The sequence below is a fragment of the Diachasmimorpha longicaudata genome, chromosome 16 (assembly GCF_034640455.1).
Source record: "Diachasmimorpha longicaudata isolate KC_UGA_2023 chromosome 16, iyDiaLong2, whole genome shotgun sequence".
Lineage (NCBI taxonomy): Eukaryota > Metazoa > Arthropoda > Insecta > Hymenoptera > Braconidae > Diachasmimorpha > Diachasmimorpha longicaudata.
This window is the reverse complement of record NC_087240.1, coordinates 2,410,162-3,548,937: the sequence shown is the minus strand read 5'-3', so window position 1 is coordinate 3,548,937 and position 1,138,776 is coordinate 2,410,162. Positions and strand designations below refer to the sequence as shown.

Sequence of the window (1,138,776 nt, the reverse complement as noted above, 5' to 3'; positions counted from 1 at the left end):
TCTCAAATAAAAAAAAATCGTCGTTGTATGTTGTACGTTGATTTATTTTCTCGCAGCACTTCACCTCTCGATCAATAAATAAATAAATTAGTTGATTAGCCAATAAATTCCTAAAATACTGCGATTCTTCAGCTGATAATTGGACGAGGAATTATGCAATGCAAAAAATAGACTCAGACCTCCGATTCTTGACGAGTCATCGAGGCTAAAATAATTCCCCCGTTGATCCCTGCGTAGATGTACAGAATACATACTGATAGAATAGCTGAATAAATGATTGACAGGATGAAGACACCGACCTTCCGGTGTCATTCTCTACTGCGACGCTTACGACGTTGATATCTGCAAAGCGAGAGTGGAGTTTGATTTTTTACAAAAGTCACGGGTTAAACAAATTCTTGACATCTATTTAATTTATTTGATTCATAAAAAAATTTCTGAAATGTCGTATTCAGATAGAAAACGAGGAAATTAATAATTTTTCATAAAATCTGAGAGAAAAACTGATTTAAGTCGTTGAGTTTTGAATTGTTGCTTGAAATTCCTCGTTTTTTCCAAATTTTCACGCAATAATTCAGTTGGAAAATCAAAGATCTGTTTTTTACTGATCAATAAAGTATTTTATTTCTTAAGGACAAAATTCTCTGCAATTTATTATCAATCTTACACGTAATAAACATTTGTAATATTTAAGAAAAAAAAGTCAGAGGAAAATTTTCAAAAGTGAATTAAATTCTAGCCTGCAAGTGAATAATCCAGGCTCGTATCAGACCCCTATTTTTTTCATTAACGTCAGCAAGGGCCTCACCTTTGTTCAGACTCTGATTCCGTCCCAGTGCTGTCGCTCTCAGTCTCCCCTTCCTCCAAGGAATGATTGGAGCTGTGATCCTCCTCAATGGATTCCGATTTTTCTCTCTCCTTCCGTTTCTTCCTCTCCGTTTTTGACTTCAAGGCCGATTTACTGGGGTTAGAATTCTTGTGGGAGCCTCTCGATATGTGTTTATCCGCCCTCGACGGTCGTTTTTCGTCTTCATAAGTCACTTCATTCTTTCGAAATTCCTCTCTCCGAGTCGAGGAACTTCTTTTCATCTCCCTTTTGTGATATTTCTCGTGTTTGGAGGAGTTCCTGGAGCTGGAGGTGGAGTACCCGGTGTCATTCCTCGTCCGCCTATCGGATGAAACATAAAAAAACCCGCCCTAAGTCCCTTCCACGCAAATATATATATTTTTTTCATTTTTTCTGCGAAGTGGTAAAACGAAATAAATTACTTTTGACCATCGACCAGTTTTTAATGAATATCTCCGAATCTAAGAGAGATACGAAATTAACTATAATGACCTTTTTTATGGAGCAGTTCTAGATCTACAATAAATGTATCAGTAACAATTTCGCTATCTCCCTTGGATTTCGAGATATGGCAGAAAAACTGGACTGAAAGATGAGCCATATTCATCTCGATTCGACTCTCGATTTACCTTTTAGACTTTTCCAAGTTCCTCGGCGCCAGCTCATATCGATTTTCCTCTTCCGACGAGTAATCCGTCTCTGAAGGTACATCAACGTCCCTCCGACGTCGTCTTCCACTGCTGCACTTGTCGCATCCGTACATGTCCCCCCTGGACACGATGCTGATGCTCGGCAGCTGTTCCTTGTCGATTCTCCTCCTCCTTTTCCTGTTTCGAGTTTTCCTCTCCGTCTGCACCACGTAGAGACGATACAGTTGCAGAAGAATCACCAGGGTGTTCTTGCACGTGAAGAATATGTTCATGTAGCTGACGATCTTGAAGTGGATGATTATCAAGAGGCGAAATGCGAGGAACGGCGCATCCTGCAGGAGAAACAGTAGAAAAATTCTGTTTTCTAGGACTCAATTTGTTTTAAATTTATGTAAAACGTATGTAAAATCCATGCTATATATATTTTCAAACATTTTTTAAAATTAACAATCAATGGATATTTTGCTAGAAATATTTTTCAGTTTTGAAGAACCTGAAAAAAAAATTTACGTACCTGAAGAGAAAAAAAAAAATTTACGTACCTGAAGAATCATGTTGAGTGCGATGGCCCAGACATCAATGCTGCAGCAGCTCGTCTCTGCCTGCATCTTCATCTTGACAGAGCCCGTGGACAGTCTCGACTTTCTGGATTTTGTGGCTGTCAACACAACAGTGAACTGTATCAGTGACCAGGACCAGATGCCCAGGGTGAGGTACACCAGCATCATCTCTGAGGAGATACTGGGCTCCTTGAAGGAGTCGAAGAACTCGATGATGTCTGCAGCGGTGCCGATGTACACCAGGAGGAGCTGACTCAACTGGTCTCGAGTCAGATCGCCCTTGGGGAGCATCCACCGACCCACTATCAGCACCAGCATCAGAAACTGCTCAATCAGAGTCACCCACGTTTCCGTGGAGATCTGGATGTCAGGGAGTTGCATCTTCACCTGCAGGAGAGAACATTTGGTGAAAAGGGGTTCAATAATTACGGGTGGAAAAGTCATTTAGGAAGAATTTTTTAATTCATTAATTGATGGAGGTTGAGGGAAATTAGGGACAACAATTAGGGGTACCTTTTTTTCGGGGGGGTTGAGGATTTTATGGAAATAATGCAGAACTGACTAGGGAAGGGTGAGAAGGAGAAATAAAAAGGGAGAGCCAAGTCAACGGTTTGGAATTTTTTATAGGAAAATTATGATCGAGGGAAATTTTCACCCCAAACAGCTGCTCCAACTGCTCCAGATCCTTCGCTGCTAAGTGGGATAAGTCCAAAGTCTTGGAAATATTCATGTGCGCAGGTGAGGGCCTCATTATTCGGTCCAATTTGTCCAGCTCCAGGAGCCATATCGCGGGGACTACGCTTCCAAGGTAGAGGAATACCGAAGGGCAAAACCTGAAAAAATGATGAAAAAAATTCATTGAATCAAAAAAAAAATGCTATTAATCTTTAAAAAAAATCATTAACCAGACGATTAATGATCTTAATACTTTACTAATTACCAATGTTTGATAGTAACACATTCATCATTATTATGTAACATTTTATTCATTATTTATCTTGATGTAGAATAATTTTTTGCAGCCCATAAAACTCTCCGCAAAAAACATCTTTCGTCCAATTTTTTCTCATTCTAAACATTTAAAAAAGGACTTGAAAAAATTGAATAAAAAAAAAACAGTCAGTTTACTAGAAAATAAATAAATAAATCAATAGAAATCGATACAAAATAATCAAATAAATCGTAATAATCTAATATTTTCTAATAACTATAAAAAATACTAAAAACATTCAATAAATTATTCACAATTCTCCATCGAATTTGCAGTTTTTCTTTTAAAATTCTTTCACATGTAAACCCACATAAATTTTAATCCCCCTCCCTCTCCCCCCCCTATTGTATTATGTCCTCTTCCACAAAAATCCCCACAACGCCATCACCTAATGCATCGAAAGCGTTTCGATGAGTATCGAATTTCTCCGGACGTGAAATAGCCCGATACGTGTACAACCCGAACAACACAACCCGCCCTCATCAACCCCTAATGCACAATTTCCGTCTGTCCGTCAAATTCGGAAAAAAAACCCATCAGTTCACCACGTGTGCCAGAGGTCAAATGTGCGACCCAGAAAGTCGTCCAATTGGGAAAAATTATGTGAGGGAATTTCAGGGGTAAATTTTCCTCACCATTTCCACTCCTGATTTTCCTTTATGGTCAGGGTGAAGAGGCCCTCGAAGAAGAGGAGAAGAATTGGACAGCTGAGGTACCAGTAAAGAGGATTTTTCTTGAAGGTTGTCACTTGCCAAATTGCTATGAATCCGTGGGATGCAAATACAAGACGAGTTATTATTGCTTTTATTGTTGCAATAAATCTCGCCATTTTGGAGGGAGTGTCAATTGAGTATCATTTTAGAGTTTTCAAGGTCTTCGGTATTTTTGAGAGGAAATTTAGGTAATGGGTCACATTTTTTTATGGCGATTGCTGCCCTTTTGGGGGAAGTTGATTAATTAGAGGAGCTGTGGGGAATTAATTAATCAGGGGTTTAATTAATTGTTTAGGTGATGGTTTAATTAATTGGTTCACCACTAGTTTAACTGATAACTCAATTAACAGTTAAATTTCATTTTTATTACGATCATTTTCAGAGAATTTTATTCAAATTTTTATTTCTATTCGTTAACGGGTTATTATTGATATTTTTTAAAATTGTTGATGAGGCGGTTCGACAGATATTAATTGACTTTTTTATTTGATAATCGTTTGCGTCGTGATAACTGGGTCGAGGAGACACCGAGAATTTTTTTTAGAAAAATTGCACTAACACAATAAACAGAGAATAATTTGTTTAATTTAGTACTCAATTGAATTTTGGAATTTAGAACGTTGAAGGTACACGAGGCATCCGAAAGGGTGGACGTGCGGACAGACACTGGGGGTGTTTTTAAATGTAACCGCGCGCATGAGACGTAGGGGTTGAGGAAACCGGAAGTTATCGGCGAAACTGCGTAATCGACTGAGAAGAAAAAATTATATTAAATTGTAAAATTTTACCAAAATAATTCCTACGATATTGTGGGGCAAAATGGGATAGACAGGTGATAAACGACAGTGAATTATCGATCGATATGAAATTTTGCATTCCTGCAATAATTTGAAAAAAATAAATAAAAATTCATTTCTTTTGAGGTGATAAAAAAGATATATTTATTACAAAATGTATATATGTAGTAACATATATAGATGTATATACAATATAATATACGAATTATATACAAGATATACTAATGACTTTTATTAAAACTGGAGTTGGAGATTTATTCAAATTTTTCTAGTAAATTTCCACTCAATTTTTTCGTACGTAGAACTCAACAATTGAAGAGTAATTACTTGTTCCAGGTAATTATGTGGTAAACATGAATGATGAATTTTTTGCTCGACCTAACATTGTTACATTCAATGCATCGATTATCCACATCTCAATGCAAAGAAGCAAACTTCAGATTCAAATGGCATTCCAACAATTTTTTATTATTCTCTGTGAGAGGTCATGCGCATAAACCTCGTGATAATGATAGGAGATCGATTAAAACTGGTCTGCACTATGCAAGTTCGATAGTCGTCCGCAGTTCTCGGAATGAAGAGATAAGCTTTCATCATTACAGCAGCAAATTAAAGAAAAAAATCTTGATTAATTAATTAATTAAAATTCATGAATAATGACGTGGGTTAGCAGTTTCGAGGGCTCATCAATTTCTCCTGCCATCGGTGAGATGAGATCGATCATGAGCCTCTGATAATGCATTGCTCGATAGTTTTGATAAAGATGTATTGATTCAGGTGCTCTAATCGCAACTGTTGTGATTGTGGTGGGATTGCGATGGTGGAGTCGCGAATTTTGGAAAGAGAAGTCACGAATTTCGAAATTCGCTATGACGTTACCTGGACCGGCGCGATTACCGATTCTCGGAAATATTTTGGAGTTGTGGGAGACTGATAGTGAGTAAAAATTATATTTTATATTTTTTATAAATTGGAATAAAAATAATTCATAGAAAACTATCAAAAAAAATCTGTTTATTGTAATAAAAAATAAATATTTATTGCCCCTCGACCGATTTTTCCAATAAAAAATCTGTTCACTGTAATAAAAAATAAATATTTATTCCCCCTCGACCGATTTTTCCAATAAATTTTTTATTTAACAAACATTCCTCTCCAGAGACTGTGAATACTCTCACGAGAATCGGTCAGGAGATAAACTCTAGACTGTACCAATTTTGGTTGGGACCTACTGTCGTCAAGATCATCGTCACTGACCCCAAAGATCTTGAGGTAAGACCTTGATCTTCAGTGTTGTTAATAAAAAATTAATTACCATTGGATTTATCATCTGTTTTATTTGTCCTTCAGATTGCGTACATGTCCACAAAGGCTGCGGACAAGGATGATGTTTATAAATTTATGGAACCGGCTGTGATAAACGGTCTCATTAATGCACCAGGTACATTAACATTAATGGAAACAGAAACAGGGATAAAAAATTTTTTTAGGAAAGTGCCTCCATTGCTATCATAAAAATCATCAATCAATTGTTGACGTTAAAAAAATTACGCCGGACTCAGAGCGATAATTTTAAAAATATGTGATTGTTTGTAATGTGATACTAATGTATCTTGACAAAAAAAAATGTATTAAACTTTTCTCTTTGAGATAATTGTTGGAAAAATTTTGAATGACATTAAAAATTTCATTGGGGATATTTTCATTTGGCAACAAAAAATTTATATCCAGGTAGTTCAATTATTAAATAATCCAAGAGATTTACCAAACGATCAGGAAATTAATTTTCATTTTTTCTGTGCCATCAGTACATAAAAAACATAAATTTCCATCTACAGGTTCTTTACACTACCGAACCCACAAGAACTTAATGATGCCACAGATAAATGGTAATTCAGTAATGAGAAAACATGTCGAAGAGTTTAATAATCAGTCGCAAATACTTGTGCAACAACTGAAGAAGAAAGTAGACGCCCAACAGTTCGATATTCACGACTACATTAATTTTTGTTTGGGTGACGCCGTCTTTGGTAATTAATCAATTAATATCAATCAATCATTAAAAAACAACTACAACAGATATTGATTTTTCCACATTAATTATTTTCCTAATATTTTTTACAAAATTTTCTCAGCTTAAATTCGATCGTTTTTCAACTAATTTAAATTTTGTAATTCAATTGACTAATTGAAATTCCTAATTGATTGATTTTTTTTCAGTTACATTATTCGGAGTTCCAGGAACAGCTCAATTGGGAGAACCCAGTATATTCCTCTTGCTGACTCAAACGTAATAAAATTCAAAAACAAGAAAAAAATTCTAGATCCACTTTAGTCGGTGATTTTGTTTATTTATCCCATAAATAAATAAAAGAACACCATCAGCTTCTCCGAAACATTCCAACTGCCACCGATTCCGATTTGGTTTTCAGATGTTTGCATTCAGTATATTATAGAATGATGAGGCCCTGGCTGGCCCCGAATATATTGTTTCGTCTGACCCAACGGGGGAGAGACTACTTTAGAGTCGTAAAAGAGGGTCACCAGTATCTCGATGACGTACGTACAAAGAAGATATCGACCCGATCGATTTAAATAATTAATTATAAACATCGTGAATTTTGCAAAAAAGTATCAGTATTCATTTTTTTTTTTCGTCTTCATTGAGGCAATAATTTATTAATTAAAGACGGAAAATGATGAGACTGTGTTTTATGTGTATGTCAGTCTCATTATCCATCAGTTTCACCTACAGTTATTAAATATATTCAGATAATTGCTGATAAGAAACGGAATTACGAGAGACGAAGTCCAGAGGAAACAGCAGAACTTCCGCTCCTAGATTTTTTGATAGATCACGTGATGATTAATAATGATTGGACTGATGAAGAACTTCGCTATGAAATGGTCACTATCTTCGTCGCCGTACGTTATTTATTTATTTATTTATTCATTTATTTATTTTTTGATTTTTTGATTTATTTATTAATTTTTTAATATCATCACTTTACCCATCTTTTTAAATATTATTTCATTCCTCAATTACCACTCAATAATTAACTTAAACAACATTAATTGAACGTTGAGTTATTACTTAACAATTAAACTAAAGCTACTAATTAATTAAATAATCATTAATAAAGCAATTATTTCCCAGTCGTACGAGACGATGACAGGGGTTGCCTGCTTTGCCTTATTGATGATAGCGATGCACCCGGAGGTTCAAGTCAGTGTACAACTTCATTTTGCAACTTATTTTTAATTACCTGATTTTTATTTTTTCGTTATTTTAATCGCCTTTTTCTAGAGAAAAGCCAGAGAAGAGGTGGAGAATGTGATGAGGTGTGATAACATTAGCGAGTCCGAAATTGCAAATTTGAAGTACTTGGAGATGATCGTTAGAGAGACCGTTAGACTTTTTCCAGTCGCACCGCTGATGCCCCGGAAGGTCAACGCCGATTTGAAACTGAGTAATTAAGTTAAAATGAGTAAATAGCTGAGTAATTAAGAAAAATTGACGGAGCGCTCCAAAATAAGTTCTTAATTTGGCGTAAAAATGACGCAGCAAAATAAAAAAAAAATTCGTAAAATCCGTACAATTTCCTACAATTATATTCCTCCAATTTATTATTATTATTTCCACTATCTGAAAATATCGGATAATTAATATCGATTTATTTGATAGTACAATTGATTTATTTTATCGCAAAATCGATTTTTTTCGTAAAATAGAGATTTTTTCCTTAAAATGAATTTTTTTTCACAAAATCAACTTTTTTTTTTAGGTAAAATAAATTTTTTTAATTTTTAGGTACCTGCACGGTTCCGAAGGGCACATCCCTATTTCTCCTTCCATACGCAACCCACATGGATCCAGAACTCTGGGACGAACCGAAAAAATTCATCCCCGAGCGTTTCACCCCTGAAAATTCAAAGAACCGTCATCCCTTCGCGTACATCCCCTTCAGTGGAGGTATGCGAAGTTGCCCTGGCTCCAAGTACGGAGCAGTCGGCGTCAAGGTCCTCCTGGCGCATGTCCTGAGAAATTATCACTTGAGCACGACCATGAAACTCGAAACACTGCGGGTTCATAATCACATTTCCGCGAGGAGCGTCGACGGTTATCAAATTTCTCTGAAATCAGTAAATTAATTTTATATGAAGTTCATAAATAATTGAAATTATCAATCTCTGAAGTGACGAATTATTGATAATTATTATTGAGAATTTTTTCAATTTCATGTTGTACGTAAAAATGAGAAAATAAAAAAATATCAAGAAAATTTATTTATTTATTTATTTATTTCTTCAGTCCCCATGAAAATTGTTTACTTATGTTTTATCAAGTAGTTGTAGTGAAGAATAAATTCACAATGCAGATTTCAAACTGAAAAATTTAATAGAGAATAAAAATAAATGCAAATTAATGAATAAGAAAACAAAAAAAAATAAATTTAAATTTATTTTTCATTTTCTTCTCTTCAAATATTTTTTTTTTATTTTGATCGACTCAAGTTTTTCAATGTTTTATTTCACAGAAACTAGAATCTATCGAATGAATTGTTTAGAGAAAATATTCTTTCGGCATTTTCCTAAAATCAATCACGTCCTAATGCTCTTAATGCTAGTAATTAAAGAAAATATTGAGAATCATTTCGTATCGTAATTATTTCTATTTCTATCGCCACAGTTGCCAAAGGACTGTTCACGTTTTTATATTACACGAGGATTTGTTGAATAAAACTTTTTATTCAGCCAAGAATTCATGATTTTCTAAGAATAACGTGTTCGAGTTTTTTTCAATCAACGAGGGTAAACCAAGGGTAAACCAAGCAATGATCGGACACCAGGCGATCGAACAAACTTGTGTATTTATTGTGGAACACGTGCGGTGGAATGCAACTTGATTTTCATTCAAGTCATGGCAGATGAGTCTGTTCCCACGTGTCGTCCGACACGTGGAGATCCCTAGCCCCCACCAGAAATTCCCCCATAATATCCTATGTTCTGGCGCACAAAGAAAAATTATTTTTGAATTTTCAACGAAATTTACTCGTGAAATTTCAAGTAAAACAATTTGAAATTTGCAATAATCGCTCCTTTACAAGAAATAAATATGTATTTTGTAAATATGTATAAATATTTACTGACTAATGAGGTGGAATCTCAAGTATTCCATTGGATTACAAATTTTCAATCGATGCAATAATTAAAATAATTAATTAATTTTGAAAGGGAAATTACCTTTTTCCTGGGGTTTTAATGGACTGATAAAACAGTTGGTTGAGGTTTTCGAAACAATTTTATAAACATTTCTCCAGGGGATATGACATTTTCAAGGCTCAGGTGATTTTCGCAATTTTTAGAATTTCCAAATCGACAAAAAATCAATTTTTTTTTAATTAAATTTGGGTAATTAAAAATCTGTCAGTTTATGGAGACTTTTCGCATAAGAATTTCGTAAAAAGCAGTAAAAAATGAATGTACCACTGGTTGGCACAACTTACGCAAAATAAATTATTATGATTATCTAAAAAAAATACTCGCATTTGCTGCAAATAATCCTAATTTTGTTGAATCAGAAATTCTGTCATGTAATGATTCTAATGACTCTTCGAAAGAGAATATCTAGACATGCAGAACACGCCAGGTATTTATTTCCGCTCTCAAATCAACCAAAAAGAAATGTAACCAAAAAAATTTTTCCGCAAATCGTTAACCGCTTATCTAAATTATTAATGAATGAAACAATTCGGAATTTAAATTGTCCCATTGACCGACATTTCCACTCAAATTTACGATAAAAGTTTCGACAATTTATAACCAATTAACAAGAAATCCCCAACTGATTTCAGCACTTTAAATAAATAAAATAAAATACTGTACAACTTCGTATTATTTTATTTACCCCAAAAATGTTTAAATGCAAGTGTAAATAACCTACGTATGAGTTTCATCATAATAAATCAATTAAACAAATTAATAGATAAAAATCGGATTTGCGATGAAAAAGTTTCAATCCGAGGAAAATTACGATCAGACTTTCCTTCAAATTTTGGAAAATTTCGATTATTTAAAACCGATTATTAATATATTTTGATTGTTAATATCAGTTCCAAGCAGAATATATATTGCACATGCAGACTTTATCAATGAATAATTTATAAATTATTAAGGATGATTTACCGGATAAGATTACTTGTCTGCGATCAGTTTTTGCGGAATAAGAATAAATTCCTTCATGTGGAGCACTAGCTCTCCTCAGATTGCATGAGCCAGATGTTTTTGATCTATGAATGGAATGGTAATGAGTACCTCCACTTCCTGCGAATAATTTTACCGATGAAAATATAAATCCCTGGAAAACCTGCCATTAGTTCCTTCAGAAACGTCTCTGCTGTCATCAATAATATCAGCCACAAGGTGTCTTACTCATGCAATAATTATCGACAATGAATTTTACTCCAAAAGTATCCAATCTCTCCACCATTTCTCCAGCATTCGGTGAGTTGAACATATAGTTAATAAAGAAAACATCATGTGTTTACGATTTTTAAATATTTAATCGGGTTTTTTTGTTATTAATGAGGAGGAAAATTTTCGAAGTAAATATCATGAATAGGTCTTTCATCGTTACAGCATTTCTCATCGGAGTCTTGACGATTCTATTAAGTTTACGATGGTGGAACCCTGTGAGGAATTATCTGCGACAGAGATCAATCTTCATTGAATTTGCAAAAACACTTCCGGGTCCCCGGACACTACCATTTTTTGGAAATGCATTGACATTATGGGAAACTGATAGTAAATGAAAATATAATTTTGCGAAAACCAATGAAAAAATTTCAAAATTCTTCTAGTGCAGCAAAAACCCCTCCAAGATTACTTTCAATTAATTAATTTATGATTTTAATTGTTGGATAATTATTCCGGGAAATTTTAAAGTGAAAAACATTGAAAATTTTCAAGATATTCAGGCCCCATTTTCATTAATTCTCAAGCTGTCAAAAATAAATAAATAAATTGTAATTATATAATTTGAATAAAATTTTGCAAATGTCAATTTCAACAAAACATTTGCTATTGAAACACTCAACCTATTGTCGAAAGAATTTTTAATGAATCATTGGATATACGTAAAATCTAACGAGAAATGTTCGTTAAATATTTGATAAATAATTTCAGAAACTGTTTTAACTCTGACAAAAATCGGTCGTGAAATAAATGCAAGTACCTTCAAATTTTGGCTGGGGCCGGCTCTAAAAATTGTGGTGACAGATCCCCATGACCTTGAGGTTTGTTAATCTCCCATTTCCGGAAATTCTGGAAATAATATTATTTGGAAATTCACTGAGAACTTTCTGAATGGCAGATCATTATGATGTCTTCAAAGGCCACCAAGAAAGACGATGTCTACCAACTGATGCAGCCCGCTGTCGTCAATGGCCTCATTAATTCAGAAGGTAAAAATCACCATACAAAAATCTTGTTATGCAAATAATCACCCATGCATATCATCTTTTAATAATTACGTTTGCCATTAATTTCCCTGAAGAACAACTATTTTCCAGGTGCAATATACCGAGCCCATAAGAAACTATTGACACCCATAATAAACAGTAATACTGTTGTTAATCGATATGCAGAAATATTCAATTATCAGAGTTCTATAGCTGTCAAACGTCTGCAAGAAAAAGTTGGAAAAGGAGAATTTGATATGCACGAGGATATCGGATTTTGCGTTGGAGATGTTGCTTTTGGTGAGTGTTATTTACTTGACAAACAATTTTTCTATCGACACCACTTAAATATTTAAAAAATTGAAGTATTCATTTAACAAAAAAATGTTATAAAATTTCTTCAAAACAAGATTTATCTATTCATTAATGTTATATTTATTGCAGAGACACTGACAGGGATGCCAGGAACATGTCAAATGGGTCAACCTAGTCCATTTTTAAAACTAACCCAAGAGTAAAGCTATTAAATTATTTTTTAACATTTAATTATAATATTTCCATGAAAAAAATCGATAAAAAAAACCACCAAATTTTTTTGGAATTTTTTAATCGATTCAATTGGAATAAAAAATGAAAATATTTGTATTATCTGTCATATAAGTATGCATATAGAAATACGATATAACAATATTATTATATCGACATATAATCGTTTTTTATTCATATTTTTTCATTGAATATTTTTCATAAAATTTCGTTACTAAAATTTTCGACAAAAAATTCTGAAAAATTCTTCTAAATGAAAACAATTATTAATGAATTTAATTTATAATGATTAACTCATTATCATTCATTATTAATTAATAATTAGGTGATTTCTATCGACTAATTAATGTAATCGAGTTAAAATTAAATCATCAGACTCTCAATTATTTTCAGAGGTCTGCATATTGTCTGCTACCGAATGATGAGACCCTGGCTCTACCCGGACTTCATATTTTACCTCACCAACAGTGGCAGAAAGTTGGCAAAAATCGTGGATGACGCCCACGCATTCATTGACCACGTACGCTACCAATAATCATAAATATTCTCGTCTCCCCTCATCATCACCGTTACCAATTTTTTTTTCAGGAAATTCGAAAGAGGCAGAAGGAGTACAAACCCATTCATTCAGATGAACGCACTCACTTGGCTGTAGTTGATTACATGGTTGATCACATGATGAGAAATAATGACATAACAGTTGAGGAAATACGATACGAGATCGTGACACTTTTTGTCGGTGTAAGTTTGATTTTTTTCACCCAAAGACAACTCCAGTAATAAATTATTTTTATACTCAGTTATTCGAGACTGTGGAGGGCTTATGCTGCATGATTTTGTTGATGATTGCGATGCATCCGGAAGTTCAGGTGACATAACATTTTTTAATTTTAATTTTTGTTAATTTTATCATCAAATATCGGTCGTTATTTTCATACATTTTTACCGAAAAAAATTTCTATTTTCTTAAAATAATTACTAGTTCAAATAATATTATTAATAATTATTATTAATAACATTAGCATTATTCCACCGATCTGTACTATTCACTTAACAATTGTCTACAGGATAAAGTCAGAGCAGAGATAAATAACGCAATAAAAAACGATTACATAACCGACGATGAAACAACTAAATTGGAATATCTCGATATGGTCATTAAAGAGTCCATAAGATTATTCCCTGTGGGGCCCATTTTGCCCCGAAAAATTACGGAGGAGATGAAGCTTTGTGAGTTGTCTACAATGGTAAATTGAAAACAATCATCATCGACTGAAATATTTCTTTTAGCTACGTGCACAGTACCGAAGGGCAGTTCTCTATTTATGCTACCGTATGCGACACACCGAGACCCAAAATATTGGAAAAACCCTGAGGAATTCATCCCCGAGCGTTTCACCCCTGAAAATGCGAAGAATCGTCATCCCTTCGCCTACGTTCCCTACAGCGCTGGCCCCAGAATTTGTCCGGGTCCTAAATACGGGGTCGTCTGCGTCAAGATTGTCATAGCTCATATCGTCAGGAATTTTAGAATGTCAACGTCCATGAAGTTGAATACAATGCCGATACATACGCACATATCCACGAGGTCTGTGGATGGCTACCGTGTGACCCTTGACAAAATTGATGTATAACGATTCTACGCGGGGAGAAATTTCCACAGGAATTCTAATGCCGATGCGAAGAATTTTATTGAGGAATTTCATTGCGGAAAACGTGAATTTTTCTCGTACCTCAAAGAATGAAAAATAAAAATATAAAAAAAGGAGTAAAAATTTCTGGAAAAATTGAGAGAAATTTTACAGCACCAGAATTTAAGGGCTGGCGATTTGGTAGGTTGGAAGGTTGAAAGGTTCGTAGATGATTATCATATTACCCTTGACAAAAATTAGTTATGATTGTTCTTAAAAAATGGGGAAAAATGTGAAATTGGGGGGGAAAATTCCAAAAAATTTTATGTTAATGATCCGAAAATTTTCCGCAGTCGAAAATTTTTAATTACTCTTCAGTACTCAGTACTAGGATTTTTTTATAAAATTTCTCTCTACGTAGAAAAATAGTAGATCAATTGACACTAATTTAAGTTGACGATTTTTGTGTGTGTCGAAATATTCAGAAAATGACTGAACTTTCGGTGATCTCTAGACAATGAACATGAGTTAAATAAATAATGTGAACATTAGACTACGAGTTGTTGATTTATATGTTCCCCTCTGACCGAATGATGAAGGTGTCTGAAATTTTAAGAAGCGGAAAGGAAGACCTTCTGGTTGCGGATTTCCTCCCGTAGCTCTTCCTTATCAATTTACTATAAATTAGATATCCGATTTTCGGTCAATTTTGGATAAAAAATGTCTTTATCTCTGGGAATATGGAATGCAAATGGGTTGGATTATAGCGATAAATCAATTCCACAATTTCTGGATTACCTCATAAGGTGCTTAGGATTCCGTTCCTTTAAAAACCACCAAAAATCCTGTTTTGGGGCCTCGTCAAAAGATGCATTCCTCGTAAGAGAGGTATCAGTTCCGAATCAGTGGTGCTGCTGTTCATGTTATTGCGAAGAGCTATATTATTGTCTTTAAGAGCCATTTAAAAAAGGAAAATGGGTTTTGTCAATGAAACGTTCGGGACTGTGCCCCATTTCACAAATTTATTCGGTACGTTTTTTTCTGATATTATAAATAAATAAACTAATTGAACAATCCACCAGATTCGTGGATAATTCACTCGATTGTTATCGAATTCTTCAGACAATTCGCTTATTTCTAGCAAATTTGTTAGACAGTTTGTAAAATTTCTAGTGAATTTGTTAGCGCACTCGTTAGAAATTCTGTTCAAGTTTTATTAAATTTTATTTTATAAATATTCCATAGAATATATTAATAGAATTAGATATTTCAATTTGATGGAAAAATAAAATTTTCTATTTATTTTTGTGTCAATTTTTATCATAAAATAAAAAATCGATTTTTTTGATTTTTACGAATTATTGTTTTTGTTGAATCTAATCTAATTTTTCAATGTTTAATTCTAAAAAATAGTCAATAGAAATGTTTGACAAATTCCAGTGAAATAACCTGACTAAATCCTCGAGATTCCGAATTTTAAAGAGATGGAAAAAGTGGCTGATAGTTAAAATCAATCTGAGCCGGTTTGCATCAGCACTATTTAATTGATTTCTTCTGACGTTCATTTAACTTATTTCAGGATTTCTCGTAACAACTCTCCTCCTCCTGTGTGGACTGACGTGGTGGAATGATATTCGCAATTATCTACAGCGACGAAAAAAATTAATAGCATTTGCAAAAACACTACCCGGTCCACCTACACGACCTATTCTAGGAAACGCTTTGGAATTATGGGAGAGCGATAGTAATTATTCCAGAGGATCACTTTAGCCCACATGTGGAATGAATAAAATTTTTACCACTCGTTAATCACTACAATTTTTTTAACGAAACATTTTCTAGTTATTATCCAATTAAAAACGTTTACTTCTCTTTAAATTTCGTTAACTGTCAATTTTTCGTTTTTTTTTTTAATTTCAAGTCTTAGAATTACTTCAGAGTTATGAGACCGAAAATTATTTTCAAAAATATATTGACGTTTGATAGTTGATTTTTAATTTCCAAAAATTCTTTCAGAGGCTTCATTGATATTCGCGAAAATCAGCCGCGACCTGGACGCGCCCTTGTTCCGATTTTGGCTGGGTCCGGTCCTCAAAGTGATAGTGACAGACCCTCGAGACTTTGAGGTTTTAAATTTCCCTCGAGATAATAAATCACTCGAGGGATTCAAAGATTAATAAATATTTTTTACTTGCAGATAATACTTTCATCCATGAAGAGTACTCACAAGGACCCAGTTTATCAATTAATGAAGCCAATTGTAGAATACGGTCTCATTAACACAGAAGGTAATTAAATTAATCATGAAAGAAAAATCAGAAGTGTTCCCAATGCACCAAAAAATCACTATTTTTTTCCACCGAACGGAAAACTAATATTTTAATTTTTGAAAAATTTTTGAGCGACGCGGGCCCAAAATATCGATTTTCCGCACGACGTGAGGAAATAAAATATTCTATAACAAGTGTAAAAAAGCTATTTTGTCCACCACTATCGAACGATATTTCTTACCACAATAAATCGAACCTAAATTCGATTGCAAAATTACTTCTTCGTCCGGTGCGATAAAAATCACTTTTCCGCACTCGTAATAACGTAAACTATTTATTATTTTTATTCTATCCACAGGAGCTGTGTATCGGTCTCACAAAAAATTGTTGCTATCGATTTTAAATCATGGTTCAGTAATGAATAAGTACGTGGAGCTGTTCAATTATTACTCCAAAATGTTTGTGGCCAGTTTGGAAAGAAAAATTGGTGGTGGGGAGTTTGATGTTGAAGAGGATGTGAAACGTTGCATCGGTCATCTAGCTTTTGGTAAGTATCTAACCCTGAGGGGGCGAGAATTAACATTCTAGTCGGCGTATTCTTCCAGAGACATTAATGGGTGCAGTTGATAACAGTGAAATTAAAGAGCACAATCCTTTTGTGGAGAAAGCAGATCAGTGAGTTGATCTTTAATTATTTAATGATAAGCGAGACCTGGGGTAATATGCGAGTGCAAGAGAGTGCGTAAAGTGAATTATGTGCACTTGAAAATTTAACACATGTCGTGCGGAAAAAATTATTTTGCGCACGTCATGCGGAAAATATTATTTTGCGCACGTCGTGTGAAAAATGAATATTTTACATGCACTAAAGTGGTTCGAAATGCACACTCTTCACACAAGTCTCGCTGAATATAAATTCCGAAATAATTAGAAAATATTTACGAGTCTAAAAAAATTTTTTGTGGATTAATTTCGGAGCGCAACCGGTAAATTAATGAACAAATTTTCCGTAGTGCTCTTGGAATTTTTATAAACAGGATAGCGAGACCTTGGTTATTTCCAAACTTCATCTTCAAACTCACCCAGCAAGGAAGGAGTTTCTACCAAATAAGCGACCAGACACACGCTTTCGTCAACAATGTAAATAATATTTAAAAAAGAAAAAAAAAATCATGAAAAATATTTACACATATCCGTGCGTAATGTAAATTTTACGCACACTATATTGTCAAATTGTTGTACTTTTCTGAATTACCCTGATTTTCACGCATTTTATTTTTTTTCAGATGATTGAGACGAAAAAAAGTGAATACAAAACATCACACGAGAAAGTAATGAGTCCATTACTGGATTCTCTCATTGATCACGTGATAAAAACCGGAACGTGGTCTGAGCAAGAGCTTCGGGACGAAATTATCACAACTTTCGTTGGGGTATGTTTTTAATTAGTGAATTATAATAAATATTCAGAAATTTTTGTGATTAATAATTTTCTAATGTTTTTTCGAAAATATTTCTTATTTCTGTAGTTGAATGACACGATAGGAGGGCTTTTGTGCTTCGCAACTTTAATGCTAGCAATGCATCCACAGGTTCAAGTACGACAACTTCGATTAATTTAGTCTCCGAAATTATCAAATCAGTTAATTAATTAATGTAATGATATCTATGTTATTTTAGGAGAGAGCGAGAGCTGAGGTTAAAAAGGTGGTAGGAGATGATGATTTAACGATGGAGACAATTCCTGAATTAATTTATATTGACATGATAGTCCGAGAGACCATAAGATTGTTCCCAGTGGGCCCTTTACTTCCCCGAATATCCACGGAACCAATAGAACTCAGTAAGATTTTTTATTTATTTAATTTAATATTTAAAGAAGACAGAAAAGTTCCGCTTGCAAAATTCCTCCTAAAACCCGTAGTATTTCAGTTAAATTTAATTAAATCAAAAGTAATTCCATAAATTGAATCTACTCAAATTTAATTAAATTCTTAATTGAATAAAAAAGCAATTAAATGAAGGTGGACCATTTAAAATGTTGATAGAATTTTTTATTAAATTTTTCAATTAAAAAAAACGAAAGGAAAGGACGGGATCGATTTTTAAATAAAATTTTTTCGTCCCCTTAGTAACAAATAATATAATTTGATAATGACACCGACTCTTCCAGCGACCTGCACAGTTCCAGAGGGTTGTTCCCTGTACATGGTGCCCTTCGCCACGCACAGGGACCCCCGCTACTGGGAAAACCCCGAGGAGTTCATCCCCGAACGATTTACCCCCGAGAATTCGAGAAATCGTCACCCATTCGCCTTTCTGCCCTTCAGCAGCGGTTTCAGGAGCTGTCCAGGATCAAAATACGGCATGATGAGTCTCAAAGTACTGGTTGCATATATCGTACGATCATTTCATCTGGAATCAACCATGAAACTCAATAAAATTCAGCTACATACGCATATATCCACCAGGAGCTCCGATGGATATAAATTATCTGTCCAAAAAACTGTGAATTAATTCAGATGTTTATGTCAATGAAATAAAAATAGTTGTAATTAATGTTTTTATGAAAACTGTTGTAATAAAATTCATTACGAAAATACGGTTTTAGATCAATTAATTCCTTGATTCCATCAGCATTACTATTATTGTTTATTATTATTCCATTGAATACCGATTTAAAAAATTATTTTTATGTTTTTTTTTCTCTGGAAATCCCTGGAAATTTTACATCTCCAAAACAATTTTTTTTTCGTCATCCAGTTCATTATAATTCTTAATCAATTAAATTTTCTTTCCGTCCTCATCGCAAGCTCAGTAATTTTCCTTAATTTTTCTAGGAAATTTTTCTTTGCGTAGATATAAAAGTTTTCTGTTTGTTAATAATAAAAAAATCGTGATAACTGCGGTCTAAGTAATATTATTACATTTTTGGAAAAATATTTATTCACATGATTGCATTTCCCCAAGATTTAACTCGCTGAAGGTCATTGAAACTGGATCGCGAGGCTATAAATTTTTCGCAATTTATCAACGATTGATTCCTCTGATTACGATGACCTCCCTCAACCTGTCCGCTCACCTGGTCCTTGCAATGTCCTCTGCAGCCGCTCTATAAGGATAAATGACACACAGCCGCGGCATGTGTTTATTTCAAGTTTTACAAAAATATTTTATTATTTCGACTTTGACCGTCCGCTCCTTTCCTGATGCGTTTCGGCGGTTCATTCACCGTTGGGGTATCAGATGATGACATTAACCCTTTTCATGGTCAAAGTCAGATCACGTGGGAGGTTTATGACGGTTGAAAGGCACGACACTGACTCGAAGGAGTGGGAAACGAAAAACGCGAGTAAAAGGACCTGATTTTTATTTTCGACAGCGAAATATTTAGTAAAAATTACGGAAATGTCAACGTAAATCGCAAACAATTGTTGATTATTTTGAAGTTCTTGGACAATGATTAGACGAAGAGAAATAGACGGTAATAATTACCGAACTAGTCATGTAATCGAGAGTGAAAAATCATTTCCCCGGAATTTTCATACGAACGGAAGGGAAAAAATTGAAAAAATTAACGGAATTCTCCACTTCTTCACTAAATGGAGGACGAAATTGTCCGGTAAATATTTCCGAAGAAGTAAAATTTAAACGACAACTCCCGACTTTGGTTTATATTTATTTAAAATGAAACTCCCGATTTATTCTCCAATTTGGACAAAACCTGGGAGTTATTTAGTAATTATTTCATTAGTAATTATCCCAAAGAATTTGTCTTCTTCCCCGAAAAAGTGAGACGACACTTCTTAATAAATTCTTTAAGACCCAGAAATTTAAAACGTTTAGGACATGTCATAATTTAATTTTTTAATTCAACATTTTGTCGGTAAAGAGTCGAAAAAAAATTCCAGTTTCTTCCCTGAATTCCCCAATTACCCTTAATTGTTTTGGTTGTTAACATGAAATACCTTAATCTGGTCAAGGTCAAACAGGCGAATAACCTGTTTTTGGGGTAGGAAGCACTGGAAACAAAAAGAAATGGAGGTGGAGCATTCACGGTGAGCAAGTGCCGACTCATGAAGGATAGTCTCATTCGATTATCACCAGTCTTACAGTTCTCGTGAGGAAACCCCAGTCTTCCCTTCGTCGTCGCCACCATGACATTCATCAAAGGACCATTTGAATTTCTACCCCCCGTGTCGATGGTTTTCGGTGAGTTCCATTCCGCCATTTCTAATTTTCCCTCTTTTTATTTTGTAATTAATTAATGTCAATTAATTTTTTTATCCATTCAATCACCAAATCATTCCAGAAATTCTGTTGCCAACGCTCGTCTTCCTGAGTGGCTTGAAGTTGTGGCGGAATATTCGCGATTATTTTCACCGAAGATCTAAATTTATAGAATTTGCTAAGACATTACCAGGACCACCAACACTTCCTGTCCTGGGAAATGCTCTGGAATTGTGGGAGAGCGACAGTAATTATTCAAATAAAATTCATCTGTTGCATCACTGGAGGGTGACTGGGGGTGTTATGATATTTTCGATTAATTTCAGGGGCTTCCTTGGTTTTCGCAAAAATTAGCCGCGATTTGGATGCACCTTTATTCAGATTCTGGCTGGGACCGGTTCTCAAAGTTATCGTTACCGATCCCCGAGACTTTGAGGTTTTTAATTTCGTAATAGAAAATACCAGGACGAGTAGAAAAGTATTTATTTTTAGAAAATTATTCAGAAAGTCCTGGAAAGTATTTCGAAGAGAATAACCTCTGGAGAATTTTTCCAGCGATTTCTGAAGGAGGATCCAAAAATACGTATTTTCCTACGCGGTAAGAGACAACGATTTTCCAATAGAAAAATTTATTTACTTAATTCATTCAGATAATTCTTTCGTCGGGGAAGAGCACGCAAAAGGATCAAGTTTACCAACTGCTGAAGCCGATAGTTCAATACGGCCTCATTAACATAGAAGGTGATAATAACTTGATTGTTCCCAGAATTTTCAATAAATTTGACGATTTATTTCGGAGAGAAATCGATAAAAATTGAAAATCCATTGGAAAAATCGTTAATAGAGTTTTATTTTTATTGTACGCCCTTTTGGATCTGACAGGAGTCGTATATCGACATCACAAGAAGCTCCTGTTATCAATATTGAACCACAGTTCAGTGATGGATAAATACGTCGAGCTGTTCAATCGTTACTCCAAGATGTACATCGCGAGTTTGGAAAAGAGAGTTGACACTGGGGAGTTTGATGTTGAGGAGGACGTGAAGCATTGCGTCGGTCACTTAGCATTCGGTGAGTGATAAAATGATCTTGAAAACTGAGATCTTTCCGAAATCTTCGGCAAACAAAAATTGATAATTGGAGAAATATTGTTGGAAGACCATCTTTGGTGTGAAGATCTTGAAAAATAAATATTTTTCCAAAACAACTCGAAAATTAAATTGTCTCTGGACGAATTGATCTTCTGAAGATCTTTATGAATCGCCCAAAAGCTCTTCAGAAGATTCTGCTAAAAATGTTCGAAGGAAATTCCAAAGAATATTTTTATTCCCGGGCACCTGCGAGCTGACTTCCTCTCTGATTGTCCTCTTCTCTGATTGTCGTCCTCTCTGATTGTCTTACAGAAACGATCCTCGGAATGGCGGAGACAATTGCTCCAGAAGATCAGAAGCCGTTCGTGGAGAGGGGAGATAAGTACGTCGATATCCAAATCTGAAAGTCCATTAATTATTCCACAAAAAAAATTTTTAATCGATCGATTATTTCTCCAGAGCTCTCAACATCTTCACTCACAGAATGGCGAGGCCTTGGCTGTACCCCAACTTGATCTTCAGACTCACAAAACGGGGGAGGGACTTCTACTGGATAACTGACAAGACTCACGAGTTCATCAACAGTGTAAATGTCATCGGAATGATCGATCCCATTTCCAATTACATGACTTCCTCTGTTTCCAGGTAATTGTCCAGAAGACGAGGGAGTACACGACGTCACACGAGAAAGTCATGAGTCCACTGGTGGACTCCGTCATTGATCATGTGATGAAATCTGGTGGCTGGTCTCAACCGGAAATACGAGACGAACTCACCACGACTTTTGTGGGAGTATGACCTTCGCTATAATTAACTGGAATTTTGTGTAGAAAAATTTTTGTTTGTTAAAGATTTGTCAGAAATCTTTTAAAAAATTATCGAATTTTTTTTCAATTAATTGAATAATTAATTCTGGTAATTATATTCTGATAATATTATTTCTAGTTGAACGATACGATAGGGGGACTCCTGTGCTTTGTTACCTTGATGCTTGCGATTCATCCAGACGTTCAGGTATGGAATAGTTAATGAGTTTAATTAGCTCAAGGAGATCGTCAAAGGACGTTCAATGACCCCAAGTTATTTTTCAGGAAAAAGCGAGAGCTGAAGTTAAGGAGATCGTGGGTGAAGAGGAAGTCACCACGGAGGCAATTTCCAGATTAGATTACATAGACATGATAGTGCGAGAGACCATAAGATTGTTCCCCGTGGGGCCTCTGCTTCCTCGAATATCCACAGAACCAATAGAACTCAGTAATTAATTTCATTCACATAGAAACATGTTGTTTACCGAATTCGCAAAATTCCCCCTAAAACCCGTATTATTTCGGTTAAATTTAATTAAATCAAAAGTGATTCCATAAATTGAATCTACTCAAATTTAATTAAATTCTTAATTGAATGAAAAACCAATTAAATGAAGGTGGACCATTTAAAATGTTGATTGAATTTTTTATTAAATTTTTCAATTAAAAAAAACGAAAGGAAAGGACGGGATCGATTTTTAAATTAAATATTTTCGTCCCCTTCGTAACAAATAATATAATTTGATAATGACACCGACTCTTCCAGCGACCTGCACAGTTCCAGAGGGTTGTTCCCTGTACATGGTGCCCTTCGCCACGCACAGGGACCCCCGCTACTGGGAAAACCCCGAGGAGTTCATCCCCGAACGATTTACCCCCGAGAATTCGAGAAATCGTCACCCATTCGCCTTTCTGCCCTTCAGCAGCGGTTTCAGGAGCTGTCCAGGATCAAAGTACGGCATGATGAGTCTCAAAGTACTGGTTGCATATATCGTACGATCATTTCACCTGGAATCAACCATGAAACTTAATAAAATTCAGCTACACACGCACATATCCACCAGGAGTACCGATGGATACAAATTATCTCTCCGGAAAATTTAATCAACATTTATAATTAATTATATGCAATACTAATGAATAAATAAACCTTTCAAATTAAAATACCTACGATTTATTTAATTATTTCTAAACCCTCTGAATTCATGAAATCGTTTACCTACAAAAATAAATAAATAATAGTAAATTAAAAATAAAATTAACGGTTCAGTATTGATCAGCGAATTAACGAATTAATTCTAATAGTAAACGATATTGAAAATTTCTTCGCATTAACATTGCGATGAGCAATATCAGCGCGTAGTAACAGCCGTCAGGGTCAGACATCGCAATCCCCTACTTTCAGTCGAACGTGTCATGGATTAAACAGTGTTACATCGATTACAAATTGCGGGAGAAGAAAAAGTTGTTGCGATTGCATTGACCACTCGCACTCGCCCTCGAGTGCTTCAGTCTCACGTCAACTGGCCGTCGACGAACCTCGGGGCACCAGCTATCCTCCAGCTCCTGATTATGGACTGGCTAGTCTCGCTTTCTCTGGCGCGGGTCACCGCCACCTCGGCCGTGTTAGGTTCATATCTCCAACGAGTTAAGTTGACTTATTAATAAATAATATGGCAATCCCCAGGTGTTGTTATCGTCATCCTCACGATTTTGAAGGGACTGTTTCCGTATCGGGAGGAGATTTGGCAATTTTTGGAGGACAGAGGAACGTTTCTGAAGTTCGCCGAGACCCTTCCTGGCCCTAGGACACTACCGATCATCGGAAATGCCCTCGCGATCCGCGACGGAGACAGTAATTTTAATTTTATAATTGAGGATTTGTAAATTAATTAATTTATGAGCCTAAAAGCCTTATTTATGGATTTTTTTCATTTATTTCAGGGGCTATTTTTACTCTTTCGAAAATTAGTCGGGAAATGAATGGGGTGACATTCCGATTTTGGGTGGGACCGCTCCTGAAAGTCGTTGTTCCTGATCCTGAGGATATACAGGTCAGAGGGTGTCAATAAATCCGATTTTTAAAGTGGAAAAATTAATTTTTTAATTAATCTCTCGACAAAAGTGAATTTAAAATGCAAAAATTACAATAGAAATTATTTTGGAAAATTAGAATGTGTGATAACTCAATTATTATACCAAATAAATAAATAGATAAATTAATAACACGTAAAATGAATAAAAAGAGTGCAAATAATTAAATAAATAAATCAATAAATTTAAATAGTGCTCTGTTCTTGTGTTTAATAATCAAAGATAATTAAAAAACTGAAGTTTAAGGCAATGATCAGTGTTGTTGTCAATTAAAATTTAAAATTTATAGAAATTCAACGTTTTTTTCTATTTATAATTTAATTATCGATATAATCCACTAATGAATTATCCTCAGATTCTCATAACATCCTCGAAAGCTGCTAATAAGGATGACATCTACAAATTGATGGAACCTGGTATCGTCGGGGCTCTCATAAATGCTAATGGTAACCCCTGAAAAATAAATATTTAACGAACAGTAAATCGACGTAAGTCTGTCCATCTCCAATTTCCGTTCGTGATAAATATCTAGAAATCTAGAAGCGATGGAAAAATTTTTGTAGGAACTTTTTTATAGAACTTTTTATTCTCCACAAAAAAGGTTATTATGAAAATTGCGCCATTTCCCATAATTTTGGAGATATCCATAAAAAACAGGACTGAGATGAAATAAATTGACTCGTTCTGTTACTTCACCTCAGAAATTCTTCGCGAAAAATTAACAATCACCTCGACACGGTATTTTTCCCTTGGAATTAATGAATAATTGTTCACTCAGGTGCTGTTTATAAAGCTCATAAAAAATTGATACAGCCCATGCTCAATGGCAGCCTAGTAATAGACAGATTTGCAAAATTATTTAATCAGAAGTCTCAGGCACTAGTTAGAGAACTTGAAGGGAAAGTTGGAGCTGGTGAATTCGATGCTCTGGATTTTCTTCCCTTCTGCATCGGCGATATCACATTTGGTGAGTGATTCATCATCGATTTTAGTCATTTTTGTAATTATTTTGATTATTGATTTTATAGAAACATTACTGGGGCGCTCGGCACTTCTTGATAATGGAGAAGTAACGCCATTTCTCAGAGAAACCCAAACGTAAGTAACAATTTTTTTTCCAGTGGATAATTTGATATACAATAATTTACAGGATAAGGAATAATATCAAAACCATAAATTATCCAATTTAAAATAATAACAACTGGTGCATTAATTATAATTCATTTGAATTTTGCTTTTATTTTTCTATTTTTATTTTTAATTCGACCGCCACATTGCCCTCAAAAATAATCACCTCAGGATAGCGGGGCAAAATGAGTCATTCCACTATTATCACCAAATCAACGGACTCTGATAAAATAAATTTAAAAAATGAAATAATTCCCGAGAAAGAAAAAAATCTCATAAATGAGAAATATCATTTCTAATAAATTTATTTATTTTTTTAATTTAAAAAGACTTTTTGGTTAAATAAATATTTTATTATAGAGCTTTACATGCCACTACTCACCGAATGGCGAGGCCATGGCTCTACCCGTACTCCATTTTTCGCCTCACCAAATTAGGGCGGGAATACGAAGAAATTATAAAAAGAGCTCACGATTTCATGGACAGTGTGAGTGCCTCCGTAAAAATTATTAAATTGTATTAATTTTTTCATTTATGTCCTCACAATCCAGTCTCATTTATCAGTTGATATTCATTAATCTTTAAATGTTTTTTTTTTTAACTTTTTTTAAGGAATTTTTTGCGTCGAGTTTATTATTATTTAATCAAGGAAATTCATCTGTTTAATTTCTCTACTTAATTTTTCATTTGTTACAGTATATTTCTGATGCAGTAAAGGCCTACAAACCTGCAAAGCCGGAAGATCTAGCTAATCTACCTACATTACATTTTCTCGTTGATCACATGATGAAAACTAAAGAAATAACACCGGAGAACATTCGAGCCCAATTAATCAATCTTTTCCTTGGAGTTCGTACTATCCTTGCATTGCTACACTCATTTAAATAATCGATCATTAATCATTGGAAATAATACATATATTTTTTCAGATATTCGAGACTCTTGAAGGCGTTGCATGTCTCACACTGTTGATGATAGCTATGCATCCCGATGTTCAAGTACGAAATCATTAGATTTTTATTCTCAAAAAAAATTATGAACCAGAAATAAATTAATCGAGTGGCACTTTTACACAAATTTTTGATTCAAAATTTATGAGACAATTAAAATCCCTGAATTCTTCAAGAATTTTTTTTTAGTATTTTCACGAGATCGTTGTGTCTTCAGATAATTTTTTAATTTAAATCTAAACAGCTTTAACAATAAATTATCATTTTTGATAATTTATTGTCGCGTTCCCTTGAAACTTGCACTAGTAGTTTTCCCAAAAAAATATTCAACTGTAGAAAATAAATGAAAAATCGGTTTCAACTTGACCTCAAATCAATTTTTATTGTTTAACAATTTTATTTCCCAGTTTTTTAATATTTAAACTTAAAAATATGAAATTTTTTATTATCTTATTTATTTGTTTACTCTGTCAGACAAAAGCGAGACAAGAAGTGCTCACTGTGATGAAAAATGACTCCATGAACGAAGGGGAAACGAAACAATTACTTTACCTCGACATGGTAATCCGCGAGGCGATCAGGCTCTTCCCCGTGGGTCCCATTTTGCCCCGGAAAACTACCGCCGAGATAAAACTGAGTAAGTACCCCTATACAGAAAAATAAATAAATATTATAACAACAAAAAGCAGTCGCTTACGATCTGAGTTGTTATATAGTGACTTTAACTAAAATAATTACATTTTTTGATTTTCACATTATTTCCAAAATTCGTACCTCATTTAAAAATTCCTTGCAGGTACCTGCACGCTTCCAAAAAACTGCTCCATAATGATGCTCCCCTTCGCAGCCCATCGAGACCCAAAACACTGGGACAAACCCGATAAATTCATCCCCGAGCGTTTCACCCCGGAAAATTCGAAGGATCGTCATCCCTTCGCGTACGTTCCATTCAGCGGAGGTCCAAGGAGTTGTGTGGGTCCTCGATATGCCATGGTCCTGCTTAAAATCATGTTCTCACATCTCCTTCGATCTTACGAATTCACAACAAAAATGAAACTCGAGAATCTGCGGTTGTTCACACACGTGTCAACTCGCTGTCTCGATGGACATAAAATTTATATCGAAAAAATCAAGTCCTGAGATTATAAACAATTCTAATACTTTTTAGATGACGTATTTGAATAAAATTTGTTTGTTATTGAGAGATACTGATATAATTATTTACTATAAGATTTATTGTAATGAAATCGACGAATTTCCTGTGAAATTATTACTAATAATAATGATTAAATATAGGAATTAATTAATGACTTATTATTTAGTTTATATTATACTGTCTATTCATCTCTAGCATAGAGGGGTATTTTTTAGATTAATTCTTGTGTTGCATTATTAATTATAACTTTGATAATAGAAGTTTTGAAATCATAATTAATTCCAATAACTCACGAATTAAATATTCATCATTTTTATAAAATATTTCTCTCACTTCTTCTCAAACAAGTCTCGTCCCATTGTCAGTCCAACGGAAAACCGCGTTGTAATTCCTCGATGGCATAATTACCCCGATTATATCAGCACAATTATATTTCCATTTGCATTATGATAAGTAACATCTCTCGTCAGTCGAGGATAAGGTCGATCATTTCAAATCACTTTTTTCACGCGAGTTGAGTCTTCTGTTGATCACGAATTATAGAAAAAAGTCCCAACGACAAATGACACTGGTACCTTACAATCTCTATCGAGAAGTTTAGTCTCAAGTCGACAGTTGATTATCTCATTACGGAAAATAGCTCATCAGAAAATTTTTCAAAATGATCTCGTTCGAGTCATTTTCTCTCACAGGGCCCACTGGTACCTCCTTAAGTCTGGGTATCTATCAACAATTTATTGTCTTGATTTTGCAATAAATTCTAAAACTTCGTACTGTGATTATTATAATAATAATTCTACAGTAATTCGAAAAATTAAATCAACTAATGTGTATCTAAATAATTTTTTTAATTCTTCGTTCCTTTCGTATAATTAATTTTAAGTTTTTTTTTCCATTTTTTCAGGTTCAAAAATATATTTTTGAAGAAAAACGAAAATGGTTCAGGTCTTTTATTAACAAAAAATCCTTTTCTCTGTAGGATTTGTCCTCGTTATCCTCGCAATTGTAAGAGGATTATTCGAGTATCGAGGGTGTATTCAACAGCTCCTGGAAGACAGGAGGAAACTCATTAATCTGGCTGACACCCTGCCAGGACCTCCAATGCTACCACTCCTCGGAAATGCTTTAGCACTGAGAGACACCGAAAGTTACTCGAATTCAAAATTGAGATTTTTAGAATGAAATTTCTCGGAAAATCAATACTTATTCATTGATAATTTCAGAAGCCATTCTCACCCTGTGTCAAATGAGTCAGGAAATGAAGGGAGTGACATTTCGATTTTGGCTCGGGCCGATCCTGAAAGTGATAGTTCCTGATCCTCATGATATTCAGGTACGTGTTGTCTAAATAAAGGGAACCCCAACTGCGAAAAATTTTTTATTTTTTCAAGAATAATTTTTCAACTCAACTAAACTTCGTAACAATTTTTTTTTTAAATAACTTTTGCGAAGATCCGGCATTTTCCGATATTCTAATAATTTTCTTTATTTATTTCATGATTGTTTTTCTCAGGGACTGATTTTTCAAAGATTTCTGAAAAAATTCAGCAAAAAAGTGAATTAATTCGGTGGAAAAAATTATGTCGGCCCTTTTTAGCATTAAAAAAATTCAAATTATGTTCAATTACTATTATTATCATTCCCCAGATTGTTTTGTCGTCCTCGAAGGCGGCTCATAAGGATGACGTTTACAAATTAATGAAGCCCGGTGTAATCGACGGCCTCATTAACGCGAATGGTGAATATTCCATCACAGAAACTTTTAAAAAACAATTTAATGTTATGATCTCCCATAGAAAAGTATTAAATTAAATTAAATTACATTAAATTACTAAGTAAGTTTACATTTAATTACTGCAGTAATGATTTTCTGAAATTCTTAGAAAAATCTTCCAAAAATAATTGCAAAATTTTTTGCCACCGCAAAAATATGTTTATAAGATCAATTTTTGAACGTTCGTCCAAAGATTTCTGATATTTCAAGGACAAATAGTTTTTGACAGAGTTACGAATACCTCAACCCATATTTTTCCCCTCCACCTATTGATCAATTAATCGATAATCATTTCTTAAGGCCCAGTCTACAGAGCTCATAAAAAATTGATACAGCCCATGGTCAATGGCGGTCTAGTCATCGATAGATTTGCTAAATTGTTCAATTCTAAGTCTGCGGTACTCGTTAAAAGACTCGAGGGGAGAGTGGGGGCAGGTGAATTTGAAGTTATCGATTACATCACAGCTTCTATAGGCGATATCACTCTCGGTTTGTACTTTACCACGAGGGCACAATGCCCTTAATACATTAGAGCGATTTATTTAAATTAAAGGAAGATTATGAGAAAAATTTAATAAAAATTCCGGAACTAAATATCGATTACCTCAGGTGTAATTATTTTTCAGAAACATTGATTGGATGCCCGGCAATTTTGGAAAATGGGGAAGTGTTACCGTTCTTGACGGAGACTCAAACGTAAATTATAAATAAACATTCCATTAATACTCCTAAATAAAAAATTTATCTTTTCAAATTTATTTCAATATTTAATTTTTATATTTAATTTTAGTTGAATAATTATCAAAAGAAAAATTTTATTTCATTTTTATTTTAGTTTTTGTTTCTAATTGATTGTTTTCTTGAGCGATAGAAAAATAAGCGATTGTTATTAACATATTGCGTGGTATTTACCACATGCCCATAATTATTCAGTTCCATATTCAGTTGCATTTTGCCTGACTCCCAGAGAAGTAAATTATTTCACTTTCCTCATGGATATCTCGTTACAGAGCACTACATGCCACCATTTATCGTATGACAAGACCCTGGCTATATCCTTACTCCATATTCCGTCTGACAAAGAAAGGAAGAGAATTCGAGGAAATCATAAAGAGAGGACACGAATACATTGATAATGTAAACTGCTAAGTATTTTATTTACTGAACATTGGCGAATAAAAAATCACAGAGGCCTCATTTAGACCTAGGGACCCTAGGAGCCGAGAAGAAAAATGCAAAAATGTGGGCATTGACTTCTGATTATTTGCAAACCCTTAAGAAAATCAGTAATCGTTTAGAAATCACGATATAATTGGAATTAAAAGATTAGTTATATTTTTTTTTCGATATTCGCGAACAAAAAAATTGTTAGCTCAAAAAAAATGGAAAAAATAGGGGGGAAAAATAGAGGGTTGACTTCTGTTGTTCCCAAACCCTTAAAAAAATCCTAAACCCTCTAGGAATCTCTATATAATCAGAATTTAAAAATTAGATGTTTTTTTTACTTGAGATATCGACAAATAAAAATCATGAGCCCAGAAAAATTAAAAAATAAACTCTTCAAATTAAAATTACAGAAAAATTTTACATGTCAATTTCCCACCCTCACTTGTATTGTTTTACCAGTGCAGTTGATGTTTCTCTAATTTCAGAAGGTCGCCCAAGTAATGGACAATTACAAACCAGGATCCCCTGAAGATCTCACTAAAATTCCGATATTACATTTCCTCGTTGATCACATGATGAAAACCAAGGAGCTAACGCCAGTGGAGATACGATACGAATTACTAACACTTTTTATTGGAGTTGGTATTCTCTTTGATAAGCTATATACTCACTGATAACATCGCAATTCTGCCAAGAATTAATCATTTTTTTAAGAGTCTTCGAAAATTCGAGAGATTTAAATTTAAAAATTGTCTGAAGAGATCAATTAGCATTCAAAATTCAGTCTATCGATCATCTGGAGCAATCGATCCTTTCAACGAGACTTTATTCAACTTTTTGCAGATATTTGAGACCCTCGAGAGTGTAGCGTGTCTTCTCATACTGATGATAGCGATGTATCCCGAGGTTCAGGTAAAAAATCCTGATCTTTTTAAAGATTTACCAATATTTTGACCTTTTTTTTGATAAAATAAATTAACGAACATAATTGTTAAACAAGCACTGAAAAATAATTTTAACCTTAACAAATACATTTGACTATTTGAATTAATATACATTTTAGATTTTAGTTTATCATTTAGACGTTTTTTAAATTTTATTTTGTCGATGTTAATTATTACTCGACTAAATTCCAGAAAAAAATAAGAAAAGAAGTGATCGATGTGACGAAAAACGACTTCATCACCGAACCGGAAACTAAACAATTAAATTACCTCGATATGGTGATTCGAGAGACCCTTCGACTCTTCCCGGTGGGACCGGCCCTGCCCAGGAAAACGACAACAGAAATAAAACTCAGTAATTTTTATTTTTCATCGTAATGACGACATTTCAACGCAGAAATCAGGTCGGGAATTATTACCGTTTAATTTCTCCCTTTTGTTGTACATTTTAGGCACCTGCACACTTCCAAAGAATTGCTCGGTGATGGTGCTACCCTTCGCAGTGCACCGGGACCCAAAATACTGGACTGAACCCGATAAATTTATCCCCGAGCGCTTCACTCCGGAAAACTCCAGACACCGTCACCCTTACGCCTACGTTCCCTTCAGTGCAGGGCCCAGGAGTTGTGTGGGTCCCCGATATGCTATGGTGGCTCTGAAAGTCGTGGTTGCTCATCTCCTGCGCTCGTACGAATTAACAACGTCTATGAGCCTCGATAAATTGCAGTTGGTCACACACATATCGACGCGATCTACGAACGGGCACATTATTTCTATTAAAAAGATTGAAATGAGTGAAATAATTTGATGAAAACAACAATTTTTAATAAAAATTCCGATCTACAGGAATTTACGAAACACGAAAATAAAAATGTTATAAATTATCATCGAATAGACTCGAGGATTAACCGGAATTTCCGAAAATCCTGATTTATCGTCCCTCAAAAAATAAAAATATTCAAATATTCAACAATTCCAATTAAACTAATTATTTACTCCCACATTTCCTTCCGTAAAATTTCATAATTTTGATAAACAATAAAATGTCTCACAGTCTACAAAACCCATCCTCACAATCCAAAATAATTCCTAAACTTACAAATAAATTCCAAAAACCAAAAAATCCCCAAAATATTATCCAATTCAATTATTTAATAACCACAAATCTCAACACCTGTCACCCTAACAAAACCTCTTCCCAAAAAATCCCCGAGAACCCTCACAACCCTCCCCAACCCCAACCCACCCACCCTCCTCCCGACATTCAAACTTTCCCGCCCCCACACACCGCATCGATCCGCTCTCACGTGACCCCTAAAAAATAGCGGGAAACGATGTGCTCCTGCGCGCATTCCCACAACTCCCTTCCCTCATTCCATTGTCCCCAAATTCCCCTAGATGTCACCACCAATCTCCCCCCGGAGTAACGCCGTGTTCACGGGCCGCCTCTGTACGCATTGGCTGTCCGTCAGTAAACACCTCGTGTCGCCAACCCAAAATCCCCCTGAAACGCTGTGAATAAACCCCCGCAAACTCGTCACCAAGTGCTGTCAAACCGAAAATCGACGCGAGTACCCAAACGTTAAATTATCGCTACCCAAGTGACAAATCCCCACGTCCTTACCCCCCTCCCCTCTTCCCCCTCCCGTCCCCCCAGTGATCACCATTCGCAATAAAGGAGCGAAAACAAAAACAAGAGAGAAAAAAAAAAGTGAACTTCAGAGTGTTCTGTTCGGTTCTGTTCCGTTCCCATCGGCGTGGCAAAGTGGGTGGTTGGTGGCGATGTTAAAGGGGGGTGGGGGGCTGTGATGAGGCGACGGGGTGGTGAAGTGAGGGCCCTGACTTACCACTAGTGTCAACAGCAAGTCGACCCCCTAAAAAAATCGCCAAAATCAACCGCCAAAGCGCAAATTTCTCCCCCAAAAAAAAAATAAACAACAGATGAAGTCAACAATCGACTCAACGTACGTCACTGGAACGACAAATTGGCGATAAAAAATGAAAAATTTGTTAAAATACTGAAATAACCGGTAAAATGTCAACCACATCGCCATCACAACTCGTGAATGGCGATAACAATACTACGGAAATACTCGATTACATTGATTTTACAGACATTGATGATAATCCATCGCACAGTGGTACAACAGTGCAAATTGACGGTATTAATTGTGATTACACTGAATCATTGTCATCATTGTCATCGTCATCATCGTCAATAACCCATATTAATAACTGTAAATTAACAAATAAAGCGGCTACGGCTGCCTACAACATGGTGGCAGCGATGAACGAACATTTGTCGTCACCATCGACAACAAATAATGCCAGGAAAACTCTGCACACCAGTGATTTTACGAGTTGCCAGGTTATTGATAACGAAGACGTTAAACCACCACCAGTTGGTATACTAACATTTCCCTGTGATTTTGATCACATGTATGCAAGTATGACCGACAGTGGTACCAAGAACAATACACAGACTGTTGTTACGGGTAATACGATTGGTGTTAGTTCATTGAAGGGTAACGAGACGAGGAACAATGATCCTGGGGAGGTTAAGCATCTCAAGGAGCTGCTGTCACTTCATCTGGATCTTATTCAGCAACAATCGGAGCAGATTGTTGCCAAGGACAAGTTGCTCAGTGCTTTCCGACAAGAGAATGAGACGGTAGGTCGGACTTTTTGGTCCATTTTTTGGGATTTTGGTGTTGGTGGTAGGTTTACAATGGGCGACGGGGTTTTGAGGGTGGTTGGGCGGTTTTGGGGGGATGTTTGGGATCTGGAGAAGGGTTGGGAGGGTCGAGTGTCTATGACAATGTCACGGTCGCTGTACTTGGAACGCTCGGTGACGGATGGGACTCGGTCGGTATGAAAGGACAGAGATCGTTGGCGGGAGATTCAGTTGATGGGAAAAGAGTTTTTTTAATTTTTATTATTGAGATTGTTTAACATTTGTGGGATAGTGTGTGGGTGTGGAGGTGGTTTTTAGGTTTATAATGTGTAAATCAGTAATTTTTAGTGGAGTACGGGGAGGTTTCATGATTTATTTGTTTTTTATTTGCTGAAGACTCGAATTTCAATGATTAGGATTATCTATTTGTTAATAAAATGTTGTTCTTTAACTCAGACAATTTTTCCAATATCCCAATAACCAATAGAGTTTTTTTAATACATAAAAATTGAATAGTTCTCAAACCATTATTTAACAAATGAAATTTAAAGAAAAACATGTCGTAATTATTCGCAATTCACTTGGATCAATAAAAAAAGTGTCGAACTATAATTAAAAAACCTCGACTTCCCCTCAGTCGAACGCTATCAGTCGGTAACATCCATCTCCATCTTTATCCAAACACAAATGGCGGGATGTTTATCAATGGTTAACCTCATGGCGACATGTCAACGTTGTGTTTTGACCCATATAATTAAAAATGTGTGTTCTCATCGTCCCGATAAATTGGAAAAATCTCCAAAAATGGTGACAACGTACAAAGGAATAAAATTGTTGCAGCTCAAGCTACGATTGGAGCGTATGGACAGAAGAGTTAACCTCCAGAAGTTGAGGTCAGAGTCAACAGAAAATTCCGTAGCATCGGACAACACTGGCCCCTGTTCACCACCAAATCTTCACTCAGTGAGTCTCGTTCCCTCTGAAACCATCAGAAGCCAGTCCGAGGACAGTGGTCCACAGTTTAACGAGAGCTTCAAGATCAGGTTGAACACGAGTGGTGGAATAACTACTGTCAAGCAGGAGCCCATCGACAGGGAGCTGAAGGAGGACAAGGAGATTGGCAGTGAGATCAGACTGGACTGGGACAGCAAGAAGAAGAGAAGGTCAGATCCCTCGGGTTTGAACAGCTCCAGCAAGAGGAAGAGGGGACTGTCGTGCTCATCGACAATCAGCAACTCGTCGTCCAATCTTCAGGAGGGCAAGATCACCGAGGGGAGGAAGGGTGACAAGAAGGGAAAGTCCATTGTTAAGAAGGAGAGCTTTCTCACTACTGAGGAGCATTATTACACTGCTGTTGGTGATCCCAATTTTGGAATGTGTGTCAAACCTGCTAAGGGCGAGGAGGAGGAAGAGAGGGACAATCTTGAGGTACCTAACTGGAGGATCAAGGTCTACACCAGCTGCTACACTATGGAGGGGACTGAGAATTTGGATGATGAAATTTTTAATAAACGACATCATAAACTGGAGAATGACGAGAGAAGGAGAAAACGGTGGGATGTGCAGAGGATAAGGTAAATGGGGCGGAATTATAAAATTATGGATTACAAAATGATTAATCATTTTTTCCAACTTAAAAAAATTGTATATTTTGTCTTCCACAAATGCAATCCTCGATTCACATTTTTCTTCAGGGAACAGAGGCACATAGAGAAGCTGAAGCAAAGACAGGAGAGGCAGAACCATCAAGCCACATGTTACAATACAAATCACACTGGCCCCTGTCCCTCAACAGCTGAGGAGGAGACGATCACCTCCTTGTGGCCGGAAATCGATCAGATCCAGAGTCTCCAAGTGGATCCACAATTACCTGTCTCCGCGTTCGGAGCATCGATCCCTAGTTTCACCCCTTGGTAAGTAACATCCCACGTGAACAGTCAAATTGTCAGGAAAACAAATTTGTTTATTTCACTCAGGGAAATGCTAGAAGAAATTTTTTTAAGGCGAAATTTTCGTGTTTTTTCAGTGAATTCTCCTTACCTTGGTTACACACCGTTAGAATGAAGGGCAGAAGACAAAAACGATCGTCATCAGGAAGGAGAAAATCTAGGAGATAAGCACTGCAGTATAAAATAATTAATGTAGGGACACTGTCTTTTGAATTAAATCCTAAATTTCTTTTGTTTATCGGTAACGGAGATAATAACTGAAATCCGTTGATTCTATTTCCCTCCAGCTGTGCAAGAAGAGCACCAAAGATATTTTTTTACAATTCAATATAATTTCTCCAATTTTAGCGAGGAGGGGAGGAGAGAAATTGTGGGAAACAATTTTCATTCTTTTTACGCTTTTTTTCAATGGTCATAATCACAGGATATTAATGTTTTTTTTTTTTAATAAATATTCGATCGACCCAATTTTATATGATTTTCGTACGAATTGTTTAATACGTAGTTATATGGGTGAATGTGATGAAATTCTTCTTTGATTCAATTATCCATTTTTCATATCCATTTTTATTTAACAAAATTGTAAGGAAATAAATAGCGTTTTTTTCTACAATTGCAAAGAAATTTTGTAGATTGTTTAAGGGTATTATGTAAGGGTGAATAAGTATGATGTAAAAAATTATTGTCTAGTGGTAGAGTGTGCGAAAACCCTCGGAGTGAGTCTTGGTGTGAATTATTATTTCAATAGCTGTTGTCAGTCCTTTGATTGATCAATTTTCGAATAAATTTTTCATCGATTCACATCACTAATTTTTTCATGCGACATAATGAGGGATTTGAAGGATCAATGATTGGTGAGCTAATGAGAAAGAAAATGGTCGATGAATCACAGCAAAATTAACATTTTTTTTGAGAATGTCCTTGAGAAAAAGACGTTTCGAAGAAAAAAAAATGGTAAAATTAGTATTTTACACGATTTTGGTCAAAACACGAAGTTTTTCATTCCGAAAAATTTCGTATAAATTTTTCATATCTCCCTTACATTCCGAGATATTCATTGTAAACTTCAAAACGTTTCGTTATTTTTTCGATAAACTGCTTCTCATTCTCTTGCCAATCATTCGGAATGAACTTGAGCGATGAAAATCCATAAAATAATTAATTAAGAGTGAGCGGGGCTCTGGTAATAAACAACTGTAGATTGCTAAGGACTCTGTGATGTATTTTAAACAAAACTCACTTTTTCGAAGAAAGACGGAAAAAAGTACTAAACAGACCATTCGATTTGTCACTGTTTAACCCGCGTCAATCGCTAGTGATGCATTTGTTGGTAATGTTCATGCATCAATTAACCCACTAATCCGGAGTAATTGTATCAGATCATTGGAATTCTATTTCGACGTATATAAAGTGAAATTTTAAAATTATCGATTGACCGTCCAATTTTGTGAAAAAATTACATGGACTTGATGGATCGAGGTTTTATGAGCCTAAAGAGAGTACAATATGACGATTTGTAAATATGAGATTGAAGGAATATGTAAGAATAAAAAAAAAATGATCGAGTTGAATTTTTCGTTTTTATTTTACTCCAAGGAAAGCGTCGGAATTAATTTTTTTCAAGAATTTTTTCGCCGTGAAAATTGAAATAAATATTTCAACAAATGGATTTTTGAAAATGTTCGGAGATTTTTGGTAGAGTGCTCCTTCCACAAATTTCCCTGACATTCTTTTCAAAAGTATATACAAAGAAAAAAAAATTTAGAAAATATTTTTAGAGAAAATAGTCGAGAATAAATAAACAAACTCCCGCACATTATAAATAAACTGATGATAAATTATTGAAACAGTGCAAATTATATTTCAAACTGCGATACATTATCACTTAAACTTTCAGGCTCTTAAAAATTAATGGATTACCACTAGAAAACAGTAATAAAGCTCCGCTTATCGAAAGTTTTTGATAGATTCTATTAATAAATTTGTCTTAATCAACTGAACCATTCAATTAATCGACTGAATAGGACAAAAAAAATTAATTTGACGAATTAATCACCTCGATTAGTCAGTAATAAATAATATTTTAATAAAACGTTTCGTCCCAGGGACCAGGAATTAACTCGAGAGTCGATCGAGCTCAGAAGCATTTTCTATGGACAATTGATGGTCCGGACTCGTCATATTCCTGCTTTGATATCCACATCTGCTGGAATGTACTAAGACTCGCGAGAATCGACCCACCAATCCATACCGAGTACTTCCTCTCTGGTGGTGCAATTATCTTAATTTTCATGGTTGAAGGAGCAAGTGCAGTGATCTCCTTCTGCATTCTGTCGGCAATACCAGGATACATGGTGGTACCACCAGATAAAACTGAATTTGCGTAAAGATCTTTGCGAATATCGACGTCACACTTCATTATTGAGTTGTAAGTGGTCTCGTGAATGCCACAAGACTCCATTCCCAGGAAGCTTGGCTGGAACATTGCCTCAGGACAGCGGAAACGTTCGTTGCCGATCGTAATTACCTGGTGCGCGTAAATAATTAATTAGGCAAAATGTTCATTAACTCAATTTTTTAAAGGATTTTTCGGTGAAAATTCTGTGAAATTGTTTGGCTGCAGTTTTCGCTTTTAACTCATTGAAATTATTAATAAACGATGTTTATATTAATTTTATAAATTATTCAAAGACGTCATATCGTTTACAATCGACCTCCAGCAGAAGTTTTGCCAAAGTAAAACCAAAAAGGGACTTTTAAATAGAGAAAACAAATAAACAATTTCACTAGCTTTTTTTTCTTTCTAAGGAATTTCCTAGGGCTCGATATCAAACTATTCAGCCATAATATCCTAAAAAAAAATTACCTGTCCATCAGGAAGTTCGTAGCTCTTCTCGAGAGCGCTGGATTCCATGGCAGTTGCCATTTCCTGTTGAAAATCAAGGGCAACGTAGCACAATTTCTCCTTAATATCCCTAACGATCTCACGCTCGGCAGTTGTTGTGAATGAATATCCACGCTCGGTGAGTATTTTCATCAAATAATCCGTCAAATCCCTTCCAGCGAGATCCAACCGTAGAATAGCATGTGGCAGTGCATACCCTGGCGTCCAAAATAGGTCAATTAATTTCGGATGATGACATTCCCATGTCAACAAAGACAAATGAGAACGACAGACCATTTATGGGTGGAGAAAATGGGTGGATGATGTCTTTTAGGTCGGGGAGTGTACCCTAGTGAGGATTTACCTTCGTAGATGGGCACCGTGTGGGAAACACCATCACCACTGTCCAAGACAATGCCAGTTGTTCGTCCAGATGCGTAGAGAGACAGGACTGCCTGGATGGCAACGTACATTGCTGGAGAATTGAATGTCTCGAACATAATTTGGGTCATTTTTTCACGATTTGCTTTGGGATTGAGAGGGGCCTCGGTGAGGAGGACTGGATGCTCCTCGGGGGCAATACGAAGCTCGTTGTAAAATGTGTGATGCCATATTTTTTCCATGTCGTCCCAGTTTGTCACTATTCCATGCTCGATTGGGTATTTCACGGTGAGGACACCCCTCTTGCTCTGGGCCTCGTCACCTACGTAGGAGTCCTTCTGGCCCATGCCCACCATTATGCCCTTTGGAGAGATATTTTCTTAGATTTCTAGATGATTCAGGTAATTTAAATGCATAATTAAATGCGTAGTTGGAATGTTTGATTGATTTCGGTTGATACAGTTGATGGAAATTATTCTGCAGAAAGAGTTAGAGGAATTCGATTCTTTGTGGCACTTGCTCGATTGAAATATTTTATCGGAAATTTGTGGGAGATTCTGGGGGAACAATTAGAAAAAAGTTTAATACAATTTAATTTTTTTAAACTTCTTTTTTTCTTCAGAAGAAACCGATGGGAAGACAGTTTCGAAGAACAATCTGAGTAAAAATAGAAAAATAGAGCTGTAGACGTTCCTCTCAAATTTATTCGATTTTTCCAAATTTTTCAATCAACCTATTCAATTTTCCAAATTCACTTCTAAAACAAAAACTAAATCCTCAAAAAAATCCGACACATAAAACCCAAAAAGTGTAAATAGAAAATTAAATGCTAAACTTTTTGACATATTCTCATTACCACCTCTCAATTTTCATCTAAACTAAACCCAAAAATCCCCTTAATTAATTTACTTGGTATCTGGGACGGCCGACGATAGAGGGAAAGACCGCCCTGGGTGCATCATCCCCAGCGAATCCGGCTTTGCACATTCCGGATCCATTGTCCACCACCAGTGCAGCCACATCGTCGTCGCACATGTTGTATCTCACACGTAAAAAATTCTCACAAAAAATATTAAATCCTTAGATCCTGACCGATTGACTAGAGCACACAAGAATAATCTTTCGCAATTGTTCGATGTCTTCGCGAAGTGGCCAGTGAGACACCTCTTCCAGTCTTTATATCAACTCCCCTCTACGCCTTATCCGGTGATATCCTGAGCATATATGGTAAAACGTACGTACAAACACTCTTGCTCTAAATAATCTCACAGGCCTTTTACACGTCTCCACAATTTTTTTTTACTGTCTATAATTGTGTCTTCTGAATGTACTCAATTGTCTCACTGAAACAATTGAAATTTTTCATCTTCAATTATTTTTTTGTCGCTCTTTTTTTGCGCCATTTAGTTTCACTCCCCCAATATGCTAATGAAATTTTCCCGGTGGCTTTTATTCCCAGAAATTAAGACTCTCTCATTTCCGGGGAAATTTGTAGATAAAGTGAAGAGATGCAGTGCGATTAATTAATCCAAGGCCGATTAAATAGTCGATTAATGATTTTTTTTATGTTAATTGGGGATTTCAATGACCAATTAGTCGTCTTTCGTGATTTTTCAGGATCCGAGAATGAATGAAGCCGGCAAGGAGTAAACAGAGCATGCAAACGGCTGTAGTTCTACGTGAGAAAGAGGGAAAATTTAGTTTATTTAGTTCAAATGAAAATTTCCTGGGAGAAGGGAGAGCTGGAAAATTTTTGAGATTTTTTTGACTGATATTTTTGGGAAAAACTTGTTTTGGATTTCAACAGCGAAATTCCCCAAAATTTATACAAATTTGAATTCCCTTTCTAAATAAATAACAATTTTTTTCATTCATTTCCAACTTCTCAATTGTTCCATGAAATTTTGTCTTTTGAAAAATTTAATTCAATACAACAAACAGCCGAATGTTGAAAAAATAACTGTTTCACGGACTTATTCCCCTTTACCACTGAGTCTACACTGAATTAATCAACGAAACAAAATGAAGACAACAATAAGAGATGAAACTCGATAAAAAAACATTGAATCATTGAACAGAACTAATTGAGCGGCTGTATTTCATTCTGGAGATTAAAAAAATTACTGAATAATTCATTGACAAATTGCAACAAATATCTCGAGAAATTCCATCTGCTGGCGATATTCTTGGACCGGTAAAAAGCCAACAATTGATCACATCCTCAATAACATTTGGAAATTTAGATCAATACCTCATAAGTCTGTCCTTGACCTCGATTTGTCACAGTTCACGTTTTTATGCATCTATCGTAATGTTATGGCCTGATTAATGGACAAAACCAAATCGATACATTCGACGATTCCACCTTCGACCCTAAAAGGCGTCAAATCCCGAAGGTAAACCTCTCGAGTCGACCTTTCCTTCCACATCAATTTATTTATTTCTCATCCTCAGGAAATGGAACTGAATTCAGTCGTAATAAACCAAAAAAAAATTTGAAAAAAAAGACGTTCAATCATTTCTCGTTTATTCCATTCATTAGCCCCTTAATGACGCCAAATCGAGTCAATTGCATCGACAAAAACGATCGATTAATTAACAAAAGTGTTGAGAAGAACTTTAAATAACTTCGTCTTTTTTTCAAATCTTTTATTCTTTTTTTTTTTAATTTTGTTCAGAAACGTCGAAAGCTATTTTTCATTACACGTATGGAAAGTGAAATTTTACACACGAGTGTTGGAAAAATATATTATGGTACACGTAATGTGGAATTTGCGAGATGGCAGGCTGAAAATAAAAATTAATTCAGAAAAAAATTAGGGAACTTGGTTTAGGCATTATTTTACTCTCTGGTGATGCTACTGAATTCACCAGGTACTCTCACGGCAAATAATCGAATGGAATTCGTAATATTTCCAAAGCAATTCATCAAACTGGAACTCTACTCCCATTGAAGAATTTTCACGTCGGCAATAATCAACGAGACGAGTTTAGGTGGGCAAAAAACGTTGAGCTGTGATCGTCGTTCCATTAAGTGACTTCCAAGACGTGCGAACACCTCTGAATTCTCCCGGTGAGGGGGAAAAGTACTCGTTATGAACGCGGGATTACATCCTTTAATTAACGGTCAAGTTTAATAGCATTAATTGGGCTGTAAAATAGTGCTACTCCAGTTTTCCTGGGTATAAATATAGCATATTTCTTAATGACTTTTTTCTAATAATGGAGAGCGAGACTTGAGTGTGGAGTTACCCCCATCTGCTAGAATTTTTTTGGGGATTCGTGAAAATCGAAATTCCAAATTTTTTATAAAAAGTGGTTGAGAAAAAAAATTCTGGGAACCGTAAATCCTGGGATTGATCCAAATCGCTCATGAATTACATATTTTCAAATGTTAATGATAATGTGAGATACAAATAAATTTAAATAAATTTTCAATTTTTATTCTTTAACAATTTCCTGAAATTTCAGTCACAATTTCATCTGAATTTTCAACGTTGACTTTATTGAATTTTAATAGACACAGTTCACTGAATTACTGACTAATCATGACATTAAACGATAATTGGACTTCTCATCTAAAATGATCATTGATAGATTGATTGTTCAGTTAAAGATTGCATATTCAGAAGCACATTCAATTTTCAATACATTAAAAATTCAGAAAAGTTATTGCCTGAATTTTCAAAACTTAAATTACTCTATTAAAAAATTACGAAATTCAGAAATAATTGAGAAAATAATTTCTTAAACTAATTTACATTAAAGACTCAATTGAGAACTAAACTATCTCGTCAATGAAAAACACCCAGAAAAATAACAGGCATTTAACCGACTCATTACGTGCACATTATCCATTTTATTTTTAAATAATCAACTGGGTTGTAAAATTCAAATAGTTGTTAACACAGTGGAGACAGCTCTCTCCATCAGCTTTTAAAAAAATCGACGATATTTCAAGTGCTTGATGACAACAGCTCATTTGGAGACACGAAAATTCGAGGATAAAAATAAAATCAATCTAATATATATCGAATAGATTAAATATTCTTAGATACGTAAACAGCGAATATTGGAATCCTGATCACAAATATACTTGTTTAATCATTAAGGAAAACTAAAACTGGAATTCGGGTTATTTGTCCCATAGGCCGATCTCCTTCATTCGCGTTCGGAAGTATTTTTCGAGGGCATTGGCACATCTGTAGTACTCAGTGTCGGGGCTGTTGTAGACCCGACAGTTGGTGAATATTCTCGTCATATCGGCGATGAAGAGGCGACGGGCCACGTAGTACCTCGCCTTGAGTCGATCAGTCATTGTTTTGAGATCTTCAAAAACAAATCAAATTAACTGTTAACTTGATAACGAAAATTAATTATTCAACATTAAATTTAATGATCTCATCTATTGTTGATATTCTAGTTGATTCATTGCTTTTGGAAATAGCAAATAGACAAATTGCTTCATTTTTTAAATGGCCATAGCTTGAAGAAAATTGTCAAAATTCTCCCCCCCCCCCAAATCGATAAAAAATTTCACTCACCCATTGGATATTTAATATGATCATAATAATCCGGCACAACATTCTTGTCCACGGGCTTGAGGAAGGGCCAGGCAGTGCTGTGATTCTTGACACTGTTGAGTACATTCTTCAGAGCATTATACAACGAATCAGTGATATCAAGACATGCCTCCATGGGTTCAGGTCCCTGAGTCCCCTTAGCAACGCCCCTAGTCCTAGTCTGTGCGTAGCTCTTCCACCCAGTCTCCCTAATTCCAGGAATAGCCTCCACTGGAATTCCCCTGACTCCCTCCTTGAAGCACGTCAGCCCAGGATGAACCTTCTGTATCTCCTGCTGTCGCTGCTGAATCAGCTTCTTAACAATCTCCTTCTGCTTCCTGATAACAGCTGTAAATTCTGTATAGACAATTTTTGCATTGAGCTCGCAATGCATCAACGTAGCCCCCTCATAATCCTTGATGTAGCCCTGATACATCAACCGGGGAAGTTTGATGTCCTTGCTGAAGCCCTGTTTCTTGAAATAGCCAATTGCAAATTCATCAGCAAATGTCAGGAAGTGAAGAATGTTATTCTTTATATGATAATCCTTCAGCATGTTCATGAGATGGGTGCCATAGCCTTTGACTTGTTCCTGGCTTGTCACTGCGCAGAAAACAATTTCGGTGAAGCCCTGAGTTGCAAACATCCTGAAGCAAATGCCTCCGATTGGTCGGCCATCTTTTATCAGAGCGAGGGTTTTGTGCTTTGGATCAAAAACTAACTGTGAGATGTACTCCTTCGGCATTCGGGGTAACTGGTGACTAAAGACGTTGTGCAGGCCAATCAACCAGAGCATCGTTTGCTTGGAGACTGGTTGGGTCAGGCTGTTACCAATCACGTGAAACTCAATGATCTTCCGGCTCTCCTCCAGCTTCGCCGTCTCATCTCGTGGTACATTAGGAGGGAAGACTGCGTCTGGTCCACACATGTAGTTAGGATCATTAATTGTCGCGATTATTTCAGAGACTGTATCCTCAGGTAAATCCTCAAAGGGATCCTCCATTCGCCGACGTTTTGCCTCAGGACGACCCTCAGGATGTGGACGTTTCTCCGTCAGCTTCTTAATTCCTGGGGATATGTTGATTGTTGTATACGTAGATGAGTCATTCGGTGGGACTGTGACTTTCTCAAATTCTCCAGTACGACGTGTGAGAAGGGACTTGGAGTCCGTGGAGACGTGGAGATGGGGCGGTGGTATCTGTTTAAACTCCGGATCCCAGATTGGGGAGTCTGAGTAGATTTCGACTTCCAGCATCGAGAGAAATTTCGGAAAATGTGTGAGCACCAGCACCCTCTTATCCGGAGACATCCTGTCCCTCTCACTGTGACACTTATCCATCAGCTGTCTGCACACCGACTTGAAGACAGCCCTCAGCATGGTCCTCCCAAACACCAGAGTAGTATCATAATGTGGCAGAGAATCGCAAAAAGCAGGAACATGACAGAACACCAACCACCTGGTGTAGTTAATCTTGTACGCAGGTGCCTCCTCATCATTGCCAGTTGTCCTTCTGGCGCTGGGTGTCTCAAAGTTCCAGTGATTCAAGCAGTGGAGAAACATCTTCGCCAGATCGTACATTGCCTGCCACTCCCTCTGGGTTAAATGGCCAAATTTATACAGAACAAAATTGGTGATTGCTTTGGCAATGCTGGGCCTCTCGAATGGTGGCTGGCCCAGTGGGCCCTCAATAACAGGTTTCGTCATCGATAGAATGCACTTCCTCAACAGCTTGAATAAGTAGTAGTAAACTTTCTTCGTGTCTGGGTCCTCCTCCCTCTGCATTCCCATGAAGATATTATCCACATCCACGACCATCCCCAGGAGTTTGTTTATTTCATCGTCGTTCTGCTTCGGGAGATGACTTATGTGACTCTCCAGGGTGTGCGTGCAGCTTCTACAGGGATCAGAGAAATTGGCGACGGGTTGGAGATCACTCTTCGGGCTCTTAACCACTTGCTGACTATTTTTCCAGCCATTGCACTTGCAGTCCTCCACCTGACAGGCACTGTAATTCGCCAGTTTCAGGAGCTTCTTCACCTGGGGCCAGTTGAAGACATGTTGTTTGCGCTGTTGAATTCGTTGGAGATTGTTCTGGCGACTGGCCTGGTCTGGTGGTCTTGGAGATGTTACATCACCGTTGGACGGGGGCTGGGCAGAGGTCGAGGAGACTGACTGACCTGCCTCTTCTGTGGGAACTGCTGCTGTCCGGTTCATTTCGTCTGAGGACATCTTGGGGACCGAACACTTTGTTGTGACGTTTCTGGAGGAGCAGTTTTCTGATGATCTTGGATAAATGACAGCTAATCAGCTAAAAATGCAGTCGCATTTTATTTGAGAATTCCAGGTGTTTATTCCAGGTGCTTTGAAAATATTCGGAGCAGTTTCTTGATAATGAGGTGATGACGAAGACTTCAATGGTTAATTACATTGTTCTGTAATTCTTAGGGGCTGAGGGAGGTACTCCCGTGGGGGTGGAAGTGCTCAGGGGCACTTTTTCTTGAGAGGAGAGAAATTATTGAGAAATATTGATGTTCAGGACTCAGGTAAATGTCCAGACTGTCAATGATTATTTTCAGATTTTTGTGATGATACTGGTGATGATAGAAATAATCAATGGATTGTCCTTCGAGCCTTCTGTATCAGGTATTCGATCAGTTTCAATCCTCGTAATTTCTAGGTTTCATTTTCTGGAGAATGAAGGAGAGATGACTTTTTGCAAAAGACTCACATGAAGTAGTGACATCCAGGACGATTGACTTTTTGCAGAATATTCTGACAATCTTCGTGAATACACTGTTCGTCGAGGTTTAAATTCTGGTTTTAATCACATTTCAATTACGCTTTAACGTTGCTGGTGGTTTATGTCCAGAGACAAAGGATTTGGGGTTGTGGGTGGAGATCAGTGGGTGCCAGGTGAGGGGTGAGACAGAGATGAGGGGTTTATTCACTTCAGCAATGGCCCGGGACACTCACAAACACAGGGCGACACTTCTCTTCTGTTGTGAAAGCTTTGTTCGTTCGCTGACCGTAACCTTTTGGAGGTTAGGATCAGCTTCACCTGATTCGTACAGAGATGTACACGGTATTTATCGGTGGTGACCTCTGTGTGCCACAGGTGGAACACTTCAGTGCACAGCGTCGTGCACGGCGTCGCGAGGTACTTGTTCAGGGTTTTGGTAGAGCACATAGACTCAAGCAGAGACTGACGCCCAAGTTCGTACTGACCTGGGCGGTGAGAGACGCCACCGTCGATTTGTGGCGTCCTCTGTGTATTACAGGCGGAATCCTCATGTCTACAAGATATCTGTAAGTAGCGTCTTCTCTTTTGCGAATTGAATAAAAGTCGTTAATAGTTTTTCTTATTTAATTTATGATGTTCCAGAGGGAAAATTTTCGATGAATTTTGTCATGTTTATAATTAATTAATTAAAGAGTTCACTCGAGGCTATAACTGATATAATCGTCTTCTAGAATAGAATAATTAGCATAATTAAAAATTGTCTAGTAATGACTTGCATAAATGGATATTTGCAAATATATTTTTCGTTATTTTGTAATCGAATATCTGAACTTTCGATTGAAAGTTCGATTGTAATTTCCAGATCTTTCACTGTAATTTTCATTATTTAATTTGACATGATGGAATTCTTTATTGAATTATTTCAATATGTCCTAAAGGTGTTAACTATGAATTTGCAACATTCATAATTATTTATATAGATTTTAATTTTCCCAGTCAATATTCGGCTATTTTGACGACCCCCGTTTTTCCAGATATTTCATAATTGTTAATTCATCAGAAATAATTAAATCTCATTATATTTAGTGTTTCCATTCACTGAAACTGGTAAATAATGTTTGGTGAGACGTGACAGAAACAAAACTCGAGTTAATGTTTCATCAATTATTTATATACGAATCATTTTTACAAAGCATTCATTGTAAACATTAATAATACATATTGTTCTCTACTCCATCATTATACTCTAGTTGTTCAGTGTTTAAATTTTTTTAAATCGTCTGTTCGTCATTTCGTACGCAGTATTTATAATGGGTTAATTATCAATCGATCATCTCCAGTTACTCTTGGGTATCTAAAAAATAACTCTGTTTTACAACGTTATATGTATACATATATATATATCTAATATATATATATAGTGAAGATTTAAAGTAATATTTATTACTGTGTAATGCGATCGTTCGATGTATATGTACAATATTATGTACAAAAATGAATTCTTTTATTTAAAATAACATTCACAATGTTCCTTCTCCTTGTTGTTTTGTTACTAAAGTCAACATTTAATTTATGATATAAAAACCCAGTGCTTCTTCCTTATAATTATCCCCTTTCATTTGACTCGCCAACGACGCAAGACTTCTATTGAATTGCGGAAGCCCTAATTATCTGATTTTTTTTTTTCAATTTTCTATCGCGCTTTCCTTCTTGACGTTGATACCGGTTCGCCGATAATTCGTTCATTAGTGCCTTGCGTGTCTAGATCAACTAGTTTACAACATATTTGAACATGAGAAATGAAAAATGCGATGAATTCAATGTTCGTCAATTCTCTAATTTTTTTTTATTTTTCCATATTCCGTTCTGTTCAATAAAATTATCATTGGGCTCAACGAACAATTTTTTTTAGAGAATTTCATAGTCTACGTAAAAAACTATTTTTCAATGTTTCCAAAATAATCTGCCAATTAATCCTGATAAACAAATTAATCGCTGAAAGAAAAAATTGCAAAATTACAGTTTTAAACTTCCTAAATTTTTTTTACAAAAATATATTTTTTTTATTTGGGTTAAGAGAAAGCTCTGTCTCTTCTTTTAATTAGTATTTTTAACATCATTTTTCAGTTAAAGCAATTTCACAGGGGGTCTATCATTTGATACAATTTATGAAACAAAAATAATAAACAGCAGAGAATTATTTTCCCCCTCTGGGCATATTAAGACTACGCATTTACCGAGATTATAAACCCTCAATTATTCAAAAAGCCATTAATTCAACTCTGCAGTTAAACCAGAGACTGAAGTCATTAATTTACCAGAATGTCCAGTCTTGTGCAGACCTGATGTTCATAAACATTATGTCATTAATCACCATTTGTATTAGCAATTTTTTCTTCCTTCATCTTTCATTCGTTTAGAGATTTTTTTTTCATTTATTCTAAGGCACTTATTAAATTACACAGCGCAGGAAAATCACGTTCCTCAGAATGAACAGAATTGCAGGCACTCATTAAATCTTCTTAAGGATGTTTATTCATTTTTCCAAAATCAAATAATTTCTACAAAAAAAAAATCTAAAAAAATCATAAATTTTTTATCCACGTCAAATAACTCCGTCAATTTTTTTTCTATTGTCGAAGACATTGAGAAGTCTACGTGACCGAATCCTTCATATGAAATTAACATTTCAGTTAATGGGAGTAATTAATAAAATAAATAAAAATCAATTAAATAAAAAAATGGTTTTATCCACAGGGTTCATTTTTCAATCAATAATTGATCTATTGGGAGACTTCAAAAATAAAAAATAAAATAGACGAAAACATTAAATAATTGAATTGAAACGTAAAGTTGCTGAAGAGTTTAATCAGCATATGCAGCAGATAAAAAAACTACAAACTTTTCGAGTACGCACAGTTCCGAATAAACATCCTCAACAAAAAAGGATTCTTCCCTTACAAATTCACTCTAAAATTTGTTTTCCAATTTTTTAAATTTGTAAAAGGGGAATTGAATATCTTCGATATCTCAGGCACACGATTTCTACATTTTTATTCATTTTCTCAACTTTTCTCTCTGTTTTACGGCGCAGTCCAGCTGCTCGGTGGGTGACGTACCCCATTTACTCAATAAAAATCGTCGATGAAAAATAGGAAACAAATTGGAGTGAAGATTCGAATACATGAATTCATGAGTTAAATAGTTCTATCGCACATTCGTTTGGAATTAAATAATTTATGTATTTACAGCGATTTTTTTTCGTTTTTTTCCTCCTCTATTTTAAACTTCAACGCCGAGCACTCTGTCGACAACGTACTCGTACCTCTTCGGCTCACCATTTGTTTCCTCACTTTTATCGTCAGTTATATCCCGGATTGATTTATTCACGTCAGTACCATTTGTCGTAACTTGAACACTTGTACTGATTTTAGACGATTCTCTAGTGTCAATTCGCGCACTTATTATCGTTGAATTTATTGCTGATGTGTGGGTGATTGAACGTGAGATGTGACCAGTGCAGGGCTCTGATGAGTGACGTTTGTGCTGAATGTGAATGGACTCCTGATCGTCTGGAGGAAGAACTGGAACGTTGAGGTTCACTCGAGTGAAGAATGCCATTTTTTCTCTGAAAATAGATCAATGTTGAACGTTAATTTGCCAATTGGCAGATTAGAAATTCGCAGGTCTTTAGAAGAGATGACTAATGAAGATGGAAGTACTTTGGAAAAGCCCTAATCGCTTATCGAATTAAAGCAACAAAAAATATCTAAAGCTGAACTCACTTAAAAGATATAATATCGGGTTTTCCCTTTCCCGCCTTCGTTTTCCTCAATTTATAAATCTCCTTGGAAGTCTTCTTCAGCATTTTCTCCACCTTTTTGTCTTCCACACTCTTCCCATTCTTGCCACTCTCCGCCTGAGCCATGAGCCTCTGAAACTTATGATCCTCTAGCAGCCACCCAGCAAGATCAGCATCCCCCTTCTCCCTAGCACTCTCCAATCTCTGCTTGAGGTCCCTCAGCCTGTTCAGCTCATCATGAAGATTGTTGAGTCTGGCATGTTGTGCCTGAAGGTCCAGCTCAAGATCCAGAGAAGTCCTGGCAGTCTGGGGTAAATGAGTTGATTTCTTGGAAACTGTCTTGCAGCTGAGAGCTGACGATGGCCTTCGCCAGCGTAATGACCTCCTCTCCACGGAATTCCGTTGAAAGGGCCCACCACGACGATAAAGCGGCATCGAGCTGTCACTGTCACTTCTGTTCAATCGACAGATGTAATGATTTCTACTGACAGCAGCACTCGGTGAAAATGTCTGACTTCTTTTGATGAAAATCGAATTTTTATCGTCATGAACAGCCCCTGGGACAACACCAGCTGCTGACAATTTTCTTTGCTTGCCCTGCTCCGGTATGAAGATGCACTCAGTGTTGGTCTCCTTGTCCAGTGTCTTCGTGGACTCCTCAAGCTCCTCTTCCTCCTCCTCCTCCTCCTCTCCCTCCTCTTCGTGCTCTAGAACGTCTTCTAGGACATTTTCCTCAGTCATGAACTCCACGAGAATGCCCTCCTCGTCGCTGTCCTCGCTTCCCGTGTCGGTGTCTCGATCCTCGTCCTCCTCTTCTGGACTACCCAGACAATTCTCGAGCTCCTCCAGACGAAGGGAGACGGCCGTTTGAAGCTCCTCGCAGCCCTGGTTGCGCGTCAAAGTCGATGTCTGGGAACTGATGATTGTACTCTCGTCGCTGCTCTCCTCTTTGGTGTTTTGGGACTGGGCACTTCGGTACACCGAGATGTCGGACTCCTGTTTGTCGTGACGATGCTTTGAGGAGGAAGAAGTCTCTGGGGTTGATGGCTGCATGAAACGGAAGGAGAGGATGTTGTACCATTTTACGGACGGTGATTCAGGACTGAAATCTGCAAGTGAGACTTGGGCTGAACCCTAAAAATTGAGGAAAAAGAGAACATTACATTTTTTGAAATTTAAAGTCCATTGTGTATTAAAAAAGTATTTTTACAAATATAAATCCCAGAGATGTTATTTGATGTCAGAGATACCACTGAAAAAATCAACTCAGAGATGAGTCAACTTATCTCGTTCGAATTAAACAAATAAATGAGTTTAATGAACTTGTTATTACCAAGCACTCCTCAGATTCCCCACTCGTACACCAAACATTGACCTGTAGTGTTTTCGTGTACAATTTATTGAGTGGAACAGAAATTGGAAAGCTCTCGCCAAATGTTGGTTTCCGCAAATCCGTCACAGCTTTAGTACAGCACATGTGATTGATCGGCGGTTGCATGGGCAGTAGAGCGGCCTTGATATATCTGTAAAAGCAAAATACAAAGCATTAAATACAAGGCACCCTGACACGTCACAAGAGCTCTAGACTCCTCTGAATAATCATGAGCAGTGACAACTCGATAAAACACCTCCCATATCCCTTCAATTAACATCACTCCTCTGGATGATAAATATTCCCTCGGCCCGTTGATGATTCCACCCCCTTTCCACCCTCATCCCTACAAAGGGAAGGAAGGAGGTGCCCTACAATAACCGAGGCCACGAAAATTCCTCGGTGCCCACCAATCGACCAACGGACTTGGCCATAATCATTGCATAACGGCGTTTTAACGCAGCCACACGGTAGCCTGGTCATTGATCCAGAGGAGTTGCCTTGTGTGCCCTCACAGTTTTAATACCTCAAAATGCCTTACACTTGCTTTGGTATATCAACCAATATATCCATCTCTTCTTCTACTTCAAACCCCTCTACCGAGACCACGAGATTTTTCATGTGAAAAAAAAACATTATTCCTGCACGCTTGCCAGTCAAGAGGATTTCATAATTGCATTCCAATCTCTCGGGAGATCTCGTTAAAACGAGTGGCGGTGGGGGGTGGGTGGGGAAGAGAGGGAGGATGAGGATATTGAGTTACGCGTTTTGTGAAAGTGATCTTTTGGGAGATAATATTTTTGGAGTTTTGCAAATTTTTCATCGTCCGGCCAGGGGTGAGGGGGAGGGCTAGGTGTGGCAGCTGATGTCATTGACAGGATCAGGCACATGCGTGGGATTGAGAAATTTTGGTTTTTATGATGGGAAGGCAAAGAGGTTTTTTTTCGTGCAGGGATCTGTTCCAACGATGGGATTAACGATAAATCTGATTTATTGGTAAATTATTAGGTGAATTGTTGAAGATATTGGAGGCTCTTCTAGCCAAATTCATGTTTCTACATTTTTCTTTCAAATACTTCTCTCATATAAATAAAGATTTGATAAAAATAATTTTTTACACATTTTTCGTATGAAAAAAAAAAATAAAAACGCTCCCATCGTATCTAAGCCGGTTTTTATAGCCGAATATTTGAAGAACCCTTTCAACCCCTGAGATTCTCCACAAACCCGACTTCTTGGTATTTGTCTATTAAACATTTTCCCTAAAAAATTTATTTCTCATATTATTCGCACGTAACTTCTCTCCACAACATTCCTGTCAACACTTCAACGTAGAAATGATTGTAGGAAGTTTTACGCGAATCATTTCCTAGAAGCAATTATGCAATACGTCTGAATGTCGATAAATACCCGATCGAAAGTCACCGGAAAAGAAAACACAAAAAGTTAATATTTAAAAAAAAAATACACGGTCAACAGTGACCCTGATGCAAGGTTTCTTTCACTCGTTCCCTAGGCCAGATCGTGCTGGCTATTTTAGATCTGGCGCGCTTGACCGGTGCTGGGAATGCGATGAAGAAAGAAGTGCATTTTCAGCAAGACGAATAGGGACCTCATTCCCCTGTTTTTTCAACGTTTCTACTGCCCCTCCAGCCTCCCCTCACCCCCACCACCCCTTAAATATCCTGGCATGGGAACTTTCGAAATTGTTTAAGTAGAAAAATTTAACTCACACTCGAGTGTTGTCGGGTATGAATAGAGCAGCCAAATTTCTCGCTCTCTCTATGCCGATATGGAGAAGTCCATCACTCACTGAATACCTGAATAAAATAAATAAAAAAACGACTTAAAAAAAAATAAACAGTCCAGAACGATTGAATAACAATTAAGGAACGATTCGATTAAAGAAGATGAGTCAATCACAAAATATCTGGGGAATATCGAGTTGATAATCTTCTAAAATTGATGGAGAAAGTGATTTTCATGGAGATGACTTTCCTCTAAAATGAGTCTTAGAGAAGAAAATCGTAAAGTAAAAATATTCTCACCTCAATTTAATTTGCACTTGAGCAGTCTCCAGGTTCATCTCCCCAAATGAACTGGTGTCAACACTCTGCATTCCAGATAACCTCCGCCTATTGGAAGCCTCGAAAACTCCAGAATCTCCCGCAACACTCTCATCAGAAACAGCAGCAGAAACTGATCTGGTATTAGTCCCCGAGCTACTTGCCCTTGATCTACTTCCAATAGGTGGTGGTGTTTCACTAATAGGCGACAAAGGAGGTTCCTGAGATAACGACAAAGCCGGCCTTCCCAATCCACTCCCCTGCGACATATTTCCACTCTGCATTTCCAAGGGTGGTTGAGGGCTGAACTTTAATTTTTCACTGCTGGCAGTTATGTGTTCCTGAATGGCTTGCTGACTCAGTCTCAATTCAGCGAGTTTATCCTCAAGCTGACACCTGTCTAAATGTGAAGTGGCAGTTCCCAAGAGCCTCTGCTGTTGCCTCCTCTGTAATTCCACCTGCTCATAAGCAGGTGGAGGTCCCATCGGTGCATTTTCATAAAGTGGTGACACCGGAGGACTGACAGATGACAGACTGGACCTGGGTGAGAGACTTGGTTGTGATCTTCCAGGTGATGGTGTTCCCATGCTTCCTAAATTCTGCTCTGATCCTCGCAGGAGTCGATCGACTCTTCTGTGAAGATCCACCATATCCACAGGTCGTTCTTGCTGAACAGGTCCAAGACACTGGGGTCCTCCGTAGATATCAGTGAAGCTCAATCCTGAACTCAAACTTCCCTTACTACTCGTTGTACTCAGACTTCCAAGGCTCGAACTACTGCTCACTGACAGTGTGCTCGCACTCAGTGTCTTCAACTGTCCCTCCAACATCGCCATCGATCGCAGTGCATCACGCAATTGTTGGAGAAGCAGTTGTTTTTCCTCGTGTAATCTCACTCTGTCTGTTATCGTTTTGTTTGAAAGCTCTAGTGCATTGTTCAAGTCCTGCTCGAGTCGTCTTATCTCACACTGAATTTTCCTCATGTCCTGGTGCGTTCTGGTCCTTGGGGTGATGCTCCTCAACTCTCGGAGTAACTGCTCCTTCTCCTGGAAGAGCAAAAGCTTGTCCTTGTCACTTTCCGTCTGACCTGGTGTGACTTTCTCCTCGAGATCTGCTAATTGTTGTTGAATTGATTGAATTCGCTTTCGCGCCTCGTCGTATTGCAATCTCATTCTCGCCATTTCAGCGAGTCGTGTGCCTATTGGGACTAGCTCACCGGATAAATCAGTTTGTGATGCTGTACTGAGCTTCTCCTGGGGAAGGCTCAGGGTACTTGCGTCAGGACTTCCCTCGCAGAGTTGTAGCCTTGTGAGTTCGTCCTTTAGTTGGGCTAGGGATTGCATCAGTTCAGCTTTTTCCTTTTCACCGGAGGACAGGGATTTTTGGATGTTACGGAGCTCTGTCATTATTGCCTGGGCTTCCGTTATGTTGTAACAACCACCGTGATGGGCATTTAGTTTTTGTTCCACGCTGGAAGAGTCATTCAGGATAAAATTATTTATTGATTGATGGAATTTGGAGGAAATGTACAGAAGATTATTTTTGTTAGTGATGGAATTGTCCGTAGATCTACAACAGAGGCTCATCCATGGGTATATAAAAGGGCTAAAGTCATTTGTGGTAAATAATTTCCAATCCAATAAACGTCGAAAGACATCAACATTAACATATAACATATTTAAGTTTACCTATCAGTGAATCATAAAGGTTGGAGTTGCTACACTATCTAATTACCGATGATTTCTCCTCACACCTTTCGTTTCCGAGTTAAGTAAGCAGCAATCAAACGAGCGGTGAGATGACTCGGAAAATTCATTGCATCTCACAAATGATTTCATATTTCAGGGGAAGAGAGAGAGAGTGCAGGCAAAAATGGGAAAATACCTTCTTAGTAGTCCCTCAAATTTTCTACTAAAAAAGGCCTCCCAGATATGTTCGGGAAATACTGTGCAAATATCTCGGAATCTAGAGGAGATAGCAGAATTTTCATTGAAACCTTTTTCGTGGAGCTGATTGAGTCCTACAATAAATGTCATGACAAAAATTCCGCTATCTCCCGTAGATTCGGAGATATTTTACTCAGAAACTTCACTGCGAGATGAGTCAACTTATCTCCGTTTACTGATTTCGTAACAACTCCGGTGTTTTTGGATTTAGCGGATGAAAAGGAAAATGAAAAATGCATTTACCTCGCCAGGGTGTCGACTCCTCGTTGAGTGCAATTCATCTCGGCTCGTATTTGCTCCAGTTCCCTCTTGAGTCTCGATACTCGGTCCCTCGCCAATGCCACATCGGATTTGAGGAGATCCGGGTCGTACTTGGTACTGAGTGAGCTAGAGCTCGAGCACACTAAAATGTTAAAAAACAATTCATACATTAATTAATTATTTTTTCAACTCTTCTAACGTAAATTAATAATTAATTAACCCGAAAAACTAATTTATTATCGTGTGTTATTGAGAATTTGTCGATGACAATTCATTGTCAGTCTAGTCAAAGTCAAAAGGAATAAACTCCGCGAATAAAAAGTCTTCTGATGGATTATTGATGCATATTGAAAGGCCTGACGGGATTGATGGACAGCCATCGATTAAGACATCGATTCTCGATGGATTTGTACAATTGAGCCACTCTAATTTTGTCAGTGAATTGATCATCGAGATTATTAACATCGCAGTGAAATACCACTAATGTGAGGCCCAGTCAAATACACAATCTTTATTAATGAGGTGATTATTTGGGGGAATGAACCGTTCGATGAAGAAATGTGGTGATATCTTTGGTTTCTCTATGAAGAATTCTCATGGGGATGGAAAGGTCTTCGATTTTTAAAATCCAGTCAATTTATAGATAATTAATAGAGTTTTTCTCTCGTCCCCAATTTTATTTTTCTATTAATTCCTTGGAGGGAGATAAATATACTGAAAAATTTCGAAAGAAATATTTTCTGTGTTGTGGATTAACTCATTAATTAATGAGTTTCAACAGACGAAATTCGAGCAAAGGGCGAATAAATAATTATTTCATTTTGTCGGAGCATAAAAAAATCTCTCATAATTCAGCAACAAAATGATAGACCCAGATAATTCGACTCACCTCAGTTTTCGATCAATATCTCCGAATTCAAGAAAGATATCGAAATTTTTGTCATCACATTTATTGTAGACCTCAATTCTGTCTACAAAAAACGTTACAATAAAAATTTTCCTATCTCCCCTAGATTTCGAGATATCCATTAAAAACTAGTTAACAATCCAACGTGAATTATCTTGTTTCACCACTTCCCTACTGAATTGCCATACAATTATTCCAAAAAAAATAAAAATCATCCCAAGAAAAAATTTCCTCCAACATTTTTCATCCTCCCCTTCTCTGTTATCAACCAATCAATTAAAAAAAAATTACTTACAACTCGTGCGCGATGCTCCAAGGGTAGTAAGTGCATTATTGAGATGATCATACTCATCTTGAGCCAGACACAGCCTCTGCTGTTTCACGTCATAAATCTCCTTCTTCGCCTGTAACACATTAAAAAAACAATCCATCAGTCCATTGTCCACCCCTCCAATCTCATCATCTTAAATCAGTGACATAAAATCTAAAAAAAAAACAATTCTTTGACAATCTTTCAAATGGTATCGAGAGAAAAAAAAGTAAAGAAGGGAGGATGATCCGGTGGAAGTCGACGGTGCGAAAGTCAGCTTATTGAACCAGCGAATCATGCATGACATAAATAGCACGTTGAAATCTCTCCCCCCCCCCCCCTCCCTCCTGCCCCCTACCACTCGCCAAATTTATTTTCTTTTTGATACAACCTCAAGCTGTTCAGTGATGCATGCATTGCAGAGGCGTCGAATTCCTTGATAAAACGCCTTCGAATTCACGATGTCGCGTGTCCATCGTTCGGATTACTAGAGGGATTTATATTGAAATCAATGTCATATTTAGATTTAAATCGTCGAATTGAATTGAGTGCTATGGGCTCATTCCATACGATGAAATGAGAATAAAAACGAAAAAAATATTGTCTCGCTGTTGAAATTGATTAATTTTTTTATATTAAGGGAGAGAAAAAATTTTACTTAAAAAAAATTTATTAGGGTAAATTAGGGTAGGGTAGACTCTGAGGCAAATGGATAATTAAAAAAATAAATTTTTGCACTGATAACTCATTTTTAGATATTTAATAGATTCCTAATGTTTGAGCTTCGATTTTTTAATATTTTCCTGCCAGATTGGGGATTTAAATCGAGACATCTCGAAATCTAAGAGAGATAGCAAAATTCATGTCATGACGTTTATGGTAGTACTCAATTCGCTCTACAAAAAAGGTAATCATAAAAAATATTCTATCTCCCCTAGATTTCGAGAGATTTAAAAAAATATGATGACTAGTCAAAACTGATTTATCTCATCGCTCCTAATCACTTCACCCCTGAATTCTCCGCATGCAAATTAATTCACGAATATAAAAATATTTTTCATTCCAAACAATTGTCCACGAAAACGAGAAAACTATATTTCATACCATAAATTTTTCAAAATTTTAATTCTCCGATCAATTCAAATGTAAATTAAAATTTAGTCTCATCACACCAGAAAACTTATCACGAAAAATTCTTGTTCTGTTTATTTGTCTCATATTATTTAATTATTTCCCCCGAATAAATTTACCATAATTGAATATTCAACAAATACAAAGCAGATTGCTACACGTTGCTATTAATCTCGTTATAAATAATAGATTATACCGAGTTGATATGCAACACAGCGTGTGTTTTATAATGGGCCTTCTTGCATACCACGATGAAACGTTCATTAATGTATTCCGTTGTGATCTAGAAAGGAACGAGTTCGATATCAGCCCATGGGTGTCAGCAAAATAATATTGAATACTGTTTTACAGTGATTAAAAAAAAATCAAGTTGCGTGGGTTGGAAGGGGGAAGGGGGGTAGCGGTTCAGAAGGAGAGGGAGATTTTCACTGCCTCGTTTTATTGGCAAATCACACGCGCCAAGAATTATTCAAATAATTTGGATCCCTTTCAAAATATCCATCACTTCTGATTATTTAAATTCCGATTGAATTAGTTACCATTAAAAGAAAATAAATTGAAGAATGCAGTGACGGAAAGGTCAGCTCATTAACATTCTTTGGAAAAAAATGTTGGATACAAACGAGCGGATAGATAATTAAATATCAAAGAAAAATATTGAAACCACTTTATGATGACTGTTTTTAATTTTCAATGGAATTGTCGTCAAATGTATCAATTACGTCATGAGAATTACGATTTCTATTCCATTAAATGTCGATGATGAAAAAAAAATTATCGGATTCTTTCGTCAATTTATGAGTCAGCAGGGAGAGGAGATCATCGAGATAAGAATTTTATAGAAAATTATCTGGGACATAGGAACGATATTATCAGGATTCTTTTTTTAACCCACTAGTCACCACGATTTTTTCAAACTGATTTTCAGAGGTTTTTTTTCTATTCTGAGTTGCATATTCTAGTTTGTAGGGCAATTTGAGTTGATGTTGTTTAGGAAAAAATCAAAATTCTTGTGAATTTGTAATCCAGTCGTCGTAAATATTTTTATAATGTTGAAACTGTTCCGGAAATAATCTAACCAAATATTTAAATAACTTCGCATGTATCGTCTCTCTCAATTATTAATCAAAATAATTGAAATTAATTTTAAAAAATTAAATTGAGAGAATTATTCATTAAGAATTCCTGACGGAAAAATCATAAGATTCTTTCGTTAATTCCCGATTCAACAGCGAGTCCATAAAAACCCCTCACTATCACCGATTTTCCCAAAAACCATCTGCACACCACTTGCTATCACTCCTCATCAATTCCTCATCGATTTAAAATCCGAGAGAACCCCTAAAAGCCCTTTGGATCGCCTCCCTAAGGCCGCAATCGATTTTCATAATTAAAAAATTCTCCACTGGAAGCCCAATTCATCCATAAACATATTCCCAACTCCACAACGATTTCAACACCTCATCTACCACCACATTACTGTTTCCCAAATTCCAACCATTTCCCATCCCCTCTGCACCAGATTCTCCATCAATCTCCTGCAATCCACTCCCCAGCTAAAAGAAAATCCAAAAATTTTCTGGATTTACTCGAAAAAAACCCAAAAACCCATCAATCACATCTTTCAGCGCTCCATCAAGCCACGATCACCTTGAAAACCACAGACACAATCCGAGCCCACACATCCACGATTCCCCAATCCCATCTCCATCCTCAGCCCCCCATGACCACGATCCCCCAAAAACCCCACAAATCCACCACAACGCCCTCCATTCCCCTCCCAAATCACCACAAATAATCACATAATCTCCCCAAGCTCTCAACTACATTAACCCTTACATATTCACAATAGTAGTAAGCAGTAGCATCACTGTCATCCCTCCTGTAGCACTGCTCCCAGTAGAACCTCTGAATCTGCTCATCATTCTCATAATCATTATGATAGCACATTCTCATTCGATACTGTGACACTATATTCTCATAAATTTGCTCCTCCTGCTGCTGCATGTGTCCATTTCTCAGCTTATCCTGACCCTTCAACTCCCTCTGTCTCTGTCCATCATGATGATACTGTTGATACTGATGATACTGCTCCCTGTACTGATACAACTGATGATAATTTCTCAAATACTCCTGATTCTCCTGTATCTGCTGTATCTGTTGTCTCTGATACTGCGAATACTGAGGTGGCTGATGATGATGATGATATCTCAATTGTCTCTTACTCTCACGATACCCCTGATTATTATAATCATCAACGTAACTACGATACTGCTGGGCTGGTACAAGTACACATAGAGTGTACTGACGGTCCATAACTCTCCGTTAAATCGATATATAATGTATCACATCAAGTCAGGATAATATTAAACCACGGAATTTTAAAAAATATATATAACAGCTTGAGGCCGAAGCACAAAAGGCCCCGGAATCACCTCATCTTGACGAAGGCCTCCTCCAGACTGGCCGGTTACGGGCCCCGAAATTCCAATCCCCACCTCCAACTTGGGACTCAATTTTTAAGGGATCCCCCTTTTTTTTCCTCCGCGACTTTTTTTTCTTTTCTTCCTCTTATTATTATTATTATCTTTTTCTCGTCTTTCCTTGATTTTTTTTTTCACCTTCCTTTTCCCTTTTTTTTCCTTCAGTTTTTAATAAATATATATATATGTATATATATACTGGTGGCTTCAGGTTGCCACGGACTCTCCTACTCCCTGTTTGCTTCAACGGAGAAGGCTCCTTCTCCTTTTGCCTTCTCCACCTCCTGTGCGACTCACCTTCTTCCCTCGTCCTTACCATCGGCTCGTTCGCCTCGGCTCTCCTCTCCCCCTCTCCCAGTGAATTCTCTCCCGCTTGACCATGCAGCATCCTCCTCGGATGGTATGTTTCACGGAGTTTGTCCTTGTTGCGAGTTGGGATGATGCTGCCAGGGGCCAGCCGTGGGCCTGTATGGTATATGGTCGGGGGAGTGGGATGAAGAGGGGGAGGGGGGGGGCTTTGGGGCCCTTGTACCCCTCTCTCTTTTGCACTTGGGCCAGTGCTGCGGCGAGAGGGAGAGGGAGATCGGGACCAGGACCGTAACGACGCCAGTGTTGCTGCTCTGTCTTTATTCAGGTTGGACTGGGGGGGGGGGGGATTTTTTTTTTTCATTGGCAGATGAACGTTGATAATGCAAGGATAGGTTAGTGATTTGCAGGAATGATCCTTCGGGTCAGGTAAATTGGTGGGTAAAATATTTATATTTTTTGGTGGAGAGTTTTTGGAAAATTTTTGGGGACGAAGGGGAGGGGAACGATGTTTAAGGAGCAATTTGGGGGGGGGGGGGGGAGATAGCCCGGGTTGAAGGGGAGAGTGGAATTTTTTTAATTTGGCGAAGTGTTTGTGTATTAGAATTTTTTAGAAATCAATGGATTGATAGGGTTTTTAATAAATAATTGGTTGGGGTAGAAGGTGCATCGTTGACTCTAGGGGGGGTGGGGGAGGGGAGAGGAGATAGAGCGATTGACTGTTTTGATTTCCACCGATAATTACAGAAAGTTGATTAATTTAGATAATTGAGAGGAGTTACGATGGAATATATATAGTTCTTATGGGGCCCTTCCATTTTTTAAGGTGATGAGATTGCCGGAGGGGCGATGTGTGTGTGTGTGTGTGTGTGTGTGTGTGTGTGTGTGTGTGTGTGTGTGTGTGGTATTGAGCGAGGGTGGTAGAGGAGGGGGGAAAGAGGGAGGGAGGAGCTGTAGGGCCTGGCGAGGTCGTGGCTCGACCCTGCGACCACTGGCCCCGGCATTTGCTGCGAGTCGTTGTAGTAGAACCGACCTTGAAGTCGCATGAGGCCCTCGCTCACACATCGACGGATGGAATTTCTTCAACGCCCCTCCCCCCCTTCACCCCTCTTGTCGCCCGCCATCCCAAATGAGAGATTGTTTTTTTTTTTTTGAGAGGACGTGGAATTTCTAATTTATCTAATCCGAGGGGAGGGGGGTTCTATCGGCTGTTTCGAAACGGCAGATTGAGGGCAGAGAATTCCACGCTGGATGTTTAGTGGTGGGGATGAAGGGTGCAAGAGGAAGTTTAAATGAAGAAAACAATTATTTTTATTACGACGTCTTCCTCTTGAATCGCGTATTTTATTTAATATAATAATTTATAGTTGAATAAATTTTAGAATTAAAATTGAAGGATTTTAAATGTAAAGTTTTTTGAATTAGTGAAATAGCATTCGCCATTATTATCAAAATATTTTTGTTAAAGTATTTTTTATTGTTGTAGAATAGAAATGGCGATTCATGAACGTATTGATTTACAACAATAAGTTATTTATTCCACAGTTAAATAAAAAAATAATCACTATACGAGAGCCAAATATTTTATACCCTAGAATTCAAAAACACTGAAATGCTTTTAGCCATCAAAAAATTCAGCCAATGCCTTTGCATACACATCCCAATGATAAAACCATCGGTTTTATCATCAACAAGTGGGTGATGAAGGAGACAGTCAGTGAATGAGAATTAACAATTACCGAAAATAAACATTCCGATAAGGAGGAATTTTCGTTATCGTGTGTAATCGCTACTTGGTTTATTTTTCTCTTATCAAATATTTCATCGTGATTTTAACTGAGCACTACACCCTCCCTTCTCCCCCCCCCCCTCCTCCATCACCATCCCTTTCCTCTCACCTACATGAGGCCCCGAAACGACACGGAAGAGACGGAATCCCGGCACGATGCAACGGTGGACTCCCCGAGGCATCCCTGGAATGCCCATAGTTATTCCATCTCTCCCTCTCTCTTCCACCCCCCTTCCCACCCCACCTCCACCAAGCCAGTGAGATATACATGCGAGTGTATATAATGTACGTAAGACGCGACAAACACATTCCGATCTAGCCGGTGAGTCTACCTCAGTCGGAATAAAAGAATGAGGAAAATAACGAAAATAAAAAAGGGGGTGAGGTGGGGTGAAAACGGTTAAGATTGTTGTTGTGCGTAATATTTACTGAACAATTTTGTTAAAATTTTTATGGGGTGATACTAGACAGTAATAGGCATCGGAAAGTGTTGAAAAAAAATTTTTTTTTATGTAATTTGTTGGTTGGGGGGCGCCATGTTGGCCAGGGTTTGCCCCGAGGTCACAAAAATTTACAGAATTTTGAATTCAATTCAATTTAATTGTAAGAGGATCTGTGTGGGGGAGGGGGCAGCTTTTGGAGGGCAATGCGACGTTGTTGGAGGGGAAGTCAGGCCATGAAAAGGCGCGAAAATTTAAAAACCTGGTTAAGGGGTGTGTGGGAATAATAGGTTTATTTGAAGATATTTATTAATATCTTTGAGACAAAGGAGTGGAGGGTCGGGGTGTGAGGAAAGGGGAGATTAGCAGGAAGAAGTGGAATATCTGCATGATGTGGTGGTGCAGAAGGTGGAGGGGAGGTGGAAATGGGCGAGAGGAGCATCGGTTATAAACGCCAGCAATTTATGAATTCCGAGATATTTATGTATGTAGTGCTCGACTGGGTATTTCACTAGATGAAGAAGAGGAGAGAAGATATCCTGAATGCTAAAGCGATTGCGGAATTCCAGAGCAAGTTGTATTTTCCAATCGTTGAGTATCAACGGTGAATTAACTGAGGATCGTCTGATTGTGTTCGGTAAATTTTTCATGTGAAAATATATATTTTTTTCACATAAAAAATTAAAACCCCAGACTCCAACTGTGCCTTAAAAACATTTTTAAACTGTACTCGACGTCGCCTAAACTCTCTTTACCTCTAACCAACACTTTTAAAAAACAACCTCCCCCCTCCCACTTTGTTAATCACTTCCACTCCAATTCCCTCACTTTTTCCCCTAAAATTAATTAATTAATTTCCAGTTAATCTTCACTGAAAATCCCATTAAAAAAAAATTGAAAAAGTGAATAAACGACATTCCTCGTATGCATTCACCTTAAAATTCAAGTCTCGTAAAAATTCTCTTCCTGAATACTTAACATATCACATAATATCAATCCCCCCCCCCCGAAAGCCCTTCGAGAAATATTATTTTTCACTGGAGCTCAGATAACCACTGAAATTAATGAAAATCCCAGAATGTTGAGGGCATCCAAACGTTCTAACTAAAGTATCTCATGTTTAAAAAAAATGAGATAATAAAGATTGTGGAGGAAAGCCCCTCTTTTCTCGGGTGCATTGCCTTTCTTTTCTTATAAACATACATGTAACTGGGTATATATCTCAAGTGAATGTGGCAAGAAGATACAAAATCCAATGTGAAGTGAGACTGCAAAGATATGAATGCAGAGGGAGTGAAAGAGAGAGGTTAACATGTGTGTGTGTGCGTGTGTATGTGTGTGTGTGTGTTACATTTATCGGTATGTGATGTTGTATCGGAGGAGAGAGGTTTGTACACTCTCGGCAGTGCACTGGGGTTGCTTTGTGAGAGGGGTAGGGTGAGGGGGAGGGAGGGAGGGAGGGAGTGTGGAATGCAGCCGAGTGAGGAATTCCGGCCCCTCCCGCATATTTATCTGAGGCCCCGTGCGCTCGACTCCATCTCTCTCGCACTCCCGGGGCCCCTTGGACTTCCACAAGTGAAGCAGGACCCCCTTTTACAGTGGGATCCAAGGGTACGTCGGCCCAAGGGTGGGGCAAATACACTTCTCCGCTTCAACGATCTCGCGCATTAAACGACTGACCGTATGATTGAGTTTGCTATTAGAGGGAGGGGGAGGGAATTTATTTGTGGGGGGGGGGGGGAATAAATTTGCGTGATTTTGGGGGAAGAACATGCGATCGGGCTTGACGAAAGGAAATTTATGGGAAAACTATGGGATAATGAGTTTGATTGGAGATTGAGGAAATTGATTTGGAAATATTTGATTGCGTTGGATGCAATCGATTAAAAATTATTGGGGAAATTATAATTTCGGGAGATAAAATTCCGAAAAAATTTGATACGAATAAAGGGGTTGTCTTAAGTTCAGGTGATTCCTTTGAAGACGAAGAAAGTGAACAGGAAGAGAATCGGGGAATGGCCTTCCGGTTGAATTCACTTTGGTAACTCCGAGGGTAGAGCGGAGGGGGATGGGTTAAAGAAAAAGTGAGGATGGAATTCGGGGTGGACGATTCCACGTGTAAAATAATTGCAGGAGGAAAGGAGAATTGTTTTTTAAAAACTTTCTTCTTCTCCTCTCTTTTGCCTCAATTTTTTCTGTTCTTGGAAGAACGTATTTCGGTTGCAGGGCCAATCCATAATTTTTTTCTTTATTTCGATACTACAAAATTGAATGAAGTAATTGGTAATTGAATATCTAATCGACAGGTAAATCTCAAAATATTCAATACACCGTTCTAGAATACCTAAACTGACACTTCGAGATATATCGAGATATTTTATAAATTAAAAATGAATAAAAACGATATTTTTATATTTTTAATTTAGATAAATTTTCGTCAATCAAAAATTAATAAAAAAAATTGAAAAATTTTGAAAGTGGCGCTCTACCCCATCTCTTTATTACCAACACCTTGACTGACCGGTGCCGTTGCAACTGTCATTACTCAATAAATTTTAAATACCTCTACAATAATGAAAAAGTGTTTCAATAATTATTTCAATCCCAAATAATCTTCAGAAAATATTCCCAAGTATATAATAATATATAAAATAATATCCACATCCTAGGGGGCTCTGCCCCCTGCTCGCTTCGCTCGCCATCTCCAAAAAGGGGGGCTAGCCCCCCCGACCCATTGTACCGGTGTGCATGCCCCCCCCTCTAAATTTTATTGACTTCAAAATTTTTCTTCCTTATTTTTTTTTATTCTTGAAAAACAATATACGTATACACTACAATATAAACAACAGCCTCCACACAGCACTCGGTAAACCATAATATAATGAATTTAACTCCTATCGCATCTGTCCTTCCCGAGAATTTGGCCCCAGAGATTGGGTTCGCTGATGCCAAATGTTGACTGAGAAGTTATAACATTTGTTCTCGAAGGCATCTAGCGTGATTTCCTCGGGCCAAGACCTTTCGTGGAATTTAGTATTTGGCCCCCAGGAGTTGTGGTGAAGATGAGGAGTGTATCCAGGGACGAACGGGTGATGGAAGAATAAAGATAAATGCGAAAAGGGCAAAAGGAGAAAGGGAGAAAGCCAATGAAGGTCCTTTCTTCCTTCGTCTCTTCCCTTATCCACATTTTTTTCTTTTTTCTTCTCTTTCTTCCTTCAATCTCGTCGTTTTTTACTGCCCCCTCAATGCAGTCGATGGGCCCCATAAAAAGGGGAGAAAGGGAGTACGAGAGGGAATAAAAAAAAAAATATGAAATGAGACAGAACTCCTCACTCTCCTTCGAAGATTAAAATGATTAGGTTTTAGGGTTAGAGCGCTACCGGGGCCTCACGTGATAGCCCTGTGGCTACCGAATTCCGTATGAAATGGGCCTCTGATGGGACGGGGAGGGGGCCGGGGGGAACTGGTCCTGAATTTTATTCCTCTCTCGCTCCACCTCGTGTTGAATTTAATGCTGGAGATAAGGACCAACAGATGATGGAAAAAAAAATGAATAAGACAGCAACACCGAGTGGCAATGAAAACGGAACGAAGCGACGAGAGATGACAGAAGAGACCAGAAAGGAGATGAAAAATGAGAGAAAAAAATAAATAAAATTACTGGAAAAAGTGGGGAAGAGAGAGGGGGATATGCAGTCGATGGGACTGAGGCCCGGAAATATTTTTTTGCCGACGCATAATTTAATACTGGAAATATTCACGTGGTGACCACCAAGTGACCTTGATGATTTCTGTATGCTGGGTATTTTTTTTTTAAATTCCTCAGCCAAGTCTGACACGATGGATCACTGGGATGACATCAAACTGTCAATGGGGATCATATTGGGACTACTGTTGGGGTGTTTATGGACGAAGAGAGACGAGTGATGGTGAATTTTATTGGATGAAAAGATGCAAAAGTTTGTGTGGAGGGAGTGCCCTCGTTGGATGCTCTCAGGATGGAATTTCTGCGGGAGAACGGACAGCTGCTCCTTACGAGGAGAACAAAGACCCGAGGAGATGGTATAAAAGATGATGATTTTGGAGGAACACGTGACTCGACGATGTGATAACGTGAGTGACTCTGCATGGAATAAAAAAAAAACGTAAAACGAACGAATTATTTATCAGTTAAAAAAATGTTTTTCAATAGTGTCAACAGAATAACTCTTTGACGATACGAATTATCATTTAAAAAATGTTAATGTCCCCTAAAAAAAATCAAACAGTATTTTTAAACTAAAAATAATCCTCTGGGAATTTTGATCGCTTTTGATTGCTGATTTGTTTTAATGTTTCTAAACAATTTCTGAGTTTATCTGCTGTTCTCTACCGCTACAAAATTATAAAAATTCAACGAACGCCACGATCCATCCCGTGAGGAACTCACATTACACATACAAGTGGGAAGAGACGAGGTGGTGACGGGCGGGGGAGGGGGGGGGGTGAGATGGAAGAGGGGAGTGAGGCTTTAACACAGACCGAGGGGTCGTGAGTCCCCTCGGCGATAAAAATCAGCACTGGTTGCTTGGGAATGCTCGGGAATTCCGGTAGTGTCACACCGATAAACCGTCACTAGTAGTTAAACAGAAAACATAATTATACGCATGCAATTTCGTAGAAATCCCATCACCTCACAATTCCCCCTCAGTTTAATGACCATGTAATTAAGGTAAGTCAATCTACCCTAATCTTTCAGTCGAATCATGAGGCCCAGCCTCCATTTTATTCCAATCTTATCGAAATCAGCTTAATAAGAATCAGTCATTCATTAGAACAGGAGTAATTGCTAGACGAAGAGGAGTTACGAGTGAATGTGTAATGAGAGGTAATCTTTGTCGTGAGTATTGATGAACCGCGAGTCGATCTGGGGGTGTAGACCCAGAAATATCGTACGTTTATATTAAATAATAATTTTAGATTTTTTTTGTTGTTGGAGACTGCGACGGTTTGAAATGTAATTGTTCAGTTTCATCGAGGAAACGGATTAATTTAATTCGTATCGATAATTCATTCGATTTAGATCGAGAGTTTTTTCGATGCCATTTTCGGGTATTAACGAGGCGGGAAATTCAAATACCGCGCGCGGAGAGCGCAAACGGTCCCATATAAACCGAAAAAAAATTTTGTTTTTCCTTCAACTATTTTTTTCATTATGCAAAAATTTTTTTTGATGCTGTTTTTTTATTTCTACGAGACCGAATGCGTATTTCCCGCCAGGAACATATGCCGATTACATTACCCAATCAGGAAGAAGTCTGACCCACGAAGTTAGCAGATGTAGATAGCAAACGGTTTCAGGCCAAAGCACTAAAAAAGACTTTTTCCGAACGCACTTTTTACAAAAATGAATTTTTGTTTTTTTTTTTCTTCAGGATATGAACATACCCTGAAGAATAAGATTAGTTTTTGTAACCCTGGAATGCGAGCTCCACCAACATTGGTGTAATTTGGCTAAAAATATCGCGTTGTAAAAACAAAAAAATTCTCAACCGGAATGAGACAACAATATGATGCTGGAAATTTAATGATATTTCTTAGAATTTAAGTACCACACGCAATGGAATTCACCGAGTTGGAGAGACTCAATGGTATAACATGGCCTGTGGACATGGGCACAATAACATGAACGACCAGTGGCGCCGTACAAACGCTACAGTCAGCAATTATCATAAACGCCGGGGTATTCATTTCCAATGGGATGAAGGCGATGGAATGAGGCAACAGAGAAAAGACACAATATTTTTTTATTTATTTTGGAATGAAGCTAGGAATGCGAATTGATAAATAAAAGAACCGAATGTACACCAGCTCATACCTTCAGGACAGGATTGGAGTGAATGGCGAAGGGAGATATTTGAGGATAGAAAGGACCGATGTCCATGAGAAAATGAGAGAGCAAAATAGTTCAGCGGCTCCGTGAGAGGGCAACATTTGCTCATAGCGCCACATACGGTGCCTCTACTTATCTGTTAGTATATAAGTCGAATGCTTTCGTATGTATGCAATGTATTTCGTTGTACATATATATCGAGAAGACTGGAATTCAGGTCTCCCGCAAACTCGATACCGTGACGCCTTCGTAACGAGCTGATGTCTGCCCACTTCAGTCATCATATGGGAATTTTTAGTTATTTATTTTTCATTCGCCTTCATTCCGCGAGTTTAATTTTTTTTTAATCGTCATCGAGCCTTCTGAGGTGAACAATGTGAGTAAAAGTTCTTTTCCATTTTCAGGAGGGCAATTTACGAGGTATTGGAGGAAGGTTTCTAGTCGGTGTTTGGAGGGAATGATGATGAATGGAGAGACTCGAGGACAATTGTTATGGTGTCTTGGTGGAGATCATTTTTTTCAAATGTATCTGATAGAAGGAATTAGTTATTATAAATGAATGAAATTAATGGATTTTGGTTGGAGTTTAGGGTTCATTTGACTCCACCAAATGAACATTCGTTAATAATTAATGAACAGATATTTTATGAATCTTCTTTGACTTGAGTTTCGCCATTCAAATCAGTCGTTCGTTAATTGTTAACGAATATTCATTTGATTATATTCAATTTTAGCATTAATTAATGTTAATGAACATTTTACATGAAGGAAAGGATCGATTGATGAGGTCAAGCACATCTATGATCTTGATGTTAATAATTAGTGTACAGTGATCAAATGTTATTTCGATTTTTTGCATCTGATGGACCGAATTGATTATTATAAATAAATGGATTTTGTTTGCAGTTTAGGGTCTATTTGGCCCTCGTAAAATTTCAGGAATAATTTTCCAAGTTTGGTATGATGTCTTGATATATTTCTCAAGATATTTCCTCGCGATGGATTTCATGGTGAAGCTTAATCGAATTGATTTGGACCCGAGATGACGAAGAGCATGGAGAAGCTAACGGCACGAAGTTGTTTCCATTCTCATTAGAATTCTACACTTCGGTAGGCCCATTGCTCGTTGATGATCAAATAAATCGAAAAGTGGTTTTGAATATTCTCTCTATTGGAAAGGAACAATGATGAGCGAAGTATTTCGAGGCCATTGTTTTGTTCACGAGGTGGAGAACTATTTTCTAGATGTCAGATTATTGGATTCTGAATTAGAACTAACGGCACGAAGTAGTTTGTTACTGTTAGAAAAATACTTTTTAAATTTTTAGGAAGAAATCATTAAATTTTCAACAAATCCTCTCGAATTTTTCGATGCCATATTTTGAGGTACATTGAACCAGATCAAATGAGACATTTCAACAATCGTAATTAACTTTAGCCAATAAATTGCATTAATCGGTGAGTCTGAAGACAAACAACCACCGATTACATCAAAAATGGTAATTAGAGAGCGATTGATTGTCACAGTTTGCTATTTTCTATAAGAAAAATACAAAAATTAAAAAATTAAAGGTTTTCCCCTTTTTTTTTATTTAATCTCACTCTCGCTTTATGTAATGTCACATCAGTCAAGTTGTTTTCTATGTTGTTATGTATCGATTAATATGGACCACAGTTTTAATGCAGAGAAGTCGAGCATCGATCGTAACAGCCAATCGACTATTGGACTTAACTCCAGTGAAATGTGAGATAGGTGAGAAGGACGTTCCCCAGGTGTGCAAGTGAGGCATTCGACTTCTTGTATGAGATGGAACATCAGGAGAGAACCAGTGAGATATACATGGGCACCGTTACACCAGCCAACATTCAACGAGATTTTACGAATTCCATCTGGGGAAAGTTTCCCTCACCTCCTCCCCCTTCGACTTTTTGCGCGTCAGAGATATCGTTGGGAGTTCAAAACATTATATCCCACCGTAAATTGTTGTTGTGCATAATCAATGGACTTGACTGTATCATCACATATTGGTTCATGACTATAGATTAACATTTGGGAACAATTTGATAATTTATTGTGAACAATTAGCAGCAACATGACACAGTTTGTTGTCAACAATTTGATAGTGAGATGTTGGCTCGCTGATACGAATAAAATTCCTCTCAACGATTTTTTTTCGGTTCCAGAAATTTTGATCGTTGTTGTCTAGTGATAAATTTTTGGGGAGGAAGTAGTGATTTTTATCGAATCGAATCTGGGAATTTCCGGCGAAATATCTGCGATCAGAGTTTTTCAAGCATTCAATTTATTCAAGTTATATTTTGTTTGACTAATGTATTTACGCGCCGTCTATCCGGTCCAAGAGGGAATCATTCCCAGGACCTGCCGGGAATAATTAGACGGGCTTTGATTTTCATCACGCCGAGGAGGGCGATGATGAGGAGAATGAAGGGAGTCTTTATTGGCGACTTCCTCACGCCTCTGCACTCGGTTATTTGTCTATTTTTTTTTTCTGCAATTATGAAGTTTATTTTTCTTTATAGTTTTCACGGTGTTTGCATTAATTAATGGAAGACTTCTGTTCGACGTGAGATCAGTTGTTTATGATTTTCATACAACGTATTAATTTAATGAGAAAATTATTACGTGTTAAGGGTGAAACGCGAAGTCTTAATAGATTTTTTTTTGCTATAATATCGTGAAGTTGAAAGGGGATTGCATAATTTGGGGGGAGGGAGGGGGAGGGAGGGCAGGGATGCCCAAATCGATAAAAAGAAATTACTGTTAAATTATGATAATTTTTAAATTATTGTAATCCTCAATTTAACCGAATTTCAATTTTTTTTTCATTAAAAAATTCGGTAAAATTTTCTATTTTTATTTTCGTTTTATCTGGTGATAATTATCAATAGAATATAAAGAAATAATTAAAGATATCCTTCATAAACCTATCAAATGTCACATATTTTATCGGAAATGGTATTTATTGTCTAATTGATGCAATCGAAAAATAACTTCACACAATGTATAAATTCTTTCCCATTGACACACCACGTAACCCTCATTCTGAACTATTTTAAAAAATAAAAAAAAAATCCAAATATTCCGTTAATTGGTTCACCATAACAAAAATTCAACGGAATTATTCTCCAATTTAATTCAACAATTTTTCACATATAAATCAACGGAATACCTCGCATCGTTACAGCCAATTTATCCATGAATCAAATGTATTTATTACCCTTTATTACAATGTAGTCTGTACAAATTTTTTGTTTAATTGGCTTTGAAGTTGAAGAAATTCCCTTTCTTATTCACATCCAATGTAATTAGACTCGTTGGAAAAACCAGCGATAACGAGTCACGAATACGTTGACGGTTAAATAAAAATGGTAAAATGGAATTGTCGGGGGAAAAGGAAAAAAAAAAAAACAATATATTAACATTCAATTTGAAGAAAATTCTCGCGAGCCTGAGGTTCTATTTTTAACGAAACATCTACCGTTTCTTTTCTTTCGCATGCCTTCTCGTGTAAACAATTATTTATCGTCGAGGCAGGCCTCACCGTTTTCGCCCTCTCCTCAATAATTTTTTTTTCTCTTGTTTTACATCATTTTTCCATCCTCTTTCCACTCCATTCCCCACCAACTGCCCTCTCCCCCCCCATTCCCTCCCCCGGCAGGGGGCTCCTCTCACTCGCCTTGTCGCCACATTCGAGATTCTCGCGTACGGTAGTTACTTGCGAATTTCCAATTAACCCGACGCCGGCGCCAATTAAAAAGAAACGATGATATGTTGTGTTGTTGAATGTGCTGCACACACGAGAAACACCCGGGGGTTTGAGGGGAATATATATGCGTATACTGGGAAAATTACGGGGGATAACGGACACGGGGTAATGTCCGAGACATTTGAAATGTACAATTTGTCGAGAAAATATTTTTCCGTGAATTTTTATTGTCATTTTTATTGGGTAAATTGCGATAAGTGAAATATTTTGATTTATCGGAGTGAAATATTCGGTGAATTTTGAACTAAAAGATTAAAATTTTTACGCGAAAAGTCGTTCAATTTTTTATTTAACAATTGAATATTCACGGAATGGAGAAATAAAGTGGAGTAATCTGATAATTTTCATAAACATTATTATTTAACACCGGAATTACAAAAATAAAAATAATTAATTTCCTATCAAAATAGAAAACGAAGAAAAATTACATCAATTTTTAGCAGCTCTCGATTTTAAAAACAGATTAATTAATGAAAAGTCACGGAAAGCTTCAGCTTTATCATTATTGTTATCGATATAAATCATTATTACTCCCAAAAGAGTAATGAAACAATTCGATTGAATTGTTCACGACGATAAGGTCATGTATCACCTCAGCGTTGCAAAAGAATGCAGTTCCCATTATCTAGAAAGTGTTTGTTATCAAAAAGTGCCTTCGGTCGATACGCAGATACCGATAACCTCCTCCCCTCACCTCACCCACCCCAAATGGCAAAAATCATTCGTCCGGATTTGATTTGGATCTCGAAGCCCCCTAGTTTATACACCGCTGAATTTTCAAGGATATTATGCAAACTCTTATCACCTCGCGCTCAATTCAATGCGAATAAATTTGTTTTTTTTTTTCACCACATTCCATTGAGACTTGATATTTACAGTATCTAACCTACAGAGTATTTCGCCAATTAGCTCTCACGTGATTAATTGAACCGCGAAAACAACTGTTAGAAAATAACGCCGGAAATTGCAAATTGAAAAACAATAAAAGTAGGCGACCAACGCCATTAATTCGACAGAAGCGATGTGACCGTTTCTTTAATCGTTAATATGTTTTTGTCTTTATTTTTCACTCGAGAAAACTCGCTCACTGCGAAATGATTATTCCCTCGATCTTTAATAAACATTAGAGGATGTTTGATAACGACAGATATGCAATCTTGATTCATGCGTGGATTCGAGAGGATTACGTAGTGTTGTCCGATAAAAATCCAGTTACTCCATTATCTCATTAAGAATCATTGGATAACTGATAATAAAAAATTGGTAATTTATTTTATTAATTCATAGGGAATTTGCCATTGTTGCTAAAAATTCTGCATAATTACTTTTAAAAGACTGGGGCCCTCAGATGAAATTATTTCATTTTATCCTACCAAAATTGGCAAAAGTCTATCACACACATTCGTCAATAGTTCACGAATGTGTTAACAATTGCATCGCATTCTATTAATAATTAATACATTCGTTAACTATTACCTACTTAACGATTTACTGGTCCAAAATCTGCTCTAACCAACAACCAAAATCCATTCTTTTGTATTAAAAAAAAATTTTGCAGAAAACAATTTTTCAACAATAATATTTGAGTGTTAATTACTCCACAAAAGTTAATCTGCACTTTTTCAAAATTCTTTTTCCCTCCAGTGCAGAATAGGATGGAGATTGCGAGTGATTCGTGATTGGTCTCCACTTGTAGAGTTTATCCCCCCCCTCCCCGCCCCTCTCCCACCTAGATATAGTTATGAAGAGCGCCAGGGCAATGAGATATCCTTAGGTACAACGATAATAGCATTGCATTCCATTCATATCAGCGCTTGTTCAACAACCGCAGGCCCCATCCCCACTCGGGTCAACATATTTCTCGTTTAATTTTATTCATTTTCCTTTTTTTTTTTTTCAAGTGTTACCGCGCTTAGTATCTGCTGATAGTGAGTGAAAGGAAGTCGACAATTTAACGAGAATGATTATTACGACTTGTTGTTTTTATTTATCTGTCTTTCGTTGTTCGAGAAAACAGTTGTAATTGATCAGATTTGCTAATGATTTTTTTTTCAGTGGTTTCTTATTCCTATTGTTCGATATTTTTTTTTTAGTTTAATATGATCGATCAACATTGATTGTTCTATTGTCAGGGGATCGTTGGAAATGATTGTCAATGTAATGTGATTCTAGTATTGATTGATATGTTTGTCGAGTGGGGTTGACTGCGATAATTTGATTGAATTAGATGTGAATTGCTTCAATTAACTTGATAAGTAACGAGTTGAGCAATTATTCAATGTAATTATTTTTTAATGTCTTGTATATGCAGATAGTAAGACATGGGAGATAGCATATAGTGTGTATATAGTATATGATGTAGTATACAGTATATAATGGGTGATGCATGGAATGATGAATTTTTCTGGGTGAAAATTTGGAATTTTTTGAATTGGAAATATTTAGTTTTTCCAATTAAGAACATTGTCATTTTTGAACTGATGATTTGGCCGTTCTAAAAGTAATCTACATATTTGAATAAATACTTTGTTATTGAAAGTATATAATCTGCCATGACCGCTCAATTAATATTGAATTAATGATCGATTATTCGAGAATTCCATTCTTTTTAAACGTTCTGAGTTTAATGGCTATTGATTCAAGAATCCACCGGTTCTTTATTTAATAACACCAACTAAGCAACTTTTTACTACTGAATTTCCGGAATTTTATCAATTTACTCAACAAATTTTTCTTAGAAAATTTCTCGTGTTAACGTTGGACGTTTTATTGGAGAAAATGTGAATTTATTCCCGGAAATGTCGGAAAATTTGGCATTTAAAGAGCAGTAGAATTTTCCACAATCGAAGGATTGTGAATATTTAAATACTTGTATTGGATTTTTTATAAAAAATTATAAATACATAATTTTAATTTTAAAAAATTGCCCAGGTGCTTCCGAATTTTTCCAAAATATTTTATCGTTTTAAATAGTTCCCCTCATCAGGCAAAAAATTTGCTGATAAAATTCTGTTTCGGTCGCAGTTCACTGATGTCATATCTTCAGAATTGTCACGGGATAAAGCCTCGTTGAATTAATAGATTTTGATATTTACAGATAAAAATAATGAGAATTTTCCGGACATCGAACCCTCCTGCATCTGCTTACCCTGATCACTTTGGCATTCCCAAACGACTCGTATATACACCGGTAAAGCCTACGTCAGTTTCTTCCCGAGTTTGCAATTTCCCAGAATCCCAAGAGTCTTGCCAAACGAATTTTCGAGTTCCACAGCTGTTTCAACTTCATCTTTATTCGCGTAATCCCGAGTCTATTCATTTTCAGAATTTCAGGGATCAGAAATAAAATTGGTGAAATATTATCAAAACCAATCGGTCGACATTAAGAAATTTTCGCGAAAAAATCTCGTCCTAGTACGATAAAAGGGGGACAAAGTGATCATTAAAAAAAATTCCAAAAATTTTACTGGCTTAAATAGGATATTTCCCGCAAATTCCCACAACTTTCCCGAAATTTCACTGCGATGGAATTCATTTTTTCACAAGCAAAACATCTGGTAGTTTTTTGGTCCAGTACTCGCACTAAATTTTTTATAGAAAATTTATGTGACCACTGATCTCGATAATATTGAATTATAAAATATGATCCAAATACTTGAGTTAAACGTAGAAATCCAATTACCAATCATGCACAACAGAATAATGGGACGAAATTGTTCATTCTAATGGAGCATGATATTGATCTGATTTTCTCGGCATCAGAATGATCAAGAGGACATGCTCAGGGACTCAAAATAAATAGCCATTTATTTTCATAACAATAACTCCATCCATTCATTCATACAAAGAAAACAATTTTATTACGCAACTGCACAAGAGAAATCCAATCACAACCGAATCTCGTCGAACCCATAAACAAAATCTCTTCGAATACTTCAATAAATAATTAGAAAAACCCCGGGCATTTGCTCCCGTATTCGGGTGCGACCTACCCAACTTAATTCACAATCCGGGCGGTTTATTAATTATCAAAAGAGACCACAGCCCAACAATGATCCGTAAAATCTCTCATTACAAAGATGATTATCGTACCCAAGAGTTCCCCCGCACGTTCTCTCCCACCCCCATAACAGATAACAAGTGGCCGACAGTCGGCCGACGATGAGCCGACATTTGATCAACACTGGGCGAACCTCGGCGTAACGTCGGCCACTCGTTTATCTCCTCTACGGACATGTCCTATACCTAATTCACATGTCATACATTTTTTGCAGACACGCAAACATATAATCTTCGAATATATATACTGTTCCGTACTTTCTGTATAGCTGTACTTTCAACTAAAGTGCGCACACCGCGCCCCCGTACGAAAGTAAAAAAAAAACTTAAGAAACTCGAGAATAGTAGGGCTTCCGAGAACCATGAAAAGTGTCGTATCCCATTGAATTCACAGTGCAAATCCCTCCGGAGCACATACAGGCTTCAAAGAAGGTGAATAGCATTGCAGAAGAAAACTGGTGGAGTGGGAGAAGGTTTCTCAAAAAGAAAAAAAAAAATCCATAAAAATAAAATAAAGAAAGAACGAGTAGAACGCAGAATGTAGCAGAAACGTAGGACTGTAGCCGTAGGACCGAGAGTGACTCGGGACGTTTTACACTGAAGCCAGCCAATCCCGTACGTCGACCCTACGGCCGGCAAGGTCACGGTGCCATCGGACGAAAGAGCCCTCCGCGTTGCATTCTCCATTCCTTCTCCTCCCTTCTGCTGATGCCCCCTCCCCCCCCCCGCCGCCCAATCCTTGGCCGGTGAGCCATCAAAAACGAAAAAGCCAAAGGCGCGTCCTCCCCGTCATTCCTTCAACCACTTCATGTATAAATATTTCCATCTTTCTCTACGTCGTCGAAATTCCCATATAAATTTTCATAATACCCTGCCGTGGGGACTACACTCTCGACTGCCAACTTTACGACTCGATAATTATTAGTCATTTATCAACGCTGAGAGGGAGATAAGAATGTGTGTGTATGTGTCCGGATGTGAGGTGAAACGGATGCAGATGTACGATGGTTCATAGCTGAACCAGTTTGATAATAATTTCATGAAAATTAGAGGAAATTATTTTTACCATCAGATGGTAACAATTGAAATTATTACCTCCAAAATTAATGACTTGTGCGATTTACTTGATTGATTTTTTTTTCTGGTGGAGAAGGCTGACAAGGTTTACAAACTGTAATTACTATTATGTGATATTTTTCGGGGTGATGTTATTAGTGGACGAAGTTGAGAAGAGGCGACCCCATTAGATAATTAAAATTATTGCCATCGGGTTATTATTATTCACCAGAAAGATTGGAATGCACTTTGAATGGTCGTAATGCGAGTGGTTTTCAAGTGACTTCTCTGCGGTCGCTGGTACTCACTTCGACCTTTAAGGTCAAAGTCATTACGACGACGAGTGCATATACTCGTCATCAAGGTAACTCGGCAGTATTGATGGGGTAAAGTGTGTTGAAGTTTCAAGTTTAGAGTTAACTTCGTGATGGGGATGAATAATGGCTCGATAAATAGTTTGTGGTGGTACGATCAATGATCGATGACTAAAGTTCCAACCTAACAATAATTTTTCCCGACAATATCCAATATATCATACAACACATAATATACATAAACTACTAATGAATCTACTCTTAATCACGATAATTAATTTCAACAATTATTATTTTAAATAAAAATCCCCAACCGAAATATGTCAAACAATCTCCTCCCCTTCTCCCCCTCTGTCCTCCCAAACATCTTGTTCCCCAAATGATCAATGACAAATATTAAATCCCACATATATGACACCCGGGGGTTTTAAGTACCACTGGCCCACCCGAGGGGCCAAGTTATTTTCGTACCGAAAACCGATTTACGGTATATCCTTATCTCATTGGTAAGGTGGGGGGAATACCAGTCGAAAAACAACTGGTGCTGAGAGAAATTGCATGTCCTCTTCCCATCGGCTTCAACATTTTCAAGTACAACGGAGATAGAATGAGAGAGTGAGAACGAGCTCAATGTGGAGGAGATGTTTGTGATGGTGGATGCGGCGTCGGCCAGTCGGGCCCCTCGGGCAATCTCGGACGTCGTCGGCTAAACGCCCGAAGGGCCCTACGAGCGTAACACCGGGAGCCACTACGCCAAAAGTCTCAAGTGGGTGAGGAGGTGAAGTGGTGGCGGGCGGCGGGGAGGGGGGGGGAGGAGGAGAGGTAGTGGAGTGGGGCCCGCATCTTTGTGATGCATTTACGTTCAGAAAGACGACCGTCGAAGAGAGAGAGAGAGGGGGGAGAGTACGACCGGTGTGAGAATAGACAAAGAGGTCCCCGGAGTAGATGTTGGAGAGAGTGAGAAAGAATGAAGTGAGGCACGAAGGGAATGAAAAGAAAGAGGTGGACGGGAGACATTCCAATCTCTCGTGGCAGGCCTTCGCTCCGTCATGCCGAGTCATTGGGCCCTATATCCTCGGCGAAACGGCCCACACTCAATTGTGTATATGAAAAATATCAACGAAAGGGACTTACATTAGTAGGGAAATATTTGTTGATTAGGGCCCAGGGAATATGCAATTGCAATCAAGTGTAGATTATTATTATTATTATTATTATTATTTTTTTTTTTTTTTTAGAGGAATTTGGTATGGAATGCATACAAAATAGTTGATCTGATTTTTTGGAAATGATATCATGAGTAAAATTGATTAAAATGTGGTGAGGCCTCGAGCCAGGAAAATTAAGTTGACAAACTTCCAAATAAAATCGAGAAATGCTTTCAATCACCTCTCACCTTTCGAAAAAGCATCACAGAGGCTCGTTGATCTTCACGTAGGATTTATGCTGCCAAGATTCCACGAATCTTTGGCCGCTGTTTGACATTTTTGGGACAAACCAAGGTGGCTATTCAAACGATGAGAGTGAGGAAGAGGTCATTTGTGAAAAAAGAAAAAGAGTTATATGCAGACAGTGAGATATGACACTGAGTATAGTACGTATTCACGGTAGAGATACGGTAGGAATGTTGATTGCCAATTTATTTTTACCCTTGAGAGTGAATTCAAAGTGGTGGAGGATGTATTGAACGATTGGCTGAATTTAACGATAATGTCCAATTAAAGTGACTTGGAATTTTTAAAGATTTTTTTTGTTTGAAAAATTATCGAGAGCAATGATTTTAAAAGGTCTTGAATTATTGGTGAGTAGTGGAATGTGGGGTTTGGGGGGAGGGAAATATTCCATGAAAATTACGCAGCTCAAGTTTGTAGTGATAGTTTTTCCCAAAAATTCAGGTATAAATGGAGGAAAGCTCGAAAAAAATCTGCACTTCGGTTCAATTTTCCTCAACTTTCACTTAGAAATTGGGGAAACGAATTTTATAAAACAGAATCGCAATTATTCTCTGACGATTCAGAGGAAAATTACCGGAAAAATTCGGTGACAATTGCGGTAAAATTTCTGGTGTGACACTTCGCTCTCGAATTACGGATGAGATACGTAATTTTTATGGTGTATTTGTCTCTCCGGGTAGGACAATTCTATGGTAGAATTGAAGTAAGAAGGCAAGACCACCCCACGATGACTGACCAACCTCAATGAGATCGAGGACAGAGGCTAAACGGGAAACGAGAGACGACACTCTGCAAATAGGAAGAGCATATACCTGGGCATTCGCTCGTTCACATCCCACTCTTACCGGCCTCATGTTGAGCAACAGTTGAACAGATGTAATGTACTGATTGCTCCGTACACTTGTGTACAAGCCAATTGGAGCTGTTGAACTTGCTCAAATAGAGCGCTAAAAAGTCATTCTAAACAAAAATAATACAACTGACCAAACCCGAATGACAAATGGCTCCAGAATCGAGTGATTATTGATTTTCTGATACTAATTACTTATTCCAAAAATCATCAGAACCGACTTCCTCCCCCACATCACTCCCCATGCAAATTTCAATAAAAAAAATATATCAAAGAACGTTTTTTCCTTCAAAAAATATTCTACCTGACAATCCCCCTTCACTATAATAATTATATAATAATAATAATTGGGTGATCACCAAAAAATTGCTACGCAGAAGGTGCAGGATGAAGACACCCAGGGGATGGAAACAAAATGTAAAAATCCAAAACGATAAAAATGTGAAAATAAAAAAATTCAAAATCAATCAAACCATCCCGAATACTTTTTGGCTAAAATCATTTCTAACTTGACTCAGATCAATCCCACCAGAACGATATCGATACGAGACTGACATTTCAATTTTCCTTCGAGAAAATGACACTAGACCACGACCACCCCCCCGACCATTTTCATTAAAAAAAATTAAAAACCACAACTAGACTTCAGATAATATTGTCTTGTCTTCGATCGTCTGCAGCCCTACAAATGAATAATCGCGATTGATTTTTTTAGGAGAAATGTTGACCTCGTCTGGCATAGCTGCACGCAGCATGGGCTGGATTCCCCGCCAGCCATTTTGCGTTTTCCCGGCGTGCAAAACGATCGCGGAGTCGAGATATATACGAAGTAGATATCCCCCTTTTTCTCACAGCCGGTGCAACTACTCGGGTCAACGATTCCATATTGGAATGAAAACGAGTGCTAGGGTCTCCTCCTCCCCCCACCCATACCCCCTCTCCCCCTCCCTCAGTGCTGGTGTTTTTCTTTTTTTTTTTTTTTCATGAGGTGAAGTGGTTTTTACGCGTGGAAATGTGCGAAGGGAACATTAAACAAAAGCAATTGGAGGGGAGTGAGATCAAGTACTGGAAAAATTGTTGGGAATCTTAGGAAATTTTAAAATTCATGAGGATCAAATTGAGATAATTGAAACTTTACATTGTTGTACGCGCGTTATATAGAATTATATCAACATACAAAAGTTTAATTACCGATTGAGGAAATGAGTACAAAAATTAAATGTCCAATATCGTTATTTTTTCCAGAAAATTTCAATAAAAATAACAAAACACTCGAAAAAAATTCCTAACAATTTCGTCAAATTTTCGCTTCACATTTCGTCGATACATTCAAATAACCAATTAAATGTGATGAAACATATGATAGATTTACCCCCCCCCCATGTGATCGAATCATATTTCTGTCGTCTTTGAATCGATAAATCAATCTGTCATTATCGATCTCTCTTAAAATTTCAATCGCACTCAAAAATTGTTTTCCGAGTCTATCAGAATCATTATGTTCCCCAAAAAAAAAAATTCAATTCAATAGAATATGTATTTCTACAAGACTTTCAGAATGAAAAGGTTTATACTCTCGATACCGCTCATAAACTCCAAAAAAAAGTCATCATCATTTATAAATCGACTGTACCTCGCACTCCGTATACCGGATTTCGAGGCCTGTCGAGAGCGCTGGCCATCGGTCGTGGCACAAGAGAGAGAAACAGAGACAGATAGAAAGAAGGATGGGGGGGAAGGAGGGGATCGCCGAGCGAGAAACCCCCCCACCAGCTCCATCGAGCAGAGAAGAGTAGGGGGAGGGGGCTAACCCCCCTCGGATGCTACACGGAGGACGGGGCCAGTGTATGTGAATAGTGGGGAGGCCATTTGCATCGGAATGCAAGCCCCCGCGCCGTGCCACACGCCTTAGCCCCCCCCCTCCCCCCCCGCCCAACTGAACATACACACGTTACTCGGAATATATATATACCACTGCCTCGTATATAATATGTGTATTGAACTGCGTGAAAAGCACTCGCTGAATTCCGTTTTCCATTCCAATTAATAATTCTTGTCTCATCGAATTTATGAGAATTCTGTACTTTCTAAATTTATCATTGAAATATTTAATCGTTTCTTGTGGGATTTTGTTTTTATGGTATGAATAATTTGAATCAAAGGGGATCCTGGATCATTGAGTGAGGCAATTAAAAAAAATTGTCTATAAAAGTAAATTCTCCGAATTTTGAAGATATTCAAAATAGGCCAGACAAATTACATTTAGCGGGAATGATTATACTAATGTTTAGAATTTATGAAGTTTAATGAGATGAATATAGGAGATGATATTCATAGAATCAACGTTAACTGTTAATAAATTAGCATAAAAATCTGATGAAAGTGTGATTTGAAATTAAAATCGAAACGAAATTGTCTGTCAGTCGTACGAATTATTTAGTGTCATTACAAGTTGATTTTGATAAAATAAAATTCTTTTTTTTTTCAGAACAAGTATTGCATACCTGAGCAAGTATTGCATGAATCAATATCAAATAAACACAATCTTACGGTGAATACCAATTACTTCTTCCTGGGACTCGTTTAATTAAACTTAATAAAACAGTCCTATAATCTCCAGTCGATAAATTTTCAACTTTAATGAATTGATTGAAAAATCGTACCTAGTGCAGGCGAAATTATTACACTGAGGCATGAGCTGAATGTGGTCTTGAATGAAGTCGATGATTAAATTGACCTTTCCGGATATCGGATTGCATTTGACCCACCCCCTTTCCCCGGAGGTTACGGTGCCCCGTGACCCCATTATGCCCTTAATCCGAACCATTCTGACCCTTTACTCGATCGATACAGTCTCACCCGAGCCCCAGACCCTCTCTCTAGCCCTTAATCTGCACCCTGTGACCTTCAACTGACCCATGGAATTAAACTGGACCCTTCCAACCTTCATTTTGACCCTCACAAACTTTGATCTCATGTTGATAATATTGAAAAACAATTATCACTGGAATTTTCATTTCATAATATTGGCAACATTCAACGGACCCCAAAATAATCCAGAAATCAACCTGCTGACCTTACGCCGAAGTTCTTCCTTCCAAGGTCATGTGCAATCACGTGAATGTGGTCCATTAATCATAGTTACATAAAACCCCTCGCTGTCAACTCGAATAAAACTTCGATACCTATCACTAATATCGATCATTAATATCAATTAATTCAAGTCAAGCTGAGTACAACAATCATTGAATAAAAATACCTCAAAGATGTAATTTCTCACTGACAAATTTCATAACGGAAAATATTTAAACGTAGAAAAATGATGAGGAAATTGCGTGGGTGAGTTTTAAATTTTGATAAATGATAGGATGGAGATTGTGTGTGTTACCAAGGCGTGTTAATGCTGGCACAATAAAAGTACCATTAGACAAGTAGTTAAACGAATAGACACAAATTATTTACGATCAGGATAAATTATACGGCCTTTATGGTATTTGTAATTGAATTGGCTTTTTCAAAAATCATTAGAGGTAAATGAAAAATATTAAATTTCAAGGGAATGAAATTTTAGTGAAAAATTGTCTTTGATGTCTTCGAAAATTTGGCGTAAAAATTTATAATACCAGAGGATAGCATTTGCTGGGGCTGTAAATTAACTGCCAGTTGGGTTGATTGTGTATGTGTGTGTGTGTTTAGGAATTTGAAAAATTTCACGATACGTCAAAATGTAAAGGTTGTGCTGATGTAGGTATAGCACTGTTGGATTTAGTTTATTCCTTGGGTGGGTAAGACAAACTGGGGAATGAGTAGGAAATGGAAAAGAAAGAAATTATGTGCTGTTGGGCGCCTAATGCCACCGGAAATACAATCATTTCCCACGCCAGGGCCACTTCCTGTTTCTGTATGCTTTAAGGTTTTTAGTGCGGTTTTTTACGAGATATGGGGACTTTGGGAGAACTTAACAAAGGAATTTTCTCGGAGAATCTTTATGGAATTTTGCGATTATTATACGAGGGGAAAATAGAGCGGATGACATGAGTGTTGACTTTTTTTTTATCTGATTGGAGAAATCAATAGCGAAGTGGTAGAACGAGATAAATCACTTTTGACCAGTTTTTGATGAATATTTCGGAGTCTAGGGGAGGTAAAAAATTGGGAAAATGTAGGTTAAGAAAATTTTTATGAGGACCATTTTTGTAGAGTGAATTGAGTGCTACAAGAGATGTCCTGATGGAAATTGTCCTATCTCTCGTAGATTCAGAGTTATTGCTCATAAAAGACGATTCAGAGATAAGTCAAGTTATCTCGTTTTATCCTTTTGTTACTGCATTGAATGATTTACGCGAAGATTTGGTGGGGTTAGAATGAATATTAGGAGACTTAGTCTGGGAGTCCGTTATTGAAGAGATAATTAATTAATTGCCAAGTTGACTCATTACGCAACGTACGATACCCTAGAGACGGGCAGTAAATTTGGAGATGATTCATTCATGATTTTTAAATTGGTCATCAATTGGTCCGGAGGCAGTTCTGTTTGCATTTTTTTGTTAAACAGTAATACACTAAATTATCTAGAAACATCGGGACTAGACGATACCTCATTTTCACAATTATATTCGTTTTTCATTAAGAGGGAGGTGAAACGAGATAAGTTGACTTATCTCAGCGTCGACTATTTCATCAATATCTCCGAATCTAAGAGAGATAGCAAAATTTGTGTTACTACATTTATTGTAGTACTCATTTCACTCCATGAAAAAGGTCATAACAAAAATTTGTCTATTGTCAATAGATTTCGAGATATTCTTAAAAAATGATCAATAAACTGGCGAAATTCAATTTTAATTTTCACTTGTTCTTGGATGGGTAGTTGGGCCTTATTGGGAATGACTCATGGACTTTTCTAGTCTGCTGACATCTCAACTTCCAATTTCTGTTTATGAACAATGTTAAACGGCCCCTAGTTTAGAGTTAATGCTCACATGACTGAGACGGAATCACTGATTGACGCCCACAATTCGCGTTCATCTCTTTTCGGAATGCCCCCAACAGTTTTGATGCACAGACAGGAAGTCAAAAGTTAAATACAAATTCGTGAGTGGCCCCATCCAAGAGAGAAATAAACTGGAGGAAGGCCCCGTTAAACATGACCCGCATGGTAGGACCCACTGTAATATTTATGTCGCTGTTGGGATTATAGTATATGTCGCCCAAAAAAATTCCGAATTTTTTGGACAAACGCGATTATAAATTATTCCGCAATATTTTATCAAAACGTGCAACGCTCTTTTCAAAGTCCACTTTCATTTGATTTTCCCGACAAATTATTGATGTGATTGACCCGAAAAAATATAACGTCTTTGCATTTTTTAATTATTTAATGGCTCACGAACTTTGATGATCAATTATCGAACGTTTTTTCGAGTGTTGTGAATCGTTTTAAAATTTATAGAAACCGCAGGAGCCATTAAATAACGATAAAAAACTATATTTTCATTACGGATAATCTGACCCAATAATTGCTGACCTCATATGATCTCATAGGCTATCAGCTCCGATTGCATAATTCCGAATCATTTCAAATTTACTATAAATGATATAATATCCGTCCAATTGCATTTTAAACCGATGATATTTCGATTGATATTCAAATTATTGAATTTTATGGTGCGATGAAGTCGAAGGCGAGCAACCACTCGTTCCATTATAATTACATTTACGTTGTGGCTTGATAAACAATCACGTGATGAGTGATATTAAACGGTCAGAGAATTTTTTAGAAATTTTCAGGCCAAAAATGATGAAAATTTATTTAATTTCTGACTCACCTCGAGGACGTCCTGTGCGGTTTGCAGGTAATCCCTGAGCATGGCCTCTTGTATGGCCCTCCATTCTTGACGGGGATCCTCAAGCTGAGTAGTCTCTGTAGCACAAAATTAACAAAATATTAATGAACATCCGGAATCATCACATCACAGCTAATTCGATAAATTAATAATTCAGGATTATTTGAATATTCCTGATCTCCAAATCAATGGAATGGGAAACTATGAAAGAGTTTAATTTCCAAACACGTGTCAAACCTAATCAGACAAACAAAAAATGACTAGTGAATTTATCGACTGGATAATCACTCGTTAGGGTTCACGAGTACAGATACGAAATCATCATAAATACGAGGAATTTCTAGTCAGTAATTTAATGTTAAAGTTACGAAAACAGTATTGTGACATTAAACAGGAATCGATGTAAAAGTGACACAATTGGTCTTGATACGAAAATGTAGACTGTCTACTTACGGTTGACATGATTGATGTAGTAAGCGCCCACGTGTTTGTCGTATGCCTCCTCCCAGCCGAGGGGCAACTCATTTCCAATGCAGTCCGCGAACGTCTGTGGCTTCGTAAATCTGTAATAACAGCAAATTCAGAGGATTTTTGAGACTGAAATTATCTAATAAATGAATTGCAATGAGTTGCAAAATTACGGAAAATATTCAACAAGAAATTGGGGGCGAAGGGCCGCCAATTTCTTGGAGCCGATGGGCGCCCAATTTCTTGTTTGACCTTTTTTCCAATTTTTCTAAAAACAACAGATTTGAAATTTTCGACAAGTGATTTTTGAATGATCGAATTATTTTTTTATTGGTCAAATTTTTATAACAATGAAACATTTTCACTATGGGAAAACGTATAATTGTGTTCCTATTAAATATTCTTGTGAGGGATTTAAAGGGATTTTGGAAATTTGATTGACCGAAGCAAATGTGATCGAAAAAATTAGATTTTCTTTTTTCTAAAATCCACTTTTTAACCGTTACTCAATAAATTATCAGCATTATTAATCAAATTATGATTAGAATAATTTGTGCCTATTATATCTTAATCGAATTAAAAAGTGGTCGTAAAAAGTCAATTACTTATCGGCTTCTACTATAGTGTCATCACCTCTACGTGTCAGACCTGTACAGAACTCCCAGAGCAGTTTATTATATTGGAAAGAGTAATAACCGAAGATTTTTTTTAATTACCGTGAAACCTGATTATCAAAAAAGTTCAATAATTGTAAAAAATGTAAATACAGACTTTCTGCATCATAATAACTCAAAATATTTAAAAAAAATCAAAAACCTGAATTTGCACAATTACAACATTTTCATTCGATAGAAAAATAAATTATCGTATCAGCCAACTTCATTGCATCAAAAATCCAAATGTCCCTCTGAGGCTTCAAAACTTTCCAGTTTAAAAATTCAAAAAATCCGACTCAACTTCTTCTCCCAGTGTAACGAACCATAAAATTTTCCGCTTCAATCGAAAATTTTCAAAACCCCCCCAAACCCACCAATTATCACCTAAAAACTCAAATTTATATCTCAACCTCAATCTCTCCGCTTCCTTGCGTTAAACATCTTGAGTTTCGAAACAAAAATAAGTAAGAAAAACATGAGAAAAATATTCAAAGAATGCTCTTTAGCCTTTGGATGCACTCAACTACAATCGTCGATCTATTTATAATTCCAATCCTATCTGTCGAGCGTGAACGAAACGTTGTTTCTTTCACGCATATACACGTTATGTACAACTCGTTCATCCGTTTCTATCCCACCTACACACGCTCGAGTGCGCATACAAAAAATGTTCCTTAATAGAAAAAAATGACGGAAATTCTCCCAAAAAAAAAACCATTCAACGTTTTTCTGTCACCATTTCTGCGACAGACTTTATCACACGAATATTTACTATTATCCACCTCCATAAATCGATATTAATTATATATACATACAAAACAATCGATAAAAATTGCTAAGTGGCCAACTTCAAGTCAATGTTAAGTCAGACAAAAATTATTCAACAAATAAATTAAAAATTATGATGCAGTGATTCAAAATAAAATTCAAAAAAAAATTTTAACCCGCCATTTGACAAATACGAACTTCAATTCAATTTTCATCAGAAAGTGGCCGACATTGGGCCAGCGTTACCCAATGTCGGCTCATCCCCGGCCTACCGTTGGCAACCCATCATCTCCTACTAAATCTACGTCATATCCGTAACTTATAACATATAAATGTTCAACTAATCTACGAACGGATAATCCTCGAATGTATTCACGCGGTAGGGTATCGGCCAAGTTGACATTTCGAACCATTTTGGCGATCGTCTCTCTTCTCATCACAATCTTTCATTCGCTAGTCGGAAAAAAAATTGATTCCTTGGAATAGAAGAAGCGTGTAGTGTTTGCACGTTTTCACGATGAAGGGTAAAAGTGGTGGGGGGTTACTGGAGTGTGTTCCTCGGTCGTGATAAGCCATCGGCGCGCATCGGGCGTTATTATTTGCTGATGGCGGGAGAATGGAATGCGAGGTTGTCGGATGGGAAACCTTCGTTTCCGCAGTGGTTTAAGACGGGGGGGGGGAGGAGGAGGAGGAGCTAGGGGGAGGGTGAGGGGAAATATGTATACGTATGAATATAAGATTTTCTCCCCCTTCAGCACACATTTAACATGTATACATGAATTTAAGAGGCATTTACATTCTTCAATGTGTAACTGCGATTTACGCTCGGTAAATGATAACGTTCAATAAATTTGGAGAATATATTTCATTCGTGTGCGTGTGTATGTGTGTTGTGTGTGTGTGTGTACGAAAATTTGAATAGGAGAATCGTAAATTTTTGAGGAACAAAAAAAAATATTTGAGTTGTGAGTCAGGAAGAATGTAGGGAAGATGGTGAGAAGTTATGGGGGAGGAGATGAGGGGGTGGGAGGTTTATGGTATTTTCATACTGAAAAATGTTTTTTTTTTGTTGAGATGTGGATGAAAATATATCTTTTGGAATGTGTAGCTTGAAATGAGGAATTTCCAGGTGAACCGAAGGCTATTGTAGGGGTGGAAATTGTGGACGAAAGGGGATTTTAGATGGAAATTGGGGTGTGAGAGGGAAAAGTGGGATGAAGGGTAATTTTATGGGAAAAAATCGAACCCTAAGTCATCATCATCCCTATCATTACCATCAATTTATGAATTTTAATGTTGAACACGTGATCAGTTAATTAATTACGCGATTAAAGAATGTGTTTGTGATCTACAATGTTTCCCCGAAGAATCCCCGAGGGGTCTCCGATCTTCAGCTTCTGCTCTTAATTGATTGCTTAAAAAAATGTTGAAGGCGCCCGATGATTCGATGACAGCAGAACATCCTTCAATGCCTCGAATGAATAGAATCGAAAAAAAAAAGGTGGGAATTTCACAGGTGAATGAGCCACCTGAAGATGATAATCATTCATCCAAGTCGATGATTGATGTCACACTTGTGAATTTTTTTAATCTCATATTTTTTCTCAAGAAAAAGAAATGATTTCTAGAGATAAAAACGATGAAAAATATTTGACTGTTGGGCAGGCGAGAAAGAATAAAAAAAAAATGAAAATGCTGAATCTGCGTTATGTCGCGCGCAATGGTATGCCAAGGTTAAGCCGCTCCACGAACCACAACCACAAGAGTCGAGTTAACTCACGGCTAATTCACTGCATCGAAATTGCCCCAAACAAATCCCCGCAAATCTACAATCTCTTCATGTTGTGTCTTTGTATGTTATATTTATTTCTTTAACTCATGGGTGAGTTTTTAAGGCTTAAAAAAGCCGTCATATCGCTGTTGTATCAGAGGCTAAAGAATTCGGAGAATAACATCTTGGATCATCTCATTCTTCGTGGCTGAATTTCAGTCTGTAAAATACTCGTCCCCTGACATCATGGTCTCCTGGCCAAGACGAGGGTTAACAAAATTCCACGTAATCGCAGCGTGAGACAAAAAAGGGAAACAAAAGTTTTCCGAAAAAGGGGAAAAAGAGCTTCGGAGGGGAAGGCTGGTTTGTTTATCACTGGATATCGTGTTTTGTCAGATGGAAATTAATTGTTAAAAGTTGATTATTTCCCCCTCGATTTCCCCTGTCGAAATTTCGACGAATGGAAATGACACATTTGAGATAATTTGGGGGAAGTGGATGGATATTATTTCGGGTATTAGGTTGGCCTATTCGAATATTTACATGTTTGCCATGGGGGAACCATGGAAAACCTTGGACGACATGATGTTCATCAATCAAATTTCATAAGAGAATGATTTTTCTAACATTTTCTAATATTTAGTGTCTAGACTTTGGTTCAATGGCTTCCAAAAGATTAAAAATATCAATTAATTCTCCTGGTGACCAAGAAAAACCATGGAAAACCTTGGCCAACATGGCGTCTATCGAGAATGTTCCCCGAACGATAAAATCCCTTGATTTTCTACGTCTAATAATCAATCTCTAATATCTTCAACTTACACCTTCATTCAAGAATTCATACCCAACATTATTGAATAAAAAAAAAAATCAAAGCAGATAAAATTTAATGCCAAGAGTTACTTTCACACTGTGACCGCAGGGATTTGCAAAAACTGAGTAAAAAAATTGTTTAGAAAGCACGAGGAGATAACCCATGGTGATTTTACAACCTCATAAATTGAGCGATAAAAAAAAACTTGGAAATAGCCGAGAGTTCAACCAAACAAAAGCCTGGAAAATATCATTTCCCACGAGTTCATACTAATTCTCAAATTAATATGACATGTTATTCATAAATGCGAGAAGTGAAAACACAGCTCGAAGGGAGAATAATTGTGATAAAATGTTGGAAAGAAAAATGAAAAGAGAAACAAATTTGTTGAAAGAAAATAAAAAAAAAATCGCTGAGTGGTTGTGGAATGCGGGGATGCGCGCGCGCTCTTACGTAAAATCGGACGCGGGCCGTGCCCAATTACGCAAGAAGCGTGCCCGGGGCCCCTTACACCGTCTATCCGAGGTTAATACAAAATTATTCTAATGATTGAGATAAAATAAAACAAACTGATAATTATAATTATTCTCACACCTGTTACATTCAATTTTCCGTGATTTTTCTCCCGTAAAATTTAACGAAAAATTCCCATAAATTGATATAACAATGAATAATGAAGATAAGGAGAAATTAAAAGGAAATGTTGTTCACGAGTCAGAAGTCCTGAATGAAAAGTTCAATGACAAATCTATGCGACAGAATAAAATCTGCTAAATTATCTAGCGAAATTCACTAGCGAAGTGGTACAACGAGATAAGTCCGGACCGTTTTTGGTGAATATCTCGGAATCTAGGGACAATTGGAAAATTTTTGTTATTACCTTTTTTATGGAGAAAATGAAATCCCACAAAAAATGTTATGACAAAAATCTTCCTATCTCTCTTAGATTTGGAAATATTACTGAAAAACTTTATTGAGTGATGCGGTCACTGCTCTCGTTTTACCCCTTTGCTGGTAAATTGGTGATGAATTAAATTAATTTATAATTGACTATTTCCTGCCGCACGTTATCTGCGATAAAATCAAAAACTCAGTTCAATCGGAAAATAGTTCCAATGTTGGTAGAAACCTCCCCCCGACTAAAAAAAATCACCCAAAATGATTAATATTTACGTTTCATGTACCAACAAATCGATAATTTCGATGATATATTTCACAATTAGTAACCCCAATAACTTCAATATGAAATATTGCTCTAATGTATATTAAGGCGATTTTTCAGTGAACTCAATCTGTTGAAAATGAACAACAGCTCAAGTTACCCCCACCCACTCACTGTATAGTATAGTTGCAATCTCTCCTCTTGTCATCGCCCCCGAAGATATACGAGCCATTTATTTTTTTTCAATTACTTTTTCAAATTAAACGAGCCTACCCTCTCCTACATTTATCATCATAAATAATGATTAAAAAATGCGAGCAAAACAAAATAACAAGTGAAGAAATTACAAATGAAAAAAATATATATTGCGAGTCAAGCGAGGAATATTCATTCATTGAAAGTAAGCGAGAGATTGACCTTCGAGTTGAATTAGCCTTGCGATTTCAAGTGACTCATTATTCTCGGTTGAATTCTCAGAGAAATGAGCATTACAACGAATTATTCCGTCTTACACCCCCACCCCCTTGGCACCACTGAGCAATGCCTCTTACACAATAATCTGTGCGGTGTTTAGCCGAGAGTTTTGTAAATTAACCATTGTAAAAAAAAAAATTTCTAGGAAAATTAAACACCGGGAATTATTAGCGAATAACAATGGTGTATTAGTGCTGTATTAGTATTGGAATAAATCCTCCATTTTTTTTCTTGTGTGAATTAAGTCGCAATGTTACAATAAAAAAATTAACTCGACAAAAAAGTGAGGAAATATTCAGATTTTTGCTGTGTAAAACATTAACTCGCGATTTTTTTTTAATTTGTAGGATGAATAATTCGAAAATTTGGATACAAGATGATTAGTTTCTGTTTGAGATTGACAGTTGTAAAGTTAAGATAGAAATTTTGGTAATTTTTGACGTGTTTAAGGGAAAAGAATTGTCATGGAGGGTCATGAATTAGAATTTTTTAAAAATCAATATGAGAATAGTCTTTCAAATGAAAATTTACTGGATCAATCGTTAGAAATTTTCATATGATTTTTTTAGGGAGTTCTGGGAGGTAATGACCGAAGGGATAAGGTTTCTGACAATAATTTCGATTTTTTAAGGCATTTTAAAATGTACATTTCCTCGAAAAAAAATTTTTTTTCTGGGAAATCGCCATTTTGGCAAAAATCAAAATTTTGACTATTCCAGCAATCATTACCTGTATTAACCCATCAAATAATTTGAATTAGAAATATCTTCCCGTTCACGACACCTTGCGGAGGTCCTCACCTCCGCAAAAAAACCACTTCACAAAAAATAAAAAATAAAAGATTTTGTCTGACCTATGAACGGGCATAACCCCTTAAAAAACGTCATACGTCACGTGCACACAAAATTCATTTCTTCCACTCATTAAAAGTCTCCCGTAGTCATCATCTTAGTTTACAAACGGACAATCGTCACTCGTAATTTCCCCCTCTACCCAGATAAGCGTCACCTCGCGAGTAACGTACACACACATATTTTGAAACTTGTGAGTAGAGTCATTGGTGTTTACGTTTACTCGGCTCTCGTAATAACCAATACACTCGTGACCCCAACATTCCGAAAGCGTGACGCAAGCGCCATTGGCAATTTACTATTTTTAAAAGCACGACTTTGCGACAAATACTATCGACTATCAGTGATTAATCGATAAGAAGTCATAGAGACAAAGGGCAAACTGTTGAGGGACATTTTACTCAACTTAATGACGATAACAGAACTGGGAGACAATCGATACTGCCATTAATAAATTTCTCGTTATGTATTGTCTGAGGGAGATAGTGATCGATAGTTTCAGGGAGAAGTGGAATAAAAAAAGAGTTCAATTTTATTTCACACCTGCACGAAGAGAAATATTTAATAAATTAATGAAATACTGTAAAAAAAAATCCTAATAATTTCGTCAAATGTGTCTTAAGGTTATTGTCATGTAAAACATTTATACAACAGGTTTTGTTTAAATTTTTTGGGGGAATAGTTAAAAAAAACTGCAAAATCATCAATTTATCTTTAAGATCGACTGTTTTGAACTTGAGGTAGAATTTGGGAAATTTGGGGAGCTTTTCACGTATTTAAAATCAACGAGCCGATAATTTTTCAAATAAAAACCGTTCATAGTATAATCCGCATCATTGAATTCAGCAAATAAAATTAAATCGATTGACCTTTTTTTTGAAACAAAAAAACAGAAAATACAGAGAATAATTACACTGCAAAATATATAGTTATCTCTTCACTATACACGTCAATTATCAAGTGCCAGCCCCACTGACAGCCTCACACTAACTTAAAAAACATTTCCAAATGACCGAGTAACACCCCCACCCCCTCAAAAAAAAATTACTGACAGCATCTACCCCAGAAAGGCCAAAACCCACCTGTGAGAAAAAAATAAATAAATAAATAAATAAACAACTTATGTGTATATCCTGCCATATGGACAATTGCTCTCATGCCTTTTCCTTCGAATAATTCCAACGCTTCAAAAGGGGGGCAACCCCCCTCCCCCCCCACCACCTCTTTCCTCAATAACAAGCGTATATATGTGCAGTGAATTTAGTATACACTTCGCTGTGCACCTACTTTTACGTCGGTCTTTGTGCCCGTGGGAGAGAAACAGCAGTGGTGGTGATGGTGATGGTGGTGGTGGTGGTGGAGGCGCGAGCAGGCATCACAGGAATGCGAGTGAAACCCTTGCATACCAGCCCGGTGATACCAGCATCGCTTGGAACATTTCATACCGTTCCGTGTTTGTAATCCCCTCTTCCACCAGCACCTCCTCCTCCTCCCCCCCCCCCCGCCCCCTCCCCCCTCCCCAGGAGCCCCTGTAACTTTTGTAAAAGTACCTCTCTTCGGGGCCTTCATTCCTTTGCCGCTCTAAAACTGGAGGGAGCCAACTGCATTATTGTGGGTGAAAATCGGTCACAATGGAGGGACAATTGTCACATTGCATTTGTTAATGCTTCAATGAATTATTTTTACCACGAACGTATTTTGAAATTATGAGAATTGTTTTTTTTTTATTACTTATGTGTTTGTAATTGTTGATTGGAATTGATAGGTGGGTTGATGGGTGTCTTGAAGAGTTGGAGATTTGGAAAATAATGTCATGGGAATATGTTGAATGATGTGGATTATTGAGGTTAATTTTGGATGAATTAATTGAAAATTTAATGATAATGGTCCAGTGAATATTCAGTGGGAATTTAGTGGGATAATTTATAGTCACTTGTGTTGTAGAGATAGTTCCAAATTATTTAGGGGATTTATTGAATGATGGAGGGTTTGGTAGAGCAATGAATTTTTAGAGGGGAACAACAGATCTCTGGAGGTGAGTGATTCGTAAAGATCTAGTAGGAGATATTTTATTTTAAAAAATTGATAAACTATGAAAAATGGATTTGGCATTTTTAATGTTTGACCTACTAGATTCCAACATTTACCAATTGATCTAGATCCAACACATTGGCTAACATATTTCGAGGTCGATTCGTCTCGAAATATCAGAGATCTGTAGAACATTCACCTAAAAACTGAGGCTATAAAAATTGTTAATCAAAAAAATCTGAATATAATTAGCAGATAGATTTTAATTGATTCCTCCAATCCGATCCCCCCAAAAAGAAGTTCTCAAGTTATTTCCTGAATATTTACTAGAAAACACGATTTATCAATAAATGTCATCAGACCTTTTTTATAGATCATAAAATTTCCCGTGAAAAACATTCCGACACATTTTTCGATAAAACTCCCGATTATCGAGATATCTCGAAGATAATGTATCGAGAATACACGAAAAACCCTTTCACCATTTAATTTGTGGTTTTATTTATCCGAATTTCTTATGATTTTTTCAGGTGACAGTCATTGAACCAAATGTCCAATCTCATGTATCGATCAGCTAATCTGAAGTTTAATACATTCTGCAATATATGTTTTTTTTTCAACATCTGATAATGTACAAGTTTTCCTCTCCCTTCACATACTAAATGAATAGCATGAATTAACAAGTTGCTTTGACCATTATCTACTAGGAAACTAGTTTGCCTGCATTCATGCCCACGAAACGGTCACATTCACTCGACTACTACTGACCCAGTATTCTGATACTGACGTTTTTTTTCAGAATTAATGATTGAATAAGAGAACAATTGCAGTGAATCATGAAGGAAAAATGTACTGGAGTCGAACAAAAAAAATATGGAATGTAATTGACGTTTATTTTATATATCGACAGGATGATTCACTGCAGATATTCTCTTCCCAATTAAGGTAACCGATGATTCATAGTAATTTGAAGACAATCATGGGAGAATAATTTTTTGAGAACAAAAAAATCGATCAATCACTGAGACAATTGGAAAGTTCATAAAAAATCAGCGAAATTATTGGCTCAACCGGTTGAATGAATCACTTCTGATGTAATTATGATTTTGACAGTGAAAATCATTGATTTGAAGTCAACCAAAGTCAAAACAAAAATTATTATCGACTTCTTAAATGACCAGCAATTTTTTATTAATTTTTTTAATTGGTTTCAATGTAAAATTCCACATCACTGGAGTGATAACGATGTGATAATTCTCAACGATTTCAGTAAATCCCTTGCAATCGATGAAATCACATGATTTCATGTGATTTCATTCCACAGAGAGAGAAATATTTAATAAAAATTGTATTGTTGTAGGAAATTTAACGAAACTGTCTCGGAATTTTTATCTGAATCGTCTGGGAAAAATTGCGATATCGTGACGTAAAATTTTCCATTCGATTTCGTAATCGGTGATTTCGTAAACTGTGAGTTCGTAATTTTTACTGATTATTTTTCCCACCCAAATTTCAGCCAATAGAATTGCACCATTTGTTGATATTTTGTATAGCCTACCTCGAATATCAGCGATAATTTTTTGAATATTTTGGTAAACAAACGACACTTAACCAAATAAACCTCTTTTCATGTCATGGCACAATTCTCTTGGCCGAAATTTGGATAGGAAAAATAATCCCCTGAATACCACTCGAGCTTCAAAATTATAGAATATTTCCCTCTAGGTTCCCTGCATACAAATGAAGTCGTCAAGTTTTTCAGGAAAAATCACTCGTGCTTCGCACTCGTGATTTTTTAGCCTGAAAAACTTGACTCCTTCATTTGTTTGCAACGAATCTATCGGGAAATATTCGATAATTTTGAACCACTTGTGGTATTATATGTGAATATTGCTGTCCGTACATTGTGACACTGAAAATTCTAAAAATCGCTTCCCTCAGATTGACACCTCTCACTCACCCTGAAAGATTCCGCAAAGATACAACAATATTTGACATGAGTTATGAATTGACACCTCGCTATCATCGATATCCGCTCGAGCCAAATGACAAAGATAAAGATCGATACAGTTTTATGAATCACAGCGAGACAAAAAGTCATTCTTTTCAAGATCATTTTACAATTAATTTAAAAAATTACGGAATTCAAGTCAAAAATGAGAAAACGAAGTTTTTTGCCAAATATTCATTTACTTCCCAGAAGTAGTTATTCTTTCAATAATAATAATAATAATAATAAATTAAATCGTTAATAATTATGAGCATTAAAAAATTCCTCGAAATTTTTCTCCTCCAAAAATATACAAAAATGAAAAACTATCAAGAAATTTCATTTAAATTTCTATGGAATATGATCACAGTCAAGAGCAACAAGATCGTCATCATCAAAAACTAATTACCCTCTTCTGAAAACTCCCCATCCAAAGGAATACGTTTTTTAAACAATAAATACTTCTCTCAACAAAATAAATATTTGACCTAAATAATTTTCTCACTCCATATTATGAAGAGAAAATAATCGACTTAAATCGGTGGAAAATTCGTCGGGTCATTTTAAATTCATTCCGGTCTAATGTCGGGGGGTAAATTAACCTGCGTTTCAAGTGTGTCCCGTGGGCGTACTGTCGGCAGTGACTCGGCGCCTTGTCGTATATCACAGCCTCACGGTCTGCGCTTTGCAACAATCAAAATGAATAACTCAGATGGTGAATTTACACTGGCCTAGTCTCCTTACAAATAAAGTAGAAGAGAATGCAGTGGGGGGTGGGGTGGGGTGAGGTGGGGTGAAGTGGGGTGAGGTGGTGGTGGTAGTGGTGGTATTTTTTTTTTCTTTGGTAATAATGGTTTCAATTCCGGCCTTCCAACTGGTGAGTTTCACCGTCAGGTGAATTCTACGACTAATGCCACTGGCTAAACAAGTATTTTACCTGTATCGGGCCACTTACGTGGGCTAAATTCTACGTGTTTGAGTTATTACGCGCATTTGTGAGAAATTATCGGCTTGAAAAAGCGTGGGTGTCACCGACAACGGTGGCTACCTGAGGCTGGCTCTGTCCCAAGGGCACTCAACGCTATCTACTCGTCTCCCTCTAGAGACTTATTTATTTATTTATTTTTTTTATATCGTTTTATCGCTAGTCGCCGGCTCTTGACGCATGCGAAAAGGGTTACGTGCGAGGTGCAACGTAGACGCTTGGCTGTTCGCAGATAATTGACGTCACTGGGAATTTCGAAGATTCGAATCGATTGGACTGTGATGTTAGAAGAGAAATAGAACGGGAGCTGATAATCTTTTAAGTTGGGATTGGATGGGGTTCGTTCGTAGGGAGAGAAATGTTTTTTTGAAGCTAAGAAATTTATCGCAGATTAGCGATTATGCAATTGATTAGAGAAAAGTACAGAAAATTTTAATTAATTAATTTCCTGTACAAATTTCCTGCATTAATTAATTAATTAATTAATTTTAATTTTGGGGAAAATCTATGATATTATGAATGGGAATTTTTTTAGCGATTTCAATATCTTTGGTTTTTGGAATAAACATTGAAAATTTGGGAATTCATATGGTGTCTTATGGGAAAATCAGTATTTTCGTTTGAGTTGAGGGTTGAAAGCTGAATTTTGGAGGCGGGATGTAAAAATATCGAGGATTTTTTCGATCCTCGGTAAGAAATAACCCAACGTTTGGGAACAAACCGATGTTAGGGTTGAGCTACTTTAAGGGAAAATTCAAATAAAAATACAAAACCCTCAGAAAATATTCCGTTAGTTCCGTAAAATTTGCCTTAAAGGGATGTAAAAAGTTTCTACGCGGGAAAAAAATCTGTTCCAAAACATTTTTATTCCCAAAACTATCGATTCGTTGTTTTTTTAAATTCTAACCCTTCAGCTCCATTTAACCGCGTGATAAATTCCCCAAATTTGGAAAATTTCTATATTCAGTTCAAAACAGAGAATTGTCACACAAAAATGATGATTTTGCAGCTGCTTAATTGACCTATTTACCATAAAAATTTGACCAAAAACTGTCGAGTAAATATTCTACACTGCAACACCCTTAATCACATTTCCCCCCAAAATTACCAAAAAAATACCAAATTTTTATTGACTGTTTCTTCCCTCACAGAAGTTGGAGGTTCACAAATATTTCGAGACCATAGAAATTAATTTTTGCAGTTCCCAAAAATTTTTATCGGCTTTCATACGAATTAATGTGGCTAGTCATCACCGAAGGGGGAATGTCTCAGATATATCCAAGTTTGGGAAGATTCCTGAGGCCCCTCGGCGTATAATTCGTGTCATGGCCCCCGCATTGGAGACTATATCGCGTGCGGGTAAATACAAACTTGCGGAGAGGATGAGAATAACAAAAAGAAAATTTTCTTTTTAACCGCGAGAAAGAGAAGAATTTATCTTTTTCTCGCGCACGTGCGATTTAATGGAACGTTGAACGCACTCCTGTCGCAAATTCTCATGAAATTCATGGTAATGTGCATTGAGTATCGCTGAATATTCCACAAAGAGAATAAAAAAGAATCCCCCTCCAGTGAATTAATAAAAAATAAATTAAATGAGAAATATATTCAGGAATTTAATTCCATTCTCGTGATTCCGTTTTTGGAATATCTTGGAATGCGAATGCGTGCACTTTGCACTGAAAATAAATGGTGATAGTGGTATGTGTAAGTATTTCGTGAAGTTGGCAGAAAGGAGAATGTGACGGTGGGATGTGAAGACCAACTGGTTGCCATCTGCGTTTAGGAAAAATCCAGTGCATACCAAAGACAGTCTAAAAACGTCCGCGTGGATAAAAAAATTTTCTTATTTAAGGTTTTCGCGCGACAGTCACTGTAAAAAGTTTATACTCTATACAACGTCACGGATTAAATCACAATATTTTGACAGCAAATAGCGTCACTTGACTGATGGTATTGCATATGAACAGCTAAAATATAACCACATATTTACCACTTAATATTTTTCATTATTTAAATTTACGAATTTTCTGCGATTAGTCCTCGCTAACGAAACGGTCAATCGCATGAAGAGAATTTTTTTTTATTTAACGGAATCAGTTACGGACTTTTTCAGTTTACGCTGACGCTTACGCTGAACGTTTTGGCTGACAAATCACAGCATAAGAATTAAAGAATTTTTCTTTTCGTGCGATTTAGTTTTTTGGTGTTTTCGATGATGAGAATTTTATCGCGAACAATTTTTATTTGAAAAACTGGCGAATTGTTGACTTCTAAAAATTATAATCCATAACGTGACATGTAAAGACGTGAAAAACTATCCGAATTTCAAAAATTTCTATTTTAAGTTCAAAAGGACAGTCTGAATGAGATAGTGATCAGTTTGCCGCTCCTTTTTTTAACACTATTTACCGTAAAAATTAAAAAAAAATGTCGACTGAATATTTGATGCGACGTTTTTTTTAATTAAAGAAAAACCATTTTTTTAATTAAAGAAAAACCATTTTTTTTAATTAAAGAAAAACCATTTTTCTTAACCCCCGGGTTTATGGACAGCTATAGAGAGGCAGTCACTCGAGTGTTTATAGTGCGTACACATTCTTTTGGGCTGTATCGACGCCAAAACTCGGTGGGGTATTTGTGCGCTTTGAAATTAAAAATAGAGACGGAATTTTCGGAGAAACTCACGCGCGTAGTTGAGGGATTTGACAACTACGAATTATTTAATGGGAATTCGCCGAAGAGATTTCAGTTTGCGTATGCGAATTTCTCGCGATTCACGGAAATTGCGGGATTAGCGATTCGCGGAGTGAATGAAAGCTTCGGCAATTAATTCACCGAATTGAGTCTAGACTTTCATTCACTCCGATGGATTCAACTTGACTATACGGACACGGACGATTAAAAAAATTATTCCACAACTTTAAAATGTCAAATGTCAATAACAATTATGAAAATCAAGTTTGAAAAAAAAATACTCCGAGTTGCACTGGACCTCCAAAATTATTAAAAAATCAGGAAAGAATAAATTTTTGTTGGAAATATTTGATTATTTCTATCTGTCATTTTTCTCAAATTCTCAGTCTAGAAAAAAATTTTGTCAATAACAACAGCCGAACAAATTTCCCCTGCAATATTTAACGAAATATTAAATAAAAATTCGTAATTTCGGAGCGCATTCCATACTTTTTATATAAATTCTTCCAGAAAAATTTGAAATCGATCTCTCTATTTTTTCCTGAATATTTCCTCACTTTTTCTTTTCGTAATCACTTTCCCCGGAAAAATTATTTCCCCAAAATTTCCCCAGCAAAAAAAATGACGAGTCGATGATAAATCGTCGCCAATGAAATAGCGTCGACTATCAATGAACAAGAAGCGAAAGGGGGAAGGGGGGAGTGGGGGTACAAACGGAGTAAAAGGAAAAAATTAATAAGAGGAAACAACGAATTAAGTCAAGTACGAAAAATGTATGTGTCCCCGAGGGCAACCCTCGGCTCGCTCGGTTGCATCTCCTCTGCGGGGAATGCACTTAAAAGCCGGCAGGATCTATTTTTAGGCAGTTCAGAGTGGTCGGTTACATACATTATATACCGGTTGCAAGGAAGAGGCATTTGAAAATGAGTACAGGGAGATGGTACGATCGTTTGTGCGCATGTGCACGTGCGTAAGTCTCCAAAGAAATAAGAAATGGTAGACACCATTGCCATCTTTCCTTTTTCAACGAGAAAAAAAAAAAAAAACGAGATATCCGTCCACCTCTTACTGAAACGAGGTAGGTCCCCGACCATCAAACCCAAGAGAAGATCGAATCGTGCACCATCTGTCGGATGAATCTATTTAACCCGTCCGCATAAGGAAGTGAAATATTTTTCCCGGGTTTAATCATTTTTTTTTCTCGTTGGAGACATAAAGAAACTGAAATATTTCATTCGATTTGGAAGCGATGGAAATTATCCAGAAAATCTATTTGTCAAAATTATGGAAGAGTTGAGGATTTTTTTTACTGCACTTTCCATAATTTCTCCTGAACGTTCTGGACTTTTTCCTGAAAATTTACTGAAAAAGGACGTAATTGCTCGGTCATTTTTACTGAAAGTTGACGAGCAGATTACGGACCTGGTACATCATTTATCGAGAATTTTTCGCTACGATGGAATTATAAATGACCCGAAGGATAATCTCTAGTTTATTACCTCATCCTCTGGGGCTGCCCAAATTTTCAAATACAAAAAAACGAATTAAGGTGACCTTGGAGGTCTGCCTGACCTCCTCATACGACAAACACATTTGCAAATGAAAGAGATTATAAAAATATAGAAATTATAGAAATACATAAATAAAATTAAATTATTACGTGCGAATTCCTGAGCTCCAAAAAATATCTAACAATTTCCTGAATTCCCAAAAATTCTCACAATTAAAGTCGTCCTTCGTTTTCCCTTAATTTCGCACCGAAATCGATCTAGTCGCGGCCATTATGGTACCACCGCGACCAACAATTAGAAAATCCCTCCCCAAACTGTCGTAAATTCAGGGCAAATTTAACACCAATTTTTTTTCAGTAGAAATTCCCTTTGATAAAACGCCGACAGTTATTTAAGAAAAAATTCCAATGGTCAAAACTCGTGTGTTCAACTTTAATTCTTTTCGGATGCGTAACGCATTCCAAAACGCATACCAACGTACTTCACGGTGACCCAAATTAGAGAAAGGTCTCCAGCCTCCCCTAGCAATTATTTTTTTCCCCATCTTTCGTTTTTTTTTTCGAACGATCAAAGTAGACCGAAATTCCTGAAATTATTTTTAGGTAATGAAGAATGATTTTTCCTCCCCATTTGTTGGTTCTCGTTATGAGGAATGTCAATTGATTGAAATATGGACCGATATTACCACCCACAGATAGAGAAAATTAATTACAAATAAGTTTTTCATAAAAAAAATTAAAATTATTTAGGTATATTTGCCGATTCGATTGCAGCAAACTTTTTATAAACTAATTATTGTGCTCAACATTTTTCAACCTTCACTGTTAATTGATAAATAAATGATTGAAATAATTCCAACTCTTTGGAAACATTTTCTAGACAAGAAATCAATTTCTAATCAAAATCAGAACATAAATAAATTTACTGCGATTGAAAATAATGAATTTTGAAATGGCAAATTAATTAATCACCGTCGGTCACACGGAGGTCAAATTAAAATACAAACAAACCACCAAAGTCCCTGACTCCTCAAAACAAAATTTAATGCCGACAGTAAAAGAATAAGGAAATGAAAAATATTAGTGAGGATGGGAGAGGCTATGCCCTGGTAGAGATTCTACATAGTTTAGAATTAAAACGCATCCATGATTATCCTTAATTATTGCGAGCATATAACCTACTGGTGTACCCGTCTTACATAGTAATAACCGTATGTGTAATGGCTCATCAACTACGTGACCATCGTGCGTTAAACATCGGTACTTATGGCCCTCCGGGAGTTTCAGTATCGTCGTTTTATTTCATATTTCTCTACTGTAATTATTATTATCTTTGTAATAATATATCAAGGGTTGTTCACTACTCGCAGAGGCGTAGAGACATTGCAGGAATGAAATTCTTGGTGAATTACACTTTGCCATACGTCCCTTTGTTACTAAAAGGGCATCGAAAAGGATTAAAGCCTCAAAAAAAAATAAACTTGACTAAAAAAAAAATTATTGCAAAATTTTGTAATGAATATTGTTAAAAATATATTGATTGTTGGGGGCAAAGTGAACTTTACGATTCACTTTGAGGCACAGAGTGCGTAAAATGAGTACTTTACACACCCTAAACCCTTTTAAAACGTAAATTCTTGTATCATATGCTATATCCATCGAATTTCCTGTTCGAAATTCTGTGGTAGTGGGTTAAAGTGATTGGTTTTGTACATCGAGTGCGTAAAACCCTCACTTTACGCACCCTAAACCATTTCGAAGGAATATTCTGTTGGTTTCATGAATTATTTTGATCAAATTTTAGGAAAAAAAAAATCCTTCAATTCATTTAATGAGAAATGAGTGGATGTGAATAAAAATGAGGTCTTCGACAGGAAAAAATAAATTGCCATAAAACTCAAGTAATGATCGCGTCGCAGAGAATTAATTCTAGGTTGAGGTCAACGGATTTTTATCATTAAATTCTAACGCAACAAGTTTGAGAAGAGTGGGCCACCCACTCTCGGAGGACTCTAATCCTTTCGAACGGTAGCCGTTACGCTTCGAGTCGTAAATCATTTTTCCATCCTCTAAAAGATCGCCATCGCTTGACGGCTCACAAATTGGTCAACAAAAGGCGATTCGAGGCTTCTTGCCTTTAGCAAAGGTGTAGAGAAAAGGAAAAAAAAAGTTATAGTGGGGGGGGAAAAAAATATATTCAAGAGGAAAAAAAGGGAGAGAAATGTGAGGAGAGGGAGGATGGGAAAAACGAGTGAGAAAGGGAGAGAGAAATATTCGGGGACTTGCGTACCTTTCTTGTCCTTTTCAATAGTTTTTTTTTTCTTTTTCATTCTATTCGTTTATTTTTTAGTGGACCCCCTCTACCTCTCCTATGTAAGACCCCCTCGGACTATTTTTAAGGGGGAACTAACGGACATTTCTGAGAACTGAGGTCACGTTTCCACGAATGCAAATATCGGAGACTGGCATGGGGATTTACCTGTGTTTTGTGACGTAATGAGGGCATATGTGTGCAAATTGTGATGTGGGTGTAACGATGAGAATAGACAAATTTCTAAGGAAATAAAATCCTTAGAGAGAATTTTTTTAGGGAGAATTCAATGAAAATCACCGAAAAATTAGGGGATTATAGAGAATATGTCTCAGTTCAGTTTTTTAACAATATCTTCGAATTTAAGGGAGATAGCCAAATTGTTGTTATTACATTTATTGTAGAACTCGATTAGCCCCACAAAAAAGGTTCTAATGAAAATTTCTCTATCTCCGATAGATTCTGTGATATTCATAAAAAACTTGCCAATAGTCAAAGGTGATCTCGTGTTACTCCAAAATAGCATAAAATTTACATGATTTTCAATTCAAGTGCTATTCCTTGATTTTCGAAAAATTCAGGGCCGTGTTAGAATTTGGTTAAAGAATCGAATGAGATTCTTACCGATCCCCCAGGTCTGTTCCTTCAGAGAAAAAAAATTTATGATTCGATAAACTTGACAGATTTTGCTGAATCGTAAAGATTTTTTAATCCTTTTCAATTTTAATGCTAATTTTTCGGTGGGAGTTTCTCTTTTTTAGTAGAGGCAATATATCAAACGATAAGCGAAGACATTTCCAATGATTATAATTATCTTTCTAACGATGTGGTAATTGTTTTCATTCTTATTGATTATATTTGTCGGTTTCAAAGTGATAAAAATATTGGGATATTTTGGCGAAGTAATAAAGAACATACAGAAATTTCCTGTGCATTCGCACCTGGTCAGGAGAAAGTTTTTTCAAGATACCACAAGAACCCAGCCCCCACACTCATACACTCGGGGCCATCGAATGAGCAGGTTCATCTTTGAATTTCTCATTCGGAATTCCACTGCGACACGAAATACCATTCGACGAAAAAATAAAAAAAAAAAAAAAACGTTGGAATGATTATAATCAACCATCAGTCCTTCCCCTTCTACGTATTTAATCAGTGGGGTGAAACTCGGTGTGGAAAAACGAGAAACAAAAAAAGTTTGGAATAAAATGCCGAATTTAATTGTCCCCAATTTCGTGCAATTATTTTGTAAGTGACTGAATTAACGTACATTACGTTTTACGAAAATGATAAAATGGGAGTTGTCTGTATTCTCATGGACGGACAAATTTAATTAACTCCTTCCTCGTCATAATTAATGTTTACACGGTGAGAAATTTTTCCGGAAAATTTACGGTACCGATTGGTGTTAATTGGATTTTTCATCGTTTGGGAAAAATTACGTGAACGCTGGGAACAATAACGAAAATTTTTTCATAATTATACAGACGACTAGATCCCAGATGATAACAGACTGTTTATGAAACGCTTAGTGATCTCTTGTAATTTTTTTTTCGCGAATATTTTTAAACGAGAGCGAAAGGGTTTCGAGAAATCTGAAGAAAAATATTTGGAAAAGAATTCGAAAAAAATTCGTGACATTTCACCACTCTCCAGTCGATTTCATAATTACCGAGCTACTGATATTTCCCAATAAAATCCCGAGTTTCGCCAATATTTTGTACGCAAAGAATGAGAAGAACTACATTTTTTTATTGTTTTTTTTCGGTTAAGAGATGTTTGCAAACTAGTCGTTATTCATAATTCTCCTGTTTTCAAAATCTTCAGCACAGAATTATTTTAATAGGTAACAAAAGACTAATTTTTGTAAATTCAAACGCTTCAGACAATAATTCGCAAATTTGATGAACATTTACATGAAAACACATAAAAATATTTCAAAAAATTGAATCTTCTGCCGATCAATTCTAATAATAATGGAAATACTTTCAAGACTTCTCTGTTTACCTCAAACCCCTCCATAAAAATAATAATAATTGTGCAATCACTTGTTTCGTATGCGCATCACGAAGAAAAGTCAAATGTGTCCGACAGGCGAGAGAAAAAAAATCCAGAAATTAATGATTTTTCGGTTGTGTGGGATGCGGTGAGAGTCGAGTCAAACGCACCAGTGAGATGAGGAAGCCTCAAGATTTCTCCACCAAAGGCGATAAGAGAATGAAGAAATTAAGAAGAAAAAAAAAAAGAAATAAAAAATCTCGAAAGAATAAAACTGAAGCCACGTGGATTTCTCAAAAAATACAGAGTACCCTGTTCAACGTTTGTTGTCACTTCCTGTCGAGTTTTTCATGACTACAATAGGTACCAGCGAAATTCCAAATATTTCAAATATTCATAGCACGGCCAGAATCACCGGATTTCCGGTTATCCACAAATGCCTTTTTTATCGTATTCTTTTTTCGCTATTTCAGAGTACACACTGTGCAGCCTTGATCAAACGAGTTTTTTTGCGATAAAAAAAAAACGACATAAAAAATATGTCACGGACGTTTTAGTGGGCTTTGATAGTTCTTCTTAAATTTAAGGTCAAACGTTCGAACAAAAATTCTGGTTTGAAGGAGTAAAAGAAGGAATTATAGAAACTTGTTCGGTTAATGTGAAATTATCTCCTCCACTCATTACAGCTGGAATTGTGACGAGAAAATTAGTGTTTTAATAAATTTTTCAGCTGTGTGAAATAATTTTTGTCAGTCATTCTAAGATTTGTCTGTTGATTAGGTCATCAAGATTCTTGGGAATTTTCAGGAATGTTCTTTGTGACTAATTTTCTCAGTAGTCTTTTATCATCTGAAGGCAGTGGATTCCGGAGCAGGAAAATAATGTAGATTTTTAGAATAATTCCACTAAATCCAATTTTCGTTGATGATAAGATCGTGTAGATAATGAGTGAATTGAGGGGGAATTATTGGAGCGATTTTTGGTGGAGAATGTCCGCAACAATGAATGTTTTCTCGGAAACCACTACATTGAGAAAAAATTTTTTTTAAGAAAACTCGTGACTCAAAAGTGACAATAAAATTATGTCTCACTCGAAGAAAAGAACAATATCTGTTAAGAAATTGTGGACTTATTTCACAGATGATGATTCATTCATAATTAAAATATAATTCTCTAAAGCAAGACTAGATGAGTGAATTTATTCGGAAGTTTTATATTCTCAAATTAAAAATGTTTCAATGTAAAAACAAAAAAAAAAACAAAATATATTTTAATGTAAAAAATGTGATGGTAACTTTGTTCGATAAGTCGCTCTGTTGTTGTCAATAAATTGTTCATTATTCTTTGGTTATGTATAAAATCTCGTGACTCAAGTTCATTTACCGACTACGAAAGTGACCAGGAAAATAAAAGGGGCGGTAGCGTAAATTTCCCTTGAAAATTCCCCCAAAAATGACGAAACACAATAAAATAAATCATAACTTCCGGAAAATTATCCCTTCCCTTAATGGTTATATTTTATATTATAAATTCCCCTCCGCACCAGGAAGTTTCTCAGCTATAAAAGAAATCTTGACCTTTCTCTCGAAAATGATTGGCTCTTACGAGACTACTAATGACCGTAATTAACGTAAGTCTCGTTTCCCACTCCGCTAGACAATTCCAAATCAAATGATACAATAAAATATACTTTTAAATATCGCCGGAAATGTTTCAAAGGTCATTTACCAACGGCCACAGTCAGTAAACAATGACAATCTCCGGGTGAAAAATTATGTTAATGAACTGTCAAGTTATTCAAAATAACCAAATTTAAAGAATATCCTCACGATGTTTTTTTTTTCATTCAACATCACGTGACGACCGAAAAATGTCACGTTTATCCGTTTTATCAGATGTCTTAAACAATGAATTCCCCCCCATTTCTCCCGGAATTTCAAAAGAAGATGACAAACATTTTCGTGGAAAAGCTATTCCGCTTTTTTAAAAAAATTCTCAAAAAATGTTTCTGTTCTTTCTTGAACGCAGAGATATTTTCTCGAAAATTTCACTGGGAGATAAGTCGACTCTATCACTCCGCTACTGAATTCATAGCATTTTAGGTAACGTCTGAATTTAAAAAAAAAAAACGCCAGAGTGAAAGTAAACGCTCGGTTTCGTGACGTTCGCATTCTCAAGATACTTGAGGCTTGTTTTTCCTGCCATTTTTTTTTATTTCAAGGAGAATATGCAAAGAGATTATTTTATCATTAATGTCGCAACGATTTTTGAAGGTTTGAATGAATTGATCCCCTGAAAAAAGTGCGTCGTAATCATAATAAAATCATAAAGGTTCGGTAGCGATACGATAAAACGTCATGTCAATTTTTTTTCATCTTGCTAAGTGTGGAATTATCTCGGTAATGGTTTGGCCTGAGGTGAAAATATAAAGAATCATTTCCTGTTGGAAATTTCGGTAGCTAAAAAAATTATATTCTGATGTTTTGCCACTGCTATTACTCATTTCCGAGTTTGAAAAGAAATGAAATAAAATTTCATTGACAAAATAAAAGATCCGACAATTTTCCGATATTTTCTTAAGGTTTTGATATCGATAAACGATCGCTCCTGTCAGGATTCACGTTATCATTTCTAGCAAATTGAGAAACAGTAATTAATATTCCGAATTGGGCTCCAGTAGTTTCATGTCGATTTTTTTAATGATAAAATAAATTATTGTCACAAAAACGTTCATTCAATCGAAAATTTTGACAGCTAAACAAAATCTACTGAAATTTTCGTCTCGAAAGGATTTTATACTTTCAATTGGACAAACAAAAATCGTCGGGCCATCACTATTTTTGTAAATATACAAAAATCGTTCCAGATAGATATTAAATACAGAAAAAAAATCTCCGGCTTTTTTTCGCGTGTCTAAGTATTTAAAAAAACCATCGAAACCATTAAAACGAATGAAATTCGATAAAAGATTCTTCCTCCAAGGGCTTGCGGTACAATCGTGACCTAGACCTCCATAAAAACAGTAAAACATGATGTCTGACATATCAATCAATATTTCAATACCATTTGCATATTCTTCAGAATAAAATTACCCGAAAAAACACCTCAAATCCCAAATTATCCCTTGAAAACGTGAAAAAATCGGCCGAAAATGGGAAAAAATTGAGATACAAAAAAAACTATAAAATATCGTCAATTTATCACATTTTCTCGTGTCTATCCGCAATATAAACAACAAATCAAACGTCAGGGGCACGTGCAAAAGTGCACTCCGTCCCTGGTGACTGGAATGCGGGCGCGGCGAACGATTGGCCTGACTTTGTGTGCGTGCAGAAGTCCAGCAGCCAAGAGAGGCGAGAGGAGTGTGTAAAACGGACAACCAGAGACGAGTACTTGCATGTGCATTCGAGAGATGACTAACGTAATTGCAAGAAAAATGCAACAAACCAAAAAAGAGAGAAGGAAAAAAAAATAAAAAAAAGGGGGGAGAAAAAACGACAAGTAAAAAATAACTTGTCTTGGAGTACGTGATGTTAAAGCATTCTCACCTGTCTCTAGGATCGATCCAGGTGGTTTTCCGTGTGTTATGATCGATGAAGTACGTCTTTCCGTCAAAATCCTGGGCGACGTCCCACCCGTCCGGAAGTGGTATCTCCCCATTCCGTCTCCTTGGCATATTTCAGTGCGCTCTAGATTCAGTGCAAAAAAAAATGAGACATTGAGATACATTTTAATACGAAAATATCATCAATCAATCAGTTCTATTTGTGACCATGCTTTTTATCGATTAAAAAAAATTGTTTTTCAATTATTCTATTGTGAAGTGGGGGAGAACTCACGGAAAATATTTTTATTTTTTATTGTTGTTGAAATATTTTTGGCCAGAATTTCCTTAAGGGCATTCAAATATATTGTAAAGGTCAATTGTTTTCAAGTGTCAGATTTGTAAAGTCAATTGAGTGAGAGGAACTGGGGTAAAAGAAATTTTTTTAAGGAATGTATTAACTTCATGGCATCATCTAAACTATTTCTTGTCATCATAAGCGACAGTTTTGGACAGAGGGTAGACACGTGGAGAGATAAATAAATAAAGTTCTCAATGAAGTCCTGTCTGAAGTTTTGACAGAATAAATTATTAGATCCAAACAGTTGAATGCAGCTCAAACGTCTGATTTCTTAACGCCCCAGCAATATTTCAGTAACGACATGGTAAACCGAGATAAATTGACTTATCTCTCAGTCCACTTATTGAACAATATCGCCGAATCTAAGGGAGATAGCGAATTTTTTGTAACTACATTTTTTATAGAACTCATTTCGCTCCACGAAAAAGGTCATAATGAAAATTTCGGTCCCTCCCATAGATTCTGAAAAACTCATAAAAAACTGATTAATAGTCAAAGGTGACTTATCTCGTTTTATCACTCCGCTACTGATTTGTTTTATTTATTAAATATTGATGGAAAAAAAATGGTGATCACATGACTGTGCATGACAAATATTATTGAAAGATTAAGTAATCAGTATAAATTTAATTTTGATAATTGAGCAATATTTCATGACAATTTTCCAGACATTGCCCTGCTGACCCTATTCGAAACTATCTATTGACTCAGATTTCTGTCGTCAGAAATGTGGTTATAATTTTGCAAATAGATATATCTTCCAGTAGATAATTTCACTTGATCCAAAAAATTAAACTCAACACTTTCAGCCAAGTGGAATGAATGAAATCATCTAATTGGATTCATCAATTCATTTTCCCTGATAAGAAGACGCTATTTGATGGTTTCGAGGGAATCTAACGAACTATAATCGCAGCAGAAATATCAAAACCCTTTTTTTTATCAACAATTCCATAGCCCACGAATGATCTGAAATTTCTCTCCAACTTTCCTAATTCCAGAGACATTAACAATGAGCAGGAAATACTTTAACTTATTTTTCTCCCCAAACCAATGGTCTGATTATATCCAAAATATATCTGGATATACAAGAGAAAATCTCTGGTGAAATCTAGGGAATTTCAAGAGCCATAAAAAAATTTCTTGATATTTTTCCCTAAATTTCTTAGTCTCAAATATCGTCAATGAAACAATCGTATATTTTTGAAATCATCTTGTGTTCTCTCCACCTCACAACAGACTTCTGACTTTTATCTTTATTTCTCGACATGAGTAAATATTTAACTATCATCATCATTCCCGGAGTCTTTAACTTGTCAATTAATCCTATTGACTCTTTGAATTCCTGAGTTATTTGTCGTCCAAAATCCAATCCACTGAATCTGACATTCTAAAACTCCCAAGAAAACTTAGTCTCTCACACTGACAGAGTTCATTATTTCTATTAATGTATTTCTCTCGAAAAAATAATTGTACACGTTAATCAATTCCAAATAAATCAAATCTGACATTAAACACGAATTACTGATTCTATCAATTTTATTTATAACGAAATTTGTTGGACGTTCTCGCGAGAATTTTCAACTGCCCATTACCCCAAAGGCCTTCAACCAAATTATTAATTATTATTCCATTTTCGAACTATTCTGTGAAAAAAAATGGCAATTACTCGACTAATTGTCAAATTGGAAAATTAAATTTCTGTGTTATTAAACACTTAATTCATTATCAATCGGAAATTTGAATCGTAAGTTATTGTATTATTGTTAATATGTCAAACAGTAATTAATAACTTAATCATTTATTTATAGAGAAAAGGCTATTATTTAGGGAATTCATTATAATACTCTCATCCAAACCAACTAATTACTAAACAACCTCTGAACTCCTCATCTAAAAATATAAATAAATAGCAACCGAGATTGACTGTCGAAATACCTACAAAATCATTACTTGAGAATTAACAACAAATCGACTGTTGATTACCACTAAAATTCACCTCACTAAACAAATTGAATTCTGTCAGTGTACTTTGGAGTGAGAGAACCAACAATTCCCTCACATCATCAGACCAAAGCTAAAATATTTATCCGATAATGCAAACGAATAAAAACTGAAGTATCAAAATTAAATCAAAGTAAAATATTCTCAATGTCAAAAAATAAAATATCGAAATTCTCAAACTCCCAATCAAACGACAGTTCGATCAAAATTCCCTTCTCTTTGACAGATATCATTTTATCTGTCAATGTATTTTGTAATGAGACCACCGACAAACTCAGTCATATCATCAGATAAAAGCTGAACTATTAATTTAGAAATGTTAACTAATAAAAACCGAAGTAGCAAGAGTGGAAATTCTCAACTTCAAAAAATCAAAAAAATTCTCAAAAATCATCTTAATTCCACTCTTGCTACTCCGCCATCATGAATACCTACCTCATTATCATGAGCGGAGTGACGTCAGAGTCCCCGCCTTCAGATTCCTCTAGAGCGGAATTCCACCGTTAACATTGCCGGGAGAAGAAGTCAACAGGGGAAAGAGGTAGGGGGGGGGAGGGAGGTAATGGGAAGAGAGGGCGGCAGGAGGGGTGGGAGAGGGGAGCAGCAGAAGATGCGTGTCTGTTACCAGTTTTTTAAGATGTATATAAATATCACTGGACACGACCCAGGCACTGATCATAAAAAAAATATATATATAAATCTCCAGATCTCACAAACTTTCAATCGAACGTATCAATTAAAAATGCACCTTCCAATAATCCAACGAATTCCCGTAATGAACAGCAATCGATGTATTTCTTCACTGAAACCACTCGTCAGGATATATCCAGCAAATAAAAAAAAAAATAACAAAAATCACTCACTTCACCACAACCTGTTTATCCATTCCCCAGAACTGAATAAATTCTCAAGTTTTATCCTTTCATTTATCAACGAGTGAGTGATTAACTCTTCCCAAAACATCCAGCAATCGTCGTCGATTGTTTACAACACCGAGGTAACTAAAAGCAGTCGTATTCAATCGAAAGATGGCCAAACTACAGCGGCTAACCTCGTTGAAAAACTGATAAATCACTGTCACTCGATGAAATTTCCAAATTCCTGGTACCTGTTGTTGTCTTGTGAAGTGATCTCATAAACACTCACTCAGCTGAATCTCAAACCAAAAAAAAATCACTCATGTCCCACGGTATTCACCCCAATTAACGACGTCCTCCGTATTTTCACGAGCACAGAACAAATCACAAAACCGTTGAATCACAGAAAAAACAACAGAACCGAGTCCTCATCTCGTTTCCACATCTCCACCTGTTTAATTTTGTCGAAAAAAAAAAAAAAATTATTTATTAATCGCGGTGTGGCACAAGAACGAGGAAAAGTCCCGTGAAAATACAACGGACACAGACAAGTATTTTGTGTCTACTCACCAGCAACGAGCATGCCGGGAGTTCGAGACATGCCTGAACGTTTCATGCCGTTGCGAGTGAGGCTCTTTCTCAACTCTGCGCCTCCCCTCTCACTCACATCGGCTTTTCCCAACTTTGTTGGGGACTAACTCCCTCTCTTTTTCACCGACAAGTTGTTTATTAACTCTGTCTCTATTCCACTCGTATGAAATAAAATACACTGTTGCTGGTGCTCTTCAACTGTGTGGATAAAATACATCGTCGCCTCTTCGCTTCTCCTTCTTCTTCATCGTCGATCTCTCACTTGCGCGGCCATTTTCCCCACCCCCCCCCTCCCCTCGCCTGCCCCCCCAACCGCCCGCCACTGACGCCGTACACCAGCGACGTTTGGCGGTATTCCACTGTCACGTTTTCTCTCTCCCCCCTTCTCCTCCCCCATCCCCCCTCCCCCAGTGGCACCGGTGGGGACAGTATAAGACGGTTTCTCGTGTCTCTGACCGCTGTGCACGAATGACGACGATTCAGCGCGACGCGAACCGAAGGGGTGAGGGGAAGGGGGAGCCTTTGCCCTTTTACGAGTTTCGCGTGTTTTACGGGGGGTTCAAGGGGGCGCCACTCGACGGCGGGAGATTGAAATTCACTGGTGCTTTATTTTGATTTATAATGAGTCGGGAAGTAGATGGGATTCGATTTGGAATCGCTTCTGATAGTCGTGGGCTTCATTGGGTGGTATTTATGGGGTGTAATGTAAATATGGGGGGTGATTTAGAAATTGTTGGTGCTCCGGTCGTGGGGGTAGAGGAAAATTCGTGGATTGAAAGGTAGATATAGGTTGGGGGAGTCAACTGGAAAATTATGAAAATTTGGATGTGCGGGGTCGTTATTGGTTGACGTTTATAGAGTGGAATTGAAAAATATTTGAAATTAGAAGTTGTGCGTGTGGGAAAAATATGAAATTTCATGCAGTTTTTTTTATTCGTGGGGAACTGGTTAAAGGCACTGATTTTAAATAGTTTTGACAAATGATAATTAATTATACATTTTAATTATGTTTAATAATTTGGAGATGTTTTAGAAAACATTTTTACGATTTTACTTTACGAATTTATTAGGTAGAGTTGGCAAACAAATCATCAAAAATGTTTTTAAAATATTGAATAGTTCCCAAATAATTTGGGAAATTGATGGCTGAAGGTCAACTCATTTTGGGGGCGAATGAAACATCCGGAATGAATTAATTGCGATTGACAGGGTAGTAGGGGTGGGAGTGATAGATAGTTTGGAATTGTGGAGGTGGCTTCGAGCGCAGGTGGATCCACGCTGAAGGGACGGACGGGGGTGGACGATCTGACGACATCTGCCGAGGAAGAGCCGACGTTTGGGAGGAATGTGGCGCGTGGCGGGGATTTTTTTGGGATTTTTTCGGATCGGAACTTGCGATCCGGACGCACCATTTTCCCTTTCGGCCAGGTCAGACGTAAATGAACAGTTCCCGAACTTTTTCTGCACAGGGTGGCCATCAATCTTTCGATTCCTCAATAGTACATGAGAACGAAATTTCATCATTAAAAAAAAGGGGGTGGTAACGTTTTTTGTCACATCTATTTCTACTGCGAAAAAAATGACAACAAATTTATAAATGAAAATTCCTTGACGGATTCAACTTGAAGTTTTTGAATTGTTTTTGCTAAAAGTCGTTTGTTGATTATCCGAGAAGAATAGAAACTCGTGGAAATGAAGGGTAGATTAGATTACCGGAACTGTTCTCTTTATTTAAATGTCGCTGACTAAACAAAATTCTCGGCTTTAATCTGCTGAGCTTGAGCAAAAGTCTGTGGAATTAGCAATTCTTCATAAATTCATGACGAGATATTTTTGAAATTTGGAAAATTCGAATAAAAAAGTAATTTTTATTAAATACTTCTCCCCATTCTTAATAAAAATTATCTTCTCTTTCGCAAGAAGTCCGCCAAAGGTTTATTACTATTTATTTACTGCTTAATAAAAATTATTTCGTTACGTGAACAATTTTCCTTGAAAATTTTCAATTGAGCAGTACATTAATCTCTAAAGAAAATCTCTGAAATTATAATTATTGCGACGATTCTTTCCCTAAATTACCAAAAAAATCGCAATTAATAATATTAATTACTCCTTTAATTAAAGTTTCCTAAATGACAACATTTATTTCCATACAACCCATGAACATTCCCATTTCTTCATGTCTGTTTACGACTAAATGTGTCGAATGAGAAATTCAAGAATTTAATGAGTAGATCGAGTTGGCAGAACTGTCTTGATTATTCCAATTAATCTACCCCGATAAAATTCCAGATGGCCCATTCTTTCTATTCTGAAATACCTCGGGCTCATGTACCGATGAAAATTCGCAGAAGACTTAGACTCTGTTTTGACACTTTGAAATACGAGATGATCATTCGAATTTAATTTAATCATTTTTTTATCATGTATAGAACTATAGAATTAATACGATAATGATATACTAAACATTTTTATGTATGGATGGAGCACGTGGTAGAGCTAAAGTGTCGACAGGGATTGACGTAATTGTTATGGCTGATGCGTAACGCGCCAACGATAAAATTACGAGATGAGAGAGTATCATGTAATCGTTGTTTATTCACTGGCCTCGTGTCCGATGCCGATGACCTCTTCCACTAATTGTCAATTTCACTTGATTCTCATTGCTATTTATACTTTTTTGATGATGAGTTCAATTATCAGAAAGTACATTTCAAAAAATAAATTTTTTTCCCATAAAAATACAACAAAATCTTTTTGCAGAAACGAACTCAATAAAAAATTACTTTTCTCTATGTTATTTAATTAATTCTATATCTTAATTCTATATCATAATGAGGGAATACCTGTCCCTCATTATGTTTTCATTTTGGGCGTAACGTTTAATGACACCAGTGACCAGTGCAGATTGACAGAGGTCAAGGACAGGCCCACAAGGCCAGGTATCCCAGCCACCATCTGCAACTGGTGGCAAAGCCGATTATCCTCAAAGATTTCATTGGGGCTTTTGACGACTGGAATGCAATGGAAACTTCACAGTCGAACACCTGTCGTACCACCAGCTGTCTTATTTCGCTCCCTATCATCCGAATTCCCTCCATTACCTCCAAAACCTTTCAGACAAGGGCCCACTCAGCGCTGGAAGATTATATTCTTCCAGACAAAAATAATTCAGGGAGAAGTTCTTTATCGAAATAAATTTATCGAACGATTTTATTGATTGCAGAGGGAGATTCCTGGAATCCCTTCAACACACACAAACAAAATATAATTTTGCCACTACTATTTTTGTTTTTAATCACAAAATGTTCGACAATTCGATTTTCAAAAATCACTCTAAATTCTCATGAGAACAATATTTAATTTGGAAAATTACATGTTTTTTCTCAGTGTTTAGATTAATTCCCCACTCATTAGTGATTAAAATTGATCGAATATAATATCTGAACTGTTGATTGGATAATGATCGGTGTTTTATGCGAGCGAAAATCGTTCACGTGCATCTAACGACACTAAACAAAACTTTTCACAACTGAAACCTTGAAGAGTCATAAACCCTGAGGCTCTCTATGTTGAGATGAAATTTTAAAAGCCACAATATTCCTTTTCACAATTTTATGATCCTTAATGAATACCCACAGGATCATTGACGTCTCGAAATGTCGTTCGAATTTTGCATTGTCTATATTTTTTTCTATCTTTTTCAAAAGTTTCTCAAACTAATAGGACACAGCAAGGAGCGAAAATTAATTTGTTTTGAAATTTTGTTCCGTTGTTATTGCTCCAAATGAGAGGTATTTCACCATAGTCTTCTGATTGTTGAACTAAAATGTAATAGATATGGTGAAGAGAAATTGAATATAAATTATCTTTTAAATCGTGGCAGATCTTGCTGTGCAAGAGAAAAATAAAGTTTTCGTGAGACCTTTGTATTTATTTATTTAGAAATATTAAACAATTATATTACTAAAGAATTGGAGAATGATTATAGATGATAAATTATAACATATCAATTATAATATTATAATTCTCCTTTAGCACAAGAATTTCCTAATTATATAATTAATCCTACTAATTACGAACGAATTTCCAATTAAATTAATTTTACTGTTCATAAAGAAGTCGTAAGACGAGATAATTTTACTTATATCTCCGAATCTAAGCGAGATAGCAAATTTTTTATTATAACATTTATTGCAGCACTGAGTTCACTCTACAAAAAAGGTCCCAATCAAAATTGCCCTATCTCCCCTACATTTTGAGATATTCATCAAAAACTGTTCAATGGTCAAAAATTGGTCATCTCGGCTTACCACTTCAGTACTGAATCCCCTTCCGCACCTGGTGACTCCCAGCGCATGCGCAATGAGACCGAAACGCCACGACGACGACCTCCGGAGTCAACGAAGAATGTCTGCCCCACGTGATCCAAATGTTTGTCATAAGTACGTCATAACATAATGAAGATGTGACAAAGTGAAACAAAAAACAGTTGGAATTCATTAAAATCACCAAATTCACTTAAACTCCCCCCATTTGTGGACCAATTTCCCCAAAAATCTCACCCCACCGTTCCTGAACGAACGACCTAGTAATATCCGTGGGCTAACCCCCTCAAAAGTGTCGCCAAATCACCTGAAAGAACGATGGCAACGTCCGATAGCGACGACTTCGAGAGTGCCGACGAGGAGATAGAATTTCGGGAAAATTCGAGGTCATCGAGACCCCAGAGAAGCCCACAACGTTTCAACTCAGTGGTGGACTCTGACAGTGACGATGACCAGTGTGATTCAGGCTCCGAGAAGAAATCCTGGACGTCCAGCATCCCCACAGGCCAATACGAAGCAGAAACAGCTGTTAAAGTGGAGAAAAATTTGTCTGAAGAGCTGAGAGAGTCAGAGAGGTCCAACAGCACCAAAAAACCAGCAGAAAAAGGCCAGACTCCATCGCAGACCTCTACGACAAAGGAATCTACAACTTCCGTTAAAGGGAACAGCGTTTCTGCTTTTGATAGAAGTGATAAAGCCGATGAGACCAGCGACCAAAAGAGTGATTCAGCCCTGGATTCATCAGCTAAAGTGGAATTGTCTGAAGTTGGAGGTGTTCCCGAGGAGAAAGGGACTGACGATGTGATTCCATCGGGTAAAAGACAGCAAAGAGCTGAGAAACAACGAAAGGAGAAGCCGACGAAGCCGATGGGACTGGGGGCCAAGAAATTGGGGGCGAAAAAACTTGACGAAAGGCCTCGACCACCTCCTGAGGACATTTTTACTCCGGAGGACATACGAAGAAGAGCCATCGAGGCTGGTAAAGAGCCACCGATGATCCAGGAGTGTTGGGAGGTCGATGATGACGAAGCGACGAAGATACTTCAGAGCGAGAGCCAAGGAATGAACACCTGGGTGAAGAAGGGAAAGGATTCTCCTGACTTCCATGACGTACCTGAGGAGCTGAAGTCCAATAAGAGTTTTAAGGAGGTCTTTCAGGGTACTGTGGGGAGTGCGGGAGATGGATGGGAGAGCTTCGGGGATGAGGAAGTGAAGAGGGTGGAGGAGAAAACTGAGGCCAAGGTGGTTCTCGATAAATTGGTGGACAAAGAGGATGTTGGGGGATGGGGTGGCTGGGGCAGCTGGGGATCTTCCCTACTGAGCACCGCCAGTGCGGGGGTTTCCACGCTGACGAGCCATGTCTCCCAGGGGTTGTCCATGCTGGAGGAGAGCATGGGGGTGCCTGATCCGGAAGAACTTGTGGAGAGTACTCAGATAGCAGAGGCAAAAGAGGAGAATCCTTCAACGCCTGAAGAAAATCAACCTCAAACAGGATTCGGTCTGGGGAGTTGGATGTCTGGAGTGTCCTCAATGACGAAATTATTCGAGTCGACGGGAACAAAAGTAATTACAGGCGGTCTCGGTACTCTAGAAACAATCGGAAAAAAAACAATGGAAGTTCTTCAAGAGGGTGATCCGGGTCTAAAAAAGAAACGAGCCTTCTTCAAGAACGAAGTTGAGAAGCCAATTCTCTCGCAAATTCTTCGAGAAGCTAAAGAAAAGGCCGAATCTGCTGAGCATTCAGTTGAACACAGCCAAATGACGAAGACATTTGAAATTCTGTTCGACGATGCTCAGGGCCTCGTCCATCTGGAGGCACTTGAAATGCTGTCGAAGCAGATACGCATGAAGATAGAACACAAATTGGTTACTTTGGATGCCGATGAAATGATGTCTGTGCAGGAGACACTCGAGGAGGTGAAGGAACTCTGCGATCTCGGGGAGGAGGACGAAGATGATAAGGAAGGGGACTCGGAGAAGACGATCAAGTCGGCTTGCGCTGATCTGGGTGTTAGCATTCATTATGGAGAATTAAAAGAGGTCATTGACATTCGCAATTTAAAATCCGTAGATGGTAAATTGTCGTTAAATCTGGATGAGGTGTTCCATAGGAAATGAGTTAATGACTTATTTCACTAGATTAAAAAAAATTAAATGCCTCTTGGAAATTCAGATCAATTAATTTTTTGTTTTTCTCAGTAGTGGAATTAGAAGATACATTTATTTTCTGTTTTTATTTGAAACAAAAAATGAAGGACTCAGATATTTTTATAAATTATCAGGAACTTATACTAAAAAATATTTTGCATTAGGGGAAAAAAGAAAAAAAAATGGATCTTCTAATTATGTATGATTTTTTTTATGATGTGTATAAAATTTCTTTGTTTTTGCCTTTTTTCAGATTTGGGATGAAACTAAGAAATATTTAACTGAGGTATCGACCCCAGGATCAACCGTAACCGAAAAAGAAATTTTCCAAAATGCGATATCGACATTGGCGAGACTTACAGCTTATTCTGTCGAAAGGTTCCACAAAACGGCTGAACTTCTGTTGGTTAAAGATCGCCGTAGTACAGTTAATGAGGCAGATGCACTTGTGCAGTTGACAAAAATTTTATCCGCCCAGATCAGCACAGCAGCGAGTTTATTTTCAAAGTGCCTCAACGAGAGGAATAAAAATGGGGAGGACAAGCCCAAGGAGTCTCACGATATCACTACGATTTTCCTAGAGGTAATTACCCATCATTCCTTGAAATACTTATATTTTTTTACACCGAAGAGCGTTCAACTGAATCACATCTTCACGTGGTAATCATTTTGCTAACTAAACTTTTGTTAAAGTTTCAATTTTTGTCAATTCCAGGCGACCAATGCCAGTTCATACATCGAAGATGCATTCAGGCTATTGATTCCGATCCTCCAAGTGGGTGCCCTCTAACCACCTCTCCCCCTTACTCCCCTTTTTCTAACCGAATTTTCTACGAAAAGCTCCAAAAAATGGTGTTTAATAAACTTCAGTATTCTATCGACGAGAATAAACGTCTTTGTTACAAACCGCTGTCATTAATTAATTAAAAAATTACTTTATTACACAAAAAAATGTATGATATAACCACGATAGCGAGTCGCATAGTCTTAACGATGTCAATCAAACAACGGAATAATTCCACATCATCGTGACCTGCGCTCAATTCTCTCGTGGAGAACAACAATCCACTGTTCCATCCATCTTCCAGGAAATTGAATGAAATTCAATTTCCTCACAAGGCATCTGTTTCCTATTTGCGCATCAAATTAATTCCAATCCATCAATCAATGCATTGAATTCAGCGCCTTACACTTGTATCAGTGTTTGCCACGTTTAGTACCAACTGGTGGTTTTTGCAGCTGAAAATTTGAGCTCGTTTCGCTCGTCGACAATGGTGCGGTCAGATTTAACGGTGGATTGAAATTTAAACTCGCCGTTGGTGGTTTCATCGTAGCATTCATTGTAATATTTGTTGCCGATGGCACTGGCGTTGCATTACCCCAAGCTGGAATCCACACATCCACGAGAAAAAAGAAAATTTCTCATTACAGTGTTTTCACATTTTTTTTTCTTCATATTCTAATATTAAATTTATTGTGACAGAGAATACGAACCGGTAATGTTTCTTCGTATATGCTCTGCACATCGGTAATTATTATTAAATATGTGATTAATCTTAAAATGGTTATACAAGTGTTACTTTTATCAATTAGCAGTTAAATGGCGAAAAAGCGATTGAGTTGATAAATTAATTGTTGATTACTCTGGAAATGTTTTTGGACGAACGAGGTTTAGCGGATTTTTTAAAAGCAGAAGATGATATAAAGACAACGAATTTCATGCAGAAGAAAATAATTTTGTAGCTCATTTCACCCAATTGATAATTTTGGAATTTTTGATTGATCAATTGAAACGAGATAAGTAACTTTTGATCAGTTTTTGATGAACATCTCTGTATCTAGAGAAAATAGCGAAATTTTCATTAGATACTTTTTTGCGGAGCGAATCGAGTTCTACAAAAAATGTCATGACCAAAATTTCGTTATCTCTCTTCGATTTTCAGATATTGCTGAGAAATTCGGTTCAGATTTTTTTTTCCTGGAAATATTCTTCGACATTTATCACCAATTGTCTAGAATTACCAACACAATCTGCGGAAATTGTTGGAGTTCATTCTCACACCTCAATAGAATAATAATTAGTAGGAAGAACAAAGTTGATAATCCAGCCAACTAAGCAGCCGCAACCGTGTAAAGCACGAGAAACAAAAAACATCCAACCAATGAAAGAAGAAACGAAAGCCAAATATATATTTTTTCCCATTATCAATATATTTTTGCGTGAAAAATTGATGATTGATCGGTATTTTGTGGAATTACTATTAATGACGTCTCCGAATTGTCGACTGAGATGATATACAGCAAAAGTTAATAACAATGGGATGTTTGAATGACCGAAAGCCCTCGTAATGTTTTAAACAGCAGGGGGCAGACACAAAAATAAAAAAAAATTTCAAATACCTCAATAACTACAAAACAGCGATTACTTATCCCCTGGAAAGGCAAAATAATAATGAAATAACGATAAAGAAACTAGAGAAAAATCATTAACTACTGTAGAAACTTGACTGTGTGGAGACGATTGCAGCTAAATAATAATTCATTTATAATCTGCGTAATTGTTCGTCAATGAGTAGAAAATTTATGCAGTTTAATTATGTTAGTGTAATCTACCTCACGTTAGATCCACGCAAGACCTGAACGGAGGATACTTTTATGGAACAGGCGTATTGATAAATTCGATAGACGCACGTCAATAAAGTCATATAATTTGTTTTTTTATTTAACTATTTTGCTGATTTTACTCACCGAGAGGATTCGCTGATCCATAACTGGGCTGTCGACCTGGAGTTATTGTCGTTGATGAGAGGAAACTCTTAATTCCTGAAGAGAAATGGATGATTGATGGGTTGAAGGAGATGAAAATTTTTTCGCGAAAATTTGATAGTTTTCGATTTCATTTTTTTTTACTATATTCAATTATGTGGTTGCTACCCCAAACAATTTGTATTTACAAAACTATCGAGCCTATCGAAATTTTTTAAAAAAATTATCAAAAATATATTTACCGGGGCCAAATGGAGTGGGTCCACTGGTGACCCTTCCAATGCTATTTCTACTGGTTTTTCCATTTGGTTTCATCTCCTCGAAGACATTTGTACTATCCTTAAGTATATATTTTCTTAAATTGAGGTACTGCTCCTTCTGCTGTTGTACTTTGGCATGAACACCTTGCAATTTACCAGCTACAGCCACCAGAGACTCGTGAATTTTGTTCATTGCCATGGTTAACTCTGAATTAAAGCAAAGACCATTATATCAATGAAAAGAAATTTGTCCCTGATACTTATAAAACATCTCCCCAGGCATTTTAGGGTGACGTTGTTAGCCAGATCCCTTAAATCACCCATGAGACGTCCACTTTTCATTATTTTTCAGAAAAGAAAATACGAATTCAACATTTTCCATGCGATTGTCATATCCACTACAAAAAAATAATTTCGAGGTTCTCGGGGTATTTATTACTCCCAATAAAATAAAAAAAAATGAAACCTTGAGGTGTCAATGCCCTAGGAGTCAGCATAGTTTGTATGAGCTTCTCCGTGGTTTCGATCTGTGATCTGAAGAGCATCAAGTCCTGCTCGAAGGTCTCAGCGAGCTCCATGAAGAACTGAAGAGGTGCATTACTTTCATATTGCAACCCAGGGGGAGTGTCGTGAGTTCTCTGTGAAATTTCCGCATTCTGGAGAGCTTTTGCAGTGTCTAGTTTCAATTTATCAACTAATGATCGATCTCGTTGGACAGATCCCGCCAGAGTCGTCAACATCTTCATGAGGGAGGCTGTGTCCTCGGAGCAACGGGTCAACGGTCTTGCTGAACCTCTGGCTATGTCCGAGCTCAGAGTTTTTTGCGTTTTAACAAATTCTCTGGAAGAATAAAACAATCAAATTTTTGTTACTGATTAGCTGATATGGCTGATTTAATTAGAAATATTTTCGAAACGAAGGTTTAGAATCTGTGAAATGGTTTTTGGTGTCAGTTGTTACAGAAATCATTCATTGTTCGTCAGTTCCTGCAGAAGACCCCATTAATTTATTTTTAAACAATGAGGTCGTCATTTGAAGATGAAGATAATTATTATTTTGTAAATATTTACTTGAATGCATCTATGGTCTGAGTGATTTCATTGGGTATAAGATTTTCCTTGGCCGCTGTGAGATTACTACTCCCCTGAGAAAGTCCTTTGTTGCTAATAGAAACATCCAACCCCCCTAGACCCTTATTTACACTAGTCGTTGCTGTGACTGGGGCTAGTGTGGCTGCAGGCTTAGCCCCGAAAAGCCCTCCTGTAGATGCAGCGCCAAATAAAGCTGAAAATCATAAGGAATTAATTATCGATACCTCAATTATAATTAAAAGTGTATAACGTTCATATTGAATTTATTAAATAATCCGCTGGTTTTTATCAACTAAATTAACAGTCCAAGGCACCATATAACCATTTTTTAATGTCATTATTAATGACATTGGTTTTATAACCAAAAATTAATCAAAGAAACTCACGTGCTGAGGTCGTTGGAGCTCCGAATGTGAGTCCTCCAGTGGCAGTAGCACTGGGAGTTGTCCCAAATCCAGTAACAGTAGCACCAGGAGTCGCTCCAAATCCAGTAACTGTGGTACCAGGAGTCGTCCCAAATGCAGTAGCTGTTGAACTAGGAGTTGCCCCAAATCCAGTGAGAGTGGTACTCGAAGGGGTTCCAAAGCCAGTGCCGGCAGAGCTCGTGAGTGTTCCAAATCCTAGGCCAGTCAGAGGTGCAGCAGAAGTTGCTGCAGGGGTACCAAATAAACTGGGTGCTGGAGCTGTTGTGGCTGGATTAGACAGCAACCCTCCAGTTTGAGTCTGAGGGGTTGCAGTTGCTGAAGTACCAAAAATGAAATTGGGAGCTGGGGCACTTGTTGATGGGGTGGCTGTTGGAGTTTCAAATGTTAGAGTGCCAGTGGCAGCAGGGGTAGGTGTACCGAAGGTCGTTCCTGTCAGGCCGAAGCCAGTTGTAGCTCTGCAGGGGGTTAAACAATATTTTCAAGACAATTGTCGATGGATCAACAGATTTTTCACATTTCATAACCTTAAATACTGACTTTGGCGTTCCAAATCCACCGAAACTTGTGTTGGCTGTTGTTGTTGGTGTTCCAAAGCCAAAGTTCGCCATTTTTCAGCAATTGGACAGTTACACCTCTTGTTCTTAATTTTATTGCGGCACTTTTCTCAAGGATAAACGTGAATTTGTTCGGCAAAACTACGTAAAATGCTACAACGAGTTGCTCCGGAGATTATCGGGGAGATCACTGACGCTTATGAAGTGACTTCAACCGCAAAATTTCGTAGCGGTGGTGCATGAACTACGACGGTGAACGTACCTGTTGGTAAGGAATTACCACGAAGTACGTGGCAGCTCATTTTCGATTCTTCAAAGGCCCCAGGAATATTCTAAAATCGATTCTCTCCTTTTTCGTGGCTCCTAGACCTCCTAAAGCGAAAAGGGCCCATCCAAGAGGGTATGATACAGGAAGGTATTGTCAACCTTTGACATCGCCGACACCAAAACAGGGGACGAGTACCTCCGGAAGCCGTTCGTGGCGTTGTAGCATACCCTTACCCTCCGGTATTTCCATGTGGCGCCCTCCCTCCTCTAGGGTGAGGTACAACGACGCTGCCGGCGACCGTCAAACCTCCCAAACCGAGCCCTCTACCTTCCCATCCTCTTTGTTTGTTCCGCTACCACCGCCGAAAGCCCCGCATTACCAAAACAATGCAGTGTAAACCCCCGGATACCCCGATGCATTTCTCAACGGTCTCGCGTGCCGCACGTGCGGCTGTTGCATCGTCCTATTTATCCCCCAAATCACTGCACCCCAACACCAAATAAATCCTCAAAATGATAACAATTTATCACGAATTACCGGTGTGCGTGAGTTCAGTGTGATAACGATCTCGCGAAGAACAAAGAGCTACTCCAGAGGCGAGTTGAAATATGAGTGAAAAATAAATGGGACAGTCCAGAACATTGTCTTTTCAATCCGTCCAGTGACCATCGGAAAATGTTTGTCGATATCTCGATCATCTCCAACGCCAACAACATCCCCAGTTAGTGTCCTCCTGTGTTGAACCCACCCCGGAAGTCTTCTAAGTTGTGTTTGTGCGTTTATCCTCCCCAGAGGTGCAGAAAGTGAAGGAAAATATAAGAAAAGTGACCGGTCCACGACGAAGACGAACGTCCTCGATATTTCATCAACAACGTGGACATCAACACACTGAGATGCTAGCTCGCTGCCAACATGAACACCACCTTGAGGATCATGTAGCTGATGTTATCTCAAGACTGACTTACAGTAAGTCACTTGTACTTGGCTATTAGTGGATAATCTTTTCGAGGACTTAATCCCTAGGATTAATCCCTGGGATGCTGGGTCAAAGGGGGGACTGGGTTGAGGTTATGAGAGGCCTTGAGATCATAATCCGGAGAGTCAGATGAAATCTGAGATGCGGTAAAAATTCTGAAAGTGGAGGTACTCGTGCGGGGGTCAGGCTTTGGATGACAAAATGTTGTTGATTTTTTTTTTATTGTTTAGGTGATTTTAGGGGAGGAGAAAGGTTTGGGGATTTTGATGTTTAGCCGATAAACAGCTGACCATTCTCATGTTTACGGAAATGCAATCGTGCGAGCTTTGGTTTTCGTTTCAATAATAAATGAGAGGATTTGGAACGTGGGGGGAGCTTTTTCGATTTTGTGTAACATGATGATGAGGCAGTGGGTTATGAGAATGTCCACTAATTTAGTTTGAATAATTTTGAATGAAAACCAAGTGACTAATTGATATTTCAGTCCTGCAATTTTTGGGATAATTAATTAACAAAACCCTTTGAAATAAGTATTTCATCTACAACCTCCGCATATCACGTATAATTAATTGTTCGAGTTAATTAATTAATCGCACGAGTCTGTAAAAACGTCACGAGTCTCTGTATACGCATCTTAAAACGGCTCAGATTGAGTCCAATTTATTGGCAATATACAATCTCATTTGAATTATGAATGTCGTCGTATTAATAGAAATGTTAAAAATAATTTACGTTCGTGGAAATAGTCGTGGCCGTTATTTTTAGTCGTGGAAATCCTTCCATTGAAAAGAGGAAAAGCTTTTTCCAAAGGGTAGAGTGTCACGTTCTATTGTCAATGGTTTTTTCATAGCGTCAGTGGGTGCGTGGGGTCGAATGAAATGTTAATGCGACGCTTGTACTTGAAAAACTTTGGAGGGAAAGAGAGCTTTTCCATAATGGGGATGTGAGAGGAATTCCTTTCAATGGGCTGAAAGTCGTTCGAGTCTTTCAAGTCCACCTCGTTATGATTCTGCATCGATTGCCAGAGCTTTGATGCATATTTAGAGCTTTTCACAGGTTGAAATCTCATTTTTTAAATTTACAGCCCCTCTTCTCGTCACCCGAAAACCCCGAGTTCACTTCGTCTCCCCCCTTCCCCCCTCGTATAATCCGTCTTAATTTTTTTTTTGACACATAGTGTCAACAAAAACTACATAGGTAGTGTTACATTGTTTAATTACCATAAAGATATTGATTTTCAGTTGAGAAACCAGATCCCAACGATAGTTTAACGGACAAAAAATGAAAATTCTAATTATAATCGAATTTTCTGGATTTTCCAGTCGGTTTTCAAATATTGGAAAAATTGGAAATATTCCAACTTTGAGAGACTAGTGGGGAAATTTTGAAAACGACTACATAGACGACAACAAAGCGCGTGGTCTAGTGGAACTCACAAAGTAAAACTCGGTCGTAAAGTCTATTATTTATGCAATAAACCTATAACTTGATGTGCAGATAGAGTTGCGGCTAGTAAAACAAGTAGTCACGGCCTCACGATATTTCATTGAAAATAATACGTAGAAGTGGACACAGAGACACTCGGACGTCACGGACCTGGATATTTTTATGTATTTCGGGTTAAATATAGAACAATGCCTATTCTTTAATTTTTAAGGCTGGATTTTTAATGATAGATGAGAAATTAATTTCTTGAAGTGATTTACAATTTTTCTAATACCTCGGGAAAAGGCAGAAGTCAATCCCCACGTTCTCCGCATTTTTCCAACTGACTTTTCGTTTCTAAAACGAATTAACTCGTAAAAATATCTTTTCCATTAATTTTTTTTCATGTATCATTTAATTAATTTCTTTACAATAGACTATGTGGCATGTCACACGTTTATTTTTATGAGGGATTGAAATAATTATCACCTCTGTCACCGCCATACATTGAATTTTACGCAAAACGACGCAGTGGACTGAAAATCAGTGTTCGAATATTTAACGTTGTGTGAAATATGGAATTAATGACAGCGTAAACAATTAACTCCGAGTGCGTAGAGGGGGAAAAAATAAAAGTTGCAGCTGTCTGCAATTGCGCATTGTTAATCAACTCCAAAATCATTTAATTGTTCCGGGAAGTGTGACGTCATTGAAATTTACAGTAATTAATTATTGTTCAGTGAAGTGCAGTAGTGCGTGTATCTGTGAATTTTAAGAGTGAAAATTAATGAGTCCACTGAAACACGATACACCGTCCAGCAGTGAATTTCATATCTTCCACTCATGTGAGTTAATTCAAGATTTACCACATGCAACAATAAAAAATCTTAATAATTCAGCATTTTTGTTATAACTAATAAGAAAACGATCGATGATTAATTAAAGTGATGACTTCTTCACTTTAATTAAGGATTGAACACTAGGGCACGTACTGACATCCTCAGAGGAGAGGTAAAGGAGCCGGGGGACGACGGACCTTCCAGAGAAGTTGGCAGGAGACCCCATAACGGAATGTGCTTATACGTCAGGAAATTTGGGAACTGGAGACGGTTCCTGGCGAGGGAACTCCATCAACGCGAAGAGAAACTGCTTGGAAAGAGCAGTCAGGTTACACCCGCTCAGTCAGTTGAATAAATCAAGAGACAAAACCAAAATTAATGGACGTCCAACTCTAGTCGAAATCTCACGATTTTGCAGGGGACAGATGGAATATTAGTACTTATATATGATTATATAATGGCACCTTTGTCATAGAAATTATGTACATAAAAGATATTATTGTACTGAAGGAAGTAGAGTTGATTATTTATTTATTTGCGAATTATTGAAATTAAATTTAATACATTTAATTTAGAAAATATTTTCATATTTAAAATAATAGATCAAAATAATATATGTACCATATGTTTAGTTAATAAATAATCTGTTGGCTTTACAACATTTTTATCTCAGTTTATGACTTATTTGTTTAGTTGTGTTTTCTTTTTTCACGATCACTGTTTTTCATTTCCAATATTCCATATCAATCTGTCGACGTTATGTCAATTCTGTTTCCACATTCACTCGAATCACGAATAATAATTTACACGTATTGCTGTGGCTATGGTATTCTATAGGCAAATCGATTCCACTGACTGCACACACCCATTGAGTTGTACAATTGACGAGTGAATCTAGTTCAAACTTCCACATGAGCTCAATTGTGGCTTTTCAATTGTGAGCAACTGAGAACTGATATGGTCCTGGCATTTTTCATTTCTATCCGGTTACGAATGTTAAATATTGATAATCGTTTAACTGATGGCGATATCTCTCGATTGCGAGATATGGTGGACGATATGGATTTGGGTACAGCAATGAATATCCCTCGTGGAGAAGATATTCATCTGTGAAATCCCTTAAGCTTTCGACCACTGTTATCGCTTCAGCGAAGTCGGGGAAGAGCTTTGCGACTGTTGAATGAACGATTCTGCTGTTATTAATGGAAAGGGATGTTATATGTTCCGAAATTTGTCGGGTATTCGAGGGGAGTTTTTGGGGATTTTAAATTTGACGAAATCTGAAGAATTCCAACAATTTTAGAAATTTTTAGATTTGAAAAATTTAAATAAAAATGGGAGGGCTCCTTTCACCCCCATTCGGTTATTGTAGACTATTTCAAATGGAGTTGAACTTTAGGGTTCATAATTTTACTTTGGAAATTTTTTTTTAATGTTTTCTTCCCAACATATCATCAGAGGATTTTTTTTATCTTTTTTTATGTGGGAGATATCATTTCGTCTAGACTTATTATTTTTTTCCTCGTATTTACCAAAGGTTTCCCTCTCCCCCTCTAGTTATTTTAATCTCAAAAATCCATTCGAAGAACATTAAATTTTCACAATGTGTGTCATCCAGTCGGCGATCTTGGCTTGTTAAAATCAATAAAACCTTCGTCCACAATCCTCTTGGTCGAAAAATTCACAGACCAATAATCTTTTTATTAGTCTCCTTGAACTCTCAGGAAAACTCAGCAGTAATTTACTCATATCAACTCTAAATCTTGTTTATTACTCTCGATTTTTACTGGCTAATGGTCGTCTGCTTCGCGTGTCTTTACGTTTCAGCAAATTGGTTGCAAATTTTTGTTTTTCGGTGGAATGAATGACAGCTGTGGATTACGTAGTCACTAGACACATATTGTCAGACGAGGAGTCAGCCGAAAGTGGATACGGTGTGTGTTGGGTGTGGCAGATTCACTGGCGTTCTGTGCTGCACGAAAATGGAGTGGGTGTGTACGGTCTCTCGCCTTTGCCCTCAATTCCCCGGTGAAAATCTCATCCACAGGAAATTAACGTCTATCGATAATTGATCGTTTCATTTGTTAACAGGATAAGGTTGACATTTTGGTCGTTGATCAGTCGATTTTTTTTTCATTATCAGAAAGACCTTTTTTGTTTTTGAAAATCAATCGGAGAAGTTTACGCAATTATTAAATATTCAATATTCAATTTAATATAAATTATTACAAAATAATTTAAGTCCAAATTGAGTTTCTATTAATTTGCGTAAATGCTCCAATTTTTTAGACTGGAAAATCTGTCGGAAAAATGATGAAAAATTCATGATAATTATTGTATATGTATCGTGGATGTGTAGGTAGACTTTTATTTCACCAATTTACTAGATCGAAATGCAAATTACGGAGCGAGTCGTAGGTGTTTCTGCGTTCAATATTTCATAACATAAATTACTGTTTCCGCAATGGGAAATTTTTTTTATATTCTTTCCGTGTAGACAACAGTTTGTTGTCATTACAAGTAGAAAAATGGGTCAACAATATCGTGAAGTCTCATCAACATTATTTATTTTTGAGATGCATTTGCTTTTGCTTGAAAGAATCATAAACTATTTCACCGAATACAATCAGTTTGTCACTTTTTTCAATTATTTATATTTATTTGAATCAAACAAAATATGAAATCATTACATTTTCATCGTTTTAGTTAAATAGACCAGAACTATATGTCTGAACAAGTAAATGTAAATATCGAAAAAAATTTATCGGAATTTGCGACAATTTTGGCCACAATCCAATAGTAAATCAGTAAAACGATAAAATTCTCCGAATCTAAGAAAGATAGCGACATTTTTGTAATGACATTTATTGTAGCCCTCAATTCGCTCTACAAAAACGATAATAATCAAAATTTTTCGATCTCCCTTAGATTCCAAGATATTCAAACAAATCTAAATGAGTTCGAAGGCTTTGGTTTTGTTGCTATTTAATCGACAAAAAACCGTGTCTGCTCTGTTATTTTTTTATGGCTGTGTTTACTTAAAAAAAGATAGCACAGCCATCAACAAATAACAAACATTTAAAACAAACTTAACAGGAGCATAAAATCACTTCACACACCTCTGAGAATCTCTGGAAATCTACATTTTAATTGATTGGAATAGGAAAAAAATCGAGAATCAAGATGACATTCTCCTTTTCGGCCTCTTCCCTTCTTGAGCTTTTCATTTCCTTTGCTGTTAATAATAATAATAATAATAATTCCATTGGCAAAATATTCCTTCGTCTACAATTCAACTTAATCTTTCCGTTAATGTCATTCAGCGATAAGACTTCCTCTAGATAATGTCCAGAAGCTCATAAAATAAATTTTGTTCTGTTTGAATTGCATCAGACTATCGTTTTTGGATTATTTCGCTTTGTGCCTCTGTTATCGAGACAGAAATTGAAATAAACAGGCTGTTAGGATCCTAAACCCAGAAATAGGTTAACAATTCTCAAGTGTCCTTCCGCTCTTTACTACTTCTCCACAGCGACCAATTGGAACAGAAAACATGAAGAATGAAATAGAAGCGGTCACCGCGTCGTTCAGTGACCTTTCTATGATGGCACTTCCAAATGGCGCACTTACAAGAAAATAAAATTATGTTGAAATAACATTAAGTTGACTTTTCTGCTCGGAACTGAAAAATGATGTTGGAAAAGAAAAATAAAATTTTGTGGAGAGTTTTTAAACATTTTTATTACTTTAAAATGATGTAGTTCGTATAATGGGTTGTTTACACTGTCAATAATGTTACACTAATTATTTTACTTTTTTCGGTGTGGCCTAATGCGATTTAGATTTGTAAATTAGTCTTTGAAATATTTACAAGTAAATTTACTATATTTTTTAGCAATTGTATCAGTAAATTTTTTAGTTGTAAAAGGTCACGTACAGTTTGAGGTATTTAGATTGTCAACTCATTTCTTTGGTCTGCAAAAAGAAAAAAAATATATTTTTAGTCCCAAAGAAGACTCAAAATTAGTCACTTGGTAGCTAATTTGGGGACGAACTGACAGTTAAAAAATTAATCACTCATGAAAGTTAAAAAATTAGATTACAGAGGAAAAAATACCAAAAGTACTGTAAAAATTATCGTAAAATTACCACAAAAATTTCTGGTCGCATTTACAATCTCGTCAAAAGCAATCAGAGACACCCCCAAGGGAAACCCATCACAGATTTCAATCTTTCCGACCAGATATCAATGATAAATTGATTTTTGAACTCTTCAATTTCAATAAATTTTCGTGAAAAAAAAACTGACCTCGATTCGCAGCCCCTGGGCGTGTCCATTGTCTCATGTTTGCTATCGAGTATCGATCAGTAAATTCGACTCTGAGAATTGTAAAAAGGGTGCGTCTTGACCGTAGCACGATGTAATCGATCCAGATATATAAATTTGACCCTATTGATTTCACCAAGCCCTTTCCATTTCCTCTTCACTCATGTTTCCTATAATTTTTATCATTCTCCCTTACATTTAGATAATATCGCAAATAATTGGATTGCACCACTGAGTCCGATAATGACAGACTCCACCCCTGAATATTACGAAATGTACTGCATTTAGGGCTCTCTGGGGAGACGATATTCAGCGTTCATTAACCAGTGAATAGCCCGCCAGGAACATAGATCTGGACGTAACCCAGATACACAAACCATTACGTCGGTACAAAAGAAATATGTGAATCATTCCTATATTTCTCCGATATTTCTCTATTTAATGGTGCCATTATTGTCAAAATATTTTGGATTCATATTTGCGTCGATTTTTTTCGCGATTATTGACGTATATAATATATAATACAATAAACAATATCATATTCTATATATAATCTATAATGATATATGTATTATGATATGATATGACATGTGATCTGTAATATCTTTTTTTTTTAATTATTTTACATTTTAATCTTCAAAACTTCTGTAAACTCACAAAAACCGTAAATTAAATTAATTAAATTGTTCTAATTATTTGATCCATAAAATAGAAGAGAATTCAAGAGAATAAAGGTCTGATAATCATTACCCTATCACAAATATCGATAAACAAAATATGAGTTCGTTAATGCCAGTAACAGATGAATGAAAAATTATTTTTTAGTTAATAAATAAATTTAAGATATGAAATTAAGGGAAGTACAACAGCTTGTTATGCTTCCTTGTCACAGATATTCTAATTAATTCCATTTATATTTATAATTTTATTTCGGGATGTGAATAAAAGGGTTTGAGTCAATTCTGTAATTAAATCCTATTTAAGTACATTAATTACCCGTTGATATTCGACCTGCCTGAATATTGCATTATGATCATAATGGTAATTTTGATCGATCAACTGACAAGACATTATGGAATTATCAATTTAATAGCATGTCATGAGAATATGTTTTTTCGAATTAATAACTCTCAAATCTGATAAGCCCTTTCTTCAGAAAAAAAACTTCCAAATGGGGAGAAATATAGGGCGAGTTGTCTTCCCACGATGAAATAAAGGCCGAAATTCAGTTTAAAAATAATAACTTATTGCTGTGTAGATAATCAACTTCTTTGTTGTATTTTATTCCTGTGAAGATGTGATTGAGGATAAAATTGAAAAAAACCTCATTCCCTCAATTTTTCAACCGTAAAAAATACCTTTGAAACTGAAAAAATTATACCCCTTCTCGGGTTATTCACAAAAGTGATTCCATGAATAAAAGCGTGAACCCTATATTGTCAATCAACCACGTGCGTCTTTGCATCGAACCTTCAGGTATTGATTTCGTGGTGGTGAATTAGCTGAAGAAAATCGATCGACCATGAATATGGAAACAGTGAGGAAAGTTCTCCGCAATAAAAACGAATTAATTAACAAGAATAAATTTATTGTAAAATGTTGGGTCTTGACGTGACTGATAGAAAATAAAATTCATTTTCGGGGATATCATCAATCAATTGATCATCAATTTTTAAAATTGTGGGACGAAATGTGATTTAGGGGGAGAAATACATGTGGATAAATATTATAGGGAATTTTACGGAACAGTGACAGATATATTTATTAAATATTTCTCGTTCTTATCTGGAGTTATGGAAAATTTTACTGAATACTCCTCTGTCTGTTCGTAAATTCCAAGAAATATACGAAATTTTTACTGAATATTTTTCTCTACCGGAAAAATTGTTTATTATGTTACATGAAATATCGAGTGCGAGTTTTTACACTCCAATGCGGTCCTTCATTATCACGCGAACATTGAATTGTTCACCAGCACGAAAACAATTATCGTGTATTTTTTTTTTTTGTTATCTCCATTAGATACTTTGTCCGAGAACATGAAGGGTGTGGTGAGCATGCTGAAACCTTGACAGATATAAAAACCCTAGCACCCACACTTTTACTTTCTCGTGTTTACGAGTGAAAATTACTCACGAAGTTTTTAAAGCCATTTTCAGGTTTAATATGGAACGAAGCCTTTTTTCATTAGTGTCGGATGGATTGTGAGGAATCACGTGGAAGTTTAGAGTGAATTTTAATAGGAAAAAGTTGGGTAACTTTATAAATTGAAATTTACAACTTTGTGGAGAGGAAAAAATTTACATAATTGAATGAAAACCAAGCTGTTTTCTATAGCTTGTTACGAATATTTTACTGGCATTTTGTGACACCTTGCTCTTCAAAAAAAAACATTCCATAGATTTTTAATCTGAATAATTTGAAAATCAACATTTCCAACATTTTCCAAATTAATTACCATATATTACCTTAGAAATATAATATAAATCTTTAATTTCATAAATTGAGTTTCTCTTCTCTTTCCTCTTAGATTTTATCCCAGTATTTTTTATCTTATTCATATTCTACCCTAACGATCAAAGATTTTTCAAAACTTCAAAAAAGATAATCCACCATTTCGAACCGAATAATTTTTAATTAACATTTCCCTGTTCTCTCAATTATTTTCCACCTTCCACTCATACCAACGACCTTCACCAGATCAGAAACTGTCCCCTTTATTCCCATAATTTTTCTTGAATATATTTCTCCCTTAAACTACCCTCGCACCCTCTTCCTTCCAGAGGAACTAATCAAATTAACTTTGTTTCCACTCCCGAAATTTAATCAAATCAACTCATGACATACGTGTCGTCACCCAGTTTCATGATTATGTCACGAAAGGGTGCCACACGGAAGGAAATCAAGGTGTGTCCGTTCAAGCTGTGGAAGAACAAGGGGGGCGGGTGGGTGGGGGGGGGGAGGAGGAAATGGAGGAAGAACGGAGCAGGAAAATCGAGGAATACAGCTCAGCAGGTGAAAGGAGTATATATATTAACTTCATCGATATAGTAACTGCGTTGGCTCAAAGAGGAGGGAGAAGGTGAGAGAGCTGGTGGAGACCGTTGAATGCGCGTATGTCAGCAAATGGTTGCGGTGAGGGGGAGGGTGGAGGGGGTGGGAATGATAGGGCAGGAGATAGTGGAGTTTTTCGAGTTGTGTCAAAGAGTTCTGAGACAGTGGAGTAGCGTGCGTGCTCCCCGACGGTTCTATTTTCCCCGCTAATTTTCCACAGTCATTTTCATTAATTCGATATCACATGTAAACAACAAGTGCAACGAAATAAAATTAAGAATTATTTATTAATGAAAGTAATTACTTAATTCAACTGTTGTTGTCGCCAAAGTGTTCTGGATAATTTATTGAATCTTAGTCTGATTTTTTAATGGGGATTAATCAGTGATTGATTGTGTTGGGAGAGAAAATTATTTCTGTGGCGGGTATGAGGTCTGATGTGTTTGTATGGTATAGGTATGGGAATTATGTTGATGGAGAAGGTTAATTGTTTGGTGTAAATAATAATTCAATAGTAATTTTTTGCATTTTTCATTGTACGGAATTATTTGGGGTAGAAAGGATGAAAGAATGAGTTGATGGATTTCTTAGTCCAGTTTTTGGGCGATATCTCGGAAACTAAGGACGATACAGAAATTTTTGTCATGACATTTATTGTAGAACACAATTCGGTGCATAAAAAATGTCCTAATAATAATTTTGCTATCTTCCTTAGATTTCGAGATATTCGTTAAAAAGTGGTTGACAATGAAAAGTGACTTGAGTTACTCGTGTTACCGTGAATTTCTCCTAACAAAATTACACATTCGGAAAATTTGAAAATTAATTAGTTGGTCTGGTCAAGGACGTAGAGGGTAAAACGTTTATATAATTTAGGACTACGTAAGATACCCACATTCAATGGAATAACTTCCAGAAAAATGGTTTCTTTTAAAAAAAATATCAATTCTCTCTCGGCTGAAATAAATTTTCCTCTCAGTGAATTTATTATTCATGTGACAGTCGTGTTGGTTCATTAATGAACAATATCGTGGGTGGATTAGTTAGTGGAGGGATCTCAGAAGAAGGTCGATCTTATTCTACTGTGCAAACGCGTGAAGAGGAATAATAACGTTAAAAAACATCGTTACATGACCAGGATGCCAGTTACGTGCCAGCTCAAAGTGCCTGACAGTGCCTTCCAAAGTGTTTACATAATATACAAATTTCTGAAGCTATCCAGGTGCCTCCAGTGATAAGAGGAACAGTGATTATTTTCGAATGATTATGATCGACATTGAATTCATCGGCGAGTGTAAAAAGTCCTGGTTTATCAGAGCAAAACGGGAACTGGAAAGGGGCCTCGGACGATCCGTCTGACCGTTGTGAGTTATTTAGAATTTTCGAGGTTAATTAGGAGTGAAAAATTAAAATAATAATTAAAAGATCATCGGAAGATCCTCTGGTTGACCAAAAAAATTCTTCAAACAATATATTATCTTCTGAACATGTTCAGAAAAATGTTTTTGAATCATCACAATGATTTTCTGACCATCTTTCGATTATTTATTTATGATTTGTAAACAACTTTCAGCAGAAAAAAAATTTTTAAATCGCGCAAATTCACTTGGCGTGCAATTCTCGTTACATTTGTGATATTTCTCCGGGGAAATTCCACTGAGTGCTGAGGAATTCACGTGCGTGGGGCTATTGTTGGAGACATTACGTGGTTTTTTAAACAAGTTTCGAGTGATGGCGTGCAAACACGTGATCCATTTCCCGCGCAAAACCCTCAGATCAGTTTTATTATGGATGAAGTAAATTGAGGGTCATGCGAGGGGGGAAAATAGGCATTAATTTATACCTCGAGATAATTATTTATATTTGATTCATGTAGTATTTTTATGAAGTGCCCAGGTACATTCATCCTGCAGTGAAAACAAATTTTAAGACACGAAAAAAAATTTGAGTGAAATGGAATTTTTTTTTAATTTGGAAACCAACAGCTTGAGGATTTGATTTTTTATTTTTATCTAAAAACCTCTTTGGGAATGGCAGGGTAATATTTATTTCAATTTTTACTATTGAATCAAACTTAATTACTCGATTGAATTCAAATTTATTTCACAAATCAGTCTAATTACCTTTCAATGACTAGAAACCATCGAATTCTAGTTGACCTGACTCCACATGGTATTTAAAAACAAAAGGAACTTGTCGACGAGGGGTGGGGAACGTCCACTGCATCGATCGCGAATGGCCTTGGCCATCTGATTTTAATTAATTTGTGAGGCATTGCTTCCCTCCCCCTGGAACTACAGAACATGTCCAGAGTCCGTGATTGATGTCTCGAGTCTCAACTCTTCAGCTACATTCCTTGCGATCAACTATTCCTATTTGCTTTAGACCCTGAGAACTTGAGAGTAGCTAACACCGTGCGTTGCATCTGGTTTCACTTTATGAAGATTAAATGTAGATTAAATGTACTCACTTCATCCCAAAGTGGATTTCATTAACTCACCGGTAACTTTGTTTAAATTATTTCGAATGTTGACTTGAATTTAATATGTACTGTCCTTATTTCTCTGACGAAGTGGTAAACTGAGATAAATTTACTTATTTGTGTTTTTGCAAAATTTTGCCAGTCGACTTTTTGCAAAATATCTTCGAATCTAAGTGAGATAACAAAATTTTGCGAATTCAATTCGATTGTATGTGAAAATTGTCAGCTATTTTTTGTTATTCCTTCAGCAATCGATTGTTCCTGATATAAATGTCAAATCAATAACGAAATAATTTTATCATACTTCATCAAAAACAAGATAAATGACGTCTTTCATTGGAAAGACAATGTTCAGATAATCTTGAAGATAACGAAAAAGTATATTATTTACATTAAAAAAATTTCTCCCTCGACTCGAATTATATCTCCAACATTCGTCCAAAAGTACTTCGTCATCATGACGTGTTTGTGATGTCCTGTTTCATTAAACTTTGCGAAAATGGGTCGCAACTTGATGCTCAGGTGGATTTAATTATCTGCCGGTGACTTAACTCAAGTAATTTCAGTTGTTGACTTTGATTTACTGCATGTTACACTCATTTGATTTTGACGTATTCGTAGTTTATACCTTGAATTACAGACAATAGCGTACGTGGGCGGTAAATTGTTGGAGATTAAGGGGAATTAGAATTTATCGAGAGATAACTAGAATTCAGGCTATCGGGCTTGTTAACAATTCGAGTGGAAAATTGTGGGACGCACACCTGTGAAATTTATGGTGGGATACCATCACAAGTTTGGAATTCGTTGAACAAAAAATGGGAGATAAGTCAATGATTACTGAGGACAATCTGTCATTTTCTTCCACCGATCGAACGATTTATTTATTCCAAACGATATTCGTTGGCTATTGTCGCATTTGTTATTTTTTTATAATTAATGAATGAACGTTTGGTGGAACCAAAGGGATCATAATTTACAATTAAAGGAGGACGACTTAAAAATAACTATATATTTTCCATTGTAAATATTCTTAATTATGTAAATTCATGAACTTTCTGTAATTATTCCTTGATAACAAAACGACCAATTGATTTTTTTATTTTTACTCCATTCAATGATACGACTTCAACTCCAAATAATTTTTATTTGAAAAAAAATCGAGCCGGTCCATTTTACTGGTTGAAAAGTGCCTCAAATTTCAAAAATTTCTGTCTCAAATGCACATTTTTCCAACGAAAATTCCACCAGATTCGATTTTCGAGAAGGGATGAACTCGAGAACAGTCTCAATCTGTAATCCCAGCCAAAGAGATTCTTTGATCTCTCTCAAGGCCTAACAGCCCATCTGCCACATGCTCACGACTGGTTTGATGACGTGATGTAATCTACCCACACAGTGACGTCTCATTACTCAGTGATTATCTATTCACTGTGATACAATGGTTGTCACTTTGTGAGGTAAGCTTTCCAAGCAATTGTAATACAATACCCCGATAATTTTTTTATTGTTAATTCCGAGGTCACTTGATCCATTTTATTTGGTGGAGATGCTCTGATGAAAGTACAAATCCCTTCTCCAATTTCATCAGCACATCCACTCGTAGATATTCCAGGGTTGAAATGAGATATACGAAGGACATCGTTTGTGTCAGAGGATACGGAATACTTGATTACATAAAGCTCATTAATTAGGTATTGTCCACTGGCTCAACAGAGACTGGATATCCTCATCCTCTCGCAGTGGATTATTTAAATTATTGATGTACGTAACACGAGTCCACATGAGCGCAAATTGCACTTCGAATTACTCTATCGTATCCATTGTTATTCAAACTGAAATTGATTGATTGAATTATTTATTTATTCGATACCCGGAAAAGTCTCATCAACGATTTTATGAATAATATTTTGGTATCAGAAGATCTGATCATGACTTGATGACAAGATTGAATTGTTTATCAAAGGTGCACTCATTGATAAAAATTAACGATTTTCGGAAACGATTATTTATTTATCTATATCACAAGACACTTCAAGCAAACTTTTGGTGTTCCAGGTGCCGGCCCCATCGATGAAGCCGTCGACGCGTCGGGGGAATCCTCGGGCACCGAGTCCCGTATCACTCCGGCCATTCACACCCCCCGATTTATCATCTATACCGCATATGGATGGTACCCCAACACCAAATCGTTCCAACAATCATAACGCATCCTCGAACGGGTCTGCTGATACTCAGGACACCGGTCCCTACATAGTCGGCAGCCCGATCGACCTGAGTAATGTCGACAATGTTGATAATCTCATCGGCTCCATCGGCGGGGGGAGAAGAAGAACAAGAGAACATATTGAACTGCAGGAGTCGGAAACACCGGAATCTGAAGCACCAGGTTTGTTATATTTTTCAATCTTTTTTTTTTAATCCAGTGGAATTTTTTTATTTAATAATGTTAACGATTGGTGTTGGTGAATTTAATTTCAAAATATTTTAATATTAAAAGATGATGTGATATCTATATTATGTAGGGGCTAGAAGATATTTTTAAGGGAATGTAAATAGTATATATGATGTAATGTTTAGGTTTTAGTCGATGTAAACTTCCCAGGGGACTGAAATTGTAATGATTTTGTTGACGGTACTACATCTGTTTCTATAGATGACTTAACGAGGGGTTGCAATTGCAATTTTTTGCCAATTTATTCACGAAGTCCCTTAGATATTGATGAGGTATCACGGTATCATTAGCGGGGTAGACACAAGGGATCCGGGGTTTCCCGAGATCGATTGGATTATAACCGATTGGAAGGTCATAATAAACAATGAGAAATTACATAAAAATGTAGAAAGAGTGGGCTGGCAAATACGGTAACTTAATTATCGAAGTTTTCCAGACGTAAAGAGCTAAAACTGAGACAACTTTTTATTTTATCCCGACGTATTTTTTTGACTGAAAAATATTAACAGAAATTATAAACTTCAAATATTGGGTTTGAGTGTGTCAATGGTAACTCCACCTCAATTTACACAACACTTTTTCAAATTTACCACCGCTCTCGGTCTTGCTAGATAAATCATTTACGTAATCGCAATTTCCATTTGGCTCAGAACGGAACTATAAATAAACACATCAGTCATCAATCATGACCTCAATTGCGTAGGAAAAATTGCACTAGCATGAGCCACAACATCATAACATCATTAACCTCCACCGATTACCACCAATCGATAAACATAGAGTCTAGTATCTTTCATAAAAAATAAAAGTCAGCAGGATCAATCAAGATATCGTTCCTGCACAATTTTTCCCCCATAAAGAAGATCCCTTGAGATTTATATTGAGAGAATAATTTACCCAGTCAAAAATTGATTTTTTTTAAAGAAGTAGATAGACATTTTCAGGTAATCCAAATTCAGTTTCCAATATTACAGTTCTGCCAAATGTTAATAAACAATTTTTTCCAAACTTCAGGTCGGTACATTACCGAGTGGGTGCGCCCTTTTGAATATTTTCGATTATCAAATTTTTCGATGAACTACATAAGCAAAATTTGGAAAAAATTAATATAGAGTCAGGGTTATCTAAATTAAATTTTGGAATGCATTCACATTTTTTTAAACATTTCCTCTTTATAAACAAATGATTAATGTGTAGTTGTCCGTAATCTTCGAATTTACAAAAGGGTAAAATTAATTTAAACCCAATCAAATTTCCAGTTTCGGCACTGGAATTTTTTGCCCACTAATTAGCGCCTCTTTTGCTGGTCTACCACCAGGTTTTTTCCACATGATTAAAGCAATCGAATCTTTTATCATCAACCTAGTGAGCCAACAGTCGTGTTCAGAATTGTAATGAAACAAATTCACGAACACACGCCAACAACGCAATCCTCGACCTCCACCATTCACCGACATATCCACGAGCGCGTGTTTCAAATCCCTGAATATTAATCACCCAATTAGTCCTAGTGCCCTATTGAACGACCTCTCGCTCAAATTATCCGTAAATATACGCGTCAGCATATCAACCACCCGCGTCCAATAATCTATCGAGATAATAATTTTCAATTTTATGAAGATGATGCGAACATTTGATTTGAAGAAACTACGAATTAAATCGCATGTCGCCCTTCAGGCTCTTCAGGCTCTTCAGGCTCTTCAGGGATCCGCACATCCCATTTTTTTTTACAAGAATTTAAAGCGAATTTTCAACTGAAAATTTTGGGTATTTGATTGTCTCCACCAAATATTATATTTATCGCTCATAAAAAAATAAATATGTTTATATATTTATTTATCAATATATGTATATATCATAAATGTAGACATAAAAATATATTTATTATATACATATGTATACATGAATATATATAATTAATTTATTACATAATTAAATATAGTACAGCAACGAAGTACTAAAACGAGATCAATCACATTTTACGAATCACCAGTTTCATGATCACGAATCATTAGTTTTTCGGGAAATTGTGAAATCAAAACCCAGCAAATACGAATTTTTCAAAATTTGAGACTCCGACGAGCGGCAAACTGTCGGTAGAGCAGTCGCTTATGTCGGTATGGGTTTTTCCTGTGGTTTCCCATGCCCATTCCTGTTCTACCTGTTCAGGAGGGGAGAATCCACAGTCGCATGCATAGGGATTCGTAGGGCCAATCACCCAAAAAGGGAAGTACCGAGGGCCGTAAAAAAAAATAGTCATCGGGTTCGTCACTCCTGTGCATTCGTGCGGATCGAAATATAAAATCGCAAGGTATAGAATCGTCCAATCAACATCGTGACCTTGGACATCACCTGTCCTTGGCAATTGCCATTTAAACTGGACAGTTCGATACAGCATACGAGTGATTGCGTGCCGAGTAAAAATGATTATTTATCGACTCCTCCGTCCTCCTGGTGCTATCGCAAACCAACAGAGAACAGCAGTGTACGGTAGATTACAACTTGTTGCCACATGTCATGAGACTCCTGATCATTGATGAATCCGCTGCGCATGCGAACACCACTGGCCAACTCCCTAGGGCCAGACCAATTTTGTCGGTTGCCTTGTGCACGTGCGCCAACTGCCTCCAACGATCCTTCATCTCTCTCCAATTCATTCTGATGGTTCATCAGGTTGTCCTGCTTCACAGCTGCTCAACGCAGTTCAGTGTTACGTAGTAGTCAAGATGGCAGAACTAACGGTAGCGACTCGTCCAGTGGTGCTCGGCACGTGGTGGGTGAGGGGGTTGTTATCCGGTTAAAATAGAAGGTGACAATTGTTATTTTGAAAGTCCATTCGCGTGAGGTTTGATGGACATGATTTAGCGGAGTCAAACGGTGGTTGACCTCGTGGTTCATCATGTTGAGAGGTTTTGATCAATAATATGCCTTGACCAGGAACCAACGATGCAGGACTCGCCAACTTCCAAATTCCAGAGATCATCCTATTGGGTCTGAGACTCCATCATCGCTCCTGGTGATGACAGGAATCAATAGACAGCTCAACAGGTTGAGAACAACTTCATCTGTTCGTTCATGAAGAAGAATCGAACGACATCGCCATTGAAATGACACCAAAATCAACAACAAAGTGATATTTTAATGACGATAATCACTTCTGAATGTTAGGTGTCATCCAGTGATGATCTGGGAACCAGCTGAGGTCCACCGTCGATTGCTCCTCTGGTATTCGAGTGTTCTGGGGACTGATGAATCATTGAATAGCTCAACAGGTTGAGAACAACTTCCTCAGCGGCATCTGTGTGTCACGAATTCCAGTGAATTCCTGGCATTTGCAGCGATTGTAAAATCGGTAACGAGGTGGCGATTTCCTGATGATGATCGACCACTTCTGCTGCTCATCGGTGCTGAAGCTGCGACTGTTTGAGGTCATAGGGGATTCTGATGGTCATGCAACATCAGCTGATTTTAAAATTACGATTAATCTTTCTACGATTTTTGGAAAAATAGGACAGACTTTTCCTACGCACACGTGCGCAGGGGTGGCACGTACGACAGCTTAGGGACAACTGGGGTGTGGCGAACGCACCCTGGAGGGGATGTTCGAGCTGAGTGATGTGACGAGAGGCCTGAGGTGTGCAGTTGTGGATCGTTATCAACTGAAGTTTGTTCACGATAGCGAATTCACTGACGCAACAAGCGACAGCTGCTCAAAATCTTCAGTCGTAGTAGCGGAGTGACCCTTCCTCATTAGTTCTAATTATCCATTAATTAATTTGAAAATTGTTGTGCCATTGACAGTCTTCGGGGAATAGTTGAGTGGAATAATCTATTCGTTATTTTGTTCTGTGCTGTGATTTTGGGGAAAAACGTGGGGTTTGTTTATTTATCATTTGTCTAGTTATCAGAAGACACACCCATTGCACGTCGTCAAAGGAGTGAACAATTTTTTATTACGTCGACCTTGGACCTATCGAACGTTGTCCTGCTTTGGCTTTTAATGGGTTGAACGGTTCATAAAATTTAATTTGAAATCGTTTAATTTTTATGCGAATTGTTATCTGTGAGGCGAGGACACTATTAACTCTTTAACTGATAATTATGTCATCCTATTTGAATGAATTTGGATGATTAATTGGTGTCTGAAGATTTACTCAGAAAAATGGTTTATTTGAATCCCATAAACAACATATATTTTGCAATATTTGAATGAACTTGTTTATTTCATTTAAGTAAAGTATTTATTTGGTTCTTCGAAAAAGTGTATTAATCATTTTTAAATCGACATTTACACGTCATTCATTAAGAAATACCTGAATGATGTTTTTTCGTTTAATTGTGCGCAATTTAGAACTTCCGGGATGACCTTGATAGCCAGAAAAATGAAAAAACCAACAGTATTTTAATTTTGTCGTGAACTTCAGTGACACTGAAGCCTAGTGAATGCTCTCAAATCGATAATACCGAGAAGACTCTTGAAGAAATTTGTAAAATAATTCTTGAGGAAAAATAGACATTGGGGAGCGATTAAGCTGGTGGTGGAGAGGAAGAGCTGCTTTACCGGTGTTATCGCGGTTAATATAACACTCGTGATGAATTTTCGAAAATGTGCGGAGTGAGCCTTCCACGCTGGCAGACTAGAAACAGTCGAGATAATGCTGTTGCATGATTTAAAAATTTTTGGATAATAAGATATCGGAGAGATGGATTTAATCAGAAATCGAGCTGCGAGGAGATTCGATCAATTGCGATCACGATGCCGGATCTACTTCGATGGACAGAGCAGTAAGTTTTTTAAAAATGGGAATAAGGGTTGTTTTCTGAATCCTCGTTTTTCTAATTACGTTTATGTCCGTGATTTTTTAAAATTAATTCACTTTTTTTTTAATTGAGTATTTCGGAAAATATTTTCAGTGCAATTCTGGCATTTCATGTTTTCTGAATTTTTTATGCTATTGTCATTTGATTTTTTATTATGTCAAAGGTACGCGAGTAATTGTTATGAATAAAACCGACGTCCTTCAACAGTAATTTCCATCAACTTGACACTGGCGCATTTATTCTCGAGCTTCAATTTCATTATCACTCGGAGATAAACCCAGTGATTGGAAGTCCCTCTAGAGCTCTGATTGATGTTAATCCTGATTACCACTTCATAGATTTAAATGTGGGAGTTTACTTGACTCTTGTTTGCAAATATAATTGGCAGTGCCTCTCGTCATTTCATTGATCCACTTCGAATCGACTTTCTCCGTCGACTTGGACCAATTCCCATTTCCAAATTCCCAAAAATTCGGCGGAATCGTTTGACAACTCGACATTCTTTGTATTGATGCTGAATTAAGGAGATCATCATTAGTTATCAGATTATGTGCTTCTCTAACGTGAATTTAATGGAGTGTTATTGATTCACTTGGACTATAAAAAGCTCGAGCTTCCAGGTCATTGCCAATATTACATGGAAAGAATATAAAAGTATTATATAATACATAATATATATTTTTTTCAATATTATATTCTCATTCGTACATTTTTTATTTTTTTAAATCCAAGATTGCAAAAGAAATAGTTAGAACAGCTCAATTTTTAAATTTAAATATCGAAAATATTTTTTCGGAATCCTATGTTTACGTGACATTTTATATTTTTTCCAAGTGCTAATTTTCATGATTAAAATTCGTTATAATTTTGATGAACTAGTGCTAATGGTATTCATTGGTGCAGTCGAACGGATTGAATTATTCATCGTTTTCCGCCCACTATGAAATCATTTCCCGGAGTAAAATTACGGTCGATAAAATGGGATTAGTCATGTGATGAAAATTTACCTCTAAAACATGTGAAACCCTCGATTATCGAAAATTACAGAAAATTATTTAAAAAACTCCATCACATGTGGAATCATAACTTTTTCCTCAATTTTATTAAAAGTTAAAAAATCAGAGCGTAATCGTGTCTTGTGGGAACAATAACCCAACAAATATAAATCAATATAATTGGAACTTGTGAAAAAAGGAAATAAAATGTTTACTTGACGTGGTACCTCATGAAAAAATTATAATCACGCCAACTTCACATTAATTATAAACAACGCATCGTCACCATTGGACACTCCAATGACGAATCCATTCAATCACCTGGAACGACTATCCAATTACATTGACAAAAAACTAAACCCCCTGAGACTCGATAATGTTCTAGTCCCCCTGAGACGATTCACAAACGTAATTTTATCGATTGCAGTTGGAAGTAGAGCTGACAATGGGGGCTCGCAGGGTGATGACAGGCGTCCTCCTGATCAGGACAGCCAGGAGGAAAGAGTAGTATTCATAAATGCTCCACATCAGCCAGCCAAATACAAAAACAATCACATTACAACGGCTAAGTACTCATTACTCTCTTTCATCCCCTCATTTCTCTTCGAGCAATTTCGGAGGTACAGCAACTGTTTCTTCCTGTTCATCGCACTCATGCAGGTAACTGTCATTCATTTAACTGACCTTATCTTAATTTAATAATTTGACTTAACTAACTTGATTAAATTTTTTTAAGTAACTTCCGCAGTAAATTTGGAGGATAAAGAGTGGAGGACATATCAAAGGTTTCGATCCCCTTCACTGCATTGAAATTTTTTCGATTATAGTCGATTCTAGTTTATTCTCGCCTTAGCTGATTCTTTTCTATTCCTGTAAGATGCTGCGGAAGTTCCTTAATACAAATTTCTTTCTATCAGTGTGACGTGAATGCTCAACACAACAGTAATGGTAATAGTCATGATATTGCTTTAATCTGCCAACAGCAAATCCCCGATGTTTCACCCACTGGACGTTATACGACACTCGTTCCACTTATCTTCATCCTCAGTGTATCGGCCCTGAAGGAAATTGTTGAAGACATCGTAAGTTTTCTCCCTCTTTAATTGCCTAGATCTCCAAAAATAATTCAGTAGCGAAGTGGTAAAACGAGTCAACTTATTTCTGAGTTTTCGAGCGATAACTCTGAGACCGAGTGAGCTAGCACGTCTCTCACGAATTAAAGATTAATCAAGTACCTGAAATGAATGTTTCAATAACTAATCGCTAATACATCACATTCTAGAAAAGACACAGAGCAGATGACGAGATAAACATGCGAGAGGTAGAGGTTTTGCGTGACGGTAAATGGCAGTGGATTCAGTGGAGATCTGTCGCTGTAGGTGACGTCGTAAAAGTGCACAACAACAATTTCTTCCCAGCAGATTTGATTCTCCTGTCGTCCTCGGAGCCCCAGGGAATGTCCTTCATAGAAACCGCCAATCTCGATGGTGAAACAAACCTCAAGATTCGTCAGGCTCATCCTGAGACAGCAATGCTGCTGGATACAGTGGAGCTGATGAATTTCAAGGCGAACATTCAGTGTGAACCTCCAAATCGTCATCTCTACGAGTTCATGGGCGTTCTTCGTGAGACAAACAAACAGCATGTTGCACTCGGCCCAGATCAATTGCTCCTCCGTGGGGCTATTCTCAGGAACACCCGGTGGGCCTTTGGAGTTGTTGTCTATACAGGTCATGACACAAAACTCATGCAAAACAACACGACAACAGCTCCACTGAAACGATCTACTCTGGATCGTCTCACCAACACCCAAGTGCTGATGCTCTTTTTCATTCTTCTACTCCTGTGCCTTGTGTCCGCCATTTTTAATGTCCTGTGGACAAATGCCAATGAGGATGGCCTGTGGTACTTGGGCCTGGAAAACATGACAGGAATGACAAAGAACTTCGCCTTCAACCTTCTGACCTTCATAATCCTCTTCAACAACTTGATTCCAATTTCCCTCCAAGTGACTCTGGAAGTAGTTAGATTCATTCAGGCAACCTTCATCAACATGGACATCGAGATGTATCACGCTGAGACAGATACACCAGCAATGGCCAGAACGAGCAATCTCAACGAAGAATTGGGAATGGTAAATTACGTGTTCACAGATAAGACGGGAACATTGACAAAGAATGTGATGGAATTCAAGAGATGTTCAGTTGGAGGAAAAATTTATGATTTACCAAATCCATCAGCTCCTGGTGGCTCTGGTGAACACAACAGTGATCTCATACGAGACATTGTCGATGGTAGAGGTGATGCTAATAATCCAAGATCTAGTGATAAAAAAAAATCCAATCATGCTGATGTCATTCACGAATTTATGGTGATGTTGTCAGTGTGTCATACGGTGATTCCTGAACGTGTGAATGGACACATAATCTATCATGCAGCTTCACCTGATGAGAGAGCCCTTGTTGATGGGGCCAGAGCCTTTGGCTATATTTTCGATACGAGAACACCGAGTTATGTGGAGATCGAAGCACTGGGAGTGAGATATCGGTATGAGATTCTCAATGTCATTGAATTCACGTCAGCGAGAAAGAGGATGTCAGTGATAGTTAAAACACCGGAAGGAAAAATAAAAATATTTTGCAAAGGAGCGGATTCTGTTATCTATGAGAGATTAACATCGAGAGCTGGTGATCCTGGTGATTACGATGGTGATGATGATTTCAGGCAAGCGACTCTCGATCATCTTGAGGCATTTGCCTCCGAGGGATTGAGAACATTGTGCTTTGCTTCGGCGGATATTCCTGAGAACAGGTACAACTGGTGGAGGGAAATTTATCATAAAGCTGAAGTGACGATGACGGATAGAGAGGCTAAATTGGAGGATGCTGCGTCGTTGATTGAGTCCAAACTCAATTTACTGGGGGCCACAGCTATCGAGGATCATCTACAGGATCAGGTCCCGGAAACCCTTCAAGCCCTCATCGAAGCCGATATCAATGTCTGGGTTCTGACAGGTGACAAACAGGAGACCGCCATCAACATCGGTTACTCCTGTAAATTAATCACTCAGTCCATGCCATTGATTATAGTAAACGAGAGCTCCTTGGACAAAACAAGAGACGTAATTGTCCAACACTGTTCGGACTTTGGGCCAGATCTCAGGTGTCAGAATGACGTTGGCCTTGTGATCGATGGAAATAGCCTCAAGTACGCACTCTCCTGTGATTTACGGAGGGATTTTCTAGATCTTTGTACGTCCTGCAAGGTAGTGATATGCTGTCGAGTCTCTCCAATGCAAAAGGCTGAGGTTGTTGATCTCGTAACGACAAATACCAAAGCTGTCACGTTGGCTATTGGCGATGGTGCCAATGACGTTGCAATGATTCAGAAAGCTCATATTGGCGTTGGTATATCTGGGGTCGAGGGACTTCAGGCGGCTTGTGCCTCTGATTATTCGATAGCCCAGTTTAGATTTCTCAAGAGGCTTCTCTTCGTTCATGGCTCCTGGAATTACAGCAGAATGTGCAAACTTATTTTGTACTCATTCTACAAGAATATTTGTTTATATGTTATTGAATTGTGGTTTGCCATTTATTCCGGCTGGTCCGGTCAAATTCTCTTCGAGAGATGGAGCATTGGACTCTATAATGTTGTATTCACAGCTGCACCACCTCTCGCTATGGGATTATTTGATAAGGTGTGCTCGGCGGAAACGCATCTTGCACATCCGAGATTATATGCTGCCAAGAACACAAACGAATCTACATTTAATATTAAGGTATAATAATACGAATTATTTTTTACTTTTTTTTTTAATAATAATGAAAAATAATGAAATGACTTATCTCATTTTACCATTTTACATTTTTTTTTCAGGTATTTTGGGTTTGGATCATCAATGCATTAGTTCACTCGTCTCTACTGTACTGGTTATCATTATTGGCACTGAAACATGATGTGATTTGGTCGAATGGACGAGACGGAGGTTACATAGTACTAGGAAATTTTGTATATACTGTGAGTGCTTGGAATAATGTATGTGCAAACATTTCGATCGTTAACAATCGCTCTCTCATTTACACATTTGGTTTTCAGTATGTGGTAGTTACTGTTTGTGGAAAAGCTGGCCTCATAACAAATTCATGGACGTGGTTTACCCATTTAGCCACATGGGGATCGATAATACTTTGGTTCTTGTTTATATTGATATACAGGTAAACAAATGGCTAATTTAGTTTCTCAACAATTGACACATCGATTGATGTTAAAAAAGCAATTCTCTGCTTATTTTTTAGTAATTTTTGGCCAGCACTGAACGTTGGAGCTGTTATGCTTGGTAATGACAGAATGCTATTTTCATCTCCTGTTTTCTGGTTGGGATTGGTTCTCATTCCTTCAGCTGTTTTACTCGTCGACGTCACAGCAAAAGCGTAAGTTGATTAGTCATGGGTATTTTCAATTAGTAAATGGTGATAACTGAGTTTATCTTATCTCGATAATGAGTGATTTTATAAATGTCAAGGACTTGTTAAAGTTTTTACGTCAATATTATTACGTCTCCATTTCTTCCCACGCCTCTGATGAACTTGATTAATTTTTAATCATTTAGTTATTTGTTTTTATTTTCATTTTCAGTGTGAAGAATACTATGTTTAAGTCCCTAACGGAAGCAGCAAGGGAGCAAGAAATTCGTAAATCCGATCCTGGTCATTTATTCACTAATCAAGATTACCGAAGCTCGTAAGTCTACGCCCTTGTCATTTCATTCACCAAATAAAATCAGTCACTTCTGTCAACATTTTCTAGTCACGTTAAAATTATATGAAATATCGAATTAATAAGCAACGCTTGAGCATGATGAGGCAATTTTTTTACAAGGAATTGAGATGAAAGGCAGCACTGAAACTAATACCATAAAATAATTTGTTTATTGATATTTTTCTCTTGCATGAAATCGTGCTTTGATCATTCAGTGAAGTACGTAAATATTCGTCTGCATGGCTTGAGTCTGTTCAGTCAAATTCACCCTCTATCGTCGTTAAATTCATACTGCAGTCGTAGAATATAATTTGTAATTTGATAATTTATTATTATCATTTCAACTCTGATTCCTCTGACCAAATCACTTCTCATCACCTCCCAAGCATCACGTCTGTAAAATTCAATCAATATCAAGTGTTGCTGTTAATGAAATTCTTCGAGTCTTGATTTGAGTAAAATGAGAATATTCACGATTACACCCCAGAAATTTTTAAACATTAAATATTAAACCCAACAGCCAATCAAGATCACTGACAAGATGGTTGAATCGATGTTGTCCATTTCTAAGACCAAGTCGAAGGAGGAGTTTTAGGAGGTATCCATTTGCCTTTGTAACACGTCGTGGCTCGTGGTACCAATACACTATAAATCGTCCCCAGTCCCTGTGAATTTTTTATCATCCTCCCATAGATGCTTTTGTCATCCCAACAAGATTAATCGAATGAATGCGGAAAATATAGAACTGCATCACCTCCACTAACATTTATTACTGGACATTAAAAAAATCATCTGGTAATCGTATAAAATGTGTTAATCACATATCGACGATTTTCAAGTGAAAAAAGACATAGACAATGTTCTTTATATTTTTGCTGATGTATTTTTTCATAGAAATTAAGTGTTAATCATAGTGAGAGGATTAGAAATAATCTAAGAGTTTGCCTGATGCACGATTCAAGTATTATTTATTGATTGAGTATTATTAATTTTTAATATTCAAAAGTCAGAATTATAAACTCTGTATTGGTGTTTTTCATTAAACTTTTCTGTGATTGTTGGTTATTTTTTTTTCTTAATTTTTATTTTACTTCACATTATACATCAATCATTACGAACTCGCACTCTCATTCTTCCCACTTAATAATTATTGATTAATGGGTTTATTGATTAATTGTTTGCGTTGGTGGTTTATTAGACAGGCTTTCTATGATTCAATTTGTCTGATTTGGAATGAAATCTTCGCATGGGGAATATTTTCTATTGACTGAGGGAATTCAGATATAAATGTCGAGGGACACTGTTGCAGTTCTTCAAATGTCCCACAATTAATAATTGATCATAATGTTGTTAATTAATTGGAGTACAGTAACCAGCTCAATAGATAGGCAGTTAAGGATAATTTATTTTATTCGTTATATTAAATAGTTATGGAAATAAACGTATATTTCAGCTGCGAAGTAGTAAAACGAGTCAACTTGACTCATAAATATGACGAATTAACTCAGAATCATAGATTGTCCGTGAACAGCTGACCGTTCTTGGTTCATTCGTAATAAAAGTGTTAACATGATTTTTGTATTTTGGTTACTTTTAAAAGTCGTCGTACTTCGTACAGGCCTGTGCATGCGATCGCCGATCTCGCGAGGTGTAAGTACTCCCCCCCTATCCTAGTACATTCGATAATTCAGTAATTTTCTTGGTAATTAGTACCATCGATTAGCTAGCCTCTTTAGTGATATTATTGTATTTATCTTCACCTGTTGCTTCGCAAGCTTACACTGCCCACTTCACTCAAATGAATCGCTTAGCATAAACAATACAAACATTTATTGTTCTGTGTCACTGTACATTTATTTTTTATAGAACAACGGCGATGATACATTTTCCTCCTTATCTCATTTTTTGATAATTCTCCTGTATTTTTACTTCAATTATTTTTACGAACAAATTGTCACTCATTTTGAAATTGAAATTTTCTAATTTTATGTCACTTCATTTTTCGGTTGAATTGAAAAGAAGAATTTGGGAAACAAGATTGATAATTGGCGTTCCTCGACGGTTGTTTGGACAATAAATTACTTTTAGTCTAATTTGAAAATTCAATAGACAATAATTAAATATAATTGTAATCTAATGATGACTTGACTCGATGGCTGCGATATTGAAAAAGAAATTGTTCCTTTAATTAAATGGATACTTCGAAAGAAAAAATTGCATTTCTCGGTCCAACTGACTTCCACAATTGTTAAAGCAACTGGAATTCCGCCGTTTTACTCACTATTTCTTTCGCGTACGAATACATTGAATTATCAAAAACTGAAGATGAGGAATTGCGAAGCTGTCGATCAAAGTGACGCAGAATTACCGAAATTTTTTAACTCAATTCTGCACATTTTATTAAAGATATATGTCACCATGCACGGCTTACAGATTGACGGAGACTGCCAGGCTCCTGAGAAACGTTAAAAGTGTTTTCATGAGGAGATCTAATGCCACGACGAGAGTCAATGTCGAGGTCGAGCTGTCACGTAAGTTCAATTGTCCCCTGAAGATTGAGAGTAGAGTTTCTACTGATGTTACTGAGAGAAGACATCGAAGACAGTTGTTTAACCGACGGGATGATATTTTAATTCCTTGTACATACGTAATTTTTTACTTGTTGAAATATTTACAGTAATTATTACAGCGTTCTACACAATTTATACTTTAGTTTATTTTTCATGAATACTGTTTGTACACTGGCAGTTGCACACACAATGCTTAGTGTCGCTTCACGACATGCAAAAGTTGAAAAAAAAATTATATTGAAAGTTTGCTGATTAATTCTGCATGAGCCCTAAATTATTCATGAGTTTAGAAGAGTTGTTGATTGAATAGAATAAATATTTTCAAGATTTGAATTGCGATTGAAAGGGTCGGGAAGATTTATATTATTTGTTTTCCTTACTTTATTCATTATATTTGTTTTATTTATTTTATTTCATATTTTGGGAGACGTTATGTCGAAATATTCGAATGTTGACGAGCATTCGATGAGTAGTAGGGCCCTCGTCTCTGTAAAAATTTAAAAATTGTTGCTCCTCCAATTATTAATTGTTAATCGTGAAATTTTTGCACATTCTAAAAAAATTATGACAAATTTCGCTACCTCTACTCCTTTACGATTTATCGATCGGTAACTGGGGCTTCGCAGAACGGGTTTCTCTAGTTTTACTCCTTCCCAACTGATTTCATCAATAAATATTAACAATTGTAGGAGCAATGACCATTTGATAATTTCTATAGGCACAGGACCTTCAAGTAGTTTCTTGAGCGTTTCTCCCTACAAATATTCGGAGTATAATTTATTACTTAAATTATTTTATTCAACTCCATGAACTCCTTTATCCTATTTAAGTTTTTAAACCAATGAGGTTTCAGTTGTTTTATAATTATTGTATTGTTTAAAACAGATGGATTTGCATTCTCACAAGAGGAAGGAGGTTCGGTGACTCAGACCGATGTGATAAGGGCGTACGACACAAATCTTCCGAAACCGGGAGGCATGTGATTCTACAAAAAACTCGTGATATCACGGTGTATGTAACAACCCAAGACTTGTGTTTAATTTTCAATTCAGAGGAACTCGCCTTGTCTCAGGTCATTCTCATCATAAGCAATAACACCACGAAAAATTGATGGAAAAATTTACAAAAATTTAGAATTAGAAGAAAAGAGCGAAACAAAAATGACAGTAGCGACGTGGTAAAAAGAGATTAGTCACTTTTAACTAGTGATTAGTTTTTAACGAATATTTTGAAATCATATTCATAATCTGTTGACAATTAACAAGTGGTTTGTTTGCAAATAAATCGCAGAAAAACTTCGACTATCCGTCAGCAAATTTCATTGAATTTTCTCGGAAGTAGCGAAAGTGAATGAGCGCTTTTTGATAAAATTGTAAATTGCAACAAAAGTCGGATTTTCCCCCAATAATTATAAATTATTTTAGACCGCATTCATGCATTATTTTTTTTGTTTAACTATCTGTAAATTATGTAAAATGAGTGAATAGCAATATTGAGGAATTTTCATTTGTTGTTTATCGATTGTATTGAAGTGATTCCCCTGTTTTATTTATGATTTACCCCTATGCAGTCGACAGAACATGTTCATACCTGATACATAAAAATGTCCACTGAATATTATTTTATGAAAAACAATATTTTTATTTTTCAATAGAACTCCAATTGAATTTTCTGACGGATGCGCTATAAATTTCGTCAATATTTTCGATAATCTGACGCATTGCCGATGAATGAATTTTTGATCGGATGTACAAAAGCACAATAAACGCCGAAATACTCCCAACAATTTTCACTCACCTCAAGACAACACTATTCAATGGATGGCCTGTACCGAGTCCTTTAATTAATTAAAACCGGGCAAAACACTACCGAAAGTCGCCGAATCTCAGTTGCCGATGACAGTTAATGATGAATAAAAATAAATGATCAATTTTCAAACAATTACAGAAAGAAGACAATTAAACCACTGAAATTATTTTTGTAGACTGTTTGATAATTACGTAGGAAAAGTGGGGGTGATCTGGGTATTAATTTTATTACTCACGATGTATTGAATAAACATTAAAATCATCCGGACGTTGGACTTATTGACTTTACACGCATTAAAAAATTCTAAAACTCTTCTCTCTAATATTAAAACTGCTCTGTCATCGTGGCAAAGAAACGGCATAATAGCAAACAATAATCTAGTTGAATGTATCAAACAAAAAAAAAATAGTTATTGTCGAGAGATTTTTGGGAGATTCAATGTGAATAATGAGATGACAAGAATGAAATTTTAAAAAAATTAGAAGAAAAAATAGCGCAGCAAGTACCTTGGGCATTGGATGAGCCCTTAAAAACTCGTATTTTATATATTTTGAGACAAATGTGCGAGGAATTGCGCTACCAAAAAAAACTGCAACCTATCGTTACACAAAGAAAACTAAAAAAGTAACAATTATATAAGAAGAATAAGAGACTGTTTCATTACTACGTCTTAATCGTTCAACTTTCAATTGCTACATGTAAAGTGTATATAATTTTATTTATCTTCATCTAGTCGCATGCTGTTGATTATTTTATTCGCCCCAAGAATTATCTGTAAAAATTTTTTTTCTCCAGAAATCATTGTTCAATTATATTTTTATTAATGATATTTGTCATAGGAATTTATCGAGAGAATTGTCGGTGTATAAATCATGTTCTTAACAGGAGAAAGAGTATAAAAAGAGATAAATAAATGTGTACAAGATTTACCATGAATATTGCGATAGAGTATTTTTATTACATGTGAGACTTTTTTTATACATGAAAGGGAGGTTTATCATCATAATTGTTTAAATTCTTGAAATTTTCGATATGACTTTAATTTTTTCAGAAATCATACAGATTTTCCGGAATGTCATCTTCGCTGGTAAGTGACCCAATTACACTCTGTTATTCTGAAAATTGGAGGATCGATTAATGAAGATCTTTAAATAATTTTTATAAGCGAGAGAAAGAAAATACATACAAGCACAAATTTGACGACCGGGAATACATGACCAGTTACAACAATCATTATCGTGGCCGCACTGAAATGATGAAAATGGTGGAAAAATTACGATTCCAAATGTGATTCAGCTTTCTTAAAATTTTGGGTAATTTTTTAAATAATATTTCAAAGAGCAGAGCTGCTGTAAACAAAACCAAAAATCTTAATAAAATAATTCACTAACCCGTTGTCGTCTATCTCTGCAGCGTTGTCCATTAGCAGCCAACATCACCGTCGCGATTATCGTGAACAAATACAGGAACTTCATGATGGAAATAATTTTTTATTATTCAATTTGTCAGTCAGTAAATTGTCTCCGGTGTGAGTGCTGAGGAATGGAATAGAGGAGCTTTATATATTGAGAGAGCTTTCACAAACTTTGAGCAAAGTTTATTTTATTGAAATCATTTCCACCAGGTACCAATGTTTGCACATATTCTACTGAGTAAACAATAAAATCGGATATATCTGATTTATCAAAAGAAAAATAGTAATAATAATGATTGGTCCGAGGTATTGACGTCAATGCTGTTGCAATTTGGCCACTCGTGCAATTATATCGTTAGCCACGTGGTAAAACGAGATAAGTTCATTTATCTCTCTGTTAGTTTTTGAGTCATATCTCCGGACATAAGAGAGATAGGGAAATTTTTGTAATGACATTTGTTTTAGCACTTAATTTGCTGCACAAAAAAGGTCGTAATAAAAATAACGCTATCTCCTCGAGATTATGAGTTATTCATCAAAAACTGGACCATAATCCAAAGAAACTTATCTCGATAAACGATATTCAAGCAATAAAAGCCCTAGAGATTGTGCTCAGCTGAACCATCATTTTTCTATTTCTCGTTTCCTCTTCATATGTGAGCCCTTCGTAAGCGAATAGGAACTACATTCCAAGATGAAAATGAGCAAGGCTAGCAGAACGCCAGTAATTAAGATTATAACAATTGGAATGATTCTCTCGAAATTAACTGGTTCATAATCGGCTGCTTCTGGTTGAGTGTTTGGATAGCTTTTATCCATCCAATGTCGGACTATTCCCTTAGAAGTCAACTGCTCGATACTTAATTTTAAAAAATGATTGAATTTCATTAATTAGTCAACGGTTAATCCTTGCGTCAAAATTAAATTTCATCACTTGTTGTCTTACAAGAAATTAAAGGAATTCAGATATTCGCTGTTACGGGGTACGATCATTGTCAACGATTCCATTTTTCCAGCAGTAACCGAAGCTACTTCGCACTTGACAACTCCTGTTTTCCGGGCGAGTTCGTGTGTGTAAAAAGCTACTTTTTCATGGCATACCTGCAAATTTGTATGAAATTATTTTCAAAGAATCCGATACCTTGAAATATCATCAATGAGTTTACTCGGTATTTTCGCGGAATCCCTGAATGACTTGTTCATACAAATTGGATGGGAAAAAATCGATTCTTCATAAAGTCAAAAGTGGAATATCTGGAGAGAAATATTCTACGAAAATTGCATACCATTTTTGTAACTACGAAACAATAATCGTAATTTGTTTATTAATTATTGCTGACGAAATGCGGTACCGACACTTCTATAATCGGGAAATGAACTTGAATTTCATAATTTTTATTTAATAAACTTTTGTTTAACTCTTCTCTTTTTTTTGTACAAAAAATTGAAAAAACCAAACCTGTTGTCTAGTGTAATTTTGCAATCTTTTTTTTAATAAATAAAATGTATTACAGGTCACATATGATTAAAACAATTGCGTGATATTTCAATTGTTCTTAATACGTGCGTCATTATGTATAATTATTTATTTCGATAAAAATAACATATATTATATTATTATATTTTACCTGCCGAAATCCTTCTGTGTAAGTCAAAGGAAATACATCTTGCGGTTTCATGAGATTTATCATCTTTGTTATTAATGTTGTGTTAGTCCCCTGCGGAATGACACCAAATGAACTTCAACAATTAATTCAAGCATTCAAAAAATAAGATTGAAAATGATAGCTCCACATAAAATAATCATTTCCCGAACTCTTGCGATTGTAATGGAATTAATCAGACACGACCCTCACAGAATATATATTCCTTAATAAATAAACGTGCCATATCGTCTGCCATGCGACATTATTGTTAATTACCTTCAATGCATAATAATATAACGAATTTTTCTGAGCAATTATTTTGTAACTTCCATCCTCCACGAGCTCTTTCATCGAATGAAATGGTGACGTTGATAAAGACACTGCAATGGTGCTCATGAATGACGCGGAATACACCGCCGAGACGACTATCGCTGATATCATCACTGATACGTAAACAATTCTCAAAGTTATTTTACTGTAGGTACCTGTAATGTAACATGGATTTTCAGACATTTTTAATATGCAAAAGTCTATTTTTATTTTTTTTTCTCTGGAGAGAATAAATAATGTCTCATTTTTGGCAAATTTTACTGTTCCAGTAAGAAAAGAATGAAACTATAAAAACTCATGAATCGAATAATTAATAATATTTAATCGAATATATAATTTTATATATATTTGATATGTTATATACTATATAACACACGGAAGAGTAATTTCTATTAAAAATTCCTCCTCGTGTCATCACTTTAAATCGAAATATTTAATTTCCTGGACGACAGCTCTGGTATTTCTGTCATAGGGTGACCATCTAAGGGTAAAATGTTGATTACCTAGAAAGCCCTGTTGACAGTAAATGCCCCAAACATATGTATAATGTTTCAGAAGAAGCGAGAAAAAGTGAGACTTTCTTGCATTCCATTCGATAATAGTTGACAGAACTGTCGCTGTCAAAATTAAACCAGTGATGGACATCCAGACGTCGCGAGTAAATACCTATTAATAAATTGTTAATTATCCTCATTGAGAATTTGTCATTAATTACCATGGTATAATAATGATAATTATTGAATATATCTCTTCGTAAATTAACCAGTAATTTTCGGAACCTTAAAGTAAGCATCCTGGGGTAAATGGGCCACATCAAGCTTTCTGAAATGCAGTTGATAAACTCCGTGGAATATGGGAGTTGTAAAACGAACGAAATCGTATAGTTCACTGGTCATAATAACCGGAGCTACGCCCAGATCTGCTTCTTGTCGATGAACTGTCCCAATTACCCCGGTCCATTTTGATGTTTTTTCATCCCAAACTCCATATGCTTTCTCCCAACGAATTTTCGATATTGTAAAATTCATTGCTTTTGACAAAGCTAAGAGGATTTTTCCATGAACTCCAGCAACGTTAGAATTTCCTTTTTTTTTAGCAAAAGACTCCTAAAATTTGACACACAAATAAAGACAAATTATTTCATTATTATTATTCATTTGATGTGGAGAATAAAATCGAGAAAATGTTCAAAATTTTCTGCTTCTGAATTGAAATTGAGCAAGAAGATAATTTAAAAAATGTTATTAACAAAAATAACTACAAAACATACCAACTTAGATACCAATAATTCAAATCTGAGCCTGAATGGAAGGGTTAAAATATTTAATAGCCAAATGCCAATTAAATTCGAATTAATTATTTCCTTTCATGTTTAACGAAGTTTTTTTTGCAATCAATCGTGACAATTTGAAATTGGCAATCGCCTAAGGTCTTTGGGCAATCCAATTAACCATTCCCTGCGTTAAATAATTATTAACATTGACAGCAGATTCATTATTATTTACCGCAATAGCAGCGACGCGTAATACTTTTCCATCCAATGAACGTCTATTGTCTTGAAGTAATTTATCAGGAAACCAGATAATTCCAGAATTTCCATTCGTCAATCGAGCGACATCCTGCCTCTTCGTTTGATTATCCTGTATACACCACCACTCCTCGATCATTTCCGAATCGCAGCACGTAATAAATGCCTTCGATGCGAAATTCAGATTCAGGGGATTCCCATGTGGAGTGCGACAGAATTTACAGAGATCGTGATCGCCGTTTCTGCTGAAAAATATCAGCGAAACGGAGTTGCTCACGTCTAAGTACCTGATGATGGCCTTGAATTGGTGGAATGCTTCGATTGTATTGAGATCAATTGCAATGAGCGGGCTGATAGCCCTTTGATTGTGATACTCCAAGTGATTTTTTAAATGTTTAAAATCTGTTATAACTGTCGATATTCCTTCGTTAGATAATATCCGAGTGGTTTCGTGCCAGATCGTGACCTTTTCGAAAGCTAGAAGTCATGAGAGATGATTATTCGAGTTGAGATTGTTGAGTTAATAAGTTAATAATATTTTTTGACATATTTTTTGCGGTGCGAATGATTTATTGGAATTGGGAGCTACAGAATTTTTTAAATAAAAAATCGTGTGAAGGCAACAATATTTTTCTGATCGAAAGTAGATTGATTGACGTGCGGTAAAAGACGATTTATGCGGTGATCACGTGATTTATTGATCATTACGTGCGGTAAATGTCGATTTCCAAGGAGACAATACTCTGTCAAGTCTCGTCCCGATTTCGAAAAAATACAAATCGTCAGTATCGTCGTGATCTCGTCTCGATCTCGTCTTAAACGAACATTTGTTATTTATTATACGGGGCAGGATCGATCGGATCGCAGATCACGTGATAAAAATTATTCGATGGGTCCCAGACCCCACCTCCGGTCACTACTTCCAAAATTGAAAAATTAAATTCCTTCAGCTCGTCAAGACGAATAAATTATCGTTTCGATTCTAATAATTTTCGTCTAATTATGACTCACACAGATCACTTGCCGCTGATGCTATGATTATCCCACAACTTCCATACTTATCATGAATATTTTTCATTATAAATCCATAATAATTAGCGTCGTGAGAAGTAATTGCAGAGGCAGCACTGCAACTACCCAATAAAATCAATGAAATCAATGAAAATCTTCTCATTTTTCCGAATGAAATGGGAGAAAAGATTTTTTGAATATCTGACAGAAAAATATTTCACTGAACGTTGTCAATGTGAATATTCATGTCTGTTCGAACTTATCTGTTGTCCCAGTGACTATTGAATGGACAGGTCAAGAGGTGTATTTGTCACGAGTGGATTTAAGTTTACCCAGGTAATTGAAAATAAATTTGTGGCGTAAGTAAATTGAGTTTCACACTGACAATGTAATGAAGTTAATTCTTTGGACGTGCACTGTCATGCAAGCACATCCAACAAATTACCCGAGTATTTGTTATTTTCATTTTTTCAGGATGACACGACAAACAATGCAAGTGCACCCGATTGAGCTTCGACCCAATTTTTCAACTTGTAGGTTTTACATGAATAATTGTTAGCATAGGTCATCCCCCATTGGGAGTTATTAACGAAGTACACGTGTAGGATTAGGATATTATGTTATTTTTTCTACTGATTTACGATTAATGTTTTTACTTAATAATTATTTAACACTTTGAAACCAGAATCATTGAAGTTATAAATTCAATAAATTTGAAAGGTATTTTACTATTTAAAAAAATAAGTAATAGGATATATTGCTTTTTAAATATTAAATTGTTAGTATCTTACATAACAATATAATTACTATAATGATACATATATATTTATGAATTTTATATGTAATAATTTTAAGTGGTCAATATCCTCGATTTAGTCGTTTGCAATTAAAAAAAAAAAGGATTTTTATTTTTTACGACAGTTAAAATATTTTATAATTAATAATAATTCATTGTAGTAATAATGAATAAAGTTTCCATATTAATTTCATAGTTCATTAGTTTTCTTTTCGTACCGTAAATAATTGAAATCGCGGAGAGACTAATGAATGAGGAATATGGAAGTAAAATAATTAATTGTTTGAATGAAAAATTCGACGGAGAAATCATTGAATTTATCTCCAGTGGTCAGTTCACTGCAGCATCAGTATCTACGAATGTAAATAGGACGTGAAGGGCGCAGTGGACGGTGACGGTAATGAGTATGCAGACGGGGAAGCTGCGGTCGACGGTAACGAGGGATTGAATGGTGCGTATGATAGACGAATGGTCGATGAGTCCGAGGCCTCAGGTGATTCAGTCGTCTCCTGGGATTTGGCAGGTGCCTGTGGAAGGCCCTCTTGGTATTTAGCGTACGTCGAATTCGCCGATTCCTCGCGGATGGGTCCCCTCGATTTTCGGCGAAATTTGGCGGATATTTATATGCCATCGTAATGTCCTAAAATTAAAATTATAAATTCAAAGAGCGTAAAATTCAAACTGTGTTAAATGAATGGATTAAAAAATAAAATTAAATAAAAAGTGACAGCAGTTTTGCGGTTGTAGATGAGTTATTGAAATGTATAGGTATCTTTCCTTTGTCATTAATAAATTGGATCACATAGATTTTCAAAGAATTTTGTTTTTTTATATTTTAGACTATTTTATATATTTTCCGAGCAAAATTTGATTTTTTTAATATAAAAAAATGTGTTGAAATGTCGTTGGGAAGAATATTTATAAGAAATGTTACTCACACATACAAAAAAAAATTAAAGAAGTCGATTACCTTTGGCCATTGTAATTCCTTCGGACTCAAATGTGAGCAATCACCGCAGTTCTCGTTAAATTTATTAAAACTCGGAAGATTTTCGAAATGATGAAGAGCAGGCGAAATTTGTCGGTTTAAAATTATGTTATTCGTCTGCGCTAAAGTAGAAAAAATAATTGAAAAAGGTTCAGCGTTATTCTGATATTTTATAGACGGAGAGAAAAATTTAATAAAAATGGCAATTACTATTAACACCGTAGATACTAATTGTTAATAACACAGTGAGCCTGACTCGCACCATAGTTGCCATCGTCGAGGGTCTTAAACTCTACTTGTGACAGAAAATTATCCCGGAATATTTATATGATCGGTATTGAATAGTTTGTAAGTTTGGACGTGACTTTTAATGAAACTCGAAACTGCCCAGAATCATTTTATTATAAAAATATCAACACGTTTCGAGTGACGGAAACACTACATTCGATGGGGAACAATAGGACTTAGGTAAATAAATTTCATTGTCTGCATTATCTTCAAATGTTTAAATCGAATAAACCAATGAGTATATTTTTTCCAAACTGTAAATAATTAAATTAGTGGGCAGGATAATGAGGAAGGAACATAAGAGACAAAGAAATAATGAGAATGATATCAACGATTTTGCTTTAAAATTTAATTCATATCGAATTACAATTGGCAAATGCACAAAAATCACGTAGTTGATTGTCCTACCTCATCTGCTCACACAAACACAGTCGCCATTATCACATATCCCTCTCTTAAATTTACTATCCAATTCTTTGCAGTGCGCCAAGCAATCTTCATCATTGGGACAGGTATATTCGGCAACTACGGCAAAATTGAAAAATAATATATAATGTTTATATATATATATATATATATATAAACATATATATATATATATATATATATATATATATATATATATATATATATATATATATATATCAAATAAATGATAATTATTGTCTAGAGAATCCCTATAAAAAATCCAAACAAATATTTTTTACAATTTTTTAACAATTTTATCAAATAATAACTCACATGCTCCTGAGGCTCCTGAGGCTATTGCGATCATCGAAATGACCAACAGCAGTCCAATCACACTCTTCAGTAGCTTCATCCTTCCGTAATCCACGAAGTTTGACGAAAGGATGGTAAATTATTCCATTTTTCCGACTTTATATAGAATATGTACTGTCATATACTCATCGTGCATTAATTATCTCCCTTCATAATTGATGACTACGTTTCGCGCACATTAGTCACGCCAGGATAGAGTTCAATAAGTGTTGACGGGCCCCAAGAAGTTATTCCGGGGAACATAGACATTCAAGTAAATTCAGAATGGGAATTTTATCACCGAAGAACAGGAATGTCAAAGCCTTAGTATGAACGCGATTCTGGAGGGCTCAGAAAGAATGTCGATTTTTCGGTAGAGTTGAAGCTGCTGGATCTCCAGGAGTTCCCAGCAAGCGTTTAGACAGGAATAACGGATTAATTCCGAAGTGACCACGTTGTCGGGAATCACCTCAACCAGAAAACCACAACTTTTTCAATTACTGACTATCCATCGCAGTTTAACTTGCGTATTTACGAAGATAAATTTCTGGTTGATAAGAAAATTGTTTTGTTGTGGACAGTTACAGAACAATTACCACGGAAAACATTTAAAAAAATATATATATATATGTTTTAAATGTGACCTTAACACGAGAGAATGCGACGTTAAGTTTGCACCAATAGCACATGAAGAATACTCTACTTGAGGGCTAAAAATTTTTCAATGTGAATATCAAAAGTGCTGAGTTGAAAATGTCAATTGTATTCCCAGTTATTCATCTACTAATTAAACAAAAATAGTTGTTAATAGTCCTCCGTAGCACAGCATTAGTTTGTGCGAACGACATCATGATTGTGATAGCTAAGACAACTTGCTCTCTCGAATAGGATTTAGGTAAATAAATTTCATTATCTTCAAGCAGATTTAAGTGGATTTATTCGGATAATGTCGGTTTTGTTTGATTATCACTGATAACATTCAATACAAATTGCGATAGATCCAATTGTCAGGATCGTGACACTGAACGCGATTTAGGGGGAGAAAAATCATGGAGTTGTAGATTGCACTGGAATTTCTGTGAAATTACTCAATTTTAAATACTACGAAGACGAGAATTCCACAGTCCATTGGAATTCTCCAGAGAATTTAAATATTCAGTGTTGAATTACACTGAATTTCCAGTAATATCGCAAATTTTTTGTTTGGATGGAAATTTAATTAGGTAAAAAATTCCAATAACTGTAACATATTTTACTCTGAACTGTTTCCAGAAATAAATTGTTGAATTGATTAATTTGTATATTGTATATTTACATACTGTAAATAATTACACTAGTGGGCAGGATAATAAGGAAGGAATATAAGAGATAAAATAATGATATTGATCAAACGATTTCGGTTCAAAATTTAATTCGTCTCGGATTACAATTGGCAAATGATGCACAACGATCAAGTAGCGGGCTGTTCTACCTCATTCGACGTAACAGTTACACTCGCCATTATTACATACCCCTCTCTTAAATCCGAAGTAGAAAGTTTTGCAGTTTCTCAAGCAATCCGTATCGTCCGGACAGACATATTTGGAAGCTACAGAAAAATTAAAAATTCATTTATTCTAACGATGACCAAATATATAAACAACTTAGAGAAACTATTGTCGGTGTCAGTGGTATCAGAGCAGACCATCATCATCTAGGAGCGTCTCTACAGCGCGCTGACATCATAAATATCGACATAAATATAAATGAATATGCAAATTCTAAATAAATCTTGTATACAGATTTCACCACTTTATATAATAATTAATAATAAAATAATATATAATAATTCTATCAATCATTATGTAATTACATAGCGAATGAATGATAATTATTATTTGATAAATTATCATGAAAATTTCAGAGAAACATTTTTAACAAATGTTTGATTATTTTATCGAACGATTACTTACATTGTCCTGCGGCTATCGCAATCATCGAAATGATCAACAGCAGCCCAATCGCACTCTTCAGTAGTTTCATCCTTTTGTGGCCTATGAAGGTTAACAGACAGGTGACAAATTTATGAAATTTTACGACTTTATATACGACTTTATATACGACTTTATATCTACTGTCATATGCTCATCGTGCATGAATTATCTCTCTTCATAATTGATGACTGTAGGTTTCGCGTACCTTAGTCACGCTAGGATAGACTTCGACAAATGTTTACGAGCTCCATGAAGTCACTTTGGAGAAGATGGACACTGAAGTCAATTCAGAACGGGAATTTTATCATCGAGGAACAGGAAAGTCAAAGCCTCAGATTGAACGGGATCCTGGGGGGCTCAGAAGGAATATCGATTCCTCCCTAGAGTTGAAGCTGCTGGATCCCCAGGAGTTCACAGGAAGTGTCCAGGAGTAAATAACACGATAATTCCGAAGTCCCCATATTGCCAAGAACCACCTCGACCAGAGAACCATAACTTTTTCAGAAATTCACTATCAATTGCAATTTGACTTGTGTATTGTTCACAGAGGTAAGTTATGTTTGATAAGTAAATTTCTCTGGCGTGCACAGTGGCAGAGTAATTATCATGGAAGACAAATATCAAAAATTGTGAGTTGAAAATTTTAATTGTGTCATCAGTCCTTCATTTGTTAATTAAAAAAATTATTATGAAAGTTAGACATTTTAAATTACTTTAATGTCCTTATAATATATGTATATATATAATTTAATATATAATATATAATTTATTGTCCTTATAATCATCAGTCTTACTATTCACTTACCTTTGACATGTGGGAGACTAAGAAAAAATTTTGCAATATAAAAATATCTAATAAATACAAATATTAATACGATTGTTCTTGTGTCACCATTACTCAGTTGAAAATTCCCTTCCCCTACCAATTACAATATTAATTATTTTATTTTCCATCTATCATAGAATATTAAAATACTTTTATGACACATTTGGCTGTTAAAACATCGTTCTCACTCCAGAATAAATAATTGAGATGAAATTATTCATTAGCTTCCTATTGATGAGAAAAATTGTCTGTAAAATATTTGTCTACAGATAAACAGGTAATTGCTTTTCGCAAGATGATGAATCATGAGTTCACTGTTGATCATTTATTTAAAAAAAAATAAATTTTTAAACAACGGCCGCAAGACAACACTCAGCGCCATAAAAAATATATCTTCATTTAGAAATAAATGAGAAACTAACGACATATTTTAAGGTAACTGCAAACGAGTACAAACGTATTACAAACAATAGAATTAATTCTTTTTGCGAAAACCAATTACCTGTCGGTTATCTACATACGGAAGGAATCGAGCATATTCTCGAATCTCCTCGTCCATGAGAAGGTAACCGATTCATTGTATTCGTGCACTGTCACGCAATATTGTTCAACGCGAATTACATAGTTCATATAATCGTTACAAGTTGATACAAAATTTCATAATGGCGAGTACCGAGGGAGAAGTCAAATTGGAGAATAATCAGGTAACTAACTGCACGAAGATATTTACATATATCATCAAGATATTTGAAATACAAATCCTAACCTCTGAAATTATCGTCTCTCTCAACAGATTCGCTTTTATTTTCTAGATGCCCACCCCAAAGATCAAACATGACTGGTATCAGACAGAGTCATTCGTGGTTATTACAATTCTTGCTAAAAATTCAGAAAATATTAAGATAAATTACACCGAAACAATGGTAAGTATTGGCTTTTACAGTCTGTCATGCCCTGAGGGTAGATTACATTACGTAGCAACAAATGTTTAGTTCAGTCAATCGTATTATTGATTAAGAATTATTGAGTCTGACGAGGAACTCTCCACCTGCATTCCATAAACAATTTTTCAAGTTTTATTTCAACATTTAGTTTCTGGAGATGTTTTTCACGTTAAAGGAACTAAAACGGTTTTAGATTTTTGTCAAGAAGAATCTGAAATTCAATTCTAATCTCAATATTTCAAACTTCAAAATGAACGGTCTTTTGTGTCTCAATCCAATTAGTTGGTAATTAATTTTTTTTTACATAAAAATCAAGAAAGAGAAATTTACTTTCGATCTCTTTATTTATATCATCAGCTCAGTGTATCTGCCAAATTGCCTTCTGGTAGTGAATACAGCCTGGAGTTGGATTTAGCCCATCCCATCGTACCAGACCAGTGTTCGTACAAAGTGGTTCCATCAAAAATCGAAGTGAAGCTCAAGAAACGCGATGGACTGAGGTGGACTGCCCTGGAAGGGAGTTCGGTAGCTGGAGTAACTGCGAAGCCAATACCAGCTGCAATAATGAATGATGATCCAGTGAAGTATCCAACATCCAGCAAGACACCCAAAGACTGGAATCGAGTGGAAAACGAAATCAAAAAGGAAGAGGAGGAGGAAAAACCTGAGGGGGATGCTGCACTCAATGCACTTTTCCAAAAGATTTATAAAGGCGGCTCCGATGAAGTCAGACGTGCTATGAATAAATCATTTGTGAGTAGAAATGTCAATAAATCAAACACGCTTAAGAACCAATTATCATTCATCTATTAATTAAATTCAAATTAATTACAAAAATCATTCTTTCGTTATTGTAAGTCAAAGGATTTCTATTAAATCACTTTACTTCTGATTTCCTGTCTCCAACATTTTTGTTAATGAACTAATTAATGTGCAATTGGTAAAAGGGCAAATCAAACAGATTTTCTTTTGCAGAAAAAAAATTATTTACTAGAATGTAATCCAAAATTAATGATATTTCAATTTTTGAATTTCAGCTAGAGTCTGGTGGAACTGTTCTCAGCACGAACTGGAACGAAGTTGGCAATACAACAGTGGAGACAAAGCCCCCAGATGGCTTAGAATGGAAAAAATGGGATTCGTAGAGCCAAGACTGTACAGTTCATGTTCAACGTCTCAGAACTATCATCGACTCTACTCAAGTCAACATCGTAAACATTTTCATTTTCTTCTCGTTCATTATGTCATTGGTTATTTTTATTTTTGAAGTATTCAATAATGCCTTCCGTTCTTCAGTTGAGTCTGATGACTTCTTTGTAAATTACACATTTAATGTACTGCTGAATTCATTGTAAATAAAGAAGCGTTGGTGCTGGAGATTCTCCAACACAGCATGCGATCGTTCATTTTGCATTATTATTGCAAAACGTCTGAGTAATTCCGATGTCAAATCGCTCGCGTACGAACCATCCGGGGATGTGGGGAAATTATGGTACTTCCATACTCGACTTTGGAGATCATAAAACGTTTAGAAATATTCATAATTCAATTTATTTTACAATATACAAATGCGTTCATCACATCTATCTATATTACACCTCAAACCTCTGGCAGGTCTCCATAAATTCCAATAAAAATTCAACAATCACGAAGTGATTCTACCTAAAACATAACATACAAAAAGCAATGCTCCTACAATTATAACTTTATCGTCTACAATTTTAGACGTACGTTGAGGTGGTGAGCTTATCACCACAGGTGTAGGTTTAGACGCAGTCGTTTCATTTCTCCAGGAACTGAAAAATCCCTGCTGTTTGTTAACAGTTCTCTCGAAAGAATCAAAATACTCTCGAAACAATGTTTCATTTTTAATTTGCCCGGTGGCGATGACATTCCTGACATCAGCTATCCTTCGATTATTATAAATCATCGATCCTCCAAGAGACAGTACAGCTATCCCAGCTGATGCGAGAATCGATAAATATTTGTACTTTTGTGCATTTATAGATTGACTGTCCTGATATTCTTTTATAGCAGTTGCCAACTGAGTGAAATGATCCCTCTCCTCGTTCTCCAACAAACGTAACTGTCCCATGATCCTGTTCTGATCTTGCAGACCCTTGTTCTCCATTATCGTCAACTGAACGTACTTGGGATCCTCTCTCTTTGTCTGCACCAGCTCTCCATAAATGTCCTTCAACTTTTCAGCAATGGTTCGGGCTTGGTGCATGAGGTCCCTTCGTTGGTCCTGACAGTGAAACAGTTTATCCTGGACGGCTATAACCTGTCTCTTCGCGAGTTCGACGTCCTCGAGACCTGTTAATTGTTGGTACCATCTCCACCAGCTCACCAGTCTCACGGGGATAGGAGGAGAAGGCTGGAGGGCGGCCTTGTGGAAGTCCTGGATTATTGTTGTCGTATTTCCATGGACATGCTGACAATAATATTAATAGACATAGTGATAACAAATTGTAATTATGTTCAATTAACTAATCGACGTCCAAGTGAATTATTTTTGGGCAAAATATCCCCTTTTTTCCTGTCTTTAAATACCCAAAATTCAGAAAAAGTTGAAAATTCAGTTGAATGTAAACAATTTCCCAGGAGATCATGTACTTTGCATTCACGAAAATTCTCTTGATTTATTCAATAAATTATTAATGTTAATAAATCCAGTATCGAATTTAACTGGCTCTCCCCTAATGATTTCTAAACACTAAAAACTGCCAAATTACACGAACCCACATTCCTCCCAAATTTTCCGGGAAAAGTGCTTTATTTACCTTCACTAAGGTGTCATATTTTTCAGTCGCTTTATTCTGCAGATGGTGAGCTTTTTCAGCAGCACCCTCCACAACACTTGTCAACAGTGGTGAACGATTGATTCTCGACGTCAAAGCCTCGAATAGTTTTCTCGACTGCCCTGACATTTTCAGCAATCAATTCTCTCCGATGAATATCCGAATTTAATTTTAATTCACCTTCGAATATTTTCTGCGGCATTCGTAGGTTATAATTTAAATCATCACTGACCCCAGCCCCTCCATCGCAGTGCTTCGTAGCGTCGCCCGCGCAGGCGCGAATACACCATTGTAGATGGCGCAGTTAGTCGTCCCGCCGGCTCCCGGCGTCTTCTCAGTGTCGTCTCAGAAAAAAATGGAATTTGTTGAGATTAAACTGAAAAACTAATGTACAATTAACAATTGCACATGTAGTCGTAATTAGCTCAGCTTAATCTCACCTTTTATCCATTAAACGCGACTTATTTTCGGGTTTTTCTGTGAATCTGTGCGGAAAGTATCGGTTGTTGGGGGGAAGGGGGTCAGTCATGGCGTCGTTTTTGGACGCTAGGACAGTCTCGCTAGTGAAGAAAGTTATAATGGCGAAGCTAACTAATGTTGATGGCGTCATTTTATCCAATATGGCTGTCTGGAGGACAAAGGGGTGCACACAAGCTGATTCACTTGCTACAGCAGGTGTTCACCCGCTTTGCCGCCAATTACAGACGCCATCTTGGTATTTGGCGTCCCCCTTTGTTAGGGGCCGGAGTGTCCATCGGGTTCGGTACGTGCAGTGCATTCAGTGTCGTGGGGTGCAGGGGATTTTCACCCGGGTGGCTTAGCATCACCCAGGAGACGTGTCGTCACGATCGCGGCCATGAAAATGCGCCATTATTGTTTTGTGTTCAGCAAGTGGTCGAGGGTGGAGGGCAGAGAGTGGCGGATATCGCTTGTGGATCGTGTTGCAGAAGCAGAGAGATAAGGTACAATTACGTTCGTTGGTTTCATTAGTTTCATTCAGTCAAAGAGCTGGCAGTTTGCCTCATCAGCCTCATTCAGACCCAGATACCTTTATTATTTTTTCACGACCGCAGTGTGTGCTTTGTAATCACTATTTTCCTAGTATGACTATCTCCAATGTGTGCTCACCAGGTATTTTCATACCGAGTAATGCCCACTTGAATATTTAATTACGGTCTATTGTTTTATGATTCGAATTGTGGAAGCATAGCCACCATTTCATCGTCCTCTCCGTCTAAATCATTCGGGATTATTTAATTGTCCCTAACGACAATAACAGTTCCCTCATTTGAACTGAAGGCTCTAGCTACTGCCAGGACGATTACCAAATTTTATCGAACCTGACTTACGTTTTAGTCGTGAATTAAAGTTCCCAATAGTTTGAGTGAAGTGTTTTGTGAGATTTGGAATCCAAGATGTGTTGTCCCGATCCTGTGATCCCAGTCCTCAGTATGTATCAACCTCCATAACCTTACTTTATTGATTTCCTCTGTTAATATTCCCTTAAGAGGAGACTGTAAAATTTTCACAGAAAGTTGATGTTAAAAATAAATAACAGAACTTGTTCGTAAAATGGTCGATCAATGTCCTGAGCTTTCGAAAATGTTTTCAGTTCTTTCCGTCGAATGATCAAATCTGATTTGTTTGCAGTTTCCTTTTAATCAATTTGAACCAATTCATAAGCCAAAAATGATCAATTATTTGATGATTCAGTGATTAATTAATTGATTATTTAATCATTTATGACTTGCATAGTAGATTAACCCTTTTTTTCAAAATATTGACCAATTACAATGTGATTACTAAGGCAGGAGTGATGGCTCGTCGTCTTAAAGACGCCACCATCATAATATCAGATTCAGAAGATGAGCCACTTCCACCTCCAAAGTCAAGAGCAAAATCCAAGGCAAAGTCCTCAGTCCACGTGATCTCCGATTCAGACGAGGACCTGAAGCCCCTAAAAACCAGAATCAGAAAAAAAGTCGTCAAGAAATCGGTGTCTGAGGACATCGACCTTCCGCCCTCGGAAGTCACCAAAAGAACCAGAAAAAGGAAAAGTGTGGAATCAGCAGCGATGGGAGGTTTGCTCAGTAAAAAACGAAAAACGACGGGGACAATATCAACTGTAGCATCAGCCCCTCCAGCAAGAATTATCTCACCAACTCCCAGGGTGGCCAGCTATCCCCAGCATTCCACCATCGCCCCCCAAAAACAGGAATCCTACTGCGACTGGTCTGAAGTGGACTATATTCAGGAGCATCATGGAGTCGCCAGATCAGTTGCTCAAGTGATTACCCAACTCTTCACAGCCGACAACACTGTGCCCTTTATAGCGAGGTACAGAAGAGCAGCCACTGGTGGCCTAGACGCCGATGAGCTGAGACGGATAAAGGAGAGTTTTGATAGAGTCAAGCAGATCCAGCACAAGGCAAACACTGTGATAAAGGCCATTGAGAAGGCAAACAAGTGGACCCCAGAGATTCACAATATAGTGAAGTCGTTGAAGTCCCTGAATGCATTGGAGCAAATTCACAGTCTCTACAAGACCACGAAGAAGACGTTAGCCGATCGAGCGAGGGACCTGGGGCTCGCTCCCATTGCTGAATCCATTCTGCGAGGAGAACCCATTCCCCACCTGCAGACGCTCCGAAACTCTTCGACAGACGGACTTCAGAATGAAGAGCAGATAAAAGAGGGTATTGTCTCCATCATGGCTGATGTCATCAGCAAGGACAAGAGTGTTTTCGATAAGATCAATGATCTACGCGACAAAATTTCCGTTCAGATACAGACGAAGAAGACAAAGACAACGGAAGGAACTGACGCTAAAAATGATGATAAGGAGAATAAATATGATATGTATTATGACTGGAGTATTTCGGAGAAAAATATAAAACCCCATCACATCCTCGCGATCAACAGGGCAGAGGCACAGAAGATCATAACGGTTAAGCTGATTGTACCAGATTTCTTTGAGGTGTCCATCAAGAGGTTTGTGATGGAGTTGTATGGGGCTGCAGCTGGGACTTCGGCTTTTCACTGCCAGATGATTAATGAGGCATTCAGTCATGCCTACAAGAAGTCGATGAAGCCCTCCATGGTGAGGAGAGCCAGGACTGAGATGAATGAGAAGGCTGAGGAAGCTTCCATGGAGGTCTTCGCTACGAACGTCAAACAATTGCTGTTGGCGTCTCCAGTCAGGGGTATGTACTGATTTTTTAAATGTAAAATTAGATATGTTATTTAGTTTAAAAATATGATCAGAGAGTAAAATATAAAATATATTGTTTATTGTTTAACAAAGGAAGAAATGCTTAATAATAGTCAAACAAAGCAAAAATAATTGATAAAAAATCGAGACTTCCTCTAGAGTTATCGATAAATTAATCGCACCTCAGATGCTTTATTTCTTATTCTCCGTATCATTTTATCAATTTATTCGGAAAAATAAAACTAAGTGATTGGATCGTATTCATTGATAATGGTATGACGTAACAAAATTTCAGAGAAAATATGTGATGGTCTGAATTTGCTAATAAATTTTTAAAATTAATCTTACTAATTAGAAAAAAATCTCTGGTATTCACTCCCATGAAATTCAATTTCATTTGGAATTTCTCTAGGTAAAGTGGTTCTGGGTATCGATCCGGGCTTCGCTCACGGCTGTAAACTGGCTGTTGTCTCTCAGCAGGGAGATGTTTTAGCAACATCGACTATTTATCCACACATGAAAGATGGAAAAGGCCGTGAAGTTGCAGTGGATAAGCTCTGTACATTAGTACGTAAATATCAGTGTAATGTTGTTGCACTGGGTAATGCAACAGCTTGTCGTGAGACTGAGGTATTTCTCTCGGATATCATTCAGTCCGGGATATTTGCACCGCTTGATGTAACTTACACAATTGTGGATGAGGCTGGTGCCTCGGTGTACAGTTGTGGAACGGAGGCTAAAGCGGAATTTCCAAAATTGGATTACAATGTCATCTCGGCGATATCAATAGCGAGACGACTGCAGGATCCACTTGCTGAGCTTGTGAAAATTGAGCCGAAGCATCTTGGGGTGGGAATGTACCAGCATGATTTGCCGGAGAAACAGCTCATGAATAAATTGAATGAGGTATGCGAGATTGAAATTTTTCACTAGTATTTGTCATTTAGAACTTTAAAAATCAGAGGAAAATTATTTTCAGGCAGAAATACGATGTAATTAATATCTATTAATCGATTTTTACTGAAGGTCTATTAGTTTGTCGGAATTTCACACGCGTCGATTTTATTTTTCTTTAGAAATTTTTGGTGGACAATAGTTCGATAAAGTACCTTCCCCAGAAAAATTAATATATTCATCCCTGAAATAAATTAAAAATCATTTGAAATAACATCTTTATTCACCTGAAATACTTTTCAGCTGCTGTATCACTTCAGAAACAACTCTTTTATTCTTTTCCCCCTCCTCCTCTAGTACACTTAACGTCATTTTCATATTTGTTTGCCAGGTTGTAATGGAAGCTGCCAGTTTCGTCGGAGTAGATGTTAATACAGCTTCCCAGTGTTTACTGAGACGAGTGGCTGGCTTGTCAGAGACAAAAGCTGCGAATATAATTGAATGGCGTAGGGAGAATGGGCCCTTTGTCAATCGTAATCAGTTGATGAGTGTCAAAGGTATTGGTGCTAAAAGTTTTGAACAGTGCGCTGGATTCATCAGAATTCAGCCAGAAACGGCCCAGGCAAAATCACCAATTCGTTCAAAGAAAAATAGATTAAATTATCTGGATCAGACGTGGATTCATCCGGAGTCCTACGCTGTTGCACTTTCACTGATAAAGGATTGTGGACTCGATTGCAAAGACATTGGGACCAGATCGTTTATATCGTCCATCAAGGCTTATGCCACTCGAGGATATGGCACTCTGACGAAAGCACTGAAAACTGATGAGACGACGCTGGAGATTATTATCAAGGGGCTCACCATGGCCAGGGATGAGGATATCAGGAGTCAGAATAATGTTCCATTGTTCAGGAAGAGCTTGAGGAGCATGGATGATTTGGTTGTTGGGTCTGCACTGAGTGGGGAAGTCAGGAATGTCACGCATTTTGGGGCTTTCGTCGATATCGGGGTGGGTAAGGATGGACTCATCCATGTGAGCCAACTGAAGGGGGAGACATTGAAAATTGGCCAAAGAGTTGATGTTAAAGTGCAGAACATTGAGGCAAAGCGAGGACGCATTGGATTGATTTTAATCAGCAGTTGCTAGTGATTAAAAATCGTTTTACTTATTAAAATTAAGTGAACATTGATTCATTGTAAAATTGTCATCAATTATTGCGTAATGAGGATGTGAGTAATTATTTTAGTTATTTTTCTTGTGGGAAATTTTAAACTGTAATCGCACCGAAGAGAATAGATTTAATTAGTTAAATCGGGTAAGTTGATAGTAAGTTTTTTTTATTGGTTGTGGTCCAATGATATTTTAATATTCAATCTGAGTTTGAGGAGCTGCGAGGACCTGATTATTAGGTCATTACCTTCGTCGACATTTGAATACGTGAAGAGGTTTTACATGTGAGTCAATCAAAGGAAATTTTGGAAAGGGAGCGAAGAATTGGCGTTAAAATGAAGACTATTATGACGGAGTGAAGCCCCAGGGGATTAATGTCAATGAAGGGGTTTTAATGACTTGATTTTTTTTATTCTTTAAAGTACAATAAAGAGGTAATTGTAGCCTGTTTTTTTCTTATTATATTATTTCTGGATTTTTTCTTTGTTGTAAGGAACAAATGTTCAATAGGTTTCTATTGATCATGAAGTTGGAGATTAGTTGACGTTGATGACGTGGACCACCAGGTGCACGTGCATACACTAAGGGCTGTGAATTGTTATCAAGTGACCTCTCCATCCAACTTCACCCTGCTGTCAGCCAAAATTCATTCCATAAATTACTATTGTGAGAATATTTTGTAAGGTTCGAATATGGGATCAATGTGTGCATCCACATGCACTAAAAAATATTTTCAATTGCTGTTTTATTATTTTACATAATAACTTACTAAATAAAAACGATATTTTTCAACATCACTTGCCTGATAATTCACACGAACATTATGAATTCCCAATTTTATTCTTCCTGCAATAAATTTGATTGAAAAATTTTTTTTTCAGAACAATTTTGAGCTAAAATTTTTTGGCTACTTTCCCCACTCGAATTTTCCAATTCAAAATAAAATGAAATATGGAAAAATCCCCGACAATTCGTGCCGAATAATTTCAATGTACAAACTACACATAAAAATTCGTACGAAAAATGTATAATTGATAAATAACAACCGAATATTTTTCTCTCAACAGCTTTTATGATGATTCACAAATTTGATTAAAGAGCACTCACTCGACTTGAAACAAAAATATTGCGATAAATATTCAGAAAATTCTTGTCCAATAATTTTAGCATAAAAAATCTAAAGATAAAAATTCCCACAGAAAATGTAAAACCGAGAAATAACGATAGAATATCTTCTCCAATAGCTTTTCTGATAATTCACACGAAGGCTATGAATTCCCCAGACGCGGGTGGTAAAAGTCTCCGACAACGGTAAAATCAACGGGGTTGGCGTCGCGACGTCGCGACGCACCCATTTCCTTCATCGACGTAATCTGAACGTTGAAAAGTACCTCGTCTTTCGAACACTCCGGAAACAAACTCTAATACGATCTCCATCGAGGAAAAATAATGTTCAATCTTGTGGAATGGCATAGGTTGTAATATCCATTTCAATCGATCAATCATTTTTGAAATTGCCTCCGTAAATGGTATGACTCCCCGGCAATTTTGAGCCCCTATTATGCGGCTGTAAATAAAAACATTTTCTGCAAGAGACATAGGCGGTTTTGAAATTCAGAATAGCCGTTGAAGAGGATTTAGAAAGTCAAACTGCATCGGAGGGGGCGAATCGATAAATTTTATTGATCACTTTCGCGAAACACCGGCGCGAAGGACGGACACTTTCAAGTGAGCATTTTTGCATGGGGCCATTTAAGAGGATTACGGGAACGACTGAGAATTTCGCGGAAAGGCTACAAAACTGCCGCGATTTGTATGTCGGGTATTGACTGGCGGAAGATCGGGGGAAATTTTTGGCACGTGTTGAGTTGAAAAATATGTCAAAATTCTCGTTAAAAAATAAAATCCCCTTAATTTATTTATTGAATTAAGCTCTCATAACATTAACATCCAGTATTTTTAAATAACAATTTTTTAAAATCATAAATAAGTGATAAATCAATTTATCATTAACAAAAAATTAAAACTTCCCTTCAAAGACAAAAAAAAATAGGAAAAATTAAAAAAGAAAATTTATTCCAAATCAAATTGTTGATTTATTAGCAACAACTGCTGTCCTCATTCTCTAAAAAAAACCTCATTATTCACTTCTCTACGCGTAAACATCATGAAGTTCCATAAGTTCAGCTCCAATTGCTTCGAATTGGATTATTTCCGTGGAAAAAACCGATTGAATTCCCCTGAATAACCACTTCCGCAATAAAATAAATCAATCGATCTGTTCGCGGGACAGGTTCTCCTCGAGGAAAACATATATTACGCCGAGGCTTTCGTGAAATAAAAGCACCGAGGACTTTTCACTTTTCGAACCGAAACGAATTTCCATCCTCATCGCTCTCCCCCCCCAACTTAGGTGGATCGCTGAGGCCAGTATATGGGGTCGTTTACCTTAGTTGTGTACATGCTGGGGAGATATATAACGAGGGAGTAATTAAAACGGGTCAAGGGTCAGGGCTGATACATTACCGCGTCGTTGACTGCTGGGGCCAGAGCGGTGAAAAGATAGTACGTGTTGACCCAGGCTCAACATTATTTGTTAATTCATATGTACTCGTACATTATCCGGTTTAATTGTCACCATGTCACTTGGGGAAACTACGAACAATTGTTTCATTCATCTTTTCCATTGACCAGTCATTACCCATCCGAGGGGTTTAAATGTCCTCGGTATTCCCGGAATATCACTTGGTTCATACCCTGAGACGCTGGTAAATCGCACATTTTATCTCTGAACGAGATCATAACGCATCACATACCACAGACATATTCAATTTCCCGTTGCATATGATAAGGCACGGACTCTCTAGGTACAGTTAAACCATCGGAGTGCGCAGGGACTTTTATCAAAACTAAATGTAGGGGGAGGGAATTTTTTTTAACGAAAAGAAAAATATGTAAAAAAATAAAGCAAAAAAAATTCATTCAATCTAAATTATGTGTTTCTTGCGTGAAAGACTTTTCGGAGCGAAATGTGGTGAGGAAAATTTTATGAAATTGTGGGGGAATTGTTCCCTAACGTTGCACAGTTTTTTTTTTAATTTTTTGGTAGGAATTACGATAGACGTTTGATAATGTGTCTGAATCCCCCCGGGGGAGCCGGGAGGGGGGGGGATTTGTATTGTGTTGGTATTCTAATGGAGTTTTAGAATATCGTAACATTGAAAATTCAGAATTTCGAGGAAAACTCAAAGAGAACTGTAATTTTCATTCCATCGTTCCCTGAAAATGAATAGAACATCAGAAAATTCTGGTCACTGTATTTTTGAATTTTGAGGACAAAGAAAATCGTGGAATTTTCGATTCTATTGACAATTCAATGTAATAAGACACCGGATGTTCACAGAAGATGATAGATTTGAATAAATTAATAATGTATTATTTTATTGCGGATTAAAATTCTGAAATTGAGTGAATTTTCCGCGAAATGTGTCCTGTGGTCCAGGAAATTCAGAATCAATTCCATGAGTCCATGAAATTTCCACTTAAATTTGAGTTCCATAATTTTTAACAAATATTTCCTTTTACGTAACGGAATTCCCCGACTCACCATTTGGCGAGGCAGTTGCAATTGCAGGACAAGCTCGTGATTTACCTCGCATACAGACAGCCAGAACCAATCCTCTGCGTCGAGCGATCGATATTTAAATAGTCGGCATAGTTGTATATCCACCGTGTGGATTTGGAAAGCGTACAATGGAATAAAAGGAAACCATGGGTACAGATATACGGGCTCTTGCAAATTTCGACCCGCGCAATCTAGTGTAAATCTGGAGGGAAATAGATGGCTTGGAATCGAGGGGTTGATGTCGGCGATGGGAAATATTATTCAGAAGATTAATTGCATTTTTGAACAGTTTAACAACAATCATTATTTATTGCTCAATTACACAACTGGAGGCGCGTTCGGTGTTGTGGTTCCGTCAGTAAGTTCATTGCCTCAAACGAAATGAAAATTCCCGGAAAAATATGGAGTAAAAATGACCGAATTTGAGTTCATTTGACGATTACGAAAGTGACTAGAAAAATTCAAATGTCACTAACATTATTTTTTAAAGAAAATTCAGAATAAATTCAAAATGCTCCGGAAAAATCCCTAAAAATTTTCCTCAGCCATTAGTGATTACTTTAGATTGATTAAATAATTTTTGTTTGATCGGTTAATTATCAGTCGATACCACAATTTTTCCTGAATAATAGCTCTCCCTCAACCGAATTACGGGGAGAGAAAAATTCTTGAAAAATTACCTGTAATTAATCAGCCAAAAAAGTATTCAGTAAAAACTACGGAACAGGTATGTAATTTTCAAAGGATTTTTCTCTCTCCGTGCAACTCCGCTCGCTATATTTCCCCCATATCATAGGGTTCGAAAAAAATTACCGAAGTTCTCTAATAAATTAACTTATCCGTTCGATCGAGGCATAAATTAATCCACTGTCATAAACAAATTTCTCCCTCGATGCGGACCGACGTACGTAACACTCCGTGATGAATGCCCGGTGCAGCCGAATAATGCTAATTTCTCCGTAAAAGTGCAATGGAAGTTGCAGCAAAGTTCAGAAGTAATTTCACCTCACTGGAGAATCTGCGAAGGAAAACGTCACGTTATGTAACGGACGTGCAGAAGGCATCGAGATATTGGATGAGTACGGGAGGAAAGTTCTATAGACGTCAGCCCAGTTTTAGTCTCGTGAATAGATTGGCTTCCTGGTGGATCATTGACCCTTACACTGTGTGCAAGTGAGGAGGGAGAGAGAGAGAGAGAATTGCCATCAGATTGCCCGGATGAGAACTCGTCCGAAGGACGCCAGACTGTCCCGCGGAGACAAGAACGGAAAAATAATGTAATATGTCTTGGATGGTGCTAACCATGTAAAGTATGTGTGTTTCCGGTCCACATGAATCAGCATAACTTTCACAATTAATTAGGACAATTTTTTTTTTCTGGTCGACGGTCACGTTCCAGAACGGTCTTCACTCTGACCGAGAGCTTTTTTCTGGAATTGAGAGTGCTATCCCTGGGAAAGGCAGCACTGCCGGTACTTCGAGACTATTTTAACATTAATAATATTTTTTTTATAATTTTTTCGGTATTTTTTCATTTGTTTCAAACACTTATTGAAGCGAAAACTAATCCTGCGATATTTATCGCGACAAAAAAAAAATTGTATCTTTATTATTTTTATGAATTTTCCTTTGGATTTGTTGTTATAAAATTTGGGTCATCTTTTGACGATTTTTGAAAATTTTCGGCGATTTTTATTCCGCTCAGTGCGACGTATTTTGGTCTTGAAAATTTTCCAGCTGAAGCGCGGACGTAACTACTAATGACACGTTTTTGATGAATACCTCGGGATTGAGGGAGCTGGTAGAATTTTTGTAAGGACCTTTTTTGTAGGGCTGATTGAGTACTATAACAACGGTCATTACAGAAAATCCGCTATCTCCCTTAGATTTGGAGTTATTGGCTAAAAACTGAACTCAGAAATGAGCGAATTTTACTCGTCTTACCACTTCGCTACTGAAGAACCCCTCAATCATGATTAATGGGCGTTAATTATTAATGATTGTTGTCTTCTATTCCAAAAAATGGCCCTTAAGAATAGTCATAATGTGGCAGGTCACCGTCCATCGAAACAAGGACTAGAATAAATATCCAACGGCATTCAAAAATATACGAATTCCGGTCACGATTTTGACATCGAACTCACGGAAATTTAGTTTCGCTATTTTCCCTCCTGAAACGCGGGGGATTTTTCTCCTCACGAAGGGTATTTATCGCAGCCGTATATACACAAGCAACAACCCAGCCAACTGCCTTCTGTTGTCTTATAATTATTTAAATCAAGCATATAACTCGAGATTATCCGGATGATCGGATTTGCCGGATGACTTATGCACATTATTCATCGCCGGAGATATTGCAGTGATTTTCAGCGGTTTGTCATTTATAATGGTCATTATTACCGAAGATTACTAAATATTGTGATGCACATGTGCGATAATTACCGACTGACTCTCTAAAAAGTCACTCGCATCGATTTCCAAACATTTATTCTCTCACTTCATAAATTTATTCCCTTTTTCTCGCAGATCATAAATAATTATAGTCAAAGCTTTTAATAACATTTGCTCCAAAATTTTATTCACAAAAGTTTAAATATTCGACCGAATACAAGTAATTATTACAACGAAATTTATCTTACACAATAATTTATAAATCATAGCGACATAATTTATATCAAGAGTCAATAATTTTTCACTGAGCCATTTAATTATGACTTAATTAATTCAGGCATTAATTTCAGCCGTTGTTCAGGGTTCAATAAAATTTAATTTACAATAACAAACATCAGGAATATTTCACTTCGTTAGCCACTGCGTTGAATAAAACGATGCAGCGGAAATATAAAACCTAAAACGATATTCCTCCATTATTCAATGACAGATATCACTATAAGAAATATACTGCCGTACACGTCCTTATATTCCCATATGACACGTGCACGTTATACCTCAGGTGCAGTCACACTCGCGGCAATTGAAATGCCGGATATAGTGCCAGGATGGAGCTCAATATTCTTATGCTCCACTGGAATATAATTTACAACCAACATAACAGAACTACTACCGAGAAATACGCGTCTTCATGAAGACCTGGGACGTACTGAAGATCTGTTGGGACGACGATCTGGGGAGGTATTGGAGATCGATGAGGACGAGGGTTAGGTGGACTTAGTTACCAGGTAGGAGAGTTCCCCGATCCCTGTACATAGGTACGGACGATCCCTGTACATAGGTACAGACGATCCCTGTGCATACGATTGGGGAACTCTCGTCTGATGACTGGAGAGGATGACATTGACAGAGCAGTCTGGAGGTTCGGTGAACGCTCTTCAAGGGTATGAGCAGGCGATGGGATGGAATGGAGGACAGGATGGGCATTGGAAGGTCACCGGGACTTGGGATACAGGAACTTCAACACTAGGGAGAGGACCTGGGAAAGCTGGGGAACCTGGAAGAGGAGGGTTTTGAAGGACAACGAGGGGGTGGGGGTCTGCTGTGGACTGGGGATGGCCCCCTGGCCACCCCCAGGCCAGGGATTGAGGTGACAATTGTCTTGAACGAGTCTGAACGAGATATCGGCAATCAAAAAAATTTACAGAAATTAAATAGGCAATTAACTAGAATCTAATTGATTAATCTACTCTGATTGTACCTCAGTGATGTAATCGATTGATATTAGTCGAAGTGACAATTTAATTTATGTTTTTTTTTAATATTCTTTTATTTCATTTCTATTCAATTTTTATTCATTTCTGTTTATTCTTTTTGCAGAGGGATCACAATGTACGTCCGCCTGCGATTGTAAAATCTACTCCGATGAAAAAGGAGTTGAGGTGCGGCTGATGTACGACGTTTGATGCACATAAGCCATCCGCTGCCTACTCATCCGCTCGGTAAGAACCCATCCGGAAATTTTCGTACCTTTTATTACTTCTTCTCCTCCACTCCATCGTCATTACGAATTATTGAACCGTAGGTCCGATCGTTAGCCAATTGATGGAAGAGCTTGAGTTTAGCTGAAGGGTCATTCAATTCTGTCATTCAGAGGCACGACAGGGACCCTCACCGAGGACAATTCACCCTCGATTCTACAATGGTGAGAACGAGATTCTTTCTGTTCTGCACCGTAATGACTTCCTCCTCAAAATTTCGAGAGGACCTCGTCGAATGGTATTTTTAAAGTTTCATCGTTTTACGTCCACTAGGACATGGGCTTCAAGATCCAGTGGCAGAAGGTGAGAAAAAAAATATTAAAGTTAGGCATTCTGGGATTTATGGGAGTTGTCGATCGATTTGAATAATCGCGAAATAAAATGCGATTGTGAGACATAAATACCGATTTACTTTTTAACGAGCGATGCACTTTTTTAAAGGAAGGCAGTCCTACTAGCGTAATGAGGCAATTAGTTGCAACGAGGTCGCGAGAAATATCGCATTTCCGTGCTTAGACCCTGGATACACATCTTCACGTGTCCGCCAGGGTCTCGAGAATTTCTGATTTCGTACACCAGCTACATCGTCACACTTTTTATCGGAATGAATGGAGTACCTCGCGTCGTGTGAGCCAAGTTCTCCCTATTTTTATTTTATTTTTTCACTTTTATTTATTATTTTTCTCAGTTCAAATCTTCGAGTCTATGGAATTAAAAAACTTTCCGGGGCAGCCAATGAAAGGAATTTTTGAACGATATAAAAGCATGGGAACATGAAGCGTGAGTGGTTGTGAATGCGGGCTGGATTTATAAAGTCGTTGGGAATTTTTGATGACTTATAGGAAAGCAGTTACTTTGACGGACTTATCGTCTGAGTGTCTCGTTAGTGCACTCTGAAATTATTCGAAATTTTACGTCAGAAGAACAAATTATTTCATCGAAAAAAAAAAATTGTTTAAGGTGGTTTAGACGAAGAGAAAAATTCTTCAACAATTAGGTGCCTATTCCGTAATGTGACAGTCAGTATGTAGTAAAAATTACGGATAAGTTACGGATTTTTTCCTGAACGTTCACTGAAAAAGTGGGTAATTGTTTCGTAATTTTTAAAGAATTTTTCTCTCCGTGTGTCGTGTCGTGCAGTTTTTGCGAAAATTTTAATGGCGAATAGTTGAAAAAAAGTTTGAGACTGTGTATTTTGAACTAGGGGTTGAATAGAGAATAAGAGAGAAGAGGCACGGATTACATTAAAAAATAAACGCCTCGATATTTATGCAAATAAAAAATAGTTTGGGATATTAACCGCGTCATTGAACTAAAAAAATTGAATTAAAAAAATTAAATCAATCGATCGTGTTGTTTTCGGTGAATAATTACGGTTTAAATAATTTTTTAAAATGTTTCATTGGGTTTTAAATTGTAATGAGACTTGGGTATGACCCGAGTGAACTCCCTCCGTAATTATAAAAAATATAAAAACGAGGGGGTAATTTTTTACCGCACGGACAGAAATAGCGACGTTTTCGGAGTTTTTCTCTGGCGATTCAGGTAAAAATTGTTGATTAAACCCACAAAAAAGGAAACTCAATCCCTACCTACAAGGGTTTGCCTTATGTGGAGGCTGTCTCAGGCTTCTTCGCCTATGGGATAAAATATGAAGTAGAATGTGCGGCTGATTCACCTTCTGCGACGTGAATCACTCCTAAAAGGAGATGTGTTATCCTTATCTATCGGAAATCTATCCTTTTTCGATGTAAATCACCCCTTGGCAGGGGTTATTGTATCCCCAGGCAAAGGAGAATAAAATGCGGGAAAAAGGGGACGGATACGTTAAACAGGCACTCGTTTTTTTTGGGAGATGAAGGGCTCGACACATTTGTACCATAAAAATATTGCCTCTCGTGGGAGAAATATTTGGAGAAAAGTAACAAAAAAGGAGAACTATATCTATATACTAGAAAATAAACTCATTGCTGTGCCTTGAAATCGAAAATTGCTAGATTTTTTTTATTTAAAAAAAAATGCAAAAGTTGAGGAAAATTCTCAATAGCAAGAAAATTTTTTCCACAGAAAGAAATTTTGGATAAAAATTAGACCTTTAGAGGGCGAAATGTGAGACGAAATGATAATCAATTTTTTAGGCCAACTTTTGTGGAAAAAATGAGACTTGAGGGGGTAATTTTTATGATACAATTAATTTTCATCCCTTATTTCACTTTCTGAAGGTACAATTTTTACCTCAAATATCTTTCCACGTAATCGTAATTTCAACGATATTTTTCTTCAATTACAATAACTTTCAATAATTATTGTACGTGGAAAAATTATTTTTAAATCATCTCCGCTCGGATATGAATGATAAAATAATTAATCAACCCCTTCCCCGAAGCCCCGATTCCCGGGCTCCACAGCGACTGTTTGAGTATAACTAAAACCAGAAGTGGAAACAGACAAAGACAAAAAGCTTGCTTCCAACCCCTATCCGACATTCAACTTGGAACACCTCTTGTCGACACATCAGACATCGCCGGCTGATGTATATCCCCCACGTTAACGTTTTATAATGGAGACCCGGTGCGCTGGGACGCGTCATATACATGTGACGCAGTCTGTACGTAGACGCTTGAAAAGTAGTTTTGAAACGTCTAGGATGACAATGGTGTGCGCAAGAGTGAACAAAAAAATGGGAATAAAAATCTACGAGGAGGCAAAAATAAAGGGGCAGAAACTGCCGACGGTGGTTTGTGGAAAGGAAAAAGCGCATGAGCTCTCTCGTACGACTCAATGCCAAGTTCGACCGCGAAGAGCTTCCGCGGTGTTCTATTGTACAGTTTGTATGGCTCTCCCTTTGCCATGGAGTATTCCCAATGTCCCTGTGATAGAGGAGAACCTTGCCATTGAACCGCTAATGTTATTAAAAAAATTTCATTTTGCGATTTCATTTTTTTTCAATTCGCAGCCGCATTTTGCGATTTCATTTTTTTAAATTCGCAGATTCTGGAGATAAATGTGTGGGGGGAAATTGAAAATTTAAGGCGAGGAAATTGCAGACGGAGAAAAAAATATATTTTTTGTCAGATATCTATTTACTTCAGAGAAATATTTATTTTTTTACACCGAATTTGGTTTATATAATGATAATTATATTGTTCTAGAAGATGAGTAGTTTCTACGTGACCCTGAACGACCTCTATTAATAATTATTTAGTTTTTAGTTTATTTATTTGGAAGAATTTCGATTAATTGTTTAATACTCATAATTATTGCAGACTTCACCCAAAATTATAATTAACATAATCATTTTTTAGAATAATACGAGTGACGAAATTTAAATTTAATCGGAATTGTCAGGGAATTACTCGAGTGCAGGAATAAAGGATTGAAAAAATAAATATTTTTCTAAAGTAAATGGATATTTGGCAAAAATAATTTATTTCCCAGTGTAGATTATATTTCTACAAATTAAACAGCAATTTTAATCGAAATTCACAAATATTTTCTCGCGAATCCGTTACATTTATTAATCAATTTTTTTCTTGCGCGAAAACAAAGTAATTTCCATAAACACATCACTGTCATTTAGAAATCCATCCCCACCCCTCCCACATCAGAAATTCCCCATAAAACTCCCTCTTCGAGTACTAAAAATTCCAATTTCCAATTTTTCCAAAAATTTCTCCTCATTTTTCCCCATTAAAATTTCCTTACGAGCTCTAATTTTTTTCCTGCTAACGACTCTCCCCCTCCCCTTAACTTGCGAATTTTCCTTAAAAAATCTTCTCCACTTGAAATCCCCATTTAAATTCTCAAAAATTAAATTTCTCCGTCAAAGTTACCTCATCACCAGCAGAATTGCCCTCCGATGCCTAATAAACTAGGAAATGAGGTGCTCTATCCAGTCAGCGCAAAGTTTTCCCCAATTTGTCTGAACTCCTCCTCGCCCCCATTGTTTCAATCGAAGCCCAACCTCACCCCTCCCCCACCATTACCTCGCATCATCAAGGCCATTGATAAATTCCATGCAGATGCTGGCGATTGGTCAGGTGATCGCTCACTCAAAGGCGATAATGGTATAACGTCGGGTTATGTACAATCCAATCAGGAGTCGGTATCCGTCTACGAACTAGACTCACCTATATCCATCGAATTCCACACGTGAGCTGTAAATTGTGTACGTGAGTCTGGCGCACTCGACGGACGTTCTAATTAAAAAAATAGCGAAAGAGGAAAACAAGTCAATTTAATACTGCATTACTCCCAATTATTTTTTTCCCTCCTCGTACATCTTTTATTACTCCGTCCTTCACCTTTTTTTTATCCCGCGTGCATTCAATTCAACCGCAAAACCCGGAAGTTATTAACACAACAGTCAACAGCGTTCACGGATGTCAACGACCGATAAACCCAGTCTGACAGTTAATGAATTCGCGAATGGCCCTGTCAACCAGGTTCAAGCTCCCTCAACACCATGTACCAGTACGAAGACATTCATTATAAGTACTGGGGGTGTATTAATTACTCGGAGGGAAATATTAAATAAAAAGTACCAGAAAAGAAACATCAAAATTATGGTTCCACACAGCGAGATAAATTTCCCGATTTTTATGGTGTGATTACGATAAACATTACTGTGCTGTCTTACGATCTTGGAGGTACTACAGACCTGAGAAAAATTACTATGTCGGGTAGTAAAATTTCATTGTCGGTTTAGGACAATTACTATGTCGGCCTCGTAAACATTGACAGTCGGAAATTATAGAAATTTTTCGACGTGCCATTTTTTTTCGGTGCGTTCCGTAATTTTTATTTGAATTTTTGGTGAAAAATTACATTATCGTCTCGGACATTTTTTTCATTACTTTTGTCATCCGTAAACAAATTTATCCCGCGAAAAATTGATGAGAGATTTGGAATTAGTCTCGCTTATGCGTCAAGTGAATAATTACGCAATTTTTATTAATCATTTATCTCTCTCTCTCTCTCCCTCTCTCACACACATACACACACGGGCACGCTCTCTCTCGGATTTCTCACTCACACGAGTGCCAAATGCGAAGGGATTACAAGTCAGTTTGCAGCTGAACGTTCAATTTCACCAGCTCTTTGATCTTATCCGCTGTTGATTAGTGAATGCTCTCCAGAGGTATCAACCCGATGTATAACACTGAAAAAAAGACCACGAGGAGGTGAAAATAAAAGGGAATTATGAAAATCCGGTGCTAGCGAGACCCTTTGGACCTTCAAATCAATAGACCCGCTTTCCAATTATCCAGTACAGCGTTCGTTGGCTGTGCTCAGGCTGTCTGCTGGTGATATTCGGAGGTTCTTTGTGTTGTCCACGGGATTTTACCGGAAATTTCATCTGCCATTTACGCGTTTGCCAATTAGGGAAATCTTTGGAATTATTCGCGCACCAGTTGCCCGGAAAATTACACGCGACGAGAAATATTGAGGAAAAATTGCGGAAAGGATCAGGATATTTAAGTCGTCATTTCTCCGAGAATATTTAGAACATTAGGGAACGCTCGGAAAAATTACGGAACAATTCCGTGAAATTTTCCTCATCAGGTGAGAGGAAAATTCTTGAAAAATGACGGTATAGTTGCGCACTTTTTCAGTAATGTTTCAGGAAAAATGCAGAACGTCCAGGAAAAATTAGGGAACGTTCAGTAACAAATTTCCACGAAAATTTTCCAGAAATTAAAAATGTGAGGAGCTCACACGTAATTTTACCCTGAAATTTTCGCAAAAATTTTCCAGAAATTAAAAATGTGAGGAGCTCACACGTGATTTTACCCTGAAATTTTCGCAAAAATTTTCCAGAAATACATAATTTGATTCGTTTAAACGGGAATTTTCCTGGAGCATCTGTGAAAATTTTCCAAAAATCTGTCGCGTTAATTTGACCTCGTCATTACGATATTTTTTCCCAATCGAGGGATTACAAGGCATTACGATTCCAGTGTTCGTCCTATAATTTTAACGAAAAATTTCACTCCCAGTCCCTGCGTGGCCCTCATGAGGCTCAGATTCCACGGACGCGGAATTCCGGGTATGGCGCGCGGATATCGATCTGTTTCCGGCCGCAATGAAATCACAATGTCTCCTAAGTGGTCATATCCCGGCAATACCGGTCCTCTCGATACTACATACGCCACGTCGAGGCTCTTCTCCCGCATTGCCCTGGGATATATCAATAATGAGGGCTCTCGCGATATATGTATTCCTCGCTCCTCGTACATTAATATTCCTGCGCTGTCCCGGGGCCGTCTTACGCTGCGTTAAACAACAACTTTAATAAATTCATGAATTATCCGAGTTTTCCTCCTCGACTTCTCATTTTCTTTACCCAATAAACAGGGCTGGCGGGAAGTTTGTGTAGGTTTCTAGACCAGGAGACAAAGGGAATGTGTTGGAGCTTACCTAAGGGCTTGGGAGATACATAGACTGGCACCGTAAGGGCCTCCGCAACTCCTCGATCAATATCCCGTCCAGTGGCGTAGCACGAGAACTACTTTTTTTCGCGTCTTTTGAAAAAAAAAAAATCGAGTTTTGTCTTGACTGCAGACATTGACATTCGATCCGTTTCGTTTGAATCGAGATGCGACTGAATATATCAGTGTTCGATATAACAGCACGAGGAGAAATATTAGACGGAAGAGAAAATACGTACGAAAGGATTCAGTAAAAGTCAATTTTTCCGAGAATTTTTCAATTTTCGGTGACTTTTGTAATTTTTTTTTGAGACGTTGAAAAGCGTCTGACTAAAACAAAAAAAATTCCCTGGATTGTATTTGCGTGAGAACACAAAATACGAATTTTGGATATTTTTTCGTGGAATTTTTTAGAAATTAAAAAAATTTTTGATTCAAATGAAGAATTTAATTTTTTTTTTATTCGCGTTTGAAATTTATAAGAAAATTTTTTTTAGAAGAGAAGGTTTTGAGCGTTAAAAGGGTGGGATACTCGGGCTATTGCAGATGAATTGTAAATAATTATACACTAATTATAAGCACGAAGAAATTAATGGTTTATTAACAAAAAAATGTAAAATAAGTTCGAGCCTGCAATTATTGATCAACCAATTTTTTTCGGTTTGTTTTAATCCCGACGATAACAATAAACAGTAAATTTCCTTTTTAATTCGATTTCAACGCATCGAGATAACAAATCGATAGTCGTGATCGCATATCCCACGCCATCGAGGGTTGCAATTTAATCCGCTGAATTTTGGATGCAAAAATTCTCCGGAAGATTTTTCCCCGCGTTCATGGAAATATCGTGCCTTCATCGGCGCGACGCACTCAGCCATTTACATACTGTCTTCAATATCTGTTATGACACCGTCAGTGAGCCCTCGCGAGGTAGTGAGAGCGAGCCGTCATCGAGCAGGAGGTGATGCACTCTCGGATATTAAAAATTCAAGGTGTGAAGGGGCCGGTGGGAGTATTCCCCGCGTGTCACGTCATCGGAAGTTGGAGTTGTTGAGAATATATATCCACGCGATTGTTCGGATGTGAATAAATTGTCGGAAATGTATTGAGTGAAAGCGTCTTGTCTTGTGTAAACGCATCAATGGAGGGCTTCAGTTTCACTTGTTCATGAGTGAAAGGGAAAAATATTTTTTATTTAAAAATATATTACTTCGGAAATGAAAAAGTCCGGCATTTTCTGCAGCGAAATTTTATTAAATTGTTCAAACCAAAACACATCTGGTAAATAATTATTTTAACGGAACAAATAGAACTTTATTTTGATAACTAATAAATAACAAATCATCAGCATTTTAAATCTTAATTTTTCAATTGAATAAATTGAATTTTTCGAATAGTTCGTTGAGATTAAATTTAATTTTTATAGATTAATTGAGTTGTTCGGTGATTTTTATCGATTTGTTCCCGAATGGAAAATTTATTCCAAATATAACATTGAAAACTAAACGATTTGACGGACATTTCACATTTAACGACTCGAAAATTACCGATGATCATTAATATTTAAATCAGCAGTTCTAATATTATTGTGTTCAACGCGATTCAGGAACATTTCATTCCTCTGGGATTATCAGAAATGAACGACATTCGAATATTACTCTCTAATTGTCGATTTCATAATACAATTTACGGCATCAAGCGTGACGCCTCAAATTACCAGCACCTGATGACTAACAAACAGAACGCAAATCAATAGGTATTGCAGACACGTGGGCTCATCGATGCACCAGCAAATATTGTCTCGTAGTGTTAATTTTATACGTGTCGAGTCGTCTGCATTCCGTCAGTGGATTTCATTCGGAGAATATGTGAACGTGGAGGCCCTTTGAATCTCAAATATCAGATAACAAAATAATTTTAAAATTCGGTAGATTAAAAAAAATATTTGTTGAAGATGAATCAAAAACTCAAACACTTTTTAACGAAAAATTTCTATTCGATATTTATTTCCATATTTTTTCTTCGCGTGGGAACTTTGATTGTTCATGAGCTAATCGAACATTTAATTAATGACATGGAAATGTTGAATTTTTCAATAACAATATTTTTTTAATGAATTTTTAACGAATGTCCTCAAGTTTAAAGGGAATTCAGGGTTCAATATAAATTTTCAGTAAAAAAATTCAAGTAAATTCGAAAGTTTTATATTTTTAGTTATGGAAAATCTAATGGTCGATCTCTAGATCAATTTTCTTACCGAACAAATCGTGAGATGTCCTCCGTAAAAACTTTTTTATTTTATCGAACTACAATTTCGCTCCACAATTGGATTAAATAATTTTTATCCAACTTTTTCTCGCGCAGTTTTCCCACTTCACATCGAGTTTAGGTTTTATTTCTTTTTCTTCTGACATAGTCAGTTTACAACTTTCTCGACAAGGGGTTTGAATTTTTCAAAGGAATGATTGACCAACCGATTTCACATGTAATACCCAACTCCATTCAGACCGTGAATTTTTCTAAATTGGCAAATTAATTCTTTTCTCAGAGTTAGATTTTCTTCCCTGACTTACGGATATTTTTCTTGACCTTCGATACGTTCGCTTGGACCACAAAAGATCCGGTAAATATTTATCCAACACTCGAGCGGCCCAGACGACAGTTGTCTATAGTCAGTGACCAATGACGCGTTAGATTCAATCGTTCGACTGAAACCATAACATCAACACTTCGATTAAAGATTCCGACAATTTCCCATCTCATCGTCGTAATATTTGCAATAAAGAAAATATTAGTAATAATTACAATAAAAATATAATAAATATTGTTAAATTGTCCAGAAAATCTCCCCTAAATTACTAAATTTTCCCAACAAAAATGAGAATTTTCCAAGAAGTTCTACAGCTCGATAAAATGATTTTTGCAAAGTCAACAATTTTGAGACGTTTTCTATAACAAACACTATACTATTAAAACAGATAAGCGCCCCTGAGCCCTCCCAAATCCACAATTAACCCCTTCTACCCCCGGAAAATTGAAAATGCGACTCTACCTCCCGCCAATAAATCGATTACAACACCCCCCTCACCCCCTAAATTCACACGCGCCGAAGTTTCACTCCTAACACTCAATATCTGTAATTCAGGGGGTAGAATGAAGCCCCCGTGGGATTCCTAGGAGTTTGAATTACTCCAGCGGCGCGTGACTCACTGTCTCCACACATGAATAAATCCCCCAAGTCTTTTAGATTCACGTTTCAATTTTTTTTATCACCACCGGGTGCCGTAGAAAAAATTTGTCCGCCCGGAGTCGTCTCAAAAATCATCGATAGATCTTCAGAAGAAAATGTTTATTCACAAATATTTTTTGAGTGTAGTTTTTAAATAATATCGTGCAAGATCAAATTCAGAGCATTATTCATACGATGATACCGTAGATAACAAAATGTGGCGACATTTTAGATAAAAATTGGAGTTATAGAGCTCCAGGAGACGAAAAAAGGGAGGAAAATTAGTTTTATCGGAAAAATTACCCTCTCAGGTCTAATTTCCCAATAAAATTAGACTTAAAAAGTGTTTGATTGTCAATTTATCCCACATCTCACCCTCCAGAGGTCTAATTTTCATCCAAAATCACTCTTCGCGTAGAAACTTATAAATCTGGGGAGACGACGAGGTGAGGAAGAAATTTACTGTCACCCGACATTAAATTGCTCATAAAATTTTATGAAATTTAATCAGATAATTAGTCCGATCGTTAAAAAAAGTCGGATTAGAAGCGATAAAAACGATGGAGGAATTTTCTCCCACAGCTGCTTGGATAACGGATAATAATGGCCTTCTCAGGGTTGACCCTTGGCCGTGTACACGTGTTCCACCCTCTGACATTTTGCACCCTGCATCAGCCTCTCGTCGCACCACCCACGTCGCTTCTAATTCTCCCATTGGACAACTCAACTAGTTTCGCCAGGTGAACAAACAACTTTAATTGGTAATTGCCACGATCGTTATAATCAGCTCGTGATGGGAATTTTATTTCGTCAGGAATTTTATTCCAAACGCGCCCCGAACGCCGCAATTGGAATAAAATTCCTGAAAAATTGTGTAATTCAGAGATTTTAAAATATTCTGCAAACAATTTTAGAAGTAGAACATCTTGGACTGTACCAAAAACATACCGTATTATATATTAACAATATATAATATAATATATAAAAATATGAAACAACCACTTTGATAACGCAATTCATTAAAAATAACCAGATATTTCGGATCGTCAAGGACTTATTTAAAAAAAAAATAATTCATTTGTTTTCCTAAATTTTCCCCCAGTCTATTGTTTAGTAAATCGTACGAAGTCACATATAATTAATTACAAAATTTATAATTTTTATGCCGGGGTAAAACACTGCAGTATTCTAACATGTTCCACCTCAATTCCAGGCGCAGTAATTTTTCCGACTTTTCTTTCCGTTTAAAATTGCGGAAAAGTCGGTCCCATGATACCGCAGGGGACAAGGAACAAAATGTCAAAACCCGAGAGGCTAAACATCTAAATAAAAAAATAAATAGTTGTCCATTTAATTTAAACATTTCCATTCCTCATGCGAAAATCGGAAATCGGAAAATCTATAGACAAATTTGTTGGATCGTATATTATATATAATATATTATACATCGTATGGGCGAACTCGTCCATTTCCACTCTTGACTCGCGTGCGAAACAGCTATTCACTGGTATTTCATGGCGCCGCCTCCGCCGCAGATATTCCTGGGTGCAATTTTTCCAGGGCAATTTCATCAGATATGAGGAAAGGATTTTTATTTGGTACGAGGGCTCAGCTCCGACCACTGTTGGGGGTCCTTTGTACACTTTTCTTTTATGAGGCACTCAAGTAATTTCATACTTTTCTATTGGTTTTCTTCGGAAAATCGATTCCACCGACTTCCATTCGCTTCAAATGAATAAGGCAGTGGAAAATTTTTCTCGTATCCTGACGGTAAAATGAGGGCAAGAGGGCCAGTGAACAAATTCAACGGACACTCAGATAAAATATCCCGTGATAGGAGTTGACTGTAACGTGATAAGGGATGTTGCAGCAACATTCCGTTACTTTATGCTCTCCTCAGAATTGATTATCATTAATTTTCCATTTAATTTCATCCCTGTCATTCTGGTCTGATTTAATAAGTCAATAACCTATGAATCATTTACGGTGGGAGGGGCGAGGGGGGGATGGGGGGATGGGCTGAGGGATTGCATCTGTAGAACTTTGGGAGTGGAAGAATTATTGCCAACTGGTATCCTCCATCTTGCCAAAAGCCAAAACCACAGGTACCGAGAGAGACGTTTATTTAAGGGATGATAGTACACCCGAGAGATAGACGAAAATGTAAATTTGGGGTGAAGATGAGGTGAGGAAGAAATTCATTGTTATAAGAGACTTAATATTTCATTAAAAATTGAATTAAAAATGAATTAATCATTCAGTTCAATTTTTTTCTGATTTTTTTAAAGTAATTTTGGTCACTTGTGGAGGTAAATGTTTAATATATAATATAAAAATGTTATGTATCATTTTTAAAATTTTTTATTACAGTTTTGGCAGAAAAATCAGAATGAAAAATAATCGTGAGATTTTTTTTACTGTTGCGAATTAATTTTTACGATTGCATAAATTTAATTGACGGTTTCATACTCGTAAATCACGGAAATTATTACCGGATTTCACACTTAGTTATTCGTCATTAACGATAGAGGTAGACGGAGTTCTTTTAACCGTAAAATACGAGGTTTTTTTGTAAATTACGTATAAAGAAATTGGAAAATACGTTTCTATTAGGCTAATCACAATTTACGATTTCTTAAGTGTGAAATACGCTGATAATGAAACGTAGGAGACGCCTGGGTCGGGCGTAATTCACATTCAGGTTGTAAGAACATTTAAATTGGATTATCAATTAAAATATTACCATTAAAATGAGGTTAAAAACACAGGATGTACCAGCAAAAAAAATTATTATTAATATTAAAATTAATATCAACAATTAAAATTGATATTTTAACATTCAGGAAATTGAAAAAATCTTTCCATTCAAATTATAAAAAATTTTTCGGAATTTCCAGCAAAATTTCCGCGCATCGCGCACTACAATTTTTCTAACGAACTTCTCCTCATTAAATTCATCAAATTGTGATCTTTTTAATTACTAAAAAATTGTTCATGGTACATCCGAATTTGTCGCCGAAATTTTCGTCGGTAAAATAATTGGAACATTTAAAATTCATAACGATAAATCAAGGAGTCATTTGAAACACCTTTCTCTCTGCATACCATTTCATTAATAACCCCCTACCCCTCCCCCTCACTCCTCTCACAGCGAGTATTCACCATAAAACGATTCATCGGCGCTATAAATACTCAATTATCGTGTGATGGTCAGACCGGGAAAGAGCATTTCTCTTGAAAGATCGCAGTGATCTGGCCTCGAGACTCGTAAAATTTCTCCATTGTCACTGAAAAATGGAATGTTCACGGGGAGAATGTCATACAGATTAAGGCGAATAAAACTTTAGCAAGTGTCATAAACCCCCACAGACTCTCTGGGAGGAGAATTCACCCAGGACGTAACGACTACTATTTTTCCGCTTCTCTAGGATTGCGTCCTCTCAGTCGCGACATAATCCTGTGATTACTTTCTGCGAGGGATTGAGAGTTCATTCGTTAGAAGTCAATGTTGATGCAACTTTTTAAAAAAATGTGGCCCTTTTAATGGCCTTTTAAATAATATAATTAATAATGTTTGCGGTTCCTCGAACGAGAGTTTGATCAGATTAATGTTTACATTTTTTAGCAGTGGATATATTTTATGAATAATTAATAATTGATGAGGGGAAATATTGGAGGAACAAAATTTTTTTTTTGATTATTTAATTAGGGGCTTTTGGAAGAAAAGAAAAATGGGGAAATTTATGGGATAATTGTCTCTGTGTGGGGAATCATTCCCTCTACGAAGAGGAACTTTCCGGATGAATTTTCAATAAAAACGCTTCTAGTTAAATAAATAATTTTAATTTTCTATTAAAATTAAAAGAAAATCACTATTTCTGACTTGTGAGATGGGGTTTTTTGATTAGATTTCCGGGCATTTTCGGAAAATCCCCACTACACGAGAAGGAATTTTAGGTAAAAAGTTGACCTCTATCCCAAAAATTACTCTCCCAAATCTAATTTTTCCAACAAAAAATCACCTGCAAAGTCCTCGATCGCCATTTCCCCTTCTAATTCTCTTCCCTCTACTGCTCTAATTATTATCCAAAATGTCTTTCCGCACAATCCACAAACAATTCACATCCGAACGAAAGAAAAACATTTTCCTGACCTGGAATTTTTCCTGATAATTCTTCTCCGCATTTCCCGGCGCAGTTCATCACGAAAATTGATGGAAATGGAACAAAAAATGGGAACGGACGACATTCGCCGTCATTCCTGGATAATTGAGATTTCAGGAAGTGGGAGAAGGGTGTGAATAGGAGGAATCTCCCTCATCGTTACATTATATTCACCCGCGGGCCGACCTTATTTTTGCTGGTACACGCCCGCGCTGGAAAGGCAACGTATAATTCTCAATTACCCAAGGTTTATGACTTGCCGCGTGCCGGCCAAGAGTGCTCGTTTTGCTCTGCCCACAAAAAAAAAAAAAAAAAAAAATATGCCGGTGTACATTAAGACTACGTGTGAGCCCATCTCCGCCTGCTTTATCACCTTGTCGTACATCCAAATCGTGTCACGAGCAAAGTTCATACTTCCCGCGTTCGTGAATTTTGTACATGAAATACTTTAATTCCCAGGTAACGAGAATTTTTTCCTCCATTTTTTTTACCCCCATTCCCTTCCCCTGCTGCCCTTTACCCCATCCCCCCGCCACCCTCTTTCCGTTCCCCCCGCTGCCCCTTCCACCCAGGGGAAAAAAGGATTACGTACAGAAATGTAATTTGTCTCTGGGCGAGTGACTCAAAGTCATGCCCCTGCGAAGGGTTGGAAGGTTTTTTCACTTGGAGTTGTATCGTAATTTCTCCTCGAAAGAACCCTAACACGTACAAGGTGCTTCGGTCTACGATCGCAGGGTCGTAAAACATGCGCTAGCTTTTCTTAAACGACAATAAAGTTAAATCCAGACCATTTCACCTACAACCACGTATCCAGGAATACGTTTTATATGACTTCAATTGGATTCTGATGCTAAAGACTGTTGGGTTCGTTAGTTATTGTGGGTCATATTGAGTGGAAAATTACCGGAAAATTGGGTAAACTTTAACAGAGGGAGTGAAATATGACGTGAAAATGACAGAATTTTTATGGATTTTTTTTCTTTTTTTTTTTAATGAAAGGACATGATTTTATTTTGGGGCGAGGTTAATGGAAATTAATGTTTTGTAGTATTAAATTAATTTGTAGACAAATTGAGGAAAAATTGTTTTTACCAAATATCCATTTACTTGGGAGAAATATTTATTGTTTTACACCGAGTTTGGGTTAAATTACCATAATTATATTACTCTAGAAGATGAGTATTTTTTACGTGATCCTGAAGGAACTCTATTGATAATTATTTAGTTTTTAGTTTTGTTATTTAGAAGAATTTCGATGAATTATTTAATGCCCATAATTATTGCAGTTCTCGCAAAGTCTTAAATTACATGATCACAATCAAAAAAAATATAATTGACGCAATTGAAAATTAATCATAATTATCAAGGAGTTCCTCGAGTTCAGAAATAAACAATTGAACAAATAAATATTTACCTGAACTAAATTTTTGCCAAATGATATTTGGCAAAAGTAATTTTTTTTCTCAGTGAGGTATGTAAAACACCTGTTCTGACAAATGACAGAGTTGTTTAGATTAATTGCTGGATTTGTCCTTCAATAAAATAATCTACCCCGGGGAATATTTCAGAAAATAAATAAACTATTACTCATCACTCATAAAAAAATTTTCTTGCCTTAACCCATCAAATAGCATTCCATCAGAGCATCAAGCGATCCTTGAACAGTGAAATCGTTTTTCCCCACTCCACAAAGTCTATTTACATCCAGAATTCAAAATCCCATACCCGATAAAAATTCCTCAACTGCAAAACTTGTTTCCAGGTTCAATCTCTATAATATCATTCCCCTGCTCTGGGAAGAGTTCTGGATGGCCGGTTTTTCATGATGCAACGGACGAGTAAAGTTGAAAGTATAAAATGATGCGCGAGTTGAAGCCCTTGGGGGGGTTGAATGAGACGCGATGTGGTTCACGCTGAATATTTCTGGATAAATTCACCGGATGCGCGTTCCCACCGGTGACCTTAAAGCCACCCATTCTTCCGGACAATTTAAAAACAAGTGGACAATGGAATTTTTTAAATAATCAATGAATGCAGTAAACTGGGTTAAATCTCTTTCGACTTTTGACCTTTTTTTCCCAATATCTCGCAATCTAAGGGAGGCAGCCATTTTCTTCTCATAACCTTTTTTCTAGCCCTTGATTCGCTCCGCAAAAAACGTTCTGACAGGAATTCCTCTATCTCCTTTAGATTCCGAGATATTCCGCAAAAAGTGGTTGGGTTTCAGAGGAAATCCTTTAAAAAATACAAATTTGACAATATTTTCTTAATTTATTAGAAAAAAAATTATAAAAAATTTGTTTATTGTCAATTACTGTTAATTCATTATATGAATCATGTGAGTTAATATTTTCGCTGACGCTTTTTCGCTCGGCACATGACGAATTAATTTTTAATTCTCATGTTTCATGTAATCGTGGACAAGTGGATTCTTCAGAAAATACTTTCTATTATTTATTATTAAGTGAATGTTCTTTATGTCGTGGAAAACGGAAATCCATACTTTGATAACTGCTAAAGGCACTTTCCTCCAAAGTGCCTGACTTCAGGTTCGGAATATTGCTGTACACTAGGACTACGACTATCACGTGCAATCCCAACACGTCCCCAGCGAGTTGTCCAAGTGAGTCACGTACCTGTACACGAACTGGTGGATGCACCTTTTCATCTGCACACGTGCACCAGTGCAGTATTTACATTCTCAGGTTAGTTGGGTGCTTTGGAGTCGAATCCAGGCTTGCACTCTTCCGGTGGGTGCATTCAACTAGCCACTTTGCTCCCACATGAAATTTCCAACAAGTAACATGTGCACCAAAATCTCAGAGAATTTCGCTATAGAAAATTCATATTTTCGGGTGAAAAACCGAGAAAAACTGTAAATTTCACGTTTATTTTTGCGGAAAAATCGGCAAAAAATTTGGCAAAGTCAGAGAAACATTAAAAACTCATTTTCTCATGTTTGTCTGAAATTCATTTTGGAATAGAATTTTATTTTTTACTCGCAGTTCCATCGGAAATAAAAATTCCTGAGTTGTCAGACAATTTTTCTTGCAGTTTTTTCTCGCTCCAGCGATAGATGGAGGGAAATAGAAGAGATGAAAAAGCCTGGGAAATGCCCATCAGGGGTTCAAGGGGACCGGTAAATATCGATTGGTGTTAAAGGCATCATCATAAACGTCGGGGGTGCGTCAATAATTCAAGAAATGGAGATGTGTGAATGGATTTACACGATTTTGCGATTCGAAACGAATGACTCAGTCCCGGGAATTATGCGCCCCATAGCTAACTCTTTTTTTCCCGCAAAATCGAGGGAAGAGTTTCCTGGGGAGCGTCAGCAGCAGCCAGCGTGTCGATAAATTCAATTGAGGAGAGTTGAAGAAGGTGGAGAGAGTCTAATGCTGAGTAGTTCGGTCGAGAGGCCGTGCCAACACCTCAAGTCAGTGAAAAACTGTTTGCGTTGCCACGATTCACGCGCAAAATGCGCTCAGGCTTGACATAAATCGTTGGTTATCTATAAACACGTGAGAGGGGGGAAAGGGGTTGGTGTTCTTGATGGGCCTTGGAGACAGGAAAAAATGAGAGCGAAGGGAATGAAAAAAAAAATCGTTAATTCTGCGGTTTTCTGTTTCACTTTTGACTAGGGATTAGTTTTTTGCGAATATCTCGGAATCTAGGGGAAATAGGATCATTTTTGGTATAACCTTTTTTGTGGAGTAAATCGAGTACTATAACTAATGTTATTATAAAAAATCCGCTATCTCTCTTAGATTCGGAGATATTGCTCAGTAACGCGACTTAGAAGTGAGCCAACTTATCTCTATCATTTCGCTATTGATTTTATTTTCCATTTATTTAGTTGAAAACATTAAAAAAATGTTAATAGCGAATATTTTATTGGGCCTTTTCATATTTAAAAAAAGTCAATATAGTAAATATATGTGGCAATAATATATAGATAGAATATATAATATTACATAAATTTAATTTTTTTATTTCATATAAAAAGTGATAAAATGAAAATACATAAAAATTCTATGTGAAGCTATTTGCGTGTACTATTGAGCTTACAAGAGTGCAACATAATGTTCCAGTCTTCATTCAACTCTGATATTTCATTGTCAAGTGCAACAATAAAAAGCATTACCATGGTATCGATAACTCAAGCAGAATAGGTCGAGAGAAATCGTTGAATCGATTGAATCTCCGCTGGCATTAGGAGAGGATGATGTATCCTGCCCCTGAGGGGATGTTCCTCTTTCAGTGTTAAATCGTATGAGAGAGAATGACGTAGTGGTTGTTTACCACGTTTAGATAATATTATGGGTGACTTTCGGTGTATTTATTGTAAACTCCCAGGGCAAACTAACTTGATGTTTTATTTTCAGGGATGTGGCGCAGAATTTTCGGATATTATCGTCAATCAGTGGTGAGAGTGGACAGTAAATGGAGTTATCTGGTCCTTCGTCTGATCATTGGTGATTTTTCATCCCGGACACGTGGTGAGAGGGTCGAGAAAATCGAAGGTTAGTTTTTTTATAAGTGATATGGATGTGAAAATTATTTGTTTGCGGGGAGAGACTTTTTTATAAAAGTTCTGTTATGAATACTGATGAACATTACGGTTCCCTCGGGGTGGAAATTGTCACGGGGTTGAAATAAAATCCTTCGAGATTTCTGGAAAAATTATCAAACGTCAAAGTTCATTTTTTCCTGTGATTTTAAAATATTTTTATTCTTTTTAAAAATATTGCAAAACGTCTGAGTAAAATTCTCTTCCTCTCACACAAATTCTATTCACATAAATATAAAGTTAATTAATATTTATATAAAACAAAATTAAAAATACAAAATCTAAAATTACATAAATTAGTATAAAATATCAAATTTTAAGAAGAAATACCGAAGATTTCGGATAAATATTAATCCGTATTTTGCTCTGTCACCACCCGACACACCCCCAGCACAAATGCAACATTTTTAAACAATAAATATGTCCCCAGTTCATGATATATTTCGTTGCCAAGTGAACGTTATGAAAGAGAGGCCGATGCTTTCTGACTGTGGAAACCGCGCGGTTTTAAAAACCTCCCACCCCATCGCAAACTCTATTTCTAGTACTAGCTGGTATTGTTGGTAATTCCGGTGAAATATTGAGAAATTCCATGGATGCACCGGCGGTCGGACATCGCGCTAATTAACGTACAAAAGTGTTGAAACTATTTTCTCACTTTTTATATATTTTTTTCAATTTTTTTTCTGTCCTCAATTAACGTGAATTCTTCGGCGCTTTTTCTCTTTATTAAAAAAGTTATTTGGGACAATGGGGATCGTATAAATTATTGACGTTAAATGGAGAGGGTGCAATGGACTTTATACGAGTTGTACCGGTTACCCTGGGCGACGATGGGTCTCTCACTGCATTCGCTATTCTCCGGATTTTGAAGATATTGCAGTTGGCATCGGGATTCGAGTGGCCACGACATGAGCCAAGTCGCAAAGCCAGAGTGGCCTCTCCGTGGATCAATAATCTGGGCGAGACTTTTGAGAAAGTCCAAGTGAATTCCAGTAGTTTCGAGAAGCTATTTCGATAATTATGGCCTCCAGATAGAAGTTGTTGTTCGAGTTTGTCGTCAAATTGACGATTTGTTCCAAAATCCAAGTTCTAACTGCTGTTACTGCGTTTCTACTTTTCATTATTGTTATTCGGCATTTCAGACTCATTAAAACAGTCCGCTAATTAATCAATTCATTAATATATTTATTCATCTATCGTATCAGCTATTTTTCTCTATTTTTCGTCTCATTTTATTGGAACCAATTGCTTCGATTTAATTAACTTTCTTTTTATTAATGAAAAACTACACTTGACAAACAAAATATTTTCCACTTAATGAAGAGGAAAATTTAATTACAATTTTTTTATTATTTCTATTTTTTTGAGTTCCCCCGAGTGTTTAATTGTTTACGGAGTTTTTCTTACGACAAATTTAATTGATTTATCATATTAAAAACGAAATTAAATCGATGTAATTAGCGATAAATTGGAGGGTGATTTTTACTGAATATTTTTCTTTACCCGGTTGTCTTAATTTTTTTAACTCTTGTTTTCCTGAACAAGGAATTTAAAATTCACCCAGTTTAGTTGAATACTATATCAGCCGGAAGCATCCTTGCAAGGGCGTTAATAAGACCTTGTCCAGATTTTCTGAATTTCACGAATTGGCTCGGGCTCGCCCGATAATGAAGCTCTTTCCATTCAGTTCGCATCGTCTAGCTCCCAGACCCTTTACTGTTTTTCATTGTATAACATGGCCACCCCTCCCCCTCCTGCCCCACCCAGCTGAGTATTTTTCGTCAGTGCAATATCAGAAATGGTGTTTTTTCCACTGGATTTCCCAAGGAGCACTACAAAGTCCGTGTATATACCAGCTGGGTAATAAGGTCCTGCACTAGAGAACCGGCTTACGGTCCCACCACGATTACCCACGTGAAGGGAATAAAATAGTAAAATGGTAAATATTACCGGCGGGGGGAAGTACTGGACTGTGTCGTTAGAAGGATTTTTACCTGACTCCACAGACGCCTAGACGGAGAGAAATATTTAGTAAAAATTACCCCAGAGAATGACAAATTCTCCAAAAATTACGTATCTGTTCCGTAATTTTTATCGAATGTTTTGACTGGCAGATTACGAAACGGACACGTTATTTTTAAACAATTATTCTCCCCGTGCGGAAGTGCGCAATATAAATTTCTGTAACTGCGTAGGGAAATGTGGTTAAGGGAAATTTGACGGAATTTTTCCGGAATTTTGATCTGTTTCCGTTAAAAATGTCCAAAAATTCAAATTTACATTTTTTTCAGCTTAAAAATTCTCAAAAGTGAAAAGTAACGATAAATACCTAAATTTTGTATCAACATTTAATTGACGTTTGGATAAATTTTTATTCCATTCCGACGTCGACCGTTTTCGAAAAAAATTACCAAAGATTCCAGTCCCGAAATGGAGGACTTTTGATAGTCCACTTATTGACGAATATCTCCGAACCTAGAGGAGATAGCAAAATTGTTATCATAACCTTTTTTGTGGGGCGAACTACCTGCTACAAAAAATGTTCTGACAAAAATTGAGCTATCTCTCTTAGATTCGAAGATATTCCTCTAAAACTGGACCCCGAGGTAGCTCGACCCATCTCTCCCACAACTTCGCTTCTCAATTTTATTTTCTTCTCGTCAAAATAATATTAACATTAATAATAAATAAATAAATAATATTAATTCTATTTTCACCCCGAGATGAACACTCTGTTCATTTTCTCTGAAGCACATTAAAACAGGAGAAGAATGAAACCCAAACATGGTTGACGAGAACAGAAAGGTGTCTCGTTAGCCATTTGCAAGATTGAAAACAAATGTACGTCTGTTGACAATTAGTACCAGACAATGACCTGTACACTCGTATACAAAAGTCATATTCTACCAGTGGCAATTACCACCCACCTTGGTTTTCAAGTCCTATCGATCTCCACCTACTCGAACTCTTGTTACCTTCTGTCTAGCAACAGCATTGATGCAGCCAACACGTGTCAGACATAATTTGCAAATTTACCGTGTGCCTTTACTAGACTTGTTTAATAATGACATCATATTAATCCTGACTCACTTAACAATCTTGCGTCATCCATTCTTCTGATTGAGATGAGGAAGTTGACGATCTGTACGTGACCAACGCGGAAGTGCGATTGTTAGTGGAATAGAAAAATTAGAAGCCTTCACTAATGCCTGAATCATTACGTTAATTTGACAGCTGAGGAAAAATTGGTCATTAGGAGATAATGAATGAATGATCGACGAGAAATCCTCGAGGTGAGAATCGAGGAATTACTGAATAATAGCGCAGGTTTATTCAGGAAAATGTTTCCGGGAGAATCAGAGGGAAAAGACCATTTTCATTCTCAATTGATAACATTTTTTTATTTATTAGGATTAATTCCATAATTATTGAGTTCATGCGCCTCTTAAATTAATAATAACCATGAAATTGGAGAGTAATCATCAGAATTTTCCCGATTTTTATGAATTTTCCCGGAGCAATTCCCTGAGGAAATCATTTTCACTCGTTTTTTGTCGTAAAATTGTGATTTTCCACCGACAAAATTCCTGGAAGAGGGAAATTATTTTTTAAAAATGGCTCGCGTGCGTGCATACATTCTCAGGGGTGCGGGTGCGTGTCTGCACCCGGGTAAAAGTAAAAAACCTTCGCCATCCGCAACACCGGGTAGATATACATTAGTGTGTACAGATGTATACACGGATGCTGTACAATAGTGAGGGTGCAGACTGTCCGGGAACTTACCCTCCTTCCAACGACCTACCAACCCTTCACTTTAGACGTCCCGCACTCTCTATCGCGGTATAAAGGCTGGGGTAGCAACTGCGGGATGTATATAAATGCGAAAACCTCTCGGTATGAGGGTGAAAAGAGAAAAGGGACTGGAGCCAACGGGAGGGTGGGGGTGTACGGGGTTGCGTACATACCGCGTCTTGCGCCTCCGACATTTTCATCCCCGTGATTTTTATGGGTTTTGCGGAACGACTGTCCACCCCTGAGTCCTGGATCCTGTCTGTCCTGTCTGTCACAGGCGAGAAATATTAATTACGAAAATGAAAAATATAATTTAAAATTTAGTTCAATTAAATATTAATTGCTGAAGGCCTTCGGGCAATGGACAGTTACATTTTGCAACGAATAACGTTAAAAATATTTAAAACGTAATGATGAATCCTTAATTATTTAATAAGTCTGGAATTTTTAGTTCGATCCGATTATGGAAATAGTTATAATTGAAAAATTTAATGAACGATTTTTTCAAAATTAAAAATGTTTTTCTTTTCATTGAAAGAAATTGTTTCATTTGATTAATTCAATTATTGTTTGGTAACCAGAAACAAATGCAACTGGAAATTAAATTCTTCTGGAATTCCCAGCTCAACATCGGTGAAAATTCAATACGATATCCAATAATTCCATAAATTTGTTTCACCATTCAAATAATTAAATTATCCAATCCAACTGTCCAACAAAATGAAAGAAATCAATTCAATTCACTCGCCATCCGTCCACTCCATTCAAAATAACCCATTGATGCCGGGTAAATTCATAGGAATCGAATCCCTTTAATAAAACCCACTGCGGATGCCCTGAAAACAAATAGATTCATCAATTGCATCGAAATAATTAATTACCGCGGAACGAATGGAACGAGCGAATGCTCTTTCATAAATTAAGAACCGAACGATTCATCCAGATAAATTCACTTTAATAGAATCAGTCCCGACACGTATTCCCTAATTCACAATCAGATCGTACACCCCTAACGAATTTCCCCCGATAACACTCGCTAAAAAAAATCGAGAGGGTCACAATCGACGGAATTGGAGTTGTGGATGTGGACAGTTGGGATGCAAAGCCCATAAAAATCACGGGGATGAAAATGGCCGGGAAGGGGTGAGGGGGGAGGACGTGGTATGTACGTAAAATTCTCTCTCCGACTCTCGTTCTTCTAATCTGTCTTCTCTCTTCATCCCCCTACCAAGGGGTTCTCGCATTTATGTACACGAGAACGAACGCGTTCATCTTTCACTTTCTCTATTTGCACATTTTTTTTATTTGTGCGAATCATGGAAAATGAATAGTTCTTTCGTGAGGTGAGAGAATTATTTAGGAAATTGTAAAAAATAGTTGCGAAAATAATAGGGAATTTATTAAATTTTTGATAATTCTTTTAGCAATTGAATTCCCGAACTGATTAGAGAATTCGTTAAAATATTATTAAATTATATCTGATAATTCTGGATTAAATTTTTGATAATTCTCTTAGCAACTGAATTCACTAACTAATTAGCAATTAATGGTAAATACCTCATTAATCGATGAATCCATAACTTCTTTGGAACTTTGGAAATATTCCTATTTAATTATTCCAATTGAAATTATTGATTTTCTCTTTCATTAAGGATCTTTCTCTTTACTATTCTTAACAATTTCAGATAATGATAATAATTTATTCATTAATCTGAAGATTGACATTATCTCTGAAGCTCAGAAAATTTGTATTCAATTTTTGAATGGCTAAAAAAATATTATCACAAAGTAGCCAGCGACTCGAGGCCTCTTTTCATCAACAAAAAAGAGGAAAAAAATCACCGTAAAATGGAAAATACACTCTCGCGAATTATCTCAATGTCCGAAGCTGATAAAACATTTTCCTTCTCGTTATTCTAAAGCGATAACACGACTGGGTTCTCAGCGAATAACGAGCGAAACCGCTGGGCAAAATGAGAGAAGAGGAAAATAAAGAAAAGAACTGGGGAGAAAACAGGAGCATTGAGAAACGACTTTTACGGTAGTTGGCAGACGGCTTTTCGAGCGTAAAATTTTTTTCAACACCCCCCGCTTCAACCCCCCATCCCTACGGCAATAATCGCTGCAATAATTACTCACTCAATGCAACCAATGCGACGGTTTCAATTGAGGCATGAGAAAATACGTCGCTCAATGGTCTGTACGCTATTGAAATTATTTTTCATCGCGAGTGAAACAATGGTCCTGCCCTCGGTTTTTTATTCGCGATTTATTCGCGATATTCGTGAACGTGACATTCGGCTGATGTGTCAAGGTATAGGTAGACACTTAAATCTCTCGGTTGGTGAACCTGGGGCAGAGGTTGCTGGGTTCCTCGGCGAAGTGGTAAAACGATCGAGTTAGCGACTTGTGACTCTTGATTAGTTTTTGATGAATATCTCCGAATCTAGGGAAGATGGCGATATTTTTCATAGAACCTTTTTTGTGGGAGGGATCCAGCGCTACAATAAATGTTATTACAAAAATTCCGCTATCTCGCTTAGATTCGAAGTTATCGCTCCAAAACTAGACTCAGATTCAATTTATCTCGTTTTACCACTTCGCTACTGAATTATTTGCTTTCCGCCTCAAAATCGTTTGCGTGGGAAGAGAAATTTTCCCTAATTTTGGTACCAAAAAACTCGTTGAACTCCAAACTATTCAATAACACCGGTATTTTTAATTCTAATCAATTTTTCCTAATTATTACAGTCGACGAAATTTAAACCCCAATTTCCTCGAATTTTCGATTCATTCAATCCTAATCGAAGATTAAGATCCTCAAAAAAATCCAATGGTGATTTCAACTCGTGAAACGCACATTGAAGTTGAATTAATTAATGAAATAGCTCGACGGAATGGTACATTAAAAGTTTTCATTATTCGCGTGAAAATAAAGTACGAGAGAAGCGAAGAATTCGCATTGAAGTAAATGAGACAAAGAGCGTTGAATATATTTTTTCTGAAGTCGTCGGAGGGGATTTTAAGACGTCCGGAGTTCTGGTATTCCCCGGAGTAAAAGTAATCGTCGTTCCCGTCTCGCTCGACCCGGTAATTACAGCCGTGTAAACGCTAATATGGCCCACGATCAAGCCGAGTACACAAGACGTTGGAAAATCCTCCGGTATCTCCGTAACCGGCTCTTTCTCCCCCAGTTTCTCAGTACCTTTTGTGCATTTACCGTGCACCACTGTTTCCCCCAGTTACAGACAACGAGAGAGGATTGAATAATTCAGCCGAAAATAGCTTAACAACATTTGGAATTTAATAAGCCCAAGATAGGAAAATTTTCGGGTGAATTGAAGAAATGAAAAACATTTACCGACTGAATAATTATGTTCATTGTGTTCATTCGGTCTGAGCTGTGCCAAATTCCCCCGAATTTGGTGGGAGAATGTTTAACAATATACTGAATGAGTGTGGCTTGGGGGAAGGGGTGGGAGCTTTAATTGTTCTGTTCAAATAAACTCAAACTGCGCTTGTAGCGAAAATTTCCCTTCAGGGAGACGTAGACGACTCCCTCGGAGGATGTACACAGACGTCGTTGAGGGACAATTCTCGAGTTCGGGGATTTTCCCTGTGTTCCAGGGATCATTTTCAATATATACGGGCGTTAAGGGCGCTGTACACTCACTACTGGATGCCATGTAGACGGTACAGGGTGAGAAAAGGTCGATAAAGATTTCGCTTTTACAAATATGAGATGTTTCGGAAAAATTTTGCGATTTTTTTGGGAATCGCGGGGGTTTAAGGCGTGTTCAGCTCCATTCAATTTTCGAGTAAATTCGTGAGCATTAATTGTAAATATTAATTGTAAACGTGAAGGGTTAGTTGATAGGAAAATTGTTGTTGAAGTATTCAATTGAATGTAATGAATTAATTTAAGTGATTTTGTTTCCGTAGACTGGAACATTGGGAAATATTTGTCATTCCAGAATTTGAAATATTTTGGTAAATTTGGTCGCGATATCTCATATATTGTTATTATTGGAGTGATATTATATTAATTAATTTGAGGGAAGAATATGAATCGTTGGAAAATTGAATTCTCTGTTTTTGTTGCAGTTTTCCATGATTTTTTAGTCAAACGCAAGAGCAGAACTGCTGAGGAGCAGCAGTAGATTTCCCCGTAACTACTCAGACCGATAGCAACTGAGAACGTCAGGATGACCGAGCTTCAAACCCTGCGGCTCTCGTCGTTCGGTGAGTTTGAAGAATAATTTATAAATTAAATATTTACACAGGAGGCATTTGCACAAGTGACGAACAAATAACTGTATCATCATTATTGTTATTATTATTAATTATTTTGGCTCCTGGGAATCACGTCATTATTCCCGAAAAGTCATAATTAAACAAAAAAATGGCGCATTCTATTCTTCATAACCAAAAGTTAATATCTCCGTTTCTCGCGCTTTTCTCGGCTCCGGGGCTTCCCTGCGCAAAAAGGGCCGCTTTTGGGATCACTTCATTTATCGCGGATATATAAAAAAATAATTAAGATACCGTACACGAAGAAAAAAAATATTTTTGCGAATTATCCAGTTACTTCAGGAAAATATTTATTTTTTCAATCCTCTATTTTCGAAATCTAGTAATTCCCTGACAATTCTCATTAGATTTCAATTGCGTCAATTACATCATTCTACAACCTGATTATGTTAATTATAACCTTCAGTAAAATCCTGCGATAATCATCAGCATTAAATAATTTCTCGAAATATTTCTAAAAAACTAAATTAAAATCTAATTAATTATTAATAACCTTTATTCAGGGTCACCTAGAAAATACTCATCTTCTAGAGCAATATAATCATCATTATTAAATCCTAACTCAGTCTCCCTTGATAGAGATTAGACTGGGGAAATCCAATTTTGAAAAAATAAATACTTTTCTGCAGTAAATTAATATTTCGCAAAAATCATTTTTTTCTCAGATTTTCCTAAAGCTCCGGGAATATTCCCAGACCATTGGAACCCACCATGTACCATGTGCTTCCCCCCCTCCCCCCAGGAATAGAGCTCTTCGGATGGAGTTTAAATTTATCGTTGGACTAGACGTTAGAGGTCTCAGACATCGTGAATTTTGGTGAAACGAAATATATCGAGGGTTGAGAAAGCACACAAGGAAGGGTATAGTTTGATTGGCTGGGCTGGGTGTATCAAGACCCGTGGGTTACGATAACGGTTGCCGTTATTGCCCATTCGATAGTGAAGACTACCCACGAGGCGTTAGAAACGTCGGGGGCGTTAGTGTATTCGTCGGGTTCGTCTTGTTACATAACTATTGCACCTTCAGGAATTTTCCCTGTCAGCAAACTGCTTTGTAACACGTGTTACGATCTCCAATGTTATCAACATTGTGCGTTGTTGGTCGGGTTAATCGTGAGACGATTTTGGCTCCGGTATTATTGCATCCACTTGCTGAGTGGTCTTGCAGCTTTCTTCCGGACTTTTGCCGGTTTCCACGGTTTACTTGGTTCGTATTTACTCTTGGAGAGTAGTTTTTCGTAGAGAAAAGTTTTTTATTCGTTGTCACTCAGTGGAACATTATGAGAATTTTGTCTGAACTACTTTTCCATTTTATCTGAATGAAGTTTACGGGAATTATGCGAATGGAGTCGGGTGGAGAGCGCTTTTTTATTGGGGAATGCTTTCTTTGAGGAAAAATTTGTACCGTCGTAATTATCAAGTTTTACAGGGTTTTTTCATTGTTCGGTTTTACAGGTTTTCTAAATTATTTCCAAGTGCTCGAATTACGAAAGCACAGGAGAAAGATGGAAGAGCTTTTTATAATTGAGAAGCTTATGTTCTGATGGAGAATTTTTTTTTTTTTGTAGAGAGACAGAAATTTTTGGTGAAATTAGACTGAGGGGGAAGGAAAGAAGGGATGAGGGTTAGTTTTATCACGAAATTTAGGTTCTCAACTGAGGGAGGTACCGCAATTTTAGCTATTTCGTAATTCTGTAATTGTTGGAGATCTCAGATTTTTTCAATTTTTTAAAGATAATTTGATTGATTAATTTTTTACTTCAGAGGTGACAAATTTAATCATTGAAAGTGGGTGAATTGAGTGACCTGGCCTGACGTAATTAGGGGTGACCTGTAAAAAAATATTTAAGATAATTGGATATTTTTCACGTCAATGTGATGTTCGTCCACTTTCTTCTGTCATGAGTCTCGAAATTTCGGCTTTAACAAGACGTATTTTACGGTGAAAATAAAAACGTAAATTACGCCCAAACAATACGTCTTTTACGTCTCCCCAACCGTATTTCACGCTTAAGAAATCTTAAATTATGATCTTAATAAAAACGTATTTTACGATTTACTTATGAGTAATTTACGGAGAAAATCATATTTTACGTCTGAAAAATTTTTTCTCCTCCGTTAACTCCGGATAAATAACCGTAAAATAAGAAGAACACGTCATTGGCGACAAAATATTTTACCAAATTAATATTACACTCAAAATTAAATTATCATTCATCACTCAACTGATGTTTTGAACTGAAAACAAAATTTTCCGTTCAAATCAACAGCATATTATTCTACAAAAGATTTAAAACATTTCAAAAAAGTAAATAAAATAAAGTAAACGATTTTTTCTACCGAAGTTACTCTATTTCTGCTATCATGACTCAATAACTTCCGTCCATTAAAGTAAGTAAACGAATTTTATTTCCCAAAACGCAATTCACAACTTCGTTTGCGTTTCGCTGTAAAATGCTCCCCTCAATTTGTGAAATTCGTAGAACCGGGTGGAGGCAGCAAATGGGTAAAAATTTCCGTCAAACGCGCAGTGCAAATCTTATTTAGCGGTTGGTGATAAACAAGACGAGTGGTTACACTCGAAGGATCAAAGATCCTCATGAGTTTGACTCGCTGGGGTGAAAAAAGTCACCGGTTTTTCCCTCGAGGAGAGAAATTCTCCATAAAAATTACAGTCCTAATGCCATTTCCCTTTCAAAGAATTCGGTACAACGATTTTTGAGGTCTATCTTACGCTATTCTATTCCTTCATGATTTATTTGTTATGTAATAACAATTTAATAAATTTAAACGTAAAATTTAATTAATTTAATTGAAAAAAGTATTTTAATACTCGAAAAAATCGTTAAATTACGACATAAATCAATATATTTTATATATTACAGCACATATAATATATAATATATATATGTATGTGTATGTATGTATTCGTGTGTGGAATGACACTGCATCCCTCACAATATTTTATTTTTTATCCCGCGGTGCGTATCGGATTCTTAAGTTTAAAAAATCGCAAGATGAATTGCACTGGAATCGATTTGTCAAATTCATTGGAATAACACGAGTCACCTTCAGAAGGTATTTATGGCTGAATGGAATCCTTTCGAGGATAAAAGTTGAGAGCGTAAGTAAATGAAGAGGATAAAACGTCGAATGAATGGTCGGGCAAAGCCGAGGGGAGACGACTGAATCGTGTCTCCCCACACAGGGCTGCTTTCACTTCGTCCTCTTGAAAGCTGTACGGCTCGATTGGTTGGCTTCCTAAAGCCCTGGACGAGGGTACACTCCAAGGAGATGATACACCCTCAATTCTACCTTTTTTGTACTCTCCTGGCTCAATCTGAAAACACGAGTAAATCTTTTAAAATGTTTTCCGATCGTCTTGCTTTATCGATGAAAATTCTAGAAAATGCTGAGATATTTAAATTAACAGTTTCAGACCTTAAAATAAATTAAATAAATTTGGGAAAACTTCTATCGACCTCGTAAAATATCAGTCTGATGCAAGATGGCCCGTTAACACATCAAAATGACCTACCGAAAAATAGCTGTGGGGCGCAATAAAAAATCACAGAAGTCCCAGTAAAATAAACTGATTTAAACCGAAATTTTCCAAAAATTTCTATTTATTTTCCATTTAACCTCAAGTAAAAAATTATCGATCTTGAAATTTTGTAGTGCTGTTTTGTGATCTTTACGAAGTCACAGATAATTAATTACAAAATTTACGCTATTGACAGGATTTTTTATTTATGAAAAGCGTAAAACCGTAAAAATTCTTCTGCAAAAATATAAAATCATCGTACAATATAATTTTGCAATGCCCACGTATGGCTGACTAATTATCCAACTTTGTTGAAATTATTAAGCCGGTACAAAGGCCAGAGAATTTCCATCAACGGCTCTCAGTTTCCCCCTGGAAACTCGGCACAGTAGTATCTCTTGAAGAGGGGAAACTCCGGTGTTTCATACTCTTCTCGCCTCCAGCGTGTCTGCCATCCGGCTGTCGCCATTATCCTTGTCACCTTTATAATACACCCCCTGCGCGTACTTTAGCCAAAGTATCATCGAAGTCTGTTGATGTACCGTTGGGCACCGGTTTATTAACTATCGCCTGCCGCTCCTAACTCCCCAACAAAGTTAAGCTCGTTTGCTGGGCTGATTATTTTTGTAACTGAGACGAGAACAAATTGGAGGCACCTCAAACCTCAACTTCAATGCATAAGTTAGTCAATTTTCAGATTGATTGACACTGTCGATTGGTGGACTCATCAGTAGCTCTAGAGAAATTTCATTATTTATTGCTGAAGAGACATTCAAATTTTATGAGGTGTTTAGGACGTTAAAAAAATTATATTTTTGATAAATTGTCTTGTCAAAAGGTTCTGAAGTGAGTCAATTTATTTTTGTGATTAAAAAATAGGTAAAAAAAATATAAAAATGTAGGAAAAACATATTTTTCCTTAAAAAATTGCTAGAGACGTCGAGTATGAAAATATTGAAAATAAACTTCAAATCTTTGAGTTACAAAACAATAAAAATTACCTTAAATACTTGAATTTTAAATTGAAAGTCATTTTAAGGTACAATATTTTTATAATTAATAATAATTTAGAAGAACATAATTACGGATAATTAAGAAAATAATTTTATATCCAATTTGTCATCAAAATCAGTATTTCCTGACACTCCATATGACGTGTTGGTATTACCGTCTCGAATCTCCGAGGAATTTCCTTATCGATGTTCTGCAGCTCAATAGTTATCCCGGTAAATTCTCTCCATGACGATAATACCTTCCCCCGGGAATTATGAAATTGCCTGAAGTGAATGAGGATGAAATCAAGACATTCGCGGAATCCTCGGAAAGCATCGACGTTGACCTCAGATTGACTCTCTTTGTTCAAGATTTTCTTTGATTCCTCCACTCTCACCATTTCCCCATCTCACCGGCAATTTTCATTCTTCCCATCTCCGTGTCATTCCTCCCCCAGATCCTCGAGAGGTTCCATTCTGGTTGAGATGTCACGAGTCTGAGACCCCGGACTGAGAGCGTGACCCACCTATCAACTCCCCTGTATGTGACACTCTTCTTACCTCATCCCCATCGGTTGTAATACATCGCACACACCATATGTCGTATGTGTCCGTGAATATAGACCTTGGACACTGACTCTCAACAGCTTTGTACGAGGCAAAGTGGGAAGGACATTTCCTGTTGGCTGAGGTAGCCCAACTTCTTGTGGGATTATATCCTCACGAATTACTACGATGTTTCCCCGAGTTTCTTGTTACCGTGTTTACCGCGGCCTTGGAGACGAGCAGAATGAATGGCCTCGACGTTTTTGGGGAGTACGGGAGCTGGTTTAATGACTAATTCGGGAGCAATAATGATCTTTGTAATGTTGGAGAAAATTTCGAGTTAAAATTTTTTTTCCTGTTGAAGATGTTCCGGAAATTTTTGTCTGGCGATCCATAAATATTCTTTGGAGACTTTCAGAAGACTTTTTGAGCTCATGAGCTCATTGAAATTGAATTGAAAAATATTTAAAACATAAATTAATAGAAATATTCTTTCGAAGATATTTCAATGATTTCGATGATTTTTGGGGAATCGATTATTGTCGACTTTTAATTTTTACGAGGTCGATATAAAAGTTTTTTTAAATCAATAGTCGAAATTGTGTTTAGTAAAAATTAGGGAACAGTTCTGGACTTTTTCGGGAAAGATTCAGTGAAAAATTTCGTAATAATTCCGTAATTTTTACCGAATACTAATTTTTTATGATTTTTTTATCTCTGATAAGCAACCGACGTATATTTAAATCCTCACTGTCAATTTGATTAAATTTCGTCCAATTCGTAGCATCTCAAGTCACATAGTTTCCCCTGAGAGCGGTTGTCATGCCTCCGACAATTTTCCCTCCCATCGCGCAAATAAAATGGAGTCGTTCTCACAACGATATTCGCAGCACACGAATACCTCGTTGAAAAATGTACGTGTAATTTTGATACATCCAGTGAACTCAATGGAGGCACTTTTGAACACACCATTCGCATACGCACGAGTCTCCGGGGATTTTGGGATAAAAAAATTGAGCAACCCCGAGCATGGGTTATTCAACCACCAGCGGAAAAATACAAAACTGAATACTTCGCGAGATAAGACGAGACGAGGAATAGTCAGACAGTCTGGCATACACGGGATAGAAGTCATTTCATTTCAAAATACAATTCTCTCATTTCTTATTCGTCCAGAATTCCTCTTCACTCGATGTAATTAAAAGTTTCTGATTAAAAGTTGTCATTTGCCTTCAGAAGAATTCGATTTAATCGTCAACAGATCCCAGATCTCACGAAAAAAAAATCTCAAGCAGTTAACAATTTTTTTTTGTTTTGTGACGAAGTCGATTTGATTTGTAACAATCGATTTTGTTGCAAAAACAATATTTACTGCAAAAAAAAATATTTACCGAACGCTAGAAATTTTTTTTTCGCGGATTAAATTTTCACGACTGAACATGTGGAGATATTGTTTTTAAAAATATTTTACACTACCACTTGTTTATCTAGCGAATCGAAAAATTGATTGACTTATCAAATGTCACATGACTTGCTGATTCCACTTCAACGCGTAATTTTTATTTTTTTCCAATATTTATTATTGAATTTTACATTCTGTGCACTCGCGAATGCTCGCGGCAAGTGAATCGTGACGTGTGAGACTGTGAGTAACTTCACATAACTAGTCTTGAGCGGAGAAAGAGAGAGTATTTCCTATTGACAATCCAGTGAATTGGTAATCAGAGAAACTAGTTAATAAAAATTATACGCAAATCGGAGAAGGTGACCGCAAACTTCGCGGTGACAGCTGCGTTGAGAGCAGTCATTCAATCCGGAGTTTGCGAATCCTTGAGTGCTGGAAATTTTTTGCAGCTACGAGGCTTCAGATGTTGAAATACCGTAGCTGTGAGATTTTATTTGATTTAATTATTTAAACACGCGAGAAAGGATTTAAAAATATTTCAACGAATTAGACTTATTTTTTGATTATTCTATTTTTAATTGATTAATATTTCATTTATTCAGATAATTCTGTTAAACGTGTCGCAATGGAATTAATGAATAGATTAATAATACTTAAATTCTATAAATTTTCAAGTAAAAATTAGAGTAAAAATACCCAAAACGCGCGAAAGCGTCAGAGAAATTTCAAATTCACGACAAAAAAAGCTCATTAATCCGGATTATTAATTAAATAATTTTAATTCGACTAATTTTAAACAATTAGAAGACGAGAAAAACTCTGATAAAAATTTTAATCGAATCTGAAAGGGAATTTCGGGCATTTGATTCTCAGGAAAAAATCTGATCCGCAAAATATTATTTTTTAAATTATTGCACCATTAGACCTCTAAACAGAGACATTAAGGCCCATTATTCTCCCCTCCACGAGACAGAATTGGTCTTAAATATCTGCATATCTTCCATATGCGTCCCCAAGTACCATAAAATCAACATGACAACCAATGTCATGGGAGAAGGACTGCGCACATGTTAACGCCGTATGTTCTGCAGGTGTCTCATTCAGTGTCCCCTACACCATCACCAATTCATGCGAGAAAAAAAGGTCACGTGAATGTGAGTGAGGGCAGTATTTTACTCTTAAAAAAAACCACTCACACCTCGAAGATATGTCAGTCATCCCTCCGGCTGAAAAATCCCCATTTTTTTCCCCTTTGGCAACTCATGAGCGAGACGCCCCGGAAGCTCGTTCCATCGAATTTACAAGTTTCGCACGGTCAGTCCCCGGAATAGACACGTTCAGGTGAAAATATCGCTCCATCGGCAATCGAATATCGATTACTTCACAAGCACACGCAGTTGCAATTTTTTTTCGTCAGACGGTTTCTTTGGGCTTCGCCAAGTTTTCATCGCGAGGGTAAAATACTAACGTGTCGGTTATTTACAGCCGATGGTTTATTGTAAATGTACGGCGACTGGGTAACAAGCGAATGTTAACGAAAAATTGTTGGCGATCGACTGCATGAGTTTTTGCGTTTGCTTCCAGTGTTACTCATTTGTAATTTTACAATTACACTCGGCCGATCGTAAAACGACCGCTCCATCAACAATAGAATTGCAGACGTTATTGGAGGCTTTTGAGATAATTTCTCAGTCATAGTTAAACATTTGTTTATGTTATTTACAACAGTATTATTGTTACTTATATTTTTTTAAGGATTTTTAAAAATTCGCGATTTTTTCCGCGTTTCGGCCCCAATTTCGCAGAAAATTTACCCCACGATGACGAGTGCTTAGTAATAATTACGGAATGTTTTGCAAATATTATGTGAGGGTGGGTAAAAATTGTGTGACAGTTCCCTAAATTTTTTGCAATCATTTTTTGTTGCTATTTACCCCAAGAAATTTAAAAATAAAGTGTCCAGTTGATATTTTATGTGACGAGAAAAAGAAGAGCCCATTCATCTCTCGTTTTCATTTTCACTCACCTAATGTCATTCCCAATTTTTAATTCCATCAGACATATAATCGTGTGAGTAATTGTCACATGTATATCGTCGTAATGAGCCTCTAAATAAAATGGCGATTCCTCAAGTACAGCCGAGACGGGCCACAACCAAGATGCGATGGAGGGACAAGTTATTTGTAAAGATTCGCGGAGACGATTTGTCTTCTCGTCGCCTCATTTACCTGAGTGCTGGGTTACTCTGTGTTGAGAGACTGGAAAAAGAGATACTAGTTTGCATTGGAGGAGGTAAAGTGACGAGGAAGTCGGATGGATCTATTTTGGTATTAAAATGAAGAGCTATTTCTTAGTTCGTTGAGGTAAAATTTCATTACGATGAATTATTTTTGATGTCAGGATTAAAATGCACTGAGAAAAATGTTGGGTAAAAATTACGGATATCTTCCAGAGTGTTATCACACCGTCGGAAATTTTACGGAACTGACAGGCAATTTTTGCTTGAATTTTCCGAACAATTGATTCAATTTATCTGTTAAAAATTCGTTTTTTTAAATCGCTGGGAAACAGCGCACATTTATATAATAATAAACAGTAAACAATTATTTGATTTGATAAAACAATTGTTCAAAACATGTTTCTCCCTCCAAATATCGTCTGGAAGCGAAATTTAATTTTTTTTAAGCTCACAAAAGCTCAAAATATATAATAACAAAAAATATATATTTTACTTATTGTTATTTATTCAAATCAATCATAAAATAATATAAATAATATTTTTCCCAGGAGCATATTATATTACATTATTTATAAAATGATTTAAATAATCCTTTTTATTAATATATTTCACTTCAATTATTTTTACTTTATATTCCAATGAACGTCTTAGTCTATGCCAGGGAAAATAAACCGTCAATGCAAAATGTTATACTACTCTGTTAATAGAGGATCAACTCCTCAATATTAAATTGCCCCTCAATTCTCGAGAATCTTTAATATCAACTCGTGAGGAAATATCTCCCCGTGGAAGACATTATTAATGCTCTCTATCGGATTTTGAGAGCACCGGAATGAGTGAGAGAGTGCGAGCACTTTGAATACACAAATGGTGTACCGGGTAGCAATCTTCCCTGGAGTATGAACTGGTGCATGGCCTCTCTCCTCTTTCTGCATAAGGATACATACATAACCGAAAGGGTCGTCTAGTCACAGATACGCGACACCCGTGTGCGTACGGTATTATATGACCTGCTACCATAACACCTCTACTCCCTTTCAGCTGTAATAATGTAGCAACTATAAATTACACTGGACTTGCAAACACCTCCTCCAGCTTATTTCCCATGGTGAAATGTTCATTTATAACGCCATTTGACTTTTCTCAGTGTCATTTTTCCTAATTTCAAATCTCCATTCTCCATCAATTTTTTTTTCTATGATTTATCCTGTTGAGTTCTGACAGACGTCAAATGCAATTTTATTTTATTTTTTATTATATGTAAATTAAACAATTTAAAAGACCTTCCGCGGTAGATAAAATCATATTCAAGTTTCACTGACAAAACATTTGACTAAAACAATTTCAATAATTTTATATAATAATTTTCTGGAATATTAATTTTTTTAATGAAATTGGAAAGTGTAAATATTCATTTCTTTCTCTCGTTTTATTTATTTTTTCTTTGATTTATTCTCTTGAGTTCTGACAAACGTCAAATGCAATTTTATGTGATTTTTTATTCTACGTAAATTAAATGACTAAAACAATTTCAATAATTTTATAAAATATTTTTCTGGAACATCCACTTTTGGAATGAAATTTAAAATTCTAAATCTTCCCTCTCAGCTTTTCAATTATTCCACGAGTTCTGAATTTAAATATTCACGATCTCACTATTTTAAACTCCTCAATTAAAATATTAAAGTAACGAATTATTTTATGAAATAATTATTCACAGTCTTCAAAATTTTATTGATTTTTATGGTCTCCAGAGGCTTCAACAATCAACTTTTCTTTTTAAATCATAAAATCAATATTTAAGAATACAAAAATATTTACATTTTTTATCGACAAACATTTTTGACGGAAAACGGGATAAGTAATCTCGGAAATTTAAAATTTAATGATTTTTCTACGTAAATAGTGCATAACGCTTTCCTGAAACTACTAGTCTGTTCATGAAATTCCAATTTTTTACCAACAACGTTTAGAGTAAGAACACTTCGACCAGTATATCGTTTCAAGATTGCCCGAGTTTTTCAATAACTTTTTCCGGGCTTCTCCCCCCTCTCCTCGCCCCACCATACCCACGAGTTTCCGCAGAAGTACTTTATCAAAATTACAGTGAGTAAAACATAGTCAAGACCCATGTAAAATTCTTGTTTTCGTGTTGACTTGGCTCGATGTTTTGCTCCTGAAAATCACTTCCAGGTGCACCACCTCACAGCTATGTTACCACTTTCCCCGACTGCAAGGTAGTACCATGACGTATAACACTGTGTTTTGTTTCACCGGAGCTCCCCTCACCCCTCCTCATCCCTCCACACCCCATGGACTTCGGTCGACTGGTGCTTGAATAAATTACATCATAGCCCTGGAGGCTGGGCTGTAAAGGCCGACAACGCCAACGACTCTGATCCATTGCTGTTGTGCGACCGCTCTAGTTATTTCAAAAAAAAAATCCGCTACTTTTACCTTCAATTCAATTTATCATCGTTTCAAATTTACAGCACCGTAAAATAACCATTCATTGTTCATTCCAGGGATTTTATCAGGTATGAAAATCGATCGGAATAACTGACTTTTTTTTCTGCATATGCAGGCGAAAACAATTTTTTGGAGCAGATAAATCTGAAAATTTCAGGTTAAAATATAGAAATTTTCAACAATTACAGTTTCATCTCTTGATTTTTTATTTATTTAAAAATATAAAATCCTTGTAATTATATCAGTTATCAAATAATAATATTAAAATCATTTTCGCACCGAATTTGGAAATTCTAAGTATTTATTTACGACCCCATTTGGAATTATTTTAAATTATTCGAGAAATTGAGATTTTAATTGGCTGAAAATTTCTAGTTTTTTTACGTGAAATTTCAAAAGTAAATTTTCCAATACTGGATGTGACTAAGACTGCATTTACGTGGGTCCTCCCAGGATGATCACATCCTGCGGCTCACTGAAACCATTTCTCCCTATCGATCCACCCACCTCTGCAACCCCTTCAGAATATTCAAGGCCACTCGGGTGAAACCCCATTGCGCCTCTATAAACTATAAAAATACCTCCCCAATCACCATGGCGCGAATGAAAACCGAGAGGGGAATGATATTCTTTCATAATGGGGTTTTTACACCTCATTATAAAAATTCCATTAAAATTCAATTGAACATACAATCGACTGTCGCTCTATGATACCAATAATTACCTGATTTTCCCTAATCTTCCTAATTTTTCTTCCCCTGAGACTCAAAAAAATAGAACTTTATACGACACCCCATAAATCCCCCGATTTTTCCGCCTCAAAACACCGACTAATTAATTAATTTCCCCATAAATTAAAAACAAAATTTGAAACATAAATTAAACATAAACCAAAATCCAAACTTTTTTTGCATATAAATTCTAAAAAATTCAATTGTGCTATTCCCATCAATCGATCCACCGACCCTTCAAAAATTCAAGGCCACCCCTCCACCCCCTACCCTCACAACCCCCAAAAATACCCCTCACCCCATCCCCCAACTGAAACCCGCTCTCTCGTCCCAGTTCCCCAAGCAAAGATCACATCCATGAAAGATCCACAACGTGCCCCAAGGGCTGGGGGGAGGGAGGGAGGGAATCGAAGTGCGAGATGAGGTAGAAAAAAAATCCTCAGGATGAAAATAGTCGTCGAAGAGTTAAGCACCACTGGGCGACAGCTGAGCCCGGGGCGTAGGCGGCTGGCGGGAAGGAAACGATGTGGCCGCGAGAAAGGTTGAGTAAAAAAAGAAACCCAGCGCAACCGAGACCCCACTAGAACGAGAAGCCGATGCGCTATTGGTGGTGGGCCCCATAGTGGGGGGAAGCGATGAGCGAGAGGCGCTGGGAGGCACAGTGGGGGCTGTAAACACGCCGGCGCCTCAGTCTGGCCGCGTCCGTCGACGAGTTCACAACGTTTCTCACTTTTCAACACTTCTTTTCTCTTCTCAACTCAAATAACTCATTCCGCGAGTAACAAAAGTGTATACAGTCAACACTCGAGCTCCAGCCATTCAATTTATCATCCAGAATCAAGTGATAATGAATTATCCCGACGATACGGGCTAGAACGGGAGTTTACGACGCCGTCAACGTCGCACTCCCAACGCGGCTTTCAGTGAATTTATCGAGAACTCGGTGCACGTCTGTCTGGTCGCAAAAAAATTTTTTAAAACACGCGAAGGGACGAAGAAGTTTGCGAGTGTTGTGTGTGTGTGTGTACGTGTAGTGATCAATTCGTTTTGTTGAGTTGAAAAAAAAAAAATTTTTTTTTTTTCTGTTATTTTGTGCTGATACTTCGCTTTGGATACGAGTCGCGTTCGTTCACTTGCTGTACTTGTTTATCGTTTTTGTTTTATACGTGCTCCTTGCCAGCGAAGGGTCCCCTTCTCCCCCACCCCCCTTCCCTGTTATTCCGCGTCCTCTTCACCTCCCTTCTCGGTTATTTCTCCCCCCCCCCCCACGTCCTATCCCGGTGTACGCGGGTTCTCGTTCAGTGCTGCTGAGAGCTGGTGCGTCTCCTTTCGTCGGCCTTCGCACTACGTGAACAAAGGGAACGAGGCAGGAGCGTGGTATCGATCGATATACCCAACCACGAGTAAGTCGATTATGTTGTTATTTGTGCACGTTTTTCTTGTACTTTGGCGATGGGGAGGGATTTATCATCGGTTTTGAAGGAACATTCGAGTTAGGTCGGTACTATCGCGGTTGGGAGGGGGAAGGGGGGGCTAGTGCTTGGCCTTGAACATGCTGCAGGCAATTGCAGAGCGCATGACGGGTAATGGGAGTTTTAAATGTTTAAATTATTTATTTTATTATTTGAATTAATTGGTTAAGTATTTAAATGATGCGTTTGATTATTTTAATTATTTATTTAATTGGATAAATTATTTAAGTTGAACTTTTTGGGTGAACTTGAATGTTGACGGTTGGGGACAACCTCCGGTGGATATAAGCGATCGAGATTTTAATTTGCAAAAGGGTTTTCCGCTTTTTGCTTTAAAAAATTATCTAAAATTGCCAATAATTTCTGTAAAGATGTTCTATTTTTAAATATATATTTAATATATTTTTATTGACCTATGAGTCTTGATAAATTGTTCGGGTAGAACAGAAATCTAATGGTTGACCTTGAACATGCCCCAGGCGATGCCAGAACGCATGAGGAGAAATGGGAATTGTAACAATTTCGCGAGTAAAATTTTATCATTTCGGAGGCTGAGAAAAATATTTTAAAGAACCGATTTTCACATGTGAAATTCTGCGAAATTTGTGAGCTGGAGTTATTCAGTTAAAAAAATCAAATAATTGAAATATTTTGTCAGGAAAATTACTGATCATGAAGGGAGTATTAAAACCTTCAAGAGAATGGAATTTTCAATAGGTCAAAGACCGAGAGAATTTGTTGACTGAATATTCCCAATTTTAAATAATTTATTGCATATCAAGTGACGGTTGTGGCCAGGTAATTGGAGGATTAGACTGATATTACGCTAATTGGGGTACGATTTCCGGTAATAGCAATCAAAATTTATGATATTCTAGTTTCACATTTTCCCTGACGAGTCGAATTGTATTCAATGAAATGATTGTACCTGAGCAGGTTTTTCCCTGAAGATGGGGGGAGGGGGGGGGGGTGATTAGTCCTTCGGTGAATGAATTTAGGGGATGAGGTGAAAACAAATTGGAGAGACTCAAAAGAGTGTCTGGGGAGACAAAAATAAGAACTCAATCACTAACTAAATATTCAGAATATTGAGAAAGTCATCAATGAATAAGAAAAATTGAAATTTTCTGTAATTGACGGAGGCGAGAAATTCAATTCTTTTTATCGAAAATTTACCGAATAATGGTAAAAATGTTCTGTTGTTCGGGAGGCTATGCAAACAATTCGAGACCATATATCGATTGTGTATCTACTGTCCCCTTCGATATAGTATCTGTGTATCTTGGGAGACATACACACACCCTCTTCAAACAGAATTCTATTTAAATATTTTCACTATTCAAATGGCAGATGCGAGGGATTTCAGGGGTGAGATATCTAGAAGCGACCTTAATACCAATTGCACTGATAAAGCTGAATCTAGCTGAAGTTTCACCAGCAGAAGCTTCGATTCCGCCGGAACTAAGGGCGTTGAGAAATATTTTTTTACGATAAGAGAATCGCTTGTCTGAAAAAAAACAATTTTCAGATGATTGTAGAATCTCGAGCCCTAAAAAAAACCCTGAATTGAATTTTCGACTGGGGAATATTCCACTTGTCGTTCTCAATGTCAATGAACGTCCCAGGGGTTCATTGAACCTCGTGATATTAATTTTGATCACTAAAAAAACTTCGTGACTTCCCCTTTTAAAAGGGAAAGTTTGTATTACACTTTTTTTTATCAGAATTTCCGAAATATCATCGAGAGCAATTTGAACCCACAGTTTGGAAATAATCGAAATTTCATGGCCATTCGAGTAGGAACTTTCCAAAGAATGATGTTGAATTCCATTGTGAAGCAAAAAAAAACATGAAATTTCAGATTTCACAGATTATTTCCCTGGTTTTAATATCAACCAATAGGAATGCGGGATTAAATTTGATTCTTTATGGAATAGTGGGAGTAGAGTATTTCGATAATGTGCGGTTAGTTCCATTCAGCTGTGTGAGATGAAATTTATTTGGAAGGAATAATCCAATTGAGTGCCCTTTGCCCTCTAAAATTATTTTTAAAAAATCTAAACCAACACCTATCGATTTTTCCATTAGCAAAAGTTTATTTATCTTTACAATTTAAAACTGCTTCAAATAGATTATCTATATTTACACAATAATGATAACCATAATACATTATCTAATTATTTATTTATTTATTTTTTCATATTAAAATATTTTTGAAACTAAATCAATGAAATTTAATTAATTTCAACAGTTTCAAGTTCCAAAATCATTTAGTTATTATTGAATGAATAAATTATAAATCAATATATATATGTATAATATATAGTGTAACACTATATTCCACTAGATTTTTTTAATGGAATTTTTCATTAGCTCATTCCTAGCAATAAATTTTTTTGTCAAAAATGACAAATTGCGAGAGGTGTCTATCTTCTCCAGAGATACCCCCACCAACTCCACTCATCAATTTGTTGGAATAAACCTTATCTGTCTGATTACTTATCTAGAGTCTTATCATGTCGATTTATAAACGTCACAAATAAAATACCGAATTCTTTGTCTCTCGCGAATTATCAAAAAATAGAAATAAATAACATCAAAAATCACTCATCCAAATTAAAAAAAAAAAATCAATGATAGTTGATGCCAGTCTATTTCAATACCCCAGTGGGAATTGAACAAACGGAAATCAAGTGACTCGACATTGGATTCAATGAGCCGTCAATGTGCAATTTAATCGGAATTCATCGACTGAAACTACAATCCGTTGAGTCAGACTCAAAATGCTGATTTTATTGTACTATCGTACTTGCTGTATTCCATTTCAATATCTGTATTAGTAGTGTACGGTTGTGACAGTGTAGGTGAAGGTATGGCTCAACAGCTCAGCTTGACAATGAGTTAGAGCTATGCATTTATCATTATGCAAAGTCAAACATGACAGCGGTTTCACAGGTATATGCACTTGCTGGGTAAACGGGCTATTTCATTGCACTCATTTGAAATATTCATTCGTCTCGGGCCACGTCACTAAATAGGTATTAGGTATAGGGAGCATTCCATCGAGGAAAAAATATTATTTTAATTGGGTTAATCTAGGTTGAATGTTATTTTTAGAAAATTGCATCTAAACGTGCAATTTAAGAGCTTCTTAGATTTTTAACATTTTTTTTTACCCGAAATATTTACGTTTTTTTTTTCTTCTTTAAATCAGTGGAAGTCTAGGGAGTTACATAGAATTAGAATAATATTATTAAATAATTCTGGAGTAACCAAATAATATGAACAAATAATCATTCTTCTAATTCTTTATTTTTTATATTGATTTAGACACTAATGTATTCCAAATTAATAAAGTCCTATGTTTTGACACTTCGTGCACATAAAAAATTGGTCTTGAAATCCAAAGTAATAAATGGTATTGAACAATCACGCATTCGAGGTAATAATTAGAACGAGATTAATTGAAAGTTCTAGAGCTCATTGCCATATCCTTGATAATCTAGCCCCAAAATCTCATTTGCCCTGAATTTTCAACGTAAATGAGACGTTTCTTCAACGATTTAATCAAATTCAAATTTACAAAAAAGAAATGTCAGCCACAATTATTTATACAATTTTCATTCCTAATGGTTATCCCTAATCTTCAGATATTACTGGCTCTAACGATAATTACTATGAACCTTTGGGCTTCGATCACTGATTTTTTTAGACAAAAAACCGAATATTTCGACTTTTCTCATAAAAATCAAAACAATTACGTCACCTAATTTTTTTTCTATCTCTCTCTCTCATTAAATTATCCCCTACCACAAACCCCTTACCCCTCCACCCCCCTTATTTATCTCATTCAATATGGATTAATCATTCAATTTTAACACCTGAAATATTTACCAAAAATTACATCTTCCCAAAACAATCAAGAAATTCTCCTTAATATTCTAAAGTACTTCACCACCACTGCAATTTCACTAATTACCAATTACTTAACGATGTAAATGACACTCAACAGAATTCTGGAAATTGATTCACACTCAATTTGGAAGCTAATTCCCTCAACCCTCCATAAAATCAAATTGAACGTGAATGTTTGAATAAAATATCCAGAGCATGAATGCACAAACCCATGTAATCGACTTACCTGACCCATACCCCAGGGGTATTCAACCAGAGCAGTAAGACAGGTACAGGTGACGTCACGTTATCGCTCTCTCCTCCATCGAGCGAGGTGGTTTTCCTTTTGTACAGCTACTTCATACAAGAGACTCGAGATACTCACGTTTCCCTACCTCCAAATCCCCCTTCCCTCTTCGCTCTCTCCCCCCACCCCCCCCCCCCAAAGTATCAAATTTACGATGCCTCACAGCCGGAGATGGCTTTCCAAGGGAAGTAGATCCACACGTGGAGCATGACGTGGGGATAAAGAAAACCTGTTAAAGGCATTTGACGATTGAATATTCCCCCCCCCCCCTTCCAACCCCGCTACCACTACCACAATTGACTGACGTATCTTCTATTGAATCTGCGAACTGTGACGTCATCCCTGAAATATCTTGATGGTAGATGGATCTATGTGGTATGGGTATGGACAAAGTGAAATACCCTAGAAAGGTATGAAAATGAGGCACTGTCTGGGCTCAACACACATATGCTCATCCATATTTTCTCTAAACGCTTATTCAGCCTTTGATCAAAGTCGTTTGGGGATTGAAGAGAAGTTGTGACGTCATACAGACACATTTATGTACGTTTCTATGAATATTGGAGGCGATGGTTTATTTTTAGTGATTCCAGAAATTGTCAGAGCTGGTGGAGATGTTTCTCTCGATATTTCGATAGGAGTTGATTTTTTAATATTTTTTTTTATTATTTTATAAACAATAATGATAGACTGGAGAGGTAGTGAAACATTTCTAGAGGTTTGGGAAGATGTTTTTAGAAATATGATATTGTATGTGATGTTAGGGGGAATAGAAAATAGAAAAATTTGGAATTTTGCTGAGCGAAGTGAGCGAGGGGGCGGGGACCCTCTCCGGTATTGGCGAGCGAAGTGAGTGAGGGGCGGGAACCCTCACCGGTATTGGCGAGCGAAGCGAGCGAGGGGCGTAACTTGCACCGGAAAAAATCGTGTAATTTTATTTATTTTTTCAGTATCAAATTTATTCCACAATTTCACGATATATTTTATCGCAATGGTATAGCCTTCACCCCCCCGGCTAGCGTTTCGATCGCAACGGGTTCATTGACTTGACGTTGGAATAGTTCATTCCCTTCTAGTCCCCTCCCAAATGGTATATTGCTCGTCAAATTATCGAGAAGATTTCCTGTGACCTTCGCAAAACCGACGATCAAAGCAATGCCACCACGTGAACGACAGAAGCACAGATGGACAAATGAAGATGGTGTGCATGTGTATGTCTGTTGGGTTACGCCGGAAATTGCTTCACAAGGTACGGAAGGAGCCCCAGCTAACCAAATTTAATAACCGCACCGTCTCCCGAGAGTCCGTCCACAGACTCAATGGCCCTTTATATAACCTCAGTTTTCATTTCAAAGACTCTCTGAGGAAGCAAATGGACTCGAAAAAAATAATATTTCTGAATGATAACTTCTCGTTATACCGTACGAATATTCTTGTCCTTCTGGGGATCACAACGTCAATTATTACGATCGAATGGAAATCCTCAAATATTAGAATTTTTTACAAATTGACTGCGAAAAAATTATTTCTTTAAAATATCAATTTACTTTAGGGAACTATTTATTTTTTCATAATTATAATTATCAGGACTTGTGCAATTAAAATCTGATTAGGTTTCTCTGATGATGACTCAATCGAAGAAGTGCAATTATTAATTAACAAATATTTCTTGAAGGTAAATAAATTGTTGGAAAGAAAATATTTTTTCTGTTACAAAAGGGTGGAAGCATTGCTCGTTATCTGAATCTGAATCTGAAATTTATCTGAATCCATCAACTGAAATTCAGGGACTGTAACAACAGAAATATTTTTTTCATCCAATATTTTACCCTCGTAATCATGAAATTTCGCGTTCTCTGGTATCATAAATAAACCGTACCTTCAGCATTCACACGCTCTCCCGATGTTTTCACAGAAGGCGTCTGAGGGTATTCCCTCCCCTATTCACCATCTCCCTCTGTCATCCGTTAATATAAATATTTTCCTATCTGTGAATGCCCTATGGTGAACGAAAATACAAATACAGGTCGTGATACTGCGCCCTTTCTAACTGGTATCCTGTGTTGAGGGGGGGGGGCTCGGGTTCTGCTGTCCAGAGATAGCTGGCTTGATCGATTATGCCCTGTCTGCACAATAGTTGGGCTCAAATGCAAATCGAAGGCCATTCGTACTATTTAAACTGTTATCCGATGATCATAATGCCCTTACCAATATTTCCGGTTGTAATATATAACTATTATATTTATCTATTTTATGTATCAAATGTATAATATATAGTTATAAAAAATTGAAAAATTCAATTTTTTTCAAGTAAAAAATATTTTAACATTGAAGAAAAAATTAATAAAAATACATCAATATATTATATAGAATATATATAGAATATATAATATATAATATATTGATATATTTTCATTAATGTTTTTTGGTTATTAAACTTTTTTTTTAAAGGGAAATCCTTAAAAAATTTTATCTTAACAGTATTAGATAATTTTACAAGTGAGAAATTTTTATTAACAATTTTTCTCTACGTATTATACACAAACATAGAGATATCTTTGCTGATTGTTAGTCTACTATCCTTCGCGTTATTTTTTTATGTCTAGAATGCGTATTAAATCCCACTCCACCCACTATCGTGAATCTTCCCGTTATGATCGGCTTGAGTGGCACTCGTCTGCAGTATCCGTTAGATAGGGGGAAAAGTCTTTGGATTATTGGAGAATCGATAGCAAACTCGGAAGTCAAAAATGGAAAGAGAAAATACCGTTGATTAGACTGGCAAAATTTTCCTCGAAATAATGAAAAATAATCACAGATCACTTATCACCATTGAAATTAAAGGTTTAAACCCAGTTCAATCGATCTCTCATTAGAGATCATTCATTTTATCAAATCCTTTGTAACTACTTTAATGATAATGACAAAAAAAATTATTACTAACAATCATGACAACGATAAAATAATCAAAAATTAATCTACAGTCAACGGTATTCAACTAGACAGAAAATTTTTTCTCTCCATTTATTATTCAATGCGATTAATTTAATTTTTCTCATGCTGAGTTGCAAGGTTAAATGTCATAGAGTTGAAGGAAAGAATGAAAAATGTTGGCACTTGGCTGAGTCAGATAAGGACAGCTGTAATCCGAGAGGTTAAGAGCGTCACTGCGCATACAGCAAGTGTATGACGTCATGGCAAGATGTGAGGGGTGCCTTCTCTTCCTCTCTCTTTCCTCCTCCTCCCCTACCCTATCCACTCTTGAGTTTTTCCAGTCACTGCTGAGGAGAAGGTCTAAATTCGGAAGTACACCCGAGAGGCGGTGAACTGCATTTTGAGGGCCTAATAATTTCTGTAGTAGCTCACACTCATAGCCCTCTCACTCTAATTTATTCCTGACATTATATTTTTCACGTTTGTCAGCTAGATGGAATGAGAATTCTTGCGTAGTCGTTATCTTCCATCAGGTAAAATTTCCTGATGGTGTTTTGATGATTTGTCAGTGGGTTAGAGTAAAGGCATAATGATACTGAGGATTGTAATTATTTATGGGGTATTTAGAGCTGTTGATGGTTGTTATGATTTTTTTGATTTTTCTTTTTTGGAAATTAGACGATTGGGTTTGAATTATCAGGGCGAGGAATTTAGGTGCGATTTTTAGTGAGAAGAAATTTCGAGATTTGGATTTTTATGCGGTGGGTTGACCATTCGATATTTGGGGGGTGTAGAGGGGCTCTAAGGAGGTTATAGAAGGGGAGAATTGTTTTTATTATGAATTTTAAGGTGTAGACACAATTTTTCGATTGATAAATCATTAAATTTCGTTGATTATGTGAAAAATAAATTCAGGTGAGTGAATTATCGATTATTTCGGATTGTGGGTGAACCATTGGGCATTTACCAAGGCCAATGGACCCTCAGAAGGTGAAGGAATTTTTTTTATGAAACATTTTAAGATGGAGACGATTTTTCAAGCATTGAGTCATGAAATTTCGAAGAATTCCCCGAAAAAAAATTTTTACGCGTGAATCATCAACTGTTTCCTATTATGGACCAACAATTCCATATCCCCTAACCCCAATGGGTCTCCACCCACGGATTAGCCTCAGTTTTGTTCCTTAAAACCTCAACAAAAGACGGAAAATAAAATACGCATGAAAAACACAAGATTCACATAATAAAAAAAATCGTAAAATGTTTTTCACATTAAGTTTCCACCAATTCACTTTTATCAAGACTTTGACCATTTGAGACAATCGTCGGGGATCCAAACGATGAGATTGAAAATATCCGGAAATGGGGAAAAACAGGGAAGGCAATGGGACAAAGGAGCCGATGGTATGTGATTTTACGGTGGACAAAGCACCACGAAAAACCATCTGAGAACATTTCATTCTTTACATCTGATCCACCACTAGATTGGTCCCTATATCCCAGAGGCTGTCGTGATACTGATACAAAAGATTTTCAAACTGTCCATCGTTATTCTAGTTCCTTGAGCATCAGACAGTCAGGCGCCCTCCAGAAATTATCGATTTTTTTCCCTCCGTCCCATCTTTTAATACTCAATGTCAATAACCTGTGGTTATAGTCCCTTCTATAAAAGGGGGAGGGGGGAGGCAGAGGGGGAAATGCAACCTATCAGAGTGGATTGCGTGGTGGGTACATACTTAATTTTGCAAGAGACTATAGCCAACACGCGAACCACTCACTTTTTTTTTTTTTGCGAAGCTCTCGTTATTTCCACGATTTTTTTTTTTGGTGTTATTTCACCCGGGGGAAAAAGGATGCTGAGAGAAAAAAACACTTGGGAGGCTTTTCAAAAAGTCCACGCTAGGTGAACAGAGTCAATAACTCACTTGAGACTGTTTAAACGATGTTGGCCATTGTGTTTGGGCCAAAAGTTGGACTTTGTCGAGGTGCTCCACTTCTCGCGGTCAGACTATTCGGCGCCAGTCGAATATTGATCTAGCACATTCCCTGGGGACTCTCATCTGCGTCATGAATACATGTAACATAAAATATGGCGTAACTATGAAAATGAAGGAGTTTGAAATGTTTTTATGCTCGAACAAACAGATCGATATGGGGAGAGATAAATTTGGGAAAAATTTTGGTGCCGGGGAGTAGAATTGAGGTGGAATGGAATGTCTTTTATTTACATATTGAAATTATTATTAATATCGTTAATTTTGTAATTAATTATAGGTAGCTTTGTAAAATTTACTAAAGGATACTATGAAATTTGCAGCTATCATTTTTTATTTGAGATTAAATGAAAATTAATGACATTATTTACGAACAGATATTTCCACTGAGAAATCGGCATTAGAATATTTCATTTTTTGAAGCTCAAGATGACTCTGAACTCAAGAAGCCAAAATAATTTTTCTTCTTCGATCCTGATCCTTGATCGTTCCCATCTTGACCCTCTCCAGTCATCAGATGTATTTTAAAAAGAATTTTCAACCCCAACAGTAATCAAACAGTAAATATTTTCTAAATCCAGGTGAATAAAAACTTCGAAGTGAATTTCGTACCTGTAAACCTCCAAAATCTATCAATTTTTCATTCTCAGATCAATATCAACGCGTTACACAATATCTAATGCTACGTACAATCCGTGTGGAGTCATAAACCTCTCAAACTCCTTAATTTTTCATGAAAGTTAAAAATTCCTTCCGCCTGAGTTTCACCGGAGGAGAAAAATTTGCGAAAGGCATTCAATCGACTGAATGTGGAAATATTCTTTTTTTTGTTCCACTGACTGACGCAATACAACAACCCACTAACGAGCCCGCTATAACGTAGGCGTCCCTATTCAATAACTTTTCAAAATATGCTAATGCACATGTGATAACACGACCACTTGAATCCATGTTACAACACCTGGGATAAGTCCTTCCGGAAGATCTATATGACTGTGAGGGAAAGACGGGAGGGAATATCATTTGTTCGGCTCTAGTTATTGCACTCCAATTACTAGACTAGTAAACCATAGTTATGACGGTATTGGTAAGTCCTCCCCAGGGTATATCTAATTTTGAAATCCAGTCGAGGCTTCGGGGTGGCCCATTCAAAGTCTGTTAACCTACTTTTAACCGAGAAAACGAGACGACTTTCAATAAATATTATTTTTCTTGAAATTATGCAAAATTACTCAGAATTCCAAATCTGATTTTTCAATAAATCACTGGCAATCTGTCAAAATCACTGACACATAACTCACGGTATCTTAAAATTTATTTCAAATTAATTTAGCGAAAGTTCAACCTGAAGATTCACTGACAATTCAACTAAATTAACGAATTATCGTATCACAACTACTCGCGATTTTCTAATTACCAGAAATTTTTAATGAACTTTTATTATTTTCGCTCCCCAAGTGGAATTAACTATCGTTTTACTGAAAATTAATCCTGAATAAAACGAAATATTCTCCATTTTTATCTCCGCCATGTGGCGAGAATTCTGTCTCATATAAATAAAACGAGGAAATATATTTTTACCGAGTGAATCCGTGATATTACGCCACAGAACATGTGGTTTGGGAATTTACGAGTTACGAAGCATTCAAACATCTCTCATTGATAAAAAAATAATAATTAAGACCTCACATAGTTAAGCAAACTTCGTTCATCGATCTCTGAATTCTTAATGAATCAATCGCAATCAAGAATCCCAACGTATCAATGTACCATAGACTGCTCACCAGCTGTATCTCTAATTAAACTCTAATTGCATCGCACATGGTAAACCAAACTACAGTAGAAATGCAAAATCATAGGTGGGTGGCAGGGAGGAAGGGGGAAAGGAGGGGAGGGTGCGAGAGTTTGATTTCAAATCGATTCGATTCACCCTCGACAGTGTAAGTATCGACCAATTTGCTGTTCCTAATTAGACGGCTATGGGAATTGTGATTCACATATCAACATGCAGTTGCGGATAAACGACACTTGTGGATACATTTGGTACTGCTTGTTGGCTAATTAACCAGCTTGTAATATTAAATCTCCATTAGTACTGAAAATATAAAGCAATATTGACATTGATATTGGAGAAACGTACGTTTCTCTAATTATTGACATTGAAAAATAAAAACGATAGGGGGAGAAATTTGATGATGTTTGCAGTTCATCTATCAGAAGTCGTATCAATCAATTAGGGGAATATTCGAAGTTGGGTAAAAACACGAGGGGTAGAAAAAAAAAAAATATTACGTTTAATAAATCACAAATCCCTTTTGGCTGTGACGTTTCATATACCCCCTCTGTCATACCTGTCTCGAGATACCTTGTACACTCTCCATACTGTTTTCAACAATTCATAACTCGCTGAGATTTCATTCACTGGTACCTCGGAGGGAAGAAAATCTTGGATACTCTCGGGAGAATAGGACTCAGGGTAATGGTACTCTATCATCGTGCTTTCTAAATCAAAAATTTAATACTGGGGAGAATGGGGAGGGGGGAAAGACAAAGGAGGACAGCGATGGTTCTATTTGGAAGGAGGATATTGATAATTGGGGGCAGGTGTGGATCATTAATTTTTAGAGATCTGTAGGATTGGTGGGGGTAGTAGTGATGTTGGGTGAAGACATTCAGACATGTGATGGAGGTAGATTGGGTTCTAGTTCAGAGAATGATCATCATAAGTGGTCAGAGTATGTCTCCAGGTTGGATATTTGGTAGGACAATTTTAATGGCAAGATACCAATGTGATGATGTCCAGTCTGGATAGTCCAGGACTTGCTTTGGAGATATTTTTCGAATCATTTGAAGGAGAAGTGTCTGAAAGGTGTGGATAGGGTAGAGAACCAGATGGACAAACCACATGGAACCACATGGACAAAGAATTTCTAAAAAACATTTGGATTCTGGATCATTAGATGAAGTTGATGGACAGGAAGACTTGATCAATCCACTTTTTGAGAAGTCTAACAGAGGATAATCATCATAAGTGGCCAGAGTGTCTCTCCAAGCTGGACATATGGCAGAACATCACTGACAAGATACCAATGTGAGACAGATGGACATTCGTGCAATTGATGGACCAGAAATAAACTGAAGTATAGGAAATGTCATGGCTCTCAATCTACTCCTGCTGATAATCTTATCGATTGGAGAATGCTGGGGTGCCATTGCCCTGTCGCATGTAGGCCAATAATTACAGTCTGACTTATTAATACGTTGTTGGTCACATCGTAATGGTACCTCAGTGATCGCTTTTCCCTGTAATGCCGAGTGAAAGTTGTCAAAGAACCGGTTGTGACCCCGAAGTTGATATCGTAATATTGTTGAATGACAAATTAATTGATTCATTCTAGTCGATAGTGTTGAGATTACGGTGACCAGAAGCATGGTAGATTCTGAAAGATTGATGACTATGAGGAATGGGTCGATGTGTGATTGAGGGACACCATTAGATACAAATGAAGGCTATTATTTCAAATGATTTGGGACTTTCGAAATCAATGATTTCGGGGGGAATTGAGGACGATGAAATCGTGATAGATGGAGTTCATTAAATGGGAAACGTGGAGGAATTTATCGGGTTTTTCGAACTGTAAAAATTTGCTGTTTACGAAAGAACAGAGATTCTCATTTTTTAAAATAATTGGGAATAAATTCAAAATTTTATACTATAGTTATTGACGATTAAAATCATTCTACGATAGTTAACTCTTCAGTATTAATTGTTTTTATTAAAAAATTGCCATCGTCTTCGTTTGGAAATTTTAATTAAATTACTTGTAGCTCTTCTAATTAAAAAAAAAAGTATAATTAATATATAATTAAGGTTTAACGGTTTTCTTGATCACACGATCGAATAACATCTTGATAATTCATATTTGGGGCTGCGAAAAATATTAAAAATGAGGAATTACTGAGGTAAAGTTTCATTTTGTGAATAATGCAGAATCTTATCGATACCGATGTCGAATTCTTTATCATTTCTCTCACCCCCTCGACTCCTTGTCGAACTTTTTACTCCACAATCAAGCGGAAATGTAGCTGGAATAGTCACTAAATTGTGTGCAATGCCAGGTGAATCTGCTGTTTACAATTTCATTACCTCTCGCTATTGCTGGTATCTGGTGGATTCAGTTCTATTGTACCCTGTGAATGTACACGCCAGCCAAACTCGATCTCATTTTCATCTCTTCCGAATATTGAACAAGATATCGTTCTAGTCGAAAGTAGGTTAGGCGAATTGTGTAGTGCTGTGTTCTCATAGTTTGAACCCCAGTGAAGGCCCCCCCAACCCTCGAGTTTCACTGTTTAATGTATCGATCGACTGGTGAATAAAGGAACAGAAGGGAAGGACAGAGGGTTTTCCACCCTATCATAAGACTTATCGCCATATCGAATTGCTTCGTTCATTAATCCGGATCAATGGTCCCCCAAAATCTTCATCATTTTGGTGCGGACAGTTGTCAGAAATTTTTTTTAATGAAAATATTTTTTGAAGAAGACGAATATTTCAAGTTTTTTCAACTGAAGAAATTGAAATAAATTATTATATAGTTGCATAGTACATTTAATATACACTGTATACATATAGATGCTCGTATATATGTATATTTGTGTATGTACGTATAAATTATACAAAAATGAAGCAAAAAAATGTAAATCGACAATTCAGCAGCGAAGTGGTAAATCAATACAAGTTGACTCATCTCTGAACCGAGTTTTTGGGCCATATCTCCGAATCTAAGACAAATATCCAAATTTTTGTAATAACCTTTGTTTTAGTACTCACTTCCCTTAACAAAAAAGGTTATAATGAAAATTAGAGTATCTCCCATAGATTTCGAGTTATTCTTCAAAAACTGATCAACAGTCCAAAGTAATTAATCTCGTTTCACCATTTCATTCCTGACATCGTATTTAAATTACATTATTTATTAAATATTACACGCGTATTACATTACTTCGTCGGGTTGAAACTAAATATCAATAGTAAACCGTTGGAGAAAATTATTTAATAACAGCACAACTGTTAGAATTAAATTTTCCTCCCACTGAAATGTACTTGAAACATTATAAGGCAGTTGAACTCTGAGATTAAAAAAAAAATCAAAGCCTCTTATATCGTCAATGGGAGATGCACTTGAGTAATTTCTCAATCATTTACAGAAGTAGAGAGATTCAAGCATCTCGTGGAATATTTTATATCTCATCTGCACAGCAGAGAGAAGTGGTTTTATGGAAATTCTGTGGTATATCGAATTGACGATGAATTTATAATCTCTGTAAAAGTGGGTCATGGGGTGGATGAAACATGAATGCATGAGGTAGTAGTCCACTAGGTTCTATCATCTATTTAAGGTACTTGGAGCATGTCGAGAATCTGATGAAATGAAAATATAACACGGTAAAAGTCGGAGGGATGTGATTTTTATATTTTTTACTTCGATCCCATTTCTACTACAATATTTGTTGACGTATGCGTGGAATTTTCTAGGAGACGATCATCCACGAGAAGGGAATTTATTATCGGTAAATAGCAATTACATCGACTACTCCGGAATTTAATTAATTTTTTTAATCAAAAAATTATTTAAAGATTAGAGCTAGAGAGGGAAAACTGAAGAGTTGCAGTAAAAAATGTTTTATTTTATTTTACATAACAATGAATGATATTGTCAGTAGACAGGTCAATAGTTAGTAAAAATGTCCATTCGTTTCATCTAAAACTTCAGCAGTAATTTAAATAAATTATTTTAACATTTAATTTTTGTTCGAGTGGAAAAATCTTGTTGATTTCCGCAGAGAAAAAAACAATTTTTAAATACTTTTCCCGGGAATTTTCATAATATGTTCACAAATGTTTATGGAACAATTCACACTCGACTCAATAAAATTACCCTATAAAATTTTTCTTGAAATTTCTCTTAATCGATGGCCTCTATTTTCAAAAAAAATAATCTAAACAATATTTTCCACGTCTCCGCGAGAGTTCAATCGAAGAGACGCCCTGATTTTTTTTCATCCCTTCGACCCCATTCACAATAAACTTTGTTGACATAAGTAACGTGCAGAATGTAATATGACATGGTCATCCAGGCAAACACTGTTTATCCTCCCTTCATTCGTAAATTTTCCTGGATAAATAACGAAAGAATGTGTGTCAAAGATAAACAGAAAAAATAAAAACGAGATAGGACACTGAGTTTTTCCATTTGGTAATAAAAAAAAAAAATATCCCTCGACAAAACTATTTTTGCCCCTTTGTTCCGTCATACGCGGTGGATGACTGATATGGAAATTGAATGAATGAAAAAATAATCGTTCATCACGAGACAGTGGCAGTACAGACGAGGAGGAGAGCGCTTGTGATAATTGAGACCGAGGGAGATAGAGAGCTCTTGTTGCAGTGTTATTTAGATAATTACCATGGTTTGGCAATCCGGTGAGAATATAGCCCAGTCATTCAGCTCCCTCTGGATGAAACAACAGGGTATATCACTTCGCGTTGGGTCCACTGGGGCAAAGTACCAGTTTATAGCATTTCTCTGCTGGATATTGTGCCCTCAAATATCTTCGTGCCCTTTACGATTTAATAGCACGTTTCATTGAACCTCCCAGAACTAGAGTATACGGTGGGAAGGAGGTGGGAGCGGGGGGGGGGGGAGAAGATGTTGTGGAGAAATTGAGTTTGAAATATTTGAGTTTATTTACCAATATACGGAGATAAATATTCCGAGGAATATTCGGTAAAAATGTAATTAATAAAAATGTTTTGACATTTTTAATTTAACTTTTCATGAAAAATTACGATATGGCCAGTGAAATTTTCCTAATCACTTTGAAAATCGATAAATTAATATATTTTTTTTATCGTGAACGTAAAAAATTGTGAAATGATTGTAAAACATTTGAACTTTCGAATTTAATTTGTTTATCACCTGAAAAATGTCGGCAAAATATCCGTCAATGACATAAATATTTTTTTTTCATCGATAAAACTTTTATTCTTTATTTTTAAATTCAAAATTTTTTTTAAATGTGAAAGTAAATTCATTCGAAAATTCCTAGTGCCGGCAAAATATTGACAAAAGTTTTGTTAACGACCGGAGTATTTTTTATTCTACTACAAATGACAAAATTGAAATGATGTCCATGTCTCCTAGGTTTGCACCTGGCACCTCCGCCGTCGGGAAAATTCCCAAAGTTTCGGACTCAATTTCAGTTGAAGCCTACACCGTCGCTGGTGATGGCACTTCATTCAAAAACTCCCATGACAGAGATGTAATTTTTCCTAACTATTTTTCTCGCGTATTCGGGTTTCCTCGTAAACCCGTACATCCTCCAGGATTGGACGAGTCTAGACCTCGACGAGTAGTAAAAAGATTACGATAAAAAGAGTAAGAGGAGACGAAAAAATGTGATGTCAGTCTAGACCCACCATAAGACAAGTGTTTTGTGCTGCCAGTGTCGTATCACCATTCACGTACCATAAATTAGTTGCATTTGTTAAACAATCTTCTATGAACATTATTTAAATTATTTAATATTAAAAATAATATATATTATACGTATTATCTTCTATATTAAATTATCGAAATAATTGTTCTTGTGAATATTGCCGATAGCCTGGAATATTGAATAAAAAAAATTGTTTAAAAAATGTAAATGATTTATTTGCGAATGCGTAACACATACGGAAGCATTCCACCTACCATTATGCAGTCAAAAATATACCCCAGCATCCGATATATCGGTAAATGGCGTCTAAAGCTGATTATTCGGGTGAAAATAGACCATCGGCCTCGATTAAACATTGAAACAACTTCCTCATGGCGGTATGGATCGAAAGTTTTGTCAGTACAGATGCTGTTGAGCTTCGCGTTCTTAACGAAATTATATTTATATTTCGTGATTGTTTACTCTCACAACAAAGCGCTTCAGAGTTTCCAAATAGATCGAGAAGTTGAGGGATTACGATGGAGTTTACGGGAGAAGAAAAATTTTTTATAAATGTTATCTTAACGTTCTGTAAAAGTGTATCATATGCCAGCGGTTAACTCATTGTTGTTTCCGATACTTGGAAAAAATTAATTAGGATTATGGTGTTATTACTCGTTGCAGAAATTTTATTTTGACGATCAGTAAATTTAACTCTTTTATTCCAGAATTTTTTATTTTTATTGCATTTAAATCTCTAGTCTAGACTGAAATTTCATCAGATATTATTTTTTTATTATTTTGGGATATAAATGAGGTCACAATGACTCAGGATAACTCAAAAATTTTTATGAGTTTCTCCCCAAACTTTTTTTAATTCCAAAGATAAAATGGGAATTAAATTTTTCATTGAAAATTTCTTTGTAGAAATCGAATTAATTAAATTTTTACTCCATTTTTCATTTTTTATTCGATCGAAAAAATTGAAAATTCAACACGTAACTTGAATAATTAAACAATTAGAGTTAATAATTTATTAAAAAATTCATTCCATATTTTTAATTCGAAAAATTTCAATCAATTTCGTTATTTGAACAATTTTTTGATCCATGACATCGTTATTTCCCCATCAAAAACTAATATCACAACAATTTCACCCCGATATCCATTGATGAAATTTCAGGGACAGTAACTCTAATTGCAGACGACTGATTTAGCTTTCCAACCACGATCTCAATCGATGCAAGTCCCCCTCCTCGCATTATTGTCTACGTTTTCAAAATGACAGAAGCTGCGAAGCGCCAGTTGTGTATCAGCAATACGGACACAATAAGCGCAAGTAGTCGAGGCACGTTGTTCGTCCGACTAATCGATTGATTCCCCAATGGCTTGTGTGTGCGTGTCGATAGTAGAGACTTGCCAGTACTGGGTCTGATTGACCGCAGGCTCTCGAATTTGGGGTAATTTCGAATGATTAAACTCTGAATCGAGAGTTTACATCCCTCTGAGATTTATTTATTAACGGAGGGAATTATTCCGTATAAATTACCGGAAAAATTACAATTCAAGACACAACGGGAGGAATTTTTTTAATTATCAGATGATGAGTTGAAATTATAATAAAAAAAGTAAATAATTTTTCTTTAAAATCACTCAAAAATTCCCTCAGTTTTTTCCATTTTTTTTTGTTTATAACAAACGAGGATATTTATTGACAGTCACAAAATTTTCTTCTATTGGCATTCACTCATTCACTAAAATTAACATTAAAAAAAATAAATAAATGAAAATAATTTTTGCTTGTGAATTACTCAATTATTTTTGTAATTCTCAGTGAATATTTTTCCCAAATGTTTCAACTGAAACGCGATATTCTTCGCAAAATTTCCCCTCTGCATGACCAAACTATAGCGGACGAATGAATAATAGTTGGAATATGAATTAAACATACGAAATTGTGGTACAGTATAACTCACACGTCCACTCGGTTCCAGGGAATGCGTGTGGTATACATGAGCGTTAAAAACTTTATCAGTAACTCACTGCCTGCTTATTCCGTCGTGCATTGTGATGGCTCTATTTTTTTCATAAAATTGAAACACAGGGTGTGTGTCGGGGTGAAGGAAAAGGGGAAAAATTTCAGAACAATGGAAGTAACAAATCCCCGTCAGCCACAATGTTTGTTGACGGATGCCAAAGGAAAATTTAATTCAACGAACGCGGGGGATATTTCATACCCGGTGTAATTCAATCGTCAGATAATTGCACTGGCTAATTGACTGTTAACTTAATAATATGAGTTATGACAGTGTAATTTGAACTGATGAACATGAGATTATGAACATACGGTAGTTATTGTAGAGCCTCGCTCTTTTGTGGTTAATTTTTAAAAAATTTTTGTGACGAGCACTTGATGAAGAAAATAAATTAATTTTCAAGAATATTTCTATGATTTAAAAAAAAAAATTGATGAACAGATTTAAAGGAAAAAAATAATCGGGACAATTTTCACTTTCGAAACATTTATTATTTACATTAAAAAAAAATTTTTGAACAGATTTGAATGAAAAAAAAAAAATGTCATTATCATTTTTTTTTAATCTTCTGACATAACCGACGGAAATAAAAAATTTCCGCTATCATCCACATCGTTTGACATGCGTCAAAATAAAATTGAATTGAATGAACTCCGCGATCCTCTATCCCTCACGTAATTCAATCCTGGCATAATACTGGCTAATAGACTGTTAACGTAATAATATGAGTGATGACTGAATATAATTCGAGTTGCTGGGCAAAAGACGATGATCATGCACATGATAGTTCCCTAAACGCACGTAATGCGGTCCTTCTCTCTCTCGTCTTTCTCATTTTCCCTGACCCCACAGGGAGATGGGTTACGGTGAAGAAACGGCTCAGCGCATCGCGTGTGAATTAAGGGAATAACTCAGGAAAATAACTGTTATTCGAAATAGAAAAGCAGAGAAAATGAAAAAATAAATAAATAAAAAGAAAAATAAATAAAACTAGAAAATGAAATGAAATTTATTCGATATAAATTCAATCAAATATCTGAAAATTTATATTGACTTCGATAATTTAACGTTTTAATTTTTCTTCTCATATTTTTATTTTTTCGCACGTCCTACATCGCTGAGAAATATAAATTCTTATCTCATAAAAACATAAAAATTTGAATTACATTCACGTTTAACACGAGAAAGCGATGATAACCGTATATGCAAGTGAAATTTTCATGAGTATGAATGTTGAGACTTTTGATTATTTTTTATTAATGCATGAAAAAATATTAACTGCTCCCCCCCCTTTCCTCACTGCCGCACCTTAATGCTACAGGAGCGAGCGATAAGTCTGCCTTAAGAGCCCTCGTACCTCCTCACCGTTATATAGATAAACTTTTTGACTCTAACATGTTCTGCATATTTATTCTACATCTGATACTATTATATCATACGTAAGAGGCAGTGAAGCTCGGTGTATATATCATTTCTCTCGAAAATTTATCGTTTAAAAATATTTCCGGTTGTGTAATTGTTGGTGGTGAATATGAAGAACATTTGTCAATTATTGCGTATTAAAAAATTATTGACAGCTGACGGATAGTTGAGGGAAATTGTTTATAAATTTTTAATTTCATTGCACTTAAATTTCGATCATATATATATATATATTATATAGATTATATATTATATCTATAATAGATATATTAAATAACTTAAAATCAAAAGAGCCCTCAACCCTACGCCCTTCAGAATCTTCGAAAAAAATTAATCGCGATATTTTGGGACTTATACCGTAGGATCTACCATAGTTATCTTAATCATAGTAATTCCCCGACCGATTAGCCTCTATTGAAGGTAATTGCAATTAAACAATGTATATTAAAAGTGATTGAATTATAAAAATATAAAACGACTAGAATAATCTAAAAACGTGATGATAAATGTTGATGTTTATAAAAAAATTATTTCTCTGTGTATCATCAGTAGCAGTGACGTATCCTGTTCTGTACGCACTAGTGCATAACTCCCATCCACCAATATCCATCAACAGTGGCAATCCCACATGATTCTATATATCCCTATGTATTCCATTACGCGTGTCCTAAGTATCTGCTGCTGACGCACATAATGTAACCTTCGAACAATGCGAGGAAATAGCAACGGGCCCATTATAAACGTGAGGGGAGTATTGTACCGGATGTCTACGGGTCTCGAGTGTCGTCCAAGCTATAACATCGATGTATGCGTACGATTATTTGTATTTGTAATGGTAATTGTCACAACGTGCGTGCTCGCATTTACGTTATTAAGGCTCCCGATGTCACACACAAATGCAAAGACACATGTGCATACCGTGTACGTGTGTCATTCCTTCCCCTATTTACCCGATATATTCACCTCATCCCTCCAGTCATCCCCCACCTGGTTCTCCTCTCATTCTAGTCGTCAACCCCTCGAGCAATTGCCTCTCCCTCTTGTCTGTCTCATTACGATGCCTTTGGGTTTTGGCTAGAGGACAAGTCTAGATGAGGGTGATACACCCTCATCGTCGTCGCTCCTGGATTTTCATATCCTTGTGGTATATTATGACGTAATCCCTCATTCCGTGGTGGAATATCATAGCATGTGGAGGATTCGGGGTACCTGGTGGTGGTGCTAAGTACGTGGTGTACTGCTGAGTTTAGATGAACGATTGATAATTAAGTCTCGTGATTTTTCTGATGATTTTTCAATGATGAGGTCGGGGGGGGATGAAGGGAATTGAATGGGAAAATGGGGGTTGATGAATATTGAGGTGGTTGAGGGATTTATTTACCTGGAGATGAATTTTGGATTAAAATTGGGTCTCTGGAGGGGGAAATGGGGGATGAAATGACAGTCAACTAGTTTTTAGGTTAATTTTTGGGGGATGATTAAAGTTGGGGGGGAGTTTTGGGGGAAAACTTGGCTTCGTCCCTCGATTCACGTCCTGGAGGTCTAGTTTTTAGAGGATATTTAATTTTTTATTAGGGAAGTTTATTATTGTGTTTGGGGAGGACTGTTGCACATCACTTTAAGTTAACGAAGTTAATTATTATTCTTTTGTTATAAATTTTGGATAAAAATTGGAGAATGCTCGGATAAAATTCGGTTACAGATCCGTCGAATTTTCGTCATCCCCCGGAATTTTTATAAACAATATTTTATTGAGGGTGGGATTTATAAACAAATTTGTGTTTAAATCAATTAAATTTTCTACTCATCAGTATAATTTTGGGCCTCTTTTAGCCCCCGAATTGTATTTTTTGGGGAATGAACGTGACGATATCGTAATTTTTTACAGGACATTCAGATAAACATTACGCAAATAAAAATATGAAATTGTTATTGAATATTAGTCTCCGTGTGGAAATCGAGGTTACTCTAGTCATTTATGACCAACATTTCTCTCCGTTCGATCTCCGATTTTTTTTAGGTCAATGAAAAGTCGAAGGCTAATCGAACTAAATTGAGAATCATGAAAAGTCGGAAGCGATTTAATTGGATGATTATCGAAGATAGACGCCGATAAATGACTTGAGTGTGGCTTAATAGAGCAGTCGATAATAGACCGTCATCTAGATTTCCACTGACCTAGTCCTGCGAATTAGTGAAAAATACAACAACGTCGAGTGCTCCTCTTCTCGGTATCTCATTAGCATAATTTTCAATGATTTAAATTTTTGTTTAAAAAATATCGCGAGTAACTGCGTCTTATAAATCACTTCCTGTCTACATCACAGCATTAATGATCGATAATTAGTCGTTGTGAGTCTCCTGATTTCAGGAGAAATCCCTGTTTTCGCGGAAGAACTACGGCGCCAACACCTCATTATTTTGAATAATTAAGGCGCCAATTAATCTAGACCATTCGCATTATAAATCACTGCTAATTGCATTCAATTCTCACGCACTCGATTATTGAAGAGCGAATAAACATTCCAAATGTTAGATAGAGAACGAGTTCTCTCCTCATTTCTCTCATTTCTCTCATTTCATGGAATATTTTTTTTTCCCCCACTCCTGGTTCTTTTTTTGAACTCTCTTAACTCAAATATGTCGGCGATATATAGCACGCTGTGTGGTGTGAAGGGGAAAATGAAAAAAAAAATACGGGAATTGACGTCATTGCCCGGTAATTGGCAGTTTTTTTTCACTCCTCGTTTTCTCTCCTGTCGCGCTGCATACGCACAATAATTAATCCTTCGTGATATAAAATCGTGTGATAGGCTCGCTCTTATGTGCTGGGGGAATTGACAGGTCCTTCATATTCAGAAAGGGGAAAATATTTTAGTAACAATGATGAAGAGGCTCTCAATAATTTTCTGATGAAAATTTTTAACTGAAATTCGCGAAGAATTTCTTGGAAATATTTACTATATTTTCGAATAAAATACGTTTTATTTTCCTTTGGGACGAGAATATAAAAATCTTACAATTTTTCTTCTTCAATAATTTTTATACATATAATAATCACCTTTAAAAAATTATTTACTTTTTTTTTAATTTTAAACATTGAAAAATGTGTTAACAAACATTTTTACGCACTCATGCATTATTTGTATATATTATTTGTATATTATTTTATTTATTGGTTGACTATTTGCTTTTTTATTTGACGATTATGTCATAATATTTGGAATTAAAGTGATTAAAATTCAATTTAATCAATTTAATTTAAAAATAATTCAATATTTCATAAGATAACAATAATGTATTGTATGTGTTACATTATATACAATATATATTCTACCAAAATGTGTAAAATTTCCCGAGATTTCCAGTGAAATTTTCAGCTAAAATTTTGTCCTAGAAATTACTCTCCATAGTCTTCTCAATGGAGCTTCTCATGGGCTCTTTCAAGTTTATGGTTTGAAGTTTGAGTCCTACGATATTGTGTTGAAAGCTCTTGTTCTCGAGTCTCTCCTATGAAACTTGACTGTCACATAAAGCATATTTTGATGGTAAGGCTGACCTCTTTAGTTCTTCTGTCAATACTGTACACGTAAACTTTACCAACGTTGTCATTCATGGGGAGAATTTCCAAGTTGGACGTTAACCAAGTTGTTTCCCAGTGAAATTAGTGCACACGTGAATCTAATCAGAACTAATGAGATCAAGAACAATATGATTTTTTCTCTGCCAGACAGAACTCTGATTTCATCGTGAACTTTACGATGTGACATTTACATCATTTCGCCTTCAAATAAAGTTTTATAAATTTATTTACTTATAAAAAAAAAAAGAAAATTGTTTTTTGGGTCTATTGACGTTAGGGGGAAATAATTATGTTGTTTCCCTGGAAAAATTAATGGACCGTTTCATAATAATCTAGAGGGGTGAGTTGGATTGAAGAGGATGAGAATAATGATTTGTAAAATATGGAATGGAAGGGATGGAGTTGTTAACAAATATCGCTATTTTAGGCAGTAATTGTTCTGTTGAAAATAGTTCATTTATCTCTGTTGCTCAGGACCGATGAATGTCCGCCAACGATTCTCTTGGCCGAAATTCTGGGGCTAAAAATAATCCCCCAAATACAACCTGAGCTCGAAAAATTCATAAAATTTCCCTCAAGGTTTTACCGCGTACAAATGAACCTGTCAAGTTACCGGAAGAACAAGACACTTCCATTTGTTTATGATTTCATTGTAAAAAATATCCAATAAATATTAAATTTCATTATTAAACCCTTCGAAATTTTTTAACAACCAAAACTTCATATTTCCATAAAAACAGCAAAAAAATCTTGAAAATCAATTAATAAAAATCAATCAGTCATTTAATTTCACAAACTAATGTCTAAATTACCCGAAAAAAATGTTGAAATAATTTATAAATATTCAGCAACAATAATATAACATTTCTCATCAAATTATCATTTTTTCAAAATAAAAATGCAATCCATTTCTGTTAAAATTGTATTTCATACAAAATCAATTTTAAAAAATCAAATTATTAATTTTTCTTTTCCGTTAAACATTCCCTAAATAATTATCACCACGATAATGTCTTCCCGCAAGTTCATGAGTCAATCCAGTCAAGCTCCTTCACCACTTCCGTTGATAAATAATTTCTCAACTCAATCCCTTATCAGATTTTTTTTTCCCTCATCATCACTCCTCCTCTTCCCCCCCCCCCCTCCCCGCCCCCTTAGAAAATATTCCTGATGCTCAATGGAGCCACACATTCGCCCTAACGGGTATTGCACGACAGTCGATAAAACGTGACTATGATTTACGTGTTGAACGCCCAGGAGGAGGTAGGACTAGTACGTTATAGCCTTATCATCCACTCGGATATGATTATATACGTCACGCGCAGGGATAATATATATACCCATGCTTTCACGTTTATAGGATACTCTTTCATCCATTCAAGAATCTCCCTTTCACACTTCATCGTTTTATTTTCTTTGTCGTCAGTTTATTACGTTTAAGCATTTTGAATTTTTTATTAGCCACTGTGCGAGTATTACTTTGTCCCTTCGATAAAGGGCCGATGATATTTTTAATACTCGATTCGATGAATTAAATCAGCCGTTTAATTTTTCGTCTGCGAATATTGGGGTTTTGCATCGGGGAACAAACGCACTTATTGCTATGAAACGTAATTAATCAAGTTAATTAGACCAGTGAAGATTGTCGATGTGGAGACACTGATTATTAGGTGGAAAGACACGTCACGTGTTTTATAAAATTGTGATTCGGTTGATGGGTTCATGTGTTGATGTGAGAATTATTTAAATAATTGGATTAATTTTTTGATAAATTTTCTTGATTGTGGTGGACAATTTATGAAATTTTATTACTGAAAAGTTTGAATATTATGAATAAATTAATGTAATGAGTGAATTTCAGCGTAACTGCCTCATCAAAATTAATTAAAATCCCAGACTGTAAATAACTATTTCCCTGAATATTCACAAAATTCAAAACATTTTTTTTTACTTAAAAAAATTATAAAATCTCATCGAATTTCCTCTGAAATCTCCAATTTCCACTTTTCCCTCTTAAATTTGATTTCATGTCACTCTCTCAAAGCCACTTTATTGCCGTCAATTAAAATAATCAAATTAGCAACTACAATAACCCAATCACTGATCACTCACAAACAATGCAAACCTAATTATCAATAAATTAGTGAAATTTTTACTGAAAAATTCCCAGGGTTTCTCTCTAAAATAAATTACGCAACACGCGATGTTTTGAAAGTTTATCTAGACCGATGAATTTTCTCTGCGTGTTCCTACCTACTCGGTAATGTTCGCACGTTCCGTATAACATTACACATACTTGTACCAAAATTATTGTGCACTTGAAACCGTGGACTCAGGTGAAATGCTTGGGAACTCACTAACGGATAGTCTTTTCAATTTTATTTTTTATATTTTCAGATTATTCGCTGAGAAACGGAACCGGACGAACTGTCAGGACAATTTGTAAGTACAGCCATATAAATCTCTTTATTATCAAACGCATGCGCATGCGCTCAACAATCAAATGACCCTCGTTGCGTTACTACTAAATAATTAATTAATTATTCATTATTTCCCATCTTCCCTCATCAACTGTTAATTTCGGGGGATCAATCAACGGAAATTTTCTATTTATTCCGTTTCTGCGAATAATTTATTCGAGACAAATAAATATTTCACCAGAAATCGCTACAAATGTCATCACACGCGATGAGAATATTTTCTAAATTTACAATGAACATTTAAAAAATCTACGTAAAATATATATTTCATTTATTTTGAGAAACATGTTATATGTTTTCACGTGAAAACATATAATATAACTTGTTGTCATGTGAAAACATATGACATGTAAATTTTTCTTTTTTGTCCACAACTTAATTTATTCAAAACCGCGAAATATCTCTTGAGAAAAATATTTAATAATTCGGCAGAACTAATTTTTCCTCTCAGGTTTCTCTGCAGTATCATAAAAAAAAAATGTCATCTATTTGAAGTAATTTCATAGCTCTCTGGCGACAAAGTAGAAAAGGCCATGGAGTTTCCTAGTCTCGGTCGTTAATTAAAACATATTTCTTGTGCTTAAGTCATAAATGTCGTACGATATGTACGTAATTGTGCATTCTCTCGGTGAAGACCCATTGCTCTTTTGTTTTCTGGTGAGCATTCTACGACGTCACGTCCCCGGACAATTCTCCTAAAGCAACGATAACCATATTCCTCGGTTATATGTCCACAAACTCCTGGATTTACCTTATTCTTTGGTGAATTTTCGCGTTCAGGAAGAACCGCACATCAGACGAGTTTACACCTTACGTGACGCCAGTGACTTTATTCCCTGAATGTCGGAGTAGAAATGGCATTTTTTTTTTTATTTATGTCGATGTGAAACACACGGGGAGAAAAATGTCGAGGGATATTGCATATGTTGGTACAGAGAGAGGAATATTCAGGAAAAATTACAGAACTGAGAAATTATTTGGTTGAACTCTACTTTTCTGATTGAGCTATCGGGGATTTTCTTCATTTCTAACGAATTTAATATTATTTTTTACTCACACCACACCACCTACTCTTCATTACGCAACTTAATATACATTTTTTAATGACCTGTTGTTCCTTAACATTTATTGAAATTTTTTTTGCTAAAAGAAAATTCATTAATTCGGGTGCGACACGTCAGGAGATTTTCCTCGATTTTTTGATTTTCCAAAAGTAAAAAAAAATGATCAAATTATTTTTACATAATTAACGATAATATTTAATTAGCGTGATAGTTAGTACGAGCTTCAGCTCCCAAATTTCATTATTGAAAATTCATAATTCTATTAAATACTAAATGAAGGGGAAATTTTAATGAAATCGTTCTATAAAAATTGAAGTAAATTCGAGCTTGATGGGAAGGAAAAGAGAATTGTGATAAATGTGGCAACGTCGGGTGTTCGAATCAAATAATCTGCAATTCACTAACAAACGGAATTTCACACGCCCCGAGAATTCACTGTACTCCATCGAAAATTTTATACGCGAGATGACTAAAAAAAGGGAGAAATTTTTTTTTTCCTCCCTTGGCAAATTGAAATGAAAAATACATAGGGCGCCGGGCGTGTGGGTGTGGATGGGAGATTGTGGGAAAATTTAACCTCACAAGGGAATTACAACGTTGGCACTCACATCAGGTTGAAATTGTTATCGAAAATGCGAGTGTGGTAGTTTGAACTGAAATGTGTGAAGGACTAGCTGTATAAGGGGAAGGGTCAACCACCAATAGAGAGAGAAATTCTTTGGAATTCTTCGGATATTCGTAACTTAGACTGGAAATACGCTTCAATAACGTTTGTATATCTCTTTGAGTTTAATCTCGGTCTGGACGTATTCACAGAGATGCGGAAAATACTCAAACGTTTCACCATTTAATTGCTTCCGAATTCACTGGTCGTGTTAAATTCGAGGTACGATAAGACAGATGAGAAATTCAAACGAAAAAAAGATTATTGAACGCTCCGGGTGATTGAAGAAAGCTATTTTATCGAGGCTTTTCGCCTCCCGTGAGGTCGTGGGGGTTCAGTTTAATTTTTTTCATGCAAAAACTACCCCCAAGTTTTTTTTTACCCCTCCAGTCTATTGCTCTCGAACAAAATTCTGGAAACGCTCAGGAAAATTCATTTTCATCCCGAGAAAAAGCCCCAAAAATGACAACACGCGAGAAAAAAAAACCCGACATTTTTACAAAATTTTCCACAATCAAAGGGGAACAGGAAAATTCATATAAATTTTTTTCGAGGTCACGGGATTAATCGACATTAACATTTACCAAAAATTCTTCCATTTTTCACATTTTTTCCCGGTCATCTCGGGTATGAAATTGTTGTTGGAACACGGGAAGTTCTCCGGACACGTGAAATTCCATTCACTATTGAATTATAGATTATTTGATTCGAAAAACCGACGTTTCCCCAACATTCACATCCTCTCGCCTCCCGACCCACCCCTTTGCCTCATCCCTTCAATATATTTTCTCGGCGATGGCGTCCACCGGGAGATTCTACCGAGTCTCGTAATCCGCTTACTTTGAAAGCGTAAAATGTTAAACTTGTGTATCGCAAAATTCCTCTTATGGATTTTGCATCTCCAAAATCCATAAGAGGACTTTTATCATAGTTTGTTTTTCATTTCCGAGATTTTCGGAAAAATCTCTGAGGGATGTTTACTCTTGATAACGACAACTCTTGATGACAACATTGGGAGGGTACGACAATCAATATTTATCCAGATTTGCGATTCTCCTATCGTTTATTCGTTATCTGGAGAAATCGTTAGGACATAAATAACCCCAGAATGTTAATGAATTTGCAAATGCCAGTGGACAAATATTCGCAGGATTTTTGTGTGCCCTGACACACAAAAAAATTTGTTTAATAAATTTATAACCGAAAAATCAATAAGAAAATAATTTCTCCCATTGAGAGAAGCGAAATTACTAAAATTTTATGCTAAAGCGGAGGGGTTCCATCGATTATTGCAAATAGTACACTAATAATTGAATAACAGAATAGGATTTTTTTATTTAATTCACGTTGGACAGATTTATTCAAAATTGTTGTTATCTGAAGACCAAAAATTTGAAAAAAACTACTGCACGTAATTATTATTTCTTTCTAAATCATTTTCTTCAATTTATTAATCTATGATTTACCTTTTTATTCAATTATTGATGACTTTAAAAATTTTAATGACTAAAATTAACTTTAATAACTTTGATATTTAATATCGTCGACTTGGGCTTCAAATTATTATTTAAAATTTCCTTTTGTGCACTTCCATCGTCCCAATTTCCTTTGAAAAACCCCACAACCAACACAATATTCCTCTCACACCGAGGCATTAACCGATGCGGAAACAAAACCTGTTGTATTCCCGCGGTGTAATTCTATATACAAGATCTTTATGTGGAGACCTGAACGTATTAACGGACTCTTCCCATCGAGGTAAACCACAATAGGCTGTGTATGAGCTCCGTATCCTAAACAGTTGAAATAGGTTTACGAATGTTGAAACATAACTGGAGAAAATTGTGGTGCATATTCTTTGAATTACTGGGGCAGGTTCATAAACCCCGAGGAAAGTGCATATGGAATGAGAAAAGCCCTTGAACCGGTGCCATTCAGTCGAACACGTGATGTGAATTCGCATAAAATTATTTACCCGACATATACAGTATTTATTTATTTATTTTTTTTTTAATTCTGTAGTTATTCACACACCGGCTTTCAATCGTCAACGAATAGAGTCTTTTCTGTGTACTGCACTCGACGAGATCGTAAAAATTTAAACAAAACCTCCGGTAACTGTCAAATAATCACGCGAGACTGGTTTTCAGAGGAAATTTTTTTTTATTAAAAATATCACATATTCTCGTCAATGCAAAATGGATATTCAACGTGAACTCGTGATCTTCTTCGTGAAGTCTGTGATATGTAACTTTTGCACTCGTACATCGTGTTATCGTTTATGTGTGCAAGTTCAGTAGAAATAGTGCACACACTGGCCTGAGCTCTCAGTCAATTTTCCTCTGTCAATTTTCACGTTGGAAAAATGCACTACGTGACACGTTCAGTCAAAGGGAGATTTAGTGCTGGTGTGGCGGCATTGTGAGACTGACAGACATTTTTATCACTTGAAAAGTGCGTTTGCATTGGTAAGTCTGGGGAAAATTGTCAAAATCAAATGCACAAAGAGACAAAAATTGTATTTTCCCGATCATTTTTTTTACTGACATTCAAATGCCGGAAAATTTCAGTTGAAAAATCGCTTTGAACTCTTGTTAAAAGAATATTCCATTGACAGAATTATACTTTTTTCGGTACATTCTATAGTGAGGAGTGTTTGGGAATTTTTCCCATTTCTGCGAAATTTATTGATAATTTTTCCTCTGGAAAATTATGGCAAATTCGTGAAGATAAATAATTATTAAATTTTGGATACCAATCAAGTTATCTTGTGTTACCACTGCAATAGAGAAATAAACAAAATGTAGGAGTAAAGAAGTTGGAAATAATCACATGACAAATAATCACATGAGAAGGAAAATGAAATTTGAAACGACATCAAAGAAAAATAGGGAATTGAATCTCAGGTTATTATTTAAAAAAATAATATAGAAAAGATCGGAGGGTGAGGTAATTTCCGTCATCTTTTACCTCAGTAATAAAATAGCTTTCGTAAGCTCTGTATACAGTCCAGCTCACACCAGAAGCTTTTAAAGACAAAAATAATTCCCAAGTTTCCTTTTTGGAAAATTAAAAATCACTTCATGAGTGAACCACAGGTTTCAAAATTTTATAAATTTTGCATAAAGTTTATTTATTGCTTTACAGTTGTAAAACCCATACACATAATTATTTACACGTTCCCACATATAAATATTCGCATATCTTACTCCACATAACAAACAACTAAAAATAATTTTTTTGTGGAGTCTTTTTAGGCCCAAAAAGGTTCTAATTAGTCTACTCTGTTTAGGGCTACAGGACGTGATAAAATGTGGATTGAATTGATCAATTAAACCAATTAAATTAATCACTCATGTCTAGGGTTGATTAGCCCAAATGGACTCTCCAGTTCATGATGTGCTAAATTTTCTTTTTAAGTATTTGGGACTTATCTTTTATCTGGTTAAAGGACTACAGTATTTTTTGGTCAGACTTTTGTATGAAGACATTCCATTCTACCCCCTGTCCATTCACTTCCTCGATATTCAACCCGACGAGGGAACAGCTTGCATCGACAAAACCAAATACGGTTGAGGGTGTCTTCTCCATCCTATCACCGATACACCATTTTCCCCAGTGGAATCCTGTCTAGACGCACTTTTGTAATATCAAAAAGGGGTTCATCCTGTCAAATCGATACTCCACGGAATAGATTCCTTCGCCATTCTCAATGAGAAAAAGACCAAGAAAATCCAGCTTACTCCTCTTTACTCTATGATCCTGGAAATTGAAGCGTTTCGAAAAAAAAGGAGCCACACAATGAAAGACCGAAGTGAGTTTCATGTATCAAACTTTCAATGCAACAGACGGGAGGAATTCGAAATCGTAAAAATTCAATGGCGAGAGTGAAAAATGATTCGAGGAAAAAAATTGAGTTTAGGGACAAATGGGAAACATTGTACACGATATTGAATATCATATTTTCAAGTGTTAAGAGGTGAGACAACCTACGAGTTGTCAGGATAAATGGTGAATCAGAGAATGGGGATATCTACGAGATTGCGAAAATCGCTTTCCAAGATTGCCCGGTACAAGTCTGTCGTCTTCGCAGGATCGATAGTGTTGAAAATTGCAGGTGGCTGGTATCTTTGATACAAGTGATGGTGTATCTGGATACGTGAAGGATCTTTCCTTCCTCGAATTTCTTATAAATTCCGGGAATTTTTGCGCAAATATCTCAGGAACTGTCAAAATTTGTGAATTAAAATTCTCTGAATGTTTTTCTGGCTCTTCAAAAATTAGGATCGCATAAATTGTCAAAGTCGAATGAACAAAGAGCTAACAATTGTATCTTATCAATTATTTTTCTTATGGAGAATGAAATGTCGAAAAATTCCAGGTGAAAAATCACTTTGAATTCTGATCAGAAAATTATTTTATTGACAGAATTGTTGCTACAAAACTGCTAGTGTATCTGAATCTGTGGAAAATCTCTCCTTTCTCAAATTTCTTATAAATTTCATGAATTTTCGCGAGTCTCGAAGCTGTTTCGATCCTCAAATCCCTCAGGAACTGCCAAAATTTCTAAATTAAAATTCTCAGAATTTTTTTCTGGCTCTTAAAAAATTAGAAAAAAAAATATGAAAATTCTATCTATTTCGAATTTCCTATTCGATTTGTGATCCCGTGACCCTCTCCAACCCAACCCTAACAATTTATTACTACATCGTCGGTGTAAATAAATTTTATGTGCAAATTTCAACACTTTGACTAACAAAAAGACCAAAAAAAAAAATTCTGAATGACTTAAACAGTTCATTTCCCTGGAATCAATCTTCATCATCGTCTTCAGTCATCACGTCATAATGTAGATTGTCTCAATCCACCAACTCAACAATATCTCCAACGTTGCGTGAATATTCCTGAATGTTAACTACCCCCATGACAAAATTTGATGGATCATTACACGAAGTAATGCATCACCTAAACTACCGTATGACGACGGCTCGTGGTATGTTAATTCATTAGGCGTCTGGTTCATGATCAACCTCAAGTTTATATCCTCCACTTTCCGTTAATTAATTACAGTTAGAAGTTGCATGCGACTCAACTAAATGCTTTGCTTCTTGAAAATAGCATAATTCATTTCAATTAATTATGCACCAAATTCCCACCAAGATTTACCATTTCGTTGGAGATCTTTCGTGGAGTGACAAATCAGACCTGAGTTTTCTGGTTTGGTAGAGTCACTCGGGGGACTAGGAAGTGAATGGAGGAGTTGGGGAAGTGGCTGCTGATGGGTTTTATCACCTGGAAAGACATTTCGATGGAATACTTTGACCGCAGTTGTCAACTTCTGTGGCTTTTTCTTCTCGGATATTGGTCATTAAATGGGAGTCGAGACCTCTCGTTAAAACCAATCAATCTTTTGCTCACATTTTCTGAGATTCCCGGTGGAATTATCCAGCCAACGAAACCAAAATGTACGATAACACATGAAAACTCCATCTCACACCAGCCCAAGTTTTTTTTTTAGATACGTCTTGTTTTGCTGAATCAGAAACTCGATTGATCCCACGAAAATCTCAGGAAATTCCTCAGATAGTGATTGGTTGTAATTTTAGTCCAATTAACGAGACCCAAAGAAAATTTATTTTCCTTTTTTTTTTCTCTTGATTCTTCGTGTGGCCAAATAATCGATGAAGGCACCTCGAGGTTGATAATTAACTGGTGTCCAAACAACTACTCAGGAGAACCAATCGATCCTTCACTCGCCCAATGAAATTGCGAGACAGGTTAAAAAGAAACCGATGAAAATTGACAGGACGTGTACGTTAACTCATCGAAAGGCAAAAACTTGCAAGTTAGACGTTCAGGATTCGTGCTTTTCTCACAACAAACATGTTTGTCCACGGTTTATTCCCTCGTCTCCACATTCTCCTCCAGTAAACAGCAAGTCGATGCCTCGCGAGACCTTCACCTCACTCCCTCGTCTATATTCATGTGCATTCTCCACAGCATAAGCTGAAATTCTAAAGTCAATGTCATCCCTCCCGACCATCAGAATTATTTCCCTGGAGAAATAGATCAAGAAATAAGCACTTGCCAAGGGGCATATTGATGAGCATCACACAAACAGCGGTTTCATCACACGAAGAGAAAAGTCAATGAATTTTTTAAGTCCAGGAACAATTTTTATTTTGATCTACAATCGAGTTTCCTGACTACCGCGAAACCTTCTTTATCGGTAAACGATAGATTAGCCTCGAGAAAAAAAAAACTTCTCCAGATAAAATTACAAAATTTCTATTCAATAGAAATCTTTATTTCAATAAATATTTCTATCAATTTTTCATTTAATTTCAAATAAAAAACGATAGACCTCCAAATTTTTTTTTATTCCTCTTTACTCAATTTTATAAAATCACCTATCATTAATTACAAAATTTACAATATTAATTGGAATTTTCATGTGTCAGTAAAAACCATTTCATTGCACCTCAATTCTAGTCCCCGGTGCAGTAATTTTCCCGACTTTTCTCTCTCTGAAGACATTTTTTTTTTCTCTTATCACGTGGTACCTGGTCCCGAGCATCAGAATTTTCCTCCACCATATTTCTCCCCCTCCCCCCTCTCGTCTCATCGCCAATACAAGCTACATATGTATCTAATAATAAGCAGGTCGCATTCATTGTTGAAAATAGGTCGAGCAATTCTCTCACTCGTTCTCCACAAAACACACACCAGTGACTACCATAAATGGATATTCCAAACTGGTACCGTCAAGTTGACAACACCCGTTGCATAATTCTGATGCGATGAGAAAGCGCAACACCAGCAAAAATGAAAATCAGCAGAATTGCAAAAATTCCCAGAATTGTTGTAGACAATTCATACGACAACACGTGACATAACAACTCGGTTGAATAGTTTGTGAGGCCAGATAGTGAACAAGAGTTTCCTCTTTTACCCCTTTATATGGCCCTAAAATGGTGCTATTGTTGAATATAGGGTATGTGTGTCTTCGCTATAAAATCGATACGATAAAGTGATATGGGTTACGGGTTCGTTGCACTCGTGTTCCACAAAATTTTCACTCTAACAGCCACTTTGATCATTTTAATTTGTGACGAGATGCAAGCGACTACTCTATCACATCGTGGAGTTGGTAGGGGGGGGGGGTTATGGGAGGGGGTGCACTCATGGCCTGTGTCATTCATTTTATATGAAACGAGTGGTGTAGGCTGACTCACGCGGGGGTTGACGAGACCCTTGAAATTACCACTATTTCCCTGACGCTTGGGGTGACTAATGTGAACACCTCATTGTTACGTCATGTTCGTATGAGGGGGTGGGGGTGTCCTCGGTCAAAAATCAGATTAATTTTGGATATTTCAAGGGAATTGCGATTTTTAATATTCAATAGTACGCGGCATTGGAATAACATTTTGAAGATAATTAGTTTTTTGAATATTATATGTTTATTATTATAGATAATATTCAAATTGAATTAAAAAAAAATTCTGAATATCACCAAATTGACTACAATTCCTGAAGAATAATTTTCATATTCAAAAATGAATTGTTCACAAATAATTTAATTAGTTTTTCTCCAAAAACTGCTAAATAATTTGATTTTTTTTTTCGGATTAAAGACTTTTTTTATTGAAATTAAAATTTTAACTTGTAAAGTTTTAATGATAAAATTAAATGAAAGTTCTGATGTCGCACTACGGAATTAAAAAAAAATCTAGAGACAAAATAACTAGTTTTATAGCTAACGATTTCCCAAAGAAAACGATCAGTTGATTTATTAAAATATTTTTATTTTCCAATTCAAGTTTTTAAAAAAATGAAAAATTGCCAATTACGTTGGTCTCCTCTATCACAACATAAAATCAAAATCAGACCTGAATATTGTCTGCATATTAAGTGAAATATTATTTCAAATCCCGTTCGTAAGATTAAAAAAACAAAATCTCAAATGCACAAGGATGACGAGTAAATCATGAATAAGTGTCCAGTTAAATGATGAGCACGTGGGTTCCCCTGTACATGTGCAAATTGCGATAGCATCTATAAACGCCTACGATGCCCTGTCCAGTCATACCGAGGACATCCTCCAGCACTGGTGTGATTTCACGTTTTAATGTCACTGGCTCTCAGGTATTTCTGGTGTTTTATTTGCGATATGACGTTAACACATCCCACCAACAATCAATGATCATTTACCACAGGCTATTTAAAATTTATATACCATTTACCACATATGACAATCTCGTTGGTGATTTAATTTTCACCGAAAGGGAACGACTGGCCTGGGTAACTATCACATCCATTACTTGGCACTCAGTCGCTTCTCTTTGACACAACTGATTACCAACTGCACATGAGCGTTGATAACTGACTCACAGGGTGTGGGTGTCCCTGTGCATTTTGCTGGCATAATTAACATGTGACTGAGGTAAAAGGGTTAATCGAGTGCACCGGGAGAAGAAAAATTATAAATTAAAACTTAAGGAAAACTTAAGGGAAAAATTATGGTACCGTTGGAAGAAATTTATTGAGTTTTCTAACGACTGAAAAAATTCGGTTATCGCCAGTTAAAAATTTTTTTATTAAATTGCAAATAACTAGTGTTCATTCTAGCCCACACGTAGACCGGATGATATTGAAATTGACGGTACATTAATCATAATATTCATGGAGGCATTAAAGTGTCCATCTGAATAAATGATGATAGTGTGGCTTCGACGATATCCACTTTGGAAGAAAAGCAATATAGACTGAATCGCTTTGTAAGAAGTATATTTCTCGGCAGAAGGACCCTGGAGGACTGCCGCAAGGCGGAAATGAAAACCTGAGTACGTTGAAAAATTCACGATTTACCCTCATCCCCTTTCCCCGACCCTTGTGGATACTTACAAACGTGTAGGTTGGAAAACACGTGATATTCTCCATCTTCTACGCGACAGTATATACATATATATATATTTATATGTCCTGGTAACAGGTACACTAGCAGTTCAACTGCTATTACTTGTCTGTGCATCAAGTCGAAGAGTACAACATTAAAAAAAAGTAAATAAATAAATAAATAAGTCGAAGAGTAACAGTGAGAGAAATGAAAAATATTCTCCACTCGGCTCTGTCGAATGGGAATTTAATAGTTAATCAATTAATCTTTTTCTCGGGGTGTGTGGGGATGGGGGGAGGGGGTGAAGAAGAAAAGTGGAAATATTGAAACGTTTGCATAATGGGAAATACATTATTCAGAGAATGGCGTGCGCATAAAGGTATAATTCTCCCCCAACCTCTGGTTCTTCTGAATGTGGAGGGGTGGATTCGCTAATTTAAAAACCAAACGCACATCAAGTCGTGGGGACAGTTACTTATTTTAAGATACTCGGGATTATGGAAGTCATTAAAATAGAAATAATCATGGTATTAATGAATAAGTGATTTTTTTTACTTGCGATGTCATTAATTTATCAAATAATTCTACAGTCATTTCACTCTATAAAAAAATTTTTTTAAAATGATTTTCTTTTAAATATATATTTTTTAAATTTGTTATTACTTCATTTTTAACTGAATAATATCAATTAGTTGTTGAATTATTTTTATGATGACTAGGAAATAATTTTTAGGAGGGAAAATAAATGTTCTTCCTGGAATAGATAAGATTTTAAAATTTTGAAAAGAAGAGTCTGACTCGAAATGGAGATTCCAGTGTTCCTAGTTGATTCCGATAAGCTTCACGATAGTTTTAATGGACAACTCACCTCGCTGGAGGAGCCAGAAAGCCTCTGGGTTAGAAAGTTGCCACTGCTTTGCCAATTTTCTCAACTTTTTCATTTCATTTTTCCCTCTCTGCTGTTAGAAGTTTTTTTTTATAGACCAGACTGATGAAGAAGTTAATCTCTTCGAAATTGAGGTTCCGGGGGCTGTTATTGGTCTCATTCGACGTGGATTATGCCGGAATGGAGTTTTTTTTTTCATGGCTGGAGATAATGCAGAATTTCCTATTTTTTTCATTTTTTGTCAGCATTATTTTACTAATTGGAATGTCGCTGACTTCACGGTGGAGGGAGTTGGAAAAAAAAATCTCTTGGACCCGAAATAATTACGTTTAATTTTTTTCAGTTCAATTAGAGTCAATTAACATACCGTTATAACTATCATTTATAAAAATAATATTCATTTTATTATTTTTTCATGACTTTACAATTTTTTTCACACGAAAAAATTTGTATTTTTAAAAATATAAGAAAAAATTTTTAAATGATAAAACAAAAAAAATTATTATTGTAAAGCCTTGATGTAAGATCACGATGGATTACCTGAGAATAGTGAGATAAAGCTGGAGATAATGTAAATTCCCGTAGCCCGTAATCAGCCTCGTTTCCCTTGAACTCAGCGGTGAAGTTGGTGGGTCGCCGAATAATTATCCTCAACGTCGCGTAAATATTAATCACTAAAATTGTGGTGTCCTTGTATTCTCGGGGTGTCTCCATGTTTTACCCTTCATTCGTTGCGTCTCATAGCCCCTATCCCACCCCACTGATAATCTCGTACGGCCCCAACCGGAAGTCCATCCTAAGTTAATACTCCGTCTACCCCGAGGCCAAATTCACAAATTTCTATCCAACTTTCGAGTGGGATAGGAATGATTAAAGTCTGCCCGAGACACACTCCTTTCGCAGTTTGCTTCAGCGAGATAACGAGGGAGTAAAGGGGCGTAAAGATTAGCACCAGGGAAAATCAATTAGGCAGTTCAGCAAACCGTTTAATTGCCTCGTGTTCGTGGATTACAGTTCATTCTGTATTTTTCATTAAACATTTGATATTTTTCTATTATTTAGTTATAAATCTTCAATAGACTGTTGAAATTTTTTTTGAATTTTCGCGGGAAATATGGCAGGACTTTCCATAAAGGATAAAAAATTGATTTAATTAGCAATAAAAATTCACATTAATTTAAATATAAATCATATAAATTACAAAATCATCGAACAGAAAATTCCTGGGATTTTTTATTTTTAATGACAAAAAATCAATTTAAAAAATTAAAAAATAAATTACAGCCCAAGCTGTTCTCTATTAAACAATCTTAATGTATTTAAAAATTTAATATTTTCAAATTAACAATTCTCTCAGTATTTTTCCCATAATTATTTTTTTTAATAAAAAAAATGTTAGATTTTTTTTTCAAATAAAATTTCTATTTTAACGCACGCTATAAAACACCCACAACAAGGTTCTCACCTTTTTAATGAAGAAAGACGTCGTAAACTCCTCATTATCAAATAAAATTCACACATCATTCACAAAAAAAAATGAATTCTTGAAAAAATAAAATCCGATTTCGATTGATCTGTTCGATTGGATCCGCTGAATGTGTTCGAGTATCCGGTCGGTCACACGTCCATTTTATCCACCAGACATATCTCCCTTTATGTATAAACAGATTTATTCTACATATCCCATGTGGAATTTATATAATCCGAAGAGTGGAACCCAAGCGAGACATGTTTTTAATCTCCATGCAAAATCGCTGAGAGCCAGTTTGAAATATAATTGAAACATACATACACAGGAGTTATTACACAGGTGTTGTATCAGTTATACAAGGACTGGTTGTGCGGAGGTGGACAGATTGGTATCGCAGTCTAATAACCCGGTAATTTCAATATTTAAAGGGACGAGTGAGCGATCACATTTATGTGTCCCCGAGGCACTCCTCTGTCCCTATCAGCAGGAAGAGCCACCAGCCACCAGCTGGTGATCCATTCACGGGATAACGAGAGACTCGATGAAATTCACGCCGAGGATGATTATTGAATCACCGATGATGAGGTCTGAACAGTGCTGGGGGTATATTTTATGAAAATTCCGGGGGAATTGTATTTCAAACGGTCCGAGAATGGAGTTTCATTTGAAGTAATTGCACTGGAAAAAATGACATTTCAAAGCGTCAATTTGACGCTTCGAATGGCAGAAAATGTCAAAATGATTAAACATTTTCGGTATTTCAATAAGGCGTGAAAATTTATTTATTTTTTTTAACGTGAATATTGCAAGTGCTATTTGTCAGCAGAAAATAAGGGAAATTATTCATTAATTCAAGCAATTAATTTAATATTAAATAATATTAACCTAATATTATTTAATATTGTTTAATTATTGATGTTCACAGTATCAATTCAGTTCTGATTTTTTTTTCTTGCCTTTTAATTCAACTGGAATGTTAGTGAATGTCATGAGAAAATATTAAATATTAAATATTTATAAAGAAATTTTAATATTTGTTTGAAAAGCAATTTTTTTTTATTTCAACGTATTACTATTTACTTATTTAATGATTTCAAAATAACAATCACACATGTCTGTTCCAATTGATTATTAAAATTAAATTCCCTCTACCTCTGAGATTGAACGCAAACATAGAATTGCACGTGGCATCTCAGCCTTATGAAAATAAATGGGCGAGAGAAGTTTGATAGTCCTGAACATTCCCAGGCTTTCAGTGGATGCATCAACTCCATTATGTCTGTTTCATTGTCATCTTCATTGTGTTCAACCGAGCATTGTTATTACCTCAATTGTACCAGCTACCGTGACCCTCTTATTTGAGATGTTATGATAAGTCAAAGCCGAATTGAGTGAAAAAATCCATTGGTATAACAAACAAAACTGGAGCAGTTGTCAGATAGATTTTCAGGCTTCTTCGATGGTTTTCATCAGCTCTAAATTCCTTTTATGGAGTGGATAATTTAGAACTACTAGAGTCTCGTTGACTCTGTCAAGTGAATGACTCATACACTGGGTGTATCAAGTTATTAATTAGACCAGCTGTCCACTGAACCTTGGAGGTTTCTTTTTTATTCAATGGCTAGTCCCAATGCCAATTAGCATTTCCAATCGATTGGCTTATCGGAATAAATAATTACAAACATAATAATCAAGGAGGAAATAAAATAAAAACAAAAAATACCTCAATTTTATAATTATTTTCGTGCACAAAAATTCCACGAGAAGAATATTATTTATTGAAGGGAAAAATTCTAAATTAAATTTTACAAATTAGACGTTCAGTAATTTCTGTTTGTTAATTTACTGTATATAATAGTGATATCTTCTAATTATTTCAAATTATTTTTTATACCAAATTCGTCTGAAAAATTCTGACGAATTGAAATTTTTTTTCTCATTCAAATTAAAATTATTGCGGTATTTTTGTTATTAAAAATTCGCAACTAACTAATTAATTGTTGAAATGTATTAAATAACTGTCTCCACAGTCAAAGAATTCCTCAAAAAAATTTCCCCATCGAGCACATAGTTTTCTTTTGACTCTTATCTTCACTCGCTGAAAAAAAAATCCATTCAAATCCTAATTAACAAATTACCGTTCCCGGAATTCTCCCGTTGAATGGGATTACCCGCGCCAAAAGAATCATACGTAAATAAATCAACTATTCACCGAACATCTGTACACACCCCCCGAAAAATTGTATCAGTCAATCCAATTATCTTTTCCCATCACGTATTTCCCATTTCCTCCCGAAGCCCAATCGACCGCAGGCATTTTCTTTTTTATTTCTCATGCTGGCTTTTTCTGGTTGAACCATCGATTCTGAGATTGTTCCCACTGGCGGAGAGATAGGCCCAGGTCCCTCAGCACGAATTCGCCAATAATTATTTTTTTTTTTCTTTTTACCTTTGGACTGGCTTCAAGGGCCCATCGAAAGACGCGCAATGCGGTCGCACGTGCCGTTGTTGTAACGTCTGAGGGACTGAAAAATTACGGTAATTTTTCGCCCTAAATTTCTTTTTTTATAACAATTTCCCGACCTACGAGGCGATGCAAATTTACCGATCATTAATAAACAATTTTATTACATTTTTTTTTTTAGAAGAATCGACTAGGATTATTTACATAAAAAACCCTTATTAATAGAATATATAATACCCTATATAGATGCATATGTATTATATATTTTATTATAATACATTATTAGTATATTTCACTTTCTACATAAAAAAATCCATAGAATATTTATTATTATTAATTAAAAAAAAATTCTTTGTGACTAAAAATTATCAGTAGTCCAAAGACACATCATTCTATGTATTATATATTATAAAATATATACTATGTATATATTCCCTGTCATATACATATACGTTCTTTTTATTACTAAATAAATTGAATTTTCTCATAATAAATACTCAATAAATATAAAAATATCCTGAATAACACAGAGAATTGACCGATAATCTCAATCCTTCGAATTCTCTGTTACGTAAATTATTTAGAGTACATAATATAATTACATAGAGAACAAAAGGTCCATTGAAGCCCGCATATCTCTTCCACTCCCCTCCCAAAGCGAATGAGAAATTTGTATGGAGGCCATTTATCCAAGGAATTACACGAAAGAAGTGAGAATTTCCTCACCGAGAACCCCATTCTTCTTCCACTCTGATGTAAATCGTAAAACGAAGGACACGAAAACCTCGTTAAACCTCCCGCACCCAATGTACCTAGTCGCGAAAAAGAACGTGGAAAACCGCATGCATGTGACACAATGAAAAAGCATCTTAGTTGAAACTATGGGTAAATAGCATGGAGTCGTAAAACATAAGCGCAAAACTTTGTCGGCGATAGGTACCCGGTGAACGTCCGAGTTTCCATTGTTTGCTACTCGAGTTTCCTTGGAGATTATATACATGTCAACCGCAGACTCCAGAAGTTTTTTTTTTCCGGATGAGATCTTATCGAGTTAACCCATTGCTGAGACAGAATTCCATTTTGGGGAGTGATTACGTGTAATGAGTATTTTTTTTTTTAATAAGGAATGTCCCGATGGTGCGGACGAATCGTACATGAATGGAGCAATTTGATTTGTGTATGGGGGGGGGGAGGGTAGGAGAGTGGAATGAAAAATATTCGAGACGTATTTTTTAATTTATTTCAATTATGAAAATTGAACGAATTAGAGACGATAAGAAAATTAATGACTAGTGACATCATGGCGATCGGCTAGGAATTCGCGATTTTTTTTAATGGATTGAGAACTGCGTTATTAGTTGACTTATCTCATAAGATAATAATAACATAATAATATAATTATTGTACATTATTAATGTATAATTAAATGATGAAGTGGGAAATGATGATAAGTGACTTCTGAGGAGCGACAAGTTTTTGCTGAATATCTCAGAATCTAAGAAAGATATGAAAAAGTTTATCATAACCTTTTTTATGCAGGAAATTAAGTACTATAAAACATGTAATAACAAAAAAAACGCTGTCTCCCTTACATTCGGAGATATCGTCGAAAAATCCTCGTCAGAAATAAATCGACTTATCTCAGTTTCCTTTTTGGCTCCATAATTATGTGTAATAACATAAATTATTTTTTTACGACTGTTTTTTTTATGTAAAATAATATCCCATTATTTAACGAAGTAGTAAGCGTCCAGGAGGACTTTACAACTCTCAGGAGAAAATAAAAACCATTTTTTTGTACGAGCCAACTGAGTTCACTCGCGCTTTCTAAGCGTAACGAGTCGAGGTGTCGATTAATGCACGCAGTGACCGGAAGCTCTGCACGCGTACAATCCATACACCGGTGTAAGTGTATACCCTTCGCGTGAGTGAATTCACTGGACGTTGTACAGAGCCACAGGGAAACTCCACACTCTCATCCCATCCAAGACCGAGGGCATTTCAAATCACCGGGCATTATAATCATCATATCCCAGGGCGAGTTGTTCTGTAATGGACAGTCGGTAACACGGGGACAACTCCTGGAAACAAATGGGGTCGCACTCCTCCCTGTTTCAATTATTGTCCGCTCAATGGGGTGTGAATGCGATACAGTCGATAAAAATCGACGAAGAATTAATCCAAATAAATTTATCATTAGAAAATGACGTTTAGAAGAATTTTTTTTATTAAAATTGTCAAAGAGACATATTCAGTAAAAAAAAATTTGATTTTTAGTCGAAATCTTGGATTTATTGTTAAATATGGAATTAAAAACAATTTTTAATATTAAAATTGATAATTTAATTTTTTTTTAATTTTTAATTTTTTAGAATTTTTATTTGTTTAATGAAAAAAAATATGAAAAAATTAGGTAGTGTAATTTTGGGGGATGTAAGTGGGGTTGAAGACATTTTTACGGAAATGTGACGGATTTTTTTCAAGCTCTCCGTAATTTTTATAATTTTTTTGTGAGAAATGACATTTTTTAAATAATTTCTGTGAGGGGTAAGTGAATTTGAGAATTTTAGGGAATATTCCCCTTCGTGTTGTTGCGACGCTGGGGGGGGAAAAATGGTAGTTATCGTATTTTTCCGTCATTCGTATTTTTTATATGGGGAATACGTATCGAGGACCACTCAGGAGGCTTCGATCGACAACTGGGCTCCTCGTCCTTTAGGAGGTTCTTACTGTCACGAGTGGTATGTCAAACTCTCGGAAGACACTTTTATCGAGATTCAAATATTCCCCGGTGATGGGATAGACCGCGGGGGAAATAAAATGTTTACGATTTTATGAACATCGCATCCCTTCACAGAAGTGCATCAACAATTATTTTCATTTTATTAATTCCAACCGCAACAAATTAATCTCTCACTGTTATAAAAAATATACAGTGCAACTCTTGCTATTGTTAATATTGCTAGATAATTAAATTATATCAATTATCCAGCATCAATTAATAATAATTAATATTATTTAATTATCCAACAGAAACAAATCATGTGAAATCTTTTTTTTTATCAAACAAACTACATTTCTCCCCCTCAAAATAAATAAGTTTAGTGTGTTTTTATTATTTAAAAAACTACCCGACTAAATCCATTAATTATCCATCAACCTATCGACTAACTCAACAAACAACTGACCCCTCTGATTAAATTAATTCTCACCCAAGTGATATTGATTGACTCGACTCGACTCGACTTTTAATATCAAAAAATCGTATGAATTATGCACAACTCCCTGGAAGACACCGGATTGTCATCAGTTACCGACAAAAAAGGAAATACGTGTTTTGTATCGTCCCTGGTAAATATAACATCCTCTGTACTCTTGTAAAATCCTCCACGACATATTACACGGTCACGAGTGAATAAAGAGATTTTCATTCGCGAATGGTATTATATACCAATTTCATTTGGAGGGAATAGTGGATAACGAGGTACGTGCGAGTGAGTAGCTGTGCAAGGGGATCGGCAATGGTTGCTTGTATAATCCACCATTGGGTCATAAACCATCCGCTAGTAAATGCCGTATTTGGTGAATTGTGCAAGTTAAGCCAAGATTGAAACGAGCTCGTGTTATGTCGGAGGGTCAGGACCCGATTAGTTTGTGGAACGTGTTCAACTACGTCTATTCTGACTGTACTATTTTGTATCTGGCCTGAAACAGCCACGACTAATCGGAATTACATGCCTTCGTAAAATGTTTATCTTTGGATAGACTGTTAGCAATCATTTTTTTAGAAGTTCACGGGGCCAGAGGTGACTCAGTGGTGTCATTGAAGAGGTCCCAAAATTTTTAGGGTAAATTGAAAGTAAATAATTTAGTGAAAAAAATTACTTTACGATTTTTTTCCCCTCAACGGTGACATTAATTTTTTTAATTAACCAGAATTAACGATTTTTATTGAGAAATGTACTGATTGAATTTGATAATGGTAAATAATTGATATTTTGATAATTTTTTATTTATTTAAAATATTTGAATGTGAAAATTGAAAATTATTTCCCCACCTGCAACATTATAATTTGTTTAATTAACAAGGACTTACGACTTGAATTGAGTGATGTGCTCCCAAATTTAATAATTATAACATCATTAATATTTTGATAATTTTTTATCTATTCAAAGTCTCAATTCAGGACTTTGATATTTTTTAAAACAATTTCAAGTGTCTGAAGATTATTTTACAAAGACCTGAGAAATTTAATTTTTACGTCGTCTGTCTCGTTACGAAAAACCCCCTCCAATCAATACCACTCGCTCCTGAAAATTAATTAAATACAAGTAATTAATTAATCTCTGAATTCCTCGAGGCATTGAACTTTCGATGCATAATTAATCGAGTTCACTTGAAGCTCCGGCTACTCATCGACGTCGCGGCGCTTGTTGAAGGGAAAACCGTGAGACAGAACGGAATTATGCCTTAGCGAATAGTACCCCCTAACCCCCTCCTACCCCCAGGTACAGCCAACTTTATTAAGCACTTGGAACTGCTCAGATTCGAGGGGTTACCGTCATTATGTCTAGACTGAGGCAGAAACCAAGACACTCGAAGTCGTCGCATTATCATTTTTTTTATTGCAGCGCGTTATGATTTGAAATTGTAATTTTCAATCGTCCAATCAGAGACACTGTCACTATTATTTTGCTGACGTTTTAATATCCAATCGATTTTTTTTTTCATCCCTTTGCGCTTTCTTTTGTTACTCGAGGTCTGTCATTGTTCGAGAAATGGAAGAGCGATTTTCCCTTGAAGTTTTCGCGATCGGGAATATTTCAATTCTTTGTAACCTTGGAGGGGGTTTGGAAGAGTCAGTGGAGGGTAAACTCGAGATTCGGGGGTGCGAGGAGTCCCTAGGGGAGGGAGAGTGACGGATGACGAGGTTTTGGGCTGAGGAAGTCTCAAAGACCCTTCGGTTCTTATGATTTTCATTATTTGGAGAGCAAGTTGATCTATTCGTCTGCCTTAAATATCAAGGCTGGAGGCTCCAGGAATTTTGTGCTTAATGGAATTAGTAGGGGGGGTGTTTATAGGATGATATAAAAATTCATCCCCAATTTTTATCGGGGAATAAATCATTTGTGAATTAATCTAGCGGTTCGGAAATTAAAATAAATTTATTATTGAAAGGGATTGAATTTTTATGTCATGAGATAAATAGTCAATGAATATTCAAACGGCTATGAGTGATTGATTAATTAATTAATCGAGGATATCTAGCATTATTTCGAATTTTTATTAATTTTAACGAAACGTAAATTGAGTATTTTTTCGTCATTTTAAAATTGAGAAAAATAGTTTCATTGAAACATTAATAAATTCATTGATTAACTAGTTGAATAATTGATTAATTACATATTTAACAATATTTTATATTGGCTCCTCAGTCCTATTAATTTTTATAAAAATTAAATTCACAATTTTCATTGATTTTGTCCATAAAACTTTGCATTCAAACAATTCATCGTCTTTAAACATTATTTTTTCTCGAAATGTTTTATCCACAATATTTTTATCTGAAATTGAGTTAAACTGAAAAAAATAGTTGATGAAACATTGATATTTATATGAGGAATATTGAACCGTTCATCCAAACAGCCCCAAGACTCAGTGAAGCAAAAATACCGGTAATTCGTAACAGTGTAACTCCACGAGTCTCGTTATAGTCATTAGGGAAATCAAGGGAGTACTGGGGGGTATAGCGCATCAATTTGCCACACACCTTATTATGTACATCTCCAGTTGCACCAGTACATATTTACTCAAATACCCCGTACCCATTGTACCTGCCAATTCGTTCGGGTAAACAGTCAATGGAAGCTACCGTACCGCAACGAAAAGCCTTTTTGCGGACGTGATGTTCAAAATTTTGTAATTATCTTGATTATTGCAAGCGAACTCTTTCATGTCATCGGATATTTTTATAATCCCCTTCTCCATATCAAAATTTTTTAAAAATAAATTCCTACAATTTTTATCCTGACAATAACTATAAATATTTCAGTCACTGTATAAATAATTACAGGATCATTAATAATAATTACAACATAATTATTTTTCTGTGGCAATATTTATCGATAATTAATATAAAAAATTCTACAAAAAAAAAGTTTGAATGACATAAAAAAATAATTAATGCCCTGATTGTGTTCATTAATTATCGATAAATCATATGAAGATCGATTGCTTAAAAATATTTTATGGAATATTTATTTATAATTTTTTTATGCAAGTAATTGCATCGTATTACCAAAGTTCCAAGCACAATCGCCCAAAATTACCGCACAAGGTCGACCAAAAAATGAATAAAAATCGTAAAAAGTCGAGAATTGTGGGAGGACAGGAAACGCCAGGATTACCAAGTGGATGTAGGGTAGACTCGCTATCTACATCTCCGCTTCTCATTAGCGAAACTGGTTTATCATCCTTCCATACAACCCCTATCCAACGTCGTAATTTTGGATTCTCCCCCTCTTCTTGTGCCCCTCGGCGTACAGTTCCACGTGTGCCATCGTGACTGTGAAATTCACCGAGTCCCTACGATTATTACAGATTATTACAGATATTTATCCATCCAAAAGATCGATTATCTAAATTCTACCCAATAGTTGGGCCTATCGGCACTCTAATCTCCTAAGTTCCTCATCCCCTAAATGTGAATTTTATTTTTGTTAATATCACTTTGGAATCATAATTCATTCGCCCAAAAAAATCCTCTTAACAAACAAAAGTTTCACTAAATAAAAATTATGAAACAAATTTTCAATGTAAAAATGAATCTTCTGGAGAATAAAAAAAATTATTTTTCATTTCTCAAATTATTTATCAGTCATTTTTTAAATCAGAAAAAAATCCAAATGTTTATAACAAAAAATATGTGAGACTTGCGACAAAATCACTCCATTTTCCTGTCGCCTTTGGAACCAGAACGATGGTACGTGAAAGCCAAAAGCTCCGTCGCCCATCCCCAGAGTGAAATTTCCGTGTCTACCGTGAGAGCTCAACACCAAATATCTTTCCAATACACGTTGTACATGTACGATTTGATCCCCCACCATAACTCCGGATAAAAATACAAGTCGGAGTAAAATATTTCCCAGTGGTATTACGATCCATCCGGTAATACATTTTTATTTTCTCTGTTACAGGAGCTTTCGCCAGTGAGAATGCAGTGCCAAAAATCCAGCAGGATGTCAAGTACGAGGCGATGAGAGAACTGAATGGAGGCCGAGGAAACTGCCGAGCCCCCTGGGGCTGAGAGCGTTGTGCTCCGGACGACATCGAATATTTTTCTTAATTCAGAAGAATTTACCAGCGTCAAAATGTTCTCGTCTTGTCAGTAACTTCATCAAACTGTCAAGAAAATATTTAATCTGAAGTGCCAGAGGATCAAGAGTGAGATGAGCCACTCAAATTCAGCAACTCCATAAATTTTTACAAAATCCTAGACAATTTGTAGACCAATTATCGATCAATCAGACTCGACGAAAAAAATGGCGGCGCCGGTGATCGAGAAGAAACGATTTTTCTGCCGAGAATGGGCATTTATGAAATTGTCCCACTGTCTGGAGCAGCGTCCAGCCTCCAAAACATGTGGTGCACTGATTGTCGGTGGTCCAGGAAGTGGAAAAACTGCTCTCTGCGCCGAGCTCGCCTGGCCATCGACATCAGCGAGCTCCAGACACCAGAGATCATTGAATCGAAGACTGTTGGCAAGACATTTCTGTCAAGCAAGAAGCGAAGCATCTCTCTCACCAGCTCAATTTGTCAGATCCCTAGTTGCCCAAATTTTGCAAGCAAGCACCGATGGAATTCACATGTCATCCCCAACATCACCACCGACAAGTACAATATCAGCGTCATCGTCGAAGGAAGCAGTGGCAGAGGCTTACGCTGAAAAGCTCAGAACTGATCCTGACATTCATGCGGCTCTTCAACACGACGTATTGGACAGAGATCCAGACGATGCCCTGAAAAAAGCTCTCCTATTTCCCCTCTTAGAAGTTGAGCCACCAAAAAATTGTCTCTTTCTCCTCGTTGACTCCATCGACGAGGGACAAATTCTCAATCCACCACAGACTGGTACCAGAGATTCACGACGTGATAATGACAATGTCAGCCGAACAATAGCTGAATTACTTGCCAATCATCATCATCTCTTTCCCCAGTGGCTGTTACTCGTCTGTACAGCAAGAAGACAGAGCAAAACAATATCCAGAATGTTCACGGGATTTCGTAAAATATCACTGGATGATCTGAGAAAGAGCCAAGTTGTTCGTGATGTACAGCAATATATTCTTGCTCGACTCGATGAAGAAGTTGCACTGAGACAGCACATCTCCAGAGACACTGCGGAAATGCTGAATCAACTGCACATCAAGAGCAACGGTTGCTTTCTGTACCTGGAGAAAGTTCTCGATGGAGTAGCTGAAAATTTTATTGTCCTACGAGAGGTCAGGGAAATACCTGGTACATTGAATGGACTCTATCTGTGGCTGTGTCAGAGATTATTCAGCAGAAAACAATTTGCCAAAGTTCAGCCACTGCTCAATGTCATACTGGCTGCCAAATTGCCCATCACCCAAGACATACTCTACAAATCCGTCAAGACAGCTCACACTACCATCACCATTGAGGATTTCAATCGTCGACTTCATCTTCTGAGACGAGTTATCTCTGTGTCTCGAGCTGGTGCACTGATGTTATTCCATCACAGCTTTGCTGAATGGCTTCTGGATGTCAAGCACTGCACACAGAAGTACCTCTGTTCAGCGACTGAGGGACATGCTATGCTAGCTGGGCATTATACACTTCGTGGAGCCGAACTCACTGCCGATGAAATTTGTGTACTGGGGCAACATCTTCAGAGATGTCTTACCAATGTTGGGGGGAATTTGTGCAATTTGGATGCTCACACTCTTCAGACTTTGTGGATTATTGGGAGCAGGGTGCCCGTTGATGAGTGCTATTTGGATAGTCCGGAGTGCCTCATGTGGCCGAGACAGGACTCCAAGCTGTTGAGGCTACTCATTGATTCTGGGGCAAAACCGAGTGAAAAGGTCGTCGAGGACGAGCCATCGAAGGAGCCTGTTTCTTCTAGTCAGGTGAGAATTATTTGGAATTATTATCTGATTATTTGGATTTTTTGGAACTAGTTAATTAGGGACTGGGAATTTAGAAAGATGTGTCCTCATTTAATTGAGAAAAAAAAATTATTTTTGGAAAATATTCATTTGCAGGAGAGAAATATTAATTTTTGTTAAATTATAGAAAAACAATTTCAATATGAAATCCGCGAAGTAGGAAAACGACATAAGGGGAGGGGAATTACTTTCCATTGGGTTGTCATTGACAACTTATGTCTCCCCCAAAAAAATTGCGAATAATAAATTATCAATTACGGAAGGTTTAACCAATTTATTTGTTTCCCTTCTATTTGCAAAGGGAATTCAAGTAAAGGAAGTGAAGCAATTTCTCCCAGAACATTCACTTCAGCTGTGAAATTTTTTTCGTTGTATTTTTGGTGAATACAAATTTTTTCTACGAGGTAAATTCTCAGAAAAATTTCACTACGGATTCCCTCAAATTTCGAAACATTCTACAATACGTTCTGGGAACGAGAGAAACGGAAAAGAGCCTCGCAATCACGAGAACAATTTTTTGCGCTAGGAAAATCGCATGCGGGCGCGATACATTCTCGCGATAAAGACAATAAACGGAAAATTAATATTCCGAAGACTCTCGCAACGTCAGAGACTCTAGAATTAAGAGATTAAATTATTTCTTTCTTCTGAATTAATTGCTCGAGCGATTTTGATATTTTTAGGTATTTTCTCATCTTCTGACGCAGAAAAGTGACTTCATGAGTCACGTAATCCCCGCATCATCACAAAATATTCAATTTGTTGTGACTCATCCTCTAGAATTATTGTTGCAATTATTTCTCCGAACGAATTGTCCTCGAGTATCATTATCCATTACTTCAAAAAATAGTTTCGTTTTAAAGAATGATTTTTCTCTTCAATAATTAACCCCCGAAATAAATTCCCGATTAACAACCGTCTGGAACACAAGTCATTAGATTCGTTTTAAAAACATTTTATATCATTTTTTTATGAAACTCCCCGAAAAAAAAAATGAAACCACAAACTTTCTACTGAAATCTAAATAAATCATCGAACAGACTTATGACTCAGCTACCGTAATTTCCAGAAATGAATTGTTGCGGAATAGAAAGTAACGAATCGAAAGTATGCGAAAAATTACCGACAATTGCAATTGATTTTTCACCCCCTCTACTTCCCTCTCCCCCACAGTTTCCATAAATTCAATTCCCCAAGGAAAGTCTCGATAACAAGAAATATCTATTCACGAATATCTGTTGGCAGGTCTCGCAGGACGTGAGCCCCATAGATGAATCCCCTGGAGAACCTCTGACGGAATTACTCGGTGAAAGTGGAGACATAAACCAAGCGGACTCCTGTGGTCGTACAGTACTTCATACTCTGGCAGCCGACGGTAATGCATCGCTCCTGGAGCTTGCCCTGACCGCGTGTCCCCAGGTACCAAGTGACTTCCTTATTTATTTTTTTTTTCTATTCAATTAATTTAGTTTAATTATCGATGTCAAGGAACAAGTCAGTAATTTCCAGAAAAAAATTAATTTTTTTTCGACTCACTCCAGGCGAAGCTGGAGGCAACAGACCGTCACGGCCAGACACCTTTGAATCTAGCAGCGAGACACGGATACACAGACGTCGTCAGGGTATTACTGGCCGCAGGTGCCAGTGCAGACCATGCAGATTGCGACGGTTGGACTGCACTGAGAGCAGCAGCCTGGGGCGGACATACCCAGGTACATTCACAGCCAACCATTTCTTCAACAAAAACAGACTCCGATGTAGTTAGTGTTATTATTATTATTTTTCCTTTTATTTTCTGTCACTAACACTTTTTTATTTAACGTCTTAGTCACTAAACGGAGGGAAAAGTTCAGTGAAAATTGTCGATCGTTTGGTAATCGCATTGTATTCCAATCGTTGAGGGACAATTACCCTGGGGTCAGTCCCCGGGTAAGATATTCTGACTGTTTAGTCAAATGTCTCTGGTCATTCAAGAAAAATTATCTTCTCAATGTAAATTTTCGACTACTCAATTTGTCTTGAATTATCCAGGTGCAATAAGATGATGAATTAGTGTTGTAATTCTTACTGAAAAATTTCTCTCGCTGTAATTACCTGTTCTATCCTGTCTAGGTAGGTTGGTAGGAAGTCCTTTAAGTAGCTGAGGAGTACCCGGAAGTAATGAGAAATTGATGAGTGACAAATGAGTTGTGATATTTGTTTCAATTACTCATGTATTTGGAAAGTCGATGTAATTCTGGTTTAAAATTCATTTCGTTGAATATCGAATAGCCGAGCGGACGAATCGTTGAATCATTCATGCGAATTTGGCGGATCAAAAATGTAGGCATTTGATGCAAATGGCTATTGACTTTTTTTTACGAACAAATATTTTCAAGAGCTAAAATCGGTATTCGAGAGCTGGAAATGAGAGTTGGTGTTTGCACGAGGAATATTTAGTTATCATATAGTTCTAGGTACTCTCATGATTAAAATTTGTCCCGTGGGGAGTCCCTAATACAACTTCCTCGTGTTTCCAACCCCATTTTTCGTCGCAGTGTGTGGAAAAGGAAGTTTTTTGATGGAGCGTTTGAAAAAATTTACTTTTTCGTACAGTACGGGGAAATAGAATATTTTGTATCGACCGCAGGAATTGTTTTTGACTCCTGGGGGGCTTTATGGGACGAGCTTAAAGCCAGTATATAATTCCAGAATCAAAACAAAAATTTCTGACGAGTATCGAATGATTTTTTTCATAAAAATGTGCCTAACAAGTGAATTTTCTTCACGATGAGATAAAAATAGACTTTTTGACTCCTTAAAAATTGATAACATGAGCCAAAAGCCAACAATAAAAGCTCACGAGCAAAAAATATTGTTCCACTAAATATCAAAAAATTTATTTCCCCCACAACGTGTGGGAAAGTCCCATTTTAAGCGACGAATGTCCAAAAAGTCACTTTTTCCTAGTTTTTTCATACAACAAAATTTTCCACATTTTCTTACGAAGTCGCAATATCTTCCAAATTGACCTACAATGCCCCAATTCCCCCCAAACCCTCACAAAAGCTCACACTCAATTTTTCCCTTCCCCCCCAAGGTCGTCGAAATGCTACTCGAATACGGTGCAATGGTTGACTGCGCCGATTGGGATCAGCGTACGGCCCTTCGTGCTGCAGCCTGGGGTGGTCACGAGGACATTGTAAAGGCGTTACTTCAACACGGTGCCGATGTCAATAGAACTGACGACGAGGGTAGAACAGCACTGATAGCCGCAGCTTACATGGGACACAGTGAAATTGTTGAGCATCTGTTGGACTTTGGTGCAAAGATCGATCATGCCGACAGCGATGGTAGAACTGCGCTCAGCGTCGCCGCACTCTGTGTACCGTCGAACCACGGTTATGCAAAGGTCAGTGAAAATCAACGCACCGAGTGAAGGAAATGAGTACACCTTTAACTACACCTTTGGCATTAAGAGCTTGTGTTAACGCATAATGATGATGACTGGCTTGGTCAACAGTGTCGGACTGTGTGTAAATATCAAAGGATTTGTTTAGGCCAGAAATGTTTTTAAATCAAATGCAGAGTTTTTATGCTAATGCGAAAGAAAAAAAATTGTTTTTGAGAAAAAAAATTATTACAATGATTTGATTAAATTAGCATAATTATTAATGATAGCTTTTATTGATGGTTTTGATCTCGTCTGAGAAAAAGTCGAGGAAATCATGAAAAAACTGCCATTTGCATAACAAACGAGGTTTCGGTCAGCTAAAAACAATTAAATTATTTATATACACATCAACAATGATTTTAAAAAATAACAAATTTGTGCGGAATGTAATTCCAGTACTACTCAGCGTCCTATTTTTGTCTATTATATTTTCATCCACTCTGCTGCTTATTAAATAAACAAAACCACATGTACCTTCCAGGTGGTTACGATATTACTTGAACGAGGTGCAGCAGTTGATCATCAAGACAAGGACGGTATGACACCCCTGTTGGTGGCAGCATTCGAAGGTCACCGAGATGTTTGCGAATTACTTCTGGAATACGAAGCCGACGTTGATCACTGCGACGCGACAGGAAGAACACCGCTGTGGGCGGCAGCCAGTATGGGTCATGGCTCGGTTGTCGCATTACTATTGTTCTGGGGCTGTTATGTCGACAGTATAGATAATGAAGGAAGAACGGTGTTAAGCGTCGCTGCAGCTCAAGGGGGCACTGACGTTGTGAAACAGCTGCTTGATAGAGGCAAGAAATTTTTTTTCTTGTAATTCACCCATTAATTAAAATGACATCATTACGCTTTTTCTCTCTGGCAACAATGAAAAGTTTAGTAATGAGGAAGGAACAATGGATTTTTTCTTTTAATGATCATTTTTTTATCTGAAGAATAACAATGGTTTCGAGATATGATATTATTTATTTATACAAAAATTTATATATAAATTTTGCGATCTCCTTTGGGTTCCGAGCTATTTTAATTTGTCTATTTAGTTATTCTAACGACTGGAGTTTGTTAGTCATTCCAATAATTTATTTCTTTATAATTTGTGGACGAGAGACCCACAAACAGTATTCAAAGTCAATTAATTTCAATTTTGTTTTGACAAGTTATTATTCATTTTGAAAATAGGCCTCGATGAACAGCACAGAGATAATTCTGGCTGGACTCCCTTACATTACGCCGCATTTGAGGGACATTTGGACGTGTGCGAAGCGTTACTCGAGGCTGGTGCCAAAGTTGATGACGTTGATAATGATGGAAAGGGGGCATTAATGCTCGCCGCGCAAGAGGGACACACAACCCTTGTCGAGAGACTCTTGGTTCAGCACGGAGCACCCATCGATCAGCATGCACACGACGGCAAAACCGCTTTGAGGTAGGGAAAGAACCATCTCATCTATTCACAGGTCTTCCTTTACCTTCCAATATTTTCATTCACCCCGGAGTTATAATTCCAATAGGAATTTGCGAACGGGTATTCCATGAAAACTGGCTTTTTGTCAACTTCACAGGTAATTAGAGAACGAAAAAAAAATTATATTCTGAATAGAATCAAGTTTTCTTCATTTTTTCGTAGCTTCCAATGAAGCTCTAAACCTCTAAAAATAAAAGAAAATCCAGAAACCAATGATTAATTCCCTACAAACTCCCAAATCTTTCTAATCTCGATTATCTCATGCAGACTAGCAGCCCTCGAAGGCCACTTCGAGACAGTTGGTGTGCTGTTGTCTCACAATGCGGATATAAACGCAAAAGACGCAGACGGTCGAAGTACCCTCTACATTCTTGCCCTGGAGAATCGTCTCGCAATGGCGAAATTCCTCCTGGAGAATGCACGTGCTGATGTGGAGAGCCGTGACTCCGAGGGTAGAACACCCCTGCACGTATCATCATGGCAGGGTCACGACGAAATGGTGGATCTGTTGTTGAGCGCAGGAACAGCGAGTGTAAACGCCTGTGACAATGAAAATCGAACGCCCCTTCACTCAGCAGCGTGGCAGGGTCACGCAGGCATCGTGAGAATTCTCCTAGAGCACAGGGCGACACCTGATCACACCTGCAATCAGGGCGCCACAGCCCTGGGGATCGCTGCCCAGGAGGGTCACGAGCACTGTGTCCGAGCACTACTCAATCACGGTGCTGATCCCAGTCACTCTGATCACTGTGGAAGGAACGCAATTAAAGTGGCTGCAAAGAGTGGTCATGATACAGTGGTGAGACTCCTGGAGGAGCACTCGGCGAATCAGAGGAGCCTGAGACCAGCAGTCAATGGTGGAAGCAGTTCAGCAACATCAGTAACGTCTAATTCAACAGCTGAGACAAAGCCCTCCTCGGCGATTCTCAATCCCCTCTCGACCCAGTACAGCCCGGCCGAGTCTCCGGACTCCACGAAGAGACGGAGCTGTGTATCACTGGGGAATAACTCCAGCAATAGCAAGTCCAGCAGCAATTTAACGGGATCTACCAAGAGCGATCAGGGAAAATTCAGTCAAAATCCAATGGTCAATCAAGTGATCAAAGCACCTCTGTCCTTCACTCAACAGCTCCAACAGTGCTCCAGGGGTGTTAAGAGTCGGCCACTGAGTAAACTACTGTCACCGTTGAAGAGCGAGCCACAATCACCAATTTATGCATCACCACCGCACTCACCACTCAGTGATAGTCTCATTCCTTATTCACCAACGAATACGAGTCCACCCAGTGCTCAAACTGCTGCCAGTGTTATTCAGAGCCAGTTGGGGGTTTCATTGCTCACTGGCAATCAGAGTATTCAGTATAAGCCACAGAGTGGGGGATTTCATCACACGGGAGCTATTTATGAGCCCATTGATATCAAAACTGAATTCATTGATAGGAATGATGGTTCCAAGCCTTTTGAACTCACCAATGAAATGCTGGGACTTAAAATTAAGGATAAGAAGAATGGACATGATGATAAGAGAAATTCAGCGGATACACATTTTACCAGGGACACACATATGAGGATTATATTGGGAAATAGTGGAGCTGGGGTTGGAAGAAATGTTAAACATACGTCTGATCATGTTACATCGAGGTAAGTTGCATATTTTTTCAAGGAAACTCAGTTTCGAAGAGCATTTAATGCATTTATTAATAAATTAATAATTTTTTTCCAAGAGATTTGAAGAAAGATTTTTTTTAACTTCAAATTGCAAATTTTGAATCACCTGATAGATTTAATAATTAATACTCTGCTGGGGCATTTTGTTATTTATGAATTATTGAATTACGCAGTAAAAGTCTTGTTTAACTCCCGATAAAACTGAAAATAACGCTATTAAATTAATTTCCCTGTTCTTAATTTTGGATTCTCTGTTTTCAGTGCAAATTCAAAACCAAAACGAAATGGTTTGGTTACAAATCCGGCAATGCGACTGGTTGCAGGAGTACGCAATGGATTTGAAAATGCAACAAATCGAAATAAACCAATAACCACTCGAGTCAATGGATTCCAGTGGAAAGCTGAGACGCGCAAAGAGACACCTCTGTAAACTAACATTGTCAATAGAACGACGAAGAAAAAAATGTTACAATCATCTGAGACCCGAGTTAGTGAACGAAGAAGGTGAAAGTCAATAAATGATAAATTAATTCGTTTTAATTTGAGCTAAATCAAATTGCCTCGACAAACGTATGTACTTGACGAAGTCATACGGATTACGAAGAACAAAAAAATATAATAAACCCAATACCAAATATTAAACGGCATAGGAAGTGTATGTAGAGAAATAGTGGCGTTAAGTAATCGAAAAAAAAAATAACTTTGTATAAATGTAACGTTAATAACAAAATTCTTAATCGATCTCACTAATACCTATTATTATAAAAATAATAATGTTTGATGATAATTTTTTTAGCATCACGAATGACAAATACTGAGGAAAATAAATGATAATTGAGATTGAGCCCTGGAAGACTGGTTGAATTAACGAAGAGCGTATGGTGCTCAAACGATTTTAATTAAAAAAAATTTTGAGAACTGTAAAGATATGTAAAAAGTTTGGAAGAATAATGATAATGAGATGACTGATATATCGATTTCTAGGTGATGAGTAAATCGAACGAATGCTGATGAATACGTAAAATAATGGCCTCCAATTAATGAATGAGCCTGTGTAAATATATGATTTATGTACCGAACATGATCATATTTATTATTAGATTGTAGTAGGTGATATAGTAATAATAAATGATGAGAATGAAATAAATTAAACTATTGATTCTACATGTAATGAAATTGTTTTATGAAATTGTGTTTCAATAAACTGAGTTCCAATCGCAGATGAACATGGTATATTGAAAATAATTGTCTGGAGTGTGAAATTCCGGACGATTCAGTATCAATGGTATCAGTTACCATTAATTATTAACATAACGTCCCAGGTACTTATCGACTGTATTAACAAAAGCGGACAGACTATAGTAAAGTCTCACGCCAATGTTAATAATGACCCCGGTGGTAGGAAGTGCCACCGGCGATTCTGGCAGTTGACAGCAACAAAAACATTCGCATGTAGACAGCTCACAGGTGATTTCTTTCCATCAAATGAACCTATCCCCTTATTTGCCAATATTTTGTTTGGCGATAATTTTATAAAATTCTAAAGACGAGTAAAAAGTAAATAAAATTTCTTTCACTCTCTCCTCCTCTCGAAAAAATATATAAGTAAAATGATCTTCATCGAGATTCTTTTATTTCGGTTTCCAAGGAAAGACAATTCTTTAAGTTCTCTTGGGAAATGTGATGGTAACTCTTTCAACTTTATTATTATTAAGTCTGTAATTTTTGCTCTTCAAATACTGAAATAAAGAATGTCAATAGACAGCTCCTACCACTTGTAAAGAAGCCATCAAGAGATGGGAAGAGCAGACGGGCAAATCCTCTGGCGAAGCAAAAGAAGTCATTCTGTCATTTCAGTGGCCTCCAATGGAAAGGATGGATAATAATTTATCAATCTTAATTAATGTCGAGTTGGTTCACTTGCAGAGCCTCAAGTATTCTGTTTTAGTGTGTGATGTTATCTCTGATTATTGTTGCTCATAGGAAATTGTCCCTGTCAACTAATATGATTGAAAAAATAGCTGGTCTTGAGGCTCTCCGGAACTTGAAAATCCTGTCCTTGGGGAGAAACTATATAAAGACATTTGCCGGGCTGGAACCTGTTGGAGGGCATTTGGAACAATTATGGATTTCTTATAATCTCATTGAGAAAATCAAAGGTGTCAACGTATTTAAAGCTCTGAAAGTTCTCTACATGGGAAATAATCTCGTAAAGGACTGGTCGGAATTTAATCGACTGCAAGATATCCCAAAATTGGAAGAGCTCATTTTAATAAATAATCCTATTTGTGAGAATTTGGATGCCGAATCCTGGAGGACTCAAGTCACTAGACGTCTTCCAAAGTTAAAGAAATTAGATGGTGTTCCTATTGTGTAAGTAAAAATACAAATTTTCTTATTAATTTTCGATAGTTAATTATTTTCTTTTTCAGACGTCTCGAATAATTCAGATTTTCCGAAAAGATATAACAACATTTGGATTAATTATTATTGGATTAATTAATTAATTAATTAAAACAAATATAAAATGAGATGTTGAATTCATCTATCCACTTTATTATACAAAATTTTGGACAATAGTGACATAATGTCATTCAATCAGTTTCATAATTTTCAACTTTCATATCGTTGATCCCCAGCTCATCATTTTGTTGAAAACTCCTCTCGTATTTCGTGATTTCTAATCGATCATCACAGCCGATGTCTGCGAGACTCTGAATGTAACTATTACCAGCTGGATCATCAAGAACAATTGTCACTGGGTATGTGCCATCCAGGACTTGATCCAATTTTGAAAGGAACTTATCCATTTCTTTTGTAACATTTTTATCAGCACTATCTCCGAAAAACGAAGTATTAGATAATAATTGATCTTTCGTTGCTACGATAATCCCCTCGACAGTTGTGAAACGGCCCCCAAGAGCATCTGGTCCCACTTCCAATTCCAATTCTGGAATTTCCATTGAACATGTTTCAGATTTCAAGACATCTCTGCTGAAATCCTCTTTTCCATTGACTTTAACTTTCATTCTTACTCCTTGGGATTCTATCCCGCAGCCGCTCTTAACTTCATTCGTTTTGTGCCCACACTGATCACATGTCGTCGCCATTATCACCACTTCCTTGAAGTGTGGGATATCTGAATTATTGCGTTAATGAAAAATTAGGATTTTGACAAAAATGGTTGTTTTATCCGCTTAATCAACATGAAATCCAAATAAAAAAATCAAATTCAAATAATTTATCCAGCAGTTTAAAAGGATACTCGTCATTTTCATATTTGTGGAGCACGGAGTGTTGCACTTTGGACAATTGGTGGGGAATGTTAAGACTTCACCCTCCAATTCTTCCAGTGTAAAGCTTCCGGGGTCCATAGGCTTCAACAGTTCATCATTATTTTCTTCGAAAATTCCCAGTGTTTTGTTCTCTGCCTCCGATCTTACGAATTGAATCACCGAACACTGAGGATCCTTTCGTAGTCCATTGAGATTTTCCACGTGCGTTTCCCCGGTGATATCTTCAAAGACAATAGTAAATGGTTCGTCAATGGTTTTCAGAGACTGTAGTTTCGAAATAAATAACTCGATCTCCGCTGCAGTTTCAGGATTTTCTTCTCTTCTTCTCGGCTGATCTTGCTCCAATCCCGTTATGCTTCTGTCAATTATTCCTTCCAATGTCGTTATTTCTAAATAACAAGTCATTCGTGTCAATCCAGTGAACAGTGGAAAATCCAATTAAGAAAAACAAATAAAAGTCTTACCTCCTTTCTGCGATTGCGATGGAATTTCAAAGTTCAACTTCGGTATTGCTACGCTGGTATAATCAGATTTCACCACCTGTCTGTTTAGATCCTTCTTGTCAACGACTTCCAGTTTGATTCTAACTCCTTTCTCATTAATTTTTCCACCATTTTGAAGTTCATTATTTGTGAATCCACAATTTTCACATTCAAAAGACATTAAAATAATGTCTTTGTAATGTGGAATTTTAGTCAGGAGGAGTTTTGTCAAGCCCTTCAAAATTAATATTAAAGATTAGAATTGAGTTTGTTGCTTACGATTAGTTGTACAATACACTTACATTTTTCCCACATTGCATACATAAACTATCAATAATTGTAACTGGAGACTGATCCTCGTCCAGCTCCTTTAGATCTTGGAATATTGGCTCACCACGACCACTTTTATTTTCTGATTCCTGTGCTTGTGATATGGACATATTTCTAATGCCAGTTAATTGCACTGATTATCAAGCAACAAAGAAACTAAAATCCTATTTAATGCTAATTGTATAGTTACAAAGAATGTGTGAGCTTTTGGAGAATTCGACGTCGCGATTGCAGTAAAAAAATAGGTTAGGTGGAAGTTAGAGGTTATGGTTGAAAGGCACGATCATATGGGAATCGGTAAATATACCGCTGGACTCCTGTCGCCTATTATCACATAACAAGTTAGTGGTGAATGAAAAAGATAATATACAATGATGAATCCACTGACATATCGTTTATTAAATGTCTCCAAACTGGGCCACAAAAGCAACTGGAGACTCATCCAGACGTCAACGAAATTAAAGATCTTTTGGGAGCCGAACAGAAGGTCGGGCTTTCCAGAGATATCAGATTATAAAGAAGAAAAGTTGAATCCTTTCCAGAGAATTTATAAAGGTTATTTTCAATTACTTGAGGAATGTAAAAAGCTGAAGGCAGAAATAAAGAGTCACTTGCTCGTTGACCCAGAAATGATCATTTATCCTGGTGAAGTAGATGTTCAGTGGAAATTCAGAGGGGATCCAAAGATCCTTGACCAATGGGTAGTGACATGTGACAGTGACTTCAATCACGGATATTCAAAAGCAGCGTAAGTTTAATTTTAGATAAACGACGAAAGCACTAGTAGTCAACTTAAATTATGGTCACATATTTGCCAATGAAAAATGTAATTGTCACTAGGTTATCATTATCACCAACTGGGGCTGGTTTATTCTCTGGAATCGTCGACACACGAGTCCCACAAGATGGTAAACTACATCGAGCTGGGTATTGCAACGTCAAATCGGTTGTACGACGTGGTGCGTTCCTGATTCAACGACCGTATCAGTGGTTCAGCTACACTCATTGCATACTGCGAGTTCGTGGAGATGGACGAACATATATGGTTAATTTACATTTAGAAAATGAGTTCGATGTTACATGGTCAGATCTCCACAGTTTTCCACTGTACACCAGGGGAGGTCCATACTGGCAGTTCGTTAAAATACCATTTTCTAAATTTTTTTTGGGAAGCAGAGCGAGAATTCAAGACTCCCAGGCACCCCTACGACTTCACGAAGTTAGGGGGATAAGTTTTACAGCCGCCGGTATTGCCGGACCTTTTCACCTAGAATTTGATTACATTGGAGTTCAGCGGGACCCCAAACACACGGAAAAATTCGCCTACGAAATGTACAAACCACCGCATCCCTATTACGTTTAAACTTTCATTTTCTTATCGTCTTTGTTCAGTTGAACGAGCAAATGACTTGGAAAATCCTGAAATATTCAGCGGTTTAATTGTTAACATTGACGGGAAAATTTAAGCATCAACATCATTCAACAGATTTTCATTTCCCTCCATCCCGTACATAATTACACATTGTCCTTAATACTAACATCAAACGATGTAAATGTAAATAACTCGTCCTATTATTTAAGCTTTTATAATGTTTTAATCGCCATAAAAATAAACAACAATATAATATTTCAATGTGTACTGTCACGATGGTGGATTTTCCGAGTGTTTTTTTTTAGAAAGATATTTATAAGTATTTTTGGACATCAAATAACTGATACCACCGGCTACTGTAGTAAAAGCTGTTAGATAACAGAGGCCTTGGAGTAGTGGATGATCGACGAAGTGAAAAACTGGAGCTGCCAAAGTACTAGCGACTAATGACAATTGAACTGCTGTATTCAGTTTACTAGTCAATGTAGGAGCTAGCTGAACCGTTGCATGGGTTGGATCGAAATATCTCGTCAATGTTTTCTGTAGTGGAATTTAAATAGTATATTAATAACAATGATATTGTAAATATTGTGCACCAACGATGAGAATAAATTATTGAGTTTCAAGATGAAAGATAAAAGGTTTCCTACAAATTGTGCTATTCATTATCGGAATACTTACAGGGGCTGGTAAGGAACGATATCTAATGTATGACGCTGCAGCGATCAAACCCACGTCCCTAGCCACTACCAGGACAGTTAGAGGCATGGGAATAAGCTCCACCCATGCCAACGACAAAAATAAAGATCCAACGAGCAATTTGTCAGCCATTGGATCCAAAAAACTACCTAATTTGGACGCCTGGGAGGTCCATGTCCTGGCAATCCAGCCATCAATAAAGTCTGTTAGTCCAGCGAAACCCAGAAGCCACAGGGCCACCTATTTAATCGATCCATTCATTAATACCATTAAGTACTTAATCGTGGGGTAAGTAAATAATTACCTGATAATCGTGGGAAACTATCAAGTAGCTCAGACAAGGCGTTGATATTATCCTGCCAATGCAGAGTAAGTTAGGGATTGTCCAGATATTCTCCCTCTCAATAATTTCTTCTACTTTTTGCTTTGTCTCTTTGAATTCATGAATTATTTTGGCACGCAGAGCTTTTGCTTTGTCACCTCTCATCGACTTTCTCAAGGGCGAAGGGTTTTTATCGTCCACATTGCAGTAAAACCGACTACTCAAGTGCCTTAGGTACTTCTCCATGTGTATTTTGGTCGCCAATTTTGTTGTTCTCAAGTGAAACAACAGCATACACCTCGTGACGCCGAGATTCCTGCGGAATTAATGAAGTGTTATGAACAAAAACGTGTTATGAACAATTTGTGAACGAGCTATTTACATTGTTGCAGCTTCGAAGGAATTTTCCCTTTTTTTCTATCTTCCTACGAACATTGACTACCTCTCGTTGAGGTTAGGTTGGACCAGCGATATAAATCATCACTTAACACGTGTGATTTATAATGTTTTCACTCAAATTGTTGACGATTTGCGGAAACTCCCGAGTTATTTATTTTTCTCATTTCACACGAGCTAATTTCAACAGACGATTATCTTCCAAATCTGAAGGACTTCATTGATGGTCTTGATGGCAAAACAGGCGCGCAAATTACTGTATATTCGAATGTGCCTGTGTAACATTTGCACAATCAGTCCTGATCTATTTATTTATAAATAATGACATATTCCCTATTTCAATCAATTTTTAAAATTTTTTATGATGTTTTTCAATTTGTTTAACATATTCTAAATCAGTTGATCCTGCGAATATATCCGGAAATTGACCCTTTATTATTAAAATTCGCGAAATGTGGGAACTCTCTCCCCTTTGTTTAGTGACATTTTCAACATTTTTTTTTCTTTATTTTTTATTGAATTTTTCTTTCTCTGTGGATTATGATAAAAGTCATGTCAGATTGCGGTTGACTCTCCTGACCTGCGCGCAAACATTAGAGTGCATTTTCCCATATTAAACTACCCCCTGACTACGATAACATAAAGATGCGCAAGCGTTACTTCACCCTCCCCCTTTCTTCAACGTGAAATTTTCTCGGTGGCGCACGTATCCTGCAGAGCAACAGAGTGCTGTATTCCCCCGCCCACGTATTATTCGGCGTATAAGCACGTTTGTAATCAAACAAACGAGACCAGGAGATTCATAGCAAGGTGGTAACATCATCACCATCATCTTTACCGTAATCACCGTTGATAGAATGCGTGCGTTATACCAGGGCGGCTCTCCATCAGCCGTCGATTAACGAAGGGAAAGGCAACTGGAATTTTTATTTCACTGACAATCATGATACTGACTGGATCAGACCATTTTCTTGCGGGTAAGTCCACTACCCCTACTGCACGTCAATTACTTCGATAAAATCCACTTGCCCATTTATTCATGCGTGATTTTCCAAGGTTATCTCCCCGTGATGATGAGGGATATTGAACGTTATGGAGAATTTATAGGAGTTGATATTCGACCCTTGGTTTATTCCCTTTCCAGCCACGTACATGCGTGTACATATTTTTATTCTTCTCATTTGGCAGTTGAGCTTGAAAATAAGACACCAGTAGTCGGTCTTCCATGGTTGGGTAACAAAAATTTTGTCACTTTTAGGACCGGTGGGATTGACAGCCTTTCTTGGAACAGTCGCTGGATTCGTTACTCTACTTCTGGTTTTATTCCTCTACCTGTCGAAAAAATGGACATTAACACCTGTGCCACAGACAACCCTCTTCGGGGGTATATGTGTTCCATTGAATGAACCAGCTGAGTGTAATGGCACACCAGTTGCCAAGGGTCTGGGCAAAGTACTGGCGTATGCTGATCCGGAGACAAGTTCAGACTCGGAGGAGGATGCTCTCCGAAGGCTTCAATCTTCTCAGACTTCTCACATTCCACTACCAGACACGTTGACTATTCAGACGGGGGACTCTCCCATAGTCGTCGATACAGCCAATTCATGCAGCACTTGTCCTGATGAGCACACAGCTGATCAGCATGAGTGTGTCGTTGATGTTGGATCTCCAAGCATGATATTGGAGAGTCGAGGATGTGTGGAAGAGGAGGAAGAGGTGGGGATTATCGAGGAGGTGTGCACCCCATCATCGAATGAACCTCGACAAGCTCTTGTTGGATCAATGGACGAGTTTGGTTGTCTGGAAGTGGCTTTTCTGTACGATGCACCAATGCGCGAGATGACAGTACAAGTTCTTCAGGGAAAAAATTATCCAGCTGGCATTGGTGGCAGCCAAGTGAGACTTGTTCTGCTGCCATCGAAAAAACAAAGACGCAAGACTCGGGTACGTCAGGGCTGTTCACCGCAGTATATGGAGAGCTTTTTACTGCCTCGAGTCAATCCCGAAGATGTCAATGCAATGGGAGTGAGACTGAGGGTTTATCAGTGGAGTGGAAGAATGCGACGGGAGAGACTGCTGGGGGAAGCACGTGTTTGCTTCGATCAGATAAATCTCCAATTGGAGACAATACTCTGTCTACCATTACAACCACCACCGCGCTCATCTGTTCATGACTGGGGTACAACGACGAGTTTAACTCGAAGTGATTCAACAGGCTCTCAACAATCAGTACAATCGTATGCATCACCAACAACACCTCCATATGGGAGCAGTATGAAAGGGGGGAGTATTGCTGAGATACTCATTGGTCTTGCTTATAATGGTACTACTGGACGTTTGTCCGTGGAGATAATAAAGGGATCACATTTTCGAGGCGGTGGTGGCAGTGATACCAAACCACCTGACACCTATGTCAAGCTCACGCTCGTCGACAGTAATGGACATGAAATGGGGAGATCCAAGACAGGACTCAGACGTGCACAACCTAATCCACTCTACAAGGAAACATTCATCTTTCAGGTTGCTCTGTTTCAGCTGGGGGATGTTACACTGTTTATTTGTGTCTACAATCGACGACGCTCAGCGATGGGCAAAAAGGGACGTGAAATGATCGGCTGGTTGTGTCTAGGACTCAATAGCTCAGGACCAGAGGAACTTCAACACTGGAATGACATGCGTTCAGCACGTTCACCTACACAATTGCAGCGTTGGCACTCACTTCTACGACCGTAAGTTTTGAATTTTCTTTTGATCTTGCAAATTGTTTTTGGAAATCGTTGGTCTTCAGTGCTTGAAGAAAATTAATTGAGTGGAGAGCACAGTTGGGACGGTGCTCGGGGCTTCTCTCCCTTCTAATGAGGAGGGAGTATTGAGGTCAATCAATTTCTATCAATTGTTTAACTAAAAAACATTTTGATGGTAAGACACCATGTGTTTTTCATTTGCGATAAGTAAACAGGTGAGAAATAAAATATTGAAACACTTTAGGGCATAAAGTGTGCCAATTTTTTCCCGTCCTAAAGTTTAGGCGGTGGTGAGTTTCTCGTTTTTATCGATTTGTCGTCAAGTTGTAATTCTTGTCAATGGTGAAAATCGATTCACCGGTGACCTTAATTCGTCATTATTGTTACGGTGAAAAAAAAGCAACCTAAACATGTGTAAAGAATGCAAAAACATAAAATGTCGATAGTAAAGAAAATCCATGGCACGCCGATTTCTTATATCCCATTCGTGCCTGAAAAAAAATACAAAAGAGAACAAAAAGCGACATAAAAACGTCACCTTTGATCTTCATTTTTACGTTTTGTGCCTTTTCAACGCTCCTCAACGCTTGTCCGTTTGTTATTATATACTCGAATCAACGTCAAAGAGAAAAAAACCGAAATTGTATCCGGTATTAGTCCGGTATTTTGACATTGATTTCTTAGAATTTATCCAATGACATGTAGCAAAATGGATAGTTTTTCCTCTTGTCGTTAAAATTGCAAAATATTACGTCATTATTTATTGTTTTACCTCACACTTGTATTATTTTTCCTCGACTTATTACAGTATTAACAGCACAAAGAATGAAAATGACTAATACACTCGTGATTTTGCTTAACAATATATTAAGTTATTATTAACATCGATTTTTCGGTAAATAATTTTCTCTACTGCAAATGACTATCTGTTTTGGATAATATCATTACCTAAAAGAACTGCTTACATAGATTTTTTTCCTCATAACGCAACTTTTACGCCGATTGACGTAAAAAAAGAATTTTTATTCATATGAATCGTTTTACAACTACTTGAGAAGAAATAAAGAATCACGCACGTTACGCTTTGGTGTTTAATACGACGCAAAACTCATATAAAGTACATTATAATGGCAAATTGTGATTTTAATATTAATAATATTTGGCTGAAGGGATTACGTTGAACGATCACTTGATTTCAACTATGAATATCGATTATAGGAGCAGATTAATTACTCAAATTTAGTAAAAATGTACTTCATTGAAATTAAACTTAGTTTAATGCGACGAAAATAAGTGGATGATTTTGCTGGTCAAAATTTAACTTGTTTAATCCATGAGATTAAAAGCAAATTGTTGAATTTCTAATTTTTCCAGATGTAATATATACGTAACATGATTATTTAGGGGGAATCCCCTGAAACTTGAAAACCGCTGGCGAGAGCTATAGAGTGATATCATTTGATGCTCTAAAGAGCATTAAAAATAGAAATATAGTTTTACCGTGAAAGATGGGGTAAAACGAATTGAATCCTGCATGATTGCCATTTTTTAGATGTTCGATAGATCGATTGAGCCGCTGTAGAGGTTGACAAATTGCGAAGGATTCCCCCTTTAAAGACGATACTCTCTTTACTAAATATTAATTCTGTCATTCCCCGCGAAATGGCCATTAATAGACGAATAATAAAGTTACAAGGACTCAGAAACATATTAAAATCGTAATAAAAATTAATCGGGATGGGGGGAGAATTTAATGGATTGAATCACTTAGATTGAATAATTTTCCAATTCCTACATAATTGAAACCTACTATAATAACATTTTTATAATGACTCAATAATAAACAATGAATAATAAAGAGAGGAATGTTGTGACGATATGGACGCAATATATTAGTCATTTGATAATGGCCGAGCAATATCATAATCCATAAATGGGTCCTCGTAATCTCAAATTACATTTTATGATAATTGAGTGACTGATGCACGTGCAGCATTCATGAAAATGCAAGGAATAGAATGACATTAGATTCCTTTATTTCAATGAACGAGATGGGACGGAATTATCTTCAAAATATTAATGAATCGATAATTAAATAATAAAAGTATTGCAAGACCGAAGGCACTTGAATGTTGAAATAAAGACATTGAAATGTACAACAAACAATGAATTCACTATCTAAATTTATTCGGATCATGACATAAGTGGATTTTTTTTCATCGATCACGTGAAACAATTGAATCATACATTTAACAATCAATATTTTGAATCCATACAAAGTGTTTTTCATAAGAAAAAGAAGGGAAAAACAACTGCACTCTCTTTTGGTCAATGAAATATAGAGGATGAATCGACCAGTGTTTGAACCCTAGAATGGAACTTTTGTTCTTTTTCTAATCAATATCGTGTTTATAAACTCAATAAAACTTTCTTAAATTGATGTTTGACGACGTGTATTCGTTTCAACACTGGACTATTCACCCTAGTTCATTGAAATTTGTACGTCTACTGCACAAAAATTTAGAACAAAAAATCTTGACTAAATGTTACCACATTACAGTGTATCGATTAATATTTATGGCGTTTTGTAAAAAAAAGCAAAAAAAAATCAATTGCATACAGATCGTACTAATTAATAATCACTTATTATAGAAATATCCACCTAAGCTGATGATAAAGATGAAATATTTAGTAAATTCAATACAATGAATTTTTATTCCAAAACCTTCATGTACAATGAATTAATAAAAAGCTTTAGAGAACATATTTTTCCAATAATTCTTGTTTCTTTCTGGCTAATAATGCCTGACAAATGTCTTCTTGTGATGGCACGGTTTTTTGCCTAGTGTCAAATTCAGGATCTTCAGGCGTTATGTCTTTAGGTGGTACCCAGTCTCTTACAGCTTTTTCTCGCTCCTCTTGTTCCATTTTTTGTTCGAGAGGTAGTAAAATTCCATCGTCATCATCTCTGTATCCATAATAATCCGCGTCAATGTCTTTCATTAGTTCTGCTCGTGTTTTTCTGGGAGGTGGTGGTGGCTCCTGCTCGAATAATTCCCGGACTCCTGGCAATTCTTTGGCAGCTCCGAAGTATTTATATCCTCGATTTCCCGGTACCTAAATCACCCACAATTTGGTAATCGATTAAAAACGTGTTTTGGACGATCGAATAACCATTTAGTAAATAAATTACTAATTTTATTATTGCGACGATTGCTTGTATTACCTCGCGTCCTTCATGATCCAACATTTTTGGTCCAACGCGTGAGTAATCAGGACCTCCCAGTTCCTTAATTTGAGCCTCCCAGTGTCGTTTTTCCCTCAGTAACTTATTAATCTCGTCATTCAAATCACGTATTCTGAATTCACCCAATCCCGCATTTTGTATTTGCGCAACTTTTTTTGCAATTTCTCGAATAATTTGCATTCTCCATTTTTCGGCTTTTCTCAAGTCTCGACACTCCGAAGCAAGATATGGTCGTCTTTCCTGTTCTTTTTTTATACCTTCACCGCTCTGAGCCGCTCTCCATCGAGCTAATGTTGTCCTAAATAACAATTGGAAAATTTAAATAACATACTGAGATTCCATATCGAATGAAAATTACCAAAAAAAACTGCAAAAGCCGTTTCTATTTCAGTTTCAACTTACATAGCTTTCTCTGCATTACGAGCCTGGAAAAAAAATATGATTAAATAAAACCAGATAACTTTTGCAAACTCAGTTATTGGAATGAAATAAATAATTATACAACAGAAAAACAGAACATTTCAGTGAGACAATCCATTATTACTCACCATGATCTTCAATCTGAGTTGTCAAATTAATTTCAATATTCCTGGACCAGTGAACAATCCCAACACTACGTTATTTACCAATTATATTACTATCAGAATTATTTGTGAAACGAAAACCTTTTGAAAGTTCTACATCAAGTATGGAAATAACTTGATGTATTTGTTTATAATGTTTACGAATTGCTCATGAATACATAACCAACAAAAAAATGCTGAGTGACGCCATCATACGGCACCTCCTGAACTCGATCCTCCCCCCCACAGAGTGGTGATGCAGTGAACTAACATAACCATGTTCTCATCTACATAAAATCGTGCGTTCTCGGTTAAGTTATTATTTCTCCTTCTTTATTACGCTCTGTATTTAATGCAATGACAATCTATCAATCAACTCCAATCAGTTGTATTATTTTACTATTAACCACCATGAATTTACTGTTGAATATATTTTTTTCTACCACATGTGCAATGTATACAACGATTTGATGGAAAAGTGAATCATCTTTGTGTGTTGTGACGTAATTGTAAATTTCTTAAATCACAGTGGCTGCAAAATTAATGAGTGAAATGGAGGAAAAAAGTCTTGTTGAAAAATGACGTGGTAAGAAAAGATTCATCCGCAGATAAACCTGCAAAAACTACAGAATTGGAGAGCAAAGAATAAGTTAGAGAGCATCACTTCACAAAAAGGTATGAATATTTTTTTGCAGAACATTGAGACAGCATTTTCTTCATTTTTTTCGTTTTTTATTCAACGATTGTTGTCTACCAAACTCTGAAATCTCGTAGATTTCAAAACAATTCGACACACATGGACCAACCAGTGTTTAATTTCAATGATAACCTTGATAAAATATTCTAGTCTACAACGGCTCTATAATTTTTTACACACATATACGCACACACTATTGCACAGTAGTTTTTTAAAACCATTTTCCTGTCAATACCCAACCAGTACGATCACAGACATAATGAATGCAATCAGCAATAAATTAATATGGCATTAATAAAATTGTATTTTTCCGGAGCGAGCAAAATTCGCAATTGTTATCGTCTTATCTAAGTGATCGACTGAATTCCCATCTTTAATGCTCGTAGAAACATTGAAAATAAATTTCAAACGACTTCTGCATAAAACGAGAGAAGGAAAACCCAATCCCAGTTGCAATTCTGAAATATCTTATTCTCCACAATTAGACTAACTGGAAATGGAAGACAGTCAGAAGACGGAAGATGTGTGGCACAGAGGGAAAACAGATAATCGTAATGAAATATTCAATAACGACAGTGCAGCTGGTTCTGTTGATACAAATTCTACATCATTAGCTGACATTTTTGATACTGCATTCACGTCAACTGCAGATCCATCACCTCAGCGATGCCCAACAGGTAAAAAATATTCAAAGTGTTGAAGTATCTCGTTAAATCCCAACGAATAAATAATTAATATTTCCGGAGCAAATGAATATCCTCCAAAAAGCGTCGACATACACAACCGAACACAAAATTCCATTTTATATTTTTTATGATGTAAAAATTTATAGGTACTGAGATGGAATTCGATCATTTATTTGCCGAGTCCGATATCGAGGAGACAGACTCCCAAAATCGAATCGAGCAATTGACAAACCCAGCGAATCACTCAGAGAGCAGTGATCAGTTCGATTATCCATCATATGCGTCGCAAAATACAACTGTGGAGCGGTATCTGTATGAACGAAGACAAGCACGCGTAAATCATCAAACTATCCGCGACTCAGGATTGTGTACCAGATTGTACGAGAGTTTTCGAATAAGAAATATGACGCCTGAAATTGAGGAAACTGACTCGCGAAATCGAGTTGAGCAATTGACAAATCCAAGCAATCGTCCAGAAGCCGGTGATTGTTTTCCCTATCCATCCTATGCATCGCAAAATACAACTGTGGAGCGATATCTGTTTGAGCGAAGACAAGCCCGTATGAATCATCAAAATATGCGCCATTCGAGATTCTGCATTGAACCGTACGGGAGTTATCGAATAAGAAATATGATGCGAAATAGAGAATTATCGTTGTCAACACGATATAATAGAAATGAGCTGGACAAGCTACCGGTGAATAACCCTCAGAGGGATTTTGTGAGTACTGCAGGACCGTCGAGGATTATTGACGTACCAGTCGATTACAGGTAACACTATCCTATCCAGCGAGATAATTATAACCTGTTTTGATTTTAATTTAATCAACAATTTTTAGTATTACGGGAACTGCTAATAATTATCCGGGCAATACGATTGCTGAAATCAACAGTGGTGAGTCAGTCGTCAGTGATTCAGCGCCTTATCAGACTCATCCGCAGTCAGTTGCCATCTCCCAGAGTGTATCACACCCCAATCGCCGTAAATTTTGCATATTCATATCTGACTATTAAAAACCACTGGGTTATTTATTTCTTACTACATAACTATAGCAATAATAATAATGAACAATATTATCCCGTTTAGAATCTGACGATACGCCGTCGGCGCCTGATTTGCAACTAGATTGGTCCACTTCCAGTAGCGAGAGTGACGACGAAGATGATTCAGTCAAAGTATTGGGGACAATTAATGTATGATAATAGAGTTGTCCAAAATAGTTGATTATTTAATCGAAAATAATCAAATTCATGTATTTATTAATTTAGGCTAATCAGAATGGAGATCAAGAGCAGGAGCAACGGAAGCAGGCAGTGCCTGTTGTTGATTTAACTGCTGAATCTGATGAAGAACACGCTGATCAAGCGAGTTCCAGTCATACTTTGCAGCCACAAGTATCGGGGGTACAGAGACCAAGGTACATTCAATACGTTCATTAGCTTGATATTGAATATTTTTAGAATCATTTTGATAAATGATAAGACGCCTTTTATGTGATATTTACCAATAAAACTATCAGCTACAAACAAATATTAATTAAATCATTATTATGACATATTTCAGGAAACATATACATTGTGCACATGCAAGTCATAATTTCAATCGGATGCGGCGGATGATGCAATCACGCTATCATGTATACCAACGTCAAGACCATCGATCTCTGTATGACAGACCGCCAAATGCTGGTGGTAGCACAGGCTATCAAATACATCCAATTCATCAGCGCATCTGGCTGCGCCAGCAGAGAATGCAAGAAACTCAGCGGCGCACATTGTACTCGAGATTATCGGCTCTACGGTATTTCCAACAACAGCATCAGCAGCAGCGACAGCAGCGACAGCAGCAGCAGCAGCAGCAGCAATCACCATCAGACCAACAGCCACCACCAGCTGCTCATCCTGGGGCATACCAAGCTGATCGTTACATCGTTGATTCCAGTAATCCAGACGCACTTCCACCACCCAGAAATCCTTGCTTGATCAATAACAACTCAAGCCAACCGCATAATTACTCAAGACACCCTGAATTACCACTGCCACAGCAACCAACAGTCTACAGTCATCCAGAGGCCAGTGGCCCAACTGCACTAGTCAGCATTGGCAATCAACCACCTTATCCAGTCCCACTTGTGCTAAATGAAATGAGAAATGACGACATTGAGAACAGCCAGGCAAGTGATAATATACCAACAATACCAGTTCATCAACATGTTCATCATCACATGTATCACTGGTCACCTATAACACCCTATCCTTATCAAACAACGTCCATGGCCAGAATGCCACATTTACATATTAGTATTTCACCTCATATGCCGAACAATGTGTCGACTGAGATAGCACCGTATCCAGTACCACTGCCAGAATTTGTATTGCAGCAAGCTCGACATATAACGGCAGGCCTCGAAAATTATATGAGAATTGTTGATTTACGACGTATGTCGCATATTAATTGTGGAGCAACTCAAGAGTCTATTGAGAGTCACACATTCCCTCATAAATATAAACTGGTTAAGAAGTTGGAAAGTGGTGAGGATATGGAAAAATGTACAATATGTCTGTCGGAATTTGAGGACTGTGAGAGTGTTAGAAGACTGCCTTGTATGCATTTATTCCACAAAGATTGTGTTGACCAATGGCTATGTACCAACAAACGGTGTCCAATATGTCGTGTTGATATTGAAACTTTTCCACGCAAAGAGTTATCTGCAACTATTTAGCTTAAGATCAACTATGACCCGTTATATTATTATTATTATTATTATTATTATTATTATTATTATTATCCAATTAATTTTTTGGTGTATGGAAACACGAAGGACAATGAATAATTCAGCTCCAATAGACACTTGCTCACGAGTTGTCAAGAAAAAAAAAATTGATAGCAATTGCATTTTATCTTTCATCAAACAGATCTAGTACTGAACTTTAAGGAGCAAGAAAATATAATATTTTCGAAGTAAAATTAGGGTATATAGCAATTTTCAAATTGTACATGCTGAAGATAATTCATGGTTCTCTTTCCACTACCATATTACATAAGGGATTGGTCAGTTTAATAATTCAAAGACTGTTAAATTGAGTAATAGAAAATTGCAACTTCTCCGAAATTCAATCGAGTAGACACTTTTTTTTTCGCCTCTTGATAAACGGCAGAATAATTTTAAATATTCAATATTTTCTGCATGTGAATCGATTTTTTTAAATTAAAACATTTTAAAGTCTTTGGACAAATTGTCTGAACAAAAACTAGTCTTTATTTTTAATTTATAATCTCATCTGCTACCTTTACGGGTGATTTAATATGCTTCAATTCTCATTTGGCATGGATTGCCGAATTAAACACTTGCAAGGCTCCGGTGAAATCCATATCATTAAAATTTATTAACTTTTCATTCCCATATTCTTTATATAGCTACGTTATTTTTATGGAAATTTGTCAACAAATTGGAGGAAAGATATTATTAATAATGATAATGGAGTTTTCGGAAGTTGAAAGGAATTAAATTTTCCTTTCTCCGTTGAGAGAGAGGAGAGCAGTGACAAATTGACGTTTTCACCTGTAAATCACGTCTTATAAACAATTTTCCTAAGTGTGTAGACTTATCGTCCCCTAGATAGTTGATCTTGTTGAATAATATAAAAACTCAATCAATGGAATGAAACAATTCAAGTAGAATTAAATCAAATCAATCATGAGACAATTAGTATGATAAAGGTGCTGATTTTTTTTCTACATATATTATAAGCGTCATTATTACTAACATTGTTATCATTATTAATATTATTATTATTTTTATAGATCATTGTGTAATGCCAACATCTTTAGGAATGAAACTACCTATTGATTAAATAACATTGTCAGTTGATGACGATGACAATGATAATAATAATTTTCTATTCATCCTAAATTCCATATCTTTAATTGTAAATATCCTGCTAGCTAGTGTATTATTGATTGTACTGGTTTTATTGTTGAATTAGGATAATAGAATAAACGTTATACGGAATATTTTTGCATTTTTTTCTTTGAAACTTGGTAAACAATCTCCAAAAATATCCTGCACATGTCAACAAATTAATTCTGAAAATAATCAAATTATAATGCCCATTAGAAGTGATTTTATTTTTTCCATTGAATAAAATGAAAAATGTGTTTTCTTTTAATTTTCTATAGATGACTCGTTTCGAGTAATTATTTAAAAAATCAGCGGGGAATACTCGCGTTTCCTCTTTTAAAAATAGAAACCAAATACTGTGAAATTATATAAACATATATATAATTTGTTCCCTGAAATCAAGCACAATAGATCCATCCGGTTTATTATTTACAAATGACTGCATTTATCTGATTCTCTAATCATTATGATTTAATGGTGATGTATTGTTAATGACACTTTATACCTCATTGAATAATTTTCCGGAAAGCTACTGTTGGTGGAAAAGAGCTTTGGGGTGCCCTCAGTAGCAGAAGCTCTGGGATATAGAATGATTTGGTAAAAATGTTTATTTATTCATATTCTTTGTGTTTATGTTTAATGTTCCTGTTTTTTGTTACGTTCAGATAGGTATCTTGGAATATTTCGGGTGGAGTGAAGAAAAAAAAATATTGCAGTGATTAAACATCAAAGAATTATCCTTCTTCAGCACTACAATGAGTTACCTAGCTAATGACCGGTTCCATCACTCCATTGAACGCCTGCAGACTCTCATTCGCTGGATATAAAGAGAATGTAGCCGGCAGTTAAAAGCATCAGTCACCTTGTGATCGTGTGTCGCAGCAGTGATCTTCGGAGATAGATTTTACAGGTGTTACACGCGTTTTCAGATCTGTCGAAATCTATCACATAGTCGTCGATCAAGGTACGAGCGATAATTCAATGTTAATTTGTTGTTATTGTCAATTACTCCCACTCGACTGGAAATATGATAAATCTTTAGTATTTGCAATTGCTCTTTTTACATTTCGATAAACATATCATGATATTATTGCTACATAAGTAATAATGATAGAAGTTGCAAAGAATTCTTTGAAATGAGCAGATTATGTTTTAAAATTATGTGATAGATCAGATTGCAAATCGTCGAACAAATAAATATTGTTATAGATTTTATTGATTCGTGTTCAGAGGGAATCAATAAAGGGAGAATAATGAGAGACATAATTTGCAATAAATTATTGACAAAGTCAAAGGCCTGACATCTTTTTTACGCGTTTGTCTGTCAATCGTGACTTTTATTCCTGATTTAATTGAGAATTTTGGTTTCTGCCTGGAAATGAATCGGATGAGTGCGCCTCTTGTTACCGATTTTGTAATAAAGGGAAAAACCACGCGAAAATCATTACCGTAAATTTTGATGCGAACTGAGTGAGTAATTGAAATTATAACGCTGCGGTTGGATCGTCCTTGAATTTGAATTGCTCTTGACACGCATGAGAGGATGAAAATGATAAAAATTAACGTCTCCAGCAGGAATTTCGTGAAATTTTTTCAACGATGAGACACCAAACATAATTTTCTCATTAGTGAATTCAAGTATATGATTGTGATTCATGGAAAAATATTACCACATTTCTCTCATTTTTCCATTTTTTTTCCCGTTATCCATATTAAGGAGGTAGTACTTTATTATATATTTCCATTTTCTAGAAACGAAACATGTGGGATCATCATTTACAACTGGTGATCGTCAGTTTCGTGGGACTACTCTCAGTAACGTCGATACACTCGCAGGGTCAGTGAGTCAGAATTTTTAAATTTTTAGAAATTCAAAACAAGACATCACGTCTTGGGTCAAGGTATTGAGTTTCTCCATTCGATGGAGTGCGTGTTCGAATTCCATCATCATCAGCAAGGTCGTTGAACATTCAATTTCGAGATCTCTTAATCCTGTTTTCGCGGAGACGGAATTGATACTACTCTTGTCATTATTGATTTAATTATTCCAACGAAGATTTTTCTAATTTGGAATATTTTGAAAAATTGCACAGGACAAGATGAGAAAAAGAGTGAATTCACGTGATTTTAATGTTAAAGCGAAGCAGATCAAATAACAGGGGATTCCACTGGAAAATAAAAAATCTCGTTAATGTATATGGAAATTCTTCGTAAATTACGTCAGCAAAAATTTCAATCGTGTTACCCTACTCAATATTCAATGTGGTATCAGTAATTAGCGTTCAAGACGTCATATTTGGTGATCTGTGGAGGAAGCACAGATCAAGTTTTTTTTAATAGAAATAAAAATGTTATTTTCAGTGACGTTAAATTCATGAAATACCTTGACTACACTGGAATTATGAAACTTGTTTGCTATAGAAAGTTGCGTGAATCCACTGGGTAGAAGTGGCATATGCATCAATGTCAGAGAGTGCGAGCCGCTCCTTGAGCTTTTGAGGAGAGATGGTAATTCGGCAGGAAATTTTTTGAGGCGCTCGGTCTGCAGATTCGACGGTTCAAATCCCATCGTATGTTGTCCGGGTGGTAACAGGGCATTCGAGGATGATGACGACCCTATCCCTCCCAGTCGTCCACGTGATACATCTGTCACTCTACCGCAATCAAATCCTTACTGGCCGATTTATGCCCCAGTTTGTGGTGCTATTTCCAACAATCAGTGGACGCGGGTCGTTGGAGGTGCGCCAGCCAAATTGGGTAAGCAAATTATATTTTCTATCACAGAATAATTTTTAAAAACAAAATCAGTTTTTTTGGGTTCGGGTTGAGAATTAATGAGTGATTTGAATTTCAAATTGTGATCTATTGGATTCCTGAAAGTGAAAAATAGGAAGGATTTATACTGAACATGTTTTTTATCCATCGATAATTAGTACTGTCAATCATCGTCTGTCGCAGGTGCTTGGCCTTGGATCGTAGCATTGGGATACCGTTCAAAGACAGCGTCGAATAAACCGCGATGGCTTTGTGCTGGAAGTCTCGTGTCCTCCCGACACGTTGTAACCGCTGCCCACTGCGTTCACCGTCTCAACGATCTTTATTTAGTGCGTCTAGGTGATCTAGATCTCGATGATGATGTTCAGGATGGTGCGAGTCCCATAGATGTTCCTATTGAGCAAGTCCACGAACACCCGCAGTACAGCGAGACTCAATATACTAATGACATCGCGGTGCTGAGACTGGCGTATGATGTAGAATTTTCCGGTAATGATTAAAATAATATGCTTCATTAAGGACTGTAATTTTTCTCTCAGTCATGCATTACTCATTGGATTATTCCTATGGAATCACAGAGTTGATCCGGCCGATCTGTTTACCACTGCCTGATGAGCTTTACAACAAAAATTACGTTAATTCATTGCCGTTTATTGCTGGCTGGGGATCTATTTATTTCCGTGAGTATAAATTACACCAAATGAACTAGTTAAATGATAATTTTTTAAAAATACTTCTTTCTCTTTCAGGAGGACCCAGTTCCAGTCACCTCCAGCAGCTTCAAATTCCTGTTGTTCCGCCAGAAAATTGCAAAACCGCGTTCAACCGTTTCAAGACCACAGTAATTGATGAGCGAGTGATCTGCGCGGGTTTCGCAAAAGGTGGCAAGGACGCCTGCAAGGTAAACGATCTCATTCATCTGTTCGTTGATTGAAATACTCATTCTTCTGGGAATTCCCATTCTCATTGACACGAAAATCTACTAATTTTCAGGGTGACAGCGGGGGTCCACTGATGTATCCAAAGAACAAAACGTTTTATGCCATTGGTGTAGTTTCATTCGGTTATCGATGTGCTGAGCCGGGAATTCCTGGTGTATACACAAGGATTACTCACTTCCTTGATTTCATCAAGTCTCATTTAAATTAATTGCGAGAGCTTTTTGGTTGATATCTATCTCACAATTAATTCCCATTCATGTCTTAGTCACATTTTAATATACGCTGAATAGATCAAATAATAAAATGATGTGTAAATTAGATGAAATTTAATCTCTTCAATGATAACCTTAGGAAATGTTTCAAATATTTAATAATAATTAAATAATAATGATGGAGTGGCTCGTTAAATTTCATAGGATTTGACCGCCGTTCAACTGATAAGAGATTATCGTTCGATAAAAAAATCCGAATCAAGTTGTGATGGTCACCAACAGATGTCACGATGGCACTGGCCAAGTTGCATGCTTTTCGCTTGTGGCGTTTGAACAGAATCAGAATTCCGCTGAGTTCAGTGCTGACTGATCGTTTTATTAATTTCGTAAGTCCATTAAGCAGTGAACATTCGAGATTGAACATGTCTTATACTACCCTGGAGCGTGGTGCACCGAATACCACAGATTTCAGAATATACTTCAGTAAGTATGATAGTACAATTCACGGTCATAACCTTACAGATGATTCGACCAATCCCGGAACGCTCGGTAATCAGTCGTTATTTTTTAATTGCGGTGTGTTTGTCTATTTCTATTACCACGACTTCCTACGTGGATTTTAACGTGATTATTTAAAGGTCAAATGGGAATAGAATTACTCAAGCAGTTGCTTTCTAAAATGGCTGAACTAGAAAAATTGGATTCTTTGATTTGTCGGTTGAATAATCCATCTCCTTATTCTGATGACTGTACAGTGGATCCTTTTGAATGAAATGATCCTTTAAAATTAAAATCCAACAGAAAATATTGTTCATTAATTCTCCAATACCCCCCTCCCCCCCATTCCGAGGAAATATTTCTTCTCGAAAATCTGGGTATTCTCTCCCAGAGAACGTCACCTTCGAGTTCTTACTGTAAAGCTTTCGAAATTCGGAAAATTTCCTGCAGAAAAAGATGACACGTTCATTTCTCCGATGCACGACATTCCTCTCTACGCCGATGAGGCGAACAAGGTATTCCACATGGTTGTGGAGGTACCACGATGGACAAATGCAAAAATGGAAATTAATCTGAAAGAGACTCTCAATCCTATTAAACAAGATATGAAAAATGGAAAGCTACGTTTTGTTGCCAACTGTTTCCCTCACCACGGCTACATCTGGAATTATGGTGCTTTACCGCAGGTAAAAAAAATACAACTTGAAAAAAATTTATCTTTAAATTATTCTATCGTAATATTTTTTCTTGTACAGACGTGGGAAAACCCCGAAATTTTGGATGAAGCAACTGGTTTCAAAGGAGACAATGACCCCATTGATGTCCTTGAGATTGGCTACAGGATTGCAAAACGAGGGGAAGTTCTCAAGGTTAAAGTTTTGGGAACTGTGGCTCTGATCGATGAAGGTTAAATTTCTCTCAGTTTTGTCTGCGATTTAAATTAATTAATATTTATTAATTATTATAGTAATCATTGTGATGATTTAATGATCTTTTCTTAGGTGAAACCGACTGGAAGATCATTGTGATTGACGTCAACGATCCTCTTGCTGACCAGATGAACGGTGATGTCGATTTTCATTAAACAAATGCCTGTCACATGACACTTTATTCAATTGTCGTTAATTCCCAATCATTATTCGCACTCTAGATATTTCTGACATCGAGAAACACTACCCCGGCCTTCTGAAGGCGACAGTCGAGTGGTTCAAGATCTATAAAATTCCTGACGGAAAACCCGAGAATCAATTCGCGTTCAATGGTGACGCGAAGCCACGTGATTTTGCGCTGAATATCGTTGGCGAGGTACATGAGCACTGGAAGAATCTCATCAAGCGGGAAACCCCACCCACTGGAATTTCCTGGTACGTTATCGTTCTTCGAAAGTTGAAAAAAAATAACATCAATAATTTCTTCTAGTGCTAATGGTACGGTCCAGGACTGCAAGTTCAAAATCGATGCTGCTGCCGCTGAGGAAGTCTACAAGCAGTCACCAGAATGTGCTGAAGGCTCTCCCATCGATCCAATAGGTAAATTCATTAAAAAAATCCAAATAAGTCATCACTGAACAGAACGAAAAATCACTGAAGACTGAAGTGGAGGTGGGGAGTAACTGTATTTAATTGCTTTATGTCATTCAATTGCAGTCGATAAATGGCACTACGTGCACCTCAAATGAAGCCAAGGCCCACTCAAGGCTGTGAGAGATGGACAAATGGGTTCGAAGCTATGAATTTTCTTTTCATAATATTCCACAGTGGGTACAGCAACCAATATTCCTCCAATTGTTTCTACATTCTTTCTCCTCTTTCAAGGACTGCAGCTTTATCAATTTTTATTATCTCGCATTACATATCGATAGATAATTTCGAAAGATATCGAGGAAAACGGATCCAGTGAAATTGCACAATAGATCCTGATCCCATACAGGTTAAGAAGCATGATTGTCCATTACTCCTGAAGGTTGTATAGCAAATAAAAGGACTTTTATAGTTATCCGTAGAATATTCTTTGAAAACCCAAAATTACGTTGTTTTCTTCACAGTGAGAACGCTGTCAAGACGTAAATTGACAGTATAGTTGAAAAAAAAAACTTTACGATCACTGGAACATGCAGATAAATCGAGGAAAAAAAAAAAGTGTGGAAGAGCGAATGGAAAGTTGGAACCGGCGCAATTTACAGGTATCGACTGCATGTGTTCGTCAATGATGCGCTCGCGCGAACGATTTTGCAGTGGAAATGGACGTTACTACACAGCCAAAGTGCCATATACAGAGTGTACCCTTGTTCATATTACCACCCTCCATGAGAGAAGATCACAAAATTTCTCCCCATGTATCAGTGTATTGTGAAAATACAGCGAAGAAAGAGGCGCGCGCACGCCCTGAGCTTCTACCAATGGCGCCCACCGTGTGTCAGTGCGTCGGCGGGGAATTATCCTATGCCTTTTCCTCCGTTGGCAGTCACAATTCTTTCGATACTTAATATTGAGCAGCACTGAATTTAATTATCAATTATTTTTCCTGACTATTGCCATTTCGTCAGTGGTCTGCGTGGATTACCCCGTGTTTTTGGTAATCCGGCTTTGCCTCCTGGTGAATGAGCAATTGTGCGAGTTTGTTTTTCTGTAAATTTTACATAGTTTCGCGTTTCGATCCTCACGGTTTACGGCTTTACGGGTTTTTCCATCAAATTTCAGAGGATCAGAAAGAAGAGGATCCGGTGAGATTCGCAAAATTATTGTCATTTTAGTTGGTGTTAATGGTGAGGGGTTGAGGGCAGGAGAAGCGACGGAAAAATAGTGAATATTGAAAGGAGTGAATGATGGGGCGGCTTGTCTGCTGGGTGTTCCTGAGTGCTGTGTCATTCATCATGATCACTGGTGGTGACTGTAAACGAAAATTCGATGGGGATTTTGAATTTGCGGAAGAGGTGAGTATCGTAATTAATCGAATTTTAGAAGAATAATCGTTGATGAGGTCGGAGGACTGGGGAATATGCGAGAGAAATCCCCGTGACAAATAACAAAGACAATACATTTTTTTAATACAATAGAAATGTCATTGAGGACTTATTTTTTAAAAATATGTCTTAATCCTTCAAATCATTGATTTCACTATTTTACGGTTGGCTCTACCGTTGTCTTTTATCATTTTCTTCAAGTCTACGATCTGTGAGAGGTAAGGGATCAAATCTGCAACAAGAAAATTTTCGCAATTTTCTATTAGCAATTGTTCGATTGATTTTATTCTTCTCATCGTTTTGCGTTCTTTATGGGGTAGACAATTACAGAAAAAAGCGAAGACTTTGTTTGCTTCCTCACTTAATTTTTTAATTTTTCTTTTACTGCGATTGTTCAAGCCCTGAGCAGAACGTGGACAATTAGGTAATACGACGAAAATCGATCTACGTGACGCGAGGCACATGGGAATGATAATGAAAAGTTTGAACCTTGAACGACGCGATAAGCTTTTTTCTGCGGGTGGACGATAGGAAAAGTCGACATCAACGTGTGCTTTCGAGGGAATAAAATTGAAATTATCAAAATTATTTATCTAAACATCAAAAGCACTTCCAAAAATCAACCCCAGTTAATGATTTATCAATTTTAAAAATTAAATTCCATAAGGATTACAATAAAAAATTTAGTTTTGTTCTTTCACCAAATTTCGCCAGCTCTGTCGAGGAGCAGTAAAAATTGCCGAATTTTTAAAACCATAAAACCATTGATTTTCCAAAAAATGCATAAACTTTTTAAAGTAAACATAAAATTTTTTTCGTTCACATTGTTCAGTACTATCCCCTTGTGTCAGGGGAGCATAAAGTTTGTCGCTCCTCTGGCATACAAAGTGTGCTACCCTCACGGTGACAGAAGTAGAAGAAGCCTTCTTTCTATATTTAACTCCTCCTTCACTCTTGCTACTTGTTTTCTTTTTCTTTCAATTTTTAATCCCTCAATGTTTTATGTCGACTCCTCTGCTGCCGTGGTGTTTTGAAAGAGCGCAGGTGCATCGCAGAACTTTTTCGTCAGGGGAAAACTTTTTTGGTAACACTCGGCACTTCGAGTGTCTCACATTTTTTATTTTTACGAGTCTTCTTCTCCATTTTATCCCACAAATTCATAGCAAATACATTATTTATATTAATTTGTTCACAGGCGATCCTATCGTAGACAGTAGCTAGATTATTCCGGATGTTGAATTGGTAAAATTGATGTCGTTGGCTGGTTGGCAATGCCTCAACAAACCATTTTTTTTCGCCCTTCCTGGAGGGCAGAGAAATTATACCATTCGCCAGGACAACATAAATTCAAGTCCATGTAACATGTATTAGGGGATAAATTATCTCCATAGCCCTCTTATATTTTACTGGCGATCAATGCGTCCAAGCGCATTGCGTCAGGAATGAAATGTTGTCCTTGAATGCAACGAATGTTCAATATAAGAGGATTGGTTACGCAAATACCACCGGCATAATGGTGAACTTAACAGCAATGACTAAGGGATGAAGGGATACAGGATAGACCGAAATTCCCTCCGCTCTTTTAGGTACATGAAAGGATGAAATACCCGAAAGATCTTGTTACTATTCGGGGGTTGCGGTTTAGTTAATAAGCCATTAACGAAAATGCCCGGGTCACTTCCCAGATAACGTCTCCACCTGGATAAATATATCATGAGAATTGAGATTATTCGTGCAAAGCCTCCATTCAAACCAAAAAAAAAATTACTCAAAATTTCCAGAAAAAAAATCCAAATATAAAATTAGATAATTAATTAATCAGTGAAACAAAAGGTCATAATTGCGGGTCAAATCGTTCCATAATTCTTTCTCAAAAATCCCATTTTGAATATTGAATTGTAACAACGAGAAATATTGAACTGTAATAACATCCGGAGAATGTGGATTATTCGATAATTTATATAATATATTTACCTCCAGTATAAAAAATAAATTCACCTAATGTATTCACCCCTCGTTCGATTATAGGGACAGATTGATGAAATACATACCACAGAAAATTCCTGAAATGCTTGTGAGATCAGTAGAACAGCCGAATATTTGGTCAGACGTGCAACGACGACAAATATTTCCAAATTCATTTTGAGATTTCAGGGTTTTGGTGTGGGGTACTCCCACCCTTCATTAGGGTAATATCGGGTGGTACATTAGTGGTAACAACAAGGGTGTAAGCATATACATATATATACATATATATATTTATCCGATTGGGACAAATGAAGCAGTGAAGAAGAAAAAGGAAGCACAGCTTACGCAACTCTACGTCGTTCCCATCACAAGCGGCTGTAATCGTCGGGTAATCGCATTTATTTCGCACATGCGCACAGGCGCACAACTGTCATTATAATCATTGATAAATTAAATTATCGGGGATGGTTGTTGTGCGCGCAAACGGCGTGTGCCAATACTACTGGGTGAAATCTTATGAATATTTACTTCTGTCTCCTGGGTCGTATACACTATTCTATGCATAGGAGCCCAAAAGGGAGAATAATATGTAGAGGGTATTGATTTCAGAATAAATAGAATTAGAATCATTTTTTATTTATCTATCCCTTTATTTATTAAACATCGATGAGAATCATTTATCATATTTATTATTCGTCACGAAGTTTTCAACGACGTTTTGTCATTTTTACTGAACATTTCTCTCTCTGTGCGGTTCACAAATAGAATCGACCGCTAAGGGATGTAATTGGAGAGTTAAAATTGCCGTCATTAGTAGGGAGTATGATTAATAGTTGATGAATATTCATAGCTGCAGCGGTATTCGGTTCCTGGAAATTCAATACAAAATCATTCATTAGTATTTTTCTGTTTCAGGATGACACAAAAATTTTGAAAGTTGGGGACAAGAAATTGTGGATTAATGACCCAAATAGTAAGTAAAACTTGGAGGACAATTAGGAGAAATTAAATTGAATTGAGAGATTTTTTCAGTAAAAAATTGCTGCGGTAGAAATTAACAATAAAAAAATTAGTGCTCCATAATTACAGGCGGTTGCCTTCATTATTAATGGGAAAAAAATCATTGTACAGTTGTAACAAATTGCATTTCAAGGAGTTAAACTTCGTGATTATGTCTAATAATTGTCATTGTTATCATTGAAGTTGATGTTGAATCTTTAGGTGAGCTATGTCGCCCTTTGAACTGTAAGAAGAAAGAACTCTGTTTGCTGGAGGATACATTTACAGCGGTATGCGTATCGAAAAAGGAACTTCATAAATCTGGGTGAGCTAATAAATTATTTAAAGTTCAATTAAACCTTAATTTTCAACGAATGAAGAAATAACATTTGAAGTAAAAAATAACGAGCTCTTATTTGTTGTCATTGTTCCAGGGATATTATTATGCCGAAATCTCGAAATAATCAACAAAGGAGGATGCACAATGATAATTCGATTGAAAGCGAGAACGATGATGCATTTTTTGACTCTGAAGATGACGATGAGGATCAAGACGAGTCCAAGTGAGCATTGAAATAGAAAAATATATTCAACTAGCAATAGAAAAACGTGTTTTTTTAATCTCGAAACGGCATTTGGGTAATTTGAGTAGAATAATGTAGATTCATGAATTATTGCTCCAATAGCACAGCCAAACAGTCCTTGCAATCAGGTTTACTGGGCTTAATCCTGGATTAATACGTTTCAGGTGTCAGGAGTGTCCGGTTGTGAAGCCTAACTTCCTCTGTGGAATTGACAACCGTACCTACAGTTCACCCTGCCGTCTCGAGTACCACAACTGCATTCATCATACATCGATTCACATAGCATGCAAAGGCTTTTGTCCATGTAAAGGTGAGTAGGCAATAAATTATCGTTGGGTAATTTATGATTGTATTTATCTTCCATTACATCTCGAACTGATCAATAGATACGATCATCATTACTACTTTAGTGTTCGTACATTAAAAATCCAATTAAAAATTTAATGTATGGTGTACTATAATTTATTGATGTTCAATAGATGGATCGGATCCTCGTGTCCACACTAAGAAATTCCTTCAAATTAAACCCCAAAAATCATTATTGGGTAAACTTGGACGAAATAGGGATATTACGTTGATGCCTCGTGACTTTAACTTCGACAATCATCATTACCAGTATCTTAAATACGGTAAACGCACAAAGGTAAGGAAATTTCTTGTATTTAATATCGTATAACACATCTAGGTATGATTCGGTCTTTTAATCCACGATAAAATGTCAATGAGTAATTTTAAATATCAGTTGACAAAAGATAATCATTTCTGTGTAGAGCTTGGTCAATAAAAAGTATGAGGAAGATATAAAACATTCAATGGCCAATGACGTAAACAAAAATTCAGTGACAATGAAGTCGACTTTGGATACAACAGAATTAAAATCAAATGTACCCGGGACTAATGACTGTTCATCAGCATCCAAGTCAGAGATGGCAAATCGTTTGTTGGATTGGTTTTCAGTAGTTATGGCTGATGCTAAGTATCGTCGGCAACACACCAAGTCTAAAGGCAAGTGATTAAAATTTTTTAACGCTTCAGATGAATTATATTCGGAGGATTATAGAGGAAAATATGAATTATTATATGAATTATTATACGTCAAAGTATTATTTGTTATTTTTAATTTGACTGTTCCAATAGGGCACTTCCCTGCTGGCTGTCAAACCGAGGTGAGGTGGATGTTCGGGCATTTTGATACTAATGGAGATCGAAAAATCTCACTTTTTGAACTTTACGGGCTTGAGCATGATCAGAATGAGCCTTGTCTCAAGCCATTCATCGATGCTTGCGACACAAATGGGTCAGTGGCTAATAGATTTATAGATATTCAATAACTTTCTTATTTAAATTCTTGGAAACTCAGTTAGAGACCTCTCCTGTGTCTAATGAGCTGCTTAAAAATTCCAGAGATGCTTCTATGAGTGGCCAGGAATGGTGTGCATGTTTCGCAAAAGCTGAGAGGCCGTGTGCTGCAGTTCGTAGACGCACATCACCTGATGTGGCACCCATGTGTGATTCTCGAGGGTATTTCCGAAGTGTTCAGTGTCACAGTGGTCTCGGACTCTGCTGGTGTGTCGATCCTCATGGCGTCGAATTTGCGGGAACACGGACTCGTGGGTTTAAACCCAATTGTGGTAAATATTTTTTTATGTATAAATACGAGGTTTCTCATTGAGTGGAAACAATTTTTTTTTGCATCTGTTTTTATAACAAAAGAGATACCCCATATTGTTGATTCATTAGCAACATCAACAATAGAATTTAGGTCTGCAATGATTCATCCACTTGTTTCTGTCGCATTGCAGATGGAATTTTCAATAAAATTACTAGTGACAGCCTAAAAACAAACAGCGTGAACATAGAAAACGTTGAACCGGATAACGACGACGAGGATTCGGACATCGGTTCTGTTAATGACCTGGAGGGATCGGCCGACCAGCCCCTTGACTTTTAGATTAAAGGGAAGAAACTCATTTTCATTATCTCCTCTCGGTGAAGATACGAAGAGGCGATAACAATGTTCGCTTGGGGCGGAGGATTTTTTCCACATTTTTCTACGGTGCATTTGAAGAAAATCTCTTCCGTAGGGTTGCAGATGAACGTTAAGGGGAGACAACACTCCGGAATGGCCCTTAAAGCATTTGCAAATAGAATTGAAGAGAAAAAAAATTGCGAAGTTTATTGATTTCGATAAATTTTTGAATTAGAAAAGTTTGGTCAGTGAATTTCAAACCATTTCATCTCTACAACAGTTCCATTCAGCATGAATTTACGGCGTGTAGGGTGATAGTGTGCAGTTAATGAGATGGAGGGTAACAGAAGGTACGATTGAACAAACTGAACGCACGTCTGATGCACGTGAAACTCATACAAAATAATAGAGAAAACAATGCAATAGAGAAAATAGAGAAAAAATCGTACGTATTCTATGGAAATTTGTGCAATGATCATCAATCATTAGACTTTAATGGCATTGCTGATTCTGAGTATAGTTGAATTGAACAAAATTGAGAAGAATCAATGTGCATTGAAAAATTTTACGGCACTAATGATAGAATTTGATCTCTCTCTCTCTCAAAATGATAAAAGTAGAGGAAAATGCTTTGTCAGTGTTGCAAATGTGCTCACAAAAATGCTTCATTACTTTCTAATTGAAGTCAATTTCATATATAAATCCCAAGTCAAAGACTTACTAGTGTAAAATAAATAAATCGTAAGTAGACAAAGAGAACATATACATACTATTTTCCGTTCTAACTCTCATTCAACGACCGTATACGTTGCGATATTTCGTCCAGGTACACTTCGCCATTGAATATAAAAAAAACACGCAATTATAAAGTCTCATTTTTTTTTTCATGTGCCATGATTAGCTCTTGAAAGCAGATGAATTTTCATACGTTTAGACGAGCAGATGAAAATAAAGTGGATTAACTTCCGTTTGATCCTAATAATGGACAAGTATTTTTACTTGGTCACAATCAAAGTAGAGGAACTCATTGTGGTATAAATTTAGTGGAATAGAGATGGGAATATATGTATAACGCGTAGACAAAATTAATTGCAAGAACATTGGTGTAATATTGTGAATAGATAATTATTTGGACAGGCTGCAACGTTAAAAATTAACTGTCATCGCATACAGTTCTTCCGTCCCTACTGTGCATATTTTATTTGTCATGATCGTTTCAGATACTTCAACGACTCTATTATTTATTATTTATTTTGCTTTAATTTTTTTATTCACAAAACTCAGTGCTTGTGATGGTTTTAAATTTTCGAGTATCATTTGATTACTCGCTCCAGTCCCTCAATATGTGTGAAGATTTATCTAGAAAATCATTCCAGTACCATAAAGGTCAATAATCACCATTTATTACGTCTATATGATTATTAAAATTCATGATAATAATTATATTGTAAAATAGTAAGGTAATTTATTGTTGATTAAGTGATTACAATTGGTTCCCATCAACTTTTCAATTGACTGTAATACATTATTATGTGTAGAGCATGTCAAATACTTCGAGAATAATTGGAAGAGGTGGAATACTCCATAATTGAAGATATTGTCATCGCAGTCAGTTAAAATTGAGTTGTAATGAGGTCAGTGGGTCAACATGAATTTTTAGCTCTGTCGAAGTATGCATTTAATTATACCGATCAAAAAACGATCAAAATTTTCATTCTCGTCAACGGGTCAAAGGTTTTTCATATGTATATAACAATTCTGATACCGTAATGAACAAACAATTATATAGGAACAAACCTGGTACTGCGATGATTAATTCTTAGGTAAAGTATGAAAATATATTACATTACATAAAATAATAATCACAATGATGAACTGCATTGTGCCGTCAAAAATTTCTACTTGATTTCCAGGCTATCGTAGAATCTTCACATATTTATTAGATAATGTACAATGTGGATGTAAGATTTCTTTATGAATAAAGATTGTTGTAGAATTTCTGTTCAATTCGTTCGAAAATCGGAAATTTGCTCGGAACATCTGATGATTTTATTAAATAAATTATTATTGATGACGATACGTCAAAGTTCGGTTGATTGTATTTTATAATTTTCTTCAATTTGCAAAAGTAAGAACTAATTTTGAACGAGATTTTTGTGTTGAACGTGAACCCATTCCGACAAAATTATTTTTTCGAGTTAGAGCGCAGGCGCAGTCCTCACACACACACACACAATCAATGAGCTGATCTCTCGCGCAGCATCTCCGCGCGGATTGCAAATGGCGTCGTACCTGTGGCGTTAGTACAGCGCGTTCGTCTATTGTTCTGCTTATTTCGACGAAAATAATCTAAATTCGTTAGGAAAATTGATAAGACTATAATCATTCACTAATTACAAGCGGCAGGAACGATTTGATCATCAATTCGGTAAGAATTTTCCCAAGTTATAATCACTGGGCCGAAATAAAAATCGCCACAAGCTACGGCGCATCTCCCACCGCGCCGAGTTAAAATGGCGTCGCGTGTCCCGTAGAGAAGTCCCGTTTTATTGGTACTCTCCGGATTTTGGAGGAAAGTTAGACTCAAGTCAGTAAAATAATTATTAATATCACTCTAATTGATTGACGATCATCATCAGCAACGTTTTGAAGATGAATCTGAGGAGAAAATTCTTGAATTATATTAACCAGGAGAAAATAAACGGCACAAATGCATTTTGTCATTTGCGCAACATCCCTGCGCAAGCTGAATATGGTAGCAAGCCGTCGGAGAAGACGTATTTAGTTATTCTACAGTTTTCACAGAAAATAACGGTAAATTCATTAGAAAAATTATTGGTGATGCTATAATCCATAATAAATACGAGACAGCAATGAGCCCATGATAAATTCAACATTCATTGTGATGGCATTCGTCACAACAGAACAACTTTAAAAATCGAATCTCCGAAATTTTTAATTAGTACCTTTGTGAGGTCGTAAGATGCCGCCTGTTGTGTAATTCTGAACACTTGCGGGTATTTTAAATAATTATTCGACATAATTAATTCATTGCATAATTCTAAATTAATTTCAAAAGTGAAAAAAAACAACGAACAATGACTGAAAATTACTAAAAACTTTTTTGTAAATTGTTTTCGAGTAGTGGAGTGTAGTGATGTGTATCTGTGAGTTTCATTAGTACCGACTTATTAGTCAATACATTAGATGGCGGTATTCCTTTGATGTTTAACAAGTGCCTTCGATTTTTAAAAGTATAAGTGAACTGTGAAAAAGTGATTTAAAAAAAAAAAATTTTCCAATAATTATTTCTGCTTTTTTTCAATTTTTTTTGCATTTTTTTTTCAAGTTTTTTTGCATTTTTTTTTCAAGTTTTTTTGCATTTTTTCCTTTCCAAAGAATAAAGTAATTAAAACAGGAGTGAAATGTGCAATATGTGAAGTGAAAAATCCATTTTCCAGTGAAAAATAAAATTTTTCCCCCTAGTGTGTGTTCAAATGTGAGTGAAAAGTGCTACGACTTGTGAACGAGATGCAACTATTTCCTGAGACTACCTGCACATCATCTCCAGTTGTAGCTGTACGATTCATCACCGGTGAGTCCTCCAAATTCAATTTTGTAGTTTTTATTAGTTAATTTGCACGTTGCATGATTTGCGATCGATGAGACAGGATTTTAGGAAGTTAGGAAACGAATACAAATCATGCTCATCATCTTATAAATGCTTCGAACCAAGCTGAAATTTATTTCCATTATCTACATCTTTATTGTAAAATAAAATTCATCGTTATGAATTCAGTTCAAAAAACTCCGCGCATCAACAAAGTCTTCATTACGAAGGAATGAAGGGAGTAATTATATTCCTATTAATCTTTCATAAGATATGGATACTCTACTCAATGTCCATTGTTCATAATAATATGAGAATTACCGTTTTCTCATAATTAACTTCATTTCCTTTCAAGTTGTACAAAACGAGGGCAGTACGATGAATAGATAAATCGTCTATAGAACAAAAATAAAAATTCTCCACTTTGATAATTACCTCGTTCGCCTATAACTGCCTATATCATTACAATCCCATCAATAATGCAATTTGTTTTTTTTTTTTACAACTGATTAATTCACAAGAATATTTATCATAGAAATTAATTTATCAATTAATTTCATTCCTCGTGTATCATCTCAATTTAGCTAGTCTGACTATTCTCGGAATTTTGTTGTCTCCTGTACATGGCGACATTACTCTCCGTGTAATCCATAATCCGTCTCTGGCACTGTCTCACATACTGCTGTTGTTTATGATATATTTTAAACGCCCCCTTAATCGTGATGAATGCAATACCACCGAGTAAAGTACGTTGAAAATTAGAATTAATGCTTTCGAAGAATATTCTACCACAAATGCTGGCAATAGTGGGTAACAATAATGCACCACATACTATTCTGGTAGCCGAAACAGGATCTGACATTGGTGGTACATCGTGTGATTGGGTTCTATCGTCAATAGCGTAGGCACTGGGTAGAAAATGTCTGAGAATAGGTACCTTGCAGGCGTGCCTCCTGAGCAAACTCAGGGCCTGATCCTCCCACTTGAGCATTTTACCAAGGACTAGCATAATTGGAATAGTGGGTAAACCCACTAATAGTACTAGTGGATCAGCCTGTTCCATCATTGTGAGTCCATCCTTGTGTCCAACCACTTGCATCACTGTAACAGCACCATATGTCACAGCTGTCCAGTAAATAGATCCAACGACGATACTTGCAGCTATAAATGGACACACTCGAAATATAACTCCATCGATTGTGTCCAGAATAACTACTAAAGAGCCCATATTTGGATAAACAATTATGTACTCGGTGTTACATTGAGGGCATGCGACATACGCTCCAGCTCGGCCTTTTTGTTTCTCATCTACCCATCGTTGTATACATCCCTGATGTACCCATTTTGCTGTTCCACGACAGTGGCATGGTTTAACCCATGATGCTGTTGCATCGTCTTCGTCAGTGGCAAAACATACCCAACAATATCTTTTATCCTCATCAGAGCTCAATGACGTGTGATTTGGTGTTGATGCACCATCAGTAACGTCTATTGATAATTCCTGATCGATGTTGGAGGTGGAATTGCAGGTTAATTCCTCCTCGGAGGATATAGCCGCTGCTTGAGTGTCTGACACATCGAATGAATCACTGTTGCAGTCTCTTCGATATCCTTGATTCGATGAATACACGAGGATGCACTCCCTGTCGGACATATCGGCTTGATTCGATGGGTCTATTGGTGGATGGAATCTCACTGATCTACTCCCCAGTCTAGGGGCTCTTGAGGAAGATGATATTGAGTCATTTAATGAATCTAGGGTGGGGTAGGCTGGGATCTCAATTGCTGGAAGACGATAGTTAGTTAGGGTTGTTGATGGAGAATCTTGTCCTATTTCCTGGAGATTTTCCTGGTCGTCGAGGGGGCTGTCATTCGACATGTTGAGATTATCACTCTCTGAGGCTTGTTGTCACTCTTTCATCTGGAAATCATCATAAATTCAGTGAAATTTTGATGAGGGAGAGAGGTGCAGGTATTTTAAATCAAAAGATTGTTAATGAGGCTCTGGGGTATCAATCGACATAATGCTGGGATATAAATACTTGTGTGAGGTTAACTAAGGGTGAATCGAGACAGCTAATTGCATCACCCTATCCATATGCGATGAATCTTCCCCTTTTGCATCATCACAGACTGAATTTTAATCGTGTGCAGCGTATGTCCATGAAGTGTTCGAGTGGTAACAATGTAATAAAGATAAAAAAAAAAATAGAGGTAATGGTCAGTGGTACCTTTGACGGTAGCATCCGTGTGTTTTCATTGATTTCGAGGTTTTCCAACGAATAGTGCACAGCACAATGTCCTGAGAATGGGCTTATCACACAGTGAATGTCCTTTTAGTGGCTAGTCACAGTGAATCTCATTGATAGATTGTCATGACAATGATTTGAACGCACCAAGGTCCATCCTCTCACTTTGGAATGGTGTAATTTATTTTTGCATGATCATGTTGGTAATGGAATGATTCCACCGAATGGCGCCATAATCGACACGAGGCGCTAGTTGCAAATATTATTTTGATGGCTTGTCCAGCACATCAAGTATTATTTAAATCGGTTATGGATTAATAATGAAAAATACAAGTAAAATTATAAATATTTTTATTCAGAACAAATTCTAAAAAATCATAGAAATTAATTATTTCTTTTTTCTCTTGAATTCGTTTAACTCCGCTTGTTGTGACGCCCCTTCGTTCATAATCTCCCTGACCTTTCGTTTACGCTCAGTATCACTCTTAATTTGATTTTTAATCTGTACTTTAGCCAAAAATGCAGCGTCCCTTCGTACTTCTCTGATGGCTCCCTTCATCTCCTTCTTCAGTTTGTGCATTAATTTCTCCTTTTCCGCTTTCTCCTTGGACATTGGCCTGTGCTTTTTACCATCGTAAACTCTCTCTATTCTGGGTTCGTACAATCGCAATGCTTTCGGTTTCTTCTTCGCTTTCACCAGGTACTCCAACTGTTTATCCTCTAATGCTAGAAGATCCTGGGACACCTTCTCCACATGTTTTCGAATATTCTCCGGATATTTTTCATATGAGTTTATGTTCAGTAAATTAATTATTGGTTCGAATATGGAATGAACCGCCTCCAACTCTCCCAATTGTTTGGAAAAATCTTCAGTTAAATTAACAGCAGTTAGAAATGCCCGAATTCTAAAATCATCATCGATATCACCCTCCACTAGATCCGCAGCTTTCATGTGTGCACCAATATGGCTCATCTCTTGATTTGACTGATCGTTGTGAATAACAAGGAGATTACTTAGAGCTCCAGATTTTTTAAACGGTGGGACAATCTTCAACATCAACAGAGTAGGTTTTACCGTTCCCAAGAAAATAATTCCTCGAAGAAAATTTATGACAGCAGGGGAAAATCTCTTACTTAAGACAGTATACTCCAACATTAATGTGGAAATAAACAATCCCTTTGAAATATGTAATTTTGACTTGACTCGACATCTTAATAATATCTGGGACATGAACACTAGCGCTGGAGTGACAACCGGATGTCGAAAATCCGATGTTGGAAATAATAGTGAAATAATTTTAAAGAGAATTAATGTCTTCAAATCTGGAAACTCTTTCTGATTTTTCTCGAATGTTTCGTGCTGTTCTTTTAATAAATTCTGGACATAAGTCGCTGTGGTGAAGCAATTTGCCTGCGCCAGGTCGAATAAGTGAGGGGAAACTCTATCGAATATTTCGAAACATTTGATGATATCGTCGGAGGTGGGGTTGTCACTGGTGTGAGCACAATTCATTAAGTATTGAAGAAGAAAACCAAAGACTTTGCAGAGCTTTTCTCTATTGCCCTGGCCCAGGGTCCAGTGATTACATTTTACTATTCTCTCTAGTATGATGGATTGATAGTCGGGGTTTTGAGATTTTAGAAGATTGTTGAGGTCTTCGAAGCTTTCAGGTGCTTTGTAGGTGTAAGGGAGCTCCTGTCGAGCCTTCTCCATAATTTCTTTGCGCTTTTGAAGGTCTTCACGAATTATTCGCAGTCTTTCAGTGTCTTTAGCAGGTGATGGAGGCTTGTCATGATCATCGGTGGATTTTGGTGTACTACCGTTATTTTCGGGAATTTTTAAATCCTCTTCGTCTTCGCTGGAGGACTCCGAGTCCTTTAGATCAGATAAGTTATCGTTTTCGTCTTCCGAATCTTCTGATTCAACATCTTCTGTTTCTGATACTTGAGAGCTTTCATTCGTCTTTTCATTTTCATTCTCAAGTTTTTCCTCATCTTCTCCTTCTTCTTCCTCATCCTCTTGTGTACTCTCTTCTGAATTATCGTCGCTATTATCGTCCCCATCATCATTCGATTCATTCCCCTCAACTTTTTTGTTTTTCTTTCCATTTTTAACGACACCATCTACATCATAAGCCAACGTATTGTCCTCCTCGATACTCTCAACCCTGAATCCATCATCAAGATCATCAGCAGATTTGTGTTTATTCGTATTATCGTTATCCTCCACAAAACCCTTCATCCTCATTAACCTGTCCTGTTCAAGTGCCTCCAACTTTTCCTTCTCCTCTTTTACAATTTCCTCCTCAGATTTTAATCTGTCTGAGGGCATTCCCCTACTCTCAAACTTCAATTCTCTAACAGCAATATCATAATCATCAGCCTTTGGCTTCTCAATAATCTCCTCAGTGGATTTTTTCGATGCAGCCATCAGTGGCAATAAATCCTTCCACTCAGTATCAAGTTTTTCAGTTAAATTAATCGTTTGTTCTCTGATTTTTTGCTTTTCCGCCTTACGTTTTTTAGATTCAAAAATCAATTGCTCAATCAGGTCTTTTCTGGACATAGGGCCATCTGGCTTCGATAAAATTCCTCCACCAAAGTGAGCATCAGTCACGAAATTCTTGCCTAAATGTCCTTTATTATGTTCATCATCACTGAAATCATCGTCGCTCTTTGGGTCCTCAAATTTTTCAATTTCCTCCAGTGTTTGTCCCCTATGTGTCAACACCTCTTCATCATTTAAACTGTAGATATTCTTCTTTTTATGCGCCTTAATCTGCTCAGCTGCATATCTTGCCATGGCCTTATCTTCTTGCGACATTGAGGCATTTCTCTCCCCAATTCTTTTATCCATGAACACATTGTCCTTGTCGCGTTGAGTAAATTCTTGGAGCAACGTGTGCTTACGTTTACTAATTGCTTTTGTTCTGGCTACACCTGGTAATCCTCTATCAGCTTTACCCTTACGACCTAACACTTTTTGCTTGTCCTTATTTATATGTACTTCAAAAGGATTTATCGGCTTTTTACTCTCTTGTTTTTTTCTTTGTACTGCTGTCTCCGACAGATTTTTCTTTTTATTTTTCGTTTTCACCATTTTGACTCTGAAAATTAATAACAGAAAAAAAAATCAAGGGACCAAATTTTACTACTGACAGATTTTTTTTTTGATGAAAGTGAGGTTAGAAAATCGGTTCATTTGTAAATTAAGTAAAACTTATGGAATTTTAAGGTAACTTACTTTCAATGGGGATCAGTAGTTTTAATCATTAAAGTTTTCTACTCGAATTAATCACGGGATGTTGTTGTTATTTGAAAGGACAAAATTCCTAACGTGTACAAACACACGTGTGCACACACAATGAGGTTATGTTTGTTGTCCTGAATATTTTACTAGGGTATTTTTAGGGACAAAATGGTGGAAATTGAATGTGTGAGCGGGAAAAGGTAAAAAGAGAGGCATTAAAATTTGAACATAAAAGCACAAAAATTTTATTTTACTCTGACTTTGATAATTGAGTGCCAATGAATGAGTTTCATCAATAAAATAACAATTGTAGGGAATTTGCAAGTATACAAATCTTGTAGATACACAAAATATTACGTTTTATAAAAAATATATATAATTCTTCAACAATGCTGCAACTCATTGGATGATTCCAACTCATTAGTTTCCAAATTTGGTTCGATTATATTATGAATCCAATCAAGATAGCTATAAACTCTTGTGAGATAGTCCGGTGAACCTGTTGCACATCCTATGGAAGAGGAAATAACACCGACGATTTCATCGTCAATGATGAGAGGACCACCACTGTCTCCCTGAATCCAAAGAAAATATTAAAAATTATTCTAATAGTAGTAGAACAAATAACAATTGCTATTGAAAATTCTCACATCACAAAAACCAACTCCGCAACCATTGGCTACACACAATTGAGTCTTTCGCATTGGCTCGCATTTTAAAGTATCCTGGACAATCGTCTGGGTACCCTTTAATGTCGTTGAAAGTGATCCGTTCACAGAGGTATATCCCCAACCTAATATGGTACCTACTTCACCAGCATATGTATTTTTAGATGGTAAATTAATGGGTTTTAACTTTGAACTCACTGGGATCTCGCTTATGAGCTGAAAAATAGTAGATATTTTTGGTTTGTCCAATTTTCGCAATATCCCTGATGGATTCCATTGTTAACTCACCGTTAGGATAGTAATGTCATGCTCATAGTCGGAATCTGGATCACCAGTGTAGTCTTCGTGAACATTTATCGTCTCAACTTCCAGGCAATGTGAAAAATTCCCCGTATCAGAGCTTCCTCCGCACACAAGCAACTCCTCTGGATAATATTCTTCGGTGTATGTAGTACTGTTCTCAGGTTGGTATACCACACAATGTGCAGCTGTTACTACGTGTTTGTTTGTGATGAGAGTTCCACCACATAGATGATAGTCATCCATATATATCAAAATTACAGACGGAAATTCTTCGATTAGTACATCTTCACCGCCGATTATTTTCGATGGTGGCTTTGCTCCAATACCTGTAATTAATATTGTTTATCGATACACGAAGACAAATTGTCTGGCAAAAATAACTACATGAAGTATTGGAAGAAAATCACAATCCATTTTTTTCTAGATAATCCGTCAAATTTTAACATTAATACAAAGAACAATTGACATTTCTTCCATAAACTTTCTAATACCGATATTGAAATTTTTCTCTGATTGTTCATTTGCGTCTTTTCTTTCACGTTATCACTATAATTATTAATTACCATCAATTTTGGTGTAGAGTACTATCGAAATACAGAAAAAACTGAAAATGGGTAATTTGTTCTCCATAATGATGTAGAACTATTGAACTATAACGAATGAATAAGATGGATCTACGCTGCTCTATTTATTTACTCCGAGTTCGATGACGTTTTATTTTAATTTTTCTTACGTAGTGCGTAAATTCCCAAAGAAGTTCATGGTCAATTTATCAATCTTGTAGATACAAACATTGATAATCGATAAAATGTATCCGGGAAGAAAATTTGTGTATTTACGAGAGTTTCAAACATGGAAAATCGTCTCGTGATTTGATATTTTACTGTTGACTAGTTTCACAGTTGAACCAATACAGAAACACGTTAGTTTCTTAGATCGTACATTTGTTCAATCAGCAAACAATATTTCTGGCTAGCAAACAATATCATGATAAATTGCAATAGCGGGAATTGGAAATCCGGGAATTAATTTTTTTATTTCATAATAGAGACGCCACTCATAGAATGTAGCTAATTGATGAGTCATTTCATGATAAAACTATTATGAAAAGATAGAAATCTATTAACGTATTTATTTAGTTAACCAGAGAATTTTTAATTAGTTAAAGCTGTGCACCCTGGAACGGTCAATCAGCAAATCCTAGTCTTTTTTTAATAATAAGTTTTGTTATGACTGTCAAGTGTCTGATGATTTTCCTACAATTCGATTCATCTAACGATACGATCGTATGAATTTATTTAAAGATTACTAGTGAAAGATATACCAGCACGATTATTCCAGTCTAATAAAAAATGCATGATCCTGCAGGCCCAATGGGATCACCATTGTCATAGAACATGATGCACCATTAGCTAATTATACTGATAGAACTGTTAGATATACCATGAAAAAAAATATTCAATGTCATTTAAAACAACACTTCCAATGGTGTGTCATTTCCAGTAAAATGAAGTCCAAAGAGCTTCACTTTAAAATATACCTCATTGTATTTAAAATTAATTATATAATTTCGACTTTGCTGGGTTTAGCACCTTGTAGCATTAAAATAGTGAATCGATCGGCTCATAGAATAGGATTAACATTTGAATTTTCGTATTCACGTGTGGGATGTGCATACAATATTATTCTGATTGTGATGTGTATCATGATAATTAGCATTGGTGTACCATTTTTGAAAGATATGCCATATCCAAATGACTCAAAAATTTTAAAAACCATAACAATAACTCTTGCAGCAACGGGAAATATAGGAGCTATCGTAATAATCGCTATTCATGCAATAATGCAGAGACATATTATCAGAATTGGAGATCAACTGCGTGATTTTGATAGTAAACATGGTGATGAACTCATTGGGAGGAGTGATGATGCTCTCAGACATTTTCAACGAATGATACCAATTATTTTTTTATTTTTTATTTGGATTGGATTGGTGATAATGACTGGGCTGGTTGAAGAAGAATATTATTTTATCAATTCAATTGTATGGGCAGCATGTTTCAGCTGGTTATTAACTCAGTACAGTTTAGTTATTATTGTTCTTCGGGGGCGTTTTGAAGGGCTCAATAATGCTCTACTTGCTATAGGCAAATATCCTATTGGTTTTACTGAAAATTCGTTATTTCAAGGAAGTTTCACTAATGATCGGCTAATTATTAAAAATTTAACTGTGATGAAACAGGCGAGAAAAAAAATTTATAAAATAACACATGAAGTTGCCAAATTCTACTCTTTTCCAGTTTTACTTGTTATATCTTACTGCAGTTGTTGCTCTGTCAATAGCATGTATTATTGTATTCTGACATTGTTAACTCCTGAAGTGACTTCTTTCACCAATATTATCATGATTGACGCAATATTCTGGACACTTCTCACTCTATATCCCATCGTAGTGCTCAGTGCAAGTGTTAATGGCTTTCACGAGGAAGTATGTATATCGTGAAATTAATTATTTAATTGAATAATTAATGTTTAATTAAATTCAGTTATTCAGTGTTTTATTGAAAATTTAAATTCTCTTTTTTGGGATGTACATCATTTTAAAGTAACATTGATATTCTAGATTGAAAAAACGGCAGATATTGTTTACGATATCATGGAGACGTACACACCAAATAATGAGATCGAATCAGAATTGAATAATTTTGCTATTGAATTACTGCATAGAAGGGTTGGGTTCAACGCTTGTGGAATATTCTCGTTAGACTGCACATTATTGCATTCAGTAAGAAATTATTGTATGTTTAGTGATAATAATATATTGAATATTCCATTTGTCTTTGCAGATATTTGGTATGATTGTAACATATCTTCTTATTCTTCTGCAATTCAAACCAGCGGAAACTGATTCAAAAAATTGAATCATCAGTTCATCATTACGGAGTAATAAATTACATGAAGAGAAATATTCAGTAAATATTATGGACCGTTTAGAAATAATTATGTAATAATTCCGTAAAAATTCTGATAATTCGCAGTTCACTTCCGAATTAAGGAAAAAAAAAACAAAATTTTTATTTAATATTTCTATCTGTGTAGGAGCTTTAAATTGGGGGAATTGGGATTCGCTTTTTATTATTATGAAACTTGTAAATAATGGTTCAATTGTAGGGTTAATTAAATCAACTATTAAGTGTTAAAGTTCACGTGAAAATCTGCAATTCGTTTAATTGAAATGTTATCAGTACAAAAGTATTTGTAAATAATTACGCCAGTGGAATGTAAATCCATCAATAAATTGCAATTTTTTTCCATCTAATCGCAACAAAATCCTCTTTACTTAGGAGATGAATAAATAATGGCGTAGTACGTAGTTTTCAAAGGAATCCATTAACAAATTGAATTTCCTGGTACTACTTTTGTCGTAAAGAATGAGAAATTCAATCAGTCTCGACTGAAGTTTATATCCATCAATAGACAATATTGAAAAATGTATTCGAAAGTCCATCTTATTACGCTTCAAACTTTTTCGATAATTTCATTTCTCATGGGTCTAGCACCGTGTGATATCGATATTGACGTTAATTGTTTAAAATCCGTGACATTTATTGTTACATATTCATATTCATTATTTGCCTGTGCTTACAGTATTTCACTGGTCATATTTTTCGTTGGAGTAAATGTAGCTGTTGTTCCTGATCTATACGAAATATCTTATCCAAATAACTCGACAATATCTATGATGATAATTGTGGTGCTTTCAGTGCAGACGAACATAATCGTAGTAATAATAATAATATTTTATTTATTCTTTCAAAGACATATTATGGCATTCGGGAATCGGTTGAGTGAATTTGATCGAAAATTCGGGGACGCGTTGTGCGGAGTCTGTGATAATATATTAGGAAATTTTATTAAATTAATGACAATTACACTGATGGTGTTACTTTGGATTGGATTACTCGTTACGTCAATCATGGCTGGTGATATGTTATTCTTCATAACATCAGGTTTTGGAATTATTTTCTGCAGTTGGTTTTTGATACAGTTCAGTTTTGTTAATTTTATTCTGAGAGATAGATTGAAGGGACTTAATGATACTATCAGAAAGTGGTCATTATCTGAAGGGAATTTGTTTTATATTGGATGTTCTTTGGATAATCAGTTGAGTGTTGGCAGTTTCATTAGATTTACCAGAGCATGGGCTACAATTTACAATACATCTTGTCAAGTTTCGCAGTTTTATTCGTTTCCAGTGCTACTAGTTATTTTTCACTGCTGTTGTTGTACCGTATCCAGTTGTTATTACTTTCTCATGACACTTATGGAGTCTGAGGACAGCTCACCTCTGATTCTCTCAGTTAATTCTAGCTTTTGGACTCTCGTGCAACTATGTCCCATCGTAATATTGAGCACCAGTGTCAATATGTTGTGCACTGAAGTGGGTAAATTTATTTGTGTTAATTGATTTTTTTTTTAATTAAGTCAAACTTTTCGTCAAACATTTTTATTCAGGCGAAACGAACGACACATATTATTTATGATATCATCCTGATGTCCCCAACTGATGGAGAAGTCGTATATCAGCTGAATAGTTTTGTTATTGAATTGCTGCATAAAAAAATTGGATTTACGGCGTGTGGAATTTTTTCATTGGATTGTACTTTACTGAATTCAGTATGAAATCCTCAAGTTTCTTATGGCACTAATTACTAAGTATATTCTGACTGAAATTGGTATTTCAGATTTTTGGAATGCTTGTGACGTATCTTCTAATTCTTCTCCAGTTCAGACCAACAGAGGGATAATATCGTACAGCAGGAAATAAATAACTGTAAAATCTTGGAGTAATTTTTTAAATAATTTATTTAACTTTCACTTTCAATTTAATTAAAGGTGTGATTTCATTGTGATCTCAAATTTAACGCACTATTTTCACTGACCTGCGGTAAGATCGTCGGAAAATTTGACGAATATTTTTAGATCAATTAGATGAAATAAATAACTACAGGGAGATGAATAACGCGATAAATCAATCGAATACTAAGAATGATATTTTGAATTTTCTATGTTTGCTCTTACACATTTTTCGTAATCACTCTTGAGTTTATGATCATAGCTTCATTCACTCAGTAATCTCGTTGGTGTAATTGTGAAAATGAAAATTTATCTTTTACAATTTCGTCGAGTCACTCGTATGAACGATTAATTTCTCCCTTACATATTATATACAACAATCTGCGCTCTAATCGTCTGTACATCGCATTCATTTGAGCATCATCATCGGCGAACTTGACTAAAAAAAAAGGCCCTCCATTATTTCAAAATCATAAAATTCAATAAAACATTTAATGATTCAACGAATTACAACTGTTGATAAACTTAGTCGCTCACTGATTCAGTCACAAATTTTCTGTATTAAACGGTTTCTTTTTCACTCATCATAATATTAAATATAACGTGATACTGTACATTTATCCAGACTTGTGTGTGATTGATAGAGAATGGGGGGGTTTAGATGATTGCGATGTAAGTCGATTGGGAGAAAATGAACTTGCCAATGTCGGTGAACATATATGACTCATTAAGTCGATCTTAGAGACCAGCAAGGATGATTCTCGGATCTTCAACTGCGTCTTTAATTTTACGAAGGAACATAACGGCTTCACGACCATCGATCAATCGATGATCATAGGTCAGGGCGATGTACATCATTGGACGTATGACAACCTGTAAACAAATTAGATGATATATTCCCATAGTAAATTCCTAAAAGATAATTTTGGAGGTTTTTAGAGATGAAACAAATTACTAAAGCAGTCACCGAAGTCTTGCAATTATTTAGTAAATAATTGCTCCTCTCAAGGAGCTCGAGTAATTTTTTTCCACCAAAAAATGAAGATCAGATAAAATTAATCACCTGTCCCTTGACAGCAATCGGTCTATCAAAGACGCCATGCATTCCCAGAATAGCACTCTGCGGTGGATTAATGATAGGCGTTCCCATGAGTGATCCAAAGACTCCACCATTACTGATAGTGAAGGTACCCCCATCCATATCCTCAACCGATATTTTGCCCTTTCTAGCCTTATCTCCAATAGCAGCCAGAGCTATTTCAATCTCGGCAAAATTTTTATTCTCAATGCTTCTAAGTACAGGTACAACCAGTCCCTTTGGTGTGGCAACAGCAACACTTATATCAACGTAATCACGATAAACAATATCACCTCCATCGATAACAGCATTGACAACTGGTTGATCTTTCAATGCATATGCACTGGCTGCTAGGAAGGGGCTCATGAATCCAAGCTTGAGACCATATTTTTTGGTGAAATTCTCTTGATGCTCCTTTCGAAATTCCATGAGTTTACTCATATCAATTTCGTTGAATGTCGTTAACATGGCATTTGTATTCTGAGCATCCTTAAGGCGTTCTGCAATGCGCAGTCTCATACGATTCATTTTAACTCTTTGCTCGGTTCGAGTGCCCACTATTTCGCGAGTGTAGTCAGCTGGTGGTAGTTGAACTTTGGCACCTTCGAGGGATTGGGCATGTTTTATGGCAGCTACTGGCATTGAGGCTGTTGGACGTTGAGGAGGAGGTGGTGCTGATGCTGGTGGTGGTGGTGGTGGTGGTGGGGTGACAGATGCAGGAGCTTCTGGAGGTGGTGGAGGTGGTGGAGCAGCAGCTGGAGTTGGTGGTGGCGGAGGTGAGGCTTTGGGAGCTTCTGCTGCTGCTGCTGGGGCTGCTCCACCGGTTGCTCCTATATCGATACTACAGAGCTTTTGGCCTGCTTTCACGGTTGTTCCATCCTCCACGTACAGCTCTTTTATCACACCTGCGCCTGGTGAAGGCACGGGTACAGAGGTCTAAAATAGAATAAATAATTGGCTTGAGGGTTAAAATTAAATTCATTGAGAGGTTTACAGATTCTATGACTCACTTTATCGGTTTCTATCTCACAAAGTACATCATCCTCCTTCACCTGATCTCCAACTTTCTTCTCCCACCTGACATCTCCCTCACTGACACTCTCAGCAAAGGGAGGTACAACCACATCCTGGAGTGCCCCTAGATGAAAAAGTCTTATTATAAATCATTCGAAAATCATTTTAATTTCCAAAATTAATTTTAAAATATACATAATGCTTGGCTCGAGCGAATTTGTCTCAGCTGATTGTTCCAGCAATAGCTTCCATTGAATCCATTATGCCTGAAATAGCAAAATATTTTCTTAAATAAATTTCCAATCGGTTGGGAGAACTTCAAAATAATTGTATTGTCTTCAAACTGAATTTTCTTCTGTCTAATAATTTTTAACTAGAGAAATTCTTTATTTTAATTACAAACTTACAAATTTCCGAGTCGTGACCCAGAGCACCTGACCCTCCTGAGGACTCGGGCTAGAAACAATAACAATGTAAATTAATATAAAACCCCAAAAAAGCCAAAAGAATATCTGAATAAATAATTACCCTCGTGATGAATGGACCTTGCAACCTAGAATCAGAAGGAAATGAATGAATTAATCTGACAGATATTGTCTCAACAGCGTCATGACTAAAAATACTCAAGAGATTCCATAAAATCATTCACTCAAGAAAATTTTAACTGATGAATGACATTAGGTAATGCCGGTAAGAATGAGCGAATCGGTGACAGGGAGGAAAACTTCGAGGGAGGTACCAAGATTATGTAATGTTAAAAAAGTCATATTTTGGCCAATGGATATCCTACAACATAAGATATCGCTAGCAAACACTGAAAAATCATTGCGACACGAGCTATCGCGTGGCAGAATACACCAAGATGTGGAGAGAGAGAAAAAAAAATGAGTAATTATGACATAAAGGAGGGAAATGGGACGCGAAAAAAATCATTAAATCGTACACGAGACTCACCTTAACACGGGATGAAGATGTTAGACGTGTCAGAGCACGAGGAAACAGGCGGGTACAATTGGACAGCATTATTGCAGCCATCCTCAGACCAAAAACAAGAATCTGAGGACAATACTCGGGGTAGTTGAAGCCGTGGCTCGACCCTCGTGATGACAGAGATATACAGGGGACGATACGGAAGGTAGAGAGAGGAGGAAAAAGCGTCGTCTAGAGGATTACAAATGTATCACAGTGCAAAAGAGATCAGAGTGGGAAGTACTTGCTGTACTCGCTAGATGGAGAATTGCGATCACAAGGTGGCGGCATCTTCAACATTTTTTTATCTCATGCGAGTGTAATTTTGTTATTGAATATTTTGAAAATTGCGAAACTCCAATTGTTCAATTCAGGAAATTTTAGAGAGGGATTTCACAATTTTTAATGACGATGAAGTCATGGAGATGTGGATAACTACACAAGTCCAATTATCTTCTTGTAAAATCCTTTCATTGCGCAAAATGTGAATTATTTTCTTAGCTCATCAATAACTCGAGACCAAAGTCTCTAATTTCTGGATTTTTCCCAGAACTTTAATGCTTTTTAAAAATTATTATTCCAGGTAAAGTGGTGTTAACAATTGAACATCATCATCATCAATCATTTTCATGAATTTTTTATTTGGAAAACGATTTTTTTTCGAGCTCTCGTGAGATAATAAAAAAAAAACAATATGAGGATAAATTAAACATAAATATCTCTGGTCGTGTTGATAAACAATTTGGTATTTCCCAAACTTCGTAATTTTCAGTAACAAATCATCTGGTAATTTGTCTGAATTTTCAGACTCTTCAACCTTCTGTGGTTGGAATAATCTATCACAATTAAGATAATGCGAATTGCGAGGTAAATCGACACACGTCAGCGAAAAAAAACGCTGATCTGTGGGGGGTTTTGTATGATAAGTGATATTGCGAACACGTACTTCACACTCGTCAGTACCGCGTCTCGTCTCTGTGGCGCATTTGTGTTATTGCAACTAATGTTTGGTATCGAGTCATCGAAAGATGGCTGATACAATTCGACATTTACAAATGTCAAAACTCGTGGTATTGTTTACTATTGGATTACTGGGTTCAGTAATCGGTAGTCGTGATAAAATACCCCGTGAAAGTGTCTCAAATATATTAATTAAAAGTGCATTGGATTCATTGAATGAAGAATCACCAACGAAACATACTTATAAAGGTGGAAATCTACTAAGTGCGCAGAAACTGGTAATTATATTATTTACCAATACACTAACAATTTGGGGCTATTTATGGAGCTATTGGGGTCACAAACTATTAGTTCAGTGGGTGAAAAAGAAATAATAAAAATTTTATTTTGATAAGTTATCGAGGGTTAATAGTTCACTCACTAGAGAGATAACTGTACCCGAATGCCTTTCATTCTTCAAATGAAATTCTCATTATTTTTTTCACATTTGGGTGAATTTGTTGAAAAGAAATTCTGTGAATTTTTATTTAAAAATATAAACGCAAAACAAATCACTGTAAAACTACATAATTAGACAAATAATAGGATAGAACTCCAATGGCGTCTTCCATACATTTTAATGGGTTTTAATTTATTTCATAAATCAATTTTTTTCATAAAATTAATTAGATGTTCTTTAAATTTCTAGGAAAGTCCACCATATGTCATCTACCGTCTCACCTTAAACTTAGAAATAAATTGTGAGGAACCCCCGTGTCCTCGTGAAGCTTGTGCAATTGAAATAAAAGAGTACAAGACAAAAGTTATAGAAGTAGACAATTCATCGAAACAATGCATGTACCTGTATCCACAATCAATCCAGAACAGTTCCCAAGACATTCCTGATGATCAAATAATCGAGAGCCTGGATAGGCAAATCAACGACAGTGTGAAGCTTGATCACGAAGTCCAGGAGGTCTCCGATCACAACGATCGTCCCTTCATAGCAGTAAGAGCCTCTCACTACTGTCCAGGATGTCCCTACGAGCTTAATCCAACGCTTCCAGGTCTGGTGGCTTTTGGAGAGTTGGCAGCAACATCACTGGATGAATCTGGTAAAAGTGACTTTAAACACAGGATTGTCAGTATTGTGAGAGTAACCAGGGCAGTCCCTCCGGGTTCCAATGTCGTACGTTATGAATTTTTGATGGAAGTTGGTGAAACAAATTGTCTCAGAACTACCCAAATCGAGAGGACCGAGTGCTCACTTCAATCCAATATTCCAATTAAACTGTGTCTTATGAGAATTGATGAGAAACCATGGCAGCAGGATAGCAGACGTTTAATTTTCAATAACTGCACAGATTCTGATAAAATAAATGAAGTGAGGGGAAAGATCGAGACGCCGTTGACGAGTGAGTCCTTGATTAGAGAAGATATTTACAGGGAGGATGACTCACAGCAGGAGATTTATGATCAAGTGGCATTGGAAGGCCAAGTTAGCACATATCAAAGTCCCATTGATGAGTCACCAGTTTCAATTCCGACAGCTGGAACCTCGGATTGTTTGCATCAATCATTTGTAACAGAGATACCATTCACACAGATTGTTGTTGGTACGGAAAATGCACCAGAAGAAATTCCCAAGTTCACGGATAAAATCAGAGAGTTTGATGAATTTTTGAAAGACTTTGATATCGATATTAAACCTACGACGGAGAGAAATTATGGACCTGAGATTGTTGAAGAGACTATTCATCCGAAGAAGATTAAGGTGAAGGAACTTCATCGATCTTCAGAGGAGGAGTCGTCGACGGAGATCAAGAGGCAGAAGAGGGCAGTCGAGAAAGGGATTAATGAGAAGAATTTAATCTTCAAGCTTTCGCAGAAGGCGATGAAGATTTTGGATGAGATGGACAATGATGATAGCAAACGAGTGATTGCTGATATCGTGGACTACAAGAGAATCAATGACGAAGGATTTATCTATCACATTACGGTTCTTGTAGCTCCACAGAGCAACTGCGATGAAAAACACAGGAGAATCAAGGATTGCAAGCATCATCCTGAGTCACAATCTATGAACATGTGCACTTTGCAGATTGAGACGGATGATAAGAGTACGGTTGACACTGCTAAGGTAGTCCAGTCCCAGTGTTACGAGATTAAAAATCGGAGGAAGAGACAGATTGTTGGGGCACCTCAAACTATTTCTGTGGATTCTCCAGTGATAAATGAATACGTGCAGAAAGGATTGAACAAACATTTTCGAAGACTTGAAGGGTCGAATAAACCTTTGTCGTTCAAGGTGATTGAAGCAACGGAGCAAGTGGTGGCTGGATCTCTTTACAAGATCAAAGTGAGGGTAACACCGGAGGATTGTGTGCCTGGAAATGAAGGATATGGTCCATGTCGTTCCAACGGTAATAGTCATGTTCACTGCTTGATATCAGTGTGGTCTAAACCCTGGGAGAAGTTTGAAGAAATCACTGTCAAGTGTGATGAAGCACGCAGGAAAAGGTCCTTGGAACATCAGAAGGATAGATTGAGGGACAAGAGAGATGTTCAACTTGGAGGTCCAGCGAAAATCTCTGTAGATGACCCAGATGTACAGAAGTACGTGAAGAAGGGATTAACGAAATATTCTTCAGGGCTTCAAAGTACTAAAGAGCCAATTATCAATGAGGTGGTTGAAGCCACTCGTCAGACAGTCGCAGGATCTCTTTATAAAATCAAGGTGAGAGTTGCTGAGAGTGACTGCCCCAAAGGAACAACAACAATGGAGACCTGCCTTGTGCTGAAGGAAAGTCCTGTTCAGAATTGTCTCATCCAAGTCTTGTCGAAACCCTGGGAGAATTTTGAAGAAATCACTGTCAAGTGTGATGAAGCACGCAGGAAAAGGTCCTTGGAACAACAGAAGGATAGATTGAGAGACAAGAGAGATGCTATAGTTGGAGGTCCAGCGAAAATCTCTGTAGATGACCCAGATGTACAGAAGTACGTGAAGAAGGGATTAACGAAATATTCTTCAGGGCTTCAAAGTACTAAAGAGCCAATTATCACTGAGGTGGTGGAAGCCACTCGCCAGACAGTCGCAGGATCTCTTTATAAAATCAAGGTGAGAGTTGCTGAGAGCGACTGCCCCAAAGGAACAACAATAATGGAGAACTGCCTTGTACTGAAGGAAAGTCCTGTTCAGGAGTGTCTCATCGAAGTCTGGTCGAAACCGTGGGAGAATTTCGAAGACATAAAAATCAACTGCAACTCAAAACGCAGAAGACGAGCCCTAAAAGGTGCAAATTACCCTCAAAAAATGCTCGGTATTGCAAAGGAGATTGAAGCCGAAAGAAAATTTATGAAATTCCAAAAAACCTATGATAAAACCTATTCATCTGATGAAGAACGAGCCGTGAGATTCCGGATCTTCCAACAAAATATGGAAATTGTCAAAAATCTCCAAGACTACGAACAAGGAAGTGCCGTTTATGGGGCTTCAATGTTCGCAGATCTAACGCCCTATGAGTTCAAATCGAAGTACCTGGGGTACCGTTCAGACCTCAGAAGTAAAAATGAAATTCCCTTGGCTGAGGCCAAAATTCCGAACATCGAATTGCCAAAAGAATTCGATTGGCGTCACTACAATATCGTGACAGAGGTCAAGGATCAGGGATCGTGCGGTTCCTGTTGGGCTTTCTCAGTTACCGGTAATGTCGAAGGACAGTACGCCCTGAAACATAATAAATTGGTGTCCCTCTCCGAACAGGAGCTCGTAGATTGCGATACCCTAGATGATGGTTGCAATGGTGGACTCCAGGAGAATGCATATCGTGCTATTGAACAACTTGGAGGACTGGAACTGGAGAATGATTATCCTTATGATGGAGAGGACGAGAAGTGTCATTTCAAGAAGAACAAGGCAGTTGTACAGATTGTCTCTGCTGTGAATATCACGACCAATGAGACTCAGATGGCTCAGTGGCTGGTGAAGAATGGTCCAATGGCCATTGGCATTAATGCCAATGCCATGCAATTCTATATGGGAGGCGTTTCACATCCCTTCAAGTTCCTTTGCAATCCTGCTAGTCTTGATCATGGAGTTCTCATCGTTGGGTATGGCACACATACGTACCCATTGTTCAACAGGACCATGCCTTACTGGCTGGTGAAGAATAGCTGGGGTAAACGATGGGGTGAACAGGGTTATTATCGAGTCTACAGGGGTGATGGTACTTGTGGTGTCAATGCTGATGTTTCTAGTGCTATTGTTGCATAAGAGGTGCAATTTTTAAGATGGATATTGTCATTTTTTTATATTTTATTCTCTTTCAATTATACTGTATGAAAAATATGTTGAAAGTGTGAGATTTTAGTCCATGACGATTTTTTTTATCCAACCAGTTATTTGGAGCTTTTTAAATATTATTTTTATGATCAAAATGTAGTTGGAAATTTTGTTTTTTTTTGTGCCAAAGAATAATGCGGCTTTCTGATTTTTTAATGAATTTTCCGTTTTTTTATGATGAACAAATGAGATTTACTTCCTCATCGTGAATGAATTTATCATGGTTTCGGATTGAAATTTAATTATTCTAGATTATTTTAGTTGTTACTAACTGAAGTAGGATATATTTTTAAATATTATTATCAATAAATGAGACAACGATTATTAACATATCAATGTGTCTTGATGAAAATTATTTGAATTGGGGATTAAATAATATAAATGAATTGAATCACCAAAAACTTTATTAGCAGATTCGTGGTACATTGTAGAACTAGACAGAGACTATACCGTTTAAATCACTAATGTAAAATTAATGAATTGATATTTTCCAAGTAAAAAGATAATAGGATAGAGTAAATTATCCGTGATAATGCGCCAAATTGAAATCGTATAATTGTAATTAATCGATGAAAATTATTAACTAAGAAAAAATTTCTTTTTTTTTTATGTTTCTTGTTTTTCGTTCCGTTCTCATCATTCTACTAAACATTCAATGTAAAAGCACGAGTAACGGGCTTATGTCAATGAAACCTTCCATCTCAATTATCGTTAATATCACTGAACAGTGATTTTAAAATGTTCATAATTCATGTGCAACAGCTTTTGACACAAATTTATTAGTAATAGTTGTATGATCCCCATTGGTTGTACGATCCATATGCCTGCGGTCCACTCTGTCCATATTGCCAATTCTGATAATTAGCGTAGTTGGGATCTGATGGTGGTGGATACTGCTGATAGCTTTGTTGGTATCCACTTTGGCTTCCATACTGGCCACTTTGGAATTGTTGTTGTGACTGGTAGGGACCACTTGTTGAACTACTGTACTGATAGCTCGATTGAGAACTCGCGGTAGGTGGAGGAGGAACACTCGAGGTGTCTGATGTTTTTCCTTTCTTCGGTGGTGATAAATCTCTGGAGGGAAAAAAAAACGAATTATCAAGATTTAAATTCATGCCTTCGATGCAGAATTTTGCAGAATTAGATAAATCAATTTTGTCATGAATACTCACATTTTACTGTCCTCGCTCTTCGACTTCTTTCTTTCCTTTGCCTGCTTGATACACTTCTGGAAGTGTTCATGTGCCTTCAGCACCTGTTTGATGTCCGTACTGAAGTCTTCCAAGAACTCGACCTTCCTCTGAGCAAACAGTACCCTCTGTTCCAGATCTGCATGCTCTCTTTCAATGAACAAGTCCATGTAACCCACGACCTCCTGTGTGTCGACAGGATTTCGCTGAAGACCCAAGTCAATCAACTGCAGATACAGCCTGGGGTTATCCTTATCTTTGTCTGTCGCCTTCAAGAGCACCTTGACAGCTTTATCAATGTCATTTCTGAATTTACATAGGAACCTCGCGTACTTCACAGCAATATTGTTCGCAATTGTTCGATTCTTGCTGTTGGTAATGTAGCTCTCGTAAAGAGCACAGGATTTGTCAAGTTCTCCTCTTCGTCTCTCCAGATTAATTCTTCTGTAAGCGACCTGGAGCATATTGGGCATGACATTGTCAATGTTCTCGAGAATTTCAGCAGCTTTGTCAAAGTTTCCCTGTCCCTCTTCGAAGGTCGCCCACTGGAGATGGAGATTAGGTTTCTTCGGGTGATGGACTGTGCAGGCTCTAGAGTAGACATCTCGAATTTTATTGGCATTGTCACTAGTCAGTGATTCCAAATATCGTACGAATCTCAACCAAAATTCATCGTACAAAGCACATGCTATCAGGCAACGCTCAAACAAAATTATGATTCTCCCCTGGTCCTTTTGTTCGATTTCAAAGTCAAGGTACTCCTTCCAATTCTTCAATTGACATCTTTCAAGGGGTTTCACGTGGAAGTAGGGGCGTTTAATCCCCTCTTCGTAGCTCCATCTGGCAGAAACAGCGTTGACATTGGCCTTATGCATTTTGCGTCTGGTGCTGATAATTTTTTCACGTATGACACGGGTCTCTTCGTCTGTTGGTGGCACCTCATGGGCGGCTGGCTCCTCTCCTGGGGGTACATCATCAGCTGGAGTTGATCCTGGTGTCTCATCGGATTTTAACAGGACTTTTACTTCAGCACGAATCGCCAGGAAATCGTCGACGGTCAGGATGCGCTGGGGGGAATTGGCGGAAACGAACTCTTGGAACGTTTGAAAATGTGACATGTAGCCGAAGGTTGGGGTTGATAAGAGACGGTCGTAGAGGGCTGTGACTCGACTCAAACGTTTTCCATCCTGCTCCCATTTTATGTAGCTTTCCCAGAGGCGATCCGATCTGTAATTTGGCGACAAATATTTTGGATATCTCAATGTCGCTTTCATGATTGTTGGAGTTTTTTTGTGAAATATTTTTTTCTCATAATTAGAATGAACCGTTTGCTCATTAAAAAAATACAATACCTGAATTCCAAACCACAAGCCTGAATAGCCCTCTCGTATTGCTCCCTCATCTTGCCCTCGTCCTTCTCATGAACACTCTTACAATGAATGATGTAATGTAGCCACAAGTCGACACTGAGCGAAATAGCATTCAATCCTTCATCGAATACCTGTGATTTAATAATGATTAATAACTAATGCCCAACACACTTGAGCCTTAACACAGCCAATGAAAATTGGCCATTGGATTGTACCTAATTCTTATTAGCTCTCGTAAGCGTATAGTGTCTCATCTCTTAAATGTACTTTTTTTTAATTTTTATTTCATGTTGTTTCTTAGTCTTAATTCTTAATACTCACATTGACAAGGCACGCAACTGTAAATAAATTTATTGAGTAGTTAACACAGAGATTGCTGAGCAATTGTGCATTCACCTTTAGAGAGTCAGGGAGTGATTCCTTATTCGAGGGTGCCTCTGTCTCTTCACACAGCCCATTATTGCTCTTGGAGACCGGTTCAACGGCAACGTGTGCGTGTCCTAAGTACCTTGACTCAATATTTTTTTTTTCTGTTCGCTCTTTGTTTTTTTTTCTCTTTCTCTGGCTTTTATAATTTCATTTTTACAACGCCACGTGATAAACCGAATTATACAAGGATTTATAACGCAAGAAAATACTTAATGTGTTTCTTAATAAAAAACATTATATTACAATACTTTGCGCAGTTTTGCTACGTGTACAAAATGCTTACAGTAATTAACAAACACCACACACATATTAATTAAAATTGCCACGTAAAATCGTGTAATAATAATTATCATTGGAAACAAAACAAAGCTCTTAGGTATTTCAATTATAAAATATATACGATTATAACGATATGGTAATTTCATTAAATACTTTGATGGTAATTTTCTAGTACGAGAGAATTCATTAATCTCATCTAAGATGAGATTTCTCAATTATTTATCTAACTGATAAAACGAAGAGAGTTGTATGGGTGCCACAAGACGTGCTAGGCTGTTGGAAGGGAATACCATATTTACGTGCGTGCACACTGCCCACGCGTCTTCCTAACTCGAGCTATTGTTCATTAGATTTGCGTTAATTAATTTGATAATTATTTTTTAATTTGTTTTTTTTTTGGTTACCATATAATCATATATATAGATTTATTTTTAAGTAATATTTGTGAATAAAGGGGGATGTATTCACTCACCTTTTGTACATTGTCCGGATTTCCTTTCTTCTTCTCGTAATCGGCGTATTTCCGCCAGTAACCATAGCAATAGGGATAACGCACGAGAAATTTCTCGTATGCTTCGCGTGCTGCTTCAGCGTCATTCTGACAACATTTTAATTAAATGTGTGTTATTAAATGCAAAGAATTTTTTTTTCACACAAAATCATGGAGAATAACTTTATCCATGATGATGATTTAATGAAATGACTAAAATAATTGTTCCTCACCTCTTGATCAACATATTGCAAGAGATATGTCCATCCAGTAAAATCCGATGGATCCTCATTAACCGCCTTCCAGTATTTATCAAGTTCTGGTAATATTTTTTTCTTGGGTGATGCTGGTTTGACCTCTGCTTTTTCTCCAGCCTCAGTATCCACCGCAAGAGCAAGTTTTTTCGCTGGTGTCTCATCATTAGTCTCTGATGTTGGTGAACTGGGATCGTACTCTCCATCCGCATTCAATTTACGTTTGGCTCTAACATCAGCCTTTACTTTTCTCTCCGGTGTTTTGGCAGCTGTCTTGGCTGCTTTACGTTTTTTATCACTGTCTGGGGGTAGCTCGTCTTCAGATACTGATTCAGTTTCACCCAGGTCTGCTGGAGGTGCCACTGGCAATTCCTCGTCTGATACAGCCTCTGTCTCAGGCTCCTAATTGATAAAATTTGCAATTAGTGTTGTTTTGACTCCAATTGATGGTGGATTGGAATAAGGAAATGGGGAACTTGCGTCTAGGATACGCGATACCTCTAGGAGAAAATCACTGGGAATAAAATCGTCGTCAGACACATCTTCCATATCACAAATATACTGCATTCAATGGAAAGGAAAAGATTTGTTTTTAAGATTGTCAACAATTATTTAACCGGATATCGAAAAATATAAAAAATATTTCTTAAGAAACAACTAATAATTTTTATGGCATTGGAATGGTTTTCAAGACAAATGAATTTTTAATTATTTCGTGACGTACCTTAGCAGGTGCCTCAGAAGGGAATTCATCCTCAGAGACAGCCTCAGTATCAGGTTCAATTTTCTTCACCTCTCCTTCAACCACAGCAACACCCTCCCCCTTCTCAGATACAATATCAGGAATTTCTTTGTTAATCTCTGCCACCTCCATCTCATCGGCAACAATTTTTTCAAATGAATCATCAGCAGCATCAGAAATTTGTCGCACTGAATCCTCTACATCCATTGCCTCAGCGACGACCTTAACTTTGTTGTCCTCAGGTTTTTCATTTAACAATGGAATGTCAGCTGAGACTATCGTATTCATGACGTCTCCAAAGTCCATAATCTGATTAGACTCAATTTTTACACCGTTGATTGTCTCATCCACAGGATTATCATCCTCTGTCTGGAGAATCTGCTCTAAACTGTTGTCCTCTAGAGTTATCACTGTATCCTCAGTATCCTCCATAACCTGGACTGTCTCTTTGGTCTTCAGGGTGGATAGAATTGGGACTGTGGGAGTGTTTGTACTGACAACTGGTGGAGGTGGTGCTTCTAGTTCAGGTACCCCTTGTATATCCTGATCCCTCTGACCGCATTGAAGGTTATCTGTTGTCTGAGGCTCATCCAACTGGGATTGCAACACTGGCGTCTCTTCTTCAAACTGTTCAACCATTATTTCACCTATTTGTTGCATACCATTCTCACCTGTCTCACTGTTATCATCAGTCTCCTCTAATATTATTGTGTTAGTCTCCTGAAATTTAGTTGAAAAATCTCTAGTCGAATGTTTCATGTTTCAATGAATGAATCAAATTAAATCTGAATATTGTTTTTATAAATGAACAAATTCTAAAGCCCCGAAAAAAAAAAACTCACATCAACTGTGTCAATTTCCTGAGCCCCTCGTCTTGTGTTCCTACCCCTAACAGCTTTCTTGGAGGGTGTCTTTTTCGGTGTAGCAAGTGGTGCTTTAAGTGCTCGTCCCGATCTCGTTCTTCTCACTTGAATAATCAATAAAAAATAGTTAGACGTGAAAATTCAGTACAACTTAATTAAAACAGCTTTTTTAACATCAATAAATGACCTATAGCGACGATAATAATGGCGGTTATTTATCGTGACCTCGTGATAATGCCAGTTATACGCAATGCCGGGTTTGCTAAATTCCAAACAAGAAGTAAACTCATTCCCATGCTAAATAACTGTTGAATAATTAAATCCATATTTATTACGTTATTGATAATAAATAATAATATAAAATGTTGATTTTTTAATTGCTCAATATCCTTGGAAACGAGATAAATACCTGGCTCGTTCTCCTCAATTTGATTCTCATCGCCACTCAACGAAGACATACTCGAGTTTTACAATTATCCCCCACTATGTTGAATACGTAAAGCTAAAGCCACACTTTATACTCAATAATTTCAACAGAATCGTACGTATTCGTATGACTGGAAGTTAAACGATAGTATATCACTCGTGTATGATCTTAATGTACGTGCAAATAAATGTCTGGTGACGCGGTTATGATTGTCGTCTTTTTCGTTACGATTTTTAGATATCTGTAAGTTTACAAGATGGCGCTCTGCGTCGTTAAAAATGGCTGCGTGCTCTGACGATAAGATAGAAAACTCGCATGATAATATCGATGCCATTCGTCAAATGACAAAAACCTCACTTTATCAATTCGACCACTCGGCAAGTCGTGTCTATTGACATTAACACTTTGCAAAAGATTTTTTTATTGATCTATCAGAAACGTGTGATTTGATATTCAATAGATTTCAAGGGTTTTATGGAATTTTGTGGGATTTTTCTTGGGAATCCTTTTTTTCATGGACACCTAGTGGACCAAATAAATGGAGAATCAATGCAAGAAGTTTGTTCGAACTGCGTAAACCGTAGGAACTGACTCCAAAGAATCCCCGGAGGCTTAAAAAAATCGCTAATCACCTCATCAGGTGAAGCCACATCGTGATAATACCCTACCGACAATCATGTTCACCAATGTAGTTCATACGCCACCGCTACGAAATGATGCGGTTGAATCCTCTCCATAAGCATCAGCAATCAACCCTGTGATCTCTCCAATCGTTTCTGCCCCGTTCGTTACTTCACCACATTCTCATGAATCGACGTTCTACCTCTGCCATCAGTGAATATGAAAAATGTTATTATAAATATAACCTAACATCTCAGTTCAACAAATTCATCGTCACTCATCTCCAGCAAGCCTAAAAATCATTGGAAATCAGTTCTCCCCAACATCTCCGAAGCTTGATCCTTCCATCCAAGGTAAAAACACCTCAATCCCCCTTACCAGACAAAGCCGTCAACGTCAATAGAAAAAAACCTGAAAAAAAATGTGAATTCCTGGGTTTCGTGTTGCCTTTGATGTTTTTCCCAGACGTGCAAAACCTCGAAGATACTTATCCTCGACATTCACGCATCCCCAATTCGAAATGAGTGGGAGAATGGAGAGAAGGGTTGTGCGCAGAATTGTCAGAGTAATGGGACATGAGAGAATATCTCTTGAGTTTGTGCCATTGCGCACTGGTATTTTATTATCACAATTTCTGTGGTATTTCCATGGGGTTACAAACACAATCGATATTCCTGCGTGTTGGTATTTTTCAAGGGAAAAACACGGCAGTACGCGAGTGACATCCAAACAGTGAACACCTGTCGTGTTTTATTTCATTTATTTTCTCTAAATAGACTCGCCCTGGGGTGTTTGAACTGTTTAAGATGATCATTAATATTGTCCAGGGATAGCTTTTCATTTTTATAGAAAAATTTTTTGCGTCTAATGGTTTCAATTTCACGAAAATCGAGGGAAATAGATAGTTGGACTCGTCCAGATCATCTGATTGCTCTCCTACCAGTTCTCCAGGCAATGTGCAACGTTAAAAAAATAATTTCAGTCGTAAACATCATAACCGAAGGGTTTTTTTGTGTTAACGAAGAGTTTAGAAATGTCTTACAATGATGGCGGTCGTTCGGTACGTAAATCAAGCTCGAAAACGCCGAAAAATTTACGAGTGACTTCTAGTGATAACGGGAGTAGGGCCATCACCACGATAAACACGTACAATGGACAGAGAAATATTGTCGAGGGCCGTCATCCCTCTGTACACAAGAGAAATCTCTACGTCGTTTCGTTTCCACTTATTCTTCTGTTCAATGTTCTGAGGACACTTTTGTACCAGTTGTTCATTGTTTTCAAGTATATTTATGCCTCGACGAGTCATCTGATTCAGAGGAGGCACGCAGCTGCTGCTGCCAGGGGTCAGTGTCATCTAGAGATTGTTGTTGGAAGTGAGAGAGGACTTAAGGAGGAAATATTAGTTGTGGATAAAGAGGAGATGGCTAATTTACCAAGGAGATCAGGACCTGGACCTGCTGATCCTCTTCTTGCTAAACAGAAACATCATCACAGGCGGGCTTTTGAATTTATCAGCAAAGCATTGAAGATTGATGAGGAGAATGAAGGTGATTGAGGTGTTGGGGGTTTAAGAATGAAATGGTAAATTGTTGGGGGATGTCTGCAACTTAATATTTTTGGTAGAAAATTTACAAGAATTTGGCAAAAGTTGTATTCTCGGTTTTTGTAAACACATGTCCTTGGAGAGAAGAAATCACTTCTAAGGTTTCTCGAAGAGAATCAATTTATTGGAAAATCGACATCATCTGGCTTTATATCACTTCATTTATAAACAGTTCCAAAAATAATTGTCGTTCAATTATTAACCGTCAAATCGATTATCTCCTTTTTCACTTGAAATAGGGCACAAAGAGATGGCCATAGAACTGTACAAAAAAGGAATTGGTGAATTGGAGAAGGGAGTTGCAGTCGAGTGTTATGGAGGTCGTGGTGAAGTATACGAACGTGCTCAGAGGCTGAATGAAAAAATGAGAGCAAATCTAGTAATGGCCAAAGACAGACTCGACTTTTTGGGTACAATTTTCCACTCGTTAATCATGACTCAAATGAGACAAATCATTAGTCGTTTGTAAATGTGATTATTTATGCATCAGGTCATACTCATCGTATTTGTTTCACTTTTTTTTTTATTACGATCAGCATGGCAATTATTTATTATTATTCTTTTCTATTATTTTTCCCTTAGCAAGTGTTTGTGCACTGAAAAAACTGGATGTTAATGATGAGACACATGGAAGGGAAGATACTCCTCATGAAACGTCTAGTTATCATGGGATTAATAATTCAAGGCTGAGAAAAAATATTAAAAATCATTCACGTACTGTCAATCCATTGATTGACGCTAATAACAGTAGGGAAAGTAATAAAATACATACGACACACAGTACACAGACACATGTGAGACTGATGGAGAGGCCTGGAAAAATAATATCACGTCCCTCTGAAGGTATTTTTATAACAAGTTACTGTCGATATACATTCTAGGATGATAAAATTGCACAGAACCAATTGTATTTAGTCCAATAACACTCGAGAACAGTGGGGATACAGAGTAACACTTGCTATTTTTATTTTTATTTTGTTATTATGCATTTGATAAGTATTTTTATCATAGCACTTGACTTTTTGGTGTCTGTTTGTTTGGTCCACATAATTTGAGACAATTATCTGCATCATTAATCGACGATTATCATCAATAATTAGTGATAATTGTTGGAATCTTTATTGAGCCGATGACGCACCAAAGCTCGATTTGAAAAAAAAAAATTAACAGAAGTATGAAAGCATTCTTCATGTTCGTGTGGTCCATTCGCTCCTTGCAGGCGTCAAAAAAATCGGTCCTGCATTTTTCAACTCTAGTCTGAAAGGTAATTCCTGAAAAAAAAAATGAACCATCTAAATTTTCCCTCCAGCCTTAGGCCGAAAGCTAGTCCCAAGCAAGCGTCACGCAGGGTCAACAATAACCAAAAGCCAAACGCTACCCCGAAGTATGGGTAGATCCCCAACAGCCCTTCCATGCCATAGAACAGCGGCATTAAAACCCAGTTCAACCCCACCATCCATCCGTCGTCAGCTTTCAATTCCTGGATCTTCCTCACCAATTCGTCGTCCAGGCACACCAGGGAGTTCAAATACATCGGCCAGAGGGACTCCACGAAAGGTACCTCTCCTAAAAGGAGTGGATCCTAAATTGGCACAAGTGATTCTCGATGAAATTCTAGAGGGAAGTGCAGCTGTACAGTGGGAGGACATAGCAGGCCAAGAAGTTGCTAAGCAAGCACTTCAGGAAATGGTGATTCTACCGTCATTGAGACCAGAGCTGTTCACAGGCCTGCGAACTCCTGCCCGAGGATTGCTCCTGTTCGGTCCACCTGGAAATGGAAAGACCCTACTAGCTAGGGCTGTGGCAACGCAGTGCAACGCCACCTTCTTCAGCATATCAGCTGCAAGTTTAACTTCCAAATACGTCGGGGAGGGGGAGAAGCTTGTGCGGGCGCTCTTCGCCATCGCCAGGGAGCTCCAGCCCTCCGTCATCTTCATCGACGAAGTCGACTCGTTATTGAGTGAACGGAGAGACAACGAACATGAGGCCTCCAGGAGACTCAAGACCGAATTTCTGGTTGAATTTGATGGGCTTCCTTGCAGCCCAGATGAGAGGGTCCTAGTGATGGCTGCCACCAATCGACCGCAGGAGCTCGATGAAGCAGCTCTGAGGAGGTTCAGCAAGAGGGTTTACGTAACTCTGCCTGATTTAGACACCAGAGTGATCCTCATGAAACGTCTACTGGGGAAACACAACGATCCACTCAGTGAAGAAGAACTTCAGGAGGTGGCTGTGCTCACTGAAGGGTACTCGGGCAGTGATCTTACTGGTCTAGCCAAAGACGCTGCCCTTGGACCCATTCGAGAACTTAATCCTGAACAGGTTAAGGCTCTTGATCTCAATCTCGTGAGGAATATCACTATGAAGGACTTTTTGGACTCGTTGAAGAGAATCAGGAGGTCTGTTTCACCTGCGAGTCTCGCTGGGTATGAAAAGTGGAGTCTCGAATATGGAGACGTTAGTCTCTGATTTATGAAGGGCCCGTTCAAGGGCCGACGTAATTCTTGAGACAAGTGGGTGGTAAATTCAGTGAATCATTGGCATTTTTCCATGAGTAAATGGTCTTCTGTTATGACTCATTTTTAATGATTGGTTGCAGAATCGTCACAAATTCGTTTTTAATATTTATGTCGAGGGTATTGATGGATTTATGATTATTTGATGGGGCTATTAGTTGGGCGTCTTGAGATTAAGTTTGATTTGGCTCTTATGACAACGAACGAATGACTGACGTTTATGAAATTATTTATTAGGGTTCTTCTATTTATTTAGTCGTTAGTTTCGAGGATTTTCGTTCGCAAAGGATCGATTGGGGTGTATTAAATTGTCATTAGTTTCGTTAATTATCCGGTGAATTTGTTCAGTTGGAATTTTTTCTGCATGCAGGCATGTAGGGCGCCCTCCCCCTCCTCATTCGCACGATAGCGGAGGAAATTTATCATTTGTAATTGAGTGGAGTAAGGGGATGTCTCCTTAATCAACTTTGTTACAGACAATCTTTGAATATAAATAATGATACTGTAATTGTACGTCAGCATTCGAATTCAATTAGTCAAGTGATACTTGATAAATTGTGAATGTGATATTTTAAACGAATAATGTAACTCTATTATTCCAATTAGTAGTCGCTATTATTGCTATGCAACATAAAAATGAGTACAAAATGCAAGGCTGTAACATAAAAAATGTTGAAGTTTTGGTTTGGAAATTTTTGTTAATTCGATGCTTCGTGTTTTGATTGTTGATATAATGGAGTCAAGACTTCTTCGAATTATCCAAGATTATTATCATGTATATAAGGATATTTCCATTTTATTTTCGCCGAATATAAATCGCCTTGAGATAGAACAAAATGACACTATCCATTATAAAACGCTCAAATTTGTATTTTCGAGGGCTAATTGTCAGTTGACGAGTTCAATCCACGTCCATGAAATTGAAATAATGAAAATGATGGAAATGATCGGTGAAGAATAATCGCCTTTTACGATGGATTATCAATAAAAATTCAGCCTTGATCTTGTTATTTTGCTACTTTTATAACAGCAAATAAATAAGTACAATAAGGAACATTGATATGATGACGATTACTCGATGCTGTGGGCATCCATTTTAATTGTTCGACATTTGACCCAATTGCCGAATTAAACAGCTAATGAGATTCATTGAAATAGTTTGTTTAGTTGTCGATATCAGAGTCACTTCCACAAGGCATCAGTTAATCAGTAGAAATTGTAATAGTCTAGTCGCTGGTGCTCCACGAGAATACAGTTATAATGAATTAGCCATGTACATTGCCAGATATAGTAAATCATCGCATTTTCTTTAGTTGTGAACTGATGATTAATAAATAATTGTGTGATTGATAATTAATGTTTATGCTTTTTATGAAAAAAAAAAATGATGAGTGCACCTCTATAAGTAAAAAATGAAGAGAATTGAAAGAAAATGCCATGTGTACTTTTAACATTTATCCCTTTTCCAAGTTTCATGAATAAGTCCATTTTTATTTACCACTTTTTCGTTTTTTAATACATTTTCTTAAGCTCAGGAGTTGTAACTAATTAAGAATCGCGTGATTGATAATTAATCTATGAATTTTTGGGGAGAAATGTGCGTTTCACTGGGTGAAACATCAGGTGAATTGAATAAAAACGCCAGATGTATTTTAAATATTTATTCCTTTTTTCTCCTTCAATGGACAAGTTCATTTTTTCCATTTTTCATTGTTTTTTTTTATTATAAGATAACATTAACCTAAGCATTGTCGAGGGTCCACGCCCTACCGTACCTAAATTATCGTTTTCCTCTTCGCGTTTTTTTTATTTCGCTTTATATAACATCCCTCATGTCAATTACAAAACTGATTAGTTTTGTCAGATTTTACGCAATTATCTGTCTTTTTCACCTTTTTCCCCGTCTTATGCGTTCATTCGATTCACTCACCCTTGCATTCTTCACTCTTGTAAATTCATTTCTTGAATTTTTTTAAATTTTTCGTTGGGGAGTTCTTCTTTTTACCACATCGTCGATGGATTTTATCAATTAATTTCAGAAGTTTTGGAAATAATTTTATTTACAAACGTCTGATTATCAAATTACGAGCTATTGTGAATAGTGAGAAATTCATTCGAACCCTATAAATCGTACACTTATGTGGAAGACACTAATTAGAAACAGTAACAATGGTTTTTCATTCGTTCGAAAACTACTTGTGTATAAAATAGGATTAATCCAAGGAAATTTACAAATTTACGCATCAATCAAACGTGCGTTTACAGTAATGTTTAACAGGAAAGGAAAATCTATCCACCGACGATGAGACCTGAACCCGGCAATAATTATTGACGAAAAACGGAACAAAAAAGCGAAAAAGCATGAAAAATTGGTAAAATAGAGTTCAGGAATAGTCTTTGCTTGATGAACAAAAATTCAAATGTCTGTTCGTTTTCTCAGAAAAAAAAAATGACACTATCGATGATTACACGCTCTGAAGAAGTCCCCATGGTCGAAATAGTCTGTATTATTTTGTTTATTTTCATTCGTTTCAATCTTGTTTATTTTCGTATTATCTTTACTTTATTGAAATTGGTCTCACGTGTTTCATTGCGTGGGATATTGGGGCATGGCGTATGTTACCATTGTTGGTTGTTGGCCAGGTTGAATGGGAGCTGAACCAGCTTGTGGTGGTGCTGTTGCTTGACCTGGCTGCCAAGTACCACCAGCTGGTGCTTGCATTCTCATACCTGCATTCATGTACTGAGCTTGCTGGCCATAGTACTGGCCATAGTACTGAGCTGGCTGAAGGAATTGTCCCTGCATGTGGGGGTAACCCTGTTGAGGGTACCAATACATCTGCTGGCCGTAACCGTAGGAGTACTGTCCAGCACCGGATGTCACCTGTAGAATTGAATTATTCAACTTAAACTCCGATTTATCGATTATAACCGATAATATTGTGGATTGTTTATCTCCACCTTCACATTATCAATTATCAAATGCAATATGACCTCTAGAAACAATTGGAGTTTGGAGTTTAAATGAGCTTTTGGTGAAATTGATTCGGCCTCTAGTTTCAGGGATATATCGAGCAGCTTTCAAGGGTGGGGGTGAATAAAATGAGTTATTCGAAAGGGAGGGATGAGCACCACAAGCTAAACCACTTGGACTAATTGAATTTCCAGGCGAATCAATTCTAAATACATTTTTAATTATTCAAGGATTATACTCATACCTGCTGAGCTTGCTGATTTGCATTGGGTCCAACGCTGTTAGGATCACCATTCTCCTTACCCCAAAAACACTTGACAATACTACCATTTATTTCTGTGTTGTGGGTAACCTCGATGGCGTGTGTCGCTGCTTCTTTAGTCGTGAATTTAATAAAAGCATAACCTTTATCTTTGAATACTCTAACATCCTGAATTGTACCAAATTGTGAGAATGTTTTGTTTATCAATTCATCGGTTATGCCGTTTGTGAAGCCACCGCAGTAGACTGTGCAATTGGTTGGACTACTCTGGGCATATACCTGCAGACAACAATTAATAATACAATTGAAAAATTAGTCAAATTAAATTTTATTGGACGTTATTCCAGGGGAATGGGAAATTTATTGGACTCGAATATATTTACGAAAAAGTGCAAAGTGCATTTGGGAAAAATTACCTCCTCGTAGTTTTGCTTGCTGTTATTAGCATGCCTAGGTCTCTCACTCCTCGGTGGTGGTGGTTTTCTCGTCGACCAGTTTGTCCTGATGCTACGTGATCCCAACCACTGTCCATTCATAGCAGATATAGCGGCCTCAGCCTCGGATTTTTTAACAAATGACACAAACGCATATCCCTTACTCTTAAGTGTCTGTGGATCTCGTACAATACGACAATTACTTATCTCGCCAAAGGGTGCAAATGCCTCCTTGAGTGTTTGTGTCTCAATTTCAGGTGATAAATCACCGACGAATATGTGATGATGATTGCTTGTGTCAAGTTTTGGCTGATTACCGGGACTAGTTGCCCAGTTAACCTTCATCTCTTTATCGAGAAATAGTCTCTTATTCATGGCGGCAAGTGCCGTTGCTGCACACTGATGATTTGTAAATTCAACGAAGGCATATGGATCATTACCAGGCTCACGTATTATTTTACATCCCTTGATAGCACCTATTTGTGAAAATAGAGTGCACAATAACTCCTCGTGCACTGATATATCTAGATTACCCACGTAGAGGGTACGGGGATTACTCTCTTCGCTCATTTTTTTTTTTTCCACCTTTTTCTCACACGATTACTCAACGGCTTCAACTCAACAAAATAATACAACCCGTTTGACCCGTTGTTTTTTCACCTTCCGGTCACCTCTCCCACTTGGGTACAATCACTTACTATTCGTTACTTCCTATCACTGGTGCACAACACAAAATGGAGTTTTAGAATTTAGCCCAGGAACCTTTTTTTCGCGATTTCCAGCTCCCGTCGCGTGTCCCCTCGAACTCCTTTTTTCTTCACACGCACTGTCTCTTTCTCTCTCTCTCTCTTGCTCCCTCTTACTCTCTAGAGCTCACTCAGTCTCCCCCCACCCCGGTTAAACTCAACTCAGTGGGGTTATTTGATGATTCGAGGGAGAATTTTATGGGTTATATTCGAAAATTTTGCCAACGCCCGTCATTTAGAGATTATTTTTATGTTATTTTGAGGACATTTGGGGCTTATTTTCCAGCCAATCGTCACTGATTGTTACGGGGTAATGACGGTTGGTTTGAGGAACGAATAGAATTATTGTGGAATTGGGTACACACACCCAATGGGGGCTACGTCATTACTCAAGTTAAACGTAAAATGGCGGATTTTGTTGGGGGGGGCACAGGCGCTAATGCCGATCAAACAGCTACTTTCAGGCCTCTTGTCTTTCCAACGAGACGAATTTCCCGAAATTTTTCAATTTTCAGATCGAATTAATTCTGTGACGTAGGGAAAGGGAGGAATTGAGTTTTTTCGGGTTTTTGAAATGCAGACGACCGGCTTTTGCGACGATCCTTTCTTTTGAACACACGTGTCTTTCCGGAGTAAGCAGAGAAGCTTTCAGAACGTTGAGGGGATGAAATTCCCTAGAATTTTTCTTCTATGAATTTTCAGATTTTTATCGCTTTATCGAAAACATTCCCGCAACTGGAGATTATATTTGGGGAAATTTAGAGGTGTTTTTGCATGTCTGAAATTAATTTAACCAGTTTTTAAACATTTCGAAAATTGTTTTGAAAACATATCCTTTTAGCGGGACAACATGTCTTCCATTTTACAAAACTATGTGGGTAAGCTTGAGGGCCTTGTCCTGCGTGCTTGAGGGCCTTGTCGCCTTTGTGACTGCATCTTGATATGCAGTCGTCGGTAAAACAGATACTACGTGTCTCACCTGACGTTTATATCGAGTACTGGGAATCGATAGCCTTTAGTACGAAATTTTTAATTAATGTGATAGTGCCAACGAGAATTATGACATTACATTTCGTCAATGTCAAGGATAAAGTGTGAAAAAAGTGAGTGTTCGAACAAGTGTTGAGGTCAAGCCCTGTTTTACCTTCGGAGAGTGTTAGTTATTTGTCGTGACAACAGATGGATCACAAAGTTAAAATTAATCTTCCGAAAGTGCATAATTCCGTAAACATTGAGTGAGAAAAATATTATCGAAGCAGTGAGAATAATTAATTATCGACAAATACCGATATTTTGCTGGTTTTTTTGAGAATATGTAGCAAAGAGAACCTGCAGACATTTGTTGAGATTTTTTTAAAACTGGTGACTGCTGTTTTTTTATTTGTTTAATTCACCTATCGTTGATTTGACGTTTCTCGGAAGGAAACAAGATAATAAAGAAAATGCTCTCACGCAAGAATAAAGACTTGAGGACGATAAAAGAAGGTGTTGTTGGAAAGTACGTGAAGAAAGAAACACCACCGGAAATACCAAGTGAGTGATAAGCATCTCGTTAAGAAAATTTATCGAGGGTCTCATGGTTTATTCTCGGAAATGTCGCATATGTTTTTCAGTTATTAATGTCTGGACGACTGAACCCAATAGGCACAAGAGGAGGAGAAATAATCAGGCGACAATGCCACCACAAATGGTGAAAAAAAAAAATTTTCCAAAAAGTTGAACATCAAAATGCTGATTTTCTTCACTTAATTTTTTTTCCATACTCAGCCTTCACCACAGCAGCCAAGTATGGTACAAAAATTTGGCAATACCAAGACTACAATGAGTGCAGTTGGATTAGGAAGTCACGAAGGCAAATATACTCCAAATAGTTCAGTTCCTGATCTAGCTCAGAGGTGATAATTTCGGTTTTTCCAGTCCTTCGTCCACTGATTTTTTTGTCAATTGAAAAATCTCTAATCAATTTATTTATTAATTGATTCAAGAACCTTGATAACAATCGAGAGGTTGATATCCCCATTTCTTCTACAATTTCGAAGCTCTCTATTAATTTCTTCCTGAATGCCTCATAAAAAAATATTCTGAAGGAAAAATTGCTAACTCCTAGATTCGCAAGTTTATCAATGGCTCCAGGCGTATCGGAAGCCTTATCCTCCCGCACAGTGACCCCTCTGTACCACCCAGGGCTGTCCCCAGCGGTGTCCCACACCTATGTGAATCAATACGCCGGTTCCGAATACCATCTAGATCGTGTACAGACACCCCAGATGCCCTACGTGCCTTTCGAAACCGACAACGGCTACGAGGACTTCAATCAGGTATCCTTCAGGCACCCCCAGTACAGTAGATCGCAATCTGAGAGATCCAGCTCACGCAGTGAACAACCAACAGAGCTACCACTCCCTCCAGGATGGTCTGTGGATTTTACATTGAGAGGAAGGAAGTACTACATCGATCACAACACTAAGACGACTCATTGGTCACATCCTCTGGAGAAAGAGGGCCTTCCAACTGGGTGGGAGAGAATTGAATCCCCGGAATATGGAGTTTATTATGTGAAGTATGCGAAAAATTCATCAATTCAGTCAATTTTTCTGAGAAAATTTGATGTCCTCTTTTTTTTTTGAAAATTTAATTCCCATTAATTATTGGTAGTCTTTAGAAATCCAGATGAAAATTTAATTACCTACCAATCACGTTCAGTCTTTGAATTCTTGAGATTTTTACATGAGTTTTTAACTCTGTGGATCACAACAAAAATTTCATTTATGAAAATAATTTATCTCTGTTGCAACAAAATAAAATTCTGCACTGAATACTCATCTATATAACAATTAGCTGCACTCCAAATAGCAAATTATTTGACATCAACAATTACGTCGCCATCTTCCAGTCACATAACAAGACAAGCTCAGTACGAACATCCCTGCTACCCCCTGGAGATGCAGGCAGTTCGTGTGGTATCACCCCCTCGACACACTCACTTTCATTCGCACAGTGTCTTAGTCCCAGCGAATCCATACCTAAACGAGGAAATACCACACTGGCTCTACGTCTACAGTAGAGCATCTGTGGCCCTCGACCGAAAGCTCCGTTGGGAGCTATTTCGTCTGCCAGAGTTGGACTGCTTTAACGCAATGCTCACGAGGCTCTACAAACAGGAGCTCGAGGAAGTTGTCATGCGATACGAGGAGTACAGGTAATTCTCCCTCATCAATGGACCCATCAACGAGGACAATTGTTAATTATTATCGATGGTTTAGGTCTGCACTCCTTTGCGAAATGGAACAGAGACTGAAGGAATTGAACACGGAGAGTGGATCGTCAGCTGGTGCTGTTGCCCTTCGGCGATCTTTACCGTAAAAATTCATTTTGTCAGCAACGAAAATGATATATTTTTGTAAAGTGTGTTTACAACCGTTGAGACGCTCTAAAGTATTATAAATAAATAAATTTTATCAATTTGAGAGTAATTCTTCATTACTGGTTTCAGTAATAGTCTCGGCATCGTCGTCCAACATGTCGGTAGGACTAGGCTGTAATTTGGGGGTTCCTTTGATCTGGAGACAAAACCATTTGGTTAATTAATTATTGATCATTAATTTCCTATTATCTCAAGAACGATTAATGTATGAAAAAATAGCTAGATATATTTCTGTAGGAAATTCATTGCACTACGAAATAATTACTGGTGTATTTTCTCCCAAATTCCATCGTTATCCAGATAATCTCCAGGAAATAAAATCAAATAGAGCGTAACAATAAAAAAGGAATTACTTCATAACTGTTAACAATTTTGAATCCATCAACTTTGATAACGGAGACATCGTCTCCCTGCCAGATTCTCGCATAGTATCTCCCTGAAATCAAAAAATAGCAATGAATCAGGACCCTTATTTAATCTATCCATCACATTATTTAATCTATCCACCTGGTTGTCTTTTCTCCTTCGCAGTCATGGGGTAATACTCCGTCAGAAGTATTGCTAGGAACACCCCCACAGCATTAAACGCAGTAAAAATATACACCAGACTCAATTTATGCTTCATATCGGCGGCATATCCCCTGGGGATGGGGCCTGTCCTTCCCCTGATAAATTGTCTAAACCACCTTCTCATTTTTGAATTTTGTCCATCAATTACCTAACCAAACAAACCCATGTGTTCCTCAGGTTATTAAATACCATGTAAACCTTTCACGAATATCTGGACGGCATTTCAAGTGGAAAGTGGGGTTTCCAGTGTTTTTAAAACTAATATGTCGATAATTAATACGTTAATCAACACAAAAAAAAGAGGAGATAATTACGAAATCATCGGTGAAACTTGTTTAGTTCTACCACGACTCCTCACTGTTGCCAAGTCTCGTAAGAATCTCGTCTGTACCAGGAACATTCCCTGTAGCTCATGATCACCTGAGAGAAATTTGACCATTTTTTGTCATTCCAAAGATTTTTTTTTTCGTTTCAAAAGGAGCTCACGTTCATCAAATTCGTTTCATTGGGTCGGAAGATATCGATAATTAACTGAAAAATAATTTCTTCGCAGCCTCCCAGGGGAGAGCAAATCCGGGGGAACTGAACGGTCGATATCTCAACATCGGCTGAGTGAAATTTGCAGATTTTGATTCCATTTCAAAGATGGTTTTTCAGCATTGATAAAGAGCAGTAATTTGTCCAATTCGTACCGCTGTGACCGGAGATATTCGGAATTTAATGCAGCAGATAAAATAGACGAGGATTTTTGATTGAATTCTGATGCTCAGGAACGTAAAAATACTGGGCAAAAATCACTGTTTTTTTTTCATAATCCCTTGTGATTTTAATTCTCCGGTAATTTTTTATTAGTCGTATGAGTCCATTGCGAATTGATTCCCGAGGTCATGGAGGACATTCCAAAGCTAATTGATCGAATAGAAATTTTCTAAATCTCGTTCGTTCATTAATTGGGGGGTAATTATCAGGGGCCGATTGTTACGGCATTGAATACGCTGTAAGTAGTTGGGGATTGGCCGAAATGGTCCCAGCAACATAAAACCCGATTGGGGTGGGGGTAGGGGACGTCTGGGCAATCGAATAAAAGGTGGAAGGAGTGATTTCGCGCGTTGACCGGGTTCCAACAAAAAAAAAGTTGAAAAAATAAGACATTTACGGGATTTTTGTCAGTGAGAAATAGTGGGTTTTGTTGGTGTTCGAGTGGTTCTTCCGTCCAATATTTTAGGTTCACGGTGCGACATGTCCGTGATGGGCAAGGTGAGTTTTATTCGAGGGGTTGGATTCGAGTTTTTTCGGGGGTTGTATGGCCGCCTGCCCGGCTGCAATATTTTTCGCGAATTTTTTTTCTTCATCACTGGAAGGGGGGGAGCCATTTGTTTTGAATTTTTTACGTTTTTCTTTCTCATTTCTCGGACAGAAGAACTTGTTTTTGATTATTATTATCGAGACCTTGAGACTGGAATTTACAGTAAACAAAGATTAATTGAATGGGAACGGTTTGCTGAATCGAAGAGTGGAATTTTCCGATGATTTTATATTACAAGGGGAATTTATTTTTCATTTTTTCATGAGATTATGGAGTATATGTCTGGATAATTAAGGGATTTGTGGATTTTCAGCCGGTTTTGTACTCTTACTGGAGGAGTTCCTGTTCCTGGAGGGTGCGGATTGGTAAATAAATCATCCAGCTCATTGTCGTTGGGAATGTTGAGGGGTTGTCATTTTTGGAAGGGATTACTAGAAGGGAGGATTTGAAATTCATTCATTTGCCGAATTTCGAAGATCAGTAGCTCTCGCAAAATTCTCTCCAAAGACGAATTTTCCAACAATTGCTCTATTTTTCATTGACTTCTGGATATTTCCATTGTCAAATATTGTGAGAAAATTCTACTAAAAAATGAATTCATTGCAAAGAGCCAAATAAGGTCTCAAAATTCTCTCCGGAAATGAAAATTCCATTTCGAGTAAATCTCAGGACCTTCATAAAAGCCCGAAACCTTTTTTTCAGCTTTAAATCTGAAAGAAATACCATACGATATAAAGCCTGTGAGTCTAGTAAAATCAGGTGGTGAACAACACTGCAACGAATATCGCGAGGTAAATCCCATGGAGCAAGTACCAGCACTGCACATCGACAATCACACGTTGATCGAGTCCCTGAACATAATGCAGTACCTCGAGGAAACAAGACCCCATCGGCCACTCCTTCCAGCTGATCCTGTGAAACGTGCACGAGTGAGAGAGATTTGCGAAGTGATATCAAGTGGAATTCAACCTCTGCAGAACCTCGTAGTCCTCATCTACGTCGGTGAAGAGCGTAAGAAGGAATGGGCGCAGCACTGGATCACCAGAGGCTTCACAGCTGTGGAAAAGTTACTGTCATCTAGCGCTGGAAAGTACTGCGTTGGAGATGACATCACCATCGCAGACTGTTGCCTTGTCCCCCAGATATTCAATGCGCGGAGGTTTCACGTAGACTTACGACCCTTTCCCACAATTCTCAGGGTCGATCGTCATCTCGAGAATCATCCAGCTTTCACAGCTGCACACCCCAATAATCAGCCCGATTGTCCACCTGAGGCTACCAAGTAGCAAGCAAGGCAGACCACTCTCTTCCTGTTCTAAAGGTTTTTATAACTTTGGTGATTGGAGGAGAGTGGTCGGTAGTGATCGTGGGAGAGTGGAAGGTACCGAGGGAATATTTGGTTTTTGAGGGAAATTATTTTAAATCACTATTTCGGAAAAAATCGGCAATTGTGGAATTTATAAATTTTTAAAAAATATTTATTTTCCAATCAATATAAAAATTAATTATAGAGGAATATGAGCGTTTTCTCAACAATGGGTGTGGACAATTCACACAAATTTTTAGTTTTTCCAAAAATAAAAAATTACAACTTAATGGTAAGTTGAACGTACCTTTTGTATTATTAGGAAATTTTTCTCGATGTCAGTGTAAGGACAGTCAATAAAGAAGCAATTGCCAATATTTTTAAATAAAAAAAAATACAATTTCCACAAAATTAATAGTATCACAAATAAAATCAAATTGACCGAAAGAAATTGAATATTTCCTTCTAATTTTCACTCCAACCAGCGATCAAGCTTCAAGCAATTGAAGTAATGACCCAAGTTAAATCTCGAGTGATAATTTCAATTGTTCAAGCTGTCATTCAAGTGATAGAAATGTTGGCCTATTTTCTTATTTCTTCATTCACCAGTCTTACCTCCTTTATTTCACTCCAGCAGAGTAACTTTTTTGTAAACAAATGAACATATTTTTTTAATATTTACCGTGTGCTACCTATTTGACATAGGGTCTGTTGCCAGAAGTCTAAAGTTTAATTTTTTATGCAATATTATTTTTTAGATTATTTTATTTGTTTTTACTCAAATGACTTCATCATTATTCGATTAATTACCAAGAATAATTTGATGCAAGCTGCTCAAACCATGCCTCAGAGCTCTTGGAGTATGGGAAAGTACAAAGATCTTCCTTAATTTCCAGTCTTGAAGGCATCGAAACATTGGTTGAATTTTATATTCATTTCTTTTTTCATTTTTTTAATGAAATACCATAAATTTACAATCATCTTAGCGTAACTGCCAGTCGTCAGACAATTAAAATGTCAAATAAAAATCAATTGCGCCGATAAAATTATTTTCTGTCATTAAGTGAGGGAATTAGCACGATTAATTATGAATATCTAGCGATATCTCTGATGAATAATCGAAACGTACAAAGATACTTACGTTGATAACTGTAAATAACAAAGAGTAAAACAAAAATAACAGCAGAACTGATCAAATCTAAATGCACGAGAGGCATTCGGTGTCTAAAATGAACAGAAACAATAATTCATTATTCAATCCATGACTAGCATTCCCTTTCCAATGATTTACTATTAATTATCCTTTTGGTGGTATTGAATAGATTAACAATTAGATACCAAGGGATTCGTAAATGATGAACAGATGGATTATTTTCATTGTACGTGCTCGGGCTAGAGTATGTTAGGAGCATTAAATCCGTGAAACGTAGGAGTTAATTCCCAAGAGTGTGTATGACGATAAAGTTAATGATCTTGAGCCTGTAAAAATATATAAATAAGTGAGCAATAGGAATTCACGATATTGAATAAGGAAATGAATATTTTGTAAGTGAAAACAAAAAAAAAATGTGTAACTTGATGCTTATAGAGGAGGAAACAATAAATTCTGTGTCATAGAAGTTAAACATCTTTTATTCCTCTCAACAAATGAACTTACCTTAATTGCCTTGGTACTTATTCATTTCAGAGCTGAGTGGACATGATTTTATTCCAAATCTGTCAGCACAGACTCGATATATTTTTTAATCAATAATGTATTTTTATTTTTTCATCTTTCTTTTGTTTTCATAAAAAAATACATTCACTTAACTATTGACTAGTTCCGTTTTTGTCTCATAATTATCGTGTTTTTTTTTTCTTTTAAATACTCTAAACTCATGAATGGAATGTTCTAATTGTTCATTCTATCACTGGAAATTCGGGTGGGCGAAATGTTTGAACAATGCAGATTTGTATATTTACACTTTAAAGATATGTCGTTATAACTCTTCACAATTGTTTAGCCTACATTTACAGTGATAACTTCGGTTTTATCAATATTTCTTTGATTAATTGCCATTAAATTGGGAACTTACGCATTAATTCGTCAGTTACAATACATTTTGTACATTTCAATATTATTTTTGTACAATCAAATATCAGGAAGATGAACATAACAAACGAATCAGTGGAATGAAAAATAAATTACAAATGTCCCTGAAGTACTTCCTGACTTTGATTCGATAACAATCGATTTAAAAATTTTACAAGAGAATGAAACAAGAGGACGAACTTTACTCATCAAAATTACTACATCATATTAGATTGAAAGAACATCATCCTCTCGTTGCATTTCCCCAGACAATTACAAAAATCAATAGTCCTTAATACTTAAAACCCTACGAAATATTTAACAACATTATACCTAACACTTCATCAGTAGAAAAAAAATGTAAAAAAAATGTCTGAAACGTTGACAGAGAGTTGAAGTTGGTGAAGAAGACGATTGAATAAAAAAAAAATGAAAAAATACGATTGGTGATGTCGGTCGGACCTAAAACGTTGATAAATGGAATAAAAAACGTGGAGATAAAGATGGTGGCTGGGTAACTGGGTAATTGGTGAAATGAATAACAACAGAATGCATTTAATGAGCGATTGTTTATTATGCTCTTATGATCACTTGTCATACAGGTAACGATGCTTTTTGTTTTTCTTTAAATCTTTCTTTCTTTTTCATGAATGAAAATAGTTAATATATTATACTTTTTATTTTATAATTATTTAACATTGAATGAGAAAAAAAAGAAGACGAGAGAAAAGGAAAAAAAAGTAAATAAATGATGATACGTAATAACAATTCGTGTTGGATGCAAATAAATGTGTTAGAATGTAAGAATAATATTAGATTTCATTACTCGTTTTTTATAATTTTTTTTTTCAATAGTAACTAATTTTACAATCTAAACTCTTCTTTATAACAATTATCACCCCCAAGAGAAGATGTGGGCGCACGTAAGATGTTACAATGGTCTTGATAAAATAAATGGGGAAGTAATGGGAAATAAGCGAGTGCGTTTTGTTGGTTTTCTTTTTCAGAAATTATCAAATTGTGATCAGCAATTGAAATAAGGAGACAGTGAAATGATAAAAGTAATTAACATCAACCACACTCTCCTTATTTCAATTAGCCATCGAAAAAAAATATTCAGTCGTGAATAAATAAAAGATTGTGATGTCTTAAACCCTCAATGTATTTATTCAACTGATTTTTTAACTTTTATCTATGCACGACGTGACGATCTGACATGGATGATTGAAGAAAATAATAAAATAATTACAACGATGCACTTTTTGATAAAAATGCAATTCAATTTCTTTTTCGTATCTCTACAATGATGATTATATCGAACCACTTGATTTTAATTATCATTTTCACCTCTTGCGAAGCATTTGTCTGGGGTATTACAAGCGATAACATTTTTTTTGTCTTTTTAACACACGATTCAAGTTATTCGAATGCAGAGGGGAAAAAACATGTGGACATTTATCATAACGTTTTTCTTTTTCTTTATATCTATTGAAACCTTTCGACGGAATTTCATTTTGCTGATTAATCATTTCATGAGAGATTCTCGTAACACCGGCGTTTATTATTTGTGCTTAACACTTCTCTATTTAATGCTAGAAAAAATGAAGATCGATGAGGGGCACAAGAGCTATAGATTTCCTAAACTTCGGCCTAAGCCGAAAAAAAGACTGATGATTTTTCAAGGGATGAAAATTGTGGAATTTCATTGAACTAAAAAAAAATATGCACTAATATCGTTGAAATAACGTGATATTCTTTTCATAGTTTTGGTGATACCGGGTTGTGATGTGAGATGAACGATATCGATAGAATCGTGACACACATAAGCCAGTAGTGCATTATTAAAATTTTTTTCCTCACTCATTAAAATCGTTTTTTCATCCTGTTGCCTTAAATTACGGTTATAGCCAAAGGAATGTAAGGTACAATACTCGCATTCGTGACGAATGATTCCCTGGTTGGATGGCAGCCAGCTGCTCAATTTCGATATATCATATTATTTTCTCTATTTATAATTTTAAAAACCCTCGGGAGTATTCTGAAGATCAAAAAAACGAAATTGGATAAGGAAAAAAAAAATATGAAAAGCACAGGGTCTTCATTATTCTCTCATCAAATCTTTTCTGTATCGTTCCTTATTTAATGAACATTTTAATATATGTATTATCTCTGCGCGAGGTTCAACGTGCTCACACGTTACGTTTTCAACTCAATAATTCATCTTGTGTTTAGCCATTGATCTGTTTTTCCACTAAAACGCTATTTATGCATATACTTATACTCAACAAGGTACTTTTAATATTCCTTCATTTTTTTTTTTTAAATATTTAATATCTGTTTTATCCCCGAGCTGCTACTGCTACTTGTCTACCTCAACAACAACGATTTCATCCGGATTTATATATTGTGTTATTTTTTAAAATCATTATTCTTAAAATTCCCCGTCACATATCCATCCCAAAGCCCTCGATAAATCCTTATCCCCAAAATAACAACCTAAATACTCTATCTAAATTGAATTTCCAAAAGGATTTAACATTCGTACAATTTCTGTACAACCTTTCTCGCCATACTTTTACACTTTGCATTCTTGATTTTATGAGGTCCTGACTACACTTCCCTTTGGACGTTATTAATTTATAATTGTTAATTAACGCGAGTGATGTTGAATCCTATCAATTAGAGTGATGTCAATTTTAGGCATAATCAATGCAATTTATGTAGAAATGAAAATCTATTTTCCCCCGAATCAATTGAATGACTTTTTTCTAAATGATAAATAATTGTTGCTATTGTCAATTCGTGCAAGTAAGTTCATACATTTTGTGACACTTGTGATTCATATGACAATGATGTCATTAATTTAGTCGTGATTGTGGGGTAGTTAATGATGTAATGGAGGTTCAATTTATCATTTTTAAAATATAGTGGACTTTGTTTATTCGATTGTGATGAATTTAGCACCATTATTTAATCAAAATCAGGTGAACGTAATTTATCTATTTTTTTCGAAATAAATAACTCATGATTTGAACAATGCTGTCGAATAAACTTTAACAATAACGTCACGTACATCAGCGATAATGGGAAGGGGAGAGGAAATGGTGTTTGAGTGCACAATTTTTATGGCACAGTAATTTTAAATGGAGCATGAAATGTTATTATTAATTATAAGCTATTATTTCTCTGTTTTTTTTTTCTTCATCAATAATTCCTTTTCAACGTCAATTAAATAAGCATTTCGGCCACAATCGTTCGACAATTGTGGAATATATACTTCTCATGATCTGTTATATGCATGTATATATATATATATACATATATATCTATATATCTTTCTCTTTTCTATTGCAATCTATTATCATATTTCCCCTCAAATTCAATCGGCAACACTAGATTGAAAATGATTCAATGAATTCATGATGTAGCCTAGCAACACACAGCCAAGTTACGTGACCAAGTCACACGTAATGGTAATTGCAATGAGGAAAAAAAAAAAGGCCCATTAAAAAACCCCCCAATGACAACGAATAGCCGATGATATCAAAGAAACAAGGTGAATTCCAATGAAATGTCAATTAACAAGTTTTTGGCCCCTTTTTTTTCCCCCTCACTGCAGATGTTGAAAATTGATCGTTCCTTATCACGACATTTTTTATACATAAACTAGTACATTTTCCATGAGAACTCGAGGCAAATGACCAATTCCTACACACCTGTCCCTATCTAATCACTCCCGAACGTGTCTCTGGTGATTTAATTATCAATTACGTCATCTAAAATTATGAATTTAACAATTAATGTTCCCTAAATTGTCACCTCTAATCCACATTCATCATGATGAGTTAATGAACGAATCGAGAGGAAAATTTATGCCACTACGTGTTCAATAATGACGAATGAACAGAGAAGAAAAGAAAATTATGTTTTATAGAGTAAACAAAAAAAAAATGAATGAAAATTTTTGAAAAAGACAAATCGATGTGAATTACTCGTGTGTAATCGATAAACTATCTCATGCCACTTTTTATGTATACATATATACATACACAAACAGTGTATGAATCTTTATATATTATAGATGAACATACATATCTTCTCTCTATAATTTATATTAATGAATATGAATATATTAATAAACCTTCGACACTTGAACGAATAGTCATTGAACGCGAATTTTCCTAATATAATTTGTATACGTTTAATATTTAATATATTTTGGCTAGTTTACATGTATTAACATAATCATTATATGCTCTTTATTTTCCATATATATTCTCTGGAAATAGTCGCGTTCAATCGATCAATTAATGGCGTCTCTACAACTGTCGTTATGTTAATATTTTAATCTTTTAAACATTCAACAACTCGTAAGTAGCATTATCCACCAATAATGCTACATCATTCAAGTGTTTTAATCTATACGTATTATCTACCGTTCTCTCACGTTTGTAACGAGGTTAGTCATTGAAAAAGGCTCATTTTGATTACAATTGGTAGAAATGTTCAGGGCTTTGTCGCTTTTTTTTTTATCCAAAGGAGAATCACCAAAGAGACATGCACAGACAAGTAAATGAATTTTAAAGATTTTTTTTTACTCCTCATTTAAAGCCATCGTATAGTCTCGGGGGTTTTTCCCTTCGGCACTCTTGTGCACGACATTTAGGACGTTTATTGGTGTCAATGAAGCTACTTCACGTTCGCCATTTTGTTATTCATCACTCTCTTCGATTTTAAACTCCAATGGTTGAATATATTTCTCACACGATATTTTTTTTTCGGATTTTTTCTCTCTTTGTTGCGGTATTTTGTGGGAATTTATGTCTGTAAACACATCTCTTTGACGCTTACCTATTGAATTATGTTCAAGGAGACTCTGTTTAAAGAAGGAAAACCAGCTTCTCGGCATTCTCGGTTGGCGAACTCACGAGCCACGATTAAACGTGTTCAGTGTGTGTGTGTAATTATTCAACCATTATTGTTCAAACTGTGAATACTGTCAGGTACGCAGTAGAAAGCTCCATTTCCGAATCGTCCTTGCTCGTCGTACATTGCCTTGCCGTGAAGCTATTTTTCCTGCGCAAAACAAATTTGTCTACATTTTTCACACGACTATAAACAAATATTCTTTCAATGAATCCAAGACAAACTTTTTTTTTTCCCTCTTAAAAAAGTTCTATTCCCTTGATCAAACTACATTCCGCACTTGACTGAAAAATTTTAATCAATTCAAAATATTAAATAAAAAAAAAACGTCATATTTAATCAACAAATATCTTCAAAACATTAAAACCAAAGGCTACCTACGAGTTGTTAAATTTCATTTTTTAGTAAAATAAAAAAAAAAATCAAGACTGCAAACGATTAAAGTATCACTCCTAGTTCTCCACGAGTCAATGCATTCCCTTGATCAAATTTCACGCAAAAAAAAAATAATAATGAAAAACAGGATGATTCTTCATGGTAATCGCTAATTCATTTAAGACTCAGCAGTTGGTAAGTGGATGATGCCAATATCTGTCTAGTGATTGATGAACCTCAGGTAGCCCAAGTGTATTTTTTTTTATTCAAATTCATACCCTAAATCTACTGTGATGATGCCCTTCGTACTTAGTAATCAGATAAAAATGACTCGATTCTCGATCTCGAGGTGAATGTTTCATAAAAAAATTATGATTATCTACAATTCGAATAATTACATCCATAAAATTGATTTTTAACAAAAATCTAACAACGGAGGGGGAAATAACAATTTCCCCACTTGGCTGGAAAAAAATCTAAAAAAATCTCTCAATGATGATTGACAATAGAAAAAACGAAAGTGGTAACGATACAATTAAAACATGAGTCATACTCTAAATCCGGGACGCAAGTATCAATAATGTCACTAATCTTACCCTCGTGTCAACAATAATCTAATGAAACCTCATAACTCATTCTAATATAATTCTTTCTCCATTCCCTCCATATATCGTTTAATATTTCATATTTATAAATATACAAGTTCATTTGTTATTCATATTCGTTTTAAATTCATAATAATTTTTCATCTTTTTTTTTCCGATGGAAATACGGTGAGCCAGCGCCTTTAGAACTTTTCGATAAATTGTACAGTATATCTGTATCTATTTTTCATTAAATTCTCATTGCCCTTCAGCATTGGAAAAATTTTTTTTTCTGTTATTGAGTGATTAAAAATGATTTATAATCAACAAATAGGACATCCCTCAATTACAGAAACACTTTGAATATCGGAATATTCTCGTAAAACCCATGAACATCCACTCGATCCACAAGTGAATCTCAGGACTCCGGGCTCCACATCACATATCCCCTAGAGAATAATTCTAATTCTTCGCACATCGTTTTCCCCTCCCTTTTCCCTAAGCTTGTTATTTCTTTTAAATTTTTTTTCTTTTCTGAATAAAAAAATATTTCATCCGCCTGAAAATCTGGGCAACTCTCACTCGCCTAAATGACTTAAATCTGACGATTACTCTTCCTCCCAACGATTCAATAATTTTAATCTAGTGTGCCTGTATCAACTGGAATTGAAACACAAGAATCTGAAGAGTGAAAATATTTCTCTCAAATTTGTGCTTCGAGCGAAGAAGTGACTGGACAGCATGAGTGATTGAACCCGAAGAATAAAGGGGGGAAAAATATGTATGAGGCATGAGAATCATGAATGGGGCAGGGCCAGCCAGCCTCTCGATAATAATCTTAAAAAAAAAAAACCATACGAAAGGAATAATCTGGTCAAAGTATCTTTGGTATTGAAAACCTCTGGCAGAAGAATATAAATCTCTTAACAATTATAAATAAAATTTGTCCAACAATTCTCCGTCTCCGCAAGCACAAAATTCATCATCGACATAGACTCTTGTGTTATTTTGTCTGTTAAACATGTGATAAAGCCCCGCAATGTGATGTATCACAGAACAATCGTATAGTAATCCTCGTCAACGTATATATGCATGTTTAATATAATATATTAAGAATCTTAAGGATTATATTAAAGTGGCGATTCAATGGGTGATGTGGGCAATGCAACAAGCGCCTAGATGTGACTCAATTGATGAAAAAAAGAAATTCTCTGAGAGTATGTGAAGGAAAACGAGAAACTAAACATTCACGTATCAAGTTATTGAATAGGAAACCCTAAAAAATCTATTGTAAATAATTTTTGGATCAATTTTTTCTATATTTTCTCTTCGATTTTTGACTTATCTTTACATGAGAGATAATACAAAAAAAATTTGTCAAATTAATCCTCTGTGGATTTGCAATGTAAAATATCAAGTTTAGGATTTTTTCATTCAATATATCAATACGTCAAATACGTCATTAATCCAGTGGAATATGTGGATAAAATCCTTCGGTTAATATCTCAAATAAACTCACGATATATTTACGATAAATATTGGAATCAATGTATCATGCCAGCAATGGCATTGTGACGCGCACGCTTGTTCTCCTCCTCGCTGATTCGCTGTTCAATGAGATATTGGGCTGTACCAATGGCATTTGGAAATCCAGTAATAGTGACAATACGATTTCTCGTGCCAGGTGCAAACATTCCCTTTTTAGATATTTGTATATTAGCACCACTTAAGTGCTGAATCTCAATGAGTGAACGACCACCAGGTCCAAGTATAGCACCAACAATAACCTCAGCAATTTCTATATCTACTTTCTTTGTTTCCTTGTTGTTGATCTCGATTGTATTAGGGCTCTTACTTACGAGTGACAATTGATTTGTTCCAAGTCCAAATGAATTATTGTTGAGATGAATAGCTGATACAGCTGTTGAATTTTGCCTGAATGCATCGAAGGGCTCGTATCTGTCGAGTGTATTGCGAGGTGTTGGTGATGATGATCCCATTGTCGGTACTGTACCAATTGGACCGAAAACACCTCCATTGTTGTTGGAACCATTTGCTGATGTTGTACTGTCGATGGGATTGCCGAGGTATGACACACTCGAGGGCACACCTATTCCCATTCCCAGGATGTTGTACTTGGCGAGGGTAGCAGCTGCTGTTAATATTTCGGTGGCTGCTGCCTCCGAGAAACCAGTGGTGCGTAGGTGGAGTTTAAGATGTTCTAACAGTTGGGTTGTCACTGGTGCTGTGCCCGTCGTTATTGCTGCACCCAGGTTCAGGTTTAGACTGAGGCCGGCACCGTTCAGGAGAGACACTAAAAAATAATGATTTTTTCAAATTAATTCACAGCGAATTCATCAGAATGAACGTGAAAGTCAAAAAAAAAAAATGGCACGTCTTCAGTCGTCTGTGTCTCGATTAACTTAATTATTCGATTTCTCTCGGTGATTATTTGGTCAATTAAAATAATAATTACCGGTATTGAGACCAGCTGGTGACGTATACGTTGGTGTTGTAGCTGGTGCTTGTGCATAGGGGCTTCCCGTTGGATTGTAATTGGCTACTGGACCACTGACATCAGCATAACTGACATTGAGACATGTACCACTCTGTGGATCGTCGGCAATCTTGGCCAGTATCATGAGAAGTGCATTACGATTGTTCTCTTTTTCTCCAATGACAGTGATACAACGCTCCTGGAGTGACAGATCCTTTGCCTTTTGGCTTATTTGTACATACGAACCGGACTCCTCTTTAATCTGCTTTATATAATTACCAGCTTTGCCTATTATCATGCCAGCAGTGCTGTTGGGCACCAGAATCTTGACCTAAATAACAAAATTTTGATTGTCAATTATAATCGATCATTTGAGACTAAAGATTTAATTTATTAATGTTCGTGTGATTTTTTTTCATCACCTGCTTGTCTCTCTCGGCTGTTGCCTTGCCCGAGTCAAAGTCCACTGTTGTTTTCACTGTTAAATCTGGCTTCTCACGGATTTTCTCCATTATGAAGTCCATAACCTGCATTATGGCTTCGACACTTCCGGTTATTAAACAGACTCGTTCGGAAGTGCCTGCAAAATCCATGGTAATCGTTGATTCAATGATTAACGAAGGGCATTTGAGATTTCCTAGGATTGTCTCCGGTAATTCCAATCGACATTTTTTTTATTAAAATGACGTACATTTTTTTCAATATTTTCTGTTGACGAATAAACAATGAAATTTTTTCAACTATTTAAGAATTTTAAATAGGACAAAACGTCGTTTCGCGTCATAAAAAATTGATAAATAATCAATTTTATGCAATAGCTGCAGTCACATTATCAATAAAATTTGATAATGACAGGTGGGAGACAATTAGCCCGATGGAATTTATGATAACAAAATCTGACATTACCTGGATAAAAATCACGAGCCTTTGACATTTTGACCCTGGCCTCAGTGTCTTTTTGCAGTTGTGCAATGGTCTCTCCCCCCTTCCCAATGATGGCACCAGCAGCCACCCCTGGGACAAGCACTTTGAGGTGAAACATTCCATCTCCTCCTGTGGACAATTTCAAATCAACAATTAATTTAATTGGGTAAGTGAATTATCAAAAATCTTTTTTCATGTCGAAGGAGTTTTTTCAAACTTGAACATAACAGGTTTATTTTAATTTTGCTGTTGCTTAACCGATTCTCACATGAATAACCATTATAAAATGTCATTATCTCCGTCCCATCTTCAATACCACATTATTCCTGAAAAAAAAAACCCCTCGCAAAAACCCCCCAGTCGCACGTGGAACTTGGAACCTGTCGCATTGCGCAATCCAGAAACAAAAAAAAGAAAAAAAAAATCCAGTTGCACCTTCTGCAGAAGAGGATCCACGGCAACTGTGTTTTTTTTCACTCGTAAGTGTACCCCACCCCTCATAAAGCCCCCAGACCCTCTGGAATCCTCGGGGAACCCCCTCGGAACCCCAAAAAATCGAATATCCGGGGCTAAAGATCGTTCTCCCTGCAAACAGCTGTTTGACAGACGTCGTTCGAGCCCGTACCTCCCTCCCGACCTTGACCTGCGACCTAGCACTCCCCCCAAAACCCGAAAAATTCACTCACCACTGTTCCACATCCCCCCGAGCACCAGAAAAGTCCTCAAAAGTACTTGAAGGATCCCTTGAAATCCCCCCCTTCAAACACTGATCGAAAATCCTAATTACGTCTTCCCAGAAGACAAATCACCCAGTGACACAGAATTGCGAAGTCACACAGCTGCCATTACCCCCGCCCACACAAATCCCTAACGTCAAAGTCAAATTCGCCCATTGATGCTCCAAAATACTGTTCCAATAACTCTCTCCACCCTCGGGTTGGCATCAGGGGAGAAAAAAAATCGTTGAAAATTTTGGAGACGTGGCAGTGACCGAGATAAGATAATTCCCCTAACCAAAAATAAAAGAAAAAAAAAATTCGAATAAAAAAAAAAGGAATGACGATAAGAAATAAAATTTCCGTCGAAGGATTACGACTTTTTAATTCACAATTTACTGCGAACGATCGACACAAAAACCGAGCGGATATATATGTATCCATTCATCCATAAATATATATATATATACCTATATATATCCATTAATGTGACCAAGGAAAATTCACTCCACAGGGTAAAAAATCACCGAAAAATAAATAATTACTCGTTAATCAACTGAATTACCTGAACCGTAATGAGACCTTTTCGTCGCCCCGTTCTCCACGTCACAATCCAAGGGCCGTTTCCTCGAGTCCGCAATTTCTGGTGACGGACACGTCTCCATTCCCGAGTCAGCGGCCATCTTGAGATTCGTATTCCACACCACCACCAACTAATCCCCAAAGTACGTTCAGTAATCAACTGAGATGTGTTTTTCTTTCCTCTTTTATGTCCTCAGTAATTCACGATGATAAATGATATAATGAAATGTGGTAACTCAACACTAGTGACTTTTTAAAATTAATCCTTCCTATTGAATCTCACTTTGTTACTTTTCCCAATTGTTAACGTTAATGATTATTATCGTCGATTTTAACGGGGATATTGACGGAAAAACGTAACAAAAAAAACGAACGAGGAGAACACGGTGACACCAACTGGGGCCGGGGGCAAACTGCTGGGGCAATCTGGGTCTGGGCCTCGACACGGGTGTCCCAGAGACCAAGTCCGGGTTATCAAACACTCCCGAGGGTGCGTTACGGTCTCTGGCGCGCGCGGGAACAAGATGACAACAATGCCAATGGAGTGGGGTGGTGGGGCGGGGGCGAAGGGGGGGGGGAGTGAGCTTTTGAGGGGGTGGGGGTGGTGACTTTTAGGAAGTGGAAGTGTGAAAGATTTTTTTAGAATTTTCTTTTTGCCACTCGTTGTTCTTCTTTCGGAGGAATTTTTTTTTTTCCCCAGATATCAGAGCAACGATTTTTTTTTTTTCCCTCCTCCGTTGCTCAATTCCTTTTGGGGTCAAAGGGGAAAGGAGAATTTTCCTTTGGAGAGGGGAGAACACTAGAGACGACTAGTGACTAGCCTGGTCTTGGTGTACAACTAGTGTCAGTGGTTTTTGATATGAAAACGATGAAAATTCTCGGAGGGTTTTGGTGAGGGGGATTTATGGGTTGATGGTGTGTCCAATCGTATTGCTTTGATCATCTCCCCTTCTACTCTGTGGTCCCTCCGCCCTCGCCCCTTCGCCGATGACACTTCGGGGGAGAGGGAGTGATTACGGAGTACGTGGGAGCAGGGACGTAACTAGGTAGTGCAGATGGGGCTCGGTGCATCGGGGAATGATTTTTTGTTTTTGGGGGTTCTAGAGGAGATGGGGTTCGTTGGCGTTATGGGGGGAGGACGAGGGGATTTTTGGAGTGAATATAATTTTTTTTTGGGGGGTAAATATGTTTTTTTGGTGGTGAAATTTTTTTTTTTTTTGAGTAAAGCTGAAGGTGGGGATGTGCAATTCGTTGCCAGGCGATTTTTCCACAACGACGAATTGTCTATCCACTGTAGCAATCGATTTTTGACGTTTTTTATTCTCTATTTTACCAGGAAACCGTATCTTATTTTGCGATTTTTCTTTCATTTCAAAGCATTCCTTGAATTTGTTTAAAATTTTTTGCTGTCGTATTTTCATGTTTATCGATGGAATTCTATTTTTTCTATTTTATTTCACGTTTTTATTGCCTTTTTGGAGACGATGGAGGTGCGTTTCCTCGTGAAGATATTAAATTCCGTTGCTACCGGATTTTTCCGCAACACTGGATTCTGCAAATACGTTTTTCAGTAACAGATTTTGATTGTTCGGTTGCATAAACTATTCAACATTCACTAGAGAATAATTTTAAAAAATATAATGACACAATAACATATTCCCATTGGAGAATTCTCATCTGCTCAATTTAGAAATCGATATGAAAGTTCTTTGGCTCTGAATTAACAATTCTCCCAAGACGTCCTCATTCTTTTTTAGTTCCTCATCTCTAATAATTGTTTAATCGAATAGTATAATTGGATTTTGTTAATTAATCTCCATAATTTTCATCAGTTCAGCTATTTTAACAAAAATCAGCGCCAGTTACCCCAAAAAACCACCAAAATGACCTCAAATTTATTTTAATCCCCAACTTTTCCTTATCGACTCGTCATCCATGTCTTTTATTGTTCCTCAAGCTCACAGTCCCTCAGCTGAACTATCTTTGGGTCTGTCTACAACACCCAGGAAGCATTTAATATGATAGATAAATGCACGAGGGTTTTTATAGGTGTTGGGTATGACTTGATATTCAGTCGTAGCATTCGATGTTACAGTGTGCAATGCCACGTTGACATCATTCCATCTAATAAAAAAATATTGTACAGTGGAAAATATCGATGTCGTATTATCATACCATCACTCTCTCATTACTTCTCTCCTATTCTATTTTTAATTCCTGAGTCAATAAATGAATATTCACCACAGAATGTGAGATTCTCTCAAATTCCGTCGCTGAAATATTCACGTCGATTTACCCTCGTCAGAATATCCGTCGAATATCTGACCATTGAAGGGACATGACGACACAATTGTTAATACTTTTTCAGTAGCTCTTGCCTCATTACCTCATTAAACAGTTAAACACTCATTAAGTAAATTACAATAACATCATTTGACAGCATAACTGCACTCCAAATCGGAAAAACTTCCAAAATCAACAGACCCACCGTATTTTCTCCCAAAATAATTTCCAAAATTCCCTTATCTCTCCCTTAATAGTCAAAAGGGCATTAACAACAAATAAAAATAATCCGGATGTCGTTCCCCATTCATTAATGCACCTCAAGTTGTTTATATAAATTGTCGTAATCATGACAAACCGATTGTCTCAAAAATATGCACATCCACTTCATTAAAAATTGATTAGTTGTAAAAATCAAATAGCCGACCGTGACACAAATTAATTGTATTTTTATATAATGAAATTGTGACGGTATGGACAAGCTGGGAGTGTACACGTGTATTTATACATTCAACTTGTGTGATGCTTGTGTATCGTTGTTTTTGATCTATCGATCTGTATTGCACATTTTACTCGTTGTATCTGCGATTACGTTCAATTACCAATGCCACACGATTACATAACAACTCGGATAGCTGGTCTAGATTGGAGATACGAGAGGCTCAAAATGGTTCTACGATGTTTCGTGATTTTATACATTTTGCAAAATTCAACGATTTCGTTTATCATTTTCATTGAGACTTAACGAACTTATTTTATTTCTCATTCCTATTTTTTTTTTGTCTAAGGTGCTCTGCATTGACCTCTCGATTTCCGATAGATATCATTGAAATAATTGTAATTTCAATCCCTCAAAATGTCTCATTCCACCCGATAATTAGTAAATTAATTATCGAACTGGAGTTTCCAATGGAAAAGATGATTTTAACTCTCAAGTAATTGACTATTGACCGGTTGATACTTCAGCAAATGACAATAATTGCCATGAAAAGGTGGCAATCGCCTAGAGCTCAAGGTCACAAAACAAACGTACATTAATTATTCGTTGTAATGAGGCCCGGAGGACGCGAGAGGGATAAAAAAATGGATAAAAACGGGTGAGCGAGAGTGAACGAATGTCAGATGCATTTGCAACGTTGAATTGTCCTTGATGAGAGCTACAACTGCGTCTGTATGCGTTCCTAGACTTGTTTAGAGCTGTCGCAGTGGCGAGAAATAACATTCGAGTGAGAAAATCCAGGCGTCATGCCTGTAGGACAAGGACAATGCACTCTAGAAGGCTTTTTTACCTCTATTTTTCCGTTTTCCCTGTGACTTTTTTTTTATTTCCACTCGACAATTTCTTTCAGCTTTGAAAGTACAACTTGCAGTATTTATGAGCATCGATTCCAGACGAACGTGAAACTATTGCTGAATTATTTTCAAAGGCAGGGACTGGTGCCAGGGAATAGACAAATCGGTTGAATAGTTCAAAAGTTACATTTTGGGGGAGGAAATATTCTGTTTTCCTGTGCGAATGTGTCAGTGGACCGTTAAATTCCTGGGGATTACTGTTTTTTGAAACCTGGAGCCATTTACCATTTTTTAATTAAAAAAATCGATTTTTTTTTTGTTAAAATATTCAAAAATAATCTTTTAAATACAATTCTCAATATTTATCAAGTGACGTGTTTAGTCAATCAACGAAGGAATTCCGGGGAAGTCTTAGCGATTCTTCTAATTTTATTATTTATTTAATGTGATGGAGGTGGATGACAGAGTATATGGAACAAGGAGATGACTGTTCTCCTTTAAGTCCTGAGGGACTGATAATTTAACTATTGAACTCTTAATTCCTCGACTGCTGTCGAGGAGACGAGACCTAAATTGATTCCTCTGAAACTAATTTCACTTATCGCTTCCCATATCCCATATTCCAACGTTTTAAAAATTAATTTAAAACCTAAAATGCATCAGGGATCAATTCAATTGGGATTATGGGGGTTCAGAGCCTGTGGACGAAATTTCCCCCCTGGTAATTTACATAACAACGATTGGGGATTGACAAAAGCTCGTTGAATCACTCATTCCTGAGCAATTTCACATAGACAATATTGTCGAGGGAAAATTTAATACAAAGGAATCTTTCTAGTCAGCCCTCCCCCTTCGATGACTGGTCGATGGTTATCGAACATGTGACGTGGCCCCCACTCCTGAAATCATTACACAAACAGCAGCTCAGATAAAACAGGGTGAGACAGTTTTCAATGAAACTCTAACGGATTTCAGATTGTGGGTGTTACATACCGAAGAGAATAATAAATATCTTATTCACATTGGTGATAATTTTTATGCGTAAAAGTCTGCGATGTAAATTCATTACAAACCACTAATTTACGCTGATCACATTTTGCTTTTCCTAGAATTAATATATTTTTTTTTTGCAAGAAAAAAAAATCTAAGGAAAACGAGAAGTATTGCTCAATCGAAAGCTGTACCAGCATATCCCGTTTTTATTTACGACACTGGTGTTATTAATTTGCATAATCGATGTTGCATTTGTTAACCATTGTTGAGCAATAATGAATTTAGAGAGGATTATGTAGAAATCGTAGAAATAAATTTTCCTCAATTTTTTTCAATGTTTTCGCTGCCGGTCTTTAAATTAAATTTGTTGAATTCTCCCGCCATTCGAGTCAAATCAGGGACTAAAGTCCCAAAATTAGTCCCTAAAAATCATGATAACAGTCTAAAACAAGCAAAGAGTTGTCCAATTATCCTTTTCTATTTATTAAGCCATGTTTTTGCGTTTTTAAATCTTAATTTTCGCCCCCCTTCCTCTCCTCTGACGTAACCTAACCTACAGTACCAGGTGACACGTGACACAGTCGGCTCTTTGACAACAAAACTCCAAAACGTATCAGTGATAAAACCTGTTACATAACTCCAGTGCGAAGTGTCCACAGTTTATGATATTGATAGCCCCAGAAATGCGAGTAATAGCCCAGGGGCTCTGAGATGTCTGAGTAATCAGTGATGGAGGACATTAACTTGATTACGGTCAGAGTTTTATTGTTTGCCAAAGCGCGTGAACTGTCGGCTACCTCGGAGGGTAGCATTGTAACACCGAGGAAAGTATCTCAGGTACAATTGGCCGAGATAATCGTCAAACAGTTTAATTTGGAAGCTATCAAGAATCATTTTATACTGACAGTCAACTCAGAGTTCGTTTTGGACTCAGCGATTTTGGAACTCTCTGAGGGCGACGAAATTGCAGTGATTCCACCATTGAGTGGAGGTAATTATCCGACAGACAGTAGACATTATTTTTAGGACTAAAATGACAAAGGATGTGATAAGATAAAATTGATTTGATTGATTATTCAATTTCTCTTTGATAATTCAGACGAATAAACTGATTTGTTTGTCAATTTATAGGTTAGAAAAATATGATAACAAAAAACGACATTTTTATGTAGAAATTTATTTTATAAATAACTAATGGATAATCCAAAGGAATATTTTTCATCCTTCGGTGTCTGTTAAACAAATTGTTGAAAGGGAATAAGTTTTTTAAGCTCGAAAGCTTAAAAAATGTCTTGACAGGTGAAGAGGAAATTGGATTTCGACTCAGGACGAAATGACATAAAATTACAGGTTAAAATGGAACAGGAGCAATCAATAGTTCGTCTCCAGAAGGAGAAGTTAAACATAAATGACATCGTTCAGGCTGTCACCTCCTCCTCATGTGGAGCGATATCGACGTTCATTGGGACAACTCGAGATAATTTTGACTCCAAAAAAGTAAGGAAAATTTATTTATCAAATTCTCCACGTCCCAGAGAGAACTTTTTCTTAATCATTGGATTGTGAACCATTTTTAGGTATTGAAATTGGAGTACGAGGCCTACGAGCCCATGGCCTTGAAGGAGATGTCCAGTATTTGCAAAAAAATTCGGGAGCAGTGGAATGTCCAGCACATTGCGATAATCCATCGACTGGGAGAAGTGCCTGTTTCAGAATCGAGTATTGTAATTGCAATTTCGTCACCTCACAGGCAGGACTCCCTTCAGGCTGTTCAGTTTGCGATTGATACAGTTAAATCGAGTGTGCCTATCTGGAAGAAAGAAGTTTACGATGATCAAGGAGCGGTGTGGAAGGAAAATAAGGAATGTGCGTGGTCACATAAATAATTAATACTTTATTTTTAATTTCTGAAGAATTATAATTTTTGGTTTCGGCGCAGTGGGGTAATTATTAACACGTAAATTATTAATGCACAATGCATTTATAGTTGTATACCTATTATTATGATTGTTACAAAATTATATGTTTTATAATGTTGACAATAAACAAAAATTACTGACTGGAAATAATTTTTTGCGTTGCTTTTAGGTGATAAGAACGTAATTATCAAGTCTGAGCCCTTGGACGTTGATGATCCTCCCAGAGAGGAGCCCGATCACTCTGACAAAGTGAAGATCGAATGCGATCCTAGACAAATTCAAGTGAGAGCCACTGCTGAGGAGTTGAGCCGAAGGATCGGGGCTTTTATTTCAAGAAAAAGAGAACAGAATAATATGTTAAACATTCAAGAGTTCTGCAGTCACAGGTATTCATTTAGAAAATTAATTAAATTCCCATCTCAACAGATGATTAATTTCCATATTTTTAATTTAGAAATCTGAAAGATGAAAGTGAGAGCTCCTGTGCTCGGGTGGATGCCATCCTAATTCCCCGAAAGGATTCAAAAAGTCACGTAAAAGGTACCACTTTGAAGATACTTTCAAGTATTTGTTTTTTCTTTGAATACATATTTTTTTATTCAGTTCACAGAGTCTTTAACGCCCACGGTCCTCAAACAATGAAGCCCTCAGCTCTTCAAACATCACCAAAATTATCTAATACCCCGGAAACTGTTAACCCAGCCCTCGACGAACGTCTGTCGAGTTCAGAAAAATTTCTTGGGATTGAAAAACCTGTTCCTAGGGATATTTACCGACGAATTAAAAATATTGAGGATAGAATTCGATATTTGGAGAGCTTGTCACCAGAATATAAAGACTTCTTCGTGAGTCAAGACTCTATTAATTAATAATTTTTGTTTTTTCAACTCTCACATTTTGTACTATTCTTTAATAATCGATATCATTTTGTTTTAGTCTTCGGGAGCTGTGGGAGATCAGGACAAACCCCAGAAACCCATCAGAAAAAGGGTAAGCGCTCCCTAATAATAATAATAATAATAATAATAATAATAATAATAATAATAGAAATAATAAAAACAACCAAAACAGAAGGTCTTACGAATCTGCAATATTCCAGTCACTTTGCAATTCCGTCGAATGAATTTATGTTTTAGAAACATGCAAACCCTTCCATTACGTATCCCAAATACAGTAGACGCAATACCATTTTACCATCTGCGTACATTTGATCATAATCCTCTATAACTATAATTTTAAAATATTCATGTAGAAGATGGAATATTGTTGGTTCCATGTTGTACCTCTCTAACAATATAATTTCATTTGCTTTTTTTTTCCAATATTTTTACAGACATTTTCGAGCGCTGAATTGGATAATAAACTTGCGGAGTTAGAGGAGAAATACGCAAAGAGAGTGAGCTGATCGTAATTACTTTGATTTTTTATTTATAAAATGCAGATTACTGCGGTTTTAATGAGTAGATGATGATCTCAGTAGATATTCTGAGTTGAAATTATTTTTTATTTTACAACTATAAGTTTCCCCTCCATTTTGACCCTCCCAACTCCAAATATATTAAAATTAGGGTTCAAAGGACTTTAAAGTCCGAAATAATTGCAGTTTTCTCGCACGTAAAATGCAAAATTTTCCTCAATTTATTTAAGCAAAAAAAGAACTTTAAAAATCCACCGCAGTTGAAAATAAATTGATGGAAATTTTCTGTTCCAAAACTCTTTCAAATGTGTTTTACTTCAGATGAAAAACAGAATTATTTCACAGAAACGAAGCTAATTCGTCTTAAAACAAATATTCCCTCCCTCTCGGTCCTCGTGAGTCCAAATAAACCAAAAATAGAGTATAAACGACTTGACCCAATTTTCCCGCCCTAAAAAATATCCAAAAAACGTTTTCCTGTATAAATGAAGTCAAATTTCTAAAAAAATATTTTCCTCCCCAATGGCCTCCCTTACCACAACTAAACCTCCGCGAAAAAATTCCCTCCTGACCTTTATTTTAATAATTACCCAGAAATTAAAGTAAAATCGATGAGCAAATGTATCCACCAATCCCTGCGTATTAGCGCTTTTATCCCCGACTGTACTCAAGCGTAGTTTGATATTCGACTGGTAGAGGCAGTCGCCGTCGCGCAACCAGACGGTATGGCCGTAATCGGTTGGATTTGTACCGCCGTAATTCACTAGGTAGAAATATCAAAACCTATATATTTATTTATTCCCCTTCCCTGAGGATGTCAGGAGGACAGTGCAACTAGAGTTCTATTACTAGGCCCTGAGGATAATCCTGGGGTGAGTGATTTGTCAATGTTTTTTTTTTCAATTTATTCTGAAATATTTACCTGGGTGAAACATGCTCTCGCTCGGCGATTTTCTGACACTTGGCTATTTTTCGGGGGGGATGCATGGTCAAGGTCAATAATGTTTTTGGGGTTTAAAAGGACCTCAGGTGGTATTTAACAGAATTACCAAACGTTTCTGCGATTATTTAATGATAAATTTAATGACAAGATGCGAATAGAATTTTTTCGGCGAAAAAGGGGAAGTGTTTTGCAGAGTGAATTAACTTCCGGGTGACGGGGAGGGGGAGGGGGGTGAACAGGTGGACAGGGGGCTGATGTTGAAATGATTACGGAAGGTGTCTGTTGTTGTTGAAAACAAAAACAGTTGATTTATCATTATTTTTCAGTTATGAAGAATGAAAGACGATTTATAGCGGATTGGAACAGTTTTCGCTGGAGATTATTTCGAGGGGTTTGAAACTCTTGGTTTATCGCTCGGATATTTTGGGACCTCTTGAGAGTAACTGTTCAGTCTCATCGGGGATAATATCACCCTCTTCTGGGACTGCAGCATCTGCAATCGATCTGTATTGCATTCCAGTTCCTCGGATGTGTCAAAATATTTACTCGAATGGGATTGAATTTTTCATTTCTGAGTCATTTTTCACATCGATATCATCAGCGGTAATTCTCAACTCGATTTCTATTTCTAACGGTGAATTAGGTCGAGTGAAAACTCGTAAAAATCCACGGTGTGAAACGAGGCGAGAACCGACGAAATAAAAGAGCAAATCATTGGTACGTGGAGAGTTAATTCATGTGCACAACAAGTCGATTCTTCAAAGTTGTGAAAATTGTATTTTTAAACTTTAGGTGTGAGGTAATGACCGGGGAAGATAAACAATTGTGTTGGGAATCGCAAACACAAGACGATAAATATCGGGTGGAAAGGAAGAGGAAATTTTGTTCTGCGATTTGGTCGCGATTTTTTTAACTAAATGTGTCTTGTAGGCTTATAAATTATCTGCAGAAATAATATTCTCACAAATATCAGTCAAGTTCATCAGTCAGATTTAATTATTTCTAGACGTCTAGACTTGTTGGTATGTTTTAAAATTCTCTAGACAAAAAAGATTCCCATAAATATTTTGGTACGTCTCACGATAACAGGGAACATCCAATTTGCAGAGAGGAAGAGAAAGAAATACACATTATTTCTTTCTCTTCCTCTTCAAAAATAGGGAGACTAAATGTTTTTGATTTTTTTTTTTCGAAGCTGAATGGCCCTAGAGCCTCCAAGTTATTAATAGAAAAAAAAATTATCTCTCAAGATATTTTGCGATCGCATGAAAATCTGTTATCCCTCATAATTCTAATGCCAGTTTCGTGAATCTCAATTCTCTGATTATTCCATTCCACGGTCAATAAATAATCCAGCAGCATTAATTAATTCTTCAAGTTGACACGGAAACATTGGAATATCATGATTAATAGAGTGATCGGTTAAATGCCAGACAGTTAATCCAAAATGTCGAGTAATATCGTAACACTCGGGCCCTCGACCTTTCCTTCTCATATATAAATCTAACGTCAATACACCGAGGATAAAGCCACCCGTCACCAGTCGTCCCCTGACCTCTCAAATGTACTTCCATATGTTTTATCCAAAATGTTGTATATACATATAGTTATACATAACGGGTTTGCGTGTCGTTTTATAAAGTCTCGGATTCCCCAGGCCACAGTCACAAACTGGGTGGTAACTTGCAACGCCCAATTTTCTTTCCTCGTTGGTATTATTTATCGTGAAACGATAATAATTTGAAGATTCAGAATTAAATTGCCCTGTCGATATTTCAAAATTTCGATTAAATTTTCGTTCACGATGAATTATCGAGGTCTTTCCATCACGTGATTTTATATTTATTTTATCTGAAATGTTAATATCTATTTGAAATAATCTTAGGAGGATATTGTCACGAAGATGAGTTTAATTTCATCGATTGGGCATTCGATATTGGTAACTGGTTAGTCGAAACAGTAAGGGACGACTGATTGTTATCGATGGGGAACATTTGTGGCGAATAATAGGGGAGAAAGATAAACAACTCTTCTATTTAGACATTAGGTTTCATGAGTCGAAAAATTCACAACTCATTTTGTTTATTTTTAATGCAGAATTATCTTTGGAATTAATTCGGTGGAAAAATATTACTTCCCAGTGTTTTATCGGACATTTTCTTCTCTACAAAAATAGTCTTGTAACATCCCCCCCCCCCCCGTGAAATAACTCGTGCTCGAGATATCCATCGAGGACTGATCTGAGGGAGGGAAAAATTAATTGAAAAAACGAATAAAAATACTTCTCCATTAATTCACCTCTAATAGAGCAATTTGATTCAATTGATGCGTTACAGAGGATGGGCGTGCAGTGTTGTGCATCGATGACGGTTAGAAAAATGATCGACGATGGGAAGAAACTGTTTAGAGGCACGTACTAATGGATAAAGAATGGCTATCGTGCTTTATCTATGCAAATTCACCCAACTTTGAAGGGATATCGCTTGACTGGTGGTTTTTAGGGAACACGAATGTGCCTGAAGCACTTTGTCTTCGTTCATGAGTGAGGTCACTTACAACAGGTACTTCAATGCCTTTTTCACTCATTTTATTCAATAAAGTTTAACGACAGGAAGTTTTTAAATTCAGTAACTTTTTTATTTAGCTATTTGTCAGATTTATTCGTCATCTTGTGGCTCACTTTAAGAATCACGTTTTTCGCTAAAAAAAAATACGTCTGACGTTTTTAAAATTATTTCCTGTCTTTGGAAAAGAAAAAATGTTTTTTTTAAATTCCCCTGAATATGCTTTTTGTTCCATGACCTTTCAAATAAATCGTCCCAGTGTAATTCAAAGAATTACCAGTAACACCCCTCGAGTGCGCACAATTCACGAATGGCGTGTCAGCATTTTGGAATTCACTCGAAATTCCCCTAATTTTCAACTGGCACTCAAGACACCGACGAGGGTAGATCGATGAAAACCCGGTGAATTGTTAGGTGAACATTTACCTCTCCTCTCTTCAATTGCATGTAGACAATGCAGCTACAGTTGTCGAATAGTCATGATACAAATGCCGGTGAAACTATTGACTCGATAAATTCCCTCCCAGATTTTTTTTCAGCCCCAGGGCTTTAGTCAGTCACTTTAAAAATTCTTTAACACCCCCCTGGCACACGAACATGGGGCAATAATTTTTTAATGCCCTTTAAAACTCCAATTATAACCGTTAAAAAAATTGATAAATTAGTTTTTGAGTGTTTGGGATATGCCATGCATGTTAATGACGGGATAACACTGGCGGAATTGAAGGAGTTTGCGGGCAGGTGGAAAGGGGTAAGGGCGGATGTTAATTTGCCAAACGCCTCAGCTGTTTCCTAGAGTACCCAGGTAACTTCTCTTTGCGTGACATTAGACTGAATGTATTATAACGTCTTTAACCAGGGCAGCGTGTTGCTTTACGAGAATTTGCTGGGTGTGTTGCGTGATGCACGAATTAATTCATCCTCAGGGTGAGGAAGGGGTGGGAGTATTTTGCGAGATATGCACTGGCCATGGGGCACTAGGTACCGGGTGACCTAATTTTTTTTATTCGACTCGAGATTTAATAATAAAAGAAATGAAAGTTCAGACATGAAAGGAGATCAATCAATTTCACTTGAGACTGAATTTCAAAGAAATTTTTTTTTTTGTTCTCTTCTTTGGGAATTGAATTTTGGTGAATCTAGAGTGATTTAGAACCTTCAAAAATGCTCTTGAATTTCTCACATGAATAATTTCCAGGTACATTCTGCAAATAACCACCAACGAAGGTCTTCCCAGTCACGGTCAATACCTCTAGGCCTCTAATTCCCATTTTTATTAACATTAATCGGCAAAAATTCAGTGGCACAGAGATAAGTAACGAGTGCTGTGTATCGTCGCTTGACAACAGCCCCGCAATCCCCGTGGACGGCGACGAAGTAGCGCAAGGGTGACCAGGTTCTACAGCCCACACACATATTATCCATAGCAAGCCGGTCATTTACTTCCAGGTGGTGAGCGTGTTTAGAAAATAAACGAAATTGTGATGGAGTTGCTGGTGAATAGAATGACCTGAGTTTCAATCCCATATTTCCAAGTAGTTGGTAAAATTTTCTACCCCTGTGTCGACTACCCTCGATGCTTATCGTGTGTAAACGTCGACAACGTTCTAAAATCCGGGTCAAATGGCAGGAGCTAAGGTACAATTGGCCAGTGGTGCCGGTGCAATTTTTTATCAATAATTTTTCAAGTTTTTTGTTCGTCAGGGCCAATTGACGGAGTATATCGTCGCAGTCTGATCGGCACTCGATTGTTATCTTTATGAGGAGAGGCATTCTCTTGAGCTGGTGAATCACCTCGGAGGTCGTTGGACCGTGCTCCATCACCTGCGGTTGGTCGATTTGGTCATTCGAGGTATTGCAATGGGTTGAGATTGGTTTTATACAGAAGTCGTGATAAATCATGGGATAAATTTGTTTAGTCTGATGTCCGGGGGAGTTCAAGGGGATTCGCGGATTTTTTTGGACAGATTATTATGAAAGAGATGTCTGTTACAGAACCAGTTGAAGTTCATTAACAAGTTTAATTCGAGGTGGGGATCTCTACGATCTTTGGGGAACAATAATTTTAACATAAATATTTTTGTCAGAATGTTTAAGACCTTCAAAAAACGTCTGAATGAAAATTCGTCTCTATTAAATTCTGAGATATTCATTTTTTAATTTTATCACGATTGGGCAACTGCGGTCATTTACATTGATCAAGTTTCGGTGATTAGAGGTATTACGGGTTGAGATTAGTTCCATACACAAGTTATGATAAATGATAAGATAAATTAGTTCAGTCCGACATCCGGGGGAGTTCAAGGGGATTCGTGGAATTTTCGGCTGGATTATTGCGAAAGAGATGTCTATCACAGAACCAGTTGAAGTTCATTAACAAGTTTAATTCGAGGTGGGGATCTCTACGATCTTTGGGGAACAATAATTTTAACATAAATATTTTTGTCAGAATGTTTAAGACCTTCAAAAAACGTCTGAATGGAAATTCGTCTCTATTAAATTCTGAGACATTCATTTTTTAATTTTATCACCAGTGGGCTCCACTAATTATCTCTCTTCATTATGTAATTAAATCCGAACCTCGTAGACTCTCCATACTGCAGGCTCAAGCGTGTGAAACCTCTCCGAGACACTCCGAAGGCTGTAAAAATCTCTGCAGTCGAGGTATGACAGGATTTCTATCAAGACTTCAGTGGGAAGGGACAGGAGGTTCGGTTTACCCGAGTCCTCGTCCTGGGAATTCATTTCCTCCGATGTTTGCCATTTTTTTTGGTCGCATCGAAAACGTTTGGCGGGCACCAACGAGTCCATCTGCGTTTTTTCACTCGCATTCTACATTACTCATAAATTTACAGACATTAGACCGAAGATTGTGAGGGTTAATTGACGTTATTGATAAAGGATCTTCATTTGTTAATGTTATCACCGTAAATCAGTTTCGAACATCGGTTAAATGTCTCTACTCCCTTTCTTCTGTTGGGTTTTCTGCTTCGCTATTAACGAAGAAAATTAGTAATTTTTCAATGACATTAAACAACTGGGAACATGCGTGACGGCATTCGAGTGTCCGGATGGGCTGTTGTCAGTGAAAACGTTGGTCAGAGTTACGTCCGATTGGCAATTAGTAATCACGGAGGGGTGTGCACAGTTGCCTGTGCGAGTTACGTACCGGGAAATCGATGGCCGATTCACGCTAGGAATGTCAAGTAAGAGTTCTATCCGGTATCGATTTACTGCATCGAAGTTTAAAAATTTATTTCCAAGGTACTCAGCACGTTCAACGTTATCGACGATAGTTGACACAATTATCGAGGATTTTAGTTTGACAAGTGTCATGGCATAGCCCAAGTCCCCTACATATTTTAATATTTTATTCAACGAGGTTGTTATCAAACAACGGACAACACCTGCGAGTCCACCTATTACTGACATTAACAATTACCAAATAAAAAGTAAAAAGTAATCCTGTTAATGAAACAGGAAAAATTAGTAAGCCCCTGGGTAATGATAAATAATTTTAAACTAATGTTTTGAAAATTTTTTTCAGGTGTTAAAATGCTCTCGCAAATGACGACTGAAAGCCGGCGATTGGATGGCAAACGCCCGAAGGAGTTGATGTCCTCATCGAGCCTATCCGGCATGTCCCAACTATCGAACAGCAGTGAGGAGGCCCTGGAGCCCTTCGTCACCCACAAGCCTGAGAATTCCGAGAGGTAGGATTTTTTTTTCACTGCACTCCATCTCCCTCGCACATCATGAATAAAATATTTCACGTTATGGTAATGAGAATGAAAAGGGGCATGCCGCGGTGATTAGAAGGCCTTCGCTAACGCATTTCGGTATTTAGTAGAGTCGTAACATCACGATTTGCGTTTTTGAAAGGGAAAACTCTAGTGAAGATGAGGGGTAACACGATACACCAAGTGCTACATTTTTATTAAATTTATTTTCCCTCGTTTATTCATGACTTGAAGATGTACTTCCGTAATTATATGAAATCATCTCTCATTAATTCCAGACATTCAAATGTCTGTGGTATTCGATGGCAGTGGAAGTGAGTAGTTTGTAAATTAAACCCACGAGTTTGAATCGCGTGATTTATAAGGATTTCATGGCCTGGGATTATTGAACTCCGAAGCACGTGGGTGAACACGATGAATCGTCTCTACATATAGATAACTATTTTTTTATTTGTTTGAATGAGAAAACCGGCAGTGCACTCTGGGGATTTTTTTTAGATCAATTGTAGTACAGGTCTCGTTCTTATCTGCCTTCGATATTATTGTCATTTTTAAATCAATTTAGATCAATCAAACCGTCATTCATCTACTTCGAGTCCAAAAAATTTTTTTTCCTCATATTACGATGCAGTAATTCTCAGACGATGTTAATTACGTTGTACGTGATTTGGAATGAACTTCATTAACGTTTGATCATTTCTAAATATTTAATTAACACTGCATATCTAAAAAGTTAGATCTTATCAGACAACAGCCTGATAAAAAATAAACACAGCCTTAAAGTAAACAAAAATTTCATAACAATTACAATTTCTCTCAGTGCACCAACAATTTCAGTTGATGAATAAAAAATTTTATTTGTTCCAGTGCTCCGAAAGAAAACAGTGCAAAAGGAAACGAGTGGTTGGTGAACGGCCCCAGTGGCAGTAAAGCCCCTGTTCTGAGGTTCAAGTGAGTCTCCTCAAGTTTCCTCGAAATATAAACCGACGTAACGAGACTTTTAACAATCATTAAAAATTCTTTTTGTTATTTTTTTTTTGCAGGTGTTCAGCCCTAGCGACGCCCCCGGAAGATCCACCAGCTAAGCAACTTCACATGACCTATAAAATCATCCAGGCTGACACCAAGCTGATGACACTGCTCCTCCAGTGCCATGGGCTCACTGAGGTGAGTCACATCAATTTACTAATCATACCTCTATTATGAATCATACTAATAATACAAATTATAATATCGATTGTTGCGAGGGGATAATTATGAGAAGTTCTCCCATCAATCGGTCGTACAAAGCGATTGAAAATTCGAATTCATGGTATTGGGTTGGGCTTAAATATTAAGTCGTGTGTTTAGGAAGAAAATAATCACATCGTTATATATATTTATTATGATCCATCGTAATAATACAAAATTTTTAATGTGGATTATTGCGAGATGATGATTATACGAAGCCCGTTAGTCATAAACCGCCAGAAATATCGAGTTAATCGTCATAAAAACACGGGATTAATAACAACAAAAAAAAAAAAACAACATCGCCGATGACTCGAAGCCGCTCATTAATACTGATACACCAGACAGTCCGAGGTCAAGTCAGTGGATGCAATTGCTCCAGAACCAGTGCGACCCGGGACACAGTTCAACGTCCAAATTGGCCTTGGCCAGGGTTTCTCTGAGTACTTTGACCCCTTCACAATCAAGACCCCAATTAGCAAGATTACCAATTTTCCTCAATCTCCTGCAGCTCTTCAACATCTTCAGAATAACTCCTGCCGATATTTTACTCGCTTCGTAGATGTAGAAACACGTGAGGCAGTTCAGTAAACAATTATCGCCCATTAGAATCATTTCTAGATGTTCATTAGTAAGATCCAAGCAACTGTGGACGTGCAGAGAGGATAGAACTGGTGAAAGTTTTATGATCATCGTGACACTGTGAGCAGTGACAGTTCTACCAAGTTGTATTCGCCTGAGTTTTCTCAAGGGCGGTGGATCGGATCCATCCAACCATACCACTGCTGCCCCTGTCTTGGAGAGACTCACGAGATTAGGACAGTACTGGAAGACTTCCCTCAGGTCTAACTGCACTGGAGTATCGCTCTCAGTAATTCTCACACTGAGATCTCTCAGTCTGTGTCCATTTGTTCTCAAGTAATCGTAGAAACCCGAGAGCCACTCCTTCCTCGCTGGAACACTCTGAATACTCAAGGAGGTGACGTGTGGGAAGAGTCTGAGTGCTTCGGGTGGATGGAGGGGCTCGGAAATGAAGATTTTCTCGAGTCTTGGACAAGTCTGAGAGAGTAATTCAAGTCTAGCAGCTGTTGTTCGACTGCTTCTCGCTTGTGTCAGACTGAAAGGTGTTTTCAGTTGAATTACACCCCTGTTCATGATCTCCACGACTCGACCCATGTGATTGTAATCAGCCAACGATTCCAGATGTGGCACGTGAGCCAGGGCCAGCAATACACCGGCACTGGTGACAGCGGTGTTGGCTACGTTGAGGATCTTGAGAGAATTGCAGAGGGCATTCTTCCTCTCGCAGTACTCCAACAAGATACCCTGTCTCTCCTGCTTGTCGATCTTCTTCCTGGATTTGAGCTTCGAGATAATGGCCTTCAGCTTTGACCAGCTCGTCTCCGAGGGTGATGGGTGTGTTGGCAGTTTATCACGGAGTTCAATTTGAAGTAGAAGATTGTTAAGCCCCATGTCCGTCACTTGCATTGAACAGGCGACGTCTAGGACAACGAGCTTTGGACAAGCTTTACCAATCACCTGAAGTACGGAGTCATTAGCGATATTCCTTAGAGTGAGACTTCGCAAATTTGTCATACTCTGGAGGGCGGATTTCAGGAGTTTGCAGTCGAGACGCAGAAGGGCAGATCTGGCTAATTCCAGGGACTCCAGACCAATTCCCTCGGACGCAAGGAGCTTCAGGAGTGACGTCTGATGGCTGCAGCCGTAATAACAGCACAGATTGACCTTCAACTGCTTGATGTCCGGCCCTAGAAGGAGGGCCAGTAGATAAAGGGGTGCAGGGCCTGATATCAATGTCGATCCATCCGGCGCTGGGCCGTAAAGCATTCTCGATGTCTCCTCTATGACACGCGATCGTAGTACAGCTGGCAGTGAATTAACGTAGTAAGGACGAATAGTCTGTTTAGCGTATGTTAATACTTGATTAGCGGACGTCTCCTGCGAGAGCAGCTGCAATCGCCGGCACGTACCGTCCAACTGCTGGCACACACGTCCCATACTTAGTCCCTCCAGGGACAGAGGCTGACGATGGCCAGGCATTGCGAAGGCATTCACTGGGGGAAAAAAAAATTATTCTTTTTTTAATGTGTCGATCTGTCTTGGTGCAGTATGGGAGGTATTTTCGACAAATTGAGCCATGCGCCTTCTTTGTTTCATTTCAAGGCCCTGACAACAGGTTATTCCCGTCGCGCGTCAATTCGTTTTATTTTATTCCGTGGGCACCTGGTACACGCCATAGAATCCTTAACGAGCCAACGATAATTTAACGCTCTTCCTCAAACATATCTTGTGAACAATGACAAAAGAATAATTTTTGGCTCTTTATTCGTGAAAACAAGAAGCACGAGCTCAGGCATAACTTCATGAACATAAATAATCAGTAAAAATATTCAACTCATTTAAGAATTATTCAGTAAAAATAACATTGAAATTTTTCAAATCCATTTGTGTATTTGTCTTGATGATTAGAACGTGCACATTGAATTCTGAATGCATCGTGCCAATCAAAAATTCTACTTTGCTCTCGTAATTTATTCTCGCGATGTTGCTTTAATGGATGAGAATCAATATGGAACTTGGTGACTGTGTAGCATCTCGCTAATCGAGTTATAACACTGATATTCACATCCTACTTGTCACCGTCACGCCTGACGATCCTGTTTCCGTCCTCCGTGCGCTCCACATGCTGGAGGATTCAGTGTAATATCATTTTTACTCACATCTGCAATTTTTATATTTCCAATCTTATCAGATAATCGCATCGATCGCGCTTTGGTGAACAAAAAAAAAATGAGGAAAATATTGTTCGTATTTATTGGATGAGATTCAAGGAGATCTTGATCACCACAATAATTATGCATCACGTGGGTCAATCTAATAATTTTTTGTTTATTTATATTATTGAGTGTATGGGTAGGTGGGTATTTAAGAGTATTAATAGATCGACCGATAATCGACGCGAATTTTCAACGATTTATGGCCTTTATCGAGCGGTTTTTAAACTTTAGGAACAATTTTTTAGTTTTAGGGAGTCATTCAGGCAAAATTTAAAATTTTTCTTTCTTTAGAAAACCGAATATCCGATGCAATCGCTAGTACCTTGACATTTAAGAGGCTTCTGTATTCAAACGTGCCTCATAAGTCACTCTTCTCATCGTGAATAGTACGTTGTGAGGGACTTTTAGCTTTAAAAAAATTCTAGTCAGTGAAATTTCAATATTCCCATAAATTCAGTGGAGTCGAATAGGAAGTGATTAAATTACTCGGGCCGACAAAACATTGACTAAAGTTGACATATCGAGTTTCCGGAATACCGTACATTATCGTCATCCTGCTGTCATGTCTCGAGATGTGACAAATAAAGTAAAATGACCATAAAATCAGCCTTGTCCTTCGTCCACAAACAATACGTAATATTTCTATCTCTGTTGCACTATCGTCGCATCTCTTGCTCCCATGGGAAATAACAAAGTCGCATATTTTATACAAATCGATTATTCTAATTTTTTTCAACTCGTGGACTATCGCGAGTATTATTCCCCAATGGCTATTACGACCAACTCGTGACGATGGAGTTTATGCATGTTGAACTAGTAGTCATCACCTAGTTTGTTATTATAGTCTTATCTGTACTGGTTGTTTGAACTTTTGAACATTCAAACGATGGCATGTGGTGAGATTTTTTAGTGCCAAATTTAACCAAATATTTGGATTATTTTATTACTGAGTCATTGCAGTATTTACTGATCGTACTAATTGCGTTGTCATTAATTGCGCATCGAGTTTTTCGTTGTGGATTAGTAGATTATATCGAACTAGTCATTTCGAGTGTAGGAAGATAAGACATTAATAAGAATTATCATATGGAAATTAATTTTAGGTAAAAATTGGACCTTCAGGGTGCGGAATAAGCGACAAATTTTAGTTTTATCAGAAAAATTAGTTTCTCAAGTCTAATTTATCCAACAAAATTTGATGTAAAAAATCGTTGATTGTCATTTCGTCCCACGTATCGTCCTCTAGAGGTCTAATTGTTATCAAAAATTTTTTTTTCGTGCAGAAAAAATCAAACTTTATTTTTGAATATCTATTCTCCTTTGAAAAATCAGTAAAAATGTAAAAATTCCTTTTACCTGTTCTACTGGACATTCATGAATTCCCTTGAATTCTGCCTCATTCTCGAATTTTTATAGCTACTCTCCTAAATCTGAGTTTAATATCCCTCTCATGAGAATTATCGTCAGATTTTCTAGGCAATTTCAAAAAGATTCTAGCGATATAAATCGGGAAATGAAAAATTATGCGACAATTTCGTACTTTGTTCGGTGATGAACCGCTAAGTTCATGGAACGTTTTGAATTTCTTTGTCTTCCGGTCATTAAAAAAACAACTAAAAACAAACCTCCGATACACCCGAATGATTTCTATATTGTTTCTTCATAAATTAATAAAAAACATTGAATCTTGGATTTGAATCCTCGACTTTAGGGCCTCATTCCACTCACAACTTGTCCTTGAATCCACGAAATTAAAATTTTCCGCTGACAAAAATTCATTACGGAGATTGTAACACTCGTCATCTTTGACAATGTCATTATTATTCTCGATGGAAACCTGCCAATGACGAAAAATAGTGCAAATATGATGACTTTTCCTCCCGAAGCTCATCAATTTTACAACGTCAAGTCTCGTCTGTTGTTATCTCAACGTTTAATATTAGAATTTCAAATGGCACTCGAATGACTTTTTAATCTCATCGTTGTCACACTAATTATCTTCCATAAATACCCCTAAAACACCGCTCCCTTAACCGCTCAATTTTCTCCCCCACCCGCAATAAATCCAAATCACCATAAAATTTCCAAGGGTTGAAATTCATTAATCAAAACTCATTAAACAACAATTAAATCGTCATTTAAGTCTGAATAACACTTGTTATTGCCGGTCACGCGATCACAGCACATCATTGGGGGTATTATTTCACCCCTAAATTAATCAAACCAGATGATATCGATCACGAGGGGGTACCAGAGCACTTTTGCACGCAGGTCATTTGCCACTGGGTGTTAAGGAACCAAAAAAAATCAGTCAAGATCGTCGATATAAAGTTTCAATGAATGTTTAATTCGTTTTCTCGATATTCTATCAACCCTCCCCCAATTCATTGAAACAATTTTGATTTTTATCACACCTTGTCACTGATCTATCACACGATATTTTGGGGAACCATAACGATATTTTAATGTGTTAGATCCGCTGTGAATGAACACATGCCTACCTTGATTAAACAAATTCCCCTGACGGGCTGTCTCCTGAGCGGTGGCTCGTGCTAGACTGAGGGGACGGTGTTTCTCTCAGTTGGAATATCGTAAAACCGTCTCGCTCTTACGACCTCGCGCCTCCCAATCATGGCGTCCGAGAGTTACAACTTGACGTTTTTCTTAAAATACTAGATTATTTATCGAGAGATGAGTGGGAATTTTTATTCTTCTTTCTTCTCTCAGATTTTTCTCCTTTCTATTTCATTATATTAATTTACCTTTTCCCAGCTGAGATTTTGAAATTCCATGTGATAATGTCCATCAAAGGCCTCATTTGATTTTTTTGTTTTAAGTGAAGTGAGGGTTTCCGAAATTATTTATTTGACTTCATCGATGTTGACAGCATTGGACGAAGCTCGAAGATTTAGACGAAATTTATTGTCTATTTTTCTTCAATTTCTTCATGAAGACGTGTTATGATCGTGGTCTTTACCCTCGAAGTCGATGGACTTTTATATTTTCTGATAAGTCAATGGAAGTTAGGGTTGAAGGGCTGATTTGGATGACTTTTCAGTCATTTTAGGGAATTAATTGAATTGGATAAATGAGATTTCTTGATGAATTTTCAGGCTCAGCTCTATTAGCAACTTCGGCAGTTAATTAATGAAGACAACTGATGCAGATGTGATCGCGTCTAGTGCGGGAGATGAAACTGGAGATCAACTCAATAAAATTATTTTAATTGGATTAATTTAGTGAAGGATGCGAGGGGCTCGTTTGCCAGTAGAATTAATCTGCTGATTCGTCCTATTTTGATGAGGTACTCTTATTGCAGCTTGTCTCATAGAAAATGTCTAGCTTTCCAATGACGACTTCATGTCATCAATTTTTCCTTCGACTTTCTTCGACAGTTCGAGGCTATTCTGTGAAAATGTGAATTTTAACAAAATTATCGTGTGATTATTACCCAAAATTACCGGATTTTTCCAGTAATTTTTTTGGTAATTATTCACGGAAATTCCTTCGGGTAATTAATTTCTCTGAATTTTCATGAACAACGGATTTACATGACCCTGAATAATGCCAATGATCTTTCCGCTGATCGAGCAATGATTTACGATTGTATGTGGGTCAATGGTATCAATGCAAGAAATACTTTAAAAAAATTACTTCGTACATAACGAGATGTATTGTAGGAGCAATTTTCATTTTCCTCTATCATTTTTTATCATTCGTGCGAATTTCTTCGAGGAATTCACCATTGAGTCTTGTCACCACGTACGTGATCGACAATTGGAATGCGTTATTATAAGACCAGAGTCTTTGTCATTTATCCTCATTTTAGAAAATTCTAAATTTTTCGTAGAAAACAAGGAACAAAATTTTTAAAATCAACGATACGAAAAATAATATCATTTAACTTGCCTATTTGTTATTTAACAGAACACAGTCAAGTAAATTCAATTAATATTAAATAGTATAATCCCCTGGACTCGCAGGTCAATGAAAACAATACAAATGATATTTTGTTTGTCTGGAATGTCATCGTAAGACAAAAAATCTCAGCAAGAGGAACTCTAGAAGTTTCTCGCTGACGAGTCAGTGACTACTGATGTCCCATCATCATCAATATTAATCCCTCAATCATCTCCAAGTCACGAGAATGTCTCGTTTCACGTGAATGGCGAAGACCGTGCGACATAATTGTGGAATTTGGTATAAATAATTCATTGGCAGTGAATTGAATCCAGGATCCTGGGATGTGTGGATCATCTGACTGGTGACACTTCATCAATATTGGATGATGGAAAAATATTCTTGGATAATGAGAATAATGTTGGTGCCAGGGTCGAGCGATATTTCCGGGTTGAGTGGTGAACTCCTTCCTGAATCCACTGGACCTTCGGCCTAGTACCTTTTCGTCCTTCCTCGTGCGTTTCCTTGAGGGTTATCGATTTTTCCGGATTAATAAAACTCAATGGTGCATTAAATTATGGTGTACATTATTCAAGGATCGGTGGTGGCTTATTGTTGAGGCAGTTTCACTTGTTTATCACTGGTAAAAGTGAGGAGATGTCATTTTTTACATTGGTCACGTAATCATCGTTTGACCGAGTCATTTCATACGTACTGATGTACTTTCCCTTTCCCTTTCCACAGCCAGGCACCGATAGGGGGGTATTATTAGGTATTGGCAAGCGAAATCGATGCCTGAAGTGGTTCAGGGACAAACGGGTTATCTGAATGGTATTTAATTATCTGTAAAAATTTTGTTTATCGGGTTATCGTTGAGTGCAGGTGGTGCTAGGAGACACGTTCTCCAGGTGCTATGTTTAGGAATTCAATTAGATATATTTAAACTCGACATTTGTGGGATCACAATAATAAGTTTTAGACTTATGAAATTTTTTAAAAAAAGCTCCATATTTTTTTAGGTGATTAATACATTATTATCTGTCATTACTGATGATTTTCTAATGTGAAATCGATGAAGCAATCTATTTCACAATTAAATCTATTTTTACGAAATTTATATGTCTTCATACACCTCGAAAGATCGTTAATTGTCCCTCCATTCGTTCCATCATACTCCACTTGTCCCAATTTTCCTTTCAATAAAGACAATCAGAAAAGCATCATTCGGTGGATTGATGTCAATTGTCGGATGTCATATCAATAAGTCCCATTGTCATCAGATAAAATCAATTTGTCGGCGAGGAGGAACGTATCGTACGACAGAGTGATATACGCTGAGTCCAGGAAGTTATGATAAACATTGAAAAATATAAAAAGATACATTGTTAGGCGCGACGCGTAAAAAATACTCGATCGCAAGGTCATAAGACTGTACGTGGCCCGGACATTTTTTTTTCTCTCTGTCTTTTGTATTCGTCAATGGGAGACAAATGTTTGAACACAGAAATTCTCACAAAAACCCTTTGCACACGGTTTTTTTTAACAATGCATTTGTTCATTGTTACTAAGATAGAGTTATCACGGGCGTCTCCTTCGCATCTCCAATCTCAATGATGTCTCTATTCTCATGACACAATAAAAAGTAGAAAAATGATCTTTTCGGTTTCACGAAGTCAATTCGAATACGAATGTGAGGGATTATTTTGGGAATTAGTTTAACTTTGACAGAGGGGAGACGGTTTACGTGATGACAATACTAGGAGCAAATTAATGTTGGACTAGTCTGCGGAACAGGTTTGAAAAAAGGTTTTTTTTTCTTATTTTTTTTCAGGTTTCGGTCAATGATGCCGACTTCAACCTTCTGTGGATGGGAAGCCACCCGAAACCGGATGTTCTGAGGAGCCTAGCGCCGTTCCAAAAAATTAATCACTTCCCGAGGTAAGCAAAGATGTTGTTGGCGAGGGATTGAGGAACAGGATGAGTTTATCTAGAGTGAAAATTATGGTTTTTACAAAATATCCCGGAAGTCACTGGAGATAATGAATTTTTTTTCACGATTTTTTTGTTGAAAATTGGAAAAGCAAAAAAATATCTAAAAATGAATCTAAAATCCACGTTGAAGGTCGTTTTTAAGATAAATTTTTTACTTTTAGGAAATATCTCTGGCTTCACGAACGATTAAAATATCCACTTCATTTTATTTCTCTGATGTTATCAATGTTCTCTTCACTTTTCATCGACTCCTCCCCATCCCTCGGTTTCTCCTCTTCACGATTACCACATTTTTCTTGATATTAATCCAACAAAAGGTTGAAAAAATGATTTGAAAGATCGACGAATGTTAGAATTTATGAATAACTCCTCATAATCCTCAATTGTATGCTCCAGGTCATACGAGATAACCCGAAAAGATCGTCTCTACAAGAATATCGAGGCGATGCAGAGAAGCAAAGGTCTTCGCAATCTGGACTTCATCCCCCAGACCTTCTTACTCCCCAGTGAATCACGTGAATTACTGACCGCCCACTTCAGGTACCGGGGTCCCTGGATTGTAAAGCCAAAGGCTAGCTCACGAGGTCGTGGCATCTACATCGTCAACAGTGTAAGTACTCATTCTGAAAAGCCACAGGAAAGAGCCCAATGACTCATGCATGAGGAGGAAAAGACATTAACTTGTGGTTTTCTCGTAGCCAGAGAAAATATTCACTGAGGAATCAGTTATTGTGGCGCAGTACATCAACAATCCCCTCTTGGTTGACGGACACAAGTGTGACTTACGTCTCTACGTTGCTGTCACAAACTACGATCCACTTCTTATTTATTTGTATGAGGAGGGATTGGTCAGATTTGCAACTGTCAAGTATGAGGGTGGCAATCAGTATGTCTGGAATCCCTGCATGCACCTGTGTAATTACAGCATCAACAAATTTCACGTTGATTATGTCAAGTACGTCATCAGCCCGGCTGTTGCTATTATTTATTATTCGCGAGGGGAATTCCGAGTGTTTTGTAGTTTTCCATAATTTATCTTAAGTGAGATTGAGAGGGCTTAGAGACATCAAAACCTGGGATTTTTCGGTGCGATTGTTGAGTCATTAGAAAATTGTTGGATTTTTATAGCGCAGGGTAGATCTTCACTGCACAATATTCAATGTCTTGACTTTCCATTACACACGTACAGATCGTATCTTCAATTACGGGGATCGTTTTTATCGAGGCCTTCAATTGATAATAGATATCCCTGACTTGGTTGACCCTTAATCTATAGCTTGCAAGATTTTAAATTATTCAATCAAATCCATGTCCTTTCAATGAACATCAGTTCGATATTTTATTTCTCATATCTCACTCCGTTTTTTAGATACATAGTTATTCTATATATATTTTTATTTACTCATTTTGAACGTTTATTAAATTATAATTCCCCTGCGATCTCATTTTTCTCTTGAACTACTTAAATTCAATTTAATTATTAAACTTAAACTCCATTCCACCTTCAACGTTCCCCCAATTTTCTGTCAGGAGTGAAGATCCAGACGCTGAAGACGTGGGTCACAAGTGGACCCTCTCAGCCCTCCTCCGTCATCTCCGTTCAATGGGCCAGGATACAGAGCTCCTCATGCAGAGAATCGAGGACATAATAATAAAGTCAATCCTGGCAACAGCCTCTGGAATTGTCAGTGGTGTAAAGCAGTTCGTAAAACACCCCGAGACCTGTTTCGAGCTTTATGGCTTCGATATTCTTATAGACGACACCCTAAAGCCCTGGTTATTGGAAGTTAACCTGACGCCGTCCCTGGGTTGTGACTCTCCCCTCGATGTTCGACTGAAATCAGCTCTTATGGCGGATCTCCTCACACTGGTGGGTCTCCAAGCAGTAGATCCAATACTCAGACCCCAGAATCCCCAGAGCAGAGCCCTGGGGAATCCCTCCAAGAGACTGGCTAGCCATAGAAGGGTCAATTCAGCTGAAGGACTTAATACTAAGAAGAGGAACCCTGTCAAAGCCTCCAACAGGTTTGGACTGAATTATTAATTAGTTTGAAACAATGAACTTTTCAATATCTCAGGTGCGTTAAAGATGAGGATAAAAATTGGAGATAAAAAAACTCATCTCATTGATATAATGCAATAATGATGGAAATGCAAGGATTCATTGTTTTCCTTTCAAAAATCTTTTTTTTCTTTCAAGAACTGAAGAAACAAAAGATCTATAAGTATTTTTATAGGACCATTAAAGTCACCCAAGTACAATGTCTAAGACTCGAGATATGAATAGTAAATACGCATTCTTAATTTTTATGTCCTTGTTTTTTTTATCGTTTAAATAACTTCAGACAAGTATTTATACTCGTATCGTGGAATAAAAACATTGAAAAAAAAACAGGTCTGGCCTGAGTTCGGAGCAATTGAGAATTGTGGCGTCAGCAAAGGCCCAGTTCGAGAGGCGTGGAGGTTTCGTCAGGATTTTCCCGAGTCCAAAGTCGTGGGAAATGTACTCACAGTACCTTGATCCAGTCACTGGAATTCCAGTAGTGACGGATCCCCTGGGACCTGGCAGAGTCCCACAGGGTGTCAATACTAATTACAATCTGATGCTACACGAACAGCTGTTTCCCGCTGCCAGCAGAACCACTGGTTTCTCAGTGCCTGAGGTGACCTTGGACAGACTGTCGAGGTGATTTGAATAGGATTATGAGAGCATCTGGAGCTTGTGACGTTTTTTATTAATAGCTTTGTTATTTATGACGATTTGATTTTTTTTTTAGTTTATGGCGTTTTTATTTTTTTTTATTTTAGGTATGAGAGGTACGAGAGGGCACTGGTTAAGGGACACAAGCAGAGTCTGGATCGAGGAGATAGCAAGGAGAATATTGATGTGGATACGCACAAGTATAAGGACCAAGTCACGCAGATGATGCAAGAGGGAAACAAGCTCAGGTAATTATCCAGCAGTAATTATGAAAATGAGGTGAATAAATTTTTCTTTATTTCTGTTTTCCCTTTAATGTATTGATTTATTAAGTTTATTCATTCATTAATATATTTTTTCACCTATTTATTTGTTTGTACATCCGATCTTAGTGAACATTCTATACTCTGAAGTAGGTGGAAAAACTTCTATTTAGACGATTCAGCAGAATTTCCATAGCTACAAAGAAAAAGCTAAACAAAAATTTTGGCATCTCCGATGAATGTAGAGATAACTCACTCACTAATTGATAATATCAATGTTATTCATCTCATGAATTGCAAATTAAACGCATCCTTGATTCATTTTCAGTCCAGGAGAGGCGAGAAAAGCCTTCGGTTTGTACTTGGGATGTATTCTACGTAAAATATCTCAACCAAGTGCTGATTCTGTTTGCTGTGATCTTGTCATGAAGTTTCTACAGCAGTCCTCCAGCAATTTACGAACGCCATTCCTCTTTACTGTACGTGATTTGCATTTTTAAGACTTAATTATATGGAGAAGTTTGTTATGTAACTATTCAGGGGCTCTTGGGACTTCTGTTTTGATTGAGAAATTAACGGTCATGAGTTTTTTCATCAATTTTTTTTTTGTTAACAGATACCAAGTAACAAATTGAGCGACAAGGATCGTGCAGCCATCACTGCCAAGCAATTGTCTGATTTTTTGCATCTCTATAATCGTGAAACTGATTTGTATGCTGATACCGTTGACAGGCCTAGAACTGTACCTAATAGATTATTTCAAAAATTCCTGACCTGCGCGAGGTGAGCCTAATAATTTTTTGAATTTACGTCCATTCGTGGTAATTTTATAATTCAAAATTCATTTTGAACTGTTGGAGATTTATTTTTTGTTGAAATCCAGAGTCGATGAAAAAATATCAGTTATTTTATCCTTTTAATTTAATCAGCATAAACAGAGACAAAAAATTATTAAAAAACAAAATCATTAATCTCTCGTAATGATCACAGTGAAGAGGACCTCGACGACGTCCTAATCCTCCAAACAAAGCTCTATAACTGCGCCCACAGTTTCCTGGGAAGAAGTGGCTTCGCCGGTAACCTCCGAGGTAGCAATCTCCTGGGTTCTCTTCCCCAGATAACGTCCCGAGTCCACTCAAATGCAGCCACTTCAGAACAGTGCAAGTGCACCCAACCGAACAGTCGACCAAGTAAAGCGCCTCGCACGTAAAATATAATTCTAGAGCCCTCAACTTCATCCCCTCGAAAATTAGCTGATAATTAGGAGTAAGTTTATCGATCGGAGGATACGGTTGAACCGTCCACACTCGATTACCTCGCCAATCAGGGCTAATTAAGAGTTGAAGCAAACATCGACAGTAAGGCCTAGATGTCAAGCACTTTTTAACATCGACAATCTTTGAAAATATTTAAAGCTGAATTATTCATTTACATTATCACAGTTTGTTTTTGTGTGATGCTAGTCTAGAATCGGTGTTTTTTCAGAATCGTAGAGACTAATTGCTAATGAAATTTCATAATTATTGGATTGTTAATAAGGTAGTGAAGTGGTAGGACAGTCCTAGGGTTGAATTACACATTTTCATCCAAAAAAAAAGGAGATGAATAGTTGTGCTCCACCACTTCACCACTGAATTGTTAATGAAGCAAAGGAAATTTTGAAAAATTAACAAATTGCACAAAGTAGCTGTCGGCCTAATTGTTTATGTTTTGTAAAGGCTATGAATTTATTGCGGCCTAGTTTCGGTGGTGCTTAAGCTCTGGCTATCTATTAGTCATATTTATAATCAATCAATATCATTTCCATTTTAATCTATTTTTTTTTTATTTATTTTTTATTCGGTTGTTCTGTGGATAATCAACTCCTAGTCATGACCAGAAGTGATCAATGTGATTGAGATACGGTAGATAATTTATTATACTGATTAACTATCGCTTGATTATATTTTTGTGAAAACACAGGAGCTGTTGATATAGTATTTTTGTGCTGTGATACGAGAGATTTTCATGGACAACTTATGCTGACAATTAGATAATTGTAGGGGTAACTGCATGTTTGTTTTATTTCGACAGCACGTTTTTGATATTATTTATTTACGAAAAACATCTGGGATTTTTTAGTTCAATTGTTTTAGAATCATTTTATACTTTTGTTAATTTTTATTTATTTAATCGGAGATTTTACGTGCACGTTATCATGAATTTAATAGTCGAATGCTTTTTGTATTCAGTGTTGTCGCACGATATCTATTAATTTTGCTAATTATTAAGAAGATAGGAGCGAATATTTAGAGAGTGAGGATTAATCAATTTTTTAAAAAGTTAGTTACTCAAAGGGAAAATTCTGAAGGTGATAGTTAAAGCAGCTCAGCATTTTTATAATTCAACTATCAACAACCCTCTCCTATACTGCCTATTTAAGAAAATTTAATGATTGATAATTCAACCAAATGTGGCAAATCAATCGGTTTCTGTGCAGTCAGAGTTGTTCATTTTCCGATGAATCAATGAAAAACTAGAAAATATTGGATTTAATTTTTAAAAATATGTAAAAATGATCATTGAAATGGTTTTGTTAATAAAATAATGCAGCTGAATTTCGCATCAATCAGCCCACTCACCAATAATCCCATTTTTTATACGTTTCATTGATTTATTTATTGAAATATTCAACGTCCATAAGGATACAAGACACTCCTACTATCCACCATTAGAAAATTTTTTTCATTGCAAAAGGAATGGAAAAAGAGGATCAGCATTTTTCAACAGTATTTACAGTTGGAAAATCCCTTAATAATAATTCATTAACATCACAGTGTTCAACAAATTTTTTTTTTACGATAAATTTCAATAGTTCAAAGTGCCTATCAACATTACTGGAAGTCACGTTCCATGAAATTACATGTGGAATGTACATTAATTCTAGAACACCTAGACAAAGCTGATTTACTTGAAGAGAAAAAATAGGGAGAGACTACGACTTGGTAATTCTACAGTAATTGATGAATTATATTCTTAAAATTATGTCTTCAAAGTAATAACTCTGTAATGTTATCTCTCATTGCTTCGTCAGCGTCTTTGATCATAGAAAATCTTGAGCTCTTGGAGCTAGCGTTCAACGACTCATTAAATTACGAAGTAAACATGGAGAAGCATTTCCGCAGGAAATTAAATTCTCTGTCTACGTCCTCTTATTTCACGAGATAAACAAATAATTCCTCAAGAATTCGTCTCAACTTTTTACCGTTCACCACGCATTCTTGGATTGGATCATCAGTGAGTAATAAAACAAAAATAGAAAAGGGTTTACATTTCATCTTTCAATTTCTCATTTTTCCTCTGATTTTTCTTTTCCTGTTCCTTCAGTTTAGCTTCTGACTGGACTTTCTTCGGCTGAGCAGGTTTCTCCTGAGTCGGTTTTGGAGTAGTTGTGGCTGGCTTTTGAGTCGAAGTTGTCGTGGGTCTAGTCGTCGTCGCGTCAGGTACCTTTTTCCTCTCCTCGGTTTTCACGAGTTCAGGAAGAACCTTCTCAAGAGGAATTCTAGCTAGATAATTATTCTTGAAGGATCCCAGCCACAGGTAGCCATTCCAGGGGAAAGCAGATGTTATTGTGCTGATCTTTCCGTCGCCCACCTCCAGAGAATCCAGAATACGACCATTGGGATCGATCCTCAAGACAGTGGTAGTATCCTGGAAGAGAACACTGCCAGAGTGGAAGTGTCCGATGAAGTGAACGATTTTCTTCGTGTACGTATTGGGGTACAACTGCTCTAGGAACTTGAAGGGCATTTCCAGAATGCCCATCAGTCTCAGGAGCATCTTTCGGAGATGTGGATGTGGCGCCAGTGACTGCATCAACTGGGGGTGCTCCTCGTCGGCTATCAGGGGCAGAGATACCAGAAAATTGCCCTGACCATCACTGTGAATGTTGTCTGGGAGGCCTGGCAAGGATTCCACGAAGATCTCACTCTTTCCGGCTTTTGGACCCTTCAGATTGTACTTGTGGACTCGAGATTTACCCAGATCGGCTACTATGAGGAAGGATTCATCATCGGAGAGTTTTAAACCGTTAGCGAAATTCAGTTTGTCCATCAGGACTTCGTTCCTCTTCGATGCTGCATTGTAGCGGATTAATCTGAGAGCGGTAATTGAGGTGAGTGGGGTAACGTATTATTCCCGCAAGAGGAGTTACCAATAGAGTAAAAAAAAATCCATCTCATTTTTTTCGAAGATGAGCAGATCATTTTTTTTAAAGAAAATTTTCACGAGCCCCATAACTTGTTATGTGGTATTTTGAGATGGATTTTTTTAGTATCATTTTATTCTGAAAAATTACCTTCCGGTTGGATCAGCCAGCATGCAGAACAATCCATCTAGTAATTTGAAGTCACTGCTGGAGTCTGTCCAGTACAGATCACCATTAGATGCTACGTCAATGCTGTTCGGGATCATTGGTCTCCTCCCACTGATTGGTTGGGTTGGATCCACAATTCTCTCGTAGTTCCCTGTCTTTACGTCAACTTTAAAAATTCCATAGTATGTGTCGACCACGAAGAGGTTTCCCTTCTTGTCGAATTTGAGCCCTAGGGGCCGTCCACATTTCTCCTCCTCGTAGAACCCGGCTAGAAAAGGAAATGATATCTCACATTTCAACGAAAGTCTTTGATTAAATGCTTTTTAATTAGATGATTATATTCAAATTATTATGAGAAACTAAAGTTGCAAATTCTTGCCATAACAAATAGAAATTCTTCGGAAAAATATTTTCTGGGAATTGAATGTGAATTAAAATTAGACCTTTAGAATTGAAAGAACAATATTGGGGTGAAATATCTGTCGGCCAAGGGTCAAGAGAGGTTTAAATGGATGATTGGATGGTGTTGCTTGTTAGTCCACAAATATTGAGAGTATTTAAATAACAAGATAAAATGTCCAGAGTGCTTACCACATTTTTTTCCGAATTTAACAACCTCGACGAATTTATTATCCACGAGTTTACTGACACTGCCCCCATTCATAGTCGTGTACAGGACTCCATCATAAGCGTCAAAGCACTCAGGTCCACTGATTTCACCTACGAACAGCTTCTCCGCTCCATTCAACCGGCCATTTGGCTCTTTGTTCAGCCCTACAGGCAGCTTGAACCTGTGTTGGTGAATATGCGTCACGTTTTTCAATTGCAAATACGACGAATAATTAGTTGGTGATACATGGTTAATGCCAATAAAGAAAAAGCAAGTTCATTATTTATTTTCAACGTCCAAGCCCATATCGTGGAAACACTTTAGGATTTTTTGTTTTTCGAGACTTCATTTTACTACGAAAAAATACAGTTTAATAGTTTTTTTAATCCATTATCTCTCGAGTTATCTACCCTTCCATGTCGAAGGAAAATGAAACATAATTTTTTAACACGGCCTTCTATCACAAGTAACCCAGAAGCCATTGGTTTTTGCAGGGTTGATACGATAAGAAAATTTTGAAGACAATTTCATGTTCTTGGAAAAATGTCTTATCTCATTTTATGCTAAACGCAGTAATTACCGAGATAATGACAAAACAAAGAGAACAAAAAGCAGTGAACTCTCTTCTCCCATAAATGTCTCAAGGCTTGTTGAATTTATTGAGAAAAGAAGATAAGACATTTTTTTAGTGAAAGAAATTTTTTTAATAAGAACCATTTTATCAATTTTTTCGTCAATCGACTCCCTCCAAGATTGTCAATCAAAAAGCTCTAAATGAAATGCCCCTCCCAAAGAATGGTGATAACTCACTCGTAAGAGCTCGTCTCTACATTGGGTGGCAGTCCAGGAATATAAGTTATCGCCGCCAGGAATGTCGCGATGTAGATGAACGAAGTACCAACTGATTTGAGAAAGCCCATGTTGGCCTCGAGACACGAATGCACGATCAAAGTTCAATCTCCTTGAACTTGGGAGACCCTGAAAGGAGAAAGAGTCCATTGATCAAACAATGTATCAAAAACTGACAGACTCGCGAACCCTAAATGTCACTTTTGGCCCGGGAAAGCCTCCAGAATAATTTCGCTGATAAAAAAAACACTCCAGAATTATTACCAACATCATGTCTATATCAAAACAATTGACAAGACTCACGATAACTGCCAAACTCAGATCCCCAAATATGTTGAATCAGCTACTTCCCTTTCTGCACTAGTATTTCCCCCTTAACCTAGAAACAAAATTTGTTTTTCACGACCCGGACAACTTTAATCACCTCCTCCCCTCGGCAAATTTTGATAAGAGTAGAAGCCGGTGGAGACAGAGAATGTCCTTTAATCTTCATTATGTCCTACCCCAACGATGTAATTTCGAAAAATGAAGTTTCATTTTGAAGCTATATTTTCAATCTTCAAAATGAGACAACAAAAAAGTAATTTCACTCAGCAGTTCCCAAGCTATCGTTGATGAAAGAAAGCTCATCCCGCTCTTCCCTGACTCACCTGAACGCAACGACGTTCGCCTGGCGACTGCTCTCGCCGTGAAATTACAACGCAAAACTGAGTACGTGTAACTGATCCGAGAATAACTACATATAAAACCGTCCGAGGAAATGATCGATCCTGATAGCCGAGGGGAGAGGGGGCTAAAAAGCTCAACGAAATAACGATAAAGGAAATTCCGTAGTGTTCCAAAAATTCAAGGGATTAAATACAAGAAAACACCACAACATGTGATAATTTATCGTTGATCAGTAATCCCTCTCCATATTCCACGATCCCCAGAGACCGGTCTAACCGATGCAAAAGGAAATAAACACCAGGTGAGTTGATATCACCTAGAGATGTGGAGAGGACGTTGCATGGGGATTGTGGTAACGGTTGTTTGTCTAACGACCGATGACCTCAGAAATCAAGAAGAGTCTAGGATTACTCCGGACGTTATTCTGGTCAACAAAATCAGGAAGAAATTAATGTCGCAATGTTCTGAGTAAATATTTGATTTTTAACAATTGCACAGAGTAAACAAAAAACTTGCCAATGCTGTAATACCGAATACTCAGGACTATGATTTTTATTGAGAAAATTCCTGTCATCATCGTCCATTGCAACATCAACGTCGAGGCAACAGGCCTCGATGTTGATGCCTGTCAAGTATCCTACACTGTCAATTTTGTGCTTGTGTTAATATTGTTACATAATACAATGCTAAAACCCCGAGAGTTGTGAAAGTTGGGCAGCAGAGTGCGCCTATTAAACATGTGCTATTGGGTAAATCTAATTATACGTGTGGTACTTCCTTGACGTATTGGGCCACGATTTTTGGTGAATTGGACTTGAGCTTATTCTAGATTGACTTTATAATTCTAATTGGATGCAGCAGGACGTCCTCAATCCATTAAATTTCCAATTCATTCATGTATGGAAATGAATCGCCATTTTTTTAGGCCGAGGTGAATAAACTTAAGTATTTTTTTAATCCTCAATGGCGCTGGCCAATTAGTTTTTTGTTCATAATAGTTTTGCTCAATTACAGATGTGTACCACTTATCATCGGCGAATGTACTCTGCTTTACGACGTCTTTGACAGGGAAAATAGTCATGTGGTTTCACGAATTAAGATATTACGATCATCAGATAAGACTGATAATTACCGACATTTCCATTAAAAAAATGTGGTAATGAATCAAATTGAATTTATCCTTGTAAATCTCGGCAATAATTTTTTTTTATCTCTAAAAACGATAGCTACGGTGTTTATTGATGTTGGAAAATTCGATGACGCGCAGTCGCGAGAGAAAAATTCAATGAATTATTCAGGTAATTGCGTTAAAACATTGAGAAGAGCCTGTGGGCATTTGACACTCGTTAGTCATTATTTCATGTCTCATAATGATAGTCTAATAATGCTATTACGCTGAAATATGTTAATGCCCCACTGATAATTCTGGAGTCTAAGATATTTATCAATTATCTATTCGGTTACTGTATTTATTTTTACGTGGCATCAATTATTTATTTATCAGAGTTCATTTATTCCTCTAGGTCTCTATCAGTATTTCTCATTAAATGAAAGTTCAATCTATTAAGATATTTTATGAAATGTGAGGAAGTTATGAAGGCTATAAAAAAATCATAAACTTGCAAGTAAATAAATTCATAAATAAATCAGTTAATTAATCTGTCAGGAATGTGACGTACTCAATGAAAAATGGAGTCACTTCACTTTTTTTTTTTTCATTCAACCATTGAAATTCGCTGACTCGTTTTTTTTAATTAGGTGAAGTGCAGGGTAATTAGCGGACTCTGTTATTAATGGTTTACATGCACTTTTTCAGTAATCGAAAGTAATGGCATGTCATGTAATGAATTGCATGTAGAATAGGACTGAGATGAAAATTCAATTTTCTTCGTTAAATTTTTATTTTTATTTTCTTGCAGGTCACTGCTTCCAGGAACTATCAGTCCGATGATTCCAGTGATGACCACTGGAATAAACTGTCGCTGATGTCAGTCCACGGGATCATGGAGGATTTTGAATGAGAGAGAAGTTGTTTTGATTTTTCCAACGGTTTTCTGAGATCTTTTGCAGTTTTGGGTTACGTTGCAGGGTTTTTATGTCTCGTTAGGATCACGGGTTCGTTAGAAGATCGGAAGAATCCTCCGGGTGATAAGATGGAGGTGGATGCAGCGCCTGGTGAGTACACACTCGTCGATTTCACTCCTTTGCATTAAAACAACAGTGAAAAGTTTTTGGCGATGATCTCACTTAATCATAAATATTTTCTAAACAAACGATTCGATTTCGATAAATCAAATTTCCTTTTCAAGCTGCAAATAATGCCTTCAAGATGAGAAAAAAATCGCGAATTTTCACTCTGCCAATCTCGAGATATCGACAAATAATAACGATTAATTTTGCCTACATCTTTGGAGCTCTTAAAATTGCATAAAAACATTTAGTTGCAAAAATTGCTGTATTCTTCCAACATTCAACAATATTCATTAAAGATTTGTTTCATGCAAAAATTGAGCTACACTTTTCCACTCAATGACTTGCTGAATCGCCTCAATGAATTGATAATTTAATTTATTCTCATCTGGTAGACCTTGAACAGCAATGTGAAGACGTAGTATTCGAGCTGTGCGACATCAGAGAGAGATATCCTCAAAAATGTGCCGAGGAGCTCTCTAAAGCTTTACGACTGACAACGCAAATCAACGTAAGAAAATGACAAAACTTGAATTTTATTTTTTATAGGCAAATGAATAGTTTAAATGTGATGACAATCGAGAAAAAAATGATTAAAACCAGCTGTTGAAATAAAAAGATGAAGCTCCGGAAAGAAATTAAAATAGGCAAATAACGACCAAACTTCAGTTTATTTTTTTCATAAAGTGGCAGATGAGTCTCTTGCACCAAAAAAACATTACAATTAATAAATTGCTTTGTGTACATGAGTTGAAGATAAAAGCTTCTGACATTAGCATTTATAACAGAAGAGAAAAAAAATAGAAAACTCATTAAACCAGAAATAAAACGCCAATGACTGTTCTCAGAAAGCTCCAGTGATAATAAAGCCCTCAGCTCCCCTCCTGCCCCTAGTAATATTGGATGAGCAACGAGAGCTTTTCCAGACCATTGTACCTGTCACCAAAGGCACAATAGACAGCCAAAAAGCCCTGAAAACTAATTTAGAAGCAATGTTGAGGACTGTCAAGGACTTGAAGACAGTGGTGGAGCAAGTGAGGAGAACTGAAGACTGTACTATCGACAATATCCTCAAAAAAACAGATAAGGATCAACATTGATAATACTCGATAATAACTGATAACTAAACTTAATTAATCAATATCAATATGATGAACAATAAACTTATTATGGTTGAATATGTGATGGACAGTTGGTCCATGTATTTGTGTGCCAATTTAATGTAGTGCTCGACGATTTTTAACAAATATTGCCCTCCACTAACTTTTTCAATTGATTTATCACATTTATTCAATTAGAAAGTGAAATTGGGGAGGACAGGACAGCATTAATTCATTCATAATTTGATTCATTGAATTTTTGTTATCAGATTGTGGCAGTCATGCTTCTATTGCATTCACTAATGTGAATTATTATGAACATTCTGAAAATGAAAGGAAACATCCAAAAATATTTGAGACATAAATGCCACTCTAATTAAATAAAAAGATATACAATTTATCCCTTTGAAAATCTCGCCAATAAAAAGGGACAGAATAATCGAGTAAACCTTAAATAGACAATTAAACTAAAAAAATATATATTTTTCAACATTTTCGTCTCCAATTGAATGAATTCGAACTTTTATAAATTAGAGAAAATGTCAAAGAATATTTTTTCATCTATTCTCGAATATTTCGAAAGCGAAGAGGAGCATAAAAACACAAGTAATACTTTCGAGTAGAGAATTAATTCTCTAAAAGAAAATCTCAGTACATTCACCTCAAATTAAAATAATAATTAATCCCTCAAAATGAACTAGAATGGGGTGCGATCCTCCCCGATCTCCTCCAACAAATCCACAGCTATCATACACACTCTCGTGAATAGGCCCTTTTCCCCCCAAACCTAGACAAACTACCAATATCTAACCGCTGAACAACGACCCTGACACCCATAGTCATATCGTCAACTAGCTTCAATAGATTAACCCTCTCCTCCTCCTGATTCTCCTCTGGAAGAATTCGTCTCTTAGCAGCAAGTGTCCTCCTCCCCTCAGTTCCCTCCGAGGTGCCCTCCAGACTCCGACCAGCGTCCTTGCTGTCCTCATCATTGTAGCTGGGATTCCTCCCAGACCTGGCGGACTTCCAGAGCGAAAGATCGATCTTCACACTCTCATTGGAGATGATCTTGGGCGTAACCCTGGAGCTGTTCTCAGAACTCTCATGAAAATGCTCGTCATCCATGAGCGGGCTCTTGGGCTTGTCCCTCGAAAATCCAGTGACCCCCAGACAAGGGCCACCATCATCCTGGAGAACCTCAGGAATGATGTCCTCCTCCTCAATCCCCTCTCGGTCATTTTCAACGTCATCACGACGTTCAGACCTGGAGGAACATCTGGAGGACGTGGTTCTCGAGCTTCTGACGCCCTTCTCACCCTCCCCAGTCCTCACCCCCTCTGTTCGAACATCCAAATGAGGGAAAACGACCTCCTGGACGCATGTGGACGTCACAGGTCCAGTATCATCACTGGGAATGTCTCCCTCGGGTCCGAAAAAAAGTGAAACCCTCTCCTTCTCTCTTCCGCCTGCGATCTCAATCTTCCCCACCAAGTTCTCGAGCTTCAGAAGACTCGAGTTCACTAGGCACTCGCCAGTCCTCCCCTCGACCTTCTCAGAGTTCTCGAGGACCTCGTCGGGCTCTAGCTTCGTCTTCTGCTCGACAACAGTCACCGAGTCTTTGTCCTGTCTGATGGTAAACATCAGGCCCTCCATCACCAGGTCGGTGATATCAGCTGATTTAGATGTACTGTCAATTGCAGATGATCCTGGTGTTGATCTGCCCCTGGGAGATGTCGTGATCTCGTGATTCTGGGCTTGAGGATCACATTTCATCGTATTTTGACTTATTTTTGCGACTTTTGCATTAGTCTTTTCGATCTCTCGCTCGATCAGGTACTGGTAAGGCATGTCCGCTGTCTCCTGGACGTCGTTGAGAAGCTCCCGGGGCTTTTCGCAGGGAGGTGGTGGGTCCTTCTGTTCGTGGAGGTATTTTTCAACAAGGGGAAGTGCCAAATTCCCGAAGAACGACGCTGATTTTATTTTTTTTTGCGACGCGGGCAATGGAGTTAGTCCCGTGGAAGAGTCCGTGGAGGAATCGTCCCCAGGAGAGGGTTTAACTGCGAGGGCCGACGACCTTGATGGGACGGTGTTGGGAGAGGTCATTTTAATTGTAAGGATGAAGGCGTGGGGGTAGGCTACTGCCTCTGGATGATCGCGAAATTTTAACATTGCGAACATCTTGTCCTGACGCGTCCAGGAGGAGTGATTGTATGTCACCAGGAGGTGGCGGGTGCAAAACTGTTGGCCCTGACGCGGCTGAAGTTTTATTATTTTACGGACAACTTTCATCAGCTCACGCGCGTGGGCGAAGTCCCGGAGAGGCCTGCAAAAGGTAAATAAAATTGGTGAAATTCAGTTATCGTTTTAACTATTTATTTGAGGAATAGTTGAATGACATTATGAACTAGAAGGAAAATTATTAGATCATCTCCGAGAAACGGGCTAAGTATCCAAATAAATTCGTTTCAGTGGATTGTCAGGAATATCAAAATCAATTGATCAATTGATCAATTGATTTTGCAGTTGAACAATTTAATGTCCGAGCAGACGAAAATCTACCTCATTGATTTATGATGTTTGAACGTAAATTTATATATGTTCTGTTTGCAGCAGAGCCAGTAGGACCCTGGGACCGTCAGGAGAGGTTCTTTCTCCCCGTTATCCCAACCACAGTTGCTAAATGTTCGTACATGTATTCCAGGCATTGTCTCTCTGGCTTCAACTCGCGGAATAAAGGAACCAATTTCTCAGCGTCTTTACCTCCGGATGAGTCTTTGACGATAAACGTCAAGTAGTATAAAACTCGATGCTGTAACATATGAAAGTGGAGTAAATAATATTATAAACGTTCGGTCACAACAATTGATATAGAACCGTCTAAGACATAAATCAAAATTGCAATGTATTTTTGGGAATTACTCACTCCAGTTATGACTTCATTGATGAACACATCCTTTACAGTATTCCAGGGTAAGAACGTGCTTGATTCGCAACAGGATAACAGTCGTTTACAAATTATTTGAACACCAACAGACTCAACAACCAACAAAGTATCTGCAGGAAATAAACAATTTGGTTAAAAGTTCAACTGTGTATCAATTAATTCTCCATTCCATCCACTTAAAAATCATGACTCTCACCAGTGTCAACAGTGGTGAGAACAGCCCAGACCCTTAGCACCGAATAACCCCCAAAAAGACCCCCACAAAGCACCCCTTTATCCCAAAATCCCCAAAGCACCAGAAGCACTAGCACCACAAGTACATCAACCCTAAAGCTCGTGGCTCTCTCCCCGTTCCTGATTGCAAACTGCACTACTCTGTGGTCCCTCCTCACACCAGCGAACTCTTCCCCAAGGATTATTTTGTTACCGTCGACACCACGAAATACCTTCAGAGGTAGTGACGAGTTTTCGTCGGCGACAGTGCGCCTCGGCGACATGAATAAGGACACAGTCCTGAGGAGGCTTTCCCCAGGTATTTTCTAACCAACAATGACCTGTCCAACTTTGGGCGCCAAAGTCATTGTTGAGGGAGATCAGTACCAATGGACACTTTCAGGCTTCTAGACACCATCGAAAGACATGATGACTTTCCTGGGCAGTTTGAGGTGTTTTTTTGCAGGTTTGGTAGAGTCCAGGAGTTGAAAAAAACACTTGTAACCTTGTCTTACTCTCTCCAGTGGCTCCAGGAGTTAAGTGTGCTGATTGGACATGGATTCTCTTCCTTCTTCCACTTTTAGTCGTGACAAATCTACCAGATATCTGGGCCACTTTATTTGTTCAATTAATTGCTGGTGATATCATCATCTCCATGGGCATAATTTAATAGACAAAATCCTCCCATGGAATGCCACACGGTTCACTAATTAAACATGGTGGTTCCAAGGGGACAATCGACTATTTCCCATTCGATTTCGATAGATCGAATAGTGCTACGCATCATATTGGTCAATTAGCCATAGCACAGGGTTACCAAGAGTGCTGCAAGATGGCGCCGTACAGAATTACACTGCATTTCTCAGATAAAAATAATTTTTTTTTAACATTCAATACGACAATTGCGTACTAGCATAAGTAACATTGCTCATTGCAGTAGAGTAATCACGATAAATAAATGAAAAGAAAGAAAAAAAACCACTTGGTTCAGGCTAGGAGGACAACTTGTCACTGGGCTTGAGATTACGGCTAGAACGCTTCAGAAAGTTTCGGATTGTATCAGGAGAACAGGAGGTTAAAGGAGTCAGGCGATCGTGAAGGAATACCTACTCGTACATTCTATGTTCCTGATACACCGTACGATATTCCGCTTCAAATATTGTGGATGGATCACTTGATAGGGGGCTTGAATTCGAGTTTGAAATGTTGAGAAAGTATCAGGAGAGCAGGAGGTTCTAAGAGCTTACCGCGTATCGACGAATACCTACTCTTACTTTCTGTGTTCCTAATACACTTGAAAATGTTCTGGTAGAAAATTGTCGCTGGATGTGTCGATTGGGGCTTGAATTCGGGCATGAAACATCCAAAATGTATCAGGACAACAGAATACGGGAAGAGCTAGCAGCTCCTGTCGAGAATGCCTCCTGTCGGGTTATATTCTCCGGATATCTCAGACGATATTCCGGACCGCGAAGCGCGTTCGTTAGGGTCCGGATTCGGCGTTAAGCGTCCGGAGTGTATCAGGAATGTAGAATCTCCGAAGAGGCGGCACTACCAGGCTCTGGAATACCTACTATCACTTTATGTTCTCCCCATCCTTCTGCGTGAAAATCGTCGCTAAAATCATTCATTGGGGCTCGGGGTTGTTCAGGATGTATCAGGGGAGTAGAATGTATGAAGAAGGTAACTGTGCATGTCTGCAACACCTGCTCTATCATCATGTTCTCTTGATACTTCTAGTCGAAAATTGTCACTAAAATCATTCATTGGGCTTGATTTCGGCTCCGGAACGTTCAAAATGTATCAGGAGAGTAGAATATCGAAAGAGGTATCTCCTCTGGTTGCCGATGCCGCCTGTCACTTCATGTTCTCCTGATACTTCATGCGATATTCTGGTTGAAATATTGTCGGTGGATTCATTTATTAGCGCTTGAATTTGATTCTGAAATGTTCGATATGTATCAGGAAAGCAGAAACTCCGAAGAGGTTTCCTAACGAAAAATAATTTCCTCAAAAAGAGCGGGAAATTCGAAACCTGCAAAATTTTTTTTTCTTCAAAAAATGGAGTATTTTAAATTTTTATGGAGGGGTTGTCAAGGGAGAAATGTAAAACACAGTTTTAATAGACAAATAGGTTTATTACACGTGGCGATAACCAACACTATGAATTTTTACACACGTATGGCATATCCCCACCAGTCTAACCCCATTATTCCATTCAAACGTCACAAAACAATGTCTCAACATCACCTGAGAATTCTATACACATTTCATTTAAATTCATCTGTCATTATTCATCAGTATTGATTAACAACAATTGAGTGCACGCAGTAAAATACAATAAAATTGTACTACTCGATGACGAGTTTAAAGCACTCTCTCGATATATTTATTTTATCATTTTTAAATTGATAATTTGAAGAGAATAGCAAAATATGAATGGAAGATGAGGAGAATTACCTGTTTAGTACCTCAAAAATTCAAATTATGTACACACGAATAAACAAATAATAATTATAATAACAGAAATGAAAATGAGTTGGATTCAGTGGTTGAGTGAAATTTCGATTTATGACCACAAATGTTAATTTATCTCGATAACGATTGGATCTATGAAAAAATGTCATAAGAGAGTTTTCATAGGGAATGAAATTCTACTCAAAAAGTGTCGTATGACATTTTACCCAGAATTCCTTATTCTTGAAGATATTTTCATTTTTCCATTTTTTTAATTAAGATTTTTTTTCGATAGATTGCGAATTTCGAAAATACCTTCAAAACTATTAAATTTAGAAAAAAATGTCAATAGCATTTTTTACAGATCATAAAATTCTGTACAAAAAATGTTTATGGTTTTTTTCAGTGGGATGGCCCGTTAATCAACGAGGCTCCTAATTAATGAGTTCTCAGGCTTAATTATCCCTCCACTCGACCACTGAATCAATTATCAGCTAATTATTTCCCTAGATTTTCACACTCGCAACATTATGTCCTCATTCCTTAGTATTTCGATGACTGAACGCCTGCCAGGAGCGATCAGGATCAACAAAATCTCCAATTTTCCAAGACAAGTGCTTTTCCTTTTTTTTTTCACTCCATTATTTTACTGCTCCGTCGACGGTACTGTGAATTTCTGGAGTCGTCTCTGTCTGAGGACCGTTGCTTCATCGTCTTGTTCCTGCAGAGTTGAAGATGTTGATGGAGTTGGCTCGCTGCCACCGCTGCTCGTGCTCGAGGCGTTGGCAGTCGACGACGTGGAATTGGGGTCAACCGTCGGCGACGTGAAGACGAATCCTGGGGGTTTCGGGGGATCCGGGGGGGCTGCTGCTGTGGCTGGTTGTGGCTGAGGGTGTGGGGGACTCGGCGTTGGTGGCATTGGGATGCTGGAATCAAAAGAAATAATTAGTCATTCATTTAAAAGGAAATTGCTAATTTTTCTTTAAGATAATGAATAAATGATCATAATATGAATAAATCAAATGAGTTTTTAAAATTTTTTTTTCATATTCACAAAATTGAATAATGGATCGATAAGTAATACATTAAATTGATGACAATGCTTACTTGGCAGTAGCTGCCGCAGTGTGATACTGATTCATCATGGCATTGGCAGCATCTAAGAGTAGTTGAACTCTCTGGAGAGTTTCTATCCTTGTTTCAACAGCCTGTCTCAAGTTCCCCTCCATCGCCCTGAGTTCGTCTTCACTCAGAGCAGTTAGATTGGGTGGTGGAGTTGGCACTGGTGGAAATGGGACGACATTTGGAAATGGTGGAGCGAAGAATGGCATTCCTTCGGGCGGAAATGGAGTTGTCTGACCCATAGCAGCTCGGAGGTTGGCCAGAGTTATTGGCTCTGCTCGTGGACCTGCAATTAATTCATTATATCAGTAAATTACGAGGATAAAATTATTGTAAAAAGGAACTTAGTGCAAGAAAAACGAGCCATTTCCCTCAAGTTTCATAATTACGATAATTTAGTTTTAAAAATTTATTAATCAATTTTTTTCAATTACCCTCTTGATTACTAATTGGAGTCTGTCCTTGCTGAGGTGTTGGATTCGTCCCCTGTCCTTGATTCTGCGGTCTGTTATCAGTGGTGGGTGTAGCAGGTCTGAGGATGTTCAACCGACACGTGGGACACGTCTGTTGACGCTGGAACCACGATCTCAAGCATGCAGTATGGAAAATATGATTGCAGGGGAGTTTTTTACTGGCTGAGACCATCTCCTCCCGACAAATAATGCAGACATTATCAGCAGCCGCGAGCTCCTCCGCTGTTGCATCTGGATAAAACGTATTCATGTTTCTGATTGCCCTTCGAGACATGACAATGTCCTGGAACGCTTTCTTGAATGTTCTCATGGTGTAGTACATCGGTCGAACCGCAAATAAGGGCAGGGTGTACAGTTTCACCATTACTGTGACGAAGGCGACGTAGAGAATGACCTGATAATTAAATTTTTTATTACAATTTACTGAGAGAATTAATTAAATTATATACAGAAAATATTTTCTAAAATATTTTTAAAGGACCCGAAGTTCCCGATATGTCAATAAAATAATCTTCGGAGTATCAGGCACGTGATTAACACTCACCTTAATTAATCCAATCACCAATTCAGTGTATAATAACAAAACAGGCTTATTCTCCCACGGGCTATCATTCTGAAGATCAATCGTATGCAGAATGTACTTGACACTAATATTCAGTACAACAGTCAGTAGAATGGCGTATTCAAATCCAAATACCAACTGCACAGATGCACCTTTTGCTAGTGTAGAGTCGTAAGCATACTCAATCATAGTTAAATTTATGGACGATAGAAGAATGAGTAGTGTAGCTACACGTAGGTGAAATAGCCACGTGATCACTGGACTCCTTTCCATCTGAAAATAGGAAAAGTAGCAAGGAAAAATTTATTGAAACTTCAATTTACTGGTACGTTCATTTTTAATTCAACAGTGGACTTACGTAGTCGACTCTATCCTCGGCAAGCCAGTGGAACGATTTGAGAAACAGTAATAACGTGAATAATGCAATGAACTTGGGACTGAAGTCATCCCTGAAGACTGTGAATGCAAGGCAGGTCTCGGTTACGGCGTACCAGGCTTTTTCCACGAGGTGCTGCAAACAGTATTTTTAGATAACGACAAATGGTTTTTTTATTATTTCAGATTGTGATTAAGTACCACAAATGTATTGAGGAAAAGACAACTGATATTTTTTTTCTCATAATTTTTGTCAATCGCTCCAAAGATAGAAACACAATTGTGCTGATAACAATGACCCCTGGAATCACTCTGAACTCATAAACAAATTGTCATTAACAATCTTCAAAACTACTAGAGACGAATGTGCTAATTTTCTTATAAAATCCCTCGATCCCACTGAATTTATTTGTTAAAAATCGAAAAACCTGTCCAAAAATATCGTTCAAACCTTTTTGCAACCCTTAATGATAGTCTGCCAAACGTTATGCCCTTCCAAACAAAAATAATAACCCCCTGGGCACCCCTAACCATCGCCAGCTAAAAAGAACTTTGAGAAACCCATTCCTCCACATTCTGGAATGCTCACCTCGAGTTCAGCGGCCCTCAGATTGCCAAAGAAGATCTTCCTCAAGAAGGTGTTGGTCATGAAGACAATGATGAGACCTTGAACGTAGATGACCTGAAAGAACAACAAACGTGTCACAAAATTAACAAACCCCAGTCCCAGGGGACGTTTCTTCTATGTCTAGTCTCCAAAACATAACCCCTAATCTTAATAAGTACACAACAGTACCAATAAACAAAATAAACTCACAGCCATACTGGGATTCGACTTGGTTATGTAGACGACAGAAGGATAGAACTGTTTCTTCTGGTAATAAGCATTCCCAATAACCAAACACGTGAGTGCAACACTCACAAGCATTACCACAACCGCCCGCATCTTGATGACCCTCAGCTCACCATATAAACTCAATAATTTTGGAGTTTTTCAATGACAATGGACTTGAGATTTAACATACGCAAGCCAACTGGCTGCTGATATCACACAACATTGACTGATTGATAATACTTATGGCTTGTGTTACTGTAGTTTTTTTTTTTTTTTTGACAACCGAAGTATTTGGCGCTAGGGAGTTGCGGAGGTTCTGGGAAACAGGAGGACACTTACGTGTCGTTTGGTGAACAGCCAGTTACGCCCCCCGCCGGTCACTCGGCCAGCTCAGGCGAAAGCCAAGTGGTCGAAACAGCCATTTTTCGAAGATGTTTATGGGGCTGGGGGTACCATCGGAGGGGATGTTCGGGGGAAAAATGGTAAAGAAATTTGCGAAGAACTTTATATACTAGAAAAATTCATTTGTCGAGTTCTGCCGGAATGGCGCAGGGTAATGGTGGGGCGATTTAGATATTGAAAGCTAAGTAACGATAAGTGTGGTCACTAGAAGGATGGGTGGCCGTGCGGGAACACCTCTGGAAGATTTTTTTTTTTTTTTTTTTTACTTTTAACTTATTTCTTCAGTCGTCGGTTATGGAAGGGTGAAATGGAAGGGTTGGTGGTGATGGAAATAGGGAAGGAAAGGCGCAGGGTCAAGATGGAATGGGGACCCGAGGGAACTAGAAAAGCAAAAAAAAAAAAATTTGTCGAATTTTTTGATGAATGCAGGGGCGTTTAGGATATTTATAAATTTTTGAGAGACAAAAAATTGTGGTCAGATTTTGAATTTCAATTTTTTTCTAAGGGAAGGGTAGGGAAGTGCTCTAGGGGAAAATAGTCAAGAGGTTTTCGGTGGGGAAGTTTGTGGGCGACAAAATAATTTTGAGTTTTTTTAATCCGGTGGTTTTGGAGCTTTTGACGGAAATTTAGAGCAGCGACTTTTTTTTGTCTCGAAAATAAAATCATTTCGAGAGGGAAGAAAATTGTTAATTAATCTTTTGAGAAATCTAAGATAAAAATGATGGAGCTGCTCTTCGCGAAGTATTTTCAGAACTGCGTGAAGCAATAAAGTCGATATTTTTCAAGTGGTAAAACTACAATTTTCCTTGAACTCTGGAATGCAAAATTATCTTAAAATGTGCGATTATCCGGAAAAATGGACAAATCTGGTGGATTTCATTAGCAACAAAATATGTTACTGCATTCTTCTGAATAAAATAATACCAAAACTACCAAAAAAACTCACAAAAATTCACGAGAATTGATTTTAAAAAATTTTCATGTTCTGGACTTTTTTTTTATCGGTCTAGTGGACGAAAAATCCCTGAAAAAATGATCGCCCAGTTTTCTTAAGGATTTCCCCACTCTCGTGATAAAAATCACCGACAGAAGTTCAATTATAGATTACTCAACGAGCATTTAAATGTGTCATGAATATATGCATCCCACATTTTCCCGGTTTCCCAATATCCTGAAACTTAATTTGGCCTCTCTGTCACGTTCAAATATATATATCTTTCTCCTTCCTGTATTTCGCAGAGTCATCGGAGTTTCGTTTCCTTTGAAAAGATCGCAACATCGCAAAATATTTTCTCTTTCAACACGAAAAAAAAAAATGTGCTTGTGTATTAAAAAGAAAGAAAAAAATATGGGAATAATGAAGCATGCGGATGACTGCATAAATCATTCTCCAATCGTCAGATGTTTCTCAGTCGTAACCGATAATAATCAGAAGCCAAACATTTCCACGAGTTGTTCCATTGTACTCTCTCGTTACAATGCGGGTATTAGCAATTAAAAATCATTGGCTTTTGTGACGTACATTGCAATAATATGCTGGTGTTCAGCAATTCTTGGGAATATTTATTTAAACATTCGGGGAATTCATAATTCAAGTTTTGGGAATTTCAGTTTTTTCCTCGTCAATCGGATATTTTATTTGCCCCGAGATATTTTATTTTCATTACGTGCCCGTTCCGTAAATTCTCGCGCAAAATAACGATCGGTAAAAATTACGGAAAAATTACGCATTTTTTCACTGAACGTTTCATACTTTTTGGTGCGTTCTGAACGTTTTCTATTCCGCAATTTTGACCGAAAATTGTTGAACAGATGTAGAGAAAAATTCTTGAAAAATGACGCGCATGTACCGTAATCTGCCGGTCAAAAAACAACATCCGGTAAAAATTGCGGTAAAAATTACGCATTTTTTCGCTTAACATTCCATATTTTTTCTAGAAGATTTCGAACTTTCCCTAAAGGTTCACTAAAAAAATCCATAATTGTTCCGTAATTTTTACCGATCATTATTTTAACTGACAATTTACAGAACAGATGCGTCATTTTTACACAATTTTTCTCTCCCCGCTGACACGTAATTTTTACGGAATTTTTTTTTTATTATTTTCCTGTTACTTTAGATTTTTTTTAAACCTCCCCCCCACCCAGCCACCCACCCGCCCAATCCACCCGTAACGCATGATCGTCACCTAAACAGTTTAGAAACCTATTAAACCTATTAGTCCCTGGCCTCGTCGAGAAAATCCCCCGGTTCCGCTTATCGGCGCTCTCGATATGCCCCGAAGACTTTTACCTGGCGCGTGAATCACGTATTTTTCCTTGACCATCGACATCCCACGTCACCTCGGCGCTGAAAACCGTCAGATGTGGGAGGGCCAAGGGGGGGGGGGGCTCAGGACAAGTACAAGAGTACAAGAGCTCCGAGTAAAAAAAAAAAAAAAACAGGGAGAAATAAATAAAGAAGGGGACGCAAGGCACGTTGAGCAAACAGTCTCAACTCGAGGAATTGACCGAGACGGCATGGGCATGACTCTCCCCGGGCTGTCATGTCTAGTGCTCACGAAAAAGAGAAATGAACAGTAAATTTGAAAAAAAAAGGGGATAACAATAATATGGCGAAATGGGTTATTATCTTTGGGGTCTTGAGGAGGACCTTTTGGCTGGTGTTTGAACGCAGGTAGAATCGTTGTGGGGTTTTTTCGTCTGGGTTACGGTTCATTAGGACGTGCTCTTTGGAATCGAATTTAATTGGAGTTGAGCGACTATTGTTGGAGTTGGAATGGGATATCGTGGTTTAGAAATAAATGGAATACGCTGTACTATTAGAATTAATGGAATATACTATTAGAATAAATGGAATGAACGAATTGGAAAAAATTTACTGATTTTTCAAATCAATATTTAATTGTAGATCCAAAAAGGCGAATGTGAGATTTAAGTAAAATTTTGTCCAACTTTCCAAAAATTTAATTAAAAAAACTCGCAAAAATTTGCTGAATTTTGAAATCAATATTTAATTGTCAATGTCAAAAGGCGGACTGAATACTCACGATATTCGCGGATCGGAAAATCCTCTCGGAAAACTGAATTTCATCCGGATTTATTCCTCATCCATTGAATAACTCACTATAAAAGTAGGTTTTTTACTCGGAAAGAAATTTAGCATAAAAATTAAGGCTCCAGAGGCCACAAAGTGGGACAAAATGACAATCAGCGAGTTTTTAAGTCAACTTTAGTTGGAAAAATTAGAACCAAAAATTCTTCCCGTGTAATTATTCTTCTTTTAAAGTAATCGTTGACAGCACTATCTTTTCTTCAATCAACAACCAACTAAAATGATGGAAAATCCATTTTCCCAAAGCAAAAATATCGCTTTGAAAAAGTTTGTAAACACACCAACAGCTGAATAAATAACAAGAGTAAATTTCCCAATCAGCAGCAAAAAATAAATCCCACAACTTTTTTTTTCCCAAATTTCAACAAGAATTTCTACGAAAAAAAATTATTAGAAAATATTTTCATTTCTCCTCTAAAAATTTCCCACAAAAAACACCTCCCACCCCGTTCCCAACGTCCCCCAGCTAATTAAATTACACCTTCGCCTCGAAAAAGCCCCCTCTCTCACTCGGAAAAGCCCTCCAATAGAAGCCATTTGGCCTCCCTTCTTCCCATCCACCTCCAAGAACAAACGGAACATGTTTATTCGTGCCACTTGTCGTATGTTACGTGTTACCTACCTGAATCCACAGGCCTATAGTTGTCTCCAAAGCCCCTGAGTTTGCGTCTGACGAGGACAACCCACTGTTAATACCAACGTGGAACTTAGCGACGTGACGCAAAGTGGTTCAGAAAACGTGAGAAAGAAAAGCAAAAATGTTTCAACGAAAAACCACCAAAAAAAAAACCTAAGAACAACCCCCCAACCCTGAAGAAGTCCCATCGATCAATCAAAACAATTAAAAATAATGAACTACTCGAGTGCAAATGGCATCAGAGACAACACCATCATCTCCAATCAATAGATTCCATCATTTATTTTCTCAATAAAAATTCATATTCATCGAATAAATCTGAAAACTCGTCCAATAAATCACCAAAATTTACCGTCAAAATGACGAAAATAAACAAATAAACCCAAACGAAAAATCATTTAACATGAAATATAAATATATTTCGATGGCATTTTACAGTCAGTGGAGTGTTTATATGTATACAATATGTATATCTATGCGTTTATGTATACAACTATGTACAAAGCGGAAACTCCCACGTTTCCCCAAACCATCTATCGAATCATTTTCACATTATTAATTGAATATTTCACAATGAATCATCTCTCACTTATTTTTTTTTTCTCATTCTCCAGTCATTGACTGGCCACCAAGACAGACGGTGCCGTCTCAGATCGAGAAATAAGGAAGAACAGAACGGAATAAAACAGAACCGAACGAATTAATCGCTCCAATTCTACAATTTTTCCCTCCTCACACAAACCGACACGCACGCACATACAAATTCTCACGCATCACGCACACTAAAGAGAAAGAAAAACAAAATATTCAATGAGTTTGATAAACCCAGCAGTCATCACCGTTAATACACTCCCTCGATTATTAATTCTCATTAGGAATCGACTGATTAATAATCTATAAGATCTAGCTGTTAAACTCTAGCGAGGAAAATGTTTTTCATACTCAAACATTATTATTCCCTTTCATTATTCTTATTGTTCCTCAGCTCATCCTAATACGGGTACGTACCGCTGTAAATACCCAGTCTTTAAGTTTCTTGGAAATAAAAGGAAATATGTTGTGGAACGAGGTACAATGGTGGGGAGGGAATTGAGGGACAGGTGGGGATGCTTATGATGAGGCTGAAACTAGAGAATAATTTTGTTCAGGGTCGGGAGACAATAAATTAGAGTTTTATTTTCGGGGATTTACCGTGACATTGTCAGGTATTTTCGGAAAATTCTCGGTCATAGGAATACGTTAATCCCCTGAAAATTAATTTTTTTTTTCCTCCCCGAGGCCCATTCGGTGATTTTAAATACTCCCGAGGTATGGGAAGACTCATGTGCAGGAGAAAAAAAATTTTTTTACACAATTCTTGGAATCAAACCCTGAAAAATTTCCTGAACTCAATTTACCCACTGGATTCAGCCTCTTGTTATGGTATTCAATATAGTACTTAATTCCTTAAAATACTAGTCGGAGAATAAGCGTAGAAATTGTATCACACTATTAAGACTTGTACATGATCTCAAATGTAAATGCAGGCTCTTACATAGGCTTTTTATATTTGTTTTTAAACCTCATTTAACTTATGCTCATCGGTATCATCGTGTTGGCATTGGGACATTGACAATTTTTGCGGCTCTTTCTCATTTTTTTTTTTCTCTTTTAACTCATTTCAAACGGCTTTCGTAATTATTCGGATGAGGCATTTCATGCCGGCATCGCATGTCGACTTGGCAATTTTGTGCCGTAATTTTTTATAGACAATTTTATTATCAACTTTTTTTTTTTTTTTTCGTGGAAGCTGACATGAAATGCCCCATATGACGGCTCTTCTCTTCATTATCTCCTCGACGACTTTTTAATGTTATCTTTCCATGCCGACTATTCATTTAGGATGAGGCTGAAACTAGCGGAATATTTCGGCTCATACAGAATTTTTTTACAATATTTTTTTTGGTTCGTACACTTGTTTGAGTAAATAATTAATATCTCACTGGTTTCAGCTTCATTTACTCCCAAGAACCATTTTTTTTTTATGCACGTTAATTATATTTTCAACATTATGAACTTAAAACTAGCGGCGGATTTCAAGTCCGATGAATCTGCGAGAGAAAAATATTTTCAAGTTCCGAACATTTTTTTTTGGCTCATACAATTGTTTGAGTAGATATTAATAAATATTCCGCTAGTTTCACTTTCATTTGCAAATAATGATTCTTTTATGAACGTTAATTTTAGGTTGAAGGCCATACGCTGCTGATGATTCTCTAATTTTCTTAAATATCATGATGCCAACACCAGCGAAATATTGATTTCCGATTAATTCTCAGAATCAAAATATTTATCAGTGACGATTGAATTTGTTTTGCTCACACAACTGTTACACTAAATACCAATGAATATTCCGCTGTGTTGAGCTTCATTCGTTTCAAAGAACTATTTTTTCTTATGAATGTTAATTTGATGTGAAGGCCAGACGCTGTTGACAATTCTCAATAGACAATTTTGATTTATAACGGGGAGTATCGATAAGAATTCTTATCACAATGTTTTTGTGAAGGTCAGCACAGGGAACATGTCCATGTTCCCAGTCCCCTCAATATTTTTGTCTCATATTTTCAACTTTTCATTTCCGCTAATCACTATAATTTTCGTAATACCATGTACGGCACAGTCCGCCCTCCCCCCCTCCAGTGTCATTGATTATCCGAATATTGATTAGAAAAATTATTGTTATCGAGAGTTATCATCGGTTCTTTTTGTCGGCACGAAAATACCCCATACACACCAGTGCTCACGTCTCCCATTGTTCTCCCTGAACTTTCATCTCTCTCAGTCTCACGCAGGAGACACCACGACGGGAATGAAAGAGAAGTGCTCCCCAAGTGATTCTCAAGATCCAAACGAAGACTCCAACATTACAAAGAGAACAGATGAAACTTGGATGCCTTGGAGAACAGAGGATGCCAGTCGTCGAAAGACGATCGATACCGATAGGGGGGGGGGGGGGGTCTGAGAGACATTTTCGACGAGAAACTTCTCCTCAAGGTATCGATCCTCCTCGGGAATGTTCGGGTTACATCCACGTACCCCAGGATCAGGTCGTAAGGGCTTCCCAGAACCCTAGGGTGCGGTCAACTAAACTTCCTCAAAGGAATCCACCAATTTTTCACCAGGACCAGCTGTCCAAGTGAATCTCATCGAATTTCGTTCTCATTTTTTTTTTACATTGATGGAAATAACTCGAAATCAAAGCGAGATATCGAAATACTCACCCAGACATTTTTTGTTACTCGTTTTACGCTCTACAAAAAATGTTTCAATGAATATTTCAGTATCTCCCTTGGATACGGTGATATACCCACAAAAACACATTTCGAAATTGCGTTAAATTGATTTTTCCACTTGATTAATCAACTAGTCAACGATTACCGATCCCGTGAAGCACTTTTCCTCCATTACCCCGTCGTAATAACTATTTCAGACTTGAAATGCACGTACAATCGATCGGCTAATCCAATACCCCCTCCTCCTCCACCCCCTCTCACCCACCCCTATGAAACCCAAACCACCCAGCGTCACGATGTTTTCTCAGTAAAAAAAAAATCTAGATGGGACACACTCACACACACGTGAATGGAAAAATAAGCCCTAAAAAAAACCGAAGCACGAGGACAACTCACGGCCCAACAACGGCCAACAGTCCAGCCCATCTTCCATCATCAACTCAACAATACAAAAATTCCCAAAAACTAAATTCATAATCAACTTAACGTACAGCTCGAACAATTCTCTATTCCATCATATCTCATATCTTTGGCTCAACGCGAACTATCTCAAACATAAATAATATATACACAAACTCAGTTACTTGCTCTGTATACATAATTCTCCAACTGAATCCATAGAAACGACAGAGATAGAGAAGAAAAAAAAGAAAAAAAAAAAATCACCAAGTGATGAGGAGAGTTAGTCACGGGAGTACGACGCGAGGGGATGCGAGTAGCACAAGGGGGGGGTAAAGGGAGAGGGGATGATGAAAAAAAAAGAAAAAGGAAACCGAATGAATGATGAATGGGAATGCTTTAAAAAGAGAAGGGAATGTAGCACATTATACGCGTAATATCGAATGGAAAAATTGGCCCTGCAGGACTGGGCGCATGTCTAAAGGGAACATGAAACTGAAAGAGGTATAAGAGGGGAATGTAAAAGAAGCCCCCAATATTCGTGGAGAATGCCCCCCCCTCCCCTCCCCATCCCCCCTACTGGATCAGTGTGTGCACAAACGTGACTGTGTTAGAATGCCTCGTGGACTGTAACATACGTTCGTAGCAGCGGTTTTCGCCTGAAAGAGAGAAGTTGTACGTCTGTCTCTGTTAGTGGCCCCTTATGTACCCTAGCAACCATGTGAATGAGTGAGATAGATATTGTGATATAGAGTGAGAAGATAAGCCCCCCCTGATGCCCACCAACCGCGAGATATATACACAAACAAGTAAATGTACGTATGTGTATGTACAGTATACGGTAATGGCACCGTTGGATATGCAATGTATACCATGTACAACGGGGGATTTGATATACGTACACATGGAGAGCTATGGTTACATACGGTACGAATATATCCAGGGTTGTGGGAGGTAAGGGGGAGAGGGGGAGGAGGGGGGGATGAGGAAGGGTCACGAAAATATATCGTATATGGGTAGAGACAAGCGTAGTTCGTTAGGCAATTGCTCGTTAGCCGGTGATTTTAAAACGCGAGGGGGCCTCCCTCGAGAGGAAAATACCGGAGTGAAATATATTTCGGGGAGATGAGGATCGAAGGATGTGATGATGGTGGGGAAAGGGGGATTGATGATTTTAAGAAAGGGGGGTAGGGTTGGGGGGGAGAGATAAATAAATGTGGATGTTATTCGGAAATTTTGAGGTGATATTAATGAATTTGGTTGGAGGAGAGGAGAGGAGTAATGAGAGATTATGTTGAAGGGGATGATTATGGATGGGGTTAAAGGAAGCATTGATATCATCGGTATTTTTGCTACATTATGGATGGGTTGGAAAGGGGGAGAATAGTGAAATTATGAGTGACCTATTTTATGTACATGTGAGCTGGGAAATGTGAAAATAATTTTTGATGATTCCTGGGTTAAATTTTTCCCGTCTGTCCATGTAGGGATTTTCTACTGAAAAACCTCGTCGAGTTGGAGAAATATGCGAAGAAAAATTTGAAAAATGTATTTTTAGGTGGAAGGAAATTTTGGATAAAAAATGGACCAGTAGAGGACAAAACGTGGAACACAATGACAATCAGTGATTTTTTGGGTGAAATTTTGTTGCATAAATTAGACTTGGGAGGTTAATTTCTGTGTCAAAAGTAACCTTCATCCCGTCTGTCACCTCCTGAAGGTCCAATTTATACGTTAAATTCCTGATCCCTAAACTTTTCGCAAATTTTCCTCTCCTGGTCTTTCTCAACTTGAAAAACGTGTGAAAAAAAATAAATAAAAATCATCATAAAATTGTCTGCATTCTCTGAATATCCTCCTGCTCGTTCGATTATCCCGAGCACCGGTGAAATTTCACGGGATGAGAGGAAAGGAAGAAGAGAAAAAATGATGGTGAAGCTGGTTGATGAATTAGGAAGACGTGGGTTGCACTATGTATTTACGGATGGGGAAATAGGGAACAGGGAGGGTTTGTTCGAGTAGAATAGATGGAAGTTGATGGTTAGTGTGGGTTAGGTAGACGAGCAGGTATATGGAGGCGGAAAGGAGCCCCAGTGGCGGCAGTCTGGCAGGCGGATAACAACGCGGGGGCCTTGGACAAGGGAGGGTTGGCACGATTCTATCGTGTACTGTTCTCTTCTCTCCACGTGCGTTCACATTTTTGACGGTGATGGGGTGGGGGGGTGGGCTTGAGTGCCAGTGGAATGGATGTAGTGAAGGGAGGAGGGGATAAAAAGGTACCGACGATAATACGAACGATGGGTGGAAGTGGGTGGGGGAGACAAGCTGGAGCGAAAATCGTTCGTGCTGTACGATATTATCTTACTGGTTGTTTTATTGTTCGTAACTTCAGTGGAATTGGACTGCGATGCGTCTGATGATACTGATGATGATAATAGAGAAGGCAACAGCGAGGCCAAAATGTATAATATTAATGTCTGTTGTAAAACTAAAGAGACTAGGCTTATCGCAAATATAATGAAAAATATGATAATTGAATTTTGGTGTGAGCGATTTGATGATGATGATGATGATACCATTGACATTATGATATCATGATATTTATACAATTTTACCGGGTCCTAGCTTCTTGGTAGTAATGCTCTGTATGCTGGTGCTTCGTAGAAACTACCGGTTGTACCATTGTTACTACTACCACCAGTAGCAGCAGCAGCAGCAGCAGCAACAGCAGCAGCAGCCATTCTCAATGCCTGAAGTGATGCCTCTCTATGCCTATTCATAGCTGTTGCATATACACTTGAACTCGATGATGATGATGATGGTATCGTGGGAATTGACGTTGGTGGACGTGATATTGAACACTGTCGTCTATACGGATGATGTTGATTATTTGTTCGTCTTCGTGATGATGAAGTTGACACTGGTTCAGTGGGTATTTGAAAATTTTGAATAAATGAACCAGTTGCTGGACTGGCTGATGTAAGTGATGTTGAATTAACATGTAGATGAGCGTCTTCATAAATATGATGATGCTGTTGTGGCACTTGTGTATGACCCTGATCAACATCCTGATGTAGATGATGATGATGATGGGGCTGATGATGCGAGCGCATTGCCCGAAAATAGTGCTGATAAATCCCTGATATAACTGCTTTTTCATCAGCAGTTGTGAGATTACCAGCATTCGGCACTGTTGTAAAGGCTGCAGCACGATGCTGCTGGCTCAGTCGTTTCTTATCAATTTCATTATCCTGATTATTGCAATCCTCATCCCGTCTAGTTTGTTTTCTATGCATCAGTGTATTGATTGCAATGGTGGAGGGTGATGAGGCTGTTAATGCATCACCAAGTAAAATTGTTGAATTGGCATTAGTATGGGGTGTTGATGTGACAGCTGCTGTTGCTGTTGCAACAACAGCCATTGCTACTGATGCAGCATCACCCCCAGTCATTACCTTGGACGAGTGATTTTGATTGACTGTTGTATCACGTCTACTATTTTTACGTCCTGATGATGTCACCATTGGTGGTAAATTATTAACAAATGGACTACGTCTCTCACGTTCAGCACGTCTGTAGTAACACGGATGAATCATGAGAAGTGGCTCACCACCTCCTGGTGGTGGTTTAGCTTGACTTGGTAATTCATATTCAACACTGCAATCAACGTGCAACGGTTGGGCGTAGTCCTTGAAATTACCAGCGGGCGTTGGCTCAGCTTTGTAACTACCACCATTGGATACGACAATATCATTGGTAACCGTCGGCGATACTATTCCCTGTCCTATTACCGTAACACCAGACACGGATGAACGATTTGCTGATGACAATGGTGTTGAAGATGATGGTGTACTGTTATTATTAGCCGTCGATATATTTCCACTTCTGTGATGATGATGATGATGATGATGTGAATGATGGTGAAAGTGATGATGTGCATTTTGGCCCAAACTGTGGCTATTAATACTCTCTATCGACACTTCCTTCTCGTAACATGCAGCCGCCATATTTGCTGATAGTCGTTGATGATTCAGGGAACGTTTGGCAATGGCTTTAACACATTGATATTCCAAATGTTGGAAGTAATGACAGGGACCGACGGTGGATGTTAATGTAAGATTGGACGACGCCCTTTCTCACTGTTGGCCAGTGGCTTCTGACTTGCGTCACGTTCTCATCGTGTTTCGGGGGATTTAGTTTCTATTTTTCTTATTTTTTTTTTCGTCTCTCTCTTTCTCTTCCCCGAACCGAGACAACGGACAATAGATGCAAAACAATGATGCACAGCAAGGGTATCCACCCTTTATAGCTTCACCATAACCCACCCAGGATGTGGCTTCATTCGATTCACCCCCCCCTTCCCCCTACAGTGGGGTTCTTAAGGGGGTTAAGGAGCTACAGCACACAGACCGACCAGACGTTGTCTGCGTATCGATTTCACCTCAGCAATTTTCGTCTTGCCGGGTACGAGTGAGCGCTCCGAGGTGTTTCGCCGGGATGACGGTGTGGTGAGAATTTACCCCTCCACACACCCCTCCCTCGGCCGCCCCTTTTTTTTTTATGATAAAAGAAGAGAAATAAAAATGGTATAAAAGTGGCCGAAGGAGATTGGAAATGTATCGCAGTGTAGATATCAACGTACAAAGATCGATTTTCAGCGTTCGACGAGGCGCGGCCACAACTACCAGCAGGTCCTGTTACCCTCTCTCTCTGTCATTTCTCTCTCCTTCCTCCAGCTGCGCCCCCAGGTTTTTGCTTCGGTCCTCGCCCTTATCGTTTCCTTTCGGCTGGCTTTCTTCTTCTCGAGGGCTCTCTTTTTTTTTTTTCACTTTATTTCACTCCCCCTACCCCTCGACGTACCCGCAGAACTTCGGGAAACTTCACACGCCTCAATCTCGCATTTTCCAAATGATTTTCCTGTTTTATAACACTCGCTGGTGATGTCTGGTGTTGAATTGTGGGAGAATAGGCAGTGGGGGATGATTTAACTGATGATTAGTTTTGTCAAAAATAAATTTTTGAATATGTTAATTGTTGACTAGAGGTGTTAGCCAGTGGTTGGACTAATGTATGGTATATCCAACAGACTGGTGGCAAACCTCTCAATTTTCCTTTTCTCTTAGTCTCTACACGTGGGGGGGCGAGTCCTCACGTACAAGGCATGTGAGTACTAAGCAATGAGGCCTCCTCTGATTATCCGAATAATATTTTATCGTGACAAATTCTTTTAATTTTTCGAAAAAAAAAAAATATTTATTCCTCTTGTCTTCAACTTCGTCCTTTTCCAATGTCAGTTGTCAATGCCTCATATTTTCGATTATGCACAAATGAAGTGGACACCCTTGTGCATGAGGAACTGATGGTCGATTAATATCTCAGTGTCACCGCTGGTCGATTCACTCACGGCTCTCAATTTTCGATTGTATGAAATAAAAAAAAAAAGAGCTAGAGAATCTCAGGGCTACCTTTGTCCCTCCACCGACGGCCACAACACTATTATTATTTTTTTCTTTCTTCACGGATAACACTGGTATGTTATTTTACTTTGTTCACCGGCAAATGACGTCCTCCGGAAGATTAACCGCACAAACACCAGCCTCAATCCCCGTTTTTTTTTTTTCTTTTTCTTATATCACCCAGTACACAAAAAGGCACGTTGTTTCTTCACGCTGGTGGGTAATCTTAACTTTTATGTACGTTTCTTTTATTACTCTTCCCCCGGACGCTTTCAATCCCTCAGGAAAAATAAAAACCACAAGAACTTTTCAAAAAACTCCAAAAAAAAAAAAAAAAAGAAAAACCACCGAAATTGTCCGTCCAACGCTCGATAAATCAAGATTCCACACAAAATGAAAATTTAAAAAAACGAAAAAAAAAAAAGGAAAAATTAACACAAAAACAAAAATTAAATCAACTGTCTTGCAACGTGCTCCCACAAACCAAACGTTTTATTTTATTTAAATTTTAAAAACCACTAACACCAGCTCTTCCTTTTCCTTTTTTTTTTTTATTATTATTAACAACACACGCCCGACGATCTCACGACGTCGAGTGTCGAGCTCCGACTGAGTACCGTGTCCCCTCTCTTCAGTCGTGGCTTCACCGTAGGCACTTTAATATCTCCATCCTTTACCCTGTCTCATCCCCTCTCTCTCTCTCTCTCTCTCTCTCATCCCCTCTCATTCCCTCAACTACATTAGCATCGATCGCTCTCTCACTTCCACCCATTCGTTTGGACACTCCATTCCCTCTCCCCCCCCCCGCCCCACCACTCACCCGACGTTCCCTTGTCGGCCCTTCCTTCCGGAACCCCCGGGCCGTAGTCTATGTTCGTTCGTCTGTTTTGTCCCACCCCTTGGACTCTCTCTCATCATCTCTCTCCAACCTCACCACCCCCCCGCCCCCCACCACCCCGCCCTTCCTCATCGCCTCGTCGCCCATTTCGCTTCAAACTCCAACCCGCTATAACCCCCCTCCCCCTTCCACCCCCCCCTGCTTCACCGCCGTTATGCCACTGACGTACTCATATCCTCTCTCTCGCACCAACTGTTTCCCACCATTAGCCTCTCCCCCCCCCACCACCCTAACAATCTATCTCACTCATGCACACATGGGCCATGGTACTTGTCGTCGACGCCGGCACCGTCGGGCCGTCGCTATAGGTCGTGCCACGGCCATCCGGCCCCAGTGAATCCCCACGTTATAACCCCCGGGTTCTCGTATTCCCTAATGCTCTTTATTCTTTCATCTCTGTCTAGTCGCAGGATGGTTGTAGAGGAGGAGAGGAGGAGGGGGAATAGAGGGATGATTTTGTCTCTGTTAACGGGGAGAAATGGAAGGTTTTTCGACCCTTTCTGTCTTTCCCTAATTACAAATCATTATGGACCTGGGGCAATGTGATGTACATGAAAAATGTTTGGAGTTTGGGTCACGTTAAGAAAAAAAAAATTTTAAAGTTTCTGTTGAAGGTTAATTGAATTGATAATTAGGCTGGGGGGGATTGTTCGAGTGATGATTATCTTTCAGCATTCGACATTTGGTTGTGCCATCAGTGCTAATGACGTCAGGTTTCAATGTATAGGTGAGGTATTTTAGATAGGGTTTTTAATTTGTGTACGAGGTTTAGTTAATGATGTCTGCCAGTAGGACTCGGTGACGTTATGGGGAGAATTATTTATGCAGAGGGGGGAGGGGGGGGGATTAATATGGTTTAAAAAATTTGTTCATGGGGAGTAAGAGGAGGGGGATGAGCTGGGGAGGATAGAGGACGATATTGTTTTTTAATAAATATTTATAATTGCGAGGTGGAGTCGTTGACGTTGATGGCGCCGTGGAGGAGTACATCCGCAAGATGGCAGGACTCAAACTCGTATTTTTAAACATTTTTCAAAATTATTTATCATGTACGAGTGATCTGCAATTCATTGCATTTCCTCTCCGCAAGTGAATAAAAATTGTTAAACTGCTCATTCGGTTTTTCTCATAATTATTTAACTGAAAAATTTTCTTTGAAATTTTTTTCCCCCCATTTAAAAGGGTTTTCAACTCTCAAGACCCTCCCTAATTCCCCCAAAATGTTCCCTAATTATCATTACGTATTTAATTGCCAAAATTCTCCCGGCAAAAGCGTCTTAATGGAAGGAAAAAAAAAAAAATTAAATTTTCCCATTCACTCAGTCGCCACCTCTCGTTTCAAGAATTTCAGGAATAAACTCTATCTCGAACGATAAAACAGACTAATTGCCGAAGCACTCGTTACCGTGGGCCTAACCCTCACCGTCAACAATTTAAACTCTCTGCATGTGCCTGAGGGAGTCAAAGCATCATCCGTCCGTTTCTCTCCTCATTTTTCATAATTTTTTTTATTTTTCATTTCTGTAGCCAAAAAATTTTTTTTTGTACCACTCTTTCCCATGGCCCTGATAGAGATCTCTGTATAATACGCCCCTCCCCTTCTACCAGCCGACAAAACACGTCCACATGTATGGAAAACTCCACATAGACAATTTCTATGTGCCACGCAAAGCCGTACATATTCCTGTGCACAACGACGTTAGGTACTAAATCACTCGGGTATTATACTATCAATGCGACGAACACACCGGGTGAGTTAGATGGAGGGGATTTCGAGGCTGTGGGTTTTCTAAGCAAATTAAAAGCAGAAGAAGGTAACGGAGAGTGAGAATATTTTCAATAATTTTTTTTTTATTAAAAAAATTATTCAGACGAGATTTTAACGCTCCAACAAACGAGGAATTCAAGAATTTTATGATGTCATTCCCTTCGCTGGGTTCAATTCATTCATTAGTGGGCTGAGTATAGGGGGAAGGGGGGTAGGAGGAGGAGGAGACTCTTCTCATATGGTTTTTAAGAAAAAAATATAATTTACCGAAAAAAAAATCGAATTCATTGACAATTAATGAAGCTCTGAATCTATGGGGAGAGAAAAATTGTTTATAAATAACTTGACTGTTCTGTAATCTAGTAGTCAAAATAGTATTCAATGAAAGTTGTGGAACAATTACGTATTTTTTAAATTGAACATTTCATAGTTTTTCCTGAACGTTCACTAAAATAGTGCACAACTGTTCCCTAATTTTTCAAGAATTTTCCTCTCCGCGTAAATTCTGAATTATGAAAAATCCAGACCATTAAAAATTTTGAATAATTAACATTTCAAATTTCATCTCAAGTGTTCATTCACTTACACATCCCTGTATACTCCCCACGAATAGAAATCCACGTAAAAATCCACTATCACAAAAACAAACCCCTCAAATCTCATTTTCCCAAGAAAACTTGACCCAAAGTCATTCATTATCATTTCACCTCTACAACTCTAATTTCTCCCAAAATTTCTCTCCCCATAATTAAAAAAAAAAAATTTCCCTCCCCCTACATCTCTCCACCTATCAAAAAACTGGAGGCACTGAAAGCTGCGCAAAATACACTCCAAAAGAAACAAAAAAAAAAAAATAAAAAACAATAATGACAACCGAGTGCGCTCGATCGGTCTCACAAAGGCCTCGATCGACGCAGACGATTCGTACATGCCTAATGCACATGCATGCGTCTGTACATAGGTGAAAAAAAAAAAAAAAAAAAAAAAAAGAATGAAGAAAGGCGAGTGAGGCCACCGGTGTATCAAGTGTGCTCCGGTTTGCATTCGCATGTGCATTCATACATTGTGGAATAATCCCCGGGTGCCTTCGGTACTCACGGCTTTGCGTTTCATTACGACCGAGGTGAGCAAAAGAAGTTGAAAAATAGTTGAAAATTAGGGGGGGGGGAACGGGGGGAAGAGGGTGAGGATAAGGTAGAGGGGTTGGGGAAGGGGGAGGGAGGGAGGGGCATCACAAGGGGGGTAGAGAATGCCCCATTCCCTTTTGTACATTTATCCCGTCTCTCGCATGTATTTGGCACTGAAGGCAGAGAAAATCCTTAACGACCTTTCTTACGAAGCGCCAATAACGCAGCGGGGTTGGGATGCCGTCATCAATCCTCCTACGTCTCGGGTACTAACATTTCATGCCGAGACTATTATATATCCTTCGGGTCTCCACATGTATGTTGTGAGGGAGTAGAATGGAATTGACGGAGCGAAGGGACTGAGGATTTTTGGCGAATTGTTAAAGCTCTTTTTCTACGTATTTTTTTTTAAGTGAATTTCCTGGTAAGGGATGAGGAATTACGCAGATGGATAGATTGAGACATCGGTTGTTTAAATAATTATGGTAATTAACGGAAGGAATAAAGTGGTTACTGATATACTGAATTGGAAGTTTGGAAAATCGGGATTTTTTAAATTAAATCGAAAGGCCTTTGAATTTGTTATCAGAAATAGATTAATTATGCAATAGATTAATTAATTAATTTTGGAGAGTTCGGATTTATGGAGCGAGGGGGGAGGGAGATGATGGAGTGAAGGGACAGGATTTTTGGTAAATTATTCGAGCTCTTTTTCTATATTTTTTGATCAATTTCCTGGAAGGGATGAGGGATTATGCAGATCAATGAATTGAGCCTCTGGTTGTTTAAATAATTATCGTTTTCAAGGAATAAAACGGTTAGTGATGTTGAAGAGTTTTGAAAAGTCATAATTTTTTTATTAAATCCAAAAGCTTTTCAATTTATTATCACAAATTGATTAATTACACAATTAATTTCGAATGAATTCTCCATTAAAGTTGGGTAAACGACTCATTTAACGTTAATGAACTCATTAAACAATTTGATTTTTAAGTACTAGCTTCTCATGTTGATTAAGGAAATATAAATATAATATTAAATGTAATTTTGCGATGTATTTATTTAATGCAAATAGATACGAGAAACCGTAAAGTTTAAATTATTTCTGTTGTTATTCAATAGTTAATTTGCAAGCTAATTGCTATTTTTTGTCTATGTTATGTATTCTGTATGATAATGTTCCACTACATTTTTTTGCATTTTCCTCTTCCCCTTCCCATTTATTATCGTGCCGTTAAAAATTCATCTACGAGATGTAATTTGAGTCGAAAAAAAAATTAACGTAATTGTTAAAACGTGTTTTAAAGGCCAAAAATGTCGTTTTGACCCAACGAACGTTAAAAACCTTACGCAATCAATAACAATAAATTCCCTAAAAACCAATAAATACCGGTCCCCATAAAACAGTTAAATTTTTCAACTTTTTTCACCATTTTTGCTCAGTGAATTCTACTGTTATTGTTCTATTTTTTATTGATACGTTGGAATCCTTCTCCGATTATTTTAAACAATATTGCCTCAAATTTCAACTTTACAACTACGAAAGAATTGATATATTATAGGGGTTTTAAATTTTCGGATGAATTTATGATCTTCAGTCCGAGGCTATTCTACTGTCATTAACTAGCAAATTTCTAAACTGCCATTTGTTAACGTTCGTTATGACTTTTCCACAATTATTTCCCCCTTAAAATTTTTTTCATTCCTCTCTTCACTTCGCATTTATTATTACGACCTCAGCAATCCATACAAAACAGTAATGAGTCCCAATGACCAACCAAAATTGTTAAAAAATATTTCAAACACCCAAAAGTCGCAATCAAAAACCGTAAATTCTCCTAAAACCCACTAAATACCGGTCCCCATAAAACAGTTAAATTCGTTAAAATTTTTTAAACATTATCACTCCATGACACGTCCCACTGCCGTTCATGTCCCTGACATACAGCAGACCAGAAGTTTCAGCTCGTCTTTTTTAAGTGTTTTTAAAAGCATAAAAATCCAAACTGTGTGAGTAACTCAACACAAACGCATGAAGAATCGGTCCCAAGTACCCAGCGGGAGTATAATGCACTAGGCAATATTTTCAAGATGACCGGACTAACGTCCATGTGCACCACTACATCCTCCACACCCAACCACTCACAACAACTCCCATTGAATGGATTCACGTGTTAGTGTAGAATGTGTTCACGTAGTGGGGATTATATTCCGCATTGCTGAGACCCCGAAAGAGACCCCGGGTACGGGTATTTGAGCCCAGTGCCAGGCCTTGGGGTTTCTCCGGGTCTTTTTGTACCCCCCCCCCTGGCCCCCCCACCACATCACCAGCCGCTCAACCCCCCGGCCATTTGGACCCTCTTCTGATCCCCCGAGAATAATATACCCACGTTTTATTTTTTATTATATATATATTTTTTTTTTCAAGTGTTCACTGTGAACAACTACACAGAAGAACACTCCTCCCCCCCTCCTCCATGGCCCATTGCCACACCCCTTATCATCGTGTGTACACATTCGTATGCGACATTCACTCACACGTATTCATAAAAAAGGGAGAAATACTGAAAATATAAACGAAGACGAATTTTTACCCCACGTGTTACTCGTCGTCTTCTGGGTGTTGTATCCTCATCTCCTCTTTCTTTCTTGAGTTCTATACCTAGGGGGCTTTTCGAAACCATGTCGGTCAGAGAATAAAAAAAAAAAAAAACCTCGGGTGTAGGGTGAAACGATTGAGGGGAAAAGGGGACAGTGAGGTGGAGAGGGAGAGAAGCAGAGACCTGATTCTCTTTTCAGTATTATCATTCCGGGATGTCTCTCTTGCTTCCTTTCATTTTTAGCATTTGGCAGGTGGGGCTCACCGGATGGATAATATTGAATGTTGTAAATATCGGGGATGCATTCGGTGAATTTACTTTTTTTTTTGGGGGGAGAGTGCGTTTATTCGATGGGTAGGATATACGTTGAATCGATTTCATATTTATTTTGTGAATTTTTATGGAATTTATATTTTTTTATTAGTCTCGTAATTTTTCATTCCTTCAAAGTTGATTAATAAATATTTTTATCACTCGATTTTCACGACTTCATTGGGTAAATATTTATGTAACAATTTTAGTAATTAGTGAACGATATTTGAAAAATCACTTGACGATCACGGGCCAAAAATAATTATTCCACGAGCGTCAAATAATTTTTCATTTATTGAAAATGTGGAAAAAAAAATTACAATCACATGACTCAGAAAATTCCTCTACAATCCTGTCATATCCGACATTTTAACCCCCACACCCTGAAGACTGCGATTCTAACTCCACTCCACTCCCATAAATCACACTTTTCCGTCCCAGAAACATAAACTAAATTTTTTCATCCAGCAGAATGAAAAAATATCTTTCCCACTAATACAAAAAAATTTTCATGAACGACAAATAAATTAAGCTAGACTCCAGGGTCCACTCAGTCCCTCCAGGGACATTATAACAATTCAAAAAAAATTTTTAACTATTAAATCACATTGAACTCCATCAGGTACTTGACCAATCACATCTAGAATAATGGAAGTCCTCTATAAGTGCTCTAGGTATTCTTCCAACCACGTTTTCACGCCTATTGTTCACTTTTTCTTTCACCGAAGCCGAAAAATCCCCTCGAAGAAGTAATATAAACCGAAAAAGGACCTGCACTGTGTACTATTTCGCAGGTATACATGAAGGGGGGCTGAGGGAGGGGTGCTATGCGATGAGGACGACGGCTGCTGAGAGTTAATTGGGTATCCTGCGGAAGTCGACTCTTGGGACCATCCGATCTCCCTTCCCCCCTCCTCCTCCACCTCCTCCTCCTCCCCCCCATCACATACAGGGGGAGAGAAGCTTGGAAACATACGGGTACCTGCCTTTCATTTCATTCCTGGACTATTCTCAACAGAGCACAATTCTACATGTGCAATATGGACGCACATGTATGTGTTATTATGTACATAATATAATGTATATGGTAGAGAGACTGTATGTAGCCAAGGGGCTCAGTGGCCCTATCGGTTTATTGTACATAGACTGGACCAAAGGGCGGATGAGTGGGTGGTGAGGTGAAAGGGTCGTTAAAGAAAATCCGTCCTAACGTTTCAGGTATGAGCAAGGTGCAATATCGGGAATTTTAAATGGCCTCGATAGTTGGTTATGGAGGTGACCCGAGTCGATTGTCTATTTGTTGGTCTGCTGAAGATTTAAAACCCAGTGTACATGGGAGGATATAAGCACGATTGGGGGTAGAGGTCCCATGAAAAACCCCCGACAAATTTACGGTGATCCGGAGGATTTTTAATTTTTCTGGTAATTTAGGGAATTCTTGTTGAAAGAGGGTGATGTCTGAAGGGATGGAGGGACTAGAGTTGGAGGTATGGGCTGTTGAGGCTTTAACGCTGCTATTAAAATTAATAATGACCCGGGATATTCAGTTTGAGGGTTTAGTTGGTATCTTTTGGATAAATTTGTGAGAAAGAAAATTCATATTCCAGGAATGTTGTAAAGGTAAAACATCTTGGAGCAACAAGAGTCGATACTTGTTAGCCGGGATTAATTGAATTGAAACGCTTTTATGGTAAATTTTGGGGATTAATAAAATTGTTGTGAGATATTTCGATTAATGAAGTAGCTCTCGAGATATTTGACAAATAATTAGGATGAATTTTCCCCTTTATTTTTGCCTCCCAGAAGACGTAGATGTCTTGATAATTGTCGCGAAGGGACAGAGTTTCGCTAAAATATCTGAGGGACATTTTTACAGGAAATTTCCTGATGTCCAAACAGTATTTCTCACGTTTTCCTCAACATGCAGTCACTATCACTTGTCAACAAATAACAGAAAAAATCTGGTACTCACCAAACTGCCATTTCTCTCCGCAACATCATAACCTTCAAAATGTGGAGAAACCAGTGTCTGAAAATGATAAAAAATAAAAAAATTAATTAACAACAAAATAATAATCAATAAACAAGGCTGGCTGTCTGGGGATTCTACTGTTGGATCAGAGGAAACTCCTCGTATCAATCGAGTAGAACTCACCGAAAGACTTGTCGAATACCCTGAAGATGGCGAGGAAACAGCTTTCAGATGGCGGTATCTACCAGTGACACACGCTGTCCAAAACCAAGAGGTTCTACAGACTCAGAGGCATATTCCATCGGTAATTTTTTATCGCCAATAACATCAGTGATTTCACCTGACACACGTGCCCCCACATCCCCCAGCCTCCATATTCCCCAGTACACACATTAAACACATTCTTTTGTCCCTCACATTTTGTTGTTCTTCACCTTGGAAGACTTCCAGAAAGTGCTTTGCTGGGTTACTTTCATTGTGATAGTCGTGACCCGGCAGTGACAAAAAGTGAAACAAGTCTCGACGAATGGAGTAATATGCGATACTTAGACGTATCTCTGTTAGTATTAATCACATTTAACACGTTAAACGTCTCTCAAACCTCTTCACTGTGAACAATCCAACGTACCATCGACTCTAACCTAACTCGCGGCCAAACTTCACGTGCAATAGACACCCCTCCCCCTTCCCCTGTTTCGTCATCCATTGATGATCAATCAAAAGGTCATCCGGGACCATAAAGAGGGGATTATATCCCCCCAGGGGGTTCTCTAATTCCCGAGAATTGTGAATATACTTGTCAAAACCGGCTTTTAGTTTTACTTTCGCTCTAAGTACAATGAACACACGTTCGTTGCGGTGTCATGGCGGCGATGTCATGGCGCCTGCTGTGCTGTGATTGGTCGAGAGGGATAGTCCTCAATATGGCCGATTGAAAAGTTTTAGACGGAGAGTTGTAATTGTTTGTTATTAGGAAAAACGCGTAAGAATTTGTAGATTAACAATACTGAAGGATTATTGCTATTTTTTTATTGTCTATTTCAAATCAAATTTAAATATTTTTTTTCTGCAAAATAAAATTCTATTTGTAAGAGAAAATGAAGGGAAGATGCCGGAAAAATAGTCTTTTGAAACCTGCATTTGTTTAAGTCAAAAAACAACACATTTTTTAACGCCATTTTTCATTTTTTAACATTCTGGATCATTTTGAAGGTCAAATAAAATTAAATTTTTACACTACACTCTTTTTTAATCCATAGAAAATTAACTTATTGTTTTCAAAAAATTTATTAACTATTTTTCGTTCCATTCCACACAATTAAAATACGTTAAAAAAATTCTAGTTCATTTTTCAACTAAACTCTAGCTCCAGCAATGGGCTCTGAGTTGAAAAAAATTCTAGATCCCTACGAATTAATCCTGAACGATCTATTTTCCTCCCCAGACATTTACCATCGAACCCATCACGTGTAATAAGTCCAATCTTTCTGAAGAGCCATGTTACGCAATCACTGAAGCAGCTATTTGGCGAGAAAGGAGCAAACTGTTGCATCGACATCATACGCTACAACCCCTCAACCGGTCATTTCATCCTGCGTTGTTCTTCCCAGGATTACGTAAGACTGCGTGCCTCCCTGACACTGGCAAGTACTTACGAGGAAGACAATTGTATTTACACGGTGAACAGGACATCATCAAGTCCTTTCGGTTTGTTACCGAACGGTCGAGGATTCAATCACTGATATAATTGCGTAAACAAACCGTCAATCAGCTGTACCAAGATGCCAACAGTGATTAAAGAGGGCAAAGATACTGTAATATTTGTGTCGAAGGAGGATCACGCAAGCCCCAGCAAGATAACCCTTCCAGAGCCAGAGCCAAGTCCAGGTTTGTTGCTACCCAATGGCGACATCAACTGGAATTGTCCCTGTCTTGGGGGAATGGCGACAGGCCCTTGTGGTGTGGAGTTTCGTGATGCCTTCTCCTGCTTCCATTACTCGACAGCTGAGCCCAAGGGCTCCGACTGCTACGACGCCTTCAAAACAATGCAGACCTGCATGTCCGAGTACCCAGCCCTCTATGGCAACAAGGAGGCTGACTTGGAGGACCTCGAGCAGCAGGAGATGAATTCAATCAGCGAGCATGAGAAGCAGGAGGAGAGCGGAGAGAAGATCGAGGAGGGAAAGGACCAGGGGCAGATAGAACGAGTTGGAAGTAGTAAATGAATTGATGGGTAGATTAGCGTAGATAAATGATTCACAAAATTCCTTCGATACGACAACGTCTGATTGACACCCTCTCCACCTATACCAACTAAATTCAGATGTTTCTTCGAGGAATCAACGTACTTTATTTAAGCACGAGGCATTGTGTTGGGTAATAGTTGTTAATGTCGTCCATAAAATTGTGTAAAATAAAAGACAAATTTTGGAGAGCTTCTGATATTTTTACTTGTTTTTTTTTCTCTCGATCCAATAATACCAGAAAAAATTGATTATTCTAACTAATCTTACTTTCAAGTTTCAAAGGTAGAAATATTCTCAGCGAAGTAACGCAATCAGGTAGATTATAAATAATGAGTGAACATCAGTCAGTCTTTACCAATCAAAAATTGAAAAAAAAAAAATGGAACCTTATCCTAGAAATAATACCGCCTGGCTAACGAGATGATCGACAATGCGGAAATTCCAAGTACAGTGGACGAGAAACCAGTGGAGCCAGCTGATGAAACTGACGAAAAAAATTTCAATTTTTACGACATGCACAAGAAAAAATTCTTAATTAAAAAAAATATTAAACGGTTATGCGTTGGTTTATTTACCTGAATCGAGATATTTCGTTGTGTATCGGCACTCTCTATTCTGACAGAAGAGAGCATCAGGGATTTTCGGGTCGTGGCACTCGTAATGAAACGTGCATGGCTGATAGATTCCTGGAAGAAAAAAAAACTTTTAACACGCGAAAAAAATTTAGAAGAATTTAAAAATTAAAAAAATAAACACCTCTAATTTGAACACAAGTGTTTGTTTCATTAGTGAATCGATAGTCCCCCATGCACCTGCACCTTTCGTTCTCGCAGACTCCCTTGAGCATCTTCTCCTCGCAGTCGTCACGACGTTGGCAGAAGTCTCCAGGCTTCGATGGTTCTGATAGGAGTAAAGATATTAAATAAAGTTGGAAAAAGGTAGGAAGGTTCAAGTAGCTTAAATACTTACTGATGAAGCAGTTGGAGGCGTTCTTCACGTCCGAAAGATAGTTTTGTTTACACTGGCAGGTGCCCTGAACGCATTCAGCGTTCGACATCGTCATGCAATCTCTGTTGCTTTTGCAGTAGGCGCCAGGATCTGAATTATTTAAGAATTTGTTTATCAATGTGAATCCCTAAATGACAACCTCGAAGGGACAAATATGATAAATTAATTTGGAAAAGCCAACAGAAACACGTCAAGAATTCAAAATGTTCGAGACTTATCACGAAAAACAAATTAACTGATATAGCTATCGTAATTAGTTTTTTATTTCTAATGAGTGACACTGATCGAATCATTCCAAACCGTCGTTTAATACTTTAAAAATTGTTAAACCCCTGCGAAAAGTCGTTCACCAATGTCGTAATTTTTTGAACATTTGGAAGAAGAAATAAGGACAATTGTGTTTAAAAAAAACCTGTTCTCTAAATCGACAAACGGGAATTTTCGAAACTGATAGCGATCTTCAACGATAGATTAATACCTGACTCATTCAGTGAATCATCGTGTCGCATCCCGACGCGAGGAGAAATAGTTGATAAAAATAACGTATATTGTCCTGGTCTGTCACATAATTTTTCCAGAGTAATTAATAATTTTTACGCAACATTCCATTCCTCCTTAAACTCTCTGCCTTTTTAGATAAAAAAATGTAGTAACATTCTATCAATTTTGAGAACAATAATTACAGAACTAGAATTAATAATGAAGAAGAAATTATTGAAATGATGATAATCATTTTCTCTACGAGATAATCGTTTAGAAATATTCAATAATTGAATTGAAATAATTTAATGGATAACTTACTTGCATGACACGTTGCCCGATCCACCGAGGGAGAGTAGTTGGGCTCACACCAGCAGCTCTGCTGAACCCGGCAAAAAGCATTGGGTATGCATTGCCAATCTCTTCCACAAGCATCCCCAACTCTAACAATTCCTTTCGGGGCGAAATCTGTCGAAAAAAACCATTTGTAATACAACTTGTTATCAAGTTAAACCAAGAGGATATCTTTGAAATTTTTAATTAATAAATGGTCAACCATAATCGCTAGTGTATTGGTAACCCATGGAGCACCCGCCCTGAAGTATCAACACAATCGTTACGAAAAGGAACATCATCGTGCGAGGGTGGACTCTGCAGCTTTGGCAGTTCATCCGTGAACTCCCCGGGGAAGACTAATAATTCTTATCTAGGACCTCTCGGAGCATCTGATAAGTCATCGGTTATCACTCGGGAAACGCGATGTATAGTAGGGAATTTGTAGGTGAGATTCGGTGACAACGACTCCGTAATGACATTTTCCGTCATTCCTTTCATGATTACTAGTAAATACTTCGGAATGACGGATGATTCCATTGAGTTTCTAATGCTGATAGGGATTATCGGACGCAGGAGTGATAGAAAGTAATTAACGCTGAGGGAATTCCATTGATTTAATTTTATAAATTGAGAGACGGCTCAATAAAATTTCTTATTCTATTAATTTGAAATTAGTGGCTCCAGTTTGAGTGGCTGGAACTCATGGAGAAGGGCATAAGTTCCTGCGAAATCGAACTGCAAAAATAGTTATAAAATATAATAAGATGAAATCGTCCGGAAATAGGGTCAACTGTTTAAAAAATGAATCCAGCGTTATCAACAAAACACTTAATCACCGTTTCCTCAAAATCCCCAATAATTGAATTATCCCCACCTCATTCAGTGCCATGTAATCAACCACCTACCGCATCTCGCAATTCAAAATCACGGAATGCAATGCAAGAGCCACGACGTCCGGCTTCTCCTGCAAAAGGGGAGGTACCAAAACAGTGGCCACTTCTCCCGCTCGTAACCAGTTAAACCGTTGACTTCCGTGTGTTATCAATTGCAATTCCAGTTGGTGTGCGACCGTGACTCCGTAATCCGCGAGTCTCGGGACGATCTAACGAGGTTCAGGCGCCTCCAGAAGGTCCCCCAGCTGTCGAAGCCGATTATTGTGGTCCCCTCGGGTTTGATTGAATTTTTCCAAAGGCGTTGCCTTCTAAAAAATTAATTACCATCGAAAAACTGGGCCAGCCACCTTCACTCCAACACTGGACAGCTCGTTGTCATCCAGTTTCGTCACGAAAGTACATTAGACATTCGATTAAACACGGAAAAGTGTTCTATATGTCAATGTCGAGTCCTGGGCTGAAGTGAAAGTTTCCCCGTTCCTAGTCGATCTCTTCGGCATTGGGCAACCGAAGGCTTGTGAATGTTTTAGACGTTTTCGTGCATATTGCCGCAGGAGTCGGATAATGTCAGAGCAAATATGTAGAGTCGAGGTACCTGATAACGCGTGTGATTAAGAGTTTAATGGGATTTGCAGTCGAATCGCTGATTTTTTTAGAAGAATTCTGATAGCGAAAGAGATTTCGAGATTTCGTTTGAGAGTCAAATATGGACGGAAAGGAGATGAATCTCGAGGTGAAGAAGGAGCCATCCTATGGCAGGTAATAAATCCATTTTCATTATTTAAATAAAATGTGACTTACGTCTCTGGAAGGGGTTTTGTTATCGTGGAATTCGCGGACAGTTATTGCAAACATTCTCATTGTGCAATGTGTTAAAGAGGTTTTCAGAGCATTAATGTACAGTACATTGTTGCACCTTCACATTGCTGAAGTGTTTTTCAGGACATTGTTGTTCCAAATTGAGTGCAAGTATTGAAACTTTCGGATTTCATCTCTTCGAGTCCTAGAAAATTGTTAATGAGTCTTGAAAGAAATGGTTCTTATTGACAAACTCGTTGTACTCCAATAATTCATTAATTATTACTGAATAGCAGAGTTAAATATATTTAAATAAATTGTTGCTAGTGATTGAGGAATGATCCGTAATTTATCCGAAATATGTGCAGTGTAAGAAAAGAAGATCCGATGGAAGACGCGACGGATGAAGACGTTGGCTGGAGATTCTGGCAAAAACGCCGTTACGTCGTCGGTTTCCTGGCCTTCTTAGGATTTTTCGTATCCTACATCCTTCGCGTGAACCTGAGTGTTGCGATTGTCGCAATGACATCGAAATCCGACAAGGTCAGTGTGCAATACCGTGATATTGATAAAAAAAAATTGCAAAAATTACCTTTGCAATTTTTTTTTATTTATCTATTCTTTATCGTTTCGAGGTGAAATGTTCAATTTTTTAAGCCACTTTTTGAGGGATTGTCTGCGCTCGTGTTGCGCATGAAGAATATTTTTGACAGATTAATCTCAGGATTAATATTTAAAGAAACTATTTTTAATTATCTAGCACGCACCAGAGTTCGACTGGGATTCGAAGCTCCAGGGACTTGTCCTGAGTTCGTTCTTCTACGGTTACATAAGCACGCAATTTCTGGGAGGATGGCTCAGTGCAAAGATGGGAGGTAAAAAAATTTTTGGCCTTGGAATAGCGTCCACAGCCCTTCTGACCCTCATCACCCCACCGTTGACAAGAACCAGCGTTTATGTCTTAGTCGCACTGAGGGTCGTCGAGGGAGTCTTCGAGGTGATTTAAAAAATTATCGCGAGGAATTTGGTATTTTCCTCAAGACTTAAAATTTTTTTTTTGGGTCATGGTAATAATTAATTATGTCACTAATTCAATAATTCATTTCCATGTCTTCAAAGTTAAGTCCTCAATTAACGAGACATGAATCAATATGATAAAATGATTTCAGGGTGTGACATACCCGTGCATCCATGCCATATGGGCGAACTGGGCCCCTCCACTGGAAAGGTCAAAGCTGGCGACCCTCGCCTTTTCAGGTAGCTTCGTGGGAACGGTGTTTGCGATGCCGGCATCCGGGGTGATGGCCGAGTACTGGGGCTGGCCCTCGGTCTTCTACGTTTTCGGAGTAATGGGACTCGTCTGGTTCGTCTTCTGGTGGGCCCTCGTCACCGACAAGCCCGAGGATGATCCCAGGATTACCAGGGGGGAACTGGAATACATCAAGAGGTCACTGGGGCACACCGACAGGGGGGTTTGTAATCATTCATATTTAAATGTGCCATTGGAAATTTTTTTCACGATCCCAAAAGTGTTGTAACCCTTAAACATGACTTTAAATCATTGTTTTTATGTAGCAAGTGAAGCACCCATGGGGAGAAATCCTAAAATCACCACCAGTTTGGGCCATAGTATCGGCGCATTTCAGTGAAAATTGGGGATTCTACACGATGTTGACGCAATTACCCACCTTCATGAGTGGTAAAAAAATCTTCTGCCTTTATTATTATTTAATCAATTCAATTCAGATAAAATTGCATAATTTTTTAATCGACGTTTAGATGTTCTGAATTTCAAGTTGGAGAAGACGGGTTTCCTGTCGGCAGTTCCGTATCTCGTCATGGCAATTGTCTTACAGTTCTCGGGGCAATTGGCTGATTACCTGAGGTCTAGTAAAGTCTTATCAACGACACAGGTAATTCAATGAGCACGAACGTAATGGGGAGATTAAATAAAAAAGTAATTTGTGGTGCTCTCACAAGACCGAAACGTCGGAACAATCAATTGATTAATTAATTCAGCAAATTTTCACCAGAAATGCGATTAATTTCTTGACTAATTACAATTCACTCGTTCTTTAATTTTCGAAGGTACGGAAAATTTTCAACTGCGGTGCCTTCCTCTCCCAAACAATCTTCATGATCACTTCAGCCTTCGTATCATCAGCAACAGCTGCAGTAGTATGCATAACGATTGCTGTGGGTCTCGGTGGTTTCGCTTGGTCCGGATTCAGCGTTAATCACCTGGACATCGCCCCTCAACACGCCAGTGTTCTCATGGGAATCGGTAACACCATTGCAACGCTTCCTGGAATCGTTAGCCCTATAATTACGGGGTACATTGTTAAAGATAAGGTCTGCATTACTGCAATAATGTTAATGGAATTGGGACGAGTACGATGGCTGATAATCCCTGTTTACCATTGTAGACTCCTGAGGAATGGAGAATGGTCTTCATCATCGCTGGGAGTGTTTACCTGATAGGCGCCGTGATCTATGGGCTGTTCGCTTCGGGAGAGAGACAGAAGTGGGCTGAGGAGCCGAAGAAAAAGGATTTACCATTGTATATTAATGAGGGATTGGAAGTGGACGATATTGCGAAATAAATGTTATAATTAGCTGGATTTAATGTTATATCACTTGTATGAATGACCTGAATTTGATGAGTTATGTCTTCTTTTGAAAGCATTGACATTTTCTTCAAAACGAATCGAAGTTCTCAACTATTAAAATTATGTTTTGGCGAATTTGCTTTTTATTGCTAAAACGTGTCACAATGTTTTGATACCATAAAACACTTTTTTGTGGAAAAATTCATTCTCGATGCAGAAATTTTTATCACATTTTCTGCTTCACCTGGGGAATTCCCAGATATTTACAAAATACTGTGTGAGAAATATTTTTGGGTTAGAAAAATGTGAATAAAAATGTGACCACAGCAAACAATGTAAATTGCTGAAGTTATCTCTCGTTTTTGAGGTTAGGAAATCACCTTTGACAACACACCTGATTTTCGAAAATCCTTTTACTGAATCCCGAGATATTTCTGATGATGGGTCCATTTTCGTTGCTGTCAAACGTCCTCAATCAAATCAGACTCATCAGCTGTTTTTAAACCGCCAACAGGTCGAGTGATGCGTGCGCACAATTAAAAAAATCCAAGGCCTTCTATCAGTCACCCTCCCGACAGCTAATTCTGTGCAAACTGTCCAACATTCCTTTGTTATTTCATCAAGTTACCCCATCCTCAGAGGTCCACCCTCGTAATCTCGGCCTGGACAGTCCACATGAGATGTACCAAGCTATTAACATAACAAGTTTGGACGCAATTAAATCCCCGGAGGTGACACGAGCACCTGCCTTTGTTCCAATATAAAATATACAATTCATCAAGTATGGCGGACACCAATGGGACATGACTCGATGAAAAATGAAGGAATAAGCAAGTCGTCGTTGACTGAATCACCAGATTATTTTCATCGGTCTTCAGTGGTTGACACGACTCAGTAGTTGGACTAGTAGTAAAATTAAAAAGTTAATCTCACTTTTCAAGAGGTTACACGATGGACTTGATCATTGAGAGGAAGTGCGTGAGTGATGAACCACTACTGGACGATATTTACGATCGAGATGAGGAGGATGATGTTACGATGGAATCCTCCACCGAGAGCTTGGGCCTGGAGTTTCAACTGACAAATAAGTACAATAAACTGCTTCCTTATGCTGACGAACTCAACAAAGAGGCCATGGCCCTCCTGGCTGTCATCAAGGGACAGCTGGGGAGGGCTGTGGCCCTGAGGAAGCTCCAGCCAGACTGTGCTTATGCTACCTTGAAGCTTCAATGGTGAGGATGTACTACTGACAACATTATAAGATTTTCGTTCTGAATGTCATTATCCACAGAAAACGCTTTGTCATATTTTTTAATAAACTTAGTAATTGGAACCTCGAAAAAAGCTAAGAACCGTTTTGTAATTTTTTTTTGGTGAGTCCTACTGACATGAAGACAGTAAAAAAAATGTCACAAATTTTTCTCCAAAGTCATCATTTTCAAAATATTCGTTTCCAATTTTTCAGGTACATGAAACTCTACAGTCTAAGATTCACAAAGGAAGACCACATAATCTTCATAAAATTGATGTACGAATTGACAACAATACCAGACTTGGAGTCCCGTCTTCTGAATTTATTCGGATCTACGTTGATCGTGCTCCTTCGAAAGACGAAGCTGCTGACCCCGAGTGACTTGGAGCTCCCCTGGAGGCCTCTGTACGACCTGAAGAAGAGGCTCATCGATGTCAGCATATCGTCATCAGATATGAACCGTCTTCTCCCGAGGCTCCCCAAAGTCATCCACAGTCTCATACACGTTGCCAAAGTTTACTTCCCGGTCTCAGCAACTCAAGAGATCCTCGACGAGATCCGCCCCCACATATGCCCCCTGGACCCCTGCGGCATGACAAAAGCGATAGATAACTTGGACAGTTTTCTGCCTCTCCAACTGCCCCCAGATTTGCACTCATCAGGTTTTCGCCTCTGGTTCGACGAGCTGATGGCCCTCTGGGAGACAACCCACAATGCAGCTGCATGGCAGACCTTGATGATGTGCCTGATGGCGAAGCTGGCGTGCAGGAACATCGGCTACATTGACTGGACTCCCCAAATTCCCCTGATGTTCACTAGGTTCATTCGTTGCCTGAATCTCCCAGTCCACTACAAGCAGACTCAAGGAGGGAAACTCCACCAAATAGACACCCAGTCAATGGCCCTGTGGATTGTCTCGATCCTAGGTCCCGACTCCCTGGGCCAGTTTCACCTCGAGAAATTCCTCAAGACAGTGGAGACGTACTTCTACCAGGCGAACGTCGGCCCCTGGGTTGATAAACTGAAAGACCTCCTGAGCAAATTAGCAACGCAGTTCGTGTATCGGCTGAACACCGAGAGGTATCCAAGGGCTTCCTGGGAGACGCCAATCCCAGAGTCCCACAAGCTCACTGATGCCGATGTCGATGCCTTCGTGACCAGTATGATGCCAGTGGCGATGACAGCAATGTTTGGACAGTCCAGCAATAATGCAACGTCCACAGTCTTCCGTCTGCTCTCCACCATTCGTCCCAACTTGGTGATTCCCAACGTCATCGAGAGGATGTTTTCAACTCTGGATTCCCTGACAGAACCCCACAAGCTCACCGCCTCGATGGCTGCTGTCACTGCAGTTGCTCGAGCCTTGATACAGGGGAGAAGGAATGTCAACACTGGGTACACGTACGACGAGGGGCCCTCGAGGGTCATTCCTTTGCTGATGTCGTCCCTTCCTGGGATCGACGGGAATGATCTAGTCAAGTCATTTGCAACCTTCAGGTTGATCTCAGTCTACGCAACGATGGTCCCCATCACTGACTCGTCCCGCTGCTCGGGAGACCTCGAGGATGATGATAGACTGGTCTGCGAGGAGACAGCCCAGTTCGAGGACTTTATTCTCCAGTTTTTCGAGCGAATATTCTCCCTGATTGAATCGAGCACTCTCGAGTACGTGTCCCACGAGAACCAGGAAAACAATGGGAAGAGCAAGGTCGAGTCGATGGTGGAGATGGCCCTGGGATCAGTCTGCATGCGTCTGCTTCTGAGGACGAGCAATGACATCTACCAATCAGCCCTCCACAAACTCAGGATATTCGTGACTGAGAGAGTCTTCGAGACGAGGATCTCGGGACCCCTGGCAGCCTCCCTGTGCAGGAGTTTCTCGAGGGTGAACGGTCGGGAGACCCTGAAAGCTCTCCTGCCAGGGCTGGCGAAGACAATTCTCGAATTCATGGAGGAGGGAGATGTTGCCAAGGAGGAGAACCTGGACGACAGGCTTCTCTATGCTCTCCTACTCGTCGCGAATATCGTCGACACGAAGGGCACCGATCTCCTCCCCCACATGGATACCCTTATGGAGATCCTGGACAGCACACTGCACCTGAAGTCCCGGGAAGGATCGAAATTGGCCAGCAGGATCCTGAAGACGATACTGAGCTCCCTGTCAAACATGGCTGTTTGCTCCAATTACACGTACAACTCTAGGGATTATAATGATCCCAATTACCCCTATGTCCTGGACTGGGGGCAGGGAACGGACATCGACGAGATGGAGCTGCAGTGGTATGTCCCTGGGGAAGAGGAGATAGCGATGATTCAGAAGATCTTCGATAGGTACATGCTTGTGGAGATTGCCAATATCAAGGAGTACGTGTCCACCGGAAACTCCATCAGCAGGCAGGAGCTTCTCACCAGTCTCACTATCATTTATCGAATTATTGAGGGATGCATTTCATTCCTGCCTGTTCCCCAGGATGATTCCACATCCATCGACGCACTCGAGATAATCCCCCTCGTGGGGATTAAAGGAGAAATCAAAATGCCAGACGGTGGTAACGTGCGTCAGGAGATGGTAAAAGTGTTGTCACAGTTCCAGGAGATGATGTTGAAATCCTCTGCCGACGACACTAAAAGCTTGAAAGTGCTTCCACTGATATGGAGTGTCTTGTTGCTGGGAAAATACCGTCACGTGGACAGCCACAAGAGGCATTCAGCAGCGATGAGGCTGTTCAAAATGGAACTCCGAGACGATCTAATAAAGAAGAGAAAGCATCTTGCTGAATACATAATCGAGAGAACTGAGTTGCAGCACGAGATGAGGATTTACTTGACCTTCTATAGTCTCAGGCCCTTCCACAAGGACATAATGCTCCAGTTATTTAACCTGGCAACAAGTACATACGCAGACGTGAGGACAAGCTCCCAAGATGTGTTGTTCGTGGCTTTTGTGTACTTTCCTTATTCCTACAAGTTCATGATGCCCCATCTGGTGGAGATGCTGAGCAGAGATCCCGAGGAGCACCACGAGGCGCACAAGGGGCTTCTGTATCTCCTGCTGGGTCCTAGGAACAATTCCCTGGTGGCCACCAGGGATTGGAATTTTCTGCGCAACCTCTGGCCAGCACTGCTGATGTCAAAGCCCTCGGAAAAGATGTCCGTGATAAAACTGAAGAATTGTCTCGCAGACACTATTTTCAGGGGCTTCCACAATGTCGCCATCAAGCTGGATGTCCCTGACAGGTGTGTAGAGATTGCTGGAGAGTTGTGGGAGAGTTCTCCAAGGCCATCACTCCTTCAGCCTACGGATGGCGAGATCCAAGTGGGGTTGAAGGAGATGAAGCAGTGCGAGGGTGAGAACATTGAGAATTACGAGGCTCTGGTGGAGGCTATCGTCAGTGCGATTGAGAATAATTGTCACTGGAGGCAAAGGGCCATGGGGATGAAGCTACTGAGGGATCTGGCACACTCACAGAGGAATTATCCTATCAGGGTAATGAATTACTTCCTCAACGCTCTTTTACATGATTCCCTGGAAGAGAGGAAGATCGCCATTGCCGTGGTGGTGACAATTCTGAGGCAGTTAAAGAGAGAGCACAAGAAGATCTTCATAGAGAGCCCAACAGTTCCCCCTAATGCACCCTTGGGAATAAGATCGGACAATCTGTTCCTCCAGTACAACTACTCGACTCGTCCTCTGTCGAAGAAGCAGTGGAACGAGAACAGATACGTTCATGAGCCGTACGTAGGTTTCTACACGTGGCCAAAACAGCTGACAGTCTACGCCCCATCTGACCAACAGCCCCCACTGGGTCCGGACCGTGAACTGAATTCCTCGGAGCGCCTGGTGGAGACGTTCATCACCGATCCCAGTCACATCGCCAAGCTGATAAAATTCAATAGCCTGGAGGAGCGAAAGGGAAAGGACAGATATAATGAATTAAGATTTCAACTTTATAAGGGCCTGTTCAGGAATCATGGGGTCCAGCTCGTGGACCTCTTCCTTCCTCATTTGTCGAGCCTTGTTACCCAGAAGCAGGAGAGCAGTCAGCTGTGTGCATCAGAGATAATAGCCGGGATGATCCGGGGTTCGAAGCACTGGGACTTCGACATGGTTGTTGAAATGTGGGAGAAAATCCTTCCAATAATCAGAATTGCTCTGGAGAACATCACGATGGAGACGGCTAGGGGCTGGGGTATCTGCTTTGGTCAGTCGTTCAGGCGGAGGGATCCCAACAGACATCACTGGCTGCTGGAGTGTCTGATGGAGGAGCCAGCCCTGGCAAATGCCACAGCTTCGTTCCTCGAGTGCCAGAGGCTTTTCATCATTCACTCAACCCTCATAAACCAATCCTGGAGGGTCTCCGAGCTCTGTGTGAGGCTCCTGGACAGAGTAGAGAAGCGACTGCTTGCAGATCCCTTCCAGAACGTCAGAGACAGCCTCGGTGGTCTTCTGACACTGATTTTTTCAGCTGATTACAACGTGGGGAGCCCAGAGGCCGAGAGAATGAGACCCAGGGCGAAGGACCTCATGGGCAGGGTCCTCCCACAGCTGGTAAAACTCTCGGATGTTGACTCCAGTGATCTTGAGGCGAGGAAGACCGAGGTCAGTCTGTTGAAGACAGTCTGCAAGTGGATTTGCAGTCATGCTTTCACCAGTGATCGAGGTATACTTCCTGATTCGACAAAACTCCTGACGATTCTGTGCCAGCTTGAGAATTGCGATGGAGATGATGAGTTGAGAATCGCTTGCAGAAGAGCATTGGCAGCGCTTGCACAGACACAAACACTTCCTAGGGTCATGGAAGAGGTCCTTGGAGACATTGAGAAGGTCTTTGGGGAGAGCTCATGGTCTGCCAGGAGTTCCTGCTTGAGCTTTTTGGAGGTGTTCGTCTTCTATAACATGGGAGTGATCCTCAGTTGTACAGACTGGGTAGCCAGGGTTCAGGGGCTCGTCCTGAGGATGTTGGAGGATGAGAGAGTTGAGGTGAGGGAGAAGGCTGGGCAAGTCCTCTGTGGATTACTCCACTGTACTTTTGTCCCTGAGCCTCAGGCACTGCTGGTGAGTGTTGAATTTTTAAATGAATTTCATTTATTCTTTTCATTTGTCTCGTTATCCTCCTGAGGTATTAATGCGGTTTCCTCGGATTTCAGGAAGAATTTAAATTAAAGTCGAAGATCGAGATTAAGAAGCCTGATGATTTGAGATTGAGGCATGCTGGGGTTCTTGGATTGTGTGCATTCGTACGAGCACATCCTTATCAAATACCAAAATATGTACCCTCTATCTTTGAGTACCTTAATCTACGTCTTAACGATCCACAGCCCATTCCGGTGAGTCTTCTCCACATACAAATGGAATAATTAACGTATGAAATAATTAACAATTCGTGGAGAATTGTTCATGCACCTGACCAATCGTTAATGAACATTGGTTCTGATTGATTGTGTCTTTTCAGACGACAATACGAAAGACTTTGGGTGACTTCAAGAGGACTCACTACGACGGATGGGCATCACATGCTCAATCATTCACGGAAGCGCAGTTGGGTTTACTTCAAGATCTGACTGTTCCTCCTTCTTACTATGCATAATGGTGATTCATTTTGTACATTCATTTTAATTGTACAATTTTATTAATAATAAACACTTAAGTTGGTTTAGTCGAAATTCTGTAACTAATATTTATGATGTCTTGTAAAAAATATGATTTCATCGTCGGAAAATGTAATTGACGCGGTTTTTTTGGCTCTCGTCCGCTAATTTTAATTTGCATTCGATTAATAATGGATTAGCTATTCGCCAATTAATTCAGCGGAAAATGTAATAAAATCATTGTGAGAAAATCATTTTTCCACAAAAAAAAAAATCTAAATTCTCTCATTATCAAGATAATTAAAAATAAATAAACCCAAAATTCTGACGTCTTCAGAAATGTTCTTGAATATTGTGAAGGTCAAGGACCTTGACTCACCTGCCATTGGCTCCGTCCAGAGCTCGAGGGGGTGGGGTGACGGTGACAAGTGCGATTGTTGACGTCCCTTAACCTAAAAAAAAACCAAACATGTTAAGAAGTCGTAGAAATCGCAAATAAACTCGTTCAATAATGAAACAATTGTAGAAAATATGAAATTGAGGTGACAGGGAACTAGAGCATCACCTGTGCCTTCAAAAATGGGCTGGAGAGGCTCTCCAAGACTTCCTGGTGAGTGGATTAGTGTCAAACTTTCAGAGACCCTGGAATTACTCAGATTTTTGTGCTTTTGGAAGAGAATTTATGGTGAACCTGTTTCCAGCTATTCCATGTACTTATGAAGTTTTAATAGTTTCCCTGGCATCTCTCTGCTTCATAAATTCATACGATGGGGAATTCGTCTTCGACGATTCACCTGCCATCATCAATAATCCTGATGTCTCCACTACTTCGTTATCAGCAATATTTACCAATGATTTTTGGGGGAACAAACTGACACACAAACAGAGCCATCGGTCTTACAGACCATTGACAATCTTGACATTCAGGTTCAGACGATAGAAAATTTAATAAGCGAATTTTTAAAGCTCTTAATTTTTTTTCAATGCCATTTTCATTTCAGGTTTCACCATTGGTTAAGGGGACAGCTCATTCCCATAGATTTCCACGTAATCAATTTAATCCTTCACACAATTGTTTCATTGTTAACTCTCGTTGTTTTCAAAAAATTATTTAAACGGGAATCGAAGTACCTGGCTTTTTATGGTGCTGTGCTTTTTGCTGTTCATCCAGTTCATTGTGAAGCTGTAAGTCAGAATATTCAATGCAATATGATGAATTAAATACTTCAAGAATTTCTTGGAGATGATATAATTCGATTATTAATTCAGTTGTCGAATGGTTTTGTCTAATTGTTAAATTAAAAATAATACTCTCTCAGGTTTCAGGAATTGTTGGTAGAGCAGATATTCTCAGTGCAATGTTGGTTTGGCTATCAATTTTATCTTACGACAAAAGTATCTATTGCAGACGTTTAAGTAAAATGTTCTTATATTTGTTGATTTGTGTGATGTTTATAACTGCTGGAATGCTGTGTAAAGAAACTGGAATCACAGCCATTGTAAGTACCCCTTATTTTTCATAGAAATATTTTTTTCTAATGCATTATCAATATTTATAATTTTAGGGTCTGTGCATTGTCTACGATTTATCAAAACTCCACGAGAAAAATCCCCACATGCTGCGTATCCCCGCGGAGGTGAAATCGACGATTGTTGAAAATTACAGATTTATTATTCGTTTGTCTACTTTAGTCTTTACTGGAATGCTCCTTATGGGGATCAGGTTCAGTCTAATGGGGTTTTCACCACCGATTTTCCAAGCTGTTGATAACCCCTCGTCATTTCTAAACAGCTCATCACTTCGTTACCTCAATTATCAGTATATTTATTCACTGAATCTTTGGTTACTCGTCTGCCCTCACTGGCTGTCCTTCGACTGGTCCATGGGCAGTGTTCCTCTGATTGTTGGATGGGACTGGAGACTGTGTGCAATTGCCTTGTTATGGAGTTTTTTATTGTTATTTTGTGGAGTAGCTGTGAGGGCACCACATCGAGACTTTTCGAGGTTAGAAAATTTTTGCGAAAAGTTCCCCCTTGTCCTCACCTCAAGGAGAGAATTTTCCAAAGTCCTCATTCAGTGAAAGCTTGTGTTACTGAGGGTAATTCCAAGGAAAGTCCATCCTCGTAGTTCCCTCATGGCAAAATCCCCCCAAAAAAAATGATGAATTAAAAAATTCGTTGGGAAAAGCCCAAATAATAATTTCCATCCCCTAAATTCTATTTTCCCTTTCAGGTACATCCTGACAGGTTTATCCTTCCTGATAATCCCCTTTCTCCCCGCAAGCAATGTCTTCTTCAACGTTGGCTTCGTCCTGGCAGAGAGAACCCTCTACCTCCCATCAGCTGGCTATTGTCTTCTCCTGACCATCAGTCTCCAGAAGCTCTGCAAACTCCTCACCAGCCCCAAGATCCCCCTCTTTCTCTACACAATCCTCATCACCATCTGGTTCGCAAGGTCATGGGATAGAAGTGCGGAATGGAAGACTGAGTTTTCCCTCTTTCGTTCTGCATTGAATGTCTGTCCACTCAATGCCAAAGCTCACTACAATGTTGCCAAGAGTGCTGCGGACCTGGGGAATATCAGTCTGGCGGAGGTGGAGTACAGAGAGGCTTTGAGACTGCATCCTAACTACTCCCAGGCGATGAATAACCTGGGGAATCTGATGAAGGACCAGGGAAGGTACCAGGATGCTGAGATGTTTCTGAGACGATCTATTGAGCTTCAGTGAGATTCTTTCCAGTCGTTAATTTAATTATTACATTTAATAATAATTACTTTCGTGAATTATTTCAAGTTATCAATTAAATTGAAGCATTTAATTTAATTTGATCGATTGATTAAAACAATAGAGAGGATTTCGCAGCAGCTTGGATGAACCTAGGAATCGTCCTGTCGGCGTTAAAAAAATTCGAAGAGTCCGAGAACTGCTATAAGACCTCGTTGATGCATAGACCTAATTGCCCAGATTGTTATTACAATTTAGGAATTTTGGTGAGTTACTGAAGCATATGTGCAATCCCCTCATTAATTCATTAAAAAATTAATTTCATTGGAATAAAACAGTACATGGAACAGCAAGAGTACTCGAAGGCTCTCGTCGCCTGGGCTGAGGCAATCTCCAGGAAACTCAAACACCGAAGAGCATGGACCAATACTATAAGACTTCTGGATGACATGGGTAACTACAGAATTATTGAACCTGAAGCAACTCACGATTAATCTAATTAAAAATTCCAGATTTGTCTGACGAGGCGTTGGAGAAGGGCAAACAGGCGGTGGAACTATTCCCTGAGGACGCGGTAATTCGCTTGAACATTGCGAACATCTGGGGGAAACTTGGGAAATTTCCAGAGGCTGAGGAGGAGTTCAAAAATGCTATGAGACTGGACCCGAGAAATCCGACGATATTAACAAATTTGGGTACAATTTTTTAAATCTTATTTATAAGAATATCTCCGAAACGAGTGAATTTAGGAAAAAATGTCAGAGGAACTTATTTGTAGGAAATTTGATTCTCTACGAAAATGTTTTATGACACTTTTCGATAACGCTAATAGTTTTCGAGATATTTACCGAGAACTCCCACCTGTCATTTGCAGGGGTCCTTTATCATCGGTGGGATAAGTACGACACAGCTAAGGACATGTACACGAAAGCCTTGGAGATAAATCCTCGGGCCCGAAGTGCCCGAGACAACATGAGAAAACTCCAGAATTTATTGAAAAAACAAAAATTGAAAAAATCTTAATAGAAAATCCTTTTTCACATTTTTAAACAGATGTTCATATTAATTAGTTCACTCCATCATCATCAATAAGCCCCCTAGTGTTTGCATGAAGCGACCAAATTCCCCTCCCTCTCTGCCGCGCGAATTACAAAATAATCTATTCCCCACCCCTTCTCGCACAACCCCTGCCAGCCCTCGACAAACTCAAAATCCTGATAAAAAATCCAGCTTTTCAGAAAAAATCCTAAAACTCTGAGAACGCCTACTCATTCTATCACCGTTCTTCGAAAACAATTAATCATCCCCCCCCACTCAGTCCATCCTATGGCATCATTGGTGGAAATAAGAGTCAAGGTTCCTCCCATCCCCATCATCAACCGTGCGATCCCTCCGAATACGTCAAAAAAAAAAATGAAAATAACCTACGAAACGTGGAAATAGTTCAGCAAAATTCCCAAGTGAGTGAGTGTTTTCGTGCCCAATTAATTAAGATCAATTAATACCTCACAATTTCCACCCATCACAGGGAGTTCATGATCGAGACAGCAGGTGCCAGCTGCTCCGAATTCCTGGACTAGTCCCCGATCATTCATAATTTTTTTTTTATCCCCAGAGGAGCCTAGAACAGAAAGACAAGAAATTTTTTAACAAACGCTCCTCGACAAATGCGACATTGACATCGACGTAAAGACATCAGTCATCACAACAGGTCATCGGAGGTAGTTGAAAAGCAAATAATAACCGACACGTTGCATCCGGGACAATCCCCCTCCCTCCACGTTGAGTGTCAAAGTGCGATTGAAAGTGCAGTGGCGATATTGAGGTTACCAATTGGATTCGTTTCTTTTTATAGGTTTTTAACAATACGATTTCGGTGGTGATATTTACCCAGGAAGAGAGAAACATTTTTTGGGAAGATTTTTGGGGAGGTATTTGAGGATAATGGCAAAGACCTATGACTACTTGTTTAAGTTGTTGCTGATTGGCGACTCTGGAGTTGGAAAAACTTGTGTTTTGTTCAGGTTCTCGGAGGATGCTTTCAATACCACGTTTATATCGACTATTGGTGAGTTTGGGGATTTGGTGATTGGAAGAGGGGAGGGGAATTGTTGTTTTGGGGGGTTGAGGATGATGATGGGGTTGGAGAGGACATTTGAGGGGACTTCAGGCTTTTTGGATGAGATCTCTGGGGATTTTCTGTCATTTTATTGTAATTTTAAAAGGCATTTTGTATTTTACGTCGACTTGATGAGTTCTATTTGGGGGTTGAGGATAGGAAAGGAGAGAGGCATTGTTGTCTTGGGGGGTTGGAGGGGCTGATGGTGTTGGAGAGGACATCTGAGGAAAGTGAATGGGTTTTTGCAATTTCTTTTCATTTTAGGGAGATATGAATTTTATAAAAAATATCGTAGGAGGGTTATTATTGTTGGAGGCTTTGTCTTCTGCTTTTTTATGTCAAGAGACAATTTAGGCTTATGACAACAAATTTAAAACCCTCTAGGGTAAATTGAAATAATATAAATGCACATTTCAAATGTCATTAAATTACGTGTGATATTTAAGGATCAGAAACACAGGCCTGAGATAATTTTTTCAATCATCTGCAGCAATTTTAGAGCAATTCATAGTGTTAAACTGATCATTTTAACAATTTCAAGGAATGTTCTGCTTTCGTAGAGATTCTTGGGATTTTCAGAGGGGTTCTCAGGCGATAATTGTCGGTGACTGTCATTAGTCATCCTCTTTATCTCCGGGAGACTAGAATGGGGGGATAGGATGATGAGAGACTGGGCGCGCCGTGAAGGAGATTCTTCGAGTTTTTTTCGTTCATGAGGAAATGAGGGAATCGCCGGAGGACAAAGACGACTTTGTAGGATTTTTTTTTTGGTTCTCGAGGCTCAATGAACACAGTGTCATGGGAGACCTAACCTATGATGGGAGAATTAATTATTGAAAAAGGTTCTCGGTATCTAAATGATTTTTTTTCTTCCTCATGTTCCAACTCTCTTTTCATCTTGATGAAGCTGGAGTTATCTCGATAATGACCAGTTTTAGTGGAAAAACTGCCAGAACCTTTTTTATGGAAAATTAGATTATCTCGAAAAAACATTTATTGACAATTTTCGTAAAAACCACGTGTTACCCAGTTAATCTCTCGTTAAATTTATCCATCGATATTCATTAAAATTATTTGCACATCGGATATCGAGGGTTTGATGACTCCGTACCGTGACAGTTGTCTCATGATTTGAGTTGTTTCGAAAGACTCTAAATTTAGACACTGAATTGCAGTTGTTGTCAACTCGAAATTGCGATTCAAGATGACTTAAAATCATTCCGTTGGATGACGTGATTTTTCCTGCCTCGAGGATATCATTCAGAGGGAGGCGATTAGGGTGCACGTTTATCTAATTATTCCTTGAGAATTAAGTTCACTTGGAAAAATAATTTTCTATTTTCACGTGAGCTCATTAATTCCTGAGATATTCCCATAATTAGCAGCTCCATCAATCAATTCAATTCCTGGGAATTTTTTTCTTTGCGTCGTAAGAATATTGTGGGGTTTGAGAGGCCTATGGGGCAGAATCGGTGGCAAAATGGGTGTTTTAGGGGGCAGAATACGATGAAAAGTAATCCGAGTTTTCATAAAATTATTCTTGGGAAATTAGTCATCTCTCTAATTTCATTATCCAACGATAATTGATCCTAAATAAATTTAATTTTTAGGTATTGACTTTAAGATACGCACAATCGAGCTAGATGGAAAGAAAATAAAGCTACAAATATGGTAATTACTCCACTTATCGTTCGCTAATTAGAGAAATTCCTCGATGAATCGAGGGATTAAGAAATAAGTTATCGCTTTTTGGGAAATAAAATATTTTTGCGAGACTCGCTGACTATTTTTGACAAATTCTAGGGACACTGCCGGTCAGGAGAGGTTTAGGACAATCACAACAGCCTACTATCGTGGAGCAATGGGTATAATGCTCGTGTACGATGTAACAAACGAGAAAAGTTTTGAGAATATTAAAAATTGGATTCGTAACATCGAAGAGAATGCATCGGCAGACGTTGAGAAGATGTTGCTAGGTAATAAATGTGAACTGACGGACAGGAGACAAGTGTCCAAGGAGAGGGGTGAGCAATTAGCTGTTGAATATGGTATTAAATTCATGGAGACATCGGCAAAGTCCAGTATCAATGTTGAGGAGGCCTTTTACACTCTGGCCAGAGACATCAAGACCAAAATGGAAAAAAAATTGGTGAGATTACGAAATCATCGTGAATTATTCAACGGAAGTACTTGGCTTATCACGATGCTTTAGATTAGGTCACAGGAAATGTCAGGAGTGAAAGGAGAAGAGGTCGAGATTTTTTCTTTCACGATTATCTCGAGAACGACTGAATTTATAATAAAATGTGATAAACCCTTTTTTCTCGGAAATTTAATTGTCTTGAAAAAATGATTCGTGTGTTTTTTTCGTAAAACGGATCGTTTTTGAGATAATTGTGAAAATAGTGTCACTCAATTGGGAAAAATCTCGATAGTTTAATGAATGCTTTTAGATAATTAATTATTGTGGGGAAATATCATCTCTGGAGGTTTTTTTCGTTTAATGAGCCGTTTACATTCTTCTCCTCCCACTCAGTCCTACTATTCTCGTTAATTGTAATTACTAATGTAATCTTATTTGTTTCTTTGTCCCTCATGTCTTTATCTCTTTGTGGTGCTGGTTCTATATCGGAAGAAGGTAAAATCGTACTCGCTAATTAGTTTTGTTGATTCGCATGACGAATTTCCGGTGTGATTAATTAATTAACATAATTGAGAATGAAAATTCTCTTTTATAGAATTTACTTCGCTTTGCGTTGATATGTTTTCGTGAATAAAGTGTTCTGCTATCACTCATTGATTAATTAATGACATTGACGTGATTATTTCTCTTTCATACCGATTTTATTTCAATTTATTTCAATCTCTCGCCTTTAAAACCCATTAATCCAATAATTTATTATGAATTGATTTATGGCTTAATTAATCAATGGGTTAGTGACACCCTGGGGTCTTTGCTTCCTGCAAAAACTCATTAACAATATTTTATAATGAGATTTTTGCTTGTTATCTCGCTCTTTTGTCACTTTTAATTTTGTTTTCACTCGAAAATAATTGGAAAATGTTAGGAATTAATTAGTCAAATTTTTATTGTCCTCCAGGAGGCATCGAATCCACCAAAAACTGGTGGCAATCAACTTAAAGCATCTGAACCAGCGAGAAAGCCACCAAATTGGTTAGCAAGATGTACTATACTCTGACCCATCATCATTAAGTCAACCCTTTACAATGGTAAAAAAATTTTTTACACATCACCATCGACAATCGACGATACAAAAATTGCACCACAACCGAAGGTGCATCGATGTATACCTAGTAATCAACGACTCAAGTGAAAAATAAGAAACAACTCGACGAGATTTGATTTTACTTTGAAAAAAATTATTTTAAAAATAACAAAATGAGGAACACAAAAATCAACTTCAATTCGTTCAGTTATTTTCTCAGAAAATTTATCATGAAGGCAATTAACGAGAACATGGGAATTATGGTTGCCGTTGACCAAATCCACCCTTGCACAGTACTCTTTTTATTAATCTAGCTGTTAATTATGTATTTGCATTATGGTGATAAGGAAAATAATTAATGACGGTGGAATGAATTTGTTCGCTCATTCGATAGTACAATCACGACTGCGGCAATTAAAATCGATTAAATGATTCCATTTTTTCGTGATAGAAGGGGGGGGGAGTGAATGAGTTTTGCGCAATTAATTCTTCCTTTGTGATTTTACCGACATCACTCTATTGTAGGAGATTCCTTGAGTGAGGGAGTGGTGAAGTGTTAATTGTCTCATAAATATTAGGCCTGAGGAAAAATGCTTGACGACATTTTTAAGTGGAGGTGATAATTAATGAGATAGTGATGAAAGTAAAATTATTGAAATTTAGATTTTGCAAATTGAAGCGATTTGATTCATTGATAGACACGGAAAAAAATATGGAAAATTGACTGCATTACAACGAATATGTTGTTTCATATTTTTACCTGCGTCTAATTATACTGGGGTAGTTGGCAAATTAATTTATGAATACTAAACGATCCAGTGTTCAACTCAAATTTATTACTTTGGTAATTATCTCATTAACTAGTCATTTTCTGGGAAGATGTCATAAAACACTTTTTTTAGAGAAAGAAATTTTCCCCAAAAAATTGCTAGGGGCTTTTCGGTCTACATTCAAGGATTTCCGAGATAATCGCAGAGCAATATAATAATTTTGCGTATTTTTCCACTCCCTCGCTTAATTCTAATATTCCCTTCATTTAATAGCACGTGTACCGAGAGTTATAGGTGAATAATATTACTTGGCGTGTAGAGAATAATTTAAGGCCGGGATTTCTCTCCTTATGTTCATAATAAAATCGAAACTAGCTTTTTCACTGCGAAAATCAGCCGAAAATAATAATTGTGATGCTCGAAAAATTCCATGAGATCCGAAAATAACTGTTTTTTCATGTTTCATAACGTTTGATAAGGGTTTATTTTGTAACCACGTCGCACTTTGCAAGGGAGTGATATATTCGCTCGATTTTGCTCATTGTTCATTGGTTCATTCGACGATACCAGGGGTTGTTTGGTAACCTCAATATTGGCATTTGTTTCATCAACTCAAACATGCAAGACAACAACTATTATAATACATTTTATATTAATCCTATTAACGTTTGTGTTGATCATTACCTTATTTATCCGCCATTTTGTGTTTCTGTGGGCTTTCGGTGGCTTCAGCCAGACTGGTGGAGGACATTTTCGTGCAGTCCTTTGAGCTTTTCGTCGATCTCCGTCTTTACACAAAATTTGTCGGAGATTTCAGTCAATTCCGCTTTTAACTACAAACATGAACAGAAAAAATTAAGAAATTCCCTCACCACTTTTAATTGTGTCTTATCTTTCTTATTAATGAGGTTGCAAAAAAATGTTAGGAAACATATTTTCTGGAGAATGTCAGGCTCAACAAGAAAATTCTCTGTTTTTTTGATAGATCGAATAATTTTAACGATATTCACGGAATTAACTTACGGCGGGCATATCTGGAGTCTCCAGAGCTTGCAACATATCCATCACCTCCAGCCTCTCCTTGAGCTCCTGAATGAATTTTGCTTCACCTCTTTAAGCTCGCCAGGATCACGGTGACTTGTTGCTTCAGGCCCATGACCTTCTCGATATTCATCTCCCTCAGCGTCCCCTCCTGTGCCCTCCCTCCAGGATTTTATTCCTCCTCTTCAGCTCCATATTCTCCATCTTCAATTCCTTCGCCTGATCAATCAGGAAGACCCTTTCAGCCTGCACCGTGTTCCAGTCGATCTCGAGGCGAGCCTTCTCCGTCTAGCCCCTGATTTTCTCGTCCTCCAGACGTCCCATCACCTCCACCGCAGACTGGACCTGCTGCAGCATCTGCTTGGAGCTTCGCTTCTCGTTGTCGAGGAGAATCTGCAACTGAACGTTTAGCAGATTATTAATGGCGTCGTTCTCGATGATTTTTAGCGTCTTGAGTTGAAGTTCAGTCAATATTTCTCTCAACTTCTTCTCTTACTCAGTGATTTCTTCAAAATTATCGCTGCAGATGCTCGCCATCTTGGAGATTGAGCAGTGAAGGGGTAAATCGAGATACATAAATCGACTGATCATTAAATCGAGCTTTGGAACAATGAAAAATGACTCGAAATCTAACACACATAAACTAATTAAGAATTACATTTATTATGGCAATCACTTGGTTCCAAAGAAATGTTATAATCAAAATTTGATATTTTCCTTTCATTTCGAGATATTTATTATGAACTCGTCAACAATCAAAGTAGACTTATGTCGATTGTCTCCCCATTAGAAGACACAACTTACACCACTTAATCGGGAGAAGAACAAAAAATGGCGGATGATTTTCCCTCTTGAAAAACATGGCGACTTTGAGATAAATAATTTTCGTATTCATTGTGTTGATATTGCTTGACAAAAAAAATAAATACACTCGAAAAATCCAGATGGGCCAATTTTTTTTACCATAAAGACTGGGTCATAAACAGGGCACTGAGTCATTAGAAATTGCTTCCAACTACCTACCTTGTACCAGTCCCCAGACAATCCTCCGGAAACGAGGGATTAATGGGAAGAAATGGACCCCTGAGCCGGTTGCATTGTCAACATGAATTAGATTGTATCAGCAAATAGGTACCTTACTTCAATGCTCGGACAGACGGGTTGTCTCCAAGTACACACCAGTGCTAATCCATTAAAACCATTTAGGAAGGGTCTGAAGCTGTGGGATCTCTGTAATTAGGACCCGGTACAATCACAGCAGGTGGCAGGGGTACGAAAAGAGGGCAGTCGCCATCTGTGTTTTTTCAATGAGCAATGAATTTTGAAGTTTAAAGTCTTCAGTGTTTCCAGTCGACCTAGACTTCTTCAAGAAGTTCAGAGTCATTAGATTTATGATTTTTATTCTCAGTAATATAATGATATTAATGTTATTCTACTGTTGATAATAACATTATTATCTCCCAACTCTCATCATTAAATACATCTTGTATAACCCCAGTCGTTAGACATAATAAATAAATAATATCTTGATTGTAAATACCTTTTTTACAGTTTTATTGTTACACCTTTGCAGTTGCGACCTTTGTGCTTAAAAAAATACAAAATCACAACTCAATCAATTCTCACTACATTCAATAATTACATTTATTAATAATGCATTAATCTGGTACGAAAATTCATGATTTCATCGTTCATACAATTCGTTCATATACAATCTGTCATTAATTAATTCATATGTACAATTAACTCCCTCAATGACTATCCATAAATTGAATATCCGACAGCAGAAGGACTGTATTTGGTAGGGGTCGGGGCTGCGGGCTGAGGACTGTGATTGTTTGTCTGTCGACATCGACATTTGTCCTAGAAAAAAAAATTTCGATCAATCAAACATTAAAAATGAATTATTAATATATTTCTACGATAAAAAGGAAGAAACATAATGTCGCACGTTTTGAAAGCTTTTTCTATGCATACAAATAACGTCTGGCTAGTGCATATTCTTCTGTAAATACTTGCAGCACATTTTTACCTAATAAAACCAGATGAATATTCTTTAGACATTTTCTGTGATGTTTCCTCAAGAAATACCCAAGTGTACTTACACACAAACAAATCCAGCGATGTTAGTCTGGACAACATCGTCCTCAGGGGAATCAGCGAAAGAAACCGACAGCAGGTGATGCAGCAAACTGGGTCCAGGGGTAACAGCGACGAGTTTGGTGAGATTATCCTCAGCCTTCATGCCCAGGGGCATGCAGGATGCAGGCAGAACAGGTGCTCCAATCTTGTAAATCCTAGCTTCACTCCATTTAACTTCAAAACTGTGTGGGTACAAGGGTGTCTTGGATCCATAGAAGTACTCTCTAACTCTCTGATCCCTCGACTCACTCCTCATTGTCTGCGTTCTCTCCACAACTCCTCCACTCTTCGGTAGAAATACAACTTTAACGAACTCAGGCATTCCCCTGACGAGTTCATTGTAGAGTCTCTCCTGATCAAGAACCAGGATGGCATCGACTTCGAAAGCCTGGGCAGCATGTGTCAATAGTTTGTAGCCTCCCCCCTTGACCCAGCCACATGTGTTGATGACGATTCCAGAGACTTTGGCCTTTTTATTGGCTTGAAGTCTATCGGAGCAGACCTCAGCTAGCCTCGACACCAGGAGATTGTAAAGGGTGATATTGGTACTTGGGGATTTGTGACCAAAATGAAAAACCAGCGGCGCCTGCTGGGAGAATCCCTCGACGACATTCGACGGTCTCTCAACTAGAAGAGCCCCCAGGGTACCAGGGACAGCTATGTGACCTTGGCCAACGTCTAGGTCCACGAAGATCGGTCGTCTTCCCATTCTTACTGCGTAGTTTAGTAAAATTCTGGAGAGGGTGGACTTACCCACGTCTGAGGGCCCAACGATCATTGTGATGGGGCCTCTGGAGTCTTTCTTCTCGGCGATATCTCGCATCCGTTCCATGGCTGCGTGACAATTCAGGTAGATACCCATGGGGGTCTCCTTCGCGATGTAACTCACGTCGGTTTTACCTGTTATCTCCAGGGTACAGCCCTGCCAGGTGAATACTGCTACTTTTGCACCGAAACCGAATTCATATTTCTTATTTTTTACCAGCTCCGTGCCGAACACCTCAGCCAATCCCAGTTTCAGCTGAATTCAGGGGAAAGAATAGGAGTTTTAGAAAATTATTCAATTACATTATTTATGGGGGACATCTTCCCCGTAGGATCAAGGGGTGTGGAGTATGAATAATTATAGGGATTTTTAATGAAAAACATGAATTGTTCTTAAGAATATCTCAGGAACTAGTGGGTTCAGGGGGAATGTCACCAAATATTTTTTGTGGCGAAAGAAATTCTCTACAAAAAATTTAATTCGAATTTTTCCTACGAACTTTTACTATTTCAATCGACATTGATGATGAGGAAATTAAATTTGAAAGATTGTCAGCTAGGAAATAATGAAAGTTTTTAATGTTTACCTCGAGTGTCACTTTGTCATTTTTGTTCTCCACCTCGAACCGGAGTTCGCAGTCAGAATCGAGCTTGAATTCTTGAACAGCAGGTGCCTCGTTCGTCATTATTTTGTTAATTAACCTTCGAATTATTTACCGATTCCTCGGACACGTCAAGTAATAAGAAAATAAATAAAAAATTCACATGCACTTTGTAACCTCAAAGAGTGTATCGGACTCGAAGCATCTGAAGTCAACTGTCAATGTTGAAATCTATAGACGCACTGACCGACAGACCTGCGTCTCTCCAATGGCGTAGCATCAGTCATCCCCACTACCTCTGCTCCGAAGTTTTGTAGATGGCTCCACTTGGTGTTTTTGTGACAGTTTGAAAGTTCTAACGTACCTGAAAAATCATCCAGCTCTTCTCCTCTAAATCCTCCCCTGGAATCGATGAGGAAATACCCGAAGATGACCTGGAATTATGAATAATTAGTGAAATAATCCCAAGTATTAAATAATCGGTGGAATAATCAAAATGGTGCACTGGACGAAGGTGATCTCAGGGTTTGATGCTGAGGACGAAACCGTGAATTTCGGTGCTCGGGCTGTTGCAGAGCACGATGGAGCAATCTACGAGACTTGGACGAGGGCGACAATCCAATGTGATGACCCGGAGGAACGTCAACGCAACCTTCAGAATGATAAAAATCCCCAGGTAAAACATTTTCGTAAGAAGCTAACGGGGAAATATCTTCTGATTCATTGACACGATTTAGATAAATCATTTCCCATTTTGAAGACCGAAAAAAATTTTTGAAATAGAGAAAAGTCGTGTAGATTCAGTCTCTGAATGTTCGGTAATAAATTATTAAAATTCTAGGTTCTCTCCCCGAAAGTTCACGCCTCTTTCCACCACGCATTCCTCTGCATTTCCGTCGACAACTCCCTCACAATTTTCGAAGACGAATCCTGCCAGGAGATCCTCACCAGCATCGGTTTTGATTCCCCAGTGACCTCCTACTGCCTCTCCTCCACGGATCTCCTTCTTGCAGCCATCGACACAGGTCTCGTCCACTGCTTCAACCTCGCTCGGGGTTCCCAGCAGCTTTTCTGCATCGACCTTGAGACCTATAACTGTGGCAACGTGATTCACCTGTCCCTGGAAGAATCCGAGGACTTCTTATCTCTCACGATGGTCACTACGACAGGGAAAATCTTGAAACTGCCATCGATAAATCCTTCGGACGAATCCTCCATCGACTCGCAGATCTCCAAGATCTCTATTGTGACTACAATTTCGGCCATTTTATCGGCATCAGACATTCCCACGTCTGGCCCTTCTAAATCCATCATCACTCTAGGGGAGGAGGTCTTCATACATCCCAGGAACATCTCCTGTAGCCTGACGTCGACTCCCTACCGATACAAAAAGTGCCAGCACTTCGAGAAGTACTCCGGGATCATCTGCCTCACAACGGAAGGATCTCTCTCCCTCATCTGCAGACAGACTTTTCTCTCCATAAAAATTCACCCCGGACCTATCGAAGATTTTATCACAATCCCTGAGGGGTCTGATGACTATCACATTCTAATCCTGATGAAGGCAGAGCCCTCAGAGGACACCACGTCCCTTCACTTGATGAGCTTTCCTGATTTTCAGGTAAAATTCTCGATGCTCGTCCCCAAAGACAGTTACCTGGTAAATCTAAACCACACAGTGGACCACCTGATCTTCCTGGAGGCTGCGAGAAACCCCCAGGGAATAATCGACACCATCAGGATCAAAGCCATCGAGGAAAGTTCTCCAGACTTTCGCCTCCAGAGGCTCCTGCGCCGGCAAAAATTCACAGAAGCCAGGGACTTTGCGAAGAAGTTTGGATTGAACGAGGAGACGGTCTACCACGCAGAAGCCAAACTTCTGATGGAGAGACTGCAGCCTTCCGTCCACGCCGAGGAGTTTGTCAATGTCGAAGTCTTCCTGGAGACTCTGGACAAGATCAAAGACGTAGAGTTTGTCTACGAGTGCTGCAAGAATGCCCTCACGAGGGATTACAAGGAGACCAGGAGATTGGTGGTTTACGCTAGGAGAAGAATCGTGGAGTTCATGGGCTCCTTCGAGGGCAAGAGCCACCACGGCCACGATAGGCTCTCCAAGCTCCTGAGTCACGTGAGCAACACGTTGAAAAAGCTGGAGACTTTCGAGATAATCCACGCGGTCGAGTCTCTAAAGGGCGAACCTGAGGAGAGCATTGAGGAGTGGAACCGATTCTCCAAGTCAAATCTCCTGGACGAATGCATGAGGCACCTTTCCCTGGGGGAGTTGGATGCAGCAGCCCTCATCTGGATCAGACATACCTCAGAAATCTCACCTCAGATGACCACCAGCAGCATTAATGAACTCCTACAGTCGATCCCCGAACCCCTGGGTCCCTCCAGTCTGTGGCCCTGGCTTCGCCACTTCGTTCCCTCAGCCACAGCTCTGATTCCTTCAAGTCTCCCAGCTATTCTCCAGTGGTCCCTCAAGAAAACGAGATCCCTGGAGATTTATCACCGAGACTCCTGGCCCAGCATCGGCCTGGACTTCGCCAACGGCCTCCTCTCAATCCTCCAGTTCGAGGAGTACAATATTTGCTTCCAGTTCCACCAACAATACGCCAGTAAAAACTCTCATCTCCAGAAGCTGCAGCTCCTCATTCAGGCGATGTCTGATCTATTGGATCTCAAGACGAAGTACAAGATCGTCGTCCCTTTAGGGGTGTACCTGGGGGATTCAACGGAGGTTATTCACCTTCTTCTGAATAAAATTCACATCGAAGAGATCCCCTCTCTGATGAGCACCTTCCTCCAGCAGTATATGCTGAATCACTCATTGAAGAACGATCAGGTGCTGTCGTCGTATATCGCCAAGACCCTGAAGATGTCCAAGGGCTGGTGGATGTTGGAGAAGGCCCCCTGGGACAGGCGACTCTCAGTGATCATTGGGCACATTCACAATATTCAGAACCGACTTCAGCAGACTCTGGAGGTCCTGAAAAAAGCGCCTGTCCCGTGGTCCCCAGCTATTTCTTCCCTTGCTGAGGACAGCTGCAGGTACGATCATCCTCTGGTGGGAAAAATTCGGATAGAGTCCAGCTCTATTGCTGTTAAATTAATCATGAAAAAGTATGGCTTTGCCCATGTGGGCCTCTCTCCAAATCTCTATCAGAGGATCATCAAAGAGGCTCGGGCGAGCATGGTCCAGGATCTTCTGGAGCTGACGAAGAACGAGCAGAAGATGAAGCAAAAGAGAGTGCTAGGGGCGTGTGTGAGCTATCACCTAAGGACTGGAGACCTCGACAAGGTCATGGCGATCTTGGATGTGCTAGAGGAAGATGTCGTTGACTTCTGCTGTAAGCAGATTATCAACGATTTTCAGGGGAGACTTAACAATTTTCGAGACTACAAGGACGACTCCCTAGGGTACTACGTCGAGATCCTGGAGTCTGTTGCCCGTAAATTATCGAGGAAGAATCACGACATCTTGGAGATGATCCCTCACCTCAGGTCTATTTATTTCTTGAAGACAGAATTCAACATCTCCATCAACATTCGCGATTACTTCGAGAACAAAAAGCAGATTTTACTGGAGTTTATATCGAATCTGATCGAGACTGAGGACCTGGGGAGCGGCAAATTTCCGGCAGATCTGGAGCGAGTGTCACGTCTGCTGAATCTTCCGTCATTATCGGGCATCTACGAGTACTTCGAGGCAACGAAAGATGCGAAGGTCCTCCAGGAGTACGTCGTGAATGGTTTGAGCACCTGGGAGATCTTCACCTCCGAGGAATGTCTTTTCTCTCTAAAGATGATCTCCCAGCTGCTCCTGGAGGGAAAAGACGATGCCATCGTGGCAAAATCCTTGAAGGATCTGATATCTAGGATCATCATGTACTCTCCAATAGAGACACTTCCTCAAGTCCTCGAGTCTTTGATTAAAATTGACACCTACACCGAGGCAGTGAGCGACACCCTGGAGCTGCAAGAATCCCCGCTGTACCCGATCTACAAAGACGCCTCGATATCCTGCGGGGAGGTTCTCGTTCCCTATCTTATGGACCTCTTTGCCCTGTCCTATTACCTAGAGAACGATCGAAGTGACAGTCACTCAGACGAGGACATAGTCCTCCTCAGGAAAGCTCTCCCCCTGAGGACTCGAGGGCTGATGAATGAGCACCACGATCTGGCAGTGCTAAAGATCCTGATGTCGACATGTGTGAAAATGGTTTCGCTGTTACCGAAGCACGAGGAGATATCCTCCGAGATGAGAACCATCCAGAACGCTTGTCTCTCCGTGATGCTGAAGAAGGTCATAGATTCGATGGTCTTCGACCTTCACCTAGGGCTTGCCTGCCTGTTCGCCCTGCCCCAGGGAGACTCTCTGAAACTCCTCAATCACTGTGGACAGCTGTACGAGTCCGACCAGCGAAGAGACCGAGTGATAAAAGAACTGAGTTGCGAGTACTTTAGACTAACGAAGAACTACCCCCAGATGGAAGCCCTCAAATCCTCCAGACTCCTTCACCACTGGGCTAAGAGGCTCGTCCATTGTGGGGTGTCGTACCGAGAGGTCCTCACGAGTAACAACGAAGACAAGAGGAATATTCTGAAGAGGATCATGACGTCGAAGAGGCCTGAGACCTTGAATCTTCTCAGGGACTTCTGTTCCAACTTCGGTTTCATCTTCACCGACTGTTGTCTCAGTTATCTGGAGATTCTCCTCACCACATGGGAGCCGGATTTCAAGGTGGACACCCAGGATGGCTCCAGACACGTCAAGATCGATGAAAATCAGGTGAAAGAGCTGTTTGTCGAGTGCAAAAAGGTTTCAGCTGAAATCACAGATAAGAACGCCATGAAGAGGTTTCTGGTGGACGCCTTGACAGCTTCATCCTTCAATATTTATCATTACGAGGTGTTCCTGCTGGCACTAGAGATTGCTGAGATAAATGACAAGATTGACTGGATCAGCCATCTGTGCTTTCTCCAGAATTACACGAGAATAGGAAAACCAACTGAGGTAGAGACAGATGCCTGGCTCAACTGGTGTCAGGAACCACAGCTGCCGCCCATCGCCAAATGGAGGCTGCCCTTCTTCCCCAGGGTTGATTTCAAGGTCATCATTCCTGAGCTCAGCCTCAAGACGTACGAGAAGTGGTTGAGCATCGCCCCAATCCTCAGCATTTCCATTTCCAATATTTGTACTCTAGCGGTCAGGAACTCCACTAATGACGCTTGGGAGGCCTCCAAGGGGCTCTGCAACACGTGGTCCATTAACAGCAGAAACTCAAGCCTCTTGAAGGACATCAAGAAGTGCCTGGATTACATGCAGGGCGTCGACAGGCTGACCTATGGCACTGCATCATTGTATTACGTTGTCAATCATACCCCTCCTGGGGCTGATCTCGTGGCAGCTGCCAAGGAGTGCTTTTTGTACATGGAACAGTGGAAGGAGATGTGCGGGGATAAGGCCGATCCTGCCAACAAATTCCCCAGGATCAAGGAGAAGTATGTGATCAACACCGCAAAGCACATTCTTCATTCTCATGGATTGGGAATGGCGAAGTACCTGACTCTCGTGGATCGTCCGGAAGATCTGATAACCTCCCTCTACAAAGACGACTCCATCCCCCAGCGCTACAGGACAGCCACCAGACACCGGCCAGACATAAACTCGGCGGTTGACGCTCTTGGGGGTGTTCTCCCAGTGGAGCTCCATAAGATTCGAGGAGAATTGCTGAAGGAGTGGCTACAACCAGAGGCCTCAGACTCCAAGAACGACAGCATCACCGCTGTCTTCAGAGAGCAGGCAGACCACAACGATCTTGACACTTTCATCACTGATGACAATCTCCTCCGGGCGTGTTACATCGTGTCCGGCAAGTCGGATCTCATCCACTACCTCGTGCACGTCTCCTTCGACGAGAAAGAGAACTACAACGCTGGAGTGAAGTTCAGGGCTCTGCGGATAATTCAATCGTTGACAGACGATGCCACACTTCAGAGTTATACGAAAATTAGTCCTGAGCAGTTCCACCGGCACATGAAGAGTCTCCAGTACGTGACGGAGCTGCAGAGACTGGGAATTGGGTACAGCGTTAATGGATTCGAGAGCTGCTCCAAGCAGAAGCTCCTGCAAGTGCTGGCCAACAGTCAGTTTGAAGTGGCTAGGGCACTGGGACTGATCCCCCAGATCTTTCTAGATTTTGAACTTGAGGAGTTTGACGTGCTGGATGTGGCGCTGGAGAGAATGGTCAGGATGGGACTCGTCAAGGAGCTCAAAAGGAGCCTCATGATGCTGGCGGGGATCGATCGTCTAGTGAACTGCTCTGGATACATCTCCGCCTGGCAATTGGTCATCTCTGATGGATTTGGGAGATTAGGGACTGACAAGGGCTTGGAAGAGTCCATAGAGGCCCTCAGGATGCTTCACGCCTGTCCAGTGGTGGATAAATTACACTTTGAAGAGATTGTTGAGGGGTGTCTCAGACCTGGACAAATGCACTTTGCTGCAGCCCTTTTGCAGTTCCTCGGGGAGAGGGAAAGGACAGGAGTGGTGGAGAGGATATTGAAGGAGGGGGATGTCCAGGGGGTCGTGGATGGGCTCAGGGAACTCCGGGGCAAGGGCGTTCTTGGGGTTGAACAGTCTGTGATGGTGATTCAGAGAGCAGCTGGAATGGTTAATGGAAGTTGAAGTAAAAAATTGTGAGGGTGGCTGTAATTAATTTTTAATTTCTCGGAGAGGGTTTTTAGTCTGCCCTTCTTTCAGGTTACAAAATTCTCTTCAGCTCTCCAAAGTTACGTTCAGTAAATTCCGTAATTGAATATATTTCTTTGCCAACATGTTTTGCAATTAAAATTGTATCTAGTTTTTAATAATGTAAAGTAATTGGTTGAATCTTCGAGGAGTGGAGATTGATACATTTTGTACAGATATTTACACAGAAATACAAACTTTTTTACTTTTTATCACTAGTTCGATTCGAGTTTGTAAGAATCTACGTAGTCGTCGATTACCAGATTCTTCTCCCTCAGGACCTTCAGCTTTATCGTGTCTACGTTGGGCTTTGCGTCCAGAACTGTCATTCTGTTCACTATCGTGAACTTCGGGTTTTTGGGGCTGGGGCCCACAATGAAGTCTATTACATCGTTAATACCCACCTGAGAAGTAGAACAATTATCCTCAAAGCATCCTAAGGTTTTTAAACAATAAAGCTAAAGGAAAATATCGATTGTTTAAAGCGATCCAACTTCTAAAAGATTCATCACTGGAAAAAATGATTTTCATTGAAAACAAAGGTCCCAAAAATTAGGAACTGCAGTTTCATACCCTTTTATTATTCTATTTTATAATTTAAATAATGGACAATGATTATGGGAAGGGTTTAATTAAAATTCTTTACTTACTTGATAACCTTTTTTCAAGACCTTTTCACTATTAATACGAATTCTACTCTCGTAAAGAGCTACATCTGCTCGACTGAAAGAACAATCACCAGTCAAATAAAATAATTAAAATTCAATGACCTCGTGAAATCACTTGGTAATGAGATAATAATAAAATGGCGTACCTTCTGGCTATTCCAAGACCAGCTTTAACGACAGCATCAATCCTCATTGACTGAGTACTAGGGGTGATTATCTTATTATGTTTACCCTGAGCCAACAATTCGATTTCCGGATCCCCCTGCTCGTCAACATCCTCCTCGTCCTCTTCCTCCTGACCTCGTCCCTATTTTTTCGTTGACAATTCAATAAAAATTATGAAGCAAGAAAGAATATTCTCTTAATTATTTAAAAACTGGAATGTCTTTTATTCAATCAATTGGACAATTTGTTAATTATATAATACCTTTCTGCCACTTCTGCTGTGTTTACATCTTATTGAGACACCGTCTAGGTTATAATTGACCTCAAAAAGACTCCTCGATGTATCAAATATGTTATTATCTGCACTTTGGATATTTTTCTTGTTACGATCAAGGAAAGTTCCATGAATTGCTCTGACATTTATTATTGCTGTCCGATGCTGCAAATGGACGAAATAACGTGACAACACGCGAACTGCCATTCTCATTTTTGTTTATCGTCGCCGAGGATTGCGCTTTGTGCGCATGTCAAGGGTGACATGTGCAGTTCAAATCAACACTTTTGAATATTTTCGAATGTTCATAACTAAAGAATAAATTCAATAATTGAAAAAAAAAAATAAATAAATAAAAAAACGTGAAAAACCCTTTGTTTTGTCTTCCTGCAAGAATGCCTCTTCTAAACTTATTAATTTGCCAATGTAAATTTTTATTTAAACATATAAATGTTTTATAAAAAATAGAATTGTATTTACAATCAGATTAATGATCAGTTATCAAGTTTTCCATCTCCTAATTAAATTTACGTCGATGTAACGCAGGGACTTTGGCGGATGTACATGAATAATTTCTCTTCTAATTTGTCTCCTCAAGCGAAGCCCTTCTCCTTCAATTTACCGACGAGGGCGTCGACGTCTGGGAGGATGGACCCAGCTTCTCTCACTGGAGGATCCTCCACAGACAGAATTTCCACTCTCGGAGAAACGTCGATTCCCAGATCCTTTGGAGTTATTTTCTTGATCGGTTTCTTCTTCGCTTTCATTATATTCGGTAATGTGGCGTAACGAGGCTCGTTCAGGCGTAAATCAGCACTCAGGACAACTGGAGTTTTAATCTTGATGGTCTCCAAACCTCCGTCGACCTCCCTGGTGACGGTGAGCTCACCAGATCCATGTTCAATCTGATAGAAAAAAGGTTTTAGTCGCAGGTGGAGTCTTTGAGGGTAAAATTGACGTGTTAATCAGTAAAATTGAGTTACTTTGCTGCAAAATGTCCCAGAGGGCCAATCAAGCACTCCAGCAGTCATCTGGGCAGTCTGATTACAGTCATCGTCGATGGCTTGCTTTCCCACGAGAACAATATTGGCCTTCTCTTCCTCGGCTAATTTAGCCAGGATTTTGGAGACATGAATGGGCTGAAGGGTCTCATACTCAGGCCCAGAGACCTCCACGTGAATCGCTTTATCCGCCCCCATGGCCAGGGCGGTCCTGAGGGTTTCCTGGGCCTGGGCAGGACCACACGAGACTGCGATGACCTCTTCAGCTATTTTTTTTTCCTTCATTCTCACTGCTTCTTCAATCGCAATTTCATCAAATGGATTCATTGAGTGCTTGACCCCTTCGGTTAGAACACCAGTATGATCTGGTTTTACGCGAATCTGATGCATCAATTTCAGTGAATTAATTGCGGATTAATTGCTTAATGTGTTGCAGAGTGGGAGGGCGGTTAAAATTAATTTACATCGATTATTTCAAGTTGTCGTATTTGTTTTATTGGCTCCATGAACCTGAAGACTTGTTTTTCAGGGGAATTTCGTGGCATAAAAATTATTTGCTCAGTTCGCCTGAACATTCATTAACGTTAAGGACAATGGTATTGGTAATTAACTCGGTAATGAGTGAGCCTAGGAATTTTTTGAAGAATTAACTTGCCTAAGAAAATGTCTCGATATTTCCTTGAAAAATCACTCATTAAATAGCTAATCATTTCTAATTCATCAATCCACTTTGTTTGTCAACAAAACGGATAAATTCAATGTTCAACATGTAAACATCAGATTGGGTTGTCAATCCAACGATTGATCAATGATTTATAATTCCTTAAAGCCCCTTAAGTGAAAACACTCAAGCAATAAAAAATAATTTGAATAAAATCGCGATAACTGGGGCAGAATCAATTCCTAAACCAGAGCAACAATATGATGAACCGTCTTGTTTCAACGATCCTCTGAAGAAGACTTACCTTAACGGCATAATCGATGACTCGTTTAACTCCAACAAGCACCCTCGCCATTGTTACAAAGTATTTTAATTAATTAAACAATTTATGACCTCAATGCAACCAATTTTGATGGCAGTTTTTAGATCTGCTCTTCCACGGGTTCAAGAGTCCAACAATGATTGGGGAGTGAAGTGGGAAGGAGGTAATTACGTCACAAAAATGAATAACCTGTTGATAATACCAAGCACTAATTTATCGACAAGAAAAATCCAGAGAACTAAAATTTACGTGACAAAACAGATGTTGTAAAACCTGCAATATTTCCTGAGAAAAATGATCCGATTTTAATGAATTCACCCTCATCTTCAGGATAATTAAAACATCTTGGAAATGACTACTTGTTTGTTGAAATTCACTCTGTCAGTTCTGAGAAATATCCATTTTCTCCCACACGAATAAAAAAATGATAAATTTGTGACTCGGCCCATCACTAAATTTATTTAAAAAATAAATTAATTGTCTTGAGGGAAATGTAGATCTTGGTCATAACATCATCCTCAAGAGGGAAACATTAAAAGAATTCACACCAATCTGCGTATTGTTTATTTTACGGTATATTTCATATTATTTATCATCTCTCATTTATTTTCGCACAATAATTGGTTTTTGCGTTTTACCAATAAAACAAACACGCCCGTGTGTTCATTATTTATTTTAAATGATTTTTATGATCATGGAGCAACACATTCCAAGGCTTCAATAAGTCGTAAAGCCTCCAATCGCCACAATATCCAACTCCTCATTATTATAATCATTTAATATATTTTTACCATTTTTTATTTTGTTCCAATTTATTTATTGGTATCGAATAAGTATATTAGAAGATAATAATAGCAATAAATTGTAGTAAGGATTTGTTTTACCATCTCTTATCACCTATCATGACAAGTAATATTGGATTTTTTTTTTGTTGTCTGGGTGTCAATGAATATAGTAATGTAATTAATGTGGTGTCTAGAACCAACGCATTCTTGCTTTATGCCAGTTTCATCAACTACAACTACTAGTTTTTTTTTTTCCTTTTTTTAAATCATTTTCTTTCCGAGTCTCTTGCTGTCTTCCGTTATATCAAGGGTAAGATCGTCTTCATCTCCCAGTTGTTGGTAATTATTTTTCTGTCTTAATTTGTATTAATTATTTTTCGCATCAAGTTCTAACATTTAATGGGTCCATTTGTTGTTCCATCCCTACAGAAAAATTACATGAGTAAAGCTTTTTGTCTTACAATTTTTTGAAACTTGTGTATTTTTGTTTTTTGAAATCGGGTTTTTTTTTTGCGGTTTTGGACAAAGAAAAAGGGGTGGGCAATTTTAATAAATGTATTTTACCGGATGCGGCTTATCTTGATTGTTGGGATCCATTCCCCAACCGGGTGCATCCATTTTCGTTGGCTCTGCTGGTGGTGGTAGCTCCTGGAGGGTTGGGGGATTGGAGAACTGGCCTGGCATTAAAGTGAGACCTGGCATCAAGGATAACCCAGCTGCTGTACCGTTTGGGAATGCTTGAGGGTTCTCCATGTGACCCTGAATTTTAACAATCATTAATAAATTATTAATTAATTATTTTGAATACATTCATTCAATTGTCCATCATTCGCCGTAGGTTCACAAATCAGTTGAAATTTTTCGAAAAACCTGATGACTCACCTGAAAAGTTGATTCAATCATCTGATGCAAGTCAGCATCGATATTCCCAACGCGTCCATACCCAGCCCCCCTGAATATCTGTCTCTCCATAGTTCCCCCAACATTGGGCCAGTTTCCTACGCCCTTATCACTATTGAGCATCCAGTTCATTCCTTCAGCATCGCCCCCAGGTCCCATGCCAGCATTATAATTCTTCCATGCTCTCTCAGTTCCAATGGGCCTGGGCACCTTCCTGTCCTCGATCTTCATCTGGCTCATTTCCTGGGTGACCTGGGCCGACGAAGATGGCGACATGGCAGGTGATCCCCCATTCTCAAGTCCTTGAATCAGCTCCATATTCTGTCCAATATTACCAAGATGGAAATTCACCTGTGGCATCATGGGCTCCTGATGTGGATAATTTCCATGTGGTCCAAACCACCTGTGCCCATTGGTACTACCACCAATGTTACCAGCAGGTCCTCCCCTTGCTGGATACTTTCCAATGGGGAAATTCGCCAGCATTGCGTGATTATTTGGCATGCCTGAAGGTGGTGGAGGTACAGCAAACATATTGGGATGAATTCCACTGGGAGCATTGAACATAACCTGGTGTTTATTATTAACATGAAGTGAACTTGAAAAATCAGGAGCTCTTGGATTGAGCCTTGACATGCTGACAGTGGTGTTGACACTGCCGGATTGGCTGGATGGTGAAAAATTCTGCATATGAGGATGGAAAGGCAGGAGATGCTGTTGTCCTTCATTGGGCACCATCTTCAGCAAACTCGAGTTGACGTTATTGATTGAGGGATCAAACCCACCATTATTACTCTTAAACATCTCCATATTAGCTTGTGAACTCGATGGCATTATGTGCTGTTGTCCTTGATTCTCCTGCTGTCTTTCCTGAACAGGAGGAGCACTCTGGGATTGGGGTGGCATATCCCTCTGCTGATGTCCCCCCTGAACATTTCTGGAGGCTATGTCGGGATATCTGTTGAACTGTCCCATGGAGACTGGCAGCTCAATGTTCTGCTGATTCATAACAGGTCTAGTGACAGCAAGCCCAGTGGATTTATTTCCCTCGATATAATTAATGTTTGATTGAAACTGGGGCTGAATGCTGGGATTATGAATTCCTGGTGAGACACCTTGATTGATCGCACTGGCTCCAGGATTTGATGTCTGTTTATTGGAGACTGGTGAACACATGGCAGTACCACGATAGCCAGGAGCTTTTGATGCATCAGCCTGAGGTGGTGCACTGTCTATGAATTTATTTGGAGGTGCTGTTGACGTTGCTGATGATCCTCCTCCAGCTACTGTTGCAAAATTCATTCCCTTCTGGTGTGACTCATTCTCACGACCCCACATCGATTGCTGGGTGACCTTGGAGAATGTATCATTGAAGAGAGAATACTCGAGAGGTGTATTTGGCTGGATTGTCCCCTGTTGTGTTGGTTGAGGCTGGTCGTGGCTTTGTGCCACTGGTGTTGTCGATCTCATCTGCTGATGACACTGACCCTGGGGCTGAGACTGTGCCTGAATCTGCGATTGATTCTGATTCGGCTGATTGTGAATCTGAGAATTTCCAGATTGTTGGGCCTGAGGTGCTGGTGGAGAAGGTGTTACACGTATTGAATTCACTGATAATTCTGGACCATTTGATACACTTGATAATGTAACAACAGTTGGATTTGTTGTGTAAGAATTTTTAGGTATATTAGTCGGATAATGCTGCATAGTTGGAGCTGATAAATTCGGCAGTGTACGGCAGTGCTTTGGCGATGTCATCATTTGTTGTGGCGATGTCATTGGTGTTGTTGATGAGGATGACATCACAGTTACTGTATTAATAACCTTCTGTTTCGTGCCCGTTGAGTAGCTCGATGACAATACTGTTGTCATTGGTGAGGCAGTGATGTCTGATAATTTAGCAGCGAATGTCTGACCAGTGCTCGTTGTTACTACTTTAGTTGCACGTCCTGATGTCATTATTGCTGATGTATAGGACATTGTTGTACGGGTATTTGTTGATGTTGCTATCTGGGACTGACGTTTTTCAGCTGCAGCAATTAATCGTGGTGCTGTGGCGCGTGATAGGGGGGTGGAAAAGGCACCTGCTAATTTTATTGAAGAAGTGGAACGAAGAGGTACCAGTTGAGGCACTGATATACCTGGCGCTGTGTATGATTTACTTGGGTGGATACCTAAAAAAGATTAATTTACTCATATGATAATCCAAACGTAAAAATATAATTAATGCAAATATAATTAACCAAGTAGTGGAAAAACAAATCTAATAAATATTTTCCCAATTCCTTCATATAATTGTAATATAATGAAGAATATCTAACCTGTTGTACCTGGCAAAGGTGTAGGAGGTTTAGTAACCAGTCCCATTTTCGGTTTCATAGCAGTAGCAGCGGGTACCATAGACTTATCCCAAGTAGACGAAGTAATGACCGTTAACTTGCTCTTGGGTAGCATCTGCAGTATATCGACATCGGGATCTTTAATAAGAGCAGCAATGAGTGTATGAGCCTGCTTAGTGGCATCAGTGGAGCCTTTGATAGTGATGATTCTCTCTCCCTGGCACTTGCTCTGCTTCTCTACTTCAATATGAGCACCAGTGGCACCACGAATAGCATTGATATTACTGCCACCCCTACCAATAACCCTGCTAATGGCATTCGGTGGAACAGATACCTTTTTCGATCTGAATGGTGAATTCATGAACCTACTGGAGTCATCGGACTGGCCTTTTCTGACCACCTCCTTCCATCCTTCCTCCCTCTTGGTGCCCTTTGGACTGGTTGAGTTATTGCTCTTAATTGATGCATTGAACACCTCCTCATACTGGCCATTGCTCTTTTTCCCCTTTCCAGGAATATAATTTTCATTTCCAGTGGCTTCAAAATCCTCTCTCTCAGCTGGATGTCTAGAAGATTCGAACACCTGTCCCTTGATCTTCCTCTCGCTGACATTAACCCCAGATGTAGAACTTGAACTAGCTGATGAGCGGGTATTTAATCCAGATGAAGATGCTATTCCACTACTGCTGGCAGTAATTCTCTTTTCCTGACTCTTCACCAAGGGATTCTGATTCAAACTCGAGGAGAAAACATTAGACGCACCCCGGATGGGTGATGTATCCTTCTCGTTGCTGCTCGGACTGCAATTCTTTTTCTTCTTTTTCTCTTTCTTCCTCTCCCTAGCTTTGACATCATTGCTGCTGCAGCTCCCCTGGCTATTAGCATCAATACCGCTATCTCCCTCCTCCTTATCAGGATCGTCGGGGCTTCTGTTGACAGGTGATGGTGAGGGCACGTTGTCCATTCGTTCACAACTATCAGCACCCCCTTCATTATCACTCTCGTCCCCTCTCTCCTCTTCGTCCTCAGACTTTTTCACATCCTCCTTGTCCTCGTAGATTGTTTCGTTCTTCTTGTTCTCCTCGTGCAGCTTTCTCTTCTCCTCCTTCTTCTCAAGTTTCTTCTTCTTTTTTCGTTCACGTCTCCTGGCAGCTGCAGCCTTCTTGGACTCCTCCCTCGTCTTCTCCATGTCAAGTTCCTCAAGTAAACTCGATGCATTCTTATTGGCTTTAGCTGCTTGAGTTTCCTTAGCAGCTCTGATAACTTTCACACACTCCTGACACTTGACCAACAGCTCTTTATCATTAACTGTTGCAATATACCTCGTCATCTCCTGATCACTGGGGAATTGTGTCACGTGGTTAACCATCCACTTGACGACCTTGATGTGTCCCTTTCTGAAAGCAGCCATGAGGCACGAGACTTTACGATTGTCCTGGGAGTCAATATCCGCTCCCGCGTGATAAAGCAAATCAACGACATTCAGATGTCCACCATTGGCAGCTAACCACAGTGGGCTATTTCCCTTTTTATTTTTAACTTCTACTTGAGTTCCACGAGACAGCAGTAGCTCGACAAATCTGCAGTGTCCCTTATCAGCAGCAATAGTGAGTGCAGTGTCTCGTGATGAGGGCACAGGTGTTGCATTGACATCGGCCCCTTTGGTGAGCAAAACTCTTCCAACTTCGACGTATCCACCACTAGCAGCTTCCATCAGAGGTGTCAATCCAGTCTTCGCACGATGCTCCACGTTAGCTTTTCTGTCCAGAAGAAGACTGACAACTTCGTGTCTACCCTGGAAGCAAGCCAGGGTCAGCGCTGTATTTCTATTAGTCTCAATCTGAGCGTTTATGTCACTCCCCATGTCCAGAAGTAACTTGACAGCTGCAGTATGTCCATTCATAGCAGCCAGCATCAACGGTGAGATTCCAAGTTTAGATCCGGTTCTTGAATTAATCTCAGCTCCATGGGAGAGAAGTAATTTTATTATATTAACGTATCCCCCAGAAGCTGCCAGTGACAATGGCGTGTAATCAGAAACATTTCTGTGCTCCTTATTGGCTCCTCTTGTCAGCAATAATTCCACTACCTCAAACCTTCCTCCACTGCAAGCCAGAGAGAGTGGTGTATCCTTGGTACGTTCTGATTGTGCTTCAATATCAGCTCCATGATTGAGTAGTATCTCAACGACTTTTTGATGTCCTGCTGTTGCTGCCAGGATCAGTGGTGTGAAGCCTTTCTTGTCTCGATGTTCAATGTCAGCGCCTCGTGACAGTAAAAATTCAACTAGCTCCTCGTGACCTCCAGCGCAGGCCAGAGTCAGAGCTGTGTCGTGATTGCTGTCGGTTTCGGAATCAACGTCCATCACTGAAAATTGAGTCATTGGAGCTGGGGTGGTTGGTATTGATGGTGTGTACGTTGGACTTGTTGAAGCTGAACCACTCGGGTATTGGACAACAGCGTTGACAGTATTGGGATCCAATTGGTAATTCTGAACTGCTGCTGGTGGTGTTGAGGGGGCAGTGGTCTGTTGGGGACAGGTTTGGGGAGATGTCACTGGATATCTCGCCTTCTTTCCCTTACTACCAACACTGGGTGTGTAGACCTGCTTCTTATCAAGATTCGTCGCCACTGGTGTCGCCAATCCCTGTGTCTGAGTGGCAACTTGTACCTGGGTAGTAGGGGTATTGGTGCCTGCGTTCACGTTGGTAGTTGTTGTGGCATTGGATGTAGAACTGGAGGGTTGGGCAAAACCGTTGGACTGTTGAGCTAAACGATCGAGACTTGGAGCTTGGACGTGACGCGTTGGGGGCTGGGGCTCGTACAATTCACTGTCCAATTTTCGTTGACGACGAGCAAAGGAGTAACCCCGCTGAAATGCCTCCATTGTTATTGGATCTAGGCGCTCGGCCGCGCGTTTGGCTTTCTCACTTGCCTCCTGGTGGAGAGGTAAAGGGAGTAGTGAGATTTTTGGAAATGAGTGAAGATTTTTTGGGGGGCAAAATAGACGGGGAAAATGAGCTGTTGTCGAGTTAAAGAACTGATGGAGAATTAATCATTAAATTAGCTCTAAATCTTCTAATTTGTTTAATGTACTCCAGGAAAAAATAGAAAGTAGAAAAATCAACATTGGAAAGAAAAAAAAATAGTCAATTACTATCACATTTTTCTTATCAGTCCTAAAAATCACAGGAAAAAATATAAAAAGGTGGTTAAGAACTCTGAAAAATTTTGAGACCTAACGCCTGTAGTTTACCTGTTCAAACATTTTTCGAATGATTTTCTGATCAGCGGAGAAAATTTCCTCAGCGAGTTCTTCCCTCCTCTGATCCCTATCCAACGCTCTCACCTCCATTTTCTTCAATTCCGCCTTCTCCTGCTCCTCATTTCCAGCTGAAAACATAAATTCCCCCACATCAAGTAACCACCAAAACAACCCCTAAACCATTAAAAAATAATCACCAGACAGTAGCAAAATCTCTCAACATAATTCGCCTGTAATAATTACCGTTAGGCACATCGACGAAGGCAATGGAGTCGATAAATTCGGCAACCTCCTCGATAGGTATCTGCATTTCATCATCTAATTTGAGTACTTTGTCATCGGCAGCAAGTGCCTTAGCTTTCTGTGCAGCAGCAAAGAATGGACAAGCACTGTCTCTGTGTAATCTCGTTAAATCACTCTCCATATCCGGTATATTAAGCTGGCTGGTTTGCTACATTGAAAATTCAACAACATCAGTTGACAAATTTCTCCTCAAGCATCCAAATTCGTTCACTCATATTAATTAAATTCAACAGAAAAGCTTTCTCTCCCACACATGGTTATAAATAAATATAACAAATGTATTCTACAGGCGGAGGAATTAACAAAAATAGAGCCTCGTCAGCCACTGACTCGTCTAGGATTTTTCACATTAATACAAAAATCTTCTCTCAGTATTTTTGAATCTTGTTTGTTTGTTTGTTTATTTTTTTTTTCGATTAATACCTGATCTTGCTGATTATCTTGGTGGGTCTGTGCAACAAGTTGGCTTGGCATCATAACATCTCCAGTGCCCACCATTCCACCCTGCTGTTGGGGTTGCTGTTGTTCTTGCTGTTGTACCTGGATTCAGAGATTAGGGGCATGTGGTTTATCATTCCCTTTTTTTTTTTTAATTTGAATTCTGTCTAGTCTTCAGGCTTTTCTAGGTTGAATCAGTTTTCCTCGATTATCGCATCGATAAGTTAATTGGATTATTAATTTTGAGAGAAGAAAACAGGCGATTATGGGGCGAAATCCGAAGATTAATTAATTCAGATTGAATTTTCTTGTTTAGCATTCCATCAGGCATTTTCTCATGGAACTAGTATTTATGGGATTTGCTAACTCTAGGGTTTAGCTAAAATTTTAATTTTTTGTTGGAAATTATCTCGGTAAGGAGTCATCTTCGAGTGATATGTTGGTGGAAATTCAAGTCTCCACAAATGATTTCTGAGTTATGATGAAAATAAATACTCATTGCCGAGATTGTCAATCCAATGAGTTAGTTTTTTAACAAATTAATTATTATAATCACCCCTCCCAACAAACTTGTTTCTCAATTAAAACAATCGACGAACCTGCAACTGATCGCGTTGAAGTTGTAACTGTTGATTCAACTGCTGTAACTGATAGACTTGTCTGACTTGAAAGGTATGCTGTCGTTGTTTGTCCTCATACTGCTGTTGCAATCCAAACATAGTTGCTGTTTGCTGTTTCTCCTGCTGTGCAGCTTCCTGGGTAGCAGCGCGTTGGAGAAATCTTCCATAAGCAATTGCTGCTTTACGCGTCATCTTGCCGTCCTTTTTGGACACTGGTTTTGCCTTTGGACGATCGCTGATTGCTGTATTCTGACTGACATCGCTGATTGTTGTTATTGTTTGATGTGGCTGGTTAACAGGTAGCTGTGGTACAGTTGTCGCTGGAAAATCAAATGTTGGCGCTGGTGTTGATGATGTTAAAGCTGTTGGTGTCGTCAAGGCTGATGTTGATGGAACATTTGACAGCTGTGGATCGGTGAGAGTCAGTGGCAGAGATCTCACAGCTGATCTTAGCTGTTCCTTCAGCATGAGACTCTTGCCAATACTGATACCTCGGTCAATGGCTTGACACAAAGACAGTGCCTCTGGATCTTGATGATCACCTGATAATTCTGCAGCACCACAGAGTAGCCCTACCGAAACACCATAACCATTCGAACGATTGTGCCTTTGGGTCTTTATACATTTCTTAATGAACTCGACGTTTTTTTTTTGAGTGATGTTGAGGGTCAATTATTATATTACTAATTAAGCGAAGGTAAATGGTTAGGGATTGAAGTGAAGTGATTTCTAGCGCGTTATTTATAATTATTTGAGAGAATTAAATTGTGTAATATATATTTTTTCGATTCATCTACTTGTTATAGAACTTTCTAGAACTTCTTGCATTTAAAGTTTTTTCAACCCAACGAAAATGAATTCAACGTAAAATACGAGTTACGAATACATTTATCAACTCGCCAATTAATCAATTAATTGGTAATTAAATTTTATACGAATCATTTACAAAATTCCAAAAATAACAATTTAATTTGATCACTTCACCACTTAAATATGGGCTCATTGCATACAATTATCGACAATAAGTTGTGATGATTTTTGTTGTACGTACCAGCAGTGGTTGGTTGAGTTGGTAAGTCGATACCCATAATTCCTGGCAGTATTGCATCGGTTGGATCAGTCCCATCACCAGCTGATTGTTGGCGTTGCTGTTCCTCGGCTTCTAGGAACATTTGTCCAGCTGCCTTGTGTTGAAGCTGGCGCTCTACCCTCTGAAATGCCATGTTTTTGAAGTTCTTCTCCATTAAATTAGTATCCAAGCTCAAAAATCCGTAAAATTAATTTTACATTTTTTGCATTCCTCATGTTTACACAAAGAAAAGACTATTTTCATTGAAATTTCACCGTAAAATTCATAATTTTAGAGACGTTTTTGAAAATGAATATTTGAAATAAAAAAAAAAATCTTTTGATTTGATAATAATAATAATGATAATAGTGGCGTCCTTAAGCCTTGAAAAACCAACCTGGAGTTCTTCGAGGATCTGCTGCTTGTGAATAATCTGTTCATGCCTAGCACTCTTCCCACCATCCCCAGAGGTTGACGCTCCCGCAGCCTGTCCAGGACTCAAAGTGATATTTGGCTCGGTGAGTCCCCGAAATCCTCCACTACCTTTATCCAGAATATTGGTATCATCGACAGTAGCAGGACCAATGCCAGTTTCCCCTGCAGGTTGTGTCCTGACTTGCTGTGCTTCAGCAGAAGTCAATCCCACATCAGGCATATTAGCGGCGCGATAATTTTTCCTCAAAAGGCTCTTGCCATTCCCTTTAGCTTGATTATTATCGGCACTGGATTGTTGTCCCTGGACAGGATTGCTATTCTGGCCGCTAGTCTGTGGTTGTCCCTGTCCCTGTGTCACACCCTGTCCCATACCAGCGGCAACACCAGGTGCATTCATCATGATAGAATGAGGATAATCCAGCAACAGCTGAACAACATTGGTATGTCCACCCTTAGCAGCCTCAATCAGCATTGTAGAATTATCCTTGAGCTTGTGGAATGGATCAGCAGACTGCGCCAACAACAATTCAACAACAGCCACGTGACCCCCAGCGCAAGCCAGTGAAAGTGGTGTATGATCATTGTTCGTTGTATTACGATTTAAACTCGCTAATTTAGATATTAAAAATTGAACCGTGCAAAGATGCCCAGCTCTACATGCTTTCATCAATGGTGTTCTACCTCCCTCAGACTCGTGCTCCAGATCAGCTCCAAATTGTAACAGCAAATCAGCGACATCAGTGTGTCCATTTTCACATGCATAAGTGAGTGCTGTATCACCAGTCTGTGTCTGAGCATGAACATCAGCACCAGATTCAAGTAGATATCTGACAAGATCAAGATGTCCCTCCTGTGCAGCCTCCATAAGTGGTGTTGATGCACCAAGTTCAATGTCAGCGCCAGCCTTGATGAGAAAATCAGCAACCTCGAGGAAGCCTCCACAGCAAGCTAGAGTGAGTGCTGTTTCCTGGGTTTCCTCGGTTTGAGCATTGATATTAGCACCCTGGCTCAACAGTAGAGCGACCATTTCCTCGTGACCCTCACGTGCTGCTTCCATTAGGGGTGTATAGCCCTCGTCATTGACTTCCTCGATGTTTGCCCCTCGTTCAATCAGGAGCATTGCAAGATCTACATGCCCACCGCATGCTGCCAGAGTCAGTGGTGACTCGAAGCTGTCGGTGGGCATATTAACCTGGGCACCAGAATCCAGAAGTAGTCTGGCAACTTCAACGTGACCATCCATTGATGCTTCCATCAGGGCTGTGTGCATCTCGTCAGTTTTGTGCTCCTGATCAGCACCAGCTTCCAGCAAAAATCTTACCATGTCCAAGTGTCCTTTATAGCAAGCAAGAGTCAGGGCAGACTCTTTGAATTCGTTCGAGTGGGTGTTTATACCTGCTCCGTTCTCTAGAAGAATTTTAGCCACTGGTACATGGCCTGCACTGGCTGCCTCCATGAGGGGTGTGTGACCATTCTCATTGTGGTCCTCCACGTTGGCGCCTGCTTCCAGGAGGACCTTAACAACGTCCTCATGACCACCAGCACAACCGTACATCAGGGGAGTGTTGCCTGAGGTCGATTGAGCATTAACGTCTGCTCCGTGGGCTATTAACAGTGAAACTATGTCGACATGACCTGCACTCGCTGCTTCCATCAGGGGGGTGCAGTCACCCTTTATTCCACGATCTTCCACGTTGGCATTCATCGCGAGGAGGACCTGGAAACAGACAGGTTTGGGTTAAGGGATGATGTAAAACTATCAGGACATAATTATTGAAGCAAAAAAACTCTCTGTCTCATAATAATAATACAAGAGGTTTTTTAAGCAATAAAAGTCCTAATTTATTCAACTGTACACCGAAATTCATCTTTATAAATATCCCCACTGCCACAACACAGGGAAAAAATTTATAGGACTTTTTTTTGAGAATTTTACCGCCTACAAAAAGTGTCTTCTGACATTTTCTCCAAAACTGACGCCGTGCCAAGATATTCACAAAGAACTATAAAGCATAAAATGTTGTCGTTGTTTATTTTACGTCCAAGCATTGGTCTTTGAATATCTAAAAGATCACTGGGTTTATCAAAAACCACCACAGAACCTTTTTTGTCCAGAGTTGTCTCCTCTAAAAAAAGTTTCTCATGACATGTTCCCTAAAATTCATTGCTTGCCAACATATTTCCAAAAAAATCAATCAAGCCCTCACCTGTGCAAGTTCGTAGTAGCCAGCAGAGCAAGCCAATGACAGCAAGCTCTCTCCCTCCTCAGTGGTCTCGTGAACACTCCTCCCTTCGGTAAGCAACTTCCTGACAGTACCAACGTCCCCGTCAGTGCAGGCCTCAACAAGCGACCTCTTTTCGTTCTGACTCCTCGGATTATCACTGCGCATACGTGTCAATGCAGCAGCAGCCTCATCAAGTGCACAAGAAACACTGGACGTTAAACGTCTGAGTACCTCGTGATCAGCGAGATGTTTTCCATCTCCAGACGACAATTTTCCAATGCCAGCGGCTTCAAGAAGTGCCTCAAGCCTCGCCTGTGTCTCCGGATCGACAGATCTCTCCGGATCTTCAGGGGCCAGCAAGAATTTTGACGACTCAAGATGATGATCCTCTTCGAGTGCAGCTTGTTCAATGGCAGCACGAAAAAACTCCGGCTGTAATGGAAAAAAAAAAATGGAGGGGAAAAGTGTGAAAAATTGTCCAACAAGCATCATTCATTAAATTGATAAATTAAATCACACGAGACCATTTGAATTGTTTATAACAACCACAACACAGGAACTGTTCAATCCATCAGAATCTCCGCTCCCCGAGATATGTAACAATTGAGGTTATGAGCGTTGGAACGCAAGAGTGAGAGCGAGAGAGGCCATTCATCACGAAAAAATGCGGGGCGACTCGATCAAGTTCTAGGTGAGTTTACATGAGCCACCGAAAATAATGCACTTTGATACGGACAATAGAGGTGAACATCATGGAACAATGACACTCACGATGCACCAGAACGTTCCCTCTACCATCGAGAAGCCCTCCCTAAATCGTAATTTTTATCAAGAGGGGGTTTTTAACATTCTGGAACAAGGACACTGCGAAGGGGGCATCGAACGACTCCGTGGCACTCAGTCCCAACCTCTCCCCGATTGAAAATTCCAAAATTCACCGACTATTTCATCATCTCGAGCTCTTCACACCATTTTTTATCGACAATCAGTGGATTGCGGAAATTACTGGGGCCTTTCGACAATTGTCACGGATTTTTTAGCGACTGGAGATGAGGAAGACACGAGTGAAAGTACAAGTTGTGAGTTCAATACGTCATTGTTGTACGGAATGGGTTTGAGAGCCTCGGTTGACTCGGGTTCGTGTCGGTTGGGTTGGCTTTACCATCGCGCACAAAACGCTCTAATGTATTATAAAAATGAGAGGATTGAACAATGTGCAGCCATTCCACGGTGGATCATACTGACACTTTATGGGGAGAGGGTTGTGGGGGCTTTGGAGGGGCGGAGGGGGGGTCGGCCCTTGAGGTGGCTACGTCCCTGGGGATGAGAGGCTCGAGGGGTTTTGGTTTGTAACAAAGGATTAATGAGGGATCACGGGGGAACGGGGGCGTCAGGGTTAAGGAGGGCTTCCTCAGGTTTTTTGGGGAAATTTGGGGTTCATTTTTTCCGAGATTTGGGGGAAAACTGGGGCACTACTGAGGAGACCCCTGTTCTAGGGGCTTTTAAGGAGCTGTTTCCAACAACATCTTTTTTGAATTTCCAAAATTTTCTGTGAATGTATTTTTTTTTGTTTATAAAAATATTTTACGGTCTGGGGCGATCATAAATTCGTGTTTATCCAACTAGGGAAGAGTTATGTCATTCAGGAAAAAAGGGGTGAGGAATAAATAGTTGAAAATTATAGAAAATTTGATGGATTGATTATTTAGTTGAACTACTGAATAGATAGTTCATCAAAAGATGAAGAAAATGAAAGCTCCAGTCAGTTCTATCATTTCTGGAGCTACGAAAGCTCCAGAAATTCTAGAACTGACGAGAAATTTCAAATTTTCATCAACAGCTCCTCGACAGGGAATAACCTACAAATTAGTGAAAGGACTTCGATATTCTCCAATTAATAAGTTAATCCGTCTGCATTGCCAATCATTTATGCTACTGAATCAAATCAACAGATGATTAATTACCTGATATTACAAATGCTAAAAATTATGGAGATGCAGAACGAGATTGGAAAAGTTTCAGTGTTGATTCACGTGACACCGGTGGCCTTTAACAAATACCAGCAGATGATTTTCGTCGTGAATTTCCTGATCTACAAGACTGGTCCCTGCTCTGCCCTCGAGGCTGTTGTTTTCGAGAGCATTGAGCAATCGAGGAGAATGTGAACAGCAAATTTTTCAACATTCACCGACGAGGGAATCATCGAAATGTTGCCACCTAGAGCATAACATGGCTATTTTCGGGATCCAAATGAGCTGATTGTTGGTACAGTTGAAGGGAATTGATGAATCCAGGGAAAATTAACGTTCGCAGGCGTCATGCAGGTGTCGACAATTTCGAAATGATAGTTTTTTATTGAGACGGGTCGAATTGTCTCGGTGAATAGGGGATGTGGGTACTGGTAATAGTCTAGTAGTGACTATTGTGTGGGTGCATGCAGGAAACACCAGAGAGTCGCATTTATCCATAAATTCATTGTACTTTTACGATTTTTCACAAAAAATCCAAATTTCCTCGGAAGCCTGGATTTTTTGCTGCCCATTCTATGGATAATCGAACCCCTGGGTCTAGCGAAAAATTTCACAAGATCTTCTCCGAAGAGAATGAAATTCTTTGCGACATTTCCTCCTTTGTTACCAAGATAATTAATCAATTAACAAGGAATAAAGGGAAAAGGCGAGCTAAACGAGTGGATATTTTTGTAATGTCAATGTTTTGTTTGTACAGAATTAAATTTGCAACGGAATAACTTCTGACATTTTTGATAATGTCCAGAGTGAGAAATTTTCTGGTAAAAAATCAGTGATTTCCCTGGAAATTTGACATCTTCCACCTCACTCACTCCTGACAATCTCTCTTCAGTTTCCTGTTATGTTATGTAATCAAACACAAATACACATTGGCACGAGATAGTGAAAAAAAATTCATTCGATTCAATCTCTCATACTAATCACACAGAAGATAAAAATAACAATAATTCCCTCTTTCCCTCATTATTTTGATAATGAAAGTGGAGAGATTGACGTTGGGATTGCACGAAACACCACTCAACTCATGATGTTGAGGTTTTTATTTACAAGCTGAGTTGAGTCAGTTGTACCCCGGATTGTTGAGAGTAAAAGAGTTGGTGTTTCTCCCTCCCCCCCTCGTGTAATAGTGGGAGAAGAGGCTAGGTCGTAGGCCTCTCGGATCAAAGGCACTGAAAACAGGCACGAGAGAACATAACTCAGGGCAACCTGACGCGACGTTGCGGATACTGCTGGGAGGATTGGAATTCAGGAGCTATCGAGTGAAAAAAGAAATTTGATTTTATAATCGAGTGAAAAATCCATCTGAATGGTCCTGCCATCAATGTGGTGCAGGAGAATGAAGGATTTTTTGCAAAAATATGGTTCGAAAATTTTTCAGCAACTGGTGAAATGTATTGAAAACATTTTTGCAGATAATCAGAATTATCTAGCTCCCCAGATTTTCTAACCTCTTTTGTCAAGTCCATAACTTTCGAGGATGATTAGGCAATCAAAACGTCAAAAGGTCAGAAAGGTGAGGAAACTAATAAAATATCTAGTCACCGAATAATTGGAAATTAATTTGGTTGGAAGAAATTAAATTAAAAACCATTAATATCAGTCATTAACGGCTGAAACTATGAAAGTCTAGCCCTCTAGATAAGCCGAGAAAATTCCATTTGTCTTTTTGCACAAGTGTTAACAAACAATTTTTTGAACACAAAATTTTCCCTAAAAATGTTACAATTTTTCCCCTAGATCCAGTGGTTCCCAAAACAACTAGACGTTTCCAAACTGGTCTAATGGAATCCCTCATTATCTGAGAATCCATTACCTCATTAAGTCGCACACTACAAACTTTTATTAGCTAAAACTAATTGAATTTTCCGTCAAAAGCGTGTGCTGTCACCTCCTAAAAAATGCAGTAAAAAAGGAGAAACTTCGGATGATTTTCACAAAAACGTGTCGCACACCGTTCACCAGGAGACAAACTTGGAAGTCTCAAAGAATCTTCTTGACAATCCTCTGCCAAAAATTGCAAAGCCAACGAAACACGTGCAAAAATGCGAAAATACCTCCCGAAAAATGTGAAGCCAGCCACCTCAGACTTATGAAAATTTTCCAACCTGCCTCATCACTACCCAAACTCCTCTCAAAACTTTAATTACTCATTAATTATTCTCAACGTGACGAATAAATTGTTGACGCACGACGTGATCGGTCTCGATTGGCCAAACCTCTGATTATCCGATCATGTCATCGTGCAGCGATCAACCAAAACATAGGCACCGAAAAAAAAAAAAAAGTCCCCCGAAGCTCGGCAAAAGCTTCCCCCAGAGTCGGTGGCTACAGTAAAAAATTAAAATGAAAAAGAAAAAAAAGTAGTTAATTGCATTCGAGTGCATGAGGCCCCGAGAATACTGCGATGCGGACGAAAGGCCGCCCCTCGTGCGCAATGGAAATGGACGTAAAAAAGTGTTGAATAGACCAAGAAGACCCCCCCCTCCCCCTCGCCCCTCTTTTACCGACGAAATGAACAATTACCGCATTCCACTCGGGCAAAAATCGACACAACGGGGATGATAACCGAAAAAAAAAAATGATGAAAAAAATGGTGGAGACCCCATTACCTCGGAAATACTGTCCTCCTCACTTTCCGATGAGTCTGTCATAAATCGTGGCTGTAGTTCGGAGAAGGTCTCGGTCTCTGACTTTGTTGGGCTAGAGTTCGAGGACTGTGGTGTAGATGTTACTTCTTGAGCACAATTTTTATCGTGCTTCTGGCTATCCGAGGTTGTTCCTTGTGCTACATTCTGCATTTTTACCTACCGGATTAATCATATGACACAATTTTTTTTTTTTATCGTTCTCTACCCCGTGGCCACCAACACACACTTCAAATCACTGGGGTATTTATCCCCCTTGTCTGATTATTTCACGGTATTTATTACCACGTAAACTCGAGGAACGTATCGATGCCTCTGGATTAATCGGTTGTGCAGAGACGTAACGATAATTCGGTGAGTTCTTTAGGTTTTTTTAACAATTTTTTTTCTTCAACACCACGATTCTTCGTCCGTCATTCACGTAAGCTAACATCCGCCATGTCTACTATGGCCGACTGTGGCCGAACCATGAGCAAACGACTACGTTTCCTAGTACACGAACGATGGTAACTCCTTGGTCGGAGGGGGTGAGGGGGCCCCCGGGGGTTGGACGGCGAGAATTTTCGCGGAGATTGAGGATAGGTACGAAAGCCTGTCGAGGGGAGGGGGTACAGCCAGGCTACAAGAGTCGGTGTGTGTGTTCGGCGTTGGGGGAGCGACGGATGAGTTTTTTCTGGCGGTTTTCTGGTGCGGATTTGAAATTTTTAGGGATTTCAGAGATTCATTTGGATGAGGCTGATGAAGGCCTCAGCATCATTTAGAACGAAGTAATGGAGCGACTTTGAATAGTCGGAATCTTTGATGTAAAGGGGGAGCCATTTTCCAGGTGATTGGGATCTCAATGCACAGACGAACCTGCGGAAGCTGCTACTGGAGAAGGGGGTTTGGGGCTAAACTCCAAGAGAATGAAGTTCTAGAAAATTTCAACACTCTCTGGAGGTTTCTAGAGTTCCCCAGAATATTGGGGGATATTTTTCAAGGACTGAAAATGTCGGTTTGCAAGTTCTCACATTTTCTAGAATATTCTCGAGACTGATGGTAATTAACCTGATAATTAATTTGAAGTCTAGAAGTGACTGTCTCTCATCAAAATAAAGCCTGTGAGGTACGGGAGGAAATACAAATTGAAAAAACAAAATTTAAGAGGATCCAACAACATGAAATAAAATAATCTTGGAATCCACTTTAAAAAATTGTGTCCGGGTGCCGCGCAATGGTGTGTTGTGGTATTTTCGAATGTCCAGGGTGGCTACTTGCGGGAATGCCCTAGTCAAACGAGAGTCTGTTTAAAAAAACAATCTGCAAGACACATTAAATAAATCAATTGCTTATTTTCAGTTTTTTTCATTTTTCAGTTTCTGAAGAGTTGAAGTCTGACGGGACCTTCTTTGTAGGCAATTAAATTTGATGTTAAACATAATTTTAAGACATTTTCATCACTTAATTTTTCATAACCATCGTTTATTTCTAAAGATGAAATAGTACCACCATTTACCCAATTCCATAAAATACAATAAATAATTATTTTTCCTGTGAATCAGAAAAATAAACTACAAAAATGGTTCAATATTGATTTCAACAGATGAGCAGGGCAGGTGAAGTTCGAATTTCTGAAGAACCTCCGGGTGTAAAACTCCCATTTTCCCGATGACTTTTCCATGGACGATAATTTTCGCACATCTCTGAGGGAAATACGTGGGATCTGCTCAAAATAATGAAAGTAAATTAATGGAAAACCCCTTGAGTTTTGACAATTCAATTAATAAAAAATAATTTACCTTCTGCTGCCTCGAGGTAGTACCCATTTTGGCTCTTATCGACGCTCCAGGGGACCTCCAAGAGCTGCATCGTCCTGTCCAGAAGTCCATGAATGATCTCGAAACCAGCGGACTTGTTACAGTATACTGCGCACAATCTTCTCTCGTTTCTCGCTCCACACTCACTTTTTTGGTCCTTCAGAACAACGTCGGAGACTTCAAAGAGCTTCAGGGGCAATGGCATCTTCTTATTAGCGGAAATTGTCTTGAGAAGTCCTGGAAGAAGGCACGTTCTGGCCACTTGAAACTCCAGAGTCTTGGGGTTTGCTATCGTGACAGCGGGTATTTTTTCGAAGCTCCATCCCAACTTCTCCGAGACGTCCTCCCTCGAGCACAACGAGAAAGTAAGGGCCTCAGTGAAGCCGGCCTGAGCCATCTCCTGCCTCAAATGATCAGACAATTTATTCAGAAGAAATTCCTTTCCAATCGTCGGTGTGTGGGGGATAGTTCTCTTGATGTTGTTGTACCCCCAGGCGATGGCAATGTCCTCGTAAATGTCACAGGCATGCATGACATCGTGTCTTGTTGGCGGAATTTCCACAATCAGTTGCTCATCCTTTTCAACAGTGGTCTGGAGTCCCATTTTCGAGAGCAATCGTGCCACCTTTTCTGGAGGACACTCTACCCCGATGTAGTTGACAGCCTCCTTGCTGTTGATCTTGACTGTTCTATATGTCAATTTTGGATAGGGCAGGAAAGCTGCAGGAGATTCCCCAGGATTTGCACGAACTCCCACTCTTTCAACTGTGAATTTGGACTTGCAGTACTGGCTGAAGGCACAGACTAGTGTGTCGAGGACAATTTCTGCCTTTGTTTGATCAGTTGCAGTGACCTCGATAAAAATGTTCTTCGTATTCAAAGTAATCTTCGAGTGATTAGAATTAATTATCGGTGGCAATGACAAAATAGTCCCCTCGCTGTCATAAACAACTGGATACACTGGGCTGTCTCTGATTATCGGCAGATACTGTTTCAGTTGCGCATGATGAGCATAGAGTTCCATAATTTCAAGGCCATTGTATTCCTTGTCCTGATTCAAGGGTTTGAAGCGAATTTCTTCTGGAGGTTTTGCGTTGTAGATGAAGGGCCCCTTTACAGTGTCTAAATCATGAGTTCCAATGGACACGAGAGATCGTTTTCTGCAGATGTTGTGGTGCAACTTGTCCTGCAAGTCGATGAAACTGTCGTACGATTCCTTTGTCAGTGTCACACCTCTGAGGACCGCTGCTACGACGTACGGGCGGATTTGTCTGCATCTTTCAGTGATATCGATCGACTGTTGTTGATGGATATCGATCGTTTTGTATCGAGGAGCTGGAATTTTCTCTAGGAATATCAACAATCCAGTGACTAGACCCTCTATACACAGGAGATCGTATCTATTCGCGGGAATGTCAATCCTGTAGATGATCTCCTCGGAGGCGCCAGTGCTTTGCTCCACTCCCTGTTCCTTGGAAATCATCTGCTTCTCGGTGGTCTGAAATTTTTTGATACTTATTTTGTGAATATCTCTGGGTGTCTATTGGGTAGGCAAAAAAATGTGACAAGTTTTTTGTTGTGGAGAATTTTACGGGCCCATAAAACGTCTCTCATCCCTTTCTACTCAATCCTCGTAATAAATAAAAATAATAACACTAATGAAAGTATTGTCATCAATCATTACCACTTCGTCCACCTCCAGCCCGAAGGCAAAGCACAACGTCTGAAATTCTTCATCGGCTGAAAAAAAAAAAAACAAACATCACAAAAGTGATGAAATCTCGCAATAAATTATGGCAAAATGAATAAAGCCATCTTCAATCCTCAATTCCAAAGAAACTGCTGAGTTAAATCAGCAGGAAATTTCCTCATTCTGAAAGGAATCTTCCTGACTTCAAAATAAGGCCTGAATTATCCACATCCTTTCATTAATTAATTTAGAAAATATTTACGATTGAATAAATACTTTTTCATCTTGCTTTGTACGAAAATTCAAAAACTCACAATATGTTTTTCCCAGAGCTTTGAACAGGGAATCACGTTTTACGCCGATAGTAGGCATGATGTCAACCACTAATTACCCTGGAATGATGCAAGAACGATTAATTACCCACAAGACTTATCAGTACCCGGATCTCATCTCAACTCGGAATATAGTGCACTGGTGTATTGATAAAAGTGTAATCATCGGTATAATTACCAAGAGGTCCGGCAAAATAATCCAATGACAAATATCCGGGGGGCACTATCAAAACGTGTTGAATCTCCGGGCGGATCTCCATGAGCATCAGAGAAGGCTTTTCTGTTCGGCTGTTAGAGGCGTCTGTGAAAGAAAGCCCCCCTAATACAGAGATTATAGGGGACATTCCTATCGCTTAGAGAGTGGCTTCAACCGCAAAATTTCGTAGTGGTGGCGCCTGAACTACAATGAGGGAACTACCTGTCGGTAAAGCATTGCGAACTACGTGGGGCTCAGTTCGTGAGTCGATTGGTAATTTTTCTAAGCCTCCGGGAATATTCTAACCCTCATTTTTACGATTTTCGGGGTTTTCTCGATTTCGGGGCCTCCTAAAACAAAAGGCCCACAGCCCAGTTAGCCATTCCTGTACCTGACGGTAAGGACTTGCTGACAGGCACAGTCACCAGCGTAGTTCATGCGCCACCGCTACGAAATTAGGCAGTTGAAGGTGTCCCATAAGTGTCGACAATCTGCTGTCGAATTCTCTCCTGTATGAGCTCACTAGCTCGAAAGCTTCAGCACTTCATTTCCGTGGATTCGTTGAACTGGTTGGACACTTCCAAACCTCCTTTGATCATTGTTGATGATAAAATATGGTGAAGTGGTGATTTATTAGTACCAGTGAACAGTGAAAATGCCAGGACAAGATTCTGTTGTTGTTCCACCGCCTCCCATCGAAGGGGAAGACGTTGCACCGTCTTCACAGCCCATTGTCGGCATTATCTACCCTCCTCCGGAGGTTAGAAGTATCCTTTATCAACAAACAAATACTGAATTGATGAGTGAATAAACAACTCGTATTGATTTACCAAAACTAAGCTGTTAAACAAAATGTTATCAATGCCACTCCACCGTTGATATATTTTCCTATAATTAGCGTTACAGATATTGTCGACAAAACCGCGAGCTTTGTCGCCAGAAATGGTCCTGAGTTCGAGTCCAGGATTCGTCAGAACGAAACAGGAAACGCCAAGTTTAATTTCTTGAATTTCGGCGATCCATATCATGCCTATTATCAACACAAAGTCAAGGAGTTCAAGGAAGGAAGGGGACAGGAGCCATCGGTGGGCACAGTGGGTACAGTTAGGGGAGTCACTCTGAGTGCTCACCAGAAGCAACAGGAGATCCTCAAGCAAGTGGAACAGCCTTTTATACCGAAGGATCCACCAGCTGAGTTCGAGTTTATCGCAGACCCACCTTCAATATCTGCCTTAGATCTGTGAGTTGTTTTTATAAATTATTGAACATAACCTCACTTTGTCATTAATCAGAATTGAATCACATGTTTTTGAAAGTTCATTATTATCAGAGAAATTCTTTTTACGAAAAAAATATAACCTCTTGTCCCCAGAGACATCGTAAAGCTGACGGCGCAGTTTGTAGCTCGAAACGGTCGTCAGTTTCTCACGAATCTGATGAACCGTGAGCAGAGAAACTTTCAATTCGACTTTCTGCGCCCCCAACATTCCCTCTTCCAGTACTTTACGAAGCTCCTGGAGCAGTACACAAAGGTCTTGATTCCCCCGAAGGACCTCCTCCCTCGTCTCCGGGAGGAGTCCACCTGGATGGACAGTATCTTGGAGCAGGTGAAGTACCGATCAGAGTGGCTGAAGTACCAGGAGGCCCAGCGCCGCAAAGAGGAGGAAGAACTTGAACGCGAGCGCGTAGCTTACGCCCAGATTGACTGGCATGATTTTGTTGTCGTGGAGACTGTGGACTACCAGCAATTCGAGGTCGGCAATTTTCCAGCTCCAACGACCCCAGACGAAGTGGGAGCCCGAGTACTGATGCAGGAGAGAATCGAGGATGGGGACGATGTGGAGATGCAGATCGAGTCTGATGGGGATGACGAAATGCCTCAGAGAACAGAAACTGATAGAGATCGATCGGCGAAGGATAATAATCAGGTGAGATTGTTTGTCTGTTACAACATCGATAATTTATCAATTGACGAAAGAGAACGAAAGAAAAAAAACTGCTGCAATCCGACTATTCTATTACGAATAAAATTTATTCCTTAATCTCTGAATCAGGTCCAGGACATGGAGGAGGATTCCAGTGACGAAGACACACCGAACGAGCCTCCAAATGCCCCTGGCAGCCGAGGAACCATGCAGCCTCCACCACTGCCCCCAGCCCCAGGGAACGTGATCATCCGCAAGGGTTACGATCCCAAGCAGCACAGCCAGAAGGCGAGACCAGTGCCCTCAGACGTCATTCTGGTGTCCCCCCTAACGGGAGAAATTCTGGGAAAGAAGGTGGAGGAGCACATGCATATTGGACTGTTGGACTCTCGCTGGGTGGAGCAGAGGGACAAGCACCAGGAGAAGGTGGACCAGGAGTCGGTTTACGCCTCTGGAGCTGCTGTCAACGCCTCCTTGAAGCACTTGGCTGAGAGACGTACTGATATTTTCGGTATTGGAGACGAGGAGACGGCGATCGGTAAGAAAATTGGTGAGGAGGACACAAGGAAGGACGATAAAGTCACTTGGGATGGACATACATCGAGTGTTGAAGCTGCTACTAGGGCTGCAAGGGCTAACATCACGTTGGAGGAGCAAATTCATCAGATTCATAAGGTATTTATAATGTTTTGTTCATATTTTATTTCTTTATTTTCATTTTTCTATCAATTTTTTAAGAGAACATTTTGCCATTTTTATGCATAATTTCAACTTTTATGACTTCCAGCATGCAAACTAAGTTTAATTGTCATAATTGAATTATTTTGGATTTTTAAATACTCTGTTTCAATGCAATGTGATCTCCCTCAGGTAAAGGGTCTCCTCCCCGACGAGGAGAAGGAGAAAATCGGTCCTAAACCGGTGACAAGTCGAGCAGCAGAGTTGAATCACATGGCAGCAGTTGCCTCCAAGCCCCAGGCTACCCTGAAGGCCCCGCCCAAGCCCCCAGTGCCAAAGCCCATTCAAGTCCCCCAACAACCGCCACCTCCGACCATGACAATGCACATGGGAATGCCCCAGGCGCCAATGATGCCTCCTCAGCCCCCCATGATGATGATGGCACCAATGCCACCCATCAGGCCTCCACCCCTTATGACACCGTCAATGTCTCCCTTCATGCCCGCCCCACCGGTCATGCAGCCACCGATTCCCCAGCAAATGGGTATGAAGCATCCGATGGAGAATGCTCCGGAGGAGGAATCCCCCGCGAAAAAAGCCAAGACAGAGGACTCCCTCATCCCTGAGGCGCAGTTCCTCGCTAGGCATAAGGGACCTGTCCAGCTCAGCGTTGTCGTACCACTCATGACTGATAAACCTGATTGGAAGCTCAATGGACAAACTCTCAGCATCACTCTCCAGCCGAATGATACTGTGGCTACGCTCAAGGCTAGTATCTGCGAGATGATTGGAATGCCTCCTGGGAAACAGAAGATCCAGACCGAGGGGATATTTTGTAAGGATCTTAATTCCCTTGGGTACTACAATCTCAGTAGTGGGAGTGTCGTCAACCTACTGCCTAAGGAGAGAGGCGGTAGGAAGAAGTAAAATTGAAGATTTATTGTTAATAATCGATGGATTTTAATCGACTGTGGAAGGTAAAGCTTTTGAGTATTAAATCGTCTGAATTAAATGAATTTCTAATCAGATTTGATAAGTTTTACTTCATCACAGTTACGAAATTGATAAGAGATTCAATAAAAAAAAATTCAGTGAAAGATGAATTAATAGAAGTGGAACTGAAGAGGTGGAAGTAATTGGGGAAAATGAGGGGAAACGAAAGGGATTTCTTGGCTCATAAAAAAGTTTATGACTTGATAATTTTGCTTAATCATCGATCAAGAAATTTTTGGGAAAAAAAATTTAATAGTTTTGTGTGGATGTACGGTATGAGCTGATTCAGAGGAATAAATTTCGATTTTTCGGAATAAAGTCAATTGACTGACTACTTACTTAATCTCTTAGTTAATCAATGGGTGATGTTAATTGAATTATTTATAAATCAATCCTTTGCCACACCATTTATTATACAATTAATGACATTTTTAATTAACTTCTCATTGTAAAAATATTGAAAGATTCGTTGATTTTTTAACGGACGTGAGAAAATTCTGCAAATTCCCCGGGTGGTTCTCGATTAGCATTAAAATTAATTAACCTATTAGTTTATTAATTGATTGTCTGATTGATTAACGGACGGAGTTATATCTCAGCTAAGTTTATTCACATTTAACAGTTGGGCTACGATTTTCCGATAGCGTTCGAGCATTGGTTTGTATATCTGTAACAAAAAATATCCAGAATTAAAGGATTAATCGAGAACTCAGGCCTAACGATTTCTCACCGATTCAGCGTCGCTGTAGGGCCGACACAACAATGTTGGCTCTGGAATGCTACTTGTTATTTGTTGGAAGGATGATTCATGACGCTGGAGGGCGTACTTCGCTTGGTATGCACCTCCCAGGACAGCTGAATTTTTCATTTCCTGGGGGTAAAGTTCATGAAATAATACGGGAATGCGAAAATTACGTTATTTGTCCACTTACTGACGCGTAAACTGGGGAATTGAAGACGTCGGAGAGCACTTGGAGAACAGCTTTGTTCGCTGAAGCCCCTCCTGTTGCTATGATTCGACTATTGGGTCCTGGGGAATGAAAATAATTTAATTGTAAAAATACTCAACTTAAATTTAATTTCTTCAATTGTTCTTCAGTGTAAAAAAAAATTTGTTGATTGTTTTATGAACAAAATCTTTATGTGATACCTATAGAAAATCCAAAATCCTCGGCCGACGCCCTCCTAGCGATAAATTGTCCTTCAATAAGTGCCCTGACCTCAACTTCTTTAGAACTGTATCTCGATATTTTTTCATCAGCTTTATTGAACCTGTAGTCGCCGATTAATGGTGGAAAAATTTCTCTGGCGTCCAAGTAGATAGCCATGTTACCAAAGTTACCCCTCGGTGTACTGTCCAATAATTCATTGAACAGTTGCCATGAACCACCCGCCGCGCTGTCGCGAATTCTTTCCCGAGTCAGAGAACCATTTTTAAAACTGGAAATCAATGGTTCCAATTATTTACCTGGAGGGATCATTCATCAGTCACGGTGGACTATTCAGAGGGTGAGTGATTCCCGAATTTTCAGGATTTTATTTTATTAACAAATTTTTTTGGATCATTTTTTACCAGAGCAACGCCATGTAGGCATCGCTGTCAATCGGATTGCAGAATATGTGACCCTCGGTGACTGTTTTCGGTGAATCTAGCCACAGGAAGAGAGTGTCACTCGTTCCTAGACTGCACGCAAGGTCCCCCTTTTGTAATCTCATTCCTGGAGAAAATTAGTTTCAATTTGGTACAATTTATTGGCTCATTTTTTCATTAACTTGGATTTGGTTTTCCAATTTTGAAGTATTTTATTTTGTTTCAGTCTGTTATTCCTGATTTTTATCGATAAGAAAAATTCTTCCCCCTCCCGTAAAGTCTCTCATCGCCGATATAAACAATCCGAATTTATTACCCATTAAAGAGGCTGGATTATCCCCAGTGAAGGCTAAGACTCTGCACTTGTCGTTGAACCCAAACCTCTCCACGAAATAATTGGAAATGGGACCGAGGTCTGCGTAAGAAGGTACTGTGTCCCCTAGTTTTTCTCGTAAATCTGGTGCACAGATCTATTTCAGAAAAAAAAAATTGGAACAAAATGGACAAACAAAACGACAAAACTCTCAAATCCGGGAAAAATCACTAAATTTTACATTTTGTTAACCATTAAAATTGAATTAAAATTCAAATCATTAAGATTAAAATTCAAATTGTTTAAGATCTTAATGATTCAAGGCGTTGTGCCTCATTAATTGTCCATTATTTATCGATCGAAAATCTCAATTTTATGTGAAGCAATAAGAAGTTTAAATTGTTGAAAAACAAAATGAAAAAAAAAATCAATTCAATACGAAATTTCTTAAAGGAAAGTTATTGAAAATAAAAAAATACTTGGAGTAGATCATCGTTCCAGTCTTTGGTTCGAATGTCCAGGAGATTCATGCCGGATCCATCTGCATGATCGATTGGTGCGTAATTTCCGACGAGAAGACTGGCGACGAAACTACTTATGAGCGAAATCCTCTGGAATTCATTATTGCGGAATTATTATGTCTGACGAAATGTCGATAAGGCGACTGTTTACCTCTGTCGCGTTATAAACATCCGGTCTAGTCCGATGAATTTTCGTTATTTGAGCAGCGGAAAATCTCTCGTAAGCACGTGAACCCGTTATTTCAGCTAATTTCTAAACAATGATAAATAATATTCTGTTATTGATAAATTAGTTTTCTTTTCAATACAAAAATATATTCTGTTTCCTCTTTTTTTCTGCGCAATTAATTAGCGATTATCGAATCAACAGAAATGAAATCAGAATTGATTTTTATTTTATTTCTTCGTGAAGAGACAAAATAAAAATAAATTCCAGGAAACCAGAACCAGCAATAATTTTTAAAACTGATAAAATTATTTTTTATTATTTTTTGAGTCTCACTAGAGCTCCACCAATTCCCTCCTCAATAATATCGCACTCCTTTCGCGTGCTGGAGTCCATCCACACGGGTGCCATGGACGTAGCAAAGGCATTCGCCAATTGTTCATGAAGAAATTTTTCAGGTCTGAGATTCCGGAGGATCTCCCGACTCCCCCTGCTCCAATAGACAGTCCCATGTTGCTGAAACCCATTTGGAATTCAATCAAAATAAATGTGAAATGATGCAATCGGTGCCATCAAAAAGACAATGAGAATCCTACCTGGCCGCCACCGGAAATACCTCGGACTCGGGCGAAATCCACTCCGCATACCCTCAGCTTGTCCAGGAGCATATCCAGGGCCTTGACCCACATCAGACATGGGGCCTGAACGACACTTGGGGTCTGCTTTCTATGAATTACTCCTCCGTATGTGCTGATGGAATTTTAATTGTTCTTTTTTCAAAAACCTTTTGAAATAATTTACCCCAGAAATTCAATTAACTGAGGTGTTTAAAGCGGATAATGGCATCCTTTAATGGTTCATTTGGCCAAATTAGTTGGTTAGACAAATTAATATGTCTTTTGTTGTTGCAATTGACAATTATGACAACTGAAAACTCCCCGTGAACTCATAAGTTGAGTTCTCTCGATAAAAAAATAGTTTTTCAATTTATTTTGAAGAAACTAATTTTAAAAAATTGATATTGCATTTGGCTAGACGAATTATAGCTTTAATTTTTGATTTTTAAATTTTTACCGAAATTCTGGAAGATCATTGTCGAACTGGACATACGCCTCGTCCAGGACGTTCAATCGTTCATCTACAACAACAGCTTTGAGCTAAAACAATAAAAACAACGGAAACTTCATTATCAAAAAATATCAAAATCGATTTTCACATATCATTAAACCACAATTCTGAATCCATTAACAGATAAATAGAAACGATTCTTGAATTGTCAGATTAGCCTTGAACATGAAGACACTCCTTCGACCATCCACACCCCTAAAAATCGCAAGTTCATCATGAATCCCACCGACAAATCATAATATGTTGTTAATTACCAATTTTTAAAGATCTCAAACACCACAAAAAAGACAATTTTCATTCCTCAATATTTCAGCACTCGCTGAGTGAAAATCGTCGATTTTTCGTAATTTTGAAATTACTTTTTCAATTTTCAAAATAATCCCAGATTCGTCCTAATTCCATCGCTCCTTCCTGCGATATCACCCCATAATCACGAAAACTCATTTTCGCATAAATAAAACCGTTTAAAACCGAACGCCCTACCCCTCCCTCATTCAAAAATTCCCGCCACTCCAACTGTCAGGTGTACAGGCGTGAGCAGGTGCGTCCCTCCGAGCACCTGTTCCACGCATCCCTCAGAAGTTATCCACCACTCACCTCGACATCGTCCTCATAAAGTGAGTAAACAAAAACTCCAAATATCATTTTCCATCCGTCCCCCATGTCCGTCTCAACCCCCTAAAAACCTCAAATTCCTCCACATGCCCCTACCCCCCTCAAGCGGTACCCGGGCCCCAAAAAACATTCCGTAAAGTCACCGTAAAAAATGATACAACAAATAAATAATATTTAATTGTGCAGTTTACATGTTATGACAAATAGGGGTACGATTATCGTGATAGTAGTAAAAAAAATAATTGAACCTGCTGTGTGCTGAGGTCCAGGCCCACATAAGTTGGGCCCGTGTCGCTCATGTTCACCCGGACAAACTGGAACGCCTGGAAACGGTCTAAAAACAACAACTTGGAATTTAACTGTGGGAGTATGCGCAAGGCGGGACGTATCCAAACTGTTCCCACAATTGATGGAAACTAAATTGTATCACCCATCCTTCCCCCTTTTTCCCCGGGCCCTCCGCCCCCCCCCTCCCCCTGGGAGGGGGGCATTATTTATCCGCGTGGGTCGTGTTGAACAGCCGCAGCATTGCGTACATGCCCATTAATCTTTTAAAATTTTGAAAAAAAAAAAAATACGAGTTTAATTTTGCAGCATAACATCCGTCGCACCATTCGTTATCTTATCAGGATTGTGCAATTGTCTGGGATATTGTTGGTGGGAGTGAGGGGATTAGAGGCTCGTCTTGGTAATGATGGGAGTGATGAACGGGAGGTGGAGTAGTCGGGGAGAGAAGATAAAGAGAGAGATCGGTTTGCATTGAGGTCCTAGGAAATGTTAATAAATTTTGGAGATTTGAAATCCCTGGAGGTGGGGAGTTATTATTTATTTAGTGTACGTTCCAATTTTTTAAATTATTTATTTAATTTATTTGTTCGAGTTTGTTTAAAAATTCGTAGAATAATTTTCTCGGGGAATTTAATGATTCAAAGATTTATCTTTTATTTTTTTTTACTATCACCATTTTTTGAAAGCCAAGTCTTTCAGACATTCACAAAATAATGCAAACATTCTGCCTCCGGAACCCATAAAACTCTGTCAGCATTTATCGAAAGATAAGATATTGTTAAACTTATTTACAAAACCGTCAAATGCATCCAAAAATTGAGGTTTTTGTGATTATCTCGAGACCTAAAAAGTAAAAAAATTCATTCGTTCCGGGAAAAATTTATTTCTTCGCAACAAAATCCACATTTATTATTATTATTTAACAAATTCACCCCCAGATCTTTGAAAAATCATTTGACATTTCTGTTTCAGAATTTGTTATCATAAAAAACGTGCGTCGCCTCCAACTGCATTCAAAATTCCTGGATCAATCCTAGAAAAAGTCCTCAGCCCATCCCGTTAAAATCCCCCAAAATTCCCCCAAAAAATTCACCCACGATGTTCCCCCCCCCTGATTTTTATCGTTCAACCACTTCCCCTCGGCATTCAATTTCCAATAGAATTGATTCTCCCATCGAGTTTCTGGTGCCAACCGGTCTTGATATCCCTCGTATACCAATTTCTGTACTTTGGTTTATCATATCGTTCCGTTCCCAATGTGTGTGAATGCAGAGATAGAAAGAGGGGGAGAAAGAGAGCGCAGGAGCCATCGGGTGAGCGCCAAAGAGTGTCAGATGAGTGGAGTATTGCCGAGGAAGAGTCTAGCCCGATGGCGCGGACTAGCGTCGCGCCGACGACGGTTTAACTGGCGTCAAAGCACAGTCGAAACCGGCGCCAGCCAGTCAGCGTTAGGGACAGTGTAGCCTGGCCAGTGTTGGGGTACCCCTGGGTGAAGCCCCCGGAGGAGACGAGTCCCAACGTCCCGACGACGCCGAAGAGAGACGCCAAACCTTGGGATTGACGCCAACGGGATATCCCCCTATTCTTCTATCATTTTTTTCCTCTTTATCAGTGTCGTCTTGGTTACTTTAGGTTTACTCATGTTGTTTTTTCATATCTCGATGTCTCGTCTTTCAATTCGTCGATTTGAGGGGGTGTTTCTAATCGCTGGGGGGAAAATGTGAAGGGGATGGGGCTGAGAGCGTGAGAGAATTGCAGAATGGAGGGATGTTCCTTGCAGATTTTCGACCTTTCGGAGAATTTTGGAAATATCTCGAGAACGAGTGAGTTGAGGGGAAAATGTGTGGGAACATTTTTTGTGGGGGAGGAAATTATCTATAAAAAGTGTTCTATCACATTTCCCTCTAAACCTCATAGTTTTCCAGATAATCGCCGAGTAAATGAAGTAATGGGTTCACGTCTCGTCCTTTGTCGCACTTTTTCTCTTATCAGTGCGCAGTATCGGAGGACAATGAATATCATCCCACGAGAAGAGTGATTGACTCCCCCGAAATAATATTATCAGACACGCACAGTGACAGGATCGACTGTCAGGCGCCGTCACCCCTAATTTTTCGTTTCCCCATTGTTTTTTCCCCCCCTGAAAATCCATTGGCAGGGGGTGAGGGGGGCGCCAAGTGTTTTGACGCTTGTTATACGGTAGCATAAAGGGAATGGTACTCAGTGGGTATGAGAAGAGGAAGAGGATGATAAACAAGGAGATCCAAGTCGCCAGTCGGGCCAGCCGTCGGTGGCCCGTTGGAGCCTCTACCCTCATACCCATCGCGACTTTTCCACGTTTTCTCCCCCTTTTACCCGAATCGTTCAACCGACTCTATTGGCTCCGATATGTGTGTGTCGTTTGCCCCGGGAAGGGGGAGGATTCTGTCGTTACGAGTTGCCAGTTTACTCACCAAAAACATCGGGGGCATAAACCCCCTCCGTCCGGAGCAACAAAAACATTTGCGAATTCATTGAATCATTCATTTCCTTTTAATTTGTCTTTCGAATTTTTTTTTTCTTCATTCCAAAGTCTTTACATTTGTTAAAATGTCAATTGATGATCTTTTGTGGGACATTGGGTCCTAATTAAGTTAGCAGTGAGGTCTGGGGCCCTGTGTACGTCTTGAATGAAGAGGGGGAGACGCTCGACTTGAACGAAGAGTTGAATTAACCAGAGAATGGAAAAAATTCCTCAGGGGAAGGGAAATAATAACCGCAGAGAGACGATTTTTTCTCTCCAGTTTCATGTTAAATTTACCAATCTGTTTATGTGTTCAGTGACTGGATGGATTCAGCAAGCGGAGGTGGAGTTTTGTAAAATTGATGGGGGACGAACGAGACAGATAAAAAGGGGGATGGAAATTTCGTCGCGAGGAGCATTCAGAGAGGGGTAAAAAGGCGCCTTCTCTTTGCACCACCCACGAGTTATCCAGCGAAGAATGGTGAACCGGCGCCAACTGGCCAACAACGTCGCGCCTACATCACCCTTACAAATAGGGGTTGCGGAGGGAATTCTGAATCAGTTTAGTGGCTACTGAGTTGTACGACTGTTCGGGTCCTGAGAGTGATCGTAAGTGAAGGATATTTGTGGGTTCGATTGATATTGAAGATGAATGCAAGTGAGTTTTCATGAATTAGTGAAGTGTCATGAGGAGACATTTTTTTATTTGCAATTCTCTGCTGGAATGAATGCTTTATCGAAAAAATGTCATGAGACATTTCTTTATGGAAATTTTATCAGCTACAAAAAAGTCCTCTGACCTTTTTTGCTAAATCCCATGGCTTTCCAGATATTTTCAAAAATGTGGAACGTGGGGAAATGTGGAAAAGCACTCACTGATTGCAGGTTTTGTTTACTACTTTAAGAAACCTATTATCTAGGCCATTTCAAATTCTAGAGGAAAAAATCTAAGGACTTTTCTGTTGACAATTTTCCCCTCTACAAAAAAGATTATGTCACATTTTCTTGTAAACCCACTCGTTCCCAAGTTATTTACAAAAAAGATGAAGGTGCTCGGTCTCAAGCTTCAAATGACGATTGCGTAATTAGTTCGCTAATTATGGGGTTTAGAAGGAAATGTCTCCAGACGTTTTTATCAGTAATTTCACAAACCCGAGACATACTTCATAACATTCTAGTCTGAAAGTCCTCGTTACCAAAATAATTACTTAATTATGAAAAATTTTGTGTTGAAACCGTAGCATTTCGTTGATTCCTCGAATTAATTGCTAATAATTCGTTAATTTTTGCTTGCTATTCACTTAGAGTAGCTGAATTTGAATCCATAGTATTACAAAATCCATCGTTTTCACGGGTATTCTACCATCAAAACCCGTTTTCTAAAATTAGCCAATTTATGAGCGACGACCTACGAATGCCTTTCTTTTGCCTTCCCCTCTCCCACTTTATCATTGGGATTCCTTTCGTCTTGAGCGTTCAAAACCTTCTTTCTCATTCCTCGTATCACGTTAAACACGCACATTAACCATACTATTTTACCCTCCCCTATCCTCACCCCTCCGCTTCACGGACGGTACTACGTGTTTCCGCACGTCCAACACGTTGTTAAACACAACATAAACGAAGGGAAATTATTCCCATTTTTATCCCCGAGGGACGACTATTTATTTGGAGAGGGAACCACTGTTGATATTGGATTCCAAACGAACCGACGAGGGATAAAATGTTTAAAATTCTCAAGATATTTAAATTATGTTCTTAAACACTCGTAAATAATCCTCACAGTTTGAAACTGAATCAACAATTTTTTTTGTAGACCCGGAGTGGTTGTGATTGCGCTGTACAGGTAATATATGGGACTAGGAAAATATTCTGAAACATTTCTTCGGACGATTTAATCCTGTCCTAATGATATAATCACATAATCAAGAAGTGCATTAGAGGAAATTCCTAAAATTACTTTTGGGCATGTCTTTTTCGAAGCATATAACATCATAGTAAAATAAATAATGAATAAAACGAGTTTAATTAGACAAAAAATTCCGAATAATAAATTAAAACATTAGAGAAATTTGCAATGTCTCCCTCGACGATCCCCATTCGTCATGTTCCTTCCCTCAACCCCACCACGTGCAAAATCTCCTTTAACAATGTAGATAATTGAAATATTGTAAAATGCCACATTTGAAAAATTTTAAAATTCGCGGCGCCCCCCCTGTCCTCCTGCAATCCGCCATCTTCCGTTCTCCACCTCCATGCGAAATAAAATCTCGATCTACAGCATTAAATCGACAGTCCCCCCCCCCACTTTGAGGAGTGGTGCGCGCGCAGCATTGGCGTGAACGGTACGGCGCCAAGCCGGGGGCGTTGGAGGGAGAGACGTAGACTCGTGACGGCCCTGGACCTCGTGTGTGCCTCTAGTACGTCCGAGTGCCTGGTGTACGACTGATGTTCGTTCACCACTTGTTAAAAAAAAACCGTTAAATCGTCACCTCCGGGTGCTTTCTAGTATTTTTATCCGTCTCCCCCAGTTCCCAAGTGTCTTCACCCCCTAAAAATACCCCCAAAGAGCCCCCGAATCGGTATAAAAATCACTGGTGACATAGAAAATTAAGGCTCGAGTGAAAAAGGAAGAAATAACTGAAAGTTTGTACGTTTTCTTCTCTCGATCAAAGTCAATTAAAATTCTTTTTGTCTCTCCCTCGCCGACTCTCGTCACTACTTTTATCTCGAATCCCCTCGATTAATCGCAAACAACCGATCCCCCAATCGTATTGTATTTAAAACAATTCCCCTGTGCGTGTATACGTTTGTTAGTGCATGTGTGTAATGTAAGTTGAACTATTATTCACTCGGCGTTGATACTGATACAGATATAGAATTATTTTTTTTTTGCTGTTTCAATGCAGATATAGATATTTATTTTATCGTCAAATCGTACGAAAACGGCGTCGCGACGTCGGGTGCACTCGACCCCTCGATCTTTTCTCTTTCTTCAACGTCGTAAATACGGAATTTTACTTGTTGGTTTTTTGAAATCGCGTGCGCGGAATTCATTTTTAGGGTGTCGCATCGTCGAGGGTGACTCCGGATTTCCCGGGAGGAGGGGTTTTTAAGGGGTTTTCATCGAGACCGTCGTTATGAAAATTCACCGGAGGTTCATTTGGTTTTGGGAATGGAATTCAGAAATAAAAATTGAGAAAAACTCCCTCCCCAAGAGGATATTTTTGGTCAGACATCCCGACATTTTCTTGTAATCTAGACTCAACAATAATTTATTGGTGAATTTCTTTCATATTTAATTTTGCAATAATTTTGAGTTAAGTTGCATTACTTCGGTGACATGTTATGTTTCGGAAAAATCCAATCAATCGCTTCTTTCTCATTTCTTTTGTAAAAGTAATATCATGATAATCATAATTCTTGGTGAAAAATATTCTCTGATACTTCCTTGTCGAGGTGGTTCCTATCGAGATGAATCTGCGATTATTTATTGATAAAAATGATTCGAAGTGGTTGGAGTAAAAAAAATGGAATGAATTTTGTTCGTTCAACAATATCTTAATACTTTTCTCATATTATTTTCTCCATATTGCAATCTAGCAATAAAATATAATATAATTTTTTATTTGGGCTGAGACAAATGAGACATAAATATAAAGAAATAAAAGAATAAAAATTAGTCGAACTAATCCCCGAATTTTCTCTTTCCCCCAGTGAATGGCAGTCGACGACCATCGGGCGTCTACCTCGTCTAGCGGTTCCCCACTCTAACCCGAGGGTCCCCTCGCCCCACCCACTGAAAACTATGCCCCCCAAAAAATTATGTCAATCGCTAGTCGAAAACTAATGAGTGATAGTTGGAAATCAGTGTTATGCGGTGCCAAAGCGCCGACGGCGGATGCGGTGGCGATAAAGACGAGGGCGAAGAAGACGAAGAGGATCATTACCAGAAGAAGGCCAAGACCGAGAAGAAGACCAAGAGCAAGTACAGAGTAAAGTCAGGAGTTGGAGTCCAGCACTGAGCGTGTTGTTTGCTTTTCAAAAGAAAATTTAATCATCAAACAAAATAGCTGAAAAATCAACGCCAACCCCCACGAGATCACAATTTCCCCTCCGTAAAAAAGCTAAAGTACTGGCACCCAAATGCACCTGTGGCATATCCTGTTTCATGTTCATGTTCTGGAGCAAACGCACGATATTAACTAGACGTCTGCTAAAGGCCAAGATCCACCGGGAGTATGAAACCGAGTGTGAGACTCAAGGGACTACATCAGGGCAAATTAAATTACCAACAGATACCTCAGGTCAATTAAATGACACATCGAGCAATAGAGTAGTTGTTGAACCAGCGGGAAGTGATTGTGGGGGTAGGAGAGAGCTGACAAGAGACATTGCTGACAGGAGTGTTGTCAACAGGCTTCATCAGGCCTGCTGTGGTGGAGTTGAAGAGGATAACGAGGATTTGGTGGATGGACGTTTGTCAAGGTGCAAGGAGTTACTCAAAGGTCTCAAGGAGAATCAGCTTGAGATGCTGGTGATGTCGGTGGAGAGTTGTGGGGCTGATCTTGCTGGCTGTGTTCTCGTGAGGAGAATCAACAGCTGTAGAGATGAACAGCTTGATCACTACAGGAGGCACAGACATGTTAGCAGAAGTGCTAGACATCATCATCCTTTGAGGCACAGACACTCGGACACTAGACAGAGGTCTAAGTGTAGGCATTGTGAGATGAAACATGTGAATAGTGGGGTCGGTGAGGATGATGATGAGGGGGATGATGTGGCGGTTGTTAATGTGGTTAATGTTGTGAATGAACCGGCGAATTTACTCGCTTGTCAGATGTGGAGGTGGCCTGATCTAGCCCAGTCAAAGGATCTTAAGAAATTACCAGTGTGTCATTCCGCAATGGATTCATCGTATGTCTGCTGCAATCCGTATCACTGGAGTCGACTTTGTAAACCTGGTAAGAGACATTTTATATTGTTTATAATTTTGAGGAAGTAATCGGGGGTCAAATAAATTATTCATTGATCATTATTATTTTTATATGACAACTTTGAAAGGCCTGGTGGAGTTAAAAATGATTAGTTGCTTCCTTGACTCAGCAAAAATGATTTATCATTAAAATTAGATGCTGACTAGGCATAATATTTTTATGTACATTCTATTTCGATGCTTTTTCATTCTGCACATTTTATCGTGCATGTAATATCAAATATTAATGATTCGATGATCGTTTCAATTAGCATTGGGATTAAGAAGTGGTGGCTGTGGTCATCCAGACAGAGTTAAACAGAAGGGATAAAACGTGTAGTGGACTGACGACACTAGGCGCCATACTTTACGTAACAACGTGTTTTGAAATCATTGTGATTCTTTTCCTCGGTATAATGATAATCGGTGACAGTCTGCATACGATAAAAACAGAATTTCAAATTGAATTATCCGCTTATCGTAATGAAAATAGGAAGTACTTAGATTCTCGAGATTTACCGTAGTTTGAACTAGTTTCAGTTATGGGAATTTATCTCGGAAACGAGTGCTCCCAGGGCAAAATGTCACATGTCATTTTTTTATGGAAATTCACTGTTCTACAAAAAGTTCGGGAGATGTTTTGGGCTGAGTTTATTCATACGATAGTTTCTGTGGCAAATTAAATTCTCTTCGTTAACTTTCTCGCGTAGTATTTGCCGTTCAACCCTCTCAGATAAATTAAAAAAAAAAACGAAAAGTTGCTCAAGGCTTATCACTCATCATCGGTGAAGAAAAGGGAAAGGCGGCGGTGGGGGGTGGGGTGCGTCAGGGGGAATATCGTTCAGGCTTGCACCCAGTGAACCCGCCGTGTTCAGGAGTAGAAAGAAAATCCAAAACCCACCGAAAAAAGAACAACGGGGGGAAACGAAATGAGGAGTAGAAGCCGGTTGTTTAGCAGTTGTACGATGTAGAGGGGAACAGGAAAGGGGTGGGGATGCCGCCACCGCGTGTCATTGCTGGCGCCAGCTAATTGTCGAGGCCAGCCAGCCGGCGCTAGTGAGGAGGATACCACTTTGCGATCAGACTGAAACATCATACTAAAAACACACACACTATTACGTCGCGAGATGATACACATGTAGTTTTTTATATTCTTCAATTTCGCATTATATTTTGGGGATGATGTGTAAATGGTGTATGAGATATGAGAGATGATGATGACTTTAGCTACGGATATTTGTTTTTACAGAGTCGCCACCGCCCCCGTACTGTCTGATACCGGCTGAGAGAGTTGCTAAGCAAGAAGGTAAGGATTTATTTATTTTATCTGAGGGGGGATATGATTTTTAGAGGAAACACGGCGCCTAAATGTCCGACCTGCGATTCCTTATAGCGAGCGGCTATTATTACACGTACCGGTAGCTGGTGCATTGACCATTGGCCTCCTGGGGTAGGCTTAGAAATTTTGGGAGATGATTTTTCGGAGGATTTCAGTTTTTTGACAAATCATTAAATTTTCATTAGTTTTTCTGAATAAAAATTGGAAGAAACATTGTACGGACAAGTGGGCACTTTAATTTCTGATCATTGGCCCTCGAATTGTCTTAATTTACATCGATAACTAATGAGTTTATGGGAAAATGTCAAGAGACAATTTTTGTGGAAAATTTAACGAGTTAAATTTGTCCTTCAGACACTTTTCCAGTAAAACCAGCCGTTACCGAGCTATTTCGGAGAATGGACAAGTGTTTCTGGAAACATTCTCAATTATCGATCTACCTGAATTTTCCAAAAAACCCTCTAGAGACTGTAAGCCCCTGAGAAAAAAAAAACTCGACCTGTTACCCTTCACTCCTCAATTACCATTGCCCCGACTAATCTCCATTATTTTCCTTCAGGTGCCGTGCAATCCAGCCAAATGGAGGCGCGTGGAAATGCCGCCGAGCCCTCGCGACTTCCGGACTCGTTAACCACCGACGGTGAAGGTAATTTGATTCTTTTTACAATAAATCCTCGATAAAAGTAAACATCTCAGCGGGACAACGAATTCCCATGAAAAATTCAAAACAACATATTTTCACTGGGTCGGATATCCCAACTTCTCTCTCTCTCTCTCTCTCTCTCTCTCTCTCTCTCTCTCTCTCTCTCTCTCTCTCTCTCTCTCTCTCTCACCGACCATTTCACTACACATCGTACCCCCGTTCTATTTTTGTCCCTGAATATGCCGTCCGATAGTCGATACTACCGTGGCAGAGTCACAGTCAAACGCGCGAGAGTCGAGGCTTCTATTCACATTTTGCTGAAGAAACAGGGAAAATAATTGTGAAAACCAATGAGGAGATGAAAAAGAGACCGAGAAAAACGAAAAATCATGTTCTTTTATCTCATCTCGGTTGAGAGAATGGACAAGATGAATGGAATTTTTTCGTGGAAAATGTTGAGTTTGAGTTGACCAGTTCCCCCTCGAAAATTTTCGTCGAGCCGACGATGAGTTTTGAACGTACGACCAGGGGAAACAGGGACCGGGGGAGAAGGAAATATGGAGGGCAGCATACAAGAGAGGCCTGGCGCCAGACAGCTGCCGCGTGTGTGTCTCGTCGGCGGGTACGAGCCGACCTCCGTCCGCTTTTCCCTCCTTGAACATTTTACGGCTGATGGAGAGGTTGCCATTCATTTTTCCATTCAATTGGGGTCTTCAGGCGAGACATTGAGACAACGGAGATTCGAAAAATGTACTGTTTCTTGCTTTCACGGTGATGCGAAGGGGTTTATTCATTTTATTTTCCGAATATCTCGAGAAGATGTGGATTTTGAGAGAAATTTGTGGAGACGTTTTCTGCGGGAAATTTCATTCCTCGGGGAAAATGTCTCTTGATATTTTAGCGTAGACCCAATGGCCCAGGAGATATTTGAAGAGTAATGATGGAGGACAACAAAAGATTTTACAAGAATGTTGTCCTGGGAATCAGCAAATACTCCAATAATCGTTGGCTTTGAAAAAAAAATGTCTTAATACGGAATTGAGCTCTCGAAATTCCCGACAAAAAGCTTCTTATCACTTTTCATCTTAATCCCCCTAATTACCAAGATTATCCACGATTACTCGAAGAGTAAATCCATTCCTGATAGGAGTCTAACGATCCTAAAACGAATTCCCCTATAATATTGAAAATATCTCCGGAGCCGTTACTCCCATGGGAAAATCGTGTCTAGACAAAATTTAGATCTTGAAATTCCCCACAAAAAGTTCTCTACTAAATTTTCCCTTAAACCCAATACTTCCCAAGATATGTCCTACCAAAACGTCTCGCCTCTACCAGCACCCCACACCTCCCAAATTTCATGAATCAACCAAAAGTTTCGTCGCCCCCTTGGTTTACGCTCGGTTATCCATCAAAACTCTCTCGTGAATGGTCGGGAATTGCCCAGCAACAGGTCGCCGTCAGTTGCGCAAGCGCCAGTCCCTCAACTTCCCAAAAAAAAAAATCCCTCGAAAATTGAATAAAAAAAGAAGAAAAAATGGCAACAAAAATCATTCCCACATCCGCAAATCTGCCCACAAAATCGTGATTCCCTGGCGTTTCGTATCTTTTCTCCTGGTATTTATGGTCCTGTATTATTTCGGTACGAATCAGAGTCCCTCTCTATCTCCTGAAGAATCTCACCGTTTTATCCCTCTCTGGTTACTATTCTCTCTCACTCACTCGCACTTGCCGTTAATCCAACGCCAAAGAGGAATGTGTCCTGGCGCCATCGTTGTGTCGTCGACTCTAACCCGAACCGTATATAACGAGTATTTTAGAATGAGTGTGTGCGTTATCCCCCTCGTCTCACCCCCCCCCCCCCGCCCCCCTCTTCGCCCCCCTTCTGTCCAGACACACACTCGAGTTATGATAGTTTCCTTTCAGTTTAAAATCCTAAAAATAATCCTCATGGACTTTAATCGGTAACCGAATGGCTTAACCAATGGGCACGTTGGAGCTATCGAAAATATTAGAGAGAGATGCTGGATACTTGGGGTACATTGACGTTTGATTAATGGAGAGTTTGTAATTACCGAGGCTTAATTAATTCATGAGGTTTACAGTGCATAAATGGACAGGGGAATTTTCGAGCAATGCAGGGGAGGTTTTTTCGGGATATCTTGGGAGGGAGGGGGTTTGGGGGAAAAAGTGATAAGAGATTTTTTCAGGGAAATTTTCAGAGCTAAAAATTATATTTGAACATTTTTTTTGTCATCTTAATTGGTCCTGAGATATTTGGAAAATTGTGGGATATTGTTTTGGAGCAATTTTGTGAGCACATGGGATTCGATTTTGAATTACCGGAAAATTTGTGAATTTAGGGGAAAAAGTGAAGAGACGTTTTTTATGGGAAATTTCAAGATCTAAAAATTATTCCTGAAGAGTTTTTCCCAAAAACTAACAGGTGCCGAGATATGCCTAGGAATTCCAATAATGCTCTATAATGATTCTTTTGGAAAATGAGAAAAGCATTAGAATCAATCTCTTTTAAGACTCAGCAATATATATTTGCATTATAAAAATTCATTGTAATTTTCGAAAGAATCTGAAAATAATGCCCAATGGAGCCACAAGACCCCAGCATTTAGAGCCGGGTAAAATAAACGTAGGCCGTTCTGCCTGTCGAGCGTTGGCCGATCGGCCTGGCAGCCGTTTCACAAACTGGGTGGTAAAACAAGAGGAATGAGCGACGAGTGGTGGACCCGGGGGGGAGCTGCGGTGAAGAGGGTAGATACGTCCGAAGGAGGAGGTTAGCCGGCGCCTGGTATGTGGCGCCTCCACTGGCGTAGGACCCACTCAATTCGCCTTTTCTCCGTACCACATTACCTACCATTTTCATCGTCAAAATCAACCAGCCGGCTTCTACACCTATGCGAATTGTATCAGAACCAATAAATGTATGATACTTATGTATTTATTCTTGATCGTACGACGACTGGTCTTTTCCCGTCAATGACACTCCTCGAGTTCCCTCTCCATCACTCGCGTTTAACGGAATTCCATTGGCAAGTGTGATAAACAATTTAATGAGAATAGAATCGAATGCACGTTCGCCTTTTTTGATGATCAATTTTTTTTTTTTTTCGCACGGGGACTTAAAGGGGAGGGTAAGGCCGTAGGAAGGACATAGGTCACCTGCGTTGAAGCTGCATAACGGGCACATTCACCAATGCCTGGACTGGGGGATTGTTTTGTGGCCTCCTTGTTCATTGTTTCATTACCCGTTTTCAGTTTACCAAGGGGGGGGGGATTTTTTGAAGATGGAGGAGATAAAAATATCAATTTTTAGGGAATACAACTTTTAATCTCATTATTCCTTGAATATCTTTGTAATTATTAGGTTTGAGTGAAAATGTCATAAGAAGACAATTTTTGAGTGTTAAATTCTCTACAAAAATGATCTTATGAGATTTTCCGAAAAATCTAAAAGTACTCGAAGTATTTGAGAAAGTTTCAGTTTTAACAGACAAGCAATTTCGATATTCTCATTGTTATTATTTCGTGATTATCTCGGGAACTATTGCATTGGGGAAAAAATGTGATAAATCATTTTTTCTAGGCCGAGAAATTATCGACTGAAAGTTCCTCTGTCATTTTTCTCTAACCCCGTAATTTCCGGAGATTTTTCCAATTTATACCGTGACCAAAAAGAAGTACAAAATTATCTTCTCAGAATTTTGGGAATATCCCAGGAGGTCGTTGAAAGAAATGCCGGAAAATTTTCCAGTGAATTTCTCCGAAGATACATCTTTCCACCCCTTAGACAGTCCTCTAGACCCGCACCCCTCAAGCCTGACCGACGATTTTCCCCAAAAATCCATCAACTCCAAAAACTTGGTCAACATGAGCCTCAACATCACGTCGCCAACGGACGTCCTTGCGCCTGTTGGTAACACACACACACATACCACAAAACACTCATTCCCAAGAGGGTGGGGGGAAGGGGGTAACCCTCATCGTCTCCATCCGTACACCGATGACGTAATCGTCACGATAGCCCGCAATCTTGGCGCCGTGTTAAACTCGTAATATCTATTTTTATCACATGGAAGGCACCGTGCAGGTAAAATGCCTTTTTTTTTTTCATTTTTCCCCACAAATTTGTCATTAACATGTGTACGCATTGGCCCGGCCCTCCATGCCTCCCCCACGCCCATCCCTTCAACAAGTTGAAGAATTCGCATGCATCAACTGCAATATCTGACCCCAGCGGCGGAGTTTATCTCTGGGAAATTATACTTCTGAGGTTTTTTCGGTGATTGCGCAGCTGTTGATGGAGAACGGGTTTGACTCGGTCGATTGAATCATCATTGATTGACAATTATTAATAATTTTGGTATTTATGGTTGGGAAATCGGTTTGACCTGATACTTCTATTAGACATGAACGAGTTTAAGCTCGCGAATATCCCGAGAAATACGATGTTTAGCAAAAAAATGGACAGGACTTATTTTGTGAGAAATTTCAAGAACTAGATTTGGTCTTATATGATTTTTTTCTGTAATGTCAGTGGTTTCGGAGATATTCGCGATATTTAGCAGTCTGTTCCGGCATTTTCGAATATTAGAAGGGATTATGCTCCGCTTAATCCTTGAATATCTCAAAAAATATTGGGTGATGGGAAAAAAGTGATAAGAGACGTGGAATAGATAGAGAGAATTTGAAGAGCTAAACTGAACTGGTTTGGAGATATTTGCAAACTAGAATGGAAGTTCGTTTTAACGTTTTCGCAGATTAGGAATTGAGTTCTGTTTAATCCTCAGATATCTCCGAAATAAAGCCCTGCATTTGAGAAATGGACTCCCCATTTTTTGTCCAGAATTTCCAGAGCTACATTTTGTGTTTCGCCACTTTTCTCCTAAAACTAATTTCTCCCGGGATATTTGCGAAATACCTTTCACTTAAGTGTTTTCGACTGGTTTTTCATCATTGGAAGCCAATTACTCCGTAAAAACCTCGAAGACTACTGGCTCCAGATGAAAAAAAAAAAAATCACCGTATACACCACCACCGACAATTTCAAAACCTCAAATAAACCCCCCCAAACTCCATAAAAATTCCCCCAAACGATAATTTTCCCAGCGAAAAAATGTTTTTACTAAAGTCCAGTTCTTCCGTTAAAATTCTCGTCGCATGATCGATTTTGTCGATTCTCTCTCCCGATGTGTATAATGATGATGATAATAATCATAAGTAAGGCATGTGGTTCTTAAAAAATATATGTGTATGTGTGTTATACATATGTGTGAACTGATGCCCCAGCCGTATGCAATTTGCGTGATCCGACGTAGGTTGTTAGGGCCGCCGCCACTCTCGGTCGAGCATTATAATTTTCGCGGCGAGACGAGCAGTTTTTCTACGCAAACTGAACGACGAATATGATGGTGGTGGAGGACAAAGGGGGTGAAGGGGAATAGGGGAGGTGGTTTTGGTTGGGTTTTATAAGGGGAATGGGGCATGGGAGGGCAAAACGAAAAATATTTCTGTGGCAGGCGCACACGCTGCGGCAAGGATGAAAACGATGAGATGATTGCTGGAGTCTTGATGACGGTGGTAGAACGGGTCTCGGGGAACTTGTAATGTCGGCACTGTGGGCTGCCAGTGGGTACTGGCTGCCTCGTTTATTTACATGGATACTGCCCTTTTTATTTTTCTTCTTTTGGGATTTATTTGTTGATTTTGGGCCCAGTGCGGTGAGGGAAAATGTCAATGGTTCCTGATTTTTCAGCACCGGGGAGAGTTTGTCATGTGATTATCTCCGGAGGAGTGGAATTTAGGGAAAAATGTTGTTGAAACTTTTTCAAGCCCCTGAAATCCTCTAAAAGAAATGTCTCTTGACATTTTTCGATACACCCCCTCATTATCTAAATAAATCGACTCGTTATGAGTACATGATGTTGAGCACTGGAGAAATATAAAAATTGACCCGTTAAATAATTCAAATTCCAGAGCACAACGAGGACAAGAAGGAATGGTGTACGTTAGCCTATTGGGAGCTCGGTGGTAGAGTGGGAAGGCTCTATCCAGTTGAAGCATCAACGATAAGTGTCTTCGACTCACTCCACGATGGTGATGGCCTCTGTCTTGCAAGCCTCGCCCAGAATCACGGATCCTCAGCAGCAGTTCGAAGGACACGACAGAAAATTGGCCTAGGTAAACCGAATATTGCGTGCCACAAATCCCTCATTCATCCTCGAGCAAAATATGCAAATGATACCCCTGTCTTCTCCACTGTGTCCCCCCACCCCTCCTCTCACTCCCTCGACATCTCCAGGCATCTTATCTTCTTATTTATCTCTCATTTTTATCTCTCGTTACATTTTGCTTGTGATTTTTCAATGATAAACTTTCCTGATTTTATTTGAAAATATTTTTAGTGCTCATTGTTTCGAAAATACCACGCGATCAATTCGTTAACATTAACATTTTGAGCAATTGCAATTCACAGAGGAAAGTTCTTTGCTTTCTGTAGACTCTCTTTGTGATTCTCGTTGCGCTATCGTATTTTCATACGAGTTTTACTCGTCTGTAGTTACAATTTTTTATTTATTCAATCATTTTTTGTTAATAATGAAAACGTTTCTCCAGATGAGAGACTTCAAAAGCCACCGATTTTTTTTTCTCATAATTTTCTCTATAAGTTCTTGTTCAACACCTATTGCAATTAATGATTGCAATAATTAATCATAAAATTGTTAAACATCTGCCTCTTGATATCAACCTCTTTCCCCCATCATCATAATTCGTGGATTGATGATTTAAAAAATTGATTGGATTTTGACAAATTAAAAAAACATTTTTAAACCGAAATATTTATTCCAGGTCTGATGTTAAGTCAAGAATCAGACGGCGTATGGGCGTACAACAGGTCTGACACTCCGATATTCGTAAATTCACCGACTCTTGATGATCCGGAGTCCCGCACACTGCTGGTGTACCGCGTTCCCCCTGGTTTCTGTCTCAACATTTTCGACAGATCAAAGAGGCCGAATGTACGGCTGTCTTACGGTGATTCATTGAATTCCACTGGTCCTGTTGATGCCAATTCCGTACGAATAAGTTTTGCCAAGGGTTGGGGCCCCAAGTACTCGAGACAAGAGGTCACATCGTGCCCCTGCTGGCTAGAAGTACTGTTAGCTCCCTGCAGGTGATCAACGAATTGTTTATTGTTATGTCTATTGTCTGGTAATGATTATTGACAAATACCAACGCCATATGTGCCTTCCCTACCCCCTGGACTCCATGAAGAACATTCAAGTGAATTATCGATTGAAAATTCGGGGGAATTTGATGGAGGCTGCGAATTATTCTGTAAATATCTTCTGAATCAAGAGGTTCAGAGGAAAATGTCACAGGAACTTTTTGTACAGAATCAAATTCTCTGTGATTAACTTCTTGTGACATTTTTTCCTAAACCTCGTCATTAATGAGGGATTTCTCTCCTCCATCGATTCACCAAAAAAAAATGTTTTTCAAATTGAAGCTATGCTACGTCACAACTGCAGACGTCGTCAGTCAGCCTCATGCCTTTTCGCATTTCAATGACGAAATGATTGTTTTTTTATTGTTATGTAAAAGAATAAAACACAATAATGTCGAATCCACAAATAATACCACTATTGGATGGAGAATTGACTGCTCGAATAAGCTTGGTACCTCATTGTTCTAGCTTGTTCTTATTTTTATTTCAATTGAATTATTGTGTTGCAGTCTATATTTTCAATGACTTAACGCAATTCATTTATTTGTTCGTTTAAGGATAGAATTTTCAATTAATTCTAACACAAAAAATGAAGTTAAGACGTCTTTTTTTTCTTTTTGTTATTTTATAAAATACAAATGATAAAATGCACGATTTATTGATGATTCAATTTGTAAAAAAAAACATGAGGATTCGTGCGATTATTTTAATTTATTAAGAATTTTATAGAACACGAAATTAATATTCGTTTGTAAATAAATTTTATTTATACGTAGATCAATAAAACGCGACGAATAAAATGATTGTGGAGTTTGTGAATTGTATCATTTGATAATTGAGAGGGTGAATGAGGTGTGGATGCTTCGATTATCCTGTGGAGTATGTCAGAGTGAGTTTTTATCGTTTATTATTGACTGTATTTTTGGAAAGGAGGGAAGAATGGACCATTGTAAAATGTTAATATCTCGAGAACGAGTGGATTTACAGACCGAAGGCACAAGATATTTTTTCGGGAGAATTTAATTTCCTTAAAAAAATTGCGGTGACTCTTTTCTCCCGATCTAACTGTTTTCGAGATATTCACAGAGTATTCAATACAAATTCGGATTCATCTCACGTTTTCACTAGTGATTTCTCTCTTTCGTTACATGTTATTGTATAACATACATGAGATGTATGTTTTCACGCTTCCGATACGAGAATTGATGAAATACGTCGGGCCGAAGAATTACGTCACCGTGTCATTGCTATGATAATTAATTGCGATAATTGATAAAGTAGAGTTTCTAGGGAAAATTACGAGAAATAAATTTTCCAATGCCTTTCGAGTCACTCCCCGGAGTGAAAATTTAGGCTCAGGATCACTCGCTTGCTCGGGTGTCAATAAATTTGTATAGAAATATATGGAGAAATAATTCTGCTGGAAAGTGATGGAGCAGAGGAATTGTTATTCACTCCAGAGAATTTAATTCCCTGATAATAATATCTTCAGACCCATTTCCGAATTTCAATTGTTCCATCACTTTTCCACAGAATGAAAAAATAATTGAATAAATGAAAGACTGTAAATGCAGACGCGTTAATGCTCGTGTAAAAATAGGATCGCGAATTGAAAACCACAAAGAGAGTCTATAGAAAGCATAGAAGTTGCCTCTGTGAAACATTGTGCCTTTTATATTAAACGAAAAATCGGCAAAAAAAAACTCGAAACAATTTTTAAAACTAAAAGCATCGAATTAACGACGCAAGGATTAATTCGATAGCGTTAGATTTTTCAAACGACCGCCATTTCGAAGAGATACTTGTTGTCCTCGTCTCAAAATTTGCCTCCGTCCTGTTGTCAATGGCCATTGAATGGTCTTGACGAGTGAATCAACAAATTATTGAAATTCAACGAATTTATTATTGCGATAATAATTCGGGAGAATTTCAAATTCAACGAATGCCTTGATTTTTTATACCTGCCAAATATGTCTCACAAGTCGTAAGAATAAATCGCAATTTCGTCGACACGCGATTTAATTAACTAATTCGATTGTAGTTGAAGAAATGGGAAGTTGAGCAATTAATGGATTTTAATCCTATTAACAGCACAATCATCTTCGTAATGAGTCATTTTCTCTCATCACTGAGAACAACCAACGATTGAAAAACAATATGTTTACCCCACTTCACTGCGAGAAATAAATTTAACTTGTTGAATACAATTTGATAAACAAAACTACACCAACTTCATACATTGTACGTGTACATAAAACGGGACTATACTGTAATGTAAATCAAACATTTTATTAACATTAATGCTAGCAACTAAACCATTATAACGAATGATTACTCTCATCTGATATACAATAAAGTGTTTTTAGAATAAAAAAAATCGGTGAAATTTATTTGTCCACGGAATGATCTGATTATTTTATTGTCTATTGCGACAGTATCAAGCGAATCTCCCGCGCAAACAACCCCACTGGGCATGCGCGACCCCCACCCGTAACCGTTTAAGATGGCGGTCGACCTGTAGCGGTGAAACAGCGGCTTTGGCGTCCTTTGACTTTTGAGGAGAAAAAAATAGGTAAAATGATCGATATATTGACTAAATCTGCATTAATCGACCTCTAGTAATGGTTAGTATTGATTTTGTAATGGTGTTAGCGGGTTTTCCGAAGAATTGAAGTCGCCAGATCGATATTAAAATTGCACTCGCCGAAAATTTCATCTACACTGCCGGCGTCTCTGTGACGTCACACGATGCCTCTGCTTCTGCCTTCAAAGGAGTGTTTCAAAAGTCTTTGTAAGTGAATTAACATCTAATTAATTTGATAATTGGGAGAATCGACAAGTACAGAGCTAGAAAGAAACGGAAATTATAATCATGGAAAAGCTCTCACCGATGTGGCCACCATCTTTATGATTTCATAAAGTGGACGTCTTTGTGATGTCATAAGACGTCCTCTGTTTTTTTTCTAAACAAAAGAAAGTACTTCGAACATTTCAGTGAGGTGATTAGGGTCTAGTTAATTAATTCACTAACTAATTGTGAGGAAAAGGATGGATATTGTACATTTGTGTGAGCTTCGTCAGTGTTGTTGGGACGATTAATTCCCAGAATCGTGGAATAACAAACCGGATTTGGCCTTCGCCTGATGTTTAGAAAGAGAAATGGATGAAAACCATTGACATATTCATGAAAGCTGCCTTAATCAGACTGTCACAATCACCAAAGACAATTCTAAAATGAAAATAGTTTTTTTTGTTTGTCGAGTTCATTAAGAACGATGTGAGCATTGCATTCGTCAAAATCATCTCTACATGACCAACATTTTTGTCACGTCACAAGATGGCGTCTATGGGTCATTTGGCCAAAGAAAAGTACTTCGTACGTCCTAGTGTTGTGAATTAACCTCTAAGTAACTGATCAATTGATGAATTAACCTGGACAAAGTGGACAGTGAGATTTCATTCGGAGATTGTTGTTGTGAAAAGTGATACAAGTATATCCGTGTGTTTCGTTGTTGTCAATGTGGTGTTTAATCCGCAAGATGGCGGTCAGTGTGTGCCAAGGGAGTTGTGGTCTTCCTCGGCGGAGGGTTCAAACGCCGACAGATTGAAAGTAATTGTTTTTTGTGGGTGTAAGTGCCCTTCGAGAGGAGAGAGCTGCTGGCAGAGGTGAGTTACTTCAATGATTATTTGTTTGTTATTTGTTATTCGCATGATTCGGAAAAAAAATCAACAATATGTCAGTAATGAATTAGTGTTTTACACAATTGGTGTGTGATCGCTGAAAAATTTACAATGTTCCCATACGCTGAGGATTTTTGAAGCTTTTTAGATTTTCCAAAGTCATTCGTTCTTCTAAGCTCAAAAAAATCGAGTGATGCAAAAATAATGAGTTAAAAATGACGAGGAGTCGATTTTTTTTTTATTAAATGTGAGAGGATCTCGTACGTCTAATGACGAATTTCATTAGTCAATACAAATTTTATAAAAAAAATATCTTTTATATATCATCGAATGTTATTACGTGCGTTGAGTTAATTAGTTTCACGTCATAAATACGAATTAACACTGAAATTCGAAGTAATGAGAATGACGAATGTTAACAATTTAAGTGGTGAACCTCGATGATGGACGATAATTTACCCATAAGTACTCAGATGATTCTAAATAATGAAATGATATTATTCTCGTGTGTCCACTGAACATTATTGTTCTCGAAGATGAATGATAGGGTGAACATGTGTCTGATTTGATTTTCTTCTCGTAGTTTTGGAGAGATCCCACTGGTACAGTTGATAAATTTTCTTAGGGAATAAGTAGAACGTCTTCGTGAATTTCTCAGCACGTTGAATCACTGGTGTTCTAGAGGATGTTGACCTAGTCAATCCCCTTTTGTTGAGCTATTCCACTGGGCAATCAGGTTTTTGTAGCTGGGGGTAGCATCAGAGTGAGTGCAGCTCCAGACAGGACAATTCCAGCGACTAGAATTATTGGCACTTCACAACTGATGTCAAGAAGCATTCCAAATGCTAAATTACTGGCGATAGCACCAACTCTTCCGAAGCATGTCATCATGCATATTGCAATTGCTCCAACGTAGGTTGGAAAAATGTCCACAGTGACACTGCTGATAACGAAATTGGCTGCTGATACTGTTAGGGAGTAGATGCAGGAGACTAGGAGAATTTGGGTGGAGGTCTTTGTGAAATATATAGCTAGTCCTGATATTCCAGCACATACCGTCAGGGTAACTGGGAGAGTTCGTCGTCCCACACGATCAGCGAGGAATCCAGACATTATATTTCCCAGAAGACAGACTGCGTTGACGATGAGTGTATTGATGAAGACATTTTCATCGATTATTATCTCATCGCAATTTCTCACTTCTGTGTTCACTGTTTCGTTGAGTGAGACCAATTGGCAGACCCTCACCGATGATATGTTCGGATGGACTCGATAGAAATTCTCAAATCGGTTAAATAGCTCAGGAAGCCATAGACCCAATCCATAAAATCCACACATGTTTGTAAAGTAAATTGTCCAGCAGAGAATTGCATACGTAGACAGAGGAGGTGAAGAAAGTGCTTTTATTTGCATCCATGCGTTCTTCAATAGCCTCATGATTACTAATAGAGTTGAGGAGGAGTCCGGGCTCAATTCATCGTCGTAACAGATGGCTTTGGCTTCGGCTTCCTCGGGCGATGCCCATAGTTCTATCACAGGGTAGTCAGATTTATTTTTTCCGGTGTTAATAGCGTAGATGTTTTTCACGATCTCCAGGGCCTCTCGATTTTGTCCCCTTGCGAGAAGAAATTTTGGGCTCTCGGGATATCCGATGAGGATCAGACCCATCATCAGGGTTGGGAGGGCCATCAGGGCGAGAAAGAGCTGCCAGGAGTTGTAGGTGAGACCGTAGAATTGGAGGTTTATCTTCAGTGGAATCACGATCCATGCTAGACCTGTTTTCCCGACATATTGATTTTATCTAAACTTAATTGGTTCATTAGGTTGAGAATTAGGGGGAGGGGGAGCTGATGCAAAATGTGATAGGATATTTTTTGTCAGATGTTGAAATATTAATATTTAATGGTAAAAATAATATTAATGTTAATATTTCGCTTCAAAGTTAATTGGTAAAGGGATAATTAGGGCAAATTGAAAGAAAATTAAAAAAGACCGTGAAATAAAATTCTACAATGAATTTACCTGGAAGTATCAACCAGGCTAGTGTCCAGAAGAATCCAACGTAGCAAATACTCTTGACCCGATGTTTGGATGAGTGAAATTCCCCCAGATACGTGTAAATTAAAGAACCCGGTGCGCCGATTCTTCGCATGAAAAAAGCCTTGCAATCAAGCAATTGTCTTAATCGACGGATACGATAAAAACCGTTACTCACGTAAAACCGTTGATGGCTCTGAAGGTAACGAGTACGTGAAACGTTTGGGAAAAACTTGATATCAATGTCACGATGCTGTCGATTAACAGTGTCCACACGAGAATTTTCTTGCGTCCGTATGCGTCAGCCGAGACTCCCCAGAAAACCGAGCTCAGAACTCCACCTTGAGAGGCAATTTACTCAAATTTAATTCCCTAATTTCTTTTTCCTAATTAGGGAAGATGGAAAATTATGTGATGTTGATTTTTTCGATAGTGACTCTAGTAGTTTATCGGTTATTGTCGAATTTAGCCGGATGATGGGAAATGTCTTAGGGTGAGATTTTGTAAATTTTAATCCATTTTGCAAAACGACGGATTGCAATTGACGGAAATTCTCTGATTTATTTTTTCGTATTAGAAAAAAAAAATATGAGATTCTTGGAGTGATTGTCATTGTTTCTATGGACAGAAATATTCAGGAAAATTGAGGAATTATTCGTATAAATAATGTTATAAAACTGGAACTCAATTTTTATAGAAATTATGATTTTTTGCGCTATTTGGGGGCTTTTTAAGTTTTTCTGTGCAGTGATTAACATAAACTTAAAGACATTTTTATCTATCAAATCTTATCACGATTATTTATCCAATGCAGCAAAGGTATTTTCCAAACAATCAGAAATTGGAGTAGAAAAAATACGGAAAATAATGTTCCGTATTCAGTTCTTCCCCATTCAAATATTGACATTTTAAAATGTTCCTTTAGTTATTTAATCGAGAAAAAATAGAGGCGATAAAACGGTAAATAAATTATTGTGAAAGAATCTAATGAAAGATTCTAGTGCTTTCTAGTTGTGTAAGAATTCCAGAATTCCAAAGAATTTTTCCATAGAAATTCTTCGGTGTACATATTTTTTCATTTAATTTAATTAATTAATTTATTTAATTTTACCGATTAAGAAGGCGACGTTGAGAAATCCCTTCTGCTCGGAAGATAAATTCAAATCGCATTCTGCCGAGGGGAGTATGTATGCGTTGACTCCATTCTGGAGTGCAACACTCAGGAACATCATACCACAGAGTAGAATAAAACCATAATGAAATTTTCCATATCCACAGAGTCTTATCGCTGTCTCGTAATCGGTCTTCTGGTCCTTTGATTTTGATTTCTCCTCTGCTGATGAATTCATATATTTTTAACGAATAATGAGATTTAATGGATCGAATGAGGAAGTCATCCGAAGTTGACTCTTCTTCTTCCTCTTTTTTTTTTTTCATCTTTTACATAATTTTGGAGTTATTGTTCTGAAAATTGCGGAGACCGGACTCTAATTGAATAACAATTGCTCCGATTGTTCCCGCAAATTCACTGTGATCTTTATCAAGGTCACGGTAGGACTAGATCTCTTTCATTTCTTATTCTATTACGGTGAGAAATTATCAGCTCGTGGACATGAAAAATTTACGTTGAAACACGTGGTGGACAATCGGTCACTGCGAGAAATATTTCGATTGATGTCATTGAGCTTTTGCGGAATTGACAATATTATAATTCATGAATTGTCAAAATATTAATCTACAATTATTTTTTATTGCAATTTTTTTTATTGAAAATGAAACTTTTTAGCGCACACGTTCGTTACAATTATTTTCCCTATAATTGTTTATTTTATATATTTGTAAAATTTTATCCAATACCGGACATTCCCTTCTGTCAGTTTAAAATAATTCTTGGCAAAATAAAAATAAAAAATAAAAAATGTAAGAAATAGAATACAAATAGAAAATTGGAAAACAAATAAAATCAAAAATTTTGAAGTTAAATAAAATAAAAAATTTGATCATCAACTCACCGATTGTAAAGATTGAAATATCTCTCGAGCAATCACTGACCATTTTGGCCCTCAATGTGTCTCGACCGCTAGTGCGAACAAAAGTGAGTCTAATGAAGAAGGTGAACCCACCTGCGACACATTCAACTCAATTTTGTAAATGTGGAACATGCGCAGGGTCTTATTAGTCCGCACGCAATCCTCTGATTGTCCTGCGATTCCCCCAGTTACTTCTCGATTCGAGTATCACCTAGATTTCCATCGGATGATTCTTAACGGGGAAGGGATCCTCCACGAGATCGACTTCAGAAGTTGTTACAATTTATGTGCTAGCGCTGTTGTTGTCCATTTACATTTTTTATTTGAATAATCGCTAGACTAACGCCACAGGATGTGGAAAATTCCATGAAAATTGTCAGAAAAAAATTCAAATTTCATTTGGAAAACTTAATACGTGAAGGAAGTCAAATTAAGGGTGGGGTGCAGTCTTGAAAAATTGTTCCTAAAAATTACTGAATGGATGTCGGATAACATCAGTCTCATGCCCAGGAATTGAATCGCACCTGAATTTTCCGAATGAAAGAAAAAACGTTGAGGAATTTTTCCATTTACGATATCCTCTGATTCCCTGACGTCTTTGCATGTATTCGGTATCGTTATAAATCATTGTTAAGTGACATAACGCAGGGGCATTCGTCGTTAAACATTGAGACAGATAAAACTGAAATGATAAAAAAATTGGGAAAATTATAAAATCTTAATTCCAATTTCATTTCATGTTCTCCTCTCACGTGTGACAATTGATGAAAATAAGCTAAAAATAATACAGAAAGTTCGTGTCCTCTGTTTAATTAACAAAGGTGGGACGATCGATCGATTTTCCAGGCTTTGACCTACGAATTGCTGATCAAATTTATGCAACAATCAGCATGGAGCGATTCAGACATTTCAATTGGCATTGACATTTTTGAATTCAGTATTTACCTTTTCCTCCCCTGTAATTTTGTTTCATCAACGTTTATTAAAGTTGGAAATCTATCACCAGGGAATATTTAAGCTATTAAGGTTCTTGTTTTAGTGGAAAATAATAAATTTCAAACGTTCAATTTCATAGATTCCCACAAAATCACTTTAATAATTTATTTACGATCTCGTTGAACGAGAATATGATATTGTGATCAGGTACAAGACATCATACAATTGTTTCATAGATTCTGAGATTATTATTCACGTACGATGCTCATTCACTTGACAATTCAGTAACAAAGTGACAAATATTTTTTCATCAATTTCTTTCTAATTTCAGAATGGTCTCGGTAACGAGTGGTCTTAGAGGATTTTTAGAGTGAATTAAATTTCCGATAAAAAATGTTTATTGACATTTTAATCTGAGCCAACTCCTTCCAAAGATAATTCTACAATTAGACTGAAAGATTTTTTTTTGTCACTTCTACAACGAAATTCTTTATTTATTTACAGTCTACAGTGGCAGAATGACAAGCAATCGATTGAACAATCATTATCACTAACTCCTCGTTCGTAATTAATCTAGTTGGAATTGTCAGCGAGATATCCCGATCTTGCAATTGAACAATTCTTGCAATTACCTCGTGCACCGATAATCATCAATAATTTAATGATTAAATTGTGTCGTTCGTTCTCGATTCTTTTCAAAACATTGGTCTTGTTTGTTTTTATCAAAAGAAATTAACTAACTTTGTTACTTCATTTTTTTACGATGCGTTCACTGCTGGTCCCAGTCGGCTGTGCTTGAGGGACTCAAATGGCGTTACGTTGCGAATTTCTGGCTCGAGACAATTCACGTAGATGTCGGTTGTCAGCTCGTGGTTGCCAATTTCTTTGTCAGCCTTTGCGTACTTCACTCCTTCGTCGATTTCTTTCCTTATTTCTGCTTCCATCGTCTGAAGATTAACAAATAATGAGATTTAGGATCAATTTAATTGAACAGAATTTTTAATTTCAAGATTTTTTCCACTAAAAAGATCGAAAGGTCTGTACAAATATTTTGTTGTCCCCCACGGATTCCGATTTATTCTTAAATCTATTGACTGCAAAATTTACCGATTTTTTTTTCTTCAATTAACGGGATTAATTACCTTTAATTCATCAGCGGTGACGAGGTTAGCATTTAGAATTTTCTCCTTGAAACTAGTGAGGGGATCACGTGTCTGTCGTACTTCCTGAATTTCCTCCCTAGTTCTATAACTAGTACCAGGATCGGACATACTGTGACCACTGTACCTGTAGGTGACAGTCTCCATAACAAGGGGACCCTTGCCAGCTCTACAATAAGCTAGAGCAAATCTAGTGGCTTCCCTAACAGCCAGAACATCCATACCATCGACCCAAATTCCAGGAACATAATCACCACGAGTGTAATACTCTGTACTTGCTGCTGCTCTATCAGCACTGGTACCCATTCCATATCCGTTATTTTCACAGACAAATATGATTGGAACGTCCCATAATTTACTCATGTTGTAGACCTCAAAAATTTGTCCCTGATTAGCTGCTCCATCACCATAAAGGGCTAGACAAACTCCACCATCTTTTTTGTATTTATGGGCAAAGCCTATGCCCGCACCCAGGGGCGCCTGGGCACCAACAATTCCATTTCCTCCGTAGAAATTCTTGGCGTACATGTGCATGGAGCCACCTTTTCCTCTGGCATTTCCACTCTGTCGTCCAGTCAATTCAGCTAAAACACCAACAGGAGGAATTCCCATGAGATATGTCCAACCGTGGGCTCTGTACGCAGTAATTACAGAGTCCTGGGGCTTCAGGGCTGCTGACATTCCTACTGCACAAGCTTCTTGGCCAGAATAAAGATGGCAGAATCCTCGAATGATCTTCTCCTTGTAAAGATTGCCAGCAGCAGTCTCCATTCGTCTAATGGTGTGTAGCTTTTTGTAGAGCTCGAGTGCATCTTCCCTAGTGCAAGAGACTTGGGTTGATGGGCCAGAGTCTAATTTATGGAGTCTGTAGGGCTTTGTCTCGAAGGAGGCTTCTGTCGCGTATCCATTTTTGCCACTTGAGAAGGCCGAGAATACCTTAATGATAATTAGAAGAAGATCATTAATTATTTGGAATTATTCTACATCTCGATGGGTGCCAACGGTACAATGCATTGTTGTTTAAGCAACGTGATTTGTTTTGCACTAAAAAATAATTAAAATTCCTCATTCTGGAGTGGAAAAAGCAGTAATTATGGATGAATTTCCGATGAATGACGTTTTCGTGGTTTGAGGTTAATTTACTGAAACCTCAAACCTATTTCAATATTTATTAATAATAATGTGATTTATTAATTGGTGAGTTGATTGAATTAATGGTATTTGATTTTCATTAATAAGAAGATTGACAACTTTGCGTTTTCCACTCAAATAAAAAGATCACAGACGAGGAAATAGTTATGAAAAATCGTAAAGTAAATGTTTCACTACATCGAGGCAAATATTTACCTCTTTCCATGTAGCGTACTAGTCGTAGCCAAGTACAAGGAACAAATGCATTCGACAGTAACCATGAAAAAAAAACATGAAGAGAAACAATTGTTGAGTTTTCCAATGTCAGAAATATTATTAGAAAATAGTTCCTTGTCGAAGGTCACCCATAGAGATATAATGACGATCGAACCATTGTCAGTTAATCAGAGTGATTGTTATCGTGATTAATTAAGGGTTTTTAATACTCACATTACGTCTTGAGGCCTCTTGGCCAATTTTTCTCATGCAATTTGCCATCATTTTGATTAGAGGTCAGATGAACAATTGAATAATCTCGTCAGATGGTGAGATTCTCGGCTGACCAATGGCACGAGTAAATGTAGGTTACGAAAATTCTGGGATTTGAGGTTCTCGGTGGTGACGTGGGGTCAGCCACTGGCGCTGTCACGAGGCAGAGATGATAAGGGAGATTGTTGATGGTTATGGAGGGGCTTCAACCGTTAAGTTGGGGGGGCTCCGTTCGTACTTGCACAACTCTAAAAATGAACAACTGAACAGAAAATTTTCAAACTGTGAGAGCACCACTGTGCAGGGATTCAACTGTTGAGACAAAAATGTGGTTGTACATGTGGACCCAGCGCCACATGTACAGCTTAGCTTTTTGTCTCGACAGTTGAATCCCTGCACAGTGGTGCTCTCACAGTTTGAAAATTTTCTGTTCAGTTGTTCATTTTTAGAGTTGTGCAAGTACGAACGGAGCCCCCCCGTTAAGTTTCGCAGCGGTGGTGCATCAACTTAAATCGTGAACGTTCCTGTCGGTAAGGCATTACCATGGAGTACGTGGCATTCGATTTCCGATTTTTCTAGGGCTCCGGGAATTTTCTAAAGTCGATTTTTTCGTTTTTCTCGGCTCCTGGGCCTCCTAGAGCAAAATGGGATCACAAAAGGGATTTGGGATCACTCCGTTTTTCGTCCATATCTTTGGAACTATCATAGTTAGGACAATTTGGCTGGCGCCATTGGATTCGTGAGACAATTTCCGATTTTTCTAGGGGTCCAGGAAAATTCCCGTTTCATTATTTCATTACTGTATTTTTTATTTACTCTCGTTTATTTGTCGAGGTAAATTCATCGGCTTAAATCTGTCGATTGAGGTTTTTCAAATATCCAGAGACAGCGAATTCCTCTTCATAGTTATCAAGAGAAAATTAATAAATCGCGGAAATTGGTTTTAAAATGTTATGGAATAAATCAAAGAAAAACGCAATGAGTTTCATTTCAACAAATTGTTTATTTTTTCATTCGTGTATCAAAAATGCAGTCCGCCAAATGAATTATACAAGTACAATGACAATTGTACGTATACAATAACTTCAACTATAATACGCTTATAAAAATGAAATGCCTTCGTATAACAAAGAATTTTCAAAATGCCGTATAGACAGTAACTATTCCTTATAAAAATTACTTCGTCAGTTTTTATTTTCGTTCATTTTGTTGAGCGATTGTTAATCACTCCACAGACACACTCACACAGCTGTTGATAACATTGTTGCAAATTAATGTTGATCACGCTGATCGAATTCAGGAGACGCGAGAGAGGGGTAGAGTCGTGGTAGCAAAGAAAAAAAAAATACTGAGAGATTATAATTAATTGTTATTTTATCAGGGATTACGGTGAGAGGTGGGTTATCCATTTTGCTTTGAATCGTGGACACCGTTCTCCAGAGCTTTAAGTGGCTTTATCGATTCAACTTCGGTTAATTGTTGGGCGTCTAGCTGTTGAAGTTGTTGGCGCTGCTTCTCTTTTTTCGATTTCCAATTTTCTTTCCTGTTGATTAATTTAAATAATTATAAAAATTATTCCTTAATATTCCTGTTACCATGCGAAGCCCTGAAGAGATAGAGTGAGTCCGAGGAAAGTATTTTAGACGATAAATAAACTCACTTTCCGAATAATTCACCGTCGCGAATTGTCTCGGGTAATTTTTTGTTGTGAGTCTCAGGAAGTAACAACGATGCTACACCCCCCAAAAGGGCACTGGTACCAAAGATAACCAGGGGGAAGGGTGTCCAGATGAGAGACTGTAACCAATAATTAATCAAATAAGTTATTGCGAGTTAATACGTAATTCGTCCAATTGATAAAAACGTCAAATTCCATCTTCAATTAAAATTCATCAGATCTTTTATGAAATATTTTTCATCAAGTATTCAACTCACCAAATAATTGATATAAGGAGCAATGACCCCACCAATTCTGGCGAACGTGGAGCACGCGCCAAGGCCAACATTGCGAACGACAGTTGGAAATTGCTCAGCAGTAAATATATAAATTGCTCCATACGACGAAGTTATTGCTAATTTTCCAACCATCGCTAATGTAACAATAGCCGTTGTATTATCTGAAATTGAAATTCATTAATATGAATGATTGAGGCAACTTTAATTCCTGATTGGAAATCAATTTTAATTATTGGAAAATTCCTATTAAATGAAAATGCTGAGGATGTGATTTAAGTGATTAGACTTAGCATATTACCTTCAGGAACAGCCATTGTCAGGAGAAGTGCAACACCAGACACAATCATACAACCGCAAAGAATACTTTTTCTCCCCCAACGGTCTAGTGTAAAGATGAGAAATGTGTATGCCGGTACCTCAACAACTCCCGACACCAGAAAATTAACGTAATCATTGCCACCGAGATTTGAGGCACTCCAGGAGAGACCGTAGTATGTACCACTGTTCACCAGCCTTCATGATAAAATATTCAAGAATTAAAAATAGTTTTTTTGGTCGACATTATCCTCAGGTCAATCTCATTTTTTTTTTAAATCATGCGAACCTGTTCTGTAATTTTTACTGAATACTGTTCTAACCGAACAGATTATAGAACAGGTACGTTATTTTTAAACAATTTTTCTCTTCGTGTATATTTGAATGAATTAAATTAACGAGAGGATGGCATTCTGGTAATTATATTTGTTTTGGAACTCCCTCGGCTACTTAATGGTTCTGTTTAAAAATTTTTGAAATCGTCGACAAGATAATTAAATGAAGAGGATATCAATGAAATGAATAGCTTGGATTTACCAGTTGAAGAACAGAAGGACACTTTTCCGCCTGAGATTCGGATAACGAAAGAGATCGAACAAAGAAGCTTGTTCACATGTTGACTTGGACTCAGTGGAGTCATTGAGTAGGCAGTCTATGGTGTCACGTGGTATTTCAATTCCATTTTCTTTGGACGCATTCTGGAGAAGATCCTTTGCCTCCTCAATTTTACCCTTGGTCAGCAACCAACGTGCTGACTCTGGGATGAACCTGGTATCATCATAATCATCATTATTTTCCATATAATCCATTAATCTTCAAGAGGGACAAACAATTGCTGGGAAAAAAAATATGACTTACCACCAGTAAACGAGGAACGCAAAGCTGGGTATTGTGATCGCAATTTGCAGTATCCTCCAATCAGTTATGTAGTAAGCAAATCCAGCAGTCATGAGGTATCCAGCTGTAAAGAACAATTGACACCCAACACCAGCAACAAGTCGTTTCTTCGGTCCAACCATCTCAAGTGCTAAAACAACAAAATTATAAATATTTTCAATGTTATGAACAATTGGGCTCGTATTACGTGTTGTTGAGAGGTGTATTGGAGTGGACAATTGATTGAATGAAGGAGGAATACTCACCGATGACATAGGCCACCAGGAACACTCCGCTGGTTGTCGAGCCGACTATCATCCTGAAGGTGAGGTAGGTTATGTACTCTGGTGCAATAGCAACGAGAATACCACCTACCAGTTGAATGACTAAAGACAGGAAGAAAATTGGTCTACGTCCATATTTATCGGACAAACCACCAAATATCATTGAGCCAATCATGACTCCTACCATGAACACAGAATCACCCGTTGCTCGCAGCCAAGCTCTATCACATACCAAGTTCCACTGGAAAAAAAAAAAATTATTTTAGAAAAATTATATTCTCTCATCTTTTTTGAGGATAAACATTCTATCATTCAATCGAATCAAATCAATGGTGGCTTAAATCATCGTGAATAATTCTAGTTCTACTAATAAAATCTCGTTAATTGGATCTTACCAACTTCGAAAATAAAAATCAATTGGAGCAAATTAGAGGGAAATTGAAAAATGCAGGATTTTTTTTTTCTGGAAAATTGAATAGCTCGTCAGTCACAATAACTACTCGTGGATGTAACTAATTTTTGATTGCATTACAAATGAGGATTTAATTTTTTTTTAAGTACTAAATTAGTCAATTATCATTGGCCACTTTTTTCCAGGCATTTCAACATGTCTTGTTGGTATCTCATACCCCATCATTTTACCGGTTTATCCTCAATCCATCCATTCATTATTCATTTCATAGTTAACGCGTAACTGGACATAATTATGACTGTGTTAATGGCATACCTCGGTAGTAGTTGTACTTTTGTAGATGCTGGTATCGTAGACAAATTCCCGACAACTCTTATGTACCGTTGTTCTCGTTATGTCATTTGTATCATTCACATTATTTTCATATATTTCGTGCAGTCTTGTCACGTTATCACGTATAATACATGTTAAACTTTTTTGAGTCTTTGGATCCCACGCGTAACTAGCGTTTAATGCCGCAGGACTCATGTAGAATGTTGCATTTTCTGAAAATTCATGTGGCAGTAAACATCTAAAATCAAATAAAATTACCATTGAGTTAATTCAGAAAATAACTGCAGTAATAAACTGCAGTGAAATTAATCATTAAAAAAATTAATCAATAACTTATGGCGAATGTCGGTGTCACTGAAATTTTAATTAATGTAATTTCTATGATTGTGATTTATTATGATTTTTTATAATTTTTTATGGTTAAAAATTTATGGTACTGACCTGTGAGGGTTGTAAGCTCCCAGGAAGACACCTGCAAGTTTGTGTAAAGCGCATACTATCGCTGGTAGGCACAGAAGAAGATAAATTTTTCGCTGATATCTCCCAAACTCTCCCATTCGTAATATTACATCGTCGTACGCCATTGTCACTTAATCCTACTTCCTTTTTCTATTGTTATCTGACAAATAACTGTCAATTTGCTGATTCACTTTTTCCGAGTTCACTCCTCTCTCCTGAAATGAGTAATTTTGTTAAATATCTCCATTATCGATGAAAATTAATATTCTAATCGTGAAGATCTCTGACAAAAAATATCTAAAAATTTTTCTAGGCTTTTGATAATTACTGGAGCGTTAATAAATTCCCTGATTTTCGCCATCAATCAATTCCAAAATATCCGAATACATTTTTAAACTATTAAACAAGGATATATAATCCAGTTCCTGAATCAAAAGTTCAAGGAAAAAACTTTCGAAACTCATAAATACAAGAAATAAAACTTCAATGAATTAACTACTCAATAATCGTTGCGAAAATGGAATCCTCGAATTTTATCGTAACAATTTTGAAAGAGATTAATTTATAGGTAATTTAATTAAAAATTGAAGATTTTGGAAAATGGAATATACAAACAAAAAACAAAAGTATCGAAAAATAAGTAAAATGCGTACGGTACGTTGTTACTCTCCCGAGGTTTTCGAGCGAACTGACACTGGGGTAGAAACACACGGTATTAGTCGGCGTCGGACCGGCTTTTCTTGGCGGTGCGCATTTACGGGTCGAAGAGGGGGGGGGGGGGGGACAAAGCAGGGTCTCCCGGGGTGTGTGTGGCAACACAAAATGCACAAGGGATCCTCTCCTCCTATTCACTGTTCTGTCCTGTCCAATGCCCTCTCTCTCCCACCTCACAATTTCACTCGTTTCAACTGATCTACAAGATACCGAATGGCCGATTATCCAGTGAATTGTCGTCTGTGGAGAGGTTTAGTCTGGAAATCTGAGGGTCATGGGTTCGATCCCGAGGTTCAGTGATTATTTCGCACTTTCATAAATTCATATTTCATCTCCTCATAATAAATTTGGAATAAAAAAATTTTTTAGACCATCCAGATGGTATCTGCGAGTAGTTTACTGGCAAAAAAAAATTATTTACTAGTAACTAAAGTACTGTGCGTTACTGATTCGTTGAGGGAATGTTAGTAGATGTGTATCGATGTGCAATGTCCGACTCCACGAGGTGAACTACGTAGCCAACCACCATTGATGACTCCAGCGATTCAACACTAGTCTCATTAATTCCTTTTTTGTCACGACTTTTTTTTATTCCCCGGGTATTTGTCATTAATACTCATTTGTATCAGAACCAAATGATGTTAAGGGAGGCATCTAGGCTTGGGAATATTAATTTCGAGCCCTAATCGTTTTATAGGGGCTCGTTGGGATATAAAAATTCCAGCACACCAGGAGTTCAGTTTAAAGAAATTTTTTTTTTATTGCTGTTAAGCCGACGAAGGATTGCGGGGGAAGAATATGTAAAGACGAAACTTTGAAACTCGTACTGAAGAAATGGTCAATGGTGGGGGAGGGGGGAGGGGTTAAGCCCAGAACGAATTTGAGGATTAGTTTTCGGTTGAGGATAAATGAGAGGTAGAAGGGCTTAGGTCATTTATTTGGGTGAGGCTTTCACTTGGCAATTTAAGGTGTCGTACGAAAATTCTCTTGTCTGAACAAATCTGTTTGTAAAATTATTAAAAATTAATATTTTCTCGAATGTTGTTGGAATATATAAGAGATGAAGAGTATGAAAATTAGTCACTTTTGTCAATCGAATATATTCTCAAAATAATCTCAAAATTTTTCCACCAATTTTCATTTACCCTTTTTACAATTTCCCTACAGAATTGCAACTCACTGCACAAAGTCTATTTGTAGAATTGTCCCGGGGTATAACACAGACCCAAGATAAATTTCTACCGTAGTTCTGAGCTATATAAGTTACGAGTCCTCATCCAACTCAGGATAGAAAAATCCCTGGTGACTGGTTTCTCAGACTCATCCAAAGACTTTTTACGAGAAAATAAAAAGGGTTAAATTGAGTGAAAAGAAAAAAAGAAGATGCACTAACATTGTGTGTGCCTCTCTCGTTGGACTTTTAAACGACTGATGGTGAAAAAAAAAAAAAAAAGTGCGCCAGGGAGGGAGGGCGGGGAGGAGTGAGTGAGAGCACGGAGTTGACTCGCTTTGGCGCGACGACGGCCTCAGACAGAATGAGCGAAAACCCGTCCTTGCCTTATTGCCATGCTAAGGGCGCTTGCTTCATTACTATCTTTACAAAACATTCTAGAAGGATAAAAACTAAATTCTTTCGGGGAGGGGGGAAAAAAGTACAAAAAATAAATAATGATTTTTATTTATTTTGTTTGTTTTTTTTTTTTTTTTTCCTCGGTGATGGTAGTGTATTTACCCCCTTGTCCGGGTACTCGCACGCAGACGCAGTAGCGACAGTTAACCCCGCCTTTACCTATACACACTATTTTCCCTTCTTTCATTCTCAACCTTGATGGAAATCCAGTAGCAAATTACAAATTATTATCGAAGGGGTTTGCTGCCATGGAAATATCCACGACGAGTTTTTGTGTAACTTCAGTAACCACTTATTATGATTATTATAGTGAGGGATACGGGTATGAGAATAATCAGGAGGAAAGAGACGGTTGAATTGTCTATGTGGCGCCGTTGGTTCATGGTATTTACCACTGGTAATTTTTAGGGATTGTTGCGTGAGATGAGACGTTATTGATCGACAATTGAGAACTCCAGTGACGTTGATTCATGGAATATCAGCGGAATCATCGAAATTTTTAGGAGATTTATTTTTTCGAAAATACTCTTGGTAGTTGTGACAGTGGTAAAGTAATTAAACACTCAAGCAGAAGAAGATTATGAATTTTTTCGTACCAATTGTTGGATTCCAATGAATGCAGAAGTCTTGTTGGACGGAATGTTTAGTCTGGACTAAAATACAAGTCCTGGATGGAAATCTTCCTGACAGATTGTTACTCAACGTAATGTTGAGTCGATACTGGAGAAAAATGGGGAGGTCCTCGATTTAAGTGTTTGTCGGGGGAGCGTTGGAGGGGGATGGTTTCTACTGAAGAATAGAAATTCAGGGATGAGGGTATCTGATTAATTGGAGATGAGCCTGGTGTCACCTTGGGAATGTCTAGCGTTTTTATCGGGGTACGATCCAGATGATTTATCGGAATTAAGTTCAGATGTTTTGGGGAAGGTCCTGGAGGATTCCAGGTGTTTACTTGACCTCATCTCCCGGTAATTAACATTTAACTGTCTTTATATGCAACAAAATTCGTGAAATTTAGGTTGTGATTTTGGAAAATTCACAATTTCGAGTGCCACTTGTTCCCTCTTTTTTGCCAAATTTTATTTAAATCTCGCTGTACACTCGATATTATGGACAACACCCAAAGGGATGGTGTCGAACGTTGGCACACCGGCAATGCCGGCCGGTTGAACATTCATACATTCTCACACAAATGTCCAAGCCCGTTTATACTGAACAACCATTGGCCACACAATCATCGTACGATATCCAATGCTTAGAACCAGTACGAATGCGTGAGAAATTTCCCTCCCTCCCTCCCCCCTTACCCCTCTTTGCCCATCACACTCTCACACACTCCCCTGTTCATCACCACCACCATCACCTGTACACGCGTTCACTTGGTCAAATACCCCGGCTTTTATCATTCTCAACGACATTCCACGACATTTTTAATTCATCCCCATGAATAATTCACACAACCACGTGCTACCATCCTCCACAACAGCATTGGCTTAACATTAAATTATATTTATTTATAGAACAAACTCACCCACATTGAAAATCATGGAGTTGGTGCGGTCATGTGTCGATGTGATAATTAATGATATTAAATATTGAAATCGTTGGGTAATGATTGCGCGCCAAATCTTTGGTGGGGTAAATCGGACAAGTGTGCAAACACTTACTAAATTTTACGTTCACTCGATCGTGGAGAAATTACTCATGAACTGGGTAAAGCTCAGTGCTTACGGTTTATGACGACATGCGCAGAATCAGCCGTTTGTGAAGTCAGTGGGGTTTTTTATGGGAGAAAAAATAATGGAATGGAATTTTTTATTTTTTTTTTTTTGGAAGGGATTTTTTCAACAGGGGCGCAGACTCGTGGTGTGTCCTTCAGGAGGGGGCAGGAGCACGTGATGTGCGCAGTGGAGGATCATCAGATATTTTGGGGAATTTAATTCGTCCACGTGGTCGTTTAGTTCGGGGAAATGGTCGGCTGTTTGAATCAATTGCGATGATTGGATGATTTTTTTTGTGAGTCAGAGCGTGAGGTTAACTCGATTGGCTCCGATTTTATTGTCTATTGGGGTTTTTGGGGAATTTATGGTGTCATTAGTGAGAAGAATGTGACATTATGTGGTGAGAGAATGATGAAAAAATGTGTGATATTGTTTTTATGGCCTCAGGGCTTTAAAGATGTTGGACATGTAGATGGAACAAACAATTCCGTTGATAGTAGTTTTCCATTGGAAAATCTGAGAATATCTTGTAGATAAATAATTGAAAAACATTATTTTTTAAAACTATTTTTCTTGAAAAATATTTGAGTTGAAAAAATATTTTTTTGGCAGAATTTAATTCAACGAAAAAATATATTGAGACATTTTTTTGTGTACTTCACATTGTTACAAAAATTCAATAAATTCAAAATAAATTCAATAAATAAATGAATTCAATTTTATCGTGTGGAATTTCACTTATTTTATCTTTCTATCAATATCGTCTAGACACATTAATAATAGTATTCGGTAGATTAATACACATACTCGGGCATTGGAGTGTGACCCTAGAGATGTATGCGAACCCTGAGCTACATAAACTATTCATTAGTTAGCGAGTTTATGTGCCAGTCCCACTGGCTATTTTTTAAGTATCAAAAGTTGAAAAAGAAAAATTTGTTGGCGCAATTCCTTCAATGAAGCGTGATAACACTCACTCATTATCGCAAATATAATTCCCTCGACGATTGTATTATTATTTAATTTTCTGGACGGTAAAAGATGGAGAAAAATTACATGACTCGTTACATTATTGATTCATCTGAAGTCTGAAAATAATTAATGGCTTTTCATAACAGGATAAGGAACAAAACGCGAGAACACGCGACACCGCGATATTTTCACCGCATTACGACCGATAAAAAAATTGGTGTAAAACAGTAACACGAGATAAGTGAATCTATATTTACAACCGGTTTTTTGTGGATGTCTTCCGCACCAATGGAGATAGAAAAAAAAATTATGCCGACTTTTTTTGTTAATTTTAACCTATCTCGCAAAAACTTAATCATAAAAAAATTCGTTATCTCCAATAGATTCCGAGATGTGAACGAAAAATTTGTGTAAAACGCGGCTGAAAAATACCACAGAAGCCTAATTTACAATCAGGTTTTTTTAATTATCTCCAAATGCCTTGGAGATAGCGAAAGCTTTCATAAGTAATTTTTTAAGCTCAGAAATCTAAGTACAAAAAAATATTGTTATCAAAATTTCACTGTCGGCACTCGTTTCAGAGATACAACTGATAAACTGATTAGAAAATCGGTCAATTATCGTTAATTTCATATTTTTTCTAAGGGAATCGAACAAATTATGAACTTGCCTCAATGTTTTGAAAAACGATCCTCTACGGTGAGATATTATTATTCGTATGTTATCGATGTAGTTCAACCGCTCGTACACATGTTCATGATAACAGTTATTTTAATGAATGAGATCTCCGTAATAAATTAATTTCACATCTTGTGTTTAAATGAAAATTAAATAATTATCGATAATTTATATTGATGATATATTTGATACACGAGTGCTTTTTTTTTTACACTTTACTCGGTGGTGTTTTGACAGTGACCTTTTGCGTCACAGGAAGCCGATCATTTATACTACAGTTTTCATTGGGCCCTGACAACGTGGTCACCGGCAGTCTATCGTATGTTACAACAATTTTCATACTAAAAGTTATCCCCGCAAAAGGACAATGAGCGATACGAGTGCGCGCACGCGCGTCTCTATTTACTCGCCGGGTTATACGATTCACTGTGCAGAGAGTTCATACCACGAGAGAGTCCGTGTAACCAAGGACGTGTGAGTGGCATTTACCCATTTGCTAAGAGGAATAAAAAAAGAAAATCATTCGAGTTTATTTATGGATTTTTCTCATCGTCAATGGGACGTTAATGATGGGATATAAATAGGGTTTCAGAGTGGTGCAAAAATTTTAACGCAAAGAGAAGTTTATTTTCATGATTAACATTATTATTTTTTTAAATTTGTTTTTGTATTTTGAGAGAAAAAAAAATTTTTTAGATAGATTTTTAGGAAGATACAGACGATTACAGACTTTTGAGCAATTAATTATGATAATTGTGATATGAACTTTGATTTTTTTTTAGGATTGAACAATTGAAAAAATAATTTTTTTTTCGGTTTCTGGAAGAGTATTGACATCTTCTGGAGATAAAAAAAAAATAGAAGAGCTTTCATTCTACCAAAAATGAAAAAACCTTTATATTTTTAATTTATTTGTGAAAAAAAATTGATATCTCAGTGTGAAAGAAATTATTCTCACAAAAAATCCTCATAAATCTTTTTCTGATCCCCCATGGATCTCGAATCATCCCCTGAAAACCGGTGACAACCCTCTAAAATCCACCAATACCCGTGCACCCTGTATTACCCACCGTTCGTGACGCCTATCGATTCTCCCCGGAGTTTCCCGAAAATGATCGACTCCCTCCTTCTCCACCCATGTGTGAGCCCCCACGGTATCGGTCAAGTGTTCGTGAATACGTAAAAAAAAATAATTTAATTGAATTCCGCCAGCGGCCAGTCAATCGGGGGTGTTGATGACTGTTCTAAGCAGACACTGTCTGTCAGTCTAGCAATTGACGAATAATTAAAGGGGAATAAATATTAAAGAACCGGTGGGGAGGGGACAATCTCTAACGTCAAATTACCAAAGTCGATTTTACACGTCTTTTCATCAGATTATTCCGGTCTTCCCTATTGTTACCTCGGGTAGGTGAAAGAAAAGGGGTTAACAGGCACTCGAGGTACCGAGAGGACAGTGCAAGGACCGAGGAAGTCAGTGATGATGTCAGAGTCCATAGATTCTTGTTGAATTAACCTAAGCCCAAGGATTAATATCGAGGTGAGAAAAATTTTTATTCGCAGAACACGTCTTAAAAAATCTGTAAGTCATTAAAAATCATCTCGAGTGTCTTCTGATGACGTTGATAATGCATTTGTAGTCGTCCAGAAGAATTCATTGACCTGAGAATGTCCGGAATAGATGAAGTAGGCCCTCAGGACAAGACCATTTAAACTTTCAGACCATTTTATTTGATGTTTTGTTCATAAAATTTGGGTAATCAAAGGTTTCTAGGGTTTGGCGGACACATCTAATCGACTTTTAGAAGTTGCACGCCCCCTTCTGTCCACCTCTACCTCCCACAAATTCATTATCAAAGTCTGTTTGATTCCTTGACACATATTTCATCGATCCAGACAGAATTCGAGGTTAGGAATGACAGTTTGACATTTATCTGTGTTCTGAGGCCATTGGGGGTGTTGGGGAGGTTTCTGATCATTTTATTGGGATTTTTGTTTGCAGAAAGTGAAGGTGAAGGGAAGAATTTGCTTGAGCGATGGCGATGCCCCAGGCAGGAGGTAATTCATTGATTTTTTCTTTCACTTTCGGTGAATTATTCTCGGGTCATGGACTGCTGCAAGAGAATAATTGTTTCCCAATCCGATTCATTAACAAAAAAAGAGTAATTCTGAACTTATTGATCAACACAATGTTTTTTTATTTAATAAATATTTTCTTCAATGAGGAGATAGTAAAAATTGCCAGAGAATTGTTTTGATTTTCTCCTGAAAATGTAAAAGCCAGTTCGTCAAATACTTCTATCGTGTAGGTATGGATCCCTGGGTAATCAACCCCAGGGAGAAGATCCACTACAAAGAGCAGTTCGATGCACTGAAGCCAGTCAATGGGGTTGTAACTGGTGAACAGGCTAAGGGATTTTTATTGCGATCCCAACTTGCACCAGCTATTCTCGGTGAGATCTGGGCCCTGTCAGACACCGATGCCGATGGAAAAATGGATGTCAACGAGTTCAGCATCGCCTGCAAGTTGATTCACCTCAAGTTGAGGGGTCATGAGGTCCCAAAGACACTGCCTCCCTCACTTATCCAGAGTTTACCATCACCAATTGCAGGTAAATTATTTTTCAAGGACTCATCATCGACTGGAACTATGCCCTGAATTAATATTATTATCTAATTTACATTTGCCAAGTCAATAAATTCATTAATTGATATGTTGTCAGCGCCTGTAGCAGTTTCAAATGGATTTCCAATTCAGCAGCAAAGTGTGAACTCTCTAGTTAATCTCGGTGGCGTAGTGCCAGCCCAGCCAGTGATGACAGCCCCAGGGCGGCCTGTAGTTCCCCCAATGCAGATGCCCCTTGGTAAGTTTCCCCAAAAAATTCGCATTTTAGAATAACAATCATCTAGATGAACCTGCACTGAGAAACTAACAAATCACGACTTTTATAAACTGATATTAAAACTCGCATGACACGTACACAGGGACGCGACAATTTAGTGGTGCTAGTGGTACACTTCCAACAAATATTCCAGCTAAACCACCCGCTAGGCCTGCACCACCCTTCATGGGTATGTTTATCATTAAAATTAGTATATATTCATGTCATTTGGATGTTTGAACCTACCTGCTTATTGAAAAAAAGTCAAATTACATGAGATTAATCGTTTACTGGATTAAACAAATTATTGATGAAACTAATCAACAATAAGTTCAGGACCAATTCATGTAAAATGTGAAATTGTCCATTGGGTATTTCACAATTAAATCTAATTAACTTAAATTAATTTATTTCTCTTCAATACAAGAGAAAATCATATCAACATTATCTTGAAAAAAAATCTCATGTAATTTTTTAACTTTTACCCCATAAAAAAAACTAACAACCTTCTGTCCCTCTAAAAAAGCAAACGTAAGTACTGGAGTAACACCAGTTGCTGGACCACCCCAAAGACCCGCCCCACCAGGTAACATCGGTACGTCCACCCGCCATCCCTCACCCTCACAACTCCACTATTAACCCCCAATAATTCCCATAAACCCCTCAGGTGCAGGTTTCAATGCAACCACCGGGATTCAGCCTCCACCAAAGCCAGCGCCTCCATCATTTCCAAACAGTCCAGTGGCATCAGCGCAGTCCCAGATTCCCCCACTATCGCAGCCCCAGATTCTCCCTAGTGTTGGTCAAATGCCGCAAACACAGATTCTCCCTGGAATACAGCAGATGCAGATGGTACCAATGCCTGGAGGAGCACCAATAGCTCCACTTAACACAACACCAGCGCCAATTCAGGCTTTTGGAATGGGCCCCCAGATGATGCCAACAATTCCCAGTGTTCCTGTGGTGCCTCTAGTCCCTGGAATAATGCCAACAGTTCCTTCCAATGGCGTAGCCCTTCATCAGCCACCAGTGACACCAGCACCTATTGCAGCTGTTATGGGGACACCAGTTTCCACAAATACTCCAGTCAGTACCACAGCAAGACCCCCTAGCATCGACAGAGTTGGATCCATTGATTCCCAGCACAGTCAGCACAGCCAACACAGCCAGCATAGCCAGCATAGCCAGCCACCCCTATCATCACCACCAACAGTTGAGTGGGCTGTCCCTCATCAGACAAAGCTGAGGTATACGCAGACCTTCAACACCTGCGACAGAACGAGAACGGGATTTTTATCTGGACCTCAGGCTAGGAATATAATGGTCCAGACGCAGCTGCCACAGGCAACTCTCGCAAAAATCTGGCGGCTCGCTGATATGGACGCTGATGGTAGACTGGGGTGCGAAGAGTTTGTCCTGGCAATGCATCTCTGCGATCTTGCCAAGGCTGGAGAAAATATTCCCGACGCTTTGACAGCGGACCTAATTCCCCCGACATTCCGCCGCCAACGTCAGAGCAGCGTCTCATCGGGAGGTCTTCCCGAGACAATTGATCCCTCGGCAGGTATGCCACAGTCCTCCTTCGAGGACAAGCGTAAAGAGAATTACGAGAAGGGTCAAGCGGAACTAGATCGTCGGCGTAAGTCCCTCCAGGAGCAGCAGCGCAAAGAGCAAGAAGAGCGCGAGCGCAAGGAGCGTGAGGAAGCTGAGAAACAGGAGAAAATTCGTCTGGAGCAGGAGCGTCGTCGTCAGGCTGAGATTGAGAAGCAAATGCTTCGACAGCGTGAAATTGAGCAGGAGAAGGAGGAGCAGAGGCGACGCGCTCAGGACCAGAAAGAGGCAGCTAAAAAGGAGATGGAGAGACAACGTCTCCTAGAGTGGGAGACCCAGAAGTCTCAGGAGCTTCAGGCACAGCGTCAGAAGGAGCAGGACATTCTACTCAAGCTAAAAGCGAAGAACCAAACGTTGACCATTGAACTGGGATCCTTGAACGATAAAGTTAAGGAGCTCTCTCAGAAAATCTGCGACACAAGAGTTGGTGTATCAGGTGTTAAAACAACGATTGATGGGATGAGAGCCACCAGGGACTGTCAACAGGCGGAGATGACAGCATTGAAGAATAAACTCAGAGAGCAGAATCAGAGATTACTGGCACTGAGCCAGGAAAAAGCCAGAATTGAGGCGAAAAATAAGATGAATGCAGCACAGGATTCAGCTGGACAGGAAGCAATGAGAATGGCATTTGCCAATAAGCAGATAACCCTCAAGCAGATGAAGGATAAGATCGAGGATCTTGAAAAGCAAATAGCAGAGAAGAGCATGGATATTGAAAATAATAACAGCCAGCTGGAGGAGATGAAGGACAAGATGAAGACACTTGCTGGCGATTGCAAAGGCCTCTACAAGAATTTTGATCTAAAAAGATCACAAATTCTGGAGCTCAGGGGGGCAGTGACATCTGGTGGAGTTGATTATGCCAGTGCTGCTTGGGGGGAGAGCGCTTGGGCAAGTGATCCTGTCACTACTGCTAATGAATCCTGGCCTGTTGATACCAATGAAGCTGACGTCGTTGAAACTGGAATTGTCAAGTATCGAGCACTCTACGAATTCGTTGCTCGAAATGATGAGGAGATATCCTTCCAACCTGGAGATATAATTCTGGTGCCTCCTGTTCAGAATAAAGAGCCTGGTTGGATGGCTGGTGAGATCAGGGGACACACTGGATGGTTCCCTGAGTCGTATGTGGAGCCGGTTGATGGGGTTGATGAGGGGGGTAAATTTGTCCAACAGGACTCAGTGGAGAGGAAACCCCTCGAGGAGATTGCTGAGGTACCGGAGAATGTCTCCGAGGCTGGATCACTGGGGGACACCCAGGTACAGCCAGAGGTTACTACTGCCAGGGAGGGGAATTATTATGTTGCCCTGTATCAGTATTCGTCCACTGAACCTGATGATTTGAGCTTTAACGAGGGAGAGATCATTGAGGTGACTAAGAGCGAGGGCGAGTGGTGGTCTGGCATCATTGGAAATAGAAGTGGATATTTTCCGTCTAATTATGTGGAGAAGTGCGAGCCTAATATTAATCAGGTGAGAAATTTACTTTGGATTTTTATACTCGTGATTTTTAATTAATTAATGAATTAACTTCTCTTTCGTCAGATCGCACCAGTTACCACAGCACCTGCCCAGGAATCCATCACCCCGGTACCAGTACAAGCGTCTCCAGTGAGTAAATAAATTCTCTTTCCAGTAAAATTCACTTCATAAAATAAATAACCCCCTAATTTTGTTCTGAGTGATGCTAAATTAAATGTTATTAAATTCCTAACGAGCTAACGCAATTGCTCCAGTGTAACACAGTAATTGAGCTAGAGTTTTTTTTCTTCTTTCCAACAATTTCTGACTTTAGACGACAGAAAAAACAGCTGAGCAACTCGAGGATGAGAGACAAGCTGCCGAGGACAGGGCTGAATTGCCTGATTTCACAGCAATGGCTTCGCAACAGGTAATTAATACTCTCTTGATGAATTATTGACGTGTATTAATGGTAAGATTCTCCTGGAATATTTCATTACCGTCATCCGTGGATGCTGCTCGGTGGATCTCCATTCCAGTATTATAAGGTATTATTGCTCGAGGGAATACATTCAGGCTTTCAGCAGAGTGAGACTTCATGTAGATTTTAGCCACTAGTTTTTTTAATTGTCATCGTTTGGGCACGAGAACTCGATAAGACTCGCCGTAGGGAGCTAATTGTAATGGGGAATTATTTTATTCAGGGGCGAGGGAGGAAACCAGAGATTGTGCAGGTCCTGGCACCCTATCAGGCCACAAGTGCTGAACAGCTGAATCTTCAGAGGGGTCAGCTCATCATGATCAGGAAGAAGACAGACTCTGGATGGTGGGAAGGGGAGTTGCAGGTAAAATTCAATTATCAATTTCATATTTCAAAATTGTTTTAATATTCCAATCAATTTTTTTCCGTCTAGTTAAATTAGTATTTGTTTAATTGAGAGATGAATGAAGTGATTTATTTGATTTACAAATAGACTGATAAAATACCGGCATAATTTAATGATTTTTCTTGGATTTGTCTACAGGCAAGAGGTAAAAAAAGGCAAATTGGCTGGTTCCCAGCGTCCTATGTTAAACCTTTAACGAGTAGCAGTAACCGGTCGACCCCAGTCTCTCATGGGTATCAGGATTCTCCAACAGATCCCAATGTTGGTGAGTGAAAATTTCAAAAATCCAATGGGGACAAATTAAATGACTGAAAGGTTCAAAATATCTACAATAAATTCTCTTTTAATTTAAATCTTCGTCGGACATTCATTTTTTATTCACTCATCCCCCAAAATTATTTTCATTGATAATTTATTTCATTAGAAATAATAAATTCCGATTAATGAAAAATCTAGAGCGAGTGATGGCTCTCTACCCCCACCAAGCCCAAAATGACGACGAATTGACTTTCGAGAAGGGGGAGGTGATAACAGTCCTGGCGAAGCAGGAGGAGGCCTGGTGGAAGGGTGAACTCAACGGAATTATTGGCATATTCCCCAGCAACTACGTGACACCCATGTGTGAGTAGAAAAAAAAAACAAATCGAATGAAAAAAAAATGAGTAGTAATTATGTGATCTGTCGTGATGGGTGGACGGACGAGCGTCGTCGTGATACGCGAAGCGTAGATAATTTGATAAATTACCTTAAGAGAAAAAAATTTACTGAAATGACGACGAAACCGAGGAAGAGTTGTTGCATTTTAAATTTTGAAAATATTTAAGTATCGTTTCACTGTGCGCTTGTGTGCATCCTTCTGCCTGCTTGTCCGTCCATTCTTCCGGGGTAGATAACACGTATTTTGGTTCTTATCAAGTTATGAATGCAATCAGCAGTGAAGTGGTTTAATTTTCAATAAGTGACTGAAAATATTGATTTTGTTGAGGATTTATTTATCCCGGTAATGCGTGGATTTATGAAAAAATTAGATCACTGATTTTATTATAGAGAATTCAATTTCCTTGAAAGAACTCAGGGAATTTCGCTCTAAGCCCCTTTATTACCGATTATTCCCAATTAAATAATGTTAATTTACCAGATCAATCATTTCACTGCAAAAGTTTTACCTCAAGAACAAAAATACTCATTATGCCACTCAAATTGGTCATTAATCTGTGTTCATTTATTACTATTCGGTTATGTTGATTGAATTGTCGATTAATTACCGTTTCCCTGAATTATTTTCTTAATTTATCCGAGTAATTTATTTCCACTAATTAATGTTCTTTCGCATCTTGCTTGACATGCAGCCTAAGGATACGCAGTGGAGGCGCCATAAACGCGAGGTTTACCCTTTAATTGTGAAAAAAAAAGCTAATAAGTCAACAATTATTTATTATTATCCTTCGTTTTGTCGAGGGGAAGAACAAAAAAGCGACAACGACAAAGAAAAATTTAAAGAAATTAATATAAAATAAATTATATTCAATTATAAAATGTCCAATGTCCAATCTCACCTGTGTGAGAGGAGTTCAGGGCATTGGGGGAGGAGGGTACATGCCATAAATTAATTGAAGAATTCTCATTAGTTCGTCATTAGCATTAATTCCTCAGGGAAGTGGTGGATCGTCATCCACGCCCTCCCACTCCCCTAATGAATTATTATTAATTAAGTAATAATTATTTACTTTCACATGTGTATCTTGTTGTCATTGTCATGAGTTCTATGATTTTGAATCTCTCACGAATCTCAGATGAAATATTTGAGTCTGTCAAACGAATCTTGTCTCTAATTTATCATTTACCAATGAATAATCGTATGAAATTTTTATTTCCTTTATCGGCCCTTCAAGTACTATTAATCAGTTGTCTCAGGGCTTCCCAATTATTTCGGTTAACTGGGCCTAAGTAATTAATTACCCAATGGGCCCATATATTGTTGACTCACTGTTACTTACATTATATAATTAAACAGAATTTATTTGTTATTATTAATATGGTGGTAAATAGATGACAGGTTGGGTGTATGAGAGCACTTTGAGTTTCCCCTCGTGTGCGCATTTATCAATCAATCATGATTTAATTAAGTGTTTCGTTTCCATCATTGTAGCGCACAATTATTATTTTAAAAACATAATTTTTACTTTATTTTCGGGTCTTTTAGTTATTTTTTTTTTTGGTCGGTGTGATGCTGAGTCACTGATTTTTGACGATTTTTGGGGTGATTTTTTCGTTTAATTATTGAGTGATTAATCGCGATTAATGGGTGAGAATTTTTATTTTAGATAGAAAAACTCGATTGAAGGGGTGAAACGCAATTATTTCCGTAGGAAGGTCTATTGTTGATGGCATTATCTCGGTGAGCAGTGAGTTTAGGTAAAAATAAAGTCACTTTTTACCTGATAAATACAAAACAGCAGAACGTTTCGCACTTTCAATTCAGAAATCAATTGCGTCAAGTGCGTTTTTGTCTCAATAATTTGATAAAAAAAAATATAATTATTAATTTCTAATAAGATATATCAGTATATCCGGACATTGTGTCGTACAACAATAATATAAGCGCGTTAGTTGAATATGTAGAGAAATAATAATAAAAAACAGCCGTATCGGGAGATGGTTTTTCCAAACCTTACGTGGTACGTGCTGCACGCCTATTTATTATTGAAAAGCCCTTAGTAGAGAGAGTGCGGATGAAATATCAATAAAACAAAGAGACAATTACCCTCGCGTGTCCCTAAATTGGAGGAACGGCGACGAAAAAAAAAATACATATTGTTCGTTTTGTCTTGTAAGAGAAATAATTATTGTTCGTTTTGACTCCGAGTAATTAATGAGATTATAAAAACCCATTGGGCACTTATTAATTGCGTCACATGTATTTAAAAAAAATATGAATATGTAAACAAATCATTGGAAGAATCATGGAGAGAATTGTTAAAGTGTGAACAAACTAATGAAATTTATTATTGATGATAGTTTTATCATTGGTGAAAACTTTTCGCTTGAGTTCAATTGAATTTTAATGTCACACCGCTTTGTTCACATTTACCTCCCTCCGGTGTGTATCCTTACACATTATATGAACATTGTACACGCGGAGATGGAACGCTATTATCTAATCACAAATATCATTTTCAAAGTATCGGAAAACATGATACACGTTACCTTCGCACACATGACCAAAAAAATCGAAATAAAGTGTCTGTCTGTTGGAAAATATATGTCTATCCATTTTTTGGTTCTGTCTTTTATGGTATGAGCTGTGGGGTTTGTCGTTATTTTTTTTCATGAATTGCCTATTATTAATACATATATATAAATAAATGTGCGTGAGAAATTATTGAGAAAAAATCACCTGTATCGTGTTTTTAAAGCTGGAGAGTTGGTTCTTTTTTATTTTTTACCAAAGCTCTATTTATTTGTAATTAAAAGTAAAAGAGAAACCCAAGTTATGCCACAGGGAATGAAATTTTGGATAAAAATTAAACCTTTAAAGGGCGAAACGTGTGACGAAATAACAATCAACGACTTTTAGGTCAATTTTTGGTGGAAAAATTAGACTTGGGAGGGTAATTTTTGTGATAAGACTAACCTTCGTCCCTCGTTTCACCCCCTGGGGCTCTAATTTTTACCTAAAATTCCTTCTCGTGCACCGTCGACAAATGAAAAAAAAAATCCTATTAAAAGCAATAACAAAATACTCTTCCTCGGTGTTCATCCCCTCAGTAGCACTAGATCTCAAAAACAGGAGATCACATAAAAATCGAAAAACCATATCAAACAATAGGTCTCAAATTGGTAAACCCCCCGCCAATGAACGCGATCGTCAAATTATCTTCGGTAAGTGACGGATGGATCCCTAGGCCTCAGAGAATCGATAAAAGATGTTAATTTTTCTGTGCAGCTGATGATCCGAGCGATTTCGTTATCTCCTCGGTGGATCCCCTCGAGTTAAAACGTCAGGATTACATACGAGAATTAATAGCAACCGAGGAGGCGTACATTAACGACATGAGGCTTGTCCACGAGGTCTTTGAAAAGCCCTTGATTCAGAGTATGGTCCTGACAGTGGACGAAGTCGAAAGGATATTCGTCAACTGGAGGGACATAATTGCGTGTAACGACAATTTTCTGAGAACATTGAGAATAAGACGAGACAACAGCGAGGACGGAACTGTCCGGATGATTGGAGATATTTTATGCGAGAACATTCCCAGAATGTCAGCGTACGTTCGTTTCTGCAGCTGTCAGATATCAGCTGCTGTTTATCTCCAGAGGCTGACCGAAACGTCACCGGAATTTGTGGCCATTGCTCAGGCATGCCAGAAGGACCCCAAGACTAAGGGCATGCCCTTGAGTTCTTTTCTCATAAAACCGATGCAGAGGATCACCAAGTATCCCCTCATCATCAGCAAGATCCTGGAGTACACGCCACTCGAACATCCGGACAGGCAGTACCTCACGGAGGCACTAGCCAAGGCAGAGGAATTTTGCACACAGGTGAACGAGGGGGTGCGCGAGAAGGAGAACAGCGATCGTCTCGAATGGCTGCAGACACATGTCGCCTGCGGTGAGAGTGTTCTTGAGGAGAAACTCGTATTCAATTCGCTGACTAATTCTGCAGGCCCTAGGAAACTTCTGCATTACGGCATTCTTCATAAGGTATTAAAAAGAATTTGGAATATTTTTGGTGAATTACGTTTTGGAGAACTAGAAAATATAATTTTTTAAGACTCCACTTATTTTGGAAAATATATTCTAGAATATTTTTTGTTGTACAGGCAAAAAGTGGCAAGGAGCTTGTCGCATTTCTCACCAATGATTTTCTTCTATTTGCTCAACCGTTGAAGGCACTACCGGCTGGGCAACAATTTTCATTCGAACGAAATGAGAACAATAAGTTTAAACTCTATAGAAAGGTGAATTATGCAGCCCTTTTACTCTTGAATTTAAAAATAATGAACAATAATTAACTCTTGCAGACAATATTTCTGAATGAATTGACGATGATTGGAGAGACTGAAACGAATGGGAATTCAACGATAATCCACACAGATGCCAATGACAACACATCGAGAATCCTCGGCCTACGAGACTCCACGAAGAAGCCTATCCTCCTGTTGGCCCCATCTACCAACGAGTGTCATTTATGGGTGAAGAAGATCAACGAGGCTCGTAAGCAATTCGCTAGGAACGAGAAAAATCTTCTGCAACGTCAGCGCTCAAGTAAGGCCCTCGTATTGTCTCTCTATATTTTTTTTTGTCTCACAAGGAAAATATATTATCCTATGATCAGTCAATTGGTGCATCCCTGAAGAGATGTCACGTCGTGGAGAATGTCTCGAAAATTGAATTGAAAATCATTTTTGTTCCGTTAGAAAAAATCTTGACGTTCAATTGCTACATAATTAATTAATTGTCAATTAATTATTTAACAATTACTGTAGATTTTTTTTATTATCCTTATCGTTTGTCGACTTCATTATCATCCCCATGAATAAAATTTATTCGTTGCAATGTGCGGTACAGGACAAGCGCAATTTGGAGCTTGTGGGAGGATCTTGGCGACAGTGTTGCAGGGGAGCAGCATTAAAACCCTAGCCGGTAAGCTCCCCATCCCCCAGAAAAGGTCTTGCTGCTTCTGCTTATGCTTCAACTCATTTCTTTTTAATTTCACCCAGGAAAAAAGCACTAATGAGTCCCCGAATTTGCACGTAGTAATTTGCAGCACTAACACTCCCGCATGATTTAGTTCGCAGAACACCCAAAGGACGATTGCACGTTTTTATTGTTGAGGGGGAGGATTTAGTTATGACAAAAGGTAAACCGACCTCGATATAATTATTGCATCCTTAATCACTTTCTCAATATCTAACTCTGCTGTGAAGTGATGAAACTGGGAGGGTTCTACTCTCTTTTCTCATTTCACTGAAGAATTCTTATGATTTATCTCACATATGACTTCTTCCTTAATTTGTTTAATTTTTTTTGCCAGTGCTTGCACGTAACAACTCTGCAATAATTACGCAAACAATTTTATTGTTTATTGATATTAAATGGTCTCTTGAATTAGGCAAGTGTAACGCGTTTTGCAAAGTCTCCATGGGATCTCAAGAGGAGAGAACTCCAGTGGTCTCTGGAACAGACTGTCCCATGTGGGATACGTCAATGCAATTCCAAGTGAAAGACCTTAACGAGGACACACTTTGCATAACAGTCTTTGATAAGAGCTATTACACTCCAGACGGTAATGCCATCAGATTAATAATTTAATTAATAATTTCTATTGATTTTAAATTTCCCAGCAGAATGAAAGTATTTAAAATGTCTTGACAACTTGTTTTCTCTCATCAGATTTTCTTGGACGAGCGGAAGTGCGAATTGTCGACATAATGCGGGATTGTAAGGACTCATGTGGTCCCATCCAGAAGCGAATAAAATTACGGGAAGTTGATAATGGGGAGGTGATTCTAAAACTCGACCTCCAGTTGTTCAAAAGTTGACAGGATTCACCGAAGAAGGGAATCCTAGAGGTTCTTTTGCAGGGCAGTGCATTTATTTCAAAGAAATAATTGAAATTCTCAGCAATCAGTGCATGAATTAATTTATTTATTCCTAAGGTAAAGTGACAAAACGAAAAAAAATTGAAGCTCGATATAAAAAGCGTCAATTAAATTTTTTTTATATTTTTTTTTCTTGTCTCGCAATTTATACTGAAATCACCGATTAATTACAACGCAATTCACCTATAAGACTTGATACAACGAACAAAGATAAGATTACATTTAATTAATATATCTAGTCGTGATACGCACATGCATTACTGGCATATGGGTACCAAGACGATGTTAAGTATGATATTCATTTGAGTTATGCATGAAAATTCGTACATATGCGAACAGTACCAGAAATACTTTTCGTTGAGAACAAATATATGTCCTGAGGAAATTAATTATTCAATTGATTGAATACATGGTACTATCGCATACGTACAAAGTTGAACATTCCATTGAGTTGAATAAATATACAATTTATTATTTATAATAACTGTTGAGTGATGAATGAGACATGAGACAGTGGAGATCGTTGAGTTCTAGAAGTAATGACGATGAATTAATTATTAAGACATGGTTACTCTTGCTGTTCTATAGGTAATGAGTAGATAAAGAGGAGTTGAAAAATTTTACAGTCTCTCAAAATGTCAGTGCTGAAATTGATAGATCGAAATGATCTTAAAATTCCGAAGATGATCGGTTCGCAGAGAAATACGACTGCCAGGGGAGTTTACTTTCACGAAATCATGGGTAGGATTTTTTAAAAAATTTCCCAACTCATCTTTCGCAGGAGAAACGAGTGTATAAATTTTCCACATGAATTCTAATGCTAGTGAATCTCATTTTCTATTGAAAATAAAGTTTTTCCTAAGTATATTCATATATTTATTACAAGAAAATTTACTGGATGCAAATATTTATGTACATCTTCTTGTGGTAAATGAATAGACCCAGCAAAAGCAATTTTTCTCGCGAAAAAAATTTTTCACTCGTTCCCTCCACATACCCGATTACTCCCCATAGGAAGTCCTCGGTGCGGACTCCTTGACTCCACGTGGCTTCTCGACGACCCCCACGATCTCCTTATTCCTCAAATCGCTGGGCACCTCCGCGGAGTCCATCGGGAACTCTAGAATCGGTTGAAATCCCCCGAACAACTGAGGCTTAAAATTTTCAGGGTCGAATTCACTGGCTTCAGTTTGAAGACCGGCCTCCACCTCCCCATCATCTCCAGGAGGATCACTCCCCGAAGACGTGAAGTTTCCACCCCTCTCTTCAGTATCCCCCTTTCCCTCCATGCCTACCCTGTTCTCAGCCTCTGCGGTGTTGGTCTCCACGTTCTCCGGTCTCACTGTCACTACACTCCAGCCGTCCCTGGAGGGCACCTCAGCGCTGACACTAGCCACAAACGGAGCCATAAAATTCTGAGGAGATGGCGCCGAGCTGGCGGAGCTGGACGGCTGCTGGGACGGTAGTAAGACAGGATTACGTTCGTAAACCTCACTGGACTCTGGGGCCTGATGGGGCCTCATGGTCGGAGTGTAGACGAAGGCAATTGGTGTGGATCCACCCGGAGAACCTGGAGAACCCCCTGAAGAGCCTGCCAATGGACTCGCTCCAATGTGCAACGTAGTGGAGATGGCGTTGGGTTTGATGGCGAAGGGCACATGATCCTGGAGATACGGAATGACATTGATGCTTGTGTCCTTGATGCCCTCCTCATCGTCGTCCTGCATCTGCTCGTTAGGCACTAGCAAAGGCCTCTCCTTCACGGGGCTGATGAACATCCCAGGGTCAGGTCGCTCGAGGGGGTATGGAAAGTCCGAGACGACGACCTTGCCAGGCATCTTGATCTCCTCATCGTCTCCCGGGGATATGGCGAGAGTATCAGGGGGTAGGGGTCTCTCCCCACCGTGTGTTCCCACTACCACGCTTTCATCGAGATGTTTGTCATCATCTTCGTCGCCGTGAATTCCCAGGGCTCCTTTTACGGGGTAGACCACGAAGACAGGGGCGACTTCCTCAACACCTGGCTTAACTCTCCTGTCATCCTCATCCTCCTGGGGCTCGTCTCCCTGCATTCCCTCTTCTTCCACTTCTCCAACGTCCCCGTGATGCTGGATCATCTGGAGGGTCGTCACTCTCGTGTCATTTCCACTTTTACGTTCGAAAAATTTTGGCGGACGCGGGGGGAGGGGACCCTCCAACTTGTCGGAGTTCTCGTCATTAAGTCGTGATTTGAGAACTTGATTGCCGCGATTTCGCTCGTCGATGAGACCCTCCCCGACGTTCCTACGGATGGGAATGTCCTTTTGATGGTCCTCTGGACCTCGGAGGTCGACCAGGGCCTCTGGGGAGGGCAGTCTCAGGGCGTAGATTGGCGGTGGTAGTGGTGGAGGTGGGGGTTTTAATCTCTGAAGAGGGGAGACGGGTTGGGAGGGAAGCCTAGGAGGGGGTCTGTGGGAGGATGGTGGGTGCAACGAGGGCCTCACTGACACTCGAGTCGGGTATTTTGGAGGACTGGAGATGATCATGGTACCAATGGCCTCACTCCCTCGTCTCTGAGAGGTTTTCACGTTCGGCCGGAATTGTGGGAGAATATTGGGAAGATTAATGTCGATTGGCGGACGGATTTTATACGCATTCGGTGGCCTTGGGATCCGGTTGGGGAGGTCCAGTGGACGCGAGTGGTAGTGGTAATGCGGTCGGCCATTTGGAGGGTGCCCTGGTGGGTGTGGATGATGCGGCTGACCGGAGGGGTGCGGATGTACTGGACGAACAGGTCTGTCCACAGCCGGTGGCATCAGCACATCAGATAATTCCGAAAATCCCAGTGCTCCCAACACTCCTGATGATCCCACTGTCGTTGTCATGGCTTCAGTACTGGAGACCACTGGAGCCGGTGAAGTCGAGGGCTCAGAGGTTGGAAAGACAACCCTGTAGCCGGCGCCCACATTAACTCGATTATCTTTATCGTTATCGTCGACACTCTGTGGGTTCTCGGACTGATCCTTATTGAACCACCACTTGTGCCCACTGCTTATCACATCCCTCTGGGGGAATTGAAACCCGGATGGGACCTTGGGAGCGTCCTGAGGGGCCTGGACCTCTGAGGAAGGCACTCCGATCTTCAAATCGTGATCGTAATTCGTGTCCATTCGATTTGGTGACACCACAGCATCTCCATAAGGGGACTCTGCAACAGCGCTTCCGTGTCCGTAGTACGTCCCCTGGACATTCTGTCTGTTCCCCAGGACGAAGGAGATGGTGTCCTGGTCGGGAGGGACTATAACATTGCTGGAGGACTCGACGGCGAGAGGATTAAATCCCGGATAGCCCTGAGGGCCGTCGGGACTGAAGCTAGGGTAGTTCTGGTGACCATTGACTACTGTAGTCACCGGTGGTGGCCTCTGATTGTTGACGAGGGGGCTCTGAGAGGCTCTTGGAGGGTCCGTAGTTGAAGCTTCAGTGGTTCTCATTGTCGTCGTTGTCATCGTTGTTGTGGGAGTCGTAGTAGTACTCGGTCTTGTCGTTGTTGATGGTCTACTCGTAGTCGTTGAGGACGGTGATGACGGTGCTGATGGCTCCTGATGCAGATAATCGTACCCATCGTCATAATCAAACTTTGGGAATGAGACGAAGTGATCTCCTCCATTTCCTGAAGTCTGCATCTTCTCAATGGGCAGCATAATCTCCTCGTCGTAATTCATGCTGTAACGATCCGCTGGCTGGGGCTTCCACGTGGTGACGGGTTCCACTGTCGTCGCTTTCTTGGTAGTGGTGGTAGCTCTCGTTGTCGTTGTTGGTTTAGCTGTAGTGGTCGTTGTTGTCGTCGTTGTGGTAGTTCTGGTCGTTCTGATTGTCGTTGTCGGGCGCTTGGTTGTTCTGGGAACGTAGGGAGTTCGTGTGTTGGAATATGACTGCGATGTTGATGCTTTTCCTGGGTGACTTATGCTGTTGTAGTTCTTGTGATTCAAGGAATTGTAGATCTTGTAACCCGATGAACCTCCCTGGACCTTAGTATTTGCATAGGAATTCGAGATGAGGGGGTACTTGTCACTCGTGTACTTCTCGTGATCGTTGTAACGCACCGGAAGGTTGAGATAATCGTGAAAGCTCGGTGTGTATGGGTTTATCTCGTTGGGCATCTGCTGATCGTCTTCATTCTTGTTGCTGATTATGGCGTCATTCTCGGTTTCTTCATTCCCGGTCTCGCTTTCCTCTTTATGTACATCATCGCTGGCGTAAGAACCGGTGTAATTGAGGGCTTTAAATGGCGGTGCCTTGCCAAAGTCGATTTGTCCGGTAACGGGATCCTTCTCCAGGGAGAATGGCTGACCACCGTTGAAAGCTAATGGCGGTATACTTGGACGATGATGATGATCTTCTGAGGACGGTGATGTTGGCTCGTTGTCCAAGTGACCACCCATCAGGGAATCACCGGTAACTGGTGACCAGGCTGCTAGAGATGCCAGGACCGTGACGATAATTATTCGTTGCCATTGTAAATTGTCCATTTCTGGAAGAGTAAATGAGAAAATTACGCGGAAGTCGAGGATTTTGCTATTATCCAGAAATGTAGCGGAAGACAAAAGTGATTGGTAGATTAGATGGAGATCTCTTGAAAGTTCTCTCTAAATTTCTCAAGCAGTTTTTATTAAATTATTTCATTAGTGTTAATTGGCGAATTCGTTGAGTCACAAAATGCGAAACAACTTTTTATCGTCATCTCCATTTCAAGTGAATTTCCCCCTCGATCATCACTTTCCTCCTTTGTGTTACTTTCTGGGGTCAGCACAACTGCTGGTACCATACCGTCAACCCAAAATACCTTAAGGAGTCATAGATTCCGATAAATCTGGGTCAACGACCACCAACGAGCATTGACATACCTGATACAAACAGTCCCACTACATCTATCATTTATCTGCTGACGTCTTCCTTTCTCCTCTTCTCGAATATTTCCACAACGATAGAAACCGATTTTATGAGGACATCCTCAGCATTCTGAGGTCTCTCTTTCGACAAACACAATTTAGAAAAAAAATTGTCTTCTCAAAATATCACTCGTCTCGCGAATACCAGTGCTCTTACTGCTGGATGATACCAGACTGAAGTATCTTCCTCACACCACTTCTGAGGACGTCCCCGTGGTACTTCCACCTGGGGCTATCTCACAACTGCCGGAATGTACCTGCGATACCTTTCCTCGAGCTCCCGCACGAGAGGGAACGCAATAGAAAAAGAAAAGAAATTGAAAAAAAAAAAGGAAATATAAATCGTAATGATGGAATGAAGAGGTTGATGGTAGGTGGGGAACAAGTGGCAGAGTCAGACGGTGGGGGAGGGGATCGCAGTGAGTTTGAAGCGGGACCGAGGTGGTCGGGTATTGAAACGGTACGGTGAACAGTTAGACGACGACCCACATACATACAGACCTGCCCATCTGCCCCGGACATCGTGCCAGTTTTCTCGACCTTACCCTCTATGTGTATTAATATTTAAATATTCATTTGGATGGACTGATGATAACCGTGATGATGAGCACCTCCACAGGAATTTAGTTTCTTCATTCGGAGGGAGAGAATTTCCGGGGCTTTATCGAGGCCTTTTCGGTGAATAGCTGACGATAAATACTGACACTAATTTCAAACTCAATCCCTAAACCTTAGCGGGTTGGGAAAGGCTCCAGTGTAGGAAGAACGTGGGTTATCTCGACCAAGGTCATCAGATCTTTCATCCGGAACAGAATGATTCCTCAAGATTAATTAAGGACTGTTGAAACACCTCAATGAGGGATGGGTTGAATGTGAGAGTAATTAGGTTCGAGATTAGAATTGATGAGGAGTAATTGAGGGGCTTTCATCATGTGGATGATTATTAATGTAACCCCGTGACTAGAAGGGTAAGGGCACTTTGGAAAAATTAGAAATTTAAATTAATGAAAATTAGTTAATTAGATTTCGTCATGGAGGCGACGAGGATTGGGACTGGGAATTTTTCGCCTGATCGATATTCGAAGTTCGACGTCAGTTTCCAAAAATTAAAATTTGAATCAATCAAGACTAACTTATTAGATTTTATCAATGTTCATTCGCATGAAACACCAATGATTCACAACATCTAAGGTACACGTAACGGTTCATCGACCTAGATTATAATGAGAGAGGCTTCATGGTGATGTTTATTCATGAGCATCCCTGAGTCGATTGTAGGGGTTCAATAGTTGCGATTAGACCTGCAATAATCATTGATGTTAATTAGACACCGAGGAAAAAGGTTCTGGAGGTATTGAAATTGTGAAAGTCTCGGGGGAAAATATTTTTCGATGAAAGTGAGAGATTATTCTCAGTTGACTCTTCGTTCTACCACGAGGTACGAAAAAATATTCAATATTTTCCTCGAGACATCGCAGTTTTGAAAAAAATCACAGGATAATTCATTAGTTAGTTATACAATCATTATCTTCAAAACTATTCATGTAATTTATTGTATATAGAGTAGAAAAAAATCCATATCAATCATTGAACTGTAGATTATTGAGATTAAACAGTTAATCACGTTCATCAGTCATTATTATCCTCATTTCTCTTTAAAAAAATTATTTTCCAGGATTACGAAGTTTTAATTAATGGTGAAAACCAGTGATTTCAGGTAAGAAACTCCTCTAGTTTAAAATTAAAATCTCTAGACGAAAATCTTGACATTGCTCCCACTTATCGCATGCATCGTGAAGTTAATATAACTCATGTACATGTACAGGTCATTGATGACTTGCTCGAATTATTTAGTCGCACTTTGTTGCTCTCGAACGATGGCGCGCCTCTGGCTCTTTCTCTCCATAATTTCAATTTTTTTAACGGCGGTGAATCCTGCCATCGGGGATAACCCATCCTCCGGACGCCACTCGAAGGTCGAGGAGAATAAGTGGAGGGAATTTGAAAAATTCAAAGAGTGGAATAAATTGAAGAACTGGGAGTGGAAAAATCGTGATGATAGAGCTCTCGTGGACGAGAGGGAGGAAAGGGTTTCCATGCCATGGGCTCCTCCCAGGAGTGAGCGTCCTGCCGTGATGGCCAGGTTCATCGTCAATCAAGCGAGTAATTATATTTTCTCATTTTATTTGGGAAGACTTGTTCTATCTCCGAAGAACAAATAAAGTTGAATTAAAGTACATTTATCTTACAGCTGATTTACCAATTAATCACCGATTTTTAATAATTTTTTTTACTACGAACAATTGTTTCCTTTGTGTTGGATGATTTATGGATAGATTGGAGCTCTGTAGCTACTATCAGCACTCGAAAGGATATCCCGTCATTTCCATTCGCTGGTGTAATTTCCGTGAGTGATGGACCTGTTGGAAATGGATCGGGAATTCCTTACATGTATCTCACGCCTCTGGATTTCACGACAAAGGACCTCGAGGTGAGATATTTCCATGATAATTATCCCGAGAGAAAATGTGAAACTATTTATGACTCGGCATTTCGCGGCCATATTTTTTCTCCGGGTGTCAAAATCGTAAAAACCGCTGCTATTTCTCACTTTCATTTTTTTAATGTCAACAATGATGTAAAAAAAATGAGAACGGGTTAAACAGAGTTTTAACTATTTTTTGATCAATTACTTAATTTGTTTAAAAAATAGATAATCAGTTCAGTTTATTTGAATTCGATGTATTCCTTTGGGAGTACTAATTAGGGATGAAGTACGTGCTAATTTAATTTATTGTAATACTCTGCAGGAAGATTCCAGAGCGACATTGATGATGACACTGGCCCAGGGCACCTGGTGCAAGCAGAAGCTCATGGATCCGATGGACCCGCGTTGTGCCAGGGTGGGATTGTCCGGGACAATTACGAAAGTAAATCAAGAATTGAAGTTTTACGGGGCTGACTACACGCAATTGATTTTTTTTCATTTTTGTAATTGAATTCTAGGTGTCGTCTGGGGATTATGACTACGATATCGCGAAAAATGCGGTTTTTGGGAGACATCCTTGGTTCTCCAGCCTTCCAAAAAGTGATAATTATTGATTTCAATAAAAACTCATGAATTATCAGAATTAAAATCAGAAAAATAATCATCAAAATTAAAATTATTCTTTCAGATCATCATTTCTTCTTCGCTAAATTAAATATATTGTCCATCGCAATGTTAGATGCCTTCGGCGGGCCAAAGTACATCCCTGTGGACGAGTATTTGAACGCAACATCTTTTCAAGACAATCGACAAATTAAAACGAAGTTAGTGCCTCGCCCATTTGTATCCCTAGTCTAAGTGATCAATCATTAAAATAATCTTTGTCGACAGCACATGTATATATGCGCAACAATTGTTATTCATTAATGAAAATGACTGGATTTTTCAATTGATAAAAAACACATCGTATAATTTTAATCTCCAATGTTCATTAGCAAGAGAATTGCTGTGAAATTATTGAAATTCCTCACCCAACATGATAAATGATGTTCTGAGGCATGAAAATGAATGCAAAGGAATTTTTTTTTTAACAGAATTGTTGTGTATTAAATATATATTATTATATCTAATACAATTATGTGATGTAAAATTTTTATGAACAAAAACATATGTGTAGGACTGTGAATTCAAAGGGTTCTTTCCACACCATGTAAACGAGCCTTCATATTTACAAAATGTCAGTGTCGACATAACCTAAAAAACTAATATATTTCAATTACGATATTTCGTGTGAAAATTAGTGGGATTTTACCTCAACAGCTGCAAAATGAGTTCTCAAACTCTACCTGAATTATAATTATCAATTATTTTTCGTAATAATTCTTGAAATGAACTCTTCATTCTTCGATTCTAATAACTCAAGAGGACATTTGTGCCCCACGTACATGATAACGGTAAATATAAATATATAAGCGGAAGGATAAAAGGAGAAAATCGTCAGAGCAAATATGTTTTCACTTGTGACCCAAAAACACGAGTCAAGTCCCAAAGTAGTACACTAACCAGAGCTGCAAAGTATTATTAATTTTTCCAATTGTTCTCGATAATTAGAATGGGAACTCTGGATGAGTGTTGGCTCCTTTCATAAAGGAAAAATCGCAGACTCTTCCATTGGGGCTCTGGTCCAGGGCTGTCAATGCCTCCATATCACATTCATCGAGTTCAAAATCAAAGATATCAATGTTCTTTCTTATTCTGTCGCCATTCGTGCTCTTGGGAATGGCAGCGATTCCCCTCTGAATTGTGAACCTCAGGGCCACCTGCGCAGGAGTTTTCTTATGCTTCTTTGATATGTTTAGGATCGTGCTGTTGTCCATGATAGCAGGAATGACCTCGGTCTTTCCCATGAGCTCCACGAAACCCCTTGACCCTAGGGGAGAGTATGCAGTCACTGCTATTCCCTTGGACTTGCAGAAATTCACCTTAAATTTTTTTTTTCATCAATTAAAAAAATGAACATCAATTTTATTATTAAAAAATTGGTTTTTCAATTCTTTCCAACTCTGAGTAAAGATAAATACTTCCAAAAATGACAAAAAACTTGAAGTTTGAGCAGAAAAAATTTTGTCAAAGTTGGAATTGAATTTTTAATTAAAAAAAATATCCCACCAATTCGTTCTGTTGGAAATATGCATGCAGTTCAATCTGCAGATTAGCCACTGGAATTTTCGTGTTATCCAGAATTCTCTTTATCTGCTTAATATTGAAATTAGAGAGGCCGATAGCTTTAGCCCGACCGGCGGCCACTTGTGCCTCCATATTCGCCCACACTTTGAGGTGATCGCTGCCTTTGTCCATACGGAAATTTCCCTCCTCGTCCATCGGGTGCAAGTCATCGCCGGCTTCCTCGAACGCAAACGGTGTGTGAACCAGGTAAATGTCAACGTAATCCAGCTGAAGGTCCTTCAACGATTTCTTCAAGTACTTTTCGGCGCCCCCGGAGCGATGGCCTGTTGGTGGCAGCTTTAAAATCCCGAAGAAAAGTCCTCAATTAAATCAGGTGATTTAATTTTTGTAATGTACGAGATTGAAGACTCATTTTTTCATCACAACGTGTGGAAAAATACAATTTTAGGAACAAGCAACAATTTTTTAAACAGCTAAAATAGTACTTTTCCACACAGTCTGATGACAAATTTATTGTTGTGCTCTTGTTGAGGCCCTCAAAATCCCAAATTTTTAAATTTTTACTTTTGTGACGATGAATAATTCCTCTCGTGTGACTTTCCCCGCGTCCATCCACTTCTTCAGGACCTTTCCAATAGCTGCCTCGTTCAAGTAGACCGGGGCACAATCGATGTGCCGATATCCGGCCTCCAAGGCCTCCTCCATCGCCTTCGTAATCTCCTCCTCCGAAGCCTTCGATAATTTTTTATATTGAAAAATGCAAATCTAAGCTTCCGCCCATGAATAGAAACGACTGGGGTAAAATGAACATTATTACTATATATTATCAATAATTATCATCATCACAATAATGTTCCTCTCAATCCTATCATCAGGCAATTTATCTTATTGATTGTGCGATTTTAACCACTCAATATATTTTAAATATATTAGATATATACTATTATCTATGGATGTATCATTGCACAAATGAGAACGCGAATTTTCAAGTCCCCATTTTGCCCCAGTCCTCTCTCCTGCTGGCTGACGCGACTTACTTGCCAAGTGCCGAAGCCCAGAGCCGGCATTTTCTGTCCGGTTGTCAACTCAATATCAATTTTTGATGCCATAGTCACTTCTCACTGTTAGCGATCTCACTGATTACCAAGTCCAAAGGAAACTGAATAAATTCCACTGTTGAACGCAATATAACACTGCTAATGCTTTCACCGATAACTCCCGAGGTGGCCTCAGAGAGGGGGAGTATTCTGGGCCCTCAATAAGGATTCAGCATGATTGTTACTTTGTAAATTGTTTTTCCTTGAAGCAATCACTTAACTGTGAAGGACACTTGGGTCACCGTTACTTATCTAATTCTATTTTCAGGACTTAATTCGTGAGGATGTATACTTGTATTAATTGCGGTGTGGAGGTCGAGGAGTTGTATCGGCGATACAGTCCTAGTGTCCTGAAAGTACTGAAATGTGTAAGTTGCAAAATTATTGTTTATACCGTGCGAAAAGTAGGTTTTGGACGTACGTAAAAAAGTGAATTAGTAATTTTTGTCAGTAGAGCAAAAATGAAGTTTTCAAACGGCATAAAAATAAACACGAAGTACAAACTTCAGTGGAAAAATTTCAAAATTCATTAGATAGGAATGTATTTCATCACACCTATCACTTTAGATAATTTAAATGCCGTTTGATTAAACGAAAACAAATACCAAAGATAATTGGATTCCCCTGGTGCTCATTAGAGTCATTATCGAACCTCCCGGACCCTCATGAACCCAAATTCCAGACTAATTGCGGAAGCCTAGCGGACAAATACATCGAGTACGATCCAGCAATAGTCCTGGTGGACCTGGTCCTTCTGGAGAAACCAGCATACAGACACCTCCTCTACAACAGTAAATTTGAATCTTACTGGAAGCTCATGGTAGTTCTTCTTCTGAGTGAAACCTACCGGGTCTGGGCGACCCTCGATAACTCCACCGAACCCCTGAAGAGCGAAAGGTTCGAGGGAGAGAGGGGTTTCTCCATTGTCCTTGCCCACACTGGCCTATCCCTTGGGTCATTCGTGACAGCTGTCATCCTTGGGACTGAGCTGCGGTGGCTCGTTTCCCAGAGAAGACCCAGGAAGTACAAAGCCACTGATCTAGTTCGTGCATTAATTGTCGGTGGCTGCGCTAAGCTCCTGGGACTCCTCGGGCTCGTCTGGCAATATGTCTCTCACGAGTTGCATTACGCCCTCATTCATGGCTACACCATGCTCTGTCTCCTGACAGCATACTCAGGTAAACATATCCACAAAGAGATTTTGAATAATTCATCTGGGGTAATGAGACCGCCGGTAATCATGAACACGAGGAGCTTATCAATTTTCTTTGAAAGCTCTGCCCATAGTAATTATAAAAAAAAGACAAATTTTCAATACTTCAAATAAAAAAAACTTAGAATATGGTATTTAATATCCACTTCAATATTTATTATTTTTTTATGTAGATTTTTTTAATTAAAAAATCAGTAGGAAAATCATAATTGATTGTGAGAGTTGGTAGGGAATACTCATGAAGACAATTAATTATTTAGTTTTTCAAAAAATCATTGATTCTTTATTTCAGTGCAAAAGTTTCTACAAACGCGACTAGACGAATTTTCACTTAATAATATTATTTGTCCCTCGATAGTTCTCTGGTATTTTTTGATCATTCGTTTCAACGCACAATCAAAATTAGCAACGAAGAAAATCAACATTTCTATTCGATCATATGTATTTTTTGATTCTCACTTTATCATTAGTAATTTCATAAATTGAATTTAGAATTTTTATTTTTTTTTTCATTATTCTAGTTGTCTGCGAGAGCGGAAGAGGTGGATCACTGATAGGTCTAGCTGCTGGCTTACTGGCACACAATTACGTATCAACATGGGTGTGGCTGCCCTCGTCTAGCCAAAATATTACGATAGTACAGAGTGATATTCGAGGCTAATTCAACGTAGTGTGATATGAATTGATGGGGTGGGGGAAGAGGACGGGGGCAGGGGGGGAGGGTAGTGGATTTATTAAGCATCTTTGACGGGAAGAACACTCCAGCCCAGAACGAGTCTGTCGAATCCACAGGAGAATAAGTTACAGGTTGCATTTGAGTCTTCTGCCCAGGCCACTGAGCACACCATTCGGCGATGGCCCTAACGATCAATTCCAAATTGTTAATTGCGTAATACGTGAGATTTTTTTAGCATCAGTTTTGAAAATCGAATGATAAATATTAAATAGAATTTTTTTTATGCTTGAAAATAAGTAAAAATGAATAAAGGGGCTTGAGGGAAGGGAAACAACATGTAAAACCCCGAGAGGGTAGACATATAGGCAATAAAATAAAAATAATTAAAAATTAATAAATTGAATAAATTATATATGAAGTTCTGTTGGACACATTGTAAATTGTAAATTGAACTAGGGAAATAGAAAATATTTGTTATATAGAAAGCAATGGTGTTGAAAATTAGGAATTTTCCTGTTAAGTTCGTTAACAGATTTTATGGAGAATAATTAAAATTCAATGGACTTCGAAAGCTCTAGAGAGCTTTTTACTGGGTATTTTAAATAAAATAAAATCCTCGACGAGTAAACAGAAATAATAATGGTACGGATTTTAAGAACAATCGTTGAAAAATTTTTACTTGTCTACTAGTCCTTGGAAGCCGGGCCTGTCTCTGTCCACTCAGATCGAACAGTCGTATTTGTCTATTGTCATGCGGAATCGCAACGATTCCAGCGCTGGAAACAGCAAGTCTATTAGCCGCACTGTCACCCCGGATAGTAGCCAACGGGCTGCGTATGTTACGCAACTCCCAGACCTTGACGCTCCGATCGTCCGACCCAGAGACTATTTTGTCCTCCCTCGTAAAAACAGCGGAAGTGACGGCTCTTCAAGTATGGAATTAGAAAAAATATCCTTCATTTGGAAAAAAAATTAGCTATCCTTAACTTCAAAGCAAGGAAGGAATGCAAAAGATTTCGTAACAGCGAACAAGTAAAATCTATCTAGGAATTTTCATTTGTCCAATTCAGCTGCGAATTCATTCCAAAGTCTTTTCGACTCAATTTTAGTACTTTTGGATTTTTTCTGATTCAGTCAGGTAGACGACACCTTAATTCAAGGACATCGCAAGATGATTTAAGTATTTTTTTCTTGACGAAAGTATTTGTACAAAATAAATTTGTTTTTCGAGTCAAATAAAAATTAGAAGACCATGAGACTCACTCGGTATGTCCCTGGAAAACCGACACCGAGTGTATGGGTTCCCTGAAGTCCCAAAGTCTGAAAGTACTATCCCGACTCGACGTAACGCAAAGTCTCTGCACATGATGAGTGGACACATGAGTCAGTTCCTGATCATGTCCACAGAGTGTATGAATAACATCCCCAGTTTCAGCATCATAAAGATTAGCAGTTCTATCCCAGGAAGCGGTGACGAGTTGATCGGCCCCAGGCAGCCAGTCAGCAGCCATCACCACACCAGTATGGCCCAGAAGCTCCCTCAAGGGTGTTCTCAGTGTAGGTGTCTCGTCCTGATCATCATTAAGCCCAGACGCATTGGTGGGCGTTCTGTCCAGGGTGGAGAGATCCTCGGAAGACGATTGACGCATTGGTGCGTCCCAGTTGACGGCTGCCTGCCAGATGTGGGCCGAGCAGTCGCCAGAGGAGGTCAGGGCAAGGTCAATGGTGGGATGAAATCTCACGGAGTTGACGGAACCAGTGTGGCCTATGTACTGGAGGAGACACTTGCCAGTCTCCATGGCCATAACCCGAGCCGTGTGATCAGCAGAGGCGGTCGCTATTATTGGCTGTCCTGAACGGCCCACAGTCACTTCCCAGATGCCGTCCTTGTGGCCCGCGTACTGGCGCTGCATCGTGCAGGACATAGTCGGGTTCTTGAATGACGAGACTATCTTACTCGTTTGGGCTTTCAGCTTGTGGGCTGTCTTGATCTTCTGCGCTGATGAGACTATTGAGGCTGGAGGATTTCAGGTGATTACTGGGAGAGGGACAGATGGCAATGCATCTGGATTTTTTGAGGAACTGTTGAGCTGAGTTGAGCTTAATATTAATTGTCTGCTCTTCTCTATTTTGTGATGGATTTCTGATTACAATTATTTTTTTACAAGAATTTAATCATCAAGTAATTTAAATTCTGGTTCAACATTTTTTCTGAACTGAGTCACGACTCTCATTTAAATACTGACAGCTGTACCAATAATTAAATAAAAAATAACATGATAACTCTCACCCTTCTGTTTAATCGAGCTTTTGGTATCCACGTAATCAGCTAAATCACCAGGTGGCAAACTACGTTCACCCGATCCGTAGCACTCTCTCTCCAATCTCTCGTTGAGAGTGTCAATCTTCTCCTGTACTGCAATCAGAGTCTTTAAATGGCGAAGACAAGGTGTTCAAAACTCTGAACAAATTGATTGGTCATTAGATTATGTTAAAAATAAATGAAAATCTTTCAAACTGAAAAATCGCTAAGCCTTACAGCCGATGTTCTCCAGACACACCATCTCGAATTCCTTCTGAATCTGTTGAAAGAGGTCTAGCAGTCGTGATTGGAGTACTGGTGGTATCGGTGTCTCTTCATTGTCATTTTTGAAGTTAATGTAGTGAAGGGATATTGGCTGAAGAGGTGTTGATCCACTCTGGCTCATTTGCGACTGTAATTCGGTGTCTGTGCTGCTCTGGACACGGGGTATTGATATGCGTTTAACTTTGCCACTGGATTTTCCAGCAGCCGATGCTGATGGCTCACCAGGCATGATTACCTGACTCACTGGAGACGATCTATTGCCACTTATGTCACACGATTATTCACGTTTGGTTGAGAAAATTTTCTCGATCACTTGCATTTCCCGACATTTTCATTCACCCGGGAATAAGTCTTCGCACTGTGCTGTGACAAATGTCAATGATTTTCCGGGGTTTATCACCTTCGCACACCACCCCAATGCACTTAGCCGAGGGGGGGTTGCAAAAGGGCAAACTAATTAATGTACGTGATTGTACATTGTTAGTACATCATTGTACATGCATTAATTTTGTTTGTAGTCCCATGGATCATTAATAATCATAATTTTCATTTTGTCCTTGATGTTGGCCAAAAAAAATAAAAAATCGACTTTTTTTGATTGAACTGTAGCTAGTTTTGTAGAAAATCGTTTGTAGATCGCGAATATGAAGGCTCGCTCGTTTCTGCATATCCCAATCATCGAATGCAATCGAACAAAAATGTTTATTGCTCCCCACTCCAATTTATTATCGACCCTGACGCCTCTCACCAAAGGGTGGTAAGAACCGTCATCATTGGCAAAATAAAAATGTTCATTATTAATAGTCCACGGGGCTGAGAACACAATAAATAAATGTATAATGATGTATTAATTACATATAATTATGTAAACTAGTTAGCTACTGTTTCCATTTGCAATATCCCGCCGACGTTAGGCTTCCCCACCTCTGCCCACCGATGAATCAGCTGATGGTGGCTATTGTTGGTTCTCTCGTGACGTCAATAACCCGCCTGGGGAATTTTCTAGGGAAATTTTCAGGGATTTTTGACGAATACGGATTGAAAATATGAGAACCACTGGGCATCACAGAGTTACTAAGTTGAAATACTGGTACACGGCCTGTTAATTAGTAATAAAACTAAAATTAATGGCCAAATGAATAAGAAAGATGATCAGCACAACTCCACCCATGAGATAATTATTCAGAATTTCTCTTAATAAATGCTATAAGACCATTCTCGTCACAGATCTGCCCTCTACCTCATCGAATCCGTCAGCCACGGTGCACGAAATCCTAAAGATAACCCCTGGGCTTCTCAAACATAAACTCAAAACTTGTAAAAAAATTCCCGAAAAAGATAAATAGCTATCAACGCAGATAAAAAAAAATGTAAAATCATGAAGAAAAGCGTCGATCAGTTTGAGTCAGCAGACACGTACTTCCGTTTAAATGATCGGGTGTTTGTCGTCGTAGCACTTAACGGTGCTGTAAACTGACGGCTGCATAACAATAATCAAAAATCATAATTAACAACTGTATCGTGACTGCTAAACATAATGCGAACCCAAATGACGTTTCGCTACTTTAAACTGTTTGCTGTGCTTGGAGCAGGTGGAATCCTCGCCTGTTGTCTGATGATGTACCTATTGCTCGACCTGACGTTCTCCCCCCGAGGAAAGGCACAGAAACTGGCCATTGAGGATGTAAGCATCAGCCTTTAAACAAAGATAACGATTGTATCATATTGACGATAGATAATCCCTATTGATAAGCCACTATCGTATTTTTATTTATGGGGACAGTGAGATAGGGAAACTATTTAAAAAATTATATTAACAATATCTCAGTGTTTTGTAGCGAAAACGAAAGCTGGAGAGAAATCCTGACGTTTATACTCGAGTCTAGATATTGGAAACAAATCAATAAATGAAAAATCATTCTTAATTAAAGAGCTAGTTAACAATGATTTTGCGTCCATTTCCCTTCACTTTCTTTTCGCATAACAAACTCCTTGGAGATGAAAAAAAAATCTACTAATTAAATGAAAATTCGTTCAGAATCAATGGGTGCACATAGAGAGCAGACTAGCGAAGCTAGAGGAGGATCTATCTCGCCACCACAAGGCAATAAACGCAATAAAAGAAGCCTCGGATGTTCAAGAGCCTCCAGAGGAAGTCCAGAACCACCACGTCCACCATTTAGAGCCCCTGAACCCAGTGAAAGCCCCTGAGAAGCCCCTGCAATGCAGCTTCGATCCCCAGAAGATTCCAGAAGTCGACATCCAGATGCTCGAGCTCTACAAACAGCTAGAATTTGACAATCCTGACGGTGGGGTCTGGAAGCAGGGCTGGGCTCTCAAGTACGACGAGAAGCAGTGGCACAAGACCCGCAAGCTCAACGTCTTTGTTGTCCCCCACTCCCACAACGATCCCGGGTGGCTGGAGACATTTGAAAAATACTACTCTCAGAAAACCAACAGAATCCTCAACAACATGGTGACCAAACTCTCCGAGGACAAGCGGAGAAAGTTCATCTGGGCGGAGATGTCCTTCTTCAAACTCTGGTGGGACGAGCAACCCAAGGTGACGCAAGAGCAAGTCAAGCGTCTGATTGTCGATGGACAGCTGGAGATTGTGGCTGGAGGTTGGGTGATGCCAGACGAGGCTGTCTCTCACTGGATGGCACAGCTGACCCAGCTCACCCAGGGACACCAGTGGCTCAAGGCCAATCTCGATTATATCCCTACAACTGGATGGGCCATCGATCCCTTCGGCCTTTCACCAACTATGCCCTATCTCCTGAAGAATGCCGGCCTCGAGAATCTCATCATTCAACGGGTTCACTACTCCGTTAAGAAGAGACTTGCCAAGGACAAGAGTCTCGAGTTCAAGTGGCGACAGCTCTGGGATAACGACGGCTCCAGTGAAATCTTAACCCACATGATGCCATTTTACAGCTACGACGTACCTCACACCTGTGGACCAGATCCCAAGGTCTGCTGTCAGTTTGATTTTTTCAGACTTCCAAATTTCGGACTCAGCTGCCCCTGGAGGGTACCACCCAAGGTGGTTACTAAGAAAAATGTCGCTGAACGAGCTGCTCTCCTGCTTGACCAGTACAGAAAGAAGTCGCAATTATTCAGGTCTAACGTCGTTATTGCACCGCTTGGAGATGACTTCCGGTACTCCCAGACTTCCGAATGGGATGCACAGTTCGGCAACTACCAGAAAATCTTCGACTACCTCAACTCCAACGAGCAATTGAACGTGAAGATTCAATTCGGCACTCTAACCGACTACTTCACGGCCCTAAGAGAGGAGCAGAATGTCGACACCTTTCCCCGACTATCCGGGGACTTTTTCACATACGCCGACAGAGACGACCACTACTGGAGTGGCTACTACACCTCCCGGCCGTTCCATAAACGCCTGGATCGAGTCCTCCTGGGCTCCCTGAGGGCCGCAGAAGTCCTGTCCTCAATCGGATGGGCGAGAGGTCACGAGCACCTGTCTGAATCCGGTCTGGAGAGGCGACTGTCTGAAGCCAGGCAGTGGCACTCGCTCTTCCAGCATCACGACGGTGTCACGGGAACAGCCCGGGACGATGTCGTCGTGGATTACGCCCAGAAGATGATCTCAGCCCTCAATAATTCAGCCCACGTTCTCCAACAGGCAGCTGCTCACCTCTTGAGAAGCCCCCAGGGACCAGCGCTGGATCCAGAATTTCAATACTTCACCCTTGACGAGATGAGGACCTACCACACAAGCGTTGGGGACAGAATAACCGTGTCCCTAGGTGACGATGGTATCTCGAGAAGAGTTGTTATATTCAATCCTCTCCCGAGGCAGAGGACGAGGGTCCAGACAGTGATTATTTCTAATCCCTACGTGAGGGTGACAGACAGAATGGGACAGGCTGTCGAGTGCCAGCTGTCACCGGTGTGGGTTGCCCCAGGAGCCATCTCGGGGGCCAGGTACGAGCTGTCGTTCCTCGTAACTGTCGCTGGATTGGGCATCAATACTTATCTCATCCACCCGTTGAAGGACACGTCTCTGCCCCCTGGAGTACACCTGGCCAACGTCACCCTCTACAACAACGCAGTGCCTCCCACGCCTGTCCGTGGATTTGAGCACCTTCAGGTGCACCCGTCAACGCAGGAATTCTCGATAGGGGTGCGACCAGGTCTTTCGGCAGCATTCGCACAGACCGGATTGCTGAAGGCCCTGAAAATCGGTGAGACAACGTTCCCAGTGCATCTGGAGTTTGTGAAATACGGTACAGCTTCCCCGGGGAGGCCCCGAAGCGGTGCCTACCTCTTCCTCCCTGATAAACCCGAGCCTGACCCTGTCTACATGACGATGGACAGGACAATTCACCTGGTTACAGGTCCCATATTATCCAGAGTCTTCGTGGATCTTCCTCACCTGCGGCACACCTGTACTTTATTCAACTCCCCTGGGAGTGATGGACTGGGACTCCACGTTCTTAACGAAGTTGACATTTCAGAGACCCAGAACTTCGAGTTGGCGATGAGACTGGACACTGACATATCATCAGGAGATGAATTCTTCACAGATCTCAATGGTCTCAACATGATTAGGCGGCAGAGGTTCCCCAAATTACCGACTCAAGCAAATTACTATCCACTTCCTGCTGCTGGGTACATCGAGGACAGGAGAGTGAGGCTGAGTGTGTTGACGGGACAGCCCCTGGGGGCTGCCTCCATGGCGTCAGGACAGTTTGAGATTATGCAGGACAGGCGACTCATGCAGGACGACCAGAGGGGCCTTGAACAGGGGGTAACGGACAATCTCCTGACACATCATGTCTTCATGATACTCATGGAGAAGAGGGCAGAGTGTCTGAAACCACCGGTGGCTGGACATCCAGCAGGGACTCTATCTCTCGGAGCTCATCTTGTCGCGGAGGAACTTCTTCATCCCATGATCACTATTCATCCAAATCCTGTGTTCAATATGGACTTTAATGGATACTTCTCACCGCTAAGGTTTGATCTCCCCGTGGACGTTAACATCATCAGCATGAGGACCATCTCGGTGCCTGATGGCGCTGGGAAAGGAGTGGGAATGGTTATTCACAGACAGGCGGTTGATCTCTGCTGGGGGGACAAGGACTTCCATCAACGATTTGGAGTCCAAGGGGACGGGACCATCGACATTGGCAGACTGTTGAGCTTTGTCGAGGATTGGACGATCAGTGAAATACCTCTGACCTTTCACAGTGTTGGACCAACACTCAAAACGACACGCATTAGTCTCTGCTCGCATCAAATATCGTCTTTATTATTTCATAAAACACAGTCTTAGGTGTAGTTCGGGGTTTAGGGCTTCCGGTGGTTAATTAGGGACTTGGAGGATTCGGAGGGGAGGATCTGTTGGAAATTTGGGGGGAGCGGAACACCAGGGCCCGATGATCTAATGCTTTTCACGATTTGTAGACATTGAAAAGAGTCGGATTAAAATAAAAATTTTTCCGAACTCCAAACGAAGTGTTTGACATCTAGACAATTTTTAAGTTAATTATCATTATCCGACTAATAGAGCAATCGTCGACAGTTTGAGTGAATAATAATTTTCTCTGAATGATTGACTGTAGATCGTAGTGGGTAAAAGAATTATATTTTAATTACTGAGATGATAATGTAGACAATGAGTCTAGTTAAGGATCTCCCATTCCCTCAAAGCTGTTTGTATGCGGTTTAAATGTAACTCATGGCAGTATTAATTTATTTTTTCGCGTAATTGTAAGAGAATTGAAGTGTATTTTATAGCTTGAGTGCTGACGTCAAATGATTATCAGATTATCAGAGTGACAAGTGATTCTGTGGAGCAATGCTGCCCCAGGATGGCTCAATTAATTTCTCATTTGTGTGTAATGTTATCGATACATTCAGAAGGGATTGAGGAATTTCTCAAGCCCTCCACTGGCAGAGGAGTTTAACTGCTTGTAATGTTTCTAAGGAATGTTCAATTGACATGAATCATGTATAATGAAAACTTGATAATTGACTTTCGTAATAAATCAAAAGAACAAAAATAATGTACAACTAAATGATGAAATGATTTTCCACTCATTTAATTACAAAAATCAGTCCTTAATTCATTCGCTCTCTTTTTTTGTTGAGAAAAAATTAAAAATGGAATGTAGCAAATATTTATTTACTGATTATGATGTAGTCAAGACTCTCCCAGTCTCCAGGGCTTGTCCTATCCAATTTGTAACTGAAAACACAATAAACCCTTCAATTCCCCATTCGATCCCACTTTCCACCACTAAAAATACGTGCGAATTTACCCTAGAGCTTCGTAAAACGATCTGGCCTCAGGATTATGTTTGAAAACAGTCAAAACGACCTTCTTCATGCAACTATCAGCAGCTAGATCCTCTAGACACTTCATCATGAACCTTCCCAGTCCTTTTCTCCTCACCTTCTCTTCCAGCTGAAGTTCATAACTGAAAAAACGATAGAGTCCGTCAAAAAATTAAGGAAAAATCCAGAAATATTTATTCTCCACTGGAGAAACGTGAAATTACCAGTAGAGAACCTCCACTTTGTCATCCAGGTCATAACGGAAGTGTGAGAAAGCCACGAGCTCGTCCCCTGCTCTAGCAGTGAGGTACCAAGCCAAGGGATCAGTCAACTCATTCCTCTTGGAGCTCGTGTTCCATCCCCACTTGGACTTCTCGTACATTGACTTCATATTCCTCTCCATGATGCCAAAGACCCAGGAGAGAGTCTCCCCAGGAAGATCTCCGACTTTGGAACACTGAAGATCAAACATCGTTCCATCTGGTGCTGAGTAGCTGTGGAATTTTTCCAAGGTTTCCAGAGGATTTTTCTGGGCATTTGCATTGTCCACCAGGCGTTTCGACGCCGCTTCCTTCTCACCGAGCAATTGTTTCCTGGTTTTGTGTCCCTTTTTGTTCTTATGGAACAAAGAAATTCATTTGTTTGTGGGCACAAGACGCTTGAGAGAACCAAATTAACCATTTTATTCAGTTAATTACCTTCATGATGGTTATGGAATTGATAACAGCCTGGGGCAGGATAAATCCTTCGAAAGCAACTCTTGTTTATGGACTATTCAAGGAGAAAACCCGATCTCAACCGGCTGAACTCTCTCTAGAGGTTATGCAATGTCAAAAATATGACTCACACACCCGGGCACCTTTATTTGGGAGGTTAAGTCATCGTGGAAAAGCTCAACGGTTTCATACATCCACGAATTACCCTCCAACTCAGACTTTGGAGAGACTCGCCCGGTCTTCGATTCTTCAAATGTCAAGTAAGTGAATTTTAGAAGGTAGTTATTATTGAAAATTCATTGGATCGAGATTATTCCAGGGTAATTCAGCCCTTTGGAGGTACCCTGATAGGTTAACCCTCCAGAATTTTCATGATTAAAACTTTCAAATCAACAACTAATCGTCACAGATTAAATGGAGTTATTTTTAATTGATGATGAGTCGGTTTTGTGAAGCTCCCATTGATTTTTATTATTCCTCGTGGCAGAAAAAATATTTGGTAATTGGTAATTAATCTTTCAGTGGTTTTCCATTGAATTTTTTCAACAGATACCTCAATTTTTAGCTAAACAATTCATTTGGTGCCAGAAAGTATAGTAAGTAATTCAATGTTCATTGAAAATTACCAAATTATTTCAAGGGCACATCCCTTGAAATTAATTATTGACCACAGCTGATGAATGGTTGCTCCATAAAATCATTATTTCTCCCAGCAACTCGTCAAAATGATAAACCCTGCAATGATTTTTTTCTCGTCTTCAGGGACCAGTAACTGAACAAATCTCTCCAAAATGTCTGAAAATGCGGGTAGTTCCACCACGACAACGTCCGAGGTGTGTCCAATGAGTCAGTGCTACGAGAACTACATTCTGATAGACGTGGGAGCCAACCTAACAAACAAGAAATACAGCCGCGACCTGGACTCTGTGATCCAGCGAGCAAAGGACTCTGGAGTACAGAAGATAATGGTGACAGGAGCGAGCATAAGATCGAGCAAAGAAGCCCTTCGTCTCACCAGGATCTACCCAGGGACCCTGTACTCAACCGCTGGAGTGCATCCCCACGACGCTAAATCCTGGGACAACGACGAGACCATGGAGGAACTGGAGAGCATAGCGAACAATCCCGAGTGTGTGGCGATAGGTGAATGCGGTCTAGATTACAACCGAGATTTTTCAGATCCCGAGACCCAGAGATCAGTCTTTCATAAGCAGATTGAGCTGGCCTGCAGGCTCAACAAACCCCTGGTGATTCACGAGAGAGGAGCTCAAAAGGACGTTCTCGAGGTCCTCTCCAATTACAAGAATCGCCTGCCACCAGTGATGATTCACTCATTCATCGGAAGTGCTGATGAGGCGCGTCTGTACCTGGACGAGGGCTTCTACCTGGGTATCACGGGGTATCTCTGCAAGGACAAGTCCGACAGTGGGGTCAGGCAGATTCTCGAGGGTGGCAACATATCACTGGACAAAATTCTGGTCGAGACAGACGCTCCATTCATGTATCCCAACACCAGGGCCAGCAAACTTCCGATTCACGTCAAGGACGGATTGACCGAACGATCGATGACATTTTTGCACAGATACTGCACCTTCCAGAGGAATGAGCCATGTGCACTGCCTGCTGTGGTGGAGATGGTGGCTGCTTTCATGCGAAAATCACCGGAGGAAGTGGCACTTGCTACCGCTTTCAATGCGCTCAAGGTCTTTGGTTTGAGCCAGTGATTTTATCAAGAGCTTTTCAAACGAAATAACTATTTGGTGAGAATTGGAGTCGCCAGAGGCAGTGGTTTTTACTGAGTGTGGTGCTGATATTCAGATGGTGCTCCTACCAGGCAGCTGCGAGGCTTCGAACGCCGAACGATTTTTACGATTATTTTAATCATAATTTTTATGTGACAAAGTCTGGAGATTTTATTGACGTTAGACCCTAGCTTAGACTGGAGGAGAGGCGGCCTCCTCGTGCTTGAGAATACTCATTCAATATTTTTTTTTAATCTCCAAATTACTATATTGTCTGGAGGTAATGATAACGTAAGTTTATTGTTGAGAATAACTATTTTCATATAATAAAAATGTTAAGAAATAAAACCTTCATTTATTCCTTCAAAGATGTTGGAATAAACAGCTGTTTATTCTCGCGTAATGTACATTCAGTTCTAAATCCACTCGTCTTTTCAGTTAACAACTGCTGAGAGTTCGTCACACTTGAGTCTAATTGCTTGTGAGATGTAGCGAATTCTTTCGGGCTCGGAAAGCTTTTGCCATGTTCTCGAGTGAATGGGAATGACTGTGTGCTTTCCTACTGCCTCGAGTTGTTTTATTAACAATGACCAGTGGCCAGTCAGACGATCTGTGTTACGGGTGTGTCCATAGGTAGGGACGTTGAGGAATATCAGGCTGAAAATAATCGAAGAGAAATTTTTTTCTTTCGTGATCACGAGAGGAAAACTAAAGGTAAATCCTGATTTACAACATTTTGTTGTTTTGATAAATAGATTATAGAAATATTTTTCAAAAATAATTCGGTATGAAAAATGGACGAGAAGATGTAGAAGTGGAAGCGGTCACTCAAATAAAATTAATCGCTTTCCCATGAATTATTATTCAATAATAACTGGAACTAAATACTCACACTTGACCGTCTTGTACAGAACTCAAGTCTTCCAGCTTGTCAATGGCAGTGTCACCAGCATTGTTAATAGCAATTGGAAACCACCCTTTCCTCATAATCACCACGTGATCTGAAATAAATTACGAATAAAATCTATCCCGAATTTTCAACCCTTCCCTAGTGCAATCCCTCTCTTACCAACATAGTACCCAAACCTCGTCCTGAGCTTGGTCAGGACATACTGGGGTCCTCCAAGAGAACACTCGATCGCCTCCTTCAATGGATAATCTGTCCTGTCCAGACAAGGAACCTCCTTGCAGTACTTCATCACATGATCAGCCATCCATGGCCCTTTGTACTCAGGGCATTCACTCTTCACCGCGTAGTACAGCAGGAGAAGTCTCTTCCTCGCGGAAGTGCTTTTCTCACCTCTGATTTCAAAGCCAGTAAATGTCCGGGCGATTAACTTTGGCCAGTACAAGTCGAGTGACGCCATCCACATAGCGACTTTGGACAATTTTCCTACGTTGATCTCCAGTAGTTTTTCACTCATGAGGGACTCCTTAATGGAGTCCCAGAAAACTGGTTTGTATTCAGCTTCGGACAGAGACAACAAAAACGACGATATTTGGTGTTTGTCAGCATTCTTGAGAATCGACTTATCCTGGAAGCACTTGGCAGCCATGTAGTCCAGTAGAGCGATATTCACATGATCCACAAGGTGATAGAAATTGGTCACCTCAAAAGCCATTTCAAAGCCGAGATTCCTGGATATAACTGTCGCACCACAAGCGTCAGCAAAGCCCTCGTGATAGAAAATATCTGAATTTGTTTTCACATCAGAGACATGGTTAGACAGCCGTCGCAACACCGCTGCCAATTCCGCTGGGTTTAGCTCCTCAATCTTCTCCCCGAGGTTCTGCAACATCCTGGGAATCAGTTTTTGGGCTACTTCGGTTTTGGTGTCCCAATCCAGGAGACAAAAGAGTGTCTGTTTTGCTTGAGCTGGTGTAATATTTTCAGAGGGTGTTTTTTCGATGATATTTAAAAGTCGGGGGATCACATCGCTGGACATTCCTGACTGTCTCAGATACTGGAATACCCTGACGAGGGAATCCAGATTGTCAGGATTCAACTGAGTCGACACCTGGGTCTCGAAGACAATCGGCAGAGCGATGGTCAGTGCCTCCACCAACGGTGTCTTCTGGCATTTACGCAGGAGGAAACTCAGGAAAGTAATCTCATCGAGGGTGAGCTGATTGATGGACGTTCTCACCATCTGCAGGAGCATCTGGATGATTACGGTGGTAGACGAGACGTTGAAGTAAATGAGGCATTTCAGGGCCTCTATTGCTTGCTTTGCGCTCAGTTGACGAATGTGTTTCTTCAAGACATCGCAGAGTGTGACGAATTCCTCATTTTGGGTCATACCAGTGGTGAAATTTTTGTCTGTGCTCGCTTTGCCCATTTCAAAGAGGCTGTCCAGACATTTCAGGGCCTGGAAACCGCTCATTTGAGAGGATTGGGTCTTTATTAGTTGGAAGATCTCCTCGGGGAGCTGAGAGTCACGTAATTTTTGGGCGAATGTTTTTGGCTTTTGCGGCTGATCGAAATCATCTAGAGCTCTTTGGGAACTTCTGGGTTCACTGACGAGGACAGCTTTGAGAAATAAAAGTTGTATCGTTGATTGATAATATCATTCCGATTGTGGTGCTTAGGCAAAACAAAAAAAAAGTAGCAAAAGGCCACCCCGACAATTAATGGAAATGAGCAGTTTTTACTGAGTAATTGATATTTAATTTTTACTGTTTTATGTTTAAATCATCATTATTACGGTTTTATGAATATAAATACTCACGCCGATTGAACCTGGCATCCAAACCGGAGGACGAGTGTAATAATCTCAGTGACAGGGTTCGATTAGATGCTGAACATAAATTTCTGAGGGCTATCGACAATTTCAAAACACTTCTCACGTTTGTCGACATTTTATTAATGAATATTGCTGAATTATTCTTTGATAATAACGAGATAACCTCAACAACAATAAGACTTAACCTCAAACAACGCTATGGACGTACTGCACACCAAATTATTCCCTTCAATAAACTCAGTCTTTTTATGCAAAACTTCTGATGCTGATAATTCACAGCCTACTGGATTTAATCATTTTAATTATTTATTCATTTAGTGAACTCAGCGGTGCAGTAAACGTTCAAAGACGACCGCGTGACCTCAAGCATGGCCGGAGGATAAAAGATGGAGTATATATGCAATAAAAATTGCAATAACATTTAAGAGTCATAAATAATCAAATGAGAAAGTAGAGTAAGCATTTTTCAAGTGATATGACACACTCTAAAAGTCATCCATACACATTTATGTGCTTTTTCCAGTTTAAACAAGTATTTTCATTTATCGTTTATTGTTATGGATGTAATTAACATCAGCTAGAGACCCTAGACGAGTAGCCATCTTTACTAGACTATACGGGGAAAATTAATTTTAGGATAAATTAATTTATTTCATCGAAAGGTTCGAGTACTGGAGGTTGTCATCATATGGGGGTAGTTTTCCCCTAATTTATTTTTTCTCAAATATTTTCCGAAGTTTTTCTCCTCACAGGGTTCGTGAAGTGATCTCTAGGGGTTCCAGGGGGGGGGCTGCCCACTCGATCGGTAAGTGGGAAATTCGTCGATAACATGTTCTAAAAATATTTTTTTTACATCTCTATAACACATAGTTTGTGGTTAAATTAATTGTGCGAATCTGCCACCTGCAATAAACACAAGATTTGTGACAGAAGAGCAAACTTGGTAAATAAAACTAGAAAAATTCCGAACTCCAAGAAAAAAGGTCCGTTCAACAATCGCCAACGAACCAAAAATCGTGTAAACTCAATATCATTGAAAATTATCTATAAAAATTCTGTGAAAATACCATGCTGTCAAATCAGCAGTGACTCGACGACAGTAACTGGGCCAGGGTGGAGGAACAAAGCTAGAGGAACAAATTCCTGGATACATTGTTTCAATTAAAAAGCAATCGTGAATACGAGAGGCACATGTGTGTGTTGCTTGGAGAAGAATTTTGCACGAAAGATGTCGGTGACAGAGGAGAGGATCCAGGAGCTTGATAGGAGCTTCCTAGAGTTCATGAGAACATCGGATAATGTTGACATAGCATCTCAAGAGATTTATGATGATCTCTTGGACGAGGTGCTCATGGGTTTTGTTTTTGATGTCCATAGAACTATCAAGACGGGAAGCTCCGATGTGGAGGAAGGAATCCCTGATGATGAGTCTTATGCTATTGTTGGTAAGTCCAATCACTAATTGAATTTATTCTATTAAAGCCGTGAAGTTGAATTTTTTCGGTCATTTCAGTTGATGATAATTAGAGTTCGCCTAAGAGAAATTGAAAATGTTTTTTAATCTGACCCAAATTCATTAAAATCGCTTCATGGAACCTGGAGACATCAGTAATTGAACAAATAACAATTAATACGTCACTGAAAAAACATTCTATTTTAGATTCTCCAGGTCTGGACGTTTTTGGTCAGCACCCAATAAAAAAATCCCAGGAATGCAACTGTCCAAACTGTGATCGAGGTGTAGCAGCCTGCCGTTTCGCCACCCACCTTGAGAAATGCATGGGGATGGGAAGAAACAGCTCTAGAATAGCCTCACGAAGAATAGCAAACAGTTCAAAAGACCTGAGCAATTTCAGTGGTGTCATAAGTGACGACGAGGATGATGCAGACTGGAGTGTCACCAACGACAAGAGAAAGAGGAGAAAAGACAGAAATGGAATAAAGAGAAGCAAGACTCAGAAGACCCAGAGGAATGGTGATACTCCCGAGATGCAGACGAGCAATGAGAATTCACCATCGAACTACGAGAACATGTCGATCGAGGACAAGAGGGCACTGTTGACCCAGATATGTGGAGTCATTTCTGAGCATACGAAGAAATTGTGCACAAGGTCCATGAGGTGTCCTCAACACACTGATGACCAGAGAAAGGAGATGAGAGCCAATTTGGAGATGAATGAGGGAGGACTCCAGGTAGATGTCGATGCTTATGACGAGACTGATGGACAACACTTGAGGGACGCCCTCTCCAGGTGGGACAGGGATGGATCTAATCAGTCTAGTCCTGCTGACTCTGCCTCGACAACGTCCAATTCGTCCTTGACAAGGAAGAGGGAGAGCAAGTCCAAGGGGAAAGGAAAGGGGAGCAAGCGAGATCGAGGCTCACCAATTTCACAGAATGAATGAAGAGATTATCGGGATTGAACGAGCCAGCATGTATTGGTTTTTAAAAGAATTAAATTATTGGGTGTTTTGTTAAATTTAATTACTTAAATTGCTTGGATAATTTGAGTTCTAGTATTAGTAATTAACAATTTCAGGAATTTTTCAGTTGATTTCTTATAAGTTATAGAAGGAATGTCTTAAACTCGAGATTTAATGTACAAAATGATATTAAATTAATAAAATACCATGAACAATTGAAATTCTCACTATACATTCTTTATTTCGGATTGAAACTACCCCAGACATTCAGACGACTGATTAGAATTTAATTAATTTAATGTGTTGGTAATATCGTGATTTTTAAATAATTGCGCCAATAATAGTGAGTTTTCAATCGGCGACAATTCGGTCGCTTGGCCACAAGCTTCTGTTTGCGCCGTTTAGCGCTGTGAGGATGAAGAATGAAGTTGGGGACGCCACAGGCCGCCATATTCGTTTATTATCAGTACTCGAAAACCTCGCAGTTGTCAAGATAATTGTCTAAAGTTAATTAAAAATACAGTAATAATGTTGGAAATTAAATTAGAATGTGGTCGTGGTTGTAAAACTGTGCTCACTCTCGAGAAAAGCGATTCAGTGGATGAATTGTGGAAACATTTGGAACTTAAGGTAAACATTCTCTAGGATTCATGATATAACCTCTAAATTATTTCCCAATAAATCTTCGAGTTGGTAAGAAACACTTAATAATTAATTTTAGACAGAGAACATATTATTTTTAATTAACTATTTATTCTAGGGATTTTCAAAGGCCAATTTTTATCTTCTCCAAAATGGAAGACCATTGAACACCTTTGAGACCTTCCTGTCAACTCAAGCAACACTAATTCCAAGATGTCTGGGGGGCAAAGGAGGATTTGGCTCGATGTTACGAGCCATTGGTGCCCAAATAGAGAAGACAACGAACCGGGAGGCGTGCAGGGACCTGAGTGGTAGAAGACTACGGGACATAAACGAGGAGAAACGCCTGAAAACTTGGATTGAGAATCAGGCGAATAGGAAGGAGGAGCAGGCCGAGAGAAAAAAGAAGAAACTGGAGAGACTCTGTGCTGAGCCCAAGCACGAGTTCAAGGACAAGAATTACGAGCACGAGAGGTCTATCCTGACTGAGAGGGTCGACGACGCAGTTGAGCAGGGTTTCAAGACAGCAGCTGCTGCCTCGACATCAGTTGTGGAGGGTAAAAAGAATGACAGAGATAAGGGTGTGAAGAGAAAAACTCTGCTGGATGAATTCGACGAGATTGATTCGGACGAACTGAGCAGTTCTGAGGACGACGAAAGCTCTGAGCCCTCCAAAAAAATTATCAAGACAACGGTGAAGACATCTGAGGACAGTGGATGCTCCTCCAGTGTCGAAGACCATTCTGAGTCTTCATGTGATAAGAATCTAGCGGAGGAGGAGAAGGGAACAAAAGTTTCGAAGAATGATAATGTGAGGGAGAGCGAATAGACAGTATGTGTTGTTTAGTTGTAAGTTTTAAGATAAAAATAAATGGATTATAGTTTGAATAAGCGAAAGTAGTTATTTCTTTCTTCCTTATCAATTCCTTCGCCATCAAATAATTTACTAATTTTAATTGTGATTGAAAAGTCGATAAACTAATTCTTTCTCAAGTTTATAGAAAGCGATAAGTAAAAAAAATTAATGAAGAGATGTATTAAAAAATGGAACAAACAAATAAATAAATAAATGTTTCTCTCAAGTAATGAATATTTGACGAAAATAATTTTTATCCCCTGTAATACACGATCGTAGCACAGATGGTAATACCCACACACTGAAAAACGCATAGTGAATTTTTAATGCGTCTCTCGTTATCTCAAAACACCCAAGAGAATTATTACTGAGATGCATTACACGCGTTCACCATCGCCACGGTGAGTTTACTACCGATAAGATTGAAATTAACCAGCTCCTGGAGTTTATCCGAAATGCAACACCTCAGTTCTCAGACTTAATCGCAATCTAAAAGCATTCTACAATTTTTTCGTAGTAAAAAAATTAATTCATCCACATCGAAGGATGATTTTTGCTAATTACTTTGGGATCATCAGTGCCTTGTGCGTCGCCCTAGGCTTCGGAAAACGTAGGAGCATCGAAAAATCGAGAAGATAAATATAAATAAAAATTTTTTATTTCAGTTGATGACGTAAAGAGTCACAAGCACTGGAATCTCTTGGAACACGTGAGATGTGGAATTTCTAATACTGATAGAATCATCGGTGGCAAGAATGCATCCCTCGGGATGTATCCGTGGCTCGTGAGGATAGGATATACGACGGGTGCCTCCAGTGAAATTACTTATCGATGTGGTGGAAGTTTAGTCAGCAAAATATACGTCGTCACGGCAGCTCATTGTGCAGCTCTTTTACCCCCTGGGTAATTGATCTTCATTTTTTTAATATCATAAAATACTAGATGGATTTGTTTCACTGCGAAAGTGAGACTCGAAGTGATGATAAGGGTCGCAATATTTTTTTAAGGGTTAAAAATATTGTCTGAAGATTTTATCTCTTCGAAATTTTACCCCCAAGTAATCGTCATATCGGAAATAATTATTATATCGGAGTAAAAAAATTAAAAATCACTTAATTTTAATTTAAAGAGTTAAGGTCGCTGCGGTGAGAGTCGGAGAACATAATGCCGACACGAATCCCGATTGCGAGCTTAATTACTGCGCGGATCCTGTCCAAGATTTGAACATCGAAAAAATTGTTGTCAATGAGAATTACAATAATCCTCATTTTAAAAACGATATCGCCATCATCAGACTGAACAAGCCGGTGATTTACAACGGTAAAAATACTCATTATCTTCTAAAATAAAATTAAATAATTAGTTACTGCCTCAATTAATTCCTTAATTGATGTAATTATTTTTTTTATCCACTAAGAGAATGTCATGCCTATCTGCATGCCATATGGGGAACTTCTGAGGGAAAAATTCATCGGTGAGAAGGCTGAGGTCGCTGGTTGGGGAATTTACGACATAGGTAATGACATAATTAATATTTTGACTTGGGCATGACTTGAAGATGGACTGTTTCAATCATCCCAAGGTCCTCCCTTTTTCCACCCACCCTGTTCCACGATTTTCCTAAGTGAATCATCATGCAAAATGTTTTATTGGAGTAGATCATCCCCAGGCGAGTACAATCCTTCAGACAGTTCAATTGCCAATCGTTCCTCTGAGTGACTGTGCCCGAGCATTTCGAAGGAGTGCATCAGTGGGTGAAGGACAACTGTGCGTCGGTGGAGTTGTTGGTGAGGACTCCTGCGGGGGTGACAGTGGCGGACCTCTCATGAAAGTTGAGTCACTCGATGGGCCACCAAAATACTATTTCATCGGTTTAGTATCATTTGGAGCTAAAGCTTGTGGACGCACATCAACCCCAGCAGTTTACACGAGAATTTCGGATTATATTACATGGATTTTGGATAATATTTCGCCCTGATTTTTAGTTTCATATTGTAACGGTGGACTGAAGTCGAGTGGAATGGAGATTCAAGTGTAAAATTAAATTTAATAAATCATGTAACGTTTTTTTTTTTCGGAACTATCGTATGTAATATGCGAAGACGATGAGGTAATACAATTGGTGATAATGGTACATGATACATGGGGCTATGTGTTTATTGGTGCTGATCGAGGGGCTTGCGATACGTTATTATTTTATCATTCACACGTTTGGGTGCTCGTTACATCAGTGTGAGTGGGTGGAGTTCATTGGGAATTGGGTAAAACGTATTATTATGACGCCTCGACTGATTATTTGGGGGTTTTAGGTTTAAATGGCCGCCAAATGCAGGTGAATTCCACTATATTTTCGTAATAATATTCCTTAAAATAGTTTTTTTACGAATCTCTCGATATTTTCACCCAAATGTGCCCCTCAATTGTCTCCCCATTGAGAAATACTTGTAACTAAAATTTTAAAAAATGTCTTAAAAATAAAAAAATAGACGTATGTTCCTGTGTGGGGGTGCCTAAATGTTTTGTTGGCTCTAAACCCTGAATGGTAAGTAATCGAATTGCGGAAGCCCCAGCAGTAGTGTACACGGATCAATACGTCAATTAATTTTAGGAAACGACTAGGCACCTGGTGAAGTCGATCCCCTCCAGTCAATTTACCACCGTAACTTTTAATCATCAAACTCACAAGTCTAGCGAAAAAAAATTTAATCACTTTTGCGTAGTAACTTTTAACGAGAAAATTATTTTCCGGACAACAACAAATTATTTATTTATTTAATATTCTACATATGGCCAATTAGACCGTTGACAATTTGTCTTTTTTGAAGACTTATCACAACTGTATTGAAAAACTCGAACCAGGTCGATTATATATTTAGTTTATAAATTCTGGAGGTCGATCCCCTCTCCACCTTCCAGCTGATTACCAACTGAACAATGAATAATTAAATAAATCCCCCATTTCCTTAAACAACAAATTATTTTTTTCCGAATTATTCTCAACGTAATACAAAAAAAAATAACCATAATTGAATGTAAAAAATCGATTTAAAAACGGATTGAGTGGCGAATGAACGATACAAGATGGCAAAAAGGTCGTTAAACGCTGCCAAATGGTTGTGTGCCATGTTGTTGGTATGGGTTATTGAGCGTCGAGGGATTGGCCCCTTGAGGGCCGCCATAAACAATAGGAACCACACGTAATTGATTCTCTAATAACTTAACGCGACCTAACGGGCCCTCACCGACCATTGGCATAATGTATTGGCTTCTTTCGAGCTATTCCACTTCGGGACATACGGGCATAAGGATTTAAGAGGCCATACACAAGTCATAAACAATTCATTCGGCCATTCTAACTTGCAAATTGCTATTACAATTTTCTGATAGGGGAGAGCTGAGAAAATACAGTTTAATCGGTCGTAATTTTAATTAATCGGTGGTAATTTTAATCTGCAAAGCAAAAATGACGTCGATCTTCACATTTTTGTTGGAGACATTTATCAAGTGATAATATCTGTCTGGGTACCATAAAAATTCGATGGATTTTTACATAAAATCGTCTGGAGGATTAGCATCAAGAATAAAAGTTGAATAAAAAAAATATTGAAAAATTGGGGAAAGCAAATGCTTTCTTCTTCGCAAAAGCACGTGCCTGGATAACCCAGGGGGATCGGAGACGTGACTAAAGAGGCCCCTCGTTACCGATAATCGATCCCATCGGTAATACACTGCTTCAAACATGCTCTTAAATCCAACCAACACCTAAACATGGTCATCGTGGACCAGCAGTTATAATAAAAACGCTTCGGGAGTACCTTGTGACCCCAGTTTCTCGGATCGTTCATCACACGTATACGAAACACAACAGGAAGTGAGAACTCGTGGAACCATCGATGATCCACCGTTATAACCGTCCAATTTACCATTAACGATATATATTCCATAAATTATCTTAAAAAATTCATGAATTTACGAAAATCCTTCTGGAAAAATCGGTAAACAATAGTCAACGAATAATGTTAGGCTATTTTTATTTTAATAATTAATTATGAATATTAATTATGATTTAAAAAAATGTAAATGGCAGAATTTTTGAATTTACATTTTTTTTTTCGTCAGAAAAATTGAATTAAGATGGAAACAGACTCCAAGTAATTAATGTAAAGATAATATTAATTAATATTTGCAAAAACTGTTTATATTATCGAGGGATAATTATAGATTTATTGAAGTAAATTGTTAATGACTTTCTGGGAAATTAACATTATATTCAATGTTTTCACCTGGGGAATTGTTTCGAGGAATGAATGAGGAAATTACTTATAATAAAACATAAACGAATTCCTCCTGATTTTTAATTTTGGGAGACATTACATTTAATTAATTCCTATGATTTGTCGCAAGTTCTTTCTCACTAACAATTTTTTTATTGTTATCATCTATTAAATGGAATCATATACACAATTTAATTTTGAGGATCGAGAGACATTTTCATCTGCAACTCATCTTCATCATTTCATCTGCACCTCATCTCATACTTCAGGTCCTTTTTTTTATGTAATTTTTTTTTTTATGTGAATTAAAAAATTTTATCGTATGGATTTTTCGTTTTGCTTTCCTCCTCTCCCCCCCAAACTATTTAAAAAAAAAATGATCAACGATCGTTTGGCAAATCTCGTCTAAACCACGCGTGTTTCCCCAGCCCAACACGTTATCCAGTCTCTCCTTCTCTCTCACTCCCTCGTATCCATGTATTTTCAAGTTAGTGCGAGAGAACGTAGTTCATAAATACGCCTCGTTTCGGTTGTAAATCTTTCTTGCCACCATGGAAGGTGGTCTACCTCGTTCCCAACCGTCTTCCCCCGTTGTTAATTGCCGTGTTTTAACACCTATCCCTACGATCGATCCTAAACCCCCGAGCCCCGGGTGCGTCTAACTCCTTCTCTTATTTCTCTCATTGGTTTTATTATTTTTTTTATATATAATTTTTTTTCATTATTTTTGCAGTGCTTCTTTTCCCTCTGTCTCTGGTATCTCTTTCTATCGGATGGTGCACTCGGCATTTCCCTCCTGTGTTGGCGAAAACACGTGGACATAAAGAAGACAACGTGTTTGAGATAAGAACACGTATTTTCTTTTTGTTTTACCGAAGTTCTGAGATTATTCGAGATTATTCTAATTTCGTGGTTAAGGATATCGAAGGGCTGTGGATTTTTTTTTAATGGTGGAAATTTTGGATGTTTATGGGGAACCTCGGGGCTCCCCTTAGTTTGTGTAATTTATTGTTTTTAATAATTTTATTGTTGAAGATAAAATATCTAATGGCTGTCGTTGCTCGTAAATGGAGAGAAGAATTATTTAAAAATTATGTCCAACGTCGGCAATAATCGGCTACGTTTGGCACTCATCATTGACCAATCACAATGGGTGAGCCTCAAATTGCTGAGTTGTACTGTAAAAAATGAAGGAAGGCCCAATAAAATAAACTGACGCAAATAGGAATTTTTTAAAAATTTCCCTCAATTTTTCATTTTTCCTCAAATAAAAAATTACAGACCTTGAAATTTTATATTTTGCTGTTTAGTCAATTTTACGAAGTTATATATCATTAATTACAAAAATTACGGTATGGTAATTTTTCTGTGTGAGTAAAAGACATCGCGATTCTAGTAACCGGCACAGAAATTTTTCACAGAATTTTCTCTCCTTGTGACAAATTACAGAACAGGCGCGTAATTTTTCAAGATTTTTTTTTCCTATATTCAGCTCAGTCAGATTACGAAACAGGCGCCTAATTAATAATTATAAAATAATTAAATAAAATAATTAAATAAAATAATTAAATAAAATAATTAGATAAAACAATTTTTCAAGAACATTTCTCTCCCTATATTCCGTAATTTTTACTGACTATTGTTTTAACTCGCACACAACGAAACAATCGCGTTAATTTTCAATAATTTTTCTCTCCACATATTTGCCGAAATAAAGATAATCCAGGTGATTTAAATACCCAAAGAATATGACTTACGTTTTATCAAAAATGGCGTGACGTACAAGCGTTATCCCCGGAGGTTCTCTCTCTTACCTCCCCTAACAGCCTACCCATTTCACTTATATTATTACCGACATACATATTTATGCCATGAACTCGAAACGAGTCTCATATATACAGTCTCTCTCGCACGAGAGAGACTGGTGGTAAAAGGAACGAGAGGAAGAAACGAAGAGGGGCTTTGAGTTAGTTATTACCGAATCAATTACCAGTCCGGTATTTATAGGGTGGGTAGTAGCGTGTGTTTCGTTTTACTGTTGGTAAGAGTCCATGCCGGGGCAAGATGGCGTACGACGATACCAGTACATATGCCTTTTTATAATCCAACTAAAACGCAAATGCGTGGTTTGCGCTTTAAATATATAATTTGGTGGGGTGGGGTGGAGGATGGGGGGAGGGGTAGGAGGGAGAGAAGGAAAGCAGATTTAGATAGTTCATCTCTACATGAACATTTGTTGTAGATATAAACTTTCATATAATTATTTAATAATAATTTTCACTAGACATGTCAATAATTTCCTCCCCCCATCACCTCATTTCCCAAGAAATTCATTAAATTATTTTACTTGAATCAATCAGATAATTATTTAATGATAATTCTCACAAGACATGTCAATAATTTCCTCCCCCCAACACCTCATTTCCCAAGAAGTTAATTAAATTATTTAACTTGAATCAATTTAATTATTTTTTATTCCTTCACCCATCTAATTATATTCTCCGAAGACCCTCAATATTACTTGAATTATCGGCGAGAGGGGTCTGGACCCCTCCCGAGTTTACAATTACGAAGGAAGACTCAACCCCTATCCCCAGGATGCACCCTTCCACAAAAATCAGCAACAAAAAAAAAAAACACGAAAATAGTGTTTGGAGAGTGTGTATAATCGATACGTCATTGAGAGGGGTCTCGATGGCAGGAAGCATCGGCCATTAAATAACCAAACTGACAAGTCAAAACAACCGCGAACCTACAAAAAAAAAACTCAATCTAATCAGTCATAATCAGCTGATATTTATGTTGATAATTTTTTTTTTTCAACAAATTTTTGCTAACCACAGGGCGAATTTTCCAATTACGTGGCAGGTGATTGGAGAGGGGGAGGGTGGGATAATTTCAATGATGGCCACACGCGCTCACGTGCTCATCCCAATAATGTAACACGTGTTGACGTAATTGTGTAATGTGTTACTGTAAAAGAAAATTACGAAGTTCTTCGGCCCTCGTAATCGATAAATTTATAAATCGCGCCTCAAACATTTTCATTCCAAATATTATTTAGTTCCAAATTTTGGGCGCATTTTCAGGATCAAAAAATTGCCTCACACACTTTAATCTGGAATTTATCCAACTGTTAATAACGTTTTTTGGCAATTTAATTAGCGATAAACACTCGAAACTAAAATTTCAATCACAAAAAATTGAGCAAAAGAGAAATAAAATAATAATAATAGGAAATAAATATTATTTGTTTATTTATTATTATTTATTTCTATTTTCGATGTTACAAATGTCTTTCTTCGTTTTATATCCTCCCCAGCCTCTCTGGAAGTAAATAAATAATTGAATAATTGAATTTTATCATTGAAAATGGTTCAGGGACATTCTAAGGACCGTTGATTATCCCCCAAAATTATTCAGAGCCACTGAATTCCGTGAATAAGACGAACACGAGTAAATACAAATGTTAATGCGTCCCGACAAGATAACGAGGTGGTCATTAAAGTTGGGTAGGACGCGTGACGTGAAAAAACAAGATATCAAAACGCCTAATTCAAAAAGCCGGCCACGTGCCTGTCTCACGTTTCAATGCAGTTGTGTCACGGTAACTGACACAAAATAAGTCCCATTCAAGGGTTCACAATCCCTCTCCCCCCACCGCCCCCTCCCTCACTCATCACCGTAGTTGTTTCCCACTCACTTATTTACCTTATTTTTATTTTTTTTTATAGTGTTTTTCTTCAGGGTACAGTGCAACTGCACGTTGCCCGAGTTTTCCTTCACTCGTAATCGATAGCCCTCACTCGATTCTCCAATTACGAGGTGGGAAAGGTAGAGACAAGTGATGCGTTGGCTGTATTAGCTACCACATCAACAAATTTATTAAAAAAAAAATTGTAATCGATTGCATTTTTGAATTTTTCCAGATCTCAAATTAAATAATTAGTAAAATATTTTTTATTCCGGTGCACCCTTTAAATCATTCCATATGTACTCTAGTACTCTAGTGTACTCTAGTACTCGACAATTTTTTCATATTATTAATATTTTAATATTTAAGAAAATAAATAAAAATGGAGAATAACTTTTTCCATCGGGTTAATTGATACTCTCCCTAAAAATTCTCTTCTGGTTATTCTGGGCGGTCCATGGTGGGGGGGATGAGATGGGGTGGGTTGATGTTGTACTCCGTATGGTGGCAAAACTCGACGGAAGGCAACCAGTGAGGAAGATGCGGCTGGAGAAGGGTAATCGGACACTCGGGGTACCACTAGGTAACGTGAGATCACAGCCACCACACCGTCACCACCTCCTTTCGTACTCCCTTTTACCACCCATTCCCACCCCACCCGCCGCCCTTTCTGCTTCTTGCGTTGATCCCTAGGGGGAGGGGTAGGTGGAATAGCTGGAGATAAAAAAGTGGGAGGAAGTGGATTTTTTTGTTGGTGAAAATGTCCTCGAGTTTGTTGGAAATTGACGTTGAGAGGAGCTGTGGGATCTCCAGGAGTTTTTAAAATATTGTCATAATTAATTAATTAAATAAATAATTAATAATAATGTGATCTCACCCCAAAATAGCCCAACAATGATTTTTTGTCAATCGACATCGTCGACGCGCCCTTACACCGGGGGATCCCCTGATTTAAAAAAATGCGAATTAAAATCTCGTGGATTTAGCAAAAACTTGTTTTCATTTTTTTTTTCTCTAGGACAAAGAGGTGGACATGGACTCGCATGACGGACTCTGGCTCCATTATTACCTCACACTGGCCTGCATATCCCTCCAACTTCAGGGTGGCGTCACGCTCGAGACGCTTCCGGTGTTGGATTACCCTACGACGTCTTCTCGAAGGTGAACGCAAGAGAAATAAAAAATAATGCGAGTTGAGTTTTAAAAAAGAATAAATAATCCTTCGACTCATTGGCCCGTGGAATATGTCTCAGTGATTCGTTTCATTGTTGACGAATGACTCTTTGGATTTTTTATTTCTCGTTATTCATTAGGAGAATTAATTTTTTTTATGAGGAGATGGACAACGGGGTTCACTAATTATTTATTAGGAATTAAAATTACCCTCAGGGTCGTGCTCGACTACTGGGAGTTGGGGGAAATGGATAAATAGAATATAAGTCAATGGAAAAGGGATGAGATTTTTTTTTTGCAAAAGAGCTTTCAAATATTTCCAAAATAAAAAAAATTAATGTTACTAGAATTCCACGTTAGTGAGTGTAGGGATGTGTGGACAATGATTAATCATCTGTCCATAACTGTTTAATCCATGTCAGTAATTTATAATTTTTCTCAAAACAGTACCAAAATATTTAGAATAATTTTAATAAATAGAATCAGAGAAGAAACAGAAGGGAATTAATGAACAAGAGCCTTTTGTCACTTGATCTGGAGACATCAACCCAGAAAGACATACCTTCTGCGTGCGATAATAACTAATTAAAGTCAATAGTTAAATCGTTTTTACCCTATTGATTCAATCCCAATCCATAATCCAATAAAAACCGAGAAGAAAAACGAAAAAATAAGTGACCAACGGCCTTTCATTGGCTCCAGAGTCTCAAAACTTTGGTCACCAAGGGCCAGTTCCTCTGGAGACATCACACTACAAAGATACCCCTTCTCCACCCCATAATAAAAAATTAAAGTTTCCACCCAAATCGTTTCACATTATTTATCAAATCCCTCTTCACAATCCAACACACATTAAAAAATGAAGATAATTATCCTCATCTTTTTTTAACCTCATGTAAAAATGCGGCACGTGGCTCCATATCATCTCCAGTTACCCTCATCCTCACAATCTTAAAATTACGTCACGATTTGTGGTGTTAAACCATACTATTCCCTCTATCACCAACTGGCATCGGATTTTATCCTTACCTCATCAAAACAATTCTCCACATTCTCTCGAGTACTTATTTATTTATATATTTTTTTTCTTAAATTCTCATCCTCAACGATTCACGGCCGAACAAATTAGTGACTCGGGAACCAGTGTCAGCGTGTACCTTCGTGTGTGGGTGTATCGGGTACATTCAATAACTAACTCGATTCATCGTGCGTGGGCCAATGGTGATCGCGTGATCCTTTTCCTCTCTTTCATTCTCTCCAGTTTTTTTTTCTGCACGTGTATTTCACTTGATTTTTCCTCTTTTTTCTTATCAATTGGATGCACCATCCCCCCCCCCCTCCTCCTCACCCTCTCCAGTACCCTCTTCTCAACCACTTCCCGCGACGATTTGTTTTTCACTGGAGAATTTTCGAGGACCCGGGGACACAGGAGTGTGGGAGTCACGGGGTGGGCCACCTGTCCAAGCTTGGTATGCACCGATAGCATCAAAGAAGAGGAACCAAACGGGTAACGAACGCTCAACCGCTGAGCAAAGACAAGGGCGGTAACTCACACCAGACAAATTATAGACCGGTCCCCCCAGCACCTCACACATTTAAATATCTCTTGTGCGTGTTCAGGGATATTTTTTTATCATTTTTGTTTTTTTTTTTTTTTTTTTATTTCAGGTGAATCTTGGGTGGACTTGAGGGAAAAAATTTTCAAGCCTGGGAACATGCAATGGATGGGACTGGATGTATTTTTGGAAATGGTTCGGGTGCGTAAATTGTCGGAATTTGATGAGGGAAGGGAGTAAAAGTTCATTGAAGAGATGGGGAATATGGGTGGGGGGAGGGAGGGAGAGAAAAATATGAGAATTTTTATGGTGTGATTTAGGGAAAAATTACTGCGCTCGGTGATAATCTGGGGGGAAAGTTTTGATTAGAAAAATTATTATGACGTATGGTAAAGTGGTTATCGGCTTAGGAAAACTTTTGTATCGACCGCGTAAAAATTCAGTCTCATGCAATATTTACTGGGACGATCTGTCAGTCGTAACAATATTTGGTAAAAATTACGGAACAGTTACGCAGTTTGTCAGTAAACTTTTAGGAAAAGTCCAGAACGTTCAGTAAAAAATGCGTAATTTTAATGTAAACGTAACCGTTTCCGTAAAAAATTTCCCTCAATTTTTCATTTACCCTCAAATAAAAAATTATAAACCTTCAAATTTTATAGTGCCCTTTAGTAAATTTTACGAAGCCACATATAATTAATTACTAAATTTATTAGTAATTATTACATGTGAGTAAAATACATTTCATTCCACCTCGATTTTCATCCCCGGCGCAGTAATTTTCCCCGACTTTTCTCTCCCTGTAAAATTAAAAAATTATTAAAAATAATATTCCGCTCTTGTCTCCTCCCTCTCCCTTCCCCAATATTAATTCAAGCTATTGATAAATCAATTGTTCCTTCATATCAATGATAGTTATTTTCTGAGAATAAAAATTAATGACGTTTGTTGATGCCCGGGACTGAGGAGTTAGATTAGATATCGCGGTAGGTAGAAATGTAGGAAACCCAGTCGCTCTACCACTGGCCACCATTCGCGGAACTCTAGCCGAGTTCTCGGTAAGAGAGACCAGAAGTTATATACATATGATTATCCTCAGGGAAGAGAGTAGAGACAAATGAGCCTCGGATCCCCCGCGCACGACTGCGTTTAATCAAACTTTTTGTTGGATATGCGTGATGGGGGGTTTTTCCCACCCCTCATACCTCACCAGTCAAACTACATTCGATCATGCTACCTCGACGGTCGATAACTCGTTTTTTTTTTTTTTCAAGAAATCTCTGGCATTTTTGGGAGCCAGTAAGTCCCATTTTTTTTTCATCCCAATTTCAATGAAATGATAGCATTTCCCGTCACGTGGTACAAGTAAAAGGGTTTTACTTCGGATATTTTTCGGGTATTTCCCTGTTTGTTGCTAAGCAATGAAAACAACCGATAAACAATTTGTACGCGTTTCAAACCCCGAAACTGTCATTAGAAAAAATCAAGTTCAAAGACTTTACCTCGACATGAGGAGATTTGGAGGAGAATCCTCGGACATTATTGATCGAAAAATTAAAAAAAATGTTCCTAATAATACGGTGAAGACAAAAGCCAGAATTTTTAAACAATTATCTGCATTTTGTGGAGACAGAAAATATACGCTGGAAGCCACAACCACCAGTGAAAAATCATACCATATGACGTGCAATGCCAGATATTTTATTGCTTAAAATTGGAATGAAAAAATAATCCAGCCAACTACCCCCTCTGGCAGGAGATGAGGAATGGCCGACAGTGGGCCGACATTTGACCAATGCTGGCCGACAGTCGGCCGACTGTCGGCCATACTTATAAAGATTTATTAGGATTTATATATTTATTATTTATGAAATACCTTATTTTTTTAAATGGCCGACAGTCGGCCGACTGTCGGCCATTCCTCATCTCCTGCCAGGGGGCCTCGACCATCAAAATTAATCGGACATTTCCCTCCAGTTTCCCTGCGTACCACCGATAGGGATAAGTTTCGCAGAAAAATTGGATTTTTAATCTGCAAAACTTATCCCTCTCGTTGCTACGCAACGAAACTCTCCGGAAATATCCGATAATTTTTAGTGTCTTAGGGTGTTACTACGGAAAATTGTTCTTTCTCGGTCTAGTGTCATAATGTGGTATTTTATCCAGCGAATTTTTTCCGCAATTTTTCTCTCGGCTCATTAAATCCTGATGTACGTTTTCTCCTCTTGCTTGATTGACTGCTTTCCCTCTACCTCACGGTAAATTTTTTTTTTTTTTCATTATTCCGAGGGCAAAGGGATGTCGGAGGGCCGGTGGTTGCAGACTGTGGCTTTTTGGGTGCTTCCCCAATGGCGCAGACAGGCAGACTTCTCTCGTGTGTTAGTTTGTACGCCGGAACCGATGACGTTAGTAACCCGATATCGGCGCGGCGTTAGCATCCATGTCCCGCAGACGGCTTCCATATAGACGTTCCACCAGGGGAATAACAGAGTTGCGGGTGAAAAAGAGGTGGTGGGGGGGGGTGGGAGAAAGAGCCCTCAGTCGTGGGTTTGCTTGTAGGTGTTTCCATTATCCAGTTTTGCGGATATACATTGGAGTTTGTAATGCTGGCGTGGAATTCAATAATTTCGAATTCAATTGGTGGTCGGAGAGCGTTCACGGCGACGGGCTAATGAGACGAAATCGACACTGTTGCGGGGAAAGAATAATTATTTAAAAATTATGTACCTGTGTAATCTGCCGGTGACAACAGTATTCAGTCAAAATTAGGGAACAGTTAGGGATTTTTTTACTGAACGTTTCATAGTTTTTTTTGGAATATTTTGGAATTTTTTCGGAAAATTCAGTGAAAAAGGGCGTAAATGTTCTGTAATTTTTACTGAATGTTGTTTTGATTGGCAGATTATGGAATTGACAGGTCATTTTTCAGTAATTTTTCCTCTCCATTCAATTAAAACAGTTGTCAGTCAAAATTAGGGAACAGTAACGAATTTTTTTACTGAACGTTTCACAGTTTTTCTGAAATATTTTGGAATTTTTCCAGAAAATTCACTGAAAAAGGGCGTAAATGTTCTGTAATTTTTACCGAATGTTGTTTTGACTGACAGATTATAGAATTGACACGTCTTTTTAAATAATTTTTCTCTGCATTTAATTAAAACAATTGTCAGTCAAAATTAGGGAACAGTAACAAATTTTTTTACTGAACGTTTCACAGTTTTTCTGAAATATTTTGGACTTTTTCCTGAAAATTCATTGAAAAAGTGCGTAACTGTTCCCTAACTTACCGAATGCTCTTTTCACCAACAGATTACAAAACTGCCACATAATTTCAAAACAATTTTTCGCTCCACGTGACTTTTTCAACATGTCGCGACCTAAATTAAAATATCCACCCCAAAAGATTTTAATTAATAATATTGTCAGTAGGTTTAACTTTAAAGTAAGGCAGAATCTAACGACTTCACTGGCCGATAACTCCAAAATCCCCTCCTGAAACCGCCTGATTTTTCGATCGATCTGATACTCTAAAACGACTAAGATTAAATTCCCTCCCGATAAAAACAATTAACCTCAGTTAATCGGATATTTACAATCATCGAGGTCCCCAGGTCAACGATTTATTAAACAGGTGGTAAAATTCTACCCGATGTATCTAGAAATGCTGTACGAGGAGCTGATGTCGATGGAATTCTTCGATAAGTGAAATTCCACCTCAAACGACAGAATTCCAAGATCGGAGTGGTAAGATATGACGTCGAAACCCAACGCGGAAGGGATTTGGAATTATTAGTGGGATTCTAGACAGCCTGACGCCATATTTTTTTTTCCACCCCACCTCCTCCCCCCCTCTATCCACCCCTCCCCACCCCATTCTTGTCACCCATTATGTGAGGTGACAACAATATGCCGTTTGGATTAATTCCAGTGTATATTGAATGATACGTTATTATTCCCTGGTGATGGGTAACAAGGGTAGATTCATATCCCCCGATACAAAAATCGAGAAATGCCCCCTCGAGGGGATGAATTTGTGGTGAAGAAAACTCGGAAGTCACTTACCACTCTTCTCAATTTTCAGCTTGGCTCTTTGTTGTGTGGGAATTGTGAGGGGAACACGGAGATGATCTCATTACCAGTCGTGATGCCATACCGTATCCTGGGGATAAAAAATTTATGGAAATTTTGTTTTTTTTTTTTTATTACTGTACGTCAATGAAATATTTATCCGAGATATTTCATCAATCGGGTGAAATGTGAGCAATTGAAATTTTATAAATATTAAATTGTTTGTAAGTTCTGACAAAGTTGAAATTAATGATTTTCATTTCAAATTGTTCATCAAAAATTAATTAGCAGTTGATTGAATAGGTCTTTGTATAAAACAAAATAAAATAACGTTCACACGTTTGAATTATTATAATTATTTCGTTTGTAATGTTAATTAATAATCGAAGCGAATCGTTTTGTGTTAGATAAATATCGTTGTGCGTAGAAAATATCGTCTGAATTTTCATTTTAAATAAATAAAATATCGATTTCCCTCACGCCCGCAACCCCACATTTTTTATTCATCCCCCGAACCGCGATATGAAATTCATTGAAATTGATGGATGGTTACACAAATGGCAGACGCAGAAAGGACAAGAGAAAATGAATAAAAAAAAAAATGGCTCGAGTACATTCGCATTGGTCCGTGGTTTCCATGGATGCCTGACGAGCCGAGGTAGAGGGATCGATCTCATCGCCTGGCTTCCGAGCATGCTCCAACACCCATCACAATTCCCATGCTTTTGTTCACCACATTATTTTGTTTTTTTTACCCCCCCATTTCGTTACCGTTAAATTAACCTGAATGTCACATTGACTTTTCTAGTTCGACCCGAAATTATTCGCAAATTATTTCTCCAAATGTTTGGCTGCATCTGACACCGAAAAATGAAGAGTTTCAAAATGTTCCGAGGCCTGAGAAAATTTTGCAGACTTCAGGTATGAAAGAAGAGTAAAAATCGAAAAACAACTAAATAAATTAACACTAAAAATTACGCCAAAGGTTCTCTAAAAATTGAGGGGTAAATTTTTTTGATAAAATTACGATAATGAGATTTCAATTTGTTTTTGAGGGTCAGCCGGTAATTAATGATTATTAATTAATTATTATGTTTCGTCTCAGAATTTCCGATGTCTGCAACTCCACACATCTCCGTTGCACCCCCAGACCTGGAGTCACTACCAGTTCCTGAAGGCCACGAGAAATTCGTCCCTGAAGGCGCCTGAAAATGTCCAGAAGTCCCCAGACCCCTGGAAGATCTCCGGAGCATCACCCGGCAATTTTCCCTCCCTCGGGCCCTCCCTTCCCACATCCCTGACCCCTCTGCAGTCATCAGGAAGTCCCAGAAGTCGTGTATTCTACTCCACGTGCTCGGACAAGCCCCCGAAGAAGCCAGATTGTCCTCCAAAACCGAAGAAATGTCCGGAGGACTCATCATGCAGTGAAAAATCCTACGAAAAATTCTGTCCAAATTACAAGGATCAATCCTCCTGCAGTACCAACAAGCCCCAGTGCCCGGACAAGTGTCCAGAACCACCAAAGCCTAAAACCAAGGCGTGTCCACCTCCAGATGACAGATCTGTCTGTGTGAAACCAAAACCGAAGCCAAAGTCTTGTGCACAATCAGAAGACAGATCTGTGTGTTCAAAACCACCAACAAAACCATCAGGATGTGGTGGTGGTAAAAAACCACCCCCCTGCTCGAGATCCTACTCTTCCTGTGCTGCTGAAGCTACTGATAAGACACCTGATATCACCTTTGGCGAGCGACAGCGTCGAAAAATCGCCGAATTTTGCTCAGCGAGAAAGTTAAACAGCAAAAAGGACAATAAAACCGTCGGGAAAAATACTGATGACTGTGAAAAGGACGAGAGCACTGGGGACAGGGTGAAGAGAGAGAGAAAGGAGATGACAGAGTGTCTGAATGATAAAATTAAATTTTCCGAGTTGGGGTACACCAGGGTCCACTGCAAGGACTCCGTCAGGGACATCATGTCGACTGATCCCAAGAGATTTCTCAGGGAATTGGATCCTTACGGTGGAGTTCTCCACCAGAAAGGAACAAAGGTGTCTTTCAATCCTGAGGAAATGGCCCGGAAGAGGAAGAACAACTGGATTGACTCATTAGTGACTCCGTTAAATAATTAAATTGAAGTTATCCCGAAAATATCGTGTGAGATATTGTCATTAATTTCGTGAAACGGAGATATTAAAATTATGTAAATAATTATTTGGTGATTGGAAATAAATATTGAGTAGTTCTAACCATTTAAAATTCATTGTAACGTCCAATAAATTTTCTGTAATTAATATCTTTCAATTAATACCTCAAAAACAATTTTTTTGTGATTAATATCTTTCAATTAATACTCCATAAAAAAAAATTCTGTAATTAATATCTTTCAATTAACACCCCATAAAAAAATTGGTTGCAATTAATATCATTCAATTAACACCCCATAAACACTTGTGTTCATTCCCCTACTTCAAAAAATTCAGAATCAATCACTCAATAAATCACGAAATATCCCGGAATAGAGACGTATCACTCCAATAATATCCCCCTCCCCTCCCCCTTCAACCCCTCACCCCTCGCATTTACCAGTCATCAACATTTCAGTTAAGTTTCACGTCAGAGATCTCCCATTGAACCTTTCCATCCTCAGTCCATTTTTTTTTTCTTTTTTTCTTCACATCCACTACTCATGACAATGATGAGGGGGCATTGGGCGCTTCCAACGTACACTAGTTCCACCCTGGATAAGGTATTGAATAGAGTGAAAAACTTGTGGGGTCAGGGCGCAATTACGCGGCCATTCAGGCACACCATGAGGTCCTTTACGGGTACATAACCAAGGGGGCCCTCCTGATGTACCTGGCGCCTATGTTACGTTTGAGGTGGCCCTCCATAGACTAGATGACAAGCATCCACTCACTGCATGCCGCCACTTATGGGAACGTGATACGTACTGCTTTTGCGACCGATGTTCTTTTATGGGTTTTTCGGTATATTCCCCACTCCAGTATTCCTCTCACCCATTCTCTCCATTGTTGCGCAATGCCACTGACACGCATCATCCCCCATTCCTCCCCCACTCCAAATTCCGTTTCGTTCTTATTTATTTTTTTTATTATTCAGAACAATGGAGATTGGGGTATGTTCGGGATGTTCAGCGTCTTCTGGTGTGTTGTTTTTTTTTTTTGGGGGGTTGGAAGATGTCCTGAGGGCCCCCGGGGAGGCGAGTGACGCGGAGATGACTTGTTGCAACGGCGGTTCGGGTGGAGGGAGACATTTTTTGGAGATGATGGGGATGGAATCGGATGTGTGGAGGACATCGTGATGAGGGAAGTCAATGGTTTTGGGGGTTTGGGAGCGTTGACAAATTTTATTTTTATGGAATTTCAGGATGAGAGGATATTTTTGTTGCGCGTGGAGAGAAAAATTGTTGATAAATTATGGAACAGTTATGTATTTTTTTAGTGAATTTTTGGGAAAACATTTAAAATGTTCCAGGTAAAGTATGGAATGTTCAATAAAAAATCTGGAACTGTTCCGTAATTTTTAGTGAACGAAAAAAAAAAATTTTTTTTGTCAAATATTCATTTAGTTTAGAAGAGTATTTTTTTTTTAATTGTAATTCTCCGGTCTAATTATTCTAGATGGGGATCGACTTGGGTTTAAATTACGATAATCATAGTACTTTAGAAGCTGAATATTTTCTACGTGACCCCGAACCAACTCTATTAATAATTATTAATTTTTTTTAATTTCCCATTTTCTTGAGGGAACACTTTCGATGAATTATTTAACGCTCATAATTATTTCAGGATTTCACTCAAAGTTATAATTAACCCACCTCTCAGGGAATGACTCAATTTCACAAATAAAGGAATAAAAAAAAAAATATTTCCTTAAAATAAATGAATATTTGGAAAAAATAATTTTTTTCCCAGTGAAAATACTCTTTTGTCCCGTAATTACGAACCGTAATTTTTCAAGATTTTTTTTCTCCCCGCGTCGAAAGAAAAATCGAAACAAGGAGTCGCCAATCCGAGGATAACGAATGATCTTCATCCTCGTATCACTTCCATTTCCCGATCTCCTAATTCCGATGATAAATGTCTCTCCAAACCAGTCGACACTGTTCCCTATTTTCCGGATGATATTTTCCAGTTCTCTCCCCTTCCCAAATCATCCATTGAATAACCAATATATCTGTGGGGACGTCATGCCGAGTGCTAACTAGTATGTTTTTGTCTATCAGTTACGACTACTTTTCGGAAGCCGTCTGAGGTTTTTTCTGTTGAAAGACAACTCAGCAGGAGTTCCCCCGTACCCCCCAAGGTTGCCCCACCTCATCGTCCCATAAAATAAATCAATTATCGATTATCCTGACATTTTCAATAATTTTAATTTCCCCAATTCACGAGCAACACGTAATCTAGTCCAGAGAGATTTCACGGTCATTAAAATTTCATTAGTTTCAGAGAAATTTGTCGCTTTTTAAGGTCATCAGCGGCAGGAACTGAAGGGACTAACCGACGCCTATTCGGACACATTGAAATAAAGTGACACCAGGCCGACCCTCTCCCTTTCCCTCCCCCTCTCCCTCATGCGGTTAGTCCCATGTCAATCAAAAAAATGGTAAAACAAACGAGTGGTCTGTTCCAGCAAAAGGAGAGATCGGTATTTTAAAATCTGGACGTCAGGCATTTCAGGAATAACACGACCGACGGGTATTTTCCTAATGCCGCTGACTTCTTCTAACGTCTGTAAAAACAATTCAAGTGCCTTCTTCCGAATTTTTCACCCCCTCTAACCCACCCCGAAGAGGGCTTTCGGCTTTTTTATTTTTTCTTTCGTCGATGCACCTCAAATATTTGTCTTTTCGATAAAGCACCGGGCAATTTGATTCTGTTACTTCGAGATTAACCTGCCCAATAGACACAGTTCAGGATAATCAGGTTGAAATAGTGAGGGAAAAATAGTTTCTAACAGGAAAATGAAGACCAAGAAGAAAATATTCGATATCGTCAGCAGAATTAGTAGAAAAAAAATGAGAACCACAATTTTTAATATTTCGGTTAAAAAAATAAAATAAATACGCGAAATTAAGGGTAAGGGTGAGATTAGACCGCAAGAGGGCCGAATGAAATGATGAAGGGATGAAAGTTAATTGTATCACAACAATTACCCTCCCAAGTCTAATTTTTCCACCAAAAATTGCCCTAAAAAGTGATTAATTCTCATTTCCTCTCACATTTCACCCCCTAAAGGGCTGATTTTTATCCAAATTTTATTTTCACGTACAATCGGATCACCCCAACGAAACCCTTCATCAGAAAATTCTGAAATGCTCTCCTAACAACGAGAAGAAAATCCAGCAAATAATAACGATCTCATAAAATCAATATTTCCCCGCAAAATAAAAAAATAAAAAAATCACAAGCCTCTCAAAACCCCGACCTAATTCACGCTAATCACCCCTAAATCATGATCGCTGCTCTCTCCCCGTTCCCCAATCAACTTCCGTTTAATCACAATTATTCATTCTATCGATAGCCAGCATCGCTCCCGATAAAAATGATAGTCCCGAGGAGTGCTGGAGGGCGGGTATCACCAGTCCTTTCCGAAGGGATGAAAAAAAAATATTCTCATTTATCGTAACAATCCCCATCCACCAATGAACAATCACCAGTATCACGATAAATCCCGCCCATCAACCAATCAGCCCCAACATTAATCCCTCACGAATAAGTGGTTACGCCCCGACCAATAGCTGCGCACAGACACAAATTGAGAAAGCCCTGGATTCTGTAGACCTGAAGAGAGACCAGTCGTCTCGGATGCGTGTGCTGAGTAACATCGTGAGCGTGTGATAAACGGATTACCATAGATTATATCCTGATAATAAGACACCCCATTCGCAAATCGAATGATTACAGTGATCAGTGAAATTAAAAAAATACTGGAAATAATCAGTGAATTCTGAATGTGAAGAGATCTCATGTATCGATGAAGCAAAACTAATAATATCCAAGTGTGTATGTGTGTGTGAGAGGGAGAAGGAAGAGGAATTGATATAAATACCGAATTCCACTCGAGAAAATTCTTCAAGAAAAAATATATTAATCCCTGGTGACTCAGGGAAGGAAACTAGTGGGGATTTTAAGTCTTTTATAATCGGATGAGACGACGGGTAATGGAAGACAATTAAGAAGTGAAAGATAACTTGAGTCTGGTGTATTAGCCAAGAGGGCTTAGTGAATAATTGGAGAAGTGAGGATAAAGTAATTCGATATATATCCGTGATTAGTGTTTCCAGAGTAAAAAAAAAGAAAAATAGTTTGCAAAAATCCAGAGTGAAGTAAAAGTCTAAAAATAATAATCAGCAAACGAGACTGTGCCACTGACCACCAGGATCCACCAATAATTCAACAGTTGATGATTTTTATCACCACTTTGATGTAGTTCATCCTCCCAATGATGCTGACTACTATTACGTGACAACTACTGACTCGTGAAGGCTCATCCAAGTGACAGTGAATGTGACGATTTAATTTTTTTGTGATAGATCGTCTGGTGATAACGATGATCTGCTGACTATCAAGTTGTCTGACAGTTGTTGAACCCTCACTACTTGTCAAACTGAAGGTACCACTGGACCTACCCTGAAGTGTCTAAAATACGTGATAACAAAGGGGTGTAAGTGATAATCGTGTTGTTAACAGTGGAGGGTGGTGGTAACGGTGTACCAGGGGTCGTAGTAGGCCCCGATGAGGTGATGATGGGCTATAGTGCCACAGGAGCCAGTGGCGCTATGGGTCCATCAGCGGGTGCTGATGTACTTGGCTCAACTGGTGATTACAGTCCACAAGGTACACCAAATTCATTAGGTGGTCATAATACTGGTCCTGTTGATGCTTCAGCATATACAGCAAGTGCTACTGGACCAACAACATACAGCCCACAAGACAGTCCAGCAAGTTCAGCTGGTGGTGGTAATAGTAATGGACAATTACCAAGTTTTGGATTCACTCAGGAGCAAGTTGCATGTGTCTGTGAGGTGAGTAATATCTGTTATCATTCCCATTTGCTTCATTCGATGGTCAGTGTGTGATAGATGTGATGTCATTGTCTTTCCCTAGAATGATGTTGAAGGGCAGGTTGAAACGCTGATGATTAATCAGTTGTCTAAGATCCAGGGAACTACCCATAAAGTCTAAATAATGACACGTCTGATTGTACCAAATTGGGGAGCAGACGTTGTCACCTCCTTGCTTGCATCACATAGGACTTGTCCAAATTTCAATCACCAGCTTCACCAACTTATTGACTGAATTAGAAAATCGAAATTCTCGATTATTTTTATGCAGATGTTTGGGAAAATGCTACGACATTTATTGGTCAGTTGAAGATATTGATGAGTTGGAAAATATTGCTGATGGACTTATAGTTCTTCACTTTCCACTTATTATTTATTCTTGAGTCCCAAATTATAACTATAACTGACTAAAAAATGACGTAAATCATCAACAATCATCTAAGTAGATGTAGATCCATGTGATGTGAGCGCTAGTTGTCTTGTATGACACATGTACTCAGAGATCTTGTTAATCTGTTATACAGTCGTTAAAATATGATCTAGAACTCTTTAAAGACCCTCGACAATTATTTAATGACAGTTATAAACGAATAATCCTTCAAGTAACGTCTACATAATCATCTTAACAATGAAAACAAAATTATTGTAAAATTGTGTGAAGTACGAAGGACAAAGGAATTTCTTCACAACTTGAAATTTATTTCTATCTCATTCTGAACTTGATATCTTAACACCACGATGATGATACCTGGAGTGTCTTCTAAGAGCTCAAGATGATAGATACAAGATAAACTAGATTAATAAGGAGAACCCGGGATGAGTTCTGCCGACTAACAGTGTGCCCCCCCTGTCTATCGTCTTCAAGGCGATGGTGTCGTCTGTCCAGGTACTCCAGCAGGCTGGTTCTGTTGAGCGTCTTGGACGATTTCTCTGGTCACTACCACAATGCGCTCGACTCCAACGTCACGAGAGTGTTCTAAAAGCTAAAGCAATTGTTGCATTTCATCGTTGCAACTTTAAACAACTGTACCAGATATTGGAGAGCAATACATTCAGCCCCCACAATCATCCAAAACTCCAGGCATTATGGTTGAAGGCACATTACATCGAGGCAGAGAGATTGCGTGGTAGAGCACTTGGTGCCGTCGGTCAGTAATCCCATTACTTAACGATTTCATCTGATTGAGGCTCGATAATGATGAATTGTCGGTGAATTTTCAGGTAAATATCGAGTAAGACGTAAATTTCCTCTACCTCGAACCATCTGGGATGGTGAGGAAACCTCTTACTGCTTCAAGGAGAAATCTCGCAGTGTTTTGAGAGAATGGTACACGTCAAATCCATATCCGTCGCCCCGGGAGAAGCGAGAGCTTGCTGAGAGCACAGGCCTGACAACAACCCAAGTCAGCAATTGGTTCAAGAACAGAAGACAACGGGACAGAGCTGCTGAGCAGAGGTAAGTTGTCATATTAATTTATTTAATACTTCATCAATGTTCATGATGGACTTGGACATCATGTCAACTAGTTGATACCAGGTACGATGAACCGGATGATTGGAACCGAGAGCATCACTAGAGTTTATTCGTATGTTATCCCGAAGGTCGTTGCCCCACATCCGAATTTAGAATATCTTCGAAAGCATGCGCACCATCGTACCATCAGACTTCAACAACGTAACGTCTCCCACGAAGCGCATCGTGCTCATGTTGAATAGTATACGATATTTGAGAGATTAAAAAAAAAATGTGTAATGAGATGATAATGTTGTTGGAAGTGTAGGGTTGATTCAAGAATGCTTGACATATGTGTGAACTTGTTGTCATTGATACTAGTCGCGTGAAGTTGCATTTCCGGGATGATCATTCATAGTTGGTGAACACTAACAACTGAGTGATGATTAATATACCCTGGACGTTGGGCGAGTTTTTGAAAAAAAATATATATATATTGTCAGGTATGGAGATAGGAAGTGGGAAGCACCACTGGTCCCTGAAACGCCACAGGGAATCATATCGAATTTCTCAAACCCATGGCTTCTGTGTATTCCCATGAATAAGTTGAATCTGTATGGCTTTTCCTTTAACCGAATATATTAATGCTCGATGATGGTGGGGGTTAGACGATACGGGTTAGTTAATCAGTTGTATGTTTATCAGGAGATAGCTTGTTGAAATCAAGTGAACAGATGAATTTAGAATTATTAGATTGGATTAGAATAATTCGAGATGTGATAATCAGGTGAGAAAAGTCTGGAATTTTAGTAGAATCGAAGGGCAATGAAATGTCTTTCATTCACACACTAAAATTACTATCAATATCGTAATTTTGTCATTAATGATTAGTGTCTATCATTAATTATCTATCTATCTCTATAATTTTTTATTTGGGGGAAAATGAAAAATTGAGGGAAATTTTTTTTTAATTTCTCTCTGGGTCAGTTTATTTTACTGGGCCTTCCTTCATTTTTTACTGTGACCCACAGTAATTTTTCAGTAAATCATTGTGATTGGTTAACGATGAGCGCCGAACGTAGCCGATTATCGCCGACGTTGGAGTTCGTCATGGGAATTGTTGCATAAGACTTTGAATTTTTACGAGATCGATATAGAATTTTTTGTGATAAGGAATTTTTACTATTCGGTAATTTTTCTCAGGTCAGCATTTTTTTTACCGAAATCACATTAAAAAAAAATTCTCATATTTTTCTCGTCGTGCAGATGTGGATGATTTTGTTGTTTGATAAGTGGAAGGTTTGAAAATCACATTGACAGACGAATTTTCCGTTAATTTTGGCTTAACAAAAAGTCATTAGCTGGCGCATCGTGTAATATCCGAGATAAAAGATCGTCGTATGCCACCAGGGGGGCGGCTGTTCTCAACTCCCATGGGGAGAATCCCGGGGGCGTATGTTACAATCGTAGGCGTTTTGTCGTGCAATATAAAACACATCGTTCCAACACCTCTTTCATATAGACAAAACAATGTAAAAAAAACACTGGTGCCATGAAAAAGGAACTAGTGAGAATAAATTCTAGTCAGCAGTTTCTGACTGATGTCATGTGGTCAGGATATCAAACTTCTCAGAATGAGATGCAGCTCCAAAGATCTTTTGTTTTGGTTTCAATTCGCTTATCGATGACTACAAACTTTGTTGATAGGTGAATATTCAGGGGAGGGGGTTATCAGTGATTATGTGATGGTGAGTCATACCATGAAATTGAGATTGAAGGGGTGAAGGAGTTTGTTCTTGGTATGAGGACATGGAGACTGAACGAGTAGAGATATTCGATTCGATTATCTTCGATTGGATCTCGAGTAGTGTGAGATCTGGGCGTTGAAGAAATTTATTAGTTTTTGACCTTTAAAAGATCTGAAAATTGTGGTCATTTTGCTTTTATCAGTCAAGAGGTCCAAGGGAGGGAGCCCTCGGAGGTCTCAAACTTCATTATCCGGATAGTCCTCAATTTATTTATTAAAATATTATAAATACAAATTAGCCTCAGCGATCGCGACTAGTGCAGGAGCGAGTGAGCTAAAATGGATCGAGGGGGCAAGATGAAACGATGGAATGGGACTAGTTGACATTGTTCAAGCGAAATAAAAACATTTTATTCACATTTTGTTCAGATGTAAATGAACTTCTGTTCATTTATTCGGTTTTGTCATTTGCAAAACGATTTCATTATAAAAGACGTTTGTTGGAGGGAAAAGTCGGTGAAAAATTATGTGAAAAATGATGTGCAATGGAATCTCTTTTATTCACATGTAAAAATTACTAATAAATTTAGTAATTAATCTGAATGATTTGTGCACAGCACTAGAAAATTTAAAGGTCTATCATTTTTTATTTGAGGGTAAATCCAAAATTGAAAGAAATTTTTAAAAAATTCCTATTTGGATCAGTCTATTTTATTGGGACTTCCTTCATTTTTTACTGTACCACACAACAATTTTTCGGTACTTCATTCTAATTGGCGATGAGCGCCGAATGTGGCAGATTATCACCGACGTTGGACTCAGTCATAAGAAATGTTGCAACACATTATTTCAATTTTTACAAGGCCAATAAAGAAAAGTTACTAGCCGATCTAGTAATTTTTCTCACATCAGCAGTTTCCGCCGAGATTGTACGGCACCCCAGTAATTTTTACCGAAATCTCACTATAAAAATTCTCATATATTTCTCTTCACACGTAGATACCACTCCCATACCACTATCCAAAACCTTGAACACCAAAATGTCCAGGAGACACTGAAGACCCCAAACTTTTTTCAAGACTACCCAGAGGCTAAAATCGAGGTTCTGACCGATTACGAAACCTTCGAAATCGACTCTCAGTCCTTAACAAACACCAAACGAGAGTATTGAGGTCAATCGAGGGGTGGAAATGTCAACCCGAGTGGATTATTCTACCCCGAAGAATCATTACCTTGTAAAATTTTTAAAAATCGTATTATTCTGTCTAAATTCTCCAAATTCCAAAAAAATTATTTTCACGTACTCAACAGAGTCATTACCCAGTGCTCGGGTTATTGGAGATAACCTCAAGTACATCCCCCTCCTCCCCCTCATTCTCCTCCGATGACACGAGTCATCAGGAGCACTTCATCGTTAGTACCGAGAACCAAAGGGGAAAAAAAAAATGTTGAGAGGGAGAGAATGGCGAGGGTGAATTGTGGCAGTAATGGCTCCACTCTTCGTGTGTCAACAAAACATTTACTTGGATATGGCGAGCCACCCCTCAAAAAAAAAAAAAAAAATTGTACCACCATATTGCCAGTGTGGGCGTGCACAAACATTGAATGCGTGAGGGATCCCCTTTGTTTTCCCTTTGTTCATTCCCTTTGTACGAGTAGGGACATCAGGAGCATTTTGATGCCCTCTTTATTTCCCAGATGGAATTCAAAATGGCGTGTGTCCTATCATCTTTGTCATTCGCCATTGAATGATGAGAAGCGTTGGAATTAAAATTGTTGGTCTGTGTGTAGGTTTTTTTTTTTTTAAACCTTCGGTGGATGAAAGGGCGAGGAATGTTTTTGGGGGGAAAGAATCAGGGGGGAGGGATGGGGGAAGAAAGAGCACTTACGCACTCCCACGAATTTCTACAGAGTGTCAATATTGGCGCAGCCATACCCCTCGAACCATCAGCTTTTCGTCTCACCCTTGTGCAACCCCCTCAATGCCCAGTAGTCGCCATTTTATTTTCTCAGTTTGACGGTTATTTTTTTGATGTTTATATTTTTTTTTTCTTTTTTTTTTATGGTAAAGTTTGGGGTAATCTCTTGGCAATCCGAGACGGCTGCCATTTTTGGTACAAGAAACGGTGAATTTCTAGGAATATGTCAGGATTATCTCGGATATATGTGACTTTCTGCTAACAGATCCAGTTTGATTGTCCTCGTACTGTTTTATTTCACTGTCTTTAGGTTTTATTTTCAATTCCGGAGACGATGAAAAATTTTGAAATAGAATTTCGGGGAAATTAAAATTGTGTGGTCTCTTTCTTGACAGACATGTTAAAATATCAATCAGAAATTTGACACTTAGGTTAATGAAACGGAGGATTTTTTTTATTTGTTAGTTGATTAATTTTTTAACGAGTGAAATAACTTGTTCAGGTTTTTTTGGATTTTTGGGGAATTCAGTCATTTTGTGACGAGAAATATTTCGAAGAAATTACGGAACTCGCTGTTCGATCAGCGAACGGAATTGACTGGGAAATTTTACGCGTTAGTATCGTCATTTTTGACAGTCGATTGTCAAAAATTGCGCAAATTTCAGGAAAAATTTTGTGGCATTTTTGAGGCGTCAGTATCGTCACTATTGACAGTCGATTCAGTCAAAAATTGCGGAAAATTTCAGGAAAAATTGTGTGGCAGTTTCGTGGCGTCAGTATCGTCATTATTGACAGTCAATTCAGCTAAAAATTGCGAAAATAACAGCAAAAATTTCGTGACAGTTCCGTAAAATTTCCGACAATCGTATTTCGCTTCAGAATTACGTCATTTTTCTTGAATATTTCTCTCCGCGTACGGTATCATCTTCAACGTCTGACAGACATCGCTCTACACTCGTTTCAAATTGACTGACGTGAGGGCACAATTCTCGGCTTGAAAAAGCCCAGTGCACTTGATTTTTTTTTTTTTTTAAATTCAACTTTGAATACGGTTTTTCGTTCAGTTGATCGTTGCACATGGGTACAGTGGGCATTCATTCAAGGAACTCCGGGCTTAATTGAATTAAACCAGATATCTCAACCATTCAATCTCTAAATTTCGGAAGAACGATGTTTACTAATTGAAATGAATTTCGAGATTGGCGAAAGAGATAATAATTTCAATGATAATTTGTAAATTAAAAGCATCAACTGAAATATTGAATTTTCTATTAAAAAATATATTTAAACACCGGAGGATTAATTGGACGAGACAATTTAAGCAGAATTGATGAAGGGTATTAATTGAACAGAACAAAAATTTCGAATGCAGATGCTGTTGATGGAGAGAAAAACCTAAAATAATTGGATAAATTAATTTCTACTGGGACTATTGTGCAATGAACAAGCGTCAGGGGCTATGCAACGTAATGTCTCATAGACAACGATTAAGACTCCTTTACGTCGAGGCTGTCTGGCACGTTTCTAAACAGTCTGGCGCGTCATACCGAGTTGAGGTCACGAGGAAATGGGGGGAAAAATGATGATTATTAACTCAGAAAAGTGAGGTCTCGGGTAAAATTGGCACGCGTCCACAAAAAAAAAAACCCCCCTTCATTCCCCCCTGTTTACGCTTATCTTGATCCCTTAATTAAGCAAGATGATACGTCGACCTCGGGGAAGGGGAGAGGGAGCGGTGATAAACATTTTTGGATATAATTTACGGTACAGTTTTGGAGAATGTTCATTAGATTTTAGTTTCGCTGTAATTTTTAGTGTTTTTTTTAGTGATAACTTCATTTGGATTTCAATACGGAAGAGTGGAGTAAACAATAGGGAATTGTAGAAACGAAATTATTATTATTGTTTTCGAGTGTCTCATAATTTTTACTGAAAAAATTTTATTGCGGGAAATTTCAGAATTTTTTTTTAATGGATATCAATCCAAATTTTTTCAAAATTATTTGCCGACTGTATGTGAAGTTTCAATTTTTTTTTCAACATTTTGGTGAAAGGGAAGGAGATTTTTGGCTACAGGAAAAAAATTTTAGGTGACTATTAGACCTCCAGGGGGTGAAATGAGGGAGGAAGGTTAGGTTTATCACAATAATTACGCTCTCAAGTCTAATTTTTCCAAGAAAATTTGATCTAAAAGTAATTGATTGTCATTTCCCCCACATTTCGCTCTCTAAAAATTTAATTTTTATCCAAAATTTCATTCCGTGTATCAACATTCACGACATTATTTATATTGAAATCCTGATGCTGCGTTATAAAAAAATTTGGATAAAATTTATGGTACAGTTTTGGGAAATGTTCACTATATTTTATTTTCACTGTAAATTTAGTATTTCTTTTCCCGATCACTTCATTAAAATTTCAATACATAATAGTAAATAAAAAAATAGGGAATTATGGAGAGCAAATTATTGTTATTTTCCGAGTGTCTCATAATTTTTACTAAAAAATTTTCCAGGAAAAATTTCATAATTAAAATTTTTCTTTAATGTTTCGTTATCAATCCAACTTTCCTCAAAATTATTTGCCGACTGTCTATGAAATTTTAATTTTTATCTCAACTGTCTGGTGAAAGTGAGTGAAATGTTTTTTTTTTTTATCAACATTCGCGAGGTTATTTTTATTGAAATCCTGATGCTGCCGTTGGTTCCTCAACGAGTGGCAGATCGTTGATGTATGCTTGCTCACGGGGTGTCGAGTTACAAACGTGCACGGTTGGGCTATATGCCTCGCGCTTCCACCCTGGGCTATACCACTGGATTTTATGGACATAAATATACGGAGGAATAAGACGAGACGCGTGCGCAAACGATACATGTGTGTAGTAAGCAAGTGTAAGAGCTTCTCGTTAATGTAATTTTAAAAACAAAAAAATTTTTTTTTTTTTCGTCGAATATTTCAATTTTTTAGGGCCAACTGACAGAGAAAAATTTTCTGAATGTTGGAAGACAAGTGGATGAGGTCCCCCATCTTCTTGACATCTATCATTCGTTCAATGATAAAAATAGTGATATTTGTTTATTTTTATCAAATTTTTTTCTCGCGATTCAATCAACAGATTAATTTTTTTTATTTCCGAATTGAAAGATTTTCTTGTGAAGGCTGAATCAAATGTTAGGATGGTACCTTGTGACCCTTAAGGGAACCTAAAATTCCGAATCAATTAAAATTAAGACTAAATTAAGACTCTGTGAAGTTTTGAATAATTCTTTGGAAAAAAGAATTTTTTAAATTGACAACAAGTCAAGAAAAAAAATTTTTATTCCCCAAAATGGAATGATAATTAACTCATTGAAGTGGCCAATTGCCTAAAAAATTTCATCGACCACCATGGAAAGACCTATTACAACTAGAAGAAGCCAGTGGACCCCACAGCGCCACAGGTTTGCAACTAATCCGGATTAAATGGAATTTCGAAACACCGAAAGCGTTTTAACACGATCGCCTTTAGCATTGCCCTTACGTACCATTTTATTTTTAAAGCGGTAAAAAATATGAGGGCCAGGGAAAATACTGGGGGTGGGGGGGACCAGTCGGGGAGAGTAGGCGATGGTCCGGTGGAAAAACTCGGTAAAAAAAAAAAAAGAGCGGCTGAGGGAGAAAAAAAAAATTTCAAGTTTGCAAACATCGAGAGAGTTTTCGAATGTGTACACGGTAGAATGACTCTTGGAGCATTATTTTAGGCCCGAGGAAAGATGTTGCATACCTACCTATCTACTTATAGAATCAGCTGCCACCCAGCAGCCCTCACCTGCCACCCGAACACACGATGATTTTTCTTTTGTCTGATATTGTCTGACATTATTCAGAAATTAATTATCGAAACGAATATTTTTCTCCTAATTTTTCCAATTAATTAAAATCCTTAATGGATAATTTTGTTATAAACTGTGGGATAATCTCGGATCACTAGACGGAGTGAAATTTTTTTTTTAAATTACGCGCCTGTTCCGTAAAAATTACAGAAATTTTTTTGGAAAATTGCGCGTCTGTTACAGGCGCCTAAAAATTACAGAATTTTTCAGGAAAAAATGTGTAACTGTTCCGTAATTTTTAATGAATACTGTTTTGACTGAGACATAACTGCTCGTCACAAACTGCTGACCTGAGAAAAATTACTATGTCGAATAGTAAAAATTCGTTATCGGCTTCATAAAAATTCAAAGTCTGATAGAACATTTCCCATGACGAAGTCCAACGCCCAGGTAGGAAAAAACGAATGGGCCAACCTTGGTACAAGCACGGCCGCCGAGCTGCCGTAGCTCGGCACCCGGGCTCCAGCCAAACTCGCGCCGAACTTGGCTAGACCCTGGGATGATAACACGGGGCCAGGCCTGGGACCGAACTTTGGCCAGACTTCGGTCGCCGTACTTTGGCCGCACTCTGGGCTTACCATTCGGCCCGAAATTGGCCCAGGCCTGTTGCCGAACTTTGGCCGCACTCTGGGCTTACCATTCGGCCCGAAATTGGCCCAGACCTATTGCCGAACTTTGGCCGCATTCTGGGCTGACCATTCGGCCCGAAATTGGCCCAGATTTACGACCAGAGCTGTGGCCAGGCTCCAACCGTTGCCTGTATTGGGTTCAGAATCACCAATAAATATATGAACGGTATATCTGATAAGCAGACATGTATTTATTACCTTCAACATTATACAGAAAACAGTTTTATTATGTGACAAAACTTATATTTAAATTTATTAAATCTATTGACAAAAAAACTCAGCCAATCAAAAACTTTTTTCCTCCTATCGACATAGTACATAGTAGTGGTTGATGTGTAACCTTCACTTCTTAAAATGGCTAACAATTCATCGATTGCTTCTGCTGTTGTAGCTCTTCTGAATTTCACTGCTCATTGATTAATTTTTTGCTCCATTCCCCGCGGTTCCAATTTGTCCAGAGTTTGTGTATTCTTGTCTCCAATGCTGTCAGTGAATACTTTGTTGAAATCATTGTCAATGTCATCTGAATCACCATCACAACCTGAGCCCCCAAGAATTGGTTCATCCCTGTCTCCAACGCTGCTATTGGATTCACTGATGCAATCATTAAGATGCTTATACGAGCCACAATCACCATCACCACCCGACCAACTATCACCACAAGCACTAGCATTATCATCGAGATGTCGAACATCGACATCTCCACTAATTTGATCCACAATAGATCCACTACGGATAGTTATTTCATTGGCTGTTGGCAAACTAACCTCTTCCTCATCGGCATTATTGCGTTCACTGTAATCCGGAGTTTTTTCTTTAGCGCCTTCTACGTTTACAGATTCTTTTTTCTTCAGTTGATGAAAATGTCTGTATTTTTTAACCCGTGAATATGAACTCTGAGACATATTACAATAGTAAAAGAGTAATATTAAAATAATAAATTGCCGCACACGACACTCATGTCTACTGCCACAATCAGACTACTCAACACGCCATCTTACGGGCTGTTGTCATAGAATGTGTGGTATACGGTGATATCCACGCATATTTTCCCCTGAAATAGTATGTTCAGAAGAAATAATGGTACCTTCGGAAGAAGGAGAATCAAAGGACGAAAAATTTAGTGAAGGAACATTCCCCATGAGAATTCAATTTTTGGAATGCTGTTCCATATGGGACCCAAGCCTGGCAAACCATGCCCCTTGTCTGCCTGGCCATGTCTCGGGGCAAGCTTGGTGACCCAAGCCTGGCAAGCCATGCTCTTTACCAGTCTGGCCATACCTCGGGTCAAGCGTGGTTGCCCAAGCCCGGCAAACCGTGCTCTTTGCCAGTCTGGCCATACCACGGGCCAAGCTTAGTGACCCAAGCCTGGCAAGCCATGCTCTTTGCCGGTCTGGCCATGCCTCGGGCCAAGCTTGGTGGCCCAGATCTGGCAAGCCAGTCTCGTGCCAGACCTGGCCCGTTTCGTGGACATTGGCATTTCCTACCTGGGGTCGGCAATAATCGGCTACGTTCGGCGCTCATCATTAACCAATCACAATGAGTTACCAAATAATTGACGTGTGGCCCACTAAAAAAATGCAGGCAATAAAATAAACTGACCCAGATATAAATTTTTAAAAAATTTCCCTCAATTTTTCATTTTCCCTCAAATAAAAAATTATAGACCTTGAAATTTTATATTGCTGTTTAGTAAATTTTACAAAGCTACAAATCATTAATTACAAAAATTCCGGTATTGATAGTCATTTTAGTGTGTGAATGAAAGACATTCCATCGCACTTCGATTCTAATAATAATTAATTACCGAATTTATCAGTAATTTTTACTTGTAAGTAAAGGACATTTCATTGCACCTCGATTCTAGTTGCCGGCAAATTTTTCAAAATTAATTTCGCAATTCACCACCTCATCCGTTAGAACTCCCCTAGATTCACCGATCGAGGGGATAATTTATACTGAAAATGATCACGGTCAAGTGTGAGATGACAAATTACTGTATATTAGGGAATAGATTTTAAAGTGGGAGGGTAGAGTGGTAACTAGAGACGCCCTTTAACGACGATCTAATAATACTGGGTCTCGCGTTTCTAACGTTCTCAACACGCGTGCCGTCGGCAATCGGATCTCTCTCCTCTCTCTCTCTCTCTCTCTCTCTCTCTCACCGTGTTACCCATAATACATTTAAACGTGGCCCATGTATACGTGGTAGACCCAAAAATAGATGCGAAATCCCAGTGTATGTTTTACGCCGAAGCGTTCGGGGTTATAACATAGCAATCACTATTTCTACATTTCTTTCATTTCTCGTTAAATTCCTGGCATTCCCATATAAAATTATCTACTACATGTACCGTAATTATTTACTTGAGTGGAATGAAGTTATTTTGTTTCACACTTGAACGAGATGTAAACCATCAATTAAAATTTCAAACACTTTTCCTAAAATTTTTTTTTAACGCTAGAAAATATTTATTTCCTCAAAAATCAAAATTTTCTAATTTTGCAGACTCACATGTATTTTTAATAAGCCATTAATAATTAATAATTTATAATTATGAGCCACCCGTTGCAGCCCCTATCTTCACAAACGTCAAATATCCTCGAAATTTTTTTTATAATTTTATTTATTATTTTAATCATGTACCCAAATACTTTGACCCCTAAAAATTATCTCTCAAAATAATTAATTAGCTCCATTAAAACACACCGTTGAGCATCCATCGATAAATTAAATCTCAACAACTTGATGATTATCACCGTGTGATTCCGCCGATCTCCTCCCCCCCCCTCCCTACCTCCCCCTTCCCATCATGTTTATCGTCATTCCGTTCAGTCATTCAAACTCACCGATAGCATCATCTACCCACCCACATAAAAAAGTCACGATTCACTCATAAAAATTCAATCACCACAAATTTGAAAATTTTCGTAACTCAAATAATAACCTGACTCCATCCACTCATAATCATTGAATAAATTCACCCCAAGAATGTAAAATAATATATCCACAATTTCCATTCCCTAAAAAAAATTCACATCTCGATCGTTAATTAATTAATTAACGAGATTGAGGAATATTTAAAATGACCGATTAAAATAATCGTAAAACCACCTTCAATTTTAATTTACGAAAAATGTCCTATACACAATTACAAATTTGGCATTCCTGGTGTATGTGGGTGACACCTGTGGGGGTATTTTAGCCCCGGGGGGTCACTTCATCGGGTGCGGACGAGGGAGGGATAAAAAAAAAAATTTTTTTTCAGCGGAAAAATTCTGAAGTGAAGGCGTCTCGTAAACTCAATTTAGCTGTATAGACCCTCCACGGTGCATGGAACACACGTTGAATATGTGAATGTTGCCTTCAGCCTCACCTAGTATCTTTTTTGCCAGCAGGGTTATCGTTAACCGCTTGTTTTACAAGTCGTTTCCAACTCAAGTCGTAGCCCGACACCTTCTGTATTATTTATCATTTTATTTAACCAGTTTTCTTTTGTTTTTGTTTCATATATAATGAAAATTTTTATTCAAAATCATTCTCTAGGGTGCGTAATTATTCCGTAATATTTACATGAAGAAAAAAGTCTGGGAAAAATTACTGCGGAGGGGGACTAGAATCGAGGTGCAATGGAATGTCTTTTATTCACGTGTAAAAATTACTAATAAATTTGGTAATTAATTATGTGTGGGTTCGTAAAATTTACTGAACAGTAATATAAAATTTCAAGGTCTGTAATTTTTTATTTGAGGGAAAATGAAAAATTGAGGGAAATTTGTTAAAAATTTCTGTTTGAGTCAGTTTATTTTATTGGGTCCACTAATTACTCGGTAACTCATTGTGATTGGTTAACGATGAGCTACGAATGTAGCCGATTATTGTCGACATTGGACTACGTCATTGGAAATTTTCCATGAGACTCTGAATTTTTATTATGGGACATAGTAATTTTTCTCATGTCAGCAGAGCACAGTAATTTTTACCGGAATCACACTTTAAAAATTCACATCAATTTCTCTAGGTTCACCTCTAGGTTCACATTAAGAGTAATTTTGGATATTTAAAAAAATTCGGTTCAAAAAAATCAAAAATAACTGATGATCAATCACTTAAACCTCCTCTCATTTCGTTTAGAATCGTCTTCAGCATAATGAAACGGTAAAATATCGGCTCTGCAGTAATTATCACCGAAAAAAATGCTTTTAACTGCCTCTCCAGAATACACTTTCAAAAAATCCTATTCCCTTCGTCGCATGGGACTTAAAAATAATAAAAAGTACATGGGAAAAGCCGCAGATAAAACAGTCAAGTGAAAAAGAAAAAAAAACGATTAAAGCCGTTTTGATTCTCTTTTTTTTCCCAATTTTTTGGTGCCACCCGTTGCATCCGGGGGGGCCCATATAATCCGAACGAGGTGTCCACCAGGTATGCCTTATCCCGAGTCAAGATCTACGTAGTAAATTTGTCGTGTAGCCTCTTGGGGCCACACTCAGCATCTTTTATTTTTCCCTTATTTTTCATTCATTTTAATTTTTTCGTCGTCAAGACGTCTTTTATTTCTTTGGCGTTTTTTTGATTAGAATTCTTGACGCATCTCGCGAGACATGTTTATCGCCCCCTCGTGATTATCCGATTTTGCCACCTTTTTCTCTCTCTCTCTTGCTAATAATTTTTTTTTTTATTTCAACTGAGGGAGAGTTTTTATCGACGAAATAACAAGTGGAGGCAATTTTTCGGGAGGGGTTTATTCTTTATTTCTACGACCCGGGTTTTATTAATCGTCCCCTGTATAAATTAAATTCCGTACATGGAATTCCTTGCGTGACGTTGGATTCACGCGTGTGATAAGAGAATAAGAGAATCTGTCGTGTTTTTAATTTACCAGATAGAAAACAACGCCCGCATTTTTTAAAATATTTTTTTTACATTAAATAATAATTATTTTTTTATTATATTCCAATGAAACGAAAAAAAAAAAAAAATGAGCCGTCATGGGACGCCTGGCAGATGTGAAACATCGTGTGTGTACAAGTAATATGCATAAAAGATAATATTATTACAGGAATTAAATATAGCCTAATGAAAAAATGAAGTATTACGAGATTCTTACAGTAAATGGTAACTTTATTTAATAAACATTTATTTACATGATATAAAAATTCGATATTAGTATCAAGTTGCCACAATTTAAATATTTTCATCTGTGGCTTCAATAATAGTTATATTCGATTTTTCCTCTGCCGGTATTACTGTGACGATTGGTCGATGATAACTAAAGTACGTTACAAAAGTATTGGATGAAACACCATCAAGATATCTCACAAATACAGCATCTATTGTTGTTCCATATTTGGTAGTAGATTCTTTTGGATCGTTATTGATTTGCCATTGAAATTCCTTTTGAAGAAATGTCATTAATGGCATTGATTCAGCTCTTGCAAAATTTACACTGAAATATGCAGCTAAAAATAATGGTAGTTTATGTTTATTCGCTTTAAGAATTATTGAACCTGTTTGACTATAAGGAAATAACCTTTCATGTAAAAATGAAATGAGATGATCCATTTTGTTATTAGGTGAAATGTATATTACAATCATAATTAATTCACTTCCGTCTTGTAGTTTAACATGTGAAGAACACACATTTCCAATAGATGCAATAGTTTAAAATAGTCTGGTACTATTCGATTAATAAAGTCTGACACAACATTGATAGTATGCCTTGTGTTTAACTGATCAGGGTGACGTCCAGTTTCAATAATAATATTTTGTGATCCTTGTGATGATTGTTGGGAACTGAAATATTTAAAACAATATGATATTGAAATACACAAAAAAAAAAAATTTAAGTGTGGCTTCAATATACTCATGAACTCAAATCTTAGTTAATTATTGCAATATATGACTAAAGATTTGCAAGTATAAATTTTATTAATAAATTTTTCTATATTAATTCCTTCATGAATAATAAAAGAATCCTTAATTGAAGATAATATTAATATAATTTATATAAATTATTAATATGATTAATATGAATATAATTAATTAAATATAAAAATATAATAATTACATTTATGGAGACTTGAAAAATACGATCTACTTACTGATGACTTGGTAGTATACCATAGTGTAGTTTCACTTTCTTTGCACAAGGTTGATCACTTTGATCTTCTGAGTTATCACTGTCACACATATTTTATTGTCAAAAATTAAAATGAAAAATTAAATAAAACGCAGGTTATGTGTACCGTAGTAAACAACAACGTCGAACTGAGTGAGAAGCCACGCCGTACACTCTACTACACAGAATATAGATAGGCATACCTTAGTATAGCCTGGCGAATGCTCGCCACGGCAAGTATCGCCAGGCCAACGATTCAGTTTAGGGGTGCGCCTATAGATGTTTCACATCAAAAAAATCATAATTTCAGTGGCCAACGGGAGGGAAAAGAACAGGGATCCAATCTCTGTGACTCTAGTAGCGAAAGTGGTGATGACACAAAACGACAATCTGTCACCCAACAGCCACCACCCCAGCCCTCATCATGTGCTGTACAACAACAACAAACCCAATCCCAACAAGGACGAATGGTTGATCATCAACAATCCCCGAGTATGTATCAGCTACCAGCACCAGTAACAGTGTCATCGCCCCACTCATATCATCAGAGTCATGGTCATACTCCAACACATCATATGCATCATGATACGAGTAGTGAGAGTGGTGATGACAAGAGAAATCTTCATCATCAGTTGCAGCATCATCTTCAAACTACTGGACACAGTGGTCACAGTTTGATACATCCAACTGCTACATTACCACCACCACCACCAAGTTGTGCACAACAGAAGAGTCAGCTGGATTACATGCAGTACTATACCCCACAGGTGAGTTAAAATTTTTGAGAGTAAAGGGGTGAGAAAATTTAATTTTCATGGGCTGGAATTTTGGGAGGAAAATGTGGTATTAAACCGCAGGATAATCGTGAGAATATCCTGGGATTGAGGCTGGGTTCGACGTCAACTAGAGGGTTGAAACTGGATCTCGAAGGAAATTTAAGTCGCGAGATGAAATTAATTTATCGATTGGAAAAAAACAATTATTTTTGCCGAATTCATTAACTTCAGAGAATTTATTTATATAAAATTGGTTTTCATCGGTCTGATTACTCCCGATGGGGATTGACTTAGGTTTATATTATGATAATCATATTACTCTAGGGGATGAGTATTTTGTACGTGACCTTGGATGATCTCCATTGATAATTATTTCATTTTTTCTAAAATTTTGATTTTCTTGAGGAAAAAATTTCGGTGAATTATTTAATGCTCATGATTATTGCAGGAGTTCATTCAACATTATAATTACCATAATTATGTTCTAGAAAAATATAGGTGAGAATTGACAGGGAATTACTCTATTTCAGAAATGAAGAATTGAAAAAATAAATATTTTCCTGAAGTTAATGGATATTTGTCGCAAAAGTATATGCGAATTTATCAAAAAATACCCAAAGATCCTCTGATTGTCCAGTAAACTTCAAACTAAAAAATTAATTCGTTAAAAAAATAAATAAATACAATTTATCCTACAGGATTACCTGATTGGCACCCCAACATCAGCCGACATTCAAAAATCCCTCCCCCACACAGCAACATCAATGCAAATGGGTGCAATAGCACCAACAATGGGCGGTCTCAGCCCAATGGGACCATCAACAATGCTACCAAATACAATGCAGAGTGTCAACAGTATGAATACAATGTCAATGAACGTTGGTATGGGTATGGGGCCATATCAAAGTATGGGCTCAATGGGAATGACAACACCACACGCTGGTTATCACAGTGGTTTAGTACTCGGTGATTATCACTCGTTGTGACCCTGGGTTCCAAGTACACCAGGTAAACGTAATCAGGAAAAGACTTAGTTGGCTTTGCGGTTAATTTTCAATACCAAAAAAAAAAAGAAATTTTAAATCAGATAAAAATTTAAAAATGACAATTACGTGATTAACATTTGATAGGGATATTCAGTATTTTTCATTCAATAAAATTATTCTAGACAACACAGCTTCCCAGGAATTTTCATGGGCTTCAACAAATGTAAATGTCAAAGGCCACTATTTTTAATGACTCATTCATCTTCATTTCTCCCACTGCTTGTCTTTTATTTACTGTAAATATGTAGATACTAGGAGTAAATCATCATTTTGTTGTTTAGATCGGAAGTGAAAAATGAAAAGACACGTTCCCATCCCCCCCATCCACCCCCCCAACCCCCTCTAGCTCAGCACAAGCGCCCGTGCATAGTGAAAAATGCATATATAAAGATTAATAATCGTAGTAATTATCAATTTAATCTGTAAATAGTTGAGTATACTCGTAAATCCGTTTAATTGTGATTATTACGGACGATGAGATTAAATCAGAAGATAAGGGGTCCGAGGGACGAAACAGGGTAGACCATATTACGATTGGCCAATCCATTTCATTGATGAAAAGTATTCAATAAAAAAAAAAAAAATACGCTAGAATTACAATTACTGCCTTTTTGTTTCGATTCACGCACAAAACACTTATTTCCTAACGTTAAAATTACACACAACATTCCGATGGGATATCCGATATATCGAGAGTCGAAACAAAGAGTTTTTATCTCCTTCAATGAAAAATATATAACAATAAATTGGAGTGTATTTTTTTTTTTCTCGACAATTTTTATTTTCATTTGTCGCACAAAAATCATTGACGAGCCAAATTTAACTGGTCTTTTAGATAAACTATTCTGTCTTTGCATAAACAATTGAGATGAATTATTTAATTGTAACGAAGGAGAGTGTTTTCACAATTTAAAAAACAACTAGCGGACAAAAAAAAAATAAAAACAGTTTAAGCACAAGTTTTAACAAACATTATTGCTGAATGATGATGTAATGATTGAGCTATATCGAATAAAGTTGATGTTATTACAAATAACTGGATTATTCAATGATCCTTCCCCCCCCCCCCTACCTCCCCCCATCCACCGAAAATATCAAATCATCTGAGTTAAATGGGATTTTTCAGTTGCTGAAGGCCAGAAAGACAGGTAATTATTTCAAGACTATCGCTCGAGACTCTTCAATCTGATAATGAGAAAAAAAAAAAAAAGACGAGCAAAAAGTGAGGATAACGATCTCCGAGGTTGTAAAGGATCCAGGATGAATAGGTAGGTATATGGGCTAGCCCTTAATGATACCAAAATTCGAAACGGTGCCCTCGGTACCTCATAAAAGTAGCTCCTTGCAGTGTCTGTCAGACAATTCAGTTCGATCGAACGGGCAGGGAGAGCAGGATAATAATAATAATGAAAAAAAAAAAAAAAGACGCATCTGGACACACGCTGCAGACACGGGTCCCCCCCTTTTGTGTCTACACCAATGCCGTGTGTCTTATCCATACGATCATTTTGAGGAATTCAACGAGGAGAAAATGTCTCTATGAGGATGAAAATATTGATGGGAAATTGTATCGAACGGAAGGTGGAGTTGACAATGGGTCTGCCCGGAACTGATGTTTTTCACTTTTCAGTGGAAAAATCTGTGAGAGGGTAAATAATCTTTTTTTCTCCGAAAACAGGAAATAATCCTGGAGACGATGAACTCAACATCAGGTTTCAATCTTTAGGGGGTCATGGATTTATTTCGGTAGTTTAAATAAATTGAAATTTGAGTATAAATTTATGCTACACGAGGGAAAAATTGTTGAAAAATGAGGAAATCGTTACGAATTTTTTAAATGGATTTTCCAAAATTTTTATGGAATATTTTGGATTTTTTCCTGAGAGGGTATTGAATAAGTTCGTAATTGTTCCGTAATTTTTACTAAATATTGTTTTGATTGGCAGATTACAGAGCAGCTACTAATTTTTAATTTTTTTTTGTCACATAACTCATGTTTAAACAAAAATCACTGTACAGGTATCAATTAAAATTGTGGATAGAAAATTAAGTCGACACTTAATTGTTACACTTAATTGTTTGTTAAGATAAAAAATTAATCTCCGGTAAAATGAGTATATTATGATAAAAATATAAATTAAATCTGTTATCTTTCTGTTTAATAAAATTGATATTTTCATTCAATCCGAATGAAAACATGTTCTCCTCCATGTAATCCACATTTAATCGTATTTTCCAGTACTCGACTACATAATCCCCTAGGAATTCATTCCGGTCTTTCGCTTTCACTGTAAAGAGTTGCATCTCCTCACGCATGATCCTTCTCCAAAGATCCTTTTTTTATTATTCCTCAGTACTTCTTTCTCATTCACTGAATTTCCTCTACCTTTTTTTTTTTTTCGCCGCACTGCGCTAAACAAGTAGTCTTTGTGTGCCCCGTGTCAAGATGCTACTTGACAGCAAACGTCTATGCCCCATTCCGTAAAAAAGTAGTGGAGAGAGAGAGAGAAAAAAAAATACATACAAGAGCCCTCTCGTTGAAAAATCGAGGATGAGGAATAAAAGGGGCTTAACTTTACGATCTTTCGAAATCCCGCCCGAGGGCGAGGACTCCCCAAATGGAAACGAAATTATAACACGCCGATGAGCATGCGTCGACTGCTCTTATTCCGCCTCGTTGACGGTTGAATAAGTGAGATGAATTATTATTCTAAGAACCTGTCGATATATTTTCTATTTATCATTTTACGGAAATTTTATCAGAATAATTCACCGAACACGTGACATTATGTCTAATCATTTTTAATTATTTCCATTCTCATTTACATTTTTTTAATTTTCCAAATAGAAACTCTCGGGATTTCTCAATATTATTTTTCTGAATAACTTATGAAAAATTACAAGACCCATTGAATACGCTGTAATACTTTAAACAAATGCAATTAAATTAAATGCAATTGCGATTTAAAATATTTCTGTCATCGAAAAAAAATTATTTTAAAAATGAAATTTAGAGAGAAAAATTCTTGAAAAATTATGAAACAGTTGAATCTTTTTTCACTGAACGTTCCACATTTTATCGTGAACGTTTTGTAATTTTTCCGGAAAATTTATTAAACAACTGCGGAACTGTTTCGTAATTTTTACCGAATTTTGATTTAACTGGCACATTACAGAGTAGTCACGTAATTAAAAAAAAATATCCCTCCGTAAAATTGTAATAACATTACCAGCAAGGCATATTTCCCACTTGTTCCAAAGACTCATCAAATTAATAATTATCACATTAAAAAATAAAATAATTACAGTGACGATCTCCGAAAAATCCAAAATAATAATTCCTTGATAAAACGTCTAATAACCAGAAATGAGCCGCGTGCCACCCCACATCTGTCCACAACCCCGTACGACTATTTAATTCAACAATGGCCACCCCGGGTGCACATACAACAACCCTGTCTCTAATAATTACGGTATCCATAAAGCCCCTGAAAGCCCACATTAACAATCTCAAGTTTATCGAATTGGACGTGACCCCATAAGTGATTACACCGCTGCAAAAAAAAAAAATTAATAAAAAATAATAACCTCCTCTCATCCTCCCTCCACCCTTTCCCCATGAATTTCACAGGATTCGTTCATCAGTCAGTTGAAACAAGCCCTAGAATTTTCACAATACAATGGCTACGATAACCAAAGTGACTGATAGTCGACAAACTGAATAAATAACGTACACTCAACCAATGTGGCGGAATAAATTAATTTCCGTCAGGGCCTGGTTCATAAATAATCCAACCAACGAAAATCACTCGTGGATATAAAGAGGATGGCATGGAGATTGGTCCCACCCCCTTTCCCTTCCACCCACCCTTTCCCTCTTCACCACCACCCTGAACATCCAGTCGTAGTCTCTTGAACCCTCGTAACTTACGTCGATAGCCCTGTAAACAATGAACCCAAGACACCCAGGGGGATTCAACGCGTGCGCACGTCTCATCGGTCCAAGATCCCAAGGTGTGATATATCGATAAAGTGGTGGATGATGAGGGGGAGAAGGGGGATGGTGGTAAAGGGGCAGTATATGCCCAACTCTCATACATGATATCACTGATTTTAATCGAACCTGCGGAGCACCTTGCAATTCTCGAATTTGTTTAACTTGAATTTTTTACAATAAATCATATTTATTTGTCACAATAATTATTATAATTATTGAGAATGCTTGATAGGTGTGGACGAAAATGTGTGGACAAAAACCATCTCAGTATGTTATTGTTTTTATAATTTTTCTCCGAACGGTAGCGAAATGTTTATAATTGTTTTAATAAATAGAATCAGAGGAGAAATTGAAAGGAGTTAATGAACAAGGGCCTTATGTCAAATGGGTCTAGTGTCAAATCTTTGGTCTAAGAGTCAGTTGATGTAGAGACATCATACGAGCGTGCGATAATAAATAATTAAAATCAATAGTTAAATCGTTTTAATATTATTGAGACAATTCCTATCCATAACCCAATAATAATAATCTTTCATTAAAAAATTCTATTTTATTTAAAAAATTATTTAACAATGAAACTGGCAAAAGCCAAATCCTGATAATTTAACATGTTAAAGAAAAATAAAAATTCAAAATATCCTGTGTCCCTCAAAATCATTTATCCCAGATGATTTGGCCCTTAAAATTCACTCCAAAAATCTAAAGAAAAAATGTCCTTTGCTACTTTAAGGTATGAAATAAAGACACGTATTTCCACGTAGGACCCACGCGAACACAATAAAGGAGTTCCATGATTTTGATCTCCAGTTGTCTCATACATGTGGTGGTTATTTTCGCAAGGAGTAGCGAAAGCCCTTGCAAAAACGAGCGTTATGATTTGTGAAGGTAGAGATTGGGTGGGGGGGGGGGGAGAACAGAGGTAACAGAGGGGTATAAAAAGGGGGGGTAGGTAGGGAGGCGCCCACGCCTTTCCAGGAAATCCTCTCACGTGGATGTTCCGCTTACTCCGTTGCTTCCTCTTCAGTCCTGTGTGTGAGGATCTTTTAACTAACATGATAAAAATTTTTTTCGAAAGAACCCGAGAAAAAAGGAAAAAAAAAAAAATAACAGGGAGGGAATATTAAAGAGAAATGCATGGTAGAGGGGGGGGGGGGTATGAGGGGGAGGAAGAGGAGGAGAAGGAGCGCCTGGTGGCGGCCGTCGGTCAGATCACAAAATCCGATTGCAACGGGGGTGTAATGGACAGACTAATTTGTGAAATTTAAATTCCTACCTCTGAAATGCATTTTTTTTTTTTTGTTTTCACTTTACTTTTTCATTTTCGGGACTTTTTTGAGAAGTTCCTGGAAAGCCGTGTGGTCTAGATATATCTCCAGATTTTCACGAATAAAAAATACTTTTATTTTGTAATTTAATGTTGTTTAATATAGAAGAGAAACGAAAAAGGGAAAAACACGTGAAATTCAGATTATGAAACGACCTTGAACATCATCAAACTCCGACAAACCTTCAAATATTTGTAAATAAAATTTATTAAAATTATTTATAAGACGTGACACGCAATTGTTAATTTCCATGAAATCATCATCATCGGACGAGTAATTTTTTGACATAAATCCAAAGTGATTTTGTCCGCGTGGTACCTATAGAAATGTGAACGGCAAGCAAGAGAGAGACTACAACTTTTATCCAGAAAAAAATAAAAAGGAGAAATAAAAAAAAAAAAATGAGAATTGCAGGGAGGAAAGAAGTAAAGAATGAACGAGGAGTGTGTATGCGCGGAGGACGTGTGGATGGAGGCTCGATGGGGCCCTAACCCATGTAACTCGACACCAGAGTCCCCATCGAGCAGTCCCTACCCCACACGTCAGCTAGATTCCCCCCTCCCCTCTCCCCCTCCCCCTCTGTCTCTCTTCCTCACTCCTCACTCGTCCATCCTTACAACGTCGTATTCGCATCCTCGCGTTCACTAAACTAAATCATAACCGTATTATGCTGGCAACAATGGGCCTGCCAGTGAAAAGCCGCCTCTAATCCACTCAGTCTATAGACATCTTGCTTTACTCCACTTCACTTGGTCATTTCCTACCTTCAGATAATTTTTAAAATCAATTTTCTATTGATTAATTGCAAATTGATTAAGAAAATGAATGAAATTTATTTCAATTCCGTTGTTTTGTTAAATATAGGGAAATTAATCGTGACCTTGTGATTAAAAAATTTAATTAGTAAATTAGTAGATGATTAGTGAATAGTTAAATGAATAAATAGGTGAATGAGTCAATTTTCAATTGTTGGGAAATGAATTAGTGGAAAATTTTTGAAAAAATAATTTACTGAGCTCCCACCTAATTCAATTTTCAGAAACATTAACGTCCAGGATGCAATCAATAAGCAAATTGAATGTTTAAATTTACGATGTAACGAGACGGTGGGGTTTATGACTGGGAGTTATAAAATTAAAAAAAAAAAAAAAAAAAAAAAAATGAGCAAATGCCCGATGTAAAGAGGTGGAAGAGAGTCGCTTCACCGGCAATACAGGAGATAGTGATCGAACTGGCACGGTGGAGGCGCTAAGTAACTACCGATCGTATCGAAGATATCGAACAGGGTGAATACTCATTCTTTAACCCCTTCAATTCTTTCATTTCTCCTCCTCAGCTTTGAACTTGGTGGATAACTGAACTGAACAGCCGGCTACCCCGGATGTACAAAATTCCAGGGATACTAGACTTTTGTGCATACATACAACGTGAAAATAAGGGGGAGGTACATTCACACCATAGAATTAAAAGAAAAAAAAAATTCAGAAATTAAATTAAAATGAATTTTCATGAAATTGTTTATTTTCCAAACGGAAAGAAAAGTCGGGGAAAAAAATATCGGTTTGAAGGGAATGAGGCGAAAAATGATCGTCATCAGGAAATAATTTCTGTAATAATTCCTCTAATGCACGAAGAGAAAATTTTTGGAAATATTACGTACCCGTTCCGTAATTTGTCAGTCAAAATTACGGAATAGTTATGCATTTTTTCAGGGAACTTTCCGGAAAAAATGCGTAACTATTCCGTAATTTTTACTGAATACTATTTTGATTAGATTACGGAATTGACACGTAATTTTTCAAGAATTTATCCCTCCATGTAGCACCGAAAATTTCATTCCACAGAAACAAATTTCGAATAAAAATTAGTCCTCTAAAGAGCGAGACCTGAAACGAAATAACAATCAACTAATTGGGAATCTAATTTCTGTCATAAAACTCCCCTTGTCCCCCATGTCCCCCCTACATTACTAATTTTACCTAAAATTTCTTTTCCTCTGATTTAAACCCCAATTTTCCCCAGATCTTCTATAAAAATTATTCGACAATTCTCAAAAATTTTACCACAAATCCACACATTTTACCGTAACAACTTCAATTATTTTTCCAATCGAGAAATATTACCCTAACAACTTTAATTTATTTCCCACCTGAGCAATTGAAATTGTTTTTAAAACTCGCGTTAAAAATATCATAAAAAATTTTTTCTCCGTAAATTCTTCATGAGGTTTTGTACGATAGAGACATGAACAAAATACGATGAAAAAAAGGGGCAAAGAAGTGATGGAGGGAGGGAAGACAGAAGGGGAGAGATACGGCATGAACAAGAGAGACAAATCCACCTCCTTAAACCCACCTGGCCTCACCTTCAACCACAGTCTCGTTGGAGATAGAACGTGAGCCACCATTGGTCGAGTTTCCTCCAATCACCGTCACTGGGTACCTCCTTGTTACAACTCCGGACCAGATAATTCAATTATTTTTATTCATAAACCCCTACCCACCCCTCCCCCTGTCCCACTCTACTGAATCCCTTTTCATCCTCAAATGATAATAATTATTCACTCAATATTTCAATTTAACCCGATGAAAATTATTCATCAACGAAATTGCCAGGAGCTTTGGCACTCAAAATTTTCACCAAAAAGTCGATTCGTTGTGATAGAAAAAAAAAAATTTTGTATATAAAACACGATGCCATGTACCCGACCTATCCTACAGTCAAGAATCGTGTTTCAACGTTGGAAACCGAAAACCATATCATTACGAAGCTCCGTTTTGTCGGGCCCTCTTTCTCTCTCTTTTCACTGTTTCCCATTTCAATTTCTCTATGATTACACTTACAAATTGAATATAAAAAAATATGTGAAGTAAAAATAATGTCGGGTAAATAAAAGAAGAGTAACATAAAATGTGAGAAACAGAAAAATGAAAATTTCATGTCCAGAGTTGTAACGAATTTAATTAATAAATTTGATGATTAAAGGTAAATTAAAAAATTCATTAATATATCAAATTCTGATGATGTTAATTTTCAAATCGAATTTTGTTGATAAACGGGCCCTCGAAAACCCCCGAAAAATTTATTTAACGAATATTTCCTCATCGGGTGGCTCATTAATACATTTAATCACTCTACGAAATTCTCACGGCACCCAGCGGTAATTGGAGTCAACTAATCTAAATACTCGAAGTGATGATGCGTCGGTTGGCTGTCGCCATTTACTATTATACAACACCATGAAATTGTTTAAATAATTGTCGCCCGGGTGCTCTACTTTCGCCGAAAAAAATCAGTGAGATGCAACGGAGAAATGAACATTTGTGAAACAAATGTGAAAGAAATCGAATTGTTCATGTGTGCACCAACAAGGACGTGTTCGTACCACTAGTTTTGCATGTGTACCAGAATAAGTGACTGCGTGAAGCTTCACGCGGACGTCAATTATAATTAATTAGAGCGTAGACTGACAGCGGACGGAACGGCTACTTAATACACTAAACTTGTCCTCAACTATTGCACTTCCTCCACAACCATGCGCCATGAATTTGTCAATAAAGTCCATTGAGTTTGAATAATATATGTTAATAATTGTTTATTATCATTTCCATCATTCAGACGATTATTCTATTTCCCATAGAAACAATAAATTCTATTAAATTAAAATTTATGAATTTACTGATTTCAGAATAAATATTATCAAATCCGACAAGAAAGTTAAACAAAAAAAATTGTGTTATAAATCTTCGGTTGAAAAATAGCAACAAAAACTATGTAAATGACTAAAAATCCGAGAAAATGTATTAAAAATGATGTTAAAATTATAAATAATTTTTTTTTTGTGTTTGAAAATGCAAAATGGATGAACGAAGAAACAAATTATTAAAAAATAACGTTCCTGTTCCGTAATCTAATAGTAAAAATAATATTCGATAAAAATTAGGGAACGATTTCGCGCTTTTTGAGTGAACTTTCCTCAAAAAGTCCAGAACGTTTCCGAAAAATTATAGAACATTCAATGAAAAAATTGCCTATCTGTTCTGTAATTTTTCAATAAAAAATTTCTCTCCGCAATGAAACTGAATTCATTCACTGAATCCCCTAATCATATCACCACAGTCATGAAGATAAAAACTGTAGCCATATCCCGCGTAAAATCGATAACTGGAGTATTTTTATTCGCTTCCGGTGTGTGTGTAGACAAAACAAAAAAAAAATATAGCAATAAAAAATCTCTCACACGGGCTAAACACACCACCGATGACGTAACCGATTCCCAGGAGGCTGGATACCGGTGTTTTGTGTGCCTCACAATCTCACAACATTTTAGGTCAATTTTTTTTATCCCTCACCCCCCCCACCCCCTCACCGCCGAATAAACCCAATAAAAATACAATTAAGATTAAAAAAATGGTATCACGCAGTTAAAAAATTTCTTCCTCCTCCAAATGGGAAATTTATGGAACGATATGATATCATGTAAATTAAAATTAAGTAAATTACAAGGTTTGTAGGTGGGGGAGGGGCCCAATGGACGGCACTTGGTAAACGATTTCTCGGTACTACGGAGTAAGATGCGTATGCTGATGTTGATGGGGGTAGAGAATTCGATCGATTCGATCGGTTACGATCCAACGATCAAGATGAACGATGGAAGATGGTGCCAGATGGTCTACGGCTCTGAGAAATAAGGTGGACCCACGTATATATTGGGGGCAAGGCGAAGAACCCGAGAACCCGTAATGAAATTATAAAGTCGCTAGACCGTTTAGAAACAAATGTGTCTTCTTGGAAATGAGGATGTCGGGAATTATTTTTTTTTTTCATCTTCATATTTCTAATCAAAAATCATTATCAATATTTGATGATGAGTTAGAAAGGAACTATTTATCCCCATATTTGAATTTGATAATGATATCAGTGATTTGTTAGTATCATTTGAATTATGGGATTGATAATCGGTGAAAAGTGTATTCGGTCAAAATTACGGAAAAGTTACGCAATTTTTTAGGGAATTTTTCGGAAAAAGTTTAAAACGGTGGAAAAAAATTCTTTAACAATTAATTGCCTGTTCCGTAATCTGTCAGTGAAAACAGTATTTAGTAAAAATTGTGGAATAGTTATGAATTTTTTAACTGAATGTTTCAGTTTTTCTGAAACGTTCTGGACTTTGTCTTGAAAGTTCACTCAAAAAGTCGTAATTATTCCGTCATATTTACACGAAGAGAAAAGTCTGTGAAAAATTACGGTGCGGGGGACTAGAATCGAGGTGCAATGGAATATCTTTTACTCACAAGTAAAAATTAAAATAATTTTTTTGTAATTAATAATATGTGGCTTCGTAAAATTTACTAAACAGCACAATAAAATTTGAAGGTCTATAATTTTTTATTTGAGGATAAAATAAAAAATTGATAGCAATTCTTATCCCTTATTATCAGTTTATTTTATTGGGCCTTCCTTCATTTTTTACTGTGTCACCCAGAAATTCTTCTCCAACTCATTGCGATTGGTTAACGATGAGCGCCGAATATAACCGATTATTGCCGACGTTGGACTTCGTCATGGGAAATGTATCAATTTTTATGAGGCCGATATAGAACTTTTCCTGATCCAATAAACAAAATTTACTACGCGGCACAGTAATTTTTTTTTACAACAAAGTAATTTTTCTCGTAATCACACCATAAAAATTATCACATTTTCCTCTCCATGTACACAAAATACTATTTTCACTGACGAATCCACCAGCGAAAATAGTATTTTTAAATAGTAAGAAACACTTATACTCTCACTGTCTTCAAAATCAAATAAATAAAAAAAAAAACATCCAAATTCACGATTATTTCCTCTCAAAAAAATTTCAAACATCTCATCAAATGCATTAATAAAGTTGTTAAACTCAAAATCATCATTTCAATTATAAAATAAAATGAATTCCCCCGTGATATTTTCCTCACCGAGGCCATTCCATTAGCCGGAAATTTCCATTAATCAAAATTCAAATGTAAATTGGCCAAACGGAAGCGTAAAGCGCAATGCGAGTTAAACGTCTTACACGTATTGAATCGAAAACACGCGATTCCACGTCCCTCTAAACGCAACGTATAACCAGTTGGCCAGGTAATTTTACGGGGCGAGTATAATACGACGTTAATAGAATGGAACATCGGGTCTTCTCGGGTGTGGTCATAAATCTTTGTTAATTTGGCAGCGCTCCCGAACATCCACTATCATATTTTTTTCCATTTTAATTTAATCCCCGAGATTATTTAAAATTAAACAATTTCATTAATCACAAAAAAAATCTCCAAATTTTGAAAATCCATTACATTATTGTAGATCCAAAAACCAGCCTCGGAGCCTCAACTAAAAAATTTATTTAACTTTCCGAAGATCCAACTGAACGAACTAGAACAAAATTACTGAATTTTCCTAATTACTAATGTGTTTTTTTTTTATTTTTCAACAAATAAAAAAAATTAAACGAATTATTGAACGCTCCATAATCTAATGATCGGGGAAATTATTTCCTCCGGGTAATTGTTACTGAGATAAATAATTCCCTGTGAATTTTTCTATGTAAGGATACGGTACCCAGTCGCCGATTGACGAAGATCCTATTGAAAATCGAAACTTGTAAAAAACAATGATCAGGAACAAGTAACCTGACGTAAATTCGACGAAGCAACGACGGCTTAATCGGCGTTGGCCCGCATCAGGTTGATCGAAGACCCCCCAGTCTCAATATCTACCTCTCACTTTAAAGGACACCCCGGTAACAGCAACCACTGTTTTGTATTTTTATCAGAAGGAGCAGGACGAACAATAGGGTGGTGGGATGCTCATTTGTCTGCGGGTATTGTTGGCAAAGCCCCGGAAACACGAGATGCCATGAGTTCATAATAAATTTTCATGAAGTATTAAAATATTTACACAATTTTCAATAATTTTGGAGGCAATAAAAAAAACAACCCCCAAAACCCCGATATTAATTACTGATTTAAACAAAAGCGGATGAAAAAGCTGAATTATTCAATATTATTTAAATATTTAAATTGAAAACGTGAAAAAAAAAATTGTCAAAAAAAGAAAAAAAAAATAAAAAACAGAAAAAAAAATGAAGAAATGAATTCTAGTGGTAATTAATGAATGAAAAAATTAGAGTTTAAGTATTGAAGTATTTTATATTTATAAAATAAAGTCTAGGGCCCTAAAAAAATTCTCCTTCACGAGGGGACGAAGGTAAAAAGAAATAAGTTGTGGGGGTACAGTTTCTGGCTCATTGGTCAGGGAAACAAATTCGTTACGACGTATTCACGACGTCGTCCCCTCAACTTTTTCGGTATACACCGTATTTAAAATGTTCGAGTTCTTTTTTGTCCCTGAGGGAACGACCATACCTGATGGATATATATAGCAACAGTGGAACAACGTCGATTCTGTTATCTTCAGGATCAATCGAGCTTCCTTATTAACGGGTGATCGGACACCGTTGCTGTAGGTAATCATAAGGTTGATTTTTTTTTTTTCATTTTGATATCAAGACTAAACCATAATTAATTCCCTAATTATTATTGCAGCTGATGGTTAAAAAAACCTTCGTCTACTGGCACATGGTCAATGAAATATACCTGAAGCTGGTGACACCCGAAAAATAATAACAAACTTCATTAAAAAAAATAAACAAAATTAATTACTAAATAATATTCAATAATTTTCGAGTGACAGCTTCAGGTACTCGTCAACGCACGCGTTTTTAATGAACAATGACTCCGTTTAAAACTGTATATTTATCAATAAAGATAAATAAATAATTGTCTATGAAATGCAGAAATTCCGTTCCCCTTAAATAAATAAAAAATTATGTCTCAAATTTTTATTTTATCTTCTGACAGGAATATCCGGATTAATGAGAATCGCTTCGACATCGACACGAATTTATAATTAATTCCCTCTTCATTATCGTCAAATGAAAAATACAACAGGTTTACCTCGTTATAAAATGCACCTTGCTACCATGCACTAGTTAGTGAATTTTCCCCTCAACCTCCCCCCCCCCCCCCCCGCCGCCCTATCATCACCACCCACTCTCCCACTAAATATTACTTGATATTCGATATCCAATCCCTCTGGCGTTGAGCCTGCATCGGGCTAGATAACCCTAACCTCGTTATAGATGATAAACCACGATCTCGATTTACCTTTTACCGCGTTAAGGTACACCCCGAAACGAATATGCAACAGAGTCAGATGACTAGCGCCTTAACCACCAACGCCAACTGGCATTAATTGCGTAATCAGTGGTTTACGCGAGGCCACTTGTCTATTTTTCCTCCTATTTTGTTTAATCCTTTTATTATTAATTCCATCATGAGGTAAAAAAAATTAAATAGAATACTAGTGTAATTAGCAATGGGATGGAAAATCATGGGATCTCGAATCTAGGGCCATATATTCCCATGAGTCTTCGTCTATCGATTCAACTTGTCGGGATTCTTCGGTTTGTTTTCGCTTTTCGAATGCTAGAAGTTCATTGTTCAGGTCTTGATAGGTCTCTTCTATCTCCGATGCTAGGGTCAGGGACTTTGTGCTTAAAATTAAGCGAGAAATTTGTCAATTTTTTTCTATTGGGTGAGGTGAATGATTAGGGGCCTCTCAAGTTCTTCTTAAAGACAAATGGAATATTATTTGAATATTAATTTTGTTTTTTTTTGCGAATATGGTAGTTTTTTTCGAAGTTATTTGCGATTTCAATTTTTCTAATTTACTTGGCCGTTAGATAATTAAATAAAAGGGCCCGGGAACGCGAAGGGGGGGGGGGTGAATATAGCTCAAATGAATTTCTCGTATCAGGTCTAGAAGTAAATGAAAAAAAAAAAAAAAAAAAAAGAAATATTTGACTACAAAAAATGGAAAATGTACTTGACATCGTTAACGATGGAATTTAATACTTCAGAACGTCTAATGATTGAGACAATTTAATTGCCAAAAAAATTCAAAATCCAAAAATCCATATTCTGACATCTACTCATCACAAATAGGGGCAGGGGAGAAGAGTTTGATAGGAAAAAATAATTAAAATCCTTGAATGACCCCTTAAACTCTGGGACTTGAATTATTACCCAAATATGCGACTCTTGGGGCATTTCGAGGGCTCAGGACGCGAAGTTTTATGGGGACTTGAGACCTCAGGGAGGGTTCCAACCTCACATTGGTGAGTCTGAGTGAATTTCCTCGTTTCTTCGCATTCTTTCCGCTTCATTTCTAATCACCGCAATAACCAATGAATATCTAATTAATTAAATTCTGGGGACTCACCGATCGGCGGGACATACGGTTGCAGCTCTGGATGGTGTCCGATGAACTCCCAGAATTTCCTGATTTTTTCTCGTTCAAACGGCTTTTCACTTTTCACAAACACCAATTTTATCGCTAAATCATTTCTTTCTTGCATCATCACTTTTCACTTTTCATACTTCACTAGCGATTTTTTAAAAAATTAAATGACTGATAAAAAAAATTAAATTAAGACACTTGCAGGATTGAGCACAAACTTCGCCATCTTGAGACTTGCACTACACGTCGGTAAGAACGAAACTTCCAATGCACTTCACCACTCACAGCACTAAAATAAAAAAAAATTATTGATGTTTTATTAATTATTCATGTCCTTCTCAATTTAAAAACTTAATTTTCCTCAATTTTGCATTGACTTTCGATTCATTAAAAAATCAATTATTATCACAAAACGGTCGAAACACTCATTAGTCTCCCCAGAATTGTACAGCAGGCGCCATCTTGTAATGTGGCAGAAAAGCTGACACGTAAAAAGACGAGGAAACACATTTGAACTTGTGAATACCTCGAACTAAGCGATAAATTCATTGTAAAATTGTTGCAGTTCATAGTTATTAATTATTGATGACATCATGTTCGTGATGTTCTTCTCCATTCGTATGAAAATATCTAGAAGTCATCAAACCCATTGTTTCCCACCAGACTAGTTGTCATGGTGAATTTACGGAGGCATGTTGCTCATGAGATTGTTTTGCCAAATTTTTATTTTGCTCTAGCGCTGGCAGTTTACGAAAATTGTCGTCAAATGCAATTTTAAATCGTTGCTCGCCATGATGACTAGTAATTTAGAATAATATTTGTAATTATTTTATTGATTTTACCCTTATTTTCCGCGAAAAACCGAAGAGCATCACCAAAACCCTTCTGGAAGGGTAACTCTGTTTGTTAATACCGTTCTGGTCTACGTAATTGACGAAAATTGTCCTTCGATTCATCGTCAAACACTTCCTCTCCACGATAATTACTCAATTCGGGTAGTCTTCATAATTAATTAGATGACTTTATCCCATCTTTCCTCAGAAAATCCAAGAGTATTCGCCAAACTCGTTGGTCAGTGCCAGCGACTCACCGCCATTACGTAATTGCGCGGAGTCGTTGCGCACTCGGTTTGTGTGTCTGGACTTTCATTTTTCGTTCTAGCGGATATAATTTATGAATATTCACCTCAAATTCGCGATCAGATCGTTCCTCTCCATGATAGTTAGCCAATCTGCGTAGTTTTAATAACTAATTAGGTGATTTTATCCTGACTTTCCGCAAAAACCCACGAGTATTCACCAAACTCGTCGTTCAGTGCCAATGACCCACCGCCATCTTGCCCATGCGCAGTTCCACTTTTCCAAGCGACTAGGGCCACCGTGATCGCCGCGTTGCATGCCGGGTTTTGCTCTAATCGATTATCGATTGGCAAATGATCGATTATGACTATGACATAATCGATTATCTCCAGGGAATCCGCCATGTTCGATTAGTGATATCGTTGGATATATTTTTCCCAGGCTTTGTATAACCATAAAATAAATTTGTTTCCATCGTTATTACGATTGTTATTGACTAGTTATTTTTTACTTTTTTAATGGTTTTTACTAATTATTGATAATGTTCACAACTCGGCAAAATATGTCGATAAAGTAAAGAACCTCCCCCTTCTTTGTCCTTTCCCTGTTTCGTGCTTCATTATAAAATGTTGTTTTGACACTTCTCCATGTGTATCCAACATTTTCAACATATTATCGACTTAAATAACAATTATTTTGTGCAAAAAACAGTTCAACAATTTTGTGGAGTCTTTGGGTAGTGAATTATCGCCCTAAAAAGTAAAATAATTGAGTGACAAAAAAATTCCAAAGTGTTAACAACATCCTGCACCTGAAATAGGTTATATTGTCATCAACAAACCATCGAATATTCATTAAGTCGTTGAGAAATTAATTAATAAACAATGGCCCACTACAAAGGAGCAGCCAGTGAGGCTGGCAGAGCAATGCAGTTGATGAAAAAACGAGAGATAGCCCAACAAGAAATAGAACTTCGTAAAAAGAAAATCGAAGACGACCTGAAGATCCACAACATCGAGAATAAATTCGCCACTCACTACAATGCTGTTGAACAACAGCTGAAGACCTCGACGATAGGCCTGGTAACCTTGAACGAGATGAAAGCTAAGCAGGAGAACATTGTCAAGGAACGAGAAAGAAAATTAGCACAGAAGGAGAAAGAGAAGGAGCAGGAGAAAGAGAGGGCACTTGCAGCAAAACAGGCAGAGAAGAATAAACAGAAGAAGCAGATTCAGGCATTGTCATTTAATCTTGACGAGGATGAGGAGGATTCGGAGGAGAATTCTGAAGACGATGATGCAACACCAGCTGTCAAGAAAATTAAGAAAAATCCACACGTGGACACGAGTTTCCTGAGGGACAGGGAGAGAGAGGAAGAGGAGAACAGGTTGCGAGAGGAACTCAGGCAGGAGTGGGCTATGAAGCAGAATGCCCTCAAGGAGGAAGAGATCGAGATCACCTTCAGCTACTGGGATGGTTCTGGACACAGGAGGAGTGTCATGATGAAGAAAGGTAAGGGTTTACCTATTGTTTCACTCGTCATTCGTGTGGGAGAAATGAATAAAAAATTATTGACAATAAATTTGGAGAGTTATGGTCGTTGAGCTCATCACTAATGGGGAATAGTTCGCACTGTTGGCAGGTAACTCTATCTATCAGCTACTCCAACGGTGCCTGGAGGTCCTGCGACGAGAGTTCAGTGAACTCAAGACTGTCATGGCTGATCAACTGATGTATGTGAAGGAGGATTTAATTCTCCCTCATCATTACACATTTTATGACTTCATTGTCACCAAAGCTAGAGGCAAAAGTGGTCCTCTATTCACTTTCGATGTTCATGACGACATCAGGATGGTGCACGATGCCTCGGTGGAGACTGAAGAGTCACATGCTGGTAAAGTCTTACTGAGGCAAGTGAAAAATTCATTTCTTCTCTATTTAATGAATAAAATCTTAATCAGATCCTCATTCTTTCTCATTTTATTTTTTCAGGTCTTGGTACGAGAGGAATAAACACATCTTTCCAGCGAGCAGATGGGAGCCCTTCGATCCAACAAAAAGCTACGACAAATACACGATCTCCGATAAAAAGAAAAAAGATAAAAATTAGTAATCGTTATGTTCGTCGTCTTACATTAATTAGACTCATCTTTGTAATCAGTGGTCAATATATTTTGCATCTCATCGTTAATGAAGTAAGGATTCAACCCTTTATCGTCTGAAAAATCCTCGAGTAAATCATTGATTCGTTTTTTCTCTTCGTCAGTCATGTTGATGATTTCCTCATGATCAACTTCGGAATCTTCAGTTTTATGTAAATTCAAAAAATTAATTGTATTCTTAGAGAGAATGGCACACTCTGGTGGACTTGACAACATCATGTCCTTTAGTCTTTCACGATTTTTAAATTGTTCCTTCGAGAGGTCCTCGTTACCCTTCTGGAATTACGGTAAATCTCGTACAGAATATTTTTAACATAAAAATTCGTTTGCGAAATACCTTTATTTGTAGCTCCAGATCGTGAATAGAAGCATCTAGCTCCTCAATTTTTTTCATTTCTTCAAGAATAGTCTTCTCATCCTCCTCGATTTCCGAAGGAAGTTCGTTATCACTCATCGTTTAACTGATTCAATTTCTATTAAAAATCTAAGGATTTTCTGTCTTATGGGGGAATTTCATTGACTTCGACCAATCAATTCGTTGCCATGACGAAAATAATGAAAGGAAAAAACCTGTGAAGTGCTGTGCAAATGTTTCCTTGAAAGTAAGAAAATATCCGCAACTGTCTCTTCAATTAGCACACGAATTTGTTAATTAAATTCAACAAACGTTCAATGAACCCTACAAGTTATAGAACATTCCAATAAAAGAAAACCAGAGTACAAAAACATTGTAAATTTATGTATAAATCTTTTGGTTAAAAAACATCACAACCTGACAAATGTATCATTCTCACATTTCCACTAAATTAGTAAACTAAAATATTAAGATTCCTCTTCCGTATCCAATTGATAATTATCTAGCTCGATCAGGGGATTCATGTAGGTGATGTCCTCTGGAAAGCGGTCCAGAATAATAAATTTGTCCTCAATGGACTCTATTAGCTCCTCCACAAAGCCAAACCAGTAGATAACAAGCCCAGGGCCGAACCTATTCCAGTAGCTGAAGTACTGCTTGTTCAGATGTGACCTGTGGATCGAGGGTGTGCCGAATCTTGCCTTGGACTCGATCCAATTGATTACGAAGCCATTAACAGCAATGGGAACCTCCAGTTTGATATCAGGTGTTTTGTCGTAGCCCTGAACCTTTAGGTTCTCCTCAGTGAGGTACGGAATATTCCTCTCCTGGAGATAATTCTCCAATTTCACCTCGTACTCAAAGCCAACGGCACTGCAAAACGAGTCTGATATCATTCCATTTCTGTCGTCGTACAGAATACACAGATAAATTTCGTGGGCCAGTCTAGGATTATCGATATGCGTGGTGTCCTTCATGTATTTGGAGATGTCTGCCCTTGTATATGGGGGACCGGCAGTCTCGACGTATTCCTCGAGTATCATACGGGCGAGGAAGGACGGGCATACGTTCAGGGCTGCGGACATCCTCACGATTATTCCTGTGGGTACGCCTGGTCGATTTGTCTCTGTCATGTATTTGTCAAGGTAGCTGACGTTCCGTGAGGACAGTCGTCCCCTGGCGCTCATCATCTTCAGCCTTATTTCCGAGGAAATTATTCCGTGGATGGCGGTTGCAGGAACACTGGGGGAATTAAATTAAGACTGAGTAATGAAGGGTGAGTAGACGGTCCAGAAGAAATGGGGAAGTCTTGAGAGGTGATGACAGTAAACATATTGTTTTTCTTACTCTGGGTATTTATGTATCAGCATGTAAGCGCAGTCCCTCGATAATCCCTTGAATTTCTTGAACTCACTTACGATTTCTTCATACAACTGGACCTTCATCTCGATTACTTACGCTGCCCAGTCACTGAAAATATTTACAACAATGGGCCCTGTCTTGTTGCTATTGTCGTTGTTATCTTTTAGGTTAGGTTTGCCTGGGGGCACTGGCGCCACTGGAGGTGCCCCAAGGAATCTCCAGTGGTCTCCCTCGGTAAGGCAGTGACGACAGGCCGTAGACAACCTCTAACTGCGTCACCGACAGTCTTAAATTGTTGATATCCACTATTCATCCCAGATAAATAAACGGAAAAGTGTCTTGTTTAGCCAGTGACTAACAAGTTATATTCTCGGGAGAAGGTCTCGTAAACCCACTGGTCCATTGTGAAACAAAGATGAGAGAAGAGATTCAACATCTGATAGAATACCGTTATAACTAACCTGTTTGAAAGCTCTTCGAGTCTTCACGAATAACATGAATGTGAATATTAAAAATCCAATGATGCTGGACAGGAGGATGCACATCGAAGGTGAATAAGGTCAAACTTGAGTAATCGTACATGATAATGAGTATCAACGGAATTTTATTATTACCGGAATCACAGTGGAATTAAATGTTTCAATGCCCACTGACAACAGTTTACTAGTTCATTTTTATGCGCAGAGAGAAATTCTCAAATTTTTATTTCACCCCCACCATATTTTTCAAGGCTTCAAAATAAGCCCAGACCCTTCAAAATTGTCCGATTAGTCTGCGAACCCTTAACCATCTGAAAACAAAAAAAAAACCGTAACAAAAATTGTCATTTCCACAGAGAATGGATTATTGGAGGACAAGAGACCCGATCGTCATCCGTCAGAACAGAACACGCCAAATCGTTCAAAGATCCAATCCCAAGAGCCTCTGACCCAAGAGTACCGTACCTCCCCCCTCCTTCTAACCCAGGACACAAACAATGAAGTAGCCTGGGACTGGCAATCCCCGCAGGCAAAAACAAATTCAAAAAGTAAACCGGATGCCTCCAGCACCCCAAAGCGCCCCCGTCTGGTCCAGAAGAAGCGAAACGCTCATTCCCCAGTGATCTACAAGCCCTTTAAAAAGCGAATAATAAACCGACAGGACAGCGCAAGCCTCGACAAATTAAAGAGTGAATTTTTAGCCTTGAATGCGCAAATTGAGATAGTGGCATCACATGAGGAGGAAACATCAGCAGAGAATATCGAGCAGAACGAAATCTCCGGTGAAATCGTATTCGACGATGATTTCGACGATCAAAACGATGTGATTTTGATTTCGGACTCCCCAGAAGTTCCCGAAGCCCCAAAAATTACAAGAGTCGATAGCACGGAGAAGGAGAGTCTCGACGATTTGTTCAACGACTCATTCAACGACGAATCGATGCTGAGGTGTTCCCAGGAGATCGAGGAAAAGTTGAAGATTGGTCCATTGCAGCAGCCGGAGAAGACCCCAACCCCTAAGATCGTCGAGAAGCCCCAGGTGTCCGTTCCCTCGCCATCGCCCTCACGATTCAAGAAGCACAAGTCAGAACCAATCAACAAGAACTCGTCGAGGGACCTGGGAACTTCTTCGAAGGTGCACAAGGTGTCGGATTTCATTGATCTTGACGACCTGGACTTCCCCGACGATTCGTTCGATGACCTGATGAAGGCAGCATGTGCAACAGCAGCTAAATACGAGGACACGACGACTGGAAATCAAAAGGAGAAGAGATTTGCGACGTCAAGTGCTGGAAGTTCTGGCTCCAGTGCAGGAGGCAGCTACCAGAGGAAGGATCAGGACAAAATTCCGACGAAGGGATCGTCACTGATGCCGCAGAGGTCGAGTGCTGTGCAGAGAGGGGGGTTTAATGGGAATAGGGGGGCACCCGGGACTCAGACGATTTCTGGAAACGATAGGAGATTCTTTAAATCTAGGAATCGCTCGGACTCGAGTTTTGATAGTTCAAATGGATTAAGTTCAATGAATAGTTGTTCTGGGGTTAATGTTGGGGCTAGAGGGGGTAAGACAAGCTCCACCTCCGTAAGTACACAGATGGCTTTGAAAAGGACTCAATCCGCTATTGATCGAATGAATGTTTTTGTGACGAAAGACAACAGTAACTGTGGAATTAACAATTTTGACAGATTAAGGGTAAGAGACGATGGTAATACCGTCGCGTCGAGTGGATCGTCTAGGAGTCAGACCCTTTGCACGCCTGAGGAGATCGAGAAGAAGAGAATTGAGGCGATGATGAAGCTCGAGGCCAAGAGAAAAACGCAGAATACACAGAATTCGGGTAAAAGGTGAGGAAGACAAATTCCTATGGGTTTTTCTAATGAATCGTTGGAACTCGTTGCGTTTGGGACAGAACGTGAGAGGATTTGTGGGAGGATCAGTGCCTTGAAGTGCCAGTGAAATTAACAAGTGTGATCAGAGTGCAGGGAGTCCTTTGTATTCAAATGTCAATTTGTATTATATTGTTTTATATTGGAGAAAAATATATTAATTTTTTGATACTTTTGTAATTTATCCTTCAGAACAGAAAATTATATATTATTTGGTAATTACCTGGAGAACGATTATTCTTTGTACGTATGCTTCATTTTTTCAATTACTTTTCATATTTTTTCGTCTCCTGAAAGTATTAATTCCACTCGTAAAAATTGCACGCTGTAAAGCAGTCGTTTACAAAATGTCGGTGATGAAGAGAATAAAAAAAAATTCCAACCACCTACATCTCTCAATTATTTTTCACTCCACTGCATAATTCACTATTCCTTTATGACCGTTCGTGCATTCGAATGCAAAGAAGCATTCGCAAAAAATGAAAAAAAAAAAATCAACGAACGAGTGTTTCTACTCCGTAAGTAAAAATACCCACGTCTCGTCAGACGTGATGAGATCGCCAATATTTTCCGTTAAAACGAGAAGAGAAAAATATACAATTTCCACCCGTGATCGTGATACCAATGTCCAGGTGAGTTTTAAAATGATGGAAAGACTGGCTGATGAAATACGAGCGAGTGCACAGTGGTAAGTCCGCAATATTCTTCCCTCTAGTCTTTCAATCATTGTCCCTCAAGTCCGAAATTCACATTTTTCATATAGAATATGAATTCCATTGATTTTTTACCGTAGCCCAGATATGAGTTTATGTCCAGGTATAAATTACCGTCAACATACAATTTTTTATCCCGGGGTAAATGAATTCCCAGACTGAATTCATGATCAGACATAAATTCCTGTCTGAACGTAAATTAATTTCCCATGGAACTTTGCGTTAAAATCTAATTATGTTCAGAGCATGACAGACCGTAACCCTGCGCAGATTATAAATCCCTGCTGGGCCTGATTTCCAGACCTGAGTTCCTGTCCTCACCTGACTTAATGTCCTCACATAAAATAATATTCAAAACTACGTAACGATTCAGACAGACATTCACGAAATTAATTATAAATCATGACCGTTAACCAAATGCCATGATTGACTGACATCGTCTCTTCAGGGCTCCTTGATCGTCTTCATCAATCAACCCCTTACGGGCATAAACCCGCTATTACCCTCTCCTCAAAAAGATTAATTAATTCCAGGAAATGTCCCACCAATTAACATTTCCTTCCAATTTCCCCAAGACCCATTGTACCCATAAAAACCCCAGATCGACACAACGAGCTGGGGATGAAAAAAAAAAGCCCTGAAGTATCTGACCCAGAAAATAGTGGTCGTTGTCCCATTCGAAATTCCATTCTCGCACTGGGTAGCATCTGTCGTGTATCATTGAAGGTACCGTGTACCAACATTTGCACGTGGTAGACGTAAGGGGAGAGTACATCCCGCGTCAATCCACTGCGCATGCGCCTAAAAATAATAGGGGTTCCTGCAGGTGCTCTGGTGGGAGAAACAAATGTTGGAATCAATATGGCGTATGACGTCACGGGGGCGAACGAGTGAAAAGAGCCGAGTCTGGTCGGACCATTCGGCTCATAGTCGGATACAACAGTGTTATTCCTCGGTTGGAATAAAAAAGGAAAAAATATAGTCGTGAAATATAAGGGGAACGGGGGGTGGGGGTTGAGAAGTTGTCAGTGTGGTTTGGTATTTTAACAGTCAGTCGGTAGTCGGTCTCGGTCGAGCATGGAGTCTACACGTGCATCAAACATTAATGTCGACCTTGCACTGTGTCATTCGCGTACACAAGAGATTAACAATGACGATGATGACGACGAGACTCGTAATAAATTGTGGGGCTATTGTTCAGGGATGGGACGAGTCAAAATGATTGATATATCATTTAGCAAAGTTATATTTTTAATTTTATGTATTACTTTGATTAATGGAGATATGAGGGTGGAGGGAAAAGCCGAAATATTTACTAATGCTTTTCTCGTTAAAATGAAAAAACCCGCGGAGAGAAGTATTGCTGATGGTGTTGCTGTGAGAAATGGATTTGTTAATCTTGGACCGGTGAGTTAATTAATTATCTACTTGTGATCCAACCCCGGAGCATTGAGAGCCTCATTAACTTTCCAACCCTCGTTAGATTTTTTAATTGCCATTCAACGAATGACAGCTGAGGGAGAATTTCATGTTTTGATTGTTTTATTGTTTTTCGTGGACTGGCCAGCTGTTTCAGCCTCTCACCACTGGACAACGCATGACCCTTGACTGTAGAAACGATTAGTCATTTATTACGCAATTGTTGAGTGGATCGGAGGCCGGAGGTGTCACGAGCCATCCAATGGAATCCCTCGGTCACAGACCCTTATATTAGAATATCTTGTTGCTCGGGGGGGTTGTTATGCAATCTCAGTGTTCACGGAACTAGAAATCTCACAATAGATTCAAGCAACGGATTGTATTATCCCTCGGGTCTTAGAAATGGTTATTCAATGTCTGGGGGTGGGATTTGTGAGGGAGAATATGGGAATCTGGAGTTGATAGCACCGGTATTGAGATTTTTTTTTTTATATGTTTCGAGGAAATATCAGTGTGGGAGGGCTATCGATAAGGGTGGGTTTTTTATTATTTACGGATTTATATGAATTTCAGGTCACGGTGGGAATTTATGTGTGAATATAAATCTATGATTAAATGTAAATTCGAATCTAAATAAACAGGAAAAATTTTGGTTGAGCCAGAAATCCACGTCTCCCCATAAGCGAATTGAACAACAATTTCTGGACAACAAATAAACCCAGGATGATAATTTATGTTTGGACATGATGTCAGGGCTGATAAAAAATTGTGCCTCAATGTAAATTAGTTATGGGGTCGGTCTTTAATTGAATAAAAATTAAATAAAATGAGATGTCAATGTTATTGCAAAATTAGGGAGCTATTTTTTCACTAACGATATTTATACATCTACTTAAATGCAGATCATTATTTACCTGACCCCGCACAACTGGTACCGTAAATACTTGTGAAATGGTACATTTTATGATACAGAATCGTTGGTATTTTCCTGTTGTAAAACGACAGAACTAATTTTCATACCAATGAGAAAAGTACTGGGGGAGAAAATTGCTGGATGATGAGGCTGCGGGCCAGAGCCAGCCAACTTGTTCCTCACTTATTTCCTTTCCTCAGCTCATGGATAAACGAAATTACTCTATTACCATATACATCAATTTTCATCATCAGTTTTATTCACATAAATCTTGAGTCGTGTGAAGTGCATTGTTCCGAGTAAATGCGAATGTTTTATCAATTTATATTTTTCATATTATTCAGTACTGAATTAATTTTTTATTTTGTGCTGCACTCGATTATTTTAATGAGCTCGCGTTATTAAAATGTTTATCAATTGCTGCAGCATCTGGTGATTTATGTTCTGCTTCGGTGGAGGTCTTGGGGAGAATATGAAAGACATTTTCACCGCAAATACTGGCGTTGCTCAGTGAAAACGGAACGCATAAATGGGTTTACCGTTTGATAGAGAATTTCCTCAGCTGGAAGGTTTAATTAATTGATCGTTTAAAGCGCGGAAACGCAATTATCAGTCCAATCGTAGAAGTTGTCGATTTACTGATGAATCAGTGATTTTTGATTCACAATTTTCATTCAAATTTGAAGGGAAATCGATTGCGGTGATTTTGCAAAAAATTAATTACTCAATATCGGGTCGAAGAGTTGTTATCGAGGCTAATGACCTCGTGACTTCGGTTAGCAACTGCCGAGCCCCTATTTATGTCGCACCGCAGCACATGTTCAACGAGCATTTACTGCTATCGTCACATATTCCCAGAGTTTATGGATGAAATGTATCGATTGTACGCAAGTTTATTTCTTATCACTTAAATTGAAGTAAAATTCACAAACTCACCCTTCAACTCTCGTTGTGCCATCATTGATCGAGACAGGGGGCTCCATGCAGCAGCACCTGGCACCATATCCTTTAATGAATGAACTGAAAATAAAAATATTTATCTTCGATTTAATGTCTTCGTAGGCGGGGAAGTTCCCCAGTCAATTCCAGTAAATTGCCAATTCCAGGGAAATTACTTTCCTCACAGAGAATGAAAAAATATGTCTCTTTTGTTTATTTATTTTTGTCAGTTGGATGAGATATATTTTTTTTTAATTTTCCCAGCTTCATTGTGAGCAAATTTTATTTTGTTAATAGCGACATTTTCAGTAACATTTCCAACCGTCGAGCTGATTTAATATGTCCTAGAGAGATGTAAATAGCTATTGAATGGTGAATTAAAGGGCATTGAATCGTGAAAATGTCCCTTTCCATTCTCACCGCAGTTACTTTTTCTTATCTTTTTTCCGTTTCGTTTTATTTTTTTTTCAACCTCTTGTAGGCTATTCCGTTTACAACAGCATTGTCATCGATTCTGTCGGTGTAGTCTCGCTCATGGTGTGGGTATAGAAGAAAGAAATTCAGGAGGGTGGGCAGAGGTATATAACCCACGTATTGATGGGCTATGTCGGCCGCTGAGTTTTCATGTCGATCGTTACGGGGTCGTGAGAAGATACAGCGGAGAGAACGTGCAGGGGATATTCTGAATTTTTTAATTATCAAATTATTGATTAAGAGTCCCAAGTGGACCTTAGATAAAAATAAAAACTCAAAAAAACATATTTTACAAGCGATTTTCATTAAAAAAAAAATATTTCCTTGTTCATTACGATTTTTATTCACGAAATTATCGATAATTTTACGAGTTCTGGTGATTGTTGTTATTGATGTGGTTAGTAAATATCATTTTGGGTTAATATTTTGTAAAAATTAGGGAACTCGCTGATTGCTCAGTCCATTACGGAATCGATTAGGGAATTTTCCGCGACGGTATCGTCATTTTTCAGGATCGATTCAGCAAAAAATTAGAGAACTTTCAGAAAAAATTACGCAATTTTTTTTTTGAATATTTATTTCAATGCACCGGGAAATTAATGCAGCCGTAAATTGGAGGAATCGCGCCCCAGATGTCCCCACCAAGTGAAACTTTCTGATTCTAATATATTGTAGCAGTTAGGACGACTCGAAGTTACCACCGAATCAGCCAATTGTTACAAAAACTCTCTCCTAATAGTTGATCCCCCCCTGGTACGGATTCTGTATTACGTATATCCCTTGAAACCCCCTGGAGATACGAACTTTTGGGAGGACCACTAACTGAGCGAGAACTTTGCCTTGTTCCAGGCGAAGCCCCGATAATTTTATCCGGGGATGGTTTATCCTCAATCCAATGGGAATTCTCCTGATCATCATTAAGCCGTCGGTTATTTATTACAGGTACTTGGCAGCGAGACGGAGTATCACTTTATTCACAGGGCATTGCCACACGCGAGAAGTAAGAGATCAGTACCACACACAAGGAAATTGAAGATCGATCCTTTGGTAAGAAAATTTTACTGTTTGGAAAATCGTCAGAATTTCAGTATAAATTCTTGTTTAAAAATAAGTGCCTGACCGAGAGTGAATTCCTGTTTGAAAAATACCTGACGATACATTTATGACATACGTCAAATAAATAAATAAATGCATTCCAATAAATTAATAAAATTTTCCTAGGCCGATACCACTTTGATTTATCAAATTTCCGTCATTTCTCCCTTTTCGCGTTTTTTTTTTTCATGAATAATTCGACTCCACAATAAGAATAACTCCCCCCCAATGTACCAGAAATTCCTATTCGAAATATTCCCACCACTTCCCTTATCCTCTCCAAATATGGTGAATGCAAACATTGTTACCCATTCCTGTCCGTCGAGTTATTTTCGGTATTTACCCTCCTCCCATCGAAATATCCGGCTGAAGTTTCATTACAAGGGATTCCATCCCATCGGAAACTTCATCCATTCAAGATAGCGAGTTGCATTGTACCCGAAGAACTGAAGTTCCTTTAATACTTTTATCGAGAGTTCAGTAATAGGCTTTGGATGGGCTGTATAGACTACTTTCTTCGAGTATAGACCACACAAATCCGGCAACAACAATTTGCCAGTTGAATATAAAATTTTTTCATGCCCACCAGATACACACAGCAGTACAGCAAACTGGATTCAAGCGGGTGAAGAGGGGCTACCAACCCCTATCAGTGGATAATTTAGTCCCTCATTACACCCAAAAACTAATGAAGGAGCAGGCGAGTCAAGACCCGTCAGATCCCTACTTTCAGTATCAATGGTACTTGAAGAATACGGGGCAAAACGGTGGAAAACCAAAGTTGGATTTAAATGTTGAGGCTGCGTGGGCCCAGGGGGTGACAGGAAAAAATGTCACCACTGCTATCATGGACGACGGTGAGTCCACAAAATAATTATTCAACAATAACAATTAATGGCTCCACACAACTGACGATCTCTCACAATTTCCACTGCTCGCACCCCCTGAATGTCCCACCATATTGCGGTAACATACGCCCCAATAGCACTAATAAAGGTGTTGGTAACCCGATCGTTGGTTTAATGAATTCATATAATTCATTATCAGCAAAAACATCCCCTATCGAACGAATTTACACCGCTCGTTGCGTAACATTCATCTCCGGTTTAACGTCATTGGTGTAGAATTCCATCCCACCCTCCAATCGTTACAATGATAACGACACGAGTAAACACGTGATAACGAGCATAACGAGGATTATCCACGAACGATAAAGCCCGATCGGCTTCGTTTTGTATCATTCACTTTTCAATTTAATCGGATACCCGGGATCAGCTGGTTTATTTCATTCGAGTAATGAAGGGATTTGACTAAACGTATGGGCAGACGGATTGCCTTTTCATGTTAGTGATAAGTTAAATACGATTTTTCAAAGAATTCCTTCATTTTGAATTCTCTGTTGATAATTTTAACTACAAAAACCAGGAAAAAAAAATTACGTCATTTGTTTAAATAAAAATGATTTTTATACTCAAGAAATTACTATTAAAATTATTCTGTGGGTAAAATAATATAAATAATATTATAATATATATGGATTATGTATAATACAATATAATATTGTTTAAATATGTTATTTTATATTTTATTTAAACGATTTTTGTCTTTTCAGGTGTCGATTACATGCACCCGGACCTTAAATACAACTACGTGAGTCTAATAATTTATCAAATGATAATTATTCATATAAAATCCAGGGCTTTTGTTGTCCAAAGGCCATTATCATAATCACAGTCTTTGGTATTCAAATGGCAGATAATCGTGACCCTTTATCACCATAAAACACAGACCCGAGGTGAAAATACATTCGCGGGAGAAATGTCAGACCCAGTTGTTCACTGGAATGTTAAAAAATTCCAATTTCAATCTACATTTTTCATTCGTCGTTTGAGTTATAGTTGATACCGTATATCATCGGGTTTCGGGGGAGTGCTTATTTCTCGGATTTATTTTTCCACTCGGGCGAAGATGAAGAGTGGGAAATCGACGCCGTGAGAATAAATATGTTGATGAAGAAATATCAGAGGTATATTTAATAGATATTGCGGGTGCGAGTGATATAGGGGTGACAGCCTCATGTCTTTACGGGATAATATATACTATACCATAGTATATATATATGTATATATATACTATATTATATATACGATACAATATAAATAAAACATAAATGATATGAAAAAATACGAAAATGCGCATAAAAAAATGTTTCTCTCGTAATATTTGAATAAAAAATAGATTTTTAATTAAATTGGCGGGAAAATTCAAATGGCAATTCGACGAATGGTATTAAAATTCCGTACGATGTGAATTGGCAACTGGAGAAGTCAGGAGATAGCAATTTGACCGGAATTCACCGAAGTTTGTCTCTTCAGGGAGTGACGAAAGACCGAAAAAGGGACGGAAAGACTAACGAGCGACAGTATAACACCCTAGAGGCACCCCTGATGTTCCAGCAACGGGTCCACTCCAGTATCTTCAAATATAACCGTCTTTTTCCCCCTTATTGCCTTTCCAATCTCCAACCCCTGGATTTTCGCGAGCAAATTCCAGAGAAATTATTGTCCCCATTTTTACTCTTTGTTGACAGAATGCCCAGGCGTCGTACGACTTCAGTTCCAACGATCCCTACCCCTACCCCAGGTACACGGACGACTGGTTCAATAGGTGAGTGAGATAAATTTTTATAGGGAGAGAAAAATATGAGAATTTTATAGTGCGATTCCGGTAAAAATTACTGTGGGGCCTTGCAATTGCGGGGTAAACTGGAGACCTGGAGAAAGTTACTATGTTGCATAGTAAAATATATTTATCGGCTTGGGAAAACTTCTATATCGACCTCGTAAAAATTTAAAGTCTGATGATCGAAAAATATTTTCTATCCCAGAAAAATTGAAAGAAAAATTCTATTCAGAGCGAGAAAAATTCTTTAAAAATTACGTTTCGTAATCAGCCAGTCAAATCAGTATTCACTAAAAATTACGGAACAGTTACGATTTTTTTGAGTGAACGTTCCATAAATTTTCTTTAACGTTCTGGACTTTTTCTTGAAAATTCACGAAAAAAGTGCGTAATTTTTCCGTAATTTTTACTGAATTTTCTTTTGACTGACAGATTACGGAACAATCACGTAATCTTATATAATAATCCACGAGTATAATCCGTGAAAAATGCTGTTCACGTGTGGAAAAATCAAACAGTCCTCTCCAGACAAAGTCAGCGAGACCTGAAGGTGTGAAAAATCTTCCATAACTCAGAGGTGAATTGTCGGATGAAAATAAAATTGAATCACGTGTACCCAGAGCGATCACTGCTTCAAATTTATTTTCACGACATGTACACCGTGAAGAGTAGAATTATTACCGTGTCACATATTCAACTTGTCCTCTATCCCCATCAAGAAAAAAATGACATAAATAAATTAAATTCCAGAGGGAATTAACTGTCCTATTCAATCATAAAATTAGTACAAATCAATTAACGAAACAAGTCGACACTGAATTCCACAAAGTTTATAATATTTCATAATTAAATTCAAACTTTCGTGATAACGTCAAGAATTCCCCGGGTTCTATCGGAAATTCGTTCGATCAATATAGAGTGAGAACGTTATATTGAAAGCTGCCATAAAATGGAGAATATTTAAAATACGATATTCAACTTGGACATCAAACGCTCCTTAACTGGAGCGTGAAGCCCGCTGGCAAGTGCTCGAATAACCTTTTTATTCAATGAAATCGTGACTGTGATGAACATTAAGATACCATTAAATTTCTATCCCACCATCGTGAGGTGGTTATCGTTTATTTTTTATCACTGGGTAGAAAACCTACGTTCCAGGACTCTATATCGCACCATAAAAGATAACTATCGTTGACTAACACTTTCATAACGTTGGAGTACACCGCAACAAGATTGTTTACACCAGGACTTTTTTCATTATCATTCTATTCCCCGAGAGGTCAACATTCCGATGAAATCGGAGAATCCCCTGTTAATTATCTAACGAATTTACTAAAAAAAATTATCGACTGATCGAATGAAAAATTAGGATTAATAATTCGACTCACGTTGACCCACAATTTCGACCCAAAATCAATCATTAATTTTTAAATTAAATTCTATGAGTGAATTCCCGATTGAGGATGGGGTAGACCTACCGGTCAATAGACCCTCTCTACCAAGAATTACCCTCCAGCCCTTGAAGTGGGGTAATCTAAGGGATTTACGTGTCATCCACGAGAAAAATTCTCGTGACTCTTCATAAAGTACTTATTCCTCTCGACTCCACATCCCATCACCTCATCACACCTGTCAACCGAGCAAATGTCTGCATGTGACATGTCATACGCATTACCGATGTCTCATCGACCCTCAAGAAAATGAATAAAAAAATAATACAATGCAATAACGTGGGTGTGCATTGATGTCAAGTTTGCCATCAGAAAACCTACGCGATTACATCGCAACCACACATTGATACCCCCACCCCTCGAGGGATGATGGATGGCAGTTACTGACGTCATAATTACCCGTCTCGAAAAAAAAATCAATTGAAAATCTGCCGGCGGCGCGTGTTTGTGAATTTAAATTCAATCACCGAGTGACTAACTTCGTCTCAATGCTCCCCTCTCCATCACCCTCTGATTAGTGATATTGATTATCTACGAAATGAATCAAAGCACTTATGACGCTCCTCGAATTGTTTGTAATTCCGACTAAAGCAGTCGTCATTAGTTCAAGATTGCTTGTGGAGTTTCTCGTGGTTAGACACTGATTATATCCAACAAACTCGTGATCTATACGACGGAGTAATTTTCCACGTCAGGATGAAAGCCAGGGTATTGAATGAATTTTCCATGAGGCCGACATGAATAAGACAACACTCATCGGTTCTACCCTAACAGGAGATGAGGAAAGCTGGCCGACAGTCGGCCGACGGTCGGCCAGCATTGGTCAAATGTCGGCCCACTGTCGGTCATTCCTCATCTCCTGTTAGGGTATAAAGTTGAGATAAAGAAAAAAAAATCGTGTGCGGAGATGATGAAATTAAAATTTCATTACCCAGTATTTTATTATGGGCTAAATTACTCCCCTCAAATATTTTTCCATTTCTCATAACTCTAATTGAATTTTCCCATCGATATCCCGATGAGGTCTGACACGTGAAAATCAAGGGGGTTTTAACCCCCGCTGAAATACGCAGGTCCACATGACCCTCATTCTGACCCCTACCATATGCTCACCATGACCTTTCCCCACGCTTCGATCAGCTAAAAATTAAACCACCCCCATTCGGGGTGCTCTCATCCCCTCGGTTGGGGTATTGAAGTCTCAGCAACTCTATTCCCAAACTAAAAAAAAATTCCTCCCCTCCCTGGTACGATTCCCCCGGGAAATACACGATCTCGTGTCGCCCGACGAACGAGGGAACAGAGGGAGAGGTGAATACTTTCCAGAGGGTCTGAGCTGGTCTCCAACGCTTGTCTTACACTCGACGAAGACCACTGACGTCAGAGCACGAGCCATTCTATCCTTCAGCAGATGGTATACATATAGCCTAATACAAACACTCTCACTGGGTAGAACGAGGGGTGGTCACTACTTCCATCTCGTTTTCCCTGAATGCCTTCTTGAGCACGCTGATCACTTCGTTTCCAATGGATTAAACTTAATTGCTCACTGGATCCACTAGTCCTCTATCAGATCTTGTCATAATGAATTTCACGGCTGGCTATCAGTTCCGTTCTTCACGATATTTTATTTGAAATCGATGGAGGAGTTAATCGCAAATGTACATTTATATCGAGAATTTACTGATTGGAAATGAATTATTGGAAATAATAATTCTGTAAATAATTCAAACTATTTCTCTACTTTATTAATTAACTCAAATAATTGTGCTCGAAAGACACATTTGCTCTGTACCGATTCCTTAGAGGAATTAACTAGATTTAAAAAGGGAGACAACACCCTGGACCTTTTGGTCACATGCTCTCAAAGAGTCCTATTCATTCCACTTTGTCTACATATTTAAAATTAAACCTAAACATCATACCTCATACTTCTCAGAATTCCAACCCATAAAAATGTTTGTTGGAGTTTATATTTCGAATGTTTAACAAAAATTAATTTTCAAATGGAATGAATGGATCTTTGTATGATTGGTATTTCCTTTATTCTAGTGTTTTCACTTGAGAGTGGAAATAATTTTTATGAGAAATAATTCTAGGAAGTTTTGGAGGTGATGTATGTGCTCTGTTTTCTGAATGAATACAGAGGTGCATGAGTGGGACCATTGTTGATGAGACAGTCATCAGGTCCAGGGTGTTGTATCCCTTTATTCTATTAGTTAGTTCGTTGATGGAAACGAAGCAGAACGGTCGTCCCTTTACAGCTCATAAAATAAAAGATATAAAATAGAATTCACACTTTTCATTATTGAACCTTTATCCCATTTCCAATAATGTTTGTTGGAATATTTGAGTACAGTACTTTCATTGTCCTACAAAAATCCCTCGACACCTCTTTTATTTCTCTGGGAAACAGCTCTACTAAGGGACTAATTTACGATCCGTTGTACTCCGCTTTCGAGACGGTTTAATCCTAAACATATGCTGAATGTTTCTTCGAGTCATAAAACTGTTTTTCTTTTCCCTGAGAGCGTTTTCCTTTTGATATAGTTTTTAGTCTCTGGACAACGGTCCTCTAGTCAAGACGTGCCTTCCTCGTGCTAATAAAGAATATTCTAAAAAGTATTTTCACTGTGTCTCAAATAATTTGATCATTTACACCCATATTCCAATAATATTTTTCAATTTAAAGTATAAACACTCAGAAGAGAATGAGAATAGATTGATTTTTATTTCCTACATATTTATTTCATGAAAAATCCAACACCGACGTTTTAATGAAGATAAAAATATCGCATCTGTTCTTCGCATTAATTACCAGACAGTCAATTATTAATTTGCTAATGGAATATCCCTGTTTTTAATTTTTTTTTTTTCAGTCATGGAACACGGTGCGCCGGGGAGGTCGCTGCTGCTCGTGATAATGAGGTTTGCGGTGTGGGTGTTGCATATGACTCGAAAATAGCTGGCATACGAATGCTGGATCAGCCCTATATGACGGATTTAATCGAGGCGAATAGCATGGGCCATGAGCCTGATCTCATAGACATCTACAGCGCCTCGTGGGGACCTACTGATGACGGCAAGACCGTTGATGGGCCGAGAAATGCTACCATGAGGGCCATTGTTCGTGGGGTCAATGAAGTATGAGACTATTTATCACGTTAAGCATGAGGTTGAAGGGTCATAATATAGAATTCCATAGATGGTATATATATATACTTCTATATACAATGAAACAATAATTTATTCACTGGATAAAATAGTTTTATCAACACAAATAATTTTTTTTATCGAAATTAGACCTCCAGGGGGTGAACCCTCGGGTCAAATGACAATCAACCCCTTTTTGTGTCAAGTTTTGTTGGAAAAATTAACTTAAGACCCGAATTTTTATGGTAAAACTAACCCTCATCTCTTCTTTCATCCCCTGGAGGTCTAATTTTACCCAAAAATTTATTTTCGTGTAATTATTTATTCATTATTTTACGTTAAATCATACTCATCATTCATTTTTACCCTAATTAACCCAGAGGGTCAATTTGACCTTCTTGACCCATCCAATTTATTCTTGCGCAATAGCACGAGTCACATTAAGGATCATATTTCATCAATAAAATCGCATTTGATCGGTAATTCTATCCAAACAATTTTCTTTCTGATGCACTCCCTCATGTGACCTTTCTATAATCTCCGTAAACAACCCTCAACCCTCCCTCAAACTAAACACCACTACTTGTTGTGCATTATCTGGAATTACCTGAGAAAGTGTGACCAGTGCTGATGCACGAAGGTCGAGAGAGTAAATTTTCCCTTGCCTAGTTTAATGTGGAGGGGGGGGGAGGGGGTTGGTGGTGGTGAGGGGGTGAGGTTTGTTGCCAAGCAACACCTCCACCGATAATATACGTCAGAGACACTACCGGGCCTGTGATTATACCAAAATCACATGTTTATTCATGAGGATAGTCTTCGATTCAGGGTCAAGGCCCCCTCCCCCCATGATGTAAATTAAATATAGCATCAGTTCGTAGTCTAAAAATAGATTAACGATAAAATTTGAAATGTTGTTTTCCTTCAGCTCAATCAAAGTTCAAGGTTTGATTTTGCTATGGGGTGATGGGCCTAAATATTTATGTAATGTATGATGTTTTCAAAGAGAAAACTACGTGTCATATTTGGCGCCAGTTGGGGCTTCGGAAGCAGTGGCGCGACACCCCATCGGCATAGCCAATGTCTTGATACATGGAAATGTAAAACCACCCACGTACCGACGGCATGGGAAAGTCAGGTTTCGTATCGTGACTCGTGCGTCAGTGAATGTCCACATGTAATGTTAAGTTAATGAAAAATTGAGGATTCGTTCTACTGGATTTCCCCTTTATTTGGGTTTCGTTGGTCTTGAACGGGTGACAATGAGGTAATGGATTGATAGGAAATTTCTGGGGGTGTTGGGTCAAGTTTAGAGAGTAAAGAATTATTATATGGGACTTGTGTTATTAGTTAAAATTACTCTGAAACATGTGTCAGGAATAAACTCCACGAGTTTATCGCATCTTGTTTTTTTGGCTTCACAGAAGGAGAGAAAAATCTGAGAATTTTTATAGTGTGATTACGATAAAAATTATTGTTGATAAAAATTACTGCAGGCTTGAGAAAAATTACTGCAGGTCTGAGAAAAATTACTACAGGCCTGAGAAAAATTACGGTGCTGCATAGTAAATTTTCTTCACCGATTTAGGAAAATTTCTATATCGACTTTGTAAAAATTCAAAGTCTGATGCAACATTTTCCATGACGAAGTTCAATGTCGGCAATGATCGGCTACATTCGGCGCTCATCGCTAACCAATCATAATGAGTTACGGAAAAATTGCTGTTTGGCACAGTAAAAAATGAAGGAAGGCCCAATAAAATAAACTGAAATGCGACGGTCGAAAATTTTACGGAACCGCCACGGAATTTTTCCTCAAAATTCCGCAATTTTTGGTGGAATCGACTATCATAAATTACGGTACTATCGCGAAAAAATTCCCCGTCGATGCCGTAATCGCTGAGCGAACAGCGAGTTCCGTAATTTTTACGGAATATTTCTCCCCCTCCAGATAGGAATTTTTCAAAAATTTCTATCAATTTTTCAATTATCCTCAAATAAAAAAACATAAACCTTCAAATTTTATAATACTGGGATAACAGGAATGTTTACGTGTCCGTAAAAGACATCCCCCTGCACTTCGACTGTTCTCCCCGTCCCTAAGACCTGTTTCGCTCATCCCTCGCAAAAGCTCGAGAGTTCATCATTCCAGACTTTCCAAACTGCCCACATTTCATTCGGAAAACCGCCTGCTGTGTAAATCTCCCTGCGACTGTTCCCCATTCATCCAATTTTTCCATTACCCCCAGGGTCGCCGGGGTCTCGGTAACATTTACGTCTGGGCATCTGGAGACGGTGGTGAAGAGGACGATTGCAATTGCGATGGTTACGCTGCCAGCATGTGGACCATTAGCATAAACAGTGCTATAAACGACGGCCAAAATGCTCACTACGATGAAAGCTGTTCGAGCACACTTGCCTCCACCTTCAGTAACGGAGCTAAGGACCCAAATACTGGCGTGGTAATTACCTATTCTTAATATTATTATATTAATTAATAAAAAAAAAATGTAAAATAATATTTTAGTCCAATATTTGAACCGATCAAAGGACTAATATTTTATCCAAATCATTAAATAATTTTTAGAAGTATATATACATATATATATATCCACCTGCTAGCTGCCTAGATAAAAAAAAATTATAAATATATTTTACATTATAAAATATATTTATAAATATTACAATAGATTTTATAATTTATAAATAAATCATAAAATAATTGAAAAAAAATATATATATATTTTAAATTATAAAATATATTCATAAATATGACAACAGATTTTCTAATTTATAAATAAATTATAAAATAACTTAAATAATTAAATATATCTATATTTAATTATTTTTTATGAGAAATATTAGGCTCGGAATTAATGAAGACATAAGCCACTCAGTATTTTCTTCTCCCCTCGATGTCTCATTCCTTTTTCTACTGTTGGATTGAGAAATGGGTCTAGAGACAAGTGACACAGGTCACAGTACGTACGGAGGATAATAAGATCAAGGGTCGTGGAATACTCCCCTCTGGGTAACCAGCAGTACAACGTTCCTCAGGAGAAAAAGCCTTTTCCATACTCTTGCGTCAATGTTTCACTACAAGGTAGATCCGGAGGTCGTTAGGAAAATTCCTGTGATTTTAGGTGAACCAGGGGTGACCGGGGTAAAGTCGGGTTAACGTGATTTCGTGGGGGTGGATGAAAAAGGTGAAGCATTCCGGGAGAATGTTCAGTGAATGAAGAAGAGACTGCGGCGTTAATTCCCTCTTTACGAGGGTGTTTCCCTCGGATTCCGTCTGACAATCGCAGGGCGTTCCGGAGCACAGTCTGGGGGGTTGTTAAAATTTCTGTAGATCAAACAAAATAAATATTCGAAAAATAATCAAGACGTCAATTTCCACTTTACGATGCCATTGCCCTAGGACTCCGTCTGGCATTTTACCCCACCACTTAAATCACGTCGTAAAATTCCGCAATTTCCCGGGAAGAATCGATCCCGCTATTCATTTAATTTCCTCAATTGCATTGGAAATTACCGCTGGGATTTAATTTAAAATTCACGGAATTTCAATGGTTAATTTAGCGAGGGTTTTCCCGGGTTAACCGCAAATGTCAGATATATCATGTGGATTCCAGGGTACCGTATAGTAGATTCTCCTTTAAAGTGAATGTGTACACTTGGGAGAGGAAGCCTCGTCTCACGGGGGATTTTACCCGTTGAATCTAGTCCTGAGTCAACCCTGTAATTCCACTCAGTAGGGATTTGCATTACCGATTGCCTTCTGTGATGTACAGGGCTGACTGGCCCTTCCCCGAATGTCATTTTTCCTCCCCCGGGCCCTTATCAGTTGAGGGAATATAATTTTTTTTAATGTGTAGAGGGCAAAATGGGAGGGAAAATAAAAAATCTCCCTTCAACTTTCCCTAAATCTGTTATTATTTCCAGGCCACCACCGATTTATATGGAAAGTGTACCACAACTCACAGTGGAACGTCGGCAGCAGCCCCCGAAGCCGCTGGTGTATTTGCATTGGCCCTCGAGGCGAAGTAAGTTCTGTTTATCAATAAATTTATCATACTGTGTACATTTTTATTTTTAGTAAATATTCTCCCACACCTACGGGGTAAACTATTCATATCAGTTGGCTATTTATGATTCTGCCACCCACTCCATTGTTTGCAGGGAGATTTTCCAATAGCCGAACGATATTCAATGGATATTCTGGGTTTATATTTATCGTTGGACTAAAATCTCGTGTTTTTAGAGATCAATTGTAAGGGAATTATTTTAGGCGGATTATTTTTGTATTTTATTGTATTTTTTTTTGTATTTTTGTGCTGTAGTTTTATTTTATGGTGACATTTGTTCGGACGGCACCGGAATGATATCCACATTTTTTACTTCCGGGCATTTCACGGTGGCCCATTTACAGGTTTCAACAGTCGGGTGTGAAATTTTTTGTTGCTTTTTTTTTATTTATTAGTTTATAGTGATGAACCAGGTTTTTTGGTGCTTTTATCTGCTTTTTTGTACGTCCCTTGAAACTGTTGTCGGAGGGGGATGAATAATGACCTTTTGGGGTGTCCAAGTGCATTCTACGTGTTATAGGATTTGCTTGAGAATTTTTTCCAAATTTTTACCAATTTTTTTATCCGAATTTTCTGGGAAAAATTTCCGGTTAAATTGTGGGAGTCACTTTCTCCGCGCGCGGTGTTAATATTAACATCCAGGGGAGTGTTAATTACTGAGTATGTTTGGAGATATTTGTCGGGATTCGAAGGAAAATAGCACTTGATTTACTTTCACTCACGTAATTTTGTTATCATGTTGTTTGTGGTCGTGATTAGAAAATAACGAAAATCCTAGATGAAACGCCCGCGGCAATGGAACCATAATCATGCTCATTTTCATTTTGAAAATGCAGGTAACGAGATACCTCCATCACCATAAGCATATTCCCATTCACGACGCCCCCATTCGCCGGTTTTAATTACCGGAGATTAGAATTTATGGTGTGTCTATTCTCTGTGTATATAGATTTCTGTGTAGTTAGAACAAAATTATTCGATTGTGAAAAGCAGTTTGACCTTTCGCGACACCAAAGTGAATAAAATATTTTCAAAAAATACTATTAAATGTCGAGTGGTGAATTTAACAAAATTGAATTGTGGCGGACAAATTATTCCGAAATCAAAATATTCGACGAATAAATTTCGTACATGGGGAGAAATACTTTGTAAAAATTACGGAACTTGCAAGTCGCTCATCGATTACGGAATCAGTATCGTAATTTATCAGTCGGTTCAGTCGTAATTGATCAGTCGATTCAGCCAAAAATTATGGAAATTTCAGGCAAAATTGCGAATTTTTTCTGTCAATTCAGCCAAAAATTGTGGAAATTTGAGGAAAAATTGGCAATTTTTTCTGAAATTGTCCGAAATTTTACGTGGCAGTTCTGGAAAATTTCCGACAATCGCATTTCGCTCCAGAATTACAGAAAAATTACGTTCCTGTTCCATAATCTGTCGATCGAAACAATATTCGGCAGAAATTACGGCACGTTTTGGACTTTTTCCTGAAAGTTCACTAAAAAAATTCGTAACTGTTCCGTAATTTTTACCGAATATTCTTTTGACTGGTAGATTACTGTACAATCACGTAATTTTTCAATAATTTTTCTCTCCGTGTAACGACCTTTGCCGGAAATCGCACTGGAAAATCTGTGTCCGCTATTTTCCTCAACTCCCCCAGTGATCCTGATAAAAAAAATATTCAAAAGCCCTACGTCAGCCCGTGATATCAAGGGAGTAAAAATTATGCCCATTGACACAATCGAATTGCGTGTGTCGAGATATCCCACCCCACACAACCCATTCAAAAATCCATTTTCTATTTATATTTCAGCCCCCAGTTGACGTGGCGTGATATCCAGCACCTTACAGTCCTGACGTCCAAGCGAAATTCATTGTTCGATGCTAAAGGTCGATTTCACTGGACAATGAATGGAGTTGGCCTTGAATTCAATCATCTGTTCGGCTACGGCGTGCTTGATGCTGGCGCCATGGTGGCACTGGCTAAAAAATGGAAGACAGTCCCACCCAGATACCACTGCGAGGCAGGATCGGTGTTAAATAACATGTAATTATTCCTACAATTTCACCCCCTATTTCCACCATTCCACCCCATGAAGAACATATGAACTTACAAATAAGGAAAGAACATTCAGTAGAAATTAGCGTACCACAGTGAAATTTATTGACCGTTTGCTAAAATTTCCTCGACTTTTTGAGGAAAAATAACCCAACATGGGGTTAATTTCGGGTTAAAAAATTGGTAAATAACCGAATGTCTGAGATATTCTATCCCACTAACAGTACATTTTCCTACAACGAAAAACTTCCTCGACCCTTCGGTAAAATTTCCTTGATTTTTTCAAAAACAAATAATCCAAAATCTGGTTAATTTTTCTCAAAATGATAAATAACCAAATGTCTAACAAATTTTATCTCACTAACGTTACATTTTCCTACAACGAAAAACTTCGTCGACCATTTGGTAAAATTTCCTCGATTTTTCAAAAAAAAAAAAATCCAAAATCTGGTTAATTTTACTCAAAATGATAAATAACCGAATGTCTAACAAATTTTATCTCACTAACGTTACATTTTCCCCCAACGAAAAACCTAATGATCATTATTTTCGGTCTAGGAAAATTCCCAGCGAAGGATCAATTTACCTCAGCATAAAAACAGACGCGTGCGCGGGCACTGACTACGCTGTCAATTACCTGGAGCATGTACAAGCTGTTATTTCGGTAAATGCAACCCGACGCGGTGACTTGGAGCTTTTCCTTACATCACCGATGGCCACGAGGTAATTAATCCCCCCGAAACTACCCCCGAAACTACCCCCGAAACACCCAGCATTCGACGTCTCCCGAAGAAGTCGACTAAATAATTTATTTTCCCAGATCAATGATTCTAAGCCGAAGGGTTAACGACGACGACCACCGGGATGGCTTCACAAAATGGCCGTTCATGACTACTCACACGTGGGGAGAGTACCCCCAGGGGACCTGGTTACTCGAGGTAAGCGAGATTTCTCCTCCTCGAGGCATTGATAAAGAAAATTACTGCGATAACTATTCTGCCAAGGGCCTAATACCTGATAATGTCCTGGAAAAAATTAGGGCGACAAAATGGCGTCGCAAAGGTCTCGGAATTTCCGTGGGATCGAGCTGACGTAAAAAATTATGCAATTGCCGTCAGCAAAATAATTGTTCGATTTGAGAGGAATAAAAATTAATTTTTTAATTTCATTGTTCAGGTTCGCTTCAACTCGCAAGTACCTCAGAAGGGTTGGATAAAGGAGTGGACCCTAATGCTTCACGGTACGAGGGAGCCACCGTACACTGGATTATCCGCAGCTGATCCCCATTCAAAGCTCGCTATTGTGAAAAAAGCCCACGAGGAGCGTTCGAGTGCAATGTAACGATCAGCAAAATCATGATAAAAACAATTATATGACAGATAATATAAATAAAAGGAGAAACAATGGACCGAAAGTCATTTCCGCGCCAAAGTAAAGCAGATATATCATGACGGAGATACAAAATTACCCCAGCGGATGTAAAATATTTATTTATTTTTAGACTGTCCCAATTTTCTGTTGAATTCGTTGATCAATACTTTGTGTCGTGTCTTCCTCGGTGATATTAAATTTACGAGACACAATAATTCAAGCCTCTTGTGTTTCGTGAACGAATATAACTCTCTCTCAGTTTCAACATTTTTCTACTGCTTTGTAATTTTTTATTTGAGACACACGACATTATTTAATTATTCATCAATTTTTTTATTAATCCTGACGCAAAAATCTACTCTTTCGATGTCTATGTAATCACACGCGTTAGTATCTGTCTTTAAAAAATTAGAAAAACGCTAAAAAAATGAGAAAAAATATATAAAGATAAAGATGGATCTGCAATTTTCCTCCTCCGTCGCACGACTTCCGTGTGACGTTTTTTTTTAATTACCATTAATTACCAATAATTACCAATAATTTGTGTCAACGAATCGCACAAAACTGTCGTATATTTGGTTACATGACTAATCGACGTGCGTTCATTCAGAGGGAGAAAATATTTTGAGGGTGGGCCCTCAGGGCGTCTCCCACCCTGAACAATATCATTAGATGGTTCTGGTGCCATTGTTATTATATAGACTAACAATGGGGAGACCCTCGTGATCCTTCTCCTGCACCCCCTTTCCAGCGAAAGCCAAATTAATGAATTAAAACCCACGAACCGTTTTGTTTGATTTGTTAATTAATTATTTTTAATGAAGTCATTTTTATTGCACCTCTACTCTTGGGAGAGAACAAATTCAATATTTTAGTGAGCAAAGTTACGGTGATAGGGAGTGTCCAAGGGATGCCACAGAACCCTCAGACTTCGAATTCGTATAAATTTATCAATTTGTTCAGATACATATCTCGTACGAAAATGCGAAGATTGGTGAGAGGAGCCGTCGACCATCCAAAATAAACTATGTTATTTATTGTATAAATTAATACTTATTCATGTGTTGACTTGTGTTGATTAATCATGGAACCAAACATTAACATTTCGATCTCTCTTTTAACCTGATCCCAATAAATTAGACTTATAGACCATTCATATCGAGCATTAAAATATTTTCTCCCTTGTTTGGGTTTCCTACATTGTGATCAAGCAGAAAGAAATGAATAAAAAAAATTTGGGAGCAAATTTCAAGAATTTAAAAGAAAGTTTTTTTATCAAATCACATTGAGGAGGAAAAAAAATTGGTAATTTTTCCAAATTTCCCCCGCATTTATTTGACTTTACCAGCCACATGGCAAATATCAGTATTAAGTGTTAATTAAAAAAATTGTGAGCTGTAAAACTATGTACTTGTGACCTCAGAAATTATCACCACTAAATATAAATTAATAAAAGGCAATTGAACATGGGGCAGAATAGTAAGGAAAATGATCCCCATTTGAGTGACTACTTTGTCTCATGCTCTGACTGATCTGCAATGAATATAATAATTTCCCAAATTTGTTAAGAAATAATTTACGTTTGTTTATCGTCGTCGGTGCTAATTGAATATAACTTTGATGAATTAAAAAATTATCTACTCGATTGAAAAATTAACGTGAATGTTCCTTCATTTAAATAAATTAATTTCACGAAGAGAAATAATATCGAATTAGTGAACAAACAAGTTCATAAATACAAAAAACAATATCGTGAATAAAAGATGAAGAGATTAAAGTTCTAATGTAGATATTATAGAGGAGTAGGGATCGAGAGTTTGAGATCACGTATTTAAATATTAAATATATATGAATTATTATAGTAAAAAGTGATGAGATGGATTTAATCGACCTTATTAAATTTAATTCAATGAGTTGACGATATTTTCCACAAGATTTTTCATATTATTGTGATTAAATTAATTCAACATTTGATATTTTTCGTCGAAAGTATTAAATTTACACAATTAATCCTGTGTTTCAGGTTGTGGTAATCGTAATAAGGTTGATTAAGTCGAAACTATAAGACCAAAAAGAGTACTACATGATCTAGATCATAATTAATCCCCCAATAATCACCATTTCGCGAAAAAAAAAAACTGAGTGAAATGGGGAGTTGAAAAAATACAACTGATAAAAGATAAAAAATTGCATGTACCTGGCGCGGTTGTTCTTCACCCCCTCCCTGTGTTTTTCTGTAATAAATTATATTCCCTCCTGGATCCATTTACCCCAAAAAAGAAAGAGTAAAATATATATTATAAAGTAATGAGAGAATTTAATTACAGAAGTGCGTTAGATTTAACAAAATACGTCGGCTCTGTCGCGGCTATGAGAAATAATATTTATAACAGAATGGAATATAATATGATATTAAACAATAAGAAAAAATCTATAATGAAAGAGTGAAATATAAACAAAATCCTTATTTGGAATATTGACTACTTGAATCACCTTCTTCTGAATGTTCGAAAAATTTATCAGATTCATTTGGCTTTTGACAGCCAACGAATTGCGATATCGATCTAGGGGAAGAGGTGCCCAGTGGCACTGAGACCCCTTTTCCCCTACCTCCAATTTACATAATTGCATCGACGTTACAGCAACCACTATCCAACGAAAATTTTACCTCATTTCGGCTCCTCCTGTACCAGGTTACCCACACATTGAGGAAAATGTGAGCAAGGAAGTTGCCACCAAAGTTCACCTCAACTACCATCGACCAAGACTCCATAATCGAATGTTCAATGTGATAGCTACTAACTTCACCGATTTCCTAACGATTTTCGGGAGCACAATTCGCCCGTTCCCTTTCACCAGTGAAATAGTGGAGTTTACGGACTGATAAAAAAGGACCCCAATACACCAAGAGAAATTCCATAAAAATCCTGATCCCTGATCTCTGTTCAGAAAAAGTTCACCAGGATTTCTGGTAAAATTTCGATTAAAAATTATTAGATGATTTTAGTTTGAAAATAAATTTGAGTGGTTTTTTTCAGCTGTGGGGAGGGGTTTCCAATATGCAATATTAAATTATGATAATTTGCATGCACTCATTGGGAGCCCTTGGAGTTTTGTCATTGGTCCTCTTGTCCTCATGAATATTCATAGGTCGAGGAAGCAAAATGTCGGGAAAAATTTTACGATCTTAGTGGCCCGTGCCAGAAGACATATTCAGAGTGGAATCACGTAACCAGCATAAACTGATGGATATACCTTCACCGGGGATGAAGTGCCAGACGTATAAAAATTCCTATTTCGTTTTTGGTGCTCAGTAGATGGTCGTGTGCGCCGATTTTTCCCATATTCCCAAAGACAATAAAACATTTTTTAAACGAAGAAAAAAATTTTTAAAAATTACGTTTCCATTCCGTAATCGATCATTCAAAATTACAGAACAGTAACGCATTTTTCCAGTGAACGTTCTGGACATTTTCCGAAAATTTCCCAAAAAAACCCCAATTTCCAGGATTTCCCCAGAAAAAAAAACTTACGTCAACTGAATTCCGATAATTTCTGCACTAGAAAAGTCATAAATTCACTTCGACTTCACTTCTCCCCAAAAATCGACCCGGAAAAAATCTTATCCCCCAGTAAAATCACTGCTATCACCCCCGAAGGAGTCAACACCCCCAGCAACCAAAGCAATTCACCAAAGTAATATTCGACCTACATTCCGCCGAAATAAAACATTTTCATAGATGGGGCATATCGTATGACCGAAATCGATATAATTGCCTCCACTGTATTAACCCCTCCCCCCTTTCTCACCCCATTTCGCTGTTTTCGTTGAAAATGCTGAGGCTATTGCCAATTGATTAATGCGATCTGGCTCGCAAAGTCCCTTCCATGGCATTTAAAATTTTAACCCCTTTCTCGTTGAATGCAACTGGCCCCTTTCCCTCACGACATTTTGGCAGGGAAACGAGACATTTAGTCGCGCCGACGGGGTTTCATCATCCCCCAATCTATATATATTTTTTTTTTTTATGCAGTGCCAATTAATCCGGCGATTTCAATCAGCCCAATTCACCGTTTCGTGCTCGATTTTTTTAACGACCGTCAGCTAAAAAAAAGCAATTGGTAATTAAATGAAATTCCAATACCATCTCCATTATCGGAATTTCATTCACGGTGACGTATACCAACTGCAGATGTTTCGGAATAAAATTGAATGAATTCGTATTATTTTGTACTTTATTGCTTTAATACCCATTCAGATGCTAATATTTTCTACTGTTCCAGGGTAATACGAGAATTTCCGTGAAAACAGTGAATGAACGAATTGGAAATATTGGAACACCATTGGAATATTTACATTCAGGAAATTCCTCTCTCATTTCATCGGAAAATATAACAATAGAGGGATTCGCTATGCGCCCCTATTCTCTTAAATTCAATCGTCTCATTGTTTTTATTCTATTTTGATACACCAGCGATGCCGTATATGTCCGCCATATTTTTCGTAGTCGTGCATGTACTAGTATGGGTGACTGCGCCTTATGACAATAAAAAGTATAAAAAAATAAATGCGGAAGATTTTTTTTAACGAACGCCGGAATTTAAGGATCAGCGACGCGATAGGGGTGAACTGGCTCATATGAACGGAACGGAAGGTTATAGACGCATTCACCGAGCTGTAAGGGATGGAATATCATGCGAAGGGGTATATAAACGTTGTGGAGGGTCGTAAGGGCCCTGTGAATATCGCGAAGGGGTCGTTAAGGTCGTAAGAGTCATGGAAATACCATATGAACATCGCATAAATTTTCTGTCGTCACCAGAAGAATCAGATGAGGCCATCAAGTGCCGTAAGGGTCGTGTAAACCTCACGTCAGTATAATAAGGGCGGTGTAAAGTCCTGGAACGTGTCTACAGGGATAATAACAAATTAATAGGAGAAATATCCTTTGGATCATTCTGATAAATCCTGTGATTCGTCGACAGGGGAGAAATGGATTTCACACCCCTTTACCTTTTTTTATTCTCCAATGTCTGTTTGGGAGTGGTGAGCACCCTTTTATCAATGAGGAGAGAAGGATTGGGGGGTGGAAAAAGGGAAAGGGCTGGTACCGAAAGAAATTTACACTCGTCATAAACAAAAAGATGTATCGCAGCTTTTCAAGCTCTTGTGCCAGTGGATGCGTTTTGAAATGTCGAGGACTTGCGCGCACGACGTGCACAGGGGGATGATGGGGAGGGGGTGAGTTATCGCGGGGCAGAGGGTGGGAGACTAAAAAGGCGCCACGGTGGTTGAGTCCACAACGGCTATCAGTCCGCGTGTTACCCTTCTGGTAGACGTTGAGAGAGAGAGGTCCTTTTGACTTTTCGAACCGGTAGTTTTTTGGGGTTTTATTTTAGTTCATTTACTTTATGTTTTTTTTACAGTCTCATTTCACCTATGTTCAAGGGTCAGTGATACTTCACTAGGAGTGAATTCTTTGTGGAGATTTTTTTTTTTTCATTTTCTTTTCAGTGGAATTTTTTTTTTTAGAGGAAGGTACACTTTAATATCCCACTTTCGGGGGTTGAAATTTCCCTCATTTGATATTCTCTCTGGTAAAAGTTTCGCAGCGAATTTTTCGTACCGAGATATGAGTTGTTTACATTCACGGTGGCATCAACTGACTGCGAGTCATAAATTTAATATCTCGAGGAGACAATTTTTTTCGGTTAATTTTGGTTCTCAGGGTGTCAATGTGCGAAGGGATGAATCGGGATGATTTTAATGAATTGCTGGAGTGTCAGAGGGCACTCATAAATATCAAATTCGGTGTGAGAGTATGTTGGAGACCTCGGGCTGTCGAATTTCAAAACTGTAAACTCTTCGGGTATTTACAATATTCATTATTACCCGGAAAATATCGGGAGGTTATTAACTGAAATTGACTGACGTCAGGGGGTGGAATTTGCACTAATGAACAAATGTCGAGTCAATAGCTTATTTGTGACAGGGAGCAATTTCCGTAGTACTTCCAATATTCCAATATTGTATTAAACATTAATCGAGCGAATGTGACCATCAAAAATTGACACACGTTCAATTAATCGCGAATGATGAATCAATATTAGTCCTTTAAATTAATAAACCGGATGAATAAATATTTGCAGATTGACGGGCGTTGAGATGTGAGAGTCAAGGGGCCCCGAGGGGTTTCTCAAGCAATAAACAATAAAAATAAAATAAGAACTGGCGACGAACGGTGGTAAAAAACCGCTGGTGGCCGTAGTGCAACGGCAAATGTGGCTCTGTGCACGGTGAGCCAGGGTAACAGGGGCCGCGGGGCCCGTGGTGGGCCTAGTCTGGGCCGCACACGGGGCCAGGCGAGTGTGCGGCTACCCCTGAGTCCGCGCACCCTGTGCGCACCAGGCCAAGTGGCGGGGCCTCAGGCACCTGCTGGTGGGCCTGGTACTGGTGGAACGGGTGGAGGCCATGGGCATCAAGGGACACCGGTTCACTCCCAAAATCTCGATGATGCCGCTGACGAGCCAATGGTGCACGTCGAGAGGCCACAGCAGGATGGCACGTGGATATGCTGTGTACCTTGTTACTGGCTCAGACGGAGCAAAGCTGTTCACAAAGCACTTCTCACGTTTGCTATGCTCCTTGTCACGAGCTTACTCGTAACAAGTCCCGTCCTGTTTCTTATCACAACTCTGCCGGATGGAGATCAGCCGAGGGACTGCGCAGTCCTTGTGAGTAGAAAAATATTACAATTGCGATGAACAGAGAAAAAATAATGAGAATTTTTGTGGTTTAATTCCGGTAAAAATTACTGTGCTGGATTACGATTATGGGGTAAACTGCGGGTGTGAGGAAAATTACTATGTTCTGGTGGAAAATTTTTTTATGGGCCTAGGAACACTTCTGGGAGTTGTAAAAATTCAAAGTCTGATGGAACATTTCTTGTGATGAAGTCCAACGTTGGGATCGACTACGTTCGGGGCTCGTCGTTAATTAATGAGAATGAGTTAACGAAAAATTGGTGTGGGACAGTAAAGAATGAAGGAAGGCCCAATAGAATAAAACGGACCCAGATAGGAATTTTTCAAAAATTTGTATCAATTTTTTAATTATTCTCGGATAAAAAATGATAGACCTTTAAATTTTATGGTGCTGTTTAGTCAATCTAACGAAGCTACAATCATAATTAATTACATAATTAACGGTGAATAACATTCCATTGCACTTCGATTCTAGTCCGGACACAGTAATTTTTCCCAGACTTTTCTCTCCCTGTGAAATGAATGAAATTGAACTCAAGTCATTTAACGCAATTCTCCGTCGATGGATTGTTCTTCAGGTGCTCCAAAATTTGAACATTAATTAACCACTTGTGATTACCCCTCCGCATTGAGTATAATTTGTAGGTTAAATGTCAAAGGGGAGGAGGCCCGCTTCGTAATGATACCTAATGGAATTTATGCTTTGATGTGACGGAGGGTTGATTAAAAAAGACATCTCCAAGCTTTATAATTTCCACCAGTCGTGTTTGTCCAGGTCCTCAGATTCATCCAGTTGGTATTCCCCGGGACTGTCATTTCCCATTCAAAAGTTGTAGCTTTAAATTATCTCTCGGGTTCTGCTCTTATTCCGCTGATTTCACTGGGAAATCAATTCGGTATGTTGAGCGTATACTGTCGCTATGATTTAGACTCATCAAATTTAGCACATCCACACTAGTTCAGGAGATCAAACGATGATCCTTGAGTCAAGAAAAAAATTGGTAATTTCTATTGAATATTTCTCTTTAGACTTTAGTAGACTGTACTGGGAGTCGAAAAAACGATAGCAAAAATATTCTAAAAATACTGAATATTTAATAATAAAATAAAAACAGTAACATAGCATTCTCTTTCAGTTAAAGGTCGTGGGATGTTAACTGGGTTAACACCGCGTGTATGAACCACTCACGGAATTCAAGCGAGTTGAAAGGATCTGAAAATAGTTTCTTTTTTTCCAGAAAGAAGCGTTTCAACCGGATATTTTAAACCCTCACAAACGAAAAATTGTCGATATTTTCCCTTTTTTCATACTCAAAAATTCCAGTTAAATCAAAATTTACCGAGTGCCTTTTACTTCCCTCTCTGCAACAAAATACTTTTTATGAAAAAAAAAAAATGTCGAAAAATACGAGAGCGTGTGTGAGAGGGAAAATAATTCATCGTATATAAATTTTTCGCCTGTGGAATTGAGTTTCGACAGGTGAAAAATTTATTTCCCTCTTGGTCCTTCGGTATTGAGTGCATGTGAATGTCTGGAGCGAGCGAGTGGACAAAAAAGTCCTCCCCCCGTTCAAAAAATGAGGGGAAATAAAAATCATAAAGGAAGGAAAGGAGAAAGAGGACATTTCTGGCATTGGTGGATGACAATTGATTTCTCGTTTGCTGTCGTTTCGTTTTGCTTGTCAATTTTGGGATGCACACGCCAATCGTACAACCCCTGGTGCCATTCCTTCTCTTAAATATTTTCAATTCCGTTTGGAGAGAGAGAGACAGATATTTTTTTTTTAAATTCATTGTAACATTTTTTGAAATATTAGTTTAGTTATTCCAACGAAGAATATGTTACATATTCCACTAATTCCCAAAAATTGTACCTCGACAGGACTAAATGTTTTTTACAGCCGAGAGATTTTGATTTTTATCAAAAAAACTTCTCTTTGTCCCACGAAAAATTTCTGAACGGAGAGAAAAATTCTTGGAACATGACACGGAGAGAAAAATTGTGTAAAAATTACGTGTCACGTATGTAATCTGCCAGTTAATAAAATATTCGGTAAAAATTACGAAACAATCACGCACTTTTTCGGTGAAGTCCCAGGAAAAGTCCAAAATTTACCAGGAAAATTATGGAACGTTCAGTGAAAAAATAAGTTACTGTTCCGTAATTTTTACCGAATATTCTTTTGACTGGCAGATTACAGAACGGGCACGTAATTTATCAAGAATTTTTCCCTTCCCTGATGGCGATTACTTTCCGCTCTTCCCTTTCAGATCGATATTTTCTCCCCAAATTTTCTTTCCATTGGAAAAATCAATCATTTGATGAACATTCATTCTAAATTAATTCCTGAAATTTCTTCTTTTTCCTTTTGATACTACGGTGGGAATGCACCCCCCTCCCCCTTATCCATCACCCATTGTTTTCCCTAAATGATCAATGATTCAGAATCATTCGTTATATTTATTCGAAGTGTCCGGTAATTTCGCAACGCTGAAATAGGAACAGGAAAAACTCGCAACAGTGCGATAAAACATGATAATACATGACACAACATCATTTGCACTTGTTGCACGAGTGTGTGGTTTGCGGGAAAGCGTTTAGACGAAAATATAAAGCGTGTACCACCGGCTGTGGACAACGGTCAACTCACGTGTATGGGTACTATTGAAGCCATAGAGAGGAAGCAAGGTTTCCAGGCGAATGTCAAGCCATTGGCAGTGATCATGTTCCAGGGACATATTCCACATTGTGTGGGATGAAAAATTCCATTTCTAGAACAAAGAAAAATCGTTTCGTTAAAAGCTATTTCTCAAAACATAATTCATAAATAGTTTTTGAAATAATTATGAATAAAAAAAAAATTCTGACAAAATAAAAATAGACATTAATTAGCTGGATAAACAATTAGGAAATTAATTATTTACACGTCGAAAAATTATGGATAAAAATTAGAACTCTAAAGAACAAAACGTGGGACAATGAATTAATTTTTAAATCAACTTTTGTTGGAAAAATTAGACTTGAGAAAGTAATTTTTGCAATAAAAATTATCTTCATCCCTCGTTTCACCCCTTGACGGTCTAATTTTTATTTAAAATTTGTTTCTGTGGACAGTTCTACGGAACAGAAAACTATATTATGAACCCAGTCGAAAATAAAAACTTTCAAGATTCCAAATGCTCTACATTAATTTTTGACTTAGTCTCTTAAATTCAGATGAACGTCAACCCTTAGTTTCCCAAGTGCATCACCATTTTACACCACCATATGCGTCACAATGTCATTTTCCGGTGCCACGATACACAACGATACCAAAATTTCATTACGAAGATGACTCAAGTATGTTGTTATCTCATGCCTCGTCGTCTTACAAACTCGCAAAACTTCAGCCCCTCGAATTGTCATTAACAGTTTCAAGGACATGAATTTATTCCGGCCCTTTATCCAGGGCTGGGCGAGTGGATATTACAACTCCCGTGTCACCGTAAAATTCCCTTCAACCCACAAATTTATGGAGTTTTTCCTCGAGCAAGGGGAGGAATTAGTTTCTACAAGACGAAAGATAAATATTAATATTCGGTGATGTGTAATGTTACCAGGACGAGGCTTGCATAAGGGAACGAGATGGGCTCGAGGGCACATGCGAGACAAAGGCATGTTACGAGGCATCAAAGCGTATGTTGTCATCGATGAATCGGAATGTGGATCCCTGCACTGATTTTTATCAATTTTCCTGCGGCAGTTTTCGTGATAGGGAGCCTCATCAGCCGAGCTCCAGTTTTGGAATGCTTCAGCGTCAAGTCGATCGTCAGATTCGAAGTGAGTATATTAACAAAATATACCAAAATATCTTAGATTTAATCTAGGTCATGACAACGTTATAGGCGGAGAGAAAAATCTGTCAATTTTTATGGTGTCATTTCAATAATAATTACTGTGGTGCCTTAAAATCCCGGCGAAAATTGCAGAATGCTTCTATATCGACTTCGTCAAAATCCCCATAACCCCCATGACCAAGTCCCACGTCGGGAATAATCGGCTACACTCGGCGCTCATCGTTAACCAATCAAAAAGAGTTAACGAATCAATAAAATAAACTGACCTAGACAGGAATTTTTAAAAAATTTCTATCATTTTTTTATTTAACTTCAAATGAAAAATGATAGACCTTTAAATTTTATGGTGCTCATTAGTCAATTTTACGAAGCCCCATATAATTAATTAGAAAATTCCCATTCCATTGCGCCTCGATTTCACCGCCCGCCCCATTAATTTTTCCCAGACTCTTCTCTCCGTGTACCGCATCCAAAAGGTCCACCAAACATCATCAAAATCACATCCAGGCCATAACAAGATCATACAAAGGTCGAAAAAGGGTTGAAGAAGTTTAGGGCGCCAGAAGAAGGTCATCGCCGAGCGCTAGCGAAGTCCTACGAAGCCTGACAAAGGGTCAAGATCACATTACGCCGATAAAACTATCCTAATGCCATACAAAGCCCACATGAAGTACGAAAATTCACCCCTAAAAACTACCCCATAACCCCCCAGAAGAATACATTTCCCTCCTTGACTCATAATATACATCAAACATTTCCCCGGCGAATATTCCCGTGAACGTGATCCCCTCGAACACGAGTTGGAAAATGTGATTGGGATTCAGACACGTTTCAACAATTCGACCAATAGGTAATCGAAATTTCATTGAATTTCTCTGGCTCCGGTGTCATCCAACAACTCGCTTAAGTGCACCAATGTAACAGCAATCATCTCCACCTTCCTGGTGTGCTACCTCATGGGTAACAATGACAACGACTATTTTTGTTAGTACGACAGTTTGTCAAGCCTTCCTGTTCGCCATTCGGGTCCGTTCGTCGGTGATGAGAATGAGGTATTGAAGTTGTTGAGTGAGTGGTGGAGTGAGGGAGGGGGGGAGGGAGGGAGAGAGGCTATACAACAGTATCTGGGCGATAATTTCCAGGCGAGTAAAGCGACACCGGGGGGCTAATCAATTCGCGTTGACGAGGCATTTGGAACGTTATAGCACGGCCACCGCGTGCATCCAAAGACTGGTATGGCATTCTGAGTACGTGGGTAGAGTGGTTTGGTTTAGGTACCGACAAATGGGAGCTCGCCGGGAGGGATGGAGGTAGGGGGGTGGAGGAAGGGAGTGAGAGTGCATCGACTAACCTACTCCCACGCCCACCAGGAAGTGGTGAGGGTATCTTTCAAGGACAAGAGATAGGATTACAGAAGCGGATGGTATTAGTTTTTCCGTGCTGGGGGATGATCGATAGACCCCCATGGGAAATAATATGTTTGCGAGGGGGGTGAACATGTGTTGCATATTCTCTTATCGTGAAAATTCATTTTATAATGTGGGGGAAAGTCGGAGATTTTTTGGTACCATTTTAATGAATGGGAGATACTAATTTTTATGGTGCGAGTGGGTTATTCCATGGGGGATGAAAAATATTGAAACTGGATGAAGAGAGTTATTTAATAACAATTGCGTATTTTTTGGATAAGAGCAAAGGGACACCTGGAGTTTCGTCATTTTTAGGTAAATTTTTGGTGAAAAATTGAGTTATCGACATGAAAATGGTATCAATCACTTTTGTAATTCGTAAACGAAGTCTGGAAGTTCCATCAATTTTACTGAATATTTATGTAGTTCAGAGGGGTTGTATAGGGTCGAGGAAGGTCTTCGTGACTTCTATGGGATCCTCACAAGGATCTGTTGGGCCCATTGGGCCTGCAGGAAGGTCAGCGAGGACTTTATGCCAGAGTTTATTTTGTTGAAGAACAGAAAATGATGAAAAAAAGATTTACAAAATGTAATGAGTGAATTTTTGCAAACGTCAATAACGAAGAGGGATAAAACTATATTGGATTATGAATAGGGATTGCCTCAATAATATTAAAACGATTTAACTATTAACTTTAATTATTTATTATCGCACGCACCAAAGATTTGACACTCTAGACCCATTTGACAAAAAGCCCTTGTTCATTAATTTCTTTCTATTTCTTCTCTGGTTCTATTCATTAAAATTATTCTAAACATTTCGGTACTATTTGGAGAAAAACTATAAAAATTATAACATACTGAGATTGACTGAAAAACAACTATAGACTGATGATTCAATTTTGTCCACAAATATCAATTATTCGTACTAAACAATAATTAAATAAATAATAATGGAGACTAATTAAGAACTCGGTGATAATAACTAACAATTGAATTCTTTTTTTTTTGGTTTTATGGCCTCCATGACCTCCAGGAAAGCTCCCTATGGGTTTCATAAAAAAATCAACATAATCACGAAAATATTACCAATTTTTAAAATATGTTTTGCACGTCGTAAAAAATTGCGAAAAATCCTATTTTTCCATTATTCATGCCCCACATGTTGTGGAGTACCTCGTTGTGAGGCGGGTTCGACAGACGGATTTTCAAACAAAATTTGAAGACTCAAATCGTCTTAAACTCCAGTTTTCCGCAATCCAGAAGATGAAAATAACCTCCAGAAAAATGAAACCATCACTCCATTATTCATGCGACTCCCCCTCCCCCTCTTTTTTAATGTCAGAAAAAACTAAGACAGATTTGCATGTTGAACATGATAATGCATCAGGCTGATGCCTTCATGGAAGACAGTACCAACGGCAAAAAAATTCCCAGAAAGTACGTAGCAAACAAAAATTGCTGGAAATGTGAAATTCAAGCTGTACAGTGGGTCAGAACTGGGGGAATGGTATTACATGTATATGTATAACGAAAGTCGAAAGAGAAGTTACGAGAAATAACGGAAGACATAAGATGCAACTTGGCGCCAGTGTAACGTCTACATTTTTTTTACAATTTTTCTTTCGATTTTTCTTGCTGATACGATAAGGTCTAGCCCCGAGGTTCTAATACCGATGAAATTCAATCTGCGTCACGATCCTTATTCGCGATGGAAAGTGATAAGAAATACATCCGGTGGTGAGTGGCTCACGATTTTTACGGTGCGATTCGGGTAAAAATTACTGCGCCGCCTACAGCGTACGGTAAAATTTGTTTATCGGTTTAGAAAAATTTCTATATCGACTTCGGGAAAATTCAAAGCTTGATGGAACATCTCCCGTCGGGAATAATCGGCTACCTTCGGTGATCATCGTTAACGAATGACAATGAGTTGAAAATTACCGTGTGGTGCAGTAAAAAATGAAGAAAGGCCCAATAAAATAAACTGACCTCGATAGAAATTTCTATAAATTTTTCATTTAACATCAAATAAAAAATGATAAACCTTCAAATGTTATACCACTGTTCAGTAAATTTTACGAAACCACAAATCATTAATTAACAAAATTAACGGTATTAACACGAATTTTTACGGTTCTAGTACCCGTCACATTAATTTTTCAAACTTTTTACTGCATCACATATCAAATTGAGTGGACGCGATTTAAAAAAAATTCTAAATCGATAAATAAAATATTTATCTCCTCATCGAAATGAAAATTATTAAAATTAGTATAATATGGGAATAATGGTAATCCTCAAAGGTCTGCAGAGCCTTGTTCGAAACCCCACATTACGGAAGTCAGCTATGATCCCGGAATATCGAGCAAGAGCGTCAGCGAAGCCCCGCAAAAGTCAACTCTTTTTATTTACGTAAGAAAATGTATTGCATTTTAACGTAAAACTTGATTAATCATCTGAAAACAATGGTTTCGTCCTTGAAGAAGGTCGCATTCACCCATCAGACGTTTGAAATAAAGCGTCGACGTTTTTGTGAGTCTTTGCAATTTTTTTCGGTCATAAATGTTGAGTACTCAGCTGCGAAATGCATGAAATTTGTTGCCACAGAGATCGTTAATGTTAGTTGCCATGCACTAAAACCGAGATTTCGCGAGGGTGTATACGGCCCAAGTGCTCCAAAAACCTGGAGGGGTGCTATATTCCGGTGAATACATCGCCTCTTGAGGTTCACGGGGGGGGGGGAGAGTTAAGAGTCTTTTACGACAGAGTGAGATAACATAATTGTGAAAATTGTTCAAAGCTGGTAAATCCTCTTTCGTTCATTTTAAAAAGAAAACCTTCCACCTCTTGCCTAAATATAATGTGAAAGCTCGACAGACATTCATGAGGGTGAAAATGGGATGGTGAGAGGTAGCGTAAGGGTCAGAGACTCGTAAATTTCGTATTTCCAGGGTCGAAAGGGTCAGAATTTCCGAAATTACGTAAAAAACCAGAGAAATCCCCTGGGACATTATTTCTACGACAAAAGTTCAAGAGACTTTCTCGTCAGACGGAGATAACATAATCCTGAAGATCGTCTCGAGCTGGAAAATCCTGTTTTATCACTCCAAACGGAAAATCTGTCTCCTACGAACATTGAAATTCAATCCACCTTTTGCAGATATTTTAAAAAAACCAAAAACGTCTGAATAAAATTCAAATTCTTCGGAATTTCAGGCTCATTTTTTTTCCAACTTTGTATGTGTGTTATTTATTCAAATGAACAACCGGTTGATCAGATAAATAATTTTTAAAGTAGTTAGAGATTTTTGGGAACTAAAAATCATCGATAGATATTTAAAAAAATCAAAAACGTCTGAATAAAATTGAAATTCTGCGAAATTTCAGGCTCATTTTTTTTCCAACTTTGTATGTGTGTTATTTAATCAAATGAACAATTATATATAAGTAAGGCCATTTGTTTTTATATAGAGCAATATATGTTAATATTAAAGTTAAAATAGAAGAGATTTTAAGAGAGGCTGGGGAGGATGTAAAGCAAAGAAAGACGTTTGTAACATCAATAAAATAAATAATAATAATAATAATAATAATACTCAAATGAACAACCGGTTGATCAGACAAATAATTTTTTAAATAATTAGAGATTTTTAGGAACTAAAAATCATCGACGTAAGAACTCAAATTTATCAAACCCATAAAAACCGCAAAGGAATGTGATCCCCCATAAAATATCTCCCACCCAACTTCAAGAGTCTTTCACCTCAGACTCAGATAATTCCGAAAATTGTCCAGCGCCGGAAAATCCTCGTCCATCATTCCAAAAATAGACCTGACATGCCACCTCTCCCCAAAATGGAAGATTATTATGCGGATACGTCTGACCCCGTTCCTCCAGCGAATGCGCCACTAGATGATGATAGGGTTGAAAAAACTGTGTCTGATATAAATTGAATTGACCCATTGTCCCATGATTCCGCGAATCGCAGCTGATGCCAGACGAATGGGCCCATTGTTGAATGGGACTCAAGGCCCAAGTGGTGATCAAAAAAAAAAAATTTCCTGGTAATTCCGTTAAATTTCCCTAAATCACATTTATTTTATGAAATATTCTACAAAAAAGTTCTCCAATAATTCTCACCCTCTCTCAAGAGCACGTGCCCCTAATTATTTTCCCACGATTGTCCCCATTGTCCCCCAAATTCTCACCTTCTTCCCCCCAATTTTATCACCTCACGTAGTCAACGTAATTGAGTACTTGTTGCTGTGTTGTTGCACATGACAATTGCACAACTTGATGTCTAGGGCCACCGATGTTGTATTCAAATTAAGCAAGTTAGCATAGGCCCCTGGGGAAGGGATGAATAAGAGGGGGTAGGTAGGGTGAAGAGGGAAGGGGGAGGACAGACTGTTGAATTTGTCCATCAATTAACTCCATAAATTCATGAACAGGTAACTTCAGGGCCCATTAACGGCCAATAAATACGTCATAAAATTCACCAGACCCGAGACACTTGATTAATATTCAACTATTCATTGACATTTGACATGTGACAATATTTCAAGACATCCGCTAATGGGAGGAGAGAAGTTATTAAAGTTTGTACTCTCTCTAGGTAAACGTTAACTTCTCGCCCACTCGATTCTGAACTCCTTGGCAACGGTGAACCGTACGCTTGTCATATGTCTTTCAAATTTCAACTGTACGAGTTAAAGCTGGATTTAGTACTCCCCAGACTGCACTTCTCCCTCAAATCCTCAATATCAATGTACACGCTTGGGCTCTGGGTATCGATCATGGAATATGTCAACGGAGTAGACCACCAATTTGTAGTTAAGCCTGCTCACTCATGGCCATTTGACGTTTCCAGGGATTGGGTGAGACTCGGGTGAAATTGATCAACAGTAATGATCAATTATTCGTTTTGATTGAGGTTGTTTGTGAGTAAATATGGAAGAGTTCATGTAACACATTAAAAAACGTTGTCAATTGTAATCGGTCAGGGGATCAACGAGGAAAACAATTTTTTGCGAATTTTTTTTTTACTGAAAAAAAGAATTTTTGAGAAATATTTATTGGGAAAAATATTGAGAATGCTTGATGGGTCGTGAACAAAAATGAATCGTCTGTCTGTAGCTGTTTTTCAGTCCATCTCAGTGTGTTATAGTTTTTATAGTTTTTGTTCAAACAGTACCGAAATGTTTAGAATGGTTTTAATAAATAAAATCAGAGGAGAAATAGAAAGGAATTAATGAACAAGGGATTTTTGTCAAATGGGTCTAGAGTGTGAAATCTTTGGTGCGTGCGATATTACATAATTAAAGTTAATAGTTAAATCGTTTTTCTATTATTGAGACAATCCCTATCTATAATACAATACAAAATAAATAAATAGAGAATAAAAATCAATCTTATTCGCTTCTGAGTGTTTATATTTAAATTGAAAAATATTTTTATGGGTTGGGATTCTGAGGTATGATATTTAGGCTTAATTTTAAGTATGTAGACAAAGTGGAATGAAAAGGACTCTTTGTGACTAAAAGGTCCAGGGTGTTGTTTCCCTTTTTAAATCTAGTTAAATCCTCTAAGGAATCGGTACAGACCGAATGTGTCTTTCGAGCACAATTATTTTAGTTAAATAATAAAGAAAGAAAATAGTTTAAATTACTTACAGAATTATTATCTCTAATAACCCATTTCCAATACGCGATTTTGATGGTATATAAAATATCTAATAAATGGAAAATGGCGAAAAATGGAATGAAATGGTGCGATCTAAACATTAAAAAACAGGTGAAAGAACAAGAAATAAAAGGGAAAATAGCAAAAAAATAGTGTTTTGTAAAAATAGTTAAATATTAAACAGAATGAAATTATCCAATCGACAGTTGGCATTCGCAAAAATAGAGTGAAGCGATTGTTAGAGTAATCGAAAATGAAGGAAAAAAATTATTCCTTCGCCGGGGACTGGTAAATAAGAGAAAAAATTATAAACTAGGCCCCAGAGGCATTTACTTTATTCCCTCCCATAAAAATAAAACAGATAATAGCACCACCAACACTGAACTACTTCATCGATTTATAATTTGCCGTTGGCTTTCCACATTACCCTCGTTCGTTTTTTACTCCAGTTTTTATTCAATTTTCCCCACGCGCGTTTTATGCCTGAGTCAATATCTTTTCAGGGTTTAATTCGGAGGTGATCGATGGCACGAGTGCTTCTCAATCGATCCCAAATTGGGTTTTTGTGGGGCTTAAAGTCAATACGCGATGGAATTCCAAATGACTTTCTCCAGAAACCAATTTTTTTATTTGATTTTTTTTTTCATTCTTAATTACTCGTAAATTTTGGTCTTTAGAGTTTTCATTTTATCATTTGCTCCAGTGGAAATCCCCTGAGGAATATTTATAACTCACTCAGAGATAATGTACGATGACTCAACCACTACGAAATGTCTTAGAGATGTAATAAAATTCTCAATAACTTGCGCACGCGATTTAATGCCAGAGTCGAACCGCGAGTTGTCGGGATTTTCTGAAAATACGAGCTACGGCTATTCGCGAAGTCGGTTATGCTATAAATATGACCCTTTAATCGATAAGATGAATGAAGAGTTGGACTGATTACGGTGATATAAATATGTCAAATCTGTGCACTCGTTTATTCGGAAAATCAATTGACTTTTTGTTTCGTGACTAGTCGCCAGATCGTGATTCTTCATTTCTGGGGTATGAAAATTGTTGGGGGTTAACTCCCTTGTGTATAACCCTGGCCATACTCCGTCCAGATTGTACGTGTGTGTGTGTGTGTGTTGAAGTATCGACTATGGAATTAACTTGGGAATATACATTCACGAGGGGTTCCTCGCAGACTTAAATATTTACTTTTAAAATCATGTCCATTTTGTCCGGGAAAATTAATCAAGAACTGAATAACGAGCTAATCTATTAGCTTAATTAGTTTTTCCTGTGATATCTGGGCAATAAAAACAGATTAATAAACTTATCACCGAGAGATCGCTAATTATTTTGTTATCGGCCCAGAGTCACGAAAAAAAATCTGATTACTTTGAAAAATTGTTTTCCAAATCAATAATTAATTTTTCATTCAACGATTAAATTTACTACACAATGTACCGACTAAAAAAATTTCTCGTGAGTTAATGACTCGACCCTTACGGTCTCCCAGACCCTTAAAAATGTCCGAAGACATTTGGTCCCCGGGGACACCTCAAACTTCAAAATTCTCTTTGATAAATCTGCACTTTTCATTTGCAAAATAAATAATTAATTTTTGATTTGACATAGTTCATTTACCCGGCACCATCCCAACCCCCAAAATAATTCTAATGAATTTCTCACCGACGTGTAACCGAGTTTGTCCATAATTTAGAATTCAAAGCTCCTCGAGTTTTCCCCCCGAAGTGTTGCTGTTCCTGGAGTTGCGAGCAAGTACGAGATATATTCCGATGAGATAGCTTAGTGACGTGTCAAAGAACTTCGACTCGGTTGAAATTGAATTGGGGATGTGGATAGTGGTGAGGTGAGCTCACAAAGTGAACGATAAGAGGGAAAATAACGATGAAAGCTCCTTCGAGAACTTGGGAAAAAACTTTCCCCCAAAAAAAAAAACGTCTCACCCCAGAATTAATCTGCATCACGAATTAAATGAGAGACGGTTAACTGGATCTACCGTCACCGATGGCACCTTAAAATAGCCCCTCCGCCCCCGACGATCCTCACAATTAATTATCTATCCCCGAATTTTCATTGAAATGTCACAACCCCTGAAATTATGAAATAAAATTAAAATAAATGTTTCAGAACTACTGACAAATGTCACTGGCAAGATGACCGGTCCATTCGAAAAACTGGGGCTATTTTACACGACATGTCAGCAGCACGGTGATCTCGGAGTCGATTTTTCACCAGGTAAGCCTGTCACAATCGATAAATCAATGGTACCTTTGTCCACTTGTCTCGAAACATTAAACAGAAGAGGAAAAAAATAAAATAAAAACTACCCACATCCCACAGACACGTCGACAACTGCTCCGAGTGACGTGGTAAAGGGGTGGAAAAAAAAAAAAGTCTAGTGGCATGTTAGTGGAAATAAAAAATAGAAAAAAAGTATATCCACATAGGCGCAAATAAACTACGAGTCAACGGTATTTTCAGCGGTAACCTCGACATTATTCCATTCGCCGTGGACTAACAAGGGCTGTTTTTAGCCAGTTCCAGGCATGCGGCCTGCAGATCCATCCGTACAACCCCTCATCCTCCTCCCCCCCCCCTGCCCCCACCGCTCATCGCCCATTTCATCCCATGACCATTGAGAAAAATGGCAACAATGTTGATTCGTTTACACGGACATCACTCATATCTGATAAAAGCGGAAGCAAAAAAAAATTCGTCAATGTCCTTTTTTTCGGCTCACGTACTCAGAGCTTTACACTTGCCAGGTCGTATCAATTATTCATACAATATGTGGGCACACCTGGCCGGCAAAACCTCTGAAAATTTGATGCCGCATCACGCGTCTGATTGATGCAATTTTCGATATTTTTTTTTGAATTATTTTTTCTGCCCAGAAATTTTTCGAATGCGACTGACAAGTGGGAGATTTTTTTTTTTCGTGACATTTGATGTGTTCGATATAGTATGTTATCTAGTCCTAAACCATTGCATATACCCTTATCTTGAGATGAGATAATCTAAGATAATTATGGCATCTCATTTTGATGTAAGAAGATAATTTTTTTCACTTGTTTTTTTTTTTTTAATTTATCGACGTAGAAGGCACCTCCCCCGACGTTATCATTTGACTAATCTCCCCTCATTTAAATTGTACCTGTTGTAATGCACTTGATCGATGCAATTGACTTCCGCCATTTTTTCATATTCACTTGCCGTGAAAAGTTTTCGAGGAATAACAAATAGAAAAAGAAAAGTGAAATATTTTTAAAGTGAAAAAGAAGTTGAGGGAGGCGTTGACGGGAAAATCCTGAGGGAATAACCGGTGGAAGTTTTCGAGAGCCCTCGTGCAATAAGTAAAAAAAAAATGAAACTGTTGTTCATTCTTTTCGCGCAAATTACTTGCTCTTTTTTTTATCATCAGATGGAAAAAACGAAAATTAAAATTCCGCGGGGATCGCCGGGGTAAGTTTAATTCCATTTGCCAAAGAAATTCGCAGTTAGGAGGACAGTATTAAGATAAGAAGTTGTTCAGACTCGGTAAAACATTTGCTAAATTCAAACAACTTAATGGGCTCGGGTTTTTTTAATCAATAGTTCCAGGATATGAATGAGATATTATCTAGCACCGAGAGAATTTTAACGACGGTGTCTTTAAATCAAGATGATTATCTCTTGATGGAAGGACTTTTATCCTCGCCTCTGGCGCCGTAAAAATGCTCTAAAATAATATGATTAATTCAGTGGGTAATTCCGCAGATCAGGATTTCATCTAAATAGATTTTCATCCGGATCAGACTAATAACCGGAGAGGAAAAAGCTCTCTCAGTTAAAATCCCTCAATTTTAATATAAATAAAAAAAGTAATTTTGAGAACGAAATATATTTTTTTGGCTCCATCTAACCGCACGCAGAAAAAAATTATTGAAAAATTACGTGCGTGTTGGGTAATGTGTCAGTCAAAACAGTATTCGGTAAAAATTACGCAAGTTATTACGCACTTTTCCAGTAAACTTTCAGGAAAAAGTCGAAAATTCTCCAGAACAAGTCTGGATCGTTCACTGAAAAAGTGCGTGACTGTTTCTGCACCGGGTAATTAATGCGATAATCTTTTAAAAATAGTTGGTGACCCTTCTCGGGGGTTGTAAGGCCCAGGTATACATCGCTGGTACGTCAATTCGCACTCCGGTAACCGTTGCCAACGACAACTGATCCAAAGGCAACTTTATTCTATATTTAAGACATGGGATTAAATTAATTAACCGCAATCCTCTCAAACCTGAGACTATATTCCAACAAAAAGATTATGGAATAGACAGATAATTTATCAATAATTTATCTCTCCATAGGAGCAGTTTATTTGAATTTGAATTCTTGTCATCACACGTCACAGGAGAATTTTCTAAATTTTATGCCACTGAACGACGTCAGAGAAAGTCATTCTTTCTTTGTACGCGTTTTATGTTAAATTGCAGCGTCACTCTTTACAATGCGTCGTTAAAAAGCCTGGTGTATATCCTCCATAAAAAATCCACTATAGTGGAGCCATTTTCCAGTGGGATGCTGATGAAGCCGGAAGTACATGAGCATTTTCCACGTATATGCCAGGGTTCATTCCAACTGGTTATCATCCCCAGAACCTGACCTATCAGTCGTTTTGAGGGTATGAGTGGCTACGACGTCAACGCTTGTATTCAGATTCACATTTGCATCTCATCTTGTTCCACTCTCTACCTCCAAATCTTATTATCCAATTCTTTCTCTCCGGAATAACTTTTTCAATCCCATTATCGCAATCAATTTCTCGTTCATATTTGTGGGAGACAAATGGAGGAGAGACAGATAAATGAGAGTATTCCAAATTCAAACGAGATTATTTTACTCTCCGGAGAAAAATGGTAATCGTGAATTGTTATGAGTTTTCCGAATGGGGAGGGCTGTAAATTAAGATTATCTCATTAGCGAGAAAACGTAATAATCCGAACTTGGCCTATAACTGTATAAGGTTGTAAAGTGCACTAGACTCGTACCCGAATGCTCTTTCGCGGAGCGAAAAATTTTCCAGACCCTGTGCAACCGCCAAATGGTGGTCCAGGAGCAGAACGTAATACCACTACAAACTTATTTCCCGAGTGAAGAAGGAACAGAATTTAATGTGGAAAAGAAACAAGCGGCTCGGATTTCGGAACGTGGTTAACATGTAGTGGAGAAGGCTGGGGTGGGGTAGAATTAGACCCCATAAAATGTGAGATTTAATTTAATTTACGTTATTATTGTAAAATAATAGAAAAGAAAACATGGAATGGTCTGAGCTCAATTTTCTACTAATTAAATGACTATTTTTCTGATTATGTGGCACTAGAGTCATTTGTTTCATTAATAAATAAATAAAGAACAACATGGCGAGAAAAATTCTTGAAAAATTACGTGTTTATTCCATAATTTTCCAGTCAAAATAATATTCGGTAAAAATTACGGAACAGTTACGCACTTTTTCAGTGAATTTTCAGGAAAAATGTCCAGAACGTTCGGAAAAATGTCCAAAATGTTCGAAAAAATGTCCAAAACGTTCGGGAAAATGTCTAAAACGTTCGGGAAAATGTCCAAAACATTCGGAAAAATGTCCAAAACATTCGGGAAAAATATGGAACGTTCAATGAATAAATATGTCACTGTTCCGTAATTTTTACTGAACATTATTTTCACTGGAAAATTATGGAATGAACACGTAATTTTTCAAGAATTTTTCTCTCCGTGCAAAGGTCTCATTTAACCCCCGATCTCCTCCACTTCATTACTCAGAAAAAATTGCAAAATCCATTGATAAAGCAACCCGAAGATTCCCCATTTCGATAATGTTTGAAACGATTCTAACCTTGTGCACGCAATAAAAACTTGGCACATTAAAATTGACCGATGTAAAGCTCTCGAGGGTTAAAAATCTCAAGAAGAAGCTTCGCGTGATTCTGAGGCTTTAGCCATCGAAGGCGCCGACCCACTTGTACATTACCTCCTTCCCGGAGCTTTTGTTCAAGGAACCGCAGAACATCGAAGGTCAACCCCTACTTAACCTCCCCCTTTACCCTCCCCATCGCCCATTTTACCCAACGATAATGCTCGACAGAGCGAAATAAAATGGCGTGAATGCTCTTCGAGGGGACCCTAAATCCTTAAACGTCGGTGTCAATTAACTCCACCAAAACGATTAACGTGTGAGATACCATTCCCTTCGACTGATTTGCAAACCTTGAATCGTACGTCATAACCACGGACATTCCAATTTATGGAGAACACATGTACTTCGATTATTTATCGGTTTTTGAAATTTTTTCGATTTACGAGGGATTTCATGCACCGAAAAATGTTCCATAAAAACTGAGCATTTGCTCCGCTATTTTCCAACAAAATGTGAATGCGGTAATTTATTTATTAATAAATTTTCAACTTTAATGAATTAAAACCTTCTTTAAGGCACTATAAAAATTTATATATCTTACGTTTGTATTTATTTATTTATTTACGTTCAAATTTATATATTTTCATATATATTATAATTTATTTATATTAATTTATATATATTTATATTTATTACGATCATTCTACAATAGACCATAGTCATCTGCAACATCATAACCGTAAAAATGCAAACGTAAAAAAAAAAACTATCTGTTATGCACCACAGTTTCGTAGAATTGAATTTGCGGTGAAAAAAAAAAATACTCACAACTGTTTCATTTCGGGCTTGCAAATACACAGCGAGTGGGTATTAGTCTCTGTGGTCAGGAAATACCGGTATTTCCGTTTGTGTTCATCGACAGAAGTATTCGCATGCTGTCGTCACTTTTAGCCTGATTTTTCCAGCTCCAAAAAAAAAATAAAAAAAATTCAAAAAGCTCTTGAAAACTTCTCTGGTCACAGTGGTGCATTCATTCCAAGTTTTCGAGGCGCGCTGAATAAAATTTCACTCTATTTGTTATGGTATCATCTAGTCCGGCTATCTCCAATATCAATCCCACGAAACCCCGATGAATAAAAAATTATATAACCGTGTAATAAAATTTCATTGCAGTTTATAAGTTGCTGCAGGAATTGGGCGGATACTTATCACCCAGGGTATCAGGGCCATCGGACATAACTCCACTCGTCTCAACATTATTGCAGGCCAACGGTGCGCCATTATTCGATCTTTATCTGGATGTTGATCTTTACGATCACTCGAGAACATCTGTATTTCTGGATCTACCCTCCAACAATCATCCGGAGGGATTTTTCACAGCAAAACAAGTAAGTACACTGTCGGTAGACAATGAAAATAATCTTCATTGGTGGTTTTCAAGTCATTGAATCCATTCGAAAACTCCTCTGAACCAGGTTTTTACCCCAAAATATCTGCCGAGGATTGTGAAACTACCACTATTGAAATACCAAAGTGGAGTCTCGATCTCAAATGATACAAAACCTCGTTCCGCCCCAGTGCTCCTCAAGGTGGAGGAGGAAATCCTGTCCTTCCTCACGTCACGAGCTCCTGATTCTAAATACCTCGAGCAGTGGCGGAGCTTTTTTCTTTTATGAGACGTTTTTGAAGTTCAGAGTTGCTCTTTCATTAATTTCTTACTGTAGATTAAAGTATGACACAATTTTTTTAATCATCAGTTCGTGATCTGGAGGAACTGCGCAAGTCTGAGTTCAAGAAATTTCTGAAATTACAACTTTGATTGTACCCTAAAATATAATTTTAATTGTACGTCTAGGGAATCGATAAAAATCCTCGTTTTTCGGGGAGAGAAAAGTCTGTGGAAAATTACTAGTCTTTGAATTACATAAAAATTCCTGACAATATCGTAAATTTTGTAATTAATTATATGGCTTCGTAAAATTGACTAAGCGTTTCTATAAAATTTGAAGGTCTATCATTTTTAATTTGAGAATAAATGAAAAATTGAGGGAAATTTTTTTTTAATTTCTCTCTGGATCAGTTTATTTTATTGGGCCTTCCTCCATTTTTTATTAATTACTGTGCCCCACAGTAATTTTTCCGTAACTCATTGTGATCGGTTACCGGTGAGCACCGAACATAGCCGATTATTACCGACGTCGCACTTCATCACGAAAACCGCTCCATCAGACTTTGAATTTTCCCGAGGCCGATATCCAAGTTTTCCAAAGCCGACAACCAAATTTTACCCCACCCCACAGTAATTTGTCTCACATCTGGACATTCCCCCCAGATTTTAACGCACCGCCGTAATTTTTACCGGAATCACACCATAAAAATTCTCCCATTCTCCTCTCCGTCTAATCTACCCTCCCCTCACCACATAAAACCCCATTCAACGATCCACCTACCTCCAATTTCTCCCTCAATATACCCCCACAATTGATCGCGATCCCCTGGTACCTCAACCCCATTAAACGCCCCCCACTTCCACGAATTAAAATTCAATGTTCACACTGACTTTGGTGAACTACCCGAGCATTGGACGGCATCGACCACTGACTTTAATTACCCACAGCCAAATTCTCAAAGTGTAATTACTCGGCATTAGTATGAGTGAAAATCCCCTCGTTTTCGTGTGTACGTGAGGTGCGGTGGAATGCCGAGATTTCCAAAGCGCCAAGAAATTAATTGGAGTGGAAGAAAAACGATTCTGTATCCATCGACGTGTGTGCGACCGGAAACGGATGGAGAGAGATTTAACGGAATTGAGTAATATCTTTGAAAACCCCCGCGTCGATCTCCAATCCCTCTCCTCCCCCACCTCTAACTCTCACTCCCTAACGCTTGCACACCACCTCCACCTCCCCCCAACCCCACCCCACCCCACCCCACCCCCTCCCACATTCCCTGGTACACACATATAACTCTTTCAACATTTTTCCAATCTCTGTATTTTCTCAGCTTCCGGAGCAAATGCTAAAAATACACTCGTCTAATGCGCACACTCTTTTATGTCTATTTTACTGTGGCATAAAATATCTTTTGAGTTTTGGTGATTTTTTTTTTCTCTCTCCCCACCTCCTCTCGCAAAACCCCGGAGTTTACATTTTATTTAATTGACATTCAGTACACTCGCATTTCTAGTTATATATATGGGATTGAATTTCCTGACAGGAGAGGAAATGAGATTTTCCGCTTCTGTCATATTGAATGTATCCCATGCACATTAATTTACAATTTTATTTGAAAAATGAAATGATGGGATGGACACAAATATCACAAATCTATTTCCTCGATTCGGTAAATTCAAAGCGGTTAATGAGGTGGAAAAATTATTCCGTGTGAATGGGTTTACTGGGTGTTGACTAAAACCCATGGACTTATAATAATAGTAATGAAATAGTGGTGTTGGTAATTGAAAGGATTTAATGGGAATTATATTCAGAAATATTTCGACAAAAGTGGACTCTGAGATAAGTGAACTTATCTCATTTACCCACTTCGCGGCTGAATTCCTCCCTGAAATATTTTTTTTTCTCACTTCGTAGAACTTTCCATTGAAATTACTCCATCACGAATCCTCCCAGACACCGAGAATGTTGATGAACATCGAAAGAAATTCAGTTGAAACTCCTGATGAGCGAATACCACAAAAGGTTCGCCGTAATCGATTGAATGTGAAACTTGGAAACTAGTTTCGACGTCGAGATACCAGAGACGTGAATACCACGAAAAAGTGTTTTGAAAAAAAAAATAAAAATCGAAATTCGTTTGACTCCAGTCTAAAAACTTTTGGAAAAAAACAAAAAATCGAAATTCGTTTGACTCCAGTCTCAAAATTTTTGGATTATTCTTCACTTGTCGTCAACGATAAGTTGTCTGAAATAGTTATAAAATACATTATAACACTAGTAGTACAAGTAAACAATAGGGAGACTTGCTCCGGGTGTGTGCACAGGTCTGTCCACTTGACATTCTGAGACCTTTGTCCTATCCTACTTTACGTGCACCGAGAGCACGTGAGGAAGAACAAGGGACGATTCTTAAATAGTTGAAGATGGTTATCTCTCTAGGGGGTGGGGGTGAAGGTGGTGGATGGGCCAGGGGGAGAGGGATAAAATGTTTAACGGTGGAACTTTCGTCGGATAATATTCGACAGTCGCATGCGCACTCTGGTCAATACATATTCGTTTCAAAGTGGGAGGGGGGTGGGGGTGGGTGGGAGGGTGGAAGGGAGGTTCTCGCGTAAACAAAGCTGGTCTATCGAGAATCGATATTGCAATATAAGTGTGTTAGCATTATAAAAGGCCAACAACTGTCCTCTCGACGGCAGGTTGATGTACAACTGTTAGCGAGAGGGGGAAAAATTCTTTGACGAGTGGATCACAGTCGAGGGGTTTTCAAAAATGATCGTTGGGAGGACTGTTTATGCTGGGTTTAATATTTTTTTTTTATTGAGACCCCCATGACCCTTATCAGTCTGCTGACCTGGATGGGAGATATGTGAAAATGTGATCCTTTGGATGGTTTTTATCGCTGGGTGATATGAAGACTTTTGTCGTCGTAAATTTTACGGGGAGACATGAACGCTTTGCTCAAAATTTTTGGATTAATTTTTAGGAGAGATAAGGAAAGTTTTTATTTTTTGAATTGAGGAAATGGTGACGGGGAAAATTATGGAATGAGGGAAATTGTAGATATGTGTGGTCCATTTGTGGGGAAATATTTTGAAGGGATATGTACTCGATATATTTTTTTAGGGTTATTTTTGCTTTATGGGAAGTGCAGGGAATAATTACGAAACTCGCAGTTCGCTTAGTGATTAGGGAAATTGCGGTGGGGATTAGAATCGGGGGGTGATGGAATGTGTTTTACTGACACATAAAAATTTTGATCAATATCATAAATTTTGTGATAAATTTTGTAATTATTGATATGTGGCTTCATAAAATTGACTAAACCGCACCATAAAATTTGAAGTTCTATCATTTTTTATTTGAAGTTGAATGAAAAATTGATAGAAATTTTTTTTAATTCATATCTAGGTCAATTTATTTTATTCGCCCTTCCGTCATTTATTTTTCTGTCCCACGCAGTGATATTTCGGTAACTCATTGTGATTGGTTGACAAATGAGCACCGAATACAGCCGATTATTGCCGACGTTGGACTCCCTCATTACAAATATTCCATCAGACTTTTAATTTGTACGACTAATTTTTCTCAGTCCTGCAATTTTCGCCAAAATTCACACAAACACACCATAAAAATTCTCAAATCTTTGACAGACAATTTCGCGAAAAATTCCTTAACATTCCCAAAAGAATTCCGTGAGAGTTCCTCAAAATTTCTTATATCCACCCTTTACCCTTTCCCTCCCGATTACCGGAAAATCAACGTAATTTTTTCTGAGCATTATTTCTCCCTCTGCATATAATACAAACTAATTTTTCCGTGAGAAATCCCTATCCGCCAAAAATTTCCCCCTCCCCTCACGACAATCGGCATTAAATTTCACGTACGGAATTCGACAAAGGAAGAATGATTCGAGGGCGTCCGGAAGGAAGCTGTCTGGTGGAAGAATCGGTCGTTTCGGCGGTTAACGGAGATATCTACCAGCGGGACACGACATTCTGGAGCCAAGAAGTCGATCCCCAGCGCTACGTACATTTTCGGTGGATGTGTTACAAAAGAGGGGGCGGTGCCGCGTGAGGGATGAGGGGTAAGAGTGAAGGGGCCATCTAGGGGGATGAGTTAGTTGGCCAGTAGCCAAAATTCACCGAGACCCGTGAGAATCCTTCTAATTTTCCACTACGGCCCTATAACTCATCGCCGACCTTGTCTTCTGTCATTCCCTTTCGCCTCCGCCCCCATTCGCGAATCATCAGATTTCAGATTTCAGTTTTCATCGTGGGGCAGTCGGGTAAATCAGGTGTCCTTGGACCTGGTGAAAATAATTTTTCAAAATTTTTAAATGACCTGATGTGTGCGGAGAACCCGTTAACTGTGGGGTACATACATTTTACGTAACACGACTCGATAGTTGGCACGCTTCCGGCTTGTTTGCCCATGACCACGCAAACTTTTGCCCACTCACCCTCAAACAACTACCCCGTAGTCACCAACACGTGCGCATTTGGCATGCACAACAGTTTATTTCATTCGTAACACGCAATAGAGTCATACATCTGGAGAGGAAGGAAATATTCAGGAACATTAATGATTCAGGAGTTTGCGAAAAGAAAATTTCTTGCTGTTGGTCACGACTAAAACGATAAATTGATTAATCTAAAAAAAGGGGTTCAGAAAACACGGAATTAGAGGGGTTGATCCCTAACAGAAGATGAGGAATGGCCGACAGTGGGCCGACATTCGGCCAACGCTGGCCGACAGTCGGCCGACTGTCGGCGATTCCTCATCGCCTGTTAGGGTTTTGCAAAGAAACTCGTCAGCATGACGAGAAGAGAAATATTCTTCATAAATTGATGAACTGAATATGTGGTATGATGTGGTACGCTAGTTGATCACAGAATGATTATTTATTTATTTAATTTCAGGAGGACGGGCCCCGATGGCGCGAAGGCCTCAGCGGCTCACAAATTAAACGGAAGAAACGCTCCAGTCCGGCCGAGAGTCGGGCATACACACTGATCAAGGTATGAATTAAATGGTGAATTATAACTCGGTGATTTACGGAGTTCATTTTTCGGGTATTTTCGGTTCACTGGGTTAAAGAAAAATATTGCTAACGGAAGAGGGGTGGAGACGCATCATTTTTCTCGTCGTTTTCCGTCTTTATGTGTCTCGTGACCTCCAAATATCCCGCCATTACTCATTCAACGAGAGGGAGATAAAAAATTTAGGGTACAAGAGTCGCTCCGGGGCTCAGTGCGGTAACTACTGCAGGCAAAAGTCTAAGTCAGGTTCACCAAATGGTAATAAATCTGTACTTTTCTGCGACGATTAATAAACAAAATAAATCGTGAGTCATCGGATTTTTTCGCTGGCCTTCGGAGGCAGTTTCCATGGCGTCTCTCCAGACGGCGCTGGTGATGGAATGAAGAATTTATCCCGGTCTCTGGAATTTTTAAAACCCGAGGGAAAACCTTTCACCGATTTCCTCCAATTTCCTTCCTCCTCATTCCCACCCACAAACTCACTGAATCTCTATATACTATTTACTGAATTAGGGGAATGAAACGAGAGATATGTGGTCCACCGACCCACTGGCCCATAAATCCCACCGACACACTGGCCCATAAATTCCCTCCCATTCTCAACTGGCAATTTGTATCGACTCCTGTGACACCTCTCCCCCTCCCTATTATCCAATCTGTCCTCTTTCTGCATTCGGTATTCTTTAAGAGCTCGTTCTGCTATTCCTATTTATTAAAGGAGAAGCACATAAATTAAGTTAGCTACGTAAGACATTGGTTAACTTCATGCGTAAGACTTTTTCCTTATTGGTCGTTCGGGTTCATAGTGGACGAGATCGCCAGCGCGCTGAATTTGAATTTATTCCGAAGTAGAACATGTAATATTTTCGATGGTGACTTAAACAATCAATTAGTAGAATTTATGGAATTGTTCATGTTGCCCGAAAATGAGGTAGTTTCGTTTCATCGTTATGATAAGTCACCATCGAAAATATTACATGTTCTACTTCGGAATCAATCCAAATTCGGTGCGCGAAGCGCGCATTCGGTCTCGTCCTATTTATAAAAGCAGAAGCACATAAATGAAGTACGTCCAAGTCGAAATCACGTAAGGTCTTTCCCATTGGCCGATTAAATGAATGAAGTTTCGCGTTAGTCGAAAATGCGAAAACGTTCGTGTTCCTAAGAGCATCCATTATGAATCAAGTTACCTCTCTCATCATATTTATACCAACGACTTTCACATTCGTTCTTTTACGGTGTGATCGCCCTTCATCAGTCTATGAAAGCACAAGCGCATAAATTAAATTAAATTAACCCCAGAAGTCATCGACTAACTTCATATGTAAGACTTTCTCCTAATTGGTCAATATGTCTGAGGCGGGAAATCAAAATAGGGCGCGCGAAGTGCGCATTCGGTCTCCTTTATTCAAAAACCGAATAATAAAAAGTGCAGTAAATAACCCCAGATTTAGTACACGGTCATAAATCCGCGGCTCACTGGGACGACTAATAAAGTCTAGGATTTAGGGAATGCAGAGTATTATAAACAGTGCAGCAACGGGGGGCAATAAAGGGTTGTTTTCATGGCGTCTCTCCAGGCGGCGCTGCGGGTGGGACAAAGAATTCATCGGAATCTCCGGAATTTTTAAAACACCAGAGAAAACCTTTCACCGATTTCCTCCAATTTCCTTGCACCCTCATCCCCAACGGTGAACTAACTAAATCTGTATATTGTATTCAGTGAGTTAGGGGATGAAACGAGAGAGATGTGGTCCACCAACACACTGGCCCATAAATCCACTCCCATTTTCGAATGGGAATTTGCATCGGCTTCTGCGGTGTCACCCCCTACTCCGATTTTCAAATCTATATGCCGACGATACAACCCCCCGTTCTTGACCCACTTTTCATGGCGACAAACCTACCTACCTACCCCCTCCGCCCCCCCCTCTATCCCCTTCCACGCCCCTTTACAGCCTAACGATCGAAATTGGAATCGCTACCTACGATCACTGACCATAACCTCCTTTCTGAACTAAATTTTTCTAACGATCGATGGAGAACTGGGTATAGACAGGGCGCGTTATCTCTCGAGTGGAGGCACAAAGTTTTAATGAAACATCACCGGTCCGGTCCAATTAATCATGAAAAATTCGTCATCAATTTTTTTTTTGTAGACAGTGATTCTGTTGGAAATAAATTTAAGTCGGTCTGGAGTGAATAAAATTCGTGGTATTAATTGATGAGTTTAGTTTAGAAAAAAAAAAGAAATTTTAAAAAATTCTTAGGTCGGTCAGTTTAGTTTATTGGGCCTTCCTTCATTTTTTAAGTCATTGTGATTAATGAGGACCGAATATACTCGATTATTAACTTCGTTGGATTTTGTCATGAGGATTTTGCATCAGACTTTTAATTTCTATGAAAATTCTAAGATTTTTTTTTCGTGTATCGTGATTTTGAACAAAAAATTCCGCGAAAAATTCATTAACGTTCCAAAAAAATTCTGTGATAGTTCAGTAAAATGTCCTATATCCCACTCTAGATTGAATAAAATTGCTGTTATTAATTGATGAGTTAATTTTCCAAAAAAGAATAGCTCATCTTGTGTGAAGTTGAGTAACAAAAAAATCCTTTTTTCATCGATGATATTGATTTATTTTTCAAAATAATGCAAAATTTAATTTATCAAGTATTTTATGAAGTCTGAAAAAATGAATTATTTATGTTATTTATCTTATTTGACCATTTTATTAATTTTCGTGCGTGTAAATTTGTTCACTTATCGAGGTAAATTTATACAGTTAAAAATCACCAACTTTTTCCCTCCCTATCTTTGTAGTTTTTAGTTAGAGTTCATTTTCGCAATTCCGCAGGCTGTACCACACATGCGGTGGGAACCACGGAAACCGGGGTTTGCGTGTTGCTGCACAAACCCCGGGATTTTCCACTAAATCATGCAACTAACCACTCTGCTTTACTCTCAAGTTTCAAAAAAAAATTATATTAAAGTGAGAATAAACGAGGCATACGTGGATTTAGCACTTTCCAAAAAATGTAATTACGTTCACAATTTTTACACTATCTGAGAAACTAAATTGCAACGTGTATTGCTCACATTTTATCTCGTCCCACAGACCGATATTTCACTGTTTATTCTCGAGGTACATGAGCCATTAAATCTGAAATGATTAAATCTGTCCCATTTGGGTTTTAACGACCGCGGCAATTTTTCTTCCAGGTAATAGCTGAAAAGCCCATGTTGATTGCCTCAATAACACCGAAGATATTGATAAAATTATGGATAAATATCTGGGCCTACCTCCACAAGGCCCAGAACTCACTTTATTGAGATGTAAAATTTTTCTATTTTTTAAATTATCGATCCAGATTATTTTCGCTGTCGAAACTATTTTATTTATCATTATTACTATTATTATTTATTTCCTTGATGTTACAAAAGTCTTTCTTTGCATCACATCCTCCCTAGCCGCTCTTAAAATCTCTTCTGTCGAAACTATAAATTTAATAAAATCGACACTCCCCTTTAGCCCTCCAGACCCATTTAATTTTGCAAACCAAAGTTTGGCGGAATTTCCGTGAAATTATAATGCAATAAAAATTTCAACGGCAATAGAAACAATAGTGAATGTTCCTCGATTCGAGAAGTAACAGATATTTGAACGATTTCCGATTCATATTGAGCGTCCAAAGACCCAGTGTCACAGAAATCCCATTCACCGTTTCACGGAGGAGTCGTAGATATTCCCAATAAATAGATTCAACATCTTTTTTCGGTCCTCGGAGTCACCATTGGGAACGAAAAAGCGGAAGAATTTCGATGAAATCTAAGGGTTGACGTGGAGCACTCCGGAGTGAAACTCGAGGGTCTCAGCCGTAAAACAAGCAGTATCCGACGGAGATATTGCTTTAGTTATCATAGTGTTGACCTTGAAGTGAAATTTCGACTGAAATGTGCTGGGAAAGGAATCGGTTTATATTGTTTCGTTTCGCAATAAAAGAAATCGATTCCCTGTCTTCGAAAATTGCACTGAGAGAAAGAGAGTTCCATGAAAATTGGTTTGCAAAAAATTTTTGTTTCTCGACTGAAAAAAAAAGAAAAAAAAATTAATAAATCGTTACATACAATTTTCAGGCTATTTTATGATTACAAAATTAGTTTTCTCTGATAAAATCCAAAAAATTCTGTTCCCATTGTTCCCGTCCACCCCCCGAACCACATGAAACCCCTATTTTCCCCATTCGACTTCGATTTCTCCCATTGAAAAATTATTATTCCCGACAGCGTCGTGACCTAATGAATAGCCAAGCACCTTCTCACTCAAAACTTCCCTTGAAATATATTTCCCCCAGAATTCCAAAGTTTCCGTAACATCGAAAATTTATATCCCTGCATTGCCATAAATCCACCGAAAATTCAATCCAAACAACACACGAAAAATCCCCACCCCCATGAGCCCCTGCACATTTCGATTAGCGAATAATTAATAACCGCGATAACATATTCCGCTCCGAAAACTATTAATATTCATATATCAATGTATCTGCGCTTAATTTGCAATTTATATGCGTAACCATGCGAAATTCGTCTGACCGCAGGCATCAGCGGTAATATCCAACTTTTATTCACCCCCATGAAAAGACAATTTCAATAGTCATTCACACCGCAATTGTCCTTCAAGATCCATAAATTTTTTTCTCAAGCAACTGAATGTAAAAGTGCAAAGCACTTTGATCCGAACAGCACTCTTACAATATCCTCCCACCCTCCCTCTACCCCCTCCCCTCTTCACCCTATCCACCCGAGAAAATATGAAATTTCATCTCATTTGTTCTCACGTGTGTACAATTTTTTTTTTTACTTTTTTGTTACAGAATGCACGGGAGGAGGAGCGTTGCCGTAGAATTGAGAGAATAATCCAGAGTTTTTTGCCCAAGGACATGGAAAACAGGGAACGATCATATGAAACGTATCTGCTGATGCAGTTCTGCCTGGCACTCAGCAAGGTACATTTTTTTTCCGGGCATTTTACCCTCCTCTCGTTGTGAAAAATCATTGCTCGTTGGCATGAAGTGGCAGATAAAAAACTATTCAACTGGAGAAAAATGATATATAAAATTATAAATTTTTTAAACACATTGGGGTCGGTATAACAGTGAGAGAGTAGTGGAGTAAAATGAATAATTCCAATTTTTCCTGACTGAGCGATGAGATTTACAAGAGTTAGAGTTTATTTTAAATTTTGAAAAAATGATTTGATAAGAAAAATTCAATTTTTCTCTCAACGACACATCATGACTCCAGAATTACCTAATGTTTTGGGTATTTTATAAATAATTTTTTCCCTCGTCTACCGTAATTTTTAATGAGTATTTAGTTCCTCTGCATGAGCTCGAGGATCAGAGGCGACGAAATAAGAAGAGATTGAAGATATTTTCCTCACATCTCAAATAAAATTCCCCTATTGAATTGCATTCCAGATATACCCGAGACAAAAAGATCTCTACAACTGGGTGGACGTGGACCAGCGTGTCTACGTGCCTTACAATCTCACGTATCTCCAGGATAGTTTCGGTTATGTAAGTTTATACGACATTAACAAACATCGTGACAGTGCATCATCGTGAATAGCTCGTATTATTCAAATGGTTGATCCTCGGTTAGATAAGGTGGGGGACGCTGCTCAATTCAACACTGAGTAACAACCCAAATATGATGAATTTGTACCATCGTGGATACAGCAATGATGAACGTCTGGTTTATGTGTACGTAACGGCACCGAGGTACTTCAGGAGTCTTGGTAAATTGCTCAATCAATTCTCGAAACGGTGAGTTAATTTCCTGGATTCTTAAACGTCAATTTTCTTATACAAAATACAATCTGAAAAGATGACATAAGAATTTAATGATTAACAGAATAAAATTGAAAAAAAATTCCCCAATTTTATTGCACGAGACGACGAATGTATCAAAAATTTTATCAACAAAGAGAAAAAAAAAATCTTGGAATTAATTAACCGCGTGGAATTCCCAGAATTGATTCACCATAATGGGAAGTAATTTATTCCAAAACATTGAATAAACCCAAAGTTTACTTCATCCACTGGTCCACGAACGGTGGAATCATCTCCAGTGGCACAACTTAATGGAGTGCATGCGCATTCAGAGCCAAAAAGCTCATCTCAACGGGTTTCGCGTTATAAATTATGCAAACATGTACATGCGAATTCCTACTTGGCAAACCGCAGACATTAATTTCAGCTGATTTCATCTCGGTTGGAATTCAAATCGTTTGGGCTCAACAAAAAATGGTTGAATATATTCGAATAATGGACAAAAAAAAGAGTTGAATACATTCGAATAATGTAAATCACAGGGGTTGAACTGTACGAGAATAAAAAAATCATAAATTTTAACTTGCAAATGAGAAATGATTTGCTCAGAGTTCAGTTGAATGAGGGGAAACCCGGTAGTTGCAATCGACCAGAGTCATTATTATCCTATGGATCAATTAGCCTTATCAAAACACCAACTGCTATTAATAATTCTGAACATGAACCTTCCATCATGGAGCTAGGGGTATCAGTGAACGTGGGCTCTATGTACAATTGTACATACCTCCTGCCCAGAGGTGAACCCAATACATTGGATCCCTTCGCTCCGAAACTACAAAAACTTTACTACTACATTATCCACACACCCCACTCCCATTAGCAGTAATTTTGCAGTAAAAAAACAAAGAGAGACGAATTCTCGAGAAAAAAAATTAATAAAAATTTTGGAATTCCTGGAGAATTGGCGAACGCGTCCAACCGACGAATTCAAGAAGATTTCCTGGAGAATCCGAACAAAGTCTCAGCTTGTCAATGCTCTCTGCAGTCCCCTTTGACTATCAACTGCAAAATAATTTTTTTATAGTCGAATTGAACAAGATAGACCCCGGTAGTAACCCCCACCAGACTAATCAACGAACGTAGCAATTACCCCAGTAAAAACACCAACAGCTATCAATAATTCTTCCCATAAACCTTCGGTTACGAAGCTGATGGTACCAGCGAGCACGACCCCTATGTACATTCTCCCCTGCCCGCAGGTAATCCAAATAAATCATCCCAATCAACTCAACAACTAAACAAAAATCATCCCCCCATACTCCAGATATTGTACCTCCATTATCAGCGATTCTACCCAGAGAAAAGGGGTGGATTCCACGGAGGCTAGTTTCGCATGCCAAAATTCGTAAGGGGGTTTCCTGGCTCAGATGCTGTAAATTCCACGCAGCCGTGGGATTTCACCCAGATTCTAGTCCTAAGTGATGATGATATGCGTGACACGCCTGAGGGACAAACGGAATAAGCGTTTTCGATCGGTTATAATACATTGTTCCCCTTGTATCTACCCTTGTATCCAGGATGAAATAGGACTCTTGTATAAACCACAAGCTTCTCATTGCCATCCCAATGTCACTCCGAGGCCATTATCGTCGAGGCAGACAGCCACTGCCAGATGCTACACCTTGGGCTAATTACTCCACCTCCATAACGATTCAACATAAATAGGCCGAAGTAAAATTCGACTAATGAAGGCGGCATTAATAAAAATAAAATCCTCGTGATTGTTAAAAAATTATTATTAAATCGTAAATCAGCAGGCAACTACCCCTCAGTGTTTTTAATCCCTTGAAAATTCCCTGATCATTGAACTAAATTGAACTAAATTAAACTTCTACGATAAGTCAAAAATTCAAAGCGCCTGTTACCTAAATTTCAAAATATTTCCAACAGTCCAGTTCATTTCAGCTGCACCGATGCAGTCGGAAAAATCCCTCGTTATTTCTTCAATTAAAACTATCCTATTGATCACTAGCATTACTGCAGTTGATTAAACATAAACGAGCAATTAGTCGGGTCAATAATCAATTCACTTATGGAATGAACTCGCCATCAGCGCCGTGAATTCGAATTTAAATTATTCATTGCATCAACAACACCCTCGTTTTTACGACTACACAGCAAAAACGTGTGTCTAAATTTCGCAAAAGCTCTGTAATCACTAAAAGAGAATTGCAAAAGTTTCGTGAAATCCAGAGACGCGTTTTTATAATTTAATGAGATATTTTTATATCTCGAATAAAAACAAATATCAAATTTTGCTTTAGAATAATTAATTTCAGCTCGCGAACTCCCACTGCGCTTCGCCCACGATTTCCCGAATTATATACCTCCAGTTTAAACTAATTAATTATAATTAATGCGACCCCCTCCCCGGTGTCACAGGATCGTTCATAATGGCCTGCTGCTGCTGTATACTGTGGATACACTCCACGACATTGTCAACGTTACAGCTAGCGATAATTGGAATGTCTCCTGCAGCAAGTTGACGAGCAATCTTTTTGCTGAGGCTGTTGGTGCCGTATATGTCCAGCAATATAAGCCCCACCACCTGGAGACACTCGCAAACAGGGTGAATTATAAATCATATTAATGATACATCAATTCAGTGGAGAAGTGACTTATTTATGACTGGAGTTTTTGGGCCATATCTTCAAATCTAAGAGAGATAGCAAAATTTTTGTTCTATCATGTTTTTCTGTACTCAAATCCCTCTTCAAAAAATGTTATTACAACAATTTTAATATTCTCCTTAGATTCCGAGATATTCATCAAAAACTTATCAATAGTCTAAAGTGAATTATCTCGCTTTACCACTTCGCCACTGAATTCTAATGACGCTAATTAGAGTAGAATTAATTTACGATGTGCATTATCTGTGGTTCAACAAGGTCGAGAAATTGTTTGAGAGAATAAAAGAGACACTTGCTGAAAGGATACTGGTTATGTCATGGCTGGACGATGAGACCCGTGCACAGGCTCTACTAAAGCTCACCGAGTTACGGGGAAAGTTTCACGTTTGGCCTGGTTTTCATAACGATACACTTCTTGCCAGGGAAATGGCCGGGGTAAGAATAGACTTGTCCTTTGTCATTCGGTTAAATATTAATTTTCATAATTGTTCTACAGGTTGTCATCGAGCCCGATAATTTTTTTAAAAGTGTCATTGGACGATTTCGACAAATACGAAGACTCCAGGGGCTGATTTTACGGACTAGTATTAATGACAGATGGCGGCATCCTTATGCGGTTAACGCGTATTATGAATCATCTACTAACTCAATAGGTGAGGATTTTGGTCAGAATTTTATTTGCGGAGAATAATTGTTGAGAAAAATTCCAAGTCGAGTGGTGGAAAAAATTATAATCCCTTAGTGGAGGAAAATCTAATGCTGGGGATGGAAAATATCTGGGAATTTCTGGTAAAATTTCTGGGGAAAGAGAAAAATTCACCCGAAATTACCTAACAACTGTTCTTGTTGCCGCTGGATTTATTCCTGGACACCTTCTTGCCTCAGAATTTCTCGTAGAATTTTTCCTTTTTCCTCATGTTGAGGGAATCGAGAGTGACGTACAACGAACATCGATCAATCAGAGATCGGGAAATGGATAAGATCCATTACTAATTTTTTTTGCTGTCCGATGTATCTATTTATTAATGATAGTTTTGACAGTTGAATTTATGTATCACCCACCCGGTAAGTGATGATCATCGAAAATGATGAAAAAGGAAATATCAATGGACTATTCAATTAAAAATGAAAAATGTGATTACTCGTTATTAAATTATTATCTACAATAAAAAGATTATGATTTAACGAAGAAATGGCCACTGCACCTGGACTAGAATCAGGGACCAGCCGCACGTCTTTCGAAAGTCAAGTGATTTACCAAATGCGTCAGGGGATAATGGCACAGAATTAATTTCCCGTTGTCACTTTAATGGTTAATAAAATGTAAAATTACGAGTCTCTCCATTATCCCACTAATGCAAAATTTTCTCGTCTCATGAACAATGAAAAATCCGTGCTTTTCATCATTTAAAAAATCGAAAAAGGGAATATTTATAAATAAATTTATAAATAAAAAATTCAGAATTTGTCCCGATGAAAAATTGATAAATATTGTGTCAGGTGGTGGTCATTAGCCAACGCGGAGATTCATTCAAAATTAAATAAATAATAATATTATTCCCGATGTCTCCTATCAAAACTCGAAGACTCATAATCGATAAAATACAATATAAAAAAACATGCGACGAACCGAATGATGTCTGAACGCTGAATTTTCCTCAAGTAATACCTCTCGCAATGATGACTGCCTGGTCGTGGTCCTGGGAAGGTGGTCCAGCCTACGCTGCCCATGCAACCCTCGGCTCAGTGATCGCTCACGAGATACTTCATGCCTTTGATCTGCATCATCGAAGATTACCACTCGATCCCGATATCGGTGTTGAGAATTTTCTTTGGATAACACCGGAATCGTGGAATCGTCTGGAAACGAAAATACAGTGTGTTGGTAGACTCTACGCCAAAAGATTTTGGAAGAAAGTACAATTTTACGGTGACCCTGTGGATGTTCAGGTGAGGAGACTATAATTTTTGGATTTTTTCATAGCTCGTGACCATTTTTATTAAAATGTATAACTTTCAACATTCTTCACAGTTTGATTGGAATGTCACGAGGAATGAGAATGTCGCTGACATTGGTGCTCTACAAATATCTCATCAGACGTGGTATACGCTAACCAACGGTAGAGACAGAACATTGCCGAGTCTGGAGGGACTGCGTCCGAGCCAGCTATTTTTCATAAGCGCCGCCCAGACTTATTGTTCTAACATGACTGCCGAGGCCTACATCCTCTCCGTCGAGCTCGACTATCACACCCCTTATCCAGAGAGGTATAAATATCTGTCGTCATTCCATACAGAATGCAAGTTGCATTGTCCAGAGGTGCCTTAAGGATCCTTGAGGGTGTGATCGTGTAAATTAACTTTTAACAATTTTTTTTTCCTTGTCAACAGGGTTAACGTCGTTATGATGAATTCACCGGCCTTCGCCGAGGCCTTTCGTTGTCCCACTGGTGCACGAATGAATCCACCGAACAAGTGCAGCACGTGGTGATTTGAAATTTCACTTGTACCCAACACGGGACCACTATTATTATTGATGAAAAAGAATGGCTTATCTCAAACGGTGGTTTGATGGATTGACCATTTCCTGGAGTGTTGGCTCAAATTTGCGACGCCTTTTTATTAGATGATTCACGTCGCGTCCACCGAGAACATTGATTTAACTTCCATTGGTGATTCCAGGGGGAGGGCGATCTGACGTTGATCTGAGCCAGGTACATCCTCGATATGCAAGTAGATCAATCGAACTTCGATGACAATAATTTACGCTTTGCTTTCAGGGAGGAGAGGATCGTCGACGAATGGACGTGACGATGGGTCGTTAGGACGATAAGCTTGTTATAGAATTTTCAAAGTCTAAAGAAAATGGTTGAGAATATCTCACGATGGTCGAGCTCACTGTTAAAAATATAATTAAATTTAATGAATTATTGTAACACACAGACATGTATACATACACACTAACATGACACGCCATTAACCCTTAAACTCCCTGATAAGGCTTTAGAAATTGAAGGTGAAAAGTTATTGATCTTTCATTAATTGAATTTAGAAACGCCAGATTACATGCCCAGTTGATGATAATTTTTTTTGAAACTTTCAGTCGTATTTCAGGACCTGAAGTTTCAAATTGAGTTTATTTGTATGGGTGCAGCTTTGGTTCAGTCATGGGCCAGAAAAATCTAGCCCTTTATCTATGATTCGATACTCAAGGAGAGGTTCACCCCGAGAAAAAAATCATTTTTCAAAAAAAAAACAATTCATAATATTTACTGCAGAAATTTGAGTTGAATGAAATAAAAATAATAATTTTCTTAAATCAAAACAGAAAAAAAACACAAGTCTTCAGTTGTTTTATTTGTAGTTTATTTTAGAGATTTTATTTATTTATCAAAAAAAGTTATGAAGGAAAAATCTTGTAATAAAAGAGATAAATTTGGAAATTGTGAATGTTAATTCTTTTTCTCAAAAATAAAAATGGTTTTTCCCCGAGGAGAAGCTTCCCAAATTTGCAATGATAGTAGCCAACGATGTGAGAGTATAAAATTGAACTAAAAATCCGTACGAGCAATTTAAAATAAAATCGAATCAAACTAGACTTAAGAACATTGAGTTATTATCCTTATTAAAATGTCTTAAGGAGTCCCTGTCCCTCCGAAGGAACGGCCGATAATGTTGTTTGTAGGATTAATCAACGGAGATGGGTTTTAAAATATGTTGAAAAAAAAATGATGAAAATATATATAAAATGCAAGAATCGCAAACTGTGATAGTCTTCGGCGTTGCGCTATTCAATGAAAATTATGTTCATCAGAGAGCAAGAGAATTTTATCTGCATCATTTACCAAATTCGAAATATCTGAAATAAATAATTAATTAGTCACGATTATTTTGGAACATGAAATTGTGAAGATATGGGTGTAATTGCTGATGACTCGTGTGGCTAAATAAATATGGTTTATATAAAAACAATTGTCGTCAAATTTTCTTCATTTTCAGGTGCACAAAGTCAGGTCCCAATGGCTTTTCTCCAAAACCTTTTTGGAGAGCCCATCGTAGGGCACAGAAAAGTTGACAAGAAAGATTTTGGTGGATCTCTTGGATCTCGAGATATTCATAACAAGTAACAAACAAACAAAAATCGATTGAACCGGCTTGCCGGCTTGATTGAAGAGTAGGACGTACCTGATGTACAGTCATCAAGGTCGTGATCAGTCATCTCATGGCCATTCACTACACTACATCACGACACACCTCAATTATTCGTCGAATCGATCAATAAACATTCGAGTGCACATATTTTTATGCCCACAAAGACAAACAACGTCTGCTCATCCCTTGTTTACTCGGGAATCGCGAGCCTCGGCGATATTTCCCGCCACTTTGGCGTCGATCTTCCCTCCTCCCAATACAGGGTTGAAATACCCCTCAATTCCTCCTAATTTCACTAATCACACACTCCTCATCACTCACGAACCGTTAAACCGCGTAAATTATCGGGAAATATTGAGATAGCCACCGATAATTAACCGAAAATCATTCGCTTTCGAGACGAATCTATCGTAGACGAGACGCTATGCGGGGGGGACGCCATAGTGAGACTGATCCGCTCTCTGATTGGTGCAGCAGTTGAACGCTGCGTGGTGGCGCTTTTGATTTCAAACCATTTGAAATCTCCCCCGTTACACAATTAATTCTTAATTAATGATTACTATTTCGAGTTCGCGTGAATGAAAAAATGAAAATAAAAGTTTACATTCTAAATTTAATATTAAAAAATTGAATAAAAATTATGCAAATTCTCTAGTTTTTTCATATTCATTCCTCTTTTCAGTTTTTTTTGTTAACGTGTTTTTATAATAATTGCTGGATATTTTGAGAATATTTTCAAAATTATATTATTACTATTATTTTTATAAAATTGTTTGTGGCGTTTTTAAACCTCTGAATTTTTTGTTTTTTTTTGTCGCTGTGAGGGCGCCTGTCGTGGTTCATAAATGGATTAATAATAATAACAATAATAATAATAATATTGTTATATTGCTATTAAAGTTCAATGGCTCTATATGGTGGACTATATATTTGGAGAAAGACTGAAAAGGATTTCCAAGAGAATGTGAACAAAACCTATTTCTATATTTTTCAATTCACATTATAAAAACAATTAATAAAACGTTCTCATTATAACTTAGCATCATTGTAAAACCATTAATTTATTCGTACTGTATCTTACAAAAAAAGAAATGAAACTTACAAGAGATAAAATTAATTCTGGTTAAATAAATCAATAACGTCCAGCTCGATCACACGGAATGAATTAATGATAAATGCCTCAAGTCCCCTGCATTTACTATTTGTCTTTTCGCTGACTCGTAAGACTGTCGTGAAGATTGGAAACAGCACCCTCTACTAGCTCTGGAACGACAACCCCATTAACATCGATGAAATTTGCGACTGATTTTGTGACCTGGGCCTCGTTGATAGCCCCTGTCTGCTCGTTCTTCACTGACAGCACGAGATTGTACTGATCATCGTACTTCTTGAGATAGGAGGATGCCTCCCAGGTGCAGTCTGGGTCGTAACCAGCTGGATCCCTTCAACAACGTCAAGAGAAATTCGTATCAGCATTCGAATAAAATGATTAACGGGGTAAATTGAATTATTTAATTGGGGTGGTGGAATAATTTGATGGGACCAGAGGGGAATTCATCCTCTCGAGGGGTTAAAAATGAACATCTACCTTTGGACAGCGACCACGAAGATTCCCTTCTCCTTGTACGTTGTGTACAGATTCAGGATTGCCATGAGGATAAAGTAAATGGAGACACAGGTCACGAGGACATGCCTGGATGCTGGAAATGGGTACAAGTGATCCCACAGTAGTGCGATACTCGAGACACCGACAGCTACTCCACAGAGTCCCAGACGCATGTCTAGGAGGGCGAAATTCTCGGTGTAGTTGTACTTTCTGGTGAGCACGTCCTTAACAGCATCATCCAGGGCGTTTTTAACAGCTGCACCGTCCCATTTGTTTATTTTTGCAGGCTGTAAGGGTTAAGAGATTCTCAGGAATATTATTGTTGTCAAGGATTACTCCCAGTTTAATAATAATTTGACATCAACAGAATTGTCTCTGAGGTTTGACGCTCCTGGTGGACTCGATGGGATTCAATGACTCGAATATTCTTCGTTGGAGGATGTAAAACTGTTGAAGAATCATTAAATAATATTTTATAAGTACTTACCAGGTTCCCATTGTCCTTAGAATCCTTCTTCGATGCCATATCTGCCAGAACACTTTGAAACAGATTTTAGTGAACAGCAGGTTAAGTAACACGTCAACGATCGGCACGTATTGTCCTCAGGACGCGACCTAGTGGACAAGTTGGGAGGTAACATGTGCAGCTGCACACATGTAAACATTTTGCTGCGGTAATTGAAAAAAATATATTGGTTTTTGGAAATTGAAGGGATTTGATAAATTTTTTATCAAATCGTCTCTATCATTGGGAGAACTTCAAGGACAAAGGGGAGTCATCCCTCCTGGTGGTGTCAGTTCTGTCAGAAAAATCATTTGGAGTAACCTCTGACGAGGTTCGAACCCCCAGCATCACGTGAAAATTCGATTCATGAAATATAAAAAATAAATTGTTGATTCCTGGATTTTTTTATTGAGGAGTGATGGGGAACGTTGGGGCACAGCTGATGAGGCCGGCGAAGTCTTATAATATTGTTAATAGAGCGCAGAAGGTTATCAATAAAGAGAAACCCGTACCCGCGCCGACTTATCCATCCACTGCCAAGCAGATAGAAATAGCTGATGAAGGTAAAAAATAAAATAAATAAAATGATTGTTAACACCCAATGATTGTCTTCCACTGGGAGAATTAATTAAAATCAATTTTTAATCACCGTTTTAATAAAATAATGACAAAATATTTTTTTCTTGAGTTAAATGTGGACCTTAACGTCTGGGGTTTCTTAAATACATTGTTTTTCTTTTTTTTAACTCTAGTGGATCCAAACTTCATGGAGAGTCATAACAAGCAGGACCCAGCCCTTCATGATCGATTGAAGCAGGTGTTCGTTTCATCAAATGTTCAATTTGTGAGTTCCATAATGTTTTACGTTCTTGACAACGATTTGGAAATTTAATTTGGCAAATTGTTAATTCAGGCAGGCACGACACAAAGATCAGAGAAACTTCCACAGAATACGAAAGGGTCTGAAGAGTGGGATTATGGATTTTGGCAGCCAGATAAAGCACCAAAGGGAAAAGTACTCCTGAGGGATGCATTGAAGTTCATGTCTGATCATATGACTGATCCCAAGAACAACGACGCGAAAACGATAGCAACACAGTACAAATTGGATCAAAAGGACGTTGGTAAGTCATTAGATTTCTCTCCAATGGTTTGTCTCATGTCATGGGAAAAATTAGTTAAATGAACTAGTTTCAATCGTCAATATCTCGGAATGGTCAGAGTGAAATTGAAATAAATAACTATAATTTTAAAGATATTGTTTTAGTATTTAACATGAGCTCCAACGTATCCAGATCGTTCCGTTGGAACAGGCAAAATTCCCAAATTTCGAAAGTTCATTTGAACTCAGGATTTATTCTACCGTAAAATAATTTCAAAATTATTTGAATGAATCGCAAATCGTTTTGTTTTACTTTCAGATAATATTTTAGAATATTACCGAGTCTTCCAGATACTAGTCCCACCTAAGGAGACTCATCCAGGGAATATACAACTTCCAACTTTTAGAAATCTAATGGGAGAATCTTCAAAAAAGATATGGAAAGGAAAATGAGTAGCTACGTAATTAATACGAGTAAAAGTGGATCATAGTAATCAATGAAGGATATTTAATAGTTGTATCAAATATTCTTATAAAGAACACTGTAAATAAGGACTAAGAACTGTTAATTAAATAAATCATGAATTCAAAAAATGATACTTTCCCAAAAATTATTGATTCCCTTCTTCCAATTCATTCAATTAACCAAAAATTCAATGAATAAGACCACAAATGAATTCGTTAATCTTCAGTAACATTCGAATATGACCATATTTGGTCCGAAAATTGGATCTCCAACTGTGTCTAACCACTCACCAGCCTATACCTCCAACCATCCTATAAATATTTCATGTCCTCAAAGAAAAATACAGCGACCTGTATTCTCCCATCACTGTTAATGGTTTCGAGGCAATAAATTGTTTATAAAATCATTAAACAATGCCGGTATCCAACATACAACGATCGTCATCGAATGCTCCGCGACGCCCTCCAATCCGCCCTAACCTTTACCAATGGTTGCCCAACGTCAGCCAATAGGAATCCCCCTGACAAAAGACGAAGAACTGCTAGCGCAGGGACCCTCACACCCGCTCTCGATCCTCGCGTGTTGCTTCGAGTGTATCCAGAAGACAATTGTCTACTTGATTTTCCTGATAATTAATCATTTCAATTGAATTTTAGTTTAAAAATGTCGACTGTTGCTAGTGCACTGGCAGTTGCTGGCTCCCGGCAATCGGGAGCACCCGTGAGAACACAAAATGGTAAGTTCTGAAGAACACTAACCTCTCTGGAGACCGCCCAACACATGATTTTGATAATTAATTGAATTGCTGGGAGTTTTACGTATTTTATGTCTGTCTTTTCCAGTCATGGCGGCTTGTTCAATCGCGAACATTGTGAAGAGTTCCCTGGGACCTGTAGGACTGGACAAAATGCTCGTGGATGACATTGGTGTGAGTACAGATGATTCATGAATTTATTAAATTTCAAAGAGGCCAACTGATGGTGGACCTGTATGATCAGCAATTTTCGAGATTTTGAGACTGACCATGAAAGTAAAAATTCAATAAAAAATTTACTCATTATGAAAGACCATTAAACCTGGCATATCCCTCAGGACGTCACTGTCACCAACGATGGAGCAACAATTCTTCGCCTTCTGGAAGTCGAGCATCCAGCTGCACGAGTTCTGGTAGAACTAGCTCAACTCCAAGACGAAGAGGTGGGTGATGGCACCACCTCTGTTGTCATAATCGCAGCTGAGCTCCTGAAGAACGGTGACGAGCTTGTAAATCAGAAGATCCACCCTACCACGGTCATATCGGGGTACAGGCTAGCCTGCAAAGAGGCCTGCAAGTACATCCAGGAGCGCCTGACAATCCCAGTCGAAGAACTTGACAGGAATTGTCTCGTCAACATCGCCAAGACCTCGATGTCCTCCAAAATCATCGGGGCAGATGCTGATTTCTTCGGAAATATGGTCGTCGATGCTGCTAATGCTGTGAAGATCACCGATGGAAAGGGGACAAATTTGTATCCTATCAAGGCTGTTAATCTTCTCAAGGTAAATTATGAAAAGGATTGTAATTATTATTAATTTTTTTATGCCTCAAAATGTTTAAAAAAATCATTCATCGTTACAAATGAGTGATTCAAATTCAATAAATATTATTATTGATTTTTAAAAACTCTCCAGGCACATGGAAAAAGCGTCCGAGAGTCGGTTCTCGTCCAGGGTTACGCCCTCAACTGCACAGTGGCCTCCCAAGCGATGCCAAAGAAAATCACCCATGCCAAGATTGCGTGTCTGGACTTCTCCCTGCAGAAAACCAAGATGAAACTCGGGGTTGAGGTGTTGATCACTGACCCTGAGAAGCTGGAAGCAGTGCGCCAGAGAGAGATCGATATCACCAAGGAGAGGATCCAGAAGATTATCTCGGCTGGTGCCAACGTTATCCTGCTCACCGGGGGTATCGACGACTTGTGCCTAAAGTACTTTATCGAAGCTGGAGCCATGGCTGCCAGGAGGTGCAAGAAGGCAGACCTCAAGAGAATTGCCAAGGCCACTGGAGCCCAGTTCTTAACTTCCTTGACGAATATGGAGGGTGAGGAGAGCTTCGAGGCCAGCTTCCTGGGGGAGGCTGCTGAGGTCGTTCAAGAGGTCGTCTGCGATGACGAGCTGATACTCATTAAAAAGTAATTATGATATCTTAGTTAATTTTCTTATCCAGCGAATATTGTCGTTTTTTTCATGACTTCAATTTATTTTTCATATTTAAAACTATTCTTGAAGCATCGAAGGATTTTTTTCGTGTCAGAATTGCGAAGAAATTCACAACTTCAAGTAATTCATTCCAAAATCATGAAAAACCCATTAAATTCAAATTTTTATATTCTCCAGCCCAAAAGCAAGGACAGCAGCATCCATAATCCTTCGTGGCCCCAACGACTACTACTGCGACGAGATGGAGCGCTCAGTACACGATGCCCTTTGTGTCGTAAAACGCGTCCTCGAGAGTAAGAACGTGGTTCCTGGTGGTGGTTGCGTGGAGGCTGCCCTGTCAATTTACCTCGAAAATTTCGCGATGTCTCTGAGCTCCCGGGAACAGTTGGCAATCGCCGAATTTGCACGTTCTCTTCTCGTCATCCCGAAGACACTGGCTGTGAACGCAGCTCAGGATGCGATACATCTAGTTGCTAAACTTCGGGCTTATCACAACTTCAGTCAGACATCTAGTGACACAGGGGACTTCAAGTGGATGGGATTAGACCTCATCGAGGGTACCATAAAGAATAACTTCAATGCCGGAATCCTCGAGCCAACTATTTCTAAAACAAAATCATTAAAATTCGCAACTGAAGCCGCCATCACGATCCTCCGAATCGATGACATGATCAAACTGGACCCTGAACAGCGCGGAACAAAATCCTACGGTGATGCTTATGCTGCTGGGGAGCTTGAGGGATAATTCAGAGGAGGAAATCGATTGATCAGAATTTTTTTACGAGGAAAAATTTCAGTTTCCGGGGCAGACCTGGAGAAATTTAAGAGTGAAGTGGAGATATTCACGAAATTGTCTGGACGTTTTTTTAGATTATTTCATGAATTCGATTTTGTACGTCACTTCACTGCTGAATACTGTATTACTTTTGCCTATTAATTAACATTTATTATTAGATTGATCGAACTTGCATTTTTTTCATTGATGAGAATATTAATTTATCACGATTTATCGTGGTGGTATTAATCATTAATGCTTATTTATGTAAGAACTTCTCAGATTACAAATAAAAACTTTTTTTCACCAGAAAATAAAAATGGCCTTTTAATTAATTGAACACCAACTACATCTAATTGATGATTGCTTGGGAGAATTTGAGATTGAGGCAAAGATCTAGCATCATAATTTTATTTTACATACATTCATATAAATCAATTCAAATGTAACGATATTCTCATTATCTTTTTAGTCAAAAAATCATGGAGAAAGGAGTTTAACACTGATTGACGGACTTGATCATCACTGAGATGATCATACAAAGTTTGGAGATCATTCCCCATTTAACACCGGACTATCGTTTGATTTTTATTAGTGGATGATTGTAGCCTGCATCTCCTCATCATTTCCAGATCAATCGCTATTTCTTCATTAAAAGATTAATTTGTTCCTGAAGATTCATCAATTATCCTTTTATTCTTGATGACGAAATGCAGGGAGTGGGAAGGGACAAACAAAAGTGACATCAGGTCAATTATCCGCTAAAAATCCTCTTGAAGGCATCTTTGATTAAAGTGTCTAATTGATTTAGTACTTGATTCATTCAAGAAAATGAGCCGAAATCACATCAAATTTTGATTCACAAATATTTTCACAGGTAATGGAATTAACGAAAAATGATAGAAACATTGTTTTTTGAAATTCTTTCCCCCTCAACAAATGTTTTATTATATTTTCGTTTGAAGCCAATATTTACAGGAATATTCATGAATTAAACACGGTGAGAATTTCAACTCATCTCCTTCTATCATCTCTCTACAGAGTTCTCTTTCTCTTTGCCAAAAATATCCCAAAAACCATTGTTAACGATAATAGAAGATTGATGCTGTCCTTCTGGTACTTGCAATTCGCCTTGCCGAATAATCAAAAGAATAAAAAAATAAAATTACCGATACTTTCAGCAAAGAGAAAATTCCATCCAATTATTATCACTCTCGCTTTTTTTCATAAAAGGTCAAACATTTCCCTTGATTAGTTTCTTTTTTTTTCATAGAAAAAGTGACAGAGAGTCTCTCATTCACTCACTCACTCGATTCATTTACTCACTAATGTCTCAAGATAACGCAAAAAATTTCGCACCTATGTTTTTCGAAAAAAAAAATGTCACTTAAACCTAGTTGCTCTTCTCATAGAAATATACTCTTTCTTAATACCTATTCAATCATTAAGATATGAAAAGAAAAATACAATGAAATAAATATTTACTTCTCAAGGTCTTGTCTTTCTCACCTGAGGATGTAGATAATTGGGCTTTTAATGTAATTGTTTTCTGGTGTTGTGATATCTCCTAATTTCACTGATGAACAATGTCATAAACGCAAATTATACAGTTTTGAAATTTTTTTTACAACGATGGATTATCCCACTTGGGTCCTTTGGTCACCACGATATCTGCATACGAATAGTCCTGGGTGAGCTCCAACACTTGGAATTTTTTCAACACTAGAAGAGTATAAAACTTTTGGGCCGCCTGAAATTAAAATTAGTATATTAATAAATTAACTAATTAATTAATTCGTTCATTCCTTCACTATTTATGAACTCTTCGATATGAAAATATTTTTTCTCGTGCCCTTCACAAATAAAGGAAAACCAAAAAGTTTACCTGTTTCCTCGAATTTTTATACGCCATGTCGGCCAGTGTCAGTCTGTCCTTGGTATCCAATTTGTTCTTAATAACCTGATACATATGAGCAGCCCTCTTATTGAGAACCCTCTCTTCGAACTGCTCATAAGTCTCATCGACCTGTTGTTCCTCCTGAGGACCAACTGATGGTGGGAACTCGTAATCCTCCGCCCAGGGAGTGGTAGGTCCTCTTTCAGAGACCGCTCCAGGACTCTGTGTTACAGGCGGCTGATCCTCATAACCAACGAAGCCATGTTCCCTGTCGTAGCCCATATTCTCCATCTGAGGCATTCCAGTATCCGCGAAGTCGTTCTCCATAGGCTCATGCACTTCCTCAGGCACCTCCTGAGTTCCTAGAAGTGAGCTCACCTGAGCTGGAGGTATTTGTGGCATCTCAGGTTCTCCAAGTGGCTCAACAGGTTGTTCCACTGAAGGTAGTAATGCTGGAGTCATGGGTTCAGGTGTTTCAAGACTCGTTGACTGCATTAAACTAGCAGTAACATCTGGAACACTGGGCTCCGCCGGCATGCTCATCTCATGATGCACCTGTGGCTCCTCAGGTGCTGGAGTTGGTATTGGAAGTGCTTCAGGCTCCTGTTCGACAGGATGGTCCTCCATCGTGGGCATCCCTGAGACATCCTCATCAGCAGGTGCTTTCCTCTTCCTACTGAGCCTCTTCGTCATGGAGGACTGGTCCAGGGCTGGTTGTTCCTCAGGTGCTTCCCTCATCTGTTCCAAGGGCAGGCCCTCGTCCTCCTGAATCCTTCCGAAATCCTCGTGATCGTACGATTTACTCGTCAAGTGCTTCTGGTAGTTCTTGAAGAGAACTCGCGCGGGAATCGATCTTCCAGGTAGGGCGAAGAGCTTCTCAACACCTCCTGTCTCCTTCCAGTGCATCAGTCGTTTGGTTGGAGGTGCTAGGTCTAACGTCGTCACAATGTCAGATGTATCTGACAACTGGGCTTTCATCTCCTCTCCGGAAATATTTTTCACCTCGTCAACAATCAATTTACGCTTGCGTTTTGCTTTTGTGAAACCTTTTAGAGCTGAAGCGTCCACTGGGGCCAGGGCAAAACTCTCTTCCTCGTCATGTAGGAGTGTCGTTTGATCCTGCAGAGGCGCTGCCTCTTCTATGTGATTCATTGCGTGTTCTTCTGGAATTATTGGTGGGGCTGGAGTGTACCTGTGACTGGCGACACTCGCCCTCTCCTCGATCTCCTCTCCAGCGGCGACCGGAGAAGTTGGTCTGGACCCATCGCTGCTCATACCCCCCATCGGCGATGGAGGGCCCCCAAAGTGATCGCCCATGTCATCATCAGACTCGTCAGCAGATGCAACAGCTGGAGTTGGTAGAGAAGTCCCAGGAGCCTCAGATATTCCTGATGATTCTGGCACTGGCACCTCTCCCATGGGAGTTTCATCGAACAATCCACCCTCGAAGAGTCCCCCTGATATGATATCCTGTCCCAGGTGTCCCCCAAAGCCGTCATCCCTGATAGGTGTGTCGATGTCCATAGGTTGCGTTGCAGAAGTCCCTGGTACTGGCTCCTTTTCCTTTGGCTCCAAGGTCGAGTCAATACCGGGTCCATCGCTGAACAGCATATGTCCATGGTCCATCGGCGGCTCCATGGCTGTCCCATGGCGCATTAGTTCAGGAGGTTCCCCATCGAAGCTCATGTCCCCAAAGCCCTGATCATGCGACACTAGGGAGATATTTCCGTAATCCTCTCTCATCGTTATTTCCTCAGCTCGGGATTGGTTTAGACTGAACTGAGCTTCGATGTCAACGTCCTTCAGCTCTGGCATTGGCGTGTCGAAGTCATGGAAGACCTTGAAGGAAAAGACCTTATATTGTCAGTGAAATTTGATGGAATTCCTCTGCTTTGAGCCGTCAAAGGATGAGGATTCCGGAAGTGCTTTGGCGCTTGACGAATAGAAATGATTGCGTTTGAATGTGTCCTTACGATTTGGCGAATTCAACCCACGTAAAAAGAGTTCCTTAACATTTTTGGGAACGTACAAAGCAATACAATTAAATACGAAACAAACCTCTGGCAAGGTAATGGCGTTGACGGCGGCCTCCCTGTGCTCCTCAGGGAGATCCACCATCCCCGGCCTGAAAGCCATTTTTATCTTGACGAAAGCCTCGTTGCAATCGGCTAGGAGGTACTTGGCTTTCCTGGAATAGATGCGAACCACTCCCAGGAGTAAGTGGCCCGAGGTTCGCAGGGCCATCTTGACTTTTGGCTGGAGAATTCCGTCTACCGAGGACTCGATATTCGTCTCGAAAACGTGGGCTTTCGTCAGCTTCTTGTCCCAGTGAGCGGCCAGCCAAATCCGGGCCAGAGGGCCCTTCTTGGCGAGTACGAAGTGGGCGTAAAACATTTTGGGTCAGTCCGAGGTCCTAGAGATGATAAAAAGTGTCAGAAAATTGTCATTTAATTTTTCGAAGAGATCCTCTTCGAAGATTCGTCAGAGGTCGATGAGGAGAGCTAGAGAATCCCCATGTCTGTCCATATTCATCATCCACAGGGAACTCTGGCATTTTGTTGGTAAACGCTGATTATTTAGATAATTACATAACCTCTCGAGCAATTACATAAAGTCTCAATCAATTCCGTAGTATGCAGGTTCCCTGACATGATGAATCCTCTTCACAACTGATTTTTACAACAAAAAAGTCTTTTGACAAATCATTCCAATCCCCTCACTCCCCAGACATCGTCAAAACGTCGATCAGAATCACATGAAAGACATCACCAATGGCTGTTCAAAAAATCCGGACGACCTGAACCAATTGAAAATTGTCGTTGGCAAGAAAAATAATACATGTTGATTATCAATGCAACTCGCCCCTCGCCCTTGTGTCAAAACCCAGTTCAGTGACAAAGATCTTAATCTTCATACTGAGTATTGAGTGATAAGGGCAGACCCCCGGGGACGACCTCCAGGAAGGAGTGAATGTTTTGAACAGCAATATGGTGTTGCTTGATTCCCAGAATTGTCAACAAATATGTTTAAGATGGCGTCTTTGATTGCAGTTTTGGCGGTTACATACAGAATCACAGATTTTTCCCCAAATTCAGACAGTTATCGATCATTACCTTTTATTATTATGATGTACTGTGTCAAGGCAGCCTCCACGATATCATTTTATCACAAACAATTGAATATTTCGGTTAATTTTTTATAACCAAACGGTTTAACACACGACGTACACAACGAGCGCGTCTTCTCGACCATCCGGGTGAACGCAGTACTGCCAACTTACCAAAAATTAATGATGAAATAATTTTTTCAATATTTATAATTATCTATTCATAAATAAATAATTAAGCAATTTTAATGGTGAACATATCGAAGTGGACATGAAGCAATTATTTTCTGATAATTATTTAATTTTTTTTTGTTGAGACTTTTTTGCAGGGCAGCCAAATTAATCAAAATGGCGGGGAAATTCCAAAACTAAAGTGAGTTCGACATAATCGATCTTTTCTACAAATTTAAGCAAAAAAAAAAAATTAATATCGATTGTTTTAATGATTCAACAATTCACAAAAAACTACCCAACCCTCATCATCATCATTATGCTCCTGACGATAATAAATAATCAGTTGCTCGTGCCATTGTGAAGGTATGACTTCACCTCAGGCCGTTCGTGTCTAACTCCCAAAGCCCCGAAAACCCAGTGAAAAAAATGTTAACCCGGAGTGTAGTCCTGCGATCTCATCTCCCGCAGTTGTCCCGTGTCCTGATCCCCAGTCGACTGCACTCAACCGAGCTGAACCCAAAGGTATCACCAATCAACCAAGAAGTGAGGTTATCCCCACACAGACCAAAACAGCCAACTCGTCTCCCCTTCGCCAAGAACTTCTTCGTTGGTCAGTTTGACAATGAATTCGCTGCATTTCCAGTGCCACAGACGACACTTCGTCACGGGGAATTCTTCGAATGGCTGAAGCCAATCGAGAACTACATCAACACCCTGGACATTGGGCAAATAGACAGGGCCAATGAAATCCCGGAGGAGGTGTTGGATAACCTCAGGGAGCTCGGGGTATTCCGAGGGGCAATTCCTGAGGAGTACCGGGGATTGGGCCTCAACATCTCGGAGATGGCGAAGCTCGTGGAGACGGTATCAGCGGTGCCTGTCCTGGGAACGTACCTCCTGAAGAAGCAGACAGCAGTTGCTCATATTGTGGAGTTTGCCTCCGATGCTCAGAAAGCCCAATACCTCCCGAGGATAGCTAATGGGGAGCTCTCACCCACCATTTGCATTAGCGAGAACGAAGATGGCTCCTCTGACATCGCCATCTCCACCTACGCCAAATTGTCAGATTGCGAGCAGTACTTCATTCTGAATGGGACGAAGACGTACGTCTTCGATGGGAAACGATCGAATCTCTTCGTCGTTGTCTGCGAGTGCCGTGAAACAAGTGAGTTTCTCATCTCAACATTATTAAAAAATTACTTAATTGATCAATTAAAGAAATATTATTATTATTTTACAAACACCCCATCTCCATGAACGATTTAGAATCAAAATTTGCCTCGATTTCCCCTTCGTCAACAATCCTCACAATCCTCAGAATTTTATTTTTTATTGTACCCCACAAAAATAATAAAACCGTTAACATAAACGTCTCTTCCACTCCCGCAGGCAGTTCTTGCCGACCGGAGGCGGTGACTTCCACCTTCCTCGTGGAAAAATCTGCGAAAGGCATAACGATATCCCCTCCAGTAGCCACCCTAGGGCTCCGCGGTCTAGACCTCTGTGACGTATCCTTCAACAATACAACGATTCCCCGGGAGAACCTGATCGGCGCGATTGGCGACGCTGGTAAATCATTCGCGAAGATCTACGGCGAGGGTAAGCAGTACCTCGGTAGTCAGGCCATCGGTATCACCCGAAAATTCCTCCAGCTCCTAATCCAACACTTCAAAGCCAACAAAGACTTCAACGCTCTCAAGTTTAAGAACCAAGTGCTCCAGGATGTCATCGGAAGAACCTGTGGTGCGATCTACGGAATGGAAAGCATTGTCTACCTGACCTGCGGCATGATGGACATGTTTGAGAATCAGGATTGCGACATGGAGAAGTCCATGGTGGAGACATTCTGCGTCGAGGAGTGCCTCCAGAGTATAATCTCCGGTGTTCAGCTGATTGGTCTCACCTCCCTACTGACGGATCAGCTGTACCAGCAATTTTTCCGGGATGCTGTTGCCCTGTCATCGGTGGAGGGAACTATTCTCAACACCAAGGCTTTCGTGGCGCTGCTGGGGCTCCAGCATACGGGTGATATCGCCCACGGAAAGGTCAAGATCCACAGGACACCCTGGAATCATCCCACGTACGTCCTAAAGAAGGTCTTTGGTTACGAGCGCACGGCCAAGCTCTACATAGCCGATAATCTTCATCCATCGCTGCAGCCGACTGCTGAGATCCTCGAGTACGCCATCGCCCGACTCAAGGAGTGCATCGAAAAACTCTCGATTCAGTATGGCAGGGAGGTCTTCGAGAAATCAGCGACGCATAAACGAATCGCCGAGTATGCATCTTGTCTCTACGTCATCTCCGCGACACTCGCCAGGACCAACAGGTCCTACTGCCTCGGCATGAGAGACGCTGAGAAGGAGGTCTACCTCACCCAGGTGTATGGGTACATACTTTATGAGAGGATCAAGAAACTCGCTGGTCAATTAGAGGATTCCGAGTGGCTCAATGGAGATTCCATTATTCAGGATATATCGGATGTTGCATTTGAGAAGAATGGGTACTTTATGGAACATCCCTTAGCGAGGAACTTCTCGTAGATGGGAAGATGTCGAGCTGTCGAGATGATGATTACGAGTTGTATAGAATAGATAAGCCTGTACAAAATTAAGTTTTTAAGGATTAAATGTCGATAAAATATTTATGGGTTTATTCGTAATTGTATTCGTAATTTCGTGGATGTTTTGGTTTGATTTGCTCTTCTTGACCTCGATGATGGCGTCGATGGAATGTTTGGGTGCTTCTTGATGATGAACTGTTGACGTTTCCAATTTTTAATTAAAGATCGACAAACTGCTCTCATCATTTTTTTTCTTTTCCATCAAATTTGTATAAGATTTGAAATTACGACGTTAACAAAATCCTGCCAATAATTTCGATAAATCGCTGATTATTTATTCAATAGATGAGTAAATAACGATACTGGACTCTCATCACCCCATTTATTTCTATTTACATCTAAAAAGTATACTTAGACGAGTTACACTGAGTTATGGAATCAGCAATGAAGTGGTGGAAACTGATAAATGACGATTTGCCCAGAGTGCATTCCCTGATTGAAATAATGAAATCCTCAGCTCCACCACTGCAACACTGGAATGAACGTTCGATGAAACAAAACGTTTATTGACTAGTAAAATTTGATTTCTCAGGCCTCGTATAATCCCAGGTCTCACAACCCATCCAGACAATTAAATTCAATCCCATCAGATAATTGATCTCCGTCTCTGTTAATTGAATTAAGGACATAGTTCAACTGTTGTACTTCAAGTCGTAGTGAAGTGGCGAAACGTGTAACAATAATTGTTTAATTATCGTGATGATGAGTCGATTGAGCACAAAATGGCAAAAGATTTTTTTTTTTAGAGAATTCAATTCTCTTGAACGTGATGGAATTCACTGAATCTGGTCATTACTGGAGTAATTAAATAATTGTATTTCACTGGGAGCAAGAAAATTAATGAGAAAGAAGACTAATTATTGATTAAGAATCAGATGACTACGAAAAAATGAAAATAATTCACAAGTTGGCTATCACATTGTCATCATTTCTTTATCTCATCTTTTAGTCAATAAAAAATATGCTTTCGAATAGTTAATTAACCTTCTAGAATAAAAGTTTTTATGCTAGAGGGCTTGGTAATGACCAACACTTTGCAAAAATGTTTTTTCAATCAAACAGTGATTCTCCAGAAGCTGCTTTTTCCCACCTCCCAGTGCATGTTCCACGTATTCGCCAGTTTCAAAAGCAAATGCATCTAGCGGACGGACTCCTAATGCAAATCAAAAGAATTCATGGAAGTTCTACATCTTGGAATACTGAATTCTTTATCCCCTGTGTAGCAATTAAACTAGAGTCTTTCAGCCTGGACGACGACGTGCTCCTCCTTGAAGGCATCACTGGGTGACCAGCAGCTCCTGGAGCACGTGAAGACTAGGACTGTCCCAAACTCCAGCTGGAAATTGCGGTCGATGCTGGGAGAGAGTTTCAGCTTTGGAATTATCGTTGGAAGAACTTGGACCTCGAAGATTCTTTCGCCACCGCAATGTCTACAGAAACCTGATGAGCTCAGAGGAGTGAGGAGGAGGGCTGATGAGTTATCTCTGCAGTACCTGAGAAACGAGTGGACAAGTCAGTTATTATCTATTTCGTATACTCTTTCAAATGATTTTTTTATAAAAAAAAAAGATTTGTTTAATAGTTATTTTTTCTTCCTTTTTAGCAGTTTTCCTCCTTGATAAAATATCCCAATTATTGGAAAAACAAAATTACAAATTCATTAATGAACTTTTGATTTATTTGATAAAGCCCTCACCTAATTAACTGCCCAGGATTCTTCTGTATTCTGCACTTGAAATGATGGAACATCTCATCCCCATGTTTAGGAATACTTTTTTCGTACGCTTCTGGATTAGTATCCATTCCCCTCACCTCCTCCGCCCCCGCAGACTCCGGGAGGTGCATCTGGTATTCCCTGGCGAGATCCCTCTCATGTTGAGAGACCTCCACTGAGAGATCCTCCTCCTCCACCCACATAAATACTTCAGTGAAAGTGAGGTTGACAGGGGCGTTTGGGTCGTGATGCTGGAAGGGGTTGTGCGTGACTTCCTGGAGGAGGTCCACGAGGTTGCACTGGGGCTGGGTGGGAGTATCGATACAAACCACCTCTGATTCCTCACCCTCAATCTCCGCTGATGCCTGAGAAAAGGGAAATAGCGATTTTTCATCGATTATTTATTGAACAAAAAATGTTTGTTGCTATTATCCTACCTGAGGTGAATCCAGTCTCCCCACGGCTCCACCTCCCACTGGACTCTCCACACTAGCTGGACTGTTGGCATTGGGATCATCAACCCTCATGTTGGACAGGTCCTCGGTCAATTCCTCATCAGTGTCCCCAGTATTCATGAGGAGACTCAACTTGGTGGAGTCATTCATGTTGTTGCCATTTTGCTCTGAACTGTTGTCATTCCCCTCGTCGCCCCAGTCGTCAGCGCCTGACAGCCAGCTCGTGGTGGGTGGTGTGGACACTGGGGCTGTCTCAGTCGTCATGATGCTCTTCTCCTCGAGGAATTGCACACGCAGGCAGGTCCAACTGTCGTGTTGATTCCAGCAGTTGGGATTTATGCAGGTGAAGATGTACAGTGTTCGGTGGTAACGAGAACTCTCCAGGGGTGCGTACAGCTGGAGGGCCAGAAGCTGATTCAAACCACAGAGACGACATGCCGGGGATGAAAGAGAATTCTCGTTTATGGGGAAGTCCTAGAGATGAAGAAATAGAAATAGTTTTTTAGTCAATTCCAAGTCATGAACTCAGAGAAAAATTCTCCATAAGTTCCTCCAAAAAAATTAATATTCCTAAAAAAATATTAATAATGAATTAAATGACAGACTTCCAAAATCGCATAGACCAGCATCTGAACTTCCAAATGTGCACTAAAGATAATTAACCATGAATCCACTTCTCTTCATAAATTAATTAATTCTCTGGCTATTTTATGAACTCACCGGTTTCCCTCCGATCTTATTCGTCGCAAAATTCACCAGAGACCGATGTTTCTCGGTGACAAACTCGTCCTCATACCCCAGATACACTCTAGCTCGATTTTTGCAAGCCATTGATGATGTTTGACCCCCAATAATTCTCCAGTCTCGCCAGATGCCTCGAATCCTCGCCAGTCAGTCCCTCCAGCAATTTCACTGCCCTTTCCTTCCCTCCAGGATCACCTGAACAATGGAGCACTCGTGCAATTATCCAACCATGCGAATTGATGTGCGTCAGAACCAGGTGTTCCCCAACGCGTGCGCCTCTTAACTTAATCTCCACTGGCTATCGATTTTAAGTCTTTCAATGGAGTTTAACTTGAAATTTATTGACATACGACGAGAGTCTCTCGTGATTTAACAATTTTCCCGATGATTTTGCGACTATATATTGGAGGTTTTGAGGGGGGACGGGATTAGGATGAGATCCAGGCGCCTTGGAGACCTTGGAGATCAGCTCAATCATGTGGGAGACCATCTCCAGACGTCTGGTCATTGACAAAGGCCCTGGGTGTGCATATTGGCCCCTCATGGAGGTTACACCATCGACATAATTATCATAAATAACGAAATGATGGTAATAACAATTTTTTACGACAATTAACCATAATTTTTACCAGAAATTGTTGATTATCTTAGTGCAGACGTGTTTGAACCAGTTGTAGTCTGAAATTCCTCGTGCGCATGCGCTGGCACCCAGCCAAAATGGCCGCTGAACTCTCGGGCGAACAGGAAGCCACAATGTTCCTGGCCGGTGGGGATTAGTAAATGGAAAAACGAACTATTGTACATAATTGTATATCGTTAGTAGATAATTGTACGAGTAATTATTTTGTTTGTAGTCCCGTGAATAATTAATTTCTCTCCATTTTAATTTCACCTATGATGGCGAACTAAAGTAAAAAATCAACTTTTTTGATTGAAGTTTAGCTAGTTTTGTAGGGAATCGTTTGTAGACCACGAATATGATGATTTGCTTGTTTGTTCATAGCCCAATCATCGAATAAAATCGAATAAGGATTGTGGGGGGGCCCAGAGGTCACCACGTTCATGATTCATTCAACAATAAATGAGAAACTATCGAAACATTGTAAGCTCAGTACAAACAGCTACTAATTTAGTACAAACAACCGAATTAGTTTATTTCTCGAAAGAAAATCACCTGTTGGCTATTTATATAACGAATAGAAAAAAAAATTGAACTGAAGTGCTGTCGCAGGATTGAAAACTCGGCCTGAGGGTAGCCACGTGAGGAATCAATGAACTCAGAATTTCACGTCGGTTTTTAAACAATATTTACTTGAATCGCCGAAGCAGTGATACCCCTGATTACCCTACACCTATTAATTAATTAACTATAACGTGTTTTGGACGATAAACGTTTTGTGACATTAGTTAAGATTTATTGAAGTGACTTCAAGACCTCGAGGGGAATGTTTATTTGTTTTCCATAGGTTAACTCAAGCCACGAGGTACGCAGTTTCATATTGTTACAATTTTCTATTAAAAAAACCCAAAACTCCTAAAAGCTTTTGCGATTAAATTTGTAGTTTTTCCAAAGACGAGGATATTTTCTCATACCACAGCATTGTTTATGTGTTCATTCAAGACATTTTAAATCAGTTGTAAATATTTTAATATTACAACCACTTGAACTGGTTTGAGAAAACACTTTATTCGTCTCTTGACAATAAATAAAAATTTTGTTTATGCAATGGTTTGCTTGTAATAACATTTTCACCCTTTGATACATCAAATGATTCTTGATGCAAGTGAATTTGATAATTTTTTTATATGCAATAACAATTATTTCACTATTTTATATTTTATAATCTCCAACTGAACCAAAATTCTCCTTTTTTTCTCTTCATTTATTTCGTCAATCATTAACAAAACTCATCATTGATCTCCAGATGAACAGTCGATCAAAGGACATCATCTCATTCTCGTCTAAGAAATGGTACGACGAGTACCCGAAGACCCCAGGTCCCCAGGATCCAAACAAAACCGAAGTAGAGATCCTCGACCTGAAAACCGAGGCTAAAAGGCACTTGGAAGCGGAAACAGCAGCTTATCAGCTAAAAAAATCCAAAATCAAAGACTCGGAGTATGACTGGTTGAAGACTGCCTCCCAACGGGGAACCCTGAAGGACAAAGTAGCCGCCTCAATCCTCCTCATCCAGGAGAACCCAAAGTACAATCTTGCCCGTCTGGTGGCTCTCGTGGCCCAGGTGAAGAGCCTCTTCAAGGTCTTCAAGCAAGGGGAGCAGGAAAGAGCCTCCAAGAAGCAATCCTTAATCAACGATGTCAGGGATCTGTTCCTGGAAGACCTTCTCCACCCCGAGTTCAAGCTCCTCAAGTTCGAGGAGCAGAAGCTCTCGGAATTGCCATCAGTCAACGACTTCGAGGCACCAAAAAACCAGAAGTTCATTCCCAGGAGTCGACTGATGGCTCACTGGTACTTCGAGGATCAGCTGAAGGATCAGTACGAAAAATTGTTGACTTCCCTGTCATCAGTGGCTGCTGATAACGTCGAAACTAATCGTGAAAAAGCCGTTGGAGTGATGACTGATCTTCTCATATCGAATCCTGAGCAGGAGCAGATGATTCTTGACTTTCTGGTGAATAAAATTGGTGATCCCAAGTCCAAGGTCGCTGCGAAGTCTGTTTTCTGTCTGAATAAATTACTTCTAGAGCATCCCAACATGAAGCTGGTGGTATTGAAGCGAATTGAAAAGCTCCTGTTCAGGTCCAATGTCGCCCAGAGGGCTCAATACTACGCAATTTGCTTATTGAGCCAGTTCGTCCTGGAGAAGGGGGACACAGAGGTTGCGACAACACTCATTGACGTTTACTTCGCTTTCTTCAAAGCTTGTTTGAAGAAGGGCGAACCCGACAGCAGAATGATGGCCGCCATTCTGGCAGGGGTCAACAGAGCCTATCGGTTTGCCGATCTGGAGACCATCAAGATTCATGAACATATTGATTCAGTTTACAGGGTCGTTCATGTGGGGTCTTTCAATGTCGCGTTGAATGCACTAGGACTGTTGCATCAGGTAAAACTATTAGTTTTGCGGAACAAAAACATTTTTGTTCGTTCAAATAATCCAATCCTTAAAGGATTCAGTAACGAAGGGATAAAACGAGATAACTCACTTCTGACTATTGACCAGTTTTTGATGAATATCTCGAAATCTAAGGGAGAGGGAATAATTTTTGTTATAACCTTTATTATGGAGTGAATTGAGTTCTACAACAAATGTCATTATGAAAATTCCGCTATCTCTCGTAGATTCGGAGATATCCTTCAAAAACTCGGGTCAGAAACAAGTCAACTTATCCAGTTTTACTACTTCGCCATTGAGTCATTATTTATTTCCACCAATAATTGAAGATAATTATGTTCATAATAAATAATTATTATAGGTAACTAGCAATAACCCAAGCCAAGAGAACCGTTTCTACACAGCTTTCTACAAGAAGCTCCTGGATCCCCAGATAGGAACAGTCTCCAAACGTGCAATTTTCCTGAACCTCCTCTACAGAGTAATGAAATCCGACAAAAACACGTCTCGTGTCTACGCATTTGTAAAACGAATTCTGCAGGCCTCGATGTATTTCCCCGCCTGCATGGCCTGCGCGACACTCTACTCAGTCTCCCAGCTGTTCAAAACGCGAAAGGACCTCAGGCAGATGATCCTGAAGCGTCCAGTGGTCATAAAAATCGAGAAGGAGGAGTGCGAGACCTCCTCAACCCAAGAAGAATCTCCCACGACCTCTGAAAACTCTGGAAGCAAAAGCAAGAAGCCAGAGGACGAGGGGAAGAACCAGGAAGATGATGAGTCAGACGATGATGACGAGGTTCAGCATGTGACGGACAGCATTGTCCTCTCGAACGTTGTATCAGCACCACCAGAGCCTTCGGACCCCGAGGAAGGCGACAAAAAGGACATTGTTAAGATCGAAGAGGACACAAATCCCTTCTATGATCCCTTCGCAATGAACCCCTTGAGGTCTGGAGCAGTGAAGTCATCTCCAGCTGAACTCATCGCCCTCTACTCCCACTTTCATCCGAGTGTCTCCCTCTTTTCGCAGAAAATGATCGAGGGAAAGGCCGTAGACTACTCCGGGGATCCTCTGGAGGATCTCACGTTGATCAGATTTCTGGACAGGTATGTGTTCAAGAATCCGAAGAAGCTGGAGGCGAAGAAAGTGTCCAAGGCGAATGATCCTCTGGCTGTTCGAGGACAGTACACACCCAAGGGCCTCAGGACTCTGTCTGTCGACAGCGCAGCGTATCTCAATGAGAGGGAGGAACGCATTCCTGTGGATGAGCTGTTTCTTTATAAGTTTCTGAAGAGGAGAAATGAGGCCAGGGGGGTCAAGGAGGAGGAGGACGATGTCAGTGACAATGACAGTGTTAATAGTGAGGAGTTCAATGCCATTATGGATAATTTGAAGGGAAAGGATTTCGAGGAATTGGATATTGCTGGAGATATTGGAGCTCAAATTAAGAGAGGTAGGAGTTACGGTGATTTTTCCTGTCTTTTCTAATTTTCATTATGGGAGATTTACGAAGGTTTTATACAGTTTGATACGGATTTTTTAGGAAATTCAAATATTTTCTATTATCAAATTTGTCAATTGAAGCACAAAAGAACGATTGAAACTTGATTTGAATTTATTTTTATTATTAAGAACGTCCAAGCATTTTTTACAAATTGGAAAAGTTCAAGTTTCATGAATTAGAAAATTTATTGCAAATCATTTCGAAAATTTAATAAATTAAATACACGATTGACTATCATTATGAAAGAAAATTGAATGCAAAATAACTATTTGGAAGTCTATTGTTATTTTTTAATAAACATAACTATATAATATGCAATATTAGAAGCATTTCTCAGGTGCAAAAAATTCAACTTTGTTTTTTGAGTCATGAAAATTGTTTCTAAAGATTTATTTTCCGTTTATTAATTATTATTTTAATATTATTCATTATTTAAACAAATTTCTCATTTGCTAAACCATTCATCGTTGTGTATATTGTTTCGTCCTCCAGGTGGTCTCAAGAACATTGAAAACGACGAGGATCAAGACGATGACGACGACGGATCTGAAGCTGTAGAAGGTAGTGACGAAGACACGGAATTCTACAACGATGATGGCGAATCCTTGGATGAAGCTGACCTTGGTGACGACAGCGACTTGGATCTCGACGAACTCGACGATGACGCCAGTGATATGGAGTTCAATGACTCAGACGACGAAGGCCCACCCTTGAATACCAAGGGGTCCAAGAAGTCCAAGGATAACAATCCTTTCCAGAAGTCGATGAAGAACAAAGGAATGGATAACGTCTTCATGTCTGCGGAGGAATTCGCGGAGATGCTGGAGGAACAGGGGAAATCGAAACACAAGTCTGGAGGATCCAATACACTCAGAGATGCTGATGGAGCCAGTGCTAAGCAAATTGATTGGGAGATTAATCGACATCAGAAATTATCTGGGAAATTTGGGGGAAACAAACGGAAATTCAGTCATAAAAATGGATTTCAAGGTCAGAAACACGGTAAAAAGTTCAAAAGGAAGAACTAATGTAATCGAGTAATGAATTGGAAAGAATTCAATTGTTGAGTGTTTTTTTATTTTTTAAAAACAATGAACTAGTTTTTGGAGTTCGAAAATTCTCTGCGGATTATTTCAAAAACGGAAAGTCCAGATAAAATTGTTAAAAGGATAATCTTTTTGTGATTTGCAATTTGTATTGAGAATTTTTATTGCGGTTTAACAAATAAATATCTCGTGAAAAAAAACTCCAAGAAATCTTTTTTGTAAAAATTTTAATGGTAATTCAAAAAAGTCAACTACAGCAGGAAAAATCTGACGTTTGCAAAAAATTTGTTGGCCTGCGATTTTCTTTCGCGTCTTTCAAATTAAATAAAGTAAAAATTAAAAAATTGAAATTTATGTCTACTTACCTTCATTAAATCCTCAGTCCTCATTAAGTCTCGCCAATAATTAACAGATCAATGACTTCACAAGACAATGTTTTGCCTTTTTACATGTCAATGGTATTTATTTTACAGTAGAAGTTTTGGAAATGTATTTATAATAAATCGAAAGAAAAAAAATTTCCGCACCTTCCACAACTTAAAAAAAATAAAGTAAACAAATCCAGAGCTCTCGTTTGTACTAAACATTAATGAAATAATTTTTAATGATAAAATTTATAAACGTTGAAAAATGTTGAGATATCTCACGTCATCCTGCGGAGATAATCCTCATTCTACTGCATCAATGATACTCAATTTTTTGGAAAAAAATGTCTTACCTATTCAACTCTAAATTAATGTACTAATGAATAATTAACCTAGGATGAAACGACCTTTGTTAATCAATGAACATATCTCTAGTCCGTTGAATTTCAAATTACCAATTTCAAAATAAAAAAAATAATGAATATTTCAGTGAACGATTAACAATTGGTACTTTTTTTTGAGAATCAAATTGTAAAAGTCGGACTGGGTTTTGTCCCATGCATCGAATCCCATTGATGATAACCACTAATCTACGAGTCAAATTCCTAGAAATGTAAAACAATTCAAGTCGATTTGACATCGAACTTCTCGACTATTCTATTAGTTCACATATTTTTCAAAATTTTCCTTCATGATTTAACGGATTGAATGTATTTTGAGAAATATAAATACTTTTTGGTGATTCATTAATGATCTAATTACGTTTGTAAAGAGTTATTTCAATTCATGAACGAGACAAATCGACTTAATTCGTTAACAATTTCCCAATAAACCGATGCTTTTGAAATATATCGAAATATCATTTAGAAATGATTTCTTAAATCTACGTTCATATTTTTTTTGTTTTATTATTAACTGGTAAAAAAAATATCGATATACCGTTTGCCATCCCTTCATTTTAAACTCGTAAAAATTGCAATCAGTTGATTTGTTTGGAGCTCAAAACCGTTTCAAAGATAATTCAACATTTATTTTTATTTTCTGATTTTAATAATTAATTGTTTAGTTTGAATGTTTTACTTTAACTGCTAATAGTTAGATGTCGTTTATTATGAGTCTGTTTTTCTGCGGAATCCCTAGATATGACAAATCTTAAAACGAGCTGTATAGGTGTATGGAAAGGCTGGGGGCTACTCTGGGTCGGCTTTATTGGAGCCTTCCTCGTCGTGCGTGGGGCTGTGCCACGTGAGTCTCTCCTCGTAGAATTTGATAACGATTTGGGGACACTTTTCATTGGCAACGCGCGCCGCTACGAGGTCTGCATCGTCAGTGCCTTTCCATTTCATCAGGAACATGAGCTCGCCACTTGAATCAGTTGCGCCAATGATTCGTTCTGGTTCCAGACCTCTGTCAAAGCCTGAAATGAGGACATTTATGCAACTTAATTTATTAGTTCTTTAATAGAATTTTTTTGTGAGATTCACATTCATAGCCAGACATATTTGTAAAATAGCTAACGAATCACAAATATTTTAGCTGCAAAATCATTTAGGAAAAAAAATTGGAGACATTTTATTTCTTCTTTCAAATTATTATGAATTTCGCGAAGAAAATATTGTAAATATTCTTTCAAAGGGAAATGGTAATTAAACGGGATTATCCATTGAATAAAATAACGATAAAAAATGTTTATCGCTTCGAGTTTTGAAGATAAGAAAATTCCGAGTTTTTAGGAATCCAACATATGAATGGAAAAATCATGAATAGACATATCTCCTGTAGCTCCAAAAATCATTTAACAATCAACAACTATCTCGACTCTTACCTTCTAATTTCTTATCATCAACGCTCTTTTTCTTTGGCTGTGTTGGAGTGGGTGTACTGGAGCTCTTCCTCTTCTTGGACTCCTTCTCCTCACGGTGTTTTCCACTAGCCGCCTCCTTCTTCTTTCGCTGCTCCTCAAACTGAGCAATCAGATCTGGACAATCGAGATTCTCCTCGGGTTCCCACGTGTTCTCGTCATTTGAGTATCCTTTCCACTTCAGGAAGTACTCAACCTGGAGATAGAGCCAACAAGTTAGACCATCAATCACAATAAACATTAAATAAATAAGTAATGAAGTGAAATATACTTTTCCATTCCTCATTCGCCTGTCCAAAACCTTCTCAACACTGAACTCCTCCTCAGTCTCGGTCTCATTGACTGGTGAATCCTTGGATTTACTCATTTTTGGCCTTGTCACTGTGAAAAAAAAAATAAACAAGTAGGGAATAGCTCTTGCCTTGAACACAGTATAGGTATTTTTATCACATATGATTTATTATCTCAGTTTAATAAATTAAAGCCGGGGGATTATCTTTTTAACGTTATCTCCGTTATTCCGTAATTTCCATAATCTAATATGTATACTATTTACTACTGTGTTACATCATGCCCGAGTTCCTGGAATTTATGATTCTACAATCGATAAAAAGTAGAAAAAGGAAATGACAAGTGAATGAGTATAATTTTGCAACAACAAATTCTACCGTCAAATGAACCTTTAGCAAAAATATTGTTTTTCGCGTAAAAACTTTCCAGTCTTTTTTCCATTTTTTATTATTCTATACTCATCATTTTTGGAATCTTTAGAGTTACGTGAAGTGGAATACCAGTTGGAGATCATTTTAAATTATAAAAAATAAATAATTATTCAGCATGGACTTAATTACTCTTCCCTTGTTACTTTGATTTCCTTCTCACATTTTTCACATTTTTTTTTTCTTTGTTCAGTGCTCTCTCTCTCTCTCTCTCTCTCTCTCTCTCTCTCTCTCTCTCTCTCTCTCTCTCTCTCTCTCTCTCTCTAAGGATTAAAATAAACCTTAATCACTTCCCTAATGTCGATTAGACTCATTAGGATTTATCACTTCACATCCAGCAGGAAATAAAACTCAGATAACATCCAGAAAAATCTACAGATGCATAAAAACTGCATCTGGTACCAGGAAACCACTCGAGCCACATTCACCCACCGTAATAAAGACCCTAAAAATCAATTGGGTTAGAAAAATAATGAATTGCGTCGCAAAATGCCAGAAAAATAACTGAATTTCGTTCTCATCCGGTTTCCCTTCGACACTCAAAGCAAAAGTTATAAAACGTTTGTATCGTCTAACGTAATAACAATTCGTCGAGGAGGTGAAACAGAACACCAGAGATGATAAGTGATTCTACGTGTGCTTGACTTTCTGGTTAGTCATCACAATAAAAAAATTCCAATCGCCGAATGATGGTTTCCAACCCCCAACAGTTTGAGGAATAAACAAACGAAGGGAGCTGGTCTAATTAGAGCCTTATTATCATGTAATAAGGGTTGAAACTAGCATACCACTGATATTATGATGAAATGTTTAATTTATGATGTGCACAACACGCTCGGTGGGATTAAATTACCGGTTATAATGCACCCACTGCAGTCGGGGTTGTCCACAGGTGCTGATGACTCCTGGGGAATATGTTGAATATTGTGAACAAAGGGAGCAAAACCCTCGAAACAGTTAACCACCGATTGTCGGAGGCGATTTAGGGGACTGACCAGGAAATAAAGGGCTCACCAACGAGATGTAATGATCAACATGGTGGGCAAAATGGCGGTAAAACCACCGGGGACATATGCGTTTCAGCTATCAACTGATTACTAACTCATTTCCTCCTGGGAAAATTGGAAAATTCAGTACTCACGATTGTTTGAATGACGATTGAAGTCCAGAAATATGTCCGGGTGATTATTTAATGTATTTTATTCACGTAATTCAGCGGATTATAATACACCAACTACAGACGCTGTCTTGTGTCCTCGCTACTCTAGCACTTCGGCGTCGTCTGGGGCGTCTGTTCCTTGCCGCGAAAATGTTTGGGGGAGTGCCAACATGGCGGCAGGGAATAATGGCCGACCGGATGCCGATATGAAATTTGAAATTTATGTGACACGATTTTTACTCGCATCCTCAGCGATTTTTAGTTTCAATTAATTATTTGTAATAATTTTCATTAGATTTTTTGTAGATTTTGTCATTTTTCTATTATCATTTTTTTAATGAGCAAAATTAGGTGAATAAATGTTGATTGAAAGATTTTTTAAAAATGTTATTTGTCTTGAACAATTGGTTTTTATGGGTTTTAAGATCCGAAATACTTTCGTTCGCTCGTAGAACCTTTTCAGTGGTTTTTCCAAACGCCCATATAACGACCGAATGTTAAAAAAACCGGAAGTGCTCCAAAAAATTTGACAGCAAAACACAGTTTACCCCCTCCACTCGTAAAACAAAACCTCAAAAAACGCAAAATATCTTTACACAATGAAACCACATTTTTTTGGATTAAATAATTATTTCAATCACATCAGGCGATTTTGAGATCTCATTTACCGATAAAACAGTTTCCTTCCAGTTACCGACTTCAAAGCAGACGTACCAACGTATCATTAGCACATCAATAATTAATTCCCTGATGAAATCACATTAGAACGTTTGTAAATCATTTGGGATGATTGAGAATTCAATTTCACAATTTGGGAGTTAATAGTTTTTTCGTAATTAGAATTTTTGTTAATAGGGTATAGTTAGCAAGCGATATAATCGAATATTAATCAAATTAAGATAAATCAATAGGAAATCGTTTGGGAAGATCAGCAAAATAAATATCCAAGTTCAGGAATGAACCGTTATTTTTTAAATAAATTTTTTTCGATTTCCGGAAAAGGGTGGGGGTACACTTTCGCACGATAGGTCGCCCTCGTTGACGGAAAAATTGGCGGGAAATGTTTAAACATGAGCTCGAAGTCAAAAATATAATACTCTCAAAAATTCAGGTAATTACAGTAAATAAAATTATATAAAATGTAAAACTGTGATTTTCCTTCATCAAAGTAAACAATTGGCGAAATAATTTCAATTGTAAAAATATTTTTCTGTCCTTTCCCTTCTCACTCCCTCCGCCGATAACCCAAATCCCTGCTAATTCTTAACCCCCGAAAATTGTTATCCAATTGCACATCTCCTCGTACATCATCGTCATTTTCATTTGTGGATTACCCAAGAAGTGCGAATACTCTCTTCACTTCCCCGAAGGTCCTTGGGTTATTGGTTAAAATAGACACACTGCATAAGAAGCAGTGGGTCAAGTGTCTCGATCCCTCTGAAACCCCCAAGTTTTCTACCAAAAAAATCCTCCCTTGAATTAAAAAATCAAGTTGTTGCATTAAAATTTAACAATAATGGCTGCACGTTCGTTGGCGAGATACGTCCAATCAAGGGCTATTACACCACAAATTCACCGGTGTGCAACATCAATGTCTGCCTTTGAAATTCAACACAGAACACCGACAATCAAGAAGATCATGCCAATACCGAAGGCCCACTACGGTGGTCGTCATGCTGTGACACTTTTACCTGGAGCTGGAATCGGTCCCGAGCTCATGGGATATGTTAAAGAGGTAAATTATCGTCACACCATCAATGTTTTTAAAGAGTTAATTGCATTAATGGGTATTTACAGGCTCCAAAAACAGGATGAGAAAAAAAAGGTGAAATACCACCTCCGAAATGTTTTTATTGAATCGACAGGTTTTTACTTTTTGATTTTTCTTTTATTGGATAGAGGGGAAAAGGTAATCGAAATCGAAGACTACGTTTCGATTAATATTTTTTTGTTATTCTGAGGAGCTGCTGACACTTTTAAAAAATATTTTTCTTACAGCGATTCGATTGGAGATTTTTGGAGATATATTTGGGGCCTTTTTTTATTGAATAGTCGTAAAAAATGAGATAATCGAAGGGAATCGAGAAGAATCGAATATTGAAAATTAATGTACAATTAATAATATTACATTTAAATCTGAAGTCTTATCGTTAAGATTATCAAGTACTAAAGGGAACTCAATCCGTTTGACTATTGACCCATTTTGTATGAATATCTCTGAATCTATCGAAGATAGCAAAATTGTTATTCCGACCTTTTTTATGCACCTCACTGAACACTACAACAATTGTCATAACAAACAATCCGCTATCTCCCTCCCATTCGAAGATATTCCTCAAAAACTCACTTCAACTCATTTAATGTTACCCCTGCCCCACTGAAATAATCTCCAGTTCTCCAAGGTCCCCAGTCTATTGTCATCCCCCCAGAACTCACCATCACCCCCATTCCAGGTATTCAGCTACGCCGGAGTCCCCGTAGACTTCGAGGACGTCGACATCGATCCAAACGCAGACGACAACGAGGACCTGGACTACGCAATCACGTCAATCCGTCGCAACGGTGTCGCCCTAAAAGGAAACATCGAGACTCGTTCCCGCGAGGCTGGCGTTCTCTCTCGCAACGTGGCCCTCCGCAACGAGCTCGACCTCTACGTCAACGTCCTCCACTACGTCTCCTACCCAGGTGTCAACTCACGCCAAAAGAACATCGACATCGTCATGGTGCGCCAGAATACCGAGGGTGAATACGCAATGCTGGAGCACGAGTCTGTCGATGGAGTTGTCGAGAGTATGAAAATCATCACCAGATCCAACTCCGAGAGAGTCGCTCGTTACGCATTTGAGTATGCCAAGCGCAATGGAAGAAAAAAAATCACAACTGTTCACAAAGCGAATATCATGAAACTGTCGGACGGTCTTTTCCTGGAGACTGCAAGACAAATAGGCAAGGAATACCCGGACATTCAGCTCAACGACATGATCATTGACAATACCTGCATGCAACTCGTCTCCAATCCTCACCAGTTTGACGTCATTCTTACAACAAATTTGTACGGCGCTATTGTCTCAAACGTTGTTTGTGGACTTCTGGGAGGTGCTGGCCTCCTCGCTGGTAAAAATTATGGGGATCACTACACCATCTTCGAGCCAGCGACACGCAACACTGGTGCTGCCATCGCTGGTAAAAATATTGCTAATCCCATTGCCATGCTGAATGCAGCATGCGATATGTTACGTCATCTGGGTCACAAGACACACGCCACTGTCATCCAGACTGCCATCAACAAGACCATTAATGCCGGAGTTCACACTGCTGACCTGGGGGGCACTGCCACTAGTCGGGATGTCGTTGACAATGTTCTCAAGCACATCAAAATTGCCACGAGTGAATTTTAAATGGAATGGGAGACATTGAGGAGGGTGTAGGATGGTTGGAGATATTAGAAATCAATTGACATTTTTTAATATCTCATTATTGAGGTTCACGACATATTTTTAATGTCGATGAACTAATTTAGAGCTGATTTTTGACCTTTTCGACACTTCAGAATTTAGAACTGCACAATTGTTGAGGAGAGGGGGACCCGGGGAGCCCCGTTGTACAGTTTAGAACGCTGATTCGGAGCTTTTTCAGAGGGGAGGCTGTTTTTGATTCAGGGAGGCTTTGTAATATATGCATTGTGATCGATTAGTTGAACTAAGTCATTTTTTCCCAGTCATTGTAATTTCCCGGACTAATTAAACCAATTGTAATGTTAGTTTTGTGGTTTTTATTTATTTGGGTGGCATATCCGGGGGAAACGAGGATTTTTAATGATCAGATTTAATTAATTATGGATTTTCTTCGGTAATTATAGCGGAAATTAATTAGTCACTGAAGCTAGTGATATTATGGCAAAGTATGGAAAATTTTTTTGGGAGGAAACGGGTTTTGTATGTGAAAGCCAAATGAAAAAAATTCGGTACATTTTTTTTTATTGAAAAAAAAAATCAAAATTTTGATAACTGAATTAACAATTCAAAATTCAATTTTTTTAGTAAAATCATTGGTAAAGGAATAATTCACCATCAATTTCATGTCATAAAAATTTATTCTAGATTTTTCAACAATAAATCTCATCTCTGAAGTAGCTGAAGAGCTAATTCCTCAGTAGCTAAAAGGTCACTCTTCTCGGTCACTTTGATTTTCCGTTTTTTATTGTTCTTCTTGTCATGCTCCTCTTGAGTCACTAATTTTCGTTTCGAGGGTCTGTGGATCTGTTCGATTTCGTCTTCAGAATCTTCCTCATCGGACGAAGCCTTGGGGCCGTAAATTTTGTCTGGATCTGGTAGCCAAGACAAATCAGGGCCATCAGAGTCACTTTCTTCAGACCCTTGAGGTTCATCTCCAGACTCCATAGGCTCTTCCTCATCCTCGTCCTCATCTTCATCCTCTTCCTTCTTCTTCTGGGCTTTCAATTTTCTTTTTTCATCTCTGTGCTTCTCCCTAATTCTTTCTCTGAATCGCTCCCGATCGAATTTATCCTCTTCCTGGAGGACTTTCTTCGCTAGTTCAATGTCTATGCCTGACGATTCTTGATTTTCGTACTCACGCGCTAATTCGGAGACTTTGGATCTTGATGAATCGATTTTTTCCTGCAAAGATAATCAATTAATTAGTTAGTTATCAATTACGAAAATGTGGGAGGAGACACTTCCATACATTGTTTCACACATTTATTCGTGTGAATGTGGTTTTATTAATGAATCCTCGATGAATAACAATAATGAAATCCCATATCGTCCTTCAAAAGAAAAAAAAAATCTCACCTGTCCCTCATCATCAAAGGTTTTCTTAGTGTTGGCGACAATCTTCTTCTTCATCAGTTTCTTGGCAACAGCAGCTTTAGTCAGTGCCTTCTTCTTGGTCTTCCCCTCCACCTCCACCTTGTCCTCCTCTTCCTCCACCTCAAGATCGCCCTCGATCTCCACATTTTTCCTCTTAATCGTCAGAATATCCTCATCATCACTGTCATCCCCTCCAAACATTCCAGCTCCACTCCCCTTGCTAACCATCCCCTCCTCCTCCTCATCATCACTATCTCCAGTAGCTTCCCTCCCTTCCTCCTCAGAATCGTTCCCAGAGTCTTCGTCACTGTCCCTTCGACTTCTCTCAAGCTTCTTCCCTACATCCTCATCCTCATCATCCACTGTTGCTTCATTCATCGACTTCTTCTCCATTTTTTCTTTATTCTGCTCAATATTCTTCTGCAGTCGTTGAAGAAATCTTATTCTCGGGGGAATAGCGAGGCCCAGAGACTTGGCATACGCGTCTGTATCCAACGCATGAACATTAAAAATCTTCTTGTCCTTCATGAGATACACAGACTTGACGTAAGCCACGAAAGCTCTCTGAGCAGTCTCCTTCAAAGCTACATCACGAACCAGAAGTGCTCCCAGTTTAACATGAGGTGAATGTAGTTTATTAGGATTAATTTTGATCTCGTTGATGGGAATTTTTCGGTCCTGAAGTCTCTGCACCATCTCCAGCTCACTGGGAAGAAGAACGAGGAGTGATTCCCCTCCAGTCTGGAACCTGGCTGTTCGGCCTGCTCGGTGAATATAGGCATTTACATCCTCTGGACAATCCATCTGCACCACCCAATTCACACCTGGAAAGTCCAAACCTCGGGCTGCTATGTCTGTTGCGAAAAGAACTGCATTTTGTTTCTTGCAGAAGGCCTCGTAGATTCCAGTTCTCTTCAGCTGATGGAGACCCCCGTACAGGGCCATCAGACTTATTCCTGGACGCATTCTGCAGAGGACTTCGTATGTGTATTTTACCTGGTGGAAGCGAGAACATTCTAATGAATTTGATAAGAACTAAGGGCAAAGTTAATAAAAAAAATGAATGAATAAATCAATAACTGAGTAAATAAGAATAAAATGGAGAAAGTTGAATTGATTAATTAAGGTAATTAAGTTACATTAATTATCAGAATCATCGAACGTGTAATGACTCTCCGAATAGACTTTGATTGGCCAATTATTAAGTGGTATTTAATAAAAAAATTCTTGAATTGTTTAATTACAATTAAAAAGGATTCCTTCAGAGGAAATGAAATGTCACTTTACCTGTTTACAACTCGAGAGAAATATAATAGACTTCTGTTTCAAATGATGTTTGATAAATGACCACAACATAGCCATCTTCTCATCAAGCTTAACCACCACATAACTCTGCTGAAGACCATCAGGGGTTGAGTGTTCAGCATGTTCATGAACCGAAACATACATGGGATTTGTGAGGCTCAACCTGGCGAGATCCTTCACCGACTTAGTCTGAGTGGCCGAGAAGAGGAGTGTCTGCCTCTCCGGGGGTAAATTTTCGATGATTGCGTTCATTGTTTGTTCGAAGCCCATGTCAAGGCACCTGTCAGCTTCATCGAGTACAACCAGCTGGAGATTATGCGTGTGAAATAATTTATTTCCATCCATGTGTTGGAGGATTCGTCCTGGAGTGCAGATTATAATGTTGTACTGATCCATGAGGTTTTTCTCATGATTCAGGTCTTTTCCTCCTATTACGAGGCCAGCGGTGATCCTGTGGTACTTGGCGATCTTCTTCAGGGTTTCGAAGATCTGGTAGGCGAGCTCTCGAGTGGGGGTGATTATCAGAGCGCCCAGGCCCAGCTCGCGACTCCATTGTTGACAGTATAATAATTCTAGGACCTTTTTATGAAAAAAAGAAAAATTTTCTGGGTGTCATTGACTTTTTCTTTTGGAATAATTAAAAATGCTATTGACAATGTGATGGAGTGAATCAAGAGTTAATAAATAAAGTCAATAATTAATTAATTCGGTACGATTTTGTTAATTTGAAAAACGATGAAGGAGTCGTTGTTGATTTGTTTATCTGTTTCATCAGTTATGATTTGTGGCTTTTGGGGGATTCATACAAACGTCCCAAATTAATTGATACGACTCAGCAATTTTTTATTTATTAAATTAATTATTCAATCTATCTTTAAAAAAGGAAATTGAAGGGAGAGTTCAAGAAATCCGTTACCATTACCCAACGATTCCTAAAAAAAATTGATTCTGTTGTAAATAAATAATTGAGTGTGAGAGTTTGATGATGATTGGCTTAATCAAAAATTCTTCTTTACACCTCAGAATTATTTACTCCATTATTTACTTAATCTTCTTTACTAATTAGCTAAAAAAAAATATTCCAGGTCGAAGAACTAATTGTTTCACATCAGTGTTCACCTATTAAATAGAAATCATCACGTTGGAAATTTTTTTAATGTATTTGTGGTAAGGATATCTAAGGAAAAGACAGTTATACAAGAAAATATTATTGTTAAACATATTGTCGTGCCATCATTATCTTTAAATGTTTATACTCACTGGTATAAGGAATGCCAGGGTCTTTCCACTTCCCGTTTTCGCAGCACCCAGGATATCATTCCCCCGGAGAGCAAGGCCAATACTCTGCTTCTGGATGTCTGTCGGTTCGATAAAATTGTGCTCCTTCAGGGCTTTGAGGAGTTGTGAAGACAAAGGAAGATCCTCAAAAGTTTTGATACTCGGTTCATCGATCTGAATGTCATTTCAGGTAGCAATAAATAACCCATTATCAATCAATTTTCCAATGAAAGTAATTATTTTTATTTCGTGGATAAATTGACTCACCGTCTCGTAACGAGCCTGGAGCTCCTCGATTATTTTACTCTCCGGTGTTCTTTGTTTCTTTTTAAACAATTTAACTTTTGCTTGTGCTCCCTTGTTCTTGTTTTTGAACTTATTGTAACCCATTTTTAATTCCTGAACATTAATGTTTTGAATATGGACACATTGAGGTTAGGATACCATGCGCTTTTGACGTTCACCTGCGCATGCGGTGGCACTGGGACCTCCTGGGTGAGTCAACACACCGTCTAATTAAACTCTAGTCAGATTAGCTCCTAATTAATTTTCTCAGGATTAGGAATTTCATTTTTCTCAGTATTACGGTGGTAATTATAATAACTATAATATTATGTATGAACTTGTCTGCTATTTTGGTACAGAAGAACAGACCAAGGTAAATGCTCAGGCAAAAGTCAATAATGACCCCGGCCGTAGGGGGCGCCACGATCGACTTTGGCCGATGGCGACCTCAAAAAATATCGTATGTAGATAACCAACAGATAATTTCTCTTCGTAAAATGAACTAATTCTATCGTTTGTACTAGATTTTTACTCATTTGTACTGCCTTCAAAATGTTTTGTTAATTCCTCATTTATTTTTAAATAAACAATCAAAATTTCAACATAAATAGTGACCTCTGTCTGTCACAGGCGGAACCCCCATCACTACCAGGTGTCTGAAAAAAAAATCATTAAATCTCGCTCTGCGGTTTCTGAATTATCGACCATTGAAAAAATCCCATTTTGCCCCTGTTCTTTCCACACATGAATTTTGAAAAATCTCTCATTTGACTCTCACTTCCGTTACGGATGTGCAATGGCATTACGCGGGAAAACCTCCATGACTTCCCCAAATTCTAAGAACCGCCATCGACCCCTCCCCCCCCCCCAACAATCTCTTCTTCAAGCGACTGTTGGAAGTGGTGCAAAGACTCCTAATTCGTGCGAGCCCTCCGTCATCAAGGAAACCCCCCAGTAACTCCTTGTGATCCCCCAGAAACTCCCAGTTGTCATTCAGATCCCTTCAGTACTCCCTGACCTTCAAGTTCACACGCTAAATCCTCTCTCGGTCCTACCTGACCCTGATACGATGTCGGCTTTCATAAAATGTGAGGATTTGCTGAGCCTCATGAAATCCCGAACCAGCTACTTCGCCCATCTGGAGTCAGGAGACCTGAAGCCAGGAATGAGATTCCCCAGAGAGCCCCCGAGATACTCCATCTTCGACGTGAGGCCCTCGAAGGATTTCCGGATATCAAGGATTGTCCACAGCAAGACCAACGTCCTCGAGATGTCTCTCAACATCGTCCCAGACGCTATCACTCCTCAGACGACTGGAGACAGTCTCGAGAGCTTCATCGTTCGTAGCACCAGGGACAGGAGACAACGGACGTTGATTCGTCACAGAGATACTCATCACGTCGACTTGATTGTTCTGGTGGACTGGGGGTCCAGAGAGGACACCGTCACTGCAAGAAGTCTTTTGGTGAGTCTGAAGACGATTCTGAGTCGGAGGGACCAGGGACGATGCCCTCCTAGACACGTGATCCTCGAGGGTGGCTTCAGGGAGTGGATCCTGCGGTATCCTGACTTCACCACGAACTCGAAGGTGAGTCACTGGACGAATCATCACGTAATTTGTTGAAGATCTGACACGTTGGCTTTACACCTGCAGGCGACAATCCCTGAGGACTGTACCCCGGACGAGCTTTCTCAGCTCGTGGAGGTGTCCAAGCACTCCAAGACGATTTCCCTGACCCTCCCAGTGTACCCAATCTACGATACCTCTTCTCCCGTCGATGAGACCGTCAGCAGACGCACGATTGTCACGAATTTCCTCGAGTCGCTGGGTGAACTCGAGCAGCTTCTCAAGGAGCAAAAATACCTGGAACAGGTGTCTGTAACGAAGACTAGGGAGATCTTGAAGATGGTGGAGAAAGGTATTGACTGCCCGCAGTCTTACGGAGATGAAGCTCACAAGCTCAACGATCACCTGAAGAATTTGGTCGAGAGAATTGGGGAGAAGGAGGAGGAGATTAAGACTATGGAGAAGAAGGGAAGGGAGAAGATGCATTGGATGATCGATGATAGGGTGAAGAAGGAGAAGATGGAGAGTGATATTAGAAATCTGAAGAAGCAGATTGCTAGACTCGGGAAGATGAAGACCAACTTGACAATGTTAGTGATAATTTATTTTTGTTTTCTGAATTTATTGAGATGAAATTTATTTCAGAAGGAATGCAGGACATTTTTGATTTTCTGGGAAATTGAAGATATGCGAAATATTTGTTTATAAAAAGATGAAATATTATTCAAATAACGCTAACTATTCAGAATTTCCTTATAATTTAAGGAAGCCCCTTACAATTTAATTTGATCGGGAAATTTAATAATGGGAAACGTTTAAATCAATTAATTAATAATTTTTTAATAGATTAAAAGATGGTTGAATACTTTTAGAACAATCATAAACGATAGTGACCATCATTTATTTATAAAACTACGAAATATTGTTCAAATAACGTTAAATACCCATAATTTTCCTGCAACTTCTCCTCAGCGATTTAATTAACAGATGTGATACTTGAAAACGTTTGAATTAATTAATAGCCTGATATCAGCCTAAAATCTTCGAGACTCAACAAATAAACATCCGACCCAATGAAAATCCCTCTGTCCTCAGGGAAATAATAAATCGTCCATGGCCGGAATCGTTCGACACAACTGAAATTGATTCAGCTCCTGAAGACCCACGTCTAGTTCCAGAATCAGCCCCTTCAACCTCCCTATCTCTGACTCGTCCTGCACCCGATCGCGTTCAGGTTCAGGAGTCCCCCAAGGTATCTTTCGAGGAGACTCCTATGGAGGTGGACATCGAGTCCCCTTCTGATTCCCCTCCACGACGTCCCCTGTCTAGTACAGATGACCTGAAATCAGCTGACCAGAGAATCCCAGGCACCACTGGCCTGGAGAACCCAAATTCCTACATCTGCTACGCCAACAGCGTCATCCAGTGCCTGAGCCACATCTCTCAAATAAAAAACTTCTTCGTCGACAATTTCACCAACGTTGAAGGACATGTCACCCAGGTGTTTCATCGTGTGATGAAAACGCTGTGGAGTGGACAGCACAAGTCATTTTCCATTGAAGTCCTGAGGGAAAAGGTGGGAGAGCGGAAGCCCACCTTCAACAACAAAAACTACCAGGACGCCCAGGAGTTCCTGACGGAGCTTCTGCAGATTCTACATGAGGAACTGCAGGAGGAACAGTCTCCAGATGATGACGGAGAGGGCCAGAGCCCCCAGGAGGCCATGAACAGAGTCCTCGAGGGCAAATACTCCATCATCTCCAGGACCTTTTATGGACAGACTCGTTCCTTCGCGACTTGTGATACCTGTGGATCCACATCATCCAGGAAGGAGACTGCTTTCGACGCTTTTACGACTCTTATTGTGTCTCTGCCAGAGGTGAACGACTTGACCAACAGTCACGACTTGAAAACGTGCATTGACGAGTCCCTGAAGGGGATGGAAATGAGGACGTGCACGAGGTGTGGTGGGGTACAGCCTGCAAGGGTTGTCCAGGAGTTCACGCAACTGCCGCCTGTCTTAATCGTCGCTCTCAATCGTTTTATGAAGACACAGGGAAAGAACGAAATTCGAAAGAACGAGACTTCCGTGAGTTACCCTCTGAGGATGGAACTGGAGGTGAGTGAGGCTGAGGTCAAGACGAAGGTGAGGTATCAGCTGCAGGGAGTTTGTCGGCATTCAGGGTCACTTGCACGAGGACATTACTACAGCTATTGCAGGCATTTGATGAGTCAGAGGTATGCAATAATTATTGGAATTGTTTCTTGTTTAAATGTTTTATTTTCCGTTAATAACAGACACTTTTTATAAATTTTTTTAGGTGGTACAGGTTCAACGATTCAGATGTTAACTATGTCAGGACGACGGAGGTGGTTGCTGAGAAGGAGACGGCCTACGTTTTCTTCTACTTAAAATCTGAGACTGTGTGAGGGGGAACCTCATAGATGAGCTTACAATGGAAAAAAAATAATTCTTAAATTTTTTCTATTTTTAATTTTCTTTCGAGACTTCAGTGCTGATTTTTCATATTCTTGACACAAAAAAGGCGATTTTCTTCCAAAAATTTATCGCCCGAAGGCTGATATTATTTATATATTGTTTATATATTATTTATATATTATTTATATATTATTTACATATTATTTAAGCCAGTGAAGATATTGTCTATTTTAAAATTTGATGAGGAAAATCTCTCTTAGATATTCATTAGACGTGAGAGATCCTCATTAAATATTCAATAGTGAAAATTATTGTTACTTCATCGATTTTATCAGTTCGATATTGAACTCATTGCGTTTCACTTCCCATTTTATTATGGAGTTATAACTCATGTTGAATTGTCGCAGACTGTAGTGCTTAATTATTAATACTAATCAGTGAGATTTAATGTAATCTCACTGAAATTACTCGCAAAAATGAAAATGATAGACAAAAATGTGATGAAAAAAAATAGGAAAGGGTTAGTCTTGTATTAAACAAAATTAATAATATTTTGTATTAACAAACTTATAATATTATTTATTTAGATGTCGTCTGTCCTTCGTCATTGGACTTCCCATTTTCAATGTGATTTTTCTTCAATTAATAATTGGAAGTTGTTACGGGAAAAAATAATACGAGGAATCCACTTAGAGAAATTAAATTCTTTATTCCCCACCGCAATTAATATCATAATTAATGCATCCCATAATAATCCCATTAATAATAATATAATTCTTCGGTCAGATCTGATAAGCTCATAAGTTTGTGTTCACCAAAGTCTATTATTTAAATAAATAATTAATCGACTCACCATGGATCGTTTATAATAAGAACATTCAGTGATTGATTTGATCTAAATAAATTATCATTACATGTTGGTAAATTCTTTTTTTCAACAATCTAAATAATTACTTAATTTCCGACTCTTAAAGTCTTCATTTCGATCAAAAAATTATTATAAATGAGTAAATAAATAGTCATCTAGTTGGTGAAAATTCTAGATCCGTTCGATAAATTATTACAAACAATCATTTTTTACGTGAAAGCTGGGAGATCTCAAAGCAAAGCTTCAGTTAAATAAAAAAATAACACATTTTGTAGCTATTCACTTAGTGAAGGGGAATATCCTCTCGCCAGTCAAGTGGGTTCCGTGGTGTAGCGGTTATCACGTCTGCTTTACACGCAGAAGGTCGCCAGTTCGATCCCGGCCGGAACCACATTTTTTTTTTTGACAATTTTGATTATTTATGCATTAGGTATTGATTGACATCAATCGAGGCAAATTTAACCGGTGGACAAATGGACTTCTGCGATGATTAAGGTCAATTCAAATTTTTCCACGAAAACATTTCTGAATTCTCACAAAATGTTGCTAATCTTTTTTTTTTTTAGATATTTCGTTATTTGGAGAGTTGAATTCACTTTTAACCGAATGGTGAGTGCAAATCCTTCATTAAGATAAAAATTATCCACCAGTAGAAAATTATTTACGTCATGTTACATAAAAATAAATTAATATTAATTGCTAATCTTTTTCAGATTAAATATTTTTTTGGAAAAAAATCTGTGGAGTGTTTTTCTCGCAGAAATTATCCTGGAATTTTCCAAAGGCCGAAAAAATCGTGTGAAGACATCTGACGATATCTTGTCAGTCGTGAGTGCAGAAGAATCTAGTGGCGTCAAATTTTGTGTGTGTGAACCGTGGGAATTGACAGTTGGCCTCTTGTCGCCGTGGTCGACGGCTCATACGACTCCACCCGCCCTCCCCACTGACAAGAAAACTTGAGTGATAGCAGGGCCGTCCTCACAGGGCCCTTTCCTTCTCCTTAATCGAGGAGATCATTGATTCGTCCTTTTGCGACGCAAAATATCTCGAAACTTTCGCAAATTAAAACTCGAAAACTCTAGAATTTTTCCTTCTCTGCTGGGAAAATTATTGGCAATGGGTGGAGGGGGTGGGAACGTAACTGCATTTCATTTCAGGAGGAAAAACTCGAGGCCGTCCCTGTACTCAAGTGTCTGACGCGATTGCACCCGGTGTGGGTGTGGGATAAAAGGTTTTCCTGTTTAACAAAATAGCGTTTCTGAGCCATTAGCCCGACCGCTGTCACTTCACCTCTGCTCGATTTTTTTCACCAGGAGAGGAGCAAATGCTTATAAAGTTGAAGGATATTATGGACTTTGAATTTTGTAAATGTCTTATTTAAAATTAATAATTAACGTTCCGGGAGAATAATTAGTGAATTATGAATTAGTGAACGAATAATGTAATAATTAATTAGATAGAGAGAAAATTCGATACGAGACCGAGACAAAAGTGTACAATTAATTTTAGTTTACATTTTTCGTTTATCAGTAATTTATGGTACTTTTGATTTAGTTTAAAAAACCAAAAATAATTCAATTTATCAATGTTGTTGCTCCAATCATTAGCAGTTAGAAATTAAAAAATTTCGTAGGACATTCGAAATTCATTACTTTAGCTTTATTTTTTTACTATTATAATAACAGTATTATATTATCCAATTAAATAATTAATTTAATTATAATTCTACAATTGACGTACCAGTTCTAGAGTTCAATTAAAAAATTTTAAAGGTTTCAACACTTGGAAAAGTTATAAAAAAATAATTTCCCGATTCAGTTGATAACAAATCGTTAGAGGAAAAAAAAATTTAATTAAAATTACGTTTCGAAAAAAATTCCTAACAATTTTGTAAAATTTTCCCTCAATTTCACTGACAGAATAATTCAACTGATATTAATATGTATTCAGGGACTAATTCTGGGCCAGTGGGAGTCATCAACTCGTTCAATGGAATGAGCCAATGTCAACAGGGGAAGACTGAAAGGAGCGATAAAATCGGAAGGAGAAAGTTAAATGTACAGAGTATTTCGTAAACTCCGTCGAGTTGACTTTGGCGAGTGTATCTGGCTGCTCACTCCGGTGACCGAGGCTCACTTATACAATTTTCAAGCCCTATCCCGTATCCGAGGGCCTTCCAACACACACACACTCTTAGCCTTCCGATCGCCAATTGCAAGCTCGTCCAAGGGGTTGCCAGGAGGCTCCGCCCAACGACCAATGGAGCTGATGCGCCATCACCGCGAGTCGATAAGGGGGTAAAAGCTCTCCTTGGACTCCTTTGTCGGGAGTAGGCGGGACCTGGATGGGAAATCCCCCAGTGGCACTGTCCCTGATCTGGATCAGGACTACCCCGAGGCCGTAGACGGAAACCAGAAAATTATGAAACCATAGATCACAGCACAACCGAACCAACGACGTCGGATGATCAATTTTATTTTATCAAGAGTTAATCCTTTCAGTCGGTTCCTTCGATTGATGTTTGTGGGGGTGGTTTGGGAGACGGGAGAGTGAGGGATTTATTTAACAGGTAGGAGAGTGCATTTATTTATTTGAATAATTTGATTTTTTTGTGTAATTTTTTTTTTAGAATTTTCTTTCGTTTTGTTTTTGTGGAATGGTGATATTTTTTTTGTGAGTTTATGGGGATTTTTCAGGTGAATTCACAGTCTGCTCGCTGATTACGGAAATCAGTTGGAAATTTTGACGATTTTTAATTTTCAAAAATTTTGAAATTTGAATTAGGGAAAGTTTGGGAAAAATCCTGGGAGAGGTGGGGGGTGCGACCGCGGGGAGAAACATGAGGTAGAAATTACGGGGATTAAGGTTAATTACTGATTATAAAAGTGACTGGGAACGTTGGGTTCGTGACGGTATCGTAATTTTTCATAGAAATTTTAGAGAATAATTACCGAACGTTTAAACATAATTTTATGACAGGTCTGGATAATTTTTCGTGGTATTTTACTTTGCAATTATGGGAAAAATACGTCATTTTTACCGAATATTTCTGCCTGTGGACGAACACTACAAAAAATCCGAAATAAAAACAAAAAAAATTACCATAAAAAAATTACTGACAAATAAAAACTAAAAATTTCCTCTAAATTTTAATTAAAAATAAATACTCCCATAAAAATTACCTAAAAATTTAACTAATAAAAAATCTGTAAATTCCATCAGGACCCTAATATCAAATAAAAACAACAATTTCAAATGAAAATCATATTTTTAAAATTAAATATTCCAAAAAATAAATTCCTTACACGTAATTACTGTCACAAATTCGATTAAAAAAATCGTTATAATTTAATTTCAATCCAAACCGTTCAATTTCCTGAATGTTTTAATGATCTTTTTCCATGGACTCTCCAACAAATGAACAAATACTAATTAATTAAGTCGTAAGGCTCAATGCCCTTATTCCTCCTGTCCGACGATCCTCATTATTTATCTTCTGAATTTAGATTTTACTTTTTGATAATCGTAAACGCTGGCATCGTTGAACCTTGTGAAAAGTCACATGTGACACGCGTACGTGATTAGTGACCCCCCGGTCGTGTGTAACACACCTGTAAAACCACTTTTCCGGTCTATCCAGTGCTCCGGTAATTGTTGTAGAGTGCACAACCCTGTTATTAGCGTATCACAGCGTGGTTTGCGCATATGCTGTCGGCATATGCTGCCTATTTAACTTTTACCGACTAATAACAATTTTTTGTTTCTCCATTGAATTTTAGAATTTAAAAAATTACTAACATTCAGGCAGAGGCTGGGGAGGATGTGAAACAAAGAAAAACATTTGTATCAACGGAATAAATAATAATAATAAATTAAATAAATAAATACTAACATTCAGAGAGTCGATTGACAATGAAAAAAATAACGAGTGCAAATTAAATAAATATTTCTTCCAATTCTAGGACAATCGTATGTTTTAAATCAAAAGGAATTCATTAACTTCAATTTATTGTTATTCTTTTGGAGAAATTTATTGTATTAACATACCACAATTAGTTTCAAAATGAAAAATAATTTTATTTCATAAAAATTATTATTTTAAAAATTATTTCTTTGGTGCTATTCAAATAAATATTTTTATTGTTGTCACTAGTTCTTTTGCTTATTGTTAGATAAGATAATTATTTTCTTCTTTCACAAAATGTTTAATAAAATCTGAACGTCCAACAGCAATATTTAAATTTTAACTAAAAGAAATGAGGAGATATCGACAATAATTCTTTGACAGTTCGTCGAAAAATTTATTAAAAATATGGGACGTTAATTAAAACACTCGACAGTGAGTGTTACTAATGCTACTAATGATAATATTATTAAGCATAATGATGATAAATAATTGGAGCAGTGTTGTGAGTTTGCGAAATATTTTATTGTTCCATGAATTTCTCTAGGATACCACCGGCCATCGGCGACGAATCGAACGGGTTCTTTCAGACAATTGCGAAGTTATGACTAGTGGAAGGCCTCAACAAAAGTAAAATCATAAGGTTTACGGAGTTGTACAAGTCCTCCTGCCTACGGTCACGCAATCACTGCTATATAGGCGTGTGAAGTGAGCACGTGCTTGCGGGTAGCGGAACACAACACTAGTGAATAATGTACAAAGCCTGCGGGAGTCAAATTAAAAAGCGTGTTGGGTATCAGGACCAGCGGTTGAAATTATTGTCATTTGTCGCAAGTAAAATTGACATTGACAATCAGTTCGATCGAACAGAAATTAATTTAATATTCCAACTGATGGAATAAACATAATCATTTTTACAGGAAATTTTTATTTTATTAAATTTTATTTAATTTTTATTCTTATTTTATTTTTATTTTAAGGTCGTGATTTCCTGGCCGATAACAAATCAATTAATTTTTATTTATTCACCGGATGTTATGGGATTTATGTTGAAATTTACAATTTATTAATTTTTGTAATTATTTATTAATTATCGTGATAAACGTTAAAGTGATTTAGAATTTTTTTGAGTGGAATTTTAGATTTTTAGATGACAAGACAACAATTTCCAGACTTCATAGAATTTTTAGTAAATATAAAAAAATTAATTGTTAAATTACGCAAGATTCCTAACCAATTAAATTAAATAACAATTATAATAGTTGAAATGAGAGCTTTTGTTGCTGACGTTTATCAATTTCAGTTAAATTTTCTCGAAATCATTTCATTGCAATTCACAGAATTAATTTACTTGTTCAATTTTAAAAATTTAAAATCGAAAAAACTTATGGTTCGATCCAAAAATTGTTTGCATCCCTTACTCCGGGGGTTGAAATACTAAAAAAATTCAATATTCCAGGAAAAGTTTCGAGTTCAATTTGAATCGTTGTCTTGCCATTATTGAACTGTTTTCGATAGCGAAATAAAGGGATTGGACATACCAAAGCTTAAATAATGTAAAGCCATCGATCACCGTTCGCTTCAATAACGACTCGAGTCACTAAAAGTCCTTGCACCACTTTGAAACCACCGCGATGTCACCAAAAACCTTGGGGCTAATGTCAATCGAATGACTCTTCTCAGCGACGAGCCCGGGGGGTGTTAAAAAGTCTAGCGCATAAAAAATGAGGGTATCACGCCCCCTTTGTCGTATTTTTTATGGTAATTCTCACTCTATTTTTTTCGACGTCACGTCACCTGCGAATTTTCGCATAAAAAACTGCTGATCGCCTCCGCCAAAAGAAAGGGCCCATAAAAAATCGATGGAAAACGTGAAAAAACGAAGAATTAATCTCCTTTGTGATCTTCCCCAGAAAAAAAAATTTATTAAATAAAAAAAAAATGTAAAAAATGGATCGATGAGGTTCGTCCTCATTGACTTTTCGAACAGCATCGAAAATCACTTAGAATTTGTCACGGAAGAATTCCCATTGATATTTTTTTTTTCTTTATCATGACACGATGACTCGGCGATTTGTTATTGATCAATTCATTGAGAAAAAAAACACATGCCCTTTGGGTTGTGGAGAATCCTCTACGCGAACAACCGTGTCAAATACAGTGCTGAGTAATTATCACCTGGATATGAACGTTTATTTATTTTTACACGACGTCAAAAGTTACGGAATTGTTGAATTGTTTTATTTCCACTACATGATTTTACAGCTTTTACAGACAAAAAAAATTTTCTTAAATAATATACGTTCCTTAAATAATATACGAACACAAGTTATAGATAATAAAGGAGAAATGAATAATATATTGTAAATTAAAAAATTTTATTTCTATGGTTTTTCATTTAAAGTGGGTTCGGTTGTGGTGGTATTTTAATAAATCAATAATTGATAATTTCATGGTCGTTAATAAGTTCTAAAACTTGTGGTTAATAATGTTTATGAAAAATATTGAAAAAGTATGTTTTTTAAATGTTCATTAAGAAACATCTTAATCAAGAAAATTTTACTGTCCCTTATTATTTATGATTTATTTATGAAAAAGTAAATTAATTGAATTTTTAAAAAATCCTCAACGAGATAAGTCGATTTATCTCCGCGTCCAGTTTTTGAGAAATATCTGCAAATCTAAGAGAGATAACGAAATTTTTGTAGAGACATTTCTTGTAGTGCTCAGTTCGCTCTACAAAAAAGGTTCTGATGAATAATTTGCCATTTTCCATAGATTCTGAGTTATCGATAAAAAGCGGGTCGTACATCGAAAAGGTTTCTAAAAATCTAGAAAGAAATAATCTAAAACAATCTAAAACAATCAAAAATAATCTAAAAATCAATCAGATGAATCATGACAAAGGTGAACAGTCAAATGCCACGTTAGGTAAAAAAAAACATTAATTATAATTCAATCAAAAGTCAATGAACGTCGGAAGTTTGATTTAACGACATGAAAATAGTTTTGACTGTCGATAATTTGTTTTGTCATGCCGTCACGGTGTTCCACCCTCGATTTCTCAGCTCCCCTCAACCCTCTGGGTCTCGATTTCTTCGGCATATGGTTGTCAGTCAGCCGTGTCATGTACGTATGTGAGTCCAATGGGGTTAAATAATTCGACCCCCATTTTTTCTTGATACAATGTATAATTCCAATCGCAGTTTCAACGCGATCCACCCCCTGAGGTGCACATGCACTTGCCCGCTCACCTGGGGGGAGTCAAGCCGTTGACCACATGTCAATCTGTGCTTACACAATTTTTTATATTATTTTTTCTCATTTAGATTGTGACATCTACGCGTCTTAACAATTTGAAGAAAAATTACCAAACGGGACAAGTACATCGGGGGTGGATTTAATCCGACTTGATGTAAATAAACCGCAGGGTTTGAATAATTGTCATTGTGATGTAAAACGGGGAAATTTTACAATAATTTTTATAAGAAAGAAAATTACTGAACAGAGAGAAATATTCGAGAAATATTCTCGAAAGATTTTATTGGGTTAAAACGAAATTTTTCTCTGAATTGTGAAAATTATTGAGAAAACTCTGAATTTGGAATTTCAGAATTTGACTAGAAATTTTACATTATCTGCATTAAATTTTTTTATTAAAACAATTTCACCAGGAAATTGTCATTTTTTTCAAGTAATTGGACTAGAGTTTTTATAGAAAATGTCTCTTTATGAACAAAGTTATGATATTACTGGAAAAATGATCCGAACCTGAAGTAAATTATCCCAGAAAACTTACGAAATTAATCATTGAATTTGTCTGTTAATTATATCGTAAATTCAAAACACAGAAGAATATCTAGTAGTAATACCTCAAGACCTTAAAAATTATCAAATATTTTCTGAGAGTTTCGTTGCGTAGCAACGAGACGGATAAATTTTGCTGATTAAAAATCAAATTTTTCTGCTAAACTCCTCCCGATCGGTGCTACGCAGGGAAACTGGAGGGAAATATCCGATTAATTTTGAAGGTCGAGGCCCCCTGGCAGGAGATGAGGAATGGCCGACAATCGGCCGACTGTCGGCCAGCATTGGTCAAATGTCGGCCCACTGTCGGCCATTCCTCATCTCCTGCCAGGGGGGGTAGTTGGCTGGATTATTTTTTCATTCCAATTTTGAGCAATAAAATGTCTGGCATTTCACGTCATATGGTACGGTTTTTCACTAGTAGTTGTGGCTTCCAGCGTATATTTTCTGTCTCCACAAAACGCAGATAATTGTTTCCAAATTCTGGCTTTTGTCTTCACCGTATTATCAGGAACATTTTTAAAAAATTTTCGATCAATAATCTCCAAGGATTCTCCTCCAAATCTCCTCATGTCGAGGTAAAGTCTTTGAACTTGATTTTTTCTAATGACAGTTTAGGGTTTTGAACCGCGTACAAATTGTTTATCGGTTATTTTCATTGCTTAGCAACAAACAGGGAAATACCCGAAAAATATCCGAAGTAAAACCCTTTTACTTGTACCACGTGACGTGAAATGCCACCATTTAATTAGTTGAAATTGAGATGAAAAAAAAATCAGTAAAAATTACGAAGCGTTCAGGAAAAATTCTGTGGCAGGAAATTTTCCCCTGAAAGAGAAAGAGTCTAAAAATCTTGAAAGGGTGTCAACCACCCCGGATACCGCCCATAATAATATTATGACGTCGCCGCTATCATTAAGTAAAAGTCACCCGCAATAAAAGCGGAAAACACCCCCCGGGGTGAAGGGACCGTTGATATCCTTCCAGGACGGAGGCGCGTGGTCTACGGGTCTGGCGGCTCCGGGTCGGGGTTGTTGTATTATTGAGCCTGAGAAATGCGCAGGTGGAAAAAGCCTCCCGGGCCACCTATTAGCGATAGGGTTAGAGAGGGAGAGCAATTTCAGGAACGCCCTGAGGGCTAACGCGCGTGCCAGGGCGGTACTCTTTTCTTCTCAATGAAACAAAAAACGTTGGAAAAGTCACTGGAAGGGTGGTTATGGCGAGAAGGGTTAACAACTGTTCTTTCGTTCGTTGGGAGAGGGAAACAAATTTTTCATGATTCCTCAGGTTTGGATAATGATTTTCCATCGCAAAAAAAATTATTTAAAATCAAAAGAACTTGAATTTATTTCTAATTAAAAAGAAAAAATTTCCACCTGAGGGAAATTTTCTCTGAAAATTCCAGTGAGGGAAGAATTCTAGGTCAGTTAAGGTGAATTTTCTGGAAATTTCTCTGAAATTTGTTTCAGATACGAGTGAAAGGGGTTGGAATTTTTTTTCTGTTACTTATGACTTCATTAAGGGACTGGCATTAGAATTTTTCTAAACAATTTCCCTCCTGAAGAATTTAGAGTTCGGAACTTCTAAAATTCTTCGAAATATTGAATATTTTCAACCCTCGTTCAATTTTTTAAATAAAACCGTTTGAATTCCCTCAAAAATTTCTATAAATTCCCGAAATTCTCTCACAATTTCCAGACATTCCCTAGAAATTCCTAGCAACCCCCTCATTTTTAAATTCACGTTCATTCTAATTCCAAAAATACTATCAAAACGAAAAATAATTGATTTCATCTTAAAAAATATTTCTCTGGCACTATCGAATATTTTTATTGGATTATAAATAGGGATTGTCTCAATAATATAAAAACTATTTAACTATTAACTTTAATTATTTATTATCGCACACAGAAGGTATATCTTTCTCTTATGATGTCTCCAGATCAACTGACTTTTAGTGACTAAAAAGATTTGACACTCTAGACCCAATTGACAAAAGGCCCTTGTTCATTAATTAATTCTTGTTTCTTCTCTGGTTTTATTTAGTAAAAACATTCTAAACATTTCGGTACTGTTCGAAGAAAAACTATAAAAAATATAACATACTTAGATGGTTTTTGTCCACACATTTGTGTTCACACATACCAAGCACTCTCAATAATTTTAAACTAAAACACGTACATAAAACATAAATAACGATAGGGTAAATCATCCAACTCTCGTGTAAATCAACTTAAAAATTTTAATTGGACCTCATGAATAGAGCCCTAGAGTACAGACACTATGGAATAGAGTTATGGATCGAACTTACGTAACATCTGGGCAATCGTGTAGCTAAGCTCGACATAAAGCTCACGATTATCTTCATACAAAATGCAGAATGAGTAGAACCAACTGATGGTGATGGTGGTAAAGCCAAATGGCCACTTTCCATCGTCTTATAGCCACCCGCACTAAATTGTCATACGCTATTCACTAAATTACGTGTTCGAAGTACTGAAAAATTATTATTAAAAATTAAAAACGAATTTATCATGTCCCAATACGAATTACTTTCACTTTGTATGAAACGTGTAATTTTTTCATCTTTAAACTTTTCTTTTATTTTTGTTTTCAGGGGGTGTTTTTTTTCGGGGGAGGTTTCCACCGATCGCTGGGTGAGGAGAATTATTGACGAGTGGATTGCGATCGATAGTTTCGGGTTTCGGGGTTTTTGGTGAATCAAAATGGAGGAGCAGGGGAGGGATGCTACTTTGTGCAAAGTGTGTGGAGATAAAGCGTCGGGGAAACATTATGGAGTGCCGAGCTGCGATGGCTGCAGGGGTTTCTTCAAGAGATCAATTCGGAGACATGCGAGGTAATGTTATGCCTGGATTATTGGTTGAATTAATAGTGTGAGACATTAATTAATTAATTTGAGGGCATAATCGAGGATTTTTTGGTCGAAAGGAAAATGTTAAGGAAAATTTCAATCGTGAGACAACAAATTTTATCGTACCTTAAAAAATCCAGTGCAAAGGTTTTTTATTGTATAATATTATGTATAATATTATGTATAATATTATGTACCAGTACTATTTATCTGTTATAAATTTCCCATTTTTCCAAATGACAAATGAGTCATATTTTTTAAAATAAAATTCCCTGTGTTGAATGTAACATACAATAAACTTTTCATTTTTTTCGAGATTCCTAAAAGATTTTCTGATAATTCTATTGTTTAAAAAAATGTTTAATAACTAATCAACACATTCACATCAGTTTGATGTGAATTCACCAAACAATTACCATTTTTTAAAGCAGAATTAATCGCCAGATTTAAATGCGCAATTAAGAAAAAGTAATTCAACGTAAAAATTCAAATTTCGCCTTTTCCATTTGAGTATTTTCCAATTGTTTATAATTTCAGAAATTTGGATTACGTCTGCAAAGAGAATGGCCAGTGCATAGTAGACGTCTCCCGTCGTAATCAGTGCCAGGCCTGTCGGTTCGCAAAATGTCTAGAAGTGAACATGAAGCGAGATGGTAAGAGACATTCCACATTAACATTCAGTCTGGCTCCCCTTCAACAACAAGAGATGAATATCAACCGCTTTATCTAGTCACCCGATACATTTTTGGCAATAAAAAAAATAATTGGGGTTGAATCACTCCCGATTTGTCTGTCATCTCGTGTAAATACATTACAATGCATTACTTTTCGCTGGGGTAATGCATGATGAGGGGCAGTAGAGAAAACAGGAAAAAAAAAATTTCCACCCACATGAAACTCGATTCGGTGGCTCTCCTGTGTGTCATGAACAGGCTTGAGTTCACAGCTTTTGTAAACACCGGCGGTCTCTCGATTCACTGGAGAGGGGGCACTCCACAACTCGGGTGATAATCCAAACACTTGATTGAGACGCGATATCAATTAGTTGGGATGATATTGGAGATATAATTTCTCTCGATAAAAGTGGAGATAAGAAATTGCCACCAATTGTTGTAAATTTTATCACGATTTATTCTGGCTTTAGTTGTAAATAATCTCTTCCCACTGAATAAATAAATAATAAACCGTTAGAACATTATACTTGAAATTTAAAGTAAAAAACCTTCAAATTTTTAATAACAATTGATATAACTTCTCGAAAATCTGAACCATTTAAAATTAAAGTGAATGTGCTGTTCAATTTTATCAAATGATTTTGAAAATTTCAACTTTTATTTTAAAATTTCGCTAAAAGTCTTTGTTTTTCCAAATTATTCCACGAGTTTTAAACAAAAAAAAAATATTTAATGACATTAAAAATACAGTTTTTCCCTTTAACAATTAAAAAAAAATATAAATAATATTCCAAAACCGTCGACGTCTGGTTTTTGTGTCGTCGTAAATTTTAGATTTTTAAAATCCAAGTGGATATGTCAAAAAATATTTCCAAAAAAAAATTTTACAAAGAAATGGGGACAGGGTTTGATATAAATAATATTCCAAAACCTTCGACGTCTGGTTTTGTGTCGTCGTAAATGTTAGATTTTTAAAATCGAAGGGGAAATGTCAAAAAATATTTCCAAGAAAAATTTTTACAAAGAAATGGGGGACAGGGTTTGGGTGGTAAATGGATGCTCCAAGGGATTTCGAAGGAAGTGTCATTTTCAGCGGTACAACACGAGAGAGCACCGAGAAGTACATCGTCGTTGGTTAGTGCAGTGAGAAGAGCACCCTCGGCGATATATCCGGGTATATCACACGTCTACCACACCACTGGCAGTCCTTACCATCCCCTACTGTACTCAGGGCTCTTTCCATTCAAGCCGGCGGTGACGACTTTTAGTCCCGGAGTTCGTAAGTCCTTTTCACTATTTATTTCCCCCCTCGTTCCCACCCCTGATACATTTTGTCGACGATATTTTGCGGTGAACAGGATTTTTTTTAACTTCAGCTCACTTTTTGCACCGACCAACGCCGGAACCACTGGCCAGCACTGCTGCCAAGGAGGATGAGGTGACGAGCTCCGAGGAAGCTGGAAGTGTTCGTGGAAGTGAACAGAAAGGTTCGGAGAGAAACTCAAATTTGAATTTATTTTTTATCGACCAAAGGGTTGAAAAATGGACTTGAGATTTATTTACAGTCGATGAAGTGCGAAATTTTTATCTTATGGTTTTTTTAATATTTATTTTTGATTATTTCTGGATGTTTATTGTTTATGAGAATTGGTACTTCGTTTAGTTTGAGAGGAGGAGGAACATGTACTCAGTTGAAGTAATAATTTATTTTCTGAGGGATGTAAATTTGTTAGACTGAAAGGGAAATGATTTTTATTGAGATGTTTTTTTGGTACAAGTGTTAATTATCAGAATTAATTTGAAATACATGAGATTTTATGGGGATTGTCAATCAATTTTTTGAAATTTATATTTAGTCGAATGGGGTAAAATAGCTGTTGAAGTCAGAAAAAATTTTGCGCTGGTAAAACCAACCCTTTGATGAATTAATTAATTTTTCACCTGTGGAAAAATTATATGTTAATAAATTTATTAATAAATTTGCAGATTCCATCGGATTCAGGAGTTCCCTCCGGCTGGCCCCACCCCCAGGGATGACCCCGAGTTTACCCGAGTACAGTAGCCCCAATCAACCCCTTCTCCCCACAGAAAACGTTTACGAATCAGCAGCCAAACTCCTGTTCCTCGCTGTCAAATGGGCCCGGAGTATTCCATCATTTCTAGAGGTAAAATTAACGTCTCATTATACATAAACAATTTATAAATAAAAATACTAATACGAGCATTAGAAAAAATCGCAATTCCTCGTCTGCCAAAACATCTAATGTTGTTAACGTAAAATTTATTGAGATTTCTGGTGAAATTATCTCCTTCTATTTATTTTTTTTCCATTTTATTTCCATTTTTCCAACAAATTAATTTTTTCTTTTCCTCAGTTGTCATTCAGAGACCAGGCTATTTTGCTTGAAGAGTCCTGGAGTGAACTGTTCGTACTGACCGCAGCTCAATGGAACTTCACCATCGATGAATCACTCTCAGTGCCTCTCATGCTCCTTCCAACCGAGAGACAACAGATTATTGCTGACGAATTCAGGAGACTACGAGAGTTACTCACGAGGTTCGCGATTATGCGGGTTGATCACTCTGAATATGCTTGTCTGAAGGCCATTGCACTATTCAAAGGAGGTACTTAAAATTTAAATAAATAATTACAATCCAATGCCTCCCCGGATATTAAACAATTTTTAATGTAATTTTTAAATGAAAGTTTTGACGCTATTGAAACGAAAAATTATTTTTCTGTTACTCAATGATATTTAATATTTTTTTTATCATTAACTTTTTATGGTTATCATCAACTTAAGATGTTTCATCATTAAAAAAAATGATTTAGCATATAAAATATGGATTTTTTAAACTTAATGTGAATATATTAAATTTTTGTAAATCATGAGTTTTTTTAATTTTGAAAAATTGTGCGAAATCAATTGTTATCGCATTTTTAGAGTCTAGAGGTCTGTGCGATTCAGCAAGGGTTTCCGCCCTTCAAGAGCAAACAGTGACTGTCCTGGGGGAGCGAGGGGCTGGTAGGGTGGGTCGCCTCCTTCTGCTGTTACCCCCGGCGCGTGCTCTCTGTCGTGGAACCCTTCAGGAACTGTTGTTCAAACCGACAGTCGGTGATGTCAGTGTTGAGAGACTCCTGGGAGACATGGTGCGAGCCACAAGGCCGACATAACTGAAATGGAGATGGATCGTCGGGTCCTGTTGGCAAGGAAGGGAATTCTCAATTTTCAAAGCTGAAAAATTAAGTCTGAAGGAAATTTCAAAGGAATAATAACAAAATTATAATGATAATTTAATTGATTTGTAGTAATAATTTTGTTATTATTTCATAAGCGCAAAAGCATTAATTTAAATCTTTTTTCAGTTCTTTCAATATTTTTGGAATCTTTCAATATAGAAATTTATTTTGACATCTGGAATGTGTTAATAATAAAATCATTATAAATGTTAATTACACATTTATAATGACAGATATAAATCTCAGGGGCATGTGAGGCCCAAATGAAAGCGTCGACTTTCGATGAAGAAAAAAATAAGAAATTGAATTTTTGAAAAAATGGGAAAAATATGAGTCTCTAGACATGACGTAAGCACATTAATTGATAATTATTTAATGTTGATATTGATTGTCAACTAAGTAGTACTGGAGAGAGCAAAACAGCTGATGATTTTACAATTTGAAAAAATAACGAAAGGATGTTCATTCCCTTGCCACAGAACTGAAGCGATAAAAAGTGTTGAAATAATTTATATAATAATTACTAAAGAATTAAATGAATTTTCTCTAGTCTATAATCTAAATAAAAGAGTAAATATCCTCGTGGGCTCGTGCATTACTTAAAAAATTTAACTGTAAATAATTAGAATAGTGATCTACGAGTCAATTTGTTGTAAAAAAAAGAGAACCATATAAATTAATTTATTGTACGATAATTGCGAATTACAACCGTGAGATAAGGGAATTGTTAATTAAACACCTGAGACATTTTTTAATCAATTAGAATAATTTATTTATTTATTCTTCGGCGGTGAAAACTGAATATTTTTAGTCATCGACTGCATTGTACATAACTACATGCAATCAATCAAATGTTATGTATGAAAAGTATAAATTGATTTTTCTTATTTCATTAATCTTTCTCTTGTACACTATTTGGCATTGTTTATGAATTCCTACATTTATTATTGAGGCTTATTTATTGATAAACTATTCGATATTTTCATGATCCATTTTTAGTTTCAGTCCAGGAAAATCGTGTAAAATCTGATGAATTTTCAATAAAGATAAGAGAAAGGAAAAGTCAAAGTTTTCACTCGTCTTTTATCTCTTTCTTGTCTTCACCTGGGACGATTCCTTTTTGATAAAAATATCGATGCAACAACTCATTACAAAGTCATCGTTGTGGTGATAATGTCATTCCTGCCTGGTTCTGAATGATGAAAGAACAAATTACTGAAAAAACCCAGAGGTGATCAGACATCGGAACAATCATCAATTTTAAATTGCATTAAATTTGTTATTATCCAACAAACTTCGATTATTAAATTGAATAGATGAAATGGATCTTTAAATTCAGAAATAATTTCTGTATCGTTAATTACCTAGAAAAGTCACGTAATTGTTAATGTGTTTTTACGTTCCTTTATTTCAGGAATAATTACGTAATTTTTTCAATCAGATCAATTTCAAATTCCGTTAAATTTCGCTATTTTCTTCATAATATTATGCCACAAAGCCCAATTATTAAATTGATTAATTAAATTTTTAAATTCTGAAATAGCTTATATATCAACAGCTGTTCAGAAGACTCATATAAATGCAAATATTTATCTTTTTCTAGTTTAGAAATATTTATTTTTTCTTCAATCCTCGATTTTAAATTGCAGTTAACTTTGCTGTTTCTATTGTCAATATTACCCAACAAATTTTAATAATTAAATTAATCAATTAAACCCTCCAATTCCATTAATTGATCTTACGTGACTGTTCCGTACCCCTAACGACACAAAATTCTATCACCGAATTTAGAATGATCCTCTCAACAGTTATCAGAAAATGAAAATAAATGATTTTACAATTTTCCAATTTTAGTCAAGACCAGAAAAACTTTGCAAACTCGAAAACATAAAAATATTACAAACGTAATGATCGTCCATCGATACCTGGGGGATGACATCGGGTTCGATTGATTGATTACATAGGTATGATAGCATGCTATGGATAAATGAATGAAAAGAGTAAAAATTGTAAAACACGAATATATTTCTTCTTCTTCTTCATGTACATATGGGGTGTAATGCGTGTGTTATAATGAGGTATGATTAATTCGGCAGCTATGAGAAAAAAAAATATGCGAGGTAGTTCAAGCTGTGAACGCGTTTCATCATTTTTCATTAATAAATGTTAAAACGCCGTTATTTTCCCGTTTACTATTGAGACTATTGCACTTGTGTGTATTTCCATGGTTTCACATTGTCGCGGCACATATTGTTATTTCAATGGTTCTTTCAGTTTATTCGTTACAATTATCAATTAAATTTGCGCTGAGAAGAAAGACTGTAGGCTGTATTATTTATGTTTACATACATATAAGTAAATGTAGTTTTTTTTTAAATGTTAGACGCGTTTTATTTTTCTGTTTTTGCAATTTTTTTTTTCAAAGATTTTTCCAACACTTTTTTTTCTTGCCCGCTCGCACAGACGAGACGAGAGATCGACAAAATATATTTTTTACTTTGCGGGATTAATTTTAATTGAGGAAAAAAAAATCGAAAGGTCAAAAACGAATTTTTTTTTGATTTTTTTTTTGTTTTTTTTTTTGCTTTCGTTTTTGGAATTTCTTTGCGCGCACACCGAATTTTTTATAGCTAAAGATACAGGGCAATTCCTCACGTTCACGTATTCATTATTAAAACCAATTTTTTTTTTATTAATTTTGGCTGTAGCAGCAGCTGTTCCTCCAGATGAAGTTTTCGAAAGTGAAATTATTTCGTTTTTTATTCTCGAAATTTGGAAAAATATTTACTCAGCAATTTTGTTTATTCTTTTTTCATCGAAATTTTTGTTTCCGTCGAAAATGAGAAAAAAGATTATTTTTTCTAGAATTTTTTTTGGCACCTGGAGGAAAGCCCCTGCTACCGAATTTATCCAGCCTTAATGACTATTTCTTGCCTTTAAATTTCTATCTGTTTTCCATGTGTAATTCTTAATGGTTATATTTATGATTTAAACATTATTCACTAAAAAACGCCGTTAATTTTTCATGTATTCATTCATCATTTCCATGTATTTCGAAATATTCATTCGGATTGTTTCCTCGAATTTTGGATAATCTAATTAATTCGAAACAAAAAAAATTTTACACGTTAATACACATAATCAAAAGAACGAATGCGATGCACAACTGTAAATTTTACCAGAACACATTATCAATTTTTAATGATTTTTTTTTTGTTATTTCTAAATAATTTTTTACACGTGTTGGTTTGCAGTACCACGCGATGTATTTGCCGCCCCTCCCGGTTTAAATTTCATCATATTCCGCCAATTCAAGGAATTTCATCCGGATTATTACATTTATTATCCTCCAATTATCAATCACCCCATCACAAATCAATCACTCACATCAATTTATCGAGACAATCGTGAAGATAATAAATGCTCTGCAAAAAGGCTTTTTTTAAGTTATAGAAATAGTAATTAAACTTAAAAAAAAGACAAGAAAAAAACGTTGAATTAATAATGGAGCAACAAAAGTAATCGAATTAATTATGATTGAAAACAAAATTATTTAATGAAACTGGGACATTGACTCCGGTTTTGTCTCTTCCTCTTGAACATTCAATTCTTCACTGTTTAAGAAATTTCCTCTCGTCATCGATTTATCGATTCACTCATCAGTTTTGTTTCAAGTGACTTTGTTCCGAAGTCGGTTAATCCCGAAGCGAAAGAAATACTAGAGAAAAGAAAAAAAAAACCATAGCAATTGCGAAGCAAAATGCAAGCGCGGAGGTGTGTCTCCGTCGGCAATGCGCAACTTCTCTAATTAAAAACAAAAAAAAAGAAAAATTATATAAACAAAAAAAATTGATTAAGCATTGTTATTTTTATGAATAAATGATTAATTTTTTTTTGTCGGGTCCCGCGGCGTTGGGCCGGGTGATCCCTTCATTATTTTTTAAATTATCTTGTATTCCGTGTGCATGCAACCATCGTTATACAGTTTTGTATTCAATGAAATCTGTTATTCAGCGGTGAATTCAGTAAATTTTCAATTGCCCATGCAACTGCGCAATTATTTCCATAATGACATAATTGCGCAATTAGCGAGAATGCGAATGGCTTATTACGTTTCACCACTTTATTACAGAATTGTCCAGACTCTGGGCTGGAGTAATTTATCAAAAAAAAAAAATTTTTTTTGATGATTAATTTAATGTACAAATCGATTGGACATTGTTATCGTGTTTGTGACGGTCTCCAGTGGATAATGAATTGTTTTTGGAGATGGCTTCTTCTCGATCACCAAAAAATTACCAATTTATGTTATTTTAATGATTATTTGGTTGGAGGGCCCGTACATTGTGCGATAACAAATGAATATAATTCTGTGATCTCGTCTCGTTCTCCGATTCAATCACAATATACAATTAATTGGTTAATTCATTAAATATATAAAATTTTAGGAAAGTATATTGTTCATTAAAAAAAAGAAACTAGTGAAATATTTTCAATTCAATTTTCCCTAAACGCGTGTTTAAAAATTATTTATTATTCACGGTAATACCTGTAATGCCTCGTTTATGGGGGATATACTACTGATTGTTTTTGGATATTATTACTATTATTCAATTATTAAACAACTGTGTAACGTTGGGAGAAAAATAAGAACTGAGAACACGACTGCTAAGGGAATTAATAATTAATGAATAAACCATTAGCGCCTGTATAAAAACTGTGGGTCAATTCAACAAAGAACAACTCAGGTTAAATCGTATTACATGCAAAATTGAAAAAATTCTATTCCAGAATTATTTCTCTATGTCTATTTTTTTTTTACTATTTTTTTTTAATTTAAAAAATGAAACTTAAACCAACGATCGGAGGTTTATCCTCCAAATGAAATGTCGTCACTGCACCGACTGACAAAATTCATTCGTTAATTTAGGAGTGAAGTTCTGAATTCAATAAGACGAGATTTGGGGGAGAGAATGTAAAAAGCACCTTTCTTTAATTACCGATAACTCGAGATTGGCTGAGTAAAATTTAACGATTTTTCATCAGTTTAAAGGGGCCTTTTCAGACTTTGAAATGAGCTCTGATTCGCTCGAATCGCATCATTTGAACCGAAGATATTAATGATTGAATGTAGGCATTCGATGTGACGTTCTCGAAGGAAATTCGAATTTTCCTCGTTAACGTGCGGTCCTACCAAAAATGACTCGAAACCGTTTTTTCAAGTCGCAAAATTCCCCACAAAAAATGTAGAGCATAATTTTCCCGTAGGATCGATAGTTCTCGAAATAATATCGACCTGATAAAAATATCATCCCTCCACTCCTGAAAAACGACTTATGTTAACGTTTTCGTCAATGACTTTGAATAAAAAAAAGAAGAAAAAATTGTAACTCCTGAGGTAGTGGACGCGTTTGGGTAAACATTCATAATGACTTTATCTCAAGGCCCGACTTCACAAGACCAATAATCGAAAAATTCGAATTTTCACTTCACGAAATTTTTTGGGTTTTAGTATTTTCTACGATTCCTCATATGAACCATTAAAACTTCGAAATAACATCGAGATAAAAATGATAATGGTGTGCCCACACGTGCATCTGATGCATCTGAAGTGTAATTATCATGATTATGATTCATCATAAATCTATTCAACTAATTAGCAATAAGTAAAAATATATTTACACTGTTGGAGGGGTTATTTTTTTTTTCATTATCTTGTGTTACTTTTCATCAATCAGATTGACGATAAATCCCAATGATTTATCCCCAGTTAATGCCCATCGTTGGCAACAATTAGGATAATAATAGATAATATCATACGACTCAAATGTTCCTATTTATCCTACCTATTATTATTCTCATTACACACACCATTATATTCGCAAATATCTCACTCATTTCAATGTTTTCATTCATCTGTTAATTTTCATCATTAACACGTCACTTACGAATTATGTTTCTCTCAAATTTATTAAAACGTATTAGACGTAAAAAAAAACATCTCTCACTCACGCGCGACACCGCACTTGCGCACTACTCGTTATTTTCTATTATTTTTTTTTATCTTTCATTAATTGTTAATTGATAATTATTTTGTATATAATGTGTTATCACTTGAAAAAATTACATTCTTCCAATAATAACAATGCCCAAGTGGTTACGATAAGGCCCATTTGTTTTATTTAAACTATTTATCTTCTTGTTTTATGTTCAGTATTTATTTTTGTTCAGATCTTATCATTGTTCAATCAATCCTGGAATTAATTAGTAATACTAAAGCCCAAAATATCTCGTCAAGATGCCTCTTGTATTTGCTCTTCTCGATTGAATCCTTGGATTTTTGTTCCTCTCACATTCATTTTTGTTCATTAACATTGACGTTTCAATCATCAACATTTCCTCCATTCTGTGATTTTCTTTTATCTATTTATAATACTATTCACTATTTATTATTTAATATTACGTGAAGCCGGCAGGTTTTTTTTTTATTATTACATTTTACTTATTGATTGTGTGCGTGTGTCGATTTTAATCAGTTTAGATATTTTAATGGTGAGAGCCTGTGGATAAGTGACAAAACGATTGGTCAATTCTCCAGATTCTGATGATCGAGAATTTGTCTCTGTAAATTCTCCTCGTGCAGATGAAATTCTCATCAAAATCTATTAAATTTTTTTTTATTCTCGTTTTTGTTTTCGTCACTCGTTTCAGTTATTGGTCTTCATGATTTAACGATTTGTTTATCATTGTTTGATATTTTTCGATGGCATTCAGGACGAATCGTGTAGTTGTTACACGTTAGACGCACCAGATCTGCTCTGTCCATTTATTCTCATACTCATTAGCATTGTCAAGCAGATGATTAATGTTTATGATTTATTTCTCATCATCAGCCCCTTTTTTTTGGAATTCTCCTCACATCGGATTAACTGGGATTCTCATCTCCTTGAGTAACACACAATTACAATGTCTGCGCGATTAAATACTTTGTTTCTTTAGATATTTAGATACTAACATTTAAGATTTAGTGATTAATCGATTTTGTACATTTGTCGTGGTTAAATTCCTTATTCGTTTTTTAAAAAGAAAACCCTTTTTTCCCTTCACTCTAATTTCTCCACCACGTTTTTTTCGTTTTTTTTTTATCGTTTTATTTTTTTAATAATTTATAACTTTAAAAATTCATTATTCTTTTTAAGTTATCATTATTATATTAATAATTTCTCTGCACTTTTTTTTAAATTTTTTTTTTGTTTTTTCATCTCTTACTTTGTGTTTGATTTGTACATTTCATCGTCCCCGAGTGTGCGAGCGGGCCTCACATGGCAGAAAACATTATACAATAATGTTTATTTTAACTGCAAAATTTTTTTCTCTTTTCTTCTTTTATTTATTAAATTTTCATATTCAATTTTTCTTTATCCCTGTCTCTCACCACTCCTGGCATCATCTTAATCGTTAAATGAGCCCTTACTCGAGTGATTTTTCTACCTGTGGACTGTGAAAAAACGGCCGAAACTTAGGCAAGATCCAATCGAAATTAATTATCCTCCACATTTTCGCCTTTTTTTAAGTATCCGATGTTTTCAATATCAGAGAATCAATAATTCTCCGTATTTATCTCTCGTTTGTGTGTGACGATGACTGCTATTTGGTCCATCTCGTGATTTATTTATTTTTCCTCCATTTTGCTTTTTTTTAAATTAGTTTAGAGCTTCAGAACTGTGAGAATTGCGAGCAACGAAGTCGAAGAGTTTAGCTTTAATCGTGACATTCAATCCCTTATTTCCTTACTGATTTTTTTTGTTATTTAATTCGTTGAAAGTAAAAAAAACGATAATTGGTGGTTTTTTCTAAATTAAACACTGGGGCTCGGTTGGGTCGTGAGTGAATATTCATTGTTTATCACTTTCTCGTGGGATAACAAATGTAAAAGAGTGATTTTAATGTTCAAATGCCGAAAGAATTGTTCGTTAAAAATTTTTTGAGCTTTACAATTAATTAGTTAAGCCGGAGAAAGGAGTGTTTTATTTATCGAGTCGTAAATGTTACTTTTTGATTATTAAAAATGCAATTTAAATGTTTTCACTGTTGATTTTACAGTTTATAAATAATCCAGAAGTGGCTGAAGCGGGAGGCCGCATGCGCGATATAATCGTCCAGAAAATCTCGGGTCACATAAAACTGCGAGCCCGAGAATTCCTCGTTAATTATCATCCCCAAATTTTTTAAATCTCTTTCATTTAAAAATTTATCCCACTTTATTTTTGTTCATTGATAAAATGGTGTGACAGTCTCCCAGCGACCTGACCACCGCCGTTTTATATTTAAAAAATTTCATTCCCTCGAAATATATTAAATATATTATACAATTTATACCGACATAAAAAAAAGAAAATGAAAAATCTCCTTTTTTTCCACTGACAGTCCAGTGCAAAAAACTGGACAAGTCTCAAAAATTTACTCTCTTTTACCATTAATTATCTCATCAAATTTTGTTTACTTTATCACTCACGATAATTTATTCCCCTTCGTTTTTTAATTTACTTTTTGTACCTTCATCACCATTTTCCCACCCCTTTCCCCTTTCCCCATTTTTTTACTTTATATTAATTAATTAAAAATTTCTCTTCCTCATTCACCAAAAAAAAAATCTCTTACTCTTCCCTAAATACCGTTAAAATTCATTAAGTTATTAAAAACATCTAACAAAAAAAAATTGAAAAAGAAAGAATAAAGAAAATAAATGCAAACGAAAGGAAAAAAAACTAATCGAAAGAATTACTTATCCCTCCCAACAATGTATCAAAAATAAACTTATACTCTTTATTACTCTTTTTTTTCTCTCTCTCTTCATTGATTCCTTTACTTTCTCTCTCAATCCACCCCCATACTCCCCCCTCCCCACCAACCCCTCACTAAACTCTAATTTCTCCTCTTCCTTCGAAAAAAAAATAATAATAAACAAAAAGAAATTCGCTTCGTGCTCATCATCCGCTCGTATACACAATGTTATTTTCGTCTCTTCGAAAAATTACGTACACACATATTCCCGAAAGAAAAATCGATTCGCAAACGTTCATTCCCTAAAAACGACTTTTTTTTGTACTAAACGCTTTGTTATACCGAATGTCGAGAAATTGTTCATGTTACAGCAACAAATGTTGATTGATTTTTTTTTTAATTCAGTATGATGACACTCTGCCCTGTCCAATGTAATGAGAGATTACTGGAATAAATTGGGGCTCGCAGAGTGAATAATTGTCAGTCCGATAATCGATCTTTCAAAATAAGAAAATTATATTCTGAAAAATCTCAGCAATTTACCGGAGAATCAAGTGATGGATTAATTCTCGGTTTTGTCTGTCATTGTTACAACAAGTATTTCGATTATTCATCATTTTTCTTATCCCCCCCCACCCCCCAAAACACAATTCCCCCCGTTTCGCCTTACGCCCAAAAAAAAATATTTCGACTACTCGAAAAAAGAAACTTAATAATATTTTTATCAGTCAACACACGCACACTCACACTTTACATCCTTGGTAAAAGTAAAAATCCCTGAAGATGTGATTTTTTTTTTTTTAGAAAAAGTTTTTATATTCCTCGTATCAAGATTTTTTTTTGCTGAAGTAATTGGATCGGTGGAGTGAGAAATTCCATTTCAAACTGACATTTTTGTCATTTATCTCGGGAACCGTTGGTTCTAGAAAAAAAAAACATACGACGTTTTTTGTAGGCCATAAAGTTGCCTACAAAAAATGTCATATGACATTTATCCCTAAACCTGCTCGTTTTCGAGATAAATTCGACAAATCAAACTCTTCAATTCGAAATTTTGATTTCTACCAAATAGTTTATTCGATAAACAAACGAATTTTCAAAAAATCGTGGCTCATCACCATCTCTCCAAATTCAGCACAAATCGACAATTACCAGTTCGATAAATCTCATCAAAGAGAATCCACCTGAAGTACCATAATAATAAATCTGTTTCACGAAAAATGTCATTCGGACAATCCTCAATCCGAGTTATAAGTCGAATCCCCTTGACACATGACTCATCGAGTCAACCAATTTTTCTTGTATCTAATTGAATACAAAAAAAATAATCGTATCTTTGGTAATTGTGGTACCAAGGGTTTCAACAAATTATCCTCACAATTCAAGATAAATCCTCACCTGCTGTTACGTTCTATCTGTTTAAGTCTCCATAATCGGTTAAAATGCAGTGCATCAATAATCCAGCAATAGTTATTCTCTCACCATCAGTAATGAGAAAACAATTAAACGAATGAAAACAAATTGTAAATAAATGCAACGAGGGGCCTGTCATTTTTCACCAAAAAAAAACTGTATTGTCAAAATGACAGACATCCCCCCTCATCTATTAATCAGTGGGGAGAAAAAAAAATATTGTAATAATAATATTGTAATAATAATCATATCGGTAGCATGAATAGCAATTTAACAGGATTATAACGTAATTGTGTTAAATGTTTTTTTTACGTAACGTCAATTCTCTGTATATTATCAATAACTTTAATATTAGGTAGACTTCTAGATTACTTGGTTTTTCATCATTATCAATCATTAATTCTTTCTTTAATTCAATTCATCATTTTCACTCTGCCTTTTTTCTTCTACTCATATTTTAATCTTTAATCGTAATGAATGAGGTAATAAGGTTGTGTGTGTCTTCCGTAGTTTCTTCATTATCATTTTTTTTTTCATTTTCTTTTAAATACTTTTTTTTTCTCATTATTCATCAACGCATTTAACGTGATGGAATTCGCGTTTGTATCAATTCGCATGCACCTGCGAGTTTTTAATTATTAAACTACAAACTCACAATTCATTGATTAATTAAAAAAAAATTGAAGAGGTGATGAAAAAAAATGGAACGAGTCTGTGGAAATTCCCGGCAATAAATTCCCCTCTGGGTGATGAATTTTCCAAAATTATAGCGATGTTTATCAAATTTTAAACTTCCAGACTCAAAACTCGGATAAAAAATCAATCGTTGATCAATCAATCAATCGTTGATCCAGGACTTGAGACGAAAAATCCATTTTTCCTCAAGTAATTACACCAAAAGTAATGAGATCTCAAACCTGAGGGTTAAATCAATCACAAAGCAATCCAACTAAAGAAAATTCCTCCCCCGAAGAAAATAAAATCGCCGATTTCCATCAGAACGAAATTCCCATTTTTAATCAGTTCCTCATCCAAGGAACTACCACGAGCGATCGAAAACGAAAGAAAAAGCTGCTGTTGAGGCGTTGATTGGCATCAGGTGTTGTTCTCTATCATTAGTAAGTTGAGTTTGTTTTTTTTTTAAATTTGTTGTTGTTTTTTTCTTGCATTTTTATCGACAACGTTACTGCTGCTGGGGCTGGGGTTGACTCTGCGGCGATGAGCTCTGTTGAGTCTGTGGCGGGGAGTTCTGCTGCTGCTGCTGCTGCTGTTGGGGTGGATGAGACTGGGGGGGCACTGAGCCACCCTGTTGGGATGCTGTGCTGCCGTCTCTTCGTGTGCGTGGACCACCCTCTTGGCTTGCACCGCGTCCAGCGCGTGAGCCAGGAATACCGGTGGTACTTCCAGGGGCACCAGATTGAAGGACCATCGCACGAATTCTTCGCTGTGCGGACTGAAATATCAAGTAGATAATTATATAACTTGAGAAATTAGCAATTTAATTGATTCATCAATTCGAGAGAATAAATAAGATAAATAAAAAATCTAGAGGAGAAAATCTTGATTCATGTAGATAATTCATGTTTCAATGAACTTTGAAAATAATTAGAGAGTAATAAATAATTGATAAAGAAAGGTAAATGTTCCAGATTTTTTAAAAGAGAAATTGCAAATAATTTGAAATTTAATTTCACCTGAACAGAGAAGAAAGGTCCTATGATATGGACGGTAGTTTCCTCATCAGCTTGTGGGGGTGTAGACTGCTGCTCAGAGAGCTTGATAACGCTCCCAGTGACACGCTGGAGTTCCCTCACATTCTGACCCCCTTTACCAATAATACGACCAACCTGAGCACTCGGTACGAGTATCTCAACCGTCAGTCTCACGTCTTCGGTGCCTGCCACGAAGCCCTCTTCTCTCATCTTCTCGAAAATCAGGTACTGAGCCTAAATAATAATTAAAAATTAAAATTAAACTTTATTCTCTTCATCTGAGCACTAGAAATATTGACCCCCAGGTCAGTAAAATAACAGATTATTCCGATAGCAGGGAATTTGGAGGGAAACGAGTATTCTGCAGGAAAATCTTATCTCGTCACAGAATGTTTTTTGAGATTAATTTTCTATAACTAATGAAATGAATCTTTAAATGACTTTTACCAGAAGACAGATCATTAATTAACAAATGAATTTCAATTTTCCTCGCGTCCTTTAATCGACAAAATTCAATGCCAGAAAATTAGTCAATTGATTCACCAATTACTTAAAAATACTTAATCCATGTTAAATCAACTAATTAATCGGCAATTCATCTTTTTAAAAAATTGTCGAAGAGTAACGGGGGTGAAGTTCAATGGAACTGGTGAATCCACCACGGAAATCTCTCTCAATTAATTTTCCTGCACTTATCAAGGTGATGCCTACATACCGCCATCACCCCAAATGGGCAGGAATTTCCTGATATAAATTTTAAAATTTTCCCCCATCCAAGAATCGAACCGACAACCACGAGATCACGAGTTCAATCGTTTTCTACCTAGCCACGGTCACCTACACCTCCAACTCCCGGAGAAATCCCCCCACTATATCGACGAGAAGCCCCCCCTGACGAGAACTTGGGGCATTACCTTCCACTGAGATTCTGGTGATCCGATGATTGTGACTTTTCTCTCAGTCTGCTGATCGGCAGGTTTCTCCTGCTCGAGTGGGGCAATTTTAACACTAGCACCAGAGAATCTTATGATATTCCTGATGTGTGAACCCTTGGTACCGATTATTGCCCCTACACTGTTGTTGGGAATGTACAGGAAGGTTGTTTCTTGGGTGTCTGCTGCTGGTACACCACCTTGCTGAGTTGGTAGACTGCCTTGATAGGGATAGGGAGCTGGTCCTGAACCGTAGAGGCCAGGTCCACGTGAACTGTAGCCCATACCTGCTGTTGACATCATTGCCATTGGGTGAAGACCAGGGAACATCATACTTTGTGGCTAAAATCATTAATTTATTAACTGATTAATTTGTCACTCTGAATTTCTCCGATTGTGCAATTTTTCGAGCCAGTAAATTATAAAATCAATGAAACTATTCATCAAAATTATCCAGCAACATAAAAATTAATTTTGAGAAGAAATAACTAGAGATCCCTTTTCAGAGTTGAACTTCTCCGGTAAAACAATCTCCTGACATACTCCTCCTCAGAAAGTTTCCACTCAACAAGCCCTCAAACATCAAACTCATTGTTCAAACTGGAAAAACTTTCGCAAACTTACCGCCATCGCCTGAAGATCATTCTCGTAACTCTGACGAAGTTTGCTGGAGATCATGGACTCTGCTTTGCTCATGTTATCGATTGTTCCCTTGACAGTGATAATACGCTCGAGATTGAAGCTGTTGATATCATTTATACTGCTGACAGTGATCTTCGAGTCGGTGTCCATCATTATTCTTTTGATCGTGTTACCACCCTTGCCAATTATACGACCGATGAGATTGTTGTGTGCGAGAATTTTCAATGTGATCTCCCTGTTAAAAAAATAATAAATTCATCGTTAAAATTTTTATACATCTCCCAAATCATCAACTACCAGACGAATTAATCAATTAGATTAATTAGCTTCATTACTGACCCCTTATTCGTGTTATTGGCCTCCTGCTGCATGACCTCAAGTATTTTTTTACAGGCATTAGTGCAATTCTCTGGATTGCCGTAGATCGTAATGGCCTTCTCCAGGGAGCCAACGTTATCCTTACGGTGTACATCGACTCGGGCACGTGTCATTTGGGTTATCTGACGTATGGTTGATCCCTGACGGCCAATAATAGCGCCAACCATGTCTGATTGTACGAGAATACGCAGTGGAAAATCTGTCTGGCGTCCAGAGCCAGGTATACCCGAAAATGCACCAACACCAGCACGCTGACTGCGTGCCCTACGTCGACTCTCAGCACTCGACATTTCCACTTTTATCGAATTACCGTCGTATTCGTAGCCATTCAACTGATTCGCAGCTCTGTAACGACAATTTAATGATTTAAAATCGATAAATTGATAGCAATTAATTTTTTATTTCCACTTATTCGGTTGATTTATTATTTAATAAGCTGGGAGTTGTCATTATTCATTGGTAAACTAATAGCTATTAATAAATTGGATTACTTTGATTGATGATAAGAGATAATGACAGTAAAGAATATTGTTAATTAGAGTTCAGTAACGAACTATTGAGTAACGAATTGAGAATAGTCACTTTCGACTATTGACCAGTTTTTGGGGAATATCTCGGAATCTAAGGGAGATAATTTTTTTTTCATTACTATCTTTTTTGTAGAGTCAATTGGGTACTACAACAAATGTCATAACAAAAATTTCGCCATCTCGCTTTATTTCCGAGATATTGACCAAAAACTGGACGCAAATGTCAACTCATTTATCTTTATCGTTTTGCCAATTAACAGAAGATTTTTATTGAAAATTGACTCACTGCTGTGCTAGCTCTTGCGTTTCATAGCTGACAAGTACTGCCTGGCTGTTTGGATCTCTTGATGCTACCTTCTCGACGTTTAGCACCTGTCCGTACGTCGAGAACAGGAGCTCCACGTCCTCGAATTTTGCGTGAACCGGCAGGTTGCTGACGAGTACCTTTCCACCGGAGCCGCTGCTGGAAAAAAACAACAGGAACATTTTTAGAAACATATATAGACTGTTATATTGATCGACAATCGATCGCTCGAGCTGTCAAATCAAAAATCGTTTCAATGAGAAAAGTCTCTAAAAATTGAGTTTTTTCTCTGAGTTTTTTTTTATTTATTTAAAGTGATAAAGTTCACTTTTCTCCAGAGCAAAATTGATAAAACTATTGAAAGACTATAATTATATAGTAATATAATTCCGATGAATCAAGAGCATTTCTTATAAATAATGTACAAACAACGAAAGTTTCTCAACAAAAATTATTTATCGGAGTCAAGAAAATAAAAAAAATCATTTAAAATCCCTCATCACATAATTTTTAAGTCACTTCTCCCACTTCAAAAATTTCCAAAAAATGGAAAATAATCTACGTGTGAATTTTAAATTAATATCTCACCACTCAGAGACTTATCCCCTAATTAATCAATTAACTTATGCATAAAATGGTGAGTCAAGAGTGATCTGTCTTTCTCATTCCGTAAAATCAAATTGAAGAGCCTTTAATGAGGGTGAGGGCCCACGCACGACCCGAAGTGTGCAAAGTCCGGTGAGACAAAAAAAAATATAATGCCACGTATAAATAGATGCTGTCTCTCCGGTCAGTAATGAAGGAGAATGCAGAGAAGAAAATTGACTCGTTAGTGCCCTCCCATAGAAAACAACGAATACAAAGAGCATTAAGTTACTTATGTCTTTCACACATCTTCCAACGGCCTCAAGAGTTCCTTCAATATGCATCGCAAATAGTCGGGCCTTCAGTGAGACTCAGACAATAATTCAGAGGGAAAAAAATTCAACGAGAGAAAATTATTTTGAGGAGTAATTAACCGAAGAATCAACGGATTCAATTTTTTTCAGCGATCAATCTCGTGTGGGTTAGACTTGCAATTAGACTATAAAAAATAGGTTTAATTGAAGTTTCATTGATTGATATATTTAATGGATATTTATATTATTTATATATCTATACACATAAATTTATGGTATATTATATACATAATATATGATATAGAAAAATGAATTGGTGATAAAAAATGTTATCCGTTTTTTTTTTGATGAAGGAATTCTCCTTTTAATAATTAAAAAACTATTCTAAATTAGTTAAATGACTTCAAAAAATATTTATTAAAAATTTTGGATGTTTCCCTAATTAAGTTAAAAAAATTGAAGCAGAGGTCATCACTTTCCACTCAAAAATTGATTTTTTAAATAAAAAAAATAGAAAATAAATTCTTGAAAATGTCTCATGTGAGTGACACTACCACTGTAATAAAAATATGGGACTTATTTTCTGAGTTATCCCCTGAGCTACCAGAAACCTCCATTTTCCTGAAAAGAAATCTATCCGATGACCCCCCCGAGAGTCACAACACCAGTGAATTTCCCTCCCCCCCTCCGCCATTTATTTTTCATATCTATTTTATTTTTCTCCTTAAGGGTTATTTTGTCCCCGTGTGTGTGGCACCTAAGAGGCCTCTTCACCCCTTCCTGAAGGGATGTGAATGGAATGCAAGGGCAGAGGGAGAAGGGGGAGAGCAAAAATGAGAGCGGGAAGAATAAGAAGGGCAGGAGGAGCTTTGGTTGCGTCACAAAACTGAAAGGGAGGGGGATGATATGAGAGGGATAGAAACAACTTTCACTCTCGGTGGTATCGATTTTTTTACAAGCTAACGGGCTTTAAATAAAAGCCGGAATTGACGACACATTTTTTGGAGCTTTAAGGGTAGAGAATGTCGAGAATTTTATCAATGAATTTTTTATTTATCGTTTCATTGGTTTTTGGAATTTTAATTTGCATTTGAAATTGATAAATTTACTTCTGGAATAAACCTGTGGGTTTACTTGGAATATTTCTGAGGGAGTTCTTGTAAATAATGAGTTTAGAAATAAATAATTAAAGATTTTTTTAATGTTAAAAGTCTTTCGAAAAATTACTTTTTCTATTTTTCGACGTAAAATTATTTATTCTCTACTGAGATCATTTTATTTCATTTAATTAACAATAAAAATTCTAAATTCTCATTATTAATTAAATGAAATGAAATTATTTCGGTAGAAAATAATTATTGTTCCACTAATTATTCAAATATATAAATAAATAAAAATAGGAAATGAATGTAAATATGAATAAAGATATAAATATTTAAATGTTTCATTACCTCTAGAAATTCGTTTGGAAATAATTTTTAATATAAAATAAATTTTTAGTTTAACGTAATCGTAACAAAAAAATTTTTTTTTTAATTTACGTTTCATACTCTCGTATCGAATTCACTGAACATTTAACGTTTATTTTTTCATTATTTTGTTATCGAATATTTTTTGTGCCTAAAATTTCGGGTGTGGGGGGGCGCACGAAGCGGGCGGAAGGCGTCGAGAGGGGGCCATAGCAGGGATATGTGGAGATACAGAGGCCTTTGTTTCCCTCCCTCGTAGCTTTTGGGGATTTTCGGTGGTGAGAGGTGCACACGGCTGCTCGGTCATTCATATTACCACCTCGTTATATTCGTGCTCTTGGTTGCATCCGAGTCAATGTCTCATTCCCAAATCTCCATCTTCTCCGAGGCTGTTAATTACGATTCAGATATCGCGAGGTCTTCTTTAAAAAAATTAGATGAGCAGTTGCGTTTGGTGAAAGTCCGAAGATCGCATCACATTAATCGCCATTTATTTGCATTAATTAACATCCCTAACGTTATTTAATAATCAAAAAACCGAATTAAAAAAAGAGAGTACCATCATCATGCGATAAAATCAACTCTAATATTTCAAAATCCGATAATTTATTTTTAAAAATTGCAACACAAAAAAAATATCTGAATTTCCATGAAAATTTTTCTCGCATTTTAATTTGTATAAAAAATTCAAAATTAAAAACTTCCTTTTTTCCATTTGTTCCCAGTTGTCTATCAAAAACATATATAATAACAATTATTATGTAACAAATAAATACAGGTAACGTATAAATCAGACGAATTTTAATTTTTAAAAATAAATTTTTTTCAAGACCTAAAATTTTCAAAAAAAATTCTAATTTGTTTTTCTCAATTTTTCTTGGACCCACCCGATAATTTGAAAATAGGGGAAAGTGCATTTGCCGTTAATGCTTAGATATGTATGCGAAGAGGAAGTTGGTTGGCCGCGCGTCGTCGACTTTCTGGCCCTACCACCCCCCCCCCCCCCCCCTCCGAACCGACGTCTAAAATCGATTTTGAAAAGGGAAAGTGGTTGGGTGAATTGTGTGGGCAAGAGTAACCCAGCCGTGCATTTACTGAAGAGAGAAAATCCACTCGCGTTGGAGCGCGCGAATAAAGGTGCCTACACCCGACGTTTATGCACACTCAACCCCAAAAGCGCTCTGGCGTCTGGCCGATATGCTCTTTCACGGGTTTATAAACGTGTCTGTGCACATTGAGGTAGACGTCTCGTATGCACATTTTTTTTCGATTTTTTTTTTAGTTTTTCATGTAGGAGGGGAGGATAATTAAAACCTGAAGTTTCTTTGATAATTAACAGGTATTGTTGTGCGAATGAAAATGGAGTAATTGACGGTTCAATTGCATTTTTTAAAAAATGATGGAATGATGGAAAAAAATTGTGTTTTTTTTTTTTTGGAGAAACTGTACTGGTGGATTAATTTGTAATTAATGATGTCTTGAAGGTCTTCGAGGGTCGTTAGTGATGTCATTAATTAGTAATCAATAGTAATAATTATTAATGGATTGGGTGAATCCAATTTCAATTAAAATTTTACAAAAATTGGATTTTAAATAATAATGAGGCAAGTGGGAGAATAAAATGTTTTTTTGATTAGAAAAATAGGTTTAAGTTCCTTTAGTGATTAACTTAATTATCTTGATATGATAATTAAAATGGAGTAATTAACGATTCACATGCATTAAAAAAGAAACATGATGGAATCACTGCAAAATAAATATAGATTTTTTTAATAAAAAATGTCACTACATAAATTTATAATAATTAATATTAATTATTACTATTAATAGAGGAGTCGAATTCGTTTTGGAACTGTAAAAAAATTGAGATCTCAAAAAAATGGGACAATGAAAAGTCGATAATTTTTTGCAATAAAACAACAAAATTATTCAATTGAAAAATAAGAGTAAATGATTACTTGTAATGCATTGCATGCACTCAGTTGCAATTGAGAAAGTGAAAAAAATAAAAGAAAGAAAAATACAGTGTGTCAAAACCGGTAATTATTAAGCATCGTGATTAGCGTTTACAGGTGTGTGAGCAGAATGTCGTGAACGTTGTACTTTTCCTTACGCAGAGTCTCTTATCACAATTCCCGCGGGTGATACGACAGCGCCAACGGTTTCCCATCATTACTCTTAGCATTTTTTTTTCTCGTTTACATTTTTTTAATTTTCCAATGCGATATGAAAGCCCCGGGACTGCTATCGGTCACAAATGAGTTTCTGCCTCATTAATTATGGGGAATGGGGGGAGTAAGTTCGTTGGAGAGTGGCGATGGATAAGGGAGAAATGTAAACAAATAGAAGATGTGGTTTGAAACATTTTTTGGGGGAATTGATCGGGGTTGAAACAACATGTTTGGTCGATGAAGAAAATTGATTGGGAAATCATTTGAGTTCGGGGGGAATTTAAATATTAAATTGAGAGGACAATTAAAAAATTATAGTAGAAATCGGGCTTTCGATTATAGTTGGAAGGATTTTTCATTTAATTTCATAGAAAATATAATAATAATTTTTTTTTTTTGTAATGATTTTAGGAAAAATGTGATGACTTTTTTTTCTGAGAGTTTTGATCTATCGAATTCAAGATAAAAATGGTCATAAAATGTCAACGAACATTCTGAGGTTTCAGCGGAAAATTTAAAAACAAAATCACATAAATATCCATTTTCCCCCGATTTTTTAAAATTTTTATGGAATTATTAAACTCGATAAAATATTCCATTTTTAAATGACAATTTTTTTCGTATTTCAAAATTCAATTTAATTTTTTAAAGTTTTGTATAAACTGCGGACATTAAATCCAATCAAATTATTTCGCACAATCGAATCCATAAACACCTGCAAAACCGATTGAGACTGGCAATCGATAAATTACCGATAAATTTTTTTTTTTTAAATAATCTTTCCAGTCGTTTCCTCATTCCCCGTCACATTGTCACCCCCTATCACTGACTTAATTTGTTAACGTTTCGAGGTCGGCAACTCGGTTGTCTCGGTTCGTAGACCCATTCGTTTTATCATCGACTTATCGACTACATTGCGATGCGGGTTCTCCCTCCGCAACGCGTGACAATTTTTTCAGTTTTCCCTTCCGCTGCAATAAATATTTCCCCCTAAAAAGAAAATGTCCGACAATTTTTATCGCATCTTTCTCCCAATTAACCTCAACATTCCGTGGAATTCCGCCGATTAAAATAGTCACCGGTGGGCGGTATTGGCTGTGACTCAGTTGCTGTCGCAGTTTGCAACTGCAATGGAGATGACGCACACGTGCGATCCCGTCACGTTCATTCACACCGAGGCAAATACGTCGGTGTTGTATCGTCTAACGCAACTCGAACTCAGATGCGTCGTTCACTGATGTTTTGAGTCAGTCCGGTGATTAAGTAAATCCCTGGAACCGCTGGGGATTTTTTTTTTCATTATTAATTGATGTGCTGGCATTGCCGTGAGAAGCGGTTTTCTGGTATTTCTGAGAGAGTGCGACCTGCCCCGTTGACCCGCGAGACCGATTGACGTGATTGAGAGAGACGAGTGAATGCTCGTGCTGACAAGAAGTCTCGGATTTTTAGTTTTTCTTCGGAAATTCGTGGTTTTTTTAAAATTTTGTGGAGATATTAAGGAATTTTTCTGGAGGATTCCGGATTTTCTGGAGAATTTTCTTTGACTGGAGACTCGTAGTGAGACTCGAAGTCTCGGATTTTTAGTTTTTCTTCGGAAATTTGTGGGTTTTATTTTTAATTTTGTGGAAATGTTGGAGAACTTTTCTGGACGATTCCGGATTTTTTGGATAATTTTCATTGATGGGAGCCTCGTGGTGACATTCAAAGTCTCGAATTTTTCGTTTTTCTTTGGAAATTTGCGGATTTTTTAAAATTTTGGGGAAATGTTAGGGAATTTTTCTAGAGGATTCCGAATTTTCTGGAGAATTTTCATTGATTGGAGACTCGCGGTGACACAAAGTCTCGAATTTTTAGTTTTTCTTTGGAAATTTGCGGATTTTTTAAAATTTGGGGAAATGTTAGGGAATTTTTCTGGAGGATTCCGGATTTTTTGGAGAATTTTCATTGATGGGAGGCTCGTGGTGACACTCAAAGTCTCGGATTTTTAGTTTTTCTTTGGGAATTTGCGGATGTTCTTTGGGAAATGTTATACAAATATTAGGAAACTTTTCCGGAGCATTTCGGATTTTTTGGGGAATTTTTATCAAGAACGTTGAAGATTTCTGAAACGAGAGAAATTTTTCATAAATTCCGGAGTCAAATGTGATTGAGAAAAACTTTCTAAAAAAATATTACGAAAAACCGGAACTTAAACTTCGGAGAAAATCACGGAACTTAACTTCGCTCACCGATTCTAAAAGTACCCAAGAAAATTAAATTAAAAACTACAACAAGTTCCAAAAAAACACTCCACCGGTTTCGTAAAATTTTCCTAACATAAAAAAATGAAAAAACAAAAAAATCCGTAATTTTCCTGGACCATTTCTTTCCCTGTAAAAAAAGCCGTAGAAATATCCCTAAAATTCCTGAGAGAAGATAATGAACCTCAATTAATAATCCCATCCCTTTTTAATCACATCCCCCCGCCCCCCTCCTCCCCACGCATTATTACACTAAGAAAACCACAAAGAACTCGCGTGCTTGAGTATTTAGTTGGCATGGCCCCGGCACGAGTGACGGACGTGAATAAAAATCATAATGGAAGGAAAAAGAAGCGGATAACATTGCCCGCCGTACTTCGGGGAAGTCCCCGATGGACGAGGTCACTCTTTTACGAGTCTACCACGCAAATTACTACGACAAACATCGGCAAACACCGAGAAAAGACGATGAGAACCAACTGATCATCACTCTAACTTTCTCTTTACGATTGTTTCCATTAAAAATAATAAAAAACCGTTACATCTGTTATTATTTCACCTGTTTTCAATTCTTCCCTATTCCATTTTTTTTATCGACAAATGGACTCACTCGACCACTTGAGTCATTCACCTCGAGGGTTAATTTGATATTTTTTTTTTTGGCTGTGGTGATTCGTATCGGCTGCTCATGTGAGATCAAAAATTTCAGATAAGTGACACGGAAATTTCTCGAGCGTAATAAACGACTTTTGTTAATGAAGAGATTTGGTGATGCGTTGGTAGAAATTTTGGGAGTAGTTTCCGGTAAATTTGCGGAAATTTTGAAGCGTCGAATGTGTCAGGGAAATTTACAGAATTTTTTTCATTGGAAATTTAGAATTTTCAAGGGACATTGCAGTTTTGGTTATTTTTGAAAAATTGATGGCTGTTCTAATTAATTATTAGTAATGACATTCATTTGTTTGTATTGATAATTCACAGCAATGATGGGCCGACTCAGAAAAAATAAAAAAAGATTTTTTTATTATTATTGATTATTAAATTATTAACTTTTTTCGCAATAAATTTTAAATTTGAATTCAGAACTCATTTAATGGAGAAATTTTCAATCGTAATTTTGATAACTACAGCGCACGTTCAGTCTCGTTTCTCGAAATAATCGATAATTACCCCAGCGTGATATTTATTATCGAATTGATGTGGTTTTCTCCATTAATCATTAATTTTATTCCTCCGTTTGTTTACGATTTCTCTTCAACGATGAAGAGAAAAACAAGGGGCTCACACTCGTGCGACAGTTTGCGATGACGCAGAGGGAGAGGATAATTTTCCTCGTCACGGTCTTTACCTCCCGTGTGGCACATAAAAAAGTATTATATCGCCGTTGCGCTAGACGTACAGTGCAAATACGGCGCCGGGAAAGTATCGAGAATAAAACCAGTTATTTCATTAAAAAAAACTGTCACCCGGTGAATCACAAGATAAAAAACATTTCACTTGAATTTTAACAAAAAATTGCTGTTGACTAACAGCTACGAGAGGTAGAACATTACACACTATTTGTCATCGGTTAATGTTCTATTTTATGACAACAAACACGATATTTTGTTCGATAAAAATTTATATCACGAGCGGACAATTTCTGGAAAATCAATTTTCGGATATGTTCGAGAGCTTGAGCTCGAGTCGGTTCGATTGTTCATTTTGGGGTCAATTCTGAATTGAAGAATCATAGGTAAAAATGGATGTTATGTATTATATGTATGTATATATGTACAAGTTGTCATATATAAATTTTATAGAAATTTCTGTCGGTTGTTAAATTATTTCGATGACAATTACATAATTTACCAGGAAAAATTTTCAATTTCTAGAGGTGTCTGATTGTTTTTATTTCGTGACTCGATTTCAGTCGGCTAGATAAATAATTAATTATGCAGAAGTGTGGCATGAACTATTGTTACCTCATTTCTATCCCAAAACATAAAAAAAATTTATAAATAATCAAATTTTATTCTGAATTTTTGAAATTTCATCCTATCTAAAAGTATTAAACTGAAAGAGTAAACTTCATTATCTGTCACAATAAAGATTATCAATTAATTTCATTAATAATCATTAATAATCAATAGTCTCATTAATTTTTTTGTAAATTTTGCGATAAAAATACGAAAACGACGACTGAAGCTGCAGTTTTCGATGAATATCTTCAAATCCAGTGAAAATAGCGAAATTCTCATCATAACCTTTTTTATAGAGTAATTCCAGTACTACAACAAACGTCATAACAAAAAATCGTCTATCTCTCTCGGATTCCGAGATATACCCCAAAAACTCACCTCGCCTCACCTCGTTCTACCACTTCACCCCAAAATTATTAATAAATTATTATAAAAAAATTCCCGTACGCTATAAAAATCCCGCGTTCCCACAATTAACCGAATCCCTCAATCAACAAATCAATGACCCATCGCATCACCCCCCCCCCCCCCATTAAAAATAAACCTCGAAAGTCTCTAGAGTCGATCTTCACTGATAAATATCAACGTCGATTTTGCAAACCGCAGCCGCTCCTTATCGTATATATATATATTTTTTGAATCGTGCCGAGAGCTCCTGCTGTTCCGATAACTCTCGAGATGATAAATATCGTGAAAAATAAGGTAAACGCCTGCGAGAATATCCCTCACAATCGAACGACTGACAATTTATTCTGCGAAGAATGAATCGAGTCAGACGTCACCGGTGTTATGTACCTTTGAAATGTACAATTGAGCAAGACCGGGATACATTCACAATCCAGTATATAGTTCTTATCACAGTGGATTACATATTCCCGTTACAAAATTTATCAAACGAGTGTATGAGGCGAAATACTGATAGAAAATCCAAAAGAAAAGAATAGAAACTTCATTTTTGTTCAATTCGAAATTCTAATCAAACATATAATAAATAATATATAATATATAATATAAAATATATTATATATTATATGAAATATATTATATATTAAATATAATATATTATGTACAATAAAATATTCTCAGTGGAATTTATTATTTATTATATATAAATATATAATATATAATATGTATAATATATAAGATATATAATATATAATATATGGGAAATGCTAGTCAATGTCAATCAAAATAAAAAAAATTAAATTCCGTTTCCCCCTGAGGAATTAAATTCTTACCAGCTCCAGTGTCGTCTGTTCCTAACAATACCGTATCTCCTATCGCGTCTGACCACTTAATCACTGTACTCACTATCACAAAGGGAAACAAAATAATCCACCAGTTACTTTTAAACTTCAAAGAAATCACCCAGAAAGTACCAAAACTATTCTCAAAATATTGTTCATCAACGACAATGACAACTGATAAAATAATTCAGACGGTGATAACCCGAACACGTGTCGTCGATTGGTTCTTCATGCATCGATTCATCGACAGTTGTCCCAGTCCCTCGATCGCACCTTTCAACTCACTATTTATTTAGTACTAAAAAAAAATTGTCCCATTCAGTTGCACTGGAGTAAAGATACCGCGTAATTGCTCATTGCTGGGGTAATTAATGGGGATTATTAATCTAGTAATGCTCATCGATTGGGGAATAAATTTTAAGTAGAAGTGGACGCGAGTGCAGACACGCGCGGTTAAGGTGCCGCGGAGTACTGCCAATGTAAAAAAGACAACCCGGCAACGGTACCACACACTCACCCGGTGTTTCTCGTGACGCCGGCCGCCGACACTGGTGCGCCATCGCGGCCAATGTACGTAAGTGAATTCACGGGTATTTGTTAGTTATGTTTACGAGTGATAATTCTCAAGGAGGTGATTTTACTGTGTAAGTAGTGATGTAGAGACGATTATTTTTTTTATTGGTTTTGTTTGACGGCCAAACGAAGTGATAGACGATTGGTAGTGATGTCGGCGGATGGCGGGGGGAGGGGGGGTTGGCGGCGAGAGAAGTTGGCTTTTTTTTGCGTGCGGTAAAGTCGACTTTTCGTGAGGTTGTGCGTAAAGTGACATTTTACGCACGATCAATATGCTGAATGGAAGGTTATTTAAAGGGGGGGGGGGGATTGATTTAATTGAGTGAGATAATGATTAAAGGTTAATGATTGATAATAATTAATGATTGGCGGGGAAGGATTTTTTAGTGGGGAGAGATATTTTGAGATAATAATTTGATTGAATAGAATTCTAATTTGGGAAATCGATTTTACGAATTATGAATTACGGTTTTTGAAAATTATAATCAGGGAATTTGTAGGGATTTTCTATATTTTGTTGGGTATAAACTGAATTTTGTGTCGTACGAAATGTTTTATAATAATTTAATTCATTGTTGATTGTCTATTAACAGTCATTTGAATGTATTTTTAAAAATCTAAAAAAGGGAATAATGTGATAATTATTAATTCTTTTTAATTAACCAATCCAATGTTTCATAAAAATTAATTTCATAATTGATCCGCAATTAACTGTCATTTAAACCCATCCAAAAAAAAAACTAAAAAAGGGAATATTTGGACAATTATTAATTCTCCTTAATTAACCAATCGATTGTTTCATAAACGTCAATTTCATAATTGACCCTCAATTAAGGGTCGTTTAAACCCATCCAATAAAAATCGAAAAAAAATGGGAATAATCTGACAATTATTAATTCTCTTTAATTAAGCAATCGAATGTTTCATAAAAATTAATTTCATAATTGACTCTCAATTAAAGGTCATTTAAACCCACCAAAAAAATCTAAAAAAAATGGGAATAATCTGACAATTATTAATTCTCTTTAATTAACCAATCCAATATTTCATAAAAGTCAATTTCATAATTGACCCTCAATTGACTGTCATTTAAACCCATCCAAAAAAAAATTTTTTTAAATGAGAATAATCTGACAGTTATTAATTCTCTTTTATTAACCAATTTTCCTTTTTCCCTCAGCGTCATGAATTTTTTACCGTCCAAAAATACCCGGGCTCGGAGTTACCCATGAATTATAGACCGGGGATGCGCAAGTGCATCATAATACCATGAAACATTCCCTCGGTACGTACGATAGAGGAAGTCTCGTCTCGCTTGCAGCATTTCTGCCCTCGGATTTTTTTTTTTTTTTAGTGCAGAGAGGGAGGCATACACACACGCGGAGGGAACGCGGGTCGTGGAAGGGGCGAGGGGGGAGGGGGTGGGCTCCGAAAAATATCGAGTGTGTTAAGGGGAATGAAGAGACTGAGGTGGAAGATAGAAAGCCGGCGCCATTCGAGGCAGGAAGTGCTATCATTGTGCCCTCACTGCTTCTCTCCTCCTCCCCCTCTACGCCCCTGCCCCCTTCCATTTGCGAATGCAAACCCCATAGAATTTTTCACGACCAAACTGACTATATTTTTATCTTTTTTTTTTCGTACTTGCTGATGAGCCAGATGTCCAGACAATTTCTAGTGCAAAAATAATTGAAAAATTATGACTATAGTAATAATTATTTGAATTATAACTAGAAAAGTTTTTGTTGTAGTGGGTTTTGGATGAAAATAATCAGTAAAAATCTTAGAATTATTTAATTAATTTGAAGGATTGATCAATTTAAATTTAGATGTTTTTTTAGGTGATGCGATTTGATTAGATTTTTTCAGATTTGTTAGATCTTTGGGTAAATATGTGAAATTTTGTATCAATTTTGTTAATTAAATGGTGGGAGAAATTTGTTAAAAAATCAGGAGTTTCGAGGGTCATTTGACACACGACAAATTAAATTTGCCACAGAATTATTGGTTTTTCAATACTTTTTGTCTATGAATAATTACAATTTCCTTACAACAATTGAAATTGTCGTAATCGTTGAAATTCGTAGGAACCTCATTCTCTCAAAAAAAAAAATTGAATATACATAAATCTACGACGATCATTTTTATCAATTATTTCACAATTTTCCAAACATTTAAAATATTTTCCATCGTTTCAACATCAAAACCCCACAGAATTTAATCCACATTAAAAAAATGCAAAATCCGTCTACTTCAAATTTAAAAAAACATTTCTTTCTAAAAACCACTCTAAAAATTCCAAAACCCCCAACAAAATAAAAGAACCACCATCCCAATTGCCTCCTGCACCCTCCCTCTTCCAAAAAAACTTCTCTCCACCCAAAAAAAATCTCCCTCCCCCAACACCTCAACAAAAAATTCCGAACAAAGAATTTTCCTGTTTCCTAGAAATCCCCCTATCAGTGTATCGACAGCTGTGCAAGCACACCATTCACGCGCAGCTAATTCCGTCCCAAGTGGCGTCACCCCCTCCCTCCCCCTCCCCCAAAATTGCCGAAAAAAAAAAAATCCAAGATTGCGGAAGTCCGCGTCCCCTTACGCAAAAACAATGAGAATGCATTTGTCCTTGAAGCCTCCTTCCCCTCCTTCATCTCCATCCCTCATCCCTTTCTGTTTATTCTCAACCCTCGCATGCACTCACTGTTTGTATCCTTGAATCCCTCTCCCCCCCCCCCCATCCCTCAACCCCCGAGCAATGAATAAATCCAAAGAGTGAGTGAAGGAGAGGATAGAGAATAGGAGACTGTGGCTGTATACGAAGGCCAATTAGCAATTTAAGGCAATAATCGGGGGTAGGGGGAGGACTGGAAAGGGATGCAGAGGACTAACCCACCCCCAAGGACTATCTTCGCTTCATGCACTTCTCTACGACATAAAAATTATTACCCATCCTCGTGTACCACCAGTAACTTCCCCGCAAATTCAACCCACCCCCTTTCCATCAACCCCCTCCCGCGATCCACCAGGCACCCCCATAAACATCAGAGCATATAAACAAACGTTACCAAAGAGACAAGAGAGACAGCCAAAATACATCTCATACATCTAACGCTGAAAATGTGAAAGGGAAACGAGAAAAAAGGCACAAGTGCATCCCCCGAACCCCTTTCTCATTTCTTACCCCACTCGAAAATTTACGAATTATGCATGTGCATGCAAATTCGTAAGTCTGCATCTATGTACCTCGAGACCCTGCCATACCCCTTTTACCCCTCTGAGTATACCACCCACCCTATGTGACATTGGGATGGAGGACAGTGGAAATAAGGGATGGAATATTAATTTGTGTCTGAATGTGTTTTATGGAGGATGCGGAGGGAAGGGTAGTTATGAAGACGGATTTTTATTTTATAGGTGGGAGAGGGGGAGGGTGGGGGGAGTAGAATGATTTGTTGGGGGGTGGGTGGGTGATGAGTGTTTGAAAAATTATAGAAATTGATGATTGATGAATTTTGATTCTTTAAAAAATAGTAATAGTAGTTAATCAATAAAATATTCTGTTATTATTATTAATTTTTTTAAAGGCCATTTTACAGTTTTTTTTTTGAGTATTTTATGTTGGAAAAAAATTTATTGAATTTATTGAATTTATTGATTTATTTTATATTTATTGAGTTTTTTGGTGCATTATTAATGCAAAAGTGCATTATTAATTAGTTTAAATTTCTAATGCGATAAACTTTACGGATTTTATCTACTAAATTCGATGGGGTGAATATTGATATAATCCCTTATTATTTGTATTCTGGAAATTCGCTGTTAATTTGATTTGAAAAGAAATTTTAAGTGGAATTCAGCAAACGGTTATCAACTAGAAATGAAAAATTATCGGCAAAGATGAAAGACTTCAAAATCCGACCCTCAGCGATACAGACGGGCCCTTATCACCCGTTTCGTCACTCGATCAGCCCACCCACGTCGTCCACTTCCATCTCAGAGTTAAAGATATCGTAACAAAATAAACAAACTCGTATTTTTCAGCAGATAAATTTATATCGCGGAATTTTCGCATCTTCTGCAAGATAAGCATTCAAGTGTCAGGTCTCTTAATTTATTGTAAAAATTAACTTATTCCTCATTAACTGTTTTCCTCATTCACTAATGAAGTAAAATTCTTTTTTTCTTTTGTTCTTCTATTTTTTATTTTTAATGCGAATTAAATTCAAGACCTGCACCAACGAAAAAAAAAAATCATAATGATTCGGAATTCTGCGGTTCAACACTAGAATTATTGTCAAAAAAAAATTTAATTTAAATTAAAAATTGGAATTAATTTTAATTTTAAAAAATTTAATTTAATTTTTTTTGTCTTGAAAAAAATATTTAATTTCTATTTTGACGTCTTTATCTTTATCCTCCATTTTCCTTACACCCTCAGGTCCAAGAAATTGAGGAATTCAAAATCTCTGTCCAGTCTAGTAGGATTTAAAAGCAGAGGCGAAAGATTTTACAATCTCCTGATGTCAGGAAAATAAGTGGGAGAGATTTCAGGGCGGTCTTGGGATTTTTCTCTTTCATGCCGGCTGGGACAAGACCCAGAAATTTTCCTGGAATGAGGGAAGTGGCCCAAGTGCTTCTCTTCAGAAAATAAATGGACGAGAGGAAACGGCCCGAGGGTACGTTGAGAAAAATGTAAATTAGACCCGGGATAACGTGATTGCTTGGAAAATATATTTTACAGTTCATTGAAAGAATTTGGTTTTAAAACGTTATTTTGTAATGAACTTTCCGCTGAAATTTATGATAAGTATTTTTGACATTTCTGGAGAGTAACATAAGAATTACAACGGATTTTTTCAATGAAAAAATCTGAAATTTTATGGAAAAAATCGTGAAGAAGAGAAATTTTCGTTGAATTCCCACTGGAAAAATTAATTTAAAATTATTCGCATGTTTCTATTATTTTTATTAAAAATTGTGTTTTAAAAATTATGTTTCGTTTAGTTAAAATTACAATTCAGAGAAATTTCGGTCTATTTTCTTTTAATTTTCAGGAAATTTCCAGTTGTTAGTTCAAATACTAGGGAAATCTGAAGGAATTCCATGAAAATTCCATGAAATCCGGTGGAAAAATTTATTCTCACATGAAAATTTGTCTAAATTTTCAAAATTCCGCTTATTCCACTCCAATGTCAGCTCTATTGGTAGAATTTATTTATTTATTTATTTATTTATTCAAACTATTCTGACACATTAGAAAAAAAGAATTACATTATTTTACGTATGTCCATATTAAAAAAATATTTGTAATCATTTTTCCGTTAATGTCCGGTAAATTTCATCGACAAAATTAATGTCGGAACGAAGGGGGAGTGCACTCCTTCTCCCGAAATAGAAAAAAACCCATTTTTATGTGAAAAACAATTTTCCTCATATCTCTGCGACTGATCGTCCTAAAGGGGTGGTCAAACACAGAACTGAGGGACAAATTTTCCTGGCTATCCACCAGTGACAACCCCCAACCCCTGAAGAATATCGATCGCGAGTCGTTAAAAAATATCACATTTCTGGAATATTCTGGTGACTTCAAACTATTTCTATCCTCAATATCGATTATCTCCTGACAACTTTGACTTCCGGGTTTCTCTCTCTTCATTACAAACTCTGGTGGATCGATTCAAAGTAATACGAGGAAAACAGAACTGAATTTTCGTATCATTTTCAGTTGGCAAATTGATGGGAAAAAAAATTGAGTAATGGAGACATAATTTTTTTGGAGAGATGACACTCGATGAAAAATTAATGCGACAGCTTGGGAGGGAGATAATCAGGTTTAAAAGACATCTCGAGTCTCAGTTAATCGGGTTTGCAACAATTTTCTGGGGTGACAGAGGTGTCGCGGTGTCTGGATTGACATCAAAGAAATTTTAGTGAACATCTTTATTTTTTTTTTCTTTTATACGAGAGTATGAAAAAAAAAATTGATAGATAATTTAAGAGAAAAGAGAATTCAATTTTTAATAATATATAATATACAATATATATTATATGTAATATGTAATGCGTAATATGTAATATATAATATAATTTTGTCTCAAATTGAGAAAGGAAAACAGTTTTCAAAGAAATTTGTATAATAGATATGAAAAAAACCTCATAAATGAAAATTTTCAAAAAAAAAATATGAGAAAAAAAGACATCGCCTTTTCATGTAGAAAACTGTTAGAAAATTGATATAAAAAATAGTCGAATGGTGGAATGTTATTGGCGAAAATTTAAATAGAAAAAATAGCTAACAGAAAATTCTAATTTTTTTAACCTCAAAAGGATTTTTCAAATGTTTTAAAACGTGTGTGATAACGATACTGTCAACAGGTATTTGACTGCCCTATACGCGTGACATTATTTACAATTTAGTCGATATGGATCATATTATCGCACGTTGGGTGTTCCGATAGCAATGATTTTAGTCATAACAATAATCTTCATTGGAGTGAACTGCAGATCAATTTTTAGTGATGGGAATGACAGTTTCGAGTTCAGGTCAATGACTGCGGAAATTTTTGCGAACTGTCACCACAATGTGGAGAATTATAATATTCTGATGAGGTAAATACGATGATAAATATAATATCATTGAAATGAGGGTTGACCTGAGAAGAAAATAGAAAATTAGAAAATTGAAGTCATGTGTATTGGACTCATACATATACGTGACTATGTACTATTTTGTCACAAAAAATGTCCTCTCCTTTTTTTATATACTAGGGAGAGAATGTCTGCGGGTGTCTGTTCCTTTTTATTTATAAATAATTTGTTTAAAATTGAAATCATTGAAGTCTTCAGCCAAACTATCAATTTTAGATATTTATTTACATTATATATGATATATATTTATGTGGGTTCGATACTCTCTGGATGTAGTATATATTATGTACTATATATTACATATTAAAGACTTTATATAATATATTATATATTATATAATCGATTTAATTAGTTTTACTTTTACAATTATATTTTTTTCAACTCTCGCAGTCGAATTTCTCTGAAAAATTCGAATTTCTCTGAAAAATTCGACTGCGCATATTGGCGGTCTTCATTGTCATTGTTTATAATATTATATAATATCCCATTTGTTATGTACGTATTTAACGAGTTATGCCCACGTGAAGACTAATAGAAACTGAATCAATACTCGAGTGAAAGAGTTATTAACAGAACATTGAAGGCACGTAATGGTTTCCGAAATTGCACGCTTCTTGAACGCATAATATCCCACCCCCTCAGGAGGAGGAGGGTAAATAAGACGGCACGTGAATGTGTATTATTGATTGAATCAGTACACAGAGACCCGAATCATAGGGTGAAACTGTAATATCGTCATTCCCGGAAGTGAATATTACCGGTGAATCGATAGGTGGGAACTCCGATGATAAAAATATGGGAGCGAGGGTTGATGCACTTGTCTAGTTCAAATTCCAAAATAACCCCTAGAAATTTCTGTGGTCATTTATGCCAAGAACTAACAAAACTCAGAAAAAACGCGGTAATTTTACGGAAAATTACAAATTTGATTTTTTAACGCACCGAAATTTTCGTAAAAAAAAAATATTAAATAATTAAATTTTAAATTTTAAAATTATCGAACTAATTAAAAAATTGGCTTTACACCTCCCTACATAAATTTGTGAACTAATTACTCTAATGAATTATTTGAATGAATTCATTCAAATAATTGTGTCAAGAAGAATAAATCGAAATTTTGACAAAAATCGTCCAAATTCGTATTTTTTTTTTCAAATATTTTTTAGGATTTTTTTTTACCGCGTAGTAACTCGGTGTTTCCGCAGTTGTACAAAGAAGCTAACCTTGACCCGGGGATGAACGACCCTCTGAAGCGCCCGTGGCGCCTCCCACCCCTTTCGTTTTACCCACGAGACTGCCACCCCGATCTCACAGCGTCGGCGCTTATTCGTCGCTCCACCACTCTCGCTCTCTGTTCATCCCCCCGCTTCACTTTTCACCCCCTTCACCCCTACTCCCTTGGCCTCCACGGCCGCTTTTCACCAACCAATTCACCCCCGTGGAGAAAGTGAAGAGGCGTGTGCATGTGTATGCAGCAGTGCAAGTGAAAGACCCCAAAGAACTTTTTATTTTTTTTCCAATTTTTCATTTTTCCCCCCTTTTTCTCTTATCTGTTTTGTTTGCTTTCACGTGTAGCGAAACTTTTGAAGTTTCAATGTTATATTTACATTGATAAGGGTGGAGGTGGGGGGAGGCGCTTGTGGTTCGAGTGCTCGATTATATTATATTTGTTAATTGAAATAAATTGGGAGAAGAATATTAATTATTTTTTTTGTCGGCGTGGTTACGGTTGAAGAGGTGATTGTCGACTAATTATGGAATTATCTGGATGATAAGAAAGGGCAGAGGGAGGTGAGGGAATTTTTAAAGAATAAAAAAAGGGACTGGACTTCAATTTTAATTTAGAATTTTTGAAAAACATTTGAAAAATCAGGAAAATATGAGGAAATTTGGTTTGGGAGGTAGATGACATAAATCTAATGATTATTAGCATTTTCGTAAATAATTTATAAACAATCAATTTTTTATGGTACCACAGCATTCGTTCGGATTTGGAAATTAATTATTTATATTCAGAATTTGATTAAAAAATTATTTCACGCTCCAAAAACGAGGGGAACAATTGTTTTATTGTTTAATATTGATAAATTGATTGATTGATTGATTTGTGCTTTTTAATAAACAATGAACGTTAAAAAATTAATAAATCGGTGATAAAAGTAATTTGAACGTTGAAAACTGATGAATATTTTAATTTTTTTTCACACAATTGGGATTAGAAAAATATATAATTAAGAGAAAAATTTGATAATTGAAAATTGTTTATTGTAACCTGTGACCGTTGGATAGTCTTAAGAAATGGTGAGATCTGTTGATTTAGTGGACCTCGAATGACGAGGGATGAGGGGAGATCGAGAGGAAGACGAGTCAGCGCATTTTTATCCATCTGCGACGAAGTTGGGAATTTAATATAGAGAACATGGGGAAGGTCCCCGGAGGAGGGAACTTTCACTCGGGGAAATACTTTGATGATGAGCCCTTTCACTTTCACTTTCTGAGGGTGTGGGGTTGCACGATACCCCGTCGGTAGGGTGAGTCCCTAGTTTGACAGCGAAAATTATTGAATGAAAACGTTTTTTAATTTTAGAAAAAATCCGGTATCGAAGGAATTTTAATGGAAAAATCGTTGGATTTCGACAGTCATTTGACTCATTCCTTTGACATTATCTCGTGAACGAACATTTCTGGAGATTGTCGAAATTCCATTATCAATTATTCCAACCTACCTTCGAAAATACATTTACAAGTTTTTTTTTCATATTTCAAAAATGATTTCTAATGTAATTTGTAGAATTTCTGGGAATTTAGGGTCAAAAGGGAGTCGTGTATTCGAGTACTGAAGTCAAAAGTAATTTCATCAATTTGTTTACAAATAATTTCATTAAACATGATGATGCGAGTAAATTTATTTTAACTCACTAAATATTTTTATCAAAATAATTTATTTTGAATTTAAAAAATCCCTTAAGAGTAAAAAATTCTGAACTTGGTTACTTTTCTCACCAAATAATCTTTAAACAATTGTATAAAAAATGGATGAAACATCTGAAATACTGAGAATTTTCTAAAAAAAAAAATCTGGTGATAAAATCGAAAATTTTATTGGTTTAAAAATGAATTTCCCCTGAACTTCAGTGAATTTTTCCATAAATTCCCAGAAATCTTAAAACTTCCGATAAATTTGATCTTAACCGCACGATATTTTTAAACAATCCAGTAACTGCAATTTTTGTTTATACCTCCCACCACAATTTTTTCAGACAATTTCTCACCGTGAAAAAATCATTTGTCCAATAATTTAAAAAAATGAAAAATTTGACTTCTCCGAATATATTCAACGAACACCAGCAGGTGGGAAGCGAGTGACCTTGACTGGCATCAAACTTTATTTTTCTATTTTATAATTCCCCTTCTGTTTAGTTAACCATTCACGGTCGATTTAATTGTCTGACTGGCCGTCAAATTTCAAAGCCCACGATACGCACAATTTTTATTTAATTCTCATCCACTCTAGACTCACCGCTGGATAATTCAATCAAATCACCTCAGGCTTCACCACCCCCTCACCCCCCCCCTCCCCCTGGCCACTCGTCAAATGAGTTTCTGCAATCATTGCTTACCTGCAACAGAGAAAAAAAAAGGGATTAAATTTTTTTTGGAAATACGAAACCTCGTGAGTGATTTGAGTGATGGATAAAAATTGGTGGATTAATGTTTTCGTTATTTCGACGTTTTTACTGGTGCGTTAGTCGACTCTCGGTCTCTCGCGTTTTATATGGGCCCACCCTCTTCGGACGATCGATCCGGCGAGACTGCGAAAGTTTCAAGTAAAGTGATTACAGTCTCGTGGTTTCACGGACAAACGAACAGGCTTTAGCTGATTTTTAAAACGAATTAGTTTATCATTTCAATGAATTCGTTTTTGTGAAGAAATTCAGAGAGAGGAAGAGGGAGAGGTGGAAGATGGTGGGAATATAGCGGGAAAATGTTGGGAAATTTGTCGTCTGGGATCTTTGACGAATGGTAAAGTGGGTGCACTTGAATTGGGGCAGAAAAATTAAGGGGTGTGGACCAGAATTTTTTTTGGAGCTGTAGATATTTTTTGTAGATTAGTGAAAAAAAATCCTGTAGTGCACAGGTTAATTTTCGGTGCCTGAATTTTTTATGCACATTAAAAATTCTGGTGCTAGTGTATGACCAGTATTTGTCTGATCTCAAGTTTCAGGTTCAGGTTTGGAGCCCACTTCTGGTGCCAGCACCCGAATTTTTATTGGAACTGGATGAATTTTGTTAGAATTAACGCGAAAAATTTTTGGAAATGCTCATTGAAAATTTTGGTGCCAGTGTATGGCCAGTATTTGTCTGATCTCAAGTTCGAGGTTCAGGTTTAGAGCTCACTTCTGGTGCCAGCACCAGAATTTTCATTGGCACTGGATGATTTTTGTTAGAATTAACGCGACAAAATTTTGAAATGCTCATTAAAAATTCTTGTGCTGGTATTCATCATATATTATATAATATACAATTAACAAGTTTATAACAACCAGTCATTCACATGTAACTCTCAATTATTTTGTAATTAAAAAATTTCTCAACTTCTGATGAAATGAAATTTCCTCTAATGGATTTAAAATTTCAAGATCCGCGTGATACTGAAAATTCTTAAATTATCAAAAAATTTCGCATCTTATGGAACAATTATCAGTAATGATAATAAAAAATCAAAACCCCATTCACCATCAATCACTAATCTGAAAACTCAGATCCAAACAATTTAGTCCTCACGTTCACTCAACCACCACTAAATTATCCCTTTTATTCCATATCAATAATCAACGACTAACCTTGAATAAACCTAAACCTAAAATAAATACCAAATAATCTCAAATAAACCATAAATATATCTAAAAAATAATCAATCAAATGAATCATCACCAAATCGATCATTATCCCCTCTAATAAATCACCCAGCTATTAATTAGTCCAAAATTCCCTGTAAATAAAAAAAAACCACTGCTCAAGTATAATAGCAACAAAAATATACGACTCTTTCGGCATTTCTTTATACCCCAAATGGTCCCCGAAACCACTGGCCGTTTCCCATAGAATTCTTTTTGGCTTGAGGGACTACCGTCCTCCCGTAAACACCCCAAGGACTCAAAATCATTGGGTCGCGAGTTTGCGGGGCCTGATCGTGGCCCTACTCAAACGAAAACGAGACTCTTAATTTCGCATCGCCATAAATAATTTGACCGTTTCACTCCTTCCTCCTCTTCCTTCTCCTTCACCCCCCTCCTAAGCCCCACCCCCCTCCCTCCAACCCTCTCTATGCCCTTGTTCGCGGTGTCTGTTCACCATCCTTCGAATACTTTTCCTGGAACTCGGGTCCACATTTTCAGTCTCACTCTCTCTCTTGTTTTCTCTAGTATTGCTCTCCTTCTGGGAGACATGAGTGCGTCATAAAGTCGAGGCCACACCCGGATTATTATTATTTTTTTTTTCCGGCTCTTTCATTCGATGTCGGTATTATTATTGAGTTCAAACTAATTATAAACGCGTGGGAAGATTTATTTGGAGTACAGGAGTTTCCGGCGGGGGTGGATAGGGGTATTTTGGGGAAAAATTGGGGTTTAGGGATTTTTTGAAATTTTTAGGGTGAGGGAGAGAGTTGAATTTGGAAATTGCGAGTGCGGGAGATTTTAGAGAGATTTTGGAGGTCTTTTGGAAAATTGGGGAAGTGATTTGATAGATTGATAAATTGATTGATTAATTGGTTGGACGGGGGGAAGTTTAAGAGAAATTTTGGAAATGTAAATTTTGAAATGGGTTTTGGTGGTACATGTGTGGAGATAATTTTAAATTTTTGGTTCTTCAACGCGTTTCAGCGAGTGTTTAATTATAAATTTGAAATCTGTTGAAAATATTTTTTTTGATTTTACTATTTTTCTTGTTGATGTCAAAGTTTTTATTTTTCAACAGTTCGGGTCCACTTAAATTATTAATTTTCGAGTTTCTCTAGGAGAATTTCTCTATGATTATTTGGATTGTCCAAATAAAAATAATATCTATTTCAAAACAAATTAAATCCATTTTTGAACATTAAAAAAATTAAATTTTTAGGGGACGATTTCCTCTGCAGTTCTCCACCCCCTTAACATTTTATTCTTCCTGTTAATTTTTTTTTGTTTCGTGACATTCGATGACACTTATGAATCAGTAATAATTTCATAAATAAAACTAAAAATAATATATTTTTCAAAATAAATTAAATGAATTTTTAAATAATAAAAAAAAATCAATTTTTAGGATACGATTCCCCCTACATTTCTCCATCCCCTTAACATTTTATTCTTCCTGTTAATTTTTTTTGTTCCGTGACATTTGATGACACTTATGGGTCAGTAATTGGTGGTTAAGTGAGGGTACAGAAGGGATAGGCAAGATGAGAATAGAGTGCAGCACTTTGAGACCTCTCTTGGTTACTCAGCTCCTCGTGCCACCTTCCTTTCTGTACATGTTCTCCTCCTCAAAAGCTCATTCCCCACGGTCTCCACCTCTACCCTTCCGTCGCCCTCACACAGCTAGAAAGTAATCAATACTCGGAGGAAAGGTGTGCGTGAGTGGAGGAGTGCAGAGTCATTGCGTCTTCAGGGGTGAGACATTTGGAATAATTCGGATTATTTCAAATAATTTATTGATGTAATCACTTTATTGATTGGTTCGAGTTTTCTCGATAAAGAATGCATTATTGCTTCAATTTTTTCATAAAAATAATAAATGTAAATAAAGTTAAATGACACATGACAATTTTACAAATTTAGTTGAAACAAAAATGAAAAATAGAAAAGAAAAGAATTAAAAAAATTATCTGCCATTGTATTTTATTTTGGGAGGTTCAGGTTATTATGATGATATTTATATTTATTATTATTTATGATCCTTCATTGTTCTTTAATTGAAAAAAAATTGAGATAAGAATTTTGCGGAATTAATTACATTGTTCATTTAATAAAATTTTTTTAATTTACGAAGATTTATTTTACTGTTTTATTGTTGGGGATTAAAAATTATATTTAATTATGTTTAATAAATGTTTAAAATCCTCGTGACAGTTCAATTTCCCACTGTAACTTAATAATACTCTAGAGATAATTATTTCATTCTCCTTTTTCATTTCAAAAATATTTTTAAAATGAGACCAGATTTAAAACGATATCATTCGAGCTGAAGATAAAAAAAAATTAATCTATTTATTTTATTATGCTCTTCTTCACCTAAAAAATAATGTTTATCAAATCCTAGAATTTTATAATTCACCACAACTTAAGGATAACTTTGTTCAAAAATGGATAACAATTAATAAAAACTTCTTCGCTATAATTTCGTTCATTATCGATTCTAATTCATTTAACTAAAAAGACTGCAATCAATTCGCCACATTTTTATCTTTCTAAAATTTAAATAATTCAAAAACAAATCCTTAAGGACATCTCTTCAATTTCCGGTCCATTTTACCTCATTTTTAAATAAAATTTCAACGGAAAAATAACATTAGAAGGACGACAACTGGCAACAAATTTCGTTTCAAATAAAATAATAACAAATAATACTCAAGAAAAATGAAAAAATCTCTCATGACAGTTCAATTTTTGATAGAAAGTTGAGATAATTAAACAGAAGTTAATTTTATTCCTATTAAAATCTCAGTGCTCGACGAACAGGGGAGTCTAATTGCCCTGCAAGAAGTACGAGTGTTTACGAAAAAAAGGAAAAAAGCTAAATAGTACAGAAGTCATAAAAAAAAAGAAATGAGGAGTAAAGAAATGAAAGAAAGAACGACTCCTACATACTTGAGCAATCGAGGGGCGCGTAATTGGCCCAGAGTCACCTTGAATGTGTGCATCGGGGGGTAAAAATTCCCGAAAAAAAGATGATGAAGGGGTGGAGTATCTCCGGCTCTTCAGAGATTCTCAAAATTAATGTGAGGGGCTGCAGTGTTTTTTGTCCCATTGAGCGACTTATTTCACTTGCCTCTTAATTTTATGATTAAAAAAATGTCAAAAGTCATTAAACAATAACAATACCGACTCCGAGGACTTTCGAAAAGTTCAATTGCATCACAGGAATGACACGAGTGGGAGAGGTAAAGAGTTATTATGATTTTTTTTAATGGAAGTGTGTTTATCATGTTATAAGAGCTTTTTAAAATCAATTATTACATTTCCAATAATAATGTAAGATAATAATATTAGATTGTTGATAAATAAAGAAGTTAAATGAGGTAAATATGTGAAAAAAGATTTATCTGGAGGTTAAAAGTAACAGAAGTGGAACTTAAAAAGAAGAAAAAGTTTGTTTCGTGATTTTTTTGTGTTCGTTTGTTGGAGAAAATTAATGTTTTCATTTATTTATTGTTTATAAATTTTTTGAGAACGAATGGACTTTAAATTATTGACATAGAACAGTCCCTTAATGATTGACAATTGATTTCATTGGATTATATAATAAAATAGAGGTTCCAATAGATGACAAAATTCAAATATTGAAAGATCCAAATTTGTCAAAATAAATAATTTTAGACAGTTGAATACATCAAAAATTTTTTATCCAATTTGAGATCAATTGAACAGTATTTTTGATAATTATAGCCCGATAAATGTTAAGTTATTTTGTTGGACTACCCCCTTCCGCGAGAAATAAATATTGTGAACTTCACGAAGAAAAATTTTATTTAAAAAAAAAACGGAAAAATTGCAAAAAAAATCACAAAAAAACTGTCAAAATTCTCTGGATTTTCATCAAAATTAGTTCCCTCCCCCATCTGTCCGATTCCCCTCCCCCTCGACTAGATGGAAAAATAAAGAAATAAGGGGGATGTGTCGGGAATAAGAGGGGTGAAAAGGTATAAAAAATTTCATTAAAAAAACGGAAAAATTGCAAAAAAATCCGTCAAAATTCTCCGAATTTTTCTCAAAATTATTTTCGTCCCCCATCGGACGTCTTTATGCATAAGAACATATGAAGCTGTAAGGAAACCCCGTCGACTGTACCGTCTCCCGTGAAAACTGCCACGCGCAGCTGAAATTCTCCTCATGAACCTTTGACAAGAGTTTTTCCAGGAATGTCTCCAATGTCGCAGAGACACATCCAAGAAGACCAACGACTGAACAGTACGTGGATTATTCATATGGCTCACTCTCAATTCTCACAAACGCACTGAGTTATGACGAACGCCGAGAAACCAAAGTGAGACGAGGAAGAAAAAAAAATTTGCTTCTTGTAAATTTACCGGTCAGAAAGGGGGCGCAGGGGGGTAGGACGGGGTATGCAGGGGAGATCAGCCATTTTGGCGATTCATGATGCCCTAATTCTTTCTTTTCGACTCATTTTTTCATTCTGAAGGGGCTGAAATGATCCGCAAAATGATAAAAAAGGAGCTTTCAATCAATACAGAGGATCGAATGGATTGATCGTACAATCTGGGGCATAATGGGCCACTAGAAAAAATGAGAAAGTATTTTTTCTTGTTTCCTGATGTATGTTTATATACGTAGAATGTTTTTTAATGTATAAACTATTTTTAAACATTCACGAGATTTAACCGCAGAATTTATTTTAATAGCAAAGTACTGAACTATAATAAATTAAAACCGAAATTTTTGATAATCTTGCGTTTATCTCATAAACGCGTGATTTTAGGAGAAAATCTCAAGAACACTTTTTTGTAGCTGATGAAATTTCCCACAAAAAAGTCCTTCACCATTTTCTCACAAAATCTCTAGTTTCGGAGATAAATGCTCAATTATGGAAAAATTTTCTTTAAATTTACTACAGTTTATAACTTCAGTGCTGACGTCATTACTTTCTGTTTTTTTAATTTCATTTTTAATAATTTCCATGTTTTCCATTTTTGGAACTATATTATTTTATTCAATTTTTTCATTTTTTAGTTTCTTATTTTCGAGCCCTTCAACAAGTGCGGAGCGACTTATTTTACGTAAAACAGTTTTTCAAAATTTTGAATGTACCTTTGGCCTGATCCATTGTGCCCCGGGTACCCATATCAGTGGAAAGAGAACTTTGGAGTGCAAATGTTTGAACAAAATGTGAAGGATTACGTGAGAAGAAGGGCGCACGTGTTGATTGTGGAAGGGGAGAATGAAGAGAACTGAAAAGTGAGTAAAAGCTGAGACATGAAAATTCCTTTTGTATGTGCGTCAATCTTTTTAATCTTGACATAGCACTGACGGATGTCCAACAAATGTGAAGTTCGATAAACTCTTGTAACGCAGGAAATTATTTCACAACACGTGGGAAAATATTCAGTAAAAATGACGGAAATTACTTCAATTTTAATTTATAATTTGTCCATGGAAAATTATAGATTAATTATAATATTAATTAATTATAGGTAGGAATTATGCACCAAACAATTTGTTGTAAAAACTCCCGCGCTTTCCATTTTCAAATTTTTTCGGTTTAAACGCGATTTTTTTCCGGAATTTTATGAACGTTTTTAAAAAATTTCCGTAAAATCTTCTAGAAATTTTACTTTAAAAAAAAAGTATTAAATTTTTTCGCAAAAAGGGTTGCGGATTGTTTCAAGGACTTGGGCGATAATTTTTATAAACAATTAATCTTTATTTACCGAACGTTAAAAATAATTTCCATAAAAATTCCGTAAAATTTTCCCTGAAAACTTTTCGTTCCGGAAAAAGGAAAAGAATTCGTTTTTTTATTGGATATTCGTCTCCGTATAGTTATTATAAATAATCGATGATCAAATAAATTGATGACTAGATGGGGGTGTTCGGAAACGGTGGGGTTGGGGGATGCGTTTGAGGAATAACAAAATGGGGGAATTGGGGATTTGACTAGGGGTGATGGGGAGGGTTGTGTATGCAAATCAAATCCGGTGTGGTTTTGAAAAATGGCGGTTGGATTGGAGGACGCCATTTTTACGCCCGTAATCGATCCGGTAAAGCTCTGAGATATTGCGAAAGAATTTCTTGTCGGCTGTGGGAGATTTGGGAGATCAATGGGGAGGGGGTGGAATATTTCTTCCGAGAATTTGTGCAGAAGTGGAGAGATGGGGATGAACACCCGGAGAGTTTACTGAGGAGCTCCCGTTCTCTTGACTATTACGTAAGGGACTAACGTACTAAGACCCGAAAAATGTCGATTTTCGGTGGTGAAAAATCAATAAAATATTGAGACCCTTGAGGTCCTCGAAAGGCGGGGAAAAACCCTATCCAAAAACAATAAGACGATCTCGTCTCGTCAAATAGTTCTCGAGATATCGCAAAAAATAATTCTAATATCGAAATCGATTTTGACGAATCTGTTGAAGAGTATCTCGATGGGAAGAATCGTCAGAATCGTTTTGAGACGGAAATATCCGACTTTTCCTCAAATACTGTCCGCAAAAAACCTCCCCAGGAGTCCAACGAAATCTTCCCCAACTCACTCCCACTTCACTCGCAGTAATTCCCGCACTCGTGCGCGAAATAAAAGAGATGAGACTGAGATATCGAATTACTTAAAACTTGCAATAACTCACGGTTGAACGATCCGACAGTTCTATCAAAATTTTAGTCCCATAAAAAAAGTTTCTAAAGTTTTTATCGTAAAAGTTTTATAAAAACTTAAGAAATCTTCGAGTGGGTATTAAATCCACGTCAAATTATTTTTGAAAAGTTCTAGAACTGAAGAAATTTTACGAGCGGATTGGAATTTTTGATCCTGTGAGTGTGAAATCCACATGGAAAGGAATTCCCTGTAAAAATTCTAGTACTTTAGAAATCTTAGTTGGAGTGAATATTAAATCTCCATAAAAAAAATTATTTTTGAAAAGTTTTAGAACTTGAGAAATTTTAGAAAAATTGTAGTCATGAGGGCATCGAAATTTTTGACCCTGTGAGTGTGAAATCCACATGGAAAGGAATTCCCTATAGAAATTCTAGTACTTTGGAAGTCCTAGTTAGAGTGAATATTAAATTCCCATCAAAAAAAATTATTTTTAAAAAGTTCTAAAACGTAAAAATTTTTAGAAAATTCCAGGCACGAGGGCATCAGAATTTTTTACTCTATCGATTTGAATTCCACACAAAGAGAAATTGTGCAAAAAAAAATCACAACTGACAAGAATTCCCCTCCAACTCATTAGTTTTATTCCCTCAAATGAAATAAAATAAATAATCAACAAATAATCGACTGAAAAAGAGGGAAAGCACCGACGTCTCGCCATTCTTGACCCGAAATTTCGTTAATGAACCGCAAAGACTCGCAGTAATTTCCGCACTCGTGCGTGAAACAAAGAAGAGACCGATATCGACTACTCAAAAATGGCAACAACTCTCGGTTGAACTTCCCGACAGTCGGCCGATTTCCGGGATTATACCTGACTGCGAACCGTTAGGTCCACTATCCCTTTTTCCAGAAAGGCCATCTCGACAGTTCGATCGTTGATTATCGAAGGATGATACTGCCCCGCGTATTAGTTATCCCTGGGTTTCACCAGCGCGCAGTCAACAGGTATAGAATAAGAAGGTAGAAGGAATCCATCGCCTTCCGGGGACGAAACAAACAAGATGAGGAATATATAACCTCAGGTAGTCAATTCTCATGGCCATTTTTAGCCACATAAAGACAGACTGTTTTTGTGTGTCGGGTACAGGGCCATGTGGGTGAGGTTTTGTCGGGCTGATAGATGCTAAAGCCGATGGAGGTGGAGGAACCCAAGAGGGCACTTCTTGGAAATCGCTCAACAAAACTCTATGCCTGTTCATAACAGAGAGAGAGAGAGAGAAAAAAGGAGAATGAGGACTGAAGAGATTGGGATGGGTTTTACTGGGCTCCCAGGGTTTCTACATCTCCAGAGAGACAATCAGTCGTGTTTGCATGTTACCTGGGTACATTTTTCCTCGGAAAGTACGGATTCATCTCCGCAGGGATCGGAGTTTAAGTCCCAGGTGAACAGAGAAACTTGAAAATTTTTTGTTAATTTTTGGTAGTTTCTCTGGCGTCTTTAGAAAATTTTCGAATTTTTTTGTTGGATATTGAAAAGAGGCTGACGATCCTTCTGATCGAGATATTCAACCGAAACGATTTCGATATTGAATTTTATTTTATCGATATCTCCAGAATTATTTGAGTTCATGAGGTCGTCGTATTGTTTTTGGATACGATTTTTCCCTGAGATTTTTAATATTTTGTGGACTTTTTGGTCCGGAAAATTGACATTTTTGGGATTTTACTGGGCCCTTAGGGCTACTACAACTCCCGAGAGACAATCAGTCCTGTTTGCATGTTACCTGGGTACCACATTGTTCCTCAGAAAATACAGATTCATCTTCGCAGGGATTAGAGAGTTTAAGGCCCAAATGAACCGAGAGACTTAACAATTTTCCCTCCCATTTCATTGTTTCCTTACGTCTTAACGTCTTAGCGAAGATGTCGGATATTTCGTATCCAAAAAGAGGCTGACAATCCTTCCTCTCGAGATAGTCCTCGAGATATTCACCAAAAACGATTTCGATACGAAAATTCCTTTTTGCGATATCTCGAGAACTATTCGAGTGGATGAGGTCATCGTATTGTTTTCGGGTGGAATTTCTCCCCTTCTTTCGCCCTTTCAATAGAAAAAATTGTTCTGTTGACGTCTCGGGCCGAAAATAATCATTTTTCGAGACGATAAATTAGGTTTTCCCCTGCAATCACTTGCCGAGGTGATTTATTCCCCCGAAAAAAAAATGAAGAACTCCGTTTTACCGGCCCTGCGGGGGCGGAACGCACGATTCATCCAAAAGATAGAGCCACACACAACTCTACGCACCGTAAAACCAAATCACGCACGATCCCGCGTTTCGTAACCGCGTGCTCGATACCACGTTACATGATTTTCATCCTCAAATTAATTCGTTCTGCATTTATAAATAAACGGAATATTCCCTTCAGTAATTTAATCCCCTCAAATGGCCCCATCTGGACTAAATCGTCACTCGACGACGAGAAAATCCCGAATAATCATCCGAAGATAATTATTTTTCTCGACTTATTATTTTTCCTCGCCTTTTCCACTAGAAAAAAACATAATTGGGCTAATTACAGTTATTTAAGACAATCAAATGCGTGATGTTATCAATTAAAAAAGGGTTTGAAGTTGATTGCTCTACATTTTTAATAAATTCAAAGATTATTTAAAAGTAGATAAAATTTTTTAAAAACGAAATCGCCTTTTGCTTCGTAATTTTTTCGTTAGTTTAATTATCGGTTGTTTTTTGGAAAAAATTGAGAAACCAGGACTTAGCACAATGTCTTATGGGAAAATCCACATTTCCGGTGTCGTCAGAGATTGAAATCTGATAATTAGGTGACGAAAAATTGAGGAATTTTTTTGAAACTTTGTAGAAAATAATTCAGCGTTTGAGAAATAAGTTTGATTTGTTTGTAAGAAGGAAATGTTTTAGAAAATATCAATACTGCTTTGAATTTTTAGCAAGAGAATATTTGATTGCAGAATTATATTTTTATCTCGATGTTAATTATCCCTAATTATTTCTTAATCTTCACGTGAATAAAAATATTCAGTAAAAATGACAGAATTCGGAGTTTCATCGATTATGGAATCGGCTAAATTTTATATGATAGTATCGTGATTATTCTAAACAGTTCAGATAAACATTATGGAACTTTCAGAAAAATTCGGTGACAATTTTGTAAAATTTCCGGATGGAGAACATAAATTGACGTAATTTTTATTGAATAATTATTTCCTTTTTTTAGAATTCAAATAATATAAATAATTATACAAATTTTAACGGTAAATTTTACCCTACAATATCACAATTGTTCTAAACAATTCAGATAAAAATTACGGAACATTCAGATAAAATTCTCTACACGTAATTTTTATTGAATAATTATCTCCTTTTTTTAGAATTCAAATAATATGAACAATTATACTAATTTTAACGGTAAATTTTATCCTACAGTATCAGAATTATTCTAAACAATTCAGATAAAAATTACGAAACGTTTAGATAAAATTCTCTAGACGTAATTTTTATTAAATATTTATCTCCTTTTTTTAGAATCCAAATAATATGAACAATTCTACAAATTTTAACGGTAAATTTTACCCTACAGTAATTTCACAATTGTTCTAAACAATTCAGATAAAAATTACGGAACGTTCAGATAAAATTCTCCAGACGTAATTTTTATTGAATATTCATTTTCCTTTTTAACTTTATCAATTTAGAAAAAAATCTGGAAACACCTCCGGGTGAAATGAAAAACTTCTAATTTTTAAACAAAGTCAAGATGATACGCGAAGTGACCTCGAATGTTGGGGTCCACAGGCGGCGAAACACCATTAATGCCAGTGAAGCCGATGGTCTGAAGGCGCTTCTGAGAATTTCATCCACATTCGAAATTCGTAACGTGCGTTCCACGGGCTCTAGCCACATACCACCGCACTTTGCAAACACACAGATACAGTCAAACAAAAAAAAGTGTTCATTATATATGAGAAGACTTAACTGGCCGATGAATAAAAAAAATAAGAGCGAGCGAGACGGAGGCTGTTCATTCTATTGGAATCACCGCTAATTTCCAGAGATAACGTCATTGCGTCATCGGCCAAAGATATTTCGAATTTTGCAGATGAAATTGGCGGGGGAAAGTCGAAGATCGGGAAGGAATTGTTAATTATTTATTAATTATTTTCGGGAGAAATATCTTGGCGGTTTTAGCAGTAATTTTTACGCCGGGAGAATCGATTTCTCGAGGTTTGATCGCTCGCGATTAGACGAAAGCTATCGAATGGAGGGGAAAAATTTGGGGAGTGACGTCATTTCAACGGTCTTTCGGGGGTCTATGTTTTCTGAAAAGTTCTTGCCCGGAAAACGGACGCACGCGCCTGTACCAATACTAGCGACGAAATTACCTGCCATTGACGGACGAGTGGAAAGTTCTAGGTGACGGCCTAGGCACAGCGCAATCGCAAATTGGTTGGTGGGTTCAACTGTTCGGTTAACACGTGAAGATACGATGTTTCGTAGTTTAGAAATTTCGGGGAATTTTGGTCACAGGATTTCCGAATTTTCGGAGGGGTGGGGAGTTGAAATTCACGGGAAGAGATTTTGTGGAAAAATTCTTGAACTTTGAGATTTTAGAAAATTCTATGGGGAAAAAATTTGATTTGGAAAATTGTAGGACTTTGGAAGTTTTAGGAAATTCCGGTCGCGAAGGAATTGGAATTTTTGATTTTGGGGGTTTGATATCCAGAGGGGAATTAGTTTTCTATAAAAATTTTAATTCGTTTAATTAATTTGTTTTGAAAAGTTCTAGTGTTTTAGAAATTTTAGGACATTGTAGTCGCGAGGGCATCAGAATTTTGGTCGCTGTGACGATATCCACATGGAGACGAATTTTTTGTGAAAATTCTGATACTTTAGAAATTTTAGGGAATTCCAGTCCTGAGGGCATCGGAATTTTTGAACTTGTGGGTTTAAAATTCCCAGAGAGATGATTTTTTTATAAAAAATTCAGTACTTTAGAAATATTAGTTAGAGTGGGTATTAAATCCATGGAAAAAATTATTGTTAAAAAATTCTAGTACTTTAGAAATTCTACAAAATTCCAGTCACGAGGGCATTAGATTTTTTTACTCTATGGGTTTGAATTCCACGAGAGAAATTTTGAAAAAACATAATTCCCGTTGTTAGAAAACATTTGGAATTAAAATTGATAAGGATTCCCCTCCAATTCCTTCGTTTTATTTTATTGCAGGGGATAAAATAAATAATTAACAAATAATCGAACGAAAAAGAGAGAAAGCAACGATTTCTCGACATTTTCGAACCGAAATTTTGTTAATGAAAGGAAAACGCTCGCGGAACCATTTGAGAAGTTCAATCATTCGCGAAATTCATAATTTCCTACCAAATTAATGTTCCATCCCCCCATCCCGCTCACTTTCTACCTTTTTAACAACAAAAATTATGAACTCAACCAAATAAACTATTTCTCCACTGAAAGTTACAAATTTCTCCCACTCAAACGGATGAAAAAAAAAATTGTCGTCTTCGACTAAACATCTTCTCGACACATCGCAGCTCATATTAACAAACAAAAGAAAAGAAAAACATCTGACGACTCCGAATAATTTAAAACAATAAAAAATCCCGTACTTTACTTAAAAATTCTGACATTTCACTTCTGAATTTTCCAAAAAAATCCCCAAAATCCATTAACTTACTTTCTCCATCTAAATATAACATTACCCCCCTCCCCAGCCATTCCCCCACCTCCCCAAAACCCCCAAAATCCCTAATTACCCAGATAATTCTCCAATCTCCTAATTACAATCGAATTTTTCTCGCATGACAAGCGGAAAACCCAAATAAAAAAAACTCATTTCACACTGGAATTTGTCCATTCAAACCGCATAAAATCCAAAATGAACCCATTCAATTTCACGACTGTCTGGAGGGTACACTATAATTCAATATTCCATTGAAACTCTTCTGAAATTACCGACAGAGAAATTTATGAATTCTCTAACAATATTTGTCGCTAGGAAAACTTCAGGTCCCTTTCTGGTGTCTAATAAAAGCCCAAATGGGGCCCTCCCCTCGGCTTTCACTCACAAAAAGGTCCCCTAAACGTATATGGTCTATATTTTCCGTCATTATTTTTCGGCTGTATCATACGGGTAAGACTTGGAGGACTATTTTAGGCGACCGTGTGCCAACACGCGCCGAATTCTCTTGGCCACCCAATGTTAACGGCGTTTCACAGTCACCACCGTCACCTTCGAATGAGTCACGTCTACTTACGGTCCCCTCTCCCCTACCCCGGTCCCCCCTCCTGGCCCCCCGGCCCCTCCGCGCGTCGGTCTTAACTTAATCAGACCTTTTGTCATTTATTTTTCATTTAATTGCTTCCATTCACTAACTTCCCACCCGATTCGAAACACTTGATGAGCGATTTTTGTATTTTTTGGTTTTTTAATAATGAAAATTGGGGGGAGGTGGAGAAAAGAAAATTTAGGGAGTTGAGGAGATGAATTGGTGTGAGATTTTTGGAAGAATTAGACTGATTTTTGAGAGAATTAGAGAGTTTATTAATTTTTGGTGGATTGATTGGGTGATGCGGTGGTGTTTTATGGATTTTTGGGTTTGTTGGTTACGGAAAAGTGGGGGTTATTGAGTTTTGAATTGTTGGGTAGTCAGGGTTTGTAATGAGTTCGGGAATTTAGAGACTTATTGGATGATTAATGGTTATTTAATGTGGGAACGATTATTTTTTGAAATTTTTGAATGTGTTACTTTCTTCAGGGAAATCGTCTGAGTTTTTTTAGATAAGGAAAATAAAATTAGTCGGGAATTTTGAGGGGAAATGCTTGAAATTAATTAGAGCGAAGATTGATTGATTATTCACTGATGAATTAGTTAATTGCTTAGGTATTTGAGTAATTAGCAATTTTCAAGTCCATTTGTCGTGGAAAACTCGAAAATATTAAATTTTTGTTTTCTAGATCTTCAGGTTGGGTAATGAGTTTAAATATTTGAAGGTTTATTGAAAGATTAATAATTACTGAATGTGAGGAACCTATGTTTATTATTTTAAAGGTACTATTTTTTAAAATAAAATATTCTACGATTTTTTTTGTAAAATTGATCGAAACATGTTGAGAAAAAAAGTTTTAAAGGAACGCAGTTAATAAAATAATTCATTATAAATTTTAAGGAGTGATTAATTTCGATAATTATTTTCCTCATTCGCTTCTGAATATTCGGCTTCAACTCCATGTGGGAATTATCACTCCAATTGAAACCTTAACGTTGTCGTTGAGAATTCTATTTTCAAGTGCACAAATACAAATTATTGAAATTATTGGAATTCGAGATTAATTTTAATTAACAATACTTAGTGCTCCCAAATAATTACAAATAACATTTTTTCTGAAAAATGAAATGATCTAAGAAAATCATTAACGAGAGTTCTTTCCAAAATTATTCATCAGAAGAAATTTAAATTTAAAAAATATCAAAATTAGCAGAATATCACGTTATAAAATGATAACATAATTTCCTTTATTTTTGTCAATCGCATTAGAACCATTTTTTGAAGCGTTAATACTCCAAAAAAATTAGAGAACATTTTTTCTGAGAATTTGAATTTTCTAAAAAGGAATCAAAACCCAAATTTTTAGGAGTAAAATTGAATAAGAAACAACAAAATCAACAGATCCCAATCGTCTAAAATCCCAAAACAATTTCATTTAATTTGCGAATTCCGAAAAATAAAAATTAAATCCCGCCAACAAATAATTTCCCTAAATTACTCCAAATCCGGGAATTTCTGAATGGGAAAACGCCCAAAAATGGTTCAACACTACCGTAAAACTCCCAAACTCGCTCACAAACTATTCACCATTTGAAACGTAATAAATATCCATTCCTCATCCACATTCTCCTCTCCTTCACCCGAACAATGACGAGTAATCCCCTCTAACTCGAAAAATAACCGCTGATTGTAATTCCCTGACAGCCGTCACCCACTAATTAATCAATCCCTCCCAACTCCCACCGAATCTCATAAACAAATCCCCCCAACGGTTCCATTCCTCCCCAAATAATTTCAAAAATGCCCCCCCCCCCCCCGATTCCCCAAAACCCCAACAACTTTGAAATTCACCCAACAAAAATATCACAATTTCAAAGCCGTCGTAATCAAAATAAAGCCCCATCATTACCAATTAATTATTGATTATTTACCTCGCAGCGTCTCCATTTTTCTCCTCAATATCCAGTCTCTCCATCTCCTTCTGGAGCATTCCCCCCTCGGCGAATTTATCCAACGACATTTTATCACCTCAAAATCACCACAAAAACCGTTCAAAACTGTTTTAAAAAACCGCCGAAAATTCACCACAAACTCGTTAAACAAAAAGAAAATTACTGGCCTTTCCCACTTCCTCCACGATAAATAATATCTCCTGCTATATACTATTTATATATAAATCTCTCTTCCTTAAATCGTAATATTCTTAATAAATATTAAAGGAGCTCAATTATTGATATCGACCAGCAATAATTGCTCGAACGACTGAGGTAGACCACTCCAACCACTGTCACACACTTTAAAATCGTTCCTCAAAAATCACCGACCGTTAACACTTATTTGACGAACAGCCGAAATGTATCTCATCGATCTCATTAAATAAGAATAAAAATTCTGAACAGGTCAATAATAAATACAATAAACCGATTCGGGGGTTGAAAAATAATAATATAACAGGGGGTGGAATGGGTTTGTCACAGGGTACAACAACACCACTGGGGCAATAACTCCTCACGCGTGTTTAGCAACCGGCGACAGTTGTTACCAGAATGCCCAGTATTTCCTCACTTCCTCTTCGTCACCCCCCACTCCAGAACTTTTCAATCTTTCCTCAGAGCCGGTCCCCGGGGCCCTACGGGGGCTCCAACGCGTGAAAAACTCTTCCCTTTTTCCCACTCCACGTTTCCCCTCACTCGCGCACTATCACCCAAATTCACCCAGAATTTTTCATAAAATATTTATAATAATGATTTTTCACAAAATTTTCCAATGGAATTATTTATTCTACTACCAGGTATTTTTTAAACACAGATTGGCAGTGATTATTTACTCCGATTGTTCGTGATTGTGAACAATGAGACTTCACACCACAATTATCCCAGATTCACCACTTTTTTTCATAAACAAATGGGGAAAATTAATGTCACTAGTTCGGGGGATGTGATAACTGGAATTTTGAAAATATGTCCGAGACAGAAATAAATTTTTTTATTACGATAACCGCCCACACGACCCGCACTTAATTCCGTGTGATACTGATGTGGATTATGGTATAACAGGGGGTGAGGGTTGGTGATTGTGAAGGGTAAAAAAAAATATATATCCACCGACTAAAATTTTCTCTTTCTCGATTTTCGGTGTACGCGCGTCACGTACATGCACGCGTGCGTACTGGCGGGGCGTCGGCGGATTTCGAGCGGCGTCGGCGAGTGAAATAAATTGGAATTTTTGTTGTGGAGGTGGAAGAAAATTCCAATTTTTCACGATTATTTTTTTTTACGTTTATCAGTGAGTGGAGGGGGTGTGGAATTCAGTGAATTTTTCTATCGGCAATTTTGTCGAACGCGAAAGAGGGGGGAAGAAGGGGAGAAAAATTTTGGGATTTTTCGAGATTTTTTTTTTTGGTTTTCTCGTTTTTTGGGGAACTAAAAATTCAGCCGAAATGGGGGATTATTTAACCAAAAATAAAAAAAAAAATTGTCGATTGGTGGGCACAGCCGTGTGAAAACAGCAGCCGTGCTGTGGTTTAATATTGCCGGGTATATCCTGTGCGAGAAAGCGCGGGTACACTGATATTATTTTTATAATCGTGGTGCGCAGCATAGTCGCATTAAGAGCGGGCATGGGGGCTAGGCCGCGCCCAGTTGTCCCCCCTCCCCCCACACTCTGGGTCACAGCCACCCGGTCTATCCCCCTCCCCTGCCTTTCTCATACCGCTGGCGGGGGGGCTAGCGGCGGGTGGGGGGGCCAGCGACGGGCGGGGGGGCTCTAGCGGCAGGCGGACGGGAGAGGGGGTGACGCGCGCGAGAGAGAGGGGATGACGCGTGTGAGTGAGAGGGAGTCACGGGGGTTTTCTCCCCACTTGGGTTATTTCCCGCGGGTGTTAACCCCACTCCACTGGCGCCCGGGTAGAAGCCGCCGGAATAGAGCAGAATAGAACGAAATGGTGGGGAGAACGGAGGGCGGGGGGCTCTGCCCCCCCTCTCTCGCGCTGGCCGCGCCGGCATGTGCCAAACAAACAGCGAGGATGGATTTTTTTTTTTTTTTTGTGAACGGTGCGCAAGGCAGAATGGACGCTAGATTGGGATAGAATGGAACACCGCGAATTGGAAAATGCGTGCACGTCAGCGATGTGAATGCGACGTGAGTACGTGCGGGGCGGAGGTGGAGACATCTGGCGGACGCCGGTAGGCAATCATGTGGCGTTGGAAGGTGCTCCCCTTCTTTTTTTTTGGGTGGTAGGTAGGGGAGGGGGGGGGGGAACTTCCCACCCATTCTGAACAACAACGATCAAGGCCATTCTCTCCCTCCAACTCTGCGGTTGTACCCACGTGGACGGATCAGCGGTGTTTTTCGGGGATTCTAGGGGCGGCGGGGAGGGGAAGGAGGAGGGGGACGGTGAGGCGGAGGGGGCGAGGGGCGATGGAATTTGTAATTCCGCTGGTTGAGGATGGTTACGCATTTTTGGTGGGTTAATTCAATTTTTTGGGGGACTTCTCGCGGTGATTTTTGGACGTTTTTTTTGTTTTTGGATTTTTTATGGAGTGTGAGGAAGTCTTGGAGGAGTGAATGAAATATTTGGGGGGGATGTTGAGGGGTGGTTGGAGGTTTTTTGGGAGAGTGAGGGAGGTGGTGATTTTTTTTGAGGAATTGATAGGGGAAAATTGAGGGGGAATCGAGGAATTTCAGAGATTAATGACAATTCATGGGATTTTGGGTGTGAGTATTGGGGATTGAGAGGGAAATGAGTTTCCATTTCAGTCCCATTGAAAACTCGAGGATTACCTTGAACTTTATATAGAAATTGATATTTCATAATTAATTAGGTATTTGTTTCGTGTTGATGAGAGCAAATAATTTTCTCCATTGTTATAAATTTTATATTTTTGATGACTTTTAGAACAATTCGACAATTGTAATATTAATTTCGTCATATTAATTTTGAGGGAATTCAAAAAAATCAGTAGAACGATTTACAATAATAGTGAATATTCCATCAACATAAATAACAATCTACCAAATTAATTACATTTAAATAACAGCTACACCGGATATTTTTCCATTGTCACTTGTTAATCACCTCAACATCGAACAATTAATTGAATTTTTTTAATCAATTGTAGCGTCAGAGCAATAATAATAATTGTTTGAATTTTGAATGTTGCTCTGACTACCGATGCTGTTGATCTTATCCTTTCTATTGATCTATGGATTTACCAACAAAAAATATCGAAATTCTTCTGAATTATAAATTTCTCGAAATTGAAAATTCTTTCATTCAAATTAATTTCATAAATAATTTTATAAAACGAGTACCGTTACTACTCATTAACCAATAAGCAAGGGTTCCTAGTTGAATTCTCACGGTGTACTCTTCCGGCTGGACATAAATTTCCAAAGCAAAACCTGATTCGGCAATGAAATTCAAATAAACCGTAGGACCCATACACCAAACCAGGAGCAATAAGCTAACCGCAATAACGTAGCTACTTTTATGAATCTTTATTTCTCATCATTTCGTCATAGTTCGTTTATTAATTCCCCCGTAAGGGGATATCCCCTCAAACTAAAAATTGATTTTGCAAAAATTAATTTTTTTTTTTCGATCATATTTTTCCCGCCAGTGTTCGACAAATAAAATGAATTTTCAGACAGATCTGATCATCAATTTTCATTGATTACAGTGGTGCTGAATGAGATTCACCGGAAGAAAACTCTGAATTTCACATTTCACTGAAAATTCGGGGAAATTCCAGAATTTTAATCCAATACGTTTCTTGGAAAGGATAATAATAAATTGAAGTTAATGAATTTGTTTTGAGTGAAGGAAATATTATTGTGGTGGTAGTGAATAGAAAGAGATATTTCTTTGATTTTCACTCGCCACTCGACTAGTGAATTTCTGATCCATTTTTCACTTAAAGTGAATAGAATTCACCCAGAAATCATGGAACTTGGGATTTCACTGATAATTCTGTAAAATTCCAGAATTATAAACAAAATAAAAACAAGAATTTCATAGTTCATTGAAATTTACTACAGAATTTAATAATTCTAATAATTACTACGAATTAATGAGTAGTAATTTTTGAGTCGTAATTGAATTTAAAAGATTTTTGTCTTCGAATTCAATTTTTATTCTTCAACTTCTTCAAGTGCATGAGCACCAGAATTTTCCGGTTTTCCATTCATTTTCAGGGAAGACCGAAACTGAAATTTATGGTCATCACTCATTTTTCCAAACACTTCTGAATTTTCAATACCAAAAAAACTGGAGCTCTCAATAGCAATTGAATCTGTTAAAATTTCCCAGAAATGGATTTGGAAATTCAGCCAAAAATTTTCGACAGTTGAAAAGCTCATCCCCAGCAAGAATTTTCGTGAAATTCATGAAAATACCCGGGTTGTGAAGATTTTAAGCTGAACGCGCACAGGTAGACAGGTGGCAGGATTTTACCCGCCAACAATAGGATCCCTCCGATGCAGCCGATAAATCGCCGACGTTGGGGGCGAAGACGGGCTCGTTGTGCCATTATTTTCTACATGTTCGCCTAAAATTTTGTCTCAGGTGAGCAAATTCGTGACTAAGACGAGACTTGACAATTAATTTTAGAGACGAAATGAAAAATAATTCATAAAATATTGTACCCCAAAGTATTTTTTTTCACAAAATATTTTAATTAATGAACGTTCTCCCATTAGTCATTAAGAGTTAGAACCAAAAGAATTTGCTTTTTTACGATATTCGAAATTAATTGTTTCAGTTTTATTATTATAACAATAGTATTATATAATTATACAACTATATAATAAGAAAAAGTCATAGATTATAAATTATAACATTATAATTCTAATATTATAATTTTCCGCAGTATAATAACTCTTTTATTACATAATTAATCCAATTAATTCTTTCGTCCTCCAATTTATTATAAAACTATAATTTTTAGCTGAAATAGTTTATAATTTCATTTGAATTTATCTCATGAGAACGAGATCGAGATAAATTCGAGAAGATTCCAACGATTTTAATTTTTTTATATCGAGACCGAGACGAGACTTGACAAAATATCGTCTTCTTCCTCTCGTCAAAAAATCAATAAATAATCAATAACTCAAAATAAATAAATATCTCTTCTCAAAAAAATTCTCCAAAACAGACATTTTCTTCTGCCAACACTTAAAAAAAATAGAAACCCATATTGTACCCAAAAATAGTTTTTTTTCTCAGAGTAATTTTTTTTTCTCAACATTCATTGTAATAACGACCTAATGTATGTTGTTTTGGAGTCTGAATGGTGACACCTGTGGTCTGTCTTCCGCTTGCGAACGAAATTATGCCTACAAATCACCTAATTACGCAGATTCCCAAACAGTGATGATTGTTAAAACTGTTGTGAAGCCCAAACCAAAGCATAAACAGGGAATACCGAAGGTGATGGGGTTCGTTTTTATGGTGTAAGTCAGTTTGAAGTGGTCGCGAACGCGTTTGGACAAGTGGTTTTTGGGTACTTGGATGGGTGAAACTGGAAAGGGGGAGGGGGGCTGTAAAGTCACCCTTGAAAGCACTTAAAATCAGCCGGGGACCATCGTTATCCTCATTTGCTTAGTTGAATGACATTTATAACGTTATTTGCTGAATAGAATTGTTCCTCCTCGTGTGACAGTAAAAATCGCACGAGTTCACGCGGATGAGAAACAAAAAAAAATTTTTTATGTGGAAAGAAGGGAGAATTGTGTTACGTTGAAAATTAACATCAAATGAAAATTAGAATAATTTAAACATATCTGTGATATTCATCGATTTACGAATTATTTATCAGTTTATTGATTATTATGTTGAATGAAATAATGAAAAATGAAGTGATTGAAACTCATAAAAAAATAGAGACATAAAAAATAGAAAATCTAATTGTAAATAATTAAATGAGAAGGAAAATGAGTATTTAAAACTGAAACAATTTAAATTTATTGTTTAACATAATTATTTCTTCTAATATGACAATAAAAATTATAGTGAGGGGAAAATGTATTTTTTTTATTTAAAGAACAACTCTTTGAAATCCGTTGAATATTAAACGCCAAAAAAAGTTTTAAAAAACAGAGCAGCAGAATAAAAAGAAAAATAATTAAATAAATCAATCAATAATTACCATAATGCAATCCATTAATTATTGAAAATTCAGCAAACCATTCGGTAAAATAAAATATAATTCATACAAAAGTTCATACAAAAAATCGACAGCACAAACAAACATTGACTGAGCAAAAAATGAGAATCTCAACCTGAGAAAGATGAAAATCTGGGTTTTGAATTTTATATCAAAAAATCTCCAATTATTTCTCTTTATTTGATGAATTCAGAACAAAGAGAGAAGCCTAGGTGGTTCATGAAAGAGAGCGGCATTCAGCCAAACGAAATATACTTAATTTATGTGCAGGCAAAATGAGTTATTGGCCTGATGAATACGACCTTGTTCGGCATCGTTTAAGAATTGGCTCCGTGATTACCTCGTCAGATCGAGGGAGAAAGATGGATAGATGAGAAAATCAAGTCGCTAAAGATCGACCAGTTATTCGCGTGTAATCCTCGTTAGGAGGTATTTTTTAATGGAGTTACGCCGAATATTCAGGGGTTATTTATCGTATCTGATGAATTCACTTTTGGTGGACTTAAGGTGGAAAGATTTCTGGGGGAAATAGTGAATTTTTTCGAGACCTCCGGCAACATTTTTACTGACGTCAACTCTCAATCTGATGCACTGATACGCAAAATCGTGTTAACAAAAATTATATGAATTATACTAATATAATTCTAGTAATAACAAATTAATTTTATTAATAATTATGCTAATAATTCTATTAAATATTTTTAGGTTTGGAGGGTATGGAGTGGGGGAAATATGAAAGATTTCGACACTTCGCTGAATCATAAAATTGGTGGGTGCATTGAAATTTTGGTGATTCGCTGCCATCTTGGAGATAATTAATGACTGAGCAATTCGGATGTATTTTTATTGTGCAGTAATATTTAAATTAATTTTTTAATAAATAGAAAATGTCTAAAGAGGTTAAGTTGTTGGTTTGTTGGGAACTATTTAGAAAAACTGAGAATAGAACAACATGGAAAATTCAGAGTTCATCTAAAATAACCGACACAATGTTTGATAACAAATAACATGCGAGATCAGTCGTGCGAGTTTGAATTTCCCGCTCCCACAGTGCCCTCTGCGGCGCGCGCACGCTAACCTCCAACGTCGCCGTCAGGTCCGTCTCGCCGAACGCCAAATCGGAACTATCGCATATATTTTCAATTGTTACAAGTAATCCGTGTGATAAGAGATTATAAAATTATAAAACATATATTCGATGCAATTTGTGGAATATTTTGATTTTTATTCTATTTTCGATTATTTTTGAGTGATTTTAGAAAAAACTAGTGCCATAAAACTCTGTGTTGATGTCCATCTTTGATATTTTCTCCCGAAAGATCTGCATGGGTCATAATTTTGGGACTTCGGGAGGATAATTATCATCATTTGAAAAACATTCTCAAAATTCCACATAAATTCTCGGAAATTTGACCGAAAATTTCACCAAAATATTACCTCAATAACTCGAAATTTAAAAAATCAATCAACTGAGCATTTCCCATATTTTCCCGGAGTCCACCCCCTACCCCTTACTTTTTGCGCGATAAAAAAACCGCCAAAAAATATTTCCCCCCAAAAAAAAAATCCTCTCAAAGACTTTCTTGCCACTTTTTACTATCAAAGTGTTCTCTGAGGTGCAGAATAGATGCAGAAAGCCCCTCCTCAGGCCAAAAATTTACGCTCAGTTGATTGAATAATCGATTGGTCATCCTCCACAAATAATCACCTGCGCGTCTGCTTCCTCGCACCCTCAAAATAATCAGATAAACAACAATGTATTATTATTTATTTCCCTCTTATCTTGCGTTTAGCGGGAAATAGTGCGCTAAAAATTCATTGGAGATTTGTATCGGATGTACCCCAGGCACACACACAGTCCTACGAAGAGACTACACCTAGTGGTATTGATTACCTGTCGAAGGTCAGGAGAACGCACACTATGTTACCATGTCGATTGTGGAATTATATCGAAAAAAAAAGAAAGGAAGAAACGGAAGTCTGGTCGCGGGGAGAACGACCGAAATTCGTGGTATCGATGGAATCGAGTTTTAGGGGGGGGGGGAGGGGGAGGGTTGAATAAGGAGTCCAAGGACAGGCCCTTATTATATACCGTAAATACATATTCTTATGTGTTCTTTGAGAATTTTAATTTAAGGAGTTTTGTAGATATTTTCTCAATATATAATATATAATTCATAAAATATAATACATAATATATAATACATAATATATAATACATAATATATAATATATAGTATATAATGTATAATACATAAGTCCGTAACGCGAAACCAAAAGACATTTTACTGCAGATTGAGGTAATAATTGAATAATTCTAATTTTGGAAAATTGCGAATATTCTTGACACATAGTTTAAGAGCAATCAATTTTTTAATGATAAAAATTATTGATTTGGAATCGTCAGAAATTGGGGGAGAGAAGAAGCGCAGGATAAATCCCAGGGAAAAGTCTGGTGCTGGAAGTTGCTGCGATTTTATTAGCAAAAACATAATTTTTTCTTCAAATTCCCGGACTGAGAGAAATTCTTTATAAAAATTCTCCCATTATTTTGTGGAAAACTGTCCTGAGACGTCATGTTTAGTTCGAGACTTAGGGACGATTAATGTTTTGATGATGAAATTTATTTCGAGGTTAGAGAAAATTTATCCGGATAAAATAGAGATTTACTTAACCGGTAGAATTTACTATACGGTAAAATACAAGTTCTCTAATCTGGAATAAAAGATAATCATCAGATATTAATTTTTAACAAGTTTCGGCATTTTAAGGAACGATAGGATAATTTCTATCGGAATTTTCTCTCCGCCTATGGGAATTCCCTAGGAATTTCCAGAAGCTTTACACAAATTTTACCAGAAATCCGGGAAAACTTTAATCGAAAATTTCTTTTTATATTTTTTTTCATAGAAAATTCCTCTTTGTGTAAATAATTACACAAATATAAATAATTACAGTAAAAATCAAGTAACAATTTACCTGAGTTTGCAACATTAAACATCTTTGAAACTACGGAAATTCATGAAATATCAAAAATAAAATGAAAATAAAAATTCTCGAAAAATTTCTGACCGTGAAAATTTGAATAATGACGGAAATATTTTGACTCCGCAATATGTGTTTTGAGTTCACCCAAAGAATATGCATCAAGGTCACTCCCTGTCGGCGAAGCATATGGAGTTTTTGGAGAGCACAAACTGACTCGTCTTTGTCTCAACCCACTCTTCCCCCCCCCCCCTCCCCCAACCCCCGGGATAATGACGTTTGGGGTAGGTTCAGGGGACTATAGGTCCCTCTTCAAAACCGTTTTAACGTTAATTAATAGTTGCACGGCTCGTAAATACCCCGGTGAATGGTGCGTGGCAGAGGAGAAATAAAATAAAAAGCTTAAAAGTCCCAAAAGTCCCAAATGGTTTCCGGAATTGTCTGGGGCTATTTCTTTTCCCCCCTCGGTGAATCCTTGTGTTAACCAAAGGGGAACAAATATCAATCGATATTCCTTGAAGAGCCTGAACACTGAGCGGTTGAACTGACCTTCGATAGGGGGAGAAAACAAAATTTTTTTTTGGCTTCGAAGAGTTTGAATTTTTGCCCAACGACTGGGTAAAATTGAGAAAATTTTTTCAGTTTATTTTATGTGGACGAAGGGCATTTTTCTAGAAACATTATGAAAAAATCTAATGTTTCTGGCGATTTTTGGGAAAATTTCTAAGGATTTTTGGAAAATTAGTGCGGATTTCTCAGAAATTTTTCGAAGATTTCCGGAAAATTTTTTCAGAAGTTCAAGAATAATTTATGTTTAAGTCAATAAAATTTCCAGTGACAGCACAGAAATTTTTTCCTGGCCATCACTGGAAGAAGCAATTATTTTTTTACATAATTAAGTAATTATCAATATGCAAAGCCGTACGAAAGTGGAAAACTTGGAAAATATTAAAAATTTAGGTAATAACTTTTCTTGATTTTTAATGTGTTAAAAATTAACTTAAATTCGAGCTTTGATACTATAATAAAATGTAAAAATTCGATAAACATTTTTTGATCCGAATAAATTATCGTTGAATTCCATATAAACAAAGAGAAATGGCTCCATTTATTTAAAAATTTTATTTACAGCCATTAATCGCTATTTTTTGTTTTCCATTACAGAATTCGTGTGATTTTCTGTAAAAAGAGTGCAATGAAACAACTAATTATAATTAATAGTATTAATTAATAGTGATTAAGAATAAATTATCCCTCACATAAAATAAAATAACGATTTTCCTCCTCTCCTTTTTCTGCGCAATGACTTCGTGAACCATAAATTTCTTGTGAATCGGTAATTTAACCTCAACAATTACCAATTTTTTCTGTCCCTTTTTCCTTAATCTTTCCGATGTATAAATATCGACGACATAAGAGGGGCTTTATTCCAACGAGATCTATTTCAAGATCTTGGCCTAGTAAAATCCGTTGTCTGTCTTCGACAACGATTACATTGAAGTACATTATGAGTATTTATTCCCACCCTATGTAACAAACTGAACATTATAATTCCAGAATTAGGGTTATTTCTCAACATTCGTTACAACCTCCCATTTGATTCCCATTTTCTCCTTACGACAATGACTCTAGTCCTTGGCTCTTACTCAATAAATTGGAGAGGGAATTGATGGAATAATTTCCCATGAGAAAATAGAACGTGACGATATTATTATCCAACAAAAATACTGAGAGCATTGAAATAAACAATTGATTTTACAGACATTACATATAATATATAATATATTGATACTTGAGTAATTGAGTATTTAATCATTACAATAATTAATAAATATTTATATTTTTTAATAATATTTCGAAAAATATTTCGTATATCCTAATTCACGTAAAAAAAATTCAAAAATATTTTGTAAACATCACATAGAAAAAAATATTATTATTATTATTATTATTATTATTATTATTATTATTATTTATTTCCTTGATGTTACAAATGTCTTTCTTTGCTTTACACCCTCCCCAGCCTCTCTTAAATCTCTCCCCACATAGAAAAAAATATATAATTATAATTACAATATAATTACAATTATTTATATGATATTATATTCATATTCATATTTATATGATATTGATTCTTAAATTTACTTAAAAAATTCATAAATAAAAATATCAATATCATATAAATATATATAAATAACTATTTTCTATTTATAAATTAAGATAAATTTTTTTTTAATAAAAATTCTCCAATCAATGTAGTTTCATCCCTCAAAATACCCGAACCGATACCAAGAAAAAAGTATCAGCACGACATGAAGAAGAAAAACAGAAAATTGGTGATGCCAGGGGAAGAATGATGATGGCAAAGTGAGACCTAGGGGTTGGTATTCCCGAGAACGAGAAAAGGGAGGGGAAAGAGTGCCCCTGGGGGTGTTATTGGAGGGCGAGGGGCTGAAGGAGAGGGTGGGGGGTGGCGGTGGGAGATAAAGCGAGGAGTGTTCCTCGGCCGGGGAGCAGAGGGGCGGGGGTGGAAGGGCCGAGGGGGCGCAGATGAAACCGAGTGAGAGAGAAAAGTGGTTAGGCGCCAGGGTTGGGACACGAAAGCATCCCTTACACTCCACACCGAACGCCAACCAGAGAGAACGAGAAAGAGGAATGAGCGGGAAAATGCTAGTGGGCGAAAGGCCCTCAACTCACCCTCATTCCAACCCCTCTTATGCGAATCAATAGCAGAGAGACCAACGCACCCTTCGAGCTTTAACTTTCTCTTGACGTATATCGTAAGCCCGTTTTCTTATTCGTTTTGGGGGATAAAAACTTCTGTGACATTCCAAAGACAGTTGACGATGGCTGATGCTTACTGAAGAATTTATAATTCGTCGGAAGGGTAGGGGGTGGGCGCTTAATTATTGGAGGCATTTGGAGTCGGGAGGGAGCGTGAAATAATTGGGAGGGTTTAATTGTTTTAAATTTATGGAGGGTGGGAGAGTTGAGGATAGAGAGGAAGTTATTGGAATATGAATTGAGTTAATGTGTGGAATTGAGGTTTTTTGAGGGGGTTGGGGATCAGTTGGGTGGGGGGAGGATGAGGGAGGAAAGGACTGGGTGGAATTTAAGATGAGAGATTAGGTCAAATGAAATTTTTTTTTGGGATTTAAATTGTAAAGTGAGCAACGAAATTTTTTGAGGATTGAATGTCGTGTCAGCGCCAAAAATTTTCTGTATTCCATAAGAATTGTTTACGGTGCTTTGGGATAAGTGATGTACTCGGCAGCAAAAATTCTGGTGCTGGCACCATAAAGAGGTTTTAATTGAAACCTGAACACATTTACGTGTCAGCACCAGAAATTTTCTGTGTCCCACATAAATTTCCACAGTAATTCTAAAAAAAAAATCTGTAACTCACAGTAAAAATTCTGTTACTAACACCAGAAACGAGTTTGATATCTTGACCCGCCATTTGGTATCGGACACATTCGCATGCCAGCACCAGAAATTTGCAGTTTCCAAGGACACTGTTTATGGTAATTTTAGAAAAATTCCTCTAGCCCGCGGTAAAAATTCTGCTGCTGGTACCGGATTTATAAAAAAAAAAAATTGCTCTCCGTGTCTGCCCTCCATCATTCACCGAGAACTTAGCACCCTTGAGCATCACTCTAAGCAACCCCCTCCCCCTCCTGCTAACCACCCCAGCCACCCCAAAAAATGATTGATGAACATGATCAGGTAATTGTGAAGGAATGAGGATGAGTGAGCGTCACTTCATTGTAAAGGAAGAAAATGAGAACTCACCTCCATCCGTTTGTAAGGTGTCCAACAACCGGGGAGTCTGGAAGGGCGTTGCCGGTAGTTCTGGAAAAAGGAAAAAAGTAGATTTTTGTAGGATAAATAGGAATGGGGACCCGGATTTTAATCAGAACATCATCAGGGTAGATTCCCTTCCCCTCCCCTTCCCTTCCCTTGACCGGCCTCCTAATTCCCCAAACGCTAAAGAGGTTTTGGGTGTATTTATCATCAAATTGCAATTAAAATCGCGTGTAATTACTGAAAAAAATCATCATAACATATTCACCCGAAATAATTAATGATAATTAATTTATTTGCAGTGAAACTATTCAGACTCAATATATTTAGATGGAAATTGCCGAACGCTCCGGTAAAATTACGTGACAGCGCCGTGAAATTCTCGCGAGTGATATTACGCGATGAAATTTCGGCAAAAATGACGGACAAAATTCCTTCTCGTTTAATTTCCACGTCATTAGTGATAAAAAATCATTTTCAAGACTCCATTGTCACGTGAACGGTAAATTCTGCCTGTAATTAACTTCCCTAAAATGTTTCGGGTGGAATTTCGGAAAAAATGACGGACAAAATTCCCTCTCCTTTAATTTCCACCTTCACCAGTCCCAAAAAATCCCTTTCATTCGCCTTCACTCTCCCTTCAATCTTAAATTCTGCCCCCAATTAACTTTCCTAGAATGTTTCAACTGGAATTGCGGCAAAAATGACCGAAAAAATTTCCTCTCCTTTAATTTCGACATTCGCAACTCGAAAAATCCTCTCCATTCGTCTTCCTTCCCCCTAGAATCTCAAACTCTACCCACGACTTCCCTAAAACGTTTTGGGTGGGCAGCCCCTGGACGTATTTATCACAAAATTGCAATCAAAATCGCGTGTAATTAGCAAAAAAAAAATCGTGAATGTTCACGATTAGGACGGAGTCACGCACATGAGTGAAGTGGGTTTTTCTTGCTGATACGGATTCAAGAGGGATAGATGGTTCGTTAATTGGTGTATTTTCGTCCTGGTGCATGTTAATCGGTTGTTTCGCTTTATACAAAAGTGATGAACGAGTCGAAAAATTAATATCCCAAACGTTTTAAGATAACCATCAATTTTGAGTTGTTCTCTTCGACCAGGTGCCGTCGTGTGTATTAAAAGAGACGTATTCGCGTCTCTTTAAAAAAATAAAAATACCTCAGTGCAATTTTTTTTTTCATTCGTATGATGGTCACGCCAATTAAGGTGGAATCGCCGTTAAATATGGGCCTTATCAGACACACGCTCCTGCCAGCCCCCCCCCTACCCCCTTCCCACCCCTCCGCTCTCTCATCACTTTTCGGGGAATTTCAATTTCACGAGGAGACGAGGATGCGATGCACGTGATCAGGTACCGATGCAGTGTGTCAGGTACCCAGAGAGGATTATCGTCATGTCATTTACGTCAAACAGAAGTTGGCGATGTCATGAAATCGCACGACTGGTGCTGACGAACATCAGGAACTTGTCCGGGAATTTATGATGAATTAATCAAATGAAAATTACGACGAATTCTGAGACGCGCTCGAGTTAATTGGAGGAGTAAATTAACTTTTTATGGCCCTCCGGACGGTTTTTCGAGGGGGTGGGGGGTGGGTTGATGAGTTTATAAGGTGCAAAAACTGTTTGTCATTGAAATTTTGCTGGTGAAGAGATTTTGAATCGGATATTCAGGCCGATCGATTTTTTAAGGGAGTCGGGGGTAATTGGTTTGGAAATGATTATATTAGGGAAAATTGGATGATTGATGGGGGGTGGGGTAAGTGAGGGAGATATCCGAGGGGTGAGAGATATTGTGGCGCGGCACGAGACGAAATTAATACGGAAATTTTGGGTGATAACAGGAAATTCAAAATTGAAAGTGAGGGATCGGAATTTTGTCCGGAATTTGAATTTTCAGTGGAAATTGTTGTAATCCACCGAAAATAAAATAAATCCTCAAACCCTTCCTCCAAAAATTCCTGAATCGAATGAAGTCCTTCACCCCAAAAAAACCTCCCATTCAAATTCATAAGATAATTTTTTTCCTTCATTATCAAAGAATAATTGAAGTTTATCTCCTCATTACCCTTAAACGTTCGAGTGAATCGTTAAGGGCCTCCACCAGGTGCATCAAGGGCACATGAAATCATGGGTTTGAAATAGTATAATTTTAGACGACTACTGAGGTTAAAGAGGAGCAGGTGTCGTTTGCCATTGCACCTGAAAAATTCAGCCCATCCCGCTTTCGCTCAACTCTTTCTTTTTTTTTTTTTTTTTTTTTCTCTTAAACTATATCCTCTGACTCCAAAAGTTTACGATCACAGCAGAGGCGAGAAGCCCCTGTGTATCCTCGCGTCAGAGCGGAACCGCTGGAGATGATCGTCGAAAAAAAAAAAAAAAAAAAAAAAACGCGGAGAGAGATTCACTCGACAAAGACGGAATAACAATAATTATTGCACGTCAGCGTGCTTCAATTTCGGGATAATTAAGCGACGCCTATCCCTCACCTGCGTGTTCCCACTTGCCTCTTCATCTTCGGTGTCTTACCTCACGTGTAATTTCGTCTTCTGGTGCCTTGTAAATTGAAGAAAAAAAAAAAAAAAAAAAAAAATTAGCTTCCGCAAGGAATTTTCATGCGAATCAAAAGCACTCGTTTTTGGGACAAGCCAGAGGAAAGTACATGCTTGATGAAAATCGTTTCTGGCGATGGGTTTGGGGAATATTGAACCTGATGGTCGCGGTCTTACGCCGGACCGTATGGTGATAAGGGGGTAGACCTGGGGCCTCCGCCGTTGGGTTGCGAGATCGATGGAAAATTTAATTTGCATTTATGGGTGATGAAGACTGGCGCTTTTTATGTGACTTCATTAATTCAAAGTGGTCGTAAAGGAATTGATGGCCGGGAGAAATTGTTTATTTTCAGGTGCGAAGAAAAATTATCGAAGGTGAGGTAAATATGTGCGGTAAATGGAGAAAAATTTGGATCGAGTTTTGCGCTGTTCTAGGGGTTATTAATTATTTGTATATTTCTATACGGAAAGAAATTTGAGGTCAAAATTAGGCCTCCAGGGGGCGAAATGAGGGACTAAGGGTAGTTTTATCAGCAAAATTAGACTTCCAAGGCTAATTTTTCCAACAAAACTTGTCTGAAAAAGTGGTGGATTGGCATTTCACCCCACGTTTCGCCCTTCAGAGGCCTAATTTTTATCCAAAATTTTGTTCCGTATGTTTTCTGATTTACTAATTTACAATTTCGAAGTGCAAAATTACAAAAAAAAAATACGTAATTTTACTAAAAAATTCCTCTCAACCCGATAAATTCCCACAAAAATCCCAAACCCCTGCGAAAAAATTCCCCATTCGTTCCGTAAAATTCCCCATTCGTTCCATAAAATTCCCCTTAACGTTATTCCCCTCCAAAAATACCGAAAAGACGCAATTTTACTCCATATTTTTCTCCGACTGAAATAATTCTCAACCGGCCAAATAAATTAGTCACTCCCCCGTTACCGTTTCCTTCCCCCCGATTTTTTCAGCCTCACAAATTTCCCACTTCCCCTCCCTAAACCTCCAAATGGTACCAGCGCATTGGCACGTTCCACCCTAAGCCCTAAAACCTCCATAAACTGCATCGCAGTAAAGATCCCGATACTGCACTCGCTGACCCCTGTTATTACCCCCGGTATCCGCGAAATTAAGCCTCGCTAAAGTTCCAAAAGTTCCTTTAGAAAAAAAAAAAAAAAAAAAAAAAAATTCGAATGACTTTTGAAGTAGCCAAACTCTAGCGCTTAAACAAGATCCGAACGTAACCTAAAAGAGAGCAAAACTTTTAGAGCCGCTAAATGCAATACTTAGTTTTTTCTACAGCCGGAGTAGAGGGAAGTGAAGATAATGAGGGAATATTGTTATTTAATTTTGCCTCTGTGCGTCTTATATTACGATTGTGGCTTCGAGATTTGGTGGCCTCCTGGCTGGGTGAAGGGCAGCTGCATCCTGGCGAAACGCACCTAATCTCGATTTCTCGAGGCCAAGTGATACTTTGAGCAAACAGAAAAATTGAGGATAGAAACAAAACAAAGGGACGGGATTTGTTAGTGGAACGTGTTCTATCTTCTTTTTTTTTTGGGTTTACGAGGGGAAGGGCCTGCCATCGTTCTTTGCGATAATCTCGAGGAATTCATGAGCAAAGAAGACATTGCTTGGGGTTCGAGTATGGGGGATGCATCGAGATAATCGATTATTGTGTGGGAATAATCGATGAGTTGATAGTCGAGAATCGATGGTTGAGTAAAAAATATATTGTTTTATAAGGGAAATGTGCTAATTCGTGGGAATAATTGATTATTTGATAGGCATAACTTATAATTTTATAATCATTAATTAAATAAGTTTAAATTTTATAATATCCCTTTTCTATCAGACGTAGTTTCTAGTCCTCTGACATAATCAATAGCTGATTAATGAGATTGAACATTATGATGTGAATATTCCGTAAATAATGAAATAAAAACTGTCCTGGTTATTTTTTAAACTAAATTTAAGACAAAAAATGTTGAAATTCCCATAATAAATCATTTTTCCTTTTTGTTTGCAAAATAACGTGAAATTTGCACGTTTTATAAAACTAATTTTACTTCTCTTTTTTTCTATCTTTGACATCACTCGTTTTTCTTTTATCATTTCCCAAAATTAATATTAATAAAAAATTTACATTGCGTTTGCAATATTTTGTAATATATTACAAATCAGTAAATCCTATTATAAAAAGGAGACCCGTGTACAGATCGATATCGATATTTCTCGAAGAAATATCTCGAAAATGCGTAAGCGTAAGACAGAAACCGAAGCGACATCTGTCGATTATATTAGTCGCACATTGGGCTGGAACAAATGAACCGGTAAAAACCATCACATTTGGCAACGTGTTTGAGTGTTTTTATCCTATTATAAAAAGGAGATAATTTATAATCGTGAAACATCATGACATCTCCACCTATTAAATATACGACCAACAGAGCCATTGATCATTTCAATGTTGCAGCTACACTCATGTAAGTATTCCTATTATTATTTTTAAAAAATGAACATATTTCAAAAATTTATTATGCATTCAATCATCATAACCTATCATTGACACGTGTTCGGAGAGTAATTTCATTTTTTTTTCTTAGGAAAATCATCGGCTACGTCGACAGCATTGAAGACCTGAGAGAGTTGCCAAAGTCTCCATCTAAGTGGATTTACAAGTGCATTTTAAATAACAATGATGGCAGAAGGGTTCGCATACTTTGCTCGGGGGATGATGCTCTCAAATACAAGGATGAGATCAAGATGTATCAGGTACAGGTGATTTCCATTCAAAAAGAAAAAAAGTGAAATTGTCACATATAATACCACAAGAGTGGTAGGGAACCTAGAGGGAAATACTCGATAATGTTGAAGATCGAGTGGTATTCAGGAGATTATTTTTCCTATCCAAATTTCGGCAAAGAGAATTGTGCCACGAAATGAAGAGAGGTTTATTTGGTTAAGTTATCGTTTGTTTTTTTTATATATAGCCTACCGGCAGAATTATGAAAAAATTATCGCATATAATACCACAAGAGCTCCGAAATTATCGAATATTTCCCGATAGGTTCGTTGCAAACAAATGAACGTAAGAACGTACGTTATTTATTTGTAGGGAACCTTGAGGGAAAAAAAATATCAACGAATAAATAACATAAATGCCCAGTTCAGTTTTCTAGGTCAGTTTTCTGTTTTGGAAACAAAATGAATATCTATATGAATATCTATGCGAATATCTGAATGAATATCTATGAGAATATATGAAAAATTTGAAATTTTACTTTTTAGATAATAAAAATCACTGGAGGGATTATTAAAGCGGCCAATCCACAGTATCGGCGATCAACGGACACTGTGAGCGACAAAGAATTTCAATTTGCACGTAGGAGCACTTTCGACATCTTTGGCACATTTAACATTACGAATGGAGCTGACAATGGAAGGTCGAAGGTCATCTCATATAAAAAATTGAGATGGAGAACGTTTGTGCTGCTCGCGGGCCAGTCCAGATCACTGGATGGCTCAAAGAGCCATTTAGAAGCATTACCACGGTAAGTGGTTCGAGTTATGGATCTGGCATGTTTTGCACAAGGGTCCATCGCATGACCATTCACGTGGTAACATACATCCCGAGAGAAGATTTGATCGAGGGAATCAAAATGACCATTAAAGGTCGAGTTGATTGTCGTGGGGATGGTTTTGTTCTGAATATTAACAGCATGGATGACATTGCAGTCCTGACTGAGGATGTAGCCCTCAATGAAGATGAGTTGGATGATGCTGTCGAAGCACCTCCTCTCATTCTCAAACGAGGGGCAGCTGAATCTGCATCTGGAGAGGCGATGGACGTCGCGAATAAGGTACTTTTTTTTATTAATGGTTATGGTTATCCAAATTTAATTACTTTTAATTTTTCACTATTCTCCCTTCAATGCAAGAGAATATTGCAATATTTTCATCTAATGTTGGCTTAGTTTCAAGCAGAATTCAGTATAATATTTTCATTAGAACATTAATAAAAAAAATTTTCTATGGAAATATAAATGAAAATGCATTGAATCATTCATTAAACAGTTATTAAGAACAGATAATCTTTTTTGTTTCAGAAACTGAAAGCTGAATAGCTTTAATGACGTGCTATTTACTCTGGAAGTTCAATTGCAAAATTGAAAATTTTTTCTATAACAAGTTCTAGACTGTTATTTTTTCACACAAAAATTGAGTTCTATAACAAGTTTAACACTGTTATTTTTTTACGCAAAAATTTAATTCTATAACAAGTTTAATACTGTTATTTTTTTACACAAAAATGAAACATTGACAAGCTTGAGCTCTTTAAGAATCTGATTTTTTACTTTTAAAGACTGCCAACTTCATAGCAGTAAGGTTAATACTCATTTAGCTTTAACAACCAAAACAGATGGAATTATAATAATCTATTCATGAACATTAGTATTTATTCAGAATTTATTTCAATATATGGCCCTGTTTTTGAAGAAAAAGTATTACTAAACATTTGTATTTTTTATATATAACAGAGAAAACTGAAGACTAATTAATTTTATGATTAAAGTAGATAAAGCTCTCCGGAATCACAGATAAGTGATACAAAGGATATATTCATGTTAATGTTTGTTCATATTTCTTAACATATGTTGTAATGTCAATTATAATTGTTGGAACATTATTTTTGTTTTCATTTCAAAATCCGTCCCACTCCTGTAAATGTTTATTGAACGCAAGTGGCATAGATTTGGAGTTAATGGTTTCATTAATAAAAATTTAAAACGCGATTTTTTTGCAGACATTCAGTTTGAACCTTCCCTACGGTTGTAAGTCGCAGGTATACACCTTGGTGCGGCAACAATGTCTCCTGCACTACTACTCACGAAAAAAAATTCGCAAGCAGCGATGTTCTTGGTTATGTGAAGGGAATAAATAATCTCAATCGCATAATTTGATGTTCACAAATAATTAGAAAATCTTTAATTATTAGATTAGATTATTATGAGACTAAGAACGCCCTCTTCCTGACTTGACTGATTGCTGTCGCTATTATAGCTAAATCTCGAATTTGCGGAAATGTTCTCGATTCTGTATACCGTATGCTGCCTCGCACTGTATAGTATATGCAATCTTAGAGCAATCGAAATATATTAAGATTTTCCCAATTGTCTTTTTCCATGAGTTTTAATTTTAACTTCGAAGATAGAATAAGAGCATTCATTTTCTAGAGTTTTCAATTCTTATGATTTGGAAAAGATGGCGCGTGCGTAGCACGCGCGGACGATCTCGTCTTACAAAAAGCTGAATATTTCAACAATTAAAATTTTGTCATCTCCACCAAAATTTAAAAATAAATATAGAATAATTAACAGTTTAAATTCTTTATTATTTCTTCCGTTAATCAACGTTCAATAATTATTAAATTTCCCCAAAAACAACTCACAAACATTATTTAAATTAGTTTCCAATTTTTTTAGAACTGGAAATCCTTCTTGTATCAAATTTTTTTCCAAAATGACGCAAAATTTTTCCGTTTTATAAAAATAATTTCATTTTTTCTCTTCATTTTTCATCGCGCATTTACCGTCACATAACAAGAACAAGAATTTCTATTGTTTCGACTCGTTACCGTAGCGACTGTTGCGAAAGTGTGAGAGGGATGAATCGTAGAAAAGAAACGGAAATGGGGTCTTTTTCTGCAGAGTCCAGTTTTTTTTTCGCATTGTCCTCTCTTCACGCGTCAACACACCAGTGAATGTACACAAGTTTGCATAAACGAAATGGTACCTAGGGAACATACTAATCCTACTATAAAGTCGTTGGTGATTCCTGTTGCGTTTATATACCTTTAGTGATTCAAATTGTTTGGAGATTTTTTTTTTCATTCCCCCGTCGATGACGGAGAAAGGACGCACAAGTGGAGGAACACGAAATGTGTTTCCCGAGGTGCCTCGAGGAGATTTCGATCTGATTAGTTGGGCTCGTGTCCTGCAACTTGTTCTGTTTCATATGAATTATTCGACGGGGGAATGGAGATTTTTCAATTCAGCGAGATGTTGTATTTAAATATTGTTAATGTTTTGAATTTCAATGATGAGAATCAGAAGGGAGCGATAAACATCGAGACTGACGAGAAGAGGTTTTTGAAATTTTTCCTTTCGCTGTACGGGAATAAAAAAATTAATAGAAAGAAATATTGTTATTAAATTAAATAAATGAGATGACGATTTATTCATTTATTTTATACGCGAATAACGTAATAATTTTTTTTAATAAACAAATCAAGTGTTTATATTTAATGATTATTTTTTTAGGTGAAAGTGAATATTTTTGAGAAAAAACTTGAAATTTTTATTAACAACAGAATTACCCTCAGCCCCGGACCTCTCTATAAACGAGACGAAGGGGAGGGTTTGAGTCACCTACTGAGCGCGTCTCCAGGTGGCGGATAGGAGGGGGCCGGAGTATGAGTGGCACCTTGGGACCGGAGACAGGAGGCTGGAAAGAGCACCTGAATCTGGATTTCCGGGGTACACTTCGGATACCGGTCTGCGATGACTATAACGTCGACCTACGGAAGTAAAAACCCGTTAGGAAGACCCAAAGCATCGCCGCGGACCAGACTTCCCAAGCTAAGGTGGAAGTTATCGTGCCGAGGGCTGAATGACACTGGGGAACAGTGTCTCAAACGATACCCTTGGGGAACCAGGCAGCACCCCATTGTATGCATGCCTTACCTCCGCATCCAGGCTCTGCGGGGGTGGACCTTCTTTTCCTGGTTACTCGTGGGATTAACATGGACCCATTAAATAATAATAAAAATTTTAACGCCGATGACGGTGCCCTCTCTGAGGGAACGGCAGAGGCTTACAGGTCGGAGGAGAGTACGATCTGCGCTAGGGCTCCGGAAGGGGAACAAGCGCAGATACAAATGGAAGTGGAAGGGGAGCCAGCCTCAGAGGGGCCTACCAGTGGTGGGCCCGCTGTCGCTGACCCTACCCTGGCGAAGAGGAGGAAGGGTAGGACGGGCGCGGAGAAGCGCCGGGCCCGCCAGGCTAGGCTGAAAGCCGAGGCCTCGCGGGATCAGCAATCTCCGCAGAAAGGGACCGCGACGGAGGAGAAGGAGGAACAGGGGACAGGGCCCAAGAGGCCCAGGTCCTCAGGATCCACTCCCCCCGAAGTGGCCATGCCCAAGAAGAAGGCACGGGCAATGGAAGGGCTGGGGGCAACCTCTTTCAGAGAGGCGGCGAAGGGTGGAGGCAGGGTGGCCGTAGTGCCAACTGGCCATCCGGAGCTGTCCCTGACAAGGGAACAGGCCAACCTAGTCCAGGAGGCGCTAGTGGCGGCGTTGTTCGGGACTGACCAAGATGGTCAGCTCCCGAGCTTCGATGGCCACTGGTATGACGATGGCGTGCTGTGGGTGGCATGCGCGGACAGTCGATCAAGAGAGTGGTTGACTACCGTGGTGCCCACCCTGGCACCCTGGGAAGGGGCCTCCCTTATCCTGGTGGATAAGGAAGCGCTCCAGAAGCTGATCAGGGTTACGGCCTTTCTCCCGGGAAAACCCGTGGGAGCGGCTATGGCTCTTGAGAGGCTGAGGATGCAGAACCGGGCCCTCACCACAGGCAAGTGGAGGGTGTGGGACTGCCGGAGCGGGGAGGAGGGGCTCAACATGGTGTTGGGAGTAGACCCCAAGTCCCTAGAGGCCCTGAAGGGTTTGGGGATGGCCCCATTCTACTGCCTCGGCCGGGCTCGTTTCTACGAGACCCAGCGGAGAGCGGCGGGGGGAAAGGCGCCCCAGACGCAGCCAGGCCCAGGGAAAGTGGTCGCTGACCAAGGGGGGTCAGTGACCGCAGGGGAGGGGAGAGGGCAGGAGGGTGCGCCAAAGGGTCCGGGTGGACAGGAGAGTGCCCCAGTAGCTGCCAGGGAAGGCGCCCGCGAGGGAGGAGGAAAGGAGTGCGAGGAAGGCTCTCTCTTACAGAGGGACCCCCTTGCCCCTGCAAGGCCTCCGCTGAGCGGACGGACCAAGGGCCGAAGAGGTAGGCCGCCTCTGGTGAGAGGGGGCGCGGCGGGAACTGGGAGAGGGTCTCAAGGGACCCTCAACTGGGCCCTGCCGGGCTCATCCCACTCAGGGCAGGTTAGGGCGCCACCAGGCGACCCTGCCTAACGGCCAAACAATGGCCAGGGGGATAAGGGGGGAAGGAGCAGAGGGCAATAGGCAGGGAGACGGCATAGGCTCTCTGCTAGTCCACTGCTCCCAGATTAACTTGCAGCACTGCAAGGCTGCGACTGCCCTGCTGAGTCGCAGCCTAGCAGTAGAGCATACAGACATATGCCTTATACAAGAGCCCTGGCAACACGGAGGCTCGGTAAAAGGCCTATCTGGAGGCGAGGTGGAGCTATTCTATGCTCAGGGCGACCTGGGCCCCAGGGCCTGCATTGCTGTCAAAAGAGCGTGCGGAGCCAGGGGAATGGCCAACTTCTGCCACAGAGACTTGGTGGCGGTTGTCGTGAGACTTCGGGGGGAGGCCGGTGCGGAGGACATAGTTTTCTGCTCGGCTTACTTCCCACATGACTCGCCGACACCACCACCTACCAATGAGCTGCGTGATCTGGTGAATCACTGCAGAGCTAGAAAGTTGCCACTCATCATAGGTTGTGACGCAAACGCGCAGAACGTGGTGTGGGGCAGCGAAAGATGTAATGACAGGGGCACTGCTCTCCTGGAATTTATGGCAGACGTTGACCTAGAGATCCTAAACAGGGGCTCGAGGCCCACGTTCGTCACTTCTCGCTGTCAATGTATCATTGACGTAACCATGTGCACCCGCCGGCTGGCGAGGCGATGCAGGGACTGGAGGGTGGACCGGGAGGACACACTCTCTGACCATCGACGCATCAGATTTAGCATAGAGGGCTGTGCCCAACCGCAGCAGGACCGCCTGCGCAGAAACCCAAGGGCCACCGACTGGGACTCCTTCGAGAGGAACCTGGAGGAAAGGCTCGGGGTTGGACGCGTTAGGCCCTGCAGGGAGGACCGGTTAGAGGACGAGGTGGAGAGAATCCACGTTGCCCTAACTGAGTCTTTTGAGACGGCATGCCCGGCTAGACGTTGCAGGAAGGGTAATAAAGTGCCTTGGTGGAGCCGTGAGTTGGACAGGCTGAGAAGCCAGTCCAGGAGGCTCGGAAACCGAGCGCACAAATCGAAGAGGGCCGAAGACTGGACTCTGTACAGAAATGTGCAGAGAGAGTACAAGAGGCTCATAAAACGATCAAAGGAGCTCACCTGGAGGACATACTGTGAGGAACTGGAGGCGCTTTCAGGCATCTCCAGGCTTCGCAGGGTCTTCTCGGGGGGCCCTTCACAACGGCTGGGTGGAATCACGCTGGAAAGCGGAGAGACCATCACAGAACCGCGAGAGGTCCTTGAGCATCTGGTTCGCGCGCATTTCCCGGACTCTATTATAGAGCTTCCAGGAGAGTGCCTGGAAGTGGACTGGAAGCGAACAGGAAGCGGCGATCCCGACTGGGAGCTAGCCGCACGAATAGTAACGCTGGACAGGCTGCAATGGGCGGTGGACTCCTTCGAAATGTACAAGAGTCCAGGTCCGGATGGGATACATCCGGCCCTCTTGCGAAGAGGGGGGCCATTGCTCCTGCGCAGACTGATACCGGCATTCAGGGCCTGCCTAGCATTGGGCTATGTGCCAGGCAGGTGGCGGGAAGTCAGGGTTGTCTTTATCCCCAAACCGGGTAAATGCAGCTACGACAACGCGAAAGCCTACAGACCGATCAGCCTGAGCTCCTTCTTACTGAAGACGCTGGAAAGGCTGGTCGATAGGCACATTAAGGAGGGGGCACTGAGGATTAATCAGATATGCCCCTCACAACATGCTTACCAAGCTGGCAGATCGACTGAGACTGCGCTACACCACTTGGTAGGCACAATAGAAAATGCGAAGGAAAGGGGGGAGGACACCCTTGGCGTCTTTATCGACATCGAAGGGGCCTTCGACAATACCGCCTTTGATACAATGGAGAAAGCTGCGGCAGCGTTTGGGATCGAGAATTCGATCATCAAATGGATAGCCGCCATGCTCCGAACAAGAGTTGTCCACTCCACCCTTGGGGACAGTGAGGTAAGGGCTGCGGTAGGGAGGGGCTGCCCGCAGGGGGGGGTTATCTCTCCTCTGCTATGGCTCCTCGTAGTTGACGGCCTCCTCACTGGACTCGAGGAACTGGGGGTAAGGACAGTCGCATATGCGGATGATGTGGCACTGCTGGTAACTAGCAGGAACACGAGCATGCTGCACAGCAAGATGCAAAAGGCGCTGGACTATGTTCAGCAGTGGTGCACATCGAAGGGCCTAAGGGTAAACCCAGGCAAAACGGAGATGGTGCACTTCACACGTAGAAGGAGGGGTGCTGTTAAGGCTCCCTCCATTTACAACACAATGCTGAAATTCTCGAGTGAGGTCAAATACTTAGGTATTTGGCTCGACGAGAAGCTCAGCTGGAAAAAGCACATCGCCATGCAGACTAGCAAGGTCACCATGACTTACTGGGCATGTAGGCGAATGTTTGGAAGCACATGGGGTCTAAGGCCGAAGATGGTCAAATGGATCTACACGGCCATTATGACCCCACAGCTAACATACGCAGCCGCAGTGTGGTGGACAGCCTTGAACAAGGCCTGCCACAGGAAAGCGGTGGACAAAATAGGCAGGCTTGCGATGCTGGGCATAACAGGGGCCCTCAGAACGACCCCCAGCTCAGCGTTGGAGGCTCTGCTCTTTATGCAACCTCCACACCTAATTATAAGGGAAGAGGCAACAAGAGCGGCCGCAAGACTGCGGCTACAGGGAACATGGAAGGGAGCTAGGAATGGGCATGCTAGTGTCCTCCGCGCGGACAGAGAGCTGGAAGGGCTACTGTCGCGCGGTGCTGACGCCTGCAGACCCCGATGGCACTTTCGCAGAAAGTTCTCGGTCAATCTTGGATGGGGGGAAACCCCGTCAGGAAAGGATGCGGACTGGGTGCCGCCCCGTGGACTAGTCTGGTATACGGACGGATCACGGGTGAGCGGACGGGCAGGTGCGGGGGTCTGGTCAGAGGGGCCCGCAATAGCGAGGACCATTGGGCTGGGCTCACACGCAACCGTGCTCCAGACCGAGCTAGCTGCCCTAAGGGCCTGCGCCAGGATGATCCTGGAGAGGGGGGACAAGGGCAAAAAGATCTTCATCTACTCAGATAGCAAGCGCGCGCTGAGAGCAATACTCAGGTATGAGTGTTGTTCTAAGCTGGTGAGTGAATGCGTCGAGCTGATGGAGGAAATTGCCGTAAATAATCGGCTCGAGGTGGCCTGGATTCCGGGACACGCTGGCATCAAAGGCAACGAAAAAGCCGATGAGCTAGCAAAGAACGGTAGTTGCAGGGGCTTTCAGGGAGAGGTGGAGCACGTAGGCGTGCACACCGATTTTGTGAAGGACCTGGTCAAGGAACGTGCGGATAGGAGGATCGTGGAGAGATGGGACTCGGAGACGGGTGCCAAGCACACGAAATCCCTCCTAGGAGAACCCACTAGGAAGCTGGCAGAGACCCTGTTGGGCCTAAACAGGGTTAAGCTCCGTACTATGGTGGGGCTTATCACTGGACACTGGCCCCTGGCTCTGTACTTATCAAGGATAGGCAAGGGGACTGACCCCCTATGCAAAAGATGCGGGCTGACAGAGGAGGATCCTCTTCACCTATGCACAAGATGCAGCGGACTCGATGAAGCCAGATGGAATGTCTTCGGGTCTACTTGCATAGATATACATGTCGACAGGGACGGGATCAAGGGGCTCTATGAGTTAGCTCGTAGGGCACAAATACTCGATACCAGCGACTAGACGGCTGCCTGAGGGCAGGGTGTAAAATGGCCGAGAGGCTGATTGCACCTCCGGACAGGACCGTCTAAATATGATAAGTGATAACAGAATTACCGGACGATTTGTGGAGTATTTTTTATTGATAAATCGATCAATTCCTTGACATAAATAAATATTAATTAATTAGTTGATTAATACGAATGAATGTCAATTAATTCCATAAATATTTAAATATTTCTCAATTTTCAAGTTAATTTATGCCACAGAAAACCCCTGAAAATGTCAGAACCTGAGGACATGACGTATTCAAAGTTTCCTGTACATTAAAAATTCAAATTTTCATAAAAAAAAAAACCATCACTCACCATAAAAAACCAAAAATTTACAACTTTCTAGATAAGTAAAAAATTTCGTGACCGCTTTCAATTAAAATTGAATTAAACATCACATTGTTAATTCAGACATAAATAAATATCCAATAATAAACCAATAAATAAATAAATAAACAAATCCATTAAACGATATTTAAATTCCATATTTACGATATTTAAATTCCACAATTTAAATATTAAATACTAAATTGCATATTTTACTATTTAAATATCTTTTTACAATAAAGAAAAAATTTTTTCTTGATCTTCCGAGCAATTAACATCCCAACGCGTTGAATTAAAAATAATTGCAGTTTACTTCTGGCCTTTGAACTTGAAACCTCGATGCAACAAGTGCGCGGAAGATGCACCGACGTAAAACCTTGGAACGACAGCGAATGGGGGGAGAGAAGAGAAATGTGAATTGCAGTAGAACGAAACGTAAACCGTTTTCTGTCTCGCGCGCATCGTTGAACGATAGGGGGAAGGGGGGAGGGGGAGGAGGAGGAGGTTGAGACTGCACTTTGGCGTTTGAGGGAGGGAGGGAGGTTGTAATGGGGTGGGGTGAGAGAGAAAGGGAGAAGAGCACACGAGGTTGGCACGCGCCTGCGGGGCCCTCAGGGGTGGGGGGAGGAGGAGGGGGACAAAAGAGGGTGGGGGACGATTGCACACGAACGTGCAAGTGGGAGGGCGATGCATTTTGCGATCCGCTTTGCGTGATGAGACTGGCAAAGAAAACAAAGGGGTGGGGTATTGTATCGTTGGTAAAATGGAAACATTACCCTTATGGTATTGTAGACAAATGTCCGAAATTCGATGACCCAAATTGGAAATAGGATTTTTTGGGAGGGGGGTTATAGGGATTTTAGGCGCGTGGCGTTACCGGTTGAGGGGGCGGCGAGGAGTGACACGTCAAGGGAGAAAAAATCCCTAGGACGGGGGATAAGTGGGATATTTTTTAGGGTGAGAGGAACGTCAGGGGAGGACACATACCTAGGGTACTGGGGATGAACGGTATTTTTTACGGTTCGAAGAACATCACGCGAATAAAATCCCTAGGGAAGTAGTCATGAATGATATTATTCCCTAGTGATTTTCATGTTTTCGAGTTTGATGAAAGCACGCGAATAAAATCCCTAGGGAACTAGTCATGAATGATATGGTTCTGCAGTGATTCTCGCTTTTTGGAGTTTGAGGAAAACCATGCGAATAAAAATCTCTAGGACACTAGTCATGAACGATTTTTTTTCGCACTGATTTTCACTGTTTCGAGTTTAAGGAATACCACGCGAGTAAATTCCCTAGGGAACTAGTAACGAACGATAGGTTTCTGCAGTGATTTTCACTTTGTCGAGTTTGAGGAAAACCACGTGAGTAAATATCCCTAGGGGAGTCATGACCAATATTTTTCTCCAGTGATTTTTACATTTGCTAAAATTTTTTGGATATTTTAGCTCCACGGGAATTTCACGAACTTTTTTTCTTAACCGAGAACTTCAAGGTTTTTGTCTCAAGAAAGAACTTGAAGAGTCTTTTCCCCAAGGAGCCTTCGCCATTTTACATTCCCTTATTCCCGGAAAATTGGGAGAGATCAGGAAAATTCTGGTTCACATATCAGAAAATCTGCGATTCATTCGAAATTTTCCAAAATTCATCCCCCTCAAGTTCACGAACCTGAGAATTCCCTCAACCGCTCAGATTTCATTCCTTTTCATTTCCAAAAAATAATTCTGCAGAACTTCTCCACTCATTATAATTATTTATAATTAACTATCCAAATAAATGGACAACTATTATCACTACATAAACGAATATTTATAATACCTCCCCTCTAAAAAATCCCAAAAATTCACAATCTCGAAAATATAAATTCCAGAATTTTTTCTTCCGTCACGTGCCAACAACTTTTCCCCCCGGATGAAAGTAATCACACCCCTGAATAATACACCCGAAAACTGGAGTACAAAGTGCGAGTACTTGCGGTGTAAAGTGCATCTTTATGCTCGTTGCAACCCCACCGGATGATCATTGACGGAGAGGGGGGCAAGACCGGCTGTAACTGCACAGTGCACCGAGTCTACCCCCTTACCACCCCTTTCGGATAAGGGTAACTCTTTTTTAAGTACCTGATTTGACTCGTGTGTACCAACTAGGTAATGCCCGTGCACTTGTTATGGTAATTTCAAGGGAGAAGTGCGCACCGAATATCCGTCGTATTTGCGGTTAATTGTTGTATACGAAGTAAATATTACGGAGTTAGTGCAGTTCCATATGTTGTTTTAGGGAAAAACTCGGTGGAACTGCGGTTTCGTTGAGAATTAAGGGTGGACATTGTGCCATAAGGTAGATAGAGAGATATAATTGGGGGAGGGGGAGGAGGGTGGTTGGTGGTTGACAATTTTTACGAACACAATTGTCCCACAAAATGGTTAATAATTCGGGAAATGGAAGGGTGGTTTTAATGACGTTAAAATGCTAGAGAAATCGTCTGTTTGATGCACTCGATTTGGGGAAAAAATTATTTTTGTTGAATATTAATTTATTGGGGAGAAATATTTATTGCAGAGGAATGCCTAGAAATGTTTCTTTTGTAATTGTTTGTATTACAATAATTGAAGGATTTGTTTTTCGTATATTTTTCGTGGTAGACCGAAAAATTTCGACAATAATTCAAAAACTGACAGTTTTGGAATTATTGTCTTTTGGTTCTACTAAAAATACACGGAAGGAAATGATTCAATAAAAATTAAGTAACGACTTCTGTAATTTTTAGTAAAAACTTCCCTTGTAAATTCCGCAACATTTACGTAATTTTTACTAAATATTTTAGTGTCAAAGTGCAGAAATTTTACGTCGATTCAATAAAATTACCGAACCTCGACGTAATTTCAACTGAATATTTTACGTAAAAATTACGTAACCTTTACATCACTTTCTCTAAATATTGGATTGCAAAATTACTGAACCTCCACCTAATTTTTATAAACTAATTAACTTGAAAATACCATAACCGTCACCCGAATTTCCCAAAATTCCCGAACCTCTACATAATTTTCTCTGCATAAATCCCTTAAAAATCCGGGAATCCGAGAATCTCCCGCAACTTCAACCCAACAACCCCCCACCCCACCCCCTCAATCCTTCAATTTCTCACATGTCAGCCACCACCAAAAAAAAAAAAACAATTTACACGATAAATACAGTCCGCAGTCCCACTGCCCTCGTAATGCATCGTGATTTGAAATTGAAAAATGCCCCTCTCGCGAAGTAAAATTAAAATGAAAAGAAATTGAAGTCAATTCGAAAGATGCATTACACATGTGCAAGAACAGGGTGAGGAAGGAGATTATAATGACGGCGGTATGCACGTGCCTGCATTGTGTGGCTTGAGGGGGCCCGGGCGCAAAGTGCAGGGCTTCTGCATTCGGTGGGTGCCTCCGAGGCTTTTGCGGTTGCGCATCAAACATATGGGCACGCGTATATACCATCTTACAATCTTCAACATACCCCCGGACCTCCCCATCCTCCCCCTGCCCACCAGGGCCCCCTCCCGCCCCCCAATTCACCGCCCAGTCGATACGTTAGACATCGTATGTAGATGGCAATCGACGATATCATCTGCAAACATTAAATATTTTTGTCTCCCCCCCTTGTCCACCCTCTTCCCTTATTTACTTTTGGCATTCAATAAAAGAGATGAGAATCAAAAATGGATTTGGACGGCCAAAAAAAATGCGGACGGGGAGACGAGTTTGAAGGGAGAGACAGAATCGGTAAAAATTACCGTACGATCTGGGGGTGGGTTCAGGGTGAGTGGGGGAAAATTACCGGATCTGTTTGAGAAGAATTGGGGAATTTGTCACGAAGGGGTGGATAATTTTTACGGAGGATTAATGGATTTTAGCGAGTGGTGTGGTGATTTTTGGGGAACGGGGATAAGATGGTCACAGTGTGGGGTAATTTCTGATCGATTTTTTTAGTGGATGGGGAGGAATTGGGGGGATATTCGGGGCGAATGGAAGGTTTTCCAAAGGAAAAGAAAAGTAAAAGATCAAGGAAAATTACATGGGAGAAATTTTTGGTTAAAATTACCGGTAAATCGTGGAAAAATGTCGTCGTCGCCTCATTTTTATCCCGAAACTTGATAAAATTTGAAATATGATCTTTCATTTTTATTCTAAACCAAAAAAAATTTGATTCTGACATATGATAAATTATACCGATACAGTAATTCTCTACTTTATCAGAATAAAATTTCTCTAACCTAAAAAAAAATCTGACCATCGCATATTAATTTCCCCGACTGTCGGGATCAAAGTGAAATCAAAATTCCTCATAAAATCCCTCCACAAACCACCATCACAATTTCTAATAAAAAATCCTCGAAAAATTATCCAAAAAATTTTCCAAAAATTCCATTTCAAGTCCCTAAACCCCTCAACCCTTCAATGACCGTCCCCGACCTCTTTCCCAAAAACCTTCTCCCTCTCCCCGCGAATCTTTCATCCCCCAACCCTCCATTCCCCTCTCCCACCCAAACCACCCCTCCCTCCCCTCCCCAACCCCTGCCCCAGTGACACGAATGAATATTCAACAGTCCTCACGCATTATCCCCAAAATTTTAACAACAATAAACCCATACCACGTACCACATTGAATACAAATCCATTGAAACACCGCTTCGTGTGATTGACACAACCGAGTTGGTTCTCACACTCGTGAATTCATCCCACCACATCCAAAATTCTCAAGACCATAACAAAGTCCAAACGCTACAAATTCGCGGGACCAAGAAAGAGAAATCTAGCTGTAAATACATCCAGCCCTGTATTTGTTGACGAGCCCTCTGAAGGGGTGAGTTCTCCCCTCCCAACCCCTAAACATCTGAAAACTCGTTTTCTCTCCTGCACCACAAGAATCTTCTTCTCTCCTCATTGTTCATCCCTAGTTACCGTACCCTCCGCATCTCACACTTTACATTTGAACGATATCAGCCCACGTGGAAATTAATATTCCCGGAATTCCCGGGCATTAGCATTTCCATTAAATTTTGAAAATGAAAAAAAAAAATGATACAACTCGACAGAGACGAGAGGACCAACATATTGAAGGGCTTTTTTTCCTGGACAACTGAGTTCTAAATAATTGTCGGAGTCTCTTCACGACAATGATGGGGTTAGAATATAGGCTATAAAGTGAAGAGGGGTGGCAAGGGGGAGGGTGGAAGGTGGAATGGAACAATGTAAAAATAACAGATTGCTGTTGTATGGCACGAGCGACTGGTTCACTGGAGTCGTAGGCAGGTGCCGCACTTTTTTGAACTCGAAAAAAAAAATGAGAAGAGAGGGTTCGACGTTATAACGTTTTAGACCCTTCAGAGGCTCCCAAATACTGTTCCTTCCCCTCTCAAGTCGGTTCGTTAAATGGAACGCGACAGTCTGATGTGTTTGGAAGGAAAGAAACAGGAAAGAAGAGCTTGAAGGGAACCAAAAACGATTGAGATTCACTGGTGAATTTTTTTTTTTGGTTTACGTTGATTTTCGGTTCTGTACATCAACGTTGGTACGCCGACGTTTATGGACGCCTGGAGGTTGGGGTATATGGGCTAATGGTGCCTCATTACACGCGATGGTTCATGATATTCCGGTAAAAGTGTTGATTTCGCAAGTTGTTAACGTGCTGGATGCAGGATAATTGATGCCATTGGCTTTGAGAGGGCGACTTACCGTTTTTTTGTGCTGCTGGCTACTGATGGCTCCACTACCAACGCCGATCCTAGGTAGGTGTATCCTGGAACAGATGAAAATAGTTGGGGGTTAGACGGTTGTTCAGTGATGGGAATTTTTGATGATGTTTCAGGGGAAAGGGGAGGTTTTTTGGAGTGTCAGTTGACAACAAATTAATGTTTCTCTAATATCTCAAACATTGAGTGATCGAAGAAGTTTGGAAAAGACTATGAAGAAGGAAATAACGTCCAGTGTTTGGTCCACATGACGATGATCTTTACAAAGATGTAAATGGTAGCTCTGGAAAAATTTGTAATTCGTCATAATGATTTGGAATTTTTGTAATGGAGTGTCTATGACAGGTTCTTGTGGTGGATCTTGGTTTTCCAAATTTAGCTGTCCCACGTCTTCTGGTTTTCCGAATTTAACCCTTTTTTTAGGTTTAAGTAATCTCTTGGTTCTGCTGGCCAAAGAAATCTGAATAAAAAGGTTATCGATGAAAGCTATTACCGATTTACGGCCGATCAGTCGGGGAGATATTGACGATCTTCGAATATCTCAACGATTGAGTGATTAACAAAGTCTGGAAAAGGTACTAAATCAGGTAATAACCCCCAGTGTTTACTCCACATGAAGAGAATCTTCACGAAGATGGTAATAGTAGCATTAGAAAACCTGTTAATCCATCGTCTGTGAAAAGTTCTTGGTTTTCCAAATTTAGGTGTCCCACGTCTTCTGGTTTTCCAAATGTTGCCCTTTTTAGGTTTAACTAATTCATTGGTCATATTGTTCAATGAAAACAGAGTAAATAGACTTCCGACGAAGGCTATTACCGATTTATGACCAATCAATTGTCAAGAAGTTGATGTTTTCCCAATATCTCAACCACTGAACAGCGATTGAAGAAGTTTGGAAAAGGCATTAAATCAGTCACTAACCTCCAGTGTCTAGTCCACATGAAGAGAGTCTCTACAAATATCTTAATTCCAGCCCTAGACAACTATTCAACAAACTATTCAATCCATCGTCTACGAAAAGTTCTACTCCTGGACCTTCGTTGTCCAAATTTCGCTGTCCTACGTCTTCTAGCCTCCCAAATTCCGTTATTTTGTTTACGTTCAACCCATCCGTTGGTCCCGCCCTTTAAAAACTCGAGAAATGCGATTTCCATGGAAGCCGTCGCCACTTTACGACCAATCAATCGACGAGATGTTGATAATCTTCGAGTGTCTCAACGACTGAGCGATTAAAGAAGTTTGGAAAAGACATTAAATCAGTCAATAACCTCCAGTGTCTAGTCCACATGAAGAGAGTCTCTACAAATATCTTAATTCCAGCCTTAGACAACTATTCAATCCATCGTCTACGAAAAGTTCTACTCCTGGATCTTGGTTTTCCAAATTTCGCTGTCCTACGTCTTCTAGCCTTCCAAATTTCGTTATTTTGTTTACGTTCAACCCATCCGTTGGTCTCGCTCTTTAAAAAACCCGAGAAATCCGTTTCCCATGGAAACCGTTACCGGTTTATCCTGACACACAGCAAACCGGAAAAGCCTCTCGATGCTTCCGGGTTCTAGATGTGGTGTGTGCAGTAGACAGGGACCAACTAGACAAGAGACCTAGTAGAATCGTTAAAGAATTTTTTTTTTGTTCCACTGAAGAAGAAGAATGTGCTGGAGATAAAAGAAAACTAGGAGGGACTTTGTGCTTCAGTTGGAACTGTAGGTCCAGTCATATTCTAATCAGGATCAAGAGGTTATGTGAACGTATCCGTGTACCATGTCACTCGGGAATACTCAGGGCCCAACGGGCGGGCCCCAACGTTCTCTAGTTGTTATACGTCTCAACAAGATGAAGAGATGAAACTAGAGAGGGATAGATCTACCTTGTTATCCACCTATTTCCTCCTTTCAACTTGTACACAACAGTACCAGGTGCTGAGCTTGTCCTTTGCAAAGGAGAAGATGAAAGACATAAAGAAGGAGGAAGAACTGATGCGAAATGTTTTTAAAGATGAAAATAGGTTGAATAGCTGTCATTATTCACCCGGAAATATCCCCAAGGAATGATCACTAACCAGCGCATCTGCCTGATCAGCCCTTCTGATGCTGAAGAGCTTAATCGTAACCTTCGAATGTGCTTGTTGGAAAATTAGAACACAGCTCTTCTGTTCTGCTTCAAAAATCACTCGACGAGGTTTATCATATGTTTGAAATTGTTTCCAGAAAAGGGACTGATTTATGATCTGTTGTGCTCTGGACTCGAGAGCATTGTGATCCTTACCACAAGTGGTATTCAAAGGAGACTCTGCCCTCTGGAAACATAAAGGGTCTATTGTTTTTTCTCCTAGTAAAGATTTTTCATATTATAAGAAGTTAGTTAGCCTCTGGACAACGGTCCACTAGTAAAGACGTGTCTTCCTCGTGTCATTAAAGAATATTACAAAACCAATTCCACTGTGTCTCAAATAATTTAATCATTTACACCCATAATCTAATAGTGCTCTTCAAACATCCTGACGATCGATGGAAATGAAATAATTCTGATTGTAATAAAAAATGGCGGAAATTTCTCTCGCTTGAGTGAAACCACTCTCAGTCCCAAATCACCACTTCAGGTGGATTAAAGTTGTTGATCTCTTCCAATATTCAATATTGGAACAGGAAAAGAACCAGACAACGCTGCAGACGCCGTTACCCACTCCCAAATTATCCGAAGTTGCTGAAGAAATGCTCTCGGAACTGTGCGATTAACAGGAGAAAAAAAAAAAAAAAAAAGTGCCGATGGCGTGTGGCTGAATCGCACGGCAGGAGTCCATTAAAAAAATGGGGTCGGCGAATGTATTACAATGTGATAGAGAATATATATTTTGAACAGTGCAGCATCCAATGATCAATCCGGTCGTGGTCCTTGTGAATTGGAATGAATAAAAAATGAATGAGAAGAGAGATGAGAAAAAAAAAAAGTTACAGCGAAAAAAAAAAAAGTTACAGCGAAAGCACATCTCCAATGAGTACTGGAGAAAATATTCCGGGTAGGGCGAATGAGACAAGACAGGAATTATGGACCACTAGATTGCTACTTAGAAACAACCCCGTGTCGACCCCCCCCCCTCCTCCCCCCAGTCCAGCCACTTGCAATATCATTCGCTAACCTCTTCTCCAACCCCCTGAGTTATTATAATATTCGCAAGTGCCTCCACATGAGCTAGTTGCAGAACACAATAACAGGTTTTCATTATATTTTACTGTGGCTCGTTTGGTTCACTCAGTTGGACTGATAATTCCAAAACGAGATTTTGATTTGAATATGATATTAGAATTTTGGTATTTAGATGAGGTCCGGATTTTTGGGCCTGATGAGGGAGAATAATGACGCGAGGAGAAATCATTTGTGTGGACTTTGATGTGAAGATGATAAGTCATCTGTGCAGTGATAGAGAAAATGGTTTTTGGTGAGATTTTTTTTTAGATAAATATCAATTACTGGGAGTAATTTGAAATGCGTAAGATATATGGAATATTAGGGGATGTTAATCATTGTTTTTCGAGTTATATTTACTTGGTTTAAATAGAATAGGGTTTGGAGCTAATTCTGAGGTATTTACTTACGTTGATTGAGGGGATTAATTATTGTAAATGAATGGATTTTGGTTTTTAGTGAGGGTGTATTTGTTTGCATGACACGTTCATTCGTTAGTAGTTAACGAATGTATAATTACTAGATCCTGTTTTACTGAACTTTCGCTATTCGTCGATAGTTAACAGATGTATATTTAAAACAGATTTCTTTGACTTAATTTTTGCGATTCAAATGAGCCATTTGTTAAGTATTAATGAATACTCATTTCGTTATATTGAATTCTACCCTTCGTTAATCGTTAACGAATGTATATTTGATTAGTCTTGTTTGACTTGACTTTCACCATTCGAGCGGGACATTCATTAACTATTAACGAATATTCATTATGTTATATGGAACTCTACCATTCGTTAATAGTTAACGAATGTATATTTGATTAGTTTTGTTTGACATGACTTTCGCCATTCAAATTATCCATTTATTAACTATTAACGAATACTCATTGCGTTATATAAAACTCTACCATCCTTTAACACTTAACAAATATAAAATTGATTAATCTTATTAAACTTGACGTCATCCGTTAACTATTAACACCAATTCGTTTCGTTATATTCAACTCGACCATTCATTAAGACTTAAAAAATTTCCTTCGCAACAAATAAATCGATCCATCAGCATTTGTTCATATCATTCACCACATCCTTCTGATAAAATCCATACTATCAATACTATAAATCCATATCATAGTAGTCGCCATCATTCATTTTTCTTCGTGTCATCCAAGTCATCCAAAGTTTCTCCATTGAATTCCTCCGCATCATGCGCCCCCCGAAAAATTTGAGAACCTTCCTCAAAGGACCCCCCTGAGCCCCCCCCCCCCCCCCCACTTCCCCTCCCAAATCGCCACCAATTTGGACACCCGTTAGCTGTATTGTAACGCAAGAAGTATTCGGCCTCTGAGAAATGCAGAAACAGCAGTTGCTATGGGTTTATATTCCCTTTCCAGCACACACTCATCTCTCAACTTAACCGAGGGAGAAGGACGAAACTACCCCACCACCTCCTTTGAGGGTGTATTGGAGTGGTTTTAGATGTTAGAGGGAGACCAATGTACCTTCTAACCTTAAGCCAGAGTAGGAAAAAATTTATATTCCCCGGGTGAATGGAGAGAAGAAACAAGAAAGAGAAATAAAGAGGAGTGAGAAGTACTCGGATCCTAAAGCGGGTTTAGAAGTGGACTAGATGGGGTGGGGTGGGGAGCGCTGGGCCCGATGGCGGCTGGGGGAGGGGAGGGGGCAGTGTTATGTGGGTAAAAGAGAGTAGGTTAGCGGGCCCAAGTGAGTGAGAAAGAAGTAGGTGATTGCAGTGGCAAACGAGGAGGATGGCAAGTGCCTTTATAGTGGGTCAGTACCTAGTGCCGACATCACCCGGTTTTTCGGGGACCGAAGGCCCAGGGGGCTCAAGGTCTTTACATCTCCCCTTAACTACCAAAAACTACCAGGTAGGTTCGAAGGTTGTCGGCCATGTGTGGGTTTGCCAAGACCATGTGTATGCGCAAACCATCGGCGCGTAAGAGAAAAATTTATTTCGGAGGATTTTTAGGTTTTGAGGAAGAAAATATAGTTTTTTGTGGTGTGGTGAGGGGGATGAGGGGGATTTTTGAGGGGTCGAAGGTCGGGTTATGGGGTTTATGATGGGGGTTTAATGATTGTGTTGCGTATGCATTTGACGAGAATTCTTTTGGAAGTTATTGAGGAATTATTCGAATTTTAGGGGTGAGGGACAGAATTGAGGGTAATTTTGAATTTTGAATTGTAGTTAAGGTCATTTGTTGAAGGATGTATTATGTGTTTATTTTATTTATTTAGGAATATTTGAAAATTATGTAATATATGATTTATATTTATATGTATTTATATGGTATGACATATCGTACATAATTTTGTTAATATTAAATTATTATTTTATTATGGTATAGTAATTATTTAATATTCCTCGAGGTAATGATAATACGCTAGATATATTACGTTATATAAGATGATATATATTATAAAAAATATATAATCATAAATCATATATTGCTGACAAAAATATTTTGTTTTTTTATTTTAACTGAGACATTTCTTCTCATTTATTTCATTTTCTGTCTAAAATTTTTAGCAATAAATGTAACACGTTATTATCAACAATTGCCCCTCCCCCCAAATGTCGAAAGTACTTTGAAATTTTTGGCGGGAATCTGAGGTGATGAAGCTGATTATTTGTAATGTATCCAACAAATTCTGATACTTTGTTCGAATTTTATAGTCCTGGAAAAATATTTTATTGTCCTTATCCCTCTACAATTCACGAATGCGAACAAAAACCTGTTTCCTGTGGCATTCCAGACCGATTTCAAATGCCGAAGACTGCATCTATGGTACATAAATTACAGTTGGCTATCCTGAATTCTCTCTCTCGTCTCTCTGTCTCTGTCTCTCAATACCTGAAGGATCGTTTTGTGAAGTTGTTCAATGGCTTTCATAAATCCCTCAAAAATGCAATGGCTGTTTCTCTCGTCAGTTGTACTTTTCAACATTCTCTACTGGTCAAGGTTAACGCGGGAAGTTTAAACGACTGGCAATGCGGAAACAATTTCTCGGTGGTACGTCCCCCTTGGACGATAAATAAAATTGGCTCGTTTGTCGCGTTTTAAGGGCATAATTTCGTGTCTCGGGTTGTAAACCATCATCGTTGACTCGTTCTTGACCGCAGGAGGGAAAAATAGTTGAGTCAGAATTGCGTTAAAGTTTCGTAAGTGAGAGGAAAGTTTACTTAATTTTGAAAAATTACGTAACGTTTTTTGTCCGCGTTATATTTTGGCTGAGGTGTCATATAATATATGGTTTTCAAAAAGATTAAATATCGTGATACAATAGGCATGTATACATGAATATATATATAACCTTATCATTCAATAACATTTATTGTAATTATAATTAAAATGTTAAACATTTATAACTTGAATTGAATATATAAATTGAATTCAATTTAATTTCATGACAAAATTTTTATAATTATAATAAATTTTATTGACTGCTTAATTTAATCCGTAGAATACATATTTTTATTTTGTTTATTTATCCCCCTCTCGTTTGTTAACTTCACAGAAAATATGGATTGAAGCCCCCAGATAACTAAAATCGCAAAATAAAATATCAATTCACCTCAATATACCGGAAAATTGTCATTTTCCATACTTTTTGGCAATAATCATATTTAAAATAACATTATACTCGCATCCTTATGTCTGTTGCTCTCAACAAAAATTGTCTATAATTGTTATTATAAAATTGAATGTATACAACGCAATGATGTCATAATATTTGTTAATTTACCAGAGAAATAAAAAATTATAGAATAGATTCTTTCAGCCAAATTATCCTCTTTTTTTCTGGTTATGTAATTTCATTGAATAACAAATTCTTAACTGCTTGTTTAAAAACGATTCTATATACCCATACAATACACCTGCGATTATTCCTAATTTTTGTGTAATTTTATCATTTGAAAAATTCGGGTCACGTTTTATGTCATCGTTTTATTTTTATTAAATATATTATATATTATATATTATACATAATGTAGTGCCCTGCCCCCCCCCTCCCGCCTTTACCATTTTTGGGCCTGTCCCCCACCCCCAAAACAATTTCAAATCCTCGTGAATTTTTTTTTCCCCTTAAAAAAAAATATTCCTCTCACAATAGGGCGACTCAGTGAGTGCCGGGTACGGAAAACGCACAATGGGTTACTTAGGTGGGTAGGTTAGTTTGTCGAGTGTAGACCAGAACACTGGGGCCCACGCACTAACGTTAAGATAGGTCCTGACATTTCTCTCTGGTAACCACCGGAGTTAACACCGAGACTCGACACTTTATAAATTTTGCGGTTTTTTTTCGTCAGGGGAGAGGGGGCGGCGGGTGATTTTGCGAAGAAGAGACCACTCGCCAAACGACCGATCGTCTGTACTTCACTTCCAACACCCGGCGAACACCCGAGAGCAAACCGGATTGCCTTGATTCAACTCCTGACATATATAGCCACCTTTTCTCGGTGATTATGGTAACTTTTTGGGGATCGACCGGGTCATTTATCGGATTCATTACAACGAGAACTTCTGAGGATCTCGCGACGATTCTCCTGACGGAATCTGGATGATTTTTGTTGATAATAATTTTTTTACGAGGGATTACTGTGTCTTATGGGAATATTTATGTCAATTTAGTGGGAAGAAGTCAATGTATTTGACAGGATAATATTTTTCTCTCAGACGTAAAGAAATTTCACACACGAAGAGAATAATTTCTGAAAAATTACGTGTCTGTTGTGCCAGTGAAAATTGTATTCAGTCAAAATTACGGAGCGTTCCAGAATTTTTCTGGAACGTTTTGGACTTTTTCCTGAAAGTTCCCTAAAAAAGTGCGTAACTATTTCGTAATTTTTACCGAATATTCTTTTGACTGTCACATTATAAAACAAACATATAATTTTCAAACAATTTTCTCTCCGTACATTAAAATTAAACCGCGGGGCAAAACACGAGACGAAGATCACTTCAATCGCAAAAATTAACCTCCCAAGTCCACCTTTTCAGCAAAACTTCACCTTAAAAAATATTCGAGTGTCACCCAATTCCTCATTTCACTCTCCAAACCTCTAATTTTTCTCCAAAACCTCTTTCCGTCCACTTCATAAGAAAAATTTCCATTTACCCCACCAAAATTTCCACCCCCCGCACTGCAATTCCCTCACTAATTTCCCTCCGTACCCCAAATTTTTTTCCTCTTAATTTCAATTTCCCCTCACTAACTTCCGCCCATCACCTGGCTCAACCGAAAAATCAGCAATTGACTCCTGCAATTCATCCGTCCAATCAGTTACCTTTAGCTTCCGTTTAACTCATTTTACCTGCACCTTTTCAAATCCCCCTCCTCCCACCCCTCCCCAACATTAACTCTGCATGATTTTACACTGTAACGAGTAACTTGTGGTATGTTCTAAAAAAAATATTTGAATCACCGCATCGTCTCGAGTAAACCTCGTGCAGGTGCTGGCTCTCAACAAAAAAAAAAGTCTAGAAATCCCTCAGTGAAAAGAAAAATAATAATAAAAAAAAAATTAAAAATAAATCCCACCAGTTCGTTGACACCTGTCCGTGATACAAAGTCTCAAATTTCCGCCACTTTTAATTCCCTCCCCTCCCCTCCTCCTCCTCCCTCTCTTCCCCCTCGTCGCATCAATCTCATTTTGCTATTGATAAATAAAAAAAAAATAAAGTAGATCAGGCAGAGGGAGGAGAGGGGAACAAGGGGTAAAAAAAAACATTTGGGCGCGTTGATCTCACACCCGGAAGTAGCCGAAGCGATTGGCGAAGTGAGAGGGAATCAGTGACTTTGGCCCCCGGGACCACAACGACTCGTCGTTCCCATGAATGGCCAGTCGTCGGCGGAGGGATGAGGGAGCCAAAAAGAGGAGATAGTGAAGAGTGGAGAAGAGAAAAAAAAATGTTAAGAGGAGAGATAAAGTAAGAAATAAGTAAAGAGTGAAAAAGGAATACAGGGGAGGAGATAAAACCAACAGCTTTATCTCGGTCCTTTTGGGCCTCACAGTGTCTTGCACTGTTTTGGGGATCATGGGGGTCTGGTGGTAGGGAATGAGGTCTCGATGGTTTTGAGGAACGATTTTTTTGAGGAATTGTGGCGGCGGAGGGGAGGGGGTAGGATGGGGGAGGTGTTGAAGAAATGGACAGGTTTTTGGGAAATATTTTAGAGGTTTGGGGGAGATGGAGGTCGTGGGGGTTTGGTAATTGGAAAATTTGAGGGATAAAGGGTGGAGCGCCATCAGGATAATGGGAATTTTGGGAATTTTTGGAGGAAAATGACGGGGAATGGAAAAAGTATTGAAAAATTGGGAGATTTTGGTTGTGGGGATTGGAAGAAAATAAAAGGAAATTCTAGATATTTTTCTGATTTTTTGGGTTTTTTGGAAATATTTTTGAATTATAATTATATCATTCAAAAATTGGAACGGATAATACGAATGAATTGATGTGGTTTTTTTTTGTGGTGCACAGTCTTTAAATGAGGCAATAAAATTTGTAATCCACAATGTTGGAATTTTTTGACTAAAATTTTGAAGAATTTCATCAATAAAAATTATAATAACGTGAACAAATTCGTGGGAGTCATCACTTTCGGATAATTATCTCAGAAAAATTACTGAAACTGCAGGAAACTAACGAGAAACTTCCCCTCGAATCGCAGTTTCCTCCGACTTTTTTAGGAATTAAAAAAAAATAAAATTATACGAAATTTAAAAAACTTGAGTTAATAAAAAACGTAGAATCAATTCCCTGAAATTTCCCGATTTCTATTAACATTTAATGAATGAACCCAGGAAGATATAACTGAATCGCACTAAAACCTCCCCCATAAAATCTTCCCCACAAAATTTTACTAAAAAAATCATTGTAACCCCACTATCGATCATCTGACTCGACTACATCAAACTCAACCCAGCAAACGGAAACGGAAATAAAAAATTCCTATCGCACCGACGAATCCACAATCATCGCAAATCACAAAAAATATACCAAACCGTAATTACAAATGATTAATTACCAACGAGAATCACCATAAAGTCGATCATTTCAGTCGACAAGTTTTAGCTCGACAGCCAGGGTCAGTCTAGTAAGTGTTGTTAACCGGGAGTCAATGGCCGGGTATCTAACCCAAACACGTGTCACCGAGGTTCCTCACCAAGAAAAAAAAAAGAAAAGCGCAAAAAAAAAAAAAGAGAGAGAGAGAGAGAGGACACCAGTTCGTGGAGTAGGGAGAGGTGGAAGGGGCAGGGGAGGGGGAAGAGCGGCGGGATAAGGGCGAGGAGGGGTGGGAGGAGGGGGAAATGAGTAAATGGAGTACGCAAAATTGAAAAATCATATGGAGACGCGAAGAAAGAGTTTTTATTCGAAGATGAGACATGAATTTGTTATTTTCCTCAACTTCGCTCTGACCCTCTCACACGAATGTCTAAAGATAGCACTTCCTTCCTCCTTCGCGGGTTAACAAGCACTCTTTACCGACTCACAACTATATCCGCACGGACTATGTACCATTCCGGGGTTCTCAATCCTAGGGACTTATCAGAGTTTATCATTTTTTCATGTTTTAAGGGGAATTAAAGGCGCGTAGTGATAGGCTTCGTGGGTTTTTAGTTATAAATAATTTTTTTTAATTTGGGTAATTGTGATATGTTGTGTGTTATGTATAGTATGTAATAATAAATAATGTATAATGGGGTGATATGTAATTTATGAGAGGGAAAATGGTTTTTAAGAAATCATAATTTTATTGGTTTTGAGAGGTAAAAAATGGTTTTAAAAAATTATGATTTTTTTTTTAAACCATTTTTCATCGAGTCTATTTCATAATAAATATCGCCGAAATTCGGAGGAAAGATGGAGGATGTCGGACGGCCGGAAATGTTTTTTTTTAATGTATGCAATAAATAGATTTTTTATGATTTTTATTTTATATAAATAAAAAGAAATTCTGAAGCTTCTCGAATGAAAAAAAATTGCAGAAATAATTAGACAATGAAAAAATATGCTCTCTCGGATTAAAAATTAATTTAACAAGACATATTTGTGGATAATTCATTATAAATAATTAGGAAGATATTAATGACGATGGCGAATGAATTTGTTCGCAACTTTCGGGGTTGAGATGACCTTCTGTTGCCCCTTAATGCGATTTTCTAGAGGTTACGAATGTTTTTTTACGATTCTGTCAACTAAACTGTCATCTGAAAATTATCCTGAATCATCGCGGAAAATTAATGATTCCCTTTAAGCCAGGGCAGCTAATTGGAATGTCCGAAATACTAATAACTGAAATTTTTGTTACCGATGACAACTGATTTTTCATTTCTCCCAGAGATGTCTTTTTATTTTGTGTTGTTTATTCCACTGGGGCTGTTACTCTCTTTACCCGGTGCGGTTCGTTGGCAGACGAGAGTTTTTCATGTGGGGCAGGTGGAACAGAACATCGGCACGCGACAAATCGACTGAGTACAGTGAGCACAGGTTTGATAACGAAAGTAATGAAGAGAGAAGGAAAAACCTCGCTGAAGTTAATTGCAATTTATTTCAGGGAGAAATTGTTTCCGGCAGATTGAAAATATTTATTGAAGGGAGATCTGCCGGTCGTGATTGCACAACAGTTGTTCGTGATATTTTGTTCCTTTTGACAATTTTTTGGTGAAAGAAATTTTTTTGATTCGTAGTGACTGGAGTTAATGGATTTTCATATTTTTTTGGACTTTCTTTGGATTATTTGCAATATTTTTTTTCAATATCAATTGTTCTATAGATAACCCAATAGTATTCGATTTTCATTCGCTGATTTAAAGTGAAAGAGTGAATGTTTCAAACTTTTTTTGACTGGGAAAAAAGTGTCCAACTGAATTAATCAAATCGCGTTAAAAAAAATTGATTATCTCAATGACTAATAGTTCTATCAAAAAATGTGTCATAACATTTTTTGTCGGAAATTTCATCCCCTCAAAAAGATAATCTCTAACATTTTTTCCCAAAACCTTTTGTTCTCGAGATAATCCACATTTTTGGATTAAAGGATAATGTCTGACATGTAGCGACCGCAATTAACAACTCCAACCGTCTTAAAAATGGATTATCTCGGTAATTAACGACTCTATTAAAAAATGTGTCACAACATTGATTGCAGGGAATTTCCTCCTCTCAAAAAAATAATTCTCAACATTTTTCCGGGAAACCCGTTGTTCTCGAGATAATCCACATTTTTTGATTAAAAGATAACGTCTCACACCTAGTGACTACAATTAACAAATCCAATCCTCTCACAACCTTGATTATCTCGCTAATTAATGGCTCTACCAAAAAAACTCTCAGGACATTTTCTATAGGAAATTTCCTCTTCTCAAAAAAATAATCTCACCATTTTCCCCTCAAACCCCCTCGTTCCCGAGATAATCCCCCACTACTGCATTCTAATCCCCATTTCAACTCAAAATATTTCTCTGAACCACCTCAATATTTCGCAACCCCATCTGTCATAAAAAATACCCCAAATTGCCGGGGTTTTATGCACATAAACTTCATCCACCTCACGACAAAATAGGGCCAATCAAACAGTTCACTCTAGTTTACCCGTTTAAACCGTAGACGCTAATTTCTAAGAACCAAATGTTTTGTTCAGCTAAAAAAAAAAAACACGTTTTTACCCGTTCCTAAGCCCATGGCAGAGGGGCTACCGCTGTGAGTACATGAAAGCCGCCCGTTTTAGAAGGCGAATAATGTATTCCTAGGGGCATCTGCTCGTCTAGTCGTCGGCGCAGAGGGCGGGTGCCGACACTCACGAGTCCCTTCATTTTTTTTTCTCCTCTCTTCCTCTTTTTTTCGAACATTCGTGTGTTGAGGAGTGCATATACACGTGCAAACCCACATATCGATGGCCCTCACCCTCCTCGAGCCCCCACACCCCTCTCCCCCACACACAGGTGTGGTCCCTGGATGCGAGGAGGTTCGAGGGAGGAGGATGGAGAAGGAGAGGAACGAAAAAGAGGGATAAAAAATACAGACGGTCATGTGGCTTGCGTTCGAGACTATCGAAGCCTCTGTGTCTGATAAAAATCGTTAGAAAATGCTAATTCAACTGCTACGCTCAACTATTTACTGCTAAAACCCCCTTCCCACCCCCTGGAACAGACGATTATCCGGTCTCAGGGATGAGGAAAGTGTAAGAAAAAATAATTCGATGGCGTTTCACGGGGGGAAAGGATTTTCCGATTTTTTTTTGTTCGAACACAAAATTTTTGATTTTCCACCCCCGGGAGGTGGCGGGGTTCACTGGGGGTAGTCTAAGATTTTTGTGGGGGTGATTAATACGGGGGATTTAAGGGGATGTGCAGTCAGGTCGGTATCTTATCGACCGAATTAACGAGTTTTGAATGTTTTCAGTTTTTAAATTTTTAATTAATTGCAGAAGGAAAATTAAATTGGGGAAAGTGGTGATATTTTTAAAAATATTTTCTTGTTATAAACAAATAATAGATCTTTTTCTGCCAACGATGAATTATGCTTTATGAAGTTTCAACAAATTCCTGGATTTTTTCACGTTTACGACACGAAGTTTGGATTTTTTTTCTTTGAATACAACGGAAATGTTGATTTTATCACACGACGGTGCGTTAAATTGAAAATGCGAGTTTTTAAAAAAATTCTGTGCAGTTTTTGATGTTTGAATTTACTGGAGGGGTAGAGCTACTTTAAAAGAGAACGAGAAAAAGTACAAAGAAAATATATAAAGATGAAGAATGGGAGAGATGCTGAGAACGATGAAGAAGACGGGGGACAAGGCCGGAGTGTCCTGACAGTGACTCAGTACCCGGCTTATGCCGGCTCATAACCCATAGCGGAGAGTAGAATAATCTAACTGAAGTTTTAGGCTAAAACCTAACCTACCAAACTAGTTCCCCTGCCACCTCGCTCTGCTGTATTCTTTTTAATATGAGATACGGCGCTCCAAAAAGATCAGTTCGCGAACTTATTTCGCGCGTCAAAATTTACATGAGAAAAAAATTGTGACAAATTTTTTCTGACAAAAATACTGATGGGAAGTTCAAGGACGAAAAGGGTAGAAATCTATTTTTCTTTAATTAAAACTTATATAATATATAATATATAATATATTATATATAATGTATAATGCCTTCATCAAAAGATTTCGGCTCCTCAAGTTATTACGGAATTTTCGTTCTTTTGCATATTAAAGATTTTAATTTTCATAAGATTAATTGTTGAAAATAAAAACAAATCAGTCATTTATTGTACGATTATCGACTAAATGTAATTAAATGGTAAAAATGGCATGCAACAAGCTAATTAAAGCGTATGAAGCGCAAGATAAGCGTGTGGAATGGGATAAGGCAAAAAAACATGAGCCAAGCAATGTTTCCTTCTCTTTATTTAAAACAATTTCGTATTTATTTATTTAATAACCACCTCCCCTTCACCCTCGTCCAGCCGTCAATTTCTCCAGTCCAAAGTGTCCACTAGTAAGACTTATCAAGCTCCATGTGATTTCCTCACACCAAGGCCAGCAAAGGGCCGATACTGGTCCAGTGTCGGCCAACAATCCGCCGATACTGGCTCAATGTCGGCCAACAATCGGCCGCCACTGACCCAGTGCGAACCAACGATCAATACCGACCCAGTGCCAGGGAATATGCGGCTGATATTGGCTCAGTGTCGGCCGACAATCGGCCAACATTGGCCCAATGTTGGCGTTTATTCAAATTCACACTTGATTATTTTTTTCTAATCACTTCCGTACTCGGTAAACGAACGTCAGTTTCGTAATTTTTACTCAAAATTTCTGTTTGTCCCGTCATCAAAAAAAAAAAAAATACGACGCGAATCTCTCGGATTTATTATCCCCCTTCTCACCCCCTAGATACGTGACGAGTGTAACAAAACGATTAGGGCTCGCGTTGATGAGTCCTCTCGGTATGATTTGACCCGGTCTTTTGCCGACGAATAACTCCTCTTTTTCAAATCCACGAAAAAAAAAAGAAAAACACTCATCACCCGCTGACCTTGACCGTGAAAAAAAGCTGACGAAAAAGAATTCTCGAGTGAATTTTGTGCCCCAGTGACTCGTTGAATTCTCATTTATTTAATTTCACGGAATGCGATTTAAAAAATTTATTTTTGATGTCACCCAAGGGCGTTTGTTTACGAAAATTCCGACGATTTTTTGTAATCACTGGGGTCGGTCTCACGCTGGAATCGATTCTCACCAAAATAAACTGGGGGAAAAATGTCTTGAGTACGCAGGTCTGGAGGCCCTCTTACTATCTTTATCAAACGTTTTTTTTATCTGTAAAAAATTTACGTGACCTTGATAGCGGCAACTCAAACGCCGGGTGAGCGCCGCCATTTTGGAGCATGCGTGCTAGGCAAAACCACGTGGCTCCGGGTTTCCCTACTCCCGCTTTATCCCGACAGATCGGTATGTTTCGGATTATTTTTTTCATTCTTGGTACCCTGGAGCGCCGAAATATTCCCACAAATTGAAATCGATCTCCTCATAAATTCAGATCTTCCAATCTGTACAGGAACCAAAATTTAAGGTTCTGGTTGATAAGAAAATCTAGTGACTCTCCTCATTTTCAATTCTCCGAAAAATCGCTACCAATTAAAATCGATCTGGCAATAAATTTATACCGTCCTCCAGTTTTTAAATGGCGAATAAAATGCAATCGATAGCGTATCGAATGAGGTCAAAGGATTCGCGATTTTTCTGCTGTTTCAACTGCGTTTGAGCCTTTAAACCGCCGAAAAACCGCTACAAATTGAAATCGATCGGCCAGTTAATTTAAATCGTCTTCTAATTGTTTAATGAGAAAAAAATGCAATCGTTTGACCGATAAGAAGATCGAGTATTTCTCCTCATTTGTTAATTGGTCTGATAAGCTGAACGACTAAAAAATCGATACAAATTAAAATCGATCTCCTAATAAATCTCAATCATCAAAATTTACAGCAAAAAAAAATCTGCGGTTTTCCCGCAAAGAAAATCAATAATTTGTCTTCATTATTTAATTATTTAATCATTTAATAAATTGTGATCATCGAGTTTTTCAAAGTTAAAAAATCTCCAGTGGTTTTTTCGTTTAGAAAATCAAAAATTTCGGAACCATTAGTAAATTCCTTTTCTCCCCTCACCTCAAAAATTTTCGACAAATCGCAACCGATCTCCTAATAAATTCCGATCATCTAGTTTTTCCACAAAAAAATTGAGTCGTTTTCCCTCCAAAAAAATCAACACTTTCCCTCCATAATTCCACTCCTCTCCCCCTCCCCTCAAAAATCCCTAAAAATCGCAACCGATCTCCCAATAAATGCCGATCATCTAATTTTTTGTCAAAAAAATTCAATCATCTTCCTCCCAGCAAAATCAAAAATTGCTCTTCATAATTTCTTTCCTCTTCTCCCCTCCCCTCACCCCAAAAATCCCTAAAAATCGGCCCCGATCTTCCAAATAAATCCCGATCATCTAATTTCTCACCGAAATAAAATGCGACCGTTTGGTCGATAAGAGAACGGCGGGAACGGGGCGATGGTGGATCGGGGATCGGGGGGGTCTACACTATTTTTCGGCGGAAACGTTCTCGAGGCCACGCACAAGTGGTTCTCAATGTTCCCCGAAGCGTTTGAATAACTTCATAGAACACCCGCAACATCTCCCCCTCGTTTCTAATATTTAATTCACGATAGTGTGTGAAAGTCGTTACATCGTCCGGACATGTCACGCGCCCGCGTCTCTCACTGTCGTTACATTGTCGTCGACTTGGGAAGTCTCTCTCATCTATCGATGGAATTAATACGCCTCGACACGTCACAACCGTTACACTCGTCCTCGCGTCTCAACGGGTCAACAATTTAATGGTCATTTTGAAAAAAAGCCCCACCAGGAAATTAAAAAAAACGTCTGTCGTGTGCGTCAGTCGCGAAGAGGGAAAATTCCCCAGAAATAATTTCCTGAAAGCAAAAAAATAAAAAAATAAGCGAAAAAAAATTATAAATTTCCAGCAATTCCAGAGTTGTCACCCCCTGTTCTCCATCACCACCACCACCTGGTGATTTTCCCGCCCTCAGTGGACCTAGAAATCTGCAAAAAGGTCGGCAAAAGCGAATTATCAAGTGCAGCAGAAGCGAATTAACGATTTTGAATAATTCAAAATCAGCGTAAGCGAGAAAGCGAGGGGCAATTCGATTGATTTTATTGACTCACCATTGAGTTTATCGATGGCTCGATCGGCGGTCGATTGATCGGCACAATCAACAAATGCGTAACCTCCACGTTTAACCAATATCGTTGTACACGGTAAATTGTGTTCATTAAATAATTGACGGAGCGTCGACTCGTTACACTCCGACGGTAAATTTCCCACATAAAGTTTGGACATTGTTGTTGGTGGTGTTGATCCCTTTGTCGACGCAATGATGAATGATTTACTCCGAGTGACCTCGGACACGTGATATCAAAATAAATAAAGGAAATAGTTTCCAGTAAATCCTCGGTAATCCCTCGTCCTCGTTCTCGTTGTCCTCGTCGCCCTCGTTGTCACCTCTCTCACGTTTTTATTCACGAGTGTTAAATTATCACGAGAATATCAATCACACGTTCCGGAGCGCGACTCAAAATCACGACTGAAAATCACGATTTTAGTCCCCGCAATTTTTATTCTCGACAATCGTCAGGAAAAAAAATATATTCACGAGTTCTTATCACAGAACATAAAAAAAAAAAACGATACGATACCCCGTGGAAATCACGTGTCAGCAGGAACTCCGTCTGGCGAATTCACCGTCAATCGGTGGTTATTCAGTCCCAATTACTGTGTCTATTGATTCCCTATTGATTCCGTTAATTCAACTATTGGAGACATTAAACTGAAACTCAACGAAACTGAACTGTCGTCACGAAATTGTCAGATGCGCGTTTGTCTTCTTCTCTGACGGATTCTCGCTCTCTCGCTCTTCGGACTTCGTTTTTTTTTTCTTTTTTTTTTTTTCGAAACACTTTTTCACTTGACGACGGTGCGCGGGAAAATCAAAAATGAATTTTAGAGGGCTCGGGGTCCTTCGGCGGCTGGATCTGGCGATTATCGGGTCTCGTTCGTCGGATTTATTTTGGGTATTTTTTTATTTTTTTATGTGCTCGAGGTGCTGCTCGAGGACGCAGTGTCGTGCAGCAGTTACACCCTGGACTATCCTTCCAGCTCTTCTGGCACTCGCACACGGCTGTCTCGAGTCGACATCGGCTAGCCAACCGGGAACCCTCTTGCGATGCGATGCAAACTCGTTCGTTTTTTTTTTTCTTGTTCACTTCTTTCTTTCTTTCTTCTTCTTCTTTTTTTTTCTGCACATTTCTTTATTCCTTCCTTTCGCATTACACGTACGACACACAACGGGGTTCAACCGGGCGCTTGTAAATGCCGCGGAGGTTAGCGACGGAGCCGATTGGTCAGTGGGGCACCACGTGGCCGACCCCCACCCCGAACGCCCCCTTTGATCCCCCTCGTTGGCGATTGGAGGGCATTTTTCGAATGCCGGTTTCCAGGCGGTTTTTTTTTTTTCACCGGGGAGTTTTGGCGGATTTTTTTTTTCTTGTTTTATTTGCGATTTTGCAGAGTTCGGGAGGATAGAGGGTTGGGGGGAGGGGGTTTGCGCGTGTGGGGATGAGACGGTGGAGGCCTGTTGATTCTTTCTAACGCACGTGGAAGCATCCGCTTTTTGGGGAGTTGTGGGGGGAGGGGGAGGGGATGCGATGGGGTTAGAGAGAAGCGGAGGGAATTTTCGAGGGGTGGAGAGTCGGGGGTGTTAATGCGGAGGGCGCGGGGCTCAGGCGTTTGCGGGGTTTTTAATGGAGACTGCAGGGGGGGAAGTATTTTGGCGTTAGGGGTTTTTAGGTTTTTGAAAATGGGTGATAAGGGGGAAAATAAAGGTTTAGTAGTTGGTGAAGGTTTTTTGAGATTTTCGGAAGAGTTTTAGAAGGGGTGAATGTTTTTTTAGGTTTTCAAAAAATGGTTGATATACTGAAAGAAAATTTCGAGGAGTTGGTGAATGTGGTTTTAGATTTTCAAAACATTTTTAATACATTGAAAAAGAATTTTAACATTTACTGAAGGTTTTGGACATTTAGAAATGTTTTTAATTGTGGCAAGAAATAGGGAATTCAAAGCAGTTGGATTAGAACTTAGTTTAATCCAACGAATTTTCAATTTTTGGATTATTTACTAATTTTTGTGGTCGTTTCCAGATGACAATTTCCATCTCAGGAGATATTTCAGGGCTCAAATAATTCTGCAATATCCGAAGATATGGAAAATTAGTATGAATGAGTAATTGTTTATTCAATTTATTTTTTTGAAGAAAAAAAAGACTGGAATATTTTATCAGCTTTTTTTACCGTAAAAAAATTTTTACGATGAATTTTTTACGACGATAAAATAAAAAAACAATTGTTTTTTTATTTTATAACATAAAATAACATAAACAACTCTTAACAACTCTTAACAACTGCTATAAAATAACATAAAATATAAGATAAAATAAAAAAACAATTGTTTTTTTATTTTATCTTATATATTAAAAAAACAATTGTTTTTTTATTTTATCTTATATTTTATGTTATTTTATAGCAGTTGTTAAGAGGAGACAACAGTCAGTCTTTAAAGTGGCCGGTTTATGAAATCTTATTTCCTGAATTGGAAGACAAATTTTGTAAAGTTTTGGACAAATTGGAGACTAAAAAATCCCACAAATCCCCCTTCTAAATTAGTATTTGAACATTAAAAAAAACTTTTCAACCAATTAAATCCGAAATATTTTATTTCGATTTTAAAATAACTCCAACGACATCCCTGAAAATAACAATTTTTTCACCAACACTTTTGCAAATTTCTGGACAAACCTAAGACTAAAAAAATCCTGCAAATTCCCCTTATAAATTAGTTTCTGAAAGTCGAAAAAAAACCCTTCAACCAATTAAATAATAAATATTTTATTACAATTTTAAAATAACTCCAACGACGTCCCTGACAATAACAATTTTTTTACCAACACTTTTACCAATTTCAGGACAAACCTAAGACTAAAAAAATCCTACAAATTCCCCTTGTAAATTAGTATTTGAAGATGTGAAAAAAAAACCTCCTCAACCCATTGAATAATTTGTTTCGGTTTTACAATTGTTCCAGTGGTCTCCCTCGTTTTCTTTCATAGCCAAAATTATTTCGGCTCGCACGGTTGTTGCAGCATCTACGGGGTGTTTCGAAAGGAGCAGTGCTCACTCGAGACCCACTAGAAAGAGCAAATGAGAGACCTGGAGAGGGAGAATGAGGAACGAGTCCCGGTGAGCTTGCTTAGAAAGAGATTAGTGTGAGTCCTGTGAGCACATCTGTGTCCGTGTAAATTCGCACACAAGAGTGTGTGGAATATGGAAAATTTCGTTGGACGTAGCTGCAGGTTTAATTCACCGTAGTTTCCGGTTTTCCAGGTCCACATGAGCTCATCCCTTCGTCAGTGTCACTCCTGATTTTACAAACACACAATACACGTCACTGACCCTCTCCTCCACTCGGCAATTGGATTTTGCGAGTTATTTGATTGCCAGGGGAATTTATCGAGTGTTATTTAATTATTGGGGATTAACCTGGAGGTGATCCGTTTGTTAATTGAATTAACATAAACATTTAATTGATATTCAATTTTTAGGAGGGGAGGTGGGGATTTAATGAGATATTTGTGAACTCGTGGATGTAATGAGTAACGATAAACAAGCAGATTAATTCTGAGAATATTATGTTATGTTTATGTAAATATTTGTTTATTTTTATTTTATGAAAATAAACAAATATTATTTATTTATATTACGAATCGTTTTCGGAGTTTTTGGCTGAAATTTCGGATTAAAATTATGCAACTCGAGAGGGAGGGAAATTTTTATTAAAAATTATGGGAAGTTTGGGAAAATTGTGGGATATTTTCGGAAAATTTTGCTTAACATCAGTAGTCTCGGAAATTGCGAAAAATATACGTCGTTTTTAGGAAGTATTTCTCTCTCCGTTTGGGAAAACTTCCTAACATTTTCATTAATCGCATTTTACTTTGAAATTGGGGATAAATCACGGAATTTCCGCTAAATATTTCTCTCATCAGGAAAAATTCAGTAAAATTTTCATTCAGCAGATTTCGCTTCTAAATTATGAATATAATACGTAATTTCTACTATATATTTCTCTCTCGTTCGAGGAAATTTCGTAAAATTTTTATTGACTGCATTTTACTCAAAAACGACACCACAAATACGTAATTTACGAATAAAATACGGTAATTTTATTAAAAATTCATTTCCCTCTTCGAAAAAATTCTGTAAAATTATTCCCGGCCTCATTTCCCCCAAAAATTACCGAACAAATACGTAATTCTTGTTAAAAATTTATCTCCATCTCCGAAAAAATTCTAGAAAAGTTTCTGTACTCCCATTTCGTCGAAAAATTACGGAAAAAAAACGTTATTTTAATTGAAAATTTCTCTCCACATGAAAGATGAGAGTCTTTTTCTCCATTTGAAATCTACACAGATGGGAAATCGCAAGAATTTCCCCTGGTATATTAGTTACCTCAATTTCCTATCCCTCAGCATTTTGTGAATCACCACCAGGGTCAGTGATAAATCGACTTCCGGGATTCGTTCGGGTTTTATTTGTATGGCAGTGAGTCCCGGGTTTATGTACCACTGGCACGCATACACCCACAGTTATCGAAAGTGAAGAGAGCCGTGACCTTGAGATACAAAAGAGGGCTGAGGGAGAGCCGATGAGATTCTCGAGGGTCTTGAATGCCCGGGATTTTACTTTTGCGCCTTTTTGTATTCAATTTTCTCTCATTTTCCTGTAAATCGTCGGCTGTTACAGCCGCAATTATTTTTTACAAAAATTGCTATAGTGTTGCTGCAATTTACTGGAGAAATGGGACAACAGACGGAGAAAAGAGCTCAGTAAAAAGTTAAGAAAAGGAATTTAAGTTTCTCGTGTGAATTCTTTACTCTACAATTTTTCTTTAAATTTTTAAAGTGAAAAGTTTTTTAAAAAGCGGCAAAATGATTACTTTTTGATTAAGATCGTCCATTTTGAATTTGAGATAAAAATTTGTGAAATTTGAATGAATTTTCATGTATTAAGGTGGAACGTTAGGGATCAGATTTTTTGTAAATGAACAACTCTATAGTTTTTTAAATAAAAATTGTTTGGAGTAGAAATCACATCATCGAAAACAGCAAAAAAACATTAATTATTAGGAAAATGTTAAGTAGATTGAGACACCGGGACTATTCATTTATTTATTAAATATTTAACTATTCCGTCCACTTTGAAAAAAACCTCCACTTTCTCAAGTTATTGATCAGGTACGAGATGGTCAATCTATTTCATTTTTTTCTCATAAATCGATCGACACTACTTCCACGATATAAATTTTTTTCAACAAAATTCCTCGACTCGTTAATTAATCAAAAAATAAAAATCCTGAAATCGTCTTTACCGACGTGTGAGAAACTCCATATTTATCTTTCCAAACTGGTGTGGTAAATCAAAATAACTTTAAAGAACTTTTTTAAGATAACAATCAGGGTTATCCATAAAAAAATTTCCATCGGAATTCGTCGAAAAGTTAAGCCCTGACACAACACCCTTAAACGAATTCTGCACTTAAATCATTAGTGTACATTTCTGACGAAAATAAACAATTACTAAAAATATATAATAATATAATTTATGACGGTCAGGTATTTTCCATTATGTCTTCCCTTTAATTTTCTCTCTCCAGTTGGTATTCGGCAAATGGTCCACGAAGATCTTTCCGGGAAAATGAAAATAACAGGGGAAAATCTCCGAGCGGTTCCAGCTGTCGAACGTTCCGGATTATAAGCCGAACCCCGTGGTGTTTCCTTCCTCCAAATTCAATCTGTCGTTCGACGTAAACGATTCGACGTCCGTCGATGGTATTCAATAGACTCCCCCGACCTGTCCAAACGTGCGAGTCCACCCTCAGAAGTCAATCGACTCGGAAATTATTGAAAAAAAAAAAAGCCCAAGACCCCACGATATTATTTCTCTCCTATGGGCCGACACGTTGATCCATTGTTTATTGTTCGTGAGATATAAAAATAATCAATAGTTGCGCGAGTGCATTGCGGTCGGTAAAGGCGGCTTAGGAGGACTCTGACTTGCCTGCGCAGCAGCTGGTGGGAAGAATAGGAGTTTCATTCTAGACAGAACGATATTTTTCGTACCGCATCTGTCGCTACGGGGGCTCAACATTTTTTTTATGACTCTCTGTTTTATTTCCTGAATCCGGGGGGAAGTTGATTTTTTTTACCCAAATGCATTCGTTACTGTCGTAGGTCAAATCCCGAAGCATCAATTCAGCGATTGTTGCGATAATTCATAGTTTTTATGAGTTTTAATGATTTTATTTGATTATTAGACTTCATTATTGAATTGTTATAGCATCATATAAAATGGTTTAATCATTAAAATTTTGGTTTAATGATAATGGTAGGATATGAATTTTATGAAAATTTATGAATATATTCATTAATGCAGGAGCGAAGTGGAAAGATGAGATAAGTTAACTCGTGTTAGCGTTCAGTTTTTTTGTAATATCGTGGAATCTATGGGAGATAGCAAAATTTTTGTAATAACATTTATTGTAGTACTGAATCTGCTCTACAAAAAAGGTTATGATAACAAAAATTGTATCCCCCATAGATTCCGAGATATTCATCAAAAAATGGTCGATAATCGAAAGTGACTTATCTCAATTTATCCCTTCTCTTCTGAATCTATAAATATTTCATTAAAAAATTATATATTTCCCTTGATAGTTCTGGTCATTAACGTAATTGACTTCGTTTAATAATTACAATATAACCGCAAGAATAAATAATATAATATTCTCTCCAACTCACAATTTTCTACGACGCCTTAAGGTGATAGCGCGACAGTCTCTGTAAAATGTTTATGCCCTGTAAAACAGCTCAGATTAAAGTGCAATCGTTTGACAGTTGACAGTCTCACTTAATTAATTGCGTTGTACATAGACAGCTAAAATATAACTACATATTTTAACTCTAATTATCCCCAATTATGCAAAATTAGAAACTTTCTGTGATTATTCCTCGAAAACAAAACCGTCAACGACTCAATTTTTTTTTGTTTCATTCAACGAAGTGGTTTCCACCCCAAATAATTTTTATTTAAAAAACCATCGAACCGTTAATTAAAAAAACAATCTAATTCCGAACACTCCATTCTAACCCTTAAAAAAATCTCCAAATTAAAAAAATTCTTATTTCAATTTCAAAACGCTCAATCTCAACCAAAAAATCCTCATTTTACAACAAATTTTTACAACTACTCAAAGTAAAAATTTAATTAAAAAATATCGAGTAAATATTCAACCCGACAACAACCCTAATCATCAGACCAAACAAAACTGAGTGACACCCAACTGAGGGGTGCAACAATACCGCAATAATAATTAATGACACCCCCAGGAATAATTAATCCAGCAAAGCGTTGCAATGACGTTTGAAAAATGATAGAAACGTGTGTCGAGAAACATGACACAATGTTCTCTGCTCTCAACGATTAAGTCCCCTTTCTACCCCCCCCAACCCCGGGCTCGTGCTAGAGCTCAACGGTCCCGATATTATATTTTCCTAGACAAAGGTACTACGGGTTTTTCAGGGCTTAAACTAGAAAAATAGGCATTGGGGGCACGTTGAGCGTTATTCGTGTCCCGAATTATTTTTAGGGCGAAGGGGTGAGGGGGAGGGGGAGATGGAGGAGGTGGGTAGCAAATGCCAGCTGCGCTACCGTCATATAATAAGCCTCGAACGCGGGACATCTACTATCAATAGAAACAACTGTTTATTAGAGAGCACAGACTTAGAAATTATCATTCTGAACGGAGAGAAATAATTAATAAAGTGAAAAACAAATGATAATTAATTTTTCCGTGAATTTAGAGCGACATCTAGGGGAGGAAAATGGGGGGAATTGTTGAGGAATTTTTTCGCGAAGTCTCGTAATTTTTGTCGAGACGGCCAGTTGAGTATTGGCCAAGATCGACCGGATTTGAAGATAGAGAACTAAATTTGTGTTATAGAGTTCACCAGAGACAGTGAGGCAAAAAAATCCGCGAGTGTCGGCGCAATGTCGGCGAATGTTGGGCGACCCTCGGCCGAATGTCGGCGATGGTTTCCTTGGCTTCAGGGGATTGGACTTGGTCATAGAAATGATTTGTAGTCGTATCGAACAAATCTGCAAATTTAGAGTCGCTCACGTCTCAGTAGATCACCTACGCCCCGGTTTTTAGTGTTAAAAAAATCAACGACTCATTCATTACTACTATATCCACTGTTTATAGACTACTCCGACGTTCACCCACAACTTCAATAAATTAAAAGAAATTTTACAGATAAATTTATCACCACGTTTGATCCTCCCATTGTCACTCGACTGTAACACACTCAGCCGAATGTTCCTCATCCTTATTCTCTCCCTCTCGCTCTTATTTTCATTATTTCGCATTTCCTCACGCAGGACAGCTGCAACCGTTACGAATGCCGGGATAACGAGCGCGTCCAAAGGATCAGAGAATCCATTATGCCCGCTGTGAAATCGAATAAAAAAAAAGGAAGAAAAAATCTTGTAAAAAAAAAAAATATCACGAATGTACAAACGTTGATTTCTACAAAGGAATTGAACACGTCCGATGACAAAATTCAGGGGCAAATTCTAGTGTCAAGTTGGCATCCCTTTCATGTGACAGAGAAAATCACCTTCATCTCAGGGGCTACAGTGACAATCCCTACCTTACCAACACCTCCTTGAACATCACGTGTATTTAATATTGTTCGAGAATAACCGTGAAAAGGTACTGAAGAGGGAGATAAAATAGGGCCTGACGTATGGGGCGATGAGTTTGGGCCACTTGAAAACGTTTACAAGTTTTATTGAAATTTTATTGTTCCGTTAGGGCCCTGGGGAATTGTCTCGTTCCTGGGACTGTTTATATCAACCGGATATGGGGACCCAGCGATCGCATGAGGGTTTTTATCTTTTGGGACCGAGGGGGGCCGTTGGGTGATTAGAAAAAATGGGGCAGATTATTTATAGGGTTTTTTTGAGGGAAAAGCGCGGATGGGACTTGCGAGATGTCGCGGTTAATCGTTAAGGTCGTGACTGGCGACAGTTTTGGATAAAAGTTTATGCAACGGAAAACGGTTTAGATTAGAAAATAATTTGTGCACTATTAGTGTGATAATTTAATTTGTTTTGATAGTAGACTGATAGAGGATTTTAGTTGATGATAATGAGGTGCGGTAATTATTATCGAACGACGTTTTTTAATTAGAGAAACTCAAAATAATAGTTAATTGTTATGAAATCGTTCAGTTGAGGTCGTGTTCATCCGAATTTAATTAAAATTAACATTAATTACATGTTAATTTTTATTTAATTTTACATTTAGTTAATGTTAATTTTACAAGTAACGTAATTAACATTTTTATGGTTCCTTTTTTGTAAAAAAAAATAGACAATCGTGAAGGAAAAGTCATTCATGAATGTAAAATTAAGAAAAATGAAATGTAAAATGAATAATATTAATAATAATGATAAATATTTATTTTTCATGTTCTCTTCCCTCTTTTAGAAGTTTTTGGGAGACTTTAATCTGGGATGATGATAGTCGGGAGAAACAAAACTTTTGTGGGAGAACGATTTATTTCATTTTTTGTTCTTTGCAATTCCGTTGTTTCCGAGTTTTTTAGGGATTCTGTTGTGAGTTTTTGCAGAAAGACCCGAGAGCCTGGATTATGCAGCAATGCCGGAGGAAGCCGTGCACCGTAAAAATGGCGGTTTATGGGTTCACATGGGGTGGAATTCAGTGGCACAGAGAAAGGATTGCAAATAGTTGGAGGAGTAATTCTTCAGAAAATTTAAGGTCTCTGTTTTATGGGAGAATTTCGAAAAGAGTAATGTCATGTTATGATGCTCGGTTGCAGGATCTTTGGATATTGGAAATTTTATTGTGCTGTAAAAATTCAATACTTGCATGAGGGGGTGGTTGGAGTGGAGCAATTTATCATCGCTTTTGAGTGTGTGAAATTTTTTATATTTTTAATTTATCACCTCTGGCGAGGATAAATGTAGAATAGAGAATGGAGTACGAATTGCGATAGACCGATGAGGAATTGTCTGGTGATGATAGCATTTTTATGGAGAGATTATTTTAGGGGATGAAATTTGAGTCGTTCGATAGGAAATAATGCGGTTTATGTGAAATTAAATGTTAATTATTTGATATTGAGTGCAATATTCAATGTTTTTTTGGTGAATTTGTAAAAAAAAACTGGAAAAGGTGGAAGTTTAATGATTTTTCAGTTTTTCTTTGATTGATTGATTTTTTTTATTCGAATCTTTAATGAAAAACATTGGAAAAATTGGAAATTTAATTATTTTTCATTTTTTTCTTTGATTGATTGATTTGTTCTTTTCGAATCTTTAATGAAAAACATTGGAAAAATTGGAAATTTAATTATTTTTAATTTTTTTCTTTGATTGATTGATTTTTTCTTATCGAATCTTTAATAAAAAACATTGGAAAAATTGGAAATTTAATTATTTTTAATTTTTTTCTTTGATTGATTGTTTTTTTCTGATCGAATCTTTAATGAAAAACAGTAGAAAAGTTGGAAATTTAATTATTTTTCATTCTTTCTGTGATTGATTAATTTTTCTACAGAACTTGTAAAGAAATTCGCTAAAATCCCCGAAGAAAATCACAATTTCTTAGTTGTAAAAAACTTATCACCGTTACGCGAAAATTTCTGTGGAAATCCGGAAAATGTTCACATAATTTCCAGAAAAATCCTCGAACTCTCTGAAAAACTCAAAAATTCCCCAAAATCTCCACAAAAATTCCTTTCCCCCCCTAAAATCTCTTGTCCTTCGCTATCACCACCATTCCCCTCAAAAATCTTCCCCTCCCCCACTTGAATTTTCCCAACCACATTCATAATCAATAATCGACCTTCAGTTCCCTCATTTCCACCAAACATTTCTTCCATTCACCACCACAACTAAATCCCCGAACATCGTCCGAGTAAAAAATCCCAGAACTCGCGAAGCCCGAAGAATCGCCCCCATTCCCCATGAACTTTGCACCCCACGAAGCCTCCTACCCCCCACCCCCACCCTTTTAATTTTTCTCGGTTCAACAAATAAATTTTCTCATTCACCGAGTGCGCCATTGACTGCCGATTGGCCAGAAATGAACATTATCTTCCCCCTCTCCCCTCGACGCGTCCACCCTATCACGCACTTACACCGAGTGCAATGCAACTACTCCCACTTTTTTTTTTAACTGGTGCATTCTCGACCCCCCCCCCCAGCCTCCCCTCATTTCAAAGTAAACGCACACTTTTTCATCGCCGTTGGCCGGATACGCACCTCGTTATTCGCGCAGTGCATCGCATCGCGAATCGCACGAGTTACCGTCACGGGATTGGAGGGGTCCAATGGATGCAGAAGGGGAGAGGGAGAGAAACATTAAACCGAGGGTCCTCATTGTCCGCATTTTGCGTGGTGGGGGGTAATGCACTTTACTCACGAGTGCAACGCCTCATGCGTAATGGAGCCGACATTGATACGGTGAGAGATTTAGTAAAGAGTAATTCTTCTGTTAAAATGAAAAACTGGGAAATGTTTTTCGTTTCGATATTTTGGTTTCAGTTGTTTCGGTGTAGTTTGTGTAGGTTAGGATTAGAATTGAGTTTGAGAATAGAAAATTGAATGGAGGAATTGATTGATTAATTTGGCAGGAGGTGATGAAAAACGAAGAAAATATTTGTAATATCAAAGGAAATAATGTGAATTGAATAGTTGGTCATTGAAGTTAATTAATTTTTGTTTTTTAGTGATATGTAATACATAATGTGTAATATATAATGTTGATATGTGATATGTAATATATAATATGTAATTAAACAGACCCATGAAAATTTAATTTATTTTACTATGAGGTAATTGTTCTTGGAGCGACCATTTATGTGGTATTATGATGAAACTCCAGATGAATGTTTAGTAAATAATATAAACAAATGATTAAGGTTGAAGATGAAGAAACCTTTGGGTTGATAATGGGCTCATCGAAGTGAACACATCTTAATAAAATGTTGTTCGATTACTCTTATGTGATAATATGAAAGTGTCATTTGTTTATTAACTTAACTTCTAATATTGTATATTATATATTATATATTAAATATTGTATGAGAAATAAGACTTTAATTTTTAATTAAAAAAGTTGACTTGCTCTTCTCTTCTCTCTTGGATTTCCTATGGGAACTTTTTTTTATATATTAAAAACACAATTCCATACTCATTTTTCTTTTACAACGTACCATGAAATACGCAAACCGCGATTATATCTTATTAAATAAATTTAAATAAACCCGAAAACCCGATTTCCAAGTCATTATATTAATGAGAAAGTTCATGACAAGTCATTCTGACATCCTCCCCTCGAATTATTAATTAATTTCTATCAAAAATATGAATAAATTTCTGAGTCTTCGTAAACTTGATGATTACGATTTTGTTAACTTTAACCTGTGAATGGGGGAAGTTTGATTGAGTCCAATGATTTAAATTCAATCACTATCAAATCAACAGAAGGTTCTAATTAATTATATTAATCACCACATTCATTCTCACATCCTCCCCTCGAATTATCCCTCAAATTCTCCTAAAAATCTGAATAAATTTCTGAGTCTCCATAAAATTAATCATTTCGATTTTGTTAACTTTAACCTGTGGACAGAAAAAATTTAATTGATTCCAATAACTTAAATTCTCCCAGTATTAAATCAGCAGAAGCTTCCTGATCTACTCATTCTCACATCTCCACTCAACTTATCCCTCAAATTCCCCTAAAAATCTGAATAAATTTCTGAGTCTCCATAAAATTAATCATTACGACTTTGTTAACTTTAACCTGTGAACAGAAAAAATTTAATTGATTCCAATAATTCAAATTCTCCCACTATTAAATCAGCAGAAGGTTCCTGATCTACTCATTCTCACATCTCCACTCGAATTCCCCTAAAAATCTGAATAAATTTCTGAATCTCCATAAAATTAATCATTCCGACTTTGTTAACTTTAACCTGTGAACAGAAAAAATTTAATTGATTCCAATAACTTAAATTCCCCCACTATTAAATCAGCAGAAGCTTCCTGATCTACTCATTCTCACATCTCCACTCAACTTATCACTCAAATTCCCCCAAAAATCTGAATAAATTCCAGAATCTCCGTCAACTTGATCATTACACGATTGTTAACTTTCACCTGTGAATGGGGAAAGTTTAATTGTGCCCACGGACTTAAACTTGGCCAGTATTAAATCACCAGAAAGAAAATGGTATTCCTCCTGGGGTTTCTCCACTCCGTCTCTTCCTCGTCCCTTCACTCGTCAAGAGAGACATAAAGTTTTTCTTTAAACAAGACTACCCTCGTAATTTCGATCACGTCTCTGTTTAGAGATTCACATCAGGATCTCTCGAGGGGACCCACAGACAAATAAGAACAAGGTACTCTTGCTTTTTAGACGTATTACACAAAGGGCCGAGGAAAAACTCGGGTATTTTTTTTTTTCGGGTGTAGGAAGTGTTTTGTAGTGCGGTAGAATTCACCTGGAAATTTTAAGAGAGTGTTTCCCGGCTCAACGTCGATTATCCTGACAATCGATAGGGGGAGCAGCTGCCGCAGGGAAAAAAATCGGTGGGTTCGATAGGTTTTTCAATGGGACAGATGCCAAATTGTTGTGTTTACTTAGTTTTCGGTTGGTGAGGGCTCCATGGCGACACTTTTCTGTGCTCCATTTTCTTTTTTGTTGTCATCTGAAGGAGATAAACATAAACAAAGCGATCGGTTGGGTTTTAGAGTCGATTTATTTTGGTGTTGATTCTTTAGCGGATGATTTAATGAATTGAGAGAAGCTAATGTTCATTATTTAAGGTGTGGTGGGTCGCCAGTACTTTTATTTATTTTATTTTATTAGTTTATTTTTACGAGCCATTTTCGAGGTTATTGGAGCAAGACAGGAGTCCCCAAAACAATTATTGAATACACAAATAAAGTGAACCGTTTTTTCCGTAAGAAGAGAATTTTTTTATTATAATTTTCCCTTTTTTTTAAATCAAAAGTTCTCATGAGTTATTGTCACGTATCTTCCAGCTCGAGATTTAATAAAAATTAATTTGTGATGGTCAATTGTTATTTTAGGTTAGAGAAATTTTCGTCATGGTAAAACAGAGAATTACCGTACCGGCAGAATACAAATTACTGCACCGATCCTTACGGTATGAGTCAATTATTTGAAAATTATTTCAATAAATTTTAATGGAATATTTTTTAAAAAACCAATTCGATTTTTACTGTTTTTGAAATTTTTTAAAGTTACATTCAGTAATTAACAAAACTCATCGACTTTAATTTTTGATTCATCCAAATATTTTGTGAATGTATGAACATTTGGATAAATATTATCAAAGAAAAGAAGCAAAATTGAAAAAATTGAATGTTTTTTTTTCTACAGTTAATTTTTTTACAAATTTTTTTATCGCATTAAAAAAATGAATTGGAACTTCAGCCAACCACTGCCGGTTTCCCTTTGATATTTCTGTCTCTGTTCCACCTGCCGGAAATCCCAAACGTCTTCTTGTATTTCACCCTTTTTTGACATAATTAATTCCCTTTTATTTTTAATTTTTTTGCTTTGTCAGTTTACCTTTGAATTTGTCAAAATTTCAGGAAATTTTTCGGAATTATATTATGTTATTTATCATATATGATTGATTATATATTATGTAGTTTCTTATGCGTCCAAAAAAGATGGAGAAAAACGTTGAATGATCTTCTTTGAAAAATAATTAATTCTCATCTATTTTTAATTTCATCGCTTTGTCGGTTGTACCCTTGAATTTGTCAGAATGATGAAAAGAATTTCGGTAAGTTTCCTCTCATAAATTTTTTTATTTTGGGCTGGCGATGGTGTTCTGCTGAGTTTTCGGAGAAAGAGCATTCACTATGCACACACCGGATGTCAACAAAACAAACACATTGAGAATGTGACTTCCAACTTTTTTTTTTTGGTGTTATCTCTCTCACATTCCACTGATACCAACCAGTAATCCCCAAATTCCTGTTTTGTGCTACTTAACTCGATTCGGTGCATGATCAGTACGTTTTCCGGGTGTCGAGGAGAGTTCACAGAAAAAAAAACTCAAACTCTAACTTTGGAAATTATTTAATTATAGAAATAATGAGTTTTCGTTGGAGAATTTTTATCGAATTAAGGTTGCTATCGTATAAAATATTTACCGGACAGTTTTTGTTTAAATTTTTCTGGTAAATAGACGAAGAAAGTACCTGCAAAACAACCACTTTTTTAAAAAGATTTTCTGTCTTGAAATTGAGATAAAAATTTTTGAAATTTGGATAATTTTTCATTCTTTTAAAGCGAGTATTATGGATTAGATTTTTATTGAATCATCGACTCGGTTGTTGTTCAAATAAAAATTGTTGGGGGTAGAATCCGCGACATGGAATACAACAAAAAAAAGTCCATCGACTCTTTTTAATTAAATTATTTTTTTTTTATTACAAAGAACTTACGACATATTTTCCCAAAGAAAAATTAAAAAATTCATGTAAATCTCCCTCCACCCGAAATATTGCAATTTTCGCACAACATTTCCGCCGAAAATCTGTCCCTCCCCAACCCCCAACCCCCCGATCCCACCTAATTAATTAATCAATTCAATTTTTTCCCAATAAAAACCCTCTACTCCTGATTTTAATTCCCCCAAAAATTTAAATATGAAAGTGGGATTTTCCATGAAACGTGAAGAAGATAAACCTCGAGATTTCAAAGGGAAAATAAAAATATTCAGAACAAAAAAAAAACCACCCGCGCACCGAGAGCAGAAGGGAGAAAAAAGGAAAAAATAAAGAAGAGACGAGTGGAGTGTGGGTGGGGAAAACTCGGGGGGTGGAAATAGGAGAGAGGGTGGGAAAGCCTCGACTGCTGTGCAGAGTTGTACATGAGATTTTACACGAGGGGTGACTCACCCCCTGGCATTACCACTGCTGTGCCACGCCCATGTACAAGATGGCTGCCACACAGTGGGACCAATTACACTTGAAGTCGTGGGGCGCGACAAAAAGCGCGCGAATATCCACCCCTTCGAACTCACCGACATGAGCTCCTACTACCCCTAACGTTGGATAGAATTTTTACCGATTGGTAGAAAAAATTTTTTTTTTCCACTTACGTTTCGCACCCGGTTTTACCCTCAGTCAGTGGATGGATACAATATTTTTCCAGGGGTGTATTCCACATCTCAACCCCCTTCTTGCACTCCCCATTCGGAATTCCACGAGAGCACGTGCGATCTACATGAAATGGCGCGAGGCCGGTTCCGGTCCCTTCTCCGATTTCGTGATATCCCAGGGAAAAAAATCGAATTCAATGGAAATGTTCAGGACAAGTTTTGCTGAGTCGACATTCAGGCTCAGGTTTAGGTCAAAGTCGCGTCAAACCAGACCTGAGGATCGATCACAAAGTGATCGAACAGTTGAATGAGGTTCGGACCGATTGTTTGATTGTAATAACGATTTTCGTCAGAGTTTAATCGGATCAAATTAATTTGATTCCGATAAAATAGTGATTTGATAAAATTATTTCGATTTGATTTGATAAAATTATTTGCTCCAGTTCGGTTGATGACTGCACGAATACAAAAATTATTAAACAATTGCCTGTTCCGTAAATTACCAGTGAAAACCGTATTCAGTAAAAATTACGGACATATTTTACTGAGAAACTTTTCTGGTGAGACCATTTGTTCCTTTGAAAGTATTTTTCTCAATTTGTCTGATATATGGAAATGTGTGAATATCAATTTTCATGAGTTCTCTGCTCACAAAGTTTTCCCCGGAAGAGAAAATGAAAAATGGCGAAGGTTTTATCAGCACTTGAGTGTGGAACTAGAAATTTCCGCGTGAATTTTAACATAAAATTCCATAAACTTTTTATTTTCATTCACTATTTACTCCAAATAATTTCAAAAAACTTTTCGTTTTAATTTAAAAGTTGAAAAAGATTTTCCACGACTGGATAATTCAGCAGATTATCGTAACTCATCAGTGCAATTTTCCCTAAAAATAATGATTCGTTAATGAGATAACTGTTTTTGTTGATAAGGTTCAATAACTAGTCAATTGATGTCTAATTCTTAACAAAGAAATTGGGGAATAATTGTTTATATTGACTAGAGTTGAGGGTCGGTATTGACAGTTTTCGAGGGTTTCTTCATTATTTGTTATAAATAATTTATTTAAAAATTAAATAATTCTTTAAATTATTTCAATTTACCAAACAGTCAGTGTTATATATTGTACATAATATATAATATATAATAGAGAATTTGATGATTTCAATTTCGAGTAAATATTTAATACTTTTATTTAATAATTATTATATATTATATTATAGATTATTATATATTATATATTACACATGATATATTATACATTATACATTATATATTATATATTATATGTCAGCAGGTTTTTAATGGAAGATATAAACGTAAATATGGGAACATAAACCCAAAGTCTTAAATAATATCATAAAATATGTCCTAAAAATTTAATTAATCACATTTCTGTCCATAATTACAAAAAAAAACGTAATTTTTACCAAATAATTTTTTCCACATATTCATCATTCATATCCTCCATTCCTTCAGCCCTGAGCCTACGCCATTGGATTCCTAGAACTGAATTCGTTTGGGGTTCGTCGAGCGTAGTGAGCCAACGGCAATTCGGGGTGGCATCCGATACCCACTACCCTTCGAAAAGGCTCCGTAAACATCTCAACATTTTTTTTCTCTTCGTTCTACTCTAGTCGAAAATACCCCCGGTTAATCGAAATATAGCGAACTGTCCATTGGGTCTCAAGAAAATGGCGCATAAAAAATGGAAAAAAATGCAATCACAGGAACAACCGGTGATGGAAGTTCGTCCTTGAACCAACAAGTTCATCGAATCGTCCCGGAAGCTGTTGCCAGCAGGGAGAAAAGGGTGGGGGTCGGGGGGGGGGGGGAGGGGAAAAGGGGTTGAATGGACTGAATGACTAACGAGAGATCTCTCCATTGCACGTCGTATAGTAGGTCGTACATCCACCCTTTGAAGGGCACAACAGAGTTTCTCAACTATTTTCTATTTTTGTCTATTTTAAAATGAACGAGGGCATTTTGTTGAGTCAATACAAAATTTTAGGATTTAAATTACGATTTGTTAGTTAATATTTCGATTTAATATTTAATATTTGTCACTGATATTTGATATTTTGATTTAATATTTCGGTCTAATATTTTTGGGGAATTTTTGTTGATGAGACAAATGGAAGAGATGACAAAGAAAGTGGAAAAAGAATTCAGGAAAAATCGGATATTTTTACCGTAACTTTAGGATGATTTTGTTGGAGAATATTTAATTATAATTATTAGAAATTTTGGAGGTTATCAGGTAAATTATTATGTAATATCACATGGAGAACAGAGTCATGATAGACAAAGAGAAGAGTTCCAGAAAAATTGCTAAGAATTTATGTAAAAAAAATATTTAATCAAAATTTAATGGTTTTTTTTAAATAAATAAATGAATTGGGGGCTACTTTTAACTTTATGCGCGTCTAAATTAATTGAATATGATAAATGATGAATTTTTAGACTCATTTGTATACAGAAAGATATTCCAACCAAAAATAATAAATTTAGAACAATTTAATTGAAAAAATCTGTAAAAACGTTCTGTTCTCCCCGAAGAATTATCTAAAATTAATTAATATAATTATCATAAAAGCGATCTGATCGAAGCAAAAAGACTGACAGATATTGAATTTTCAAGTCGTCATTTGCATAGAATAAAATATTATAGAAAAAAAAAACAAATTAGAAAAATTTGATTGGAAAACTGTAAAAACGTTTTGATCTCCACGAAAAATTATCTAAATTAATTAATGTAATTATCACAAAGACAGTATGATCGGAGCAACAAGACTGGGACATATTGAATTTTTAGATTGTCATTTACTTGGAATAAAATATTATTTAAAAAACAATAAATTTAGAAAAATTAGATTGAGAAACTCTGCAAAGACGTTTTGATCTATTCTATTGGCTTGTGCTCTCCTGCGTCCATAACTCACCTATTTCCATATAAATCATGAGCGCCGATCTCCGAAAGGGAAAAAACCCTTCGCACATGTGCGATAGGGGGATAGAGAAACTAGAGAGAGAACGACAAAAACATGTGAATGCAAACGTAATTTTCTGTTCTACCCCAATGCTATGGGAAGCTCCTGTAACCCATCCAACCGCCGGTGAATTTCATTTACTGACACAGGTAAGACGACCCAGTTTCCATTGGTTCCTTAAACCCAAATTCAAAAAGGGTATCCCGCACATTTTGCTCAATGTCGTAGAACAATGGGAGCTGAAGAAGTGAAAGAAAAAAATTTTTACCCAAATGGGATTCGTGAACAAACGACACCGAAAGGGGTTTTGCTCTCGGATATTCTTCCTTATTTTCTAGAATAATATGGGGTCGTTACCCCTTTAGAATTTAGGTCAACAGATATTTCCCTTTGCATTTGAGGGAGTAATAATTTTTCAAAATTTTCGACTGGAAAAAATTGAAGGATTTGTTTCGCATAATTATTAATAAAATAAATCATCATAAAATTGTGAAGGAAAAAGTTTTATGTCAAAATGACAGAAAATGGTAAAAAGGTCAACTATTATTGAAATAATATTAATAATTGTTCTTTAATTGAGAATCGAAACGATTTTTTTCCCAAAGAAAATAATGCGATTGAAAATTTGAAATAAAAATTAACAACAGACATTTTCCAAAATTATTTACTGAAATTGTAAAGATATTTTAACAAAAAAATGTCTGTAAAAATTATTATAACTGATCAATTTATCGGTTATTATAAGGAATAATCTAATAATTAATTATGCTATAGTACTGAACATTCGTTTGTAAAAATCATAAAATATTATCAATTACAAATGAACTTTTACTTTCCCCAGCTAATGATAGTTCCCAAAGAACTATTTTTACTAAAACTAATTAAATCTAAAAAATATTATCGTATCATTCCTCACAAAAAAAACTTCACCTCAAAATTTATTACAAAAGTTGATAAGAAAATTTTAAAAACCGTCGAACAACTCATAATTTAACGATCAAAAAATTATTTCCACCATCTTTAAAATCTAATAATAATAATATGTAATGAGTCTCTCAGGTCCAGTAATTTTTCCACGAGAAATAACGTAAATATTCCAATAAATATTAACGAATAGTGAACGTTTGATTTCTCAGCAGCATTGGGAAAAGCCGAACGATTCCGTTGGGGTTTTCATGGGATAAAGAGAGAGAGAATGGGGGGAGGGGACCGAGGTCTCACCCCTTGGTTGCAGAAAAAAGGGGCTTGTCCTACCGACCCCATAGAATTTTCTCTGATGCTTAGGAGGGTCGATGAACCCCCCTCCCCCCTTCGCCACTCCTTGCATGCCACGGAAGTCGTTGTACCGGAGAAAAGTCTTCTCCTCTTTCTCCCTTCAGTTTCATCCCCCTACCTTCCACCCCTTCTCGTATTTCATTTTATTAACATAGATTATCATCCCCCAATGAGCGCTTTGTTTAGATTTTTTAGAGAAATCTTCGGTGTTGGTTTTTCAATTAATTTAGAATTTTAATTTATCTTTATTTGTGTGAGAGAAAAAAGGAAAATTTAAAAAGAATTTTCTGGTGGAAATGCAAAATTAAATTTTAATCTGGCTTTTTATTTTATTAACATAGATTATCATCCCCCAATGAGCACTTTCTTTAGATTTTTTAGAAACATCTTTGGTATTGGTTTTCCCATTAATTTAGAATTTTCATTTATTTTTATTCGTGTGAGAGAAAAAGGAAAATTGGAAAAGAATTTTCTGATGGAATTGCACAACAAAATTTTAATCTCGTATTTCATTTTATTAACATAAATTATCATCCCCCAATGAGCGCTTTGTTTAGATTTTTTAGAGAAATCTTCGGTGCTGGTTTTCCCATTAATTTAGAATTTTCATTAATTTTTATTTGGGTGAGAGAAAAAGGAAAATTGGAAAAGAATTTTCTGGTGGAATTGCACAATGAAATTTTAATCTTGCATTTCATTTTATTAACATAGATTATCATCCCCCAATGAGCGCTTTGCTTAGATTTTTTAGAAACATCTTCGGTGTTGATTTTCCCATTAATTTAGAATTTTCATTTATCTTTATTTGTGTGAGAGAAAAAAGGAAAATTGGAAAAGAATTTTCTGGTGGAATTGCGCAATGAAATTTTAATCTCGCATTTCATTTTATTATCATAAATTATCATCCCCCAATGAGCACTTTGTTAAGATTTTTTAGAGAAATCTTCAGTGTTGGTTTTCCCATTAATTTAGAATTTTCATTTATCTTTATTTGTGTGAGAGAAAAAAGGAAAATTGGAAAAGAATTTTCTGGTGGAATTGCGCAATGAAATTTTAATCTCGCATTTCATTTTATTATCATAAATTATCATCCCCCAATGAGCACTTTGTTAAGATTTTTTAGAGAAATCTTGGGTGTTGATTTTCCCATTAATTTAGAATTTTCATTTATTTTTATTTGTGTGAGAGAAAAAAGGAAAAATTTGAAAAGAATTTTCTGATGGAATTGCACAATGAAATTTTAATCTCGTGAGAATTGAAAAATAAATGTGAATCATCTCAGCTGTTATTTTTTCGCTGTTTTATTTTTACTGAGGTAACAGTACACGCGAGAGCGATATTCAAGAGGATATTCTCCGGGAAATGTGGCGCGGGTTTTTCCGGAAAATGGAGGTGAAAGAGACACGGATGGTAGTTGCCCCCCCCCCTTCTCCTTTGCCCCACGACAGTAGTCGAGTGGGAAAGGCGTTGCCTCTGGCAACACGATGAAATTTGCAGACCCCTTTTTATGGCTTTTTCTGATGAATTAAATTTTTTCCGGAATTTCAGGGGAGATGAGTGAAGGACTGCCGCACTTCCTTTGATTTTTAATTAAAAAATAAGTCAACGTGGTGCAGGGAGAATTGTTTGGGATGTGGTGGACTTTTTGAATTTCTTGTTGGAGAAAATTGATTATTAAAAAAAGTAATGAAGACAAAAAGTGATGAAAAATTGTTTTTTTGGTAAAAAGTAGTTTCTGGGGAGAAAATGGTGGGAAATTCGTGGAAAAAATGAGGGGTAGGCAATTTTGGATTAGTATTTCGTTTAATTTTTTGATAAATTTCAAGGAAGATGAGTGATTTTTTTATTAAACAATAGTTCTAGTGTTGATTTGCATTCGATTTTTAAGAAATTTCCTTATTCCAGACAATTTTAAATATTTGCGAATATTTGGGGCGAAATATTTTCCCGACGAAGAGAAATGTGCAATGGAAATTACCCAAAAAGTTTGGTAATTGTAGACTGAGATGTCATTCAGAGAAAAATTCAGAAAGAACCTTGAGTTTTTGCATGACGTTAAGGAAAAATTATTGAAAAATTACTCAATCTCTAACATACCGTAATTTTTCTCGAATATCATTTTTAATTGATGAATTGAGTAATCAAATAATCAACTAATTAAATACTTTCTACTGAAATACGCGGAAATCTCCTGTAATTTGAACAAAAACCACATTTTCTCAGAGCGTTCCGTATTTTTTCCTGAATATTTCTCTTTCTCTCTGAATTTCCCTCACAATTTTCCTTAATAAATTCTAAAAATCAAATTATTGCATATCAAATGACCTTCCCAGTTATCAACCTCTTTCGGTAATTTTTCTCCCATTTTTTTCCGTGTGAAAATATCCTGAACACAAACTACTCACTTCAGTAATCGAATGCAAATTAAATTCCCCATTTTTTATCACACTCATTAATCCATTCGCCCTCAAAAAACAATTGAATTAATTTTGCAAATTTCATAAATCAATACTTCCGTCAATGTTCCCGGATGATATTGCGTTAAACGCCAATTACGTCGTTCGATTATTAAAAAATCAGACCAAACTAAAAATTTCAAGACAGATAACGTGATACGGGACTAAAGATAGGCCTCCGAAGGTGATAAATAAATCCCCAATATATCACTCGTGGAATTCCTCGGGAGTAATCAGTGTTATCGCTGAATTTTCAGGAAATTTATCCAACAAGATTTCTCCAACACCACCACATAATTTCCGCAATTCACAATTCGTAGATTTACAAAACTCGCGCGTCGATTCCATGCGCCGTAATGGTTCATACGAGGGGTGAAACACCCCATTGGAGAAGCAACAAAGGACCACCCCAATTCGCCAGGAGTGTTACCCACCCCAAGCCGAAGGGGTAATGACAAGGGCAACTAGCTCAAGTCGTGGTGAAAATCCCGGGGAAAAACCCGGGAAATGCAGATACTGTAGATTTTATTTAAGCTCTTCATTCCGATATTTGAAATCCTCTTCTGGGGCACCATCTCCCGGTCTTCCTGGAGATGGATTTTTTTAATGTCGATAAGAGAGGGTTCTTGGACTGGCAGTCGGTAAGGTAGGTTGGAAAGGAAGGGCATTGCTTTATTGATACTACAGGAGGTTTGAAACTGCATTTTCCGAGTTCAAATTATTTATGAAAATGGGATACGGAAAAATGAAAGTAGCTTTACCCCTGGGTCGGTATTTTACCGACGGGAAAAGCTGATTTTCATGATTTTCAGTTGCCAAATTTTCGCATATAATACCACAAGAGCTCCGAAATTATCGGATATTTCCCGATAGGTTCGTTGCAAACAAATGAACGTGTCAAGTTTTCCAGTTTAAAAATCACGAGCGCGAAGCGCGAGTGATTTTTCTGGAAAACTTGACGAGCTTATTTGTTTGTAGGGAACCTTGAGGGAAATATCAGATAATTTCGAAGTTCGAGTGGTATTCGGGGGATTATTTTTTGCATCCAAATCTTGGCCGATAGAATTGCACCATGAGACATAATTTTCAACGAATTGCCATTAATCTGTCAGATACAATTGAGGGTTACTTCAACATTTGTTTTTTTTTATATATATCAACATGCAAAATTTCCAGTGAAATTTCCAAGAATATCCGCTGAAATACCGTGTTGACTATACAAAATAACGTCGAATGGTGCAATCCTATTGGCCAAGATTTGGATGGGAAAAATAATCCAAGTAATTGCACGAGTAAAATTCGAAACAAGTCATAGACAGTTAGTAATTAGAATTCAATTGAATTGAGGGAAAAATTACGAGTTTAAATAATATTGAGTTTTCTAGAAATTTTTGTGTAGTTTTCGAAAATCTTAGAATTTCATAAAAGGGTAGAGCTCATAGAGTTCATAAAAAGTAGATCAGGTCAGTAATTTACCGGCCGGATAAGCTACTTTTGAATATTTTCATCTACTAAATTTTCCGACTAATTTCATGAGGAAAATTCAACAAAAATCATACCAGAGAGTATTATGTAAATAAACTTTAGGAAAGTATTAATATTGTTAAAAATATTTTTTTCTTATAAACAAATCAAGTAACTTGTTTTCCAAGGAATAGATGACCTTCGACGAATTGTCAAAAATTTCTTCAATTTTTTAAAGTCTAATCATAAAAAATTCAGATTTTAATCATCGACTTTGACGGAAATGTTCATTCTCCCATAAGACACCGTGTTAACTTCAAATTCTTTCAGTTCTTTAAACAAAAACGATAAATAAATTTAGGAAAAAATTATGATTCCAAATGAGATCGAATTTTCTAGATATTTGGGATGTTTTCGATAATCTTCGAATTTAATAGAGTAGAGCTGCATTAAATTTTTGCCCCAGCAAAACGTTCCTGACAATGAGGAATATCTCAAGGGAGCAGATGTAAACATTCTAACAACTGTCAAGAAACATTTCAAATTACTTTTCTCTCTGCGGCTCGCAACATATAAAATAATGAGATAGAACAGTGAAAATTACCATTGAATTCTCAAATAACGAATACCCGCAGGTTCATGTCACAAAAGGAAAATTGTTCAGTCATAAAAGAAAGGAAACAAATAGATTGGAAAATTGGAAAATGAGCTCCGAAATTGCCGAAAGATCGATAACAACAATTGAAGTGAAACGTGGGCCATTTTGCATAAACTACGCTTCCAAGGCAGTGCGAGTTATTCAGTTATTGTGATTAGACAAAAATGGCGGGAAAGGTTCAACTATCAAAACCGAAAATTTCTCAAAAACATCGGAATATTCTAAAACAATTTTCAATATTTTATAAAAATGGATATCTATTGAAAATTGGCTTTAACGAAATGTTTAAAGTGTCCGACTCTCTCCTACGGACGTTGGGATTGTCCGAGATTCACAGTGTTTTTGACAAAACGCCGACGAGTAAAAAAAAGAATGAAGTCGTTTTTTCGTTAACTTTTGCGGTTGTGCTTTTAAGTATTTTGGGGATGATTAATAATGCGATACACAAGTGGGATCTTCAACCGTATAAAACGCTGGAGTCAATTCCGATGATTTTCACCGCAATTCTGGGATGGTTTGCGGTATGTAGAATAGAAGACGGACAAAATCTACTCAAAGTTGGCGCGAGGTCGGTTCAAAGTCGGCCCAAGGTCGTTTGAAGCACTCAACGGAGACCCAAGGTGAGCCCGGGGTCAAGCCCAGATCTCAGGCCGCTGGGAGGTCAGACCGAGGTCGGACCAAGGTCAATGCAAAGTAGGCTGAAGACTCAGGCGCGATCCAAGGCCAGTCCAAGGTCAATCCGAGGTCGGGCTAAGGTCAATCCGGAGTGGACCGAAGATCAACCCCGAGCCCGGTCAAAGTTAATCCAGGGTCGGCCCGGGGATAATCCAGGGTCGGTCGAAGACCAATTCCAAGGCCTAGACCAGAGTCGGGTCTAGACCTATCCAGGATCGATCCTAGATCCGGCCAAGGTCAGACCAAGCCCAGAGCGAGGTCGGATCAAGGCCAATCCAGAGTGGGCTCAAAACCCAGGGTCGGTCCAAGGTCAAGCCGAGGTCGGACTACGGCCAATCCAGGGTTGGTCCAAGACTTATTCAGAGTCGGGCTTAGGCCACCCCAGGGTTGACCCCAGATCCGCCTGAGATGAGACCAAAGCTAGGCCGAGGTAAATCCAGGGTCGGTCCAAGGACAATCCAGGGTTGGTCCAAGACTTATTCAGAGTCCGGCTTAGGCCACCTCAGGGTTGACCCCAGATCCGATGAGATGAGACCAAAGCCAGGCCGAGGTCAATCCAGGGTTGGTTCAAGACCACCCCAGAGTCAGGCTGAGGGCAACCCAGGGTCGACCCCAGATCAGCGCGAGGTTCGCCAAAGATCAGGACAAAGCCAGACCGAGGTTGGTCCAAGGTCAATCCAGGGTCGGTTGAAGATGAATCCGGGATCAGTTCAAGGTCAAGTCAGAATGGGCTCAAGACCAATCCAGGGCGGTTCAAGACTGATCAAGAATGAACCCAAGATCAGCCCTGAGTCAGGGCAAAATTAATCCAGGATCGGTCCAAGGACAATCCAGGGTTGGTTCAAGACAACCCCAAGGTCAACCCCAGCACGAGGTCAGACCGAGGTTTGCCCGAGGCCAATCCAGGGTCGGTCCAAGGCCAATCCAGGGTTAACCTAAGACCAATTCAGGATCTATCTCATCAATTCTTAATTTAATGCAGGGAATATTGATGCATAGTTCAACGAAGAAAATCAAACAACTATTAGAAGACCTGAAAACCTCATGGACCAGAGAATTACGTGAGGGTGTCAACGATATTTTCATTGAAACAGCGAGAAGAAGTATTTTCCACTCCATATTTTATGCGATGCTGATCTTTACACTAGGAGCTTGCTATATTATCCTGCCAATTGGGTAATTTGATTATAACTCAGTCCGCAATATTGACACTAAGGTTGTGTCGTACGGATTAAGTTACCGACAGTTTTGCACGAAACTTTTTTCATAACTAGCCCTGGTGATCACCTTCAAAAAGTCCCTCATGATAATTTTAATTGTCCGTCTCAGTCCTGAGATATAAATTTTGTTCTTGACTTGTTGGTAAAGCAATTTCAACGTGTTTTATTGAAAAATGAAAATAAAACACAATCTAAAACAAGTGTAAAGTAATTAGCAGAAAAAAAAAATGAAGTTGATGCGCCGTCTCATATCGGAGAAATTATGAGAGAGACCGGGGATTTCCCCAAAATTGGCGGGAGAATTCAAACGGATTATGACACTCTTGATCAATAATTTTAAATTTATTCTGTAATTACAGGTCCAGAATTTACCATTTTGCATATGGTACCCACGATCGTTACGAAGATCCTTACGTGGGACTTCTGGTAGTGCGATATCCGTTCAAAGTTGATGACATAGTAACGAACATAGTGTGCGCGATTTTTGAAATCAGCTCCATAGTATTCCTCATGATTTCATATCTCGGTGTCGACACTCTCTTTCTTCAGTCATCAAAAATAGTATCTTTATTACTGGAGGTGCAGTTTCCGAAATTGTTCTTTCGTTTTTATAAATATTTTATCTCATTTTTTATTATCCTGTCGACCTGATTTTCTCTCACAGTCCGTAGGTAATAAATTTGGGGAAATGAGACTGTGCAGTACTAATATCAAAGCGTTGGACCGACGATTTTTAAAAATACTGAATCATGTGGGTCAACAGCACTGTGAATTACTCTTGTAAATATCGAATGTCATGGAAGGACTGACCTTAAGGTAGTTCTACCCTTTCAGTAAATTCAACAATCATCGAAAACTGCACACAATTTTTACAAAATTCGATCCCATTTGAAATTAAAATTTTTCCCTTAATTTAATTATCGTTATCATTTTTTTAAATAAAAAATCAGAACTTGACTCAATGCCTTATCAGAAAATCAACATTCCTGTCATAGTTAGAGATTAAAATCTAAATATTTGATAATGAGACGTACAAAAATCAAGGAATTTTTTAAGAAACTTCATAAAAGATAATCGAACATTTGAGAAATAAGGTCTATTATTTGTTTATATGAATGAAGTGAATGTTTAAAGAAGCATCAATTCTTCTTGAAATTTAATTCATATAAAACTTCAAAGTCGGCATATTCGGTCCCTAATATACCGACCCGAGGGTAGAACTACCTTAAATGCATGTTTCTATTAATAACAGTTCAATTTCTGACTAATTTTCGCAAATATTGCAGATACTGTCGGCGAATTGAAAAAATTTTCAACCCTCTAATATATTTGACAACATTGTTAACTAGCGCTAATCTATGTGTCTGTGTGCTTTCCCTACGAGCGGTACGTTTTGATGATCATTTTAAAAAGTGTAAATATGTGCTGACATTAATTTGATTATTTTTTAAAGGAATTATCGAATTTGCAACTGGTGAGAATTGCCCTGATGATGCTTCAGATCGTGGCCATCATCTCCCAGCCTCTCATATACTGTAACTCCGCTGAAAATATTTCTCACTGGGTAACTAATTTTATTTAACTATTTATAATTAATAAATCAATCAGTCAATTTTTCTCTCTAATTCTAATTCTTTTCGAATTTTGTTGTTATCAGACGACTCATGACAGTTATATTTGCAGACTGAAAACATAGCTGATATGGCCTACTCCTGTCATTGGCCGGAGCAGAGCAAGAAGTTTAAGGAAATCGTGCAGCTCGTTATGATGAGGGCTCAGCATAATTATAGATTTGGTGAGCATGGACTGTTCAATGTGAATCGACATCTCCTGACTCAGGTAATTATAACTTAACTGGCTAGTCCATTCCTCTGGTGACTATAGGGTATAGACTCAGATTGTTAAATCCTCCCACGGGCATTCCCCCCCCCCCTCTCCATCAACCTCGCAAAAGTGTAAGTCACAAAAAAAAATCTTTCATGACTAGTGCGCTAGGGATTTTTAGTCGCGTGGTATTGTCGTCCGAGTCAGGAGAAAAAATCCCTAGTTTTCGTTTCGTTTTCGTTCGCGCTAGTAAAAATTTCTAATCTTTGCCCGAGCCACCAATAAAAATCCCTAGTTTTCGTCCGAGTCGCCGGTAAAAATCCCTAGTCTTCGGCTCCGACCGGAATGCTATACCAGAAAAAATCCCTATACAACAAAAAAATCTCTATGATCCTCGTCCTGATTCATAATATTTCCAATACTTTTCCTGCAACCTCTCAGCACAGAGGGAATGAACTGGTCGGTTAATAGCAATCTCAATTATCGAATGAATACATGTTACAATTATTGATTGCTCTTCTGCAGTTGATCCATACATCCTGGAATTTCTTCATGTTATTGAGGAAAAAGAAACTTTAAATGTCCCTATAAGAATCATCCAACTTCATCAACAAACCCCTCCCCCTCCCCGTCATCTACGAAGTTCAAGGTCGTCCTATCTCGTATCATACAAAGAAGAAATGAAACCCATCTGTGTGGACATCCCCATGGATCAAAGAACATTCTTCTAATCAAAATTGATTAGGAAGGCAACTCAAAGTGGACCTGGACAAGTTGGAGGTGCGACGACGAAGGAGAAAACCATTTGAAACTGTTAGAAAATAATAACGATAAATAGGAAACGTCAGGGTAAAATTGACTAGTGTTTTAAAACGGAGGGTGAGACAAAATGGACAGGAAGGCCATAAATAAATAATAATTATAAAAATCCTAGGGAATTAGGAATTTAGTCCCAATTGAAGTTGGAATTTTTCTAAAATGTTTCTCAATTTTTGTCTGAATCGTTTGTGAAAAATAACGATACTGTCGTGTAAAATTTATCAGTCGACTCTGTAATCGATGAGCGAACCGGGAATTCCGTAATTTTTACTGAATATTGGTTTTCGTGGAATGGTATGTAGTTTAATCGAAGTAAAAATTTCCAGAGCATTGTCACGGTCATAGGAATGAGGTCTTACCACAGTTGTAAATTGAAACTCTATAAATTATTCAGTGCCCATAAAAACTCATCAATTCCAGTAATTGCGTGATGGTGGATTGATGGTTACATTTTAATTTCATATCGCTATAGTGGATATCTATTGGCCTGGACTGTTCTCAATATGTTTATGATAGTTAATTAATTAATAGAGCTGGAAAGGAAAATTTTTATCGATGATCCAATGCCATTTTAGTTATAAATATCGGAGAGTGAGACAGTGACAATTTATTCGCAGACAAAAAATAGCTTTAGAAAATAATGATCTAACTTTCATATTTCTAATGAGTGGATTCTGAAAAATTTTTAATTCTAACTTTTATCGTTGTAACGAGTGAAATCGAGAAAATTCTTAATTTTTTTTTGTATAAAAAGAATTGATTCAAACTTCTGCTTTAAAAAATTATTTTAGTTTACAGCCACACGCATTAATATTGATCATTATATTTTATTCAGGACTATTTACTGTAATGAGTAAATGAATCATGAGTTCACATATCATTATCTGATATTCGAGTGGAACAAATTAATTTTTAACTGCGGAATATTGTTCTGGGGAATAAAAATTTTGAGGTAAGAAAATTTTGTATTGGTAAACAGTCATCGCTTTGATAGACTTAATTGTTTATCTCAATGTATCTAAAATTTATGCATATATATATCTAAGGTATGTAACGTAAAAAATATTGATATAGCATCACATTTTGGTGGATATTACTTTAAATAAATGTAATAATTATCTAATGCTTTCTGTGATAGAAAAATATCGAGTAATAGTACTACTAGTTTACCAAACACGGAATTTGTAATTAGACTAAATGAAATAATTATAATAATTATTAATAATAATTTACAATACCGTCACTGAAAATTTTTCAATTGGGAATCAATCCGTTTCGTAATCGATAATAACAGAACTTGAGTTCCCTAATTTTTAATAATTATTTCTCACCGTGTGGTAATATCTAACGAAAATAGTTAAGCGAACAAGTAGGACGAAAAAATCGTTTAATTTAATTATGAAAATCGTTTTTAAAATGGCTAACTTCAATGTTACCTGAGAGATCGATAACGCCAACGACTATATAAGGATTTAAATTGAAAAGAACAAAGAATTGAGTCATTCAACAGAATGCATTTGCCCGTTACCTCATTCGTTATTATTGTTATCTCTTCCGTTCAATTTCTATCAATTTTATCGATATTCAACTGGCGAATGGATCCGTAGCAATTTCACTTCAAAAATAGAAAATGACAATTTCTATTGAACTATTCGATTTTATTCGATACCTATTATTGTTCGGACTGGAGTGTGCGCGAGAGTGGCTAATAAAATGAAGTGGAAAGTAAATCGAATGTGAAACAGTGAAAGTAATAAGATACAATTGTGAGAGGATTGATCAGGAGAATTGGAAAAAGTTCGTGAATTTTTTTCGGAGAGAGAAAACTGTAAATAGTCTTCGATAAAAATAATTAGTGCGATGGAGACTTTGTACGGTAGCCATATGACAGTTATCATGTGGATATCTATATTTTTTCTATTTTAATTACTATTAATTACGTTGGTAATGAACTTCCGAATGGATTCGCTCGAATTCATGATCTGATAAACTATAACGTTAGTAAACAAATCGGATTCAATAAAATAATGGAGATAGTGACCTGGTGATTGATATACATATGTGAAGATTATATGAGCGTACCCCCAAATCTGTATAATATATAATACATAATATATAACAATAATATATAGAATATTATATATTACATTCACCTAAAAAATTGCTGGAGGCTGGAGAAAAAATCCAGCAGAAAAATTGTTTTTTTTTAAAGAAAAATCGCATCCAATGTCACATTTTTAAAAATCAATAATTAATTATTCACGAAATTTAATTTGTTTTTGTAACAGTAAATCCACCGCAGCTGCTCTGAATTAATTCCCCAGGAATCATCACTTCTTCAGGTACATTCGTAGACATCAAAAGATGCAGAGGAACGATCTATTGAACAGTCATTCGATAAAAAATGGGAATCAGCGGGGAAAATCGCGACTTCTCGATAAAAACCGTTCCCTATCAAGACTCGATTTCAATGACATGTTCGTGATACCGAATATTTTCTTGAGAATATTGGGACTAAGCAAAATTTATGCGGCTTTGGAGGATGACGAGGAGAATGAGAATGATGTTATCAGCCCCATAATATCGACAGCAGTTGGCCTCGGGCTGTTAGGGCTAATTAATAATTTCGTCTACCAACGGAATAATGGTGTACATGGAGCATTGGAGATCATGCCAACCATTCTATCGGCATTTATCGCATGGTTCGGGGTATGTATTCACGATTAATTCTTTAATTATCGAAAGAGGTGATTCGATGAGGTCGAAACGGAGAGAAAAATTCCGAAGAAATTGATAAATAAATAATCAATATCAATATTAAAATTTTTGTTGATAATTTATGTTAATAATCAATTTTAACCCTCTTCTATGGAATTTTACGCTACGAAAGTTCACTTTACAATTCACTGTAGTAAGTAATACACAGAAAGATATTTTTAAATGAAAATTGGAACTCTAGAGGATGAAACGTGTGATGAAATCCCACTCCAACACTTTTGAGTGGAAGTTTTGTCGGAAAAATGAGACTTGGGAGGCTAATTTTTGCGATAAACGTAACCTTCGACCCTCGTTTCACCCCCTGAAGGTCTAATTTTTATCTAAAATTTTTTTCCGTGCACTTCTAACGCGCACATAATGCTATCGGATAACTATCATTTATCCTCGTAATTAGCGATTTCTAATTTATCCCTCCATTCACTTATCTCTCAATATTTATGGAAAAGCCTTTAAACAATTTATGATTAACGCGGATCGTTAGATAGAGATAAAATGAGATAAAAAACAATGTCGATCACGAAGAGTATAAATTGGCCTCAAATAATAAAATTTCCTGGTCATCAGGAAACGCACAATTATTAATTTATAACATTTCCTTGCGTTCGGAAACTAGGTCCCCTCAGTCGCGGGGTCCATATGAAAACTATCCGGAAAATGCGGGTCGCCCGCAATCGAAAATCGTCCGGAAAGTGGATCCAAAGGACTCGAAATGAATTTAATTCATTTTTAAGAAGTTTTTATAGATTATTTTTTGATATCTATCGGAAAATATCCAATAATTTTGAAGCCCTAGGTGATCACTACTGGAAATTTCTCTCCGTGTAACAAACTCCAGGTTCACGTTGACAAAATGAAACGCTTTTTTCCTGGTTCATATAGGGGATATTGTTGTACGCTTCATCGAAGAAGATAAAGGGATTACTTGGAGACATGAAGGCCTCGTGGACCGAGGCTTGGATAGAAAATACCGATCCAATCCTCATTGGCAAAGCTAAAAGAAGTATTTTCTGCACGCTATATTATTCGCTTTTCATTATCGCACTTGGAGGTTTCTACGTCGTGGTTCCCCTCGTGTAATTTATCTTCCTTGAAGATTTTTCCATTTTTCATTGCACTTGGAGAGGAATAATCAGTAAAAATCGAGGAACTGACGTTTGCTCGTCGATTCCGGGAACGATTAGCACCTGTACCATCATCGAAGCTGGAGAACAGGTCAATAAAATAAAAAGGAAAAGTCCCTGAACCGAAATTTCAATTTTTTGTGCCAGTGCGATACTGGGAGACTCCGAAAAATCCAAATTTTTCCTAGAAAACTCAGATAAAAATTACGTAACGCTTCGAAAATTTCTGTAGAATTTTCCTCACCCCCATTTGGGTCCCAAAAACTCAGATAAAAATTACGTAACGCTTCGAAAATTTCTATAGAATTTTCCTGACCCCCATTTGGGTCCCAAATTACGAGAAGATTCCCAATTTTTACTGAATATTTCTCTCGGTGCGTCTAATATAAAAAAATGGAAAGAACTACAAAAATGATTTTTGTCACACAGGCGAATGATTCAAAAATTTACCAGTGCTCAGGACGACCAGTGCTTTGATGTTAACATTACAGTCTTACCTATGCGGTATCCATTCTCCATTAATACTTTGCCAATTTACATCCTGACTGTGATGTACGAAGTCAGCTGCATATTCATCTTAGCAATTTCCTATCTGATTGTCGACACTCTCTTTCTTCAGCTCACAACAATTGTCTGCTTATTATTGCAGGTAAATTTTCTCAGCATTCCCTGAAAAGAAATAGTTCCAGTTAAAATTAGTGACAATTGGAGAAGTAGATCAGTCTGAAAGTTCATAAAAAACCGCAATTTTACGGGCGACTTGACGCATGGGAGTACATTTTAGTTATTTAGCGTTTGTCATTTGTCCTTCGTGCATCATTTATTCAATTTATTTACTTTATGTGTATTTTATTACTTCTTTTGAAGAATGCAGGTAAAAAATTCCGAGATGTAACTTTGGACTACAATATTGACAAAGGCGATCAGTCATTATTAAGAGAAATACATCACATTGGAAAACAACACAGCCAATTACTCTCGTAAATATAAAATTTAGAGCAAAATAGAATGAGGGGGAGTGGGGCAGAACGGGCATCACTAGATGTTCTCTATTTTATAATAGAAAATTCTTAGAGATGTTCGGTAATTTGATGAAAAAATCTTGTAACTTTTGAACAGGTTTTTGTTAATAGAAACATTTTGAGAAAAAAAGCAAAAATAATCGATAAAATGCGATTTTTTGGTCAAATTTAATCGATTAACATTGTATATCTTCCAAGATACTTGCTTAAATTTTTTTGATTGTAATAGAAAAAAAAACAATAGAAAAAATGTAGAGAAAATTATTCCGAGAAATTTTGATTTTCTATTTTTTTCTTTTTATTACTAAATATTTAAATCGAATGAGTTTGATAAGAAGATAAAGGTCGATTACGTTTGTTGTATACAGGATATTCTTCTATTAGACAAAGTCTATGATTTGTTTATAAGAAGAAAATGTTTTAAAAAATATTAATACTTTTCGAAATTTAATTTAGATAATATCAATTTAGATAATGCAATTAGTTGGGAAATTTGAGAAAAGATCATTTTCAAAAGTAGTGTATGCGGTCGATAAAATACCGACCTCACGATAGAACTACTTTAAATAATTTACAGAATTTATTAATAAACGAGGCTCCTAATATTTAAAGACAATTTACATGCCCCACTCCTCTCGATAACTAATCAAATTCTCCGAATTAATTTTTCATAAAATATTTTAGATATTGTCGGCGAATTGAAGAAACATTCAACCCAATCATATATCTAATCATATTATCAACCAGTGCGAATCTGTGTGTTTGTGTGATCGACCTAGAATCGGTAAAGAAATTCCATTTGTTTACTGTCATATTTACCTATAATAATATAGGAATAATTATATTTATATTATAGTAATCTCTATATATATTCAATCGAAACTTAGTTTTTTCTTATATTTTAATGTAAGTTCAGCCCTAAGTCTAGATTAGACGAAATAAGTCGTTAATAAAAAATGTTGTACTATTTTTTTCGGTAAAAAAATGTCTATGAACTGTCATTTGCGTCATTTCTGTTTCTTTCTCTAGTCATTATCAGAACTCGAACTGGCACATGCTGCAACACTTGTGATGCATTTTGCTGTTGTTGTTATGCAACCACTAATATATTGTAATTATGCCGAAGGTATCTCCCAACAGGTGAGGAATTTTCATAAATTAATTCGTAAATAAAAAAAATAAATATAATAAATCTACCAAACAACTTAGCTATTTTTCATTGAATTAGTTAACCATTAAAAAATTATATACGATATAATTCGTTTAATTACTCAATAATTGGAAGACATTATAAGATGACGAGATGTGCAAATTTCTAATCAAATAATTTGTATATTGTTAATTATTTAATTATTCAATGATTATTATCCAATTCAGTAACTCAATTATTAAATTTAAACTCGATTACTATTCTATTCATTACTATCATGATCAGTAAATTTAATATTAATTATTATTATTTAATTATTAAAAATAAAGATGCAGAAAATCGACACATATAACAGTCCCTTTTCCGCGTAATTTGTACTTCAATGACATCTAACGTTGACTGAGTTAAATATTATCTGCATAATATGGAAATTGAGAATATTGTATTCCATTACGAGTATGAAAAAGTAATTTTTTAACCACGTGGTTGAAAAAATTCTTTTATATCATCAGGATCGACAACATAAAATAGTTTATCACTTGATGACATAAATTACTGTTTCGATCGCTGTTTTAAATACGAAAAGTGGTAATTTTTGGCACTTCCTCGACTGTAATCGAGAAGTTATTATTATTGTTTCATTAAAAAATTAAGGTCAAGTTCCACGAAAAATCTTACGAGTTAAATAACAAAAAGAAACTTAAAAAAAGGCGACGGTCAATCAGTGACTCGTTATACACGAAAAACAAATTAAAAATAATCATATAATTTTTTAAATAGGGCATAATCAATTCATTAATTATTTGATCAATTTCTTGAATATTGTATATAGACAAATAATATAGCGACCATGATCTACGCTTGTCAATGGTCGGATAAAAATAAAAAATTCAAACGCATTGTCCTGCTCATAATGATGAGATCTCAACGCAACTATAAATTCGGGGAATACGGATTGTTCAAAGTGGATCGTCATCTACTGACTCAGGTAATTTATCGTTAACAATAACAAGATTGCGATTAAGAATCTATAAAAATGATGATTTATTGCTTTCAGCTGGCACGTACAGCAGCGAATTTCTTTATGTTATTACGTAAAGCCAATACTTAATGGAAATTTATTACAATATTTTCTTCTTACAAATTCTGTCCTTGACTCATCCATGTGTGACATTCATCGACGATCGACTTTGTGACTTCACAGATCTACCTAATTAGCGCGATCATTATAATTCAGATTTTAAGTACAAAGACTTCGATAATTCATCGGTAATTGTTTAATGAATATTTCATTTTCATCATTTCATTTCAATACTTATGTCAACAAAGATTTAATGTCATGAACTCATTCTTATATAATAGATCATATGCTTATGGTATATAATGTATATTACGTCATCCATAATATATCTTATATTGTAGATAGATATAAAAATGGAGTCGAAAAATTCAGAATTTTTGTTAAAGTTCTTTGAAAATGTATTCTAGTTTTTGAAAAATATCTATAATTTTGTCATATCTTATGCTAACAACATGTCCGCTAAAAACTATCTAGATCGGTACATTAAAAATCAAATGATAAGCGACATAAATAACATTAACCGGGAATTTTTCCAGACGCAAACCTTTACCACTACTAAAAACTGATCAAACTCACCCAGAGGCTACAACAATTTTATTCAACATCATAATTAAAAAACATCAAATTCCCTTAAAAAACCATTAACTTCCGTTGTTTAATTCTTTCTACCTGAACTCCGATCATTACCACACAATAAATATGTATATGAATTTAAAAATTCTTTCTCTCTGACCAGAAAATACAATAAAAACAACAGCTACGTCATAAATAAAAATAAAAACCCCTACAAGGTTGCGTTTTGGAAATGTTCCTTTGCGTTAAAAATTTGAGCTAATCATCATCATCATCAGTTTGATTAATATCCCTCACACTTGACACCTGCGTATTGGACGGTCCGGGCATATCCTCCGGCATTTGATGACCTCCAGGCTGAATTGAAGCATCACCACCTCCACCACTGGTCGGTCTTTCCCCTGCTATTCGGGCAAAATTCAAAAACTCCGACATATCGAAATCAGTCGCAGCCAGCACTGGTTGTTCCCCCTGATTCCCAATAACCCCCGAGCTGGATCCTTCATCAGCCATCGTTATCATGGCTCCTTCAATGTCATTATTAGATACAACCGTCGCAAGGATCTTTTCACTAATCTCAGCAGGCGTCAACCTCCAAGAAGGTCCCGGCTGATCGATAGATGATATAGCTTGGTGGGATTGTCTTCTTAACACCTGCTCATACTGTTCCTGAACGTCTTTCATATTGAGTTGAGTTGGACTCCTAGGAGTGTCACGTGCTGGTTCATTAGTTCTATCATTAGCACCAATAGAAGCCTGTAACAAGGCTAGTTCCTGTCTTCTTGTTACTTCCGCCAGCTCAGCTTCCAGGGGAATGAGATCAAGATCATATTGATGCAATTCCTTTATACATTTCTCCAACAGAACGTCTGCAAGTGTCGTGAACAGAGACTCTTCTCCTATGTACTTGGCACATTTATGTCGAATGTTCAGCATATCTTCTAAGAAATCGAAACGACTTCTGTATAAGTGTTGTACAATTTTGTTACTCATTTCCGAAAGGTTCAGCGGTTTTTCGATAGATTCGTCGTCGTGCTGGAAAGGTCCATAGCCCCCTTCGAGAAAGGGCCAGGCTTCGTCGGAAACTTTCAGTTTGTTATCGAGAATAAGCGTGAGGATGACTGATAGTAAAAGTTGGCTATTGTACCCTGTAGTTCCATCCATCAGTTTTTCTAGTTTCTCCAGTGTACGTCCATTTTCTTGGAGTTTTTGTTTACACATATCGAGAATTGTCCTGGCAGTATCCGCAGCAGGGCTGTCATCACCGTAGAGCAAAGAGGTATTCTCAGCAAGTTCTTCAAAGTAATACAGGAAATCGTCTCTGAATTGACATTTTTGATGTCGAACTGCGCGAAAAATGCCGTCGATAGTAACCGGAGTTTCGAGATGTGCGAAGTATTCTGCAGCAGTTGCTGGATCTAAGTTCATGAACATACGAGCTTCGGGGATATCAAGGAGTTCGTATAAAATTCGCTCGAAGATGAACGATATTTCGATATCTGGAGGAGTGCGGATCGGCTGGAGAGGAGGACGAGGAGTAGGAGGAGGAGATTTTTGTTCTGCCGGTTTCGGTGGACTTGTGCGGAATAATCCTATAGGGCGCAAACGTTTACAGTCTTTCTCGGGCGTCTGTAAATAGCAAGAGTGAAGGATTAGTTATGATAACGGTAGGCAGCTCGATGAGGAGTCAAAAAAGTGAATTGGTACTGGTGGAGGGGACATCTTAAAATTTGATAATTCTTCGAGTGATAACGAAAGCAATTAAATATTTACGATTTATCCTTTTCAGGTTTTTTTGGTAGATTTTGAGTTAAAAAATTCTCGATAAAATTTATAAATTTAAAATAGATAAGAAAATTAATTAATAAAAATTGATAAATTCAAGAACTCAATAGTTGAACTGCATTTTATTTGATGAGTTATAAGACTCAAAATTTGTCCTTCCGAATAGGAAAATTCCGGAAATTATTCATCAACTCATTACCGATGAATTGATAAGAAATTGTTATACAAATTCGATTTGAAAATTGTGTTTTCGAGATTTTCTGTTTCAATAAATCTACGTAGCTCGAAAATTAGCAAATTTTAATATGAAAAATGGCAATTCTGTCAGTCAGAAGTGAGAAAACTATCTTATTTTGATGGATCACTCGACAGCAAGATAGAATTATCCACCGGGTCAAGTACTTGTCGATCTCTACACAACTGATCGAGTCAGGATCGATTAGCAATCGATAGCGATCGATCAACCGTCAACTGACAATCAAATCGCAATCAACTGCCTGTCAACCAGCCCTCGACTATCGACTGATCATCCTCTAGTCATCGATGATTGATTAACAAGCCATCGCCCAAGACCTCAAGTCGATCTCCAACCGACTACTCATCCATCAGCCATCGAGTCATCCACCATACTGACTTTGCGTTTACAGCCGAAATCTCCTACCAATAATATCACGACTTACCTTGAGCATTGGGGAAGATAATATGACCTCCAGAATCCCAGGATAGCCGGGCTGGACATTCCCAGGATCGACAGGCTGTACATTTTCAGGATCCACAGGCTGTACATTTTCAGGATCCACAGGCTGGACATTTTCAGGATCGAGAGGCTGGACATTTTCAGGATCCACAGGCGGCTGTACATTCACAGGATCGACAGGCTGGACATTTCCAGGATCGACAGGCTGGACATTTTCAGGATCCACAGGCGGCTGTACATTCACAGGATCGACAGGCTGTACATTCACAGGATCAACAGGCTGGACATTCCCAGGATCGACAGGCTGCACATTCCCAGGATCAACAGGCGGCGGTACATCCCCAGGATCGACGATCTGTACATTCCTAGCTTTCCGCGGAGTAGTCTTCTTCTTCCCCATCATTGCCGACTTCATCAAGACCATCGGAGCTGAACTAGGATTTATACTTCGCGGATGAAGGGGACACACCTTATTCGTCCTGATATGACCAACAATCCCACAAGCACCACATTTGAACTTGGTCTCTGATTGTGCGTTTCTCTTTGAAGGCTTCCATGGAGACCCCTCAGGCGTGCGACATGGAGCACTCTCAGAAGCGGAAGGAGAACTTGATGGAAGACTGCTGGTGGACACAACATGAGAGCTATGGAGACTGGTGTCATGGGGGGCGATAGCCGAAACATTGCTATCAGCAGTACTGGCCAGTGACGTGTTCGCTTCTTTGGCCTTTTTACTACGTCTCCACTCCATCTTGAGTCTCCTCTTATCTCGGATCATCTGCTTCGTCTGCTCGTCAGTGAGTCTTGAATAAAGTCTCGCGAAGTTTTGACTGTGGGAAGTCCTGAGCTTAACGTATTTGTTGATAACTGCGGGGTTTCGTACTATTTCTACCCGAGTGTATGTCCTCCCATTGCCATCTCGGAATGTACGATGAATCTTCAAGGTCTTGATTGATCGGCCTTTGCTGGACTGACCTTGCGTTCCCCGCCGCACTTTCTGGAGTTTTCGTTTTCTTTTTGGCTTCTCATCGTCAGACGTCTCGGTATCATCTTTGTTGGCTCCTTTGCCTTTACCTTTTGGATCCTCGGCATCAGGTTTTTGGGTGTGATAATCCTTCTTGGCTTGAATTTTGCTCTTTGGCTGCTTATCGTCAGCAGAGTTTGGTGTATCGTCGTCTGTTTTGTATTTGCGTTTGCCTGTTAACTCCTTAGAATGAGGTTTTCGAGTGTCATCATCTGTCTTCGCTTTCGATTTGGCTTTTGGATCCTTGGAATCAGGTGGTTGTGTACTGACTTTCTTGACTGGAGTTGTACCTCTTGGCTTCTTAAAGTCAGATTTTGGAGGATGATCATCTGTCTGGGCTTTCGATTTGCCTTTTGGATCCTGGGAATCAGGCTTTTGTGTACCGTCTTTCTTGTCTGCAGTTTTAACTTTTGGATCCTTGGAATCAGGTGTTTGTGTACCGTCTTTTTTGACTGGAGTTTTAACTTTTGGATCCTTGGAATCAGGTCTTTGTGTACCGTCTTTTTTGACTGGAGTTTTAACCTTTGGATCCTGGGAATCAGGTTTTTGTGAACCGTCTTTCTTTTCTGGAGTTTTAACTTTTGGATCCTTGGAATGAGGTCTTTGTGTATCGCCTTTCTTGTCTGGAGTTTTAACTTTTGGATCCTTGGAATCAGGCCTTTGTGTACCGTCTTTCTTGACTGGAGTTTTAACTTTTGGCTCCCTAAAATCAGGTTTTTGTGTGTCGCCTTTCTTCGTTGGAGATTTAACTTTTGGCTCCCTACAATCAGGTTTTTGTGTATCGCCTTTCTTGTCTGGAGTTTTAACTTTTGACTCCTTAGAATCAGGTCTTTGTGTCCCGTCTTTCTTGACTGGAGTTTTAACTTTTGACTCCCTAAAATCAGATTTTTGTGTATCGCCTTTCTTGTCTGGAGTTTTCACTCTTGGATCCTTGGAATCAGGTCTTTCTATACCGTCTTTCTTGACTGGAGTTTTAACTTTTCGATCCTTGGAATCAGATCTTTGTGTACCGTCTTTCTTGACAGGAGATTTAACTTTTGGCTCCCTAAAATCAGATTTTTGTGTATCGCCTTTCTTGTCTGGAGTTTTAACTTTTCGATCCTTGGAATCAGATCTTTGTGTATCGCCTTTCTTGTCTGGAGTTTTAACTTTTAGATCCTTGGAATCAGGTCTTTGTGTACCGTCTTTCTTGGTTGGAGTCTTGCCCTTTGGCTCCTTATCATAATCAGGTTTTTGAGTATTGTCGTCTGTCGTGGATTTACTTTTACCTTTCGGCTCCCTAGAATCAGGTTTTAGAGGATGATCATCTGTCTGGGCTTTGGATTTGCCTTTTGGATCCTGGGAATCAGGTTTTAGTGTTTCGCCTTTCTTGGTTGGAGATTTAACTTTTGGCTCCCTAAAATCAGGTTTTTGTGTATCGCCTTTCTTGTCTGGAGTTTTAACTTTTCGATCCTTGGAATCCGATCTTTGTGTACCGTCTTTCTTGACAGGAGATTTAACTTTTGGCTCCCTAAAATCAGGTCTTTGTGTATCGCCTTTCTTGTCTGGAGTTTTAAATTTTCGATCCTTGGAATCAGATCTTTGTGTATCGCCTTTCTTGTCTGGAGTTTTAGCTTTTCGATCCTTGGAATCAGATCTTTGTATATCGCCTTTCTTGTCTGGAGTTTTCACTCTTGGATCCTTGGAATCAGGTCTTTCTGTACCGTCTTTCTTGACTGGAGTTTTAACTTTTGGCTCCCTAGAATCAGATTTCTGACTATGATCATCTGTCTTCGCTTTCGATTTGTCTTTTGGATCCTTGGAATCCGATTTTTGTGTATCGCCTTTCTTGGTTGGAGTTTGGCCCTTTCGCTCCTTATCATAATCAGATTCCTGAGTATTGTCGTCTCTCTTGTATTTGCTTTTACCTTCCGCCTCCCCAGACTCAGATTTTGAAGTGTCAACATCTTCTTTGGCTATCGTTTTGCCCTTTGACTCTTTACCATCACCTGATTGTTGAATATCCTCGGCTCCCCTGTACTTCCTTTTCTCTTCCGGCTCCCTATCATCAGATTTTTCGTTATCATGATCCTTCTTGCGTTTCATTGAGCCCGTTGAGTCCCTACCACGAGGCCTTGGACTATCATCCTGTTTCCTGCCTTTGATCTTCCCTTCCGGGTCTTTACCATCATCTTTTTGCATATCACCGTCTCCGCTGTATCTCTTTTTCCCCTTCGGCTCCTTACTATCAGATTTTTGAGAATCATCATCATTGTACTTCCTTTTCCCTTTTTGCGGACTACCTTCAGATTGTCGGCGTTCATCCCTGGACATTGTGCTCCCTCGTCCTCTCCGCGTCATCTGCTGCGCCTTCTGAACCCTTGCCAACAAAAACTTCATATAATTACTGATTTCTTCTATATCGGAACTGTCATCATTCGTCGTCTCTCCCTGATCACTAGACAACACTTCAGCAGACGACAGCATCTGATTTTCACGCTGAAAGACCTTCTGATAGGCCCCCTTATATATTTCACTATACGCTTTTGCATCGATTCTCGATGTTTGTGAGAACTGAATCGTGTCTTCCTCACCAATGTGTGTTTTCACATTTGAAAAAGTTCGAATGATATCAATCAACTCCCAACGTGTCATATATTTTGTGTCCTCTGTTCGTAGACCGAATGTCTCAAGAATATCCTGCGCTTCCAACGTAGTTAATTTTCTTAAATCACCAGGAGTACCTCTAACCGGACCCCTCGGCATTGTCGAGTATTTCTCTTTATTGCACGATGGCTTCTTCGATATCCTGACGTATGATATTCCCTGACCGCATCCTGTAGGATCAGCAGGACCCGCCACTTGGAGTAAACACTTGCCCCGCTTAAATTCGAGGTAGGCACGTGTTGTATTCCAAGGAGCTGCTAAGACTTCATCATCCTTTCCTCTGTCATCATCATCATCATCATCATCATCATCTCCAGCAGTTGAACAGCACTTGTCATCATAGCCAGCGTCTCTCAATCGTTGCTGACCAGCGAGCATGCTGAAATATGCACAGCACTCCTCCGGTGTGATACCCTCGCAAATTTGGTCTCTACTGGGAAGGGGAAAACCTGGGGTCATCATCCAGTGGTTGTAGCCCAAGTAGTTGCTGTATACCCTGTCATAGAATGCACATGCAGCTAGTTGATTCCGGAGAGCAGCTTCACTGTGACCTGGAAATGCCCTTTTAAGGTCCTCCATTTGAATTTGTTTAGCACCTCGACAATTTCGAAAAACCCCATTGATGAAGACTTGAATAAACTTTTTCATAAATCTAACAACTTTCTTTGATGTCGGTGGAGGGACTTCCTGAAGTGGACACTGCTGCCCAGCCAGGAACAAACCATTGATTTCCCTTATATAGTATTGCTTTCGTGTTCGAATTACCAAAAAATCAGTCTGAGGTACCTCGTGTTCGTAAATTGGTGCTCGGTACATGTTATTTTCAATCGCCTGAATACTCTGTCCTGGTGTCATGACCCCCAGAAATGGAGTTGTCGGGGCGTAGACAGTCTCACCGTATTTATACCGCGGAGGACGATCTGGATGTTTGTCAGGATTTCGTTTATAGTAATTTTTTATTTTTGAACACATGCCAACCTGATTCATCAACGGTGGATGCTCCTCCGAGAATTCAACAAGTACAATGTCACCATCTTTACCACTCAAATCTTCGGGTGTCTTCATGACGAAGATGTTGCGATCACCGAGGGACGTTCTCATCTCAGCTCGTCTCCTGGCCTGTCGTAATATGTACAGAGACAGAGACTGGACAGGGTGCGGATCCGGATTGATGAGAGGGCCGAATCTGAATCGCCTCAATTTGGGTCTGTGGAAGTTCCTGCGTTGGTCCAGTGTCAGGTGCGTTGGTATGAAGGGAGGTAGAAGCTCCATTACAGGTAGACTGTGGTGAATAGCGTTGGGATCCCGCCGGGCCTCCACCGTTCTGGGCATGTAGTAAATATCGTTAGAAATATTGAAGGGATCATCAACAGGAACTTGCGGCAAAAGTGAAGGCCCCTCTTCGGGCACAACGTTAATGATTCCCATGTCGCTCAGGAAGCGTTTGCTCTTCTTCATGTGGGGCTGATTACCCACCTTCTTTGATGGGCTCTCCTTTTCAGTGGTCTTAGTCGAATCCTCGTCATCTGGAATTCTCCAGACAACGTTTGGGTCGTCAAGATATATGGTAGGGATTTTCGGCTCTGGGATTCTCTCCATGTTGTCAGCATCCCAGATGACGTCCTTCTCCCAATCTCCGTACACAAGATCTTCATTGTCGATTGTAAATAGCGAGTAGAAAGTGTCATCGTAGGGTTCATTTATAGCCTGCTGGTCCTCATTCTCATCCTGATCCTGATCTTTATCCTGATCCTGACTGTTGTTCTGTTGATCCACACCTCGATTCTCCTCCTGATTCTGCTGATCCTCGCCTTGATTCTGATCCTTATTCTGCTGATCCTCGTCCTTATTCTCACCCTGATCTTGCTCCTTATTCTGCTGATCCTCGCCTTGATTTTCCTCCTCATTCTGTTTTTTATTCTGCTGGTTCTTGCCCGATTTCTGACGGTTATTTTTACCTTTACCTTTACCTTTACCCTTACCCTTACCCTTACCCTTACCCTTATCCTTATTCTTATCCTTATTCTCATCCTTATCCTTAGCTTTATCCTTATCCTTATCCTTATCCTTAGCTTTATTCTTAGCGTCCTCTTTTAGTTTTTGATTGTGCACATGTATGAAAGATGGTGAACGATATTGAGATAGCGGAATAGTTCTCTGAGCCCCGCTAGGCACAAATCCTACATACCCCGTTTTAGCGGGCTTGTCCTTCCACCTACGCTCGGATCCATCCCAGATGACATCGTTTTCCCACGACAATTGAGAAACCATCGAGAAAGCATCATCCGGATATTTATCATCATCATCTTGTGATCCTCCTGCTTCATGCTCGGAGGACTTTTCTTTCGGTGCGAGTTTCATTCCATAATCAAAACCCTCACCAGATTCGGGTACACCCATCCAGTCGAACCATTTTTTTCCTGGTCCATGACGCCAAGCAGGTACACTCGGTGGTTCCGGTTCTACCGGCTGATCAACCCTCGATATATCCAGCAATTTTTCTTCGTCGTCTGATGCAATATAATCGGCTGATGGAACTGGGCCATAATTCATCGTCCAACCACTGCATCCAGGTCTGGGCTCCTGGTTTTCATCATCGGTTGTGTCATCACCAGTGATACGATTTTTCTCCTCTCTTTTTCTGGCAACCCCGTCCCAGTATTCATTTTTCTTGGGGTTGATAGAATCGAATAATTGCAGGAATCTAAGAGATTTGTTAGGACGAAATTTTGGAAATATTTTTTTGACATTGACACCGACATATTTCGCAGGAATCGCCATAGCCAGAGGCCTGTCTGGTGTCGGTTCAGGAATCACCAGCTGTTCAACGATCTGAATCGGTCGCTCGGGTACTGGAGGCGGTGGCATCAACTGATCACTTGATCGATTCAACTCATCATCTGCATCATATTCGGCATTGCAATCCTCACTTATCACCATGTCGACAGCCTCTTGCGATAGCTCTGGCACATCAGTTATCACCATCGAGTCATCAGTGGTTTCTGTTTTATTCATCTGGTCATCACTCTCCAGGGCTTTGTCCAGCTCAGCCATCGCCGACAAATAACCATCTGCAGATGTTTCCGAAGTTTCAAAACTCGTGTCCGGTAGCTCCGATGATTCATTCCCTGGTTTTCCAGGCTCATCGTCGACCTCGAGGACCTTTTCCAGGTCATCGACAGTAGACAGGAACTCGTGTGCTGATGATTTGGCTTCAGAATCAGGTTGGACATGTGATGTGCTGGGTTCAACTTGGATAACATCTTCTGGGGAGGGATCGGTTGCTGGATGACTGGGAGATGCCAACTGTTGACCGCCATCATCCGCAACCTGAATGGGATCTGTGACAATTTCCTCATTTTCGCTATCGTCGGCTAGAAAACTGCTGAAGTATGAACTGGTCTCACTGGATTTGTTCAAATCGCCCATGATTCATCCCGTTTCGGTTATTGTTTATTATTTATTGTTGTACCAAAGCATCATTCAGGTGGATCTTAGAAATGGATCTACACTTTTTGACAATATGTTATGTATTGAGAGAAATACAAAGATGTTCTCAAATGGAGATTGTTTGGGACAACAAAATGGCGGGTTTAAAAGTTCCCAAAAATGTTTTTTCATGATTTCATTAAAATTGTTTAAAAAAATCGGTCGCGAAGGGGTCAATCGAGATGAACTCGTTCTGATTATTGACCAGTTATTGAGAAATATCTCGGAATCTAAGGTAGATAACAAAATTTTTATGAAAATTTTGTGAAACGTAAAGGAGACAGTTTCGGATTTGGGGTACGATCCCCGATCTGATCACTTGGTCGTATTGTTGATGATTTGGAGGGTCAGAGGGTGGATGGCGATGATGTAACATCGATCGTTAATAAAATCGATCTTCGCCGATTGTCTACAGTCGGAATTACATATTCGATGTTTCAAAAATCCCGCCCAAACGAGAAATGAACAGTCGCGCATGCGCGATACCGTCATTTTCAGTGTTTTGGGGGGGCTGAGTTGGTCGCGGACCGGGGGCTATTCGAGAGTCAAAAAATATCGATATATCAGACTGAAAGCGTCAATATCGATACCGAAAAGTTGGGATATGATGAATATCGATAGACAGAAAGACATTTTGAATAAAAATGGCACCTCCAGGGAACGAAACTGGGGACGAGGTGGTAATCAATTTTTAGGTTATGTTTTGCTGAAAAAATCAGACTTCAGAGATTAATGTTTGCGGTAAAATGAAATTTCGTCCACTGGAGATGTCATTTTTATCCAAAACTTCTTTTGATGTGTGCAAAGTATCGATTTTTTTTATATCAGAGGCAGTTCGAGATAAAAAATAGATTTCAGTTAGATAATTAATTTAACAAATAGGAAGTGAATGGGAGTAATTATAACAGATCATTTTGTAGAACAAATAACATTATCAGACAAAAATATCGATACCCACGTTATCAGGACCAGGAAATATCGAATATCAGATATCGGAGTTCAAAATATCGATATCTCGAGTATCGATACTGTCCGTGGAATTTTCTTATCAGAAACTGTCTCATTTACTTTAAAACAAACAAAATATTTTGTTGGAAAGACCGATAATTTGACAGAGACGACAAAAAAAAATTCAGAAGAAATATTATTCTTGAAATCCAAAACGTCTATCATATAAATATTATTATCCCATTTTGGGATTGATTTCGCGTCTGTACCGAGCAGACAGATGACGAATAACGATTATTCCCTATTTGTTTAACAGAAAACAAATATTTTTCGTGAATAAAAGAAGAAGAAAGCAGAAAAGAAAATCGAATGATAATGAACAAATTGAAAATATCTCTTACGTGTTTCGGGAATAATTTTTTTAGAAGTACTAGGTTTATTGTTGTCTCAATTTCTTATCTTTCCGCACTCTGTATTTTTCGCACAAAAAACAATTGTTGCTGATTGAAAAAAAAAACACTTTTCTGGGCACTAACAGGACATATTCGAGTTTCATATCAGTTTTCTTTCTTAAACTAGCATTTTTATCGCACCAAAATCTATTGTCGACGACAACGAAGATCACCAAATAAATAAATAAATAAATAACCCATAATAAGACAAAAGATATTTTGTTTCGAAAGCTGAATTAAGTAATTCACCGTTGGAAAAAATGAAAATTCGGTGGCTAAATCCAAACCTGATTTTCCTGTATGATAATGAAATTATGACGGGATCGATTATAATTAATTTTTTATTGTTTTTAAGGTTGCTAGCACTTGATTAATTGTATTGTGTAATGACAGATAAAATATAATAATAGATTTTTCGTTGTAAAAATTTCTATTTACGTAACTTTAGGAACTTTCTGTAATTATTCTTCGATAACCAAAGCAGCCAATCGATTGAATATTTTTTGCTGTATTCAATGGTATCGTTTTTACCATAAACCGTTTTTAATTAAAAAACTATCGAGCAGTCGATTAAAAAAAATCAAATCCAAAACGTTCCATTTAAATACGTGGAAAATTACTCAAATTTGAAAAATTTCTGGCTGAAATTCAAAACGGAGAGTTGCAATCAGAAAGTGATAATTTTGCAGTCACTTTCCTCAACTATTTACCATAAAAATTTAATAAAAAACTGTCGAGGAGATGTTATACACGACAAACAACCTTAATTCGTTCAACGTAAAAAAACTCATTAAATGCACTGAGAATCCAATTAAATCGAACTGTACACGACCTTTTACGACTAAGAAATTTGCAACTAATAAAAAAATAGATCAATTTTTTGTAATTATGTGAAAGAATTGAATTTACAAGTGTAAATTGAATTGGACATGACAGGAAAAATGTGAAATAGCTCACATCACTTTAAACAATTGTTGTCAACAATTCACTGAGAAAAAAAAATTTCATCTTTCGTAAAGATCAAGAGGAAAAAAAATTTGTATTCCTCCTCAGAACAACAAAATGCAATTCCAGGTGTACAAATTATGTTGAAGCCAAAAATGATCATAATTATTATCAATATTAATAATAACTAGAATCTATAATTATTCAACAAACGACTTTTGTTAACCACTTAATAACGATTATTGACATTTTGAACGATTACCAGTATTTCGAACGATTATTTACCCTCGAAGTATTTTACCCCAGAAAATCCCAAATTTGGAAAATAATTCTGGAAATTTCGGGAAAACCCTTCGATGTTTTTTCAACCTTCAAGGTTTTTCATAATCCAACTTTGAGGGTCATGTACAGTACAATAATTATGGTATTCAGTACATCTGTAATATTTGAAACTGAAATTCTGAAAATACCTGTCCTGAAGAAATACTCAAAAAAACATTTTCATCTCCAAGACATCGCAATCCTCCGTTGAAATAATTTTTCTCCGCCTCAAATCTCGTTGTCGTACAGAAAAATCAGGCATTTTGATGCCCCGATACCGCCCCAGTTATCGAACTGTGCAATTGTTCGGTAACAGGGCGTCATTTCTCCAAACGATAAAATCAGACGCCAAATAGTTGTCGTTTCGAAAACCAAAAAGGTGCGATAAAAATGCTGTTTATACTCCAGTTTGATTTATCACCGTGTCCTAGAGGAATTAAAGACGAGAATCGATCAGTCTATTCACCACACTAACGCGGATAACACCAGCGAAAAAGCTTCTAAATGATAGCGTCACAAAAAACCGCGAAATGGCGAGACGAGTACATTGGAACCGCCATACTTGATTCAACTGGAGCCGGTGAACTGGGCACTGACGACTAGCGCCACCTGGCATGACCTTGAGAGCGAGGCGTCGTTATGGCCGACCGAAACTCATGAATTTCGGCCAATCACAGTCCAGGATTTACTATCAAGGACTCGAGACGGTTTTTGGCGACAGGAAACGAGCAAATTCTTTCTCCTGGTCCTTCACATTGTTTATTGAAATGATATTTCGTGTCCAATGGCAGTGCAGAGAATGTCAGAGACAAAAGGACAATTGTGAACAGCTGTGACTATCAACAGATATCGTGGGATAATTATACTTCTGCTGTTTGTGATTGCCGATCGACAACCGATCCTCAAGACATTGCCAGTTGCCCCCTGACAGAGTTCAAGGACACGAACATTTGGAATAAACGAAGTTTTCTGGATTCTCGAGAGAAGGCAAAATATTTTGATAAAAGCCTGAGTGACCCATTTCATTCGACTGAGGACCTCTCCCAATTCATCGTTGATACGAAAAGAAAATAAATCGAATGACCGTTGTCATTATAAGTGAACATACGATCTGGTGAGTGAAATCTTGGACTTCTGGTTGTCAGGAATTACTTGATGTTCTCATACAATGTAGGAATGTCAACATCTAGAATTTTCGGAGATAAATCGATTGGGATTGAACGAAATCGAAGTCAGTTGTCGTGAGTTTGAGGTTAGAGATCTCTAAAATGTGAGGAAATTAATTAGAAATATTGGGGCTTAAACGATTACTTAATATTATAATCATTTAACGATGAACAACATTTATTGAAATAACTGTTTTCAAGTCAGGAATGTTCAAGTATATTTTACAGTTTGATACAGATGACAATATAGTTTCAATGATTTTCTGTCAACAAATTTGTCAGTGACATCACAAGAGAAAAATTTTCGAAAAATTGGAGATTTTGACTTCTCATTGAGATTACATTGTGTACAAAATTATTGTACCGAATAAATAAACAATTTTGATTGCTCAATGTCGGAAAACTCCGTTTTTTAACATGAAATTGATCTCCAGTAAAATTTAGAAGAGAAAGACATTTGTCATAAGTAATGTTCATCGTGATATTCATTAAAGTCGATTCATCATCCCATAGAATTTACTAAACTATCCAGAGATTATGGAAAATTCGAAGTCACGTAGAACTCTGAGTATTCCTGTCATGTGATCTCCAGACCGATGCCATCTGAATTCTACCCCCCCCCCCCCACATTCCACCTCACTCAAATAACACGACATTTATTCGATATCTTTCAGATTTTTGGAGGAGCTAACAAAATCCGAAAATTGACAATGAACACGCGTGAACTCATTGAGAAAATAACACGATTACCAAGAAACAATGACACATCATTGATAAAGATTTCTCCGAATCCAAATGCTAATGCAGACCGCAAGGATAAGGGTATGCGTCGGCCTAGGCGAATAAAAAATGCCGACGTGAGTTGAAATTTTCATAGAAATTGTATGTCACATTGTCTAACATCTATTTTTCATATAATATAATTTGGAATTTGAGGTCTGAGTCCTTAACAATCTTTTATTATTTATAGTGCGCTGTTTTTGAATAGTTCCAGTTGCCAAATTTTGTAACAATCACATCAATAAAATTCGGAAAAGCTCATACAATCAGCAGCATTATTTAACAGCGTTATTTAAATTGAATTCGTTGATTTTTTTACGTCTAATGATCAAAAATTGTGGTTTTAATCTTTGACTACAACGGGAACGTTGACTTTTACGTAAGACAACGTGTCAAGTTCTGATTTTTGAAATTTATTAAAAGGGTAGCGCTACCTTAAGTCTATCAAGGACGACGATTCATTTGCAAATCATGGTCAATGAAGGCATTCCTTCTCCGGGAGAAATTTCAATGAGTTTGATTTCTCTTATTTCTAAGCTGAGACACCGTTCGATAATGTTGAAAGAAAAAAAAATGTCAAAATGTAGATGATGACTTGACGACATGAAATGAATAATCTATAGATTATTATGTGATTTTCAGACGAGGGACCGACTTAAAGAGACTATTTTAGACGACTTTACGTTCACATTTTCGTCAAATAAATTTTCTGATGTTACAGTTGGTGAGATATGACGATTCGATGTCACCAGAGGAACGCTCAGCATATTATTCTAATGACAGTTCATTGGATGAGACATACATTAGCAGCATTATTCGCGAGGTAAACTATAATATTAATTTCAATTCTGTCCTGGCGGAATAACTGATCAACCCTTAATTGCTGATCGATTGCCTAATCGACCAATCAAGTTTGTCGTTTGACAATCGATTAGACCTCGATTGAGATAACGAAATCTGTTGAAGACGAAAATGAATTGATTTTCATGTCCATTGAAAGTCGATTCGCAATGTTGAATAATTTTGAATCGATTGATGATCGACTGAAGCGGGGATTGATCACCAGTAGAACATCCTAAAATACTTTGAACCGAATAAGCATCGACCTGGAAGCCACTTCTATCTATATTTTATACAGAAATCCAGCGCATATCGATTTGTGATTAACTAATATCATGACATCATTCAGCACGAAATCAAATTCGCGGTTGACTTTCAATAAATGCAGACCAGGGCAGCAACAATTAGTCTTTCAGGTCTTCTGTAAAATTTGTATTCTTCGATTTCAATCGTTTTACCGGTCCCCCAGTGATGTTATCACCTCTTTCCTGAATTCACAACTAATTATTTCAGGCATATGGAGGGGAGGTGTCCTCGAACGTTGCCATCGAGGACCTCATCAGGACAAGACAGGCTGTCAGCTCTGACAGACCGAACTTTGCAATAGACAATTGGTCCGTCTCTTCTGACGAAGTAAGTTTTTACATGTAAGACGTCCTTCAACCGATCGCACACATCATGAGGCAAAAAATTTGATAATCTCTTTATCTCTAGACACAGCAAGTTAATGTTCTTCTGATTGATTTCATATTTTGTCTACGAAATCTAGTGCGTAATCTTCATATCAAATTATCCTCAATTTGACTCCTGAACTATCCAATTATTATAATTTTTTATTCCCCTATGAGAGACTTCAATAAGGAACTCAAGTTTCGTGATTTTATTGAAAAATTAGTGTAGCGCATGCTAATCTGAAGGTCTTCGGCTGATTTTTGTCTCATCCATTGTTGCACAACATAAAAATACCAAATTTGCAATCTACTATGCGCAAGTTACTGCATTTAATACCTGGAAACGTCGATATTGTTTTCGTTTTAAAGGTCACACCAACTCACCAAATTCCTCCTTTCCAACCGAAAGAGAGTTCACCCTCGGAGGCCTTCTCATTCGTCAAAAATGATAACTGCGCCAGTGAAAAGGAGGAGTCCAAGCTGAGAAACTCAAAATCCAGAAGGCAGAAGCGTGAATATTGTGAAAAACAAGCACACGAAGTTTTTTCAAAAAATGTCCTGATGCGACATATTCTACTGGAGAAACAATTGGAGTCCATGAACCTGGAATCATCGAGCAGTTCAACATCTGGTAAGGATCATGATTCAGATTGTACGGGAAATAGTTTCGAATTTGTGGAAATGCCAGATGAGCCCGATGTTTTACTACGCCCCGGAATGATGGATAAAGGTATCCCTCAGAGTAGATCCGTTGATGATGGTTATCGATTTGCCCATCATGGTGTGAAAAAAACAATAACACCAAGACGGTATTTAATGGACCACATTGATGATAACGATTTCGTTTTCAGAAAATAATTGTGAATTTTGTCTCGTTAATGAGCATTGAAAAATGCCAATTAACGACAATTTAGACTAAATTAAATGAAACTTTTATGGTCTGTAATAATCAATAGATTTATGTAATAAGAGAATTAACAATCAAATTTACAATTGATTATTGTTCTACATTAAGACCCTGTTTTATCACCATCCAAGACTGATTGTAATGTTTAGTATTAATGTGTTGATTTTGTCATGAATTTTTGTCAAGTAACTCTGTCATTTTTTTTTCTTTATTTTACTCGTAGGTACTTGATTAGCAGTGGACTTTTACACCAATCACAAGCATTCATTCTTCGCACAGTTTATTTATATTTCCAATAATGATCTTTTTTATTTATCAGCAAACTACGTGATGGAATGAATTAGTTTTTTTTACATTGAATGGATGAAAACTACTTGATATCATGTGTGATCACAAGTATGAAGTATTGTACCAATGAATATTGTGGAATAAACATGTAGAAGACATGTAAAGCCAATTTTTTAATTTTATTTGGTACTTTGTTCGGCAATTAACTGGAAAATGCGAGTGACTTTCAAGAATATAAAATCTTTTTTTTATATTAATAATATTTTGTTATCTTAGTAATATCAATAATATCATTTTTGGAAAAACCAGGAAAAAACGTCAACTACAAAATTTTCTGTCTCTAACGCTTATTCAACAATTCCCGAATTGTTCATTAATTTTAATGCATCATTGTCATCATCAACAACCATGAATTATCAATAAATTATCTAGTTAACAATATTTCCACAAAATGTATCAATTTGTATAACAAACATCGTATCCTACAAAAGAAAAATTGTGATTTAATTTTCCTCGTTCTTGTAAATTATTTTGAAACACTTCAATCATCAATTTTAAATTAATGATTACAATATCTTGAATTTTAACGACTCATTATTATATTAATAAAAAAATCTCCAGGCCCTCATTGATCTATTGTTAACAAAAAATTCCATAATAAATCAAAATATTATGTAAGTCGTCAAGACCCCCGATGCCTTCGCAGTTTAAGACTTTCAAATTCAGATAAAATTTTCCGCTTAATTTCCACCACTGAACGTCCCCTATTCAGCAGATCGTCCATTCCATCATTGCGCATGCGCATTATCCCCAAATATCCTCCCATAGCGTCGCTAGCTGTCGTTGTCTGTTCCTGAGTTACTCATATCCTCCCCACAATGACACAAAATGACAATTGACGTAAATACGTCCACCATTCTCTTGATTCACTACATGACCGAGTAGAAAATAGAATTGTGCCTAAGGAGGATATTAAATATTATTTGTCGGATGTTAACTCGTGTCATCGGTAACATCACGAATGACGCAGATCGGTATATTCTCTTGTTCATCTCCAGAAGATCAGTGAAGTTTTTTTTGTTTGATGGATGTCTGACAGTGACATGCCAGAATTGATAAGAATATTATGGAGCTGTCCATGGGAATACACGAATTACTCTGGTTGACCGTTGATAATCGTGATAAAATGCAGTGCTGAGGCTCGTTTATTGTGTCAGACAGGACGACAACGACTATGGAGGTGCTCAAAACGTCCCAAGAAATCGTTCACGAGGGCTGGCTCATTAAATCACCACCCACAAAACGCTGGCGAGCGGTGTGTATTACTCTGGTACATTAATTATTACCTCATTCATACCCAGTGTTGATGATATCCTGTGATTAACCTGACTCATACCAACAGACATAATTCCATGTTTAGCAGTCGTAAAAATTCATTTTCTCCTGTCAAGGGTGAAATTCTAACCTCAAATTTTATTGTCTGTAACACTTCCTGTTTATGTTGATTCATATTCGCAGAAATTATTCTGTTGTTTTTTTTTGTTACAGAGATGGCGAAAACGGTGGTTTGCTCTGAGACACAGTGGAGAATTACCTGGACAGTATTTTCTGGAGTATTATACTGATCGAAGATGCAGGAAACTCAAGGGACACATCGATCTTGACCAGTGTGAACAGGTGAATAATAAACTTAAGTCCAATTAGAATTTTTTTCCTTCAGAAAAACATTATTTTTTCTTTGTTTTCCTTGGAAAATCTACAAATTGACAATGGAAACAGTAAAAACTCGATGTCTGAAGGCTAATGTACGTAGGAAAGAAGTTTTGGTTGAACTAGTCAGTTATCAATTCTTCTACATTTGTTTTCTTTATGTATACGACCTTCCTGCTTCCTTTTGTTATCATTTTATTAATATCTCATTAGCCAGCGGTTAGATTTTCAGTCGTATTTAACTTTAGATTTGAGGCACAATTTTCTCGTGGATTAACATGTGCGAAATTGACGATTGAAGTGGAACCAATTTGGACTGGATAAAAAATTGAAACAATGGACTTTGGAGCGATACGGAATTCTTCGAATCGCCTTTTTAGATCGTGTGATATTGATAGCTGATAAAAGGTCCTTCACCTAACAAAACTTACTCATAACTTTGTATATATTCGCGAAATGGTTTGGGGATTTTTGGTTGAAAATTTTTCATGAGAAATGGCAGAGCAGCGAGGGAATGATGGCGCCGATATTGTTGCAGGAGGTTTTTGTCTGATTTTTTCTGGAAAAGATGGCAATCGACGAGGGTTTCGAACACAAAGAAAAATTCCTATTAATTCTTGAAGGAGTGGTTTTTCCAAAATGGCTATTTTTGTCGACTTTTGTTTCTGAATGAAGGCATTGTGATCGTCGTTTTATTTTTCATTTACTAATTTTCATCGGGAATGCGTCGACTTGTAAATCGCTGACCAAAAATCATGTTTTTAAAGATTGTCTGTAAGTGTGTGGACACTTTTAGTGGATATATTAGTGAAATATATGAATACAAATAATAACTGTCATGTGGCTATCACCAGCAAGCCCCCCAATCATCCCCAAACATTAAATTACCGACTGTTCTGAACAGGTCGACGCTGGTCTACGATTTGAAAATCGCAAACAAAAGTACCAGTATATGTTCAACGTAAAAACACCAAAGAGAATCTACTACTTGGTAGCAGAATCGGAAGCAGACATGAATAAATGGGTGGATGCAGTCTGTCAGGTATGTGGCCTAAAAGCGTACACCCAGGACGAAGAACAACAGCTCTTTCCCTTCGAATCTCAAGAATCACCACCGATATCTCCAACGAGCACCATCTCCGGACCCTACATACCAATAAGTGAATGCATATCAGGAAAGCGTTTGAATGACACGAGCTCTCTAAGTTCAGGAATGGGTCAGGGCCCAGAGCACTACGATGCACCACGTAGACTAGCCCCATCACCACCCAGATCACCAACAACAACCGACGCTGAGAGTGTTTTTACTGATGACGAGTGGACAGCACCAGTTCCAAGTGTCAACTGGGAAACATTTCCATCGTCTGGTGATTCGAGACCATCGCAAAGCTCTGGTGACGCTGAAATTGGCTCCTGGAGTGTAAGAAAGCGTTTTGGAAAATTGAGAATTGTTGATTCAGCTGCTCCACCACCTGAGGAGACATTTCCAGTTCCTCCAAGACCACCAAAGCCACTTCACATGCTCCCAGAAAATCCTGGCCACAATTATCTGAATTTGGATGGCTCCACTGAGAGCTCAAAGCCAAATACTCCAGCAACTCCTGGCACTCCAGCACCTACCACACCAGCAACTGCACTCATCACTGACGAAACTTATGATTTTCCTCGATCACATCAGCCAGGGACTAGTGAAACAGCTGGTGTTTCTGGGAGATCATCGAGACATTGCTACAGCAATGCTGCTCCATCGGCTGTTGATGATAGGATTTTCCGGTATGATTTTCATGATGATGAGCCCTCTAGTCCACACTCCGAGAGCTCAACCACAGCAACTTATTCGAATCTTCCCAGTCCACTCATCAAGGACTCTTCGAGCACTGCTGCCAGTGCTGCAACACAACCACCAGTTGTTTATAGACAGTTGAAGCCTGGGAGAAAGACTAGTGATTCGACTTCGATTATCAGTAATGAACCATCTCCAGGGCCGGTTATCAGCATGCCTGATATGAGCTCTGCTGAACATTCACCTGCTGAACCTCCCTGCATCAATCGAAAGCTGAAACCCACTTCGAGCAAACCTGTTGTCGATGGTAATGTAGTTTTTTTATTTAGAATTATAATTGGGTTAATTTAAAGTAGCTCCACCCTCGGATCAGTTCAAACTGCTTCTCAATATAAACAATATAATATGCGATATAACAATGGCATACCATTTTTTTATTGTTATAAAATCATTCTTGTTCTCTTGAATTTCAGTAAAATGTAATGAATTTGTAATTACATGTTCTAGTGATTTCAATTTATCCATCGGGTCCACTGCAATTAGCATCACCACCAGGCAGAGGAAGATTGCGAGCTGCACCCAGTCCAACACCACCTACCCATGGACACGGCAACAGACATCACTCTACCTCCGACGAGGACAACAATATGCAGGACGACAGAGAAGAAATTTATTATTATCAGGATCACAACACTTTTATTCCTGCGTCCAATCGACGTTTGGTGGTACTTCAGTACCTTGATCTTGATCTCGGTGCAACTGAAAATTTTGCCAATGCTGCATTACCACCAGCTCAATCACCACCAAACTCAACTGTTTACAAAACTGTTGACTTTTTGAAAACTGAAGCTTTCAATCGCACGAGACAGCGTGTGGAGGAGGAGAGGAAACGCACAGACGAAATGCCTTAGACCATTGCTCATATGGAAAATTAATTTTCAAATGGATAATTTAAATTGTTCGATGTCTCAGGAAATTATGAAAAATAATTGAGGATATTATTTGACGTGGAAAATAATTTTATGATTTTTTGGAGTTTTCTGGTGCTTTGCTTTTGGAGAAAATGGTGAGTGGAAAATTTAGAGATGAAAATTGTGTATTTTCGGAACATCTTTACGTGCCTCATTTATGAAGATTGCAACGCAGTTGATCGAGAAAAATATGAAAAATTATGTTTTGTTCATTATTTTTACAAATTTATCCCTACGTTAACGACTAAGTCCGTTCTAATGCAGATAGATGAGGTAAAAATACATATGAGAATAGTTTCAACAAAGATGACGACAAACATAATTTTCATTCAGAAAATTGGTCTCTTGCATTTAAACTTATCAATTTAAATGGAAGTTTTCACCAAAGCCAATGAAAAAGCAACGAAAAGTTCTGAAAAAAATCACAATTATTTTTCTCACCTCAGACGATTCTGTAGTTTTTTTTAGAATTTTTCAGAGACATCAAATCATTAGAGTAACCATTTGACAAAGTGTGCGCCATATACTATTGTTCTTTTCTCTTCCAATATTGTGGTATTTCACCAGAAAAGTAATACAAATTTTATGACTGCATTGGATATCGACCGATTGAACTGGATATGCCTTTCTAAACGAATGACGCTCTCCATGAATTGGAAACGTCAATGTTTTACGGAAATTGTACAGCAACATTTTATACTGGACCAAAAATCGTATTTTTAAGATACGGAGATGTGATAGAGTTGGAAAAGCGATTGCATTTTTCACGAGTTTATGTGAGTACTTTTTTAAGAGAAGTTCTTTATGAGTTTTAAAAATCATGGGCTGTTAATGACCTTTCTCATGCATTAAAAATCGACTATATTCGTCTACAAAAAATCGAATAACACAAAAAAAAATGATTGTTCATTGTTTATTGAACCAGTCGTCAAAAATGTTAAGATAGTGTGGGATTTTTATTTTTCTTCAATTATTTCAACGAAGTATGAAATATTCATTACATATTTTCTTTAATTAACTCCTCCATCTTTCAGAAATATTTTTCCGATTATTTTAGATGAAGAATGCGACTTTTTTGTTTAAAAAACGGAATTTTAGATGACTAGAGAACAATTACCTTTTTTTTAATCTACGAAAATTGGAGACCTCGATGTATTTGCAACTTTTCAAAAGTCTTCAGGGCATACGAACAATGAACATTTATCTTTTTTGCAGTAAATATTCGATTTTGAATATCCAATCGATCGAATGTCGATCCGCAGTGATTTGCAATTTTTTTTCCAGTAGCCTGTAACTTCTAAAACTCCTAGTAATCTTCCCTCAAGAGTATTATTTCCTTTGCATGACTTGACATTTGAATTACTGAAAATCAGCAATAGAGATTTGAATATTCTGCAACGAATTTTTTTAGCTGAATGTGCTAGATTTTGCAGAAGTCACGTAGTCGAAGAATTCCGCAGGGAAAACTATTTTATAGTGAACAGGAGAAATCTAATTAATCTGACTATTTGTTAGCCTTTTTGTTGATTGCTTCCCACGACATAAAAAAACTTTTATTTTATTATTTGAATAATCGGGCCTTTCTGTAGACATTTTTAATTTTTGCAAGTGAATTAGTTTATTCCAATGAATGTTGAATATTGAAGCAAGGACAAAGGGAATTGTTTATCAAGTTTTGCAGAATCTTGTTGTGAATTCCCAAAAATTTACGATTTGCGTCGTGTTTTATTTTGTTTATTGATACGAAATTGGAGAATAATACAATTTTATACTAATGTAATCAAAAAAGTTGACTTCTTACGTTTGGCTTTTCAACCGCAATTTTGAACTTCTCAAAAAAATTTTCGTCTCAATGCAGAGAAGAAATATATAAAAAACCAATCGTTTTTTTTCGTCATTAAGTTGCGCAATTATCAATGACTTTTTATCGGGTGAGAAGAATTTTAATGCCATCATTATCATGTAAATAAACCGAGACAGATATATATCTAAATTTTTATGCATATTGAACCTGATTAGCATGCGATATACACATGTATATAAAAATATCTACGTTTATAAATTTACCCATAGGATGTATAATTTTATTTTTATAATAGCAGTCTTTGCATTAGGCCGACGAATTATCAAATTTTCTAGTGTTTAAGAGTACGATTTCGTAGGACATATCGAATAAATCGATACTTGACGATCACCAGATAACTCATCAACTGAGAAAAACGTTGAACTGTGTATTTACAATTTTTTATAATAGTTGTTCATTGGTTGTAAATATGAATGATTTAAAATGAATGTACATTCGATAATTTTCGGTTGAATGACACTCGATATACAATTGAATTATTACTTTTCAAGACGTTGATGTAAAGATGATTGTTTCTCGTTTTGTTAGTAATTTCTGGACGAAAAATGACGTTTAAGAATTGAAAATTTTACAGATATTTTACATGAAAGTACGAAATATTTTAGTAGACTATTTTTAATTAACTAATTTTTTTATAACTTGGGATGATTAGCTAATTGCAACCGTTCTCTTCATTTTGCTCATTAGTCGTTACGGATTGTTTATTTACGTACCGTACTGCTATTGATTTGGAAAATATTCAATTTTATCTGATTTTTGAAAGAAGAGAGAGAGGATGCAAATTTGCAGAAGCAATTTTATAAACTTTTGCATTACCAAATACGTTGTACATCCGATTATCAACGAATTGCTTTAAATCTGCGAGTGTACCTATACTATTGTCATATTAATAATTAATCACGGTAGATCAATTATGAGTAGGAGGCAATTAGCGTGAGAATACGAGACAAAATATTGAAAAAAAAACAATAGGTACTGAAATAGCACATATCTAAAATGAACTAACGTACAAATACAATGGAAAATATTCATTGCTTGTGAGAGATATTCTATTGTATGAGATTGTATTTTATCAAATCCAGCGATGCATTTGTTTTGCGATTGAGTGCGATTGAGACAGTTATTTGCGATTTGATTATTCATTTTTAAATAATTTGTAATTAGTGAATAGATACTGTATTATACATATTAATAAATTGAAAAAAAAATTTATACAGTTAAGACTGGAGTGATTTTTTCACTTTTCTGAAATAATTTTTTAGGAATTTCTGTTAAGGGACTAATGTTAATAACTTTCAATTTTTCAATTTTTTTTCTAGAAGATTCTGAGAAAAAATATCAGTAAAATTCGAGAATCAAATCATATTCGAAGCTTTCGTGGCAAAAATATTAGAATAAACGAATTAGAAAAATAATCGATGACAAAAAAATTTAAAAACAAGAAATAAATAATAACTAATTATAAAAAATAATAATAGTAACTGGATGACAACAATAATAAAAAAAATCATCGATTCTTTCTTGCCACTTTCGTTGGCCCTCACTGTCAATGTTATGAATTCCGTTGTCAAGTACTCCACCCCCACAACAAACAGCCCCCATCGGTTGCTAAGGAATTGACATGCAGTTGCTAGTGCAGGGTTTCATCACATTGCAACGTCAATAGTGTGTACAATAGTGAACGCATCATCTTCACGTGAATGGACAACAGAAGAAGACCCGAGGACCGTAAATCAATCAGAGATCACGTCAACCACGATAGGCCACCAGCTCCCAGATTCACCAGTGAATCTCCCATTGATCAGGAAACCCCAGAGAGAATACCAAGACCTAAATCAAGATACTCAAATCGACGATCGTCTCACACCTCCAGGAAGAGCTTCCAGAATGACAGTGACAGTGAGGAAGATAATAATGAGGCTACGATCCCCGAATACATCAGAGGAGGCTCAACTGATCCAGAGAGATCGGACCAACGTCGTCCCGATGGTGCTGATATCGCAGATGAGGTCGAGAAGGGCCGTGAAAATGCGAAGCAAATCAAGCGGAGAAAATCGAAAAGACGAATGCACAGAGAAGAAAAAGGTACTTCGAAGGCTGGGGAGAGTTATGAAGAGGACCCTGACGAGGATGGGGATCCTGTGAAGTCGAAGAGGGGGTCCAGGAGTCAGACTGATAGCAGCGCTGGGAGCAAGAGGAAGAAAAGGAGAAAGGCTCGTGACAGAGGTATGTCCTAAAGATAATTAGGACAGTAGTGTCTGGGGTGAGGGTAATTTTCGTTGTGGGATATTTTACGTATTATTATTTTTATTATTATTATTATTAAACATTTAAAGACAGGGTATCCATTCAGTAATATACTGACCTCCGGGTAAGTAAAATTGCCAGGAAAATCTTGATGATAAATCTAAAATTGTCTTTTAGAATTTTTTCTTCGTTTTTAAACAACAAGTTTATTTCGACTATTTCGATCTCCTTTGAAATCTTCTTCTCCGTTCCCTAACGATAATTCTTTTACTGTTAGACGATTCAACTAATGCCCGAGATGAATTACCAATAACGGAGATACTCAGGAAATCCCAGGAGAATGCCCGATTGCAGTATGAAGAATCATCGCCACTTCCGCAGTTAACAACAGATACGATTTATGTACAAGGAAGAAATGGCTTCAGTGCAGTGAAGATTCCTGGAGATCGTATTGCCCGAGGTCGACGGGATCCTGATGCTGAGGGTGCTATTGCGCATCCGATAAAAGTGGCGATACTGGCGCAAAAGGCCTGGCGGAACGCAGGACTAATTTATCAAGGTCTTCTTGCGGGAATGGCACTTATGCATTTTCTTTTTGTTAGTGAAGGATAATTATCTCAGTATTTACGTTTATTACGAATCAAGGAAGTTGGAGGGATCATTGAGAGGTATTTTTTATTTATTTTACAGATGCAAACGTTTACTGGATTGTTTCGAGAATCGTTTATCGATTATTCAATTATGGGAGAAATTTATACGAATTTATTTTCGTTTCTCGTTGCTATGAGTTTGGTTTCGGCGTTTGATAAGTATGTTTTATTATTTTGAAGATATATGGGGAGTATATAATATATAGTATATGATATATAATATATAATATTGGTTGATATGCCAATAATTTTTCTAAATCGAGAAAAACAACTTTTCTTCTCGTTTTGCTTTCGTTTTGGTATATTTTATATAATAATTTAAATATATTATCGATATTATTATAATGATTATTTTCATTAATTTATTAATCATAATATTGCAAAGATTTATGGGCAATATATAAAATATAATATATACCACCCGTCGTGCAGTTATGGCTTAGTGGAATGATTTAATTTGAAAAACAGTCTAATGATTTTATTAATTTCGTATTACAGATTTGATCTAGCACGTTTGGAGTGGGACCACTTCAGAGAAATCTATATGTATCATTGTAAACCGTTTCTAGCGATTCCCTTGTACATTACAGTCTTCTGCTTGCATCAAGTGACTTTAAAGTTTGATGACAAATTAACGTTACTGCATTATCGAGAGAGCAATGAAACGGGGATGGTTGATGTAAGGCCATAATTACTTCTTTATCGTTATCGTTAATTTTTTACGATCGTAATGTTTTATACAAAAATTATACAACAGATGCAGGTGAATGTAAAGGTTCGTTCCACCTCTGGAAATTATAAACTTTCAAAGAAGGCAATTTTTGAAAAATATTGAAGATGCCCAGATGGGGTTCGATATCCACATTCCCATGAATTGCGGACTGTTATTGTAACTTTTCTTCTTTTTAGCTAAATTTTTATTCGTAAAAACAGTTGATATTTGTAATAGACATCACGTAACAACTTGTCTAAACAAATTCAATTTAATATTAATGGTTTTAGTAAAGTTTAGGCTCTGTAGGGACTCTGCAAGATATAGAATTTGTGAATTGTTAATTAAATTAACACTATTATTAATTATAAAGCACTTATAGCTGTAGCATGCCCTAAACTTTTGCCCTAAAAAAATTCTCTAAATGTAGAATTTTGCGTAATGCGAGAAAAAAGAGCAACAACGTTTGTAATGAACACTCAGGATGATCAATTTGCCGTTGGTGAAGTTGTTCTAGACAGTTAGAACCGATTGGAGTGGAGAGGATGTGAGATCGACTCCCTCTTAGAGATCTTCAAATTTTTCAAAAATGTATTCCTTTGTAATTCATCAATTTCGGAAGATTGAGGGAGACGTCAATCAAATCCACGTGATCCTTTCCTATTTCATCACATCGACCTTTTATCCGATTTTTTTTATCCTCGAAATACTTGATTATTTTTATTCTTGAATTTTAATACTGATATGTTATGTAAATTTTCAGGGAAACAGCACCGTAACCATCACTTCCGAAGAATTAATCACCTGGAAAACACTAACCGTTACCAAAAATGGATTAGCTGTTGTAGCTTGGCTATTCATAGCTCTTGGTCCCCAAAAAGACATGCTCCTAGTGCATCTCCAGGCTCTCCAGAAATACGCTTACAATTAGTTGATATTTACGAATAATAACAACGAATGAATCAATAAATGAGTAAAACGTGAACAGAATAAATTATTAATTTCCTAAAATGCTCGTTCATCAAAATGCATCGCTCTTTTTTGTTTTTAAGTCGCGTTTTGTTTTCAGTTTTTGATCACGAGGTGAGACAATTTTTAATCAGAAACTATCTCACTCCAAAAGGTGCGACAGTTCCTAATGAAGAGGTGAGATGTTTTTGGATCAGAATCAGAAATGGTTGCACTTCATGATCAGAAATTATTTCACTCTCATCAACAAACGTCTTAACAATGTTGACAAAACTCCGAAAATCCCCAAAAATCCGATCAACTAATCAGCAACTGCTCCGATCGGAAACTGTCGCATTCCCCCAACTTACGTTCTTCGACTTTCACCAATAAAATCGAACATTAATCCCTTCCCACTTAATTTTAAAGATAATTACTGGTGTACTCACCCAACAAAGTAATGAAACAAGGTGAACAACTACAACAAGAAAAAAAACTTTGTAAATTCGTATATTTAGCAGATAAGAAATCCAAATAAAAGAACGAGTGCTTCATATAAATACATTTTCACTTGTATATCTCGCATTCATTTATCAAATTGTTTTCAATGACTTATTTTCCTTCATTTTTTCAAACATTCAATTACCTATGTATATTTATAATGTAGTATATTGAATTCTATACGGGGAAAGTGTATTTTTTTTTCTTTTATTTCGTACTAATGGTGTAGCGTGGAATTTCGAAAGAAAACACTTGAAAAAAAAATGATATTGATACATTACAAGTCAATGTCCACGTGTTATCATTTTTCAACGTTTTTTTTATTCATGTCGATATATTATTATATTATACTTTTGGCAGGAATGTTGCATCTATATATTCTTCATCTCGCCATCGCACAATAGAGCTCGGAGTAATCACAAACGAGCGAAAGAAAAGAAAAAAAAAACCAGAAAACTACAGATAATCTGGGAGTGATTTTAATACATTTATGTATCGCTTTTTTCATAGCTTTTGGTGATGTATACTGACATGACTGGGAAGAATTCGATTCTAGGATTAAATTACAACGTGTTTTTTTTTTATTTATTTTGTTGTTGCATCAAGTATTTCTATATCGACATCTATCTTTGAATGAATTCTACAACGAGTTCTCATGCGCAGCGATTTATTTTAATACTCGGGTACTTTGTGTAAATATTTTAATTCAATGATCATCACTCATCTCATATTTGTTTATATTTTTTAATTCTCATTTTTTTTTTTGCAAAAGGCATTAAGAAATGATTTCATTTAGGAAGGACGTCGTTCAATGGAAACATTTTTTTTTCTCATTTATTATCTCTTAGAACTAATTTTTCACTAATTGATAAACTTAGATAATTAATGAAAATCGATATTTCAAGTATGTAGCAATGGTTGTATGTACAATTGTAGTTATACTGTCATTGGGAGGAGCCGCGAGGTATTGCCTTGGGCTCCAGATTCAGAAAACAAATTTTACATCGAAAAAATATCACCAAGAACAGCTACAGAGAAAAATCTTCCTTCTATGTACAATAAAATAAATTGCACGATGAACATTTTAATGATAACACCCTCGAGACATACCTCGATCATACAATTTTATTTTTATATAAATTAAATTTAAAAAACAATTGTTGGGAATTTTTTAAATTCCACAGTTTCCCAGAGATGCCCGTTATTTTTTAATTTTTTTTATCGAGAAATGGAAGGAATACGATCTATCTTACAATTCGATTATGGTGGGTGCAATGTTTTTTTTTTTCATCATTATAATTCACCAACATTTACTCGCTATCATTTACTTGGCTTTAATCTCGCATAAACTGGAATTTATAATAAACTAATAAGAACTAATAATACATTGTTAAAATTATCAACAATCTCTAATGACTTTGTGAGTAGATTTACATAATTAGGCTTTTGAGCAGTAGTAGTATTCTAGTTACAAGAAAATTAATATAAAATTAATCGATAGGGAATTCAACGTCTGCTGTTGATACGTTCGATTGGTAAATGATTGAATGATTCAATCATTGGAGTTATGCACAAATTTACTTGTATTTTTTTATTCTTTTTAAAACTTTTCTCTGAATAATTCTCATCACGAAGCTACACTGATATCGATGAAAAGCACAAATTCATATTTTTTCAGCTTCTCTTGTTTTGTTATATTCATTGTCAATAATAAATACAAGTATTCCCCTTATTGTGTAGGATATCCCAGTGATAAAAAGGCTGATTGTTTATTGGGATAGAAATGTAGAAAAAGAACTCAAGTACTAAAGAAACAACGATTTCTCCCTTTGCTCACGCACTTATCAAGGTTCTAGGGTTACATTTCTCTGACAATAATTTCTCCTCTAAAAAATTTTTAGTTCATCGATGAAACTTTTGAAAAAAATTGTGAGTTAATTCACGTTCAATTAATGTATTCTGTATTTATCATTAAAAAAATTAGTCTCGATGAAGTAAAGTTTTATTTCAACATCAAGAGAGAAATATCATCCGAAGAAATATTAAATAACAAATTATTTTAAGAGAATTTCCCGTACGTCGAAATTTTAGTGAAGAAATTTCACGGAAGCCATTTTTCCAGGAGAAATTATTGGAGAAGAAATTGGGCCCAACTACCACTTATCAATGACCTAGAGCTATGCACGATAAGAGAATGGTTTTCGTTTCTATAATTTGTTTTCCGTTTAATTAGGCCGGATTGACCGAACAGTAATTTCCGAATATTTTAACAAAACCCCCACAAAAGTAAAAAAAGAACGAGAAAAAAATAAAATAACTGAAAAATAAAAGATTCTAATCACTGATTATTTCATTGTTATTGTTTACTGGCTGTGCAAACGTCCCGTGGGTGGTTTAACCTGATTGTTCCCGACCTTTGGTATCGCTCCAATAATTTTAACCCGATTTTGCTGTCCTCGATTATCCGAAAATTGTGGTGGTGGTGCAAAAACAAGTTCATTATCCCCATTACCAGACGGCCCAGCATTGAATTCAGGTGGTGGTGGTACAAATAAATCATTATTCTGTTCCTCAGTATCAGCTTCAATGGGGGGTGGTAATTGGGCAAGACTGACTGCATGCCTGGTCAGCATTCCACTGCTGTAATTCATACGTTTTGAGTTATTTTCCTTATCACCGACGATGGACTGAGCATTGTCATTCCTAGAAGGATCATCGAAGCCAGTTGGAGGGCCCACCGGGACGTCCTGATCGGAGCTGACACCACTGGAGCTGTTGTCACCGTCCTCGACTAATTGTTGGGTCTGTTGACTCAGGAGAAATTCATTGGGATGACTCTTCGAGGACTTCAGCTGTGTTCTCACTTTCTGGATCTCCTCGACACTAAAGGAATGAGGAAGGGAACTACTTCCTGAGGAACTGCTTCCTGAGGCATTTGAATTGCCAGATGTCTCCCTGGTTGACTCTAATTTATCTCTGGCAGCGGCTTTTTCAAGTTCCTTAGCTATTTCTGCCTCTCCCATCTCGAATTCCTCGTCATCCTCGTCATTCTCAGACTCTGACAGACTGTAATCGGGCTCGGGAATCGGTGGTACTGGAGCTCCTGATAAATTTGATGCTGATGAACTCGTGGAAATGCTCTTCTTCTTTGATTCACGAACACCTGTCATACTGTGACTACGATTTGTCTTCAATGGTTGGGCGTATTGATTGCCAGTATTACCGTTCATTGAACCGTTGGTTGAGCTGTTGTTTGGTGGTTGTTGGCCGTTTGGTGGTTTGAATGTCGTGTTGTTGGGAGCACGGAGGCTGTGGGACTTTCGGAGATGGGATCTTGATGAATTTACTGGCAAACTGTGCGAACGATAACCCACGGTCTTCATATCTTCCGGGGATGCGTAGAGTTTTGCACTGTTCGAGGGACGAAAACTCGACATTACACCGTAGTTACTCTCCAGTGATGCTGCGGCCAGTTCTAAGGGAGACAGAGAAATCATTAGTGATGAGGGTGAGGAGGTTGAGGGGTTGTTTTGGTGAGGGAGATGGGGATTTTTTATTTTCAAAATTCAGGAGTTTCGTTGGCGGTCAGGAGCGAAGGGGTGAGGGGAGATGAGTTAGGATATTCGGTAGGAGAGTTTTTGAGAAATATCTCCGAATCTAAGGGGGATAGCGGGATTTTGGTTATCACATTTGTTGTAGGGCTTAATTCAGTCTACAAAAAAGGTTATGATGAAAATTTTGCTATCTCCCTTAGATTCGGAGATATTCCTCAAAAACTCGGCTGAGAATGAAGTTCGTTACAGAACTGATAGTCCTCAGTCATAAATATTGACCATAAATTTTTGTTTTGATTATTCATGACTGTTAATTCAATAAACAAACAAATTGTACCTTTAACTTGTTGTATATGCGCCATGTTATCATATACTGAGGCTGGAGTAACAACATCTGGTACGTTGGCACCAATATTGACTTTTATTACTTGACCGACTGGCGGAGGTGGTGGCGGATGATTGGGCGGTGGTAAACCATTTCTACCACCTAGTGCATTCACATCTTCCTGACTACGATGGCCCTTAGGTGCGAGTATTGCTGATTGTCCTTGGATATTGAGGTCTGGAGTACTGTGGAAGTCTCGATGGAGATCTGAACCCCCTCCCAGACCACCGAAGAATCTCACTCTTGAGCTTGACTGTAAATTAAGAACATTTGCATATTAATTTATCATGTTCATATTTTTATTCGATAGTTCACGAGTAGTGCGTGCTCTTTTTATGGATCTGCGATTTATAGTCCAACATTTATTTTCAGGTGTGGGTTATTTTGATGAGGATGAGGGTGAATAATTTTACTTTTTCCTTTATGTTTTTTGTTTGTATCATTTTTTTGTTGTTGATTACACGAAGCGTGAAGGAGAAGCCACCGAGTGTAAAGCAAATTGTGTTATAATTTTTATTTGTCTGAAAGTTTTGGTATCAGGTATGAAAAATTCCGCTGAGGTGTTTCATTTTAAAAGAGATAACGATTGATCCTCGCTCTCTCGAAAATTGATGTGCATTTTTTAACAATTGGGGAAAGTTGAGAGAATATATTTATGATATACTGACTAGACATAGGACGAAAGTTAACTTGTCTAACAGCTAAAAAAAGATTTATAATCACAAGAGTTTTCTAATAAATCTTTAAAAAACTTGAACCGTTTGTCTAATCTCCCAATTGCTAGAAAAAAAAAAATGTAAGATCAATTTTCAAACGAATGAGGATCACCTGTTGCCTCATTCGACAGTTTCGTCCTTCAGGAAATGCTGAACGAAATAATTGGACATTTTTACAGGATAATTTAACTCTAAAAAGCTAATATTAATTTTTCTGACAGGAAAATCAATTAACGGAGCAATTTTTGTCTGAGGAAAATGGGAATTCAGGGAATTCTACGAGTGAAATGAACATTTTCCATGATAAATTCAATGTTAAATAATTTTCCTATAGAAAATATCCGCAACGTCCATGCAAATTCCTCTAGGAATTCCCTTGAGACACCTCTACACAATGTTTCCATACTTGAAAAACCTTTTTCACTGATTTACGGTTTCTTACTAATCACCTGATGTGTCATGCTAATAATTCAGACGCTCTGTAAATTTACAATGAATTATTCAATCAGTAATACAAGTAGTCCTCCTCCTTCTGGCGATAATTGAGCTGATTGGTGTCGTAAATCCTGGATTTTCGTGAGCACTATAACAAAACATGCAGACAGGCAAACCATTACCAAGGTAACGTGCACATGATTTACCAGTAAAACCCCATTAAAAAAAATCATTGAGAGCCTAAGAGCGTCCATTAATCATAATCGACTTCCTCCCTAATCTGAAGGGATGATTACGCACAGATACGACGCGATAGGGAGAACAATGTCGTCGAGACAAGCAGATTACTGATTTTATTGTGGAGGATCATCAACAATTAGCACATTACAGCCACCAACACCAAAGAGAGAACGTAATTGGAGATAAATCATTAGCGAAGGGGTAGAACGAAATAAGTGATAAGGAATTCAACTCTAAATCGAATTTTTGAGTGATATCTCGGAATCTAAGAGAGATAGCGATATTTTTGTCATCACGTTTCTTGTAGCTCTCGATTCGCTCCACAAAAAAGGTATCTATAGAAATTTTTGTATCTCTCATGGATTTCGAGATATTCATCAAAAACGATGGTCAAAAGTTACTTTTCTCGTTTTAACATTTCGTTACTGAAATAACATGTGACATGTTTAGAGGGCTTTGTGTATGTATATAGCCTGGTATTTACATTTCGAGTATGCAAGGATGAATTTCGATTTTTAATTGATGTCAAACAAAGTTATGGTCCAATGGTGCAGTAAAGTGGTGAAACGATTAATGATGAGGTTTCTACTCCAAACAATTTTTATTGAAAAAGCTATCCAGTTACCAAATGTTAAAAATTTTTATGTCAACTTCAAAAGCGACAATCTCAACCAGAAATTGATCATTTTGCAGATTTTTTTTTTTCTACTATTTACCATAAAAATTTAAACAAAAACTGTCAAGTGAATATTTTCGACGAAAACAACCTCAAGTTTTTCCCTCCGTACTCGTAAATATCATCATTTCGATGTTTAAATTAATTAATTGGAAAGTCCTTTCTCAATATTAAAGAATAATAATAAAAAAATCAATAATAAATATATATTTATGAGATAAATTAATTATTTTTTTGAGCCTCGAACGCCTTCTTCGAGACCTTAAATAATAGACTTGAAAGATTATTATTTGTAGTACCAAAACAATGATTAAATGACGATAAAAATTACGCTTTAAAATTCCATAGTTTTTTCGCATAATCGTCAGCAGTTTCTTAAATTAAAAAATAATCCCCTATGAGTGAAGCTACTTCAATATACGACGGTAATCAGCAATTCTGGGAAATTTTTATGGCATTCTGGTGAAGAAGTACCAACACGAATCGAGGAAGAATAACTCATCTCGTTGAATGTTGAATTATTCCGGTAATTACGAGTCTCTGGAATCATGACGAAGACTCGTTTGTAAATTTTATTGCCTATAAAGAAGATCTCTTGACTTTTTCCCCTAAAACGACTACTGCCGAGGTAATTGGGCAACTAATAATGAGTTTATATCCACCTGGACATTAAAATGACCAATGAAAATGGCAACATCAAACGATGTTGGAAAACTTCATTAACATATCATTCCTGGAACACCGAAACTAAAATTCATTCGCATTCTAATCAAAGGCTAATTGTGTAACACGATCGTTAAACTTCAGGGGGAGGTTTTTACGGATATCTTTAAATTGTAGGGGACTAGATATATTTTTGTGACATTTTATAAGAAACGTAGAGGAATTAAACAAATTGATGCGTCAGAATTTGCGACGTTTTTCAAAAATTAAGTTTGTTTTACTCCGTTCGGTATTAAAAGATTTTCACGACGTGAAGATCATTTTTGTATTTAAATTAATTTAAAAGTCATTTCTCAGAGGCAAATGGTACTAATAAAAATAATCAATAATAAATATATATTTATAACATAATTTACTTATTATTTCCGAGCATTTTGACGTGACGTCATGAGTCAGACGTTTTAAATCGCCTCAAACTCGCTCATTTTTCATTGCAATTTCCTATTAAAAAATACTTATCTGATATTTTTTATTCGACTTTTGTATTCCGCACTAAAAATCTCACGAAAAATGTCAATTGGTTCGCAATCGAGAGGTAAACACCAGTGTCTATATCTACTGTATAAGTCTTAAGAAACCATAACACCACATTGACTCTCCGTCTCTTCTTTTTCCCCCCAATTTTCCCTAAAAACCATTAAAACAATTCTTCACCCCCATTACACCCCAATCCCACCCAATCACGTTCTTTCCCCAAATCTATCTCTTCGTTTAGACAAAAAAAAAAACGTTCAACGCTCTTAGAATCTTACTTTGCCCTTTCGTTTCATCTCGGCGACACTAGCGTAGACCCGTCCTGTTTTCGCTGGTGATGATGGATGTGATTTTGTCGTGGTACCACTCTGAAAGTGAGAACTCATAGTACTGCCATACTGACTGCTGACACTTCCCTGCTGTCGTTGAAATAATTCCTGTAATCGAAGCAATGCAGATGCTCGAGTCTCAAATAATCGTGCACGAGGCGAACATTCGTGAACATTGCGAATGAATGAATAAGCGCATATCACGTGTTCGTGCCCAATTTCATCGATATAATTATCAAAAAAACCCCTATCATATTCCATTTGATAGATTAATTAAAGTCCCTCAACTCACCTGAAGTTCAGCAGCTGTAATTCGACTGGAAGTGGGTCTTGATCGAATGCTGGCTGTTCTGGGCTGTACAGGTGTATTTTGTCCTGTATTTTGTCCTGTCGATGGGCCCTGTGGCATGTGAATCGACTCAGCACTGCTCGATTTACCACCAGTCGAACCAATATCATCACGATCATCTTTCTCACCACCTCCTTCGAGTCCTGCCACCATTGAACGTGCACGAGCACGTCCAACACTCAGAGTTGTTTTTGGATCTCTTCTTGGTGGCATTGGAGCTGGTGAACGGCCCAGGGTACCACTCATCGGTACATTATTGCTACCTTTACGTGGCAATGTTGCATATTGCCTTTGATTTGGTTGACTAGTTGGCAGTGCTGCTGCCGATTGTGAATTTGGAAGACTCACAACTGGTGATACAACTGTCATCCTCACTAATTCACCTGATTTACGTATCAGATCGACAACGTGCTCATGAGAAGCTGCCGTTACATCTTCACCATTTATTTGGATTAAAAAATCACCCTTGCGAAGGCCCGCTAAATCAGCAACACCACCGGGACTTACGTCGTCCAGGTACTGAGCGGCTGGGGTTAAACCGAGGAAATTCGATGGGGTTGTTTTTGCACCACGAAGAATAAAACCAAAACCCTTTCTGGAACGGTGGAGAATTACTGTGCGAGGCTCCGATGTCACACTGCACATGGAAACACTGTTGGGGAGAGAAAATTGAGATTTTAATTAACGTCAAAGTCAAGAGGACAACGAGATTATTTTATATATTTAACGTAGCGGAATTGAAAGTCCTTTTTTCAATTTATTTTGATCAGTTTTTCAACTTAAAAGTATTTTTTAATTTATGAGAAATTTTACTTGAGCGTTCGACATGTCAAGATCTAAATGAACTTGAATGGAGTTAAATTAGTGAATTCTCTGTTTAATATTCGTCAGGGGAAATTTGTTGAGCTTTTATTTATTAGGGGATTATCACACGGATAGGGCGAACGAAGAAAAGCTCAGTAACGTCGAGCGTGGATGGATAATCACGTAAGGAGTAAAAAAAGTGCTTCAAAGCTTATCGGATAAATACCTACTAAGACAGATTGCAACTGCGCAGAAAACGGGAGGATTATAGTGATATTATATTGACGAGCCTTCTGTATTGGCCCATAATTAATCTGCGCAGTGATTTAAGGCCGTGTCGTGTAAAATATGTACTCGACAGTTTTTGTCTATATTTTTATGGTGAGTAGCTTTAAAAAGTTGATGCGAAATAATCACTTTCTGGTTACGATTGTCCGTTTTGAACTTCGGATAGAATCTTTTGAAATTTGGGGAATTTTTCGCGTCTTCAAATCGAGTGTCGCGGCCTAGACTTTTAAATAAAATAAATTTTTAAATAAAAATTGTTGAAGTAGAAACCGCACCAGTGAATTCAGTAAATAAAAATTAAATCGATTGACCGTTTTCTTCTCCTTTATAGAATAATTACAGAAAATTTGTGAATTTACATAATTAATTAATAGTATAGTGCTAATTTGTACGAAAATTTTTGCAATCGAAACAAAATAATATCGATAAAATACAATATAAATTGATAAAATAAAATAGTATCGAAGTCAAGCTAGAAATCCAACGAATACTCCCCCAGGAGTCGATTAATGCCGCCCTTAATTAATTAATTAGCCTGAAATACCACAAAACTTTCTGTTAATCCTTAAAAAATAAAAAACATTCATAACCATCGTTCTGGTCCATCAATGTTTCCAGAAATTTGATTGCCTCATTTTAACATTAAAACCTACCACTCCCCCACTTTTCGTTAAAATCTCATTATTTCCCTCTACGCCAGAACTACCTTAACTAAAAATCCCTGAAACTCGATACTCACGGCTTCTTCAACCTCGGCGCCGTGGCGAAATATTTGTGCTGGGACTCCCTTCGTCCCAGGACCCTGTTGCGACCCTCACGCGCCAGCTGATGTGCCAATGGTATATTAGTGTGTCGAAGCCTGACTTCCTGGACACAATGAGCGGGGAATAATCCAGTCCCCTGACCCCGGAGTACGCCCTCAAGAAGTCCACAATCTGTCGCTCCAGTGACTGACGAAGAACAATAAAAAGGCAAAAAACCATTGAAATAACTGATCCAACTGACTAAATTACAGTGATTAAAATTACTGGAACCGATGTTGCGAATCGAACCACAATTAAAGGAAACAAAATAGATTTTCCAACTCATGAGATCCATCTGCCCCCATCGATTAAAATTATAATAATTATTTTGACTTTTTTTCCATTCGAGGAACTTTACCTTCAAGAATGTCGCCCTGGTTGATGGCCAGATGTCCAGCAATTCCACTACTATAACTTTCAACGCAGACAACCGTTGTTCCAGGAATTGATAGTGAATTTGTTGTATCTGACTGTGATGTACCGACACCCGAGCTGTCGCTAATGACGTCCGATGCTGTGTCACCCAGGCTTTTATCTACAACGTAAAAAGGGGGTGAATCGATAAATTTATTTAAAGATAAATAACGAGAGAGGGTTTGTAAATAATAATATAATATCAAGGGTTATGAAATTTATTAAGCAAACTCTTTATAAAAAAATTTTATGCAAGTGAATATTTTTTTACGATTAAACGAGGGCTTCATGATAGGCTAAACCTAATTCTAAAAAACCCGATAATTCATTAAGGAAAAACTGACTAAAATAATTCTGCATGAAACACTGTGCAGACATGCTTGTCGCAGCCGTCAATTATGACTAATTATTGAATATCGTATTTATCCACTTATGACTGATGATTTTATCATTTGATCCTGAATTATTCGTGACTGATGAGTTCAGTAGCGAATTGATAAAACGAGACAAGTCATTGTTAACAATTTCCCAGTTTTTCATAAATATCCCGGAATCTACCAGAGATACAAAAATTTTCATGGGGACCTTTTTTGTTGAGCGAATTGAGCTCTACAAAAAATGTTCCGACCAAAATTTTGATATCTCCTTTAGATTCGGAGTTATCGCTCAAAAACTTGAACCAGATAAACTTATCTCGTTCCACCACTTCGATACTGAGTTATGAGGGGGATGAGAGTAGCACAAGATGTAGATGAAGTGAAACAGGAATGAAAATCTTGAAATAACGAAACACTGATGGCAAATGTAAACGTCTAAAACACGTACGACGCAAGGGCAACATTGAAGATTAAAATAGTAAACGAACGCGAGATAAAATGTAAACATATCAACACATCTCATCAATAAAATATTATCTCGATCACACTCTCGTATTAATATTCTAGATATCATCGTGGTAATTCGCTGGTTTGGTGGTGATGGTTAACGACATCCTCCAGCAGATCACGTTGTTACTTGGTTCAAACCCCATCCAAGTTATTCTGGTCTGAATTATAAAAAAAAAAATAATAAATAAAGGACTTTTTTGGTACCTGTGACAATGCTGGCAGAGTCCTCACCAGATGGCTGATTGCTACCTTCAGACATACTCGAACTGGCTGAGCTGAATGGTGCTAGACTTCTGCTGCTTGGTGATGGTGATGGTGGCATGTCCATGGTACGTCCGTGGATATCGAGTCTGTGTTGTAGCTCGATACGATGCTCCTGGAGTCTCGTCAAACCCTCTATTCTCAAGTTTTGATAGTGCTCGACATTTGGTGATCTTGAAAGGTGATTCAAGCGTTGATGATAATTGTCAACACGTGGAAAAGCGTAAAGTGCCTTTGCCGAATGGAGTAGGTAAACAGTGAATAGAGTGATTACACAATCGTGTTATCATTGGCCAACCGTTTTTTTATCAGTTTGAGAAACTAGGGATGTGCTGTCCCTGAAGGTCGCGCCGATTGGGGGGAGAAACGATAGTAAATCGAATTTTTTCGTACGTCGATTGGAAGTCGATCCACTATGTTGGGTGGATGCAAACAACTCCCAGTCGACTTGCCTTCAAATCGATATTCGTTCGATTTTTATGTAAAATATAGAAAACAACAAAACTAGTCATAATCGAGTTCCTTCCCAGTCGATTCTTATTCGGTTGAAGGCATTTTTGGATTTTCTATTGGTGATCAATTCACTCTTCAATTAGTTATTAGTCGATTCAAAATTATATAACATTGCGAATCGACTTTTAATCGATCGTGAAGAGAGTCGATTCATTTTCGTTAAATTTCGTTATCTCAACCGATTGTCAAACGATAAACCGGATTTTTCGATTGTTTACTCCGCCAGGGGTCGATTGTGGTATCGAACCGGTGGTGGAAACGATAATGAATCGACTTTCTTGGAGAATCGATTTAACTAATTACTGAATTTTTCCAAACGCCGCCAATTAAATCAGGAATGACTGATCCGGATATCGACAGATAATTCCAAAATGGTTTATCGTAGGACTAAAAAACCGGGTGGCCCTTAAATTCACAGTTTCCCTCTCTGACCCTTGATCGTCTCCTCGGCAAAGACATTTTATGCTTACCTAGGATTTGGATCCCTCAGTGCTGGTGTTTGATATTCGGACGGCAATCGATTAATATTATTCTGCATATGATCATTTCTACTGATTCCTGAATTCAACTGATGTCCCTTTATCCCTGATAACTGTTGTTCGGACGGTATTCTCTGTAAATTTTCACAGTCAGGTCTGTTTGATTCAATGGACGGTACACGATTTAAACTGCTGTGATGTGATTCATTAATCTCCGCATAATGATCCATAACTCTACTCATTGTTCCACATGAGTTACGATTATCCGTTGACGATGCTCTACTCAAACTGCTTGTATTGTTTATTTCACTAATTGGCAGTCTACTGAGTGTTCCTGATGATGAGTACTGATCAACAGATATTGTTCTTGTTAATGTACCACAGGGTGTGTCAATGGCCGATGGTATTCTCGTTAGTGTACCCAAATTACTTGCTGAACAGCTCGTTGTCATTCCACCAAATGCTATTGAACGTCTCTTCGGATTGTAGCGTGGTGGCCCTTTAAATGGTACTGGAAAATTCGAGGTTGCAAGGGTAAGTAAAGAAAGGATTACTTAGCCTTACAAAAGGGGGTAGGCAAATTTGGTGAATTTTTGGATAAATATTTGACGTCAAAAATTAACTCCGAGAGAAACGTTCGTCAATATAAATTTGAAAAAAAATTATATCTCTGTCGAAAAAAAGGAAAAACGACTTTTTTGTTGAAATATTTAACTCAATTACTGAAGTAGAAAAAAATTATTTGAATGAATATTAAAATTAATTATTATGGTTACAATAATTTCTCTGTTTATATTTTATATATTATAGCAGAAAATTTGGAATTTTGTTTAGATATCTTAGGACATTTCTTGTACTTTGAGCGGAGATTAAAAAACAACTTAATCAGAGAAAAAATTTAAAAAAAATGTGAAACGCCCTTTTAAAGTCGATTAATCATATAAAAAATCGTAGAACAAATTGCAGAGATCGAGGTCTCCGATTGATCAAATTTTCTTACAGAAAATAATTTTGATTGAACAACTATTATTAGAATATCACAAGTACATCTCTCTAAACCATTTACTCGAATCAAAAAATTACTGCACAATAAATAATAACTTTTTAGTGCAGTAATTAATTAGCTAAAAGTTTTTCCTCACAAAAATTAATATTGAAAACCTAAAAAACCCGGTTTTTTGGGTTAAAGTTTATTATAAAAAGTTTTCCTTTTCAAAACATTAAATTGGGAAAAATATTTTTAAAAATCAGGATTTTTTAACAAAGTTTTTTTGACGTAAAATATTTAGACGTGCTCGCACGTTTGGTCAGTTTCTCGGACCATTTGCTGGGTATATTGATGAAATTAGTGATCAATATGATCGATATCAGGTATTCCATGTGAATTGGGCTGGATTCACCTCACCCAATCGGCTACTTTGACATTCATACCATGTGACCTCTCTCAATACTTCAATACTTCCATCAATTTATCACTCATTCCCACTAGAATTTACCTCTTCTCTTTCATACCCTTCATCCTGATCTCTTTATTTATCACATTTACTTGCACTCAAGGTAATCACTACTACGTAAAGTCCAAGACTCAGGAAAATAATGAATAGATAAATAAATAAATGAATAAGTAAATAAAATTAATTACCCACGCACACCGACGCGTGTTGTTCATACAAAAATATATAATGATAATCAATATTAACGTATCATTAGCACAACGACGATAAATTACTCTGTTAGTGGCTTTTATTTACGAAGCGGTGAAGCACACACGCACACCCACATTATCCCACAGTCTCGTACGCGGTTTTTTAACGCCATCATAATTGTTATTATAATTATTAATGTATTGTCAAAGGGAATACAATGCTAGCAATGTACGAGGGCCGGGGGGTGGACGGGGTTCTAGGGTTAAATTTATCTGACAATAATTTCTCCTCCAAAAAATGTTCAGAGAAAAAAATTTCTTCCTCAAAATATTTTTACACAAAGTTTACACTCATATATTTGTTTATGAAAGTTCATTGATTTATTGGAAAGTCATCAATGTTCAATTGATAATTGAATTACTCAAATAAATTTATCAGGATCCATGAAATATCGTTGACAATCATGAAAAATCAAAATTAAATGATTATTTATAAAATATTACGAATTTATTGAGGCTCTTACTTATTTATATTATGAACTTGCAAAACTATTTGTACCATATCATTTATTTATTTCAGATTTTATCGGTCACAGTGAATTATTTAATGTATTATTCTATATTTGTCATTAACAAAAATTAGTCTCGATGAATTAATGTTTCATTTTGGCATCAGGGAAGACATTTCCTCCCAAAAATATTAAATAACAAATTATTAGTGATTTTAGTGAAGAAATTTCGTAGGAGAAATTTCACAGAAGATATTTTTCCAGGAGAAATTACTCAAGAAAAAATTACCCCGGCTACGGTGTCAATAAGGGGGAGGGTAAGGGGGGAGGGCAAATTATTCTTATCAACACTCTTTACCTCACTGACGTTTTTCACTGTCTCTCTATTTGTTATTAAAATATATACATCGATTCCTTTAAATTATTGGAGATACATTTGTATTACTTCGAGATAACTAACTGATTATGAAAATGATTGTAACCCAACCATCACCACCAAAACCTGAGACAAATTATTAATAGATCGGTTGTTATCGTTGTTTGATATTGATCGATCGATATCGATTGATACATCACCAGGGTCACCGTCTCATCACGTATTTAATTGCTATTTTTCTGTTTAATCAGTTCTTCGATGGTTTTTTTTTCTTTTTTTTTCCTGATAAGGAATGAAGTTAAAACCGTTTTCAACTGGAGTTCAATTAGGATAAAACTCTCTAATGAACATCTAACGATTATGCTAAAAGCGTGCACGTGCTTTCATGCCCAGGCATTCTGATTCATGCAGAGGATAGACAATTTATGGACTGAAAAAGTCAATTGACCCCGGGAAGACGTGGAATGGCGTTGACTATCGGTTAAGAGGGATCTACGGAGATTCCTGGTGTATTCGTACGTCAATGTCAGGCTGAGGAACTTGAGGAACTCGAGGAACGAGGAGGATTCCTTGGGGAAATAAGAGAGAAGGGATGAACACCGTTGAAAGGGAGCGCGAGTAACGGGATTTGCCGTAACGTACAATTGTATTATTTCGATGTTGTTTTTGAATAATTTTTTTTTCTTTTTGTAGACGAGGAACGGTGATTTCAGCCCTGGAGGCGATACTTTTCTTCGTTCGTGGAGGTCTTGTTGTGGTTATTAGACATCTGACTTGAGAACTGCCGGAGGTGATGCTATTTTTAAGGGAGAGAATGCTACGACGAGTCATCATTCGCTTTTGAAATTGTTTATTTAATAGTGAGATGAAGCTGTCAATTTCTGTCAAGGGAGGTGCCCCCTCAGGTCAATCTTTCACTGACTGGATAGACTGTTTTTGAATTTTTTGGCTGCCAAATTTTCCAATTAATTTCATGAGTAAAATTCGAGAAAATTCACAAACATTCAATATTGTGTAAATTAAATTGCGGAAGGTAGTGATTTTTTTTTCAATCATTTTCGTCTTATAAACAAATAATAGAAGTAGTTTCCCACACGGTCGATTATTTTTTACGAAATTAAAAAAAAATCCTGGATTTTTTCACGTGTGATGATTAAAAACTCCCATTTTAGTCTTTGAGTGCAACGAAAATGTTAATTTTTCCATGAGACACTGTCTTAAGATCCCCTTTTTAAACTTTTTATTTTTTTTAAATTACGACTCCAAATGTGATCGAATTTTCTGAAAATTGTGGATCCTTCCCGATAATCTTTGAATTCACTAAAAGGGTAGAGATCCTTAAAAACCTGTTCAGTTCTACTTGAATAATAATTCAAAAATCAGAAAATTTCGTGCCCAGCGATTAAATCAGGACTCGATACCAATAGGCCCCCTCTTCCTCTGTTTCCCCCCTTCCCCACCGACTAAACATCTTAAAAAGTCGGAAATTTATTCAGCTTCCAAGGAACATTGTTATTATTTTTCTCAGTAAGTGGATTTCAGTATCACTCTAGTGGAAATTACTCCGAAATAGTCGACGAAATTATAATTCATTTCTGACAGTGCATTCCATGACGTTTAAAACTTTTTCTACCACCACTTGAGCTGTTATTCCCAGACAGTTAGGATTCACATAAAAGATTTCAATAAAAACTGGAAATTCAGGAATAATATTTTAACTGTACTTGAGAGCTTATATCTCTCATCGTGGCAATCACTTTTGCAGAAATAAAAATAAACTGCTTCCAACAATTGTTTTATGTTTCATTTATAAAACAGGAATTTTTAGATAATTTAGTGAATTATAAAATGAGATGTGGAGTCATGTCGATAATTAATTTTTTTTTCTTATCTAAATTTCCAAAATATTAAACGCGATCTATAGAATTCTGATTTTTTATAAAAATTATTCCTTAAAGTTGCCATCCCGCGACAGTCTTTGCAAAAAGTTAATGGGTTATGGAAAAGCAATGAACACGTGAAAATTCCCTTTAACAAAATATTTTAAAAAGTCTCAGAATTGAGACAGAAAATCGAAAATATTCTGAGGAACTTTTCAAAGACAATCATGAGGGCCATCTCTGAAATAAAATTTCATCATCAAATGTCGAAAGTTCAATCCACACAACAACAACCTTAAACCCCCCCGAACTCCGGAAATTCCCACAAATGTCCATTTTCAAAATTCCCATCATGTGACTGACATTTCCGTAAAATCTAACAGTCTAATCGTTAAAAATATCATTCCGCATAACATCCAAAGCCAAATCTCATCACCATTTACAACAAATAATTCTCTACAACAACAAAATCATCACCAATTCGTATATTAAAATTTCATCACTCACCAACTTCCTCAGGCTGATAATTCTTGATAACTTCCGCCAGTTCCATGTTACCAGCAATTACAGCGACCTGATACGGTGTTTGATTCGCATAATTCAAACTGTCCTTTTGTGCACCGCGAAACAGCAACTGACGTATGCAAGATGCATCAGTGTTATTGACAGCGCACACATGAAGTGGTGTATTTCCTGATGCATTACGAGCATTCATGTCGGCACCGTAAAAGAGAAGATGATCAAGATGTTGTACAAGATTATTACGGCATGCCTGATGAACCTCCTGCCATCCCTGAAGATCCTGTGCACCAATTGTCGCATGATCGTGGAGTAGTGTTTCACACAGCATTGGATCTGTCTTATAAATGACACTGTAGTACAGAGATGTTAGACCTTTGGTGTCTTTGTAATTTGGACTTGCGCCGAGTTCAAGAAGTGTCTTAACAGCCTCCAGGCTATTTCTCTCAACGGCTCGATGCATCGCCGTGAGACCCTCTTTTGTACGATAGTCCAATAATGCACCACCGTTAACCAGAGCTATTATCACTTTCGATGGTTTCTTCAGGGCTGTTGCTAGGGTCAATGGTGTTTCTGAAAATCAAACAAAAATTTTTAAATTACTCTGTTGATTTTCAAATGGAAATTTTTAAATGGAACTGTTGTAATAATTCAAAGGTGTGAATGTTATTCTATTCTCTTTTATCGTATACGCTTGAAAGGCCCAACTGATCTGGTTCGCTTCCTTAGAGGAACTAAAGGGCTACAACACCCTGGACCTGATGACTCACATTAACAATGGTCCCACTCATGCACATCATACCCCAAACTTCTCAGAATTTTCATCCATAAAAATGTTTTCTAATCTCAAGTAGAACCACGAGAATAAAAAGAAAGACAAATTGTATAAAGACGTATTGAATCCAACTGTAAATTAATTTTTGATTAACAGTTTGAAATGTAAACTCCAGTAAGTACTGGGTATAATCGTAAACTTCCGGGGGGTATTTTATGGTATGGAGTGAGGGAGAAAAAGTGTGGAATTGTTTTTAGATGAAATAATAAAAATTTTTTTGATGAGTGGAATTGCATATTAGAAAAAGGAGTTCATGTTTCATGAAATATATATTTTATATATTAAAATAAGTGTTCAATATAGTCAATTATGACATTAAATTGAATTCAATGAATATTTTAAATATTTGTTTTGTGAATATCTACATTTTCATTTATATATTTTGTTGAATAGTAAGTTTATCATTTTGTATATATTATATATCTATAGTTTATGTATAATATATATATTGTATATATTCTGATTGATTATATTTTATACCATGATATTTAATCTCTTTGAAAAATGTATTATATCATATGGTGCCTTAACCAAATAAAAGTTATTTATTTAATGATTTTTACGTCTTTGTGGCGGGCAAAAAATGTTTATTACCTCCCGTTTCCTGGCAATGAAAGTTGGGATCCAGCCCTTTGCTACACATTTTGGCTATTTTTTCAACTTGACTATTAGCAACATACTCCAGCAACCTTCTTAAGTTCGTCCTCGTATGCATCGCCTTGAGCTGCTTTTCGTCGAGGTGAAGCATCTTGTAGACCCGTCTCTTATACTTCAGCTGAAATAAAAAAACATCAAATTAATTTTTTTGCAAAATCCATCGTAGTATTCAATAGTCCAATGTACACTTCACAATATAGCTTATTTACATCGAATAATCTTTATTCAAATTGAATAAACAAATATGATTAGTAAAAGGTGTAGATTCTAACATCAAAATTAAATTATGACCATAAATAATTTGATTAAAAACGAGTGTTATTTTATAATCAATAATGAGTAAAGAAATAATAAATTGATAATAAATAAATGAAGAATAATAACATCATCATTAATTTTTTAAATTTTTATATTTTGAAGTTTCGTCTAGTAAAGACTTCAAAATAAATTTGTAAAATGCGGAATTATTGACACAAAAAATTATTTATGTGACGGAAAAAACATTTATTTACAATAAAGAAATTGTTTTTTGAAATTTGATTACCATTTTTAGAAAAATTTGTCAATTATTTGTTCAATATAACAAAACAAAGGGACCAATATTTTTTAATTCTTCAATTGTTTAAGTATAATTGTTCATATATTACATATTATATATTGTATATTATATATTATATATTGTATATAATATATTGTATATTATGATTTGAATTTTTAGTTTCGAAAAATAGACCCACTACAACAAAAATTTCGAATTCTTTGAATAATGACGAAAAAAAAATTGCAGAAAATTAAAAAAAAAAAACAAAAATAACATATTGGCAATAACTCTTTAGGCTCCCGCATAAGTGCAATTCTATACAATTAATCGTGTGTTTGGTCTATCGTGACGATATCGGCTATCGACAGTAACTATCGGATTTCATATTTCCCATTCTCCTCTGCTCTTGTATCAACCGGCTAACTCGGCAATTCTAACGGTTCGTTGAATAATATGAAGGTGGAAGGGAGAGAGAGAATGAGAGATGAACACTGAGCGTATACCAGCGGTTACGCAAGAAACCGCGGTGCAGCGGTGCGTCTAGAACTCGTTAACCTGGCGGGATATTTGTTTCTGTCGTTTTTGCCTTCGATGAACACAAGGGTCGTACCCCAGGCACTCAAGAGGGGAGGGAACACGTTAGTGGAAGGGTGAAGGGAGGTAATGGAGGTGGAATTATTGACATCAGATGGGGCGATCATTTGATGGGATAACAATTGTGATTTTGCGAGTTGAGTTATTAATTAACTTCGGTAATCGCCGGTTTTTGGTGAATGGACTGAATTTATTTGGCGTCTGGGGTAATTTTTCATTAATTTATGTTATTCTGAATTATTGTTATTACATTTATAATGGAATAGTAATGTCACTGGATTTTTAGGGTTCGATTTTTAATATTTATAATTTATTATATCGATTCTGTCGAATGAAAAGGGGGAAATTCGATTTTCGAGGAGTTTTTTGTTATTAAAAAAATATATTAACTTTAATGATTTTTGTAAACATAACTTTGTTCTTTGTGTAAAGGTTTCTTATAATTAGTTTACTCATTATTGTTGGAATATTGATGTTTGTTTATTTCAATATTTTGCGCCAATTCAGGAACGACGTGGTAAACAGAAATAGGTCACCAACTGCTGACCAGTTTTTGGGGAATATCTCAGACTCTAGGGGAGGTAGCAAAATTTTTGTTATAACCTTTTTTGTGGAGTGAATCGAGTTCTGTAACAAATGTCATTACAACAAACTTGGTATCTCTCTTAGATTCTCAGATAATTCCAATAAACTGAAAACTCGATGCAGAGATGAGTCAATTTGTCGTTTTATCCTTTTGTTACTGAAATTAAATTTTAAAATTTTCACGAATACAACCTTAAAGTAACTCTGTTTTTGAATATTTTCAGGTGCCAATTTTTCTGACTAATTGCATAAACAAAATTCTAAATAACTAATAAATACTCTGTACTATTTACATTAAATTCCGAAATATATTAATAGTTTTTTTAACATTTCTAATAATACAAACCGACAATGTTAATTTCCCCATCAGTCACACATTGTGAATTTCTGATTGTTTAACATTTTTTTCAAAACCAGAAATAATAATTAAATCCCCAAAAAAATTCCACTTCCAAATGTGACCAAGTTTTCCAAAAAAATCGTGTTGTTTTCGATTATCTTTGAATTTCCTGACAGGGTAAAACCCCCTTAAACCGCGAGACAACAGACTTTGAATTATTTACGCATATCCTCGATCTATTTATTATAAATTTATTATGTACTCAGCAGCACTTGCAATTTTTTTTCGCAACAACTGGTTTCAAGCGATTAAATTCCTTCATTTTATACTCAAAATTTTTGCGTCTCTGCAAAAAAAACCAAAAGTTGTATTTTCGATCGACAGATTCTTAACTTTACAACATCGTTTTCATTACCATTGACATTTTTTGTATTCACTCTGAATCAGTATTCCGGCAGAGGTCGTATTGTTTATGATGCAGATACGACGGTTCTTTCCCATCTTCGTTTTATTTATTGAACGAGGGTTGGAGGAAGTCTTGGTGACCCTATGAGATAGGGCTTCCTGGTACGTGACTCGAATCACCACAATGTTCAAGGCATGAAATTCTCGTCTCGGGGGGGACCCTTCCTTTTTGCAACGTTGCGAGTGCAGAGTCCAGCGAAATAAATTTCATAAAATATTGTCGTTGCCCAACAAAAGTGGTACAAGGCTGGTGGTCTATGCTTCATCCAATTGTGATCGTAAACGATGGGAAGCTGGGGTAGGGCAAATGGGAAGCGATTCAGCTTTTGATTCACACGAAGGACTAATTCGTTTACCACTAATGAAATGATTAATCGTTCACATCATTAAGGATGTCGTCGTCTAGAAAATTTACTGAACCGTATTTGTTTAAATTTTTGTGGTGAATAGTTGACAAAAAGGTTTGCAAAATGATCACTTTCTGATGGAAATTGTCTGCTTTGACCTTGAGATAGAGATTTTTTTAATTTGGGTAACTTTTCAGGTGTTTAAATGGAGCCTCATGGGTTAGAATTTTTGTTTAATCGATTAGTTGATAGTTTTTTAAATAAAAATTGTCTGGGGTAGAATCCGCAGCATTGAATATCGCCAGAACAAATATTTAATCGATTGCTCGTTTTGTTTTCGAATAAAAATTACAGAAAATACAGGAATTTAAATTTTAATTATTCGTTCATTTGGGCTGTTTTACAACGCATCAACTTTTTGCTCAGACTGTCGGGGGAGAACACCCTTAAGGCGTAAATTTTAGAAGAAATACGATCCCATAGACTACCTGTAATATTTTCAAAATCCATAGGAGGAAAACAATTAATTATTCCATAGGAGGAAAATTATTAATTATTATTAGATTTTTTTTCTAATCAACTTCTCGATAGTTTTTCAAATAAAAATGATTTGGGGCAGAAACCGCATCTTAAATACAGGAAAAAAATATTTGAACAATGTTTCGAACGATTAACCAAGAAATTCGAAGTCAACGGCCCCATAAAATTTAATCAAGTTGTCACGCGGACCTTGTCATGTAAACAGTTGCGTTGAAGGCGTGGAAGGACAGAAAAGTCCCCCAACAATTAGTGTGGCTTCTCACTAACGTATGGGACGTAACGACAGGGGCATAAGAAAGTGGAAGTTGACATTGAAAAAGTGGTATGTTGATAAATTCGTATATAGCACCCTAATTTTCGTGCAAATTCTTTGCTAATTTCATCGCTTGAGGCCCAGGAACTCCTGAAGTTTAAGATGGGAATTCCTTTACTTCGAAAATCTGTGAAATTTTCGGTTTGAAAATTATGTTTAATTTTTAGAGGAATATTATGGGGATGGAAAATTTTGAAGAAAAATTGGGGGGGGAATTGGGCCCGACAGGGAGTCAAAACTGGCCCCAGTTGGTGAGCTTGAAATTGTGAAATTCATTCTGCTAGTTTTTTTTTTTATAAAAAAATTTGCTTGGGTCCCCTTTATGAAAAATAATTATTAAAGTTTTCCATATTTTTTAGCCGAAATTCACGATTTTACATTTTGCATTTGATACAGTGCTTTAAAAAAAATAATTGCCAGTAATTAAAACATTTACTTTCCCTCTAAATCATCAACTGGTCCGGATCCCCGTTTTGGACAGTTTCATTTTAAATTAAAAAAAATAATTTCCCTCTCGCAAATATTTTTCTTCCTCACTAATTTCGAAAACCAGGTTTTTATATCATTCTAGACACTTTAATCCCAAAGTTCTATTTATTTAAAATATTTTCGATCAGCCAATTTCCAGAAATTTATCCTCTCTCGTAAATTCGGATCTCTTGATGATGCAATTTGCTTCACCTCCTTCTAAAAAAATTAATCGCACGTGATAAGAGCATTTATTTTACCTCCAAGTATCCGACTGGTCCGTTGAAGGGATAATCCCCAAGCCGGCGTTCCTCATCCAGAAATTTCCCAGCTTTTCCATTTACCGGCGGGCAAAACAGGCCGTAGTTGAAGCTCTCCTTTAATTCCTGTAAATCGCCATTAATCACAATTAGCACATATAAATTCCCTGATTACGATCATAAATTATAAAAATAAAAAAAATCCTCTCCTCCACAAAAATCCACAACTCCGAACAATTCTACCCACAAACAATTTCAAAAAAATATTAAAATACAGATGCAGGTGTAATAGAATCCTTTGGTTTATCACCTCAGGACCAAGGAATTGATGCAAAAAGGGATTAGACTTCGAGTGTACGAGTAGCGATTTCGGGAACACCCCATGGGTTGGCTAATAGGGGATTTAATGAATACAAAATTGAGGCTGAACACGCGATGGTGTTGGCTATGGGTGGCCTATCAACGTGCAATACACATACTTGAATATTCTCTCTCTCTCCACCAACCGACAACCGGTTTCTCGCCTTCGTAAATTAGCCACGAATTTTGTACCCAACTATATGAAGCGCAACGAAAAAATTAAACTGCGAAGATAAATAAAGAAATGAGACAAACTGATTGGTAGCAATCGATTCTGATTCAATGGGACATTTATTGGGTTTAACGCGAGTCGTCGACTAAATATTTTTATTGAACAAATTATTCATCTGGCTCCTGGGCTTCGGTTGATAACATGTCGACTAGAGGGGGAGGAACGGAATTTTTAATTGATTGAGTTATGCGATTGGGTCTAACATCAACGAATTAAGGTGGTAATTAATCAATTTTTTGGGGAAGTTTTTGTTTTGGTAAATTGGGGGGTTTTCGGTGGGATATGAGCAGGATATGGGGTGTTTTTGGTATATGGGGAGGGGGAAGTGATAGGAATTGTCATGATGTAGGCGATTTTATCATGAGAATATTATAAATAATTTTTCTGACGTAAATAATTTGATAGGAATTACGAAGTGTTTAATGGTCGAGTTATGAGGAGGTCCTTTGAATCAAAAAATTCCTGTACAGGGTTTATTGGTTTTTATCAGTTATATCAATGTTAAGGAAAAGAAAGTTGAAAAATTCACCCTTGAGGTATTGTTTAAACAACTGGAATTCGCGATTTTATCGTTTTTATTTAATATCTTGAAAAGAATCTTTTCATTGTGAAAAAATTTAATGGTGATTTCTCGTTTAAAAAATAATTTATGTAAAGTATAATATATAATACATAGTATATAATACATAATATATAATACATAATATATAATATATGATATATAATAGATTTTATTGAAAAAAAATAGGGTAAAAATTACCACATGATAAAATAAAATGTTTCCAATCAAAAATAAAAATCAATCACACATCGAATAGTAAATAGAATCGAATAATTTGATTCATAATACAGTCACATTGATCAACCACTTCCAAAATTCAAATTTGAATTATCATAACCACTTCCATACAGCAGAAAAAAAATAAAAAATTAAGAATTTTGAAAATTCTTGAGGTACAATCTCCCATCACGAAAAAAATCGATGCACAGACTGTCTCGAATATATTTCCGATGCTCTCGTGAATTGGTCAGTTGCTAATTTCTCCATTCAAGTAATCCTCGTGTTAACTAATCTACTGGATGAATTAACGACTGAAATAACTCATCGACCTGTCCTAAAAACAGGTAAACAAATATTCGTCAATTCCCATTCGCTCCAGTATTTAAACTCTTATCTGTAACCACCGGGTGGTCTTCCACCAACATGTGCTCCATCGATTTTGTAATTTGTGATGTGATATATAATTATAAATCCCTGGAATTATCCACCCCCGGACGGTATTACGGTTTCACCAGTGGTTTTTCAGAAAATTTTTTCTCATTTATCTTTACCTCATCGTCTACTCGGCTAGCAGTTCACCCGAGATTGCGGTTGACTTCCTGTTTACCCAGTCCTCCTCCCCCAGCTCGTTTTTATATTTATGCAGCCGGGGATGAAGAGAAAAAACGTCGAGATTCCCCTTTTTTTCCCCGAATTATTTTTCCTTTTTTTTTCGCGTAAAGTAGAGGAAAATGAGACGGAGTGCGGATGAACGTCGCGTTCCCGTCTTTGATCTCACGAGACGAAGGCACTCACTGGCTCTGATGGAGTAGATCGTCCTTGACTGGTATTCGATCGAGTAAAAGATGCATTGGAGAGGTATTGGAGGGCTGGATGAATCGCGCGTGCCAAGTTGCCATTGGATAAAAGATCATGTTGGAGTAACGTGTTGGCTTGGCAAGCCAATAAAGTGGAGGTAAAAAAAAATTAACGTAAAAAGAAAAGCCGATAATCATTCCAACAATGGCAAAGTGTGTGGTACACGTGCCAAATTAAAGGGCTCGGACAACTCCAGTACAGCCGTTTAAGGCGCTCACTCACCTGAAAGGCGTGACGCAGCCAATGAGGTGCATCATTCAGATGAAAATGAAATAAAAATATGAAAAATGTGGGGAGAAAAAATTTCAGGGGATCTCAACACGAAGAGAAATTTTTTATTAAAATTGTGGAAGGGGAATCGAGTTGTGAGGGTAGGAATGTGACAGTTGACTTTTGTATATAAATATTTTTAATTTTTTAAATTGTATTTTTCATTTAATTGTAATCTCTCGGAGCTTTACATTTTGGTGTCTTCCCCTGCGGTGCCATGAGACCAACTTTTTCCCGATTGTACTGCATTTACACAGGGGTAGAGGGAAACCATGGAAAACCCCTATCGTATAGTCGGCCGATAGTGCAGGGCCCAGTGCACCCTTCCGTTTTTTTTATTTAACCACATTTTGTTATCATAAAAAAACAGTCAATATTTACGACGTTAAAAACTGGTGGAAAAAAATGGTTGTGACGTATTTGGTCTGTGAAGACTCTAGAGTTTTTTGTAATCTAGTTCAAATATTATTTTATTTAAGACTAAGGGGGGTAAAAGAAATTTCACCCGGCAGTAAAGTAATTTTTATCAGAATCACACTATGATAATTCACAAATTTTTCTCTCCGTGTCGACCCCGAGAATAATTCTCCGCAATTTATCTCCCTCCGCAGAAAAATCAATGAACACATGAAAAAAGAAACATAAATAATCAACGTCTCCTCGTCATTAATAATTAATGATTTTTTTAAAACTGAGACTGTCCGCAAAACGCGTGACCATTCGTCTGTGACGAAGAGTCACGAAGTGTTGTTTGTCACGATAAATAAAAATCAAATGATAATGCTCTGAACCAACTCACGGACTTAATATCGTAATTCATAGCCGTTAAATTCGCGGGTCCTTTATTAATTTTACCGCGCAACAAATAGTGTGGAATCGCGGACCCACAGGAGGACACGTGCCCCATGGGCCGTATAACACTCGCCTTCGGTGGAAGAGAGAGGAAGGTCACGGTCAATAATTTTCCGCGTGCATGACCATAGGAACACTAGATTACATGACTGAAAAATTATGATTACAAGGAGGCCTTCTCAAGCGCAGAAAAGTCACTCTGTTTTTAACGTACCAGGTATTACATGTAAAATGAGTCAATGGCTGACCTTGACCTTCTTGGAAGTCCATTTCAAATGTTTACGATTGAAGAGCACGAAAAATTAGGGTGGGACTGCGAGAGAATGACAATTTTATCTTTATTTATTTATTTATTTATTTTATCTCTCGTGAAATCGAGTAATTTGTGTTTTCATCGCGAGTTTCTTACGTTCTAGTGCACAAACCGTCTCTTTTCCGCACGTTACAAGGATAATAAATCGTTCGACACTCGTGAGAAAAGTAGTTTTTGATTTGTGAAGTTAAATTTTGATTGTTGCTATAACCCTCCCACGGGGTAATAATTATTTTTGCAGAAACTGTCGCTGAAGTGACATTTGCGTTATTTACCCTAAGATAAAAATATATTCAATTCAATTAATTTTATTTCTTTGATATTACAAATGTTTTCTTTAAGATAGATAAATTTCTCTCAGATAAAAATATAATATTGCCAGTTAAATATTTTTTTAACAAGAATTTAAACCGAATTTTCGAATGGAAATTTCGAGCATTTGTTTATTCAAAACAAATACGAACGGTCTCTCGAGTACACCCCATCGGATCACCACCCCTTCTAACATCATATCGAGTCCTTTACTAGACTATAAATGTTAAAAACTAAATAAAATTCCAGACGTGGAATTAAATGAAGGAAATATTTATTTAAATTAAAAAACGCATCTGAAATTCGGGATTCGGCCCTAATGAATCACTCAAATGTCTGTCCTTCTTCAGATATCCCGTCCTGCCCCAGTCTCCCTCTTTGATTATCCATTTACATATTTAGACAATGTTTAGGGACCACGTTGAATAAACTACAAGTGTATCGCAAGCCGTAAAATCACGTGACAAGAGTACACAAAAAATTTGATAACGTTGGAATGTGATTGAAGGAGTGCACAGTTCGAAGGTCAAGGCCCAAATGCCCTTCGCGTCCTCTGACACTGTCCATTCATCCTCTGGGGTGTTTGTTTTGGGCCCAACGTCGCTAGGGAGTGTTGAGCCCTCATTTTTGTTGTAATTTTTCGATTTTCACTCGTCTCCAACTCAACGCAAAATATTCCCCACTTTTATTAGACTGTCAAAAGTTGACAGTCCAGACTGCCAAATTTTGACAGCCTCGACTACGTGACTTCAGTAGATCCAGTTGTGCACGTCGAGTGATCACTCGGGATAGTGGACTGAATAATTATCGTCGTTCTGGTTCTTCTGGACCTTCGTTATGTCTGCGGACTCACTAACGAACCTCAGCGTCGATCCTTCTGTTTACTCGCCTGTACATATATATTTTTTTTACATCACTGTTTCTCATTTTTATCAGTGTTTTTATTCATCATTATTTTTCATCGAAGCCGTTAAAATTCCCGGGCACCGGAGGACTGATCAGACGTTTATGTGAGGCATAAAAATCTGTCGAACGTGTGGATTCTTGTTTTTCCTGTGATGCAATATTTTTTTTTTTTTTTTTCAGAATGAGACGCGTCCAGAGCGCAGCTTCATTTATTTACCTCTTGTGTCACGCCTCAACTCATTCAGTGCTTTTTTTTGCCGGGTTATTTACGACAAAACGCATCGAGTGCACGTGTCCGAGGGGACACGAAACCAAAGCAGAATTTATCAGCGCACACATTTTTGGAGTGAAAGTACAATCTTGAGTTGGAGGTAGTTTTATGCATCTACCATTTATACTCCAGTGATGTCTCGGTTTTTGTCACGATTTTTTATCGAGAGCTGTTTGAATTTTTATGATGTGCTCCCTATTTTTTTTTGTTGTGAATGGAAAGATTGGAATCGTTATTTTTTTCGATTTGCTAATTTTCATGGGGAATGATTAGACGTGAAGATGTGAAGTATTTTGTAAAAAGAATTTTTTAGAAAATTGGTATCTCTATTTAAATGACACTTTTGGTCATTTGTACACAACGAGGTTGAAATTTTGACTGTTAATTATTGATTTTAAATCGCTGACATTTTGACTTCTAATTATTGCGTTTTGCGGAGGACTCATTAACCGTTTCACCGATTCCATTATTTTTTTTAAATACTGAGTCGAGAGAAGACTATTTTACCTGCCGTAATTCAGTTTGATTCTCGTTTTTTCATTTTCTCCTTAAAATTGGTTGCGTGCCCCGTAACTCAAAAAATAATCAGGATAAAAATTTGAAATTTCGTACACCTTTAGGTCCCACGATAACAAAGTTTGGTATCGAATATGAACGAAAATCGGATCATTAGTTTCTGAGATATCCAATTTATATGTAAAACTTTGTTCTTCGTTATCTCAAAAACTACCGCTTCCATTAATTTTTTTAATGTTCGTTTTAATGTCATCCAATCAAAGATGGCTATCCTCCACTTCAAAGTTCCAAAAAATCCTCATTTTTCTATTTTCCAGTAAAAAATAATTCTTTGATATTTTAATACGACGTAAAGTCGGCGCAAACAAATGAACCAACGAATCGAAGTTCGAGTTCTCTAACTAATAAGTATAACTACTTATATATCGAAGGTTCGATGTATCGATGATTAAGCATCGATTATTTCCATAAATCGATAACGGAAAAAATCGATTCAGAAAACAATCGATTCTCGCTTCTTTAAAATTCCATAAACACTTTGAAGCTTCGACCTAACGTGACGTCCTTAAACATCGATTATTTCCATAAATCGATAAGGAAAAAAATCGATTCTTCAATCTCGAAATTCGATATTTACGTAATTTCGCATTTTCTCTTTCAATAATACGGATATGGAAAGTGAACATTTTTAAAGGTTCATTAGACTCATCTGGTGGAGCGTTAGATACGCCCATATGCGCAGAACTTTCCAAAGATAGCCAACGCAGGAGAATAATGGTCGAAACGTGTCTCAATCTGAGCTTTATAGGGTGTAATTGCAGCTTGGAAAAAAATTATAATAAAACCAACCAATGGAGGAATGATAATATACACTATCTGGGAAAAAAGTTATGGGCTCAAAGTACTTCTTAACTTATATTATCCATAACTGCGATAATGATGATAGTGATAAAAACTCTTGTCATGATTTTCAGAAAAGAAATTTGTGAAAATTGGCCGAGTGAATGGTGAGAATAACAGCCGCTATTTAATTTTCACCGTCAGAAAAATCATTTGGAGAGTAAATAAAGGTTTACGAGGGTCAAAATTTTCATTGTTAGAAGAACTCTCAGGGAACAGTTACGGGCCCCAAGTGCTTTTCAACTAATAAGTGCTACAATTGCGATAATGATCGAACTAACGGATGGCTGAGCATCTAAATATCTCGAAAGTCGGTGCACAAGTCAGCGATTGGTCGAATTCAACGAATTCAATTTCCACCGGTGCATCAATCACCAGTGGAATATATATTTCATCCCAGGGTTCGTTCGACTAATTATTTTTTTACTGCTTTCTAATTCAAATGGGGGTTTATCGGTCATTATTAACACATTCCTCCATTCAACGAAACGAGCACTTCAATTTTTTTTCAGTTCAGGTGATGTTTTTTGCGATCTTGAAAAAGAAACTGCTTTCTAGTAGATTAAAAAGGCAAACTCGGTGTAAATATCGTTCAGTGAATATTTAATTAGATAATTAAAATTTGTTATTTATTATTTAATCACCTCTCTGGTGTTAGAAACGATCTTTTTACTTTACACCTGTGCACCCATTCTCTTTGCGTTAATTGTTAGAGAGCTTCAATTAAATATTAGCCTCTGGTAACTGAATATTTTGACGTTATTTCAACTTTGTTGTAATTAATAAAAATCAAATCCCAATTAGATATTAATCATAATAAAATATTAGTTATAATTGGGATTTTTCGAGAAGGAGAAAAATTTTTGGTGAAAATTGCCTTTTTGTTAGATAAACGTGAATTTTCAGCAATTTGTTTAGAATAATTTTTTTTTTTTCGTGTGAAAAATATTATCCGCGAAAGAATAAATAATATATCATTTAAATCAATTTTTATCCTTTTAATGTAATTATTTCTATCTGCAGAAAAAAAAGCATAAAAACTTGAAATAATAAGTTGATGAATCATATTAAATCATAAATTTAATTCCAATTATTTTTAATGTAAATAATTATCGCGTAAAAAACTGGTTCGTGAATTGACAAATAAAATGAAATAACATACGAATATACAATATATTGATTCCATCGCTAAAATAGCGTCAAAAGTATTTCCAAAAATTTTTCATCGGAATTTTAAAAGGAAATTTGTGTTTACTAAACGATAGGGTAATTTTTCCCCCACAATTTTCTCTGTAATATATTTTAATTTCATTCAAATTAAGATTGTGTATTGTTATAAATAATAAGAATTAAAAAGAAATTTATATCACTGAAATCGTTCAGCAAAGGATCAATTTTTGGAGCAATTAAAATATATAATATATAACATATTATAATTAAGATGTTATATAATATTATATACGTAATATATATCATATAATTCAAATGCTCCGAATATTAAGGAATACGGATATATCATACGTTGATGACAAAAAAATTTTCCATTTTTTTGGAATCGATAAAAAAAAAATTATTTCAAGGGTAAATAAATAGTTACGAGGGTTAAAATTCTCGAAAGAATTTGCAGTTGGTCGTTTTTTATCGTCTCTTTCACGAAGAGTTACTGAGGCCGGGTACCTAGAGGAGTGGGGAGGGAGAGTGCGGCGAAATTCCTTTGGGATATGCACCTCTCCCCCTGTTTTCTGAGCGCGTGAGTTTCGTTTTCACGTGTGTATAAAGCCGGTAAAGAAAGAGCCCAGGAGTGGTGGGGTTTGAGGGCATTATACCCAGCACGTTGTGGTTATGGGTGTATGTCTACCCTGGGCCAAACGACTGGGCTGAAAACAAAGGGCGATGGAATGGTTCGTCGTGTGCATGGTCGACGTTAAACGGAAGATACGGCCCATAAACAACCCAAAGTCTTGGGCTGTATCATGCAACAATCGAAAGACTGCCTGGAGGGTTTGTTATTCATGTAATTTCATATTATTTAATTTTTTTTTGCTTTTTAGGGGAGAGGCAGACAGGCTAAATTAAGGTGAGAATAAGAAATAATAATTTTTTTTATCGGGTATTTGATTAATTTTTGGGACTTGTGTACGTATGTACGTGTGGCCCTCACATACATATATATAATGTTGTCTTTTGATGTAAAAAAAGTGGAATGTTGAAAAATTCTTAATTAACAAACTCCCGTGACGATTTAATACTTTTTGAGAAAATTAAATATTATTATTGGAAATGAGTTATTAGAAATAATAATTCTGTAAGTAAATTAAACTATTTTTTTTCTTTATTATTTAACTCAAGTAATTGTACTCGGAAGAACCATTCGCTCTGTACCGATTCCTTGGAGGAACTAACTAGATCTACAAAGGGAAACAACACCCTGGACCTTTTAGTCACATGATCTCAAAGAGTCATATTCATTCCACTTTGTCTACATATTCCAAATCAAACCTAAACATACCTCACACTTCTCAGAACTCCACCCCATAATAAAATAATAATTAATTTCCAAAGAACAAGATTGATTTTTGTTCTCTATTTATTTCATGAAAAAATCCAACAATTATGATGTAATAAAAAAAGGTGTCTCCTAAGTATCATCAATATGATACCTTAGACTATGCTGTACCTCGCAATTGCATACCATCATTATGATGTAAGGGTGGCCCTTGGCCTCTTATCTGGAGAAAATAGACAGGGGAACGAGCCCACATGTCCAAAACGGGGACTCACAGTAGAGGATCCGCATCACCTAAGCACTGGATGCAGTGGTCTGGACAATGTCCGGTGGGATGTCTTCAGGGCCACTTGCATCAAGGACATGTAAGTTGATAGGAAGGGCATTGTAAGGTCTGATTGACGTCAGGCTTTAATTTGGATGCACTTGGATCAGGTCTGGTTTGTACTGGTGAGCCTATGTTGGGCCTTACCCTTGGGCTCAGCTGAACTTCCCAAGATTCATCCAATGTCTCCCTCCCAGCACATGCCAGGCTAGGCCCAGGCTATGACAACAGGCTGGGCCTGTCTTGGCCCAAGCTTGGCCCAACCTTGGTCCAAGTTAATTTCCACCTCAGATGGAACGTCCCACAAATTTTCCCTCTGACATGTGAATTGACAATGAATTTCCCGAATTGTCTTCTCTTCACCTAAAAATTTCTCTTCTTCACTTGATAATTTGTACTCTATCCCACTCGGCGCACATCCCAGGACAAGTTTTCCCTGTTTTGTGATCCATAAAATGCCTGAATTGACGAGTCAACGAGTCGTTCGATTGCCTTCCTTCACTAATTTCCCACTTCTCGATAACTCGCACACCGGCTACTTTAGAATGCAAATCGAAGGTACTGTGGAATTCACGGGGATGCCAGGTAGCTCCGGGGACAGAATCTGTTTAGACCTCTCTGTGCACTGTAGATTATACGTTTCCCTTCCTCGGTATTTTTTTTTTCACATCGAATGTACACTTTTTGCACATATTTTTCAGGGGCAAGTTATGGAGATTTACCTCGCACTCGAACACTTATAGAGATGGTAATTCATGTTTTTTGCTTTTTTTTTTATCGCGCATTCTTTTTCATACGTGGGTCACACACGATAATGACCTTATTAAGAGAATTATGGCCCTGCACGAGAGTAAAAATTCCCCCAGTCTGTCATTACGCAAATTCATGGAGCGAGGGGAAGCCCATAAAATCCAAAGTTGCGTTTGGAAATCGTCGTTGGAGAGGCCATTTTTGATAGTTGGGAGACAAACAAGGTTGGATAATGCGTGGATGTGATGATAAGACATTCCCTGGGGGACGTCACCGAGAATCGATGAAATTATTCGTGAATTTTGCGGTTCGGAGAAAATACTGTGACCTGATTTTTCCGAAAATTAACGGGAGGATAAAACGAAAAGAGAGAGATTTATTTGTCATGAAAATTCCTCAATTTTCCACGCTTCTTTGGAGGGAGAGCGGTCATTTCCTCGGGAATGGAAATAATTACTAGGTAGAGAGAATGCTGAACAGGTGTCATTTGCATGTGTATTTTTCTGAATTGAAAATTAGAAATTTCATTAGAATTGAGAAAATAAATTTCCAGGTTATTTTCTTTCGTGTAATTTAGATAGTACATTATTTGGAAAGTGTTATTAACTTGCAGTTGCACTGGATTTCAAGGAATTTTACCACTGGAAATTCCCGACTGGAGCAATTATTTATAAAAACCGCAGACGTCTACAGCGATTAATAATTTTTCAAGGGCTTTAAAAAATTGAATTTAAAAAAAAATTATGTAATTGGTAGGTGCGAAGGACAAATGAGGGTGGATTACATGTGGGTATTATCATGATAAGAACTTCCCTAACTTATGCCACCGAAAATCGACGAAATTATTCGTAAATTTTGCGGTTCAATGAAAATACTGTGACCTGATTTTTCCGAAAATTAACGGGAGGATAAAACGAAAAGAGAGAGAATTATTTGTCATGAAAATTCCTCAATTTTCTACGCTTCTTTGGAGGGAGAGCGGTCATTTCCTCGGGACTGGAAATAATTACTAGGTAGAGAGAATGTTGAACAGGTGTCATTTGCGTGTGTATTTTTCTGAATTGAAAATTAGAAATTTCATTAGAATTGAGAATACACTTTTCCAGGTCATTTTATTTGCTGTAATTTACATGGTATATTATTTGGAAAGTGTTATTAACTTGCAGTTGCACTGGATTTCAAGGAATTCAACCCTCGGAAATTCACTACTGCCGAAATTATTCAAGAAAATCCCAAATTTCTAGAGCGATTCAACAATTTTTCAGAGGCTTTAAAACATTTAATTTTTTTAAATATCATAATTATGTAATTTTAATTATGTAATTACGTATGTGCTAAAAACATCCTGACATCCACTGAACCCCCAAGAGACCGTTTTCACTTGAAAAAAATTCTGAAATTAACAACTGCAAATATTTCCTTCAAATTTCATAGTTTCACAGAGAATATATTCAGTAACAATTACGTAACTTAAGTTCGCTCATTAATTACAAGAGTGTCGAAGAAAATTTACTTCAGAACATCGCAAAATACCCTCAAAAGAATCCACTTTGCGCACGAAAATTACTGAGAAAAAGGAGACTTTTTCACACACTCATGTGAAAATAGCTTTCCCACGTCTCGCAATATTCGTAATAATTTCCAATCAAATCGAAAAATTTCTAAAGTCGTTCCCCAACGAGACAACGAATAGAAATTCGTCCAACATAAAAAACTCTTATACCTTAACAGACAACCCAATGGCCGGATTACGTGATAATATCAGCAGAATCCCCGTCATGCTCTCAATTAAAATCCCCAAAGCCCCTCCCCCTCTTAATTTTCCTCACTCGACCTTCGCTATTCACCTCTCAATCCTTTCCATCCCCGGAAATTGACTTTGTCGTTCCGCCGAGTGCTAGCACACGCCATAGGCGGAGTCCTCTCGTCCTTTCCCGTCGAGACGACTCAATCCTCGCAATTGATTTATCGAAAAATAAAAAATGAAAAGCCGAGGTTGGCTTCAAAGGAATCAATTGAGGCTTCAAAAGTGAAAAAAAAATTTTGTTGACTCAAGAGAAGCAAACAAACAAACAGAACAAATGGACAAACAGAATCAAATGAAAATATCACGAATCAACTCTGTAAACTGTTTAAACAATTTTTAAACGAACCCTGGGAGTTAGTAAAATGGTAGGAAGGTGTATCCATCGTAACTCCACCAAATTTTCCACAGGAAATTACCAGCAACTGCGAGCTTCCTCCTGTAGCTGTTGGGGGAGTTACGACGAGTTATGTACCCGGGATAAACTGGGTTAGAGACTAATAATCGAAAGTGATGGTGAATTTGTTTGCCCAGGGGGCGAATCCACCGATGAAGTTTCTCATCACTCTATCCAGTCCCTAGTCTCGTTGGTACCTCATCTATCTTGGACACCATCGCACTGAGAGAAATATTCAGGAAAAATTTCTTTATTTTTTCTCTAAACCCAGAGCGACGTTTAGGGGAGGGTAATTTTACGAAACTATTGCAGATTTACAGATTTTTTTTCGCTGCAAGTGGTAATTTTGTTGGGGCTACATTTTGTGTGAGACATTCGAAAAAGTCCACTTTTTCTCACTAATTTTTGTGGGTAAAGTGGGGTTTTTCATAGTATTTTAAAGTAGTTCGAAAAAGTCCACTTTTTTTTACTAATTTTTGTGGGTAAAGTGGGGTTTTTCATAGTATTTTAAAGGAGTTCGAAAAAGTCCACTTTTTTTCACGTGTGAAATAAAGCGGTGAGGAAAAGTGTTTTCCTCAATTTGTTAAAAAAATTATTGTATATAAAAAGCGACACAGGTCACTAATCGAACATCGTAGATTTCGTGAAGCTAATCAATAATATCATAGTCATAATCGATAATCGATTGTCAAAACAGACATCAACGCGGCCGCCGTACGTTAAAATTAATCGTTTTCAACTTGTTACTGTGGATTAATCGATGACCGATTGGTCGAATGTTCGATTAATCGCTACTTGCATTAATCAACTATCAAACGATTGATTAATTGACCCCAGAATTTATTGTAGAATTTCTAAGTCAGATTATCAGTCTAGTCCCACAATCTGATGAGTCTTGAAGAGAATTTAATGAATAACTTTCTTATTGTTTGTTATTGAAAAATCGGCAAATTTTCGTGTTTATTATATTTCAGTTTTATTTTTATATTTTATCATTATTTGTGGTATACCTTGTTGGAATACGCGGAAATGGTGAAATGAATAAATTATCCCTGGATTTATGATTAATCCGACTCATTGGCCCTGGTTGATCCGATTTCGGTGCAGACGGAAAGTCGATATTATTAATTTTACTTCCGCGTCATCCCTGCGGCAAAAGAGAATTTCCCTTCGATGGAGTGGTAAAAAAGGTACGTTTCAAGGGATCGACCCGTATTTCCTCGTCCTATTTGATTATTCACCCTCTCCCCAGACGATTTTTCACGCTTGATTGGGATCATCACCGCTGATGGTTGAATGAGGGCGCATCCATAAAAATAATTTATTTAAATTTAATAAAGTTGATTTAAATACCGCAAAAATAGAGTTTATTTCATACTAAATAAAAAATTGCATCCGATATTTTCTTTGTATTAACCAGTTTTTTTATCAATAATTGATCTTTATTACATCCAAATCAATTTTTTATTTATACCGATCAAACATTTTACTTTAAATTACGTATATATTTATTGAACAATTATTGTTTATTATATTATAAATAGTAATAAACCCGAAAAGAATCGGGAAAAATTAGAAAACTATTTTTTTTTATATTTGAGGCGAAAAACAAATTTTTAATGACCATTATGTGCTAAAATAATGATTTAAAATAGATACTTATTTGTTTAATTTTATTTTATGAAACGAATAAACTCGTTTATTTATTTGAAATGAAAATATTCGTGAAATGAGTGAAAATTTCCAAAGAATGATTTTTTTTTTATAAAAAATAGTTTTTGAATGAATCGTTTCTAGACATATAAAGAATACTCAACAATAAATTATGCAATTAGGTTTGTCTAATTAGTCGGATGCAAAATCGTCGGAAAATAAATTCCTTAAAAAATTAATTAAACGTCAGTCCTAAACATTATCTATCAGAAGTTCCGTTAATTTTTGTATAAATTTAAGACCTTTACCGTAAACGTAGCGTGTGACAATTGAAAAATGTTTATTCACCGGTCAAAATATTAACCGTTTCTCAGTAAACAGTAAATTAAAATATGTAATTAGTTTTTTGAAAATAATTAACATTTGAATTTTTTTAGACCGAAAGGTCGCCTGAGACGATTTAAGTGGATCTGTTTGAACCTCAACTCAAGATAAATCAACTTCAGAAAAAAAAAATTGATCCGTCGGAAATATTATTGGACGTTTAATTAATGAGGCGAGAAGAGGTCTCGCGTGCGTCATGAATCAACGAGACGTCACAGCAGTGAATAGCGTTGCACATGGTCAGTGTCAGGGCATTCTCCTTGACAACATGACGTCTAATTTGTCTCAACGGAGGATGAAAAGAGAAGTGAAGTTTGCAGAATGAAATTGCAACCAAAATTATTGTAATCACGAAGTGGGAGAAACATTACATAATTTTTCTTTTCAAACACGTGTTTGGAAAAGTTCCAAAATCGGGAGGTTCCGGGTTCGAATCCCGGTCTAGACTTTCTATATTTTCAGTAATTTTTCTTGTGAAATTATCTCGAGAATAATTCTTCATCCCTTTGACTTGTTCTCCCTTTTTCACACGAGTAACGTAATGTCCTATATTTTCTCGGGGGGAGGGGGGGAGGAGAGGGAGGTCGGTCGATAAACGGTAACTGGACTAAGTGCGCAGTGTTTATCTCATTATCTAATGTATCTGGAAGGGAACTACGATATTTTTTAATAATGAGCTTTAACGTTGGGGAATTGTATTTGATGGATTGGTGTTAATCACGCAGGATTCACCTAACGGGTCTTAATAATGGCCGGTAATTAATAGAATCGGGAAGGGAGAGTGAGAAGTGATGGGGGTCATATTACGAGTCATCAAAGGTAATGATTATTCTCATCAACCGTGTCCGTTGGAACATTCAAGATTATCCTTATTGTTGATTGAAAACTACTCGATAAATATTTATGAACGTACGGGGCAAAACAGTTTTGAGAAAGGAGGTTTTGGAATTCCTTCAGGATCGATCGATGCCGAGTTCGGGAGCGATTTGATTTGACGAGTGAGACAACGCGCGCCAAATACTCTGAGGGGTCGATTCGATATGACGTGCGTGATAATCGATTTTTTCATAAATCGATTAAATGATAATCGATTATCGATTATCTTCAAATTCGATAATTGCGAGAATATGCCTTCTTCTCATTTAGCTATCGATGTGAATCGATTCTCGTGTGAATCGATAAAATAAACAATCGATTTTTGTGTGAATCGATAAAATAAATAATCGATTATCGTGTGAATCGATAAAATAAATACTCGATTTTCGTGTGAATCGATAAAATAAATACTCGATTATCGTGTGAATCGATAAAATAAATAATCGATTCTCGAAATTCGATAATTTGAGACAGAGAGATAATTGAGAAACTCGGCTAGACTTGGTCGGAAAATTCATATTTTTATTATGAGTAAATTATTGTTATCTTCAGAACCAATCAATAATTTATTGACAGAAGTTATTTTTTTCACAAAATAAGATATCACTTTCTTATCAATATTCGAATCACGAATTTTTTGGTACAAGTGGAGGCGCTTCTCGAAAAGTTTCTGATCTCTCCTACGATTATAAAATCCCTTGAGCTAAATTTTTTTTCCCTCAGTTCAAGATATCGTTTGGTTGAAATTCTTTTAGTATCTGTTTCTTAACACAAGACGCACTCCTTAAAAAAAAATTTTTTTTCTCAGTGCAGTCATTTTTAATGGCACTGGTTGCACCGACCATACCTTAAATACCATTTTAGTGTGGAGTAACATCAGGGGAGGTTATGATGAGATACCAGCGGCATTTAACCGATTTACACTTACAACGTAGCAAAGTCAATGTATGGACGAAGGCCAAGGCAATTCTTGACAGTTCATGTAAATTACCCTGGCAATTACGCATGCTGTGGCATTACATTGTTGTACCATAGAATATACACGTATATGTAAGAGCCTCATGAGTATCATCGTGCTTCAGCGTTGCTGCACAAGGTGAGGTATAAACCATTCGCGCGTACTGCGGATACTTTCAAACCGCAAAAGTGTATCGACGACGAGTGATATACATATTCCATTTATAGCTAAAAACATATATTGTTCATACATTGAATATGCGGCCTCATGGGAATAATCGATTATTTAAAAATCGATAATCGATTATGTGAAAATCGATTATTTAAAAATCGATAGTCGATTATCTGAAGATCGATAATCTATTATGTCAAAGACGATAATCTATTATGTGGAAATCGATAACCGATTATGTGGAAATCGATAATCGATTATGTGAAAATCGATAATCGATTATGTGAAAATCTATTATGTGAAAATCGCTAATCGATTATGTGGAAATCGATAATCGATTATGTGAAAATCGATAATCGATTATGTGGAAATCGATAATCGATTATGTGAAGATCGATAATCGATTATGTGAAAATCGATAATCGATTACTTGAAAATCGACAATTGACTAGAGGAAAACAAAGGCATTATCGCAACATCGAATTTCGAGATTCGAGAATCGATTATCTTTTTTCATCAATTTATAAAAATAATCGATGTGTGAAGTTGTCACAATTACCTCAAAAAATGTAATTTTTTCTGTTCGTACACATCACCGAGATGATTACATGCCCTCAGACCCCAATTTTTATCTCTTCTTCTCCTCATCTTCGTATTCTCCCCCACTCATATCCATTCTTTATCTCGCATTGATGCGATGATAATTACATTTCACCATTTTCGGGGAGAATTCATTTTCTCAGTTACTCATACCATCCCACGTGACCTCGAGTTTATTGTTCAAGGCACGAAAACAAAAGTGTAAAAATATGATGTTAAAGTCGAGTAATTTTGAGAAGAGAAAATGTACCGGTGATTCTTTTTGCTGTTAAATAACGAAATTATCGTCTAGTCGTGAGCAAGTAGTCGTCAAAAAATTTTACAACTTTACCCTCCTCCTCCTCCTCCCTCCCACTCCCCCTCTCCACCCCCCTTTATGTCGTATCTCCGACGTTATCAAAGGACTCGGCACGAATGGATATCACTTTACATTTTCTCGGATGAAATCAATGCAACTTCGGAGAAGTAAAATGCCGGTAAAATTTACTTTGAAGGTTATTGTATTTTGTTATATTCAAAATGTTAAGTATCAAGGTTATTGTTGTGTATAAAATCAGTATTTTTCGAGGTATTCGAGTTCGTCGGGGCCGTGGTAGAGTGAGAGGAGTGAGCGGGGGGGTTTGGTACGCGCACAGGGCACAAATTACTTGGGGGACGTTTCTCGCGGATTTCTTGAGTGGTCTCAGGGGCTGCAGGGCATAAGAAGAATTCATGAATACAAGATGATACTTGGGTTTTGTGTGAAAGTGAGGGGAGAGGCAATGTGCAGCTACCAATGCAGCATAAGGGACAATTAGATTAAAGAATCGCCCCTGGGGTTTCGTCGATCACGCGATTATTCGGTTTTCGTCGATTGCAGGGACAGAAATTGTTTATAAAACTCCTGGTATGGAGAATTAAATAAATTATAATCCTGTGGTTGTGAGAGAATAAAATGTATTGAGGTAGATTTTGCGAGATTTTGACGGAAATTTTTGCGAGCTTTTGAGGGAAATTTCTGGGAAATTTTTGCAGAATTTTAGGGACAAAAATATTCGGATTACAAGTCTCATTAGAAACAATATTATTCTCCTTTTTTGCAATTTTTTCTTAGAAAATATTGGCAACGATTTTTTTTTTCATCTTCCGGCCCTTTCTGCCGTCTTTCGGCTAATTGGCCCTAACATCGACGATTTTTTAATGAAACTGAAATTTTTCTGGTCACGCTCGACGAGACAGGGAGATGGGTCGGCTTTCAGGTGCACAGTAGCCGAGTCACTGCGGCTTGTATGTGTATCATGGGGATGCCCGCCGAGGAGAAAGGGGAACATGGCTGCCGGTTGTGATGGTACAAGAAATTCATGAATACGAGATTGCCCCTTTTGTACTTAGGTGGGTGCGAGAGTTGCAGTTCTCCAGAGGCCATGGGGATAATGTCAAGGCATCTCATATGCATTTTCATCAAGACATAAAATTTTCAATTCTCGGTGGAGTGTTTTTTTATTATTTTTGTTGCTTTGTTTTGCGCGTGATTCCTTGGCTAACGTAGTAAAATTTAGTCGAAAACTCCATCAGATGTGGGATTGTATTTTTTTTTATTTAATGATGGTTTGTTTTTCGAGGAAAAGTTGAAAGATTAGGTCTTATGGGGAAAATGAACATTTCTGTTGTGGATATCCTTGAAGTAGCTCTACCATCAGGTCGGTATCTTACCGACCCGATACGCTGTTTTTTAATATTTTTAATAGCCAATTTTTTCAACTAATTGCATGAGGAAAATTTGGAAAAAATCATATATAACAGGTGCTATCTAAACTAAATTTCTGACAGTATTGATATATTTTTAAACGTTTCCTTCATCTAAATAAACAATGTAACTTCTTTTCCAAACAATATATTATTTTTTACGAAGTGTCAAAAAATTCTTTGAGTTTTTTTACGTTTGATGATAAAAAAAATGAAATTTCAATGTTTGACTGCAAAGGAAATGTTAAATGTTAAATGTTAAAATATTTCTATATTTCATTTATTTCCTTGATGTTACAAACGTTTTCTTTGTTTTACATCCTCCCCAGCCTTTAAACGTTAAATTTTTTTTTCAAAAACAGAAACGATAATTAAATTTAAAAAAAAAATGCGATTCCAATAGTGTCTGAGTTGTCTAAAAATTTTCTGTAGTTTTTGATAATCTTTGAAGTTACGAAAAGGGTAGAACTACCTTAAATATAATTTTTCTCAACAATGTCGACCTTCTGTTCCCAGAAAAACTGAAATTTTTTTTTTGTTAAAGCAATTTCATGTTGAATTCATTCAACGCCGGGCCATAAAAATAAAATACTGCGTCGTAACTAATTCCGAAACGAGCTTTTGTTTCACAACCCCCGAAAATTTGTCACCATCAAAAACGTGACAATGTTATTCCTGAAAGGAATCCCCCTGAGAATCATCATGACAAAGCCCCCACGAGGATCCCCTCCTGCACATCGCCAGGAGACGCCTCTCACTATATTTATCTTTTGCGTGTCCGCACATCCGGTTCACTCGAATTCCCTCACTTTGTGACCCCAGTCCACAGCTATCCCCACTCCACCCTCCCCTTCTATGCAATAACAGACTTGTCCTGGGCCATCCGAAAATCGCCTGTCGATCCCTCCCTCCAGTAATTGCCCGCGATCCTCCCCTTTCGCGTTTTGAAAATCGCCAAATTGTTTGGGGAATTTACTCGCGGAGTTTAACAGGTTTGTCGTCCATTTTTTTACACACATCCCCTCCCCAAAAAAAAGAATTTTCAACCACCGCAAACATGATCGACCCCCGCCCCAAAAAACTGTTAACAAAGAACGTAAATATAACGAAAAATCGGCGCGAGACCGGTTTCCATTGAAAGATTCCTTTCATCGAAATTAAATTCATAAAATTATCACGCGACATTTTTTGTTCCCTTTTTTCACGCTCAATAGTTAAAAAAAACCGCTGCAAAATTATCACTTTCAGTCTGCGGTCGACCGCTTTGACCTTCAAATAAAAATTCTTAACGTTCAACTAAAAATGTGATGGAATGTCATTTCGTCCCACGTTTCGCCCTCTGAACGTCTAATTCAGAAAAAAAAATTTGCGCGTCTTCCGGAAGAAAGAAAATCCCATCGTAATAAAAGAAAAACCCTTCGAGTATAAAAGCGTGAAGAGCGTTGGTATCATAGACTATAACACCGGGGGTTCCATTGGTGGGCGTAAGATCATTGTGATCCACGATCGCGTACCAGGATCATCCTTCACTTCCGATAGGATCACCTCTCCTTCACTCGAGTTATACACCAACACTAGTGGGTTAACTCAGCGGGTGCCCGAGGCTTCAATGCCATCGACCGTTTTACACACGGAAATCTCGACGAGTTTCGTCTCCTCAGACTCCTCCACAATTCCTCTTTACCTCTTAACCAGTGCGAAGGCATTCAGCGTATAAACTCCTCCGCTCCCTCACTCCTTCCCGCTCCCCACCAACAAACCCCCTCCCACTCCCGCCGGCTCCCCCCTCCCGTTCTTCGCTGCAGACGCCGGTCCCCCTCCCACTCGTACGTTATCCCGCTGAAATTCAAAAGCCACTCGCGCTATTTTATTCTTATTTTACGTGTAGTGTCCATCTGTGCATGCGCGTTAACTCGATGCCCACCTGGGTAACATCCACAGGCGGTGTCTTATCACACGTGTCACGGTATATTTTACCTTAAACCCACGGTATATTTTACCGGGAATTTAAGGGAATTTTTGGCGAGAATATAAGGCGGTGTATTGGTTTTTTTTTTTAATGTAGATATCAGGTAAATGCGGTATTTTTGATTAGGTCAGTTGAAAAGGTCAATGAATTCCATCTGAAGGGTCTTTTAAGTTGATCTGTGAATATCTATTAATGATATCAATAATTTCTTTGAGTTAAATATTAAATAATTAATTAAAATCAAAGTTTCTGTTTGAATCTGTTCGAATCTGAGTTTCTGATCACGAAAACGAGGTGATTTGACGTTAACGTAGAAACTCTTTTTTGATATTTTTGATTGTTGGAGACTTCGCAAATTTCATTTTCTTCTCAACTTCATCTCGTTCTCCCTTCAATTTATTTATTTATCTATTCATTTATTTATTTTTCTTAGGCTTCAAATAGACTCGCGCATCCAACACATATTAAAATCCATTTCAACTTTGAAAATTGACATTGATATTTTCTCGGGATTAAAAGTTTGAATCCAAATCATCGATCGTTGAAATACTGTTCATTTTGATAAAGTCAGTAACTGCTAATTATCGCTTTGTTGTTGTATAATTTATATTAATCATAATTGTCACTGGATTAATACCATCGGACTTTGGTACTTTTGTGAGGTCTTCCACTCCCAGACCTTCCCCCCAAAATTCATAGTTTTATGGTTCACAATACTCTATATAATTTTCAATAAAAATTCAAAAATGTAAACATTGAACGATTACAAATCTGAAAGCAACAAATAATTAAACCGTTCCAACCACTCGGTGTTTACGTCGTCAATTCTCCGGGCGCCACCGAATTGATTCGCGTTTCCAAGGCGATAGACGAAATAAAAAAAAGCCCCAGGAATCCGGGAACGCGGAGATAAAAAAATGAATAGAATGTGGACGAAGTTCAATCATCGACAGCGAGAATTTATTTTTCGACGAAGCCCCAACCGCTCCCGATTCATCAATCTCTCTTCGAGATATTTCCAGTTGCGATTAAAAAGACGAAAACGTTCCATCGAATCATCAATCACTCATTTGGAATTTTCATAATCTTAGAAACTATTATATGTCGATCCAGAGGCTGAATGAAAATGGCTCCGCCTGAAGTGCGCGAGAATTTCCATTCATTGATGTTAATAAAATTGTAGAAAAAAAAATTATCCAGTCACTGGTGATCGATAATGAAATATCTCGAGGCGATAGCTCAATTGTAAAGATAAAGTACTGACTCCCGGTGGATGGATTACGAATAGGGAATATTGAAGGTGATATCACCTGTCGCAATTCAGGTCAAAGACCTCGCTGATAAGTGCTGACATAAAAAATCAATTAATAAGTGATAATGACACTTATGATTCTACTCAATGGCACTACACGTTGAGGATGTCTGAGTGGAATTGCGCGCAATGAATGTAGGGCATTGAACGATTATATCGTGGGGGAAAAAGGGGGGATTTACGGAACAAGGAAGAGTCCAGATCGGGATTCGAACCCGGGACCATCTGGAATTTTTAGGCCCTCGAAGTGGAGCAGTTTTATGAACTTCAACTGGGGAATGGGAAATCGACAGGATTTTGATTCTTGAGAGTCATTAGAATTTAGATTTACGGAAAATATGGAGGGGCCCTATTCGTAATCCATCGTCGATCTACAACTTCTAGTTCCAGGAAAACTCTTGTTATTAAAAAAAAAACAGTCGTATCCGTGGGCCTCACTTGGTGTTTCATAAAAGGCAATTTGAAACGGGAAAAATTGACAGGGGGATACGTAACACTATTATATATCATATATTATTTATAATATATTATATTATATATATTCATTCGTGTTCTCAGCTGAGGATGCGAGAACGAATATACATTTTAGCCACAATAATAGTAGTTACGTGGAAAAGTAATTTAGTCAAGAAGAGTAAGTCAATGAATGAGACAAAACAAATGCTGGTATGTATATATCATATATCATATATAGTATAATATTATATACATATATATTATATATATTATATATGACTTTGACTTTATTATTGCCGCTAGACGGTCCTCATTAGTCTAGAAGTGTAATCAGTCTTTCGGCCATTTTACGCTCTGATATATTATATATAAAAAATTATATATAATATATTATATTGTTACGTGTCCCCCTTCGAATACTCATTCATTTGTCTATGATCTGAACTTGGTCAGAAGAACGCCTGTCTTTTGGATAACGTCAGTCTTGGTGTGTCTCTCTTCGGCGCTCTTACATGACACATCGTAATACTTCTCGTAATTAATAAACCGCCCCAAGCATTTACCAACCTGTGTCGTCTTTATTCTTCGCTGGATATAACAATATTATATATTATATATATAACATATCTGTTTACAGGTCAACAGAAAAATATGTCAATTGAGGTTCCGAGTATCGTGGTTCAATCTGACCCTCAGAACTATCAGTTTGGACTCACGTCGCATCTGAAGACTCCAAGTTTCCAAAAAAATGTTTTTTTATATAACATATTATATAATATATAATATATTATATAATATGTAATATATAATATAGTATATATCGAACGGTTATTAAAGACTTTTATTCAAAACAAATCCAATAACCAAGATTTCCCTATCCTCCAACATTTCAAAAAAAATTCCTCCCCCAAAAAAATCCGAAAAACTGAATAACCCAAGAGGCACATATAAATCGCAATTGTAGAGCGCAAGTGGACGCTGACAAAAGGGCGTGGACCCCGGCAACGGGGAAACACGGATGTTGGTTCGTGGCTCGTTCGTTCGGTGCATCGCCCTCTCTCATACATACTTGTCGGCATATGTACGGAATACACACACGGAAAATTGAATCCGCAACTCCATACAAAGGTTCAAGAGGCAGAAAAGAAAATAATGAAAAAAATAAATAAATAAATAAATAAAATAACAGGGAGAATCACAGGTGGAGGGAAGAAGCTGCACCGAGGAATCGAAAAAGGGGGATTACACGCGCTCACATGGCGATGGTTTCGTTAACCTCGGGCGAAAATGAAAGTCACCAGACAACGTGCCGCTCGACCTCGTTCGGGGATATTCCCTGTTGTATCATACTGGGAACTTGTTACCTGAGGTGAAGACGATCCATCATGTGAATCACAGACCGCTGAGAAATACTTTTCGGGGGAATTCTTCGAGCGATGATAAATTATTATTATGGAGTGTTTGGAGAATTTTTTTTTTGGGGGGACTGACCACTGATGGACGACTTGAAGTAAAAATCGATATTTCTCGTTCGATTATTAGTCCCGTATTTGACGGTAATTGTGATGGGGTTAAGTAAGTAGTTGAATTTGACTGATTTTTTGGGGAATTTCTACACGGTGGGGGCGAGAAGGGGTGACACAGTTTTTAATCAGTTAAGATTGTGGCTAGGGATTGTTACTCGCGCGGTGTGTTGAGTTATGCCTGATGTTGACAAAAATCTCCAGTTTTTATATATTTCCCGAATTTGTGATTTTCTCAGGTAAAAAAATTCGGAATAATCGATATCAGAAATTATTTTCTTAACAAAAATATTTTTTCCCTTCGTAGATATTCACTTTTCGTCATTCAAGGATTGGCATTGGGCCTTCCTGGGATTCGAAAAAGTGAAAATCACTACGGAAAAATACCATTTATGTCATAGGGATTTTTAATTGAATGGCTAGGGATTTTTATTCACATGACTAGGGATTTTTATTCGGATAGCGAACGATTTTTACTCGTGTGGTCAGGGATTTTTACTCCATCATGTTTAGGGACTTTCTACCGCACGTCTAGGGATTTTTATGTGCCACTATGCCAACCACACGATTAAAAATCCCTAGGATTTCTCAATGTCATCCCTGTGAATTAATTTTTTTTACTCATTGCAAAATTCTCACATCGACGGGCAACTACAACAATTCCCAACGAAACATGCACATAAAAATAAGACAAAAAACAAATTCACAAATAATTATCAACAATTCATGCTATTAGTGAAGTGAGAACACGTACCCTGTACCAAGTGGCCACCTGCACATTGAAAAGTGGGGGTGTAGAAGCGGTGTCGATGTTTAATCCGCGGTATAAGTCACCCCCGCACACATTGCCGTGAAGAGTGCCAAACAAGGGTGGGAAGAGTGTACGTGTGAGTGTGTTTAGGGCCATTTTTTTTTAACACACGTGGTAATTCACACAAGACGGTGAGAGGTGAGACGTTCGTGTTGATTTTTCACCGGTCCACACGGACGACAGTGTACGGCGTATCCGGTGCGGGTGATAAGGTTTAAGCGAAAAAAAAAATAAAACAACACCATTGAGTAAAAAGTCATTCACAGACACATTGGGGATATGAAAAATAAAATTAGTTTTGTTTTTGATAATCGTTGGACTGATAGAAAAAATTATTTTTGTTGAAATATATTTTTTTGAGAGAAGGATGAATTACTGGAAATAGTGAGGGAATTATTCACGATATCTTTTAATTATTAAAATTTTTTTGCAAATTGAGGAGAAATAGTTCATAAACTTGACCTGAAAAAATATATCTTTATATAACTTTTGGAAAAATTCACAAAACTTTTCGAAAAGTTTATAAAAATGGACTTCGGATTATGAAAATTTCATTTTTTATTTTTGTAAAATTAAATAATGATAAAATCTTAGAACGGTTTATTTTTGGTATCTCAAACATGTTTAAATAAATACGTCATTGAATTAATAACAAAATTTATCAATTTATTTTATGAATTCAATATATTTTTTATTTATTTGAGTGGAAGGAACTTTAATTCTAGAGAAGTTCTATTTCTCTCAAGCAAATTTATCTCAGAGAAGAGGTAACTGTTCATTTTAGAATCATTTTCCTTTGAAAATTGTTAAACTAATGATAATTTGTCCATATGAAATTCTCTTCATAAAATTAATTTTTTCTATCAGTGTTCAGTGATTGAAGGAGAGGGATCGTTGGTAAAATGTCAAAATTTCGAGAATTACGTGATTTTATGATGTACTCAATTCCAACAATTATTTGCCTCACAGAGAATTTTTTCGGAAATGAAGAAAAATGTTGTTAATTCGCGTATTCATAAATATCTCAACACTTTTATCGGATGTCAGTAGAATTTTCCTGTTTACCCTAAAAAATCTCATTATTACACTGCATTAAAGTCATCCAAATTTCAAAAACTTCTTTTTAAATTTCAAAACCGAGAATTTCCAACAAAAAGTGATCACTTTGCAATTATTTTTTGAACTATTCACCATAAAAAAATTGATAAAAATACTGTGATAAATATTTAACACCAGAACAACCTTAAGAATCGTCTACGGTTCGATGTAACACTCGTTTACAAATTACGTTAAACTGTTACGTAATTGTTCAAAATCATTTCTCTTCGTGTAAAATCCAGAAAAACTCTCTGTGATTTAAGTCCATTTGTTTAGACGATAAAAGTCATTAAATCCATATTCACAAATAAAATGTGATTGGCAGTCGTTGTAAACAGTTGTAGTGGATCACGGCCAGGCGGAAAGACCCGACAGTGGAGAATCGGCCGAAACGTTAATTGACGGTCCAGCCAGTGATCATTAATAGGTCGGCCAATTATCAATAGTCGGGATAATAACGCTTGACCAGAGTACAACTGCACTTGGAATTTAACGCTTGCACACACTGATAGAAAAATTCAGTTGATGTTATCATCGAATGAATCCAGTTGAATTTTTTTCCCATTTGAATAAACAATTTGGCGTCAAACTATTACAATGACATACACTGAGAGAAAAATATCGTAGATTCTACGAAATATATTTTATCGGATGTATATAATTTCGTATAAAAATAGAATTCTATTGTTTCAATATTTTCAATGTTCATTTTACCAAGGGATTCCCTATAGAACATAAATAATAACATATTCGTTTGGAAATAAGTCATTATTCTATTTTTTAAAGTTTAGAGCATTTAAACCAAACGGTTTATTCTGCTAAAAAATTTGTTTTTAAAACGTATATCATATATATTGAGTATTAGGAGTTCAGTGTTATTTCCTATAGATTTAACTTGGAGAAGAGCAAAAAAGAATTTAAAAGAACTTAGAAGAGCTTTTTTATTTATTAATTTTTCATTTATTTAATTAAAAAGTGTATTTACAGTGGGGAAAAAATGTTAAAAAATATTAAAAATGTCGTTTTGATCCAACAAAATATGATTCAGTAACAGTTACCGAATTTCCTTAACATCAACCAAATTTTTCTATCAGTGCAACTACTTTTGGATGCGTTTCACAATTTTTTGAATCTTCAAAGATACACAACTATTTTATTTACACAAATAAAATTCGTTATTACGGAATAAGGAAATATTGTCATCGTAATTCTCGATTTAATGACTGGAAAGAAAAATAATAAAAATTTCAAATGGCTATTGGGAGATACAGAGGAATTTCCGGTTATATTTCCGTCAGGAAGAGGATGTAATAGTCAATCTAAAGGGATAAGTGCTTAATTTTTTTTCTCATTTGCTAGCAGAAGGATGGAGTAAGTGGAACGGGAAATGCTGAGACGGATTTCAAGAGGTGGAAAGGAAGAGGAGAATTTTCTATTTTAAAAAACTGGATGTAAGGGCTGTTCTTAATGTGGTGCTATACCTCCTGCGTCCCGGAAGACAAGCATGTGGAACAGAAAAATACGAGACGCGTGAAACGTGAAAATTCATGATCTCCAGAATTGTCTAATACCTATTAGTTTAACTGATTCATTGTGAAGTCAAGATGAACACGAAGGAAAACGAAAAACAAACAAGCCACACTCGATATGCAGATTAATTTTGAAATGAATCTAAATATTTATATTGAAATTTAATTTTTTTTGTGCTTTTAGTCTCGTTGGCTTTGAGTTTAGCTTCAGCAGGACATGAAGAGAAATTTCTAAGAAAAATTCTGGTACTAACGTGGAAATGCTGCTGTTTGTACTGAAAATTTTATTGACTTGAAGTAACTTTACCCTTTGACTAATTTAAAGATTGTCGAGAGCTACAGAAATTTTTTGTAGCTTTGTGACAATTCGATCAACTTTTGGGTCGTAATATTTTTCTGAATTGAATTATCGTTTTTGTTTTTGAAAAAAATCAACTTTTCTGTTGTGTAAAATCTGAATTTCCGATCGTTAGACGTAAAAAATCAGAATCTAAGGGAGATGGAGATATTTTCATTAGAACATTTTTTGTGGAGCAAATTATGTATTACAATAAATGTGATGACAGAAATCGCGATATCTCTTTTAAATTCGGAGATATTCATCAAAAACTCAACTCAGATCAAGATCTTCAAGATCTCTTTGATGCCCCAAAAAATTATTCCCAAGACTTTCGAAGGACAATATTTCCGCCTAAAGAGATTCCAAATTCAACATTGCAAAATATTCTCAAAAATATACCTTTCAAACACTACTCCAAACAAAAATCATCCCCCAAAGATCTTGAAAGACCGAAATTACTCCCCAGAAATTTCCACCCCAATTTCATTCCATAACTGGTACCAGAATTTTTACAGAAAATATCTCTCCCTCAACTGAAGACAAAATATAAACAGCAATTTTTTCCATAACTCGTACTAAAATTTTTCCAGAATATATTTCTCCCCGTACTGAAGACCAAATATAAATTGATAAAATATCGAGACACTTTAACAGAAAAAATGATAAAAAATAAATAAATAATCTCTGGCATGAAAACCAGCGATAAAATTTATGATTCCACTTGAGATGCTGCTAGTGTCGTACACTGTAAAAAAATCTATTAAATGATCTGCATCGTATATGAAGTTATTATGAAGCAGTAAATGGCACACGTATAGGTTGTTAGGTAGTTTTATCGATGAAAATGGCAACTGATGTTATGGAGGGATAAAAGCCAATTGGACGAAGGGAAGGCCGTACCTTAGGTAAGGATGCCAGGCACTGTTGCTTAACATCCCAGACGAGTTGATCCTTGGGAAATTGAAGACACTTGCTAACGTACAATTCGGGTACGTGGACGCGAGCGAGTAGTACGCCATCCTCAACGGGTCCAGTTTCATTTGTTGAATCCTGGCCCTGAGGTATTTGGGCCTGTCCACCGGTTATACCTGTGCTTTGTCCAGTGGTGGGACAGTTGCCCTGTTTTGGTCCCGACTCCATCGCCAACACCCCACGCCCACTTCCTCAAGGATTCAATATTTTCCTTCTCTCACATCTGAAATAATAAAAGAAAAAAAAATTATGAGATGAGAAATTACTTATAAAAAATTATTTTTATGGGGATTATACAATGTTCGATGTCTTTTTGTAATGGGAATGACAACATCGAATTATGAGAGGAAAAATTAATACGAGGGGAATCATATAAATTAATTTTTCATTTTAGTTGGAGAGATTAATAACTGAATATAAATAATTATGAATTATTGTATTATTCTTCATTATTATCGCGAATTTCTACTAATAATTAGTGAATTGGCGCCTAGATAGAGATAAAAAATTGAAGAGAATCATAAAATTAGTAGGAAGATTTTTTTTGTTCACGTCATAGGATTAGGAGAGGATATTTAGACTCAAATGAGCCAACTAAAAAAGAATTTGGAAATTTTCCAGAGAAACGGAAAAACCACTGGTCCGATCTGTGATGAAAAATCGAGATTCGATTCTCTGCGTGATTACTATCACTTTTTTATATCGATAAATTGATAATTATTTCGTTCAGAATAATTGTAATGTTTATAATTTAATGTTGACTGTATGGGAATGTCTGCTCCAGTGTAATATCGCCCAAAAAATAATTTCTTTTGTCAAGAATATCAATTCTTGACTGAAATAATTTTGTTTCTCGCTGTGAAGAGATGAATTGGGTTATCATTCACTTTTATTTTAGTCTATTACCCTCTCGTATTGATTCCGACAGCTTTTTGTTATTCCCTCCCGACGAGTCTGAAGAAAGTTTCCAAGTTATGACTAGAAAACTTTTCTTCGAACGCCGGAAGAACTTTTCCATTTGGTAAAGTGTTTTATTCTTCAATCGACTCTAGAAATGTTTTCATTAATAATTTATAAACCTTGGGACTCTCAGTCCGAGGTATTTTGTTATTAAATAATGACAAATGGTTATTACAAGATAAATAATGGGTCCGAAATTAAATCACCGAGGGCCAATTTGGAATATTCTTATGTTGGAGACGATAATTAATTAAAACAACTGCAAATTTCGTTATCGAAAAATAAAATTCATTCGTAAGTAAAAAAAAAATGGTATTAGTCTTCTAAACTTTTGAACGAATTTCGCAGAAAAACACTTTTCGTACTGGAAAATCTACTGATAATATTTAATTAACTGGGTTAATTAGGGAGGGATATTATTCTCCTCATTTTAGTGTCACCATTCGCAATATTTAATTACTCAATATTTTTAAATAGAAGAAATTGTTCTCGACCTTATGATTGATGATATTTAATCAATAAATTTTCTTCTAAAGAAAAGTGCATGTGCAGTATCATTAGTTAATGCAATCATTCTCCTTCATCATTATCATTCTCGTAGATTCCTCGACTCGAAGAAGTGTAAAATTAATGAAACTGACAAATGATAAAACGTGAACATAAAACGCTTGACAGGATCCCATCAATATCACGTTCTCAAGGGTCACAATAGAAAGTTGAAAAAAAAGTTCAGATGAAGAATTTCCGAAAGACCGAATCAATCAAGACGTAAGTACGACCCTGAATTAAATCAAGAGTTTTACCCTGAGAAGAAATATTGTTTTTAAACATAAATTTACATCAGAGAAATATTCAGTAGCGAAGAGATAAAACGAGACAACTCACTTGTGACTGGTGACCAATTTTTGATGAATATCTCGAAATCTAAGAGAGGTAGCAAAATTTTTATCTGAACATTTTTTATGGAGAAAATTGAGTACTACAATAAATGTCCTATCACTAATATCGCTATCTCTCTTAGATTCGCAGATATTGCTCAAAAACTGAATGCAAAGATAAGTCAATTATTTATCTCGTTCTACCACATCGCTACTGCATTAATTTTTTTCATATTAAATTACTCCAGTCAAGTAATTTACTGGGCAATCCTGATTGGGCTTGAATTATGTTAATTATATTGTTCTAGAACACGATCATGTCAGCGATGACCTTGAGCGAACTCCTTCACCACTTATAAACATGAAAAAATCCATCAAAATTCTTCCCTCGAGAGAATAAAAAATTTAGATAAATGAGAAATCATTAACGGATTTTATTTAAGCTTCTGTTTAACATCGTCATCCTCAAGACCGATAAGATTATCATAATTGAAACTTAATTAAGCTCCTCCGTGCATGACTCAACCCAAGAAATATTTTGAAAAAAAAAACGTCTCTTGAGTAAATGGATATTCGGTAAAAAAAATTTTTCATTGTCTCATCGCAATATTTCCGAAAGTTGAAAAATTTTTAAGCACTTAATTGATGTTATTTAGAGGTAATTTATCACATCGCCCATGATGCGATAATTTAGGAAAAGTGAATGGCTCATGTTGAGTAAGAACTTGTGGTAAAAACAAATGAGGTACACGATCCTAAACGGCGTGCCATGATAGAGCCGAGGTTCTGGGAGGGATTATAGGCGTTTTGAAAAGTTTATCTCAAGGAGTATAATGACGCCAATCTAATACACTGGTAAGATGGGTGGTGAGAAAGAAACGACTTGTAGTCCGTAGAAGGGGGCGCTAACAAACAAGAAAAAAAATAATAATGACGAAATGAAGAAAAGTTTGTGAGCATGAGAGGAGTATGAGAAATAGCTGACGATGGACAGTCCTCTCGTTCAGTCCAGTGCCGCTCATTTAAGCCATTCAATTAAGCTTTTTCTGCCATCATAACATTTATTTTATAGTTTATACCACGACCTTCCCCCTGGGAATCTTTCCGCCCTTAAGGCTTCACCGAAGGAGAAAAATAGTTGAATGAAGTCCATTTAATGATGAAAATAAGTATTAAAATTATTTTTGCCAAATATCCATTTACTTCAGGGATATACGTATTTTTTCAATCCTCTATTTATGAAATCGTGTAATGTCCTGATGATCATGTTAATTATAACTCTGAGTGAACTCCTGCCATAATTATGAGCATTAAATTATTTATCGAAATTATTCGCTAAAGAAAATAAGAAATTTAGAAAAACTAGATAATTATTAATGGAGTTGTTTCAAGGTCACGTAGAAAATACTCATCTTCTAGAGTCATGAGATTATCGTAATTTAAACGTAAATCAAAAATCGAATATACTTCAAAATAAATATAAAACTTCTCCCTTTTAGCTAAAAAAAATTAATTATCCCATTCTTGCAATTAATTAATATGACTTGACTCCGGAGCTATTTCACTTGATCAAAATAATTATAATTCAAATATAAATAACTCATCGTCCCCCCAATGTTTCAAACATTTCAAATTAATTCCAGTAATTGATGCTCATCTGGTGAAAAAAAACACCCCAATAAAAAATCGTTTTTCCTATCAGTCTACCAGCAAAAACCTCGAATAATGGAGAAACTCAAGTTATATTTAAATATGTTGGCCAATGTTTCATGACCACGAATAATGACTTTAATTTTACCATGCCCATAATATACAACTTGAGTATAAAATAACTCACTCTTGGCTAAATTTTTTTCATGAGGAGTCCATGCAAGATCCTCAAACCTGTCTTGGTATGGGCAAAGTACACCGACAAACAATAACTTACTCGATGACGATATGAGACACAGTCTACACCGAACTTTCACTCGAAAGCTTCGAGTACGGTAAGAATGGGGGAGGGGGTAAAAAAAATAAATAAATACGACAGAGACATTGAGAATGCGGGTGTATAGACAACAGTGTCTGCATTAATGTCTGAACGTATTCGTTCATGGGAGAGTTAATGCTTAAATAGCAGGACCGTACGATGATGTATGCACATAGTTACGTGTAACTATACTGACGTAAAAAAAAACTAGCTCTTTTTACTATAGTAACGTTGAGAAAAAAATTAATAACTAAAAAAAATAATTGTTTGAAGAGAATTAAAATTAGAGAGAAATAATTTTCGCTTTAACCCAATCAGGGCATTGCACCCGGGCTATAGTTACGTAAAAAAAACTAACTCTAGTTACTATAGTTACAGTAAAAAAATTAATAAATAAATAAAATAATAATTCGAAGAGAATTAGAATTAGAGAGAAATAATTTCCGCTGTAACTCAATCCGGGAATCGAACCCGGGTCTATATAACTAGTTATGTATAACTATGAGAATATACTATTATAGGAATTAATGACTCTAATGTGACTATAAATGCAACTCAGTCGTATGTGGACACGTTATGAGGATCGTTCATCGAATAAATAAATCAAGCTGTGGGAAAAAATAAATTGTTGACCAAATATATTTACAAGGAGATGTAGATTATAAACAATCGTAGGTAAATGGCTGAAGGCCTGCGAGAAACGGCCAGTTACATGGTGTCACGAATTACGTAGTATATAAATGTAAGTATAGTTATTCGGCGTCAGAAAGAGATATAAATATTTATATAAGACGCGGTAATGCCTAGAATATGTACTGACAACAAGACGATTTATTATAAATATTATGTATTCACTAGACATATTATTGATTGTAAATAAATTTGGTGTATAGAAAAAGAAATACTGTTAATAAATATTGTGAATAGTTTTATAAGACATGTTAATGCCATAAATATTTACTGACAGCAAGAAAATTTACTGTAAATATTATGTATTTACTGCACATGATATTTACTGTATATATTCTACTATGTACGATATATTCAGGAGGAGAAAATTTTCTTATTCGTAGTCGTAAAAACTGAAATTTTATGAACAATAGTAATTTTCAGAATTCTGAAAATTCAGTTAAATCCCAGAATTTTAAATGTACTGATGGAATGATTTATTTATTTCTAATTATATTCGTTAACTATTAATTAATGGTGGAGTTGAATATGACCAGTTAGATATTTATTAATAGCCACCAAATTATGCAGTTTTGAAAAATGAGTTGACCTTGAATAATTAACGTACCATTAATTACGAATTTTGGAACAAGAAGAAAGTGTCAAATTTCAGAGAACAAAAAATGAGCGAATGAAAAAATAGTAATTTGATATTAAAAGTTCATTCGATTTTAAAATGAAATGATATTTTTAGAGGTTAAACACGATGATTCTAATCAATCGCAATTATTCAACTATTTTCGTACTTAATCAGAGCTAAAGTGATTGCAATAAAAATTTCAAATAAATTCAGTTTAGTAGATAGTGAATATGGTCATTTGTCGATTTTATTGCCTATCACTTTATCAAAAAAAAAATCGGCAATGGGTGTCACGATGTTCATTAAACTTGACAGTTCAGGAGATTTAGATAATGAGTTAATCATCTGATGAATCTGTTGTGATTCACTTCTAAATTCACTTTTTAATTCCCTTTATTTTGTTAAAAAAAAATATCACCTCCAGTTCTCTTAACGTTTTTGCGATATGTTGAGCTAAATAATTATAGGCGGCCATTTCGAAAGCGTGAATACGAACAAAATGGCGTGTAACATAACCTCTGTTCGTCGAACTACCCAAAAAAATGAATTTTATCGAATGACCAAGAGTTGTCCTTAATATCCAGTTGATATTAATTTTTATATTATAAAAATCGATACATAACCTCAAACTGTCATGACAAATTTCACCCAAAATAATTATTTATTCGTTGCCAAACCCACTTACCGACTTTCGTTTATTGTTTCCGTAGACTGGTAATTATGTTTCACTCTAATCAAATAATTATTTCAAACAATTTATTTATAATCGTAATTTGTGATCATGTGACCCTCTCCAGTCAGGCCCTACGTCCCTCAAATATGTAGTTCGTTAAAACGAATTAGAAAAAAAGGTTCACCTGAGTCCACTCAATACCATCAACCGAACTCTCCTATAACCGAGGAAACTAGAAGATTCACCAGGTCTCAGTGTCAGCACTCGAAGGGATCCATCGTAACCCATCTCAGTCGTGTCCCATGAAATGCCGGTTACAGCCGGTACCATTGTTATCGACAATTATAATTCTTCCTGTTCACACGGGTGTTATTGTTCCGGCTGACGTGCTCAATTCGTGAGAGTCATTTTGCGGAAAGAAATACTGTGGAAATAACGACTATATACGGAAAAAAAAAATATGTAACACGAAATAACAGCATTTCCAGGTTTGTGTTGATGCACAGATAGAAATGATCAGTAAAAATTACGGAACGATTCACGTAATGCGCAATGGGAAATCGTTTTCCGGTAATTTTTATCGAAATGGAAGAGAAGAAATCTGAAACGTTTAGTGAATTCTCTGGTTCATCGGCGAACAAAGCACGAACTGGTCATGTAATTTTTTCCGAAGAAATAAAATCACAGAAACTTCCCGACTCATTATGCCTTTGAAATGAAAAAAATATTTAACGTTCAGTGATTTTTATGAAGCTGGTGAATTATTTTTACCATTCGATCCATAAAAATTTCTCAATTGTTGAGGGAAATTTACGGAATTTTACAGTTGGATAATTTTTAATGAATAAATCGAACACTTCAAAGTAGGGGATTACAATCCTTTCATCCGGAAGCAAAAATAAATAGATAAACAAATAAATAAATTATTTTAAGGAATTTTCGAAAGTAAATTGAGAATTAAAAAAAATCTCGTTCTAGTTCATCAGTTCACGAAAAAATTCCCACGGAAATTGTTATTTTTAAATGAAACGTCATTTGCCAATGGACTAATGAACGTAAATATTCACATATAATACCACAAGTGGTTCAAAATTATCGAATATTTCCCGATAGATTCGTTGCAAACAAATGAAGGAGTCAAGTTTTTCAGGCTAAAAAATCACGAGTGCGAAGCACGAGTGATTTTTCCTGAAAAACTTGACGACTTCATTTGTATGCAGGGAACCTAGAGGGAAATATTCTATAATTTTGAAGCTCGAGTGGTATTCAGGAGATTATTTTTCCTATCCAAATTTCGGCCAAGAGAATTGTGCCATGACATGAAAAGAGGTTTATTTGGTTAAGTGTCGTTTGTTTACCAAAATATTCAAAAAATTATCGCTGATATTCGAGGTAGGCTATACAAAATATCAACAAATGGTGCAATTCTATTGGCTGAAATTTGGGTGGGAAAAATAATCAGTAAAAATTACAGAACTTAAGTTCGATTACCGATTACAAAAGTGATTGAGAAAATTTACGTTCGAGTATTGTAATTTTTCACAGAAAATTTAGGGGAAAATGACCGAAAGTTCTGAAAAAATTCCGCTCTAAAATTTTTCTCCACTAGATGTCGCGTCAGAATTAGGGAAAAGATGCGTCATTTTTATTTAATATTTCCCTGCGTGAGGAAAGGGAGAAACCTCCCCCTCCTCGCTATTTAGCACTCCCAGTAGTCGCCGTAGCAACGATAATTCGACTACAAAAAGTATTGAATAAAATCCATTTTCCTTTACACCGCCCAAAATTCAGTTAATTACACGGCTCATGGGAATGGAGTAATAATTAATCACTAGGGCACCATAGTGGATTTAATCGACGTCAGTTAGAACGACACTCTCATCCCCTCCGCTACGGCCTTTAATCATTCATTCCCTTTAGCCCATCCCTCATGTAATCTGCATTCACGAAAAAAGGGGGTAAAAGACTATAATAATATGGTTATTTCAAGTACATTCTATACTTGATCCTAGCATATTCAATTCTGAATGATAATGTCCATGAAAAATTAATTTTCCCGCGATTCTAACATCGATTATCAATACGCTAAATACCACAAATATTTATTTTTAATAAGTACACTGAGCGTTTCATAAATGACTCAAGAATCGAACCCTTCACAGTTGAAAACGACCGCAAGATGGCTCCACTGCATTTTGGTCTCCAATATCTCGAGGGGCTCCAACCCCTCACTACGGCCCTGACATTGTTTTGAATGCCTCCATTCATTATTTAGTTACCAAAGGTAAAGTAATCAAAATCACCAACGAGTAATAGTAACCAAAAATACTACAACTATAATAAACTATTAAAATTATGGCAAACGAAGTCATTCCTTCAAATCCTTCACACTAAATCCTTTTAAAAATATTTTACCCACATAATTACCGTCAAGAACTCCTCATCATAAAAAAAATTACAGTGATACGTAACATTCACTAATACTGTCAGTTGGGAGAGGAGCACCCGATGCGTAATCGGAAGGTCCCGGGTTCAAACCCCGGTCTGGACTACCCATTTTTTCAGTAATTTTTCTTGCAAAAATCATATGGAGAATTATCCTGTTCCCCTTCCTACCTCATCCAAAATCTTATCCAAAGATTTCCTTTGACGTCACAAGAAATGTGGAACGCTATATAAACTTCCCGTCTTGATGATAAAAATCTTATCCAATCGCTGTCTTATTCAATCGATAAATGTTGTCCCAATCAAATAAAATTCTTTTCCACACATGAAAAATTAAATCCATTAATCACCACTCCTCATTCAAATATTTTTTCCCGCCTTTTTTTGGGGTCTCCTCATTTATCGTTAATGCTCTACCTCCCCCTCTGGCCATGACAAAGCCCATCAAAATGTTACAAAAACCATTTCCACCCCTTCCCCTGGTCAGCGCACGTGTGCGTAACGGAGATGAAAAGAAAACGGAAAGAGAATATATTCCTCGTCTGCGGTTCGGATAACGTCCGACGTGGATGCATCAGTGACAAGCAGTAAATCATAGTTTTACGGCTCCGTCGTTTTATGTGGCCCTTATACCCCAGCGCTCTCATCGAACCGAGCACCACTACGCAAAATTTTCATCTCAGTTATTTCTCTTCTTTCTCTTTATTTTCAACCGCTGATGGACGTTATGTACCAAATGCTTGGGAGTGCGTGGGCGTTGGGTTCTTTAACGTTCGTGAAGTAAATGCTCTCAGGCTTCTCCACTCAGTTCCATCCCCTTTTATCCTTTCTATTTCGTTCATCATGGCTAACGCACTCACTCCAACGCATTGATACCTATTAACGTGGGCCAATGTAATTAAAATCAAGGCCAGACAGTACCAGTCAAATAATGGTGAGAATATTATTGCTGTTTTGTCATTATTTATTTATTTATTTCTGTTTAGGTTTTGTTTGGACAGAACGGTTTCTTCTACCTGAGGGATGAAAATTCCTGGGCTGATTTACGACGCTACAGGGGATGTGCGGAAATTTTAATTCTCTTGGAGATATCCGAGGGCTTTGACCATTTTTAGTTTTGATAAATTTTATTTATCGACTTAGTTTCATTCATCGAGTTATACGAATGTGTCATTTAGAAAATTTATTTAATGGAATTAAATTATATTATTAAATTATATATTTTATTATTATGTTTATTACTAAATAATGAAATGTGTCTGGAAATATTCTCAGTTACATCCAAATCGTATAAATATTAAATATTAAATATTCAATAAATATTTCAGATGTGATTGAAGACATTCGAGCGAGAGCCAGTTGCAAGTCCTCGTCAAAATTCCCCGCAAATAAAAAAAAAACGAAAATAATATCTTCAAGGATCAACAACTCCATCTTTACACGATAGACATAAGAAGTGATATCCCCTCAGACGTCGAATAGTCATCCCTCAAGGGCTCTACTCAGAATTCATACAAAGTGAGCATTTGTATGATATGCGAAGGGAAAGGAACAGACGATAGGACTGACAAACCGGCGCCAAAGAGGATCGATTCTCCTTCCAAGACTTTAAACTTTGAATCTCGTTCCGCTTTTTGTCTCCTGTCGAATGTGAAAACTTAAGGCTTTCAACAAATCTACAGCGACACTCAGAAGAGCCCATCGAGGGCTTTGAAAATAAATGAGAGAGAATATCAGAAATCCTCGAGTCATTTTCCCCCGTGAGGATAGTATTTCCTTCAGAAGCTTTTCTCCCTGCAAAGGGAATGTTGGCGTCGAAGATTTTCTCCCCTCAAAACCTTGAAAATGCGTGTTGATGGGATAAAGATGGAGAGTGATGTTGTCTCACTTGGGTTTCCTTTCCACATGCTCACACCACTCAGCGCCGTCTTTTGAGGCTTTGAGGGAGCTCTCGTGTTCACCGAGGGATTGAAATACGAGTGAGACATTTCCCGAGTGTTTCTCAGTTTAAATCTACTTTTACTTTTACGGTGAGCCTAGACCACCAACAGGTTTTGCGTAGATGAATCAATGGATTCCCTAAACTGATTCCCTGGGTCCATGGATTACCCTAAACTGATTTTCGAGGACAATTTAAAAGTGAAGAACTTAAAAAAAAAAACAAATAATAGACGAGGAGAATATCTATTTAAAAATGACGTACGGAGCGGAATTTTTTTTCAGATTGAAACCTGGTAGGTTTATGGTTTCATAAATTTGTTAAGCTACAGCGTCACACAATTATGTGGGTAAATCGTATCAGAGCAAATCATTACAATTTGAACGCATCGTTGACTAGGATTGAAATTATCGAAGACTCTACATGTGAATGCAGCTACCTAGAAGAAGACATCAACTACATTGTGTGGGAATGCCCGAGATTCGAAGAACAGAGAAGGAAAATGATGAACAAAATAGTGAAATACTGTCCACTTCCGTGCACAATATCGAATATTGTACATGATCTAAATCCCATAGTTATTAATGCCATTGATAAATTTCCGAAAGAATGTAGTCTGAAAATCTAAATGCCCATACGTGCAGTACTCTATATTATATTTACAATTGAGCTAATAAACCTGGCATATAGGTTTCAATGCTTAATAATAAAAAAAAACCTGGTAGGTTTAATTTGCATACAAATGGTAGGATACAAGGAGGTTACATTGATCTTCAATACTTATCGAACATTTTTCTAGAAATTCACTAATGATCACAATGGATTTTTTCTCTAGTCTGGCCAAAAATTCCCCAGCATAATACGGTGAAAAAAACTTTTGGTCGCATAATTTTTTACTCATTATTTGTCTAGCCTCATTATACAATGAACACTCCCAGAGGACGCGTTCGATATTCTCATCCTCGCGTCCACATTTACAACTTGACGAGCTGATGATCTCAACCCGTACCAGTGATTCTGCTAGACTGTGATGGTTGGCCCTGGCTCTATTTATCTACGACATGACCTTACGACTCAACTTCTTCCCCTTAAACCAGGGTTTTCTTTTTCTTGCGTAGTAATGTTTAAAATACGTCGTTCTAATTCTAATTCTCTTCGAATTATTTGATGCCTGAAGAAGGTTAGGTGGTGTTTCTGGTTAATTTGAGAGTGAATTTCTCTGGTATCCGGTGGCTTAGTTGGTACGAGTCCCCGGCGCGACGTTCAAAGTAGTTCATATATATTATTGCCTCGGGAACGTGCTAGCAATGGAATTGTTAGAAATAAAAACGAAGAAAAGAACTCATAACGCAAAAGTAACGATCGCATGCCTTTGGTCAGATAAACCCGGACCCCCGCTTGCTTTTTAAGTGAGTGGCAGCTTAGGACACGTGGGTATGAGTCGGATGTCTAACATTTCAATATAATATTGGGCTTAACGGTGAGATAAGATATTGTTTAAGAGAGATTGAGATCTCACTTAATTACTGATCGATAACATCGGCGTGATTGATCATTCCAATGGGTGCTAGTAATGTAAGAATCAGGTTAGCTCAGATATGACAAAAAGTGAAGTCTAAAAAAAGAATTAAAGTCGATAACAATCGATATCAGTAAATCGCAGGCCTTTGGAATTTTCAATTTTTATTTTATTTTGGTGATTTAAAGGATTGAAGCTCTTATAGTAAATTTGTTTATTTATTATATCAGGACTTTGCAATGATCAATTTTGAAAAATTATATTTCAAAGACTTATTTTGATACTCAAAAGTAAATAAATAACGAATCAAGAAACATATTTGTAAATCAAAATTCTTTCCAAATATTTACATAGTTTTTCTATATATTTGTCATCATTTGTATCTGTTGTGTCTGTTTTTCTATTTTCAATGTTGAATTCAGAAAAATATATAATTCATCGAATGATGTATTTTTATCTTTCATTTCACCAACCAAATACCCTAAATTCTCATTGAAAAATTTCTTGTCAATTCATATCCGACCAATATCAAATCAATAAACTGATATTTGTCTTTTATCATACAATTGCTGCACCAGTTCCCACATATCCCCTCTCAATTCCAACTACAAACCAGTTTTTAAATTCAAACACCCAATTATTTCCTATCAATTTGTCCTTAAACAAATTCCCCTCAAAAATTTCGTTTAATTCAAGCAATAGATCACCGACAAAAAACGTTCCCATCATTTATTTTCAATAAAGAGACCACCTGCAATATTTAATTTCACCCTTTGATGCTAAAAATTATTCTCGAATTTGCAGTAAATATTACTGCAAATTCAGCAGCCTTCCACTTCCATTTAAATAATTATTTTCTCAGAAATCTTGAACTTGATCGTTTTTAAATCCCAACCTGCTCCCCCCCCCCTCTCTCCACCGTTCTCCCCCTCAAACTTATGCATCCAATCTGACAACAATTCGTGAGACTACCCTTCCGAGAGGCCGACAAGCAGCAATACGCGAAATTGCCTCGTTATATGTTTTTATTTTTGAAAAAAATGGGGAGGGGGGAGGGGGCCTTGGCCGAGGCACGTCGTCAGCTCCCTTCATCAGGTGCCCTTTATATGCAATATTTTTTTTTTTCATCTCTCTCTCTCTCACTTTCTTTCTCTCTCTATCTCCCTCTCTCTCCCTACCTCTCACCCTCACGACGTCCCTCCCACCCACCCCCAATCGTTCTCATCTCTATCATTTCACATGACCCAAGTCCAAGTGTAATATTCGCCGCGAATCGTGCTACCCCCACAGGGCCCGCTACCCGTCAATTTTTTTTTATTTAACTGTAAGAAATACTGTGGTCGTATCTCATGGCCTCGACCACCTTTCCCTTATCCACCTCCATGGAATATTCATACAATGTAACAGCAACAGTATCATTAACAATTGGCACATTTTACATCACGTGTGGATGTAATGGCCTCCAGGTCAATCCGAAGGAGCTCAATGGGCTACCTGATTCATTTTCAACGTAATTACTGAATATCTCTCACGAAAATGTTGAGCGCATTTTGCGGTATATCATTCTCACTCATTTACGGGGAACCGCAGATTGTCACTGGGGTATTTCACATCGCTCTCACTCCTTTCATCTTCATTTAACATGAAAATTACATAATTTAGAATGGTGAGAAAAAAATATGTATTTTTGAGAAAAATGTAATGTGATGGAGGGGGTTTTTTGATAGTGGTGATGAATGAAAATTTGAAAATGGTCGGATATGGCGCACTCGGTGATAGAAATTCTATATTAAGGTTGTTGTGATGGACAGTCTCTGTAAAAAGTTTGTGCGATGGGAAAAAGTCTGTATTTTTGGATTGAAAGGCTATCTTTTGAAAGTATTTGGTATCACTTAATTGATCGATTGTGAATGGATAATTGAAATAGCCGCTGATTGCCACTAGAATATGTCCCATCGCTCTCACTCCTTTCATCTTCGTTTAATATGAAAATTACATAATTTTGAATGGTGAGAAAAAAAATATATTTTTGAGAAAAATGTAATGTGATGGAGGGGGTTTTTGATAGTGATGATGTATGAAAATGTGGAAATGGTCGGATATGGCGCACTCGGCGATAGAAATTCTATATTAAGGTTGTTGTGATGGACAGTCTCTACAGAAAGTTTGTGCGGTGGGAAAAAGTCTGTATTTCTGGATTGAAGCGCTATCTTTTGAAAGTATTTGGTATCACTTAATTGATTGATTGTGAATGCATAATTGAATTATAATTAGATATTTTACATATGAGTATAATTATAAGATAGGTGTTCTTACTTATGAAAATTTCAAAATTTTTCTTTCTGAAATTATTTCTAGAAAACAAATCGATCAATCGATTTTAGTTTTTGTAATGCATTGTGATGTTCACCCCCCCCCCTCCACCCCTCTTCACCCAAACTATCGAAACTATTTCCATTTGTCCACTTCCCCTCGTCATTATTTCTCACCCCTTTATCAAAAATCCAAAAATCCGCTTATTATATCCCTCCCCAAACCTCGAAACCCAGTAAAAAATATATTACATCGAAAATATATTCTATCGAATATATTTTATTCGATAAAATATCTTTTAACGAATACATTTTATTCTATACATTATATCGAATATATTTCACTCTCCCTCATCACCCTCTACATTTAAGGGCTACTCGACTCGAGAAGTGAGGGTCTGACTCCCCGAGCCGTTCCGTAACAACTCGCCATGTCTGTCATCCCCCCCACAAAAGGGAAGAAAAAAAAAAATACGTGAGCAGAAAGATTGAAGAGACGAACTCCTAGAGTGTCGAACAGTCTAGTGTCTACGACAAACAGGGGGACAACACCAATGTCTGCACGTGAAAGAAGAAAAATTTCAGAGCATCCACCGACCAACGGAGGGTTAAAAAGTGCGTTCATTCTCCTCAACGAGGATTTTTTCCCCTCACCATTAAAAAATATCCCTCGACCGTCTCTCTCACCCTTTCTACATTGGTACATAACAATTAAAAAAAAAATTCTTGGAGAAGAAAAAAAAACATTTTTCATGTACATTTGTAGAATGATAGTTGACTCTCAACTACTCCCTCACCCCCTCCTCCCACCCCAGGCATTCAAAATTGTTCCGTCATATGCCGGGGGGGTTCTATTTCAACCCTTTTATGTTTGGGGTTGCGGAGAAGAGCAATCGTACGGACACAGAGCAAATGACTGATGACACGGGATGTACGCACTCACTGAGCCTTGATTAAGCTCAGTAATGGGGGGTAGGGGGTGGTGTGAGGGGTGAGGTCGTTTCTGCACAACGTAAAATCACCGCAAGGGATTAGGATATCGATGACAATCAGAAGGAAATGCTAATTTTAATTCGAGTTAATTAAAAATTTTTTTTATGGAAAAATTTTGGAAATTTTTAGCGGAATTCAAGTGAAATTTTAGAATTTTTTGGTGGAAATATGGAAATCCGGGGAAAAATGAAACGACTGGAAAATGTAGTAAAAAATTTTGTATTAATAAACAATGAGAGAAAAAACTAGTAAAACGGACGGATTATTTTTTGATTCAAAAAGTAATAAAAATCAGAATTAAAATGTTGGATAGAAAAGCAAGATTTTCAAAGAAAAATCAAAATGTGAAGATCAACAGAATAATGCAATGTTTATTGTGCCACACACAACAAACATTTCACGTGAGAATTAATTCAACAAGTTAAGTGACCAAAAAAGGAATATTGACAGTAAATTGTTGAATAACAATACTATAAAATGACAACTATAAATTCTACAAAATTATTGAATACTACGATAATTGAATAATTTAATGTTTTTGGATATTTGGGACTGGCCTTTCACCTTCGCGAACATTTTATTTTGGATTTTTTGGAAAACGAGTCATTCAAATTTGGATATTACGAACTCTAAATCAATTTAATTGACTCAATTTTCGTTTTCAAAAGACTAGAATCTAAGGAAATTATTCATGAGTTTATCAGAACTAACAAAATCAGAACATGAAACACTGAATAATTATTGTATTTCTATAAAAGCAAGTAAATGGTAAATTGACATCTACTAAATCATCAAATTCCGGCAAGTAACCTGTTGTTGGTTATTACGTCACCAACTACCGCAAAACTTTAATTAACGTAATTGAAATCTAATCAGAATTGATAAGTGTCGATTAATGACTTGACTGAAGAATTACAACAATAAAACGAAAATACTGTTAATACCGAAATAAATGAATACTTGGCATCAACAAGAGTATTTTCTCAATAAACATTTCTAAATTTGTAGAATAACCACAGTAAGTGCGATTTTGGCGGGAAAAAAGTCATGGAATTTCTGATTTCATTGAAAAATTCAATATAATTCACCACCGAATATTCGTATTAAACTGTCAAACTAAAAATTTGAATGAATTAAGAAATTCTCATCCTGCGCAAAATATCGCCCAAAACTCTAACATTTTCCTGAATTTTCTGGGGAAATCTGAAACGTTAGAAGAAAACCCTCCAACGAGATAACTTGACTCATCTCTAAATTCAGTTTTCGGGCAATATCTTCGAATCCAAAAAAGATACCGAATTTTTCGTAATCACATTAATTATAGTACTCACTTCACTCCCCAAAAAATGTCCCACGAAAAATTTCCCCACCCCCCCAGATCCCGAGATATCCATCAAAAACTCCCCCTCCCCCTCTTCCCACCCTTTCTCCCCCAACTCTTCTCCAAATTACCATCCCCTCTCCGAATTTCACATTTTGCACCACTGCCTGCCACCTTGTTCACCCCACTCATCAGACCCGAACATCCTCACCCCGAAAACACCACAAAAATACCAGCACCACACCCAGATGTCCACCCCCACACCTCAAGTGCCCCAAAAACCCCCAAAACCCACCGGCCAGTTTCCAAAAATGCGAAAAAACCCACCGGAGACTCCAAAAAACTCCACTAACCCCATCAAAACCTGTCACCCCTCCTCACCCTTTTCACCCCCAAAACCCTCGCGCGGGCTGATTGCCAACAAACCGGAAGGGAGCAACGCACCCTCTTCGCAAATAGGGGTTGTTCCCAGCGGCAAATCCACGGAAATGCGGAAAAAAATCGTAAAACCGGCTAAACCCCCACAACATAAACAAATCGTCAGACGAGCCCTCAGTCGCACGATTCACCGAAGACGAGCAAAACATTCCGCACCGATCGATATATTAAAATAAAATCATCTACCACATTCCCCTGGCTCCGAGTAACTCCTTGTTGATGTCACCGTCGTATAAAAATTCCATCTGGCCACTAATTACATGTTACTTAGGCTCGTTGCGATAGCACTTCACAATTATCACTGACAGATAACCGTAAATTAAATGAAAAACTAACCGATGAACGGCGAAGTGTTCGGGCCGCGAGGAGAGGCCGGGGCCTCGATCAGTCTCACTCGGGGCGCATCTCGATACTGGAGGGGTAGCAGGTGGCGCCACGGCACCGACACCGGGGTCGGAGGGGCTGGGAGGCGTGGGATCCGGTTGCCTGGCAACGGACTAGAGATCGACCGAGAGAAACACTACTCCCCCCACCCTCACCCCGCACCTTCCGCCCCCCCCCACCACCGCTGGTCTACCCCTCACGGTCTCTCGGTCGTTTCGCTTCCTCCTGTTCCTACGGCGCTTTTGAGGGTGAACTGCGCTACTTCCGCTGTGTGTTGTGCCGATTTTACGTTTTACAGTGGACATAAGGGCCACTGACCCTGGAGATCGCTAATTATTGTGTTCGCTTGGACACGTGAGTTATCGATTTTTACGGCGGTATTTGGGGGTGGGAGGAATTGTTGAATGGGGTATTTTTTGGGGTTGATTTTTGAGGATGGGTTAGGCGGGGGATGAGGATTACGATGTTATGGATTTTATGGGGAGAGGGAGAAGGGTTGGGGATTGAATATGGCGGATTCAGGGAGATAATCGATTGTTTTATGGGGATAATCGATCATTTGGTGATCGATTGGTGGAGATTTGGGGTATTTTCATGAGTTGGGTGGATGTGAAAAGGGAGACGGGTTAGTTATTGAATATGGATTTATGGAGATAATCGAGTATTTTATATCGATTGTTTGAGGATCGATAATCGAGAGTTCGAGGATCGATAATCGATTGTGGGCGTGATGATGCTGGTAACTAAAAATGGCATTTCTCATGTATTAAACTTGACGGATTCATGGAAATAATCGATTATTTTATATTTATAATCGATCATTTGATAATCGATTATCGAAGGATGAGGGATTTTTCGATTTTTAGGAGGGTGCGCCTCACGCATCAGGTACTCTGGTGATTTGACCACGCATGACGTCGATAACCATCGATTGTTTTCATTAATCGATTAGTCGAATAATCGATTCTCTCATCTCGAAATTTCAGGTTTACTAGTATAAGAAGTCGCGCGCCAAACACTGAAGATTCGACCGGATATGACGTTCATGAGCATCGATTATTTTCATAAATCGATCTAAAAATAATCGATTCTCGAATATCGGAATTCGATTATTCGAGAATACCGCATCTGCTCCTTTAGTAATATGGAAAGCCAACATTTACATCATCGTCGCAGTCGAGGTGACACGCTAGTTTAAATATATTTTATATTTCATTCTAGTAGGTTCGATTTTCAATGATAATACCAATAACAAATTAATATTCCCACGACTCTACTATCTACTATTATCACGCTAAATAACACACACATTTATCTTCAATAAGTACAACAACTCAACCCTTCATAAATGACACTCAACTTTTCATAAATTTCGAACATTTCGAAGTTGAAAACCGCAGATGACTCCCTGAACTGTGGCCCCCAATGTCCTGAGGGGTTCTAATCCCTCACTACGGCCCTGACGTTGTTTTGAACGCCTCCACTCCGCAACATCATCGCTACTCTTCTGTTTTATCGGTGCACAAGTGAATTTGATGAATCGATGGAGCGGTTATTGATACACCAAAGGTAAAATAAGTCAACTCAACAATAAATGATCGAAATAAAAAATACTACAAATATAATAAACTATTAAAATTATGTCACAAGGAGCCATTCCTTAAAATCCTCCCCACTAAACCCTTTTAGGAATATTTTATTCATATAACTGACGACGAGGCCTACTCATTACTAAAAAAATCACTGCGGTAATTAATGGTTAGTGATAGGGTGTGGTATTTAATTGATAGATCTTATCCCAATTAAGGGAAATAGTTATTGAGATATTGAAAATCGAATACATCGCCATAAAGTATAAAACACACTTGATTGAAGTTTTTTTTTTCGTCGATGAACGCAGTTACACGGCTCAGTTAATTTCGAGGCGACATTTTGGTGATAAGGGGATGGGCATGGCTTCATTGTTACGAGTTTTATCTGATTCCGCAAGGGACTGAGGGGAGTTCAGAAGCCTGGGGACGAATTTCTACCCAAAATAATGCGGAATTCACGGAATGGAGAGGAGAGTCTCGAGGGCGGGATGAAAATCGATTCACAATTTAGGTCTGCTCTAGATAGGGTCTAGTATTTTTGTTATTGCGTCGCAGATACAATTCTGCTTTGACAAGTGCGTGAGAACATTTTGGGAGGTATTCCGTGTTAAATGAATCAACAGATAGGTCCCCACCCTCCAACGAATTGTCATCAATTTTTTATGCAGTCGAGGGATTACAAAAATGAGGTGTCATTTTTTGGGGAAATTACAGGTCATTTCGTGAACATGACTTTTATTGTTTTTTTTTTCATGTACGAAGGCTTTTATGTGTTTATATTTTTTTATTGGTTATGTATATTTACTATGTGATAGTATATATTTGTCAGATATATAAAATACTATATATTTTTGAAGTTGGAGAAGAAAAAGTGATAATAAAGGGGGGAAAACTCGGGGGAGAATCAACTTTTATGGCAGTTAAAACTTTTTTTTTTGATTATCAGAGATACTGAAACTAAAATCAAAGTTTGCATAGAGGTAATTGAGGTAAAATGGACCGTAATTCATTCATTAATAACTCCACATCTCAGTGGACAAATCGAACATTTTTTTTAAATTTAATGTTAAAAAAACTGAGTTTTATAATGAGAAAAAAAATGTCAGTTTACCGATTTCAATTAATGAACTATTGGAGATGTCTCATTTTATCCCACTCTCCCCTCGTTGAAAAAATTTAGGCTCATTAATTTTTTTTTTTTAATTAGCTCTTATCAACTACGGGAGGGGGAGAAGGACTGAAAATTGGCTTATGAGTCCCAAAATATGAAAAAGCATTTGAATAAAATCTTGTCGTCTATTTCGTTACTGAAAAAAAAAGAAAAATCAGGTGATTATATATCTGGGCGTTCGGAAAATTTGGAAATAAATTCAGACAATATTTTCTAGTTCCCCAATCGTAGAAAAAAATCGCGATCAATCTCCAAAAGGGCGAGGGCCCCGCGCCTTCTCAATTGACCTAAAAACCTCCTATAAACTATCAATATTTAAATATCAATTTACTAAAATATCCGCCGATGAAATATTCAGTAAAAGTGACGTATCTCATCCGTAATTTCGCAGCGAAATGAAGTCATACAGAATTCACCAGACCCGTCAGGTAATTTTACCCCGAAATGACATATTTCCCTCGTAATTTTCCCCCGGAATTGCTCCTGAAAAATTGCGATATCGTCACTTAAATTTTCCGAGTGGATTCCGTAATCGCTGAGCCGACAGTGAGTTCCGTAATTTTTACTGAATATCTCTCTTCGCGGAACATCATTCTTTCTTCCTGTTTCTTTCGCGCTTCCTTGTTGTAATTTACATTCCACGATTCATAATTTTTTGTAGTAATTCCTCTTCGTGTATACAACTCGTTTCCCTTTACGGAAGACAAGTACTGCTGGTTATTTGGTGCAGATAAATTTTGCCGTAATCCCGGTAGCAATTGCCAAGCACCGACAACAGGTCTGGCTTCAACCAATGATACTGCCAGTCTAGGGCCAACGTTGTTTCGATAGTTCACCCCGAAGCCCGGTAGCGAGCCTATATGGCAGGAGATGATGAATGGCCGACAGTGAGCCGACATTTGGCCAATGGTTGCCGACAGTCGCCCGACAAAGCTATAGTCAGATGCTTAATTGTTGTCCACACATACCATGAACTCTCAATAATAAATAATGAACAAAATATGTGTTAATTTTCATTTGCAGTCTATTTAATACCCAGACCTGGGCCCATGTTGGGCCTCACCCTTGGGTCAACCTGACCTCCCCAAGCTTCATCCAATGCTTCACTCCCAGCATATCCCACCCTAGACCCAAGCTATAACCCCATCTAAAATCAGGATTGCCTTGTCTTGGTTCAAGCCTGGCCCAGGCTTGGTCCCATTGTTAATTCCTACCTGACATACAACACACCCCAATTACCCTCCCCCCCCAGCATTAGCTAATTCCTACCGAACTTTTCCCTCCATAAAATATCCGCTGACCCACTCACCAGCTTCAACGATTTATCTCAATTCTGGGTCATCACAAATTCTCGAATATCGGTATAACACGTGATACATTGTGATAAGGGCGATCCACTGTGATCACGTTAGCACGTGAGAACAAGAAATGGATACAAATGGCTCCGTTATATTATTATTGATCGCCATCAGAGTGAGACAGGAGATTTTATCTAGACTACTGGCACCACATAATCAAAATATTCTGAATCTATATCAACGACATTATTAATTGAATTTTTTATCTTCGAATTAATCTGAGAATCACTGGCTTTACAAATGTAGATTATGGAAGAACTTGGCAATTGAAATATTGCGGTGTCACATTTCATGAGTCTGGGAAAATCCACGATGAGATAAGATGGATTTTGTGGCCGTATCAGGTTTATCGAAGTGCTTAAGGACGTGAGGATAAATATGCGACTGATATTCGCCTCTTCGGCTTTACCCTTTAGCCTGCTAGGCTCTCGGATGACCCCATTTTGGCAGAGACATTTATCAAATCCCCGGAAGGGCTAGAACTGGGATAAGAAAAAGATGTCGAAGGAGAAGACAAAAAAATGTGGAGTTGCGAATTTCTCTGGTAAAAAAAATAGTGGATTTTTTTTTCATTGATATGTATGTGATATAATATGTGATATTTAATATATCATGTGTGATATAATATATGATGTGTAATTATATAATATATGAGGGGATTTTAGTTTTTTAAAGTTTTTTCTGGTAAATTGGCGACGAAATTAACGGGAAGAGTATCAAATTCTTACATTTTGTTAGTATTTAATGATTAGAAAATTTCCATGTGGTCATTTTTTCCAAATTTATAAAGGAAAGTGCAAAGTTATAGGGAAAATCATGACACGATAGGAAAATGTTATATTTGTTCGCATCAATTTAATCGATAAGTTGCCATAAGAAATCTAATCTATAATATATAATACATAATATATAACATATTATATATAATAAATAATATATCACATATGATATGTAATAAATAATATATTATACATTATATACAATCTAATGGTAAAAATTTCCGTTTTTTGTTAATTTTTTTCTGGGAAATTTGCAGTAAAATTGAAATGAAAAAAAAAACATTGTGCATTTTGTTATTATTTAATGAGAAGAAAGTTCCAATGTGGTCGATTGTCCTCAATTTTTAAAAGAATGTTCAAAATTATCGAAAAAATCATAATAAAATGCAAAACTGTGATATTTTTTGGAGTCGATTCAATGAATAATTTACCATGAAATCGAGAAAACGAAAAAATGGAAGTACAATAACTGAGAATGGAGAATGGTAAACATATACTGATATGTGTATCCGACCCACCAACCAACTAACCAGGTGAACTAGTCCAATATGCGTCTGCATCAACAGTAGCTCCAGCACTGTCATGGCAAAGCTCATCGTATTAAATTATGTAAACGGGTGTAGCCCTTATTTGTGCAAGCCAACTATAGTGGACGCTGTATACCTCATGCCCTCGGGGGAATTTTTGCTGAAGTTACGAGCCAATGGAGATAGAAACGGTGAAAAGTAAGTGGAGATGATATTCTAAGGAAGAATCTATGAATATCCCGTTTGAAAAATATCATAACAAAATATGATACATAAAAATATTAAATAGTTGGATAAATAAAGTAATATTTAGATATAACAACCAAAAATATGACAAAAAAAATATTGAAAAATTAAAATATTTTGGCGTGAAAATATCAAAATTGAAAATATTATTAATTAAATATTAAAGGGTCAACATACCAACGGTCATTACCTGAAGATTTTAATTGTTATCAAAATGTATTTTCTAATCGTAATTAGAAAAAAACATTCACCTGAATCCATTCACCAACATCAACCTAATTCTCTTATCAGTCCAATTACATAAATTTTTCTTTAGCCCAATTTTTCTCACATCTTAATTTATAAAATTTTTACCGTTAAACTACTCCTTAACAATATTTCCAACGATCGTCTATTCCAAAAATGAACGTGAAGAGCTCCACTGGCGAGTGGAAACGAAGGTGAGAAATAGTATGACCGAGGGTTAAAGCGTGAAAGGGCTAATTCGATCCTATGAACATTCACGATTTTCCTACCGCGCGACTTATCATGATAAATATCCCGGGGAGATCGAGGCATCGTGGACTCACCTTAAGTCGTTGAAATATTTCCGCAATAACCATAACCCCCCCAGCATCTTCCCACGCCTTCCACCGACCCTGGAATTTTCGTCGCTAGACCGGTCAATTCCGTAGACACTACCCTATTCTGCCCTACGAGAGTTATCCGATTTCATTATTTTTATCGTGTGTTTACGGGTATCTTTAGGGGTAATAATTTACGATTTTAATGTATCATCTTGATTGAGCGGACAAAGGGACTATTTCAGTTGAGAGTTTTGCTCTCGTAAAATTCAAGGGCCATAAATTTTCCGACGATTGTGGATATTTGTAATTAAATCGCATTGTTTATACGCTTTTTGCAGTGAAGTAGTTGCGATGGATATTTTATTGCGGTTGAGTAATGATATTCGTGATTTGTGTTTTTATTTTTTTTTTTAGACGAGAAATATTTGGCGGGAAAAATATTAAGGCGACTGGGCGACAGTCTCTGCAAAAAGTTGATGCGCTGTAGAGTGGAACAGGTTAAAATGCAATTTATTGATAAAATATAGTGTCACTTGATGGATTGGGTTGTGTATAGACAGCTAAAATATAACAATATTTTTTATTGTAATTATTATTAATCAGGTCAATTTATGAATTTTCGGTAATTATTTCTCGATAACTAAACGGTCAATCGATTTAATTTTTGTTTCCTGTATTCAATTATGTGGCTTCTACCATAAACAATTTTCATTTTAAAAACTATCAAGCACCTTGATTTTTGAAAAATTTTAATCCGCAACGCTCCATCAAAACTCGTGAAGAGTTACCCCAAATTCAAAAATTTCTATCTCAAGTTCAAAACAGAGAATTTCAGTCAGATAGTGATCGTTTTGTGATGACTTTTTTCAACTATTCACCATAAAAATTTGAACATAAACTGCTCATTAAATATTTACATACCAACAAACCTTAAGACAAGAGGCAAATTTTTCTTTTGGTAACGAAACTAAAAAAAGGTCCTCCAAAAAAAATTATTGTAGTGGTCCTTAAAATTTGTCGACCATTCCCTAAAAGTGACCCAACCATTCGGGAATAATTACCCAACAGTTGCTCAACGATACGGTAATATTTTCCAAACCCCAAAACAAAAAAATTACCAGATCATAATTTCAACTGTTTTCACTTCCTCTCCATCAAGACTTCAAATAAAAATGATTGATTAAAATAGTTACCCCAGAATGTACATTTTATCAACGAAGATGTATGGATTTATGGTCCATTAACTCAGTAATTTGTAACATTACCAACGCAGGCAAAATTTTAGCTAATTGATGCAGGAATTTACATGCCAGTGCCAACAACCACCAGGTGGTAATTTAACAAATGGCGTGGACATGCCATTAGTCCTTCCATTAAAAAAAAAAAAACCCCTCGATGATTCATAAATCATTCTAGAAAAATTAACGTACCCACTTCTCTCCCTTGAAATTTCAAAACTGCATAAATATTTGCCCATATCAAGTGTATGAATTCACTCGGGACGAAATGTTGGTTGTGGTGAGAAGAGAGAAAGAGAGGAGAATTTAATGCGAAAGATACATAGGAAGCACCTGGTGCGGGTGTACTAAACTTCTGTAAAAATGAATAAATAAATTGTGGCCAGTTGCATGGATGATGGCGCCAGATATCTCGGGATCAGGATTCGCTTTCAAGGGCTGTGAATGCCTGCTTCGTGCTGTGGATTCTCTTAACCATCTTCCCCACCTCTTTTCCCTCCTCCTCCCACCCCCTTTCACCCCCCACCGCCCCCGATAGTAACTCGACAAAGCCGAGTTCATGACCAATTGGAATCAGTGAAAAAAAAACAACAACTGAATCTTTAGAGATTTTTTTTTAATGAAAAAATATTTTTATGATTGAAATTATTTAGTTAATTTGATTATAATTTATGGTATTTACAAAGTGAGAAATTTTAGGGAACAATTACCGTATTATTATGTAAAAGTGTCATGAGATGTTGTTACATCAGTTCTATGTGTAAAATTAGTGATAAATAATTTATGATGATTAATATTTATTGTGTGTTAGAGAACTTGTATTCTGACGAATAATAAATTTTATTAATTAAAATGAAAATTGACCGTCGAATTGCTGAAGGGAAAAGGTGAGGGAAGTGAGGGGGGGGGGCTTGGCCCCCACCGCATTTGACGAGCGGAGCAAAGGGGGAAGTCTCATGTGGATGGAAAAAATGAGGGGGGATCGCAAGAGAGTGGGGGGAGTCAAGCGAGGGGGGGCTAAGCCCCCTCGCAACTAATGTGTCGAGTGAAGAGGGGGCTTAAGCCCTGAATTTACGAATAAATTGTTAAAACAGTTTACACTGTTCGAAGCGAACGAGGGGCTAAGCCCCCTCGCAGCTGATGAGTCGAGTGAGGAGAGGGGGCTTAGCCCCTTCGTTTACGAGTGAATCACTAAAATGGGTCACACTTTTGGAAGCGAAAGGGGAGGAGCGAGCTCCTCCGCAGGTGAGTCGAGGGTGGAGGGGGCTAGCCCCCTAGTTTACTAATGAGATATTCAACTGCGAAGGGAGGGCGACGCGGTGGGCGGAGCGAGGAGGGGCCGTAGCCCCCTTATTCATGAGTGAATTGTTGAAATGGTTCACACCTTTGGAAACTGTATATTTCTTACTAAGAAATTAATTTCTAATGAAAGTTTGAAAATTAAGGAACGTCATACACTTCTGGATGAATGATATTTAAGAAAGAAAAATGATTGTTTAAAAATTATTTACATCTTATTCTTATAATTTTCTGGATTTCCAACTTTTCTAAATTTCGTCCCTCTTCTTCCAAAATAAAACCTATTTTTTCCCTCATTTCTTCCAAACCTTTAACGTCTCATCAAAATTCGAATTTCAATCCAAAATTCAAGGAAAAAATCAGTGGAAAATGTACAGAAACTAGGGGAGGGGGCGGGGGAGGTATTGGAATGGTGAGAAAACAAATTACTAAAACTCATAACAAATTAAAAATATTTCTATTTGGAATCGGTGGAATTCTATGAAATATTTCAATTCTATTGGAATTTTATTCGCTTCAAGTGCAAATTATTGAAAATCAGATTTTTTTCTCCAGATTTTAACTATTATTTTTAATCAACAAATCAAAACTTGCACTCATGTTCAACATTTCTTTCTACTTTCTACTCCAGTACAACAAATTCCTGAAAATTCTTATTCTCAAAATTTTTTACCCTACGTCCATAAGATCATCGGAGAATTGCGGTGGCTACAGCGAACCGATAAAAATATTCGGAGTTAACGCGACGAGCGACGCTCAGTGAAGATTTTACAACCAAAAACCTCTCGGAGGCATAAGACAGAATGAAAGAGAAGCCACAGGGAAATAAAGGAAAAAAGGATTAAATAAAAGAGCAAAACGGAAGGCAACACGGGATTTATTAGCGATGTGAAGGAGGATTTATGCGAGGATACTTGCAGGTGGTGGACTCCGAGAAAGTGCGAGTGAGTACGATAGATCAGGGGATGAGGGGGAAGGTAAGAGGAAGTTGAAAATAAAAAAAAGAAGAATAAACATGAGACTTTTATCGCTCGAACGCGGGGGAAGAGCACCTCCACATCCTCACCGCAGCACAAAATAATTCTCGAGAAGCTGGACCGAGGGGGGGGGGTTTGTATGGAGTACAATCCATAGTAGTGTAAGACCACTTATATTAATCTTAGGGTAATTAACGAGAAATTATCTGCGCGAGGCGCCGCAGTAGCTGATCGATTATTCGTTTTGTGCGGTGGGTTTATCGCTCGTGGAGATCTTTTCGATGTTTTCCATCGCGTTGTGAAATTTTTCTTGATTATTTTATGGTGCCATTTTATCAGCTTTCAGGTTGAAGGTAATATTTTAAGGTGATGAATGGTGGGTTTATGGTCGTTTTGGGTTTATAATTGTAATCGCGATTTTTTTTTCGATTTGGGTAATTTCATTGGAAATGGTTAGAGGTGTGAAGTACTTTGCAGGAGAGATATTTTTGAAGGTTGGCAGTGTGTGTGTGTGAGCAATTTTTACGGCAATTAGTGCTTTCATTAGGGAGGTTTTAAGATTAAGTTCAGGGTCGTTTGTTGAGTGGTTCCGGAGATGTAGTGATTTTTTAAAAATTGTTTTTCGTCGGTGTTTCCTTAACCGTTTGACCGATTTCATTTTTTTTTTTAATGCTCTATTCAGTTTTGTTGTCGTTTTTCATTTTTTATTCTTAGAATTGCTTGTTTACGTAATAACTCAAAAAATAATCGAGATGAAAATTTGAAATTTTGTACACTTTTAGGTGCCAGGATAACAAGGTTGAGATATTCCAATTTTAATGTAAAATTTTGTTGTTCATTATCTCCAAAACTAAGGGTTGGATTTGTTTTTTTAATGTTTGTCTTAATACCGCCTATGTAGATCGAATCAAACATAAATATTGTCTATTGAAAAGTTCAGAGATCTCCCCGTTTTTTGATTTTTCATAAAACATTGACTTTTGGATATTTTAATACGGATGGTAATTCGAGTTATCAGATGACACTTTATTTTAATTACTACGCCAATATCTTCAGTATTTTTTTTACGTGTGATTTGTTTATTAATGTCATAGTTAATGAGAAAATGAATTCGGTCGAATTAATTGGGGCGCAGAAAACTGTGATCAGAAACTGCTTGAAAGACTGAAATCATCAAAATTCTGATTTAAATTAATTATCCTACGTTCAAACCAAAAAAAATTATTCATAACTATCAATAAATATTCACAGTTCGTCTTAAAAGAAATTTGGATTTAATTTGACTGAATTTTCTATTTTTTTCTGTCTTCCATTCCAACCACTGAGCCGACCTGATCAGAAACTGTCTCACTTCATGATCAGAAACTCCACCCATCCGTAAAACTATGATTAGGAACTGCTCCAAAGTTTCAATTCATTAAAACATTGATTTAAATTAATTATTCAAAGGTCAGACCAAAGAAATGATTCGCAATCATTAACAAATCTTCAACCTTTATATCAAACAACATTTGAAGTCAATTTGATTGACTTTTCTATTTTTTTCTCAATTCCATTCTAATCACTGGGCCGACCTGATTACAAACTGTCTCACTTCATGATCAGAAACTCCATCCACCCGTAAAACTATGATTAGAAACTGTCCCAGTCTGAATTCATTAAAACCCTAATTTAAATTAATTATTCAACAGTCAACCCAACGACATTGATTCGCAAATCATCAACAACTTTCCACCCTTCCCATTAAAAAAAGTTTCAAGTCAATTTGATTGACTTTTCATTTTTTCCCAATTCCATTTCAACCCCCGGACCGAGCTGATCAGAAACTGTCGCATCTCCCATAAAAAACCTTTTCAACAAAATTCAATAAACAATATCCTGAATCCCCTCCCTAAAACTCCCCCAAGTTCCTAATTTCCTTCGCAATTTCCTTTTAATCTATTTTCCCCTCATTTTCTAAACCACTTTCTCAATTAACTCAAAGTGTCACCATAATGATTCATTTTTAAAACCACTTTCTCAATTAATTTAAAGTGTTACCATAACGTTTACCCTCACGTATTCGGCTTCGAAGCTCTCGATAATGTGTTTGGTTTCCAAGGACATGGGGAAAACATTTGGATCGGGTGGTTGGCACCCGAGATTCTCATTCCTGATTTTCAGTCTGTGTTATACCGTTCCCCAGCTCCTTCCCAGTCCTGGTATACTAACCAAGAGAAGCACTAAATCTCACTGGGATATCTACGGAGTATATCAGCATCACTGCGACAGTGGGATGTGCCACCTCAGTATTGTTTTTGTATATTTGTTTACTCCTTCACTTTCATGTTTACACTGTCTATTTCTGGTGTAAACGTGGATGAGGACTAGGGCACTGGTTGCGTTGATCTTTTATTTGGTTGATGTACCACGCAGCAAAATACTTTTTTCACAAAAATAAAAAGTTATGTAATGCATATGTATATATGTATATAAATAATATAAATCTAGTTTAAAGGTTTCATTCAATTTATTTGGATCAAATCCGATTAATTAATTTCCGATTCATCCGATTAATTGATTGATTGGATTTAATCGATGGATTATATATTTTTTATATGCTGTATATATAATGTATTCATCAAATAAATGGAATATGTATATTTTACACAGGAAGATCCTCATCACCTGAGCACAAGATGTAGTGCCGTGGACGCGATCCGTTGGGACGTCTTCAGGACCACGTGCGTCAGGGAAATTTACGTCGACAGGGGCGGAATCGATGGGTTCTACGAATTTGTGTGAAGGGCCCAGCTACGGGCACATATCGACTAGACTATCGAGAGCAAAATGGCCGGAAGGTTCATTACACTTCCCGCAAGGGATCGCCTAATAATTAATGAAAGTCTAAAATATATTTAATTGAATACAAATTTTGGGATTATAATAAATTGTCTTGAACATTTGATTTAATGGATAAAATAGAGATTTATCTTTTTTTTCTCCTTTGTTAAGTTCACAGAAAATATAGGTTAAAGACTACAGATAAATAAAATATCAATTGACTTTAATTTATCGGAAAATTGTAATTTTTAATATTTTTTGGGAACAATCATATTTTATTATTAAGATCATACTCGAAGTGCTATTTCCGTTGATTTTTGTCGATTTGTTTATAATTGTTATTATGTAACTTCGGTTTGGTTATGTGTTTGGTATATTTTGTTTTGGTTATGTATTTATTTATTTTTTTCACCGCTGGTGGAATCTTTCTCGGAAGCCGAAAGAATATGCTGCGGTTTTTATGTCTCTGTTTTTGTTTTTTTTTGTTGCCATTGCGGTGCGGACTTTACGGCTTACGTCAGTGTTTTTTTGGCCGTTCGCTTCTTTTGGAATGAACAATTCTCGATACAATGGGGTGACGACCGCATGACCCCGTGACTCCTTTTCCTGGAGCATCGTGGACCACCCTTGGACAATATTCACCAGTACTTTTTATCAAGATCGAAATGAGGAGAGAAGGGCCACGAAGAGGAGAAAATGAGAGACTAAAAATCGGGTCAAAATGTTTTTTTTTTTTTTGTTTCTCTCGGAGAAATTAGGTAATGCCAACTGCAGATAATGGACTCAACTTTAATTAGAAACCATCGGAAGCGATTACGCCTTCGTCAGCTGCGAAGAATTTGGGGAATTTGACTTTTTCCCTTTTCGCCGATATTTTGGTGATTAAAAATCAATCACCAGATTATTAACGTGAAGGTGAGGAGGATTTTTGGGGAACAGTTTGAACTGAAAATGCCGCCGAAGAACTTTATCTGGGGACAATCGAATTTTCATTATTTTCCCATTATTAGATCATTACGGTGAGTCATTATCTTAATGAGAAACGATGTTATATGTACCACGTGTGTTGTTCTTCACGATACCTCTATCTTGATCGGACATTATTTTTACTTGTTCCTTACACGCCGCACAGTCGTTTCACAATGAAGACGAGGTGAAGAACAAAACCCAAAAAAAATTAATTGTGAAAAGGATTTGTATGGGGTTATTTTAAGTCGCGGTAACTGCGGCTAATTATCGAAGTTCACCCTGACTTTGCTCTCGAATTTCTATTTATGTTTACGGTTTTTAAAACTCGAGTTAATCCGTGGAGGGTTTTTTTTGGAAATTCGTCGAGGTTTATCAACTTTTGCGACTTCTTTCATTTTTAATTTTTTCAAGGTCTCATAGTGTTAAAGGGTGGTATCTCACGAGAGTCTCTGATAAAAGTTTATCCACCGGTTACACCGGTTAATGGTAAATCGCAATTGTAAGTGTAAATTTCACTTGATAAATTGCATTGTACTGTTCAAAAAAATGAAATCAAAAATATTTTTAAAATTCATCCAACAAAATTATTTTGTAATTTAAAATAAAATTATTTCCGGCGCAGGAAAAACAAATAAAAGTTGATGTGCCCTGAGTGGTATATTTTTAATTCATGATTAACTCGAAATAATAATTAAATTGGGAGTTTTAACTTTTAGATCGTAAATTAATAAAACTAAAAGATCACATAATAATTTGTAGTTTTTATTAATTATTACTAACTTAAAGCAGACTGAACTATTCATATTTCTATTTTTTAGTTTGTTTCAATCTTCATGAAATTATAGTTATTAATACCTAATTATTAATTATTAAGTAATATTTCCATCTTAACTTTATGATAAATCACATAAAATATTTGAATAAGTTTTTTATGACTTGACTAACTTCACGTTGTGTTCAGTCTGAGGAAAGGCTTTGATTCAATCTGCGCAATGTCACTGCGCACCAGTCCCGGTACGATTAAAGTGGTTTTAACGTACTGTAACCGACTGATCGTCGTCGAGATGCAAAAACGCAATTTTACCTTGTAAAAATAGATTGAAAAAGTCTCATAATGGGCATCAGTCAAGAAAAATTACCCAATAGCTAATTAATTACTCTCGGACGGCTGGATGTTACTAAACAGTTGACAAATTTAGAAAAATGGTATGATAATGTTCCCCGAAACGACCTTAACAACACGTGATTACCAAACGGTGCAGTAATTTTTATTGAATTTTTTTCTTCGTGACGAGCCATTTAGAAAACACTAATTAATTGTCAGATAATTCGCTATATAGTGGACCCAGGGGAATAATGACGTAACTGCTTGTAAATCAATGGTATTCCCCGCATTAAATGAGTTTTACCCTCAGGTCGGTAACTTACCGACCGGATGCGGTGCTTTTGAATAGTTTCAGTTGCCAAATTTTCCAATTTCATAATTAAAATGCCCAAAAATTCAGACATAATCAGTAGTATCCGAATTAAATTTTTTAACTTATTAATATTTGTTTAAACATTCCTTTTTCATAAACAAATAAAACTGGTTTCTCAAAGTCTGCCTTAACCTTTACGACCTGTCACAAAATTCCGGAATTTTTTCACGTCTCACCATCAAAAATTCAGATTTCAATAGTCGAGTTTTCACTTTTTAACTTTTTTTTGAAAAATCAAAACGGCAATTTTAACTCTGGAAAAAATTAGGATTCCAAACGTGATCGAGTTTTCCCACAATCTTCAGTAGTTTTCGATGATCTTTGAATTTATTGAAAGGGCAGATCTATTTTAACCCCATGATAAACAATAAATAGATTGGAATCTATTCTCGCCTCCAACAAAATCCAAAATTATCACCTGTGCGGACTTGGGTCATTGTACGCGCGCGTCTCCCTTGGCAAGATGGCCCTGTTCTGGACCAGACTATTGATCCAACAGAGATAGAGGGTAGGAGTCAAACGTTGGCATCAGCGAGCGAGATGGAAAATAAAAAGAGCAAGAAAGAGAATTGTAGGAGGTGAAAGAGACACCCAGGAGCGGCAATCTGGATTATTAACCCTAGGCAAGCGTGTAAGCTTTCATAAATTCCTTCTTTCACCCCACATATCATATCTATTACTTTATTACCCTGCACTGAAGCTCTAAACTTTGCATTAAAGGTCCACATTTGCCTGCATTCATTACAAATTAGGTACTCCAATTAATTAAGAATTTCCATTCAATTTTTTTCATTATTTAATTAAAATTGGACAGACGCACCCTCGGGGCGCGCTAGCTGTTGCACGTGGTGGATTCCGAATTTTGTGATTTTTATGTTGTGTCAAAAGTGGTGAACTAAAGATCATCAGAAGACTCTCAGATTAGGCTGTGATACGTTGATTTTTCAATCTCGAAACTTCATTTTCTCATTAAAATCTATCATAAAGGAGCGAAAACTGGTGATAATTGGATGAAAAAGTTAAATGAAAATTTTCTCATTTTTCAGTTTTAGGTGGAATGTATTGATAGCTCAATCTGGGGCACAATGGGATACTAGAAGAAATGTCTAAATTGTTTGCAATCATTTATCAGATTTAATCATTTATTCAGAATTTATTTTAGTAGCAAAGTACTAAACTATAATGAGTTAAAACCGATATTTTTGATAATTGTGCATTTACCTCATGAACGAGTGCTTTTAGGAGAAAATGTCAAAAGATCTTTCTTGTAGCTGATGAAATTTCCTACAAAAAAGTTCCCCAACGTTTTTTCATAAAACCTCTCGTTTGGAAGATAAACCCTCAACTACGAAAAGTTTCAATTTTGAGTTATTACAGTTTACCACTTCACTCCTGATGTGATTAATTTTATTTTTTTAAATTTTATTTAATTCACTTTTGTATTTTTCATTTGTTTATTATTATTGTTTACCAGCTCTTCATCGTTACGAACATTTCAACAAGTGCTAAGTGACATATTTCAGATCCTGTTCTGTTATAATAAATTAATAAAACAGTTTTCCCAAAATCTCGAATGTTTTCTGTCTATCCCATTGTGCCCCAGGTACCCAGTCATACTCTAGTGTGATTTACCGAGTATTTTAACAGCTCGTCGAGCTCTTCGATGATCCATCGAAGACCTGAAAAATTGATAACGTGGACATACCGCACCCAATGAATAGCAAACAATCCACGATTGAGGCTGGATTTGTGGTCAATTAATATTTACCCACGTGCTGTGTGCATCGTTACAATCGTTATCGTCCATCAAAATAATTACGGCAATTGCATTCTCTCCTTCTCTCTCATTGTACTGGGTAAATTCCCTTCGTATACGTACACCACTGGAACAACATTAAATCGAAATAGTTGCGGCACTTGAGCTGCTAACTGAAGTAGTGAGAAATCTTTGAAACCACTCTTGTGAGCTATTGCACCGCAGTTTAATTCGTGGTCCGAGAGACGATTATAATCCGTTACCGTAATCTTTAGAATAAACAAGGTAGAACTAATCACCACGTTAATTAGCAATACCGGAGGATGAACTATTAAAAATAATGAAATTGTTAAATTATCCGTTTTTAAATAATATTGACGTGAGCCATCGAAAATCAGAGGAAGGGGATAGAGTTAAGGATTGATGGACTGGACGAGTTGATGATGAATAAATTTTTTGTGGATTTCATAGCTAGTCGATATGTGTGAAAATGAATCGTCGAGAATTTTGAATAGGTCGAATGGAAAATCGAGTGGAATCGATTATCCAAAAGTCGAATTCAGGGGTCGAATGAGGAGGTTTGATAGAATTGACGACAGATGGCGTAGCTGTTCGTTATGTGTAAAGATGAATCGCCGAGAATTTTTAATAAGTCGAATGACAACTCGAATAGAATCGATTATTCAAAAGTCGAACTCAGAGGTCGAATGAAGAGAAGGTTTGATGGAATTGATCATAGATGGCGTAGCTGTTCGTTATGGATAACGATGAATTGCCGAGAATTTTGAATAAGTCGAATGGAATCGATTATCGAAAGTCGAACTCGAAGGTCGAATGAGGAGAAGGTTTGATAGAATTGACGGCAGATGGCGTAGCTATTCGTTATGTATAAAGATGAATCATCAAGAATTTTGAATGTCGAATGACAACTCGAATGAGAATCGATTATCGAAAGTCGAACTCGAAGGTCGAATGAAGAGAAGGTTCGGTGGAATCAACGACTGAGGGTGTAACTGTTACTTATAGATAAAGACGAATATTCACGAATCTCGATTGAGAAGTCGAATGGTAACTCGAATAAAAATCGATTATTCAAAAGTCGATCTCCAAAGTCGATTGTGGAGAAGCCTTTGTAGAATCAACGACAGATGGCGTAGCTGTCATTCACATATAAAGAAGAACCTCCACGAATCTCCCAAGCGAAATTAGAAATCGAATGGCATCTCAAATCACAACAATCGATTATCCAAAAGTCGAATGAAGAGAAGCTTTGGTAGCATCCTCGACAGATGTCGTAGCCATTCCTTACACACAAAGAACAGTTCTATCAACACACTTCAAAATGATCTATCGATATCTCGATCGAGTTCACGTAGGACTACGACTTCGTGAAAAAAACCAAAGTGACTGTTTCAAACGAAAACCTAAAATTAATTTTTCTATCAAAACTCTCGTAAGTCAGTGACAAATTATCCGAATTGGACCAGTCAGGTGTCATTTTGAAGCTTATTCCATGAGCTTTCCAATGAGCACATCACATATATATTTCATACACATAGAAACATTGATATCAGCCTAGAAACCAAAGAAAGCCCGTTGGTAACAGGCTCGTTATAAAGTGGATGTTTCTCTCAGCGTATCGTAATTGTATTGAAAATCCACAATTTTCCTGGAAAACAGATCACGTTCGCGGTAATTCCAATGGAATTATTATTTTCTCCATCGCAGCATCAGCACTCGTCAACAAGAATATTTACAAGAGGTATTATTGTGTACATTCCATACATCCGGACGTTTCGTGACATAACCGTGTCACGCAGCATCGCTGCATTATTATTCACGCCCTCGGGGCAAAATGCTACTGTTATATGAAACTGATGTACATAGGCAGTGGTTGCACGCAGTTGCCTACGGGAAAATCTGAGCCGGAGATGATCGACGGGGTGGAAATTACATTCGGGAAACAAAACCACTCCCCACCAAATCCCAGTCTATCATTGATAAATAAGCACTGAGACAACAGATTAACTCGATGTTAACAATATTTGTAAATTATAAACCACATCCCTGTGTGTGTTATAGAGGCACGTACGTGTAGAATATTCTTGTGAAGTTCCATTTAGGTAGTTCAGCCCTTTACTACATCCAAAGATTATCGAAAGCTACTCAACATTTTTAGAAAACTCGAGCACATTTGGAATCGCGATTTTTTCTAGAGATTAATTATCATTTCTGTTTTCTTTTGACAAAAAAAGGGAAAAATCAGAAGTTGGATATTAACATCTGAATATTTGATCGTTAGATGTAAACAAATTCAGTGATTTTTTGACAGTTCGTAGAATATAATGTACCTTTTAAAAAACTGGTTTTATTATTTGTTTATGGGAAGGAAATGTTTTTAAAAATATTAATAATTGACGAAATTTAGTTCAAATGATACTGACTATTGGAACCAATGAAGTCATATGATTTGAATGATTTCAAGTGATTTTATATGAAATCAATTGCTCTCATTTTTTCGTAATTAATCAGAGCAAAAGTAATTGAAATAAAAATTACTAATAAATTTAGTATATGTGATAGTTATTACCCTTATTTTTCGACAAAAAAATCGAAAATGGATGCCACGATGTTCATTAAACTTGACACTTCAGGAGGTTTAACCTAAGAGTTAATCATCCGACGGATTTCTTGTAATTAATTTCTAAATTCACTTTTTAATTCCAATCAACTCAACGTCTCTGTGATATGTTCAGGTAAACCATCATAAGCGGCCATTTTGAAAGTGTAAATACGAACAAGATGGCGTCTCGCATCAACCCCAGATTCAGTAACTGCTACACAAATATTTGTACTCAATTCAACCAAATTAGAAAAAAAAATCACCTGAATCCATTCAATAAAATCAACCAAATTCCTCTAATCAATTAATTAAAAATTTCGCAGCTCCTCGTCACCGAATACCAAAAATCCCTCAACAAAAATAATTGAAAGCCCTTTAAGGAACATCTCCCCGACTCCTTTCTCGCAAACTACTCAGCGAAATGCGACAATCTAGAGCATAAAATATGCTCCAAATGTCAATTACAAGTCGACCCAAAGAAAAAAAAAATTCATTTCTCTTCCACCGTCATTCGCGCATCCCCCTCCCCCTCCCCCAATACCCGATGTCATCACCACTCGTCATCCTGTGAATACATATCGACGTAAATGTCCACCAACATCCAGGAGATTGTCATTTGAATTCTGGGTTATCATTCACACCATAAATAGCCCGACTACGAGCGACTCTCAAGGAAAAATCATCGATCGTATGTGACGAGACGCCGTGATGATGACGCGAATGGCGTGACACGTCAAGATGGAATGAATCAGGATGAAGTATCCAAGTTCATAAGTGTCCACTCCTCCGTTTATTTGAAAACCCGGAAACTATGGGCTCTAACAACTCGGTATCACGAAGGTGAAAGAGAATGGCCCTTCAGGGTGGCGATATCTTTCTCAGTGTACGGGAAGGGTCATCAACCATTGGGATGCGTTGTGAAACGTGGTGGGTCGACTACCTACGACCAGATCTAATTGAAACCGCGAACCTTGGGGGCTTCACAATGTTGATGCCGGTTATATCTCCCTTAGATGTAACTGAGGAATGGATAAAATTGAGAATAATAAAGGGAGTGAGAACAGGCGGATTTGCCTTGAGCACACGATGGAAGAGAGAGAGGGGGAGGGGAGGGAGAAAGAGGAATTATGAAGTAATTTGATCGAAGGGCTATTCAGCCTGGAATTCATTCGATTTCATATTTCATGCGATTTCATGAAATGATTTCATAAAACGATTTCATGAAATGATTTCATAAAACGATTTCATGAAATGATTTCATGAAACGATTTCATGAAATGATTTCATGAAATGATTTCGTGAAACGATTTTATCAAGAGATTCTGTGGATTTCATAACGCGATTTCATGAAACGATCTCATGAAATGATTTCATAAAGCGATTTCATGAAATGATTTCGTGAAACGATTTCATAAAGCGATTTCATGAAATAATTTCGTGAAACGATTTCATAAAACGATTCTGTGGATTTCATAAAGCGATTCTGTCAATTTCATGAAACGATTTAGTCGATCTTATAAGGCATCGGTTAAGGGATTGATTGCATAAAGTGATTTCATCAATTTCATAACGGATTTCATCGATTTCATGGAGGAATTGCGAGGGGTTGATAAAACGATTTTATGAAATTATTTCATGAAGTCATTCCATTAAATTCGTAAAGCAATTTAATCATTTTCTTGAAGGCGTTGCATCGATTTCATGAAACAATTTTATCAGGCGATTCTGTAGATTGTACAGAGCGATTCCATCAATCTCATAAAGGGATTCCATAAACTGATTCAGACGGGTCATGAAGAAATTGCATCGAGTTGATGAAGCGATTTCATAAAAGTATTTTATAAAATGATTATATCAGTTTTATAAAACAATTTAATCGATTTATTAAAGCCATTTCATCGGTGTGATAAAGGGATTTCATCGATTTCATTATGCGATTTCACATAGAAATTTCATAATTCGATTTCAGGAAAATAATGAAATCATTGTAATGGTTCATACAATTTGACCGGATTTCATAATTTCAAGAGAATTCAGGCAATTTCGGGGATTTCAACAATTTCATTCCATCACTAAGTTCAAAATTTTCAAAGGAAAACGGTTCTACGACGAACAGTGATTGAAAGAAAATGAACTTCTTTACAACTGAAGTTCCAAAGTTCAATGTGACGTATGAAAAGGTCAATCCAAAGATTGTCATCATCTCAAGAACCAAGAATCAATTTACTCGTAGAAGTACTTCACGAGTACAAACTTCTGATCAACTCAGGAAAGTGAAAAATTTCTCAGCTGAAGATCACATCAGGTTAATAGTAAATGAACTTTCACTCTTTCTTTCACTCTTTCTTTTTCATTCTTGTGGTAAATACACATGACTTGACTTCCCCACCTGTTTTATGTGAATCAAGTAAATATAACTCGTAGAAAAATAATTGATATTTCCCGTCAGGACTTAAGTATTCCAATTGAGTTCTAGTAATTAATATTTATTGAAAAGAAATTTTAATAGAAAATCGGTTTTCTACAATCAGCGCAGAACACATCTTTAATACTCAACGAATGATAAACATTTTTTTAAAGATTGTGATTGTACTTCAATTGGTTTAGGACATGCCACGATGGACCTCGATTTTAAATGGTTCGATCGCCATTCGACGCAACGCGACGCGGGTTTTGAACCCGGAACCTTTAGCATGTGAGGCAACAACATAATCCACTACGCCAAACCCCTGGGTTAATGAATTCCTCAAATTAATTGAGTAAAATTTGTTGATTCATGGTGGAAAGGCACTGGTATTTTTATCAACAATTTCTCTTCACGTACGATTACTTTATTGACCCAAAAACACGCGGGTTGTAACTCCCCGAGATCGCATTTTACGAAACATCGATATATCTTCAGCAACAGTCTAATCACAAGGAATTGAATAACCCAAGCAAATTTACAATGTGTACGGTATATTTTTCTGGCCTGTGGGAATCACATTCACTCAACGAACGACCCCACCAAATGAATAGGAAGGCACGTTGGAAAATGCACAGTGGAGAGCCTATTTCGCCACTATTTGACCCAGAAAATAATTGCTATGGGAATGAACACCTGTAACATGTTCACCTGAGGCCTAAAACCCGTCTCTCATTATCGACTTTATGGTATCTTCTGGTTTATCTCTGACTCTGTCTTCGCAGACAGTCAAACCATGCGATGAAAAGTACTCAATAAAAATTATGAAACTGAAATTCGATTATCGATTACGGAAATTCATATCTCGATATCACGAGGAGAAAATTGGAGACTGGAGAATCGATTGTTTTGTGTGATTGATTCATGAAAATGAGCGATTTCATGGTAAAAAAGTAAAAAATGCGGTTTTCTGAAAATAATCGAATTTCGATAATCGATTGTCTAGTAATCGATTTATGGAAATAGTCCCAGTTTAGCACGTCATATCCGGTCGAATATTGATGGTGTTTGGTGCGCATTTCTCGTGATATTTATATAAAAAAGGAAAAGTAGTGGTTTTTGTCGAATTTCGAGATTTGAGGTCGAATGTATTGATATTTTAATCTGGGGCACAATGGGCTACTAGAAAAGAAGGTTTTTTAATGTTTAAATTGTTGTCAATCATTTTTAAAAATTGATTTTGATTTATTCAAAATTTATTTATTAACTAAAATCGAAATCTTCGGCAATTGTGCATTTATCTCATAAACGAGTGCTTTTAGGAGAAAATGTCAAAAGATCTTTTTTGTAGCTGATGACATTTTCTACAAAAACGCTTTATGACATTTTCTCCAAAAATCTCTCGTTTCGGAGATAAATACTCAATCATGGAAAGTTTTATTTCAATCATTTCGATATCCCCATTTTAAAAATGATAGTTTCTTCAATTTTTCATTTTTTATTATCTTACTTTCGACTTCTTCAGCGTCACGACCGTTTCAACCACTGCGCAGCAGCTTATTTCATTTATCTCACTTGTATAATCCATAAAAAAATTCTTTTCCAACATTTCCAATGTTTTCAGGCCCCTAATCACGCCCCGTCATGACAGAGCTCACCCCCCGTCCGCAAGCGGCGCTACGATCCATAAAAAATGTCTCCCACGCCTCCCATCAGCTGTCCTCTAACCTCTCTCTTCTCCACACCTACAAAACCCCGCCAAACCCCTCCGCAAAATAAAAATTCCGAAAGTACAAAACCACTCCAACAATCGGTGAAATCAGTCTCCCAACAACTCCATTTTTCAAACCTATTCGTTTTCCCTAAAAAAAAAGTAAATTTAAATTTTCCACTCTGATGATAGCCGCCATCAAAGTAACATGGCCACTTAACTACAACTTTCATTTTTTCTCCCGGCTAAATTATCCGCAAAAGACAAAATAATCGGTTCAAGAAATCGGTCAGGTGCACTGAGCACTTGCGTCCTTGGTACAAATACCCACGTAATTTCCACGAGTCTATAATGTACGTGAGAAACTTTAGGGGGATAAGTGCGTGAAATGTGGGAGAAGCAAAAAAAAAAAAAAATCAAAACTTTCTCCGGCGGTGGCCCAAGTGTTGCTCACGCAGTTCATCAATCGGTTTCGGCTGCATCATAAGATAATTCATCCAGTGAATGGTGAGTCGAACGTTTTACGCGAGTGTTGGTGCATTTGTGGGGGTCAGTTACTGTTACTGTTACCGTCGGCTATTACCGGTTATCCACGGGCAACGGTCGGGGTATTCCAGGCCCCGATCACATGGAATTCACCCGCGTCTTTCTTTCGCGATCGACTCTCTCTCTCTTTCTCTTTCTCTCGATTTTTTTCGCTTTCTCTCTGTCTCACGCACTGTTAAATTACACTGATGATGCAATAAATCGTCAATCAGTGATTGACGCTGATTATGCTATCGCTTTATTATAAACTCGTGTTGATTATCGAAACGAAAAGTTGATGATTTTATTATGACGAGAGGTGATAATTCTTGCCGCTTTGGCGCATTCTTCAGCGTCGATAAATCGATGTAATGAGAACACGCCCACTGGAGGGTTAATTAATAAATCCGGTAGGCATGTTGGGAAAATGTAACGACGCTGAATTTTTACGGAATTAATTAATTAACAACACGTAGGCCAATTAATTGAGAGTGGGATGCGTCATTTGGAAGATGAATTATTCTGTGAAGAGGGAAATTTTTTTGTGAGGGAGAGAGAGAGAGAGAGTTATTGTTTATAGGTTTTGGGGCGGGGAAATGAGAGTCTTATTAAGGAGGAAAAGATTTATTTTTTGTTGTTTCATTGTTTTACTTTATTTTTCTGTGGTGTTATTATTTCAGTAGCGAAGGGAAAAAGGAGCAGTCACTTTTGAGTCTTGATGAGGTTTTTTTATGAATATCTTGGGATCTAAGGGAGATAGCAGATTTTTTGTTATGAACTTTTTTGTGGAGCGGATTGAGTTCTATAAAAAGTGTAGTGACAATAATTCCGATAGCTCCCTTAGATTCAGAGATATTGGACAAAATCTTGACTGAAAAAATGGGTCAACTTATTTTGGGTTCACAATACGTTATCCATTTTAGGAGAAAAATGTTTAACTTAAAATAATTATTTTTATTGGTTCATTAATTAATTTGGGGGGTGAAGAGCTGACTAATTAGATGAGAAAACTACTTGGATAAGTATCTTTTATGATTGATCCTAGTGTGCTCGATTTTCAGAGGTAGTATCGATAAAAAATTGATGTTTCCACGATTTAAATGTCTGTCATGAATAGGATAAATAATACATGAGCCTTTATCTTCAAAAAGTGCAGTGAACGTTTCATAAATGACTGACGAACTTCGAACACTTCGAAGTTGATAACGACCGCGAGATCGTTCCACTTTATTTTGGCCCCTAATGTCCTGAGGGGCGCTAACCCATCACTACGGCCCTGACATTGTTTTGAATGCCTGCATTCCGCGACAACATCGGTCCTCTTTTGGTTTATCAGTGAATACGTGAATTTGATGAATTGTTGGGGCAGTTATTAAGACACCGAAGGTAAAACAAGTTGAATCAACAATAAACTATCGAAACAAAAAATACTACGAATATAATAAAATATTAAAATTATGGCATGTGCAGCCATTCCTCAAAATTCTTCACGGTAAATTCTTTTAGTAATATTTTATTCATATCATTGGCGACGAGAACAACTCATGTTAAATGACAATATGTTATTTAATTAATAAATGTTGTCCTAATCAGAGGAAATTGTTTCTGAAAAATTAAAAACTTAATATCTCAGCATGAAATATAAAATATACTTGATTCAAGTTTTTTTTTCCGTAATATATTTGCACAACCGGCAAGTTGATTTTTTTATTTATAACAATTAGTTCTGACTCTTCTGAATCTCCTAAAATCTTCTGAAAATAATTCCACAGGAACTTTTTGGTGCGTCAAAAAGATCTTCAAGAGACAAATTCTCACAAATGCACAAAGTTTCAGCTTTTGCAAAAGAAAATATTATTATTTAACTATTAGTTGAATTAAGAGAATAGTTTTTTAAAAAATCCCAAAAACCAATTTATCTCTAGAAGCATTTATCTTCTGAAGATCTGTTTGGTCACTTGGCAAATCGAAGCTCAAGTCATTAAAACACTTCGCTTGTACGTTCATCGTGATTTTTGATTCATTCATCTAGGAATAGAAAGTCGCATTTGCTTGTAGCATATGACATATGATATAACGAATAGATATAACCTGATGAAAGTGATATGCACCTGTAACAGGGAAAAAATATGTTTTCGTAAGAATTAATCACGAAAACAGGAACGAAAAGTAATGACATGAAATTTTTGTCAATGTTTTTCTACTCGTAAATAATAGAAAAATTTCTGTCTCTCGTGAGATAAATTACGAGATTTATTGATTTCAGAATCAGTATTGAATGAAATTTTATGGTACGTTAATTGTAAACGAAAAAAATATTGATGAATCATGAACGAGGGCAAATATATCATATATGATATATTATGCATTATATATTATATATTATATATTATATATTAAGTTTTCAATTTCATAAAATAAAATTTTTCGTCTCATATCTCTTGAATTTTCTATTTTCTTTCATATTTGCGATTTTCCTCCAAAAAAATGCCCATTATTTATTGAGTTAAATAATTAAACAAACTCAAGACTGCAGTTAGTCAAAGTCTATAAATAGAATCTTTGAGAGATAATTTTAACTTGGTCCATTCAAGACGTTTCTCGTTCCTTTCAACCAAGATAGAAGGAAAATTGAGAAAACGCAGGAATTCGATGAATCATGGTAGAAAAAAAAATCTCTTGAAGTACAGATATTGTTTGATGAGAACAGAGAAACTTTGACGTAATGGAAAGTTGTGATTGAAACGGTAGGGGAATATCTTCTTAACTTGTACGGAAACGAGAAACCTGCTTTGCTTCAGTAGCTTTCAAAATATCTAAAGGGAATCTCATTAAAAGAATTTCAAGGGGGATAAAATATACAAGTCATACCCACGTGAAGAATTATCTCATTAAGTTGAAAATACACTGCATTGTTGAGAAACATTTTACACTAAAAAAAATTTTTTTTCCTCATTTTTTAGTAGAAAATCTCTTTGATTTCAGTTTTCGGAAAAAGGCCATGAACTCGATTTAAAGTAGATCTACTCGTTTAGTAAATTCAAAGTCAAGTCAATTCAAAAGTTTTGTTGAATTCTTTTATAAAAATTGTAATTTATTCTTCAATTTAAGGACCATTCGTTATACAAAAACAAATTTTTTAAATCAAAACTTAACAAAGAGTTTCATAAAAAAATGAAAATTTCTGTTGTAGTCAAAGCTGAAAATCTAGAATCTTTTGACACTTCGTACAAGAGAATCCACCATTTGAAAAACGCTCTATTATTTATTTATACGAAAGGAATAATTTTAAAAATATTAATACTTTCCAAAATTTAATTTAGTCAATACTGACTGTGTATTCATTTATTCGAATTTTACTCTTGCAATTAATTGAAAAATTTGGCAACTGAAGATGTTCAAAGGCAGCGGACCCAGTCGGTAAAATACCGACCTGACGGTACAGTAACTTTAACAAAAAAGATTCACCGGAATTTTCAGATTCCCCACAAATTGACGAAACCCCAGACATTTACTAATTTATCCAACAACTTCTACTATGATTTATATAATAATTGATTAACAGTGGGAACACCTCACCATACGGTCTCCAACCCTTCTTAAATAAACAAACATCTGATGTAAACAAAAATGAAGTCGCCAAAGCATCCGATGCATAATCGGAAAATCTCGGGTTCAAATCCCGATTCCGTCGACCAATTTCTCCCATAAAATTCCTCTAAAAAATTATCTCGAGATAATTCCGGTTCCCTCCCTTCCAGATCCACAAATCCCCTGCAACAATCTCCTGTGACGTCACAAGAACTATATAAATTCTATAAAAATAACTATAAAAACAAAAACTCCGGACTTCCCTCGTTTCTTTCCTATTTCTTGCGCCACAATTTACCACCAATCCAATCTCCCCAAGTCCTCAAGCAAGAAATATTGTCCTTGAATGGAGGGCAATATTTTCAATTCACGAAAAATGCCCTCCCAAAAAAAGGGAAAAATTACAACAACAAAAAACACTGACATTTAATACGATGAGTTTGTCCGACTCTCGGGTGGTCGTATTGGTCTTTGTCGTATCGTCTGAAAGACCTCAGGTCTGATGAGGACAGCAACAGAGTCCACCTGAGGAGGTGAGAGAGAGAGAGGACTGCAAACGTGCCCGGGGTACATACCCTCCTTCGTTGGACAGCACACACACACACTAATAGACTCAACGACCACCCGATGCTGGGGGGGTTGTGGACCCTGTAATTATAAAGGACCGGTTTCTCCCATGTGTGCGGTGATGTGCCGGTACCACCTACGGTACCCCTAAGACAATCTATAGTTGTACATAATTGTCTGGGCCACCCTCTCCCCAACTTTTTCAAGCCCTCGAGAGTCTCTTCGTTACCCGAAGGGACCGAAAATTTTGATGAGACCGACGCGCGATCTCGCGCGCTGTAATTGTCAAAATGATGATTCAAATTTTTTTAATTGAGTTCTGAATTCAAATGAGCGGTCTTAGACGGGTGGGAATGAATGGAGAGTTGGTGGGAGAGACGTAAGATCGATAGGATCGATTTTTGTTGTTGGAGAAATGGAGGGAAATATTTTGAGAGGGGCGTTCGATATGAATTTTGGGGGGCGAAAAATCCATCAATTAGGGGGTTGAAATTTTGAGACTATATTTTTTAAATGATGATAATTATCCTCCCGATGTCCCAATACGATGAACCATGCGGGTCTTTTAGAGTAAAATATCAAATACGTGGCATCAACACAGAGTTTTATGGCGCTAGTTTTCTCTAAAATCACTAGAAAATAATCGGCAATAGAACGATACTATGATATAGCAGAAATCATCTCAAAGAATCATATGATAATACCAATATTACAATTTAAGAAAATTTTATATAGTGTAAGAATGTAGGAGAGTGTAGGAAAGGAGGAGGTGTAAAACTGTACTGTAACACGAAAGAAAAAATATTATTATTATTATTATTAATCGACAATAGAATAAAAATCAAAATACTCCACAAATAGAATCGATTATATTCCAGGAATATATTCTTGAAATATACAAGATAGTCTGGATTTTACGTTCGGTGAGACGGACCTGACGGCAACGTTGGAGGTTAGCGTGCGCGCGCCGCAGAGGGCACTGCGTGAGCGGGAGATTCAAACTTGCACAACTCATCTCGCATGTTATTTATGTTATCAAACACTGTGTCGATTATTTTAGATGCGTTTGTTCTATAAATCTCTCGTTACACCTCGTTCTTGAGGAACTCTCTGAATTTTTCATGTTATTCTATTCTCATTTCTTCAAAATAATTCACAACCCACCAACAACTTAACCTCTTTAGAATCGCGTGTTGTTGACTTCGACTCAACCCGCCAATACGAGGAGTACAGTTTTGAATATCCCCAACGTACCAACTGCGTCGAACAAAAATTCTTCGTTATCAAACCTCTCGTGACAGTTTTTATTTATTAAAAAATTCATTCAAATATTAATCAGCAATAAAAATCCATCGACTTTCCACTATTACATTTTTTTTTCTTAATGATAACGCAATGTCGGCACCTTTCACATTATCCCCCCCCCCCTCGACCACCATGCTGTCATCAAATACAGAATCTCCTCAAACCCATTTTCCCCCAACGACCCACTTTACCCCATGTACTGTGTTACCCGCATGTCCCATTCTCCCCCATCAAAACAAAATTCTAAAAACTGGAATGTCGCTCTTGAATCACTTCCCCCCAAATCAAAAGCATTCCGCAACATCAAAAGTAAAATCGGACCAAAGCGTTCACTGATTATCGAACCATTGAGCACACACCACCGGAAATGAACATCCGAATTAATTATCGGTACCATATCCATGATTACACGTGCAACATGATAATAATCGCTGAGAAATTGAGACGCTGCGGTATGATGACACAATATAGAAACAGAGGTGTGCAAATATTTATCGGCCGCTGACTAATCGAGAACATCGTATCGAGATTCTATCAAAGGTATTGATCGATCTGGATATAATGCAGATAAAAATCTAGATATGCAAGAGACCTATCGGTGAGATGTGCAACGCAATGTATCCACGGCCAATCGATCTACGTGGGCGCGGTCCTATCAGGAATCTGCGGAGGGGGGAGAAGGATTCCACGTGATGATTCGCATCGTGGGGTATGGAAGCTGATGGGGGCTGATGAATGAAGATTTTTTAGGGATTTTATCGCAAAGCTACGGCGAAAAGTTTCGTCCATACGTGGAAGGATGATCTATCTTAATTGAATAGATAAATTTATTTGAATATCGCAAAATAAATTTTTTTTTTTTGAAAATAAAGTTGGATAATTCGTGGAAATCACGGGTCGCAAAACTTCTGAACTACACAGAGAATAACATATATAATATATAATATCCCTGGTAAGAGATGACGAACGGCCGACAGTGGGCCGAGGCTCGGCCAGTATTGGCCGATTGTCGGTCAGTTCTCATCTCCTACGTGGGATAATATAATATATGATATAATATATAAGCTATATAGGGTAGATATGTATAGGAAGTATTAATGACTATCACATTAAAAATCACAATAACAATATATTGCTTAATAATGATTGTGAGAATAATAAATATTTTTAATACATAAGAAATACCATTTAACCCCAGTAATATATAATATATTGTAAAAAATATATATAGACGATTTCAATTGAAAATAAATGACTCTAGAAGGGATCAAACCCACGACTTTTGCTTTATCAAAATTTGAATATGTATATTGAGGTTTGAAAAATTTCAATTTTCAGCAAATTATTTATTACTAAAAATGTAGGAATGCCCGAAGACGGTATGGGAACTGTAATGTGTTTATTGCAGTGGAACATCTGGTATTGTATCTGCGCATTAAGGTTGTTCCGCGACAATCTCTGTCAAAAGTTTATCCGCTCCAAAATATCCCGGGTTAAAGTACTATTTTTTGATAGGATATGGTCTCACTTGATTGATTGCATTGTCTAGACAGGTAAAATACGAATATATTTTTTCTGTTGTAACTATTATTAATTATGTAAATTTACAAACTTTCTGTAATTATCTCTCGAAAACAAAAAAGGGAATGCGTTTAATTTTTTTTGCTGCATTTTTTGTGATGCGGTTTCAACTTCCAACAATTTTTAATTGAAAAACTATCGAGCCGTTGATAAACAAAAAATTGTACTTTGTATTGTATTGTAATGCGTGACGATCCATGAAAACAAGTGAAAAGTTTTTAAAATAAAAAAACATTCTATCTTATGTTCAAAATGGAGAATTTCAAACAGAAAGTGGTCATTTTGCAGTCGCTTTTTTGAACTATTCACCATTAAATTTTAAACAAAAACGATTGAGTAAATATTTTAGCCAACAACCTTAACATAATTAGATTCTCTTTCTTGAAAAAAATAGATATGTTAATTTATATCCAACGAAATTATTCTTGAAGGATAGAATTTCAAATGAGGATTCTCATTTGATTAACAAATAAACACTATTGACTGGTTGACGTTTCAAAAAAAAATGTGAATAGTTTCTCAAGAAAAATCACATGTTCATCCTCACTTGTATTCAATGAAGTCTTAGACATTGAAATTTAGTGAGTGAAAAAGCTCTCGATCCGCGCATAAAAGCTCTATTGAAATACCAACATGGAGTTAATTCAGAGAATATTCTATCCAACTGGAAAATCCTGCTATAAAAAGAATATTATTCCTTTGCGATTATTTTTTTCCCATTTTTTCACTTATTCTGATACGAAGGATGCATGAATTAAGCTTCTTTTGCTGTGGGAACTAGAGTGGAAGAGGATGAGCAGCCAAGGCTTTATTCCTGACGTGTTGTGGATAGAAGACCAAAATAAGGGAAATTAAATTACAAAAGAAAATACGTTCGCTGATAAAATGGGAAATTTTTTCCCTCTGGAAGACCAACATTAACAAAAAAAAAACAAAAAGATTGTTTTCTGAAGCGATAACGACAGCGACTGTCACTTTCAAAAATGAACAGGTGGAAATTACAAACTTTGAACAAGAGCTTATCATAATCATAATAATCATAATTAACATTAATAATTATTAAACATAGATAAGTAAATAAATATTCACCTGAGTAATTCTTTTACAAAATTGAATCGCAGATCTTTATAAAAAATTGAAAAAAGTAATCAAATTTAACTTTTGAATTAATTAAAATTAAATTAATTAATTTGTTTATATTCACCTACTTTAATTTGAAAGTGAATTAATGTTCAATTGAACGATAAACGCAATTTTTTGATTTACTCAATTGTTTTTTAATAGTGAAAGTAATTGCGCGTATTGACAGTCTTTCAGTGTCCGTTTAATTTTAGTTATAAATAATTTATTTAAAAATTATCGTGAGGAGATATCTTCCGGAGATAATTCAGACGGAATGGACTTGCCTGAGAATTATTAACAAAGCGCCCCAACCATTTTTATAAATTGTGTTGTGTTTCTCTCTTATATATTATATATTAAATATGATATATCATGCGACCACAAAGGACAAGTTTTTTTAAATTGCGCCACAGGAAATGACGTTTATTTCGAATCCCATGGCCGCGAATTACGTAATAATAATATTACCATATTCAGAGAAAGACTCAGACCACAATTAATAAAACGGTGGAGGCAGTTTATTAATAATAATTATCAGAGGCAACCTAACAGACGAGCTTTGAACTTTTCTTCCAGACGATCATTCTTCTAGTCCTGTTCCTTACATTCCTTCAAACGAAATATAGTTTCAATCGTTCGAAAGAACAACATAAACAAACATTTCCACCCAAACCCGTAAACATTATCATCAACTCATCATCCAACACGACATTGCTCATGTCCATTGTCCGCACCAGCTCATCCATGCGGCGATGCCAATCTCCGCAATATTTTTCCCCAAACCCGACAGTCTTACATAACACCCCCAACTCCCCTCACCCCCTACCCGTCCATAAACAAAAACAAACTCTCCTCTTTGCATAACATTATTCACACCTCGTTACCCATCAAAATAACCCGGCAATGACCTTGACTCAATTCATGAACCCCATGACCTCTGTCTCACCCATGAAGGTCATTCTCATCAGAAAATTTCCACCAAAGACTGCGTGACCATCAGACGTCCGCCAGATTGACAGACAAAAATATCTAGAAGTTTCTCTACTCATCCTTACGACTCCTCGGTGGAAGGATAATCGAAGTAGACGCGAAAGAACAAGACCTTTCTCAACTCCAGTGATGCATTCGCGTCTCACCGTGTCCCTATCCCGATGTACAATCTCTTCTCACCCAGTCTTTGACATGGCCCCCCGATGGTGCGTGACTCCCTGCCGTAAAATGTCTGTAAGACAACACGGGTGAGACACGGTGAAGAGATGAAAAAAAAAAGGATCAGTGTCCATCATGAGCGAATATATTTTAAAACACCGCAAGAACAAGTTCAGAAATAAATGGAAATAAAATGAGAATATAGTGGACAGAAACAAAGAAGAAGGAAAACACGTATCGGGGCGTCAATGGATTTCTTCCTTTTCCTTCTTGGCTGCACCCGCCCGGCTTCTCCGCCGGGTAATCCCGGACCTGGGGCTACTAGGGGACACGTCTGCGTGACTCGATGTCGTTGTAAAAACTTGCGAGTAGTCGTGTTCGAAACCCGACGAAATTTACTGGAGATACAAGTCGATCTTTAGTATTTTACTGACTGAGGAATGGAACGGCGTTTCGTTGTTTATGGATCGGCGACAGCGTTAGTCTACGAGGAGGATTATACACGATTTTGTCGAGGAAATTCATGAAATTGATGAGATTTCGTTAATTGAGTGGAGAAGTTGTTGGGATATAGCCTCAGTCTTCTACGAATTGATTTATATGAGTCTATGGTTTCAAAAATGTATCAACATACAGAGAGATGTTGGGACTAGACATAAACATAAGCCATGAGGTCATGTGGCAAAGGAACTGGGGATCCTTTGTCACATTATGACGACTTTTCTTTTGGTCTCGTTGTCTACTATTAGTCTACTGTGGCAGGTCGTCGTGAACAGACATTTCTTCCTCGTGCCATTTTCAATAAACTTAAATTAACGTATTAAATCCCCCCATATTCCATTAGAAGTGATGGAAGATCTTTGAATATTGAACGAGGGGTAAGGATTATCTGGAAATTTGAGGAAGACGAAGTCGAACTTTTTTCAAAGAAATTAAATATAATATATATATTATATGCATATCATATGCAATATATAAAATATATTTTTTAATATATATTATATAATATTATTCTAGTATTTAGTGGTAGTAAGGGAACGATGGATACAATATTAAGTAAGATAACATGTTCTGTATTGAGTGGACATGCGATAAGTTCGATGTCACCCCAAAGACTGACAATTGAGGGGGGTGAAACAACCCTTCACGACCAAAACATCGATCCGTCGTCACGTTTATGAGCAACAAATATAGTAAATTGTGGAAAATGTCCAGAAGCCTCATTGCATATCACAAGGAATCGCCTGACAATCCCTAGAAGTCTAATATATTAAATTATATTGTTAATATATTTTAATATAATTTAATATCATATATTTAACATTATTTTTCTGTTATATACCTTCATATCTATATGTCAATAATTAGTAACGCATCTCAATTGAACTCCGATAATCTTCCAGACTTCTCCCCAGTTAACTAGACATCCGCTTCACTCCCCCGATGTCAAGTATTTGTCCGATGACAGAGTTTCTATTCTCTTACTATAAAACATCCCCTTGAACGAACCAAAACGACAAACTCTTAAATTGAGGACCTACGCATTTTTCCTGTCAAGAGTGCTTGGTATGTGTCCATATCAGTATTTTATAGTTTTTCTCAGAACAGTACCGAAATAACTAGAATAGTTTTAATAAGCAGAATCAGAGAAGGAAAAGAAAGAAATGAACAAACAAGGGCCTTTTGTGAAATGGGTCCAGAATGTGAAAACTCAAGTAACTATCTGTCAGGAAGATATAAGACTAGTGCCAAACACTAAGTGCCAAAGTACTTGTACTTTAATCCGGAAATAATGATTCCATAGAATAAGACTTCTGCATTTCATTGAACTCCAATATTTCTTTCACCACATACCATAAAATTCGCGGAGAGCGCACGACTACACATATCGATATTCAAAATTTGCCAGTAGTTTATTCACGTTGGATTTTTCATGAAATAAATAAATAGAAAACAAAAATCAATCTTATTCTCTTCTGAGTGTTTATACTTTAAATTGAAAAACATTTTTATGAGCTGGAATTCTGAGAAATGTGAGGTATGATGTTTACGTTTGATTTTAAGTATGTAAACAAAGCGGAATGAATATGAGTCCTTGAGAGCATGTAACTGGAAGGTTCAGGGTGTTGTTTCCCTTTGTAGATCTAGTTAGTTCCTCCGAGGAATCGGTACAGAGCGGATGTGTCTTCCGATCACAATTATTTGAGTTAAATAATAAAGTAGAGAAATAATTACAATTATTTACAGAATTATTATTTCAAATACACCATTTCTAATAGTTCATAACTCTCAGAATGGTGTTTTCAATTGAAAAGAAATGTCTTCTCTGCAGATGATGAAGCTAAATGTTAAGAATACTGAAAAAAATACCCGGACAGAGACGGGAATGAATTTCATAGTGAATCATCGGTGAGAAAAGTTCAAACGTTCCGGTCCAGGAGTCCCGACGATTCTAGTTGAATCACTTCACGGGAGAATCGAGGGGATGTCTAACGAACCACAACTAAACTATTGTTAACTGAAGCATTGTTAATAAATGCTCTTGTAATTGATAATTCACCGGCTAAAGTTCAGACGGTGAAAAATAATTACGAGGACACACCTGTAAAAATTATCGAGAATAAAGAGGGGATGAGAATTTTTTTTTTTTCCGGGTGAATCTTTCGTCGTGCCGACATTCTGGGGAGCGTGTCTTCCGGGTCGCTAAGCAACCGCATGACTGCCGTAGTTTGCGAGAGTGGCGCGTCTTTCCAAGGAGGAGAGAGAGTGAGTGAAGATGAGGGAGAGGACGAAAGGGAGAGCTTTTGTCTCGAGATCAAAAGGACTTTATACTTCCTGTGCGAACGGGCTCGGGCCATGGTCGTTCGTTCGCGTCACGAATATATAAAAGATCGAGGAAGAGGGTACCCGAAGATGTGAGGGAGAAAGGAAACATTCAACTGAGGGGTTATCAAGCTTGTCCGGGAACAATGCATTCATGCTAAATTCTCCCGTGAATTTATTTACTCACCATATAGTTACGCTTCGAGCTCTGTCGTCTGATTGTGATGGTGCCAAATTGTATTACTGCATCTGCGAACAAATAGGAAGACATTTTTATTAGACGAGACGGAGCGCGCAGTGCAATTAGAAAGGTCATGGTGGAAAGGATCCAAATTAAATGAGTTGTTAATTTAAATTAGCCGCCTCAGACGACGCCACCAATGGGGAATAAGTGGGACAAACTTTCGAGATATCGATAGTCTCGATGGGCGCCCTTTTGGTAATAGGAGTAGCCAATCAGTCGAGGGGTTCGACCGGATATGATGTTCGTAAACTTCGATTTTTTTCATAAATCGATTCTCGAAATTCGATAACTCGAAAAACGTACATCTGTTCCTTATTATGGGCGAGGCCGAACGCGCGCTGTAATTATGTAATCATATATTATATATTACATATAATATATTATATATTATATTTTTTTGGACTTTTCGTGATTTAGCGTTCCTCATAATATTAAACATATATTATATATTATATACTATATATTATATATTATATATGTTGGAAAATTAGAACACAGCTCTTCTGTTTATCTTCAAAAATCACTCGACAAGGTTTATGACGTGTTTGAAAGAGTCTCCAGAAAAGTACTAATTTATGACCTGTTGTGCTCTGAACTTGAGAGCATTGTAATCCTTACCACATGTGGTATTCAAAGCAAACTCTGTCCTCTGGAGTCATAAACGTTCTCTTGTTTTTTCCCTTAGTACAGGTCTTTCAAATAGTAAGAATTCAGTCTCTGGACACCGGTCCTCTAGGCCAGTCGTGCCTTCCTCGTGACAATAATAAAGAGTTCAAGTTGAAGTAATTAATTGTGTTGCTACATTTATTTATCTACTCTAATCATATCCCAATAATATATTATATATTATATATTGACTTTTATTGACGCTAGACGGTCCTGATTAGTCCAGAAGTCTAATCAACCTTTCGGCCATTTTACACTCTGCCTTGGGCAGTCGTCTAGTGGATGGTCTCGAGTATCTGTGCCCTACCCGCAAATTCGTAGAGTTCATATTATATATTATATATTATATATTTGACTTTTATGACTTTTATTGCCGCTAGACGGTCCTCATTAGCTCAGAAGTGTAATCAGCCTTTCGGCCATATATTATATATTATATTTTATATATCAAAAAAAATTATCCTCCATTTTTTTTTAAATAGAACGATTCATTAACTATTCAATATTGTTTACACATGACTGACAGTGTCAAAGTTTAAATTAGTTGGTCTCCAAGCGTCGATATATCCTCTTGAGAGAAATTCACCGCATGCTGAGAATTTAGTTACGTCAATGCGAACCGACATGTACTCCATTTACGTTATAACCAAATACCTCTAGGCTCTGTCTCATACCCAATGCAATAGCGACCCCGTGCAGTTAATTATATGCACACTGAGAAATCAACGTCAACAAATTTCATAACTCTCCAACAAAAACTCCGTATTCCATCCGGCAATTTGTCTCACCCATATCAGTGAATTTGTCATTCAAATTTTCTTCTTTCTTCAAACATTAAATTTATGATACGTGTTGCATAACGTATGACTTCATTAGGCACATGAATAAACCATGTCACCCAATTGATGGGTGTAAATTGCTAATAGATACAATTATCATCGTTTATGATGGGTGTGAACGTGCGACACATGAGTCATAAATTTAACGGTATTTCAGGCGTATTGAGAATGCATAACAAAGTGCGTCTGCTTTGGAAAGTTGAATGATAATGAAAAGTTTAGGGAATCGTGGGAGTTGGAGTAGATCTAGAGGTCGGTATTTTACCGATTGAATGAAGTGCTTTTGAATAATTTCAGTCGCCTAATTTTTCACTGATTTAAAATAAAGTCAAATTTGAAAAAATGTATAGGTAGTCAGTAAGATATAAATTAAATTTAGGATCGTGTTGATATTTTTTAACAAATTTGGTTCTTATAAACAAATAATGGAAGTTGATTTTTAAATGGTGGATTATATTTTATGAAGTGTCAAAAAATTCACTGAATTTTTTGCGTTTACGAATCGAAAATTCAGATTCTAATTTTTGACTAGAACGGAAATGTTAATTTTCTTCTGAGACAATATGTTGCGGTCTCATTTTTCAACTTTTATTTTGATAAACAAAAACGATAGTTAAATTGAGAAAATAATCTGAAGAAATATCTGTAAATTATGCAATTTACAAACGAAATTTTGAAAAAATAATTCACTTTTCGCAATAAAAGTAATTAATTTTCCCAAAATATAAAAAATAGATTAGATTTTTGGATAACGGAGTCGCTTAAAATTTTGAATATATGGAACACGTCAATCGTTACACCGATGTTCGTTTTTTCCATTTTTCAACTGCAATTTTTAACTTTTCAATCTTTTTCTTTTTTTTCCAAATGAAAAGTCAATCATCTCACCAACTTTTGGAAAATGTTTAATTATTCAAGTTCACAAATTACTAATTTTTTCATTTTCAGTTTTACATCTTCGTATTGTTTGTCAAATAAAAACTCAATAGTTTCCAATTTTTCAATTTTCAACATAAAACCTTTTAATTTATTTCAAATAAAAATTCCCCCGTTTCACCGATTATTGACACATTTACAATAATTTCAATTCTTCCCATTTTTTGTTCAATTTTTTTCCCGACCATCGCTCAACATCCTCAATCCTCAGAGCCATTTCTCCCCCATCTCCCTCCCCCAACAAATGTTAACACGCGCATAAACCCCATCGTCAATTGGCCGTTGCGGATCGTAAAGCGGTATTTTCGAATGAATCCACTTTGTTCCTGACTGTTCCTCTCCTCTTCCTCCATCCAACCTAAACTAAATCGGTAGTTCTCGTTCAACACGCAAACACCCGAAGTATCTCCAGCCACCAGGAGCTAAAAAAAAAGCGGTTAGCTAACCGCTATATTTCTCTTTCTCTCTTTAATTACGTTTTCGCTTCTTCTCTATTTGAATGGTTCTCACCCCGGAGGCTAACCACTGACTCCTGGCCCACGGAAGCGCTAAAATGCAATCGAAAACGCACGTCGAGCCAGAAGATATGGTCCTTCAATTAAACCCACCTCTCTTTCGTGAATGAGAAGCCGCCGCTTTTTTTTTCACTCTCATTTTACATTCGTTGTTTTTTTTTCCCAACGGTGGATGCAATTTTAGCGAGAGCCTGTGTCTCGAGTTTCTTCGCAAGTAAACGAAAAACAAAGTGATGAAAAAAAAAAATATATGTTCGACCAGGAGTGAGAGAGGAGCCGTGGCATCCGGTGTCGAATTCAGTCGCACTCTTATTCGGACTCTCGAGGGTGGAAAATAAACACTTGCATTAGAGGCAGAAAAAAAATTGCTGCGGTAACAGAAAGAATTGAGGAAGAAACTTGAGAACGAGGGAATGAAAGTGCTTGAATCAAGTGTATTTTTCAATTTTTTAAAAATCATTTTGGTTGATTACGACATCTGTCAGGTGAACAACACACGGTGGCACTGAACATTAATCACTAGAGATTTTTTTTATGATGTGTAATTTTTTATGTTAATTATATAAATAAAATATTACTAAAAGGGTTTACCATGAAGGATTTCAAGGAATGGTTACACGTCCCATAAGACCGCCGTAATTTTAATAGTTTATTATATTCGTAGTATTTTTTATTTCGATCATTTATTGTTGATTCAACTTGTTTTACCTTTAGTGTCTTAATAACTGCCCCAGCACTTCATCAAATTCACTTAGTCACTGATAAAACAAAAGAGGACCGACGTTGGTGCGGAACGCAGGCGTTCAAAACAATGTCAGGGCTGTAGTGAGGGGTTAGCGCCCCCAGGATATTCGGGTCAAAATAAAGTGGAGCCATCTGGCGGTCGTTATCAACTTCGAAGTGTTCTAACTTCTTTAGTCGTGTGTGAAGATGAATGTTTGGGTGTTATTTAGTTAAACAATCAATTTTTCATCGATATTACCGTTGATAATCGAATATCCTAAGGTCAAGGTTAAATATAAGCGAGGGCGGACGGCAAAATGGACCGGTCGGGCCAAGTAGAAGCTCCTCATAAGACCTCGTCTTATTAATGACATTTTTACTCGAACCAACATCGTGTAGTTACCATTTACGTCATTAGGTCTGATTAACCGCGATTCCAACTTCGCTCCGATCAATCGCGGTTTTCGGGCCCAATAACGTAAATTAGCTTATGTCATCCAGCAATAAAAGTATCATTTGACTCATGTGATTATAATCGTCGCCTCCGGCTCGGATTACAAAGCCACATTCGTCAAATGACACTTTTATCGCCTCATTACATAATCTACTATTTCTATCCGAGTTGGTTATTCAGTGTAGGAAGAGGAATGAATAAAAGAGAAATGATCTGTTAAGTGAAAGAAATTATTGGAAATGGGGTTTAATTAAATATGAGATGCTGTGCATTTACTATCATAATTTCTTTATTTTATAATTAGCAAAAGGACGAGACGTCTGCACTGCGAGAACAATTTAATTTTGCCAATCACTTTTTTTGGATCAACAAAGGTCTGAAATTTCTATTGGAAAATAATCAAAATCTGCTTTATATTGTCGTCAGAAGAATATTTAATTGGTAAAATTATCTTTTTCTTTCGGTGTGCACTTCACGAATCTCTCTAGAAGACTAGAGACTGATTACAAAGGCCAAAAGAGCATTCGTCACTTAATGAAAGAACTCTCTGTCCTTTCTTCCTATGAAATCATTGTTTATGTTTATGTAAAGTGAGAGGAGATTCTCTGGAGACTTCTGTGTCAATTTTTTTTGTAGGAGTTATATATACACTACAAATATTTAATCTTAAAAATGAAGTAAAACATGAAGATAACAGAAATTTAAAGAACTTGGACAAGAAATACCAGAGTGGAATGATAAATAAATCTAATTACATTAACTCTCAGAGTAATCAAGTATTTTTTGTGATCATCGCAATAGTCACAGTAATTATTTTGCTAGTGTATTTACCTTTCCTGGCGGACCCTTTAACAAATTAGATCACAATTAAAAAGTAAAACAGTAAATTTATTAAAATAAAATAGTGAAAAACGAGAATCTGTGGGATTTTTACCATTTTTTTTTGTTCGTTTGGTCTATTTTGCCTCATCGGTCTGTTTTCCCCGGCCCTTCCCTACTTTATTTAACTTTTGTTGTGTCGCAAGTGCTCCTGTGGCCAACTAGATCCCCATCAAAAAGTGAAACAATAAATTTATTGAAATAAAAAAGCGAAAAACTTCGTTTATGACTAAATTCGCGAATTTGTGATATTTTTTTTTTTTTTTCATTTCGTCCAATCGGTTCGTTTTGCCCGGCCCTTTTTTTGTGTCGCAAAGACTCCTGTGGCCAACTAGATCCCCATCATAAAGTGAAACAATAAATTTATTGAAATAAAATAGTGAAGAACTTCGTTTATGACTAAATTCGCGAATTTGTGATATATTTTTTTTTTCCATTTCGTCCAATCGGTTCGTTTTGCCCGGCCTTTTTTTTGTGTCGCAAAGGCTCCTGTGGCCAACTAGATCCCCATCATAAAGTGAAACAATAAATTTATTGAAATAAAATAGCGAAGAACTTCGTTTATCACTAAATTCGTGAATCTGCGATATTTTTATAATTTTTTTTGTCCGTTTCGTCCATTTTGCCACGTCGGTCCGTTTTACCCGGTCCTTCCCTTCTTTATTCATCTTTTTTTTTTGTGTCACAAGTGCTCCTGTGGCAGGAAGTACGTGTGGACGGCGAGACCGGCGTCTCCAGTTCCGATGACGCAGCTTTTAGCCGACCGGGTATGAAACTAAAGTGAAATTATATTTCTTTGAGAGGCATGAAACACTAGTTTTTTTCATCACACTTTTATGCACCATCGATAATTGACCGTCCATGAAGAGTGATAAAAACGTCTGCTTTAGTTACAGGCCGGGGAAGCCCTAGAAGTGAATGCTTTTACTTAGTAAAGCGTATTTATACAGGTACAAAGAGGATCACGCGACCCCACTCACTGGACTCACGCGATTTTTTGCCTATCAATGGTCAGACACAATTCCCCAAGGTCTCGACGAGAATTAAACGAATAAAGAGGTGAAATAAAAGAAAAGGGTGATGGTTGTATGGCATCTTTTTCAAGTTGAAATAGAAAAACTAGGGGTGAAAATTTCTTTGAAGAACGTAACGAAGTTTTTAGGAATTTACGGGGTTTTTACTGAGGGGGATGAGGCGGTTAAATTGAAAAATGATAATGGATATTTTTGGGAAAAATGAGATTCGTGATTTTTGGGGAAAATTACACGGAAATATGTCTGGGATGAAATAGAACATGTGAAGAGTTTTTTCCATTTTGATGGTCGTGGGATTTTTAGGAATGAGTCTAATTATTTATTTTATGATTCGTTAATTATGGAATGAGAACAAAAAATATTTCTTCCACTGGAGCTGCCAAAATTTTTGGAGTTTACGGAAATTCCAGAAGCGGTATCAAAAACAATGAATTGAATTTATTCAGAGTTGAAGTTTTGAGAATATATTCTTTGAATGATAATAATTATTCTCCCAAAGTCCCAAAACGATAAACAACGCAGATCTTTCAGGAGAAAACATCAAAGATTTCGCATCAATACAGTCTTATGGCACTAGTTTTTTCTAAAATCACTAAAAAATAATGGAAAAACTAATAAAAATCAAAATACTCCACAAATAGCATCGAATATATTCCAGGAATATATACTTGTAATTTTATAATCCCTTATCACACGATTACCTGCAATAATTGAAAATATATGAGATAGTCCGGATTTTGCGTTCGGTAAAAGGATCTGACGGGAACGTTGGAGGTTAGGGTACGCGCGCCGCAGAGGGCGCTGCGTGAGCGGGAAATTCAAACTCGCACAACTGATCTCGCACCTTATTTATGGTATCCAACATTGCGTCGATTATTTTAGATGCGTCCGTTTTATAAATCTCTCATTACACCTCGTTCTTAACAAACTCTCTTAATTTTTCATGTTATTCTATTCTCATTTCTTCTAAATAATTCCCAACACACCAACAACTTAACCTCTTCAGAATCGCGTATTATTTACTTCGACTCATCCCGCCGATACGAGAATTACAGTTTTGAATACTCCCAATGTATCAACTGCGTCAAATAACAATTAATAATTCTCAAACCTCTCGTGATAATTTTTATTTATTAAAAAATTCATTTAAATATTACTGCACAACCAAAACAGCCCATTACACTACCAAAAATTCCCAACATTCCATTTAGATAATACTGACTATGTCTAAACCTTTCCAACTACATTACTGCAATTATTTTAAAAAATTCGCAACTGAAAATATTCAAACGCAGCCCATCCGGTCGGTAAATTACCGACCTGAGGGTAGAGCTACCTTAAGACGGGAGGTGCGGCCTTTTGGGTAGAGCAATTCTCAAAGTCACAACCGTGAGACTCCGTCGTTATTACTCCCTATTTAACTCGTTTATTTATCGTTTCAGTTTATGAAGAGGGTGGGCAGGCGGAGAGGAACGGCGGAGGATGGGCGGGGGGAGGGGGGTACATGTACATCACCTGAGACAGAAAGATAGAAGACATTTAACCGGAGGAATAATACACTCAGCCGCAATCCATTCTGCCTACGTTTGCAGGTGCACTTGACATTTGAAATGAGTCGAGAGAGAGAGAGAGAGAGAGGGATTGAGCGGGAAGAGATGCCTGCCAAGGCAAATAGTCGAGCAAATGTTTGAGTGTATGTCGGAAGTGCATTGGGATGCTGGCTTGGTGGGCATTTTAGTTTGAGTGCTAAGGTTAAGGGGTAGAGTACTGTCAGACTGGCTATTTTTGAATGAGTTGTACATTGTCGAGAGCCGGTGATTTGGAAATGACTAGAATGATGCGGCGGTATTTCAATGGTGAATCCGAATCAATCAATTTATTGGTTTTTGTTGCTGGAGTTGACGGTGTAATTATTTTTAATGGATTGAAAAAAATTTTTTTTAGGAGATGATTGAAGGTTTTGAGGGGTATGGGTGGGAGAGGGGGGAGATGGAAGGGAAAATGAATTATATGGAGGGAAAAATGATGGGGTTTGAAAAATATATGTTGGAATATGAAAAAGTTTTGGAGTGAGACTGGATTTGATGGAATTTTTTAAGAAGTTTTTTGGATGTTTTTTGGGAAATTTTTGTTGCTAAACTTGGTTTTTGGGAATGATTGTTTCATCATCACATTTATTTCCTTGATGTTACAAACGTTTTCTTTGTTTTACATCCTCCCCAGCCTCTCTTAATATCTCTTATAACTTACCAGTAATTGTTTCAATTTATTTAGAAATTATTTATTTATTGTGACTTCTGGACCCTATTTTCATTATTTAAAAAGTGCTGGGACCTCTATCACTATCAGCGAACGATGAAAGACAAGCAATTTTATTGATTAAATTTTTTTCAAAAGCTTTTTTTGTATTTTTCGATAAATTACTCAGTTCAGTGATTAATTGTAGAAATTACTTTGGGAGAAAAAACAGTTTTGATAACTACCATCACGTCATTTTTTTAATATAAAGTAATATAATATGATATAATTGAAGCAAAAATAAGTTAACCACTTTGCCATGCGGTCTATTTAGCCCTACGCTCCCCTATCAATAAGACTTTTCCCAGCAGTAAAATGTTCTATTCAATGACTTCGACGAATGCTCCAATAAATACTCCACCTAATTCCCTAATTTTTCAGTCACCGTAAAATATTACACTCGAACACTCTGACTGTTACTCTTAATAAAAACAAATGTAGTGATAAATTTGAATAAATAAATAGTTTCCTGGTTCGTGTTAACACTGGCATTATATATCAAAAGGACCAATGACGCGTGACCAAGTAGTTGGGACAATCAGCTTGATGGTGGACTTTCGAGACCAGTAACGGCCCCTGTACTTTTTGTCTTTCTATTTAACTCGTGTTTGTCTGCACTCGTAGGCGTTAAGGAACTTCCGCAGTAAGTTTTGAGGGTGCGGAGTGGGGGAAAATATCAAAGGTGCCGACACTCCACTACATCATTAAGAAGAAAAACTGAAATAATAGAAAGTCGGTGGGGGCATTGAAATTTTTTTGATGATTCGGTATCATTTTGGGGATAATTCACGGTTGAACTATTCGGATCTATTTTTATTGCGCGTTGATATTTGAATGAATTTTTCAATAAATAAATATTTTCACGAGAGGTTTAACAATTATTAATTTTTATTTGACGCAGTTGATACGTTGGGAGTATTCAAAATTGTAATTCTCGTATCGGCGAGATGATTCGAAGTAAACACGCGATTCTAAAGAGGTTAAATTGTTGGTGCGTTGTGAATTATTTAGAAGAAATGAGAATAGAATAATATGAAAAATTAGAGTTCGTCAATAACGAGGTGTAACGGGAGATTTATAAAACGAACACATCTAAAATAATCGACACAATGTTTAATAACATAAATAACGTGCGAGATCAGTTTTGAGAGTTTGAATTTCCCGCTCACGCAGCGCCCTCTGCGGCGCGCGCACACTAACCTCCAACGTTGCCGTCAGCTTCCTCTCAACGAACGCAAAATCCGGACTATCTTATATATTTTTAATTATTGCAGGTAATCGTGTGATAAGGGATTATAAAATTATAAGAATATCTTCCTGGAATATAATCGATTCTATTTGTCGAGTATTTTGATGTTTATTCTATTGTTGATTATTTTTTAGTGATTTTAGAAAAAACTAGTGCCATAAAACTCTGTGTTGATGCGACACAGCGATCTGCGCAGTTGATCTGCGTTGTTCATCGTTTTGGAACTTTGAGAGGATAATCATTACATTTAAAGAATATATTCTCAAAATTTCACCTCTCTAATTCATCTCCTTCTAGTCCTCTAAGGTAACTGCGGAAGTTCCTTAATGTTCCTGCATGAGTGAGTGATAAAGAGGGAAATAAATCGTAGGACAAAAAGATAGGAGAGAGGTTAAAGTGTGACGTTACCTCGTCTGAGATTATTCCCAACGCTTTCACCGAATGATACAGAGAATTATGCGTTTTATAATGTAACCGACACGCTGATTTCACGTTGGTATTTTTAATTAAACTGGTAACCGGTGGATTTGAGAGTTAAAAGGACATAGAGTGCAGGAGGAACTCCGGAAGAGGCGCATGATCCTGACACACGGAATGGTGAGGAGTAATGGAAAACACAAAGGTGGAAAAAAATTAATAAACCATGAGATTAAAGAAAAATAAACAATGAAATTTAATGATGCAAGTTGTAATTATGGAATTAGTGACGGCACTTCGTGGTTCCTTGTAATCATTTTCGTCCGTTTTGGATTTTTCTCTTACGTTCACAAAAATGTTTGATATAATCAACTAAAATTTTTTATTTACTTCTTTTAGTATTTTTTCCAAAAAAAGAAAACTCTTTATACTGAGTATGTAATTAATTTCTTCTTAGTTTAATTCCATTATTAATGACAATTTATGCATTCCAGACAAAGAATTTCGTTTACTTCATATTTTTTAAATGTAAAAATAAAATTGTTTTCATGTATTTTGTGAAATAACGTGAAAATCGAACCGCCGACAGTCGGCCGAGGGTTGGCCAGCATTGCTCGAGTGTCGGCCCAATGTTGGCCGACTGTTGGCGATGTATCTCTTCGGCCCAGGTATACCTAACTTGAATATTTACTCTGAAAGTGTCAAATCTCTGAACAATAACATATCATATGAGTCTCCTCTTACAAAATTATCATTGTAAATACAGTACTCGTGTACTTACAGATCGATGATCTTTGCAATTCAGGAAATCATGACTAGGCCAAGGCTAAACTGTAGTTGAACAGATTATTTTTCTCGCTAATCTATTTCGTGAGAAACTTATCCTCATCGGAATATTTCAGTTGGAGTCTTCGGATCGCGTGATCAGCGTTCCCTTGAGGTGTGCAAATTAATAATCATGGGAACTTGAGTATATGGTGATACAAAAAGTTCACATTGCAAGACTCCGCAAACTTTGGGTGTAACGTAATACGAGTAACAAAAGCCACTCGTCAGTTGTAGTTTCTCTTCCTATCGCGTGATAAGGACAGGATTAGACGGGTGTAATTTTACGCAATGATTGAATTATTATTCCATCATCACGTCTACGGCTTGTTCCCCAGCTCGGGTGAATATTCATGGACGCTGGAGCGGGGGGGGGGAGGTGAGGTCTGAGGGGTAAGCGGGGGCTTTTGACGCACGTCGAAGGGGTGTGAGGGTGACAAGATTTAAAAATCGGACGATTAAAATGGTTCCGACGCTGTCTTTGAACGCAAAAATATTTAAAGTAATTCTGACCTTTTAGGAAATTAAAAAATTATGGAATTGGAAAATTATATGAACAGAAATATTCAATCAAAATTAGGCACTTTTTTTTGTAGTTTTGAATTTTTTCTGACAGTTCCGCCATTTTTATTCGAATCATCTGGGAAAAATGACGCGATTGTCGCGTAAAATTTCCCAGTCGATTCCGTAACCGATGAGAAAACTGAAAGTTCCGTAATTTCTCCTGAGCGAGACCGAATGCGCGTTCCGCGCGCCCTATTCGAATTTCCCGCCTCGAGTGCATTGACCAATGGAGACAAAGTCTTAAGCATGAAGTTAGCTGATAGTTTATGTTGTAAACTGAATTTAGGGGCTTGTGCTTTCTTGAATGGGATATTTCTCTCCGATTTTAGAAAATTTTGAACTACATTTCGAATCGTAATTTTTGTCTCAATTAATTATCGCTTGTTTTGAAAAAAAAAATCAAGAAAAATTGGATCTTAACGTTTCTTTTGCGGACGAGGATCAAAATCTGATTTTTTAATCACCTCTTCACGTCTCAAGGTCTCTACAATCTTTATAGATTATATTTGAAACCGGATCATTTGAATTCTGAATTTATTCAATTTTAAAATTGTTAATTATAATTTTCATAATTACACCGAAAGAAAAATATAATCTTGCCAATTAAATATTCTCCTGACAAGAATTTAAATCGAGTTGTCCCATGACAATTTCGGGCATTCATGTGTTCAAAACAAATATCATTGACAAAATTATACTTTTCTCTTACCCCACAGCGCATCGTAGCGATCGGTCTCCTCTTTACAAAAGACATTCCACGATAGCATAGATGACTTTATCATCTGTACTGTCCAGTCATCACATTATAATTCACTCCATAATTATCACTGGAATTCTTCACAATTTTCGAGTCACTGAAAAAATCGCCCACACCAAAATCCCGGATTAAATCTTGAAAAATCTCAGGTATTGCGATTTTTAAAATTTTTCCTCTTCTGAGTCTTGATTAGATCCGCAGTGACTAGATAATTTCTTACATTGAAACAAGTATAGCATTAGATTTGTACCACCGGGGACTACTAAGCACTTCTCGAGGCGAACGTGAATTACGTAAAGACACGGTTATCCGGTTTATAAGAATTCGATGTTATTATGCGATAGTCATGCACTAAGGGGGGAGGGATATAAATACGTCAGTCATAAATAGCTGTACAATACCAGTTTAAACAAATTAACCCCGGGATAGTATATTTTTATCAACGATTCGAGGGGAATAATTTCCCGAGGGGATATTCATTGGTGAAATCGATGGGTCGGACTGAATTGAAATCATGAAATGATGTGAAGTCAGGGTAAATCACCTGAAGTCAGTGAAGTGATATGATGTGACGTGGGTTCATAGGAAAGCATTTGAGATGATCTGAGATCAGAGTGGGATTCACTAACGCAGGCGAAAATCAGGGGAAGTCCCTTGAAATCATTCAAAATCATAAACTCGGGAGAAAAAACTTTTGAAATCGCGTTAAAATCATGCAAAATCAGCAATCATCGTCATTGACTTAGGATTAATTTTTTAATTTAATTATGATGTGATGATATTGGACACTAAATTTAATGATTTTGGTTCAAAGTATTTTAGTATTCATTTTGATGACTGAAATGAGAGATTTAGAGTTATTTGAAATTATGTGAAATCACTTGAAATCATTGGAAATCATAAAATCCGGAGGGAAGAAGTTTGAAAGCATTTGAAATCACGTGGAATTATCCATCATTTTTTTGGGTTATGATTAATTTCTTTGTTTAATTGTGATGTACTAGTATTGGAAATGAAATTCAATGAATTCCATTCAAAAGTATTTCAATTTTAATTCGGATAATTGAAATTAAAAAATTAAAATCCCATGAAATCTTCCAAAATGATTGAATACTCTCAAAAAACTTTATAAATCAGGCGAAATCAGCAATAATTGTCCTGATTTGATGATTTTTTTCCTCTAATAATTATTAAACAATATTTGAAATTGAATTCACTCAATTCAATTCAAAAATATTTGTATATCAATTCCCACAATTGAAATAAAGACATTGGAATCATTTAAAGTCGTTCATAATCATAAAATCCTCTCAAAAAACTTTATAAATCCCTCGAAATCAGCGATCACTGCCCTGATTTATGATTATTTTCATCCTCTAATAATTATTCAACGATATTTGAAAATGAATTCAATCAATTCAATTCAAAAATATTTCAACATCGATTCTCCCACTTGAAATCATTTGAAATCACTCAAAATCATAAAATCCTCAAAAAAAAACTACAAACCACCTCAAATCATCGCTCATTGCCCTGATTTTTTCTTACAATTAACTCTCCCAATATCTTCCATCAACTTTTTCTTCTTCTTTAATCATCACACTCTTCCTCGTTCTCCTCTACGATTCGCGTTTGCACGTTAAGTTGTTTCGCCTACACTTCCAGCAATTTTCCAAGCTACCCGTTGACCCATATGCCCCATCAAAAACCCGTTAAAGCCCACGGCAGTCGCTTGAAGTGCACTCGTAGTGGAGTTTAGACGATCTTATGTCATTCAAATTTTTTCCCTCCGTCCAGTTATTCTTTTTTGTCACTGTTAAATGTACTTCCACAGTTGACGATGATTCAGCGCCCTGGAGGACAGTTCGATGACCCAGTACAACCCACCCATGATCTCCACCATCCTCCGATTGGTGCAGTTTACCCACGTGAGTCTCCGACATTATTTGCACCACTCAATAGGTTGTAACAGTGACTTCTATGCTTCACCCACGCTCCGGTAATCCTTTTTAGGTTTTGTGAGGACTTATATTCCCGTCAATTCACATGTTGACATTTTTTTTATTTCATTTTCCATCCAATTAGACCACCTCTTGTGGAGTAATTCTTTGAACGAATGGACATCGAACGGTCTGACATTGAAAGGAAGAAAACGAAAGTTCGGGGAGTGATATTTACATAATTTTGTGGAGTTTCAACAGAATTAATCAAGAAAAAGAAAGATAAGAATGAAATTTATTGGGTTATGAATAGGGATTGTCTCAATAATATAAAAAATGATTTAACTATTAACTTTAATTATTTATTATCGCACGCAGCAAAGATTTCACACTCTAGACTCATTTGATAAAAAGCTCTTGTTCATTCATTTCTTTCTCTTTCTTCTCTGGTTCTATTTATTAAAAATATTCTAAACATTTCGGTACTATTTGGAGAAAAACTATAAAAACTATAACATACTGAGATGGATTGAAAAACATCTATAGACAGATGATTCATTTTTGTTCACACATATCAAGTATTCTCAATAAAATTAAACGAAAAAAATATATGAAAAGAGAAAAATATTTAAAATAAGTATATTATTGTAATTAGTTTAAATATATTGAATTTTCAATGTTTAAATCGATAAACAATTGACTTCCACACTAATTTATTATGAACTATGAATTGATGAAGTAACATAGAAACGTTTATTATTAATATGTGCATTCAATTTCTTACAGATGACGAACAAATTTAAAAATAGAATAAAAGCTGTTAATTTGTCAGTTTTAATTAGTTACAATTTACCACGCAAACATTCGATACAATCCACTGAATTATCGTGTATACTGTCCAATCCATTATTCATTAAATATATTCGTTATTTGGTTAAGACGTTTCATGTTTTCAGTTTTAATTTAATTAATAGACTTTATATCCGGACAAACCATATCACAGGGCTCGGAAGTATCTTCAGGGTTACAATATATTTAAAGTAAAGAATGGAGTATTGAGGGGTAGTTTTCATTGCTGTGAGTTCCTACACATCTCGGTATATCCGATGGACGACCTCACGAGGTTCCCCGCGGGTGTGATGTCCGCACTTTGGAAAAAATGGTATCATCGTAGCGAAGGGTTCAACAGCTTCCTGGCAGATCTGGATTTTTCTAAGACCCAGGGGACCCTCCAAGGGTGTCCTGAAGACCCTCCAAGGGTTTCCTGGAGACCAGACAAGAGTTTCCTGGATTTTCCTGAAGACGGTAACCTGCGAGGTTGTTTTCATTTACGGATCCCCCTGTCGTAGGGGTTCAAGCCACCGACCGAAGTCTCATCGACTTCCTGGAACTCTGACTATCGCAAGCAAAGGAATACCTGTCCCCCCAGGACTCGTATCCTGTCTATTTTATAAACACTGCGGGTCAGTGGAGAAAGAGTCTCCTCAAGTCGATTGTACACCCTCGACTGGGATTGCAACTCGTATAATTTGTCTGTTACGAATCCATTGGGCGTTGCACATAATCTGTTCTCTCATTATTCGTGCGCATAACCGAAATGTCTCGACTCGCGATCGATTCGAGAGACAACGGGAAAAAAAAAGGATCGATAATTGAGATTTATCGCGTGCCAGCCGATACTTAAGTCGACGGAGGCCACGTGAAACGCTTTGACTACTCACGACTTGTGCAGAAATTAGTCAAAATTGAATTCAGAAATTTTGTTTTTATTTCTGTGATTTCATGGAAAAGTGTCTCCGAGAAAAAAATTCGGATGAAAAAATATTTAGACCACTTGCAAAAAGGAGAACCGGTGGAACCGTTTTTAGAGCCTGTACATTAAATATTTGTATGTTATTTTATTTTAATTATTGCTTTGTGATTATGAAAAATCATTGATAAACAAATCGCTTTTTCTCGAACAATATTTGACTGATTAAGTTCTTGTTGAGTGCAGAGTTAGTCCTCATTAAAACGCATGACCTGGGAAAATTTAAGATTTTTTTCAATTGTTTTAGGCAATTTATTGTTCAATTTCTATTCAATTTATTTTTCAATTTTATTCAAGTTGGGGGAGGGAAAAGCGGGGGGAGGGTGCATATGGTCATGGTCCTCCAATTTTTGGGTTTCTGACGACTAGATCATTTTCGATTTAATTAATTTAATTAATTTATTCATTGATTTAATTTAAATCTGAAATTTGTTAAAAATTTCAGATTTTTTTTTCTGCTTCAAAAAATTCTTGAGACAATGAAATCAAATAAAATCAAATAACATTTAACGTTATCTGCGCATATCTCATATTATTCTATAAAATGATCTCGATGTTTTAAAGCGGAATAAACGTATTTCTCAATTTTTTTTCTTAAAAATCAATATTAGTACTGAATTTAAATACCAAATTTTTAAATGAAAAAATATCAATGCACCGAATCGACCCCGACAGTTCCTCTAAATAAAAAAAAATAATCAATGACCACAACTTATTCGTTTCCCCCTCCCAATCAATTCATCGAACTGAATAAATTACATTTTCATTGGTAATAAATTCCCTCTCCACACATGAAAAACTCCGACTAAAATCAATTATTTAACCCAAATGATTTATTTCATCGCAATAAAAAAATTCCCCTCTTCCCCCGCAAAAATATTTCTCACAATTATTTCCCGTAATGATCATGATTAATTAACGACAGAATGCATTATGCTGTGTAAAAATATAACTGAATAAAAATATGGAAAATATTGAGGAATAAATTTGCGCAATTTTACATGTCTCTGCATTCGCATTATCCCGGCATTAATAAAAAACGATTGGATGAATGAGGGAGGGATAGTCAGAGGGCAATTCAACTTACGAACGAAGGGGGCCTCATGATCATGCAGCTCCATGAATCTTCGCTATCTTCGTGTACAAGAATTTGTCCGCACTTTGCGCACCGCAAGGACGTAACCTCGCGATCAAGTGAAACAGAGGGAGAGATGGAGTGAGAGAAATTGCGTGATGGCAAATGTGCATATATATATACATATATATACATAAATATATACACATATATATGCATATATATACTTATATATACACATGCATATACATATATATGTACACATCTATGTACATATGTGTGTACATATATTTGTATATACATGTGTGTATATATATGTGATATATATATGTGTACATATATATGTATGTATAGATGGGAAAATGTGTTTGAGTGTACGAGGACGCGCGCGCGCCCGAGAGGCGGCCATTAAAATAAAATCAAGCCAACCTGTCGCCCCGCCTGTTAGATAATAGAATCTGACGTGATTGTTATATACGATCGTGGCGAGATACCTTGTCCCTGTAATATAGGGGCAATACATGACCAACAGTCAGATCTCGAGGAGCAGCTCAGTGGTTTTTAATTTATCGAATTGAATTTCAGTGGTGGGATTATTGGAAGGAAATTATGATTCGAGAGGGCCATTGAGGTCAGGTACCCTGAGTTAGGATTGGGAATTGGTCTGACTGTTGTGAGGTTTTAGGTAATCAGGTTGGGGATGGGGAGATCCTGATGAGGATCTGATGAAGTGGAGATGATCGCAGTCTGAGGTCGGTCAGCCTGAAATCATTCTGAGTCAATTGTGAGCAACAGCCAGATCTTGGAGGTCATTCAGTGACTTTTAATTTATGGAATCGAATTGGGGGAATTATGATTCGAGTAGAAATTCAGGGGAGGTATCCTGAGTTAGGATCAGATTGTCTCAAAAATAATGGCAACAGCACTGAGGAGATCCTGATCAGAATCTGATGGACTGGAGATGATCTCAGTCTCTGAGGTCAGTCAGCCTGAAATCATTCTGATGCAAATGCGGTCCTGCTCCCCTGCCTGCACTAAGTTCCCAGATATTCTAAAAGTACTATGATCTAACTCTGATCACATTCACCCGACTATACTTTTCGAACGTTAAATTATTAAATTGTCATGACACTGAGTAGTATGACATTGCAGTACACTTTCTATTCAATTTAATTAACTTTCAATTCTTTCTGTTCAAATTAAAATTCATGGAAAACGTATCTAGAAATAAGGAGTTGACTTATTACAATAAAATTGTTCTACGAAACTGTTTGAAATCCAAAAAATGTTATATAAATAGTCAATTATATTCTACAACTATTTTATAACTAGTTAATTCAGTCTATAAATATGTGCACTGATAATATTTGATCCCACCCAACCCCTTTTTCGTTTTAGTGTTATCATCTGACTCTAATTCTATTGAAATCTGATGTGGAATTGACTTATGAATCGATCGTTCACATCAGCAATGGGTATGTACATCTTCCAGTATTTTTCTCCCCTCGTAAAGTCTCGTATAAGTGGGGGTTTCCCTTCAATTCTTCCAGCTCGTTTTGACACAGATTCACGTGAACAATCACAATTTATCCTAAATTTAGCTGACGTTCCAGTGGACACCGACTAAAATAATTGAGCTGTCAGTCGACGGCTCTCTAGCTGTAGAATTTAGCGGCTCCATAGAAACCCAGGACGGCATTGCCCGCAATCTCTGAGTGGAATTACCCACAAACGCGGAGGTTGATAAAATAGTCCATAATAACTGATGGAGATACAACTGAATGGTTGGGCGTGTTGGATATTCCTCTAGCGGACATCCGAGTGGAGCTGCATTCTGAGCGGTTGGCCAGACGGCTCCTTAAAGTACCTCTGCCCTTTTAGTAGAAGATTATCGAAAACTACACAACACCAAATTTTATTTAACACAAAATACAATAACACAAATTAACAAAATTTTTTTTAGAAAATCTGATCGCGTCAGACGATCTGTCACATTTGGAATCATAATTTTTTCCTCAGTTTAATTAACGTTTCTATTTTCAAAAAAAAAAGTTGAAAAATCGAAAATTAACGCAGTGTCTTATGGGAAAATCAATATTTCGCTTGTAGTCAAAGATTAAAATCTAAATTTTTATCATTTGATGTTGAAAAGTCATAAAAAATTTTGACACTTCGCAAATTGGTGTTAATTGCTCGTTTATGAGAAGGACAAATATCGATTTTGATTTTGTTCAGTCTCTTGTCTATAATTTTCATAGAAAATTTCTTTCCGTGCATTGAACTCGACTTAGGGTGGGGGCAGTGATCAAGAGAAAATATGAAATTTTTTTATTCGTGTTTTGAGATATCAGAAACATCAGATTTCTCAAATATTCGATTTTTAAATCAATCAATTTCAGAATAAATTCCCATGGATTAACGTTATTTATAATAGTATTCCAAAATTTAAACAAAACAGACAGGGAAAATTTATTAATCTCAGTGAAGCCAAGTATCAATAACCAATAAATTTAAAACGTGAACTGGGAATTTCAGTTAAACATTTCGACAGTCAAACCTATCGGTTTTTAATAATTATGTGATGTGGACAGCGTTCAGTTTCAACGTTATTGGAAATTGAAATGACATGCAGATATACCGCAATATCTGTGGTCCATTTCATTTTGATTTTGTTCTCATATTCCCGTTGTCATTTGAATATCGGGCGCTGAACTACAGAAACTCGGAATAAAAAAAATTGTGCTGTAGAAATTGATTTTATCCTACCCCAAGATTGAGTAATTAAAAAATTTCCATATTTTTTTTTCAATTGTAATTTGAACGAACCCTCAACACCAGCCCCAGGAATGAGTCTACATCTCCTAATTAATTAGTCAATTATTATTCAAATAGTTTAAAAGCTCGACAACTTGACGCGATGCTTGAGGTTATTTCGAGTAGAAAGTTCATCAGTCCGACTCGATGGTAGATCAGAGCCTGAACAGGAGCATTTCATGACAGAAGAACCGCAAAGTGATGACATTAAAATAATTTTTTTGAATTAAACCTCAATTTTTCCCGGAATCGATGTAAAAATTTTCCAGAAATTCCCGGGAAGAAATTAACACCAAAAATACACATTAGAATAGCATTAGAAAAAAAAGAAGAATAAAAAAAAGTGATTTAAATTAAATTAAAAAATCATTTAACTTCGACTGCTGAACTATTTAACAACTTTTGATATTTAAAATTGAATTTTTCGCTGTTTCTAAAATATTCTTTTTTAGTAAAAAATTTAGCATTAAGAACATTCTATTTTTTTATAATGAAAATGAATGGGATTTTTCCAGTAATTGTGTTAGAATTTTAATAACAAATTAGGATTGAGCGCGTGCTCGGGAAGTGAATTGACAGTCTTTCGGGGTCCCTTCATTTTTAGTTATTAATAAACTGTTTAAAATTGAAATTATTGAAATTTTCAAATGGCCAATGTTGTACATAACATGTTATATTATACATTATATTATATTATATATAATATTGAGTGTAAAATAGCCGAAAGGCTAATTACACTTCTGGGCTAATGAGGACCGTCTAGCGGCAATAAAAGTCCAAAATCATATATATTATATTATATATTATATTATATTGTATATTATATTTTATATTATATATGCACGGTACATATACTCATACAAGTTTGGGTAGTGGCCTCGACGTTATGGCTTCATTCGAATGCAACTATTGCTTAATTTTCAAAAAAATTTCCAACAGTGTACAGAATTTGCGAGAATTGCTGCGGGCCACTGAAATATGCGGTGTTCTTGCACGCCATGAGGATATCGCTGAATGTACAAGAGGGATCCAATGGCGGAATCTGTGGTATTTCAAGGTCCAACTTGTCGCTTGGTAGCACGACCGGACAACCCTCGAGGCTGTACCTCGGGGTATCGATCGATCGATCGTACGAACTTCCCAATTACGCGGTATATAAGAGTTGGTGGTAAAGTTGAGGGGGAAAAAGGAGTGAGTGAAAATGATGGGTTATCCTGTGGTGAAGGAAAATTGACACCTACACGGTAGGGTAGAAAAAGGTGATTCCAGGTTGATAATCGTAATTCCAAACGATTTTTTAATGATTGTTTTGCATCATTTCGGCCCGAATTGAAAATAATCTGGGGGAAATATTTAGTAGTCGGAGAGTCAGGTCGTGATGCACTGTGTAGAGATAAATAATCGGTAGAAATTGGTAAAATTATTCAAGTTCGATTATTGATTACGGAAGTGATGAGGGAAATTTTTTTAATTACCGAACTGGCCTAAAAAAATTTCGTAACACTTTCGAAAAAATTTTTTTTGTCGCATCTTGCAACCGAATTACGGAGAAGACTGATAATTTTATTAGAATATTTATCTGTATGAGCTGTTAATTAAATTTTTTTGGCGATTTTTGATAAAGTTCTGGAGTTTTCTGGAAAATTCCCAATTTTTTATGCATTTCTTCAAAAGTACGCTTGATTGTTTTGCAGAAAGAAGCATAATAATGAGAACAATAATAATGATAACAGCCAATTAATTTAAAACATTAAAAAAATGCAATAAATTTGATTCAATTTAATACAATTAAAGAGACAATGAATTTAGGAATGAAGTGCTTTTCCTCAAGTGGCAGTTACCGATCAATAAATCATGAATGATCGAAGATACCGAAATTTTCCCCAGAATCTTTTTTGTAGAGTAAAGTTTAGGCTACAAAAAACGTTTCATGGTAATTTTTGCTATTTCCCTTCCTTTAAAGAATATTCACCCATAACTCAACCTCAGCAAAGTGCATCCGAAAATTCTCTATCATAAACAAAAATCACGACTGAAATAATCGACCGGAAATATATTCCTAATTTACTCAAAAGAACAACCACATTATATACAACATAAGAGTAATTTCCCATTTATTTCCCTGAAATTTCCTCTCAAAAACTCCCTCCAAAAATGTGAGTCTCATCAACCAAAGACTGACCCATAATCGATTACTTATTGACTTATTACCGTCGATTAATTCCGAGTTCTACTTAACGAATTCCTCAACAGACAGAACTTCACCCCTTTCCCCCACTGTTTCTCTCTCGAATCCACCGCCCAATGATTAATTGAAACGATTAAAATTTCTCCAATGATTGATGAAGCGCCTCTATATCACTGGAACGAAAAGAACAACATTTTTACACATTGACTCACGAACCTGCTTGGAATACACGAGTGGCGTTTCTCATACGCGTACGGAAGACAGTCACATTTTCAGTGAAATGGAGAGGACGAGAGGGGAGGGGGGGTCAGGTGACGGTGGAAGCGCGAGTGAATTCCAATGAGGAAGCGACCAGTGAAGACCTCGCCATTGGCTTTTAGTGAAAGGAAAAGTTCTTGCCGGAGAGAATGGCAAAACATGATCAGAAAGACAGTTGCGTATAATCGCAGGTGAGAAAAGACAATATTGACACTGAAAGCAGCCCCTAAAACGGGGTACGTTGGGCCGAATGAAGTTCGTTGGCTGCTGACCACAAAGCAGACGAAAAAAAAATAGTTGAATTATTACTAACCTATTTTATATTATTAAAGTTATGTGGAATATGTTTTATAGTTGAGCCTATAATTATCAGTTAACCTTTGGTGGCTCAACAATTGCCCCATCGATTTATCAAATTGACTTATCCAACGATAAACCAAAAGAGAAGCGATGTTCTTGCGGTGTGAAGGCGTTCAAAACAACACCAGGGCCGTAGCGAGGGGTTGGAACCCCCCATCTGGCGGTCGCTTTCAATTTCGAAGTATCGAAATGCTTCAGTCGTTTATGAAACGTTGAGTTATTGATTTATTGAAAATAACCGTTTTTATCTTGTTTAGTAAATTCATAATAAATATTAGAATCGTAGGACAATCAATTGTCCACCGATGTTATGATTAAAAATCGAATGTACTGGGCTCAAGCATAAAATAAGATGACAGGATGACGATAACCGCCCCATAAAAAGAGTAATCAATAACAGTGCACCTTATTTAACAAATAAATATCATCACAATCAAAGAAAATTGTTTTTAAACATTTACGATCGAATATACTCACCCCAAAAATTTCTCCCATCTAACATTTTCATAATTACACCCAAGAATCTCTCGTGAATTTCTCCACTAATCCAATATTCCCCGGTAAAATCCCCAATTAAAATTGCGAAATCCAAAACATTCAAACCAATCCTTCCAAATCCGAAACCTTTTCACCACAAATAACTCTCCACCAACAAACCAAAAAAACCAGAATCGAATTCCTTTCACGAAATTCAGTTCCCCCTTTCACCCTAGAATTTTCCTCGCACAACTACCCCCTCCCCCTTGGAATGAAAATAATTCCCCAGTGACACATGTTGTTTTATCGGATGTGTTTTAAAAGTTGTTTCTCCCTTTAACGCACTAACAGGAATGGTAAACTGATAATTCAAACGTTCAAACTACTCCCTCCCCCCCCCCTGTCCCCCACCCAAGTCTGTTTTTTTTACCCTCTTTATCGTGCCTATAGACACTGTAACACCCATTCGTTTAATTAATCGATTGTGGCCCCATAAGTCCACCGATCATGGGAGCAATGTTCAATAAACTCGTGCAAGAGATCACGCACACAAATCGGATAAACGAATGCCCATTACATTGATAATCACGAGTGTATGAGTTACACGCGATTCACATAACCATGATCCTGCAAAGATCTATGATTTCACGTGACTCTAAGAGGGTAGTAATAATTCAGATTCATCGTATCTCACGTTGTTGTTATTGTTAGGCTAATATTGTAGTTATAACTTGGTCGAGTTACGCCCCGAAGGTCCTTACCAATTACACGCTTGCCCGCGTCTTAATTGCAGATGATGCCCTGTACTTCATCGCGAAACAACCGCCGCCCTCTCACCCCCTCCCGATACATCCCTCTCGTGGTTGAATTGTTACCTTAGATTCTGAGGAGAATTAACGATCAATTAGTGGTCGATTGTGTCGAGATATTTATAAGGAGGTTGTTCTGGCGCAGAAGAATTTATTTTACTGTGCATTATCTGCGTTTTATCTTCGAAAACTAAAGATATTATCAATCGTAAAAACCCCATATATTTTTTTCCACATTTCATTTATTCCCTTGATGTTACAGACGTTTTTCTTTGTTTTACATCCTCCCCAGCCTCTTCGGTAGTACAGTGGTAGTATTTCCGCCTGTCGTAAAACCCCTGATTAATATTTTTAAAAATTATAAATCCATCGAGCAAAGAGTTTTATTACGCCCCTCAGGAGAATATTCTGTTTCGTTAATGACGTTTTGCTCCGCGACTACTAAATTTGTCCGAAAACTCTGTTTGATACTGGGGTTTCACCTCACCAACGACGATCGAATTTTCCCGGACATTTCTCGTCGCCTTAAAACACTTTATTACAATCGATATGTTACCTAATTCTCAAACGACATATTGAAAAAAGCAAAAACAATACGATCATATTACAGACATGTATAAGTTTATATTTATTATACTATGAGGTAATTGTTTCTTGGAGAGGTCGTCTGTGTGGTCTTACCACGAAGGCTCTAATGAATGTTTATTAAATAATAGAAACAAATCTTCGTTTATGGAAAGAAGGAAATCAGAATGCCGATGCTTTGGTTTTTGGGGACTTCGAGATCGTTTGTCAGTTCGGCTACTGCTCTCGAAGTGTGACCACATCTTAGTAAAATATAATTCAATTGCTCTTACGTAAACGTCTATTGATTTATTAACCTGGCGTCCAATTAAAATCTAACACAACATTTAATTTTCTCCGCATTTTTATTATAGGCGCTGTAGACACGTCGTGACGATTCCCAACCCTTATAATTTCTTGACATTCCCCAACTACAGATATAATAGTCCCGCCCTCCTTTTTTGCAAAGGAGACATGTCACAGAGATAAGTTTTTTAACTCGACTCACTTCACGTTGTGTTCAGTCTCAGAAAAACGGTGTGATTCAGACTGCGCACTGTCACTGCGCACCAGTGTCAGTACCATTAAAGCGATTTTAACGTATTGCAAACAGTTGATTCCCGTCCAAATTAAAAAGCGCCATTTTCCCTCCTAAAAATATATTGCAAATTCTGAAAACGCTCATCACCGAGGAAATAGTATTTTTCACGCCTAGACCTAAAAAAGTACTTTTAACAAATGCGGTCAGAATCTCTCTCTTTCCCCTCGCACTATAAACCACAAGAGTCAGGATCACTTTTTCGGCCGCGGCCGATAAAGCGTGTTTTATCGGCCGCAATTACCCAACCTCATGTACCAGAATCTTATCAATCAAATTTCTTACATTATAATAATCCCTACCACTCCCACATTTCCGTGTACCTCAGGTCCATTTCTTTTCCATTAATCGCAGTATAAACATTCTATCATGTTTCATCCAATTAACTTCTATTATGTTTTAATTGTGAAAAATGGAAGTAATTTATTTAATTTGCTTCAGTAAGAAGAAAATATTTAGACTCCCTTGAAGACTCATTAACCCCCAAGTTCTCTGGCGCCACGTACAAGACAAACTTACACTTTACTTGGTACTCTGCCAGTATCTTCTCTACTCTGAGTTCTCTTTCTCAATGAACGCGCGCACTCCATTCCTAATTACTCTCTCGCCCGCATATCAATTACCACTCCCTCACCCAACCACCAGCCACGTCTCTCTGCATTAACCGGCCCAGCCCTGGTCTACCATTACCTACGGCTTTCCGAACAATGTCTGTGAAATCTTCATATTTATCATATATCCATAATAATCCTCTCGTATAACTCAACATCGTGGAGCCCCACAGAGGGAGATTTTCCTTGAGGCGAGTCCGATGCCTCCGGAAAGCCGGATATAAATTCGTAAATTTGATGGTGAAAAGAGGGAAAATAAACTTCTGTGATAAATGCGCCGGGGAAAAATGGTAGACACTGGCTTTCCCTGGAAACGTTTGACAAATAAATAGAAATAAAAAAGCGCGGGAAATAAAAGTTTTGTATGATAAACCAAAATTGTTGAAGGTGGATGAAAGGTTTGGTGGCAGATTTGTGAACCTCACTGGAGCTGTCAAACTCCAATTGCATTGCATCAATTTAATTTTTCATTTCTAATGTTGTATACCCACTATTTACAATACTTTGTTAAGTGCAAATAAAATAAGTTACCCAACATCTGTTAGAATATTCCCAGTTAATCAAAAATCCTCATTCCCGTTTACCATTTGACTATTTCCGAAATTCCTTCAAATCATTTTATTAGATGACAGCTCACTCGAAAAAATCACTTGACAAGGTTTATGACGTGTTCGGAAAACAACAAAAAAGCTGCGAACTTGAGAGTGTTGCAATCCTTACCACATGTGGAATTCACAGAAAACACTGTCCCCTGTACTCATAAACGTTCTCTTATTTTTTCTCTTAATAAAGTCTTTTCAAATAGTAAGAATTCAATCTCTGGACACCGGTCCTCCAGGTCAGTCGTGCCTTCCTGTTGCCAATAATAAATAATTCAAGTTAAAGTAATTGATTGTGTTGCTACATTTATTTATCTACTTTTACCCATATCCCAATAATTTCTAATCCAATTTTCACACAAAAAAATCAAAATTACTCTCACTACAATCATTTTCGACTGTAACTCTCCCCACCCTTCCTCCTCCCTCCCCCTTCTCCCAATTATCTCAAGAATTTCCATGAAAGCTGAATATTCATCTTGTTTCACTCCTTATCCTCTCACCTATCCTACCGTCATCATTGAACTCCTGTCAAAATAAAAATAAATTATCGAGAGAGATCCACAGCTCCAGGGAGTGACTCTCACTCTCAAAAAACTTTCGATTGTTCAGTCACTCGTGTTGATAATTCACTGGAAACGTTCAAGCGTAGCGAGTACATGATTTTGCGTTGCTGCACGAAACCGTTAATAATTGTCAGACGTTGACCAGAAAAAAAGACTTTCAAGCGTTTGTGAGGAATGACCAGTGGGAAAGAACGAGAGAGTCAGCAGTGAACGGGGATATCTCGGTGGTGATAGGATGCATACAAAGCAGAGAGAGGCTCCAAGAGAGTCTTGGGGGCCTGATAGGGCAACGGATCCATATGGCCCCTTATCTCGGACGTTGGCGGAGTATGTCGTACGACGTGTGCTTGGTGAGCTTTATTGGCCTGGCTTCTTGGTATCCCAGGTAGGAAACTACAAGAGAACGAAAACTTGTACGTCATTGCGGCGGAAAACGCATTTTAGCGGCCGATAAAGTGCGTTTTATCGGCCGCAGTGACGGCATCAACGGCATCACATCATCTGCGGTCAAAAAAGTGATTTTGACTCATGTGTTTTATAGGCCGAAGCGAAGGGGAAGGGTTTGGCTGCATTCGAAGGAATCACCTTTCCGGCCTAGGAGTGAAAAATCCTATTTTCTTACTGGTACCCATTTTCAGGCTTTTCTGTCTATTTTTAGAAGATAAAATAACGTTTTTCCATCGGGAAGGGAATCAGCTGATTGCAGTACGTTAAAGTCAGTTTAATTGGACTGGCTATGGTGCGCAGTGACAGTGCGCAGGGTGAATCAAATCATTTTTTCAGTGTGAACACAACGTGAAGTGAGTCGAGTTATGAAAGACGTATTCAAATATTTTATGTGATTCGTCAGAAATTAGAGATGGAACAATTACTTAATAATTAGTAGTTAATTAAGTAGTGATAACTGTAATTTAGGAAAGATTTAAACAAACCAAAAAATAGAAATATGAATAGTTCAGTCTACTTCAAGTTATCAATAATGAAATACTCAAAATTACTATGTAATTCTTTCGTTTTGTTAATTTAACCTTTGATTTAATTTACATCATCACATCCTCACATTTATTTCCTTGATGTTACAAGCGTTTTCTTTGTTTCACATCCTCCCCAGCCTCTCTTACTATCTCTTATAATTTACCAGTAACAAAAATATAGAATCTGGTAACTCAGCTCAGTAATTAGAAATAATTTATTCTGATTTAATTTAAATTTAAAATAAATCATGAGTTAAAAATATGCTACTCAGGCACTTCACCTTCTGTTTGTTTTTATTGTATTGAAAACTATTTTCTGTTTAAACTACATAATAATTTAATCATCAGAATAATTGTGGTTCTCAAGTAAATCTCAGAATTTACGTCAAATAAAAAACTTGTGGTCGAAAAGAAATCAAATACTTTTGTTATTAGGAATAAATGAAAGAAACTTCAATTCCGGAGAAGTTCAATTTCAGTCAATCAAATCGGTCTTAGAGAAGCGTTAATTGTGTTCATTAGAGGATCACTTCAATCTGTAACTTTTCAAGCTAACGATAATCGCTCTGAATGCAATTCTCGGGATAAAATTAATTACTCCCTTCGGTGGATTTATACAAACGAAGTTTAATTCAAAAAGTCCTACCGTTGAATCACGAGAAATCCCCTCGAAAATGCGAATCCCGCCAAATGAACAGCTCGTAATACTCCTACGAATATTGAAAATAAACTCGAGAGATAAGTATCATCACGTACCGTGAGAAAAGCTTTTCACTCGAAAATAAACCGCGTAGGTAGCTTGTTGGCCACATACTAATTGACCGTGTTCAACGCATCAACAATTTCAGTAATAATTCAATAATTCAAGGAGTTTATTTCAGTGTGTGGCTGTGAGGCCTTTTACAGATACATATCGCCAAGAGTGTACTTACCTTGGATATGAGTATACAGTTTACCTAATAGGTTATGGTATACGTACGGAGCAAAACAAGGCCTAGTAATTGATAGTAAAAATAATTAATTCCATGTAATTGTCTGGTCACTATTAAGGCACTGGTGTTCCCGATCCATCGGCCCATTCAGGTTCCTCCATTAGCCTGATTAATTTCCATTTCCAGGAATCAGTCCGATGAGTCCAACCTGATTTCCATCCTCGTAGTTTCTTCGGACTCCAGTCCATCCTCACCTGAGGCCCCACTATTCCCAGGGCCCGCTCTCCAGGTCACTGATGTTGCCGTCCCTCAATCTGGAGATCTCCTGCTTCATTCCCAAATCCGAGCTCCCTTCGTGTTGGCCAGTTCTTCGTTCCCGGGGAGTTTTTTCACCAGTTCCTTTCCGCTGGGTTTCCGATGATTGTTCTGAGTCGAGACGCTGAGAGCTGTCCATGATCGCAGTTAAGGGGTTACTCTCATGTGATCACTTCGAAAAATCGATTTTTTATTTTTTATTTTGACAGTAAAACGTATTGAAAACATTCTGTGAAAAATTCAGACCGAAATTCATAGTATTTGATAAGGTACAGCACATAGTCGCCGACGTGTCGTAAGCGACTGTCTACCAGGCTTTAAACTTTAAACGCATTTTTCTCGAATCATCATTTTCTGAAACTGTCATGGTCCTAGAAAAAAAAGTATTCAACCGATTGCTTTAAAATTTACATATGTTCTTCTACTCATTTATAGTTATCGTCCGTACCAGAATTGTTTATTTTCGAAAATATTTTCATATATTTTTTTAACGATTTTAACGAAAAAGAACAAGATTTTCGTGATTTTTTTTTGAAGTTCGATATATATTTTTTTTTTTATGAAATTGATTATATTTGGTAGGGACGATAGCCGCAGATCTACTGAATAATAATCCATTCGATTTTTTAATCTCAGACAACATGAACAGCCGCTATCACCATGACCAGTGAACTACCTTTTTTTGTTGGGGACTACTTTGACTTTAAAAAAATATATGTTAAAAATGTAAAAAACGAAAAAAGAATTTTTTTTTGTTTCAAAATACAAATAAAAATATATTAAAAAATTAAAATGATTGAACTTTGTGGTCGCATAAAAAAAAATTTCCTAAAAAGTGATAAAATGTATGCGTTCACATGAGAGTAAGCCCTTAAACCCGGGGCCAGAGGTCGACAATCTCACACCCTAACCTCACTTTCACCGCGTCCCCCCCAATTTGTGTCCGCTCCCGAGGAATATGTTACCTTATGCCGAGATAACACCGCCAGTCCGGGTATATCCCACCCTGCAAATGATGAAATCTTTTTTCCCCCAGTTTCATCCTCAAATGCGTGAAAAACTTCGGAAAACTCGAGGACGCGCGGTCGGCCCATTTGAATGGTACGCAGTTACCGACCGAGCGCGCAACGAATTCATTAATTATTCCGCACGTTGAAGGGGAAGAAAATCAAACCGATGAAATAAAAAAACTGAACTTTATCCTTCCCCAGAGCCATCGTTGAAATAACGTTCATTCATTACCTCGAAGCATTAATTCGAGACTCGAGATAAAAAAGCGGATAATTAAAAGTGGCGGGAAAAAACAACTTTTACCACTTCAAATACAAGAATTAAAAGTTAAAAATGAGATATCCAATGAGGAAAAAAAATAGTCAGTAGTGATGAATCAAAAATTGATATGCCGAGGGGGTTTTAGGTAAATCGCCAGTAACGATTAATTGTCATTGAATCGAGTGAAATTAGCATTTAAAGGGCTCAACTCCTTTTACAGCCCAGCGGCGATTCACGGCGAGGCGGCACGCGAATTTATTAGCCATGGGAATGAACACCAGTGTATCCCACCATGTGTCCTCTCGTGTCTGTCAGTAATGGTCAGGGCCCATTCCCTCTTTCTCGCTCGCCCTCAAGTTCAATAAATCTGCCCAATAAACATAATACAATGAGAGAAACAAGCGTAAACATTGGCGAGTCGCGACGCGGGAGATCCAACTGACGGACTGACTTGTCCTCGTCGTCTTTTATTCCGTTGGCTAGTGTATACAAAGTACAGGGGAGGGTAGGGCAAAGTGGACCGAATGGCAAAACGGACCACCCAAATTTTTCTTTCGCGGAAAAATTTTTTTTTGCGGAAAAATTTTTTTTTTTGGGGATACGTTTGTGACTTTGTTTTCTGTTGTGTATATATTTTAGTCAGTATGTAAAGACTTTTGGGTTTTCACGTTGTGGTAGCTTCTCCGTTTGCCCGGGTACAATTTAGATCGGGGGAGTCAGTGTTGAAATTATTCAGTTATGAAAGTATGAACTTGACGTGATGTATTGTAGGAATATAAGATTATAAAAAAACTTTCACAATTATTAAAATTATAAGAGTATAATGATTATTATTATATATTTTTTTGTTTAGAGTTTATGTAAAGTTTATGAGGTTTAATAGGTTTAAATATGTGACTTTTACAAGTAATATTCTAGCTCTCGCTCGAAGTTTTTTTCCTTCTAGTGGAGTCTACACAAAAAAAAATTTTAGGTAAAAATTAGGGCTCCAGGGGGCAAAACAGAGGGTGAAGATTAGTTTTATAAAAAAAATTAGCTTTCCAAGTCTAATTTTTTCAACAAAACTTGACCTAAGAAGTGGTTGATTGTCATTTCGTCCCATGTTTTGTCCTCTAAGGGTCAAATTTTTATTTAGGAAATTTAGGGACCCTTAAGAGAAGAAGAAATTTTATGCAAAATTTCTTTTTGGATAAAATTTTGGATAAAATTTCTTTTCCTTAGGGACTTGTGACCTCTTCTGTTTACAAAGTTTGTTCACAACAATAGTGTTACATCGCTAAAAATATTAGACACCTCTATCAGTTATCAGAGTCTGGTGATATGGACCCAGAAAGGTCCCCATCATTCAACAAATGTTGGGACTCAAAAGCCGATGGTTCAAACATTGATTCACGCCCTTTTCCGAATTTACAATCAGGAAAATGTTCATTCCAATATCAACACACTGTGAAATATAATATTGATTTTAGCAATTATCGAGTGTAAATTCCAAGAACTCAGCATTTGGAAATTGAAAAAGTGCTTTTAAGTAATACCAAATATTCTCGATTTTTTGGGAAAATCTTAATTCTGTTTTACCCCACCCTCTGCCGTACGCACATACTCTTGGAAGTCGCGTTAACCTCGTGGAGGAATCGACTGTTGTGAGGTACTTTCTTGTATCTCACGGATGAATTCTCCAGGTGCTTCACTCCTCCGCAATTATTCCAAACCGATCGAGAGACTGATCACAATCGCTTTCCGCTGCCTGGGAATCGTCGTATTTGCATTAAAAAATTTATTGCAAGTCGATACCTGTCGGCTGTGGCTAATGTCTGATAATTCGACATCGAAGGAGGAAAACTATTAGCATAATCCGAGAGTCTATTCTCGTGGCTGATTGAGAGACAGTTTTTCAAGATGATGTAATGGAATGAATCGATCGACGACGGAATGAATTTCAATTTCAGAGAGGAAAATCTTTTTCGAATTAGTCATTTGGCGAAGTTAATGGGAAAATTGCGTATCAAAATTGGTTTTGATTATTTCTGCCTGATGAGAAGGAGTGGAATCCGCGGAAAAAATAACTGCGAAAGCCCTGAGATCAGGAGTATTTAGAGATTCGCATGAGTTTAGCGAATCACCAGAGAAATTCTGTCGTTTTCCTTGCGGGACGTAAAGTAATAATTCGATCTCCGCTGTTGATTATTTATTGTTTTTTGTTTAACAGACTGTTTTACTGATAATAACTGTTATTCGAAAGGAGACGAAATGGTGAGAGGGCGAATAATTAACGTAATTTGAACTCATATTTATCTGCTTTTCATTTATATCTCAAGATATCTTGTTTATTATTAAAAAATAAAAATGAAATAGTAGAAAGTCGATGGGTGAGTTGAAATTTCGTTGATTTGGTCCCACTTTGTGGACAATTCATTGCTGAACGATTCGGATGTATTTTTATTTCGCGCTACTATTTAAATAAATTTTTAAATAAATAAAAATTCCTCGTATCGGTGGGATGAGTCGAAGTAAACAACACACGATTCTAAAGAGGTCAAATTTGTTTGGATGTTGGGAATTATTTAGAAGAAAAGAACATAAAACAATATGGAAAATTCAGAGAGTTCGTCAAGAACGAGGAGTAACGGGAAATTTATAAAATGGACGCATCTAAATCGTCGACCCAATATTTGATAACATAAATAACGTGTGGCCTCAGTTGTGCGAGTTTGAATTTCCCGCCCACGCAGCGCCCTCTACGACGCGCGCACATTAACGTTGCCATCAGCTCCCTCTCACCGAACGCAAAATCTGGACTATCTCATATATTTTCAATTATATGAGATTATATTTTCAATTATTATTTGCAGGTAATCGTGTGTTAAGGGATTATAAAATTACAACAATATATTCCTGAAATATAGTCGATTTTATTTGTGGAGTATTTTGATTTTTATTTCATGGTCAATTATTTTTTAATGATTTAAAAAAAACTAGAGCCATAAGAGTTTGTGTTGATCCCAAGTATTTGATATTTTCCGTGATTTATCGCTTTGGGACTTGTTGCATTGGATTGCTAACGACAATGTAACTATCTTCAGAATATTTAACTATTTCAATGAGTCAGTACATACGATTATGCTCTATATAATCGTTTGTGTTGGATTTTTCATGAAATAAATAAATAGAAAGCAAAAATCAATCTCATTCTCTTCTGAATGTTTATACTTTAAATTGAAAAACATTTTTATGGACTGGAATTCTGAGAACTGGGAGGTACGGTGTTTAGGTTTGATTCTAAGTCTATAAACAAAGTGGAATGAATAGAACCCTTTCAGAGCATGTGACTAAAGGCCAGGGTGTGGTTTCCCTTTGTAAATTTATTTAGTTCCTCTAAGGAATCGGTACAGAGCAAATGTGTCTTCCAGCCACAATTGTTTGAGTTAATTAATAAAGTAGAGAAATAGTTTAAATTATTTCCAAATTATTATTTCAAATAACCCCTTTCCAATAGTTTGGAACTTAAAACGTCTGCACTAGGGGAAAAATGTGTTGAACTTTGGGGTTTTCCCTAAATACAAAATTCACTCGTCCCAGAGTCTTTATATTTAATAATAGAGAAAATCTTTTAATGATTAATTGTTGTCAGAACCTTTTCCCTAAAACCTTTTTATTACTGCACTTTCCAAAGGGATTTCCCCAAAACCATGTGGTGACTTCTAAGTTTTCATAGAGTGTACAGTGTCCTCTTGACAAGTAGAGTCCAAACAATATATATTAAAGTTTACTATTAAAATCAACTGTGTTTTTCCATTATTTTGTTCCTCATATTTCAACAAAATGCAAAATATTAGGATCCGGACATTACACTCGCATAAGAATTGCATCGAGATAACGATAATTATTGTATAATGACATCCATATGATTATCATTTAAGGAATTTAGTCTCAAAATTAAAAATCTCTGGTTCAATTCCATCAATTCCCACAAGATCTCTGCGGAAGTTCCTTAAGGACTCTCACGATGAAATTGTTAATCAAAACTATATCACCGTACGGCCAGTGTCTTCGAGACTCACCTTTAGTTTTCACTCCAATTAAATGTCCATCAGCCGCTAGCCAGCGGAACTGGACGAATCGTGATACTCGCAGATATTTTATCGGTTACTTCGTGACGCTCGTGACTGGGCGCCTACCCCTCCCGTTTTTTTTCCACTTTTACTTTATATATAAACATAAAAAAAGCCGTTCAATCCCAAGCGATGGTATTTGAATTCCTCCGATTGCATTTGTCACTCTAGGGTATAATTCAACCATTTTTATCCACAAAAAGAATTTCTTTTTGCTCCAGTTACTCACTCGTGAGGGGAAAAAATGATATGGACTTTTGTAATATGACGCAATGTGAATGTGCAAGTTTCAATGAATGGCGGAATGAGATGGAGAAACGAGAATGAATAGCAGTTGGAGGTGGAAAAACGGGACAAGAGACGTGTTAATCGAAGTCTCGTGGATTTACGGCTTCCGAGGACTCGGACGTAATATATGTCCTGGGCGTCACGTTACTTGAAGCAACTCCTTACCGCGTTTTTTTTTGTGGAGTCCAGAGCGACGTCCAGCAAATTGATAACGCGGCATTTTTAAATGTGCAGTTCATTCGTGAAATTCAAAACGTTTGGTTGAGAGATCAAGTAAAAGGATCAAGTGGTGGAATTGAAGGAGAAGAAAAAACGGCAGAAGTGGGACGCGACGGTGACGAATGTCGGAAGTTCCCAGATTTTTTGGGAGGAGTTTTCGAATGCTGAAGGTCGTGGGAATAAAATTGAAATTTGGATGAGTTTTGGAGTTTAATAAAGAGATTGTGAGGCGGATTTTTAATGAGAATTGCAAAATTCGAGGGATAATTTTGGATTTTTATTAGTGGAGGGGTGAAACGGTTTAAGTTAAAAAAGACAAATTTGAATGTCCTGTTCTGATTTTCTTTAAGTTAATGGGTATTTTGATCACATGTTGAATGATTTTACTCCACAAGAAATTTCACCTTCTGCAGACGATTATTTATTTGATTTGATCGACTTATCTCGAAAATTTATACACAATCAAAGGGCCAAGTCGACTTAGTTCTCATGCTCTTTAACTTTAATGGAGTTATGTCGACTTGAACCACCTGTCAACAAAAAACGAATTGTAATTCAAAAATTAATTGGTGGAGAATGTTTATAAAATTTCTTTCATTATGAACAATCGATGTTGTGATATTTTTACATGAGGACAAACACTAGGGGGAATCACAGTGACAAAATAAGAGTTGACAAGTTGTTTGACGAACTCGAGGAGATTCGTTTCGAGAGATGAACGATCAGCGATTTTATTTCGATCTTTATCAGCGGAATCTGCGGTCATGGAATCATCATCAGACGAAAAAATGTCTGGGTCAGTTAGAGGGCGCTCATCATTGGCCAGATTTTGGTAAAAATCCCAACTCTCCTCGTCCATCTAGGGAAGTAGATTTAATAAATCTGTCTTCTTGTCCTTCTACTTCATCAAACAAATAAAATCTATGTCGACTCAGCTCTTTTTATCAATCAATCTCTTTCGATCTATATCGATACTCTTTGGAAATTTATTTAGCTCAAAATTGCGACCAAACGATTTAACCAAATGTCAAATCGTTTCTACAACAGATACACTAACATGAAATAATCGATTCCAAAAAATCACTTGAACCGTTTGACCCCTTCTCTCCTCAAATCTAAAAATTCATCAAAACAAAAATTTCCCCCTTCCCCTAAATTAAAAAAAAAATCTTTCTCCAGAAACTCAAAAAATCAGAAAAATAACGAAATCCTCACAAATTTTCAACACATCATTTTACAATCCCACTCTTTGTTTAAAAAAATAACAATAATCATCCTCTCATTGCACTACCAAATCTCTTTCCCCCTCAACCTAATTTTTTTTTAAATTACAGACAAACGCACGGCAGTTACTCCATCGCTCATCACATGGAGAAATACTTTTTATTTTTCTCTTTCCCTTTCTCATCGCGGTACTGAAGCGAAACGTGTACATCGGGATGGCTCGTTGCCACTGTTACCGAGAATCTTTTCCACTGTTGTATGCCGACGAATCACGCAGGTCCAAAGCGAAGATTACGTGCAAAATCACCTCCGCAAAATACACTTGGTGAAAACGAGTGAAGTGAAGCACGTGCCAAAGTCACGCGTGTAAACTCCGTACACCAAAGTACGTATTCGCAGACGATTGACTTGCTCACCACTCACAAGAGCTCAAGATCCTGGTCTATCATCATTATCACCATCTACATGTACATAGTTTTATGTACCAATCACGCAATATATGTTGGTAATTTTTATGGTATTTTTCACATGAATTAACGCCAATAAAGTGCAATCAGTCGGTTTATGAGAGGGCAATCGCCACTGGATGGAAACGCGGATTGAGATTATTTTCAACGGCGTCTCATTTTAATCGTGAAATTAATTTGAATGAAGCTACTGCAAATTGAAAATGGCGAACGTCTTGTTAGGATAGTTGAGGCTTTATTTGAAATATGCCAATAATTTATTTTATTTTATTTTCCTTCATGTCTGTAATCTCCGGTTTTTTAATTGAATTGAATTTTTATTGAATTTTTTCAGTTTTTATTTTCCTATTTTTGAACTGTTGGGAAAAAATTATTTTTTAAAATTTCTAATATTCTTGGGGGTATCCCATTGTGCCCCGGATACCCTATTTTACGAAAGCAGGTTACATGGAGGTTCCTTATTGGTAAACTTTTGAGAAATTTGTTCAATTACTCGAATTTCGTATTGACGTTGTTGTCATTATCTTTTATTATCTGTTCCAATTGTTAATATAATAACAAATTCTAGTATTTTACTATTTGCTCACTATTAAAACTCTCTTTGACTCACCTTTATGCTCGCTCCAAACTGTAGGAAATATCTGAAAGATAATATACAAAAAAATATTATTCTAGTTTTAACAATTATTTTTATGATATTTCTTATGTAAAACATCGCAATGCAAAACTATACTCTTTATTTATTAGTTTCTGTAATGTAATGTACTAAAAAAAACAGAAGTGAAGGAGGAGGGGATGAGTTCAGTGGCTCACAATTCTCAGATTGTCAAATACAAAATTATCTTTTATTTTATTGTATGATTTGTCGAATATTTTGTTCAGAACTTAACAAAGAAAAAATATTTATTTTACACATGCTCGTGAGAAAATGATTATTTTCTCAATACCGTCGTCGATAATCGAAAATGCTAAATGTAAAGTGAGTCAACAAAGAGTGAACAAACAAAAAGGACTACAAGTCTACTGGATTATTGAAATTATGGCACATGAAGGTATTACTGAATGTCCTGTATGGGAAATCCTTTTAGTGATATTTTATTCAAAATTTTTTCGTCATTTCTAAGAAATTGAGGGCACATAGTAATGATAAATGTTTCTGTGTTACTTGATCTACTCATAGTACATAATAAAATGGTGGGAAAATCAATTGTTTGTCGATTTTACCAATGAAGACCCAATATACTCGAAATAAGTACAACGATAAATAAGTCTATTTTACACTATAGTTGAATCAACTATAAATAATACTATAGTTAATTTTTTTAAAATTACGCTTTAATCTAAGGCAAAATAAGGCAAAAATTAATAAGCTGTCCATGTCAGTATTTCATATCCACGTCAGTATTTTATAGTTTTTCCTCGAACACTATCCAAAAGTTTAGAATAGTTTTAATAAACAGAACCAGAGAAGGAACAAAAAAGAATGAATAAACAAGACCCTTTTATGAAATGGGTCCAGAGTGTGAAAACTCTGGTCATTAAGGGTCAGTTCATCTGGAGACATCATAGAAGGAAGACATATCTTCCACGTGTGATAAATAAAACATTAAAGTTCATTGTCAAATCGCTTTGACATTATTTAACAATCTTCCTCTCTCATAAACTTTTTTCATAAATTTTTACCAGAGACTCTCGTGCAACAACGACCTTAACACGATGCACCACAATCCGTTCCCATCAATAACTGAAATACTCGATAATTTGAGTATCAATTGTCTACCTCCCCCCCAGTTCTCCCAGTTTATCGTTCCCCCAACATTATCGATTGTTCACTCGACGACAAATTTAACAACAGTATTTTAGACTCATAATGTTCCACTTGAACGATATAACGGTACCCAAAACCAGCAAAAGTCCTCACGGGCTTCCGGAATTCCGCTGTTACCGTACAATGCGCGTCTCATGAACCGCAAACTATTCGTGCACTATCGCGTTTACTACCATGCGAGTTAGTTATTTCCATAATCGATCGAGAACAGCAAAATGCTTTCCACTCGATGGACAGTAAATACAGGACAGATCGATATTTTTTCAATCATTCCACCATACCATGAGCATTAATTTCTCCCCGATAACTTCCTCCATCCCACGTTGTAAATAAATTAACTCATTAGAATCACGTTCATCAGCGATGTTTTATTCATCTATTTAATTAATCAGTATTGAGTCTTTGCGAGAATTACTTCACATCAAAATAAAAAAATATCAAGATAACCTTTTGAATTAATGCGATATGTGATAACGTTTCCACGAGAAACTGGAGCGCTCTTACAATTTTCTTTGCAGATTATACCCCCTACCCCCGTCCCACCAGTCCCCAACCCCTTCATTGAACGTCGAAAGTTCCCCCCGGTCATAGGCACGTGCGAGAGAGCGACTCTTAATACCGGATTGAATAAACTCAGCATTCGAGATAAGCAATATTTATCTAACGACTCGACGAAAGTCAATGAACCGGGAGAATAGAGATTTATAAAGTCCCATGTGGCTCGGAAAAATTAATATGGAGGGAGAAATGGGGGATAATTTTGGTAAAAATTTCGCCAAAAATTACCGACCGACTTGAGAGGAAGATTCAGGAATTTTTTAGCCTAATCTAGAACTGAAAATCCAGTAAAAACTAATTAACAATCACCCTTAAGACTGTTGGTCATTAACACATGGGGGTGAGTGGGGTAAAATGGACCGATGGAGGAACATGCGAGGGTGGGACCGAATGGGCCAGGCGGCTCAAACTAGAGTGTTGTCAAGTGGAGAGTGGGGCGAAATGTATTAATGGGGCAAAATGGACCGGCGGGGCAAAATGGACCGGTGGGATAGAATGACCCGCTCGGGACAAACTGAATATGGGACTAAATGGGCCGGTGAGGCAAATGGGTCGGGGTGCAAAGCAGAAGTTTGAGCGGAACAGATCGGCCGGACGGAGGATGGGGCAAAATGGACCACCGGGGTAAAATTGGCGGATGATGTAGAAGGGAATGTAGGGGAAAATACACCGAGGGGAGGGGGTGAAAGTGAGTGTGGGACCAAACGAACTGGATGACGTAAAATAGAGTGGGACAAAATGGGCCGACGGGGCAAAATGGTTCGCTCGGGGAAAATGGGATGTGGGACTCAATGGACCGGGGTGGAAAGTAGAGTGTGGGGCAAAATGAATCGACAGACGGAGGATGGGATAAAATGGGCCACCGGAGCAAAATTGAGTGGCGCGAAATGGGGGGGAGGAAGGTGAGGGAAAACAGAATGTAGGGTAAAATGGAGTGATTGTTAATGAACTCTTAAGTGATGTTAGAATGCAAAATATTATTTTAATGGATTTTTCATTGCGCTTTTTGATGGTGAATTTACTGGAGGATCGAAAAATACCTGTCATTACAGTAAAATGATGAAGCATAAAAATGTTAAATGAAGAAAGACTTTCTTGAATATACTTTCATGTTTTTTCTGATATTTTAAAACCTTCAATCACTCAAAACAAATTATTATGATCAGCTGCAAATAGTCATGATTTTCCTGTTTACTATCGAGAGAATGGAAATAATTTTAGAGAAACTGGACGCGGAAAAAAATACTTCAATCAATAACTAGTATATTCGATTTTCAATGTTGAGAGATTTTATTTAATTAGGACATCTATCAATTAAGCAACACACTGTCACTGAATGTCAATTACGAGGCGATTTTTTTTATGATCAGCAGTTCTCGTCGTCAATTATGTGAATAAAATGTGTCAATTATGTGAGTAAAAAGGTTTACCGTGAAGGATTTTAAGGAATGGCTCCATGCGCCGTAATTTTAACGGTTTAATATATTTATAATATTTTTGGTTTTCCATCACTCATTGTTCAATTAAATTAACAACTAACAATTCATCAAATTCATTTATATTCCACTCAAACAAAAGAGTACCGATGTTGTTGTCGGATGGAGGCGTTCAAAACAACATCAGGGCCGTAGTGAGGGGTCAGAACCCCTCAGGACATTAAGGACTAAAATCCAGTGGAACCATCTGACGGTCGTTTTCAATTTCGAAGTGTTCGAAATTTTCGCAGTCATTTATGAAACGATAAATCTACTTATTGAAGATAAACATTTATGTGTTATTTATCGCATGTATAATATATATTAAAATCATCAAAGGGAAGAAAGAAAGAAAGGGAGACGGGCAGTAAGGACTAAGGAGAGGAGGTTAAAAGGAAAAGTGGGGACCAAAAGGGGAATAAATTATTGGGGTTTTTTTTTGTCTTTATTTATATAAATACTGCTAGTTGTTTTTTAAATAAATGTTGCTAGTAAATTATAAGAGATTTTAAGAGAGGCTGGGGAGGATGTGAAACAATGAAGAAAACTTTTGTAACATCAAGGAAATATATATAATAATAAATAAATATATTAAAATCGTGGGGAAATCAATTCATAAAATGCACTCGCCTCAAGTTTTTCCCGAGGATTTATTTCTGCCCCATTCAGTCTGGCCCATGTGTTAGTGAAAAACTACTTCAATTTTCGAGATATTTTTTTCACTCGTGTACTATCAACCGTTAATTTTTTTTTCTCTGACAATATGTTTTGTAGAGAGAAAAACAAACTTTCAGGTTACAGGTCGCTCGAGCCAAGAAAAACAAATTTCCAACTTTTTTTTTCTTGGGAATTCAATACCTCAAGCTGAATGAAAAGTTTGTTTGGATGAAAGTTCTTCCCTTTCTTACAAATCCTATCGAGTATTTCTAGATAACTTGGATTCCGCTGAGAGGAATATTTCAATTGTCCCAACTATTATTGAAGAAGAAGTGGAATAAAAAAAAGGAGACGGTGCGGGGTTAATAATGAAGGTAATCAGAGGATCCGATTCACTTGAAAACTTCTGGGTAATCAACTGACAAAATATCGTTGAAAATTACTGTGGAGAAAGTGCTCATTAAGATGAATTGTAAAATTATTTAAATTATTTCCTTCATAAAGAGAAATGGTTGCATTTTTATAGAATAACTCGGTGCATTTTATAAATTTCGTTCTTGACGTACGGAAATTAATTTATGAACCTCATAACTGTCTGTAAGACAGATGTACTTACGCTCGTCTGTCCCTAGACACGTTTAGCTGGTGCCCTCAACACTGACATGAGCAGTGTAACCCTCGATAGGAATTGCCAACATTAACAACAAGGCCTGGCTTCAACCGATGGTGATGCCAATGGAGTCATTAAATTATGGAAAATTGATTGGAGTCGATTATTTGTTATTTTATTTTTTAAAAATCCACAATTGTCTTATGTTAACGATTGATTAACTTCAAGTTGATTAATTAAATAGGCATCATCTGCACGACTTAATGTACGCAATACCAAGTTTTTTATGAATTTTCTTTAAGTCTTTGATGGCAGATTTTATAACAATGTTATTAGTGAAAAATAAAATAAATATGTGTTAAGTCCGATTTCCAGTCTATTTAATTTCAAGATCTGATTGACGTCAGGCTTTGGTTTAGATTAGCTTGGATCAGGCCTGGTTTATACTGGTGGACCCATGTTGGGCCTCACCCTTGGTCCAGCTAAACTTCCCAAACTTCAGAACCTACACTAGGCCCAACCTATTAAAACTCTTGACTTCGTACGATAGAAAATGTTACAAGCTCCAAAATATTTTTCTTTTCTCCAATTGTACGTTGAAGATGGGGCAAAACTGAACCTGATGAATCACAATTAAACCAAAATTTAATTATCTTTAATTAGTGATAAATTTTGCTGATAAAAATCGGTATAAAAATATCAAAATGTTCCTAATCCACCTCCAATCTATCGATTCGTATATTTTTTATCCTCTGAAACCCTATTTCCTATAGAAAATCGAAAATCACTGGACTAAATAGAAAAACCATCACCACTTGACTAAATTAATAAACAATTATTCCACTACTGCTGAGTTATTATTTATTACATTTCTACCAATTTGCATTTTGCACTCGAAATTCAATGAATTACATGCACACAGTGGTTTCTAGAAAATACAAGATCAATGGTAAAATTATAAGTAAAAAAAGTATTAAAATTATCAAACGCATGACAAAATAAATAATATACTCAAATAAAAATATCACATGCCGGATTATTATGATTATCAGAAATGAAAATGGAATGTCCACGATGATCGATGATGTGCACAGCGCAAGGCCTACCACTAAGGCACATCACACCAACCCCCACCATAAAAACAACTCGATAAATTCACAGATATCTTGTCATCTCCACGGGGAAGTGCAGAATGGTGATTATGTGACGTAGTGATAGACCTTACACCGTAAAAAATAATGTCCCAATGCCTGTGTCAGTGTAATCAATGATGATACATCGTGTTTACAGATGACCCAACGCAGCGAATGACTGACTCCATTTACTGAAACCATCACCAATTTTATCCAAACTCCATCCAATGACGATAACAAAATTGAAACAAAACCAATTTTTCAAAATTAAATCAATTTATTAGATGAAGAGAAATATTCAGAAAAAATAACGAAATTTTTATCGCAATGAGAAATCATTTTTTGGGGATTTTTATTTAAAGTGAAGGAATGAAATTTAAAATAATGAGTGAATTATAAAATTATCGAGAACAAAGTGCGATATTGTCGCATGATTTTTGTGACGAAATAACTAAAAGTTGAAGGCAATAAATTAAGAGATTAAAAATTGAGGTGATTAATTAAAAATTAATGTGAAACTTTAAGAAAAAATTCCCGATTGGTCAATGCGGGATTTGGTTTGGGGGGGGGGGGGTATTTTTAAGGGATGACCGAGATAAACGTACATTACGGGAGGATGATGAGTGGATCGAAAAATCACTGCACGTGGCGATGAAAAACTAGAGATTTGCAACAGAGATATGATATGCTATCGCACAAAGTTCCGGAAATGGATTGATAACGCGAATGGATTGGGTCGCAGGCCCAGAGACCCCAAATGCCCGAATTCCGGGTCACTAGATCTCCCTGGGACCTTCGAGAAGGATCGTCGACCAGTCCAGGAAGTAGCGCCTGAGGTGCCAAATTAATTGATCACCGATCTTCGGTGGTAAGTCACCTGTGCTCGCTGACCGATAACCCCGATCTGCAGTTCAATAGAGTGGGAGTGGGTGAGGACTTCGGTGCATAACCGAACACCGATTTATTGTAAAATTACCGATAATCTTGTTTCACTCTAAAATTTTACACAAAAAAAAATCGTTATTTTTTATTGAATATTTCTCTTCCTGTGGACATTCTCAATATAAAACTGAAAAAAAAATTATCTATTTAATTGTAGAAATAATAAATGTGATAAAAATCTCAAATCAATAATATTGTTATCTCCTCAAAAACAATCAGTTTTATCAAATAAACAATTCGAAAAAATTCTGAATGTGTTAAACAAGAAAATTGATGAACTTCATAAAATAATGAATTTACTTTACATGTAACAAAGGATAAAAACAAAATAAATTTACAATAGCAAAGGGGGGAGGGGGAAGGGGTACAATTTTTCTGAAGTATCAATATTATTGATTTGAGAGTGGAATGCAATATGACAGAAAATAATATGTCAAGTGCAATAAAATTATTCGCAAGCATGAGAGGCTCATTTACACAGCAACAGGTAAAGACTCACAAAAAGCTGAAGACAGATAAAAAGAAGAAGAAAAAAACATGAGCAAACGAACGGAAAAAAACAGGAATAACGTGCATTATATTATGTTGTACATTATGCAATGCTTACTGACAAGAATAAAAGATTTCAAGGCTATTAATTTCCATCTAATTAGCGAATTCCCATGCACAAATACACTGATAGAAGAGTTGGGTGAATATTACCGAATTAATTCAGTTGCATTTTATTTTCTAATTCGTTTGAGTGATGTACATATTCCTGTCAATTGATTAGAAATCTTGTTAATCCAATGAAATTGATTTTCCCACTTAGGTGGACGAATGAAAATCATTATCAATTAATTAATTAATTTGCGTCTCCAATATATTGTGGATGTAAACCCAATGGAGTCTTAGAAAAAATGAGAAAATTTTTTTTCTGTTTATTTTAATGTCTAAATTATTCTCAATGATTTACGAGACTTAACCGAAACCGAAATTTTCGATAATTATCCATTTATCTCATAGACAAGTCATTTTAGGAGAAAATGTCAAAAGATCTTTTTTGGAGCTGATGAAATTTTCTACAAAAAGTTTAATACGACATTTTTTGATAAAATCTATCGTTTGGGGTATAAATGCTCACTTACAGAAAATTTAGATTCTGACTTATAACAGTTTACCATTTCGCTGCTGATATGATTAATTTCATTAACTTTATTTTATTTTTATTGATCCCAATATTCCCCATTTTTTAAATTACACTTTATTCAACTTTTTCGTTTTTTATTCTCTTTTTCTAGAGCTCACCACGTTACCAACGTTCCACCAAATGCAGAACAATTGACTTCAATTACTGTACCCTCACAACATCAAAAAAAAATATTTTTTCAAAATTTCGAATAGTTTCGAGGTTCCTCATTGTACCCCCCATCATCCCAACCTCCCCTGCTCTCAAAATATACTTCACAAGCACAAACTTTTTACACAGACTGTCGCACGACTCCTTAACACACCCAAAAAGCCATTCAGCCTCCGCCTTAAATCGAAATCGATTCCAATATCGTCGATGTCTCGTCCCCCCAATGAAAATCCAACAATTAAAATTAACCCTAAAATGGTAAAAACAAGTTCATTCCCTCTACAATAGTGACTAGTCTAACGGTTAAAGTGATGAGGTGAGAAAATCCTCACGATCTCCCGTGCCGATTGTAATAAAATCGATAGCTCCTACAAGATCCACATTGCGCGTTGGCTGGACTCGATACCAATTAATTATATCGATAAAGTAACAGCACATACGGATTACTTTGTAGTGAGCGCGAGGATAGTATTATAGAAATTGTGAGATCGTTCCCAGGGGCAGTTAAGGCAACGTTGGTATTTATATGATCAGGATGAAGGCGCCAGATGGAATCAAGAATGGCCGAGAGGGAGATTCCCTGAGTAGTTTTTTAAAAAATTAACCAGTGGTAATCGTGATTGTGAAATTGAGTATTTCAAATGAAATCGAGTTGTGCACTCCGGAAATGTTACATTCTCCGATCATGATTATTTATGATGATCGTATTCAACTTGTAATTAATGAAAAGGCGGGATCCACGTAAATGGTTGAGGTACAGTTCGTGGAACCCATTATTATTATTTCTCAGCTCAACCTTTATGTTACAAATATCAATAATTACAAACAGTGAATGGTAATTATAAATAATTTTTCGTGAAAGTGAATGCGAGAGGTTGTATCAATTTCTCGGGGGTATGTTAAAACAGGCTGATTCAGTCGTTATTTATGGACCGGGGAAGGGGGCGGAGGAGGAGGAAATTATTTTTTCGAATGTTCATTTACTTTGGAGAATTAATTTTGTGCTGGTTTATTGGATAAAATATAGTCACATGTGATGCTGAGATGATCCTGTCCTCGGAGAGAAGTTTCAGGGTCATGTGGGATGGAGGTCAAGTGGGTCAAAGGGGCGATTTAATATTACAGTGAGGGGAGTGGAGGAGACCCTGTGCCCTGAATGTTTCAGGGTCATATGAGATAGAGGTCAAAAGGGCTATTTAATGGCACAATACGAGGGGGCGGGGCGGAGAAGACTCTGTGCCCTGGATGTTTCAGGGTCATATGAGATAAAGGTCAAAAGGGTCAAAGGGACTATTTAATGTTGTAGTGAGGAGAGCGGGGAAGACCCTGTGCTTCAAGTGTTTCAAGGTCATGTGAAATAGAGGTCAAAAGGGTCAAAATGTCTGATTTGCTTTCAAGAGTTCTCTTTGATGTTACAATGAGGGGAGGGGAAGGGTCCTGTGCCCCAAGTGTTTCAGGGTAATGTCGAATAGAGGTCAAAAGGGCCGAAATCCCTGATTTGTTGTTCAAGAGTTCTCTTTAATGTTACAATGAGAGGAACAGAGAGGACCCTGTGCCCCAAATGTTTGAGGGTCATGTAGAATAGAGGTCAAAAGGGTCAAAATCCTTTATTTCATTATAAGAGTTCTATTTAATGTTACAACGAAGGGAGCGGAGAGGACTCTGTACTCCAAATGTTTCAGGCTCATGTGCAATAGAGGTCAAAAGGGTCAAAGTCCTTTATTTGATGACAGGAGTTCTATTTAATGGTACAACGAAGGGAGCAGAGAGGACTCTGTGCCCCAAATGCTTCAGGCTCATGTGCAATAGAGGTCAAAAGGGTCAAAATCCTTTATTTGATTACAAGAGTTCTATTCAATGTCACAACGAAGGGAGCGGAGAGGACCCCGGGTGCCCTAGGTGTTCCAGGGTCATGTGGAATAGAACGAAAAGGGCCTAAATAAATGCGCAATTACTTGAAAGCGAATTTCCGATGAGAAATCTCTGGCATTTGTTTTCCGAGACAAATATAATTGGAAAAATTATGTTTTTCTCAGCGTGACCGACGGAACCAACATTAGAAAGGGGAAGTTTGTGTAGTAATTGACTTCTTCGGGAAAAAATCAATGACAGTTTGGTATATTATTCGATGATGAATTCATTGAATGTATGAGATTTCTTCTCTTTCACTCGTGTAAAAAAATGCGGGAAACGATTCCTCACTGCGGATTACATGAATAGTTTCGTAATTATTACTGAATATTTCTTTCCATATATTGAGGAAAAACGAATGGTGATAAATCAAATCGTTCTTGAGAATACGTATAACTTTCGGATTTTTTATAGATTTCATATGAAAGTTATTTGAACAAATGATTCGGAAAATTATGAGTTTCGGGGCAATTACGCTTTCACGTGGAACTGCATGGTGCGAATATCAATGAAGATTGTGGGAAAGAAATGGATTGGACCGTGGAATTGAGAGAGAGTTACTTGAAATTAAATAATAAATTAATTTAAAATACAGACGCTTTTAAAAAATTATTAAAAATTATTTGTTTCGAGTAACGTAAAAACAAATAATCCATCCAATTAGTAAACAAATAATCCAATTAATAAAGAAAGTGTTAAGGATGAAACACACCCTTAAAGTCCGTTTACCCTCAGGTCGGTATTTTACCGACCGGACACGATGTTTTTGAATATTTTCAGGCGCGAAATTTTCCTACTAATTTCATCAGTAAAATTTTTAAAAAATCCCGCAACAGTCAGATCTATCTAAATGAAATTTTGGAAAGTGTTAATATTTTTTAAACACTTCCTACTCATAAACAAATAATAAAACTCGTTTCCCAAACGATATGACAAAAAATTCCTGGATTTTTTGACATCTAATGATTGAAAATTCAGATTTTAATCTTTAATTACAAACAAAATGTTGATTTTCCCATATGACACTGTGGTAGATTTAAATTCTCAATTTGTTTCTTAAAAAACCTATACGATAATTAAATTTAAAAAATTACGATTTAAAATATGAGCGATTTTTATAATAATTTTGTGTAGTTTGTCATAATATTTGAATTTATTAAACAGGTAGAGCTGCTTTAAGGGGAATTCATACCAGCGTGTGACATCAATACAAAATGAAATGCGAAAAAAGTTACTGGAATATCTATTAACAAGATACGTTACACAAATGAACGGAAACACACGACCCTGTCTGTCTCTCAGACTTGAATAACAGTTGGATAGAGTATTTCACCTGCCGTTGATTGAATATCGAGCGCCGAAAGTTATGATACTCTTCGGAAAATTATATCCCTCGAGAAAGACTCATTTTAATTATAAAAAAATTCTAATCATCTTTGTCAGGTGAAAATCATTTCGACTGCCTGAAACATTATTTATGTTCCATTATTGTCACATCGGGATTACATAAGCTTGTCAAGGCTCTCAAGTGACACCATTTCTCTATTTCCTTTTATTTTTATTTTCAATAACGCGTTCACAAAGGCCCCAGGTGTACACCAAGAAAGATTATTTATTTCAATCAAATAAATTCCCCTTAAGTGACATCAACTTTTTCTTTCAATTAAATACAAATGTTTATTCGGTTTTTTTATTTTACTTGTTTTTTCGAATTATTATATCTCTGGTAAAAAAATAATAATGAAATGTTACTTGCTTTTTTTAAAAATCCTAATAAATATTTATTTGACATAAATTAATTTTTTTCGTTGACCAGAGGAATCATTCTATTCATTTTAGAGTAGCTCTGTCCTGTTAGGAAATTCAAAAATTATTGAACAGTACACAACATTTTTCAGAAAGTCAATGACATTTGGAACCGTAATTTGTTTCGCAATTTAATTACCGTTTTTGTAGTTAAAAGAAAAGTTGAAAAATCTAAATTTTTAATCGTTACACTCCCTAAAAGATAATTCACCGTTTGGGAAACTAGTTGTATAGTTTGTTTATAAGAAGAAAATGTTTTTAAAAATATCAACACATTTCGCAATTTAATTTAGATAATACTAACAATGTACGGAATTTTTTGCATGTAATTAGTTAGAAAATTGAAGATAAAGTCAAAAACAGCATATCAGGTCGGTAAATTACCGACCTGAGGGTAGCGCTGCTTTAAGGAGATACGTCACCTCTGTTTATTATAACAATAATTCGGTTTTTGCCAACAATTATTAAATTATATTCATCGAACCACTTTACCAAATACATCAGTCAAAATTTTCATTAATAAAAACCCATAATCACAAGCGAAAACAAAACTAAAAATTTAGAAACACAACGATATTATTCTACTTGAAAAAAAAATTATTTATTCATATTAAAGATTGTGTGATTTCAAATAAATAAATATTCCTTCGATATTTAAAGTTCATTATCATTATTTCTATTGATCCCCCCAACCTCCAATATTTTTGACAAACCCTTCCGAATTTTTCTTCCAAGTCTCATAAAATGTGATTATCTCAAAAAACAGAAAACCATTCATTTCAAACGAATAAACAAAATTAATTAATAAATTCCAACCGAATGAATCGTTTCTCCCAAAAAACCTCAATTATTTAAGATAAATAAATAGATTGTTCAGCGTAAATCCTTTTTCTTGAAACAAGCAAACGAGTTCCATCGAAAGATATTTATTTGCTTCGAAAAAAGACCCTTTTTCTGAGTGCAATATAAATAATGCGTTCATTGTCCCTCGTCATCATCGAATTAGAAAATTCCCGCAATAATAAGAAATATTCCGAGAAAAATAAACACTCGTGAAATTCATTTCACTTTTACGACCCCTGGACCCTCCCACGAACGAAAAAAAAAAAAAGAATTCATGAACATACGACAAGGCGTCGAGAGTAGATCGATTCTTTTATGAGTTCTCCTTTCACTCATCGAATAAACCGTTGAAATACGACACGTTCATTCGGACAAAACAAAGATTTAAGTCCGAGGAAATGAAAGGAAGTGGTAACATAAACATGCAACCGACGATTGCTCTATTTCCCGAAATGATCCAACGATCTTAGGTGTCGTTGAGATACAACAATAAATACGGGAATAAATACTCGAGGAATTATCAAGCTCATGTTGCGCTTCGTCGAGTTAATGAGTTATTAATTATAACAGAGGAGGAATATAAACGGAACGAGATACTCAGCATCCGGTGGATGATCGTATTAAACAAGAGAAATATTTTTTTATCGTCAAATTTTTTTTGTCTGACTAGAATCATATCGGAGGTTTGAAGTCGTAATATTTTTTGTTTCGGTAATTAACTGAACAGAACTTCGCTCTGAATTAAAAAAAAATCAATCGGAAAATTATTCTAGAAAATTATTTTTAAAAATCAATGGAGAGATATTAAAAGATTTTAGAGACAAATATTTTTTAAACATTCCTCTTATGTTGTTTAATATTAATTCATTTTTTGGTGTTTTGTTTACGAAAACCAAATTTCTAACGAAATTTCAAGTGAACTTTGTATTTCTATATTGATTAATTACGTAATTTCATGCATTAATTTTATTTGAGTAATTTTTATTGGAGAATGTGTAAAAAATTCAGACCATTCAACATTTTCGATTTATTAAAAAATAATTGATATGTGAAGTTCAACTTTTAGAACGTTTACAAGTTTAAATTGAAGCAAATTTGATTGTTTTTGGTCAAAAAATTAACTCGCAACTAATAAAATAAAATATGAAAGATAGAAATGAACATTAATCTCTATAAAAAACAAATATAAATGCAATGCAATTATATAATGATCTAAAAATGGGATTTGTTTCTATTCAAAACCGTCGCTGGTGAGCTCAGATTGTTTATAGCGGCTATAAACAAACAAATTAATGAATAAACCGTAACTAATTTATTCCTCCTTCAGAATTTCCCGACAACAGTGTCCACTGTTTATTTATAATCGAGTGAACGTTAAACCACATAAACATAATAGTTCCATGCAAAGTGTAATTTTACCAACATTGAACATTCATAATTTCTCTAACTATTTCTCGGGCAATTAAGTCAACAAATTATACGAAAACACTTAAAAAATATATCTGATCAATCCCATAATAAGTAAAACTGTAAAAAATAGTTAAATATCATCAAAAAAAGTCGCCGTAATATTTCAACATTCAAAACACAAAATTTTATTCATAACTATTCAACGAATAATAATCTGCATACATGAACATTGTTGTCAACTAACATTATTGTTATTAATTCCAGTTAATGTTCTACAACCGCAGAAAAAATTGTTTCGTAAAAAGTTAATTACGGTTATTAAAAGTGAAGGTAGCAAGCAGGATCGCCCACGCGAAAATTTGATCAGTCGAGTGAAAAACAAGAAATTCGCGCCCACAAAGTGATAATGGTCCAAATTTCAAAAGAAATTCATTTCTCAAGGTGTGTACTTATCCAGTAAAAAAATATATCCCCAGGCAAATCCCAAGAGCTAATATATTCAAATGGATTTGTTCGGGATGTGGTCCATTTAGAGAAACAAAAAAGTGTTTTTGTAATCGATAGACAAGGCCGTGACTCGTTCAGAGAACATACGAATACGAATACGAATACGAATACGAAAACTAGAAAGATTCATCACAACATGAATTTTGACGAGAAAGAAAGTGACAAGTGTACGGATTGAGTTGTAATAAATCAGCATCAGTTTTAGAGAGCGAGAGAGAGAAAGAGAGAAATAAAACATGAAAGTTGCCGAAAGACCTTGAAGTATTTACGGTAATTGATCAGTAAGTCCTGACCCTTCGTCCGGCATTTCATTTTCAGACATTTTTTTACAACAGTTATTGCCAATTTGGATAAATAAAACTGGTAGATTTTGAAAAGAAAGTATGGTAGAGACAACTATATGAATATTTACCCATAATAATAATAATAATAAATATATTTTAGTTAGCATTACTATGCAACTATAATTATTATAGTAATCATTGGCTGTGGTATGGTATTACAATCATATAATGATTACTATACCATAGTAACTACTATGATCGCATAGTAATAGTAACTACTATTGTATAGCAATGGTTACTATACTATATTATACCGGAGTATAGTGGTACAGTAGAATTTACTAATACTATTAGCAAAGCATAAAAACTAGGATAGTAATAGTAACTCTAGCTAAATATTAATTTAAGTTAGTTAATTACTATAATTACTATAGTAATTATTACTATACCATAGTGCTTACTATTTTCTATAGTAACGGTTATCATAGGGTATGGTAAAACTCTCCATGGTAATGGATTCGATATACTAAACGCTAAACAATACTTTAACAACTGAGAAAAATAGTAGAGCTCCCATAAATATGGTAACCATTATCGTAGGTGTAATAGTTGTCACTATATCGAGAATAGTGAAGAGCCCTATGTGCGAATAGTAGTCTTTACTATAGTTGTGTGGTATCAGTTACTATAGAATTATGTGATTTCGACTATTTTGCATGGGGAAAATACCCATGAAAGTCCAGCGGAAAAATTATTTACCATATTCTCATGACAAAATCGTCTAGATTATAGTTATCTCTACCATGCCATTTTTTCTGTATAGTTTTATTTTAATTAAGAAATAGTTGCAGTTGAATTCGTAACCTTGGGAATTTTAGTTCAATTTGATAGCAAAGAGTTGATGGAATCTCTCATTCAAGTGGGAAATTTAGAATAAATGGGTTTTACTTTCAAATGAACGTTTTTTTCCGGTTCAGGTGCTGATTGTAATAGCGTGACCTTCAAAATTGTTAGATAATTTCAAAATTATTTTGGGCAACAAAGAGAGGGATAAGTTCAGCCAATGAAAATTTTTTTAGGCCCAAACGGGTAAAACGAAATGAGTTGACTCATTTTTCAGTCGAATTTTTGAGCGATATCTCCGAATCTAAGAGAGATAGCGAAATTTTTATCATAACATTTGTTGTAGTACTGAGTTCGCTCCACAAAAAAGATAATAACAAAACTTTTCCTATCTTCCCTAGATTTCGAGATATTCATGAAAAACTGGTCAGCAGTTAAAAAGGGAAATCCAGAACTCATCTGATTTTTCAAGATTTTTAATTAAAAATTTCAGGGAAAATTATTTAACAGTTAAAAAAGGGTTTTTTCCATTCGAGGGCTCGGACCCGTCCGATTGTCCATAGAATAGTCTATAACCCATTACGATTCGAAGAATTTGAGTTTATGATCGGAAGATTTGATTTTGAAACCGGAATTCCATTCGTTACGTAATCTTTCTTCCATCAAATCATCCTGCCTCATTTGAAGGGCAGAATAAACGATAATTAAGGATAGAAAATGAATCTGTATAGTGCAGCCGATAGAAGCGGAGAAAGTAGACAAAAAAGTACCGCATCGAACCGACCGTGGACTTGAAGGGGGGTCAAAAACCGTGTATATCTGTCAGAATTTAATTTCAAAAATTTCTTCTTCAAGAGATGAGATTTTTCCCTTTATTAATGAGTGAGGAAGATGTTTCATTAAATTTCATGACTTTTTGAATAATTCTTCACTCTATTCTAATGATTATTATTATTCGTTTATTAGTTTATTATTAGTTTTTTTTAATTTTTAACTGATTCTGTTCACAATTCGATGTGTAAAGAAAATTGAGAGATTTTCCTTTTGGATATTGGCCTCTCTTTTATTTATTTATAGCATCGGTTCACTTTCATTGAGTTAATACAAGAAAAATAAGTGTAGTTTTTGTTAACAAATGCCCCAATTTTGTGAATCACTCTCAGATTGTGAGATATTGCTCAAAAAATTTAGTGATAAGTCAACATTTATTTATTAGTCATTAAGTCAATTTTTAGTGATAAGTCATTGCGTTTTACCACTCGCTATTGACTTAATGAATTAAAATTCCCGGAACTATATTATAATATAATTTATTAAATAATTTAAAAATCCAATTTTATAATTTATAATGACAGTGATTCTACTAGAAAAAGCATTTATTGTCAATTTGAATGACAGATTCGATGAACAATTTTATCGTAAATTGAATTCAACTGCAACTTAAAAATTAACGCGTAACTATTGCTTTTCAATTAATACTTTAACAAAATCTAGTGATGGATTTAATATTAAAAAAATAATATCAATATTCTGTTATATTCTAATATTATTATTCTAATATTAATATTAATAATAAAATAATATTCTAGATTCAGTTGATCGACTAAAAAATGTGAAATTCCCCGAAGAATTGAACCAAAAAAATCCCAAATAAATTCGTTGACCGAAGGGTAATTAAAAAAATCATACCTTCAATTTCGCAATTAAAAATCGATGCACCTGACTTCACACACTTCAATTGAATCTATCAAATGAAATAATTAAAGCCACAAAAATTCTCCGATCAAAATAAAACGTATTTAATCCCAAATCACTGACGCGTTGAATTTTAAATCGTAAAATCCTTCGTAACATATCTTCAATTTAATGACTGAACTGAATCGCAAGTTATGAATGGAGAGCAGAGATGTGATAGCACCGGCGATCAGCGAGCGAGTAACGTCAGTGAATAACGCTCTGGAGCTCTCTGTTATCCCTCATTCGCTTCCCCTGAAATCTCTCAAATCCCCCTGACTCCCAACGCACATTTTGCTTACGAATAGTTCGTTGAACAAAGCGCCTTGAAATTATGACGTGACGATGGCGTGTACTATTTCATGGCGTCTGAACATTTCTCAAGCACCGTCAGCGACGCCAATGACGACGGCAAAGACTCGGTGGAGTCACTCCTGATTTCCCTGACTGGTCTTATCAGCAGACGATTGTATTGCACCAACGGATTTCACCACCGATTGCCATCGAGTCCGGTACATTATCGTGAGGGAGACGAAACAAAATGTAACAAATGATTATTTCTCCGAAGAAAATAGTGGACGATAGAATTACAAGTCGACGTCAGGTGCGGGAAGAAAAAAATGTTTTTGAGGAATTTTTGAAAGGTCCAAATGACCATCGGCCAAAGAGATTTTTGAGTCTTAATGTCCATCCCTATATGCTCGGGTCGAGGGGGTAGAACTACCCCCTCCACTAGGTCTAAATAATTTTTAATAATTGTCTTGTGTAAGGGACAGTAAATTAAAATATTGTCCTGAGTTACAATATATAAATTGTACGTGCTTTTTTCATTGAAAAAAAAAAAATAGTTCTGCTAAATATCGATTTACTTGAAGGAAATATTTATTTGTTCAATTCTTTATTTATGAAATCGAGAAACTCCCTGACAATGCTGATTAGCTTTAAATCGCGTCAATTATATTGTTTTAGAACATGATCATGTCATTTATAACTTTGAGTGAACTCCTCAATAATTATGAGCATTAAATAATTCATGGGAATTTTTCCCTTAAGAAAATCAGAAATTTATAAAAACTAAATGATTATTAAGAGAGTTCATTCAGGATCACGTAGAACCACCCCTAATAAATTGCCCCTTAATACCCCAATATCGTCGCGTATTTTCATTCTATCGACAATAACATTAACAAACAAATTGGAATTATGCCTCATTCAAGTTTTATTTATATCGCGCAGCGTGAAATTCTCTTTTTGCAAAGATTTGAGGGTGCACGATAATGATCTTTTTTTTCTATTTAACCAAATTTTTTAAAATTCAAATATACAGTCAATATTTACAGTATTTACCAACCCTAAAAACCACTGCCAAAAGGTGAATACCCAAGCGATATTATCATACAAATTAATGTTGTTATTGTTGTTTGTTCTATTGTAATATTGTTCTTGTACTAATATTCCTATTATTGTTATTGTTGTATTGTAATATTGCTCTTGCACTAATATTCCTGTAGTTATTATTGCATTGTAATATTTTTATTGTGGTAATATTATTGTTGTTGTTGTTATTGAATTGTAATATTGTTCTCGTACTAATATTCCTTTTGTTATTATTGTATTATAATATTATTATTGGAGTAATATTATTGTTATTATTGTTAATATTGGTATGAAGGTATGTCTCTTGGTGAGAATTGTGCATTATCGGTTGCATTTTATATTTATGCTTGGCTTACAATGAGGTGCTTAAAAAAAAAAAGGATAGACTGTAGTGGCACATCGACCGTGTGCTCTTAGCTTCCACAAACTCGCTCCCTTTCCCACACATTGTTGTACCGTATAAACGAGTTGGCTCGCAATTCAACTCTACCACGTTAGATTGAAGCTGCGAGTGAACGTGCAAACGCAGAACTAGAGTGAACTCGCAAAAACGACGTCGCACCAAATAGAGAATGAACGATGTACGCACCGACACCAGCCGACCAACTCCATTCTACCTAGACACACTAGACTGCTCTTTTGCACGTTCCTCGATAAGAAAAATTGACTTAAAAAATTGACAAAAAATTCATTTAAAAAATCGAGAAAAATCGAAATTGCTGGAGTGAACGAGAAAAAAATGGGAGGTGAAAAGTGGAGAAAAAATTCATTTTTAAATGATAAAAGTTTGGGGGAGGGGAGAGGGGAGGACGATGGAGATGAATCAATAGTTGATAACTTGGGGTCGTTGGGGGAAATCGAACGATTTTTAGTTTAATTTGGAGTTTTTGTTTAGAGATTTCAGAGGAAAAATAAAATTATTCGATTTTGTGGACAGATTTTAGATTTTTAATTATTGGTGACAATCGATTTTGCCCCAGTCTTCGTCGCAGAGTGGTTCATTGGGGAAATCATTGTGCGAGTCTGAATTGAAATCAGGGAAAATCAGGAGAGTCATATGATTTCAACGACTCTAAGTGACTTTTTATGAAATGACTCGTGATCTTTTTTAATCAAAATGTCATTCACTAACGCAGGAGCTCTCTCAATGAATTTGTCAATATAAAAAGACTCATTTGGAAGGAAAAACAACGATACGAAACCCAATTGTATTCGACAATTTTCAAAGAAATTAATATTTCTCGATATCCGTTTTCATATGTTCGGAATTGAATTTTTCTATCGAAATCTTTCGTCATACAGTTGATGAAAATTAACGATTGTTTTGATAATTAACTTTTTATTCGTCTTCCTATTGGTCGGTGGCTTTAAACACTATTTCCCTGACTTTATCGATTCATAATATAATTCTCCCTCAAATCGATCAGGTCTTTTAAAAATTATGTTGCTGTTCTAGAATGTTTGAATCAACCATTGAGAGTGCTTGATATGTCTTGACAAAAATGAATCGTCTGTCTATAGCTGTTTTCAGTCCATCTCAATATGTTATAATTTTTATAGTTTTTCTCCAAACAGCGCCGAAATGTTTAGAATATTTTGAATAAATAGAACCAGAAGAAACAGAAAGGAATGAATGAACAAGCGCTTTTTTTCAAATGGGTCTAGAGTCTAAAATCTTTGGTCACTAAGAGTCAGTTGATCTGGAGACATCATACGAGAAAGATACCTTCTGCATGTGATAATAAAAAATTAAAGTTGATAGTTAAATAGTTTTTCATTATTGAGACAATCCCTATCCATAATCCAATATAAACTAAAAGCTACTTTAAATATTTTCCCACATCCGTAAATCTCGCTCAATTAAATTCAATGATTTTCTTTCCCAATCGACAAAAATACGTTATTCATGACTCTGGGAAAAATAAGTAGAGCCACTGCACCTGAAAAACCAGTGCAATTTGTAACTCACCAACGTAGTGTGAATGATTGATGCTTAAACTGTATAATTTCATCGCCTCGTCACAAGTTCAATCAGACGTCTGTCGTTCCCATACAAACGATCAAAAGTTTAACCAAGAAATGAATAATCCAACAATTGTCATTCTATTGTTAACGGTACATCATTGGATGGATAATCTTCAGTGTAAATTTTCACATTTCTCGTGAAACCGTAAAATCCGGTGGAGGTAAATTCAGGTCACCAGATTGTCAATAATAATGAACCACGTGGTTAATAATCCTAACGGTTGAAAATCGTACAAAACCAACCCTCCACGCGATCGAGTCACGATTTTGTTCGGTGGTAACTGAGTAAACTGACATAAAATTCCGAGGACTATTATAAATTCGTGGAATTACACCGACGCATCGGTGGAAACGGCATTTATCCAATGACACACAAAACGATAAAGTTATGGTACGTTGAGAGGTTGGAACAATGTTCAGGAGGTTGTGTGCTATGAAATCTATTTTGTAGTGAAAAATCTGCGATAGATATTTCACGGAGAGAAATTGTTCATAACAATTCTGGTGGGGACTGGAAAAAATTACTTCTCGGGTGTGGAGAAAGGTTATTTTGTTGAGGTTGTTGATGGGTTTTGTTTGGATTATTGTGGTGAATAAGTATAAATCGATGAAAAGATTCGGACACCGATTAGAAATTTTTTTAATTGAAGGAAATGTTCAAGTGACTTGAAAGAATTGATGAATTAAAAATAAAAGGTCTTACGTTGATTTAAAAATATTAAAAATGAACAAAATATTTAATTTATTTAGAAGAATTAGGCAAATCAGGATGAGAGATTACGACAAAGTTTAATTGACTTGAAGCAATTGATAAAATCGAAATACAAAAGTCTGGCATCAATTTGAAATTTTTGAAATTAAAGAAAAAGTACAATTGGCTTTAAAGAATTGACTAAATTTAAATAAAAAATTCTGTCATCGATTTGACATTTTTGAAATCTAACAAACGTTTCAATTGACTTTAAAAAATTGACCAAATCGATATAAAAACTGACATCATGTTGAAATTCTTAAAATTAAAGAAAAATTTCAATTGACTTCAGAGAATCAGTAAAATCGAAATTAACATTTCCAACATTGATTTGAAATTCTCCTAAACAATTCTTAATAATTAATAAACTGCGCCTGAATTGTTAGTCAATATCTCTTCATCACGAGTTACCAAAAGTCAAAGCGTCAAAATTAAAACTATCAATTCATCTTTGAAAGGTTTCGATCTAAAAAAAATATACAAAAAAATCATAGAGAAACGTATTATGAAAAATATTCTGTGGTATATTTCAGGTCGATCTTATTATTCCCCCTCTTCGACCGTAAGGGTCTGAAGATGTCTGAACAGCCTTGACCCTTCAAAACTGATGGAATTCGAGAACGTATTGAGCACCTGCATATCAATCCCGACCAGCCAATTACCATAATTCCGATTGTCGAAAGTTTCAATTTAAATTCAATGATTGATGGAGTCATTTAAATAGACTTTCTAACAAATTTTCATAAATTTGTTTATATAACATGAAAAACAATTGTTTCTATAATTTCTGACTCAGCTCACCTTCACTTTACGATGAAACACCGTTTTCTCACAAGAACTCGTGTTAAATTTCGAGCACCAGTTTTCTCGATTATTCTTGCATAAGCTCCTATTTTTTGCGAATGCTCCCAGTTTTTGCTGCGTTTCTCATTAATAAATCTGGAAATACACAGAAACAAACGGATAACAATTATATTGGTGAAGAATATTTTGCTTGAATCAATCAGCAGTTGGTTATTAATTTTCGAATAAAAATCATTGGGTACTGGAAATGTGAGTCATTTCTCCTCCAAAAACATTTGATTAGAGAAATAGAAAGTTCGTTCATAATTAGTCAGATAATAAATATTCTTATAATTAAATACATTTCTATAATAATAACACAGGAAAGGAAATTTATTTCCAGTATATTTTATGTTTGATTCTAGTACAATCGATCTCCAATGGTGAGATCCATGACAAATTGATTTTTCAACGATTCTAATATTTATTGTCAATAGACTAAATTCGTGTAACATACGAACGTTTATCTTCGATAAATACACTTAACGTTTCCTAAGTGACTAAAGAATGTCGAACACTTTGATGGTGAAAACGACGGCGAGATGGTGCCACCGGATTTTGGTTCGTAATATCCTGAGGGGCTCTAACCCCTTACTACGGCCCTGACGTTGTTTTGAATTTTTTCAGTCCGTAATAACATGGGTAATCTTTTGTTTTATCGGTGGATAAGTGAATTTGATGAATCGATGGATAGAAATAAATAAATAATGGACAGGAATAAAAAATACTAAAAATATACTGTTAAATAAAGCTACAAACTGCTGAAATTATGGCACGTGAAGTCATTCCTTAAAACCCTTCACGAGTGGATTCCAAGAACTATTTAATTCAACCCAAGTAATTGTATTTGAAAAACAAATAATTTATATTTAGTTAAAAATGTTATTAATTTGGAATCGTTTCAAGTGTATAATATTTGTTTCATGCACAAATAGCCCCATAGAATAAAAAAAAAATAAAATAAAATAGAGAAACAAACAAACAAACCAAATATAAATAAACAAATGAAAAATATTCTTTTTTCGCTCAACTTAGTCAATCAAAAATTCTAAATCAAGTCGAACCTCCTCGATTCTGACCTTATTCCACTCAATTCCAATAACTTTCCCCACTTGATTAAACCCTCGTTACATTTTACGATTCCAGTCACCATTTACCATTTTGTATTTCTATTCTGAGTATAATAATATTTTTATTTCCTTTGATATTACAAGACACGTGTTTTACACCTTTTGCTCTGAGTATAACTCAAACCGTAAAAAAAAATCCTAAAAAATAAGTTTTAATTTTTTTTTTAAATATTTGAAAAAATGAATTTTCATTTATTTAGAGGATATTTATATTTCCATGATGTTTTAAAAAAGGAAAAAAGAATTATTGATTTTCTTCTTTTGGAATGAGTGAAATTCAAACTGTGGGAAAGATATTTGAAAAAATGAAAAATGAATCCATCGACTCGTAAAAAATGCACCGCAGAACATTCACCACGTTCACCTTCCTGTCCAGTAGTTCTTGACTGTGCAATCACTAAATGACCAGCTCCACAATGCAACTCTAGCTGTACTACACACCTAATGAACTTCAAACAATTTTGCTGACTCATCAGCGGAAAACGGTACCGGCGAATCAAGTTAAGACAGTGTCAAAGGGTAGAATAATAATTCAATTAAAATCTGGCAAGAAGACAAATAAAACTAATTGATTTTGTAACAACTGAGAGTCGTTACTTTTTTTACGATTCGCAGAAGAAAAAAATTAAAAATACTGTTGAAATACCGTTGAATAACCATAATTTTCCGCCAATTTTCAAGTAAACGATTCTTGAAATAAAGTGCACCGAAATTATAGTAAACACAGTTGATAATTGCTGAATCAACAATTCAGCTGACTCACTGAAAACGACCCGACGGAAGAAAATAAAAATTTTAGTTTAGAGCCGAAGCCGTGATATTTACCGGACTGAGAAAAATATTCAGTGAAAATTACGGAACTCGAGTTCGGTTACCGATTACAATAGTGACTAGGAAAATTTAATTTGCGGTAGAGGGGTAATTCGTAGTCAAATATCATGAGATAATGATTGCTGATTTCCCATGATTTCAAGTGATTTGGCGAAATACTTGACTTTAAGTGACTTCAAGTCATTTCAAATTTTTTATTCCGGATTTTAAACGGAAATTTACAAGAAAAATGTAGTAATTCAATGTTAAAAGTTCATTTGATTTTAGAATAAAATGAAATTTTTAGAGGTTAACATGATAATTCTAATCGACTGGAGGTTTTCAACTTTTTTCGTACTCAATCAGAGCAGAAGTTATTGAAATAAACATTTTCTAATAAATTCAGTATAGTTGATAGTGAATACGATTATTTTTTGCAACATTTTATTGCCTGCCATTTCATCGAAAAAAAAAATCGAAAATGGATGTCACGATGATCGAAAACCTGACAGTTCAGAAGATTTAGGCGATGAGTTAATCATCCGATTTTATTCTGTTTAAAAAAAATATCAGCATTCAATCAACTCAAGGTCTTTGCGATATATTTAGGTAAATCGTTAGAGGCGACCATCTTGAAAGTGTGAATACGAACAAGATGGCGTGTTGCATCAACCCCAGATTCAGTAACAATTACCGATTAATCGCTTACATCAACATAAACTTTTCGACTGTCCAACTAATGAGGAAAATGTATTTTATTGGATTACCAACATTTGTTCATTGACATAAATTATAAAAAAAAAGATTCACCCGAATTCAATCGATAGCATCAATCGAATTGTTCTATCAATGTACATTCGATGACTGACCCTCTAATTTCATATGAAATCCCTTTCACTCGTTAGAATCATATGACTTTACTGATTTCAGGCGATCTCCAACGATATCAAGACTGACTCCATCTCATTTCAGTTCAGGCCCACACAGTGATTTCCCCAAAACCGAAATTTTTCTAAAAATTCCGAAACTTTCCAAAAAAAAAATCCCTAAAAATTTCCCAACCACATTTTCTGTCTCAATAACAGAAAAATTGTTGTACTTATTTCGAGTATATTCGATTTTCAATGGAAAAATCGATAAGCAATTAATTTTTCCACCATTTTATCATGTACTACGAATAGATCAAGTGCCACAGAAACGTTTATCATTACTATCTGCACTCAATTTCTTAGAAATGACGAAAAATTTTTGAATAAAATATCATTAAAAGAGGTTTCTATGGAGGACATTCAGTAATACCTTCATGCACCATAATTACAACAATTCAGTAGACTTGTAGTCTTTTTTCTTTGTTCACGCTTTATCGACTCCCTTTACATTTAACATTTTCAAAATAACTGCTTCGTCAATTTCTAACTATTCTATTACTAATTAGTACAAACTATTTCACCAAATTCACTGATTCATCAAACAAACTTACGAAAAACGATATTATTGTGGAATGACGACACTAAAAATATTGGGTGGGGAAGAACGTAATGAGCAATTAGGGTTCCTCTGGTCATAATAAAAAAAAATCAAGTGCAGTCATTTTAGGGTCATTTCTAAATCATTGATAGCACAAATTGAAAATTAACATTTCTGAGGGATTTAATCTATCCACAGAAGACAACAAACTCCAGTGAAAATAATTTTTTTCTCAATATCATCGTCGAAAATCGACTTGAATTACCTTGAATGTACTTGAATTAACTATAAAATACACAACTATATAATTATCCTTCATTCAACTATTTTTTTTTCACGAATATTCAAGAAAAGTCGACAATAAATAAATAAATCTGGATTCTCTACCACCACCACTGGTCAGTTATTTTCCCTCAGGTTTCACATATATATGCATATATGTATACATAGATATACATAGATATATACACATTAAACCTCGGGTTAGTAAACGTGTGCCTACTGCCTCCAAGAAAATCAAACGTAACTTGGTGTACGAGCGAGTTGCACTCGTTACTAACGGTAATTCCTTTGGACTAGTACCGCAACTATTCTCGCTATTCCCAGTGTGTAGTTTGCTTGCACTATCTATAGGTAGATATTCCTGTAGATGTTGAACGAGTTGTACGCTACAAGAGGCCCCGCACGTCCATCAGAGGATTCTTCCCTTTTTCATTTCATCATGTGTTCACTGCTATCTGTGTGCATACCTTTTTCACGTACATTTCATGCCAACGGTGGATTGACCAAGCGATAAGCCATGTCAATGCATTTCAACGAATCGATACTCGTTAATATTTATATGCAAATGTCCTTTATCTTTTTTTATACCACACATCCTACTGGAACGAATTGGACAACTGACGGAGACAGAATCAGAATCGATTGGTTATCGCGAAGTGGAAAGTCAAATATACGATTTTTTTTTAGTGTTTTCTCAGGATTTTCTGGGAAATTGGATATTTGATTTTTACTGAATGAATTGCATTTTGAAAATTCGATGGAAGTGATAGTTCGATTGGAATCAAATTTAATGCAGACTCAATTTATTTATTTTCTTCAATTTATTATTCTTCATTGTAAAACATTATCAATCTATTACAACAATTCACACAAAACTGTAGCATTACAATTGAAATAAATAATTGAATTCAAAATGATGTGATAACCAATAATTTATATTCCCTAATTTTTCTATTTTTCGTACTCAATTTACTTTTCATTTAATGGCTTTCCCTTTCTATTCAATTTATTTTGAATTGTTATAAATAACTGACAATCCATTACCACAATTCTCCCAAAACAAGAATAAATATTTGCAAACAAATAATTCAGATTAGAATTATGTAATAATCAAAAATTCTCAATCTCCTTAAATTTTTCCAATTTCCATAATCAATTGTTTTTTTTTATTGAACTTCTTTTATTTATTGTAACCATCTGACACTCCATTACAACAATTCCCCCAAAACACAAATAAATATTCGCAAATAAATAATTCAGATTAGAATTATGTAATAATCAAAAATTCTCAATCTCCTTAAATTTTTCCAATTTCCATAATCAATTGTTTTTTTTTTGAACTTCTTTCATTTATTGTAAACTAACTCTCAAACTTCTTTTACGTATTACAAACAACTGACCATCCATTACAACAACTCCCTCAAAACACAACACAAAACAAATAAATATTCGCAAATAAATAATTCAGATTAAAATAATGTGATAATCAAGAATTCCCGATATTCTCAATTTTTTTCAACTTTTCGTACTTGTTCTAAAATATCTGTACAACCACCCAGCTTATGACCAGTGATCCAGTATGCCATAGAACCTGGAAAAAGGCAGGATGTGTCGGGCGTGCCGGAGGAAAAGTAACAGTCTCGTATGTTTACCCGCCCACGTTGCACCCAGTCTATTATCGACTCGATTTCTACCCGCGATTGTCATTAATACCAGGCCCCGTAGCTGCGTGCCAATACTCCACAATTGATTGCCCCCAACTTATCACAATTAGCATTATTTCTGGTTAATCATCCAGCACTTACATCTGAATCATGTGATTACCAATTAATAACCGATCAAATGAACTTGTCGTGAAATTTATCGCAGGAGATATTTTTCCGGAAATGAAAACGAAAAAAAAAAAAATCATCGGATGAAAGTTCATGAAATGAAAATAAAGAAAACACGGGGCATATTGGGTTACACTGAGGCAAACAAACCGTCCACCCACGTTACGATGGTAAATTATCGAGAGTCGATTTTCAACATACGATTGTCGAGAATCTTATATGTACGACTTTGGCTATAATTCCGAGTAAATGAGTCAAATGTTCCAGGAATTCTGGAATAATCGGAGGAGAAATGGAAAGTTTATGGGAGTCATTTGATGATTATTTGTATGTATACACTTTGAAAATTGATATCGTCTGTTTAATTTGCTTTTTATTCTCTCTTATGAAGTGAAATTCATTGTACGAAGGAGATAATTTACATTTGGACAGTGATTCTTGATAAATGCAGACGATTGCATTGATTTTATTTGCATGATTTTTAATAAATAATGATATGGATGAATTGAAGTTTTTATTTACTTAACATTGTTTGCTTTAAAGATGAGAAAAAACTTGAATGAGGTACGTTTTATAGGGGATCGTAGTACATTCGATTTTCAATGTCCAAATAACAATTTTCTTTGATCAGGATAATACATATCAATTAAACAATTCACACTGTCAGCGAACAATAATTAGGACAGCGATTTATTTTGTGATGAGTAGCTCTCGTCGTCAATTATATGAATAAAATATTCCTAAAGCGGTTTAGTGTGAGGGATTTTAAGGAATCACTTCGTGTGCCATAATTTTAATAGTTTATTATCTTTGTAGTATTTTTGGTTTCTATCATTCATTGTTGATTCAGCTTATTTTACCTTTGGGGACTCAATAACTGTTCCACCAATTCATCAAATTCACTTACCCACCGATAAAACAAAAGAGTACCGATGTTGTGGCCGACTGAAGGCGTTCAAAACAACATCAGGGCCGTAGTGAGGGGTTGGAACCCCTCGGGACATTAGGGACCGAAACCCAGTGGAGTCATCTCGAAGTCGTTTTCAACTTCAAAGTCTTCGAAATTCTTCAGTCATTTATGAAACGTTGAGTGTCCTCATTGAAGATAAATATTTCAATGTTCTTTAGCGCATTCATTATGAAAATTAGAATCGTGGGAAAATCAATTTTTGATGGATATTACCATTGACCATAAAATCTGCTAAAATCAACTATAAAATATGCCTGATTCAAGTTTTCGTTATGTCATTTCGTTCTAATTATTATGATGGAAGTAAAATTAAACAGCAATTAACTAATCCGAATTAATCAGCTGGAAAATAAATTTTTCTTCTCCTCCCACCGAACTGTCTATGAAACCAAAAAAAAACAAAATTCTTTCATAGTTAATTTCTCATTTATACTCAGGTAACTAAAACATTTAAAGTAAAAACCACTTAAATAATTTTCACACTATAAACTTTCATAGATAACAACAATAAAAAACCTCCAGAAGACTTTAGTCTTCTCCGATTAGACATTATTTATGACAAATGAACATCCCTATCCCTTCACGAGAGAATATATTCTTCAATCAGCGATAAAATCCACAATCGAAGACAATTAATCAAACTAAAAATCCTTAATTCTGATTGTTGACATCCTGACACTCGACCAAACTGTGAAACAGTCTTGGTCTTCAACAATTGGCAATTGCAGTGTCTGATAGCATAATGACAGACAACTTGCACTGGGCACATATGTATTGTACATCATAAAATCACTACATAAGCATACGGCAGGCGTGCAAAGTCGTACAATATTCCGATGTACACAGATAAAGTTAAGCGAGTGTATGTACGCAAGAAAATCACAGTTACTGAATGAACCAAGATTAACCCTTACGTAGAATGCGAGATAAGCATTTCCTTTTACTACAATTTTTATCCACTGTTACTTGACACGGCTGTGAACTTTCTCATTGTTTTCATTCCAGTGAAAAACAAACCGTGTTGTCGGCGATCCCAACGCTTTAGCGTATTTACCACCCAACAATGGATCTCATTTTCAAGGTTAAAAGTCTTATTACGTAAGAAAAGTGATTGTTTTTAAAAGCAATTCTCCCTTTTCAGTAAATATTATCGCGGTACCATCAAATATTATCGAAATCTACACGAAATTTTGAGTAAAGTCGATTACATTTTGAATCGCAATTTTTTCCTTAATTTAATTATCGTTTTTGTTTTGCAAAAAATGGTGACATTAGAATTTAAGTTTCTAATGGGAAAAACAACATTTTCGGTGCAGTAAAAGATTAAAATCTAAAATTTTTATCATTAGACCTGAAAAATCGAGAAATTCTTTGACATTCGATAAAAAATTATCCGCAGGTTGGGAATCAAGTTCTATTTGTTTATAAGAAGAAAGAGTTTTAAAAAATATAAATAGGTACCGACATTCAAATTAGGTAAGACTGACTGTGTATGATTTTTTGAGAATTTCACTAATGCAATTAGTTGGAAAATTTGGAAATTTTGGAAAAGTTGGAACATAACTCATTTAAAATGAAAATTTTTAATTACGATTTTTATAATTATATTGCGCTTCCGGTCTCGTCTATTAACATTGAAATACAATTAAGTTTATAATTATAATTTTAATTTACCGATATCAGTTGATTTTTAGTTATAAATAATGCGTTTTTAATTCAAATCATTGAAATATTTGGCCGACCGATCGGTATTATATATTATATAGCATATACCATATATTATATATTATATTTTGTATATTGTCGACCCGTACAGAAAAATCATTGACTTCTAACAATTTTTCCGAACAATCATCGACCCAAGAAAAATATTTCCACGCGGAAGACAAATTACCCAACACAAGGACACGCCATCTTTATATTTATAAACAACAATTTATTATAAAATAGTAATTACCACAAGTAAAATAAATAATCTCCAATTTTCAAGATTTTCCTCTCTAATATCTAATTTAAATGATTCAATCCGTGCGCTCACTTTGATGAACTAATGATGACGATAATCGACTAATGATGTGTTCACCTCGCAAGACCAACGTAACATCATGTACTCTAAAGACAGTCAGGTAAACGATGGATCAAGTTTATTTATTTTTTGCTGTTACTGCAGGAAAAACAATCTTGAGGGATTATGCGTTAATATTTTTTTGTGAAAATAGCGAGACATACGATATCGAGAATGGAGCTTTCTGGTTGCGATAGAGACAGACCTCTTCCGGGTTTATTGCTGTATTCTCTAGGACTATTACATTAGCTGGTAATCGTCAGGCGTATGCCTTGCGTACGTGGATAATCATAGACTGACCGTATGATTCATAAAACAGGCGAGAGCCCAAGAGATTGGATGGGATCACTCGTAATTGTCATGAGAAAATTCTCGTCGTATGTTTGAGAGCATACGATCGTTTTTAGTTTCACAGAAAATTTTTTCCTCCACTTTTCCGTCCCTCATTCCAATGTTTATAAATTCCATGGAAAATGTGTTTATAATTATCATAAGAGAGCACTTCAGGGCGATTATAATAAATATTTCTGATGAATTTTCCGGTTTCGGGGGAATTTAAGGAAATTCGTAACGAGTGCGACTGAAATTTTGGAAATTTACGTGAATAATGGAAAAAAAATTATGGGAATAAATATTTTATAATTTTTCTTATATTTGTCGGTAATAATTGAACGAGAAAATTTAATATTTTCTTAATTTTCAGGTTTTTCAAACAGAATGTCAAAGGAATATTTACGTTTGAATGAGAATATTTCCTGAAATATCAGTGGAAATTGAAGACGTGAAAAATTTCCTGAATTTTATCAGGAAAATTCAATAGTTTTCAGTCGTATAAATTCTTTCGATCAATCAAGTGCTTCTATCATAATGGGGAAAGGATAGTACTGTTTTTTAGGAGGAATTTACAGTCAATCTTATAATTTGACAATCGGCATTGGTCGATAAAGCAAGAAATTTGATTGTGGTCTCATCTACTTTCGAGAAGCCCTACAATGTCATTTTTCAAAGACGTTTACAAGAAAATAACAGAAATTGCCACCGAAACCGTATAAGAAATAAAGACAAATGAGCTTTTTCCGTCGTTATTTGTAGGTCAAAATAGACCTTCATGTATCTTCTCTAAAAACATTTTTTAAACGAAGAAATATTCAATAAAAGTTACGGAACGTTCAGGAAAAATGACAGTTCAGAAAATCCGTGACAGTTTCAGAAAATTTTCAACAACCGCATTTCGCTCCAGAAAATATTAACAATTTTTATTAAATATTTTTCCCCGGGTGCGCTCATAATGACGCGATGATTTATAAAAATTGAAAAATTGTCAAGTTTTTCCCAAAATCATCAATTATTTACTTCATTCGCTCAAACAATTAATTTCATTCTTAAAGTTTCCGTTGAAGTGATAGTAAAAATAATATTAAATGTTAAATATTAAATAAATATACATAAATATAAATATTGAATTAAATTCCTCCATTTTTCAATGAAGAGCTTTTGCAATCGATTAACGAACCTGAGTTTCGTAATTTTTATTGGCAATTTCTCTCCATAAATTCCCAAAAATTGATAAACCATTTCAAAATTGAAAATAATCGGTGAACAATTTGAAAATTGTTTCTAATGTTGAAATTATATTTGAAACAATTCATGAACAATTTGCAAATTGTTTATAATTTTGAAATTATATTTGAACCAATTCGTGAACAATTATGATTAATTTAAAAAATTGGTCATAATTTTCAATTAAAACATGATTATTAAAACCTTGACTTGATTATCAAGAATTTTTGATTGAAAAATTGACACAAGCAAAGGAATTGATGAAGGAATTTTTAACCGGGAATGGGAATTTCCTTTGATCTAAGTGGAACTTGTATCGAGAGTTTTGCCGGTGTATGACGTCATTTAAAGCGATCGGAAATTGCCATAAATGAGAAGTCCCAGCATCCTCGCCTTTCCCGCCCTCTCCCGCTCCTGCAATTGCCATCGCCACATTTTCGTACCCACGTTCCACGGAGTCTGATCAATTTATCGACAGAGGAAACCGGAAACGAGCATTTCGTGATTTCAGGTCGGGTTATCGTCCCGACTTTGTACCACTGCGAGTTTTTCCCGCATCGGAATCAATACGACAACGAGGAGAGAAATATATCATATAGTAAATATATAATTCAGTAAAAATTACAGAATTCGAATTTACTTTCAATTACGGAAGGGAGCAGAAAAATTTAAATGATAATATCGTTATTTTTTGCAGTTGGTAACTGCATGCAACAGATTTACATAAACATTTGGGATAAACATTTGTTTTTGTCAAAGATTAAAATCTGGATTTTTGAATCATTAGACGTAAAAAAAAAGTTACGAATTTATCGACACTTCGTGAGATGATCGACCGTTTCGGAATCAAGTTTCATTATTTGTTTATACGAAGAAAATGGTTTAAAACATAACAATATTGTGGAAAATGTAATTTAGATACCACTGACTATTTGTAAATTTTTTTGAATTTTATTTATGCAATTCAAAAACAGCGTATTCGGTCGGTAAAATACCGACGCATTTCGCTTCTAAGTTACTGAGAGGATACGTAATTTTTACTGAAGACTTTCGAACATTTCGAAGTTGAAAACGACCGCAAGATGGCTCTACTAGATTTTGGTCCTTAATGTTCTGAGGGAGGGAGGGGGCAACCCCTCACTACGGCCCTGACGTTGTTTTGAACGCCTTCATCCCGCAATAACATCGGTACTCTTTTGCTTTATCGGTGGATAAGTGAATTTAATGAACTGATGGAGCAGTTATTGAGACACCGAAGGTAAAGTAAGTTGAATCAACAATAAATGATCGAAATAAAAAATACTACAAATATAATAAACTATTAAAATTATAGCACATGCAGGCATTCCTTAAAATCCTTCACACTAAACCCTTTCAGGAATATTTGATTCATATAATGGACGACGAGAGCTACTGATCACAAAATAAATTGCTCTCCTGATGATTGTTCACTGACAGTGTGAATTGGTTAATTAATATGTATTATCCTAATTAAAGAAAATTGTTGTTCAGACTTTAAACATCGAATATACTAGGATCAAGTACAACACATATTCAAATACATTTAATAATTCATTATTTAACTTTACGTTAACACAATATTATTGCATTATAATATTTTATTTTCCGTTTGACATTTTTCGAATATCCACGGTAATTATTGATGAATCCAATTTTCACTGAGTTTTCCATTCATCAATATTATCCATTAATCCTCCAAATGATGTGATGAATAACTTTTGTCTCAAAATGTTCAGTGACCGTAACATTGATCACATTCCCATTACAGTCCCATAATTACACATGATAATATTTATATGCAAACGTAAAATGGTGACGCAATGCAGAATAACGAGAGACAGCTTCCGGGTCCAATTACATTACGCATTTACACTATATTCATTTGAACAAGACCGGATGCAATGATATACACATTGCATCGTCATGCAAACAAACTTTTTTCTCATTTCAGCTCTCCTCTCCGCCCCTTCCTTCTCAATTCGACACGGAAAAATAAATCAGTTATATTTATAAATAGTTAGAAAAAAATCAACTTCGAGATATCGATTCGATACGATAATTTCACACATTTCTTCTACTAAAACAGAATATTTTCGCCTTTACTTTGACTTATGAAAATGCCGCATGTTTTCCGTAATCGATTATTAAATGATCGATCATGACGATTCGATAATCGATTATTAAAAGATCGATTATAACGATTAAATAATCGATTGTCTACATGCTCCGCCATTTTCGATATAGGACCATTTTTTTTGGTTATCGATAAAAATCGTTTATATCGTCATAAATCGATTAAAAAATTTGTTTTTCTCGCAAATTCGAGATTTCGATTCGATACGATAATTTTACACATTTTACTTTTATCAATATGGACTGTTTGTGCCTTCATTTTTACCCCCGAAAATGTCTCATGCCCTCAGTAATCGATTGTCGCATTTAAATAATCGATTATCTCCACGATCCGCCATTTTCAATCTATGAACAACGAACATAAGGCGTGCGTCGCGCACCAAACACAGAATCGAATGTGACGTTCATAAAACATCGATAATTATCATAAATCGATAAAAAAACAATCGATTCTCGAAATTTAACAATTCGAGAATCGATTGAATACCTCATCTCCTCCTGTAGTAATATGTCTTTTTTTTAATTTTTGGGGATTTCCCCAAGTACAAAGTTCACTCTTTCTCCTCTGAAAATATGTTCTAGAGCTTTATTGTGGTAGCTTTATTGTCGAATGTATAAAAAAAAGGGAAAAGTTTTATTGCCCGCTTTGCTGACCAACATTTGACGACCACAAGTGGCCATCGCGTTATAAATAAAAACCTTTTCGGGGATGGAAAGGTTCTGGTCCATGAGGCCCAAAATACTATCTTTGAGTTTAATCTGTCGTGAGAATCTCTAGAGGAACATACCTCCCGACAAAAGTAGAGTCAAGAAGAATAACGAATAAATTATAAATTGAATAAAATAGAACAGAAGTGTTGTTTATTTAAATCCCATAATCCAATACTTTTATCCTCAAAGATGCAAATCGGTGATATTCGTAAATCGATTTTTTTTCAAATCTAAATCTATGTATCGCTCGCCCCTCTTCGACATTTCGATTCGACTCATGCACCAGAGATTGCTCCTCGAAGCCCTAGCCCATCACCGGATAAACATGCGACACGGGAAGAAGAATCGACTCTATCCGTGCAAGCGATCGTAAGACAAGTAGGAAGAGGAATAGCAAACAATTTCGCGAGAATAAGAAAATGAGAAAAAACGTTGGACATCCATTTGTCTTCTCAGTTTCTCTGGTGCATCTATGTGGCGCAACACATGCCTTAGAATCCGGTGAGACGATACACGAGTACACAAGACGCTACGGTGGAAGAGAATGAGGTGCCTACAATGACCGTCCATGGGGATCTCGGTGCGGTAATAGGAAGGAAGAACAGCCGTTCGCACACACGCACTTCACCATTTGTGGAGTTCATGATAAGTACAGGGGGATTCCCACAACTGTGCGAGTACGTTATAATTCCTTGATGCAATAGTGTGAAAAAATCAGTTGTGCTAAATCGGTATTGGCTAACGAGACGCAAACATCAGACTGAGAAAAAAATATGATTTCCCCAATTTAAATTTTTGACGAGAATTTAAATCGGATTTTTCAATGAAAGTTGTTGGATTAGATGGAAAATTATTGAGAATAGATTTAATAAACATTATTGTCAATATACACATAAACAATGAATTCGTTGGGAGAAAAAACTGAGAGTTCTCGAATATAAAATAATCGATTATTCATAATCGATTATTTCATATTCGAGAACTCTCAGTTTTTCTCTTAAAATTTCAGAATTTCTCAGTGAAATAATCGATTATTTCATATTCGATTATTCATAATCGATTATTATAATCGATTAGTGAAGTAGCAAAATCAAAACCGGCATCAACTCCGCGGTATTAAATGTTTTCATAACTAAGGGACTATGTATCGCATTTCGAGATTCTAGAATCGATTATATTTCCCAACGATTGATCGACCTAATCGATGTTTACGCACATCATATCCGGCCTAAACTTCCCAGTCCTATGCGTACCACCCACGTCATCTTATCCCACTACAACGATTAATTCGCGATCTCTTATCGACAGCTGTCGATCTCTAAACACAATTTCAATTAAAATGACAAATATTCTTATCACTCCGGAATATTGAACCACCCGAATAGTAAATGCCAGTGCTCGTAAAACAAACACCAAAAAACCAGACATTTTTACCCAGTAAATTAATTCCTAAAATTTAAAAATTGTTAAAAAAAATTTTTTTTAAAATAATTTACAACGGGAAATTTATTCCGTAAATATTTTCACCGATCACCGAACCTCCGATTACCGATTTATGATGAAATAATTTTTTTCACAGTTACCTATGGAACCCATCATAAGGAAGAGTGTAGTTGAGCTCTTATTCTTTACCCTCTGGTGAACATTCAAATTTGTTTTCTATTTTTTTTTTTTCTGTCGGTGGAAAACTCTTCCGTAAATTGTAATACAGTTCAGAGTGGTTAAGCTGTCGATACAGATCGAGATATCTTCGATGTTGTGTGGCTGAAGAGTTTTGTTCGAGTTAAAGAAGAGAATCGAGATGGAGCTACCCTTCCTCCTACCCCTCCCCAACCGCCCAGCCGTCATTCCTGGGAAGGGATATTGGTGGGAGAGATGTACTCAAGAGGACTCGCTATGTGTGTGTATGTGTGCCTGTGTGGATTTTGTGTTCATGTGTGTGTATAGCTGTAATAGAGTTCCGCTAGCCTCGAGGAAATCTGTGTACAGTAGCAAAAAAAAAACCTTCACGCGGACTTGAATATCCGCCCATAAAATATTAACATCCTCTTCGCGAGTGGAGGTGCGAGATGTCTGTTCTCGTGTATTAACAATGTTAATGTAATTCAAGTGTTATTTTTTTATGGATTTTATTTGGTATTATACAACGATTTGGTAACGGCTTTTGTGGTGTTTATAGACATCTTAAGTGAATAAATTATCAAGATAAAATGATGGAAAGTGAGAGAGGTATAAAAATGTTTACAATCGATTCGCATGTGAAGGAAAGAAATAAGTGTTAAGTGTTATATCAGAGGGGTCATTTGTAATCAAAGATCGTGATACAGTGATGACTGTTGATTTCACGTTATTTCAAAGTGATTTCGCTTGAAGACGAAATGTATCTTTTGCAGAAACCATTTGAATATTGGATTAATTTTAGTGACTTGTTTTTGGAATAAATAACAGCAGTTAAGTCGCAATTTTGCGCTAAATAAATTTCCAAAGAGTGTCGATATAGATCGAAAGAGATTGATTGATAAAAAGAGCTGAGTCGACATTGATTTTATTTGGTTGATGAAGTAGAAGGACAAGAAGACAGATTTATTAAATCTACTTCCCTAGATGGACGAGGAGAGTTGGGCTTTTTACCAAAATCTGGCCAATGATGAACGCCCTCTAACTGACCCAGACATTTTTTCGTCTGATGATGATTCCATGACCGCAGATTCCGCTGATAAAGATCGAAATAAAATCGCTGATCGTTCATCTCTCGAAACGAATCTCCTCGCGTTCGTCAAACAACTTGTCAACTCTTATTTTGTCACTGTGATTCCCCCTAGTGTTTGTCCTCATGTAAAAATATCACAACATCGATTGTTCATAATGAAAGAAATTTTATAAACATTCCCCACCAATTAATTTTTGAATTACAATTTGTTTTTTGTTGACAGGTGGTTCAAGTCGACATAACTCCATTAAAGGTAAGAGCATGAGAACTAAGTCGACTTGACCCTTTGATTGTGTATAAATTTTCGAGATAAGTCGATCAAATCAAATAAATAATCATCGGCAGAAGGTGAAACTAGTTGTGGAGTAAAATCATTCAACATGTGGTCAAAATTCCCATTGACTTTGACTAAATTCAGTCCAGGGAGCCACAATCAGCCTTTCACCTCTCCTCGAAAATTTGTCTTTTTCTACTTAAACCATTTCACCCTTTCGCTACTAAAAATCCAAAATTATCGCTCGAATTTTGTGTTGACCACACAAAATAACATCGAACTCAATTCTAATAACTAAACTCTCAATACCCAAAACATCCACATAATTTTTATTGACCCCCTTCACCCTCCGTAAACAACTCCAAAAACTGTCCTTTAAAGGCTGCAAAAGCCAACCCATGAAATACTCCATCACGTTTAACAAAAATATCAAATTACTGTTTAAATGGGAGGAAAAAATTCAACTACGTAAACAATGCAAATGATACTGTAAATAAATCATGTAGATTTCCGCACTTTAAATAAAATACTAATAAAAAAATGAAATAAAAAACTGTCCTCACTTCGTTCCACCAAAACCTCCTCAAAAAATCCTTCATTTTCCCTCACTCAAATTTAATTCCTCATAATTTCCTGTACCACCGTCTCGAGAGGAAAATCTCCCGTATAAAAATTCTCTCACGTTCCTCTTTAACAACATATTTTTTTTTTATCATGTGGGCCCCCTTCATACCCAAACCCAGGGAGTTGTTAAAACTGTTGCATTGACTGCAAAGCCAAGATTTACAGGGTTTGGTAGCGAGTGCGGCAGCAATGGTACCAGTATAGGTACCATCGTGGATCACCACGAAAGAAATATTATGGCTTGAAAAACGCGTCTGCCTGCCCACAGTGAGGCGATAAACGAGCTATATCGACAAACCAACCGGGACCCAGGCCAACAAACAAGGGAATACGCTCCAACGTAACGAGCTTTCCCTTTTGCCTCCTTTCGTTGGCGTTTTAGCCACACAGCTTGCTTTATGTACGTAGAAACATAAAATGCAGGAAAAAAAAAATATTAAATTCGTTAAAGTGTCCTTCAGTCGCCACCAAAGAGTCCTGTATAATTTATAATAAGAATTTTGCATTCATGAGCGTTGAAATAAATAAAAAAAATACCATCTGTCGATAATTTCTACACATGTGATGGCTTGAGGGGGAAAAAGTGGAGTTTTTTTTTTAGGGGAGTATTGCAGTGGCGTATGATAATTTTCAGGAGTTCGATAACCGGAGGATTTGGTTTGATTCGATATAAAATGATCGGTTAATGATCGATGGGTTTTGGAAGAAAAATCGAGGGGAATGAAAAAAATGGGGGTTTGGTAATTAATGATGAGGAAAAAAATTGTTGAATGAAGTTTTGGGCAAAAAAAGTTTTGAGCCTGAATGTCCATCTCCAAAGGATTCAGGTCGAGTGGTATCGGTTATATACGACATAACTACCCCCTCCACTACGTCTAAATGATTTTTAATAATTATCTTGGGCAGGGGAGAGTGAATTAGAATATTGTCCGTAGTTATAATAAATAAATTGTATATTCTCTGATTAATGGTATGTTTTTCATATTTTTTGGAGCGATACAGTGAGAAAAAATTATTTTTGCCAAAAATCCATTTACTTCAGGGAAATATTTATTTTTTCAATCCTTTGGTTTTGAAGTCGAGGAACTTTTTAATAATTCTGATTAGGTTTAAATTATGTCAATTAGATTTTTCAGAACATGATCATGTTATTCATAACTTTGAGTGAACTCCTGCAATAATTATGAGCATTAAATAATTCATCGAAATTCGTCCCTTAAGAAAATCAGAAATTCAGAAAAACGAAATAATTAGTAATAGAGTTAATTCCGGGTCACATGGAAAATACTCATCTTCTAGAGTAATATGATTACCGTAATTGAAACCTAACTTGGTCCCCCTGGGCAGTGATTACATCGAAGAAATACAATTTTGAAAAAAAAAATATTTGTCTGAAGGAACTGGATATTCAGCAAAAATAATTTTTTTTTTCTCCGGTAAGTTGAGAAAATTTGCACATAGCAACTGTCCCATATTCACATTCTCACCCTTTCATCACATTTCTTATTATAAAATAACCAAAATCAATTCGTGACATTGGCAAAAAAGTCAAATAGCAAATCAACTCTATTCACATAAATTCTAAATTCAATTTTAAAAAACCAAATCGCTAAAATATAAAAACTTTCTCATCAATTTGGAAAATCAACGAAATCTATTGAATAAAAAATCAAAAATCAATTTTTGGGAAAAATGTGACAAGAAAAAGTGCAATCGTTTGCTCCGAATATTTTCGGGGGTATTTTGGGGGTTCCATAACGTACCCCATTGTGCCCCAATTTTCCCTCCTTATTTTAAGTATAAGGTATACACTTAAATCAAGTACAGTATAAACTTGATAAAATACACTTGAATCAAGTGTCTTTTTTTGTGTATTTTTTTCACCCCTAATATTGGAGGAGCGATAATTCTAACAATCATTCGACCTTTCGAAGGGCGTTTGGTGACCGATATTTCCCTGTGCTAGTTTAACTATTAGAATCACCCCACTGGAGAGTCCATGGGGGGTGGATTCATATTGCGTCGTAGTCAATGTGCGTTCATCCATTGGCCACCAAAAGCTCATATCCCCGCAAAAACCCTATCGATGCAAACGCCCCAATGAATGAGAGTGAGGGGGTGCAGGCGAATTCTAACGTGATACGGAGGGTGTTCTGGTATTCTGAGTATGAAAATATTCCATTTATTTTCGGATTTCCATAAATCACGGATAAATAAAATACTCAAGATATTGACCTAGTGTATGATATACAAATGTAACTTAACAACTCGAATTTCTATTCGTTGGGTCGCATATTTACCCCGACTTTTAATCACATTAAAATATCCAAAAGTCAATTTTTACTGAAAAATTGAAAAATGAAGATCTCTCTGAACTTTTCGATGGGGTATATTCATGTTTCATTGGTTCTATGTATACGACATTAAAACGAACATTAACAAAAGAAATCGGACCGGTAATTTTTAAAATAATGAAAAACAAAGTTTTACATATAAATTGGAAAATCTCAGAAACTAATGATTCGATGTTTGTTTGTATTCAATACCAAACTTTGTTATCGTGAGACCTAAAAGCGTAGAAAAATTCAAATTTTTATCTCGTTTATTTTTGGAGTTATGTCCCACACAAGTAATTTTAAGGAGAATATAAAAAACGAGAATAAAACTGAATTCTGGCAGGTTAAATAGTCTTCTCATGACTCAGTATTTTTTAAAAAATAATGAAACCGGTCAAATGGTTGAGAAGATATCTGCGATAAACAATTTTTGAGAAATCTCTATATCTCAAAATTTCAGTAACAAAAACCCTAATTGAGATCCAAAATTTCACCCTCGTTGCGGCGACCGTTTCCGAGTGACAATAAAAATTCTGAACAAATAACCAGAAGTGTGCACACACATACCCACAATCTTCAAAAACATTCCTTTTGAAAAGTACTTCACACGTCTAAATATTTCCAATCAAAATTAACAAATAAAAAAAAAACACGATGACAACCCTTCCATTCAAAACCAAAACAAATAAAGCGAAAGCAAAATATTGAAAATGACATATTTTAAGTAACGAAACTGTGAAATAATTAGTTTGAAATACTTCATTAATTAATAGCTAGTAACAAAGGGGTACAAACTTGAGGCCCTGGGCCTCAAATACCGTCGCCATGACAGGTCTTATTCATTCGACTCATTTTATTCTCAAAAAGAAAACATAAATATCATTGCTCATACTTTTCCAAATCCCACGCAATAAAAATATCTATTAACATTTCGTATAAACATAAAATTAAATTTTTCCCTCCTATTATTTAAATAAAAAATTCAACACAAAATGAAAAACAGTGAACGAAGGAAATGTAAAAATATCCTATTATTCCGAACGATAATAAATAATAGAACGAAAATATTAACGTTGCGTACGTGTGAATCTATATGACAATGAAAAAGTATTGATTTCCCCATGGAGTGGGTGGGGAGTTGGTAAAGGCAAATAAAAGAAGCGAATGGAGGGTGGTAAACTGTTTATGCTGGATCCCTCGTTGCGACGTTGGACGGAAGGAAAATCGCAGAGAGTTGGACGCACATAAATTTACCCCAGAATCGTCCAACGAACCCTCGGCCATAACCAGCGAATTCTCTGGCTACTGTACGAACCTTTGCCAAACCAAGAAAATCAACAGTCCACCGACCCGGCCATTGATCTGTTATGTTTGTTCATTCGTGGGGTGGGAAGAGATCGGATGACGTAAATACAAAAATCAAAACAAATATTTGTGTTTCCTCGGACGATTCTACGGTACCTTATGTTTTACTGAGTAAATATCATTGGGTGTCGTCTATAAATTCCAATTACTGGGTAATATGAAATGTTTCTGTTATTAGGGGAGGGTAAGTGGGGCTGACCCCTAGATTTTTCATTCTGTGTAATGTAATCTAATTTTTGACAGCAAAACGATAAACGTATTGAGCTTTAATTCATTAGTAATTATGAAATTAGATGACTTGAGTATCTGCTCTAGTGAAAAATCTCAAAAACAAATTTTGCAGAAAATTTAATGGGCAAAATTAATTAATCTCCTCCCAACGAATGAAAATCACAAATCGATTTGAAAAATCACAGTGTAATTTCCAATCATGAAGACGATTTTAAAGATTCAGATCTTTTAAATGTATCAGGTGACGAAGAATTGACAGGTAATTTAAAAACATTGACACTTCGAAGTTAACGATCAAAATTGGTATAATTAAATATCGGAATGTTGACTATCGCATGTCTAAGCTGACGATAATTACTCAGTACGAATGAAAAAGTCATTGGTACATGGTATGCAACACGTCAAAATATCATGAACATCAGGGAAGTGAGACCGTTAGTGATGTGGCCAACCTACGCCCATCAGTTCATGCTACCACAGTATCGATTCCATTGCTGGCTTCTGCAGTCTTCCCCAGTGGCATTGATTCGCATTTCATGTAGGCACTAGGTAGCCAACATCCTCTGCAGTGTGACGTGCACATGTAGGCTTTCCTCGATCGATCATGTCAGAAGTTTGTAGTTTCGTACGTTAAGTCATTAAACATTGAATAATGCCTTTTCACTTCACGCCAAAACAAAGCGGTTGATACCTTAATTTATTATAAAAGAGGTAATGGAGGGTGTATATCTGTGTAATAAGCATGAACATTTTTTTTTCATTGAAAAATGCCGGTCATTATGGTAAAATGATGAGGTATAAATAATAACCGACGAATGACTATTTTGAATTCACTTTTGCGGTTTTTTTTTCGAAATTTTAAACGTTTTAATCAGTAAAAACAAATTATTGTGTTCATTTACAAATGCGATTGTTTGGTTTGTGACTAGTGAGAGGGTGAAAAGGAATTTAGACATTAGACGCGGAAAAAATACTTGAATCGATAAGTAGGATATTGAATTTTCAATGTTTATCGCAGCAATTTTTTTATGACGAGTAGTTCTCGTCGTTAATTATATTAATAAAATATTACTAAGAGGGTTTACCGGGAGGGATTTTAAGGAATGGCTCAATGTACCATAATTTTAATAGTTTGTTATATTTTTAATGTTTTCTGTCACTCATAGTTGAGTCAACTTATTTTATCAATTCATCAAATTCACTTATCCACCGATAAAATAAAAAAATACCGATGTTATTGGGGAATTGAGCCATTCAAAACAACATCAGGGCCGTAGTTAGGGGTTAGAGCCCCTCAGGACATTAGGGACCGAAACCCAGTAGAGCCATCGTACGGTCGCTTTCGAAAATCGAAGTGGTCTAAATTAATTTCATTCATAAACATTTGTGAGTTATTTAGCGTATTCATAATAAATATTAGAATCGTAGGAAAATCAATTTTTCATCGATATTACCATTGAAAATCGAATAACCTAGAATCGTGTTCCTACGAAAACAATATAAATACGAATAATACCAACGTACTCGACCTCATAAACCTGAAAATATTTTTTAATTGAAAAATACCTATCATTATATTAAAATGATGAGCCATAAAAATATTAACCAACGACCAACTCTCTTGACTGTACTTTCATATTTTTTATCCCAAAATTCTAAAACCCTCAATCACTCAAAACAAATTATAATGTTCGTCTTCAAATTCCCATAATTTTCATTACCTTCGAAACAATAAAAATAAAATTCGAGAAACTAGGCAACTTACAAATTAATAAGTGACAAGACAAAATGTTACAACAATAATTTACCTCATGATTTTTTTTCATATTTTTATCATGTGTTTACAATCCCCAATGAAAATATTGTCATTAAAAATAATCGATTCTCCACAGCAGACTATTACAAAGCCATTACAAATGCTACCATTACCACTAACTCCACCCGGAGGAGAAAAATAAAAGAAAGTCTTATTGATTTTAGTAGCCGAAAGCAATCGTATTTTATTGGTCAAAGAGGGATGAAAAAAAATTGAACGCCTTGAGCAATATTGTGAACCCCTTCTCACTATTGTTTGAACCCTATGGCAATTTTCAACTGGTCCCCGAGTGTATGTGAACACGATATCAATACACACGTACAACTGGCACTTACAGTAAACTATCGTAACCCTTCCACGAACCTCTTTATGCTTTCCTCCCTTTGTATTTCATTCCACTATTTACATCAACAGATTTTCACTGAGTCCGCACGTTCCATTTCCCTCGAGCGATTGCTAATAGAGTAATAAAATGATAAATAGAAAATTAAAATTTCAATGCAATGAAATTCCATTTCGATTCGATTTCGTTTAAAAAAAATCTGTCTATCGAAGATTATTAACAAATTTTCAGAAGAATTATCACAGAATCTTCGAAGGATTTCCCTAGTGAACCCAAAAGATCCTTTGAATGACCTTCGGAAAACAAATTTTAGATGAAGATATGTTGGGAAGAGAGTTTTGCAAGAATATTTTGCAAAATCAAACTTAAAACATGTTCAGAATTAATATAATCAGGATAATTATATAATAAGGTTCAAATTCAAGTTTTTTGGAAACTGCGTTCAGATGGCAGCACGTGGCACGTGGGTGGGGGGACTGAAGCCGAGTCTCTCCGAACCATCCCGAGGGATGAAGAACCATTTAACATGAGTTTGAAAGAAAATAAATAACAATAATCACTACACGGAACCAATTTTGCTTAAAAATTAGACCATTAGAGTGTGTAACGTGGGGTGAAATGATATTCAATCAGTTTTTAGGTTAAGATTTGTCGTGAAAATTAGACTTAAGGGTCTAATTTTCGCGATAAAATTAATCGTCGCCCCAGGTTTCGTCCTCTAAATTTCTAATTTTGATTATTATGAACCCAAAATCGCGGAGAGAAATATTAGAAATTAAATTGTATTAGAAAAAGTGAAGATTTGTAATAAACCAAAACGATAAAAGTAAAAGAAAAATCGATGGCGGAGGGGGGGGGGGTAAAATAAAAGTTTCTGAGGTACTTTATATTATTAATGACACTTCTACTCAAACTAACATCGTATAGTCAGCATATTTCGTTGGAATTAGTTATTCAGCATAAAATTAGAAATGAATAACAGAGAAATATGAATGAGGATTATAAAATAAAATGATTTCTAAAGTGAAATAAATATTTACTTTTGAAAATTGCGTCAAATTAAAAAATAACAGAAACAAAAAGAACTTGGAAAAGAAATTCCAAAGAAGAATAATAAATAAGTCCAATTATATCAACTCTGTGAATAATCAACTTTAATGACAATAGTCACACTGATTATTTATCTAGTTTAATGATTTTTTGTTGTGTAACCTCTAGCAAATTAGGTCACGATTAAAAAGTGGAACGTAAAAGTTATGAAAATCAGAGATCCCTCTTTATTCTATGAAATGTTTATAATTATTTTCTTCCCTTTCCGTCAATTTTAATCAACCCTCCGTTCTACCCCATCCGCCCATTTTGCCCCGCCCTATCCTATTTAAGTCTGAAAAGTAAACATTTATCGTTCGCGAAAAATTGAAAATACCTATCAATTGTTTGCCAACTTAATTATTATCCACGTTCCATTCATGTACACATCAGCATAATCATAACAGTACAACAACGAACCCTTTGAAATACTTCTCGTCGCATACTCGAGTGCCCCAACGGTTATACATATTCAGTGCGCAAGTCGCGCCCAACCAGATGTAAATAGAGGAGAGAAAAGAAGGGCTATAGGAAGAATGTAATACAAAAGTGTCATTAAACTCGAATACAAATCCGTGTCACGTTTCGTGCTGTGATCCAACGGGTTAACAAATAATTAAGGCGACCAACGACAACTAAAAATATGTATCGTGAAATAAAACTGACTAAATTAATTGAATATCATTAAAGTAGTTCCACTTTTTTAATAAATTCAAAGATTATCAAAAATTATGTACAATTTTTTTTAGAAAACTCGATCACCTTTGAAGTCGTAATATTTCCTCAGTTTAATTATCGTTTCTATTTTTCAATAAAAAAAAGTTATAAAATCAGAATTTAACACAGTGGAAAAATCAACATTTCTGTTGTTAAAAGATTGAACTCAGAATTTTCGATCATTTGATGCAGAAATATCAAGGAATTTTTTTGACGATTCATAAAAGATAATTCACCGTTTGGAAAAAAAGTCTATCATTTATTTATAAGAACGAAATGTTGCGGGAAGGGAACAAAATGTAAAGACTCGAGAGGGTATACATGTGAAAATAAATATATATAAGAACGAAATGTTTTTAAAAATATCAATAGTTTTTGGAATTTATTATTTTTAGATGATACGGAATTTTTTCGAATTTTATTTATGTAATGTTTTTGATAATTTGGCATTGAAAAAAAAATGTAAAAAATACGAATTCGATCCTGAATTAAACCTGAATTAAATATATTTGACATCACTCCGTGCGGTAAACGCCCACTTACGCACATTAACACATACGTTAACCTTTTTTTCTTAAACAAAATCGATAATTGAATTGAAGAAAAAATTGCGCCACCCGATGTGATCGACTTTTCTAAAATTTTTATGTAATTTTGTTTAAAACTTCTGAAAATGAGTTCAATAATTGTTTTAATTGAACTACATCCCCCCTTCAATATATTAAAATAAACCAAATATATATTCAAATATATATCATCAAATATATTCTAAACTAGATTCAAGTCTCATCGAGGTGCTCAATTCATCTATAAAATCCACTCAATTCAAGTATCCTATTTTCCCTGATTAAAATCCACTTCGCCCTTATCATTCCGTTTACCCACTCCACGCTTCAAAGTTTTCCATGAGATAAGCCCATAAAAACGAAACATTTCTCATAAATTTACAATCAAGTAGACTCATGCCATTGGATAAAAAAACCCAATTAATCCCACGATAACGATGATAAATCCCTAATCCCGTCTTAAATTTTCCAAAACAGCGATATCATTAATAAATAAAAATATAACCAGTGAATAACAATTTTCAAGCTTCATCCACCCAGTGATGATCGCTTGATACACTAAACAATGTCTTGGGTGAGTAGCAAACGAGTTTTCCACTTCTGACACGATGAGTTATATCCACTCAATGTACAAGATGATTGATTAGTCATTCTGGTATGTGTGTGTGTGTGAGCGGTGGATAGCTGAGGGGGGAGGGCAGACCCGGTCAACTTACAATGCACAAAAGATACTTTCGTGTCTCACTGGCCTTGGAACAGTCCCTCCCCCCTCCCCCTCCCGGCCCCATCACACTGGCCGTCAGGCCCAGAGGTACAGGTGCTTATCAATTTTGATAGTTTCGTTTCTCTATGGGAGAAAAATGACGGGAGAATGATTCGACGGTTCACGCTGCGTTAGCCTTCGGATTAAAAAAAAAAAAATTGATGTAGATGCCAGTGTACAAATACCACAATGCATACAGTTTAATCTTCCTAGGACTGTTTAATATGTCTACGATATATTACTGGAGTAAAATAAATGATGCAGATGTGGAGGAATGTCGTAAGAGGAATAAGAAGTCAGGGAATTGAAGTTTTCATGCAGTGATACAATCGTTGGGGTACAGACGAATCATGAAGAATTTCGAATGAGAAATCGAAGTAGAACTCGAATGATAAGTCGAGTGACAATCGATTCTGTATGTGTGAAGAAGAGCCACCAAGAAATTCGAATGAGAAGTCGAATGAGGTTCGATTATCCAAAGTCGAACTGGAATCTTTATGTATTAGAGAATAACCACCAAGAAGCTCGAATGAGATGTTGAAGTAGAACTCGAATCGCAACTCGAATAAGAATCGATTATCCGAAGTCAAACTCGACAGTCAAATCCTTATCTATAGAGAAAAATCATCAAAAATCTCAAATGAAAAGTCGAATGAGATCTCGAATCGCAACTCGAATAAGAATCGATTATCCAAAACTCAAACTCGAAAGTTGAAGCACGACGAGCTTCAGTAGAACCAACGACAAATTAATTAAATTGACCTGAAACTGTGCTGCAACATCTACTACTCGTCACCCTGACAATTCCAAAATATATCTATTGACAATGACATAATGATTAAATGATCAGACGAGTGAATCCCCTTCTAATTCTTTTATTTCATACGCTGGAAAGGCACAACCGCTCTGCTTCGTTTCCTTAAAAGAACCAACTAAAATACTAAAGGGATACAACACCCTGGACCTGATGTCCCTCATCAACAATAGTCCCACTCATGCACCTCTCTATACATTCAGAAAACACCATACACATCACCCCCAAACTTCCTAGAATTTTCTCTCATAAAAATGTTTTCCACTTTCAAGTGGAAACACCAAAATAAAATAAATACTAATCGTACAAAGACCTATTCATTCCACTTGAAAATTATTTTTCAACAAACATTCGAAATGTCATCTCTAATAATATCCTTTGAAAAGTGTAGTCGGTTCTGTATAATCAGGTTTAGATCATAATCCCCACAGAACATCTGACTTCAGTGTAAAAACTGGAGAGCGCGACCCAATTTAAATCAAAATAAGTTCAACCTGCCTGACCTCAAACTGAGATCATGTCCAGCCCATCAGATTCTGATCAGGTTCTCCTCAGTGCTGCTGTCATTATTTCTGATCGAAATAACTGAATCAAAACCCGATCAATCCCTAATACAGCTCGACCTGACCACAAAACCCTGACTACAGTATGATCAATTTCTGATCTTAACTCATCAAACCCGACCCGAATTTCCACTGGGGTTTTGTAATAGTGAGACGTAAACCGTATCACCTACTATTACCTTCATCCAGAAAAATATTCAATGTAAACATCTGCCTCGTTTACACTCAATTCCATGAAAACACTGTCCACCCCCCACTGTGAATACCCAACTTGTCATACGTCTCACTTTCCCATCCCTCTCTCTCCCTCACCCTCTTGCACTCTCTCTCTTCTTCATTTTTCAAAGTACTTTTAGCATATGCTAAAGGGGAGAAGAGAGAGCTTTTATGCTGTATCGCCTCTGTGCGCCGGTACAAAAAGACAGAACATTCACCCTGCGGTTTTCTTTCTCACATAATTTACTCCATGGTTTCCCCGAAGGTGACAAACAAAAGGATAAAATCAACAATAAACACGTGTACACTGGCATCTCTTCATTGGTTGAACAGGAAATGCGCATAGTGACGGTAGATGCATTCGAGAGGAAAAATAAATGAAAAAAAAATTCCCTGAGGGTCACTATCTTTGACCTCGAGATTACATAAACCAGTAATCATCGATGAGCATAAGCCTGGGTTGTTCAATCTAAAGGGTAACACCCCTAAATATTATTGCAATTTAATATTATTGGATAGAATATTATGAAAAATATTATGTGGATGTAATATTACAGATCATAATAATTATGTCTGTAATATTATTGACATAAATACCATTTGTTGATGATACTATTGGGTCAAATATCAATCCGCCATTATACCATTATATATCAAATATTATTGGGGTTGTTGTTTCGGTGATTAATATAAATTGCATATGCAGGTGTACAACAAATGTTAAATGGAAAAGTGCCTAAGATCTGAATAGATCTTATAGGGTTTTTTCTACAATTATTTTTCCCTATTGAAATTTTCTCTGACGCATTCAAACACATCATTAACTCTTAATTAATACAAACCACTTATGTTAATTTAGGTATAAAACATCACGACTGGTGCCCTAGTCTTATTAATCATTAAGTAAAAAATAAATATGTAGATACTGCACATATATTGTAAAAAGATTTAATAAACAGTTTATAATGTAAAAAAAATCCGAGTAGATCGTGTTAATAGAGCACCAGATTTATAATCGAAAGGTTCCGGGTGTGAATCCCAGCCTGGAATATTTTTTTAGTATACTTTTCTTGTAAAATTGTATTGAGAATAATTCTGGTTCCCTTCCCCCACCTAGTCCAAAAATTCCATTCAAAATTTTTTCTGTGACGCAACAAGGTGTAGGACGCTGGATAAATTTCCCGTCTTGCATGTGAAAAATATAGAACGCGTCGCAGTATGCTTATATGACGATATTATTTCTTGTTATATTTTGGCCAGTAACATTTTACCTGGAAATATTTTGTTTAGTAATAATTTATCTAGTAATATTTTGTCCAGGAATATTTTTTTCATAATATTCTGTCGCGTAATAATTAGAGGTGTAATCGTTTATATGACGATATTATTTCTTGTACTATTTTATCCAGTAACATTTCGTCTGGTAATATTTTATTCAGTAATATTTCGTTTAGTAATATTTTTGCATAATATTTGGCCCGTATTATTTAAAGGTCTAAGTAATCCGCACCGAGAAAAAAATTTATTTCAGCCAAGGATTGATATTCTTGACAGAAGAAAATATCTTTTTGGCATCTCTCCAAGGCATCGTCAAGTAGTCCAAGTTCAGTTCCAAACGTTACAGTTATGCTCAACGATCTAATTATTGTACAGTATTTTTTTAATTTATTTATTTAAGGGATTCTGGGGGAAGATGGATCCCTGGGGTAAAGTGGACTGTTATTAAAAATGATTCTAACTATTTTTCCTTTATTTTTATGTTTATCAAGAAACAGGTGAATTAAGTATTTGGCAATTAGTCAATGGATAAACTAACAATAACAAGTGGTATTCCTTGGAAGGCAAAAAAATGAATAATGTATAATATTAATAATCATTCTGGAGTCATTATCCAAATCGTTATATCGTTATCCAAGGCCACTTATTAAATAATAATCTTGTAGTTCACCGCAATTATCACGCCTCAAATGGTATTTGGTTCACCTGGGAATGATTACTCTGGGGATAAACCTTCCACAGGAGATATTTTTTGCTACTAATTCTTGTAATAAATATCAGAAATCGTATATTCTTGACAAAAATATTTTTTCTGTCTCGGTCCGTGGAAATCAATTTCCTAGTTCCACTCAATGTCAACTCGTCGAGTACTATATGCCAACGTACTTGGGGAATCAATGACTAGCGACTCACTTTGGTCACGGTCAATGTTTCCACAGACAAGGTACGAAAAAATTTGAATCTTCGGATAATTTTAGTTACTTGTTTTTGAAATAAATAAAAGCAGTTAAGCCGCAATTTTGCACTAAATAAATTTCCAAAGAGTGTCGATATAGATCGAAAGAGATTGATTGATAAAAAGAGCTGTGTCGACATAGATTTTATTTGGTTGATGAAGTAGAAGGACAAGAAGACAGATTTATTAAATCTACTTCCCTAGATGGACGAGGAGAGTTGGGCTTTTTACCAAAATCTGGCTAATGATGAACGCCCTCTAACTGACCCAGACATTTTTTCGTCTAATGATGATTCCATGACCGCAGATTCCGCTGATAAAGATCGAAATAAAATCGCTGATCGTTCATCTCTCGAAACGAATCTCCTCGCGTTCGTCAAACAACTTGTCAACTCTAATTTTGTCACTGTGATTCCCCCTAGCGTTTGTCCTCATGTAAAAATATCACAACATCGATTGTTCATAATGAAAGAAATTTTATAAACATTCCCCACCAATTAATTTTTGAATTACAATTCGTTTTTTGTTGACAGGTGGTTCAAGTCGACATAACTCCATTAAAGTTGAAGAGCATGAGAACTAAGTCGACTTGACCCTTTGTTTGTGTATAAATTTTCGAGATAAATCGATCAAATCAAATAAATAATCGTCGGCAGAAGGTGAAACTACTTGTGGAATAAAATCATTCAACATGTACTCAAAATTCCCATTGACTTTGACTAAATTCAGCCCAGGGAGTCACAATCAGCCTTTCACCTCTCCTCGAAAATTTGTCTTTTTCACCTTAAACCGTTTTACCGCTACTGATTTGACATTCAACTTATTTTCCTTTCATTATTAATAAAATAACCATTCCACCCAGACGAACCGTGAGATTTTCACCTCGAAATTGGATTGGATTATCCCTCCCCCTCCCATCAACCAAAAATTCCCGAAATCCGTATAATCATCAACAGAAGAAATGAACCTTTCCCCTCCCAACTCACAAAAAAATAACAAAAACCCCAATATTCTCCGCAAAAATATTTTTTATTTAGTCCGAATCGCTATTTATTCACATTCAGTCCTCTCAGAACGGAAACAGCCCTTTCTCACTGAGGAAAATGTCATAATGGACTTGAAAAAAAAATTACAGAGACGGAACATTGATTTTTCATATTGAACTTTTATGACTATACCGGTATTCAAGTTATCCCCACTCTCTCCATCCCAGCATTCCCACCTCGACTCTGGTACTATTGCTTTCAAAACGACTTGACTGATAAAAGAAAAATAAAAAAGAAGGAAATACATATAGATGTTCGTAAATGCGTGAATGAATGCAGGGAGATAAAGACTAGAGTTGAAAATTCGTTTTACACCGACATTATGTTTGAACGGGTGAATGTCAATAATGCGGTTGAATTATCATCGACGAGAATGGAATTCTCAGGAGACATTGGAGAATTAGGAAGTCCAATTGTCATAATCGATTGCAAAATTTTTTCAAAATACTGAGGTGTTTTTCTTATGTGCAGTTATGAGGCATAAGCAATTATTCAATATGATAAAATATTGATAAAATTGTTGTTTAACGTGACTTATAGTCAATATGATATCAAAACCTCTCTCTTCGTCACCCAATGTCATATTAAAATGAAAAGAATTTTTTTTTTTCTAAACTTAGGTTTAACGTAAAAGAATAAAATTTTGAATGATAAAGAAAATTAAACTGCAACTTTGAAAAATTGCTCATTAAATTATTTTATACGTAAAATGATTAAAATAAAAATGATTTTTTAAAGAGATTTTTTTAATAGTGGAATCAACCAACTAAATCGTTTTTTAAAAAAATATTTGATATTATCTGCGTGTTAATAGTACATTAAACTTAAAATATAGGGGGGGAGGTGGGGTAAAACGGACACGTTTCTGTTTAAACTATTGTACTAATAATGAACCCTATAGAATTTCATTGGAGTATAGAATCACTGTATCAATAAAACAATAGAACGGAATAAAATTTATTTCATTGATACGACTTTTTCACAGTTTGATGTCTTCATATATCTTCTGCAGTTCCATTAAAAAAATTGAACATATCATTTCTAGATATTCCAGCAAATAGAAAACATACTTTGATGGATTTGGCTGAAGGCCTTCTGTCGATAGTCTATTGTAAGAAAATTACCTTTTTCTATATTTTTTTTGCAATAAAGCACCTTAAAAGCTAAAAAACAAACTATTTTGATGGAAGTTATTTATTTATTGTCAGAGTAAATAGATAATTGATGGCCTTAAAACATCAAGTCTTGTGAATGTCCAGAAATGCAGTAAATTTAGTTGAAAAAATAGAATTGATTCACTTCTCAAAAATAGTTTATCCCATTCGAGGATGTGCTCGATCGTTAGAGAGTGTTGTGTATTTGTGTTGTCAGAAAATTCCACTTGTCAACCGATGAATTCGGTAATCGCCAAAATATCTCATTCATCGGTTTATTGTTCTCGAAAAATTTAATAAATTGAAAACTTCAAAACCTAATCATTTTCTATGAGTGTCCAGTTTACCCCACGTGTCTATCTTGTAGAATCCTTGCCTATTTATTTTTCTATTAAAAATAGACAATGATCTCGATAAATTTCTGCGCTAAAGATTATTAAATATCATATATGACGTTTTCTAGTCCAGTTGAATAATATAAACAAATGGATAATATAAACCAATCTTTAACTAAGGAAAAACAATCGCAAATTTCTTCAAAGTTTAGTTGGAACAAAATTTATAGAATTTAATGAATATGTTTTTTTGTGAAAAATCCATTTCATAGAATTTATTTTTATGTTTTATCGAACGTTTGATCAAAAGAAAAATCTTTGTATCAAATCTATTGACATGAAACTAAAATTGGATTCTGTAAAATCGATTGTCATAAAAAAAATATTTCCCAAATGTTAGAAATATTTATTTCTCAGGTCACTGAAGTTTCACGTTATAATAAAATTGATAAATCTTTGTGCTGAACCCGAAACGTTGGAAAATTCAAAATTTGATTCTAGGAAATTCATCTTGTCGTTAAAAACAATATTTAACAAATGCTAGAACTGTTTATCTCTCAGTCCGATATCATATTTTAATCAAATTACAAAATCTTTCTGCTAACTCCGAAGCTCAAAATTGGATTCTACGAAATTAATTTCATCATCAAAAAACATATTTCCCAAAATCCAGAATTGTTTATCTCTCAAGTCAGTCACATGTCAAGTTTTACTAAACTCAAAAAAATCTTTCTGCTAAATCCCAAGTATTAAAACCCAAAATTGCATTCTCCAAAATGGATTCCACGATCAAAATAAAATATTCCCAAAAATCCAAAAATGTTTATCTCCCAGGTCAGTCACATTTCACGTTTTAATAAACCGCAAGAAATCTTTCTGCTAAATCCCCAGCATTAGAAACCCAAAATTGTATTCTCCAAAATGGATTCCCCAATCAAAACAAAATATTCTCAAAAATCCAAAAATGTTTATCTCCCAGGTCAGTCACATTTCACGTTTTAATAAACCGCAAGAAATATTTCTGCTAAATCCCCAGCATTAGAAACCCAAAAATGTATTCTCCAAATGTCTTCCACCATAAAAAAAAAATATCCGCCAAAACCTAGAAACGTTCATCTCCCAGGTCGGTGGGACTTCGCGTCTCCCGAAAACGACAAACGACAAACGACACGGAAAAATGTAATGTACTCACTCATTCGCTAAGTCCAGTCGATCGATCAACCGAAAGCCAGCGTGAACTCGGCTAAACCACCTTCTTGTTGGCACCACCCAAGCAAAACGTTCACGACATCCAAAATTAAATAATAACAAAGCAAATTAAACTGACAACATTGAACCCCGCGTGTGAAACGGCGAATCGGTAGGATGTGAAACACTTTTATTTACAAATAAAATCACTCAACACTCGCGCACCCACGCTTTATTTTTTCCAAGGGTTAGAGGCACTGTAAATAAATGTTACCGAGGGCACAGAGAATGCAGATGAACGCGAACGCGCGAAAACCGGACGCGTCTTACAGCTGCGAGGCCGTGCACTAGACTGACGACGCGGGCGCTTCTGAGGACTCACGAGTGCGCTGATGGCGCCTTCTGGACGGACACCGGACGAAGTAGCACTTGCCCTCAACTAATTCACAACAGACGTTCTTCAAGCTCCTCATTCCGATCATTTTTATCAGGATGTTCACCGATTTTTGAGGTGAGTGATTCAGTCGAACAATGGCACTGAGGTTATTGTCGTGTAAAATATTCAGTTGACGATATTTATTGTTTTTTTAGAGTGAATGGTTGCAAAAAGTTGTGAGGAAATGAAGAGTCTTTGATGGCGATCGGCTGCTTTGGATCTGAAATGGAATTTTTGGAATTTGTGGAAGTTTTTATGTGTTTCAAGGGAGGGAATGGGTTAAAATTTTTGGGAATCAATGGCTTGTGGTGTTTGTTGAATGGAAGAATTGTGATTTTTGGATTTGGATTTGGCGAATGGCACCGCCTGGACAGATATTGGACCGAACTTTCTCTTGTTCTTGACGAATTCACAAGAGACGTTCTTCAAGCTCCTCATTCCGATCATTTTTATCAGGATGTTCACCGATTTTTGAGGTGAGTGATTTAGTCGAACAATGGCACTGAGGTTATTGTCGTGTAAAATATTCAGTTGTCGATATTTATTGTTTTTTTAGAGTGAATTGTTGCAAAAAGTTGTGAGGAAATGAAGAGTCTTTGGTGGCGATCGGCTGTTTTGGACTTGAGATGGAATTTTTGGAATTTGTGGGAGTTTTTATGTGTTTCAAGGGAGGGAATGGGTTAAAATTTTTGGGAATCAACGACTCGTGGTGTTTGTTGAATGGAAGAACTGTGATTTTTGGATTTGGATTTGGCAAATGGCATCGCCTGGACAGACTCTGACCCGAACTTACCCTTGTCCTTGACTAATCCATAACAAACATTCTTCAGACTCCTTAATCCGATCATTTTTACGGAGATTTTCACCAATTTTTGAGGTAGACGAATTAATCGCACAACAGGACTAAGATTGTTGTTGTCTAAAATATTTAATGACGATGTTTGTTGATTTTTTAGGGTGAATTGTTACAAAAACTAGTGGCGAGATGACGACTCTTTGGTGGAAATCGTCTATTTTGGACATGAGATGGCAATTTTGGAATTTTCGTAAGTTTTTGTCTGTTTCAAAGGAGATTATGGGGTAGAATTATTCGGGAATCACCGGCTCGTGCCGTTTGCCGGATGAGAGAATCGTAATTGTTCAGATTCTAATCCCTAACCCCAACGAAAATGGTGATTTTCCGATAAAACACCGTCTTAAACTCTCATTTTTAAACATTTTTTTAAAACAAAAATGCCAATTAAATTGAAAAAAAACTCACTATTCCAAACGCGATTGAGTTTTCCAAAAATTTTGTGTCTTTTACGATAATCTTTGGATTTACTAAAGGGGGAGAACTACCTTAATCACATTCTTTTCCGGTTTCAATTCATTTTAAATTTTCATCGTGAAAATTTGAATAACCCGTATCGTATCCGAATAAAAATCGGTTTTTCTTCGTCAGTATAAGCCATTCCACTCTCGGAATTCCTATCAACAATAAACAAAACCTTTACCACCGGATTACCGTATTTTCTTCTCATGATTACGCGGTGAGCGATCGTCTCAGTAGCATGAAACTCACCGGAAAATCAATGCTACGGTATAATCGCGACACAAAC

At 37.3% G+C, this 1,138,776-nt stretch overlaps 104 protein-coding genes, 9 long non-coding RNA genes and 1 other non-coding gene across 252 annotated transcripts; 64 read left to right on the top strand and 50 right to left on the bottom strand.

Annotated features, from left to right (window-relative positions):
- Window positions 1–139: 139 nt before the first annotated feature.
- Window positions 140–3,877, bottom strand: LOC135169953 (transmembrane protein 26). Its single transcript, XM_064135382.1, has 6 exons — window positions 3,684–3,877; window positions 2,713–2,890; window positions 2,040–2,444; window positions 1,477–1,829; window positions 809–1,168; window positions 140–342 (listed from the first exon to the last, which is right to left on the bottom strand). Exons 1-6 carry the CDS (start codon window positions 3,875–3,877, stop codon window positions 309–311), a joined length of 1,524 nt encoding a protein of 507 aa, XP_063991452.1. The 3' UTR covers window positions 140–308.
- A 1,229-nt stretch (window positions 3,878–5,106) lies between these two features.
- On the top strand, window positions 5,107–8,841 carry LOC135169886 (cytochrome P450 4C1-like). The gene is made up of 11 exons (XM_064135270.1): window positions 5,107–5,263; window positions 5,336–5,494; window positions 5,718–5,830; window positions 5,909–5,999; window positions 6,397–6,588; window positions 6,779–6,848; window positions 6,991–7,117; window positions 7,331–7,483; window positions 7,716–7,784; window positions 7,866–8,028; window positions 8,370–8,841. Exons 1-11 carry the CDS (start codon window positions 5,215–5,217, stop codon window positions 8,708–8,710), a joined length of 1,527 nt encoding a protein of 508 aa, XP_063991340.1. The 5' UTR covers window positions 5,107–5,214; the 3' UTR covers window positions 8,711–8,841.
- Window positions 8,842–10,905: 2,064 nt separating this feature from the next.
- LOC135169884 (cytochrome P450 4C1-like) lies at window positions 10,906–14,746 on the top strand. The gene is made up of 11 exons (XM_064135268.1): window positions 10,906–11,062; window positions 11,198–11,362; window positions 11,744–11,853; window positions 11,931–12,021; window positions 12,130–12,318; window positions 12,463–12,532; window positions 12,958–13,084; window positions 13,153–13,305; window positions 13,365–13,433; window positions 13,632–13,794; window positions 13,855–14,746. The coding sequence occupies exons 1-11, from the start codon at window positions 11,011–11,013 to the stop codon at window positions 14,196–14,198; spliced, it is 1,533 nt and encodes a 510-aa protein (XP_063991338.1). The 5' UTR covers window positions 10,906–11,010; the 3' UTR covers window positions 14,199–14,746.
- A 110-nt stretch (window positions 14,747–14,856) lies between these two features.
- On the top strand, window positions 14,857–19,059 carry LOC135169885 (cytochrome P450 4C1-like). The gene is made up of 11 exons (XM_064135269.1): window positions 14,857–15,224; window positions 15,775–15,939; window positions 16,212–16,321; window positions 16,393–16,483; window positions 16,824–17,012; window positions 17,071–17,140; window positions 17,479–17,605; window positions 17,752–17,898; window positions 17,995–18,063; window positions 18,146–18,308; window positions 18,639–19,059. The coding sequence occupies exons 1-11, from the start codon at window positions 15,170–15,172 to the stop codon at window positions 18,980–18,982; spliced, it is 1,530 nt and encodes a 509-aa protein (XP_063991339.1). The 5' UTR covers window positions 14,857–15,169; the 3' UTR covers window positions 18,983–19,059.
- Window positions 19,060–20,574: 1,515 nt separating this feature from the next.
- LOC135169882 (cytochrome P450 4C1-like) lies at window positions 20,575–23,736 on the top strand. Its single transcript, XM_064135267.1, has 11 exons — window positions 20,575–20,677; window positions 20,778–20,942; window positions 21,022–21,131; window positions 21,346–21,436; window positions 21,578–21,766; window positions 22,099–22,168; window positions 22,246–22,372; window positions 22,432–22,578; window positions 22,732–22,800; window positions 22,878–23,040; window positions 23,359–23,736. Exons 1-11 carry the CDS (start codon window positions 20,623–20,625, stop codon window positions 23,694–23,696), a joined length of 1,524 nt encoding a protein of 507 aa, XP_063991337.1. The 5' UTR covers window positions 20,575–20,622; the 3' UTR covers window positions 23,697–23,736.
- Window positions 23,737–24,063: 327 nt separating this feature from the next.
- On the top strand, window positions 24,064–27,968 carry LOC135169946 (cytochrome P450 4C1-like). Its single transcript, XM_064135373.1, has 11 exons — window positions 24,064–24,222; window positions 24,280–24,447; window positions 24,537–24,646; window positions 25,042–25,132; window positions 25,465–25,653; window positions 25,715–25,784; window positions 26,175–26,301; window positions 26,511–26,663; window positions 26,744–26,812; window positions 27,239–27,401; window positions 27,561–27,968. The coding sequence occupies exons 1-11, from the start codon at window positions 24,165–24,167 to the stop codon at window positions 27,902–27,904; spliced, it is 1,542 nt and encodes a 513-aa protein (XP_063991443.1). The 5' UTR covers window positions 24,064–24,164; the 3' UTR covers window positions 27,905–27,968.
- Window positions 27,969–28,479: 511 nt separating this feature from the next.
- LOC135169945 (cytochrome P450 4C1-like) lies at window positions 28,480–32,778 on the top strand. Of its 2 annotated transcripts, none has more exons than XM_064135372.1 (11): window positions 28,480–28,639; window positions 28,900–29,067; window positions 29,144–29,253; window positions 29,568–29,658; window positions 29,995–30,183; window positions 30,321–30,390; window positions 30,705–30,831; window positions 31,350–31,499; window positions 31,705–31,773; window positions 31,998–32,160; window positions 32,258–32,778. In XM_064135372.1, the coding sequence occupies exons 1-11, from the start codon at window positions 28,582–28,584 to the stop codon at window positions 32,611–32,613; spliced, it is 1,551 nt and encodes a 516-aa protein (XP_063991442.1). In that variant the 5' UTR covers window positions 28,480–28,581; the 3' UTR covers window positions 32,614–32,778. The 2 variants fall into 2 exon arrangements, with proteins under 2 accessions (XP_063991442.1, XP_063991441.1); XM_064135371.1 differs by having other exon boundaries at window positions 28,483–28,639; window positions 31,347–31,499.
- A 436-nt stretch (window positions 32,779–33,214) lies between these two features.
- On the top strand, window positions 33,215–37,999 carry LOC135169942 (male-specific lethal 1 homolog). Its single transcript, XM_064135366.1, has 4 exons — window positions 33,215–34,476; window positions 35,320–36,053; window positions 36,174–36,392; window positions 36,506–37,999. The coding sequence occupies exons 1-4, from the start codon at window positions 33,841–33,843 to the stop codon at window positions 36,594–36,596; spliced, it is 1,680 nt and encodes a 559-aa protein (XP_063991436.1). The 5' UTR covers window positions 33,215–33,840; the 3' UTR covers window positions 36,597–37,999.
- Window positions 38,000–38,266: 267 nt separating this feature from the next.
- On the bottom strand, window positions 38,267–41,000 carry LOC135169947 (actin, clone 403-like). Its single transcript, XM_064135374.1, has 4 exons — window positions 40,603–41,000; window positions 39,677–40,055; window positions 39,295–39,530; window positions 38,267–38,955 (listed from the first exon to the last, which is right to left on the bottom strand). Exons 1-4 carry the CDS (start codon window positions 40,726–40,728, stop codon window positions 38,566–38,568), a joined length of 1,131 nt encoding a protein of 376 aa, XP_063991444.1. The 5' UTR covers window positions 40,729–41,000; the 3' UTR covers window positions 38,267–38,565.
- A 2,114-nt stretch (window positions 41,001–43,114) lies between these two features.
- LOC135169940 (histone acetyltransferase KAT2A) lies at window positions 43,115–47,313 on the bottom strand. The gene is made up of 3 exons (XM_064135364.1): window positions 46,985–47,313; window positions 44,238–46,564; window positions 43,115–44,022 (listed from the first exon to the last, which is right to left on the bottom strand). The coding sequence occupies exons 2-3, from the start codon at window positions 46,483–46,485 to the stop codon at window positions 43,829–43,831; spliced, it is 2,442 nt and encodes an 813-aa protein (XP_063991434.1). The 5' UTR covers window positions 46,486–46,564; window positions 46,985–47,313; the 3' UTR covers window positions 43,115–43,828.
- An 832-nt stretch (window positions 47,314–48,145) lies between these two features.
- Kibra (kibra) lies at window positions 48,146–115,165 on the bottom strand. 3 transcript variants are annotated; one of them, XM_064135355.1, is made up of 12 exons: window positions 114,192–115,165; window positions 113,879–114,114; window positions 111,083–111,223; window positions 87,502–87,611; window positions 87,031–87,125; window positions 57,646–57,754; window positions 56,426–56,585; window positions 54,219–55,706; window positions 53,904–53,990; window positions 52,132–52,321; window positions 50,782–51,932; window positions 48,146–50,624 (listed from the first exon to the last, which is right to left on the bottom strand). In XM_064135355.1, exons 3-12 carry the CDS (start codon window positions 111,208–111,210, stop codon window positions 50,279–50,281), a joined length of 3,864 nt encoding a protein of 1,287 aa, XP_063991425.1. In that variant the 5' UTR covers window positions 111,211–111,223; window positions 113,879–114,114; window positions 114,192–115,165; the 3' UTR covers window positions 48,146–50,278. The 3 variants fall into 3 exon arrangements, with proteins under 3 accessions (XP_063991425.1, XP_063991424.1, XP_063991423.1); XM_064135354.1 differs by having other exon boundaries at window positions 113,879–114,751; window positions 114,871–115,165; XM_064135353.1 differs by lacking the exons at window positions 87,031–87,125; window positions 87,502–87,611; window positions 111,083–111,223; window positions 113,879–114,114; window positions 114,192–115,165 and adding an exon at window positions 60,631–61,751.
- A 4,126-nt stretch (window positions 115,166–119,291) lies between these two features.
- On the top strand, window positions 119,292–122,273 carry LOC135169941 (protein FAM114A2). Its single transcript, XM_064135365.1, has 3 exons — window positions 119,292–121,259; window positions 121,621–121,950; window positions 122,083–122,273. Exons 1-3 carry the CDS (start codon window positions 119,538–119,540, stop codon window positions 122,155–122,157), a joined length of 2,127 nt encoding a protein of 708 aa, XP_063991435.1. The 5' UTR covers window positions 119,292–119,537; the 3' UTR covers window positions 122,158–122,273.
- Window positions 122,274–122,564: 291 nt separating this feature from the next.
- On the bottom strand, window positions 122,565–126,705 carry LOC135169943 (nuclear pore complex protein Nup58-like). 4 transcript variants are annotated; one of them, XM_064135368.1, is made up of 8 exons: window positions 126,447–126,705; window positions 125,871–126,364; window positions 125,464–125,677; window positions 124,860–125,233; window positions 124,376–124,600; window positions 124,116–124,190; window positions 123,981–124,017; window positions 122,610–122,752 (listed from the first exon to the last, which is right to left on the bottom strand). In XM_064135368.1, exons 1-8 carry the CDS (start codon window positions 126,515–126,517, stop codon window positions 122,743–122,745), a joined length of 1,500 nt encoding a protein of 499 aa, XP_063991438.1. In that variant the 5' UTR covers window positions 126,518–126,705; the 3' UTR covers window positions 122,610–122,742. The 4 variants fall into 4 exon arrangements, with proteins under 4 accessions (XP_063991437.1, XP_063991438.1, XP_063991440.1 ...); XM_064135370.1 differs by lacking the exon at window positions 123,981–124,017 and adding an exon at window positions 123,768–123,800 and having other exon boundaries at window positions 122,613–122,752; window positions 126,447–126,698; XM_064135369.1 differs by having other exon boundaries at window positions 122,625–122,752; window positions 123,981–124,003; window positions 126,447–126,702.
- A 375-nt stretch (window positions 126,706–127,080) lies between these two features.
- On the top strand, window positions 127,081–158,178 carry Atp8a (ATPase 8A). Of its 7 annotated transcripts, none has more exons than XM_064135357.1 (11): window positions 127,081–127,697; window positions 141,893–142,223; window positions 148,533–148,765; window positions 149,089–149,187; window positions 149,388–151,883; window positions 151,982–152,122; window positions 152,201–152,319; window positions 152,401–152,535; window positions 152,741–152,845; window positions 155,297–155,394; window positions 156,319–158,178. In XM_064135357.1, the coding sequence occupies exons 2-11, from the start codon at window positions 141,908–141,910 to the stop codon at window positions 156,414–156,416; spliced, it is 3,840 nt and encodes a 1,279-aa protein (XP_063991427.1). In that variant the 5' UTR covers window positions 127,081–127,697; window positions 141,893–141,907; the 3' UTR covers window positions 156,417–158,178. The 7 variants fall into 7 exon arrangements, with proteins under 7 accessions (XP_063991427.1, XP_063991426.1, XP_063991432.1 ...); XM_064135356.1 differs by lacking the exon at window positions 127,081–127,697 and adding an exon at window positions 138,068–138,716; XM_064135362.1 differs by lacking the exons at window positions 127,081–127,697; window positions 155,297–155,394 and adding exons at window positions 138,068–138,716; window positions 154,482–154,513.
- Window positions 158,168–161,732, bottom strand: LOC135169948 (glutamate receptor U1-like). Its single transcript, XM_064135375.1, has 8 exons — window positions 161,412–161,732; window positions 161,136–161,298; window positions 160,579–160,787; window positions 160,285–160,374; window positions 159,603–159,757; window positions 158,634–159,515; window positions 158,429–158,489; window positions 158,168–158,357 (listed from the first exon to the last, which is right to left on the bottom strand). The coding sequence occupies exons 1-6, from the start codon at window positions 161,658–161,660 to the stop codon at window positions 159,281–159,283; spliced, it is 1,101 nt and encodes a 366-aa protein (XP_063991445.1). The 5' UTR covers window positions 161,661–161,732; the 3' UTR covers window positions 158,168–158,357; window positions 158,429–158,489; window positions 158,634–159,280.
- Window positions 161,733–163,928: 2,196 nt separating this feature from the next.
- LOC135169933 (uncharacterized) lies at window positions 163,929–166,382 on the bottom strand. The gene is made up of 4 exons (XR_010300276.1): window positions 165,985–166,382; window positions 165,166–165,768; window positions 164,938–165,077; window positions 163,929–164,607 (listed from the first exon to the last, which is right to left on the bottom strand). It is a non-coding gene; the product is annotated as an uncharacterized LOC135169933 (long non-coding RNA).
- Window positions 166,383–166,560: 178 nt separating this feature from the next.
- On the top strand, window positions 166,561–168,750 carry LOC135169936 (uncharacterized). The gene is made up of 3 exons (XR_010300278.1): window positions 166,561–166,897; window positions 167,906–168,055; window positions 168,170–168,750. It is a non-coding gene; the product is annotated as an uncharacterized LOC135169936 (long non-coding RNA).
- LOC135169934 (uncharacterized) lies at window positions 167,397–168,093 on the bottom strand. Its single transcript, XR_010300277.1, has 2 exons — window positions 167,955–168,093; window positions 167,397–167,590 (listed from the first exon to the last, which is right to left on the bottom strand). It is a non-coding gene; the product is annotated as an uncharacterized LOC135169934 (long non-coding RNA).
- Window positions 168,751–169,345: 595 nt separating the features above from the next.
- Window positions 169,346–171,151, top strand: Sgt1 (suppressor-of-G2-allele-of-skp1). Of its 2 annotated transcripts, none has more exons than XM_064135350.1 (4): window positions 169,346–169,505; window positions 169,614–169,724; window positions 170,103–170,498; window positions 170,783–171,151. In XM_064135350.1, the coding sequence occupies exons 1-4, from the start codon at window positions 169,464–169,466 to the stop codon at window positions 170,888–170,890; spliced, it is 657 nt and encodes a 218-aa protein (XP_063991420.1). In that variant the 5' UTR covers window positions 169,346–169,463; the 3' UTR covers window positions 170,891–171,151. The 2 variants fall into 2 exon arrangements, with proteins under 2 accessions (XP_063991420.1, XP_063991421.1); XM_064135351.1 differs by having other exon boundaries at window positions 169,351–169,505; window positions 169,595–169,724.
- Window positions 171,152–171,280: 129 nt separating this feature from the next.
- LOC135169930 (mitochondrial potassium channel-like) lies at window positions 171,281–172,797 on the bottom strand. The gene is made up of 2 exons (XM_064135349.1): window positions 172,529–172,797; window positions 171,281–172,179 (listed from the first exon to the last, which is right to left on the bottom strand). Exons 1-2 carry the CDS (start codon window positions 172,673–172,675, stop codon window positions 171,391–171,393), a joined length of 936 nt encoding a protein of 311 aa, XP_063991419.1. The 5' UTR covers window positions 172,676–172,797; the 3' UTR covers window positions 171,281–171,390.
- An 85-nt stretch (window positions 172,798–172,882) lies between these two features.
- Window positions 172,883–178,622, top strand: LOC135169929 (S1 RNA-binding domain-containing protein 1). Of its 3 annotated transcripts, XR_010300274.1 has the most exons (6): window positions 172,883–173,309; window positions 173,435–173,508; window positions 174,354–175,749; window positions 176,170–176,663; window positions 177,043–178,259; window positions 178,336–178,622. XR_010300274.1 is itself a non-coding variant. In XM_064135347.1 (5 exons), exons 1-5 carry the CDS (start codon window positions 173,141–173,143, stop codon window positions 177,799–177,801), a joined length of 2,892 nt encoding a protein of 963 aa, XP_063991417.1. In that variant the 5' UTR covers window positions 172,883–173,140; the 3' UTR covers window positions 177,802–178,622. The 3 variants fall into 3 exon arrangements, 2 of the variants coding, with proteins under 2 accessions (XP_063991417.1, XP_063991418.1); XM_064135347.1 differs by having other exon boundaries at window positions 177,043–178,622; XM_064135348.1 differs by lacking the exons at window positions 172,883–173,309; window positions 173,435–173,508 and adding an exon at window positions 173,524–173,999 and having other exon boundaries at window positions 174,358–175,749; window positions 177,043–178,622.
- Window positions 178,623–203,595: 24,973 nt separating this feature from the next.
- Window positions 203,596–283,802, top strand: LOC135169927 (ankyrin repeat domain-containing protein 50). 3 transcript variants are annotated; one of them, XM_064135345.1, is made up of 11 exons: window positions 203,596–203,728; window positions 211,675–211,812; window positions 251,329–251,373; window positions 274,057–276,012; window positions 277,297–277,470; window positions 277,593–277,811; window positions 279,131–279,442; window positions 279,966–280,287; window positions 280,673–280,919; window positions 281,226–282,599; window positions 282,888–283,802. In XM_064135345.1, exons 4-11 carry the CDS (start codon window positions 274,402–274,404, stop codon window positions 283,054–283,056), a joined length of 4,428 nt encoding a protein of 1,475 aa, XP_063991415.1. In that variant the 5' UTR covers window positions 203,596–203,728; window positions 211,675–211,812; window positions 251,329–251,373; window positions 274,057–274,401; the 3' UTR covers window positions 283,057–283,802. The 3 variants fall into 3 exon arrangements, with proteins under 3 accessions (XP_063991415.1, XP_063991416.1, XP_063991414.1); XM_064135346.1 differs by lacking the exons at window positions 203,596–203,728; window positions 211,675–211,812 and adding an exon at window positions 224,488–225,210 and having other exon boundaries at window positions 277,593–277,763; XM_064135344.1 differs by lacking the exons at window positions 203,596–203,728; window positions 211,675–211,812 and adding an exon at window positions 224,488–225,210.
- Window positions 283,803–283,991: 189 nt separating this feature from the next.
- Window positions 283,992–285,019, top strand: LOC135169932 (dynein axonemal light chain 1). The gene is made up of 3 exons (XM_064135352.1): window positions 283,992–284,312; window positions 284,388–284,536; window positions 284,610–285,019. The coding sequence occupies exons 1-3, from the start codon at window positions 284,310–284,312 to the stop codon at window positions 285,001–285,003; spliced, it is 546 nt and encodes a 181-aa protein (XP_063991422.1). The 5' UTR covers window positions 283,992–284,309; the 3' UTR covers window positions 285,004–285,019.
- A 142-nt stretch (window positions 285,020–285,161) lies between these two features.
- Window positions 285,162–286,844, bottom strand: LOC135170296 (zinc finger protein ZPR1). The gene is made up of 4 exons (XM_064135999.1): window positions 286,707–286,844; window positions 286,387–286,639; window positions 285,892–286,311; window positions 285,162–285,765 (listed from the first exon to the last, which is right to left on the bottom strand). Exons 1-4 carry the CDS (start codon window positions 286,842–286,844, stop codon window positions 285,221–285,223), a joined length of 1,356 nt encoding a protein of 451 aa, XP_063992069.1. The 3' UTR covers window positions 285,162–285,220.
- A 261-nt stretch (window positions 286,845–287,105) lies between these two features.
- Window positions 287,106–288,746, top strand: LOC135170303 (complex I intermediate-associated protein 30, mitochondrial). The gene is made up of 2 exons (XM_064136008.1): window positions 287,106–287,482; window positions 287,575–288,746. Exons 1-2 carry the CDS (start codon window positions 287,106–287,108, stop codon window positions 288,095–288,097), a joined length of 900 nt encoding a protein of 299 aa, XP_063992078.1. The 3' UTR covers window positions 288,098–288,746.
- Window positions 288,305–289,817, bottom strand: LOC135170304 (probable cardiolipin synthase (CMP-forming)). The gene is made up of 4 exons (XM_064136009.1): window positions 289,510–289,817; window positions 289,110–289,443; window positions 288,788–289,045; window positions 288,305–288,646 (listed from the first exon to the last, which is right to left on the bottom strand). Coding segments are annotated over exons 1-4 (864 nt in total). The 5' UTR covers window positions 289,512–289,817; the 3' UTR covers window positions 288,305–288,376.
- Window positions 289,818–290,215: 398 nt separating this feature from the next.
- Window positions 290,216–295,033, top strand: Syt14 (Synaptotagmin 14). Its single transcript, XM_064135992.1, has 2 exons — window positions 290,216–290,500; window positions 290,782–295,033. Exons 1-2 carry the CDS (start codon window positions 290,467–290,469, stop codon window positions 292,254–292,256), a joined length of 1,509 nt encoding a protein of 502 aa, XP_063992062.1. The 5' UTR covers window positions 290,216–290,466; the 3' UTR covers window positions 292,257–295,033.
- Window positions 294,434–296,275, bottom strand: LOC135170307 (pre-mRNA-splicing factor ISY1 homolog). Its single transcript, XM_064136012.1, has 4 exons — window positions 296,063–296,275; window positions 295,917–295,939; window positions 295,494–295,812; window positions 294,434–295,384 (listed from the first exon to the last, which is right to left on the bottom strand). Exons 1-4 carry the CDS (start codon window positions 296,063–296,065, stop codon window positions 295,022–295,024), a joined length of 708 nt encoding a protein of 235 aa, XP_063992082.1. The 5' UTR covers window positions 296,066–296,275; the 3' UTR covers window positions 294,434–295,021.
- Window positions 296,276–296,388: 113 nt separating this feature from the next.
- Window positions 296,389–301,475, top strand: LOC135170286 (dual specificity protein kinase splA). 3 transcript variants are annotated; one of them, XM_064135984.1, is made up of 7 exons: window positions 296,389–296,752; window positions 297,260–297,451; window positions 297,607–298,231; window positions 298,300–298,355; window positions 298,548–298,654; window positions 298,730–298,878; window positions 299,025–301,475. In XM_064135984.1, the coding sequence occupies exons 2-7, from the start codon at window positions 297,271–297,273 to the stop codon at window positions 300,181–300,183; spliced, it is 2,277 nt and encodes a 758-aa protein (XP_063992054.1). In that variant the 5' UTR covers window positions 296,389–296,752; window positions 297,260–297,270; the 3' UTR covers window positions 300,184–301,475. The 3 variants fall into 3 exon arrangements, with proteins under 3 accessions (XP_063992054.1, XP_063992052.1, XP_063992051.1); XM_064135982.1 differs by having other exon boundaries at window positions 296,391–296,752; window positions 297,161–297,451; window positions 298,300–298,442; XM_064135981.1 differs by having other exon boundaries at window positions 296,393–296,752; window positions 298,300–298,442.
- Window positions 301,476–302,166: 691 nt separating this feature from the next.
- On the top strand, window positions 302,167–305,403 carry LOC135170301 (venom protease-like). Its single transcript, XM_064136005.1, has 7 exons — window positions 302,167–302,326; window positions 303,115–303,199; window positions 303,784–304,119; window positions 304,321–304,626; window positions 304,716–304,817; window positions 304,887–305,038; window positions 305,131–305,403. The coding sequence occupies exons 2-7, from the start codon at window positions 303,124–303,126 to the stop codon at window positions 305,284–305,286; spliced, it is 1,128 nt and encodes a 375-aa protein (XP_063992075.1). The 5' UTR covers window positions 302,167–302,326; window positions 303,115–303,123; the 3' UTR covers window positions 305,287–305,403.
- Window positions 302,326–303,880, bottom strand: LOC135170313 (uncharacterized). Of its 2 annotated transcripts, none has more exons than XR_010300355.1 (3): window positions 303,746–303,880; window positions 303,608–303,666; window positions 302,326–303,530 (listed from the first exon to the last, which is right to left on the bottom strand). It is a non-coding gene; the product is annotated as an uncharacterized LOC135170313 (long non-coding RNA). The 2 variants fall into 2 exon arrangements; XR_010300354.1 differs by having other exon boundaries at window positions 303,613–303,666.
- Window positions 305,404–305,565: 162 nt separating the features above from the next.
- On the top strand, window positions 305,566–307,783 carry LOC135170302 (inorganic pyrophosphatase). The gene is made up of 7 exons (XM_064136006.1): window positions 305,566–305,773; window positions 306,239–306,474; window positions 306,544–306,694; window positions 306,790–306,852; window positions 306,939–307,152; window positions 307,208–307,317; window positions 307,435–307,783. Exons 1-7 carry the CDS (start codon window positions 305,581–305,583, stop codon window positions 307,464–307,466), a joined length of 999 nt encoding a protein of 332 aa, XP_063992076.1. The 5' UTR covers window positions 305,566–305,580; the 3' UTR covers window positions 307,467–307,783.
- Window positions 307,784–308,141: 358 nt separating this feature from the next.
- Window positions 308,142–316,266, top strand: LOC135170293 (proteoglycan Cow). Of its 2 annotated transcripts, XM_064135994.1 has the most exons (11): window positions 308,142–308,397; window positions 308,488–308,720; window positions 311,634–311,691; window positions 311,940–312,042; window positions 312,152–312,280; window positions 312,466–312,611; window positions 312,781–312,944; window positions 313,072–313,306; window positions 313,439–313,598; window positions 313,706–313,932; window positions 314,104–316,266. In XM_064135994.1, exons 2-11 carry the CDS (start codon window positions 308,610–308,612, stop codon window positions 314,250–314,252), a joined length of 1,482 nt encoding a protein of 493 aa, XP_063992064.1. In that variant the 5' UTR covers window positions 308,142–308,397; window positions 308,488–308,609; the 3' UTR covers window positions 314,253–316,266. The 2 variants fall into 2 exon arrangements, with proteins under 2 accessions (XP_063992064.1, XP_063992063.1); XM_064135993.1 differs by having other exon boundaries at window positions 308,142–308,720.
- Window positions 316,267–317,679: 1,413 nt separating this feature from the next.
- LOC135170284 (tubulin polyglutamylase TTLL5) lies at window positions 317,680–402,680 on the top strand. Of its 12 annotated transcripts, XM_064135976.1 has the most exons (15): window positions 380,628–380,813; window positions 383,221–383,445; window positions 383,708–383,862; window positions 386,996–387,161; window positions 388,056–388,139; window positions 388,232–388,355; window positions 396,948–397,054; window positions 397,505–397,718; window positions 397,807–398,063; window positions 398,639–399,133; window positions 399,504–399,794; window positions 399,917–400,057; window positions 400,401–400,551; window positions 400,689–400,855; window positions 401,063–402,680. In XM_064135976.1, exons 4-15 carry the CDS (start codon window positions 387,004–387,006, stop codon window positions 401,280–401,282), a joined length of 2,409 nt encoding a protein of 802 aa, XP_063992046.1. In that variant the 5' UTR covers window positions 380,628–380,813; window positions 383,221–383,445; window positions 383,708–383,862; window positions 386,996–387,003; the 3' UTR covers window positions 401,283–402,680. The 12 variants fall into 12 exon arrangements, with proteins under 12 accessions (XP_063992039.1, XP_063992045.1, XP_063992048.1 ...); XM_064135975.1 differs by lacking the exons at window positions 380,628–380,813; window positions 383,221–383,445; window positions 383,708–383,862 and adding exons at window positions 379,461–379,514; window positions 379,858–379,920; XM_064135972.1 differs by lacking the exon at window positions 383,708–383,862.
- On the bottom strand, window positions 317,981–320,317 carry LOC135170297 (E3 ubiquitin-protein ligase MARCHF5-like). 3 transcript variants are annotated; one of them, XM_064136000.1, is made up of 2 exons: window positions 320,112–320,317; window positions 317,981–319,801 (listed from the first exon to the last, which is right to left on the bottom strand). In XM_064136000.1, exon 2 carries the CDS (start codon window positions 319,757–319,759, stop codon window positions 318,461–318,463), a length of 1,299 nt encoding a protein of 432 aa, XP_063992070.1. In that variant the 5' UTR covers window positions 319,760–319,801; window positions 320,112–320,317; the 3' UTR covers window positions 317,981–318,460. The 3 variants fall into 3 exon arrangements, with proteins under 3 accessions (XP_063992070.1, XP_063992072.1, XP_063992071.1); XM_064136002.1 differs by lacking the exon at window positions 320,112–320,317 and adding an exon at window positions 319,970–320,111; XM_064136001.1 differs by lacking the exon at window positions 320,112–320,317 and adding an exon at window positions 319,923–320,055.
- On the bottom strand, window positions 320,464–323,519 carry LOC135170283 (nucleolar protein 14 homolog). Its single transcript, XM_064135967.1, has 2 exons — window positions 323,374–323,519; window positions 320,464–323,236 (listed from the first exon to the last, which is right to left on the bottom strand). The coding sequence occupies exon 2, from the start codon at window positions 323,227–323,229 to the stop codon at window positions 320,518–320,520; it is 2,712 nt and encodes a 903-aa protein (XP_063992037.1). The 5' UTR covers window positions 323,230–323,236; window positions 323,374–323,519; the 3' UTR covers window positions 320,464–320,517.
- On the bottom strand, window positions 323,601–325,070 carry LOC135170305 (chymotrypsin-2-like). The gene is made up of 4 exons (XM_064136010.1): window positions 324,914–325,070; window positions 324,336–324,676; window positions 324,030–324,263; window positions 323,601–323,954 (listed from the first exon to the last, which is right to left on the bottom strand). The coding sequence occupies exons 1-4, from the start codon at window positions 324,978–324,980 to the stop codon at window positions 323,763–323,765; spliced, it is 834 nt and encodes a 277-aa protein (XP_063992080.1). The 5' UTR covers window positions 324,981–325,070; the 3' UTR covers window positions 323,601–323,762.
- LOC135170312 (uncharacterized) lies at window positions 325,816–327,792 on the top strand. Its single transcript, XR_010300353.1, has 3 exons — window positions 325,816–326,838; window positions 326,974–327,135; window positions 327,197–327,792. It is a non-coding gene; the product is annotated as an uncharacterized LOC135170312 (long non-coding RNA).
- Window positions 327,842–329,909, top strand: LOC135170314 (uncharacterized). The gene is made up of 2 exons (XR_010300356.1): window positions 327,842–329,027; window positions 329,096–329,909. It is a non-coding gene; the product is annotated as an uncharacterized LOC135170314 (long non-coding RNA).
- Window positions 329,199–332,477, bottom strand: LOC135170294 (dihydrolipoyllysine-residue succinyltransferase component of 2-oxoglutarate dehydrogenase complex, mitochondrial-like). The gene is made up of 7 exons (XM_064135996.1): window positions 332,254–332,477; window positions 331,828–331,852; window positions 331,707–331,755; window positions 331,495–331,565; window positions 331,296–331,423; window positions 330,271–331,221; window positions 329,199–330,080 (listed from the first exon to the last, which is right to left on the bottom strand). The coding sequence occupies exons 1-7, from the start codon at window positions 332,332–332,334 to the stop codon at window positions 329,946–329,948; spliced, it is 1,440 nt and encodes a 479-aa protein (XP_063992066.1). The 5' UTR covers window positions 332,335–332,477; the 3' UTR covers window positions 329,199–329,945.
- On the top strand, window positions 333,209–337,881 carry LOC135170281 (uncharacterized). The gene is made up of 2 exons (XM_064135964.1): window positions 333,209–333,506; window positions 333,917–337,881. Exons 1-2 carry the CDS (start codon window positions 333,297–333,299, stop codon window positions 337,478–337,480), a joined length of 3,774 nt encoding a protein of 1,257 aa, XP_063992034.1. The 5' UTR covers window positions 333,209–333,296; the 3' UTR covers window positions 337,481–337,881.
- LOC135170282 (pre-mRNA-processing factor 39) lies at window positions 337,936–343,873 on the bottom strand. 2 transcript variants are annotated; one of them, XM_064135966.1, is made up of 9 exons: window positions 343,579–343,873; window positions 343,357–343,474; window positions 343,149–343,273; window positions 342,289–343,026; window positions 341,544–341,966; window positions 341,293–341,418; window positions 340,095–340,243; window positions 338,725–339,969; window positions 337,936–338,626 (listed from the first exon to the last, which is right to left on the bottom strand). In XM_064135966.1, the coding sequence occupies exons 4-9, from the start codon at window positions 342,964–342,966 to the stop codon at window positions 338,329–338,331; spliced, it is 2,919 nt and encodes a 972-aa protein (XP_063992036.1). In that variant the 5' UTR covers window positions 342,967–343,026; window positions 343,149–343,273; window positions 343,357–343,474; window positions 343,579–343,873; the 3' UTR covers window positions 337,936–338,328. The 2 variants fall into 2 exon arrangements, with proteins under 2 accessions (XP_063992036.1, XP_063992035.1); XM_064135965.1 differs by lacking the exon at window positions 343,357–343,474 and having other exon boundaries at window positions 343,579–343,871.
- LOC135170287 (spastin) lies at window positions 343,987–349,998 on the top strand. Of its 3 annotated transcripts, XM_064135987.1 has the most exons (5): window positions 343,987–344,570; window positions 345,503–345,767; window positions 346,063–346,233; window positions 346,406–346,666; window positions 347,133–349,998. In XM_064135987.1, exons 2-5 carry the CDS (start codon window positions 345,641–345,643, stop codon window positions 348,290–348,292), a joined length of 1,719 nt encoding a protein of 572 aa, XP_063992057.1. In that variant the 5' UTR covers window positions 343,987–344,570; window positions 345,503–345,640; the 3' UTR covers window positions 348,293–349,998. The 3 variants fall into 3 exon arrangements, with proteins under 3 accessions (XP_063992057.1, XP_063992055.1, XP_063992056.1); XM_064135985.1 differs by lacking the exon at window positions 343,987–344,570 and having other exon boundaries at window positions 344,579–345,767; XM_064135986.1 differs by lacking the exons at window positions 343,987–344,570; window positions 346,406–346,666 and having other exon boundaries at window positions 344,579–345,767.
- Window positions 349,986–353,281, bottom strand: LOC135170298 (nucleolysin TIAR). The gene is made up of 3 exons (XM_064136003.1): window positions 351,992–353,281; window positions 351,558–351,854; window positions 349,986–351,223 (listed from the first exon to the last, which is right to left on the bottom strand). Exons 1-3 carry the CDS (start codon window positions 352,577–352,579, stop codon window positions 350,927–350,929), a joined length of 1,182 nt encoding a protein of 393 aa, XP_063992073.1. The 5' UTR covers window positions 352,580–353,281; the 3' UTR covers window positions 349,986–350,926.
- On the top strand, window positions 353,976–356,157 carry LOC135170300 (protein salvador homolog 1). Its single transcript, XM_064136004.1, has 6 exons — window positions 353,976–354,288; window positions 354,369–354,445; window positions 354,523–354,650; window positions 354,863–355,315; window positions 355,649–355,954; window positions 356,019–356,157. Exons 1-6 carry the CDS (start codon window positions 354,198–354,200, stop codon window positions 356,116–356,118), a joined length of 1,155 nt encoding a protein of 384 aa, XP_063992074.1. The 5' UTR covers window positions 353,976–354,197; the 3' UTR covers window positions 356,119–356,157.
- LOC135170311 (uncharacterized) lies at window positions 356,122–357,490 on the bottom strand. Of its 3 annotated transcripts, none has more exons than XR_010300351.1 (4): window positions 357,236–357,490; window positions 356,687–357,169; window positions 356,533–356,615; window positions 356,122–356,315 (listed from the first exon to the last, which is right to left on the bottom strand). It is a non-coding gene; the product is annotated as an uncharacterized LOC135170311 (long non-coding RNA). The 3 variants fall into 3 exon arrangements; XR_010300352.1 differs by having other exon boundaries at window positions 356,687–356,897; window positions 357,064–357,472; XR_010300350.1 differs by having other exon boundaries at window positions 356,687–357,454.
- LOC135170308 (probable maleylacetoacetate isomerase 2) lies at window positions 357,848–363,069 on the top strand. Its single transcript, XM_064136013.1, has 3 exons — window positions 357,848–358,006; window positions 358,369–358,420; window positions 358,758–363,069. The coding sequence occupies exons 1-3, from the start codon at window positions 357,989–357,991 to the stop codon at window positions 359,339–359,341; spliced, it is 654 nt and encodes a 217-aa protein (XP_063992083.1). The 5' UTR covers window positions 357,848–357,988; the 3' UTR covers window positions 359,342–363,069.
- On the bottom strand, window positions 361,983–373,700 carry Ps (pasilla). Of its 2 annotated transcripts, XM_064135991.1 has the most exons (6): window positions 372,020–373,215; window positions 370,721–370,867; window positions 370,237–370,394; window positions 369,794–370,145; window positions 369,177–369,631; window positions 361,983–366,508 (listed from the first exon to the last, which is right to left on the bottom strand). In XM_064135991.1, exons 1-6 carry the CDS (start codon window positions 372,135–372,137, stop codon window positions 366,500–366,502), a joined length of 1,239 nt encoding a protein of 412 aa, XP_063992061.1. In that variant the 5' UTR covers window positions 372,138–373,215; the 3' UTR covers window positions 361,983–366,499. The 2 variants fall into 2 exon arrangements, with proteins under 2 accessions (XP_063992061.1, XP_063992060.1); XM_064135990.1 differs by having other exon boundaries at window positions 361,983–369,631; window positions 372,020–373,700.
- Window positions 383,859–386,729, bottom strand: LOC135170306 (uncharacterized). The gene is made up of 3 exons (XM_064136011.1): window positions 386,618–386,729; window positions 386,029–386,280; window positions 383,859–385,272 (listed from the first exon to the last, which is right to left on the bottom strand). The coding sequence occupies exons 2-3, from the start codon at window positions 386,257–386,259 to the stop codon at window positions 384,709–384,711; spliced, it is 795 nt and encodes a 264-aa protein (XP_063992081.1). The 5' UTR covers window positions 386,260–386,280; window positions 386,618–386,729; the 3' UTR covers window positions 383,859–384,708.
- Window positions 388,534–393,878, bottom strand: LOC135170289 (uncharacterized). Its single transcript, XM_064135989.1, has 2 exons — window positions 393,718–393,878; window positions 388,534–390,493 (listed from the first exon to the last, which is right to left on the bottom strand). The coding sequence occupies exon 2, from the start codon at window positions 390,477–390,479 to the stop codon at window positions 388,779–388,781; it is 1,701 nt and encodes a 566-aa protein (XP_063992059.1). The 5' UTR covers window positions 390,480–390,493; window positions 393,718–393,878; the 3' UTR covers window positions 388,534–388,778.
- Window positions 402,681–402,704: 24 nt separating the features above from the next.
- Window positions 402,705–406,669, bottom strand: LOC135170295 (adipocyte plasma membrane-associated protein Hemomucin). 2 transcript variants are annotated; one of them, XM_064135997.1, is made up of 6 exons: window positions 406,536–406,600; window positions 406,189–406,264; window positions 405,847–406,014; window positions 405,018–405,217; window positions 404,409–404,694; window positions 402,705–404,207 (listed from the first exon to the last, which is right to left on the bottom strand). In XM_064135997.1, the coding sequence occupies exons 3-6, from the start codon at window positions 405,954–405,956 to the stop codon at window positions 403,379–403,381; spliced, it is 1,425 nt and encodes a 474-aa protein (XP_063992067.1). In that variant the 5' UTR covers window positions 405,957–406,014; window positions 406,189–406,264; window positions 406,536–406,600; the 3' UTR covers window positions 402,705–403,378. The 2 variants fall into 2 exon arrangements, with proteins under 2 accessions (XP_063992067.1, XP_063992068.1); XM_064135998.1 differs by lacking the exon at window positions 406,189–406,264 and having other exon boundaries at window positions 406,536–406,669.
- A 47-nt stretch (window positions 406,670–406,716) lies between these two features.
- Window positions 406,717–409,922, top strand: LOC135170309 (uncharacterized). Of its 5 annotated transcripts, XM_064136015.1 has the most exons (7): window positions 406,864–407,485; window positions 407,569–407,710; window positions 407,781–407,852; window positions 408,474–408,582; window positions 408,662–408,729; window positions 409,140–409,255; window positions 409,593–409,922. In XM_064136015.1, the coding sequence occupies exons 4-7, from the start codon at window positions 408,572–408,574 to the stop codon at window positions 409,842–409,844; spliced, it is 447 nt and encodes a 148-aa protein (XP_063992085.1). In that variant the 5' UTR covers window positions 406,864–407,485; window positions 407,569–407,710; window positions 407,781–407,852; window positions 408,474–408,571; the 3' UTR covers window positions 409,845–409,922. The 5 variants fall into 5 exon arrangements, with proteins under 5 accessions (XP_063992087.1, XP_063992085.1, XP_063992084.1 ...); XM_064136014.1 differs by lacking the exon at window positions 407,781–407,852; XM_064136017.1 differs by lacking the exons at window positions 406,864–407,485; window positions 407,569–407,710; window positions 407,781–407,852 and adding an exon at window positions 406,717–406,855.
- LOC135170288 (uncharacterized) lies at window positions 409,397–412,898 on the bottom strand. The gene is made up of 3 exons (XM_064135988.1): window positions 412,768–412,898; window positions 412,404–412,653; window positions 409,397–412,167 (listed from the first exon to the last, which is right to left on the bottom strand). Exons 2-3 carry the CDS (start codon window positions 412,547–412,549, stop codon window positions 410,592–410,594), a joined length of 1,722 nt encoding a protein of 573 aa, XP_063992058.1. The 5' UTR covers window positions 412,550–412,653; window positions 412,768–412,898; the 3' UTR covers window positions 409,397–410,591.
- A 2,220-nt stretch (window positions 412,899–415,118) lies between these two features.
- LOC135169993 (E3 ubiquitin-protein ligase synoviolin A) lies at window positions 415,119–444,130 on the bottom strand. Of its 3 annotated transcripts, XM_064135476.1 has the most exons (10): window positions 444,002–444,130; window positions 443,789–443,932; window positions 443,608–443,718; window positions 440,787–440,843; window positions 418,580–418,672; window positions 417,974–418,126; window positions 417,598–417,888; window positions 417,015–417,447; window positions 416,566–416,866; window positions 415,119–416,384 (listed from the first exon to the last, which is right to left on the bottom strand). In XM_064135476.1, the coding sequence occupies exons 2-10, from the start codon at window positions 443,816–443,818 to the stop codon at window positions 416,105–416,107; spliced, it is 1,749 nt and encodes a 582-aa protein (XP_063991546.1). In that variant the 5' UTR covers window positions 443,819–443,932; window positions 444,002–444,130; the 3' UTR covers window positions 415,119–416,104. The 3 variants fall into 3 exon arrangements, with proteins under 3 accessions (XP_063991546.1, XP_063991548.1, XP_063991547.1); XM_064135478.1 differs by lacking the exons at window positions 443,608–443,718; window positions 443,789–443,932; window positions 444,002–444,130 and adding an exon at window positions 440,970–441,109; XM_064135477.1 differs by lacking the exons at window positions 440,787–440,843; window positions 443,608–443,718; window positions 443,789–443,932; window positions 444,002–444,130 and adding an exon at window positions 418,808–419,156.
- Window positions 423,377–432,818, bottom strand: LOC135170005 (midnolin homolog). The gene has a single exon (XM_064135497.1). The coding sequence runs from the start codon at window positions 430,658–430,660 to the stop codon at window positions 429,275–429,277; it is 1,386 nt and encodes a 461-aa protein (XP_063991567.1). The 5' UTR covers window positions 430,661–432,818; the 3' UTR covers window positions 423,377–429,274.
- LOC135170028 (uncharacterized protein) lies at window positions 440,944–443,230 on the top strand. 3 transcript variants are annotated; one of them, XM_064135522.1, is made up of 2 exons: window positions 440,944–441,090; window positions 442,231–443,230. In XM_064135522.1, exon 2 carries the CDS (start codon window positions 442,568–442,570, stop codon window positions 443,009–443,011), a length of 444 nt encoding a protein of 147 aa, XP_063991592.1. In that variant the 5' UTR covers window positions 440,944–441,090; window positions 442,231–442,567; the 3' UTR covers window positions 443,012–443,230. The 3 variants fall into 3 exon arrangements, with proteins under 3 accessions (XP_063991592.1, XP_063991593.1, XP_063991594.1); XM_064135523.1 differs by lacking the exon at window positions 440,944–441,090 and adding an exon at window positions 441,162–441,345; XM_064135524.1 differs by lacking the exon at window positions 440,944–441,090 and adding an exon at window positions 441,614–441,768.
- Window positions 444,131–445,875: 1,745 nt separating the features above from the next.
- On the top strand, window positions 445,876–449,168 carry LOC135170004 (sialin). Its single transcript, XM_064135496.1, has 8 exons — window positions 445,876–446,508; window positions 446,916–447,090; window positions 447,308–447,544; window positions 447,717–448,019; window positions 448,123–448,246; window positions 448,327–448,460; window positions 448,636–448,899; window positions 448,974–449,168. Exons 1-8 carry the CDS (start codon window positions 446,456–446,458, stop codon window positions 449,148–449,150), a joined length of 1,467 nt encoding a protein of 488 aa, XP_063991566.1. The 5' UTR covers window positions 445,876–446,455; the 3' UTR covers window positions 449,151–449,168.
- Window positions 449,169–449,561: 393 nt separating this feature from the next.
- On the top strand, window positions 449,562–456,072 carry LOC135169975 (proteasome activator complex subunit 4B-like). The gene is made up of 4 exons (XM_064135438.1): window positions 449,562–450,388; window positions 450,622–455,464; window positions 455,557–455,736; window positions 455,862–456,072. Exons 1-4 carry the CDS (start codon window positions 450,108–450,110, stop codon window positions 455,994–455,996), a joined length of 5,439 nt encoding a protein of 1,812 aa, XP_063991508.1. The 5' UTR covers window positions 449,562–450,107; the 3' UTR covers window positions 455,997–456,072.
- A 321-nt stretch (window positions 456,073–456,393) lies between these two features.
- On the top strand, window positions 456,394–465,500 carry Rab8. Of its 11 annotated transcripts, XM_064135454.1 has the most exons (12): window positions 456,401–456,607; window positions 456,699–456,924; window positions 456,999–457,182; window positions 457,317–457,496; window positions 457,563–458,002; window positions 458,231–458,722; window positions 458,848–458,989; window positions 459,062–459,176; window positions 459,236–459,418; window positions 462,453–462,513; window positions 462,646–462,991; window positions 463,944–465,500. In XM_064135454.1, exons 1-12 carry the CDS (start codon window positions 456,577–456,579, stop codon window positions 464,040–464,042), a joined length of 2,499 nt encoding a protein of 832 aa, XP_063991524.1. In that variant the 5' UTR covers window positions 456,401–456,576; the 3' UTR covers window positions 464,043–465,500. The 11 variants fall into 11 exon arrangements, 10 of the variants coding, with proteins under 10 accessions (XP_063991527.1, XP_063991526.1, XP_063991525.1 ...); XR_010300295.1 differs by lacking the exons at window positions 462,453–462,513; window positions 462,646–462,991; window positions 463,944–465,500 and adding exons at window positions 460,339–460,444; window positions 460,579–460,718 and having other exon boundaries at window positions 456,394–456,607; XM_064135457.1 differs by lacking the exons at window positions 462,453–462,513; window positions 462,646–462,991; window positions 463,944–465,500 and adding an exon at window positions 460,579–460,715 and having other exon boundaries at window positions 456,394–456,607.
- A 1,919-nt stretch (window positions 465,501–467,419) lies between these two features.
- Window positions 467,420–469,632, bottom strand: LOC135170006 (protein CLP1 homolog). Its single transcript, XM_064135498.1, has 3 exons — window positions 469,375–469,632; window positions 467,986–469,043; window positions 467,420–467,743 (listed from the first exon to the last, which is right to left on the bottom strand). Exons 1-3 carry the CDS (start codon window positions 469,471–469,473, stop codon window positions 467,632–467,634), a joined length of 1,269 nt encoding a protein of 422 aa, XP_063991568.1. The 5' UTR covers window positions 469,474–469,632; the 3' UTR covers window positions 467,420–467,631.
- A 91-nt stretch (window positions 469,633–469,723) lies between these two features.
- LOC135169974 (kinetochore-associated protein 1) lies at window positions 469,724–476,355 on the top strand. The gene is made up of 2 exons (XM_064135437.1): window positions 469,724–470,065; window positions 470,231–476,355. Exons 1-2 carry the CDS (start codon window positions 469,886–469,888, stop codon window positions 476,078–476,080), a joined length of 6,030 nt encoding a protein of 2,009 aa, XP_063991507.1. The 5' UTR covers window positions 469,724–469,885; the 3' UTR covers window positions 476,081–476,355.
- Window positions 476,110–477,606, bottom strand: LOC135170024 (uncharacterized). The gene is made up of 4 exons (XM_064135517.1): window positions 477,239–477,606; window positions 476,958–477,118; window positions 476,794–476,866; window positions 476,110–476,547 (listed from the first exon to the last, which is right to left on the bottom strand). Exons 1-4 carry the CDS (start codon window positions 477,461–477,463, stop codon window positions 476,359–476,361), a joined length of 648 nt encoding a protein of 215 aa, XP_063991587.1. The 5' UTR covers window positions 477,464–477,606; the 3' UTR covers window positions 476,110–476,358.
- A 54-nt stretch (window positions 477,607–477,660) lies between these two features.
- Window positions 477,661–479,391, bottom strand: LOC135170021 (electron transfer flavoprotein subunit beta). Its single transcript, XM_064135513.1, has 3 exons — window positions 479,217–479,391; window positions 478,234–478,632; window positions 477,661–478,155 (listed from the first exon to the last, which is right to left on the bottom strand). Exons 1-3 carry the CDS (start codon window positions 479,265–479,267, stop codon window positions 477,844–477,846), a joined length of 762 nt encoding a protein of 253 aa, XP_063991583.1. The 5' UTR covers window positions 479,268–479,391; the 3' UTR covers window positions 477,661–477,843.
- A 400-nt stretch (window positions 479,392–479,791) lies between these two features.
- Window positions 479,792–496,788, bottom strand: LOC135169972 (ankyrin repeat domain-containing protein 17). Of its 7 annotated transcripts, XM_064135433.1 has the most exons (13): window positions 496,253–496,786; window positions 491,596–492,045; window positions 489,351–491,105; window positions 488,936–489,119; window positions 488,376–488,456; window positions 487,864–488,204; window positions 487,250–487,366; window positions 486,767–486,974; window positions 486,515–486,651; window positions 483,241–486,196; window positions 480,902–483,093; window positions 480,584–480,778; window positions 479,792–480,442 (listed from the first exon to the last, which is right to left on the bottom strand). In XM_064135433.1, exons 1-13 carry the CDS (start codon window positions 496,439–496,441, stop codon window positions 480,416–480,418), a joined length of 8,832 nt encoding a protein of 2,943 aa, XP_063991503.1. In that variant the 5' UTR covers window positions 496,442–496,786; the 3' UTR covers window positions 479,792–480,415. The 7 variants fall into 7 exon arrangements, with proteins under 7 accessions (XP_063991503.1, XP_063991501.1, XP_063991500.1 ...); XM_064135431.1 differs by having other exon boundaries at window positions 483,250–486,196; window positions 487,864–488,456; window positions 496,253–496,788; XM_064135430.1 differs by having other exon boundaries at window positions 487,864–488,456; window positions 496,253–496,787.
- A 940-nt stretch (window positions 496,789–497,728) lies between these two features.
- On the bottom strand, window positions 497,729–500,416 carry LOC135169992 (phenylalanine--tRNA ligase beta subunit). The gene is made up of 5 exons (XM_064135475.1): window positions 500,285–500,416; window positions 500,089–500,166; window positions 499,769–499,824; window positions 498,067–499,582; window positions 497,729–497,990 (listed from the first exon to the last, which is right to left on the bottom strand). The coding sequence occupies exons 2-5, from the start codon at window positions 500,144–500,146 to the stop codon at window positions 497,839–497,841; spliced, it is 1,782 nt and encodes a 593-aa protein (XP_063991545.1). The 5' UTR covers window positions 500,147–500,166; window positions 500,285–500,416; the 3' UTR covers window positions 497,729–497,838.
- A 131-nt stretch (window positions 500,417–500,547) lies between these two features.
- Sf3a1 (Splicing factor 3a subunit 1) lies at window positions 500,548–504,221 on the top strand. The gene is made up of 5 exons (XM_064135471.1): window positions 500,548–501,069; window positions 501,209–501,542; window positions 501,675–502,230; window positions 502,357–502,902; window positions 503,098–504,221. Exons 1-5 carry the CDS (start codon window positions 500,958–500,960, stop codon window positions 503,830–503,832), a joined length of 2,283 nt encoding a protein of 760 aa, XP_063991541.1. The 5' UTR covers window positions 500,548–500,957; the 3' UTR covers window positions 503,833–504,221.
- Window positions 504,222–504,290: 69 nt separating this feature from the next.
- On the bottom strand, window positions 504,291–508,616 carry LOC135169997 (xylulose kinase). Its single transcript, XM_064135485.1, has 12 exons — window positions 508,481–508,616; window positions 507,564–507,646; window positions 507,086–507,239; window positions 506,826–507,005; window positions 506,475–506,576; window positions 506,282–506,413; window positions 505,806–505,959; window positions 505,472–505,616; window positions 505,049–505,338; window positions 504,831–504,928; window positions 504,629–504,769; window positions 504,291–504,565 (listed from the first exon to the last, which is right to left on the bottom strand). Exons 1-12 carry the CDS (start codon window positions 508,529–508,531, stop codon window positions 504,494–504,496), a joined length of 1,602 nt encoding a protein of 533 aa, XP_063991555.1. The 5' UTR covers window positions 508,532–508,616; the 3' UTR covers window positions 504,291–504,493.
- Window positions 508,617–511,342: 2,726 nt separating this feature from the next.
- Window positions 511,343–526,026, top strand: LOC135170002 (mothers against decapentaplegic homolog 6). 5 transcript variants are annotated; one of them, XM_064135492.1, is made up of 6 exons: window positions 511,343–511,632; window positions 514,741–515,987; window positions 517,248–517,304; window positions 517,897–517,983; window positions 523,972–524,175; window positions 524,845–526,026. In XM_064135492.1, exons 2-6 carry the CDS (start codon window positions 515,195–515,197, stop codon window positions 525,171–525,173), a joined length of 1,470 nt encoding a protein of 489 aa, XP_063991562.1. In that variant the 5' UTR covers window positions 511,343–511,632; window positions 514,741–515,194; the 3' UTR covers window positions 525,174–526,026. The 5 variants fall into 5 exon arrangements, with proteins under 5 accessions (XP_063991562.1, XP_063991564.1, XP_063991561.1 ...); XM_064135494.1 differs by lacking the exon at window positions 511,343–511,632 and adding an exon at window positions 513,431–513,669; XM_064135491.1 differs by lacking the exon at window positions 511,343–511,632 and adding an exon at window positions 513,431–513,673.
- A 1,996-nt stretch (window positions 526,027–528,022) lies between these two features.
- LOC135169976 (intersectin-1) lies at window positions 528,023–567,041 on the top strand. 11 transcript variants are annotated; one of them, XM_064135439.1, is made up of 20 exons: window positions 528,023–528,889; window positions 548,414–548,577; window positions 549,040–549,095; window positions 549,347–549,649; window positions 549,761–549,901; window positions 550,023–550,109; window positions 550,446–550,514; window positions 550,587–553,006; window positions 553,079–553,144; window positions 553,329–553,424; window positions 553,699–553,839; window positions 554,020–554,146; window positions 554,338–554,502; window positions 557,828–558,585; window positions 558,705–558,842; window positions 558,906–559,149; window positions 559,453–559,527; window positions 559,676–559,744; window positions 559,997–560,170; window positions 560,278–567,041. In XM_064135439.1, exons 3-20 carry the CDS (start codon window positions 549,074–549,076, stop codon window positions 560,424–560,426), a joined length of 5,244 nt encoding a protein of 1,747 aa, XP_063991509.1. In that variant the 5' UTR covers window positions 528,023–528,889; window positions 548,414–548,577; window positions 549,040–549,073; the 3' UTR covers window positions 560,427–567,041. The 11 variants fall into 11 exon arrangements, with proteins under 11 accessions (XP_063991509.1, XP_063991515.1, XP_063991510.1 ...); XM_064135440.1 differs by lacking the exon at window positions 528,023–528,889 and adding an exon at window positions 548,804–548,945 and having other exon boundaries at window positions 548,154–548,577; XM_064135445.1 differs by lacking the exons at window positions 528,023–528,889; window positions 553,329–553,424 and having other exon boundaries at window positions 548,152–548,577.
- On the bottom strand, window positions 529,208–533,107 carry LOC135169998 (synaptic vesicle glycoprotein 2A-like). 2 transcript variants are annotated; one of them, XM_064135488.1, is made up of 5 exons: window positions 532,954–533,107; window positions 532,053–532,274; window positions 531,120–531,282; window positions 530,927–531,048; window positions 529,208–530,679 (listed from the first exon to the last, which is right to left on the bottom strand). In XM_064135488.1, exons 1-5 carry the CDS (start codon window positions 532,994–532,996, stop codon window positions 529,637–529,639), a joined length of 1,593 nt encoding a protein of 530 aa, XP_063991558.1. In that variant the 5' UTR covers window positions 532,997–533,107; the 3' UTR covers window positions 529,208–529,636. The 2 variants fall into 2 exon arrangements, with proteins under 2 accessions (XP_063991558.1, XP_063991557.1); XM_064135487.1 differs by having other exon boundaries at window positions 532,053–532,277; window positions 532,954–533,094.
- On the bottom strand, window positions 534,039–536,832 carry LOC135170008 (probable pyruvate dehydrogenase E1 component subunit alpha, mitochondrial). Of its 2 annotated transcripts, XM_064135500.1 has the most exons (4): window positions 536,649–536,832; window positions 536,415–536,432; window positions 535,050–536,003; window positions 534,039–534,854 (listed from the first exon to the last, which is right to left on the bottom strand). In XM_064135500.1, the coding sequence occupies exons 1-4, from the start codon at window positions 536,697–536,699 to the stop codon at window positions 534,666–534,668; spliced, it is 1,212 nt and encodes a 403-aa protein (XP_063991570.1). In that variant the 5' UTR covers window positions 536,700–536,832; the 3' UTR covers window positions 534,039–534,665. The 2 variants fall into 2 exon arrangements, with proteins under 2 accessions (XP_063991570.1, XP_063991571.1); XM_064135501.1 differs by lacking the exon at window positions 536,415–536,432 and having other exon boundaries at window positions 536,649–536,830.
- On the bottom strand, window positions 537,669–645,298 carry LOC135169995 (organic cation transporter protein). Of its 5 annotated transcripts, XM_064135480.1 has the most exons (11): window positions 547,030–547,381; window positions 541,976–542,235; window positions 541,305–541,537; window positions 540,846–541,101; window positions 540,101–540,359; window positions 539,817–539,985; window positions 539,496–539,726; window positions 538,942–539,156; window positions 538,623–538,804; window positions 538,348–538,484; window positions 537,669–538,230 (listed from the first exon to the last, which is right to left on the bottom strand). In XM_064135480.1, exons 3-11 carry the CDS (start codon window positions 541,445–541,447, stop codon window positions 538,089–538,091), a joined length of 1,734 nt encoding a protein of 577 aa, XP_063991550.1. In that variant the 5' UTR covers window positions 541,448–541,537; window positions 541,976–542,235; window positions 547,030–547,381; the 3' UTR covers window positions 537,669–538,088. The 5 variants fall into 5 exon arrangements, with proteins under 5 accessions (XP_063991550.1, XP_063991552.1, XP_063991549.1 ...); XM_064135482.1 differs by lacking the exons at window positions 541,976–542,235; window positions 547,030–547,381 and adding an exon at window positions 645,160–645,298; XM_064135479.1 differs by lacking the exon at window positions 541,976–542,235.
- On the bottom strand, window positions 560,512–565,511 carry LOC135169979 (uncharacterized). The gene is made up of 2 exons (XM_064135450.1): window positions 565,370–565,511; window positions 560,512–564,996 (listed from the first exon to the last, which is right to left on the bottom strand). Exons 1-2 carry the CDS (start codon window positions 565,398–565,400, stop codon window positions 561,488–561,490), a joined length of 3,540 nt encoding a protein of 1,179 aa, XP_063991520.1. The 5' UTR covers window positions 565,401–565,511; the 3' UTR covers window positions 560,512–561,487.
- Window positions 567,094–568,880, top strand: LOC135170016 (protein CREG1). Its single transcript, XM_064135509.1, has 6 exons — window positions 567,094–567,131; window positions 567,240–567,577; window positions 567,751–567,905; window positions 568,225–568,344; window positions 568,421–568,502; window positions 568,591–568,880. Exons 1-6 carry the CDS (start codon window positions 567,109–567,111, stop codon window positions 568,758–568,760), a joined length of 888 nt encoding a protein of 295 aa, XP_063991579.1. The 5' UTR covers window positions 567,094–567,108; the 3' UTR covers window positions 568,761–568,880.
- LOC135170022 (protein ARV1) lies at window positions 569,036–573,493 on the top strand. Of its 3 annotated transcripts, none has more exons than XM_064135515.1 (4): window positions 569,036–569,356; window positions 571,455–571,554; window positions 571,869–572,364; window positions 572,921–573,493. In XM_064135515.1, the coding sequence occupies exons 2-4, from the start codon at window positions 571,471–571,473 to the stop codon at window positions 573,058–573,060; spliced, it is 720 nt and encodes a 239-aa protein (XP_063991585.1). In that variant the 5' UTR covers window positions 569,036–569,356; window positions 571,455–571,470; the 3' UTR covers window positions 573,061–573,493. The 3 variants fall into 3 exon arrangements, with proteins under 3 accessions (XP_063991585.1, XP_063991584.1, XP_063991586.1); XM_064135514.1 differs by lacking the exon at window positions 569,036–569,356 and adding an exon at window positions 570,323–570,462; XM_064135516.1 differs by lacking the exon at window positions 569,036–569,356 and adding an exon at window positions 571,232–571,374.
- On the bottom strand, window positions 569,053–571,267 carry LOC135170012 (aldo-keto reductase family 1 member B7-like). Its single transcript, XM_064135504.1, has 4 exons — window positions 571,127–571,267; window positions 570,654–570,821; window positions 570,072–570,425; window positions 569,053–569,884 (listed from the first exon to the last, which is right to left on the bottom strand). Exons 1-4 carry the CDS (start codon window positions 571,196–571,198, stop codon window positions 569,510–569,512), a joined length of 969 nt encoding a protein of 322 aa, XP_063991574.1. The 5' UTR covers window positions 571,199–571,267; the 3' UTR covers window positions 569,053–569,509.
- On the bottom strand, window positions 572,652–575,891 carry LOC135170001 (WD repeat-containing protein 37). Its single transcript, XM_064135490.1, has 5 exons — window positions 575,615–575,891; window positions 575,366–575,491; window positions 574,339–575,092; window positions 573,755–574,001; window positions 572,652–573,259 (listed from the first exon to the last, which is right to left on the bottom strand). The coding sequence occupies exons 1-5, from the start codon at window positions 575,889–575,891 to the stop codon at window positions 573,134–573,136; spliced, it is 1,530 nt and encodes a 509-aa protein (XP_063991560.1). The 3' UTR covers window positions 572,652–573,133.
- Window positions 575,885–582,813, bottom strand: LOC135170020 (N-alpha-acetyltransferase 40). Of its 3 annotated transcripts, none has more exons than XR_010300302.1 (6): window positions 582,673–582,813; window positions 582,199–582,590; window positions 581,959–582,117; window positions 581,827–581,885; window positions 576,545–576,761; window positions 575,885–576,025 (listed from the first exon to the last, which is right to left on the bottom strand). XR_010300302.1 is itself a non-coding variant. In XM_064135512.1 (5 exons), exons 1-5 carry the CDS (start codon window positions 582,676–582,678, stop codon window positions 577,354–577,356), a joined length of 621 nt encoding a protein of 206 aa, XP_063991582.1. In that variant the 5' UTR covers window positions 582,679–582,813; the 3' UTR covers window positions 576,890–577,353. The 3 variants fall into 3 exon arrangements, 1 of the variants encoding a protein (XP_063991582.1); XR_010300301.1 differs by having other exon boundaries at window positions 575,943–576,084; XM_064135512.1 differs by lacking the exons at window positions 575,885–576,025; window positions 576,545–576,761 and adding an exon at window positions 576,890–577,358.
- LOC135169980 (alpha-mannosidase 2) lies at window positions 577,200–581,703 on the top strand. Its single transcript, XM_064135451.1, has 2 exons — window positions 577,200–577,346; window positions 577,701–581,703. Exons 1-2 carry the CDS (start codon window positions 577,200–577,202, stop codon window positions 580,968–580,970), a joined length of 3,417 nt encoding a protein of 1,138 aa, XP_063991521.1. The 3' UTR covers window positions 580,971–581,703.
- LOC135169990 (uncharacterized) lies at window positions 582,673–587,297 on the bottom strand. The gene is made up of 4 exons (XM_064135473.1): window positions 587,162–587,297; window positions 585,502–586,962; window positions 585,325–585,433; window positions 582,673–585,089 (listed from the first exon to the last, which is right to left on the bottom strand). Exons 1-4 carry the CDS (start codon window positions 587,289–587,291, stop codon window positions 584,867–584,869), a joined length of 1,923 nt encoding a protein of 640 aa, XP_063991543.1. The 5' UTR covers window positions 587,292–587,297; the 3' UTR covers window positions 582,673–584,866.
- LOC135170014 (3'-5' ssDNA/RNA exonuclease TatD) lies at window positions 583,482–585,289 on the top strand. The gene is made up of 2 exons (XM_064135506.1): window positions 583,482–584,723; window positions 584,871–585,289. Exon 1 carries the CDS (start codon window positions 583,482–583,484, stop codon window positions 584,412–584,414), a length of 933 nt encoding a protein of 310 aa, XP_063991576.1. The 3' UTR covers window positions 584,415–584,723; window positions 584,871–585,289.
- On the top strand, window positions 587,717–589,818 carry LOC135170013 (SAGA-associated factor 11 homolog). The gene is made up of 2 exons (XM_064135505.1): window positions 587,717–588,621; window positions 588,837–589,818. The coding sequence occupies exons 1-2, from the start codon at window positions 588,405–588,407 to the stop codon at window positions 589,580–589,582; spliced, it is 963 nt and encodes a 320-aa protein (XP_063991575.1). The 5' UTR covers window positions 587,717–588,404; the 3' UTR covers window positions 589,583–589,818.
- On the top strand, window positions 590,040–591,133 carry LOC135170019 (splicing regulator SDE2). Its single transcript, XM_064135511.1, has 2 exons — window positions 590,040–590,230; window positions 590,361–591,133. Exons 1-2 carry the CDS (start codon window positions 590,129–590,131, stop codon window positions 591,069–591,071), a joined length of 813 nt encoding a protein of 270 aa, XP_063991581.1. The 5' UTR covers window positions 590,040–590,128; the 3' UTR covers window positions 591,072–591,133.
- On the top strand, window positions 591,281–593,160 carry LOC135170015 (CLIP domain-containing serine protease B4-like). Of its 2 annotated transcripts, none has more exons than XM_064135508.1 (5): window positions 591,281–591,499; window positions 591,764–592,001; window positions 592,228–592,418; window positions 592,516–592,614; window positions 592,757–593,160. In XM_064135508.1, the coding sequence occupies exons 2-5, from the start codon at window positions 591,868–591,870 to the stop codon at window positions 593,074–593,076; spliced, it is 744 nt and encodes a 247-aa protein (XP_063991578.1). In that variant the 5' UTR covers window positions 591,281–591,499; window positions 591,764–591,867; the 3' UTR covers window positions 593,077–593,160. The 2 variants fall into 2 exon arrangements, with proteins under 2 accessions (XP_063991578.1, XP_063991577.1); XM_064135507.1 differs by lacking the exon at window positions 591,281–591,499 and adding an exon at window positions 591,546–591,708.
- On the top strand, window positions 605,249–608,143 carry LOC135170009 (uncharacterized). The gene is made up of 3 exons (XM_064135502.1): window positions 605,249–605,539; window positions 606,672–606,784; window positions 606,969–608,143. The coding sequence occupies exons 2-3, from the start codon at window positions 606,734–606,736 to the stop codon at window positions 607,992–607,994; spliced, it is 1,077 nt and encodes a 358-aa protein (XP_063991572.1). The 5' UTR covers window positions 605,249–605,539; window positions 606,672–606,733; the 3' UTR covers window positions 607,995–608,143.
- Window positions 611,695–631,461, top strand: LOC135169876 (homeobox protein SIX1). Of its 2 annotated transcripts, none has more exons than XM_064135263.1 (5): window positions 611,695–612,913; window positions 613,839–614,100; window positions 614,174–614,408; window positions 629,005–629,461; window positions 630,169–631,461. In XM_064135263.1, the coding sequence occupies exons 1-5, from the start codon at window positions 612,632–612,634 to the stop codon at window positions 630,454–630,456; spliced, it is 1,524 nt and encodes a 507-aa protein (XP_063991333.1). In that variant the 5' UTR covers window positions 611,695–612,631; the 3' UTR covers window positions 630,457–631,461. The 2 variants fall into 2 exon arrangements, with proteins under 2 accessions (XP_063991333.1, XP_063991331.1); XM_064135261.1 differs by having other exon boundaries at window positions 613,818–614,100.
- A 1,402-nt stretch (window positions 645,299–646,700) lies between the features above and the next one.
- LOC135170011 (protein FAM50 homolog) lies at window positions 646,701–649,120 on the top strand. The gene is made up of 3 exons (XM_064135503.1): window positions 646,701–647,768; window positions 647,899–648,166; window positions 648,249–649,120. Exons 1-3 carry the CDS (start codon window positions 647,141–647,143, stop codon window positions 648,364–648,366), a joined length of 1,014 nt encoding a protein of 337 aa, XP_063991573.1. The 5' UTR covers window positions 646,701–647,140; the 3' UTR covers window positions 648,367–649,120.
- Window positions 649,121–649,136: 16 nt separating this feature from the next.
- On the bottom strand, window positions 649,137–650,302 carry LOC135170018 (CDAN1-interacting nuclease 1). Its single transcript, XM_064135510.1, has 2 exons — window positions 650,121–650,302; window positions 649,137–650,015 (listed from the first exon to the last, which is right to left on the bottom strand). The coding sequence occupies exons 1-2, from the start codon at window positions 650,216–650,218 to the stop codon at window positions 649,241–649,243; spliced, it is 873 nt and encodes a 290-aa protein (XP_063991580.1). The 5' UTR covers window positions 650,219–650,302; the 3' UTR covers window positions 649,137–649,240.
- A 104-nt stretch (window positions 650,303–650,406) lies between these two features.
- Window positions 650,407–652,886, top strand: LOC135170000 (uncharacterized). Its single transcript, XM_064135489.1, has 2 exons — window positions 650,407–650,685; window positions 650,971–652,886. The coding sequence occupies exons 1-2, from the start codon at window positions 650,631–650,633 to the stop codon at window positions 652,461–652,463; spliced, it is 1,548 nt and encodes a 515-aa protein (XP_063991559.1). The 5' UTR covers window positions 650,407–650,630; the 3' UTR covers window positions 652,464–652,886.
- Window positions 652,887–654,160: 1,274 nt separating this feature from the next.
- Window positions 654,161–672,964, top strand: LOC135169989 (neuroendocrine convertase 2). The gene is made up of 12 exons (XM_064135472.1): window positions 654,161–654,621; window positions 657,902–658,006; window positions 658,644–658,911; window positions 659,667–659,704; window positions 660,645–660,721; window positions 665,067–665,331; window positions 667,587–667,799; window positions 669,283–669,383; window positions 671,242–671,475; window positions 672,046–672,210; window positions 672,308–672,425; window positions 672,664–672,964. The coding sequence occupies exons 1-12, from the start codon at window positions 654,292–654,294 to the stop codon at window positions 672,826–672,828; spliced, it is 2,079 nt and encodes a 692-aa protein (XP_063991542.1). The 5' UTR covers window positions 654,161–654,291; the 3' UTR covers window positions 672,829–672,964.
- Window positions 672,965–678,159: 5,195 nt separating this feature from the next.
- LOC135169985 (neprilysin-like) lies at window positions 678,160–715,678 on the top strand. Of its 4 annotated transcripts, none has more exons than XM_064135464.1 (16): window positions 678,160–678,397; window positions 679,009–679,593; window positions 683,224–683,443; window positions 692,698–692,805; window positions 697,637–697,851; window positions 703,062–703,160; window positions 708,057–708,188; window positions 708,663–708,761; window positions 708,847–709,010; window positions 711,459–711,645; window positions 711,965–712,141; window positions 712,203–712,359; window positions 713,370–713,656; window positions 713,739–713,974; window positions 714,098–714,420; window positions 714,487–715,678. In XM_064135464.1, the coding sequence occupies exons 2-15, from the start codon at window positions 679,390–679,392 to the stop codon at window positions 714,195–714,197; spliced, it is 2,385 nt and encodes a 794-aa protein (XP_063991534.1). In that variant the 5' UTR covers window positions 678,160–678,397; window positions 679,009–679,389; the 3' UTR covers window positions 714,198–714,420; window positions 714,487–715,678. The 4 variants fall into 4 exon arrangements, with proteins under 4 accessions (XP_063991534.1, XP_063991535.1, XP_063991536.1 ...); XM_064135465.1 differs by having other exon boundaries at window positions 678,164–678,308; XM_064135466.1 differs by lacking the exon at window positions 678,160–678,397 and adding an exon at window positions 678,412–678,728.
- Window positions 715,679–716,900: 1,222 nt separating this feature from the next.
- On the bottom strand, window positions 716,901–718,091 carry LOC135170025 (signal peptidase complex subunit 2). The gene is made up of 3 exons (XM_064135518.1): window positions 717,952–718,091; window positions 717,447–717,751; window positions 716,901–717,300 (listed from the first exon to the last, which is right to left on the bottom strand). The coding sequence occupies exons 1-3, from the start codon at window positions 717,988–717,990 to the stop codon at window positions 717,057–717,059; spliced, it is 588 nt and encodes a 195-aa protein (XP_063991588.1). The 5' UTR covers window positions 717,991–718,091; the 3' UTR covers window positions 716,901–717,056.
- A 176-nt stretch (window positions 718,092–718,267) lies between these two features.
- LOC135170026 (protein NDUFAF4 homolog) lies at window positions 718,268–719,665 on the top strand. The gene is made up of 4 exons (XM_064135519.1): window positions 718,268–718,532; window positions 718,722–718,813; window positions 718,883–719,093; window positions 719,391–719,665. Exons 1-4 carry the CDS (start codon window positions 718,388–718,390, stop codon window positions 719,522–719,524), a joined length of 582 nt encoding a protein of 193 aa, XP_063991589.1. The 5' UTR covers window positions 718,268–718,387; the 3' UTR covers window positions 719,525–719,665.
- A 415-nt stretch (window positions 719,666–720,080) lies between these two features.
- LOC135169996 (T-complex protein 1 subunit alpha) lies at window positions 720,081–722,831 on the top strand. Its single transcript, XM_064135484.1, has 5 exons — window positions 720,081–720,273; window positions 720,380–720,465; window positions 720,630–721,076; window positions 721,209–721,708; window positions 721,914–722,831. The coding sequence occupies exons 1-5, from the start codon at window positions 720,201–720,203 to the stop codon at window positions 722,479–722,481; spliced, it is 1,674 nt and encodes a 557-aa protein (XP_063991554.1). The 5' UTR covers window positions 720,081–720,200; the 3' UTR covers window positions 722,482–722,831.
- A 77-nt stretch (window positions 722,832–722,908) lies between these two features.
- Window positions 722,909–727,681, bottom strand: LOC135169986 (double-strand-break repair protein rad21 homolog). 3 transcript variants are annotated; one of them, XM_064135468.1, is made up of 4 exons: window positions 727,522–727,681; window positions 726,467–726,821; window positions 724,397–726,247; window positions 722,909–724,261 (listed from the first exon to the last, which is right to left on the bottom strand). In XM_064135468.1, the coding sequence occupies exons 2-4, from the start codon at window positions 726,800–726,802 to the stop codon at window positions 724,136–724,138; spliced, it is 2,313 nt and encodes a 770-aa protein (XP_063991538.1). In that variant the 5' UTR covers window positions 726,803–726,821; window positions 727,522–727,681; the 3' UTR covers window positions 722,909–724,135. The 3 variants fall into 3 exon arrangements, with proteins under 3 accessions (XP_063991538.1, XP_063991539.1, XP_063991540.1); XM_064135469.1 differs by lacking the exon at window positions 727,522–727,681 and adding an exon at window positions 726,997–727,383; XM_064135470.1 differs by lacking the exon at window positions 727,522–727,681 and adding an exon at window positions 727,017–727,383.
- Window positions 727,682–728,019: 338 nt separating this feature from the next.
- Egm (Enigma) lies at window positions 728,020–730,350 on the top strand. Its single transcript, XM_064135474.1, has 2 exons — window positions 728,020–728,853; window positions 729,078–730,350. The coding sequence occupies exons 1-2, from the start codon at window positions 728,115–728,117 to the stop codon at window positions 730,229–730,231; spliced, it is 1,893 nt and encodes a 630-aa protein (XP_063991544.1). The 5' UTR covers window positions 728,020–728,114; the 3' UTR covers window positions 730,232–730,350.
- A 269-nt stretch (window positions 730,351–730,619) lies between these two features.
- LOC135170007 (programmed cell death protein 2-like) lies at window positions 730,620–734,074 on the bottom strand. The gene is made up of 5 exons (XM_064135499.1): window positions 733,854–734,074; window positions 733,201–733,419; window positions 732,463–732,954; window positions 732,008–732,390; window positions 730,620–731,804 (listed from the first exon to the last, which is right to left on the bottom strand). Exons 2-5 carry the CDS (start codon window positions 733,309–733,311, stop codon window positions 731,543–731,545), a joined length of 1,248 nt encoding a protein of 415 aa, XP_063991569.1. The 5' UTR covers window positions 733,312–733,419; window positions 733,854–734,074; the 3' UTR covers window positions 730,620–731,542.
- LOC135169981 (CCAAT/enhancer-binding protein zeta) lies at window positions 733,675–739,695 on the top strand. 2 transcript variants are annotated; one of them, XM_064135452.1, is made up of 4 exons: window positions 733,675–733,813; window positions 735,150–736,292; window positions 736,663–737,755; window positions 738,299–739,695. In XM_064135452.1, the coding sequence occupies exons 1-4, from the start codon at window positions 733,808–733,810 to the stop codon at window positions 738,832–738,834; spliced, it is 2,778 nt and encodes a 925-aa protein (XP_063991522.1). In that variant the 5' UTR covers window positions 733,675–733,807; the 3' UTR covers window positions 738,835–739,695. The 2 variants fall into 2 exon arrangements, with proteins under 2 accessions (XP_063991522.1, XP_063991523.1); XM_064135453.1 differs by lacking the exon at window positions 733,675–733,813 and adding an exon at window positions 734,212–734,708.
- On the bottom strand, window positions 739,288–743,098 carry LOC135170027 (chromobox protein homolog 1-like). Of its 2 annotated transcripts, none has more exons than XM_064135520.1 (4): window positions 742,939–743,098; window positions 741,350–741,459; window positions 741,043–741,274; window positions 739,288–740,634 (listed from the first exon to the last, which is right to left on the bottom strand). In XM_064135520.1, exons 2-4 carry the CDS (start codon window positions 741,443–741,445, stop codon window positions 740,408–740,410), a joined length of 555 nt encoding a protein of 184 aa, XP_063991590.1. In that variant the 5' UTR covers window positions 741,446–741,459; window positions 742,939–743,098; the 3' UTR covers window positions 739,288–740,407. The 2 variants fall into 2 exon arrangements, with proteins under 2 accessions (XP_063991590.1, XP_063991591.1); XM_064135521.1 differs by lacking the exon at window positions 742,939–743,098 and adding an exon at window positions 742,651–742,822.
- A 1,127-nt stretch (window positions 743,099–744,225) lies between these two features.
- Window positions 744,226–746,716, top strand: LOC135170317 (isocitrate dehydrogenase [NAD] subunit gamma, mitochondrial). The gene is made up of 2 exons (XM_064136022.1): window positions 744,226–744,691; window positions 745,410–746,716. Exons 1-2 carry the CDS (start codon window positions 744,473–744,475, stop codon window positions 746,352–746,354), a joined length of 1,164 nt encoding a protein of 387 aa, XP_063992092.1. The 5' UTR covers window positions 744,226–744,472; the 3' UTR covers window positions 746,355–746,716.
- Window positions 746,717–747,030: 314 nt separating this feature from the next.
- Window positions 747,031–751,039, bottom strand: LOC135170315 (probable ATP-dependent RNA helicase DDX10). The gene is made up of 5 exons (XM_064136020.1): window positions 750,636–751,039; window positions 750,351–750,542; window positions 749,073–749,669; window positions 747,768–748,781; window positions 747,031–747,593 (listed from the first exon to the last, which is right to left on the bottom strand). The coding sequence occupies exons 1-5, from the start codon at window positions 750,756–750,758 to the stop codon at window positions 747,075–747,077; spliced, it is 2,445 nt and encodes an 814-aa protein (XP_063992090.1). The 5' UTR covers window positions 750,759–751,039; the 3' UTR covers window positions 747,031–747,074.
- Window positions 751,040–751,193: 154 nt separating this feature from the next.
- LOC135170316 (ubiquitin carboxyl-terminal hydrolase 8-like) lies at window positions 751,194–755,469 on the top strand. Its single transcript, XM_064136021.1, has 4 exons — window positions 751,194–752,241; window positions 752,308–752,810; window positions 753,316–754,458; window positions 754,542–755,469. Exons 1-4 carry the CDS (start codon window positions 751,723–751,725, stop codon window positions 754,648–754,650), a joined length of 2,274 nt encoding a protein of 757 aa, XP_063992091.1. The 5' UTR covers window positions 751,194–751,722; the 3' UTR covers window positions 754,651–755,469.
- A 377-nt stretch (window positions 755,470–755,846) lies between these two features.
- Window positions 755,847–755,919, top strand: Trnav-uac (transfer RNA valine (anticodon UAC)). The gene has a single exon. It is a non-coding gene; the product is annotated as a tRNA-Val (tRNA).
- Window positions 755,920–757,516: 1,597 nt separating this feature from the next.
- Window positions 757,517–770,620, top strand: LOC135169966 (protein dissatisfaction-like). Of its 4 annotated transcripts, XM_064135423.1 has the most exons (9): window positions 759,824–759,867; window positions 759,980–760,062; window positions 765,857–766,096; window positions 766,649–766,764; window positions 767,867–768,064; window positions 768,162–768,272; window positions 768,772–768,950; window positions 769,161–769,410; window positions 769,731–770,620. In XM_064135423.1, exons 3-9 carry the CDS (start codon window positions 765,966–765,968, stop codon window positions 769,958–769,960), a joined length of 1,215 nt encoding a protein of 404 aa, XP_063991493.1. In that variant the 5' UTR covers window positions 759,824–759,867; window positions 759,980–760,062; window positions 765,857–765,965; the 3' UTR covers window positions 769,961–770,620. The 4 variants fall into 4 exon arrangements, with proteins under 4 accessions (XP_063991494.1, XP_063991491.1, XP_063991492.1 ...); XM_064135424.1 differs by lacking the exons at window positions 759,824–759,867; window positions 759,980–760,062 and adding an exon at window positions 757,517–758,097 and having other exon boundaries at window positions 767,879–768,064; XM_064135421.1 differs by lacking the exons at window positions 759,824–759,867; window positions 759,980–760,062 and adding an exon at window positions 757,517–758,097.
- A 5,101-nt stretch (window positions 770,621–775,721) lies between these two features.
- Window positions 775,722–873,800, bottom strand: Imp (IGF-II mRNA-binding protein). 8 transcript variants are annotated; one of them, XR_010300286.1, is made up of 10 exons: window positions 872,739–873,800; window positions 855,281–855,344; window positions 834,728–834,787; window positions 784,704–784,880; window positions 783,849–784,232; window positions 783,492–783,744; window positions 782,850–783,209; window positions 781,918–782,169; window positions 779,897–781,676; window positions 775,722–779,813 (listed from the first exon to the last, which is right to left on the bottom strand). XR_010300286.1 is itself a non-coding variant. In XM_064135407.1 (9 exons), the coding sequence occupies exons 1-9, from the start codon at window positions 872,911–872,913 to the stop codon at window positions 781,407–781,409; spliced, it is 1,995 nt and encodes a 664-aa protein (XP_063991477.1). In that variant the 5' UTR covers window positions 872,914–873,800; the 3' UTR covers window positions 775,722–781,406. The 8 variants fall into 8 exon arrangements, 7 of the variants coding, with proteins under 7 accessions (XP_063991477.1, XP_063991478.1, XP_063991479.1 ...); XM_064135407.1 differs by having other exon boundaries at window positions 775,722–781,676; XM_064135408.1 differs by having other exon boundaries at window positions 775,722–781,676; window positions 784,704–784,877.
- Window positions 793,928–828,749, top strand: LOC135169968 (uncharacterized). The gene is made up of 4 exons (XR_010300289.1): window positions 793,928–794,163; window positions 799,717–799,954; window positions 811,877–812,101; window positions 828,656–828,749. It is a non-coding gene; the product is annotated as an uncharacterized LOC135169968 (long non-coding RNA).
- On the top strand, window positions 839,493–840,836 carry LOC135169925 (uncharacterized). Its single transcript, XM_064135343.1, has 4 exons — window positions 839,493–839,790; window positions 839,911–840,079; window positions 840,423–840,486; window positions 840,596–840,836. Exons 1-4 carry the CDS (start codon window positions 839,720–839,722, stop codon window positions 840,622–840,624), a joined length of 333 nt encoding a protein of 110 aa, XP_063991413.1. The 5' UTR covers window positions 839,493–839,719; the 3' UTR covers window positions 840,625–840,836.
- A 29,819-nt stretch (window positions 873,801–903,619) lies between the features above and the next one.
- Window positions 903,620–909,568, top strand: LOC135169963 (uncharacterized). Of its 4 annotated transcripts, none has more exons than XM_064135416.1 (9): window positions 903,620–904,174; window positions 904,646–905,012; window positions 905,961–906,154; window positions 906,632–906,851; window positions 907,070–907,182; window positions 907,909–908,008; window positions 908,254–908,364; window positions 909,207–909,362; window positions 909,432–909,568. In XM_064135416.1, exons 1-9 carry the CDS (start codon window positions 904,164–904,166, stop codon window positions 909,483–909,485), a joined length of 1,326 nt encoding a protein of 441 aa, XP_063991486.1. In that variant the 5' UTR covers window positions 903,620–904,163; the 3' UTR covers window positions 909,486–909,568. The 4 variants fall into 4 exon arrangements, with proteins under 4 accessions (XP_063991486.1, XP_063991489.1, XP_063991488.1 ...); XM_064135419.1 differs by having other exon boundaries at window positions 903,620–904,300; XM_064135418.1 differs by having other exon boundaries at window positions 903,621–904,300; window positions 904,592–905,012.
- On the bottom strand, window positions 909,395–922,907 carry LOC135169955 (uncharacterized). Of its 13 annotated transcripts, none has more exons than XM_064135385.1 (4): window positions 922,802–922,907; window positions 921,019–921,148; window positions 912,494–919,691; window positions 909,395–911,657 (listed from the first exon to the last, which is right to left on the bottom strand). In XM_064135385.1, exons 3-4 carry the CDS (start codon window positions 919,607–919,609, stop codon window positions 910,287–910,289), a joined length of 8,487 nt encoding a protein of 2,828 aa, XP_063991455.1. In that variant the 5' UTR covers window positions 919,610–919,691; window positions 921,019–921,148; window positions 922,802–922,907; the 3' UTR covers window positions 909,395–910,286. The 13 variants fall into 13 exon arrangements, with proteins under 13 accessions (XP_063991455.1, XP_063991457.1, XP_063991459.1 ...); XM_064135387.1 differs by having other exon boundaries at window positions 921,019–921,216; window positions 922,739–922,896; XM_064135389.1 differs by having other exon boundaries at window positions 922,739–922,896.
- A 190-nt stretch (window positions 922,908–923,097) lies between these two features.
- LOC135169967 (uncharacterized) lies at window positions 923,098–927,156 on the top strand. 4 transcript variants are annotated; one of them, XM_064135428.1, is made up of 6 exons: window positions 923,106–923,449; window positions 924,176–924,358; window positions 925,003–925,104; window positions 925,635–925,754; window positions 926,162–926,423; window positions 926,923–927,156. In XM_064135428.1, exons 2-6 carry the CDS (start codon window positions 924,212–924,214, stop codon window positions 926,928–926,930), a joined length of 639 nt encoding a protein of 212 aa, XP_063991498.1. In that variant the 5' UTR covers window positions 923,106–923,449; window positions 924,176–924,211; the 3' UTR covers window positions 926,931–927,156. The 4 variants fall into 4 exon arrangements, with proteins under 4 accessions (XP_063991495.1, XP_063991498.1, XP_063991497.1 ...); XM_064135425.1 differs by having other exon boundaries at window positions 923,098–923,449; window positions 926,162–927,156; XM_064135427.1 differs by having other exon boundaries at window positions 923,448–923,587; window positions 926,162–927,156.
- A 678-nt stretch (window positions 927,157–927,834) lies between these two features.
- LOC135169962 (GRB2-associated-binding protein 2) lies at window positions 927,835–934,536 on the top strand. 2 transcript variants are annotated; one of them, XM_064135414.1, is made up of 4 exons: window positions 927,835–928,317; window positions 928,536–928,664; window positions 929,602–930,787; window positions 930,988–934,536. In XM_064135414.1, the coding sequence occupies exons 1-4, from the start codon at window positions 928,222–928,224 to the stop codon at window positions 931,389–931,391; spliced, it is 1,815 nt and encodes a 604-aa protein (XP_063991484.1). In that variant the 5' UTR covers window positions 927,835–928,221; the 3' UTR covers window positions 931,392–934,536. The 2 variants fall into 2 exon arrangements, with proteins under 2 accessions (XP_063991484.1, XP_063991485.1); XM_064135415.1 differs by having other exon boundaries at window positions 927,836–928,302.
- Window positions 934,537–934,746: 210 nt separating this feature from the next.
- On the top strand, window positions 934,747–938,829 carry LOC135169964 (uncharacterized). Its single transcript, XM_064135420.1, has 5 exons — window positions 934,747–935,541; window positions 935,840–936,159; window positions 936,253–936,371; window positions 936,711–936,891; window positions 937,688–938,829. The coding sequence occupies exons 1-5, from the start codon at window positions 935,016–935,018 to the stop codon at window positions 937,853–937,855; spliced, it is 1,314 nt and encodes a 437-aa protein (XP_063991490.1). The 5' UTR covers window positions 934,747–935,015; the 3' UTR covers window positions 937,856–938,829.
- On the bottom strand, window positions 938,367–1,136,973 carry LOC135169958 (SH3 and multiple ankyrin repeat domains protein 2). 11 transcript variants are annotated; one of them, XM_064135401.1, is made up of 17 exons: window positions 1,136,744–1,136,973; window positions 1,103,334–1,103,471; window positions 1,081,110–1,081,140; window positions 1,043,815–1,043,876; window positions 990,236–990,530; window positions 986,312–986,329; window positions 961,578–961,703; window positions 957,062–957,242; window positions 955,621–956,205; window positions 950,695–951,214; window positions 949,655–949,884; window positions 948,508–948,684; window positions 948,086–948,296; window positions 946,198–946,906; window positions 945,855–946,013; window positions 942,265–942,565; window positions 938,367–941,848 (listed from the first exon to the last, which is right to left on the bottom strand). In XM_064135401.1, the coding sequence occupies exons 5-17, from the start codon at window positions 990,473–990,475 to the stop codon at window positions 940,737–940,739; spliced, it is 4,569 nt and encodes a 1,522-aa protein (XP_063991471.1). In that variant the 5' UTR covers window positions 990,476–990,530; window positions 1,043,815–1,043,876; window positions 1,081,110–1,081,140; window positions 1,103,334–1,103,471; window positions 1,136,744–1,136,973; the 3' UTR covers window positions 938,367–940,736. The 11 variants fall into 11 exon arrangements, with proteins under 11 accessions (XP_063991471.1, XP_063991473.1, XP_063991472.1 ...); XM_064135403.1 differs by lacking the exon at window positions 945,855–946,013 and having other exon boundaries at window positions 986,312–986,331; window positions 990,235–990,530; XM_064135402.1 differs by lacking the exon at window positions 986,312–986,329.
- Window positions 1,136,974–1,137,067: 94 nt separating this feature from the next.
- Window positions 1,137,068–1,138,254, top strand: LOC135169970 (uncharacterized). 2 transcript variants are annotated; one of them, XR_010300291.1, is made up of 4 exons: window positions 1,137,068–1,137,250; window positions 1,137,331–1,137,651; window positions 1,137,732–1,138,052; window positions 1,138,132–1,138,254. It is a non-coding gene; the product is annotated as an uncharacterized LOC135169970 (long non-coding RNA). The 2 variants fall into 2 exon arrangements; XR_010300290.1 differs by having other exon boundaries at window positions 1,137,331–1,138,052.
- The last annotated feature ends 522 nt before the right edge of the window (window positions 1,138,255–1,138,776 follow it).

Coding starts and splice junctions, on each gene's coding strand:
- LOC135169953 (XM_064135382.1), bottom strand. CDS start 3,877: ATGGCGAGATTTATTGCAACAATAAAAGCAATAATAACTCGTCTTGTA. Junction 1,830..2,039: donor CACTCAACATGATTCTTCAG/GTACGTAAATTT, acceptor TTTCTCCTGCAG/GATGCGCCGTTCCTCGCATT. Junction 1,169..1,476: donor AACTTGGAAAAGTCTAAAAG/GTAAATCGAGAG, acceptor TTCATCCGATAG/GCGGACGAGGAATGACACCG.
- LOC135169886 (XM_064135270.1), top strand. CDS start 5,215: ATGACGTGGGTTAGCAGTTTCGAGGGCTCATCAATTTCTCCTGCCATC. Junction 6,000..6,396: donor CGGTCTCATTAATGCACCAG/GTACATTAACAT, acceptor TTCCATCTACAG/GTTCTTTACACTACCGAACC. Junction 7,484..7,715: donor TGGTCACTATCTTCGTCGCC/GTACGTTATTTA, acceptor ATTATTTCCCAG/TCGTACGAGACGATGACAGG.
- LOC135169884 (XM_064135268.1), top strand. CDS start 11,011: ATGAATTTTACTCCAAAAGTATCCAATCTCTCCACCATTTCTCCAGCA. Junction 11,363..11,743: donor GACATTATGGGAAACTGATA/GTAAATGAAAAT, acceptor AAATAATTTCAG/AAACTGTTTTAACTCTGACA. Junction 13,085..13,152: donor CCCACGCATTCATTGACCAC/GTACGCTACCAA, acceptor TTTTTTTTTCAG/GAAATTCGAAAGAGGCAGAA.
- LOC135169885 (XM_064135269.1), top strand. CDS start 15,170: ATGGGTTTTGTCAATGAAACGTTCGGGACTGTGCCCCATTTCACAAAT. Junction 15,940..16,211: donor GGAATTATGGGAGAGCGATA/GTAATTATTCCA, acceptor AAATTCTTTCAG/AGGCTTCATTGATATTCGCG. Junction 16,484..16,823: donor CGGTCTCATTAACACAGAAG/GTAATTAAATTA, acceptor TTCTATCCACAG/GAGCTGTGTATCGGTCTCAC.
- LOC135169882 (XM_064135267.1), top strand. CDS start 20,623: ATGACATTCATCAAAGGACCATTTGAATTTCTACCCCCCGTGTCGATG. Junction 21,437..21,577: donor CGGCCTCATTAACATAGAAG/GTGATAATAACT, acceptor TGGATCTGACAG/GAGTCGTATATCGACATCAC. Junction 22,801..22,877: donor CGATTCATCCAGACGTTCAG/GTATGGAATAGT, acceptor GTTATTTTTCAG/GAAAAAGCGAGAGCTGAAGT.
- LOC135169946 (XM_064135373.1), top strand. CDS start 24,165: ATGGACTGGCTAGTCTCGCTTTCTCTGGCGCGGGTCACCGCCACCTCG. Junction 25,654..25,714: donor CATCGGCGATATCACATTTG/GTGAGTGATTCA, acceptor TTGATTTTATAG/AAACATTACTGGGGCGCTCG. Junction 26,664..26,743: donor TAATCAATCTTTTCCTTGGA/GTTCGTACTATC, acceptor ATATTTTTTCAG/ATATTCGAGACTCTTGAAGG.
- LOC135169945 (XM_064135371.1), top strand. CDS start 28,582: ATGATCTCGTTCGAGTCATTTTCTCTCACAGGGCCCACTGGTACCTCC. Junction 28,640..28,899: donor TGGTACCTCCTTAAGTCTGG/GTATCTATCAAC, acceptor TTTTCTCTGTAG/GATTTGTCCTCGTTATCCTC. Junction 30,832..31,346: donor GACACGAATACATTGATAAT/GTAAACTGCTAA, acceptor CTCTAATTTCAG/AAGGTCGCCCAAGTAATGGA.
- LOC135169942 (XM_064135366.1), top strand. CDS start 33,841: ATGTCAACCACATCGCCATCACAACTCGTGAATGGCGATAACAATACT. Junction 34,477..35,319: donor TCCGACAAGAGAATGAGACG/GTAGGTCGGACT, acceptor AAATTGTTGCAG/CTCAAGCTACGATTGGAGCG. Junction 36,393..36,505: donor ATCCCTAGTTTCACCCCTTG/GTAAGTAACATC, acceptor GTGTTTTTTCAG/TGAATTCTCCTTACCTTGGT.
- LOC135169947 (XM_064135374.1), bottom strand. CDS start 40,728: ATGTGCGACGACGATGTGGCTGCACTGGTGGTGGACAATGGATCCGGA. Junction 40,056..40,602: donor TCGGCCGTCCCAGATACCAA/GTAAATTAATTA, acceptor ATCTCTCCAAAG/GGCATAATGGTGGGCATGGG. Junction 38,956..39,294: donor ACGAACTTCCTGATGGACAG/GTAATTTTTTTT, acceptor TACGCGCACCAG/GTAATTACGATCGGCAACGA.
- LOC135169940 (XM_064135364.1), bottom strand. CDS start 46,485: ATGTCCTCAGACGAAATGAACCGGACAGCAGCAGTTCCCACAGAAGAG. Junction 44,023..44,237: donor TCATATTAAATATCCAATGG/GTGAGTGAAATT, acceptor TTGTTTTTGAAG/ATCTCAAAACAATGACTGAT.
- Kibra (XM_064135353.1), bottom strand. CDS start 61,107: ATGGACCGTCAGTACACTCTATGTGTACTTGTACCAGCCCAGCAGTAT. Junction 55,707..56,425: donor GGAGTCGACACCCTGGCGAG/GTAAATGCATTT, acceptor TGACTCTTCCAG/CGTGGAACAAAAACTAAATG. Junction 51,933..52,131: donor GGGAATCTGAGGAGTGCTTG/GTAATAACAAGT, acceptor CTCAATTTTTAG/GGTTCAGCCCAAGTCTCACT.
- LOC135169941 (XM_064135365.1), top strand. CDS start 119,538: ATGGCAACGTCCGATAGCGACGACTTCGAGAGTGCCGACGAGGAGATA. Junction 121,260..121,620: donor ATTATGGAGAATTAAAAGAG/GTCATTGACATT, acceptor GCCTTTTTTCAG/ATTTGGGATGAAACTAAGAA. Junction 121,951..122,082: donor TCACTACGATTTTCCTAGAG/GTAATTACCCAT, acceptor TGTCAATTCCAG/GCGACCAATGCCAGTTCATA.
- LOC135169943 (XM_064135367.1), bottom strand. CDS start 126,517: ATGGCGAACTTTGGCTTTGGAACACCAACAACAACAGCCAACACAAGT. Junction 125,678..125,870: donor AGCTCCAACGACCTCAGCAC/GTGAGTTTCTTT, acceptor TATGATTTTCAG/CTTTATTTGGCGCTGCATCT. Junction 124,191..124,375: donor ACCCACTCCATTTGGCCCCG/GTAAATATATTT, acceptor ATTTCTCTTCAG/GAATTAAGAGTTTCCTCTCA.
- Atp8a (XM_064135357.1), top strand. CDS start 141,908: ATGAAGCCGTCGACGCGTCGGGGGAATCCTCGGGCACCGAGTCCCGTA. Junction 148,766..149,088: donor TGTTCATCGCACTCATGCAG/GTAACTGTCATT, acceptor ATCTGCCAACAG/CAAATCCCCGATGTTTCACC. Junction 149,188..149,387: donor AGGAAATTGTTGAAGACATC/GTAAGTTTTCTC, acceptor ATCACATTCTAG/AAAAGACACAGAGCAGATGA.
- LOC135169948 (XM_064135375.1), bottom strand. CDS start 161,660: ATGAATTTTACAATATCGAAAATTCGTTGGGAGAAAGCATATGGAGTT. Junction 160,788..161,135: donor CTGTCAACAGGGCTTTCTAG/GTAATCAACATT, acceptor GTTACATTACAG/GTACCTACAGTAAAATAACT. Junction 159,516..159,602: donor CTGAATTCCTTTAATTTCTT/GTAAGACAACAA, acceptor TTTAAAATTAAG/TATCGAGCAGTTGACTTCTA.
- Sgt1 (XM_064135350.1), top strand. CDS start 169,464: ATGGCGAGTACCGAGGGAGAAGTCAAATTGGAGAATAATCAG. Junction 169,506..169,613: donor TCAAATTGGAGAATAATCAG/GTAACTAACTGC, acceptor TTTATTTTCTAG/ATGCCCACCCCAAAGATCAA. Junction 170,499..170,782: donor GTGCTATGAATAAATCATTT/GTGAGTAGAAAT, acceptor TTTGAATTTCAG/CTAGAGTCTGGTGGAACTGT.
- LOC135169930 (XM_064135349.1), bottom strand. CDS start 172,675: ATGTCAGGGCAGTCGAGAAAACTATTCGAGGCTTTGACGTCGAGAATC. Junction 172,180..172,528: donor AATATGACACCTTAGTGAAG/GTAAATAAAGCA, acceptor TATTATTGTCAG/CATGTCCATGGAAATACGAC.
- LOC135169929 (XM_064135347.1), top strand. CDS start 173,141: ATGTTGATGGCGTCATTTTATCCAATATGGCTGTCTGGAGGACAAAGG. Junction 173,509..174,353: donor TGCAGAAGCAGAGAGATAAG/GTACAATTACGT, acceptor GTGATTACTAAG/GCAGGAGTGATGGCTCGTCG. Junction 176,664..177,042: donor TCATGAATAAATTGAATGAG/GTATGCGAGATT, acceptor TTTGTTTGCCAG/GTTGTAATGGAAGCTGCCAG.
- LOC135169927 (XM_064135345.1), top strand. CDS start 274,402: ATGGCGGCGCCGGTGATCGAGAAGAAACGATTTTTCTGCCGAGAATGG. Junction 276,013..277,296: donor AGCCTGTTTCTTCTAGTCAG/GTGAGAATTATT, acceptor ATCTGTTGGCAG/GTCTCGCAGGACGTGAGCCC. Junction 277,812..279,130: donor CAAAAACAGACTCCGATGTA/GTTAGTGTTATT, acceptor TTCCCCCCCAAG/GTCGTCGAAATGCTACTCGA.
- LOC135169932 (XM_064135352.1), top strand. Junction 284,537..284,609: donor TCAATCTTAATTAATGTCGA/GTTGGTTCACTT, acceptor TGTTGCTCATAG/GAAATTGTCCCTGTCAACTA.
- LOC135170296 (XM_064135999.1), bottom strand. CDS start 286,844: ATGTCCATATCACAAGCACAGGAATCAGAAAATAAAAGTGGTCGTGGT. Junction 286,312..286,386: donor ATCGCAATCGCAGAAAGGAG/GTAAGACTTTTA, acceptor CTTGTTATTTAG/AAATAACGACATTGGAAGGA. Junction 285,766..285,891: donor CACAAATATGAAAATGACGA/GTATCCTTTTAA, acceptor GCAATAATTCAG/ATATCCCACACTTCAAGGAA.
- LOC135170303 (XM_064136008.1), top strand. CDS start 287,106: ATGATGAATCCACTGACATATCGTTTATTAAATGTCTCCAAACTGGGC. Junction 287,483..287,574: donor CACGGATATTCAAAAGCAGC/GTAAGTTTAATT, acceptor AATTGTCACTAG/GTTATCATTATCACCAACTG.
- LOC135170304 (XM_064136009.1), bottom strand. Junction 289,046..289,109: donor TAGTTTCCCACGATTATCAG/GTAATTATTTAC, acceptor TCGATTAAATAG/GTGGCCCTGTGGCTTCTGGG. Junction 288,647..288,787: donor ATCGTTCCTTACCAGCCCCT/GTAAGTATTCCG, acceptor ATTCCACTACAG/AAAACATTGACGAGATATTT.
- Syt14 (XM_064135992.1), top strand. CDS start 290,467: ATGATACTGACTGGATCAGACCATTTTCTTGCGG. Junction 290,501..290,781: donor ATCAGACCATTTTCTTGCGG/GTAAGTCCACTA, acceptor TGTCACTTTTAG/GACCGGTGGGATTGACAGCC.
- LOC135170307 (XM_064136012.1), bottom strand. Junction 295,813..295,916: donor CGTAATGCAGAGAAAGCTAT/GTAAGTTGAAAC, acceptor ATTGTTATTTAG/GACAACATTAGCTCGATGGA. Junction 295,385..295,493: donor TGGATCATGAAGGACGCGAG/GTAATACAAGCA, acceptor TGGGTGATTTAG/GTACCGGGAAATCGAGGATA.
- LOC135170286 (XM_064135982.1), top strand. CDS start 297,271: ATGGAAGACAGTCAGAAGACGGAAGATGTGTGGCACAGAGGGAAAACA. Junction 298,232..298,299: donor GACGTACCAGTCGATTACAG/GTAACACTATCC, acceptor AACAATTTTTAG/TATTACGGGAACTGCTAATA. Junction 298,879..299,024: donor TCGGGGGTACAGAGACCAAG/GTACATTCAATA, acceptor GACATATTTCAG/GAAACATATACATTGTGCAC.
- LOC135170301 (XM_064136005.1), top strand. CDS start 303,124: ATGTGGGATCATCATTTACAACTGGTGATCGTCAGTTTCGTGGGACTA. Junction 304,120..304,320: donor AGGTGCGCCAGCCAAATTGG/GTAAGCAAATTA, acceptor CGTCTGTCGCAG/GTGCTTGGCCTTGGATCGTA. Junction 304,627..304,715: donor GTATGATGTAGAATTTTCCG/GTAATGATTAAA, acceptor ATGGAATCACAG/AGTTGATCCGGCCGATCTGT.
- LOC135170302 (XM_064136006.1), top strand. CDS start 305,581: ATGGCACTGGCCAAGTTGCATGCTTTTCGCTTGTGGCGTTTGAACAGA. Junction 306,475..306,543: donor ATTATGGTGCTTTACCGCAG/GTAAAAAAAATA, acceptor TTTCTTGTACAG/ACGTGGGAAAACCCCGAAAT. Junction 306,853..306,938: donor TCTTGCTGACCAGATGAACG/GTGATGTCGATT, acceptor TTCGCACTCTAG/ATATTTCTGACATCGAGAAA.
- LOC135170293 (XM_064135994.1), top strand. CDS start 308,610: ATGATGGGGCGGCTTGTCTGCTGGGTGTTCCTGAGTGCTGTGTCATTC. Junction 312,281..312,465: donor GAGGATCAAGACGAGTCCAA/GTGAGCATTGAA, acceptor AATACGTTTCAG/GTGTCAGGAGTGTCCGGTTG. Junction 313,599..313,705: donor GATGCTTGCGACACAAATGG/GTCAGTGGCTAA, acceptor TAAAAATTCCAG/AGATGCTTCTATGAGTGGCC.
- LOC135170284 (XM_064135969.1), top strand. CDS start 317,802: ATGCAACTATTTCCTGAGACTACCTGCACATCATCTCCAGTTGTAGCT. Junction 317,866..386,995: donor AGCTGTACGATTCATCACCG/GTGAGTCCTCCA, acceptor AATTTTTTTCAG/GTGTTAAAATGCTCTCGCAA. Junction 400,058..400,400: donor CAAGAGGGAAACAAGCTCAG/GTAATTATCCAG, acceptor ATTCATTTTCAG/TCCAGGAGAGGCGAGAAAAG.
- LOC135170297 (XM_064136000.1), bottom strand. CDS start 319,759: ATGTCGAATGACAGCCCCCTCGACGACCAGGAAAATCTCCAGGAAATA.
- LOC135170283 (XM_064135967.1), bottom strand. CDS start 323,229: ATGGTGAAAACGAAAAATAAAAAGAAAAATCTGTCGGAGACAGCAGTA.
- LOC135170305 (XM_064136010.1), bottom strand. CDS start 324,980: ATGGAGAACAAATTACCCATTTTCAGTTTTTTCTGTATTTCGATAGTA. Junction 324,677..324,913: donor ACTCTACACCAAAATTGATG/GTAATTAATAAT, acceptor TATTAATTACAG/GTATTGGAGCAAAGCCACCA. Junction 323,955..324,029: donor GCGGAGTTGGTTTTTGTGAT/GTGAGAATTTTC, acceptor CTTTGGATTCAG/GGAGACAGTGGTGGTCCTCT.
- LOC135170294 (XM_064135996.1), bottom strand. CDS start 332,334: ATGGCTGCAATAATGCTGTCCAATTGTACCCGCCTGTTTCCTCGTGCT. Junction 331,222..331,295: donor GTGAGATAGAAACCGATAAA/GTGAGTCATAGA, acceptor ATTCTATTTTAG/ACCTCTGTACCCGTGCCTTC. Junction 330,081..330,270: donor CGATTGCTGTCAAGGGACAG/GTGATTAATTTT, acceptor ATTTGTTTACAG/GTTGTCATACGTCCAATGAT.
- LOC135170281 (XM_064135964.1), top strand. CDS start 333,297: ATGGCTGATACAATTCGACATTTACAAATGTCAAAACTCGTGGTATTG. Junction 333,507..333,916: donor TACTAAGTGCGCAGAAACTG/GTAATTATATTA, acceptor TTAAATTTCTAG/GAAAGTCCACCATATGTCAT.
- LOC135170282 (XM_064135965.1), bottom strand. CDS start 343,627: ATGTCTTCGTTGAGTGGCGATGAGAATCAAATTGAGGAGAACGAGCCA. Junction 341,419..341,543: donor TGCAATATGTTGATCAAGAG/GTGAGGAACAAT, acceptor AAATGTTGTCAG/AATGACGCTGAAGCAGCACG. Junction 339,970..340,094: donor GCTTGTGGTTTGGAATTCAG/GTATTGTATTTT, acceptor GCCAAATTACAG/ATCGGATCGCCTCTGGGAAA.
- LOC135170287 (XM_064135985.1), top strand. CDS start 345,251: ATGTCTTACAATGATGGCGGTCGTTCGGTACGTAAATCAAGCTCGAAA. Junction 345,768..346,062: donor GATTGATGAGGAGAATGAAG/GTGATTGAGGTG, acceptor CACTTGAAATAG/GGCACAAAGAGATGGCCATA. Junction 346,667..347,132: donor AATATCACGTCCCTCTGAAG/GTATTTTTATAA, acceptor TTTTCCCTCCAG/CCTTAGGCCGAAAGCTAGTC.
- LOC135170298 (XM_064136003.1), bottom strand. CDS start 352,579: ATGAGCGAAGAGAGTAATCCCCGTACCCTCTACGTGGGTAATCTAGAT. Junction 351,855..351,991: donor GCAAGCAAAACTACGAGGAG/GTAATTTTTCCC, acceptor TGTTGTCTGCAG/GTATATGCCCAGAGTAGTCC. Junction 351,224..351,557: donor CAAATCAGCAAGCTCAGCAG/GTATGAGTATAA, acceptor TCAATTCTACAG/GTGACATCCGGTGCTGGACA.
- LOC135170300 (XM_064136004.1), top strand. CDS start 354,198: ATGCTCTCACGCAAGAATAAAGACTTGAGGACGATAAAAGAAGGTGTT. Junction 354,446..354,522: donor CGACAATGCCACCACAAATG/GTGAAAAAAAAA, acceptor TTCCATACTCAG/CCTTCACCACAGCAGCCAAG. Junction 355,955..356,018: donor ATGCGATACGAGGAGTACAG/GTAATTCTCCCT, acceptor TCGATGGTTTAG/GTCTGCACTCCTTTGCGAAA.
- LOC135170308 (XM_064136013.1), top strand. Junction 358,421..358,757: donor TTCCTGGAGGGTGCGGATTG/GTAAATAAATCA, acceptor CCTTTTTTTCAG/CTTTAAATCTGAAAGAAATA.
- Ps (XM_064135990.1), bottom strand. CDS start 372,137: ATGGCCGCTGACTCGGGAATGGAGACGTGTCCGTCACCAGAAATTGCG. Junction 370,395..370,720: donor GGCTCGTGATTTTTATCCAG/GTAATGTCAGAT, acceptor TGGATTTTGCAG/GCACTTCCGAACGAGTCTGT. Junction 369,632..369,793: donor ACCAGCTGGTCTCAATACCG/GTAATTATTATT, acceptor ATTATTTTTTAG/TGTCTCTCCTGAACGGTGCC.
- LOC135170306 (XM_064136011.1), bottom strand. CDS start 386,259: ATGGACTCGTTGGTGCCCGCCAAACGTTTTCGATGCGACCAAAAAAAA. Junction 385,273..386,028: donor CAGTATGGAGAGTCTACGAG/GTTCGGATTTAA, acceptor GACCAACCGCAG/GTGATGGAGCACGGTCCAAC.
- LOC135170289 (XM_064135989.1), bottom strand. CDS start 390,479: ATGCCTGGCCATCGTCAGCCTCTGTCCCTGGAGGGACTAAGTATGGGA.
- LOC135170295 (XM_064135998.1), bottom strand. CDS start 405,956: ATGGGCTTTCTCAAATCAGTTGGTACTTCGTTCATCTACATCGCGACA. Junction 404,695..405,017: donor TAAATTCGGAAAAAAATGTG/GTAAGCACTCTG, acceptor TTCCTTTTCTAG/CCGGGTTCTACGAGGAGGAG. Junction 404,208..404,408: donor CTGGCTGATCCAACCGGAAG/GTAATTTTTCAG, acceptor TACCGCTCTCAG/ATTAATCCGCTACAATGCAG.
- LOC135170309 (XM_064136017.1), top strand. Junction 408,730..409,139: donor GGAGGTGGATGCAGCGCCTG/GTGAGTACACAC, acceptor CTCATCTGGTAG/ACCTTGAACAGCAATGTGAA. Junction 409,256..409,592: donor GACTGACAACGCAAATCAAC/GTAAGAAAATGA, acceptor GACTGTTCTCAG/AAAGCTCCAGTGATAATAAA.
- LOC135170288 (XM_064135988.1), bottom strand. CDS start 412,549: ATGCCTGGAATACATGTACGAACATTTAGCAACTGTGGTTGGGATAAC. Junction 412,168..412,403: donor AAACATCATAAATCAATGAG/GTAGATTTTCGT, acceptor TACCTTTTGCAG/GCCTCTCCGGGACTTCGCCC.
- LOC135170005 (XM_064135497.1), bottom strand. CDS start 430,660: ATGGCGGCTGCATGTTACGAGAAGGAAGTGTCGATAGAGAGTATTAAT.
- LOC135170028 (XM_064135522.1), top strand. CDS start 442,568: ATGCCAACAGTGATTAAAGAGGGCAAAGATACTGTAATATTTGTGTCG.
- LOC135169993 (XM_064135476.1), bottom strand. CDS start 443,818: ATGAAACAAACACTTGTGTTCAAATTAGAG. Junction 418,673..440,786: donor CGGAGAGAAATGGCAGTTTG/GTGAGTACCAGA, acceptor TTGTTCTTTCAG/GTCATCTACGTTCAAGGTCT. Junction 417,448..417,597: donor TGGTGATTGGATTAATTAAG/GTGAGTGTTAAT, acceptor TTTAATTATCAG/GTCATTCTCTACGTCGCCTT.
- LOC135170004 (XM_064135496.1), top strand. CDS start 446,456: ATGGACGGAAAGGAGATGAATCTCGAGGTGAAGAAGGAGCCATCCTAT. Junction 447,545..447,716: donor TCGTCGAGGGAGTCTTCGAG/GTGATTTAAAAA, acceptor AAATGATTTCAG/GGTGTGACATACCCGTGCAT. Junction 448,020..448,122: donor TGGGGCACACCGACAGGGGG/GTTTGTAATCAT, acceptor GTTTTTATGTAG/CAAGTGAAGCACCCATGGGG.
- LOC135169975 (XM_064135438.1), top strand. CDS start 450,108: ATGGACTTGATCATTGAGAGGAAGTGCGTGAGTGATGAACCACTACTG. Junction 455,465..455,556: donor CTGAGCCTCAGGCACTGCTG/GTGAGTGTTGAA, acceptor CTCGGATTTCAG/GAAGAATTTAAATTAAAGTC. Junction 455,737..455,861: donor ACGATCCACAGCCCATTCCG/GTGAGTCTTCTC, acceptor GTGTCTTTTCAG/ACGACAATACGAAAGACTTT.
- Rab8 (XM_064135454.1), top strand. CDS start 456,577: ATGGGCTGGAGAGGCTCTCCAAGACTTCCTG. Junction 457,183..457,316: donor ATCCAGTTCATTGTGAAGCT/GTAAGTCAGAAT, acceptor ATACTCTCTCAG/GTTTCAGGAATTGTTGGTAG. Junction 459,419..462,452: donor GACGATATTAACAAATTTGG/GTACAATTTTTT, acceptor TTTAATTTTTAG/GTATTGACTTTAAGATACGC.
- LOC135170006 (XM_064135498.1), bottom strand. CDS start 469,473: ATGACGAACGAGGCACCTGCTGTTCAAGAATTCAAGCTCGATTCTGAC. Junction 469,044..469,374: donor ATGACAAAGTGACACTCGAG/GTAAACATTAAA, acceptor CCCTGAATTCAG/CTGAAACTGGGATTGGCTGA. Junction 467,744..467,985: donor ATCGCTGGATTTGTTTGTGT/GTAAGTACACTT, acceptor TTTTTTTTCTAG/GACAAATGTCGATGTCGACA.
- LOC135169974 (XM_064135437.1), top strand. CDS start 469,886: ATGGTGCACTGGACGAAGGTGATCTCAGGGTTTGATGCTGAGGACGAA. Junction 470,066..470,230: donor AGAATGATAAAAATCCCCAG/GTAAAACATTTT, acceptor TTAAAATTCTAG/GTTCTCTCCCCGAAAGTTCA.
- LOC135170024 (XM_064135517.1), bottom strand. CDS start 477,463: ATGAGAATGGCAGTTCGCGTGTTGTCACGTTATTTCGTCCATTTGCAG. Junction 477,119..477,238: donor ACAGCAGAAGTGGCAGAAAG/GTATTATATAAT, acceptor ACGAAAAAATAG/GGACGAGGTCAGGAGGAAGA. Junction 476,548..476,793: donor TCTTGAAAAAAGGTTATCAA/GTAAGTAAAGAA, acceptor TCTACTTCTCAG/GTGGGTATTAACGATGTAAT.
- LOC135170021 (XM_064135513.1), bottom strand. CDS start 479,267: ATGGCGAGGGTGCTTGTTGGAGTTAAACGAGTCATCGATTATGCCGTT. Junction 478,633..479,216: donor TCATCGATTATGCCGTTAAG/GTAAGTCTTCTT, acceptor TTGATGCATCAG/ATTCGCGTAAAACCAGATCA. Junction 478,156..478,233: donor CTGGGACATTTTGCAGCAAA/GTAACTCAATTT, acceptor TTTTTCTATCAG/ATTGAACATGGATCTGGTGA.
- LOC135169972 (XM_064135430.1), bottom strand. CDS start 496,441: ATGCAGAATGTAGCACAAGGAACAACCTCGGATAGCCAGAAGCACGAT. Junction 491,106..491,595: donor GCTACTACGAACTTGCACAG/GTGAGGGCTTGA, acceptor GTCTGTTTCCAG/GTCCTCCTCGCGATGAATGC. Junction 486,197..486,514: donor TTCGAAAAATGTTTGAACAG/GTAAACTACAGG, acceptor CCTCTCCACCAG/GAGGCAAGTGAGAAAGCCAA.
- LOC135169992 (XM_064135475.1), bottom strand. CDS start 500,146: ATGCCTACTATCGGCGTAAAACGTGATTCCCTGTTCAAAGCTCTGGGA. Junction 499,583..499,768: donor GGCTGGAGGTGGACGAAGTG/GTAATGATTGAT, acceptor AAAAAATTTCAG/ACCACCGAGAAGCAGATGAT. Junction 497,991..498,066: donor CTACCTCGAGGCAGCAGAAG/GTAAATTATTTT, acceptor TATTTTGAGCAG/ATCCCACGTATTTCCCTCAG.
- Sf3a1 (XM_064135471.1), top strand. CDS start 500,958: ATGCCAGGACAAGATTCTGTTGTTGTTCCACCGCCTCCCATCGAAGGG. Junction 501,543..501,674: donor TCAATATCTGCCTTAGATCT/GTGAGTTGTTTT, acceptor TCTTGTCCCCAG/AGACATCGTAAAGCTGACGG. Junction 502,231..502,356: donor CGGCGAAGGATAATAATCAG/GTGAGATTGTTT, acceptor TCTCTGAATCAG/GTCCAGGACATGGAGGAGGA.
- LOC135169997 (XM_064135485.1), bottom strand. CDS start 508,531: ATGAGCGACACGGGCCCAACTTATGTGGGCCTGGACCTCAGCACACAG. Junction 506,577..506,825: donor AGGGAATTGGTGGAGCTCTA/GTGAGACTCAAA, acceptor ATCATTGTTTAG/AAATTAGCTGAAATAACGGG. Junction 505,617..505,805: donor TAATCCAGCCTCTTTAATGG/GTAATAAATTCG, acceptor AATTTTCTCCAG/GAATGAGATTACAAAAGGGG.
- LOC135170002 (XM_064135492.1), top strand. CDS start 515,195: ATGTTCATGTTCTGGAGCAAACGCACGATATTAACTAGACGTCTGCTA. Junction 515,988..517,247: donor GAGTCGACTTTGTAAACCTG/GTAAGAGACATT, acceptor TTGTTTTTACAG/AGTCGCCACCGCCCCCGTAC. Junction 524,176..524,844: donor ACGACAGAAAATTGGCCTAG/GTAAACCGAATA, acceptor TATTTATTCCAG/GTCTGATGTTAAGTCAAGAA.
- LOC135169998 (XM_064135487.1), bottom strand. CDS start 532,996: ATGGTCAGTGATTGCTCGAGAGATATTTCAATCTTTACAATCG. Junction 532,278..532,953: donor TATTTCAATCTTTACAATCG/GTGAGTTGATGA, acceptor TGAATTCATCAG/CAGAGGAGAAATCAAAATCA. Junction 530,680..530,926: donor AGCCTGGTTGATACTTCCAG/GTAAATTCATTG, acceptor TCGGGAAAACAG/GTCTAGCATGGATCGTGATT.
- LOC135170008 (XM_064135500.1), bottom strand. CDS start 536,699: ATGATGGCAAATTGCATGAGAAAAATTGGCCAAGAGGCCTCAAGACGT. Junction 534,855..535,049: donor TCACCGCTGATGAATTAAAG/GTAATTAATCCC, acceptor GTTAATCTTCAG/ACGATGGAAGCAGAAATAAG.
- LOC135169995 (XM_064135482.1), bottom strand. CDS start 541,447: ATGGCGTACGACGATGTAATATTACGAATGGGAGAGTTTGGGAGATAT. Junction 540,360..540,845: donor AAAGTACAACTACTACCGAG/GTATGCCATTAA, acceptor TTTTTTTTCCAG/TGGAACTTGGTATGTGATAG. Junction 538,485..538,622: donor CTCCTTATATCAATTATTTG/GTGAGTTGAATA, acceptor TATTGGTTACAG/TCTCTCATCTGGACACCCTT.
- LOC135169976 (XM_064135439.1), top strand. CDS start 549,074: ATGGCGATGCCCCAGGCAGGAG. Junction 554,147..554,337: donor TCCAACAGATCCCAATGTTG/GTGAGTGAAAAT, acceptor TGAAAAATCTAG/AGCGAGTGATGGCTCTCTAC. Junction 559,745..559,996: donor GGATTTAGTTATGACAAAAG/GTAAACCGACCT, acceptor CTCTTGAATTAG/GCAAGTGTAACGCGTTTTGC.
- LOC135169979 (XM_064135450.1), bottom strand. CDS start 565,400: ATGATAGATGTAGTGGGACTGTTTGTATCAG. Junction 564,997..565,369: donor AGTGGGACTGTTTGTATCAG/GTATGTCAATGC, acceptor TTACTCTTCCAG/AAATGGACAATTTACAATGG.
- LOC135170016 (XM_064135509.1), top strand. CDS start 567,109: ATGGTGAAAACCAGTGATTTCAG. Junction 567,132..567,239: donor GTGAAAACCAGTGATTTCAG/GTAAGAAACTCC, acceptor GTACATGTACAG/GTCATTGATGACTTGCTCGA. Junction 568,503..568,590: donor GTTCTCCAGCCTTCCAAAAA/GTGATAATTATT, acceptor TTATTCTTTCAG/ATCATCATTTCTTCTTCGCT.
- LOC135170012 (XM_064135504.1), bottom strand. CDS start 571,198: ATGGCATCAAAAATTGATATTGAGTTGACAACCGGACAGAAAATGCCG. Junction 570,822..571,126: donor TGGGCTTCGGCACTTGGCAA/GTAAGTCGCGTC, acceptor AAATTATCGAAG/GCTTCGGAGGAGGAGATTAC. Junction 569,885..570,071: donor ATTTCCAACAGAACGAATTG/GTGGGATATTTT, acceptor AAAAAATTTAAG/GTGAATTTCTGCAAGTCCAA.
- LOC135170022 (XM_064135515.1), top strand. CDS start 571,471: ATGTATACTTGTATTAATTGCGGTGTGGAGGTCGAGGAGTTGTATCGG. Junction 571,555..571,868: donor TCCTGAAAGTACTGAAATGT/GTAAGTTGCAAA, acceptor CCCAAATTCCAG/ACTAATTGCGGAAGCCTAGC. Junction 572,365..572,920: donor TCTCCTGACAGCATACTCAG/GTAAACATATCC, acceptor TCATTATTCTAG/TTGTCTGCGAGAGCGGAAGA.
- LOC135170001 (XM_064135490.1), bottom strand. CDS start 575,891: ATGCCTGGTGAGCCATCAGCATCGGCTGCTGGAAAATCCAGTGGCAAA. Junction 575,093..575,365: donor AAGCTCGATTAAACAGAAGG/GTGAGAGTTATC, acceptor GAAATCCTCCAG/CCTCAATAGTCTCATCAGCG. Junction 574,002..574,338: donor GTTTTCCAGGGACATACCGA/GTGAGTCTCATG, acceptor CCATACTTGAAG/AGCCGTCACTTCCGCTGTTT.
- LOC135169980 (XM_064135451.1), top strand. CDS start 577,200: ATGCGAACCCAAATGACGTTTCGCTACTTTAAACTGTTTGCTGTGCTT. Junction 577,347..577,700: donor AGAAACTGGCCATTGAGGAT/GTAAGCATCAGC, acceptor AAATTCGTTCAG/AATCAATGGGTGCACATAGA.
- LOC135170020 (XM_064135512.1), bottom strand. Junction 582,118..582,198: donor AAAGTGGAGGTTCTCTACTG/GTAATTTCACGT, acceptor TCGTTTTTTCAG/TTATGAACTTCAGCTGGAAG. Junction 581,886..581,958: donor TCGTTTTACGAAGCTCTAGG/GTAAATTCGCAC, acceptor TTGTGTTTTCAG/TTACAAATTGGATAGGACAA.
- LOC135170014 (XM_064135506.1), top strand. CDS start 583,482: ATGTCTGAAAATGCGGGTAGTTCCACCACGACAACGTCCGAGGTGTGT.
- LOC135169990 (XM_064135473.1), bottom strand. CDS start 587,291: ATGTCGACAAACGTGAGAAGTGTTTTGAAATTGTCGATAGCCCTCAGA. Junction 586,963..587,161: donor GGATGCCAGGTTCAATCGGC/GTGAGTATTTAT, acceptor TATTTCTCAAAG/CTGTCCTCGTCAGTGAACCC. Junction 585,090..585,324: donor TCTGTACAAGACGGTCAAGT/GTGAGTATTTAG, acceptor GATTATTTTCAG/CCTGATATTCCTCAACGTCC.
- LOC135170013 (XM_064135505.1), top strand. CDS start 588,405: ATGTCGGTGACAGAGGAGAGGATCCAGGAGCTTGATAGGAGCTTCCTA. Junction 588,622..588,836: donor TGAGTCTTATGCTATTGTTG/GTAAGTCCAATC, acceptor ATTCTATTTTAG/ATTCTCCAGGTCTGGACGTT.
- LOC135170019 (XM_064135511.1), top strand. CDS start 590,129: ATGTTGGAAATTAAATTAGAATGTGGTCGTGGTTGTAAAACTGTGCTC. Junction 590,231..590,360: donor GGAAACATTTGGAACTTAAG/GTAAACATTCTC, acceptor TATTTATTCTAG/GGATTTTCAAAGGCCAATTT.
- LOC135170015 (XM_064135507.1), top strand. CDS start 591,645: ATGATTTTTGCTAATTACTTTGGGATCATCAGTGCCTTGTGCGTCGCC. Junction 592,002..592,227: donor GCAGCTCTTTTACCCCCTGG/GTAATTGATCTT, acceptor TTTAATTTAAAG/AGTTAAGGTCGCTGCGGTGA. Junction 592,615..592,756: donor TTGGGGAATTTACGACATAG/GTAATGACATAA, acceptor TTATTGGAGTAG/ATCATCCCCAGGCGAGTACA.
- LOC135170009 (XM_064135502.1), top strand. CDS start 606,734: ATGAAGAGTTTCAAAATGTTCCGAGGCCTGAGAAAATTTTGCAGACTT. Junction 606,785..606,968: donor GAAAATTTTGCAGACTTCAG/GTATGAAAGAAG, acceptor GTTTCGTCTCAG/AATTTCCGATGTCTGCAACT.
- LOC135169876 (XM_064135261.1), top strand. CDS start 612,632: ATGATGGGCTATAGTGCCACAGGAGCCAGTGGCGCTATGGGTCCATCA. Junction 614,101..614,173: donor TAGAGCACTTGGTGCCGTCG/GTCAGTAATCCC, acceptor GTGAATTTTCAG/GTAAATATCGAGTAAGACGT. Junction 629,462..630,168: donor TGCAGTACTATACCCCACAG/GTGAGTTAAAAT, acceptor TTTATCCTACAG/GATTACCTGATTGGCACCCC.
- LOC135170011 (XM_064135503.1), top strand. CDS start 647,141: ATGGCCCACTACAAAGGAGCAGCCAGTGAGGCTGGCAGAGCAATGCAG. Junction 647,769..647,898: donor GAGTGTCATGATGAAGAAAG/GTAAGGGTTTAC, acceptor CACTGTTGGCAG/GTAACTCTATCTATCAGCTA. Junction 648,167..648,248: donor GCTGGTAAAGTCTTACTGAG/GCAAGTGAAAAA, acceptor TTATTTTTTCAG/GTCTTGGTACGAGAGGAATA.
- LOC135170018 (XM_064135510.1), bottom strand. CDS start 650,218: ATGAAGGTCCAGTTGTATGAAGAAATCGTAAGTGAGTTCAAGAAATTC. Junction 650,016..650,120: donor CTGATACATAAATACCCAGA/GTAAGAAAAACA, acceptor TAATTCCCCCAG/TGTTCCTGCAACCGCCATCC.
- LOC135170000 (XM_064135489.1), top strand. CDS start 650,631: ATGAATGTGAATATTAAAAATCCAATGATGCTGGACAGGAGGATGCAC. Junction 650,686..650,970: donor CAGGAGGATGCACATCGAAG/GTGAATAAGGTC, acceptor TCATTTCCACAG/AGAATGGATTATTGGAGGAC.
- LOC135169989 (XM_064135472.1), top strand. CDS start 654,292: ATGGAGTCTACACGTGCATCAAACATTAATGTCGACCTTGCACTGTGT. Junction 669,384..671,241: donor GCATTGGCCCTCGAGGCGAA/GTAAGTTCTGTT, acceptor TTTATATTTCAG/CCCCCAGTTGACGTGGCGTG. Junction 672,211..672,307: donor ACATCACCGATGGCCACGAG/GTAATTAATCCC, acceptor TTATTTTCCCAG/ATCAATGATTCTAAGCCGAA.
- LOC135169985 (XM_064135464.1), top strand. CDS start 679,390: ATGGTGCACGTCGAGAGGCCACAGCAGGATGGCACGTGGATATGCTGT. Junction 679,594..683,223: donor CGAGGGACTGCGCAGTCCTT/GTGAGTAGAAAA, acceptor TAATGTTACCAG/GACGAGGCTTGCATAAGGGA. Junction 697,852..703,061: donor GATTTTTCACAGCAAAACAA/GTAAGTACACTG, acceptor ATTTAATTTCAG/GAGGACGGGCCCCGATGGCG.
- LOC135170025 (XM_064135518.1), bottom strand. CDS start 717,990: ATGGCATCGAAGAAGGATTCTAAGGACAATGGGAACCTG. Junction 717,752..717,951: donor CTAAGGACAATGGGAACCTG/GTAAGTACTTAT, acceptor TAACCCTTACAG/CCTGCAAAAATAAACAAATG. Junction 717,301..717,446: donor TTCGTGGTCGCTGTCCAAAG/GTAGATGTTCAT, acceptor ACGTTGTTGAAG/GGATCCAGCTGGTTACGACC.
- LOC135170026 (XM_064135519.1), top strand. CDS start 718,388: ATGGGGAACGTTGGGGCACAGCTGATGAGGCCGGCGAAGTCTTATAAT. Junction 718,533..718,721: donor GATAGAAATAGCTGATGAAG/GTAAAAAATAAA, acceptor TTTTAACTCTAG/TGGATCCAAACTTCATGGAG. Junction 719,094..719,390: donor ATTGGATCAAAAGGACGTTG/GTAAGTCATTAG, acceptor TTTTACTTTCAG/ATAATATTTTAGAATATTAC.
- LOC135169996 (XM_064135484.1), top strand. CDS start 720,201: ATGTCGACTGTTGCTAGTGCACTGGCAGTTGCTGGCTCCCGGCAATCG. Junction 720,274..720,379: donor ACCCGTGAGAACACAAAATG/GTAAGTTCTGAA, acceptor TGTCTTTTCCAG/TCATGGCGGCTTGTTCAATC. Junction 721,077..721,208: donor AGGCTGTTAATCTTCTCAAG/GTAAATTATGAA, acceptor AAAACTCTCCAG/GCACATGGAAAAAGCGTCCG.
- LOC135169986 (XM_064135468.1), bottom strand. CDS start 726,802: ATGTTTTACGCCCACTTCGTACTCGCCAAGAAGGGCCCTCTGGCCCGG. Junction 726,248..726,466: donor ACGCCATTACCTTGCCAGAG/GTTTGTTTCGTA, acceptor TTTTCCTTCAAG/GTCTTCCATGACTTCGACAC. Junction 724,262..724,396: donor ATAAAAATTCGAGGAAACAG/GTAAACTTTTTG, acceptor TTTTAATTTCAG/GCGGCCCAAAAGTTTTATAC.
- Egm (XM_064135474.1), top strand. CDS start 728,115: ATGTTAACCCGGAGTGTAGTCCTGCGATCTCATCTCCCGCAGTTGTCC. Junction 728,854..729,077: donor CTGCGAGTGCCGTGAAACAA/GTGAGTTTCTCA, acceptor CCACTCCCGCAG/GCAGTTCTTGCCGACCGGAG.
- LOC135170007 (XM_064135499.1), bottom strand. CDS start 733,311: ATGGCTTGCAAAAATCGAGCTAGAGTGTATCTGGGGTATGAGGACGAG. Junction 732,955..733,200: donor ATAAGATCGGAGGGAAACCG/GTGAGTTCATAA, acceptor CTTCATCTCTAG/GACTTCCCCATAAACGAGAA. Junction 731,805..732,007: donor AATCCTGGGCAGTTAATTAG/GTGAGGGCTTTA, acceptor CTCGTTTCTCAG/GTACTGCAGAGATAACTCAT.
- LOC135169981 (XM_064135452.1), top strand. Junction 736,293..736,662: donor CACTAGGACTGTTGCATCAG/GTAAAACTATTA, acceptor TAATTATTATAG/GTAACTAGCAATAACCCAAG. Junction 737,756..738,298: donor TGGAGCTCAAATTAAGAGAG/GTAGGAGTTACG, acceptor TTCGTCCTCCAG/GTGGTCTCAAGAACATTGAA.
- LOC135170027 (XM_064135520.1), bottom strand. CDS start 741,445: ATGAGTAAATCCAAGGATTCACCAGTCAATGAGACCGAGACTGAGGAG. Junction 741,275..741,349: donor GGCGAATGAGGAATGGAAAA/GTATATTTCACT, acceptor CTCTATCTCCAG/GTTGAGTACTTCCTGAAGTG. Junction 740,635..741,042: donor TGATGATAAGAAATTAGAAG/GTAAGAGTCGAG, acceptor TCCTCATTTCAG/GCTTTGACAGAGGTCTGGAA.
- LOC135170317 (XM_064136022.1), top strand. CDS start 744,473: ATGGCTGCACGTTCGTTGGCGAGATACGTCCAATCAAGGGCTATTACA. Junction 744,692..745,409: donor TCATGGGATATGTTAAAGAG/GTAAATTATCGT, acceptor CCCCCATTCCAG/GTATTCAGCTACGCCGGAGT.
- LOC135170315 (XM_064136020.1), bottom strand. CDS start 750,758: ATGGGTTACAATAAGTTCAAAAACAAGAACAAGGGAGCACAAGCAAAA. Junction 750,543..750,635: donor TCCAGGCTCGTTACGAGACG/GTGAGTCAATTT, acceptor AATGACATTCAG/ATCGATGAACCGAGTATCAA. Junction 749,670..750,350: donor CCCTGGCATTCCTTATACCA/GTGAGTATAAAC, acceptor TTTCATAAAAAG/GTCCTAGAATTATTATACTG.
- LOC135170316 (XM_064136021.1), top strand. CDS start 751,723: ATGTCGGCTTTCATAAAATGTGAGGATTTGCTGAGCCTCATGAAATCC. Junction 752,242..752,307: donor ACTTCACCACGAACTCGAAG/GTGAGTCACTGG, acceptor TTACACCTGCAG/GCGACAATCCCTGAGGACTG. Junction 754,459..754,541: donor AGGCATTTGATGAGTCAGAG/GTATGCAATAAT, acceptor AAATTTTTTTAG/GTGGTACAGGTTCAACGATT.
- LOC135169966 (XM_064135421.1), top strand. CDS start 765,966: ATGGAGGAGCAGGGGAGGGATGCTACTTTGTGCAAAGTGTGTGGAGAT. Junction 766,097..766,648: donor TCAATTCGGAGACATGCGAG/GTAATGTTATGC, acceptor TTATAATTTCAG/AAATTTGGATTACGTCTGCA. Junction 768,065..768,161: donor GACTTTTAGTCCCGGAGTTC/GTAAGTCCTTTT, acceptor TTTTAACTTCAG/CTCACTTTTTGCACCGACCA.
- LOC135169925 (XM_064135343.1), top strand. CDS start 839,720: ATGACATCTCCACCTATTAAATATACGACCAACAGAGCCATTGATCAT. Junction 840,080..840,422: donor ATGAGATCAAGATGTATCAG/GTACAGGTGATT, acceptor ATTTATTTGTAG/GGAACCTTGAGGGAAAAAAA. Junction 840,487..840,595: donor TGCCCAGTTCAGTTTTCTAG/GTCAGTTTTCTG, acceptor TTTACTTTTTAG/ATAATAAAAATCACTGGAGG.
- Imp (XM_064135407.1), bottom strand. CDS start 872,913: ATGTCCAAACTTTATGTGGGAAATTTACCGTCGGAGTGTAACGAGTCG. Junction 855,345..872,738: donor AGCCATCGATAAACTCAATG/GTGAGTCAATAA, acceptor CATCTGTTCCAG/GATACACCTACCTAGGATCG. Junction 782,170..782,849: donor CACCAGAATCTCAGTGGAAG/GTAATGCCCCAA, acceptor ATTATTATTTAG/GCTCAGTACCTGATTTTCGA.
- LOC135169963 (XM_064135416.1), top strand. Junction 906,155..906,631: donor TACGTCGTGGTTCCCCTCGT/GTAATTTATCTT, acceptor TTTGTCACACAG/GCGAATGATTCAAAAATTTA. Junction 907,183..907,908: donor CAACACAGCCAATTACTCTC/GTAAATATAAAA, acceptor AAAATATTTTAG/ATATTGTCGGCGAATTGAAG.
- LOC135169955 (XM_064135385.1), bottom strand. CDS start 919,609: ATGGGCGATTTGAACAAATCCAGTGAGACCAGTTCATACTTCAGCAGT. Junction 911,658..912,493: donor TATCTTCCCCAATGCTCAAG/GTAAGTCGTGAT, acceptor TGCTATTTACAG/ACGCCCGAGAAAGACTGTAA.
- LOC135169967 (XM_064135425.1), top strand. CDS start 924,212: ATGAACACGCGTGAACTCATTGAGAAAATAACACGATTACCAAGAAAC. Junction 925,105..925,634: donor TTAGCAGCATTATTCGCGAG/GTAAACTATAAT, acceptor TAATTATTTCAG/GCATATGGAGGGGAGGTGTC. Junction 925,755..926,161: donor GGTCCGTCTCTTCTGACGAA/GTAAGTTTTTAC, acceptor TTCGTTTTAAAG/GTCACACCAACTCACCAAAT.
- LOC135169962 (XM_064135414.1), top strand. CDS start 928,222: ATGGAGGTGCTCAAAACGTCCCAAGAAATCGTTCACGAGGGCTGGCTC. Junction 928,318..928,535: donor GAGCGGTGTGTATTACTCTG/GTACATTAATTA, acceptor TTTTTGTTACAG/AGATGGCGAAAACGGTGGTT. Junction 930,788..930,987: donor GAGCAAACCTGTTGTCGATG/GTAATGTAGTTT, acceptor TACATGTTCTAG/TGATTTCAATTTATCCATCG.
- LOC135169964 (XM_064135420.1), top strand. CDS start 935,016: ATGGACAACAGAAGAAGACCCGAGGACCGTAAATCAATCAGAGATCAC. Junction 935,542..935,839: donor GAGAAAGGCTCGTGACAGAG/GTATGTCCTAAA, acceptor TTTTACTGTTAG/ACGATTCAACTAATGCCCGA. Junction 936,372..936,710: donor TTGGTTTCGGCGTTTGATAA/GTATGTTTTATT, acceptor TTCGTATTACAG/ATTTGATCTAGCACGTTTGG.
- LOC135169958 (XM_064135397.1), bottom strand. CDS start 990,475: ATGGAGTCGGGACCAAAACAGGGCAACTGTCCCACCACTGGACAAAGC. Junction 961,704..986,311: donor AGGTGGCCACTTGGTACAGG/GTACGTGTTCTC, acceptor GGCGATTTACAG/GAATTAAAGGAGAGCTTCAA. Junction 956,206..957,061: donor TCATTGCCAGGAAACGGGAG/GTAATAAACATT, acceptor TTTGATTTTCAG/AAACACCATTGACCCTAGCA.